The sequence below is a fragment of the Arvicola amphibius genome, chromosome 9 (genome assembly GCF_903992535.2).
Source record: "Arvicola amphibius chromosome 9, mArvAmp1.2, whole genome shotgun sequence".
NCBI lineage: Eukaryota > Metazoa > Chordata > Mammalia > Rodentia > Cricetidae > Arvicola > Arvicola amphibius.
The window spans coordinates 85,640,968-86,794,400 of NC_052055.2; the positions used below are offsets into that span (position 1 = coordinate 85,640,968).

The 1,153,433-nt window shown below is 35.7% G+C and overlaps 1 protein-coding gene, 1 non-coding gene and 1 pseudogene across 2 annotated transcripts; 2 read left to right on the forward strand and 1 right to left on the reverse strand.

Annotated features, from left to right (window-relative positions):
• The first annotated feature begins 11,635 nt into the window (after window positions 1-11,635).
• Window positions 11,636-12,009, forward strand: LOC119823544 (60S ribosomal protein L34-like). Its single transcript, XM_038343609.1, has one exon. It carries the CDS (start codon window positions 11,656-11,658, stop codon window positions 12,007-12,009), a length of 354 nt encoding a protein of 117 aa, XP_038199537.1. The 5' UTR covers window positions 11,636-11,655.
• Window positions 12,010-75,638: 63,629 nt separating this feature from the next.
• LOC119822249 lies at window positions 75,639-76,398 on the forward strand (annotated as a pseudogene).
• A 560,064-nt stretch (window positions 76,399-636,462) lies between these two features.
• On the reverse strand, window positions 636,463-636,534 carry Trnad-guc. Its single transcript has one exon. It is a non-coding gene; the product is annotated as a tRNA-Asp (tRNA).
• Between the last annotated feature and the right edge of the window lie 516,899 nt (window positions 636,535-1,153,433).

Consider the following 1,153,433-nt stretch of genomic DNA (forward strand, 5'->3'; position numbering starts at 1 on the left):
GAGAAGTTTGAATGCTGCAGGTCCAGAACCTGATTCCATTGTCTGACATTGGTGACTAGCAATATCGTAAACACCTTGCTCATGAAGTCAACCATACATTTTAAAATTGACTTTCTTTGTTCTATTACTAGGAATATTCAGGAAGCTGTTTCTTCACTGGATCATGGAAGCTGTAGCAACCAACTTTGTGTTTCCTGTGTATTGGTCACACAAATTTTGCTAAAGAATGAACTGTCTCTTACTTCCTTTGTGTTGAAAACTGTATTTTTTCCATAGGGAGTAATCATCAGAACTGGTTTCTATTACATACTTTCCCTTGTTTCTTTTGGTGGAGACATAAGCTGCATACCGCTAGAGTGACTTGTAGATTGAGAAAGTGGTAGAATGTGGTTAGAGAAGATAGTAGTCCTTAATATAGGATTCAATAAAGTGTGTGTCCTGAGAAGTAGGTAGAAAGGACACAGCCACATTGTATGGAAATGCTCAATATATAAATTTGATGCCTGTGTGGTCATGGAAGAACACTTCACATATAGTGCTTATCACGCTGTAACTTTCCTCTGAAGATCCATAAACATGATAACCTCCAGCAGGAAAACTCTCTTCATTTTAAGAGTTAGCAAACATTATGGTCTGCATGACCACGATCACTTTTCAACTACCCATTCAAGTTTTTAGACTTGTGTACTCTCCCAGGTACATTCTATGTTCTGTTCATCAGGCAAATTCAGTGCCCAAAGGCATCTTTCTTATATCTTTGCGTCATTTGATTTTACTTCACTAATATATTATAACTTCTTCTCTCCAGTAAACTAAAGTTTGAGTCTGTGGTTTACTTAGTTTGTAGCTGTTCATTCCAGAGGAAGGTCGGTTCTTTCAATTTATCCATATTTTCACATCATCCTCTAACATTGAAATAACTACATAGCACATATGGATGCTGCACTCAAAACCATTTAATGTTATTAAAATGTGCATACTTTTTTAAAAAAACATATTTCTTCTTAGTATTTGCTATAGCACACTTGTGTTCAAATGGTCTTTAAGGATCTATGTAGGATATAGAAAGCCCAGATATTTGTTGTTATCAAATTAAATTAATTCATTGTTTGTTTGCTTTTGTTTTTTGAGATAGGGTTTCTCTGTGTGGCTTTAGAACCTATCCTGATACTTGCTCTGTAGACCAGACAGTCCTTGAACTCACAGAGATCTGACCACCTCTGCTTCCCAAGTGCTAGGATTAAAGGGGTACATTACCAATGCCCTGCTAAATTCAAAAGATGCATTAGCAATTTTCTTCATCACCTTAAGAATTCTTGAAATCTTAATAATTTATAAATAGAATATAATATAGTTATGCACTTTGTGGGCAAGTAGATGGAACTAGAAAGAAAAATCATCTTGAGTGAGGTAACCCAGACCCAGAACGACAAATATGGTATGTATATGATTATATATGGATATTAGCTGATAAATAAAACCATATCTCCCTATCATCTAGATTGTTCATATTCCTAGAGGATTTAACTGCAAGAACCTTTAGTCAACAGTTGACAATATTTCGAAAAGTCACATACTGTCCTAACTAGCCCACATGACAAAGAATGATCTGGAAGAAAAGGGCAAGTACTTAAGGGAAACCTTGCAACATGTTCTTACAATTGTTCAGTTTAATTAAAAAAAAAAAAAGATGATACCCCGGTATCAAGTTCGTTGTCACTAGTGATGCTACCTGAAAACACAAGTGAGAACCAAAAATCAACATTTAATGTAATTGTGATGCTCATTGTTGTTGCCAAACATCAAAACTCAGAGCTCTCTAAAATTCAAAATCTTGAACATTCCTACCCAGAGTAAACTAAGAAGATAACCACTATGTGTTAGGAAGAATGAACCTGTATTCTTGGGAGGGGGAAAAAAGCAATTTTGCTCAATGTGAAAACTGGGCATTATAAGGAAGACACAGCTGAAGAGAATAAGCTTTTATGCTTAGCTCTTAAATTTTTTCTTGGAATTAAAAATATAAGAAAATTTTTTTAACTAGGAAACAGTTATTAACAGTCTTTCATTCTTTATGTTACAGTGTGGTCATCACTGTAAACACTGATTCAGATAGGTTAATATCATCACAAACAAATGACAAATCATGTTGGCTTCTCATACCATGACTGTGGTAGTGGTTAGCCATAAGTTACAGCTTCAGTTTAGATTCAGAATTATGATTGATAAGGTAAAGGCAGACAAAGAATATTGGATAATTTGTGGTTGTGTCAATTTGAATATCACCTGACAGGATTAAAGGGAAGGAAAAGATGATGATTTTTGCTTGATGATTTGTAATTGTATAGGTCAGAGTAGACTAAGTTTACCTGGGTGAAAATACCAGAGAGGATTTCAGGTTGACATGTTTATGCTCATTATTAGCAGCAGGGGAGTCTGCTTCAGGTTGATAGAGGAGGTACCATCTGCAACACATTGCATCGTGACTGTTGTCACAGCAAACATAACTAGAGGCTCTAGACGCCTGCAATTAATGCTTATCTTTACAGCAATCTTAGGTGCGAGTGTAGTCAGAACCATTTTTAGGAGCCAGTTTAACATCAAAGTATATATGCAAAAGATTGAGTAGAACATTTATTCACCACCAACCTTCAGTATGATAACATCCACAATATTTTTTTTTGAAACTCTGACTATAGAATGGGCTTGGAAGTCATGACATATTAAAGACTGCTTTCATCCCTCAATCTTATTGATAGTCCCCTGTCTCAGTGTCTTGGATACTGATTGAAAGCATGAGATACACAACACAGAAACATAAAGAAATTTCAAATTGTAACTCTTTTAACATGGTTTGTTTCTAGTCACACAGTTTAGTGCTTCACATGTTGGGGGATGGTGGCTCATTTCTTTATTCTCAGCACTCAGGAGGCAGAGGCAAGCAGATCTCTGTGAGTTTGAGGCCAGCCTGGTCTACCAGAGCTAGTTCTAGAATGATTCAAAGCTACAAAGAAACCCTATCTCAAAAACAAAAACAAACAAACAAACAAAACAAATCAGTGCTTTGTTAACAGAGGCTGCTCGTTTAATTCCAGCTGCCCAGACATGAAATAATCACACAGAAACTATATTATTCGCAATATTGTTTGGCCAGTAGCTTAAGCATATTTCTACTTAGCTTTAAAATCTTAAATTAACCCATTTCCATTATTTTATATTTTACCACTAGGCTCGTGGTTTATAGGCAAGGGTCCTTCAGAAGCTATATGGCATCTCCTTGACTCCTCCTTCTTTTTCCCAGCATTCAGTTTAGTTTTTCACACCTAGCTCCATTCTGTCCTGCTACAAGCCCAAAGATGATTTTTTATTAACCAATGGTATTCACATCATACAGAGGGGAAACCCACATCACCTCTCCTTTTCTGTCTAAATAAAAAGGAAGATTTTAACTTTAACATAGTAAAATTACATACAAAAAATCAGTTATAAAGTAAGAATTATAGTTACAATATTTAGTCCATTTACATTTGGCAAATTAAGGACAATAATCTACCATTTATCTTATCTTTGTGAGTCTAAAGTTTTATATCTATTATATATTTTATCATAACTAAGGAAAAGTATAACTATAATTTTCTGTTCTTCAACCTCATCAAAGACCCCAGAAAGATATAATATTACCTAAGTTAACAAGAAGTCCATTGTAAGTCACTTCCAAAACTCTAGAATTGACAGAGACATTTATTGTTTGGATGGTCAACCAAAGTTATTTTGTAATATTGGAGCATCCATCTTCAGACTACAGTCATGGATAACATTTGTGTTTGAGGTGTTCATATTAAATAACACTTTTATAAAGGATTATCTATTAGATGAATTATCAGGTATCTGATAAAACTTGCATGGGTGCATAACTTTACAGGGCATATGCATAGAAAAAGAAATTTCCTTATCTGATAATGGTGGCACAGGAGTGTACCCTACCCTACTGCTTGGGAGAGTCATATAGGAGGACTCCTGTGAGTTTAAGGACAGCCTAAGTCACAAAGCAAATACAAGCCTATCTCTGACTACATAAACAAACACTGTCTTAAACAAATAAGGAATCAATATATAAGAATAGAAGAAACACTCAACGGTGGAAATTTACATGGTAAATACGAGGACAACCCGATTTCATGAAAAGCAATTTTTGCACATTATATATTTAGCCAGACACTAGAGAAACTTTTGGAAAGTTTTAAGAATTTAGAATTAATGATATTCAAGACTCAATCCATCAGCCGTTCATGATTGATATTGTTTGGATGCTCTTACTGATTAAAATTATTATTAATAGAAATGGAAGACAGAGAAGAGAGCAGAAGAAAGACAAGGAAAGAGGAAGAGACAGAGACAGACAAACACACACACACACACACACACACACTATATATATATATATTCTGTAAAGCTTACCAAATACATACACAATATATACACTTATTTAACCTACAAACATATACTTGTTATTCATATATTATCTTTACAAAGTATGTACTTATGTACATATACATGTAATACATGTATCACAGGTATACAATGAAAATTCCAAAGTACACATAAAACACATGAATAAATATTCATAGAATGCTTTCATGAATTGATCAGTAAGATTACAAATAAATTAAATATCGACTATTTCCATCTTGAGGTTAACAGAAATTAATTTGTGTGTATGGACTTGTGTGTGTTAGAAGAAATGTTGAAACTGAAATTCATAAATGGGATTCATAAAAGGCAATAAAGGAAAAATAAAAAGAATGACAACCTACAAGCAAGTGGCTAAGATATAACTGAATAAATATTACAGAAGACTAGAGACAGAATAAAAGCACTACTCTGACCAATACACTAGATGGGACAGTGTTTATCATCCTCAGGTCCCTTTGAAGAAGAGTAAGATGTCCCTAGGGATACTGGTTTAAAACTTAGACATACAGGTAATAATTTGAATGCAGGTGTATTCAGTTGAATGAATTCTTCTGGAAGGTCAAAAGGCCTGGGCTAATAACAATCTGTTTTAAATAATTATTAGCAATTACTAACAATAACAGCTTGTAGGCTGTCATTCTTTTTATTTTTTTCTTTACTGCCTTTTAATCCCATTTATGAATTTTAATCTAAGTGGTATGACAGAAAAGAAAATGAACTTAACACGGCATAATTTAAGGAAAGTAACAATCTTTAAACATGATAGCTGAATATTAGTATGTCTCCATGTTTAAACAAAAGTTAGTTTGGTTGATTTAATATATAATATACCACTCTTGGTCACTAAGTTCCTGTATGCTTCTTGAAACGTAAACCACTATATAATAATCATTAATAAATTATAGTTCTATCAAGTCTTTCCTCAGTTTGGGTTTTACCACACACCCATGATCCCAGCTCATAGGCTTATAGGTAGGCAGATAACTACGAGTTTGTGACTGAACTGGTGAATAAAACCAATCCAAACTAGCTATAGCAACCAGCAAGGTTCAGTTTCCTAAACACAAAGAGCTCCCACTGAATAACGTTTTGACATTGTCTGTAGCTTTTTAATTTTGGGGTTACTGAATCCATTAGATAATGCTATCCAACATTCCAATTCATACCTTTTCATACAATTTTTCGATGTGGTTTCCAGAACATCTTGGAGGGGCTCTTGCTCTGTCAAAACTATAGGAATATTATTTCACAAAAGAAGTAGTATTTTCTTATAGTAGTTGATATATCTAGGAAATAAAACTGTGTCTAGTCATAAATTTTTAATGTCAAGATACAATGTGGACAGAAGGGAAGCTTCAAAACGGTGTAAAAGAAATCTGCAACAAACTAGACAGGTGAGTGTATTTGGTGCAAGTTTGTTACATCCTGAGAGACAAAAAAATATATTTATTTCCCCACATACAACCTTGAGAGGGTTGGCAGATGCTCGAATAAGGCAGGCTCAATCTGGAGCCATCCCTAAGGGCTAAATGACAACTCTTTCTTATGTTAGTTGTGTGGATTTTATACTATTTGTCACACTACGAATAATGGTTTGTGGGTGGAAAGGTCAGTAAAAATGTTCAGTGAATGGGTGGAACTCATGCCATGCTGAAAACATAATAAATGAAATCTGAATCAAGAGAGATTCTTCAGTGGATGTCGGTTGACACCTTGTAGATAATCTCAGCATCTACTTTATACCTTTAATTCCCCTCTGGACTAGAGATTTCAGAATTTAGTCATTGCCAAAAATTGTTTCAATAAATGTCATTTTAATAATGATTTTTAACACCATTTCATAAACCCTGTCTCCAGTGAAAAGTAAACAATTGGCTAGGCACCAATTCCCGAATGATTCATGCTTCAAACCAAAATAATTATTAAGTCATCACTGTGCCATCTTTATTTGTAATAGTGAAAGATGAGGAATCTCAAAACTTGAGATTCTCATTACAAGTCCCAATTAATTAGACAGAAAATATGACGAGCTATTTATGTTTGGCAAAACTTACACAATCATGTATTTAAAATATAACTGGATGTGTGACTTTAACAATATAACAATTAATCTACAATGAAATGTTACAGTAAGGCTTTTAGAGTCTGTTGTAACTCATAGTACCAAATCGGTCATTCGAATAGGGAGGTATTCACTGTGACCCTTTGGCCCAACCCTTTTAGGGTCCTTGTACTCTGCAGGAATGTCCAGTAAGAGGTAAATTTGGACCACAGTTTTGATGCATTGATGGCTGATTACAGCAGTGCAAAACATAACATCCCGTATGACTCCTGTACTGCAAGTACATCTGATACGGTCTCTGACTACCCTTTTTCAGAGCATCCTCCTCTTCACCATCTATAGGATACAGTATTTGCTACTCAAACTTCACTTCTTTTCATTTCATAATTTAGAAAGTAAAAGTATGTGTTTAGGATTAAATAATATTAATTTGAACTTTTAAAATTTTGAAGAAAAAGAAAAAAAATCAATGTAGTTAAGTAGGAATATATATATATATATATGTATATATTTAAACAACTATGGCTATGCTACTTAAGAAAATAATTGGAAATTAAAATTAGAATTTATCTAGCCTTAGGTATACCTACAGTAAAAACGTCCAGTGGTTCATCTTTTGTTATCACGAATTCCCCTAACAGCAAATGTTTTCCTGTCAAAACTATAAATTTCTTAAATTCAATTCTTATCTAGGAGATAAGAAGTAAACTTTTCTATGTATTTACTACATGTTTTAAATTTTTTGGTACTCAAGTATACTTCACTTCCAATAAACCCTGTTTTATATACATAATTGTGAAAACCACAAAAGAACAGATGCCAGTAGGTTCTCTTAAATGCTTCTTTTTTATTATTTTTATTGAATTCTACATTTTTCTCTGCTCCCTTCCCTGCCTCTCTCCTCCCCACTTCAACCCTTCCCCAAGGTCCCCATGCTCCCAATTTGCTCAGGAGATCTTGTCTTTTTCTACTTCCCATGTAGGTTAGATTTGTGTAAGTCTCTCTTAGTGTCCTCATTGTTGTCTAAGTTCTCTGGGGTTGTGGTTTGTAGGCTGGCTTTCTTTCTTATGTTTAAAAACCACCTATGAGTGAGTACATGTGATAATTGTCTTTCTGTGTCTGGGTTACCTCGCTCAAAATAATGTTAAACGTTTCTTAATGCTTCAGTGGCTATATTGCTTCTGACATTTCCAATGTTTTCATCTGTAATTATGAAACTACACAACTTATTGAATAGTATTTTAATTTTAGCTTTTCAATCGTATTTGAAATCGCCAATAGAGCATTATCACAGCAGGGCATAGATTACAATAATTCTAATTCTTCTACCTTTTTTACCTTTTTCTCAAAACCTCAAAAAAATGTGTTCAGCCAACACATTCTTCAGAAATCAGTAGGTTTAATCCTAATAAAAGCTATTTTGATTAGAGTGGAATAGATTGTAATACAGCCAAATACCCACTCTACTAGGATTTTTCAATTCAAACCATCCCGAAGAGTCAAGAAACACTGGAACTTTCCAAACAGGACCTGGGAACTTTTCAAATCATAGCTAAGCAACATAACACTAATTTTTAATTAAACTTTGAATGTTTACTTCTAAAAATATTTTCAACAGAGGAAATTTATTTTGAAGTAGTATTATGAAATTTGTTATCATATTTCAAAAATTACTAAACTAAAATTTTGTTGTTCTTTTTGAGACAGGAATCAGAGTAAGATGATCATGCACTTTAGGTTTTCAAAATGCTCCTTTATAGAGGTAATTTGTCAGTTACCACTGAGATATACCATAATGCAAATATACATATAATATAATTGCTAGATATCAATATTTTCAAAAGTTGTTAAAATTTTTCTTCTTTTCTGTAAATTTTCTGCTTCAAAGAGTAAAATAACAACTCTCACTGAAATAATACTCAATATATTATATATTTTATTCTGTTTCCTTGAATTCATTTTTTATCATTGTATTTATACACATAAAGAGAATTGTACTGACATCATAAATATTTCATGTGTGGTTGGTTAAGATTTTGGGGGGTTTTTTTTTGGTTTTTCGAGACAGGGTTTCCCTGTAGTTTCTAGAGCCTGTCCTGGAACTAGCTCTTGTAGCCCAGGTTGGCCTCGAACTCAGAGATCCGCCTGCCTCTGCCTCCCGAGTGCTGGGATTAAAGGTGTGCGCCACCACCGCCCAGCTACACATTTAAGATTTTTAAATGTGGATTTTGCCAGTAGGATCTCTGAAGCAATGGCAATAGTCTTTTAGCCATTCATCTTTGAAAATGAGCAGTACAGATTATTCCTTTTGCTCAATTGTTTCAACAGGTGATTATGCTTTCATAAGATGAGCTGATCAGCACTGGGCATTCAAGACAGCTACACCCTCGGCAAACATTGGCATGAGTAAGTGTTCTATGCACTTGTACAAACAAACCTTTGCTTCTGTCAGACATTTCATTTGGTACTCTTGAAATTTGAAAGTAAGGTTTTGCCTAATATAGATTCTGAAAAATTAGATCATGTTCTTTTCAAGATGTAACTAAAACAATTTAAAAATTTTAGTACTTAATAAATTGCATAGTGGATATCATATTTCTCTCATGAAACATAACCTATAATTATTCTCAACAGAAAAAAGAAATATAATATCTTTTGATTAATTGAAATTTTAATGAACACTACAAACTGCATCTATTTATTTATTTATTTATATTTATGTTTTTTTCGAGACAGAGACAAAGTTTCTCTGTGTAGCCCTGGCTGTCCTGGATCTAGCTCTTATAGACCAGGCTACAGAGATCCATCTGCCTCTGCCTCTTGAGTGCTGGGATTAAAAGAAAAAAACCATTATCACATGGAAAAAGTTGACTATCTTACAAACAGAGAAGAACAAAAAAATATATAAACTGTGAAAATATACATATTGAAACATATAATTTTATAGTATAATATAAATATTCTTATAAAGCACATACACATTGTTTATTTTTAATATAAAATATAAGCACTACATTTTATGTATTTGTATTTAGAAGACTTGAATATCATTCTTTTTTAGAAATGATTTGATAGTGGCACATGTCCACAGTTGTGACGTCACAGATCGGAGACAGGAGGAGCAGAGGTTCAAGTCAGCCTCATTTACATATGGAGTGTCATTAAACGTGTTTAAAGAAAAAATAAGGCAACAACCAATCAAAAAAATGAGTGTGGAAGAGTCAAAGAGAACGTCTTTTTAAACAATGCTTTGATACTACTTATTTTAATCTGTTTTTGTTGTAAAATTAAGTCTAAGGAATATATCTTCATAGAAATACAGACTACAACATCTGCTCCACAGTGTCTCTTGCGAGAAAATTGCTGTTTTCTACCTAGATAATTCTTTGGTGTGGGAGACTATGCTGTTCATGATTAGGGGTTTTAAATGCTTATGGTTTTTTTTTTTTATCTGTTAGATGTGAGTGCCAACTATGCCTGAAGACTTTTGAGATTAGAAAAGAGAATGTTTTTACTTATTGCCAAATAATGTATGGAGGAACAAAGTTTCTTGAGAGATAACTGTTGGCTTAATATGAAGCCTCCCTAACAATAGGTCCCTGACCCAGTGCCCTTCTCTGCTTCACAGATGACTAAAATACAACTCTTTCATCCTTTATTTTTGACCAAGATTGATAAGAATTTTGTCCCTGTTTCCATTTTGCACAAGGAAACTTATATTTTAATTTATGAAAAATATGTTCAAATAAACAGTGTCAAAATATCCATCCTAAACATAAAATCATATGAAATGTCATTTAATTATTTTTTTTATCATGAATAGAAATTTTCTTGTGTTTTCAAAAATCAAATGTTAAGGTATTTTCAAAACAAGGATATTTGTGAGTTCCACTTACAAATCATGCTGATATTAAATATGCCTATTTTGAGAATATATTTGTTGTTTACTTGCAACAGCTAAAATTCTCTGTGTTTTCTACAGTTATTTATTTTAGAATGTGAGGAAACCAGCAGAAATACGATTCCACAAATTCAAGTAAAATGAACCATAGATAGTAAAAGCTCTATGTAGATAAAGGCTGGCAATACTTGCTCTGTTTTCGTATTGATCGATTGGCTGACTCAAATTGTATTCATTTTCGGCAAATGTAACACTGTAACTAAAACTCTGGTTATTTGCTTAAAAACAACATCTATAAAGTCATAATGCCATAATTCTCACTGAAAATGTAACTTAAATATGTTCTTCATGTAAGAGACCTGCACTTAATTTTAGAATTCAAAATTGCTTTACAGTATTGTTCTCCTGAGGAATTAGAGTATATAGACAATGCTCTAGTAAAATGGACTTGAAACTCAAGATGATATCCACAGTAGTTTAATCTAATTATTTTTTTCTTTCTCCATGGAAGTGAGGGGAATAAGAGAGAACAAGAAAGACTATAAAGAAGTATAGAATAAATGTCAGGCTGTATCCAATTGGTTTTTGTGTGTCACCAAAACAAATTTGATTAAAGTTGAGCTCTAACATTTACAGTTGTAGCAGGGATCAATAATAAAATCTGCTGTCTATTGCAATATTTAATTAAAATAATGTAGCATGGCAACATTATTAGTACTGGAGCAACTATACTGCTAGCTGCTGTTACTAATATTAGATTACAGGTGGAGGGGAATGCTGTCTTTGGTTCTCTGCAAGAGAAAGTATTTTGCTAGCGTAAAGCTCATGCTTCAATCTCATGTTCAAAACCATAATCCCGGATACATTACTTGACAGACAGATAAAAAGACAGGTAAATAATTAAGTACATAGATTATAACTTCCATTTTTATATATAAACACTTTGAATTATTATGTAAATTTTTGCTGCAGGATTTTGCAGCTGTATGTATTGTGATAAAAAATATTTAAATACTTGTTAATAATGAAAAACAATGATAAAAAGTTTTACTTATATTCACTAAATCAAATGTAGGAATTTACATAAGCCATTTTAATGATTTGAGGTGTTATGCAAAATGCTAAAGAGAGATACCAGAGGAATGTTTCCTTTAGTGTATACATTATTATTTGAAATCTACTTGGCCTCTTCCGGGGACGGTGCTTAGAGGCACTCAGAATGGTCCAGCGTTTGACATACCGTCGTAGGCTCTCTTACAACACAGCCTCCAACAAAACTAGGCTGTCTCGAACCCCTGGCAACAGGATTGTTTACCTTTACACCAAGAAGGTTGGAAAAGCACGTAAATCAGCATGCGGTGTGTGCCCAGGCCGACTTCGAGGGGTTCGTGCTGTGAGACCGAAAGTCCTCATGAGATTGTCGAAGACAAAGAAGCATGTCAGCCGGTCCTATGGTGGCTCCATGTGTGCCAAGTGTGTCCGTGACAGGATCAAGCGGGCTTTCCTTACTGAGGAACAGAAAATTGTCGTGAAAGTGTTGGAGGCACAAGCACAGAGTCAGAAGGCGAAATAAACGTGCGACGTTTTTAATTAAAAAAAAAGAAATCTACTTGGCATAATCTTCTCTCAATAAGCCTGCCGGGGCATTGAAATGTTTATTGGACAATCTACAATCTCAGTTTGTTTTAATTAAATTATCTGATGGTTATATGGAGCCATAATTTAACAAAAGGCATTTGCTATAAATAGCTTCAAAAAACCTAAAGAAGCTATTTGTAAAATAACAATTATTTGGAAAAATGCCTTTGATTTTGTAATCTTTTGGAATAGACCATGAATATGAAACACTTAATATTAAGAAATTTTAAACACATAAGTAAAAGCAGATGATGAACGTCTAGTTTTAGTTAATTAATATGCTTTTTCTCAATTAATTTTATTCCAGTATTTCAAATAAGTATCATAAATGATTATGAGTAAAGAATACAATCATAATATAGGAAATATAATGATTGAAATAGCTTTTGGTTGTTTAAGTAATTTTGATTAAAAGGAATATTCCTAATTATCTAATGTCATAATTTACAAACTACACTTTACCATAATATTAAGGGGTTCAAATTTTATGAAGGAGCATGCATTTCAATCAGCAACTGGTAAAAATAGGTTCAAAAGTTTCCATTTATTGTTCTCATTTTTACACATTTTGTTCCAACATTTCAGCTGTCCATTGAGAAGAATTATGAAGTGCACATGCCTTTGTGTATGTACGTATAAGATGTGTATGTAGCAGTGCAGGAATAGAATGAGCATGGCTGTGCCTAGTGTCTGAAATATTTATTCAGGAATCCATGAGAAGTACTCTTTTGTGACTTCCCTCTGTATCTCTATCAATATTACAAATATTCAAAATTCATTCTGAGTTCCTCCCCTTGTCTCTGAACTTCCTTTGCTTTGCGTAATGTGGTGTGGGGTATTTAAGAGGAATGTGTAAATGAAATATCAGTGATTATACTGATATTGAGGTCCAAAGAATCCTCCCATCAATTTGCAGTCCATTTGATGAAGCCATGAATAATATATACATATATGTATTAGTTTCTAATTACGTTGTAAGATGTCTTACTTCTTAAGACATCCATTATGAAAAATTCACCATTTAAATAGTTAAAATGAAGCACCCAAATTACTCACTGCAATTGAATAGATTAAAGTATGTCAAATTATACTTAACCACAAAATTCATTAGATGACATTTTAGTGCTTACAGCTTGAAATATTATAATGCTAATATATTATTGGAATTCGGGCTTTCCTCAGGATAAAAATAGTCTTCAATGAAGTTATATATGAGATAAAGGTACTGGGAATGTTAGGGTGACGTGTTCAGCCGTATAAATTTATGTGTAGTGCATTAATATTATTAATATAAAATAGCGGGTCTATTATTTTACAGTGGAATAAAGGTTAAGTTCATATTCAAGTACATGCATCATTGTAGATGCACTGTCCCCATTAGTTTACTTCTTACACACAACTATTAATAGCTATGGAATGAGTGCTGCATGTCCTTCAAAGGACTCACGTGGTTTTAGTCTGCACAGCCAAGTTTTCCAAAGATGATGCTAAAGAATGTTAAGATGTGAGGCTCTGGGTGAGTACCTAAGTTCTGTCTGTGCACACTTGAAGGAAGTTGTAATGCCCCAGTCTGGTTTTCCTGACTCATGCCATGGGTTTTTTGCTTGGCTGTATACCATTTTCCATCTTCACAAGAGGTTCATAGCTATCAGCATGCCACTGTTGTACCCCCACCATCAGAACCATGAGGAAAGGCGTAATCTTTATCAAATTTCTTAGATCTGGAATCTACTTGTAGCACACAGAGCTCACTCATATAACAGCAAGCTAAGAATGTCATGTGGTATATTGTGAATTGATCATCTGACATTGCTTTACACACATATTATCTCTATCATCTATCACAGTACAGTTCCATCTTAAAATTCTATAGAATTAGACATTTTGTTTCAATAAAAAGTTATTTTATATTCATTATCCTAATTAATATTAGTCTCCTCTTGACATTCATAACTTTTTCCTTATAAATTCCATTGAACTCTGATTACTATAGTAACTTGGCCTATTGAATTTATTTGGAAATAAATCTTTACTAAGTGCAGAGTCAGCCATTACTTAAGTAACATCATTGATCATATCCTGTGTTTTCAGTTGTTTATACTTTGGGTTTAATTAGCTTAAACTTCATAACATGTATTTTTCCAATAGCACACTTATATTGTTAATGCATCCTTTGCCCACTTGCTGAATCAATACTGGGGTTTGCCTGCTGACTTTATAGTGATCCTTCAAACCAATCATTCCTTCCTGTGTCTATAGTTTCTTGTGGTTGATTGTGCATACATTAAAAGTAAACTGGTGTAAATTTCTGCATGTGTGGAGTTAAGTTATTGAACAAATTGCATTCTGAGTGAGATAATAAAGCTTTACAACGAAGGCTATAAATAATATGGATAATTTCTGTATATACTACAATTGCTAACTTTACCACATTGGCTATATTTATGCATATGTGTTGAAAGGAGATGAGAATTCCCCGTTTTTCTCTTTTGTCTTCTTTATCTGCAAATTCTTTCCCTGGAAACATGGTTCTTGCCTCATGCATAACTCACTTAAACAAACCACCAGTAAGATGATAGGACTGAACCTTAAGAACTCATCTGACTGTTTTTGAAGATAAGCCTATTTGGAGTAATTTGAGCTAAATGAGACAACTAATTTGAAGCTGTAAACTAACAGGATCAGTACTCTTGAGGGAGAAGAAGGAGAATAAAGATGATGAGGAGGAAAAAATGATTTTTTTTTCTGTCAATCATCATAGACCTAGGAAGAATCATTTGAGAATACATAAAAAAGGAAAGTGCCTGGGGCTGGAGCAATGGCTCAGAGGTTAAGAGCATTGCCTGCTCTTCCAAAGGTCCTGAGTTCAATTCCCAGTAACTACATGGTGGCTCACAACCATCTGTAATGAGATCTGATGCCCTCTTCTGGACTGCAGGTAGACACACAGACAGAATATTGTATACATAATAAATAAATAAATAAAGGAAAGTGCCATAAATATAAAAGAAAACAAGGACTGAGTATGTGGGATAAATTTTTTTCATGGTTTATTTTTTTATATTTAAAAATTTCCATCTCCTCTCCTCCTCCTCCCCCTTCCCTCTCCTCCTCCTCCCCCTTCCCTCCCCTCCCCTCCACCCATACCTCCCCTCCCTCCCTCTCAAAGCCAAGGAGCCATCAGGGTGATAAATTTGAAGGCAGAAATGGTAAGGAGAAAATTACGTAATTATATTATAAGCTCAAAATATTTTTAAAAAAATTAAAAATTAAACCCCTTCAACTTATTTATTTTGCAAATAAAAAGTTTTTGGAAACATAAAATACTGCTCATTTTGAAGCTTAGAAATTGACTCTTATGTAGATTTAAATCCATTTGTCATATATTTACTTCTTTCTTAATTATGGACAATCATGATACAAAACTCTCTTTTAGAGCTGGGAGGTGATGATGCATGCATTTAATCCCAACACTTGAAAGGCAGACACATGTGAGTCTCTATTAGTTTTAGGCCATCCTTGTCTACAGAGTGAGTTTCTGAACAGTCAGGGCTGTTATACAGAGAAATTGTTTCAAAAAATCCTATAAATTAAAAAAAAAAGTCAATTATGAGGAAAAGCTGCAATAGTTTTAAGCTGTTACCCTGTACTTAGATTTCTGGCTTATATATTTGAAAGAAAAGAAATTTCTGTGTTTTTGCCTGTTTATTTATTGTTACTATGGCAAAGAAATCTAACAAGAACACATGAAATTTTCATTGAAACGTAACAAATGTGTTTTGTACAAATATGAGTATATTCTGTTTCTCCTGTCTCATGAAGATAATGCTTGGAAATATTTACACTGCAAAGTCTATAAAACTGTCTTTTTATGATAAAGTTATTTTTAAGAAAAAATGTGATTTTAATTTCAGAAGTTATTTAATATATTTTAAATGAAATACAATTGCATTGCTTTCCTTCTCTTTAATCTTTCCTTCAGCCCATCCCAAGTCTCCATTCTTCAGAACCTTCCATGGCTCTGCCATTCATAAATCTGATAGCCTTTTTTCTCTGATTTTTATTATTACACATATCCTTGTATATTTATGCATAAGTATGTAACTACCACACGATGAGTCCATTTTTGTTGTTTGCATACATATGGTTCACAGCTAATCACGTTGTATTGAATACCCAATCTGGGGACTCTTCCACAGAGATATTATTTCTCTTTTTCTCTGTAATTATTTACTTCTAGCCCTTTATCTAAGGATGGATCCTCATGTGATTTACTCCCCCTTGGGTCATTTATATTGAACTCATATTGAAATGGTTAAGTTCTTATTTATGTAGCCATTTTTGAGAGTCTGTTACTGCAGGAAAGTTACCTTTTTATTTCTAATTTTAATCTCTTATATGTATCTTATTGTAATATCTTCTTCAGGTATTGGTAACTGAAACTTTTATTATTCCATTCTATGTTTAAAGTAATAAATGAAAGAAGAAGAAATGAATTATACAGGCAATTCACAGTAATTAATCACTTGTGAAAGTTGAATTTACTAGATCATTTGAAAGTAAAGTATAGCAAGGCAGTGGTGGTGCACACCTTTAATTTTAGCACTCAGGAGGCAGAGGCATATGAGCTTGCAGCCAGCCTGGTCTATAAGAGTTAGTTCCAGGACAGGCTCCAAAGCTACAGAAAAATCTTGACTCATAAAACAAAAACAAAAACAAACAAACCCTGCCCAAAAGTAAAGAAGAACGAAGAGGAGGCGGAGGAGGAGGAGGAGGAGGAGAAGAAGAAGAAGAAGAAGAAGAAGAAGAAGAAGAAGAAGAAGAAGAAGAAGAAGAAGAAGAAGAAGAAGAAGAAGAAGAAGAAGAAGAAGAAGGCAGAAACACTGGTGAAACTCCACGTATCTAGGAGCAAAACTACCAGTTGACTAAGGCTTAATATCAGATCATCAAATGCACACACAACTCTACTGCTTGGTCATCTGCTTTTACTCAGGTAAATACTGTATTCACATTTTTACAAAGCAAAACAAGTATCAAAAGTACAATACCATACTTTTGGGAAACATAATAAATTAGAAGACATAATAGAAATCAGAACCAGTCAGAGCCAGTAGGTATTGTTGGCATTTTTGATCTGCAGAGTCAGATGTGTATGATAGGTGTTATTTGATGGGGAAAGTATGCAACTTGAAGCAGCAGATGGGTAATGTAAGAACAAAGGAGGAAAAGCAAAAAAAAAAAAAAAAATAATTGAAATTCCGTTCCAAGAGTAAGGCAAACATCAACTGAAATAAAAGTATCTTAGGAGGTCCACAGGTACACCAGGTCTTTTGAGAAAAGCTTCTCTGTGCTGATCTGATAAAGAGCTTCCAAAATCAGGAACCACAGAAAACAGTGAGTATAAACACAGAATACTCAAGAACACACTGGGTACCTGTAAAATGTACCACAAATGGGCAAGATAATGCAAGAATGGAAGAACAAAAACACATCTTTGAAATAAAATAATAATTACACTGAAGAAAACTGTATATTGAAGAAAGCCAGAGAACAAAATATTGTCAGATACAGTAAAACAGTCCAATGTCCACACTAAGGCATTTATATTTAACCCCTGCCCCCCAAAAGATAAAGAATTTGCTTGAAAGAAAATTCTTTGAAAATTGAAAGAAAAGGAAAGAGAATCATACCAAGGGAAAACAAATACAAAATTAAATCTGATTTTCCCTTGAATGCCAAGAAAATAGGAAGACACAGAGTAAATTATAAAACATGTTAAGGAAGAAAGAGTCTGACAATATAGGCTTATATACTATTCAAGATTTAATTTCAAAAGAGAAAAAAAACAGACTTTATCACAGAATTTCATGAATTTATTTAAGTATAACTGCCATTTTAGAAAAATTAAAGAGAAATTTGTAGAAGAAAGACCATGATATAATCCTGAAATGCAGACCTATACAAGTAAAAAGCACTGAAGTAGATAACTGAAAATAAAATAAAAGCATTTTCTAAATTGTATTTAATAGATTTTCTTTTAATTCACACAAGCTAGTAGGATTAAACCAAATCCTGATAGATGTCCTTTGATCTATAGACCATGGCACAAATTCATTTACACACATGCACACACACACAGAGAGAGAGTTTATGTACATTTCTATGTATACATAATAATGCATACAAATGTAATCATGTGTGCATCTAATACATAATGTACTCATATATGATTATATATACCACATGTACACATATATTGTTGTGTAATAATATAATATATATATATAATTGAAAGAAAACTTAATACATAGAGACATTCACACAGATCTAGAAAGTTTTTCATGATTATGAATGATACTTTGAAGTCTTTATAATGTGATTCAGGTTAAAGAATTTCAAGTTCCGTGTGTAATACTAGGCATGCTCTTTGAACAATAGCTAATTAGTCTGTGGAGTCCACATTTCAAGTCTGAACTCTGACTTAGTGGCAATTGTGGAAATAACTGATTTCCCTGAGAAATAGGAGCATACCTGATATTTTTAGAGAAATGATTTTTGACCTTATGATCCTTCCTTCTTCACCTACCAGGGATATTGTACATTAAAATAATAAATATTGTCAGTTACTTAAGCTTAATTGGCCACAGTGCCTATTATAATTAATGATGAATGAAAAATTTTTATCATACACGTTTGGCATTAAACAATGAAACGTTCACCTAAAATATAAGGTTTATTTCACTAATTTTTTCCCTACAGAACCCTATATAATTAATTCACATATTTATTTCAGGATAAAAATTCACACTGTACATTGAGATAGTATTTATAATTACTACATATCAGTAATCAGTACAAACTTTAAATTTATTATTCTTTCTCTATTAAAATAATTGGTGATATGATTTAAATAATTTAGCAGAAGACCAATATGAAATGTACATATTGTTATCTAAATCAAGTATATTTATTATATTTTGACCAAATATATATTAAATAAAAGTACTCTGTGAGAGCGCTTTAATTATCTCACCTGTCTATTCCAATTAGCACCAACCCTGAGAGCTTAAGCCTTTTACATAAGAAAGTCAATAATTTAAAATACTTACGATCTGCCAAGAGATTTTAAGATTAGGAATATTATTATCCTTGGATTATTTCCCTACTTAATAATTGTGAACATTGGAATAATGATAAATGTAGTGATAAAATTTTATCACAAGGAAAAGCGAAATCAGAAATGTTACAAATAAGATATGTAAATTATTTGGAAAAACATACTTTTTTTTTCCTTGAAAAAATTTTTAAAAACTTTAGTTTTAATGCTCATGCATATAAAGAAGATGACACAATCCTGAAGGAAAGTGACACCAAAATTTCACTTGATATATTCTGAAGAAGATGACATTTTATGGGTATACACAAAATAGAAAATAAGAGGCACTGCTATTTGGGCCAAATTTAGGTTCAGGGGAAAAAATAGGAAACTATATCAAGTGAAATTTATTTTCCAACCTGAAATATAGAAGCACTTACGTTTCCTACCTGCAGTTATTTTCATTAGCCAAGTGTTTCCATTAGCAAAGTACATATTTGCTTGAGGTATGTCAACATGTTCCCTAGAGATGTTACATTCTTTTTGATAAGTAATGCCACTGTGATGAACTAAAATTTATTTGTACTATTTCATTCAAATAGCAAGTTGGTAAATCTTATGATATTCAGCTTTGCACATTCTACAACAGTCAATTAATTTCTGACCTAGGGGCCGAGTTTCTTAAACAAGAGAAAACAACATGGTCTCACTTCATGTATCCTAGTGCCCAGGTGTACAGAGCTCTGAAGATGTGCAAAACTTCTTTCAGCAGGTGCATGAGTGGTGTGTGTGTGTGTGTGTGTGTGTGTGTGTGTGTGTGTGTTTGTGATATGTCTGGATATCTACAGAGGCCATAATAGGCCATCAGGTACCCTGGACTTGTAATTGCAGGTTATTGAGAGTACTATGAACTAATCTCAGCCACTAGGAGGAGCAAGCAGCATGCACTCTTAACTATTGGATCATCTCTAATCCAACCAACTGCCACCTTTTAATCACACCTTACAATTATAATTAGCCTTTGTTCTGCAATCCATAGTATCTTCAGCATAGGAAATGTCTTCCCCTATTATATGGAGTTACCAAGGGCAAAAGCGAGAGTCTAATAGTAAAGAAGTCTCTTGGGCAATCCTGCCCAACAACTAAATAGAGTGTTTTTGAACCCTTTTGAGGGATGTCTTCTTAGATGACCTTTTGCTCTTCAGGAGACAAACGTTATCAGTTCTGATGGGAAACATTATTAAAACTGTGTATATTTATTTGTACAGCAACTCTTTCCTATTGTGTATTATATGCATTTTTAATTCAGAATAGTCTCAGATCAAATAAAATATATAAGAATAAACATAATTAAATTGGTGAAAAACCTTTACAGTGAAAACTTTAGCCACTAAAGAAAGAGGTAGAAAAAGGCATTAGAAAATACAAGACTATTCCATGTTCACAGATTGGTAGAATTAGTAGCATGTGTATGACTATTGGACCAAAAGCTACTTATATATTTAATGCAATAACAATAAAAGTGTCCATCTCATTCTTTTTATACATTTAAATTGTTTTCGTATAATATATTTTGATCGTGATTTTCTCTCGTATTCCTCATTTAAAATCATTCTTTCCTTTTACCCACCCTCTGTCTCTCAAACACACACACACACACACACACACACACACGAAAACTGTACCTGACAAGAGAAAAAATAGATTTAAAAAAAATTGAGGCAAACAAATGAAACAAAATTCTAAGGGACATCTTTAGGATATCTTTAGTGTTGGCCAACTACTCATATGCTTGAGACTCAGCAGATTTTTCCTTTCTCAGTTTCTATCAGTTGAAAATATCCTCTTGGTTAAGTGTGGGAAAACAAGTCCATTCCCTCTATCAGTGCTAATATCTCACATGTCTGGAACATATAAAGGGTTGTCCACGCTAATCAAGTTTCTGAATTCATATGTACATAGAACAATAAAGAGGGTAATAACATACTACCTGTGAACTAATAGAGGAATAGGAAATAATGAGATCTCTAATAAGGAATGGGAAAAGGATACAAATACAGTAGAAACTTTAACGTTCATGACTCCAGTAAGTTTAGCAAACTTGCTAGTTTTAAGTAGCAGGCATGATCCCAACCCTATTCCCCATTTAAGTTTTGTTTAAGTCCAACTGAACCTCTTGGTTGTATTCAAATGAGTGTCATTTACTACACTTTCATACATTTCTTGCCATTTTGGCCTTTGCCCTGGTTCATAGATGTTGTAGATGAAAAGGAGCATATAATTGTCCCCCTTGAGAGCTCACTTAAAAAAATTTGGAACCATAGAATTTACGTCAAATATTTTTTCTTTCTTTGTAAGCTTGATTTAGTTTTAGGGAAATTGATGTGAATTTTCAGCTCTGTGTGTTTAGGGAAGAAAATTCATCTCTTTCTCCTCCTTTCACCAAGAAAACAACTCATGTGTGTATGTGTAGGATGAAACATGCCAGAAAACAGGTTAGAGTGACATGAACCTTCTAGGATATTTGGAATATTTTTCTATTTCTCGGTAATTATTTATATTTTGTTCTTACATAGTAATTTTCAGTTAGAATTAGAAATCATATATATATATATATATATATATATATATATATATATATATATACTTACCTATCTTTTGCTCTTTTATAAAGTAGAAAAGATAGAAAATAATAGGATAAGTATTGATAGTTTACATAAGACAAATACAAATTACATTTCAGAGATATCTGTATCATTTGACATTGTGGATGTATTTGAATAAGACCATACTTATGGAATTCTTTTCCTCTCATTGGGCCAACTCCACCAGCCTAGATCTGACACTATGTACCTAGTCTCAGTGTACTATATTATGCCATGTTTGGTTGATATCCCTGGGAGTCCTGCTCTTTTTTTTAGGGAAGATAGAGGGTGTGTGGATCTTGGAGAGAAGGGAGATGATGGAGGGGGAGACTGTGGAAGAGGAGGGAAGAAAACCTGCAGTTGGGATGCAATATATGAGTAATAATAATAATAATAATAATAATAATAATAATAATTAAACTAAGAAGTATATCTCTAATGTTTTCAGTAATTTTGATAATATATGGAAAATAAACAAAAACTAAAAAACCTTTTATTTGCTTTTGAGATGATAATTTCATAACATTTTTCTCCCCTTTTTTAAACTTTATTTCAATTCATCCCATATGCCACTCCCAATCCTCCTCCAAACTAATGATCTCTCTTTTACTCAATTAATATCAGATGGGTATATGTAATGGTGTATACATTTATATGCCTAAATATAACCTGTTCACTTCATATATTGTTATTAACATGCATAGTTTCAGTCCTGACCATTTAGCACTGAATAAAAAAATCAATAGGCTTTTCCCTGCAGTGGACCATCTTTTTATCATTATCTAACTCAGTTAATATAGTTATTTGTGTAGGGTTGAAGCCTAGTGGAGTTTTCTTTCATTTAATTTGACATATGTGTTGGTATCCACAAGGGAAGTTTGGTTGGTGCAAATTTATGGGTATAGCTTTGGATATTACTAAGAGGCATAATCTCAAAGCAAAGTCTTTGATCCTCTGGATTTTCCTGCCATTCCATTCCCTACTTCACTCTACTTCTGTGATATTCACTGAGCCCTATCTTATGTAGTGTTTGAATGAGGCTTCACAACTTTGCATTTTGGATGTCTGCTCTCTTATGTAGTGGACCTCATCAGCTGAAAAAAGAAGTTCTCTCAAGGAATACAAACAAATGCTTATATGTAGAATGAGCCGCAGTCAGACCTGCTTTTTATCCCACCCAGATTCCCCAAGGCTAGCTTTACACCCGAAATAACAACAAACAAATTGTATTCATTTAAACACTGCTTGGCCCATTAATTTCAGCCTCTTATTGGCTAACTCTCATATCTTGCTTTAACCCTTATTTAGTAATCTGTGTAGCACCACAAGGTGGTGGTTTACCAGGAAAGATCCTAACTTGTGTCTGTCTCAGAGAGGAGAGCTATAGCATCTGCCTGAGGCGTATGCCTGACTCTGCTTTCTTTCTCCCACAATTCTGTTCTGTATACTCTGCCTACCTAATTTTCTGTCCTATTAAAGTGTCAAGGCAGTTTCTTTATTAACTAATGAAAGTAACACATAGACAGATGACCCTCCTCCATCATTTAAAGAGCTTTGCTAGGAAATATGGTGGTTTAGTGAATTAGTAGTTGTAGATTCTCCCCCATAACCATGATTTCAGTGCCACTGACTAGTTCCCCACTTTTCCAGTGCCAGGCATGATAATTCTCTTGTTAAATGTATCAGGTCCAATTAGAGAACAGTCGATTGCTAACAAATTATGACTTCCAGTATTTCAATCTTATGGTTATCATGTTTTGCCAGTTACTGATATGATTCATAGACACCATAGCTAGATAGTGCCTCCCCACTTTGGAATCTTGCATGGCATCTTTTATTACCACAAAGGCTAGTCCTGGTGGAAGGAGGATTCAGGTCAGTTCTAGCTTAGGGACTTCCAAAACATACAAACTATTGCTATTGACCTCAGTTGCCAACACCCAGAGATGGAAGGTAAACCCTATTGCTGAAGACAACATGTACCTAAGAAATAGGGCCCAGAAAACAATATTGATGCTTAAATAGAGTTACTATATATTTTCACAGTTTCTGTTACAAGGAGCATGTTGAACAATAAGAAGGATAAAAGGAAGCTAAACATAAACCTCCCATTCCTAGAGAAATGCTTCAGCTTCCATTTCTAGCTACTTAAAAGCAAGAGTCCATCTCTGTTTATCCTCAAAGTTAATGGCTATTACTTGTTGACAGTTTTAACAGATTCACTTAGAAGAACTTGCCTAGATGGCTCTGCGGGTATCAGCAGGTGTTCTCACCCCCTGCTCAAGCAATCTATAAACCCAGCAGGAGAGATCATGACAAAATCCGTTGTGAGACTCACACAATGGGTGAAATCGGCAGTAAGTCTGCATTTTTCATGAATTTGGAGGGGGGAGAGTGGCACAGCAGTTAATCACAGCGTGATAGCTTTAAAATGACTTGCTGATGAGTTCCCCAAAAATGTCCCAGTAAATCATGCAGGAGTCTGAAGAAACTATTTACTACATGTAATTTAGCATGTTTTCTGAAAAGGCCATTTACAAAGCATGGTGCCATTCCATTGCTATTCTGAAGAAAAGTCTAGATTCTGCTTTATTTGTAAGATTCTATTAGTTGGTAAGGAAATTGTACAATATTATCAATGCATAGTTTTCATTGCAAAATGAAGTATATATTCTTCAATCCACTAGAGAAAGATAACCACTGTATAGGGGAATGTGTGTTTGCATGCTCACGCACATGTGTGTGTGCATGTGCATGTTTATGTGCATGTGTACATATGTGTGCATGTGTTTATGTCTGGGGGTCTCCAGCAGTGTAGGTGTTGATGACCGAATAGCATTTTATCTTTCAAATTGTATTTGTATTGCTATTTTTTTCTATCTTTCTTGTTCATTCTCATTCCATACTCATTTGAAAATACTTGAATTAATGAAATTTTCTCTAATTTCTCAATTAGATATTCCGGTATCATGTCATACAATGCCCAATGAGACACAGTATCTTTCCTCAAACAATTCACTTTTAATGTAAAATCAGCATGTCAGTTGAATGAGAAATGTGCATAAAATATTTGCCCATATAGAGATTACTTTGCTAAATTTTCTCATTGATATATTTACCCAATTATTACTTTTGTTTTCTAATAAACACTATAAATTAGTAAAATTTAAAGAAATAAGATTCGTGAAATTGTTTTGAACTCTCAAATTAACACAAAGAATAAAGGAGCAGGAAGTTCTGAGAACCTATGAATATGGGACAATTTTTATACAGCATTTGAATATGAGTAGTCTCACATAATGATGATAATTTCTAAAGGCTACATTCTTACACAATTCATTTTAATTGGTCCCAAATCCAGAAGTTAATAGATAACTTTATTGTGTCCAAGCCATTCATTTAAACCTAATATTTAAATCAAACAATTATGTATAAAAATATATTGAACTGAATAATGATTATGGGCCACCTAGGAAAAACTCTGTCAGGGTATTGGAAGACATTCAGTTATATTTTTGCTTTATCAAAATTTTATAATGATTATTGATAGTTAGCCTATCTTTTCTATCCAATTATAGAATTAAAAGAAGTATCATTTGACACACGAATATATACTTAGAAACTGTGTATTATAATTAAAGCATATTTCTATTTTATTATTAAAAACTACCAATAGCTCTATTATTTCAATTGACCTACCAATTTTATAAATGTGTATAAATCATCATTTCAATGATTTTTGGAGTAGAAACTTACTTTGATAAAAAGAAATGGCAGTCATTTTTCATTTCATACTTTCCGTTCCATTCTAAACTATCTCTTGGATATGATCTTTTAAACTATGAAATCACCAAACCTTAGAGAAACGAAGACTGAAATCATTATATATAATTCTCTTACATTAGAGATAATGAAATTTAGACACCAGAAGTTTAAGATATTTCTTAGGTGATAAGATAGTTCTGATGATACTTTCTAAAATCTGTGTGTCACATCAAATCACTCGTTTCCTTCTTCTATATAAAGCTCAAAATGAAGTCAGAAATACAGGTGCCTTATATTACATCACTAAGTTCTTATATTAGCCATATTACTGACATTTAGACACAAAATATGTTCACAGTTTAAATTCTGAGATATTTATAGGTTTATTACATATACAAAAAGACACACAATGCTCTGTTGCATATTGGTGAAAGGACTTTTTCATAACAAATAAATGTGTACCTTATATGAAAAGTTTCAAAAAAGTTAAATTGAATGATTAATTGAAGTATAATTCTTAATTCTCAAATTATCCTTCTATAAACAGGCAGAAATTTTCTTCTTTCTTGATCCCCCATTTTCAAATAGTCATACAAAAGCCTATATTAATTACAGAACGTTTGGCCTATAGCTCAGGTTAATAATTAATTAGCTCTTACAACTTCAATTAACACAATTTTATTAATCTACATTTTGCCACATGGCTTCATTATTTCACCTGTTCTTAAGCACATCTTGTTTTCTCAAAAACTGGTTTATATCTCTCCCTGAGTCTACCCTTCTTCTCTTTGTTTCACTGCTTGGCTTTTCTTCCTAGCCTTCTGCCTGGCTATAGGCTAATTGGGCTATTAATTAATGGGAGCAATACAAATTCACAATGCATAGAAAGATTATTCCACAGCATCCTTATATAAAGTACTCTAAAGTTTACCTCTGTAAATGAACTCAGGGATACCACAACATTCTGTTGTATATTGAGAAATAAATTAATTTTCAAATAAGAATGGAAAAAATATTATTCAGATTCAAATTTCCCAATTGATAGAGTTGATAATAAAGTATAGAAATGATTGTTTGTATTGGATATAGTAAAGACCATTAAGTTGCAGATATAATCTCAAGAGTTTTTTTCTCAAGTGGGGGCTGATTATGCAAATGTTTGCCAAGTTAGTCAAATTTGCCAGGATGTCATTTCATTATCAATAGAGTGGATAAGGTGGATAAAGACTATCTAAATCCTTCTAGAGTTAACATAGATAATCGGGCTAAGAACTGTAAGTTTGTGAAGAAGCAGAGACACTCTACATGGTTCACTTGCTTCGAATTTATTCGGGCAAAATAAAGCAGTATCATTTTATTAAACTCAATGAAGCATCCCTGATCCACATCAACTTCAAACCACCCACAGATATTATAATTGCCTTGGCAGTCTTAGCCAATTAATATCACATTTTTACAAAATTAAAGTATTTAAACTGTACTTCATGCAGAGGACTGTTAAAATCACAGCACATTTTATTTTTCACAGTAACCATAGGAAACTTTTAGAACTGACGGTAGAAATGAGTCACTTAATTAGCATAGTATTTATTCCATCTCATCCCAGCCAAGCAGATTACATGTAAGTCATATCTACTGAGTATACTCTTTCTGAAAATTAAAGGAAGATGCTCTTAGACTTTTCTCTAAAACTGCTGGGAATTGAACTCCTAACCATCTCCAGAACCTTGTTCAGAGGTTGCGAGAGAGCATGACAAGAGCTGTTCACAAGCTCTTTTGTGACTCAGTTTTGCATATTGCACATGTGATTTGTAGTTGCCATAGTTTCATCCATCCTGTGATGCTCTCACAATAATACATCAAGGACAACTGCATGGGAATGCAGCAAAATGATATATAAGGCCCAGTAACACAAAATAATATACAAGGACCCTTCCTCTTTTCACAGTCTTTGCTTGATTATATTGGATGCTATTAACTGTGCAGTGTGCAGTGTAGTGTGGTGCTGACATATTATAATTTAGTGCTTTTTTTTCACTACTTAGTCTCACAAAAACAAATTGATTTAGTGTGCTAAAAATAAAAAAGGGAAGTTACATGGAGAAAATTTTTAAAAAGTATGCAAGATGTGAATTTAAATTATTTTTAAGTTCTTTTTATTTTATTATCATATGTATATGCATAATAATGGCTTCTATTTTGTCATTTGTCACATATATAATTATTATGATATATTAGCTTTCTATTCCATTCCAGTTTTCTCATTCCATTCCTCACCTGTTGATTTATTCCTCTCTTAACTTTTACACTCCTCGCCCCCCGCCATTATCCACTGAATTTAATTAGGTTTGCTTGCAAAATAATTTTTGTTGGACGTATAGCTTAAAGAAAGTACGTATTTATTCCTGAAGCTGTGTTGTGATAATTGTCACATGAAAACCCCTTTCTAAAGTTTTACTGTGCTCAAATATACAAAAGAAGTAAAGCACAGTGGCCGACTCTGGGAGCTTTAGCACAGCTCTAGCAAGGTCATGCTAACTAGAACTTCATTCTTCACCTTGTGCCAAGTGTTTCCTGACAGCCATGAGACTTGCAGGGTCTCCAATAAAACATGAATGAGGGATATAACTTTAGGCACATCACTGTAGAAAATGACTCCTCTTTCCTTAGCAGCCATTCTATGTCAATACCTCTTTGGGGATGGCTTCAGCTCTGTAAACCCTGGTCCTTAGCAGCCATTAACTATATATAAATCCTGAGGGTGAGTTGAGTCTTAATGAATTTATTTCCCAAATGTGTATGTGACAGAATGCTTTTTTTGTTGTTGTTTTGTATTTTGAGCAATGGTTTCTCTGTGTAGGTCTGGTTGTCCTAGAACTCTCTCTCTGCAGACCAGTATGGTCTAGAACTTAGAAATATGCTTGCCTCTTTCTCATTCTCTTGAGTGCTGGGATTAAAGGCCTGTGCCATCACCACCCAGATGAGACTTAATATTGAATGGAACATCCTGTGTAGGCCTTGGGAAGCTACTGTGGATCTGTGAGTACAGAATTCCACAATTTTTACTTTGCCTTTGGATCATGTAGTCTGTGTTTCTCTGATTTCTAGTACTTGGAACAGGGGCTATATATGTTCCCACAAGGATTTAGCAATTTTAATTCATTTATTCTCTTCATTTTGACAAAGTAGCATCTCAGAAATACTCATTGACCTAAGTAAAAACAAATACCAAAACAAAACAAATGAAAACCACTTCTGATTAAAATTGAGAGAAGACATAATTTGTGGTTGTGAAGATTAATGTTTAGAATGGATATTTCATAGTCATAACATGTCAATTTCGAACACTAACAGTTTTACTTTCCCCACTGTAACAAGACTACCCCAGCCATTGGATTTTTACTAGTATTTGGAACCAAACTTTTGTTCTTTCCTGTAGAGTGTGCTTCAGATCCAATCAAAAAACACTTGACTACCCCTATAACACCCACTCCAGTGTTTAATCAGTTTGATCAAATTGCTTGATGGTTGATACTGGAGCATGTGGGGAATTTCAACAGCTAGGAAAGGCAGGTTGCTGTTTTAGAACAGAGGGTTCACAGCTGTTTAAGCTACTGATGTCCTTTCTACCACAGAAACCTATATAGCACTGCTGATACTGTGAAAGCTAACAAGCAAGAAGAAATCATCTTCCTCAGTTTCCACTAAATTTTCCTATGTCCGATGATCAAGGAGTGTGGTGAACAAATACGAGCACTGACAATATCCTATACTGTTTTAGGAGCAGTCAGGGACTCCCTGACCAACAATTTCTCACACCTACCCAAGTAAAATCACTTGAGTAGCTACAGTCTGATGAAAATACAACCAATGTTATATCAAGTTTTCTTCATTTAATGAAGTAATGTTTATGATGCGATTCAACACTTCAGATTATAAATACATGTATTTTAGAATGTTTATAATTGAAGCAAAGTCATTATTCTTATTTTGACATTTAATCAGCTCAGAAGTATTTTGACAAATATTTTTAGCTCCACACAATTTTAATATACCATCTAAAGTTTGTATTAATTAAAAAATTGAAAGGGAGTAATTAAAATGACATTATAAATATTGACTGTTTAGGATAAAATTATTATGTTATTTTTAATATTTTAAAAGACATCCTTTAATACAAACCAACATTTAATATAGAAAAAAACTTACAAACTTGACATGAGTGTACAAAATAATCCAACAATTAATTTTATTAGTGTATATAGAGTAATAAGAATCTAACGACAGAAAAAAATAAAATGTACAAAAAGAAATTCACAGGGCATATTTATGAAATGAAATGATCAAAAGATCCTGCAAAAGGGGAAGAAAGTGGTTATTCCTAAAGTGGGTCTGTTGAGTGTAAGTATAACCATCCACAATTGGTGAGGGAGTCGAGTTTACCAGTGTAACTGTTGTATTATAGGCTGTGTAACATTAAGGGTATCTGAATAGAAGATCCAATGGGAAGTTTTAAATGATTTTTGCCCTATATGGCTGTTATATGGCTGTTGTAAGGAAGCTGCTTGTTTGTTTCCTGGCTGCCCAGCAGCTCAGACTCGAAACAATAACACAGAAACCATACTATTTAAATCACTGCTTGGCCCATTAGCTCTAGCTTCTTACTTTCTAGCTCTAACATCTTAATTTAACCCATCTCTATTAATCTGTGCATCACCACGAGGTCATGGCTTACCAGCTAAATTTCAGCATGTATTCCGGCAGTGGCTCCAAGGCTTCTCCCTGACTCTGTCTTCTTCCTCCCAGCATTCAGTTTAGTTTCCCTGCCTAGCTAAGCTCTGCTCTGCTATAGGTTAAAGCAGTTTCTTTATTCACCAATGGTATTCACCACATACAGAGGGCAATCCCACATTATATTACCTTCTAAACTATCCATTTTTTTCAACAATCTCTAAAAAGTTGATGTCTCTTGATGGCAAAAGCTATTGGGCTTACAGAAAGAGAACATTATTGCTGTGAGTGTTTTTGAAATGAGTCTTATTATCATGATAATGAGTGTATCATAACAAAATATAATTTGAGTTCAGATGTTTTTGAGTCATCCCATATGGCAATCATATAGTTGGGACATAGGTAATAACAAAATCAGAAATGGAAATAGAATTCTTCCAAAAAGAGCATAGATTAAAAGGCTATGGATAAAGAAGTTGTTTATTACATATTCTGGGCATTTGTTAGAATCACTTGGAAGCTCTGAGAATACACGTGTAGATACCTTTCCAATTCAAACACCACATAATGCCCAGGTCTGCAAACAACTTATATGTGTATATATAAATTGCATTGCTCTTGACAGAAAAGTTTAATGTTTTTAAATTCTTAAGAAAAATTGAAAGGAGGGAAAGAAATAGAGAAATACACAAGGGATAAAACACATGCTTAAAGGAACACACATTCATTGTACATTTGCACATACATGGTTCTAAGACTGATAGGGCAGAAACACGGATACAGTAAAGAGTAGAATACCTTTTAGGCATAAAATTTATATATGTTGTATATTTTTGTGCTACTGTAACAAGTATTAATATTTTTAGATGAGTGAGATTCTAATATATGATTTTCTGTCAATATTTTAGTAAGCAGCTGTATAAGTTTGGATATAATTTAGGACATGTACACTATAAATAATGAAATTAAATGTAACTATAAAGCTGCAATCTACTCTTGAGTATTAATTGACAAGAGGCCATCAAATTTCTAGAAAATAAAATGATTACATAATTTATATTTTTATTTTCATAACTTAAAATGTGCAAATAAAATTATGTGTATCAAAATGCATTAAAGTAACTTTTGGTAAAATAACCCTAAAATTTGAAGAAATTTGCAGAATAATATGTTAGAAATTACATTGTCTTACAAATTTATCTTTAGCTAAAACCCTAGAACTCACAAAACAAATAGCATTACAAATCAAACTTTGTATCAAAATGTATTAAAGTAACTTTTGCTAGAGTCACCCTAAAATTTGAAGAAATTTGCAGAACACTATGTTAAAATTACATTGTCTCCTATAATGTTTACTGAGGTTTCTGTCCCTCCTAGTCCGGCTATCTATCAGCAGCCATCTATCAGTCCCAAACACTACACAGAGGTCTACAGATATGTGCTTGCCTCTAGCAAAGAGAAAAAATAAATGTGAGAAATTGCTGTTACCAAGAAGCCATGCTTAATGTTGTTATTTTGGGTCTAGAATTACTTTCCAAGCTCTTTCAGGTTTTTGTGGCTCTAATTGCCACACATTGGGTTCCATTTGTTGATTGAGGTTGTTTTTGTTTTTGTTTTTTTTGTTTTTGTCCTGCCCAGCCCCACCATCATTCAGTCCCAAGGAACTACACAGAGGTCTACATTAATTATAAACTGATTGGTCTGTTAGCTCTGGCTTCTTATTAACTCTTCAAACTTATATTTGCCACTAATTTTTGTCATTGTTAGTCATGTGGCTTGGTACCTTTTTTTTTGGCGAGGCAGTTACATATTGCTTCTTCCATGTCTAGGTGATGGCTGCAGACTGACTCTTTGCTCTTCCCAGAGTTCTCATTGAACCACCTCTACTTCCTGCCTGGTTGTTCTGCCTATACTTCCCGCCTTGCTACTGGCCAATGGGTGTTTATTTAAAATACAAGTGACAGGGTACAGACCATTGTCCCCCAGCAATACACTTATCTTTAGCGTGGAAGATAGAATTCATAAAGCAATTAAGCAGGGTTCAGAAATATTATTATACACAATACTCAAATTTACACTCTATCTTATTAAATACATCATACTAAAACATGATAATCTAATTTATTTTCTTTATTTGCTAAATGAAATGCGGTTCTTGCTGTTTGGCACTGAGATACTAAACTACATAAATGAGAAACTCTATATGTAGTCATGAACAAAAAACTAGCATAGATAAAACTACCTCTGTCATTTCCGTAAACCAGAGATGTGAAGCTTCAGTGGTAAAACAACTGAATATGACCATGGAAGAAAACAAATCCATTAATTGGTATTAGGCTTTAATTACAAATGAGTTATTATTTGGTGCAAGAACCCTGGGGTTGGTGTAGTACTTTGTCACAAATTTTCTTAAGGTGTTATGACATATGGAAAAGTCCAGGACTCTTTATAATGCCCCATTTTTCAGCTTCTATCTTATTATATTTTGGGAAATTTACATTAACATCCTTTCCTGGATTTCTTACCCACAGAATTCTCCAAGCAAAGTTCGGTTGAGATCTGTCTCATTATTTAGTATGTTGAATATCTACCTTTCAATAGAAAGGTGATGTCTCTCAATATTTTTCTTTATAAGAAATCTTCAGTCAGGCTTATTTTTATTGTTAACTTGAAACATTGCCATGTGTCATGATATACCATGACACAGATAGCTATGCTCTCATGAGATGAAAATTGCTTTCAATTGACTCTAAAGTAACTCTTATAACCCTGAAACTCAATTTGTGAAAGTACATATTTCTTCTGTGTAGTTTTGCAATAGCATAGTGCAATATTTCTTTTATGTTTTTATTTTTTGAACTAAGACTCCATAAAATAAGTATGTATGTTTTCAGAAATGATTTTAATGCATTCTTTATTTGTATCTATTGTGGTATTCTTCAATCTATGCTAATAATATCACAGTAGCTTCAAATAATTTATTAAAAAATGAGAAATATATACTTGAGAATAATACACAGATATAACAAAGGACATATCATGAATTATATACTTATATGAGTATAAAGTAATTATAATACCCAAGGAATACTATGGTTATTTTCTTAATTAATAAATAATATAATTATATTATTTAAATATAATTATATTATTTAAATATATTCAAATAAAAATTTAATAAATAAACAAAATATTTTCCTTAAAGAGTTATATCATGGACATATTAATGAATTTTCTTAAAATTCTCTTTCAATGTTTACATTGAAATCAGATTTGTTTCACTCAATATATTGATTGCAGTTTTCTTTTTTTTTCTTTTTTTGGTTTTTCGAGACAGGGTTTCTCTGCAGCTTGTTTTTTGAGCCTGTCCTGGAACTAGCTCTTGTAGACCAGGATGGCCTCGAACTCACAGAGATCCGCCTGCCTCTGCCTCCCGAGTGCTGGGATTAAAGGCGTGCGCCACCACCGCCCGGCTGATTGCAGTTTTCTTTTCCCAAACTCCTTCCAAATCTCCTCCATATCCTCACTCTTCCAAATCTACCTTCTTTCTTGCTGTCTCAGTAGAAAAGAAATGAGCATCGAAAAGATTAATAAAATAAGGTAACATAAAAGAAACAGATTATGACCAGAGACACAATCCAAAAGAAAAGAAAAAAAAAAAAACACTAATTCAAAAATGCAGGGCTTGGAAACTGGGCAATGCATGAAAAATATATAGAGACAGAAACACACATAATCACAGTGTAGTAATCCAATAAAAACAGAAAGTTCGAAATCAAAATATATAAGCCCAAAACCCTGAAATGTTATAAAAAATGTCTGGAAAAGGGATTATGAGACAAAAAAAGTATGCATTCCATTGTTTGTGTTTGAAAAATGTTATACACCCCCAAATGACACAACCAGTCAGAGACACTGATACTCCTGACACATGATGACTTTCAAAATCATGTCATTTAGACAAAAGCACACACACACACACACACACACACACACAGAGAGAGAGAGAGAGAGAGAGAGAGAGACAGAGAGACAGAGAGAGAGACAGAGAGACAGAGAGAGACAGAGAGAGAGACAGAGAGACAGAGAGAAACACAGAGAGATAGAGACAGAGAGAGATAGAGAGTATGTTATAAATCTTCCACACTCTTCCAAAAGAGTGGAAATTAAGAATGCAGTATATGTTGATACCAGTGAAGTGGAAATGACAATTTAATAAATTCTTTACTCAGGAAAAACACTAAACCCATGAAGATTTAAAGAAATAGGTGGGTAATGCTATGCAAGAAGGTCACTAAACAAAATTAGAACCTCTTTATCCAACAGGAAAATGAGGAGAACCAAATATACCAGACATGTAGATATATTTTACTTTACTACACTTTATCATTACTAATTTTTTTTCTTCACAAGCATGGAGATGTGAATTTGAAGAAATCAAAAGACATTTCTCACACTTGATGGTTTATTATTGTCTTCAACAGCTTAGTAATAAAATGTAAACATGAGTCACCAAAACTAATTACAATGTACTCAAATGGTCAATGGCAGCAAATGAATAATGTTTGAAGAAACCTCTGTGGAAAATCATTAAATCGAAGAAAATTGTTTCAAATTACAATGTAAGATCTTTTAGTAAAATATTTGAAAGACATTTTTCAGTTACGATGATTTAAGAACATAAAATATTTATTTTACTTCATTTATAGTAGTGGTAGAAAAGATATTGATAATTAAGATGAATGAACATATTCTTAGAACATTCTGTAATGTGTAAGGCCAAAAAGAAAGCAATTATATGTTCAGGAAATGCAGAAGAGGAGATAAAACGTTACATGGTGGATTTATTTCTAGGTCCACCTTCAGGAATGTTATTTGGCAATTTATAAATCTATTTAAGAAAGATTGCCAGTGATGGTGTGTGAAATAAATTCACTTTATACCATAAAGTATAATGAATTAGCTTATTTCATGGTCATTTTATGTGTACCAGGAAGATAATGAAAACATAAATTTTATTATTCAGCCAGAAATCATCTTCATTACTTTTGACTGATACTATAACTATCAAATTCTATAGTCTAAAGACTATCTTGTGTAGAGTTATGTTTGCATCAGCCTTTGAAATGTGATTAAAACAGATGCAATTTGGTTGTCACCTCTCTTTTATAGTTACAAAGAAGAATAAGTGTACTAGAAACTAAAAGATATTGAAAAAGAATATTAATATGCACATGTGCAAATGAAAGGGTCATAACATGATGTATTGTTTGACACCAGGGAAAAGTAGAATATTTCCAACATAATTATAGTGAACCATAAGCACCAACTTTAATGTCATTTATACCTTCTGGCCAGACACTGCTTTTCGCATTTAGCCTTCATACCATTTTATGAATTTGGAAAAAATCTGTCGTGCACTTAATAGCCTTTCTGATAGAACACTGATGAGAACAATTTTAGCTAACACTTTGCTTGAATATCCAATAAAATTTGAGTGTCACCAAGATTCCAGATGCTGAATCATGAATCTTGATTCAATAGTTAATAGGACAGAGAGTAAAATGGACAAAGTGATTAATAACGAAGTCAGATTTGTAGACAAATATATTAAAGTATAGCAGCTTATGAAGGTTCTAGCCAGGGCACTGAATGATAATGCTTTTTATCCAAACAGATATGAGTAAGTAAGAATCTTTATGTCAAACAGGAATACTTACTTATATGATAAAGCAAAAATGAGTGACTGGTGGGAAACTAAGTTTGTTAAGTGCTTCCCTTGCATGCACAAAGGCCTGGTTGCTACTCCTAGCACTTAAGGAACTATGTGTGGCCATGCACATTTGTAATCCTAGAACTCTAGAGGGGAAGGAAGAAGACGTGGGTATCTAAAAATTATCCTTGATTATAGAAAATGTTGGAGACCATCCTGGACTCCATGACATGATATGACAACAATACCAGTAACACACTTATAAGCAAACCAAAATCAGAAAACAAAATTAAGAGCATAGCTCTGAAAGAGGATTGTTGAGTGAACAGGAGATTGGCTTGCAAAATGCATGTGTTCAACATGGCCATCCAGGGCAGGTACAGCAGAGGTCATGCCTTGACCGTGAACTTCCAGGTTCAACTAACTAAGCAAAATACAAATGCAAATCTGTGCCACATTGGAACAGATGGGTTCCAATTGGCTGCGCCTTTCTAAATACCCTTTTTATTGAATGTCCTTTTTTTCCCCAATAAGTTATCTTGATAGCCACCTTTCACAGCCATTGTACTAATGCCTTTTCCTTTCTGCTACTAAGTTCTAGTCTTGAATAGTCTGCTTGTGGATAGAGGTATTACACCAGTTTATTTGACAAAAGAAATGTGAATATACAGACATGTCGGATTAGAAACCACTACTGTTTTTTGGGGACCAGAAGTGGAATGACTTCCAAAAATGGTCCTCTGGTTTCCATATGCAAGTTGTGCCACTTACATTCCTTCGCGCCAGTGTGCATGCATGCACGCATGTGCACGCGTACCCACAGCCACACACAAAGATAAATATATTTTAAAATTATTATTATTGTAAGCCTCAATTGCATATGTGAAAGAACGGTGGTAAAATGGTAGCATGTGAGAAATCATAGCTAGAAAGTTATTGCAATGTGATCTGTGAGCCCTCAATACTTGCAAAACCCCTATGTGAAGAGAGAATCGTCTAAGTCTAGGTGAATCTTTAACAGAGAATTTTAACTGTGTGTTTACCACAGATCTGGAAGTGGTGAGTCACTGATCCAGGGAACTTTGCCGCCTGACTTTGTTGAGTTATCTTCAGGTTATGGATGAGCATCCTGTTACTGATTCTTCCAGTGCAGAAAGAGAGTCAGAGTGCTTTAGGCTTTGTTTGGAGTGACATTAAACGGGGCAGAATTCTCATGTCGTAATTACCTCCCAAAGCTACCATCTCCTTTCATGAGCACTTTAGGGGTGAACATTTAACAGGAGAGATGTTAGCAGAGATGCAAATATTCATCTCATAACAGTGTCTTGTAGTTGACAATCATTTTTAATACATGCGGATATTTGTAAAAGCTGGTAAACCTTTAGTCACATATGTACTTTCATTAATTCAATACCATTCCTAAATACATCATTAAATTCTCAAAACTGATGACTACAAATTCATGCTTTAGTCTATGGAGAAAGCCCCCTGTATCACTTCTATTCTATTTTCTATACTTATTTAGTTTCATTGTCATAGAAATAAATATTTTGGCACATCCATATACACATACAACATACACATGCACATATGTGTGTTTGTTGTATGTGTGTAAACATATATATCATATATTATGTATCCTCTGCACTTTTATTGTGAATACTGATATATATAAATTGTTTCCCATTACTGATTTCTTTCAAAGTACAAAACTTTAAGCAAAGAAATAATAGATGTCAGCTCCTTGCTTGGTGAGGATATAACTAGAGAGTCTATTTTGTATTTTTCTAATGATCCTTGTCAGAATTACTTAGTATGTTCAGGACAAAGAAAGTTAAGAATAATAAATCAATCTGCTATACTTACATCATGCAGGTTTGGATGAGTAGAGTTCACTTTGATACTCAAGCCTAGTTAATTTGAGTCAAGTCTTGAATTAAAGGAAAGAAAACTCATAGAAATATTTACTATTACTGGAAATTTTCAGTTTCTAAAAAGAAGTCTTTTATGGAAGAGGGCCTCATGAAGTCCTACTCTAATCTGAGGAAGAATTGGAAATTGATAGCCACTACTCAGGGCCAGTCAGAGAGCCACCAAACAACCAGACACTGAGCAAGCAATGAAAGTGGACATACAGAATGAAAGAAAGGTAAAAACACCCTGAAACAGCATGTAGATAAAAAGAAACAGGTTAATTATGTTATGAAAGCTAGTGAGACAAGCATAAGGCAAGGCTGAGCATTTAAAACTATTAATTGTGTCTTTATTTGTGGGCTGGTTGGTGGCCCAAAGGAAAGCCTGCAATAGAGTTATATTTTTAAACCTTTTCTTAGTCATAAATCTGATTAAGTAAAATATCACATATGGGGGATGAGGAAGGAAAGATTAAAAAGTATGTATGTTGATATAAGAGGACTATACCTAAATTCCATGGTATATTTATATAAAAATATGCATTGATGTACATCTCTATTTGGAAATTGAATAACTCCTACACATAGTAAGCCAGCCATAGTTATTCAGAATCTAGAGAACAGAGAAAATACTTATTATAAAGTATTGCTGGAACCAACTGTTTACTTAACAGCCAATTACGTGATATCACGAATGAACTTCACCTTACAGTGTTAAATGCTCCCTCTTCAACAGAATAACATTTTATTTTAAATGTATATATGTATATATTATCCCAAACACAATATATTTTATATATATATATATATATATATATATATATATATATATATATTATCCCAAACACAAGTTTCCCTCTCACCTCTCTGCCTACCCCCCACCTCTCTGACCCCCAAAACAAGTTGTTAAAAAATATGGTTTTCCTCTAAATAGAACTATATCACTTTCCCCCTCTCTTCCTAGGCCCCTGCCTTTCTTAGGTACCCTATTTCCAACTACTTCTGTGAACCACTCTCTCAAGTAGAGGCTCTTTTTAAAAATGATTGTTATATGCATATATTGTGTATGTTGTCATGTGTCAGTAAGTGAGAATGTGTGTATGTATGTGTATGTGTGTGCGTGCACAAATACATAAGTAGAACTCGATGAATTTGCCTTTGCTGTTTTTATGTGTATGAATGGTATCAGGACTGAGCACTCTGACGTAGACAATGAATAATATACTCATCGCTAGAAGAGATTGAGTCTCATAGACAGGAAACAAGCATGATAGTACTATCAGGAATAAGAAGTTTAAAAAAGAAATCTAAATATAAATTTTAATTTAGGATAAATGGACTAGATTGTGTTTTCTTTTGAAAGATTTCTGAATCACACTTATATGGGGTGAGTTGAATACTAAGCAAATACTTTACTATTGATTGTTTACAGAAAATTGAATTGAGACTCATATGGAATAGTATAGTTCATATTGTCATGATAAGCATCAGGAGTATAATTACGGATAAAAGGAGGAACAGAACCTAGACACTAAAATAATATTGAGTTTCAAGAAAGAAAATTGAAGAAAAACAACTAAAAGTAAAGAAAGAATATACACATACAGAACCTAAGATAAACCCTGTATTAGGCTATTCCTCTAAACAATTCTGGAAGTCCTGAGCTAGGTCATTGTATTCTGCAATTGCAATCAGCAATGGCATGTGATTATTTCAAAACCTCAATGCCTTTTTATTTTCCATATTCCATTATTTTGATAAATGAAGAAAATATTTTCATAAGCACTGGACTAGTTGACTGACTGAACATACTTATAAATCTTGATGTAAGTTTATCCAACTAGAAATAATGGGTGTCCCATAGTGATGAAGCAAAATTACTTCTTAAAGTAAGTTTGTGAGCATTGTGAGCATGATCACATTACAGTGTTACTTGTGGTCACTTCTTAGGACACATTTACTGTTGTACTTTGTTAGTTGCAGGGAACATCAGCATTTTTAAAATGTAATTTAGAATGTGTAAAATATTACACAAAAAACAGTTTAAGATCCTGTCATGTGTCATTCAGATTTGGCAACAAGTAAATCCATTTATTTTGCTTCCAAATACTATAATGAGATTTAGCATTTTCTAGACCATTTAGAATTTGAATTGTGAAATTCATAACAGTTTTTTCTGAATAAATAGTGTTTTGCTTTACTCATTCACCTTGGTAACATGATTTGACTGTTGTTTCACTGAGATTTCCTCATAATTCAAGTTATATGGACATAAATTCTGTGTTTTATTCTGTTGGCTAAGCAATTTATCTCAGGCTTTACTGTGACTTTATTTATTACTAGCATATATCGCACTAAATCTCAATTTTCTACATAGAAATCTGCCTTTATCCTTCTTTCAGTTGATGCCTCAACTTCTTATTGCAATTCATAGTGTGACCGAGTGAATTTCAGCTACGCCCCAGTGAGGAGGGTGAGAAAATGTAAAGTTTAGTTTTCCTTATTTCTCCTCCCTTTATTGTATAGAGTAGAGGCACACAGAACTCCTGGGCTTGATGAGGTCCACTGAGATATTCACGAGGACAGGTCAGTCAGTGTAATGAAAACAGAGAAAAGCAATGTATTTCTTGTTTCTCAGCATACTAGCAACTGTTTCTTTCTCTACTGGGGAATCTTAATGTCCTTTGCCTTCAAAGCATTGAAGGAGTTCTTTTTCCTTCTGAGTCTCTGCTTTTTACTTCTTTGCCAAACCCCAAATTCCCAGTAACAGTGAGCAAAGCCCACCCTACATGTGTTTTTCACAATTTCATCTGGATGAGGCTATTTGATTCCACTGTGAAGTCTTTCTTTTTAAAAAACTATGCATAATATCGATTATATTGTAAATACTGAGTAAATAATAATGAATAAGTGATGAAATAAAAATGTCTGAAAATGTATGGTTCAGGTTGATTATTGGTATATTATTGGGATATGAACAGTGATAGTTTCATTGAGTTAAATAAATCAGAAATTTTCAATAATAGCTAACTACTAGGAGGAATGGATATCTTATGCACAAGTGTTGAACAATAGCTAAGTTAGACCTCTTAAAAGAGCTAAGAAATAATGTTAGAAAGAGAATTTAAATACGTAAGCATGATGAAATTTGTTTCTCATAAAGAATATCAAGTAGAAAATTCAGATTTAGCATTGTATTTTTTTTCTCAATTTTTTTATTAAAAATTTCCATCTCCTCCCCTCCTCTTTCCCCCTTCCCTCCCCTCCCTTCCACCCATATCCCCACTCCACCCCTCTCCAAGACAAAGAGCCATCAGGGCTCCCTTCACTATGTTAAGTCCAAGGTCCTCCCAGTTCCCCCTAACTCCAGGAAGGTGAGCAACCAAACTGACAAGGCTCACAGTGAGCCCGTCCATGCTGTAGAGTTCATGCTCATCGCCGTTGTCCTTGGTTTCTCAGTCCTCCTCCACCGTCAGCCACATTCAGAGAGTCCGGTTTGGTCTCCTGTTCCATCAGTCCCATTCCAACTGGACTTTGTGGTCTCCCGTTAGATTTGTCCCATCGTCTCAATGGGTAAACGCACTCCTCACGGTCCTGACTTCCTTGCTCATGATCTCCCTCCTTTTGCTCCTCATCAAACAATGACATCTTGAATTTTGCATGCAAATGGATGGAAATAGAAAACACCATCCTGAGTGAGGTAACCCAGGCCCAAAAAAGATGAACATGGGATGTACTCACTCATAATTGGTTTCTAGCCATAAATAAAGGACATCGCGCCTATAAGTCGTAAAAAATCCTATAGAAGCTATATAAGAAGGTGAACCCAAAGAAAAACATATAGTTATCCTCCTGGATATTGGAAGTAGACAAGATTGCCGGACAAAAAATGGGAACATGGGGGTGGGGTGGGATGGGGGGATGGGGGGAGGGGAGAGAAAAGTGTGAAGTGGAGGATGGGAAGAACTTGGGGGAATAGGATGGTTGGGATATAGGAAGGGTGGATATGGGAACAAGGAATTCATTATATTTTTGAAGTATTTCATTTAAGATGACTGCTCTCATCTGGGTATGATGGTATATACCTGTTTATTCAGTCTTGTTATTGTTTCCTTTGCTGTGAAGGAGTTTTCAAATTTTATTTATTCCCAATAGTCATATTTGGGATTATTTCTTAAGCAACTTAGTACTTTTCAGCATGTCTTTGCTGTAAATAGTCCAATTCCAAAGTATGAAATAACAGAAATCTGCCTGCCTCTGCCTTCTGAGTGCTGTGATTAAAGCACCACCATCACCTGGCAAGAGTTGTATATATGAATTTTCAGAGGCCTTTCATGTGCAATCACTAATTCATTCTGTGTAATCATGTTGTAAGTGAGAATTCATAACGTTTCACTGATGAAAAAATCAAGAGCAAACTGTCAAAAATGAAAACAGACAAGGAGATACATGGTGAGTTGCTCACCAGAATTCCAGGACATGTTGGAAATTTAAACTTTATAATTTTCTTATTGAAATTTTCTAAATAACTATAACTGCTCAGGGATAGAATGGCTAGTTTCAAGTTTGAAGCCAGAGTTGGTTACATAGTAAGATACAATTTAAAAATAAAATTCTTTCAATTTGAATAATATATGCCAATCTACAAATTTTCATTTTTAATTTGAAAGGTATAAATCTTCTCAAATGTAAATGGTATATCTGCGTGAAAGTATATGTGTGTTCACAAGAAAATACAGACAAATACATACACATTACAGAGAATCAGGAAAGAGACTAGAAAAAAATTGAGATGCATAGGTTATATTCTTAAGGACTGAGTTACACAGGTTATATTTTTAAGTACCGATATGCAGTTTATAGTCCCAGTGAATAACACTTTATTTTAAATACTTTCATTCTTTAAGCTTTACTTAATTCATCTGTAATATGAGCTGCTTTCATTTTGTAAGACTAATATATCTTCCAGCTTTCTTCGTCTCCATTTCTATTCAGAGCTGTGTTGAGAACAGATAAATGTCCATAAGTATATACTCATAACTCATTTTACTCTCTGACTAAATTGGGTATATAATTTAATAAAAATGCTTTAGTAAGGTTTAAATAAATATAATTTAATTTTGGAAGAGATATGCTGTTCTATGCATGCTTATGGTGGCTTTGTTTACCAGGTTTCCCACATTATCATCCTTTAGATTAGGGAAATACTTTAGTGGTAAAAACAAATGCCCCAAATAAAGTTTGATCCTCACCAACACAGACTGCTTCCCAATGACTCTTTTAATAAATTGGCAACTGTAACCACAATATCGCAATACTTCCTTTAGGTTACCATTTATCCTGCATGTAATTAACTTTTCCAAATGAAAGCCCAACTAAATGGCATTGAGAGACATATTTCTTTATTTCAAAAAGACTTAATAATAAAACACTCAACTAATGCAGTAATACTTTGACACCGAGAAGCTAATGCACTCTTCCTCTTTTACCATTTATTTAGGAATTTAAATAACTGGATTATATTCTTGGCTTATGAGGCACTTAAATTTTGAATAAAAATAAAAAGAAAAAAAGTTGGAAGAAATATATCTCCTGCTGCTTTCCCAAAATATTTCAGAGAAACGTTGTCCCAAAGCAAATGTTTTGAGGTCAAATAAATTTGGAAAACGTTGACTCTCATCAGGAATGCACCTGCCATCATATTTTTGTGCTCCAGCTGCAAGAATTGAGAAGGAGAATAAAGTTCCCATTTACAGAAAGAGGAGCAGCATGACCCCCAGAGCTCTTGTCAGTGGTGTATATATTTTACAGTGCAAGAAAGTAATAAAATACCTAAATACAATGAAAATATTTAATCTTTTCTTTTTATTAAAAATATTCCTCTTTATTCCAAGAAATTTTGTTTCTTTTCATTAATTTCCACTTAGTTTACTTCTCCTTTACCCTGCACCAACTTTGAAAGAGTTTAGCAGGAGCTTCATTTCTCTATCCCGGAGTTCGGTGCATTTCCCTGCAATATCAAGACTAGTGTGAGTAGAGCACTGTGAATGAAAGAACACTGTGAGGTCAGAGATTTAGCAAGATGCTAGATCTTGTAGGGTCTTGTGAAACTTATTAAGATGTGTGATTTTGAATGCTAGAAAAGGTCATAGAGGGGTTTGCAACAAAACAATGACTTAGCTTCTCTGTTTGAACAGGTTTCTGTGGGTGCTGCTAAGTAGTTGTCTGGGAATCTACTGCTTAACTGCATGCTTTGTTGAGGTTCCCATGGCCTGCAAACATATTTGGGAGACTGGATTGATTTGTTTTCTGTGTCCTACTTTGTTCTGAAGATTTAATGAGGAAATGACTGTTAAAGTACTTCACAACATTGACTGGAAAAAAGGAATGCTAAATGCAAATATGTAGTGGATAATTGTAATTCATTGTTTTATTTGTATAAATCTAGAAAACTTCCATTTATTAAATTACACATTTATAGCTGCTAATTATACAAGAATCTTGGAGTTATTCAAGATACAAATGCCTCTATTATTCTTATTCCTAGCCACTTTTTTCTTGTCTCTCTAAAATGTTTGCTTTTTCCTTTTATGCAAACCTCAAACATATTTCTCAGGGAAAAGGGTATTCTAATAATTGTCAACCCTTAATAAATACTTACTTTGCTAGTACATTTTGTTACTCTTTTTAACAACTCTTTAAATTGGTTTCTGATTTTTTTATTACCAGTAAATTAATGAGGATATTGGCACACTGAAAAGAACGCATGCATTTCTCAATTTTATTCAACAAGTTAAAAGCACGCAGGGAATTTGATTCAGACTAAGAATGCAGGAACCTCACTTGGTTATCATGCACTTCTAAATTCAAAGGTAAAAATATATGAGCATCGTCATCTTCAGCAGAGTTGCAGCTCACCTGAAATTTCCACAGCCCAGAATTCCTACATTATCCATCCTCCTCACGCTCCACTGGCTCATTCCATGCGTATCCCAACATTTTCTTATCCTTAGCATATCTGAATATCTCTCCCAATAGCAACCTACTCAGCTTTATTCTAACATATTTACTAGCACATTATGCCTGTTTTATTTTAGCTAGTGACTTTCTCTTTCAAATGAATGTCCACTTTCTTATCCACTGGGAAATACATTCATGATGAAATCCAAGTTCATGTCATACCACCCCTTCTCTTGTCTCTTCAGCTGTGTATTCCCCAATAGAAAGAAGGATAATGAACCAGAAACTTTGGTAGATTTTTGAAAATGGGTTACGCAGTGTTCATGGTAATTCACGTAAACACACTTAACTGCTATTATAATGGCTTCTGGTACACATTTCTTTAATCACCATGGCAACAATTTCCCCTCTCTTCTCTCCTCACAGTCTCTCCCTCCCACTCGCCTCTGTATCCACCCCCTAAATTCACTTCTTCATTTCTGTTCCAGAAAGGTCAGCCTCCCATGGATTCCCCCAAAACAAAACATATCAAGTTTCAGTAAGACTAAACACCTCCCCATGGTCTAAGGCTGGGCAAGGTGACCCAGACTAGGATTAGCATCCCAAAACCAAGCAGAAGAGTCAGAAACAGCACCTCTTCCCCCTGTCAGGATTCCCATATGAAGACCAAGCTACACAACTGTAGCATATGCAGAATGATTAGATTAGTCCCCTACAGGCCCCTTGGTTGATGTTGAGTTTCTGAGAGCCCCAAAGAGCCAAGATTAGTTGATTTTGCGTGTGCTTGACTCCTCCTCTGGCTCCTATTATCCTTTATCTCTCTCTCTCTCTTCTGCAGGATTCCCCCACATCACCTAATGTTTGGCTATGAGCTCACATTTGTTTCCATCAGTGGCTGGGTGAAACTTCTCTTGTGGCATTTGGGCTAGGCAACAAACTATAAATATAGCAGAACATTATTAGGCATCATTACATTGACATTTTTCCTTTAGTCATGTTTTGTTCTATCTTAGGTCTCTGCATCATCCAGGCTGTGGGTTCTGGTGCTCCAGACTATGTCAATGTTGGATTTCCTCTCTTGACATGGGTTTTAGGCAAGACCAGTCATTGGGTGGACACTCCCTTAATCTCTAGCTCTTGCTAACCCCAACAAATCCCATAGGCAGGGAAGACTGTGGGTTTAAGGTTTTGTGGCTGACTTGATGGCCCAATCCCTCCCCTTCAAGTCTTTTCTTCCTATTCACAGCAGATAACTGGTTCAGGCTAAGTATCCACTACTGCTAGGAGTCTAAGCCGGAGTCATTCTTGTAGATTCCCTTGCCAGAGGTTTCTACCTGGCCCTAAAATGCCCCCTTTCCAGTTGTCTCTTTTAGCGGTCTCCTCAATTCACCTCCAAACTGATCATTTATGTTTCCACTCACAAAAAAATTTCTTCTAGTTTCCTTTGCCAAGAGATTCAATCATTCTCCCTTGAATGCTTCTTTGTACCTACTCTCTGTGGGTTTGGGAATTGTGGCATAGCTATCCTTTATTATACAGATAATGTCCATTTATTAGTGATTACATTTCATGTTTGTCTTACTGGATCTGGGGTACCTCACTTAGGATGATTTTTTTTTTAGTTCCATCCACTTTCCTGCAACTTTCATGGTATCATTGTTTTATGACAGCTGAGTAGTCCTTTATTGAGTAAATGTACCACATTTTCTTTTATAAAATTATTTATTTTTTATTTTTTTTTAAAGAAACAGACTATTTTTTATTCATTATATATATTTAATCTAAGTTCCCATTCCCTCCACCCCTCCCATTTTCTCCACTTACCTCCCAACTGACCCCCACATCCACTCCTCAGAGAAGGTAATGCACATTGCTTTGGGAAAGGTCCAAGACCCTCCCTATTATATGTATATATATATATATATATATATATATATATATATATATATAGACTGATCAATGTATCATCCAAAGAGAATAGGTTCCCAAAAAGCCAGTCAAGAAGTAAGGATAAATCCTGGTGCCAATTTCAGGGGTCCCTCAGTCTGCCCTACCTATGCAACTGCCAATCACATTCAGAGGGACTATTTTCATCTTTTATCTGCTCCTTCCCAGTTCTGGCTGGTGTTGGAGAGCTCCTGTTAGCTCAGGTAGCCTGTTTCAGTGTTGTTTCCCTCATCATCTTGAACTCTTTGCTCATATTCTCACTCCTCCCACTCTTCAACTGGACTTTGGGAGCTTTATCCTTTCCTTTTTATCCTTTCCTCAGTTGAAGGATATTTAGGTCATTCCAAGGTTCTATCTATTACTAATAAATCAATAGATTATTTTATCAAAAACTGGGAATCAATCCCAAAAGACCCAGCTATACCTCTCAAAACATATATCCAAAGGATGCTCAATACCACAAAGACACTTGGTAAGTTATATTCACAGCAGCTTTGTTATAGCCTGATCTGGAAACAACCTAAATAGTACACATTTTTGCATGTAGTAATGCAAATCAATTCACATGTATGCAGTTTTTAAAATTTTTATGCCAGCTTTTAGTCATTAGTTTTTGCCTACATCAGTTTAAAAATAAGTTGACATTTTTTGAAGAAAAATATTCAGATTTTGATTTTCAGCATATTTTATTGAAATTACCATAGTTTAGGAGCTCTTAAAAATCTGACAGCTTTATTTGTGTATGCAGTATGGTACACTTTCCTAGAGAGTTTTGTGTATTTTGTACCCTCTTCAAGAATAATCCCATTTTGTGTTAATGGTTTTCCTACTTACTTGTGGTTTTTTATGATTTTAACATGATTTTGAAATTTTGTGTTCTTACTTGCTATTTTTATATAGAACCCAAATATCCAGTTCATTGTAGAATTAAAAGTTTGAATTTGTAGACATGCCAAGGCATATCTGCCTGGAATATTCTTAACAAATTTAAAGGAACAGTTTTCAATATGCTCAATAGAGCTTTGTTAGTGGGATCTGTAATTGCTAATGGTCATTATCTACTATCTCATCTTCCCCATCCATTTGGTCTTGATAGATGATAGACTTTTGGAGATATTTTATTACTTGTTTTTGATTATACTTTATTCAAGGAATTCTTCTTAGTCGCTATTCATGCTCTTCTCATACTTAACCTCTTTAAAAAAAAAAACTCTCAGTTTTTGCTTTTATCTTTATCTTTAGTATTTTACAAGCAATGTTTCTTATCATTGGGCTTATATTGATATATACAGTCTTATAATTTAAATTATCTGCCTTTAGTATCAATATTTCTTATAAGTTTTCAAATAATGTTTATCAATGAGGCTAGAATTTACCAACTTAAAAACATCAGAGCATTCCGTGTATCACATCCTGAATGCATCATCATATCCTGCAAATCAATCCTTTCTGTGTTATTCTCCTTATCATCTTAGCTAATTATGTATGTTCCTGATAAATCAGACTATTTTCCTTCTCCTGATGTAGCACAGACTAGTCCAGAAACAACTTTAGTTTGACTTTTATGTGTCCACTTGTTAATACCATGGAATGCCCAGGTCTTTATTTTCTCAAACATCCTTCTATATTTTTTCCCTGTGGTCATTTCTGGTTGACAACATTAACATTCACCATCACCAAAAGACAGATATTCCATGAAAAGAAAATAAATCATCCTGCCTAACAGGTTTCATACATGGAGACTGTGTTTTTGTCATCTCTGCATTTGAACTTAAAGAACCTCCCCTTTTGTTATTGGTCCTATCCAATTCACCAAAGACACACCATCATATCTATTATTTCTTAACCCTCTGAAGCCAAGACTTAAAAATCTATCAGCTTTCTGGCTCTCCAGTTTGTCCTTGGAACTTTAAAATTTTAAAATCCCAAATATCTATTGCTATGAATGTAGAATAAGTAAATAAGTAACCCTTAATATTTTTACTTATATGTATAACTTTCACCAGTACAACCACATATCCAAATACTTTTATTGCCATAATATTTTTGTATTTTTATTTATCTTTAATTACTATATATTAATTTTACACAAATGCTTTTATGTGATATTTTAATGTATATATAATAAACTTGATTACAATAAACTCCATATTACTTAATTTTTCTTGTCAACCCTTTCTCAATCCATTATTCCCTGAACTTATCAAGTAGTTCAATTTCTACCTTCATATACATATAGATATATCTGCATATGCATTTATGTATATATGTGTGTGTGTGTGTGTGTGTATAAATACACACACACAGACACACACTGTAGTTCCTCACTAGGTCAGTGGTGTTAAAGCTATTTGAGTGCGTGACATAAGAACATGTTTGCTGAGTAGACCTTAACATTGTACTATTTACAAACACCAGAATTTTAAGTCCTGCACCTTTGACTTTGAGAGTGAAAAGTACTATTAGCAGCCTTTCTTCACATATAATGGAAAAGAACTGGAGAGAAGCAATGCCTTAGAGGACAGCATAGTGGTGGAATAGGTTTTATTAGGTATGCTTCATCCCTGGGTATCATGCAGTTAGTGTGCCATTTCCTTCTCTCATTTAGGTGTGAATGTTTTTCAGTTGTGCATTCCTGTGTATGTAGTGTCATGCCAACAACTTACTGATGATGCAAGGTCAAGTTGAATATATATATATATATATCAACTTGATTCTGCATGAAGATATATATATATATATATATATATATATATATATATATATATATATAAAACCAGTGCAAGTAACAAATCTTTACAGAGTACAAGACCATTGTACCACAGCGTATTTGAAAAAAATATGTCTGAGGTACCGGTTTAATATATGTGTATTTAACAAAATGTCAAATATTGTAGGCCCATATTTCTATATGGTGTGGCAGCCAGGCTCTGAAGCCATAAGGCCACCTGAGGTGGTCACTTAGACCTGCAGACAGGCTGTCACTGCCCGAACAAAAGCCAGGATGTGCTGTTCCTTTCTCTTTTGTTAAAAATGTAGATCGCCTGGGGAGAGGTGTTTGCTGAAGCTGATGACAGGTGTTTCCCTAGCTCCCGCATCTCCCAGAAAGAGAATATTAATGAGGTATCCGCCTTCGGTTACCCAGGGGTTAAAAGATGTTTTGTATAATAAACAAGGGTAGATCTTAAGGATGGGGAGAAGCCTGAGATGCCCTTTCATGATGATGGTGTAAGCTGTGTCTGGTTATTTCTTACGCCTCCATACCAGTCCAGTGAGGGAAAATAGTTTTCTATGTTGGGGCCTTCGGTCCCTAGCAAAATATAGATACTAACTTGGTCCCTATGTGCTGTCTAACTACAGGTGCTTATAAGATCAGCGTTTCCAGGTATGTTTTTTTTTCTTATAGAAAAGGACATAAATCTAATCAGAAAATGGTATGAACTTGAGATTCACTCAAAATGATGTTACTCGTGCCTGTTTCTTAAACTCTAGCCAGCTTCCTGGACCTAGTGATGTTATAGGCAATAGAAAACTATCTCTTATTAACACTTTGATATTCTAAATCTTACCATCAATCCTATAGGTAATTGGCGCTACCACCTTTCATCAAAGAAGTTTCTGTTTATAGCAAATATTCAACATCACAGAACCATTACTGGACACAATGTAGAGATTAATGGATCAGAAAAGTCCAAGCCCAAAATTAGACAAGACTCCCACATCTGTGGTCTAGAGAACATCAAAACATGGATGGGGGGCACTGAAAGATGATAAGAGCCAGAAAAAGCAGACGTCTGGTGTGAAACAGGCTTATCTAGAAATGACAGTTAGAACAAGATATAGACAACAGGAATATCAATAAACATGTTAAAAATAGCCAGCATAGCAAGCACTGTGTATCCAGCTATCTTTGCCTCCAAAGACTGTGATTACAGATGTGCCACCAGGGCCAAGATTTGGCTTGAGTACTGGAGATTACATGGGAATAGAAAATTTTGCAGGGACTTTAGACCAAGTATACAACAATAATTTCGGATTTAAGTCTCTCAAGAGATGAGCCTCTCTTGATTGCCTGACATAGTGTAGCTAGCTCTAAAACTATGCTCATGGAAACAATGAAAAAATACATATCTGCATGCATGGACACACACAGACAGACAAATACACACACATCTAGATATAAATATAGATAAAATATAATTAAAGGATATCAATATAAAAGTAGTGGGCGATGGTGGCATGTGAAATATTCAAGAGAGGGTAACTGGGAGAGAAGAGTGGCAGAAAGGGAAGGGAGATGTGATATACTACTATTTCACTAAAAATATTAAAAATGAAGATGGAAAATGGTTTATTATTCATTTTACTAGCTTATATGTCTTGCTAGACCAGTCACTATTTTAGCCTTCAGGGTTCTTATTTAAAGTCTTTTCACTTCAAGGATCTTGGTGCACAATGAAAGCTGAGGTAGGGATGAACCTTCCAGGTAAGTACCAGGTAAAGGTCCCCATTTTCTGTGACAAAAGTACGAATTACTTCAGCAACAGAATATTTCCTATCTTCAAGTTCTAGATAGTAGCAAATAGCACAAGTAACAGATTGTAGTGTTAAGAGGGTCTCTGAGCAACAACTTCAAATGAAAAAGTCATTGCTATAATTGAACTTCTTTTGGTTAGTTTGTGGTGTCTAGTAGGGTCATTATAGTCTCACTATAAAAACTATGATACATATATATATATTTTATATATAATTATACATATTATACATATGTTTGTGTGAGTGTGCATGTGTGTGTGTGTGTGTGTGTGTGTGTGTGTGTGTGTGTGTGTGTGTGTTAGGAACATTCCAAGAATTTTTAAAGGGCCTTTAGAGTTGTTCAATTCTCCCCTTATATCCTCAACTATAATGTGACATCTATCCCATCCCCTCATTGAGGCAGGACCAATGCCCCCCCCGCCATGTTTAGACTGAGCAATATATCTCTACATAGACAATGGGCTCCAAAATCAGTTCATGCATTAAAGCAACATTGTCACTTGCATTCAGGGGTTTTAGTCCAGTCCCATAATTTTTCCCCACTTGTCAGTCATGAGTGGGTGAACTGCTGCATCAAGAATGGGAAAAGATTTTTTTACCAACCCCACATCTGACAAAGGGCTGGTCTCCATAAAACACAAAGTACTCAAGAAACTAGATATCAAAGTACTAAATAATCTAATTAAAAATGGGGTACAGATCTAAACAGAATATCTCAACAAAAGAATATCAAATGGCCAAAAGACACTTAAGAAAATGCTGTCTAATATGTTGATATGTAAGTATACTTCATTATCATTATCCATTTTCAATTGATAGATACTGTGTTGGTTAGGTTTTATTCAAGCTGATACCAGAAGGAGTCATCTGAGTTGTTTGTGTCAATTGAGACAAAGTCCTCAACAAATTGACCTGTAGGCAAGTCTATTGGACATATCCTTGATTAATAATTGATGTGGAAGGCTCTATCTCATTGTGAGTGGTGCCATCCAGAAGTAGGTAGTCCTGGAACATATAGACAGCAAACTGGGCAAGACAGGGGGAACAAGGAAATTAACAACATTTCTCCACAGTCTCTGCCTCAATTCCTGCCTTTAAATTGCTGTCTCGATTTATTAGCCTGGCATCATGATGGATGATTAACTTTAAGACAGATAAGCCCTTTCTTCCTCAAGTTAATTTTGGTTCAGTTACTTTGTCACAGAAGTAGAAATTTAGCCAACATATAAAATCTGACAACAGGGGAATGGATGCCGGTAACATGCGTGATCATGTATAGGAGAGGATTATGGGAAGACTTCAGAACTTAGGGGTGGAAAATACAATCAATTTTCAGTTTAATGAGTTGTGGGAATCTTCAAGACAGTGCTGAGTATAGTATAGGATGTTGAAGTTCTTACTCCCTTGTGATATTTCCAAGAGAAGTAAACCTCTACTGAAATCATTAATGTGATCTGTATGAGAATCTGTGCATAGTTTCTTGGCTAGAGGTCAAGGAGGAAAGAAGGTGGAAGGTTTTGTGGGGTGTGAAAGAATATGGTGAAAGTATATTGTATGGAATTCTCAAATAATACACAAAATTTTAAAGCAGAATAAAATAAAATAAAACCTGTTGGTTTTGTCAGCTGGAGTTGAAGGATCAACTATGATTTGCAATAGACAAACATTGAGGTGAAACCTTATGAAAGTATTTTCCCAGTGTCAACCCATAGAAGCTGTGGTCCATAGGTGCTAAGCTACATCACACTGTAGCTATAGAACTTGGTAATGTTTACTAAGGATTTCCCACAACATACTTGTTTAGAAGGTATGAGAGAGTCCTGGAGAGAAGCTGAGGTTAGAGGTCTGGAGAGGTTATTGTTAAAGGTGTAGCCAAGTTGTAGTGGAGACCTCAACATATCATAGAAAAAAAAAGATTGTGTAAAACCATCAAAAGTGTTTGCCTCTGCATACAATACAGGCCAGGTACACTATGGATGGCAGATACAGAGAACTGGAGCTGTTCTAGCCTGTTGGAGCTTGTAGGATAATTTGGATGCAGTTGACCACATTGTACCAAAAATTAACCATCATTTTTACAACAGAGTTTTGAATGAGAAAGAAGCATTTTATTTTACCTACATTAACAAATACAGTATAAATATTAAGCAGTTTGTTATTACTGGGATCCCAAAGCAGAAATGTTCATTAACTCCTTGAATGCTGTGAAGCAGAATAATAGAATTATTAACCTTTTACATCATAATTCTTCCATTTAGGTAGACTTCTGGACAAGTGACTTAGGAATATTAAAGTACTGAATATGCACTGGAAAGAAAAAGGGAGTACAGTTCTTCTCAATACTATTGGTAGTGACTGTTACCCTTCCTTTATCCATCTTAGTGCTTTTGAAAATACCAAGACCTTTTAAACCAGTTTGGGTTTTTACCCAGCTATTCCTGTCTGTGCTGAAATAGTCATCAATTCTACAACTAGCCTCCTGGTTCTCTTGATGGGCCACCAATACTTCACAGATTAGAAAAAGTTGAATTTTGCTTTTGCCATGGCAGTTCTCAAAGTAAATAATATCACACTTACTTTTGTTTCTGTATCCATCAAACCACAAAGTATCCATGATCCTATTTTTCTTTATTAATAGTATCTTTCTTCTATTAGGAACGTGGTATACTGGGCAAAGAAAACTACAATGAACAAAACTTGTTTTCATTTTTAAAAAGGATGTCCTTTACAAATTAAATAATGTGTGTTGAGTACTTGAGAATTTCATAACGATGTTGAACATACTAACCCTCTTGACTCATTGTTAATCCCCCTCAATCTTTCTCTCTCTTTTTCTTTTTTCTTTTTTTCGCCCGTGAAATAAGTTCGTGTTGCGAAGCTAGCCTTAGAATTTGAACTTGTTCTGCTGTGTGGTCAGGATTATATCACAAAACAAAATAAGAACGGAAAAAGCTGAGTCTCTATTCCAAGAAACCATCAATAATCACTACTCAGTTTGTGGTGTGCTGATTTATGAATCCTGCCACATCTCTATGCTGAGATTATGTCTGTCTGGAGAATAAACAGGTCTTGTACATTTTGTCACAAACATTCAGAGTTCAGGTTTCATATGAGCTTGTGCGCCACTGTGCCTGGAAACATTGGTTCCTTGAAGTGATGCACAATGCTTGGTTCTTAAAATCATTCCCTCTGTCAGTGAAGACTTTTGAGCCTGACTAATGCTCACAGCTAGTTCAACAAATAAAGCTGAGATATGTTGAAAACAAACTGCTAACATTCTTGACTTGTAAATATATTTATAGATTAAAAACAGTGCTTATTGTATTTAAATTTTCAGTATCAAAGGCTATAAAATTGTTCCTGTTAAGGCCTAAGATGAATAAATACAATAAGAGTATTCTATAACAAACTCTTCCAAAATGGGAAATGTATGGAGATGCTGAAAAAAGAGAAATAGCAATAAATTACATGCATTTTTATTAAAAATTCATACAATATATTTTGATCAGATTCTTTTTTTTTATCTCAACTCTTTCCATATTCTTCAGACTTCCCCCCAAGGACACATCTTCATCTTTCCTCTAACTCTTTACTCTTCTCTTCAACCCTCTCTCCTAAAATTAAAATAAATTAAAAATAAAATTAATAATAAACACAAAACCAATTGTTTTGTTTGGGTATTTTTTGATAAGTAATTTTTATATTGGTAATGATATCATTCCTAAAATGTATTAGCATATAGTCTGCCAGGGCAGAGGTTCTCAACCTTCCTCATACTGTGACTTTTTAATACAAATATGTTGTGGTGACCCCCAACCATAAAATTATTTTCATTGTTACTTTATAACTGAAATTAAGCTGGTGTTATTAATTGTAGTATAAGTATTTTAGGAAATAAAAAAAAATTGCCAAAGATTGAAAACCACTGCTCCAGGGTTGTGTTGAAATAACTCCAAACTCTAATCTGGATACCTAGGATCCTTTGTTCCCAACTGTGACAATGCAAACTTCAGTTGCTTAGTTAGAATTATATTCCTTTCTGCACTTAACTGTGAAGTTATTTGCCTGCACAGCTTGAGAAAACAAATGACAAATGAAATACTACATCGCTTTCTGAACTAATGCATCAGAGACTGTGGCTGTAATACTTCATGTTTTGATCTAACCTTGAAGAAAGGCTAAGTCAGAACAAGAAGAATTATATATAATTAATTCAACAGAACATGGCAGAACAAAGCAAGTCCTGTAACATTATGGACCACAATACCAGTATCAAATCATTAAGGATCAAAAGAAAGTATTATAACTTTCAATAAGACAGACTTTTCAGAATATGAAGGCCTTAAACTACATCAGAAGTTTCATAGATTCTATTATGTCGAGCTGTAGTATTAAATTTTACTTCAGAATTTTATATTAAATTGTTGTAATTTGGCTGGCCTTTCCTGTCACCTTTAAGAGACAAGCTCTGCTCACTCTTAATCTCCTTCTTCTCACCAAGGAAAGCTCATCTTGAGCCTCCTCTCCTATTCTCTCTGCCCATTTTCCTTCTGAAGAAGCAGTTTCTGCCTTCTCTCTTTCCTCCTCTCCTCTACCTCCTCCTCCACCTCATCCTAGTCCTCCTCCTCCTCTCTCTCTGTCTCTCTCTCTGTCTCTCTCTCTCTCTCTCTCTGTCTCTCTCTCTCTCTCTCTCTCTCTCTCTCTCTCTCTCTCTCTCTCTCTGTCTCTCTCTCTCTCTCTGTCTCTCTCTCTCTCTCTCTCTCTCTCTCTCTCTCTCTCTCTCTCTCTCTCTCTCTCTCTCTCTCTCGTCTCTCTCCTCTATAACTCCCTCACCCTTATACCTTTTCCAATACCCACTAAGCAAACTATATACCCAAGCTCTCTTTGTATGGCCTATCTGTCTGTTTCCTGCTGCGGTTTCCCACCCACAACCTGCCAGGGTCATCCTGACAGCCGTAAATATTTCATGGCAGGCTCTGCCTTACAGCTGAGGACTGCTAGGGGTCATATAACCTTTAACCCTTCTATACAGTTGCTTTACCAACTCAAAAAAAAAAAATGCTGGAATTCTTCACCCAACATTGCCAGCAATGGTAGGTTCCTCCCACATATCTGGCCATGCCTTCATGGGTATAAAATCACTCTGCCATGGTATCCCAGCATAAAAAGATCCAGTACTGGTTAACCACTTGCCTATCAGGCTTAAAACCCCTCACTCGGGCCCCAGACTCCATGTGATGATTTAGGGGTTTGGTTTGTGCCCACCCATTCTCACGGCCCTTGGACCTTGTAAGTGACAACCCAGACTGAGCCACTGGGATGCTGAAGTTCATTCTCTTAGACCTTCTTTTTTTTTACTCATGGAAATTGTGCCTCCCCTTTCAGATATCAAGAAGCTACATAGCTGCCTCTACTCAGATTATATTCTGCCAGTGGTTATGGTTGGAAAAGCAGACTCCTTTTTCTATGTTTGTTTGTCTGCCTTTCGTTCCTCCCACAGGGTTAATTTGTCTCTGGAGGACACTGTCTCTCATCCATTCATGCAGCCCGGTCTGTGCCACTGCTGTGCCGCAGGCATGTGGTCCAAGGCAGGAGAGGATCCTGGGCCTGGACCTGCCACCCACACACTTCCCAACTCTGTCCTCTGGGACAATTGGTAAGATGTGCTTCTCCCAATTAGCTTTCACTGGCAATCAACTCCAGAACTTCCCATGAGCAAGGTTCTAGGGCTTTACCCTAGCACTGCACTTACTGGGCGGTACATTCTTTTCTCAGCCCAGGGCCCCTAGCACCATTTGAATGGTGGGTGCCTTCCTTTTTCTGATCTACAGATCCTTTTCAGGATAAGGTTCCTCTCTCTGCCTAGTGCCTCTAGGGTTGCTGTACTTTCTCAGCCCCTTTATCTTGTGGACAAAGGGATAGCAGGCTGAGCCAGTCATTTATCTTTCTGCCTCACCCGTGGGATACAGGCTGACAAAATCATATATATTTCTAACTTCTACCAGTGGACGGTAAATGGAAAGAGTAGCACCACGTGGGCAACCACGACTGCTGCCATTTTGTTTGAATTTAAGAAAGGGAGGAGCCACAGACTCATGAGGTTCCCCCCTTAGCCAACCGGTGTCAGCAGCAGGTTCCCCATAAGACCTGCTTTAAATTTTTAGAAATTACTTTTGTGCTCTGTTACATTTGGCATGTTTGTCTGATGGTCCATCTTGGCAGAGCCAGTGGAGGCATCCATTAAACGCAGAGTTCTGTTCATTGTATCTCATTTCAGGGCAAGAAAGCAATAAGTCTCAAATATTTTAAATTGGTATGTACTTTTAAATCTTTTACAACATACTATATATGTAATCTAACCCTGCTTTAAAATACATTAATCTGTTGTCATTTTTACTGTTAAGCTTCTATTGCAAACAGTGTTTTCTTCTTTATATTTCACAAGTATAAATCATACTTGTTAAGTTAAAAACCAGTACGCTCAAACTTGGACCCAGCTCTCTAGGCAGATCCTATACTGTAGTCATAACTTTAAATATATATCCAATAAACAGCCCTCTACTGATCAGATATATGATAAATATGGCATTAAAATGTTTAATTATTAAAAAGTTTTCCACAACAGAGAGACAGGTTGGCTCTTAGCAGCAGCCTCTCATTTCTCCAAAGAAGAGAGAAGACAGATGGGAACCGAACAATGTCATCCAAAATTCGTTTCATCAAGTGAAAACACTAGCCACTGGAAAAACTGCCTTTCATCTAAACTCCTGAAGATCTCCAGTGGATAAAGGAGAACTTGAATTGATTGCCTAGCTGTTCAGGGCAAGACAGACTTTTCTGTCTACAGATTTTCTAATCCCCAGGATCTTCTGAAGCCTGGCAAGCCCTGGGCTAACAGCAGAAGAGAAATACAGTCCTGAAAGCCCCTGTCCTCAACGACCATGGAGGACCCTGAGGAGTGACTCTAGGTAGTCAATAGAATAAGTTCTCTGTCATTTCTTAAACCAATAACTCAAGTAAAATTTTATCCTTCTCAAAGATTTCTGAGGCAATTTGATGGCTAAGAGGTTTTGCCAGTTTAAAAAGGACAACCTCACAAAACAGATTTCAATGACTTCTTACTATGTGCTAAATAAAAGGTGTTCTAAGATGCAAATCTCAAAAAAAAAAGGCATTTTAAGCTCTGAATGTGGCTGACGGTGGAGGAGGACTGAGAAACCAAGGACAATGGCGATGAGCATGAACTCTACAGCATGGCCGGGCTCACTGTGAGCCTTGTCAGTTTGGTTGCTCACCTTCCTGTACTTAGGGGAAGCTGGGAGGACCTTGGACTTAACATAGTGAAGGAAACCCTGATGGCTCTTTGTCTTGGAGAGGGGTGGAGTGGGGTTATGGGTGAAGGGAGGGGAGGGAAGGGGGAGGAGCAGGGGAGGAAATTTTTAATAAAAAAAAAAATAAAAAATAAAAAAGGTATACAAATGCAAATTATTAAGGTATGTACCTGCAAGTTATAGAGATCTGAGGACAATGCAAGTTATCAAATCTCTCATTATGCTGTTGTTTATAGTCTTAACACTATCAATAATTGCTGATAAGCTATTAATCTAACTCTGACAGAGTACTATACTGCAAGATCAAAATTTTAAATTCTTTGTTTTCTAAAGATACTTTTCATTGTGCAAAAGATCTGTCACAGTCATTCAGGCATAAATATGCTGCTATTTATACAAGGAATGTGTCTAAAACAGTTTACAAACTCAAAGAATTTGAATGAGTTCCAGGAAGCTGAATTGAAGGATTCACTTTACACAGATAAGATACACCCCTTTCTCAATTCCCTGACCCTGACACCCTCTTCTCAATGACCAGGTTCTAAACAAATTTTTTTTTCTTCTTAACCTTAAATTTGTACTTTGCTGTGCCAACACCTTGGTAGTTCCAAGAGACACCAGACAGGTCCATACCACAAATCCTGAACAGGAGTAAAGCAACCAGAAACCACAGGATGTGACCAGCTCCCAGCTTTCTGAGGTCTCCCAAGGCTCCAATATCCACAAATCATCAGCAAGCAGTCTTGAGAACTCAACACCCTCATCCCCTTAACCTTCCATGCCTAACTCGTCACCACTTTATTATAAGAGAAAGATGAGAATGTTATAATCTGTTAGTCTTTCTTGCCACCTGTGTACACTGTCCTTTTAAGAGATAAGCTCCACCCACCTCCATCTCTTCTCAGATCTTTTGCCTTTTGCCTCCTCTCCTTCTTCTCTCTCTCTGTCATTTTCCTTTCTAAAAGGGAGTCTCTGCCTTCTCCCTTCCCCCCCCCTCTCTCTCCCTCTCCCTCTCCCCCTCCCTCTCCTCTCCCCCTTCCCCTCCCCCTCCCCCCCTCTCTCCCCTCCTTACTTTCCTTACCCCTATACCCTTACCCAATACCCACTAAATAAACTCTATATCCAAGCTCTCTCTGTATGTTGCATCTGACTGTCTCCCACCACCATAATCTCCCACTTGTAACTGGCCTGGGTCACCCATGCTGCTGTAAATCTTTCAAAATTATTTTAAGAAAGTTATCATTTTTTCTTTGAACATTTTATTAAAAATAATGATTAGATGACAACTGAATTTATTTTTCCACAAAGCAATTTTCTCAAGTATTTAAGTATATATTTTCAAATTTCTAATGAAGGTACCATGATATTGGCAATAAAGATTTTTGGGGGGATTTGTTCATATTTATTTCTTATATTTGTTTGAATGTCTGCATATTTGTACTGGAATCGATTACATGCCGTATTTCCTCAGAAGCCAGAATAAGGCATCAAATCCCCTAGAACTGGAGCTACAGGAAATTGTAAGTCATTTGGTGTGGATACTGATATGGGATCCCAGGGCTTCTGCAAGTAAAGCATGAACATTTAATCTCTAAGTTATTTCTATAACCTCAGAAATATTTTAAACAACAATAATTTGCATATATGTAACAGGAGGAGCTACTTGTTGGGTTTCTGTACTGCCCAGTTGCCACAGTCGTTGGGTCCCAAAGAAAATCATACAGAGAGTCTCCATAAGTTATAAACTGATTGGGTCATTAGCTCAGGCTTCTTATTAAATCTTGTAACTTATATTATCCCATTATTCTAGTATATGTTACCCATATGGCTCAGTACCTTTTTCAGCGGGGCAGGGCATATCCTGCTTCTTCGGTGATCTGGGTAGGACTGGGGAGAACTGGGATTCCTTCTTCCCAGCATTCTCCTGTTCTCATTGCCCCACATTTACTTCCTGTCTGGTTGTTCAGATAAGTGTTTTTTCAAAAATGGCAAAGAAACACCAAAGAAATTTTCAATATCCTTAATTGTCAGAGAAATAAAATTTGTGTCTGCTTTGAAATCTTATTATACTGAAGTCAAAATGGACTTGATCAATAAAACAAATGATAACACATAATGGTGAAAATACAAGGAAAAAGGACATCTTCTTTGCTGGTTTGGATACAACCAATAAAGAAGTCAATGTGGAGGCTCCTCGGGAAGATGGATATGGGTGTTAGTTGAAACATTAGTTATATGTGTTTCATTTAGAATATCCACAGACATTAGGAGTGTAAGGAAGCAAGTGAAAGCAGACCTAAGGAAGAGGAGTTTGAATGTAGTGTTGTAAGAGATAAAGGAGAAGTTAGACAAGAGGATTAAAAGACTTATGGTTGAACGACAGTATAAAGGAAGGTGAACTCATAGGGATAATTAACAAAAAAGGAGTTTTGAAAAGCTATATGGAAACCTCCTGTAGAAGCTTCTGAAAATATATACAGATATATAATAAAATTGTTCAGAGTTTCACTGTGAGGGGAGAGGTGGTACAGAGCAGGAAGTTGTGAAGACTTATGTAGATGAGCAAGAGAGGTCTGCAAGCAAGAGGAGCAAGAGATGAAGGGAATGACTGTTCAGAGCTGTGCAGGGTAAGTATGAGGGTTTGTGTGCTGAAAGGGAGATAAAATTAAATGGAAGGTAGGTAACTATGTGGAGAATGCATGGAAAATGTAACTGTGTGGAGATAAGGAAGGTGAAGCTGTATGGAAAAGAGATGTTGAAAAATGTATATAAAAGAAAGATGTGTAGCTGTGTGAATATAGATGTATGACCTTGTAGGAGAGAGAGGTGTGTATTTAAAGAGAGTTATATAACTATATGTAAAGAAAGTATCTGTGTGGATACAGAGATTCTCAGAGAACATTTCAAGCTGCAGTAAATGAGAAAGTTATCATCTGAAAGCATCTGGGTTTCCTTATTTTTTCCTCCCAGATAGAAAAATCTAACCTTCAGCTAGACACATTTTTTTTTCCTAAGCCCTTGCTATCTGAAGACCTTTTTTTTTGCCTCTCTGCCTCTCTTTCTCTCTCTCTCTCTCTCTCTCTCTCTCTCTCTCTCTCTCTCTCTCTCTCTCTCTCTGTCTCTCTCTCTCTCTCTCACACACACACACAGACACACCTGACAATTCACACACACTTATGTATACCACTCACACAATACAAAATTAGAAGCCACTTGTAAGTAAACAACTTACATTTACTATTCATTCTAGCAATTTAGAAACAGTCATTCAGCAAGTACCTTATAACTGTCCTAGTTATCCAATTTCCACCTACTTATTATGCAGCCATAAGTAAACATTTTCAATCTTATATGAGTTATGTTGTTATATGTACATTATGTGATAAATATAATATGTATCCTTTGATTAAACTACTGGTTAGAAGAAAATCACTATTTAGATACCTATTAATACCTAGAATATACTAAGCAATCAAATCACATATAGAAATGATTTTGATTCTTACAATATGTCCTTCTTAATTTTATTTTCATTTTATATTTTGTTGTTTTCTGATTCATTATAATTTAATGTCTCATCAGCTCTGCAAATAGATACTGTAGGGAAATGGTAAATGATAGAACTATAGAAAAAAGAAGGAAAGTTTCATAATGAATTAGATTTTATAGCACACCTGTATGCAAAGGTTCTAAAATTACATGGGAACACGGGGAAATTAAAAATGAAAATCAAGTACATATTAAGTAGTTTTCAGAAAAAGTTGCTTTATGTAGACTACACAAAGAATCTAATAAAAATAAAGTTGTGTTTTTGATACAAAAAATCTGAAAATATATGAAGATATATGTTTGATACATAAATACACACACAATTTCAGAATTTATGAATAATTCCCCAAATCATTAAGTATTTTATTCTTTATTCTTAGTTATAAATAGTAAAATTATAATGTCACATGTGTTTAATTACAGACTCTAGAATATACAATTTTTTTTGAAATTTTAACTTTATCCCTGCAAAATTTGATGAACTAATTCTAATGTTGTAAAAGCTAATGTTGAACTACTAGATTCATATTATTTACTGATGGAGACTGTTATTATAAACAAATTTCTAAGTATTGAGAAAAACATATAATACTACTAAATGATCACAGAATTATTATGTTGAAGCTATAACATATTATATAAAAATGTCTCACAAGAAAGCTGGTCAATTCTCTTCAACCCATGTACAATGCATTAATAAAAATTAAAGAAATCATAGTTAATTCATTAATTTTATTCAATATAGGATAATTTGTTCAATATGTAATAATTCGTTAAGCATATTTTACATACCAAAAGGCCTCTAAGGCACTGATATATAATAAAGAAAAATAACTATTCTAAATTTACTCAGCTTGTAAATTCTTAAGGTATCATAGAATTAAAATTTAAAAATAAACTTATAATTGACATTTTAATCAGTATTATATGGAACAATTAAAGGTGTTGACAGTATTAACTTATCCAATCAAAAATTATGTTCTGCTAAAGTAAGGAAAACCCCACAAGAATTATTAAATTTTTGGGTAGGAGAGATGTGTCAGTAGTTAAGAGCACTGACTACTATTCCACAGGAACTGGGTTCAATTCTCAGCACCCATATGGTAGATCACATCTGTAAAGGCAGTTCCAGAATATTCAATACCCTCACACAGGCATGTATGCAAGCAAAACACCAATGCACATCAACTAAAAATAAATGAAAAATTTATAAATAATTATTAAAATATTAGTTTTGCTCAAGTTAGACTTGAGGAAATTTATAGATTAAAATAAAATGATAAAATTTTAAAGGGAATTATTTTATTGGAGGTCATATAACTTTTATTTTATATAACAACAAGTTTACGTACTATCTCTTTAGATGGTATGAGTTTTCAGTATTTCAATATTCTTTACTTCTATTATTAGTATTTTCATGGAATATAAATGATTATTACTTTTACTTGTAAGGAAGAAAATGATGCGATTAATTTCTTCCGCATAGGTCAGACAGAAACTAATCACAGAGAGACTCATTCCCAGGCATCTCAAATCCTGGGTCAATGAATCCTGTGCCTAGAACCATGGGTGGATAATTTGAGAGTGATGTCATCTCATGACCTTAATATCACTTACATGAAGGCTTTTCTTACACGGAAAGGACATTCTTAGGACACCTGTGAGTGAACAAGCACTGTTGGTAGTTACACAAACGTATCGTTTTGTACTTAATTTGAAAATTAGAGAAATGTAATAGCACTTTGGTGTCACTCTTGAAAATAGAATTTGAGAGCATAGGAATTATTTAACTATGCAGCTAACAGGAAAACAAGACAATTTTTTCCAAAGCAATAATAAACCTTTTAGGAAACTTGCCAGTTTGTTATGATCAAACAAGTGAACCATTGTGAAGATTTAGTCATCTTCTAGCCATTTTCCTGACTGTATATGACTGTTGTTGTTACTCTTCTGTTGTTGTGAAGAGCCATCATGACAAAGGCAACTCTTATAAAAAAGAAAGCATTTAACTGGGTCCTTGTTTACAGTCTCAGAAAATTCGTCAGTGATCATCATGGCAGGAAGCAGACAGGAATGGTTCTGGAGCAATAGATGAGAGCTTAGAGAATGACAACACCTCACATGGGCTTTTGAAACCTCAAAGCCCAACTTCAGCCTCACATCCCATCCAACGAGGATACAACTCCTAATCATTCTCAAACAGTTCATTACCTGGGTACTATGCGTCTTGAACACAAATTCTCTAAAACTAAATTTGTTTGCTCTCTTTCATCTTTTTAATTCTCTCTCTTTCCTCCTACCCTTCTCTGTCTTTTCCTTTCTCCCCTCCCTTTCTTCATGCTTCCAATTCTTCCTTTCTTTCTTCCTTCATCCCTCTTTCTTTTCCTCCTTCTCATCATTCCTGTCTTTCTTCTTCTTTTTTTTCCATAGTTTCTTCTTTATTTCCTTTCCTTTTCTTCTGCCCCCCCCCCTTTTTTCAGAAAAAAGTCTCCCTTTTTCTTATGTAACCTAAGGAGGCCTTTGTTTCACAATACCATTGCCTTAGCCTTCTGGTACCAGGATTGTAGAATTGTAGACATAGAACTATATGCCATTGTCTCAGACTTTTTCCTCTCTCTCTCTCTCTCTCCTCTCTCTCTCTCTCTCTCTCTCTCTCTCTCTCTCTCTCTCTCTCTCTCTCTCTCTCTCTCTCCCCGTCCCTCCCTCTCTCTCTCTCTGTCTCCCTCCCTCCCTCCCTCCCTCTCTCTCTCTCTCTCTCTCACACACACACACACACATTACACATTACAGATATTGATGAGTAGCATTATTCCTAGCACCTTTTCTTGATTCTGTTATTGTGATTATCATATGTCCACACTTATTTTCACTTAACTCAACAGATAAATTGTAATTTCATAGATTTATGTTTTAAGTTTGCATTTCCATTTTATAAAATCCATTTAAGCCATTAACTAGTTAGTTTTCTTTCTACAGAAAACCTTCAATGACTTTGGAGTTATTGATCTGATGAAGAAATACCTACAGTATTGTATTTCCTCATTTTTCAATGTTGGTTTATATATTTTTATATTAGATGTTTATTATAGTAGTACAAATCTATAGTAATTCATTATTAAAATCATCAAGTATAGGATTGTATAACTGAAAAATAATATCTTCTGAATATTGAACTTGAAAAAACACTGCTTCTTTATTTCAAGCCAGAGAAACATAGAAATTCAGAGATAATTGTAACTATCGTTTTTATTTGTGCAAATACTACTTGAAATTAGAAATTAGAAATTAAACATGTGGAGTATATAATCTTTTCTAAGTTTATAATAAAAAATTTCTCAAGAAAGCAATTCTTTATATAATAGTTACTTAAGCATATTATATATTTTTCATGTTATAAAATAAAATGTTATTATTTACATATTTTAGCTAATTAAATTAAAATTTAGGATCATTTTCAGATTATTCAGAAGCTATTTCATGCAGTAGAACCCGAGAAAGTAACCTCTCATAGAATATTTTTTATATTAACCAGTCATGCATCTTAGAAAAGGTTACTGCTAGTTTACTGCAAGAAAACATGAACACATAAGGCGGGAAGGACTTCCAAGATACATGGTCAGTATGCGCTTCTTTGGTTGACAGAAATAATAGCCCACTAAGTAGAAATATTTGTAGTAATTTAAAACACTGAAGATGAAAAATGTCATAAATAGAATTCTCTTAGTGTTGGAGCTGGTGCAGATTTGTTTCTCAATAAAACACAAACTCGTGTTCTCTCACCTTATAAAATTATCTACCCTTGCAGTAAAATAACTGTTTTACTGTTTTTCTATATTTTCTACATAAATATGCATTGTTACCTATGCTTCTAGAATGTTTTATCCTTCCTAAACTTATAGTAGACTACTAAAAGCAGCTTGCATATCATATTTCTTCTTTGCAGTGTTTAGGTCAAATTTGCGAGTGCATTAATGCAGTCACACAAGCAAGTATTTTACTAGCTACAAGGATTAGCTCTGACCTTTATCTAAATACTAGTTTTATGCCTTGGAAGGGAAGCATTTCCAGGAGAATGTTGGTTCTCATGTACAGAATTAGTCAATCTGTGAATCAAAAGATGTTCTCATTTTCAGAGATAGGATTTCCAATCAATAGGTCACACATATCTTATGAGGTTTGATTGAAAATTTGGCTTATGCCAGAAGGATGATAGTAATTTTAAGATGCCCCATTTAATTTAATGATTCTAGTACCTCTATACATTAAATCCCTCTTCCTTCATTTGTCCTTTCTATTGCATCTTTGGTTTACTAACTTAATCTTCTTTCTTCCCTTTCTTTAATGATCCTAACAGTATATGGTAAAAAATATAAACATAAATTTATAAAAACATAGATAGAAAATTAATTTCAGATACACAATAAGTATACATAATAATATCAAAGGGTATCAAGTGAATTAGAGCAAATTTCACAGAAACAAAATCTCACAGTTGAGTACCAGATTAATATAATTAATTTTCACAGAAACAAAATCTTGAAAATGATGAGATACCAGAATGAAAGACTAGGTTTAGATACATATACAATATGTCATAAACTATATATGATTTGGGTTAATTATTCTTTACTGTTACCTGATTTTCTTCATTCTAAGATAGAAAGTACAATTTGTAACTTTTATTTTAAAAAATTTCAATGAAAATTAATTTTACCATTTTTCGGCCACATGCTTTCTCCCAAACTCCTTGAATTTTGAAAACTAATTAGGTGAGTATAATGAATTGAGAATCTTAGTAAGAGAAAACAAAGCCGGAGAGTAAGGATCTCCTACGTTCTTTGCTGGGTGGGGTCCATGCACTACAGCGCCAGGAGTCTTCATTTCTCTTCCGTCATGGGAGAGATTGAAGCTAGGGTCTTGAATGTGGGAAATGACTAAACCGACCTGCAACCTTAGGCTCTGTTGTTCCATTATTAACATAATCTCAATATAAATTCCAATTTCATCTCTCTATTACATATATACATGTAGAATCAAGCCTTTACACTGTTATTACCTTAATTTATACTGGTGTATAACTAAATTATTTACATATATGCCATGAGAACTTTTATTGTGAGTAGATAAAAAAAATCACATAAACTGGTAAACAAAATAAGCAAGTGTGTTATTTTCCTGCAGTGCTTTTAAGTAATGCCATACATAGTATGTTCTTGCTGCAAAAAAAATGGAAATGAAAGAATATTCTAGTTATGGTTTGTCAATTTTAGATGCATTACTGCTGGGATTGATTTGTGCTCTCTATGGGTAAGAAGTTAAAAGCATCCGTCATGAATTGGTAAGAAAACATCTTTTAGTCACAAATAAAAACACTCCCTTTAAAGTGGCTTAGGCACATCAAAGATATCTTATGAAGTTCAGCCTCACAGAGAGCAAGAGGTAGATGCTGCATATCATGTGTGTTATCAGACAGTGCTCGCTCTTTTTCATTGGAATAACAAGCCATTAAATGAAATGTTTCCTCTACGCACTACTATGTTGCAATTGAATGATGTGAGTTTTTACACCACAAACACATTCACTCCAACTAAGTGAATAGCAAATACTATATTCAATATTTTAGAAAACTATACAAAAATTATGGGTCCAAAGCAAACAAAAATAATTTCATATACAAATGAGTGTAAACAAGAGTGTTAATGCATTATTCATTTAACTGGGAGCAAAAGGCAGGAAAATTAGGTTCTATTCAAAAATGTATCCTGAATTAAAATACAAATAGAAATACTATTAAAATTAAATTTTAAGGTCAAAATATAGGTTCTAGTAGGTAATATACTTCAATAAGATAAATCTTCTATCAAGAAATACTTGTGTCTGAGAAAAGACAGATATTTTTGAATGTAGGGCAAAGTGAAAGCAGAGTGATAATTGACATGAAGTTTGAGGACATTTGAGACAACATCAGGATTTAGGAAGTGTCCATAGCAGATGAACATTTCTTTAAAATGAAACTCTCTAAAAAGAAGCAAAGAAGGCAACAAACAACTTGTTTTGTTTGTATGAGAATGAAGGTAGAAATATAAACAGTAACCTTAGATTGTATTTTAAGATTTTAGAGAACAGTAACTTTGGCCTAAGTAAAAATTAAAGGAAAAGAATTAAGTGTTGTACAAAATAAAACTAATCATATGTAGATGGGGTCTAAAATTATAGATTAGTGGCAGAATGTGTTTACTAATCCTATGTTCAATCCTACTATCTGCAAAATAAAACTTAAAAATAGACAAACAATATATAAGACCAATATGATTAAAATTCATTTTAAGAAAGCAATACAATTGATGATTTCTAATATGAATAATGATGGTATTAAAATAAAACAAAATAAATGACTGTCCCAGTATCAGAAAATCAAGTGAAATAGATAATTTAATGGTAGGCAGAAACTGTCAAACTTAGGTAGGTTAACACAATCTGAATACTTTCATATCTATCAAAGAATTTTATTGCAATTCGCTTTCATTCATCCTCACACAGATGGAATCATTGCATATACCAAGTGTTGCTTTATCAGCTGATGATTCAGAAAATTTCTGAACAAAGTTAAGTAGATGAGATAATTCCTAATTCCTTTTCTTCAACTACTACTCTCAACTTCAAAATTAGATGAAAATTATATAAAGATCGACATAAGGTAGATCTTTAGACATTCATACAAAACATCAGCACAGTACAAGTCTCTTGAATAACTACCTAATGGAAGGCATATATATCATGAAAATAGTTAATTTTGCACATTCAATACAAAATTTCCATTATTCCATAGGCACTCTTTTAATTCATTAATCTCTCTTACCATTTTTTTTTTTTTTTGCTCAACACATACTGCAAATTCTAGATAGAGCCACTGTGTAAGAAATTAGAGACTACAGGCTTTGAAGATGAATACTGGAATGACAGCACATTCTATGTTATGAATATACTAATGAAGTATAAGCCCAGAAAGCAAGTTTATGTACAATTTGTTTTTCTGTGTTTAAGTAATAAATAGTTAATGCTGTAATAATAAGATAATACTATTTATTATAATAATTAATATGTGTAGCATAAATAGACATATTTTTGAAAAGATATGTAAAACTCTTTGTTGAAAGACAAACTTAAAAATGAATATAAATAAGGAGTTATTTCATGTCTGTAAATTGAAAGCTTGAGTATCATTGCCATATAAAAAGAATTAAAATCCAATCATGAAACCCATACATCCATTAAAAATACATTATATTTACATAGACAACCCACCATGTTAATATGTACAGATGGGAAATCACCATATCAAATTCATTAACATAATTTGTTGTAGAAGTTGAGTACTCAAGTATAAGTGAAATATCACTTTTGGCATGGGTACACTCTGAAGTAACTCTCATTGAGTAAATAGTCAGAAACACTACTGGGAGAAGAAAATCTAAGATTGCCACTTTAAGAAAGAGTCTGTTATCTTAATAAAAAATGTTTAAAAATTTAAAAACTACAGTGTAGAACAGAATGAGAAGGACTATTTTAAAATAATGTCCTAACACTCATTTCAAGTCATTAAGGGTGTCTTCAAAACGTTCAGATGCAGTAGCAACTTACCTTTTCTCTTCATAGAAAAGAACTGTCCATTGTGGGATTTCACCCATTATTTTACTTTGGTCTAATGATGAGAACAATAAATGCCTGTTAATTTACATTGTTATTGTACATTATATAGAGAGAAAATATCAGTCCTCCTAAAATGTCAAGGTCCTCAAAATAATGTAAGTAAATGAAGTACAGTTGTTATGAACCTAATGATATATGACTATCATCTTATTATGAAAGCTAGACACAATCCTCGAATGAAAGTAAGGATATATGATAAAAGATAAACAAAAATATTAAGTAATGAATCAAATAAAATCATTTGGTTAAAATATTATTGGGTTATTCTCTGATCCATATAGCTATAAATATAATAAAATGTGATACGGTGTATGCAAGAGCACTCTATATTCCCTGTAAAAAAACTCTTCCAAAGTTAATAAGCATGACAATTTTAAATCCATTTTATCAATCTGTTCTATACAGATATTTTGTGAATATTACATTTAGATACACAACACTATTTTGATTTGATAAAAGTTGTTCATTTTTATGTCAGGGGAAATATTCAGTTTTATAAGATTCCATATCATTCCTTAAAGCCTCTCATTTCATACATTTAATGCTTGGAAACAACTTGAATGTCTCTCTATAGACAGGATTATAAATCAGTGCTTCTCCATTGGCTCATGATCCTTCTGGGGTTACATATCAGATACTTACATTGTCATTTAAGACAGTAGCAAAATTATAATTATGAAGTAGCAGCAAAATAATTTTATGTTTGTGGTCACCAGAACATGAGAAACTATATAAAGTGTCACAGCATTAGAGAATTAGAGGTTGAGAATCATGGCTGTAAATTGTGTGTCCGACACTTTCAAAAAAATGGAGGTTTCTTGAATATGTATCATTAAGTTAAATAGAGACAATCAAGAAATTATAGGTACTCTGTTATATCACACTTTTATTTTATACTTAAAAATTTTATATGAATACTGCATCTAAATTCCCTTTGCCCTCTAAATCTCCCATATTTCCATCCCATATCAATAATTATTTCTTTAATTATTATTGTTACACACATGTTTATGCTAATATATTTACTACTTTGTGTATAACAGAATCCAATTATCTGTGCTACATGTACTTTTGCCCAGGTTAGAATAAAGAAAATTTTAAGGATAATTAGAACAACGTATCCAGAGCTTTTACCACACATTTCTATCACTGTACATTTAACCAAACTCCTTGATTACACATCAAGAATATTAAGAACCCCAATGAGACATGCAAATTCAGAGTTTACCTCATGTCATGTAGATTTATTGACTACCACAAAATTAATAGTCAGGAAGGGTTCATAATAGTGGAAACACTGTAGTAATTCCTACATGATACAAGAGAGAATACAGTGTACCTAAACCTATTAAAAAATAAGTGACTAGAAGGCACTCAACTTACAACTTGACAACATGAAAGTAAATATTGAGAGCAAAACACAGAACTCAGTAAACTTTCTGAGAAAGTGAGAGGATTAGTAAGGATTTCAATTTTTTCTTAAAAAAAGGTATTTGTATACATTGTGTTCTCTTCATTTTCCCTGAATACTCCCAAATTCTCCCTACCTCTCTATCTCTCTACTCAATGAACACCAAGTATTTTTTCATCTTTAGAAAGCCAATAACAGTCAAACAAGAACAAAAACAATTTTACAAAATAAGAAAAAAAGCACAAGAAACACAATGCATCCACAGAAAACCTTTTGAAACACAAATTTCAAAACCATAAAATACAATTAAAAATTATGGAGGGAAAAATATCCTAACAAAGCAATATGAGACAGAAAAATTCCATAAAAATATTATTGAGTTTGCTTTCTGCTGTCCATCGACTGCTTGAAATGGGGTCTACAGGTAAGTGTGGTCAATAAATCCAATGAGACTCCTTTGCAGAAAACTAAATTTCGTTTTCAAGTCAGAATCAATTATTTCTTCATTTTAGGATTGGGAGTCTTTGTCCACCTTTCCCTCACAGCAGGGCAAAATGTTCTGTCTTGAGCCTGTTCAGTCCCTATACTCCTTCCACTGTCTATGGGTTTATTTAAAATGAAGGCTACTAATTCTTCATAATTACCTTTTGAAGTTGTTGTTTCAAAGAATATTTAATTTTATGGCATTTTGAAAATATTTTAATGGTAATTTTGAAGGTGTATAACAACATTGCATATTAATTTTTTGTTATTTGGATAAATGTTTTGTGTTATGCCAAGATAACTCACATTTGCCCTCTACTGTGGTTTTGTATTTTGTTTTATTTTTTTTCTGTGGGTTTCAAGTTCTTCATTACCACCCATGTAATAATTTTTTAGCACAGTTTACTTCCCCCCAAAAATGTTTTTCTACCCTTTTCCTACTTTTGAGCAGGTTTTAGCTTCCATTTAATTTCATTAAATCCTTAAGAATGACTGCTTGAGTTCCTCTCCATTAAAATATTTTATTATAACAGAACTTGTGTTAGAAAAAAAGAGCACTTTTCTAATTTAGGTATGTATATCATAATTCTGTGTTAGAAATTCTGGTTTAAAGGTTGCCATTGGCACTGTGAAGACAAGAGACAATGAACACAAAGTTGCTACTTCCCTTTAAGTGCAGAAAAGTTCATGTTTCAAGAGAATCAACAACTCTCTGAGGAATATGTGTATCTCTAATAGATTACAGAAAGCATTTGAACACATACCACTATGGTAATATTTAAAACTTAACATTTCGAAAAGGCAAAAGTGGGTATGTGAAGTGGAAATGTTCACTTTAAGGTTTTAACATAGTTATGAAAAGTCCTATATAGCCTTCTCTTTTAATTGATTTCTGTTATCTAAATGTCAATGAAAGATCGTTATTTCTGATCACTTTTAAAATTTCTTGGCAATATCATATTATATACACTGCATTCTGAAGAGATGTCACTGTTTTAATGGAACAATATTTTGTGGAAACAATATTTTGAGGTGTACAATAAAAATACAAAGGAAGATTTGTAAAAAAAATTAGGAATCCGCAATATCACACTAAAAATTGGGAGAAGGCAAGTTAGAAATAGAAAAAAAATTGCAAAAACACTGAAAAGAAAAAAAACAAAAAGATGAAAAAGTAAGAAGGCAAAAAGTAATGACATAAAATAAATGTTATAAAATAATTATTTTTAATACCCACTTTTTTGAAAATGAATAACCATATTGATTAATTTGTGAATATATTATTCCACCAATTTCTGATGAATAATAACATTTCCTCCCTCTATATAATGACAAGATTGCTGAGATACTGTGTATTCTTCTGATAGTTAAGGCCATGGAGTATTTTTTCAAATATCCATCACATTTCTATTTCTAATTATTAGAATGTCATGTTAAACATTTTATGTACATGTATACACGGTTTGTCAACAAGCTTAAGATAAGCGAAAGTCAGCCTTCCATTTGACAAGAATTTGAAGAATGTTTTTATATAGGAAAATCAAATGTGGCATAGATCATACTTAGTTTCAGAGCTCAAATATTACTGCTTAATCTAAATGTATTCCTATATGACATTTCTTACCCTAGTTTCTAGCAAAAAAATGAAATAATTGATATGTAGTATGTATAACCTCATATCTGTTTGGTTTCTTTTACTGCTATCTGATTAAATACAATTTCACCAATTCAGTGCATTAAGACAATTTCTCAATAAAAAAAAATGTGACAAGAACAAGGGCTCAGAGAGGTACATAATAAGCCCAAAGTAATATAAACTCATATTTGTAGTTAGTTTGAACTAGTCACAAAGACCTAATGCTACTTCATGCATCTATAGCTTCTTACTAGTACTTGTATGAGCAAAAGAACTGCTGACTCGTTGCTTAAAACATATACTCCTTAGTTTTTAAACTAGCTACAGGAAAAAAAATCTGAGACGGCAGAGTAGTAATAGTGCAAATTTCTGATGTAGTGCCCAAAACTATTTGAACGTTGCCTAGTGACCTTTGACCTTTCTCTGATTAACATTAAACAGTCTCTCACATTCTCATTTGCTCACTCCAATAAATCACTGTCATTTACAATTTTGGTCAAGCTCCGTCTCACAGAGCCCCCACATTGGAGCACCGGATTGAGCTTCCAAGGTCCAAATGAGGAGCAGAAGGAGGCAGAACATGAGCAAGGAAGTCAGGACCTCGAGGGGTGCACCCATCCACCGAGATGGTGGGGCTGATCTAATCGGAGCTTACCAAGGCCAGCTGGACTGAGACTGAAAAAGCACGGGATAAAACCGGACTCCCTGAACATGGCAGAAAATGAGGGCTGCTGAGAAGCCAAGGACAATGGCACTGGATTTTGATCCTACTATACATACTGGCTTTGTGGGGGGTGGAGGCTAGCCTGTTTGGATGCTCACCTTCTTAGACCTGGATAGAAGGGGGAGAAAATTGGACTTCCCACCCTTACTTACTTACAGTAAGGCAGGGAACCCTTACTGCTCTTTGGGCACGAGAGGGAGGGGAGTGGAGGGGGAAAGGGGAGGTAAATAGGAGGTAGGGAGGATGCAGAAATTTTTAACAATAAAAAAATTTAAAAAAAGAATATCAAACAGAATTAAAGAAATGGTCTCTTTTAAAGGAAAAAATAAAATAAGATCTCATAAAATAAATTCAACTTCTGCTACCTAACTCACTGTCTTGACAATCAAACTTCATCTTCTTTTTTACTTCCTGTTCTGTATTCTTTGTTACTTATTCTCAGCTATTCTGGATGTTTTCCTTCCTTGCAGTCTATAGAAACTTAGGTCTGCCTTATCTTACATTATATTTACCTTCACATCAACGTAAAATATTATTGCATATGTATCTGCACAATTTATTTCTGAATGTTTATATTAGAAAAATCAGTTTCACACTCAGGTTCCCATCTTGCCTTTCTGATTTTTCTACACTTATCTATCATCTGTCTACTTAGCATCTATCTATCTATCTATCTATCTATCTATCTATCTATCTATCTATCTATCTATCTATCTATCTATCTATCTTATCTATCTATCTATCTATCTATCTATCTATCTATCTATCTATCTATCTATCTATCTATCTACCTGTCTGTCTGTCTGTCTGTCTGTCTGTCTGTCTATCTATAATTTATTTATCTACTATGTGTATATGTCTTTGTGTGTGTGTGTTTATATCTATATGTCCAGTCATGCATAACACAGGATGCATATGATCAGAACACAAATTATGAGACTCACTTTTCCACCTACCATAGGTTTTCCTAAATGGAACTAAATAATCTTAACATCCCTCGTCCAGTGAGTTTCCTCTTCTATTGAGGTACTAGCATTCAGGAATTTGTAATTCAATCACATTCATATTTCTATACTTTTCCATCATTACTATGCTTCTTTTTTTACATGCAATACACTGTTAAATCATATTTATTTCATTGAATTAGTGCTGTTGAGTTATTAGAATCTCATCTATTTCTTACTCGGTGTTTTCCTTACCATATATCTAGTCGGATGTCATTAAAAATTTTTTTCCCTTCTTAAATTCTTACAGAAAATATTCAAGATGCTCTGAAATATAGTATTCCAGACCCAGAGATAAGTCAAGAACCTGATCATATACATAGTTCCTTTTTCTCCCTTCATTGAAATTTTTCCTCTTGGAACAGAATCTCAGTGATCCTCAGTCGATGCTGTATTTTCTGCCTGTCGCCATGGCTTCCTACAGACTAGTGCTCATCTGGCCTGGTGAGATCTCCTGGAACATGGAGAACTGATTCAGTAGCTGGTAAGGCTGGTGTGACAGAGACATGACACGAAAGGGACACAAGGAGACAGTCAGGCGTTTCAAGATGCTGACTATAAATTTGACATCTACTTCTCCATGCAGAAGAGAGTAATCCAGACCCTCTGGAAAGTCCTGGATGCCGTTACTAGGTGTGGTTGCCTGTGGTCAGAGCTTTGTGCCCCATTCAGTGACACTGTGAGGGTCTGGCTGGTTCCAACAAAACAGTAACTGTTGCTAAACACAATGAAATGTGGGTAAAAATCTGGATGATGTCTTATGATATATCACTGCCTTATATGATGCAACCTTATCTCTTCTGCAGAAACATCATTAAGAATTAGAGGTATGCATACTTTACTGATGACCAGCTACACTCCAGTAAGAGCCTGAAGGACACTATTGCAAGAAAAGTACCATTCTGGAACGAATAAATTTTCTCCACGGATCAAGGAGAGAAAGAAGACGCTAGTTGTGACTCTTGGCAATAACCTTCAAGACATCGTCAAGCATCTCTAGGGGCTCTCAGCGGAGGCTATTGTGGAGCTGAACCCGACAGTTGACATTCCCCTTGTTCATGAACTGGACAAGAACCACAAGCCCATCAAACCCATACAGTTCCAGGAAGATGAAGAGACTCTACATAAAACATGGAAACCGTGGCCACTCAGGACAAGGTAAAGAAGTGAATGCTAGCAGCAGGTCGACTCCTGCCCCAAGCACACCCTCACTGTCTGTTCAAGCCTCCTGCACACTTCTCCAACACCTATCACACTGACTACATCTTTAGGATCATAAGCTTAAGTTGTAACTGGAGTAGAGTTCCTGGGGATCGGATTTTTTTTTTTTTTTTTTTTTTTTGGTTTTTTTCAAGACAGGGTTTCTCTGCAGCTTTAGAGCCTGTCCTGGACCTAGCTCTTGTAGACCAGGCTGGCCTCGAACTCACAGAGATCCGCCTGCCTCTGCCTCCCGAGTGCTGGGATTAAAGGCGTGCGCCACCACCGCCCGGCCGGGATCGGATTTTTTATTTTATTATTTTATCTCCTGTATCCACTCCTTATAGAATCTAGTCAGAAAACACCTCTGGGGTTCAGGGTCTTAGTCCACATCCAGGGATGGCTCTTCTTACCAGGATAGTTGAGAGGTAGTAACTGAAGTTTTCTCAGCCCTATATTTTGTTGCTTGATGTTTCCTGCAGTCTCCATTTATCTAAAATTTTATTATGAAAGTTTTTTGATGAAGGGATCTTCTGCAGGTAATCTGAAGACGTGATTTATTTAATTATATTTATGTGACTTATTATACTTATTTACTTACAAATGTTGAAATATTCTCAGATATCCAGAATAAAGCCAACTGGAAAAGGGTGTATGATATTTTGATATACCCATATGTTTAATTTGCAACTATATTTTTCAGGATTTTTTCATTATGTTTATTAAGAATGACCAAGTCCAGTTGGAATGGGACTGATGGAACAGGGGACCAAACCGGACTCTCTGAATGTGGCTGACGGCGGAGGAGGACTGAGAAACCAAGGACAACGACAATGAACATGACCTCTACAGCATGGACGGGCTCACTGTGAGCCTTGTCAGTTTGGTTGCTCACCTTCCTGGACTTAGGGGGAGCTGGGAGGACCTTGGACTTAACATAGTGAAGGGAACCCTGATGGCTCTTTGTCTTGGAGAGGGGTGGAGTGGGGGTATGGGTGGAAGGGAGGGGAGGGAAGGGGGAGGAGATGGAAATCTTTAATAAAAAAAAAGAATGTTGTCATAAAATTTTCCTTTCTTGTTGCATTTTTATCTGGTTATAGTTTTAGGGTAATACTGAATTCAAAAAAAGGTTTTGGATGTATTTACTTACTTTGTTTACATATTTGTAAAATAATATAAGAAATATTGGTTGTAGATCTTCAATGGTCTGATAGAATTTTGTGAATCTTTCTGGGTCTATGAATTTTTAGTCTGAAAACTTTTTATTATTGTTTCATTCTCCATATATGTTATGGGTCTACTTAAGATTTTACATGGTTTAACTTTATTGGTTTAGATGAGTCTAGAATTTGTAAATTTCTTTTAAGTATAGATTTTTAAAGTTATTTTTTTATTAAAAATTTCCTCCTCCTCCCCGCCTCCCATTTACCTCCCCTTCCCCCTCCACTCCCCCTCCCTTTCCTGTCCGAAGAGCAGTAAGTGTTCCCTGCCATGTGGGAGCAGGGAAATATATATCTTAAAGTTATTTTTATGTGAAGTTTTGGATCTTTGGTGTCTGTAGTAAAATCTCAATGTTCATCTCTTTCTATTTACTGAGGTAATCTATTTTAGTTAGTTGTGTCAAGGGTCTACCAATCTTGTTCACTATTTCAAAGGAACTTATTAGATTCTTCAACTCTTTGAACTGCTTTCTTTGATTCTATGTTATCAGTTTCTGCTCTTATTTTTATTACTTCTATTTTCCATAGGTAATTGGGTTCAGTTTATTCTTAATTCCAAAATTTTAAATTCTATCATTAAGTCATTGATTTGTGCTTTCTTTTAAATGTAGGGCTTGGATATATAAAATTTTCTTATAATAAAATGTCTTTAATTTGTCACAGAGCTATTGTTGTAGTGTGTTTATATTTTCAATTAGATCCAGGAAATTTTAATTTATTTTATATTTATTCATTAAAACATTCATCATATGTTAAGCGATGTCTAATTCTCATGAACTCACCGACTTACTAGTGATTATTTCCTACTGATTTTAAAGTTTTACTGCAGTTTTCCAGGGTAGAAAGCATGGAGCTACTTTGTTTTTCTTATTTATTTTGTAGTGTTAAGTTTGTTTTGTACATCAGTATTTGTTCTATTTTACATAAATTTCTAAGAGGTGCCAAATGTGTTTTTGTTGCAAGTATTTTTGTTTGTGGTTTTATTCATTTTCATTTGTTTTTGTTTTCTGTTTTATTTTTGTGTATGTTAGATTCATTCGATGTATGATATTTTTAAATGTGATGCTTGTCTGTTCAGTCTTTGTCCAAACATACTGTGTACTTTTGATAGGAGGATATTAAAATCACTTACGTTACAGAACTGATAATAAAAATAACTGCTTTGAGACTATGGCAGGGAAGAACAGAACTAGGTGGGGAAAGCTAGGCTGTATGCTGGCAGGAAGAAGGAGGAGTCAAAGGGAAGCCATGGAGCCACCAGAAGCAGATTTGCTGAAACTCTGCTGGTAGCCTACGACCTCGTGGTGATGCACAGATTAACAGAGATGGGTTAAATTAGAGTGTAAGAGTTAGCCAATATCTCTCTCCATCCGCTCCTCATCAGAACTTTGGGAGCTCAGTCCGGTGCTCCTATGTGGGGCTCTGTCATTTTCTCCATCCAATGCCAGGTGAAGGTTCTATGGTGATATGCAAGATATTCATGAGTATGGCAATAGGATCTGGACATTTCTGGCACCCTCTCCTCAGCTGCCCAAGGACCTAGCTGGGGGCATCTTCCTGGACACCTGGGAACCCCTCTAGAGTCAAGCCATGAGGGATGCGTTCACCCACTGAGACGGCAGGACAGAACTAATGGGAGACCACCAAGTCCACTTGGAATGGGACTGATGGAACATGTGACCAAATCGGACTCTCTGAGGGTGGCTGATGGTGGAGGCTGACCGAGGAGCCAAGGACAATGGTGATGGGCTTGGTCTCTACGACATGGACGGGCTCTGTGTGAGCCTTGTCAGTTTGGTTGCTCACCTTCCTGGACCTGGGGGGAGTTGGGAGGACCTTGGACTCAACATAGTGTAGAGAACCCTGATGGCTGTTTGGCCTCAAGAGGGAGGGAGTGGGGGTGTGGGTGGAGGGGAGGGGAGGGAAGGGGGAGGAGAGGGGAGGAGATGGCAATTTTTAATAAAAAATAAATAAACTGGAAAAATAAAAAGAGTTAGCCAATAAGAAACTACAGTTAATGGGCCAAACAGTGCTTTAATTAATATGGTTTCTCTACGATTATTTTGGGTCTAAGCAAGCAAGGCGGCCAGGAAGAACAAGCTACGTCCCTTTAACAAACTGGGGCTAATGTCTGTCTCGATTTCAAGCAGGATGCTTATATGTTTATTGTTGCAGTGTCTTCTAGGTTATTTTTCACTTGATCACTGGTCGCCATGAAAGCATGTGAATGTTGCAACGAACTGGGTCTGCTTGAGCCATGAAGCAATCTATACCATCTATACTTGGGGCTCTAAGGATGGTTTGGAAAGGCCAGAGTCTTTGGTACTCATCATGCTAGTTTGGAACACATTCTGTGTGTCAGGAAGCTTAGGCCGTAGAATTTGGTACTGCAGGAGTATATGAGGCTTTCCTGGAACATAGCATATGAGACTACAGATAGTCTTGGGTACTGAGAATGAGGCCAGTCAGTTGCATACCTGGGAAGCACACTAGAATCAGCAAACACATTGGATGCGATCATTTACAAATTAAAGAACAATTTGTAATTGGCAATTGGTAGAAAAATGATACAAAACCAATATTTTAAATTGTTAAATGGATACTAACAAAAATAATTTACATGTAATTATACAGAGATTGCTGCATTTGGGGTATTTACTCTAAGGTGGATGATGCAAGTAACCATAGTGTCCCCCTGATTTTTACTTAGCAGATTAAATTAGGAAACAACCCTGTGTCTTCTTGTGAACCATCTTTTCAGTTTTCAGAGATGTTGATGACTGTTTTTTTTTTTTTTTTTTTTTTTTTTTTTTTTCTTTTTTTTTTTTTTTTTTTTTTTTTTTTTTTTTTTTTTTTCTCGAGACAGGGTTTCTCTGTGGCTTTGGAGCCTGTCCTGGAACTAGCTCTTGTAGACCAGGCTGGTCTCGAACTCACAGAGATCCGCCTGCCTCTGCCTCCCGAGTGCTGGGATTAAAGGCGTGCGCCACCACCGCCCGGCTTTGATGACTGTTTTGAAGCAACTTTCACTGACTGTCTAAAAAACTCACCACAGCTGATGATCCGTTCCTCATATTGCAGTTAAAGGGAAGCACCCCTCAGTCTTTTGTGACTAGGTGCTAGGACATATTATTTTATCACATTATTGGCAGGTGGCCCAATACTTTGTCATCTAATAATGTCATTGAATGGGACTGTGAAACAACAGTCTGTCAGTATTATGCTTTGGCAGGGTAGATCAGTGAAAATTTGAAATTGATTTAAATCTGCTATTTTCAGTCTTGATTTTCTAGAAACTAGTGCCAAGAACTTGGTAGTTCTTAGTATAGACCAAATAAAAAAGATGGAACTGAATCAACTTAAGAGAACAAAACTGAATTTGCAACTCTAGAAATGTAAGTTTTATTCACAATTTGTAAGTATGTAGTTTAGTAAGATTCCTACAAACTTTATAAATTGAATTCATAAACCATTACACAAGTCAGGTTAATTTAACAAATATTTGTAAGTTCCTTGCATGAGCTAAACTTAGGTTTTAGATAAATAAAAGTCCTCTTAGGGGTGTTATTCTGTGTTTCTTAAAAAAGCATGTATATATAAACAGATATTTTATATTTAAATTTCTATTTTCGTATTCATCCACAATTTTTATTTTTAATGGCTTATCAAAATAGTTTAAACACATTGAGTCACTTCAGGAAGTTTGTAGTACTCAGAAATAATGTGGGGCTGGAATATACACCTGATGAGACCAACTTAACGAACTATGTGGTTCTGAGGAAAATTCTAGAGTTTCCTTACCAAGTTGAAAAGAGAAAGATAATTGAAATCCAACTGAAGTGCTCTTAGTGCTTATCAGTGCGACATAAATAGTGGTGAAAAGGATGCCAAGCTGAATATGTGTGGATAATCTTAATAGGAAGCAGAAGTTCTGGAAATTTAGAAGTAGTAGAGAATAGGTGAACTAAAACACAACATAAATTATACTGGACAAGGCGTACGTGAGAGCTGAAGGGTTGCTTTACTTGAGAGATTATGAAAGGCTAGATGATAGTCTTCAATAAGCCATTCAGGATCTTCAGTTCACCTAAGCCAATTTCAAGAAGTAATTTTAGACTCTAAGTAGTAAAGTACCAAGGTCATTACAGAAGATAATCCTAGCAATATTCACGGAACATATTGTTATACACAGGATCATGTTCTCGTTGAACTCTGCTTACTGGTGAGGCTGAGGTAATTCAAATAATTAAAATTAAGGATAGTAAGAGAGGAGAATGAAAGCACTAAACTTGTTAATTTCCATAAGTAATAGGAAATTTTAAGCAAGAACTTCTAAAGCATACATTTTCAAGTTATACAAAGAGGCTAAAGAGTGCATAATGATTTATATCTTATTTGTATCAGAATATTAACTTCCTTTCATTCAGAGTTCATGTCAATCATTAAATCTCGGAAGTTTCAGTGCATCGATTTGCTTATTTGTCAATATTGTGATAATATTTTAAAAACAACGAGATGATTCATATCATTGAGCTGTGAACACTGTTAAAATATCTAAATATTCCTTATAATTATGTTCAGAACACTCTACTGTGTATACAGATGAGATGACTCAAAAGGTAGAGTTATTTTCCTCAAAGCCTAAATATTTGATCTCAGTTCTTGCTACCTATACGGTAGAAGGAAAGAACTGAATCTTTCAAAAGTTGTCCTGTTATATTTATATGCTTGCTGTGTAATACGTGCACACATACAAAAATATATTCATTTTTAAAATAAATCCTGCATTGTACCACTTTAAGTAATGAATTGAAAAATCTCAGAAGATTCTTATATGTGTGCATAGAAACAGACAAGACTCACTATAGTAGATTGAGAAAGTTGCTATAAAAACCTACCATAGGGTGAACGCATCCCTCATGGTTCTGACTTTCTTTCTCATGATCTCTCTCCTTCCGCTCCTCATCAGAACTTTGGGAGCTCAGTCCGATGCTCCAATGTAGGGCTCTGTCTCTATCTCCATCCATCGCCAGGTGAAGGTTAAGGCTCACAATGAGCCCGTCCATGCTGTAGAGTTCACATTCATTGCCGTTGTCCTTGGTTTCTCAGTCTTCCTCCACCGTCAGCCACATTCAGAGAGTCCGGTTTGGTCCCCTGTTCCATCAGTTCCATTCCAACTGGACTTGGTGGTCTCCCGTTAGATCTGTCCCACCGTCTCAATGGGTAAACGCACGCCTCACGGTCCTGACTTCCTTGCTCATGATCTCCCTCCTTTTGCTCCTCATCGGGACCTTGGGAGCTCAGTCCGGTGCTCCTATGTGGGGAGACGGCAGGACAGAACTAATGGGAGACCACCAAGTCCACTTGGAATGGGACTGACGGAACATGCTACCAAATCGGACTCTCTGAGTGTGGCTGATGATGGAGGCTGACCAAGGAGCCAAGGACAATGGCGATGGGCTTGGTCTCTACGACATGGACGGGCTCTGTGTGAGCCTTGTCAGTTTGGTTGCTCACCTTCCTGGACCTGGGGGGAGTTGGGAGGACCTTGGACTCAACATAGTGTAGAGAACCCTGATGGCTGTTTGGCCTCAAGAGGGAGGGAGTGGGGGTGTGGGTGGAGGGGAGGGGAGGGAAGGGGGAGGAGGAGGGGAGGAGATGGCAATTTTTAATAAAAAATAAATAAACTGGAAAAAAAAAAACCTACCATAGGTTGACTGGTTTCAACAAAAGAAAGTTATTTAAGTGTGAGATGTAGAAAGTTTAACATCAAGTTATTGGCAAGACAGTCTGTTTCTGAGGTCTCTGTATGGTTGAGGGATCACTTTTGCCTTTCAATGTCATTATCTTGTTTCTTCGCAGTCAACAGTGTCTAAATTCCCTTCTTGTGTAATCTTATTCACCAAATGAAATTCAGATCTATTCTAATGTCATTACTGGGTTGTAATTACTTTTACAAGTTTATTTTTATTACAATATTAATTATTTCGTGGAGTATTGGGGACTAGGACCACAACATATTTTTTGAGGAATAAATATAGTCCATAAAACTTAAAAATGAGACTAAAATAGGTAATTGACTATTGAATATTCTGCTAAAAAATCTAATTTCATAGCTAGATTTATCTAGAGGAAAAAATAATTTTTGTTGATGGTAGTTTGTAGGTAAATGAATAAAAATATTTTCACAATAAAACAGAAATGAAAGTCAGGAACGTGAGGGGTGCGTTCACTCATGGAGACGGTGGGACAGAACTAATGGGAGATCACCAACTCCAGTTGGAATGGGACTGATGGATCATGCGACCAAACCCGTCTCTCTGAATGTGGCCAACAGCGGGGGCTGACTGAGAAGCAAAGGACAATGGCTCTGGGCTCTGATTCTTCTGCATGGACGGGCTCTGTGGGAGCCTTCTCAGCTTGGTAGATCACCTTCCTGGACCTGGGGGGAGTTGGGAGGACCTTGGTCTTAGCATAGAGTAGGGAACCCTGATGGCTCCTTGGCCTTGAGAGGGAGGGAGGGGAGGTATGGGTGGAGGGGAGGGGAGGGAAGGGGGAGAAGGAGAGGAGGAAAGGGGGAGGAGGAGGGGAGGGAGGGGGGAGGAGGAGGGGAGGAGAAGGAAATTTTTTAAATATAAAAAAATAAACCATGAGAAAAAAAAAAAGAAATGTCAACGTATGAGAAATTTGAAAATGAAACTATTTATGAGCTTAATTAAGATCTTAATAGCAGGAGAAGGATCTCATATTGCCAAATTATATACAGCAATTTAATAGCAATATTTGTCTACTGGACATACCTTGTGATTTCCCAGCTATATTCCATCTACTGAGATATTATATGATAATTAAATAAATAAGGAATAATTAACTATTCTACAGAATGTGATTCAAAAGATAGATTTGGAAATTTTAATATAATATTAAGGGAAGAAAGGCAGAATTAATGAGTTTTAATCACAATCTGAAAATTCAGACAAACATTTCTCCTTTCTGTTGAGGTATGATCACAAAACAATACATATCAATACATGTTACTCAATAGATTAACACTGTCTTGTTACCAGTATATGTTAATGTATGAGTAATAAAATTTGTCATCAGAGCAGACAATGATAAATAGTATAGTACAAGTTTGAAATGCCAAGAGCTTATGTCATATATAAAACTTGACATGTCTCAATCTGAACATCATAATGTAAGATTGTTCAGTAGCTGAATTTAGATAATAGCAAAAATTATATTAATAACCATAAAACATTAGAAAGAAAACATGTCCAAAGTCACTTCTTTAGATGAAACATAAATGTCTTTAATTTTACAAAACAGTAATATTGTCACTTTTATATGCAGAAATTGTTCAGAAGTAATTGACCAATGTCAAGTACATATCTATTTCTACCTGAACTACAAAAGTAATACTGGTAGTAATTTCACTGCAAATGTGATGGATACAAACAATTTATTTGGTCGTTCTTTATCTTAATTGCTTTTTATCATAATTGTTTCATTTATGATGAAATTACTTTTTATTTTATCATTTATTTTTATTCCTGTGTATGTGTATGCGATATGTATATATAATATGGTTGTTTGCATAGCATGATGCACCTGCGGTGGTCACAGAGGAACTTGAGAAAAACCTTACTGTTACATCTAAGTTTTAAACTCTTCTACTATATTTCATTTTCTTGGAAATTACTCTTAGTCTGAGCATATATAAATGTAACTCTTCAAAATGATTTTGGGGAGTGATTTTGTTTCAAAAAAAAATCAAGAGTCACATTTTGTTGAAAGTACAATCTTTCAGAGACCAGATAATAGTAGTCCACATGCATGTTTACTGTGTCTATTATCCTGCTTAACTAGCTAAGAGAAAGCTGAAATTGTGGTTTCTTAAATAAGTCTCTCTCTCTAGAATGAAGGGTTGACAAGTCCTGCTCAGGCAGAAAGAACTACTCTTCAAAGAGATATTTTCAGATATTAGATCTCTAAAGTCTACTTCCTAAGTGTTAGAAGATAACTGAGGTTCTTAGTAAATAAAGGTCCTTGAAGATCAGAGAGTAAACTAGCCTGCTGGTCAGTCTTACAGACTAGGCAGTGGTAACATACACCTCTAATCACAGTAGCCACACTAGTTACTGTAGAAACTGGGAGGTACTCTCTGATCTTCAAGGACCTTTATTTACTAAAATACAGATAAAATGCCACTAAATTTCCCATTTTTGTATGAAATAAAATGGCTATAAATAATATAAAAAGCTATATACAATAAGTACAATAACTACACATAATATATGAAAGCAATAAATACATCAATAATATTTAGTCCTTTTGCATTTGACAAATGTGAAGTAAATACTCCATATCTAACCTACCTTGGTAAGTCCAAAGTCTTGTACCTAATTTACTTTCTACCATAACTTGCTTTCTGTGTCAGGTGAACCAGGAAAACTATAATTATCTAGTCTTCAACTCTCTCAGAGAACCAAGAAGGAAAACATATTAGCTGAATAAGCAGGAAGTACAGGCAAGTGACTTCCAAAAAAATGTAAGTAATGACAGAAACAGCAGGCTTCTTAGACAGTCACCCAAAGTTCCTCTGCAATGTTGGGACATCTCCATCTTTGGCCAGCAGGCCTAGGATATCTGCCAGTACTTTCTGTGAAGCAGGCATTCTGAAGTGCTGTTCCTAATTATCTTCACAGTCACTTTCTTTTGTGACCTGCTTGTCCAATTAGAACAGCATACTGTCAGCAGTTGAGGAAAGGGAAATTTTGCCTAGTAGCTTACTTTTGCCACAATGAAAGTAAACTCCATATGTAGTTTCTTGAATGTCCATTATCTATTCTAAAGTATGCTGGTGCTTCCAGAAATAGACATGTCTCATTGTAACAAGAAAAAAGAACCTAGGTGATTAAAACATCATAAATGCTGTATTCTGTAGATCTCTGAAGTGTTTGAAGATGACCTGGATTTATAAATATATCTTTGTTTTACCTTAAAAACATACCTAATGAGACTACAAGTTCTATTGTAACAGGTATTAATTACTAGACTGCATTTCCTTATTAACCTAAAAAGAAGGTAATAATAATTTTCAAGTACTAGAGATTTGCAGTACATTTTGAAATGGGATGTATAGGCACAATAACTTGAATAATATTAGAAATGTATGTACAGTATATTTTAACAAAATTAATCTCAAATATACATCAAAAATTTGTATACAATATACAAAAGTCCAATCCAATGTAAGACATTTAAAAGCATTAGTTGCTTTTTAAAAGTAGATTCAATAATCTAACTTTTTATCTTATCATATCTCTATCCTCCCTTTTTCTCTTTTCATAGTAGATCCAATAATCTACACTTGTATCCTATCATATCTATATCCCACTTTTTTCTTTCTAGAACAATAACGTTGAATATAATTTCCTTGGTTTAGCTTTTTTCCTGACCACTATCTATAACCACTTGTAACCAACATACTAAACAAAGGCAAACATCCATAACACATCTTTTGGGAATGTAAGCATAACATTCTAGGTAACTTTCTGTTGATTAGGGGTATTGATACTCTAATGAGGACCCAAAGAAAATTTAGAATTATGGTCAAGTACTGAATAGAGTATTCTGTGAGGCTGGATCATATTAGCTAGCAGTATTTAAGCTTTTATATATATAGAACTCAGAGAAAATAGCGACGGAAGGATTCTAGAATGTTAGATGAAATGGGCCACATGCTCTTACTGGAGATTTTTCTGGGGAACTTCCTCGATCAAACATTACTTTTCAAAATCCAGAATGAACTCACAGTCTCTTACTTCCTGTTGCAAACAAAAACAAAACCTTTTCTCCAAAGTACCATATCTTTTGACTTAAATTTTGAAATCAAGCCATTTTCAAAATATATAGATGTGATTTATATATACAAATGAAGTGCCAACCAGGGGTGATAAAGCCCACTCACTGGTTTTCAGAATGTAAACTAGTCAAGGCACTATGTAAACCAATTGGGTATTTCATCAGAAGATTTAAATATAACTATAAGTTTATTAAGATACACTACTTCTAGTCATACAACAAGGGAATATAAGCTAGTACAAACAGAGATGATGTGAAGTACTTCTGTATATGTGTTGCTTTTTTTGGCTAATGAATAAAGCCGTTTTGAATTAACAGAGTAAAGACCGCTGGGAAATCCAAACAGAGATATCGAGAAAAAGAAGTGAAATCAGAGAAACACCATGTAGCTTCCACAGGAGAAAGGTGCCAGAACACCAGAATCTTATTGGAGGGCTACAGTCTCATAACAATACAGAGATTAATAGAAATGGGTTAGTTTAAGATATAAGAGTAAGCCAGGAATAGGCCTGAACTGTTGGCCAAGCAGTGTTGTAATTAATACCATTTCTGTGTGATTATTCAGGACTGAGCAGCCAGGAACATAATGAGCAGACACCACCTGCAAATGGCATCCAATATGGGGTAACTACTTCCATGTAAAAACTGAGAGAGAGCATGGGAAAGAATTCTAGACACGAAAGAACAGAGCATAGCACAGCTTCTTGATAGCCATATTTTTTTTTTACATAGACTCTGTTTGCTGGTGGCAAGCAGAAGCATAGCTCCTTTAAGAGAAGTCCTCCTAACTCAGTGTTAGCGGCAAAAATTGCATGGCTTTTTAAAATCCGGCTTCCTGGTTTGTTCTGGCAGAATGAACTCTGATTCTTTCAGGAGGTCCTGAACTTAAATGGGATTTGTAAGCAGCAAGTTACAAATTGCTTAATGGTGATATAGACCCCTGTATCTCTGGAGCTGGGGCAGTAGTGTACAGGGACCCCAGAGGTCATAAACATGCCTCCAGCATTTTGGATTGGGGGCAAGAAAAGGTAGGGCCATTGAGTTGGTCCTAGCCATGCCTGCTTAACATTTTTTTTAAAGCAATCCTCGTCAGAAAATGATTATAGATACAAAATGAAGACAGATTAAGATTTTAAAAGACCTCTGAATGGATCACTGTGTTGGATAAATGTATGTAGGCTTGAGAGAGAGAGAAAAAGAGTATAAACAGTTACAAAAATAAGAAAATAGCTAAAAATAAAACAATATCTTTAAAGAGGCAATAAAAATAATGTAAATAGTGTACTGACAGTCATAGTTTAAAGAAAGATAAGCCACATAAAGTGGGACAATAGGCAGGGAGTCTGGATTATGTATGCCATTGTGCTTTCTTGGAATTTTTTGACTGTGAATGAGCTAATTACAGAGAGAGAGAGAGAGAGAGAGAGAGAGAGAGAGAGAGAGAGAGAGAGAGAGAGAGAGAGAGAGAGAGAGAGAGAGAGAGAGAGAGAATTCACTGTATAGGCTACTAAGCTAAACAACCTATATATTATAAAAATATCTTTACTTCAAAATTTGGGCCTAAGGATATGTTGCTTTGGAAGAGCAAACAAAAGCTGAAAAAAAAAATTTGAAGTCCATTATATGTTAGTCAACTATAACTGAACATTAAGCTTGTCCTAAAGTGGTTGATATACCTAGTGTCACTCTATTTGAAAAAAAAAAAGTTTTTCTCTCTCTCAGTATGTATGAGTAATAGGTCAGTTCTTAACCTCTTTTAAAGTGGCTTGGTATTTATTTATTCATTCATATATTTGTAAAGAATATGTAATAAAAGATTAAAACATATCAGAGACGACCAACAGAAGAAAAAGAGATCAAGAGAAAGCACAAGAATCTGAGATCCCCAAGTTTGCGCAATCACAAATCCATAAAAGCAATAAACTGAAATTTATAATATATACACAGAAGATTTGTTAGAGACCTATATAGACCCTGCATGCTGTTTCAGTCTCTGTGAATTTATCTAACTTTTTCACATTTGGATTTGTGGACTTGTTTTTTTGGTGTTTTTCTTCATCTCTGTCTCTTACGTTTTTTCTGCCTCCTCCTCTGCTGGGTTCCTGGAATGCTGAGGAGAAGAATTTAATTATAAAAATAAAAAACTATAATTTGTAACACTCCATTGCAAGGGAGAATATTTGAAAATAGTTCATTAACAGAACAATACACAAGAAGCAATAACTGCATTTCACCATATTTATCTCAAATATTGTCATATTCTATTTTCTTGGAGTGAACTTTTAATGTATCTTTCTTAACTTTTAATAAAATATATGTAAATCTCTTCAAGGTTGCATTTACTATTAATAACCTGAGTTTATTAATATGTATTCTTAAAACTATACTACACCATATGCTATTGTAAGCATTTTGATGTAACACATGTAAACTCATGATAATTCAAAAGAAATTCTATTAAATAGAAGGTTATAAAAACCTGGGCCAGAGGGATGGTTCATTAGGTAAAGGAAATTGCTGCCTTAGCCTGATGACTGGCATTCTATGCAGAAGTGACTCCACAAATCTGTCCTCCATTATGAGGTACAGATGTACCCTGGATTATGCTCACATCATTATGCATATGTTCAAGAACACTATTAATAAATGTTGCATTTGATTGCATATTCATTTATAAAGACTTCATTGTAAAGCTAACTTTTGTATGGCATGTGTGTATCAAATATGTTATCATCTTCATTTTTATTCCATATAGTAACTCTATTCTTGCCAACTCTTTTCCAATATTTAAAAAGCATGTCATTCCTGATTCCTTTGAATATTGGTGAAACTTGTGCTGTAGGTTTGTAGGCCTCTTCTGTGAATTATCATTATGTTTTCTACATGAATTTGCTTATGAAGTATGAGTATCTCAAAACTGGCATTCATTCAAAAGCATAGCTATGAAACTTAAAATGTTATAAACTCATTTTGAACTATGCTTGTCTATATTAATATTAGTGACTTCATTTTAAAAGATGCACTATAATAATTTTTAATACCTCATATTTTTGGAAATCTAGATTTACTAAATTGTATATTTTGCTTGAAATTATTTTTTTGCAAGTTACAACCAAATATTGGAAATTTCTACTAAATATCATTACCACATGGAAATTTTTAAGAACAAAATATTTTTTCTCGAGAACAAATATTTCTTTCATAATCTTTGTTCTCGAGAACAAAATATTTCTGACATTCATGTGCTCTTAGAAAGCAGAAATTTAAAAAAATTCTCTCTTGAGTGCTTAATAACCAACCTGTAAGTTTATCACAAACCTATTTCCTTCCATTACTAAATATGTTAGATAATTTTCAAATTGGTAAACGTAGTTTTTATTTGACTTATGTTATCATCAAAGGATAAATTAAATCTACCTCACAATAAATTCTGGTCAAATTTTCTGCTTCATATCTTTCTAAGTTCAATATGCCATTGCAGTCTCTAAATGGATACCTATATCACAGCCTATCTCTAAGGCTCAGGAAATATTGCTGGAGAGAGCAGAAAGACTGGAAGAGCAAACGTCCATGGACCTCTGAAGTGAGACGGATTTTCTGGACATAATAAGACTGATGTACTCAGGAAATCACAGCAGCTCGGACTGTATGCATAAGACATGTACGAGATCCAGCCAATTCAACATCCCAGTATGGATGGCCACCCCCAGCTGAGGAGGGAATGGCAACGAATGGCTTCTGAGGTTTCTAAGACATCAGCCCTGGAGAGGCTATCTATAGTACAGTGCAGGGTGCTACATTCATCAATCTCTCCCAAAAGAAATCACCAAGCCCCACAGTAGAGAGAAAGACAGTAAGAGTCAGAGGAGTTGCAGGACATCAAGGAAATATGGCTCACTAAATCAACATCTTCATGGCACATATAAGTACTGATATAGAGGCAGCATGCAGAAGGCAAGCATGAGTCTACACGAGATGGGTCCTAGAGCAGACTGGAGAGGATGGTTCATGCCAGTCTCACTTGGTAAACAAACTACTTAAAGGTAGATAGCATGTCTAGCATTAAAAGACCAGCAGAAAATGGACTGACTCAGTAGCATTTCTGGAGGCTCCTTGTTTCATCAATCATGCCAGGACTTGTTTTATATATCATTGGTTATGATTTTTCAAGAGAAAGATGGGCATCAAAGAGGCTCCTTATGGAGTTTGTTTAGTCATTTGGGCAAAAACCTGCTCTTGCCTGGACTGCTTGATAAATTAAGCATGCAGGACCCACAGAGAAATGACTGCTGAACTTGTCTTAAGGTGAAAAAGGACATTCAGGGTTCCTGATTCATAAAAGAGTTTGCCAGACACATTCAGGACACACACACAAAAGTGACTGACAAAGGCAGAACTGTCTTTGAAATTTCCTGTTTCGTGGAAAATTCAGCTGGATACTTATGGGCCTATAAGCTGAAGATGGATGTCTCAAAGAAGAACTTTGGGTGACTGTCCAGGCAGCAAGGTGTCTCTGTCATTTCTAGACTTTTGGAAGTTGTTTATAATGTACTTCCTGTTTACTTACATAATATTATATCCTTCTGGAATCTTTGACAGAGTTAAAGATTATAATAGTAATAATATAGTTTTCCTTAGTTATAATAAAACCTAAAATAAATATAACTGTAGTTCTTTCTTGATAACAGTTTTATGTAATTTTACTATGTTAAAGTTGACATCTTCCTTTTTATTTAAACAGAAAAAAGGAGGTGACGTATGATTTCCCTTTGTATGCTGTGAATACGATTGGTTAAATGACAAAGAAAACTGGCTTGGCCTGATAGGGCAAAAGAATAAAGGTAGACAGGAAAAACTAAACTGAATGCTGGTAGAAAGAAGGATGGAGTCAGGGAGAAGCTATATATCCCTGCCAGACACAGACACAGCCACTTAGCAATACACAGATTAATAGAAATGGGTTAAATTGATATGTAAGAGTTACCCAATTAGAAGCTCTTGTTAATAGGCCAAGCAGTTATTTAATTAACACAGTTTCTGTGTGATTATTTCAGTTTCTGGGCAGCTGGGAAATAAACAAGGGGCCTCTTTAGTACAGCTTATCATACTCTATTTTGAATAGCTACTAGGTAAAATTTCATTATTTTTTATTTTTATTTGAAAATTTTAAAGTGATATATCACTGTAGTTATCATTATTATTTGAGAGAGTTTAATAAACTCTGCCAATCACAAATTTCACCAGGAATAGCAAAAGTAGCTGAGTATAATAATTACAATAAAATTCCATGAAGGGTTGGAAAGACTTTGCATGGAGGAAGAGTGTGTACTATTCAAGCATAATGCCCTGAATTTGGAACCCAGAACCCACTGAAAATGAAATCGGGCCTTGTGCATGTTTTCAGTCATAGTGTTTTATGGACAATGTCTGTTTTGCTTGCTTACAGCATAACTTCAGATTTGGTGAGAGACTTTTTCTTAGGTAAATAAATAAAGGAAACTGAACATCTCCCTGCGGATTCCCCAGTCCTGAGCACACAAAATGAATGAGCTTTTGGAAAAATTGGTTCTTGAATTTTTAGATACCTCATGTACTCTGAAATAAATTATGAGTCACATTAATTAGCCGAGGTCAGACAGAAACCTTAGACATTATAATATAAAATTAAAAATTAAAATCTCACCCAAAGCATTATGAGAATACATTTTTCATTCTAACCCCAAAATTTTAAATGCTCTATAGGATTAATGTATCCAATCAAAAAGTAATTTAGCATAATTTTAAAACTTCAAACTTTTTCTTGCTAAGTAATTTGAATTTTTTAAAAACTCATGAAAATGTTAAAATAAATGCTAATCATACATATTAGCAATTTTAACATTAATTTTCAAATACGATTTTGTTAAAAAGCACATGACTTTTAAAAGTAAAAATTGCGGTCTACAGTGAAGCTCCAATGTATAACTTTGCTTTTATGGTTAAGAAAGTTGTATTTGCTAGACATGTTGGAATCGCGACACAGAAAAGAGTAATTTGACATGCCATTGAGAAGACAGCTTATTTTCAGAGTGCAGTGACTTTCAGTATGGTTTTGGACAGGAAACCAGGGATTCATTCTAACTAGTGGAAACAGTAGTATTTAGCTACTATTTCAAATCCATGGTTGGTGAAAAATATCCAATACAAAGTAGAGTATTCTATTTGCATAATCCCCACCATGGGCATAATTTATGGAGAATAAAATATTGTCCCTGAAATGGAAAGCTGGCAGGAGCTAAATAATCAGATATCATCATCTTTCTTTTTTCTTTTTCCTTTTTTACTTTCAGTAATTGAACTTTAATCCTATTTTGAGAGTCATTTCCAAAAGAGGTCTGAAAATTAATCTCAAGCAATTCAACCTTACCTCTGGCCCCTGCTAGAGGTAATTCTGTAAAGAATTAAGCTAGTCCTTTCTCTGTAAGTGAAGCTAACACATATTAGCTACACATGCTGATAAGTGTGCATGAGTATATTAAAATCCAGGCTTAAATGATAAAAAAAAATAAGGCATTGAACTCTGTAGCTGATATCTATAAAAATTAACCAAACTCACTTTAAAATCACAGGGATGTCTTCAGTATTAAATAAAGGGATTTCTTCATTTATTTTTTTTAAATTGGTTTTAAATTTAAATATAGTTTGATCACATTCTTCCCCTCCAAGTTCGCCAGACACTCTTCCCCTCCCTACACACCCAAATTTAAGTTCTTACTCAAAAAATAGACATCTAGCATGGCAACAAAAGTAAGAAAACAGAGTAAAACTACTCCATAAAAGAAAAATTTAAAAAAATGCTAAGCTGTAATCAAATTAAAGAACATAAAAGACTGTAGAGTCCAATGTATGTTGGTCAACTACAACTTAACATGAAGCCTTTCTTGTAGTGGATGATATACTTAATGTCACTCTGTTGGAGAAAACTGATTTCCCTTATCTCAAAAGGTATAAAAGACAAGGTAAATTGTTAAGCTTTAACCTTGTGGCTTGGATATCATTAATCCATGAATTAATTAATTAATTACTCAGTATTTTAATATAAACATGAAATATAGCAAGGTAAAATAAATGCTATCACATTAAAATTGGACAAGATGAATCAGCAGAAGAAAAAGAGTCAAAGAAATTTCAAGGAGTTTATTCCTGATTATTGTTATCCTTTTCCATTAATAAACCCTACTTTGTAGGATTTTCCTTCTTGATTAGCTGGTCACAATCAACACCATTGCTAGTCATCCTCATTCCAAGTAATACACATCCATGATAGTATAATACTGAAAACCAAGTTTTAAATCCAACTACCAAGACAAATGACTTCCTTTACTAGCCAGCTAAATGCAGATTAAGGAAGTGAGGCTTTTGCAGTGCTTCCTATGTATCTTCTATTTTTTGGAGTTCTCTCAAAGCTGATTGGACAAACAATGCTTCCATGTGTTCTTCACCCCACCGCTTATTGCCCCACCATGTTTTATTTGACTACAAATTTCAACATATATTCACAAAAAGTATATAGTTATTTTGTGAATCTATCTATCTATATCTATATAATTATTTTATGAAATGTAGTAAGTGGTAATCATGAGATTTCTGGGTGATAATGAAATTATATAATGCTTATGGAGTATACTATAAATTGATATCACACTGAGAGGTCTTTTATGTTGTATGAAGCACATTTTAGGTGACTACTAAAAATGTAAACTATGCAGCAATTACATGTTCATGACACATGGTTTGTAGTCATTTCTTTATTGCTTGGAAAGTAGAATAGCTATTTTATCTATGTTTATGTTTTCCAAACATAAAAAAGTATCTGTGAAGAAGTTAATCTCTTCAATTTTTATTACTTGATGATGTGATATAAACAGGACTATAACTTAAATTATTTTAAGATTTTGTTGCTGTTCATAAAGAAGTGTATGGTTCTTTTTACTTTGGTATTTCAGGGAAAAATCCATTCAATAGGTGACAAGAACGACATGTCAGGAGTGTTTGTTTGCTCATGTGCACATTACACTGCAGACCTTAAGGGCCAGGTGACTAACTCAACTTGTCAATTTTAAATTGTATTCTTCATATTGATTTGCAGATGGTCTGCACAGACATCATTTTTGATATACGTATAGTATAAGTTACTCCATCTTCATTTCACCCTTTTGCTTTTGATCCATTTATTTTCAGAAGAAGATGTGTACATTTTGCTAGCATATTTTTTATTGTTCCCTGGTTTCGCTGACATAATATTTTTTCAGGAAACCCCTGCATTTTACGAGAGGGTAAGGAATTATTCTTTTTGTTTTCTTAATAATATATTTCACTCTATCTTCTGAAAATGCTTATTCATTATCTAAATTATAATTTGATTTTATTTTTGTATAAAGATCCAGGGGACAATCAAGAAAAATCTGTGCAGAGCTGAGTCATTCATTTGGAAGTCAGTGGAAGTAGGTGCTAATGGGTCTAACAGAGGGTAATATGATTTCCAAAGTTTTTGAGCCCAACCAACAATTTCAGTGTGATATTGCCCATCACATGTCAATTCTACATCATGCTATGAGGGTGCTGGGCACAGAACTGTCCCATCTTTGAATTATTTTGTTAAGAATACCATGGAATAGAAAGCAAATCACTTTTTCATCTCTTATATACAGGACCCAATTATCTTTGACTGGCTCTATAGCCTACAGAGCTTAACAATCACCAGATTAGCAATGATTCTAGAACCACAGTGTCTCACTGGGAATCCTTAGATCTACACCAGCATCAGAGACCTGAGTAGGATCAACAGTCACTGAGTCATATCACCACTGAGATCCCTGTGTGGCCTGTTTTGTTACTGTACAAATTGCCAAGAGAATACTAGTTTCCATCCTGTTCATTAATGACCTCAGAGAGTGAGCAGCAACACTTGGGTTCATCCTAATAGATATATCCCTGAAAAAATCTGACCTTTGGGATGGGCAGGACATCACAAGATCACTGGAAGCCAACAGGAAGCTCAGTAGGAAGGAGAGAGAGATTTGTGACAAAAATGATTGAATTGCAGGAGACAGCCATCATCCAGGCTGAAGGTGAGTTGAAAGCAGGCAAACTTATCACTAAGCTCTTGGCTACTGCTGAAGAATCACCTGATGAACTATGCAATTTGGAAGACCCTGAGATTATTATGTACCAATACTCCTACTCAGGAAATACACATGTGTAGGAACAGCAGCCTGTGCTTCTGTAGTTAGCAGATATTAATAAAACCTTCTACCACAACACTTTCCTGGCCAAATAGGGTCAGATATTTGATGATTCTGAACACAGCCTGCATTCTGGGTAGATGTACTGCAGATACCAAGAGACCATGGATGCAAGCCCAGACTACTATTGACAGCAAAACCTTCAATCACTGTCAGTGGAGAAAACAAGATATTCCATGACAAAACCAGATTTAAACAATACCTATTCACAAATCCAACCCTATAGAAATATTCAAAGGAAAACTCCATCCCAAAGGAAGCTAACTACATCTACAAGAACACAGGCAACAGATAACCTCACACCAGGAAAACCCTGAGAAGGAAAACACACACACTACCACCAAAATATACCAAGAATTAACAATCACTGGTCATAAATATCTCTTAATATCAATTGACACAGTAAACCTACAAAAAGACAAAGGCCAAGAGAAAGGATAAAAAGCAGGATCCAGCCTTCTGCTATATACAAGAAACACACCTCAACCTCAAAGACAGACTTTACCTCAGAATAAAGGGTGGGGAAAAGATTTTGCAATCAACGGGACCTAAGAAACAAGTAGGTGTGGCTATACTAATATCTAACAAAATTGACTTCAAACTAAAATCATTCAGAAGAAATGGAGAAGGACACTTTATACTCATAAAAGGAACAATTCTTCAGGATGAAGTCTCCATCTTGAATATCTATGCCCCTAATATAAAAGCATCCATATATGTAAAAGAAACATTACTAAAACTCAAAGCACATATCAAACCCCACACACTAATAGTAGGAGATTTCAACACTCCTCTCTCACCAATGGACAGGTCAGCCAGACAGAAACTTAACAGAGAAATAAGAGAACTAACAGAGTTAATGAATCAAATGGACTTAACCGACATCTAAAGAACATTCAACCAAAATAGGAAAGAATTTACCTTCTCAGCATCTCATGGAACCTTCTCGAAATTGATCACATACTCCTTAACAAAGCAAACATCCACAGAAATCCCACCCAAAGAAAAAAATATACCTTCTTCTCAGCACCTCATGGAACCGTCTCTATTAGTGATCACATACTTGGTAACAAAAGAAACCTCAATAGATTTAAAAAAATGAAATAACCCCCTGTATTTTATTGGATCACCATGGTTTAAAATTAGAATAAAAAAGCAACACTAATTTCAGAAAACCCAAAAATACATGGATTTTAAACAGTGCTCTATTGAACTGCCCCTGGGTCAATGAAGAAATAAAGAAATTAAAGACTTTCTAGAATTGCATGAAAATGAAGGCACAACGTACCCAAACCTATGAAAGCAGTGCTAAGAGGAAAGTTCATAGCACTAAGTGCCTACTAGAATCCAGAGGCTGAATAGTCCACAGATCTATGATAGAATCAAAAATGTGTGTAGAAAAAACAGTAATAATACCTAAGGATGTTCTGTTACACTCATAGACTAATGACTTTTCAATTGTCATCAGAGAGCTTTTATTGAGTAACTTACGGAAACAGGTGCAGAGATGTGCAGTCAAGCTCTGAGTTGAGCCTGAGGAATCCTGCAGAAGAAAGAGAGGGAAGACTGTAGGAGCCAGAGGGGTCACCTACATCACAGGAAAGCACACAGAATAAACTAAGCTGGCCTTATAGGGACTCACAGAGTCTGTATCCACACTTGGGACCCATTTAGACCCTCGGTGTATTTGTAAGTTGTGTTGCTTAGTCTGCTTGTTGGACTCCTAACAGTGAGAGCAGGAGCTGTCCCTAAAGCTTTGTCATGCTTTTGGGATCCTATTCTTCATACTGGGTGGCCTTACCCAGGCTTACTTCAAGGGTAGGGACTTAGTCCTACTTCAATTTGCATATCTTGCTTTGTTTATACCCATGAAATGCCCATTTCTGAATAGAAAAAAAGGAGTAGTAGATAGGGCTGAAGGAGTGGTGTTAGGGGAAAGGAAAGGGAGGAGACGAAGGAAGAGAAACTGTGGTTAGGATGTAAAATAAGTAAATTTAAAATATTCTTTAAATAATAGTAACTTATGTTGAGGAGAGTTTATCTTTCCTCTCATCTCAAGGTCATAATACGTTCAATACACTTAGCATTTCTTTTTTCTTTTCACAGATCCAGGGTGCCAAGTTTTCCCTAGCAAGATAACTTGGAGGACATTTTGAGACAAATAAAATTAATTCTGAAATTGGAGAATAGATATCTCTATCCCAATTTTAATGACATCTTTTCCATAAGGTTAAACTGCTTGTGAACATTAGTTAACATAATTCATATCACCGTACTCAACATTTTCCCTCATAGATACTTGGTCAGCCATGTTCTTAGTCACTGTATTAAAAAGAGATGGGGAAAGGAAAGAACTGAAATGACTTCCCACTGATGGACAAGGAAGATGTGGAGCGTACAGTAGAATATCATTCAGCTAAAATAAAATCCTCAACTGCACAGGTAAATGGATGAAATTAAAATTATACATAGTAAATTAAATCACAGCGAACAAGCCAAATACCACATGTTCTCAGTTAATTGGAGATATTTGTTCTGAATACTTAAAATTTGAGATTCGATCAATATAACCACATGTGCTTATATAAGGAAAGTACAAAAGAACATGTACTCATTGGGGATGTGACTCTAGGAAAGAACACATGTGAAGAGAAAATGGATAAAACCTACAGAGGAAACATTTTTACTGAGGAAAGAGTGAGAAAACAGTGCAGGGGTGGAGGTAAACGATGCCAAGGATGTTTTGAAAAGAAATGTAACCGTTTTTTGTTTATTTAAAATTGCGTATTATATAAATAATATATTTCCTAATTTTATAAAATTTTCAAGATTGTGGAATTATTTCATTGCTTATTAATAAGTGATAAAAGTTTTTATTATTTTATATTTTTTAAACATTTTCTGATAATTTGCTATTACATATAAATTATTATTAATGCTCATTTTATCCAATGATGAGCTTATCACAAGCACATTTGATAACTCTAATATGCATTACATTGATCATTTGAAGTGCCATTACTTTAGGTACTTTTTGCTAAATCATATCTATGATCTTTTATCATTATTTTCTGGATAAAACCTTCAATATAACATTAGTGACAAAGGAACATTTAGATGTTTAAAATGTAAAATTAGAAGTAGTCACTAGTTCAAAAATATATTAAGCATAGGTTTGTCATGGATATTATAAAATAAAGATAATCTTTGTGCATAAGTTCTGGAAAATTTTTTGGGGTGTCAGGTGCCATGCATGAGATGGTTTTCCTCACTAAGTCAGGTAATAAAATGCAGTCCCCTTGCTCATGTAACATAAATTGCAAATTATCAGATACAACAAGTATTTATGAGATTCTGAGGATTCATATGTCAGGCTAAGAGAAAATGCCATATTATTCAGGATTTGTGAAAAGTTTGGGTAAACTTTTCTTCTATATTCAAGTAGAGTATTAATCATTATTTTCTTGTGAAATAATTTATTAACTTCATTAATTAGTAAAAGAAGAATAACTGAAAGGCATTTATTTGAAGGTTTTTGATGAAACAAATTACATTAATAGGTTGAAGATACTCAGATTTTGAACTTCCTCCACATTTGGGAGTAAAGATTTACAAGAAATCTTCTCACTGTGTATTTAAGGTTGATGTTTGGAGGCACAATAAGTCCAAAATTTCTACTTTGTTTTAAAAACATAACATAAGATCTATTTTTATCTGCAAAGTTTACAATTTACATTTTATAATTTTTTCTTTAAGCATTATTTTAGTATTTAATAAGAATAATGGAATATTTTAATTAATCAAATGTTGTCACAGTTAATTTTCTTTATTGCCTGTACCTATTTATTTATTATTGTCTTATTTCTACTTACTATATGTTAATTTATTGTTGTTTTAACATGGAGATTGATTCATTGACTTGTTACATTATTTTGGTCTTTATTGATTTCCATAGTCATTTTCTATTTATATTATTATTTTAATGGTTCTATATTTTATGGTTGTTTATTTGATGCCTAATTCATTGAATAATGATGCTATGTAGTCCATTAGTTATTTTTCTTTACACCGAATCCTATATTTTTAATACAAGCCCTTTTATCATATTTAGGAAATTTTAGACCTTTTATTGTTGAAGTAGTCTGGCTGCCAAAATACCGCTTCCCTTGCAATATCTGATGATATATATAGTAAATTCAATAGGCTTCTACCAGTCACTGGAGATTTATTTATTCCTTTCACTTGGTCTTTTTATTCTTGTTCCCTATTTTTATCAGATAATTCTTGATTATAAATCATTTAGTTTATATATGATATATAGTCCTTTCTCATATTACTTACTATACAAGAACTTTGAAAATGATGTGCTCTCATATAGTTTTATACTTCCTTATTTTTATCAGATAATTCTTGATTATAAATCATTTAGCTTATATGTGATACATTGTCCTTTCTGGTATTACTTACTTTACAAGAACTTTAAATTTCCTGTGGTTTCATATAGTTTTATACTATACCACCAATGAAATATTCATAAATATTCATGCAATTAATTTTCTCTCCTCTTTCTCTCTCCCCACCCAGCCATTCTGTCCCTGTCACTGTTCCTCACTCTCCCAACTTTTCTGTCTCTCTCCTTGTTCAGTTTCTAGACTCTTTCTCCATTTCACCTTAGCAAGTAATTGTCAATGACTGTAAGTAGAACAATTCAAATACAAAGATAACAATTATGGCAAAGTAAAATAAAATTTATGTAATTAGCCCTTAAAATCAATCTAATGTTGGTCTGACTCTTTTTATGTTAATTAAGCAAGAAAACTCAAAGATATCTTCGACACCATTACAGTAAGTGAAGTGATGTCTATAGGGTAAGTTGGAGAAAAGTCAAATTGACTTGTTAGGATTAACATGTTCTATTGACTGAAATATCTTTATACAATTTAGCCAGCTTGATTTTCAAAGAATGTCTTCCTAAAAGATATTTTATATCCCCAAATACTCCTGTGATACTTTGTACTTCTACGAAATACTGTTGTCTTCAAGCAATTCCTTACTTATGTGAGAGAAATCAGTATATATTCCATGCTAATTAAGGGAAATGAGTGTTGCAAAAAATGCTGCATAAAAATGGCCAAAAATGTTGTCACTAAAAATAATCTTGTAATATAGGATCATGATGTCTTTTCAATTCCCTGGAGTTTTAATTACTTAAGTATTCTAACTTTTAATTTACTGTGATTATAAATTGTAGGCTGGGTTTTCTTAGCTTTCTGTCTAAAATCCAGTTATATGTGAGTACATATGATATTTTCTTTCTGGGTATGGGATAACTCACTCAATATGATGTTTTCTAGATTCATCCATTTGCCCACAAATTTCAAGATATTACTTTTTCTGCTGTGTAATACTGCATCGAGTAAATGTAACATATTTTCTTTAACCATTCTTTAGTTGAGGAGAATTTAGGGAGTTGAACACTTTGGTGCAGGAGATCATTTCCTAAATATAACCCCAGTAGCACAGACACTGAGAGAAACAATTAATAAATGGGACCCTCTGAAACTGAGAAGCTTCTGTAAAGCAAAGGATATGGTTAACAAGACAAATCGACAGCCTACAGAATGGGAAAAGATCTTCACTAACCCCACTTCTAATAGAGGGCTGATCTCTAATATATACAGAGAACTCAAGAAATTGTTCATCAAAATAACAAATAATCCAATAAATAATGGGGTACAAAACTAAAAAGAGAACTCTCAACAGAGGAATCGAAAATGGCTCATGGACGCTTAAGGAAATGTTCAACATCTTTAACCATAAGAGAAATGCATATCAAAACAAGTCTGAGATCCCATCTTGTACCTGTAAGAATGGCCAAGATCAAAAACACTGATGAAAACTCATGCTGGAGAGTATGTGGTGTAAAGTGATCACTCCTACATTGCTGGTGGGAGTGTTAACTGTACAGTTCCTTTGGATATCAGTGTAGCAATTTCTCAGAAAATTAGGAAACAACCTTCCTCAAGACACAGCAGTACCTCTGTTGGGTATATACCCAAAGGATTCTCAATCGTGCACATAGACATGTGCTCAGCTATGTCCATAGCAGCATTGTTTGTCATAGCCAGAACCTGGAAAAGAAAAGAATCTTAACTCCTTGTATTTTACTGGAATTTTAGGAAACTGAAGGAATTATGTCAGCTCCTAAATTGAAAACTATGGTCGTGTAACAAATGTCCAGAAGGAAAACATGGAAAAATAAGAAATAATATTTTACTAAGATTATGTTTAGTTTTAATATATTGAAAATTATATGACTGCTGTCTTTGTTTCCAAAGATAAGAAATATAGACACTAGACACTATTTTTAGCCTTCAAGACCAGAGACTCTGATGCCTCTGTTTGCAGAAGCTAAATGAGACATCAATGCCAACAGATGTTCTATACATCACAGAAATACTACTTACATAATTGTGATAATTTTCCACTTCTGATTTGTCACTTTCAGTGATTTAAAAATCACTTGCAAATTGCTTGGGAAAATGACTGACATTTCCCTTATATTATGTATTTTCTGTTGGTTAAGTGTAAAGCTTTTTAATGAGTCTTTGAATTCAGTTTAAGTCTGCATATTTTCATTCTTTGCCCAAGTACACAGGTGTGACAGTTTCCAGAACTCCACGGTGCAAACTTTCCCTAATTATTCCATCTTGGGAATTTGAAATGTGCTTTATGGGGAAATGTCATAAACCAACTTTTTTTCAGAAGCAAGAGCATCTTTGAACATACGGTTTCAAATTTCATTTACTATATAAACTTGAAATTGAAAATCTAGAAAACTGAACTTACAAGTTTAGTTTTATATGTAGGAAGTTGTATTATTCTACTGTACTGTTGATATGCCCATTTTAAATATGGTCCATGAAACATCATGTATTACGAACAGGAAGCTCCTTACATAGCTAAGGTGGTATTTGACTCTATAATGTATTTAGTTGAGTAGTGTGATCAGACCCCAAATGGTTGCAGCCCTCCTGGTGATGGCCAGCCCACCCAAATTACATGACCTATATATATTGCCTAGTCTCAAAAGAAATTTTACAAACCCTTTCTCAGTGAGGCATTTTCATATTAAATGTAAAAAAGTGCAAGGATGTGCAAATATATAATCCTTTTGGACTCAAATTGTGCCATAGTGTTTAATTATTAAACATACATTTTATATATATATATATATATATTGATAGGCTCTATATATTAATTAAGATGTTTTGTAAGAATGAAAGAGTAAGGAATACACATTGCCACCTATGCATTCCACTTAAATCTCCTCACATCTGATTGTTCACCTGGTTCAAGAGCCCCGAGAACAAGGCTGACCTGGGAAAGGACTCTTTGGAGCACCCACTGCAGTTCCTTTTTCTGAAACAGATGCCCTGAATTACAGAAAGTGAGCTGAGCTGCCTTTGTTTATTATGTCAAGTTTCATTTCAGGGCATGCTTGTATGGCAATGGCCTTTTCCTATTGCCATCATGCCCTCATGCCGGCAAGCTACAAAAGTAACTCCAATATGATAGCAATCCTCACCTTTTGTTCCTCTTACAGTCTCTTCACTCAATGCTCTTAGCAGGCTCTGTGGTTAGTACAAAATTTTGCCCGACGTTGTGAGACTTGAAGAACTGACATGGCTTTTTAAAATTAAATATTTAAGTTATGATATTTTTTCTGTAAGATATTATTTTTCTTCAAATTGAATACAAACACCGCAATTATTTCAGGAATATGTATTTTTACTTCCAATTCAATTTTTAAACTTTAAACGAAGTGACACATGAGACGGTGCAAAAGTACATTTGAATGGATGTGGGATTTTGAATGAGCAATGCTCCTTTTTGAGTATTTGGTCTTCAGTTGGTGCCATTCTTCTGGGTAAATTTAGAGTGTATTTTCTTAAGTGGAGGAACATCATTTATTTAATTGTGGCAAGACCACTTAAATTGTGCAGAACACTCTTGTTATCTATAATCATACTCCTGTATAGGACCACCTCAGAGATTCCTACTCGTTTCTAATAGTCAGTTCATGTCTTTTGATGAGTCTTTCCTTCCACATTTATCTGCCTTAATGTAGAGCATTTTACTGTCATCCTCTTTGAGATCACAACTATTTTGAGTATACATATCTTTAAGAATAGATAGCACAGCCGGGCGGTGGTGGCGCACGCCTTTAATCCCAGCACTCAGGAGGCAGAGGCAGGCGGATCTCTGTGAGTTCGAGACCAGCCTGGTCTACAAGAGCTAGTTCCAGGACAGGCTCCAAAGCCACAGAGAAACCCTATCTCGAAAAACCAAAAAAAAAAAAAAAAAAAAAAAAAAAAAAAAGAATAGATAGCACATGATATTTTGTGCTGGGTTAATATCACTTCACATAGTAATCTCTTATTCCATACATGTTGTTTTAAATGATAGAATTTCTCATTTTTACAATATTTACATGTTATACTGACATCATATATTTTTCTGCACACACATATATACACGTGTGTGTGCATGTGTTTCCCAATTTTTAGCCATTTATTATTTGATGGACAACTCTAATCAATTTGCTGAATATTGTTAGCATTCCTACAGAGAGTATGGGAATGTCTATTTCTCTTTGACCAATGTCTTGCTCAGTGGAATCTGAGATACATGTATTTGTATGATAGCTTTATCTTTATATTTTCATGGAACTCCTTTGTATTTTTTTCAAAATCACAGCACTCAATTCCACCCTGACCACATGCACTCAGCAGTTACATCCTTTGTCATCCTCACAGCAACGGCGATTTTGTTCCTATAGCTTATTATTTTATTTCATCTTATCTTTTACTTTGTAGAAATTTTAATACAGTACCTTTATCTATACATTGGCTTCCTATAGTCTATGTTCTAGTAACTTCAGTGGCATAGTGGTGATTACTTCAGTCTTATAGGTATTTCAATTTATTTTAATATTATAAGGAGCCAAGGACAATGGCGATGGGCTTGGTCTCTACGACATGGACGGGCTCTGTGTGAGCCTTGTCAGTTTGGTTGCTCACCTTCCTGGACCTGGAGGGAGTTGGGAGGACCTTGTACTCAACATAGTGTAGAGAACCCTGATGGCTCTTTGGCCTGGAGAGGGAGGGAGTGGGGGTATGGGTGGAGGGGAGGAGAGGGAAGGGGGAGGAGATGGCAATTTTTAATAAAAAATAAATAAACTGGAAAAAAAATAAAAACCAATTATGAGTGAAAAAAATATTATAGTATAATACCATGTTTCAATATGCTGTTTTCATCCTCATATTCTACTATGTTTTGTTCCTATTTTCATATCCATTGCTCTCCCATTCCTCTCTCTGTTACTGTTCCTCTTCCTCTTTTAAAACAGTTCTCACTTATGCTTGCGTGACACACACTTATCTTACAACCCTGTGTCTCTATCTTGTTTCTTTCTTTCATCTTGGCTAAAACTAGATTCTGATTCTATATATGGGAAAACAAATGAGACTTTGTTTTCTGAATCTGTATTATTTCATGTAAGCCAATGGTCTCCAAATCTTTCTGTCTTCCTATAAATGGCATCCTTTGCATTATTTAGAGCCTCATGCATACCACGGAGGAGTGTTGTTATAAAGCCATATCATCCTGTCTGATTTCTAGCAGTGATAGGTCTTGGTAACAAATGATTCTTGCTGATTGTAAGGTTTTAATTTACAATATAATTACACATAGCTTTAACTTCATGGTTTTGTGACAAGGAAACATTACCTGTGGCTCTTGTCAATGTTCCATATATTAATTCTCCCAAAATAGAAATGATAATTAACTCACTAAGTTTATTGTGAATAATGACAAATTAATTTAGTCACCCTGAAAAACAAACTCTTATTAATGGTTTAAATTTCTTACAAGTATAGTATAACATCAAAACTCCGTGTTCTTCTTGTACATCTGAGGCAGAGTCTTATCTTCATTAATAACCATATAGCCCACTCTGCATTCTCAAGTTTCAGCCATTTCTTTAAACTGTTGCTGTCTGTTCTGCTTACTTCAAACTTTCCAGCACTTTTAACAATAATGATCGTGTCCCTTCAAATGCTTTCAGATACTAGTCTGTTGTTTGGCGATGAAACAACTCTAAACTTAGAGGCATAAAAAAAGCATCACACTTATTTCTGTTTGTGAATCAGCAGCTTTGTTCTGGTTTTTCACAGTCCCTTGGCTCTGGGGATTCTCAAGTGCTGGATTCTTGAATCATATGGAATTTGCTTATTCAGATAATGCATGCTGCCTGGGAGATAAAAAGCTCGTTGTTTGCATTAAGGAAAACTGCAGTTTTATGGTATTCTGTCTCTTTATAACGCAATTGAGGATCCTAAAAGAATTCTTCAATAGAAACATTAAAGAAGAGAGGGGGAGAGATGGTCCTATCCTATTCACGTGTCCTTAACAAGCTGAGCAGCAGAAGACATTAGTCATCACTTTACAGTTCCTTTTGAAGATGTTGCCAATGCATATTTTGACTTAGGGCATGGAAGAAGTTCCCAAAAGACCAAGTTGACTTGAAAATAAGTGTTACAATTGTTTTGGGAATTTTTCATAGAACACTTTTTCTTTCAGGTGAAGTTCAGGTAATCTCAAGATTTCCTTTTTGTTTGCTATAAAATAAAACAAAAATCCTATATGTTGAGCCAAAAAATATACACAAGGGACCACATTTCTTCCTCTTGACTGACAATTTTACAGACAGTCCAGTGATACATATCAGTGAGAAGGTCCGTTTTTGGTCTCTGTACCCTTTATCTCTATTTGTCAATGTTATTTTCCCTTCCTATTGTTTTCAAGTTTCTCCTTAGTAAATGTTGAACAAATATCCTCCATAATTTTTATTTTCAATGTAAATTTTTGCTACTCTTTAAAAATATCTAAAATGTTGATTGTCTTTCAAAAGATGTGCATCAAAATTATTTTACAAGTCATGGCTGTCAAGATATCAAAAACCTTAGCATTACTGTCATCATATGTAAATGATGTAATATGTATTGTAATACGAGTTTTCTAATATTTTAAGTCATTCTCCATCATCTATTTGTTTGCTTGCTTATTGTTTATTTAAAAACATGATCTGGTTACATTGCTGAAATTAGGTTGGGATTTGGGTTCTACCTTCAGCTTAAACCTCCAGAATGCTGGTTGAGATGACAGAGAACACAGGTGTGCTGGGTTTCAACCACTCAATCTGAAACCTGAAATCCAAGCCCCAACAACTTCGTTTTGTGCTTTGGTTTTGATTTTCCTAAGGAGGAGGTTTATGACCCCCAACCGACTACCTACTGCTTTTTAAATCCTTCACAAGACAGATATCTTTAAGCTATATGGTTTTTGGCAGATTATGTGTGTATGTGTACATGTGTGAGTGTGTGTGTCTGTGTGCCTGTGCGTGTCTTTGTGTATGAGTTTGCCCACATGAGCAGTAATTGAGGAAAAGACATTTTGGGCATTATATAACATGAGTTGTAGATTACTTAACACCTAGCTTACAAGAATACAAATATTATTCCTAGCTTCTGGATGGCACTATCAATTCTCCACTTTCTTTTGACTACTTATTGTTCCCTGTGGCTTTTCAAACCTAGCACCCCTTACTGCTGCTGCATGCTATGTTGCCACATCTCTTTATGTTTATATTAATTAGACTGTAAGTCTTCTCTATTCCACTATATGGTGTCTAAACACTAGGGTGAAAAAAAATCTCAACATTTTGTCATTTTAAAAATATAGCTAAATCCTTTATACATTGCAGTACTAATAAGTACTTCATTATCATTTTCTAGATGTATCCTTTCTGATTATTGAGAAGTTATTTTGAACTTTGCCCAAGTGTTTTTCTGTTTTTATTGAGTCTGTAATTTCTTTTCTACATCTTTCAAGGCTTTTATGCAAGAGGTCATTTTTTAACTTTGTGAAGAACATACAGATTGTTATAGTTATCAATTTTTACTTGTTATTTATCAACTCATCTCTCGCCTCCAATACTCTGGTTTTACTTATTTATCTAAGTCATCACAGTAGTATTATTATGACTTAATCTTTTTGTCCAAAGAATATTATAATATATTCACATACATTTAGTATGCTTCAAATTTTTATATAATATGAATTTTAATTTATATTATACATTAATATAATGGATCAAACCCACATGTGTTACTCCCCTGAAAAAGGCTACTGAAGAGAATATAGGTTTCATTTGGTTGTCATGTACCAAACATTTCCTAAGGACCTAGGTTTTTGAGTTTTAGACAAGAAAGAGATATCAATGAGAACATACTGATGCATTTGTAAGGGATTAAAATAAACACATATATTTCAATAAAATAGTGAGCATTGGAGGAAGATCCTTATGCCCACAGATCTCCAGAGAAAGCAGGGATGTTAAGCACACAATTGTCTTTCACAGGGCATAGTAGAAAACCCTGCTCTTCCATTCGGAGTTCTGGGAATTGGGATATAATTTGTAACCTGGTGGTGTGTGTTATCTGTTGGACCGGGCCATATCAGGCTTCCACACCTGAGACCAAAGATGGCTAGCAATCTAACTGACCTTTACAGCTAGTTGCTCTCCAAAGCTCCAACAAGCAGGACCAGAGATACCTAATAGTTTAAATGCCTTTACACTATCGGTATAGCCAGAGATTCCTCCAAGCTCCTAAAACCAGAACCAGGGGTGCAAATAGCCCAGATATTATCTACACCATTTGCATAATAGATATGAAGTCAGGCTCTCATGTCATTGACTATGAAGCTAGAAGAGGTAGCCTGCCCTTAGAACCCATCTTCTTGGAAGAAAAGACAGGCACCCTGGATCATGTTTTGATGTTTCCTAGTACACAGGGGATGGTATTACACCAGGAAAATAATTTTTCCAAATTGTTCTACATTTAAAACATGCCAACATGAACTACCTCACATCAGACACAGAAGTCTTGATCCCAGTAGATAAAGTCAATCTGAACTGGGTTTTCTTTCTCTCAACTTTGTGGTTTACTTCCCAAACTCACACATGCAGAGATCCCCTCAATTCAAATTGTTGAAATAAAAATAACCTGACCTAGGAACAGAACTGGAACAAGTTTAATGTCAAACAGCAACCAAGTTTTAAAAAATTATTTAATTGAATGGAGTAATTTTTCTCAAGAATAGGAATTCAGTTAATTTAATTCTGGCTTCCTTTTTGCTCATGCTGCATTATACATGTTTTGAGTTTCCATTAAAAAACCCACCTTTTATTAAAATAACAGACCTGATATTTGTATTTATACACTGCAAGACTGCATACTATTCTTTAGTATACCAGATTATTTGTATGTAAGATTTGTAGAAAACTCAAGGCATGTTTTGTAAATTTCATCAGTTATGTAAGAGATAGTTTAAAATGCCAATGACTTTTGGAAAATCATTTGAATAATAATGTTTCTCTATTTTTAATGTTAGTCATTACATTTTATAGATGGTGAAATTTAATTTGCAAAATATTTTCAAAATAGTGCTTTGGGCATCATTATAATATTCTCTTTTATCAGAAAATATTGAACTTCTAGCCTTTTCTAGGGCTATTATACTATATGTAAAATTTTATCTCATTAGAATTTGAAAATATATACAATGGTGTAATATATTATCACTATATTAATATGTAGTTCTTTTTCTTACTTATTTTATTGTTTCACATCTTAAGCAAAGCTTCCCCCTCCCTTAGTTCCCTCCTACGCTCTCCATTCCATCCACTTCTCCTCCACTGTTTCTCTTGAAATATAGGTAAATATCTCAACAGATTCAGAGACATCCCGCTCTTCTCACTTCTAGGAGTCCCACATGAAGACCAAGTTACATAATTGTAACATAGTGGCAGATGGTTTTGATCAGTTATATACAACTTCCTGGTTGGCTCAGTCAGTCCCTATGAGCCTCTTTGAGTCCAGGATGTTTGGTTTTCTGTATTTCCTTGTAATGCTCTTGACACCTTGGGTTCTGCAATCCTTCTCCCCTCTTTTTCAGGATCCTTTGTGCTCTGTTTCCTGTTTGGCCGTGGGTTTCTGCGTTTGTTTTCATCAGTTGCTTGGTGAAGCCTCTCTGAAGACAGTTGGGCTAGGTAAGAAACTCTTAAGTATAGAAGACTATCAGGAGTCATTTCATTGACTTTTCTAGTTGTTACCATCACGTTTGATTCTGTTCTAGATCTGTGGGGTATCCCGTGTCTGGTTACTGGCCCTCTGTCGGGAGCTCCCTCTCAGGCAGGTTATGGATCTCCACTTGTGTCAGTCATCAGTTGGTCACTCCCACAATTTCCATGCCATCTTTAGCCCATCACATCTTGTAGGCAGACAAATTGTAGGCTGAAGTGTTTATGGCTGAGTTGGTCTCTGAGACTGTCCAGTAGTCTTGTCTTGTTACAGGAGATGGTCAGTTCAGGACCTAAAGTCCCTATTGCTAGGAGCACTAGCAAGGTTCACCCTCATATACTCCTGGGAGTTTCCATTGTTCTAGGTTTCAAACTCATTCCAGATATGTCCCCAGATTCCAGTTGTCTCTCTCAGTACTGTCCCCTTCATGTGTCCCACATAAGGTCCCTGTAATATGCAGTTAAATTTCCATACTATCATAATGATTAAGTGAAAACTTATTCCAACATGTGGTATGACTAAATTTGATGTATGTAGAAATCAACAATATATTAAAAAGTTTTCCACATAATGTGCTATTGTAACTGACAATTTAGCAATGTGAAATAAGACAAAATTGGTGGTAAGTAAATATCAACATATTTAACATACATAGATCAAACATGTAACAGATCATAATTCACAAATTTCTTATTATTATTCTTTTTATCCTCTATTTAGTTTCTGGTTGGTTCATTTGCATTCAAAAATGCTAATTTTTATAAAATTAGCAATTTAACATGTCATGGCTACTGCAACTTGAAATGAATTATCTAAATTATTTTATTAGAATAATATGTAATTATGTTTTCCATTTTAAGAAGATTGGAGAAAATATTTGTGAGCACATTCTCCTTGTCCTTCATTCTATAGGCAAAATAATTTATTTTCCAATTAGTCTGGCTTCAGAGAATATATTAACATTATTTTTTTGCAATTGGCAGTCAATTTCTTTCTGAATCATAATGAACATAAGTACTAATTACAATAATAGTAAAACAGGTCAACTAGTGAGGAACAATTGGTTACACTCTCAGCAAGTCATCAAAGATGCTATAAACACCAGTCCTCACCTACTTTCTCCTATTAAATAAATTAAATCTATATTCTCAGCATTTATATTCAGCTTCATTTATTATTTGTTCTGAAAATTTTCTGTTTCATCCTCATATCTTTCTTACATTCAGATACGAACACTGGATCAATATCCATTGTTATGAAAATTAAACACCCAGGTAATAGTGTACCTTCTTTGCTACAGACTTTAAAGAATTCATACTTCAGATACCAGAGATTCACTCAGCTGTCTTCGATTATATTTATAGAAACATCATATTATACTACCTGAATTGGTTGGAAATATCAAATTATTTTTTATTTCAAAACAAATAGCATACATATTTATTTAAAATTTTTAAATCTGTAATGTATTTAATTTAAAATTAGAGTATTTCAAGATTAATCAGATTTTATTAAGAAACATATTGTCACCGATTAAGAAGCAATTTATGAATAAAATAGCATCAATAATAACAGTTTATCCAAGGCTTGCTAAATGGTCACTATATGTCATGAATTATTCACAGTCAAATTCTAAATCAGTACCTTTTATTTATTCTATTTTATGTCCCCCACTAAACCTATGGGAGAACAGGAAACTTAAAAATATTGCATGATTTTGAAATGTTTTCCATCCACCAATGGCTAGTCATAGAAGACATCTTTACAAAAATTAATAGAAATTAATAGTATACTGTTTTTTCTCCATTTTATTTAAACAAAAGTGGCTTTTCTGATGCTGGCGTAGATCCTTAACTGCCTCCAGTTCCTTTAAAAGAGGTACATTTTAAGAAAGACAGCAACAATACACAGACTTCTAGAGCCATCCCTTTCCTGAGGAATGTTTGTTCTACAGTTCAAAGTGTTAATATCTATATGTTTTAAACCTATAAATAAATTATGAAATGTCACCTGGAAAAACGTCTGGTCTTTTTTGGGGGATAAGATTTTAAGTCACAGTAAGATGTGGTAATTTCTAAACTTAGGTTAAAGCTGAAGATTCAGATCTTTGGAAATTACTGACATCATTTCCTCAACAGATGCCTGGCAGAATAGCCAGCTATGTATAGCTGAGAAAAAAAAAAGTTGTCTGAAGATACTGAAGATAACTGAGAAATTTGTCGATGCTTGAATTCTTTGGCTTCTCAAAGCTAACTGTTTAAGTTCATAGCTAATTGCCTAAATGTGATTCACAAACAGTAATTGAAAAAGGTTCCCATCTTCTTGAAAACACAAAACTTCAACATCTTAATAAAATAAAAATAATATTTTAAGGTGAATCAAGATTTTTAACAGAATTTTTTATGCCTGCTATATGTGCAAAAACATATGATTTTTTTCTTACCCCAATATAGAGTACTGATCTTATTTTTGCATTAACCAGATCATTTATATTTGAGAACAGAATACTAAAGTGCATCATCTCCTTAGAAAATTCAAAGAAGGTGAATATGTTTCTATTTACATTTACTAGTTCAGAAAGGTTTTATTTTTCTGTGTGAAAATTCAAAAGTGTAGCTCAAAGAATTCTCTTGCAATAAATACACTTTAATAACCTTCCTACGCTATTTTTCCTTCTTATGGAAAATGGAAAATGGATTTTCTGGATTACATTTTGCCTTCACTCTTCTCTTCCTAGTTTCTTCACAACTCCCCTTCTATCAAGATCTACCCTCTTCAAGTCCCTCATTAGACAACGAAGAGGATCTAAGATAGTAATAAAATAAAAATGAAGAAAATAAGGAAATAAAACAAAAGGTAGCATGCCAGAATAGGGCAAGAAATAGGTATTTACATAGAGACCAATTTGTTCACACTCAGGAATCCCATTAAGACACTAAACTGCATATATATATATATATATATATATATATATATGCAAAAGACATGAAGGGTAAAATGAGAAACAAAAATCTTTTAATGTGCATATGTATACATACATAAATTATGTGTTTGTTTAAGAGAAGAGAAACAAGATTTTTTAAAATAATGTGTATATATATATATATATGAATTAAAAATTTGTTCTGACACATCATTGTGATATAAGAAACCCTCAGAAAAAAAAGATGAGTTCATTTTTTTGTACATTTACTGCTGAGCATGCAATCTACCATCAAGAGTAGTGTGTTTTCCCAGTGAGGCTCCCATAAGAGAATTAAATTTTCATAGGTTACCAATTGATTGGAGTTTGTTTCTGTGTTAAGATTGAGGGCATATGTCCATTTCTTCTTTTACTTCAAAAATCCCATCTGGTGGAGGTCCTGGGCATGCTGGTTCTGTCTCTGTGCTTTGACGCTACTGATTTAGAGGGGCTTGTTTTTTCATGTGTCCCCCAACATCTCTGGCTCTTATATTTGTTTGCTTCTGTTTCTTCTGATTTCCCTAAGTACCCAGGAAAGGGATTTGATGGAAACATTCCATTTAGGGCTCTCACTCTCAATCTGGTCTTGGTTCTCTGTATTTGCTACCATCTGCAGGAGGAGGAAACACCTCTGGAGTTGAGTAAGAACGGCAATGATCTATGAGTGTAGAAAGTCATCAGGAATCTTTTTATTTCTACTTTTTATTTATTAGAACAATAGTATTTTGTTTTGCCCTACATCCCTGGGCTTTATAGTTGCACACTCTTGTCACTCAAGAAGTATCAGGTTTGGATTCTAATTAGAACTACAAAAGATGGGTATAAAGTAAGGGACTGGACAAAGGTGGCAGAGAGATCTCTTTAGGAAAATGAAATAGAATAGAAATTTCCAGATGGATGGGTGCCTGGAAAGGAGCATGAATGGGGGAGGGAGGTCAGGGGGATTTGATTGAGTCAACAGAGGGAGGAACAGAAAAAATTTAGGGACATTTGAAGGGTAGTATAGAAACCCAATATAGTTGTTATGTGCATATATGATGATGATCTAAATGAAATCTCTAAATAAAGGAGGAAACAGAAACAAAGCCACAACTAGACATCTTTTGTCACCAAAAGAAGATTCCGGCATCAAGATTGGGTCACATCTAATTGAGCTGTTGGGTATTGTGAATACCCAAACAACCCAGGCTGTTCCGATTGTCTACAGGTTGGTGTCCACAAAATGAGCCATTAAGAACCCATTGCTGAAGACACCTGTATAAGCTTATGAATGTGGAGAAGTAGAGCTAGCTTCTATATAGAGCTTTTGCCTTGTTCTTCCTTAGTTCTCCTGGGTTATTTGTGGTTCCACATGAAGCTGATAATTGTCCCTTTCAAAATTCTGCGAAGAACTATGTAGGGATTGTGATATGATAAAAATTGCATCGAATCTGTATATTGGTTGCTTTTAGTAACCCTGAGCATGTAAGATCATTCATTCTTCTGATATCTTTTTCCAGTCTTTTCTTTAATTTCTGTTTTTATCATACCAGTGTTTCTTTCATTTGCTTGGTTACTGTTGTTTGTGGCTACTGTGGAAGGAGCTGTTTGCTTGATTTCTTTCTTGGTCCGTTTGTCATTCATATAGAGGAACACTACTGATTTTTTTGAGTTAGTTTTATATCTAGCTATTTTACTTAATCTGTTTTCAGTGCTAGAAGTTAGCAGTTGTACTTTTTAGATACATTTATGTGTACTATCATATAATCTGCAAATAACAAATTTTGACTTCTTGCTTTCTAATTCGTTGTCCCTGGTCCTGCTTCATTTGTCTTATTGCTCCAGTGAAGACAATAATTAGTATACTGAATAGGTGAAGAGAGAGTTGACAGTCTTTTCCTGTTCCTGATTTCAGTGAAATTGCTGTGATTTTTGCTCTATTTAAGGTGATAATGTCTATGGCCCTGCTGTAAACTGTCTTTATTATATATAGGTTGGCTCTTATATCTTTCTTGTCTCCAACACGTCCATCATGAAGGGTGTCTGAATTTTGTCACAGGCCTTTTCTGCATCTAATGAGATATCCATGTGGTTTTCATCTTTCTGTTTGTTTATTGAGTAGATTACTTTACTTGACTTGCATATATTAGACAATCTCTGCATCTTTGATCATGGTGAATGATCTTTGTGATGTATTCTTGCATTAAATTTGCAAATACTTTAATTTTAAATTTTGGATAGGTGTACATGAAATAAATTGGCCTGTAAGTCTCTTTTTTTGGTCTTTATGTGTTTTAGTTACCAACATAACTGTAACCAAAAAAAAAAATAATTAGGAAATATAACTTCTTCTTCTATTTTAGGGAATAATTAAAGGAATACTGGCTCCAAATATACTTTGAAAGTCTGGTAGAATTTTGAACTGAAACCGTCTGACCTTGGGCTAATTTTGGTTGGGGGACTTTAATAACTTTTGTTATTTCACTAGGCTTATAAGGCTGTTTAAATTGCCTAGCTGATCTTGATTTAATTTAGTAAGTTGTATATATTGGTAAAATTATCCATTTCTTATATGTTTTCCCAATTTGGTTAAATACAGCTTTCGAAAATAAGTGCTAATTAATTTCTGGATTACCTCAATACCTGTAGTTTTGTCCCCATTTAATTTCAATTTTTTAACTTAGCTATTATCTCTCTGCCTACTAGTATATTCAAATAAAGAATGCCAATCCTGTTTATTTAAACACAAAAATCTTTCATTTATTCTTTATAATTTTGTTTATTTTCTGTTTCACTTTCATTGCTCTCAGCTCCAAGTTTGATTATTTCTTGGCATGTAGGCTTTAGATGTGTTTTTCTCTTTTTGTTCTAATGCTTTCAGGTTTGTTTGAAGTTTACAAGTATTATCTGTCTTTCCATTTTTTAATTAGGCACTAAATGCTACAAAGTTGGCTCTTGGAACCATCTTTATTCTGTCACATTTGGGTACGGTGTGGATGCATTTTCATCCAATTTTAGAAAGTCTTTAATTTTCTGTCTTGTCCCATTTTTCATTCAGTAGAATGTTGTTCAGTTTCCATGAGTTTGTACACCTTCTATTGCTTTTGTTGTAGTTGATATCCAACTTTAATTCCTTAGAGTCAGATAAGATTCTGGGTGTTATTTCAATTTTATTATACCTGTTGAGACTCGCTTTGTGCCTGAGTCTGCAGTGAAACTTTGATAAAGTTGCATCAGTTTCTGATGAAAAGAATGTTACTTTCTGTTTCAGTGAAATCTTTTATATATGTCCCTTAAGTCATCAATTTAAAATTTCAGTTAGCTTTAGCATTTCTCTGTTAAAATTCTGTCTGGATGACATATTTTTAGGCAAGAATAGGGTATTGAAGTATTCCATTATCTGTGTATGAGGGTCAGTATGAAATTTAAGCTGTAGTGGTGTTTGTTTTAGGAATCTGTATGATTGGGACATAGTGAGAACTGAAATGTTATCTTGGTGGATTTTTGTTTTGATGGGTATGTAGTATCTTTCCCTATATCTTCTGATTAGTCTTGGTTTGAATTCTATTTTGTCAGGTATTAATATGGCATCAGCACCTTGCCTATTTTGTTATTTGTTTGCAATATCTTTATCCAACCTTTTACTCTGATGTGATTTCTATCCTTTATGTTAATGTTTCTTTCTTGGATACAGCAGGAGAATGGATCCTGTTTTCACATTTAATCTATTATTCTGTATCTTCTTATTCAGTAATTGAGACCATTTAATTTGCAAGTTATCAATGAGCATTGTTTTGTGATTCCTGTTATTTTTTTACACTGAAGTCAAGGCATTTATTTTGTGAAAGATTATAATCCTTTGTGCTAATATCTGACCTTGTCTTTGTTGGGTAGCTGGTGTTTGCTGTTGTTGCTGCTCTTGTTTGTTTGTTTTATTTTTCTTTCTTTTTTGATTTTTGATATTTATTTATTTATTTGGGTTTTGGGGCTGAGATAATGGGTAATTGGGAAGAGGGAAGTTTATTATATTTCTCTCTTTTCCCCTGATATTTATGAGGTTTCATGTGAGACTTTCTTGTGACTTAGCTTCTCTGAGTCTGTGGATTATAGCATGATTATCCTCTACTTTACAACTAACAGTCACTTTTGAGTGAGTGCATACCATTGGCAGGCTTTTCTGTCCCACCTGCACACTCCAAATAACCACACAGAGACTTATTATTAATTACAAAAGCATGGTCAACAGCTTATACTTGCTACTCTAACAATTTAAATTAACCCAAATCTCTTATCTACCTTCTGCCCGGTATGCAAGCCTCGGGCAAGGGGCTGGAAGTTGAGAATACACAGGCAGAGACAGACCGACACACAGACCTTCAATCACTGGTACCAAAAGCCCCTCTTTAATAGCATAATGGAGGCTGAAATACCCTGCAGTCAATGGCCAACAGGTGAAAATCCCTTCCTCTGATCCTCTAAGTTAGGCACAGCTTCTAGTAACTTCAATTAGAAGGTTCTAGCAGGGAAGAGCAGCTGAAGGCCAGAACTCATTATTCCCAACATCCAGCTGAAGGCCAGGACGCGTTAGTCCCAACAAATCAGTCCTAAGATAAATAACCATAAAAAGTTCAGTCATCAGGAACTTCAGCTTAATTTTCTCAGTGGGATCCTATGGATGATGTCCCTAGGACATTTGTACCCAAATTTGATGACAGTCTCTCTATCATTAATTTATGTAATATTAATTTATTTTATTTAATACTTATTTAACAATATTTAAAATTATACTATTAATGTTCAATATTCTTTATTTTTGAGATTATAATATAATTGCAATATTTATTCCTTCTCTTTTCTCTTTCCAAACTTTAACATGTAGTTCTTTTAAATTGATAACCTATTTCCTTTAGCAGCTATTACATAGAAGAGTGTGTGTGTGTGTGTGTGTGTGTGTGTGTGCGTGTCTTTCTGTCTTTGTGTAGACAACTTATTGATATTATGAGTTTATTTGACTAATATTCTGTAATATTTAATATTACACTCTTCTGCTTATATCCAAATACCGGTAGAAAACGTATGTACCATCAATTATTAATCATTTGCATACTTTGAATAATAGTTCACAAAAAGCCTATATTTGTTTCTTTAGTCACTTATTTTATATTTAATATTTTAGTCATTTGTTTCATATTTAGATGGAAGGCCTTTAAGTCCATCTGTTTTTCTGTGTTGGGAAATACACTGATCACGACAGAAATTTTTCTGGATTGATATCACTGACATTTGGTGCATCGCTGGAAACATTTATTGCTTTATCATTTCTACTAAGTGAACACATTAGCTGAATACCCCCAATTTCTTTGATATTAACTCTCAGCACACCCTCTGCCTTTCTCTTTTATATAGAGGTGCAACTGGCCTTTCAAATCAGTAGGTAGGTCTTGCTCAATTAATTTGGCCAAAGTTCACTTAGCAGGAGCTGTCTTATCAGTTCTTGACAACTGTGCATGTAATTCCATCATAGCACCAGTGTTTCCAACTTTAGTAAGTTGAAAATATGTGAAAAAATTATTAGAACAAATGTTCTCAAACATCCACTTTACAAAAATACCATAGTTTTTTCACTTAAAATTTTTCTTTGTTGAGAGTATTTTGCAAGTGCAGATTTCTTATTACAGAGTGGTGACTCAGGGTTTCTCTTTTAAGATTTGTTTTTTTCCTTTTAGTTATGTCTACGTATTCTTCTTTGTGCATATGTGCACATCACTATAGATGTCTGTGGAGGTTAAGCAGGAACAGTAGATTACATGGAGCTGCTTTTACCTGAGCTTCGGGCAACCCAAGAAAAGCACTGGGTATTTTAGGTAAGAAGTTAAGTACTCTTAACAGCTGAGCCATCTCTCCAATTCCATGATATGTATTTTATTACATTTTTGGTAGCTATACATATAGTGCTTATTTGTGTATACAAACAAAAAAAGCAAATATGTGGTTAAAAAATTAGGCATTGTTGTTAAATTTGAAAGTATAATAACTACCCAGAGTTTTATATTATGTGATATTTCTACTGAGTAATAAAAAATTATTTGTTTTCACAAAATATTTCATAAGAATCTTCAAAAAATAATTTATGTGTGCTTTGTGGATATGCAAAAAAACCTATTGCTTAAATTAGATATACTCTGAATCCCAAAATGTTAATATACTATCTTTGACTAGGTTTCTGCAAATCCTGAGTTAAATCTCAGAAACGTCATTTCTGAACAGTATAAATACAAAATATGTGAGTTTATGTCAACTTCGCAGATAGCAATTGGAAACTTAGTAGCAAACTTTTTAAAGCATTTCTGAGAGTCATTAATTTGAAGCAACTCAGATCATGCTGGTTTTGAGAGTTCTTATCTTTAGTCCCGTGTGACTGTTGGGATTTCAGTAGAATCCTCTTGAGGTTCTCTAAGGAGCTAAAAAAAGGATTTAGATGAGAAGAAAACTAAGAGATCAAAGATAAACCAGTAACAAATGCTTTCAAGTTAGCCTTAGGATGATAGAGAAGGGAGAGAAATTATTTGAAAGGTTATAAAATTATAAATTACATATCGAGTGATATTGATAAGGAAATTACAGATTTTAGGCCTATTGTAATCTAAACACATATTTAAGAGCTAAGGGTTGCAAATGGAAATCAGACAATATAGATACAAGTTTAGCAGCAATGTGATTACCTTGTAGTTGTTTAATCAAGAGTGAACAATGCAAGCATATTCAACAGAATTGAGTGGGTAGGTTAAGTTTGAGGACAAAAGGCTGAAGCATCAGTTGGTCATTTATAAAAACTGACATAATTGAAATATTTGCACTAAAGTTTATTTTTTTAGAAATAGAAAAATAGTCTTTAGATTTGATTTGTACATGAAATTATCAATTTTATAAAAAACATCTGGCTTGGTTTACTGACAGTATAGTACAGAATAAGGCTGCGCTTGTTTTCATTCCTTAGAATACAATGGCATGTCAGGATAGCATAAAAAACAATAGCAATGATTAAGAACAAGGAAGGAGGCATCAAATTCCACTGGAGCAGATACAAGGGAGCCACCAGTAAGGGAGTAGGCCAGAGCCTGAAATCTCTGATACCTAAACAAAATAAAGGCAATATACAACAAGCCAACAGCCAACATCAGACTCAATGGAGAGAAACAAGACAAGGTTGTCCACTCTCTCCATATCTATTCAATATAGTTCTTGAGTTTCTAACTAGAGCAATAAACAACAAAAGGAGATATAGGGGATCCAAATCAAAAAATAAGTCAAACATTATTTTCTGATGATATGATTGTTTACATAAGCACACTCAAATTTTTTACCAAGGAGATTCTACAACTCATAAACACTTTCAGTAATGTAGTACAATACAAGATTAAATAGAAAAAAAAATCACTAGCCTTCCTTTACACAAATGATAAATAGGTTGAGAAAGAAATCAGAGAAACATCACCCATCACAATAGCTACAAATTGCATAAAATATCTCGGAGTAACTCTAACCAAAAAAGTGGAAGACCTGTATGACAAGAACTTTAAATTTTTGAAGATAGAAATTGAAGAAGACACTAGAAAGTGGAAAGATCTCCCGTGCTCCCGGTAAGTAGAATTAACATAGTAAAAATGGCAATCTTACCAAAAGCAATCTACAGAATTAATCCAATGCCCAGCAAAATCCCAGAAAAATTCTTCACACACCTCAAAAGAAAGTTACTCAACTTTATATTGAAAAGCAAAAAGTCTAGGATAGCCAAAACAATCATGTACAATACAGGAAATTCTTGAGGCATTACAATGCCTGACTTAACTCTACTATAGTGGTATGTTGGAGGGAAAGAGGACTTTTATTGGTTACTGGCTGCTTAGCTCTGAAATAATCACACAGAAACTATTTTATTTAAACACTGCTTGGCCAATTACTTAGGCATACTGCTAGCTATGTCTTACATCTGTCTCCATTACTTTATATTTTATTATGAGGCTTGTGGCCTACCAGCAAAGTTCCAGTATCTGTCTCTGGCAAGGTTACATGATTTCTCTCTGGCTCTGCCTCATTTTCCCCAGAATTCAGTTTAGTTTTCCTCACCTAGCTCTGTTCCCCTATAGTTCAGCAATAGGCATATAGTAGTTCCTTCATTAATCAATGATATTTATAGCATAGAGAGCGAAATCCCACTACAACAGTACTAAAAACAGCCTAATATTGGCAGAAAAATAGGAGGACCAAAGGAATGGAATCAAAGACTCAGATATTAATCTACACACCTACCATCAACTGATTTTTGGCAAAGAAGCAAAAAATATAAAATGGAAGAATGAAAGCATATTTAACAAATGGTGCTGGCCCAACTGGATATCAACATGTAGAAGAATGAAAATAGATCCATATCTATCAACATGCACAAAATTCAAGTCCAAATGGATCAAAAACCTCAACATAAAGCCAGCCACACTGAACCTCATAGAAGAGAAAGTGCGAAGCACACTTGAATGCATTGACACAGGAGACCCTTCCTAAATATCAACCCAGAAGCACAGAAACTGAGAAAAAGAATGAATAAATAGGACCTCCTGAAACTGAAACACTTCTGTAAAGCAAAGGACATGGCCAACAAGATAAACAGCAGCCTACAGAATGGGAAAAGATCTTCACCAACCCCATATCAGAGAGAGTTCTGATCTCCAAAATATACAAAGAACTAGAGAAATTGGACACCAAAAGATCACATAATCCAATAACAGAAAACTCTCCACAGAGGAATCTAAAATGGCTGAAAGACATTTAGGGCAATTCACAACATCCTTAGTCATCAGAGAAATGCAAATCAAAACAACTCTGAGATTCAATCTTGCACCTGTAAGAATGGCTAAGATCAAAAACACTGATGACAACTTATGCTGAAGAGGTTGTCGGGTAAGGGGAATACTCCTACATTGCCGGTGGGAGTGCAAGCTGGTACAGCCCCTTTGGATATCAATATGACAATTTCTCAGAAAAGTAGGAAACAACCTTCCTCAAGACCCAGCAATACCACTTCTTGGTATAAACCTAAAGGATTCTCAAAACTACTACAATGACATGTGCTCAACTATGTTCATATCAGCATTGTTTGTCATAGCCAGAACCTGGAAACAACCTAAATGTCCCTTGACTGAAGAATGGATAAAGCAAATGTGGTGCATTTATCCAATGGAGGAGCACACAGCAGAAAAAAATAATGACATCTTGAGATTTGCAGTAAATGGATGGACCCAAAAAACATTATATTGAGTAGGTAACTCAGAGCCAGAAAGACAAGCATCATATGTTCTCACTCATAAGTGGCTTTAGACATAAAGCAAAGAAAACCAGCCTGCATGTCATAGTCCCAGAGAACCTAGACAATAATGAGGATGCTAAGAGATATATACATGGATCTAATTTACATGGGTAGTAGAAAAATACAAGAAATCCTGAGTAAATTGGGAGCATGGGGGGCATAGGAGAGGGTAGAAGTTCAGGATAGAGGAAAGGAGGTGAGAAAAGAAAAATGAATAGCTCAATAAAATCAATTTAAAAGTTTTTTTTTTAAAAAAAAAAAAAAGAAGGAGGAGAAGAAGCATGAAGGTGATTGGGTGGGTCAAATACTTGCTACACAATCTTAAGAACTGGAATATACATTTGCAGTCCACCTACAAATGTTAGGTAGGTTTCTCAGACTTCTTGCAATCCCAGTGCTCTGTTAGGAAGAGGTAGAATTCTTGAAGCAAGCTAACCAAATCACGAATTGCTTCTTTCAAATGAAAGACACTTTCTCAGAAAATAAGGTGTAGAGCTGGCACAGCTATATCTGATGGGAATGGCAAGAATCATCAAGACAACAGAGCTGCTTGACAAAGTTCCAAAAAGTTCCAGCAAAGGGTGGCATGACAGCACCCTGCCACTTTTGGTTTTGATCTCCAGGTTTTACATACTTCGGGCATTTCGTCCAATATGGGAGTACTGCATTGTTAGAAACTTTCTTATGAATCACTTATGCCTTCTCCCAGGAGTACTGCTTCTAGACCTTCCTAGAAACGCCCTGAACATTCTATCCCTCCCTTTTGGAGGAGATAAGTGTGACTACATATCATGTTTAAGTAATGAAAAGGATATCTTGTTGGTCAGTTGGGGGGCATTTTGGCATTAGAGAGAAAGCTGGTGCCAGAGAAACATCCAGGAATCCCCAAAGATGACCCCAGCTAAAGCTCTTAGCCATAATGGAGAGGATGCCTGACCCTACCTTCTTCTGTAATCAGAATGGTGACTACTCTAATTTTCAAAAGAAAGCTTTCATCCAGTAACTAATGGAAACCGATGCAGAAATCGAAAGCCAAGCACTGGAACCAGTTGACCAGAAGTTAGAAGGATTGTATGAGCCAAGGGGATCAAAAGCATGATGGGGGAATCTCACAGAAACAGCTGACCTGAGCTAATGAAAGTTCACAGACTCTGGACTGACAGCTGGGGAGCCTGATGAGACCAGCCTAGATCCCCTGCATGTGGGGCAGCTTTTGTGATGCTTGGTCTATTTGTGGGTCCCCTAGCAGTATGATTCGGACCTGTCTCTGGAGCATGGCGTGGCTTTTTGGAACCTATTTTTCATTCAGTATTACCTCAAATATCTTTAAGTGGGCAAAGGCAATTCTAAATCATGCCAAATCTGAAAGGGGAAGAAGCACAGTAGCAGCCCCATAGGTACAGGAGACAAACAACAAAGCTAAGCACCAGCAAAGTCCTCAAAAATGTCAAAGAAGGATTTCTTAGATTCAGACCTACACTTCATGTTTTCATCCACAAAAGGAGACCAATACTCTTTGGTGTCTTTCGGGCTCTGTGGGAGCCATCTCAGCTTGGTCGATCACCTTCCTGGACCTGGGGGGAGCTGGGAGGACCTTGGTCTTAGCATAGAGTAGGGAACCCTGATGGTTGGAGGGGAGGGAAGGGGGAGGAGGAGGGGAGGGAAGGGGGAGGAGGAGGGGAGGAGATGGAAATTTTTAAATATAAAAAAATAAACCATGAAAAAAAATTAACTAAAATAAAATGTCTAGCCACAGATACACATAGATTTTGTTCAACTCACTGCTTAAAAGCTCAAGATACATGTGTATTTTGAACATGGAACCTATCCTAACATTCCACACATGACTTCTTTTTATAAACTTTATTATAAAATAACTTTAAATAAAACTACATATTTCCTTCTAAATTTTGTCTTCATACTTTGAATTTATGTGATGATTGTTGTAATAGTCCAGTTTTAGAGTGGTTCTTTTTACAATATGTCTTACTATGCAAACCAGATTGTCCTCAAACTATCTGTTCTTCACAGCCCCACCTCCTACTTCACCTCCCAAGTGCTAGAAATGAAGTGTAATTCACTGTGCCCAATTGAGTGTTCAACTTTGGTTTCAACAATTTCATTTCTATGGTTGCTGACATGGGGACAAATAAGATGTTTATAATTGCAGTAACTTATGAGATAGACTTTTATGCGACCCACATTTTCCAGAGGAATGATATTGTTAATATACTATTCGAATGTACAGAACTTCCTCATTATATTTACTCTCTTAGAGCTTGTGTATGACAATCAAGTTGCATTCAGAATGTAGAAAATACATGTTTTAAATAATATTTTGACTATAGACAGATGCCATTTTCGATTATATGGCACGCTCTCTGAAATATAGTTTGACAATGCCCACTCAAGTCAAGTAATTGCATCTTATTAGACTGAATGAGGTAATGCATGGCTAGGTGCATTGTAATTAATCTTACATTAGTAGTTTCTATAAACATCTGATCTATTTGAGGATATTTAATTACTTCAAGTGGAGAACCTGGCTCATCTTTAGAACATTGCATTTAATTTAGAAAAAGTACTTGAAAATGCATCTTTTTATACCATTCTCTAAAAGCATGTATATATGATTATTTTATATAAATGATAAAATGATAAAAATGTTTTCAGAACTTCACAATATTACTGAATTAGATTTTTGAAGTTAATATTATCCCCTATGTTAAACCTAGGGAATGAAAGACTATCTATAAATTTAACATCTGACAGCAAAAAGAATAAATCGATATTAAATTCTAATGATGATTATTATTATAACATATGATGTTTCTTACATGGCAAGGCAAGAACATTTCACAAAGATACACAGGAGCTATCATAGAAATATGCTTCATAACTTTAATTTTGTTTTAAGTTTGAATTTTTCACTGCTAAAGACTGAAACAAAACCTTTATACATGCAAAAGATAATTACAGCATTCCTAGGCTACGTTCTGAAGTTCTAAAGTTTTCTTTATTGTTTCTAAATAAAACCTACATAAATCAAGGATTTGTTGTGTTGTTGAGAATCTCCCAAAATGGTACATCACTGTCTTCCAAATATCTCTTATTGTTTATTCCAATATCTGTTGAACACTTTCAGTAAAAGAACAGAAAGATGCTAAAGACACATCTAAGTAATTATTGATATGTTAACTGGTACAGTTTGAGTGATGCATGAAGTTCCCCCATTTGAATTAAGCATGGCAAATATGGAATAAAGAGGTAGAGAAGCAAATTAATAGATTTTTCCCCCACATATATTTTCAAATGTTTAACTATTGTACTGATAAACACTATAGGGTGAGTCAGTAAGTATATGTCACAGGTTCTGTTTTCACTCCAACTTAGAACTGAGTGCATCCCTTATTTGACAGTTTTCTTTTTAAGTTATGTATGTGGTGCATAGCAAAGAATAGTGAGACCAATAATATCAGTATTATTATCGGTAGCACTATGATCAGTAGTGTTATTATCAGTAGTATTTTTGCAGACTTCCAAAAAGGGAAGAAAGCAGGGAGAAACAATAGTACCAGTGGCCTGAAGAATAAGTGAAGATAAATAATATTTTGAATACAATAAATTATCAATTCAGTGTAGTGAGAGTCTGTCAAATTTTCCTACATTCATTATTTCAAACATTGATCATAAAAACTGTAGAGATAGGGCACACTTCTGCTATGATGAATGAGGAGAAACTTCAGCCATATTCTTCAAATATATTCTGTCTCTTGCAGTGCTAACGGCCCTGTAAGGAAGGACTTAGATGAGAAGTTACTACTTCAAGATCACTCTTTCCTAGTGCTGTGCTCAGTTAGCTAGTTAGAGTAGTAAGCGTAAAGGCCCATATTTTACTCTTCAAAGAGGAAAACTTTGAGTGTCTTTTTTTTTTCTTCCAGAAATACATATTGTTCAACCAAGGTCCATATAACTTAATACACTATCACTCCTACCTCTGTTCAGGGTATTTCCTTTCCTCCTTCCTGCACACTTAATTTGGACTTAACATCTAATTCACAAACAGTACGAATTACGACATCTTCAAGATGAACCTGATCAGTGTGCTTGACTTTGTCCTAATGGTCAAATATTAGGTACCTCATTTGTTCCTAGTAATTTTTGTGAGAAATATTGGTTTGTAGACATCAGGGAACCTAAATGATTATAGTACATTCTGTGATATCTATTCTGTCCTGGAAGAGTGACAGGCCGGGACTGTAATGACAGTAACCCCACAAACAAGTACCCAGCAAAGAGTGCTTTGTTTTCAAACTGTGCAGCAGTGGTGGAATTAAACATTCACTGTGAAAATAAGTGTAAAATTTAGACACATGTCCTGTTTTTCACACTTTCTTTGAAAGCCAAATTTCTTAGCATTCCATCTTCTGTTTGACACTATTTTGAAATCTGCCTATGATCACAGAATTTTGTGATGTGCTAAAGTGAGTAAGATACTCAGCTTTTAAAATTTCAGTTTCCAAGTGCTAATTAGTATCTACAATGTGGAATAGGTTCCAGAAAGGTTGTTAAGAAAATTAGGGAAATAAAGTGGAGAGAGGCCAAAGTAAAGAAAGGAACTACGACAAAGCATAAAAAGGGGCAAAGTTAAATAAGGAGGTGGGGACAGAGAGGTGAAATAAAATAAGCACTCACCAGGACAAAGCTTTGATTTCAGGGATTAAAGTGAGGTTCTTAGGAACTTATTCCTTTATTTACTTGGAGTATGTCTTGCCTCATTCTATTTTACCCCATATTTGAACCCTGTCACATCAAATAATCTAGTTGTACCTTTCTACTTTGAATAGTTAATAATTAAAAGCAGTAAAATATCCTAATTTTACTCCTAATTTTGTAATTATTTTGTAGAAGAAACCCCTAACACTTGAGAAAGCTCTTAAGAATTCGGTGTTTTTTATGATTATGAAATATTTGGAAAATTTTCTTCTTAAAGTATTTTTTTCATAGGTTTAAAATTGCAAGATTTTACCATCAATTCTTTATCTTAATTTTATTCTTAATTTTTATGGAAAAAAAACCCTGATAAGGTGGAAGTCTTGGTCTTGGCCACATAAGTTGTTGACAGTCAGACACATTCCTTGAATTTTTCATAAGAAGAAAGTCTACCTAAGTGGTAATAGAAAATGTCACCCATAAAATCTGTGAGGTCATGTTTTAATAAGGGAAATGACAGATTATATAAAGTAGAGCAGAAGGTCCAGGATTCTTTAGTACTTTGTGACTTTTTCTTAGGTCATACATACATTATCAAGAGACATAAGGCAGTTGAAAATGATTAACTGCTGTAATCAGATATGGATGATAATTTGCAAAGTTGAATCAAATCAAATGTAAAATCTAACATCTAGTCAAAAATTTTATTTCCAATCACTAAGCCATGATCTACCACTTCCAGATATTATATCAAATCAATTACAACCAGCTAATGAGGATAAAGTCTAAAATAGGAAAAAAATGAAAGCAAACCTGCCTTTGTTTAGGCACAAAAATAAATAGTTTAAGCCATGCTGTTGAATGGAGCAAAAAAGCAGTATATGTTGTTTTATAAGCTTAGATAACATAGTCAACACTCCATTACTGTGTGCACACTCCACCAGCCAGATTACTTTTCATGTCACAATAGTGAAGACATAAACACATTGACCAGTGAGTCAAATTATGTGTAACACTCCTGAAAATAAATATGTATATGCATATATATATATATATATATATGTATATATATATATATATTCATATATATGAAGATAAACATCCAAAAAGTCAAAACTTATCAATTTTAAACAAATGCAGCAGGCTTACTTATTTAGTCAAAATGTTGCGTTACATGAATCTTAAAGCAACAAAAGTTGTAAGACAGATGGAAATCATTGTTTTTTGTTTGTTTTAATTTTGAATGTGTGCACAGATGTGTCTGTATTTCACATGTTATGAGAACCCTCTGGGAGAAGAATAGTTACAAGTGGCTAAGCCCTGCCCCCACATGATTTCTGTAAAACATAGGCCCTTGGGAAGAATAGAAATTTCTGCTAGTAATTGAGTCATCTCTCTACTTCCAAAAATTTAGTTTGATGCTCAAGTTAGTGAATAATGGACATCCATGCAAAGATGGAAGAACTAAAAGATCCGGGCTAACAGTGACAATTGAGAAAGGAAACCCAGCCTGATTTTCATATTAGTAGTTTCTTCGTGTAGTAGTCCTTTTCTGTTTATAAACCTTGATTCTGTCTGGAAAGTTGACTCTATGGTTTACTTTTAGGCAAACTAGGTCAGTATATTTCTTTACTGCCAGTTCCTGTATATATCTGTCTTACAAACTTTGTTGTTGTAAGACTCATGTAACACAACATTTTGACTAAATATCTAAGCTTATTGCATTTGTTTAAAACAGAAAAGTTTTGACTTTTTGGTGTTTTTAGAAGCGTTACACAGAATTTAAAGCAGTGATTAAATCTGTACATGTGAAGGTGTGTTTGTGAGAGAAAGAGGGAAGAGTAATAAAATATTCTCTCATGTTTATGTTAGAAACTGTAAAAAGTGATAATCAAAATATGTTTAGATTCAATTTTACATAGATGATATGTTATGCACTCATGCCCTAAATCCATCCTGTTCAATAACTAAGTTCTCACTGAATTTTAATAAAAAAATTTCCTTTTAATGATAGTTTCTAGTTTGTACTACTTATCCATAGGAATCATACTTTAAACATTATCAACACAATACAATAATATTCTGTAGTGGATGACATCACTTGAGACATTGCCTATTTTTGCCTACATTTTTCAATGAAGAGGATTTGGTCTCCATGGTCCTTGATGAAGTGTACATATTCTCATGTGAATATGCAATTCTCATAGTTGACAAGTATTTTCCAAATCGTCAGTGGAATTTGCTAATACTGAACCACAATCTGACCTGATCATGTCCCTGAAATCATTTCACTTTATACTTCAACCCAACCCACAGTACTACTTTCCTTATAGTGGGGTTCTGTATCCTATAAGGCTTAATCAGAACTAGAGCATCAAAGTTAGTTCTATTGTATGAATAGACACCATGACTCTGGAAACTTTTTGATAGAAAAGAATGAACTGAGCTGGCTTATAGTCTAGAGTTTTAGTCTATTGTCATTATAGCAGGAAGCATGACAGAGTGTAGGAACACATGGTGCTGGAAAGGGGATTCGAGTTCTATATCTAGGTCTTCAGGAAACAAGAAGGAAGAGTAAGCCACTGAGCCTAGGTGGAGTATCTGAAAGCTCAAAGCACTCTTCAAGTGACCCAGTTCTCTTAACAAGGCCATACTTCCTCCAATAAGACCACACCTTTTAATAGTACCACTTCCTATGGGCATATGAGGATCATTTTCATTCATAACAACACATCTCATTAATTCTTAATCACTTGCAAAAAGTACTCTAAGAAATATATCTGTTTGGCATTAGTCTATATCCTGCATTTTTATATACTTTGTTTAAAAATACATAAATCTAGTGAGAGTTAAAACTTCTTATAATTTCCTGTAACCAACATAAGGAAAATTAACTCATATTCTTCTATATATTAATGCTCAAAATCTACTGCACTGATGCTGCAGTTTTTGTTCACGACCACAGTTAGATTCAGAATACATGGATACCAATTTGACATGTGTTTTGAAAGTTAGTATGGATTCAGGAATATATCTGAACACACGCTATAGCAATGGCTTGCTTTTTGTTGCTTTCTGTTCCTGTGACTTACTATTTCCTTCTGGCTTTCTCAAATTTCTTTCAAGTTAATACTTTCTCAACTTGTAATGACTGATACCTTGTCTTGACATTAATCACTGTGAAGCTAACACCTAGCACACCCTTCAGTATTATCTTGAGTTTAACTCTGTCTACACAGCAATGATTCAAAGTCATGAAAACTAGGAACAGTACCTCTTTAAATCCTATCACCTTTTAAAAAAATCACTCATGAAAAAAATTAAAACTTAAATTTTTTTCTGTTTTTTATAATTTTCTCTTGGAAGTTAATATACTTTAAAGATACTGTCAGGTAAACTTTAAGTTGGTAAATTAGGAATTAGCAAGTACAGTGGTTTAAAGTTAATTTACCACTGAAAACTTCATGTCTTAACTGAAATTTTATTTACATTTTTTCCTGAAATTATGGTTTATATAACAATTTTCTGTAATCTTTTGTTTCTTGTATTCCAGTATATGTTTAGGAAAAATGGAATTATTATATTGATAGATTTGTAATCAGTCCAATGGTCTAATATTAAACATGATCAGATTTTAAATATTGGAAGAATTTTTATAATTTATTCACAAAACCTTGATTAAATTATGCTTTATATTTACTGCGAGATATTCTAACTATATACTTTTGAACATGAATTTTCACTATCAAAAATATTACTAAAATTCATAAGGTACATAGATATGAAGGTAAGTTAAAGGTTTTCATGTGGACTCTTTGAGTCAACTATATCACAAAAGTACAGTGGAATTTGAGACTTTTTTTTGGTTTTTGAAGACAGGGTTTTTATGTGTAACAGTCCCAGTTGTCCTCAAACTCACAGAGATCCACTTACCTCTACCTCCTGAGTGCTGGAATTAAAGTTGGGAGCCACCACTTCCCGGCTAGAACTTTATAGTATTTTTATATCTATTCAATTCAATTTAAAATATTTACCTTTGCAATAAAATGTGAAAAAACTTTAAAATTTAGAACATATAGATGAATATTATATTTTAATCAAAATTTTCTATAAAAGAAACAAAAGTGAACATTACAGTCTTTCTAAGTAGTATTCAGTAATAGTAAAAGTTATCAGGTTTTCAACATCTATGAAGTTATGAGCTAAGCAAGCATTGTGAAGAGTGGAATTTAGACAACTTGGTTACAAAAAATAAAATAAAGCAAATGAACATTAATACATATCTATTAAAATGCTAACAACAGAAAACATCAAACAAGCTTGAAATTCACTCTTCAATGACTATTTTTGGCATAAGTTAAAATTCTTTCTAGTTTATAAGGGGATAATATGGGTTTAACATGTTTTCTATCTTTTGGGAAAACAGGCCAACACAAATTAAAAAAGAGACTCTCTCTCTCTCTCTCTCTCTCTCTCTATATATATATATATATATATATATATATAATGTTTGTGTGTGTGTGTGTATGTGTTTGGTGTGTATTGCACATATGTACATAGAAGCTTATATATACATATGAAAGTCACAATAGTAACAGGAGAAAAAGAGGCTTTCAATTTGAGAGTGGGGTGCATTGTAGTAATGAAAGCAGAGTAGTCAGGAACAGCTGGGAGGAAAGGTTTATATTTTTGTTTAAATGGAAAATATACTTTAAAAATGTACAGAATTCAAGAAGCAGATTATAAGTCACTAGAAATATTGTGAGAGATGTTTGGGTTCACTTATTTGGGCCTCCAGATGGTTGACAAGTTCAGACATGAGTATCATCCAGGGGTTATCATGTCTAAATGGACGGGTCTCACAAACTGGTAACATACGGGGAAATAGTATTAATCCATAAAACTTCCTTCCAAATTTCACATGACAAGATGTGATTATAATAGTCATGCAGTTATGTTTTTGCTACAAATGAAAAAATATTGCTCTGGTATTTATTCTAAAGGAATAAAGCATTCTGCTTAACATGCATTCACTCAATTTTTTCTCTCCTGGGATATATAGGTAGGAAGAATCTAGTGTTCGTGGCTGGTTAAGTGCTACCTGAAACTTAATTAATGGGTATCAGACAAGTTAAGAATTTGATTGCTATATTTTTATGGAAAATAGATACAAACCTTTTTTTGCATGGTGAGAAAAAAGGCACAATAGCAAAAATACTGTTTATATAATAATTCAGAAACAAAAAACAGTTTACTATGAGAATATGAGAGTAGATAGAACAAGAATGGTTTTGCAACTGTATATATCTTTTAGTTATCTTGGGTATATGTATGTATCCAAGATAACTAAAAGATAACATTGAAAGAGAAAGTGTATTTGGGAGATGAAACAGGTATTGATAGAAAACATAATGCAAAAGTTTTGCTTTCTCAAATATTTACTTAAAGGTTAATCCTTCTTTTCTTAAAGTCACTTTACAGTTTTGAATACTAAGATATATTAAGCCTGTATATTTTCAAGCTAATCCCTTAAGTCTAAGTAAACTTCATGATTCACTTTTTTTTTTGATTGTGGGAAACTACAGGCCTTAAGATACACATACCTGGTCTGTGTCTTTCTTTATCATTTTTGTTGAATTAGTTTGTTTTTATTGTTAGACTAAGAATGAAATCTTTGAACTCATGGACTAAAAAAGGATTCTATCACCTAACTGTCATTGTGTCCACATTTTGGAAGAAGCCTAGATGATGTATTTTTTTAAATTTTATGTTACAAACAGATGTCAGTGTATTATATGGTAGATGGGGTTATATACTTACATATGATATGGCAGCCTATTTCAACTGAACCCTTTTGCAATTTCCAACATAATTATAATTACAAAGAAGCTAATAGCAATTTATAAACTGTATGCTGAATGTATTACAAATTTCTCAAATTTTTGTCCTCTTACATTTCTCAGTTGTGATATAAGTTAATTAATTGATAAATATTCTAACACAAAAGCAGCTTTAAAGTCATATTGCTATTAATGAATGTTTTCTTCTTTTTAACCTTGTAATTAAATTCTGACACTGTACACAGTCATAATTGCAGTAGTTGGAATATTGCTTATGTGTGCAGAAATTAATTTTCCTTCATGTCCAATATTAGTAAAAGAACACACTTACGTAGACTCAATAAAATTAATCATGTGAGTTTCTCTAGGATAAAGGAAGAAAAGAGAGAAAGTCAGATAAATTGCATTGTTTTTGTTTAGAGACTTTCACTTCTGCCCTTGAAAATCTTTCTTTTGACCAAATGTCATGCTTTGCTGTTTATGCTAAAATTTAATAAAATATATAACTTTAAGTACTTTCAAACTGGTCTGTTTGTCTTAATCTTGACCTGACTATTCATGTCTACATTTATTATTGACTTATAGATTCTCATTAGAAATCTCTTGACGTTTAATCAGTTTAGATAAAATGATTTTACAAGACTAAATTTTCGATTTGGACTGTAACTTTATTTATATAATTTTCTTACAATAGAGGTATATGATTGCTTCCAGCTATGTTTTAAGCTTTCTCTTATTGTTGGAGACAGGTGTAGAGGAAACCTATTTGATTACCAACCACAATGAACTTTTTCTTTCAAAAAGATACTCTTTTCTTATGGGAATTTATGTTATATACGAAGGTTCCTCTCCATTTACAGCAGAATAGTTATGTGCTGGTATGAATCAAAGACAAGTGAGATGAGTTACAAACCTAGATCTGTAACTGATATCTTTGCATTCCATGAGATGATGTAGATGAGAATTGCATCCACAATATACTTACAACCCAGTATCATTACTTTTCTCATTCTATAGTTCCAGCTGAGTACTTCTATGTGACACATAGTTGACAATGTGACTCTCTCTACCACTCTTTCCATGCTCTTGGTCTTCCCTTATTTAGTTAGTTTATTTGTTTATGATTGACAGATAAAATATATCTATCTGCATAGACCTTTATGCCTTAGAACTCTCTATGCATATCATACTGTCAATGAACTTACAGAGATCTGCCTACCTCTCATATTAAAGATATGGACCATCCAAAACTAAACTCAAAATGAATCAAGAATATAAACGTAAGTCCAGGCACTCTAATTCTGATAGAAGAGAAAGTCAGGGATGTCTTTGAACTTGGTGACACAGGAAAAGGTTTTCTGAAAATGATTTGAATAACATAGACACTAAGGCCAACAATCAGTAAATGAAACTTCCTAAAATTTAAGAGTTTCTATATGGTGAAGGATATCATCATTTGGACAAAATTGCAGTCTACAGAGTAGAAGAAAAATTTTCACCAACTATACATTCAATACATGATTAATACCTAAAATATGTAAAAAATTTAAAACTCTGAATATTAATAAACAAATAACCTAATTAAAAATGGGATATAAAACTAAACAGAGTTCTCCAAAGATTAAATTTAAATGACTATGGAACAGTCAAAGATATGTTTAATATCCATATTCATCAAATAAATATAATCCATAACCACTATCTTATAGCAATCAGAATGCTCAATATTCACAAAACAGTGACAGCTCATGATGCAATAATGTAAGATAAAGGAACACTCATCTATTGCCAGTGGGAAGGCAAACTTTTATAGTCACTATGGACATCAGTATGGAAGTTCCTCAAGAGGCTCGGAATCGAGCTATATTAAGACTCAGCTATTGTAGTCTTGTATGTTTATCCATTGGGGTCTACTTCCCACAGCAGAGACACTTACTTCACCATGTTCGCTGTCATTCTCTTCCTGACAGCCAGAAATGGAAATATTGATGTCTACCAATGGATCAGCAAAATGTTGTACATTTACACATGAAATATAATTTAGCTGTAAAAGAATGAAATTATTATTTACATGAGAAGAAGTGGAACTAGAAAAGTAGACCTGTATGTATTTGATTATATGTGAATGTAATTGAATAACAATAGAGGTTGGGTATAAAGTAAGATCCTAGCGTAAAGAAAAAGATCTCCCTAGAAAGGGCAAATAGAATGTATAGTAATCGAGAAAGAGGGTAAAAATGGAAATGAAGGATTAAATTGAGTGAGACAGAAAAGTCACAGGTATAGGAATGAATGGACAGCTAACACTAAAGACCATTTGAGGGTGTATATGGAAAGCAACTACAGTAGAAATTTTTAAAAATATATACACATATAAAAGAATCTAAATGGAATCACCAAAGAACTGGAGAAACAATGCACTAACTAAATAATCTTCTATACTAAGTAAATTGCTAAATGACAAGGACAGGTTACATATAATTGAAATATTGACTACTAAAGTGGTCAAATGGAAACGCCCAGATAATTCAGGCTATTTTAAAAACAATTGGTAGTTCTCCACAATCTTATTGTAAACTGTGTTCATGAAAAATAATACCTAAATATGATATTGAATGCAGAGAAGTCAAGTCTATGACTACCTAGAGCCTTTACCCCTACTTACTAGTCTTTATAGCATTTGAAAGTACTCTGCATGCTACCAGAGGAGAAAACAAACATCAACCCAGCTACAAGCAATCTGATCTACAATAGTGGCCTGTCTGAATGATACATTAGTGTAATAGCAGTACAAACATTTTGGGAGTAACTAATCACTTCCTGATTGGATTTAAGGCCCCCTCCATAAGATGGATCACAAGCCTGAAAATGCTTATTTAGTCAAAAATCTGAAACTCGATAAGCCATTGTCCTAGGAGAAAATGTAATAATGATTTTTTCTGGTTAAGGAAAATTTAGGGACATTCTACTATACCCATAGATCAATGTCTCACTCAAACATCTTCAGAGACGGCTTATTCTGCAGTAGAAGGAGACTAATAGAGACCTGTGGCTGGACATTATGAAAGGATAGAGACCTTTGAACTTTCAGCCTTAACAGATTATCTTCTTCGAGACCCCTCTGGGCTCAGAGATCCATGTAGAATAGGAGCTAGAATGATTAAAGAGCTATAGGGTATGGATGATGCCAGAGAAACAGTATCTTTTAGACACAAGAGCATGGATAGACGTATGAAGAGAGACTGTGGCAAGCCAACAGCTGATATCAAATGAGGAATGAGATGGGAAATTAGACACTATCTCTAGTTTTCAACAAAGATGCTACTTAGTTTAATAACCATTCACAAAAGGGTGGCATTTCTAGAAGGGAGTAATATTACATGTACAAATCACACTTTGGGGAAGACCCCGTAACAAGCACTAGAAAGCCAAAACAAACAAACAAAAAAATCAAATACAAAAATATTTTTGGAGATTGTATGTTTCATATTGCTGTGGTTTGACCAGTCTTTTTCTTTTCTGCTTTTATCTTCTCTCTCTTTCTTTCTTTAACATTACATATCTTTTGCGTTTAAGCATGGTTTCTAATTTTAAGCTTTCAAGGATTTTGTTTATATGTATATGTGTGACTCTACGTTTGTGTGCATTTATCATGGTTTCTCTCAGTTTTTTTGTGTATTTATGTGCTTTGTCCTTGTTGTTTGTCATTTTTGTTGGCCTGAAGATCTTCACCAACACTGCAACTGACAAAGGTCTGATCTCTAAAATATATAAGGAACTCAAGAGACTAGACTTTAAAATGCTAATTAACCCAATTAAAAAAATGGGGCACTGAACTGAACAGAGAATTCTCAACAGAAGAAGTTCAAATGGCCAAAAGACACTTAAGGGCATGCTCAACCTCCTTAGCTATCAGGGAAATGCAAATCAAAACAACTTTGAGATACCATCTTACACCTGTCAGATTGGCTAAAATTTAAAACACCAATGATAACCTTTGCTGGAGAGGTTGTGGGGTAAGGGGTACACTCATCCATTGCTGGTGGGAATGCACACTTGTGCAACCACTTTGGAAAGCAGTGTGGCAGTTTCTCAGGAAATTTGGGATCAACCTACCCCAGGACCCAGCAATTCCACTATTGGGAATCTTCCCAAGAGATGCCCAATCATACTACAAAAGCATTTGCTCAACTATGTTCATAGCAGTATTATTTGTAATAGCCAGATCCTGGAAACAACCTAGATGACCTTCAGTAGAAGAATGGATGAAGAAACTGTGGAATATATACATTTTAGAGTACTACTCAGCGGTAAAAAACAATGACATCTTGAATTTTGCATGCAAATGGATGGAAATAGAAAACACTATTCTGAGTGAGGTAACCCAGACCCAAAAAGATGAACATGGGATGTACTTACTCATAATCGGTTTCTAGCCATGATTAAAGGACATCGAGCCTATAATTCGGGATCCTTGAGAAGATAATAAGAAGGTGAACCCAAAGAAAAACATATAGTAATCCTCCTGGATATTGGAAGTGGACACGATCGATGGGCAAAAATTGGGACCTTGAGGGTGGGGCAAGACGGGGCCAAGGGAAGATGGGGAGAGAAAAGCGTGAAGGGGAGAATGGGGGGAGCTCGGAGGAATGGGATGCTTGGGATACAGGAAGGGTGGATATGGGAGCAGGGAAGCATATATCTTAATTTAGGGAGCCATTTGAGGGTTCTCAAGAGACTTGACTGTAGAGGAGTTCCTGGGTTTCCAGGGAAACGCCCCCAGCTAGTTCCTTGGGCAGCTGAAGAGAGGGAGCCTGAAAAGGCCAGTTCCTATAGCCATACTGATGAATTTCTTGCATATCACCATAGAACCTCCACCTGGCGATAGATGAAGAAAATGACTGAGCCCCACATTGGAGCACCGGACTGAGCTCCCAAGGTCCTGATGAGGAGCAGAGGGAGAGAGAACATGAGAAAGAAAGTCAGGATCGTGAGGGGTGCGTTTACCCATGGAGACGGTGGGATAGAACTAACGGGAGATCACCAACTCCAGTTGGATTGGGACTGATGGAACATGAGACCAAACCAGACTCTCTGAATGTGGCTGATGGTGGAGTCTGACTGAGAAGCCAAGGATAAAGGCGTTGGGCTTTGATTCTTCTGCATGGATGGGCTCTGTGGGAGCCTTCTCAGCTTGGTTGATCACCTTCCTGGACCTGGGGGGAGTTGGGAGGACCTTGGTCTTAACATAGAGTAGGGAACCCCGATGGCTCCTTGGTCTGGAGAGGAAGGGAGGGGGGGTATAGGTGGAGGGGAGGGAAGGGGAAGGAGAAGGGGAGGAGATGGAAATTTTTAAATAAAAAAAATAAACCATAAAAAAAAGAGACAGAGAAACATAGGCCTGGAATTGGAAGGTTGGAGAGGTGGTGAAGATTTAACAGGAAATGAGAGAGGGGAAACCATCTTCAGAACATATTGTATAAAAGTAGCTTTCTTCTTTTTCAAAACAAGAATAGAGATAAAAAATATTTATAACTTGAAAATAAAGTTACATAAAGGAAACTTTAGATCATTTATCTTTATTGGGAAGTGATAAATACTCTAAACTTTTTATATATAATTCTACATTTTTGCTATAGAATAAAATAAATATTTGTATATAATTAGCATAATGATGAATGTGGAATTTTTATTGACATAAAAAGATTTTTTAAAAAAATAGATTATATTGTGATTATAGTATACACTCACACAACCCCTACCAGACCCTTCACATTTTCCCACCCACCAGAATTCTGGCCTTGTCTTTCTCTATCTCACTAGAATACAAATGGGCATCTGAAGATAAATAAATAAATAAATAAATAAATAAATAAATAAATAAATGAAATTGGATAAAATACAAACAAAAATCAAAATAAGACAAGGAAACAACAGAAATTGAATAAAAGAAAAAGCTTAATAAACATATATAGATACAAAAACACATATATTCACACACACAAAAAAAACCATAAAAATACAAAACCGAAAGCCATAAAATAGACCCAAAAGACCTGTAAGGAAAAATTAAGCAACAAATAAAATGCCAACAAAGCATTCAGAGACTTTATTTTTAATTAAAAATATTTTTACTTTTTTTTTGGTTTTTCGAGACAGGGTTTCTCTGCAGCTTTAGAGAATTAAAACTATTTTTATAAAGGGCGTTTGGCAACACACAATGGCCTGGCCTTGATGTTTAAAAGAAATACTAGGATGTTTCACCATTAACTCATTCTAAATGATCATCTGTGTTGTTTGCTTCCTGTTAACAATTGTGGTTAGGTTGAGAAACTTTCTCTTTTAACCTTTGGCCTATAGATTTTATTAAATATTTTCCCACATCAAATGAGACACTGTACAAGTTTTCTTGAATCACACAGTTAATGTTGACAAATGAATTATTAATTTTCCCACTTTGCAACAGATTACAAAAAAAGAATGTTATCTTAGAAACCATATTCATGTATAAGGATCGTCATCACAAAGCAGCACACTTCGGGTGGCCAAAATAGGAGATTTAACTTTTCACACATTTAGCATGAAAATTTGAGTTCAAAGCATCAGTGAGATTTTACCTCAGATACTAATTTTCTCTTTGGCTTGAAAAGAATGTCTATTTGGTGACTTCTTTATGCACATGTGTGCTGGACGTTTCCTAACACGATGAAAGCTGTACTGAATGGAGAATCCCCAATAGAGCCTCATATGACTGCTTGAAATTTACAAATAACATAACTCTTGGAAGTTTCAGCAAATGATATTCCACTGAGCAGAACATGAGGAAATACTATTTCAGTCCAAGATAAATATGAAAAATAATAAAACAAGTATTTTAAAAACATTGACAGTTTCTATGAAATTGTTGTAGATAAAAATAAGTTTACTTTGTTCGATTTCCACTAAAAATAATGTGTACTTATTTCTTACCTCTTAATAAATCCATAAAGGAATATAAAAATATTTACATTTCTATGTATTTGGGATTATTGCTGATTCTAAGATTAACTGAAAATATCTAATATTTAATAATGTATCTTTTCATTCAGATATATGTATACACGAGTAGAAATAAAAATAGAGAGAGAGGGAGAAAGAGAGAGGAGAGGTAGAGAAAGAGATGACAAAGGTGTGAGGAAAATAAAGACTCTAATGGGAAAACTGGAAAATAAGATTTGTAAATCTCAAAGAGTTGAATATGACCTGCTATAATCTCTGATTTACAGAATCCTGCAACTCACAAAGACTTCAAAAGTGCACTGGGACTTTTATTTTCTTTAACAAAAGATCATTTGATCACAAAAGCAGCATTTCAAATTCTTACTGAGGTTTTTTGTTGTTGATGTTGTTGTTGTTCAATTCTCCAACCAGCTAATGTAGCAAAACCTATATACAAATCTTCTTTTCAACTTTTTCCTTAGTAAGTGAGAAAAAAACCTATCTAATGAAAAATTTCAATAATGTAATTTTCAGATATTATGCTTATTAATTTAGTCATTCCTGTGTTAATCCAAATACTAATACAATGGGAAAGATGACAATCCTTCAGAGCACTTGCCTTGGTTCCTTCAAATGTCAAATATAAAAATAAATTAAGCACAGTGGTATATATGACTGGGTTATAAAAATACAGAGAGGTAGGGAAAAATTTAATGAGCGTGAGATTAGCATGGGAGGTTTGTAATCATTCCATAAGCATTTGTGTTAAATGGGACAGTTTAGAGGTAAGGATCAAATAAAGTGTTTCTAGGGACTGCATCTTAGGGAAGAAGAAGAGAAAAATGAAAGAGATTGAGTTGTGTGGGACTTCTTGAATTGATAATGTTCCACTTATTCAAATTTTGTACAACTCTGAGAAAGTGTTTCATCATATTTTCTTATTAAATTTTGTTACTCCCCTTAACATCCACAAATTATGTGGCAGTACTTGCTATTTCCCACCGTCTCTAGATAGTTCTTGATACCGTCAACAAAGTCAGTGAAACTCAGCAAAGCTTGGTACTCAGTGGCCCTCAGCAACACTAGTACCCTTCACCCCTTGAGTTTCTCCAGCTGCTTGGCCAGCTTTAATTTTTAATGAAGTGCTTCTCACTCATGAATGCCAGATGATATGTAAAAGATTATGAAATTAGCTGAGTTTCTATTAAAGCTCTAAGGTTCTTGAAAAACCAAGGTAACACAGGTCTAGTACTGTCAATGTCTACGCCTCTGAAGTGATTTCAATAGGCACACTTCTACTTAAATTTTCTTTGTCAAATTCAACACAAACATGGCATTTGGACTACTGGTTTTTGTGGTGAGTCATAAAAAGAAATAAAAGTAAATGAAATAGGGTCGGAAGCATGGCTCTGTTGTTAATGTGCTTACCTTAAAGTAATAAGGACAAATTCAATTAAAAATAAACACTTGTTAAAATAGAAACAGTGCTGTAAGGTTTAGGAGCATGCCTATACTCCATCCCAGATCGGGTTTGCTATTGGAGATTAGAGAGAACATCAGCCTTATTGTTAGAGTTACTATGAATATGATGAAAAATCATGACCAAAAGGACCTTGAAAAGAAAAGGGTTTTTGTTCTTTTATCTAACATATATTGTGTCACAGTCCCTTGAGGTAAGTCACGATAGGAACTCAGATCACACAGGAATCTGAAGGCAGAATCCAAGGAAGAGGTCATGGAGAAATGTTGCTTACTAGCTTGTTCTCCATGATTTGCATCTTTCTTATAGACCCCAGAATTGACAACACCTGTAATGGTTTGAGCCCCTATCCATCATCACTAATTGGTAGAACTCCCTATAGGCCTCTCTACAGCCTGAATTTATGAAGGCTGTCTTTTTCTCAGTTAAGGTTCTCTCTTCTCAAATGATATTACCCTGTACAAGTTGATATAAAAATATCCAGAGCAATATCATGTTTTTCACCTGATCACCATATTAAGTGTGAGAGTGCATTAAAATCTTACACACACATACACACACACACACACACACACATACGCACACAGGATGGTTCAATAAGATCCATGGGTAAACTTCCAATCATTTTTTGATCCCCTCTATGGTAATTCCTTATTTATAGAATATGCAAGACCAACAGCAAGTCTCACACTGTTCTAACTTATTTTTTTCATTTATCCATATTATATAATTTTTTGATTATTTCTTTAAAACAATATGTTACCCTAGTTTAGAGAGTCTCCATTACTCAATATCTGTAGAAATGAGACAGTTCTACCTCAATGACACTATATATATAATTTCTCTCTCTCCAGTTTACATTTCACTAAAAAGAGCACATTTTGTAATACCCCAAAACTTTCTGTCTTTTAATTCTACCATTTCTCCTTCTATGCATGTCACTTTCCTCTAGTTCATATTTAGCAATGTACTACTAACCACTAATCCCATCATGATGTCTTTCTTCTTATAAATCAACATTCACATATACAACTACTAACCTACTAATATGCATAATACTGTGTCCCTGAAGAACTGGTGTTGAGGGAGTAAAAGAGTGTTTTGTTGTCAACTCACACTTTCTTTTGATAATGGATGCATTGCTGAAAAGTAAGTAGAGTTGCAAACAGTACTAAATTTACAGTGAAAGTTGAGGGATAAAGCATAGAGCTCTCAAAAACATTATAAAAGGCGGAAGTATTACTTCAGCCACCATACAATGTAGTCTCTCCTGAATACTTTAAACATCTCCAGTACAAGTAGTAATATGACCTGAATTAAAAAAGATAACAGCAGCCAAAATTTTAATTATCTAATCCCAGAAGGGAAGGTTGTTCTCTTTAAGAACAGAAGAAACTTGAAAATATGGATAACTTCTCTCTTTAAAAATTTGTCAGTTCCCTTGGTATTAAATAACAAATTTGTTACTCTTTCCTGGGGAAGACTATTGATTTCACTCTCAGCATTATTTGGTTGTCTATAGTTCTTTTTCTATGGTTAATGTCCCATGAGATTTTCTTCTTGGAATATTATCATATCTGTTAGTTTCTTCCTTCCTAAGTTCCTGATTAGGCAGTCATAGTAATGGCACTTCATAAGGAAGGGGAAACATATGTAATTTTATTTACATTTAAAAATAAAAAATCTATTAATCCCATAGTAATGGTTACCTGTAGTGATAAATCGAGCAGGCCTGCATGGCTAGCTTAGCTCCAGAAATAACAACACACAATTGTATTCTTTTAAACACTGCTTGGCCCATTAGCTCTAGCTTCTTACCGGCTAACTCTCAAATCTTGATTAACCCATTTCTATTAATGTGGGTAGCACCACAAGTTGATGGCTTACCAGGAAAGATCCTAACCTGCATCCATCTCTGTTGGGAGAATCATGGCAACTGCCCCACTGCCTTTTACCCAGCATCTTGTTCTGTCTTCCCCCCCTACCTATGTTCTGACCTAACAGGCTAAGCAGTTTTCTTTATTAATTAACCAATGAAACAACAGATATATATAAGACCCTCCTACATCAGTTACCAATGAAAATGATCTAAAAAAAAATCCCAAATACACAATAAAAAACACTATAAATGTTATTAAACACTTTAAGGATGAAATAAATATATTCTAAGAGAATATCAACCAACAACTATCTGAAATACAAAGTGAATTCAAGTCATTGCTACAGAATTTGGATTTCAATAAAGAGACAAACATATTTAAGAAAAACCAAATTTGATAAAGGATTAGTTTTTGAATATGGGAAATTCCATAAAAACCAAAGGAAACAAAACAAAACAAAATTAATTAAAAAAAAAACAAAAAAAACCAATATATCAATTAAAAACTATTTAGTCAAACTGAACAGAGAGTTCTCAAAGGAGGAAACACAGATGACTAATAAATACTTTAGAACCTTTCTAATAAACTTAACCATCAGGGAGATGTAAATGAAAAGTTCTCAGAGAATTCATTTTCCTCGAGTCAGAATTTCTATTATTAAGAAAACAAATGAAAATAAATGCTGGTGGGGATATCTGCATGGGCAAGCTCTTATTCCCCCCTGATAGAAGTGTAAAATGGTTCATTCACTGTTCACAATAGTGTGGAAGTTTCTTTTCCTGGCTTGAGCAGTTACTTCAGGTTGTGCACTCATATTTGAAGATTTAAAGGCAGGAATTTCTGATGACTTGTATCATACAATGTTTCTCTTTCTAGGCCTGGATTAATTAACACACTATGTTCTTTACTAGTTGCATCCATTTACCTCAAAATTCATGATGTCATTTTAAAACTATTTTTGGTAAATAGTAATCCATAGTGAATATATGATCTTAAAATTATAATCTTAAATAAAAAGCTTTACTGGAAGTATCATCCATGGAGGAATAATGGCATGCTGCTAGAAGCCAGTGCTTATTAAATAAAATCCCAGAACCAATTTTGAGATGCCTCTAAATGACCTATTAATCAGTGAGAACCCAGAGTCTCTACAGATAACACAGTCCATTGTTGCTGGTCTTGTCTACTGTCCTACTCACTGCTTTACTGCTATGAAAAGACACCATGACCTGCTGGGGAAACTCCTTCAGACAATGGCCTTTGAGTTGCTGGACCAGGTTGGGCGTGGCCTTGAGTACCAAAAAAAAAAAAAAAAAAAAAAAAAAAAAAGGAAGCTGAGCTAGCGTGGGGCTACTCTGTTTGCGTTCAACTACAATGACCAAGGCAACTCTTATAAAATAAAACATTTAATTGGGGTTGTGCTTACAGTTCTAGAGGTTCAGTTCAGTATTGTCCTGATGGGGAGGATGGTGGAACACATGGCACTAGAGCAGTAGCTGAGGGCTACCTGATCAGCACGAAGAGAGACAGATAAAGACAAGGGAGAGACAGAAAGAGAGGGAGATTGGCTGTGGTATGGGTTTTTGAGACCCCAAAACCCACCCCTAGTAACACACTTGCTCTAACAGGACCACAAGTCCTAATCCTTTTAATGCTTTCAAAGTGTTTTCATCCCAGGGGATTAAGAGTTTAACTATGTATGCCTATGGGGCCATTCTTATTCAAATCCCACTATCTGAAGGCTCTAGAAAGTAATGGCAAGGCTTTGCTGCTGAAGTACTCAGTTTGGTCACAGAATATGTAGAAATCAATATAGTGCTAAACTGAAAGTTTCTTCCATATGGGCTAGCAGTTGCAGTGAGAGAAGGCACCGTGCAGGCTGTTGGAAGAAAAGTTATCAACAGTCTTACCAAGATGGGATTCCTGTGAACATTATTAATTACTTGCCAGACAAGATGTACCCTCTAGTACAATAGTGACATAACATGTAAGAGGATAATGGGGGTAACCAGCCACGTTGTGACTGGACTGGAGTTCTGCTCCACAGAAGAGAACTCGTATCTCATTCTGTCAACTGAGTCAACAAAGCATGGCTGGCTAGGTGGTAAATGTCCCCTATCACCATTTATTTAAGTAGTGACAATATTATAAAACTGTCCTCTTAATACTCATGAACATGTATACCGATTAGTGATAGCCCTAGATACAATCATAAAACATTTAATGGCAGCAGATGGTAGTTAATTAAAAACAAACAAACAAACAAAAGCTATAACTCATCCAAAGTAAATGAAAGTGGAACAGGCAGCTCAGAATAGGATGGCTGTTTTAAACCTTGGAAGCCTCAAGGGCTTCATGGAATAGGGTGTGAAAAAAAAAAATGCAGGCACTAAAACAAAGAGTAGTAGGAAGCAGTAGACATCATCAGGATATAACATAGGAGCCGAACTCACTGCCTGTGATGATTTTCAGAGGAATTGTACAAGACTAAGGCTCTAACATTTTGTCAAGGATGTACGATGGCTCTATAAGGCCCTAATATTCCCTCAGAGATAGTGGTATCCAATGTTTTGTGAAGAAGGTAGTGATATTCAGTATAGCAATTGATGTTATCATGGCTCCATTTAGTAGCTTTCCATTCATGCTTTTATCAAAACTAATTAAACTTGGCGAGTCAAAGAAAATCATTCATGAAGTCTGAGGGAATCCTTTCAGAAGAAGGGTTTAATCCCAAGTGAGAGAGAGAGAGATGAAAACAGTGAGTTGGGGTGAAAGCAACCAAAGTTCTACGTATAAGTATATGAAACTATCAAATAAGCTTATCTAAAAAAGCTGAGTGTGCTTGTTACACTTGTAATCTTAGTGCTGAGGGGACAGAGAGACATGGATCCTTACCGTCCAATGGAATCCTACTTGGCATATTTGGTGAAGTCACAGAGAAGGGAGAGATCCTGTTCTAGCCAGTTTTATGTAAATGTGGCAAAACCGAAGGCATCTGAGAGGAGTGAACCTCAATTAAGAAAATGAACCAATAAGATTGGCCTACAGGTTGTCATGACATTTTCTTAATTGGCGATTGTTAGTGGAAAGCCTGGACCACTGTGGTTGGTGCCATCCTTCTGCTGATGGTCCTGTGTTCTCTCAGAAAGCAGACAAACAAGCCATGAGGAGCAAGCCGGTAAGCCAGCACTGCTTCACGGCCTCTGCATCAGCTCCTGCCTCTTGCTGGAGATCTGACCCTCAGTGTTTTCGATCATGAACTACTACATTGAACTGTGTGTGAAATAAACCCTTTCCTCCACACATTGCTTTGCTCATGGTGGTTCATCACAGCAATTAGAACTCTAATTGGGAAAGACCCTTGCTCAATAAACAGGGTAAATGGCACCTTTAGACATATGCCTCCAAATATTCTATGACTTTACTATGAATACACCAAATAAATACACTTGATCCTGTATACACTGGTATGAGCATGAATACACACAAAACGAAATAAAGGAAAAACTCCTAGTATTTATGAATTTTATTACTACTTACCTCACACGGCACCATTTTATCGTTAGAAAATATTTTAAGAACCATCGCCTCTTTATGAATTTGTGAAACTCTTCTACTTTCTTATCTTCTGATATTTTTGTAAATATGCTCATAAGAGTCCATACCTTAACACAAAATTAGAAATGTTCCACATTCACTTAATCAGATGAGGTGTGAACCTAATATGATGTGCTGCATGAATGAATTTCTTTTAGAAGAAATGATCAATTGTCTATTTACTCCAGACAGACCAAAGAAAATTGCATCCAAATCTGGACTGGTAAACCCATGAGTTTATTGTTATTACTATCGGAGCACAGGAGAGAGTTTACTCACAGAAGCATAGGTACTTGAAGAACAGTGGCCCTACTGAAAATCCAACCCTCCATGAGCGACGACTCCCAAAGGTTACATCCAGGGAGCTCCCTGCCCACCTTGGAGGCATGTCCACTGAAGATAGCTTTTCTTCTAGAGTAATATGTTTAAGGCTTGGAAATATAAACTCAGGAAACTGCCTCCTGTGTCTTGTAACATTCAAAGATTTAAGTCTTGTTATGTGAGCTTCATAGGCTTAATGAGTTTAAGGTCTTTGCTAAGCTTTCTGATCCTTGTAGCTTCTTGCCGCATCGTGTCTGATACCACAGGCTTCATTACAATGTTCTTGTCTTCTCCCATGTTATCAGGCTTTTCTTCATGTAACTAAGAAATAATACCTGCAATTTTAAATTGACTTATCTTTTTCCTCTTATATTCAAAATTAACCCCCCAAATTCGTACTTTCTCTACCAAAAAAGTAAATATAATTACTAAATTAATAAATGTAGGAACTCCTTACATCTTTCACTGTTACTGTCTAGGTGATATCACTAGCTCTGTCTTAGGTCCTCACTATGCCTTATTGCTATGAGCCACAAGCATTATATCGTAAAAGTACAGCTGACAGATTACTAGACAAACCCATGTGAGTGTATTCCAGCAGGTTAACCTGCTTTGCAGAGCTTTGTGAACACCTGACTTTTGACTAGTCACTGCCATTTCTGTAAAACCTTGTGAAGCCCTGATATTCCTCATTTGCATAATGGGATTCATCCTGAATTATCAAAGGAGTGTGTAATTCATTCATTGAGATAACTTTTTCTATACTGGCAACTGGAAGGCCAGCTGGGCCCTGTGGGGACCTCGTGTGAAAGTATTCACTCAATCAAAGAAATCTTTGTTCTCATAGTTAAATCTACATAAAGATATCCCCTCACAATTATCCTTAAAGGCAGGACATTCTACAAGGAGAGGAATCTTGCAAATAACCACAAAAAAAAAACCCCTCATTATATAGGCATTGAGCTAGAGAGACAGTATGTCTGCCCTTACTGATAAACAGGCCTGGTTGGCCCTGAAATCTCTATCAGTAACTCAGAAAATAGTAACATACTGACATTTGATCTTACCTAACAAGCTATTAATATTTTGTACTTACTTCCACTTGGGTTTCATTGACAGAAGTTCTTAGTCTAGAAAATTAACGGTTGTGGCTTTACCCAGAGAAATACAGGGAAAAAAGCTTATATCACTAAGCCTGCCCCAGAGAAAGGAATTCCTTCTCACCTGGGTGAGAGTAGATACAGCACTCCTATAGCACTCCCACTTAGCTTACTTTGCTTTGGGAAAGGGGGTGTAAACACCATCAGCTTTGAGTCTTATGCTGGTTGCCATGGCTACCACAAATGCCTTGTTCCCAGCCACTACTGGAATGGAAGTGTTTAGTGAGGACATAATACTAGAGCGTTTTTCTTCCCTCATTTTCTACATTCATCAATTACAAACTCTAGCTTAACTAACCACACAGATGTAGTTAACAAACTCCTCCTTTTCATCTTCTTTGAATTATATACTGATGGGAAGCCGCATCCTTTTTATTCTTTTTTTAAATTTTTTTTGAGCTATGTATTTTTCTCTGCTCCCTTCCCTTTCTCTCCCACCCCCTTCTGCCTTCTCCTAAGATCCCCATGTTCCCAATTTACTCAGTAGATCTTATCTTTTTCTAGATTAGATCCTTGTGTGTCTCTTTTAGGATCCTTTTTACTATCTAGGTTCTCTGTGATTGTGGATTGTAGGGTAGTTTTCCTTTGTAAAACCCCATCCTTAATTTGTCATCCTGGTACCTGCCTAGAGCTTCACAGCCAGGGCTCCTCTGAGACACACCACACCTGCCTTGCCAGTCTTATCTATCTTGTTAGCCCTAAGAAATGCATGTAATTCACCAAAGAATTGTTAATTATGTCTGCGTGAGTTTATAAACTGGAAACCTTGTGGGACTGAAAGAAAAAATAAGAGGAAAAACAAGAGATATCATCAGTAGAATGTTGAAAGAGTGTTGAAGAGAACATAGGAAAAATAAATGCAACACAATAAAAAAATGTATGTGAGTTAATTGGTTTACTCTCAGATAACTGTTTAGCCAGTTTTCATTTGCTGTAGTTTTCCTTCTGTATCCTGAGAGGTTTAGAGGGACTGGCAACCCAACATAAACCTCAATACCTTATCTTTACCAAAAATAGCAAGGGGAATCAATTAATTGATCTTAAAAGTAAGTCAAAGCTGATTACCCTGCTAAATTCCTTACATCCTGAAGTATCTATATCACCTCACAAGGTCCCATGTGCACTTTAATATTCTGGTCCTCTTCGTTTGTGAACTCATCTGCCCTATTGCTTCCCTTCTCTAAAGTCTCAATTCTTGAAGTGCATAGTCAGGCATCTTCCTTGTTCATTATTTAAAGATGGATACTGTTCCAACACTTGAACCACCTATATTTTTATTCTGCTTCATTTATTATTTAATATACTACACATTATAATATGGGTCACAGCAAAATACCTATTTAAAACATGTATTTTTTTTTCTGTGTTCCCACATCAGATTGAAATCCAGTGGAAGAGAGGACTATTATCTGTTTTGTTCACAGTTCTATTTCTAGTACCTAGAAAATATCTGAACATAACAATATCGCAGCTCGCAAATCAATGATTATCTTAAGAAAAATATTCACAAAAATTACCCTTGAAGGAGGAGGAGGGAAGGAGATGGAAATTTTTAAATAAAAAAAAAAATTACCCTTGAAAACCGTCTTAATAAATCCATCTGAAAATATCAACCCTCCACTCCTCTGAAGTTACCTTTACTAAATTTTATAATACATATATGGTTTGTTTCACAGATATGAATAATTTTATTAACTAGTTTTGTAATATGTCATTATTGCAGAATGATTTCTTTCCAAAAGGATTCTGGTGAGAATTTAATTTCTATTTTGTATTCAAAAATTAACTTTAATTAACAGGAGTATCTCTCCACAGATATTTTTAATTTTATCTAGTTTGAACCTGCATGAAGTTGTATTTGGGTTTTGAAAATTCAGTGAAACACAGAGAATGATAATGTGCTGTTAGCTTCATAGGCTTGTCTTTCTAATTTTAAATTTAAAATACTTAGTAATCATTAGAAATCACTAAAATGACCAGCTCAAATTTAAACCTAATCTGAATTGCTACTTAATTTATGGATAAAAACGAATGGCATCTTTAGGCAATTTGAAGACATATTTTTACCATGCTGTACATATTGAAGGAAACATTTTCTAAGTATATATAACTATAATTAATAATGTAAAATTATACTTGGTGAACAAATATTTAAGAAAGGTTTTATAGTATAATGAATGGACTCAAAGGAGGAAACTGCTTATGAAAGGAACAATAGTAATTACAGAAAAGGATGCATTGATTTGTTTGCATAATCATCTTATAAAATCATGTACACATCAATTAACCTGGAGTTGGCCAGTCAAGAAAAATAACAGAGTAGAAAAATAATTCTAGGTTCAGGGTATTGGGGAATTACAGCAATTACAGCAGAGGAGAAGCATTAGGAGCAAAACTCTGGTACCCAGGATACTGTGAAGGACAGCCCAGCTGTAGGACAGTGACACTGGAAAGCAAGAAAAAGGATTCTCCACAAAGAGGAAACAGCAAACACATTAGATTTTATGCTGATGACAGGACAGTTAAGGGAGAGTGGAAGTTTCAATGAATTGTATAGTGTACCAATATTGATTTTGTTTACAACTGTAGGAGGTCCTTCTGTATTTGTGTTGCTTTCATTGGTTGAATAAAGAAACTGCCCTGGCCTTTTGAGAGGGCAGAACTTAGGTAGGTGGGGAAGACAGAATTGAATTCTGGGAAGAAGAAGGCAGTGTGGCAGACGCCATGGTTCTCTTGCCTGAGACAGATGCTGGTTAGATTCATGCCGGTAATCCACAGTCAAGTGGTGATATACATTAATAGAAATGGGTTAGATCAAGATGTGGAGTTAGCCAATAGGAGGCTAGAGCTAATGGCCAGGCAGTAATTTAATTAATACAATTTCTGTGTGGTTATTTCGGGGGTTAAGCTCCCGCCGCTCCTTTCACTACAACAACTTCCAGTGGTGGAAAGAAAAGGGGTAGAAGTGGGGGTTATAGCAAATACGTTTCAAAAAGCATGAGCAGAGTTAGTTAAAGCAGCAACTCCAGGGAGGTCCAGAAAAGAGTGATAGGTCTTTGTGATAAAATGGGACAGGGAGGGTTGGTGAGCTGTCTCACTGACACTTGACAACAAATCTACAACTTGAGTTCACTCCTTAGGTCCCTTGGGGTTGTAAGAAACAGCCCACTTCTGCTGACTGTCCTCTTACCACTGCAAGCAAATGTCCCATCCACAAAATAAATATGATATTTTCTAAAAAAATATGTCAGGGAGCTATAACCTATATATGACAAAGAGGTAGTTTAAACAAAGGTAATATGACCCAATTGCATGGTTTAAAGAAACTGTTTTCTTTTCTATACATTTTAAATTCCCACCAGCGATACATGTTTCAGTCTGAGAGATCACCTATCTTTATACTATTATTATAAGTCTGTTATGCATAGTTCATACAAATATCACTGTAAAATATTAGTTTTATTATAATCTTTAAAACATATTTCCTCCATTCTTCCACTGAAGGGCATCTAGGTTGTTTCCAGGTTCTGGCTATTACAAATAATGCTGCTATAAACATAGTTGAACAAATGCTTTTGTAATATGATTGGGCATCTCTTGGGTAAATTCCCAAAAGTGGGATTGCTGGGTCCTGGGGTAGGTTGATCCCCAATTTCCTGAGAAACCTCCACACTGCTTTCAAAAAACAATGACATCTTGAATTTTGCATGCAAATGATGGAAATAGGAAACACCATCCTGAGCGAGGTAACCCAGGCCCAAAAAGATGAACATGGGATGTACTCACTCATAATTGGTTTCTAGCCATAAATAAAGGACATCGAGCCTATAATTCGTAAAAATTCCTAGAGAAGCTATATAAGAAGGTGAACCCAAAGAAAAACATATAGTTATCCTCCTGGATATTGGAAGTAGACAAGATTGCCAGACAAAAAATGGGAACATGGGGATGGGGTGGGATGGGGGGATGGGGGGGGAGAGAAAAGTGTGAAGTGGAGGATGGGAAGAGCTTGGGGGAATAGGATGGTTGGGATATAGGAAGGGTGGATATGGGAACAAGGAATTATATATCTTAGTTAAGGGAGCCATTCTAGGGTTGGCAGAGACTTGACTCTAGAGGGGTTCCCAGGTGTCCAGGAAGACGCCCCCAGCTAGTTCCTTGGGCAGCTGAGGAGAGGGTGCCAGAAATGTCCAGATCCTATTGTCATACTCATGAATATCTTGCATATCACCATAGAACCTTCACCTGGCATTGGATGGAGAAAATGACAGAGCCCCACATAGGAGCACCAGACTGAGCTCTCAAGGTCCTGATGAGGAGCAAAAGGAGGGAGATCATGAGCAAGGAAGCCAGGACCGTGAGGAGTGCTTTTACCCATTGAGACGGTGGGACAGATCTATCGGGAGACCACCAAGTCCAGTCGGAATGGGACTGATGGAACAGGGGACCAAACCGGACTCTCTGAATGTGGCTGACGGTGGAGGACTGAGAAACCAAGGACAATGGCAATGAACATGAACTCTACAGCATGGACGGGCTCACTGTGAGCCTTGTCAGTTTGGTTGCTCACCTTCCTGGACTTAGGGGGAGCTGGGAGGACCTTGGACTTAACATAGTGAAGGGAACCCTGATGGCTCTTTGTCTTTGGAGAGGGGTGGAGTGGGGGTATGGGTGGAAGGAAGGGGAGGGAAGGGGGAGGAGGAGGGGAGGAGATGGAAAACTTGAATAAAAAAATGAGAAAAATAAAAAAAACATATTTCCATCTGCAAATTGCCCTCTTATTACTATATCTTTTAAAATTGTTTTATATTTAATTATATATATATTTTTTCTGCATATGTATTTTGCCTATGTGTATGTATGCATACTGATGATCCCTGAGGCAAGAAGATAGCATCAAATACTATGAAACTGGAGTTACGGGTGTTTGTGAGCTACCAAGTGGGTGCTGGAATAAAACCTCAGTTTTCTGTAAGAGAAACACATGTTTCAAATTGCTGAGACATTTCTTTAGCTCCTTTATTTACTAATTTATGTGGATTGTGCTATGAACATTAAATTATTGTGTACATTTTCTGGTAATTTACCTTAAATAATATATAACTTATCCTTAATGCTTCTTCACAGAAAGATGCTATTTTGGCTTGTCTACTGGATACCAAAATTCCCTTAAAATCCTCTAAATTGAAATATGGAGAACTCTTGATAGTAATACAAATTCATAGGTTGATGTGTTTCTAAGTTTACATGGTAGGAAGTAATTTTATGTATTATTTATAATTGTTCAACATAGAAAATAGAGTGACTGTGAGCTTGGCTAGAAACCAGTGCTTGTATATAAACAGCTTCAAGAAAATTACTTGAAGTAACCTTGCCTCGTTGGTCTTTCCTGCAGATTGTATATCTAGTGGAAGAACCCTAGAGATTTGTAGGTAAGTAGCTTTGTACTTTTGTTGAGTTTTACTGTCTATTAAAAGGGCAATCCTGGTATGTTGTTTCTGTTTGTACATCATGATATGGGCCTGAGTAATTTCTTTTTCAATTAATTATTGCCAGAAGTCTTGTTCTAGAACATCTTTTATTTATAAGCCCTTCTGATATTGTTGCCTCAGGAGGGAGATTTATTAGAAAAGGATTCAGCAAGGTATCTCTTTGAGGTGTTTGACAGACTGTGATATCTTTATTGAAATTTCATCCTGGTTGCCTTATATTTTAAAACATGCCTTCAGTGACATTGGGCTCTTAATAATGATGCAGATATCTTTAATTTTTTTGCTAATTAGTCTTGTTAAAGAACTGAGGCCACAACTTAATGTAAAAGGTGAGTTTATGTCTCTGATGTGGTTTATTAGCTTATGCATTGGTAAATAGGAGAATAGCATACTTATTTATAATATTTATATTATATACATATTATTCAAATGCTCCACATCAGTTCCCTGGACCAAGAAACAAAGATCTGACATGCAATTTAATTTTCCTGACTTGAGCTGTTATTTAATTTCAATAATTCTAAATCATGGATTTAATGATAAGTGACTGCTTCATAAAAATACTTGAAATTTAAGTAATATTTAAGTAATTTAATAAATAGAGCAATGTAGACATGTGTTTGACACATAATAACTACACTAAAAATGTGGGTTTAACATACTATAAAATAACTTCTATCAATATTTTTATATACCAACGTATTTCTTTTTTTCTTTTTATTGGTTCTCTAAGGATTTCATTTACATCATTCATTCTGATCCCATTCATCTCCTCATCTCTCAACATCAACCCTCCATCCCTGCAATCTCCCTGTAAACATAAAAAAAATAAAATTTAAAAGAAAAGGAAAAGAAATCTTGTTATGGAAGCCACAGTGTAACATAGCGAGTCACACAGTCTACCCTTTAAGTCACCGATATTTTTATGTAATTTATTAATTGATTGAATATTTATATACAATCCCAGTTCTGACTTTCTTTACTTCTCCTCCTCCCTCCACTTTTCCCTCCATTCCACCCCCAATCACTACTCAGAGAGAGTAAGGATTCCCATGGAAAGACAACAAAGCCTAACACATCTTTTCTGAGACAAGACCAAGACACTCCTGACTCTATCTAGACTGAGCAAAGTATCCCTCTAAAGAGAATAGACTCCAAAAAGTCAGTTCAAGCAGTAGAGATGAATCTTGTACCCACTGCTAGTAGTCTCACAGACTGTCCCACCCATACAAATGTCACCCACATTCAGAGGGCCTAGTTTGGTCTTATGTTAATACCCTGCAGTCAGTTTGGAGTCAGGGACCTTCCATTAGCTCAGGTAAGCTGTCTCAGTGAGTATCTCCCCCATGGACTTGACCCCATTTCATATATATATATATATATATATATATATATATATATATATATATATACTTGTATATCATCTAGTACTGGTACAGGGCCTTTCATTAAGTGTGGTTTGTATCCCAAGTGAGACTCCATTCTTGAAAACCAATATTTCCTTTGAAAGAAGATATCAGTTGGATATAGATTAAATTACCAACTTTTACTCTCTCTCTCTCTCTCTCTCTCTCTCTCTCTCTCTCTCATGTGTATGTGTGTGATTCTTTATATTTCTAATGACATATGGAAGAAAAATACCTGCATTGTGTGCTACCAATACAGGGAACTCAATATATGAAGCTTTTCGTTTGTTTTTTTTTTTTTTTCATTAAGGATTTCCTAAAGTTAAACAAATACTCTCATACATCCAATGTGATTTATACTCCTGTGTCTTTACCTTTATATTTGTATGAATAGTTCTTCAACTGAGATATACTTCGGTGTCACGGCTTACCTAACATGTAGAGGGATTGAGTTCAATCCCCAGAATCACACAAAACAAAGACAATAGGAATTAGTCCAAAGTAAAATCACCTCAGAAGCCTGTTTGCACAATTTCTCTTTATTTTAAACACAGTGCGACAAAACTATGAAATATACATTGAGGTTAGTCTATTACAATAAATAAAAACATGTGGAACAATGAATATATTAAGTTGGTCCAATATAGTAACTAATCATGCTATGTATCGTACTATATGCTTAAACCTCAAGATATTCACAAAAATATATGTTAAAATAGTTACAAGAGTGCATGAAAATAGTAAAAGTCTTTATGCTTGTGTGTTATGTTAGTTTAACTGGATGGGATGGCTGAAAAGCTGAAAATTCTTTTAGTATTTTAGATTTTTTTTATTGCACCCATTTGTGTGCTGTCACTAAATTTTTGCAAGTATTTCTTCTGGAGAAGATTTATGGTCCAAATGAGCATCTGTGCTTGCCTACTCCTATAGCCTGTACTGTATCACAACTTAACATCTAAAATCAGCGAATATGAAGTAAGGTAGACTTTCCTTTGAAGCTATTAGAGAGTGAAATGTTCTGTGTCTTTTATGATTTTCTACTTCATGTTTCAAATTACCAGAAATTACATAGTACATGAAAAGTATTTTAGGTACTTGTAATGTCACTGATATTTTAATATTGAGAGAATATTAAAAATTAAAATTGCTACAGTGTTACTCCAAGTATTGAATAAAATCTATTATGTTGTCTAGGAAGGTAGGTTTTAGATTTTTCTGAAATATAAGTATTAAATGCTGAACTGTGCTAATTTTACCAAATTGGACAAATAAAGCTATGCAATAGCATAAAGTATACTTCAGTATAAACTGTTTTCAAATAGCTTACAATCTTTCTGCTTTTTCCTCTGTACACTAGATGCCAGCTTTTTATTCCGATGTTTTTACATTGATTCTTAAATGCAGTTTGAATTGTCCAGTGTCTTTTCTTCACATGGAGGGGATTTCTAGTTATTAATCTTGTCTGACTTATGAGAACAATATCCCAGAAATATTTTCAGATGTTTCACATGTTGGATGGTATCTCTAAGCGTTGCTTGAAACATTTTATAGTTCTCAAGATAGCAGGACCCTTTTAACTCTACAGCAATTTCTTGCTTAATTTTCTTCATTTCTATAATTTAAAGAACATTGAAAGACACATGTTTGCAATATGTGCTTATTCCGGGCACAATGCATAGTATACAACTGTAAAATAAGAGTCTGAAATGAAACATAGGTAAATTCAAAGTTAAAATTACTTACAAAGTCATCAACAGATGTGAACATGAAATTGCCCTTGCATTCACCACAAGATTTTGGAAAATTCTGTTGTTTGATTTTCTGTTGCTCTAGGAAGAAATGTATCCTTTCACATGTGAATCTTAGAATTTGAGTGATGCAGTAAGGTATTAGTCCATTAAATACAAGGGGAAGTATGAGAGCTGCACTAGTTCCTAAGAAAAAAAAATGGCTGGATACCAACTGTAAAGCAACATGTTGACTCTTTTTTGCCATTCTAGTAAAATCCTGTCATTTTGAGTAGAAAAGCAGGTCTTTTAAAATCTTCACATTAATTGAGCAGTCAATATTTTTAACTATTAATATTTCACATTGGGCATAGTTATGACTTAAAAATATAATAAGTGAGTCAAGAATGAAATTGTTGACTTGTTTATAATTAACAGCTTTACATAGTCTTTTCTTTTATGTAAAATGTATAAACATCACTATTTTACAAATTTACTTTTATCATAAAATTGCAGCTGAGAATTTAAACAAAGTAACTCCTTTACTTTGCAGCAATTCTGTCCCTTTGAAAACTCTAAACATAATAATAAACCTTAGATGGAGAAGCTGTGGCTTCCTTCAATTTCCTTGTGTTGACTGCCTGATTTACCTTTGGGGCCCTCCACATAGCTCCTAGCAACCATTCCTTTTTCTGCCTGTAGGAACAAAAACAAAGTACTAGCATACTTGGTCTGGCCTTTGTATTATCTTTGCTTTGAGCACAATAGCTGCATTCTTAGAAGAAAGTGTGCTAAAATTAAGCTGCATAAATCAAATGTCCAACACACTGCATAGACTTATTTTACTTGGAAGTGTTTTGAAAATTCTTAACACTTCATTAGAGGAATGTTTGGAAAAATTTCTGAAATAATAACAGAGTGTAAAGGAATACAGCTTCTATTCAGTATCAGTTTTGAAAGGACATATGCACCTTATTAAGATAGTAGAGGTGATTTCTTTAATAGAGACCCTGCTGTGATTCCTATTAAAATAACAAAGTACCTAGATGATTTTAATAGGAAAATTATTTAAGTATCTCAATTTGAACTATTTCAGTTATTTCTGGAATGTTGCAAGTGGACATGATTTATTTGTTGGCTTGAAGTGAAAATAATAATCCTTTACATCTGAAGACTTGTTTCTTTATTAATATCATCCCTTTTAAAATGCCTGCTCATTTATTATGTCACATACATTCTGTCTATATGAAGGCACCATACTGATGAGGGCAACTCCAATACACTTCTCATGCATTACACAGAAGGAGGGCAGCCTCCCGATCTTTCCAACTCCTTCCCTAGAGAATTACAGATTCTGATGACTTTGTGTCATTTACTTGCAAACAAAGGTGTACTTAGTATTTTCTGCAACTTAAAACTTCTTAAAATCTATTTTTCATTTATAAATTTATAAATTTTATGGTTTTTCATTCTAACAATTTTCATATACATAAATTTCTTATTATTATGTACTGAAATGTAAAATGTAGAATCTGCAAGATTCTGGGTCTGCTAAATTAATCATTCTTATTAACCTGTTTCTGTAAACCACACAGGGACTACTGCTTTCTGATATCATTTTAATCCACCTGCACTAATCTAAAGGGGTCTCTACATGCCTCTTAGCATGCTTTTCCTTTAATAATTCCTTTAATATCCTGCAAACATTCCTCACATCTTCATTCATATCCTACGGCTTTCATCACATTCCACTAGAGCCTTTGTTTCACATTTCAGTCAGAAGAAAACATTCCCAGCTCTTCATGGATATTAGTAGCCAACTTGGTCCTTGTATCTCTGGTTCGTTTTTTTCTCTGGCGATTGTGATGCCTCCTGCAATGGTGTCCCTCTATCTACCTGCTTACAGGATCTCTTTCACTGCTCAATGACTTGACCTCTGAATGTACCTTCTCTGTAGCTCTTATTCCCCACCCTATCCTTCATGGCCCAGCTAATCAGTCATCCAGTCTTGTGACAACCATTCTCTGTCAATCCATAGATACTTAACCTGTTGTTCTTCATAAAAAGCAAAAGAGATTCTTAAACCTGGATTTCAAGAGTTGTGATTTAGATAGGAAACACGGGGACTCTTCATAAAATGAGATTATCACCTGTGATCTGGAAAATGCTTCTAATCAGACATCAGTTAAAATACTGATTGCACAGTTTCAAGGACTTTTCTCGACAACAAGTTATTATAATGCTGATTTCAACTTCTGTTTCTTTGCAGTTCCTCTTGAATTGTATAAATTTTATTCCCTCTATGCAGTGAAAGAAAATCACTGATATCTATTAGCAACTACTGCTGAATTTAATTGATAATGGACAGATTCTAATTATTTTTCTATTTTTTTGTCTAATAGCTCATGAGCCTTGTTTGACTCATTGCATAATTTTGAGCAACATTTTTATTTCCCTACTTTTTATTTGATTGTTCTGACTTCTTCAATTGTCCTGTATCTAACTTTTGTGGTTGTACGCACTGGCCTGTGTCTGAGACTTGAACTTCAGTAATGTCAGTATTATTCCTTCAACTTTTGAAGGAATCACACCAACTCTCTTAAATTTAAATATTACTTCGTCCAGGATTATTTGCCTTTATATCTTCATTTCTGAAACTGCATCTAAGCATGTTACTGTAGTCAAAATCCCTAAAATATCTCACCATTTGCACTTCTCTCAGACATAAAACAACTTCTAATTTTTTCATCATTTTGTTTTCTGACCTCGGCGGAACAAATCCCTATTTCCCACTTGCTCACATTAAGCTAAAAAGTAGATTGAATTATAATTTCCCTTCATTCATCTTTTAAATGTGTCACCAAATCCAGCACAGTATATCTTCAAAACATCGAGGGACAGCAATATGTGTATGTATAAGTATCAGTAATTTTATGAATCTCTCAAAGAACCAGATAATGGAATAGATATGAGTTAGAAAGAAAGGATATAATGCTAATTATTTTTCTAGTTGTAACTCATGGATATCTTGATTTGGTGTTGGATAGATGCATAAAAATACAAATGATAGTAAAAATGTGAAATCAAGTGTGAAGTTCCACAATTTTAGAAAGTGTCCTCATCCTCACTCTAGAGTAATTATTTGGCATATTGCATATTTAGACCTTGGGTTTAGTTAATTTAAATATCTGTCTGTGTAGTAGATGTACTCAGGAAATACATATTCACACACACACACACACACATATATATATTCTTTTATACATAGTATGTATTATATAAATCCATTCATTATTGGTATTGTGTAATCCATTGCTGCTATGTAAATTATTATTATCTTCCACATCTGAAGGAAGAGGGAAATGAACCAAAGATGAAAATTTATTCTGTTCCATTTTTGAAGTTCTCATGGAAAAAACTTTTTAGATGACTATTTCCTCATTATATAACTATAATTAATTCATTAATGTCAATTATGTTAAATTAGGACACATATCTTAAAACCCCATGTGTTTCTGTTTTTGCCTTAGGAACCTTGATTGACAGGTCTCTCTACTGGGCATCCTCTTCTTAAGTTATGGCTCTTGTATTTTAGCTCTACAAGCTCAACATGGGGCTTTCTCGTGGCCACTGCATGAGAAAGAAACAGAAAAATGTGTTTTGGTATACAATGTTTTGGTGTACATGTAACATTTAACGTTCATGCTAAAATTTCATTACTTAAAATTATAGAATAAATAGGCAGTTCCTGATAATTAGAACAAAGTCTTCTAAAGGGGACTTTTAAAATTCAGGAATAATTGAAAAGTATAAAAGCCAAAAAGTATATAAAACTTTGAAGGCATAGAAAGGTCCCAAAAGTTACAGGATTCCACCAGGTTTATTGCCCTTCTTTCCCAAATTATAAAAACTTTAAAGAGTTGATGGGTCAAGAAAACTCTGTGATTTATGGAGCTGCATGTAGCCTCATGGATTATCACCCATGCCGGGCTGGGCTTTGGGCGGGTGAAGCATTTACTTTGACTATTGGAGACTCCTATTTAACATACACCCTGCTTGGCTGATCAGATTCTATTCTTCTCAGAAAATAGTCCCACTTAGATAAATTTAAAGAAGGCTCTGGAAATGCCTTGCATTCAGAAACTCTCTAAGTTATTTTAATACTATTTAACTGTTGGAGTTTGTATGTTTAATTTGTTTCCTGAGTCATATGAGACCCCTTATAACACAACACTCAACACTTTTTTGGCTTATACATTTTCCCCAATCCCCTTTTCTTTAATATTTCTTGAGGCTTTTACGTTGTGGTGTAGACATTTGGAATTTTCCTCTCTCTGTGCCTGAATATTGGAATACTCTGCCACAGCAAGTCACTTATTCTTAGGGGCGTGGCAATCTCTAGGCACTGCAGTGACATAATCATTTCGGAAAGAAGTTTGTCACTGGGCCAGTGAGATGACTCAGAAGGTTAAAGAAATTACCTCTAAATCTGATTATTGGAATTTACTCCTCAGTAACCACATGGGGAAGGAGAGAACTGATACTTGCAAGATGACCTCTAATCTCCACATGTATGACATGACATGTGTGCACCAACACACACACACACACACACACACACACACAGAAAGAGGTAATTGTAGTGAACAATGTTTTTAAAGTTTCTTCCATTACGAACTGTGGCTGAGAGCAGCAGTTATCTATGTGAACATGCACCTACAGTTAGAATATAATTGAGCAGACAAATCATGAGGTCTAGATAACAGAATAACAGTTACTTTCCATCTGGTGTCAGTGACCTCTACAACACAGGATTTTTTACGATAGTACTAATCATCAGTTCCCTTCTGTTGATTGAGCATTATATATAATCTGACAGTAGTTGGTTGCACCTGTAATAGTTTACCTATAACCTTGCTTCACACTGGCTGGCTTCCATAATGCCAGAAAAATTCTCACCGTTGCTAGTGCATACTTACCTCTACAGCCCTGCTTATCTTGTGTAATTCACATGGTACACTACCAACATATCAGGAAATATGTGGTGTGTGTGTGTGTGTGTGACATAACATGGCATGAATGTAGAGGTCAGCGTTAAATTTTCCCTCTGCATATGGGTTCTGTGGAACACACATGTGTACTTGTGGAATTAAAGAGACCTATGTCAGGTTGATCATAGGTCTCTTTAGCATAATTCTGTAACTATAACATGAAATGTTTTCAATGAAAGAGAAGAATCACCATATAGTTTTGACATACAGTCAATACTCTTTATGTTTAGGTGGGTTTCCGGACCTTCTTGTCCAACAATTAATGAGGCTAGAGCTCATCCCTGGCACTGAGATTCTCACCTAATAACCATATAATATCTATAAATTTCACATGCCATTTCATTCACATTCCTTAACTGATACTGCATTCTTCTTTACAGCTGTTTTCCCAAACCTGTGATACAGTTAATGCTTAATAGGTAATTCAAATATAGACAGGGTCTCTGAAAACCATTCACAGTGAGTGACAGTTGGTGGGGGGTGGGGGTAGCTACCAAAGAGGAAGGTCTAATATTGCATAAACTGGTCTTATCTATCATTTCCACATTTTTTCCTTTTGAATGTCAAAATAGCAGTGTTAACTATAGTGTCATGGTGAGCGACACTTCCAAGCCTTTGCCCTCTACAATCCACTCATTTTCCATGAGAAATTCAGCCTCCACATCCTGAGTGCAACTGCGCATTTCCTCCTTCTAGCCAGCATGGTCTCTCTGGAGCTGGCTCAGCCTGAAACAGGCAAGAATTTGTGCTTTGGGGTGGCACACCTGCTGCTGGAACTGGCTCCACAGTTCTGACATTCTTCTGATCAGCACTGTGGCCCTGACCATTCCATCAGCTACACCAGACTCCTGAAACAACCCGTTTGAGTAAACTATGTTAAAAATCAGTATACTTTCTTGCAAGAGTAGGTATATAACAGGCAGATAATTACCCTTCCCAAGCCAAATGATTAGTTTAATCTTTTTCACCTGTTTTGTGTCATCATCTGTGTCTTTTAAGAACTGCTGCTTGGGTCTAGAAGCTTATTAGCAAGCATTTGGCTTTCTGCTAATTGTTTCTTCCCCTAGGTCCCCAGCTCAACATCAGTTTTGCTACATTTGCCCTTGCTTGTCCTGGCCAATAATGTGTATGCTTTCCCTTCCTCTCATTCATTCTTGAGGACTTCAGCAATTTACAAACTCAATTTCCATGATAGTCTAAGTCAGCTGTTCTCAACCTGTGGGTAGTGACCCCATTTGCAAACCTCTCTCTCAAACAATTATTTTCATTATCATCCACAGCTGTAGCAACATTACAGTTATGAAGTATCAGCGAAAATACTTATATGTTTCAGGGTCACCAGACTATGAGGAACTGATATAAGGGTTGAAGTATTATAAATATTGAGAAAAACTGTAAATCTAAGCCTTTCAAATCTGGAAGAACTTCTCCTATCATTTAAAAGTTCATCCATGGGGCTGGAGAGATGGCTCAGCGGTTAAGAGCATTGCCTGCTCTTCCAAGGTCCTGAGTTCAATTCCCAGCAACCACATGGTGGCTCACAACCATCTGTAATGAGATCTGGTGCCCTCTTGTGGCCTGCAGGCATACATGTAGAGAGAGTATTGTATACATAATAAATAAATATAAAAAAAAAAGTTCATCCATCATTAACGTCTCCTACCAATCCAAATCCCTGAAGAGTCAACCATGTTTTATTCTCTTCTATGATTACTCTCTTTTCTTGCCCAGTGTACTGGACATTAAACACTGCATAATTGCACCCAAAGTTCCCAGTGAATGTTTGCTATTCCTCTTTTTTCCTATGTCTTCTGGGTCCTGATATTCATGAGAACCTCAACCAGAGATAACCAGGTGTTATTAATGAATTGCATGAGGTAGTACATCAGAGTCTAATTTCTTTTATATGTTTTCAGGTTATTCTTCCCCGGGTAAAGGAGTTAAACATAAATAGATCACTCAGTTTTCTGTTTCCATTGTACTCAGGTCCTATAGCTTCATAAACATTGCCTCAAAATGTTCTTGTGTTGATTGTTTAAAACTCTTTCCCAATTCAAACTTTTCACATTCTGAGTATTTCCTGATTATCAGGGACATTATCATGACATTCCTAGCATGTATACTGACACACGTGTTTTCCATTCTCTATTAAACACAGGATTAGAAGTGTATCTTTCATTGCTTTGACCACATTCTCTTCTTCACTCGCCATTGTTAAGCCCCAATCTTTATGCTGAGTAATGAATTTTCTTATCTTCCACATTAATAACTGGGCTCAAAAGATGTCTTTCATCTTTTCTATAACGTCTGTTCCTCATCAGTGTTCAATTTTGTCCATGGGTTCCATGTATTTGGACCTTAAGGAATGTGTCTCATTCTGTTAACTGTAAGAACAAATCAATATCTCCATATAAACCTCATCTTTTCTATATTATCCTGTCAAATCAGAGGTTTCAATATTTAGCAGCCACATGTCTTTAGGACAAAAGGACATTCTCAATTTTATTACTTACTACTCAAAATAAAGACCACGTAACTGTCATCACACCCTGTTTAATATCCTATTACGCACATGTTACTTTCAGGAACTACACTACATTTTCTACTTAAGCAGCTATTTGGAGGGCATTTCAGTACTGTGTAATGGACCTTCTCCATTATGTCTGCCATCCCATGATTACCCTGGAGGATACTCCATTTTAAGACTACATGACATCAATTAAAAAGACTTATCACTGATCACAGGAAGAATGAAACCACAGCTATTACAATGAGGTGTCTCATAGCACAGAGGTAAAGGTAGACACATCAGGATTGCGACAAGGAACTTTCATCCATCCGACACACATCAGCCTTATTTGCATACATCAGCATCCACTCTAGGGGCTGTGCAAACATTCCTACTTGTTTACCTTGATTCTGTTTGTTCACCTTAAGCCATGTTAAAGATAGGGGATATAATCAGTTCTTTAGTGAGATGACATACTTTTCATTCACATATTCTCTGCCCCTAGCTCCGTGGTTTAGCAGACCATTGCCAGGACACTGTAAGCTTATTCATTTTTCTGAATCAGTCAGAAAAATTTGAATTTTCCTTTTCTTATTTTTATCCCTTCTAAGCATGGGTCTTTTAGCACTTTGGGTTTTCCCAACATTGGGGGTTTATTAATTCTTTTTCTAAAATCTTTCTTCCTGTCATTTGGTTGATTGTTTAACTTGTCTGAACTCTTAACAACTTCAATGGCATGCCTTTTCTTTCTTTCTCTCATACAAGCAGCTGCTGAGATTTACAGCTTGCCTGTCCTGGGGATTTTATTTTAAACTCTAATATAAGTGTCTTTCAGCTCTCCTTTGAGTCCATTCTCAAATTATTTTATTAATGTGAATAAGAATCCCCAAAGGAGACACTGATTTTGACCATGACATCTACCAAAAGGAACCTCACATTTCAATCACAATATTGCTGATGGATTACTCACAGGAGCACAGAGACACAAACCCAGCTTCATCTCCAAAAAGTCAGTTTCAATATCGATGAACACACAGGAGCTGCAGTCTAGGAGCTCCTAGTCCTTTTACTAATTAGTTTTCTGGGTCAGTATCTTTTTTTCTTATGGTAGGTGCTTGTAATTCATCTGACTTTTTGTTTCAGAAGCATCCTGATCCTTGGAAGCTCTGATTGTTTCCTGGATCTTTTTGAGACTCTCTTTTCTCTCATGGATGGTCTGATTCAATTTGGAGGATAAATAAATAAACAACAGCAAATTTCAGGCATTGGATAGAATATTTGGTGAACTCTATAGTCTCTGATACTGATTTTAAGACAAGCCAGTTTTTCACTGCATTAATGGCTGTCAGCCAATTGTATAGTACACAACACTTCATCACTATTTAGTGCATATGTCTTCTGGCAACTCTGAGTTTATATTACTTTTGAGTGCTATTCTTCACACAGTTTTCAAAAACAACATAAATGTTTCTTTTAAGTTTCATACAACAATGAGGAATTTATACCATCATACCTGTAATGTGATATTACCAATCATACGAAATATGTGATTCTTTTTCCTTTACCTCGTTTATGCAAAACCACTTTTTGACTTAAGTTATAATTTTGTTTTCATGTAATAAGGCATAATATGTAAATAAACTGAATTAAATTCTAATTCTAAATTTTTTATAGTTAAAAAATACCTTTGGAGCTGGTCAGTGGTGGCACATGCATTTAATCCCAGCACTAGGAAGACAGAGATAGGAGGATTTCTATGAGCTCAAGACCAGCCTGGTTTACAAGAGTTAGTTCCAGGGCAGCTAGTGCTGTTACACAGAAAATCCCTGTCTTGATAAACCAATATATATTTCTTTGGAGCTAATAATGGTAGATGAGCTATCAGATCTGACCCCAATAGCATGATACATAAAATGAAATATATAGATCAGAATTACTCAACAAAAGACAGCTACGTTTGAAATATATTAAGAGACAAAGAAGATAAACATGAGACTTGGAAAATGAGTATATGGGAAAAACATCAATATCTAGATTATACAAAGTTTGCAAAGCATCAAAAAAAATTTCAATGTTACTGACATACTAGGGCAAAATGTTAAATAGCTACACATCTATTAAAATAGATAAGATCAAAAACTGACAATCCAAATTCTGGTAAGAACAAGGAAAAAATGATTATCATACACTGCTGTAGGGAATGTAAAATTGTACATGCAATCTGGAAAACTGTTTTAGTTTCTATAAAAACTAAACATTTACTTACCATGTGGCACAGTAATCTCCCCCTTGAAGTTTATTCCAGAGTCATAAAAATTTACTTCCATACTAAAACCTGTATATGAATATTCATGGTAGCTTTGTTTGATTCTTGGGCAAATTGAGTGGTTTAAATATTTCTCAGTTTGGGAGGCTGAGAAATACATAATCAAGATGCTGAAAACATATTGTCTACTGTGGCTTTTACATGGTGGACTCTCAGTGTACCAACCCACAGTGGACAGCAAAGGATAGGAGAATATTCATAACACTATTGTTACAGATGATGGCTTCACACTCAGGACCCAATGATCTCTCAAAAATTCTGAACCCAAATATCATTGCAAGAAAGGAAAACTTCATCAAAATTTGAATAGGACATAGGCAACATTTTATCTTCCTTGCCTCAGATCATTTAAAAATTTTATTGTTTAATCTGAAAATATTGGATTGAGTATTTCAAAAATAACCTCATCTTGTTATCTTTATTAGTTCTTGTAGAAGTGAAAAATGTGTAGTATAGTTGTAATTTCTTTGTACACATTAGAACTTGCTTTCTGGAAATGATCATGTGTTGGTATCTTCTACATCCATGACAGAAATAGCCTAAGAAATGTCTTGAACACAAATGTGAGAACAGATGCCTTCCTGAAATTTAAACTATGGGCAAGACACTGTCTTATGCCTAATTTGACATGATCATAATTCATGAAGAAGAAATAATGAAGCCTAAACCTAGGGTACCCACTAAATTCTAATAGCATATGGGTCAACTATATCAGCACACATGGAAGAGTTTTCAACAAATTGCAATTAGGTATACCACAGTAACAATAAAAAGCAAATATAAGGTCAAATTGACAAGGTTTATTGTAATCATCAATCCAATATTATTTTAAAAAAATTTAGTTTCATTTGTTTTGGTGTAAATAGAGTTTTTAGAAATCATACAAACTAGAAGATACCACATATAATAGGACGAATTAGCATTTCAATTATGAGTTATGTTTTAAAATCTAAAACATCAAATTTTTGCATACAATAAGAAATGTCACAACTGGATTTATAATATTAAAAGTTTTCAACCTTCAATTTTATTATTTTGAATACACAAAAGTGATTCTTAGATGTAGACAAACAAACAGTAAATATTAACTAATTGCAATAAGTAAAAAAGTATTACTGAGAGTCATGCTAACTTGCATGATATTACCTATGGGAAGGCTTGTCATTTTCATAGTAAAAAACAATCTGTAGTAATTGGATAAAATATTTATGACAGACTTCCAGTTTATAAAAGATCATTATTGCAGTTTACATTTTCATCTTAAGTAAGAAAGAACAGTTAAGCTGGAAGTTGAGTAAGTTGTTAAATGTTATGAACCTGATTAACTACCAAAGGATTCAAAATAGAAACTTGTGTGTCTTGCAGAATCCTATAATGACTCCATTTGCTTTTTGCCACAACATATGCTTCCCATTTTAGTTCTATACTTTTAGGTAGAAGATGCAAAGATAATTGGATAGTTAGTATTGTTAGTTTTCCCATTCAAGGATAAAACACCATGTTGTTCTATGCTATATGCTAAATATAAAAAAGACACATAATAATAGAAAATTGATTTAGTTTATCCAAACATAATCCATCCAATGCAAAAACATACCCTTTGTGAATACTCATCATTGAAGTTTCCTCAGTAATCCACACAGTAAAGCACTCCTAAATATTATTTTCTTATAACCTCATAAGATAATATCAATGTTCTTAGACATATTTGTCTTTTATGTAGTTATAATATGATATCAAAACTCTATACAGTAGCATAATGCCTTCCCCAGATCTGTAGATAGCTACAGACTATCAAATGAAGAACTCAGTGCTGGTTGAACTGCTTGCTGGCTCGTTTCCTCATGACATGCTCTGCCTACTTTCTTATATAATCCAGTGTGACCAGCCTAGGGATGCCACATTCCACAGTGAGATTCTTCCAAACTAAATCAGTCTTCAATCAAGAAAATTCTGTGTGAGCCTTGTCAGTTTGGTTGCTCACCTTCCTGGACCTGGGGGGAGTTGGGAGGACCTTGGACTCAACATAGTGTAGAGAACCCTGATGGCTGTTTGGCCTCAAGAGGGAGGGAGTGGGGGTGTGGGTGGAGGGGAGGGGAGGGAAGGGGGAGGAGGAGGGGAGGAGATGGCAATTTTTAATAAAAAATAAATAAACTGGAAAAAAAAAGAAAAAAGAAAATTCATCTTAGAGGCATGTACAGGCCAATCTTACATAAGCATTTTCTCAATGAGGATTCCTTATTCTCAAATATTTCTTTAGTTTTTGTTAAACTGACATAAAATTAGCCAACACACCCTGGCTTTCTCAGTTTGCTTTTTAATGTACCTCAAGAACACGTACCCAGAAGTGGCACCATCTACAGTGATATGGGTCCCCTAGTATCTATCAAAAATCCAGGAAACACGCCATGATTTGCATGCAGACCATAATGATGAAGGCATTTTTCTCGAATGGGTTTCTCTCTTTTCTGACTATTCTAGCTCTTGCTGAGTTGATAAAAGACTAACCAAGGCAGCTACTTAAAAGCAAGCATCTATTTCAGACTTTTGATAAATGAGTAGAAATGGTTACTGTTCTTAGTAACCATGGGATGTCAGTATGTGAAAGGATGCTTACGCTACTATAGTAGCAATAGTGTGTGAGTGTATGTGAGTGTATGTGTGTGATAGTCATCTTATGACATCATGTTATATACCATACATATAAAATTTGAAATTTAATGAAAATATTTTAAATAAATAACTATAAAGATACATCACAGTAGTCAATGAAATGTGTTTATTGTTTTTACCAGGCCATAGGTTTATTTTACAAGTGCATGGCTAAGCTGTGTTTGAAATTTCAAATGTTTTATTGATAACTAGGACTTAATCACTAATGTGTTATAATTTATGTATTATGTGGAGGCTGAAAAATGTAGGCCCATTTCCACCTTGTCTGACAGTCAGAGAGTTTGGAGATTGACAAGCACAGTTGCAAGACCTAACTCAGGAGGTGATTGCTTGGTTCTTTTGAAACTAAAATAGCTCATTCTAGTAAATCCAAACCATCCTGACAGGTGGTCAGGATATGCAAATGTACTTCTGCTCCTATTTGGTAACTACAGGGTCACACCTACGGAAGGGCTTTCTTTAGCATATGTATAAGTATAAAAGCCTCTAGTCAGGCTTTTATAATGCAGCATTTACTTTAAATAAAAATTTGTTCATACTTTATCATTTGTAAATTACAGAAGTGATCTAAATATTTGGACATATAATTTTAGTTCATCTTGAATAGCTTTATAAATATTTTTTCACACCACCAAGAAAGACAATTTGTATTCCTTAACAGTTGCTTGACTTTATCTGGCTCTTCCAATCAGCTATGGTGGGAATCATTAAGGGCAGTAAGTAGACTCGAGATTATAGAATAAAAGCAGAAATTAATAAGGTGAGAACAGTTAGTCCTTAAACACAGCAAAATGCAATTTTGGAGCATTGATATCTGCCATATTTGTATAATGCACAGAGTTTCTGCAAGTTCAATGGACCCAAATTCCAAATACAAGCAATTTCCCAAGTATTGGGAGTGTGATTTTTAAAGGAATAATAGGATCTTACTATCATGTAAAGATGGGAGAAGGTTCAATGCATTCAATCATGACTCTGCATATACTTCACATGCAATTGACACACCAACAAAGCTTCTTTCAAAAGAAGCTGTTTCAAAAGAAGTGACTCTTTTACTTAAAGTTTCTAGTTTTGTAAGTCACAACCCAAGCCTGGGTGTGAATCTTCTTAGACAACTGATTATCTTTAAAGAATATTGTTATCAGTAAATATTAATGAAATAGTTACTTATTGTTGGAATAGATATTAATATAGATTATATAGATAAGTATATAAATGGGGATAACCATGCATTAAATATTGGCTTTTTAATGCAATGGTAAATCTTATTAGTTCTTATTATTAGCATTATTCTGATTGTCTAGTAGAGAGGCTGAGAGGTTTTCTTTGTTTTTTATTCATTTTATTTTTTTGGTTTGTTTGTTTGTTTGACACAGGGTTTCTCTGTATAACAACTCTAGTTGTCCTGGAATTCACTCCATAGACCATGCTGGCCTCAACTCACAATGATCCACTTGTCTCTGCTTCCTGAGTGCTGGGATTAAAGACGTGCACCATTATCACTTGAGTAGATGTGATTTATAAAATGAAAAACCAAGAGAAAAATGGAATTCTGTCACCAATTCCCAACCAATTGATTAATGGGTTTCATACTAATATCAGAATTTGATCTGAATTGGTCTCTTAATGTGTCCTAGACTGTGTGGGTTTTGCAGACGCTCAAGTATGATTTTAGGAAGGATAAAATATATCTTGTATACAGGTTTGTGGTAAATTCTTTGGGAAAAAAAACCTGTTAATAGAATTGGTGTGAGCTTCTGTGTGTTTTACAAAACAGCTCCATCTTTATGAATTTGGAACACTATTTGGCTATATCAAACTCAATCGAAAACAGTGTCCCTCCTGTGGTTAAATTAGAGTCTCAGTTAATAGACTGTAAAATATAGAAAGTGACAGAAGAATGAAAACAAAGCTGCTCCAACAAGGCAGAAATAACACGATCTAATTTGAATAATAAGTGAAAACCAAAGCTTCGAAATTGAAGAAGGCCGTGATGGAGACTGGGGACAAGATGCAGAATGTTCACCCGTTGCATTTCTCTCCCCAAAGTTACTAGTGACAGTGAAGTGTGGTGTGGAACCATGACAGAAAATATGAAAATATTATCATAGAATAAAAACAGAATTATAGAGCATAATGTGAAAAATAAAAGGCATGGTCTAATTGCTTAGATTTTATCAGTCACTAACTTAGAAAATATATATTTCCTACATTAATCGCCATTTTAACTGAAGTTGCTTTCTCAGCATCTAATAGAAAAGAGGGGACCCCTAACTTTTTTAGGCATCAAACAGATTGAAATATTGATGATTAACACTGATGAGTAATGAAGGATGTCTCGATTGGTGCTGTCAATATTTCAAATAATATTTAGAAAACAAAATAGTTTGTAATTTTAGAAAATAAAACTATTCTGAAAAAATTGTGACTTTCAAATAAATTTCTGTGGCCCTACCAAGAACATTTTCCCCCTAACATACAATAATTCAGGACAGTTTAAATGAGAGACTGAAATGATAGAAAGGGCTAAGGGAGGCCCACAAGGTATTAGTCATTCTGGGCTTATCAAATGATCTAAAGTTTGCTCTAGGAGAAACTCAGAGGGAAATGGCTAGAAACCAAAGAGAGAATTGTACTTGCAATGAAAAATCCCAGAACAACAATTAGGAACCCATCCAGACGTACATGCCTCCTGCAAACTGATAACATGACAATGAGGAATGGGGAGAAGCATGTATTCTGTCTATGTCTTTGTGTTCATCCCTTCGGGATTCTCCTACAGAGCATTATTAAGACTTCAGAAAGCCACTTGTCAAAATGTTGAAATTCAGTGACAAGGAGAGACAAGTAAGGATATAACATCTCAGCATCCAAAAATACCAGGTTCTCCAAATCAAAGAATGAGTGATTAAGTTAATCAATTTTAAGTTATAAAAGTATAGAGAAGATTATGGAGAAGGGTAAAGAGGAGCCAATGTCTTCACAAGGGATTGAAAAAGGAGCAGATGCTCTCAGAGATGATAACTATGTTTTTACTGTCTTTTGGAACGTGAAAAAGAGACTGAAAAATCAGTCTGCAATGTGCCTCCTGCTCCCAGCTGCTGTAAACATTTTATGAGTTGTAGGACAATATGGGTCTGTCTCAAATATGTGTCTAAGTCTCGTAAGAGGAAAGTGAGAATTGATCTTTATAATTGACAATTGTAGATAATGGTTTTCTCGAAAGGACCAGCTTGACAAGATAGTGAGGAAATTGATTAGGAATGGGGAGTGAGGAAGGAGAAGGACAAATGGGCTGTTTCTACGAAGAGCTTCAACAATACAGAGGAATGGACTAGAAACTGAAAGAAATTCACCACAGAGTTTCTTTAAATAGTAGTGAAGATTGTGTAGTGACACCAGCTCAGATGGTTGGCAGTGTTTAAATCCATTGTGATAGGAGAAAACTGAAAATATTTACAGCAGTATATTTGACATTATCGCATGTAGATGTGTGTGAGGAACTGACAGTACTACAGGATCACTATCACGGAACATACTGAGAAGCGTCTTCTTCAGTGAATAGACATGAGTTTAAATTAGGAACAATCCATAACTGAATGTTTCAGTATCACCTCTAGTGTAGTTATTCATGTAGTAATCTGAAGTAGTCTGAGTATTTGATTCCAGTAGAATTTGGTCTTGAGTCGAATGAAGAAGGAAAGGAAAGGGGAAAGATTTTTGTGTGGATGTAAAAAATGGCCAAACATCATAAAATTTATTTCCAGTAAGTATGAAAATTAGATAATAAAGAAAATACATATTAAATAGCCAACAATTTTAAAGATGTATGGAGTTAAAGATTTGTTAAAAAACATAATAGAAAGGGAAAATGGAAAGAAAAGCAAGGTTACCGGCAGAATAGGGGATATGATAAGATAAAGTAGCATTCAATAAGAATATTGAGAGAATGCAGTCAGTCACGTGTAATGTTAACACAGAGATGAGAACTAAATGTTAATTTGAGATGACTCTTCAAACCTTTTAATCGAAGTGGTATTCTCGTTGATGAACTCATATTATGAATGGATCAATTCATTCTTTTCTGATAAACAAATACGGTGAATGGATCAATTCTGCAGGTATTAGAATATTAGGAGACTTAGATTCTCTCAGATATCAAGACAAACCAAATTCAAGGCATTCTACACATAGGAAATCTCATTTAGGACCCATTTATCACATGACTTCAACCTACCATCCTTTAGCTCTTTCTCTGCTTCTCTTTCTTGTAACTAATTTTCAGATATTTTTCTCTTCTATATGATGCTGTGTGTGGGGGTTGGAAGAAGAAAGTCCCAAAGGTACATATGTTTGAATACTTTTTTCCTCAGTTGATAGAACTCTTTGGGAAGGATTGGGGATATGATTTATTAGAAACTGGTTTACCAAGAGGGGTAGGCTTTGAAGCTTTAAAAGGCTCACCAAACCTATAATGTTCTCTCAGCCTCCTTCTTGAGGGTCATGTTGTGGGTTTTCAGCAGGTCCTGAAATGGCTTTTCACCATTCCTTTGCTCAGCTATCATGGGCTTTAAACTTCTCAAACCATAAACCCAATTAATTCCTTTTATAAGTTGCCTCTGCCATGGTTTTATATCACAAAGATAGAAAGCATGTAAGATGCTGCATATATCCAGAAAACTTATTTTGCATCTATCTTTTTTTTTCTGAAAACCAATATACTTTGATTCTTTCCATTTTGTGACAGTGATTTTACAACTTTAGCTCCTTTACCCATGACAGTTTCTTTTTAATGGTTGTTTTTTCATCATAACCAGTAACTGCATGCCCTGAAACATTTTAATTTAAATTTTCAGCTATCATTTTACTGATCAATATTTCTATCCCACCTTCATATAAAGCTGAAATTTTTGTATATTTTTTTTTATTTCTGCACCGAAAAGAAAGTTTCAGTATATGTCTTCCCTTGGTCTCCTGCGTTAAACACACCCTGTCACTCTTAGCGTTCCCTTCCAACATATTACTGTGTTTCTACAAGTGCCTTCTCTAACTTTTCTTTTTCTTGCTGTTAATGAAAACACAAAACATGATTAATTCTGCAATCAATCCATGAGTGAATCTTTGTCCATAGCAAGCTTAATGTGTTCCAATCTTAGAAACTGGATTAAATATTATGCTTCAGTAATAAAACCCAATTGATTTTATTTCCTTGGGCAAACTTACTTTTCTAACAATGTCAATTACGCCTCTCGCTTTAATCTCTCTCTCCTCTTCATCCATTCATCCATTCCCTTTTACCCTTCTCCGAATCCCTCCCATTCTTCAAAAGATATATCAACTTCAGCATATGTGTGTGTGTGTGTGTGTGTGTATATATATATATATATATATATATATATATATATATATATAGCTATATATAGGCATATATGTATGTAAAACTGTATATAATCACTTTTAGAAGCTACTATGTATTTTTATTTGGTAGAGATAGGTAGCCTCAACATATCTTGATTTTATTCTTCACTTAAACACACACAGTATGAAAGCATCGTTGACAAAGTTCATCTATCATGGCTGGGTGAAACTCTGGCATCCTGAAGGTTGAATGGAGACTCTCATGGAGCTAATGAGGAGAAGCTTCATTGATGACTCTGTAAAAGCAGGTCTGGAGAGGCTGATGGCAGATCTGATATAACTGGCTGAAAGAAAGCAGTGGATACTTAGGAGAAATGAGATTGAGAGGGAGAGTGCAAATAGGCCCCTATTATATATTATATATTATATATTATATATTATATATTATATATTATATATTATATATTATATATTATATATTATATATTAAGAACACATGTGCCATTTTAATGCTTTTTTTAAGATAAAATGGAGAGTCTTGCAGTACTGCTTGCAAATATGTTCAATTATTTGCATTATGTTTGAGATGACTGGCAGTTGCTTTTTAAAATGCAGTATAGCATAGGCATGTGGAATTGAAGAGGGGCTATTATGAATTTATTATAGTAATCTTAACAAAGGGGACCTCCATGGACAGGGATTGGAGAGAAGATGTCTTAGGAAGGGGTCTGCACACAGTTTTCAAACACTAAGATGTTTGAACAGATTGCACTGAGTAGGTGGAAGACAGTGACTGTCTTGGTTCTGTAGCTCTGACTACAGCACCTGAATGAGAGAGCTGAAAAAAAAAAAAAAACGCTGCTAAACCAAAGCTAAACTTCTTTGCTATCTTAGTAGACTCTTTCAATAAGCAAGATCAAATGTGTTTTAATTCCATACTACTAGCCAACATCTGGTAATTGTTATATTTCCTCAATGCTTAGGTAAGTTCTGGGCTTTACCAGACGCTTCACTCCCGCCACTCTTTCCACTACTGTCTCATACTATACTTACTCTGATTGTTCAGCCATGGTCATTTTCTTGTTTGTCTTTGATGTGTTTCTTTAGAGGTACATGCATCAGCTTCAAACCCATGTATTGTCTATATTCAACGAAACTACCTTGACATTCATTTTTGAAAAATGAGTTTGCTTAATCATCTACTAAAGATGATGTCACTTCCCTATGTAATAAATAACACTAAACTTCCTGATTTCTCTGATTTTTCCTTCACTGTTCTCTAACCTTATCTTAGTTTGTGACATCTCCCATTGTATTGCTATATTTACTTTTTCTTCTTGTCAACTTTAAAAACTACATGTTCAAAAAGAATTTTGTTAGAGTTTCAAACCCTTAACAGTATAAGGTTAAAGAACAATATTTAATTTTATCATTTACAAATAATTTTGTTTGGTAAGGTTACTTTTTTAAGTTTAAACATGAATAAAGTATACACTACATGTTAATGTTAAATAGTGATCTAGTTGTTCAGTTAATCCAGAATGTTCAAATGAGAAATGAGTTACATTCCTAAATTTAGACATCTGTTCATGCCCATTCGAGCCTCAGTATAGAAGCATGAGTGATACTGTCGTAGTTAGGGTTCCTATTGCGGCAGTGAGATGCCATAACCTCAAGGCAAGTTGGGGAGAAAAGGGTTTATTGGGCTTACACTTCAGCATTGCTGTTCATCACTGAAGGAAGTCAGGACAGGAACTCAAACAGGGCAAAATCTTGGATGCAGAGGCCATAGAGGAATGCTTCTTACTTGCTTTCTTCCGTGATTTGTTCAGCCCACCTTTTTTTTTTTTCTAGAATCCAGGACCAACAGCCCAGGGATGGCACTACCCATTAGAAATTAGAAAACATTTTACATCTGAATCTCACTGAATCACTTCCTTAAATGAAGCTCCTTCCTCTTGTGTTTCTAGCTTGGGTCAAGTTGATGCACAAAATTAGAAAGGATGGATATACAGCACTTCTGTTGCAAGAAAAAGTCTTCAGTTAGTTCACAGACATTTTGGAAAGGAATAGAATAGGTACACGACAGAATTGTAATTGATACAACTGGCTCTGCATTTGAACCTCCATCTACAATAAGACGAAACCAGAACAGACAGAAGCAATGTGTAGCAATTTATTTCAAACGAAGTACAACATACATAATATTAGAGTGACTTCAGACTCTCTGGGCTGCACAGAGTGAATGGAGTCCTGATTTAAGAACTGAAGACATCTCGGTGTGAGGAAGAATTCAGCTTTCAAAGGTGGACAGTGGCCATTGTACAGCATTATAAGACAGCTACGATTCTGGAGCTTCAACTTTGTTGACAAATTCCACTCTTCTTCATTGTGTAAATATATAAATATATATAATTGATCTATTTGATTATACTGCCTGTTAGTGAAGTTAAGCAGCTAATATGTGTTTGGTTATAACTTCTTTGACAGTCAATTGAAGAAATGCCTATAAATTTGATTGCCTTTTATTGCCATTGTATTTGTATAAGGGACTCCAGGACAATAAACAGAGTAAATACCTTACTACTTTCAGAATGAGGAAATGAATGAATGGATGGTTATAACAAACTTTAATGTTTAGGACAACAGACTAATGATATATTAATTATAGCATCTGTAGAAAGAGTGAGAAAAACATAATATGAAAAAGAATAATCAATCAACTACAATATTTTATATAACTAGACAGAGCACTGGTTCTTCACTTATGCCAGGCCTGAGGAGGAGCACCGAGGGAGTTGAAATTCATCCATCACATAACCCTAAATAAATGATTCCTGAATAATCAAATGATAAAGCAATTTAGAGTGTATCAAGACTGAAGGCAGCAAAGACAGCCTACTGACAAAAATGAAATTAATTAGTATGCTATCATATTGTTAAAATGTGCAAGCTAAGACACTTCAGTTCTATTTGCAGTGTCTTTGGACTACAGAGAGAAGGCACAATTTCCTCCAGAACTTTTCTCTCAGTACTATAGTTGAATGATGACACAGACGCTAATGTTTATAGAAAAAATAAGCACAAAATTTAATATACACATACCCTAAAGAAAATAAAAATATATTCTCACAAAATGTGTTAAATGGATATAAATAGAATTCTCAAAGGAGTGACGGGTAAGGAAGGGAACTAGAATGTAAAAAAATTTAAAATAGGATTTACTGTGGGCATGCCTAAAGGGACACACACACACACACACACACAAATGGAGGCCTCATGATGGACAATGACAGAAGACTGTCCTACAAAACAAAATGCGGTTCTACACAGCTTGTAATTTAAAGGAAGTAGAATTTTGAGGAAGAAACCTAGGAAGGTATTTAGAAAGATAATGAATCCAGGTTGGTGAAATGAATAACAATTATTTGCAAAATTATTTTCAAATATACTTTAATTATCGATCAAGCAATGATAATTTGCCATTAATTATTTACATAGTTGAAAGACACATGGCCAATATATGAAAAAAAAACACCAATGAATAACAACTAAATTAAAGTAAAGGACACAACAAACAGAACACATAAGGAAAACACAGTGAAAGGATTATAATATTCAAATACTACTCTATAGAGTATAATCTTGTGCAATTTGTGGCGTTCCCTCCATTTCATTTCCTTTCCTGTCTTGGTATTGCTCAATTACTCCTGTGGCCTCTCAGATATTTTTCCTATTCTTAAAACTGAAGTATTCCTTCCAGTATCCGTTGTCTCAGATGTAAATTTAATTCTATTTTTATCATAAAAGTCTTCAGTTTCCTTCAATTTTAATAATTTTACTGGGCATAAGAGTCTGGTTGACATTTGTGTGATTTCTGTACTCACTTTTTCATAGTGGCCATTATATGTAATCAGTATCTTCTGGGTATCATCATGTCAGTATCATCCTATTTTGGATTTTATGCTGTTATTATTTCTGCATTCGATTTGTGCTTCTGAAATTTTTGTTTTGTTTGTGCCATTGTTGTTAAAATTTATTTATTTATTTATTTTTTTTGGTAGAGGTGTTTACAATGTTCAGAAGGAAGTTTTCTCAAAACAGGTTTGAGATGTCAGTTTTCACTGTCTGTCTAGTATTTGAGAATATGCCAGGATTTTTACATGTGAAATTCAGTCTGATGCCTTTATTAGCTTGGGCAAGGAGGTTGGAGCAAATTCTTCTTTGCGAATTGGTCATGGGTTTCAAGGACATAAATGCAGTGTGTTGGGGGTGAGGGGGTTTCTGCCAGGAAGATGGAAAGGAACTAATGACTATTTAAGGGATAAAGTGACCATGTCTTAATACTGTCTAGAGAATTCTTTGTGGAACAAACCCTGAGTTATTAGACATCTCAAAGGAAGGTCAGATATCCTGGTTAGTAGCCCACTGAGAAAGGTGGATGGGGTAAGCTGTGCTAGGGAGTACAGATTGATTGGTTGTGTCTCCTATCCACACGGGTGTCCTATAGAGTCCCTGGTCTAGAGACATCTGTGATCTGGAAAATATCCAAGAAAGTCAGGATATTTGCCAAGCTACCATGGGGGAAACCTAATATAGGAGAGTTCATGGAGTACATGTAAGACTCTATATTTAAAATAAGGACAAACAACTTGTTTAAGCTAGTGATTATTAAAGCAGCCTGATCATTCTGAGCATTTTTCCTTAATTATAAAAGTAAGAAAAATCTATTGTGCAAAGGGTTTATAACAATCATCATGTAAAATGAGAAAAGATAGTTTTTAAAAAATAAATTTAAAAATCTTATGCTTTATATTCTCACTTTATTGTAATTTTGGTAAATGATGAAAATTATATGTATATATTATATAATGTATTTTATACACACACATATACATCATAATGGTAAATGGACATCTCATAAATTAATCCCAATTAAACTTCCTTGAAGACTTAAAAAAAAGCAAGATGAAACACTGGACTGAGCTCTCAAGGTCCAAATGAGGAGCAGAAGGAGGGAGAACATGACCAAGGAAGTCAGGACTGCGAGGGGTGAGTCCACCCACTGAGACAATCGGAATGATCTAATGGGAGCTCACCAAGGCCAACTGAACTGGGGCTGATGGAGCATGTGATCAAACCAGTCTCTCTGAACGTGGCTGACAAGGAAGGCTGACTGAGAAGCCAAGGACAATGGCACTGGGTTTTGATTCTACTGCATGTTCTGGCTTTGTGGGAACCTAGTCTGTTTGGATCCTCACCTTCCTAGACCTGGATGGAGGGGGAGGACCTTGGACTTCCCACAGGGCAGGGAACCCTGACTGCTCCTTGGACAGGAGAGGTAGGGGGAGGGGAAATGGGGGGAGGGTAAGGGAATTGGGAGGAGGTGAAAATTTGTAAAAATTATACAATTTAATAAAAAAACAAAAATTTAAAAAAGAAAATAAGAGCAAGATAATTCAATAGAGGAAAAAATTCTGTTTGTCAAATGACACATGAAAATAATAAATCCCTACTCTGCCTTTAGTCATATAAGTCATCTGAGATGAAACACGTAGTGAAATAGTAAAAGGTGACATTAGAAAGCTCCTAAGGAATACAAAGAAATGTTTTGAATGGCTTTGCATCAATCAACAGTTACTGCAGCAAGACACAAAGCAGAGGTATATTGACATCATAGGATTTTTAAAAAAATAGCTTCTACAAAAGTAGGAAAAAAATCACAATCTAAAATTATCAGACTGAAATTTCATTAAAATAGGCATTATCTATTATGTTATATTTACATGAGTAGTCTGAGATGCAAAAGTCATGCAATTTGAATAAAATAAGTTTTCATCAGTGTAGTGAGGAGCTGCAGGCAGGCCTGCTTTTCATCCTGCCCAGCTCCCGCATGGTTAGCTTTACACCCGAAATAACAACACACAAACTGTATTCATTTAAACACTGCCTGACCCATTAGTTTCTGCCTCTTACTCATATCTTGACTAACCCATATCTAATAACTCGTGTAATACCACGAGTGGTGTCTTACCAGGGAAGATTCAGCATGTCTGACCTGGTGGCTGGCTTCATGGTGTCTGTCCAAGAGAGGAGAGGCAGGGCAATTGCTGGAAGCATCTGCCTCACTTCCGTTTTCCCAGCATTCTGTTCTGTCTACTCCACCCACCTAAGGGATGGCCTATCAAATGGGCCAAGGCAGTTTCTTTATTAATTAATGAGAGACCTCCATCACATCAGGGAAATATTAAGTAAAAATTATTTGAAGTTGATAGACATAAAAATATAACAACAAAAATAATGATCAAATTTTGATGATGAATTTCACTTTATAAACTATATAATTTTTCTTTTGAATGTTTTCCTATCTAAAATTTAGACATATAAATACTGGCAGGCACACACAAAATAAAGGAGGAAAGATGCCTTTCAAAATACTGCACGTGACCCCATGGCTCTGACCAATAGTTATTGCTCTACTTTGCCTGAAAAAAAAGTTATGAGAAGCAGCTGTTCACTACATATGTAGTACTATGTTGCCTTGCATTATTTTGGAAGTACTTTTAGTCACAGATTACAATGTGTGGTGACCACCAGCACTTCTGAAAGCCCAGATGCATTTCCTTCCCAGTCCCAAAGGCCTTTGTTCTTTATGGGTTCTAGAGGTGCTCTGTTATATTAGTTCTTGTGACTTCTGCAAGAATAGACCTTGAGATCTTATCAACTCTCAGTGCTTTTAGCTTACTTTCCTCCTATTCGTCACCATAAGCAGTGAGTTGCCTTATATGCAGATCTTCTGGAAAAAAAAAAAAGAATTGCCCCATTGATACTGTATCAGTTTGATACTCAAGGAGTCCTGTGCCCCAGAAGAAACAAGTGGTAATAGTTTTGTTATTGTAGCAGGGAGTGAATAAGACATGGGTGTTATTTTTGTTTTAACTCTGTTCAAATGGGTCATCTCGATCACTGATTATCAATCAGAACTTAACAAATATTTAAGCTTAGTAGAGTATACTATACTTTACCTATATACTATATTAGGGATTTTTGAAGATAAAGCAGAAAAAAAATGAATAATGCATTTGTAGTGCAATTTTTAGATAATAATGAAAATGTTTAATATCAATATCAATAAAATATTACTTATGGTGAAATGGGTACATGAGCTCTCATAAATGCTATAATAGAAAATAAACCCACTTGATGGTTATGTATATTGCTTATATATAGCAATATGTAACATTTCAGATTACTAGAAATACCTAAATAAATAAACAGGAGTATGCTAAGCATGTTTACAATGCATTCACTTTATAGGTATTGCTTTAGAATAAAAGCAATCACATTTAAAAGCAAAAATATTGAAAGAATATCTAATAAAATAGTCACACATCTATGTTGGGAATATCTTTGAAAACTTTTAATGATTTTCAAATACCCAAACAAATATGACCAATTTAATAAATCTTGATATTTATAATTAAAAATTTTAGATATAAATTTAATATGCTTTACCCTTTTTACAACAGATAAAAAGATCATATTAGCAAATATTTGATAGTTGTGCCAGTAAGCTTAAGATGCATGGGAGGAGTTCCACATCAATCAGACGCTGAGGTTTCAACTTATATGATTCTGTAGACCTCTGCCCATACTGCATTAAATCTAATCTTTCCCAGAGAGAAGGACAAAAATGAAGAGCCAGTTAGGGTCAAATGTCCTGCACGCTGATACCATAATCTTCATACTTATTCAGAACTTTATAACTTTCAATTTGTGTAAAGTTTTCTAAGGGCACTTTATCTTCTTAATTGCCTGTATTTTTTTTTTTTTTGAAGGGATATGCAAAGATCTAGATCATGTACGGAGGACAACTTTAAGGAATCACTTCTTTACTTCCAACGTGGATTCAGGGGTTAGAGCTCAGACTCTAAGTTAAGTACTTATAACTACTGAGCAATCTCACTGGCCCTGATCTTAATAGTAATTGTATTTTTTTTAACAAGTGTTTGATTATTTTACATCCCTGAATATGTGGACCATTGGCATGCACATACTAGTGGAAGTTAGAAGAGGACGTCAGAGCTTAGGATGGGAGTTGCAGTGGCTATGAGCTGCTTTGGAAGCTGGAAACCAAATTGCTGTCTTCTGCCCGACCAGAAAGTGCTCTTAACATCAAACTCATCTCAGTACACATTTGAGTCTACTTTTTAAGGAATAGTCTGTATTTTAAGATTGTGAGTCACACAGCTGATAGGGAAGTTTAATTGGAAACACAGAAACCAGGATCCCTAGAGAAAGTTGCAGTAAAGTGTGTTTAGAGTCATAAAGTGACTCTAACACTGTACCATTGAATCCACCTTGACAGCAGTGAAGCCTGGATGGGGTTTACATCATGCAGTTGTGCTGTAAACTAATGTAGAAAGAAAATTATAAAATAACTTGCTAATGCTATCCTCCCGTTACTGGGATGAGACTAGGAATATAAACAGAACAAGTAACTTTTTTCTTCTCGTTGTAATTGAAACCCTGAGGAAACCGCCATAAACAGTGCAGTAGAGCTGAGATTAGGGATTTGCTCTTCAGTCAAACATGTCAGACCGCATTGTTGAAGGAAGAACACTTGTGGATGAGAACCTTATTAATTCCAAACCACGTTCTTCATTACAAGTGAAATTTCTCTATTTTCACTTATTGTTCATAATTAAAGTCGCATATGAATGCCGGACATTCTCATTGGAATTTTGACAAGAAATCACTAATGAAGCTTTTACAGTTTCAACTGCACTTTCAGTGCTAATATTAAAAATGGCTTCTGTAGCAAACAGTTATTCTTTCCCAGTTGAGAGTGCTGGGTTACTCTTAAGACCACATCAGAAAAAAAGCAGAGGAAGAAATTAAAAGCTCGTGTCTTAGTATCCTTAAAATTATAGTTATTTTCTGAAAATAACTGTATTTGTATGAAATGTTAATAATCTTAACACACCCTTATGTATGTATGCTATACCTTTACTAGTAACATTTTCTGTGATATTTAATTAAAGAAAATTTATAATTATATATAAATTATAAATCAGGATATTTCTACAGCTTCACAATGATTTATCAACACCTTCATTTTTATTTCAGTAGATGACAGTCTTAATTATATTACAATTTCTGCTTGTGCCTCTTAATATATTTTAAAACTGAGCAATATAAAGCCTTAGAAATGCTGAATTTTGGTTGCCCTCCCAGAACCCTAAAGAACTCTAGCAAAGCTGCTGTGGCTCTCCTCTATTTTTATACTTGGCTCGTAGATATGAGCTATGAATGAACCTGAGGAATTTGCCTTCTACCATCCTCTCTACCCTCCTATGAGGCATCATTAAAGAACCAACCAAATTTTAAATCTGCCTGATTTAACTTCTCCATCTGCTTTGTTCTCTCCTAGATTTTATTTGCATCCTTCTTTAAATACTTACAAAAAAGAAGAAAATAAAGGAATCAAGTATCTTCCATAAATGTGAGTTATGCAAACTCAAGTGTTCTTTGCAATAATAGACAGTTTATGCTTAATTTTTATGTCTTTCTTCTCCCTCCCACTGCTATGTATGCAGGTCTCAAATAATGAAGGTTTGTAGAAAAAATATCATGATCATTTTTAACAGTCCCAGTATCATAACGTTCCTACTAGTCCTATATGAAAGAGAAAAAAGAGCTTCCCAAATTCCCAAAGAAGCTAAGAATACCCCTGCCTCAAGGCTTTGTATTGAACATTGGTGTCTAAATTTATGGTTTCCCAGCTTCTTCATTCTGTTTAGATATGATCGCCGAGCTTGCCATCTCAGCCTTGTTTAGACAGTGAGTATGAAATTCCAGCCTGTACTTGTTATTTCTCTTTTAGTTGTTTGAATAAATGCTGAATAAATGCTGTCATTTGACCTGCTGTGTGGCTTTTCTTTGATGTGGAATGTCCTTTCATATAGTGTTGCTTTTCTTGGTTAATGAATAAAGCTTTTTTGGCCTATGACAGGGCAGAATAAAGAGCCAGGAGGGAAATCTGAATATACATATATATATATATATATATATATATATATATATATATATATATACACACAGAGGGGGGGGGAGAGAGAGGAGAGAGAATAGGTGGAGTCAGAGAGATGCCATGTAACTGTCAACGGACACAGATGCAAGAATCTTATCTGTAGGTCACAGCCTCATTCTGATACACAGATTAATAGAAATGGGTTAATTTAAGATATAACAGTTAGATAATAGGAAACCTGACCTAAAAGACGAAGCAATGTTGTAATTAATATATTTTTTTGTGTGATTATTTGGGTCTGGGAAGCTGAGAAACGAATGAGGAGTCTCTGTTTACATTTCTTGGGAGATGCCAGAAATGCTTACTCATTCCTGAAATCATAGGCAGCTACAGACCAAAAAGGAAAAAAAGTCCCATCCAACTAAATTTTGATGAATCAATATGCTTTTGGGTTACTTATATAAGCTTAAATTGCTCTAAGGATGCAACTCCATCACAAACAACTGAACAAAATAAAATAAAACAAGCCAGCATGGAGGTTGATTCATTAGGGCTCCAAGTATATATAAAAGGCAGATGCACCATCAGAGTCTGCTCTACCCACAGTGCTGATTTTATGCTTGAAAAAACAGGAGAATGAGTCATATTAGTTAGATTTTGACTTCTGCGTTTTTGTGTGAATTTTATAATATGCTCCCTTCCATCCAGAAGAATGGGTTTCAAAATGGAATAAACAATTTTGAGGTTAGAGAGTATAGTTTCAAGCTGCTTTATATGTTCTAATAAATAAGCCAATAAAACCCTGCAAGTTAAGATGTCTGGGGCTCCTTTCTTTGCTTCTTTATGCAGAACTGCTTATTCTTGAGAAGGAAGAAAAATGATAATGGCAAATCTCTTCATATGAAAGAGATGAATACTTTTTGGAAGGATCTTGCAAAGGAGACTCGATAAATTGGCCAATAGGAGATCTATCCATTCCTTATTGAACAGTCAGTAATTAGAAGTTAATAATGAAGAAAACAGTAAAAAAAGAACTTGCAACATTAAATGTGCAATGTTTACTTTACCTATTATGGAGTAAAACATGTAATCCGAAGCAGAATGGTCTCATTAGGTGAGAATTAGTTGATGAACTTTACAATAGCCCAAATTCACTAAAGGATAAAATTGCCCTAATATAAACACACATACACAAAATACAGTTAACATATTCATACACATAGCTGTGCATATGTTCATGTACACATTAGGAATAAACATTCACTTATATATGTGTACACATTGGAAGAGTGTAAGGAGGAAGAAAAAGAAGAGGAAGAATAAAGAAGAGAGAAAAAGAAAGAAGCAGGGAATACTTTCAATAAATCAGTAATCCTTATCTTCTTTCCAAGGACTGCATAATTCTATTTTACCTATGTGTGCCATTTGGCAAACAAGTGTTTTTAAAATTAAAAGTTAAATACAGACAAATGAAAGGAGGTGAACCTTCCTGACTTTTAAGAGAATAAAGAAGACACGGTCTTTGCTTTTATTTATGGCACTTTGCATGAACTTAATACCTCACAATATAGCTCAGTCCTTATTCTCTTATATGTTATTCAGAGACAGGATTTTAAAATATGAGATAGATCAGATATTCACAGTCAGAAAGCCACTTGAAAATTTAGCTCTCTTTATTTTCCAAACTGTCCTCCACCAAATTAGTTTGGCTTTCTTATCAAATGCCACACACATATACACTCCCAGTCACAAATGTTCAGAAGTCTTTAAAATGATGTCTAAAGTTTAGTTATATATTTGTACTATAAAGATTTTGTATGAACCACAATCCAGATAGATATTATTTCAGGACAAAAAAAAATGTACTTGTCCTTTTTTTTGGCTTGTATAAGTAAGAAAGGAATTAATTAAATTTCACTTTAAAATATTAGCTGCCACTCTTTTGTGCACTCAACAATGTTCTAACTAACCAAAACATAAAGATACATGCATATAAGAAACATCTCTTGGGATACCTTGTTCAGCCTAGATACATGGAAGAGGACCTTGTTCCTGCTTCGAGTGATGTAATAGATTTTGCTGACTCCCCACGAGAGGCCACACCTTATCTGAAGACTGAATGGGAGATTGCTAGAGAGGGAAGGTGGGTTTCTGGCAGGATGGGGGAGAGGAGAGGAAACTGCAATTGGTATGAAAAATAAAATAAAAGATTGTTTAAAAATATCTCCTAAAATTTCCAAGATTCATTCCCAATGAGGAACAAAGTAAGATTGTCCTCTGGTTCTTATTAAAGTATTATTTTCCTTTAAACTCTGTTCACATGGTTCATCTCGATCACTGATTATTATCAGAACTTAATATTGAAGCTTAGTAGAGTATACTACACTTTACCTGTAAACTATATTAGGGATTTTTGAAGATAAAGCAGAAATAAAATTGAATGATGCATTTGTAGTGCAATTTTTGGACAATAATGAAAATGTTCAATTTGTTTAATATCAATAAAATATTATTTATGGTGAAATGGGTACATGAGTTTTCATAAAGATATAGTAGAAAATAAACCCACTGGATGGTTATGTATAGTATTACCTATATAGAGAAATCTACAATCAATAAGAATGCAGAGAACAAGTGACCAAGTAGTGTCTAGCCCCCAACTAATAACCTACAACACTACTCTTGGTTTGCAAGCTCAGATATGATAGAGGAATAGGACATAGAGGTGTTGTAAACGGCAGAGGAAAAGAAAGATTTAAGTATTATTCCATCTCCTGGAAATGTAGCAAAAGCTACACCCATGAAGCTAATCAGTGCTACTCTCTAAAGAAGACATGGAAAAAGATGACATTAATATATATGCTACAATTAATGGAGGAATTTTGTCGGGCTCAACTATACACAAATAACTACAAGCAGTTCAAGAATCTTGAAAGAAGCAAGGCAGTGGTGGCGCACACCTTTAATCCCAGCACTTGGGAGGCAGAGGCAGGCGGATCTCTGTGAGTTCGAGGCCAGCCTGGTCTACAAGAGCTAGTTCTAGGAAGGCTCTAAAACTACAGTAGAACCCTGTCTCGAAAAGATAAAAAAAAAAGGGGGGGGGGAATCCTGAGAGAAAGAGAAATAACCTTTTCCAGGAAAAGAACATTAATTGGGTTTGGTCAGCTCTAAGATCATATACATACAAGTAATATCATATGGAATACATATACATACATACATACATACATACATACATACATACATACATACACAGCAAATGTAATGAAGATCATAATTTGAGAGAAAGTAAGGGGAAATCAATGTGAGGAAGGAGTGGAGGAAGGAAAGAAAAGACATAATTATTAAACTAGTCTTTATTTATATTTCTATAATATATACAATTATATGTATATATGTAATAAATATTTTAAAAATTGAAAGAAAAACGCGAGTGATTTAAGCATTTAAAATTACATAAGTACGCATTTTAATTATACAAACACACATGTAAATATATATTACTTTGCTAGCAAAAATAAAATATCAAGATATAAATGGTATTATAAATTTTATATCTTAGATTAATGATGACCAAGGACTTATTGTTCTTAGAACCTGTGTTTGTTTTTTTTTCTTAGAAAGTTACACTTGAGAGAACTAGACCACTTTTCTTTTCTCCCTCTGTGTCACATATACTGATTTATGTTGGCTTTCTGAGATCTGCCTCACAGTAAATACTATCAAATACAGAAGTGATCTTGCATGATAATGATTAGCCTGTGTGAAACCAAGAAGATAAAATACCTGCTGATGATAGATGCCACACGGCCTTGCTCTGGTTGAATCCCTACTGAAAAGCAAAAAGGAGCCACCAGGGAAATAAAAGGAATAGACAAGAGCCACAGGCTTCCTGGTCATTTATGATCATATACACCTTCAGGATGCTGAAGACTGGGAGTAATAATTTAGTGAAATGATTTCATTGCATGGGACTTATACTCCACTGTAATAGAGAATTACAACGACAAAGTTCTTTCATCGCTATCACATAAATTGTCTGATTTTAAGTCATGTGTTAACTTTGAAGTTTCAAGTAATGATTCATAAAGAATTAGAAAAGCCTGTTGACTTCCATGACAGTTTTTTGAATTGAACACTAAAATATGAGTATTTATAATTAACATTATATCATTTTAAGAAAATGTGAGGATGTTAGGTAAAAGCCAGGTATTAAATAATGTGTGAGCATCTCTGATTCTTTAGGATCCGGTATCACCCTTCTATGTTAAAATAAATATTTGAACGTTACCTTTTACCGAAAAGGTATTTTCACTATACCTTTTTAAAAGTTTAATGCCATGGGAGGGATAACACATGTCTATCTGCCTAGTGACTCTCGAGGGTGAGGTAGGAAGACCTCAAGATGGAGGTTAGCCATGGAGTGAGTCAATATGTCAAAAGAATAACAGTTCAAATAATAAACCTAAAATGTTGTTGTATTTTTAGTCTATGTAGCTTTCTGCTGCTGTGACAATCACAAAAGCAAGCGAGGAAGAATAGGTTTATTTCATGTAACAGTTATATAAGGAAGCCAAGGCAGGAACTTGAGGCAGAAACAATACAGGAACTCTGCTCACCAGCTTGCCTCTCCTTGGCTGCCTGCCTTTTGTTCTGTTTCATACTATTTTCCCTTTCATTGAAAACTGATTCTTCTTTCATGTAATGTTTCCTGATTACATTTTTCCTTTCTTACTCCTCTCAATTTCTCCTCACCTCCCTTCCTGCTGGAATCCTAATTTCAAACGGGTCCAAAGACCTGGGAAGGATGTGTGAAGTAAGTGGAGCAAAGACACTATGACCAGCTGTTTCAAGTGGCCCTGGATAGTTTGGGTCGTTTTTATTTATATATCAGTTGTTGCATGAACAGTTTTACAATCAATTTTGTTTCCTTTTGTATCTAATTATGGTTATAATAATTACCTGCTTTTTTGCCTAATTTGTCTACCATCCCCCACCTTTCCTACCAGTAACCATTACCTACTTGATTTATAGCTCCTATGGTAAAAGTACAAGCAGTGTTCCAAGCAGCAAAGGAAGCTTTTCTAACTAGGCACACCTACAATTAGAACAGTGTGCCCAGGTGGCAGCATTTATTTCATGCAAAATGAAAAAGAATTTTGCGTCTAGTGGTTAATGTTTGCCTCTAATCAAATCTCAGCTCTCAAAATTAACTTATCAGCCAAGGCTGAATCAATTCATTTCTTTAATTTGTCCTACTCTATTGCTTATGGGGAATAAAACAGGTTTTTTTTCCCTATCATTTTGTAGATGATATACCTTAAATGCTTACTCTTAAGAGTTGGCCCTGCTCATCTCTTGTTCTCATGTTTCCTTACTCTCAGATTCCTACAGTACCAGCATAACTATTAGAAATGAGGGCATTGTGGGTTTCTATGATTCTGCTTCATTACGTGTTCCTAAACTGTTTCCTTACCTCCTAATATCATCTATTTATTAGCATTTCTTCTAGACACTTAGGTTAAAATTGTTCTCTCCAGGACAGTAATTCATAATAGTGTCATAAACTATTGTGACTATTTCAGGCTAGTTACCATGTGTGTTAGAAAGGCTTTAGGGGCCCAATTGTGTCATATATATATATATATATATATATATATATATATATATATATATATATTTGGTTTTTCGAGACAGGGTTTCTCTGTAGCTTTGGAACCTGTCCTGGAACTAGCTCTTGTAGACCAGGCTGGTCTCGAACTCACAGAGATCCGCCTGCCTCTGCCTCCCGAGTGCTGGGATTAAAGGCGTGCGCCACCACCGCCCGGCTTCACTATATATTTTTTTAACAACATCCCCTCTGGTTTGCCCAGAGCAGAGTCATCAAAGGAAGATTTTTATTTTTTTACATAATAGTCATTCTATCCATATCTGTAAGAAAGTGAAACCAGAGGCAGCCAGCAATACAATTCAAAACACACACACACACAAAAAAAAGAGCAGAGTCATCAAAGGAAGATTTTTATTTTTTTACATAATAGTCATTCTATCCATATCTGTAAGAAAGTGAAACCAGAGGCAGCCAGCAATACAATTCAAAACACAAAACAAAAAAAAAAAAGAAAGCAAGGAAAGCAGGTAGCAAATATGTTATATGTTCCTGAGGTCATGCCCAGAAATGAGCAGCGGGCTTTCTCCATCAGCCTTGCCAAAACCGGTTCAGATTCTCCAGAGCTTTGCCACAAAGAGAACTTGTCCATGATATTCTCAGACCTTGTCCCCTGAAGAAGTCACAGGGCCCCTTGCACCCTCCCATGGAGATTGACTCCCTTTTTGTCTCTTTTAGAAAAGGAACAGGTTAGTAAGAGATAAAAAGAAATCATAAAATTTTAAACATAAGATAAAGTATTAACCTTCATATTGAAGTTGGACAACATAAACAAACAGAAGGAAAAGAACCCCAAGAGAAGGCACAATAATAAGGGCCACATTTATTCACACATTCAGGGGCCCCTTTATAACACTGAACTGAAAGCCATGGTAGATATGCAGAAGACCTACTTCAGACCTATGCATGTCCTGTGCTTACTTCTTCAGTCTCTGTGTGTTCTTAAGAGCTTTACTCAGCGGATTTAGAAGGGCTTGTTCTCCTGCTGCCCTCCATCCCCTCTGGCTCCTATACCTTTTTTTCCTTCTCTTCTGTAGAGTTCCCTGAGCTTTGAGAGGAAGGATCTGATGTAGAAATTGCATTTAGTTATGTTTGTTACAGGGTCTCTTCTGCATGTAATATCTGATTGTTGATTTTTGTATTCCCATTTTTTTTGCAGGATGAAGCTTCTCTGATGATGGTTTAACAAGGCATTTAATCTATGAATATAGTAGAATACCATTAGCAGTTATTTTATTCTTTTTATTGTTTATTTTTGAGCTATATATTTTTCTCCACTTACCTCCCTTCTTCTCCTCTCTACTTCTACCCTCTGCCAAAATCTCCATGTTCCTAATTTACTCAGGAGATCTCATTTTTTTCTACTTCCCATGTGCATTAGATCCATGTATGCCTCTCTTTGGGTCCTCTTTGTTCTCTAGGTTCTCTGGGATTGTGAATTTTAGGATTTTTTTTAAAATATATGTGTAAAAGCCACCTATGAGTGAGTACATATGATATTTGTCTTTCTGCGTCTGGGTTACCTCACTCAATATGATATTTTCTAGATCCATCTATTTGTCTGCAAATTTTAAGATGTCATTATTTTTTTCTGCTGTGTAATACTCCATTGTGTAAATGTATTACATTTTTCCTTATCCATTATTCAGTTGAGGAACATTTAGATTGTTTTAAGATTCTGGCTATGACAAACAATGCTGCTACGAACATAGCTGAACAAATGTCCTTGTGGTACAATTGAGTATCCTTTGTGTATATACCCAAAAGTGGTATTGCTGGGTCTTAAGGTAGGTTATTTTCCTAATTTTCTGAGAAATCGCCATAGTGATATCCAAAGTATCTGTACCAGTTTGCACTCCCACTAGCAACACAGGAGTGTTCCCTTTGCACCACATTCCCTCCAGCATAACTTGTCCTCAGTGTTTTTGCTCTGGGTCTTTCTTACAGGTATAAAATGGAATCTCAGAGTTGTTTTGATTTGCATTTCTCTGATGACTAAGGAAGTTGACCATTTCCTTAAGTGGCTTTTAGCAATTTTAGATTTCTCTGTTGACAGTTCTCAGTTTAGGTCAGAACTCCCTTATTTCAATTGGATTATTTGTCCTTTTGGTTACCAATTTTTTGAGTTCTTGATATATTTTTGAAGATCAGCCCTCTGTCCTATGTGGGGTTGGTGAAAATGTTTCCCATTCTGTAGTCTGTCATTTTGTCTTGCTGACTGTGTCCTTTGCTTTACAGAATCTTTTCAGTTTCAGGAGGTCCCTTTTATTCATTGTTTTTCTAAGTGTCTGTGCTACTGGGGTTATATTTAGAAAGTGGTCTCCTATGCTAATGCATCCAAGTGTACATCCCACTTTCTCTTCTATGAGGTTCAGTGTGGTTGGTTTTATGTTTAGGTCTTCAATTCATTTGGACTTGAGTTTTGCGCATGGGGATAGATATGGATCTATTCTCATTCTTCTAATGTTGATAAACAATTAGCAGTCATTTTTTATTGCCACTGCTTTTTTTCTTTTCTTTTATACCAATAGTATCTGATTTTACTTTATGTGTCTGGGTTACATAATCTCTCATTCTTGATCCCTCTAACAATGCTGGATATGAGTTCTTTCTCATGTGGGCCTTAAATCAATTTATTCATTGGTTGGACATTACAACAAGTTTTGTGCCACCATTGCCCTATTTCCCTAGCATTTTGTGCATGGAGGACAGCGTTGTAGATCAAAGGTTTTGTGGCTGGGTTGATATCTGTGTCTCTCTTTGGATAGCCTGCAAAGTACCTTTCAAAATACTAGAATATAGAGATAATAGTTCTAGGTTGGCAACAGTTCTACCTTTCCATATTCAATGAATTGTGTGAGTGTTGCCTTCAGCATTGGGACCTTGCTGTCAGTCTTTGGAGAACAAACTATTCTATTAACAACAGCTTGGATTGATTGGGCATTTCCATTGTACTCCTATGGTTAATGAATCAATTGGATGTAATCCAGTCCCAGTACTGGAAGCCTCATTTGGTGATAAGTTATTGAACTCTGTCTCCCTCTTTACTTAGAGACTTCATTAGGTTCACCTTCATATATTTTAGTACATTTCCACTACACTAGGTATACCACCTTTCAAATGTCTCTCAATTTTAACTATCTCCCAGTATCCCTTCCCTCCTCAATGCCATCTACCCTCACCTAGCCTTCTAATGCTTTCTTTCCATATTCCCTGCCTCAGTCAGCTGTCTTTCTTATACAAAGCTTCTACACTACCTACTGATGTTAATGTCTACAATTCTAACTTCACATTGGTGAGAGACTTTGAGGTTGTATCAAATTTACAGTTGATGCTAACTTACGGTTGTACATGGCAGAAAAACACATTCGTAGCATAAACATGGCTCTGGATTCAGTGACTAAAAGAGCAAAAATAAAATGAAAATAAATGAAAACAAGCTTTTAAAAAGTAATATAGGATAACATGGCTAAAGACATTTAAGGCAATTGCTGCCCATGCTGATGACCTTTGTTCAGTCACTAGGACTCCTATTCTCTGAGGTATTTACAAATATACTCTCTCTCTCTCACTGTTTCTCTCTGTGTGTGTCTGTCTCTCTCACACACATGAATACTAAAGAGTATTAAATTTTATGAAAATATATTTTTATATCTGGCTGGGTGGTGGTGACATACGCCTTTAATCCCAGTGCTCCGGAGGCAGAGGCAGGCAAATCTCTGTGAGTTCAAGGCCAGCCTGGTCTACAAGAGCTAGTTCCAGGACAGGCTCCAAAGCTACAGAGAAACCCTGTCTCAAAAAAAAGAAAGAAAATATATTTCCATACCTATTCACCAACTCTGTCATGAAAGTTACATTACATTTGCAGTACAAGGGGGACTCAATATTCAAAATAAAAGTGGCCTCCAGGTGAGGGAAACCTCTCTACTACCATTATAACTTTCATATTTACCACCTGTGTACTCTCTCTTCAAGTACTTTAAGTATTAGGTTATTAAATGTTTATTAAGTATTCCAATTTACTTTTGTCCTATAATTTCTAACAAATACCTTTTTTGTTGAATTTTAATGATGCATCTGCTGTGCCTTTAACAGCTTTACTTTTGATGAGTGCTTCCTTTCATGCTCTTCTATGCAACAGTTTTTAATTTTGATACATAATTATCACTTCATTCTCAGGAGTCCAATTAAAAAACAAAAAAACAAATAATAATGCTTTGCTTTAAAATAATTTATTAAATTGATTTTCCTTGAAAGTAACTTTTGAGTGATAGTCTGAACATGTGCAGTAGTTTGAATGAAAATATCTTCCATAAATTAAGTTAATTGAATACTTTTCCTTAGTTATGGTTTAGGGGGATGGCCTTGATGGAGAGAGTAGGCCATAACAAGTAGCGTTGGAAGACTAGAATCTCCCCTTACCTCAAATTTCCTCTTTTGCCTCCATGCTCCTAATTGAAGATGAGAGGGTTCAGTTTCAAGTTCCTGTCAGCAGGTCTGCCACTTGTTGCTGTGCTTCATCATGATCTGGCTTCTATCCCTCTGGAACAATAGTCAAAATAAACTCTATCATCCTCAAGTTGCCTAGGCTATAGTATTTCATCACAGCAAAAGGAAAGCAACAATATAATATTACTTGAAACACTTTTCCGTTTCTTAATGATGATTACTGATTACCCCCAGAGTCATAATATCAAAAAAGCTTACATTTATTAAGAGAAATCCAAAACATTTTTGATGCCAAAAAATAATGCAGACTCCTTTAATTGGCCCCATAGCAATGTATCCTTTCTGATCTATTTCCCTCGTTAGCAAAGAAAAGATCGTTATTTATTTAAATGGAAAAACACATTATGATCAAGGAGCTTTGCATGTTACAGCAACAATGAATCATTAATGTTTTCTTGGTTGTACCAAGTTTTTTCATATGCTGTGTTTTGTTCATGTAGTTTGTTTTTCCAGAATAGTCTACCTGTTTTATGTAGTATCTAAGGACATTTTTTTTTGTAGCCACCACAATGGAATCTCCAGTCAGTATCTGTGGACTAATTACTCATTTTTTTTCTGTTTCTATTGAGTATAAAATTACCTTTCTGCATATAGTTAATCATGCTGCACATGACTTCTTGTCAGGGTTGCGGAAACAATCACTAAAGCTTATGTCCCCACTTTGCAGACGAAGAAGAGTTGTTTTCATGAGAACACTATTGAATCACTTCATCAGAAAACACTCTCATTTTAAAGTTGTAAACAATTGCTGTGATTTATTAAAAAAACTACAAAACTAACAAACAAAACATTTAAGATGAATCTGCGAACACAAAATTTTCCTTTTATAATTTAAACAAAATGTGAAAATTTACTTTTTTGGAATAACCTTGGAGCTCATTAATCACATGTATTGATATGCATTTTAACATGGCAATTAGACCAAGAGAGAGGCATGCAAGAGAAGAGACAGCAGCATGTCCTATGTGCCATAACAGCCTCAAGAGACACTGGTTCCTTGGTATTTTGCTTTTAGAAGTACTTTTCTTTCAGTTTAGAGTGTCAAGGCATGCCAGATTTATTTTTGGATGTTTTTGTTATATTTATTTTATAAATGTGTGGGAGTGGGTATTTGTAGGTATGTGGGGTCATACATATGTGGGGGGTAGCTATGGAGAGGAGAGGGCTTGAAGGATTCTGCACTCTGCTTATGCCTTTTGAGTCTGGAGACTTAAGCACAGGTAACCTTATATTTGGCCGCACGCATCTTTACCCATTGGACCATTTCTCTGGTCTTGTGTCAGTTTTTGTATTTATATCTTTTTTATTCTGTAATTTTTATTCTGATAATAATTCTATAAAAAGGAAACACAAAAAACAAGGACATGAAGAATATCAGTATTATTAATTTTAATGACATATTAACTATTAATTTTATGTTAAATTTCTTCATGAAGCTGTGAATTTGAATAAAAACCAGAAAATAATAATTAATGTAAATGTGTTACTTTTTCCAATAATCATAAGTTTTTTTCACTGGTGTCATGAGGGCTGGAGAGATAGTTCCATAACTAATAGGTTTGTTGTCTTGCAGAAGACCCGAGTTTGGTTCCCAATGCCCACAGTGGGTGGATCATAACCGCATATAATTTCAGTTCCTCTTTAGGCCTTTGCAGGCACCCATTTCCATGAGGCAGGCACACGGGCACATATAAGTATTCTAAAGTAAGTAAATAAGATACGTTATTAATAAGCAAAATGCTACCAGTTTTTAGTACTCACTCAAGGATGATGAGAGGATTTTTAGCTTCATTACAAGAGCATGGAGTGATAAAAACTGTAACATGTAAAATACATAGAATTAAATACTTCAAATTTAGTCATAGAGTTTATTATGTTTAAGTCAATTGATGCTTTACTAATTTGCTGTTATCTCCTAAGAAATATTAAACAATTAAATAATATACAAATTAAAAGGGAATATGCCGTGTTGGTTAAATTTTTAATTGAAATATTTCTTTTATTTTTGAGATTTAGTATAATTAGATAATTTTCTCTTTCCATTCTTCTATCCATACACTCCCTCATAGCTAAACTTTCTTTCTTTCAAATTCATGTCTCTCTTTATCATTAACACTGCCTACATGAATATATATACACACACATATACACACACAGACGCACACACACACACATACAAACCTACCCATTTTGTACAATGTTACTCAAATATATATTTTAAATCCTAATGGAATGGTCAGTAAAAATTGCTTTTCTTTTATTAAGCACATGAGAAAAAACATTCAGGAAACAGTTTTGAAGTTATCTGATACACATAAATCAGGCAGTTAATATTATAAAATTGGTATGAATATAATTTTTATGTCAATAACACAAAATAATATAGATTTGTTACTACAATATTTTTTTATGATGTAATATAAACTGACAGGAATACAAAGAAAAGATTGCTTTTTCTCTTACAGACAATTTTCTCGGTTCTTTTGTTTCTGTTTAATGTCATTGTAAAACAGCTTCATCATTGTCTTAATTTCAACATTTGCTTACCAAGTTATGCTTCTCTCAGTATTATTGAGGTTCAAAGTCAGTTCAAGTTTAGTTTTCTAATATATGCCAGTCAATTAGTTCAGCTCCAACAATAAGATAGATGTGCAATTCAAATACACATCTGTGTAATTCTTTCCCCCAGAAAAACTCATCACATGCACACCACACCACACACACGTACTATATATATACATATATATGATAATTATATATTTTATATAAGTAAATATATAAAATAAATATATGTATTATATGTAGTTTCTGGGTTATGGTTTTCTGTTTCTATACATTGAACTGAAAATTCAAGTACAATACAGGTTATCATACTATTATAACCCATGTATTTTTTTATTAGCTATGCAATAAGCATCAATATAGCAATACAGTTAACATAATCTTTATTTTCTTAAAGAACTTAAGCTATTATTGTGCACTAATTTAATATATTGGGTAACTATTTCAAATTTGAAATTACCTTAGGGTATCCAATATTCAATATATTTACTTAGGCAAAGAAAACCTTTTGACAGATGGATTAGGTTTGATGATGTCATGGCAACAAAATTATTATACCTGAAACACACACACACACACACACACACACAATTCCACATACACACATATACCTCAGAAATCTACAACACAAAAGCAAGTTTACCTCTCATACTAATTCAACTAAAATTATTTCCCTTGTCCTCCTCGATTTCTCCATTCAGGATATCACACTGATACTTGGATCTCCTGAGGAAAGTCATGTTTGACTATGTTTAGAGGTACATTATCAGACATAAGAACTTCACAGCTAAAATGAAGAAATGATTTAAGAGCTGTATTTATCACTTGAAATCTACAATAGCTCAAAAAGTAAACCTATTTATTCAGAGGTACAAACTGAATAATATATAGTTTTAAATATATCCCCCAAACACAACAGCATCACTGGATATATATATATATATATATATATATATATATATATATATATATATATATGGATTCAATGGGATTAATATTAATAATATTAACTATTAAGAAATTTCATATTGTAAAATATTTTAATCATTTTGAAATCAAGATATATTTATCAAAACAATAAGAATAACTATTTTGCCCATGATCACTGGGAAAATTTAGATATTCATAGACCAGACAGCTATTATGTTAGAAATAAGACCATTTGAAGAAGCAAATTAACAAAGACTCCTAGTCACAGAAGGAGCCATGAATCATTAAACTGACACTTATATAAGTTTACATAAGCTTAGAAAACAGTGTTTTTCTGAGCAAAAGTTTCTCCATTAGTTAGCATTTACTAAGGTAATCACTCAGAGTGATTGCTTTTTTTCTTTATAGTATTTTCAAATACTATAAAGGACTATTTTTCCAAGTTTATACAAAATAAGAAAAATTAAGTATTTATGAGTATGGATTTGTTACACTAGTCAGTGCTTATGCATTTATTCATAGTTATTATATTTCCCACAATAATATTATTTTCAAATTTTATATCCTTCAAGAAGTTGATGTACAGCAGTAGATGACCATCACAAAGAGAATGGAGACAGGTCAGCAGAATTTAGGAAGTATTATTGTGCAATTCTTAGGTATTGAAGCTTTGATAATTTTAAGACTTTAAATAAAAGGAAAAGAATATGCTGTTGTCCTTATTCAGTATAATTAAAGTAGGATTTTTAATTTGTTGAAATTTTAATACAACTATAGCATTTCCCTTTTTCCTTACTACTATTTTCCCTCCAACTACTCCTATATAATCATTCTAGCTGTTTGGATATGCCTATTGGCATTAAATTATATATATATATATATATATATATATATATATATATATATATACACACACACACACACACACACACATACTTTCTATATACAGAGCTCCGGAATCCTCAGTCTTAGACAAAGTTACACAAATGACTAAGAAACACTAAGAGAGGAAGAAATATTTATCATCAGGGAAGAAGATCGTTTAAAAAAAATTATACATTAAGTTCATCATGATCTGTGTGCTTATATAGCAACCTAAGTTAAGATGGAGACTAATATTTGAGTCATGGTTAGCACTACACACAGAACATGTTATTTTTAACCCAGGTAGAAGTTCATTATATATTAAAGCAATTAGAACAAAGCTTGATTGGTATAGCAATTACGAAAGGAACTGACAGATGTTAATGACTCAGTTGCCTTTTCTCCCTGACTTAATTGTGCTTTTTTTTTCACTTGCTAAATTAGTGGAGAAGTTTTCATTGGAAACTTTAGACATACCAATTACTACAGTGTTCTCTAAGAAGAATGTGGATAGCTATTTCTATCCATATATCATTCTCATGCATGTTTTCCCAAGGTCTAACTGAATAACATACACAAAAATGCAGCAAAATATTCACTGAACTCAAAGAAGGTATAAATTCATCAAATATATGTATAAAATAATTGTTTATTAATACTTATTAATTTGCTAAAGATTATCTTAAATACATTATACAAATAGACAATCCCTAATTTCTTAAAAATACCTTCAAATATACCAAAGTAAATTGTTTGAATACTACTTTGTTAATACTCTTGTATATATGGAATCACATTCATTTTCATTTATAGGAAAGTCAAGACTGATTCACTATGATAGTGAATCAAACCCAAAAATAACACAAAGCATTGTGAATATGAATGCAGCCAAAACTACACCAAAGATATTTTCTAATTTGAAAGAGTAATGGACGAGAGAATAATGTGCTGAAAACATTTATTAGTTCATGCTTTCAGAAAGCAGTTGTTATACATATTATTATGTATTTTACATATAAATATATTAACAAATATTTATCTTCATTAATTTTTTAAATATGTGCACTCTCTTGGATACACAAGAAATTCCTGTGCCCTAATTCACACATTTTGGTTTATTCATAAGAATACTCCTACTCTGGAGCCATCTGTTCTATTTGACAAACTGAAGGTCTTTGTCATTTTGTTTATGTCTTGCGTGTATCTTGCCATTATAATTGATAAGTAATTGTATTTTTATGTTGTTCTTGCATCTTTTCAGCAGTGCATAAATGCGTAACAACCACTTTCTGGTTACAAAAGGATTTTATTGCTCATGCACAAGATAGAGTAAGAATAAATACAAAAGAAAATGTCAAGTTTTTAATTGTGGCAAGAAAGGATACCTAAAAAGAAATTGTAGGCAGGACATTTCTAGAAGCAATTTTTTTCTTCCTAAGAATAATCCAAACAGAACATCCCTTCCTTCTGGAGTATGGAGAAGCTGTGGCAAAGACTGGCATTAGACCAATGAATGTAGACCAACAAGGGTCAGACAAGGTAACTCTTTGCCACCAGGAAATGCCTTGTGGGGATTCTCACAGGACCCCACATTAGATTTGGCTGAGTCATTCACTGTGGGCACACTCTTTACCAGCACAGTTACAGAACCTAATGCCTATTGTAAAAACAAAAACAAAAACTGCTCTCAATGATAGAGCAGCTTTAGAAGATAAAACAAAATTTCAGGAGAAACAATAAAGCAAATATTATAAATAATATACTAAAAGAAGAGTGACATCTTGATTATACTTTATCAAACAGTATAATCATTCAATCTAAACTTGCTTATAAAATTAACAATTGCTGTTCATTTGATCATATATAATTTGCCAACATGGAACCAACACAAAGTTATGGCTGGGGTAGGGTGATGTGGGATTCTTCTCTGTGTGCTGTGAATACGTTTTATTACTATTTGTTAGAAAAAAAAGTCACTTTGGCCTGTGGCGGGGCCGAATCGAGCTAGTTGGGAAAACTAAACTGAATGTTGAAGAAAGAAGGGTCAAAGAGATGAAACATAGCTTCCTAAGGAAACAGATGTCAGAATCTTACCAGTAGGTCACATATTTGTGGTGATACACAGATTAATAGAAATGGGTTAATTTAAGAAATAAGAGCTATGCTAAGTCATTGGCCAAACAATGCTGTAATTAATATAGATTTTGTCAGGTCTGAGCAACTAGGAAACTAAAGTGCATTCTCCATTTATAGCAGGGTTTTGTTTTTGTCTTTTCAGGAGAATGAAGGCATCCATGTAAGAAATCTGTAAACTAATGAATAAATGATACATCTGAAGAAAAAGGAAAAATCACTCAGAGAGAATGTTCTGAGAAAAAGAGTAAGTTGGCCTATTGATATATCACATTTCCAATGAGACAAAATTTTATAAATGTTCCCAAACATTTGTTTTTACTGTTCTCTAGAGATATAATGCAATTGGTACAGAGAAGAAACAAACTTTAAATCAATAACTATAAGAGGCTATCAGGGAAAGCAACAGGAGGGTAATGTGCACAATCCCAGGAAATTGCCAAGTCACAGCGAAGCAGGCCCACCAAAAGGGGTAGCTCCCCTGTGGTGGGATTTTGGGAAAAATATTTCACTTAGCAGGTGAAATCAAGCCAGGTGAGTGGGGGTGGGAGACAATCCGGCCCTTAGACCTTTTGGGCCGATCTCTGTAGGCCTGGAGTTGGGATTCATGTGGAGCACCAGATGTAGATGGACTCTATGAATTAGTAATACACTAGCTCAGAATTGAGCAGAGTAAAGGATTCTTATTTAGGCCTAAACTTACAGATCATAGTCCTCTATACAAGCAGGAAACAGGAACCAAATCCTGCAACGGAGAGAGAAAAACTAGGCCAGCTTTATGTCTACATTTATAGTACAAGAGAACATGCCCAAGTGGGCTGGTTTCTTAAATGCTATTGGCCAAAGGTGTTCTCTCAGCAGATAGATGGTCTTCAAACACTTCCAAGTTCTGCAAAATATGGTATTTAAGATGTTCAATTAACATAATGTCTTTTTTATGATTATGAGACAAGTCTGCTTTTGACAGTACCAACCTACTTATGAGAGGATGATTAAAGTCAAAGAAATGCTATATGGACTTTACATTTTCATAGCAAAATTAGCCACTAGGTAAGAAATTGCCCTTGCCTTGACTGCCAACAATTTGCTGTCCAAACTCGACAAGCAAGACACAAAACTTTTCAAGACAAGGCAGTACAGTGCTTAAAAATTTTGCTTCACAAAAAAGTCTGTCACATATTCTAGGACTGTAGGCCAAAGATGATTTCCCTAATGTTACAGAGAAGCCTTGGGTGACTGACTGTCTACGCAGTCCGTTGTTTCTGTCATTTATTAGTTTGGGAAGTTGTTTACTTTGCACTTTGTGCTTACTGAAGTGATATTATTTCCTTTTCAGTTTTTTTTTTTTTGTTGGAGTTGAAGACAAGATAGTTATAGTTTTCCTTGTTAACAAATTCAGAAAAGGAACTCAGAAAAGAAGTGTAAATTGTATATGGTTGAGAAACATGAAAAGATAGTTTTGAGTGGTAATGTAAAGTGAATTTAGTTATAACACTATGGACTCGCTAAGATATGGTAGATAATGGAGTATTTTCTCTGAATTTGTCAAATGCATATGGACTAGACCTTGTTAATATAATTATTGTCTCACACACACACACACACACATATTTGTTTATAGTTTTGTATTTATTGTACTTAGTTTCTTATGTTAGTTAAAACTTTCATTGTTATTGAGACAAAAAGGGGAAATGTGTGATATTTTGTTTGTATTCTGACAAATAAAGCTTGCCTAGAAATCAGAAGGCTGAGCTAGCCACTAAACAACCACATAAGCTGGGCATTGGTGGCAATACCTTTAACTCCAGCACTCTTAGCTCATGCCTACAATCCCAGCAATGAGCAGGTAGAGAAAGGAAGTGAAAAGGTGGAGTGTAGACAGGATCGTGGACACCTTTTGGATAAAGGAATTTGAGAGGAAGGAAGTGACTGTGGCTATTCCTGGTATTTTGATATTCCAGGTTTTTACCTAATATTTGACTCCTAATTTTTATTGTTCAGATTAATTATACTAGTGTTTCACTGTATAGCACAGAATTCATCTTTTAAAAAATATTTTGTCACCTGCCAGAAAATTGGTAGATTTGATGTGTATATTATCAAGTAGGGTCTTATTTAAAGGACAGCAATTGCCTTTATAAGATTATTATTACATTGAACTGCTTTGAAATAAACTAATAATTAGTCTTTTAAACAGAAATGATCATTTATTATTATCGTGATCATAAAATACTATTTTATGGAGTTAACAACTTTTAATAAGAAATTCTTGTAAGTTCATTAAATCCCACACATGATCAATTGTAGATACTATAATAGAGCAGCAAATTGTTAGCATAATTAGTGCTAAAGAACTTCAGAGAGGGCCGGGCGGTGGTGGCGCACGCCTTTAATCCCAGCACTCGGGAGGCAGAGGCAGGCGGATCTCTGAGTTCGAGGCCAGCCTGGTCTACAAGAGCTAGTTCCAGGACAGGCTCTAGAAACTACAGGGAAACCCTGTCTCGAAAACAAACAAACAAACAAACAAAAAAAGAACTTCAGAGAGGGTGCCATGAATGCTGTGTCCCAAATGGCACAGAAAACTAAGCTATTTAAATGAAACAATATTAGAGAAAATGGAGTTATCTCTCTCAGGACTACTCAGGTACTGAATAGATCCATGGTTTTAAATCTTGCCCACATCAAGGATCACTGGAGTTTTAGAAATGGTAGTGATGATCTTCCACCAGAAAACTGTGATAGTTGATATGGGACCATGGGTCCAGAACAACTATTATCAGTGTGCCTGGGAAATCTGTTTTTTTTTCTAAGAGCCAACCAGATCAGTTGCTTCAGCATTAATATTTTTATTACTGATTCTCTTGCTTTGAGTGTAAGAAGAACATTAGCACAGTATTGATTATTTTAAGGTTGTATTTTCTCCTAACTAAATAGAATATTTATATGCACATATATATATACACATATATGTATATATACACATATATATTCCATTTAGTACACACACATATATGTATATATATATATATATATATATATAAAATCTATATCTGGTGATAGACTTCTTTTGGGGAGTGGAGATAATAGAAATTTAAATTTCTCCTGGATAACTCAGCTTTGAGTAAATGTAGTCAATTCTGTGGACAGTAGTAAAATAGCAAATACTTTTTGTTCCAAAACATAGAGGTTATAAAGTCCAAATTGCTTATGGAAAAAACAGTGCTGTGTAATTATAAGCAAAGTAATCTAAAATATTTAATTATTTTCACTCCATGAATATGTGGTCAAAACTAACTCTATAAATCTTTAGATCAAAATGAGTTGGGTTGCCTTAAGAAAACATGGCAGTATAATAATTCGCCATGCAGTAAATAATTATATAGAGAAAATTAAATTCATCTTGAATATCGGGATTAAAATTCAGATTTATAATTACTCTCATTAAAGCTTTAAAATAAAGATTGCACAACAAATGACAAAAATGTGTGTAGTACTACACATTTTATGTACTGTGATATTGTTTTTATGACTTCTGGTTGTCATTAAGACCTTATTTTGTTTCCGCATAAACTATAATTGAGAGGGAAATTGAAAACCAATCTGGTGAGTTCACATAGGGTGCATTAATTTTATCAGGAGTAAAATTAGTTTAACTAAAAGATTTTTCTTCCAGCTAAGTGAAGTGCTTTACACACCCAATCAATTCTTATCAATACCATTACTCTACAAAGAAGAGGTTATGATTAATTAGAAGAAGTCCCTTCAAGGTCAATTGGTACAGCTTGCACAGCTTCAGAAAAAAAAGCTCACACGCTCTGTTTCTTTTTACTCTCATCACCTATGTTAATTATATGTACTATCAGACTTGAGAATAGCATTACTGCTATTTGATAATGAGTTTTGAAGGAAAACAAGACAATGTGAATAATACAGAAAAGAAATCGAAGACTATTGCAAATCATACTGATAATACAATTTACTTATCTAATGTGAACCTAAGGGCATGCAGTGTTCAGTGCAGATTATGATGTTTTCCTTAATGCATAGTAGTTTTTGCCTTTGTGAACTGATTCATCACATCAATCTTTAACACTACATATATTTAAGTATTGGATTCTATTTGGAATAGGAGAAGTAATGACATTAATTAAAATATGTTCATTATAAACTGCTTTTTAAATTTATGATTACCAGAGATTAGACGATACTACACTCTCAGTTATTTTTATATCATTTTTAAGCTTCCTGTTTCAAATTCCATCTTTCTTTTTTTAAAAAAAATCTACTTAGATATCAATTTAGAGTTTTAAGGGTTTAAGATTTAAAAACAAAAATAATGTTAAGAAAAAACAGTCATTTAATTTATCGACATTACACCATAAGATTTTCAAAATATATTTATAGTGAAATTGTCTTAACCCTTAATACATTAATGAACATAAAGGTTACTCATAAATCTTCAGAGGCAAAATAATATAACAAATTTTTTATTCATTATAACCAACAATGAACTATTTTAAACATTGCTATAAATGTGGGTGAGAGTTGATTAAACATCCTACCACAAGGATGTAGCCCCATACCAGATACATATTCATAGGGTTAGACTAATTGTTAAAACAAAAGAATGATTACAGTAGTGGATATGAATTTTAATTATGCCAAAGACTGACATCAATTGCCTGATAAAGTAAAAAGCCTGTGAGTCACAAAAAAAGTGTTGCATGTTATGTCCAAGTGGGAGATTTTGGATTCAGTGTATTTGATTAATGTTCATCTTTTGGAAGATCATTTCTTTTTTTTTTTAATTTGCCTAGTGATCTCAAGTGTCATAGGATTGGGAATTTAGGAAAAGGTAGTTTCGTTTGTGAAGACAAGTCATGTTTTATTTTATGTTTGAAAATGTGGATTTCATTTTTTATTTTATATAATTTTGATTATTATCCATTGTTTTGTTTCAGTTCCTAATTCTAAAACACTGTCTACTACTTGCTGTAAACCAATTATAGCATTTCTCACATTATTTCGCACTTTCTGTTTCTTATATTTTTTTATTTTTCCATTCAAAAATTTACACTTTCTCCCCTCCTCCTATTCGCCTCCCACTCCCCCATCTACCCCTCTCCCTCCCCCTCCCTGCTTGAGAGAGGGCAGGGAACCCTGCCCTGTGGGAAGTTCAAGGCCCTCCCCTCTACATCCAGGCCTAGGAAGCTGTGCATCCAAATAGATTGGGGTCCCAAAAAGCCAGTACTTGCAGTAAAAACAAGTCCCAGTGCCTTTATCAATGGCTTCTCAGTCAGCCCCCATTGTAAGCCACAATCAGAGAGTCCAGTTTGATCACATGTTCATTCAGTACAGGTCCCATTTGGTGAACTCCCATTAGAACAGGCACACTGCCTCAGTGCGTGGACCAACACCTTGTGGTCTGTTTCTTTTTTAAATGTAGTTCTAGTTTTCAACTATATTATTCCAATACATATATCTCAAACTTAGGCTTAATTTTTTATGTTTTATATTTGAGATAGTACGGGATATTTTCTATAATATTAAGTGAACATTTATTGTATTATTTCCTTTGGATTTGGAAACTTGCTTTACTTATGACTATAATACTTATTTGTTTCATATTTCTTTTCTTTGTTATACAGTGTCACAACTTGCCATAAATACCTTGTATAATGATTTGTTTTCTGTCACTTGGAGTTTTTATGTCAAATGTTGCATAATAGTATTAAGCAGGAAGAGAATGAGAGTGGCTGGACACTTATACTTTGATTTGGGTCCTCATGGATTGGGGACTTGCACATCAGAAAATGTGGTCACTGACATTTCCTTTTACCCATAGTGAGTGCACTACCAGTAAATATGGACCTTTAAGGAAGGTCCCTTCTAAACTCATAATAAATCTAAGACCTTATCCATTTGTTGGGCCAGAAAGGTAAATGGTGTGTTAGAATATTTTTTCTATGTTGTATTTTAGACATAGAGACCCAAATATTGCATAATCTTATATCCAATCTAGCCTGGGTTACCATCTCCAAATTTTAGACCTGGACATCTCAAAACATTTGTATTATTGTAAAAAGATGTTTTCTATAGTAATTTAATTTCCAGGAAGCTCGTGTGGATTCATTGCTAATTCAAACACACACACACACACACACACACACACACACACAATGAAATAAATCTTCAAAAAATTCAATTATATTCTCTGAAAAAATAGAAAAAAGAAAAAAAGGTGAAAAAAGGTAAAAAAAGAAAAAGATAAAAAAGAAAGGTGAAAATTTTAACAAAAGTTTAAATATAAATTGGTAGTTAGATTTGACATTATAGAAATCTAATAAGAAATTAGGCAGCTTAAATTAAAAAGAAAATTTACTAAATATAGCAGCTGGCAAATTTTTATCAATTACCAACTTCAAATTTGTCCACCGACATACACATGTATGGCACACAAACATAACTCTCCCAAAGATTATATTTATAGGTAGTAAATTAATACAATTTACATGTGTGTATTTGTCAATCATGAATACATAACTATTCACACAAATGATTAAATTATTTCTCTTAAGTTTAAGATGTTTGTAGCATTATAAATTCAAAATATTTTTGTCATAGAAAATCTTTATTGATTGAGTAACAGCAGTTTTTTCTCCTAAAAATGAATTTTCATTTATTACCTTATATACATATTTCTATTTCTATATATCATTTAATGAAATTATATGTACATTTTTAATGTTTTATGATAACATTTAATACGTACTAATAAGACTTTCTTATTACCAAGTAATACCTTAAAATATATCTTCTAAGTACATCTTCAAGGCATATTTCTCTATAAAAGGAAGATTGTTTTAAAAGTCTGTTTAGGAAATATTGGCATGTGTTCATGAATAAAAGTTGTTAAGACCATTTATGAAGATAACTTTATGGATTACATTTAATATCAGTATAAAATCTCTTTAGTTATTAAAATTAGGACTTGTCACATTATGTTTGGTCATGGGTATATAGCATCCTCATATAGCATCTTCAATGACAAATTCAGTACACACCAGTACAACTAATACAGGAGTCCAAGTATAATATCCTTAATTATATGTTCTCTATTAAAGTTCTTGTGACTTCTGCATTGTATTTTCTAATCATCAGCAATTTGAAAGGAAAAAATTAACATTGCTTCTAAAGTTAAATAAAATCATTTGACTTTTTCTTCTTTTTTTTTAAGAAATAACTTCTTAATTGACTCTTTGGGAATTTCACCCATGCACCCCAACTTCGTTCACCTCATGGTAAAGCCATCTTTCCAGCATACAGGGGCCAACTCTCTTGTTGTAGTGTCAAGCTGGAGACAAGGCCAGCTGTCCCAGGATCAACAAAGGACTTGGCCAGCTCAGTATGACTCTCTGATTTCATCTTGCATGGTTCCTAGGAAATACTAAGGTGACACAGGCCACAGACCTCTGTTTAAACCCTAGCTGCAGCTGGGCCATGGACCCAGACATGGCTCTTGGAGCAGCTTGGGCCTAGTACATCCTGGCTTTAGGTAGAGCAACTGGTCCCTTGGATTGGAATGGTTGTATCCCCAACCTTGGCCCTTCTTGTGATCTTGGTTGGCAATGCAGGAACCAGATTCAGCACAGATCCAGCCATGGTAGAACCATGGACCCTGACATGGTCCTCAACAGTGGGTGGGGCTGGATATCACCACTGCACAAGCGATAGTATGGCCTTGAGAGACCAACATGGCCCTCAATCTCTGTTGTCTGCATGTCCTTCGATAGTAACAGGTGCATTGACGTCAGCATAGAAACTGGCTGCAGTAGAGCCACGGACCCTGACATGGCCTTCAGCTACAGCTCCGGCCTGACATCATCATGACCTTGTGTAGCAGCGCAGGCCACTCAGATCTGGATGCTTCCTGGCCCATGGACACCAACCTAGACGCAGGTGGCTGATCTGACTCTGGGCATCCTCATGGTACTTGGTGGCAATAGGTGCCTCGTGAATCAATTCGACCCTGGATGCTATAGGGCCACAGACCCTGATATGGCACTCAGCAGTAACCTGGGCCCAGATGACACCATAACCCCGGGTGGCAGCGCAGTTCACCCCTATCTGTATTGCCCCGGGCTGTGATGTAGCACTCAGACTTCAACCAAGTTACAGTCTCTGGTCCAGATCCTGGGCCGCCTTATTGGCCCTAAGGGCAAGCTGAGCTCACCGCTTGATATTTAAGTCAAATATTCCATTATCTTCGTGTTATTTTCATATAAAAGTCTGGTTTTGTCCAAGTATGTTAATAGGTTTCTCTATAATTATTTTACAAGAGAATAAGATATGACTAAATCATAGCTATTTTTTTCATATTAGCCTTTTATTATTTCCTTGAACAGGAGTCCTAAAATAATGTTTGTACCATACTGTTAGTTTTGAAAATTCTATTTAAAATTTTCCCAAGCAAAATAGAAAATAAGGAAAACGAGAATGAGTAAGTAAAGAGGAATTAGAATCAAACAGATACAAAATCATAGTACCAAAAATTATTTCTTTCTTCGATGAGTAAAAGACTTTTAAATGCTTGAAACCCTATTTAGATATTATATACACAACTTAATATATACTGTTTTAAAAGTTATTATAGTTTATACAATAACTCACACAATCAACAATTCTCTGGTGGCATCTAATTAAAAACATAGTGTTTATTAATCTCAGCAGACTAAAAGGAATCCAGTGAGTTTATTCATTAAATATAATAATCTACTTTAGACACACAGGGTTGACAATCTTCTCTGAGGGATTTTCTCTATTGTACTAAGGCATCTGTCACATGAACAATCTTATTCATGCTAAAATTTCCCCAGAGTAGACAATGCAATTACACATTTCCCTTTGAGAAATAACATCAATTATAGGGAGATGTACATGAATTATAATATGAAGGAAATTCTGTGTGGTGTCAAGGTATTAGACATGGAGAACTCCTGAGTACTTACATCCATCAGAACTTGTTAAGGGACACACCTCTAGAATCCTCCAAAGCCTGTCATTCCTAACTGGCAAAAACTGTTTAAGGCATTTTTTTTTTAAACAAGAACACTGTTGTCTAAGTTATGTCAGCTGATGTGACCAACTGAACTCATTGCTCACTTATATCATGTCTGATGAACTCTTGAAACCTATGCTTATCTTTACAAATGAATTCATGGGAAAATATGGGAAGTTACCCCAGTTACTGTAATGTTGAGGCAGCAGAACTTGTGCCTGGAGTTCAAAGCAAGATGGAATAAAAGAATAAGATACCACTATAAACTGCATATCCCTTTAAAGATGAAATAAAGTACTTAAAAATTATTAAAAGAAATCTGAGTTTGATCTCTACAAATATAACTATTATTTAGATAAAACATCCAATGATTCAGAGTAAGTACTCTGTTCCTTCTTCAAGGTCCTAAATATTGATAAAGAAGATGTCTTACAGCCGGGCGGTGGTGGCGCACGCCTTTAATCCCAGCACTCGGGAGGCAGAGGCAGGCGGATCTCTGTGAGTTCGAGACCAGCCTGGTCTACAAGAGCTAGCTCCAGGACAGGCTCTAAAGCTGCAGAGAAACCCTGTCTCGAAAAACCAAAAAAAAAAAAAAAAAAAAAAAAAAAAAAAAAAAAAAAAAAGAAGATGTCTTACAGTTTCTAGTGTAGTGATAAAATACCATGTCTAAAAGGTGCTTGAAGGGTTTATGGCATCTTTCAGCTGGTAGTCCATAGAGCAAAGAAACTCAGGGCAGAAGCTCAAGGTAGGAACCTCAAGGCAGGATCTGACGCAGAAAACATTGGAGAGTACTACTTACTGAACTGCTTCCTTCTAGCTTTCTCAACATGCTTTCTTATAGCATCTAGGACTGCCATCCCAGGAATGGCACCAGCCATAATGGGCTCACCTTCCTACTACTGTTCATAACTAAGAAAATGTACTACTGACTTGACTACAAACAAATCTCATGGAGGCTTTACACCCCAACTGAGATTCTGTCTTCCCAAATGCTTTATTTAATTTTAAGTTTACATAAAACTAGAAGATAGTTTCATTTCTTTCACAATGACAACTAAAATATTTTTAACTTAAGTAATATGGGATTCCCTTCTGTATGCTGTGGATACCATTGGTTAATAAATAAACTGGTTTGACCTGATAAAGTAGATAGAGGGTGAAAACTAAACTGAATGCTGGGAGAAAGGAGGTGGAGTCAGAAAGAAGCCATGTAGCCTTGATGGACACACAGGCAGACACTTTAACTGGCAAGCCACAGTCACGTGGTCTTACACAAATTAATAGAGATAGGTTAAATTTATATGTAGGAATTAGCTAATAGAAGCCAGAGCTAATGGACCAAGCAGTGATTTAAATAATATAGTTTCTATGTGATTATTTCAGGCCTGAGCAGCCAAAAACTCTTCAAATTCTAGATAAAATTTTTGTTTAAAAACCGTGACATCATGTGAATCACTAAGTGAGCCTGTATTTCTAATCTGTTGGTCTTGGTAAGCAACTTTCCTTGTTCACACCCACCATACTGGCAAATCATTCTTTTATATTTTTTGAGATCATAGTATAATAAAAATACAGGTATCTTATCTATATATTTAAATATTACTTAAGGAGTTACAGGTGTAAAATTATTGACAATAGAATGTTATAGAACAATTCATCGACTCTGAAGAATTTTCCCAGCTATTGGAGTTGAAACTTGCTAAATTTCTTGGTCTAAACAGAGAGTATACAACAAATTCTGTGTTAGATGGAATATGTTAAAACACATGATAGTGATATAAGCAGAAAACTCAGTGTAGAAATATCACACACACACAAACACATGACTCTTCATGGGTAGATTACTTGGTGTAAGTTTACCTAGCAGAGCAACAGTCTGTTTTCTCTTGTAATGCATTAAACAAACATGGCAACAATGAAGTATATAAATAAATGAAGCAATAAAGACTATGGGAATAAGTATTGCAATATAATATAAAAATATGGATAATGATGCAAGTGCATATCAGAGTTGACTTCAAAGAAACTGACTAAGCCTGAGGAGCAAATATAACTAAAATATGAACTCTGTCTCCTGAGGGACCTTGCTTGATAGTGCAACTTATCTTTCACTTTCTTTTCTTAAGGGAATAATGTTTATGGTAACAAATTTTAACAGAAAAATAAATAAGTACTGATTCAGCAAGTATCATAAGATTTGCACTTGAAATCAAATATTCCATTTCTATTGTTTGCTTTCTCATTGCTATCCCATTTTTTAATATTTACATGCTTTTAAATCAAAGTAAATTTTCATCACTCTGGTCTTATCACCCCCAGTTCCTCCTAGATCTTCCCTAGTTCATCTTCCAACCAATTCATGTCCTTTCTTTCTGTTTCTCATTTGCTACCAAACAGGTAGACAAACAACCAAAAATAAACAAACAAGGCAAAATTAGGAAAACCTTAAAACTCCCAAAGCTCTTATTCTCCCCCCCCCCACATGTATAATTTTAAATGCTGAAAATGTTCTTAAAGATCTTTTTCTGTACGCCAATGTTTAGTCAGTTCCAGTATATTTTATTTTGTAAACAATATTATGAGGAACAATTTTATTTGTACCTTTGAATGTCTCTATACATTTATTAGGTTTTATATGACTGGGAAGTCAAAGTCTATAAACATTATTAAACTCATTTGCAATTTATGTTTGTGTGTTTGATTTCTGTTTTTGCTCTTATTTTTTCATAATTTCATACAATGCATTCTGATCTCTCTGTCCATTACTCGTACCATTTGTGCCATCGCCTCAAAAAGAAAAAAAAGAATAAAGAAAAAGAAAAAAAGGAAATATACACCAAGCTCAGTTTGTATTATTCATACACTCACTGATGCATGGTCCAATTCCCAGTGGCTCGTCCCCTAAAGGTAACTGAGTACCTTCCCAATCCCATACTCGACGTCATCAACCATGAATTGCCATACTTCAGCATCTGTATCACAATTCTGAATGTTTGTCTTTAATAGCCTCACATCTGTATTTTCAAAAAATAATGTAATTGGCCAAAATTATATGAAATGTGCTTCAATAATGTACATCCCAGCTCCAACTCCTCCCAGATAAACACCCCATTCTCTACTGTGCTGCCTCAATATTTTTCAAAAATCTCCACTGCATACATACAAGTTTTAATAGCACTACAGATAGTAAACCATGTTAATATGCTATATTTTTAGTTATACTGATAAATCAGAGAAGAAATATTAGATCTCTGTTGTGCTCCTAGAATCATCATGAAATCATAATTTAGAATAAGGCTCACTAAATTTTCTGCTTTTATAATTAAATCAAATCATTTTGGTAGATCTCTAATGTGAGCAACGTAATCATAGGTATGTAAACTCACAAAGGAACTACACTACTTCAAGAGGCCAGAGATCAACAAGATGTAAGCCTAAACCACTAGCACTGGCACACATATATTTTCTTATAAGAATAACCTGAGTTTGGGTTCTATGTGTTTTATAGTTTTGTTTAAAGTGATGAATTTATATATGTTCATGTTATGAAGGATAAAAGAAAAATTAGGAATTTTTCAAATAGTCTTTTTAAATTTTCAAATAATAATTTTAGCCTAAAGCGACAGTATTAAAACAAAGTTTATTTTTGAGCTTTGATAATTTTTTTTCCAATGAAATAAAAGAAAATATATTTTGAAGGATTCTGTGCATTTGTGCATTGTGTGTGTGTTTGCATCTATGTCTGTATTTGTAGTGGATAATTGATAATAGTAAATAATTATAACCAACTGTGATATATACAAGTGACTGACTATCTAGTCATATTCATTGACATATGGAAATATGTGGAATGAATATTGTTATCTGTTAATAAAAATGAAGCTAGTAAATTTGCAGGAAAGTGGATAAACTTGCAAAGCAAAAAATTAAGTGATTTTAACAAAGCTCTAATACGAACACTTGTATTCTCAAATATGTGCTTCCTAGGAAGTAACACACATAAGACATAGACTGACTTATAATTTCAGTTTATTTACTACTTTTGCAGAGGACAGAATTTGGTTCCCAGACCACAGATGAATAGATCACAACTGCCTGTAATTCTGCTTCCAGAAGATACTTGGCCCTTTTCTGGCCTCCCTAGGTATCTTATTCCTGGCTTCCACTGGCACATATACACACATTGTATACACACACACACACACACGCACACACACACACACACACCTCTCCTTATGTGAGGATCTGAAGTTAGATCTTCAGAACTCAAGAAAAGCTAGTCAATAAGCATACATTTTTATTCCCAGCACACCAAAAGTGATGAGAGAGGTCAGCAGAATCCTCAGAAACTTGAGAGTTGGGTAGTCTATCCAAAGTCATTGTGAACTATGTGAAATTGGGAAGGCATGAATCAGCCTATGCAAGCATATGTGCATACTCTCTCTCTCTCTCTCTCTCTCTCTCTCTCTCTCTATATATATATATATATATATATATATATATATATATATATATATATAGCGGAGAAGAAAATGTAAAATCCATATTAAGCAACAATATCTCATAATTGGATGAATTTTCCTTGAAGAAGAATAATCTACCATGTGTTAAGAAGCAGTAGAATACCCTTTTGAAGTATTTGGCATAGTAAACATCAGACCCATAAAGAACTCTCAAGCGAACACATTCTTTCACACTGGATATGGACATTTCAGTTACTTGGGTATGAATTCACATGCATACACAGGCTTGTTATGCAAACATCTATGCAGCAATATCTCCCTATAAGATCACACATAAACTTGATTTAAATCTTACACTCTATAGAGACACAGACTCAAAATATATGTAAGACCTGAAAGTATTGTGTTTTACATAACTGAAAAATGCATAGAAACATGAGGTTAGCAATAAATTTCTTAACTATGTTCAAAAGATAGATCTGTAAAATGAAATATTGATGGACTGTTATGAGAAAATCAAAGTAATTACTTGTAATAAGAGCCGCTAATGAAAACTTTGAGGCAAAGATAATTGACCACAAAAATAGACATTTGTTTTTCTCCAGGTGAACAAAACCAAAGTCCAGATTTCATACATGACAAATCTTTACCAGAGTTTGGAAGTAAAACTTTTAAACCGTATTCCAGGCACTGAGAAGCATTTCATATATTAAAATACAATTTAGAAATCCAGACACTCATATTTTCACTTATGACTTCAGAAAGGCCTTAGGAAACATTGAGTGTTACCTTTTTGGTGGGAGGCTTATATGTCTTTTCATGTCAGATAAGATATTAATGACAAACCAAAACCAAGAAACCACTCACGGTTAGCTGAATAAACCAATGTGTGAGCATTATCTTCCAATGCAAAGGCAACTTTTGCAAGGCTAAATAATGGAAGAAATTATCTCTGTTGATCTAGAAAATATTAATCACTTAATGTGTCTTCGAGAAGAGACAGGGATCTTGATCTGTTCCTCAACTGCTTTTGACTTGCCTTCTGTCATTTGTCCTGGGAGAGGGAATGTTATTGTGTCCAATATTGACAGCATCATGTGACATAAACAGGTGCTATGACTTGAACACAACAACAGCTCTATTGTTTCTGGAAAACAAGAGTTCCACAACACATTGAGTAATAATTTTTTCAAACTGTGAAATGTTTATGAACACAAATATGTTCTGAGACTACAAATTTATGCCTAAATCAATAAGCTCTCTTTGATACCAGAAATATAACAAATATATCAAAATATATTTATACTTACATCCCTCAATATTAAATGTATTTTCCTCAAATATTGTTAAAAATTCACACATGAAAAATGTTTACAAAAGCACCATGAAAACTATATAAATGTACACTTATACCAGTCCCTAGGTAAAGAATCATGTAGAGGAAAATTTGTTTTCTTCAAAATGAAACTTTTGGTTTTCCTATTTCATTTGAAAATCATTTTTTAAATGAACAAAAATGATTTTAATTTCTGGAAATATCAGTATTTGTTATGAACTGTGTCTTCTGACTTTATATCTCTTACCTTTCAACTAACTCTGTTTTGTTTTCAGGATATATTAGGTGATTCACATTTTCTATAAAATGATAATTATAACACTATTAAAAACACTATTTTTATAGGTTCTCTGCTTCTAAGTATAAAATAAGAAAGTCATGAAAATCAAAGTATAGTGTGAGACAGGAGGATTGTAAAAATAGATCATGATTTGAATTTTTCACAAAACATTATTAGATTACAGTTTTACTAAGTTAATTACAATCTATAATTTTAATGACTTATTTTTGTGACTATAGTGATTTTTCCTGATGTCAGTAAACTACTCCTTTGTTAATTTCAATGCTATCCCTTTGTATTCAATTTGGATCGAGTATGCATAATTTTAAAGTGAATACATTTTACACTACAAAAAAACCTTAAAAACAATTAAAGCCTGAACAAAAAGCAGGAAAAGACAGACAGCATATAAATGTTGCTCTGTCTCTGTCTATCTGTCTCTCTATCTCTCTTCCATTCCCTCTGTCTGACTCTCTGTCTCACTGAGATTTTTCTACATTTTTATGTTTATTGTTTTTGACTAACCTTAATTTTTTTTTTTTTTTGAGACAAGGTATCTCTGCAGCTTTGGAGCCTGTCCTGGAATTAGCTCATGTAGACCAGACTGGACTCTACTCACAGAGATCCACCTGCCTCTGCCTCCAAGTGATGGGATTTAAGGAATATGCCACCACCGCCTGGCATACCAATCTTGATATTAATACACCACATTTCTTCTCTTGGTCATATGTTTTTATCTATTACATTTACATATACTAACTTCTATCTTGTTTTCATTATGACCTAGAAAACCAAATAAACTTGTTTTTCAAACTTAATTGTAAAATGACTTAGGAAATATTGCTTAATTCACTTAAGCAGTTCTAAAATAGATGCCATTGTATTATTCACATGCATGTCACAATTTATTGTAAGAAGCTTCAGTATATAAGACATTTTTGTACAATTAAATTTCAACTCTATTGTAATTCATGCCCTAGTACCTATATATGTATGATTATGTCTCATCTCATTTTTCCTGTTGGAGGCAATTCAATACATAGTATGCATTTAAATTGAGTTTGACAATATTAGAGCTTTCTATGGTATGACTTTTAGATTTAATTACGTATTTAAAACTACAAAATACTTTTATGTATGTTATATGACAGTGTGCTACCTGGGAAAAATTTTATTTTGTGTCATAATATACATAAGTAGCATTTTATGGTATGACCTTTATACATGGCTTTTCAAATTATGCTGTAAGATTTAGAATTCTATGGAGCTGTTTACCCAATTCCTTTAAGAAGATGACCTTTCCTTTGAGCACAGCCCTTAATTTTAAAATGCAGTTAATGATTACTCAGTCAAATAGGATTAATGAAGATCAAAATATTAGGACTTAGAAAGTTACACAGAAAAAAATTATTCATTTCCTTCATTTCTGGAAAAAGTGTTCATGGGATTATAAATGAACATAAAATATTATTTAAATTAGTTATTTAAATAAGGGCATGTTTAAACTTACAGACATATAATGTAGTGCTGTATTATTCAGTTTTTCAAATTAAACATCAAATGTATTTTTAAATAATACATAACACTATAATCATAAAATCTGTTCATCACATTTATTTTCACAAGTTAACATTTGTGCTTTATTGACTATTTAAATTATTGTGAATACATGGCATTATAATTTTCCTCATACTTCATGAAAATATTGAAGTACTTTGCATCAAGCAGCTTTTAATTAAAAAGTCATTTGCTTTTGCCCTGGATATCTATATGCACATGCATATTAGTACTGATATTATATTACTGGATATGATGTAAAATGTCCTAACATACATCATGTCAATTGTTTTAAAAAGTGATATTTGATTTCCTAAAGTGATTTTTTTTAATTTTCCTGAAAGATTTTTCATGTGTGTATGTGTCTTTAACCTAGTTTTGTATTTTTAACATGTTTTACTATACTTATTAGAGCATAATATGTCCTCTATTCAGTAACTAAAATAGGTAAGCTTCAGTTACTGTTGCCAGGCTTTAGAAATTCTTCATAAATATAGGTGTAGTAATTTCATATCTATGAAAGCAAAATTAAACACATGAAGGGTTAGCAGAAGACCTCAAAAAAGGGGTGAAATGTTGTGAACATGAACTGCCTATGAGCATGGATTTCTTATGAATGTCAACATAAAATTAAATCTTCTGATCTATCCTCCCTCAGCAGCCAGGAATTGTTTCCCAGTTCTTCATTTAGGAGTGAAGCCCTGGGAGAATTCCCTGACCACTGATGTCATTTCCATTGTTGTTATCATCTTTAAGTCATGCTTAGGCAATTATATATTTGATATTTTCAGGATTCAGCTTTCCTATAATATATAGAAGACATGATCTTGCAGCAGATATACTGTCATGGTCTTTTTGCTCTGATAATTTTGTAGCCTTTCTTCCTCAAATATACTTGAGTCTTATTAGGTACAGGGTTGTTTTGGGATGTATCAGTTGGAATTGGGAACCCCATAGGCACTTAGTTTTCTGCAATTTGATCAGTAGTGGCTTTCTGTAATGGTCTTGTCTGCTGCAAAAAGAAGCTTCTTGAGTGAAGTATGAGGGATGCACTTATCTGTGTTTATAAAGGACACTTATTTAGATGCAGATAGGATTTATACTAGTCAATGAAGTGGCAATAGTTCTCTTTTAGGGTTCATGGGTTTAACAGCAGTTGGAAATGGACTAGGTTTTGAGTAGCAGGCATAAGATCTCTCATATTTTGTCGGTCTTAAGTTCAATCAGATGGCTGAGGATATCTTCAGGACCAAACATTGTGTTTTTTTGAATGTCTTGCCTTGTTGATCATTGCTGTTATTCATAGGCATTATAGGTTTACATACTGACTGCATATCATAGCTCCTTCTGGTAACACAGATCTAGTACATAGGGAGAAGAATGCTAGGTCAGTTCTAGTATGATTACTCTAAGCTCTGTGTACAAAACATGTACTGACTTCGTCAAAAGAGTATTCCTTTCAGTTTCATCAAACCACAGCCATAAAACAGTCTGTATTGTTTTTGGTAAAGCCATATCCACGAAACACCCTATACTGCTATCGATTCTCTTGGATACCTCAGACCAGCATACCAAAACTGAAGTTTTGTTAGATAATCTATGACTCTTGGGCTGGAATACACTTCACCAAGTGACACACCTTCATTTAAAATACACATATGTATCTGCTTCTCATTCACTCATACATGTGTAATTGTAAGTAGACATAAAGCAATATGAATCATGCCCTACATATTTTACGAACACAACTTAGTGTGATTTATTGAAACACACAAGTGGCCAAGTGTGTCTTGTTCCCTTCTATATGTATGAATTTTCAGTTAATGAATCCCAAATCTGCTTCATACTGCCTTGTTTTGAAATGCTTCACTGTGTCAAAGACTAGGTTTAATTTTAGCTGAATGCGAGTCACTAAAAGATCAATGGAGCTCCTTAGGCTGCTGCCAAACTGGTTGAATTACATCTCCATTCTTGTCACCTCTGAATATACTACTTTGAAAACATAATATTGCAAAATGAATACTTTAAGAGTAAGCAAAAATACTAAGGAATACAGATTTATTACTCAACAATCAAATAAATATTTATGAAATCAAATTCTAAAATGTATAATGAAAATTGAATGGGTTAAATTTTAAAGCATGTTTATAGTTAGAAATCATTTAAATATGTGTGGTATGCCAAAATTCAACTGTTTGATATCATATAAAACAAAACATATTATTTTTAGCATGATTGTGCAGAATTTAAACATTGAAAGAAAACGTTAAATTAAGAGGAAGAATTCTATCAAAACATGAAATTGCTTTGGTTGGAATGAGCATGTTCCCAGTTGGAATACTTTTTAATAATATTTTATAACATTATATTGTATTATATATTATTATATGTTATATACTATAATGCTATATTATATTATATCACATTGATATTAATATACAATATATTATATGTTTTATTATATATTATTATATTACACTATAACAGTTGGTGGTGCTGTTTGTGAAAGTCTGGGACATGGGATATACAGGAAGTGTGTAACTGGGCATGGACTTGGAGGTTTTAAAGGCTCTCACCATTTCCAACATTCACTTTCCTGGTTTCTTGCTGCAATTCAGGATGTCAGCCCTCAGCTTGCTTCTACATGTTGAGACTAATGAGTCCTGGCCTTCAGCTACTCTTCCCTCCTAGAACCTTCTAATTGAAGTTACTAGAAGCTGTGCCTAGTTTAGAGGATCAGAGGATGGGATTTTCACCTGTTGGCCATTGACTGCAATGTTTTTAAGCCTACATGGTGTTAATAAAGAGGAGCTTTTAGTATCAGTGTTTGAAGGTCTGTGTGTCGGTCTGTCTCTGCGTGTGTATTCTCAACCTCCAGCCCCTTGCCCGAAGCTCGCCAACTGGGTTCTAGCACACAGAGCGCAGACATGGGGGTGCAGTGCGCGGCAACTACATTCTCCATGCCTGCCTCTAGTTGAAACTTTCCCATTGTAATGGACTCTAACACTTTGGAACCATAAGCCTAAATAAATTTTTTTTCCTTAAGTAGTTTTGGTCATGGCATTTATCACAGTTACAGAAAAGTATGTAATACAGCCCTATAATATATTTTACATGTTCAAACTCAATATCTTATACACACAAATCCATGAAATTCTCAAACAAAAATAGATTTTATAATACTATAAATTTATAAGTTGTAACATATTTATGTATTCTAAAGCATTTGCAATATCTCAAATGAAGACAAGAGTTTTCATTCCATTCAGTTTATGGGTTAAATGTATTGCACATATTAACTAATTTTATTGGTTTACTCTATTTCCTCTTCAAATTCATTAAAGGACAATGAAGAATCAAGGAAAGGAAATATCAGAAAAAATAGATCATCGGGATTTGTGATATTGAAATATGAGTGAATAAGTGATTCAGTAGACCAGAAACAATTGAGTGCATTTTGGGGAGAGAAAAAGTCACTGAGTCATGTGATAGTTGAAAAATATAGGAATTAAGCTTCTAAGTGTCATGACAGAATGAAAATCAAACTTTGACTATAAACCCTATGCATTTTATCTCTTTCTTTCACTCTATTTTATTGTCCAACCCAAGATCTAAACACAGAGCCCAAGCTTGTACCACAGCGGGCTAAACAGACAGTCCACCTCATTCTTCTGTTATACATTAACAGCATTGATTATGACCAGACTTATTGACTCCATAGAGAACTTATCAACTAATCAATTTAGCAACGTTAAAGGAAAATATCAATTCAATTACCATTTACATGATCCTAAGTCTTCCTCTCTATTCTGGTTATAATATCTGAATACTGATTAGCAGACAATGTACTTTATGTGGATAAGGGATTTCTCCATTTCGCTATTCAAATTCATCCTGGCAGACTTTCCTCTCATTAAAGAGGACTGCTCTTCAGTCTGCAAAAATGTCTCAGTAGGCTTACTGTTCAAACCTGATGGCTTGTGTTCAATCCCTGAAACCCAGGCAATGTTACAAGGAAAAAAACTCAAAACTCTGCAATGTTGTCTTCTGATTTCTACATATGTTCTTTGTCAAATGCAATACACACTCATATATTATACTCTAATATATATGTATATATATATATATATGTATACATAAAATAAATAGTGCCAATTTCCAAATTGCTAGGTCTTAAAAGAAGGGATTATTTTATATTCAATTAAAAAATCCAAGTTCATACCAGTTTATTTCTAAATATCCTGCAATGGTCCCTTTTCTCTATCAGCAAGTTTCTGATTTTCTCAACAGAATCATATGTAGGCTTATTGTCTGGTTCATTGAATTTCTTCTTTTCTATCCTTCCATGTTACTGAAACAAAAATAAGTTTCTAAATCAGAAATGGGATCAAATCACTTTTCACTTGTGCTGTGTTCCTGAATGAGGAGCTCCATGAGAGATGCTCTAAATACTGACTCTAAATTTAAACTGCTCTCATTGGCAGTGAGGTCATCAGAGACTTGAGTACCAGCATGGATATATGACTTTCACTTTGGGTTTAGATGATTTTAGTTGATTTTTGTATACCTCTTATTTTTTTGATTTTCTCAAATCCACTAATTTTAAGTTTTGAACTGTAATATGTTATGAACTTCTAGATTCTGAGATGTGTTTTATTATGACAGACAGTGGAGGAATAAAGATAAGCAACTTAGTGCGTTTTATTCTTCTAAAATAGAACACCAGAGCCCAGGAATGTTATAAGCAATATTTTGGGGGCTTATAATTCTAGACAGTGGTAAATTTAAACCAGGGCATCACATGATAACCTAGCAGAGAAAAATAAGAATCCATACAACCAGGAGGCAGACAGGTGGTGATGAATCTATAGAGAACTTGTTGAGAATATAATTTACTAAATCTCACAAAAATAACAGCAAACAGTTAAGGAGAACAGAGCCTTCATAACAATTATTAACTATCTGCCTTTTTTACACATGCCAAAAAAATCAACTCAAAATAAACCAAAGGCCTTAATTGTGGGTATAAAACTCTAAAACTACTAGGAGACAGAAGAAAGACATCAATGCACTGCCAAATGTAAAAATTCTCCTGTGTCTTTAGTAACTTATAAACAAAACCAGTAACTGACCAAAGGTGACTACATTGACAATAGTCCTCTGTACAAGAAAGGAAGTATCTTCAGAGTAAACTCAATGTGAGCTATCAAAGTCTTTCATCAACCTGAGACTGGTATCAGGTAATGAAAGACAAACACTTCACAAAAGCAAGTCATCTGATTAGTGGGGAAACCTATGCTTTCCTCAGGGTTCTTAATCTCATAAATAAAATAAATTACAAACAGATTCCAGAGAAAATGCATGTACATTTTTAATTGAACTTGGAATAAGAACAAAAAAAGTACAAGTAAGCTGAAAATTTTAAGAGGCACTATGAAGAGTAGAGATGGGGAAGAAGCCATTACTTTATTTTAACCTTGAAATAGTGAAACAGAGAAACTGAGAAATCCAGAGTGTCAGGAAAAATATGCTTAGCCTTGAATTGGAGATCTGAGAAGATACAATCCCAAGCTTTTATCTCCCAGAACAAAAGATTACACCAGGGTCACATGATTAGAAACAGAAAAATACCTAACATCCACTTATCAATGAGTCCATTTGCCCGCAAATTTCAAGATGTCATTTTTCCCCACTGAGTTATATTCCATTATACTCCATTGTGTAAACATTCACTTTATTCATTTTATGGTTGAAGGGGATCTAGGTTTTGACTATGACAAATAATGCTGCCATGAACATAGCTGAGCAAACACCTTTTTGGTATCACTGTGAATTCTCTGGGTATATGACTGGGAATGGTATCACTGGGTCTTGAAGTAGATTGATTTACAGTTTCCTGAAAACTATCATTCTGATTTCCAAAGTGGCTGTATAAGTTTGCACTCCCACAGCAATAAAAGAGCATTCCCTTTACCCCATGTTCTCTCCAGCATAAGCTATCATCAGTGTTTTTGATCTTAGCCATTCTGATAGGTGTAAGATAGTATCTCAGAGTCATTTTGATTTGCATTTCGCTGATGACTAAGGATGTTGAGCAATTCCTTTAATGTCTTTTGACCATTTGAGATTCTTCTGTTGAGAAGTCTCTGTTTAGATCTATAGCCCATGTTTAAATTGGATTCTTTTGTATTTTAACATCTAGTTTTTTGAGTTCTCTCTATATTTTGGAGATCAGCCCTCTGTCAGATGTGGGTTTGGTGAAGCTCTTTTTCATTTTATAGGTTGCTATTTTGTCTTGTTGACAGTATCCTTTGCCTTACAGCCACATCTCAATTTCAGGAGGTCCCATTTAGAATAACCAGGCTGTAATCTACAACCCAAAAGAATCTAGGTAAAAAGGAGGACCTGAACAAGGAAAAAGAAATAGTCAAGTCTGATTGTATAAACTGGGAAGGGGAATAGAAGAGAGGGAATGGGGGAGAAGAACACAGAGTTCAAGATGATTGAGTTAGGAAAAGGACAGAGAAGGGGAACAAAAAAAGTGGTATCTTAATTTTCAGAACCATTATGAGGTTAGGAGAAACCAGGAATCCACAAGGATGATCCCCAACTAAGACTCCTAACAGTGGTGGAGATGGTACCTGTACTGTCCTTCCCTTAGTGACAACGCTGATTGTCATCATACAACTTACATTCAGTAGCTGATTAAAGCAGATGCAGTGACCCACAGCCAAGCATTGGGCTTAGCAGCTGGAATTTAGTTGAAGTGAGGGAAGAGGGATCATATGAGCAATTGGGGTCAAGTTCATGATCACAGATTCAGCTGACCCAAGCTACTGCGAGCTCTCAGATTGGATTGACAACTTGGGATGCTGCATGGAACTGAACTGAAACCCCTGAAAGTGGGTGATGGTCATATGGCTTGAACTGTTTGGGAGAACCCTGTCAGTAAAGCCAGGATTCATCTTGGGTACATGATCTCACTTTTTCAAGCCCATTCCCTATCGTAGGATAGCCTCATCACCCTTGATACAGGGAGGAGGGGCTTGGTCCTACCTCAACATGATATATCAGACATTGATGATACTTTAAGGGATACCTCTAAAGAGTGGATTGGGAGTGGGATGGGGAGATGGAGGGCAGGAGAAAGGGAGGGAGGGCAAATTTGGCATAGTATGTAAAATTTAAAAAAAAAGATTTAAATTAAAAATTGAAACAGAAAAACAGATAGCCGACTAAGAAAATAAAAACAATCACCAATTGCGAGAATAATGAGGCAAGGAAGGGGCCCATAACAGTAAGACTTTCGAGGTCCTTACATTTTCTATGACTATTAGTGATTTGATTTGTTTTTCCACTCTTTGTGTTAGATTAAGGCCAGAGAAGGGCTTTTGGATTTCTTCTGAAAACTAGATCTTTCAAAAGTTAATCTTAATACTTTAGGGATGTATCTGTCTTTCAACAGTTTAATTAAAATAATGGCAAATGGTATAAATGACTACTTCTGCCCTGTAGGTTAGAGCCTTGGGAGCAATTGAGGACTCACCTTCATGATGTACCTTTTATTACCTTCCTATTTTACCAGAAAAAGAAAGCTGTATGATTGTCCTGCCTTATGATTCTAAATGCCACAAGGAGAAATCAGGGAAAGAATAAATTTACTTGCTCCTGATCAGGAAAATAGTAAAGAATAAAGCAAATAAAAGGAAAAGAAAAGAAAAGTGGGAGAAGCATGGATTTGGTAGATACAAAGACATTGTCAGTAAATATGTCTCACTATGACAGTCTGGGCTAAGCTCAGGTTGAACTCAGAAGGAATGCTGGCAGATATAGCAAAGCTTGCTCTCAGTATTCCTCAGGAAGTCATGAAATGGGTTTCGGTCTGTCTGCTAAGGAGAATCATATCCATTATTTCCCCTTGTCTCTGGTGACATATAGATTTTCCAGACTCTCTTCCCGAGAGTTGTTGCTTAAGTACTTTCTGTCATGCAGTAGAACTATGCACCTCGCTCTCCCTAGTCCTGTTTTGGGAAAGTAAGGCTTTCATTTTTCCTTCTTTCTATTTTTATTCTTTTGTATATTGGCTAAAACTTACCCATGCATTTTCTGAAACTCAGGGGTTTCCCATTCTTTCCCTAAACAACCTCCCCACTACACTTACAAAGAATCTAGGCTTTCTTTTAAGCTTTGAAGAGTTTTCTCTCCTTGTTTCCATCCCCCTCCTCCAGGCTACTGTTTCCATCCCCTCCTCCAGGCTACTGTTTCCATCCCCTCCTCCAGGCTACTGTTTCCATCCCCTCCTCCAGGCTACTGTTTCTCTCCTTGTTTCCATCCCCTCCTCCAGGCTACTGTTTCTCTCCTTGTTTCCATCCCCTCCTCCAGGCTACTGTTTCTTCACTCTTTGTTGTTTTTCTTTAAAACCAAAGAGAACTGCACTTGAAGTTCTTTCCGATTCCATTTCTAAATTCTTCTCTTAACGAAAAACAAAAGTTGCAAAGTGCACTGCAACTTCCTGGATAGTACTTCTCAAAGAATGACAAGTTGCCAAAAACTATTTAAAAATTGATTAGCCTTTTTAACCAATAGGAGATGAGCTCAACTGTCCTGAGATGTCATGTTATCCAAATTTAAATTGCTATTATCAAAACAGGCAAGCAAAAATAAAATACTATACATTTACAGAAAGGAAGCATTTATAAACGACTATGGAAAAGATTACTATTAACTTCAATAGAAAACAGATTTACTATATAATCCAGTGATGGCGTAAATCACAAACAATCTCACACCAGTTTGGAATTATGATTAATAGAATGGTTATTTATTTAAAGGGGAAAAAACTTACAGATCACTGTCCCAGACAACAGCCCTCTGCGCAATCAGGAAGGGAGCCTAGTCCTCAGAAGCGGAGCCGGAAGCCAGAGAGCGAGCAGAGGGAAGTGGCCACATTTTTAAAAAGAGAGACCACGCCCCAATGGGCTGGTATCTCAGCGGCTATTGGCTAAAGGAGCAGAAGGAGCTCCCGCAACAATCCAGCTATACTTTTTTTCTAAGCCCCAAGAATTAACTCAGAAAATTAAAGACACATTTGCAGGTTTTCTTTTCTTTTCTTTTTTCTTTTTTTTTTTTTTTTTTTTTTTTTTTTTTTTTTTTTTTTTTGGTTTTTCGAGACAGGGTTTCTCTGTGGCTTTGGAGCCTATCCTGGAACTAGCTCTTGTAGACCAGGCTGGTCTCGAACTCACAGAGATCCGCCTGCCTCTGCCTCCCGAGTGCTGGGATTCATTTATTGTAGCAGAACTCTGAAGCAATAGCATGAATTAACAGAAAATGTTAGGTGACAAAAACAGATAAAAAAATGTGTTTTTCTTGAGTTGAGTTTGATCCCTGAGCTCCACACTGAGGGAGGAAAGAACAAATTCCTAAAAATTGCCCTCTGATTTTCACATTTGCTTTAGAGCCAGTACTATCCAATATAATATATTTTAAGTATGGTATATATGCTGAAGGTCATAATACTTTATTACAAAGAAGAATAAAACCTTGTATTTTTTAGCTAATCAAATGAAAGTGGAGGTGTTTTTAAGAGAAGAAATTAATAAGAGTAGAGCAAGCATCAAATACTGTCGCTCATCCTTGGATGCTAGGAATGCAAACTAAAGATAATCTTGAAATTGAAAAATGGGTACAGTAGTGTGAGAAAGGAATTGTGAAATGAGAGCAAACACACAGGAAAGAATCAAATAATTTATTTTTGATGCTTGTGCACACAGGTATAAGGATTTTTATAATTAATATACATTAATAATAATAATAATAATAATAATAATAATAAATAATGAAATATAGGAACAGGTACGAGGGAGTGACTGCCTAGGGAGCAGGCCTGAGGCAGTGACTTCTATGGGAACAGGCTCAAGCAAGTGGCCTCCATAGAAGTAGTCCTGAATGACATCCAGGATTGTAGAACAACTTTTGGGAACTTAGAGTGACCTCCAGACACACTGAGTGACCTCCAGTGTGACTGGAACTATGGTCCTGACTTCACCACAAGTAGTAATCATCTGAGCATTGGATCCATTGGCACCTGGAGGAGTGGTCACCAGAGACATGGACAAGCTACAACAATCAGAGGAAAAGATGGGTAAACAAGGTAAGAACACACTCACCACCACAAAGAGCAAACAACACAAACAAAAGCTAGTGACTCTGAAACATCAAGACTTGAACACTCCAATACAGAAAAAGCAGAAGAAAATGATGTAAAAAAATAACTGTAGGAGAATGTTTGAGCTCTGTAAAAAGGAAATGAAAAATTCCTCAAAGAAATGGAGGTGAAGAGAAACAAAAAAATTGGAAAAAAATCAAGTCTCTTAAAAAAAAAAAGCAAAAGCAATCAAACAGATGAAAGAAATGATTAAATGCTTGAACACTGAAATTGAGACAATAAAGAAAACACACTGAGGGAATTCTGGAAATGGAAAATATAGAAAAACAATCAGAAACCACAAGTGCAAGCATAAACATCAGAATGAAAGAGATGGAAGAGAGAAACTCAAGCGTTGAAGATTCTATGAAGGAATTAGACTCAGAAGTCAAAGAAAACATTAAACCAAACAGAAGCTTAACACAAACTATCCAGGAAATATGGAACACCACAAAAAGACCAAACTTATGAATAATGGGGATGGAAGAAAAAGAAGTCCAACTCAAAATCACAGAAATCCCAACATAAAGAAAGATATGAATATGAACATTCAAGAAGATGACAGAACAACAAAGACACTAAAAAAATAAGACCTGTGCCACATAATAATCAAAACACTAAACATATAAAATAAAGAAAGAAATAAGGTATTCCAGAACCTGGAAACAACCTAAATGCCCCTTGATCAAAAAATGGATAAAGAAGATGTGGTACATTTACACAAATGAGTACCACTGCATGAAAAAATAAAGAGATCTTGAAATTTGCAGGCAAATGGATGGATCTAGAAAACATCATATTGAGGAAGGTAATCCAAACCCAGCAAGATAGATATATTATGTACTCACTCATAAGTGGCTTTTAGACATAAAGCAAAGAAAAATCAGCCTACAATTCACAATCCCAGGGAAGCTGGACAGTAATGAGGACCCTAAGAGAGATGTACATGGATCTAATCTACATGAAAAAAAAGGTCTCCTGAGTAAATTGAGAGCATGGGGATCATGAGAAAGGGAAAAAGGGGAGAAGCTAGAAAGTTAGGGGAGAAGAGAATAATAAATAGGTCAATAAAAAAGAAAAAATGATAATGATATCTTTATCATTATTTTTCTTTTGCTTCTCCCTCTGAACCCTCCATGTGCTAACCCCACTTGTTGTTTTTCAAAATCAGGACTTCTTTTTTCTTTAATTTGTATGTGCATATATGTATATACATGAACACATGTATGTGTGTATACATAATTATACACACATGCATGCAAACATGCAAACACACACACACATATATATATACTAAATACATAAAATCTTTAAAATATACATAATATTACTTGTGCATATAAGTTTTGGGCATTACCAATTGCTATTGGATAACCAGTTTGGTATGATCTTTCTAAGGATAGACTATTTCTTGCACTCCCAGCAATCCTTAGTTGCTTGTACTCCTTTGAGTAGATGCAGTTTTCTGAGCCTTCCCCATTCACATTAGCTTGTCTGTTGGTGTCAACTGTGTTAGAGCCATGCTTTTGCTGTTCTGTTAGACTTTGTAGGTTAAAGGACTGTAAAATCTTACAGTCATTGTGCCTGTGCACTTTCCCCAATGGATGTAGTGTTTTAGCACACAGTAGCAAGGTAACTTATTAAGTGATATCGGAGTAATTCGAACACATTTCTCTCGGGCTATAACCTTTCTCAAATTTCCATATTACAGTAGCAATGATATTTTTTTAATAAATTAAATTTATAATATTTAAGTTGAACTTTTTCTCTTGTAAGTTTCACACATTCAACATTATTCTCTTCTGAAACTCTATATCACCAGAATCAATATTCTTAGCTATAATCTTACAGCATAAAGTTGTTTTGCTTTTTAAAATAAATTTGTGTTTTTCCTGTCTCATGACTTCAGTATCCAATTTTTCTTCTTATTTCTTCTCATAAGTTGGGAATCTAGAAAATACTCCTTTTGCTAATTAACATATCTAGTGTGTTTTGCAAATTTATGGTCAACTTTACCATATTTAAATTAGGATAAGTAAGCAAAACACCTCGATTCATTCCTTCTTTATTATAATTTCTCCTCATTTCTTTTTTTTTTTTTTTTTTTTTGGTTTTTCGAGACAGGGTTTCTCTGTGGCTTTGGAGCCTGTCCTGGAACTAGCTCTTGTAGACCAGGCTGGTCTCGAACTCACAGAGATCCGCCTGCCTCTGCCTCCCGAGTGCTAGGATTAAAGGCGTGCGCCACCACCGCCTGGCTAATTTCTCCTCATTTCTACAATACTCAATGTTACTGCCAGTTTTGTCGATGTTTTGCTATTGTTTGGGGAAGCTATTTTCAATCTTTATTTTCACACCAACCGGTAGTATGTAATTATATTACTTTGGCTTGCCCACTTACCATGCTGAATATTAAACATTACGGTTTTAATTATTTAATTTTTTTTTGAAAAATTCTAATTCACTTTGTTTTCACTTTGTTTTGTTGGGGTTGATAAAATGGCATCAAGATTTAAGGCTAAAATTCAATTTTAAACATTTTACAGGTTGCTTCTATCTTTTCATATGTGGAAAGCATGTCTTCTTAGTTTTCCAACACTTCCATTTCACCGGCTTAGATTTGTCACCATTTTTATGGACATCTTATATCACCTCCATAAAGGCAGGCCTTCTTTCTCAGTTGTTACTTATTTTATTAACTTGGTGTTAAAGTTTAATACAGTATTAATGAATTTCTAGGATAAAGTGCATCACTAAAGGTGTTAGGAAAGATCCTTGTCTTGGTCAATACTATAATGATAGTTTAGGTAATACTATGATTGAATGACCTATTCTCTCGGAATTGAGTGATGAATAAATATTTTAAGTATTGCAAATATAAATAAATGGAAACAACTGTATTTTTTTAAAAAAAACTACTCAGCATTACTGTTATAACAAATACACACAAGCAATACAGATCTTTTACATATATAAGTTTGGTTTTCAGCTGCTCAGCCCCAAAAATATCACAAAGAAACTGTATTAATTAAATTACTGCTTGGCCCATTATCTCTAGCTTCTTATTTGCTAACTCTTACATCTTAATGTGACCCATCTCATTAATCTGTGTATTTCCACATGACAGTTGCTTACTCAGTAAAGTTCCAACATCTGTCTCAGGAAGGGCTACATGGTTTCTCCTTTACTCTGCCCCTCTCTCTCCCAGAATTCAGTTGAGTTGCTCCCACCTATATCTCTTCTATCAGACCAAACCAGTTTCTTTATTCATTAACTAATAAAAGCAACACATAAACAGAATGACCTCTCACACCAACCAACCAACCAACCAACAAACCAAACAAAAACAGAAATTAAAAAAATACCCACAAAAGCCAAATCTCATCATGAAGCTATAGTGTTATCCAGTGAGCCACACAGTTTATGCCCTGTAGTGTATACATCTTTCATTGGAAGTATTCATTGCAAATAGTCACTAGTCTGGTACAAAGCCTCTGGTTTCCACTACATGATGGTTACAGGGCACTCACTGGGACTCTCCCTTTGCTTATCCCATTGTTGCCTTGTGTCATGGAAAACCTGTGACTTTGTATCTTCAATTCTGACCCCTTCACATACTCCAGCAGTGCATAGATGAGATGGATGTTGAGGTGGGCTACCCTGTAGTAATGATTCTAGGCCTGGATGGTATCAGGGTTGAAAAGAGAAATAAATATGCTGAAGAATATCTCAATGATATGCTAGATTTTTATAAAGCTTTATATTGTAATTGAAACCACTGATTTTCAAAATTATTTTTCTTCAGTTTTCTAAAAGTTTATATAAGTAAAAAATTACTTTAAAAGTTTTTAATTTTCTTGTCATTGTTTCTATATTAATTCCAACTTATTTATTAGTTTTCTGATGTGTCTTCTTTACATAGGAAAATACAAGAGTATCACTGGTTAATGCCGTGGTGGACCATGCCTTTAATCCCACCATTTGGGAGGCAGAGGAAGGTGGGTGTTTGTGAGTTCATTAGAAGCATGGTCTATAGAGTGAGTTTCAGGACAGTCAGAAAAACCCTGTTTGGAAAAACGTCTTTTAAAAAAGAAAATACAAGTATATGCATGAGGTTTTAAACATTAAAATAGGATACAATATTCTACCAATGTGATTGTCTCATAATACATTTTATTTCCCTAAGAAGTTCAATTCTTTTCAACATATTGCAAATAATAATGTGAAGACTATAAGCAAAAGATATGTAAAAAACCAATCTGAACAGTGAGAAGACCTCAAAAAAGGAAGAAATTTTTATAGTCTCATCTGCCAGACAGAGGAAAAGAGACCAGGGCTCCATTAGCTGCTGTGGTATGCAGTTAACTACCCATAAGCCCGTCTTTAAAACTGCTTATTTTGAATTCCTCAACATTCAAATGTGTAAATCATATATCATAAAAATCATAGGACACCAGCACAAATAATATCTGTGTAAGATAAAAACGTGCTTATTTCCCTTAAGAAATTAATTTGTATTAAAAAGCTGCTCATTCTTTGGGCTGCAAATTGGTTATTTTGTAACCCTTTAGTGTCAACACTCAACCTTCAAAAATCTAGTTGTTTGCATAAAATCCCAGATGTGCATATGTTTAGAACCAATGTTGAATATTTTATATTTTCAGATCCCTAATTAAATTCTGTCATAGAATTTTTTCCTTCCTGAAATACAACATTTAACAAGATATTTTATAATTATGCAAACAATGTTTAGTATAAATTTTGCATTTTAATTAGTTTGGTGAAGTGTATAGTTTAGAATCAAATTGGAATCTATGAATACTGCAATATAGTATAGCTAAAGGGATACCTTTTAGCACTAACAACTAATATTGATTGCAATAAGACTATAGCCCATTTACTGTTTATACTTTCAATTTGAAATGAAGTTTTTATTTGTTTGTGTTTTGGATGATGACTTTAAATACTTAAAATCAAAAAAGCCCTATCACAAGTTCTCTCTGCAATAAAAAGTGTTTTATATTCTTTTGGTCTTTTCTTATGTCACCTCAAAAAATATTTCTTTCCTTATTGTTTCTGTTTAAAAGGCTTAGTGCTGACTCAATAGACCTAAACAGTGTAGTAGTAAAAGAAGAAAGAATACTGATTCCATCAATACTTCCTTTGATATAAGCAAAAATTCAACTAGACATTGAATACAGCAACATTTCATTGTATGAAAATATGTGTTAATTTTTAAATAAAATAAAATGTATGTAGTAGGGAACCTCCAGCTGGCGACAGATGGGGAAGGTGACTGAGCCCCACATTGGAGCACTGGACTGAGCTCCCAAGGTCCCGATGAGGAGCAGAAGGAGCGAGAACATGAGGGAGAAAGTCAGGAACGAGAGGGGTGCGTTCACTCATGGAGACGGTGGGACAGAACTAATGGGAGATCACCAACTCCAGTTGGAATGGGACTGATGGATCATGCGACCAAACCCGTCTCTCTGAGTGTGGCCAACAGCGGGGGCTGACTGAGAAGCAAAGGACAATGGCTCTGGGCTCTGATTGTTCTTCATGGACGGGCTCTGTGGGAGCCTTCTCAGCTTGGTCGATCACCTTCCTGGACCTGGGGGGAGTTGGGAGGACCTTGGTCTTAGCATAGAGTGGGGAACCCTGATGGCTCCTTGGCCTTGAGAGGGAGGGAGGGGAGGTATGGGTGGAGGAGAGGGGAGGGAAGGGGGAGAAGGAGGGGAGAGAAAGGGGAGAAGGAGGGGAGGGAGGGGGGAGGAGGAGGGAAGGAGATGGAAATTTTTAAATATAAAAAAAAATAAACCATGAGAAAAAAAAATGTATGTAGTAGTAAAGGTAATAATCTTATTAAAATAGATCATATGTTTTCATTTTTGGATAAAGAAAGTGTGAGTACAGAGTCCAAAATAGTATTTAACCAATAATCTTCTTTTCTCAAATGGGAAGCAGAAGAGACATGAATAAAGTAAATGACATATATAAATTTAGTCAAAAATTTGCAAATAATTTTAATAATAATACTAAATATAATTATGTATATGTTATATTACGCTATATATACATACACATATATGTATGATATACATGTGTATATTTATGTTTTATGTAAGTATATGTGTATTTGTATATACAAAAATGCAAGTGTGTCTGACAGTGTTAAATGAATTTAAAATGTTTAAGGCTCTTACATTCTATAGGATATGAAATAAGTTCTAAATAACTTTTTAAAAAGTTAAGCTAATATTCACTTATAACTGAGTACATACCATGTTTCTTTTCTGGCTCTGGGTAACCTCAAAAATGATGACTTTTTTCTACTTGCATCCATTTTTTGCAAATTTCATGATGTCTCTTTTTTCTTATTGTGTCTTAGTATATCATGTTTTGTTGATATCTCTGAAGGGCTATTTTTCTTCTGAAGAGAAATAAGGGACTAAAATCTATATATAAAAGACCAAAGCAAAACTAAAATTTGACAGTGGGGGCTCTAGAAATATATATTCAAAGTCAAATCTATTTGTTTTATGTGAATATGGCTATAAAAGCATTAATTTGTCACTTTTGTTAAATATGTTAACTAGAATTTAAAAAGTAAGTTTAAAAATTACTTCCATCTTGTTAAAACTGTCTATTTGGCATGTCCATCGGACTTATTCTTGTTCAGCTTATAGTTTGCCTCCATACTAGTGAGACTTCTGACATAACTAGAAGACAAAATTTCTCAGCACACACTGATTCACTTGCTTGTATACTATGTATGTTCCTCGTCTTAATGTTCTTTGATCCTTATGTGGAGAAGTGTTGTGTAGGTTTATCTGTTAGGACTTGGGTCCGCAGCTCTGCATTTTGTTTGGTAGTGGTTTCTGTAGTGGTCTCTGACTGCTGCAAATAAAGCTTCCCTTGATGAGTGGTAAAGACTATACCTTTATCTCTGCGTGTAAGAACAAATGAGCATAAATTGTCATTAGAGACTTTGATGGTTTTGTAAAGTAACAGTTGTAGATTCCTTTCAAGTACCGTGACTTCACTAGTACTAGTTAGTTACCTAGGTTTCCAGTACTAGGTATGGTTTCCCACTAGTTGAGTGGGTCTTCAGCCCATGATGCCTCAACGCTACACAAAGAACTCCAGAGAACTTCTAGAAAAGCTAGGAATGGAGAAGTGACCTTTCCCTATTGATTATAGAACTCCAAAGAGTTATACAACACCTATTGATTATACAACTCCAAAGAGTCAGCTGATATATGTCCATATACTGATAATATTATTTTCTTCCAGAAGTCATGACAGAGATTGTTAGTCATTTACTGAGAACTGTGGCATGACCAGAAAACAACCCCCCCAACATATATGCATATTTTACATCAGTGAGTGACAAAAGAATTTTATTTGCCTGTTAGGATATGCCATGTTTTATTTTACCTATGGGTAGAATATATACTACTATAGGAATCCTGCATACAGATATATGAATTACCCTTATTATGATGAACTTTTGAGCTATCACAGCTCACTGCTTTACAAACAACTTCTTATTGGGCATTTCAGAATACTCTCTAATAAAATCATTTATTATTTTTCTCACCTGGATTCATCAATATAAAATCTACTCATGCCCACATGTAGGTATTTACACAGTTCAGTGCAGGGAATCAAAATTATAATATTATAGAGATTAACTATAAATTTAAATCCATTTATTTTCACCATATCTTTTAAAACTGTGCGCCATAAATGAATGATGACACTTATAGGTCTATAAAATTAGAGCTGTGTGTATCCATAAACCGTGGTACTTATAAAAAGTCTGGATGAAGTCTTAATATAATATATTTAATGACAATAATTAAAAATCACATTTACTTACCAATTGTAATATAGCTATAGCCTAAACAGCAAAATTTTATTTTTAACCATTTTGACTTCATTTGCTGTTTATTTTTTTTTCTTGCTTTTAGCACTAATTTCATTCATTTCTTCTCACGGGGCTATGGTTTTTAGCTATAAAAATTTTTCTTTCTTAAAATTAACATAATAAACATAAAATGGTATCTTTAGGTCAGTTCAAAGCAAGTACTACTAAGAATATTAGCTTTATATTATTTATTTACTCATTGTTTTTTGAGATGACATTTCTATCTATAGCCTTGTATGTCCTGGAACTTGCTATATAGACCAGGCTGGCCTTGAAGTCTGATCCACCTGCCTCTGACTCCCAAATAGTGTGATTAAAATCATATGTCATTACCAGCTGGTGAATACTAGCTTCATTAATATTGCACCATCTGAGAAAATGTATTGAAAACAAGATTTAAAAAAAAACCCACAGATTTCCTCATGAAATCTTCTCAGCGAAATGAATGCATACCATTTGTATGTAGTTTGTTTTGGATGATGGGAGGCATTACCCGTCATAAACTACGTAGCTCTATTCAGGTACTGCTCAGATAGGAATGTGGCAAAACTGTGAGGGTAAGGGGAGGAAGCAGAGATCCATTTCCATTTATTTGCATTCACATATTAATCACTTGAAATATCATTATATTTCCCTACGTCATGGAAATGGAAACCATTGTGACATTCAGCCAATAAAATTTAAAAAAAAAAACTAGATTAAACAGTGTTTAAGAAAATAGAAATTAAAATGAAAACAGTGTACTAGCTTTAAGAAGTTTAATTTTCTTATTTCTTCTAGGTTTCACTTGAATAAGATAGGCATAAATCACAGTCAATAAACATACTTTGCTTTCTTTCCTGATTGTAGATGCAATGTGACCAGCTTCTTATAACACCTCCTGCCTTGACATGCTCATTACAATACCTTGACATGTATGCAAAATCAAAACCTTTCTCCCTTAAAATGAATTTCTCTGGGTATTTTACCCAAACATCAGAAGAATAAAGTAACTCTAAGAAAATAAAAAATAAAGCAAAACTATTTATACTATACCTCCTTTTGTATGAATAAGGCATTTCTGTGGTATAATTCACTTTATCTTTATAGCAAGTATCTTTATCAATGTTTCACTGAATTCTCTGTATTCAGTTGAGGTGTGGGCACCTATAAAGTATTATTCTGTTTAACACTTAGCATTGCAACTCAGAATCCCCTACAAGGAATAGCAAAGGTATAGAACAGATTTAATTTTCATGACCAGTTTGATGGGAATAGGCCATCAAATGTATCTGTAGTAAAAAAATAAAATATAGGCAACAAAATATAGTATAGTGACAAATCTGAACACTTTTACTCATAAAAACCAACAGATTAGAAAGCACCCTAAATTCCTAAAGCATATCCAGGAATTCTATAGTTTAGCAACCTCTTGAGAAGAAACTTCTTTATGTTCAAATAAGACAAAGAGTCAGTAATGCATGAATGCTGGTAGATTTATCCAAAACTCCAAAGCGTAAAGCAATAAAGTATTGAGATTTGAGTATTGAGTATTGTCAATGAATTCATTTGTTAATATTTATGATTGCTATCAGTGTTTCTAAAATTGGAATTTATCATTCTGACCCAGAAACTATGGGATATTCAATATTTTAAAAACAAATATTGACTATTTTTCACAGTCAAAGCTTTCTACTATCTAATAAATAAGTGAATTTAAAACATATTTACGTAAAAGAGAAGACTTTATAAATTGGGTCTGAGGAATCAATATTTTATGAAAACATTTTATCAAGCTTTAGTGTAGAGCTGATCTCAGTGATGCCCTTCCTCCAATAAGATGGCACCTTCTAATCCTTCATACACAGTTCCACCAACTGTAAACAAGCATTGAAAAACATGAGCCTATGGAGCAGGACATTCTTTTTTTTTTTTTTGAACTTTTTTTTATTTTATTTTTTTCTCATTTTTTTTATTAAAGATTTCCATCTCCTCCCCCTTCCCTCCCCTCCCTTATCAAAAATCACCACAGCTTTAAAACCTTAACATCAAGGAGAAAGAGTTTAAAGAAAATTCCTCTTTTCAGTAAGGGAAGAAGCATGAGTGAAGATACTTAATTGAACAGATGGGTTTTAACAATGAACCAATTACTAACCCATTTCTGAGTCTGTAGCATCCAGCTAACAATTTGAATTCGAAATTACTGTAAACAAGTGTTCAGTGACAAAATTTTAAAGGCATATTTTAAATGTTAGCATGCTATTAAAATTCTGTTGTTGTTATATAACATTGAGCATAAGCAACTTGGAGACAAAACAATTGTCTTGACTTCCACTTCCATGTTATAGTATATCACTGAAGAATAAGGACAGGAATCAAGTAGGAACCTGAAGACAGGAATGGAACAGAGACCACAGAGAAACACTTGCTTTGCTTTTGTGGTTTGCTTAGCTATGGTTCTTATACAACTAGTACTACCTACCCAAGAATGGCATTAACTACATTGAGCCAAGCAATTGTATATCAACTAACAATGAACAAAAAGCCTCATAGTCCAGTCTAATAAAGACAGTTCCTTAATTGAACTTCCCTCTTCCTGGGTGACAAAGGTAACCAGGACAATGAGTATATTTAATTATTGTTTAATAAACAATGCACTTCAGTGAATTTTTTGGGTTACTTCTTAGAGAATTTTTTTTATTTTTTATTTTATTTTATTTTTTTTTATTAAAGATTTCCATCTCCTCTCCCTTCCCTCCCCTCCCTTCCACCCATACCCCCACTCCACCCCTCTCCAAGACAAAGAGCCATCAGGGTTCCCTTCACTATGTCAAGTCCAAGGTCCTCCCAGCTCCCCCTAAGTCCAGGAAGGTGAGCAACCAAACTGACAAGGCTCACAGTGAGCCTGTCCATGCTGTAGAGGTCATGTTCATTGCCGTTGTCCTTGGTTTCTCAGTCCTCCTCCACCGTCAGCCACATTCAGAGAGTCCGGTTTGTTGAAATTTATCATAGAAATATGAGTTAAATGTTTTAAAGAAATCAATTGTCAAATTAAATGTGCAATACTCCATTGTAGGCAAAATGCCAACTATTATTCTGCTGGGTGTGGAAGTAAGTCTTGAAAGTCCTATGTCTCCAGTTGTCTTCATGTAGGTATTCTTAAGAAGAGCACCATGGTGCTCTCCTTTAGTACACTCATAGCTTGTTTATAATGCTGGCAGGGCTTTTTTTTTTTTTTTCTTCCTGGTCCTATATGAGATCATCACGCCATGAGCCTTTCTTAGTTGAGATGTCAAGAGAAACATTCTCACATTCTAGAGTGATTACCCATTCAAATGCATTCATATGATCATTCAAAACTTTGCAGCTGCAGGCATTCACTCAGTTATATTATGTTGGTCTTTTTGAAACACAAGAAAATAGCAAAGCATACTTGCTCGGACACTATTTTCAACTCTTACAGTTTTATTTTAGCATCAACCATCCAATGAGTAGGCAGACTTTATTCTACTGTTATGGATATGTGCTATCTGAGTAGTCAAAGGTCATTTTTTGTGCTACTTTTAATAAATATAAATTATTCTTTGAAACGTTAGCATTTAGATAAATTTCTGGGTTCTTCTTGTAGATATTATTTAAACAAAAGTGATGAAGACCTGAAGGGTCACTCAATGATACTTTGCTTAAGTGGTCTACATGAGATCCCAGGTTTCACTCCATAAAGACTTGGTGGGGCAATAATTACCAAACACATTTAATCAAATTTGAAAATAATCAATGTAACCATGATTTCCAAGTATTCTTTTAAAATGTACATGTGAAAATCTTATAGCTTGATATACACATAATATAAAGTTTTAAAATATTTATTCATCTAGTTTGAAATATTGCTTTACCTAATAGATATGCTTCTAAAAATTAGGACAAACAACTTCTAATATTTCAGAAATATATATATATTCATTAAAATCTGAAATAATTCTTTTATAATTATAATATAATCCAGATACAGACTTTTAAAAGTCTGAGACCATCCTGAGACCTGCCTTCAAAGGCAAGAATTGTAATAAGAAAAATCTTTTCATGTGATAAAATTGTAACATTACTAGAAAAATTACTGCCTGGAATAAAAGTGAAAAGTCAGTATGAGCCTCTATATTTTTGGACATCTGTAGAGAAATAATGAATTGAATGAAACAGTTTATAAATCAGTCCATTACAAGGTAATGTTATATGCAATTATGAGCACTGACAAGACGAAGGGCACAGTTCTCTCCTGTAAAATGAGATGAACTGATAGCATAGCTCCTGACTAATGGCAGGAGGAGAAACATGATAATTGTGATTGTAGGAAGATCAGGTAGAAGGAAGGTTTCTGTCTGTTGTAAAAGAACAAAGCTGATGTCTCAGATCAGAGGCAGGGGAGAAGAATCCCCTTTAATCAGCAGCTCATGCACTTTTTTTCTTTCTGACATTCTACTGGTTGAATAAGACCCACTCCTCTTTTAAAGATTTCCTTATTTATTTATTTCTTTGTTTGTTTAATTTATTTATTCTTCTGTTGATTCATTCACTTTTTATTTTTATCTGCTTATTTATTTACTTATTATTTATTTATGCATTTGCTGGTTTGCTTACTTGGTTTTTGTTTGTTCATCTGTGTGTGTGTGTGTGTGTGTGTGTGTGTGTGTGTGTTTTTAGTGTGTGTATGTCATGTAAGTGTGTGGTCTGATATGTGAGTATATAGTTCATGTGCATATGCTTTTGTACAGTGTGGTCTACATGTGTATTGTGTGGATAGTATGTGGATGTTTGTGTGCAGTGTGGTATGTGTAGATGTGTGTTTGAAGTGTGTGTATGTTTGTGTGCAGTGTGATATAAGTGTGTGTTTGTAGTCACTACATGTTTGTGTGCAATGTGACAAGTGTTTATGTGTGTTTGTAATGTGCATAGGTTTGTGTGCAGTGTGGTGTGTGTGTATTTGTAGTGTGTGTATGTTGACGTGAAGTGTGGTGTGTTTGTGTACACTGTATGTATATGTTTTTATCTAGGTGGTGTATGTATGTGTGCATATGTGTACACATATGTGTGAGCATATGTATATTTGTGTGTGATATGGAGAATGTGTTTACACAGATATGTGTGTGTGTGCATTCCCATGAGGAAGCGTTTGTGTGTCTGTGGGGGGGCACATATGTGTATGTCATGTGTATCAGTTTACTGGAGGACCCAAAGAAGGCATTGGATGCTCTGGAGCTGCAGTTTAATACAGTTATGAGCTTCCTGACATGACTGTTTGGAACTGAACTTTAGCGCTTTGGAAGAGCATCAAAACCTCCAAATTATGGAGTTATTTCTTCAGTCTCAAAGGCTAAAGTCTTATGATGATAATTTTGTTGTCTTTAGTTACAAGTTCAAACACTTATTATTCTTATGCAAAGATCCCTATAGAAACAAAATATACATTCTTTATCCACATTTCAATACCACATGGTCCTCTCAAGTGAGAAAAACTAACCCTCCCAAATCCTATTTTGGTAAACATTCACTTGTGTTCATATCCTGAAGCTATAACCCTTCTCCAAATGAAGACAGCAGAAGGTTTCAATTTCTTTTACCCTAATAAAAACATCCTGTGTGTAATAAAATATGAATTAAATGCTGCCAAGAATAGAAAGTCCTCAGTTAAATATATACTTCTTCCTACCCGGTAACATAAATACTGTGACTATATTTACAAGTTGGCTGAATAACAAACTACCAGTGACTGGGAAACTTTTAAACAACAAAAACTTTTGATTTAAAACTCTGAGTGCCTCAAATAATCAAATCCTTTGAATCTCAGTACTTGATTGCATGATGCTTTTTACTGATCATTTTACATTATGGGATTATCATCCTCCTTACCCTACTGTCTCCACATATATCTTTTTTTTTTTTTTTTTTTTTTTTTTTTTTTTTTTTTTTTGGTTTTTCGAGACAGGGTTTCTCTGTGGCTTTGGAGCCTGTCCTGGAACTAGCTCTTGTAGACCAGGCTGGTCTCGAACTCACAGAGATCCGCCTGCCTCTGCCTCCCGAGTGCTGGGATTAAAGGTGTGCGCCACCACTGCCCGGCTTATATATCTTATTTTTGAGACCGAGTCTCCCACATGAATATCAAATACCTGAGTTGTATATATAAACCCAAATGCAAGCTATTTATGATTTGAATGGCGAGACAAATTCATGTCAGCGTCTATAAATGTAGGAATTCATTCAAAGACTTAAGAGACAAATTTTGTCTAGACTCTGGGTGTGCCTGAGTGAGTAGTATTTGGTTGTCATGTTTGAAAGCAGATTATGAGACAAAGTTTAGAGTCAGTAGATATGAAAAGGATGGTGATGAGGATGTAGTGAATGTTTGTGTGGCATGAAAATCATATCCACCATGGGTTTTCAATCTGTCTGATGTTTATTCAGACAACAATTAAGGTTGCTGACCATGTCACTTTGAGAAGAGTATATACTAAAGTTTATTGAATGAGTTCATGTGTTTTGCCACTAATAAATATAAATATATGGTAAAATTAAGTAGAGATAACACGGTATCTTTCGTAAAATATATGACTAAATATCATATATTATATAAAAAGAACATATTTGAGTTGAAGAGATGGTTCGGCAAGTAAAAATGCAGGCTGCAAAGGCCTGGCAAGCTGTGTTAAATACATAGAACCCATAGAAAGGTGGAAAGGTGAGCCAACTCTCTAACTCATGCAACTTCATTTGCAGAGAATCACACGCATGCACATACAGATGTATGCATACACATAGTTAGATTAATAAGCAGAATAAGTATGTTTTAAGAAAAGAAAAATCTCATTGAATTTAATTGCACAACTTTTCCCACATAAACCAGAATTTTTTTGTTTGAGAAAATAGGAATAAATTATATGAATATGTTTTATCAATCTGATTCAGTAGATGTATGTTCTCTAACTCAATGTCTGTTTAATTTGGTATTATATTATATTTGGTATTATAACACTTTTCTCATTCTCCTTGTCAGAGAAAAACTTTGGAATATTGTCAGGACCAGTCAACTTGTTCATACATTCCCGAAAAGGCAAGGGAAGATTGAGAAAGGAAATAGACAAGAAACAGAAGACAGAGTCATGAGTGCTTCCAGTGAATACTGTAACTGCCTCAAGTGTATTATCCATAGTCCTTATGTAGCCCGATCAAAAGAGGAGGGAAAAACACTTTTCACCTATGATACAAGGAACAAAGAAGCATAATTACCTCTTTACATCTCAAAACAACTAGTAACCATGCCCTTAGGCAAACATCCTGTTGTCTGGTCTTTGAGTAGCAAGACATCTAGTAGCCACCCCATTGATCAAACATGCTGTTACTTTTTCTTGAGTAGTAAGAATAGGGTTGAACATTCTAGCCTTTAGTCAAGATGGAACAGATTCAAAACTCTGGGTTCTGACAGAATTTATCTGGTAATTAGTATCAAGGAGTTTATTTTTAAGTTTTTGCATCTCTATCTCTCATCTAACCTTATGAGTGACATACTTAAATTACTGATGCACACTACAACTGACCTATTAGAGCTAAGAATTCAATTTCAGGTCCTTACACTTGTACAGCAAGCTTTTTGCCCATGGAGTGACTTCTCCAGACAAATTATAGCATATTACACAAAAGCATTTATATTATCTTGATAAATTTTAAATCCATTCCAAAATTGCATTAGGATATTATACTATTTTATTATTTTTATATTTATTAAAGTACGAGGATTTATCAAGTTCACTGTATAGTCTTTCAAGGCTGTCAGTGCAGTAACTTTTGTAACAGTTATACTCACCAATAATAAAATAATCCCAAGGCAAAATACAATAGATGGTGACTTAAATACAACAATTGCATATGGTATGCCAGCAATTCATAATCAGAGCAAACTGTATTCTATGAACAAATTATGGGCAGTTTCATTATTGATTTCTTTTACAAAAAGAGCAAGTAAAATGACTGATGTTACTCATCATATTTAAATGTTAATCTAAAATATTGAAGAATAATCAGTGAAATATTGGCAGCTTACATACATTTATTTTCTAAATATTTGTTCATGTAGTTTTACTATGAGAGTCTTATCTTCATCAAATTATTTTTTTATTTTATTAAATCAAATTGTCTTCTTGATCTGCTTAAAGGTAGTAATAACTACTGTTAATGAAATGAACCTGTGGTTTTGCAAACACATATCGAATATAATTGACATTTGAGGAAGAAAGGGATATTTATGTATCTTAAATGGTTTAAAATTTTTACTTTATTTCTTCAAAATAATACCTCAGAGTATAGAATGTTTTGGAGCAATGTTTATAATGCAGCGCAAACTGAATTGAACTCCAAATTGTCTTCACATCTTCCCCTATTATATTTAGGAGCATAAGCCTCTCAACCTGGCAATACAATAGTTCATTAGCATTCTCAGATTCTGCAAATTCAAAAAGTACACATTTGTGAAAAGAAGTAAGAATTTATAATGAATGACCTAGAGTAAAAATATAATTTCCATTGCACTGTTGGATCGACTCTCCACTTCCTTTTCATTGCCTCTGCTCTTAGCTATTATGGTTGCAAATTTTTCCTCTTTTCATTGCTAACACTTTTCTCTATTATTTTTTTCTACTTCTGTGCTTTGGATCTTTTTAAAATAAGACACATACTCATGAATTTTATTTTCTGTCTTTATGTTTATGTTGTCTTGCCTGGAAATCAGCTACTTTTTTGCCTTCGTAAAATACAAAGCATGCTTGTTTATCTAATGTTTATAAACATGCTGAAGAAGTAATCTTTATTTTTTACACATTGGCTAATATTGATGATTTTTGGTGATATTTAAAAAGATTTTTTTTTCCTGGTGTTTAGTAATTGATGTCAAATTTGTTAAAAAGCCTGTTAGAGAAGCAAAAATCTAATCCCAGCACTCGGGAGGCAGTGACAGGTGAATCTCTGAGTTCGAGGCCAGCCTGGTCTACAAGAGCTAGTTCCAGGACAGACTCTAGAAACTACAGGGAAACCCTGTCTCGAAAAAAAAAACAAAAAAAAGAAGCAAAAATCTCACTATTTATGATATATACTTGCTTTTGTTTATAAAAATATAAAATGCCTCACATGTATAAATCTTAAGAATATATTTTATTCATTAAATGTTCTATGTTGATGTGATCATATTTCTGATTTTACAATATTTAAATTTATTTTTATCTAAAATGGAATTCTTTCATATATATTTGTATTATTTATCTTACTGAGATATCTACTTTTAATAAAGACCCTAAAGCTATAATACATAGCATAAATTAAGGGTATGAGTTTAGGAGTTTTACTAGAAAATATTAAAAATATGCAGTGTATTAGTCAGATTTTCAATAGTATGACACATTACCATGACCAAAAGCAACTTGTAAAGGAATAGTTTTTTTTTTTTCTGTTATTCCCCAATGGCAGTTCACCATTGAAGAATCTGGAAGTAAAGCTTCTGCTGTACAGGCCTTGATAGAGCACTGCTCACTGTTTATCACTATACTTTGCTCAGTTTGATTTCTTGTTGAAACCAGGACCACCATTACAGGGACTCCACCAAGAGAGGGGTCGATACACTACCACATCAATCACTATTTAAGACAATACTATACAGACTTGCCCGCAGCTGGATCTGATGGGCACTTTACCTCAATAAAGGTTCCCTCTACTTAAATGACTCTAGCTTATGTCATGATAACACCAAATTAGCCATGGCTTACACATACTTTACTGAATAGAGATGGGTATTTAATCATCTTTATGTATCCCATTAAAATTTTACAAAAGTGTCCTATATGTATATATAGCTACATTTGCTTTAAATGGATTTAAATGAAACAAATCAAATGATTCACATTATGAAACTTCTGGTTTTTCAGTTTTCTCTGATAAAATAACACACAACATAAACTGTAGCACATCACAAAAGAAATTGTATCACATTTTGACTATGTCAGGAAGCACAGGGACAGTATTTAATAGAGATGTGTTTACAAATTCAAAACTCCTTTTATAAATACCCCACTGTAAATTCATCTTATACATTCTAGTTCCTTATGTAACAAGACACCACATTCTAGGAGAATATGCTAATTTGGGGGACATAGGGAATTACTTATATACAAATTAATATTAATAATACCAAGATACTTTACCAAGATTTGTCACCAATAGCCATACATGAGAATGAGACTCTTAGCAGTCAACCAACAATGAGACAGGAACCAATGTGATGCCACCCATTCCTGCAGAACTATGAGCTACTGTCTGTGCAGCTGGGGTTATGCGTAGGAAACGGTTCCCTGTGCCCATTTGTTGTAGAGTACTTCCCACTTTCTCCTCTATCAAGCTCAATGTGTTCAGATTAATATTGAGGTCTTTAATCCATTTGGACTTGAGTTTTGTGCATGGTGATAGATATGGATCTACTTTCATTCTTCTACAGGTTGACATCCAGTTATGCCAGCACCATTTGTTGAAGATGCCCTTTTTCTTCCATTGTGTACTTTTGGCTCCTTTATCAAAAATCAGGCCGGGCGGTGGTGGCGCACGCCTTTAATCCCAGCACTCGGGAGGCAGAGGCAGGCGGATCTCTGAGTTAGAGGCCAGCCTGGTCTACAAGAGCTAGTTCCAGGACAGGCTCTAGAAACTACAGGGAAACCCTGTCTCGAAAAAAAAAAAAAAAAAAAAAAAGAAAAAAAAGAAAAAAAAAAAAACAAAAATCAGGTGTTTGTAGGTTTGTGGCTTAAGATCCGGGTCTTCTATACGATTCCATTGGTCAACTTCTCTGTTTTTATGCCAATACCAAGCTGTTTTCAATACTGTAGCTCTGTAATAGAGTTTGAAGTCAGGGATGGTAATGCCTCCAGAAGTACCTTTATTGTATAAGATTTTTTTTGGCTATCCTGGGTTTCTTGCTTTTCCATATAAAGTTGATTATTGTCCTCTCAATCTCTGTGAAGAATTTTAATGGGACCTTGATTGGGATTGCATTGAATCTATAGATTGCTTTTGGTAGAATTGCCATTTTTACTATGTTGATCCTCCCAATTGAATTTTGCAGGCAAATGGATGGAAATAGAAAACACTATTCTGAGTGAGAACCTCCACCTGATGATAGATGAAGAAAATGACAGAGCCCCACATTGGAGCACCGGACTGAGCTCCCAAGGTTCTGATGAGGAGCAGAAGGAAAGAGAACATGAGAAAGAAAGTCAGGACTGTGAGGGAACCTCCAGCTGGCGACAGATGGGGAAGGTGACTGAGCCCCACATTGGAGCACTGGACTGAGCTCCCAAGGTCCTGATGAGGAGCAGAAGGAGCGAGAACATGAGGGAGAAAGTCAGGAACGTGAGGGGTGCGTTCACTCATGGAGACGGTGGGACAGAACTAATGGGAGATCACCAACTCCAGTTGGAATGGGACTGATGGATCATGCGACCAAACCCGTCTCTCTGAATGTGGCCAACAGCGGGGGCTGACTGAGAAGCAAAGGACAATGGCACTGGGCTCTGATTCTTCTGCATGGACGGGCTCTGTGGGAGCCTTCTCAGCTTGGTCGATCACCTTCCTGGACCTGGGGGGAGTTGGGAGGACCTTGGTCTTAGCATAGAGTAGGGAACCCTGATGGCTCCTTGGCCTTGAGAGGGAGGGAGGGGAGGTATGGGTGGAGGGGAGGGGAGGGAAGGGGGAGAAAGAGGGGAGGGAAGGGGGAGGAGGAGGGGAGGGAGGGGCGAGGAGGAGGGAAGGAGATGGAAATTTTTAAATATAAAAAAATAAACCATGGGAAAAAAAAAGAACTATGAGCTACTGATGGATACTGAGGGAAGGGATGCTTTTATGTTCAGTTGCATAGCCACTTCAAGTCCACCATGATCCAATGACTAATATCAAATTCAAGGCCACACAAACAGGTCTGGTAAAAACAATTCTGTGTTAAAAATTTAATAAATCTTAAGGACATGAATGGGAAAAGATGTGGAGGAATAGGATGGAAAGAATATAAATACAGTGAGAATGGCACTTATCAGAATATGAGATTTTTTTAAAAATCTTCTAAGTAGATTTGGACTAGAATAAATTCCCTTTTCATTCAGTGTGTGTGTGTGTGTGTGTGTGTGTGTGTGTGTGTGTGCCTACATGTGAGTGCATGTCTGTGTGAAAAAATTGTCCAAAACAAATAATAAAATGAGAGAGGCTTGAAGGGGAGAAGAGAGGAAGGGAGAACAGAGAAAAATGTATAGCTCAATAAAATCAATAAAAAAGAAAAAAGTAAACCTATTCAACCTTTTTTTAAAAACCAAACAAAACAACAACAACAACAACAACAACAACAACAAACAGGGTTTGTCTTTGTTACCCTGGCTGTCCTGGAACTTGCTTTTTAGACCAGGCCTTGAAAATCAGACCTGCATGCCACATACCAGTTCCCTGATAACAATTCAGAGGCTTAATATTATTTATAAATACTCACTCAATAGCTCAGGCTTGTTGCTGGCTAATTTTTACATTTAAAATTTAACCCATATTTCTTATCTATGTATTGACATAGCATATGGCTTGTCACCTCATTTTTTAGATATCCTGCTTCCTGGGAGGTTGGCTAAAGTCTTTCCTAACTCTATCTTTCTCTTCCCAGAGTCCTCTATGTCCAGCCTACTTCCTGCCTCATTACTGGCCTTTTATTAAACAATAAGAGTAATACATATTCACAGTGTACAGAAGGATTATTCTGCTATCAATTGTCATCAACCCTGATCAAAATAGTGTCTCTTTGCAGCTTTATTGAGTGCATAAATTAAACAACATACCCATTTCATCACTAACAATGCTCAGGAAACATTACAGATAAGTGAACAGAAATGAAGAACCAACTAATTGAGAGAAGGGACAGAAAACAGTCTCATGAGCATAACTTATCTATGTCATTCAGGAACCCGCAAAACTTAATTTAACTGACGAAGAGCCTAAAAAATACAAATTCAGAACTTCTTTGTTCCAAGATCAAACCCCACTCTGGGGAGCTAACAGGAGGTCAAGGGCTGCTGTAGAAGAGAAAGACATCGTCTTTAGCGATGTAACAACGGGTAAGTTGCTAATGCTCTCATGGCTAGCTTGCTTTATATTCATCTCCAAATAATTGCTTGTGGTTAAATCTAGAGCATCACAGCAAAATCCAAAATTAGACAACATGAATGCAATATTATAATCTTGATATGAAGAGTATGAGTCCAGTTTGAAAGGGGAAGAAAGACAATAAAACAAGAAAAATGAAAGAATGTCTAAAACATCAAAAATGGATTGAAAAATGGCATATTCTCCATATTGCAAAACATTAATATTAAGGTATGTTTAGGAAAAAATAATGTTTTTTCATGTTTAGTCATATATCTCATACCAAAGTTATCTCATTTTATATGAGGAAATATTTCAATTTTTGAAAAATTTACCATACCCTGAAACATTTCTTATTCAAGCATTTTGGATACAATATGCACCTTATATATAAGAATATCACATACCAGACAATACAATATAATATTGTGATTCTTAGAGGAGACAATAGAAAACTCAAATTACTTTTCTTTTTTATGGTAGTAACAAAACAAATCTAAGAAAATATTTTTTAAAAGATTTATTTTACTTTTGAATTAAAGTGTGTGTTTGTGTGTGTGTGTGTGTGTGTGTGTGTGTGTTTGTGTGTGTGTGTGTATGTATCCATGGGAATATGGAAATGCAGGAGAATACCCGTCAAGGCCCAAAACTTTGGAGTCCTGAAGCCCCTGCAGTTGTATTATAGATGGTTACAAGCCATCAGATATAGGGATTGGGTCCTGAGTTTGTGTCCTTTGGAACAATATAATGCACTTTTGACATTCGCCACTTACACTAGCCCTCAAACAATTCTGAATAATGAGCATAAAGCACTAAATTTGATAGCGAAATGGAAAAAGTACAATTAAGGTTTTGTAAATGAAGACACTGCAATTTATAATTTGTGATTATAGAAAGAGTAGAGTATGGTTTTAGAATAAGGAAGCTCAGGGTCAAATATTTATTGCAAAGTCTACATTAACCTTTTGATATGTTTTTATTAATAAATACATTTTATATAGCTTCTTTTTATGTAAATATGCAATATAACATTTTAAGAGAAAACACTTTTGTTGATCACTATGCAAAACAGGCAAGGGCATGTTTGCACTGGAAATCGTAGGCAGGTTACTACCACACACTACCGAAGCACTCAGTTGCAGCGTTCTAAATGTACAATCCAGGCAGCTATGATTTCTCTTACCATTGTTCAACCTTCAGGTTTTTAACCTTAAAAGTTTATAATATCTATACAGTACGAATGAATTCGTGTATAACTTTCCAAAACAAAAGGTATATATTTGATATCAATTCTTCGATTCCACACTGCAGCACGAGGTAGATACATAAAATGTTTCCTGCACTGAAAATGTTCCCAATGTACTGCAAAAACGTTCTCCACTGTTCTTTAAGGATTGGTAAAGAGAAAATTTCCCCCGAGCAGACCTACTCCAAAGAATGATGATAGTACTCAAGAGCTCTGAGATAAGGATTAAGGAAAAGCTCTCAGGGTTTGTACAGAGGAAAGTAAATAGAAGTATAATGTTTGGGAAAATGGATTAATAGATTAAACAGAAGAAATATTGCATCTGGATGGAATGAAGGTTGGGACTGTCCATAGGCATATAAATCATGTAAGCCGTCTTACCCTCTTTTCATTTGTTTTGTCCTTGTGTCCTTTTGTGCTTTGAATCTATTATTTAAAAACTTTCACAATCTGTACATGTAATAGTACAGTTACATGATACTTTGTGACATGTTAATAATACTAGATGAGTTGAATGCTTCATGGATTTACAAAACATTAAAGTGAAAATTTGAAATTAAATGATTGATTAGAAATAGTAAGTGCCATGAGAAGTGGCAATAATGTATCAACGTTATTAAAACACAGTGAATTTTAGAACATGAAAGGAGACTACAAAGAGTGCAGGAGGAAGTGGGCATTGGATGAGTGCTTAACTACTGATAATCCGATGAAGAACATTTGTCAGTAGATGGATTCTGGGGAGAGCGGAGTAACTCATCCTTAGGAGTGTGGCCATCTGGAGCTTCCCGTTTTAACCCACCCTTTCCTGCCCAGTGGATTCCCACAGTTTGTGCTGCTGTGCAGCATTATCTGGAGTCAGTGATTAAAATTCAATAAAAAATACAGGAAAAGAGGTAAACAGAATGCATAGATGATTTCTGAAGAGAATCAATGCTCCTGTGAAGAAAGGAGGTTAGAAGAACAGAACAGGGTAGAAAATAAAGCAGCAGAAATGTGTGCAGTATGGCAGAGTAAGGCCTGCAGGTAGTGCTTCATCAAACTTGACGGGATGCGTGGTCTAAAGCCAGTTTCTCCTCAGGACTGGATTGCAACTCTCTATCTTCTCTAAGCCAGCACTTATTTTTCTGCCATGTTTTTTTTTTTTTTTTTTTTTTTTTTGTCAAATTAAAGGTGATTGCAAATCATGATGATAGTATTTTAATAGTTAGTAGAAATTGAAATGCATTTCAGGCTTGAATTCCATGTGAAGGGTTATTGTTCCGCTGAGCAGTCATATATATTGGATTGTTAGGATAGCTGGCCACTTTGGATGTGTGTGTGTGTGTGTGTGTGTGTGTGTGTGTGTGTGTGTGATTTTGTACGCATAAAAGTAAATAAATGTTTCATTATTTGTAGTACAGTTTGATGTTGTAACTCCTGTGTGACCACTTTACATTCTAAATTTGCATCAAAGGACAAAACACATCAGCTTCTTTTCAATAATTTAGTGAATGCTTCTCTCAGGTTAGGATATGCTGTGCTGTGGTGCACAAAGGCAAAGCTCAGAAGGCTAACATCACAGACATATAGTTATAGTTCAAAGAAAATTGGTTACAATTTTGCAGGGTGCCATTAGGATAGGTCTACTCCATCCTACCCCTTAATAGATCAGAAGGATCAGAAGTCCCTGTTGCTTGAGTTTATTGCAGCTCCATTTGTTACGATTATGGAAAAGCAGAGGATGGGTAAAGAAAAGACTATTTTTTCTTTTATTATTATATTTTTACTAATTGTTTGAGCCTTCCATACTTTTTTTTTTTTTTTTTGTATTTCGAGACAGGATTCCCTGTAGTTTCTAGAGACTGTCCTGGAACTAGCTCTTGTAGACCAGGCTGGCCTCGAACTCAGAGATCCGCCTGTCTCTGCCTCTCGAGTGCTGGGATTAAAGGCGTGCGCCACCACCGCCCGGCTTCATACAATATATTTTTATCATATATTACTACACATTTACCCATAACTCCTCTCAGATCCACCCCACCCCTCATTTTTCTTTTTCCTTAATAAAATATTTATTTAAATTATTTTAGGACATTATTTTACTTCCCCAGTCTCTTTTCTCACCACAAATTCTCTCATATATCTATCCTTGCTCTTTTTCAAATTTACAACCTCCTTTTAATTTATTGTTGTTACATATATGTGTGTATATATATATGTATGTATATGTATATATAACACCCCAAATATATACAATATATTCAGTCTGTATACTGCTACTTGTATGTGTGTTTTCATGGCTTACCACTTGGTGTTTGGTAACCCACTGGTGTGTTTATTCCCGGGATGTCTGCTATTCTCAGCATCTCTTAGTTACTTGCAGTTCTTTGTGAAGGGTTGAGGACTCCTTGAGCTTTTGCTGGTACACATTAGCATGATGGCTAGTGTGCATTCCTTCCTAAGCAATCATGTTTGTGAGACTTTATTGGTGTAGCTTCCTTTTAACTAAATCACTGACTTTATTCATGCTGCCCATGTAATTCTGGGTGTGGCCTGACACCCTGGAATGTACTCCTCCTACCAGGAGCCATACTCTTAAAGAAATCTGAGTATCTCTCAGAGGACACTAAGTTTCCATAATTAAGAAGCTAAGAAAGGAGGCTAGTAAGACCCTTTCCACTCTATGCTATAATTTTGACTGGCGTTTTTTTTTAATCTTCTTCAGGTCTTGTTCAAGCAAAGAAAGCCATGGGGAATCAGTAAATACAACAGTTGTTCCTATCATATCTCTAAGACACTATTTCTCTACTTTCCCATAATTATACTGGATTTAAATAATATATCTGCTTTGTTCCCTTGACAGCACAGTTTCTGAGTACAACATGATAACATATATGTTATTATTAAAATTTGCTCATTGACATACACTGAGTGTAATATTCTCCTGGACTATGCACAATATAATTCATACGATGATTGAATTGGATAATTCAAGTGGTTTATTATTAAAATTCTTCCAAGGGTATCAATAATCGTATTAGCCAATTGCTGCGCCTTTCAAAATAAACAAGCATAAATTGGGATTATATCTTGAATTATATTAAAATTTCCAACAATGTATACAGCTGATAAAAATAATTTACAATGTGCTATAAGGAGGCAGATATTCTCTCTGGCAGAATCTGATTTCCTTGTTGGTTGCTGTTTTCCTTCCTTAACACGTGATGGGGTTTATTTTTGTACTTAATTTTTAAATGCAGGTTGAATAAGGTATATGGTTTATATTGAAAATGTTCATGTGTACATACACTTGTTATGCTGAATCTAAAGTCAACAAACACCCTGCAACTGAACTGTTTATCTCAGTCTTTTTGTATATGTTTTATCATGAAAATTATTTTTATGTCATTTTATCTTCTTCAGAACTTCTTATAATTTAGGTTCAAAAAGTAGTTTGGAAGAATTTGGTACAAAAAATATAATGCAAAAAATGTTTGTCATTAGAAGATATTTCTATAAAAAATAAACATTCTAATATTTATTATTCTGGCTTTTTCATTGTATTTTAAAGGAGTTTTCTTGTCTGAGTCGAAACATTTGTACTCTTTATAGACTGCTGGAAGACATAATTTTGCTATAAACTTTCTCCTTTGCATTTTTTTCTGTATTTAATTTCAGTTTACATATCCCCTGCAGGATTTATTGGTATTTTAATTAAATCCTCATTATTGTGGTACATGTAGCAACTAGAAATACAACCAGGGATGTAACCATGTGAAACTTGAACATATTGATGGCCACTGATCCTTCTGTGCTCTGTTCCTCCACTGTGGTTCAATATGGCCCTTGTCGTTCCTTTGGCTGAGATTTTCAAAACAAGCTCAAGGCACATGCATTCTAATTGTTCCTCCATGGGAGATCTGCAGTAATGTTTGATATATTATTGTTAATTTTATATTTATCACCCATCAATAGGCACTTCTCTGGAAAATGATACAGATTAAGATACATTAATATATTTTTAGTGATATTCTATATTCAAGTGCTAATGGATAATTACGGCAATGTTCATTATAAAATATAAATGTAAAGTATCTTTGATTTAATGCAAGCTATTAAATCACATAAATGTCTGAGTGCTCTTTGGGGAATTGTAAAATTAAGCTCCTCAAAAATAACTGTTGGGAAAAATCTTAGTGCCTTTTTGCCTCTTTAAAAAAGAGATTTTACATTTGCTTATATTATTTTATCTTATTTTTTGCCTTTGCTACTTCTTTTTAGATGTATTATATTTATTATGTATATAGTGTTTTGCCTGCATGTGCACCTGCATGGCAGAAGAGGGTACCAGATCTCATTACTGATGGTTGTGAGCCACCATGTGGTTGCTGGGAATTGAACTCAGGACCTCTGGAAGAGCAACCAGTGCTCTTAACTTCTGAGCCATCTCACCATTCCCTTTATTGTTTAAAAAGATTTATCATATGCATAGGTGTTTGGCTTGTACGTGTGTCTGGGTACTGCAAGTGTTACTGGTGCATGTGACAGAAGACTGTGTCAGATGTCCTAGACATTGAGATACAGGTGGTGTTAGCTACCATGTGGATGCTAATATCAAACCTGAGTCCGCTGCAAGAGCAGACATGACTTTTAAACTCTGAGCCAACTCTTTAGCCTCACATTTGCAGACTTTCTATTTTAGCTGTTTAGAATAGTCATTCGTTATCTAAAGGGAAGAAAAGAAGTCATGACTAATCAAAAGTATTTGGACTTTCTCACATATTTTTTTATTTTGTTCTTTTTTATTTTTAAAGAAAGATAAAATCTTCGATCATATAATATATTTTTCAGACTTATGAACACTAGTCAAACAAAACTAATTTTGTCAAACTTTTTAATTTATTTCTAAATGTATCAATGTATTCTTTGGAGACTGCAGAGATGGCTTAGTGAAAGAGTATACATTTATGTGCATGAGTGCTTGACACTGAATAGCTAGTATCCATGAGAAAGTTACACATGTATGCATATGCTTGAAACCCAAACATTGGGGTGTCAAAGCAAACAGATACCAAGAACATCCTGTCCATTCAAATAGCTGATACAATGGATTCCAAGTTGAGAGAGAGAGAGAGAGAGAGAGAGAGAGAGAGAGAGAGAGAGAGAGAGAGAGAGAGAGAGAGATAGGCCTTGTTTCACAGGAATAAAGTAGAGAGTAATAGAGAAAAATACCTAATGTCATCCTGTGGCCTTCGATTTCACATGCATGGAGTTTTGTACACGCAAGTGTATGTACATGCAAATATACAGTCTATACAGATAACCCAAATACATTTCATTTAAAAATAGAAAAGTATTAGACACTTGAGACCTGATTTTAAGAAAAAAAATGATATAAATGCCAAATACTTGGATGTGATTTTGAAAAATACAAAGCAGCAAGAGAAACAGTTATAATAGATTCTCGTTTTCAAGTCTTTTCCTGAGAGTTTGAACAAGTTTTAACAACATAATGGAGAAAGTCTTATCTCCCCGGCACTAGAAATGTCGCCGAAGTTAGTGTAATCCCTTATGAAGATTTCACTCTGATGTACAATCAAAACTTCATAAAAGAGGAGAACACAACCAAAACAAGGACGAATGGTTGCTGCTGAGAAGACGGATAGGAGTGCTGTGCAGACAGAGCTCCCTTTAGAAGACATGTCTGGGTGTGGTTCCCTTCTGAAGAGGTGGCTACTACCTTGACAGGAGCTTCTCAGAAGAAACTTTATGTGTTTGGAATTTAGAGAAGTAGGAACGATGTTGGAAAGAAGACAGAGAAAAATATTAAAAGACTCACACAAGCTGTCTGTTTAGAATCAACCGTAACAACTGCTTACTTTATGTTATGGTAGCTTTGGTTTATGATATTCACAAATACCTGGCCATTGAGTATGGATTCAATGAAAAACATGTCAGGTTATAGTATATACTTAAACCATTATCCCTTTGGAAACACTGTATCAATAATCCAGTAATCTGTATTTTTTAATAAGAAATCTAATAAGAAAAGTACATTTTCAAAATTACCCTCAATTATTGACAAGTTTATAAAAGCTGCCTCCATGAACCCCTGCAGACTTAATTTTAAGAAGTTTAAGTATATTGTTCTTTTTTTTTTTTTTTTTGGTTTTTCGAGACAGGGTTTCTCTGCAGCTTTAGAGCCTGTCCTGGAGCTAGCTCTTGTAGACCAGGCTGGTCTCGAACTCACAGAGATCCGCCTGCCTCTGCCTCCCGAGTGCTGGGATTAAAGGCGTGGGCCACCACCGCCCGGCAAGTATATTGTTCTTAATGTGAAATAGTGTTAAAAATGTTAATATCTGATGTTATTAGATCAATGTGAATAATTTTACAAGAAATCATCAAAAATATATAGTCTATTTAAGTAAAGCCAAGTCTGTCATTAACTGGATTATTCACTGTGTATACCAAGTACATATGTATACATATAAATACAAATATGAGTTAGATATTAACATAGATATGAGGCATTAAAGTCACATATTGTTTTGCTTAGTATCTTCCCAATATAGCTTTTAAATTCTTTACAAAAAAGCCCTTATTTTATTTGAAATTAGTGGAATGTATATTGTTAATCTGAAGTCAGGTATAGTCATTTGGGTTTATACCATTTGAGGGTTTTGAAAATACTCTCAAATGTGGTGTAAGGTTTGGCACAGTCCTTGTACACTGAAGTTTTAATGATCCCATTAATGAGTCCATGATACACAATGAACATCCATTCATTTTTTTAATGTTTCAGTAGTATCTAGACATCGATAACCAGTTTAACAAAATGTAACTTTACTTACTATAGGATTATTAAATATTACTATGGGGCACTGGTTTGTTAGGAATGCATACGTCTATGCATATATATGCAACAACAATTTATGAAAAAAGGTCATGAACTTGTAAGGAGACCAAGAAGGGATACATGAAAGGGTTTTGAAGAAATAGAAGGTGGAATGATGTAATTTTATCATAATCTCAAAAAAAAATGAAGAAAAACAAATATTTGTACTAATTTGTTATGGTTAATTCTGGGGAAGAACTTCCCATAATTGAGCTGTTATTAGTTTCTACATTTGAAAGGAAACAGTTATTGGATGTGCATGTGTAAAATCACGAATGTATAATAATTTCTTTCCTATATATAGAATTAAACTGTAAAATTTTTATTCATCATTTCTACCTTGCGAGTGTTTATTTTGTTGGGATCGAGCATCATGAATTAAGGCAGCAAGGAGAAGAAAGGGTTTATTTCAGTTTACAATCTCTGGTCACACTCAAGGCAGAAACCCACAGCAGAAAACTAGAAATAGGAAGTGAAGCCGGCATGAGGGATACTGCTCACTGACTGGCTATTGATGGCTTGCTCATAATAATTTCCTCTGCAACTCAGGACCGCATGCCCAGGGTTGGCCCTACCCACAATAGACAGAAACCTCCTACATTGATAATTAATCAACAAAACTTCCAATCTATTTGCATGTAATTTTATGGACGTATTCTGAACTGTGTGTCCCTCTTCTCAAATGACTGCAGCTTGTGTCAAGTTGACATAAAACCAACCAGCAAAATTTCCTTTTACCAATCTCTACACTGGGCATGAGATATTCTCACATAAGTAAAACAGTGCCTGGGTACACTGATGTGCTTTTCTAAATGATAAAGCAAATGGGCAGCAACAATGAAAAAAACATAAATTATGTAATTTGTTTGTCTAGTTAGTAGGGATAGGCATTTACAAAACATTGGTAAAGTAGATAGGTCTTATTTGTATGATGTAGTTTGAAGGCAAAAAGATACATAACGGTGATATGTACTTGAAAGGATTAAAAATGTGTTACATAGAGAGATATAATATCATAAGGTATGTGACTTTTGTGTGGGGGTATTGGAGTTGCTTGGATAAGAATACATACAATCAAGCTAATGACATAAAAGTAACCACACAGCACGTTAAAGCATAATTTGTTTACATAAATAAATGTATTTTCTTATAGCCAAACTTCTTTTGGGATAGCTTGAAGCAAAGTGGCTGTTGAAGTCATAATCATACCTTGGCTACAATTGACTCAAATTTCCTTAGACACTAAAATGGATCAGATTGGAAAATATTCAGTAAAATTAATTTTAGAGAGACATTATGCCTTCAAGAACTGACAAAAATCTTGTTGAGGTTTAATTAAGAGCATGTCAAGGTTTCATGGTTTAACATGGAAAGTACTACAATTGATTTCCTTTGTCTAAATTTCTTTTTAACATTCAGGGAGTCTGTCACCCACAATCATGCTGTGATGGAACCACATTTAATTTGCTAGAAGAAAATAAATGGAATGTATTTGTCATTCTTCGGAGTAAAGTGCATAAAAATGCAATGAAAATCTATAGTTAAACTGTCTAATAAGACACTACAAGAAAAAAATGCATAAAAATTAGCTGTTATAAATGTTTGTCAATTCTATAATATAATTATTTCAACTAGCATGTTTTTATACAGTTCATAATGCTAGAAGACTCAAGGTGACAGCTGTAATAGGAGATGGATTTATATCTATATATTAGGAGAAAGAAAGTAGAATTAAAACTCCCCTAACAACTCCTGTACTATTAAGTAATTCTCTCATCTTTATATATATATATATATACACACACACACACACACACACACACACACACACACACACACACAAAGTGGAAAAGTTGGAAAGGAAAGCTGAATACTTGTATTCAAGTAAGTCTTGAAACAAAATAATAAATATCAACTTTAACATTGTAGATCATGCAAAAGATTTTGTCAAATGATTCTGAAAAAAGTAACTGATAGATTTGATTATACAGGAAAGGAACATGATATTTCTGAAAAGATCATTGTGCCAGCCTGATGCCAGAAACAGTGCAATGTTGGAAATGCTTAACTTCTTGTCCTGTAAAAAAAAAAATGAAATTTCAAATATTCTTCCTAAATTCATTCATTTATTTATTATAGTTAGTAACTTTTATTTAAGGGATAGTAACAAATTTTAAAGGCATAATGTTTAATTTTTACATGTGCAAGCTTCTAAATTTTATTGACAACATAAATAACTTTCTAAAGTTGATGCATTTTCTAAAAGCCCACTTACCAGGCCCAGTTTCACTGTCTCTCTGGTTGAGGATGCACACTCTTCGGTCACTCCTCAGGCCAAGTCTGTTTGCTTCCTGCCTCAGTGATGATAGAGAAATCATCTGAACTGGAAGCAAGCCCTTCAATTAAATGCTTTCGTTTAAAACAGTTGCCTTAGTCGTGATGTCTTCTCACAGAAATAGAACATTAACTCAGACAGAAGTTTTCACCAACACTTGTCATTTATTGGATTGCTTTTATGTTGGTGTAGTCCTTCACATAAATTTCATTGTGCTCTCAATCTTTATTTCCTGAATGTCTCCTGTTAATGAGAAAAAAGGTATAGTTCCCTATTAAAAACTAACAATTTATTTAAAATGATTAAATTATTTTTAAGAGCATAGATTTTTTCTCTAAAAGAAAATGCTAACCATAACACACAATATTTATAGATAGACATAAACTATAGATTTTAGTTTAAAATATTTTTTCAAAATTTATGCAGTATTACAATTATGAATATAAAATTTATCAATATTTTTTCTAGAAAATGGAACAAAGTAATTTTATTCTACCTGACAATTTCATAAAATTTATTTACTTCCCAAGAGCATAATATCTCACTAAATATGCTCAGCAGATCATTTACCATCCTTCTATTTTTCCTAATTGGAAATGGTAGTAAAACATTTATTGCCTTGTTGACCAGGTCCTATTTAATGGACCATAAGTATTAAGCAGTGTGGTTGGGGCTCATTTGCTCAGAAAATTCTAGATTGGCTGATTAATTGATTAACATGATCCAGCAATTCTCATTATAATAAGGACTCTATTCAAGTTCAGATTTCACTCACTTTAAGATATACATTTCTATATATCAGAAGAACTATAATATGCTTTAGATCTTTACCTTCAAAAGTAGGCTGAAGAAAATAAAGACACTGAAAGAATAAAGTGAGGATGTCTAGTACTTATCAATAAAGCACTTGCCTCATAAAGACTAGGCTCTCTTTTCGTTCTCATTGTTGAAAACTAGAACAACAACAACAAACCTCAAAAAAATAACAAGTAAATTGAAAACATATATGTATATAAGTGCATGAATGCTTTCAGAAATAAATGTGATGACAATATATTTATGCTAGCATTATGAATCCAAATATGTCTTACACTTTAAGAAATATGTTTCTAGATTTTACATACATCAGGTATAACAGAGTATTGATCAAGTCATCATTATAAAATTCTTGGTTATAGGATATTTACTTTGATTTTTGCAAACCGTTGAATTACAAAATTATTAGTCTGCCTAAATAAATGACTGTACAATCTTGAGCATATATACACATATATCAAAAGAACAAATAATCCAATAAAAAATGGGACACAGACCTAAACAGAGACCCCTCAACAGAGGAATCTAAAATGGTTGAAGGACTCTTAAAGAAATATTCAACATCCTTAGCCATCAGAGAAATGCAAATCAAAACAAGTCTGAGATTCCATCTTACACTTGTAAGAATGGCCAAGATCAAAACACTGATGACAACTTATGTTGGAGAGGATGTGGGGTAAAGGGAACACTTCTGCATTGCTGATGGGAGTGCAAACTGGTACAGACACTTTGGATATTAGTATGGCGATTTCTCAGAAAATTAGAATATAATACCCCTTTTTAACCACACAGGCTATGTTTAATTATAAATATTTGCAACAATTTTTTTTAAAAATATGAGGGCATTTTTAAATGCATAACAACTAGCTCATTCCATATTAAGTAGCATATGTGAAACAACCATTTCATGTTACTTAATCAATAAGGTTGCTTTTCCTGGGAAAGATGCTTTTCCTACTCTCAGCATCCTTGGTTGTCTGTAATTCTTTAAAAAGGGCTGTGGCCTCCCAAGCTTTCTCCCTTCCTAGGTCTCATATCTATTGCTATTGTCCTTCATTAGGTTATGTTTAGGTAGTCATTTTGTTGAGACTTTATGTGTTTAGTTTCACATTCCTAAGAGACACAATATTACACAAAATCTTTACAGTTCTAGTTTTTACATTCTTTCCACCCTGTTGTGCAAAATAATCACTGAGCCTTAGTTAGAGAACATTTTTTGTCTCTGTATCCATTGGGTTTGGGCTCCATAGTTTTGGTTATTTTTCCTTAGTCCCCAACTTTCTATTTCCTTCTTCCTCTCTCTATTTTTGGGTTTTTGAGACAAGTTTTCTCTGTGTAACAGCTGTGGCTGTTCTGAAACTTGCTTTTGTTGATCAGACTGCTCTCAAATTCACAGAGAACTGCCTTCTTCTCTCTCCTGAGTACTATGATTAAAGGCATGAGCCACCATGCCCGACAGGTTGTGGTTTTCTGTAATGGCCTCTGTCTGCTAATGGAGATAAGTTTTCTTGATGAAGAGTGAGAAGGAACACCTAAATTCAATCCCTGGGACGCATATGATGAAAGACGTTAACTGATCCCAGCAAATTGTCCTCAGACCTACGTGTACTCATTGAGGCACAAGTAATAAATTAATGTAATAACACATGAATAAAAAGGAACAACAATTTCATAATTTAGAAAGGAGATTTACTGTGGACTGAATTCACATCAAAGGTACAAGCTCAATTTTACTTTAAAAATGTGAGAGTATTGTAATACTTAACATACTATTGTTAAAAATTTTTCACAGAGGTAAAGAGTGGTTCTTAAATTTATGAAGTAGTATAATTCATAGAAACAGATAGTACTGAATTTTATAAAGGTTTTTCATATTAATTTTCACTAAGATAACTCTATGTCCATATGGACTTACAATCATTTCGTATTTTCTAACCCTGAACTACAGCTGCACTCTCTGTTCAGTCTACAGTGACAGCCACTGCAACATCCAGTGACCACTAGCAACATATAGCTCTATAGTTTGTTTTACTTTTTAGGATACAGTTAATTTCTATTTCTACTTATTATAATAATGGTATTATGCTTTCCTCTAGGGCCTGTGATCCAGAAAATGGTTTTCTTTGCTTTCATTTTTAAAAACCATATAATAGTACCAGGTATGAGTTCCATCTTTCAATTGAGCAAGTTTAAAATCCATTCAGAGTTTGGTTGCTTAATTCCATAATATAAATAAGTTCCATTACTCCAATGTCAGGTCACACATTGCTATAGTTCACAAAGTTGAATGCTGGGTAATTCTTTTGATTCTTTTTCTGTCCTAACATGAAACATGGACCTTAAAAACACTATGAAAACCGTGCAGTATGGAAGAAACTTTCAGGTTGATATTTGTTTTCTCCTATTCCATGTTTTTGTTTCTATCTCTATTACTATGTATGATAAAAGGAAATGAACAGAAACAAATTGGGAAAAAATGACACGTTATAGTCCACACTTGAGGGAAATAGAGGCAGGAACTAAAGCAGAAACTTGATGGAAGAAAGTGAGGTAGCGACCATGGAGAGCTCTTACTTATTGTAGGGCTAGAGATTCAAACATAATAGAGAAGACAAAGTTTTAGCGAGTCTGAGTCTGAGTGTTTACAGATGATTGATTATTGTGTGCAGAGTTTAGCAACCGTGACTATTTCCTCCTGAATGTTTACATCTGGAGGTTGATCACCTACTGAGACCTTTTACCAAAGCTAGCTAAGCACTTCTGTATTATACTAAACAAATACTCTGAGGTTCAGCTTCACAGTGATTAGAAAACCTCAGCTTTTCACAACCTCACTGTATGTGTATCTGTATATATTTGTATATATACAACATATCTGTATATGTTGTCCTGCATGCCATAGTCCCCCATAGCAAGGGTTTCTGGACTCAAGCAATACAGAACATAGCAGTTCATGGCATGTTCTCATGGATTACTCAGTCATTGTTTATATAGCTGTAAGAGCTAAATGCCAAGTAATGGCATTTCCCCCTGTGGGCTGAAGCCCTGAACCAAATCATATCAATAATCAAGAAAATCACTTGAACACATGGTCACAAGCAAATTTGAGAAGAAAATTCCTCAAATGAGGTTCCTTCTTCTCAAGTATATCAATCAAGCTGACAAGCAAGATTAGCCACTATACTATGTAGATCAAGTATGTGCTTTCTTCAGCAAGAGTGACTTGCCATCAATGTATGTGAGCAACCAAGAGCAGTAGCAATACTCTGAAATTATTTGGAATTATTTTATATGACAGCCTTGACTGACAGTTTGCAACTATGTGTACAGTGCATTGCTCTGTACCTTTAATTTGATAGCCTATGGTGCCTGAGAGAGCCATGGCCCACCTTGAAATGGTAATCCTTCTATGTAAGAACTCACTCATGTTCATTGTTGCTATATTTATAATGACCAGGAAACAAGATCAGCCTATCGACCAAAAAATGAATTTAAACACACATCTAAAAAGTCAAAGCTGCAGGCCAAATGTGAGGGACGACTTAAAATTTGTCTTTGTCACTTTTGATTACAAATCTCAAAGTGATTATTTCCAGATTCATCAATGCATCTATGAATTTCAAGTGTTTATTTTTGATAAACCTGAATAATATTCCATAGGAATCAGAAAGCTAATAACCGACCTTCGATGCACGTAGTATAAGGGTGAAGTGGGATTAGTGGAACAGAAAGGGTGAAAGCACGAGGAGGAAATCAAAATAAAGGAGTGAGTATGGGGAAGAATAACTAGCACCAAAGGCCTTTGAAAACATTGTACAAAACATACTACTGTAGATGCCTTCTAAATTATATACATATACACCTGTTAAAGGGGTTTATATGGCTTGTTTAGCTGATGAGAGAGGGTCTAACAAGTCTAGGCTGGTTTCAATCAGTGTAGTTGATGGTGTGATTCAACTGATTATCGTGCGTCCATCTCTCACACATAATGATAACATATATGTGACCCCTAACTGGCCATCTTACACAAATGTGGTCAACTTTTTCTTTTTTGAGACCTGCATACACTTAGTTTGGTTAAAAATCACCTTCCTGGACCTGGGGGGAGTTGGGAGGACCTTGGTCTTAGCATAGAGTGGGGAACCCTGATGGCTCCTTGGCCTTGAGAGGGAGGGAGGGGAGGTATGGGTGGAGGGGAGGGGAGGGAAGGGGGAGAAGGAGGGGAGAGAAAGGGGAGAAGGAGGGGAGGGAGGGGGGAGGAGGAGGGAAGGAGATGGAAATTTTTAAATATAAAAAAAAAATAAACCATGAGAAAAAAAAAAAAAAAAAAAAAAAAAAAAAAAAAAAAAAGAAAAAAAAAAAAAAATGAAGTTTACCCAGGCATAGTGGCTCTTACCTATGCTCCCAGTTGGGAAGCTGAAGCAAGCAAGTCTTTATGGTGTCAAGGCAAGCATAGACTATTAATGTGATTTTGTATTATATATATTCTCAGGGATAACCATTTGCTTCTGGACAACAAATTGTTGCCCCCAGGTGAAGACTATTTTTCTAGGGCTCAGCATTCCTTGGTTGCCTGTAATTCTGGGTGAAAAGTTGAGATCTCTTGTGTTTTCCACTGTCCTCATTGGCATATTTATTGCTGTTTACTTTGTTCAGCTCATGAATACATGCATATAAAATATTTATAAGAAAAAGAGGCCGTGAATTTGAAAGAAAGCATGAAGGAGTATTTGGGCAGGTTAGGAGGGCATAAAAATAAAGGAAAATTGATTTAGTTATACTATAAAAGTAAAAGTAAATAAATAAAAAGAATGAAGCCTTATGATGTGGGATTCCCCTCTGCATGCTATAAATATGCTTTATTGTCACTGGCTAATAAAGAAGCTGCTTTGGCCTATGACAGTGAGAATATATGTAGGCAAGAAAACTGAATTGAATGCAGAGACAAGAAATGTGGTGTCAAGGAGATGCTATGTAGCTACCAAAGGAGAAAGATGCCAAACCTTACTGGTAAGCCACAGTCTCATGGCAAAATGCAGATTAATAGAAATGTGTTAATTTAAGATATAAGAGAAAGCTAGGAATATGCCTAAGTCGATGGCCAAACAGTGTTGTGATGAATACAGTTTCTGTGCGATTGATTATTCGGGTCTGGGTGGTTGGGAAATGAAAGAGCAGTCTCCCATTACAGTCTTGTCCATGAAAAACAAGGAAACCAAGAACAAGGAATCACAGAAGAGCCACTACCTTCAAGCCAACCTATAGAGTATAAACAGCACTACACTGAATGGCGTATCAAGCTTTATTTGGACCTATTATTTGATTCAGTCATGTAGTCCCTTTTATGATTTATTTTCTCTTTTTCAAGAACTTTTCACATCTAGTTATTACTGTCTGTATATGTATGCTCATGTGTTCATGCATGTGTTTGTGCCTATGCATTTGTGTATGTTTTGTTTTGTAGTGTGTGTGTGTGTGTATGTGTCAGTTTGTTAGTGTATCTTTGTATCTGTGAGGACATATGAACTTACACATGTCATGGAGAAAGTGCGGAGTAGACAATTTGTTATTACCAGTTCGCTCTTCTACCAATTTTATGTCTTTATTCTCTATCACTTAATCATTAACAGAATCTTGGAAAGCATGCTATTCTTATGTTAAACTACATTAACTTTTTCAAGAATCATTTAGCTCTTGATTTTTAACCTAAATTACAACACACATTACTTTAATGTCATATTTATGTAACTTTTTCTTCAAACATTCATTTTTTTGCATGTCATACCAATATTCTAGTGATTTGTTGAAGTTTTAATTTGGTATAAAGCAGTTTCTAGCAGAAAGTCTTCATAACTAAGTTAGTTTTTCTTTACCTTATTATTTTCATTAGTATAACAATCTTTGAGTTAACATTTGTCTGTCTGTAAATTAAACAAATAATAATCATCATTTATTAGTTTTGTCTCAGAGCTTGCATTTGTGTATGGAATGTTAATTTCCTGCAGTCCCCCCCCCCCCAAATTAAAAGAGAGCTTATTCTCCTACGGGCTTCAGGGGGATTTAATGGTCTTTCTTCCAGGACGGATTATGGGAACCCTGACATTCACCTGGTAGAACTGTTTAGGATAAGGAGGAATCTATCTCCTTCCTAGGACTGAATAACCATACACACACGATTGCGCGCGCACACACACACACACACACACACACACACACACACACACACAGGAAAGCAAGAAGGAAAAACCATAGTACCAGTATTGGCTAGCTATTCTTCCACTGTTAGCTTTTTGATGGTCTCCTATTCCTATAGATGTTCATTTCTCTGTTCTCTAAAATGTAATTCAAAGAACAATTAACACTTGCTTTTCTTTTTGCCACTCTGATTGCTGAGTAATTTCCTTTCAAAACAGATATGGTTAAATTAAGCAATGCTTCTTACTGTTGCTTGTGGCATGCCTAGCTATTAATTTACCTTAACATTAGATAGTAATAATAGCATAAATCAAAATTATCTTTATTTATGAAAAATCTAAATATCCAATAAATCCCCATTATCAACCGTGCTTCCATTATTCCAAATATTTTTGTCTGTTTCTTGTTTTGCTTTGGTTTTCATTCTGACATTTTTAGATACCAACCTGTCTTCTACACTTTTGTCTGGTGGAGAAGTTGTAGAGTATCCTAAACTACATTTTAAAGACTTATTTACTATAAATTTATGACTAGGTTTATGAAAGTAGAAAAGGTATAAAAAATACCAGCAGAACACAGCAAAGACTGCAAGACTGCAGTGCTCAAACTACAGAAATTATCTCAAGTTCAAAATTCTACAACTCCAACTTTTACTGTTGTTTCTCCATCATTAGCTAGAAACTCTTGAAACTGTTATGTTTGGTTACCTCAGTTTTTAATTTTCTATGATTTGATTTTTCCAATATAATCTGTTTTAGTGCTAGGAAGCTTAGAATTGAATATTGACTCCAACAGGATACTTGAGTGTATGATTCCTAAATTTTAATCATAAGCAAATCTAATTTCTTGTAAAAATAATCTTCTTTTATCTATTGTCTCTTACATGGTTTAAGATAATTTATACTTTTTTCCTGATTTCATATTTCTAAAGTGAAAATGTGTCTTTGCTTCTAGAAATGATGTCAGTTGTCATATTTTTCTTATGTGTGTGTGTGTGTGTTTGTGTGTATTTGGCATGTGTGTGTATGCATGTGCATGCTTGTGTGTTTGCATTACTGTATGTGTGCATATGTATATGTTTGTGCTTGATTATAATCAAACAAGTATCACATGGGAAGAAGCGACATGGGAAGTGATTTTGAGTAGATGTAACTGTCATTCAGAAAATTTATTTTGAAAGTTTTACTTAAAACTTGCACTGAACACTCCTAAACCTCATTGAAGTATGTTAAAAATTATCAAAAACTACAAAATCTATGTTTTGCACACTGAAAGTGACTATTTTTACAACTGCCAAATGGATTTATTTTATTTTTATTTATTTTATTGATCTATACATTTTTCTCTGCTCCACTCCCTGCCTCTCACCTCCCCTTCAATCCTGATCCCCATGCTCCCAATTGACTCACATCTTGTCTTTTTCTACTTCCCATGTAGATTAAATCCATGAATGTCTCTCCTAGGGTCCTCATTGTTGTTTAGGTTAACTGCGATTGTGATTTGTAAGGTGGCTTTCTTTTTTTTATGTTTAAAAACCACTTATGTGAGTACATATGATTATTGTCTTTCTGGGTCTGCGTTATTTCACACAATATAATGTTTTCTGGCTGTATCTATTTGCCTGCAAATTTCAAGATGTCATTATCAAATGGATTTATTTTAAACTTTTATCCACTATGGTGTATGCATTCATGCTTCCTTTCATGTAATTTGCTTCTGTAATACAATATTATTTATTTTCACTTTGCCATATACTTAAAAGACTGTGTAACATTTTAAATGTGCCCAAACACAAAATCATGCCAATTGATTTCATAATGTGAGATTATTCTCCAGTATTACTAGTAACTGCAGCCTCTCATTATTTTATATTATTTGAAAATTATCCTTTTGAATTTAAATGAAATTGTTAAATGGGATCATTAAGCAGACTCAGGCTGGATCTTATGTCCACACATGCATAAGCCAGGAGATAATTCGACCATAGGTTTTATTCTCTTTCTAGTTAATATCCTTGAAGGAAACAAGAGAAATGGAAATCCAATGGGAAAGTTCCTTTGGTTAGTATAGCAAACAAACTCTCTTTCCAAAGGTTCACACTTGAACCAGAGCATCCTGAACTTATCATATGATACAGTGTGTGGCTGTGCAAATGATACCTGCAATTCTAAAACACTTTATGACTTTAAATTAAGCCCTAAACTGTCTTTATGCCCTGCTAGTTTAGACAGGTATTATAAGTAGCAGCTATTTTTGTCTTTTTTCTTCACTTGACATTTTTTTCCCCATCCTACTATTTGTTTATCATTTTGTCTCTCCACTACCGATCCTGAGCTGAGATTTCCAGAAACAAACTTAACTTTGGTGATTTTTCAATGCTTTGATTCTTTCTCCCCAACTTCATACTTCCTTTTGTACATCGGTGTTGGCACATGCTGGCTTTCTTTATCTCTCTTAATCCAATGATATTTAACCTGCTTGATGGCCTTTGTGTATGTTGTTGCCTTTTTCTTGCATGAGTGTCCCTGCAGTCTAGACCTGGAATTGACCTTCCGAGCTGTTGAGGGTTCTGCACAGTTGTTACTTCCTCAGTAATATTATTAGCTGATTACAGGGTGAACATTTTTCCCCTCGGTAATTCTCAAATCCCCCAGGCAGTTCATTTTACCAGCTGACATTTATCTCCACATGACAGAAATGTGTGTTTGTTGGATTTTACCCTCCTCTTAGGATGTCTGTATTTATAATGAAGAAAAAAATTGTCCAATCACCGCACGTCTTCTTGGGGTTGAACGTATATGGAAATATAATAAGTTATTATATGGTTTTCAGTCTGAAGTGCATTAAGCACTAAATCAGGTAAGAAAATCATCTGAGCGTTTAAGGATATAAAACTAAATATGAAACTTTTCCTAGCTTCTTTATATCATTCTAATGTATTGAAAGGAGAGGACAATGAAGAGAACAAAGTAGAAAAACTGGCTACATAGTCTCTTATTTATCACAAATTGAAACTTTTGGAATATTTTGTATTATAATGAGCTCAGTTTTCTGACATTCCAATAATAAATAGAACCAGTAGATGGAGACTAAATTTTATAAGAATGATTTGATATATTGAGATTTGCTTCCACAGCTCTCTTCTATTCCTACTTGATTTAATTTTCACAACCAGTTTATAAGAAAAAATTACTTTCCTGAGTCTGAAGCAAACTCACACAGAAGGCATTGGACATATGTTCTTCGTCACCATCAATGCCATTACATGGACATAGATGCAGAGTTCTACATATTTTCCAACCTCTGATTAAGTCAAACACGGATAAAGTAATTCCACACTAGCTCAGAATGGAGTATAATAAAGGTTTTTATTTTTTTTTTTAAATTTAAGTGGACTCACATCTCACAGTCCTTTGCATGAAGGGGAAAAGAAACCAAATCCAGCATCCAGGCGAGATAGGGGAAAGAGAACATGCAGGTCTGTAACTTTTCGGTACCCAAGGCCATGCCCAACCTGGTCCAGCCTCTCCAAGGCATTGACTGAAGGAGATTCCCCATCAAGTCTTTATGGTCATGTTTCATTTAAATCCCACTTTTCCCTGAGACATTATGAATAATTTATCATATCTACACTAAAGACCGGTAATTCACAATTATATAATTACTATTTTGTTTGTTCCTTACTGCCAAATAATGGCTAATTAATCATTCCCTATGTCTTGAATAGCATAAGTAAACTGTTAAAAATATGATAGCAATCCAATTATTTTTGGTATTGTCTCACAGTTCACCTCAGTATTTGGTTAGATGAGAAACACTCTGATGACATTACTGAAACTAATATGCATAAACAATATGTGTTTTGATTTATTTCAAACCTGTTTTAATTACAGTATCAAAGTAAAAACTACCAGAATAGAAGGAGGGCCATACCATATTAAAATATTATTCCTAATTTTCTTTCTGGCTTTGAAACACATCTAACTTACTATTTTTATTGTTTATGTTTAGAAACATAAAATCAGCGGAAAAGTGCTTTCTTGCTTGTTTCTTTGTTTTGTTGGTATTTTTCTATATTGTTGTTATACTTCATAATCACAGAAAAGTCTGGTAGAAGTACTGAAACAGTGTTCATATCTCATTTGCAGTCAAGAGCACAATTCATGCACACTAGTTAAAATTCAATCTCTTTACACTTACATAGTCCAGGATTAAATGCCTAGGCAATACTGCCCTCCCTGACGGCTTTTTCATGTGATTTAATGGATAATTAATATTATTCTCTATTGATATATCACAGATCAACCTGATCTGGACAATGCTTGATTGAGACTCTCTGCCAAGACAATTTTAAGTTGAGCCATAAACAAATCTGGCCATAAAAACATGCAAGTGTCAGTAACTTAAGATATAAAATCCTGTTTGTTAAACATGAGATACATGACAGAATTCTAACCAAGTTTAACCTGTAGATGGACTAATTAAAGCAAGTCAGAGAAAATTAGAGAAGAAATAATGTTATGCTAGATAATAAGGAAATACAGCAGAGGATGATATGGTATTGTGAACAACTATAAACCAACAAATGGAAAGCTGAAAATTAGATTAGGTCCCTGGAAACTTTTATTTTGTGTTCATCAATATTCGTGATATAAGGTTCACAAGAAATGATTTCACCTTTTAGAGAAATGAGAATAAGTTGGTATTATTTTAAACTAATCATAGGGTACAATACAAATAGTCTTCATAAGATTGATATGAAAATCCTGTATCATTTAGTTAGCATCTACTAAAAGAAGACAATGAAAACACTTTAAAATCATGAGCATCGCATCATACCAGTAAGCTATAAGTTAGAAAAAAGATGGGAGTTGATATTGTTAACTGCTTCTGCAAAGAAAATGTTCTCAATATAGCCATCCGCAGAAAAAGACTATTACTATTAGTAATTTACTAAAGTAGAGACACATAATAAAAATTATGTTATATGTGTGTGTGTGAGTGTACACATAAAGACAAATACATATTTGACATATATGTATAAAGTAATTTTATACTGACTAAGTTTATATTTATATCTTTAAGTTATTCAAGTATGTGTTAAGTGCTGTGTGTGTGTGTAACAACAATTAAAGAAATAGAGGCCATGGAATGAAAGAGAACAAATGTGTGAGAAGGGCAAGAGGAAGAAAAGAAAAAGGGAGAAAAAGATTCAATTACATTTTAATTAAAATTTAAAAATAGTTTAGACGTATGCACTACATACTACATGTATCTTAAAATATGAACCAGGCATGGTGGTGCATTCAGAACTAGGAATTCAGAGTCAGAGACAAATCTCTATAAATTCATGATTGCCTGGTGTACAAAGCCTGTGTCAGGCCAGGAAGTGTTAAATAGCAAGATTTTTACAACTACCCCCAAATTGAATATTAAACAATTGTAAAGTCTATGTATTTATTTTCTTTAATATATTCAAATACAGTCTTTCTTAGTCAAAGTTTTAGAAACTATTCTTTTCTGAAGACACCAGCACTATTTTTGTTTCTTGAAAGCTCTCAATCCTAAGTGTCCTTCTACTAAGAACAGAACACTTTCAATTGTGCAACACATATGATGACCTAATTTCTCCACAACTGATAAGTCCCACAGAATCAGGTGCCATCTTAGTCCATAGTGCAGAAAATGGGTTGTAACTTTTCAATTTTGATTTTAAGTGAACTAATTAGCAAAAGCAAGATGCTTCTACTCAAAACATCATCTCTGAAGTTTAATATTGAGAGAAAAGTGTGAAGGGGAGAGCGGGGGGAGCTCGGAGGAATGGGGTGCTTGGGATATAGGAAGGGTGGATATGAGAGCAGGGAAGCATATATCTTAATTTAAGGAGCTACCTGAGGGTTGTCAAGAGACTTGACCCTAGAGGGGTTCCCAGGTTTCCAGGGAGACGCCCCCAGTTAGTTCCTTGGGCAGCTGAGGAGAGGGAGCCTGAAAAGGCCAGTTCCTATAGCCATACTGATGAATTTCTTGCATATCACCATAGAACCTCCACCTGACGATAGATGAAGAAAATGACAGAGCCCCACCTTGGAGCACCGGACTGAGCTCCCAAGGTCCTGATGAGGAGCAGAAGGAGAGAGAACATGAGAAAGAAAGTCAGGACCGTGAGGGAACCTCCAGCTGGTGACAGATGGGGAAGGTGACTGAGCCCCACATTGGAGCACTGGACTGAGCTCCCAAGGTCCCGATGAGGAGCAGAAGGAGCGAGAACATGAGGGAGAAAGTCAGGAACGAGAGGGGTGCGTTCACTCATGGAGACGGTGGGACAGAACTAATGGGAGATCACCAACTCCAGTTGGAATGGGACTGATGGATCATGCGACCAAACCCGTCTCTCTGAGTGTGGCCAACAGCGGGGGCTGACTGAGAAGCAAAGGACAATGGCTCTGGGCTCTGATTGTTCTTCATGGACGGGCTCTGTGGGAGCCTTCTCAGCTTGGTCGATCACCTTCCTGGACCTGGGGGGAGTTGGGAGGACCTTGGTCTTAGCATAGAGTGGGGAACCCTGATGGCTCCTTGGCCTTGAGAGGGAGGGAGGGGAGGTATGGGTGGAGGGGAGGGGAGGGAAGGGGGAGAAGGAGGGGAGAGAAGGGGGAGAAGGAGGGGAGGGAGGGGGGAGGAGGAGGGAAGGAGATGGAAATTTTTAAATATAAAAAAAAATAAACCATGAGAAAAAAAATATTTCACTTATATATAATCCTAAGACATATTTTATGAATGTGCTACAAACATAAACTATGAAAAGGTATATGTTTATTCTGAGAATTTAAAAAGTAGATTAAAAAAAGGAAAAAAAGTAGATTGATTATTTTTTATTATTCTCCTTTTTGATTCTTCCATTTAATTTTTATTATCTGTTCAGTTCTTTGAGTTATCTCAGGAATAATAACCTCTTTTGATTTTGGTTTTAAATTTGAGGACCTAGAAAATATACAGAGCATCGCAGTCAAAGGGACAGACCAATATTTACATGAAATATAACATTCAATAATGATAGAAGAAAAAATAGGCCATAAAAATCAGTGGTTTCACACAGAGAGGTTGCTTAGTGGCAGCACCTATAATCACAGTTTCAAACCATTATTTTCCTAGTATCTTTGACGTTCTCTCTCTCTCTCTTTCTCTCTCTCTCTCTCTCTCTCTCTCTCTCTCTCTCTCTCTCTCTCTTCCCCCCCTCTCTCTCTCCACTCTCTGCTGTTTATTTATTTGGTGTGTGTCTCTGTGTGTGTAGACATAAATACAGAGACTAAAAGCACAAGAGTATTGCAATGTTCACCTTGTGTTTTTCCTCAGAAATGCTAATTCAATTCCGTTGAAGTAAAATGTCTTATTTCCCTAGCATGTATTACTTATGCTATACATGCAGTGTAGAAAAACCTTCTGTCACTTCTTCCCCAGTACTCCAATTATAAGTGTACACCATGATGTCTTGGGCTCATATCTGGTTCTGGGAAATTAAACTTACAAGGAAAGCCATTTGCTGACACCTACCACTAAAGCCTAACTTTCAAGTTCTGTTTTGGGTTTTTTTTTGACTCACCTCTTTTGAAAGTCTTTGTTTCTTTTTATTTGTTTATTTATATTTAAAAATATACCATTGAAATTGCTCTAGATTTTGATAATTTATAAAAGTGTCACTTTCTCTATTTCCATTTATTATCATTACTAATTTTAAAAATATTTTTGTATTTATTTCACAATTCAACCAAAATTTTCCTTCCCTCCTTTCCTCGCACTCCTTCCACACCTTCCCTTTGCCCCCCTCCTGAAATACACTCCTCTCCTCTTTCTGTTCTGAATTGAACAGACCTCCCAGGGGCATCAACAAAACATGGCCTATCAAATTGTAGTAAGACTAAGCACCTTCTCCTATACTAAGGCTGGACAAGACAACCCAGTTGAGAAATAGTTTCCCAAGTACCAGGCAAAGCTTTAGCAATGTTAATATTCCCACAATAAGACCAAGCTATACAAGTGTCACATATATGTAGAATATCTAGGTCAGTTCTGTGCAGTCTCCTTGGTTGTTCAGTCAGACTCTGTGAAGTCTTATGAGCCAGGTTAGTTGTTTCTGTGGGTTTTCTTGTGTTGTCCTTGACCGCTCTGGTCCATATAATCATTCTTCCTTCTCTTCAGCAGCATTCCCAGAGCTCAGCCTAATGTTTGGCAGTGGGTCTCTGTATCTGTTTCCATCAGTTGCTGTTTTAAGGCTCTCTGGTGACAATCATTTTTCAATATAATAATTCTTAATGACTGACTTCTTGCTATCCCAGATTCCCTTTTTATAAATCTGCTAATGTCTTGGTTTTGTGAAGTAAGCATTACTGTTTCTCCTCTTCTGCCTAAACATCTGTTTATTTCCTACCGCATGGACGGGCTCTGTGTGAGCCTTGTCAGTTCGGTTGCTCACCTTCCTGGACCTGGGGGGAGTTGGGAGGACCTTGGTCTCAACATAGTGTAGAGAACCCTGATGGCTGTTTGGCCTCAAGAGGGAGGGAGTGGGGGTGTGGGTGGAGGGGAGGGGAGGGAAGTGGGAGGAGGAGGGGAGGAGATGGCAATTTTTAATAAAAAATAAATAAACTAAAAAAAAATGAAAAAAAAAACAAAAAAATGTAGCATAATCATGTACCTTTACCATCTTTATGCTGCACTGTATTCATACCCCAGTTTCTATGATATTGCACATTTGACATCTCTTCTGATTGCTTCTGCACAGGTATATCGAGACAGTGCCTTCACTTATCCCACGTATTTTTCAAATGAAGACTGTTGATGATTCAAGGGTTTGCTTTTATTCAAGTTGCTTGTCTGTTACTCAATTTAACCTGTCTCTGTAGTTCTGTTCACATAAAATGCTATTTTTTATTCAAGGTATAGCGAAATGATCCATTTATTGTTTATTATTTCTTATTACATTGTCAGTGTGTCTATTTGTCTGTTTGCCTATGCATTTGTTTATTGTGTGTGCAAATGTTTGGAGTCATGATAACCAGAGTATATGTATAACTGCCAAAAGATAATCTTCAAGATCCTTTTTTCTCCCTCTATGTGTTTGGTGGGTTGTATTCAAGTCATCAAGTTTGACTGTAAGCATCTTTACAAACTGAGCCATCTAAATCCTGTTACATCTATTTAACATTTGAACAGGTTGTTCTCCTTTATTATGTTTCCTTGACGATGATATTTAAAGAGTGTTTATAAAAGATACAAAACAGCCTCTCATGCTTTCTATGGATGCAAACTTTCTAGGTATTTTTTGGGGCATTTGAAAATTTATGACTATATTTTTTTGCTTATAATACACTAAGCATGCTACTTTTCTTGTCAAAATTCACATTCTGAAAACTGACATTGAAAGTGGAAAATCTGCATTCTTATAGAAAAAAAATCTCATGTAATTGACAGAAACAGGTCCAGGAAGGTGCGCATCTAAACAGACTAGGCTTCCTCAAAGCCAGTACATGCAGTGAGATCAAAACCCAGTGCCATTGTCCTTGGCTTCTCAGTCAGCCCTCATTGTCTGAAACATTCAGAGAGTCTGGTTTGATCCCATGCTTTTCCAGTCTCAGTCCAGCTGGCCTTGGTGAGCTCCCATTAGATCCGCACCACCGTCTCAGTGGGTGGGTGCACCCCTCGCAGTCCTGACTTCATTGCTCATGTTCTCCCTCCTTCAGCTCCTCATTTGTGCCTTGGGAGATCATTCCAGCGCTCCAATATGGGTCTCTGTCTCTATCTCCATCCATTGCTAGATGAAGCTTCTATGGTGATATGCAAGATATTCATCAGTATGGCTATAGGAAAGGGCCATTTCAGGCTCCCTCTCCTCAGCTGCTCAAGGAACTAGCTGGGAATATCTCCATGGATACCTGGGAATGCCTCTAGAGTCAAGTCTCTTGCCAACCCTAAAATGATTCCCTTAATTAAGATATCTTATTCCCTGCTCCCCTATCCACCCTTCCTCCATCCCAACCATCCCATTTTTCCAGGGTATCCCCATTCTCCCCTCCTCACTTTTCTCTCCCCATCTCCCCATCTCCCCTTACTCCCACCCCACCCTCACCCCCAAGATTCCAATTTTTGCCTGGCAATCTAGTCTACTTCCAATATCCAGAAGGATAACTATATGTTTTTCTTTGGGTTCACCTTCTTATTTAGCTTCTCTAGGATCACGAATTATAGGCTCACTGACCTTTATGACTAGAATCCACTTATGAGTGAGTACATACCAAATTAATCTTTTTGGGTCTGGGTTACCTCACTCAGGATAGGGTTTTCTATTTCCATCCATTTGCATGCAAAGTTCAAGATGTCATTGTTTTTTACTGCTGAGTAGTACTTTAACGTGTATATATTCCACACTTTCTTTATCCATTCTTCCATTGAAGGGCATCTAGGTTGTTTCCAGGTTCTGGCTATTACAAATAATGCTGCTATGAACAGAGTTGAACAATCACTATCAATGGAGAAAACAAGATATCCATTGACAAAAAAGATTTAAACAATATGATCCACAAAACCAGTCCTGTAGAAAGTACTAAAATAAATATATATGGCTATAGAAAAATTTTAAGTGCTAAGAACTAAAATGTCTGTTTATTAGTATTTTTATAATCAATTGACTTGACTGCACCAAACACCACAATTGCTGAGTTCCACAAAACCAATAAAATGTTATTTTTCTTTTTATAAACTGATTATTTCTACTAAAACCAAGGTATGCTACTAAACATTAAAATAGATGTCTAAAGCTATAAATATTGTGGAAACTTCTTAGTTTAGAATAATGATATATAGAAAAACAGAATTTGTTATCTTTAAAGCAATTACCGACATCAAGACAGACATGTTTTTTTAATGGAAAAAACAAAGCTTCACAGAAAATTTTTCCACAGAGCACAGACATTCCTTGGAGCAAGATGTCTTGGGCACATGCACTCCTGAAAAGGCTGGCTTCACAGGTCAGACTGCAGTGCCATTTCTAGGGACAGTCCTTTGCCATACAGGAAACCTGTTCTGTCCAGCTTTATCAGTATGGGGGTTGCATTTCTTCCTCTGAGTTATCAGTTTTCTCTGTCTCCCAAAGCTGTGATGCATGCGTAATTTTTTATTGTTGCTTAGTTGACTGCCTGGAAATTGTTTTCCAGCTCATGTAAATTTGCAAACTTCTGTGTGTGATTGGTGTTCACAGTTGAAGGCTCATAAATTGCTCCTATTTTACACAGGTGATGTATGAGCATATTTTCCTGAGTTCCTTGAAGGGAAAAGAGAAGGCAGTAAAAAACTGAAATCAAATAGTTGTAATTTATCTGTTTGTAGGAACACTTGTTCCTCTGGTCTGAAACTCCGATTTGGTTTTGTATAATTTCGTCACAACAGAATCAATATTCATTGGGTCAAATGCTATTTAACATGTTTGTTATTTGTATCACATTTTACAGTTTTCCTTTCAAGTAAGAATTATTTTACCACCCTTAAGCACATGAATTTAAAAGAACCTCACAAAAGCACTCTGGTTCTGAGAGAGTAAGGCAGACTTTATACAGAGTCAAATTACAGATCTATTTAAAGGATTATTTTTTTCCTAGAGAAAAATGTTATGAAATTTCTTCATCTCATAAATTGGCCTAGTTGGTCAGAGTCTCTAGCTTATGCAATTTACCTGTAGCATATAATGGTCAGAAAAAAAAAAAACTTATAATGGCAAAAACACAACTGTCCTCCCACCTAGACCATTGCTCTGGGTATAACAGTTTCAGATTCACTGACATCTCTATTCACCTCCTTTAAACCTCATAGACTGCCTACAGAAGCTAATGGATTTCTGTGCAATATTTAGCTTCTACATACTGCCATTCTATGCTTAGACTTTTCCCCCAATTAGTCATTTCCAATGTTTACTTATTCAATTATGATAGATTCACATTTACATTTTTTCAATATGCATAATACATAAGATATCTTAAAGACATGGATAGAAAGGACAGATCATATTTTGGTGGATTTAGGAAGAATATCAGTACATTAGAACACATACATATTTTTTTCTGCTGAGCCTATACATTTTTTTCAAGGTAATCTCTTGACCAAGATTCTTACTAATCTCTTTATAAGGGATATGATATTGGGTAAAAATGAGTGAATGAAGAACTAAGGATGGTAACAGCTCCCTAAGAACAGTTGCAGCTCATCCAGGAGACATCATACTCAGAATGAAGAAACCATGGTAATTCTAATAGAGAACAAAATGTTAGACTTAAGTTTATATTGTAAAACAAACCAAAAACAAGATAATTGAGAGTAGTATATATAAACAATAAATAAAGCTTTAAAATGTTATTTATGTTTTTCATATTTTGTATAAGAATAGATGAATAGAGGAAATACAACTATTTTGCTATTAGGTATTATTTATAAATATTGTAAAATGTATTTACAGTCAATAAAGAGAGGGTGGAAGAGAGGGAGAATGGGCAGGACGGGGGATCAACCTCATTATAGCCCACAATAAAACTGCTTTAGTTATAGAAGCATTATCCATTTCTATTTGCTACTTCTAGGTTTGACCCAATCTTTGCACATTGTATATTGGTTTTAGGTCCAGTAAAATGTTCATGAAAGAACTGGCTAAATTTATCTCACATTTTTATGGACATCAGTATTCTAAAGTTCTTGTTGACACTAAGAAATTCATTTTGCAAAGTATGTTCCTAATCATATAAATCATCTGCTGGTAGAAATCACTGATGGATATTTTATTATCCATGAATTATATTCAATATTGTACCTTGCCTCTCTCAAATAAATATACATCTTTACATAGAGAAGTCACCTGAATGACAGATAGCTATCATGATTGCTTGCAAATATTATAGATTTCTCGGAACCACATTAAAAGTTATATTGCCTATGTAGTATCTATTTTGGCTTCAAGAAGCTTGGTCCCTCCTGTTATGGTCCAATTGTATCCACTCTTATAATTCACATTGGCATACTGTCCTGCTGTCTCTGGCACAGGAGCCCACAAAATAAAAAGCGATTTTTGTACACACTTAGTGATTGCTTTGACTTTCATTCTCATTTATCTATCAGTATGCATGTCTTTTCAGGTTATGTTTTGTTTTGTTTATTTAATGAGCATTCATTTTCTTCTAAAGAGTTTTGTAAAATGCTAACATATGTTCTCCATCATTAGGTTTACTCTGTCTTGATGAGGCTTCTTTGCAAGTAGGGAGTAATTTCAAAGTCAAAACACTTTATAAACATTAAACAATGATAGATAACCAACTGTGATCTTAGAATATACAAAGCCAGGTTGAGAAGATACCCCATCAATTCTAGCATGTGTACATTCCTAACATTCTTTATAATAAAGAAAAGGAGTCTCCAAGATGTAATTAATCGGTTGTTTTACTTTGATTTTATTTGACTGTCTTATGTGTTTAAATGGGATGATAATTTTACTAATGTAACATTTCTACTATGCAGAACACTTAACAGCATTGATCTTTAGGACTCAGAACCCATTTATGATAAACATTTATGGCTTTTCATACTTCTTTTCAAAATATAAACTAGAAAAATGATACTTAGTTTTAGCAGTTCTCCTGAATAAATGATAAATAGTCCTCCTGGAATAATGAACAAACATCACGGTCTAATTTACAAACCATAGTTGATTTTGAGGAAGCCTCTTTCTATGATTATTATTTGGACTTTTCATATTGAAATTCAAAATTATAACATGTGTATACTATTGCAGAGAAGTATCAGAAATACATAATAATGATAGAGTTCTGAAAATAATCATTACCTTTACGTTGTTTTTATATTATTTTTTCTTAAATATACTATCAATATAGCTTTCAACAATTAGCCGTGTATTATAAATACTATTTTAAATGCACAAGTATATATAAATGCTATTTTTCTTTTATAATTACAGCTTTGGTAGTTGATACAGTTATACCCTGTCTCAATGTCATTATCCTATGGCTGCTGATACAAATTAGGCAATGCGTATTTTACAGTTCTGAAGCTGAGCTCTCAAATCCCTGCATCACAGCACAGTCAGGATGCAGGAAGGTCAATATTCTCTTATTGGGATTCAAGAAGCCATCTTCTTATCCTGAGCCTATGTCTCTATTGCTTCATTTTCTCCAATAACAGTGGATCAAGATCTCACAATTTAGCACTTTGGTCTTTCTTCTCCAGGTTTTCAGATCTTTTAATTTAATAGTTCACCTCCTGAATTACTGGATAATATTTCACATTTTGAATCTTTTAAATTACTGTCTAAGACAAAACACTAATTGCATGTGTCAATGCTCTGTTTTCCTACTCGTACGCATCAACAGTGTTGAAAGAATGGTCGGGATAAATGACTTCTCAAATTTTTATAATGATACAATAAACATTCAAAATAAGTTTTTCAGATTGAAAAATGTTTGTTTTCATTTCTGTGTCCATGCCTGCTTTTCTATATAGGCACCATGTGCAGGAAGGAGCCCATGGAAGCCAGATGACAATGTTGGATCTCCTGGAAATGGAGTTTGAAACAGTGGGGATCTGCCAAATCTGGGTTCTGGGAACCAATCCCAGGTCTTCTGAAAGCAGTGTATTATCAGTGGTGTTACCTGCTGAGATTTCTCGCCAGACTCTAAAATGATGTCTTTACACAACTTATTGTTGCTGTTTAATTGTAGCTTAGTTGTACACATTAAAGCATCTTCCCCTGTCCTCCCCTCTATCCACTCTTTTTATCCTGGTTTCCTGGTGTAAGAATCATCTACTACCCAATGCTGTAGTGTAGACACTAAGTTTCTATATATGAATCTAATCGATACCAAGACATTTTCATTTCTGTCTGGTGCACTTACTTCACAGAACTTCTTCCTTTCGATCTAGGTAACATGTTCTACTGTTCCATATTTTCTTTTTCCATGTGATAAATGAATTGATACTTCATTTATTACATTTTTTTCAGTCTGGTGAATATTGCCTTAATAAATATAAGGATGCAACTGGCTCTGGTGTTTACTTGTACGCTCAGCTACACATGAGGCTGAGACTGGAGGACTGGTTCTTTTTAGGGTTTTGAGACCAACATGATAGTATCAATTATCAATAACGGAAGTAAAATTATAGAATGTATATGTATTTCAAACCAGGCAATTCAATTTCTATAGATTATATATTCAGAAAAGGTATTGTAAGATATGTAGTTCCGTTTTTATCTTTTGAGGTATTTTCACTCATTAAGCATATATCTTTAGAAGCTTTCATTCTCATCAATACTGCATAGGAATTTCATGTTTCCCACATCCTCGGTGGCACATCTGATCTTTCACTTCTTGATCTGGATGGGTTCATGAGTGTGAAGCAGCATCTCACTGTCAGTTCTATTTTATTTTCCAAATAAAATTGAGTGCTTATCATATAACTTTTGTAATTGACAGTAGTATAAATAACATGGTGTTGGGATCATAAATTAACACACATATAAGATGAGTACAAGTGTGTGTACACTCAAAGAACATCTAGGCACACACAAATAAAGAAATTGCTTTATGAGCAATAATGTCACTGAATTTTACATTCTAGATTTCAATATAATTATTTTTCCTTAAATAATAAAGAAACAAACACTTTAACAAAAGATTTTAACACTGCAGTACAAATCCAATCTTACATGCAACTTGGCAATGTATTCAAACTTATTTACAAATATCTGTGTTAAGACTATTTCCCACTACAACTCAAAATTGCCTTCACTGAAACCCATGGGTCATTTATCAAAGTCAATTAATTATAGTTCAGTTTGTTTTGTATTACATGCAGACATAAGTCAGCTGACAGATTATTTAAACCCGGGAACAAACACATGGCATTTCAGATTAAAATTTTAACTGGACCAGGTAAGGTTCCATTTTACCCATTAATTACTTTTTGACAGATACAAAAATTGAAAACTACATTTTCCCCAGAAGATATTTGCTTTTTAATTGTTTTTAAGAATATAATGCACTTGTTTTATGTATTAAGAATATTGATCATAAGTTCAGGGAAAATATAAATGAAACTTTCCTTTTTATGAACAGTAGACAGAGATCCTGATATCTAGAAATAAAATGAAAAATCTTTGCTGGAAAACAAAACATTCCATCATCTGTAATCATTGGTTGAAACTATTAAGCTCTTGTAGGCAGTTTGACAATGAGAATCACTTTATTTATAACTCACTGATTACTCTTTGAGGAAGCAATTAAAATAATTGTATAATTAAGAAGAAATTGTTTTTCTCTATATAGAAGCATATATAAAATATGCAAATATTGAGCAACTTATCTACTTCTGAAGGCTACTGAAAGACATCGCTAATTGTAATTCATAAACTAATATCTGTTTGTCTGAATGCACTTATATTTTTGTGTGTATGAAATATTGAAATTCTGAAAGTATCCTGACCTAAGGGAAATCTCAAAGTCCATTAGATAATTATAGTATTTTGTGAATAAAATATAATGTTTTAAATTTTTTAAAATATTGAGACTGTAATATATTTACATTACTTCCACTTTCTTGTGGAATATTCCTTTATACGGTGTGAATAGAGGTTGTTATTATTACTTTAATGAGCAAGCTGATTGGCCAACAGCTGAATAGGATAAATTAGGCAGGAAAATCAATCTGACAATGATGAGAAGAAAAAGGTAGGAATCAGAGGAGTTGCCAGCCAGACACTGAGGGAATAGGAGATGAATGTGCCATGTTAATAAGGTACTGCTATGTGGCAGAGTGTAGATACAGAATATGGATTAACATAAAATGTAAGAATTACATAGGTTTCCTCTCCCATTCCTTCCTGTAGCCCCTTTAGGATAACTTTGCTCATACCCTTCCTGTTCACCTCTTTCATTCATCCCTTCAAGTTGACAGTTTCTTTACTTTTGATTATATTATTACATTTGGATATGTACAATATAAATGAATCTTGCTGAATCCCTAACTGTGGTTTGTGCTGTATGGTTTTACAGCTGACCACATTGCATTGGACAATGACATCGATGACTTATTCCCATGAGAGAATGATTCTTTTTCCAGTGATCAATAGTCACCTGTAGTGACTGGAATGGTGTTGATCAGGCAAGTTTTGCTAGTAAATTCTTTTCTAAGTTCCATGACATGACCAGACCCAAGAAACTGGCTAGATTTCCAATATCCGGCATGGGTTTTCTCTTCTTAAGTGGGTTTTAAGTCTAATTAGACAGCTGTTGTTTGCCACCAACATGTGAGTGCAAGTAATTGCTCCTTAATGTATACATTGTCACATGGGTAGTTGTTCTGATTTCGTAGGTGTTGAGTCTGAGTAAAGCTGCTGAATTGTTTCATTTCTTGGCAGCTTGCATAGTATTTTCTATAACCATGTTTGGAGAGCTGTGCAGCTAATCTCAGAACAGAATATGACTACTTATCCAAAAGGTTTCCTCAGGGCAGGACACCTGTGGAAACATAGTCTTACCTGGCAAAGGCCAGCAGACGATGGAGCAGCGTAGGGATTTGAAAAGTTTGTGCAGAGCCGGGCGGTGGTGGCGTACGCCTTTAATCCCAGCCCTCGGGAGGCAGAGGCAGGCGGATCTCTGTGAGTTCGAGGCCAGCCTGGTCTACAAGAGCTAGTTCCAGGACAGGCTCTAAAAAAGCTGCAAAGAAACCCTGTCTCAAAAAACCAAAAAAAAAAAAAGAAAAGAAAAGTTTGTGCAGCTTGCAGCCTCCTTTCTCTCTCATTGTAGTGATGATTCTTGGGAGCATTTTAGTTTTTTTTTCTCATTATTTTTATTAAAAATTTCCATCTTCTCCCCTCCAGTCACTCATACAAGAGCCACACTTTTTTTTTTCTGGAAATTCTGTTCTTTCTCAAATATTTTCCCCTAAGACTCAGCAGGGTGAATCTTAAGCTCAATATGGAATTACTTCTCACATCTAAATTGTTAATTATAACACATAATCTTTGGAAATTTTCTGTCTCAATAGAGAGAGTTACAATGCTTGGAACATTATGTCTCACAGTTCTGGAAAGGAGAGTAAAGCTGTATATACAGAATATAGAAAAACCTCAGAAAAACACTTGTGGCAGCTCTTGAGAGTAAATTCCCTGGACATCAGGCATATAGAATGAATGATTAAGACCTAGTATGATCCAATGGGAAAAAATGCAATGTAAAATAAGAGCTGGATAGATTCATCTTTACCATACACAGGAGCTTATATTGATAGAAGTATGATATAGGGAAACAGGAAAAGAGTGCTTGTCAAATTTTGCCTTTTACAGAAAGATTGAGACATAGGATCCTCTTGTAGAAAAGGGAGCTGTAAAAAAAAAAAAACATATCTTGAGTACATGAAAAAAAAGTTTGGGTTTGAAGACTGTTGCCCTTGAAGCATTGTTCCCATGTCTATTATTGTCAACTTTGTAACCGCAAGTAGTTGCCAACTGACAGAAGTGGGACAAAAGGAGAACATGCCTGGCTCGATATTTAGTTAAGCCTGCAAAAGTGTTAAATTCTATGTCTAGAATAAGGTTATATATGAGGTGGGAAAGTGTCTTTAGGAAAATATAACGGGGAACAATGGGAGCTTTTATAATGTTTGCAATATAGTTCTTAAAATATGATGTATTTCTTAAAAGTCAAAAATATGAGCTGTTCCAACAAGGCTTGTAGAAAAAAATACTGTTAAGACATAAACAAAGACAACTCAAGCTATTCGGGGCCACTTAAGTGCAATTCACGTGTTGAACAAGCATCTTCCTTGCACAGATGCCACTTCTCCGTCTCAGGATCTGATGCTGAGCCGAGGTTGGGCTAAAGAAACTGTGGAAACTGGACCTTAGGAAAGAAGCAGGCACGTCAGATTCATCTCAAGTCATCCGAGTCGATTTCCAAAATTTGTAACGTTCCCAAATATAGAGGCTCAACTGTAACTCCAGAAAGAGTTTAATAAGGACCTTTAAGAAATTTTGTTTTCTCATGTTATCCCTCATTCTGCTCCTCATCAGGACCTTGGGCACTCAGTCCAGTGCTCCTATATGGGGCTCAGTCATTTTCTTCATCTATCGTCAGGTTAAGGTTCTATGGTGATATGCAAGAAATTCATCAGTATGGCTATAGGATCTGGCCTTTTCGGGCTCCCTCTCCTCAGCTGCCCAAGGAACTAGCTGGGGGCATCTCCCTGGAAACCCGGGAACCCCTCTAGAATCAAGTCTCTTAACATCACTCAGTTGGCTCCCTTAATTAAGATATATGCTTCCCTGCTCCCATATCCACCGTTCCTGTATCCCAAGCATCCCATTCCTCCGAGCTCCCCCCATTCTCCCCTTCACGCTTTTCTCTCCCCATCTTCCCCGACCATGAGAGTTGCGATCACCCATGGAGACGGTGGGACAGAACTAACGGGAGATCACCAACTCCAGTTGGAATGGGACTGATGGAACATGAGACCAAACCGGACTCTGAATTTGGCCGACGGTGGGGGCTGACTGAGAAGCCAAGGACAATGGCGCTGGGCTTTGATTCTTCTGCATGGACAGGCTCTGTGGGAGCTTTCTCAGCTTGGCTGATCATTTTCCTGGACCTTGGGGGAGTTGGGAGGACCTTGGTCTTAACATAGAGTAGGGAACCCTGATGGCTCCTTGGCCTGGAGAGGGAGGGGGGGAGATGGAAATTTTTAAATATAAAAAATAAACCATAAAAAATATGCAAAAAAAAGAAATTTTGTTTTGCTATTACCAATCAGCCCTCTTTAGACTCAAAAAATAATCAGTTGTAGTATTAGTTACATAAAGGCCTAATCTACCTAGGTTAAAAGATGTATACAATGGTTAGAATATTTAGAACACACTTTATGGTTATACCTTTCTATGCCATTATACATATAAATTAAAATTAGGAATTCTTTTAGAAAAAATAGTATCAATATTGCCTTTGTCTTGTAATAAGAAACAAGCTGTTTATTAAGAGCTATTTGTATATTTGTAGTCACACAAATAAAATATAAAGCATATCAAATAAGTTAAGTTGTACCTCAAGTTATTTTCTTTCATACATTTTATTGTATTCTGTTTTAAAATAAATAGATTTTATCATGTCTTTTAATAGAAGTCTTGTAGCATTTTTAATAACTCGAAAGAGGTTCCTGAGATGCTTTGTGTGTGCATACGTGTGTGTATTGTCTCTGTGTTAGAGAGTAGACACAGTACCATTAGGTGTATGTTGAACCAGAAGAGGACCTTGATATTCCTTTTTATCACTCACAGCTTTGTCCCTGGGTCAGGTTCTCTCGCTGAAAGTAGATCTGGCTTAATGGACCATAAAGCTCCACCCCCACACCTCCTGTCTGCCTTCATCCATGCTTAGGCTTATGCTCAAAGATTTACATGCCTGCTGTGAACCAAACCACAGATACTGTTGCCTGAGCAAATGTTATTTCTTTTCGAAACCCTTCCCTAGTCCCTCAGTGATTCTCTAGATAACTTTTGTTTGGCAACTTCATTATTTTGTGTAATCTGTATGGGTCTTAGTTCCCATATTATTGTATAAACTCATTAAATTCATGGTTAATGGGATATTCCCAAGAAAATAAATTTGTTTTCATTGTAATCACTTCTAGAAACATAAGTATATGAATGTAACTTTAACTAAAATATGTTATTTTATTTAAGTACTGTATGTAACTCCAAAATTTTGGATCACTATAAAACGGGTCTTCAAGCTTAATTATTAAAATCAATTCAAAAGAATTTAATTTTAAAAGTATAATAATTTTATTTTTCAGGAGAATTATGTGTTTATGTTGCATATATATACAATTTTATCACATAAAATTAGGACATGCCTTCTCTGGGTTAGCCCAGAATAAGCCAAAAGCAGTACCATTTATATCTTTTCCAATAGCACCAAGAGAAAAGTTATAGCCTAAATTTTTATAATACATTATAGAAATTGATGGTTTATTGTTTAAGCTCACCACTGCTTACTTTTTATTTTAATTGCTAACAATAGGATTTCGCATAATAATTGTGCTCCAAACAATATGGTATTTGAATAAAAATAAAAACAATATTATGTGTCAAGGAAAATTACTAACTTTAACAGTTATACAATATTCTTCAAGTATCTAGCTTGCAGAGACATTTACTCACATAGGATTTATATTCTATTCTTGGGCTTTATATTTCAATGAAGTTAATACATTGAAGGGGAACCTCAGCCAATCACCTTGTTTGTGGGGTGCGTTCCCCTTAGGCTAAGATTTACTAATAAAACTTGCGGGTGTGCTTCCTGTTTCCTCTTTGTTTCTCCTGCGCTCTTCACTGGAACCTTGGCTTTTGTAAGTTCTCCTTCTTTCCTCGATTAAGAATATTTTATATTTATTAAAGAATATTTATATTAGAGCTAGCCTGGTTAATTCTATCGACCACCCGCCAACAATACATGATAAGGAAATAAGAAGTTTCCCACCCCAGTTACTCCTACTGAATATTGAATATTCCCACAGATTATTTATGCCCAAAGCTTTAGTGAACTGTACTGAATTGTGGCAAATTTCTCATGTACACATATTTCAAAGTTGAAAAATTGTCATTAAGTAAGTATTGCAATGTCATATCGCTGTTCTTTGTATAGCTAATATACACTAGGTTAAAATATCTCTTTGTGTTTTTATTTTATGTTTAGAGAGTATTTCTGGGTAACAGAGGGTAGTCTTGAATGAATTGTGATGATCTCTTGGTTGCTAGAGTGTGAAAATTGCCAATGCATGCCTCCAGGACAAGACAAATAGTATTTGATATAGCAATGTATTATCAAATGGAGGATAGTACCTTTAATAAGATAATGTATTATTTAATTGGCATGGGCATGGCATTTTACACTTGTAATATCAACTGTGATAAGTTACACAGACTCTATGTAGAAGGCTAAATTGGGAAACATATCAAGACCCTGTCTGAAAATTAGCAAAATGAAAAAGTGCTGGTTGTTGGAGGCCATTGTAGTTGTAACATGTCACAGCTAGTGTTCATATGTCAACCTACCAGAAGAAATATTTTCTAATGAAGGAGAGTCCTACCCAAATATAGCCTGTGGGAACACTGACTCTGGAAACAGTTGCGCCTGTCTATACTTTTCCACGTAAAAAGCAGCTTTTGTGCCTTTGCTTTACCTACATTGCAATGTGTAATCTCATGTGATGTATATACAATCTCATAATTGCATCTTTATCCTATGAGTACATACATCCATGTATGGTCAGGAAGATGACTTATCATTAAGTTGTATAATTTAATTATACCCATATGTGTGTGTGTGTGTGTGTGTGTGTGTGTGTAGGTAAAAACCAAAAGAAAAGAGACTATTAACTTGATAGTGAGTAGTAGTGTGGGAGGGGTCAAAGGGAAAGGGAAAGGGAAAATAGGAGCAGTTAGATGAAGGAAACGGGTGGTAAAATATAATAATTTTATTTGAATTAATAATACATTCTAAAATTAAAATGAAAGATCTAGCTAATAAAACTCTTTAGAAATCAATGTCTGTGGGAGGATGGTGTAAAACATTACCTTCATGAAAGAATTCACAGCATCTGTAGTTGTCACCACAAGATAAGCAACTCAACACTGCATGGAGTAGAAAGGTGTTCATGAGTCCACACTTCCAGATGAAATTCTCTAGACTGTTGTTGATGGCTTTGGGGGAGAGAAAGTCCATTTTCTTTATGGTTGTCTCTTCTCGTAAGTTGTGGTCTTACACCCAGGGATATATGAGCAACACATATTGGATTTAATGGATTAATAAATATGTAATACAGTGGAGAATATGATGTTGAGATTAGGGAGGTGAAGCATATCCAATAGGATTTGGAGGTGAGTATGATTCAATCCAGTATATAACATACACAAAGAATTAGTACAATATTTTAAAAATATTTGTGTGTATGTATGAAGGTTCAACACTAAGGCCAGAGTTTTCATGTAATTTGGTAGGAGTTTATACCTATCTTTCCAAGCCTCCTTAGCAGTGGTCTTGTAGTATGGTGGTTTTCAGAATTTTCTTAATTTCATTTTCTGTTTCCTTTTTCATTCTCATTTTTTTCCTGTTAATTAGGTAGCATGTTATGTTTAGGCCTGGAAACTGTCATAATGAAAATTTAAGCAGCATACTTCAATATTGGGTAAAACTAGATAGAGATAAATACAACAGGCCTATTAATCATAGTGTGTGAAGGGTATTTGTTTCTATTTGAGTTTCTATTCATATGTAGAATCCTATTGTGTGAAAAAGGATTTGAAATATAAACGCTGAAATCTTTTAAATAGTTTTAACTTCTGAAAAAGACCCACACAGAAGAATCATTGCCATATTACACAGAAAACATATAGTTGTTTAATCAATTAAAAATGATTCATGGATTCAGTTCATATGTTTTTATTTGTGTGTGTGTGAGAGAGAGAGAGAGAAAGAAAAAGAGAGAAGAATGTGAGAGAGAGGTAAAGCGAGAGAGTAAGAGAGAAAGAGAGAAAGGGAGAAAGAGAAAATATATAAAACATAAAGATACTCATAGATCAAAAACAGTCCATAACTGAAATCTGTAGCTGTTTACAAATATTTTAAGGTACTGGTTTGGTCTTCTTACAAAGTATCTGCATATTTTCCTGGTGCTTTGTCGAAAAATTTCAGAGCACAAATTGAAGTAACAGATAATTAGTGACCCTGCTTTTCAACTCTCAAAAGCAGTGGGGCTCCTACTCAGGTTTTAATTAGTAGGATAACTAAATTATTCATTTTCTGTGGGAGTTGCCCTGAGGAAACAAAGTAGTTGAAAGTTTCACAAGACAAGAGAGATTTGCCACTTAAAATATTGAAAATGGATATGGTGTGAGCTTCTTGTAATGTAACTCACTATTTCTTAAACTTCATTCCACATATTTGGTTCTTTCAATGGAAAAAAAACAAAGATTATTTTAAGCATCAGAAAAAAATAATTAGAAAATTTACAAATGTTTTTTTCTCTTATTTTCCATCTTAAATAATGTAGATTCTTTTTGGCTTTACATGTATTGGTAACTGAGTTTTCTGTATTACCTGTTGACATATGTCATAATAAAATACAAGTGCACTTCCTTCATCTTTCATTTCTGCATTAAAATGATACCCAATATAACTGGAATTTCACACCAATGTGCATGTACTGAAGGTAACTTTTGCTGTTGTTTTTTGAAAATTTTATAAGCATGGACTAATACATGTAGTCCTTATTTTCTGGTTCCATTGCTTTAATTGTCAGATTCCACTTTGATAAAGTATCAGACATATAAATTTATAAATTATTTCTACTTATATATACCAATGTTTCATTTATATTAATAACTTCTAAATAGCCACACCCATATCATTCTAAGAAATGTTTTTATAAACTATATTCTTTTTCTTATGTTGATATTAGCTTCTTCTTTACCAGGATAAAAAGCACCATGTGCTTTCAAGAATATGTTTCCTTTCCATTTTATAATAGAATCTGCATGTGCATGCTCTAAAACCTGGGAAAATATCACCCACTCACAATAGGGTTCTTTTGTAATTGCCTCATTTAGCTGTGCTCGAAATTGAGTCACTCATATTAAGAAAATGTCTCTATAATTATTTTATAGCACCATCATTACCGTCTTATAAAAATAGTCTTAGCAGGTGAATGGAAATTTTCTATTTTTAGAACTTTCTTCTAAAATAATGTTTGCTTTTTCTCTTCTATTTTATTGCATATCATTCTAGACAAAGTACACACACACACACACACACACACACACACGTATTTTTTCCCTAAACCAGGACTTAGTGTGTTCCATTTAGTCTCATATCTAAAGGGACAAGATGAATGTAAATTTCTCTTCAGCATTCATCATGGAAGCAATTTGGTGAAGGATTATTTAAAAGTTTAAGAATGGAAAGCAAGGAATCATTACAGAGTACAAAATCCTTTGTAGAGCACTGCATAACTACTGTGATTAAAATACAGGTGTATTCCTATTGTAATGTCTAATTTTACTTTTCAAAATACCTGTAATAGCTCTTTTTAGTTGTGTTAAAATAGGTAAAAAACTATCATATTTGCATCATATTTTTTAACATTCTATTGAAGTCTAATGCTTAAAATAACAATAAATGTATAATTCCATGCTTATATTTCTATATATATTTTTTTTTTTTTCGAGACAGGGTTTCTATATTTAATGTGCATCTGTGCCACTAGATCAATAATTGAATAATTACAAATTTTCAATGCTTCATGGGCAAAAATATCAAAGGGATATTTTTAAGAGTTTGCATCTTTTCTAGGTAACATCACCATCTACTTTTTCACATCTTGGATGTTTGCAGGAAACATATAATGAATGTGATTCAATGAAGAATATGGTAATTAACCAGTCCAAAATGAATGTCTCTTCTCTCTATGAAAACAGATTTATTACTGAAGATAATTGAAAACTCAGATGCAAATCACCCCCAGTCTTTTTGTTAGACTCAATATAATGATAATTCAAATATACTAGGGCATAACGAATATCTAGTTGTGTTTATTTGGCATTATTATTAGTAAATACCACAATGTACTGAAATGTTAATCAACAAAGATAAAATGGAATAACTGTTAAATAGATTAAATATACAGAAATACATCACATATATTTTTTTAAATTTTTGTATCAATATTTGCTACTCAGGTTATCATTTTCATATTATTATTTTCACCTTACATCCCAACAACAGTTTGCTCTCCTGCCCCTCCTCCCAGCCTCTCCACTCATCTCTGTCTCATTTCTTTTTTAAATTTTTTTTTATTTTTTTCATGGTTTATTTTTGTATATTTAAAAATTTCCATCTTCTCCCCTTCTCCTCCCTCTTCCCTCCCCTCCCCTCCACCCATACTCCCCTCCCTCCCTCTCTAGGCCAAGGAGCCATCAGGGTTCCCTACTCTATGTTAAGACCAAGGTCCTCCCAACTCCCCCCAGGTCCAGGAAGGTGAGCAACCTCCTCCTCCAGTTCTGTTCAGAAAAGGTCAGTCCTACCATGGATATCAACAAAGTATGGCATGACAAGTTGAAGCAGAGTAAGCACTTTCCCATGGATTAAGGCTGGGCAAGACAACCTAGTAAGAAGGGTAAGGTACCAGAACACCAGCAAAATAGTCAGAGACAGCCTTTGTGACCACTGTTAGTAGTTCTTAAGAAGATAAAGATACATTCCTAACAAATTTGCATAGTTCGACGAAGGCTTCATGGTTGTCAGTTATATCTCTGCGAGCTTCTCTGAGCCCAAATTAGTTGATTCTGTGAGTTTTCTTTTTTTTTTTTTTTTTTTTTTTTTTTTTTGGTTTTTCGAGACAGGGTTTCTCTGCAGCTTTTTTAGAGCCTGTCCTGGAACTAGCTCTTGTAGACCAGGTTGGCCTCGAACTCTCTGTGAGTTTTCTGATGGTGTCCTTGCCACCTCTGGATCCTACAATCCTTCCTTTCCCTGTTCTGCAGGATCTCCTCAGCTCAACCTAATTTATGGCCTGGGTATACGGGTATACAACTGTTTCCATCAGTTGCTGAATGAAGCCTTTCTGATGACAATTGGGCTAGTCACTAATCTATGAATATATCAGAATATCATTAGGCATCATTAAATTCATGTTTCTTTTCTTCAGTCATATTTAGCTCTATCATAGGTCTCCTAGTTATCCAAACTGTGGGTCCTGGTGCTCCAGGCAGTATCAGGGATAGGCTTACTCTCTTGGCATAGGTTTTAGACGAGACCAGTCATTGGTTTTTCATTCCCTCAAACTCTAGATCACCCATACCTTAGCATATCTTATAAGTAGGACAGATGATAGGTTAAAGTTATGTGACTGGATTGGATTCCCTGTCATTCCATTTGAAGTCTTGCCCAGTCACAGAAAACGGCCAGTTCAGGTGACATATCTGCTATATCACTCTTAGCTGGGGCCCTTTTCCGTGTTCCTGGCTGTTTCTTTTGAAGCAGATTTCTTGTGAATAGCTACTCCTCTTCCTCCCAAACTAACATTGGGATAGCTCTAATTCTGTTGGAGCAGCCTGTTCTTTAGGGATGTGGGTAATCTCGTGTGAACTCTTCTGCACAGAACAATTAAGAAGTTGGCCATTGCATTTCCATTTGTGATTTGAGGTCATGAGGTGCTGATTTTCACCAAACTACAAAATTAAAAATCTAGACAGATAAGTCATACCACCCAACTCAGATATTTACAATGTTGAGGAAAATGTCTGTAGATATAACAGTCTCAATATCTTGAAAAGTTTGGCCTCGGGAGTTTATGAGATAGGTAGAATTTTCTGACTGGTTAATAAATGGGAAAGTTTGGTAGGAGAACTCTCTATATAGTATGAAAATTCAGAGGAGTTAAAACTCTGGAAATGTGGCTTAGATCCTACTTAGCACTTACATGTTGGTGTGGTTTCAATGCATGTTTCCCTTGGTGTTGTTTTTTTTCCAAATGATTGGAGTACTGTCAAGAGGGAACACTGAATGCAACTTGATGAATATCTGTATGTTTACTTTAGGTTCAGGAATGCTTTCAGTAAATAACAACCTTTCATCTACATGGTGTCAGACACTAATTAACATTGAGAGCGCACTGTGGCTTTCATCAATTGTCAATTCAGCCATTATGTTTCAAAAGCACTCCTAGGAAGTGGGTCAAGAATGAACATGCCTGAATCCCAAAGCAACTTCATTTATTAGCTAGGGCAGTTAGATTTATGCTGATTGCAGATGCTGATAATTTGTGTGTGTGTGTGTGTGTGTGTGTGTGTGTGTGTGTGTGCCATCATTTGAAAATGTGGGAAGTATTCTTATCTTATGGACATTGTAACAGCTGAATCAGGTCTTGTAAGGACATGTGCTGCTATTACCATGGTGATATTATAAGGCCTGAAACACAGGGCATTGATAATACTTTTCAGGAAATGAAAACTGCCTACTGTCTGTGGGAACCAGCCAATATAAGCTAAGTATGGGCAGGTCACCCAAAGAAAGTTCTTTATTTCCAACCATTATCACCTGCCAGAGTAGAACTCGGCCTTCGATGAATTTAATAAGAGGCCTGAATATCAGTAGTTTACCCTAAAGCAATACCTGGCTGCAGGAAGAACCACAAACTGAGATTACCCAACCACAACCAAAGAACAGTCCATTCAAAGGGAATGCCAAGCATTCTAAATGCTGTAGATAGGACCACCTGCCAGAACACACTCACCAGGACAGCCAATCAGGAGTCCTAAACCTCAGAAACCCCTCACTTACACATTTACTCTTATAAAAACCCAATTCTAACTGAGCTTGGGGCTCTCAGTTTATTTCAATAGATTGGACACGTGGAGACAATGAGTTTGTAAAATTGCTTGAAATAAAGGCTTTTTGCTTTTACATATAGACTTGGTCTCCTTGTTGGTTTTGTGGGTACTTCACGGATTTGGGCATAACACTGTCCTCATGTGTGTAATGCCCTAGAAACACTGAGGCTTCTTTCTCTCTCTCTCTCTTTCTCATACACACATACAGACACACAGAGAGAGACACACACATACACACATACACACACATACACAGAAATAAATTTCTAGAATTGAAAAATAAAAATATAGAATATTATTTTTAAAGAATGGATGGATGATTTAATTCAATGTTTTTAAGACAACTTTTTTTTTTTTGGTTTTTCGAGACAGGGTTTCTCTGCAGCTCTTTTAGAGCCTGTCCTGGACCTAGCTCTTGTAGACCAGGCTGGTCTCGAACTCACAGAGATCCACCTGCCTCTGCCTCTGGGATGCTGGGATTAAAGGCGAGCGCCACCACTGCCCGGCTTTAAGACAACTTTTGAATCTTTCAATTTGTTAAGAAAATGAAATCTTACTTTAACCTTACTTTTGCAACTTGAACATTATATTGAATGAGTATTTTCTTCAATGTCATAACTTTTCTTGCTCAAAAACAGTTACGTTACTATCATTTATTTAAAAATGTATACTAAAGAATGAATTTACTGAATTACTGAAAACGTATGCATACATACCCTAGATGTACAGAAGATGTTGAAAAGTAAAATTGTCAACAGAATATATTTTTGCAATAAGAGGAGGCTCATATGTCTTTGATTGAAATCCACAAACACACACAAAATAAACACACACATAAACATACACAAGAATACACACAGACACACACTCACATGAAATTTCACTCTCTGATGAAGCTAAGGAATTTCAGAGCTAAGGAATCTCATAACTAGCAGAAACTCTTATTATATTTATTTCTACTATAACTAGCTGTCCAGAAGGAGAAAGTTTGTCATTTGAGTTTTTTTTATTTTTTTATTTTTTTTCTCATTTTTTTTTATTAAAGATTTCCATCTCCTCACCCTTCCCTCCCCTCCCTTCCACCCATACCCCCACTCCACCCCTCTCCAAGATAAAGAGCCATTAGGGTTCCCTTAATTGACATGACTTACATGTGGAAAAGAGCTGGAAATGATTTGAAAATCTCATCTGGATCACTCAGAAGAATAGCTCTCTCTCTCACCAAGTAAAGGTTAAAGGTACAGACTTTCAAAATATATGTCACTATTCTAGTCATGTGAGATCAGAGGAGAAGAGTCAGGCTTTAACTGCCAGGATAGAACCAATGTTCTTTCACTTAGCTTTCCCTAGAAGACTCCTGCCATCCCTTTGCACGGTCGTTACCTAAATCTTAGAATGTCTGAAGAGAGGTTTGCAAGGTTAGGCAACGGCTAAATAGAATATGACAAAGATAAGAGGCACTCCAGACTTGATTTCTCATAGTGTGTATAATATGCAATTTAGTTATACAATATTATATTGTATTTGAGGTATTTATTTTGAGAAGGATAGTTTGAGAAATAATCAGTATACATGTACAATTAATTTTTGCTTAAATGTGTGATTTTGCATCATGTGGTTGCCTGGTGCTCACAGATACAAGCACAAGAGTTATAGACACTTGTGAGCCGTCATGTGAGTTCTAAGAATTGTACTAAATCTTCTGAAAGAACAGTCAGTGCTCTTATCCACTGAGTCATGTATCCAGCCAAAGAACTCTAACTTTTTATTTTACTTATTGTGTTCTAATAATTCCTTATGTTGACAAAATGATGATTTAGCTTTTCTTTGCAACAGATATGTTTCTGCAGTTCTATGTAGATTTCTGTAACTATTTAAGTTATAATACACTACAATCTATAATAAATAGAAGAAAAAAATCTTAAAATAGTAAAAGGGAACAATACACAAGCACTATGTGCATACACCAATGTGTATATATCTAACAATAATGACTTTTCCTGCCTCAGGTTACATCATTTGACAAGTTTACTAAAGAGGATTAAAACCCCATTAAGCCTTCTCTCATCCAGAACTGCCTATTGGAAAGTCTAATCTTATGAAGGCCCCATATAGCACAATTAGGATTACTGTGAGTCATGATTGCCATTTCTTCATCTTGCCCAGGAGATAGCATCTTTCTGCCTTTTCCCTTATATTCTTACAAATATATTTTTCTCAACTTTTCTGGTTATTACCCGAGTCTGAATAGACTAATATAAAATTCCATTTTGGCTTGTGTTTACTGGCCAAAAACTGCAAAGAGAAACAAGCTTCTTTGGTCAAAACTGAACACAGCATGTGTAATGGGTATAACACAGATGTTTTGAAGGCAGTTTGATGTCATGTCAATTTAGCTAAGCGGCGGTAATAAGTTCCTCTCTGGGGATTGGAGAAAACAAATTAAAAATTGGTATTCTGTAAGAGTCATGAATTCAAAAGGAAGAAGAAGCATACTATTATCATAAGATAGGTCAATATAGTAAATAAGAGATATGAGGATTAGGTTGCTTTGGTAAAGTAGTTTTTGCCTTTCAACAAACTTTTCCATTGGAAAAAAAAATAACTCTGAAAGAAACTCTCCTTATTCATTCGGCATGCTCAGCAGTGGGGAGTGCTGTGTTGTTTCATTTGCTCAAACCTCTTGTTCAATGTCAAATTTGAAAGCTTTAAAAGAAATAATGCCCCATGTCGGGTAGTGAGTTGTTGGTGTGGACATGACAGCCCCTCTTTTCACCTAATTCCATTAGAATCAGTCACCTACATGTCAGGGTAGTGGCTTTGATTAAAGAGTTATGTTAAGGCTTAATCTAGATAAAGTGCAGGCAATACTGAACTGCCAGTAGAAATGCTGACAGACTGTGGCTGAAATAAAACTACTTTCTGCTTACAAAACATTCGGGGTTTTTTTTTCCTTGTAGTTGGAAGATGCAAAATAATTTAAGCTCCTAAGTCCATTTGCTTATACATAACAACTTCAATGCATAGGAAATCACATATAGACAGAGACACACAGACAGACAGACAGACAGACACACCCCCCCCTTTGTTTCACCCTGTATATCTCATGTATTAAATGATTTTATGTTGGTTTAAAAATCCATTTGTCAATTAGCTAGTGATTCTTTCCTTTTTTTTCTGTCTCAAGGTGATATAGTAACAAATATTGTAGTGTTGTAATGAAATCTGTTTCATTACTTATAAACTACTAATCTGTGCTATGTGGCTGCTCTCAATTAAATATGAAAAGAAGTCAACTGTAAATTGATAGTTTGCTAATCAGCCAGATTATATGACTAAAACTTTTACACAGTATGGTCGTTCTTAAATATTTCAATTGGATAAAAATACTCTTTTTCTAGTTATCAATTATTTGGGTATGTTTAATGGATGTAATTCAATATTAGTTAGTCTAGGGTCTTTTCAAAGATTAGCTTTAATATTAAAAGTCCTCCTACTCTTCTCACACCTACTTGGCTCATGCAACTTTTGTTGTTTAAGACATATATTAATAATTATTCTACAAGAAACTATAGAAATCTTGAAAATGCTTAGAAGCATAATTTTTTAATGCAAATATCTGTTGATATGATTTATTAGACACTATATCCATTACCATTTTAGCTACTGAATAACTTCACAACCACTTCAGCAAATTTATCTTCTTTATTGTTATGAAAATAGTTCTTGTCTCATATAATACATCTCAACCACAGCTACCTCTCCATCTCCTCTCTCCTCAAGATCCAATTCAGAAATGATCAGACCTTCAAGAGACAACAAGCAAATATGACAAGATACAGTAAGAGAAGACAAAAGAACTCATACCAATGTTGAGCAAGGAAACCTAATAAGAGTACTAGAGTCCGAAGTACAGCAAAAGAGTCAGAGCCATGCCTGCTCCCACTGTTAGGAGTCCCACAAACTACCAAATAAACAGCATAACATGTGTGCTGAGGGTCTGATACAGAACCAGGTATGCACTATGTTTGAAACTTCAGTCTCTAAGAGCCCATATGAGTCCTGCTTATTTGATTAGAAGAACCATGTTCTTCTGGTTTCCTCCAGGCCCTCTAACTTCTATATTTTCTTCCCCTCTTCCATGCAGGGTACCTCAAGCTTCTAGAGGAGGAAATGAATGGAGACCACCAATATAGACTCTCTTCACATAACATCTGGTTATGGCTCTCTGCACCTACTTCTATCTGCAGCTGGAGGAAATCTGTCTGATGATGACTGGACAAAGCAACTATTAGGGGTATGGAAGAATATCATATTATTTATTTCTTTTTGCCATTCTTGTTCAACCCTAGGTCTCTGGACAACAAGTGTCTGGTTTCTGGCCATCCAGGTAGCTAGTGTAGGGCATCGACTTCCCTTCAGAGCATGGGTCTCGATCTAAACCAGGTATTGGTTGGCTCCTGGCACAAATTCTGTGCCAGCAATAATATCCAGAACACCTTGCAGCATGTCAGATTCTAAGTCAAAGGTTTTGTGACTTACTGTGGGAACTCTTTCAGCGAATAGCCTTTAAGATACCAGCCCACTTTGGGCATGGGCTCATGCAAAGGAAAACCATGTTCAGACTTCTTGAACAAGAATGAACAGATTTTGGAGAGGAATCCTGTGTTGTATTATCGGCCTGTGTTGTTTGGGTATGCCACAGGAACCCCTTAGCCTACATCTGCACTCAATGCAACCCAGTCTGTTCACTGGGTTGAACAGCCAAGCCTTGCTTGGCTACAAAAGATGTCCAGATCAGACTGTGTATTCTCTATCACTAAGGTTACTGTCATAGTTTCCAGAAAGTTTATACTTTCATACTTTTCCATGCCACCTTTGCAAATGCCTGCCAATGAAATTATTTCTATTTCCTTTTTCAGGTCTTGAACAGTTTTATTCATTTTCTTTGTTTTTATTCTTTTTAAGGGCTTTATTCATTTTTTCCAATCATTTGTTTGTATTTTCTTGGCATTTCTTGAGGAATTTATTCAACTTATCCTAGATTTTTAAAAAAGGATTTATTAATATCCTTTTTTGGGACCTCTAACATCTTCATAGAGTTGGTTTTACCCTCTTTTCTTGTGCTTCAGCTATGTTGGAATATTCCAAACCTACTAAATCTGAGTTCTGGTGGAGACTGTTGTTTGACTGTGTTTTTAAGATGGTATCTAGGCATATGGGCTTTGGGTGATTATAGGTGTTAGTATCCAGACAAACCTGGCCTCACCCACCCCTTGAGGACCTGACCTAGTACATCATGCCCTGCATCACACCTGCATAGGTGAAGGACAGGCAATCAGGCAATAACTTATTTCTTTAAAAGGTGAAACTCCTTCTACTTCTTTTTGCTTCTTCCCCTTTATTCTCTCTCTCTCTCTCTCTCTCTCTCTCTCTCTCTCTCTCTCTCTCTCTCTCTCCCTCTCTCTCTCCCCCAGTTCCCTTCCCCTATTCCCTTTATTTCAATAAAAACCCCTTCTTAAGCTCTGTCTGTATGGCATATTTGTCTCTCACCTGCCATAGTTTGGGGTCACCCACCATCAAGATTCCTCTAGTGAAGAATTATTACAATAGTGCTAGGTACGAATTTCTGGGTTTGTATTTGTTGGATGTTTTCTTGTTTTTTTTTTTGTTTATGTTTTCTCTATAGATTTTCAAAGAGAGTGTTGGCTGTGTGTTGCCTATTTTACTTGCTTACTCAACTGGTATTAATCATGGGGGATATGTGCTGGTGTTAGAGTCTGGGAAAAGGGAAGGCCAGGCTGATACAGTCTTTGGGGATCCACAGGAGGAATGGATGGGACTGGGGGCAGAAAAAGGAGGATGCAACTTTTGTTCTGTTGCAGCTCTAGGGATTACCATGAGTACTTGGTGTTGGGGAACAGAAAGAGTGGCAAATGTCCATGGACAAAACTCTTGGCCTTCTGGAAGATATGACCATTCGTTGAGCAGGGGTATCTGCCTGAATTGGGGGTTGGGACACAATGAAGAGGAGATGAAGGAAGAGCAGAGGAGTTCTGTGTGGGATTCATAAGAGGCATGGACATGGGGGATGAGAGACTGGTATTTTGTTACAGCGGTAAGGACTTCCTTGAATATTGGGTCTGTGGGAACAGAGAGACTGAAGAAAGATTGTGGGTCTACCTGGTTTTCTGGTAGGTATAGCCTGTCAGAAACAACCATCACTAAGTTATTCTCTGTTTAGTCTGCCATTAGAGTTACCCAGTATGGTAATTCCTTCCTAGATAATTGTTTTTAAGCAAAATTTATCCAATCATTTTAGTGAAGAGATAAAAATAATACTAAGACATATCTTTGTAATGTTTCTGTATTTAACATTAGTACTTTTTTCTTCCTACATTTGTCCCTTGTACTTTTTTATTTCTAATTTTAAATATCTTTCAAGACTTTTTTATTAAATATTTTCCTGGGGCTGGCAATGTGACACAGCAGTTAAGATTACTTGCTTTTTTCCAATGGACTAGAAAGAAATTCCCATCACCTATATTGAGTTAAAAACTACACCTTCAAGTTCAGCTACAGAAGGTCTGCATATACATTTTTTCACACATGGACACACACACACAAACATACACACACACACAAATGTAAATAGTCATGTTGTGGTATTTTATTCATTTTAAACCTTACTATGTATTTTTCCCATTTTGTTTTCTGCTTCTGTTGTTTTCATACTTTGTAAACTTAATTATAACCTTTCTTCATTCCCTTTACTTGCTCAAAACAGTCATATGCTGCTCCCAACCATGAAATTCATGACCTCTTTTTTGTTAATTCTCATTTCATAAATGTGACATTGTTCAGACATTAAGAGATAGAGCCATTTTCTATTTAAAATTTGATTTTGGGGATTCCCAATAATAATAAATATGTAACAGAGTAGTCTTATCTTAATAAAAACAAAATATGTATATAGATCTATTTTAGAAGACTTTCTAAAGAGTTATAAAATATAATCTTGAGCATATTTAACATGACCTCACAATAGTATAAACAATTTAATAAATATAAATGAGCAACAATTTTTGACAGATACTAATTGAGGTACATAATGTGCAGCTATTGTCTCAGATAATATTTTCAAATCAGCATCATGTTTTTAAAAACTGAATATAGCTTCTGATGATACTTGGAGACACAATCTCAGAACAAATTGTCTCATCCTTTTGCTAAATTTTGACTTTTTCTTCCCCTCTTCTGCAATCTTCCCGGATCCTGAGGTGTGAGAGTATTTTGCATATATATCAATGAGGAGTGGGCTCTGCAGTTCATTTTTATTTGATAAGGATTCATACAGTGGTCTCCATAAATACGGGATTGGAGAGGCAGTTCTCCCCAGGGTAGAGAATATTAATTGATTGTCCATGGCCAAATGGTCAATCACAAAAATAGACATGAAAGTTATATTACATGGACTGAGCATATTAAACTTAAAGATATATATTCATAAACAATATATGCATGCAATTGCAGTTAATTGAAGAAGAGGCCATACATTAAAGAATATTGCAGGTTGAGTATATAAGAGGATTTGGAGGGAGGAAACAAAAAGGAAAAATGTAATTACATTACAATTCAAAAATTAAAATAAAAGGATTGAATAAAAGAAACTATGGAGCAAAGAGAAAGCTATTAGTCCCCTATTTAACAATTGCAGTTTAGTGTTCACGCAGCTCATCCCATTAATATTCGAGAGAATCTTCATATCAGTATGGATGGTTAACAAAAACAAAATCCAGAAATATGCTTCTTCATTTGTTTTTTTTTTTTTTAATTTTATGAAAACTTCACTGACTCACTGGCTTTATTGGTTCAGGACAACAATCTCAGCATTTGTGAGCTGGATCCTAAAGGTCATATGCTACACAAAGAGTCTGAGACCAGTCTGGTCTGTTAATGGGGAGATTCTAGCCTCTAAACAGACAAAAGAACAGATGGACCGAAATACATGAACTCACACACTTAAATAAGAAGGAAGACAGTAACAGCATTAGAGCACTGTAACCTTTGATATCCCTGGATATTCTGCACGGCACTTTCATCAACTGAGTATGTAAGACATAATTGGAACCAAGTTATATTTTGATAAACATGTGATAGCATTGAGCAAACTTTTATAAAACAATATTTCCCCTATGGGATAAAATAAGATAAATATTAGGCAGCATAGATAGAAAACAAATATTATCCTAAATTTGCAAACAATCTCATAAGATATTTGAAGATAGACATATTTCTTATTTTTCTGTTTAGGATCACCATATGAGTGTTCTAAACTACCCAGCTATTATCTCATTGCTTATGTGAACAAGACCTTTAGGTACTGGAAAACCAAATAATCTGATTTAGTTCATAACACTTTTTAGAATGGAGAGGTTATCTGAAAGAAGTACCTCTTAGGGTGCTGGCAGCATTCAGTTCCTTACAGACTGCCAAACTAAAGGTGGTAACTCTTTCCTGGCTTGTGTCTGAAGGTCACCCAAAGTCTTACTGTATTCCTCTTTCCATATGGTGACTCACAATATAGCAGTTTGCTTCTTCAGATCCTGTGGAGAGTCCTTGAGCAAGGTGACCTTTATAATCTTATGCAGTAAAATATGTACACACTCACACATCTATCATCTTATGTGCCACGTTCTATTTGTGAGAAGCCAATAAGAGGTCCTTAATACAGTTAATGAAAATAAATTATTCAAAAATAAGAATATTAGGGAGGAAATATTCTGTAGACATTGTCACATTTAGGAATTTAGGAATGCGAATCCTAAATATTCTATTCCAGCGAAGACACACTAACATTGTATCTTTTTAAATTAAATATTTTTTCTTTTTTTAAAATATTTTATAATTAAAAATTTCTGCCTCCTCCCCACCTCCCATTTCCCTCCCCCTCCCCCCACTCCTCTCCCCATCCCTCTCCAGTACAAAGAAGAGTCAGGGTTCACTGCCCTGTGGAAAGTCCAAGGTCTTCCCCCCTCCATCCAGGTCGAAGAAGGTACGCATCTAAACAGACTAGGCTCCCGAAAAGCCAGTACATGGAGTAGGATCAAAACCCAGTGCCATTGTCCTTGGTTTCTCAGTCAGCCCTCCTTGTCAGCCACATTCAGAGAGTCCAGTTTGATCCCATGCTTTTTCAGTCCCAGTCAAGCTGGCCTTGATGAGCTCCCATTAGACCAGCCCCTCTGTCTCAGTGGGTGGGCGAACTTCTCCCAGTCCTGACTTCCTTGCTCATGTTCTCCCTCTTTCAGCTCCTCATTTGGGCCTTGGGAGCTCAGTCCAGCGCTCCAAAGTGGGTCTCTGTCTCTATCTCCATCCATCGCCAGATGAAGTTTCTATGGTGATGTGCAAGATCAGTATGGCTATAGGAAAGGGCCATTTCAGTCTCCCTCCCTCAGCTGCCCAAGGAACTAGCTGGGCACATCTCCATGGATGCCTGGGAACCCCTCTAGACTCAAGTCTTTTGCTAACCCTAAAATGGCTCTCTTAATTAAGATATCTTCCTCCCTGCTCCCCTATCCACCCTTCCTCCATCCCAACTATCCCATTCCTCTTCTCTCCCCATTTCCCTACCTCCCCTTACCCCCACCCCACCCCCACCCCCAAGATCCCTATTTTTGCCTGGCAATCTAGTCTACTTCCAATATCTAGCAGGATAACTATATGTTTTTCTTTGGGTTCACCTTCTTATTTAGCTTCTCTAGGATCACGAATTATAGGCTCACTGACCTTTATTTATGGCTAGAATCCACTTATGAGTGAGTACATACCAAATTCATCTTTTTGGGTCTGGGTTACCTCACTCAGAATAGTTTATTTTTTATTTCCATTCATTTGCATGCAAAGTTCAAGATGTCATTTTTTTTTTCAAACTCTATTTTGTCTGCTTTATTTCCTATTTTCATCATTGGTGTATTCATCACCAGAAGGATATCTCTAAAAGGAAATGTGGCTGATTTTTCCAGGTGTAACCAAAAACATAAAATCAAAAACAATACCAAAGCAAAAGTAACAACTTCAAGAATAAAAGAAAAACAACCAATTTAAAAATATCCAGATATAGAGTAATTTTCTCTCTTAAAAGCATAGCATATGGGATATATATTTATATTTATATCTTTTTTTCCAGTTTATTTATTTTTTATTAAAAATTGCCATCTCCTCTCCTCCTCCTCCCCCTTCCCTCCCCTCCCCTCCACCCACACCCCCACTCCCTCCCTCTTGAGGCCAAACAGCCATCAGGGTTCTCTACACTATGTTGAGACCAAGGTCCTCCCAACTCCCCCCAGGTCCAGGAAGGTGAGCAACCAAACTGACAAGGCTCACACAGAGCCCGTCCATGTCGTAGAGACCAAGCCCATCGCCATTGTCCTTGGCTCCTCGGTCAGCCTCCACCATCAGCCACCCTTTTTACCACTGAGTAGTACTCTAATGTGTATATATTCCACACTTTCTTCATCCATTCTTCCATTGAAGGGCATCTAGGTTGTTTCCAGGTTCTGGCTATTACAAATAATGCTGCTATGAACGTAGTTGAACAAATGCTTTTGTAGTATGATAGAGCATCTCTTGGGTATATTCCCAAGAGTGGTATTGCTGGATCCTGGGGTAGGTTGATCCTGAATTTCCTGAGAAACTGCCACACTGATCTCCAAAGTGGTTGCACAAGTTTGCATTCCCACCAGCAATGGATGAGTGTTTCCCCTTACTTCACATACTCTCCAGCAAGTCTATAAGCATTTCTTGTGTCTTTTCTCTGGCTCTATACTCCTTAATGTATTTCCAGAGAGCGACAACACATGAAGGGAAGGATAGGATGAAAAACAATAACGATAGGAAAGTTCACTGCAATAATTTTAGCTACAGATAAAATTATCCAGTTGGAACATCAAGAACATTTCAAACCTGAACAAGTATATGGACTAAATACACCATACAGTCCAACTCTAATCACTTTTCTCTGCCAAGGAATATTTCAGACATATAGGTCTCAAAAGAGAGGGGAAGACTAAAATCATAATAAAAAAAAAGCCTTGTAACTGGAGCAAAACTGTTAATAAAAACAACAAAATGATATTTCTGTTGATATTACGTTCTTTTTTTTCTATGCACAGCCAATACTCAAGAGATCAAGTGAAGCAGGAAGATAGCTATGAGTTTATAGCCTGCTTGAGCTGCGTAGTGAGTCTTTAGCCAGTCTAGAATAGTGATTCTGAACTTGTGGGTTGGAACCCCTACTAGGGTTAAATATCAAAAATTTTGCACATTAGATGTTTACATTTGCACCCATAACACTAGCAAAATTACAGCTATTAAGCAACAAAGAAATAATTTTATCATTGAGTGTCACCATAACGTACGAAACTATTAAACTGCCAAACTTAATGATCTGAGTTTCCATCCCTAGGACCAACATAGAAGTAGAAACTAGCATCTACAGGTGATCTGCTGATCTCAGGAGTGCGGTCACAATACTAAATAAACAAATAAAATTTTTTTCTAATTAAATAAAAGAAAATTGACAAACATTTAAAAATCCATATGACCTCAAACAACCATTGAGTCAAATAAGGAAATAAGATGATTAACATTGTAATTAATGAGTGAGAAATTAGAAAATACATCAAAATTAATAAAAACAAAACAGAATGTAGTGAGTCTTCAGGTGATGTAGCAATAGCATTAAAAGGGAGAAATTTAAATGTTTTTTTTTTTTTAAAGGAAGGGATGATCACGCGAATAATTGAACTTTATATCTCACTGGGCCAGGAAAAGAGATATATTAGCTACTGGTAGCAGAAAATAAAATAGAAGAAACAAAGTTTGATTATAAATAATTTAGAATAGAGACTAGAGATACAATAAAATGAAGAGTTGATTTTTGAGAAAGTAATTGAAACTAGAAAGATATTAATTGAACTAAAAAAAAGTAAAATGACTCAGAAAATAAACAGAATTGGAAATGAAAGAGGCCTGGTGTGTGAGTGAGGATTAAATCTAGGAGCTTATCCACACATTCCACCATAGAGCTCTCCCCCATATAGCTAAGGAGGGTGGGTAGCGGGATATTGGCCTGCATATTGCCAATATCGTGATTAGAAAGCATCTCAAAGCTCTGCAAACTGAACTTCTTAAATAAAGCATTAAAATAAGTGAATTCCTCATTTGGTTGTACAAGTTGAACTATCAACAGCAAAATGAACACCTAGGGAGACATGGAATTGATAATGATGAATAAAACATTGTATATCATAAAACATAAAGTAGAGAGATGAAATCACATATTGATTTAATATCTTCCGCAGGAGGAGGAAATGAAAGAAATAATATACTATAAATTATAATAAAGCAGGTGACTGACATGATAAAATGCCCAAGAATAATATCTATAAAACAAAAGGAAAAAGAAAAACAAGCTTGGAAGGATTCAGAGCAAAATGTAAGAACTGAAATCTGCTGCAGAGAAGCTCTTAAGAAGCAAGTGATTAAAACAAGTAGAAGGGTACCTGAGAAAAGATGAACAGCAGTGACTTATGCCTGGGATATTTCTGCAACATTGCAGCCCAAGTCCATGGAAGAGAGTGGTATGTGTGTGTATGTATATGTTTATATACATAAACAATATAGAAGTGAGTGCACATGCACACTGCTGTTTCTTTCTGAGAACTAAGTGGTTTTGAAAAATGGCTCCAAATCAAGTGTCTCTATATTTAATCAAAAGTACTGTAAAGAAGAGATACTTTACAAATTATGAAAACGGAAAAAATACAGAAAAGAAGGTAGTGTGTAAAGAACTAAAATAGACACAATGTGCTATTGTAATGTGCGTTGTTCACTTTTTCAAAAATAAGAACTAATCATGCATGATTAATGAGAAATAAAACATCTCTGTGTCATTTAGAAGATAAATATTTATTAAATCATATTGTAAAGTAAATATGGAAAGATGTGGTGACAACATTAATAGCAACATAAATTTTTTAAATAGACAAAGCAAAACATTATGTACTTGCAAGAGAAAACGTAAGGCAAGGAAGTAATAATTAACAAATCTGTGTTCACTATGTAACTGTGAAATGAATAGTAAAATTATAGCAAAGAGAAGTTGATATTTCACAATGCACAAAAAATTCTAAAACTTTCCTAATGAACTGTTTGATAAAATGAGTAAGAATATGTGTGTGGTTAATTTACTATTCCTATAAGAAAATTTTAGGTTTGTATTTTTAGTCATATACTTTACAAATAGGGAATAATTTCACTGTTATTTAGCTACATTGGAAAATAAATAACATACTAACAGATAAAGTATTAGAACAGAGAAGAAAGAAATCTGGTTTTCAAAATTACATACATGTCCGTGTTTGCATGTATATCAACAAAAGGTGAAATTTCACCTACTTTATGGGGAAACCATAGCGGTGGGTAACATGAACTTTTTTGTCTTCAATTTTATACAATCAAGGAAACAGTAGAAAAGTACATATTTGTCATAAAACAATAGTAAAGAATATTCTTATATTATTAAATTGAAATTTTAATTGGAAAATTGAAATTTTTAAAAGAAGATCAATATTTTTTCAGAACAGTTTTCTTGTAAAAGTTCTAAAACTGAGACAATCTTAATCAGAGAAACAGAATAAATGTAGTGTTGCCTTAAGATTAGAAACTATCAATAGATTTATGCAAACACAGCAGGGAATTCATTGCTGGCAGCAAATAAGATTACATAAAATAAAGTAATTTCCAGAAAAGGGCCAGAATTTATGCACAAGAATTAATTATGATAGTGATTAAGTAGACTGCATTGTCTGATAATTTTGTAGTCAGGACTAATTGAAGGCAATGTAAAAAAAGCATTTAGCATTGTGCTGATAAATGAAAGGCACTAAATTTACATTGATTTTTGTTTGGAGAGGAATGGGAAGCAAGACTGCATCCCTTCCTGTGCTTTATTCATATCTTGCCTCTGCTTGTTCCATATTTTCTTTTTGCAGTGCTCAGAAATTGACATTCGAAAATTTAAGAAAATATTAAGTGAATCATTATTGTTTTATTTATGTGGATTTTGTCAGTGTTCTTCTGTTTTGACAAGAAAATTTTGTCCTTTTGGCTTGCAAAAAATGCATTCTCCCTATGAATAAATATAGTTACTTTATAATTCAAATAAACTTCAGAAATATGTCGAAACGGAAAAGTTTCTTTGGCAGAATTTAACTCAAGTTAAATTATTAACTAAAAAATTCAGATTCTATCTACATAAAACCTTTTCTTTTACTAAGAAAACATGAAGAGAGTAAATAAAACTGTCTTATTGATACTTTAGTTATTTTAGAATGGAGTATAAAAAATTTTAGAGAAACCTTAAATTATTATAATCTAAGATATAAAAACACAGAAATATGAAAAAATAAGTTTAAATATAATTAGACATAATGGGAAAGAATGGGCACAAACAAGCACATTTGATAATTATTACATGTAAATTCTTTTGTGAAGTATATCCACTTTACTCCTGCTGGTTATAAACTGTCAGCTTTCTTCTGTCACCCACTAAGGAATAAGAATGGTTTCCTGGAGGGATAATTACCAAGAGTTAAATTTTAAAATGTGGCAAGTTATCACAACTTCTTCAGAGGATCACACTGGTGTTACTGACAGTCATTGTTCTGGATCATATTGGAGGTTGCAACTGAGTTGTTAATTTGAATTTGTAGGAACCTGACTATATTGTTATATTGATAGTGAAACTTCTCCTTCAACATCATTTTCCCCTGATTGTCTACTACATTCATTTAGTGTTTATTCATTCATATAATTTTTTCTTTTGTTATCGTCTGCCCCACCCCCACCTAGCTTGAAATTTTTGCGACATGGATTAAAACACAACAGCAAAGGTATGACTGAAACGAGTCATAGTTTTTTGTCATTCATTTTTAAAAAGTGTCTGAATGTATAAGTTTTTTTTTTTTTTTTTTTTTTTTTTTTTTTTTTTTTTTTTTTGGTTTTTCGAGACAGGGTTTCTCTGCAGCTTTTTTAGAGCCTGTCCTGGACCTAGCTCTTGTAGACCAGGCTGGCCTCGAACTCACAGAGATCTGCCTGCCTCTGCCTCCCGAGTGCTGGGATTAAAGGCATGCGCCACCACCACCCGGCTGAATGTATAAGTTTTCTAGTGAGGTGCTTCATCCAAATATTTTATTACATAGAAATTGTTAACTGCCCGGCGGTGGTGGCACACACCTTTAATCCCAGCACTCGGGAGGAAGATGCAAGTAGATCTCTGTGTGGTCAGCCTGGTCTACAAGAGCTAGTTCTAGGGCAGGCTCCAAAGTTACAGAGAAACCCTCTCTGGAAAAACCATAAACAAAGAAATAAACAAATAAGCAAATAAATAAATAAATAAGAAGAGTAAAAAAGAAGTAACTGTACAGACTAGTTAATCTATAATGGGAAAGAAAAGAAATACATTTTTCTCACATGCAAATACTGCCAAGTAAACAAGAAGGATATTCATTAATAATTTTGAGAAGAATGTAAATTAATATATCTTTTCAATTTTGAATTTTAGTATTCAAAATTATTAATGCCTAAAACACCATATTAGCAGTAATGATCTAAGAACAGATGTCAAAACAATCATGCTTATATAAAATTACCTTACATAGTAATGTTTTGTTTTCCATATTATTTATAAAAAATATTCTAAGGGACTAATCTGTGTTAATGTTTATAGGGGTGTGTACTTATTATTAATAAATACTAATGGTTGTTTGCTTTATGCATAGATGTATATGAATCAATAACTTATTCTCTTGGACTGATATCTTACACTATTCAAGCTTGTATAAATGAGCTATAGACAAAGTAAAATAGAAACAGATAAGAGGCTTTAATATTTATGAATGCATTTTAAACAGGTATATTTAGATTTTTGGATACATAACAGTTTATACATCACAGTGCAAACTTATCTTCTTAGAAATACAAATAAAGAAAATTGTACAACTATGGCTCAAGTAAGCTTTCTAAATAACCAATATTAGTATTTTCTAAAACAGGTGCTTTTCACATCAACTTTCTTGAGACCAGCAGATTTTGTGGAAAAGAAAAAAAATGTCCTTCAAATTAGAAAATAAAATCAGTATATTTCTTATATGATCTACATCTTAAGCCCAAATTTATGTTTGGAACTGATATTAGAAAAACTAATGAAAAAACATCTTCTCTTCAAATCTGAAGCTCAGAACTGTTTCATTTATCTTTCTACAAGCTGGAAAGTTAGCAAGCTTTAGAGGACATATGATTTTGTTAGATAGGACTCATGTGTTTCAATTTGCTATGTATTCAAAAATTGTTTGACTCAGTCTGGTTCACTCTTTTATAGAAGTGGATGATGGGCAATTCAATTTATGAATCTCAGTTTAACCCAATACTGAGAAACTTGATGTTCAATAAGAAGAGAGATTTCTCTGCCTCGTTCTTGGTGGCTGCAAATTGCTTTGCTGATCCTATCCTGACTCCGAGTTACAGGCAAATTTTGTGCCAGGCATTGGCAAGATTAATGAGGTACATTCGCTGGCCTAGAGGACTTTGGATGCAGAAAGAGAGACAGAAAGATTAAAGGGAGCACTGTGTTCAGTGGATACAGAATGTGGGGTGGAACACAGATAGAGGACTGTGGGAGAATTGGTATGGGAATTGTTATTCAGGAAAATAAATATCACCAGTATAGTTGAAAAAAAAATGGAGGGTTCATCACATCTCCATATATTCTTTGCAGTTACTTTTAATTCAAGGTTGGTGAAAATATAACTATAGAGATTTCAGTGTTGAATTGTAATCTTGTAAGATAAGATGATTTTATAATTTAAATCCTTTTACTATTTCCTTATTATGTATAATACTACCAAACTATGATAATTTTATACCGGCAAACAACAGAAAGCCCAATGTATATAAACCACATGAACATTCTCATAGAAAATTACTTTTGGCCACCTGGAATTTGAAGTCCTTTAAGCTAATAAGGAGCACCGCTTTTCCTGCATGTGGCATTATATAGTATTTATGTTTAATGTGTGTGGGTATTTTGATATTTGGAAACCCTTAAACTATAAGAAACACTGTTTTTATTCATTTTATTATTTTGTATTTATTTGTAATGTGTGTGGATATTTTGCCTACATGTTTGGATGTGTACCAGAAAAAGGATCAGTTTTCTTGGAACTGGAATGACAGACAGTTGTGAGCTACCATGTGGGTGCTCAGAACTAAACAAAAGTCTTTTATAAGATTAAGCACTATCATTAACTGCTGAACTATCTTTCAAGTCCATTAACACACTCTAAACTTACTCTCCTATTATGACTTACAGTTTTGCTCCAGAAATTCACATAAATACAATAGTATGCACCATTGTGTGAAACATCTTAGAGTCAACCAGTGTTTCCTAGGTAGATCATGTGAAAAATATACCTTAAAAGCAGTTTTGTTTCCATATGATAATCCTTCACTTTACAATATTGTATGACATAAACCATTTCCTTATTAATGGGCCCTTGACCTACTGGGAAAAAAACTTACCATATAAATGTATGTTCCAGACTTTTTGAAACCTCTTAATTCACTCCATGTGTTACATACATAGAAATAGAATTTCTGTATAGGTGTCTGTTTAATTTTACAAACTGATGAATGACAAATGATTCGTTTTCCTTTATTGGTAGCTGTTTTCATGTGTTTAATTCATTAATGATATTTTGATTTGATTCACAAATCACTTTGATTGGTTTGGTCTTCAAAGAGTTTTTTTTTTTTTATTAAATTTCCGCCTCCTCACAACCTCCCATTTCCCTCCCTCTCCCCCGACTCCCCTTCCCCTCCCTCTCCAGCCCCAAGAGCAGTAAGGGTTCCCTGTCCTGCAGCAGTCTACGGTCTTCCCCCCTCCATCCAGGTCTAGGAAGGTGAGCATCCACACAGGCTAGGCCCCTCCAAAGCCAGTACATGAAGTAACATCAAAACCCAGTGCCATTGTCCTTGGCTTCTCAGCAGCCCTCATTGTCTGCCATGTTCTGGGAGTCCTGTTTTATCCCATGCTTTCTCAGTCCCAGTCCAGCTGGCTTTGGTGAGCTCCCATTATATCAGCCCTACCATCTCAGTGGGTGGGTGCACTCCTCGCGGTCCTGACTTCCTTGCTCATGTTCTCCCTCCTTCTGTTCCTTCTCTGGACCTTGGGAGCTCAGTCCAGTGCTCCAATGTGGGGCTCTGTCTCTATCTCCATACATCTCCAGATGAAGCTTCTATGGTGATATGCAAGATATTCATCAGTATGGCTATAGAATCAGGCCATTTCAGGCTCCCTCTCCTCAGCTGCCCAAGGACTTAGCTGGGGATATCTCCCTGGATACCTGGCAACCCCTCTAGAGTCAAGACTCTTGCCAACCCTAAAATGGCTTCATTGATTAAGATATATACTTCCTTGCTCCCATGTCCACCCTTCCTTTATCCCAACCATCCCATTCCCCCATGCTCTCCCCATTCTCCCCTTCACATTTTTTCTCTCCCCATCTCGCTTAGCCCCATCCCACCCCACCCCCAATTTCCCAATTTTTGCACAGCAATCTTGTCTCCTTCCCATATTGAGGAGGATAGCTATATGTTTTTCTTTGGGTTCACCTTCTTATTTAGCTTCTCTAGGGTCACGAATAATAGGCTCAATGTCCTTTAGTTATTGCTAGAAACCAATTATGAGTGAGTACATACCATGTTCACCTTTTTGGATCTGTGTTGCCTCACTCAGAATAGTGTTTTCTATTTCCATCCATTTGCATGCAAAATTCAAGATGTCATTATTTTTTTACCACTGAGTAGTACTCTAATATGTATATATTCCACACTTTCTTCATCCATTCTTCAATTGAAGGGCATCTAGGTTGTTTCCAGGTTCTGACTATTACAAATAATGCTGCTATGAACATAGTTGAACAAATGCTTTTGTAATATAGTAGGGCATCTCTTGGATATATTCCCAAGAGTGGTATTGAGTTTTGACACTTCAGATAATCTGCTGGCCTCTATCCATCACAGGTTTTGAAGTGAAGTCAGCAAAAGAACCAATAAACCAAACCTCTTCAGCCAAAAATAGTCAACATTAATTGGGGTTCTGGTATTAGGTATTATGGCTAATGGTCCTCAGTCATCAGAGCTTCCTAAGCCATGATCAATAATATTTGCTAATAAATTTACAAAACAAAGAACAAGTCAATGAAATGATTTCCAACGATACTCTGCTATGCTTGAAGACAGGAGTCTAGCATAATCGTCATCAGAGAGGCTCCATCCAACAACTGGGAGCAGATGCAAAGACACACAGCCAAATGATAGGCAGAGTTTGGGGAATCCTGTGAGAGAGGGGGAGAAATGAAACAACAGGGTAAAGTACACTAACCAGAAAGCCCACAAAGTCAACTGATCTAGGCTTCTAGTGCCAGAGAGCCTGCACAGGTGAGACAGAGGACTCCTGCATGTAGCAGGTTGTGTAGCTTGGTCTTATTGTGGTCCTCCCAATAGTCAGAGCAGAGGCTGTCCCTGATCTTTTTGCCTGCTTTTGGGGCGCTTTCTTTCTACAAAATTTTCTCTTCCAATCTTAATTCAAGGGGAGGTGCCTAATCTTATTGCTAATTAATGTTTCTTGTTTGAACGATACTCCTGGAGTCTTGCCCTGTTCTGAAGGGAAATGGAGTAGTAGTGCATGGGGTTGGGGTGGAAGGGAAGAGAGAAATAAAGGAATTTTTGTTTATTCTATCTAGAAATAGAATAGGATGCTTAAAAGTAATCGCACACTAGCTCAGAACTGAGTAATAGAAGGTTATTTATTTAGGAGTAAACTCACAAATCAGAATCCTCTACTGGAATGTGGATCAGAAACCAAATCCAACGTCTGGAAAAGAGGCCTGAGGCATGCTCAACATCAGCATAAATAGTATAAGAGGCCACACCCCAATGGACAGGTAACTACTGGCTGTAGGACTTCCTACAGCACTTCTCTATTTCTCCTTTATTATAGTACAATGGTGCTCCAGAGTAGATTGTAATTGAGTATTTATAATGGAACAGTGGTATATAGGTACCCTACTTATTTTTCTTGCTTTCTGTAACTTTTCTCATGTTAAACACAGAAAATCCTCATGTCCCCAGAGTTCAACAAAAATTATTTTACATCTTTGAGTCAAGTATAGAAGTCATGTTCTCCTCTTTTACGCCCCAGGTTTTAATTATGAAGCACTGCCTCAGTATTTCTCTGGCATGTGATGTGATGCCCATGGAGATTCTTATTTCAAGGGTATGTGAAGAAACCAGTGAAATGATAATAAAATACACTTACTCATGCATTTGCTTCATTATTGGAGTCTCTCTCTTAAGGTTTCAGGACTCTTCTTGCTTGTTTCAATGTCTTTTTCTTTAAGAATTTTCCAATCATGGAAGTTTTATGAGGGGAGCTTTCTTTTTAAAATTATCTTGTGTCTCATTTATCTCCAAATGCCTTCTTTTTCTTTTTACTTGATGGTATCACTTATTTTTCTTTTCATAATAAGTCCTCTTGAAGCCATATTTTGGAGGCTGAGTTTCTGAGTTCATAATTTAGTGGCATTTGGAGGAATTCCTTTAGTGGTACTAGAACGAGGTGATCTCATATCCATGAGGAATAGAATATAAAATGTGGAAAATTTTATAGAGATTTATCATCTTGCATACTCACTTATCTCATGGAGTTATCAGGCTGTGCATTCTTTCAGATGGTCCAGTATCAAAGTGGCAGGCAAATAAGGCCCTTACCTTTACAGGTTACTTGAACTCAACTATTTTTGTATAGTAATGATAATGAATTAAAACAGTATTACAGGGTATAGGATATGGTGCGTTGAGTAGTTTTGTGTCAGCACTTAAGTATAACTCGTTCTTTTACCCTCTAGGAGTTCTACTAAAAATTGAGATGACAAAATCTCCTCAAATCTTTTCAATTTTTGTTGACTGTAGTTTATGAGACATTGTAGTCATAGTGACATAATATTTTCATTTTCTTTTTGTACAGTTATAATAATAATGAAATGTCAATCTTATGACAAAAGTTTCTATCTGCTTGGTTTCAAATTAAGACACAGAGACTTATATTAAGCATAAAAATTTTGGCCTATTGCTCAGGATTATTACTAAGTAGCTCTTACAACCTGAATAACTGATAACTCTTAGCTATGTTTAGTCACATGACTTAGTACCTTTTCTCAGTATGGTATTCTCATCTTGCTTCCTCTGCTTCTGAATGATGACTGTGTATCTGCCTTTCCACTTCATAAAATCTCCTAGTCTGGTTGCCCCACCTATTCTTCCTACCTGATTGGCTACTGGCCAATCAGCATTTTATTAAACCAATATGCATGACAAGTCTTTACAGTGTACAAGAGCATTAGCCCACAAATCTATCAGCATATACACATGGACATATATTTCTGTTATCAATAAAAATAATTCTATTACACTTACTACAAATGATTCAAAAGTAATTTTTGGATTGGTGAATTTTGGTAAAAAAAAAAGGTGATAAAATATGTTTTATTGGTTCACACTTTCCAAGTAGTTAAAGCAAATTTTAGACATTTACACTCACAAATTTGTTTCTTGCAACTGAGAAACCTACATAGAATTAAATAAAATCATGCTTAATGTCAGATACTAAAATTCTAAATCAAATATATTAACTAAGTTTTTAAATAACAGTTAGCATTAATTTAATCAGACAGACACTGATTCTAGACTTATATAACATGAGCAGGATTTGCCATTTTCATGTAAACTACAATGCTTCACATTCCTGGGGATTTTCGGAAGGAATTTTCAGGTTAAACCTAATGAAAGTGTAATTTTAAAAACAGGTGTATGTCTATCTGTGTGCCTAATTTAATGAACAGATTATATATTCATAATCATGAATGTGTCATTAATCACAGGTCTTCTATGCCAATAGTATGAAATCAGATGAAGAAAGACACCACTAGTTCAATGTTACACTAAAAAATATACAGTTTTGAAAAATTCATTTGACTTCTTATATATTAAATTCTAGTCAAAAATATATTAGTGAAAATATCTGATTCAAAGTTCTAATGGTAAAAACTAAGGTCCATTTTACTTTTTTAGTCATTAAAATAATTAAAAATTTTATGCATTCCACTCATTATTAGATTTTAGATATTTTTGGTGAAACTACCTAAGAAATTAAACAAAACAAAATAAAAACAAACCCAAAAATGTGAGTATATGTAAGCCTAGATTACCATACCTTGTATTTTAACTACTTTAGCCATTGCAATATTCTAAATTAATTATAGCCTGAGAAACATGAACCATTCCTCTGGTTCATTGAAGTCATGTACCTCTTGTGATTCCATACTTCCTTAACAGCCTCTATCTTTCTCCACTCTTTTAAAACTGTGCACTGTTGAATTTTATAGTTCATTAGTCTCTTATAGACTATATAAAGAGCTCTAAACTCCCCGGTTTAAGTTACCATTGGTATAAAGTAGGTCAATTGAATTGTTCAGTGATCTTACCCTTTCTTTACTTTGAGTTTTTATGAGTTTACAATGAACTAAACTTTTTTTCATTTACAGATTTAATATTCACAGCACACATACAAAAAGATCACCCCGTGCTGGAAATGTTAATTGGAAAGATTTCATTGCCATTTCATTGCATATGTGTACATCAAAACACCATTTTCTGCAACTCTAATGTATGGAGCTTATAGTAAGAATAAGGCAAACTTATTCTCCTTCATCTCTTCTGTCCAAAAGAAAGAAATGGATTGTGCATTTATATTTTAAATGAGATTTTGTTCCTTGAATTTTAATCACTTATGACAAACAGTTCATCAGGTGTGTTTATATACTCTCCTACTTTTTAAAGAGTAACAATTTTAATTTAATTGTCAAATTAATAGAATATATGTTGTTGCTGCTTTTGTCTTGTTCTGACACAGATATCTTTTATATTCAAGGCTGGCCTTGGAGTTACTATATAGTTTTAGAGAATGACTGAATTTCTGATCCTATTGCCTCCAACGCCCAAATGCTAGGAAAAAAGGCCTGCACCACCACTAAGAGCTTCAACTCAGATATTTAAACTGATTTGTTGTTTTGTTCTAATTCCCAAAACATTAATTATCTACTTGCTACTATTTTGTGAAGAACATTTATTATTAAGAATGTTGCTTGCTCTGTAGCCCAGGCTGGATCTAGGCATCAGATAGTTTTGTCTCAATATGGTTAGTTCTGACTGACAATCCAGATCTACTCCAGCAAAGTCATTCAGGAAACAGTTGTTTCTATTTGCAGATCTCATAAAGCTAAGTTATTTATTTCTCCTCCAACAGTTAAACTGTATATCCTCTGTCTGATAATGATAGTGGGAAGGGAAAGGAAGACATCTTCAGGAAATAATGCATTTCTGAATAAGTAACAAGCAAATTTCCTATTTCTTCTGGGTATATTTAACCTTTGAGGACTTTATCAAAAGACCTCTCACTGTACAATGTAGATTATTTGGTGTTCATAAAAGTAACCACATGAAGGAGCCAGTGGCTATGATACATTTTCCCAAATGTCTGAATTGGTGTAAGATTATTACTTTCTTGGGAAATTTTATTTTATATATTTATGCATAACTTGAGATAACTAAATCTAATTGTTCTGTACTCATTTATCTTGCCCAGAGCTGAAAGAGTAAACTCTTTTTCTATTAATATATCCCTACATTATTCTTCAATGTTTTTCTCCAGGGGGCATTGAAATACTAAGTATTAAAATACTGTGTTCCCTTGTTATTTTTGCTATTTCCAACCAAAGAAAGAAGTGAATGGCCAATACAAAATGAAATCCATTGAAGTTTTAGATGTTCTTCATCCCATAATGTTTTTTCAGCATTTGTGTTTGTTTTTTGCTGGCTTGTTTTTGTTTTTCTTTCTCCCCCCTCCTTACAGAACTTTCTGCAAATATTATGTATACGAATGTGTATGACTCTGGGTCTACATGTGATTTATTTATTTATTTATTTATTTTACTTTGGCATGTTTTCTCTGCTTTTTTGTTACTTATTTTTTATTTGTTATGTCCCCTTCCAGTTTGCTGATTTTTGTTTCACTTTATTTTACTGTAATTTTTAGATGTCTGTATGTTTTCTAATGAGGGAGAGAACAGATGTGGAATAGAATGGCAGAAGAGGTAAGTATGATCTGGAAGGAGTTGTGAGAGGTGAAACCAAAATCAGAATGCACTGTATGAAAAAATATCTATTTTAGCCGGGCGGTGGTGGTGCACGCCTTTAATCCCAGCACTCGGGAGGCAGAGGCAGGTGGATCTCTGTGAGTTCGAGGCCAGCCTGGTCTACAAGAGCTAGGTCCAGGACAGGCTCTAAAAAAGCTGCAGAGAAACCCTGTCTTGAAAAACCAAAAAAAAAATCTATTTTAAATAATGTACAAGATTTTTAACAATCCATATTGGCCTATCATTTAAGCATATTAGTATTCTTTCAAATATTTGACATAGTTATGTGATTATTTAACTGATTACATAGTTTTTATACATTGTAAGAAGATACCTTTTCCATTTTATAGGTATCTTGTGAGCAAAAATGCTGGGTGAATGGGGCAGTTGTGGCACAGGTCCTTGGTTCTAGCACTTGGGAAGCAGAGGCAGGCAGAACTCAGTGAGTTTGAGGCCACCCTGGTCTACAAATTTAGTTCCAAGACAACCAGGGCTACACAGAGAAACCCTGTATTGAAAAACCAACCAAATCAAAACTAAACCATAGAAAATGATGGCTGAGGAATTTCCAGTTTAGAATTTCAGAATACCTGGTTAATGAACAGCTTTGAGAAAGTAATACTCAAAGATGAAGGCTTGTTTTCCTATACATACAGTATCAGTGTTTTTTTTTTTTTTTTCAGAGCAAAGGAGCAAACTGCAGACTTACACAGTATAAAAGGAAACCCTCTTCCACAGAGAAGAGAACAAACTCAGTGCCCAATCCAAGTGGCAACCTCTATAACAACACAGGTTCTTCTGTTTCTGTGTCAAGTTCACATAAAATCATTTTTTAAATTCTCTTATCATCTAATCTCTAATATTTAATTTGCCTGCACTTTCTGTTGAATACCTCTGAACACAAAAAGTGCATTCCACTTATAGTGCAATTGCTATATGTTATTATATTATGAATGCCTACATATTTATGCAGAGAATATACATACACAAAGCATGTACAGCAGGTTTTTAAAGGCAGAATGTAGTTTCATAATTTTCTAAACTCATCATGTTTTTTTTTTAACTAAATAGCTTATAATTTTTCTGTATTACTCACTCGGCCGAACTGTGCAAAGAAAACTTTGTGTGTTTATAAAAGTTAACCTCACTAGTAATTATGCACTTCAAAAGTGGTAACCAATTTGTGAATAATCATTCAAGACAGGCCATTAATCGTACTGTTATATAATTATCATCAGCAGTGCATATTTTCAGATGGAAAATGCTGAAATCATTGAGGGTCTTCAATTTACAATTATGATTCAATTTGAAAACATTGTAAATGTTTACTGTATCGATTATCTTCTCTTTTCTACAGACTACGAAAAGTATTTTGTAGAATTGAGAATCTAACAGTTGCTTTAGATATTTAGATATTTGTTTTCTTTTCATTTCTTTAAAATTCTAGAAATGACTGAATTTTACTAGATGTTTATTTGTAGTATATTTAATTACATATCATTTCCAGAAATTGAAATATTGTATGAGTACATGTTTTCCAGGCACTCCTATAGTCTCTAGTTTGTTTATTAAAAAATAAAAACTTTTCTATTTGATTATTGAAGTATTTTTCCCTTTAAAGTTTTAAGTTAAACTATGTTGGAATATGTGTTTCACATTTTCATATTTAACCAAACCTACTTTCATTTTATTAATTCTAGAACTAAGAATATTGGAGAAAAAGGAATTGGGGCACAATTTCTTCCATGCCAAGCTTACCCTGGCAGAGTGTTCTTTTATCTGTCAATTGCAAAGACCAGGTGCACAGCTAATAGCCTCGGATATTGGTTCTCCTGAGTGATGTCTCACAGATCTCTCTTACCCCGATCCAAAAGAGCCTCCAGAGAGCAGCTTTCATCAGGGTGCCACCTGTTAGCGAAGAGATATGGGCCGGCCGAGAGGATCTATCCTGCTCCCAGCAGGGCCTTCCTGAGTATCATGCCCCTAGGCTCTTTGGAATCGTAGAACTTTTTCATCATCTGACAAGCTGGGTAAATCAGTAGGAGAAGAAACTTGGCACAGTAAATTGAGCTTTCTGCTCCAAACCATTGTAAGGCTTAAAAACACATCCATTGCTAGTGCTTCAAGAGCTGGATGTCTTCATAGGAATGTGGTAAGAGTGCTTCTTAAAAATAATCTGCTTTAGGATGTACATAAGTTTTAAGTGCGGAATAGGGTAAGGAATCTGTAATTTATAGGTCCGTTTGTTGTTCTTGCTCCTTATCTACCATTTGGAAATGGTACACACATATAAGTTAGATGTGAGAGAAACTGAAACAGCCTGTTGGATCCATGCCTAGTTCAGGCTACAACCCAGAAACTTGTCATGTGCAGAGAACGTTGCCATTGCAGATCATGACCACCATTGTGTTAGTTACTTTTGTGTTACTACAATGGAGAGAGATGTCATATATTATTATCTTTGGTTCCAGAGGCTTAGAGTCTATGGTGGTAGAGTGGCAGCATGGTGGCAGGTGACTGGAGTATTAATTGAGAGCTCATATCTCAATCCACAAATAAGAAGCAGAGAGAGAACACTGGGAATGTTGATAAGCTTTTGTATCCTCCAGCTTCCCCTGGGCCTCCTTCAACAGGGCCACACCTTCTAATATTTCCCAAAAAAACCCAAGCATACAAACTTATGGGGGGCATTTTTTCAAAGATTATAACCATTTTGTTTATTATTGTCACTTTTACATCTCTGATTCTACTTCACTGCTTTTAAAACAGAAGTAAATGGAGTGCTGCCTTGAGCTACAAATCTGACGTCTCAAGAAAACAAGTTTCCAGCCCTAGCTATAAGGAGTTAATTTCCCAGGTAAAGGTAAACCATAGAGTAGATGACTTACCTAATTAAGTTCACTTACCAAATGAGCAGGTACAATTTACTTCCTGAACATCTTGTGGAACCAACAGAGCTTGTGAGACAACTGTTCCAATTATCAAACCTGAGGCAGGTGTAGAAACAAAGCAACTGACAACCTTATCACTCAATTCATATGCATATTTAGACTATAAGTCTTTTCTTGGCAAGTGGCAGATGCAAGGCAGAATCGACATGCTAACTGGCTCAGGATGGAAACTGATAACTCCACTGGTATTAAGGAACGTAATGAATTTTTCTAGTTCTCTGAGAACTGATTCTCAAAGCGGATCCAATTGCTACAAAAGAAGAATGGCTGCAGTTCTGCACTGTTATTAAGGAATCAGTCAAAAATGAGGATTCCCTTGTACAGAAAATACTGAAAAGTCGCAATTGGACTATTACAGACAATTTCATTAGCTAACTTAGATTAAGGACAGTACAGGAGGAGAGTGCTAACAGCCAGTTAAACATTCAGAATCAAGCCTGAATGTGTGTTATGAAAACATAATCATATTAAGCAACGCCCAGAAGGAATACTAAACATATATTCTTAAATGTATTGAGTCTGGAGAAATGACTCAGCGTCTGTTACTCTTACAGATGCCCAGACTCAGGTCCCAGGATGCACTTGCTGGCTCACAAACATCTGTAAGTATAGTTTCACGGTATCGAAAGCCTTCCTCTGACTTCTGCAAGCACCAGGACACATGCGGTGCACATACTTACATACAGGCCAAAGGATCACATAAAATAAAATGAATAAATCTAAAAGCAAATTTATATATGTTGATAGTATTAAAGGGGCCTTTGTGCACAGATTCAAGCTGTTTGTCTTTTTTATTTTTTAACTGAGAGGGCAATCAGCAAACACTGAGTTCACCCACCTTTATTTTCCATATGCTTATATACCCCATTCCAAAAACAGGGGCAAGAAGGAAAAAGATTGTGTTCTTTTTTTTTTTTCAGATGTCATGCACCATTATTTTCCATGATATTTATTGAGCTCTACATTTTTTGGTGCTCCCCTCCCTGCCTCTCCCCTCTCCCTTATCAATCCTCCCCCAAGGTCCTTATGCTCCCAATTTACTCAGGGTTTCTTGTCTTTTTATACTTTCTACTCTCAGTGTAGATTATTTCTATGTAAGTCTCTCTAAGTGTCTGTATTGTTGTCTAAGTTCTCTGGGATTGTGGTTTGTAAGTTGCCTTCCTTTGCCTATGAGTGAGTACATGTGATAATTGACTTTCTGTGTCTGGGTTACCTCACTCAAAATAATGTTTTCTAGTTCCATCCATTTTCCTGCAAAATTCAAGCAGTTGTTATTTTTTCTTCTGTGTAGTACACCATTGTGTAAATGTACCACATTTTTTTTTAATCCATTCTTTGATCGAGGGGCATTTAGGTTGTTTCCAGGTTCTGGCTATGGCAAACAAAGCTGCTATGAACATAGTTGAGCACATGTCCTTGTGGCATGATTGAGCATCCTTTGAATATATACCCAAAAGTGTTATTACTGGTTCTGGATGAAGGTTGTTTCCAAATTTTCTGAGAAATCGCCACACTGACATCCAAAGAGGTTGTATCAGCTTGCATTCCCAACAGCAATGCAGAAGTGTTTCCTTTTCCCCACAATCTCTCCAGCATAAGTTGTCCTCAGTGCCTTTGATCTATTTTTTAACCAAATTATAACTCACGACAAGTTCATGCATTAAAAACAAAATACAAAAAAAAAATACTAACTGGAAACCTAAGAAGTAAGAAGAGGAAGACAGCATATCTCTGCCACAGGCATAACATCTGATGCTCTTATTGGGACACTGTACATGGAGTGTCCTGTGAAAAATGCTAATACAGTTGTGATTCATATTGCATATGCAAATAACATTACAGCACCCTATTTCAAATATGGGAAGGGAAAAGAAAAAGTTGAATTAGCCTCTGAAAAAGTCACTTTAGATTGTGACCCTCTTGGGACATTTTCCATTATTTTTATGTCAAGATTAATGTGCAGCAAGAAACACCATGGCTTTTCCTTTCCCTTCAGTGTAGCCACAACTTAGACAAATGACTCTACGTGGTTGCTCCAAGCCCCGAAGCTTTTCCACTACCAGTGATGGAGCAGGATGGATTCCCTGAGATTGTAACAGATTGACAACATCTTATCTAACTGGTGCACACATGCTCCATGAAGGCAGAGAAGGCAATTTACCCTCCACTGAGACTATTCATTTGTTTTCTAATTGGCTAGGACTAGTTTTGTGCAAGAAACCATTAAATCATAGTTGAAAACAAAGGAGGTATGCGAGGCGTGAGAGCATCTGTGTTGGTAATTTCTAAGTAAATAAATCACACCTGTTTCAACGCTCCATAGAGCATTTGCAGAAACAATTAAGTTCTTGGTCAATGCTGATTTTTAGGGTTGTACATGTGTGATTTTGATTAAAAGCACATTGTTCCTTTTGGTAGCATGGCCATTGTTATTTTGCTCTTTATGTAATTGTCATTAAGTTTTAATGTAGACTGATAAAGTCTACGGAAGCAAAAATGCAAATTCCTCCACAGGCATGTGGGTACTTGTGGGTGCGCAACTTGTAAGTGCAAAGGTAGACATGAAGTCTATCTTTTTCGTTTTATTGCTCATTTTAAAACCTTGTCTTAATTTATAATGTATGAAGTATAAACAAAAATATAAATGCACAATTTTATTTTTATCAGTTTCTAAAACTGGTGGAGTCCTAAAAACTTTCAATTGGTTGATTTTTATTTTCTTTGATACACAATCTTTATATGTAACCAAATTATACCTAAACCCTGAGATTCTCCTGTCTCTGTCTCCACAGTGTGAGGACTAGTGGATTGTCCTGCCATAAGTTGAACTATCATATTAATGTGTGGAAATATATGTAGAAAGGTTATAGTTCAATTTGAACATTGGGGTGCAATATTAGGATAAATACTATTTAACACCTATTTATCCAGCTTTACCCTGGGAAAGAAATATTTTTACCTGAGAGTAAACCAAGAATTTTGACTTTCAAAGCATATTTCCTAAGTTTTCTTTGATTTCTGCATCCAAATAACTTAAATAAGGCAATGCTTTGCTTTTGCAAGTATTTTTAAAGTAATCATTATTGTCTGCATTAATTTTTAAGGAATATGTGTCAGCTAATAATTGTGTCTTATTTTTATAATGATCCAAGATATCTGTAACACAGCACATATTCACATTTGCTGATTGACTTAACAGAAGAGTGAATTTCTCTGCCAGATAGTAAATTAAAGGTTTTACTATGCAATTGGTCATCTAAGGTAAGATAATTTTATTATTCATATTTCAGTCTTCTCATAATTCATGCATGCATTCCTGAGATTATTTATTTATATTTAACAAACAGAAACAGAAAACCTATTTAGCTTTTGCAAGCCTGTTTTTAAAAAATGGAGATATTCATTTTTGTTTTTAATCTAAATCCAGTGATTGGCTATATAATGATTCTCTAATTAATAATTTAAAAATAGGAGTCAAAAGATGGTTCATTACCTTGTACATTGAATATGACATAATTTCTTATCTTACTATATTAAGCAATAAAAGGCAACGCATGGTTTTCTTTCCATCAAATAATCGCATGTGATTTCAAGCAAAACAACATAGTTACTAGCTCATAATTCCAGGTAATATAAACCACTTATGAAGTCTAAATAATAGACTTTTTATGTCAATGTTCTCTTTAGGACTTTTATCTTATTATGTCTAGGAATGTAAATCTATTAACTAAGTCATAATTCTTCCCAAGTCAATTAGCTCACCATATTTGAATGCCTGCCTGTACTGAAACAAAATGATTTTGGAAAGTTAAAACCATAGTTTAATCTTTCTTAGCTTGCAAATGAACAGTCACTCTGGACAAAGTTGCAACTCCCTCTTGATAATACTCATCCTTATCAAAGGATATTCTATGTTTTATTTAATGCTTTATGTGTTAAAATATCTATCACCTTGCTTTACTTTTTATTTTATTCTTCCTTTTCTGTTTTAATACCTTTACCAATCGTGCTTGAATATATGGTGCCTTCAGCAGTGCTGATGGCCATATGTGGAAGCTTAGTCTCCAAACTCTTTAAAACTGAAATGCAGGTGGCTTTGTTTTCCTCTGTAGGATTTGTAATGTAATTTTTTAAAAATAATGTGTTTATTGGGTAAAGGATATATTGTAAGAAACCTTATTTTCTTTCAAAATTGGTTTTACTGTTCTTATTACTTTTTTGATGTTTAAACAAAAAATAGATATAAAGTATAAACAGAAAGACTCATAATTAAAAACAAATAAAGGGAAATCCAAACAGGAAATGAAAATAACCAAAGCAAATTGTAATCTGTTTTAAATTTTTCACTAGTGGTCTTGAGATACTTTAATAACAACCTGAATTGCTTTAATACTCAAATATTACCACAAATTTTAAATGCAGAAAAACAATATTAAAACAGAACATAGAAATCAGTATGGAAGAGATTATTATGAAACCAATATATTCAGAGCTGATTCATGTATTCTTTTTATTCATCCACAATAAAGACGTTTACTATGAAGCCGGGCGGTGGTGGCGCACGCCTTTAATCCCAGCACTCGGGAGGCAGAGGCAGGCGGATCTCTGTGAGTTCGAGACCAGCCTGGTCCACAAGAGCTAGTTCCAAGACAGGCTCCAAAGCCACAGAGAAACCCTGTCTCGAAAAACCAAAAAAAAAAAAAAAAAAAAAAAAAGACGTTTACTATGTTGGAACTTTCACTTTTCAAGATCTTAATGACACCCAACTATTTTCTAATTTGAGAAATATAATTTCTACCCAAATATCAAGACAAGAAAGTGTGTTCTTACTGGTTCTCAGAATTAACATGCACATGAATCTGTCCTCTGATAACAATAGCAAGAAACAGGAAACTTGGTAGTCATTGTGCTAATTGCTCACTGTAGTTACCATGAAGAACAGAACCTGCACCTGGTCTACACTCTCCTGAGAATGACGATAATGAAAATGAAGCGGTGAGAGTCCCTTCTAAGGGTGTAGGGGAAGTAAATGATGAATCTATGTGTTTAGAGTAGTAAGAATCCAAAATCAGCAGACATGGGCCTGGGTAGATAGACCATAGAGAGATGTTGAGGAGCAGATGTTTAAAACAAAGGGAATACAGGATGCATAAGAGGGGGTGGGGTTGATGGAGGACTTTCATTGGTTAATTAATAAAGAAACTCTCTTGGCCCTTTAAGAGGACAGAAAATTAGGTAGCCGGAGTGGACAGAACAGAATTGTGGGAGAAAGGAAGTAGAGTTGGGCAGACGCTTCAGGCAGTCACCATAGTGAGTCACCATGCCTCTCCTCTCCGAGATGGATGCAGGTTAAGATCTCTTCTGGTAAGCGATCCCCTCATGGTGTGACACAGATTACTAAATATGGGTTAAAACAAGATGGGAAAAATTAGCCAATAAGAGGCTGAAACTAATGAGCCAGGCAGTGTTTAAAAGAATACAGTTTCCGTGTAATTATTTTGGGTAAAGCTAGCCGGGTGGCGGGATGCAGCCCACTGCTCCATCTACATGGGGTCACTCATATAATATACTGACATGTTTGGAATTGATGGAAGAGGAGGAAGGAAGAGAGTCTTTAACAGGAATATTCAATCAAACCAAAGATCCAGAGAGTGAGTCCCAGCTGTGCTACAGAAGGAACCTGGTTAGGGCTCCTCAAGTGTGGTCCCTATGCTGATAGCATTGGAGGTCCTGGCATGGTGATAAACTCCTTGGTCAGTTCTAGCACTGGTTATTGGGTTTGGCCCAGCAGTTTACAAACAAGTCTTAAATGGTTCATATCAATATTACGATAGAGTAGACTAGAGAAATAATGAATGCCTCAAAGAGCTTTCACTGTTTTTCTTGTGATGGCAAGTGGACTGGTTGGGTGGCTGATAAGCTAACAGGAGCATCTCAGCCTCACCTGATATAGGTGGTATGTAAAAGAGGAACTTCAACTTCAAAGGTATCATCAGAAAAGATTTAGTTACTGGAATAAATTGTTTATTTTCCTGATTTCCTTTTTTTTTTCCATAACGGTGTTGTTGTGGATTTCCTGAGCTGAAGAAAAGTCCAAATAATTGAAATTTAGCACATTTATCAGCAGGATGGATACCCATACTACCATAAATAAATATATTAAAAAGTGATTGTTTCAATAGAGAGAAAACACCAAATGTGTATTATGTTTCCAAAAACAAATAAAAAAACCAACAAACAAAACCAACAAATATACCAAAAAAACAAGTCTTAAAAATGTAAATAGTGAGAGTGATAGGAAATACGCTGAAGGTTACTGGAGGTTATTTCTTTGAATCCATGTTTTCTCAGAAGCACATGACATTTTCTGGGGATAGCTTTAAATTTACTCATATTCCGGCCTCAGTTCTATAGTTTTGAATATAAACTGACCATGAGTATATGTAGTGATGAGAAGAGCAGGCCTGCTTTTTGTCCTGACCAGCTCCCACATGGCTAGCTTTATACCTGAAATAAAAACACACAAATTATATTCATTTAAACACTGCTTGGCCCATTAGCTCTAGCCTCTTACTGGCTAATTCTCACATCTTGATTAACCCATTTCTAATAATGTGTGTAGCACCATGAGGTGGTGGCTTACCAGGAAAGATTCAGCATGTCTGACCTGGTGGCTGGCTTCATGGTGTCTGACCCAGAGAGGAGAGGCAGGGTGATTGCCTCACTTCCCTCTTCCTCCCCGCATTGTGTTCTGTCTACTCCACCCACCTAAGGGCTGGCCTATCAAATGGCCAAGGCAGTTTCTTTATTAACCAATGAAATCAACACAAAACAGAAGACCCTCTCACATCAAGTATAGGACAGAATGGGATTTTTGTTCTCAATAACAAAAAAAAAAAAAATGCTTACAACAACATGAAAAAGGCCAAAAATATATAAAGGACTAAGAAATTGAGAAAGTGGGATCTTTGTATCAGAATGAAGCAGATTCTCAGAACAAAAACATGCTACTTGAAGAAATAAAGGAATGAGCAAATAAAAACAAAAAAGTAAGACGAGAGATAACTAGAAGAGGTGTGCTGAGAGTTGTCATAATGTCAGTACTTAGCGATCCTAACTCATAAGGTAAGCAATAACTACAGTTCATACACCAAATTAAACACTGAACAAACACATCATTCATCTATATCTTTTAAAGCAAAAATGTATTTTGCTAGCATACAAAGAGATGGCTTTTGTGATTGCATTTTCATAGACACATGTCCCTGTGCATTGCATTCAGCTACTGTCTTCCTTCATTATGCCTCATCATTCCCCTGACTTCCTATGAGCTGTTCTTCTTTCCCATGAATTTTCTGTCATATCATATGCTATCCTTTTCAGTTCAGAGGTTCTCTCTTTAACGTTTATTTAAAGTAATTACAAATAATTACTTCGTGAAATCTTTCTCCTCATGTTTCAGTGTATAGATTAGTTACAATTAATCCAGTCAATTTTTCACGCAGTATTTCTTTGCCTATCATCACAGAATTTCACTGCCCAGCATCACAGATGTGAATTACAATATTGTACTTGCTCTCCCAAAGCATTAGGTGCTAATTGATAACAAACTTTCTTTTACAGATAAAGTCTCTCTGCATAGTTGTTGTTATCACCTTTGTGATAGATAAGCAGTTCAAGTCCTTGTTCAAGCTGGTTATCCTGCAAATCAGGATGGAGGATGAGTTTTGTGCTTTGGCAACATACATTTCAAAGCAACCTACGACCACTCCATGTACCTCATATATAAGAAATAGAAATACATCTATTTCTTGGAAAAGGGAAACATGTTCAGCATTAGCGTGGCACATACCTCTAATCCCAGCACTTGAGAGTCAGAGACAGGTAGATATCTATGAGTTCATAACCAGCCTGGTATACAAAGTGAGTTTGAAGACAGACAGAGCTGATATATATATATACATATATATGTGTGTGTGTGTGTGTGTGTATGTGTGTGTGTGTGTGTGTGCGTGTATGTGTGTGTATACATATATATATATATATATATATATATATATATATATCAAAAATGTTCAAAATATTTAAGTTTGTGGTAAATTTGTGATTGCTTGAAACTTTTAATAAAGAAAGAAATACAGACAGATGAGTATAACACATGGGAAAGGGTATGCTTTATACTCTTTCATTTCTGTTTGGAAAATTATTTGTTTCAAATATATTTAAATTCTTTATGATCATTAAAGTTCTCACTCAAATGCCATTTATCTTTATAACTGTTTTATAGCATTTAAAAAAGGTAATGGCTCTAAGTCTCTAGCCTTGTTGATATCAAAGTGATAAAAATCTTAAAATTTGCTTTCAAATCTGTTTGCCAATTTAAATTCAAGCATTGTAATTCTGGGCTGAGGTCTTCGTTTCTAAATTTATTAGTTACTAGAACATTGTTATCATATAGAAAACACTGGAAGTAAATGAAGAAGGACAAAGGAGTGAAAAGGAATGCAAACTTGCAGTTGCTGTGAGAAGTGGAAGCTTTGAAGATAGGTTTGCAGGTGATATATTCTAGTCAGATCATCTCCACAGCAGAGGATGAAAGTCAGGGTATTGTGCTCTGCAGTTGCCCTGACGTTCTAAAATTAGATTAAAAGACTAAAACAGCCCAGAAATTGATTTCTTCTAAAATAAATTGCTTGAGAGCTTCAGACAAGAAATCTGCTGATCATTTTTGATTTTGAATCACACAGTATAGGAGTAAGGATTTTACTTATAGGGTTGTAAGTAAGAAATGAATGAACAGCCCTCACAAATGACATTACTATGAAAGTGGATATCACACAAAAGCTGCAGCAGCAGGTAATAGAGCAGGCATAACTAGGAGTAGTGACTGCATGCTTAGGAAAGAGGAGTTAGAGTATTCAGACCTCAGGGTAATAGATGAATACCTATTTATCTATTTTATAGATAAATGTTTTAGTAAATATTTTTTGTAAAATTTAGTAAAATATTTTATTAAATATTTTAGTAAAATCCGGTAAATAGATTTGTAAATTGGTAACATGGTAAATTTGATAAATTTTGTAAGCAAATTTGTGGTAAATTCAGTATAGCAATGTACAGTTTGTTAGACCACATATGGCAAACATACACTGTGTTTGACATAAGGAACTGTTATTTCTGGTTAAGATGGATTAGATATTAAGGTGAAAAGCTAAATAAGGAGCCTCAGACATAAATATGTCCATTTGCTTCATTGCCCCCATATCACATACAGAAGAAAGAATTGGCAAAATTTTGTATAGGTAGGGAGGTAAGAATTGAAGTGGCTGCCCAAGAAAAAAGTGCACAATAAGCTCTCATTAAAACATTGATAAAACAAATTCCAAGTAGTACAAGACCTAGCTTCTTAAAGATATTTTAATACTAAATGAAATATATTTAGGCCATTTTCTTCAATTATTATATAGAAAGACGAATAAAATAGACTGAGTGGTCCCATGATATGAAATTAGAATAACCATTAAAGGATATCATTTTCTTTAGGTTCAAAACTCATCTTAGAAGTCATTTATGATTGTTATCATGCATACACAGTTGAGGATTTTATGTTCAAAATTTCCAATCAAAAGGCTACTCCAGAAAAGACAAAGAGATAGTTTCATTTTATGACACAGATAGTTCGCAATGATATTATCATGCAATAGGATATTAGAACTAACATTATTTATTTTAACATAACCACCTTCTTCCTATAATCCTCTATCTACATTCATATATTTTCTGTTTGTTAGCTAGTAGAATAACTTGCCTTTCATTTTAATGAAAACGAATAAAGACATATATTATTCAAATATTTTCACTGAAGATAATTTTTCCTACTCTAAATTAAACATAACAGTCAATCTCTAATTTTGGGTCCTGTATGTTTCTTATAGAGGAATATCATGCCCATGACCTTTTCTCTAGGAATTCAGATGAAAACACAGGATAGGCTCTTCTAAAGAATGAGGAGGACTCACACCAGCTCCTGTGTCCTTTCTACCATGCTCTCCAGTGACTTGTTAGACAAGCTCGGGTCAAGTCACAAAACAAGAAATAGTATATGACAATGTGGCTACCAGCAACAGACAAAATCAGAAATGTAGAATATGGATGTTTATGTATATTTACTCCGTGTTGTTTTAAATTTCCTCCATTGTATATAGTAAAAGACATCTTCCTATGAAATCACAAATTGTTTTCAGAAAAGAAGGCTTTTCAGGAAGCCCAAACTACTTGGTTATCACATACAATACCACCACAATTATTTGGTAATCATTACAAATGGTTGTATGTTATTGGACATTATGTATATTATAGTTATAACCCAAACTAGCTTGCATATTTTTTCTTATAAATAACTGAAGTACCAAATGCTATGTGTGCAACAGATGTGGTGTCCAAGCCCATCTGTAGCAAGATGATAGCTGACACCACTGACCGATGCATAGAATGTGTTAGTGTTTTGTTTGCGTAATAGTTTTTTGATGCTTGCCTTTTTTCCTGCTTTTCTTTTATTAAAAATAGATGTTTCTCATTCAGTGCATTCTGATTAGTACTTCTTCTTTCTAAGCTTTTCCCGGATCCACCCCAGAAATTCATAATTGGCCTCAAGCATTTCCTTTCAGTTACACAATCAGCTTTTCTTCAATTTGTTGCACCCAATTAATATCGCATCCACTACTACATAATTAAAAAAAACTACTATATAACTTCAAAAGTTTTATGAATTAAATCGTATAAAGTAGTATCTTAATCAAACCATTTAAAAACATATAACCAGTAGAATTTCTAAGGAAATATGTCAGTAGACTTTATTGAAATCTCACTTAAAGAGGGTATTTGATTTTTGTTAAAACCATCAATTTAACACCAATCATAATTTTTAAATTCAGAGTACTGATTCAACTTTATTCAATCTGCATAAAATTAATCAAGTGTGAGCCAAAATTCATTTCTGTTAAACTTCCCTTAACAGCTTAGATTTAAAGCTTCAAATTGCTATGTTTGTCATATTTTATGCACCAATTAAGACTTTGGAATAAATTTAATTAAAGGAAATGACATATGAATATAAGTACTTGAGATTTTCTTTTTTATTTATTTTTTCATGGATCTATAGAAATTCTTACTAAATTTAAATTGTTAGTAAGTTAGAATGATTTGCCCATTAAAATCAACATAGAATCACAATAGTGGAAAATAATGTGTGAGAATAAAAATGGGCTTCAGATTACAAAGTGATATTAATACAAATCACTTTGATATCAAATTCTTCAAATGCAAACACTATATACTTTCTCAAAGGCTCTATAAGGATGCACAAGAAAAGGATTTTCTTTGGAAACTTTTGATCATTTTTACATGAGTCTTATTATATTGTATTGCAGGCTACTTCCCACTTTCTCTTCTATCAGGGTCAGTGTAGTTAGTTTTATATTGAGGTCTTTAATCCATTTGGACTTGAGTTTTGTCCATGGTGATAGCACAAATAGCATCAAGTATCTTGGGTTAACATTAACCAAGGAAGTGAAAGATCTATTTGACAAGAAATTTAAGTCTTTGAAGAAAGAAATTAAGAGGATACCAGAAAATGGAAGGCTCTCCCAGGCCCTTGGATTGGTAGGATCAATATAGTAAAAATGGCAATTCTACCAAAGGCAATCAATAGATCCAATGCAATCCCTATCAAAATCCCAACAAAATTCTTCACAGACCTTGAGAGAACAATAATCAACTTTATATGGGAAAGACAATTTTCCTTGAAGAGGAAGAAAGACTATACTTATTAGTGGTATAAAGACAAATGTTTTTATTATTTGTAGGTAATATGATAGTTTAATGAATAACAGTGGTAGACTATCTTCTAATATCCATGACTTCACTAACGTGGAGTAGGTAGCTACGTTTCTAGTACCAGACCTGGTCTACCTCTTGTCGTATTGCTCTTATGTCAATTTAAAGCTGTTGGTTTCATCAGTCCCATTCCAACTGGACTTGGTGGTCTCCCGTTAGATCTGTCCCACCGTCTCAATGGGTAAACGCATTCCTCATGGTCCTGACTTCCTTGCTCATGATCTCCCTCCTTTTGCTCCTCATCAGGACCTTGGGAGCTCAGTCCGGTGCTTCTATGTGGGGCTCTGTCATTTTCTCCATCCAATGCCAGGTGAAGGTTCTATGGTGATATGCAAGATATTCATGAGTATGGCAATAGGATCTGGACATTTCTGGCACCCTCTCCTCAGTCGGACTGATGGAACAGGGGACCAAACCGGACTCTCTGAATGTGGCTGACGGTGGAGGAGGACTGAGAAACCAAGGACAACGGCGATGAGCATGAACTCTACAGCATGGACGGGCTCACTGTGAGCCCTGTCAGTTTGGTTGCTCACCTTCCTGGACTTACCGGGAGCTGGGAGGACCTTGGACTTAACATAGTGAAGGGAACCCTGATGGCTCTTTGGCTTGGAGAGGGGCGGAGTGGGTGTATGGGTGGAAGGAAGGGGAGGGAAGGGGGAGGAGGAGAGAAGGAGATGGAAATTTTTAATAAAAAAAATGAGAAAAAAATTTAAAAAAAAATTTAAAAAAATTAAAAAAATAAATTATAATCTCAAAAATGACCAAAAAAAAAAAAAAAAAAAAAAAAAAAGCTGTTGGTTTCAGCCAAGGCTTGCATGCCAGTATTGCACCGTTAGGGTTATCTTGTCGTGCTCATAATCGATGTGGTACATAGGCATCAGAGCTGGATTGAACTTTTGGTTTCCACCCTTCTTTGCAAGCTTTCCTGATTCTTCTGGTACCATGAAAGACTACACATTGGGAACAGACTTTCAGATCAGTTTCAGCTCAGGGCTATCTTGGACTTGTTTCTGAAGTGTGTGGTTTCTTATACTTCTGGTGAAGACTCAAGGGCAACAAAAATATTTTTTTGAGAGGCTGCTGGGCAACCACGACCAATAAAACAAAAGATGGTTTCTCATGTCTGGTATTGGGAATTTTGCTAGATGATCTTTGGATCTTGAAGGAACATTGTCAGCCCAGATGAGAAAAGTTCATTTAAAAAAATTAGTATAGGTATACACAGTTTATAACAATACTATTATAAATATTATTGTTTTTATTTAGGCAAATAATTATTCTTTATGGTCTTTAGAGACATCTTTTTTTTTTTTTTTTTTGATTTTTCGAGACAGGGTTTCTCTGTGGTTTTGGAGCCTGTCCTGGAGCTAGCTCTTGTAGACCAGGCTGGTCTCGAACTCACAGAGATCCGCCTGCCTCTGCCTCCCGAGTGCTAGGATTAAAGGCGTGCGCCACCTACGCCCGGCCCTTTAGAGACATCTTTATTGTTATTTCACCCTTCTAATTCTCTCTTCTTTACTTAGTTTCCCCTTTTCCATAAAGACACCTTTTTTTTTCACACTTCTAAGATCATATCATTGTACCCCTCTGTCCGCCTTTACCCTCTTGACATTTTCTGAATTTATTTATTAATTGAGTAATTTTGATTTTCTATTAGGACCACACAATATTTAAATAAAAAGGTAAGATTTAATTACATAATATAGATGGCCCCTCTGTAAATGCAAACAGATCAATGTTTCTATAACTGATTTAGTAACATTGTTAATGATTTCAATTTTATATTTTTATAAATTAACATTACTTTTGTCATTAGTTTTCTTCAGTTTAAAATGCAAAAAATAGAGCGATGGCTTGGCAGGTAAAACTGCTTGTATACACATGATGGAGCAAGAGAAAGGACCTCCATGTGTGCTTTGTCACATGTTTACATACATGTACACACAAAATAAAAATAACTTTAAATATATAAATAAATAATTGTAATTAAAAAGTAAGAAACGAGCACACAGCAAAGGGTAACTATAATCCACCATTCTCTACGTTAAGTGATAATACAAATTTGAATAAACATAAATAAATTTTTATGTAGTATTATGCATACTGTTCAATGCTTACTCTGTTAACTCTGAATATTGTAATTATACAATACTACTTTAAATCCTAATATAGAAGATGGCATTTTGTAAGTTGTATTTTTCTCCAAGATGAAAAAGCCAGCTTTTAGATATTATTTATATTTAAGCCATCCATCCATCCCAGCCTGAAGGGAAAGGCATTTGCTGCTGTTGCATATTGGCATTTATCCTCCCAAACCAGAAGGCACTCTGTCAGTGAGGTCTGTACTAGGAAAGATGGGAGTTAAGTTTCAGTTTGACTAGTTCAGAGCTTGTTCAAACACTTTAAGTTGTCACATATAAGACATTCACTCTCTCATTAAGGGAGACAGAATCTCAGCTGGCATCATCTGAGAAAACAGAAATTCCTTCAAGAGCCCTGAGGCTATAGCAATGATATCTCTGAAGTTACAAATATCTGTGTGATAACCCTTTTACTCAAAGAAAATGCATTACTGACTCCAATATATTCCTTCTATTTTTCTAAACAGAGGCAATTCTGTCTAGCAAAATATTTCTGCCTCTTGCATTGGAAAGAGTTAGCACGGTTATATAAGACTCCTTGATTAGAACTTTGGTTCATCTCCTTCTCTTTGCACTAGTACAGGAGTGCTACCTCACAGATGCAATCTACTTGAAACTTTTGAGATAGAACTCACTACAAAATGTTTTTTTGTTTGGAAAATTCTCTTTAAAATAGAGAAAAAACTTAAAGCAAAACTACACAACTTGTTATTAATTATATATCATGACCAATACAATATTCCATAGAAACATAAAAATATGTTTTTGCAAAAATTATAGTTTTTAATATGACCATTGATTATTCTTTAATTATTAAAGCAAATATTTTTATCTTGTTATTTTACATTGCAATTTCATTGCATCCTTTTTTATTATACATGTTCAGAAGATCATATATGTATATATATATGTATATATATATATGCTATATTAAAGCACAATGTAGACTCTCAGGCAATAGTAGATTTAAGAATTTGGAGAAAGATTTTCTTGTGCATGTGTTTACTTATGGCAACCAGATAGCTTGATAAATGTTTACCTGGTTAATATAAATCAAAAATGCTTAATAAATATTGATGCATGGAAGAATTCCTCATAACATGGAATATGTAAAATGTGTAAGACAGAGATGATAAAATGACTGTAAACCATACAATTTACACTTGTTAATATGGTAGTCAAACCAGGATATTATAAATAAATGTCATTTTTTAGATTCATTATCAATTTTCTCTTTATTTTTTGTATTAAAATGTAATTACACTATTTCCCCTTCTCCCTCTAAATAGTTCTTAATAACCTTATTTTTTTCAAATTCATAAATTCATTTTAAATTAATTGTTGGTACATATGTGAATGTATGTACCAGTTAATTTAAAAATTAATTGGTTAAAAAGGCAATTAATTAAAAATAAGTATGGAGTCTGCAGGATTGTACCTGTGTGTATGTTTAGGGCTGACTTGAAGTATTGGCTGAGTACATGGTGTGTTCTTCCCTGGAGAAGTGTATTTTTCTAGTTCTCAGCATTTCTTTACTTCCAATAATTGTTTATACAGCGTTGAATCTCATTAAATACTCACAGTGTATATATGGTCTGTTGTTTCCCTTTAGGGTTTTAGGCATGCATATGTAGCTATGGCTGAACACTTGGATGGGATAACCTATTACGGTGCTGAATCCCACAGAAGATATATTTTCTCAGGAGTCATTAGTCTGAAATTTTTCCTCTAGGGGTAAGGTTTTTTTTTTTTTTCTTCTTTTTGTGTTTTTTTTTTTTTTTGGTTTGTTTGTTTGTTTGTTTGTTTGAATGACTCAGTCAATATTTTTATACTGAATCCCTGGCTAAATGGCTTTTGTTGTTGTTGTTGTTTTCCTCTTTGTCTTGTTTTATTTTTGTGTTTCAAGACAAGGTTTCTCTATATAGCCCTAGCTGTCCTGGAATGCACTCTGTAGACCATGCTTGCCTAGAACTTGGAGATCCACCTTCCTTTGCCTCCTACATGTTGGGATTAAAAGTATGCATTACCACTGTCTTGGACCACTGGAATTGACACTGTGATTTCTTGTTGAGGTTTTATCTTCTCTGTCCTATATAGATTACTGTTTGCCACAACAAATACCCTGATCCTCTGGCACTTACCACATTTCCTAACCATTGCCGTAATGTTACCTTAATCTTAGGTACAGAGGCTGTGTTATGAGTGTGTAAATTAGGCTTGGGAACATTGGAGTCAGCTGTTCTCTGAATTTTGTCCAATTATGGCTTTCTGTAATGGTCTCAGCCTCCATAATAATGAGATTATTTCATAAAGTGTGAGAGCTATACTTATCTGTTACTATAAGTATTTAGAACATACCTAAGAATTATGCTGATTTGAAATATTGCATATCCTCTATGTACCATGGCCTCAACAATTATGGGGTATAGCTAAGTTACCAGCACCAGGCATGAATTCTCACCTATTAGCAAGGCCTTCAGCACCATCATAGGTAGTGTTAACTCCCAGGTTATAAGTGCCACAACTGCCCGTTTGAGAATATCTTTCCATATTGATCTTTGTGGTTCACAAAGTTTGCAGATGGGGAGTTCCTTGGTAGATATGGGCAAACTCAGAGGAAAATCCTACAAAGAATCTCTGCTGGTTGGTCTTTTGTCAAGCAAAAGTCATCTGGGAAGAAGTAACCTTCGTTGAGAAAATGCCTCAATCAGATTATCCTGTAGGCAAGCTTTTGAGTAATTTTCTTTATTAACGATTTATGTGTAGGGCCCCTCCACCTGTAGATACTACTAAGCTTAAGGGTGTAGTTCCAGGTTTCATACAAAAGCAAGCCAAATGAACAAGTGATAGGGAGCAAACCAAAAAAATTAGGATTCCTCTATGATTACTGCTTCAGTTTCTGTCTCCAGCTTCCTGACTTTAGCTCCTGTCCTGCTTGCCTTGATGATTTACTGTAACATGGAAGAATGTGCCAAACAAGCCACCTCTTCCTAAGTTTAATTTATAATAGAAAGAAACAGAATAAAGCATTCATTCTATGATGAAATTGACATGCATAATTTATATGAATAAGATAAAATAATCAAAATTAATAAAATAATTGAAGGAAGTTGTTTTTAACCTCAAAGTTGGGCTTGTGTGTTGCAATCTACCAGTCACCACTCTGTTTACAGAGAGATAGAATCTCTTCCTTATGTCATAGATTAAAAGCTTTGTCCCTTTGAACCATGAATAAGGGCGGAAATTAGTGATTTAAAACATGAAAATATAGCGACTGAGTTATACTGTTTGAACTGAGAGACAACTGAACACTTCAGGAGTGATGTCAAAATCTTCTCAGGAGGAATCTTAGTTTCAATAAATCTATAGGACAGATGTGGTTATTCCATAGGACATATATACAAATTTTAGCTTGGCTGACTCAGTAGATAAGAATAATAAGAAATTATATATATATATACACATATATATAAACAATATGTAAATATTATATATGTGTGTGTGTTATCCAATAGGTGATGGTTTACCCCATATAAAATACCATAGATTTGAGGCAACGTTTATATTTTAAATAAATATTCATATCTATATGTATCTCTATATTTATAGATAGATATGAAGAAATAATTACTTGGCAAACAATCTGAAAAAATACACACATTCATATAAAGTCACACTCACACACTCTTGGAGTTTAAAGACTGAATGACTCAGTCAATATTTTTATACTGAATCCCTGGCTAAATGGCTTCAAAATGTAAACTTACTTCAATATAAACTCCTTTCAGAGGTAATTGTGCTCTATATCATGCACCCTAATGCTATATTTAATGGACCAGTGTTTGAGACAGAATGACTTATAGAAAGATTGTACAGTCTTATGAAGAAAATACCATATACGAGCAAACCATGGGCAAGCAACATTCAAAGAGAATAAATCTTCCTGACACATTGATTTTGGTCATCCAGCCTTCAGAAATATGAGATAATAAAGATGTATCTTTATATCTACTTAAATAGAAGCATCTGCAGTAGAATCAAAACCTAGTGCCATTATCATTGGTTTCTCTGTCAGCCCTCATTTTCAGCCACATTCAGAGAGTCCGGTCTGATCCCATGCTCCTTCAGTCCCAGTCCAGCTGGCCTTGGTGAGCTCCCATTAGATCAGTCACACTGTCTAAGTGGGTGGACGCGCCCCTCGCGATCCTGACTTCCTTGCTCAAGTACTGGCTTTTTGGGAGCCTAGTCTGTTTAGATGCACAAGTTTCTAGACCTGGATGGAGGGGAGAGGACCTTGGACTTCCCACAGGGCAGGGAACCCTGACTTCTCTTAGGACTGGAGAGGGAGGGGGAGGGAGAGTAGAAGGAATAAGAGGGAAATGGGAGGAGGTGGAAATTTTTAATAAATAATTAATTTAAAAAGTACAGATAAAAATAAAACCCTCACAAAAAAGAATTAGAACTTAGAAGAAAATTAGAAGATAGACAAATACACAGAATAATAAAGAGGGTGACCAGAAAAAAAGAAGCACCTATTGATTTTCATAAGATTTGAATCTCAACTTCAAGTTTCTGTCTATGCAGTTTCAAGTATGCATATACAAGTAAGAAAGGGACCTAGATTGCTGAATACAGGTCAGCTAAGAACTCAAAACTAGGCATTTCATATTAGTTAAAACACCTTCTATATGAAAATATTTTGATAAAGTAGTTCTTAACATACACACACACACACACACACACACACACACACACACACACACATATATATATATATATATATATATATATATATATAATTTATTTATCATTGAATGTGACATCAATGAACTATGTTGTGAGCTATGCATCTCCGGATTCGCACGGATTGGCGAATGAGCTCACTGTAAGAAATTTCTATAATATCAAGACTATCTGGATTATGTAGACTACATATGGCGACTGCAGTTGATTTTCAATGAAAAAGAAACTATAATTTTATGTAATATTATAATAGTGTCATTTTTTATGCAATGGGCATCAGTAAAGAATATATTGCTTGCAGAGCTTAACAGTGACTCAATGTGCTACTTTCAGAACATTTTGAGCGATTCTGTTGGTGACCTCCTGCATCACATTATCATCAAGTATCCTCAACCAATATCTAGAAAGCCTTTTAGCTCAATTCTTGGTGATATAATGACTAATTTAAGCCAGAAGTGAACGAATGCCCAGAATTTGTACTTTTATGAACATTTTTATTTAATCATGTTTTTAATATTTCACTTTATTTTATAATAACTTACAATTGAGCAGTGTAAAAATCATGAGTTATTTCGGGGATATATATATATATATATATATATATATTTAGGATGTACACATAAACGCAAGACATATGTATGTGTACGTAACCACAATTAATAAAAAAAAGGAACCAGGAAATTGAAAATGTGCAAGGAGTGGTAAATGGAAAGATTTGGAAGGAGAGAAGGGGAAGGTGAAATGATGTAATTATAGTATAATCTCAAAAATAATTTTAAAATAGATATAAATATATTAATTCAGTTAAGAAAGACAAATAATGGGTATTAATGTGTATAATATTTTTCTAAATTTTTAATTCTGTTTTTTATTTTACTTCTGTTAATCATCTCATCTGAACCATTAGTGTATTAAGAAGTACCTGGAGATGTCTGCATTTTTTACTGAACTCCAAAAGATGTTATCTTCAGGTTATATAACAAAGATAGAACAAATAAACAGAGAAGCAAAGTAAACAACTGTGCTTATAAGGTTTGTGGCCTATTCATACTGCTTTGTGCTTTTGAAAAACTCTGGTAAGATGATACTAAAATTTATTCTAATAGTTACCAAAAAGGACCACCTAATTTAAAATTTTTGTGAATCAAAGAGAAGGTATGTAACTCTATGGTACCATATTTCAACAGACTTTTAGTATGATGCCTTACCCTTTTGGCCTTTTGAAGGACCCACCACCTAGCTCTCAAATAAATCACACACAGAGGCTTACTCTTAGTTATGAATGCCAGACCTTATCTTAGCTTGTTTCTGGCCAGCTTTTTTTTTTTTAATATTAAATTATCCCAACTACTTTTTGTCTCTAGGATTTTACTTCATTCTGTATACTTTTCTTTACTTCTTTCTCTGGCTCTTGCTGTGTAGCTGGGTGGTTGGCCCCTAATATCCTCATCTCCTTGGTTGCCTAATGCTCCTCTTCCTTGTTTTCCCTTCTGTTTATACTCTGCCTGCCAGCCCTACCTGTCCTTGCTCCTGCTAGGCCTTTTTCCATTCAGCTCTTTATTAGGCTATCAGGTATTTTAGACAATCAAAGAATCATAGCTTCACAAAGTTAAACAAATGCAGCACAAACAAAAGCAATTCACCTTAAAATAATATTCCCAACACAGGCAAAACAAGACTTGGGTTTGATACCCAGGCTAGAAAAACATGTGAGGTTTTTTTTTTTTTTTTTTTTTGGTCAGGATATTAAATGTATATAATCCCAGATCTAGGGTGGCTTGAATTAGAAGAATCAAGAGCCAGACAAGCTGGTATTATAGACTTTATATTAAAAATAAATTAATAAGTAAATCACTAAATAGAAGTGAAAAACAATAACAAGTTAATCAAAAGTGATCTCCAATCCAGCTGTGTATACTTTGAACACATGGATGCAATATTGTTCTTAAATAGAGCTATCAGAATGCTCTAATGATTTTGTCAGTTTCCCCAAAGAGAAGGAATTCCCAGAAGTAAGCCTTTGTTGACAAGTTATAAAAACAACAACGTATGCTAACATGTTTCATGAATATCCTCAAAAGATAACTCAGACTTCCCCTGTCAATTTCTTTCTTTCTACATCTGCAGTAGCTTGTCTTCTATACAAGTATTCACTTTCGTCAGTCTTCTCATGGCTATTAAAATATTGTCTTGCACACATTAAGTTTAATGATGTTTATGGAATTAATAATGTGTCACTTGATATAAATTAAAGGACTTAGATATTCATAGAGATTAAAACAACACATTTAGACACAACAACAACAATAACAACACAACAATAATAATAAATGGTTTAGTTAAGGAAAACATAGTGCTTTAACAATGAGACAAGAGCTGAAAGGATTTAGCAACTATTATATGATCTTCATATTAGTGTTTATGCACAAAGTACATAAGGAAGTACAAGTACATTTGCCTGGTATTCCAGCAATCTTTTTAGTGTCTCTTAACACAAATTTTCCTATTAAGAGCTTTGTACCTAAAGATTATTTTGATAAACATTTAGGTTAAGACAGAAGCCCAATGTGAAAAAGTATTCCATTACTATATTTTATTGTCTTACTATGTACTTACTCTCATGAAATAAAATGAAGAAATTTGTTTTTACATAATAGCAAGAGATAAGAATGAATATTGTCTGTGTCCATTGTTTCAGGTTTTAGTTTATTTATATAGTCTAAATCTGTAACTCCACCATTAGAGAGGTTGAAATATAAGGCTAAAATTGCTATGACAATAAGGTAAATGGTAATCTCAAACAGATGATTGTACTTTTAACTGTGCTTGACTAGGTTAGATCATTTATGCTAGGAAAATAAATCTTGACATTTATGTGGATAATTTTGTGGCGTACTTGTCAACCTTCCTGTGAGACGTGGATCTGATTAAACTCTGATTGAGAATGAGAGGTGTAATACATTATTAATGAAGTCGGGGTAATTGTGAAGTTTTATGACTTAGGGATCGTTTGAAATTGGTTCCATGGTCAGTTTGAGAAATTATGAGAATCCACCTTCCTCAGATAGTGCTGATAGCTCAGCATTAGTCATGGTCTCCCCACAGTCGCTGCCGAGACGACACTAATGACAGTCATTTTGTGGCGTGACCATGCATTAGAATGCATTTAGAAGAGCATGAAATGTCAAATATTGGAGTAAAGATTTTTCAGCAGTTCTTGGCATTAAAGTCTTCATATTCCCAGAAGTTTAAATAAGTTTCTTGAAATTATGAACCAGCTACGGTAATCATAAAATGAGTAGAAAACATGTAGATTAAAAATCATTTAAGATATTTTTAAAGTATTTATCAATTTGCACACTTAAAATCATTTTGCCTATCAAACAGTAGAAAAGCAACATGAAAGTAAAATTTCTCTTTATATGACTTTCATATCAATAAATTGATTATTCAGAGTTTCTATATATATATATACATATATAATGTATATATATAGCATAAGTATTTTAAGTCTGCTGACATATTTCTTCAAACAGCCATGTAACATCAGTAAATTTTAACATCAAATGTTATATAGGATTATTAAAATGTAGAAAAATAGCAAATTATGACTTTTGAGTATAGAAAATAATAAATAGCGACACAGGTTTGGAAATGTTTGGAATGTTTGTGATTTCAAAATGTTCCAGTTTCTCTCTTTATAAATGGGTGTGGAAGAGCAGAAGGAGGTACAAGGGTTGAAGTACTTTCTATAAACAGTCTGATGAGCCTCCCTGAAAAAGAATTAAGGATTGTTTTTAGAATTGTATAAAACACTAAAAAGATCATTCTAATACAACAAAATAAACACAGAAATTGTTTTATTATCAGATCAGCCAAGTGCTGCTACATAATAAACATATGACATTGAAAATAATATTTGAATTGCTTCATTATACATAGCTATTAATATGAAGAAATTCAATACCATCATTGTAATAACTACTTTCAGAATTAGCTCAAAATGCTTTCCAGAAGACCTTAGTCACCTGTTGAATCTTTAATGTAGACTGTTTATTTGTATACAAGGTTCTACTGATTACATGAATTTTTAAACATGAGTGATAGAGATACATTATTTGTACAATTACACTAAAGTCAAAGAATCTAAAGTACACATGAATGTGAAAGATGCCAAATTAGTGTTTTTGAAATACTGAAATATTTTCACCTGGAAATATTCCATTCAATGCTTTCTCAATTTATTAAAAAGTTGAGAACTTAATTGGTTTTCTTTCATATTTTGATTGAGTTAAGCATTACAGGACTAACATGAAACCTGACACTAGAGAGATTCCCAGGAATCCGCAAAATGACCCCATCTAAGACCCTAGGCAATGGTAGAAAGGGTGCCCAAACTGCCTTTGTCCTATAGTCAGATAAATTAATATCTTAAATATCACCATAGAACCATCATCCCCCAACTGATGGTAACAGAGGCAGCGACCCACAGTGAAGCACTGAGCTGAGCTCCCAAATTCCAGTTGAAGAGTGGGAAGGATGTGATGATAAGCAAAGAGGTCAAGACTATGGGGAGGGGGAAAACCACTGAAATATTTACCTAAGCTAAAGGGAGCTCACCAACTTCAGCTGGACAAGGAAAGAACCAGCATATGACCAAACTGAACCCTCTGTATGTGCTTCACAGTTGTATGACTGTGACAGACTGTAGGGCCACTGGCAGTGGCACCAGGATTTGTCCCTATTGCTTGTACTGGCTTTTTGGGAACCCGTTCTCTCTGGATGGATACCTTTCTTAGTCTAGATAAGTAGGGAGGGCCTTGGACATTCCAAAAAAAATGTGTCTTACCCTCTCTGAGGAGTTGATGGGAGAGTGGAACGTAGGGGATTGGAGGAGGGGAGGAAGTAGGAACTAGAGTTGGTGTGTAAAATGAACAAAAGAGTTTGTTTCCTTTTTTAAAAAAAAAAACAAAATTAAAAAATTTTATACCATGAACAACAAGAAAAAAACATAAAAGAAAATGAATAAAAAGCCAAAAACACTTGTGGCCATTTTGGCAAAAAAGCATTTCTTTAGGGGTTTTTAGACCTTAAACCAACACAAATCAATCTCTCCTTGCAGACATAAGTTTTTGTCTTGCATGCTTCCACAGCTGTTCAGTCCCAACAAAACACTCAGAAGCTTAGACTAATTATAAACTGGTTGTCCTATTACTTCAGACTTATTATTAACTAGTTCTTACAACTAAAATTAACCCATAATTCTTATCTATGTTTAGCCACTTGGCTTAATATCTTACTACTCAGTGAGACATTCTCATCTTAACTTCCTCTGCATCTGGCTGGTGATTGCATCTCTCTCTTCCTCTTCCCAGAATTCTCCTCATCTTGTTGTCCTGCCTTCTACTTCCTTCCTGGATACTGGCTACGCAGCATTTTATTAATAAAAGATAGATTAGATGTAATACTTTAGACTCACAAAGATAGGATAGATGATAGAGAATTTTCTTAATTTGCCAAATGTAAATGGATAAATAGTGTAACTATAATTCTTGTTTGATAACTTTTGTTGTATGTAATCTTGCTGTGTTAAAGTTAAAAATCGTCCTTTTTAATTAGACAGAAACAGGGAGTTGATGTGAGATTCCCCTCTGTATGCTATGAATATGTTTTATTGCTATTGGTTAATAAAGAAACTGCTTTTGGCAGATTGCTTAACTGAATATAGCCAGGATGGAAAAGATATAAAGAGAGTAGATGGAATAACAGATACATCATGTATCTGCCGCCATGGAGACAGACAAGTCAGAAACTTGTTGGTAAACTACGAGCCTCATGGTAAAATATAAAATAATAGAAATGGGATAATTTAAGAGGTAAGAGTTTGCTAGAAATACACTTAAGCTTTTGGCCAAACAGTATCTCAGATAACATAGTTTCTACGTGATTATTTCAGGTCTTGGTGGCCAGGAATGATAAAGCAGTTTCTATCTATAGAGGCAGAGTCAAATGTTCATGTTGATTATCTGTTACAATGTGATTTGTAGAAGCAATTCTTCCAGTCATAAGCTTTCAGTTGTAAAGTTTCTATACTATTAGTAAACTTGTATGGACTTTGCTATGAAGGATATGTGTGTGTGTGTGTGTGTGTGTGTGTGTGTGTGTGTGTGTGTGTGTGTGTGAAGAGAGAAAGATCAGAGACAGACAGAGACAATGAGTCGAGAAGTTGGGGGAAAGAAAACCTAACCAGGAAAACGTTGATGAGACAATTATTGGCTTAACAACTCAAACGGAGGTGATATTGACCAAATCCTTTTGACACTGAGAAACAATCCATTAATTATTGTTTGTGATTGCCACTCACGATCACACTGTGCCCATCCTCACCCTCTTCCGTGGTGACTTGCAGCTCTTTCGCAGTTTTCAGGTGCTCTGGGTCTGGCCACCTCAAAGCTCAGTGGTGCAATCTGTCTTCAATAAGCTGCTTCAAATGATCGAGTGGAGAGGGCATCTCAGCACTCTGTTGGAGGTTTATGACTCCTACAGCAGTTGCTGATGATGAGTGTTTCTGGATAGAAACCCTACTCTCATATTCTCACGTTCTTCCTTTTTTTCCAAAATCAGCTTTTTCTACCTCAAAAAATGTTCCTCTGGCCACTACTACTTAATCACAATAAAAGTGTATGCCTATTCTTTGACAAAAGAAAAGCTAAAAGTGTATGCATATTCTTTGACAAAAGCAAAGCTAAAAGTCCTTCCTCCATTGCACTTCCTCCTTCCTTTCCCTCTAATACAAACGTTGATATAAGCTTCTTCTTAAGAAATAAAGAATGGCCTAGAACTTTAAGTTAACCAAGTAATCGTTTCCAGAAAACAATGCTGGAGCAACAAGTATATAAATATTATTCATTGGTGAACAAAGGTAGAAGAAATGGGTCAGGCAAATAAATGTATAGAAAGTTGAAAGACATAACCATATTAGAACTTTTATTGTAAAATATGATCTTAATAATATATTTAAGTTTACTGACTTCTATTATTTCTCAGTAATCACTACTACAAGTATGATATGTATAATTTTAGTGTTTTAACAGCTATAATAAAATAATTAAATTTTATAGAAACATTTAATTTAGAAATCAAATATTACACAACATTTAAACATTATTTAAATTGTGTACTTTTTTTTGCTAAAAACTTTATGATGACAGTTAATCTTTACTGCTTATTTGACAGAGTTGGAGCTGTCCATGGGATTAATAAACCACATTGCCTTAAGTATACCTGAGAACTCTCATATAATGGATTGATTAAGTTCGTGAGGGGTTCAGGATATGATGATGTTGTTAGCAAGTATTAGAAGTTAGAGCAAGCAAGTGTGGGAGAGTTAAGCACCATATTGCTTGGGCCTCTTCCTCTCTACTGCCCTGTTCTCTATTGTTATGTCATGTATTGAATTAGTCTACCACACCTTCCCTATCATGATGAGCTAACATAAATCCTCCCATTTTCAAGTGTCATTTTTAGTTATAAAAAGGCTGGAAACTACAACTATATTTGTAGGACATCTTAATTTGGTGACTAGTTTTTCAAAAACTTATTTGAATTTTATATAAATTTATAACACTTATTGCTGAATGTAAATTTAAATGTTTCCAGCTTTTAAAAGACATTCAAAATTTTTCAAGTAACTAAAATTATTGTCAAATTTAAATTAAAATCATTAAATTTAGACTTAATATTTATTAAACATTTAAGTATGGTTCATCCTAAATTGATAAAATTTCAAGTGTTCTCCATCAATATAAAATTAAATATCATATCTCTGGAGTCTTATATTAAGTAAATTTCATCTATCAGAGGAAATGAGCCAGTTTGATGTCTAATAAATTATTTGCTATTTCTCCAAGGTTAGTAGTGAGATTCATTCTCTTTATGATAAGCTGTAACTTACAATGCATTAGCCTCCTAAATTTGTCTTCTCAAATGCTTATGGCCGATGCCAGTTCTCCACTCAATACATCATGCTTCCAGCATCCTTTCTATTTTGAAAGTGATATTTGGCCTCATTGGAAATTCACTCATTGAATAAAAAGATAGATTTTCAAATCTTACCACAAAGTCCAGTGTATGCTGGCAAATATGTGTCTTCAAGAGTACAGTAAGCCTCTTAGGTTCCACAAATTAAATTAAGTAGCTTCGTTTACAGTAACTTCCCATAAAAGCAACCACTGGGAAGCACAACATGTGAAAGAGAAAATCAATTATGGTTCAATAACGCCACTCTCCCAATCAATTAGAAATTAACAGAAGTGCTTATTTACAGGAAATCGGTGGCATGGTTTTCTGATAGCTAATTTTTTCATTTGTGAACACCAAGCATCATTTATTTAGTTGTAAAATCATAACATCTGGAGTCATCGGAGGCAGAGCATACATTTATGCAAACAACTCTAAGGTGATTTCTAAGAACTGTTTTGTTGTTCTGTATTGTTCCATTTAAATGTGTATTGATATATGTTTAAAGTCTTAGGGAACCTTGAATACAAGGGGGAAACAAGGGAAAGAAATGAATCTTAATTATTTTGGAACTTTTGGTAAGATGTAGTTATAAGAATTTATGTTAGTGGGCATTGTAGCACATTCCTTTAATCCCAGAACTAGGGAGGAATAGGCAGGCTAATATCTGAGTGTGAGAACAATCTGGTCTACATAGCGAATCCCAGGACAGCCAAGGCTTTTCCATCTAGATTAACACAGTCAGAAATAATTCTCAAAGGCATTTCAAGTATCTAATCCAGTAGCTGAACTTAGATCCTGTCAAGTATACAGCTATCAGTAACCATGAAGAACATTTTTTTTCAGGCTCAGTACTCACAAAATGTAATAATAATAATAATAATAATAATAAATAACCTTACAGATATATGGGGTGGTTTGAATGACTTGCGCCCCATGGTTTCATATACCTAGATAGCCACTTACAAACTGGTAGATTGTAGGGAAGAATAGTAGGTGTGGCATGGTTGGAGAAAGTATGTTACTGGGAATGGTATTGAAGTTCCAAAACCACATACTTGGTCCACTCCTGCTCTTACTGCCTCATGCCCGTGTAAGCTCTCAACTATTGCTCCAATGCCATGCCTTCCTGCTGCCATGAATCTGGCAAAGATGTTCATGGACTCACTCTCTGAACATGTAAGGATGAATTAAATGCTTTCTTTTTCTAAATTACTTTGGCCATGGTGTCTCTTCACGGAAATAAAACAATTACTAGAGCAATGCATCAAATGAAAATTTCGTTCTTTAAATCCCAGGATTCCCACCTCTAAAATCCTCATAAGTGAATTCTAGACATAAATAAAGGTCAGTGAGCCTATAATTCGTGATCCTAGAGAAGCTAAATAAGAAGGTGAACCCAAAGAAAAAACATAGTTATCCTCCTGGATATTGGAAGTAGACTAGATTGCCAGGCAAAAATTGGGATCTTGAGGGTAGGGCTGGGGTGGGGATAAGGGGAGATGGGGAGATGGGGAGAGAAAAGTGAGGAGGGGAGGATAGGGAGACCCTGGGGGAATGGGATGGTAGGGATGGAGGAAGGGTGGATAGGGGAGCAGGGAAGAAGATATCTTAAATAAGGGAGTCATTTTAGGGTTAGCAAGAGACTTGACTCTAGAGGGGTTCCCAGGTATCCATGGAGATGTCCCCAGCTAGTTCTAAAATCCCAATGATGACAAGAGACTAAGTGCTGTTTCAAAGAAAAGAGCAACACTTTGATTTTTATAAAGGGTTAGGCGTTTTTTTTTAAATCTGCTGATGAAAATGGTATGACTTTTAAATTGGCAATGATAATCATGCTTCAAATGTTATCAATTAAATAGAATTGATTTGTTTCTCATTCCTCTGAAATCTTATTAAAATTTTATATAACTAATAAAGCTCTGAATAAAGTAGAGCCCTCTCATCCCTTTAGAGTTATTTGAATTTTTATTTAGGATGAATTAAATGATACACAGATATTATTTTCATATTTCACTTCATGATTAAAGTGTCACCAAATTTATAGAAATTATAGCAAAGACATACTATTTAATTCTATTATATTCCAGAAATATAAGACCCATAGGGGACTGGGCTGAGGGGGTGACAGTGAGACAGAAGGAAGAGTTAGGAAAACTGTGAATGTAGTATGAAATGAAATTAATAAATAATTTAAAATATTAAAAAATGTGACAATAGAAAAATAATATATCTTGAATTTATTTCAAATGTTAAAGATATTTTTCTTTGGTTACTCTATTTATATTAATAGTGGTTACTATTTCTTGTCTTTACCTTTAAAACTGCCTAACCAAACAAAATCTATTGTTATAAATCTCTTATCAATACCATGATTTTTTTTTCTTTTTTTAACCTCATTTTTTTTAATTAAAGACTTCCATCTCCTTCCCTCCTCCTCCCCCTTCCCTCCCCTCCCTTCCACCCATACCCCCACTCCACCCCTCTCCAAGACAAAGAGCCATCAGGGTTCCCTTCACTATGTTAAGTCCAAGGTCCTCCCAGCTCCCCCTAAGTCCAGGAAAGTGAGCAACCAAACTGACAAGGCTCACAGTGAGCCCGTCCATGCTGTAGAGTTCATGTTCATTGCCATTGTCCTTGGTTTCTCAGTCCTCCTCCACCGTCAGCCACATTCAGAGAGTCCGGTTTGGTCCCCTGTTCCATCAGTCCCATTCCAACTGGACTTGGTGGTCTCCCGTTAGATCTGTCCCACCGTCTCAATGGGTAAACGCACTCCTCACGCAAGGAAGTAAGGACCATAATTTTTTTTTTTTAATCTGGACTGTAGAATAACTTGCTTTTGCCCAAATCCAACTTGACTTACTAGTTTAATATTTGGTTTTCTTTTCTGTCAGACACAAACTGCAGTCGACATTGATAGATGGTGTTCAAAGTCTTGTAAAAATTGAAGTATAGGATTTCAATATGTTTGACGGCCAGGTAAATAATAAGATATTTATATATTTTTGGCCTATCAAATATATTTTCATTTCAAATGAAATATCCAGCTCACATGAGATTAGAACTGACTTGTTAACTATTTTCCAAGATTCAGATGAATTCTTTGTAGAAATATTACAATCTCAAAAAAACTTTATATTTCAATGTACTTTGAAAATATATTTTAGATGTATCAGCTGTGATTATGTATTTTCTATAGAAAGAAACATTTGAACAAAAACAAGGCTGATGTAATAGTTACTATTAGACTCATTTAATTTTTTTCAGAGATTCACAGTAAACTGTGCATATCTACTGGATTATTGGAATATTTTAGTAAATTTTAATATATAACAATAACTTAAAATTCTAAAATATTAGAATTTATAATATATAAAATAATAATTATAGATGATTATATTAATTTTTATGTTTTTAAAATTACTGTTTTCCAAATGAGAAGAAATTTTATTTTAAGCTATTAATATTATAAAACTGACTAACACATGGTAAATTTACTACAAAGCAGTGCTCTTTTAAATCTTCAAAAAATTGAATTGTATGAACAAGCACGTCAAGCACTTGTTTGTTACTCAATTACTTAAAGTCCTGCTGTACAATAATTAGTCTCAGAACCTCATGAATATTCAAAACAGGGTCTAAGCATCCATGTCCTCAGCTCCCAGATATACTGAATATAATAAGGCGTTTGGGTGAATACCACAGCATAAAATGAAAATTATATACATTTTTAGGCAGAGATTTTTTTGGAATAATTATACACAATTACCATTTCTATTATATTGTGTGGGTTTACTGTCTCATCGACTTCATCTTTAGGAAAATATTAGAAATCTTAGCTCGCATGCCTTCAGCTATTGAAGCAATCTCTCGCCATTTCTTCTGATGTTTAGAATCATTATATTCATCATCCTTAGAGAAGCATATTTGTCAATCATAGTTCTTTCTTACAATTGACTCTGCTTTGTCTACTATTCAATAATATGTAGATAAACTTCTTTACAACACTGTTTCACTTCCCAAAGCTCTGCCTTAGCTCTGTTCCATTTCAGCAGTACTCCAAAGGTTTCCTGTGTTGCTATTTCACTAAAAATTTATTTTTATTGCCCCTCTGCTAGAAAAGGAACTGTATTATAAACCCTTCATCTGCAGGAAGTATAAATTCCAATGTTGAAATTATCCTGAAATGTGGTTAATAATACTATTTTTTAAAGAATATTAATTTTTGCCAGGCGGTGGTGGCACATGCCTTTAATCCCAGCACTTGGGAGGCAGAGGCAGGCGGATCTCTGAGTTCGAGGCCAGCCTGGTCTACAAGAGCTAGTTCCAGGACAGGCTCTAGAAACTACAGGGAAACTCTGTCTCGAAAATACAAAAAAAAAAAAAAAATTTAAAAAGAATATTAATTTTCCCTTTCTTATTACCCTCTCAAAGATGCTAATATTTAATAACAATTATCTATGCAGTATCTCTGACATTTTGTAAGTGCCTGTGATAAGAGCAGATATTATCATAGGAAACCTAGGTTAGGGTTGTCGAAAAAAAATCACTCAGGAAAATTCTATAAGTGAAAGAAATGAAAGCGTTGCTGCATGTGTTTTAGCTCTAGAATTTCTACATTAAATGAGCCTTGTGTTTAGAAAAGGAATAATTAGAGAAATAAGGAAATGCATGGCTTCTGTGAGTTCATTCCATAGTTAATGGAATTTTCATGTCTCCAAGTTTTGTTACTATTTCAGTGTGTGAAAAAATTCTTTGACTTTGTTTTTATTAATGAAATAAATAAAATAAAGTTAACAAGATCATTTTCTAATTACCACTTAATTGAAATCATAAGCTGTGCCCCACCCCCCAAAATTTGCAACATCACAAATGTCATTACAAACTTCTCCCTGTCCCCAGAGAAAGCACTGTCATGACATTCAGAGAATTGGGTCCATGATTCTATCTAGTTTCAAATATTTTCTCTTGGACAGCTTCTTTTGTCCATTTTTCTGATGTGGTCTTACATATATATTAAAGTTTAAATTCTTTCATACTTTAATCCAGGACAGAAAACTCATATTAGGAATTACAGATAGACCAAAAGATAGGCCACAAGAAGCTGACCATGATATCTGACAATTCATAACTTCATTCTACACTAGAGCTAAATGGATCCCATAGGCCTACCTGGAATCATGAGTTCACGTAAGGACACAGAGATGGGAAGTTAGGAGAAAGTTCTGTGTATCTGTGGAGGTCACTATACTAATATATTTGCATGAGTGGTTTCATGAAATGAAATGAACATCCTACATAGTCCTGAGGGTATGTGTGTGTGTGTTCATTTGTGTATATATGTGTACACACACACACACACACACACACACATATATATATATGTAGATAGATGATAGGTAGATATATAATAGATAGATGATAGACAAGATAGATAGTCTGTAATTTGATTCAATAAAATAATGAGATTGAACTGGGGTACTAAATAAAAGGAGATAAATCTGTGACGAGAGTTATAGTTTATTAACTGGAAATCACATTACCAGAAGTAGAATTCTCCCCTGTGAGTTGCTACTTAAGGAAGACCCTGAGCAGCCAATCCAAACAGCACAGCTTATTGCCATTATACTTGTTGTTCATCGGAAACTGAGAGTAAGCCTATATTGCTGAATATATAACATAATTTGATTGCAGGTCACCAAGAAATCAAACAATTACTGCTCTGTAGACGTCATCACAAATTCTTCAAGAATCTCAATCTATGTGAACCCTTGGAGCTACACTTCCAAACGTCCCAGGAAAGTAAGACCACAGGTGCTATACTGACATCTGGAGGTACTCAACACATTGCCGATTAGATTGGAGGCACACACTACAAAAGACAGTGTCACCAACTACCTTTAGTATTAAAAATACAGTGGCTTTGGTTTAGATGAATCTGGAGTGATGTTGAAGGAATCAGAGACTAGAATAGCAGCCCAAATTTGACACTTTGTAACTTCTCAGCATATGATAGATTTAACAGTTTCTTTTTTATTACTAAATTTGATATCTGTTGTCAACCATAACTCCTCTCCTTCCCTCTTCCCTGTCAACCAATTTCATACGTTTATGAATTTTTTGTTTGTATTTTCATGGATTTGAACAGGGCTCTTTGTGTGGCTTTAAGAGTAGGACCATCTACTGAAATCTGGTGGGTATACTGGTGTTTACACAACTTGACATACTTGCTTCCTCTCTCCCAGAGTCTATTAGTGACTTATAATTAATTCGTCCTTAGGGTCCCAAGGGCCTCTCTCCATTTTTGACTGATCTTTGACAGGGTTTGTTTTGTATAGATCCACTGTATTTAATCAAAACCACTGTGACTCTGTGATGTAATTTCACTATGATTTTGCCAAGAATGTTGCCATTTCACTGCCATTGTCCACACTTGCTGGATCCGGTTCTTTCTGCCTGCTCTTCTATACAGTTTTATTTTACAGACCTTGGTAAACAGGAGATGACATGCACCTTCTTCAAAAAGTAATGGTTATTGACAAGAGTAATTCTGTCACATGTAGATAACACAAGAGACTAAAATTACTTTAAAATAGCAATAAAAAATGTTAAGACAGTAATGAAGCATCATCCTAATTAGCCTTAGCAATAAAAACTCAGACTCAGCTCTCAGGGTGAATGTTGAAAGAGCAGAGAAGTAGAGCCGCCAACACTAGAAACTTCTTAGGTCTATGAAATCTCAGACCGAATGGGGGTGATCATGACACTATACATCCTCAGACTGAATAGAGGAAGATCCTGTCTTTACCCACCTTACATTCCTATCTCCATCTACTTAGTTCTGGGATCAAAGGTTTGAGCTTTTCAGGTGCTGGGGTCAAAGGCCTGAACCTCCCAAGTGCTGGGATTAAAAGTGTAAACTATCAACACCTGGCTCTCTTTTTAACAAAATATCATACAACAGCACAACAATTTTGTGTGGGTATGGCTTTTCCTGTACACCTATACTCATGAGTATGCCTATCAGAGGCTGGGCAGCTTCATGTCATAGAGACACAAGGCAATATGGGGATGTCAACTGTTAGTTTCTGCTAAAACACCCTCGTGGTAAGATAAAATAACTGTGCCTCATCAAAAGTCATTTTATTAAGTGTTAAATTAAATTCATGTCATTAAGTCAAGTTTGTGTTCTCCATAAATCTTAACTGATAATAAGATTAATTTTTGGTTTCAGTAGGGTTTTATGTATTCTAAGGCATTTTCCTCTTTTCATTACCTTTGCCATTTCTGGAATAAGTCTCATCTGGCTTCTACTGTGTTTCTATCATTTGCAACATACCTAGAAAGTCGTACCATCTCAGAATTTATAAACTGATGTCATCACTACCCTTGGCTTCAATTTTCACTAACCAAATAAATATAATGCAACCATGATTAAACACTTAGAAGGAGTATCTTGTCCTTGATTCTAGGTGTGTATTTTACTGCTAAGCAATCTTAAAGGCAATTTGATAGGGTACTCCAGATCAAAGGAGAAATTGAAATCTCTAAATGTATTAATGTTCCATGTGTATTTATTTACCAATTTTCTGATATATTTTTCTTTCATTTTCTCATTCTGATCCTACATACATGGATCACTAGATTAAAAAAAGATGATATCTTAATTCATGGAAATAAATGGTCTTTTTTTCTTTAAACCAGTTAACATTAGAATTAAGAAATGGACCATGAACTTTCCCTGTTATGAATAAGAATCCTACAGGCTATTATGGCTTATCACATTGGAATGATCATTCCCATTTGATATTCTTCCGTAGTTAAGCATAGTTAAGGATATTTCATAGTCCATCTCCCAATTGTTGTATGCACAGTGCCTCATCAGTATCCTCATATTGCTGTGTGTAACTATTTGCAAATGAATAAATGCGTTCCCTGCATGAGATTAGTGTATGATTAGCAAGTGTCTTCGAAGAAAGGAACTGATCTGAAAGCATAAAATCTAACCAATTTGCAGAGCTTCCCTGATGAATTCAAGCCTGAATCAATTTGTACTCAGTCTTTTGAATGCGTTGTAATTTTGACTAAAAACTGAAACAAGATTATTTCTGTAAATCTAATACCCCCTTTCTCAAGAGCTCTCTGATATAAAGTCTACTGTACCATGAAATAGATCTGTTGTACTTTTCCTTTCAACTCTGATGGCATGCCTAATAAACTCCTGCTTCATTATACAGAAAAAGCATTCATTTCTGAGATGAAGCATTATAGGAAAATGGGCTTCCATATTGTCATTCCACCTGATAGACTATTAGGAAATCTGCAAGTGTATAATTACCAGGAGTAATCTTGTTATTACCAATTGTTCATGACCTGAAAATCAGTTCTAAATTGGTAACGGTGCAATCAAGGATAATTTCTCAAATTTAAGTGGTTCACAGCTTAAAGAAACCTATATAATTTCTCTCCCTCCATCTTATCAACTTTGATAAATATAATCATATTTGGAAAGTGATACCAGTTAACTTTAATTAGGAAATGGATTACTTTATTACATCTCTACAGTATAAAGAATCTCTGTGGTTAGAACAGAATGACTAAGTAGTTATCAAACTCAGAATCATGGGCCTTAAAAATGACCTGCATCCCAATACAAGCAAGTCAAAGCTAACTTCTAGTGAACTCTTTGCAATTAAGTTTATTAATTAATTATATCTTTTACCACCTTTGAAGTATTCTTAACTTTCACTCTCTGATTAAACAAACACAAAGTATTGGATTCTCTGAAATAAAATTAGACATTTGAACAAAACTAAAGACAGAAAATGGGATCATTTCAAAAGCAATGGCACTAATTTGTTTGTAATGTCCTCAAGTGTAGTCTTGTGTTATTGGATAGGACATTATAGGAAAGATTCAATAGAAAGATGAATTTTAAAAATAAAAAGAAAATATAATATACTGTGTTTATTTTGCAAACCAATACTTTACAGAGTAATTATCAACTTCACAGTTTCATATAAGTGCCCAGAAATATCATAAAAGTAAATGCTATGAATATGACTTCACACATTCTTATTTAGAGTTATTATTTTCCCGTATAAATTTTAAGTAGATTCTATGATTTAAGACTAGAAAAAGTTTAATCAGCAAAGCCAATCAACATCCTGTAATTTGTAAGGTAAATATTTTTACTGAACAGAAAACATCATAGTCGTAAGATTATTACCAATTCTCGGATCTTGTGATAATTTTAGTTTTTATCTTCTACTTTCTGTGTGAGCGTATATTCCCACTTGCTATTAAATGTGTGCTGGCTCTGCATGCCAAAATTCTTGCTTAAAGGGAAACAGGTCCAGACAAGGGGTATTCCAAGGTTCCCATAAGCCTGCTACTTCTAGAGTCTTTGAGGGAAAAAGCTTTGGCTTAGAATAATATTCTCTTTCCCCATAGTTTATGCTTTGCCCGTCTCTCCCAAAAGCATTGAGTGCCCATCTTCACCAAAGAATATCTCCCACACAAGAAGCTGTGCTTTGTGGTCTTTTATACTTATATTAATATAATTCATACTTACACTAATACATGATGGGTATGTTATAAAATTTTCATACATGAAAAGAGATGATATTATTATTATTATTATTATTATTATATGATTGTGTGTGTGTTTAAAACTCGCCTTGCTCTTTCTGTTGTACTGTGACTTGAATCTAGGGTATCACATATTATAAGCTTTTATTCTATCCCCGAGATTTTTTTTGAAAATATTAGGACAAAAGTTCTGCTTTTATGTAGTTAATTTTCCAGGAGTGTGAAAATTTAATACAGAAAAGTGAAAAAAGTATGTCTGTATATATGAAGTAAAAAGTTATAAAAACCAGAACATTTCATCATGATGTTTTTGAAGTTATTGGATGGCTCTCTCTGGGGACAATTATACGAAATCTTGCTTTGAAACAATTAATAGTGGAAAAGTCTTTCTGGAAATTATGAATTTCTAGTAAGAACTGTAGACAAATACTGTTTTGTGAAATAATCATCTTAAGAAGTATCTTAATAAAGGAAACTGCATGAGCAGAAATGGTACAGCTAAACTTATGATTTAAATGGCAGCAAGGAGACTGAAATTAGGATAGTGTTGAAAACATTATCAGAAGATATGCAATTCCCAATTTTTTATCTTTTAAAAATCATTTGGATGTTGTGTGTACTCTTATAAAATATGATAAAGGAAGGCTATTTGAAGTAACCATTTCCTTCATTTGGAAGAGAAATCACTCTGATAGACACGGCTATTAATAATGGAGATAGAAACAGATGTGTTTAGGGTATTTTTAGAGGTAAAGTTGACAGGACTTGTTGATATATCATGTTTGAGGAAGAAAGAATGAAGAATAGCTAAGGTTTTGAAACTGATTGCAGTCAACGAGGAAGAATAAAGGTACAGTACTTACAGAAATATTTCTCTAGCATCTGTGGACTTTCAAAGGCCTAGCTGATATCTATGTGATAATGCAACTGATTTGAGGGATGGACTGTAATTCTGCATCAGTGTCTAGCACAGAGTATGGTGTGATCGAGGTTTACATGAAACAACCATAGATCTCAATAACCTAATTAGGCAACCATGAGTGGAAAAATAAGCATTTGAGTATAAGGCTGAAGAAATTTAAAGGAGATACAGCAAAAATGCAAAGATAGAAAAACAAAGAAATTTTAAGATTTCGAAAAAAGTACAAAAGATACAGGTTATGAAGAAACCAAAGATTTCAAATAAAGAGGTCACGGTCACAGGGAACTTGGGTTTCTCACTCTTTTGTTTATTTTCTGATAACTGGATCATTTCTATACTGTACTGCCATGATGATAAACCTATGAGGATGGAAAATGGAGTGTACCATGCAAGTGATTGGAGACATGTAGGGAAGCAAATGTGACCTGAAACTGAAATTAAATGCATGTGCACTGATACAGAATATAAATGAAATAGGAAAGTGTAAAGAAATTTTGACCTCATCGAAAAATTAATGTCCACATGTGTTTTAATATATGTATGAGGTATAGTATTTAATAATAGGATGGAGGCTCACTAAATGCAAGTTCATTAATTTAAATCAAGCTCTACCCTGGTGGAGAATATGAAGATGGAAAAGAAGATAAATCTATGATGTCAAGAAGTAGATAGCAAATATCTGTATATTCTTCACATCATTGCTCTGAATATTAGATATTTACATGATAATGAGATAAACAGACCTCAATTATTCTATTTGCTTATCCAAATTTCCAGAAATGAAATGAATGCATGAATATTACAGGATTGAACATATTCAAACCAGTTATGTTTAATAATTTATTTGTCAAATAAGGGAGACTTTACAGCTCACTGATTCAAATTGAAATTTCATCTAAATTCCATCTACGTTTGGGCAGAGAAAGCCCTAAAATCATGTATATGTACAAGGTAAATGCTGTTTATTGCCACCAAATCATGCGGAACATAATCTGAAATAGGAAAGAGTCAATCACACATCTTGTTCCTGAGCACCTTTACAGTGTTCCCTACATCACCTGGAATTGGAGTGCTTTGCTAATGATTTGTCCTGATCTGTACTGAAAATAAGCACCTGCCTTACAGACAGAATATCTTTGCCATATGTGAGCATTCAACTATCATGAACTTCACATTCTTTTAACAAATATTTTTAGACTTAGAAATATAAGTCAGAATAGCTTTTCTAAATGTCAAGGGTAATATTTCATAATCTTTCTTTTCACAAGCCTTCATTTTTTAGTTTTTAAAAAAAGTAGGAATGGCTGCTATGAAGACATAAATACTAAATAGGAGGTCACTGTGACTTATTGTGTCTGAAGGAACTAGTTCAGAGGCTGCCTGGAATGACTTCTTTCAGACATGAAAGTCACAAAGAGGTTGTTCTTGCAGATACTTCTGTGAGATTTTCTATTCTATTCATCCTTTAAAAAGTTGAATCAATATGTTTTAATTATACAAATGCATAGGATAAAATGGGAAGATGTTAGGTATGTGTTCCTTATATACTGTTCAAATCTGTATAATTAGGCTACTTATCTCCAATTGTTGATCATTAAGCTACAAATCAAACTGAAAGCTACACTGATCCAGTTATTTGGAAAATTTTAATATGCAAGTAACCAGAGTTGGGAAAAAGGGGCAAATTCATTTGTAAAATTTGTCCAAGGACCAGCTGCAAATTACAGTCAGATAGCAAGAAACCTAGCACTAAAAAATTCTCAGGAATCCACAAGGATGATCCCAGGTAAGACCCTAAGTAATAATGGAGAGGGTGCCTGGACTGGCCTTGTTCTATAGTCAGATTGATGACTATCATAAATGTTACTGTAGAATCTTCATTTAGCAACTGATGGAGACAGGGGCAGAGAGCCGCAGTGGAATATTGAACTGAGCTCCCAAAGTTCAGTTAAACAGTGGAAGGAGTGAGAATATTAGCAAAGAGGTTAGTACCATGATAGGGACACCCACTGAAACAGTCTACCTGAGCTAATGGAAGCTCACCAATTCTGGCCAGACACAGAAGGAACCAGCACAGGACCAAGCTAGACCCTCTGAGCATGAGTGACTGTTGTATGGCTGGGTAGACCTTGCTGCTTGTACTCCTTTTTTTGGAGCCCGTTCTCTTTGAATGGATACTTTGCTCAGTCTTGATATAGTGAAAAGGGCCTTCATCCTGCCACTGGACCAATGTGCCTTACACTTGTGGGGGAATAAATGGGGTTTTGGTGGAGGGAAGGGTGGAGGGAAGGGGAGGAGGGAAGAGAGTGGGAACTGAGATTGGTTTATGAAATGAGAAAAAAAATAGTTTGTTTTCTTTTCAAAAGTATAAAATAAAGTCAAGGTCTGCATAAATTACAAAAATCAATGTGTCAAATTTGCAAACCATAGTTTTGAAGTGGTTCTCTCTCCTGTAGGCATCTTTCGAAAGCATTGATATGTCTGAGAGAATATGAATCTTATCCTCAGTAGTAAATCAGCTTTGGAAACACTAAGGTTGTTGAGGACACATGAAGGCTGACTCTTATGAATTTTGTGAGACTCGTCTTTTGGGACTGTAAGCAGATAGTGGTGTAAGATTGCAACAATTAAGAAGGGAACCAGGGAACTCAAAGACTCTTGGGGACTCTTCCCTGGGAGGAAGGTGATCCACATTCTAATTTCACCAGAAAGTCAGACTAAAAAAATAAACATCTTCAGAAGTTAATGGCGCATTTCAGTATTTTCCGAGATTTGTGACCATAAGGACTTTTAAGATTCTGATCAAGGGCCTTAATTATCCTTCATAGGCCTTAAGACTGTTTTGCTTGACCAAACTTTGGACTAGTTTTTTCGTGTTTCTAGTCCACTGTTTTAGTCAAATGGACTAAAGACAAAACCCGAAGTCATTTCTTCCAAAAACTTCAAAGCTTGTTCTTTTGTCTGTTTCTTATAAAAAAAAATTTAATGTAAATTTTGATGATCACCGGTATTGCATTATGCACAAGAACTTTGTACATAATGTAATTACATATTTCTAAGATGATATTAAAGACACATTACTTTCTGGTTTTAGTGTTCAAAAGCTGGTGCTTTGTGCAGAATAAATAGTCTTCTGTTTGCTAATAAATACAAGAAAACCCATTGCTTCTGAGTCTTCCTCAGAATCCTGATAGAAAGAAGAGCATAGCATTGATACTGTCATCAACAAGTCCTGGAAAGAAGCTCTGATTGCAAAGATAGATTGAGTGGTTTGAACTACAGTGATGTGGAATCAGGTTCTGGATTGATGTAGGCTCATAGACTTCATACATTTTCTTGGCTTGCCTGTATTCCTTTAATAATCTATTCCTTCTCTACTACTGTGTCTAGTCACACAACTAATAGATAAAATCCTTTTTGACATTTATTAGGTTAGCAGACCCCTAGCTTGCACCTGCCCCAATGCTAAGAATATCATCAGATCACCTGAGGCCTACAGCAAAGCTTTTCTCATCGTATTATCATCATCATCTGATGATCAATGATTATATTTTAAACTTGTGTTGATTGATGAACTTCTTTGTTCTCTAATAATATATGGCAATTGGGGTAATCTGAATCTGTGTTCCCAGGTCATGGTCACATAGTTTGGTGACAGAATAAGCATTTATGTTCTTTAAGGAGAAAGCTGTACAATTGTATTGATAGTCCAAAGAAAGCAGTGATGGAAAATAAAGGTGAGACATGCTTCAGTTCACTTTAGAAAACCATTATTTCTTATTCTAGTTCCAACCTGAATCTAGAATCTTGTGTGCTCCTAACATCTGTTTTCAAGTACTCTACCTAACAACTAAGCAGGTCTAACACATGGAGTAGCAGAGGCAGAGTGATGGACCTTCATTATCTACAACAGAATCTCCAGTAATGGTTCATCGTTTTTGCTACATAACTTTGGGAATATAGAATAGGGCTCCATGAGCTCTCTGTTAGTACATACTGTAGCAGGCAGATAATGCCACTGCAAAGAAGGCAAAGTTGGTTATGAAGTAAAGAAGAATATTTGGTAAGGAATCGATCTTCTACATGGACATAAACGAAAGAGACAACTAGAGTGATTTTATACCATGAAAGATATCAAGAAAATTAAGTGTAAGTAAAAATAAATCCAATTAAAAATGTTTGTGTTTGAATGACAATGCAGACTTATCATATGAGATATAGGACCAATGATGACTGATCTATCTATGCCCCATTCCTCTATAGAGGAGAGGCAGAGGATGCAGCATTATAACATTGTTAAGAAAATGCAGAAGTAAGGAGATGTGTAACTGATGATCCAGTGTGATGCAGATATACACAATCTCCATCCAAAATTATTCAATTTCAGAAACTTTGAGTTTTCCTGTAAAAATACCTGACAGCTAAAGATGTGGGGAGACACACAGAAAGATACTATTTTTTTTCAGTTAAAACAAAGCAAAAAGTAAAAAAAAAAAATTCACGGTTTGCCTAAATAAGAGTTAGATAATGAAATATATTTTTAACAATGATTAGAGATTGATAGGATATAACAAGGTTCATCAGTTTTTAACTTTTCCTCAAGGGAGATAATTTGTCTTATATTTATTTGTTGTTTGGAGTCATATCAACATTTTGGTTGTTGCATGTTCATTTTGTTCCAAACCACTATTTAGAAAAGAAATGTGTATTATTGAAGTAGCTACTAATTACAAATTAACACACAATCCTACTGAAAAGGACTTGTTAGATTAAATATAAAATGCTTTGTGTAATTCAAATGTTTGGCAAATGTTGTAAGAGTCTAATGGCAGTCAACATGCTAAAACTCTCTTTGGTTTTGGTTGTACATCTGATCATGGTGAATGTCAGATCAGTTAATGCTACTCAAATAATCTTTTTCTATTTATTTGTTTATTTATTTATTTAAAAAAGAAAACAATCTCTTTTTTATTTTACATACCAATCCCAGTTCCCACTTCCTCTCATCCTTCCTTTCCCTCCATCTCACCCCCTTACCTCTCCCCCATCCATTCCTCAGACAGGGTAAGGCACACTGCTTTGTGGAAGGTCTAAGGCCCTCCCTTCTATATCCATACTAAGCAAGGTATCCATCCAATGAGAATAGCTTCCAAAAAACCAAGTATAAGCAGTAGGGATAAGTCCTGGTACCTCTGCCAGTGGCCCTAGAGTCTGCCCCTGCCACACAATTCTCACCCACATTCAGAGGGACTAGTTTGGACCTATGCTGTTTTCCCTGTCTGGCTGGAGTTGGTAAGCTCCCATTAACTCAGGTAAACTGTTTCACTGAGTGTACCCTTCATGGTCTTGACCTCTTTGCTCATATTTTCACTCTTCTCTCTATTCAACAAAAGTCTGGGAGCTCAGTACAGTGCCCTGATGAAGGTCTCTGCCTCTGTTTCCATCAAATGAAGGTTCTATGGTGATATTTAAGATATTCATCAGTCTGACTAAAGGGCAAAGCCAGTTCAGGCAATCTTTCCTCTGTTGATTAGGGTTTCAGGTGGGGTCATCCTTGTGAATAAAGAATCTGAGAGAGAAATCAGAGAAACATTGCCCTTCATAATGGCCACAAATAACATAAAATATCTTGGGAAAACACAAACCAAAGAAGTAAAAGACCTGTTTGACAAGAACTTTAAGTCTTTGAAGAAAGAAATTGAAGAAGATACCAGAAATTGGAAAGATCTCCCATGCTCTTGGATAGGTAGGATCAACAAAATAATAATGGCAATCCTACCCAAAGCAATTTATAGATTCGGTTCAATCCCCATTAAAATCCCAACCTAATTTTTCACAGCCCTTGAAAGAACAATAATCAACGCCATATGGAAAATTAAATAATTCTTTCTTCCAAAAAGTTTTAAATTAACATTGCTACTATTCACCTACTCAAATTATTTCATGACTGAAAAACTTCATGAGGTATTATTAAAAATCATTATAAATTTTTACATCTCAAATAAATCAAGTGTTGCATGAATAAAGTAAAACTCAACAGAACATCTAATTAAAAGTGACAGATTGAGAAGACTATAATTACGAGTGTGCACATATATGTATATATTTAAATATGTATATGAATGTAAGAAAAATTAGTGAGGGAATGTCTATGAATTCAAAGGAGAATAAGGAAGAGGGTTTGTGGGAGTGCTTGGTGGGGCAAGGTGAGGCACAATATGATGTAATTATAATCTCCAAATAATATGCTTTTAATCTAACAAATGAGAGTCCCAAGCCAAATCTCAGTTTCAAGTATACTAATGGAGAAACATGCATGGAAGACTCATTGCTGAAGTCTTCAGCTTATTGTTGATGTGATCAGATATTGTGAGTTTTGCAGTCTCAGGAGTGTGGTATCTGGTTGCTCTATATTGTGAAAATGGAGTCATTGGCTTTCTCATTGCCCAGTACAGCTTTCTTCTTCAACCTTTTGTAACTGAAATTATTACCTTTTACTCTTGTATTGAACACATTAATTAATATGTTAAAGTTATTTGTAATCAAATTAATGTACTCTAGACAGTTAATTACATTTGAGAGAATAAGTTCTGAAATAATTTTATCTACATATCTCTATTTCTCCCTCCTGTCTAAGTTACATAATTTGCATTTTCATATATATTGTCATTATCTGACTACATTATATTCACATACATAGTATGATAGTAATTATCACTTTTCTGGCTTTTATTAAAGTTTATTTTTAAAATTTGAAAATGTATTTGCAGCTATTTCCATTATAAATATATGAATATATTTTTACTGTAGAAGTTACGATAAGGTTTAAATGTATATGTGTGTATATATATATATTTACATATACACATATGTTATTTATTTCAAGACTCTGTTATTATATCACATGTGCCCAATAGGTAAATAAGATTCTATTTCTCATTCAAGAATTTATTTTACATTAATTCAATTTTGAATTTCAGGTATTAGTTTGGGAATATTTGAACAACAGTCTTTGTGCATTTAAACTTTTCTACTGAAATTTTTACTTGGCTTTTTGCAATTATTTCATTACTAATAATATAGTTTAAAATTTTAATATTAATAGTTAGAAGGTTATTGTGAACTGATTTACTCATTAAAGTCCAAGTATATTAAACTTATGCTTACTGAATAGGAGGATTGATATCACAAAATTTTTATGGAAAAAGAAATTTAACAGCCTTCTAGGTTGGTTACTAATTCAATAATTTTTATGTGCTATTATGTCTTAACTTGTCATTGAATTTTTAATTAACTAGACAGTTTTATATGCCTCTTCTTTATTCATGCCCTTAATTTTTATGCCATAAATCTTAATATTAATTTCTTGATGATTATTGAATAGCTATTGTATTTTTCTCTCCCAATTTAGGGAATAAAATGCATATCAGCTAAAAGGCCCTTTGTCTTTTTTCGTGGGGTCTCACGTTTACACAATGCATTGTTCACCATGTTTTTCCACTATTTTGGCTCTGTTCTGCCACCCCTCATCAGAGAAAACTTATTATTGTAGCAGACAGAAAGTACTATAGATCCACAGACATGCAAACTGCTGATTTAAAATGACCATGGGAGCCGGGCGGTGGTGGCACACGCCTTTAATCCCAGCACTCGGGAGGCAGAGGCAGGCGGATCTCTGTGAGTTCGAGACCAGCCTGGTCTACAAGAGCTAGTTCCAGGACAGGCTCCAAAGCTACAGAGAAACCCTGTCTCGAAAAAACCCCCCAAAATAAATAAATAAATAAATAAATAAATAAATAAATAAATAAATAAATAAATAAATAAAATGACCATGGGAGCCAGCTATCAAACCATACATTTATAACAAAATACATACCTTTACAACTCATGAACCATTGTAGAAAGGTAGAAAACTGTCAGCCAGAGAAACAGGATATCTGGTTCCAGATACCCAAAAAATGAAAGAAAGAGAACAAAAAATTGGTATTGGTAGAGCTTAGTACATACTAGGGTGCATCTGGGAGGAATTGAGAAGAGCGGTGAATGGGAAATGCGTTCAAGATACATTGTGTGAAATTATCAAATTATTAAAATTCTATATTAATGAAAAAAATTAAAAAAACAAAACTTGAGACAATAAAATTTAAGTTCACCAGGGGAATAATAATTATAAAGGTATACAAACCTGCCAAGAAAACAGCCTGTGAAAGAAAACCCTTTTTGTTTTGTTTTGCTTTGTTTTTGAGGCAGGGTTTCTGTGGTTTTGGAGACTGTCCTGGAACTAGCTCTTGTAGACCAGGCTGGAAGAAAACCCCTTTATCAAGTGTGTGTACAAGTAAAAATACTTTACCAGTAATAGTTGAGTTTTCTATAACTCATTCACAATAATAAAGTAATAGACAGAAAATCAAAGTCAAACATTACTTGCTCATTGGTTTAAGAAATTTTAACCCATAAATCACAGAATATACACATTCTTTGTCTAAAACTGAGGAATATCTATGTGGATCATACCTTAGGTTTACAACAACTTCCTAGTCAGGTTAATTAAAAAATCAATCCCAGAAAGACATTTAGGGAATTTGCCAATATCTGAAATTAGATAACACTTTTATAAATCACTCATGAGTGAAAAGATCACACAGAAGATAATAGAAAAGATCTTCAGGGGATGAAGATGAACACAGTTGAAAATGTGTACTGAATTAATGACAGGCTTCAGTTTAAATTTATAGCTGTAAGTCTATTTTGAGGGGAAGATGTAATAAAAATCAGTAACCTATGATTAAACATCAAAGAGATTTAACAAAATAGAAATGATTTAACCAAAGGAAAGATAAGAATTGAGCTACATTAAAAATAATTCAGAAAATATTGATGAGATTTTGGAAAATACTAATATGCTGTATTAATATTTAGGTAGATGCTCTGAGGGAACAATACATGTTACCAAAAACATGTGGGATAAAAGAATATCTCACGTTGCTACAGCAGTTTTCACAGGTCATGAGGGAATTGGGAACAACTTTGTGCAATCATTTTTGAGAGTCTAGAAAGACACAGATTACTAAACTCTTAACATGTCAAGAAAATAGGGAAGGAATGAAGACATTGAGTTATAGTGAAATAATTTTCCACATACAAAAGCCAAACATTCGCTGGTGATTATATCAGACATTTGAAGGAATGACAATTCCCACCATCACACAATTATTAAACATTAGAAGGGGGATATGAGTTATTTTTAGCATACTATAAGGCCACTATTAGAAGGGAAAGTTAGACAAACATATAGGTTTCAATGATCTTTTTCCATGAAAGCAAGGAAAAGAATATATATTCTGGCATTAATGATTTATCAATTAGGCAACTATTTTCGTTTTCCTGATTGCTTCATCTGTAAAATTGAAATATAAATATTTGATACCATTGAAAAATATAAATGGTTTATGTTTCCCAAGAGTTATTTGTTTGGGGTGCAAGGAATATACCTGGGAAAAATTAACAAAAGATGCATGAAATATTCATTTGAAGATTAGCTTTTAATAATGTCTTTGGAACTTGAAGTCTCTAAATTAGATCTGGGAAAGTGAAGTAAATAAAGAACTCACAGTATTAAGAAGAGAGAAGTGGGGAGGGGCAATGGAAAGCAAGGTGACAGAGAAGAAATAGAACATGGTGGCCTTGAAATATATGTCATAAAAATGACTTCTTCAATTCTTTTTTTTTTTTTTTTTTTTTTTTTGGTTTTTCGAGACAGGGTTTCCCTGTAGTTTCTAGAGCCTGTCCTGGAACTAGCTCTTGTAGAGCAGGCTGGCCTCGAACTCAGAGATCCGCCTGCCTCTGCCTCCCGAGTGCTGGGATTAAAGGCGTGGGCCACCACTGCCCGGCGACTTCTTCAATTCTTATCCCAAGTTTCTTTTCAAATACCACAGTTTATAAGATTTTTTTAGTACCCAAGCACATATAGAGAGACCTGAAATTAAGAGAGAAAATAATTTATATTTATAAGTTTTACAATTATAAAGGGGCTTTCTTATAAGACAATCAAGAAATAGGTAGATAATTTTAAAGAAATAAGCAAAACTTTAGGCCTGGGATGCAGCTCAAAGCAGAGTGCACACACATTTAAAACAGAATCTGAGTTCTGACTTAACACTCTCAACAGCCACAACACCCAGAAAAATAAAAGTCTCAGAAAACAGGCAGTTCAAGTAGACAAAAGTCAAATTTCATTACATACCTTTTACTTGGGCAATTTTGATAAGAAATAGATAATTAACTCATTTTAAAAGGTCATATATAAAATATCAATATGAAAATTAATTTAACCTTTTAATGAACCAGCGCCAAAGTTATCCTTCCTTCACTTCACCCATCATTCTCCACACTTTATTTTTTTTGAATTATAGACAGAAACAAATGTTAATACAACTTAGAAGGAAAACTCATTTTGTTTAAAATGATGTCTATGTAGTTACCAATATACTCACATTCTGATTTGAAGACATAAAGGCAAGTTTCAACTCTTTGATATCTCAAGATGAAAGTAACAGATCAACAACCACACAAATACCTACAAAATTAAACTCTCCCTCACAGCAGTGGGTACAGCACTGATGGCTGTGTTCAAGCAATTTAGCAATCTAGGTATTTGAGGATAATCTTGGACTTAGCCTCAGGCTGCATCAAGAATCTGTATATGGTATGTGAACTTTTACTTGTTCTGAGAGATAACTGTGAGACTGAGTATGAAAACCAGAATGCTTCCTTTACCAACTGCGGTCCAGATGTCATTCTTCACAACATGATCAGCCCTGATGTCAGGATCGATTACAAGGCCACTCAGGCTAACCTGAACAACAACAACTGAAGGTTAATTTCAAGCAAAATTAACTACTTATTTTTAGAAGACACAATTAATGTCACAGACATGCATATCAATTACTTTCCAGGGATGAAAAGAGTACAGGCTTCCTTTGGGAAGTAATATATTATTTATGTATATGAATCTAAAGAAAATATATTTAGTGACCAATGCAAACTTTACCTTCTGTTGATGTATTTGTTTGTGTAATTAGCAAATCAAAACTGGAATAATGACAATCAAATAGATACAGTTGAAAGTTAAGAGTATTCATTTTTCCACCTGATTTTTTAATGTTTTCCCTTCAGCTTTTTTGATATTCTTGTATGATTTTTTACTTGTTCTTTTATTTTGGTGGTAATAATTACATTTCCCACTTATTTATTAGCATTCATATTGTATTAATGTTATATATTTTTGCCTTTTGTACAAATAAAATAACTATTTTAGTGAATGTGATTTTAAATTTTCTTTTAAAAATTTTTATCTGTATATGTGTATGTGAGTGTGGTCTTATGCACATGACTAGAGTGACATAAAGAGATGTTGGATCCAATGGAACTGCAGTAAAAGGCAGTTCGGATCAAATGATGTGGGAACTGTAAACTAAGCTTTTTTGTTTTTCAAGAGCAGTATGCCCTCTTGACTGAGCAATTTCTTCTGCCTATGTTTTACAGATTTTTTCCATTATTATTATTATTATTATTATTATTATTATTATTATTGTTAAACATTTCTGTCTCCTCCTCCCCACCTCCCATTTCCCTCCCCCTCTCTTAACTCCCCTTCCCCTCCCTTTCCAGTCCAAGGAGAAGTCAAGGTTCTCTGCACTGCGGGAAGTCCAAGGTCCAACCCCCTCCATCTAGGTCCAGGAAGGTGCGCATCTAAACAGACTAGGCTCCCCCAAAGCCAGTACATGCGATAGGATCAAAACCCAGTGCCATTATTCTTGGCTTCTCAGTCAGCCCTCATTGTCTGCCACGTTCAGAGAATCCGTTTTGATCCCATGTTTTTCAGTCCCAGTCGAGCTGGCCTTGGTGAGCTCCCAATAGACCAGCCCCACCGTCTCAAGGTGGACACACTCCTCGAGGACCTGACTTCCTTGCTCATGTTCTCCCTCCTTCAGCTCCTCATTTGGGCCTTGGGAGCTCAGTCCTGCACTCCAGTGTGGGTCTCTGTCTCTATCTCCATCCATTGCCAGATGAAGCTTCTATAGTGATATGCAAGATACTCATCAGTATGGCTATAGGAAAGGGCCATTTCAGGCTCCCTCTCCTCAGCTGCCCAAGGAACTAGCTGGGGACATCTCCATAGATACCTGGGAACCCCTTTAGAGTGAATTCTCTTGCTAACCCTAAAATGGCTCCCTTAATTAAGATATCTTCTTCCCTGCTCCCCTATCCACCCTTCCTCCATCCCAACCATCCCATTCCCCCAAGCTCTCCCCATCCTCCCCTCCTCACTTTTCTCTCCACATCTCCCCATCACCCCTTACCGCCACCCCACCCCTACCCTCATGATCCCAATTATTGCCTGGCAATCTAGTCTACTTCCAATATCCAGGAGGATAACTATATGTTTTTCTTTGGGTTCACCTCAGTATCAATCTGAGCACACTGAACCTGATAGAAGAGAAAGTGGGAAGTACTCTATAACACATGGGCACAGGAGACCACTTCCTATGCATAACCCCAGCAGCACAGTCATTAAGGGCAACATTGAATAAATGGGACCTCCTGAAATGAGAAGCTTCTGTAAAGCAAAGGACACTGTCATTAAGACAAAAGGGCTACCTACTGACTGCGAGAAGATCTTCACCAACCCCCAACAGACAAAGGTCTGATCTCCAAAATATATAAAGAACTCAAGAAACTAGACTTTAAAATGCTAATTAACCCAATTAAAAAATGGGGCACTGAACTGAACAGAGAATTCTCAACAGAAGACACTTAAGGGCATGCTCAACCTCCTTAGGGATCAGGGAAATGCAAATCAAAACAACTTTGAGATACCATCTTACACCTGTCAGAATGGCTAAAATAAAAAACACTAATGATAGCCTTTGCTGGAGAGGATGTGGAGTAAGGAGAACACTCATCCACTGCTGGTGGGAATGCAGACTTGTGCAACCACTTTGAAAATCAGTGTGGCGGTTTCTCAGGAAATTCGGAATCAACCTACCCCAGGATCCAGCAATACCACCCAAGAGATGCCCAATCATACTACAAAAGCATTTGTTTGACTATGTTCATAGCAGCATTCTTTGTAATAGCCAGAACCTGGAAACAACCTAGATGCCCTTCAACGGAAGCATGGATAAAGAAAGTGTGGAATATATATTCATTATAGTACTACTCAGTGGTAAAAAACAATGACATCTTGAACTTTGCATGCAAATAGATGGAAATAGAAAACACTATCCTGAGTGAGGTAACCCAGACCCAAAAAGATGAATTTGGTATGTACTCACTCATCAGTGGATTCTAGCCATAAATAAATGTCAGTGAGCCTATAATTCCTGATCCTAGAGAAGCTAAATAAGAAGGTGAACCCAAAGGAATACAGATTTTTTATAGAAAGGGTGAGGACATTGCTTTGGGGAAGGTCCAAGTCCCTCCCTACAATATCTAGGCTGAGCAAGGTATCTATCCAAAGAGAATGGATTCGCAAAAAAACAGGTCAAGCAGTAGGAACAAATCCTGGTGCCTCTGCCAGTGGCCCTGCAGTCTGCCCCAGCCATGCAACTGTCACATTCAGAGGGACCAGTTTGGTGCTATGCTGGTTCCTTCCCTGTGCTACTGTAGTTGGTAGCAATTAGCTCAGGTAAACTGTTTCAGTGAGTATTCCCATCATGGTCTTGACCTCTTTGCTCATATTCTAACTCCTCCCAGTTTGGGGGTGAGGTTGGAGAGAATGTGGAGAGAATGGGAGGAGGGGAGAGAGTGGGAACTGGGATTGGCATGGAAAATGATAAAAGATAGAGTTTAAAAAATTTAAAAATTGAAAAGCAAACACAAACACACACACACAAAAGAGTGAGAACTTATGACTGGGAGATTGCTCATTGCATATGTTTATTGTTCCTGTAGAGGCCCTAGATAAGGTTCCTACATCACATGAAGGCTGAGGACTTCCTGTAACTCCAGTTCAGGCAATTAAACACTCTCTTATATGGATCCCTACATGTATATGATATAGTCATGTAGGTATACACTTATACACATCAATAAAACTACATCTTTGAAAAAGAATGCTGATTATTTGTATACTAATAAAGGTTGAAAATAACTTTACTATATATACTTATTAAATTTTCTTTCATTACAAATTAGTAATATAGTTGTGATAATTTTAAGAAGTGAATTTAATTTTAATTTAATCTGTGCTTTATTTAGCTATGGAATTAGTGAACATTTTCAGTTCTAAGAGAGTTAACAGAGGGATCACAAGATCTAGGTAGAATTTTAATAGAACTTAGTGTGAACTAAAGAAAGGCTGTGAGGAAAGTCTTAGACTGTATAGTTAATAAGCAGTCTGTCTATTTTCTTTGTGCTTTGTGCTTTGTGATTATCACTGAAAAAAAACTGCATTCCAACTTGTCTAATTGAACCATAGTCTCTTCTCCCATTAACACATGTTTTCTAACTCCTACCACCTGAGTATTTTTAACACACCGTGTGTGTTTGTGTGCGTGTAATTAATTAACTTTTAAAGGTATTTCTTTCTTTTCTCTGAGCTCATTCTGTTTTCCAAAGACATTATTATGAGTTCATTTTCTTAAGTTTCTAATGTGATCAGTCAGTTATACTGTAGGCACAAGCTGGAAATAATGAGCATTGTTTATACGTCTATCAAGCAGTTGTCTCTTTTTCCTCATGGAACATCATGAGTAAAACTAAATGATACAATGTAAAATGTTGAGTAAGCTAAGGCTTTGTCATTTGAATTATTGCCCACTACAGTTTCATATGTGTGTGTGTGTGTGTGTGTGTGTGTGCATGCATGCATGTGCATGTATTTACATATATATAATGTCATAAAATGGAAGCTATTTATTTATTGAGCATGTCAAACTTTTTTATGACTGACAATCGACTGAAACTAATGAAGTACTCTTAAAACTACTCTTTATTCGTTTATTTTAATCAATGTTGTAAAGTAAGAAAGTACGGTGAGCTCAGAAATCAAAACCATGCTTCTATGCTAAAGAGATCACAAATGCCAACTTTAGGCCAGTTACTAAAACTAAAGTTTGAAAAACAGCAACAAAGAGCATAATTGACTAAAACTAGAAAAAATCATCTGTGTGTTCATAAAGATAAAAAACAAATAATTACATAAAAATGTGTTATAATAGTGGTAGATTCTCCCCTTGGGTCAATGTCCTATATAACTACAGTTTATTGGTCCTGAAAAGGTTAAGTGTATTGGTTTTATCTTATGGAGCATGATTTAAATCCAGTCTCAAAATGAATGGTGATTGCCATGATGTTCTTTCCTCTCTTGAACTAATGGGCATGTTTTGACAAGCTATTCATCTCAGAGAGTGGTGTCTACATTTCTCTTCTGATCATGTGCCTAGAATCTTCTTGCACTCTTAAAGCTAACCAATAGGGATGAAACTTCCAGGTGAGTGCCTATTTTGTTTCTCCATAATCTATGATTCAAATATATGGTACCTTCATGAATAATTACTTCCAATAGTGTTCTGGAGGGGGAAAAATCGGGAATAGCCTGTGACATATATGTAGGCTCATGATCATAGTGGCAAACAACTCCAAAGGAGGTAAGTCATTCTTGACATTTGGATTTTCGTTTGCCTGAAAGTTTAGTAGGATCAATATTGAACCATTATAAACTAACCCCATTTAAACACCTTTCAGTTATGTGTATGCATGTATTTTAAAGCTTCTACAGTAGTAGATTTCCTTATGACTGTTTTGAATGATCCCTTACTCCCCCTGTTCTTCTCTCCTCTACCCTAATGTCCCATGCCCCACATCACTTAACACTTCCTTTGCATTATTTATAGTAATAAGAAATAAAGATGTAGCTTAATTTGCATTTGTCTGACAAATAAGGAAGATGAACATCTTAAAAGATATTTCTCAGTCAATTGAATTTGTCTTTTAGGAAAACTCTGCTTAGTTCCATTTCTCATTTTTAAATTGGAACATTTGTTTTATTCTATTACGCTTATTTGTATATCTTTGATTGCCTTCTCTCAAATGTGGAGCTGATAAAATAATTTCCGATTCTATGTTCTGGCTCTTCAATAATCAAGTGAAGTTGTCCTTTATGGAATCATTTCGGTTTCATTTAGTTGTTGACCTTCATGCCTATGCTTCTAATGTCATGTCCAGAAAGTCTTTTCCTGAGCCTATTGATTCAGGAATATTCACTGCTTTATTCTCTGTCAGACTCAGGGAATTGGCTCTTACGTGGAGTTTCATCCATAATGAGCTGAACTTGGGTAAAATGAGAGGTAAGGACCAAATGTTATTCTAACTAATGGTAGTTCTGCAAGTGTACCAGTCTCATGACTTAAAGATACAATCAATATTTGAGTGCATATTTTGTTTTTGGCCTGTGTAAAAAAATTAATTGGCTTTAGGAGTATAGGTCTGTATACACATCCTCGATTCATTGGTGCGGCTTTTAGGCCATGATCACAGTGTTTTATTACTCTTGATCCTATTTAAACTCAAGGTTTGGCATAGGCAGTACCTCTTTATATTATTGTTATTATTATTACTATTATTCATGCTTGTTTTGACTATCCTGTGTCTTTAGGATTCTCTAGGGAATTTAAGCTTATTTTTCAATGTCTGTGAAGAATTTTATTCAAATTTTGAAGAGGTTTTATTCAATCTATAAATTGCTTTTGATAGAATGACTATCCTTACAATTTTGATTGTCCCAATCAAAGTACATATTTTTTTTCAATTTCTTTTTTCAGTATCCTGAAATTTCAGCGTATAAATTATTTATTTCCTTGTTTATATTTATGCCAAGATATGTTATATTTTAAAGAATATCTCGAATTTTACCCATATTATTTCTCAGTATATTTGACATTTGTGTATAGGAAAGCTACTCATTTTTGTGTGCTAAATTATATATTTAGCTGCTTGAAGGAATGTTTTTTGGTTGTAGATTTTTCTGGTGATATCTTTATGATTATTTTATTTATAGAATCATATCAATTACAAATATGGGTATTTTGACAACTTCTTTTCCTACTTATAGTCCTTTAACTCCTTCATTTGTCTTATAGCTGTAGCTATGACTTCATGTACTACATTGACCATGGAATGAGACATTGGCCATCATTGCTTTGTTAATAAATTTAGTGGATGTTGTTTTGTTGCATTAGCAATATGTTGGTTATAGACTTACTGTATACTGATTTTTATTTGGTTAAGATATATTTCCTTTTTTCCTTAATTCTCTGAGGCTTTTTTATTTTATCACAAAAGGATGCTCTATTTTTATTCAAAGCCATTTCTGTATCTAGAGATGATCATATTGTTTCTGTTCTTGAGTCTGCTCATGAAATGGATTACTATGCTGACTTATTTATCATGAGCCATCCCTGCATCTCTTCCCAAGCAGCAGGTAGGGATCAGGTGAAGCAGAAGTGAACATAGGGGCTAGGTTGCCTGGAGAAGTAGGATACATTAGCTATTTCTGGTAAGTATCCCTTTGGTTTTAGAGTGCCATGAAAAACCTAAGGTGGGATGGGTAGAATGCAGCTACCCCATCTGGCTCTAATTGTCAGTGGGAAAACTTGAGAGACTCTGGTAGAAAACGGGCTAGGATATGTCAAGTCTCAAAGGATTAGAGAGGAGCTAGAACACACAATAATCCTACACATTCATAAAAGCTGTAAAATTTATTCTGCATATTCTAATCTAAAATTTTAAGGAATCAAATAATTTATATTTCATAAAATATCTTAGATTTATCAAATACAACAAAATGCTCAAAGAAACTTCACAGAAGTTATGAAAGGAAATAAAATCATGAAAGACAAGAAAAAATCATGAAATTCATGTGCCTAACAATGTACTGCACCTAGTAATAACACATGTAATACAATCTGTAAATAAAAACAGTACCATATAAGAATTTCCAACTGAATTTATACTCCAAATAATTTTCAGCTAGGGACTATGATTTTTCTTATAGCGATTGGTTGTTTGTCCATCATTTTATATTACTTCCAAAGACAAGCTTAAATGCTTTTCATATAGACCTGACTAGAAGTGAATTTAAATAAAAAATTAAGGAATGGAAGATTTTATCATTTAGCTTGGTATATAAAATATTCCATTCTGTCTGTGACATCTCTGCTCCATCAATTTGATATGGGAAGTACTAGAAAGCTGGAGCAGAAACAACATAAAGAGTCCCAGATTCTTATATAAAAAATGGTTCATTGGCAAGGAAGACCTGATTTTATTGAATAAGAAAAAAAAGGAACACTAAACATTTTCTTGTGATGTGCCATTACAGTCTAAAATGATTGTTGTTGTCCGGCAATCTTGTCTACTTCCAATATCCAGGAGGATAACTATATGTTTTTCTTTGGATTCACCTTCTTATTTCGCTTCTCTAGGAATTTTTTTACGAATTACAGGCTCGATGTCCTTTATTTATGGCTAGAAACCAATTATGAGTGAGTACATCCCATGTTCATCTTTTGGGGCCTGGGTTACCTCACTCAGGATGGTGTTTTCTATTTCCATCCATTTGCATGCAAAATTCAAGATGTCATTGTTTTTTACCGCCGAGTAGTACTCTAATGTGTATATATTCCACACTTTCTTCATCCATTCTTCCACTGAAGGGCATCTAGGTTGTTTCCAGGTTCTGGCTATTACAAAGAATGCTGCTATAAACATAGTTGAACAAATGCTTTTGTAATATGATTGGGCATCTCTTGGGTAAATTCCCAAGAGTGGGATTGCTGGGTCCTGGGGTAGGTTGATCCCAAATTTCCTGAGAAACCTCCACACTGATTTCCAAAGCAGTTGCACAAGTTTGCAATCCCACCAGCAATGGATGAGTGTACCCCTTACTCCACATCCTCTCCAGCAAAGGCTATTATTGGTGTTTTTGATTTTAGCCAATCTGACAGGTGTAAGATGGTATCTCAACGTTGTTTTGATTTGCATTTCCCTGATTGCTAAGGAGGTTGAGCATGCCCTTAAGTGTCTTTTGGCCATTCGAACTTCTTCTGTTGAGAATTCTCTGTTCAGTTCAGTGCCCCATTTTTTAATTGGGTTAATTAGCATTTTAAAGTCTAGTCTCTTGAGTTCCTTATATATTTTGGAGATCAGACTTTTGTCTGTTTCGGGGTTGGTGAAGATCTTTTCCCAGTCAGTAAGGAGCACCGGACTGAGCTCCCAAGGTCCTGATGAGAAGCAAAAGGAGGGAGATCATGAGCAAGGAAGTCAGGACCCTGAGGAGTGCGTTTACCCATTGAGACGGTGGGACAGATCTAACGGGAGACCACCAAGTCCAGTTGGAATGGGACTGATGGAACAGGGGACCAAACCGGACTCTCTGAATGTGGCTGACGGTGGAGGAGGACTGAGAAACCAAGGACAACGGCGATGAATTGAACTCTATGGCATGGACGGGCTCACTGTGAGCCTTGTCAGTTTGGTTGCTCACCTTCCTGGACTTACCAGGAGCTGGGAGGACCTTGGACTTAACATAGTGAAGGGAACCCTGATGGCTCTTTGGCTTGGAGAGGGAGGGAGTGGGAGTATGGGTGGAAGGGAGGGGAGGGAAGGGGGAGGAGGAGGGGAGGAGATGGAAATTTTTTATAAAAAAATAAAGAATTAAAAAAAATTAAAAAATAAAATGATTGTTGTTTAATGTGACTAACATGATTTAGCATATGATTGTCTGTTGAATACTAATAAGGCTTATTTGAATATCTCCTTGCAACAATCTGCTTTTAATCCCGTTATTCAATACATTTGTAAGGGTTAAGTAAGAAATGAGTAATGAATTGCTCATGTGTGAAAGAGGAGGCAATTTAAAAAATGCATTTATTCTGTCTTTTTTTATTTTTCTGAATATTTGAATAATTTTGTAATTGATAAAGGAATATAAAACTCCATACTGTCTATTTTGAGTATTTTCAGAACAGGTTACCCCCAATACATCATGAATTAATACATTTATTAACTGATTTTTGGAAGTTTAAGGACAATATATACCATCAACTTAAATTTTTAAAAGATAATAATTTTCTAAGCTGGAGAACATGGATTCAAATTGGAAAGGGAGTAGTCAAACTTTCATTATTTACAGATGATATAAAAGTATGTATAAGTGACCCCCAAAACTCTACAAGAGAACTCCTTCAGCTGATAAATACTTTCAGTGATGTAGCAGGATTCATTATCAACAACAACAACAACAACAACAACAAATCATTAGCCCTCCTATACACAAATGAAAAAGAAGCAGAGAGGGAAATCAGAGAAACATCACTTTTCACAATAGCTACAAATAACATAAAATATCTTGGAGTAACACTAACCAAAGAAGCGAAACACCTATTTGTCAAGAACTTTATGTCTTTGAAGAAAGAAATTAAGAAAGATACCAGAAAATGAAAGTTCTCCCATGCTCCTGGATAGGTAGATTCAACATACTAAAAATGGCAATCCTACCAAAAGCAATCTATAGATTCAATGCAGTCTCCATCAAAATTCCATCACAATTCTTCACAGACCTTGAAAGAGCAATAATCAACTTCATATGAAAAAAAAAAAAAACTCAGGATATCCAATACAATCCTGTACAATAAAAGAACTTCCAGAGGCATCACCATCCCTAATAGCGAGCTGTATTACAGAGCTACAGTAATGAAAACAGCATGATATTGGCATAAAAACAGAGTGGTTAACTAATGGAATAGAATCAAAGACCCAGATATTAAAAAAAAGATATTAAAAAAGCTAAAATTATGCAATGGAAAAAAAGAAAGTATCTTCAACAAATGGTGTGGGCATAACTGGATTTCAATATTTTGAAGAACTTAAATAGATTCTTATCTATTGCCATGTACCAAACTCAAGTGCAAATGGATCAAAGACCTCAGTAGAAATCCAACCACATTGAAACTGATAGATGATAAAATGGAAAGTAGCCTTCAATGTATGGGCGCAGGAGACCACTTCCTAAATATAACCCCAGTAGTACAGACACTGAGAGCAACAATAGATAAATGGGACCTCCTGAAACTGAGATGCCTTTGTAAAGCAAAGGACACAGTCAAGAAAACAAAAAGGCAGTCTACTGAATGGAAAAAAGGTCTTCACCAACTCCACATCAGACAAAGGACTGATAACCAAAATATATACAGAACTCAAAAAATTAGACATTAATATAAGTAAGTAGACATTCTAAATAACACGATTTAAAATTGGGTACAGAACTAAACAGAAAATACTCAACAGAAGACTCTCAAATGGCCAAAAGATACTTAAGGAAATGTTCAACATCCTCGCCATCAGGGAAATGCAAATCAAAACAACTCTGAGATACCCATCTTACACCTGTCAAAACACCAATGATAGCTTATGCTGGAGAAGATGTGGAGTAAGGGAAACACTCATACATTGCTGGTGGGAATACAAACTTGTAAACCACTTTCTAAATCATTATGGTGGTTTATCAGAAAACTGGGAATCAACCTACCTCAGGCTCCAGCAATACCACTCTTGAGCGTAATACCCAAAAGATGCTCAATCGTACTATATAAGCATTTGTTCTATGTTCTTTGCAGCATTATTTGTAATAGCCAGGACCTGGAAACAACATAGATGTCCCTCAAATGAGAAATAGATAAAGAAAATGTGACATATTTACACATTAGAGTAGTACTCAGTGGTAAAAAACAAACAAACAAACAAACAAAAAAAAAAAAGAGAATGCTAGCTGAGAGCCATTCAGCAAGTAAGCATCGGTGCTTTCATTCCCCCTTCGCTCTTGACTGTCTCTATCTGCTTCAAGATTGGGCCACTGTTATTTTACCCACAATGATGGTATAAAACCTGGAACAGTACCAAAGAAAACCTTTCTCGCTTCACTTGCTTTGTGTCAGGTGTTTTATCACCAAAATGGAAATGAAACTAGAATACTATATATAACTGAAATTTCATGTTATATGGTATAAATATATGCAATTATATCCATATCCATTCATTCAATTAAGAATGATTCACATACTCAAAATGTTGAGTGTACATCTACAATCTGTTGGTGACTTTACAATTTATTATGAACCATTTTCAAACTGAATTTCATAAACTGCATGGGGAAAATACCAATACATAAAGCATGGCTAAAACAATACTATTTGAATTTTTGTGTTATTTAGTTGCTGCGACAAAAGTTTCTACTCCTCAAAAATATAAAGGTGCCAATACACAAACAAGAGAAGCATTAACATTTGATGTAAATTATTTCTTAGTTCTCAATTAAATAAGTACACTAATTGTGTTATATTAATAAAACTATAAATGAGCAAGTAAAAATGGAAAACATTTGAGTGAATTTCCTACCCACGAAGGTATTGATGACACATTTCTCTAAATGTGTAGCAATTAAGATTAAAAAGATGAAATGATAATAATCCATTAAAGGAATTTTCCAAAGGAAGCAAAACAGGGAAGAAAGAAAACTTAACAAAATAAAAACACTTGAGTGTCTTGGGAGGCAGAATAATAATGGTGTTTTCTGTGTAGAACACTGTGTTATGGGAACTTGTAATTAGAAGGCAGATTTAAGTATATATTTTCAAGTGCTTCTGAAGAGAAAATGCCTGAAGTACAGCTAATGGAGCAATTAGTTTTACAGACTTCACTGGTCATACCTCAGTCAGTGTGTGCTGGGCTCCACTGAAGACCTAAAGATGCTGCAATTAAAAAACCCCAGTCTGATCAGCCCAGAGCTATCCTAAACATTCGTGAAGGACTAGTATATATGTCATATACAGGTGACTAACTCTAATGTTTTAATAAGATCTTAAAAAGTCAGCTGCAGATCAATTCATATCTCTTAAAAGAACAGTTTAATCTTCCTGCTTCTATGAAACTGGGAAAAATCTGGGAAAAGTGACCAAAATAATTAATGAACTGTCATATTATACTATCTACTAGTTCACAGGAAGTTAGTAGCCTAATGGAAAATTTTTTACTGATATTTGATGTTGTGGGTTTTGTATCTCGTTTCTTCTCTGCAGAAGTTAAAACAGGAAGTACACATTATGTGATGATGTTACTACCAGGTTTTGTGCACTTTCTTCTTGGTTGTATTGTACACTTATTTCATGTTAAGTACCATCTTGCAAAGGTCAATTTGACAGAAAGAATAAAAGGAATAAGAATAAGAACTTGGAAACTATTTTCCTATAATTTATAAATATAATAATTATTTTATAGCTTTCACTGATTTTTAAATAGTAAGACTATTCAATGATCTGGCCAACTATTTTTCCAATTTTGTAATTTACTTGATATCCTTTTGGTTTATCATGATTTTGCTATTAGTTTTTTTTTTAATTCTTCTCTCATACATTACATCCTAACAAGTTTCCCCTCCCTCCACTTCTCCCAATCTGTGCGCCCATCTCCCATCGTTCCTCTCTACCAGATCCACTCCTCCTCTTTTTCCTTAATAAGAAAGCAAAAAAGAAGGAAACAAATGTAGGCACCCAGTGATATCCACCAAACATGGCATTCCAGTATGATTATGCACAGGTATACATATTAAGACTGGATGAGGAACACTGTACAAGGAAAGGGGTTTGACTAGGAGGCAAAAGAGTCAGAGACACCCTCACTGCCTCTGCTGGGAATTCAGGTTTGAAGGCCATCTCCTGTGACATATTCAATCATGAATTTCTAAATAGTCTCATATCAATTGTTCTAAAATTTCATAAATATGTTATGTTGTGTCTGCTATGATCAAATCACACCTACTAATCTTAATGTATCATAGGATTATGTCAGAAAAAAAAGCAGAAATGGAAATAAAACACAGAGAAACAAAATAAAGAAGAATGGCGACGTAGAAATCTGGTAGCTGTCAGTAACTTTACTTGAGGCAAAGGAGAGACACTCAGAGAGATGTGGGAATTGAGACACAAAGCATATCAGATGGTTAAGTAGGAAACATTGTAAGTGTGTATTTTATTCTTGTATTATAATTTCAGTAAATTTCTTAAAGATCTCAGAAAGTATTTACTGAGAAAGAAACACATGCAATTTCTCTGTGTGTCTGCATGCACAGAGGAGAGAGACAGAGGCAGAGAGCAAGAGACCTGGAGATGCCTGATAGCTATGATATGATAATTGATTCATTGGATAATCTCAAACACTTAGAAAGTTAAACAAAAATGTATTTGAAGACATTAAACAGTGATCTCAAAAGGATAGAGACACATTGGAGTGAACTTCTGAGACATATTCTATTTATATCCATCCCTTCCCCACCTCCTCCCATGTATACACTCACTTCACTACTTAATCAGCTTCAAGTTCTCTCTCTTTCTCCTCCTCTCCCCTCTCTACCAAGTCAAATTTTGATGGTTGAGCACAGGACCTCTTCTGTAGTGTGGTTTATATACCAAGTGTAAGGCAAATGACTTTTCCCTCCCTGCAGCAATAAATAAATAAAAATATGTCAGTAACTGCTCAGCTAGGGGTGGGACTTCCTGCTTACCTCTTAACCTCTTTGCTGGTGTGTTGTCTGGCTTGAGCATATTCAGCCATTTTGCATGTTGGCATAGTCAAAGTGAGTTTAGCTGTACACTATGAAAAGCGAAAGTTGTCACTTCAGAGCATATGAATGAACCTGAAAGATGGTATTTTAAATGGAGTAAGACAGACTAAAATACCAAAAACTCTATTACTTTACATACGAGAAGATTCCAAAATAAATTTTGAATTCATAAAATGATAGAATGACACCACAGGATGGAAAGGTGGAGAGGGAAGGATGGCTTGATAGTCAAAGGGCAAACCCTTTAGGCAGGCAGGCGGTGGAAACTCTGAGACAGATTGCAAAGAAAGTGACTAGAGTCAACATCAAACTATTGTTCTTTCAAAGAACTAGGATAATATTTTTTAAATAACTCCTGGTTCAAAATCATAAGTAGTAAGTGTGATTGGTATCCTACATAAACAGAGTTAGCCACCTACTCTCTAAACATGCTGAAAGGTCTCATATAACTTAATGCATAAATATGGATCGTTTGTTCATTAATATATCGTGAGTAAAAATAGAGCTACCAACAAAAAAGACATTCTGGTAAAATCATCCTGATGAAATCCAGATGTTCGTGCTGAAGTTGATGCACATTAATGACTAAAAGGATGTGTGAAAGACGAATACCACTCAGTGGAATCTATGAGTCAAATTCTTCTGTTTACATTGTATTACAAATTTTTTTTAAAAAAATTTACAAGTAAAATTCACTTTAAAAGAATATTTTAAATAAATTTCTTGAGCGTCGTGAATATTAATACTGAGCAGAATGCTTCATTAGCTACGAAAGAAACTGCTAGGAGGACAAAAAGTTGTCAAACTTCCCTAAAAATAAGATTGCTATTAAAGCTTTGAAACTTGGGAATGATATTATTCTATGAGCAAATATTAATAAAATAACATTGAATATGATGATGGTATTGATTCACATGATTTTAGGACACAGTTCTGGAATTACAGAGTAGCCTTTTGTTAGGCTCTTATTCATCAGGAAAGACAAGGCAGGAGATAATGTAGAAAGAGAATTTAGCCAGAATTTAGAAAAAAATATTTTTATCCCACAGATACTGGGTTAGAAAATAAATATAGTTTCTATTTTCTGACTTACAGATGGTAAAAGAGTTTTAGAATACACTGATAGCTATGACTGTCTGCAAGTCATAATATATAAATCTGAGTTTCTCAGCAAGATCGAGAATGTGTGATTATTACCTATTTTTATTTTATATTCTATGTGTGTGTGTGTGTGTGTGTGTGTGTGTGTGTATGTGTGTGTTTGTGTGTGTATAGCAGAACTCAATCTTTATTGTTGTTCCTCAGGAGCCTTCCATACTCTTTTTGTAACAAGGTCTCTCCGTGAAATCTGGAACTCATTGATAGACTAATTTGGCTGATGAGATGTTTGATACCCACCTGAAACTGAGTCCCCAGCACTTGGATTGCAAACTCATAGCAGCATGTGATTTTATATGGGTTTAGCAATGGAACTCAGATACTCATGTTTCTCAACCAGCATTTTACCAACTAAGCTATCTGTCCTGCCCAAAGTTGTACAGTTTGGAATGCTCTTGTGACTATAAAATGGTTTGTGGAAGAAGTGTACAGACAAACAAAATTGTTTCAAGCTTCTAAAGAGTATGTCTAACTTTCAAAAGTACAGAGGATATGATTCACAGAGATTGGTGGGTTTAACAAAAAGCACACTGAGAACATTACTTAGACGTGGTATAGACCATTATCTGTGTCTTTCGGTAGCTGATGAACACATAGATCCCAGAAGGCAGTTTAGTACCACCAATTTTCTACACAAGTATAATATTTAACTGCCTTAATAATAACTGTTATAACCACAGAGAAGTGTAGCACACACCACTCATTAAAGGAGCTGTGATCTTCTGGAGATGGGGTCATTTCAGAAAAGCACAACTAGTCTCAGTGTGATTAGGACAACTAATCCCCACTGATACATGTGAAGGCCCTGCCAATGGATCTAGAGCTACAGGATACTGTTTAGAGAGGAACATCCTGCTTCTCTAGAGAAAAGATGCATGAAAGTTTGTCAAAACCCAAGTCGTTAGTTAGTCCTAAACACACATTCACATATGAATTCACAAATGGACTCAATTGCTTACATTTCTATACACACAAATGCACTCACACACATACACACGTACACTCACAAGGCAGTGCTAGAACAGATCATGAGTCAGAGAGAGTGGGACAGAAGGGCCTTGGGAAGTGTTAGTTATTAGTTAGTTAATAGTATTAATAGTTAGTTGCTGGGCACAGTGGAAGCCGATCAATGGAGAGTAAAAAGGAAACCTGCCCATGAACAATTGGAAGAGCAACTGTAGTTATAACAGCTGAAAAAGTCTTACAATCACTATTGTATAACAAGTTGTAGTTAAAACTACATTTTAGATCAAAACGTGAAATGTACGAACTACAGACATAAAAAGTAAATTTAGGGAAGTGATAACATCTGGCCTCTTGACCTCATGCCAAGAAATTGTGTTTGCAGAGGAGAAAAAGACAATATCAGTTATTCAGTGAATGGAAAATATTTCAATCGTTTAAGCCTTAGTATCTTTACTGTGAACAAGGATAAAAATAAAAATTTTAATATAGTATGAAATAAAAATTATGACTTACTTTTGTAATTAAATATACACCTAAGTTACAAAGAGGATGAAACTCATAGGTGTATACTTAAGTGAAATTAGAGAATATTTTTTAAAATCTACATTTACAAATAATGGTACTGTCCATTGAAGTTTAATCTGGAAACTAATCAGTTGCCAGTTCTCTACACAAATATCTTACCAGAACCTTGTGTTAAACCATGCTCCAGTGCCTTTGCACCCAAGCATTCTTTAGAAGGTAGGGTTACTTAACTGTTTTTTTTTCCCTTAGTGCTATAGTGCTAAAATCTCTTTCCCCTTAAATGTATAAAGTAATTACTGCAAACTTCCAGGCTCCAGTGTTTCAGAGTACCTGAAATTAATAGCATTTGGGTATTTATAGTTGTTCTATTTGTTAAACAAGTAATGAATATAATTTGATAAAAATTAAATTAAATTTGAAAAATCTATATAAAATTTTATCGGTGAAATAAATTAATGATATGTTTAGTGAAGTAGATTTTCCTAAAAGTGTTTAAAGTATAATACAATGTTAACAAAAAAGCAATGAGTAATGAATATGTAGTAGTGCTCATACTGGATTGAATTTAAAAAAGACAAACATGAAGTAATGACTAGTTGCTGCTAACAGTTGGTTGATCATTCAGAAAAAAATAACTTTTTGTCTGGAAAGGATAAAAGTTGATTTTTTGGAAGAAAGTCCTTGCTTATGGATAAAATCCCAATGTAGGTCTTACTTGGAAGAATTTTAAGTAATGTAAAATTAGGCAAGATTGAGAAGTCATGAAAGGAATGGGGATTTACTTCTGTTAATATAAAGTACTTTTAGAAATGTGGGTTATTTATTAGATGCTAGGAATCAGTTTGGGTCCACCGAAAAAAAAGAAAAAAAATTAAAAAAAAAAAGACAAACATGTATACAAGAACATGAGAAAGAAAGTCAGGACCGTGAGGGAACCTCCAGCTGGCGACAGATGGGGAAGGTGACTGAGCCCCACATTGGAGCACTGGACTGAGCTCCCAAGGTCCCGATGAGGAGCAGAAGGAGCGAGAACATGAGGGAGAAAGTCAGGAACGAGAGGGGTGCGTTCACTCATGGAGACGGTGGGACAGAACTAATGGGAGATCACCAACTCCAGTTGGAATGGGACTGATGGATCATGCGACCAAACCCGTCTCTCTGAGTGTGGCCAACAGCGGGGGCTGACTGAGAAGCAAAGGACAATGGCTCTGGGCTCTGATTCTTCTTCATGGACGGGCTCTGTGGGAGCCTTCTCAGCTTGGTCGATCACCTTCCTGGACCTGGGGGGAGTTGGGAGGACCTTGGTCTTAGCATAGAGTGGGGAACCCTGATGGCTCCTTGGCCTTGAGAGGGAGGGAGGGGAGGTATGGGTGGAGGGGAGGGGAGGGAAGGGGGAGAAGGAGGGGAGAGAAAGGGGAGAAGGAGGGGAGGGAGGGGGGAGGAGGAGGGAAGGAGATGGAAATTTTTAAATATAAAAAAAAATAAACCATGAGAAAAAAAAAAAAAAAAAAAAAAAAAACAAAAAAAAAAAAAAAAAAAAAAAAAAGAAAATATATACATATACACCCAGATAGATAGATACAGACATAGATAGATGTATGTGTTTCTGTGTGTATGTAGATAGATAGATGACAGACAGACAGACAGACAGACAGACAGACAGAGAGAGAGAGAGAGAGAGAGAGAGAGAGAGAGAGAGAGAGAGAAAGATCTGTGTGTTTCTGTGTACATGTGTATGATTTAAAAGCTAGGAATTATTTATTTCTAGTATGATTTTCAGAGTAAATACCATGTATGGCTCAATGCACTACCCTGCAGACAATTTTTGTTAGGGTCACTTCTCAGTTCTCAGGTTAGACTTTCACACACTAACCCTTCCTCTGAGCCTGAAATAACACTCTATAGAATCCCATACTGTACCACTGATGAGCACATGCTCCAGTTTCCAAACTGTAAGTTCCAAAAAGCTAGAATTTCATTTCCCTTTTATTCATATTTGAACACATCACTTTCTATCTTAGATCGACCTTGCTGCATGAGAATTCATTGTATAAATTATGAATGAGAGAATTCTATTCAAATATTTTCCCACTTGAATAACTTACATTCTCTAAATGTATAAAGGTAAATTACACAGATAAGAAAACCAGAGTCAAATATTTTGCATATCTCAAAATGAAAATGATCTAGACTTGCTCAGCCTTTGAAAACTATTTGCTTAAAACAAATTCATTTTCTTTGTTGCAGAGATTTCAAAATGTGTGGTATGGGTTATTCCCACAAATTTTTTAAAATGGTGATAGGTAATGACTCCATTTTTGACATCTTTGTGATTTAAAAGTTTAATGTAAAGGTTTTGAAGGAATTTAGCATTATAAAAAATTTTTGTAAGTATGGTTTCTGAAATGTCCAATCTGTGGGTAATGATTATTTTTCAGATTTAAGTTTTCAAAATATACCCCCATGAAACCCACTAAATAAAGTAGAAAATATTCAAGACATATATATTTCAGAAATTTAAAAATACATTGACATTTCTCAAAACAAATATCTTTATTATTAAATGAGTGAGAAAGTAATCTATCTGTCTCTATTTGATTCTGATTTAAGGTTTTATTTAACCCAAGTCACTAATGCCAGTCATTCTACTTGAGCTTTATTTTCTGAAGTATCAACAATTAGTAATTTAACAGATAAAGTAAATGAGACATTTGACTAATGATAAGATTATATTAAATCATTTTAGACACTATCAAAACACATCATTTCCTAGAACTTGATACCTGGGTAAGTTTAAACATAATTTGTAGCTGCTGTTTGCCTAGGTGCGCTCTCTCTCTCTCTCTCTCTCTCTCTCTCTCTCTCTCTCTCTCTCTCTCTCTCTCTCTCTCTCTCTCTCTCTCTCTTAATGTGTGTGTACAATAGCCTAGGCTGGTATTCTTTAGAATCCCTGTTATCTGATTGCTTCCATTTCCCTAGTGCTGGAAATAAAACACAAGACACAGGTCAGTAACTTATAAGATATCTCCCTGGTCCCTTAATTAGATTCAGTAATAAAACAAAACAAATCAAACCAAAAATTCCTCTTTTTTTCTGGGAAAATATACATGATTTATTAGAATTACAAAAGCATCCAGGTTTTAGATGCTGAAGGACAGAGTTACAAGCAACACTGTGCAGTTAAGTGTCTGCCTCCATAACTACATAGAACATTGTTCACCTATCTCATTTGCCTGTCTCAGTTTCTTCCTGAAAACATGGAAATAAACACATCAAAACATTTCTTACTTTCCAGACAAAATGAGTTATAAAAAAAGATCACTAATAAGTATACCTCAGTATGTTCAAGTTAGAAGAGCTGTCAAGGCATTGCTATTGGCATTGTCTACTTCATATCAGGGCTTGCTAGGTGTTGACATCCCATGTAATTCAAGACCCCACTTATACCTGTAAATATGTATAATTATATTTTCCTTGCTATGTCCAGTTTTGGCTATGTTATTAATCCATTATAGATTAATGACCCTATAGAATCCATGGATGATTAATCTTAACAGGTGCCATTAGATTTTTAAAATAGGATAACAAGAGCTTTGGCGGTTTTAAATAGATTTGATGCTTAAGAAATAGGACAGAACTGGGTATTGGTGGCACACGCCTTTAATCCCAGCTCTCAGGAGGCAGAGACAGGTAGAGCTCTGTGGGTTCAAGGCCAACCTGGTCTACAAGAGCAAATTCCAGGACAGGCTCCAAAGCTAGAGAGAAACCCTGTCTCTAAAAACCAAAAAATAGAAAGAAAGAATTAAGAGAGCCCCCTAATGACATCAAACAGGACTCGCCTCATGCAGTACTTCACTCTTCTCCACTCTTCCTGCATCAGTTTTCTCACTTGACTTATTTATTTAAATACCATGTAACATATTTTGTGTTTTTGTTTTGAAATTAACATGAAAAGTGATTTTTCATCGATTTTTATTGAGCTCTGCATTTTTCTCTGCTCCCCTCCCTACCTCTCCCCTCCCCTTCATCCTTCCCCCCAAGGTCCTCATGCTCCCAATTTACTCAGGAGATCTTGTCTTTTCCTACTTCCCATGTAGATAAGATCTATGTATGTCTCTCTCGTAGTGATTTTTTTGTTGTGACAATTTTATGTGTGTGTATCATTGATTTGCACGTATCATTCCATATTGCCCTCTGTCCTCCCACATTGTCTTTGAGCCCTGGAGAGTCCTGTTTCTTCTCTTCAGCCCCCTCCCATACACACACACTCACATACATGTAAACACACACATGTGTTTTTATATCGATACACATTTTGCTGTCTGTAATTTAGATTATAAATATAGAAAAAATATTAAATAATTTTATGATTTACATACGTAGCCTGTCTTGTTTCTCCTCTACTAGTCCCTTTCTTCATACAATACTCCGATGTGTGTTAAGTCTTTTTTTTTTTTTTTTTTTGGTTTTTCGAGACAGGGTTTCTCTGTGGCTTTGGAGCCTGTCCTGGAACTAGCTCTTGTAGACCAGGCTGGCCTCGAACTCACAGAGATCAGTCTGTCTCTGCCTCCCGAGTGCTGGGATTAAAGGCTTGCGCCACCACCGCCCGGCGTGTGTTAAGTCTTATATTTATAAATATACATATATATTTGGTGTTAATGGTGAGGTTATGTCTTCTATACAACCATCTCTTTTCTTCCGTATTTTATTATATATGTGTGTGTGTGTCTGTGTGTATACGTATGTATGCTATGTTTTTTTTTACATATCAGAGAAAACATAAAATTTGACTTTATAAGTAAAGTATATTATATTTAAATGATAATTTCCATTAATATCCACACTTAAAATTGTTTTTCACAAAATTTTTAATTGATTCTTTGGGAATTACACATCATGAACCCAATCTCACTCATTTCTCAGTCTCTCTGTATCTTCCTTTGTAGTGTGTCCCCTCACTAAAGTGAAACAACAAAAAAAAAAAAAAAACAAAGAAATAATAAGCTAGGAAGTGTTGGTGCACACCTTTAATTCTACAATTTGAGAGGCTGAGGCAGGTTGATCTTTTAGTTCAAGGTAGCCTGGTCTACAATGTGAATTCCAGGAAGGGCTACTCCCAGAACCCCTGTCTCAAAAACTCAAACAGCCAAACAAACAAACGTAAAAACCTCTGTTTGGCAAATGATAATTCTATTCTTATTTAGGGTTGATTAAGGTTATACCTTGGACATATACCTTATATTCTATATTCAGTTTTTTGTTGATAGAATTTTAAGCTAATTGTGTGCCTTGGCTATTGATCGGGCATAATTGCTGAGTTTGGAATTAGAGCTGAAAAGTCTCCTCATAGAAGTAAAGTTTCCCTAAATTCAATCTTTATCAGTGGTATTCAGATACTGCATTTAAAAATGAGGAGGCAGCATATAAGCTAAACTCTCACCAGTACAATGATAATGCTTAGTTCTATACTTATGAATTAAAAGATTTTATAACGTTTGAATTTTTTTCACCTCCATTTTTTAAACAAGATCATATAATAGTGGGAATTAGAATTGATGGCATCACCAGCTTACCACAGCCCGTTAAAGGGAAAAATCAACATTTTATAAATACATGTTCTGAGACTGCAGGGTAGTGTAATAAAACTATCAGTCTGAGACAATAAGCTGTTATAGAATATGATTTAAAGATGTGTTACATTTGTTTCTGCTGTGGAATATTTGCTTAATGATGCAAAGATATGCTGCTTTCTTTTTAAGCCTGTAAAACTGTGTTACTTTGCCTATCTAAAACACCTGACTGGTCTAATAAAGAGCTGAATGGCCAATAGCTGATAGGACAGGGAAATAGGTGGGACTTCCAGACAGAGATAAATAGAAGAAGAAGAAAAAGAAAGCTCAGGAAGTAATGAGAAAAGGATAAGGAGAGGAGAACATCAGGGGACAATCACCTAGATACACAGCCAGCCATGGAGTAAGTAAAGAAATGTACACAGAATAGAGAAAGATAAAAGCCCAGGGGCAAATGACAGATGGGATCATTTAAGCTAAGAAAAACTGGCTAGAAATAATTCACATTAAATCCAGTTATTCATTAGAAAGAATAAGCTTATGTGTATTTATTTGGGAGCTGGATTGTGAGCCCCTAAAGAACAATGAGAAAAGAGCAAAAAACAACCACAAGGAACCTCCCCTTATATGTGATCTCAGTTAACACAGATATCCTATTTTTAATATCTACATATGCACATAGTATCCATTTTGATTATGAATGACAATACTCTTATAATAGTCATTAGTTTGTAGTTTACTAATCAGTTTATTTCAAGTGGGTTGGTTATTATGTGGTGTATGACACATGTGTGTAGAATGCTCTGCAGAGTTTTAAGAGAAGGAATGTTTCTCCCTTCTTGGTAGCGTTATTGTTTTCTCCTTTTAGTTGGAGATCTGGAAATTAAGATAATTTATAGACTATTATGACCAGACTGAAACTCTAGACTTTTAGTTCTCTCAGCTCTCTTCTGGGTTTGTTTTTCTATGATACTGTCTTCTGCTCTAACGACACAGCACACGTAAGTTGCTTTTCTTTTCTTCTTTTTTTTTTTTTTTTTTTTTTTTGGTTTTTCGAGACAGGGTTTCCCTGTAGTTTCTAGAGTCTGTCCTGGAACTAGCTCTTGTAGACCAGGCTGGCCTCGACCTCAGAGATCCGCCTGCCTCTGCCTCCCGAGTGCTGGGATTAAGGCATGCGCCACCACCGCCCGGCTGTAAATTGCTTTTCACTCCTGTTTTCTGTGAAGTGATTCTTGCTTTTTCTATCTTACCTCATTTTCAGTTTTTTTCTTCAGAACTCTGCTTGAGAGTCAGCCCATCCTTCCACCAAAATGTACACTAGATGGTTTGTCATCAGCAGTTTAACTCCAAATCATTGGCAGATTTTCTTTTCATTCCTCAAAAGGAAATGGAGTAGACGATAGCTGTGGCATACAGACACATGGCGTGTCAACCAGTACTGATGGAAATATCTCTATATAGCACATAGTGATAATATGGGTGCCAGTTAGCAGAGATAAAACTCAAAATACAGCTGCATTTTGTTTCTGTGTCTTGTTTGTAAATTATGTAGTGTCATCAACAAAAGATTATGTTTTAACAGTTTCTTGGTCTACATGAATTTTCTGAGCTGACCGCTCTTTTAATATGTAGTCCTTTCTGATGGCCAAATGCCTAATATTCATTTCCAGATATTTCCTATCAATTTTCGATGGCCCTTGTTTTCAGCTTATGCTTTTAATTTGGATAATACATTCACAAATAAGTGTTCTGAGGTTATAAAGTGGTTTTGTTTACATCTTTAATATGAGTGGTATGTACCACAAAGAACTACTGTCCTTATCCAGTCAATAACCTTTTGTTATCATAGCAGAAGCAGAGTGATTTATTCTCTCTCTCTCTCTCTCTCTCTCTCTCTCTCTCTCTCTCTCTCTCTCTCTCTCTCTCTCTCTCTCCAAATTTTACAAGTTGTACAATTTGTACAACCTGGGTGACTTGATTTCTTGACATACCTTTTTGCTAAAGTGATCTCTCTCTCTCTCTTTCTGTTTGTCTTGTATGTGTATGCATATATATGTCTGTCTATCTGTCTTTCAGCTCATTCAGTTATACATACACACACACAATAACTGGACACCTTCTAAACACATAAATATAACTATGTATAAATTAGTGATTCAGTTCCTATATTATGTTGTGTTTATCAGTATTTGAATTCTCTTGGTGAGGGTTGACTGATTGTGACTACTGTGTTTCTTTTGCAGGCACTGACTCTCAAACTCAAACTAGCTCAAATATCAATCATTTATACTGCTGCCAAGTTAAGTCCCAGTAGCTTTTTTAAAGCAATAACTGCAGCTCTTTCCCTAGATTCTGTAAGCCATCGAAGAAATTATTAGTAGTGAGAGATTAATATGGTTTCATATTTGGGCTTTTTAATTTCATAAACATTCACACCACTTAGAATTTTGGAGCTCTATTTTTATTTAAGAATTTTAAAATCCTTATAGAGCTTGATACTAAAAAAAATGTATATAATTGAAATCAGCATGCTAATTTGACTGATGCAAATTTCAATTCAGGAAAAAATAATTCAATTGAATGGGAAAATGTATTATCAATATAAATTCAGAGAGAACCTTCGCATGTGCGATTTTCTAAATGGATGATGTTGTAAAAGGAAAATAATAAAAACAAGATTTTAATGCTTCCTAACAAATACCTATGCAATAAAATGTATATTACATTACTTTCTCAATTTTAGGAGAGCATAGGTTTTAGCAAAATAAAATCTCAGGGGAAAAAGAAACATTACACATATATTTTTACATAAATAATAACGCACCCTGTAAGGGTTATGTGATGCCTAGTGCAACATGGCCAGTTTTAGTTTTACCATATTTGTAGAAAATCTTTAACAGGTTTTGGACATGTGCTAAATTTATGGATCAGAAAACTTAGTCCCAACATAGAAAAAAAAAGAGTATTCCAAATTAATGAATTTCACTTAATTTGTCTCTATTTTCATCATGTATCAGCGTAATAAATAAAATAACATATAAAATTTCAAATGAGCCATAATCTCACAATGATTTAGTGTTAGCCTCAGTCTAGATAAGGTCATTTACAATGCTGTTTCTTTCCAAAGTTTCCTATGTTTCTGCTTTTCTAGCTTCTAGAGTCTGTATGTAGTTTGTGGCTCTTAGAACCTTAACTAACATTTGTCCAAATTATTCTTATCATCTTCCTTCTTCCTTTAAATATATACCTCTATTTTATAATGATCCCGAGAGAAATGTTATGATAGACCTTTCCATATACACAAGAAATAATGAACTCATTAATTTACAGTTCTTAGCAATATTTTATCTACAATCTTAGTTTGTCATGCACTATAACAATGAGAGATGTCTGTTTTGACTTAGATACCCAGGGAGGTTGAGATTGTGGGGGATTGGGACCACCATTCATCTTGCCTTATGATCCTTAATTGTACATGAAGCAAAACTCCCTTAAAACCTGATTAATGTCTTGCTTAATGATACATAGTAATGTATCTTCCTTCTCTTTGGATTTAAGGTTCCATTCAAACTGGTTTTTCTCAATTTCCTGAACTTTCTCTCCTTCTACCCTTCATCTTTCTCCTTTCCTTTCTGTGTCTGTCATGTTTAACTTGATAATGTATAATTCCCTGGGACTTACATTACCAGTTCAGGACACTTTCCAAAACTGTTTAAAATGTCTTATTCAACTTCATATTTCATGCATTGGCGTTTTAGCTGCATAAAATTTGACACAAAGCTTATAAACTTAAATCAACTTATATGTGTAATTTCATAAATTCTCAATGTCAAAATCCCATCCATGGCTTAGGAGAATTTCCATATTATAAGTTGTCACAAATTAGAAATGAAGATGTCAGTGAGAACTCTAAACTAAGATACATGTTTCTCTTCTTCTTGGGTAGAATTTAGTTCTATGTACTTACAAGTCTCTAGTATAAGATTCCTACTAGCTGTCTAGATTGAACATTTTCACCACCTAGGGCTACATATCAGTTTGCTGATATACAGGTAGTATATCAAGTTTCATTTTGCTTCTTTAACCCCAGGACAAGATTCTCTTTTATTTCTTTTATTTTGTTGCCTGTTTTTGTCTGATCTTCCCCTCTATAAACCTTTATTGGTTGTCTCTGTTTTTTAACTGTATGTACAAATCTTTTCTTCTATGTAATGTAACTTTCCATGGGGTTGATGATCTGTTGTACTCATTAATCTTGCCAAGATTTGAGCTAGTTGAATTGGACAGGGGATGCATAACAGCAATGTGGATATTGAGAGCCATATGGATCTCCTGGCTCAATATGCAAAACTGATCATATTACCCCTACTCACACTGCACTGATTTACTTCCTCAATGGTGGTCTCTCATTATGTATTACTTTACCATCTTTCTCAATACTTGATTCATGGTAAGTACTCATGACATATGTGCATAATGAATTAATATGAAAATAAAAGGGTATAGAAGCATATGAATTCTTTTGTATTCTCTTAAAAATTATAGCATATAAGTACTATCTAAAATGAGTTATATGATTGCAAAATAGGTTATATACATGAAACTATTTTTGATGTGACAGCTAAAGTATCCCAAGAGCAAAGAAAAACACCTAGTTTCATCATTATATATTAAAAATATGCAATGACAGACAGCAGATGTTCATGAGAAGGTTTCATCAAAAAAATTTTATGCATGTAAAAGAGTTGTTTGTTCAGTGTAATTTTCCATTTTTAGGACTATAACTACTTTCAGAAAAATAAAATATGTAGTACATTTCAAAGTCATAATACTATAAAATGATAAATAGACCTTGAATTCTCCAGAGAACTTTAGACAGCTCTTGTCAAAAATGGGCACATATTAGAATATTTATTTTTTTAAAAAGAAGCTTTCTCTTTATATCTTAAGGGTTTGCAAAAGTATTTTAATGTTTATCCTTTCCTTTCTGAATTCTGTACTTGGAAATTAGAGTTATGGATTTCTACACAGTTTGGCATGAATTCTACTTACCTTAACTATGTACAATACCTGGATCATTTATTTGCTTTTACATTGCCAGAATCTCTAGCAGCTTAACATTGAGATACCTAATTGATATAGTCAGAACTGGGAGAAATGAAAAGATCTTTGAGTTTTCCCTATCTTTTTATCATGTAGAGTTCTTCTATACTTTGAAAATGCCATCATTCTCTCCAGTTATTTTATTATCCTCCATCCCTATATTTTCAAAATTACTGAGGAAACTTGAGCAGTTATAAGCGTTATTGGACACTTTTGGAAAGTGTGTAGATTTTTGTTTATAAACCTGTGGTTATATATAATATCTGGACACATGAATGAATGATTGATCATTATTTAAATGCAATCCTTGCACCTTTTAGATAAATGTATTTTAATCAAGTCTTGAAAATGAACACCAGAATATTCTTTTTGCTTTGAGGGACAAGCTGTTTCTGTAAAGTTTTACTTTTCTGTGAAATTGTTTCTCTTGGATCAGGACATCATATTTCATATCTCTAAACATAATATACATGGCATAACATAACAATCACTTTATCTACTTACAATCTCTAGTTAAGACATTAAAGTTAATTTGAGGACTGAGGCATTCCCATTAAGATAAAAGCTTACTACAACAATTTTTCCAATGTTTATTTGTTTTGAGACTAACAATAAAACCATCCAGGCAATCTTGGAGTGATGACAACCTCCAGGGTTCCAGAAAGAAAACACAGGGGCAGTCAAAGTATTAATAATGTATTTTTAATTGCCTTTTCTTCAGAGTATATTGCTGAACAAAAGGAAAGCTGTTTGAAGAAACAGGCGGTATTTTAAAAATTCTGCTCTATGAAAATTATTTGATAATTGCTGCATGCAATTATTTGATAATTGAGGCAAAGAAATAGAAATGAGTTGGAGACAGCCCGTTTCCACTGTTTTACTGGCTTTTGGGAACCTAACCCTATACTGGGCCACCTTTCCCATCCTTAATCCATGAGGAGGTGCTTAGTTTTACATCATCTTGATATGCATTGTTTTCTCGACACTCATGGGAGACCTTTCCCTTCCTAAACAAAAATGGAAGAGAAGTGGATTTTGGAATAGAAACAGAGAGGGGGTATTGAGGGAGGGACTGGTAGGAAAGGAAGGAGGGGAACTGCAGCCTGGATGTAAAATAAATAAATTTAAAAAAATAAATAAATAATGGGAACTTGGGGTGGGGTGGGATGGGGAGATGGGAGAATGGGGAATGGGGGGAGAAAAGTGTGAAGTGGAGGATGGGAAGAGCTTGGGGGAATAGGATGGTTGGGATATAGGAAGGGTGGATATGGGAACAAGGAATTATATATCTTAATTAAGGGAGCCATTCTAGGGTTGGCAGAGACGTGACTCTAGAGGAGTTCCCAGGTGTCCAGGAAGACGCCCCCAGTTACTTCCTTGGGCAGCTGAGGAGAGGGTGCCAGAAATGTCCAGATCCTATTGCCATACTCATGAATATCTTGCATATCACCATAGAACATTCACCTGGCATTGGATGGAGAAAATGACAGAGCCCCACATAGGAGCACCGGACTGAGCGCTCAAGGTCCTGATGAGGAGCAAAAGGAGGGAGATCATGAGCAAGGAAGTCAGGACCGTGAGGGGTGCGTTCACCCATGAAGACGGTGGGACAGATCTAACGGAAGACCACCAAGTTCAGTTGGAATGGGACTGATGGAACAGGGGACCAAGCTGGACTCTCTGAATGTGGCTGACGGTGGAGGAGGACTGAGAAACCAAGGACAACGGCGATGAGCGTGAACTCTACGGCGTGGACGGGCTCACTGTGAGCCTTGTCAGTTTGTTTGCTCAGCTTCCTGGACTTAGGGGAAGCTGGGAGGACCTTGGACTTAACATAGTGAAGGGAACACTGATGGCTCTTTGACTTGGAGGGGGAGGGGAAAGGGTATGGGTGGAAGGGAGGGGAGGGAAGGGGGAGGAGGAGGGGAGGAGATGGAAATTTTTTATAAAAAAAATAAAGAATTAAAAAAATGAATTATATTATAATGAAGAAAAAGAAAATTACTGCAATAATGAAAAAGACAATTATGTGTCAAACCATGGAAATTAAATATTAAACATGAATTAGGTAAATGATAGGGATTTCAGAAATTCATGCATCAAATAATTTAAAATCCCAGATTCTTCTTTTCTATGCCCTCCCTATAAATTAAAGCCTTTTGAGTTTGGTGGTTCTTGTGGACTAGGCCTGTGTATAAGAAAAGGAGAATCTAAAAATGTTTCCTATGGAATCCAACTGCACTGTGGGAAAGACTTAATAGGCCCAGGCTGTACAACTAAAGCCAGTGAATGTAGTCCCAGTCCATCATCACTATTATGTTATGGATATTACTCAGTTCTCCTGATTACTTACTTAGAATTTACTTAGTCATGAAAAAGTTTAGGGCACATTATGATTACTGATGTTCCCTTGGCCATCAGAGCCAATGTGTATTATTTTCACCGATAATGTACATTACTGATAAATTCAGTTATTTTTGTCACAACACAAAGAAGGTAAATTGAAAAATATGGCTTCTTTAATATCAAAATTAATAAATGAAGAAAGGAGAAAAAAGAGATTGTATATTTGAGATGGGATTTTTCTGTATGTGGCAAAATATCCCTCGTGTTTGCTGAAACTCATTAAAATATAGAAATAACATGAGGAATTAAAGGTGACAGGTTATGAAGAGAAAAAGAATGAGCAAGAATGGTGATAAAAATAACTATTCACCTTTGACATATTATCCTTACCTCGTGTAAATGCATTTATAGGCAATCAACTAATTGCTAATTATAAAATATTGTTTTGAACATAGCTACTAAGAAAATAATAAGGATGAAACCTATTTCAGTAGAAAGTCAATTATAAAACTGAACAATATTTGTAGTTAAAGGCAAAACCAAAACCATGGTGTATATTTTTGTGCTGTCGGAGCACATTCTGCTCCTTCAGCCAATAGCCTTTTAGAAACAAGCCCACTTGGGTGTGGTCTCTTATACTGTAAATGCAGCTGTAAATATGTGCCAGCTTTCTTGCTTCTGTCTCCAGCTTCTGGCTGCTAGACTGTTTGCTCAGAGGACTGTTATCTAGAACAGTGATCCATAAGTTTTCCCCTTAAATAAATAACCTTTTTATTATTCATAATGCTAAACTGGTGTGGGATTGTTTAGTGACTTACGTCATCATTTTTCTTTTAAACAAAGAGCAAACAATATTAATAGCATTAGTTTGCTTTGCTGTTCTCATGATAGAATAGTAACTAAAAGCAACTTGGGTCTTTTCGGCTAAGAGCACACAGTCCATCACGAGGAAAGGACAAGTAAGGAACTCAAGTCAGGAACCTGGCATCAGGAACTAAAGCAGAGAGCATGGAGAAATGCCGCTTACAGTCTTGCCCACCTGGGGCTGTACAACTAGCAGCTTTATATAAACCATTCCAGCCAGGCCAGGAATGACACTGCCCTCTTGATCCTCTCAAGTCAATCAGCAATCAAGAAAATACCCTAGGTGTGGCCAGAGACCAAGCTAAGAGAGATAATTACTCAACTGAAATTTCGTTTTCAAGGATGTCTAGGTTTGTATTAAGTCAACATAAACTAGGACAATTTACCCCTTGTGAATTTTGACAAGTACAACACTTTGAGTCATACACTTTTCATTTCTTCTTTACAAATCTCAAGTTTATACCACAATATAAAGGAAAATCAGTATTGAAAACCCTTAGAGTCTTTCCATTTTTCACCCTGAAATGTCCCAGATCACTTTGAACATCCAGTCTCTTAATTGCGGTCTTCTGTAAATTAACAAAAAAGGTACATACTTAGTTTTTTGTTTGTTTGTTTGTTTTGTTTCATTTAAATCCCGAAAGAGAAGAATGTGAGCCCGTTTAAAATTAAATCAAAGCAAACCCAGGTGCAGTAGTGTAATTCAAATCCGGTACACAAAGTCAGTGTTTCACATCTAGTATCAATTATTTATCTTTTGAGATCCAAAAGAGTTGGGCAGCTCCATTTTTCTAGCTATGCTCTTCAAAGTAAAGGCTTAGACTGATTCCTTTACATATCCGCCACTGTCCTTGGTTTTACCACATGGTTCTGAATCTCTACTATGTTGGTCTCCACACAGTTGAGGGTGTACTTTACCAATGGTCCTGCCTGGCATTTCACAAAGACAAGCTTCAGCTGCTCATCCTGCCTCCTTAACGTCTTCAAAACCAGTACCATACGCATTATTTTACACATTACCAAGTTTGGTTTTAAGTTTGAATTGCAGTATTGGTCCCCTATAAGCCCTAACTTCTGGGTGGTGAATGAAAGATAATGCTTTCCAGATGATTTCTTTTCAGTGTTGTTTGTGCTGACAAGCTTTTTTGAAGACAAAACAAACTAGTTACCTGGGAAAAGGAAACTCCAGTTAACAAAAGGCCTCCATCAGGTTGACAAAGAGGCATATCTGTGGATACTTTTTCATGATTAATGCTTTGGGAGGGCTCAGTTTCCAAGGGCTGTGCAACCTCTGGGCAGATAGTGTGGACTGTATAAATAAGCAAGTTGAGAAAGCAAAAAGGTACAAGCCTGTAAGCAGTGTTTTCCTGTGCATTCTGCTTCCATTCATGCCTCTAGACTCCTGCCTTATGTTTTGTCCTAACTCTCTTTAATGATGGGCTGCAATCATGATATAGAATCCACGTAAAGCCATTTTTGCTTTTAGTAGCTTTTATGTCTGGTGCTTTGTCACAAGAATAGAAAAACAAATTAGAACAATGTTGTTATCTTGTTATTCACTGGTGGCTTTTCAATGCCATTTAGCCAGCACCCATTTTCTGTGTAAGAAACCAAGCTTTCACTTTCATATTTTTGATTCAAATATATCAAATAAACAACCCCAATAGGATCATTCAGAGATTTTCATGAATCATCACAAGCCAGGCCTCTATGGTCACATTTCTCTCAAAAATTTCATCTCCTAGATATCCACAGAACAACATTTTAAGTTCAGAGAACTTTTATACAAAAATGAAAACATTTTCTCAATGAGTCCATATTGTACCTGAGGGGGAAAAAAGCAACCAACAAGGATAATAAGAATAATAACAAAAACGTATATCCATCAAAGCAAAACTACTTTTTTATTTATCTTTTTATTTATTTATTTACTTTTTCATTAAAAAATTTACACTTCTTCCCCTCCTCCCATTCCCCTCCCATTCCCCCACTCACCCTCCTCCCTCCCCTTCCCTCCTTAAGAGAGGGAAGGGAACCCTGCCCTGTGGGAAGTCCAATCCCCCCCCCCCCACACACACACACACATTCAGTCTTAGGAAGTTTTGCATCCAAATAGACTAGGGTCCCAAAAAGCCAGTACTTGCAGTAGAAACAAGTCCCAGTACCTTTATCAATGGCTTCTCAGTCAGCCCCCATTGTCAGCCACAATCAGAGAGTCCAGTTTGATTGCATGCTCATTCAGTCCCAGTCCAGCTGGATTTGGTGAAGTCCCATTAGATCAGGCACACTGTCTCAGTGGGTGGGCCGAGCCCTTGCGATCCAGGCTTCCTTGCTCATCTTCTCCCTCCTTCTGCTCTTCAACTGGACCTTGGGGGCTCAGTCCATTGCTCTGATGAGGGACTTTGTCTCTATCTCCATCCGTCACTGGACGAAGACTCTATGGTGATATTCAAGATAATCATCAGTGTGATAGTGGGGCAAGGCCAGTTCAGGCACCCTCTACTCTGCTGCCCAAGGACCTAACTGGGGACATCCCCGTGGACACCTGGGATCCCCTCTAGAGTCAAGTCTCTTGCCAACCCTAAAATAGCTCCCTTAATGTAGATATCTTCTTCCCTGATCCTATAACTGTCCTTTCTCCATCTCTACCCTCCCACTTCCACAAGCACTCTCCAGTCTTTCCCTTCTCTTTCCCCCTCTCCCAACCCCACCCTCACCCCCACTCCCAACCCCATGCTCCCAACTTTTGCCATGCAATCTTGTTTGCTTCTAATTTCCAAGAGGATCTATGTATGTTTTTCTTTGGGTTCACCTTGTTATTTGGCTTCTCTAGGCTTGTGAACTATAGGCTTAATGTCCTTTATTTTGGCTAGAGTCCACTAATGAGTGAGTACATACCATATTCATGTTTTGGGGTCTGGGTTATCTCACTCAAGAGAGTGTTCTCTATTTCCATCCATTTGCATGCAAAATTCAAAATGTTATTGTTTTTTACTGCTGAGTAGTACTCTAATGTGTATATATTCCACACTTTCTTTATCCATTCTTCCATTGAGGGGCATCTAGGTTGTTTCCAGGATCTGGTAATTACAAATAATGATGCTATGAACATAGTTGAACAAATGCTTTTGTAGTATGATTGGGCATCTCTTGGGTATATTCCCAAGAGTGATATTGCTGGATACTTAGGTAGATTGATTCTCAATTTCTTGAGAAACAGCAACATGAAGGCAATTTATCAGCTGACATTCTGTTTTTCTCACTAAGAATGTCTATTTTTTTGCCAATTTGACAAAAATAACTGTGAGAACATATTTTAAGATATGTTTCTGAATAAAATTATCATAGGTTATCAGGTTGGCTCATACTTAACAACATAAAGGAAAGAAAAATCTCCCATAAATTTTGTTCACTTTAAATGAACAAGCATGCCTTGCATCTATTTTAATTGTTCAGGTACATTTATTTATTAAGTTCTCAGTATTAGAAAATATATTTATAACTAGAAAATCATACTTTTTAAGAACATTTTCAGAATTTTCTCTAATTTGACTAATGTTTATTGTTATTTATTTTGGAGAAACTAATTTACAACTTCTCTGTACGGTTGTGTAATACATATGCTGAAATTTAATTAAATTATGGTTGTTTGTGCTTGCCAGTATATATTAGGATCTACTCTTGAAACATTATAATGAAAATATCTTAAAAATTATCTTGATTGATGATATTCTAGTATTTTGTAATTCTTCTAAAGGTATATGACTTTAATTTCAATATCTTGTCATTCATAATGCCATGAAAAGCATATTAAAAAGCACTAACTGAAATCAGAGTATCACATGAATTTATTTAAAATTAGCTTACATATTCCTTAATATTCTGTAGTCAATGATAGTTTAAAAATGGACATAAGGTATAAAACTATAGTAAAACTGAGGGAAAATCTTATCTAAATGGATATCAATTCCATTGTTTCTTCTTAATTCCTCAGTGATGCCATCCTTGGAAGATCCAGCTTCCCATGATGTACTTTCTCATGACAACAGAAGCACAGAAGTTAGTTAAATTCCATCAAAAATAGAATGAATTGAAATGGCCACTCAGAATGGAAGCACCCAAGAAGAAACCAAAGGGGCCTGAAATGTTAAATAATGTAAAGGCTACCTGCCCGTCATACTGAGTCTGTGCTGTCTAAGAAAAAGAACATTGAATATTGAATATTATCCATTTGTTGTTTTTTAAACAATTACCATTTAAAAATCTATTTTAAAATCCTAGATTTAAATAACTGTAACTTTTCAAAGTTAAATAACTAATAGAGCACACTGTAGTTAGTGTAAATATCAACTTGGCACAACTTATTCATCTGAGAGTATTTTCAATTTTAAGTCAGATCAGCATGACTTATGGGTATGTCAGGAAATAGTTTGTCTTCATTGTTGATTGATATAGGAACTGCTTTGTCTACTATGGACTGCACCAACCCATGGCAAGCTGTTCTAGGCTGCATAAGAGAACTAGATGAGAATAAGCCATAAAGTAACCTGGAGAGTGTACCAGCAACTCTCATCCATCCACTGTTTCTGGCATATTTCCTTGGTTGTGAGTTCCTGACCTGACATCCCTTGATAATGAGTTGTGCCTGTGACAGTAAGTCAAAGAAATAGTTCCCTTTTTCTCTCAAGGTAGCTTTTGATTAGTATTTTGTCAAGGTAATGGAAAGAAAACTAGAATATCATGATAACTTTGAGAATATTGTACATGACTGTATAATCTAAACAAATGTGAGAATATATACTTAAGTGAAAGAGAACTGCACAGATGATTCTATCTATATATAAATATAAAGTGATTTGCATTCTTGCAGTTATAAGTAAGGGATATTAATGTTTATATTTTTCTTCATTCCCAGTAGATTCTGAATTCTGTTTCAAACTTAGTGATGCTCAATATATTCATGATTTCATCCTTAACACCTAGGAAAAGTATAGCAATCATTTACTTTATTAACGTATCTTAGAAAGAAATAACAGCACTGAAAACATTCAATTAAAGTGAATTTCCGGCAAAAAAATATGTCCACATGTGTGCCTACTTTTCATGCTTAAGAAGGAGAAACTTCAATAGCAGAACTTAAAAACATCTAAATTCTCTATTTACAACTATATAAAATAATCTACACAATATATAGTAAGTATTTCATTCTGTAAACTGACCACTCTCAGTGTAAGTGAGTTTGTATGATTTCAGAAATCCTGAGAAGTTTTAGGTCTTACAGTCCTCTCTTCTGGTCCATCTCAAGTCGCTGTATTCACATGTACATTTAACTGTCACCCACAGTCTTAACATTTACTTGGATTTCCATCTCATGATGGATACCTCATCATTCCCTTCATTCATCTGTGTTGCTGCTACCTCTTGTACACACAATCATTTGTCATCACTGTAGTCACATGGATGTGTCATTCCGCTTTAAATGGACTGTGACACAGTTGGCAAATCAATGAGATCCCCCTCAGGCTCCTCATTTCTCAAAAAAAAAAGTATGACATAAAACATATCTACTCAAGGTGGGCTCACTCACTGACTGCCTTCAGAAAATAAATGACACGCAACTTAAAGCTCCAGAAGTAACATAGACTGAGAGGTTGTTCATCATCAACAGAACTCATTTTTACCCAAGTATCATAAGTTGAAGTTAGGAAGCAAAGCTCTGTAACACAATCTGATTTTATAAGCAAGTTAAACCCTCAGTCTCAGACGTTGTTAGTTTTTCACAGGAAACGAGTATAATGCCTTTACAGAGAATGCAGTCCCTACAGTAATAATTCTCAATTGGGTCTGAATACATCTGAGCAGAAACAGGGATTATCAGTAGGATATTGAGCCTTTGTTGAAGTACATATAGTTATCCTGTTGCTTCTCCTTTTTTGATTTATATTTGGATGTGTTGTAAAAACTCCAAGAGTTTGCGTGCCACCACTCTACCTCTTGTAGATACTTTCAGAATGAGTACATGATAGTATACAGTTCTTTGGGAATGAGAGCAATTATTCTAAGGAAAAATTTACTCACTTGACAGAAGAAGCTATTTGGATGCTCTATGACCTCCTTCTTTACATTTAACACCTCATCCATGCCAAAGCTGCCTTATTTGGACCTCAGAAGGAGGAGATGGAGTTGTAACTTAATGAGGAATGATTTTGTAGCAATAGAACTGACAGATTAATGAAACTTTACCTTTGATTAATTGATGAATTCCTAACTGAACTGTCTAGATGACTTCCTAAGAGCTAAACCTAATTGCATGATGTCTGCCACAGCCTGTTGTTGAATATGACCAGTCAAGTGTCTCTCTTTTTGCAACCATCAATCTTACCATGTGCCATATCTATGTGACAGTGTTTCACCTCAGAAATGATTACAGCCATAACTTCACTAACAATACTCTATTATAGCAGAAATAACTCCTCACCCTATTCATGTAGTTACAATTCTAGACCTGAACACAATTTTTCAGTGACACTCAGTAAACCAGTCTTCTGACAAGTCAGTGGTTGTCCTTTCAAAAATGAATTATAGTAAATAGTACAATTTCCAGTAAGAACTGTAAATACATACATATGTGTGCAAATATATACCAATATTTAAATAATACATACATATGTGTGTTATAAAGAAGTAACAAAAAGTCAGTGAATTGCTGATATCTTTCACAGAAGCGTGTGATATGAATAATAGACTGCAATGTAATTAAGAATAGACATCACAAGAGTAGATAAAAGAAAGACAAAATATGTGTTTTAGATTTCTGGTTTTGAGCAACTCATTGTAAAAGGAAGAAAACATGAAATTCTGACAGTTTTGAAGAAAGGTAAACCAGAAATGGATGGAGTTGGGCTACTCTACTGAATGCTTAATCACTCTGCAAATAGTAAGATGGACTCACTTCATCCATGAGGCCTCACATCTGACTTGTTAGCAGCCCGCTTGTTTTATGGTGGATTTATGTAAGCCAACTTGGGTTGTGCTTTCTCTTGCACTTAGTAAATATGCCTATAGCTTCAAATTAACATTTTTAAACTTACTATGTTTTCATAAGATTATATTATAGCATTGTGATGTTGAATATAGAGTGAAAGCATCTAATCAGGAGTTTTTGCAAAAAAAATATTTTGTAACTCTCAGTCTATATTCTTTTCTTTCTCACTAAACACAAACAATGGTATTTAGAATTTTCATTTTTGACTGTTCATCATAGAGTAAAATACTAGTGTTAAGAGTGAGATTTAGTTCCTTATATACCTTTCTTAAGTATAATTGAAATATTTCTTTCTTAATGTTAAATACATATGATGGAATTAGCATATTCTTTCTGCTTTTACCTTCATTTTCCCCTAGATTGGTTGTGAATAATCAATGTTTAGTTTATAAGATGAAGAAACAAAAATAGTGTAAAGAACTAAAAATAGTTCTTATCCTTTTAAAGTGCTATAACATTATAAATGTAATATTGACATATACTTATTCAAGTTATATTCAAAACAAAGTAGCAAAAAGCAGATGAATTTAAATGTAGGCTATTCAAAAATAAATCTGATTTTTTTTCCCTTAATGTTCAATTGAAAACTCAATGTCAATCTTTTGAGAAAGTTTCAAATGTATCATAAACTCTGGGTATTAGTCATTGTAGACTCACCATATCTGTTACTATTAAAGTTGTTATTGTGTGAAAGAAACAAGGCCCCCTGGTTTCAAAGACTGTTAATCTGCTTGCTAACTTTGAAGTAGGCACATCAAGTTTGGCTCCCATAACTTTTGTTCTGCTTTTTCCCATGATGCATTATGCTCAGCTAATTAGTGATCTGCTCTCAGCCATCCTAGACATGCATCCAGCTGGAAATTCTAAAATGTCTAGATTTTGCTCTTTCTCCAGTTTCCAAAGACTCTAACCATGTGGAGTCAATCTAATTGCTCCCTTGCCTCCATCTCCATAAACATTAGTTTAATCCCCTGTGCTAGAAATTAACACAGTGTTATTGTCTTAGTGTCAGAGCTTCAGAATGCTGAGATTCATCAGAATTCAGAGAACTTTCTAAATATGCCCAGACAAAGAAAAGAAACAATTCCTTTTTGTAGCTAAGAACAATAGAAACAAAACACAATAGAAAATTATTTTCTCAGTAAATTCTATGTCCACAGAAAATTTCACATCTTTAACTATCTTAACTTTCTGAAATAGACTTTACTATACCATCATCGTATATTAACATTGTTTTGTAGGCCATAAGTATTAATGAAATTTAGTATCAAATTGTAAATTGGATAAAATGTGTCATTTTATAAATTGAATGCAATCTGTCATTTGCATAAATGCTAAAGTTAATTAGTTTAAACATCTTTGAAGTTTAGAGTGGCTTATAGTAGAGACAGCACTTGCTTATTTTGCAGTGTGGATATGAATCTAATTTTCTAACACTCACATGACTTATTTAAAGCATAAAATGAGAAGTTGTGAAAATTTTCATTCAATTTCATAACAAAATATTTTCTCCATCACTTCAAGTACTATATAGCATTATGGCTTACTTTAATATATGTTTCTATATTTTATATATAAAGTAGCAATTATTACACATTTTGGATAATTTATTCTATAATGTAATAGTCAGAGTTAAAAAAGGAACCTTTTCTTCAGCAGAGTATCCTAAGTAAAATTTCAGAAATATTGGGCTTAAAGAATGGCCTCAAAATGTTCTGTTCTTTTGGAGAACAAGAGTTTATAACTCAGCATCTATGCTGAGCATCTCAGAGTGACCTGTAATAGCCAGGTTCAGGGCATCAAACATGTGTAACCTCTGTGAGTACCAGTACTCATGTGTATGTACAACACACACACACACACACACACACACACACACACACACAAACACATGTGGGAGCAGTGCCCACTTGTTCATCCCGGCCTCCCAGCTACTCAGCCCTGAAATAACCACTGAGAAAATGCATTAATTAAAACACTGTCTGGCTCATTTCCTCTAGTTTCTTATTGGCTAACTCTTACATCTTAATTTTACCCATTTTAATTAACCTGTATATCGCTACGTGGCAATGGCTTACCAATTTTAGACTTAATATGTCTGACCCTGGAGGCTCCATAGCTGCTCTCTCCTCCTCTTCTTCTCAGCATTCCATTTAGTTTTTTTCTGCATAGCTCTGTTCCCCTGTAGATTTGCTATAGGCCCAAAGAAGTTCCTTTATTAGCCAATAAAAGCAACACATAGACAGAAGGAACTCCTACACGCCTCCCCCCGCCCCAACATGTACACAATTAGAAATTAAATAAGTCTTTAAACTATGCATACTTTAAATTTGGGAATGAGGAAAAGTTTATATGCAGTGCCCCTAGAAGAGGAGGAAGAAACGAAGGAAGGAAGGAAGGAAGGAAGGAAGGAAGGAAGGAAGGAAGGAAGGAAGGAAGGAAGGAATAGGGTGGGAGGGGCATAGGCAAGAAGTAAGGTAAGAAAGCAGGAAGGGAAGGAGGATGAAAGAAAACAAGAAAGGGTGCATCAAGAATGAAAAGTCCATGTGAAGAACAATATGCGTGGAAACACACACTCTTAGAATACTAATTTAGTATGAGAGTTAGGACCCACATCGTTTATATTTTTTCATGTTTTTCAGAATCGACGGACCAGTTTTCTAGGGAGCACTTAGTAGTATAAGAGTTCTGTGATGCCGAGGGTGGAGAACAGACATTTCGATCTCCTGTGTTCTGAAAATCATGATGGATTTAGTCCCTGAAGAAGGAGAGATGATCTGACAACTGGAAGGTTTGGTCCTCAGTGTTTTCAGTTCCAGAGCTTCCCCGTTTCCTTTTGTGAATCCTAGTCTCAGCTGGGTTCTTCCATCTGTTTGAAGCTTTGTGTTTAAGACAGAAGGAATGAATTACAATCTTTTGCCTTCCAGTCCTTTTGTGAAGGAGATAATGACTTGCTGTTTTTCTCCTGGCTGCTTTTAATAACTCAGTGAAGTGACGCGCTCCCTATGTATTGATAGTTGTTAATCAGAAAATCTGTGCATGAAATGAGGCCTTCACTTAGAGCCTGGGCATAATATTTCAAATCAATTTAGAAGTATTAAAGATAATCAATGAGTGATTGATTTTAATTATATCCCAAAGGTTCAGTTAAGTCCGTTGATTAAATTGATTTGTGGCAATATCTTCAGCTCTGTGTATGCAACCACTATTTTAAACTTGATGTATTAGCTTGACATCAGCCAATCTCACTAAAAGATGCATTGCAGATTTAACAAGATCCATTGGTTGTGTTCCTTTGTTGTTTTATTAAATAACCTCTGACTAAAATTTACTACTTATATTTCTATATTCTTCACAGATATTATTTCTAAAGAATTTATTAGGAAAATTTGATGAAAGATTTATGTCTATGATTCACTACAATATCATTTTTTTTACATTCATGTTGCTGAATAAAATGATACAAATACAAGACTTTAATTTATTTCTCTTGGCTTAAAAAATTAATTCAACATGATCCAGTCAGCTCTCCATCTAAATTATGAATGTGCAACCCATTTTCTTCTTTACATTTATTGTTTTTAATCTCTGATAGTTTGGAAAGAGATAATGAAGTTATTGGGATTACATAAAAAGAAAAATAAATACAACTTGAAGAAAGATTGCTAATCACCCCAACGAACAGATGCATTCGTTTAATGCTTTAAGCTTCTGGAGTGTGTTTTGAAAGCCTGGTCATATTTTTCTATCTCTCTCATTCCAAGAGTCATTGCAGAACAGTTTACAGATTACTAAATTTTGAAGTTTAACAAATTTATGAAGCAGCATTGCAGGTTATAAATGTCCTTTGAGAGCACAAAAGGTCTAAAGTAGAATTTTCCGCATTTAAACTCTCTTAGAAAAGTGGACAGTTCCCTGAAAATTTTAGAGTTTAAAAAAAAAAAGAAACTTGGAACAACCTAAATATTGTTAATATTGTTAATTTAGCTCACATACATAAAGAAATTAGTTTGACTGATTTCAAGGAATTGTGAGAAAAACCTGCTTACGTTTATTTTAGAATAAATATAGAACTTTCATATCATTTGTTATTTGCATGACTGTAATGCAGACTCATGCCCATGTATCACAGTTTATTGCTGAGAGACAAGTGGGCAACTACAGGCCACATACACTGTGTTTTTTCCAGAAAACATTCTTCCATTTTATACATGCAATTTTAGTTTGTTAGCTTGTCTAATATTTTTTAAATAAGGCTAAGTTTAATGATAATTTTAAGAAGACCATAAGTTAATAATTATACATATTCAAACTCTGATATATTTTGACAATTTTTATTAACCTATAACTTTATTCAAAAAGTAGTTGATCTTTAGGTTTTTCAGCAACACAATCCATGTGTTCTAATAATGCATTTTGTGTTAAGTACCATTTTCCTGTGAATATGCTACATAAACTGAGAAATCTAAGAAAATTTAGATTATGCAGATGATATGTATTCAAACAAGCAATTGTGAGGGATTGCATATATCCATATGCATGCACACTAGAAAAGCAACATGTCCCTCTGTTCTGTGGCTATTTGAAACCACCCTTAGTTAAACAAAACTTGAGAGCTTTGCCAGGAAGTCTCTGGAATTTCCATCAGTTCTATTCGTGTTTGGGGGTGGTGGGGTGCTAGAAATAATGCCTTCCTAAAAATATGGTGAAAACGCTGGGTTTGATTAAAAAGTTGCCTGTTCCATTGTTTTGATGATAGTTATGTTAAATGTTTACTATCCACTTTTATAAAAGTGGCTGTGTGTAGAAGTGAACAAGTGATAAAAGAATTTTCATTTATTTTTGATTAAAAAGGAAACAAACTATATTCTTTTCATTATACATGCCAATCCAAATTCCCACTCCCTTCCCTCTTCTCATTCCCTCCACAAACTCTCTCACCCTGACCCCATCCACTCCTCAGAGAGCATAAGGCACATTGCTCTGGGGAAGGTCCAAGGCCCTCCATACTATATCTAGGCTGAGCAAGGTTCTGTCCAAAGAGAATAGGCTCCTAAAAAGACAGTACATGGCATAAGGATAAATCCTGGTGCCACTGCCAGTGGCCCCTCAATCTGCCCCAGCCATGCAACTGTCAACCACATTCAGAGGGTCTAGTTTATTCCTATGCTTGTTCCTTTCCAGTGTGGCTGTAGTTGGTGAATTCCCATTAGCTCAGGCAGACTGTTTGAGCGGGTGTACCTGTCATGGTCTTGGCCTCTGTGCTCATATTCCCACTCCTCCCACTCTTCAACTGGACGTTATGAGCTCAGTCCAATGTTCCAGTGCTACTCTCTGCCTCTGTTTCTATCAGTTGCTAGATGAAGGTTCTATGGAGATATTTAAGATATTCATCAGTGTGATTACATGGCAAATCAAGATAAAAGAATTTTTTAAAACGAAAGCTTTGCCACCAGTTGTTGTGTAGCCTCTAATCAAGCCCTTACCCACCCATCCTCTGCCATTTTAAGCTAACAACACATCTATGAATACCAGTAAATCCACAGAATTGTCAAAAATATAAATGTAAAATGGTTTTCATGCACTTTATTTCACATTTAATAATGCCTAAGTCACTAGAAACAATTATTAAAAATACATCCTGTTGGATGATAAGGGTGCTGGTCATCGTGATTTAGCTGTTGTCGAAACACCGAATGTTTTTTCTGTGAGCAGGTATCTCTATCATTTTGAATTTCCCAGCCGTGGTACTTTAGCCAAGTGAATTTGCCTAAATAAAATAATATTTAGTCACATTTTAAAAAATATTTCTGACCACTGGATTTTATGACAAATATGTCCATATTTATTCTAATTAGTGTGTGTGTATGTAGTAAGTATGTGTTGTATACTAAAACTAAGAAGAAAATTAAAGACAAAATATAGTGGAGAAACTCTTTATCCTCATAGTACACTGCCATGGCTTAAGTACTTGATGTGAATAGGGGTTTTGAGAATGGTAGGCATGTATTATTTTCTTATTTTAAGAATTTTACCCTCTGGACTTAGTAGGGAATCAGTCAGGGGAAGACAGCTGATTTTCATTAATGAGTAAAGAGAACAAAAAATAATTAAAGAACCAGAGGGAAAAGAGAAGAGGGAGAGAGGAAGAAAAATGAAGAAAGGAGCTTAGTTATTTCTCCAGTTTTAGCTATTTTCAGAGAATAAAAACCTAGCATCTCTCCTAGCGTTTACAGTCCAGACATTTGGCAGATATTGCTGTCTTTGCTTGACAGGATCTCAGGCTCACGGGGATCTTGGGCCATTTTTTTACAACTTGCTGTAAGATAGCTACATTTCTACTTAAATGTACAACTTCTCCTAGGCACAAAGCAAAATCTCTCAGCCTGATCTTCTCTCTTCAGGTATCAAGCCTTTAATCTGGTTAACTGGGGAAAGTCTTATCAAGCACAAGCCTTGTGGGTCAGTTCCCCTGATTTAAGTTGCTGGCCTTGTCTGCCCTCTTAGAACAAGAAAATCTCCATGGGTATAACTTCTGTGTTTAAGACAAAGAATAAAATTCTGCCCTCCATGCTTGTATAAGCTTGAAAAAAAAACCTCAAAGGGAGTAATGTGGTCAGCATGTGTATAAGAGTGGATTATTATACAGGCATAATTAAAAACAGATATAAATAATAGAAATAAGGCTAGCACTGGTCCTGTAATAATTGAAAATGCCTAGTTGTCAGAACCTGTAGACAGCCCTTGGTGCTCTGGTGTCTGGGACAGCTTCTAAAGTTCACTGGTATATCATAGAAGATAAATTTAACAAAAGAAATAAAGAGTCCCAAAGGAAAGAAGGAGCTTTTTCATGGCTACACAGAAATGTGAGGAGACTCGTGTCAAAGGGCATGCTTCCTCCAGATTGCCTTTCTGCTTAGCACCTGCTTCACCTCCTTGAGCATGAAAGCAAGAGTCCAGGATGTTTGCACAAGGTTAAGCAGAATCCCTAATTCAGAGTGGTGTTTCAGAGGTTCTGAACAAGTCAAAATCAGCCACATCTTCTCTAAGTGTTAACTTTCAGTCACCCTGGGGACTCAGGCTAACAGTCAGGTTTGAGCCATTTTATCTTTAGAATCTTAGAGTACCAGGTACAGAGCAACAATACAGAAATGTTAGACTAACCGCATTCTCCAGACTCTATGGAGAAGGAACCTACAACTAGAGGATATGCCATTTTTATCATTAGCTGATACTGATCTATGGGGCAGTTTCACTGAGAGGTATAGAAAGAAAAATTGGGGGATATGTTTATCAGCAGTAGAGAGAAATAGGTATCCTCATTGGGATCCTGGCATCCTCGATAATTGGGGCTTAAAGGATGTTAAACATTTATTACTTCTCGAGTACAAACTTTGAGGAACACAATTACTTCCCTCAGCAATGTTGGTTAAACAACTCCAGCTGCTGCAGTCACCACAACTGACTTCTATAGGATCTGGAAATGGGGACCATGGTCAGACCCATGGTGTGTGTGTGTGTGTGTGTGTGTGTGTGTGTGTGTGTGTGTGTGTGTAGTAGAACGTCTATTAGAAAAATATGATTTAGGGGAATGTTTTTCACAATGTATAAATGTGAATTAAATGACAGTTTGAAGGATTTACTTAAGTTATACAGCACTTATCTAGCATGGATTCAACAAACAACTCTGCAAAAAGAAAACAACTCCCAACACATACAGTCGAGAGACACAGAGAGAGAAATGAAAGAACCTTAAATATTTTGGTTCCTGGGGAATTTGAGAGTATGAAGACTCCTCTTTCTATTCAACTAAGACTTCCTCATGAAACTTTGGGTGGAAATTCAGGAGTAAAATACCCATAATCTAAACTCTTGGTGCTAACAGCATCCTTATTCAAGGGATCTCACTGAAGTGTGGAAGGGCTAGAACTGTAAAGGTAACCTGAATAGCTCATAGGTGGGATAGCAATTGCATATTTATCAGTGCAGTTGCTTGGAATCTAAGGCAGTCAGCAGGGCACAGAAATCTTAAAAATACAATGTTGCCTCATGCAGGTGCAATTTAACTTTATTTACCTAAAAGCAACAATTTTGCACAGGTCCTTATGCAATAAGTGAGATCAACTATAAACAGTGTCATTCAATGTTAGCTGCAGAAATTTGTGAAACCTAGCAAGGAATCAATAAAATAGATCTTTAAATAGTTCGAGGCAAAGTCAGGTTTAGATTTTGAATTTAATTTTGAATTCCTACCATCTTCCTTTAAATGAATGGTTGACAGTTTACATAATAATTTTCTGTAACACACAAACATGTTTTCTTTCTGTCTTAGTTTTCTTTTGCTGTAATAAAATGTCCTAACAAAAGCAATTTACAGGAAAATGAGTTTATTTTCCTAAAAAGTTTAATATTATAGTCTATCACTGAGGAGGAGTGACAGCAGCAGACCCTTGAGGCAACTAATCACATCGCATCCACAGTCAAAAAGTAAGGGACAAAAAGCTTGATGTTACACTTATGTGTTTTCTACAGTCCATCATCTCAGTTGAGGGACACGTGCCATTCACAGTGAGTGTATCATTTAACTACAATTATTCCCCAAAGATGACAAAAAACCCATCTCTCAGCTCATTCTAGATCTCATCAGTTGGCATTTAACATTAATTACCACACGGTGAGAGTTTAAAATAGAAAAACTATTCCTTTGATTTAATATTAGAAAACAAAAAGTGGATAATATATATCACTAATCCTTTTATAAGAATACATAAATTTTGGTCAATATTTTCGTTTTCCCACCCCCCTCTCACACACACACACACACACACACACACACAAACATACACTGAGAAAAAGAGAAACATGTGAGTAATCACATTAGAAAATATTTTCTGTGTCACATTGTTCATTCAGTTATCAAATTGTAAATATGGAATTATAGCCATAAGCAAAGTCATAACACTCCTATTTGTGACGACTTTCAAAAGCACCTGGTGATAAAAAGTTTTCTTCTGTTACTTTTTATTTTTGTTTATTTTTTATTTTTGTTCTCCAATGATTGCATCTGTTCATGCCAAGCCAATGTACACCAGCATACTTATCAGTCAATGGATAATTTTTAAATGCTTTCTAAAAAGCATAGCAGAAAATAAGCATATGATAAGGAACTGTCCAATATACATTGTTTAAAACTGTTTGATTTTTATTTATGTAAAGGAGAAAATACATTAAACTATCTTGAGTATCTGAAATATCCACAAACTAGGAAGAAATTTAATTGCACAGCAAAAAATTATTTTTGCAAATATAGGAATGCAAGAAGAATAGATGAGAATCAAACTGTGTTGCAGGTATGAAAGCTCACCAGGAAAGTTTAGCAAGTTGTTCTCTGAGGTGGGATGAATTTGAGACTTCTCTTTTGTGAAAAATATTTTACAAATAATCACAGGTGAGTTTCTACAAAAGCAAGTCAGATTCAAATTTGATTACCCATCTTCCTATGTCTTTACATTTTTTTATTCTGTGTATGTATGTTTGACGATGTGGGAAAGCAAGCATGCTATGGAGCACATGTGGTAGTCAGAGGACAACATGTGAAGGTCAGTTCATTCCTTCTTGAGTGTGGATCAAACTATGATTGTCAAATTTTAGTTGCCATTTCTTTACCACATGAAATATTTCACTATCGCAATCTATTTTTGCAATAATCCATGGTACGGGATTATTTAGTTAGTTAGTTTTATATTTTGTTGCCCAAATTGTTCTATTACCTTGTTTCCTTGTATGCTGGAATAGGTTATTCTGTAGACTCCAGTTTTTAGCTTTGTAAACTTTCCAAATAAAATTCATGATCTCATTGCAAATTTAATTCATATTAAATCATGTTCCTTTTTAGACAGTATAAGAAAATAGAGGAAAAAATTAAAACTGAAAGACAATAATATTTCAAATTTTACTGCTAGACACCCATGTGTAGTGGCACTGCAGAACAAAACTTGTTATGGAAAAATTTACCACATATATAAATTTTAAATGGATAGCTTGATACCTGCCATTCCCTTGGAATACATGGTGCCCAAGAGGATAGCCATTCATGACAGATCATCTCTCCTACACAGCTAAAACAATGATTACAAGTTGGTCTTCTGGAATTACTGGGATTGAAATAGCCTAAAGAATTTGGTTTATATTATTTGTCTACAATGTCTTTTACCTCAGCTCTTTCCAAAAATTTAATGCGTGACAGATATCAAATGATATTCACTTTTTGAGTGGATCTGAAGCATGTAGGCAATATTCTCTAGAGACACAATTTCTGCAGGTGAGCAGTTTCAACCTCTTTAGGCAGGCTTTCGGCTTTGTTTCTTCACAGTTCAGTACATATTGAGACCCTATGAACAATGTCTAAAATGCTGGTGATTACACACCTTCAGGCAATGAAGATGTATGTCAAAGATAGTTCTCAGTCATATGGTTTTATGATATCTCCATTTAAAGCTTGGGACTCAGGCTTCAGGCCAGTGTCAGCTTCATTTATTCATGCCTTGTTACTCAAGTATGTGGTATGTTCAAAATAGGTAGGATCTTATCATCAAGTTCTGGAGGGTAACCACAAGCAATGACAATATTCCACACACAGCCTGAAACATGATAATCATATCAGGCATTGGCCTATTATATAAAAGCTTTTGAAATCATGCAGGTGTTATCCATCATATTATTCATGGAACTTTTCATATGTATATGCATACATTAAGGAAACTTTTAGAGTGCTAAATTTCCATTTGCCATTTTCAGTGGTCTTTAGTGTAAGTTATTCCTCCCTGTACTTCTTACACTCCCTTATCTTAATTTTCATCAGAGAAGTTTATTTTTATAGTAGCAATCAGTTAATACAGTTATCCACAAGCAGTCAATTTACAGAGAACAAGAGATTATGGAGTACTCAGATCTGAATGGGAAATCCATAATAAATCTGTATCCTCCAAGGATTAACAATTAACAATTATGATAATAATTGTTAGAGCCAGGGTGAGTGAGATTCTATGGTCAAATGGGATTTGCATGACATGGCAACACTGTTGCATACATGACTTCACAGTGGCTGTGACCATATATGAAGTTCTGAAGAGGAACTTGTCAGCCAAAAGCCCTACGTGGAAAGGAGAAAGATCATGAACTTTCACCTCTAGCTGAGGAATTCTCAACAGCTAATAGCTGTTGGATGGATAAGAGCCAGTGTTCTTCAGGAATGTGGGCTCGAGTGGTAATCCATTTTCCAATAAATAGGCCCACATTTATGCATATAAGGCAGCACTAAGTGGATTTAGTGAGGATTAAAAAAAAAAGAAAGAAAGAAAGTCTGCACAGAATTGTCAGGGAAGTCTTAGTCGTGACACGGGGTGGGGTTAGAGGGAAAGGAATAAGAGGTATGTTCCTTCCAAACATGTTATATGTATATTTGATAATCAAATAAAATATTAAATAAAAGGGAACGGGCTGGAATTGAATAAATTTTTTTAATAGTAAAGATGGTCTTTATCTTCTAGAGACTCAGTATGATGAGTTTATATTAATTTCATTATCAAATAACAGTACAAGGGGAAGGCAATAAAAAGGAATCCTTAAAGGAATTTCCAAATATATCCTGAAATTTTCAACTAAAGATTTAAACATTTAGATATAATACTACCTAATCTTTTTTGGTAAAAGTTCGTCTCTTTCTGAGTAAAAATAGCTAGATGCTATTATTTTTTTTTTTTGGTTTTCCTTGTGATGATAAAGATTCAAATGAGCCAGTCTTTTATGTATTCATTATGTCTTTACCCTGACAATGATACCACATGCACATCCTCATTTCTTATAATCACACTGAAATATGAGTAGATTAATTGACATAATGCAAGTATCTATCATTTTTATGTATTCACTAGATAAAACGTACACTCTACTGAGACAGTTTCAGTTAATTAAATCATTCTTATTTCATACTGTACATTATTCTATTTAGGCAGCATAAAAATCATGTTGACATTTTGATCACAAAGGACCTCTTTCAAAGCTTATTCCTATTCAGGTGTTCATTGTAAGTAAATCACAAGATGACTGGAAAGTTAACAACTGGTCTTATTTCTGAGAATAGAGAAAAATGATTCAGAAGAAAACTAAAATTAATATGAATTCAGTTTATTAAATATAACCACATAACCCATGACATCTACATATTTAGTAGATTAATGTTTCAAACCCATTTATCTGACACTCATAAATTGCATAAAAACATTTTTAAGTTGTTTAGATGGTCTTACTAGAGTCCTAAAGAATAAATATTGCAAATTTATCAAAAGTAAAAGAATTGTTATTTCTTGTAAATATGTCTCTGTCTGATGTAAAGTTACTGATGATATAGACAGCCCAACAAAATAATCAGAAATTTTGCATGTTAAAAATTAATATCATCAGACGTTGAAAGAACAAAACCTAACTACATATGGAAAAACAACAACAACAACAAAAACACAGGATAGCGAAAACAATCCTACACAGTAAAAGAACTGAAAGTATCATATCTTTGACATCAAGCTCTACTACAGGGCTATAGAAATAAAACCCCATGGTACTGACATAAAAAAGAGAGGACAATAAGTAGAATTAAAAAAAAAACCTGAGACATACTACTACACAACGATGGACATCCAATTTTTAATAAAAAAAAAAAAGCCTAAATTATATGACTGAGCCCTACATTGGAGCACTGGACTGAGCTCCCAAGGTCCTGATGAGGAGCAGAAGGAGAGAGAACATGAGAAAGAAAGTTAGGACCATGAGGGGTGCGTTCACTCATGGAGACGGTGGGACAGAACTAATGGGAGATCACCAACTCTTGTTGGAATGGGACTGATGGATCATGCGACCAAACCGGACTCTCTGAATGTGGCCGACAGTGGGGGCTGACTGAGAAGCAAAGGACAATGGCGCTGGGCTCTGATTCTTCTGCATGGACGGGCTCTGTGGGAGCCTTCTCAGCTTGGTCGATCACCTTCCTGGACCTGGGGGGAGTTGGGAGGACCTTGGCCTTAACATAGAGTAGGGAACCCTGATGGCTCCTTGGCCTGGAGAGGGAGGGAGGGGAGGTATTGGTGGAGGGGAGGAGAGGGAAGGGAGAGGAGGAGGAGAGGGAAGGGGGAGGAGGAGGGGAGGAGATGGAATTTTTTAAATATAAAAAAATAAACCATAAAAAAATAAAAATAAATTATATAATTGAAAAAGAAAGCCTTTTCAACAAGTTTATGCTGGAATAACTAGATGTTGGCCTGTAGAAGAATGCAAATAGATTCATATCAATCTCCCTGCACAAAATTCAAGTCCAAGTGGATCAAAGGCCACAACATAAATCCATTTACACTGAACCTGATTGAAAATAATGTTGAAAATTGCCTTGAACACATTGACACAGGAGACACCTCTCTGAATAGAACACTAATAGGACAAACACTAGGATTAACAATTAATAAATAGCATGTCATAAAGCTGAAAAGTTTCTGTAAGCCTCATAAAATCATTTTAGAGAGATGTACATCCCTACAATTTGAATCTATTATTTAGAGAAATACCTCTTCTGAATTTACTATATTTTACTTATGATCATATTAATTAAAGATTTTAATGACCGATTCCAAACCTTTTCTTTGTGCCCTATCAGTAGAACATTATTCTTATATGTTCCAAAAATATATATTTCTGTAAATTATGCTTGGGACTAGTTAATTAAAACTCTGGCAATTTTTAAATGTATTCTAACTGATTGGTGAATGCAGCAAACTACTTTTGCAAAACTTCTGCCATGCTACTAAAATGTTTAGTTTTAACTTCGATTTGCTTACAGACTCAATTGGCAGGGCTGACCAATTTGAAATATCTATTATGAAGGGTCACTTAGATATCTAACAGGTCGTCATACCCTGATCATCAAGCACTTCAGAGATCTGAGAATATGGCATTTTAATAAGAATGCTTATGGAGACATGCCAGCTCCTAGCAGCATCCTGTGTCTCCTCCAAAGAAGGCCACAAAAGAACTTTACTGGAAGCTTGCTTTAAATATGTCAAAGTCAGCCATGCAATAAAAATTTTGCTTTATTTTTCAAACTGTTGCCAAGACCATGCCCAGAATAGATGACAGACCACTGAGGAATCAGTTACCCCACTTTGCCATGAAGAGGTAGGTCACTCTCCCCAAATTTCTAATCTACAGGAATGTCTGTCAGATCTTCTTGGGTTGGTAGCTAGACTGGTACTGCCTTTCAGACTTCTGTTTCCCAATGACCACAGAAAAACATAGGATTTCCTATGAAGCTGGGAAACTGTCTCACTTCTGCTTATCCTTCTCAAGACTGATGGCGTTTGATGTCTAGGGTACTGATAACTTTACCAGTTTAACATTTCTCTGTGACCCCCCCCCCCCTTCCAAAGGATACAACCAGCTTCATAACTCATTGGTTCATCGGTTAAGGTTCCTGTTAAAACTACAGACAGGTGTGCCTAATTCACATGCTTCATGGTACTGGAGAAACAGGTTTCAGATGTAACTTCAGAGGTTCAGTTTTAGTATTGACAGATGCAGTTTTGAAGAACTGAGAGCACCAACTACAAACACTTTTAGGGAGTCTTTAAATTTCTGTGGATTTTTACTGATCCCAGTTTTTAGAGACCAGTTAGCGTCAAAGAGGTTATGGAGCACTGTGGGCATGTTCAACTCCCTCCTCATCCACTTGTTCAACCTCTTTTGTTCAGTGAATTTAGATTGAAAGTTATGTTTCACCAGGCTGAAACCAGGTCCTAGAGAAAATTTTATGCCTTTTAACCCAAAACAAAAGCCTTTTGCTATGATACCAAAGTAAAAATCTATTCCAGCTGTTTTACAAGTGCTTCAGTGTTCCTGGGAAAGAAAGAGTGTCAAGCCCAACCCGCAGTAGCCTTCCAGATATGCCAGTCCCTGTACCAGCTTCAAGAGCACCAAAAAGTTGAGAACTGGCAGGTTGACTTCACCAACATACCCACTCATAAAGTGTTCCATTATCTTCTAATTCTTGTGGATGCTTTAACAGGATTGACAGAGGCATTTCCCATCTCCAGAGATAGCAGATGTGGTGGCTAAGGTACTCCTAAAGTACACATCTTCCCTCAATTTGACATGCCACTGCTCCAAGCTACAGGGTCTTCAGTGCTATTGCCCACTCTCCAGGCTCAAATGGAAACGTATTCAGCAAGTGGGACCTGGTTTTTCAAGATGTTACAATGAATATCTGTCCTTGTGTCTCACTCATTCACCCTTGTCTCTTTCTACAACCAGGGCACATGTCTGTCTCATTCTTTCTGGCATTCATCACTCTTCCCATGCATACCCCCATTTATAAGGTTGGTGTTAATAATCTATTTTTTTTATCGCAACTTGCCTTCTCCATCTCCAAGATGCCTGAAGACTTTATCATAGCAGCTAACCAAATGCTTTTTCAACCACACCTCCCTTAAGGGTGAATTCATTGACTCCCGACTCCCAACTCTCTGCTCCCCACATCATTCCTTGCCACAAGAAGTAACAAGACATGGACCAGCACCCATATATATCCAAAAGTGTTGGAATTTTGGGAAGCTCCACTCTGGTTTTACTCCTCCCATTCCAGATCCTGCCCATCAGGAAGTCCTCCATCGGCAAGTCCTTTACAGGCTATTTAAGACCTGGTCATCAGACCTACCAATTGCTCTTTCTTGTGCCTTTCCAAATTTCTCCAGGGAATTGCTTCACTCTACTGTGTTTATTAAATTCATTATGATTTGGGTTTTTGCATTGGCAGAGGAACCCAATAACCGAGAATCCAGGGCATATCAACATGGTGCCAAACTCAAGGAACATTGAGTTTTCTGGTGACCATGTTACCATGGAAAAGCCACTCTCCCTTCCTCCATGGCTTCTTCACAACAGAATGACTCTTGCTCAGCAAGTCATCCATACCAAACAAAAAACCTTTAAAGAGATCTACAATCTCTTCCAAGTCCTCACCCCTTCTGGGTGAAAGGACTGCCTGCTGAGCCACTCCAGTGCCAGGCTACTTTGGCTTGTTCCAGAGAAGGGACAATCCCTGCTCCTTGGTGATGTGGGATTCCCCTCTGTATGCTGTGAATACCATTTGGTGAATAAAGAAAAACTGTTTTGGCCTATTGATAGAACAGAACTTAGGTAGGCAGGGAAAACTAAACTGAGTGCTTGGAGAAAAAGGCAGAGTTGAGAAGCCATGGAGCCACCACCAATGATAGACATGCTGAAATCTTGCTGGTAGGCCATGGGACTCATGGTAAAATATAAAATAATAGAGACAGGTTAATTCAAGATGTAAGAGCTAGCTAACAATATGCTTAAGTAACTGGCCAAACAGTGTTTTAATTAATACAGTTTCTGTGTAATTATTTTGGGGCTAAGTGGCCAGGAACTAACTAGTGGCCTTCTTTCAACACCTTGGGGATCCTTTGTTTGAGAGATGTCTTGTCTTGCAGCCAGATACCCCAATCCACACAGTTTTGACACCAACCTATCTCAAGGTATGTCCTTCCACAGTCTCTGGTTAAGTGCTTTCGAACTGATACTTTCAGGTCCAGGTTTGATCCTCAAACACCCTTCGGGTGTCTCTTATGAAATCCATGCAAATTGGGGCCGTCTCATGCAGTTTTACAAAACAATTTTACACAACTGCCTTCTTCCCTTACAGCTGTCTGTCTCTCTGCCTCCTCTCCCTGCCCACCCCTTTCTTCAGGCCTGGTGCATATACTGAGATTCTCCCCACAACAGATCCTGCTCTCCTGTTCCACCTGTAACAAATCTGTTCTCCTTGAGTAAACTCTATTACACTTTCCTCTCTCCTAAAAATCTCTGCAGATCCTCCAACTGCTGTTCCAGCTCACACATCCAGCCTGCAACTGCTGCTGTTTTCCAGTTTCCCTCCTCAGTGGCTCCTCCTCTGGGCTCCTGGCAGCAGGCTGCCTGGACCCAAAGAGACCCGTGTAATGATCAGGAAGCATCTCTTATTCCTATTCTGCTTGATACTGTAAACTCTTCTTTTAGAATTTTATGGTTACCCAGGAAAAATTTTGTTTGTCTTTCTGGAAAAGAGTCCAGTCTGTTTAGTGTGTAGTGATGGGAATGAGTGGAACTTGCTTGTTTCTGACTGATCTTGAAGGGATATCTGCGTTTCCATGTTCCCTGTGTCTTGGTAACAACCAGCTGTCAGAGCCCATAACTTGTCTCTGGGTTTCACTGAATCTGAAATGATAACAGAGGAAGTTTTTTGACCTGTTCTACCTTATTAAAGAAAGATGGCTAAGAAAATGGCTATGGTTAAAAATCTGTCCCAAAAGTGAACTTAGAACTAGAAGCTGTAAGAAACAACACATGGGAAGCCATTATTAGCTATAACTACATGGTCTGTCACCCTTAAATATCTCAGGATAGGGAAGAGGGAGGTCATATGACTTCACCACCATCTTACAACAGAAAAATGGGTCCATCAGGAGACATTAGGTCTCCCAGTTATTTTCAAATAAGATAGACTTCTATATGATAATTTCTGTCCTGTCCTAAAAGCAAAGTTTATGAAAGATAATGTTTAAAACAATGCTGGCTTACTGAAGTATCAAAGTTACCCCTCCATACAGTCAGAGTATATAACAACGCTAAAGCTTGGTTTTGCCTTCTATAGATTATGATTATGGTATGTGTCTCAGGATCACAGCTGAACATCAGAGACTGAGATATTCCTATTTTATGCTGCCTAAATAGTTTGACAAAGGGTCTCCCCTTACCTAGGTTTATTCAGGAAAACAAAGCCCAGTTTAAAAATATATATCTAACCTTCTTGCTTTTACTAATATTGATAAGCTATAACTAATTGTATGAACTATATTCCAGATTTAACGTATTTATGCTCCCAAAGTTAAGACTAAGCAAAGGGACTACCTGTATTTAACATATTATTAAATTTTACTATAACATATCAACCCTCTCCCACAATAATGAAAATTCGGTATACAGAAAGCTAAGTACTACTTCAGGCCTGGTTCTTTTCTACAGTGCCTTTTCTCATGTCACAAACACTAGTGTTCCCTGATATTATGGATTTTTATTGTTCTCTAGATTAAAGGTATCACTTCATACCTTGAAGTACATACCTATTTTTTTTACAATGAATTCTTTTGAGATATCTAGTAGACACCTCTGGCAATACAGTGTATGAGTCCATTTTGTACAAAATGCCTATGGCTGGATGCTTTTTAAAGAAAAGACGTTCCTTTTGGATAGTTTTTCATGTCCAACATGGTCCCAGAATCTTCGTAAAGTCCCTTTGGCTCCATCATTGGCAACTGCCACATCAAGGGAAACGCATCATATGTACAGCACCAGACATATAATGGGTTCACAGTGTTGTAATCCCCTGTATGAAAAGAACATTAATACCCTCGTAGGCATGGCATTTGACATTTTAATTATTTTACATTAGAACTTACTTCTTAACAGTTTTTCCCCTTAAGAAAATCCACCCACCTGAACACCAGTCTGTAGCAACATGAAATTCAGGGTACAAGCCACATCCAGTTTGTAAACAGGAGAGCAATGCCAATATAGACCCTTCTCTCTGCATTGGGCTGCATCCAATTCTTTCTGACCCAATCTTCAGTAAAGGGACTCTTTCCCAAAATGTGACATAGATTTTTTTTTTAATTTTATGTACGCCACTCCTGTGCTGGAAGTTCTGGATTATAAAGTTATCAAGCAGAGCAAACCATGGAGTGCTAGCCAGTAAACAGCACTCCTCTTTGGTTTCTGTTCCAGGTTTCTGCCTTGGCTTCCCTTAATGAGTAACTCTAATGTGTATAAACCCTTAAGCCAAAAGTTGCTCTGGGCCATGTTGTGTAAACAGCAAAGGGAGAAGTACACTAGGACTGTAATTGTTCTCACGGAGTGGAATATTGCTGTGACGTATCTGATCATGTTGTTTTAGGGAGTATTATGGAGGTGCTTGGAACTCTAGGCTGTAAACAGCAAAGAATACTTGGATTTTAATGAGACCTTATGGAACCTTGGAAAGTAAGAATGTTGAGAGAAATGCACATGATAGATGTGTGCCTTGTGAAATTGCAGAGGGAAGCTGAAGATCGATCAGGCAAGTTCATGTGAGATACTTGAGTTAAGAATTAGTGATTAGGTGGCTTGGCCATTTATAAGACTCTCTCACACAGTATTGGTTTTGGAAGCATCAGAGCTGCAGGACTGAAGGGGTGATGGAAGTAACTCTAGCCTGGCTTTCTGTGGCAATTTCAGAGTTTCCCTAAAGAAAGGCTACGAGGATGTTTGTGAAGGTAGACTCTCAGTTTCAATGGTGACCCCAGGACATTGGAAATATCAGGTCTCTAGTATGATCTCTAAGGACAACAAGAGGTATGAAATGAAGCAAACTTGAGCCTAAAAGACAATGATGCCTCTGCTGTTACTGATAACAGAGCCAGTGAGTCAGGAAAACTCATGCACTTTGTAACACAGATAATCACGAATGAGTCCCAGACATAAACAGATGCTGAGCTATTTATATTGTTAGAGCTCGTTTTTGCTTAAGTTTGTTTGGACTTATGTGCTGGTTATTCTTCACATGGAATAAAATGTGTGCTACTTAAGTTTTATTTAGGGAAACTGACGATTAAGGGACTATGGTTTAAACTCATAATTAAGAGACTTTGGCCTTATAAAAACTGCTGGATGTTTTTTAAAAAAATCTTGTACTTTTAAATTATTTGTTTAAGGTTTTGGCATTATAATATGATTACATAAATTCCCCTTAATTTTCTTCCTTCCAAACTTTGTCATATAATTCTCTTAGCTCTCTCTGAATGCCATGTCTTCTCTCTCTCTCTCTCTCTCTCTCTCTCTTTCTCTCTCTCTCTAAATGTTAAATACAGTTGTAATTCTAAAGACTGTTAGTAAAGACTGTTGGACTTTTAGAGTTATCCTATGCTTTATATTATAATATAAATATGAAATCTTGGCTAAAAACAAGTGAAGGTAATGGTAGTATAATATGTATAATATGGATGTGTTTATGTTTCAAATTGGCAAAGGGTCAATACACTGGACAATTTTGGTCAACTTGACACAAAATAGATTTAACCAGGAAAAGAGAACCCCAGCTGAGGAACTGTCTCCTGTGGGAAGATCTGTAGATCAATACCTTGATTAATGACTGATGTGGTAGCATCCTCAGCAACACGATGGCTGGTGTCACCCATTGACAGGAGGTCCTGCTTTGTATAAATAAACAAAATGAACAAGAAACAGGAAGGAAACAATAGGAAAAAGCCAGTAACTGGACTTGCTCCCTGGCCCATTGCTCTAATATTGAACTGAGTAATAAAAAAAAAGAGAGAGAGATGCACTTTGGAGATTAGGCAAAGTGCAAGCCCAAATGTGATTTTCCCACTTCTCTCCCAGTGACTTCTGTATGTATGCTTTTGTTTTGTCTGTGGTTTATGTCTGTCTTTTGGGGATGCTGTGTGGCTGAACTTTGTAAGTAGCTGGTCCGTATCTATACCGACTCTCCCTATCAAAGGACATTGCTCTATGTTCATTGATAGCACAGATAACAGTGTGGGAATAAATGAGGCAAATTGTTTTATACAAATCTTTAACGGTTTTATAAGAAAAATTGTTACTCTATTTACCCCCAAACAATTCAGGATATCACTTAAACAGCAAACAGATGATATCAATGTAGACCCACATGTTGCTTCCAAAACTTAGTTGTTGCTTAGGGTTGTTTTCCGTCTGTTGGCTTTTTTTTTCTGGAAATTATTGCTACAACACACACACAATTCTGTGCCAAAGGCATGGAAGAATATGTAGTTTAAGATTAAAGATATGCATTTGCTTAGGTTGTTCAAGCAAAAGGTGTTATAAGTTTGGTTTTTTTTGTTGTTATTTATTTATGAAATTATAATTTAATTACAATTCCTTCTTCACTTCCCTCTTTTCAGACATTGCTATATACATCTCTAGCTGCCCTTCAAACTATATACACCTCCATCTTTCTTTCAAATGCATAGCTTCTTTTTTCACAATTGTTTTTGCATGCATATATGTAATTTCATATATATATTTATATTCCTAATAGTAACGTGTTGAGCCCATGTTATATTACTTGTAGGTATGTGTTCAGGGCAGAGAATTTGATGTTGGAAAAACAAATGGTATGTTCTTCTCCTGCTCCAAGCTTTACTGTGTTTCCTCTATTGCTTTGTGTATGGTTGAATCTTTGTGGGGTTTTCTGTCAATTTTGACAGGTTCCTTCACAGAATCCTTGTACAGCTCACCTTTAGGGGGGGTCAAGCCAAGTTGGTAAGAATTTATTGGTATAGCAGTTAATGTTACTAGGAGACAAAATGCCATGGGCTACCAGTTTAAATTTAAATAGTAGTGCAAAAATCTGATACATTGTTTTAAATGACTTCAAGGTATGTTATTAAATTGTTTGCAAGGTTTGGCAAAATTTTAAGTCTTTTAAGGAAAGAAGTATTCTCAGAAAAAGATATTACCTCATTTGACACAAGAATTTTAGAGTAGATAGGACATGGGCCTAATGCCATTTTTCTGCTAAAGATATATAGCAATAAAATGACTCTTAATGACATATCGATATACCCATATATCGGTGTCTTGTTCAACCCACATCATAGAATGTACTTTTGACAGTAGATGGTAATTTAAACAGATACCCATGACTGGACAATGGGCAAAGAATGAGAGACTTCGGAATACTCATTCCTAAACGGGATATCTTCATACACCACCACCACCTTCAGGCTCAAGGATCTATGATGAGGAGGAGACAGACAGAAATGTAAAAGCCACAGAGAATGGATGAGTTCAAGAAAGCAAAGTCATCTTAACTCAACAAGATGGATATACATATGAACATAAAGAGACTGTGACAGTATGCACAGGTTCAAGCAAGATGGGAAAATAGATACTGTGTCCCATCCCTATACAAGAAGCTAATTGCAGTTAGTACCCACTGGCGAAGATAGATTTCCATCAGTGGAAAATCCCTGGGTATATCAACCACACTTCTAGACAGGCTCCATGGCACCCAGAAATAGTTGGCCTACACAAAACAAAATCAATGTGATATCATTTTTCTGTTTGTAGACTTTTTGTTTTATTTGTGATCTATGTCTCATTAGCCTTTTGTTTGCTTATTTTATTTTGCTTTATGTTTTTTGGGGGTTGCTTTACTTTTATTTTTCTTGAGTGGAAAAAAGAATATAAAGTTGTGAGAAGAAAATATTTTAGAGGAATTAAGAAAGGACAAAAGAAATGATCAAAATATAATGTGTGCAAAATATTTTTCTTAATTCCAAAACAATATTGCCACAGCCTCAGCTTTGGTTTCTTCCTCCGAGTTCTTGCACTGAGATTTTGCTTTGTCTTCTCACACGATGGACAGTAAAGTGAGTACACCGGTTCCTACTCAACCTTAATTTTTTTATTCTGCCTATCACAGCAACAGCGAAGCAAATGAGGTGAGATAATAAAATCAAGTGGTTGCAACAGAAAGCAAGGCCACTGTAAGCAAACTGTAACTGATCAATACAGCAAAATATTCATGTAGAGCAATAAATCGAATCTTTGGAAAAATGGATGATATTTAAGTAACTATCTGAAGAAAAGGACCAGTGAGGGATATACTGTATTGACACCTATGGGGAAGTCAAAGGCAAGGTGCATTCAAGATATAAAACATACACAAAGTTATCGAGGAGAATATTTGGCATAGCAAGAAGCATAAACTGAAATGGCTTGTTGGAAAGCATGGATAAGAGTGAATTTTCTAACAGGGGCAGGGCGAACAGAAAATAATAGACATAAAGTGAAAAAAAGTTATTGTTTTGACTCTAAAGGAAATAAATCAATGTTTCCTAAAGGGGCAACATGTACTCACATTATTATTTCCTTGGATTCTATTCCTTCTCTGCCCTGTCATCCTCCACTTCTGCTACGTGTATGATCTTGTCCTTGCCTCACTGTGTACATTTCTCGAGGACAGCTCTATTCTTTACCTCTGAATTTACAAAGCTTAGGAAGCTCATCTACCCATGCACTCAGGATATGAATTTGCATGATCAAATGAGAGCAGCGGAAGGAACATCAGTTAAAGGAAATTTTCTGTACGGTTTCACTGGCTTTGAGCCTAAGGTTAGTTCTGTAAATATTTATTTGTTCCCCATATTACTTTTGAGTGATCAAAATATAACGAGTCCAGAAGGCTTTGTGACTCAGATGTTTTCGTGTTTTCCTGTAAAGTCTTACTCAGTTTCCAGACATATAATTCTAAATAAAGGATATTGTGAGCCTCAAGGAATTTTTTCTTAACTTGTTCCAATAGACCATTTCCTGAGCATTTTCTAATGTAAGTGAGGAGTATAACCTACCTCAAAACTATTAAAGCCTTAGGCCTGTGGAAGAAATTATTGCTTTATAAAACTGAAAATTCTTCCCCTGCTTTTTCACATTCAGGCTAACAGAGCTAATGATCTTGAGTCTACTTCACTATATAGCCTTATATTTTCCAATTCATAAAACTAAACAAAGCCTAGAAAACATTTAAACCTACATCACTATCCAACATAAAAAACCACAGGGGCATATTACTATATGTGTGTTAATGCAGCAACATTATAGCCATTTTCTTTGTGAGTATCAGACTTGCTGTATATGAATTCCACCACTAATTATTGAAATATTCATTTAATAATTTATGTATCATTAATAATGAACTATAAAAACAGCATATAAAGCAATATATGATATATTTATTGTAGCACTCCAGAGACATCTTGAGGCTACAGGCTAATTTAAAATATGATATTCCTTATCACATATTCTGGCCTATTTCATGAAAGCAGCTTTATATTCTATTCATGACCTAGCTTTAACTTGTCTCCTCTGAAATTTTTCTCTTCTTTCTTAATGCCTTAAGGGAGTGTGGTTGGATTTACACTATGATCATTCCTACATAATCACTGCACAATATTGTGGCATGTTGAAATAATAAAATTTAGCATTCTTGTCTTTTATATGAAGGAAAAGAAAGGCTCCTAGCACATCTTCTGTCATTTCCCATTTCAGAGTGAAAAGTCTCCTTATAGTTCTTTTTTGAACTCTTGAAAACTTTGGACAATGAAGGATGAAACAGAGCATTTCATATATTTCGCTTGCAAAATTGGGAGGCCTTTGTGCTATCTAGGAGTTTGAGTTTCCCCTTCTTCAACATACCTTGAACATGGCTTTGACTTCACTCATCCAAACATCCAAGCCAAGTCATTATTCTTACTTCCCAACTTCCCAGTGTATCAGGGGACAGGGACCCTGGAGTATATGTTGCCACAAGGATAGAAGCAGTAGACTCAGAACAATTGTGTCTTGTGTTATGGCAACCAAGAAAACATTTAAGTATCGCTTTCCCTAAGATGGCCAATGACCTCTAAAAAAAAAAAAAAAAAAAAAAAAAAAAAAAAAAAAAAAAAAAAAAAAAAAAAAAAAAAAAAAAACCTCTCTTAATCTTTATCAATACAGAAACAATCCTTGTATATTTAACACCATTTCTGGCATTTCTAGCCTACCAATTTTTCAAAAAGTAATGTAAATATTATAGCTACAATCAGAATTACTTCAAAGAATAACATTAGGAATATCATTGTAATTTCTCTTCTTGAAAGAGAGCTCAATCTACGTAAATTCTACCTGATTGATTTCAATCTTGAAACATGTGTAAATATACACTAGAATAATTAAACTATTAAGTGAAAATTTTATTTCCATATTAATGATAATTGGTTTAATCTATTATATGTTCATACTGATAAATTATTTTTGTACGTATTGCCGACTCTTCTCAAACTTGTTAAATAATTGTTCCCAGGTATTGGCAATATATACATTGCACAATGACTCCTGGCCATTGTAACATTATTGAAACACATTAGTAACCAAAGCACAACTCCCTAAATTGCTATAAGTAGACTGTATTAATATATATATATATATATATATATATATATATATATTATAGGTATAATGTAATAATAGCCAATGAAGATGTTTGATGTGCTCCCAACATAATCTTGTAAAATTCCTAAGTTAAGTTTTGGCCTCCACAGTGGTTCTCTTAAAGGAAGAGTAGTGGGAAGTAAGAAGGTCATGTGATCACTGCAGCCTTCCTGAATGACCTCAGTTCCCTTATAAATGGAAGAAGGGAGAAATAATGTTCATCCCTCCTGCTATGTGACATTGCAGTAAATGCCTGGCTGTCTATGAAGCAGGAGGGAAGCTCATAAAGACAACAGATTTGCTAAATATTCTGACACCTTTATCTTTGACTGCTCAACATTCAAAACCGGATGAGATATGTTTTTATTTTTAATGCATCTATTTACGGCACTTCCATAGGCCACCAAACATACTGGAACAAAAAAGAAGGTTTTCATCAAAAAGAAGTAATTACTATAAATTCAAAGTTATAGCTACTGGCTTTCTTTGTTGTTAAATTCCTTACTTTCTGATGTGTCAATTCAATCCCAAATAAATGCCCAACATGTGTAACAGATTAAATGCAAAATTTGTACAACAGTATCTGTTTTCAATAAGATTTATGTTCTTAGATCACATCTCTGAGACATATAATGCATAAGACTTAATAATATATTTTCTCAATAAATAAGTATATTAAGAACAATAAACTGCCCTTTTTATAACATAATTTTTAATATTTGTTGTTATTAGTCAACTATTTTTCTCTGAATATTATTTGAAGGGTAGCTTAAAGTGCTTTTTTGTTTATTTTTTTATTTTTTTAATTACATGTTTAGGTTACACTGATAATTTCTTGGGTAGCTTATCTTATCAGACAAACAAATAGGGAAGTAATAGCAAAACATTAAATATACCAGAAAAATAAAAGTTTTTTTTTTTTAACTAGTAGAGCCCAACTGCTCTAATGTCCATTCCAGTTAAATGTCGTTTTTAGATTTGTGAAGTCACAAAACAAGAAACAGATGTGATTCCTTTAACTATTTACTGTGGTAAAGTAAGGTCATGTTGGAAGAGTTCAGTGAACTTAAATAGGCAAGTTTACATTTATTAAGTTGAAGATATAACTTGTTTCAAGTTATTTTGATAACACAACATGACCATAGAAATTATTTTCTTATCTATTCTTTTGAAAGGAAATTTTAACTACATAAGCATATCCTCTTAATTTTAGTATGATAGTCAATCATAATTAGCTATATACGTAAGTATTTTGCACTTAGTAATTAGTAAATGGTAGTGCTTTTTTATCAAATTCAAAAATTATTTTTGTGTGAAGAGAAAAACCAAAAATGTGAGTGACAAATTAATTAAAAGAATCTCTTAACAATGCATATTTTTGTGAGAATGCAAGTTAATATAGCAACTATGGAAATTAATATGAACTTGCCATAGAAAACTAAATTTAAAACTTCTATATTTTCTAGCTATATGACCCAAATGAATCAGTAGCAGCATACCATAGACCTGCCCAGTGTTTGAAGGTTATAATCCTTTGTTGATGGTTGCATAAGGACAGTATCACAGAACGTTATGTAAAAAAATAGAGTATTACATGCCCATAAAATGAACAGAGTCAAGTTGTTTGTAAGGAATATAGATGTAACTTGAAATCATCCTGTTAAGCGAAATGATCTAGGCTCAAAAGCTCAAATATCTAAAAGGATATGACTGATAGGACACCCTTTAACAAGAAAGGTACCAAGTGTCTGGGAGAAGGGAAACAAATAATGAAAAGGGGGTAGAAAATCAATGATTGCAGTATATTCTGTATTTATATAAAAATGTCACAGGAAATCAGTAATTTTTTCTATTGCTACAGGTTAAATAAAATATCTTGATACTGAACATACAAAGCTAACAATACAAGAGACTTAGGAGATACAATGTATTAAATAAGATATCCTTACGGAAATATTTCAGAGACCTGTCCAATTTCACCATTTTATTTTCTGTGTAATTTCTATTTACCTAACCAAGGCTTCAGGAAATGACTGTCTAATACGTTTTAATTATGGTTTTACTTGTTTGTCATTGCGGTAACAATTTTGTTAATACAATACATGTAGAAGAGATTAGAATTTCCATTGAAACAAGAAAATATATTTATTTTTTTCTCTGTCTCTTTCTCTGTCTCTGTCTCTCTCTGTGTGTGTATGTGTGTGTGCATGCATGTGTGTGTGTGTGTGTGTGTGTGTGTGTGTGCGTGTGTGTGTGAATATGCATGCATCTGCTGTGGAGATACCTTGGAGATCAGAAGATAATGTGAAGAAGTTGGATCTCTCTTTCCATGATGACAACTCAGGTCATATATTGAAGGCAATGCATTAACTTATTAAACAATCTCACTAAGCAAAGGAAGGTAAACATATTTTTAAAGGAAAAAAGTAAGATGTGCTAGCACTCATCTCTGAAGTCTTAGACAGAAACATACTATCGCAGTACACAGGGAACTTTCCTCCAAGGAAATATTTCTCCAATTAAGCAGAGAGAAGATACATTTTTACTTTTATCCCAGAATTATTTTATTTTGTATTTGTTAATTTCCTTAAGTAAACTGATTGTGCTATTGTTGTTCAATCAAATAATATAGGTAAGCATTTTCAGAACAAAATTATTCTTGCTGTGTGTTTTTTGATAAGTAGTACACTTTTGATCAGCATTAGAAGCTCTTAGATAAAGGGATGAGAATCTAAATGATATTACTGTATGTAAGCTCCTGACCTATTCAAACTCTAATGCAATTTCTGAGAAGTAAAAAGGAATTGGAACTTAGTAAATTTTATTAAAATACATTGGAAAAATATCATTGATTTTGACTTTTCTTCTTAGAGAAACTGTCGTTTCTTATAAGATTGATTCTGAGCAAATTTTATTCTGTCTTCTACATAAGATATACTAAAAACTGTCAGGTTTAATTTGAATGATTTTGATGCTAAACACACACACACACACAGTCCACTTAATATATAATTTTTGCCCATAGTCTATCATTGCATTATACAATAATATATTTAAGTCAACTTCCTTATTTAAGTACTTACACATTAAAATAATTTTGCAATATGGAATTTGTAAATATGTGTGTGTGTGTGTCTGTGTGTGTGTCTTTGTGGGATTTTTTAACAGTATTTTAGAGGTTATAGTCTAAATATTGCGACAATGGCTGTCTCTTGATACAAAGTCTAAGAATCCAGTAATATTTTTAGTCCAAAAGGCTTGATATCTCAGCTTGTCTTCAATATACGGCTGAATTCTGAAGAAGTTAGTACTAACATCAGTGAAGGAATGAATTTGCCAACAAGAAATTTGGCATGCAGACAAGAGTAAGCATGTCTATCTTCTATGCCCTTTATATCAGTTTCCACCAGAAGGTGTGACTCATATTTAAGATGGAACTTTGCACTTCAAAATACCTGGTTTTAAGGTGGATCTTCCCACTTCCAGTAATTCAATTAAGAAACATTCCTCATTTGGATCTTGGGAGCTCAGTCCAGTGCTCCAATGTGGGGCTCTGTCTCTGTCTCCATCCATCGCCAGATAAAGGTTTTATGGTGAGAAGTCAGGACCCCGAGGGGTGCACCCACCCACTGAGATGGTGGGTGGGGCTGATCTATTCGGAGCTTACCAAGGCTAGCTTGACTGGGACTAAAAAAGCATGGGATAAAACCGGACTCCCTGAACATGGCAGACAATGAGGGCTGCTGAGAAGCCAAGGATAATGGCATTGGGTTTTGATCCTTCTGCATGTACTGGCTTTGAGGGGGGGGGGGCGCTAGCCTGTTTGGATGCTCACCTTCTTAGACCTGGATGGAGCAGGGAGGACCTCGGACTTTCCATAGGACAGGGAAACCTTACTGCTCTTCGGACTGAAGAGGAAGGGGGAGGGGAGTAGAGGGAGGGGGAGGGAAATAGGAGGCAGGGAGGAGGCAGAAATTTTTAATAAAAAATATAAATAAAATAAATAAAAAAGAAACATTCCCCATTAATATACCCATTCATCATGTAGGCCACCAATTAATTATATGTTGTCAATTAGACAACCAAGAGTAGCCATAACAAACAGTCTAACCCTTTTCAACTTGACACACAGTTATAGCTCCTTAGGTCATGCTTAATTTCCAAATGCAAGCAATGACCAGATAATAAATAACTAATGAGATATACCAACCACGCTAAACCACAAATGCATTATATATTTTAGAATAGGTAGCTATGTCCTGTGAGAGATATTCTCATTATATCTCAAATATGATACTTGCTGATATTTTCTCAATTGATGTTACACTATATGATTTAAAATTGAGGAATAAAACACAAATATCTACAGAAAAAAATGTCTATGGTTTTAAAGACAGTGTCTATCAGTGGAACCCTGGCTATCCTGGAACTCACTTTGTAGACTTGGCTGGCTTCAAACTCACATTTAAAACATTATGACAGAAAACTGATGCTGATTATAATGCTCATTTCTTTTTTCTTCAACATGCTATGCGGCCTTAACTGGTATTTATAACTACCATTCTCAACTACCTATTCAGTACTCTCCACCGGCAGCAAATACTTTGTCAGGTCTTTTCAGCTTTTTCTGCCTTGCTTTGCATTTCCTCACTGGGGCCCTTTATTCATTCTCATTTGTGGAATGGCAATACATATTTTGTGTCATTTGTGTTGTGATTTGCTTTTTGCTTTTGTTTTTAAAAGGGATTGCAAGTAAGAGATTGTCTTGTGTCTCTAAGATATATGAACTTTCTACTTTGAACCAGTCCTGAGTCTATCACGTATTTGGGGGACATTTAAAATTGAACAGACTGCATTTTGCATTGTAAGATGGCTAAAATCTTATGATTTATTTAGGACGTAATTTTTAAAAATGAAAATGATACCCATAGACTCCTATGTTTGAACACTTGGTCCATAGTAAGTGGAACAGTTTGGAAAGAATTAGTAGGTATGACCTTATGGAAGGTGGTGTAGACGTTTTGGTGGAGGTATGTCATTGGGGGTGATATTTGAGGTTTCAAAGGCCACAAACTCCTAGTGCTTCTCTCTGTGTGTTTTGCTTCCTGTCACCTGAGAATCAATATGAAATGTTCTCAGCTACTAATCTACCAACTTGCTTGTTGGTTTTCTACTATGATGATTACGAACTAACACTCTAAAACTATAAACAAGTCCACAATAAAATGTTTTCTCTACTAAGAATTGCCTTGATAATGGAAACACCACAAAAAAATAATAATAACTAAAATAAATATATAGAGAGAGAAATATATAGATATATTAAAAATTTTGTATATGAAATATAAAGCTTATATAAGATATACATCTCAAGATATATATGTGTGTGTATCATAATATGAAAAAAATTTATCCTAGTATTTTATCATAATTCCTACTTTCACCATTTTTTTCAAATATAATTTCAATTTTAATCCATTCTCTATCTTCATTATGTATCAGTGTAAAGATCCCTGGAAAATTAATGTTTTCTGGTAGTTTCATGACTGCTCCTTGTCCTGGGTTATCCACATATCACACAGCATCAATAATTAATTACAAAGTTGTCCTTTCAGTAAGACAGCAATCAACAGAACTATATATAGTCCATATCTCAAATCACTACTTACTTTAACATGTATAAGAAAGCTCCATAGGAAACTTTGCAATAATTAGGACTGTTCATGAAGAATATGCTGCAAAATACTGTAAGAATATTATTTATAAGGGATCAAAGGAAGAAGAAATGTGCACTGAAGAGATCTGAACTTTGGTTGTATGTAGCAGTAACTCTGAGATGATTATCAACCTGTCTCAGATTTCTTTAATTTAGCAAAATAATTAGACTTTATGCTCTTGCAAAAAGCAGTGATTAATTATGAACTAAAAATTTGAATGGGTAGCATGTTACTGGACAGTTTCCTTCAGATCATATAAAGGGACTATAATTCATTAATAATATACCTTAAATAGATGATAAGCACAGAATTTACAATAACCTTGAGTGCTGGCCAATCACATAAACCAAATAATGGCCAACTGACTCAAATTTAGTCTAGTACCATTTAGGAAGGCAAAATAACATAGTTCTGTTAATACTTATTTTCTGAAATAAACTATTCTGCTTTAAGTCTCTATTAAAAAACACCAACATAATTCTCTATATAAAAATTAATAAAATAGATATATTGAAATTCTCTGACTGAGGACTAAGTATTTTTACTTAATATTTGAATAACGTAATATATCTAAATATATAACAGTACAATAGCATGTATTACCAATATAATTCTTTTAAGATAATAATGTTAATCATCATTTTTCTGAAGTGACAGAGCATCATAGAGTTTTCATTTTCAATGTGTAAGACTGTTTGTTAAGCAGCAGAAAAGTTGTGTCACAGATGTTCACTGGGTAGTTTCAAAATTCCAGGAAAGCAATTTTAGGATCAAGTACACATTTTAACAGATGCTTGCTAAGTATTTTTAACTGTCTATGGAAGGATGATGGAGCAAAGCACCACTTTTTAAGGCAGAAATAGAAGCAAATTTCATGTTAGGTCAAGGAATATATTGAGATAGAAATATGGCATAGGTTAAAGTAGAAACCTTGGAGGGGAAAGTAGAATAGATAAGTTATACAATTATTACAGTTATCATTTATACTGCTTTCATCTGATAGCCTCATTCATACAAATGAGGTAATCACATTTGTCGTTTCTAGTTTTTGCCAAGTCACAGGCACAGTGGATGGCAAAATGAACTACACACAGAAATTCCCACATGCTCATATTCATGTGGAGGAGATACAGCAGTTATTTTTATATTAAGGGTACACACTATAAATGAAATATTTTGGAACTGTAGGAATGAGAAAGATTGAGTTACCATGTCTTTATTATTGTAAGAAGGAAACATCATTGAAGATGAAATTTACTTTGAATTCTTCAAGCTCTCCAAACAGCAAACATGAAGTAATTATACAAGAAACATTTTTAATGTTATATGGAATCTCAATGTAAATGAAGTAGATTGTGTACTAGAGTGTATAGATGACAGAAATTAAAAATTTGTTCAAATTTGATGCTAGAATATATACATATGTGTATATATAATATATATCATAATATATATAGAATATATATGTGCATTCACAATATAAAACCATGGAATCATGGGTATTATTGCAGTAAATGAACTGAATATCAATGCCATTTTCAAAGGAGAAATTCAAGTTCTGCTTGACTTTTTAAAATCAACGCTGTCTGTAACTAAGTGGCAATGAATAAGTACAAGGGAATCTCTTATGAACAGATGCCTTAATCAGAGTTAAACATATTAACCAATAGTGAGGCAATGTTACCTGAAGAGATAGAGATTTCTAGAAAATATTTAAAATAAACATTTAATTACTAAAATAAAATTTAGGGGTACAACTGGTTGGTCAAAAAACTAACTCATGAAATCCATAAAAGTTACTTAATGGATTTTTCACATGGAATAAAGTAACTCAATTTATGATAAAATTAGTTTGCTAGACTTGACCATAGCCATAACCATCTCAGTCCGAAAAAGACAGAAACATTTGAAGACACAGAAGGCATTTTCAAGATTGAACTAATCACAGTAGATTTTTTTTTTACTCAAACATAATGGAAGAGTGAATTATGAAGCATATATTCCCAGAAGAAATTTTAGGAGGTGGGTCAACAAGAAAATAGTTTTTCGACTCACAGTGTTCTGAAGGGGGCCTTGTGCTAGGTATTTATTTTGTCAGCAGTAATTATAACATTGAGATTCCATTGTATACTGATATAAAGTCAGTAATTATGATAAACAACAAATTCAGGTGAGAATGAGGTAATAATTGAATCTCTCATACATTTATGTTAGGAATATCTACTACTTTATCAACCCATTTATTTATTTAATTGAAAAAAAAATGTTTTTAACACAACAAATTCAGGTCACATTTAAAATCAGTAAAAAGATTACTCAGAAATAACAGATAAACAAACAAACAATTAACAAAACAAAAGAAAAACAGAAAATTTCTTGCCTAAAATCCAGCTATACCTAATATGGGTATTTACCTAAATCTAGATCACAGATACACTTCCACAATAATTTACATGTAGCACTATTCATAACAGTTTTGAGTTGTAAAACCTACTCATGCATTTAATAACATCTGAATGAATGAAGACTGTGCATATACCCACACCCACCCCAACACGCAAACATGCTCATACAAAATTATATGTATACATATACATAAATATATCTTAGACAAGAATCTGAGTAGTAGAACTAAGCTATCTTGAGTCCGTGAGCCACGTACAATTGTAATAGAGTTCATTATGAAAGATCACATAATTTAACATTATTTCCTCATTTTTGTCTGAAAAAGATTTCAGAAGTAACGCTTTCTCATATTTCCCCAAAGCATCGATATTGGGATCATGTGTCAAGATACTAGATTTTGTCGCTTTTCCTCTTCCTATTTCCCTAGCTGAATTATTGTTATCCTTTGTAGGGAACTTAGTTTCATTATAACACTAAATAATGCATGAACGTTTAATGGCATATCAGTTGTATTGCTTTCTGTCTGCTACCAATTTCGGTTTGTCACAAATATTGCCAACATGAGACACTAGGCGAGGAAGCAGTGGATGCTGCCAATCTGTGGATCTTCTCACCACCTAACATTCTGTGGAAATCATGATATTCAGTGCTGCAAATAAGGTATGCACAGAAAACGAAAAAGCAAAAAAACAAAGAACCTTAGTAAGTTACTTAAAAATAAGTTGATACGAGAGCTTCAAGATGACCACCAGGATTCCCATATGATCGCACATGCATCTCATAAAAATTGCGTATTGACTACATAAGAAACTAAGGAATGCCTCAGGATTTTATGTCAAATGTGTGTTATATCATATGGAAAGGGACTATTACAGGTATAATTAATCCCAAGCCAATTCACTTTGGTTTAATCAACTAGAAAATTATTGCTGATGAATCACATTTAATGTTTTATGCTTTTAATGGTCCCCTGTTAGCCTAGAAGAAGCAAATTGCCCTCTACACTATAGGGGAGGATGAGGCAATAGCCTGGGAACTGTTTCTAAGGTCTGAATGTCACCTTCCTCTTGTCCATGTAACTTTCATTGAAAAAGTAAAGAGTGATGCCCTGATTTTGTGTTTGCAACCCCAAATGAGCTTAGAGTCAATCATAATATGATATCAGGCTGTTAAGATCCTAAGCAAAGGCTTCAGATAACTCCTAACACAAGGAACTAGCAAGTTTATGTGGTTTCTAAATGTGTGGCAATTTATTATGTAACAACAAAAACAAGTACAATAGAATGTGATAAAAGAAAATGTTGTTCAATCTTCAATGAAGCACTTCAAAAATGCAAATGTACAATTTTTATTTTTTACTTTAAGACTAAACTTTAAAGTATTCATTCATATGAAACTGGACATGTTCTGAAATTCATTGATTTATTACCATCAAACTTGTGTGTCATCTTTTCTAAGTGCATTTCATGGTATTAGACATGATTCACTTTTATTTCCTTCCACTTCCCTATCTTCTCCTAATCTACATATTTTTAAGCTGCCAGAAATATTTTATCAGTGTTTCACATCAAAAATAATGTTAAGTTGTGCTAAAAAGGAAAAATTATGAGGATTCAATTTAAAATATATATACAATATATAGATAGAAAAAAACAATAGAGATGTAGATTGATAGGTAGAGAGATAGATGATAGATAGATAGATAGATGATAGATAGATAGATGATAGATGATAGATAGAGATAGATAGATAGATGATAGATAGATAGATGATAGATAGATAGATGATGATGATGATAGATAGATAGATAGATAGATAGATAGATAGATAGATAGATAGATGATAGATGATAGATAGAAAGATAGATAGAGATGATAGAGAGATAGAGAGATAGATAAATACTGAGATAGATAGATAGTGCTCTTATTATTTCTGTTCCTCTAGAGAACCCTAATATAGTACCAATGAATTAAGGTCTATATTATTTATAGTCAGAACTGATTTCTATTTACTTCAACAGTTACAATTTAAAGTTTAGAAGATTCCAGACACTCTGATTTTGTTATCATTACATGCTTCATTTGGTGCAAAGTCTATCTCCTCCAGTGTTTCTGTCATAGTTATTCATACTTTAATAGTAATTATTCCTTCAAATTGTTGCTACAGTCAAATTAATATTAAATTAATATTCTAATCAAGATTAGAATACACATTTGTTTTTAAGAACATTTATATTTTAATAACATATTTATTATAGTGACTTACAGACCTTTGGCCAGTTAGTCCAAGAGTGGATGTCATGGTGGAAAGATCAATAATCCAATAGTTGCTCAGTCCTAGAATTGATAAATGTTAATGGATGTTTTACTCATTTCAAAGTATTGCAGGTACACTAAAATTTGGCAAATGTAGAATGTTGTGCTTTTATCTGTACAGAAATTCTTAAGAACTGAAATTTCAGGACTTTGCCAAAAGGGGATCTGTGACCTGCCCACAGATTTTAGTCCTCAAAACACATTGGTTTCTCTCTGTTATCCTATGCATCACCCTGCTGAGGTTTTCTTCTTATTCAAGGTCAACATTTTCTTGTTTGTTGTAAAACATTTTTCATCTAATTACATTTATTTTATATAGATAAATATCTTTATAATTAATCGAGTATGTCCCAAAAACATGTATAACCAAAAGAGGAAAATAAGAATAAGGTAATTTATGAAAAATGCAAATAATGGCACATTAATAAATGTACTTAGTAATATATTAATCACAATGTGGCTAATCTTGGTTTTCAAATTGTCATACCTAGAAGGAGGGAAACTCACCTGAAGAAGTGGCTCCATCAGATTTGCCTGTGCCAAAGACTGTAGGACATTTTGTTGTATGCTAATTGATGTCTGAGGGCTCAGCACACTGTTAATAGTAACATCCATGAGGAGATGGGCATGGGCTCTATCACATAGGAAGCTGAACAAGCCAAGGGTCTGTTGTAAGGAGGCTGCTTGTTTGTTCCTGACTGCTCAGTCCCGAAATAATCACAACAGGAAACCGTATTATTTGCAATACTGTTTGGACAATAGCTTAAGCATGTTTCTGGCTAATTCCTATCTTAAATTAACCCATCTCCATTAATCTGTGTATTACCACAAGGCTGTGGCTTACTGGGTAATGTTGAGGCATTTGTCTCTGGAGGGGCTACATGGCTTCTCTTTGACTTCACCTTCTTCTTCCCAGCATTCAATTTAAATTTCCCCACCTAGCTCTACTCTATCCTATCACAGGCTAAGGCAAATTCTTTATTCATTAACCAATCATCTTTCCAGCATACAGAGAGGAATCCCCTATCATGGGTGTCTGCTTGCTACTTCAGTTTTGGCCTCCAGGTTTCTGTTTCTTACTGTCTGTCTTCCCTCAGTGAATTATGACCTAGGCATCGTAGGATGAAAAAAAGCTATGCCTCCTCAAGTTGCATTTGGTCACAGTGGTTATCACAAAAACAATAAAAAAATATGGAAATAACCCATGAGAACATTGTATTAAAAATTCAGCAAACAACAGGTTATATTGTTGAGTAAAATGCGAGGAAAATTAAAATGAGGCCCAGTATTGACAGGGATGGTTTATATGCCTCAGCATTTCAGTTGCTGGTGAGCTATCAAAAATCAACTGTTAAACCAAAGGAGGATTATGTTTGAAAATCTCATACATTTGAAAGCTCAAATAGTGTAGTAGAATTAAATGTGTGTATTTTCTAGAATTTCTTTTCGTTGGTGCTTTGTTTCTCTGTAAATATAAAAACAGTGCCAATGCTCTGTAAACACATTTGACAGGTGACAGATGCATATGCTGAAAAGAGAAATTTTTCAAGTAATGGATAATAACATTTTTAGTATTTTTCATAATACTGTTTCAACATTGTATCTATTATAGCTTTAACAAAAGTCTCATTCTTATGATTTTCATAAAAGGAGTATTGCTTCTTTGTAGTTTCTAAGTTTTTGTTTTATCATCTAAAACTGGAAAAGCAATATTTTTACTTAAATATTTTTTTAAATTATTATTATAGATTAATATTATAAATCAGTTATATTAGAAAATATTATGCAGAATATCACAGTTTTAGCAGTCAAAATTAGTAACTTTTCTATCTTATTAGAAACATAAAAACACACTCATATCAATGTAGTAGGCAGGTTATGTTTTGAAGTGTGAGTTAATTCTTTATTTAAGTATTGAGTTTATATTTGACCTTCTTCACCAATAATTGGCTTACTAATGTACTATTTGTACTTTAAGGATTTGACATGCATACTAGCCCTACATTGTTCACCCAATGCATACATAAGTGATATCATGCAAATTTTATTGTTGCTACCACACTTTTTAAAGTTATATACCAAATAATACAGTTTAAACAAATTTTAAAATTTAATAAGATTCACTTTTGGAAAAAAATTACATTTTACAGAAATTGGAAAAAAAGGCCAGAAATTGACAGTGAACTCAAACTAGTAGGAAGTAAAATTAGAATTATGGTAATAAGAGGAAATCCTGTTATTCCCAAGAAGTTACGGCTTTGTGTTACTGTCCAGCCAAGAAGTATTTGTGAAAAAAGAATCAACTCACAGAAAAGAAAATCTTGTAAGACCAGATCTACCGGTAATGAAGTTAACAAAATCTATCTTTGAGTAGTTTATATTTATTTTTCTTAGGAAATTATTTAAGATTCTAAATATCCTTGGAAAATATTCAATATCAAGTCAGTTTAATTAAGTGGTCATGAAGATATTAATAATCATATTATGTGATGATAGTGTCACATTCTCTTGAAATTTAACGCAACATATCCAAACATAAAGTAAACAACAATGGAATGAATTTAATCTGAAAAAATTTACATGTCACAAGTACATTTATTTGGACATGACATGCTGTGGGTTTCAGTGGTGTCATCCCGGTGCTGCTGTTTTGGACCTTTGTATCTGCAATGAAATGTGCTATCACTTGGCATGAAAGTGATATCATCACAAGAAAGACATGAAATCACTAAATTTTAACATTTTCATTTCTTCCATAGGGAGAGTGAGATTCAATTTTATTAGTGCAATTATCAATAAATTTTAAAACATACAAAATAATGACAATATACAGGCATTGTACTAGCTAAATCTAGAATAAAAGTCTGCAGAAAGTCTAAATAGAAAGTCTCTGTCATGAGAAGTATTTTTCTGCAACTTATGCACAAGCACGTGGAACTGTTATTTACCATCATCTCCTGAATTAGTATAGAGCACACCTCTCAGAGGATGCAAATTTACACATGTCAAAACAGAAATGTTTCTCTTGTTATAAAAGCAGAGGAACTGAAAGAGTATCCAATAAAACAACTCAGATATTTCATTTCCCTTGTATTTATAGCTGAAAAACATGTGAAAATTTTGATGTTTTCAATTATGAAAACTGAATTGGAATGAAAGAACAAAATTATCAATGGTGGGTAGCATTATATGACCTGAGAAAGTTTGTTTTTGCTTTGCTTTACTTTTGTTTGTTCAATTAAATAAAAAAGCTATGTATTTGAAAGAGAAAAAGGGTGGATATATGGGAAGGTTTGAAGGGAGGAAAGAGAAGGAGAAGGTGATGTAATGTATCATAATCTAAAATTATAAAGATAATTTAAAGAGTAAAAGGAATCATTGTATGTAAAACAATCTATTGTCCTATTTCTCTTTGGATGATTTATCATTTTTAACTTTCCAAGGAAATATTTTTTAGAACTACCAAAACTTTGAGAGGAGATGGTCATAGTATTTATCTCTTTTTAAATTTATTTTTATACATGAATATTGTATTAAAATCATTTCCATTCTACCATCTCCCTATTCAATTCTTCTGATATCCCCCCAGTTCAATTCCAACTCATGAAATAGAGAACCTTTAACACAGATGGCACCAATGAAAATAGAACTTTATGATATGTATAAATCATGCATGATTAGCCGGGCGATGGTGGCACACGCCTTTAATCCCAGCACTCGGGAGGCAGAGGCAGGCGGATTTCTGTGAGTTCGAGACCAGCCTGGTCTACAAGAGCTAGTTCCAGGACAGGCTTCGAAAAACCAAAAAAAAAAAAAAAAAAAAAAAAAAAAAAAAAAAAAAAAAAATCATGCATGATTTTATTAATAGGAACTTCCAGTAAATTTAGATTTTATAAAGTTGCCAATACAAAACACTCCAAGTTTGTTGTTGTTTTTGTTTGTTTGTTTGTTTGTTTTGATTCAACACAAGGTTTCTCTGTTTAACAGCCCTGGCTGTCCTGGAACTATCTTTTGTAGACCATACTGGCCTTCAATGCACAAATGTCTGCCTGTCTCTGCCTCTCATGTGCTGGGATTAAAGGCATGCACCAACACTGTGCCACCACTCCACATTTTCTGACATGTAAACAAAGACTGCTTTCTCATTTCTCACACACACAACCGAATAATCACACAAAAACTCTATTAATTACAACACTGTTTGGCTAATGACTCAGGTTATTTCTAGCTAGTTCTTATATATTAAATTAACCTGTTTTTATTAATCTGTGTATTGCCATGAGGCTGTGACTTACCGGGTAAGTTTCTGGTATCTTTCACCTTGACAGCTACGTGGCATCTGCCTGTGTCTGCCTTCTTTTCTCTTCTATCGCTGCTTGGATTTCTCACCTTGCTACATTCTCCCCTATCATAGGCCAAAACAGCTACTTTATTAACCAATGGTAAGAAAACATTCCCAGCATACAGAAGGGAATCCCACATACTGATATCAAGGATTAAAGATGATATCGATATTGCATAGCTTCTACACTCATATAGTGGGAGCTTTTAATAGGTTCTCAAAAAATAGTCAAAATTGTCTATGTTTTATTTTTCTTAGGTGATTTTACAAATTATAGTTTTTGTTCATTAGCTTTACACATACATGGGCAAATACCTAATAGAATCCTAATAGAATAAAACAAGTTTTTTTTTGTTGTGTGTGGTTTCAGAAGATTCACTCCATTTGCTCATAAGACATGATCGTAGTTCAAGTTTAAGGCAGGTATAAAACAGTGAGGTAACAAGAGAGGCCAAGGGACAATATAGTCCCTAAGCACATATCATTACAGAGCTGCTTCCTCCAACTTCACCCCAATTCCTACTTTTCACTACTTATCAATAATGTAATCCTATTGTAATTCCATCACAGGTTAATCAGTTCATTATATGAAACCTTTATATTCTAATAATTTCTCCAAATGGTACCACAGACATCCCCAGAGGTATGTTTTACTAACTTCCTGTTTCTCGTTCTAATCAAGTTGACAATCAAGATTAATTATAATTTTAATAGATTGAATTCCTGAATTCCGTTGCTTAATATAGCTGATATATACTTTTTAACACTTGGATTTTAATTCTCAACCACACTGTACATGTGTGTGCTTATGTTACTGCTGTCACAACAGTCTTGAGTTTGATCAAGTTGGGTGTGTCATTTACTGCAATGAGAGAGCAGGCATAAAGTTTTGAAATTCTCAGGAAAATTGGCAAATGATACTAGAATGGAAATATATGAACCTGTAATGTGTTTTCATACAAGTCTCAAGAAAACAGGCGTAATTCTGGGCTTGTTTTCACCAAATGTGTTTGCAATGCTGTGCCTCACTCATGCAAAAACATGGGAGAACTTTCGGGTGTATAGGCCCAAAGTATCTAAGGAAGGGAAAACCACTCACTCTTACTTTGCCTTACCAATTTCAGGTTCTTCTTTTTGATTTCAGTGGTGTTCATGGTTTGACTGTGTTTATGTTAGATTATGGCATAGTCTAATTTAGCTGCGATCCATCAGAAAGATGCCGTTGCCTCCTCTGACACTGATGTTTCAGAAAATCACTAGTTAACAATGTTCATCAGAAAACTCTTCACATCAAATTATAAACCAAGTATGTATTATCTGGCCAGCACCCGAATATGCTATATATCAGATATTATTACCGAGTTTCCCGAAACTCAATTTACATAAATATGTAAGAAATACATTACTATAGTTGAACTTTGAACTAATCTGAAGATAGAGACAGAAAAGTTTATTATGTTCAAATTTAATGGTTAATAATCTGATGCTAATCAGACATCAACTCAGAAATAGAGTGAATTTATAGACAGTTTTCTGTTCGGTGTATTGTACAAGTACATGAGGATCAACTGGGTGTGTTTTGTGTGTATTTTTATGCAGAGTTTTCCTGTCTCGAATACCTGTTCCCAAATAACAGGCAGTTGCTTCCCATATAACTGACGTGGAGATTTAATATAAATTATAAATGCTTGGCCAATAGTTCAGGCTTGTCACTACCTAACTGTAACATTTAAACTAACCCAAATTCTTATCTATGCTTTACCACATGGCTCATGGCTTGTTATCTCATTTTCTAGATGCCCTACTTCCTTCGTGGCTGACTGGCATCTCCTCTGACTCCACCCTTCTTTTTCCATTATTGTCCTAAATTGGTTGTCCTACCAATAATTCCTGGCTGGCTGACTACCAGTCAATCAGCTTTTATTAAAACAATCTTAGTGACAAATCTTCACAATCTACAACAGTATCATTCCAGAGCATGTGTTTGTTTTTGAGTCTATGTGCTTTTTGGAAAACACTGATCTTTGTTCAAACACACACACACACACATACACACACACACACACTACACACATATGTAAGTATATATGTTCAAGATGCACTATTTTAGAAACATAAAATAAAAATAAACAATAATTAAAATAAATTGGTTTTGATACAGTTTTTAATAGAGAAAAACAACTAAATTTAATAATGCTTAATTAAATGTATTCTTTAATATGAGACATGATCATTTCACCAAGGTAACTGTGACAATACTATTTATGAAATACCAACTAATTAAATTTATAATTTGTCAAAAAATCTATTTTTTAGTTATTATTTGTTTAGACATTTCATTATTCTTGAAGTTTTTGATAGGTCATGGTTTCTATGAGGTTATACATTACCTTTTGCCACTTATAAATGTAAACATTGAATCTCTGGAGATGGTTCACTTGTTAAAAGCACACTGCTGTTGCAAAGGACCCTTGTATGATTCCTAATATTCACACAGGACATGAAAATCTCTGTAATTCCTCCTCCAGGGGATTTGATATTTGATGCTTTCTTGATTTTGTAAACATTGTGTTCATGTTTACAGATACACACATGTGCTCATCTCGCGCGCGCGCACACACACACACACACACACGGACCAAATCTCCCATTTGGGCTATGGTATTCTACCAACCCTTTGACTAACACAGTTACAATCTGGTGAGCTAATTGTAACATTTCAAAGGCTATTCAAGTAACCATTGAGTTGTTTCACAACATAAGAGGCATTAGCAATATTAACAAATGTTATATAAATGGAATAAAAGTGTGAACTAGACATTTGTACTAGCCATAAGTCCTCCTGCTCCTACAATAGGGTAGTCTGTTGATTTAATTTCTCTCTGCCGCAGACTCTTCGGTGTGCAGAGCCTGGAACTGCCACTGCCTTTTCTTTACCCTGCTACTGCGTTCTCGGGCAGCACAGTGGGGTCTGTGCTCCAGCTTGTCTCAGCTCCAGCACCTGTTGTTGCGTTTGCAGATACTCCTGGCATTGCTGTGGCATCCGCCAGGCTCGGCACATACTGGGCTGAGGCAATGTGCCTTCCACCACAGCCACAGCCACCTAGTAAAGCGCTGCTACAGCTGCCTTCTAGTCCCAGCTGCATTCATTCTGGGTCCGAACTGGTGCATGGAGTGGAGCGGAACTCAGGAAAGCAGGCTTACTGCTCTGGAACCACTGAAGGGGCCCCACTTAAACAATCTTTTAGGGAATTTGGGCGCTGTCAATCTGTCTGGCTACTTCCTGTTGAGCGGGGATGCTGCATTCTTGGGGGTATTTACTGCAACATTTCAGGAGGTTTCGGTGATTCAAACCACATGAATCTCGAATAAATCCTCAGGTTCTCATCCTCTGTGGAGACAAAATCAGAACCTCTTTTCCAAAGCATCAAACTCTTAAGCCCACACTTTAAAGTCAAAATACCTTTCTTAGCAGTTCCTAGAATCAAATGTCTTTCTCCAGTCCAGAACACAAAAGACAACACAATCAACATATCATACATCTGTACACATTTATCTTTTTGAACTATATACATTCTATCTTTCCCCAATACATATGTCCCCTCTGGCCGGGGACAACCCTGTCTGCTTACCCTTCTTTCTCGGTTGAACTTCCACTTGCTGCCTGCATGGCCTGGAACCAAAACTGAGCGAAGAATGTCAGGATTAACACATACCCCAATCCACCCTCACCTTCTGAGGGCGACCTCTCAGCGTTCCCTAGTTCCCGAAATCTCAGTGGGAACCTCCAATTGCCATGCACAGAGCTCCGGTGTCTGTGCTCCCTGCACTAGAACCTAGTTCGCGAGCTTCGGGAAAGGGAGCTGGAGACTGAGAATACACACTCAGAGACAGACTGACACGCAGACCTTTTAACATTGATACCAAAGCCCCCTCTTTATTAGCACCATGTAGGCTTAAATACACTGCAGTTAATGGCCAACAGGTAGAAATCCCATCCTCTGATCCTCTAAGCTAGGCACAGCTTCTAGTAACTTCAATTAGAAGGTTCTAGCAGGGTTGAACAGCTGAAGGCCAGGACTCATTAGTCCCAACATTGTTCAGCTTCCTAGGGGTGGCTGGAGTAGTTGTACCTTCAATATGTCATCTGTAGCTATCAGGATTTTTTTGCGGCTTCTGGGATTACTGGAAGTAACTGCAAAGGGTCAAGAAGAGCTGCAATGTGTTCAGCTCATCTACATTGCTGATAGTCAGTTACTGGCCAAATGCCAGTAAAGTGGCAGTCTGGCTGACAGTTCCCTATTCACAGTCCAGGCGTGGGGCACGAAGGTGTCAAAGAGACAACTCTTGATGTTTTTAATCACTCACAGAAAGCACTTACTGATGTACATCACACAAGCTTATGGTAAGGTCAAAATGACATTCTTCAATATTCTTGTTTCTTTATGGAAAAGCACATTTTGTAGACATCCTTTCAATGCTTTACTAGAAATGAATAATGGCAAAGTGGAATTTGATGGTATATGAGAGACAGAGAGAGAGAGAAAGAGAGAGAGAGAGAGAGAGAGAGAGAGGAAGAAGAAGAAGAAGAAGAAGAAGAAGAAGAAGAAGAAGAAGAAGAAGAAGAAGAAGAAGAAGAAGAAGAGAGAAGAGAGAAGAAGAGAGAAAGAGTGAAGAAGGGGAATTGAGCTGTACAGTTAATGTCTGGGTAGTCACTGTGGTTGATATGAACTGAGGTGGCAAAGTAGATTTACAGGATTTCAATATTCTCATGTAGGAAATGTAATTAATAACAGTAGCATCAGGGATTGAAATGAATGTTCAGCAGTTAGATGTATTGCTGAGTCTTCCAGAAGATTCATGTGGCACTCACAGAATCCACAGCAGCTTGCAACGAGCTATAATCCAGTTCTAGGAGCTCCAGCATCCTCTTCTGGCCTCTCCAAACCAGTCATGTAGGGGGTGCACAAAAATATGTGGAGGCAAAAATGGATACATATAAAATGAAAATAAAATAAAATAAAACCTTTTAAAATAATGGTTACATTTAATAGGATTGTAGTTAAAAGACATTTCATACCTGAAGTATTTAGTTCACTTTGGGGTACATATCATATTTTAAAACCTCTACCTTTTTATTCATAATATTTAAATATTTCTTATTATTACATATGCACTGACAGACTAAAATGGAATGGATGAATCTTTTTAATCATAACAGCGCTCAACTAATTATATTTTATACACATAATGTATAGCAAATGAAAAATTCTTAAAGAGCATTACATATTTCTTTCCATCTAAGGAAAATATGTATTTAATTAACTTTCAGGATTCCATATAACTTTGGCACAAATTTCTGCTGAGCAAATATTTTAGAAGGGTAACTGAGGATAAACTAAATATCACATCTAATTTTGTGAAGACTTACTGTAAAGAAGTACTATTACAACTTCAAAATAGATTCTTGAATCTTGCTTTAGTTTTAAAAAATCAAATTGTTTATCATAATAAACATTAGGTTAATTGCAATTAATTTTTATTTATTATGTGTGTTTAAACTGAAAAAAGTTAAGAAAATGAGTATTTGTTGGCATATGCAAACTCTTTAGTTGATCTGTGTGTCCTAAGATACTGAACTACCTACATGTGTTCCTCTTTCTAAACAACTGGAGTTAACATAGTTTAGTGTTTACCCAGTTTCAAGACAATAAAATGCAAATGGGCTCGGGACATAATTTGAATGCTGACTGCAACCTGCCTTCTGCTATTCCTGGCACGATTTAGAATTTAACTGCCTTCTTTATTTCTGATTTTTCTTCCCCCAAAGCAGAGTCAACAGCTTTAGCTGCAGATGGGACTCGGTATGGCAGTTATTGGCCCCAGATGCCGCACTCTGGAGCACGTTTAGCCAACAGCATCTGGCACCTTCTCTGCCTGTGCAATTGACATTCATGTTGACGTTTGGCCTAAATTTCTTACGAACTCTAGAAAGTAGACATTCAGATAACATAAAGGTTAACTCCCTGATGACATTAACATTGATTTACTTTTTTCTCAAAATATGCTTTATAAGAATTTGTTCTAGATGTTCAGAATTATGAAATGCATGTAGTGGCATGCCACACATTCTTATAAGACTATGGTTTAAATTTTTAATGGATCATTGAAAAGGTATAAAACTCATGAGTATAAAACTGAATGGTGGGAGATGAAGAGATGGCTCCAAGGTTAAGTGTTCTGGCTGTTCTAATAGAGAGAGGACTATACTTTGCTTCTCAATAACTACATGGTGGCTCATAACCTTTCTTTAAAGCGAACCCAATGCCTTGTAACTTTCTCAAGCACCAGTCACATAAGTGTTTCACAGACACACAGATACAATTAACCCAAGCCAATTAAAGAAAAGCATCTCTATATATAGTGAGTGAGGCAGTGATGGCACATGCCTTTAATCTATCACTGGGAAGGCAGAGGAAGGCAGATCTCTGTGAGTTTGATACTCTCCTGGTCTATAGAACAAGTTCAATGACAGTCTTCAAAGCTGCACATTTAATTGCTGAGTGAAAACTATAAAAATTCTCATGTGTTTTGCATTTATTTCTGTTTTGATTCCAACAATTTGTGTTTAAATCATGTGTGCAAAGAGTAAGTGTAAAGATAAGAAAAATAATCATAAGAAAATCAACAACATAATAAAGTCAACAACAGCTACCTCAGTTTTGACAAATATGCCAAAAACATATGCTGGAGATGTAACAACTTCTGTAACCCAAGTAGTGCTGGGAAAGCTAGACTCTTACAGGTAGAAAAATGAAACTAAATTGTTCTGTGTCTTCCTGTTCGAAAATAAATTCTCAATCGACCAAAGACCTTTGAAGCTCTGAAAACTATGCTAGAAAATTGAAACTCCTCAAGATACAGACACTGATAAAGATATTCAGAAAAGGACTCCAGCAGCCTAGAAATTAACAACACAACTGACAAACAGAATTCTGTGGAAGAACAAGCTTCTGCAGTAACAGAGCTAGTTTAAACAATAAATGGAAATCATGGTTTGCAACTCCTCTGACATGTGTAATACAAAGAGAAAGAGGTAAGTTGACTCCCAGTTTCTTGAGAAACCACCACACTGTTTTCCAAAGTGGTTGCACAAGTTTGCATTCCCACCAACAATGGATAAGTGTTCCCCTTACTCCACATCCTCTCCAGCAAAGGCTATCATTGGTGTTTTTGATTTTAGCTATTCTGATAGGTGTAAGATGGTATCTCAAAGTTGTTCTGATTAAGATAGCATGTCCTTGGACTGGCTAATTTATTGACAACTTGATAATAGTTTGAGTTACCTGTGGAAAGAAACTCACACTAAGTAAGTGTCTCTATAAGATTTGCATGTCTAACCCATACACACAAAAAATGTATTCAATGTATTATCTTAATCAGTGGTGTAGTGGAATGGTTCAGCCTATTGTAACTGGGGCCAAGCCTGAGCAGATGGTATGAAGATACATAAGAAATCAGCTGAGCAAGCCATGGGAAAACAACTCCATAAGCAGCATTTCTTCATGTCTTCTGATTCTGTTCATGCCTTCAGGTTCCAGCACTGACTAGATTTAGCAGTAGAGCATGACCTGGGATTTGTAATTAAGCCTTTCTTCCCTAAGCTCTTTTTGGTCATGGTTTTTTATCAAATCAATAGAAACCCTAAGGAAGACAACACTATAATGAATAATTCTGGTGCTTTAGGTCACTCCTGATTTTACAGAATATTTTCTAATATTTTTATCCATTCTGTAGCATGCTATATACATGACTAGTGTATGTATTCTTTGTTTATTTACTATTTCATCGATGATTCTCCCATCCATCCCTAGTTTCTTGAGGCATTTTTTATGAAGAGTTGCTGCATTTTGTCAGATTTTGTTCAGCATTGCATGATCTTTTACAAAGGGGAGTGTTAATGAATGAGTCCAGAGGAACAAGCAGAGAGAACATGAGTCACACACTCTGCTATCAACAGAATTATTAGATTGGAGGGGGCTGCTAATGGTTATCTTGTACAAAAAGGTGATGTGGGATTTCCCTCTGTGTGCTGCAATCACAGTTAATGAATAAAGAACTGCTTTGAGCCTATAGCAGAGCAGGGCAGTGCAGAGCAGAGCTAGGCAGGGAGGACTGGACTGAATGCTGGGAGAAAGAAGGATCGAGTCAGGGAGAAGCCATGGAGCCATCAGAGTCAGACATGCCAAAACTTTGCCAGTAAGCCACTGCCACGTGGTTATACACAGATTAAAGGAAATGGTTAAAACTAGCATGTAAGAGTTAGGCAAGAATAAGCTAGAGCTAATGGGCCAAGCAGTGATGTAATTAAAAGAGTTTCTGTGTGATTATTTCGGTCTAAGCTGGGCAGCAGGAAAGAACAAGCAACCTCTCCTCCTACAGAAAGACCCTGCCAAATAAAGAAAGATATAACATCTTCCCCATTTTCCCACATAAAAGGCAGAATCAACCCTGACCAAGGCACAGTCTAATAAACTGCAGGAAAAGTACCGTACAACCATAGAAATGAAATTAATGCAGAGTAAGCTGACATGCCAGGGTCACTACCTAGGAAAACTATCTACTACAGTCACGATAGTGAAAGACGGATATGAAAGCAAATGTACAAATATCATTACTGAAATAAAAAAAAATAAAAAAAACAAGGTAACATGACTGATTCAGATATTTATAAATTCTACTAATGAACTTTAAAGTTATTGATGCAGATGAAGTACCTAATAACTAATTCAAATACAGCTCAATAAACTATTTGAATGAAACAGATTTCACAGGATGTTAATGAGAAATTAAATCAAAGACATAAAAATTGAAAATAACCAAACAGATATTATAAAAATATAAAATTCAAAAGGCCATTTTAAGAAGTCCTAGATGGTTTCAGCTACATATTAGACTATGTCTATGAAAAATTTCAGAGAAGGAAAACAAGGTTCTTGAAACATCATGTTCTATGAATAGTATAGAAAGAATATGAGACTGACACATATGATTGAGATGCATACAAGATAAACCTTGGGGTTAGTAGGTCCAGAGAAAGAAGAATGGGTACAAGGCTAAAAACAGAAAAATACATTGTGTTAAGTAGTAGAACATTTCTTGAATATTGAGTACGGTATAGAAATTCAGGAAGAGAATGCATCAATATTCATGACCAGAAATACAATCTTCTTTCTAGATTGTAGCTAGCTGTGTAAATACACACCAAAAGAGAAGAACACTGGATGCTACAAGAAAGGAGGAGTGATGTATTTCTCATCAAAACAATCTCATGAAAATGAGCTCGCTATTCTCAACAATAAATCAAGGCACCGCGAAGGCATGTGATTGTGTGTTTTAGCGCTGAAGTAAAAGAGCTGCTAAACACTGGTGTATTTGTGATGCCAGTATAGGTTATTAATTATCCTTTCTTCAGTCGGAAGGTTAGAATCCACTGGTTTCAATATTATAATAAAGTATCTCAGACATAAAAGTAGTTTCTGTGACTGAAGATCGTACAAGAACAACTGCAACTTTGAAAATAAGCCTTAACTTTCACCAGCTAGTATTTAATTTCAATATTTACTGTAGAAAGGAAGAAGAAGATGAATAATATTGTCTTGTATATTCTGTCTCCTAGATACATGAGGATTGGTTTTGTGTTAGAAAGTGATAAGTGGAAGTTAATTTAAAATAACTTTCTTGAATGATTAAATGTACTTTCTGAATTCACTGAAGCTGGATTAAAAGGAAGGAGAGACATTTAATCAGGCACCGAGACATCTTTCTGAAGACTGTTGGCTACGTTCTTGCCCCTCTGGGACAGCACACTCCGCATTGTTTCAAGCACAGCCTTTGCTCCCGCTGGCTTCATTCTCATCATGCTGACCTCAGTCTTGGTTTCCAAACAGCTGCATGCATCTACCTCTGGGTCCAGATTTTTTTTTCTTTATGTATCAGGCACTGTGACCCTACAAAATAAATTCACTTTAATTTAATTAACATTTTCATAATCATCTTTTTTTTTCATTTAAACAGTGACTGGAACGTCTTTGAGCTCAAACTCATGACCTTTGGGTCAGAATATCTGCACATACTTCAATGGAACCCGAGTGTACAGTTCTCCAGAGAGTATCTGTCACCATGCTACCACCAGCATGTGCTATCTACAGCAGTCTGGTCCCTGGGGAACCTACTCAACATTACAATCTGCAGAGATACTCCCTTTGAGCCTGACAGAAGACCATTGATTTCCTAGTGTTTTTCAGGCAAAGGGTCTCTTCGCAATGTCAGAATTTCATTAGCTGACACCTGGCCGTGAGACCATCAGATCAGCCATTCTTCCAAGAAATCCAGACATTCATGGATCCAAGATGCTCTCCTCCCTCAGGCAACTGCCTAGTTTCACCTGCACAATTTATCAGGACACCCAGCAAATAGCAGTCTTTCTCTGAGACAGTCCAAGGAGGGAATGCTTCTGCCTCCAACTTCTAGCTAGACCCTGTTTGATTCAGCAGTGACAACACATTTAAGACTCCAGGTCCCACAGAGGAAGGAGACTCTACTCCAAGTGTCACAGGCCCCTACTCTTCCCATAGGAGATCTAAAGTGTTTATTGTTGGCCTCATTAGAATCCTGCAGTGGGAGGTAGGGGTGGTTCAGAAACCTGCCATAGAACTTTGGTCACCACGGAGAGTGAAGGTTGCCAAAAAAAACCCCAACAACAACAAAAACAATACCATGGTAAAGTTATTTTGTGTTTTTTTCTTTATTTTGCTTTGCTTTCCTTTGCTTTTGAGTGATGACGCATTCTAGCCTGGAAGTCAAAGCTAACTAATTAATAATTGCTTGGTTACATTTCTGTTCCAAGCCTCTAATGGTTTGGGGCCCTAGGATTTTTGATGTTGTTTGTTTGTCTGCTTTGTTTTCCCTTCTTGCAGGGCAAAAAGGGCCAAGGAAAAATTACCCTTCCCCTGAATTGACCCCAGGACCAGGACTTGAAATCCCACCAATTCATGGGTTCCAGAAAGTCGGACTACAGACCACCCCAGAAACCTCCTCCCCCTGTTAAACCCTATACTATGTACTCTGTTCAGTTTGCTGCTGCCAGTCAATCGAAAGGCAGCCACCCTCCTGAATTTTTCCTTCCCACTTCATCTCTTGAGAGAGGTTTTTTTTTTTTTTTTTTTTTTTTTTTTTTTTTTTTTTTTTTTTTTTTGTGAGGTGTGACAATTTCACAAAGGGGAACCAAGGAGTAAGAACTTCCTCCAGAGCCAGAGTGGAGTAGAACAGTAGCGCTATTTCCAGGGAAACGGTCCCTTACCGGAGCAGAGATGTCACACTTGCACTGGGAAAACCATTTAAAGAAGCAGAACTGTAAGCTGCTAGGCTTACACAGTGACTTTGTGGTGACATTCCTTGGTTTCCAAATGCAGTATTCCTTTGTATCTGAGCTCCAACGCTTACACTCCTGACTTGGGGACTTTAGGAGGAGGACTGCAATTCTTGGAGGGTTGATGGTACTTCAGTGGGACAATTGCTGTAGCTACCTGCCACGGGGACCCTTTGCCTGCTTGCTGGAGTCTGTTCGGGTTCTGTCTAGGGAGGTTCATTGCAGACTGTATACAGAAAACAGAAAGTAGTTCTGGCATGGTGTGCCTTCCAGATCCTTTCTGAGTCTGGGCTGTGAGCAGCATAGATCCTGCTGGTTTTATTTGAGTGAAATACAATTTAGAGGAATAAATCAATATTTTTTAAACTTGGCATGTACGAACAAAACCTCTGTGTTAAAATATTTTATCAGGTGTTAATTTTTTAATATTATGGAGCATTGTATGATAATTTAAAATGTAATCGATGTGTCATAACCAAGTTTTGATATCTAACATCTATCTCCTTAAACATTCGAAACATTTGATTCATATAACAATTGTATTTATTGACAGAAAGCAATGTAAAATTGCAATATATGCAAACAATATTTATTGATTAAGCCAGGAAAGTAATTCAATCTCTTCATCAATACCTTATTATACTTTTTTTTCTTCTGTGTGAATTTCACATCATGCACACCAATCCCACTTACCTTCCATCCCTCCATATCTGCCTTCCACCTTTACAACCTCCTTGCCAAATCAAACAAGTTTCTAAAAAATATCTTAACATGGAAGCTGCAATGTGTTTCACTGTGGTACACAGTATATCCATCCTTCCGCCCAAACAGTTTTATTGGCAAATGTTTGCTGTAATTAGTTCTTGGTCAGGTTCAAGGCCCCTCTGTCTTTTGCTTCACTCTCAAGTCCCACCAGGACTCCTCTCCATTATGTTGATGTTTTTCTGGGTATTGGAGAGCCTGCAATATTGTTGCTATAGGACCAGCCTCATCATGAGCTCCTGCAGTTCCTAGATGGGATAGATTCTGGCCTTGGCCAATCCAAAGCCTGTATCTGGGCCTGGGTGGAGTTGAAGTGGTTTCCCACTCACACTGCTGCTCCCTTGCTACCAGGGTCAGCTCTTCCACTTTGCCCAGGCAAGGGGCAGGGACAGCTCTTCTGTGCTCACGCCCCCAGAGCCCCATCCCTCACACCCATGCTATCTGGGCCAGTTCTACTGTGCTGCCTAGGTGATGTGCAGGGCCTAGTCTTTGGATGCTGCAGTGAGAGAAGGGCAGGGCCAGCTCATCCTCTCAAGCCTTCTGGGCCAACTCTCCCCCACTGCCCAGGCAAGGTGTAGAGCCTGCCTTCCTGGGGTCTTATGCCATGCCTGAATTGCTGGGATGCTGATGGGAACCTTCTAATGTGCCTTCCACCATGCCCAAGACTACATCACCGCTCTTCTGTCTGGACTGTCTGGACTCCTCCATTCTACTCATTCACCCAACAGTAGGTGTTTATGACTATCGTAATCCTCTGGGTTGAAAAAAAATTAGAACTGAATGTTTCTATGTGTGTTTCAGCATGAGTTCTATTTTTCTTCTATGTAAAAGTTTATGTTTTGTGATTTTGAAGAGTAAGACGTTAGCATCATTTTGGAAGGGCACATCAGAATTCTATGATACATTTTGAATGGAGAAATTAAAAATGTTTTGCACCACAGGAACTCAAAATATTATTTTTAGTACAAACATGTAAGAAGTATCTTAAATTCTAGAATAAGAAAAGTGTAGGGATATTTTAAAATATTATTTTATTCTTTATAACTGTAGAAAAAGGTATATTAAACTATCTCATTTTCTATAGGATCCTAGATTGTCTACAAGTTAAAGATGTTATTGGCTGATTTTAAATTAATAATAAACTGCACTAAAGTAGTTAAATATCACTAGTATCTCATAAAAGAAAATGTTTTGTTTGAATCTTCTTTCATGTTTACTTAAAAGTTGGTATATGTTTATGAAAGATCCTAAAATTGTTAACTTTAAGCAAAATGAAAAATGTATCATATAAACAACAACAAGAATGACCCAGACACATTCAGAAATGGTTCATTAGAAATGAATTGAAAACCATCCATCTTTGTTGGCTCCAGATTTGATGTTCTGTAAGAAGGCAATAACTATTACCATGACAACCACAACACATCAAATTTGTAATAAAATTTATATTCTAGAAAAAAAAATAATCATTTAGAAGAAAATGAAGTAGGAGAAAGGGTAAAATGAATATATTCTGCCCTTATAAGTCTACATTTTCTTTTGCTTTATGGTAGTTAATTAAAAATGATGATGCTCCTTTGAAAATGCTGATTAATGTCAAATAAGGGACCTTTCCCAACTTCTTTCTTTAGGTAGCTCTTAAACTACTTTAGATTCTTTTCTTAAAAAGAAAATTCTACGTTAAAGGAGAAAGAACCTCTCATAAACCAACTAATTGCTTTAGTATTGTGTGTATACACAATCATTTTAATTTTATTATATATACTTCATAGAAATTGTGCATTTATTATTAAAGGAACTTCATTAACTATCACCAAAACCTAAACGTCTACAATCAAAGTATTTACAGACCTTCTTAGTTTCTTTCCATCCTTCTTCACTATCTTACATGACAGTGTTTTGGGTGTTATAATAACTTCAAGTAAACCAAAACATTAGTATGTTCATTTTTCAAAATGAAAAGTGTTTGCATATGTACAAATTACATGCATACACATCCACTCACTCAATACACATACCACATAAAGGTTTCACAGAAGCATTGCATTTGACATTCGTTGTAATTGTATACATATGATATGCTGTTTTTATTTGTACTTCATATATGAAAATGCAAAAATATATTTAGATGAGTCTATCTTGCATTGAGATACTTCAAGCTATTAATATACAGAATTTGGATTTCTCCCTCTAGAATTTTAAGACTAACCACAATTTCCAATTATTACCTGCCATTTTTAACCACCTTAGTAATGAAATAGCTGTTAAATGCTCTGCTTTTTTCCATAATGGGGAGGCCTAAGACAAATTTAATGTGAAAACATTTGCATCTACCTTTATTATTCTAAGTTTTCATTCTGTGTATGTTCACATTGATCTCGTAATAAGATGTTGACACCACCATATTTATGAGTAACAAAGAGTCTTCATTTTTTTAATGGAATTTTATATTACTTTGTTTCTGTGAAAAGTTGAACTGTAAAAACAGTATTATATGTCACCAGAATGCTTGGGAAGTTTCGTTGAATATATGTTTATGGATATATAATTGGACATATATTATCATAATATGCATTATGTTAGGCTGATCATGAGGCTTTTATAATGTATAATTTGAGTGAATAAACAAATCTCAACATTTTAAGTTGTCTCTGAATACAAGGAAATAAATAACTTTTCTTGGGTTTATTCATAGACAAAGCTTACTTCACATGTTTTTGACATAATTTGTATATAGTTCAAATGAATGCTAAGAGCTCCATCAGGCTTCAAAATGATAAGACAGATGAAATGAAGGAAAAGCTTGCTCAACAATAGAAATCTAATAGAGTATGTGTCTTTTTATTTGTAGCTATGTGGAAGTCGTTTACTGGAGGCCTTAGAGTCAGTAGTTAAGCCCTCCGTTTGTTCTGAGTTTGTTATTTAACCTAACGTGTTTTCACAAAAAAATTATCATACTGTTTATATTATCCTTTGAATCTTCATTGTTATGCTACTTTTTATTTTTAAGGTTATAGTTTAATTGAACCACTTTCCCTTTCCTTTCCTTCCTCTAATCCCTCACATTATTCCATATTTTCACCCTTTTCCTCTCATATCCATAATCCTTTTCAACTTTTTTGTTTTTTTATAGTTATGTCAGGTTAAACTGAAAGGTTATATACTGACATCTAAATATCTGGAGCTAAGAATAACAGATAAACCATATTATGTGGCATTAGGCTTTCTGGGAATGTGTGACATCTTGTTGAGTTGTTGACCTAAGGAGTCCTGTCTTCTTTGCAATTGATAAAACTATGAGTTGCTCCCTACAACCTGATACTAAAATTCTATTGATAAAGAGAACATTTACTTGTGTCATAGAACACGAAAAAGTTGAGATGGTGCCTAACTGAAAACTTTACTTTTGCTGACCAGTGTTCATGATACTAGAAAATACTCTCCGTGCTACCACAGGAGGAATGAAATCATTACTGTCACATAGCAACAAACCAGAGGACCTACAACATCAGCCTAACTGCAAGATACACTGTAGCAATTGTGACAGAAATATGAAAGGAAAAAAAACATATTTTGGTTGGAATTTAAGACCTACCCCAGGAGATGAAACCCTTACCTAACACTGCTAAAGTGGCTAAGAACTGGCATTGGGTAGGTCATGGGCCTACAGAAAAACAAACTATTATTATTCTGATAATGGAGTATAATAATTAGCAGATTCCAAATGGCATACCCATAGAACTTAACAATCACCAGAAAAGTTTCTTATTGTAGATGTGAAGTGACATGAAGCAACACAAATAGTCAATATGCAGAGAGTGAAAGACTCTGGAGTACTCGGGAGTATTCAGATCTAAATGGAAAGTCTTCATCAAAGCCCACCATTCAAAGTTCGGGGATCTATGCAAAAGACTAGGCAGAAAGATTGTATGAGCATATGAATGGATTATTCTTAGGAAACAATATCTTCTAGTTACAACAGGACTGATGCACATATGAACTCACAGAGAGTTTGATAACATGCATATTAAGATTTTCAAGGTTCAAGACAGATTGGGTCCCAAAATTAAAAGGGGAAATGGACACAGGGTCCAAGTCCTATACAAGAAATTATGGAAGTTGATACTTGCTGACAAAGGGAAAATCAGTTTTCTCCAAAGGACTGCTATAAGTACGTAAAACGCATTCCAGGGCAGGCCTCAAACACAGGAGTAGATCACCAACACAAAGTGTACAGCATCCTTTTTGCTTTGTTTTGTGGATGTTTTTTTCTCTTGTCTGCTTTTATACTATAGTATAGTATTTAAATATACATCCAAAATTAAGATATATTAGAAGATTAAAATATATTTCTGACATTAAATCATACCCACTTCTGGCCCAGGAAGTCAGCATAAGATTTATTAGGTGTAATGAGCAGGAGAATGTTTACCACAGTGTAATATAGCAACCACATTGCTTTTTACATGTGTGTTATATATTTATAATCTGAAATTTGAAAGACTTCTATGGAAAAATAAAGTTGTTTTGTGTTCCAGAGTTTAAAAGGCTATGCATAAATATTATTAAATATTAAGTCAGGCTATACAATATATTGATTTGTGCATAAAATAGGGGAAAGCAAGCAAACAAAGCTCTTATAAAAGGTTCTTGTGTTTGTTCTCTCTATTTATGTGAGCTTTATGGGAGCAATAAATTGAAAAAAGAATAAATTGCAGGTATCATAAAATCTAGAGAATTTGTCTATTTCAATTAAAATTAACATAATGCCTGGTGTTGTAACTGTCGTTATCCCCAATAATATTAGCATATTGTCTGATCTTAATGGCAAGTGGGGCAGTATGGAGACAACTATGGATTTTATTAAAATGAAAAATAGAAGATAAACATTATACTTTACTCATTATTAAAATCAGCTTATCAGTATGAGACTGAATGAATTTGCTAAAGAAATAAGATGTAGTAGGATATGATTTGATAGTAAAAAAAATAACATGAAATTTCCAGGGGATGAGATCCTATTCTCTCAAATAACTGTAAAAGGCCAGAAAAATTGAAAGATGCGTGGGAGAATTAGATAGAGAAGCTTGCACCTTAGAATTACTCTCTTAAAATTTAACTGCTTAGGAACAATCCAAAACAACTCCTAAGCATTATCTAGGTTTAAAACAAGATATAATATAGATATAAATACAGACATTGGTTTTTAATTTGGTTTATTGAATTTTAAACATTTTCTTTATGTGGGGAAAAAAACTCTGAAAAAAAAATTGGAGGTTTTTTTTTTTTTCTCTGTGTCTGGAACAACATGAACTGCCTTATATTGATTGTAGTCATTGATTGATTTGGCATCTGTCTCGCATGCCAAGTGAAATGCTAAAAAGTCATTTGTTTTTATTTACTTACAATCAAGCTCAGGAAGCAAAATGCTATCTTGGCAAGTTGATTTTGTCAATTTTCTAGTCTTCAATGTTGCTTGTCAAGATGTGGTTCATTGTTTGTAGTGTAGAAAGTTTTCCTTGTGGCAGGTGACCTTGGCTTGCTATTTACTTGCTGCTGATTACATCTCAAAGCAAAAATGGAAGAAAATAAAACAATAAAAATGTGCTGTCATTCTACCAAATCTTTGCAGAGCAGTCTCATTTCTTAGCTGCAAACATGATATTTGATCATGTGTTTAGGAAAAACAAAGTTTTCTTTAATGAGTATTCCATATGCCTCATTAGAAATAATTCTAATGGAACTAATTATAAAGCATTTTTATAATTTTAAGATTGCAAATTCATCACACTTATCTAAATTAATATATTGCATAATTTCAAATTGAGACCAACAGAAAAGTTAAAGTAAAAAGGAAGGTATCTTCCCTTTTAGATAGATGTGATCAAGTTAGTTTACAGATTTATTGGACTATATATAAAACAGGCAAGATGATTTGGCTGAAATAAAAGTGAAGCAAGCGAACCACTTCCTAAAAGTCTTTTTCATACGTTGGTGCACAATTTATAAAAACTCCTGTATAGAAGTATGACAGTGAGGAGCAAAAATATTTTCTGTTATTATTGTACTCCAACTGTATTGAGACGCAACCAATGTGGGGAGTTTCATAGGAGACATCAAGAACTGCACCGAGACTGATAGAAAGACATTGGCAGAGAAGAGGAACTTCCCTGTAGTGCAGCAGTGCCACTTGTTCCATGTGAAGGCAAGCAGCAGAAAAGAAGCACATGCCCATCAGCTGTGTGTTAATGATGCCAAGCGAAGCAGAAAGTCATTTGCTGGAGGATGACTTTTAGTGCTTTTGCCCAATCCTAGAGATGCCATGCATAGATGCCCTGAGAAATGAAATGTGTGCCCATCACATTTTCAGTGAATCATGCTAAAAGGACAGAGCAGCTACCAGGTGGATAGGAAAGCAATCTGAAGTGGAGGCAACTTACTTAGTTCATGGTAAAACACAATGCTAGATGGATATCATCAGATAAAGGAATGGAGACAACAGTACAGAAATTTAAGCTACTAATCTGTGCTACAGAAGAATGAGACTTCAACATTAGCTAAGGAGGTTTTAAAACAAACCTATGATAAAATTATTGCATAAATACAGTATTTGTTATAGACACATTTTACAAAAACTTAATGTCGCACTCTTCCATTAGCCCACTTTTTAAAACGGCAAAAGATAATTGTTGTGGGATATTTGTACACTATGTGAAGAGGTGTGGTTATGATTGGTGTAATAAAAATATGAATATCCAATAGCTAGGCAGGAAGTATAGACCGAATTTCTTGGGAAAGAAAAAAAAGGAGGGGGAGATAATAGAGTTGCAGAGGAAATGCCAATGAGACATGAACTAAATTGGACATCAGAATAAAAGAAAGGTTAAAAGCCCTATGGTAAAATGTAGATAAATAAAAGCAGGTTAATTTAAAGCATCAGAACTAGTGGGGATAAGCTTAAGATAAGGCTTAGCTTTCATAATAAATATGTCTCTGTGTCATCGTTGGTGAACTGGGGGCCCAAAGAAAAAGCTATCTACATATGGCTTTTAATCAAGCCTAGATATTTTATATGCATTGGCTATGTGAGAAAGGTATTTTAGAGATGTTATTTGTAAGGACTTTGGAAAAACTCTTCAGATTTTTCCAGATAATGCATACTATGTAAAATGTAAATTTCAGAACATCCACCAAAATGTTTCACACTATACTTCTAACTATTTTGTATGCCCTAGAAATATTTGTATGTATACAAGAAAGTGTGCCCATAATGCTAGAATATTACATATCTTTTTTTATATGGTTTATTTTTTTATATTTAAAAATTTCCATCTCCTCCCCTCCTCCTCCCTCTTCCCTCCACCCATACCCCCCTCCCTCCCTCTCCAGGTCAAGGAGCCATCAGGGTTCCCTACTCTATGTTAAGACCAAGGTCCTCCCAACTCTCCCCAGGTCCAGGAAGGTGAGCAACCAAGCTGAGAAGGCTCCCACAGAGCCCGTTCATGCAAAAGAATCAAAGCCCAGCGCCATTGTCCTTGGCTTCTCAGTCAGCCTCCACCGTTGGCCACATTCAGAGAGTCCGGTTTGGTCTCATGGAGAGAAAAGCGTGAAGGGGAGAATGGGGGGAGCTCTGAGGAATGGGATGCTTGGGATACAGGAAGGGTGGATATGGGAGCAGGGAAGCATATATCTTAATTAGGGGAGCCATCTGAGGGTTGTCAAGAGACTTGACTCTAGAGGGGTTCCCGGGTTTCCAGGGAGACGCCCCCAGTTAGTTCCTTGGGCAGCTGAGGAGAGGGAGCCTGAAAAGGCCAGTTCCTATGGCCATACTGATGAATTTCTTGCATATCACCATAGAGCCTCCACCTGGCGATGGATGAGGAAAATGACTGAACCCCACATTGGAGCACTGGACTTTGCTCCCAAGGTCCTGATGAGGAGCAGAAGGAGGGAGAGCATGAGAGGGAGAGTCAGGACCGTGAGGGGTGCGCACACCCATGGAGACAGTGGGACAGAACTAACGGGAGATCACCAACTCCAGTTAGTGTTTACATATCTTATATATTATTTGGTAGCTTAAATAATTATATTTCTAACTAATAAACATATGCTACTTAAATGACAATCTGTGCTTTCTTTATCCACATTGTTTATTTTTCATCTTTCACTAATGAAAATTATAAAGCACAGTACGGTCCATATTTTGAGCCATTTAATGTGTACATTTCTTGAAAATAAATAATAACATTTGGGACTTCCTCATGGTGAATGAATTACAGTTTGAAGTCCCTAGATGACTAAGTCTGACTTGGAAATTGGCACGCTGTAAGGTTATTTATTGTAGAAGACTCTTGGTAAATATGTAGTGTTTTATTTATCATTTATAGCTTAAACGTTGCTTTTAAAAAATACTCATCTGTGGAAGAATAAAAGGCACAGAGCTGAACAGGAACGGAAGCTGAGTTGTGATATAAATACATGTAGGTTTACCAAACCCACAGGCTATGAAGTCAATGAGAGGCCATCACAACCCACACAGTCAGACGATTTACCCTTTGCATAGCAATGCCCTGTTTTTGTGAAGTGACACCTTGACCATGTCAACTCTTATAAAGGAAGACATTTAATTAGGGCTGGCTTACAGTTCAGAGAGTTAGTCTACTATCAGCATGGAGAGAAGCATGGTAGTGTCCTGGCTGACACAGTGCTAGAAAGCTAGCTGAAAGTTCTACATTTACATAAGCAGGATGCAGGAAATGAGAGCATCACTGGTTCTGGCTTGGGTATTTGGTACCACAAAGACCACCCTCAAAAGAACACACACCCACTCCAACAAAGTCACACCTGCTAATGCCAATCCCTAAGCATTCAAATATGAGTCTGGGAGGGGTGTCATTCTTATTGAAACCACCACATGTTTCATGTGTCTACATTTATCAGTAACCCAATTGTCTCAAGAAATGGTCACTAAACTTGAATGAAGTAGTTCCATTCAGTTGAGGTTAGTTTCTTGGACTGGCATCTACCATAATTTCCAGAGTCTAAAGAATAGCCAGTGAGTACCAGAGCCATATTTAGGACTTTGAATTTACTGGCTTCGTAATTTTTCTGAATGACACTGATTGTGGTGTGATATGTGGTATGAGACAAATTGTATGTGACAGATGAGTAGGATGAGCCATGTAGTATTGCTGTGTAGCTGGGTCAAGGCCAGAAGAAATAAAAGACATTTTCTCACTTGTCAGTAATTTTAATCATATTTGTCAGTAGTTATCACACACCACCCTTGCTCTAACTCCACAGCTCTGTAGTCTCTTCTTGGAGTGCCCATATAACTACACAAGGTTTTTTTCCCTATAACTAGTATCATAAGGACTGTCTTGCGTAGAACTAGCCTCCAAGCCAAACTATTAACATCTTCAAGAGTTCTGCGAGGCCTGTTCAAGGATCACAACAACTGGGCCTGTTGACTACTTACCTTCACTCATAGAAGAACAGCATAGAGAGGGTTGTGGGTCTTTCACTTGAGTATCAAGTCATCCATCCCAACCAGTTATAGGCAGTCATGCCCCAGTTGCTTGTGATATTATAATATGGGCTAGAGAAAATAGATGGAGAATGATGGGTGGAGGGGTTACCACCTACATAACCATGGAGAAGCTACCATCCCTGCAGATACAAATGTTAAACCACCTTGTTATCTTTCCTGTAACCTTTGACCATTGCTAAGTGAGTTAGTTCATCTAACTCAATAGTTCCACCACATGAACTTCAGTAATTTCATACCATGGTTTGTCATTGGAACCTTAGGGAAAGACATAGAAAAAATTGTTTAAGTCTTCCAGGGAAAGAAGTTTAGCAGTAATTAAAAGTCTATTGATTCTCAAGATGAATGACATAAGTCTACTGGCAACTGATATTAATATTTTGTTTCAGGAGCTTATTCTTTTTTGGGTTTTTTTTTTTTTTTTTTTTTTTTTTGGTGTTTTCGAGACAGGGTTTCCCTGTAGTTTCTAGAGCCTGTCCTGGAAGTAGCTCTTGTAGACCAGGCTGGCCTCCAACTCAGAGATCCACCTGCCTCTGCCTCCTGAGTGCTGGGATTAAAGGCGTGCGCCACCTCCGCCCGGCTCAGGAGTTTATTCTTAACTGCAGTGCTATCATATTTCTGTTCTTAAACACTAAAGACAATTTTCTCTCCGGCTTGTTAGTGACATGAGTTACAAGATGCACTATTTCATTGTGTTTGTTTGTCTATTAATTTGAACAAGGCATTGCAGCTTTTCTAGAATACTGAGTACATTCCAATGAACCTCATACACATGACAGGTTTCTATTTATAGAGATTACTTCCAACAACACCAAAGCATTCAGTTAACTTATGTGATCCAGTTTGGTTAGCACACCATCAGTATTTATGAGCAAGCATAACAATTATCCTACTTCTCAGACAACCCAGGGACCTTCAAAATACACTACAGAAGAAAGTGAGACACAGAATGTAGGTCTTGGGGTAAGAAATGAAATCTATTTTATCTCTACTCCCTAAAGCATCTATATTGCTTCTAACCACCATGCCAGAAAAAAAAAATGGGAAAAATCAATCTCTCCATTTCTGTCCCCATGTGAGGGTGCTGAATAAACATTCCATGTGAGTCACAACAACAATTAAGATTCCACCTTGCTGAGCTTGAGATGTGTGTGGTCATCTTTAATGTGATATTCCTTTCACAGTAGGTTCAGTGTGGTGATTAACATAGAGAGCCACACCTGGACAAAGTACAGAGAACAAGCAACAGTAGAAATCTCACACCTAAAGATGTTATATCTGATAATACCTCTCCTCTCCAGGCTCACGATAATTTCATCAAGAGAGTGTATAAAGTGTAAGAAGAACAATAGTCACTGGGTGAGTGCAAGGAAATATCTTCTGGATACATCAGAACAGCTTTATCTATGACTTCGCAGCAGTTGTGACAGTGTGCCTAAGACCTGTGTAAGATCTAGCTAGACAAAATCCAAGCATATAAAGGAAAATTAGGCTCTAAATCCTACCCATAGCCAAGAAGCTATTGGTAAATAAAGCATGTCAGGAAAGGGAAAGTCAATTTTATCAAAGTGCGTAGCTCCTGGTTAAGTTGCTGTGCTCCGGTTTCTAGATTCAAGCGTATAAGGGAAGTAAAGCTCTGGAGCTAGCTGAGTTTTGAAAAGGGTGTGGATTAAGTAGGGTAGGTAGAGAAGGGCTGTGCCTGTGAGAAAAACATGGTGAATACCAACAAGCTGTAAGAAATTCTCAGAGAATTTCTGAAAACGCATATATTAAAAGATAACAATCCCACAGAACCTAGATAACAATGAGGACCTTAAGAGAGACATACATGGATCTACATGGGAAGTAGTAAAAAACAAAATCTCCTGAGTAAATTGGGAGCATGAGGACCATGGTAGAGGATTGAAGGGTAGGAGAGAGGCAAGGAGGGGTACAGATAAAAATAAATAAATCTCAATAAATATAATAATAATAAATATAGCTCAATAAAATCAAGAAAAAACAGAAAAGAAAAAAAGATGTGTTCAACTTCTTCATGTGTAACTTATTTTCTGATAAAATGATGTATGTCAACCAAAATTATGTAAAATTTTATGATTACCTGCTTTGCATACATACTGATATACAAGAGTCTATAGGAAATTTGATTACATATTTCTGATACATATTGTTTCAAAGGTGTTTTCAGAAAACATAATATTTAGCATGTTTTTCCTAGTTGCTTATATTTCTAAATGTATAAAACTGTTTGGGCTTTTACAGACAGGTCTAATTTTCTTTCCTGGTTTAAAGTATGATGTTAAAGACCAAGTGTAAATTTGTTATTATAATGAAACAGCTGATACAATGCAGAATTTTTTGTTCAGAAATTTAAGTCTCAGTACTTTACATGCATTAAGCAACATTCTGTATCTTCTTTTTTAATTGTAAAATATTCCCTCCTACTCAAATGGAACTTGAAAAAATAATAGTATGTGAAATTTTATGTATTTTAAATTGTATTTGAAAGATTATGTATCTGCTACAAGTATAATTTTAATGCATTTTGTGTGAGTATTTTTCAGGTATTCATACAATTACATAAATGTTAAGCTACAAAGTGGTTCAGTTGTACATGTTTCTGAAATTATTTTTTAAGATAGTCTCATAGTGACTCAGCTATAACTCCTTTACAGTAAAACTTGAGAAAAATAAACAGTATCTAGCTAGGATTACCTCACAACATCTCAATTTTCTGTGTTTGTAGACAAACACATATCTACACAAACACATATATCTTCAAGAGACAATTCAGAAAATTAGAATTAGAAATGTAATATTTATTAATTTTTCTTTTTATTGGCTATTTTAAATGGTATATAGACTACACATATTGAAAATGAACTGGTAGTACTGCAAAACACTTATCGATTAAATAAGATTTAAATCAAGTTAAAAGTCATTGCTTTCATTTATTCAATGTAAAAGTATTCAAAATAATTTCCTTAACAGTTTTTAAATATACAATACCAAATTTATAGCTAAAGTTATTAAATTCTATAGAATTTTTTTAGGGCTATCATACTTCCACTCATTCATGGTATAGTACTCAAGATGACAATCTTTTTAAATGAACTATTAGACCCAGTCTACTTATATGTTGTTGTTTGTTTATAATTCTCATTAAGGATATGTACAAAACTTTTTCTTTAGTTACTGTTCTAGTGTTCTATTTGTCATTGCTATTAAATACTCTTAAGCAAAAAAGCAAATGGGGGTGGGAGCATTGATTTGGTTTTAGTTCCAGTTCACAATACAACATTGAGGGACATCAGAACACGAAGAAATGTTGAGCAGAAATGAAGGAAGAAGGCAGTTTATTGGTTCAGTGTCTAGCCTGCTCACAGGTTCATAATTAGGTAGCCTTGCTACAGAATGTAAAGTCACCGGCCGAGGCATAGTTACATGCAGCAGAGGACTGAGTCTTTCCACATCAATTAAAATCAAGACAGTTCCTCACAGGCATGCCCACTGATAATCTGGTTTAGAAAATTCCTCAGCAGATGCTTTTCTCTCACAAGACCCTATACTACGTCAAGCTAATAATTAGGATAACTAGGAGAGCTGTATTCTTATATGCTTTGATACTTTGGTAGTTTGAATAAGAATGGTTTCTACAGGCTTATATATTTGAATCTAATTACTAAGGAGTGGGACTTTTTAAAAGGATTGGTATATGTAGCCTCATTGAATGAAGTATGCCAATGAGAATAAACTTTGACATTTCAAAACACACACTAGGCCTATTATTTCTCTCTGGTCTTACAGATAATAATGCTGTTCTTAGCTGAACATTTCTGTCCTGACTTGTTCTGCAGCCATTCATTCCCAAATAAACACATATATTAGTTATAAACTGTTTGGTCTATTGCTCAGACTTATTATTGACTAGCTCTTACAACTTAAATTAACACATAATTCTTATCTATGTTTAGCCACATGGTTTGGTACTTAGTTTTTCTAACTTAGGCATTCTCATTTTGCTTCCTCTGTGTCCAGCTGGTGACCACATTTCTGCCTTTCTTCCTAGAATTCGCCTAGTCTTGTTTCCCTACTTATACTTCCTGCCAGCTAGTGATCAATAAGTACTTTGTTAAACCATGAGTGACAAATGCTTATAGTGTACAAGAGCATTACCCTGCACTACTTAGCTACTTCTCCAGGACCATGTTTGTTTGTTATCATGCACCTTACTGCCATATTCATATTTAATGAATTAAATCTATGAAATTGTAAGCAAGCCTCCAATTATGTGCTTTCTTTTATAAGAGTTGTCATCATCAAGTTGGCTCTTTATAGAAATAGAAACCAAAACAGGTACCATACTGTACTGGTAATTTTTTGTAAGCATGATACAAATTAGGGACACATGTAAACAGAGAACATAAGTAGGGGAACTTCCTCTATTCTACTGGCTGCTAAGTATCTCTGTGGGGAATTTTCTTGGTTAATGATTGGTGCGGTTGGTTCTAGATCGATGAGGGTTGTGTCGATGCTGGGGAGGTAGTTTGGGTTTGTATTATAAGAAAGCAAGTTGATCAATCCAGGAAAAGCAAAGCAGCAAGCATCATCCCTCCATGTATTTGCTTCAGATACTGTTCTAGGTACCTGCTTGAGTTCATTCCCTGACTTCCATTAATGATAGACTATAAGCTATAAAATATAAACCCTTTCCTCTCCAAGTGGTTTTTGGTCATTGTCTTAGTTTACTGCTGTGATCAAATGCTAAGACTAAAAGCTAGTTGAGAAAGAAAGGGTCTCTTTGTCTTGCTTCTACATCACTTTTTATCATTAAAGAAAATTAGGACAAAAACTCAAACAGGATGGAAAACTGGAGGCAGATGATGATGTAAAAGCTATAGAGTGGTGGGGTGTTTTTGTTTGCTCCTCTTTCCTTGCTCACCCGACTTTCTTATAGAAAATAGGGCTACCTACCACAGGCTGTGCCCACTCACAATGGACTGGATCATCTTACATAAACTTTGACTAAGAATCTGTTCTACAAGCTTGCTTATATTTAAATATTATAAAGATGTTTTCTCAATTGAGGCTCCTGCCTCATAGATAACTCTAGCTTATATTTATATGGCATAAAAGCCAGCCAGCGGAGCCATGATATTTACCAAAAAGCAATATAAAGTTAACTAATACAGAAATTATGATCAAAGCATGGACTATTGTTTTAATGGTCCTCATTGTTTTGGATTCTTGAGAGAATTATGGAAAAACTTTAGAATTTGGGACTAGAAAATCTACTATGTGCTTAGAACTTAATAGAATGTTCTACAGTTGCTTTGAAATTAAGAATGTGTCATGTTTTGGAAGCTGGTTTGGTAGTCCAAAAGAAAAAGCCTGGTAGAGAAATTCTCTCATGGACATGTCTGAAGGCTTGCATACTTATTGATTCTAGATCTTATCAAGTTGAAAATCATTAACCATTAAATCATTTCAGGTAATGTTGGTTCTTGAATTTTTATTGCATACATTAATTTTCATAGAAATACTACATTTGACTTTCTTACTGTATATATAGGACACATTCTGAAATAATATAGTTGATTAAGAAGTCAAATGTTAAATTCATTTTTTGATAGCATTGTCTTTCTTGTAACCGGATCATTCACTTTCATATTCTACTTATAATCATATGTATCTACTGATAGCTACTTATAACCATGGTACAATCTTTTAATTCATCATCTGCCATACCAAGAATAATCCAAATTATTTCAAAAATATCCATGAAAGTGCATGTCAAATACCATGGCTGTTTGCTGATTCCCTTTGTTGCTGATAATTTCTCATCAGGAAGCAAACAAAATTTTTTTCAAATTTTTCTTTATTTTCTGTATTTCTTTGTTCCATAAAAATATGACTGCTTTGATTTTTTTTTTCTCATGGTTTATTTTTTTTTATATTTAAAAATTTCCATCTCCTTCCCTCCTCCTCCCCCCCCTCCCCTCCTTCTCCCCCTTCTCTCCCCTCCTTCTCCCCCTTCCCTCCCCTCCCCTCCACCCATACCTCCCCTCCCTCCCTCTCAAGGCCAAGGAGCCATCAGGGTTCCCCACTCTATGCTAAGACCAAGGTCCTCCCAACTCCCCCCAGGTCCAGGAAGGTGATCGACCAAGCTGAGAAGGCTCCCACAGAGCCCGTCCATGAAGAACAATCAGAGCCCAGAGCCATTGTCCTTTGCTTCTCAGTCAGCCCCCGCTGTTGGCCACACTCAGAGAGACGGGTTTGGTCGCATGATCCATCAGTCCCATTCCAACTGGAGTTGGTGATCTCCCATTAGTTCTGTCCCACCGTTTATTAACTGGAAAAAACAACAACTTAGCTGAAAATATACCCAGGAATAACTCTGGCGATTTCATTCATTTCAATATAGCAATTGTTTCCATTATTCATAACTTTAATGCCACTTTTTTGTTTGTTTCCATATATTTCTTGCTCATCTCTTAAGGCATGCACAATTTTTTTTTTTACTTTTTCTTTTATTTTTGAGATTATGGTGTAATTGCATCACTCCTCCTTCCCCTTCCATCTATCCCAACCTTCCTATATAGTGCTCTTGTCATCCTCTCTATGGATGGCCTTGGTTTTCATTAACTGTCATTGCATGATTATATATCTATACATATATAGCCCTGGATACAATCTGCTCAGTATATATAATGTTCTTCACATGTATGCCTTCAGGTCTGATCACTTGGTTTTGAAAAGGCTTAGTGTTCTCTTTCCTGGAGAATACCATATCTCCTACTCTCAGCATTTCTTAAAGTGTGTAGCTTTTGATTTCATGTATATGCAATTACTTTTAATTCAACTTACATCTTAATATAGCTATTCTGGTTTTAAGAGTTGGTACCTTCTTAACATTTGCTGAACAGTAACATTTATAATTTTATCATAATCAGCAAGTACAATTGCTTCTCACCTTTTCTCCAAGAGAGATTAGGAGATTAAAACTATAATAGTGAGGGAATAATTCATTTTATCTCGGTTTTCTTGATGGAATATTTGTTATTGCGGCTAAATGGATAAGCCAATATAGAGATCAAATAACAAAGCAAAAATTCAATTCTTAAACATGCTAATTCATCACCTTATTTATTCCTTTTCCCATGCCTTCAAATTTAAAAATATTAAAATGAAAACAATACTACTTAATTGTGCACAACTTTATTTCCTTTTTGCCTACCTAGCTTAGTTGGAATTTCCATTTGATATGAAATAATAAGTGAACTAATTGTTCCAATTAGCAAATAAACTTTTTGTACATTTTTGGTAACATATTGAAGTTGTGAACTGACTAAATAAAGCTAATTAACATAAGCATTAACTCACACAATTAATTTTTGCTTTACATGAAGATAACTAAAATACCTTATTAGCAATTTTCAAGCATGCACAATTTGTTATTCACTTTAGTTACTATGTATAATATTAACTTCTGGAACTAATTTCCCATAATTGGAATTATTAACCCTTTGCCTAACATTTGTCAAGTCCTGTACCTCCCAGGGCCTGATAATAATGTGGATAATAATGTGCTATTATCTGATTTTGTGAACAGTGAACTAATTGCTATCATAAATATTATCCTACTTTTTCTGTTAACTTATTTATTAGCAATCTTGTACACAAAGAAGACTATATTCTTTAATACACAAAACAATTTAAGATATTTATATCAACATAAATATAAATACATGTTAACAAATAAAGTCTTGATGATTTGAAAACTGACATAATTTTTTAAATAAAATAAATTTATTTGATGAATAGACTTTTATTAGATTTTAAGCAATAATAGATAATTTTTATTCCATGTATTAATAATCTAGATAACCTTCATAATCTGATGTGTTCCTATTTATACTTCAATTGGTTTCATACAAATGGATTTTTCTTCCTTACTATGGTAGAATATATAAATATTTCGATTTAATTTTATGTATGTCTAATTTATTTTCAAGTGTTTGCTTCTAGAATTGTAAATTAGAGAAATTATACTGTGTGTATTATATTTCTTTGAACTCCATAGTCTGTTTCTAGAATTGAGTTGAAAAGACTTGTCAGATCAGAGAATCCTCATTTATTTTATGGTGAAAATCCAAGGACACACTGGAGCTCCCACATGATAGATGCTTCTCCATCCATCAACAACTCATTCCTTTGACCCATAGACATGCACATCCAAATACATGAACCTACAGACATGATTGTTATTCGCTAGAGGCTACTTTGTTCCTTAGGACTTTATTCATCACAGAAAGCACATCCATCTCCACACGACTCTGCTGTGGCTTTATTGGTTCCATTGATGAAAGGCCGGATGCTTTCCTGGTATTGCATCCTAAAGAGAAAATCACATGGAGCCTTGGTCCACCAGTCTCTGAAAGAGATGACAAACCTTTTAGTACTTATATCAAAGTTTTGACTATTGTTCATGTTAGTCACAGAAAATTTTTATTGTACTTAAAATTCTGTGCTCAGACGAATACAATTATTTGTAAGTGGAACAGATTATAATACATCCCTTAGCATCAGTGATAATGAGCTGGTAGGAAGACATTTTAAGAAAGGATCATTTCTTTTGTTTTTATACTCATAATATTTCAATACTATATTCATAAATATCTGATTTGACTACATGACTTTTATAGTGATGGTGGTATTTCAAATTAAATAAATGTGCAGAAACTATTTTACTGGAATATAGTAATAGCAGAGCATATTAAATAACTTGCTGCCCGTCCCAGCCTCAGGCCAACTTCAAGGTTAAAAGAAGGTGGGACGATGACGTCGTTTTTAAGAACTGTGCAAAAGGAATAGATGATCAGAAGAAAGATAAAAGGTTTGTAAACGACACACTGCGATCTGAGTTTCACAAGAAGTTCATGGAGAAATATATTAAGTAGTACAGTTTTATGTGCTTAATTAAAGTCTGAAATGTTAAGGATCAAAAAAAAATAAAAGTTGAAACAAATAAAATTATGAACCATAAGGACCTGGGCAAAAAAAGTATGGGTCCATGCCCCTGTTTGCTAAATACATGATGTTGGAGGAATAATTTTATCTTTTTCACTTACCACCATCTTATGTGTAAAGTGGGTGGTAAATATGTCCCTTATATGTTGATGTATTTTTGAAAATATATCAACAGATTTTATAGTTTAAAATATGTGATTTGACAAATAAAAAATAAAATTAAGAATTAATAATTAGATTAATATTCATCATTAAGGTGAAAAAGTATCCATCTATCTTTAAAAATTCAGGGCAGAACACAATGCAGGTGCCCAGGTGCTACTGATGCTGAATGACTTGGTAACCTTTTATAGGCTGACATCCCTTCATCCTTACAACCCTTTGAGACTATCAGTTTCATTATACTGTGTTTTTTTTGTTTCTCAAATGCAATAATGTGGATGTATTAGACCTACCATAAAAACTTTATCAATCAAGAAGAAACCTGGTACTCCCTAGAAGTCCTAACGCTAACCCTAACCTAACCTATACCTAATGCATAATGTCCAGATGTTTAGAGACTGGTGGCAGAGACTACAGCACGGTTCTTGACACTCCAGAAATGACCACACCTCCCAGAACCTGAACACAAAAGATATCGTGGTTCTAAGACAGATTAAATCTTTATACTGGGATAAATGGAGGAACCCAAGATGGCACAAAACCAGCTGCTCCCAGACTTGTTCTCTGGCCAGAAATCTGTACTTGATTCCCAGTATTTGTTTCTATACAGGACTCGTATACTGATTTTCATGGAGCAAGTGAACTGCTTTCAGTACTATGAGAATACATAATTTCATCTTAAAATGTTATTGTCACTATAGAGTGCTTTATCATAGTAGTTCTGATATCTCCTATGACTTTACTCAGGACTTATTAATTACCCAACTGGTACAGTTCTCCTAGATGTAGAAATCTGTTTCACAAAGAAATAGATTCAAACTTCGTCCTTCCCCCAGGTTTATAGAAGGTGATGAACTTGCGTTTAAGGAGCTGATCAACATACGTATATTTATTCTCTATATCTATAGATTCTTTTATGTTGCATTCAGTGCCTTCGTATGGATAATAAGTCCATGTGTGAAATATCTGTTTCCAAGCCCTGTGTCCTGGAATTTTCTTATACTTAGGAACAGAATAAGCCTGTCTTAATGAACGTAATATTTATTGAAATTTTCTTTGAAGACCACAGCATGCACTGGATGTAGCAAAGGATATTGATCTCAAGTTTATCATAAAAGACAGGGGCCAAGTGTTTTCTGTTGATGTTCTCTTGAAGTTTTTAACTATCAAAACATTAGTGGCGCATGCCTTTAATCCCAGCACTCAGGAGGCAGAGGCAGGCGGATCTCTGTGAGTTCGAGACCAGCCTGGTCTACAAGAGCTAGCTCCAGGACAGGCTCTAAAAGCTGCAGAGAAACCCTGTCTCGAAAAACCAAAAAAAAAAAAATAATAATAAATCAAATTATATTTTAAAATAGTGTAACTAAGAAGTACACAAAAGCTAAAGTAAAGAAACACGCTTAACACAATGAGCACTTCCTTAAATGTCTTGCTGACTATTAGAACTACACATTTTTTAAGGATATTGCATTAAAATTCACTTCAGGATTGTAAACAGTGATATCTGCGAAACAAATTTTCATTAAAGAAATGATGGGGAAATCTTGTTTATCATCATTCATTGCAATATCTGAAGCCTGATAAGTTTCAGTGGTCTATTTACACTAGGAGTTTAAACAAATATATCCGAATTCTGAATTTAGTCAATGTGGACTGTATTGTGAAAATATATATGAAGTAATTTCAGAAAACCGTGGATAAAATAAGTATAATTGTGTGTAGTATATTAATTCCACTACAATAAAAATATACTGATATTGTTATTATAATGTAATAATCACATTAAAACTCCACAGAGTAAATATGAAAATGTGATGTTCATTTGTTTTTCTTTTTAAATTTTATTTTAGCTGTAAATGTCTATTTATAGTAACAAACTGCAGTGAAGAAAGAAATCAATGTATCTCTAGTCCATGCATGAGTAAAACTCTCTATCATGAGTCTCCTACCACTGGGCAATTTGTATCTCCGAGCCTACTGTTCTATATCGGCTGGTTTTGCCATCAATACTATAACCCCTGTGATCTACTCAATGAGCCTTGCAAAAATAAGTCAACCAGCCTGACACTGGCAGATGGAAGCCATTATTGCATTTGTAAAAGGTATGCACTTTGTTTGTTGTAATGTTTGTTTGCTATTGTGACGCATGGGATGATGAGCATTTAAGAATGTTTGAGAAATGCCTGTGTACACTAGTGATTTGGGGAGTGCCTGATTCTAAGTTCAAGTTTAAAAGTATTTTGGACTTGAGGGATGCCTCATGGTATAAAGTGCGTGCCAAGGAACTGGCTGACCTGAGTTCAGATCCCCAGGACACTTGTTAAGCCAGAAGTTGTAAAATACATCAATAATACCACTATTCCTTCAGCAAGGTGAGAGATGGAACAAGAGAGTCTCTGGAAGCTTGAGGGCTAGTTAACATGTTCTTTTTTTAATGGCAAACAAAAAGAGACCATGCCTCAATATGCGTGCTGTGAGTAGGGTAGTTATGTAGTATAAACAATCTATTTTCAAAACAGGTAAAAGGAGAAAAAAAATGACCATTTCAGAAATAACAAAAATAAACATGTTTCTGGGCTAGACAGTGGTACCATATGCCTTTAATCACAGCACTCAGGAGGTGGAGGCAGATGGATCTCTGTGAATTCAAGGCCAGCCTGGTCTAAGAGTCAGTTCAAGGCCAGCAAGAGATACACAAAGAAATCCTGTCTCAATAACCTGAATAAATAAATAAGTAAGTAAATAAAGTGTTGGTAAGGAAAAACCCTCATGCAAAATGAGCAATGTACTTACAAAGAAGAAATTTACATATACTCACACATGCAAAGGACAAACAGAAGACAATGAAAGGGACAAGGATAAAAGAAAGAATGCAAATACTGACCTCTGTGGTTTTCCTATGACCTCCATTTAAAAACCATAGTGCACATGTATCCCACTTCACACACAGAAACAAATCTACAAACACAATTTTTAAAAAGCAGTCTCTTAAGCAAAGAGTACTGGTAAAATTGGATGGTCACACATCTAGAAGAAGGCAAATAGATCCATATTTTTCTTCCTGCACAAAACTGAATTTCAAATGCCTCATGGGCCTTGATTTATGTCAGGTACCCTGAATTTGATAGAAGAGAAAGTGAAGAATATTCTTGAAATCATCATCACTGGGAAAAAACTGTCTGAGAAGAACATCAAACTAAAAAAAAAAAATGAGATATGAAACTGAAAAACTTCTACATGGCAAAGATACCATCATTTGGAAAAGTGGAAGGCTATATAATGAGAAAAATATCTTTTTTTTAAAGAAACATATACAGCAGACTACAAATACACAGAGGGGACCAAGAGGTGAGTTATTACCCACCCTGCAGGAAACCCCACTCTCTAGGCCCTCCATACCAGGGCAAAACCTGGGGCCCATCCCTCACTTGCCTCATCTTCTCTAGCCAGTCAGAATGCAAGCTTCCTGCAGGTAGGTTGCAGCAACAACCCAGTCCCATCAATTGGGCCCTGTAAGCTACAAGTCACACTCTGCCACCAAACCTTCTTATCCACTACAACCTCGGAGTAACTCTGAAACACAGACTGCAAATACACAGAGAAGACCAAGAGCATGTGTGACTACCCACCGGGCAGAGCACCCCACTGTCTAGGCCATCCATACAAGGGCAAAACTCCGGCTCAGCTTCTCCAGCATCCATCAGGCAAGCTCTGAAACACAGATTGCAGCAACACAGAGAGGACCAAGTGGCAAGCTTCTTGCAGATGGACTGCTTGACACCCCCACCCCATTGATCAGATCCTGCAAACTACAAGTCCCACTCCACCCCCAAATCCTTCTATCCCCTATAACTTCAGAAGGATTCTGAAACACAGGCTGCAACTAAGAGAGAAGACCAAGAGATAAGGTGCTCCAACACCCCCCATGCCATCAATCAGACATTGTCAGCTACAAGTTCCACTCTACACCCAAACCGTACTTTTCCCCATGACCTCAGACCTGAAGTACAGGATGCAACTACACAGAGGTGACCAAGAGAGGAATCCTGAAGCACAGGCTGTGACTGCACAGAGTAGACCAAGAGACTGAACTAAGAGAGCAGACTAAGCGATTAGACCAAAAGAGACCTCAGTGGCTCACTGAGACCCAGACAGCAAAGCTACAGAGCAGACCAAGAACAGTTCCCAAAGACACAGAAAGCTACTTCAAGGATTGGACCAAACGGCAAAGACACTGTGGGCATCAATTGGAGGAAGAGATGGGTAGGTGCCAGTGCAAAAATTCATTCAACAACCTAAAAAGCAAATTGGTAACACCCAAACTCAATGATCACACAATCAGAAGACTTGATCATCTTAACACAGAAGAAGCAGAAGTAAAAGATTTTAAATATAACTTTATGAGGATGATGTAGACCTTTAAAGAAGAGCTGAAAAAATCTCTTATAGAAATAGAGGAAAGAGCAAACAAAAGATTGGAAGAAATCAATAAATTTCTCAAAAAAAAAAACCAAGAAAACAATAAAAAAAAATCAAACAGGTGAAGCAAACAGTTCAAACAGTTCAAGACTTGAAGAATACAATAGAGGCAATAAAGAAAGTAAAAAACAAGGAAATTCTTGGTATGGAAAATCTGGGTAAATGACTGGTAACTACAGAGGCAAGCATAACCAACAGAATACAAAAACTCGAGGAAAGAATTTCAGGTGTTGAAGATACTATGGATGAAATATATTCATAAGTCAAGTAAACATTAAATTTAACAAATTCTTAACACAAAATGTTAAGCCCAAATCAAGGAAGTCCCCACAAAAGCTAACAAGGAGAACATGTCCCAAATGTAAAAGCAAAGAGCTTTCATTTTAATCAAGTTTGCAAACTCGGCTTCTCCGCAAGTCCAACGTATTGGAATAACCTGAGAGCACCAGGCTCAATTAGAATAGGGTTTTATAGTAATAAATGTAGGGGTGAGGGGTTTTTGAAGTTTTAAGATTTCTTATTGGCTGACATTTGTCTAGGGGTGTCCTGGTGAGTGTATTGTGGCAGGTGATCCTATCTACAGCAGTTGGAATGCCAGACATTTCCATTGAATAGTCTGTTCTTGGGTGGAGGTCAGGTAATATAAGCTTGTGGTTCCTCCTGCAACCAGGCATTGCCTCAGGGTAAACTACTGAGACTCAGGTCTCCATTTAAATTCATCAATGGCCAGTGTCCCACTTGATCATGTTTGGAAGTAAAGAACTTCCTTTGGGTGACCTGCCCATACTTAACTTATCATGACTGGCCCCCACAGAAACATCCAAGAAATATGGGACACCATGAAAAGACCAAATCTAAGAATAACAGAAATAGAAGAAGAACTCCAGCTCAAAGGCACATAAAATATATTCAAGAATATCATAGAAAAAAATCTTTCCCAAACTAGAGAAATATATCCCTATGAAGGTACAAGAAGCTTACAGAACACCAAATATACTAGACAAAAAAAAAATCCCCTCATTATATAATAATCAAAACACAAAACATCCAGAATAAAGAAAGAATAATAAGAGCTGGAAGGGAAAAAAAGTCAAATTTTGTATAAAGGAAAACCTATGAGAATTACACCTGACTTCTCAGTGGAAACCATGAAAGCCAGAAGGTCCTAGGCAGATTTGATGCAGACACTAAAAGATCACGGATGCAACCCAGACTACTATACTCAGCAAAGTTTTCCATAACCATTTGATGAAGAAAACAAGATATTCCATGATGGAACTAGATTGAAATAATACCTATCCATAAATCCAGCCCTCCAGAAAGTAATAGAAGAAAAACTCCAACCCAAGAAAGTTAACTGCACCCACTAAAACACAAGGAACAGATAATCTCACACCAGCAAAACCCAAATAATGGAAACAAGCAAATACTACATCAAAAAATAACAGAAATTAACAATCACTGGTCCTGATATCTCCTAATATCAAGGGACTCCATGCACCTGTAAAAAGACACAGGTTAAGAGAATGGATATGAAAGCAGGATCCATCCTTCTTCTCTATACAAGAAACACACCTTAACCTTAAAGACAGGTACTACATCAGAGTAAAGGGTTGGGGAAAGGTTTTCCAATCAAATGGCCCTAGAAATAAGCAGGTGCAGCTGTCCTAATATCTACCAAAATAGATTTCAAACTAAAATCAATCAGAAGAGATGAAGAAGGAAACTGTTTACTCAGAACAGAAACAATCCATTAAGATGAAGTCTCAGTTCTGAAAATGTAGGCCCCAAATACAAGAATATCCACATATGTAAAAGAAACATTACTAAAGATTAAATCATACATCAAACACCACACACTAATATTAAGAGGCTTCAACACCCCACTCTCCACAATGAATAGGTCAACCCAACAGAGACTTAACAGAGAAATAAGAGAACTAACAGATAAAGATGTATGGAAGTAGAGAAAACATCCTGAATGAGGTAACCCAGACCCAGAAAAAAGAACATAGCATATGAACTTGCTCACTAGTAGAAATAGCTGTAAAGCAGAGGATAACAACCCTATAGTCCACAATCCTAGAGAAACTAAGTAACAAGTTGAAATTATATAGTTCCACCTGGAAAGTTGCAATAAACAAGATGTCCTGATGAAATTGGGAACATTGGGTTGAGGAAAGAAGGTAGTAGCAAAGGGGAAGATAAGGGGAGGAGGCAGGGGGAGGTGAAGATGAGGAAAGGGGATAGTCAGAATGGAGAAGGGACAGATGGAGAGTAAGGAAAGACATTTTGATTGAGGGAGCCATTATGGGGCTAGCAAGCAACCTGGCACTAGAGAAATCCCCAGAGGTCCACAAAGATAACCCCAACTATTACACTAAGCAATAGTGGAGATGGTGCCTTATCTGGCCTTGCCCTGTAGTAAGATTGATAAATATCTCAAACATCACCATAGAACCTTCCTTCCTCTAGCAATTGATAGAAACAAAGGCAGAGACCCACAAAGGAGCACTTGGCTGAGCTCCCAAAGTCCAGCTGAAGAGTGGAAGGAGTGAGAATATGAACAAAGAGGTCATAACCATGATGGGGACACTCACTGAAACAGTTTACCAGAGCTAATGGGAGCTCACCAACTCTAATCAGACAGGAAAGGAACCAGCATAGGGCCAAACTGGACTCTGTGAATGTGGGTGACAAAGTATGGCTGGGACAGACTACAGGGCACCAAGATTTATCCATATTGCCTGCTTGTACTGGCTTTTTGGGAAACCATTTTCTTTAGATGGATACCTTGCTCAGCCGAGATTGGTAGGAAGGGCCTTGGGCCTTCCCCAAAGCAATGTGCCTTACTTTCTCTGAGGAGTAGATGGAGGTGGGAGGGAAAGGTGGAGAGGATGGGAGGAAAGGAAGGAGTGGGAACTGGGATTGGTATGTAAAATGAAAAAGATAGTTTGTTTTTTTTTAATAAATGAAAGAAAAATTGCATATTCAATAGAAAGCTAATATCCAAAAGTATATAAAGATCAAAAAAAGATCTTTATATCAAGAATCAAGAAAACAAAGCAAATAACCTAATTTAAACATAAGATACAGATCTAAACAAAGAATTGTGAGAAGAAAGGTAAATGGCTGAGATACTTTTAAAGACATGTTCAATAACTTTAGTCATCACAAACATGCAGATCAAAAGTGCTTTGAAGTTTTATTCTGCTTCCACGAGAATGTGTAAGACCAAGAAAACAAATTCATGAAGAAAAGAATGTGGATGTGGTTCTCCCTCTCCAGTCACTCCAGGAGAGGAAGGTAGCATAAATAGGGAACAAGTTTCAAAAGGCAGTGAACATGATGGGGACAGCCCTCTGAAAGATGACTCATTGAGGCAACTCAACTTTACACCATGGCATAGGAAATTTATCGGATCTGAATCCTGGGAACAAACCTTAATTTTCATTAAGTGACATGCTCCTATCATAAAATTGGGTAAGTGGCAGCATGATGTTATGAAAATAATTAGAACATGCTACTTAATTATCATGTAATCCACAGGGGAAGAGCTTTCGCAGGGAACTATGAAGGCAGTCATCCTTGAGATGAGTCAGGAATCCTTTAGATAAGAGCAGGCAGAGAGCAGGAAACTTCACTGTTGGCAGAGGCTGCTCATTTATTCCCGGCCTCCCAGCCTCAAAATAATCACAGGAATTGTGTCATTGCAACATTGGTTGGCCTATTAACTCATGCTTCTTTTTGGCTAGCTCTGATAAATTAACTCATTTCTCTTAATCTGTATATTGCCATGTGGTTGGAGTCTACTTGTAAGGTTCTAGCCAGTGTCCAGAGTCTGTCTCTTCAGGTGGTTACATAACTTCTCTCTGACTCTGCCTACTCTCCACTCCACTATCTGCTTGGAATTCCTGCCTTTCCTATTCTGCACTGCTTTATGCCCAAAGCAGCTTCTTTATTAACCAATGGTATTCACAGCATACAATGGGGAATCCCACATCACTTCACTGGGGATGTATTCCTTCATTTACCAAGCTTGGAGAAAGCATTTAGGCCATGCTAGACTGTAACATCTTACAGCAGTGACTTCCAACATGTTGGGAAAGAGGACCACTTATCCTCTGATGATGGGGGTACAATATTGTATAGTCACTAAGAAAATCATAGGTAGTTCCTTATGAAACTGTAAGAGAAGCTACCTCTAGAACCAACTATACCATTCTTGGGTATATACCCAAATGAGTCTACATTCTACTATATAGAGATATATTTTTTGTTCATGTTCATTGCTGCTCTATTTATAATAGCTAGAAACAACCTATATATCTGTCAACAGATGAGTAGATAAAAGAAATGTTGCACATTCAAACAACAGAATATTATTTAGTTGTTAAAATCAAAACTAAACAAAAAATAATGAAATTCTCATGTAAATAGATGGGACTTCAAAAAATCATCCTGCATATAATAACCCAGACCACAAAATACAAACATGGTATATATTTTTTATACAAAGTGTTAACATTTAAGCCTTTGATATGCATGCTATAATCCATATAACCACAAGATTAGGTATAGAGGAAAAAAGGAAGGAGGAGGAGAAAATCACCCAAGGAATGGAAAAATAATAACTAGCTGTGGAGAGACATGAGGGAGGCTAGAGTTAGAGGAGTGGAGAGGGAGAAGTAGGAAAAAGAAGATAAGGGAGAGAACACAGGGTGGATCAACTAATACTAAGGGTAATTTGAGAGACCACAATAAAATCTACTATTGTAGAAGTTTCTTAAAATATATGCTCTAAATGGAGTCACCAAATAGTGGGGGGGGAAATGTCCCAAATAAACATTTTTCACAAGCAAATGAAACTTCTAGTACAAGGAATGGGTTATGTATAATTGAGATTTTAGCCAAAAGGGACTCCATAGAAATCTCTGAACAATTCAGGCTATTACCACAGCTATTTGTTTCTTTCTAAGAGCTCATGGTAAGGCATTATTGCTGAAGAGAATACCTATACATCTTTTTTAACAAGGAGAAATTGAACTGGTTTCTATGTAGTGGAGAGCCTTCATGCACATCACCAGAGGAGGCAAGCAAACACACAACCAGCTACAAAGCTTTTGATCTACAATGGTAACCTGCCTGTATGGCATGCTGGTGCAACATTGTCACAATATTATAAAAGAAATCAACTACTTTTTGATTAAATTTTAAGGCCCACTCTGTGAGATGGAACCCATGCTTAAGAATGCACATAAAGCCAAAAACCTGAGATTAAGTCGACCTTGAGCCTAGGAAAAACCCAAAATACTAATTTTATTCTAAGGAAACAGTAATAAAATGACTCCTAACAACATTGTATTATACCCATCAATCAGTGTCTCCCTCAGTCATCATCAAAAATGTTTCATTTTACAGTAGATGGGAACTAATACAGAGATCCACAACTGGACAATGTGCAAAAAATAAAAGATTTTGGAACATTCAATTCAAAATTGGAGGTCTTTATCAAATGCTTCACCTCAATGCTTAGGGAATTATGTGGGAGAGTAGATAAAAATATTGTATGAGCAGAAGGGAGAGGTGTCAACAAGGAAGAAGTATCTAGTAGACACAACAGGACTAACTCACAGAGACTGTGACAGCATGCACAGGCTTGCACAGATGTGGTCAAAGGGGTGAGAGGAGGAAGGGGACACAATCTTCTATCCATAATCAAGAAGATGTCTATATTGACAGCAATTTGCAAAAGAACCACAAGTAAGCATAGGATCACAGGCTGAGAAGGGGACACAATCTTCTATCCATAATCAAGAAGATGTCTATATTGACAGCAATTTGCAAAAGAACCACAAGTAAGCATAGGATCACAGGCTGAGCAGGCTGAACTGCCAACATAAAAGGGAACTCAATGAAATTTTTGTAGATTTTATGACTCATACTTCTTTGTATGTGTATTTTTCTTAATCTTACTATTTGCTTGCAAATTATGGTTTCCATTTTTTATGGGTTTTGGTTTTGTTTGTCAGTATCTGGTGCATTTTCTCTTTTTCTTTTCCTTTTCTTTTTTGTCTTTTTTTTCTAAAGAAAGAAAAGATTTTATGAATGGAAAACTGGAAATGATCTGGGAGGCAATGCTATGTTTACCAATATAATGGCATTGGGGCCTAGGAAAACACAGCTGATAAATGAGCCAGAATAAAGAATCCTACAATAATCAAATTTCTTCACAGAATCTGACAATTCATATTTAAGGGTTAGGAAGAGTCATATGAGTACAGCTTGCAATCACAAAATCAAGCCATACGTGGCAAAAGTATGTTTTTCCATAGAGGTATATAATCAAATAACAATAGCCAATTGTAATGAATAATCTGCAGTAATCTTATTCCTATTTACTGCACCTGGGAGGAACACAAAAAGAAAAACAATCCAGGGAAATTCAATAGGCAGGACAGATCCTAGGTCAAAAGTTATGTGACTACATTGGTGTTCAATACCTCCCCTAGAAACCTTGTCTGCTCACAGGAGATGGCCAGTTCAGGCTACATATATCCTGAAGCTAGGAGTCTGAGTGGGGAATCATTCTTGTAGATTCCAGGAGTTTTCCTCCTACCAGGTTTTTATCTGGGCCTGAAATGCCTTCCCTTTCCATCAGATTTTTTTTTTTTTGGTACTTTCCCCGTTTATCTCCCCCAACCCGATTCCCCATGTTTCCATCCCCACCTGTCCTCAATCCACCAACAGAATCTCTTTTATTTCCCCTTCCCAGGGAGATCCAAGTATCACCCTCCTTGTTACCTAGCCTCTCCGGGTAGGTGGATTTTAGGATAGTTATTGAAACATTTATGGTGGCTGATGTGGGAGGCCATGGCAGGTGGCAGACAGACAGATATGCCATGCAGAGAGAGCTTGGGTATAGAGTTTATTTAGTGGATATTGGGAAGGATATAATGGTAAAGGGGTTATAGAGGGAAAAGACATAGACAGAGAGGAGCGGGGAGAAGGCAGAGACTCCCTGTTCAGGAGGAAACAGACAGAGAGAGAAAAAGAAAGGAGGTATGAGAGGAGGCAGTAGGAAAGGGAAAATTGGGGGTGTGAGGATTTTGTCTCTTAAAGGAACAGGGTACCCAGTGACAGGGAAGGTCAACAGAATTATAACATTCCCTTATTTCTCCTATAATAAAAAGACAAGGAATTAGGCATGGCAGGTTAAGAGATTGAGGGAATTGAGTTCCTAAGACTGTTTCCTGCTGATTTGTGGATGTCAGAGTCTTGGGATACTGGTCATGCCCTGAGGTAACTGGCTCCTTCACTCCTGTCTAGGATTTGTGTTGTGTAACTGTCCACTGTCTCTTGGACCTGGTGAGGTATTGACAGAGCAGAAAACAAGGTTAAGTTTAGGAAGAAAATATTTCTTTAGATCCTGGTAAATTAGGAGAAAGATTCAGGACGAGGGAATTGAGAAGGGTGTATCGCACCTGTTTAAGGTGAATCCTTCAGTTTGGCTCCCTGGAGCTCACAGAACTTTGAGTTTGTGAGAACATAAGTTTTAGACACACACATTGTATAAATGGCAGCATATTTATGCCAGAATGACTGTGACAAATGTTTTTGCACAATGAAAATTATCTTCAGAATATGACCAAAAAAAAAAAAATCCTGATCTTGCAGCATAGTAGTGGTAGCACTCTGCCAGAGTTAGATTAATACCTTATCAGCATTTTATTGCTAATGTAAGACTATGAATGGCAGCATAATGAGAGAGATTCGATTGATATAGAAGGGTTTTCTGTTTTGTGTTGATTTCATTGGTTAAATAAAGAAACTGCCTTGGCCCTTTGATAGGACAGAAAATTAGGTAGGCGGAGTAAACAGAACAGGATGCTGGGTAGAAGGCAGTGAGGCAGATGCATCTTCCCAGTAAGTGGTGCTACACACATTAATAGAAATGGGTTAATCAAGATGTGAAATTTAGCCAGTAAGAGGCTAGAGCTAATGGGCTAGTCAGTGTTTAAATGAATACAATTTGTGTGTTGTTATTTTGGGTGTAAACCTAGCTGTGCGGGAGCCGGGCAGGATGAAAAGCAGGCCTGCTCGCCTCATCACTACATTTGATAACTTGCATTTGTCCTCAGATATTAATAACTTGCAGGTACACACTTTACATTTGAACACATTATGAAGTTATGCTGAAATTTGTTTTGTGAGGTTGTCCTTTTTAAACTGGCCAAACCTCTCAATCATGAAATTGCATCAGAGATCTTTGAGGATAAAATTTTACTTGAGATATTGACTTAAAAAAATGACAGAGAACTTACTCGATTGGCTTCCTAGAGCCACTCCTCAGCGTTTTCCATGGTCGTTGAGAGCAGGGCTTTCAGGGCTGTATTTGTCTTTTGTTGTTAGCGCAGGACCTGCCAGGCTTCAAGAAGATCCTGTGGGTTAGGGATCTGTAAGAAGATAAGCCTTCCTTGCCCTCAGCAGCTAGGCAGTTGATTCCAGTTCTCTTTTGTCCTCTGGAGATCTTCAGGAGTTTAGATGAAAGGCAGTTTACCCAGTGGTTAGAGCTTTCATTTAATGAAGTAAATTGTAAATGGACATTGCTCTGTGCCCATCTGTTTTCTGGATTCTTTGGATAAAATGGATGCTGGGAGCTAATCTGTTTCTCTGTTATGAAAACCATTTTAATAATTAAAAAGGTAAATGCCATTTTCCCAGACCTCTGAGCACTTAAGGGGTGTTTATCAGGTATATATTTAAAGTTAGGACTACAGTACAGGATCTGCCTGAAGAGCTGGGTCCAAGTTTGACTGTACTGGTTCTTAACATAAGAGGTGAGATTTATACTTGTGAAGGATAAAGAAGAAGAAACTGTTTGCAATAGAAGTTTAACAGTAAAACTGACAATAGCGGAGAACAGCTTAATATATTTTAAAGCAGTTGGTTCACATATACAGTATGTTGTGACAGATGTAAAAGTCCATACCAATTTGAAATATTTGAGACTTATTGCTTTCTTAGTCTGGAATGAGATACAACGAACAAAGCTTTGCATATAATGGATGCCTCAGCAGGCCCTGCCCAGATGGGCCATCGTGCAAACACACTAAATGTGACAGAGCATAAAAGTAATTTTTAAATGCGAAATCAGGTCATGTGGGGAACCTTCTGCCAGTACCATTTGACTATGGGCAGAACCGCATGGGTCTGTGCCACCTCCTTTTCTTAAGCTCAAACACAAGGCAGTTGTGGTTACCCACGACACTTAACCATCCACTGGTCAGAGTTAGAAATGTATATGGTTTTGTCAGCCTGTATCCCACAGGTGAAGCAGAAATATCTCTTTATCCACAAGATAGCGGGCCAGAAAACAGGCAGTTGTACCCAAGGCACTAGGCTGAGCGGGAATCATATCCCCAAAAGGATCCATAGATCCAAGAAGCAAAGGCACCCTTCAGGTGGTGCTACAGTGCCCTGGGTGCAACAAAACGAATGCACTGCTCAGTGAGGGAAAAGCCAGATAACCTTGTTTGAAGGAAGCTGCGGAGGTGATTGTTAGTGGAAGCTGATAGGGAGAAGGTGATCTTACCAATTGTCCCAGTGGACGAAGAATTGAGAAGTGGACTAGTAGCGAGTCCAGAATCCCCATGTGCCTTGGACTGTAGGCCTACCTGTAGGTGAGACCCACGGTGCAGCAGCGGCACAGATAGGGCTCTATGAATGGAAGAGCCATTTTCTGCCCTTAACAGCATTGGGAGGCAGTGGGAGGTGCCAGCAGGGACAGAGTTTAGCATGGTTGTAATTACATGCCTTAACAAAAAGCAGACATACATAGAGAAAGGAGGGTGTATTCTCCAACTAACTATCACTGGCAGAATGTAAGCTGATGATAGGCAGTTATGTAGCTTGATATCTGAGGGGAAAAGTGCAGTTTCTAATGAGTGAGAAAAGAAGATCCAAGAAGCCAAACTCCATCTCCCAGAGGTTCAGCATGGAATGTGACTCAGGTTGGCCCTGGGTTGTCACTTACAAGGTCCAGAGGCCATGAGAATGGGTGGGCACAAACCAAAACCCTGTATCATCATGTGGAATCAAGGGCCTGAGCAAGAGTTTAACCCCTTGTAGTAGGAGGCCACTTGTTTGTTCCCAGCTGCTCAGCCCTGAAATAATCAGACAGAAACCATATTATTTGGAATATTGTTTGGCCAGTAACAAGTATATTTCTAGCTAACCCTTATACTTTTTTATTGATTTTTATTGAGGTCTACATTTTTCTCTGCTCCATTCCCTGCCTGTCCTCTCCTCTTCAGCCATCTCCTAAGATCCCCATGCTCCCAAGTTACTCAGGAGATCTTGCATTTTTCTACTTCCCATGTAGATTAGATATATGTATTTCTCTCTTAGGGTCCTCATCATTGTCTTGTTCTCTGGGATTGTGATTTGTGGACTGGTTTTCTTTGCTTTATGTTTAAAAACCACTTACCAGTAAGTACATGTAATAATTGTCTTTCTGGGTCTGGGTTACCTCATTCAAAATGATGCTTTCTAGCTCCATCAATTTGCCTGAAAATTCAAGATGTTGTTATTTTTCTCTGCTGTGTAGTACTCCATTGTGTAAATGTACCACTTCTTCTTATCCTTCTCCATTAATCTGTGTATTGCCACGAGGCTGGGAAGAGAGGAGAAAGGGAAAAATACAGTCCAGTTGTAAAATAAATTAAATAATAGAGAAAAAGAAAATTCTACATTAAAATTCCACATTTTGAAGAAACTGAGATCAAAATACTCTTGCTTTATTTACTTGGAGTTTTCTCACAAGCACTGGGAGTTCTCACATGATTCTATTCTTGGATTATGTTCCAACAATGAAGGAGAGGAAACCTTTGATAGTATAGTATTCAAGCATTTGTACTGGCCTGAGCTTGGGGTATAAGTCCTCAGCTGTAGCCACTAAAAGCAACTCTTGTGCATATCCATTACCTTCCCTTTTAAAAGGGTCCTGCCCACTTCTCATTTCTTTCTCCCCCTCTCTCTCTGTCTTCTTCTTCTTCTTCTTCTTCTTCTTCTTCTTCTTCTTCTTCTTCTTCTTCTTCTTCTTCTTCTTCTTCTTCTTCTCCTCCTCCTCCTCCTTCTCCTCCTCCTGCTCTTCCTCCTCCTCCTGCTCCTCCTTCTACTTCTTCTTTTTCTTCTCCCCCTCTTTCTTTTTCTCTCCTCTCCTGCTACGCATTTCCCCAGAGGCTCCACTCCCCTCTTCCCTTTCCCATTCATTTTACCCCAATTTATTTTTTTTTAAAAAACCTCTTCACCTGATATCTGTTTCATAGCACATTCTCTCTCGCATGACTCTTTTCAAGTTAAAACAACCTTGGTTAAAATATTTTGAATGAAAAAAACATATTTTTAATTTAAAAATTTAAAGTATCATTGTTAGGAAGAAGATAAAAGAATTTGGTAGCTTTTAGTAATTTTTTTGTTCATCTAGAAATAACTTTTATTGGTATGGGGTGTTTCCTCTGAAGAAACATTTATATGCAGCATTCTTAGGAACAAAAGTTAACTGAAATTATTTTTGTAGCATATTTCTGAAGCTACTAAACTATAATAATTTCTGCTAGGTTTTTCCTCTTATGATCCTACTATCTGAGGTACCTTTATCTCAAAAGAGAGATAAAATGCAAAAAAAAAGCCAAATGGAACAAGGGGCATTATTGTAGCGATACTGAATGGAGACATCTAATCAGACACATTTCAGTGGGGATTCTTTGAAGTTATTAATGTGGAGCTATCTAGAAATATAATAATTTCTGCTTAGGTTTTCTTTTATGATCCTAGTATCTGAGGTACGTTTATCTCAAAACAGAGATAAAATAAAAAAAAAAAAAAAGCAGAAATAGGGACATTATTCAAGCTTCCAATGGTAGCCTTACTGAATGGAGACATATACTCAGACATATTTCCTTGGGGATACTTTAATGGAATTAGTGCCTGAATGATTTTTAATGTAGCTGGAATATATCGTAAGCCGGTGCTAAAAATAAACTTATAAAAGTTGCCTTGAGCCTCACTCCTGAAACTCTTTTCTAGTGTTCATGATGAGTCCCGTCCCTTTTTCTTCTCTCTGACATTTGAAAGTGTTATTTACTCTTGTATTCACAAAGTCTGAGTTAGCCTATGTTAATCCATCTTATTAAACATTATGTCCATTAGTTTAAAAAATGAACATTTCCTAGAGTTATAGGTAATTTTTAAGGATTTGTGAACAATGCTTTGATATAGCAAAAGTCACAGAAACTTGGACAATTCATGAGATTTGAAACTGGAAACAGAAAAGCTATTGATAACTGTGTTTTCAAGAATGACAAAAGCTTTATACAGTATCCAGAAACTGTTTTCTAGAATGAGACAGAAAAAGCAAAAGACAGAAGAAATTATATAAGTGGAACATTTAATATACAGAAGCCCTTTCTAAAATACTAAAAGAAATCATTTTTGTCTTGTTGACTGTTTTGTCTTGTTGACTTGTTGACTTTGTTGTTTTACAAAGGACACAGTCAACAAGACAAAACAGCAGCCTACAGAATGGGAAAAGGTCTTCTTCAACCCCATATCAGACAGAGGGCTGATCTCCAAAATATATCAAGAACTCAAGAAATTTATCATCAAAAGAACAAATAATTTAATAAAAGTTGATTACTGACCTAAAAAGAGAATTCTCAACAGAGGAATCTAAAATGGCTGGACTCTTAAGAAAATATTCAACATCTTTAGCCATCAGAGAAATGCCAATCGAAACAACTCTGAGATTCAATCGTACACCTGTCAGAATGGCCAAGATCAAAAACACTGACGACAGTTTATGCTGGAGAGGATGTGGAGTAAAGGGAAGACTTCTCCATTGCTGATGGGATTGCAAACTGGTACAGCTACTTTGGAAATCAGTATGGTGATTTCTCAGAAAATTAGGAAACAACCAGTCTTTAGGCCTAGTAGTACCACTTTGGGGTATATACCCAAAGGATTCTCAATCATACCGCAAGGATATGTGCTCAGCTATGTTCATAGCAGCAATGTTTGTTATAGCTAGAACCTGAAAACAACCTAAATATCCCTCAACCAAAGAAGGGATGAAGAAATTGTGGTACATTTTAACAATTGAGTACTACTCAGCAGTAAAAAATAATGACATCCTGAAATTCTCAGGCAAATGGATGGAGCTAGAATAAAACCAATATTGAGTGATGTACCCCAGACCCAGAAAGAGAATTATAATATGTACTCACTCATAATTGGCTTTTAGATGTAAACATGAAAAATCAGCCTACAATTCACAATCTCAGAGAACCTAGACAACAAAGAGGACCCTGAGAGAGACATACATGGATCTTATTTATATGGAAAGTAAAAATGTCAAAGTCAAGATCTTTTGAGTAAATTGGGAACATGGGAATCATGGGCAACATATAAAGGGATTGGGGTAAAAAGGGAGGGGAGCAGAGAAAATATATAAAACTCAATAAAAATAATTTAAAAAGGAAAAACAGATTGTCATGTAGGCTAGACTTTAAAGTATTTACTTAATTATTCGCTATTGATTGGGGAGGGCCAGCCCATTTTGGGTGGTACTATCCTTGGGCTAGAAGTCCTGGGTGCTATTAGAAAGCAGACAAAGGTACATGGTTAGCACGCCATTAAGCAGCTCTTCTTCATGGCCAATGTCTCAGCTCCTAACTCCAGGTCCCCACTCTGTGACAGATTATGAATATGGAAGCATAAGCCAAATAAACCATGTCTCTTCAACTTTGGTCGTGGTGTTTCATCGCAGCAAATAGGAACCCTAAGAAGGACAGCATCAAAATTAAAGAGGCTATTTCACTCATATGATAATCTTCAAGTTTAGTCAACCATGTTGGTGAGACTTCATGGGTACAGCTTCTGAAATTTCAGAGATGCATAATACCACAGCAAATTTTCTGCTCTTTTGTCTCTTAAAATCTCTCTGTCCACTCCTTTGAGTGATATCTGTGTTGTAGGGTAGTTATGTTGTAGATGTACCCTTTTGGACATTTATCTACAGCTCTGCATTTCTAATCATCTGTGCCTGCATAAACCTGACCTGAACAAGCAGGGCACCAATAGACAGGCTTATGTAGAAGAGAGAAAGTCCACTTGGCATCAAAGTTAGATATACTAGCTAAAAAAGTATCGTGTACTCCTAAGTAACATTTTATAGACTGTGTAGTTTGTTTTATGTACTTAGGACTGTATACTAAAAAGCATGTGGCCATGAATTTGAAAGAAATCAAGCGGATCAGGTACATGGGAAGGTTTCTAAGGCAGAAATCTTCAAAATTTACAAGCAGTGTGGCGGTTTCTCAGGAAATTCGGGATCAACCTACCCCAGGACCCAGCAATTCCACTATTGGGAATCTACCCAAGAGATACCCAATCATACAACAAAAGCATATGCTCATTTATGTTCATAGCAGCATTATTTGTAATAGCCAGATCCTGGAAACAACCTAGATGCCCTTCAGTGGAAGAATGGATGAAGAAACTGTGGAATATATACATGCTAGAATACTACTCAGCGGTAAAAAACAATGACATCTTGAATTTTGCATGCAAATGGATGGAAATAGAAAACACTATTCTGAGTGAGGTAACCCAGACCCAAAAAGATGAACATGGGATGTACTCACTCATAATCGGTTTCTAGCCATAATTAAAGGACACCGAGCCTATAAATTTGGGATCCTTGAGAAGATAATAAGAAGGTGAACTCCCAAAAAAAGATATAGTAATCCTCCTGGATATTGGAAGTAGACATGATCGCCAGGCAAAATTGGGAACTTGAGGGTTGGGCAAGACTGGGCCAAGGGAAGATGGGGAGAGAAAAGTGTGAAGGGGAGAATGGGGGGAGCTTGGAGGAATGGGGTGCTTGGGATATAGGAAGGGTGGATATGGGAGCAGGGAAGCATATATCTTAATTTAAGGAGCTACCTGAGGGTTGTCAAGAGACTTGACCCTAGAGGGGTTCCCAGGTTTCCAGGGAGACGCCCCCAGTTAGTTCCTTGGGCAGCTGAGGAGAGGGAGCCTGAAAAGGCCAGTTCCTATAGCCATACTATTAAAAAAAAATGCTCTTAAAGAAATGCCGACCTCAGAACACTAAATTAGATTGGCTATGGAGTATAGAATGTTCTGCAGCTGTACTCAGAGTTGAGTGTGTAGCACTTGTTTATAGTCCATCAAAGCAACCATGCCATTTTTGGAAAAGAAGTGTGTATTCAAACAAAGTGCCAGTGATGATTAGTAAGGGGAGTATTTCCAGGACGATGTAAGTGAAATTTTACCTCAGGTTTACTTGAGGACCACAAGAGATCTTTGGATCTTTGCCTAGTTTACTGATCAGCACATAAGCTACTTTGATTTGTATGATTGCCGATTGCAGTGAAAATAATATAATCTATTTTGATACAGTGTGAACTACTAAAAATCACAGATATAACTAGATAGCAGCCCTAATGTGCTCATAGTTGGCAAGGCAAAATAAGACAATGCTTCTACCTTTTGATTAGAAAATAGGTGATTTAATTTGCTTCATATACATATCAAATGTTTGTGAGTGGAAAATAGATGAGCAAGATGCATAAGACCATAATAATTCAATGCAAATCTGGTTTCTATATAAGCCTATTTGTTTGAGGACATTTATGTGAATAAAAAAAAAATCACTGCTTTACAAAATAAAAATAGTGCATAGTAAAACATGCAATTTCAGGAGGTTCCTGGAAGCAAATAAACTTTATTTATTTAGTGTATAATAAGTTTACGCATCTAAAGTTTTATTTTTTGGTTCCTATAATTTCTTATGCCACTAAAACTATGCTCTTCATACACACATATCTGCCTTGAAATTATGCCTTGATAGCAGACAAGAAACTTTACATTTGTATTCTATATTAGCTCACTCAAAACCATGTATTTATTTCACACAATGTACCATTTCTTATGATGATATTTAGAAATATAAATATGGCACACATACCAGCAATTTAGTGTTTCCTAGAGAGATACACAAATCAATTAACTATTAAAGCACAGTACAATAACAATATTCACATTATAAGAAAAAAATGGGCACAAAAAGGAGTATCTGTGGGTACGTACAGAGCTCCCCTAGTTAGTGTGACAATCCTGAGTTGTATTTCTTTATATCTTAAATATGTTCCCAAAAGTGTTTGTTTTGTCAACTTATTACACTTTGAGTTATTGAGAGGTTGAATCTTGAAGAGGTCATTAGATGAATGACTCTCTCTCAAACACACACTTGCACATGCAAATGCATCACACACACACATACTCTTACACAATACACTATTCATTTTCTTTTCTTCTTTGTACATACAAATATTCCTTTGCTAAGGGCTGATGCAATTGAGTGAACATAGCCATATATAAGATTTCTAGTCTTCCAGATGTATAAACTGTTCTTTGTTCTTCATGAATTCCAAGGTTTCAGGTATTATGTGATAGTAGCACAAGACAGCCTATTATAGTTCACATATCTTCCATGAGGTTCCCCAGCAGGTTGAACCTCAGTTTCCCACAACAAATTCCTACTTACTAAACGACTTCTGTCTAAAATATACGTGCTTCTGCCTTATAGTACTTCTTGGAATAAACAGTCAGGTAAACTGGTTGTGTGCAAATGAATCATCCAAAACAATCCCTGGAGGTATCAATTTAGAATGCACAGTGTACCTCATCCTTCTGAAAACTGGGATTCATCAATGTTGGGTTATGTGACTGGAAGAATGAAATTCAGAACATTTTGTAATTGATCTTAAGAAAAACATTTTTGTCTCTCTTAGTCATAGCTTTGGTATAGTCAGCATTTTCCATGAAGAAGATTTGTTTGCAGTAGAAATGGCTTTAAAATGTGTGTTCTAACAACTCCCTCTTTTGAATACATATTATATTTTTATTCAAATTTTTGAAAATTTCATATATGAATATACATAAGAATACACATAATTTATACCATATTTTGTTCCTTCCAACTTCTATTATGTCCCTCTTCTCCTTCTATAATTTATGGCCTGTTGTTCTTTATCATTGTTTCATATAACTATACTCTCTATCTAAACAGACAGAAATATATGAATTTATAATATACCCACAAATATACATATCTATACACATATTTACATTTGTATTCTATATTATATTACATATATATATATATGTATATTTGGGGGTATATTATATGTATCTTAGGTCTAAGATATATATAATTTGAGATTCAATAACCTACTAGGGGTTCATTCATTCCTGGAGACAACTGATTCTTCCTTTCTCAACAAGAATTAGTCACTAGAAGTACCTCATCTAGGAGGTGGGAATTTTGAGGTTTCCCCCTATCTATATTATTATGCCATCTTGTCTTTCATTTTCAGGCCTTGTTTAGCTAGTCATATTTATAACATTTCATGAATACATAGTTCCTAATATCTTCCTTGGGGGAAGATGTGGTGAGTCAGGTAGAAGGTTTACTGCAGACTCATTTATTTAATAATGAGGAAAAACTCATATACTCTCTCAGCACCCAGGCGTTCTGATCCCTTGACAGTTGACATTTTATGCTCATCTCTCTTTGGTTAAGCACTTTCTGGACGACTTGTGGACAGCACCTGTTACTAGGCACTCAGGAAACATCACTTTGTGGCTCCTTATTGGCTATGGACAGACAGGACCTTTGACAGCTCCAGGAAGACTCCAAGTTTGGTCCTTTTGGCCTGGTAGGCCTTACCTTCCTATATGTACAGACTCTCTGTTATATAAGAAGAAACTGGCTCAGAGTAGACAATGTACTCCTCTGACTCTCATAATTTTCTCCCCCCCCAGGCAATATTCCATGAATCTTGGCTGTAAATGATGTTTTGTAATGTATCTATTATGGCTGGGCACCCCACCATCAATTGCCTTCAGCATTTTTGATCAGTTATGCTTTTCTGTATTGTCTCATTCTGTTGCATAAGGAAACTTCTTTGATGAGGGATGGGACATAGTTGTCTACAATATGGGGCTAAGTATTTAGCAATGCTGTTAGAGAAAATAATGAATTAGGAAAGTAAAGCATTATGTTCTCATCTATGGTCTGTGTCTTCTCCAGGTTCAGGTAGTTGACTAGGTTTAAACTACAGGCATGCATTCCTGATGGAGGACTCCCATTGGCTAATAATAAGAATACAATCTGTGTGTTGTTATTTTGGGTAAAGCTAGCTGGGCAGCCAGGAGCCGGGCAGCGGGAAGCCAGCCCACAGCTAATCACTACACATTCCATCCATTTCAGTGGTTTGTAAGACCAAATCACCAACTGCTGGTTATCATCCTGGATTTGGGTACCACCAATACACCTCAGGAATATGTTGTTATTTTGGTAATAATTGTAGTTCATGGAAGTTACAGATCAATAGGATAATAGGACTATCTAATGTTTTTATTCCCTTAGCAGATTGTAAAGTTCCTTCAGGTAATATGAGTCAGTTATTAGGGAAGGAAACTTCTAGGACACATCTAGGACTATTCTTCCAAATTCTCTCTGAAACGTTTTGCACCTTTGTAAAATATTGTCTTACGTTCAAATTTGGGAAGCTGACTAACAATGATATCAAGAATCTCTATTGGTTGAGAGTATTGTGGACTATCATGACCAAAACCTCAGAAGCCTGACACTAAGGTCTTTGAATTTTTTTAATTGTATTTTAATTTTTAATATTTGGTCATTGTTATTTGTCTAATAATGAGAATCCAGATATTTTCTCTAAAAGGCTAGAAGCAAATATTTCCTTTACTGAGGTATTTTTTTATATTGTATAACAATCAGATAAGCAGCTTGTGGCACACATTTTCTAGAGCATGAGATAAATAGTGAAGATTTAATAAACTGGATTTATATTCTAGTTCCTAATATAAGTATTAAAACATTACTTGAGAAACAAGCAAGTAAATATGATTTTAGATAAAAGATTATGAATGTGTTTGTTAATAGCAGGCGATAGTCTTATTTTAGTAAATACAGTATACATCCAGTTTAAAGTTATTCCACTCCTGAAATATATGCACTATTGATTATTTTTAAGTGGGTGATTTTGCAGCTTTCTTTTTTGAAATATGGCTCGGTTTGCTAGGCAAAGCAAAGCTATATCAAATACTTTTAATTTATGGCAAAAAGCTTAGCTTACTAATATCCCAACTTAATCTGTGTGTCACTAAGCGGAGATGAGGAAATATTTCTTAAAATGAGACTTTGCTAAGAAGTAAAATGTAGTAGCTCAGATGCCTCATGCAATGTTATTATTAAAGTCAGAATCAGATCCTTTCTGTGTGCTATTGGTTTTCAAGTAGTGTACTAATACTGATAGAGTTGTAGTATCCGGGAGACAACCAGATTTACTTAAAAATATCTATTACTGTAGTAAGTATGCTATCACTACTTCCATAAGATACCTGATTGCAGTAGGCAATTCTTTCACTAGAAATGTTTGTCTAAATTATAAACCATAAAACATTTTCTCCAACTAGTCATACCATCTATGCGTTTTAAATGGCAGTGAAAATGCATCTTATAAAAATTCATCAAAAATACAGCCTATTAAAATTATAATATAGTAAATATTACAAGATTTAAAATTAGAAGCTTTTTATACTTGTATCACTTAAAGTTAGTTTAAGACCAGAATTAAAAATGTCACTAATGTATATTGGAAATATTAGTTCTATGCATACATACTCAGTCATTGTCCTCATTTGTTGCACATTTGTTTACAGATTATTTAATATTCTGACATGAAGTTTTAGTCTTTAAATTATGCAGGTATTAATTATTATTGGTCAATAATCAATTATTATAGTTGTTCATGTTTGTTGTACATACAGTCAGATCAATTAGATTCTTTAGATACATAGAGATTTTATTCTGTCTAGATAGGTAATCTTCAACCACTTCAATGATCTGTGGAACATGGCATTTAAATAACTTAGGGGACTGTTGACATGAGGCATGATTGCTTCAGACAGCACCAAACTATACCTCAGAAAATGTTGAGCACTGAAAACACTCCACTTGGAGCTTGTTATCTTCTTGGCAAAACTGGCCTTTGTGCAAGGAACTGACAATGCCTCAACCACTGACAAGTTACATAGTATCTGGAAATAGATAAGCATGACTGTCAAATCTTGCCAAGACAGGGTAAAATGGTTTTAAAATTTTTTCTTGCCTCTGAAAATGGACTGTCAGTTATGCTAGGCCTTAGCCAAAGTTGGTTGTTTCAATGTTGCAAAATGAAACTTTGGGTGATTGTTCAGGTAGCTAATTGTCTCTGTCATATATTGCTAACTTTGGAAGCTACTTGATTGTACTTCCTGCGTGCTCAAGTAGTATTATCTCCCTTCGTAGGCCTTTGATGGGGTTGAAGATTAGATAGTCATAGTTACTGTACGCTTATGATCTAGCCAAGCCATTTCCTATACAAGATTTAAATTACATAGGATAGAATGTTTATTGAAACATTTAGCATATGTTCCTTGCTTAATGTTGTTTATGCTGGTTGTAATTCTAATTATACTCAATATCTGTTTCTAGTGTATATAGTTTTGTATTCGGTTTGGAACTCTCTTATTTAAACAAAATGGGAAGGTGCTGTGGGAGCACAGTCTGCTTCTTCAGCCAATAGCCTTTAAGATACCAGCCCACTTGAGTGTGGTCTCTTATACTATAAAAAGCACTGGTAACTGTGTGCCCACTCCCTTGGCTTCTAGACTCTGTTCATGTTTGCTCAGAGGGCTTTTGTCTAGGACAGTGATCTGTAAGTTTGCCCTTTAAAGAAATAACCTTTTTATTATCCATAATTTGGAACTGGTGTGGGATTGTTTTGTGACTTATGCCTTCACATACCTTCATCATTGTTGTTTTACTCAAGATTGCTTTGGCTAGCTTAGTTACTTTCTTTCTGTTTTGAAATACATGATTTTTAACTTCCTCATCAAAATGTATTTTTGTTGTATGTGTTTCTTTTTCTCTATAGAGTTCCATTTCTACTTACTGCAACGGGTGTCATTCTAGTGTGGGAAGAGTCAAGGGGAAACTCACATTGATCAATGAGTCATATTTGGAAGGCCATTTCTTAAATAAAATCCTATCCAGTGTTAAGGCTCTTATTTGCATAACATGTCTTTTAAATAATGAAGGCCAAAGAGCTTGAGCTTGAGTAAGTAGAAGTAACTTTTTAAAAGTTATCCCTTTAATCAAGTTTAGTGTATAGTCTAGATTTCTGTAATTGTCAATTAACTAAATTTATACTGAAATGGGGTAATGAAAGCCATTCAATCATTTGCTGCAGTGGTAAACATAAAAGCCAGTAACAGAAGGATTGAGAGAACACCCAATTGAAAATGCTCCATTGTTTTTTAATGTAAAGAACCATTCTATAGTCAGTGGGGTACAGCCAGTGAGAACTCTGCATGAAAGTAAATAAGTGGCTAACAGCACAGAACTAATTTACTACATTTTCTACTTGAACAGCTTTTAGGTGGATGGCATACATCCAAAACGAGTACTCTCTTCCAAATTAATATAAGATTGTAATTCTCAAGACAATGGAATATACCATTTTAGAATATATATAATTTAAGTCCTTACAATCTCAATACTTCTTTCTTAATAAAGATTTGGTTGGGCTTGTATGCATCCAACATTCACTTTACTTTTCTCTGGATCCTTGCTATACTTCTGCAATCTCATTTCCCTCAGCCTGTTGAAATATGTTACTAAACCAAACCCCATTTCAGAAATGTCAAATTTAATGAATAAGAAAAAATCCCACTGAAGTCCCAGCTATCCCATGAGCTGTCTCAGTTCTGGGGTCCTCAGTGTCCTGGTTCATCAGCTCAGATTAATCATGGAAGATTCCTGGGATTTTGGAGCCAAGCGGTGCCCCTGAGAGGCAGTACCTCAAAAACACACTGTGAAGAAATATCCTAGTGTCAAAATGTCCTGCCTTGCTGAAAAAACTAATCATGCTGAAAGCAAGAATGTTGAAGCACATCCAACTTTCTAAACCTTTAGCTAGCAGAAAGTTGAAAATAATAAAATATTTAAAGAATAGAATGTTCTTTGAAATAGAAAGACTTCACAACACTATGACTTTTACAACTTCTCTATAAAACAGGAATGACAACTTAACACTGTTGAAGTAGGTCAGAATGTGTTGCTTACCCAAGACAAGAAGACTATATTAACTTGGAAACAACTAACTTTACTTCTGTTTTAATGCTAAAGAAAAAGCACCTAATACACTGAGGAATTCAAAGGGATAGCTCAAAAAAACAGGTAAAATCTCTATTTACTGAGTATAAGGGAATGGAGGGTGTGCAAGGGAAAATGGCCCAGCAATACCAAAACTTGCCACACTGGCCTGACCACTTGAGTTCAAATCCCTGTACCTGCATAGAGGTGAAAAGAAAAGACAAACTCTACAAAGTTGTTCTCATTTTAAAGTGACATTTTAAATATAATTTGAACAAAATTTTGGTCTATATTATTTAGTATATCATCAAAATATTGATTTACTCAAGTTTATTTGTGGGCATTATGAGTGTGCCTGCATGAGTTATGTGCACTATGATATATGTATCCAGCTGGTGTTGGATCCCCCTAAACCAGAGTTACAGGCTCTTATAGGTTTCAGGCTCTGGCTGCTGGAAAGTTAAACCTGGTAGCTCTGCAATAGCAATTTGTGTTTTTAACCACTAAACTGTGTCTTCAATCCCTTTATCTATCTGTAATCAAAGTATTTCGAATCCCAGTTAAAATGACTGTTAATCTATGTGTCTTTAACAATGTTATATTTTTTCCATTATTTTGTATTTCTACTTTATTTCTTTCCTTTTTGTGACTAAACAGTGTTTAGCTTTCTGTATTACTTTCTGCAAAATTAACAGCAAGGTTTGACAAGATACTTGCACCAGCTTCGCTGATAGGCTCCAATAAAGGGAGTTTGGGACTTTATCTGAAAGTGGACACCATAGCAGATGGCAGTGATTAGTGGTTTGCTATGGAAAAGGATACAATTGGCAAACTCGTTGTTCTGCCACAGGAATATGGAAGAGGACATATGAGACACATTTTTACTAAGCAGTTGATGTCAGAGCCAAACATGTCAGGTGATAGAGACTGCCTAGGAGGCTGCTCTGTGCCATAGCAAACAAATGAAACTTGGAGCAGAAAGACATTGTTCTTTCATGGAGAAAAGACACTATCTGAGGAGGAACACTTAAAGGCACTATGAGAGAAAAACTGCTATTCCCATAGTAGGGATACCCTCTGCTTCGGATGCTCCGGGTACAGCCTTCCTCTTCACTGTTTCATGTATATTCTTTTAAACATATTTTCACTTTACTTTCACTCCTTCTTTTATAAATTATAAATGTTTTTCATTAAAATGTAAATACATCATTTTTCCTTTTCACTTTTTTTTCCCCAAAATCTCCTCTCTAGTCCCCTCCCTCAACTCATTCCATATACAATCACTCTGACTCTTAATTAAAAGCTGCTTTTTCCATGATTATTGTTTTCACATTATTCATGTATACATATGTGTATGTGTATATGCTGCCTATATACAAATGTGTAAAGAAACCCGGATTAGATCATTTTTGTGTATATGATTTCAGGGTTGACCACTTTATTTTGAACAATCAACTGGGGCTAAGATTTAGAATGTAGCTAGGAATTATGCTAGTCTAAGATAGTGGAGAGAGTAGATACTTTTCTAAAATTTCCTTCTGTTATGTGAACTTTAAATCCAAATAGACAGCTTTTCTATACCGCAGTATTAAGTTCCAATTCTTGCACCTGGAAGGATATGTTTCCATGCTGGTAATTGCTCATAGGTGTCACAACAGGGTGGGAGTATTCAATATTTTCTTTCCCAGAGAACTCACATGTTTATTTCTAATACTATGGACAGTAGATAGAAGGAAGGTGACTTTCAGGTTAGAGCCCCCTCAGACAATGTCCTGTGTCCTATGTGTGCATTAACTTCAGCAGTACAGGATTATCTTCAGATGATGAGAAGAAACCACCCAAACATTCTACGGTGATCATTCATGCCGGGCCCTGGAGGTTTTGTTAGTCTATGTTTATTTTGCAAAGCATTTTCACCCTTAGAGACATAGCTTCATTAATTTATGTATGTATTGTTTATAATTTTAGTTAGATAAAGTTAACTGGAAAAGGGAAGCCTCATTCACTGTTGGTGGAATGTAAGTTGGAACCACCACACTAGACATCAGTATTTACAATCTTCTGCTAATGAATATAAATCAACTGCATGACCAACTATATCACTTGTTTGCACATGCTCAAAGGACTCAACTTCTCTTCAGAGATAGTTTCTTATCCTTTTCCTTGTTACTCTATTCACAATAGCTAGGAAATGGGACAACAACCTAAATGTCTTTATGTATATGAATGGATAATGAAAATGTGATACGTATAAGGTAGAGCATAAGATTCAGCTATAAAGAAAAATGTAGTCATGAAATTTGTAATTCAAAAAATAGAACTGGAAAAGATTATATTATGTGAGGTCACCTGCTGTTGGAAGACCTGGAGCTTGTGTTTACCCTCCTACTGTGGCTAGACCTCTTATACTATATAGGCGGAACTTTCTTTCCTTCCTCTTTTCCACCAGCTGCTTGTTTGGATTGCGGGATTCAACCAGTCATGCAAAGGATTCTGATTTGTGAGTTTACCCCTATATAAATAACTCTTTATTTCTCAATTCTGAGCTAGTGTGGGATTTCTTTCAAACATCGGTTCATCACTTGGTTCATTCCACAGTCACCTAGATCCAGAAAGACAAATGCCACATATTCTCTCTCATCTGAGCTTTCTTTATTCCTACTACCTTCTTTCCTTCCTTTCTTTATTAAGACAGGAATCACTATGTAGCCTAGACAAACCTGGAACTGGCTATTCTGCCTGTGGCTCTGGAGTACCAGCATTGCAGACTTTTACATCCATATCAAATAATATTATTGCTACTTGTTTTTAGTTTTTATCTTTGAAAAAGCAAGACAAATAAAAAATGGGCTTTTATTCTACTTCAAAGAAATAATGATAAAACTACCTTGACAAAAGTAAGTAAGAATAAGTATGTATTTTGTTATACTTACGTGTTATATAACCTGGGCTATATATCTGTGGTCCTTGCAAATACTAAAAGGATCCACTGTATTTGACAAAGGGTTCATATGTGGACTCTTTCTGATGCAAATATGTTGAAAACATAAGGATTGCCTTTTTTTTTTAAAATCAGACTTTGTAACTTTTATCTTTCAGTAAAACTGGCTGTGTTTACATGGATGGCTGACTATGTAGCCGTAAATTGAAACAATTTGTTTTCTTTGAATCACTGGACATGAAAAGCCATTAAATAATTTTCCACATCTGCTGTCTTGAATAAACTTGATCATGAAGGCTCTGATTTACTTTAAGGTTTTCATCATATTAATTCATTTGCTTTCCAGATCATTTAAACAGATTTTCATTCAAATATTTAAAACCTTGCAAAAACACTGACAGCAGCGGTAGTCACATTCCTAGGAGATAGAGGACGGTATTCTTCCTCTATTATTCCAGTTGATTCCATTTATCTGGAACTTGGCAAAATCCCACCTATTTGGTTTCAGTTTTGTTTGCTTTTATCTTTTGCTTTTTTGTTTGAAGGAGATATTATTTCATATGATACATTCCAATTACAATTTCCCCTACCTATACTCCAGGTCCTCCTTACCTTCCGTCTCATTTAGATCCACTACTTTCTGTCTCTTATTAAAAAACAAACAGGAATCTAAGGGATAGTAATAATATAAAATAAGATAAAACAAATCAAACATCCAGGCATCCTATTCGAAACACAAAGCCAGAACCCATAGTATGCACACAACAACTATAGGATTTAGAATATGAGATGGGCACAACACAGTTAATGATGATGTTTTTGTTTTATGGACTTTATCTGCTTCAATGGGAAATGAGACATTAAAATTTAGTATCCCTCACAATTTACTGCTGAAGATAGTAAGAGAAAATCAGTTATGGGGTCTGCATTGCTGTTTATTTCTTCACTATGCATCAATGGCAATTCAAAACGAGTTACTCCTCCCCACCCCAGGAGAGTAAAATGTACTTGTTTCCCAATACATGCTCTTCTGATCTTAGAACTGATGCTTTGAGTTACCCAAGGACATGGAAAACTCTATGCTCTTCTCAGATACAAGGGTTTTGTTTTGTCTTATGCTCAACCAGAGATCCTTATTAAAGTCTCCTAACATTCTGAGGCTATGTGAAAATAAGGTAACATGTTTTCAATTTATTTCAACTCACCGTCTTCTAATAATTTACTTAGAAGTATAAAAATGTTAAGACACAAAGATGTAAAGTGCTAATCACATATTTCATGGTCATAAAAGCAATAGTCACAGAATGAGGCCCAAATAAATATCTGTCTTTTTCTTTTTTTATTGATTTTTGTTGAGCTCTACATTTTTCTTTGCTCCCCTCCCTGCCTCTCTTCTCCCCTTCAATCCTCTCCCAAGGTCCAATCCTTCCAATTTACTCAGGAGATCTTGTATTTTTCTACATCCCATGTAGATTAGATCTATGTATGTCTCTCTAAAGGTCCCCATTGTTGTCTATCTTCTCTGGAATTGTGATTTGTGGGCAAGTTTTCTTTGCTTTATGTTTAAAAACCACTTATGAGTGAGTACATGTGATAATTGTCTTTCTGGGTCTGGGTTACCTCACGCAAAATGTTGTTTTCTAAATGCATTCACTTGCCTTCAAAATTCAAGATGTCGTTATTCTTTTTCCATTGTGTAAATGTACCACATTTTCTTTATCCATTCTTTGGTTGAAGGGCATTTAGGTTGTTTCCAGGTTCTGGCTATGACAAACAGTGCTGCTATGAACGTAATTGAGCACATATCCTTGTGGTACAATTGAGCATCATTCTTCACAGTGACTTCCCAAAGTAACATTCTTTTTCCGCTTTGCTCATCTCATGAAAAAAAGCATACTGATTGTTAGAAATTAAGTCTATATCAGTGTCCAATATATATTAATTATTATGTGACCATGATTTTTATTTGTATCAATCTTGTAAATATATTTGCTAAAATTAAGGTAAAATACACATTTTAATGGTATATCTATATAATTTCTGTAATCCTATTACTATAAGATATCAGACATTGATTTAGGGAATATGAATGTTACTGATTTTTGAGCTATGAATAGGTGCATAATAACTGGATAATTGATGAGATTTTAATAGACAGTGCTTCACCTCAAACCATTACTTTTAGCATCTTATTTTTAGGTTACAAAAAGTTAATGACTTCAAGATTGTTATATATTACATAAAAGACCAGCAATGATAAGGTCACCTGGTTTAATTTGCAATTGGTTTCATTTTACAATGATTTATTGTAGGTTAATGAATGATAGAAAAGGTCTACATTTTGTATTTCACTTCACTTTGAGATTCATTGTATAAAACAATTTTGTATTGGAATATCTAAACTTTTGAGTTTAGAAATTATATTTAATATTCATATGGATATGGTTTTAATTCAGAATGTAGCTGATATGCAAGGCTATAAGGATTTTGCTGACTATACATAGAATCAAAAGGCATCTTGAAATTTCTTTTAGATTTCTAATAGTTAAGAGCTTATAGCATTATGGAAAGAATATCAGAGCAGAAGGCTGTTTAAATATATATGGTCAGAGTAACTAGCATAAGATAAAGAAAACTAAAATCAATTATAATTAACAAGAAAAATTGCATGACATGTAAAAATTCATTTATAAAACATTCATGTGATTTATCTTTATAAATATATTTAGATACTTACTAAATAGAAAAGAATGAGAAATTTTTCCTTTTTGAGGTGGAAGTCTGACCCTAGTGAGAAATATATACGAATGGTGGGGTGGGGGGGAAGACTGAGCAAGTGGAAAGAAGGCAGTAATATAATTATATTTAGAAACAAACTCGAATAGTACTTGCAAAACAAAGTACATAAAACATTTCCTAAAAAAATTGCTTTACTCATAAACTAGTGTTTGGCCCAATCATCATCAGGTCATCAGAGAAGCTTCCTCTCACAATTGATAGGTGAAGATCCAGGGACCCACAGCCAAATATTTAGGGTAGAAGGGGGAATCGTGTGAAAAGGGTTAAGGAAAGATAGTAGGAGCCAGATGGGATAAAGACACCATAACACCAGGGCTCTGTTTTGTTCTAGAGCTTTCCGTGTTCTGTTAACTAACTACTATGGTATTTTTCTACCTTCTTTTTTAGGCAAACTCACCCAGGAGGAATAGATGACAGGGAATTATCAAATTGAGAGATGAAATCAACAAGATAGAAACAAAGAAAACAATATCAAGAATCAATGAGAAAAGGAGTTTGTTTCTTGAGAAAATCAAAAAAAAATAATCAAACTAATCAAAAGGCAGAGAGAATATGCAAATTTAAAAAATCAGAAATGAAAATGGGGACATAACAAAAGACACAGAGGAAATCTAGATAATCATCAGGTTATACTTCAAAAACCTATCTCCACAAAGCAGAAAAATAGAGAAAATGGACAACTTTCTGGATAAATATCACTTACAAAATTAAATCAAGATCACATAAGCCAATTAAATAAACCTATATCAGCTAAAGAAATAGAAAGAGCCATCAAAAGTCTTCCAACCAAAAAAAGCCCAGGACCAGATGGTTTCAGTGCAGAATTCTACAAGACATTCAAAGAAGAACTAATACCAATACTCCTTAACAATAGAAACAGAAGGGACATTATCAAACACTTTTTGCAAGACTACAGTTACCCCAATACCCAAACCCCACAAAGATACTATTAAGAAAGAGAATTACAGACTAACCTCACTAATGAACACTGAAGCAAAAATACTAAATAAAATCCTGGCAAATTGAATCCAACTCATAAACACTTTCAGTAATGGAGCAGGATACAAGGGAACAGTCTTTCACTGCTGGTGGGAATGCAAGCTGGCACCCCCTTTGGATGTCAGTGTGGCAATTTTTCAGAAAATTAGGAAACAACCTTCCTCAAGACCCAGGAAAACCACTTTTGGGTATATATCTAAAGGATACTCAATCGTGCCACAAGGACATGTGCTCAATTATGTTTATAGCAGCATTGTTTGTCATAGACAGAACCTGTAAACAACCTAAATGCCCCTCGACTGAAGAATGGATAAAGAAAATGTAGTACATTTGCACAATGAAGTACTACACAGCAGCAAAAATAACACCACCTTGAATTTTGCAGGCAAATGAATGGAGCTAGGAAACATCATTTTGAGTGAGGTAACCCATCCTGGAAAAACAATTATCACATGTACTCACTCGTAAGTGGTTTTTTAAACATAAAGCAAAGGAAACCAGCCCACAAATCATAATCCCTGAGAACCTAGACAACAATGAGCACCTTTAGAGATACATACATAGATCTAATCTACAGGGGATGTAGATTACTATAAGATCTCCTGAGTAAATCAGAGCTTGGGAACCTTGGGGGAAGGTTGAAGGGAGGGGAGAGGCAGGGAGGGGAACAGAGAGAAATGTATACCTCAATAAAAACCAATATAAAAAAAGAAAGGACAAAGAAAAAAACAAGCAAAAAATACTGGCAAACTGAATCCAAGAACGCATCAGAAAAATCATCCAACATGACCAAGTAGGCTTTTTCCTAGAGATGCAGGGATGGTTCAACATATGAAAATCTGTCAATGTAACCCACCATATAAAAAAAGTGTAAGAAAATGTCCACATTATCTTCTCATTAGATACTAAAAAATTCTTCCAAGAATTTCAACACTGCATCATGATAACAGTCTTGAAGGGAGCATGGACACTAAAAACATACTTAAACATAATAAAGTCAACCTACAGCAAGCCAACAGCCAACATCAAAACACACTGAGAGAAACTCAATGCAATCCCACTAAAGTCAGGAAAAAGATAAGCCTGTCTACTCTTTGTATCTATTTAACATAGTACTCAAAGTTCTAGCTAGAGCAATAAAAAACGGAGATCAAGGGGATAAAATTAGGAAAAGAAGTCAAGCTTTCACTATATGCTGAAGTTATGATAATATACATAAATGATCCAAAACGTTCTACCAGGAAACTCCTATAACTCATAAACACCTTCAGTAATGTACCAGGATACAAGATTAACTAAAAAAAAAATCAGAAACCCTCTATTATTTTCAGATGACAAAAGAAATCAGATAAACATCACCATATAACATAAAATATCTTGGAGTAACTCTAACCAAACAAGTTATATACCTGTATGACAAGAACTTTAAGTATTTGAAAAAAGACAATAAAGGAGACACTGGAAAATGGAAAGATTTTTCATGCTTTTGGGTAGGTAGAATTAACATAAAAATGGCAATTTACCCAAAACAATATACAGATTCAATACAATGTCCATCAAAATCCCAGCAAAATTCTTCACAGACCTCAAAAGAATGATACTCAATTTCTTATGGAAAAGCAAAAAATCCAGGATAGATAAAACAATTCTACGTACCCGCTTATCTATCTATCTTGCTATTTCTCTCTCTCTCTCTCTCTCTCTCTCTCTCTCTCTCTCTCTCTCTCTCTCTCTCTCTCTCTCTCTCTGTCCATATCTGTCTATCTATCTACATAAATTCAACCTGCACTATCTCTATAATATTACTCATATATACATGTATTCAAGCATTTGGCATTGGATAAACAATAGACATTCTCTTCCCCAGAGACATTTTTCTCTGCTTCTGACCATTTTTCAGTTACCTGTACTCCTTTGCATAGGTTGAAGCTTCTTGGGTGTTTCCCACATAAGTTCACATTTGTATTCTTGTCCTTATTTATCTTAAGTTTGGGAAATCAGGTTGGGGGTATTTTCTGAGTGTAGCTTCTGACATTACTGGTGTAGGAGTTTCTTCAGTTCATGTGTTGCTTTCATTGGTTAAGGAATAAAGAAACTGCTTTGGGCCTGACAGGGCAGAACTTAGGTAGGCAGAGAAGACAGAACTGAACGCTGGGAGGAAGGGCAGAGAGAGAGACGCCATGGAGCGGCTAGAGACAGACATGCTGAATCTCTCCTGATAGGCCATGAACTCATGGTGATATACAGATTAATAGAAATGGGTTAAATTAAGATGCAAGAATTAGTCCATAAGAGGCTAGAGATAATGGGCTAAGCATTGTTTTAATTAATACAATTTCTGTGTGGTTATTTCAGGTATAAGCTAGCCGGGCAGCCAGGACAAACAAGGGGCCCCCTCCTTCTGTAACACATTACTAGGAGGGAAAATAGCACACCAACACCCCTGGTCTTCTGGTTCCAATGCTTAAAAGGCTGGAAATATGGCTCAGCAATGAGTAAGACTTATCATTCTTTAGGGAATTGTTCCCAACATTGATGTTGGCTTGCTTAGAAGAGCCAGTAACTCTTGTTTCTGTGGAGGAATCTGAAACCTTCTCTTGTTCTCCTTGCATACCAGACATTGGAAACTCACACATATGAATGAAATATAAAATAACGAAACCTATAAAAATAAATTACGTATAAATACTAAGTAGACCATACTTATTCAGTTGACCGAGATCAGTAGAAAAGGAAGAATCATGAATGATAGAACTAGAAATTCCATTTGCAGAAAAATAGTCATCTAGAGAAAAGAATGACAGAGCAATCCCTTAAAGACTTCAAATATTATGCTTCATTTCCAAAGTAACATGTATATGCATAGTTTAGCCATCACATTCATACAAATATTCCATCAAAGTTCATTAATATCTTCAATGTTCTTAGAGCCATAAAATAAAGTATTTAATATTCTTAGATAATAATGTTCTTGTGATTTTGAACTTTTTTAAATTACCTACTTTCATTAGAAACTTTTACATTTTTACTTATATTCCTTGAAAACATATGGTACAACAGAAACTTCATAATTAAAGACAGTATTGCAAACCTAAAGAGAGAACATGTAAAATGTTCTTACTATTATGTTTGGTAAGCTATACACTAGTATTTTATAAAAAAAAAATATTGGTGTAGGAGGTCCTTCTGTCTTTGTGTTGCTTTCATTGGTTAATAAAGAAACTGCTTTGGGCTTTTTGATGGGGTAGAACTTAGGTAGGCTGGGAAGACAGAACTGACTTCTGGGAAGATGAAAGCAGAGTCAGGGAGAAGCCATGGATCCTCCACCTGAGACAGAAGCCAGTTAGAATTTTATTCAGTAAGACCCAGCCATGTGGTGATACACAGGTTAATAGAAATGGGTTAAATTAAAATGTAAGAATTAGCCATAAGAAACTAAAGCTAATGGGCCAAGCAGTGATTTAATTAATACAGTTTTCTGTGTGTTTATTTTGGGGCTAAGCTAGCCAGGCAGCCGGGATGAACAAGCAAGCCCTCCTTCTACGAAAAAAGAGTTTTCTTCAGATTATATTCTGTCTGAAAACACTGACTTTCTCTTTAAGTTTAGTAAGGGAATAAGAAACCAATGATTTACATTTATAATAATTGGAAGTTTTAATATAATTTTTGACATAGTTTTCTCTGTCCAATAATTTAGGACATATTTCAATGGAGACCATGAAAACAAAGTGTTACAGCTGAATGAAGAAATTTATGCTTTTTGTATGTTTATTTCCAGAGTTTAAAATACTGTTTAACACATTAAAAGAGGTCACATTAATACAGAAAATAGAATGTAATATTTAATAAAATATAAACATATAATCACAATAAAATAGTACATAGGCATATTAATAAGTGAATTCTCCAACAAATATTTAAATGTACCATATATTCTTTTTGGTTATGCATTGTTTGACGTTTTAAGTAATCTACAGAATTAGAGATTTTTCTAAAATGTACGCAAGTATTTTAATTACCCACAGGAATTTTCACTAAGGAAATAAAATCAGAATTAATGATGCTTTCAGTGGAGCTTGCCTAATGATGTCAGTTGTCTACGGAGAGTACATTGTAAAACAAATGTTAATTGGAGATAAAAGACTAGGATATGTAAACAAATAATCACACTCCACTTAGTCCAAAGTCTGCATTTCAGTAACAGAATTAAATTGTGTTTGACATTTAAAGTGGATTACAGAATTGCTACACTCTCAAAGATGGAAACAAGTTGATTTAATACAGATGAAATGATGTTAATATCAAACACAAAAAGTGCTGGTAAGTAGACAGCATTTGAACTAGGCATTCAATGATGATAAGCCTTGGTTTTGATCTTTAGCTTGAGGAGATGGTTAGATGTCTATTCTGCTTATCATATGTGAAGCATATTAATACATGAGTCAAGGAATCCAGAGGAGAAAATGGGGTGTGTGGGAACTCATCAAGTGGGCTATGCTGAAAAGTGACCCTCTTGTAATATTGTTACACATAGTTACTCTATTAGCTACTTTGAGTTCAATTATGAGGAGAGAGGACAAATCTACGTTTTCAGAGAAGAAGATAGAGGATTTGGGACAGAATTTGGTGATTTTTAAGATATATAACTACATCAAAAGAAACCTAAGAATAAAAACAATATAGCCCCAAAATCATTGGTTTTAATTCCATTTTAAGGGTCCTATTATTTAAAGCCTGAAATAAAATACAATATGTGTTCCCTTTGATATTTCTAAACTTATAGTTTAGTTATAGGCTTGACTGACACTGAATAAATGAAAACTATACTCAATAAATTAATTAGTAGCTAACTCTTTCTTTTTCTAAAATAATCACATTTTAAAAGATTTTTTATATCCACACTAAGAAAGTAAAGTTACATTTTTTAGATATTTGAATATTTATAATTATTCAACTATTAAATAATTATAATACTTTTTCTTATTAATTATATGTATGTCTCTTTATTGGTTTTTTGCCATTGATGATAATTATTTGATCATTTTATTTAAATAAGATCCATATTATAAGTACTGTACAGCCATCTTATTTGTTGAACAGCAGAATTTGTCTTTGGGAAAATCCCAAATCTCAAAAGATGTATGAAGGTAATAATTTATTACACTATTTTAAACAAACCTAAAAATTATTATTGATTAGATAGTGATACTCATATCTGAAAAATAAGTAAAATTTAAAAATGAGAATTATAGAATTATAATTCATCATGCACTTTTTGAGCATGTTTAATATTCCTGCAATAGAGGAAGGAAAATTCCATTGCTTTAAATATTTTAACGGTTACTGAATAATTAATAGGCCATTGGGAACTGTGGCCTATATTTGTATGTTTGAAGAAAAGAAAACCCGCAGAGCTCATCTTTTCATTTCTTTACCTGATTTTAATGATGGTCAAATAATTCTGGAGAGTGAAACAAATCCCAAGTTATAAAAAAGACATTAAATTTTTTGATGCCGCTAGGAAGCAGTTAATCAACAGGAGATGTTTTATAATTAATAGGCCCCTAAAAGAGAAAGCCAAGTTCTCCAAGTGCCTATATTAAATCTTAACTATGCATGAGGGAGATTTGATTGAATTTCATGATATCACCAGAATGATAACATGAACTACCATGAGCATTCTAAGGCAAAATGCTTGATAAGCATAGTGCTGCAAAAAAAAAAAAATGAACAAAATAGCTGGTAAGTAAATAAAATAAATTGCTTTCACTATCTTAATTATGGTCACTTACTTAATAACTTCAATTCTATTTTTAATAAGAAGTTTAGAATTAAATTGTCCTCAATAAGATTTAAATATTATTAGATCTGCATCAGTAAAATTTTCCATCACTTATGTCTTCCCTAAACCAATGATCCATGTGTCATTTCAATATCTTGTTAGCCCTATATCTGACCATTCACAAAGCTGGCACAGCCATAGCTGATGAGAATGGCAAAAATCATAAAGCCAGCATAACTGCTTGACAAAGATTCAGCAAAGTTGAGCCACATGATGGCTGCTGTGCCACAATTAGTTTTCATTTCTACTTATTGTGTACTTGGGAAACATTTAATATTGTACAATTTAGAAATATTGGATTGGTGGGACATTTCTTATGAATCATTTATGCCTTCTTGCAGGAGAACTGATACCAATTTTCCCAAGAATGTCTTAAACATACTGCCCCTCCTGCTCTTAGGGAAATATCCTTCTCTACTTGAAGTTCTTTCTTATGCCTTGGAGGTTATGACACACAGAAAAAAGTCATATGTCTCTTTATGAGGCTATGAGATATTCTTGAAACATCTGTCCTTGTACTTACTCTGGAAAAAGATAATCAAAACAATGTAAGGTTTAAAAGATCAACAATCTTCGGTGGGCTAGAGAAGTTGCCCACAGATCAGATTGCAAGTCTCTTCCCACTACATACTCAGACAATTACATGGCATATACAGCAACAAAGTTAGATTAGTTACCTCTGCCAATAACAAAGACATATTGATAGACAAATAATATGTATACAGATGATAAAAAGCTTCAAAGCTAGAGAGAAACCCTGTCTCGAACCCCCCCAAAAAGATGATAAAAGGATGAGAACTCAGAACCTCTTTATCTTAGAAAAGTTAGAACATACAGAGATGCTATGATATCACATGACCAAAGCAAAAGAATGCCAGGATTAGACATTGAGAAAATTTCTATAAATACATAAAATGTAAACATTGCATTATACCAGACTTTGAATAATAACTGTATCAAGTTTGGGCTGAGGATTTTTCTTGGGCACTCTGACAATTAAGAGTTCATAATGCGCTGTTTATTGCTTGCCTTGGAGATTTTCTTTTGTCCTAGTATCCTTGTAGCCACAAAAGATATTATGCTGAACATAAGTATATACAATTATACTTAATTATATACAATTAAGTATACATTATATGATTGTACTAATTATATAATATAATTAATAAATATTTTATATAATTGAGCCACCTCCAATTCCAAAAAAATGGGTTATGGGCAAAAGTGTATTAATGAGTAAAACATGGTTATATAAGATAACTATTTATCAGTGATGATTAAACTGGATAGGAAAAGATTGTAAAAGGTAACTCTGTTCTGTAATGGTTTGTTAATTATGACTAAAATATATACAAGAGAAGTGAAACAACACATGGCCCAAAACAAAAATGATATGATCTATGTTTTGGAAGAACACAAATTTACCCCTAGTTCCTAGATTCTGTATCAATAAAGAAGACTCTATTTGCTAGTCAGTCAGGCTGCAAGATTCTCCCGACCATCATACCTGACTCATTCCTTTTTCTGGTGACTCTTTACCTCCTCTCTGGGACCTGATTACCATGAAGGCTGGCCCCTGGCTCAAAGACACATTAGCTTTTGAATCAATATGATCTCAATCAACAAGATTTCTTTCATGGTCAATCATTCATTATAGACTGACTTTATACTTCCCTAAGTTTTCAAGTCTAGTTATCTGTGGTTTATATCCTTGTGGTGTATAGGTTGTATATTGCTCAATTAGTAAGTAGTATGAACCCACATTGATTGAAAAATCATGCCAAAGTAATACTAATCAAATGAAATTTAACTGAGTTTGCAGATTTGAGGGGTTTATACAGTCATTTTCAATATTCATCCTGATATTTCTTGTTCATGGGAAGGGTTTACTTTTTTTTAGTTTTATCTTTTTAATCTGTGTTTTTCCCTTCTCAGTGTACACGTCTCTGTAACCTCACTTAACCCCAACATCCAGCTGTATTTTTGTTATGGCTGTCTTATAGGATTTTTCCTTTTCTCCCATTTATATTAGTTGTTATTTCTATCTAAAATGCTATTCATATGTTGACTTTGTATCCTTAAATTTTACTAAACTTCTTGGTTCTTGTCAAAGCATGAAAATTTTTTTCTTCTAAGGTCCTTTTATTCTTTTTTTTGCCTAACATCTTGAGCAGACACTCATACTATAATAAAAAGGAGCAGTAACATTGGATAGCCATGTCTTACCATTGACTTTGGATCATTTTCAAAAATGAGATTATTAACTGTGGTTTTGTTTTCTATGGCTATTATTGAATAGAGTAGTAATCCCTCTACTCCTAATATGGAGTGCTTTATTTTATAAAGGATCTTGAATTATATCAATTTTTAAAATGGGTGTAATTATTCTTGAAAACATTATTTAGCATTTAAGGTATGTGGTATAATGAACTATTCATCTTAAGGTACTGACACATTCTTGCACTCCAATAATAATCCTAGTAGACTATAGTTATTTAGTATAAAATTTTTAAAACTCCTTAAATTCTAGTGGAAGCACACAGAACCCTGAATATCTAAAATAATCTATAATAGCGTAATGAAACTGGCAGCATGATACTTCCTGATCAAAAATGCATTAATAGTTAATTGTACTTAAATGAGACTAACAATGGCATTACACAGACATATCAGGACTCAGTGGAGGATAAAGTCACACTTATCTAACACATTTGTATGAAAACTAAAACTCAAAGCTCCACAAACAATCTAATCTAATCTATATCTATATCTATATCTATATCTATATCTATATCTATATCTATATCTATATCTGCCCACAAAAAGAATAGAGGTCTAAATTAATTCAGTTATTGTGGAAAATAATATGAAAAAGTCTAAAAGTAAGGCTGGCATAGAAAATACAAAACAATCCATAACCTGCATATACACAATCTAGGAATATATGAATTGAAGTGAATATGTTGAATGTGAATGTTTTCTCATGCTCTTTGGAGCCTTTTTCTCAAGTCTAAACAGTAAAAGCAAACCAACTCTTGGTGTGTGTGTGTGTGTGTGTGTGTGTGTGTGTGTGTGTGTGTATAAGCAGTAAGTGATTAATCCATATTTTGCTATGGTTTAAATATGAGACAGCCCCCCCAACTCATGTACTGAAATCTTGTACCCACATATTACACACACACACACACACACACACACACACACACACACACACATATATATGTACTGCAATGATGAATACAGGAATTACAGTGCCTGATTATGAACATTGATTACTAGTAATGAATGGCACCACCAGAATTGATTGGAGCAGCTTTAAATAGATCAGTGTATATATGATATGCACTTAACATTCTGCAGACTGTGTTTAACTTCCAATGTGAGAGTAAATGACCAGGAAATATAGTTTAAGACAATGTAGAAAGAATGTTTCAACATAATATATCCTTAAAGAAAAAACTTCCTTAAAATTGAAATGTTTACCAGAAGAGTTAATGATTTCATTACCTTGTTTTTTGTCCCAAACCACTGTAAAACTGAGAGGTAAAGAGGGATGGGAAAGTAAAGAAGGAAAATGTAATTACTCTTGAATTTTACAGTTTCAGAGATGGACTCTTATAACCTCTTATGATAAGCACAATTCTGGAAATAACCTCATGAAAATTTTCCTTACTCTACTCTCCTTTGAGTATGGGAAACCTATCATTTAAGATATTTTACCCACAATGATTTCAAATTATAAAGAGGAATAGAAGAACCTAAAGAGTGCATTTAAATTTTATATGTCTACTTTAAAACAGAAAACTCTTCCAATTCTAAGTACTATTTTACCTTTGATTGGGTGAAAGATGAAGGATATTATATGCAATATGTGCAGCTTAGCTCTAGAAAAAAATACGTTCCATGAATGAGAATCGGGAAGGAAAATAGCATGCCTACGGTAAATTCTAACATTAATGAGATTGGAAAAAAATTCTTCTCCATGACCTTCTGGTAAAAGTTCAGTGTGGTCAATAATTGATTTCAGTCTGGAGAAACCACAAAACAGACTAAATAAAACCTAAGGCTACTTAGACTTCTGAACTATACAAACTTTAGATAGTATATGGACATTTAAGAGACTGAGTTTCTGGCAGTTGTCACTAAGAAATAGAAAACTAACCCATCTACTAAAGTACAATGTAACAAAGAAAACTAAATTCAATGATATTTTTCTTTAGGATTGAATTCACATATGTGTACACACACACATACACACACACACACACACACACAATGGTATAGAGAATGAGGGGCTATGGAGATGATTTGGTTAACAAAATCTTACGTTGTGTTGGGAATCAGATCCCTAGCAGTCATGTAAACAGCTGGGAATGCATGCTAGCAGCTGTAACTTCAGCAGTAGAATTGAGAGGCAGAGACAGTCATATACTGTGGACTCATTAGACAGCCACTCTAGCTGAAAGAACATGATTCATTTCAGGATAGGTTCATATGATAAGGTAGATAGCCATAGAGGAAGACACTCAACATTGATCTCTGGCCTCTATGGTGGATACATGTTCACATATGCGTACAAGCATATGCCATATATAAACCCAAAACAAAGTTTGTGGGATACAGTTTTCCAAAGTTTCTCAAATCAATATTCCAACCATAATGTAGACATAATATTAATATCTTTCAATGATTAATATTTTTCGTATTAAAAATAAGATCTTTTCCAGGTTGCACTATTACATTTCTTGTTGCAGTAAAATTTAAAAAAAAATGCCAGAGCAAACAAAATTAATGGAGGAAGGGACTATTTTGGGTCATAGTTTGAGGTATAATACATCATGACAGACAGTCCTGATGACAGGATCTTGAAGCAAATGGCCCTACTGAATCCAGTGAAGAACCAACTTTAAATGCCTATCATCAGCTGCTTTGTCATTTGTATTAAGTCCATTATCCAAGCCCATAGAATATAACCTTTCACATTTAGCATGTGCCTTCTCACCAAAATTAACCCTATTGATTGTAGATCCTATAAATTTTAAAGTAAATATTAGTCACCACATAGCTCTAATCCCTATTATTTTTCTTCCTTTTTTCTTCCTTCCTTTAAGCATTTTATTAGATTTTTAATGAATTAATTATGTATATGTGTTTGTGTAAGTATGTGTGTGTCTGTACATGTGTGTGAGGGTATATGCATATTAGTACAGATGCCCACAGAAGCCAGAAAAGGGCTTTGGAGGTTCTGGAGAGCTAGAGTTACAAGTGCTTGTGAGCCACATAATGTGGATCTTGAGTCTTCTACAGGAATCCTGTGCACTCTTTACTGTTGGGCAATGTCTTTGACTTCCTGCTTCTTATCTTTAAACAAGATTGTATTTGGATGTGAGAATTGTCCTGAGGTTTATTTTTTTTTCTGTTTATAGTTTCAAGGTATCAAGCTTACAACTGAGGTTAATATATACCATGTCTTCAAAGTTCTAGAGGAGCTTCCTCCATTACTCTACATGTTACCTGATAGAAGTCTGAAGCAAAGAACAGGATTTGACGGTAAAAGAGAACTCTCTCTCTCTCTCTTTCTGAATTGGAAACATCTCAGAGGTAACAATAGGCTTGGGATGTCCATCCTGTGAAATACATTGCACACTGTATTTTTCAATGACACCATCTGTATACTATGACTGTGGTGGAAAAATGGCTTTATATGAAAGAGCTGCCATGTACCTCTTTTAGTCTCTAATTTTGTCTCATTGTATTAGTACTTGGAGTTCTTGTATGGCCAGTATTTCATGCTTTCCCTCTTCTTAAAAGCCGAGTTGGAAAGAAGTATCATAGTAGTTGATATACATGCCCTATGTTCTACTCACACTTTTACTTAATTACCTAACAAAGCTAACAAAATGTTCTTTTTTTGTACTTTTCTAAAAATCCTGAAATAACAAACTAGACTTTGGTAAGAATTTTGAAATATTTAGAATTGATAAGAATTAAATATTCTTAACTACCAAAGTATAAAGTAAGAATAATTGGAATTCTAAGAAGCACAGTAGAATTTAATAGGCTCTCTGAACACCAACAAGTTTTGTGTATTTATTTATTCTTAGAGAATCTCATATATTACTTTTTATCAAATTTAATACCTCTTATCTCCCCTTTATTCCCACACAACTCTCATTTCACTTTCTTATGATAAAAAAGTCATTAAAATCATGGAGTCAGACTGGTGTTGGCCAACTACTCTTGAGCATTTAACCTGTACTGAAATGAGGTTGATATTCAAAGATTCATTATATTTAAGAAAATATATTTTTCTTTCCCAGCAATTATCACTTCCAAATAGCTTCTTAATGAAGTTTGAGGTTTTGTGCCTACTCTTCTTCTCTGGGTTGAGACTTCCTCTGTCTTAAGCATATGCAGGTCTTGTATATTGGCTAATGGTTTTTGTGTGTTCATATTGAATTATATAATTAGAAAAATAAAATAAGGACATGTTTGCTTCTAGGAATTATGGAGTAGAATATTTTATTGTAGATATGAGGGAGAGAATAGCTAAGGCATCTGGAATGGTCCAGACTGAACATGGCCAAGAATGAGAGGGTGGAAGAGAGAGGAGATATCCAGAAACCAATTGGCCAGGAGCTAACCAGGAGACTAGAAGACCAAGAGACCAAGAGGATGACAGGGCAAAAATGGCTGAGCTATATAGAGAAGAGCAGCAGATGCTGGAACAGAAACCCAGTCCACATACTGATGTGGAGTTGGGAACAGGATATGCTAGCCAGGTAGTCTCTATAGCACTGACAATGCTTGAAGTTGTGAACAATGTCTGCTTTGATAGATTAATAGGCACCTCATTTAGCTCTTTGTCAGGGCTTTAGCCCAAACATATATGTACATCAGTATTATTGTGCATGGAAAATTATGTTTCCTTAAAATTTGTCTGAACTTAAGTCTTTCTGCCCACTCCTCTGCTTATGTCCATGAGCCTTATGACTTGGTTTGTGATAAAGACATCCAATTCAAGGCTGAGAACTCCAAAGTGTCTCTCATTATGTTTATTGACCAGTTGAACATCTTTGTGTTAATAACCACATGCAGCAAGAAGAAGTTTTGTGCATGTCTCCGTTAGCTTATGCCATATGTGTGAAGTTTGTAACAGAGGTGAGAGAGGGTATCTGATCCTCTGGAGCTAAAGTTACAGATGATAGTGAGCTGCTCAGCATGGGTATTAATTATCAAACTTGGGACCTCTAAGGAACAAAAATTTTCAACCCCTTCTTTAACATGTTTTTCAAATGTAATTAAATGAAAAATTCCAAAATAACACAACTTCTGCATATATTTTATATTATTTGTATGACCATTGCATTTCAATGATAAATTAAAATTATTAAAGCAGTGTGATGAGATTTTTAAAATTATATTACCTTGATGTCTATCTATGCAATAGCTGGTCTACCAGATATCTGTGTGCTGTGCTATGTTTGTATGTGATATGAGAGAAAGAGAGAGAGAGAGAGAGAGAGAGAGAGAGAGAGAGAGAGAGAATGTGTGTTTATTCAATTTACATGACTTCAAGTCTTAAGTGATTATACATAGTGTTTATTAAAATTTGCCAGATAATATGTATCACTGATTAGATTGAATGTGGATAACATGTGAATTGCTGTGTGCCTTTGAAACATCAAGTATTAGTTATTGCCACAAGAAAATTTTCTCACTAAATCTTCTTAAATCTGATCCAGTTCACTTTGGTGTTCTTTTGATTTAGCATTATATCCTTCACTTTATTTGTGTTTCCCAATTCATACTACTAACACTAGCTGTAGGCTCTTGTTTAACAGAAGTAAAACATTTTCCAACTTATGCACTTGATTTCCTTTATAATTTCTTTCATTTCAATTTTTTGTCACCTCAGCACAAACCCAGATGTATCTAGAAATAGAAAATCATGAGAAAATTTCTCCATAAGATAGTCAATAGCCGGGCGGTGGTGGCGCACGCCTTTAATCCCAGCACTCGGGAGGCAGAGGCAGGCGGATCTCTGAGTTCGAGACCAGCCTGGTCTACAAGAGCTAGTTCCAGGACAGGCTCCAAAGCTACAGAGAAACCCTGTCTCAAAAAAAAAAAAAAAAAAAAAAAACAAAAAAAAAAAAAAAAAAAAAGAAAAAAAAAGATACGTCAATTGTCAGGTTTCTAAGGTATTGGCTTGATCAATGATTGATGTGGGAGACATGCTCATTTTTTGATGGTTCCACAGCTGAAAAGGTGGTCATGGCCAATACAAAAAAGCAGGCTGTATCTTTTTTTTTGGGGGAGTTCACCTTCTTATTATCTTCTCAAGGATCCCAAATTTATAGGCTCAATGTCCTTAAATTATGGCTAGAAACCGAATATGAGTGAGTACATCCCATGTTCATCTTTATGGGTCTGGGTTACCTCACTCAGAATAGTGTTTTCTATTTCCATCCATTTGCCTGCAAAATTCAAGATGTCATTGTTTTTTACCGCTGAGTAGTATTCTAGCATGTATATATTCCACAGTTTCTTCATCCATTCTTCCACTGAAGGGCATCTAGGCTGTCTCCAGGATCTGGCTATTACAAATAATGCTGCTATGAACATAGATGAGCATATGCTTTTGTTGTATGATTGGGCATCTCTTGGGTAGATTCCCAATAGTGGAATTGCTGGGTCCTGGGGTAGGTTGATCCCGAATTTCCTGAGAAACCGCCACACTGCTTTCCAAAGTGGTTGCACAAGTTTGCATTCCCACCCGTCTCTCTGAGTGTGGCCAACAGCGGGGGCTGACTGAGAAGCAAAGGACAATGGCTCTGGGCTCTGATTGTTCTTCATGGACGGGCTCTCTGGGAGCCTTCTCAGCTTGGTCGATCACCTTCCTGGACCTGGGGGGAGTTGGGAGGACCTTGGTCTTAGCATTGAGTGGGGAACCCTGATGGCTCCTTGGCCTTGAGAGAGAGAGAGGGGAGGTATGGGTGGAGGGGAGGGGAGGGAAGGGGGAGAAGGAGGGGAGGGAAGGGGGAGGAGGAGGGGAGGGAGGGGGAGGAGGAGGGAAGGAGATGGAAATTTTTAAATATAAAAAAAAATAAACCATGAAAAAAAAAAAAAGAAAGAAAACAACACATGAATAATGAAAAAAAAAAAAAAAAAAAGCAGGCTGAGTAATCTCTATGCAACAAGCCAGTAAACAGAATTCTTCCAATGCTTCTGCATTAGTTTCTAACTCCAGGTTCCCAAAGAGAATTCTAGCCCTGATTTTCCTCGGTAATAAAGTATGGAATACGAGTTGAAAGATGAAAGAATTTTTTTCCTTCCCAGGTTACTTTGGCCATAGTGTTTTATCCCAGAAGTGTTTTATCTTTAGAAGCTGTATAATACCATTTGAAAAAAAAATAGTTAGAATTATATGCCTTCTGTGTGTTGATTGTTTAACAATATCAAGCCACTATCATCAAGCCTTGATCTTCAATATAAGAATGAAATTACATGCATAGAGTTTCTCAAATGTGACACTAGAATGCAACAGACAAATCTGATAGTACAAATTAAAAAGGCTTTGCTTAATTTTAGAACAATTCTTTTTCTGTCTTTTATATATAAATTTGTGTCTTTAAGTTGTTAAAGCTCCTGTAAGACTAAAGATTTTTTCCTTATTCCTATAACACTTTTTCCCTTAAGTGATCTCCTGTCCCTGTCTTACAAAAGTCAAATGATTTAACCAAATACATCTGTTGTGATCTATTTGTACCTCTGTATCTTGCACTGTCAGTAATAAAAACTGAGCTTCTTTATAATTTCTGAAGTGTAATCATATTTCAGGACAACTGGAATACTGAACGAGCCTTCCAATCTATAACCCCCTTGTACTACATGACTGTTCTCTCATACTGTAATATTTTATACTTTACAGATTGTCTTAGGGTGTTTTGTTGGTTTTCCTTCATGGCATGTATTATTGGTAGGGAAAGTTTTGATTTACACTTATTATTCAGTAGTACATATAGATTCTACAATGTCCTTGGTAACAGGAAGCTAACCAAAAATCCTTTAAGTCATGTTCTTACATGAGATTTTTATGGATGATAATAATATAGAACAATAGAAGACAAAATATTAGTTTTCTTTCATGGTTTTTCTATATAAATGGAGTACGGATATAGATCTGTGACTATAGAAATGAAAATCAAGCAACACTAAACTAACCTTCAAAAGCAGAAAGCTTGAACTTACACTGACTTCAAGAGTTTTGAATAATTAGAATAGATAGTCTGTAAGAGGAAAAGGAGGGTGTGAGTTTTTGGCAGGAACATATAATATGATGTTTATAAGGAATGTTATTTTTACCTGATATAATGCAATTACATAGCACTTTCAAGTCAGACCATAAAAAAAAAATGTGATTCTGAAGCCTGGAAATAAAAAGTAGCTAGAGATAAATATTTCCATAGATAAATACTTCCTAGAAGGCATGTGAACATGGCACTTCCTACAGAAGTTGGTAGGGAAGTAGGAGAATGGATGAGGGACTAGGGGCCTGGGGTGTGAGAAAGTGAAAATATGAGAAACTGTCTGAAGAATCTGATATCAAATAAACATTTCAAAAAATTCTCAGCTTTTCAAGACCAGCCTGGTCTACAAGAGCTAGCTCCAGGACAGGCTCTAAAGCTGCAGAGAAACCCTGTCTCGAAAAACCAAAAAAAAAAAAAAATTCTCAGCTTAAGCCGGGCGGTGGTGGCGCACACCTTTAATCCCAGCACTCGGGAGGCAGAGGCAGGCGGATCTCTGTGAGTTCGAGGCCAGCCTGGTCTACAAGAGCTAGTTCCAGGACAGGCTCTAAAAAAGCTGCAGAGAAACCCTGTCTCGAAGAAAAAAAATTCTCAGCTTTACAAATAATGTGATGTGGTTAATTTATGTGCCATGTACAAAAAAGAAATATTTTGAGATCAATACGAACCTCTTAGATTTGAGGACATATTATTAAGATAGAAGAGGAGGAAGAATCAAAGCCCAAGATTGTGTTAGAATTATAATGACATAGTCAGAAGTGTATAAAGAAAAGTTTGAGTTTCTGGGTAAGAGGGTTTCTGTGTTTCTGTATTAGACGGCAAGTAAATGGCAATAATGCATACTCCTATAAATTTTATTTGAAATGTAAAACGTTTCAACTTTGATTGACAGCCATCCTAAAATAATGGTTGCTTAATGAACTTTGAGAGGGAGTTGGCACGATGTAACCTGTTTTTATGGAATAAGATAATGTCAAAGGGCTATGTTATCCCAATATTCTAAAGGGGGCAGAGAACTGTATTAGTCCTCCAAAACCTTAGAATTTGTCTAAAAGAAGAAAGGTTTCCATGTAAAGATTTTTATTAAATTGATGTTCTCAGAGGATAACCCAAAAGACCTATTAAATGTACTAGAATTTTAAAAAATACTTAGAAGAGATATTTCATATTCATGTGCCCTAGCTAACTTTCTTACCAGACTATCTTTGGACCACCAGTCCATAAAATAATGACTGGAAGACTTACTATGAAAGCTTGGCTTTAGCTTAGGCTTTTCCCCAACTAGCTCTTGTAACTTCATTAACCCATAATTTTTTTTTAAATAAGAAATATATGCTGCCATGTGACTGGGTTTACCTCTTCTTAGTGCACCACATCTGACTTGCTCCAAGTCCACTGGTGAAATCACTCACCTAGATTCCTTCTCCCAGGTTCTTTCTGTCTGCCAGGAAGTCCCACCTATTCTTCCGTGCCTAACTATTGGTCACCTAGCTCTTTATTAAACAAATCAGGAGGTTGCTTAGGCAGAGACACATCTTTACAGTGTGGATGAATATTCCACAACAATGGAAGACAGCTTTTCTAACTCAAAAATGCAAATCTAATATTGTTAGAAAATATTTTATGAATTATCTATTATTGACATGTTATATTGTGGAAATGCTCTATTTTCAGTAATGGACATTCCATTTCTTCTTTAACTTCAATGGAGAAAATCAAAACTGTAAACACAATAAGGTACATGTTAATATTCTTTCTCAAATAGAATCAGGTTAGTTTGTATAGATACAATTTTTAGACAAAAATGAATTTAAGTAAGCCTAGTTTCATATGATAAACACAAAAGCTGCCGTCCTACCTTGAAGTGTTCAGTGATATGTATGATTTGAGTATATTATCTAAGATCTTTCTGGTAAGTTAGTTTAACAAAACTAATAATCCCTAGAAAATAATCCCTAGCTATGTCAAGCCCATTCCTGTAATTTCACTTTGTGTCCCAATCTAGAAAATACCTCACCCAAGTGTTCATGTAAACAATGTACTCCTTACCATCCTGTTTATTTTTATTAAGGATAACTCAGTGTTCATTGAAAAACAAATACTATTAACACTCTGTGTTAGTTCTGCTAATAATCAGTAGTGGATATAGACACAGACGATGGCTATTGGCAAACACTGTTAAACGCTGACTTTCTCCAACTTGCCTCATCTTCATCGATTCCTGAGGTCTGGGCAAAAATGGAGTTTGTTGCTTATTTAGTCAATTTCTTCATTCTAAGAAGGTTAATAGAGGGCTCTGGAATTAAGATAATTGGATCTGAGAGTCAGTCTATTTTTATTTCAAAGCCACTTTTGACAGTGATGTGTTTGTGAGTTATTAAGAATTTTCTCTTAGAAGCAAAGCTGCAATAACTGACTCACAGCCTCTTATAACTTCCAAGGTGAAAATGCTCTCGATGCAGCAACTTACAGGTGGCTGTGTGATGTCAATAGGCTTACAACATGTTTAATATTTTACAGTTGGTATTTGTGAAACAGAATTAGCCAGACCCAGAAAACTACTTCTCTTTTATATATGTAAAATAATATATTTTGTAGAAAAAGCTCAAGACTGGGGATTAAAATTTTAAGAGATTAACTGAATTGAAATATATTAAATTATATTTAAGATATAACTAAAATCCAGAATAAATCATTTAAAACAATCTAAACAGAAAACATATTTCCATTGTCTTTTTTCTGTATCTATCATAGCTATCTTTGCTTGTCTAGGAGCACTTCATAGAAGAATATAGGAGGAAGGTAGTGAGCCCAATAACTATGAGATTATTTTATATTTGGGATAGAATATGTGAGCAATTTACCTGAACATTAAAATATAATTATAGCTTAGAAACCAGTCTCTAAAATTTATATCAACATACAAATCACAAGAAGGAGGTGGAGAAATATCAACTGCGAATACTGGGATTGTTTTGAAATCACAAAGCTTGTCACAAAGCAGTGACACATATCCTCTAACAAGGTCATACCTCCTAATATTTCCTAAATAATTCCACCAAATGTGAACCAGGTTTTCAAAATTATGAGTGAAGGATAGCCATTTATTTTGTCGCTTGCTAAGAGAAAATAATAAGTCCCAGAGAAGAAAATAGCAAAATGAGAAAAAGAAAACCAAGACTGACAAACTATTAACCAAATTAGCTAAAAAATGAACAAGTAGACAGAGATTAATAAGATTATTGATAAGCAGGAGATATCACAAGATATCATATGAGCTCTTAACCTTTCCTGCCACCATCCTAGACACTAGTCCTATGAAACTGTAAGTCCATTTAAACACTTTCTTGATAAGCTACTATTGTCATGGTGTTTTGTCACAGAAATATAAAAGGAACATCTAGAAATACTGTTATCAACCAAGAAGAAAACAAAGCTGTTCACTGTGCCTGCTCCTCATAATACTTTGCTTGATTTTTACAGAGATCAATAAGAAAAGAAAAAGCAGCAAAGTCTATACAAGATAGGAAATGAATATGTAAAAGTATCCCTGTTTGTAGACAGTATAATATTATACATAAAAGACCCTAAAGACTCCATCAGAAAACAAAACAAAACAAAACAAAATTCTCCTAGAACTGGAAAACATTAACAGCAAAGTAATCGGTTGAAAATTTACATTAGAAAATCAATAGCTTTCTCTGTAATGGTAGCAAACCCACAGAGTTAGAAGCAAGAAAAAAATCCCACTTATGCAAGTATTAAAAGTACACTTTAGGATAAGTCTAACAAAGGAAAGATCTCTGTAATTAAAAGCTGAAAAACCTAGAGAAGGATGTAAAGGAAGAGCTTGAAGATAGAAAAGACTACCATGATAAGTGATTGGTAGAACTAACATTGTGAAAATTATTATAGTACCAAAAGCAATTTACTGTTTCAATACATAACATTCCTTTCAAGTGTAGAAAAGTTTTAAAATTGGTAAACAAAATTAAGAGAACCCAGCTTAAGCAATTGTGAGTGAAAGAATAATGTTGGAGGTATTGTCACATCCAAAATCAAGTCATACTACAAAGTTCTAACAATAAAACAGCATACTACAGGAACAAAAGTTTGCATGTAGATCAATAGAGTGGAGAATACCAAATGTTAAGACAACACAATTACAATCAGCTAACTTTTAAAATAAAGGAAGCAAAGCCGCAGCAAGACAATGAAACGATTTTTTTGTGTTTTTTTGTTTTAAAGAATTGTATTAAGAAAATTGGATATCTACATACAGAAGAATGAAATTAACTCTCACTCTGAAAAGGTAAAACAAACCTCCAAATGGGCCAGCCCACAGACTGAAAACTCTGAAACTATTCAAAGGGAATATAGAGTGTATACTATAATATAGGAGCTCAGGTATAGACTTTCTGAATAGCACTCAAGTTACTCAGGAAATGAGATCAAAACCCGACAAGTGACATTTAAACTCATCTGTAAACCACAGGAAAAGATCAAAGTAATGGGGCAGCTTACCGAGTGGAAGAAAATACCAGCCATTTATATATCAGACAGATTATTAATGTCTAGAAAATAAAAATAATTCAAAGACAAAAATAGCCCAAGATTAACAACAAGTAAAAATAGTTTAGAGATATAGACAAGAAATTCTACAGGTGAAACATGGATTATTAATAAGGACTTAAAATATCATCATTAGCCATCTGGGAAATGAATATTTAATCATATTAAGATTCTATATAATTCCAGCAAGATCATCTTTTAGCAAGAAATCGTATGACAATGAATGATGGAGAAGAAATGGAGACAAAAGAATGCTTTCCCACTACAGCTGGACAGGCAAACCAGCGCAGTCACTTTAGAAATCAGTTAAAGATTTTTCAAAAATCTAAAAAGGAACTAATACTGACCAAGTTATTCCATCTCGAAGACTATCCCCTGAAGAATATATAGCCTTGTTTTTATTTGTTTTTTTTTTTCCTTTGGCCTTTTGTTTTTCTTTTTCTGTTTGTTTGCCTGTTTTGCTTTGACTTGAATTTATTTTTTTTTTTTTTTTAGTTTTCATTTGAGTGTCTGCTGTAGGGAGAGAGGGGAGGATATGGATGGACTAGGAGGTGAGTGGAATTGAGGTGCATGATATGAAATTCCAAAAGATTCAATAAAGAAATAGTGTTAAAAAATCTGTAGCCTACTACTGAAATATGTGTTCTTCAATAATTATTGCCATTCTAATCATGGTAGCTAGATAATAGAATTAACCTAGAGTTTTCTTAGTTGGTGAATGGATAATGAAAATTGGTACAAATAGAAAATGAATTTTACTCATCTATAAAAAAATACTAAAAATTTCAGGTAAATTGATGTAACTGAAAACAATGAGCTGACCGAATAAATCCAAGCAATGAGAAGTAAAAGCTGTGTTATCCTTGATATTTATGGATGTTGGCTTTAATCTCTCATCTTGTAAGTTCAACTTAGAATTTGTAAAGGCCATAAATTCAGAAAGAGGCTATTTGGAGAGGAATAGTATAAGGAAAGTAATAATAGTAAAACATAGTTGTAATATAATGAGAGATGGGAAATATTAGGGATGGGAAAAGTGAAGCACAGATTTAAAAAAAAAGAAAAAAAGTATAATGGGGACAGATAAAGGGTTAAGGAAGAAGGTTAACTAAAATTAAGGAAGTATAAAAAACTCATATTGAGTTCCACTGTCTTGTAACCAGACTAAACTGTAAATGAAATTGCTTACCAGACTAGAAAAGGACCCTCTGAGAATCTTTTTTTTTTTTTTTTTTTTTTTTTTTTTACTAAAAACGACAGTGCCGGTTGTGTGGCACTGGGTTGTGTGTTGTTGGTCTGGGAAACCCCGGTGACTCCAAGAACAGCACAAGCTTCTGCCATCTTGATGGCCTGAATGAAAAATGCCCACAATAGACTTGTTAACTAGAAAACTTGAATCCAATTTGGTGTTACCATTTGAGGATGGTATGTAAATCTTAGGATCTGGAACCTTGCTGGAAGACATACATCCCACCATTGGGAATGGATTTTAAGAGTTATTGAATTTCTTCTTGGAACTCTTCCTCTGTTTCCTTTATGTGGATAGAAATGTGATTTTCCAGTTTCCTTGTTAATCACCTGCTACTATTATAGAACTTTCTTCTGAAACCAGATATGATTTTTCTAAAGCTATAATTTAATTTGTAAAAAGATAAAACAGCAAACTTATTATTAATAAATTTAAATACAAAGTTATTTTTGCTCTAAATTTTTACTATAAATGAACACACACATATGTATGTGTGTAATATATATGTACATGTAAGTACATATGATGACCAACAGCCCCCTTATACAATATCCAAATGTCCACTTTGCAGTACTGACTTTGAAAAAAATCATTGAGTAATAGGTGACTGATTAAGTCTATAATTAAACATAATAAATCTAATTAGTCAAAATTAAAATATGTTTTAATATATTTATAGCAAACTGCAAGTAAAATTAATTTTCTATAACTGTATTGCTTTAACACACTAGGAATAAGGCTAAATATACTTTGCATATTAAGATGTTTATAATTACACACTCATAAGCATCAAGAATAGTGACAGAATATCTATAGTGAGTGGGATATCCAGTTGATAATACTTGAGGAGATAAAGTGAAAACTGGTACTTTAAATGTATGTCTAAAGCATCTCAGAATGGACTTCTGTTGCCATGGAATCATAGTTCCTCCTAGTTGCTTAGGGTTTGCACTCAAAATGCAAAATAAATACAAAAGATTCTAAGCAGTTATTTTAAAAATCAAATTAAAAAATTAGACAAAACATCTTTGGTGGATAATAAGAAAATAAGATGAATGGATTTCAGACTTTTTCTGAGGTTCCACAGAAACATGAGGTCTACCACTTGGATGACATTTGATCAATAGAAAAGAAGTAAGTGCTCATTCAGTACGAATTGTCAACTAAGCCTGGGTGTATGTTGACGGTGTATGTAAGGAACAACTGCAAAATGTCCTATATAATTATGTGATTTATTCATTGAAAATATGTAATGGGATTTCCAAAAGGAGAATACTGTCTACTCCCGGGCATTATAACAGTGCCCTTAAGAGTGCCACTACTGTATAATATATAGGAACTTCATTACCCCAGCATAGCACAGAGAGCAAAGGCAGGTGTCTCTACATCAGATTCCACTGCAAGACTCACCTGTGTACTATTCTGGTCCTAAGACATCCACTGCAAGTAGTTAATGTGAAAGTCTTTGAACATCTTCATTTCATCTGGTTAAGACACAGCCAACTTTCTTGTATGATTAATTTTTCAAGCACTTTACAATGACCGTGTTTTGTTTAAAATTGTTATATTTTAGGTTTTTATTGATTTTTATCAAGCTGTACATTTTTCTTTGCTCCCCTCCCTTCTTTTCCCCTCCTCTTCAACCTTCTCACATGCTCCCCATGCTCCCAATTTATTCAAGAGATCTTGTCTTTTTTTACTTTTCATGTACGTTAAATCCATGTCTCTCTTGGGTCCTCATGTTGTCTAGGTTCTTTGGGATTGGGAATTGTAGGCTGATTTTCTTTGCTTTATGTCTAAAAGCCACTTATGAGTGACTACATATGATATTGGTCTTTCTGAGTCTGGGTTACCTTACTTAATATGATGTTTTCTTGATCCATTCATTTGCCTGTAAATTTCAAGATGTCATTTCATATGAATATTTATCTTAACATACAAATTTACATACATGTATTCCTCTCTAGCTGACCTACAAATTTCTCCAAAAAATTTATGCCTAATCCCTCTCAGTCATTCCCTGACTCAATCGTAGATTCAAGGTTGCTTTATTGGCACAGTAGAATGAATGTATGGACAGTTCTGCAACTCAATTTGCACTGTACACAATACAAATACTTTAACTTTTGCTCTCTTCTTCCTATTTTTATTAACTTGCTTTAATCTGCATGCTTTATGCTGAATATTCATTTACTGAAGCTATATTTTACATAACCTTTTATTACATTTTCTAAATCATTTTTGGTTTTATGTGTGTAAGTGTTTGCATGTATGTCCATGTACCATGTGCATTTCTTAGAAGCCAGAAGAGTGTTTAGGATGCCTTAGAACTGGAGTTATAGATGGTAAGGAGCTGCCATGCAGTTCCTAGAAACTGAACCACAGACACTTCAGTAAAAGCAGAACGCTCTTAACCACTGAGCTATTCCTCATGCCACAGTTTTTATATTCTAAGAAGAGAGGATAAAGATCATACACCCCGATAGAAATTTAATTTTCTGAATTTGATTATGAATATGCATCTTCCATTGAATGTTATATTTCAACGTTTCTGTGCTGATAACCATAGTCTTTGTGCTTATGGTTACAATTTCCTCAGATCTTGTAGAGAAAACTTGTTAAGATTTATCTCAGATTTTTCATTGATAGAAATAATTTCTCTTTTATTCTGAAGAATGGATTTGCTGGTGAGAAAATTGATAGATGTCTAGCTTTTTTCTCTCAGTATTCTGAATATAACCTCCCAATCTTTCTTGTGGAAATGGATTAATACTGACAAATTTGCTATGAGACTAATGGAAATTTCCTGACTAGGAGTTGGAGTATTGTACATGGTTGTTCTTATACTCTTCCCCAGTTGGGGAGGTCTACCTGTTCCTTGGATGAAAGACACATGGAATAGGCTCCAGGGACATAGTTAAATTGACGTGTCCAGACACCCAGAAGCTAGACAGTTGTCCTTGAGACACCTGTGTGCTTTTGATCCTAAAACTGCAGGAAAATCAGTGATAGAAATATGAAGAGGACGCAGGAATAAGCAGTGTCAATTCCTGTATTCACCTCTTAACTCAGTCTGCTGTTTACTCTATTATCTAGACAGCAAAACAATTGCTAGGATTGTTTATCTTCAGGTTAGTGGGTGCTTCCTCTCCTCTCTGTACAAACACAAGGTAACTACTTAGTCTGTGCCCCAGACAACAAATATCTAATATAGTCCAAAAATCCATGCAAATTGCTTCCCACCTCACTTTAGAATTTCCTCATCTTAGAAACTCACTCTCTCTCCATTCTAAATTGTTCTTGACAATGTGGTAGAATCAGGAAAATTTATTTTGCTTTTTATATGTCTTCATCCTGCTTCTGCACTCTCCCTTAGAAACTTCATTAGAATACACTATTTTGTATATTGTTCAAGTGCTGTTTTGAGGGCAAAGGGACTGGACCTGAGCTAGGTAGGTCAGTCATCTGAGTCTGTCCTCTGCAAACACTTTAAAAAAAATTGTTCAGTACGCTGTACTAAAATTCTTTTCTTAGTAAACATGTTGGTAGGTATTTTGGTGGAAAACCTGTGCTGTTTAAATTAAATAAACGACACAGGTGCAATCAAAGCCAAGAAATTCCTGTAGGTATCATCATTTTCAATAAGTTTTAAAACATATCTCAAACAGCACTGTGAGACTTATGAGTTGGAAAGTGAACTGTGGTAAGTACTGGTGGCTGAAGCACCAGAATGAACACTGGAACCACATGTGGGAATAGTCTAGACTCATTCATATGAGCCTAAAAAAATCATTTGCTTAAGTTTTATTTTAAAATTGGTGTTACATGGATGGATGTTTGATCTGCATGTCTAAGCACCAATTGCTTACCCAGAGTCTATTGAACCCAGAAAAGGATATTGAACCCAGGAAACTAAAGGCAATGAACCACCATGTGTATTTAGGTAATTGAACCCTGATCTTCTGGGAGAGCAGCCAGTGCTCTTAACAGCTAATTCACTGCAATGGTCGCCTGCAAAACAGTTTCTAAAGCATATAATTAGAACGTTGTAACTTTCCAAATGTCCATTTCATCTCTACATACTCCTAAGAGAGAGTATTTTGCAATATTTTAGTTTTATAACATCTAATTGATATAGAAATAATGACAAACATAAAATACATGCTTGCTGCTGAGTTTGAACACATACACACACCCTGAGACTATCAGAATCATAATTACATCCATCACCACCAATAATTCCATATTTAATGTGTTAACTGTTTAGAGTCAAAACACTTATGAGATCTATTCTTATTATATACTCGAAGCACATCATACTGGATGACTGACTAGGTGCTAGATTGGAGAGCATGATATCAGAACTTATTCATTCTTTATAACTGAACAACAAACATACTTTCCTATTCAGCTCAGTAGCAGAAACTACCACACTAAGCTCTGATTCAATGAATTTGACTATTTTAAGTGACTCACACAAGCAAAATGGCAAAGTCTGTTAACTAATTAGTACTTCAGTAATTCTAAGTAATGTTTTAGAAACAGAGTCGCAGGAATGCATTAGTGTTAATGAGTCAGTAATTTGCAAATTCATGTATATGCCTATATGTGTGAAGTTCACAAGTTCTGAAAATATTTAACATACTAATTATTGTGATACACAGGTCCTAAGATGCAAAGTAATTATTCAGTGGACCAGAAATTTGACTCACCTATGAGCTCTGTTATGAATATTAACATTTTCTTTTTTCCCATATCTTCCATTTTTAATCAGCCCTCATATGGCTGGTTTTAAGCATAAATTTACCTTGAATAATTTTTCTTTTTCCGAAACTCTGCACATATTTCCCTGATTACATATTTAATTTCATATAACTTTATTGATTTGTGCTATTGCTAAAAGCAATAAATAAAATGTATGAATCACAATATTGTTTGTATATATTAATTTTGAGAAAATTGTTTTGAATTTGATCTAAAACTTTCTATGGTAATTATTTCTATGGCATTATTTTTTATGACTTTTTTAAGGAAATATGAGGCTTTTTTAATATCAGACAATAATTGTGTAGTATTAAAATCTGAGAAAGAGAAGCTCTTATATAAAGTGCCCTGATACCTAAGTTTTTCAAAAGTGGTATAAAAAAAATGAAGAAAGGAGAGATTTAAATGAGCCATCATTGTCATCATCATTTTTAATCATCAAATATTTATTGATACTTGTCCTTTGCCCAAAGCTCTAAGACTACTCGAATACATATTTAAAACTTCTGTCCATTCCTAGGATTTTTCTAGGCAAAGAAAGCATCAATAATAGTTCTCTGACAACTTTTGAAAGTAAAAAATGGGTCACATTCTCACAAAATCCAAATAATAAGAATATTAGTGAAATAGTTATTAATTAAATGGTCAGTTCATAATTATTTCATCCAGTGCTTAAAATAGATAGTACCATTTGCTGCCAATTTCTGTTATATTTTATACCAAAATGCCATTTATTTACTTTCAGCTATTTTATTATTCAAAGTATTTATATATAATTTTCTTGTTTTTATTAAATCTTTTTTTTTCTCATGGTTTATTTTTTTATATTTAAAAATTTCCATCTCCTTCCCTCCTCCTCCCCCCTCCCTCCCCTCCTCCTCCCCCTTCCCTCCCCTCCTTCTCCCCCTTCCCTCCCCTCCCCTCCACCCATACCTCCCCTCCCTCCCTTTCAAGGCCAAGGAGCCATCAGGGTTCCCCACTCTATGCTAAGACCAAGGTCCTCCCAACTCCCCCCAGGTCCAGGAAGGTGATCGATCAAGCTGAGAAGGCTCCCACAGAGCCCGTCCATGAAGAACAATCAGAGCCCAGCGCCATTGTCCTTTGCTTCTCAGTCAGCCTCCGCTGTTGGCCACAGTCAGAGAGACGGGTTTATCTTTACGAACCTTTCTTTTTTTTTCTTTTGTAATTATTCCTTTTATTGACAAGAGATTCCTTTCTCAAATCTCATACAATATACCCTGATAATAGTTTCCCCCCTGTTCTCTCTCCCCAACCCTGTACACCTCCCCTTTCACCTAGATCCTTTCTTTCCTAGTTTCCCTTCACAAATAAGCAAACCTTTAAGAGACAGCAACCAAACAAGATACAATAAGACAAGGTAACCCAACTGGAGAAAGAGTCCCAAGAACAGACAATAGAGTAAGAAAAACAGACTTCTACTGTCAGGAGTCCCAAGAAAACACCTAGCTATCAGTCAAAACATATATGTAGAAGACCTGAAAAGAGTACCATGCGCTTAACAGGCTGAGCTACCGCCCAACTTGCTCAAACCTTTCTTAAAGAAAAATTTCTTTGTAATCTTTTTTCCTTTTTATGTTGTTTTTGAGAATTTTATGTCAATATTCTGACATATATGTGTACAACATCCTCTGATCATCCTCTCCATTCAACTCCTACATGCGTTTGTCTTCCCTGTTAATCTTCCCTCGGTTCCCTCACCCCCTTCTAACATTCACAGCCTTCAGTTTTGCTCAGTCAGTACCATCCAAGTAAATGCTGGACCAGAACTATCCACTGGAGCCTGGTAGAGTCCCTGTGGTTAGACTGCTAAAATCTTTGGTTTCTGCTCTACCTGAATCTGTCTGGCTGAAAAAAAGACATTTCACAGTCCTTTTCCTTATCCACCAACTTTTACTTTCTATTAACACCAGCCTTGAAATATGTCCTGAGCCCTTGTTGAGAGTGGTGTAAATGACTTATTTAGGGCTGAGCAGTTGGCTCACATTTATTCTCACTCAGCACCTTGTACAACTATAAACCTCTTTATTTACTACAGTTTTCAGAGAGGCTCTCTGTACAGGGTGGAGAATAGCATTTCTCTATAAATATGAAAACATATTTAGAAGACAACCAAGAAGGTCAATTTAACCTACAATACTTTGTTCACATCTAGGGACTAGGCCCATATTCTAGTGAATTTCTGACCCAGTTTACAGTACCAGATATGGACTCGCTATGGTGAAGAAAGTCTCCCATCCAAAGAGCAGTGTTGTACCCTGAGAATATTAGTGTCAGCTAGGTCACAGCACTCAGAGGCAAAGGCAGAAGGATCACTAAGTTCAAACAGTCTACCAAGTGAGTTCCAGGACAGCTAGTGCTAACCAAGGAAACCCTGCCTCTAAGACAAACAAACAAAAAAAATTAGTGCCAGTATTACACCAGTGTGCAATACATCTTGTAGCTTGAGCTCATAAATTATAAGATTCAGTTGCTAAGACTAATAATGCTTTTCTCAGCCAGAATTATATATTCTGGGAATACAAAAGCAACTCAGTAGTGAGGAAGCTGTGGGTCAAGCAAGAGCTCTAGGGTCTATCTTTCACCTTCTGCCACTTATTATAAACACCACAAGTATATTTTTCTCTGCATTCTCTTGAATACAATAACTACATCTAAGATATATGGTCTAAGCACAAAACTAGCTGGTAAAGCTGTCTGAAGGTGCTACAGACTCCATTAGTTTACTAAAATTCTTATCCATTTTTCCCCTCAATCTCACTCTGCCATTATCTTTCTCCCTTTACTGTCAGGATTACAGCTGCAGACAATTTAGATGCCTCATTCATGCCTGAGATACTCCATCAGCCTCCTAATCCTCCTCCCCCAGGACTTTACATTTGAGTAATTTACACAGACCTGAAATTCATTGATTTATTTCTCCATTATTCTCAGTTTATTGGTAATTGACTAAATAAATTCTTCATCCTGATTTGCTGCTCTTTTTGTAGCATCTGCGTTTCTCTGATAGTCCCCATTGTCTCACCTATCCATACACATTTTCTATTGTGTTATTCACATTTCAATTGTGTTTTAAACATTGTGTTTTTATTATTTTGTGATTTATATTGGGACAACTCATTAAAGTCAAGACAGTTCTTTCAACATGTGGACCCTGAGTATCAGTCAAATTGACAGTAAGCAATAATTTTAAATACCCTTTCTGAAAATTTCCACTTTTTTCTCCTAGTTAAGTCATAACCCATCAACTGCTTATTTATTTTTGTGTGTTTTATATGGTTTGTAACTAGATCCAAATAATCACATAGAAACTATATTAATTACAACATTGTTGGGCCTATTAGCACAGACTTCTTATTAACTCTTACATCTTAAATCAACTTATTTCTATTATTTTATATTTTACCTCAAGGTTCATGGTTTGTTACCTCTTGCTTCGTAGCCACCTATATGGCATCTGCCTCCTTTGACAGCAACATGGCATCTCCTTGACTCTGCTTAGTCTCTTTCTATATCTCTTCCTATCTGACTATATTCTGTCCTTCCATAGTCCAGGGCAGCTTCTTTATTAACCAATGGTAAGAAAACCTATCCACAACATAAAGAGTGGAATCCCACATCATTTCCCCTTTTCTGTCTAAATAAAAAGAACGATTTTAACTTTAACATAGTAAAATTACATATAAAATAGTTATCAAGCAAGAATTATAGTTAGAATATTTAGTCCATTTCATTTGGAAAATTAAGGAAAATACTCTATCATATATCTTATCTTTGTGAGTCCAAAGTTTTATAGCTAATTTATCTTTTATCATAACTAAGAAAAACTGTAACTATCTGTCTTCAACTCTTCAAAACCCCAGAAGGATATAATATTACTGAAGCAAACAGGAAGTGCTTTGTAAGCAACTTCCAAAACTCTAAAATTGACAGAGATATCTTGCTATCTGTACAGTCACCTAAAGTTCTTCTGTTATATTGGGGCATGCATATTCAGCCTATTGGCCTATTATATCTGTCAGACTTTCAATGAAGCAGGAAATTTGAAAGACTATTTCACCTATATTGACAGTGTGTCATTCACTTTCTTTTGGGTCCTGCAGAATGTCTGTCAGACTCTTTCTTGAAGGAGAAACCCTGATGGACTGTCTCACCTTCTTTTGCCAAGTTTAGCAGTAATTTTTCTGTGAGTCTTGCATATCTAGTTTATACAGCATACCACCATGCAGTCTAGGCAAGAACAACTTCTTTTTCAAATGGCTAGCCTTGTCACATTGAAGGCAAATTCCATAAGAAGTTTCTTCAGTACCATTATTCTCTTGAAGAAATTGGTGTTGTCAGAAGCAGACATGTTTCATTGTTGAGAAAATTCTTAAAACCTTTTAAATATCATATTTTCTATGTCTTTGAAGTATTGAAGATTATCTATATGAAATATATCTCTATATATCCAAAAGAACTAACAAACATGACTACAGTTTGAATGTTGTAGATGACTATTAATCTGTATTTCTTAATTATACAGTACATTTTTAAATGAGCTACACAAAATAATACCTTAAACAAGAGCAGAAATACATATACACAGTGTAACATATTGGCCTTAAATTTGTATCAATAGACCAAGATCCATGCCAATGCAAAATATTCATCTTTATATAATATCTCCCTTTAAATAAAAAAACATTAATAAACAATCATTTTGGGAATTCAGGTATATTTTCATCCAAACTGCTTCTTGTTGTTTGTTGGGCAAAGTACTGGTATGGTTCACAGAGACCTTTTGGGGGTCTTGTTCCATCAAACTACATTAGCCTGGAAGAAATTCACAAGTTCTCCTCCTCTATGGAAACAAAAAGCAGAACCTTTTTTCCAAAGTAACAATCCTTAGATTCAAATTTTGAAGTCAGGATATCTTTAAAATATATATGTTGGTTTACCTTAGCACCCATATAATGAAATGTCTCTCTGTACTTAGCTCATTCACAGTCAAAAAATTTTCAAAAAAAAAAACACAAAAATATACGTAATTCGGGCTCACTATGTATTTCCCATCTGTACATGGCTTATTTTTTTATTTTTTCTTTAATCTATGACTGTCTGTACTCTTTTTTATTACTTTTATTGTCTCTTTAAAGACTTTGTTTTGTTTTTTAAAACTACTTACTTCTTTTCATAACTGTCTATACTCTTTTCCACTCTCTCCCAACCCTACATACATTATTTATACATACTCTGTCTCATATAGAGGTCTTTTATGTCTGATTTGTCTTTATTATGTATCTGTAATCCCTTTCTGGATCAGGAACATTTTTTTAAAGTGCTAAGCATACATGACTAGGACTAACACAGTTTTGCCTCTTGGTACCACCCTGAAAAACATCATGGAGGTATGTTTACCTCTTCTGTGAGCCATACTCACTGCCCAAGCTCCAGAGACTTAGCAGGTCTTTGTCACCATTAAGCAACTTGTAGCACTCTGCTCACAAACCCCATTTAAAGTTCTGTAGCCAGACCTCCCAAAAGAGCCAGAGCCCTTCATGTCAGTATAAACCAGGAAGGCAAACGTTCTCTTAAAGAAGCCATGCCTTTGCTTGTAGAGAGCAAACAGAAAAAAAAGAAGAAAAAAAATGTGGTTACCAAGAAGGTGTGTTTGTTCATTTAACCCTATGGTTGTTACATCCAGGACTGACTCTAGGAAGGAGAGATTATCCAGGCAGGCTATCATCTAAATTCATGTTGACTGCAATGTTACCTAGAGCAGTGTTAATGATGTTAGTCATCAAAGCATCTCCTTCTAGGGCTGGATTATCTGAACAAGGCATCATCTTCAGGCAGGAGTATCTGTTGCATATAATGTAGCTTCTGCACCCCTTGCTCTTTCCTTCCACATCCTCCTCTTGCATGTGACTCTTCCCACCTACTATCTAAGTTGAGAATGCTGCTTCACTGGTTCTCCTCTTCAAGGGGAGATGGAGGCTAAGAGGACCTATAGGGGTTGTACTTAGCCAGAGCTTCTCGTTTTTATTATACCTGTCCCCACAGAACAATGGGTATTTCAAAACATTGATTTGTTTTTAGTTTCTTGTGGTTTATGGATGACAGGTATACCCAATTCAGAGTAAAGTTTCCACAACCAGGGGAAGGATTTCTTTAGAGGTAGGCAGTATATGTTTTTGAATGTGGCCCAGTAACAGATACCCCATGAGCTGACCTATTGTTTTCCTGTAACAGATGGGAACTGTGAGTAATTATTCTATGATGATTTGATGGGTTTTTGACAGGAGGTCAGGAATATGACATGTTATGGTGGTGATGAGCTTATGCATACCTGACAGAGTTGTTTCTAAGTATGGAAAGTGTCTTGTGAGCAGGACATACAGGACAATGCCCAAACTCCACATGTCAACTGCCAGCCCATTAGAGTGTTCTCTTTCCAAAATATCTGGAACTAAATAGAACAAGAAGCCATGGGTTTCCCCCAATATCTGCCTCTCTACAAGTTTAATTGCCATACTAAAATCACAAAGCTTCCATTGCCTGCTCCACTGACTAGAATGTTTGCTATTTGAACATAATGGTGTATGATGTGTCCTTAGAGAAGGAGGTGAATTTCTGACATGACCTTGCCTCCTTTAGTCAGCCAGCCTCTCTGAGGCAGCTCTCCAGCTCTTCTCCCTCCACATGCTCCTTGATCATACAAGTTCTTGTCAGTATGTCAGTCACGTGAAAAATTTAATGATGCTCCTGTGCTCTAAAACTTGAAGGATGTTTAGTCAAAGGTGATGTCACACAGATCATTTTTTATTTTCCTCAAGAACCTTGAATGCAACCCAAGCTTGTGCGGAAAGGAAGCAGGCAAGTTTTACCTCCCCAAATGTGCCACAACTGAAAGATGTTAGCATCTTGAAATCCTTCCAAGGATATCCTCTTCCCAGGAACTGACATTGAGGTTTGGTTTAATTTCAAATAGTACATATTCTAGGAAATACAAGGGATGCACAATACTAGAAAAAATAATGAATGCAGATCTAGGAGCAAAGTTTACACTCACATTTTCCATTTATTGAGTAAGGGATTCATTGACTCAGACTTTGAGAGACTTTGCCTTATCCCAAGTGTGGGTTCCCCAATCACAATGGATCAGGGCAGCCAATAATCATTTAGGATACATCACATATACCTTGGCCTTTGTCCTTGGTTTTTTTTTTTTTTTTTTTTTTTTTTTGGTTTTTCGAGACAGGGTTTCTCTGTGGCTTTGGAGCCTGTCCTGGAACTAGCTCTTGTAGACCAGGCTGGTCTCGAACTCACAGAGATCCGCCTGCCTCTGCCTCCCGAGTGCTGGGATTAAAGGCGTGCGCCACCATCGCCCGGCCCTTTGTCCTTGTTTTTACCTTTAACCCCAGTCTTATAGTCTATGGAAGAGCAACATCATTTGGATGTCCTTATCCACAAGAGGGAGTAGATCCCTGGAAAATCCACTACTGGGATGTCTACACAGTCTGCAGAAAAACCAAGGTAGGAGGAAAGGAATTCTATTATTTTGTGAGTGAAGCACAACTGATGGACAATGGTTATCACATTTAATATTATTGCACTAGATTTTGTATCTCTGTGTAACTGCCCTTCTCAACTATTACCAGATGGTTTCCACAGTTCACTGCTGTCAAAGATGATTTACTTTCCCTGAATGTGGTAATTTGAATGCAGTTGTTCCCCATAGGGAGTAGCACTATTTGGAGGTGTGACCATGTTGAAGTAGGTCTGACCTTGTTGGAAGAAGTGATCACTTTTGGGGTAGGCTTTGAGGTGCTCTATGCTCAAGCAATACCTAGGTGCCCTATGCTCAAGCAATACCTATTTCAGTTCACTTCCTGCTGTCTGTAGATCAAGATAATGGACTAAATTTCTAAAACTGCAAACCAACCCATTAAATGCTTTGCATTATAAGAGTTGCGGTGGTTACTGTCCTTTTGGCATTATTTTTTTGTTCTTCATCTATGCTTGCCAGTTGTAGATTTGATTTTTATATTATTTCAAAGAACTCACATGTTCCCTTCATGCTTCAAAAACTATTTATCACTGACATTATTTGAATTATTCAGTTCTTCTATCTTCTACGTCTGATACTCATTTTTATACATAATCCATTCCCTTGGTGAGACTTCCCTCTGATAATTTATTTAAGCTTTATTGAAATTTAAATTTCTATGATTGTTTGTTTTTTTGTGTGTAGGATTTACACCTCATTGTTAAATTTTATTTTCATATATTTTAACTCTTTTGTTCTTAATTAATTCTGGAGCTTATTTTACCAACTTAAGCTCATTCTTGAAATTATCTTGTGATCTTTGAGTTACCTGAATGTTTTTATAACTATCCTTTTAAATATTTTGCCTTTTATTTTGTTTGAGTTTTACTCTTGGTCATTACTATGGAATTGGTCATTATGGGGTAAAGGCTTACTTTCTTGAATTTTCATGTTAGTTCTGATTTTGTGAAAAGCCTTGATTATCTTGACTTAATTTGTTGCCAACAACATTGTGATTCTGCAATATCCCTTAAAAAATGGAAGCTGCTGCATTGCTTACTGGAAGCACATTTTATATGATTTCCATATTGTTTCTAAGAACTTCTGCAAGAAATTTTCTCATTCATTTTGGTTTAGAAAAGGTCTTATTATTGTGCTATATTATGTATTGAAATGTACATACATATGTTCATTTTCAAAGTCATTAATTTTTAATTGCATATGAATTTGTTTGTCACAACCTATATTTCAAAAATATGTGATTTTTAAGTATTATACTAATATGTATGTCCGTGATAGGTTTTTCAAAATGCTATTACAATTTTCAAAGTATTACATAATCTAAATAGACTTTCTTGGTTATTGAACTGCATAAAGTATTTTGCATGTGACAGTTTGTATAAAATGAATCAAATAGTTGTTATCTGTCCTCAGTTACTAAGAGTTACACTAAACTGCTAATCCAACAAATAGAGCCTTAAGAAAATTTGATGTTAGCTTATTTTTTATTAGACTCTATGAAAGGTCATTTCAAGACTATGCTAACCTATTAAAAAAGGAATATGTTAAATTTTTCAGGGATCTTAAATAAAGTTAGGTCTTAACATGTAATGACACACACACACACACACACACACACACACACATATATCTTATCTCTCAAAACTTGAAGTAAAAGAATTGTTTTACCTTAGCCTTGGATATCTGTTGAAACCTTTTCAAAATTCAATTTTTTTTCATGGTTTATTTTTTTATATTTAAAAATTTCCATCTCCTCCCCTCCTCCTCCCCCTACCCTCCCCTCCTCCTCCTCCTTCCCTCCCATCCTTCTCCCCCTTCCCTCCCCTCCCCTCCAACCATACCTCCCCTCCCTCCCTCTCAAGGCCAAGGAGCCATCAGGGTTCCCTACTCTATGCTAAGACCAAGGTCCTCCCAACTCCCCCCAGGTCCAGGAAGGTGATCGACCAAGCTGAGAAGGCTCCCACAGAGCCCGTCCATGCAGAAGAATCAGAGCCCAGCGCCATTGTCCTTTGCTTCTAAGTCAGCCCCCACTGTTGGCCACATTCAAACAAACTTAGGCAATAACAGTAAGAAGAAGCTGGCTTTATATATACACCATGTAGCACTATTATGAGCTTGTAAATGCTAGGTGTCATTGTGGGTCCCAAGAATTCAAGTTCAGATATCATGGCTTCTTGACAAGTACCTTTCTAATAGATGTATCACCTAACTTTCTTTTTATTTATTTTTTCACAAGAGTCTATGAATACTCCGTACTTCTTTAAAAAAATCATAGTCATGTTATTTATAATAACAGGAACAGAAACTGGAAACATTGCAAATCAGTAATCAGTTTGTTAGTATATCACATTACAATAAAAACAAAACCATTAACAATCAGGAAAGTATGTTTGGAAAATGCATGTTATTCTAACCACTGCGTAAATTTAGGTGAAGAAGGATTGAGAAGAATTTAGTAAACATACAACTTGGGAAAAAAGAAAAGATAAATAGATGAAGAGACATATAGATAGATGTATTGAGGTGGTAGAGAGATGATAAATAAATATAATTAATTATAATGCTGTTGATGAATAAAATGTTTTACTGATCACACTTCTCAGTTTACCAGCTTTAATGGCTTACTATGAGAAGCATTATTTGATTTCTAATGCAAAATTATGTTCAGAAAATCTAAGATTGAGCCTAAAGTAGACTTAACATTAACATCTCAAATAATGAATGGTCCCCAAATCCACAGGTGATCATCTACTTTGCAATAAAAAATAAGTGTCTACACTAGTAATGAGTCCAAAGATTCTAGATTTTAACTACAATCTGACTGTTTCTCTAAATATAAACTCTTGCTTTGGCATCAAAGAGGATGCCAGGACAGGAAAGAGCATTATGTGACTTATATAAGTTACATTACTCTTCAATAAGGAATTCCCTAATAATCTGTTGCTCTCTGTTGAAGGCAGTACTGATTGATAAATGCTGAGAGAATTGGGGCTTTGGAAGAATCCTAAATTATGAGTTACATATCAATACACACAAATTAATTAACAGTAAAATGTAAGGAAAGCAAAAGTAAAAATGACATGCATCAAATATTTGATGATGACTCAAGAATGTTAAACACTTTTTCTTTTGTGTTTGCTTGGGGATTAAAAACCATGCCAAACTATTCTATTTTAATATATGAAGAAGACCAATGAGGAAATTTTAAAACATCAAAATAAATAACATTTTCCTTCTATATGGTGCTAGGCAGTAGATATCTGTTCTGTATATATGTGAGTGTGACTTGGCTGTATTGACATGTATGTTTCTGATAAATTTTTAATAGCTTATAGGTAGCTACATCAGATAACTGCGAAAGAATATCTATTGCCCTCTCATAATTCCTTTTCTACGAATGGTGATTCTTCTGTTTTTAACAGAGTACAAGAAGAGACTGAATAAAATCCTTCCCCTTAGCTACCCAGACAAGTCACACTTTTCAGGCATGGGCCTTCCAGGTATCATGTCCTCACTCCTGATTCTGGTTCTCAGGTAATTCCCCAAAAAACATTAGTTTTCCCCAGTTATAAAAAGAATTCTTATTCTTGCTGTGGAACACACGAAGACGTCTATGAAAAACAGATATAAAATTGATCTGGGAGAAATGAGCTCCCGTACATACACACAAAGCAGTGATGTATATTGTTGCCGGATCCTTAAAAGGATGCATCAATGAGTAACTGAGAATCAAACCCACTCATTCGTGCAGCTGGAATTATAAAGGGGTTCAGACAGAAAAAAATGTTATTTTTATTCAGTTAAAGATTTATGTTTACTATTTTAAATTATGTGAACATTCGCATGTCTCTGTGAGGGTATTTACATGTGAATGAAGCGCTCTTAGAGCTGGGGAGGGTTGCTTATCCCTTAGAGCAAGAGTTTCAGGAGATTGGAAGAGCCACAGCACAAGTACTGAGTGCTGAGTCTGACTAAATACAGATCCTGCGCAAAAACAGTAATGTGCTTTGCTGCTAAGCCATCTCTCTAGCCCTAGGTGAACATTTTTAATTGACAGAAAACATTTTGGGATTCTATACAGAGGCTATTTGTTATGAATGAGAAAATGTAGACCAGGTAGTATTGTTCTAAAGAAGGGATAGGATGTGTTTTATAAGTATGACAAAATAAATTCATTCAGTAAGTTATAGCTGAAGAAAGAAGTGAAGAAAATTAAGACAGGAAGCATTTAAATGTCTGGAAAAGAAGTCTTGGATTCAGACCAAAGTCGCAAAGCCTGGTAGCAAAAGGCATAAGGAGATTGAAGTGACTACAGTATTTTGTGTCAGCATAGGAAGGAAGACATATGAAAGTAAAGAGGTGTCACACGTGGCACGGAAGAACTATGGTGTCAAAATGAGTGCAGGGCGTGATGATTTACCAAACTGCTTGGGCCCGATGATGATTGCATTCCTATTCTCTGTGGATGCTACTCAGCAAGTCAAATTATAATCACAGCCTTACTTACTGAATCACCTCATGGAAGGTAAAACGTCTATGGCAATCTTGTTGATGTTTTCTGCTTGCAACTGGAGATACCGGTCCTCTGTTAAAAACAGCATTGAAACGCTGCATAATCTTCAGACAAGTCTCCTTGTCTAGCCACGGAGCCCTCTTCTCCTTCATCTACTGGCTCTTTTCAACACACTCCAGTAAAATCTGACCTTCCCTTTTACCTGATAGTATTGTATGAAGCTGTGCAAAGAAACATTATCCTTAGCATTTTAATTTGAATTTCAGTGTCGCTGAAATCACTTAGCTCACCTACTGAACATAGCTCAGTGATATTTTATTAAGAAAAGTAGAATGATTAAATGTAAAGTGTGTACAAAGTCCTGGGATACTTGTTTTCGACATGCAGTTTTGGTCTATTGTCCCAATACATTTTTTTAAAACTAATATACAACCCTTGTTTACAAATACATTATATAATGTGCCTGTAGTAAGTACTGTTGTTATCAAAAGTGTAGGCGTGCCATTTCCTGTTTTGTGGCTACTCTTTTTCTCTCATTTATGTTGGGAGAAGTGAAATGTTTGTGTTTGGCCTAGGAAATACAGCAACAAATCTAAGAACCATCTGCATTTCACTAGGCAAATCAAATCACATGAGTAAGCCCAACCAAACTGGGATGACAAGACTCAATTTGGAACAGTGAGGCCAAAGTCTGTGGTATAATAGGCCTCTCTAACTCCGATACCACAGTGAAGGAATTTTAAAGCACTCTGTAGTTCATCCTAGCCATATAATAGGAGTTTAATTAAATTAGCCTGTGTCAGAAACCTTTGTATTCTAGTGTACCTGTCACATGACAAAGGTTCCATGGGTTAAAAAATAAAAATACATTCTTGATTTTTAAATAGTCTCACATGTTGGTTTGTTTTCATTTTCACCTTAACTTACGTAAACAGGTACAGAAGTCAAGTCATTGTATTTAGTGGGTTTTGCATTTTATTTTTGGCAGTGTTGAGGTTTGAACAAAAATTTCACACATGTTAAACAACCTCTCTATCACACAGCTTCCTCTCAGGCTGTAAGCCAACTGCCTTGAATGCATATTCTTGCTTTGTCTCATGAGAGCATCACATTATAGACAGAATACACTTAACAGTGGTATATTTTAAAACGGTGTGTTCAAACAGAAAGAACTTGATTTAAATCGTCTTTCGTTCTTAAATGATGAAGAAACTTTATCTACTGACACTTTGTTTTTTCTAGCAGTTAGTGCTATTAATGAGACTCACTGGAGTAGGCTTGATGATCTTTAAGGTAATGCCCTGTCAAGACCAGGTCTAGCACATCAGTAGGTGTCTAATAAGAGTTTCTATTAGCAAATGTAGAGTACACCCGTATGCAATGAGCAAAGAGATTGCCCTAACCATTTCACAATGATTCTTCATGTCCCCAGATCAGCCAAACACAGGCAGTCTGAAACACAATCTTGCCTTCATTTTGCTCTGCTTATGTTTCCTAGATTCTCTGTGTCTTCCCATCATAAAGTATTGCCTCTCAGACAACATGCTTCTGAACTGATATTGACATTTTTATCCTTACCTCTAGTTGAGCACAGAAGTGGCCTAATGAATATTTACAGTTTAGACTTTGAAAACCCCAGGTATTTAGCAAACTTAGACTACGCTTAGAAATCTCAGATAGTCCATTAATGAACTCAACAAGAACAACTTCAAAAACTTTAAACTCTTTCTTAAGTCCTACAGGTAAGAAATACTTTGCTCTTAGGAGCCATTTCAAAACATGAATTATTATTCATGGTGACCACTCGATATAATGCGTTGCTGCTTTGCTACTTTTCTCAGGCATAACTCCTCACACTACAAACAAATCTTTTAAGTAGATTAAGCCTCTGCTTGTTTCCCCACTCACACTCAGAGTCTTAATTATCATAAACTTAAGCACATTTAACCTTGAAAGTTATTCTCCATTGCCACAAGATGTCATGTTGTCATGATTGGCATACGGTATTAATTTGTGGGGTGGTGGTTAGCACAATGAATGAACTTTACATCTGTCATTAGTCCGGCTTGCTTTTGTCCCGTCTCTTCTACTTAGTTGCTAGGTGTGGCTTAAGTATAGATGAATACCTCTCGGCTCTCTGTCTGCAGAGTGGAGCTGTGTTGATGGCACAAATCATTAGATAGGAGACTATAGCAACCAGTTTATCAGAACACACTCTGGAATAGATACAAATGATGGTTTTCAAATCCTTGTCTACATAGAAAGGAGTTATAGTTAATTTTGTATTACTAACTTTATGCAAATATGTCTAACTCACAATATTTAAGACCTACTGTCAAGTGAAAGCTGATAAAGATTATTTTAATTATGCTCTTTCATAAAACAAGAACTTAGTGTAGTTAAGATGACAGATATTTCCTGTTTTAACTATTACAAAGTACTGATCCGTTATCTCTGTCTTTCTTCTATCCATGTTAATTAGCATAAAATAATTTTCAATACATGCAGATTAATTAGACTTTAATACGCTTAAAGGTAAGTGCTCCCAGCAATAGAGGTAGCAAGTAGGTTGATGAACCATTCTTTTATTGGCTATGTGAAGAAATAGTGCCTCAGACTTAGTATTAAATGTTATAACTAGACAGGTTCTTTTACCCCTTTGTGCGTGGAAAGTATCCCATGACTGCAGAATTGTGTAATAACTCCTGTGCCAATATATTACCTTATACAGACCTAATAGAGTGATACTTGTAAGAATCAGATAGGGTAGGAAGATTGTATCACAGAGGTACCTGTCTGCTCATAACAACACTAGCTTATTTTTCTATCACTCTTTGGCTTTGTAAGCAGAAAAGGGAGGATTGAAACAACTACCTCACTGCAATGCAGTTTGGCCATAGCATAGCTGACTTCGGTCTCGCCCAGAAGTCCCCAACACACTTTTCATCCTGTAGCTTCTTTCCATTGCCACAGGGAAGACGGCAAATGAAAATTGATCCATCCTTTCTGTCAAGTCACCTTCAAGGATAAAAAAAAAAACAGGAATAGACTTTGCTTTCAGCCCCTCCTGGGAGGACTGTTATCTTTTCCAACTGAACTAGAAAAGATGAAAACAACAATAGTGAGAAAACTCTGTTATGATTTTATAACAACTTATATAGAATTGAAGTCGGTTTCAGATGCACAGACCTCATTACTAAGGATAAATTCAGGAAGGATAAGTACAAATTTGAAATCAGTACTAATGTAAATTTTATTATAGCACTAAAATGGTACAACAAAGGTTATATTTCTAAAGTGGTTGGCCCTGAAGCCATATATGCATACCACACTAAATAGCTAAGAAAGATACATAGATACATATGCATACATAAGTACATACTTTGAATATGAGATACTTTGAACATGACCCTTCCATATGGATTCAGAAAGAGGTGAAGTGCACTCTGAGAGGAGCAGGCCTGAAAATATACAGTAACCAAAAATAGGCCATTAATTTGTGATTGTGTGAGAAGGATCAAGGGACTGGAAGGAAGGTAGACAGAGAAGGGAGAAGTGATAGAAATTACATTTTAGCATTTAAATTTTAATACAAGTAGAAAAATAAGAGTAAAAAGATAAACTAAAAAGGGTTATATTCAATGGCCAAGATACTTTCCTGCAGTGATCAGATTTGATAGTAATAAGTTACTCAACTGTTCTCTCATCTTTTCTCTATGGAACTTTTAAAAAACTTTAAAATCAATGTGTGCTGTAACTTGAGGTCCACACTATGGCCATGCTCTAGACTGCTTTGATACTCTGCAAATGGAGAGTGGATAGCCCAGAGAACTAGGGTAGAACCAAACACAGCTGGGAAAAATGATGAAAATATTTCTAAAAATATTCTGTCATCTTTAAAGAATAGTTTCTTGTACAGTTGGTATCACAGAGGCTTCCTCTGGCAGCAGATGAGGGCAGATGCAGAGAACCACAATCAGATATTATATGGAGAATGAGACGAAATAGGAGATCTCCATCATTCATTCCAATCAGAGCTCAAGGAATCTCACCCTAGAGTAAAAGAAGATTGAAGAGTCAGAGGGGACAGAGGACACCAGGAGAACAACTCAACAGTAAATCCTCTATGCAGGACTCACAGCGACTGAAAAGGCAAATATAGAGCCTGCAGATGTTTCTGTGCCAGGTTCCTATGGCTTTAAGCTTGGTATTTTTGCGGGACTCCTTACTGAGAGAGCAAATGCATCTCTGACTCTTTTGCTTGCTCTTGGCACTCTTTTCCTTATATTGGGTTGCCTTGTCCTGAGTCGATATGATGGCTTTCGCCTTGTCTTATTGAATCTTACTTTGTACTGTTTGGCTATTGTGTCTTGGAGGTCTGGCATTTTCTGAAGAGGAAACACAGGGAGAGGGCAGGTTCGTCTGGGGAAGTGGGAAGTAGGAGTAACCTGGGAGGAGGGCAGAGAAGGGAAGAAACTGTGGTCAGGATGAACTGAAGGAGAGAAGAATCGACTTTCAATAAAAATAATGAAGCTAAAAAAATCAAAATCATCAGGTGATCTTGTCTATTTTCCCTTTCCAGGTGGATCTACGTTTTTCTTAGGGTTCACCTTGTTAGTTAGCTTCTTAGGACCATGAACTATAGTCTCAATATCCTTTGCTTTTTAGCTAGTATCCAATTGTGAATGAGTACATACCATGTTCCTCTTCCCGGGTCTAGGTTACCTCACTCAGGATGTATTTTCTACTTCCATCCATTTCCATGCAAATTTCAAGATGCCATTGCTTTTTACTGCAGAGTAGTACTCTAATGTGTAATTGTGGCACATTTTCTTTATCCATTCTTCAATTGAGTGGTAGCTAGGTAGTTTCCTGTTCTGACCATTACAAATAATGCTGCTATAAACATAGTTGAACAAATGTCCTTGTAGTATGATTAAATATTTTTTGGATATATGCGCAAGAGCAGTATTCCTGGATTTTAATCATTGGAGTCAGGAGAGAACAGATGGCATAAGGGGAAAAGAAGGGGAGAAGGGGAGGTGGAGGAAAACTTGAGGGAACGGGGTAGTTGAGATGGAGAAAGGGCAGATATGAGCACAAGGAAAGAGATATTTTGATTGAGGGAGCCATTATGGGACTAGCAAGAAACCTGGCACTAGAGAAATTCCCAGGAATCCACAAGGATGACCTCAGCTAAGACCCCAAACAATAGAGGAGACGGTGCCCGAACTGGACTTACCCTATAGAAAGACTGATGAATATCTTAAATATTACCATAGAACCTTTATTCAGCAACTGATGGAAACAGAAGCAGATACCTGCATCAGAGCACTGGACTGAGCTCCCAAAGTCCAGATGAAGAGTAGGAAGAATGAGAATATGAGTGAATAGGTCAAGATCATGATGGGGACACCCACTGAAACAGTTACCTGAGCTAATGGGAGCTCACCAACACTAGTCGGACAGAAAAGGAACCAGCATAGGTCCAAGCTAATCCCTCTGAATGTTGGTGACAGTAGTATGGCTGACACAGGCTGCGGGGCCACCGGCAGTAACACCAGGATTTATCTCTACTGCTTGTACTGGCTTCTTGGGAAACTACTTTGGATGGATACCTTGCTCAACCTAGATATAGTAGGGATGGCCTTGGACCTTCCCCAAAGCCATGTGCCTTACCCTCTCTGAAGAGTGGATGGGGAGGTGGGGTAGAGGATACATGGAGGGAATGGGAGGAGGAGAGGGAGTGGGAAATGGGATTGGTATGTAAATTGAGAAAAGATAGTTTAATGATGGAACATGAGACCAAACCAGACTCTCTGAATGTGGCTGATGGTGGAGGCTGACTGAGAAGCCAAGGACAAAGGCGCTGGGCTTTGATTCTTCTGCATGGACAGGCTCTGTGGGAGCTTTCTCAGCTTGGTTGGTCACCTTGGACTTGGGGGAGTTGGGAGGACCTTGGTCTTAACATAGAGTAGGGAACCCCATGGCTCCTTCCCCTGGAGAGGGAGGGAGGGGGTATGGGGGAGGGGATGGGAGGTAAGGGGGGAGAAGGGGAGGAGATGGAAATTTTTAAATATAAAAAATAAACCATATATAAAAATAAAAGAATAATTTTTGATATATCTTTTTTTATTAAAAATTTCTGCCTCCTCCCTCTCCCTCTCCTATCCAGAGAGCAGTAAGGGTTCCCTGCCCTGTGGGAAGTCCAAGTTCCTCTTCCTTCCATCCAGGTCCAGGAAGGTGAGCATCCAAACAGGCCAGGCCCCTACAAAGCCAGTATGCATAGTAGGATCCAAATCCAGTGTCATTGTCCTTGGCTTCTCAGCAGCCCTCATTGTCCGCCATGTTCAAGGAGTCTGGTTTTATCTCATGTTTTTTCAGTCCCAGTCCAGCTGGGCTTGATAAGCTCTGAATAGATCAGCCCCACCAACTCAGTGGATGGGGGGACCCCTCTCAGTCCAGACTTCCTTGCTCATGTTCTCCCTCCTTCTGCTCCTCATTTGGACCTTGGGAGCTCAGTGCAGTGCACCAATGTGTGGCTCTGTCTCTATCTCCATCCATTGCCAGATGAAGGTTCCCTCACGGTCCTGACTTTATTTCTCATGTTCTCCCTCCTTCTGCTCCTCGTCAGGACCTTGGGAGCTCAGTCCGGTGCACCAATGTGGAGCTCTGTCTCTTTCTCCATCTTTCGCCAGGTGAAGGTTCTATAGTAATATGCAAGATATTCATTAGTATGGCTATAGGATCTGGCCTTTTCCGGCTCCCTCTCCTCAGCTGCCCATGAAAAAAATAAAGAAAAATCAAAATCGTTACATTTTAGGCACTTTCTGTTTCATGTGAAGTATCCATAAACTTAGTGTTGGAAGTGTATTATCAATACAAGTTTATAAGGTGTAGGTTTCATATCTGTACCTGTCTCCATAGACTTACCATCAGGAAACATCTGAGGATGCCTCGATGTGATGCCGGATCAAGTTCATCCAAGCATTTATTACAAGAAGAAAATTATTATGGGGTCCTTGTGCCAAGAGGTGTGGGAGAAGATACACCTAGAATTTTATTGTCATCTTCAAGAGATTTATGTTGTAGGCTAACGTGATATTTTATGTAGAATGTATCTTTCTGTGAGAAAACAATGGTTCTCTGGAGCCTAGGACAACACTTGGAGAATAACCATTTAGAAGGGACTTCCTGTGATAATGGAGGTTTCTTCTAGTGTCTCTTGACTGATAGTGATATTTGAAGGTATTAAGAATGGACTAAGTCATGCTCTATAATCCCAAAGATGTTTTACTTAAACCCCTGTGTAAATCCATTACAGCAGGAAGTATTGCTTCAATAATTCCTAAATAGATGGGTTCTATATGAAGTTATATATGGGAGTTGGAGATACTTTGAAACTGATCCTTTCACATGTAATCACAGAGAAGTCAAATGTAATTTGAGATGAACAGGCATGAATCACTTTGTTGATATTTACTTTGTATATGTAAGTACCTTAGAAAAGATAATTTTTTTCTGAAATCACATGCTACTATCATAATTAACTTTGTTTCTTCTAAGGATTGAATTAGATAGTGAAAGTTATTCAATTAACCCATTTTTATCACAGATTAATATTTCCACATAATGAAATCTATTCTTTGTGGAAAAAAAGGAAATGTAATTTTTTGTTAATAATACATAAGTCCTATAAGATATGAGCAGTATTGAAAGTAATGACTGTGGTAATTTTGCCTCTAATAGTCTCTAATAACATTTTCTCAGCAGGACAAAAACCACATTGTCTCTTGTGAACTAAAAGTATCAAAACATTTCTTTAGCATACATGTCTATGTGCACATGTGCATATATATATATACATATACATATACATATACATATACATATACATATACATATACATATATATATATATATATATATATATCTCAATATCACGGGAGCAAGAGATCAAATTCTTCTTAAATGAATTTAGTTGACCTTTTTCAGTATCCTTTTGTTTTAACATTAATGGAAGTGATTATCTTCATTCCTCACTTACTGACCTTTTCTTTTCTTTTGTTCAATCATAGTGTATCTTCATTGTCATTCAACGAAAATGCATAGGGTCCTGGCTCATTCTTCTTAATAGCTTGTAAGTGTTCCAAATAAATTCTGAAAAACCACAATTACTTAATGAGAGTACGAGCAGGCCAGATTTCATATATTGTATTAAATGAAGTCATTTTTTAAAAAGACTTGACTAATTCGCCGAGGAAAATGTGTCAAGTCGTTATTCTAATTTACAGTTTCCCAGATCACTACCAAGATAAATCACCTTTGCATAGGGCTGTTTGCACTTGTGTTTCTTGGCACCTTGTCTGCTCATGGCTTTTGTACAGAGTGTTTTTATTTTTCCTGTTCTCCTTTTCCCTTTTTATTTGTATAAATCATTTTAAATTATGAATAAAATCACTTAGGTTCTGACAAACTGTAAATTAATTCTATAATTTCAGAAGCTTTAATTTAAACAACTAGTAAATTAGGAGATTATTGTATTTCATTTTTTTCCATTTTCCTCGTGGTTCTGGAATTATTTTTTTGTATTTGCAGCTAGTAAATTTTGTAGTTAGTAATTGTGATGTTATGTCACAATGAATGTTATTATGACCGATAAAAGAGAGAAGCCTAATAAAGTATTTTAAATTATTTTCAAAAAGTAAAATATTTCCTAAAAATTTTTACTTTATTAATTCTTTCATATTTTAATCGTATAAACATGAAGAAAAGGTAAAGAAACTTCCTTCCACAGAAAGGAAATGCCTACTTTGTCTTTGTGTGGGAGTGTCTGTGTGGGTGTGGGGAATGTGGTACATAAGCATTTTCATATATTTAAGCAAAAGCATAATTATATGACTGTTTTTATTATTAAATCATGTGTATTTTTTCAGTGTATGTATGATGGATAAATGCCATCTATTTTACCATTTTTCTTTATTAGTATATGTCGGATTAGTTTATGTTATTACATGTTGGATACTGACATTGAAAAATGTTGGTTTTCTGAATTTAAATTTAGAGTAGCTTGTGAAATTTTTGAGAGAAACACACTCACCATTTTGAAAATTTTACCCTAATTTCTGCTTAGCTTGCCTGCCCCATCAGAATATTTTTCAGGATAAGGGGTAAGTGGAATCCATTAAACGGCTAGTTTTCCCTACTGAACACAGTGGAGAATTCTCTTCTTTTTTCGGAAATCCATCTGTCTTAGTTACTTTTCTGTTGCCATGAGAAAGTGCCATGACTAAGGCAATTAATAAAAGAAAACACTTATTTTGTGGCTCACGGTTGCAGTGCGTAGTGTATCTAACCACCGTGGTGAAGCACATAGTGGCAAGAAGGCATGGATCTGGAAAAGCAGCTGAAGCTTAAGTCTTTGTCCACAGGTAGGAAGCAGAGAGAGATAACTGGGAATATCATCAGCTTTAAAGCTCCAAGTCTGCCGCCAGTGATGTACTTCCTCCAACAAGGCCACACCTCCTAACCACTCCAAAGCAATTTCAATAAACGGGTACCAAGCATTCAAATACGTGAAAACACCACAGCATCCTTTAGGCAAGAAGTCTTAAAATGATATTGTTCATTTTTCCCACTTGCTGAGTACTGTGCTTCCTCGTGTAATTTATTGTTGCAGTTAATCTGCATTAATAGATACGGGTTCTATATCATTGTTCTCTTGTTTACTATTTTGAGAATTTCATACATGAACATGTATTTATATCATATCAACTTACCCTCTCCCTTCCAGCTCCTCCATGTCCCCCTGACAACCTTTGAAATTCATGATACTGTTCCTTTATTTATTATTGTTACACATATGCATATATGTGACATATATGTCTATACAGAAACTTCAACACGTTGCTTCTTGAACTCTTATTCAAGGATAGTTCTCTACTGCTCATCAATACCAATACCAAAAACTAAAATGCACTATGATATGCGATAACGACTATAATTCATATCACTTCATAATACAGTTTATTCTTTTGGAAGGTTTGGAAGGCTAACAAAACAAACTTTAGTGTTTACACAATACCTTCCAGGATGAAAACAGCTATATGATATATGATATATATGTATATATGATAGAGACATGAGAAAATAGCTGTATATGATAGTGACATGACTTTCACAATTCGTCTTCAAGCTCCTCTTCCTGAGACCAGGTATAATGTGCTGAACATGACTACCACATTCGGTCTTCAAGACCCTCCTCCCAAGGCCAGGCATCCAGTGATTGAGCTCTGATACTCTACCAGTCCTGCACAGTTATGACCTTGGTGTCCGTGGGCATACTAAAGGAAGACTGTACTGCAGTCTAGCTGAGTCTTAACATTACCTAGTCAGTAACATTGTTTCCTGATTCAAATTCTTTTTACAAACACCCCAGGATTTTTCTATTTTTTATTTTCTGAAACAATACAAGTGAACACTTGTGAGGAGCACATTATTATATTATATAGAGTATCAGGATGTATTATAAATCATGGAGGCAAAAAAAAGCATCTTTCTTACTTTTTGAACCCAGTAAAATGAAAAACATTAAATGACAATTTGATTTTCTCTATAAAGAAATTGCTTTTGTATTTTCCATTAAACCTTCTAATTAATTTAGTAGAAAATGGCTGTAAACCCTAGACACAGAACTCTCGACAGTCTAAAAATTCTCCCTTTTTCCCCATGGGAGGAATAATTCAATTAGTTTTTGTAATGCTTTCTAATAAATCATTCTATGTATACCTAGCCTTAGGACATGAAAACACGCACTCTACTCCCATGCCACTCCCTAAGGACTTCTGCATTTATATTCTGTAAAAGTCACGGCAGAACCTTTAGTAAGTCTGCTTACCTACACAAAGATCACTTTCAGCAAAGTTACAACAAACTTCAGAGTGCTCTTTGTTTGTAACAATGGGCATTTAGATATATTTCTGGAGTGAATGCAAAAGACAAACATCCAGACTCCAGTCAACACTGATTTTCATATGCAAGAACACAATCTATTTCTTATTGAAGCTGACTCTAATTAAGTTTTTTGTAATTTTGACAAACTGTTAATTCTCCCTTGGATGCAGGGTGTGAATGTAAGAGCTTTGATGTTAGTCTTTATTTTTAACACATTTTAAACATTACTAATGTTTTATGAGTATGCAAGTCAATTAATTATAGTTCTAGATAAGCATAACTTTTCACAGCAAAATGATAAAGATGAATATATTTGAGTAATTATGTCATTTTAAGGTAAAATGTTTTATAAGTTGTATTTTATATTTATACATAGTTATCTTTATAATTGTAATAACTTGAGGCAAAAGAAAAAGTGGTCAATTTTGTGTATGTTAATTAAGATTCTTTTGTGATTTTTCAAGACAGACTTTCTCTGTGAAATAGTACTAGCTGTACTGGAATACACTTTGTAGACAAGGTTGGCCTTACTACAAAGATCTGCCTGCTTCTGCCTACCAAGAGCTGAGATTAAAGGCATGTACCTGCACTGCCCAACCCATGAAGATAATTTTAATAGACAATATAATAAGAATGAATTTTGTAATTTTTACTAGTGAAATCATTGTTCCCATAAATTGTTATAATTATGAATATACATGTTTTAATTATGTTTATATTAAAACTTGATGCTACATCATTCTTACTGTTTTATAAAAAGTGCTTTGCATAAGGCAGTCATACTTATTAAATCTAAAATATGAATTAAAAGAACATAAGGCATGCTGTACTAGAACATTTTATCTTAGAGAAGATGTGGAGTAAAGGGAAACTCCTCCACTGCTGATAGGAGTGCAAATTGTACATTTACTTTGGAAATAAGTGACAGTATCTCAGAAAATTGGGAATCAATCTATCTCAAGTCTCAGTAATATCGCTCATAGGTCTATACTCAATGGTTGCTCAATTAAATCACAAGGATAAACTACTTGCTCAACAATGTTCACATGAGCATTATTCATAATAGCTAGACCCTGGGAAAAGCATAAATGTTCCTCAACAGAAGAATGGATAAAGAAAATGTGGTACATTTACACAATGGAGTAAACTCAGCAGCAATAAATACATAAATAAAACAATGACATCATGAAATTTGCAACAAATGTATGGAACCGGATAAAGCCATCCTGAGTGAGATAACCCAGACTCAGAAAGACAAATATGGTATGTGCTCACTCATAAGTGAATATTAGGTGGGAAGCCAAGGATAACCAGACTACAATTCATGGCTCCAGAGAAGCTAGGTAACAAGGAGGACTCTAAGAGGGACATATGCATCCCTCTAGGAAGTGAATTAGATGAGATCCCCAGGTATACTGGGGGTAAGGGAGCCTGGCAAAGGGGAAGGGATGGGGGATGATAACATGAAGGAATAAGACAGTCAAGTTGGGGGGAGGAGTGAGAGAACAATTAAAGAGACATCTTGATAAAGAGAGCATTATGGGGTTAATGAGAAACCTGGTGCTAAGGAAATTCGAAGGTATTCACAAGGATAATCCCAGCAAGACCCCTAGCAACAGTGGAGAGGCTGCCCAAACTGGCCTTCCTATGTAATCAGATTGATGAATTCTCCAAGTGTCATCTAGTAATTGATGGGACCAGATGCAGAGATCCACAGCTAAGTACCAGGTCAACGCCTTGGAATCCAGTCGAAGAGAGGAAGGAGAAAAGATATGAGCAAGGGAGGTCAAGACAAGGAAGGAGAAATCTACAGAGATAGCTAATCCAAGCTCATGGGAAATAATGAACTCCACAGTTCTGGAGCCTCCAAGGGCTCGAACGGACCCTTTGTGTGTGGGAGACTGTTGTGCACATTGGTCTATCTGAACAAACCTTGGACGTAGGACCAGGATTTATCCCTGGTGCACTAGCTAGCTTGTTGAAGCCCATTCCCTGTTTTGGGATGTCACACTCAGCCCTAATGCATTGGGGAGGGGCTTGGTCCTCCCTCAGCATAATGGGCCAGGTTTTGTTGAATCTGTATGGGAGCCCTTACTCTTTGGGAAGAATGGATGGGAGGTGAACTATGGAGAGGGGGAGGGATGAAGGGTGAGAGAGAGAACTGTGGTTAGAATGCAAAACAAAGTTTTAAAAAATAAAAAAAAAATCATTAAAGAAAAGGAAGTTATGTACAAAAAGAAATGTGTGTTCTCCAGTTAAGGCAAATGCAAAATGACTAGACAGGGCTGTGTTTGCAAGTAGGAAAGACAAGAAAAGAGCATCTAATAAGCAACATAGACATTGCTGAAAAAAAGAAGTGCTTTGCATGTATTATTTAGCTTGTACTAACATGATATTATGCCTGTCTTACCAATAATTTTGTTAATATTTAACAGGCATGATGTTAACATGTTGATCATGTTTTAGATATCATAGATATTTTTGTTACAGGGATGTATGAAAATTGTGAACTGTCTGTTTTTAGGGTATGGTGAAATCTTGAATTCCATAAATTCCCTGATATTATCATTAAGTAGAGTTGATGACATAAGCTCGTCTAACTTTGGATGCATGATAATCTAAAGGGTCAGTGCATTTTTAAGATTGATTTTGAAGGAAAATTGTTTTCACATTATGCTGAGAGCTGAGGCAGTTCTCTGGGGTTGTACATATTTTATATATTTATTTGTTTGCTTGTTTATTTATTTTAAATTAAAAATAATGTAGAATCTTGGTGGGTTTCACATCATGAATCCTGATCTCATCCATCCTCCTGTCCCTTTGTATCTGCCATCTGTCCTTGTAACCTTCCCCTGAAAACAAATAAAATTCAAAAGAAAAACAAAAAAGAACAAAAAACCAGTCAAACTAACTGATGTACATTTTTAAAAAAAGAAATGAAAGAAGGAAGGAAGGAAGGAAGGAAGGAAGGAAGGAAGGAAGGAAGGAAGGAAGGAAGGGAAGTCTCTGCCTGGGAGCTGTAGTATGACAATGAGTCACACTATATACCTTTCAGTCCATTTTTCTTTACTTGTGTTTGTTGCAATGATTATTGGTCTGGTTTGAGGTCTCTGGCATCTGCTACACCCTTGACACTCAGATTCCTATTGGATGTGACGTTGTTTGTGTCATGGGATCCTGCAGCCTTGGATCTGCAGGTTCAGCTCTTTCCCATGCTCCAGTAGTTCATAGATGAGATGGGTGTTGGAGTGGGCCAACTCAGTACTGGTTCTGGGCCTGGGTGTTAGCTGAATTGGTAGGCCTGGCAGTTTTCCCTCATTGACACCCACAGGGCAAGCTCTCCAACACTGTGCCTGATATCTGACCCAGTGCAGTAGGCAGTGAGGAGCTGGGCCAGTTCTTCCGCTCTCCTTGGGACCAGGTCACCCACACTCACTCCACCGGGGCCTGTTCTACTGTTTTGACCATGCAAGGTAAAGGACCCACTATCCTGAGGGTAAGTTTTATATATATATATATATATATATATATATATATATATATATATATATATATATATATATTTGATAAATTTTAATAGAGCCGTTTTCTGAAAAGTCAAGCAATTGAACACTTGTCAGAAATATATGATAATAGAATATTAAAATATCTTATTACAATGAATGTATGCATATAAGGTTTTCTACAAGAAAGTATTACCATACAGGATCTCAGATTATCTTCCTAGCATTCATCTATCTGCTTTTTGGTTCATCTAGCTGTCTACCTGTCTTTTGATATATAAAATATACACACAGTTGTTTAATTTTTTTATTTTTGCGGCTTTAAGCATCAAGCCCCAAATCATTAAACCTGTGGTGAAAATGATTTTCAGCGAGCCCCATGCTTAAAATATTAAAGAAAAATAAGTTTAATCAAATAGCTTTTTTTACTAGTATTCATAAATTTACCATATTTCTTAATTTTGGAAAATCCTTCACTCTTTCATTATTTGAATATCATAACACACTGTGAAATATCTATCTTTAGTAATTCTTAACCTAACGTGAGTTTAGACTCTTTCTGAAAGGAAGGATTATGGTGATGAACCTGTGTATAGATTTGACTGCATAATTTAGTAAATACAAATATATTTAGGGGTAAATGCATATTTTAAGTTTACTAGCAGTCTTTCACATTCACAAATATATAATTACAATTTTAAAGTCGATATTAACAAAAAGAGAACTTATTTTTCAACATTTTCTGTATTCATATTAATTTCAACTACTTATTTTCTAGTCTTATTCCAGTTTAACCAAAACTGCTTCAGAAATGGATTTTTACTCAATTACTTGTGTATTGTGTAAATGAATGATTTATACTATAATTGACAGACATAACCCCATTTCTATTATTGAAATATCTGTCTGCTATGACCTTAATATCTTAACAACCAAAAAAATTTTATTTGAGTTATAAATACAAATTCATTATCACTATATTTTTATCCAATTGTGAATTAAGGTACAATTTTTTTATTTCATAAAAAATGAATTTATCTTTATCTTTTTCTGCTTTCTACTTCCCATGTAGATTAGATCTATGTAAGTCTCTCTTAGTGTCCTCATTGTTGTCTAAGTTCTCTGGAATTGTGGTTTGTAGGCTTTCTTTGCTTTATGTTAAAAAAAACACTTATGAGTGAGTACATGTGATAATTTATTTATGTGTCTGTGTTACCTCACTCAAAATAATGTTTTCTAGCTCCATCCATTTTCCTGCAAAATACAAGCTGTCATTATTTTTTTCTGCTATGTAGTACTCCATTGCGTAAATGTACCACATTTTCCTTATCCATTCTTCAGTCAAGGGGCATTTAGGTTGTTTCCAGGTTCTGGCTATGACAAACAAAGCTGCTATGAACATAGTTGAACACATATCTTTGTGACACAATTGAGCATCCTTTGGATATTTTTTTCCACCTAAAAGATGGTATAGAACAAGTGAGCATAAAGCTGAAGTGTGTATTGCTAGTATATGTCAGCATAATTTAAGATCACCTTCATATACATATCTTTCTAGGGACTGTTATTCATGGACCAGCTCGGCTGACCTTAGTGCAAGAAACTGATAGAATTCAAAACACCTTCTTCTGTGCCTGCTGCTTTCCCTAGGGATGGATACAGGTTTTTCATTTCTTTCTTTTTTTTTTTTCACTACTGCAAGATAACCAGACTGCACTTAAGGAAGAGTCACCTGTCTCCAGAGTGTTGGCAGCTGAATTGATGTGGCTGTGCATGGGATTGTCTTGGGAAGTCCGTTTAAGAGGCTTTTTTGCACTGCACTGTGCAGTATCATCATAATCTAGGCCAACTGACCTCAACCTTTGGAAAGGGCCTAAACTTGGAAATGCTTTGCAAGTGAAACACTTAAAATTTTGTGGAGGACAAAGTTTAATCCATGTTCATGTAAAAATCACAAGATCTGTCTTTTCTGCTTCAGAAGGACATTGTTCTTAGCACTTGGGCTCTATTGGGCAGTCTTCAAATTTTTCCAGAAACAAAGTTCTCACTTTATGTTAATTTTGATTCCAAGTTTAAACAAATCAGTGTTCTCAGGACCATTTTAAATCTATTACTTAATTAGCTTGCCACAAACATATCTTCCTACTAAGAAAATCCCATGACCCTTTTCCCCATCATTCTACTTTTTATCTTTTCCTAACCATTTTTCTATGCTTCTTGGGACTTGTAATAGATGATATCCAAATTATTTTTAGTGCTTAGCCCTCAAGATTTACTTAGTCTCTGTACTTTGAACAGCCATGTGACTCTGCATGAGAACAACATTAGTCTATGGTTATAAACATAACATTTAAGAGGCATTCGGACAACATGTTCACCCAGCAAATCAGAGTCCTAGGTTCACCCCAGGTATGCATAACTTATCTAGCCATGGATTTGACCAAATCCCCAGTGATGGTCATGAACTCTCTGTTGGCGTATAGGGCATCAAATAGATCACTCTCAAATTGCCTTTCTAATATTGTACCAATAAGCACTTCTAATTAGACTCAGCATGTTTTGTGTGTGTGTGTGTGTGTGTGTGTGTGTGTGTTTATGTGTGTGTGTTATGCTTGTGCAATAATAGCAAAAGAGGAAGGATGGATTTGTGAAGGACATTAGGGGGATACTGAAGTAATGGGCAGAAGAAAAGGGAAGGCTGAATGGTATAATTATATTTCAAATTAAAGAAGGCACAAAAGAACATTAGCTGTCCTTATAATATTTCTCTAGTTATTTAATAGATGATAGTTATGAGGCATATATGGGGGCTGGGAGTTATACCTGGGTTCTCTGGAAGAGCAACCACTAATCTCAACCATCAAGCCATCTTTCCAGCCATATAGATTTTAGGTCAATTATTTAAAGAATTGAACAGTTCATTGATGTGGACTTCCTATCTTGTTGCCAACACTGCTTGTTCTTTCCTGGCCAACCAGACCTGAAATAAACACACAGAAACTGTATTAATTCAAACTCTGTTTGGCCAGTCACTTAGACATATTGCTAGCTAGCTCTTATATTTTAAATTCTCTTAATCTCTCTTAATCTGTGCATTGCCACATGGTTGTGGCCTACAAGTACAGTTCCATCCAGTACCTGGTATCTGCCTCCTGTGACAACTACATGGCTACATGGCATCTTTTTTACTGTGCCTACTATCTCCTCTTCTATTTGCTTGGAATTCCTGCCTTGTTATATTCTGTACCGCAATAGGCTCAAAGCAGCTTCTTTAATCATTGGTATTTATAGCATACAGAGGAAAACACCACATCACCTCCCATTTTCTGTCTAATAAAAAGGAAGGTTTTAACTTTAATATAGCAAAATTACATACAAAAACAGTTATCAATCAAGAATTATAATTACAATACTTATATCTACATTAATTTTTTCATAACTAAGGAAAACTATAATCATAACTACATATTCTTCAACTCCATCAGAGACCCCAGAAGGATATAACATCACCTAAGTTAACAGGAAATACATTGTAAGCAACTTCCAAAACTCTAGAATTGAGAGAGATATTTTTTGTTTGTTTGTTTGTTTTTTCGAGACAGGGTTTCTCTGTAGCTTTGGAGCCTGTCCTGGAACTAGCTCTTGTAGACCAGGCTGGTCTCGAACTCACAGAGATCCGCCTGCCTCTGCCTCCTGAGTGCTGGGATTAAAGGTGTGCGCCACCACCACCCGGCAACAAGAGAGATATTTTATTGTGTAAGCTGCTAAGCTAAGTCAAAATACATATATTTGAAAGGTGTCTTGACTTCAAAATTTGAGTCTAAGGATATGTTACTTTGGAAAAGAGGTTCTGCTTTTGTTTGTACAGAAGATGAGAACCTAGGGATACCTTCCAGGCTAATGTGGTTTAGTGGAACAAGTTCCCCTGAAACATGAACCCTAAAAGTACTTTGCCCAACAAACAACAAGAGAAAATTACACCCAAATTTTCAAAATGATTATGTATAAATGTTTATTTTTATTTTAAAAGTGTTGGTTATGAATGATTAATGGTCACGTCAATTTTTAAAAAGATATAAAGGGATATAGTATAGATATGAATATTTTGCATTGATATGGATGTTGGTCAATTGATAAAATTTTAGGGTCTATTTTGTTTCACTGTGTATATGTGTTTCTGCTCTTGTTTAAGGTATTGTGTTTGCTTATCTCATTTAAAAACTATAATGTATAATTAAGAAATACAGATTAATAGGTAGTCATCTAAAATATTCAAACTTTAGTCATGTTAGTTAGGTTTTCTAGATATACAAAGATATATTTCAGATACATAGGTATTTTTCAAAACTTTCAAAGACCTACATTTAAAATGTTTTAAGAACTTAGACTTTTTTCAACAGTAAGACATGTCTGCTTTGACAAGACCAATCACTTCAGAGTGTTGATGGTCATTGAAGAAAGTCATTATGGAATTTGGGCAAGAAACTACTTTTGCTTGGATTATTTGAAGGTATGCTGTGTATATTTGACTTCCAAGACCCACAGAAAAATGGTTTCTGAACTTGCCGAAAGAAAATGAGTTAGTCCTTCAGATTTCCTGCTTCATGTAAGAGTCTGTCAGACATTCTACAGGACACAGAACAAAGTAACTAACCAACTGCCAATCTAGGTAAAACAGTCTTTCAAATTCCCTACTCTGTGGAAAAATCTGCCAGATACCATGGGCCTGTAGACTAAAAATGGATGCCCCAATATTACAGAAGAACATTGTGTGACTGTCCAGGTAACAAGATATCTCTGTCAATTCTAGTGTTTTGAAAGTTACTTACAATGTAGTTCTTGTATATTTAGGTAATATTATATCCTGAGGTTTTTGATGAGTTGAAGACAATTATAGTTTTCATTAGTTATGATAAAAGATAAATTAGATATGAAACTTTAGACTCATAAAAAATATTGTAATTGTAATTTTTGCTTGATACCTGTTTTGTTCTATGTAATTTACTATGTTAAAATTAAAATCTTTATTTTTAGACAGACAAGGGAAGATGATGTGGGATTTCCCTCTGAATGCTATGATTATGTTCTGTTACCATTGGTTAACAAAAAAGCTGCTTTGGCCTATGGTAAGGCAGAACATAGCCAGCCAGGAAGAAATATAGAGAGAAAGGAGGCAGAATCGGGCAGATAGCATGAAGCTGCTGAAGGAGATAGATGCTGGAAAATTACAGGTTGTCCACAACCTCCTGGTGATGCATAGATTAGTAGAAGTGGGTTAATTTATGATGTAGCAGCTAGTTAGAAAAATGTCTAAGCTATTTACTAAACAGTGTTGTAATTAATATAGTTTCTGTGTGATTATTTGGGTCTGGGTGGCTAGAGAATGAAAAAGCAGTCTGTACCTATAGTTCATTTTTTAGAAAAAAATCTTATAATTTAATTGTTAGTAACTGTTTTAACACAAATAAAATTATCTCTGAGTAGCTTCAATATTTCACAGGTAGAGAAGCTGAAACACAAGAAGAGACACACTCTGCAAGTCACTAGTTGAGGAGACATGTTCAGTTAGAAAGACAAAAGAGATAGCAGTGCTTTTATGGTTTATTTAATTTCTTCATTTCTTATTGCCATTGGTATGTCCTTAAATGAAAATACATATAGAAAAGACAGATAAAAATATTCAGATATCATAACTCTAGATGCAATTCTTTATCCATTTTTACTTTGTTTCTTAGTCCAAAGCTTAAAGACATTAAGAATTTTGTGCTGTTTAGTAATAGCCACGTTCAGAAGTCTATAAGTATTATTAACCATGTGTAACATTTTAATAGCATTTTAATGTGTGCAAATTTTATTAAGCTATAAAAACTATGTTGAAATTACAATAAAATTTACATTAGACTCACAGAACAGAGGGCTACCGATATGTAAAAGCATTGCTGGTAACTGTCCTCATCATTGCGTAGATGATACACATCGTAGAACTGTAAACAAAGCTTGGAGAAACTGAGGGCTTCTTTTCTGATTTTATTCATACTATGTGAAATTCTATTACAACCTTTTATCTGTGGTACTGTTTGCCTTTTCCTTCCTGATTCACATTTTATTCCCCCAGTCTGTGGTTGCAAATCTTACTCCACTCTGTGATTTTCTCCTTTTCATATCCTTAATCATTGCCTCCATCTTCTCAAACTGTTTCACATGAGTGTTTTGCTTTTTCTTCTTGGCTATCCTATTCCTTATACCCTGAACTGAGCTTAAGTAGTTCACACTACTAGTGTGTTATAATTGGTAAAATTGATGCTTAATTAAGCCTGTTCTTGTTGCCATGTTAAGGATCACAAGAGAACCAGTAAAAGTGAATGGCTTTTAGTTTTAAGATGTCAACAACCATAAGGTAATGTTAAAAAAATTTTTGACATGATTTTTAAGGACAGTTTCTATTTCCTTTTATGCTGTTATGCCCACATAAAAATATCAGAAATAAATTCTCAGAGGAATTGGGTAAATAAGTTTAAAAGTAATGGTTACTGATTCAAACAATAACCTATCATTAATATCAACTATATTAGTCATGTGTTAATTAGTTTTAACATGTCACATAAGAATGACATAGAACTCTTATTCATTTTTGACATAAGTATGTCCATAAATATAGACATAAGAATGTAAAACTTATATTATTATTATTTGCATTCAAATCATAAACAATTTCTTATTCATTTTTATTTTTAAGACATACTTAACTTTTTCTCAAGTGTAAAATGTTTTTTACTACTTTTCCATTTATTGATTTTTTTGTCATTGTCTTATTGGTGACTTTCAAATACATAGAAATTTTTTTGCAAAAGTGTATGAACCAGATATGATGCAACAGTTACCACATATTTTGCCATTTGTTAAACACACTCTATCATTTTACTTGATAGAATGTGTTGTTATAATTCTTTAGCTGATGACTGATCTTAATATTTATTTTTGGAATGTTTTACAATTGAGTGAAATTATGATTTTAAAAAGTCAGTTCTCACTTTTAAAATAAAATGCATTTGGTTTATTACATAATGAACAACCCATTGATTTGTTATACATTTATCTCACATCATAGAGGGCGATAGTGAGTTTTTTTAAAAAACAAATTAGTATATTTATTTGTTGAGAATTTTATACAATGTATTTTTATTGTATTGAAGCACAGTTAAATAGTACTAAATCAAGGTGTATATGAATTATGGAAGTATGATCTGATTTTAAAGTCATAAACATTAACATGTTCAAACTCAGGTCTCATTTTATGTTGCCAAACCATGCTTGAAACTTAGTTTCTTTTTATTTATTTATTTTTAATTTTTAAGCAATCTTTTCTCATTTTGCATACCAATCCCAGTTCAGACTCCCTCTTCTCCTCCCACATCCCCCACTTTCTTCTGATATCACTCCCATCCACTCTTCATAGAGAATAAGGCTTTCTGTGGGTAGTCAACAAAGTGCGGCACATCACTCTGATCCAGGACCAAGGCCCTCTTCATTTTCTAAATTGATCAATGTATCTGTCCAAAAAGAATGGGCTCTAAAAAGCCAGTTCAAGCACTAGGAATAAATCCTTGTCACACTGCCAGTGGTACCACATGACTTCCAGAGCCATACAATAACCACCCACATTCAGGGGGGCTAGTTTTGTCCTATGCAGGTTCCCCTGCAGTCAGTCCAGAGTCAGAGAGTTCTCACTAGCTCAGATGAGTTGTTTTGGTGGGTATTCCCATCAAGGTCTTGACCCCTTTGCTCATATTATCACGTTTCCCTGTCTTCGACTGGACTCAGGGACCTCACCACAGTGATTTACGAGGAACAGCATTCAAATTGAAAACTGCTCATTTGTATTATTACATATTTTGATTTTATATAAAACTGAGAAAACTTGGGATGTAAAAATTATATAATATTACAGAGTGTTATTAAAGCATGGCATTTATATATTTCATAATTATATAACAATTCTGGCAATAATTATTTACTTAAAATTAAATAAGAAGTAATTATGAAATTGGAAAAAGTATATATCTAAACAAACTATAGATGAAGGAGTGTGATAAAAGATACCATGGTACCATAACATTTTTTGTTGGCTATAGTGATTTCAATGTATTTTCAGTCAGTTCTAAATATCTCTTGGTAAAAAGCAAGTTGAATTGTGATCTCTGACTACCTGATCAGTAGAATTAAATTTTAATGCATTTTGCAGTTTTCCGAGTTGATAGTACATTGGGCAAGAAGGAAAGCAAACATTGCTCATGCTTCCCATTGTCAGTGGAGTTGCGGTATCTCCACAGGTCAGGGAATCTTACATTTCTTGATACCTTTCCTCCTTAGCAACTGTATTTGTAGATAATTTATATATTTGGAAACTCCCCTTCCTGGCAATGACAAAAACATGAATTTACTTGTTCTTTACCATAAAAATTTACAAATATTTCATTTCTAAAAGATATGTAAACTCAATAATGAAATATTAAAGATAATGAGGTTTACTTTATTACTGAAACTAAACTTTCATGTTGAAAGCTCCTATTATAGATGGTGTATGCATGGATAAGATGGAAATATAAAAGAGGAATAAAAGATGAGGCAGGGAAATAAAATTATAAATATATTCTAGTTCTCTAGAAAAGGAGACTAATTCATCTTGTTTACATACACACAAATTAATATAAATAATCTCAATAAAATTACTTATTAAAACATTTTACCTGCATCACATGTATTCTTGCCATTATTTACAAAGCAAAGTAATATAAAAATTATATACATATATATTGGGTTATTAATTATAAGAAGAAAGTAATTGGAAGAGCATATTGAACACAAATTATTTGAAGGTATGAAGAATAATGATGATGTGTTTAAGTAGGGCAGATACTGGGAAGAAAGGAGAGAATGGAATGATGCAGTGTGGAATAACTAACTAGGGATATTTTAGAAAGCCAAATAGAAGCCTACAATCTTAAAGTTCCACAATTATATAAATAGTATAAATATAACCAGTTATATATTCTATATTATTTCTAAGCTTATATGTAATAAGGAAGCCATTTGTTGATTCCTGCTTCTTTGCCCCAAAGTAATCACACAGACACTGTATTATTTAAATCATTCCTTGGTCCACTAGCTCTAGCTTCTTATTGGCTAACTCTTACAATTTAATTTATCTCATCTCCTTTAATCTGTGCATCACCATGAGGCCGTGGCCTAACAGCAAAGTTTCAGCATGTCTGTCTCCAGAGGCTGTTCCATGGCTTCTCTCTGACTCTGCCCTTCTTTCTTCCAGAATTCAGTTTAGTTTTTCCTGCATAGCTCTGTTTTTCTATAGCTCTGCTATAGGCCCAAAGCAGTTCCTTTACATAACCAATGGTATTTACAGCATCAGAGGGAAGTCCCACATCACTTATACATGTACATATATATTTATAATATGTATTATAAATACAAACATATATATTTAGAATATATATTCAAAAATAGCTACTTTGAACTATCTATAAAAGAAATAAAGTACCAAATACAATGGTGAAAATACTAGGAATTTAAAATCTTGCAGAGATGGTAAAAAGGGTAGAAACATTGTTACTGAAAGAAAGTGGGGATAAAAATGAAACACTGGTTTGCATGTTTTCAAGACTGATCAATTGGTATTGGATAGTGTTCTTGGCATTGGTACGTTCTTCCCCAGGAAGGATTGTTTCTCTTGCTCTCAGCATTTCTTACTTGCCTGTGGTGCTTTGTGTTGGGTTCAGGGGAATCATGGTATTTCCCTCACTACCTTAGAATGCCTATTTTTGTTGTTTTTGTTCAGATAATATTCAGGTAGTCACGCTAGTGAAAACTTATACGCGTAGCTTCTGACATTCAAAGGAGGTACAACCTCATAGCATACTCTCTGATCCTCTGGCTTTTTCAATTTTTCCAACCCATTTTCTTCAGTGATATCTGTGCCTTAGGGCTTAGAAGTTATAGATGTATCTATCCATTGAGACTGGGATCTAAATTGTACATTTTGACTGATTTTTCTTCTGTAATTGTCTCTGTCTATTGCAAAATGAAGTTTACTTAATGAAGGGCAAGGAATACACTGCTGTAAAATAATCCTCTTGTACACTGTGAAGATTTGTCAATCGAATTGATTTAATAAAAATACTGATTGGCAAGTAAACATGCAAGAAGTATAAGCAGGATGATCACACTAAGGATGGTGGAAAGAAGAAGGACAGTCTGGAGCTGCCAATGAGATACATTGAAAGCAAGAGATGAACGTGCCATGTTAGTAAGTATTTTCATGTAGCAAAGTGTAAATAAGGAATATGGATTAACTTAAAATATATGAATTAGTAAGTAATAAGCCTGAACTCTCAGTCAAGATTTTGTATTAATATAAGCCTCTGGGTGGTAATTTGGGAAGCAGCTTCCAGATATTTGGTACCAGGTCAGGAGAAAAACATCTGTTTACACTACACATAAATATTAAGTATGAGTAACATTGTACAGACTGAGTAGATTATATTTATCTGTTGAAGAATAACTGTATCTATATTATCCATAACCATATAACAAAAAATTAATAAAAAAGATACAATAAATTGGAGAGAGCATGGAGAGATACACTAAACTGTTCCGAGGAAAAAAGAGAAAAAGAAAATGATGTAATTATACTACAATCTCAAAAAATAAAACGAAAATAAAAAAGACAATACTTAGTTACTGAATTTGAGAGTAAAGACGAGAATGATCACATTAATTTTAGATTGTATTGGTTCAAATGCTAAATGTTACTGAGAAGAAAATTTCAGTCACTAAAGTTGGTAGGTCAAATGCTTTTGGCTTGCACTATGAAAAAGAACCAGGAACAAAAATAAATATCTTTAAATATATTGTATGGATGTACAGGAATGCACAGACAATTAGAAATCTGTCACTGATTATGTTATCTTCTTCTTTATTGTTTAGATTAATGAAATAACATTAAAAGAAACCCAGTTTAATGTATCTTAATATATACATACAAGAACTTCATATCCAGAAACATTTCACTATGAGGAACACCAAATAATATTTAGGAAGTGTCATGTATCCTTATGGATGGAAGGTATTATTATGTCATTATATACATTTTAACATATGTATAAAAAAGCAACATTTTCAAAAATCATAAAGAAACTATACAAATATAACTATACAAACATAATTAATAAAAATTTTGTTTGGCAAATTATTTTAAAACTTTTGAAATAGCATAAATAAAATATATACTGCATACCACTAAGTTGGCACATGTTGTTTTTCTCTTTTGTTTGCAATAATAACTTTGAAATGAATTGTTTCTTCCTAATTGTGTGATTTCAAATGCTTGTACATGCCATTTAATACCAATATACTATGACAAGCACATTGGGTGGAAGAATAATACAATAGTATGCACATATATCTTTTGTTTAATCATAAAACTTATACATTATACATGCTAAACAGCATTCTTTTTTCATCTCTCTTTCCAGTATGTAATAACTGGAGCAAGCAGGTGTTACATGGATATTGAAAATGCTCTCCCTTTTAAATGTTGGATGCCATCTGGCTTTTTGGCAGTGTGAATAGACAAGCAGTACTTGTGGATTTAAAGCTCTCATGAGTCTTTTGCTTGTTTAAGATTCATGTGAAGATTCGGGGATTCATTCATTCCAACATAGGCACAATAGTAAAATCTGCTTGAAAATTTTCAGAATCATTCATAGAAAATAAACTCATATTTAGGCACTTATAAATTTATAAATTAATTAAACTAAGAATGTACTTAATCTTTGCCTTCCAATAGGTTAACCAAGGGAAATGTTAAACATATGAAATATGTTTATTATTAACTCTTATTGTCATTTATTTTAGGGCATCATATATGCATAACTTTGAAAAATAGTTTCAAATATTCAATGTTTCTCAAAAAATAAATTCAATAATTATGAAATTTATATGACTAGGCAAAATAAGTCTATTACTAGTACTGATTTCTGGAACACATTTGTTGGTCAAGGAATAGTTTGGTCATTTGATTTGCCAAAAATTTATAATAGTTATTAATATTATTGCTATTACTTTAATTTTCTGTATGATTTTATCATCTAATAGCTACAGTAACTCTGCTGCCAAGAACTCCCACATGCTATGGCTATTCTTACTGTAGTATTTATGTTGCTCTATATTTTTGATCTCTCCCTTTCTCTTTAACTTGTTACAATTCCTACATAGTATACAACATTTGGTGTTAAAAAGATAAATAAGAGAGCCCTTACCAATATAAGAATTGGATAGGGCTTCTGCTGGGAGGGTAGGTAGGGAGGATGGAGAAGGGGTGGAGGGAGAACTGTGGATGGATGTAAACTGAAATTAAAAAAATAAATTAGAATAAAATAAAAGTTAAACTGAGATACTAGTGAGCAGATTCGGATTCAACCAGAAGTGTTGAACCACATTTGATTTTTGCTAAGTTCTGTTTATTTGTGAAACCTGGAGTTAAGTAGGTGCACTTCATACAGGTGGGTGGGTGAGTATATCTAGAAACCAGATTTTGGTGTTAGGTGCCCTAGAACTGTAGTTATAGGTAGGTGTGAGACACCCTACATGGGTGCTGTATCAAACCTGGTTCTTCTGCAAGTAAAATAAGTGTTTTTTTAAACTGTTAGGTCATTTCTCAAGATCAAAGATAACAGATGATATATTAAGTATTTTACTTGAAGAATGAAAAAACTGGAGAGATGGCGCATCTAGTGAGGGCACATACTGTTCTTATAAGGGACCTAACTTTGATACCCAGCACCCACACCAGGTAGCTCACAAATGAATGCAACTCCATTTTCCTAAAGATTTTTGGAGTCTGAGGACATCTGCAATCAGATGTTAAGACCCGCATAGAGAGTCACACATATTCTCATAATTGACATAATAAAATAAATCTTTAAAATAGAGTAAAAGAAAGAAAATGATGGAAATTATATTATGGAGCACTGATGTTCACTGAAAGATATACTCTTGAAATTTAATGCAATAGACTTTAGTGTATAAATAAATGTTTGATATTAATTTTAAATTATTTTTATCTGATTTTCTATAGATAAAGTTGCATCTTCAACAGCTAATTTATAACCTTATACTAAAACTAAACTTTGACCAAATCATCAAATACGAATATGACTGCCTTATTGGTTATGAAAGACAGTCAGCGTTTCAATAATGTTCATTAGCTGTTTACAGTGGCCTTTCACATCAGGGTATCACTCTTTCATAGGTCACAGTATATATTCATGAGTACATGTTAATACAGTGAATGCTTAATTTGAAAATATTTTAAATATATTATGTAGAGAAAACAAGTAGTAAATCCTAGGTAAGTATGACTATGAAATTTGAAGTGGTTCAAGCTGTTCAAACTAAGGCTTCTGTCATGTGTTTTACTATTTGCAGAAGGTAACCAACTTTTCCTTGGGTATCTTCCAATTGTCTTAATCATTTTCATAACAAGTATGATAGTATGGCTTTGTCCTTTAAACCTCACAATGCGAAGCAGTAAGTTAAATACAAATAGGCCACAGCAATGATTATTAATTAAATAGTATTCTCAGAGTTTTGAAATGTAAATAGGCTGCAGCATAACTAAAGACTTCCGAGTATTCTGAATACTGAGAGATATTGTGACTGCCAACGGAAAAGATTCAGGTCATAATTGTGAAATGTCCCTGCTCATTGTGATTCTCAGAAGAGGGACCTAGGTGTATATCTGGTATTTAAAATTTCTCCACAAAACAATTTTAATTTTATCTTCATGATTATGAGTCTCTAAAGTGCAATTTATTTTTTGCTCATTGAGTTTGTGAAGCAGAATCAGGTTTAAATGATCAATGCTGTTGCTATCATGATGCTGCTATTCATGGAAAAATATTTACACAAAGTTTTTATGCATGTTCACTGAAAGATTTAATCTTTAAATTTAACACAATAGACTTTAGAGTATAAATAAATGGTTGACATCAATTTTAAGCTATTTTAACAGATTTGCTATGGAACTGATAGTATCTTCAATAGCTAATTTATAAGCTTATGTTAAAACTTGGAATCAGGGCAAATCAAGTTACTTATATCTGAGAGAGTGAAAATGAAGATGAACAGTTGTGTTGTACTAATATAAATTATGCTTTGAAAGAAGCATTGTCTTGTTTCCCAGGCAGACTTGAAACTCATATGCTTAGTGGACTTCTCACCTCGGGGTCCTGAGTAACTAAAATCAAGGACAAGCACCTCCATGCCAGTCTAACAACAATTTAAAGACAGAAAAATGTGTTGCAGTTGAATCAAACTAAACAAAATAGAGTACAAGAAGAATGACTGACAAACCTTTATCATAGAAATGAGTTTATAGTACTCTTTAGAGTTAGTTCTAATCAACAATGTCATCAGCAATTTCATGACAACACATTTTTATCATTTTATAATTACTTATGTTTACAATTATATATTTATAATTTTATAAAAATAAGAAATACATGAAACTATTGCTATGTTTTATTATGATGATGCTCTAATTTTTCTGTGTATTTGAATTTTGTGGTTATAGTTATCTGTGATCAGTAGCAATCTCAAAATTATTAATAAATATTTCACAAATAAAACGTTCATAAATTTAAACTACATTTTATCACAGACTGCTCATAGCAGTGTGATGAAGTGTGTACTGTACAGTTATATCTTGCATGGGGCACTAGTCACCTTTTTGTCTGGTAAATTAATGGTATCTATAATCTCTACCCTGATTCTTTTAAACTTTTTGAGATTTATTTATTTTATTTTATATGTATAGCTGTTTGGTCATATGTGGAGCATATATGTGTCTGGTACTACTAAAGGCCAGAAGACAGCAACAGATCCACTGAAGCTGTAGTTACAAATGATTTTGAGAAATGATGTAGGAGTTGGGAATCGAACCTGGACCCTCTGTGAGAGCAACAAGTTCTCTAAACCACTGAACTATCTTTCAACCCCCTCATCTTGGTTCTTTATTACCACCTCAGTTGTCAGGTTGACATACACATTAAACTATCTGGGTCATATAAAAGATAATTTAATAAATGTTCCCCAAATCTTAGTTTATAGATATTGGTAATATAGCCTTTTAGAAAGAAGCAAACAAGAGAATGTTTAAGGGAATATTAAAATTTATCTTCTTAAAGAAAGGAAAAATGAACTTCCATAGATGGAGTCTACTAAAGGACAGAAGAAAAATTAAAAAAAAAAAACTCTTTTGTTTTTGATCCATAACTCATGCTATGAAAGTTGCAGTACATAGAGTGTATTTAGCAAGATAAAAAACATTTATAATACAATGTTTGGTACTATTCATAGTGTGAGGAATTCAATGAGGACTCCTATCAATGAGAAGACTAATGTATTATTACTTGAATTGCAAATTAAAGATAATTTAAAAAAATATGGTAATGTTCTTTGCACCAATATGTTTTATTGGGTTACATTTACAACACTTGCAAATTCTGAAGTCATTTAAGCTCAATCAAATAAAATAGGTACAGTTATAATCAACAATTTCTCACCAACTCAATGTTCTAAATTTCTTTTTGCTAAATATTAACTTCTATTATAGTTTCATAGTCAAATAATTGATTAATCTAGAAATGGAGTTTTATGGATTTTTTTGTTTTAATAGATTTCAATTATGTCAGAGTTTACTCTTAAATATTAGGCTACCTCCTGAAGATGAATTAATAGGGCAGTTTATGTTATTCGATGTCCTTTCTCTATGAATAAGGTAAACAGAAATGGTCAATTTTATACCATCATGAATGTATACTAAATGCGCATACATGTGTTTCAACATTTAGTTGCCAACGTAAAAGCCAGTCATCAGAGTTTATTTCTTGGCTAGGTGACATTTGAAAGGTTCTATGAGACTTGTGGTGCTCAAGTGCAGTTTTGTGGTTAAGGCTGGAAGTGGCCACATCGGTTATATCTCTCTTTCAAACTTTGGAGACAACTGTGGTGACAGCCATTGGGAGGAGCGTGGAATTCTGCTTAGACTTCAGTTCACTCAAAAGAAGAGAAACATGCCATTAAAAAAGTAAGTTAAACTTAATGTGTTCCATATATGAAACACTGAATGTTAATATTGATGAGAATTTTGCAAGGGATATCTAAAAACACAACCCTCACCATAATATGCTCCCTCCTTCTTCCTACCATTATTTTTCTTTTAGTTAGAAAGAGTTAATACTAAATAAGTGAAAGAACACATTTCTCAGCCGGGCGGCGGTGGCACACGCCTTTAATCCCAGCACTCGGGAGGCAGAGGCAGGCGGATCTCTGTGAGTTCGAGGCCAGCCTGGTCTACAAGACCTAGTTCCGGGACAGTCTACAAAAGCTACAGAAGAAACCCTGTCTCGAAAAACCAAAAAAAAAAAAAAAAAAAAAAAAAAAAGAAAGAACACTTTTCTCACCAATATGCTCTTATGTTACTCCTCTGCTCTTTACAAAGGTACCAGTGATTATCTCTTCAAAGATAAGATTTTCATCAGGTAAACCTTACGTTTAAATTAGAAACTGCTAAGAATGAAGGGAGATGATGTTCAGATGACTTGTATCTACAATTCCCCTTAACAAAAGAAAAGACAGATGGCTTCATAGAGATGAATCTAACCTACTTTATATTATTTCTCTGAATCTACATATTTATAATTATATTTCTCCAAATGCTATTCATTCCAGAATACCCCACAGCTTGAAAAAAGTCATAAAATATATTACCCAACTTTGTTACCATTTTCTGAATTGGGCCTAATAGCTTTTCATTTTCTTTATATTCTAAGACTAAATTCTAAGTTTTTATTTTTTTTTTTATTTTTATTTTTTTCTATGACAAAGACATTTATTAACTCGTTCAATATTTCACATTGTACAAACCCTTAGATTCTCTTTATTCACTGGTCCATTTCTACAACAAATACATCCAAAACACTATATAATAAAATTATTTACAACATTTCCAAATGACAGGATTGCTTTTTGCCCCACTACTGCTATTCACACACAGTACTTCCACAGCACAATACATCATTAGAAGATCTACAAATGTTCACCCTGTACTCTAGGCTGCTTAAGAAATGTGAAACTAATAACATTTATAATGGCATTAGCTTCTTTCAATACATGGCAACATTTTAGAAGCCTTGAACTTCATTTCGCAACACCAAAAGGGCTGCTCCCCGTTACACTTTATGAGACAGGTTTCAGGGACTAGGAAAAGGATCGAGTTATTAAAATGACTAACTGTACAGAAAGATTTAAAAAGTTCTAAGTTTTTAATTCAAATTTGATATTTATTATCATTTAAAAATTTGCATAGCAATAATATCTCTGTATTAATTTTGAAATGTATCTAAAGTCAACATTCTATTCTTTTGGGCAACTATATATGCATTATCCTCTTGATTTTGCATTCGTGTAGTTTTTAATACAATACCAAAATCCCTTGAGTCTAGTTTAGGAGCCAAGTTATTTTCTAACAAGACAAACAAAACAAAAAAATATACACCACCTCCAGGAGAAAAACCAATAGAAGAAAGTGGATTCATGAAATGTTTTTGTTAGGATTTGTAAGTTGTAGCTCCCTCAAATACACAAAAATAAAGAAATAAGAAAATTTATCAAATAGTAAATTATTTCCTACCAAAGTTATTTCCTATCAAATTATTTGCATTTGACAATATTTGTTTTATAAATATATCAAACGGTTTTAATCTTTTTTACTGTAATTAGTAGATATTTATCATTTCTTACTGCACATGTGCTCTGTGTCAATTAGTGTGCAATAAATTGAAATAGAATGTGATAAAATAAAATTATCTTACAAATAATTTATAATCTTGGGGTTAAGTGTACAAAAAAATGCTTTACAGACAGTGAGTGAAATACTGAATTTGAGACAATGTGCTAAACTGAGTACCATAGGAAACACCTTATATTCAGATGAGGAAAAAAACACCTTGTATGGGTAACAGCTGAACAGTGTTTTAAACAGCTGAAGAAATAAGTAAAAAATGGAGGCATACCTTGTTCAACATGATCAAAATATTGCACATTATAGAAATATAAATAATAATGAATAAGGAGTGTGTGTGTGTGTGTGTGTGTGTGTGTGTGAGAGAGAGAGAGAGAGAGAGAGAGAGAGAGAGAGAGGAACACACAGAGAAAGCCACAGAGAGACTGAGATGGAGAGAAAGAAATATAGCCCGTTGTTTATGTGTCTTTGATTGACAATGGCTGAGATATAGTAATTCTTGCATGTGGAGACTCAGGATTAATAAAATAGATCACTGACCATGTAAAAGATTAGTTCCAAAAATTAAAGAAACTTAAAAACACAGGAGTAAATGAGAGACATTTTGTTATATTATGCATTTTTATTCACTTGAAGAAAGGAATTGTATAGACAATGTTGTGTAATTAAAGGAGGTCCACAGAGCATTTAATAGGGGATAACAAATGTTTATTGAAAATCACTCACAATAGAAAGCCAAAGTGTTCCCTTGCTCTGTGGGTGCTGTGATTTCAAACCAAACTCTGAACACCAGCCAAGCAAAAGAAAAAGGGGGCAAGCATGCTTCCTGTCTGTGCTTAAAGTGCCTCAGGCAATGTCCTAATGGGCTGGTATTTTTTTAAAACCACTAATTAATATTTTAATGTTTTTACCTTTAATATAGTAATATATTTTCCATGTTGTGGAGGTCCCCCCATTACAAAACTTTTCCCATTGTTATTTTACAATTGCAGTTTTGCAAATATTGTAAATCTCAATTCAAACATCTGCCATGCAGGTGGTCCTAGACCACCCCTATAAAACCCTCAGAAAATTGAGACCCACAGGCTTGGATGCTGTTCCAAGTCCTCTATCAAACTGCTTAGTTCATTGTCTTTCTGCAGCACAAGGAGTGAACAGCCTGGTTTCTGGTCAGCATTTTGTACTTATGGATGTGGCCCTAACTTTTAGCTTTTTATTTTAAGTCTAAACATTAACAATATAAAACATTTTATAAACACAAATGTCCCATGTACAATTGAATCATTGTTTAGGGGCTGCATTTTCTTCCTGGAGACTTCAGAGAATACTGTAAGAAAATGTATTCTTCAATGTGGAAAACTTAAACATTATTTATATCTAAATGGAAAGTTTGAACTCTGATAAACATATATTCAAAGAAAGGTACCATAGAGACAAAAAATAGGTATGAAAAAGAGTAAAATTTTGGAAGCAGAATTTTGAAAACCTTAGTCCCTAGATTTTATCTTCCTTCTGTCCCACACTAGGTTGCTCCTGCTATGAGACAGAAACTCTGAATTTTTCTTTTAAAAACATGCCTGCATTTAGAGAAGGAGAGCCACCATCCAACTTCAAAGCCAGCTTTGATTTGTAAGTGTGTCAAGACTGCCATTACACTAAGAAGTAATAAGATATGTATGTTTAGGTAGTGATACTTTACCCTGAAGAGAATATTGATATCAAAAGTCAGATTTATCTTTTCTTGGTGATTATTTCTGGATAATTAGCTATCTTTTCTTCTTTAGGCATATAGATGTTGAAGATGGGTATTTTCTATTTTCCTGCAAAGACAAGAACAGAACTGTGTCGCAACCCATGTGAGGGTTCTTTACAAGTTGTAGGACTGTCAGCTCTCGTTTTTCTATATCCAGAGGTTTCTCCTTTTCGAACTGAATCTTGATTAATGTGGCATGATTAATGGAGTTGAGGTCCACAAGAGCCCATAATAAAGGAAAACAAATGTTTATTGGGGATCGGTCACAATAGAAAGCCACTGCGTTCCTCTGCTCTGTGGGTGATGGGATTGTGAACTGAACTTGGACCACCAACCAAGCGAAAGGAAAAAGAGCTGAGAGCATGCTGCCTGCCTGTGCTATGGTACCACAGACCATGCCCTACTGGGCTGGTATCTAAAAGGTTATTGGCTAAATGAATTCCCACAACAAGGCAAGACAGGGACTATAACTCAGGTCCATTCTTACAGTGGTTTGAAGTAGATTTTAATACCTGAGGTGCAAGCCTATGTTTAAATTGAAGAATATATTGAAAAATTGGATATCAAATTCAAAATTGTAGAAGCAAACTCTGGACTTCTGGAAAGAAATACAGTAAACTGAAACACCACAAACTGCATACATGTAAAAATAACTATAATCAGATATTTAAAATAATGTAATACCATAAAGCAATGAAAGCAATAGCAAATTCTATGGAAAATGATTAACTTTAGAGAGAAGAGAATTAAATGACTATAAGAGCGAAGGAAGAAATAGTGAACTTGTCATTGAAGAGCCCATAAAGGAACTGTAGGTGTTTATACCTGAAAAGGCCAGGTTGTATGTATACCCAGGTTTCAGTTGGAGAGGGGAATGTTGAAGGCAACTATTAAATGCATGTAGACTCCTGGAAGAATTCCTCATGCGTACCTTTGCTGTTCTTCCTCATTGTTCTCATATAGCATACATATACATGGACTCCCAAGCAAAATATTGAGTATTTTTCTCAGTATGGTTAAAGTATAAATCATTTAAGATTGTGAACATTAGGCATTGTAGACTCTGGGATGCCATCATGAAGGCTGGGTGATGAAGATACACATAGAATAGTGAGGGCCGACTATTGATAAGCAGTGAAGGTATGTAAACTGAACCACATTGGTCTAAATGCAGAATACCACGGGTCTGTACGCTGAACAGTGCAGTCCTGTGTACTGAGAAGTGAAGATTTGTAGACTGAATGATGAATGTCCAAATTGTGAGCAATGAAGGCCAGTACACTGAGTAGTGAAGATATGTACACTGAGTAGTGCAGGTCCACACGCATGTTTATATCCAGGCCACAGGCATTCAGACTCACAATCTTTAAACCATTAGCAGGGCAGGGCCTGGCCTCCCTTTCTGGAGGGAAAGGTATTAACTCTTTAGTGAAACACTTGGGGCTCTCTTTAGCTACCTCCATCTGTACAATCCACAACACCTTCCACTACCATATGTTGTAACTCAAGCTTAATTAGGAACAGACAGATACAGATCACCAACCATCTGGATAAGTCCTTTAAGATAAATAAAAGATAACCTAGGGATCATAAGCAAAGCAGAAAGTAAAAGAAAGGTTTCAAAAAAAAAAATAAATCACATTCTTAAAGACAAGGAGCATAAACATAAACCTTTCTCTCTCTCATCTCTCTCTTTTCTCATCCTCCATGCGTGTGTGTGTGTGTGTGTGTGTGTGTGTGTATGTGTGTGTGTGTGTTTTATTGTACAATTGAATATTCAACATGTGTGTCTGGTGTCGGGAGAGACACATGAGGACATTGGATGCCTTGCAGATGAGACAGAGATGTGTGAGAGTCCCCATGAGAGCGCTGGGGAATGAAGCCCATGTTCTCTAGAAGAATTTGGATACCCTTAACCTCATAGCCACGCCTCTAGGATTGTTAATGCTTCTGGGCCCTAAATTGGCTTTTGATGATATTTCCATGTGTGCTAAACAGAAGAAAATTCATTTCGTATAAACATGTGCTTCAATATTCTGAGAAGATATCTGTTATGTTGTCAGATACACATTGCAAATCAAAAATACAAAAAAAGAGGAAGTAGGTGTTTACTTCCACCTGGAGATAGTCTAGCAGTTGGAGAAGCATACAAAGTATTGTGGAAACGTACTCAGTGATTTATTACCTGAATTTCAATTATAACTAGGAGTCATTGATTTGGGCTTGGTAAGTCTAGTAATTCTGTTTTTCTCTGATAGTCTAATAGTAAGACTATGTTCAAAATTGAAAATAAACTTATATACCTGTATATGAAGTATATTTGTAACTTTTTAACTGTGCATCTTCTTCAGTAATATATATATCACTGAAAAAATATTCATGACTCGCTTGCCTATTATTTTGTATGCTTTGAATACCAATTCTGCACCAAGAAATGCTTGCACATATTCATAGTCACCATTGTCTTTTTTTCATGTTCCTCTTGCTTTATATGAACCTAACTCATCTTTAAAAAAATTACAGTCAATAGAAGAAATATATGATACATAGCATATATAATAACTGGAAATGTTTGAATAATAAAGAAAAAGAAAGTACAAATGTGCCTCCAAAGCATTTTTTATACATGTACCCCTGATAACTGAGGCTACTTTGGGTTCACCATAGCAATGTTTAGGTTATAATATTTCACTTTTCTTTGAAGATGAAACTAACAACAAATTATATCAGGTCGTAATCAAAGGTTTTTCGGATTTGCTTGTTTGCTTTTATTCATTACAATTAATATTCTCCACTCCCAATTAAGAAATGAAACTGTCATTGGAATATCCAGTCTACATCCATAATTATGTAAATCTCCAATAATTAAGAAACTTATCACTAGATCTGGAGAGATAAATGAGTAAATGATTATCTGCTCTTTCAGAAGACCTGGATTGGATTCCTATTACCAATATGTCAACTCACAATTTTCTATATCTCTATTTTCAGGGGATATGGACCCTTTTCTGTTCTTAATGAGCAATGAACTAAGGTTTTGCACAGTTGTGTATGCACAGACATGTACAACAAAGAAAATAAACACATAATAATAAAAATAAGTAATTTTTAAGAAGAAGAAAAAAGCTCATAGTCTATATCTCAGCTGTGTATAAATACACCTTGTACTCTATGCAACAGTGAACTAATATTACTCTTTTAATTACTGGTATGTGTGTTAATTATTTAAATTATGGATGTCATATATTTTCACATATTTTGAGTTAATTGTTGCTCCTATTAGTTTTACAGTACTCTTCTAATGATAGCAGATTAAGTCAACAATTTAGTTTTACAATAAAGTATATTTCCATTTACCCATCTATTTTAAAACCTTGCTGAAACCTAAGATATTATCTTTAGCATTCATACAGATATTTAACCCTCTAGAGTTTAAGGCTGTAATTAAAATTAAAGACAATTAAATTTCTAATTAACTATTTCAAGGCTTTGAGATCATTTAATCTCATAGAAACTTGTAAGCTATAGTTTGCTGATTTGTAATCAGAATTTAAAATTGATAAAATGATGTAAATTATACATGAAGATCATTTCTTTCCACTGATACTTTTAGAATGTCTGAATGAAGAATAGTCTTCATTTACAGAAAGAATAATTTGTAAGTATATTGTAGTGTATGTTACCGGTAACCTTTGCAGCAAAACTTTTATTTAGAGGTAACAGCATTTTGGGAGGTTTCGTTAGAATTCTAATCAATATCTTAGCAATAAAGCAAACAAAAACTACATGTAAGCAAAGTCCAGAATCTGCCCATTACTTCTTAGACAGAATTAAATGTTTAAAGCACCATAAATTGAGCAAAGCAGAAGGCACAGTCCTGAGAACCCCATGCTTCATCATCCTCTTGGATACCGTTTATTTCTTTGGTTATTTAACTTTATTGAACTCAGCAATCCAACAGCATGCCCATCAGCAAATTATGGCCACTGACTGTTGTCAAATGCTTTGAGAGTCTAAAGTATAAAAAAAACAACAAAGAAAAATAGTTCTGTTATTTCGAAGGCAGGGCTTCACTTAAGACACTCATTGCATATTTTATATCATGATCTGCTATATAATTAGGTTACATCTGAAATCTAGCAGGACTTCACTTTTAAGAATGTTCCTATCTGAATTCTAATTTATTTATTTATTTATTTATTTATTTATTTATTTATTAAAAATTTCCAACTTCTCCCCTCCTCAGATTTCCCTCCCACTCCCCTCACTTCTTCTCCCCCTCCCTCTCCAGTCCTAGGAACAGTCGGGGTTCCCTGCCCTGTGGGAAGTCCAAGGTCCTCCCACCTCCATCCAGGTTTAGGAAAGTGAGCATCCAAACAGACTAGGTTCCCACAAACCCAGTCCATTCAGTAGAATCAAAACCCAGTGCCATTGTCCTTGGCTTTTCAGTCAGCCCTCATTGTCGGCCACATTCAGAGAGTCGGGTTTGATCACATGCTCCATCAGTCCCAATCCATCTGGCCTTGGTGAACTCCCATTAGATCAGTCCCACCATCTAAGTGGGTGGACACACCCCTCCCAGTCCTGACAAGATTGCCAGCAAATGTTGGTAGCACGGGGGTGGGGTGGAGTGGGGGTAAGGGGAGATGGGGAGAGACAAGGGAGAAGGGGAGGATTGGGGAGAGCTTGGGGGAATGGGATGTTGGGATGGAGGAAGGGTGGTTATGGGAGCAGGGAAATAGATATCTTATTTAAGGGAGCCATTTTAGGGTTGGCAAGAGACTTGACTCTAGAGGGGTTCTCAGGTGCCCAAGGAGATGTCCCTGTCTGAATTCTTAATCAAGCTAATGAGGCAAAAAAAAATTTATCAAGTTTCAAGCACTTTAGCTTATGATGTCAATATGATATGTCACAAATATTAGATATTTGCTAAAAATAATAAATGCAAATATTATTATTTATTATTTTGAAAATTGCTCAGCTATGCAATGATGTAAATATAAATACAAACATAAACATATAAGTGAAAGGCAGCATTAGGTTTTTGATAATTTTATGTAATTACTTAAAAATTGCAATTGAACAAAATATGAATTACATGACTTCATGAAAGAGTAAAGAATAATCTATAAAATTGGAATATATGTTTAAGTAAAATAAAAGTTATATTTTTATTATACATGTTAGAAATGCCTTTTCATATAAACTTCATCGTACTAAAAAAACATTTGTATAGTATTGCAGATTGGCACAAATATTTGAGTTCTGCCACTACATTGTTTATGATGTAGATAGGATACCCTATAGCTATTGCCAGAGTAATTTAAAACTCATCCTATGAAACTTCATAAGACAAGGAAATAGGAAAAGCAACTTGGCCCAGAAAATAGTTTTGCTAGATCTGTTCAAGCAATGAATTTTTAAAGGCTTTGCTTAAAACAACAGAGTGTGTCAGCTGGCAGCTCTGTCCCAGATATATATAAGCTTTCAGGTGCTTTCCCTAAGCCCAGGCAGCTGGGGGATTTGTACTCTATTTGATTCTTTGGTTTTTCTGGAACCAACTTTGATTCAGTACTTTTTGAATTTTTATAGACAACAACAATCTGCAGCAGGCTCTGTTTGGGTGATAATTTTGCAAGCTGGTAATAATAAAGGGTGTACCACACTGAAACATTATGAAGATGGACTATTTCAAACCAGCATCCCTACTGAGAGAGATTCCTCAGTGCAAGTGCAACACACAATAACAAGTGATTATAGTTCATAATTCTGAGTGAGATTTATTTTTATATTTTTATCTTAATAGAAATTTTGCCTTTATGATTACTTACTTTTTCTATTTATCTGTTTATGATGTGATAGACTTCAATAAAAGCCTATGGAGTTATTTCCATATAAAATCACTGGAGCAGTTAGTAAGGACATTTATAAAAAATAATTATGCTTCACAGTGATAAATATTGTTACCCATTGCTGTCTGTTAAGACTTTGTGATCTAGAGAAAAACAAATGAAATACATACTGTGCATATGGGGAAAAAAGAGAATTAATAGAAAACAATGTTTTCTCTCAGTCTCTTTAATAGATTAGTATGATACTCTAATCATTCTTTAAAATGATGTTGTGACTCAAAGATGATATTTTTAATTTTCCTTTTAAATTGATTTTATTGAGCTATGTATTTTTCTCTGCTCCCCTCCTTTTCTCTCCCCTCCCCTTCAACCCTCTCCCAGGGTCCCCATGATGCCAATTTACTCAGGAGATTTTTTTTCTACTTCCCATGTAGATTAGATTCCTGTATGTCTCTCTTAGGGTCCTCATTGTTGTCTAGGTTCTCTGTGCTTGTGATTTTTAAGCTGGTTTTCTTTGATTTATGTCTAAAAGTCACTTATGAATGAGAACATATGATATTTGTCTTTCTGGGTCTGGGTTATCTCACTCAATATGATGATGTAGGTGGGTTTTCTGTCTATGTGTTAATTTCATTGGTTAATAAAGAAACTGCCTTGACTCTTTGATAGGCAGAGTAGACTGAAAAGAATGCTGGGAGAAAGAAAGCAGAGTCAGGCAGACACAATGGAGCCAGCCGCCAGGTCAGACATGCTGAATCTTTTCCGGTATGCAAACACCTCATGGTGCTACACAGATTATTAGAAATGGGTTAATCAAGATGTGAGAGTTAGTCAATAAGAGGCTAGGACTAACAGGCCAGGCAGTGTTTAAAAAAATACAGTTTCCATGTAATTTATTTCTGGTGTAAAGCTAGCTGTGCAGGAGCCGGGCAGGAAGAAAAGCAGGCCCGCCCGCAGTTCCTTCTACAATATGATATTTTCTAGATCTTTTTAGATAACCATGACTTCAAATTAGAATTCAACAGCAACACTAATTCAAGAAAGCCCACAAACACATGGAAATTAAACAATCCTCACCTGAAATACCTATGGGTCTAGGAAGAAATAAAGGAAGAAATTAAAGACTTCCTAAAATTCAATGAAAATGACCACACAACATACCCAAATTTATAGGACACAATGAAAGTGGTGTTGAGAGGAAAATTCATAGCACTAAGTGCCTACATAAAGAAGCTGGAAAAATCCCACACTAGTGAATTAACAGAACATTTGAAAACTCTAGAACAAAAAGAAGGAAACTCACCCAGGAGAACTAGATGGCAGGAAATAATCAAATTGAAAGCTGAAATCAACAACATAGAAATAAGGAAAACAATACAAAGAATCAATGAGACAAATAGTTGGTTCTTTGAGAAAAATCAACAAAACAGACAAGTGTTTATCCAAACTAATCAAAGATGATATTAACAAGTCCCGGGAGGTTCAGTTTCTAGAGACTGAAAGTCTAAGGTCTTACTGGTGTCTGATGACAAAATACATCTTGGTTCACAGGTTCCTGTCTTTTCTTCTCACTGCGTTCTCACTTACAGAAAGAGGCAAAGGAATGGTTATCCTGTAAGGGAACTCTATAATCAAGATCTCAAATCCTAAAAGCCTCACACCTCAATTCTATCAGACTGGATTCTCCACATATAAATTTTTGAAAGAGTCTTTACTAAGGGAAAAGTTTTAGTATAAATGCAGACACATGTTGGTAAATGCAACAAAGTTAGTGTTAACTCTACTTGTCCCTTTTTATTATTAAATTGCTATTCATAGCATTTAAGTGAAACTTCACTTTGAATACCCTTAGGCAGACAAATGTTTTCATTACTCATCATTCACTGTGACTTACCACAGGAAAGTGTCATTTGTTTGTGATCTGTTGTGTACATATCCAAGTTTTGAATTCACCTTCCCCAGTCATAGTCTGCTTTTTTAACTGGAATGTAATAGAAATGGTTTTTTACCAGGAAGTAAGTCAGAGAGACAAATAATAAATAATTTTGAGTATAATCTGGATTAATGACAAGAACTAGGATTAAGACAAAAAAGAAAGCAAATTATAATAAATTAAGGGAAAAAATAGTAAGAGAAATAGATGGGGTCAAAATAGTATCAGAACAGAAGATTTTTTTTATCATGGCATGTTTGAAAAAAGGTAGAAGCTTGGAGTCATGTCAGATAGGTGACAGAAAGACCAATAAAGGGTAAGCAAAAGCTATCAGAGATTCAATTAGAACTACATATTAATACAAAATATGTAGGTTCAAATTTACAAAACATGGCATACTTTACTCTGTCACTTTATTATATTAACACATTTTTTAGTGTTTAAAATGATTTCCTTTCATGTATTTGAATACCTAAAAGTCTGAGGCAGGAAGTGTAAAATGTAGTAGTGTCATTGCTTAGAAAGTATTTTTAGGGGTAACAAAGATATAATGGGACCCTGTAGTTAAAAAAAATAACATTTCAATATAATAAAAAATAGTATAGTGGTTAAGGGTGAAGTTAGCTGCATACTAAATAAACAGCATGTTGAAGTCAGGAGTTGCAATGCTTTTTTGTCTTTGTGTAGTTCTCAGTGGATTCCCGAATTGGTATTTGATAGCTATACAAGTCAACATTAACTAGCCCTAATCACATCTCTGAATTCATAAAAGTTGTATGTGTCAACCTTTCTTTACTTCTTCCTTTGCTTTATCAAAACAAAGATGGAAATGAAGCAAAAGGAAAAATATGAAAAGCAATATTCACTTTCCAATGTGTTCCTGCTGAATCAATCTCAAGTAATCTTTGAAGATAGATGCAAGACAATTTGGGTATAATTCTAGAGTTTCTAATAGATTTTAGTGACTTCTCTATAATTTTATAAAACAAAATATGAAAACATATTTAAAAACAAAACATGAATCAGGAGATTTTTTGATGGAATTTAGGTGAAGATGATTAGACATATCAAAGACTGGAAATTATGTCTTAAAGTTAAAAACAACACATGGGGATATTGGATATTTATACATAAAAGAGTGAAACGATATATCCCCTAGTAAGATCAACCATCAAACTCATATGAATTAAAGATTGTTTTGTAAGATCTTGCATTCTGTAAGTACTAGAGGAAAAGTCAAGTTAAACATTCTAAGATGCAACGAATTAGAAGAAGATTTCTGGAAAAAATTCTAATAGCAAAGGAATAAAAGTATAACTTTTTAAACTGTGTCATCTTTGCACAGAAATGGTCATAAACAACACATTCAGAGACAGCCTACAAAATGAGAAAAATGCTAACCATATTCCCAATAAAGTATTAATATCAAGTCTAACATAAACCAAGAACTCATAATACTAACTACCAAGAACGTAGGTAGCCCAAACAATAAATGAACTAATAAAAGATCAGTTTCAACAGATGCAGTAAAATTGGCTTAGATGCATATTGTAAAATGTTCACCAACCTTAGTTATCATGCAACTACATATTAAAACTACATGGACAATCTGACTTGCCCTGATTTTTATTTGAAATTTATATTCCAAAATTAAAATAAAAATAAATATTGAAAGATACATGGAAAAAAGATCATCCTTATTCACTATTGTGGGGATATAAATAATATTAATCACTAGAGAAATCTGTATGTGTTTTCCACAAAAATTTAAAAGAAGACCTACTGAATAATCTAGCTGATCACTCTGGGCCTGATATCCAAAGGACTCTAAGTCATTACCACAAAGGTACTTGAATTTCTTTGTGTAGTGCACCATTACCCACAGAGAAAAGTTACTGAGTTTTCTTTATTATCTGCCAATAGACTAATGAGTAAATAAAATACAAAGTACATATTCAATGAACTTTCGCTCAGCCATAATGAAGAAATTTACATTGTTTTCAGTAATGTGGGCACAACTGAAGCCCCTTGTATTAAGCAAAGTAAATCAGATGCAGAATATATCATGAGTTATCTGTCATTTGTTGATACTAGATATTATGTAGACTTATAAATTCTCATTGGTTTACAGGCATGGTAGTAAAAGAGAGACTAGAAATGAACAGGGATAGCAGGAGGTAGAGAGTGGAAAAGACAATGAGGCAAATATCATTAGTGCACATGGCATACTTATATGAAAACGCGTTTATAATGCCCAGCACTATATACAACAAATTTACAGGAATAAAATACCACATACTTTACACATAAAGTTTTTACAGTATGACTAAATAGAAAAAAAACTGCTTGGATTCAAGACATTCTGACAGATTCTAGGAACATAAATTTATAATTGACAAAGGAACAGAAATCAAACAGTTCATAGCAGAGAGAAAAGAAAAAAGAAAAGAGAAAAAAGAAGAAAACAAGATCTTGCATGTAGGTGAAAAATAGTCCAGAAGCAATTGCAGTTTCTGTGATGATCAAAGCACAAAGCAAAAGAGCAGGAGGAGGCCTAGACCCAGGAGAATCCAAGCATTTAAAAGGCAGCACTGCAAAACCTCAGGCCATTGAAGTCCTTCTTTCCCTTTGAGTGAGAGCTTTGGGCAGCAGTGTTTCTGATCACAAACAAGGCCCAAGATATTGTTCTGAAGAAATTGAATGGTCTGTAGGGGAAGCCTCTTCGAATTCACCATAGTATTGTAAGATGAATTATGTGAAGACATCTCTGGGTCTCCAAGACAGCACAAACAATAGAAATGCAAGAAGAGCAAGAAAACGTCATCAGTATGATGGGAAGGGTGCAGTAATTTGAAAGCTGGGAAAGGATGCTGTGCTTGGCCTCTTCCACTATCTTGATAACCTAATGCACTACCACAGATGCTGAGTATGTCTTCCTTGTCAGCTCCCTGAAAAGAATCACATGTTAATGGAATGAGCTGACACTTTGAAAGGCTGAGGTCAGTGAGTGTTTATACTAGAAACTCTCTGAAAAACCAAGTTCATCAACTCTTTGAGAAACAAATTCAGATGAGGAAGTTTTTGACAAGGAGGGCAGCTGATAGAGAAAACATCAAAATTTATATTAAAATGTATTCTCTGAAATAAACACTCGCTGTCGGGCAGATGGATCAGAGAGTAAAGTGCTTGCTGCACAAGTATGATGAACTGATTTCAGATCCCTAGCACCTAGGTCAAAGCCTGTTCAATGTTTGGTGGCTGTGAGAAAATGGGAAATAGGGACAAGTCTATCCTCGTGTCCTACTGGCAAGGAGAACTCAATGTTCATTGAAAAATCCTGTCACAAATTATGGTAGGGAGAGATAAAGGATCAATCATTGACCTCCTTACTCACACAAATGTGGATAAATGAAATTTAGATATGTACATAGTCCCCTCCCCGCCAACATGCACACACAAAGAAACATGTTCATGTCCAAAAACAAGTTAAAATGAAAATTGAAGCACTTATTATTCTCATTAAAGAAAGGTCTATAGAAAAATGATGGCAAGAAAGAAACATGATTTCATGTGAAAGCATGTGCTGTAAAATACTATTTTGAGGCATGTTACATTTGTTTATGTTCTGGAACATTTGGTTAATGATATAAAGGTGTATTGCTTTTGTTAATGATGCTTTCTTTAACTTTGTGAAGTTGTGATTCTTTGCCTGTCTAAAACACCTGATAGTCCTATAAAGAACTGAATGGCCAATAGCGAGGCAGGAGAAAGGATAGGTGGGGTTTGGGGGCAGAGAGAAGAAATAGAAAGAGAAATGAGAAGGAACAAAAGAGAGCAGAGGAGGACATCAGGGGCCAGACACCCAGCTACACAGCAAGATGTGGAGAAAGAAGTAAAGAAAGGCATACAGAAATAAAGATAAAAGTCCAGAGGAAAAAGATAGGTGGGATAATTTAAGTTAAGAAAATCTGGCTAGAGACAAGCCAAGCTAAGGCCTAGAAATTACAAGAAAGAATAAGAATTCACATCTCATTCATTGACCAGGCATGGAACTTTTTATTAATCATCACCTACTGCAAAAAAGAACCTTGATGAGACCTGAGAGATGCTCTAATTATACAACAATTATTGAGGTGAAAATTTTATGCTTTGTCCATTTAAAAGAGTGTCTATAGTATGTTCTTCCCTGGGTTCAATCACCTGTCTAGACACAGGTAACAACTTTGAGATTCCACCTTACACCTGTTAGAATTGCTAAAATCAAAAACACCAATGATAGCCTTTGCTGGAGAGGATGTGGAGTAAGGGGAACACTCATCCATTGCTGGTAGGAATGCAAACTTATGCAACCACTTTGGAAATCAGTGTGGTGGTTTCTCAGGAAATTCAGGATCAACCTACCCCAGGATCCAGCTATACCACTCTTGGGAATATAGCCAAGAGATGCTCTATCACAGGTTTTAGAACAATTATTGAAATCAGGTTTGGTTTCTATTTTGTAGAGTAGTCTGTAAACCTAATTAGAAAAGAGCTATCCTCTCATAACATTCCTGCTGCTACTGCACCAGCAGGAATGTATTGCCAGACTATTCATTTTAACTCACTGGGACAGGTAAGACTTCTGATTGCTTTGTTCCCCAGTGACATGATTACCAACTTCCAACACTATGAAAGCCAGCCAATGGGAATGTAATTTTCAGGTAGATATCAGCTTGATTTTTCTACATGTTGTTATGCAAGTATATGGTATCTTCAACAATGGAAGTTTAACATTAAGTTGTGGAGGGGAACCAGGAGCAATGAATAACAATAGCTTGTAATATTTGGGTGGGTCTATGTGATCACATTTATGAGTACCTTAGAAAATATAACCCCGCCATAGCATTGGGGATTTTAGTTGGTGTCATTATATTTTCTTTTTTTCCAGTTCTCTTTCCACCTTTATTACATATAGAGACAGACAGATAGATAGATAGATAGATAGATAGATAGATAGATAGATAGATAGATAGATAGATAGATGGATAGATAGATAGATGATAGATAGATAGATGATAGATAGATAGATAGATAGATAGATAGATAGATAGATAGATAGATGTGATCAAACACCTGGACTCACACAGAACATGCGAGAAAAAATTATATTATGGATAGGAAAGAGGCTCCTGAAGTCTCTCTTAAATGAGGATGTATTGGCAATTGGTAGCTGTTGTGGTCTTGTTACCTTTCTTCAGGGTCTGTGCACCAGAATATGGCTATAAACTTATGCATTTACTGAGAGCATGAAGTGGACTCAGTGAGTCAAAAACAAAACTATCAATTGAACATGCAAAAATGAAGCACATAAATCACAAGATAAAATGGAAAGAAGGAGAATTGGGGGGAATTGGACATGGGAGAATGGGGGAGTAAATCTGATTAGAATATTATTTACATATATGAAATTCTCACATAATAAAAGGGCTTAGGTTTAACAAATTAAACTATAAAATAACAGCAAAATACCTATGATGTGCTAGCAGTAGCAACTATAAAGTGTGATATAAATATGCACCAAACTCAGAAAAATACTAAAATAGGACTTTGGTAAGCCTAATAGTAAATCCAAGCATTTAGAACTGAAGGTAAATCACTGAGAAGTGGATCAACAATAAATGTAGAAGTAACATTGTTTCAAATGAATATTGTTGTGAAAAAATCAAAAGTTTTAGTAATTTTACACATATTATATAGTAAAAACTGAAGTTTTGAGAAGATCTGTTTAAAAAAAATAAAATGTAGAGTAAGAAACACCCTAGCACCCAAAGCATAGAAACTCAGAAAAAGAGAGAAAGAGTGTACAAGTTAACTACCAGAGAAAATGCAAATAAGAAAGAACTCAATTAAAATGTGTGAATTTCACAGTCAAGTTATTCCAATTGTAACACAATCCTCTGCTTAGGTTAGTAGTTAGGACTGTAAATGATCACGATGTTCTGAAGCTGCCTAAATTGAACTCTAAATAGACTTAAGAAAGAGGTCAACTTACTGATACTTCTTGACCTTCTATCTACTCAGGGTGCTTAAAAAACAAGCAAAATATACTTATAAATGCAAAAGCTCATTTGGTCATTTCTTAATGAGATGAAGAAAATGACAGAGCCCCACCTTGGAGCACCGGACTGAGCTCCCAAGGTCCTGATGAGGAGCAGAAGGAGAGAGAACATGAGAAAGAAAGTCAGGACCGTGAGGGAACCTCCAGCTGGTGACAGATGGGGAAGGTGACTGAGCCGGACCTTGGGAGCACTGGACTGAGCTCCCAAGGTCCCGATGAGGAGCAGAAGGAGCGAGAACATGAGGGAGAAAGTCAGGAACGAGAGGGGTGCGTTCACTCATGGAGACGGTGGGACAGAACTAATGGGAGATCACCAACTCCAGTTGGAATGGGACTGATGGATCATGCGACCAAACCCGTCTCTCTGAGTGTGGCCAACAGCGGGGGCTGACTGAGAAGCAAAGGACAATGGCTCTGGGCTCTGATTGTTCTTCATGGACGGGCTCTGTGGGAGCCTTCTCAGCTTGGTCGATCACCTTCCTGGACCTGGGGGGAGTTGGGAGGACCTTGGTCTTAGCATAGAGTGGGGAACCCTGATGGCTCCTTGGCCTTGAGAGGGAGGGAGGGGAGGTATGGGTGGAGGGGAGGGGAGGGAAGGGGGAGAAGGAGGGGAGAGAAGGGGGAGAAGGAGGGGAGGGAGGGGGGAGGAGGAGGGAAGGAGATGGAAATTTTTAAATATAAAAAAAAATAAACCATGAGAAAAAAAAAAAAAGAAAGATTTGCTAGAATTACTTCATTTATTAAAGATCCAGTCTTATTCTGGATTTTCCAACATTACCATACTTACTTTTTATATGATATATTCAGGTTTGAAGATTGAGCTGAGAGGAGATTTATGAACCCTGGCCAAGGGAGCATGGGATACAGTTATGGGTCAGCACACTGGCAATTTCTGGTTATATACCAGTGTATTAATCTATTTCTTTGTATGCACATCTGTTTGTTTGTTTTCCTTCTGTGAAAACTACAATATCACCAAAACATGTAGCAATAACCAATTGCTATGGGAAGGGCTTGCTTGAGTTTCACACTTCAACTACGTGAAGCAGGAATAATCATACTGAGGCGGTTCCCAGTGTGTTGTTTTAACAGCTCAACAGTAGACTTTTATCTCAATAAAGGAATAATATTCCATTTTCTCATACTGTGTGTAAGTAAATATGCCATCAGTATTTGTATCTGCACATCACTTATATGTTAATATGCTCGCTTAATAATTTAAGAAGCAGGCAAAAAGAAGTGTCTGTAGGTGCCGAGAATGAGCTGTTTTAGAGACTGTGGCTAGCATGCAGGGAACCCAGGTTCTATACCAGGCTTTGTGTTATACTGAGTATAATGACACATGTCTGTGTTCTCAGAACTAGGTAGTTAAAGCCCTAAGGATTAAAACTTTAACATCTCCCTCAGGTTTATAGCAAACTCAAGGCCAGCCTGAGAAACCCAGGACCCTGTCTCAGAAGAAAACAAAAGAAAAAGAGAATGTTTTATGTTGTTGCTGTTGTTGGTAAAGAAACTGCATAGAAGTTCACACTAAAATTGACTGCATGGTGTCTTCAACTTGGCAGCTGAGAAAGTATAGAATCCACCAGGCAGTACAATACACATTGAACCACAGGCACTTTATGTTGTCATCGTTATTGTCAATTTTAAGAAAAGGAAGCAAAGACAAAAACCAAAGAAGTCTTTATTTCTGAAACTATATGGAAAGAGCATTATGCTTTTAAAATTTGTATAGATGCAAAAAATGTATTCAGATCTCCATTATTACTCTCTGTTACTAAAATTTTTGTAATGTTTTGTTGACCTTAAACCCTTTACTTTGGCACATTTTCGCCTCATTTTCAGTTGAATGACTCTTACCTACATTTCCATTCATCTTCCTAACTCTTTCAAGGCTTTCTTAATTTTATAGCAAGATTGAGTATACAGTATGATTGACATGTCAGTCATAACTTTCCCCATTTTAATATTTATGTTACATTTAAATCAAATGGTGTTTATACTCACTAGATTGATAACTGTACATGTAACTAAACCATTCAGTTTTGATTTAGCCAGAAACCTGTTTTTGTAGCAATCAACTAAAAATAATTTATATATGAGCAAAACATTTAAAAATTAAAATACAGTCCTATTTTTCTTTCATTAAAATTAGATTTTTATCTAATTTAATATAACCCGATTATAGTTTCTTCATCCTCTACCACTTCTTATTCCTTACCACCACCATCTCATCTGAGTCCACCCCATTTCTGTCTCTCATTAAACAACAAGCAGTCTTCTAAGGAATGGTAGTAAAATATAATAAGTTACAAAACAAACAAACAAGATTAAGCCTTGTCAGGACACTGTGAGACAAGTAACCTCCAGAGATTCTCTTCTGCATTTTCTGGGCAGCCCGTTAGACTGGCACCATTAGTTAAAAATGCTTTCATATTTCCACTCTGTATTTTTTAATTTATTTTTATCTAAAATCAGGTATCCATAGGTGTATGTATTTATGTGTTGGTCTTCATTTCAATTCTGTTGATCAATGTGTCTGTTATACACTATCGTTTTTGTTTCTATTGACATGTATTATACCTTGAAATATGGGTGGTTATAACTCTGGAAGATCTTTATCATTTAGGTTTGTTTTACCTATCCTGGTTTTTCTATTTTTCCATACTAAGTTTAGTATTGTCTTTTTGGGGTAAAGAATGGTATTCGAATATTGAAGGGAATTGTGTTGAATGTGTAGATTGATTTTGGTACAATGGCCATTTCTATTATGTGAATCCTACAAATCCATGAACATTGAAGATTATTCAATCTTTTGATATATTCTTCTATTCGTTTGTTCAAAGACTTAAATTTTTTGTCATATAAGATCACTTGCTTGATTAGTTACCCCAAAATAACATATTTGTGTGTGTTTAGATCAGCATTCCTAATTATAATAGTTTATTTTATTTTTATATGCAGATTTTATATACATTTGATATTATTTTTCTACTATTTGCTGTCTAATTTTTAAAAATCTATTCCAATTTGTAGACTGTTACTTTCTCTAAATACTCATGTTCTTTGTCATGCTTTTCAGTTACATGAGGTCACATTTGTTAATCGGTGATCTTAGCATCTGTATTAATAATATCCTGTTAAGAATATCTTTTCCATGCCAATAGATTTAAGAACATTCCCCACTTTCTCTCTAATCAGATTCCATGTATATTGTTTTAATTTGACTTCTGTCATCTGTTCAGGTTGCGTTTTGTGAAAAATAGAATTCTTGATGTGAAAACAAAATTATATTCAAATTTAAATAATCATAAATTATAATGAACTTACACACCAATTCATTTCCATATGCCCAGTGGCTATGATGTAGCTGATGCAGAAGATCTGAACTAATGAAATAGAAACCATATAACCTGTTGTGGAATATAAGTTTAATATGTATTATATTCATTTATGCTGTGGAATATTTGTTTAATGATGCAAAGATATGTTGCATTCTTTTATGTTGAATTTATTTAACCCAGTAAATTTGTGTAATGTTGCCTGCCTAATACACCTGATTGTCCTAGGCAGACTGCCAGGCAGAAACAGAAGTTCCTCTCTCACCCAGTCCCATAGCCATTCAGTTCCAAAGAAACACACGGAGGCTTATAACAATTATAAACTATTTGGCTTATTAGCTTAGGTTTATTATTAACTATCTCTTACAACTGAAATTAACCCATAATTTTTTATGTTAGCCATGTGGTTAGGTACCTTCAATCACTGAAGCAGTCTCATCTTGTTTTCTCTACATCTGACTAGTGACTGACTCTATGCTTTCTTCTTCCCAGACTTCTCTCAGTCTGGTTGTGCTATCTATACTTCCTACCTGGCTACTGATCAATCAGTACTTTATTAAACCAATATGTATGACAAACCTTTACAAAACATTTCTCAATCAGAATAAGTAGGGGACACTAGACTCAAAAAGAGAAGAGGAGAGCCGGGCAGTGGTGGCACAAGCCTTTAATCCCAGCACTCAGGAGGCAGAGGCAGGCGGATCTCTAAGTTCGAGGCCAGCCAGTCATGCCACCAAACACAGAGAAAAAGTAAAGAAAGATATTTAGGATAAATAAAAATAAAAAGTCCAGAGGCAAAATGTAAGAGATAAATGGGTTATGATAAATTAGAAAACCTGGCTAGAAACAAGTCATGGTAAGACTGGACATTCATAAGTAAGAATATGTCTCTGAATATTTGAGAGCTGTGTGGCAAGTCACCAAAGAATAAAGTATATAAAAAAATCAGCTATAATAACATGCAAAGTCCAAATATATTCAATGGACTAGATATATTGATAAAACATTTTCTAGTATCTTGTTTGCAATCAACAACTATGTCCATAAACATAGTAACTTCTCATTTATTATTTTTGATTAGTAACTACCAGGATATAATGAGCACCATAAACTCTTTCTGTGTTCCTATTTTTGAGTGCTCAGGCTCGTTTCATTCTCTCAATACATTTTTTCTTTGAAAACTAATGATACTTTAATATTTTTCTTAGGGAGATCATGAGAAGTCTTTGGTTTCCATGGCACTGTAGAGCCTCTTGTATTGCCAAAGGCGAACAGATTTTTGTTATATCTTTCTTAAGGTTTATCTGTTTCTACAATTATGAGAATAGGTCATATATTATTTCCAGCATCACCACTGCTACTCAATAATTTTTCTGCGCTAAAGCAGTTCTTCACTGTCATACAGGTAAGTGAAAGGATATATCATCCATTTTAGTTCCAATATTATTGGTTTGACTCAGTTTGGGGCTTGCTAAAGAAGCACATGCTTCAGAACAGAAACAAAAACAGTTTTCACTTGAGGATTCCCCACTGCAACTTTATGACTCAACTATTAGCAGTTCATAGTTATTATATCTTTAATATATATTTTCCTCAAGGCATCGCAAGAAAGTAACAAACCGAGGTTTAAGAAAAGGAAGAGTAAAAATATTTATAACCTGTACAGAAATTCTAGTCATTATGAGGAATCTATATCTGTCGTTTCCTTCACTGAGAGTGAGCTTATATTCTTTGAAGTGGGTCGCTTTCAGAAGGCAATGTAGTGATTTATTTTCCTATTGCTGCAATAAAAATACCCCATCAAAGGCAATGTAAGTGAGAATGGCCACATTTTGGCAAGTATTCCATTCATAGTCTATCAATGTTAGAAAGACGAAGTGGTGGGAACTTGACAAAGCTGGAAACAGCCAATAAAACAACAGCAACCATTGCCTGAATTCTAGACCTCAACTGACTCTCCTAACAATGGAATGGACTCACATGACTCCAATTTCTTTTTTCTTTCTTCTTTAAAAATCTTTTTATTTATTTAATTTACATATCAACAAGTTTCCCCTCTCTCCTCTTTCCATACTTCCCCCTTTCTCATCTCCCCCAATTGTACTTTTACAATTAATACTATCCATTATTATTCAATCCTTTTTTTCAGACTGACACTCAGTTACATCATTTCTTTACCATAATCTTCTACCACTTGTCCTGTAGTCTTATACCTATATAACCATGTAATAACAGAATACACATAGTGTTTAAAACTTTAACACTTGAAAAATCCAGTCTTTGAACTGTGTGATCCTATTAAAGAAAAAAAATAAGAAAGAAAACACCAACCAAAAAAGTAGTTCCATATTTCCAAAACAGAAAAACGGGGAGTAAATATTCTTTTTCTAGAGCAAAATAATTGGAGGAGTAGTAACATCAAAGCTGAACAAAACTTCATTAGGGCAAGAGTAAATTTTTGCAGTTTTCTGTTCAATATCTGTGCTCTATAACACAACTAATCTGACTCTTAAATGCTTAAGTAGTCTCATATTTCTTTCTTGGCTTCCCAAAGCACACATAATTTCTTTTCTATTCTAGCTCAATTCCAATGCTAGTAACATGGCTAAAAGCCATCTCAGAAGGAACTAGAATCTTGAATATCCTGTGCTGTCTACTCTAGCTGAGATTTTATCTTCACAGTTTCATACAATTGCCTCTCCAAGCTTCTTTGGAAGGACTCTGACCTTTCTATGCCTAACATAGATTTAGCAGTTCCTAAAATTATGGAGCAATAGCATTCTAAAAACTGGGCAACTCTAGTTTAGAAAATCAGTGTCTCATGGACAACACTGTTAAATATACTTTAAGTAAGGTAAGTTTACTTTAAGATGTAGTCTCATCTTTTTGGACCATAGTCGATTCAGATTTTGTTTGCAGGTATATGTTTTCAAGAGCAGGGAACCACATCACATATGTTTTCTGTCTTTAATAAACTGGAATCTTTGTAAGATAGAGTCCACGTGGTAAAGTTCCCTGAAGACAACATCTCTGTTGAACTGATGTAGAACAGGAAGCTTCTATTCAGAGGTGCTTAGCTTTTTAGTACCAGCCCAGGGGTACTGCCATTTTAAAATTTTCTTCTTTGAACAAATTAGTTTGCCATCTTCTATTGCAGATATCTTCATATTTTGGGTGGCATGAACAGAATGAGGCCAAGACTGTTGTCAAAAAATATCACATGAGTGTTACCTAGTCTAGTTTCTGGTAAAGTAATTGTTTTTCTCTGAAATGTCACTTGCTAAGGCCTCTGCTGCACTCATTTCCCTCACCATTTATGTCTTTTAAGCACTGCCAGAATGTTCTATAAAGCTAAATTTATGGTGTCCAACAATTATCTAGACCCCAGTTCTATCCCCTCCCACAAAACGTTCCCAGTATCTTAAGAGTCTTGTGGGTTTTCATTGCCATAAACCAACTTTTTCATAACTATTTATATTTAAGCTTGTTTTCCCATTAATAAAATACCCTGAGAGACACAACTTAAGGGAGGAAGTCTTTATTTTGACTCACCATTCGCAGTGCAGTATAGTATGACAGGGAAGTCAAGGAGCTTGAAGCAGCTAGACAAAGGACAATCACAAGGAGAACGCAGGGAACAATGAATAAAAACAGATATGTGTTCAATCTCCTTTCCCCTCTTTATGCAGTCCTGGATCTCCTGCTGGAGAATCATACTACACACATGAATGTGAGTCTTCTCACTTTGGCTAACAGGGTCTTCCTTCATAAGCATTCTCAGAAGCACCCCTCACTGGTGATTATATATTGTTATCAATTTAACAATGAAATCTAAAAATCATAGACATCATTACTATTTCTGTTGAACAACATTATTTTTTCAGAAAATACGAACCTACAAAATACCTTCCAAGTCTAATTTTTCCACTTCGTGACCTCATTATTGCATTTTCTGCATATTTCATGTGTTATGAGAGTTGAAGGCACTTTACCCATCATTCAGCATCACCTGATTCTCAATGTGTACTGTATTAAATGCCAATCATGTATTTTTTATTGTCACCATCATTTGTGTTCCACACTCTGGAATAAAATGAGAAAACTTTCTAAGATTGTTTATTGAGGTCAATAAAACAAAAAGAAAAAGAAAAACTTTAAGTATGATCTTGAGTTTTGCCTGTGCATAATTTTTATTTTACATAGGTCAAACGTTTTTGTGTTACAACATCAATTCTGCTTTCTGTTAGATAAAGGGCAGCATGAATTAAAAAGGAGCATCTTATTTTATAGGAGTTCACAAATGTAGAAGTATATAATCATTCTATTTAAATGAAATATTATCACAAACCCCATTTTCCTTGATTCTATATGTATTATGAAATTTAGAGCACACTTATGGATATATTTTATCAAAACAGATAATGGAAATTTTATCTTTATTAAACACTAAAATAGTAACTCATATTTTCCATAGAAAGTGTGAGAGGAGAAGGAATAAAGTGACAATATTTTCTTGAAACCTAATACCTCACTGAAAACAAATGTAATTAATGCTCGTTCTTGTTTTGGATGGAAACATTCTCATTCTATTTGAACCACAATCTCATGTACATTCAAGTAAATATTGTTAGTTTAGAAATAAAAATTCAGAACAAGCTTTATGCCTTAACCCTCTTACATACTGGTACACAAATGTAGCTCAAGAACTGATTGTTGCAGAGGAGAATAACTTAAATTTAGTATATACTATAGTAAAGATGTGAGAATTGCCAGACTAGCTGACAGACTGAGAGGTGACAGAAGGGCATTCAAAACAGAATTTGAATGTAAACTCACATTTGATTTTAATGATTAAGGGAAAGCAAGGCATTTCCCTGTTTGAATACCTCCTCAAAGGAAGAGTGTCCTTAATGAGATTCAGTACCATGCCTAGATGGTCTGTGGTAGCTGGAAAAACAACAGCGGACCCGAAATGATCTGGAGCTTGTTTATTCACAGAGTTGGTTATCAGTAGCCTCCAAGAAGAACTGGCACGCATATGTTGCAGTTGTCAGATCCCAGTCATATGTCCTTTTATATAACATAAGTCAGAGGCATTCATTAATAAAACAGGATAGATAATAGATATGTATTATAGGTAATTGATAACATGCTTACCAAATATGCACAAATGAATGTATTTAATCCATAGCACAATTAAAGTAAAAATAAAATAAAACTGACTATTGAATTCGATCTTTGCTCTAACATAAAGATCATGTGAGACTGGACAAGTTCCCTGCTTTCTAATTCACTTCCTGCATTTATAAAAAGGAACAATCCTTATACATTGCATAATATTGATATAAAATATGTTTGTTTACACTTAAAATTGTCCTATGCACATCTCCCATCATATTCTTTTTCTTTCTGTGTTATTTTACTCAAATTTATAGACATGAAGAATGACAAGTGAAAAAGTCAGGAAGACTTTGACTTTTGATCATAAATGGTGATCTAACAATTTGTACTTTTGTGCTAAAGAAGGTACAACAAACTGGACTTTTGCCAACTCCAAATTACCTTAAAGAAAATGCTGCAGTCCTGAAGTCTTACCAGCAAAGGGCTTATATTATGGCTATATAGTCATTTAAGTATGTCCTAATCAATTCATCATGGAGATACCCTGAAGTATTAATAAAACTTTCTACCGCACCAGGGACATATCACAGGAAGAAGTTTACATAGATGACCCTGTAAAAAGAATTTCTTACTGACAATTTTTCACAAAGTCCAGGAAAGTAATTGACCTTTCTAGGGGATCACACATTACCATCAAGCTTTAATGTAACCATTCTAAGGAGGTTGTTAAAGAGAATTCAAATTCCCCAACCTTCTCATGTTTCACATTGCTATTAGATATATCAATAAAAATATTCAAATTGTCATTCATCATTATTTTTTTTCAAAATGCATAAAATTTCAGAAATCCTTCTAAAATAGTGGTTTTGATGGATATCCACCAGAAAAGAATACTTAGACATGGGTCCAAGTCAATAAAAAGTTTTAGCTGGATGGTGACTACACTGGGCTTTTGGGGCTGAATGTAGTCCCTAGCCTTTCTTGGGGTGAGAGTTTAAGCACAAAAACCACATACTAAGTTGACACATCTCATTTAACTAGAATAGGACCTCCCGCTTTTGTAAAGGCTATTGTCTGAAGGAGCTGAAGGAGCTCCCACAGCACCAGTTAGTCAGAAGACAAAAAACAAAATTAGTGCATCTAGGACTATAGACTTCAATGGTTTATGTGTTTGTTCTCTTTTTAGCAGGTATTGCTACCTACATGAATCTTGAATTCTAATTCTTAAATGGTACTTACATCATTGTATCACTTATGCTTAGCCCATGGGGCTTACTGTAATCTAAGGACCTATTTCAGTATTTACAAACACTTCATAGAATCTTAGTGTAAACATAAAAATACTTTTCAATAATATTCTTGATATTCATATTGAAATTAAACAAAATATGTTTGACTATATTGTGATTTTGATATTTTTTATTTTCAGTTGCCAATTTAAGTATCATGATAGCATTTGGGCTTCTAGAATATAGTAACTGTATCTTACAAATAATAGAAAATTGTTTTACCATTACTTTGCTTAGGAGTGAAAAATATTTTCAACACATATGATCATGAATTATCATTTATCTCTCTGAATTAATCAAAGGTATTGTGACCTATATAATTTTAAACTATATGATTATATATATACTCAGACCTTTATCTATAAACTTAAAAATGTTTGACTCTTTTCATTTTTCCTTATATAGTTAAATATATACATTTCTTTATAATGTTTTTCTTTGCCTTGTTTTTTTCTTTTATGAAAATAGGTACTTTTTTCATACAAAATGTCCTGGTTATAGTTTCCCTTCCTTCTGCTTCTCCCAGTTTCTTGCTGGTGTAGGAGGTTCTTCTGTTTATGTGTTGCTTTCATTGGTTAATAATAAAGAAACTTCTTTGGGCCTGATAGGGCAGAATTTAGGTAGGCAGAGAAGACAGACCTGAATGCTGGGAAGACGGACAGAGAGAGACTCCATGGATCTTCTGCCCGAGACGGACTCTGGTTAGAATCTTGCCCATAGGCCAAGTCATGTGGTGATACACAGATTATTAGAAAAGGGTTAAATAAAGATGTAAAATTTAGCCAATAAGAAACTAGAGCAAATGGGCCAAGCAGTGTTTTAATGAATACAGTTTCTGTGGTTATTTCAGTTGTAAGGGATAAACAAGGGGTCCTATTCCTTGTAACAACTGGTGCTTCAACGTGGTCAGCTAACTTCATGTAAAACCTGAGAGGGCTTGAAAAGGAATTCTAGACACAAATATAGAGTTTAGCACAGCTCCTTTAAGAGAGAATTTCCTGACTCAGCACCAATAGCAGGAAAAATGTGGTGGTTAAAATGCCAGTTTTCTGAGCTATGCTGCTAGCACGACCTCTGTCTCTTGCAGGTGACAGAGCATTTGGATGGGGTTTGTGAGCAGCTTGCTACAGCTTGCTTGATGGCAACAAGGATCAGCTTTGTGCCTGAAAGTGGGGCAATGTGCTTGGCTCTCAGAGGTGAGAGTGACTCCGCCATGCTGGACTGGATGGTGCAAGCCCGCAGTACCTGTATATGACCTAAGAATGTCACACCATAGATTCTTAAAGTGCCTAGCATTTTAAAAGCACAAAGCAAAAGTGTTCCTGGACAGTAGAGAATTACAGACAATGAAGAGTGCCATGTACTCCGTTTTTTCTTGGCATGTGTCATAGTTTTAATAAAAAGAAACCATAACCTCAAGGGTCAAGATGATGTAAACACTGGTAAAACAATGATAAATATTTTCAATGTTATTTAGAAATGCAGCCATTTCCTTAGGTTTGTTATCATCCTTTGTCTCTGCATTGTAATGAAGCTGGATTAATTGGTTCCTAATCGGATACACAATGCTTTAATGAGGCAAGTGTAAGGACATGTAAGTTAACAGAATGCAACTATCATCAAGAACAGTGTCATGCTCTGCTGGAATAAGAACAAAGCCCAGGAATGACTCTCATTAAATAGCCTGTGAGTGCTGATCCGTGAGACTTGTCTATAATTGACTTAGAGATTATTCTTTGTAGATCTGTCCATAAAATAAGAAAAAAGACACCAGGGACAACACATGGGGTCTCTTGAACTGCAGAGGTAATATTTACTCTCTCTTAAGTGTATTGAAATAAATGTTACATAAAGTCATGCATATATTTGTAAGCCATTACAGAACATTTATTTACCAAGCAGTTGTTTTGGTAAATGTTACTCAAAATTTGTTTACTCAATAAATATTTTTTTTCAATTTTAAATGTGCCACTCTCTGACAAGTCACATTAAAAGTGAAAAAAAATTCTTCCCACAAAATATTTAATATTTAAATAACAATAAAATAATCTTCAAAATATACTATATTTGTGTAATAACAGAAGTTCAAAACATATGGGAGGAAAATCAGAGAATTAACACCTCTTTTTAAGGACCAAAAAGGGATCAAAATAGCGATTTTCTCAGGCTGAGTGGTTCTTTTCTGTGGGAAGAAGATAAGCTTACATAAAGAGATAACTACAATGTAGCAAGATTGCTCTTGTGGAAAACAGGTTAATTCTCCTAAATATTAGGTATTTGAAAACAAAGAAAAAAAAATAATCAGGAAAGAAGACATACCTATAAAAATTTCAATGTTGTTTCAAAAGTATTGTATTCTATAAATATTTATATGTTTGCATATCCACATATCAAAACCAAAATGAGACCAAAAAGTTAATGAATGGCAAAAACTATTGTTTGATACTTCTATTAAGTAATATCATGTTTGCGGGAGAAACACTATAGATCTATTCATTTTTCAACTGAAAAATGCAATTTTCTGATTTTTTTAAAAATTATCAGTTTCTAATTTGGAATTTTAGGACATAATGTAAAGATTTATTTAATATGTATGCATGTTTGTGTTTATGTAAGTGTATACACATGTAAATTTGCAGATATGCATGTGCATGTGATAAAATACAAACCAGAAGATTTTTGGATCCCTTAAAACTAGAGTTATAGCTGAAGTTATAAATATTTTGACATCTAACTTATTATGTGAGTGCTGAAATTCAAGCTCAAGTCCTCATGCTTGCTCTCCAAGCACTCTTAGTCACTAATTCAGCAATAATATGATATGCAGTTATACAAAATTTCATGTTAAAATAAAAATCAATTAAAAATAAAAAAATTTCATGTTAGTCTCAGACCACAAAGCACTTTTGTAACCTCTTCTGAAAAGGTGATTTTGTACTCTGACACCCACAAGGAAAGAGAGAACAGACTCCAGCAAATTGTCCTGAGTTCTACATGTATACTGTCGCATGTGAACATCCTTCTCTATTTCTCTCACTCGCCTCCCTCCCACACACATGCACACTGCACAGATATAAACACTCATGCATACGCATTGTAAAAAATAAAAGGGTATTTCTAACTACTCAATATTTTTCTTAATACTGAATAGATAACACATTTAAGTCTCTTTCATTATGAATTTCATCCAGGAAGAATTTTGTGTATTCTGCATAAAAGTTCCTCAATTTATAGTGATTTTTATTAAAAAAAAAAAACTTTTGTTTTAATAATAGTATATAGTTTAAAAAATATCTGTAATTTACCATTAAAATAAAAGAATAATTTGAAAAATATAATTTTCTTATAACTGTGATGCTTTTTAAACTGACACATAATATTGTAACAAAATTGGCAAGTATTTTGACAAACTTAATATTTTTATAATGTATAAAAATATTCTTTTAATCTTAGAACAAAGACCTCATCAACAAGCTATAGGGCACATATGTCCTTGTTCTGATACAAGATTTATAGGCATCTCATGACTGTCAAGCCAAGTTTTTTCTCAAATAAAGTCCCAAAATGATATTGTATTAAAATATTGCCTGAGCCTTTAGTTCAATTCCATTGGTCTCCCTGTCTATTTTTATTCCAATACCAAATTGTTTTCATTATTGTAGCTCTGTAGTAGAGCTTGACATCAGGGATGGTGATACTGCCAGAAGTTAGTTTATTGTACATGATTGTTCTCATTATCCTGGTTTTTTTTTTTGTTTTGTTTTTGTTTTTTGTTTTTCCATATGAAGTTGAGTGTTGTTCTTTCAAGTTCTGAGAGGGCCAAAGAGGACCGCCAGGGAAGAAGGGAAGCAACTGGAGAATTGGAAGAAATGGGATGTGAAATAGGCAAAGGACAAAGATAGAAGCCAAGGAAAGAGATATCTTGACTGAGGGAGCCATTTTGGGGCTAGTGAGAAACTTGATACTAGAGAAATTCCCAGGAATCCACAAAGATTACTGCTACTAAGACCCTAAGGAATAGTGGAGAGGGTTTCCAAACAGGCCTTCCCCTATAAACAGATTGATGACTACTGTAATTGCCATCATAGAAACTCCATCCAGCTGATGATGGAAGCATATGCAGAGATCCACAGCAAGCACTGGGCCAAGCTCACAGAGTCCAATCAAAGAAAGAGAGAAGTTATAATACAAGCAAAATGGTCAAGACCTGGTTGGAGATACCCACAGAAACAATTAACCTGAGCTACTGGAAAGTCACTGACTCCAGAATGACCATGGGGTCCTAGCTAGGTAGGCCCTCTGACTGTGAGTAACAGCTGTGTGGCAGGGGCAGTCTGTGGGGCCACTGGCAGTGAGACCAGGATTTAAGGACTAGTGCTTGAATTGGCTTTTTGGAGCCCAACCTTTTTGAAGTGATACTTTGATCAGCCTAGATATAGTTGGGAGGTTCTCAGTCCTGCCTCAAAATGATGTGCCAGAATTGGTTGACTCCCCATGAGAAGCCTTATCCTCTCTGAGGAGAGGATGCAAGTGGTGTGGGTAGAAAGTGGGGCTAGCAAGAGGAGGGGAAGGAGAGGGAACTGAGATTGGTATGCAAAATAAGAAAAGATTGTTTTATAAGATGATAGATAGATGATAGATAGATAGATAGATAGATAGATAGATAGATAGATGATAGATAGATGATAGATAGATGATAGATAGATAGATAGATGATAGATAGATAGATAGATAGATGATAGATAGATAGATAGATGATAGACAGATAGATAGATGATAGATAGATGATAGATAGATAGATAGATAGATAGATGATAGATAGATAGATGATAGACAGACAGATAGATAGATAGACAGACAGACAGACAGACAGATAGATAGATAGATAGATGATAGATAGATAGATGATAGATAGATAGATAGATAGATAGATGATAGATAGATAGATAGATAGATAGATAGATAGATAGATAGATAGATAGATAGATGATAGACAGAGATAGATAGATAATAGATAGATAGATAGATAGATAGATAGATAGATAGATAGATAGATAGATAGATAGATAAATAATATTATCAGAGAACTCAAAGCTGCTTTGAGTATGTACATAGAACTTAGGATCTAAGTATTTTCAACTTATGCTCTTTTGTTGAGAATTATTTTTTTGAAATCTTACAATCCTTGCTTTATTTTGGAAATGAGATTGAGCAGGGAAATCTCTGCCATCGGAATCTCATAATTGTCTTTGCTCTGTGGACTTTGTAGTTATTTATAAAAGAATGAACAATCATTTAAAAAACAAAAGACTAAGACTGAAAATCAATTGACTTCCACAAGCATCATTAAATGGAAAAGTAATGTTTTAGAGTGTTTTGTTGCTTTGTGGGCTTTAAAATTGCCATAAAACCAATTCAAACTCACAAGGATCTGGAACCAATTAGACACACTTCTCAAAGTCTTGGAACCACATCTTCAGATAACATGGCAAATATTAGCTACTGAATTTCTCACAAACCTCTGTGTCAATGATTGTATATATTATGATACAATAAATTTTTAAAAAGCTTTTAATTTGAAACATTCTCTTTGCTCAACAATTTAATAAACAAGAATGTCAACTATCACAAATCTAACTGTAAATTATTTTGATTCAGACTTAAAAGTGTTTTGTAATGTTACTATTATTTTATTTACTTATAAATAACATATAAAAATAGAAATTTTTATTAAGCACTGTAAGTTGCATTCAGTAGCCTCTGTATACACCATAACACAATCCATGAACAATCAATCAAACCCAACAGGTATTCATTGTTAACAATCCATGCGTTAAGGTAAAACTCCCATCAATTTACTGTAAGATTTTACTTAGCTCTTATAGACTGGGACAGAAGAGTTACACCCCATTTTTGGTTGCTAATGTGATGGAGAGCATTGGAAGTATATGAACTGTAAGAAGTGATTCTGAGTGCCTGTTCTAATGGGAGCTCACCAAATCCAGCTGGACCAGGACTGAACGAGCATGTGAGCAAACTGGACTCTCTGAATGAGGCTGACAATGGGGGCAGACTGAGAAGCCAATGATAATGACACGGGATTTTGATTCTACTGCATGTACTGGCTTTTTGGAACCCTAGTCTACTTGGATGCACACCTTCCTAGGCCTGGATGTAGTGGGGAGGGCCTTGGATTTCCCAGAGGACAGGGTTCCCTGCCCTCTCTTAAGGAGGGAGGGGGGAGGAGGGTATGTGGGGGAGCACAGGAGGGGAATAGAAGGAGGGGAGAAAGTGTAAATTTTTGAATGGAAAAATAAAAAAAAAACAGAAGTGATTCTGATTCAAAGACTATGGCTTGGAAACAGTCACAAAACATCAAAATGATAGAAGCATATATACGTTTTCACTAAATTCCAAATGGGAAACTTCTCAAGAACAAGCAAGAAAATTTATATATGTGCAATAAAATTAAATTATGTAGAAATCCATTTTATTGTATTTTACCCCAAGTCACTCTTAACTCACTGTTTATAGGCAGATGTATTCAGTTTTACTTAGATGACATTCTAGTTCAGAACCCGAAGTTTAACATAATTTTTTCTAATGTAGTTTAATTTCAATGAAACACATTACAAAAGAAAATGTTTAGAACTTAGCAATGATTCAGTAACACTGGAACAAAAGTTATTTGAATTCCTTCATGTTTGTTTTGATTTTCAATAAAATTCTTACTACTATAAGCCCATTTTGCAATGTATATATTGGGACTCTGGAACAGGAACTGTGCAAATGACAACTTTATACTACAACCTCAAAATTTGGGCATGCCTTGCCAGTAAAACTTTTTTTCATTAAAGAAGAATTGAACCCTGGACCCTGCAAATAGCAGAGAAATACCAGAGCATGCTGTCCTGTTGAACTAATCTTCAACTTTGAACTTAGCCTTAGTATGACAGAAATATTACTTTTTGGATTAATGACTACTGGAATATTCTAGAAATTTCCATTGGTTTAGGTTGCAGAAAAGCAGGACTAAAAGCATTGTTATAGTTCTCATTACAAATTTAGCTTTTAGCAAAATCTTGATAATAGATAGCTTTGAAAACAACCATGTAAAAAAGTATTATACTACTTTGATGCTTTTTGAAGTAAATATTCATTATGAAATTAAGTTAACCAAAGTAAACTAAAGATTGATAGATAATTTTGCAAAATATAATTCAATTAACATAAAATGTAAATATGTACTATATAAATCAAATTTTCAATGATATATTAGTTACTATCATTCTAACATAATAAATATAGGTAACCAAAAGTACTCTAAGGCAATCTATTATCAGCTATATTAAAATAGTTGCTAAAATACAAGTCTTTGTTCCTCCTAAATCCCAATAGTTGTTCAAATATTAAATTTTAAAATATATATTGAGAAAGAACTGGACAGTGATCCAGTGCCTCATATTAAATTCTCCACATACGACAACCTGAGTTCTCAAACCTGTAGCAAAATTACAGGCAGGGCAATGTTTCTGCTGTTCTTTTTACTGTTTTAAAATTGGTCTGATGCATCACATGCTCACTTAGGTAATTACAGTGTGGACAATCTTTATATTTCCTTGTGTTTCCCCAATATCTTTTGTTCCAGGATTGCACAGTTTCACGGATTTCTATATCTCAGTGGCTCATGGTAACAAATGATTTGTTTGGGAAAACTAATCCAGTCATTTTAGGTGAAACACTTTAAGTGTACAGAACATTGAATTACAGTTGATACTCTGTCACTGAAGATTCTGAGATGAGTTGAAATTGAACAATGTTCTATTAAGGAGGACATAGCAGAACAACATGACTGATCTAATGTGGTGTTCATAGATCAATTTGCTGTTCACATTCTAGATAGCAAAGGAAAACAAATAGAGGAGGAAGGAAGTGATTCAGTGAACTTAAACTAATAATAGAGAGGACTTAGCTAATAGAGTAAACAGATTATATTCTATTTAATAAAAAGAATTGACTACTTATGCTTTTAATTGGAAAATGATTCTCTTTACAGGAATCTGGTTGACAAATAGTAAACAAACTAAAGCTTGAGAGTAAGTATATATCATGATAACCATAGAATGAATAGTCCTCAAGGAGGTCACTTTTAATTCAAGATCCTGGAGTTGAACTCAATGTTGTAGGATCTTTTAGAGACTTTAAATTCTTGGAGAAATGAGAATGCAGAGAAAGGTAGCAAGTTGGAGAAATCAAAAAAATAGGAAGTAAAAACAATCAGCAAAACTTTTAATATAATCCCCTTGTATCAATCCATGGTTGTTGTAAGGAAACCACTTGTTCATTTCTGGCTGCTCAGCCCTGAAATAATCACACAGAAATTGTATTATTTAAATCATTGTTGTGCCATTAGCTCTGGCTTCTTATTGCCTAACTCTTACATATTAATTTAACCCATCTCCATTAATCTGTACATCACCACAGGTTGTGGCCTACCAGTAAAGTTTCCAGCATGTCTGTCTCTGGTGGAGGCTCCATGGCTTCCTCTTGATTCTGCCTCCTTTTTCCCAGCCTTCAGCTTAGATTTCTCTGCCTAGCTCTGCTATAGGCCCAAAGAAGTTCCTTTATTAACCAGTGATATTTGCAGCATACATAGGGGAATCCCATGTCACACGTTCATGCAATGTCTATGGCTGTTTTCAATGTTATACACTGATCTCCCTAGAAAAGCTGAGGTTAGAATGATTTTTCTCTGTATGACATATTTCTCTGTAGGACATCTTTTCAATAAGGTAGAAAGTCTTAAATAATTTCCACACTTCTTTTTTTTTCTTCATTTCAGTGACCCTTTATATATTGAAGAGACATATTAAGGATTTCTAATGTACTCAATGTCATTTGAATATCTTTGCTTTCATCTTATCAAACAGACCACACAAAATCGAAAAAGCAACATACATACCATTATTTCACAACTTCTGAGTGCATTGGCTTTCTTACTTGGAATCCATGAAATAGAAAGCACCTCTGGAGCACCTTACTTTGTGTTTTTAATTATTTACTATATTTCCTAGTGAATCCCATAGCTGTAAATACACAGAATAAAGTAATGTTCCATGGAAATTATTGCCTTGCTTTTTCTTTACCACACAATGAATTTATTTAACCATTAGTAAAGTTAAAAGACACATAAACACATTTGTTCTGTGTTCTTTATAGCATTTATTTGGAACAATGTTTCCTGTAGGAAATCCTACAGCCAGTAGCCTTTAAGTTACCCACCCACTTGGGCATGGCCTCTTATACTATAAATGCCAATGTAAAGCACTTGTTTCCTTTCTCTTCTAGCTGCAGCTGCTGGATTCAGTTCCTGTTACTCATTCGTGCAGAGGACAGTGATCTGTGAGTCTACTATGAAAAAACAATCCTTTATTGTACTCAGTTCTGAGCTAGTGTGAAATTTCCATTTAGTGTCCATTTTCATATGTTGTTGATAGAAATGGAAGGCTGTGTAAACAGACACTATGAGAAAAAAAGTTAACATGCAGTCAATGTCTGATATAGTGCTTACTCATTAGAAGTCATGCACAAAAAGACAATGTGAATCTGTACTATAACCAATTAACTCCTCATAATTGTGTGTGTGTGTGTGTGTGCACAAGTGCATGCATACTTGGGAAATAACAAAGTAGAAGAAAATTCCAATTCTCTGCCCAAGTCCTAAATCACAGGAGAGAGAATATGACATTTTTTTCAACTCAGTGACTCTCCATATGTGTCCATGAATGTGCTACGTCTTCATACTGTACTCACTGTTGGTGCAGACAGATCACTCAGAGGAATGAGTGAACCAATAAATGGTTCTGGGCATATGGAAATGCATTATCAAAAAAGGAAGTAGTGCATGGGAAATGCAGAGAAAATTCTGAGAGATACAGTGAATCACTCAAAGGGGAATTTTCTAGAAATTAAACGTATTTACAGTTAGCCTTAAAAGGAGTCCTTGTCTTAGTGTAGAATCAGTAAAAAAATTATGCTGGGTCTGGAATTTAGAACACATTAGGCAATACGCAAATGTCCCTTATCAACAGTAGAAAAGTAATTTTCTTGCATTCCTAAGAAATGTTAAATGTGTCCTGCTTTAACTGTGGTTTACCTGAAAAATGACTATCTAAGTGACCAACACATCAACTGCAGATAAAATAATTATATTCTCCAAACTGTAACTTTGAGAAAGACAAATCTAAATAGCTCTTAGTGACCATAAATCTATCAAGTATTCCTTTTCTTAATCTAGACACAGAACATGCTAGCATTTATCAGACACAGAAAAACAAAATTATTCAACCACAATATATCACTAAAGGTGCCACACAGTATTACTAACATGACAAAGACCATCTGACAGCAAGCAAGAAGCCTGAGAGAACTAAGGTGATTGGCGATAGAGGAATGAACACATATTAAGGATTATCAACTTTCAGTTGTTTGTACAGAAGACTGTTAGCAATAGATTTCAAAAACAAAGCTGGAAAAAAATGTGCATAAGACAATTAAGAAAACAACAGAATATATAAAAGAAATCTGACAGTCCCCAACTGATTTAATATCATTCTCCCAAAAGTGATTTGTTTTAAAAATCAATCACAAGTACTAATGTACTATAAATATTTTAAAATCAATTCCAAAATGTAATGTTTAAAATTTGACACACATGTGATATATTGCTTTTTTTTTCTTTTATGCTCTTGGTTCATATTCTGCATCCCTAAGATCTACTTGCTCTTTGGGAAGCTTTGGTGAGAAATACCTAAGGATGTGTGCTACTTGGCAATGAAATGGAATGAAATCACAAAGTATGAATCCCTCTGCTTTAATTGAATGAGTTAGATTTGATCCATCCCCACATATGCTGTATCAAAATAGTAAGGCCAAAAAGACAATATTCTCATTACATAGAAATGTATGCAGTCATTACATGATATATGAGAAATAATTCATCAAAAGAGGGTGATAATGGTTTTTTAAAAAACTTAGGTTTTCTTCTCTTTAATTTTCACCTATTTGACAGCACTTTCTGGTGTCCCAGGGTCTGATATATTTGAAACATTAGTACACATAAAATATAGTCTATTCCACTGAAGTGAAGAATATGTATTGAAACTTGATAGAGGGAGAAGTTGTACAACAATGTAAATAAGGTAACTGGATCTGTACCTCAGATTGGTTGACTTTGTTTTGTAGATTGTGTGTCTTTCCTCTGGTTACGTGGACAAACACTTATGAACACCAAACAGGGCACCAATAGAAAATGAAAGAAGAAATTCCATTAAGCTTAACAGTCAATATTTTGACTTACTGGGGTTACGTACATGGTTATATAGTATAGGAGGTTCTTCTGTTCATGTGTTGCTTTCATTGGTTAATGAATAAAAAAAAAAAAACTGCTTTGGGCCTGATAGGGCAGAACTTATATAGGCAGAGAACACAGAACTGAATTCTGGGAGGAAGAGTCAGGGAGATGCCATGGATCTTCTGTTAGAGATGGATGCTGGTTAAAATCTTGTCAGTAAGACATAGTCACATGGCGATACACAAATTAATAGAACTGGTTTAAATTAAGATGTAAGAATTAGCCAATAAGAAACTAGAACTAATTGTCCAAGCAGTGCTTTGATGGATACAGTTTCTGTGTGGTTATTTCAGGGATAAGCTAGCCAGGCAGCCAGGACAAACAATGGACCCTCTCCTCACAACAGTTGTAGATGGGAAATTAAAGGAGCTTAGATGCCTAAAAGGCAGCTATATCTTTGATGTAATTGGGTGATGACCTCAGGAAGGTGTGTCCCTGGAGCTCTCAGAACAACTTTGGGGCAACTGTGCACACCACCAATCAAGCTACTCTTCTCAGAATCTCTTGCTGATTATGTAATATTAAGGAAGTGTTTTGTAAAATGTGTGAGTTTTGTGAGCTTCTGAAGCCTTCAAACTCTTATTTTTGGCTGATCTTCTGTATTGTGTTAAATTCCTAGTCTTTGAGTTCCCCCAAAACCTCAAGAAGAAAATATAGCACTTGGAGTAAATAATAACACAAAAATTCCACCTCAATAATAATTAAAATACAATTTTTACCTTAAAAGACAATATTTTTGTTTCTCACACCTAAAATCCTTACAGTACTAATTTTTACATTATATATATTTTTTTACATTATACACACACACACACACACACACACACACATATATATATATATATATATTTCACACTTAATCATTCCCTTAATGGTTTGAATTTGTACTGTGTGTCTCCTAAAGCAGTTATCATGAAGTTCTGAAAGCTTCTCTGATCATTCTGAATTATTCCAAATTGGAAGATCTAATTTTAACTATCTTTATTCTTTGAATGCTTCTAATGTGTTTTATGTTCCTAAATGTAAGAAAATACATTTCTTAGTCTAAGGCTGTAGCTCAGGGATAGAGTCATTGCATAGTATGATCCACTTCCAGGTTCCATCTCTAATACCAGAGAAGCAAAACAAAAATCTAATTTAAAAGGGAAAGTTTTTATTGAAATATTACCAATTAATCAAGAAATTTTAATCAATATATCAGTATTAATATATGTAGATGTAAACAAATATCAAAATTGTCTTAAAATGGAAACCAAAGATAAGAAATAAAATGGCTTGGCAGGATTTTACATTTCAGTTACATTATTATAATTGTTAGTACGCTGTAGCTTGTAGCTATCTACAGAGGACCTATCTGTACTATTCTTTGTCTGCTTTAAAAAAAGAACATGCAATTGTTTCCAGACTGTCCTTTTTAGTGAGTGACTATTAAACCTTCCAACATAATTTTATAATGAACACTAAAACAACACATCAGGTATATTTTCTTTAACCTTTGACATTTGAATTGATGACTGGTAATACCCATAATTTCCACAAATATACAATATCATGCATATTATTTAATTTCATGGGATAAAATTTCTTTTTTATTGTAAAAATATTACATTTGCTTTGAAAGGCTGTCAGAATAATAACAGCCGATGGTTTGGTGAAGACAGCATTCTAAAATTCAGTAGCACACAATGGCATAGATCATTTGAACTCTGTGAAGGTTGACAGTAAATCTTCATTTTCTATAACCAAGAAAAATTGCTCTGAAATTTGCCAAATAAAGACATTCATCTATGTAATTATAGATGTATGTGTTTTAGCCAGAGGTAGTGAAAAGAAAATCACTTAAGTTTGGGCACAAAGCCCTTTATCTTTTGTCACATACACACATCATATTTATAAAATTGCTCCATGATTCTGTACACACTACCAATGAACTTCAGCTAAAGAACAGAATATTTGCAGATAATAAATCTTTGAAAAAAAGTTTTATTGCACATACTATTCCTCCATGACAATACTATATTCATTTAACGTTCTTTTGAATCTCAGCTTTCCTCATTTAGGTATGAGAAAATTCAGCTGAGTTTTGCATTGTTTTTCTATTTCTTCCCTTAAGTCCAAGAAAACAAATAAAACTAAGAAAAAAGCCCTGTAAAGGAGGAAAGGGAAAAGCAAACAGACACACAAACAAAAACAAAAGCAAAAAATAAGCCCACAAAGATATAGAAAATCTATATATTTTAGGCTTCCATAAAGTTAAATAAAACACATATAAGTGTAAGTGTGGAATATCAACATACATCAATAGATATTTCTCATATAGATTTATGTAGAAATATATATCCACAAGTGGAGCAGTGATGTGCATATCTTTAATCCCAGTATTGGGAGGCACAGGCAAGCAGACCTCTATGAGTTCGAGGCCAGCCTGGTCTACAAGAGCTAGTTCCAGGACAAGCTCCTAAGCTACAGAGAAACTCCTTCTTTAAACCCCCACCATAAAAAAAGAAAAGGAAAGGAAAGAAATATGTGTCATAATATCCATATATATATATTTAGGAAAAAAGAGTACCATATACTTGGGATGGAGAAAGTGGATGAATCAAGCTGTATCTTACCTGAAAGTCTCTTTCCTGAATCTACCTTCCACAGTTCTAGAAAATACTATGTAAGCTACAAAGGGAGGAAAGAAATTAAATAGTTCTACCCAACTGTAACACTTATGAATCTTGACAATTACCAGCAAGGAAGACAAATGAACAAATGTGTAAGATTGCACTCATACATGTCAGTGTCAATTAAGAGATATTATTTAGACTTAAGACCCACCCAACATGAGGAAAATCATGGCTGGTATTGGAAAAAAAAAGCCAGCTTCCCAGGCCAAGTGAAGTCACCTTAGGAAAGAATCTACTGTGGTCACTTTATTAGACTTCATACACAATACTAGATTTTATCATTATCTGGCCAACCTACATCCTCTGTCACTGACTCCTTGGCTTTCTTAGTTTGGGTGAGAAAGGCTATGGAAGGCTAAGAACTGAAAGCCAAAACTAGCACTCTGAGCAATATTCCTTTTCAATATTCCTTTACTTAAATATGATGAATCAATTCAAATATATGTGTTTAATGCATCCAATTAAATGAGATGGGATAAGTGTAAACATATGACTTAGACCCCACCATCAGTGTCACCAACATAACCATCTCTTAAAGTTTCTGTTTCTCTCTTAAACTATGATGGTCTCTTTGAAAATTTGAAGTATACAACATTCTACTCTTAACTGCAGGGACATTTCTATATGGTGGAACTCCAAAAAGTGTCTTGGTATCTATTTATACTGCTTTTCCTCATTTCTCTCTTTCCCTAAGTATTGGCCCTTGCCATTTTATCCAATTCTTGTATTAGTTTCAGAATTTTAGTAACCATTTTTAATTCAGTGACAGAGTAGTTTCTACATCTGGCTTATCTCACTAAGCATCAAATATCTATGCTCCACCAATGCTGCTATAAATGAACCGCTTTTAAAACTATTTAGGATTTAATGGAGTTTTCATAATAATTTACTAAGGTACGAACCACAGCTTTCCATTCATTCATCTGGTAATAAATATTTAATTGTATCATAACTTCTGTATGCTGCAGTGAATGGGAAATATCTCTCACAAGCTGAGCATTACTTTCTTGAAAAAATCAAATTACTGAATCATGTGAATCATATGGTAGCTCAATTCAAAGCATCCTTACTGTGTTCACAATGGACACACCATTTTGCATTCCTATCAATAGTAAAGAAAAGTTCATTTGTCTTCATACTTATTGATACTCTCTCTCTGTATCTCTCCATCTCTGTTTCTTACTTATCTGTCCTCTCTCATCTCTCCATTTCTCTGTCTCTGTCTCTCTTTATATATAAAATATATATAATAATAACAGCTTTTATTTAAAATTTCCTAATGATTAGACAGACAATCGCTTCATATATAAATGCTAACTAGTTACATGTCTTCTTGATGCTAGAACTGAAAAAAGCCTAGGCTAGAATGGTAACTCTGTCAATAAAGTATTTGCCTTGCTAGTGTGAGGAACTGAATCTATCTCTAGAGCCAATATAATAAAAATGCTAGGTGTGGTGATGCACACGCATATGGATTCATATGATTAGTGATCCAGTCAATTTAGAATTTTGGGAAGTTCAGCTATTTCTGACTGTTGTTATAAATATCTTTACTCTGATTTATGAAGAAGAAATCCTCTTTGGGACTAATAACTAGTGAATCTATTTTATGAGATAGCTCAGATATAAATCCAAGATAAAATTCCATCCATTGGCATGTTTTTGTCAAATTACTGAGAAAAAAAAATGATATAGTTCATAAATTTCTTTTTATATGAGAAAATTACTAAAAGTAAAGAATTATCACTTGAATGCATGGTGCTCAACACAATACAACACTATTTGTCAAGTAATGGAATTAGATAAGTTATTTATACATTTAAAAATTAAAAAATTAAAAATTTAAACAATGTCTTGAAGCCATAGAATTCATTACAGAAAATAAGAAGAAAAGCATTAGTGTGGGTTCCAACATAAATGGGGGGGGGGATCAAAGTAAATGCACAGACAAAAAAAGTCAAGAGTAACAAGCAGGTTTCCTCAATATAGAAGCAAAGTCAAAACGAAAATTTGAGGAGTCAAGAAAATTTTTGCAAACCACTTATTTGATAAGAGTTAAGATAAAAAACATGGAAGGAACTATAATAATTTGTAGCAAATAAGTTATTCTTAGGGAGAAATAACCAGATTAAAGTTGTTTATAAAACTTATTGTTATTTTCTAAATTTTGCTGACCTGACACTTTCTTCGTATCTTCAAAATGAAAATACAGAGTGAAAACACTTTTTTATCATGCTGCCAAGCCCTTTGGAATGATGTTCCCCGATAAACTTAGACCTTAATAAAATAGAGGCTAGGATGATTGCATTTAGCAAACTCCCACATAGACACAGCCTACAGTACCTAAATCCCTACTTTGTAATCTGCAGTGTTAGATTTTTTTCTACAGTAAGAGATTTGATTGGAAACTTTTTACTACTTCTCCTATGTCATTATTTCTAATGTGTCTCTTTAGGCTGTTGGTAATTTAACCAAAGTTCAACTTTGGTGGTTTGAATAAGAAATTAGTTTATTTCTTTCAGATTTTCTAGTTTAATAAAATTGAGAGAATGCCTTTATAAAATTGACTTAATTTCTTTGGGGTCTGTTGCAGTATTTTTTGTTCATTTCTGATTCTGTTTATTTGGGGCCTTTCTTTCCTTTGTTTATTTCAGACAATATTTACTGCTGTTGTTTATCATCATAAATAACAATTTTTATAGGCTTCAATTCTCTGTTTCTATCTCATTAATTTCTTTTTATTATTTTTTGCTCGTTAATGGATTTGACTATTGTTTGTGCTTGTTATTCAAAATTCCTGAATTACATTATGAAGTCATTTATTGGTGCTCTTTCAGTTTTTTAAATCCAGAGGTTTAGAGCTAGAGATTTCCCACATGGAACTCTTTTTAACATGTCCCAGAGGATGTGTATTACAGTTTTACTTTAAACTAATCTCTGGAAGTTTAATTTTGCTTTCTTGACTTTTTTTCTTTTACTCATTCATCATTTAGTAATGTGCCTTTACTTTTCCAGATATTCTGTAAATATTGGAGATTTCTTTGTTGTTAATTTAAAGTTTTATTTTATTGTGGTCAGATAAGATACCTGGAGATGTTTTAACTTTTTTGGAATTTGAAAAGCTTTAGAAACTCACTTCTGACTTAGTCTCTCTCTCTCTCTCTCTCTCTCTCTCTCTCTCTCTCTCTCTCTCTCTCTCTCTCTCCTCTCCTCTCATCTCCTCTCCTCTCCTCTCTTCCTGCTGCCTAAATATCAGGGCATAAAGCACTCAGCTACTGTTCCTGCACCCCAGCATCATATCTGTTTGATTTCCAAGACAAATAGGTCTTGTTGAAGAGTTGCAAAAACTAATGAATGCCGAGAAGAGGAAGGAAGACAGCCTTCCCCCAGGAAGCAGCCTCCTATTTGGCTATCCAAGGATACGTGATTAGACTTAAAAATATGCTCATTTAAGCAGTACTACATGGATTTACCCTGTTGTAATTATATTTTTATGAAGAAGGGTGCTAAAAAGAAATCCCACACAAGCTCATAATTGAGCATAATAAAGGGTTATTTATTTAGGGGTAGACTCACAGATCACAGTCCTCTGAACAAAGGGGTAACAGGAACTGAATCATGGTGCCAGAAGAGAGGCCGGATGTGTGCTTTACATTGGCATATATAGTATAAGAGACCACACCCAAGTGGGTGGGTAACAAAGGCTACTGTTGATAAGAATCCTACAGCACCTCCCCTATTGTTCAAATAAGAAAGTTTTAAGCCTAATACAAAATTATATTCAATAAGAACAAATATCAGGCATAAATATTAGAATTATAACAGCATAAACAATATCAAAGAAAAGATGTGATAAGTGTTTCAATAATTATCCTATCTTAAAAAGTTTTAAGTTTTGCATTATAAATAATTTGTCCATGTCATGAGAGGGAAGTAACTACTACTATCTAGTCTTAACCCCATCAAAGACCCGAGAAGGGAAGTAATATTACTTAAGTAAGCAGGAAGTGCAATCAAGCAACTTCCAAAGTGAGCAACAAATGACAGAGACAATTGGCTACCTGGGCAATCAGCCAAAGTCTCAATTGAAACATTGAAGCAACCAACTTTGGCTAAGGCCTAGAGTAACTGACAGACCATTTTCAGAGGGAAGGAATTTTTCAAAATTATCTTACCCTGTCTTGGCAAAATTTGACAATCTTTTCTCTTGTATCCTGCTTGTCCTGTCTGGACATATATCATGTATTTTGTCAGTAGTCAATGCATGGGCAGTTCCTTGCCCAAAGGCCAGTTGTGCCAAGAAGAAAACAAATTCCAAGTAGAGTGTCTTTGGTGCTCAACATTTTACTCAGAAATATATTGGTGCTTCCAGGAGCAATTGTGTCTCACATCAACAGAACCCTAAGTTATTTAAATTCCATATTCTACAGCTCTTTGAAGTTGTTGAAGATTACCTATGTATGCAGAATACAATCTCTATGTATCTAAAGAACCTGATTAGTCTGACTATTAGTATAACAAGCATGGATGACTATTGACCTATAAATATTAATAACTATATAACTTAAAGACTAAGACTTCATATTAGAATACTAAACAATCTTTAAATAACTATACAACAAATCAGAACAATGACCTCAAAATGTAAACAATGTATAAGTATCTTGATCAGAGGTAAAAATATATATTACAATATGATAAGTATATCCCAAAATTGTATCGACATATAAAATGTCTGAAGCATGGATGCATACAATATGACAAGATAACTTTGCCCATTGTAGACAAAAATAGGAAGATATTCAATATAATTTAAGTTTGTATCAATATATAAGAATCTAAATCAATATAAATTGCCTATAAATAATAGCTCACAAGTATTCATTCTATTACTCACTTTATTATTAGTGTAAGCTCACACTAATCTACAATCCCATTCAATTTCCCTTTTTTTTTCAAAGAGATCCCTAAGCTTCCATAATTTCTCTCCAACCCCAACCCTATAACAATTATAATCAACCCCTAAATGATATCCCTAACCTTGGGACAAGCTTTACTGCGGGAGGGGACATTGTCTTCTAGAATTACTTCCAGCTGTCATGGGGGCAATGTTCTTTCAATGGGATCCTGTGAAAGTAAAAGGATGATTAAGTTCCAAGATTGCCATCTGGTATAATTGCAAATAGTTTCTGAGTATTTGGTAGGGTTTTTCTCAGGTTCCTATTTGGAGTTCTGGCCATGATGTTGTAAACAAAAGTGCACCATTTTAGCTAAAGAAGATGGAACCATCTTTAGCAGCTGGTACCCAAAACAGTTCTTATAGTAGCGCTGTCAGGATAACTCTGCCATATCTACCACATAGAGTTGTTATGGGACCCTATCTTCTTCCTGGAAATGTCAAAGATTACTGCAGGGAAATTTATTGCTCATGGAGAAAACTTAAACATGATTCATACAGACATATTCAATAAAAGGTACAATAGAGACAAAAATATGTATGAAGGAAAGGATTTTTTTCTAAATTTCTTTTTTCTTTCTGCCCCATATAATGGCTCCTGACATGAGAAAGAAACTCTGAATTTTTATTTTAAAAGCATGCTAGGGTTTAGAGAAGGACAGAGCCATTGTCCAACTCCAAATCTGGCTCTCTCTCTCTCTCTTTCTCTCTCTCTCTTTCTCTCTCTCTCTCTCTGTCTCTCTCTCTCTCTTCTCCCCTCCCCCCCCCTCTCTCTCTTTCCCTCTCTCTCCCTCTCTATAAGATGTTTTGATCACCTACCCTTAAAGTCATATTCCTTTTTCTTGGTGACCCTTATTTGGATAGTTATTTTTCCTTCTGTTAGTATATAAAGATCTAGGGTCTCTTCAGTTTTTGAAGATGTGTATTTTCTTGTAAAGACAGGAGCAGAACCCTGCTCTAACCCTATATGGTTTCTTTACCACTGGTATGGTTGTCTCCTCTGTGGATGAGCTGTCATTTCTCTTTCTCAAGAGATTTTTCTTTTTCAAACCAAATCTTTATTAATTTTGATGATATCCATAACTTTTCTTCAGTTGAAACAAGAGCAAAACCCCTTCCCCAACATAACACTTCTCTTGGCTTCCATTGTGAGGTCAACATATCCTTGAAATACACCAGCTGATTTAATTCAGAAGACTTTTCTATTATCCAATGTCTTTCTACTGCTGTTGTCCATTTCTCATTAGCATTAAGAAAATTCAAGGTCAATGAAACATTATGTAATCTATTTCTGAGGATTTTTTCTACCACTTTTTGTTTAACATATACTTTATCATTCAATATGATCTTTCTACAACTGCCTGACCTGTAGGATTGTGTGGTATACCTATAATATGCTTTATATCATGATAAGCAAAAGACTGTTTCATTTTCTTAGAAACAGATGCAGAACCATTATCTGTCTTTATTTGTGCAGGTATACCCATGATGGACATAACTTCTAATAAATGTGTGATTACTGAATCAACCTTTCTGAGCTCAAAGCAGTTGCCCATTGAAAACCTGAATGTGTCAATTCTGTGATATACATATTTTAGATTTCCAAATTCTGCAAAGTAGAATACATCCATCTCCTAGATTTCATTTCTTTAATTACCCTTTGTTTATTTCCAGCAGGTAGTAGTGTTTGGTTATAGGAATATCAAGTAGGGTATCCCTTTATAATCTACTTAGATTGTTGCCTTGTAATGGAAAACCATTTCTTTAAAACTTTCCTATTGATAATATGTTTCTTATAAAATTCTGAGGCCTTCAACACATTTACAATCAATAATTGATCAATTTCTGCATTATCTTGTTCTAGAGAACCTAGCAGACCCATATGGTATCAGATATGTGTTATGTAAAAGGGACAGAGCCTATTCCTGAATATATCTTGAACCTGAATGAAAAATGAAGTCAATTCCATATCATCTGGTATAAATTCAGTGGTTTCAATGTGTAAGACGACTCTTTCTGCTTATTGTAAATCAATAACTACATTAAGAGGCTCTTCAACATCCCTTAATACCATGAGAATAGCATATAATTCTGCCTTTTGGACAGAATTATAAGGGATATATAATTTTAGCTTTTGGACAGACTTATAAGGGGTTTGTTCTATCTTATTTAAATATTATGATTTGTAATCTGCCTTTCCTGATTTATTTGCATTAGTATAGAATGTACAGGCTTCAGTTACTGGTGTCCTCTTTATGAGGTTAATTCTATCACTTTGGGGATAATTGCTATTAATCTCTACTTAAAAATATTAGCACAAGCTCTTTGTCAATGTTCATTGTCTTCCCACATTTTTAAAGAAAATTTCATCAGCAGTAAAAGGCACTATAATCTCTGCTGGGTCTATACTTACTAGTTGACAAGGTCTCACTTTTCCTTTTATAATTAATTCAGAGACTTTTTCCACAAAAGTTTTTATTTTTTTTTACTTGGCTTAAGTGGTGAAAAGATCCAGTTTAAGATAACAATGTCCATTTGCATTAAAATTCCTGTAAGAGAAATTCTGGATGGCAATAAAATAAAATGCAATTAAGATTTGAATTCACTCTAACTACATGTACCTCCTGTAATTTTTCTTAAACAACAATCAATTCTTTTTCTGCTGTTAATTCTCTGGGACTATTTAAGTCTCTGTTACCATCTAAGGTTTTGTTTAAATGAACTGTTAAATCTGGTGTTACCCCAACACCTGTTCATAGACTGAAAATGTCTTCTAACAATCTTTGAATGTCATTCAGAGTCCACAATTGGTCTTTCTTAATTTGTGCCTTTTGTGTTCTAATTTTCTGTAAACCTATTTTATAACTTATGTAATTGACAGAATCTCCTTTCTGTATTTTCTAGGAGCAATTTATAATCCCCATTTTGGCAAAGCTTTTTTTACTTCTTCAAACATTCTTTCTAAAGTATCCATGTTTGAATCAGATAACTAAATGTCATCCATATAATGGCAAATTATAGATTTAGGAAATTTTTATTATTTCCAATGTCTGACTTACAAAGTATTGGCACAGTATGGGACTATTGAACATTCCCTATGGAAGGATAGTCCACTGGTATTTTCTAGTAGGTTGAGAATTATTATAAGTAAGCACTGAGAAGGCAAGTTTTTATCTTTCCTTTTCTTGTAAAGATGTAGTAATGAAAGAGTCCTTCAAATCAATAAGTATAAGAGGCCATCCCTTTGGTAATAGGGAAAAGATTGTAGAGGGCCCATAGGTTGAATTACCTTATTTACAGCTCTTAGATCTGTCACCATTCTCTATTTACCAGATTTCTTTTTAACAACAAATACAGGAAAATTCCAAGGGCTGGTTGATTCTTCAATATGGTAAGCATCCAGTTGCTACTTTACCAGGTGTTCTAAAGCCTGCAGTTTATCTTTGGTTAATGGCCACTGTTTAACATATATTTAACAATATGGTTTTAACCCATATCAGTTTCTAGTTAGTCATTTTAAAGGTAGGGCCATTGGTACCTCTAAAAGTTTGCTAGTTGCTTTGTGGTCTTGTATAACCCGAATGGCTGATGACCTTATAAAATCCCTCCCAGAATTATAAGTTTCCGAGAGTGCAGGAGTGTTAATCTGGGTATTCCATTGCTGCAGTAGGTCATGACCCCATAAATTCACTGCAATATTAGCCACATACAGCCTCAGCTTTCCTCTCTGTCGTTCTGGCCATATGCATAAAACCCATCATGTGCTTTATTTAATTTGACATAGGGTTCCAATCCCTAGTAATTGAACATCTGCCTCTTAAAGAGGCCAATTTTCATGCCAAGATTCTGGATTAATGATACTCACATTCACACCCATGTCTATCAAACCCGCAATTATAATGCCTTTTATATACACTCTTAGCTTTAGTCTTTGATCATTTATAGAAGTCTACCAGAATATATGTTTCCTATTTCCTATTGCAATTTTTGATTTATTGTTTATGTTTATTACATCATCCAGAACAGTGTGTTTTTCTTTCAGAAAACTCTAGATTTTTAAATTTTGTCCAGAGCCATGTGGGCACCATATGAAGGAGGATGCTAAAAGAAATTTCCACACTAGCTCAGAATTGAGTACAGTAAAAAGTTATTTAACCTCTGGGCCCTCTACAAAGAGTACTAGGGGTAGATTCACAGATCAAAATCTTCTGCGTGAATGGAGTACAGGAACCAAATCACACTGCCAGAAGAGAGGCCGAACTTGAGCTTTACATTGGCATATAAAAGTTCACACCCAATTGGGCAGGTAACTTAAAGGCTACTGGCTGTAGGAATTCCTACAGCATATTTATGCATATGCATATGCATAGGAATGTATAACAGTAAGAACAGTAAGAACTAAATGTAGCATGAATAATAAAATCTGATCTGAAGATCAGAAAAGTAAAGCAGCTAAGCCACTAGAGAGCTCTTTTATTTATTTATTTATTGGTTTATTTATTTATTTAAAAGAAAACACTATCTTTTTTCATTTTACATACCAATCACTGTTTCCACACCCTCCCCTTTCCCTTCCCTCCAACATTGCTACAAATGTTGGCTACTGATAGGGTAAAAATGAAACCATTCAGCTTTCATTTGACCTGTTTGATTATCGTGTAGTTGTCAGGTAGCTTTATAGTATGGTTTGTCTCATAGTTATAGGTAAGAGTTAGTTGTCAATTCTTTCTTTTAAAAAGGAAGAAAGAAAAGAACAGGGGCATATAACCAAGCAATTTTTAACAAAAGCCTTTATAACCATACCATTTTAAAATAAAAGCCTGTTTAAATCAATCTTTATGTTAAACAATGTCTTACTCTGTAGTCCTTGGTAGCCTAGAATTCACATCCTTGAACTCACAGCGTCCTCCCTCATTCAGCCACCCAACTGTTTACAGTGCCCACAGGACCACTATGCCAATCTCTGATTAAACTTGGCCATTTTTATTCTTCAGTTATGAGTCACTGCTAGCTTTCTTTTTGTCATCCTATAATAACTGGATTTAATTTGGTATTCATGGTTTCCTATATGCTTAGAAGCTAGTTTTTGAACCCTTCAAATCTTTCTCACTTGATTCTGGTTTCCTGTGAGAACTTGTTATACCCCTTAATAGAAGTTCACAGTGAATGCTTCTAGAGGCATGTCAATCTCCATTTAAAAAATTTGAAATAATCCAATACATATTTAAATTTATTTCTATATTCATGGATTTTACAAGAGTATTTTATTTTCTAAAATTACAATACTTCAATGAACTACAAGCAATCACTATGAAGTTAAAATTTAATTAGAACTTGGATCCATTTTAAAAATGAGGAAATAAAGACTTCCTATAATATTTAATAAGTTTAAAATAATATTCTATGAAGAATACCATAAGAAAAATATTAAAATAACATTAAGAAATAAACTTCATTTTTCACTTATATTTTAAAATTTATATAAATTTTAAAATGAATATATTATTATACTACATTCTTTCTCCTCTAATACCTCCCATCAACCCTCTGAAAATCATGGTCTCTTATTCTTTGGTTGTAATGATATTTCATTTGTATTTTAACAAACAAAGCTCTCCTGAAGATCAAAATGCAAAACAGCTACACTAGTCAGTCATATATGTCAGGCAGTGGTGTCATGTGCCACATGTTAGTCACAGCAGCCACAGTAGTTACTCATAGAAGCTGGGCAGTAGTGGTGCATGTCTTTAATCCCAGCACACAAGATGACTATGAGGCTAGATGAGAGAGGAACTTGCTCTGTTTCAGTATGAAGATTTCATAGTGGTAAGAGCTCTGGCTTTATATGCTACTGAACTTTTTCCTTTGCAGCACTTAATATTCTTTCTTAATTCTGTATGTTATGCATTTTGGTTATTATATGGCAAAGGGACTTTATTTTTATCCAATCTTGTACTTTCATAGAAATATCCTTCTTTAGGTTGGGAAAGTTTCCTTCTATGACTTTCTTGAATATATTTTTTTTCTTCTTTTGAGCTGGACTTCTCCTTCTTCTATCCCAGCTATTCTTAGGTTTGGTCTTTTCATGGCATTCCAAATTTCCTGGAAGTTTTGTGTTATGAATTTTTGGATTTAATGTTTTCTTTGACCAATGTATCTATTTCCTCTATCATATCCTCAATCCGAGATTCTCTCTTCTATCTCTGTTTCCTGATGGCTATGCTTGCCTGTTTAGTTCCCATTTGTTTACCCAGATTTTCCATATCCAGAATTGGCTTGGTTTGTGTTTTCTTTATTGCCTCTGTTTCAGACTTCAAATCTTAAACTGTTTGTTTTACTTGATGATTGGGGTTTTTTTTTTTTTTTGGTTTCTTTGAGAGATTTATTATTTTTTCCAATATTTTGCTTGTCTTTTCCTCCATTTCATGTCCTTTTTGAAAGTGTCCATCATCTTTATAAAGAAACATATTAAATCATTTTCTCCTGCTTCTTCTGAGTTAGCATGATCATGTCTTCTTGATGTAAAACACTAGGTTCTTGTGTTACCACATTGTTTTTTAGGTTGTTGGATGAATTCTTGCATTATTGCCTACCCATCTCATCCTTCAATTGATGCCAGCAGTGTCTGCATCTTGGTCTAATCATTGAGGTGGCTTTCTGTTTCTTGGAACTGTTGTTTGTCTTCTCTGTACTGTCAATGTCTGTGTCTCAGGAAATTTGGAAGAGCCTACTTCTTGGTCTTCTCTTTTGGTCCTCTCTGTTTCCTTTAAAATAACTGGCAACTGGTCAGTGGTGGCACATACCTTTAGTACCAGCACTAAGGAGGCAAAGGCAGGTGGATTCCTGTGAGTTAGAGACCACCCTGGTCTACAGAGTGAGTTTCAGTACAGCAAAGATATACAGAGAAACCTTGTCTCAAAAAGATAAGCAAACAAAAAATCATATTAATCTGTAATTCTCTCTCTCTTTTTTTTTTTTTTTTTTGGTTTTTCGAGACAGGGTTTCTCTGTAGCTTTGGAGCCTGTCCTGGAACTAGCTCTTGTAGACCAGGCTGGTCTCGAACTCACAGAGATCCGCCTGCCTCTGCCTCCCAAGTGCTGGGATTAAAGGCGTGCGCCACCGCTGCCCGGCAAAGACTAATTTGTGCCTCCCCGTCGGGGAATCGAACCCCGGTCTCCCGCGTGACAGGCGGGGATACTCACCACTATACTAACGAGGAACTGCACTTCTCTTATTTTTTGAGTCTTTTTATGGTATGGGTATCAGGAAAAATGTGTCCTTGCACTGTATTCCTTTTGTTGCTATTTTGTGGCATAATTTGAGGAGAATTGGCATTAACTGTTGAAATCTGATAGAATTCTGCACTTAAACCATTTGGCCCTAGGCTTGTTTTGTTTGGGAGAATCTAATGACTGTTTCTAGTTCACTGAGGGTCAAAAGTCTTTTTAATTCATTTATCTTATCTTGATTTACTTTGATAAGAGGTACTTATCTAAAAAATTGTACATTTCTTTTAGATTTTTTTTCCGATTTGATGGAGTTCATGTTTTTAAAGTATGTCCTTATGATTCTCTGGATTTCCTCAGTGTCTGTTGTTATGTCCCCATTTTTTTTCTTTTCTGACTGTTAATTTTAGTATTATCTCTCTGCCTTTTATTTAGCTTGTATACAGCTTTATCCATTTTGCTGATTTTCTCAAAGAACCAACTCTTTGTTTCATTAATTTTTTATGTTTCCTTTTTTGTTTTGTTTTATTAATTTCATCCCTCAGTTTGATTAATTGTTGTTTTCTAATACTCTTGTGAGTGATTAGCTCTCTTTTCTCCATAAGTTTCAGGTGTGCTGTTAAGTTGCTAGTATGAAATATTTTTATTTTTTAAATGTAGGCACATAATTCTATGAACTTTCTTCTTAGCACTGTTTTCATTATGTCCCATAAGTTTGGGTATGTTGTGCACTCATTTTCATTGAATTCTATAAAAGTCTTTAATTTTTCTTTTAATTTCTCTCCTGATCTATTTTTTATTCTGTGGAGAGTTGTTCACTTTCTATGGGTACGTAAGCATTCTGTTGTTTCTGCTGTTACTGAAATCAAGCTTTAATCCATGCTAGTTGAATAAGATGCCTGAAGTTATTTCAGTTACATCTGTTGAGATTTTCTTTGTGTCCAAGCATGTGTTCAATATGAAGAAAGATTGATGAGGCCTGGAGTAGAATTTATATTCTTTTGTGCTTTGGTGACAGTCTGCAAATATCTGATATGTACATTTGGTTTATAATATCTGTTAGCTCCAGTATTTCTCTCTTTAGTTTTTGTGTTGATGACAAGTTCATCGGTTATGAAGAAAACATGTTTTTGTGAACTAGTCATGACCCCACCCTGCCTGTTGACTAGAACGTTGGGTGTTTTCCAACAGCCTGCAGGGACTTCCCTGTCCTTTGCCTGACCCAAAACCTCATTACAAAACCTCTAAACAGATTATCAGATCATTTAGTCAAGAATTCTTATGAGGAGAGGTATATAACACTAGTCAAGAGCCAACACTAGTCACCTCACATATTCATGCTATGTTTAAAATTTTGTAATATTGAGAGAATAAAATATTTATACCATCACTTCAACAAGTAAAAACATTGCAACTTTCTAACACTCATCCTTGATAAAAGTCATCTAGCTACATAGGAAAAACTTCCTCAATATTATATTGGATACCCATATAAAATGCACTGTTTGATAACTATTATTCATAATGAACTGATAAATATACAGTCCCAAGTTCAAATATAACTGGCTACTCTCAACCTTCTATTCCATATTTTACTGCATTATGGCCAATAGAAATTAGACAATTTGAATGGAAAAATACTAAATTTAATGAAAAAAATCAATATTACATGAAAATTAAGTTTCCATGGAAGAGTATCTGTTTATAGTATAATGAATATTCAAACCCTCATGAATTACCAGGTGGTGGTGGCACATGCCTTTAATCCCAGCACTTGGGAGGCAGAGACAGCAGGATCTCTATGAGTTTTTGGCCAGCCTTGTCTTCAGGAGCTGTCTCCAGTACAGGCTCCAAAGCTATAACAAAATCCTCCTTCAAAAAGAAAAACAAAACAAAAAACGTCATGGTTTTATCTCTTTTATATCTTCACTAAGCAAACAATATTTAAAATTATCTCGTGCAAATATTATTCTTGCAATATTTCTTCCCTGTCATAAAAAGGACCCTTATTTTTTTTTTTTTAGCGGTCAATTGATAACAGTGTTTCTGATTTACATTCGCCTGAATGTGAGCTTGGTCACCGTTGTTTTTCATCATAATTGGTATCACACGTTGTAATTTGGATGAATTTTACACAATTTAAAAGAAAACAGTCTTGGAAAGAATGTTCGTAATGATTGTGAATGTAGTAAATGAAATTTTCTATCTCTTTCTATATGGCTAAAGAGTCAAGATGGAGCCTCTACATCCCAACCATGCATTTTGCAAGCTGTGGTTTTCCTTCCTCAAAAACAATAGTGTATTTTGACATGGGTCTGAGAAGACAGGCCCTCCATATAAAGTCATAATCATGGAAACACATACTTAAAAAGAAAAATGAAAGTTACTAATTACATTTTTGTTACTGTGTATACAATGTACTCATTTATTTGATTTATAGAGCAATGCCAAAATATTGTCAAGATCTGGTTAGCTGTCTAAGAAAAATACATGAAGACACCTAAAAAAAACAGTCAGACTGTGACTCTAGCCCTAGTGTGTTCAACATTTCTTAAACTTCCAACAGCTTTCCGGCTTCACTAGAAGTTGTGCTATCAAGGGTTATGCAAAGAACTCAAGATGAGAAAATGCATAAATTATTCATCTATTTATTTACTAAACTTTTACTGAATACATAATGCTAGAGTTTCTATTGTGCACTGTGAATACCAGCATCAATATTTAAAGATGTGAGCTTACACAATCTGGTACAGGAATGTTTACAGTTCAAACATTCTTTGGGGAATAAGTTGTTTGACAGTAAAAAAAAAAATGATCCTGTCAAAATACTAGTATTCATTGGAGTTAAAAGGTAGATTAATAAAAGTATAAAAAGTAGAACATATTTAATATTTTATTATGAAATTTATGACTGAATAATACTAGGATTGCAATACTCTTTTTCACTCTTTTAAGAATGAAATGCATGTTAGGATTTTGCTCCATTTATAAGTAGATAACATTATTATCATTTGTAAATCATATGAGACTGGTAGCAAAAGATAGGTGTCAGAACAAAAGGAATTGATAACTCATGACATGACAGAGAGTTATATTTTTAATTCAGTTTTCAAGAGGATCATAGCTGTGTATATGTTTGATTCTCTAGATTATATTTCTCAGTCATAATTGCAGGAAGGTTAGGATAAATGATAATATATACCAATGTTTCTTAAAGAATAGAGCTTTCATTAGTGTAGCTCTGTAGTAGAATTAGAAGTCAGAGTTTGTGATGACTCCAGAAGTTCCTTTATTGTACTGGATTGGATTGGCTATACTGCTTTTTTTTTTTTTTGATTTTCCATATGAAGTTGAGATTTGTTCTTTATAGTTCTGTGAACAGGATGTGGGGTAAAAGTAACACTCCTCCATTGATGGTTGGAGTGCAAACAGGTACAGCTGCTTTGTAAATCAGTATGGCAATTTCTCAGAAAATTAGGAAACACCTATCTCAAGTCCCAGCAATACAACTTTTGGGCATATAACCAAAGAATGTTCAATCACATCACAAGAATATGTATACAAGTATGTTCATAGCAGCATTATTTACAATAGCCAAAAAGTAGAAACAGCCTAAATGCCCCTTGGTCAAAAAATGGATAAAGAAAATGTGCAGCATTTGCACAATTGAGTACTATGCAGCAGAAAAAAATAATGTATCTTCAAATTTGTAGGCAAATGGATGGATCTAGAAAATATCATAAAGAATGAGGTACCCCAGACCCAGAAAGACAAATATAATATGTATACACACATAATTGGCTTTAGATATACAACAAAGAAAAACCAGTCTATGTTTTATAACCACAGAAAAACTAGACAAAAAAGAGGACCCAAAGAGGGACATACGTTTATCTAATCTACATTGAAAGTAGAAAAAGACAGATTTCCTGAATAAATTGGGGGCATGGAGATCATGGGAGAGTATAGAATGGAGGGGAAGGTAGGAAAGTGAAGAAAAATATATAGCTCAATGAAAAAAAAGTAAAAATAAGTATACAGCTACATCATGATAAAATCAGTATAAATAAAATGTATTCCAAGGCAAAATCAGCTACCTGTATCTTAGTTAACATCAGATTTTATCTACATTACACTGTTTAGCATTTGCTTACCCTATGGTCTCAATGAAACTTGGGAGCTATAGTTTGATGTATACTTGATGTATATCTCATGTACTGGTCATATTAAGATTGCATGTCAGACTGTACATCCATAATCTGAAAAAGATTGATGCCAAAATTCTGAGTATACAATGTGTATCTCTGATGCATTATCATAAATAGAACTTTTATAAATTTGAAAATATTGAAAATTTCTTGGAATATGATGCCAAAACAAAAAAAAATCTTTATCACACCTCAAAATTTCTCCATCTAATCAAAGACCCAGATATTAATCCACAAACATATGAACACCTAATTTTTGACAAAGAAGCAAAAAACAATATTGAAAAAAGCCTATTAGACAAATGGTGCTGGCATAACTGGATATAAACATGTAGAAGAATGAAAATAGACATATATATATATATATATATATCACCATGCACAAAACTCAAGTCCAAATGGATTTAAGATGTCAACATAAGGCTAGCCACACTGAACCTCATAAAACAGAAAGTGGGAAGTACACTTGAATGGATTGACACAGAATACCACTTCCTAAATATAACCCCAGTGGCACAGACAATGAAAGAAACAATTAATAAATGAGACCTTCTGAAACCAAAAAGCTTCTGTAAAGCAAGGTACATGGTCAACAAGACAAAATGGCAACCTACAGAATTGGAAAAGATCTTCCCCAACACCATAATAGAAAAAGGTCTGATCTCCAAAATATACAAAGAATTCAAGACATTGGCCATCAAAAGAAAAAATAATGAAATAAAAAATGGAGTACAGACCTAAACGGAGAACTCTCAACAGAAGAATCTAAAATGGCTGAAAGACAATTAAAGAAATGTTCAACATTATTAGTCATCAGAAAAATCCAAATCAAAACAACTTTGACATTCCATTTACACCTGTAAGAATACACAAGATCAGAAACACCGATGACAACTTATGCTGGAGAGATTGTGAGGTAAAGGGAACACACTTGCATTGCTGATGGAGTGAAAGCTGGTACAGCCCCTTTGGATATTAGTATGGCGATTTCTCAGAAAATTAGGAACAACCTTCTTCAAGACCCAGCAATTCCACTTTTGGGTATATATCTAAAGGATGGTCAATTGTATCACACAATAATAGAAAATAGAGATCTACACTATAAAAGTCAACTTATTTTGATATCTCATTATTAAAGAACTGAGTTTGCCTATTTAAAAATGATGTAGGCTCAGTGAGGTGCCTCAGAGAGTATAGGTTCTTGTCCCAGGCCTAATGACCAGAGTTTGGTCACTATGCCCTTATGGTTGATATAAATAAGGATTCCTGTATGCTTCTCTGATTTCTATATCTTCTGACACACATAGTCTGTCTTTTACACATACAAAAGATTTTGGTTAAATAATTAGACAAAATGCCCCACATACCCTAAGTTCTTAGTTTAACACATGCTTTCTACTTCAGATGGAAAGTGTGTTACCTCCAGGTTTAATAGGCCAGCATTATTTCTTAGGTGACAATTCTCCATGCCATCTCCAGCTTCTTAATTCCATGGTTATAGCAATGTTCTGAACTATGTTAATAAAGATGTTATCTTTTATTAGGGGTAACTGAAGTCTATTTTGCTACTTAGAAAAAGGAATATGTCTCTTTTCAGGATATAGACCTAGTAGGTTTTCTAGGTAGTCTCTTGTATTTTGGTAGAAGTTAGAAAACTTCAGCAGTTCATTTACAGAAGGGATAAACATCTTAGACACTTTACACTTCATCAATTTTTGTGTTTAGTTTTATAGTCTTTGTATTGTATGGGGCAAACACAATTAGTTACATATATGCCATCCTTTGTACCAACAAACAATATACTATCTGTTCAATTGTATAAATACAAAAAGAAATATAGAGTAATGTAAAAATACTTTTTGATAGGTCTGGAAAGATGGCTTAGTGATTAAGAGTGCTCACTGCTCTGGCAGAAGACCCAAGTTCAGATACCAGAATCTGTATCTCATAGCTTGAAAACTTGTGAATTGAGTTCCAAGGAGTCTTACACCCTTTTCCGTTTTTTCCAGGCATCTTTATGCATATAATACATATAAACTCTCACATGAACACATACTAACATATACACCTTTAAATATATACCATATATTTCTGGAATTTGGATCATAGCTTTTTTGGAGCTCACTTGCATAGCATGAGCAAGGCCTTTAATTTAATTACATTATCATTCCTTTCAGCATACACTCACGCACGCATACACGCATGCACGCACACACATACAGTAGATATTTGATGACAAATAATACAGTTATTGAAATTATATTTGAATATTCTGATTTGTATCTTTTTATTACTTATATTTTCCTACTTGAAAATAGGAATCATGTGTGGTTATAGTGACTTCTGAATTTGTTTCTGGCATTTACGTTGTAGCCCAGAAGTAAAGTGCTTCAACAGCAAGTAGTATTCTCTACCCTCAGTCCATGGAAACACCAACAACAATGACAAATGTAATAATGCTATTTCAGATACTAAATTTCACTAAGAGTTTTCTTTTCTGAATAGCTGCTCTAAGACTAAGAGGATGACATTTATTAGAGTACTTTCCTGACTATTCATGTCCATGCTCTTACTATGTTTTTATAAATATTTTATTTTTGTTCCTGCCTCCTTTTTTGTAGATTTGTTAAAGTATTCAGATTTCAAATATTAGGATAAACATTTTATATCAAATCATCTGCCTAATTATTTAAAAACAATGTTTAAGCACCTGAGTCCACCACTGTCAAGAAAATAATATCCAAATTTTGTTTGTTATAAATCACCTCTATCTTTCCTGAAAAAATGAGTACACTAACATCAACAATGGATATAAATTGTAGAGCGTTAGCAACAAAGATGAAAGCTTGTGTGTATGATGGATCAGGATCCCAGAGAAGAACATTTGTCCTAGAGGGCCCATATATGGCCACATGCTACTCTTATTAAAATATGAGCTATTTATTAGTATGATAGATCATTTATTCTTACTCCACACCACAAAAGTTAATAAATCACGGGCTATTGCAAACTGGTTCTCTTGCAGGTGATGCTTTCTTTAGGCATGTTTCCAAAATTGTTTTTTTTAACCTGCTCCTTATGCCCATCAGCTAACAATTTTGAAATTTTTGCCATTTATGATAAAATTAAGTCTCAGAAATGAATCCAGTTTTCTTATATGAAACATGAAGAACTAAAAAGAAAAAAAGATACATTTCAGAAAATGTACTAAAAAAAGAAAATGTTTTAGTTAGAAAATAAGGGGAGGAAAATATGTTCTGATAAAACTTATTAAAATATGAATATTTAATGATTAGCATTCATTGTACAAATGAGAAATTTCAAATACTGAAACACCAAGTAAGTATTCAAACTTTCTCTAGCTGAAAATAGAACTGGTGTTAAAATCCATTTCTTTTCCTTGTGTAGATATTTTCCATATCTGGCCTTTCATAACAGATAGAAAATACAGTGACACATTCACTCATGAGATCTATGCTAAATATTTTATTTCTGTAAGTACAATCATCCTCATTTAAAGGAGAGTTAATACAGATAGTCTTCATCATTATTACAACATCGAATGTGGGCTGAAATCTAGAAGGACAGTTAAGTTGTGAAGTTGAAGTTAATCTAAACAAAGAGAATTTGTTTCTAATTTGTATAAATCTATAAATGCACATATAACATGAATACATATAGTATAAAAGTCTTCATGTAATCCATATACAATGTTGACTTTCATATTATAATTTATTATTATTCAAGGTATATTGAGAACTATAAACAAAAGTATATATAAGTAAGTGACGAAACTGTGAAACTATTGAACAAAAGGAAATCATGGGTAGAAATAAAAGTTTTTTGGGGTTAATTTGAGCTGCCAAGATTGTGGCAGTGGAAAAGGAGCAGCGAAAAAGTGAAGAGCCTTCCTTGTTGTCCTAGGACAGTTCAATTACACTACCCTAATTGTCATCAGAATTATTTTACCCAGTAACTGATAGAAGCAGATGCTGATATCCACAGCCAAACACTGGGTTGAGCACCTGTAGTCGTGCTGAAGAAAGGGAGGAGGAAGTCAGGGGCATCATGATAAGGAGCCCACAGAGACAGCTGACCTGAGCACATGGGAGCTCATGGATTCTTGAATAACAGTTGTGGAGTCTGCATGGGACTGACTAAACCTTCTGCGTGTGACAGTTTTATAACTTGGTCTCTTTGTAAAACTCCTAGCAGTCTCTACCTCTTAGCTGCCTTTTGGGAATTTGTTTCCCATGCTGCATTAACCCACACAGTCTTCTCCCAAGAGACAGAGCTTAGTCCTGCCTCAACTTGATGTGCCATGCTTTGTTAAAGCCCATGGGAGTCCTGCCCTGTCTGAAGAAGAATGATGAGGGGGGTAGATGGGAAGGCAAGGAAGAGAAGAGGCAAGAGAACTGAGGTGTGTATAGATGGAAAAATGTTGTTTAAGAGGAATAAAATATTAAAAAATAACTAAATACTTGAGGTATTTAGAAAGACTCCTCTTCATTCCTATTCTAATTATTAACATAGTTCAGGAATTGAGTTTTGCTATATAGCCAGAAACCACTATAGGAAAACGAGTATGAAGCCACAAAGTTTTTCCTAAATTGGATGACAGTCTCTGAGAAATGACCAATAAAAACAATGGTTTCTAGCAAAAAGAAAACCACTTACAGGTTATGGCAGTATGACATCGGTTAGATAGAACAGCATGTGGGTTAGTAGGACCTGGGAGAGGGTATGCCATAGGTTGGGTTATGCAGGCCAGCATAGCATTGGAGCTGTATGTGGGCTTTGAGCTGCTGTGCATATATTAGAATTAATAGAGAATGAGATGCCCTGTTTGCAGATAGTTGGGCATAGGTGAAGATAAAGGAAGTAATGGCTTTTCCTAACAAAGAGAAACCTGCTTCACAAGGTTTCTGAGGAGTGTTGAGAATAGGTTGTTGATTATCTGTTCTTAATCCCTTTTTTTGGTCAAGTTCAGCCTGAGCTGAGCCCAGTCTGTCATTTAAGACATTGTTAGCAGCAATGTGTGTGTGAGTGTGTGTGTGTGTGTGTGTGTGTGTGTGTGTGTGTGTGTGTGTATCAGGGGGAGCACTGTAATCCTAACGCTTTCAATGAAACCAATTTGTCAGAGTGGGTATATGCAAATTATGGAGTTAAATAGTTAGACTTATTTGGATCTCTTTATTAACCTTATTATCACAATGTAAAGTCCTCTGAGACCAATTAGTGTGTGTTTTCTGGCAGAAAAACGTTTCAATGCTTGATTCTACCAATTGAAACTAAGACAAAGTAGGACTCAATAAGAAGAAGATTCAAGATTTTGTCATTCAGTTTGTTTCGTATTGGCCATCTATTGGCTGGGCATGGGGCCTGTCCTTAAGTGAGATTTGTATATCTACTGAGACTCTATTGAAAAAAATTAATTTTTTGAAAGAAGTTATCAATGGAAAATAAATTCTTAGAGGTGGGGGCTTTTGTCATCTTTCTGTCTCAGAACTGGTTTACAGAACTGTGCAGGGTCTGTGAATGCTTGCCATAGCCTCTGTGCTCAGATCTATATGTATTTCCTGTACTTTTGCTTGGCTCTTTCTTTTATCTTTTGTTTTTTGTTTAGTTCTAATCTGGTTTGTTTGTTATTATTAATATCATTTTTATTATGTGCCTGTTTATTTTTTAAAGAAAGAGTTAACGGAAAGGTGTGGATTGGAGCGGGTGGGAAGTGGGGAACATCTGGCAGGAGTTGGAGGAGGAGGAGTCATAATCAGAATTTATTATATGAAAAAAATATTTTCAACAAAAAAGATTTTGTTCCAGATATGTGATTTAAATAATTTATTTCACTGGAGATAGGAGAATTAAAACTCAAACTAATAAATGCAATTATATACTTTAAAACTTAAATAAAAGGGGATTTAATTATTGAAGTCTCCATAGTTTGTTTGTTTATGATGTTGGCCCATAATAAAAACTCCATGGAAGTATTAATGCAGAGTTCTAATTGTTTACCATATCCCCTTAAAACAAACAAACAAACAAACAACAAACCAAGTGTATCTGCAGATATTCTAGATAATGCCTTTCTGCCTGTCTTTTGCAGCCTACGACTGAAATTCTTTAACAAAATCTGAAATAAAATATATAAGAAATCCTTAAGATGTAACTCGATTATATTTATATTTTTAAAACTGTTTTATCTATGCTTACGTGTATGTATCTCCATGTCTCAGTAATGTACACTTATATGGGTGCCTGCAGAGGCCAAAATAATGCTTCAGATCTTCTGGTGCTGGAGTTACTGGAAGTTACAAGCAGTCAAGTGTGGTTCTGGGAATATATTTCCAGTTATTTGTTAGAAAAAACAGGCAATCTTAACTGTTGGGCTATCTCTTCAGTTTGCTTTGGCAACATTAATTTAAATTACTATAATTAATCTTTCTAAATATTTTACTGTTATATGTATTCATGTGTTTTGATCAAAAACAGTCCTCATTCTTTCTTCTTTAATCCCTCTTGTATTTCACTCACAATGCCCTCTTTTCCTTCCCAATTCCAAGCCTTCTTCTTATAAAATGCACCAACTCCACTGAGTGCTGTGTGGATGTGTATGGACATACTGGATATAGGACCATCTTCTGGACCATGTGTAGCTTCTCGGGGTTATATTCCTGGATGAAACAGAATCTTCCTGTCTCAACATCAATCAGTTTACTAATAGTTCCTCTGTTCATGTTAGGACTTTGGCTGGTTTGATGTTGTGCAGGGCTTTTGCATGTAGCCACAGTGGCTGTATTTAATGAATGCAATGTCCCCAGGAAATACTGTTTTGAGATAGATGCCTACTGTCTCTTTACATGATAAATCCTAAGTTCTAAGTGGGGGAGTATGGTATAAATGGCTATATATTCTATAGTCTTTTAGTCTGAATGAGAATCAGTTAATAGTCTCTGTAATATATACATACATACCTATATATGCATATATATATATATATCCTTATCTGATATAGTATGAAAAGGAATTAATATAAAGGACATAAAAATAAAACACCAGTAGGCATTTTATTACTGTGTCCAATCCATGGGATAATAGTCTCATCAAAGTCCTAAGCTGGGACAATCATGGCTTTTTAACCAGATTAGTGGACCAAGCATAGTTCTATCAGAGAGCTTGAGTACCAGCCTCAGTATACCGTCAGGGCTCAGAATTGGATGTCTATGGCAGGCAAGGATCTGGGGGTAAAATAGATTAACTCAAATATGTTACCTCTAAATGTTCTTTATTTTTCGTGCAAGGGGAGAAAGTGAAGTGAAGGGGGTGCAGAGGAGAGGAAGAATAAGGGAAAGAATATGGAGAAGAAGGAAGTAGAGTAAGGAGAAGAAGTAGAAGTAGCGAGGAGAAGAATAAAAAGTAAAAGCTGATCTCCATGAGGTTTCAAGTTAAAAAATTCCACAGGCAAGGACAATGGTAATATGCATATCAAAATCACAAAGAGGGCAGGTGGAACCTGACAAACCTGTACTCCAAGAACAAGTGACACCACCCAAGAAAGAGCCAGCATTCAAGGGGAAGGTAACTGACATTTTAAACTATTACATAAAGTTATTAAACATCCCTGAATCCTGGATTCACCCAAACTCCTCATCTAGTCTCTTTTGTGATAACCAGCTTTGGAGATGCCCAGATTTGGTTTTTTAGCTAAGGTGGGGCATGTTGCCCTCCTGCTCCGTGCCTGTCTTCTATAGAAATTTCTATGTGGTCTGTTAGCAGGTTATTTTGTGGCGTGGACTCCATGTAAATTTGACTGCTAGAACAAAAAGTGAAATGCCCTAGCTCTAAAGCCTCATGGTGTGCAAAAATGAAGCAAGGTCACTCCGTTGCCTGTGTAGAATCACACTGCTGAAGTGTTCCCATTTTGAAGGGAAGAATCCTGACTTCACAAGGTTTCCACAGATATTACAGTGACTTTTTCAAAAGACAAGTGTTCCTGCAGCTCTGCAAAACATGTTATTCCATTTGGACATGTACGTGTACACTTCCCGTGGATCTGTCTATTAGTCTGTCAGCTGTGCATTTACTGAATAGGCTTATGGGCGTCAACATAGTTCCTGTCTTATGTAGTGGGCCTTAAAGTTGTCCAGAAAGAGGCAGGTTACTCCAAAAACAATGATGCAACCATTGTACCAAAGGTCATATCTAGCCAGGCCAGGCATTTTGTAGACTTCACACATGAAATGAAACTTTACATTACCTTTCTTACTGTAACATAGGACTTTCTAGCTAATAGGAATGAAGATTCCAATGAGTTTCATGTTGATTTTTTCCTGTCCTGTAACTAAAATATATAGTGTCTTCTAAAATAGGGTCTTATTATCAAGTTTTGGAAGGTGACCAAGAAAGGCAATGGTAATGGGCTGAAATGTTTATAGTGTCTCTAGGACACCAATGACTAATGCAAGAGAGAGAGAGAGAGAGAGAGAGAGAGAGAGAGAGAGAGAGAGAGAGAGAGAGAGAGAGAGAGAGAGAGAAATGACCAATTCTCTTCCCTTGGTAACCCTCCTGACCCTGTACTAGTTTACTGGGGTTTTCTTTGTGAGCACTCTAATTTAAGCACACATCTCAAAGTTAGCAATCACATAAGTGGTAGACCTAGACAAAAAAAAATTCAAAAAGAACTTTGCATTTCAACAGTATATGATTTAGATGTTAGTTTTATAATTAACTACCCCAAAAAATAATTAACAAGACATTGTGTCTTCCAACAACTGAGTGCACCAATGCTTGATCTATATAGGAACAGATAGACATTATGACAGGAATTCCAGGTAGAAAAAATACTAGATTTTATTAAGCCTAGTAATTTCTATTTTCAGATACTAGAATGTCTTTATTTTAAAACATTTGGCATTTTAAATCATATCATTTTTTTTAAACATCCAGTTTTACTCCATATAACACATGGTATACTTTTCACAAATAGTTATATAGGTGGATCTTTGTATTGGCCCTTTTAATATTAAAATATAATTGAAAAGGGCATAAAGCTTCAAAATTGTTATATTTTATATATTTATTACATATAATGCATGCTATATACATATATAATATGTATAACATATGTTATGTATGATATTATTCAATATATTACATATATCAACCCTATAAGTCTATAAATACTAAGATGCCTATTTTGCTAATTCTTGGAATAACTGGAAAATTTAAAGAATACAGTGCATCATCTCATTACCTTGTTCATTATATTTCTGCAGAAATAAGATTAATGTAATATATTTATCCATAGATACAAAATGTAATGATCAACATGTTTACATGCAATAGATATTATAAAATAATAAAAAGAATTAAAAATGATAGGACAATCTTAAAGTTTCTGGCTGTATATATGATTAAATAAATTAATGAAAGGGGAGATTTTCATATAATTTTCAAAAATTGTTTAGAGCAATTTACTGCATCTTATTATTTTTCTAATTCATTTTTGAGCATAGTGCCTAAATCCTGATACATACTCAAATACTATGATATCCAGAAAATAGATAAATCAATAAAAATCAAAAGAAATTAGGCAGCTGGTCAAAAATATATACATATTTCTGTGTATACTATTCAATGGCATAAAACAAGTCATATGTGAATGTGACAAAAGATGTTTGTGGATGTAAATTCAAGAAGTATACTTAATATTTTCCTGCTACAGGTTACATAGGACCCAGTGCATATGAAGCTCAATAAGTAGATTGAATTTTAACTAACTGATGTTAGTATAGTTTCTCCAATTGAAACATTCACTCTAGGAGAGAGGAAAAAGCTTCTGAGACACAGGAAGGAAATAAAAGGTAACATGTCTGGGAAGTGAAATCTTGGAGGATTCTCTAAGGCTTTTTCTTAGTTTTACAATAGGATATTTTTAGAAAAGGTACTGAGGCAGGAGAATGAGAGGTGAGGGTACGCTGTGAGAAGAGATCGTGGGACATCGACTGCCTACCAGTGTTGCAAGGATCTCTAAGGTTGCAGCTTCTGTGAGCTATCACTTCTGCTGGGGTGGGCTTTCGGTGATGTGGCTACTTTTGAGTCCCTCTGTTCATAGCTATCAGTAACCTCGTACTCATATTCATTCCTTATAGTAACCTAAATAAGGACTCATTGATTCACCAAGTTGAATTTTTCAGTCATTATTTTGGTCTGTCCTGGGTTTCCTTCCTGGGATTATATGACGTGTTCAATGTATGTCCCTAAAGAATTCCTACCACACAATGATAGGATTGTCCAAAGCCAGCAAGGGAGCAATGGAAATGTGAATGGTCAGTGTTAGAGGGCTCCAGCAGTGGTGCAGACACGTTAATTGGAAAGGTCTTGGCAGTAACGAAGAAGAGGCTGTTGGAGCTGTAATTTGTCAGAGCTGCATATTAAATAAGTGTTATTATTAAAAGGCAAAATATGATAAAGTTAGATCACTGGAGGAAAAACAAATAACAACAAAAACCTGAATGATGCAAGAATCAATATTGTAGAAAATGAATGAACAAAAGCTTAAAAACCTTCACCTAAAAATGCCAATGGCAGCCTATGAAAACTATCAGCCACAAAAAGTTGCATCTTGGTGTGTTCTTTCTAATGCCAGTGTAATAATTATTTGAAGAACTTTGTCACCTCTTTTGTTTTCTAAGTTATGTGACGTTTTAGGCATTTTGTGACCAGCACCCTGCAAAGGAAACTGAAATACACTCAGTTTCATCAGAAGGGCACCATATGACTTCATGTTCCCCAAGGCAGTGGAATGTGGCAAAGATTGTTTCAAAGCACCAAAATTACAAAGCCTATTATCAAAACAACTGTTAAAACAGGCATCCCAACAATATTCACTCGCTGAAAATGTTCATAAACCAAACTAAACAAGGTTCAAGCATCCACTTGTTACTCCCCATCTTTTAAAGTACAAAATAACCAAAAGCAAGAACATCCTTTAAATAAGTATATATAAGATGGTTTTCCAGATAACTTCAAATTCTAAAATATAAATTTATGAGTAATAAATATAAAATCAATGCCTTAAATAGTCCTTCAAACATTCTGAACTTTTCAAGATCATTTCCTTAGGTGTTCTGAAATTTGCTTTCCAAAAATGTAGCATAAATCATACACATGCTCACATGTACAGACACACACACACACACACACACACACACACACAAAATCATGCTATGAGTGATCTCCCTCTTTGAATGTAAGTGGGAATGGACAAGAACAGGTGTGAGCCTGCAGCTCAGTTCTGCAAAGAATGTGTCTGTTATGCATTTCATAAAATAAGACTCATGTTGAAACTCAATTGGATCTTTAGCATTATATTTAACACAATTTTAATAAACAAATTTCTATTCTTGCTATATAGCCAAAAGGGAGTATTTTCTTAGTAGATTTTGATAGCTGTTAGCTATTTAGCAGAAACATCCTTGCATGTAACTATCATAAGAGACCCCGAGTGGTGTTCTAAGAAATAGAGGATGCTTAGATCAAATCTTGTGTACATTTTGGATATACACTTTGGAATATCAAGACTGGTTCACATTTTCATGTGAGTTTGACAATCCTGAGGATCTGACACCTGTTGGCTTGAGGGCTTGAGTTCTTGAGGACTGTGAAGTCTTAAGAAAGATCTAACTCAACCACCCAACATGTGTGTGCTAAATAATGACATCTTTGAAAGTTCTTAGCATGTCATGTTATCTTCCTTGTCCTTATTACACTGAAATTGTGAAAGGGAAACAGAATAGATCACTTTAGCAAAGTTCCACAAAACTGCAAGCACACAAAAATAAGCAGGATTGCAACACTTCACTACACAGGGTATTGACCTTTATTTCTTGTTCAAGACAGAGTTTCTCTGTGTTAATAGCCTTAACTGTCCTGAAACTAGCTCTTGTAGCCCACTCTGGCCTCGAACTCCCAGAGATCCACCTATCTCTGCCTCTCAAGTGCTATGATTAAAGGCATGGTCACTGTCGCACGGCTGCACTTTATTTCTTGAATGTTCACAAAGACCCATTTTCTGAGGTCTAAGTGTATTCACTCATCAACGTCTTCATAATGGCAAACTCCGTTTGCTGATGTTTTCCAAGATGAACTTGAAAAAAATAGATCTTGTGGTTTCTTATCTTCCAGAAACAGATAAATTAAAATTACTTCCCTAACAGACATTGAGATGACATGAACAGCCTTGGAAGAATAACCAGTCAGTACCAGTACATTATTAATGAAGAAAATGTGAGAGACAAAGATAGTCACAGTCTGCAGACTTTAAGTAATGGTTGAACATAATAATAATCAAGGTAAAAAGAGAAGAGCGATTTGAGAGTGTTATCTCTCCTAACGATCACCCAACATGGATTATAAGAGTAGATGAGAATAGTTAGCAGAAATTTTTCTATTTTGACTTTTTTTCTGGTGTATTATGAAAACAATATCACAGAATACACATACGCATGATTGAAGTTTTAATATCCTTATTTGAACATTGAATTCTTTGAAAATAACCAATTACATCAACATTTCCTCTTCCCATTTCCTCTCTCCCAACCCTTTCATATAACCCTTGTTGCTCATTTTTCAAATTCATGGCCTTTTTTTCATTAACTGTTGTTATGCCCCCCCCCCACACACACACAAACACACACTTTTAAATATGTTCCTTTGACCCTCTCAGTCTGTTTAATGTTGCATGCATGTGTGTTTTCAGGGGTGAACATTTGGTAATGGATAATAATTTGGGAAAGTTTTTTTTTTCCTCCTGAGGAAGATTTCTCCTTCTTTCAAATGTCCTTAGCTGCCTATACTTATTCAAGCCACCAAATATTTAATATTTATTTTAATGTTTATGAAATGCATACTGCATATTGAGGATTTCCCCCTTTCTATCCCGCTATCCTTTTTTTCTCATTTTCCCATTCTTGTTAATTAATGTCTCTTACCTCATCAACCAGTTAACTCCTGTATTTTTTTAAGCTCTTTTACTTTCTTGAGGCCATTTCAGTATCTGTAAAGTAGATTTATTAATTCAGAACGTCTCCCTAGCCAGGCGGTAGTGGTGCATGCCTCTAATCCCAGCTCTATTTCCTGAGCAATGAAAATTTAGATTGGGTGTAAAGTACTTTGTGCTTAAAAAACACTTGACATGGTCATCTGATCTAAATGCCTCCTAACTCCATATTTATCTGTCTTAAAGCACAGTGGACTGAAGTACAGCAGAGCTTGAGAAAAATGGATCTCTGCCTGATGAAACACAAGACTACTTCTGAGGAAGAAGCATGTTATTGAAGTTATGCCCCGTGGATTTCCTGATAATCCTACAACATCATTTACAGATACGTGAGTGCTCTTCGTGTAGGTTCGTGTTTATTTATTTGTTTGTTTGTTTAGATTTATTTATTTTACATCCAACTGGGGTTTTCTCTCCCTCCTCTTCTCCAATTCCCTTACCTCAACTCTCCTCTGACCCCATCCCCCAATCCACTCCTTCTCTATTTCTGTTCAGAAAGGGATAGCCCTCCCTTGGGTGTCGACAAAGCACGGCATTATTAACTTAAGGTAAGACTTAGCTCCTCTCATTTTATTAAGGCTGGACAAAGCAACAAAGTTTGAGGAATAAATTCCCAAAATCCAGTGGAAATATTTAGGAGAGCCCCTTCTCCCACATTCAACTTTTAAAAGTCAGTATATTTAAAAAATTATTGAGAAAGAAACAGTTCAATGTAGGCCTCCCTGATTAGTTTTTTTAATCTATCTGGCTTACTCTTATAAATGTATGTAGAGCAGAAGAGAATATAAAGAGCATGGAAGCAATTAAAGAAAGACACTGCCCTAGAATACCTTTCTGTTTCTGAAATTAGTTGAAACACATGTTTGAAAAACAAAATACTCTAAACAATTTTGTATGGTAGTAAAGATATAAGAATAATTATATGAACTTTGTCTTCTGTTTGCACTAACTTATTCCATAGACAGAAGGTAAATGCAGTAAAACACACTTAGGTACACCCAGGGACATGGTAGTCCTATATGCTGCTCTCCAGGATGTACCATGTACTTCATCTCCCTCACAGCCACGGCACGCAAATGCATGTCTATGATTTTCCATGTTGTTCACAGTAACTCTTTCCTACCCCTAATAATATTTTACAGCTTATATCTTCTGATGCCCCCTGTAGAAACAAGTCTCAAGTCTTTCACCAAGCAAATAAAATATGCTTATATACATATACATTTAATAACACACCAAAAAAAGCCCAAAGAAGCAAACAGGCAAAAATTCCTAACAGAGAAATTAGAGTGAAGAATATAATATTCAATATTGTTTTTAGGAACATATTTGTAAAACTGTAGGCTACTGATATTAGCTTTTTACATAGCTTTTCAAACATGTTCCTAAAAGCAATGTTGAGCATTATATTCTTCACTCCACTTGCTCGCTTATATGCCTACATTATATTCAAAATGATTCAATGCTTCTCTATTAATGTCAAACTATGCAAAGTTTGTGTTTCATATGAGAGCCAAAGTATTTAGCTGAGATAATTTCATATATTAAAGATATAAAACCTGTTAGTATTCTAGCAATTGAAAGAAATCAAGTAGTTCTTTCCTATATCCCTCAAAATATAGCTTCATTCTGCAGCAAACATGAAGTCTCCACTTTCATGTCTAGCTCTATTTTGGGCCTTATTAGGATCAAAATTACCAGAAAAGGAGAAGAAAAGACAAGTAGATGAAAACAACTGACCTTATGGGGTTTACATAATGAGATAAACTCAAAAACTTTATAGAAATAATAAGTCAGAAAATATTTATCACATGATTATAGTGTTTCAAGAGGTGAGTAAAGGTTTGGAGTGAGACAAAGTCTAAGTAGCTTTCAGAGGAAAGCATAATTTAAGAATAGGATCACCAGGGTCAGATGGCTCTACTTTCAATGACATTTGAAAACAATGGTTATATGTAGAGGAAGTGACAAGTCACAGAGCAGGAAGGGTGACTATAAACAGCCATCTCATCCTACAACCTGTTTTTATTTACTATATTCCTTAAATAGCCTGAGTACTTTCTTGGACACTGAGAATGCATTAATGTCTGGACAAATCCCCCTTTTTTCAGGAAGTACTCATTCTAAGGAGAGACTTGACATTCCTTCGCATTAATTCTGTCTCATTTTTTTGTTGTTTTATTATCCATCTGTCAGAAAAACAAGGGAAATATTTTCAGAAAACAGGGGAAATATATTCCTAATTATGAAACAAAAAATCATGTTTACCTCAGGTGAGTGCTTTAGAGCTTCATTAACTAAAATCTGAAAATTCAATATGTCTTTACAGAAAAACACCAGGCTTGTACAATGGTCATATAGAGTCTGTGGGCTTGGTTGCTCTGAGCTTTGGTCTGTTATATCCCAGCCTTACATATGGGGCTTCTCAGTTGGAAACAGTGTCATTTGGAACAAAACAGATCTTATGAAGTTTATTTCCCACTGTCTAACACCCAGTAAATGCAGCAAGCTTATTCAAACATTACACAGTTTCCAGAGTAAAATATGATGCACACATAAAATAAATCATGGATTTAGGGAGAAGCTAAAGCATTGTCAACTGAACTGTAAATGTTTTCACATAATAAACAGTATAGCAGAATAGAAAATGTTCCAGTGTTGAAGCCTTCAGCTTGTGATCAAAGGGAAAAAGATTTGATTTAGGTAGGAAAGAAGCAGAGCATTGTGTCCAATTTTAACAACGCCGAATATCGAAAGGAAATAGCATGTGGTGGAATTGTCAATGTGACAGATGGTTGGACTGTATATAATATAGTTGAAAGGTATTTTGACAAGAGAGTGGATGGATCTGACAGTTCACAAATCACAATCTTAGGCTGCACAACTGAGAAAATATAGTTGAATGTGTGCTAAACTGATGCATAGTCAGTTTTTCATAACCCGAGGCAACAAGATATTGGAAATGGACATGGTTATTTGCAGGTTTGATAAAATAAAGAAGAGACATAATGTGTCTAAAAGTGGTTGGCAACATTCTCTACAAGTAACTACTGTTTTTACTATCTCCTTTGGGGAAAAAAATCAAAACTAAGATTCATAAATAAAAATCTACTGTTTAGAACAAGGGATAGGTTTAAATGCTAATGTATTTTACTTGAAAATAGAGTATTTGTTAAACTAAGTCTGAGACTCATACAATAAAGAAAGAAATGCATTTTACTATTTCCTGAAATAATAATAAGGGATAGGTCTTTTCAAATAGGAATATTTTCTCCTTATTTACATAAATATGTGTATCTGTACTTCTCAGTGTATTACCATTAGTTTGTGATGATTTTTATTTTTATTTTTAATTAATCTATTTATTTTTAATGACAATCATTCCTCACTTTACATACCAATCCAAGTTCCCACTCCCTCTCTTTCTTCTGCTCCTCCCACCTTCACTTCCCCACAACCCCATTCACTCCTCAGAGAGGATAAAGCTTGGATATACTAGACTTTGTAGTCATTGCTATTTTTAAACATACCTATATTAAGGCAAATTTAGAATGTGACTATTTTGGAAAAGACTAAATTAAATGGAAGATTCCCCATCTTCTCTTTAGTAAGTGACAATGTTGTCAGCCCAATGTTATGCAGACTCTATATAGTTGTCACAAAGCAATGAATCAATGTTATATTAAAATGCACATGACCTTCAAGTCTTCTATCCTCATATACCAGTATATCTATAGCAATTCCTGCTTATATTAAAATGCTGAAACAGGAAAATTTAATGGTTCTATAGTTCAAGTTTGCAGGAGAGAACCAGGCAATCAAGCATATTAAGAACAGTCAACAATCAAGAGAATGAAGAACATCAAAGCAGGTTTTCTACTCCATATGATAATATGAACTTTTCCACATTGTCTCTCAGTTCCTCTCTATGAAATTTTGCCTGCTCATTGCCCTTACCAGTCCCATGTTCAGGTCCACCAGAAAAGCAATGAGATAAATTTAAAATCCTAACCACAATAAACCAAAGTACAGAAAAAATACAATTTGAGTTTCTTTTAGTAGTCTGTGCATCTTCTTTGTAAGAAGGAAATATGGTTAGAAATATTTGCCGCTTCTAGTGAATGTAAAAATCAGTGTTCTATGCTTTAATAATCTTTATTGCATCGTTTTCTGGATATGATACTACATCATTGCCATCTGTGTTGATTCATAAATCACAATGCAATAAAGCCAGCTAATAAATCTAACTATCACTCTTCACATTATTGACCCTTCTCATTTGCTGATTCAAGAACTCTTCCATATGTTGAGGTGGCATCTGTAATCTATGTATCATTATCCTTTATGTCTAGTGTCATATTCTATAAATCAATACCCTTCTTCCTTGAAGATGGCCTTGAAGAATGAGTTTCTGTATTCAGGCTTGAGCATGTTTGGAAGATCAGATATGTGACAAAGTTGCTGTCCCCTTGTCACACTAAGGGGACGTGGGAAATGGTGGCCAAAGACCTTGTCAAGTGCATTACCTCTACTATGCTAAGAGGTGACTCAGTTGTTTTATCTCAGCTGTTACACAGTGATCAACAGTCTTGTGTCTGTGCTTGTAGCTAGCCATAGCCCAGTGGGCTCTATAATACATGATTCCATGTCTATAAGGCTACTTCAGATATACATCATGAGTGATTTATTTGCTGTTCTTAATGTTTCAATTTTCATTCAGTTTGTTTCTGGGTAATTTTTAAATGCCATTTGCAAATGAGTCTTCTGCATTGAGAAAACATCTTGATTTGATATGTCTGGAAAATTGAAGTTGGTTTAGGCTGGAACCTCTGAATAGAACCCAAACTGTAGGAGTAGTCTTCCCATCTTCCATTTCCTTAATGATTAATCTAGACAGATGACATTATACTTCTGTGAAAAAAAATAATCTGGATAGTTTTCTGCATGCAAAAACTTGGCATAATTTTAATTTTTAAGTTCTTGATGTCAATAGAAATATGTTTGCATTCAAATGTGACACATTCTTAGTCTAATATATGCTTAATACATATGTTAAAAAATCAAAATTCATGTGCTGTTGAAGATCATGCAAATTAAACTTCTGTGTAGTAAAGTACAAATTTTAATCATAAAGTTTATTGAATTTAAAACTTTATGAGCAAACATATATTCCTAATTATGGATGACATGGAACCTCAATAGCTATCGAGTATCAGGATATCTCCAATGCTTCACTATGGCCTTTCCACCATGTTGTGCTGACTCCAATATGTACCCCAGTCATGGAACAACCATCTGAATTTCAGAAACAATATAACCTTTTCTCCTTTGAAATTGTTTATTCTTTGGTATTTGCCTCAACACTGAAAAACAAACATATTTACTAAATTACAACCTTAACAATCCTTGTGCACACAATCCAACTTTACAGCCCCTACACACACACACACACACACACACACACACACACACACACGCCCATATCTTTATCACACTCAATTTGAATTTTGTCTTTTACTGTTCCATGAAGATGTATCATTATTAAGACACTTTTAAATAAAACCTTTGCTGTGCTTTTCTTTCTCCTCTATTCTGAGTCTAAACCCTACGATGTTCTGACTTCTTAAGCCTATTTTTTGCCCTGGATTTTTTAACACGTGTTCTCGTAGAACATCTCTGACCTCTCACAGTTTTCTTTGTGATATATTCTTTTTTTTATCAACTAAACATCTAAAGTTGCCATAATTTTGTTTTAAGATCTCCTCTTTCAGCATATTTTTTCTCAGATACATCATTTCTTCTGAGTTTTCTACCCGCTCTGTGTAAACCTCTGTCCACACTACATCTCTCCCCACACTGGGGGTAGAGATCATCTCTTCATCTTTAATTCCCAGCACCCATGAATTTCACTTCTCAAACTACAAGTGTGGAATTCAAATGACAGCTGGATACAACAGCTCAATAACTTGCAGATGTCTTATGTTTAACCTGCAAACAAAGGTGTTACATTTTCAAATACAAACACTACTTCTAAAAAATCTTGATTCAGTTGTATTAAATAATGATTCCTTTGGCATGTTCTCTTCTCATAGATTGAGAAGTTCTAGCAACTGTCCTATTTCTTCTTCCATTGAAAATGCTGATCTTAAGTAGGATTTCATTTCAGAATTTCTCATACTGTATTATTCAATTGTAACTAAATTCTAATTTCGTTCCAATTGCAACCTATTTCAGATTATATATATATATATATATATATATATGCATATATGCTTTTCTCCAAATAGTATAAAACAATATAAAATATCTCAAACACTTTTCTTGGTATCACTAATGATAATTAAATAAATATCAAAAGGACTAAAGTCAGATGTTCCTCTGATGCTCCTCTGATTTATTTCACAATTGAACAACATCAGCAACTACCAAGACCTCCAGCCCAAAAGAGCTTTCAATCACCACCAATTCCACCACATCTTCTGCATCTACTTCACAATTAGTAACTGCTTTAATCAGGGTCATCACTTGCCCTTTCTTATGTCTAATAGTGTTCTGAGAGTTAGTTTCATTAAACATTAAGTTAATCATGTCACTCCACTACTGGTAGATACAGGACGTCTCTCTAATGCCTATAGATTTACTTTCTTTCATTGAGGGGACAATGTAAAATCAGAGCCTTTCCATCCACAACCATCTGCACATATTGAAGCTTCAGAAAACATATCCTTTCTAAGTAAGTTTTAATTTCCCAATTCTGAAACTCCCTCCATCCTACTCTGTTCTTTTTGTGTTGCCTTTCATCTTTGTCAGGCAATGACAAAAATGCTACTGCCATTCCTGCTAACATTCAACTTTCACTTCTCTTTTGTGAATTTTGTTTCTTCTAGGGACTCAGATTACTTATGTGCTATGGCAGTATTTTATCCTGTAGCATATTTTAAGATGGAGTACAACTCATTAGCAAGGCTCTACAGCAAAGCAAAATTCAAGTGAGGCAAGTTGTGTTATTGCTTAGCATATACACATTGAGTTTGTTGTAGGAATATACATTTTGCATGGTTAATACTGAGTATAAATATATAAATTTCTCTGTCCAATGGATTATAGTTAATATGTGGTATCAGAGTAGTTCTGGCATGCCACCGACAGAGGAAACATGGGGGACCCTAATAGTACATAGACACATGGAGTTGAGAAAAAGGCTTAAACTATAAAACAGATTTCTCCCAAAGGTTAAAATAGAACAGAGCCCCACTGTAGAAATGTCTTCCTATATATACCAAAAGTCACAAAACGAACAAGAAAAAAGAATTTTCACAAATTGTTTGTTCATGCAAGAAAGAGAAAAATCAACAACAGCACATATGCGTACAGTAACACTTAATAAATGTTACATTTCTTCAGTAATTAGAGGCACTTTTATCATTAGCATAACAGCAAATATGAGGACAGGAATTAAAAAAAGAAGACCCATCTATTCATGGCAGTGCACATTCTTCTGCTTCAAATAACTACATGACATGACTCAGGGTCACCACAACAAAGCAAATGACGTTCACTTTGTAGACAATGAGCATTCTTTCCCTATACAAGCAGAGAGCTTGAATTTATTAAAAAAATTTCATGGATTCTTTTCTACCATGAAAGAAAAAAAATGAACAGAGATTGCCAAATTGAAATATTAGTGAGTAACAGTCTTATGAATTAAGAACATTCTCTCTCTTGAGCACCTACTGAACAATTTTCTACATGATGTTTCTGCTGCCCTCTTCTAAAAAGGTCAGGATCATGAGGATATCTGTACGAGCACTCTACTCTATGGAGAAAAGAGCTAGATTAATGAATGACACTTCTGAGAATAGATTTTAAATATTTATTGAAGTTCACAGGCCTCTATGCAACTTTTATAGGACATTCTTCTATATCACTAGTCACAAAGTCTATCTACATTTCTGCCTTTTGATTGTAAATGTTCATGTCCTTGAATCGAATTTGTGAGCTGCTTCATTGTGTTTCTATTAGTTACATCTCATTTAAGTCCTTAGATTACAGTAAGTTTAAAACATGCATTATATTTACTACACTACTTCATTCACATGCCAATTACATTAAAAACAAATTAATTTCTCTACTATACTAAAGTAAAGGTCTCTATTTATTTCACTGTTTCTTTTTGGTTTGTCATCCCTAAGCCAGTTGTTGCTGTGGAGCATTGTATGAGTATGGTGTAAGTCGCCGCAGTAAAGATTTGAGATAATAGGCATCATTAAAACCAGTATATAGATTAATGAGAAAAACCTATTTCCTCTGATACTTTCTGAATTTTCCAGAGAATAACACACTAAAGAACTGTCAATTCCTTTTTTTCTTTTTTATTAAAAATTTCCATCTTCTCCACTCCTCCACCCCCTTCCCTCCCCTCCCTTTCACCCATACCCCAACTCCCTCCCTCTCCAGGCCAAAGAGCCATCAGGGTTCCCTTCACTATGTTAAGTCCAAGGTCCTCCCAACTCCCGCTAAGTCCAGGAAGGTGATCGACCAAGCTGAGAAGGCTCCCACAGAGCCCGTCCATGCAGAAGAATCAGAGCCCAGCGCCATTGTCCTTTGCTTCTCAGTCAGCCCCCGCTGTTGGCCACATTCAGAGAGACGGGTTTGGTCGCATGATCCATCAGTCCCATTCCAACTGGGCTTGGTGATCTCCCGTTAGTTCTGTCCCACCCTCTCAATGGGTGAACACACCCCTCACGGTCCTGACTTCCTTGCTCATGATCTCCCTCCTTTTGCTCCTCATCAGGACCTTGGGAGCTCAGTCTGGTGCTCCAGTGTGGGGCTCTGTCATTTTCCCCTTCCATCTCCAGGTGAAGGTTCTATGGTGATATGCAAGAAATTCATGAGTATGGCAATAGGATCTGGACATTTCTGGCTCCCTTTCCTCATCTGCCCAAGGAACTAGCTGGGGGCATCTCCCTGGACACCTGGGAACCCCTGTAGAGTCAAGTCTCTGCCAACCCTAGAATGGCTCCCTTAATTAAGATATATACTTCCCTGTTCCCACATCCACCCTTCCTATATCCCAACCATCCCATTCCCCCAAGCTCTCCCCATCCTCCACTTCACACTATTCCCTCCCCATCCCCCCATCCCCCCTCCAACCCCACCCCCAAGTTCCCAATTTTTGCCCGGCAATCTTGTCTACTTCCAATATCCAGGATGATAACTATATGTTTTTCTTTGGATTCACTTTCTTATTTAGCTTCTCTTACAAATTAAATCATGCCCAGAAATTTTTGAGATATTTATTTTATCTTTTAATTTAAAAAACAAACTTTGATTGAATGCTATATTCATACATTTTACAGGAGAGAAAGGAAAATCACATTTTATACATTTATGTACAATTACAGTCTTTGAGGTGTTTTACCTACTTACACGATCATCTCTATGGAAGTTGTCTCAAAGATGTTTTCTATGCAACAGTTAAGGCTTCTTTGAGTTCATCTGAAGCAGGTAAGTGAAGTCATGCACAATGGTTGTAAATGGAACCCATTGCATTTGCAGATGTAATGCCATTTTATCGAGAAGTTTGTTGGACAACTCTAATTTCAAGCAACCCATTCCCAAATATAAGTTAGTACTGCCAATATGTAAAACATAATTGAAGTTCCTCAGAAAGCTGAAACTTGATCTACACTACGTCCTGGCTGATTCACTGCTTGAGTATATATTAAGAAGAAATGAAATGGACAAAGAAATGCGATTAATATGTAGAGCAGTTCCCTGAACATCAATATTTACAACAGAAAAATGCTTCTGAGATTACCTTTGAGTGGAGTAACACTAAAATAGAAAAAAAAAAAGAAATTCTGTAACTGGTTAAGAATTTGCCAATTGTTAAAATCATGACATCAGCAATCTTTTCAAAGTCTGAGAGATCTTCTTTCAAGTAAACTTTAGAATGTTGTCAATATTTAACTTCCTTCTGATGGTTAGAGAACAGGAACAGGGAAGTAAATAATTTCGGTCACTTAACAGTTTTTCAAGCCTTGGTTCAAGTTCAAACAGAGGCATTAAATTAATGTTTTTTATTGCCAAGAAGAGTCACAGAGAAAATTCTGTTACTTACGGCTTAGATCTAGTGTGCAGTTACTGAATTCAGAGACCAAGAACACTAGCTTTGGAAACCTATTTATTCAGCCTTATAGGTTTCTAGAATCCAAATTGATTGTGGAGGGGGAACAATGAGAGAATAAAATGGTGGAAATTATATATTTTAGAGGAATTTACATTAATATGTACGCAATACAATATCCCCATCATACAGAGTAATAAAAAGTGAATGTCTCTCTGCTATTTCTTTTATGCCTCCCTTGAATATTTTAAAAGGCTTGAGGGAAGTTCAAATCCCATTATACCTAAATTAGAATCCTAGATTGGGCTAAGAGGAAAAAAAGTTTAGTTTTCAAAGTCATCTAAACAGGCACAGTTCATGAGAAGAGAAAAAAAATAGAAAGCCTAGGACTCAGAGTGAACTCCCTTGTAGCTTGATAAACAGAGTTGCTGTCTTCCTGTGTGATAGGATCACACATTTTTGTCTTGGCAAACTGCCATACTGTGCAGACTGTTCCACTGCTGCTGAGCAGGGTGATTTGTACTAGGGCCCTAGATCAGGTAGTGGATGAGAGACTACAGCACCAGTTAAATAGAAATACCATTACAAAGCAAAAATCTAACAATCTAAATATGAACTACATACAACTGAAAGAGATATGAAATGTCTTTCTCAGAAAAAAAATCTACAAAAATCCCACAAACAGATTAAGTCAGTTATTTAAAACAACCTTAAAGGAAAGAAGGCTAACGTATAGAATGATATACAACTTTTAGCAATACATAATTTCCCTATGGTGGGTATCCCTGAATTCATTTATGTGTATAGTTATGAGATGACCACATTTTGAGTTCCCATCATCAATACACTCTATGATGATGATGTTTTTAAATGTATGTCAAGTTTTATTCATGACATTGAAAGAGATTACATCAGAGAAGTGTTTACCATCTAACTAACAAATGGATGTTTTGTGCTCTTTTTACTACAATAAGCTATGTTGCCCCAATAAGTTAAAAATGAAGGTGCTGAAAGGGACAGGAAAGGCAAGGAGGGGAGCAGAGAAAAATGTATAGCTCTATTAAATCAGTAAGTTAATAAGTAAATAAAAATAAAGATGACCCTGAGTGAGCTTTCAGCTCACCTCCGTAGACAAGTCAACACACTGTTTCACAGCGAAAGCGTCATATTCTCTTCAATCTCCTATAACAAAAGTAGCATGCACACAATGGCTCATTGGCAATAGAAGTATGGAACTGTTTACCCAAGGTCAACTTTCCAGCAAATCCAACATACAATGATGGCTCACTCCAATTCACAGATGCCTGCATACCCTCATGTGGTACAGGTAACTTTGTAGCTCTCCATTCTCTTTGATAAGGGCACCAAACCTATCTAGAAAGTTTCTCTCTTATGTGCTAATCATATCCCTAGGCCATACCTACTAGGACTGGGGGTTTGCTTCAATGTGCAAAATTTTTGTAAATTCAGCTACCACCTGCTATTCTCTTTCTTCATTTTTTCTAATGTTCTCTACATTATATCTTCCTGTAGACAGTTAGAACTAAAGAATAAGTCTATTCCTGTCCTGAGTCAAAAGACAGTAGTTCTCAGTGGGTCAAAACTAGAAAACCTGAGGGTCAATGGGAGCTCTTTCCAAAACTGTGAGTGCTGAATTAGAAGAAAAGGGTCCTGACCTCACTAGTATTAGAGAAGGGAACCGTAAATTAGAGGAACTACAATTAGAGCTATCCCATAACATTTAGAAGACTGAAATTCGGGAGGCAAGCAGTGTAAACCTGAGAATTCTTCAGCACTTTTGTGTCAGAGAAGGGATTTTTTTCATTTCTCACTTAACATTCAACTACAGCTTTGAATCTTTTCTTGTTTGTACATTTGAGTTGTTGTTTTTATTTGTTGTTGTTTTATAGGATCAAGCCCAATATTCTTGTATGAGCCCATAGAAACATGCGAAGGTGTATCCCTGATGGAAGCAAAATCATGTTTATCAGCATTGGCCTCCTACAATATCCAATGGAAAGTAGCGGATAGAAGCAAAGCTATTAGGACACAAGAGTGAGAAAAAGGGCCAATAATGCACATTCGTTAATTAGCACTGCTAACATTTTTGAGGGAGTGGATTTTAGGGGGTGGATTTTTGTGTTATCAAATGAATCTTTCCTTGGACAAGCTTTGGTAGGTTCTTTATTTATGTCAGTGATCACTTGGTTATAATTTAGTCTATGCCTCAGTCCTTTGAAATGTGAGTGGATGCTTTAATTGCTCATTGTAAAATCTGTCATAACATGATCCTTGCTTACCATCATTATAAAGCTGCTCTATCCACAGTAAGGAGTAAGGCACACTTTATGAGAGAAGACCATTTTATTGTTTAATACTGGTCATCAGCTTGGTTTCTAGTCACCAATAGACACTGAATGTAAGAATTTCTTTCCTGTAGTGTGGAGCTGCGGGCAGTAGGGGCCATTCTGTAGTGAGGAGCTGCGGACAGGCTGGCTCCCACCTGGCTCCCGGCCACCTGGCTAGCTTATGCCCCAAAATAACAACCAACACACAAACTGTATTCATTTAAACACTGCCTGGCCCATTAGTTTCAGTCTCTTATTAGCCAATTCTCACATATATTGCTTTGACCCATATCTAATAATCTATGTAGCACCACGAGGTGGTGGCTTACCAGGAAGATTCTAGCGTAAGTCCATCTTCGGTAGGGGCTTCATTGCATCTGTCTCAGAGAAGAGAGGCATGGCGACTGTCTGAGCCATCTGTCTCACTTTCCGTGAAACTTTTCATGAATGAATAATAAAACTAGCCAGTGGCAGGGGAAGATTTTCATCTTAAGAGAAAGGATTTTCTATTTCCAGTTTTCAGATATAAATGTTCTTAGCAAATGAAGAACACGAGCCTCACATTCCTAGCTAAAGACTCAGTAAAAGTGAGAGAAACAGCAAAGCCATTTCCTGAGTTTGCAAAATTAAGTACCGCAAGAGTTAGAAATGCTTTGCAGATCTAATGAGTTCAGGACAATTATCTTTTTCACTTTTAATATGAAATCTGATTTTAAAGGTGTCTCATTCCCGCTCTCATTCTGAAAAGAATTAAAATAAAAAGAAATGGGATTTTGAAAGCAAATAAAATGCACACAGCCTTTATAAGTTCTGAGGCCCAAGTGGCCAAGACTCTGAAGAGATTTGCATTTATTAAACTATGGGCCAGTGCTCCTAAGTAATTAAAAGGGAATTGCAATATTTAATTGTGTCTCTTAAAGAACATTAGTGGAGATTCATTTCATTACACACAAAACTGCTTCTCAAACCCTCTTTTGTTCTTGTTTTCCAATTCAAAGTACTGGTCCAGGACCCTTCAGCCACCAAATCCACCAAACCCCAATAACACATGTAATTTCCAGGATATTTTCCCTCATTCATCATCTTTGTCTACTCTATACATACGTGTTCCTCTTATTGCCTTTTGGGTGTTTTGTTGAAAACAATTTTTCATGGCTGGGCAGTGGGGATGCATGTCTCTAATCTCAGCAGTACTCAGAAAACAGAGGCAGGCAATATCTCTGAGTTCAAAGCCAGCCTGGTCTACAAAGTGAATTTTAGGATAGCCAAGGTTACACAGGGAAACCTTGTCTCAAAAACAGAAGAAAGAAAGAAAGAAAAAAGAAAGAAAGAAAGAAAGAAAAAAAGAAAGAAAGAAAGAAAGAAAGAAGGAAGGAAGGAAGGAAGGAAGGAAAGAAGGAAGGAAAGAAGGAAGGAAGGAAGGAAAAACATGTACATAAGGTACATGGCTAGATGAATGTTATGACACATCAATTTCCTCCTGTTGAGTAGGCCAATCAATAAAATGGTGGTTTTTCCCAAGATATAAATACCTTCCAGGATGTCTTGCCATGCTAATGAGTGCTGTGCTTCATAGAAATAAATAGCTGGGCAGGGATATTGATTGCCTTTCTCACTCTCAACTTGCACAGTACCTTCCACTGCTATGAGAGGTGGTACTCATGAAGGTGCTTCTAGGACAGCCCTTCCAAGTTCTGTGTCCAAAGGGTGGTTTCTGCAGGCATAGCATTAATATTCTATGAAGATCATCTTAAAATATTAGTGTTGCTATTTTAACATATAATATTGTGCTGCCTAATTTACTTGAAGGCAGGAATATACGTTATTGTTGGTTTTTTTTATCAGTTTACAGCACAATATGTAGAACATAGGAAAGGTAGATACATAATGAAGCTAAAGGTTTTAGTTTATCCCACTATGAATGCTTCTTTCCTCATTTATTCAACCATCCAGTCATACAGTACTTTTAGAAGACTGTATTTGAGATCAGCTGTCAACTTCTGTGGATAATATAAGCTAAATATGAAAAGATCATCCCACATGGAAAAGTTTTAAACTGGTACTAAAGGCACAATGTGAGAGATGTCTAGACAGGCTCAGAGGAGGAAAAAATCAGCACATAATATAACTAATGCTATAAACAAATTACGTAATCTCTTGACAATGAATAAACTGAGGGGCATGTGATGGCCAGAAAGGCAGTCAAATAATAATTATTCTAAACTGGAAGCTTGGATCAGTTGTAAGTTAACATTTGCCTTCTTACTCCCTTCTACAACATGTTTCACTATTTTATCGTTTCATAAACAAATATTTATTCACACTGACAACAAAAGCTTATTTAGTAAATGTAAAAAATCTTAGAATAGTATTGTAATAATATTTTATTTGTGGATTCCAACAAGGTATTATATATTTAGGGGGCTAATCACTACTCATTAAAAACAAATGTTTCATAGGGAAATTCATACAATATTTATAACATACAGTTAGTCATAAAATATAATAAACAAATAAAAGAAATATGAAAGTTCCTAAATGACCTTTAGAAATAAGTGTTAAGAAGGTTGTTTCACAGAAATCTTGGAAATGGGCAATAAACAGTAGAGACACTTGGTTATCAGCAGTTCTAGGATAGTACATCACTGGCCTCTGCTTTTCCATAAAAATCATGACTAATTGAGATTCCACCACTAGACTATAAGTAGAGGTCCAATTTTTTGGCATATCTAAGAAATTGTAAAGATTTTAAAACTGAATATAAAGACACTAATTAAAGACATTAACTGCTTAATGGGTAAGAACACCATAAATTTCCTGTGTCCTTCCACACTCCATGAAGCAGAAGAGACTAAATGAAGGAAGGGGAAACGTCTTGGAATTCTTACATATCAGTGATAAGGGAGATTCTCTGCTGTCTTTATGCATTCTCTCAAAAGTAGAAGCATTTGTTCTAGATACTGTACAATTTTGACATTTTCTTTTTCTGTTCAAAGTCGGCCTTTGGGGAAGAGAAAGCAAAATAAAAGAAAACCAAAGAAAATAATACCAGAAAGAGGCAAAAGTTTGAGAAATATTTCAGATGTAATTGGGAAGAATGAAGGAAGAAAGGAAGGAAAGAAGGAAGGAAGGAAGAAAGGAAGGAAGGAAGGATGTTAAGAATGAAAACACTAGGTAAGATGTTATAGCTATGATGCAACAATTAATTTCAAGACAAGGCCAAACACTTGCACCAAATGGAACAGACAAGATTTAAAAGACAGGCTTGAGTTCAATTAACTCATTTTAAATGATTTTGATTATAGCATAAGGCAATTCTTAAAGGTGAAAATTGCTAACTATATTTGTAGGAAGAACCGGAGAGTTAAGTACCATGTTTATGGCACATGGAAATAGCAGAATGAGTTCAGGAGCATCAGAATATTCTCTTTAGAACAACAAAATTTGAACATGTTTAATGTTAGCATATATAGACAGACAGATAGCTTAGGTTTAAAAATATTAAGAGCAGAGCTTCTAGAGAATTGCAGGGTCTGAGAGCAGTTAGCACAAAGAAAGGGGCTTTTGTTAAGTGAAAAGGAGTAACAGTTGTATAAATTAAACTATGAATATTTACAGTCATATTTGGCATAATGAATTTTGGGTAATTTGATTCAAATGTTTATACTATGAATATGTAGGCTTCTTAGTGAAAGTCTTTTTAAATGTAATATAATATGCTATTAAGAAATGAAGATTTTGGAACATAGAAGAGAAAAAAACAGAATGACAATATTGGTAGTGACTAGAACTATTTCTTTGAGTCTAAATTTCTGGAAACTAAATGACAGTCTAAAGGAGAAAGAGTCAAATGAAGCTGACATTGATTTTGATTCTATTAGTTTGAAATTCAATTCTGAAAAATCCCTTATGCAAAGCACTTAGTGATTTACTTATGATTTGCTCTTTCTGCTGCTTGTTCATTTATTTTTTCAAGTTATTCCTTCTTTCTCTGCAAATGATCATATCACTATTTTGTTTAATAAATATCATACACATAGGATAAGTGATATATGTATATGATACATATTATATAATGTTTTGTTTTGCTGGGTTGCATTTTGAGAGAGAAAAGAAGTTGGGTGAATACAATCAATTAATATATAAGGTTATTTATGCACAATATTATTAATAAAATTCTTATTAAATATGCTATGATATGCTTCTAAAAGAAGGAAGGCTTTGGAACTTACAGGAAAAATGAATGCCATAATGACAATATTGGTAGAAACAAAAACTCTTTCTTTGAGATGGGAGAGTAGTTGTGTCAGGAAAAAGTAATCAAAATACATCATATGAAGAGAAATTAAACAAAGGTTATAAATGCCTTAAACATAGATATGAACTTATTCTTTAGTTACTAAAAATATTTTAATTTTTAGAAAATTAAAAACTTTAAACAAAGTTTTGGAAAAAGTAAGTGATAAAATTGTAAAAAGCCTCTGAATGGACCACCGCAATGTTCACAGCTACGTATCTCCTCTGTGCTCTCATGATACAGAGAATGTGTGACCGTGGCCCCTAATCTTTCATCACTTGTCACAGCTCTGCCAATTACCTCCATCACCCAGGAGTTTAGTGTTTAGCCAGTTTGTTACATGAGTCATGAACGCTCAGTCTGTTATATCTACACTCACTTTTCTCCCCAACCTCACAGGTGTTCCATCCCACTTTCTCAGGCCCGTGGTGTGATTCAACTTCTTGGGTCCCTTCTGCTATAGAGATGGATACCAGAATTTTAGTGGATGAATTTGATTGGAAAATAGTTATTTACTTTTGAGAGAGTTCCATTACTCTTAATTCAAGGAAAAGGATATTTGCATGGCTCCAATCACCAGTCCTAAAAGGGGACAATAATAAAGAGTGCTGTTAAGGTAAACCTGCACTGGCCTTGCCTCATAAGCAAGGAAGGTGACCCTATTTTTCTTAGTCCTCCAAGTTTTAACGTTACTTATTAGAACAGCATGATTTTTGTCTACCATAACCAGATTACTTGTCAACTCTTTGAAACTTTTTTTGTTTGGATGGTTTTGGATCTTTTTAGGGGGTTTGGCTTTTTTGTTTGCTTGTTTTAATTTTTTTATTTTGGAATATAGTTATATTTTTATTAATTAAATTTATTTATTTTACATTCTACCTGCAGTTTCTTCTCCCTCCTGTCTTCCATTCCTTTCTCCTGTCTCCCGCAGGCATGCCATCCACTCATCCTCCGTTTTTGTTCAGAAAGGGACTGACCTCCCATTGGTGTCAACCAAGCATGGCATATCAAGTAAAGGTAAGGCTAAGCTCCTCCCTTTAAATTAAGACTGGGTGCGGCAACCTAATAAGGAGAGTAGGTTCCCCAAACCCCGCTCAATCTTTAGGGACAGGTCTTTATCCCACTGATAGGAATACCACAAATAGAGCAAGCTACACAACTATCACACATATGTAGAGTGTCTAAGTTGGTTCTATGTAGGTTCCCTAGCTATCAGTCGAGAGTTTGTGAGTTCGGATGAGCCCAGGTTGGTTGTTTCTGTGGGATTCCTTGTGATGACATTGACTCAGCTGGCTCATACAATCCTTTGTCCCTCTAATCAACAGTATTGGCCAGAGCTCAACCAGTTCTGGGCTGTGGGTCTCTGCATTTGTTCCCATCAGGTACTGGATGAATGCTCTCCGATAACACCCTCTCCACTATTGCTTGTACTCTTAGCTTGGGGCATCCTGTGGAGTCCTGGAAGTTCTCTGGCACCAGTTTCTCCTTAACCCCAAAATGACCCCCACTCATCAACACCTCTCTTTCATTATGTTCCCCTTCCAGGCAGCCCCCAAGGCACTTCACCCTATCCCTACTGTGCCCATCCTCCCCACCCCATCCCCCATCCTCAGTTTACCCCGGGGTAATCTTTGAAAATTGATAATCTGACAAATTGCTCTTGTGGCCACTCTAAGTGGCATAAAATTTAAAAAATCCTTATTTGAATTATTATATGACTTAATAAGACTGGAGAATATGAAATTTACCTTGTCAGAGATGCTATTGTTCATCAGAGCATAGACTTCATCTATAGTTGATATAAAACTTAGAAATGTTTATAGAAGAGCACTTGGATAACCTCAGGAAGTTGTGTCTATTATACCTTAGTAAACTGTCTAGTTTAAAATGAAAAAGTTGGCTTTTCTGAGTAAAGAAGTCTTTTCTGTGAACCCATTATTAAAAGAAATGCTAGCTTATATTACTTCTAAAATGGATACACAGAACTGCAGGTAATCCTGTGTTTAAATGGGAAAAGTCTATATTCATGGCAGAAGAACAGAAGGGTCCTGTGGAATTAAAATACAGTTATTTTCGAAAAAGTGAACATAAGACAATTATTTTACTATTTTAATATACATTACTCATTTACAAAGCAAAACTAAAATTTCATATCTTATTTTTCTTATGTGAATGGAAGTGATAATAATGATAATAATGTATAATTAATGTATATAAATGTACAATAATAAATTAAATATGACCACAGACATGGCATACTTAATGGTATATTTGCCAATCTCTACCAATCGATATTTCTCACTATGAAGATCTAAGATGCAAATATGAAATGAACAACTGTAAAATATTTTATTTATCTCAGAAATTAGTAAGAGAATGTATGAAATGTTAATGCTAGTTCAGAGAACAGTTCAAGATATATATATCTTTAACTAGAGAAGGGTTTAAAAAAAACACTAAGAATAACCTTCTTGGACAGGATACATACCTGGTTACTCTCATAAATGACAGTACATGGCATCTTTTGAGTCGCACCTTTCCATGGAAGGCAAATTGTCTTTATCTTTCTTGAAAAATATCACACAGCATATGAAGTGAAGTAGTTTCAGTCAGGAATCTTCACAGATGAAAGTAACTTTGATCACTGTAGTTTCCTGCTGTGCGGCAATAAACAATGTTCTTATCTAAACATTTTTACCTGGGGCAGCTCTCTTCCAGCTGTCTGCGTATTTGTCTATGATCCGGAAGGCTTCCTGAAACTTCCTGCATACAGAGAAGAAATTCTTGGAAATTAACTCTCCACCTGGCCTTGTCAGCTCTCTAACCACATAATCCATTCCATGGGCTCATTCTGCTGAGAGTGAGGCTTGAAAGACTTGTCAGGAGAATAGTCTCTGACATCCTGGACTGATGTTTGTCTAAGTCAACAACTGCATTTCCTGCATTCTGCCTTTTAACCTCTCATTCAACTTCAGACATTATCTGTTTCTTCCCCAATCCTAAACTACTACATAGGGCTTTAAAGTAGACATGTTTTTGTCCTGCTTGTAAAAGAGCTTTACTTACAGACATCCAAGTGTTGGAAATTTCAATGTCTAACCGGTCTTCCATCAAACAATCTGGAGAAACTGACTTAGCCTCCCAAGTGCCTATTTAGAGTCTAATGTTCTCATATAATCGACAATTCTTGTCCAGTTAATATTAAAAAAGAGAAATCTGGATGTATTTTCTCCCATCTAATAAAATAAATCTTATCTCCTGGTGCATGGTTTTAAATCTAGACAGCATCTGTTACTCATCTGTTCCTATTACATAGACTAGTTAGGGAAGTGTGCTCAATCTTATACTACAATATCTTCTTCAGCTTCATATGTAGACTGATTGAACTATTTGCATCAGGTTGTATATCTACTTTTATTATTTTTCATTTATAAGAACTATCTTTCATGATAATGAAATTTATTTTTATTGTTATACTTCTATAAAGAATATAAACTTGGCATAGTCTCCTAAAAGGAAATCTTAATATATAGCTTTATAGGCTAAGTTCTCTAAGCAAAGCCCAGACCAATGCTTTTGGATGTGTTGGGTGTGATTTACCTTTCCATACATAATGATCCCCCTTTGTCCCTTTCTCATTTCTTCCTTGAGAATTTCACAATTACACCTTGATAATAATCATCCTCTCTCTCAGTTTCTCCAAGAATTATCCTCTATTTCATACACACTCAACTTTGTGTCCTCTTAAAAAATATGGAACCCAGTTAGTGCTGGCTATATACTAGTAGGTGTATGGTCATCCATTGGAGCATAGTTAACCTAAAAGTGGCCATAATTTTAATAACTACCCAACACGCAATAAATGCCATTTACCTTGGCTAGAGGTGTGACTTTAGTCAAACCTCACCTCCCCGCTCTATGATGAGACTTTGTCTAGCTTGAGCTCTTTTTTGTTTGTTTGTTTTTGTTTTTGTTTTTCAACACAAGGTTTCTGTGTAGCTTTGGGGCCTGTCCTGGCTCTCATTCTGTAGACCAGGCTGGCCTCAAACTCATAGAGATCCACCTGCCTCTGTTTCTTTTTTTATCAATGCACATTTATTAAAGAGAAAAATGCTTGAATAAATGCATGAATGTGTAAGAACTTGAATTAATCAATGAATATCCTTATGGAAGTCCTCCTTTATGCTTTCTGAGTCAATAATCCATTCCTTCCACCGTTCAGAGTAGCTTGGTGTAAACTACTAGAATGATGCCTATGTTTCTTGAATACTGGGATTAAAGGTGTGCGTGCCACCACTGGCCGACTTCTCTTGAGCTCTAATAGGTCTTATATCTATCAGTGATCACTGCAGAACCAAGGGCATAAAGAGTAAAAGAGCCAGGGAAAAGGGATGACTACAAGAAAGCTGGAGACCTAGACAATGGTTATAACAATATTCGCAAGAAGTGTGCAAGGCCAAGCCAGACAAAATGCCAGAATTGAGGGAGGTAGACTTCTACCCCCAGCTGAGAAGCTCTTGGTACTTCTGGGAAGTGCCAGTTTGATAGCTTCAGTGAAGGGGAAGATGAGTGAATCTCTCAAATCCTATAAAAGCTTCTTTTTCCAAAAGACAGTGACTAAACATAGAGGTTCACAATTGGTTATGATTCAGAGAAAAAGAGATCTCAGCATGCTCAGCTCAGATGAAATGGGGTATCAATAACATATCCTCTCCTCCCAAAGCCCAGGTATCATGGCAGAAGTAATGGAATAACTCTATGAACTAGAAGCAGAGGATGACTATCAGAGCAAAATAGTGCTTTCTGGACACAGCCGGGTAGTTTCACAAGTATGTCTACTTTTAAATAACATAGGAGCCATAGAATAACAAACTGTAAGAAGCCAGCTTACTTGAGAAAAAAATCCTTTATTTCTAAGTTATTAAGATATCTTTTTCTAGAGGAGTCAAAGAAACCACAAGAAAAACCCACAGAATCAACTAACCTGGGCTTACATGGGCTCACAGAGATTGCACTAACAACCAGGAGTCTGCATAGAAGTGACCTAGGCACTCTCCATATAAATTATAGTTGCATATTTTGTTCTTCTTGTGGGATTTCTAACAGTGGGTGCAGCGGATTTCTTTCACTCTTATGCTAGGTTTTGGCTCACTGCTCCTTATACTGGCTCTCATTGCCCAGCCTAAACACACAGGGAGGTACTTAGTCTTATTGCACCTTGATATACCAAGTTTTCTTGCTATCCATAGGAGGCCTGCTCTTTCCTGAACAGAAGAGAATGAGTGGATTGGTGGATGAGGGGAGAAGGTGGGAGTGGGGTGAAGAACTGGAAGGGAGAGTAGGAAGGAAAACTGTCTCTAGGATGTAATTTTTTTTTAAAAAAAAAAAGGAAACGTAGACTTAACAGCAGCAACAATAACAACAAAAGATATCTTTTCAGTCATTGTTGTGGGTATGATGAACTGGTTTTTGTAAGAACACCTTACAAAGACTATTTCCTATTGTGATTGCAAAATACCTTTACAAGATAATTGCTCCCTCACTATTTCTCATTATCAAGATTTAAATACTGTGCTTGTTTACATATCACCTTATTAAATAAATAAAATATAAAATATATAAAAAACGAAGTAGAATTTACTTATTAATGTATGAGTCTTAACCAACTGGAAATAGACACAGGAGGCAATTGTTTTAGTAATCATTTAAACCACGTTGTCTTATACCTCTAACTGAATATGAAAGATTTGCCTATATGTGTCCTGTCAAAATAGTTATGGGATTCCTCTACATTGATTCAAACTGTGTTTGATGAATTTTTGTTGAGTATGTTTTTAAATGTAACTTTATTATGTATGTTTAATATATATTATAGTGTCATAAGAACCCTATACACTAAAATAAAAAGTTTCCATTATGTATTTATATTAAAATATCTAATATTCTAATATATATTTTAATGTACTATTTAAAAATTTTATTCTAAAATATTTCATGATAATTTAGTTAAAAGGGTAAAAGGTTATATTTCAATAATATTCAATTCAGTCATATTATGTTTTTTAAGCATTGAGATAAAATATTGATAGTGAATTTGGCCATCTTCTGGAACAAAAGATTGATATCTTGATGATATTATTAAACATGAGGTAAAAACAGTTTCAAATGCATATTTTAAAGTATGAAAACTACTTTCTTATCAAAATAAAAAATATGATACTAAAATCAATCATCTATCTTAATGTGGTTCAGCAAGGTCATCTCTTCTAGGTATTAATGTAACGGAAAAGCATCTAGTGCAAAAAAAAAAATGTTAGCGACTCCAAGATGCTTGAGTTTTACAACTGTCCTTGCTCACTGTTATTGGAGCAAAGATGGGTGTGAAGAGAGCTGCAGGTGAGCATTGATTAAATGAATGATGGATCGATTTCTTTCCCATTTTTAATTTAGAAGGTAAAACTTTCCATCACAGTTTAAGTTAAAAATTATGGCCGAGATAATAGAGGTCTGAGCCCATTGCAAGTTAAAGAGGGAAAAGTTGCTGCTCAAATGTCAAGATATCATGTGGCCTAAGATGATTAAAACTAAACTGTTTGCTATATGAATCCCAAGGTGCAGCTATATCTCAGCTTTGGTGACATTTAGCTAGTGACTTTTCATAGCTTGTTAATAATGTAGACCTGTCCCTATATAAATTTGCACTGACAGAATAGCCATTTCAACTGTAGCAGTTAATGAGATTTATTCCTGTCAGATAACACAGATTTGAAAAGTATTTCTAAAAATTAAGATTGGTGACCAAAGAATTCATGTTTTTAACAGATAGGAGCATCTTCACAAATTTTAGTCTTTTTTCCTACTGTTTCTGTACATCATTTTGCCCTCCGTTTCTTCCCTCTGAAATATTGCACATATTTTCCCTCTTCTCTAAAATTCATAAACTTACTCATTGACTGTTGCCATAGATACATATATAGATGTGTGATATACATATATTAACAAATACATGGCTAAACCTTGCTCAGTCTGTATGTTTTTGTATGTGTGGTTTCAGGATTGACCAGACATTACTGGATAACCAGTTGATGTGTTTTCTTCCCTGTGGAAGAGTCTTTCTCCTACTCTCAGCATTCCTTAGTTGCTTGTAGTTAAACAGGGTTAAGGCCTTCTGGGATTTTTTTCCTCATCTTTGCATGTCTCTTGTTTTTCTTGTTCCATTCAGGTTTATACAGTAACGTTGGTGACACTTTATGGGTTTAGTTTATGGCACAACCTCACAGCAAACTCCCCAATCCTCTGATTCTTACATTTATTATGTCATCTCTTACTCAATAATCTGTAAACCTTAGGTGAGGACGTGGTTTGTAGATCCATTGAGAGTCAGATCCCCAACTCCTCACTTTGATTAGTTGTAGATTTCTCTAGCAATGGTCTCCCTCTGTTGGAAAAAAAAGAAGCTTCCTAGATGAGGGAGGGACAAGGACAACATTTACCTTGGGGTACAAAAACAAGTATTTACAGGATCATTGGGGATTGTGAGGATTTAGTAAAGTTTTAGGTTCTCTTCTAAGATTTGGGATATCAGTAGCCTTTGGTTTCTGACTAGATTTTCAGTACCAGGGATGATGCCCTCTTGCTGAGCAAGTCTTAAGTCGAATTAGAAAGCTGCTGGTTACCATCAAGGAATGCATGTAACTCCTTACTCCATCAGTTATCAAACCTTGCTGCTTGTTGGTGTGGTTCCCAGGCAAGATAGCTGGGTGGGACAATTGGTTGCTTTCTCCTTTTTTAAGCTTGACTGGAATCTTTTGTATCATGAAATATAGTCTTCAGAAATGGGGCATTTAGGTCTGAGGGGTTTTTGTGTCCTGTTTCTGACAAGTGTAGTATCTTAAGCAATAGAGTCTTGCTAACCATCAAGGATTGGGGAAACAAAGGGCAATAGCAATAGTCTCTAGAGTATTTTGACAATCTGTTGTACAATGCTGACCAACATCTTAAAAAAGGAATTTGATTGCCTGATGTTGAGTTTCTTGTTAGACTATCTTTGGTTCTTGCAAAGGTTTGTTTCAGTTAAGAAAATTTCATTTAAATTATATTTATAAATAGATATACATGTGCTAAAAGATTTTTAGAAAGATAATTAACAGTATATATACCTGATGATATATACTGTTGAAATATAAGATATATACTGATGATATATCAGAAGTCCTTACTGTTATTTTACCATCATCCCTTCTTTGTATTTATTTTCCCTCCCTCTCTAACTACAGTACTCCCTATTTATGGAGTGAAATAGTAATAAAGTGTCCTCCAGCTAAAAATAAATATGATTTTAAAAAATTTTGTAAAATTTTATTTTATAATAAATAAAAAAATTAAGTTAAATCAAAGGAAGAAACAGAAGGAAGCAGGAGACTCCCAAACTCCAGTATTACTCTAGTATCAAAACCAGGTTAAGGCACAAAAAAGGAAAGAGAAGGAAAAAGAAAAGTACAGGTCAATATTCCTGATGAACTTAGATTTTAAAATATTCAATAAAAGACTGACAAACAAAATAGAGAATATGTCAAAAAAAAAAGACAATCTACTTTTACTAAAACAACTTAATTCCATAGATGACACAGTGGTTAAAAATATCCAAGTCAATAAATGTAATAACCCATATAAATGGATTTAATGCAAAAATTACATAATAATCTCAATAAACACAGAAAACGCACTTAACAAAATTCAACGTATTTTACAATAAAAATTCTAGAGAATGTAATCCTATATGATACAAACCTCAACATAATAAAAGCTCTATGTGAGAAACCAAGAGTTAACAGGATCCTAAATGGAGAAAACTTGAATCTGTCATATTGAAGTTGAAAACGAGATAGAGATGTCTGCTATGTTTACTCCTTTTCAGTATTGTATTTGACATACTAGGTGACAATATAAAGCAGGAGAGGGAAATTACAAGGCTATAAAGAAGGAATAAAGAAAGCAAACTATTTCTATTTTTATTTTCTATATAATGGCAGTAAACAGCATGTAGAGATGGAGACCATGTCACTCCCCTTTCACAATATCCCAAAGAAAACTGAATGCTGGAAATTAAACCTAAGCAAGAAAGTGAAAGACCTCAAAAATGAAAAATTTTAAACTTCTACAAGAAGAAATAAAGACAATAAAAAATAGAAAAACTACAATGCTCATGGATTGGTAGAATTAATATTATAGGGGCAAAACACATGTAAAAAAAGCTATATATTCAGTGCAATCCCAATCAAAATACTCATCTCATTCTTCACAAAAGTAGAAGAAAATGTCCCAATATTCATATTAAATTAAAAAGAGAAAACACAAGTAGCCTGAATCATCCTGAGTTTAAAATGGGCAATTCTGGAGTGACTGCTAATCCAAATCTTAAAATCTGTTCCAGACCCATAGCTAGAAAAACAAATGTACTGTTAGAACAAAAATAGACATGGAACGAAAACCAAAGACCAAATATGAATACACATAATTTCAGCCATCTAACATCTGCCAAAGATGGCAAAAACATAAACTTTAGATTAGAAAACGTCATCAACAAAAGCTTCACTATTTGTTGAAAACACTTTTCTATTTAAAAATTTTATTTTATATACTAGCCCCAATTTCCCTCTCCCTCGCATTCTCTCATGCTCCTCTACTCCTCAGAGGAAGTAAGGCTTCCCTTGGTAAGTCAGCAAAGATGATATACCAAGTAGAGGCAGGACCAAGACCATTCCTTTACCCTCCTGTATCAGGACTGAGCAAGGTGTCCACCATAGTAAATGGGCTCCAAAAAGCCAGTTCATGCGCTCAAAATATGTCCTGGTCCCACTGCCAGCCCCTCCCTAAAACAGTTCAAGCCACATAACTGTCACCTATTTTCAGAGGGCTTAAAGCAATTCCATGCAGGCTCCCCTGCCATCAGTCCAGAGTCCATGAGCTCCCACTAACATGGGTGAGCTCTGTCTATGGTTTTTCCAATCATGATCTTGATGCCCTTGCTCATATGATCCTTCCTCCCTCTCTTCAACTAAGCTCGATGAGCTTAGCCAAGTGCTTGGCTGTGGATCACTGCATCTGCTTCCATCAGTTACTGGATGTAGGTTCCATGATGAAAATTAGGGTAGTCACTCATCTGATTATAGACAAACAGCAGTTCAGGCATCCTCTTGACTATTGCTTGGAGTCTCAGCTAGAGTTGTCCTTGTGAATTCCTGGAAATTACCCTATGCACTTAATTTCTTCCTAATCCTATAATGACTCCCTCTATCGGGATCTCTGGATCTCTCTTTCATTGCTTTGCCTATCTGTCCTTCCCCCAACTCAACCATCTTGAACCCTCATGTTCCTACCACCTATCACCCCCCATCTATACACCTTCCCCATTACCAAAAAGATCTTAACTATTTTCCTTTCATGGGGTCCTCCCTGTGTGTCCCACTGAAGGCCCCTCTTTTTACATAGATTCTTTAGAGTTGTGGATTGTAGCCTTGTTATCCTTTGCTTTACATCTAATATCCATGTATGATTGAGTACATACTGTATTTGTCTTTTTGGGTGTGGGTTATCTCATCTGGGATGTTTTGTTCTAGTTCCACCCATGTGCCTGCAAATTTCAAGATGTCATTATTACTACACAGTAATAATCCATTGTGCTAATATATCACCTTCTCTTTATCCATTCTTCGGCTGAGGGACATCTAAGTTGTTTTCAGGTTCTGGCTGTTACAAATAATGCTGTTATGAACATAGTTGAGCAAATGTCTTTGTGATATGATTGTGCATCCTTTGGATATATGACTAAGGGTGGTATAGCTGGCTCTTGAAATAGATTGATTCCCAGTTTTGTGAGAAACTGCCATATTGATTTCCAAAGTGGCTGTACAAGTTTGCACACTCAGTATAAGTAGAGTAGCATTCCCCTTTCCCACATCCTTCCAAACATGAGCTGTCACTGTTTTTTATTTTAGCCATACTGACAGGTGTTAAATGGTATCTCAGGGTTGTTTGATTTGCATTTTCCTGAAGACTAAGGATGTTGAGCAATTATTTAAATGTTTTTTGGCCATTTGAGATTATCCTGTTGAGAATTCTCTGTTTAGATCTGACAAAAACCTGATCTCCAAAATATATAAAGAACTCAAGAAACTAAACATCAAAATACCAAATAATACAATGAAAACACTACTTCCCTTGAGTTTGTGTTTTAGGCATCATTGCTAAATATTAAAAAGACTAAATATTTCACTCCTAAACCTTGCTCAGATATGTTTATTGCTGCTCTGTTCTCAGCAGCTAAGAAATGGAAACAACTTAAATGTCCTTCAAGCAATAAATAAATAAAGTGGTTATAATAAACTATAGAATGCTATTCTACTCTAAAGAAAAAAATAAAAGTTCCACCTCTGCAGGAAAATATATGGAACTAGAGGAGATCATATCAAATGCCATAAGTCAGAACCTGAATGACGAATGACAAATATTCTTCCTCACTTGAGACCTCTAACGCCAAATCTTCACATCTGAAGTATATATCTTTGAGTAACTGAATAAACCAGGAAAGTAAAAAGGGTTTGTCTGATGGAGGGTTTATAGAAAGTAGAATAATAGAGAAATTTGGGATTATCTAATGGAAATTGCTCTTACTTCTTAAATAACATCTGCTCTATTTTTAGTATACAGTCTCTGTGACCCAAATGCATTACCGCCCTTCAGGAGTTTTCTGTTTTATATTTATCAAAAAAAGTTTAGAACTTCAATATGTTTTGTGACATGTTACTCAGGTAGTTCCAAAATTCAAATTAAATTTCCATTATGTGACTAGGAAAATATTTTGTTGTTGGGTAAAAAATTTAATAATTTAATCAAAATTAGAATGGGCTAATGTTTGTATTCTTTATAAAAATAAAAGTGGATATTGATTATTAGTTTTAAATTAGAGGTATTTTTAATATTCAATAATAATCTGCCACTAATTATTTTTTCCAGTAGAAACAGAAAACCAATGTCTCTACTTTGTATATATTTATATTACAACTTCAAATGTATTCTTGGGGAGAGACAAAACACTTATCTACTCACTCTAGATAGGAAACCCATAGAGAACAAAATATGGGTACTATCTAAGTCTAACTTGGAGAACAAATAAGTTTTATTGTGGTTACTTATAGGAATGTGGATGAGGAGTTAATTTAAAAATCAATAATTACTCAAAAACAGCTGCATCATAAAAACTCACCCCAAGATTGGTGACAGCTCACCCTACATAGTATAAAAGCTTACAGTGTTTTCAAAGGAACTTGACTAGGTTTTGCATTTTACAGGTAACCCGTCTGGTCTCAGAGTCTTGCTCTTCCTTCTACTTTTTTTTTTTTTGTTTGTTTCTTTGTTTGCTTTTTGGTTTTTTGAGACAGAGTTTCTCTGTGGCTTTGGAGCCTGTCCTAGAACTAGCTCCTATAGACCAGGTGGCCTCGAACTCAGAGATCCTCCTGCCTCTCCCTCTCAAATGCTGGGATTAAAAGCATGCGCCACCATTGCCCGTCTGCTCTTCTTTCTTTGCAGCTCAGCTTTGCTCCTCTGATTATTGATTATTCTAGCATGGAGGAACCTAGTGTATCCAGTTAGTTTCAAGGACTTCCTAAAGCTATTTGAATTGTTTACCTGTTAAAAGAACTTTCTGCACGGGGAATATTTCAAACTCAGAGGAAACAGTTACACAATAGCTTCTGGTAACCTGTAGCATTTTTGTCTTGAACTTGTAGACAGATACCTTTCTTTTTTCTTCACTACTATTTCGTTCTAGAACATTATTTTCTAAGCCTAGTTTTCTCTTTTTATAAGGATGCTAGTCACAACACATTAAAAATTTCTGATCTCCCTCCTTTTGCTCCTCAACGGGACCTTGGTAGCTCAGTCTGGTGCTCCTATGTGGGGCTCTGTCATTTTCTCCATCCAATGCCAGGTGAAGGTTCTATGGTGGATATGCAAGATATTCATGAGTATGGCAATAGGATCTGGACATTTCTGGCACCCTCTCCTCAGCTGCCCAAGGACCTAGCTGGGGGCGTCTTCCTGGACACCTGGGAACCCCTCTAGAGTCAAGTCTCTGCCAAACCTAGAATGGCTCCCTTAAGTAAGATATATAATTCCTTGGAGGGAGATCATGAGCAAGGAAGTCAGGACCGTGAGGAGTGCGTTTACCCATTGAGACGGTGGGACAGATCTAACGGGAGACCACCAAGTCCAGTTGGAATGGGACTGATGGAACAGGGGACCAAACCGGACTCTCTGAATGTGGCTGACGGTGGAGGAGGACTGAGAAACCAAGGACAACGGCAATGAACGTGAACTCTACAGCATGGACGGGCTCACTGTGAGCCTTGTCAGTTTGGTTGCTCACCTTCCTGGACTTAGGGGGAGTTGGGAGGACCTTGGACTTAACATAGTGAAGGGAACCCTGATGGCTCTTTGTCTTGGAGAGGGGTGGAGTGGGGGTATGGGTGGAAGGGAGGGGAGGGAAGAGGGAGGAGGAGGGAAGGAGATGGAAATCTTTAATAAAAAAAAATGAGGAAAAAGAAAAAAAAATTAAAGAAAAAAAATTTTGGAAAACTTTAAATTACTTATATTTACAACCTCCTTATATTTTAGTTAAGTTATGGCATACTGAAAGTTAGGACTTTACAAATCTCCTTTAAGAAGTGGATTAAATCTATAACAGACATTGGAAACAGAGTGAGTATATGTACAATGTACAAACACATACATATTTTCAGCACAATTCAGGCTTTGGCAATGAATTGACTTTCAAAGAAAAGAGTCAGTTGCTCACTTGCACTGTAAAATACATCTTATTTATGTATTATTAGATACAGATATGACCTTTTAAATATTTGCAATCATAAATTGTGCTTTTATGACATTTATTGTCTTACTGCTAATTCACTGGTATTGATGATTTACCACTAACTTAGAAGTTTAAATCAAAGTGATTATCATCATTTTCTTTATACATTGGAAATACAAAGATGTTATTGGTGCATCTGCCGTTCCCCTTAGGCTAGAATTCAAGTGTTGGCTGTAGCCATCACCAAAAGCTTGCTGATTGGTGGAAAAAAATCATTTCCTCCTAGTTAGAAGACTAAATTTCTTATTTTCCTATTAGTGATGAAGCACTTTCAGCTCTGCGATGGTAACCTCATGACTTGGTCACATGCCTCTTGCCCCCATGCCAATGTTGACAGTATAGATCACTACACAGTCTAGTTGGGAGGAGTCACTATGACTTCTCTGACCAAGCAGAGAAAACTCAAAGATTCTGCCTTGTTAGCATGCACCCAAAACAGAAACTATCCCTATTGCTGTGTAATTTAACATAATCACAACGTAATATTTCAATATATTCACAGAGTTCATGTGTTCTCAAGGAAAGTCAGTTATGGAAGGTTGTAGGTGACCTTAGAATTCTGCTAACTCTCATCTGTTCCACTTTTCTTTTCTGAAAATAACTTTTACAGGATAAGTTTTTGACAGGAAAGATGGTTCTTACAAAACAAATGCAATTATTTTTGTAATTTTTGACTCTGTCCAAAACTTGAAGTGTATGAATGACAATGGACATTCACAGTAAAAACATTTAAGCAACAAAAGCACTAAACCAAAATGTTGATAAGTACTATGATGAAGGAATATTATTTTACCTAATGTAGTACCTCAAATTTTTTAATTGGGGTTGACTCTGTGGTTAAGAGCACTGACGCTCTTCCAGAAGAAGAAAGTTCAACTTCCAGAACCTACCTAGTGGTTCACAGCTGCCTGTAACAATAGCCAGTATCAAGGATTCTGATGTCCTCTATAAATAATTGTGTACATATGGCAGACACAGACATAAAAATACAAATAAATCTTTAGGAAAATTGTAAGTTGTATTGTTTCGCTGCACTTGTATGAGCCCGGGTCTTTCCATGTAACCTTCGCTGGCTTGAAACTTTCTATGTAGACCAGGCTGTCCTTCAGCCCACAAAGATCTACCTGCCTCTGCCTTGCACAACCAGCTGGATGCACTTTTGGAATAGGTTTATTGCTCTGCAGTGTGCTTTCCTCTGTGATAGTCTTAACCTTTCCATTCTGCTCTGGTATATATATATATATATATATATATATATATATATATATATATATATGTGTGTGTGTGTGTGTGTGTGTGTGTGTGTGTGTGTATATATGTATATATATATCCATATATAGCTACTCTGTGGGTGACAGACTATTGTAGCTTTAATTATCAAACTCTTTTAAATTGAAAACCAGATTCTACAAGATTTTCATGTGTGTTTTCTTTGTTTTATTTTGTGTTTTATAATTCTGTTCCAGATGTTTCTCTTAGGTCCTCTATTCAATTTATATTGTTTCATTCCTGTCTAGTTCCCTTAGGGAAAACACAACCTATTTTAAATCACAGAGAAAACACAGATACATCTGAAAAAAAAATCACTCAGGTAATATCCAATTACAAACTGTAAGATGTTCTTCTTTATGTGCACATGTGGTGATTATCTATGTATAGATATTTGTATGTGTGTACACACAGATGTGTGGGGTTCATGTGTATATGTGTAGCCATGTATGTGTAGGTCTAAGTTTGATGCTGAGAACCCTAATATACTCAGCTTTCATATGTCACAAGTTATGGTATTCATGTTTGTGTTGAAAGCACTTTAATTACTGAGCAATCTTCCACCTCTAAACTGTAAGGTATCTTTAAAAGCCTTTAGCAAGTTTTCCCTTGAATCAATCAAGAAGCCTGTATAGAATGATCTATAGACCTTAAGAAAAATTTCTTAATTACTTCAGCAATTACTATGAATAAAAACATGATAAATTATTAAACTGGAATGTTAAAGTATATACTATTAATGCTTAATCTGTGGATTTATTGCAATTTATTGATTATCCTCATATAATTCCTTTATAGAAATTTATATATGCTCTTTTCCTTCTGTTATGCAATCTGCTAACAGCTTCCTGGCCTCTTTTTCTGGGATACCTCTCAGTTTTGAGTTACTAGTGCCATTGCTTTGAACAATGCCACACAGCTTTTGGCAGTCTGAAACTGACATTTAAGTCAAATGTAATGTCCATGGAAAAAAGCTATCATGTTATTTTATTGGTCAGTTTTTGTAAAAAAAAATATTTTAAAAAATAATAAATTAGCATTGGTAAAAACTATCAACAGCATAAGCCATGGTCCTACATGTTACCAGCATAGCAATATCAGGAGAAAGAACATTTATTCCATAACTTCCCAGATAAAATAACATATATACTCCTGAATAAGTCATAGGAAGTGACAAAGTAAGACCTTGCATCAGTGATGCCTGGGGATAACAAACATCACTGTCCAGTACTTCCTGAGTGACACAGGAAAACAGAAAGAAAGCACATGCTTCTGTGTATCTCTGTGTTTTTAACTGGGCATAAAAATTCCAAGTAGTCATTTATATGTGGCACTGTTATCTAACTTCTTGCATACAAAATCCGGAAGTTCCCTATGGAACACCAGTACTGGAAGATGTCTGTATCATACACAATACTTTATAAACATCTCTAATGAATATCCCAACAAAAATTTATATGTATGATTCTGGATAGATTTACTCAGGGGAAAAGATGGCAGATGTGCCATGACCAGTTTTTAAAATCATTTATATACATGTTTATGGGTATGCACATGGAAGTACAAAGTTGATGTCAAATGTCTTCTTCGAGAGTGCTCAACTTTAATACTTTGAGTCACAGGCTCTCACTAAACCATAATCTCACCATTGGGTTAGAGTTCATACATGGCCAGTAGGCCCCAAGAGTCTTCTTTTCGTACCTCGCCAGCTCTGGAGTTGCAAGATCACACCTTCACACTCATTTTTTAACATGTTTTAAAGGTCTAAATTCAGGCTCACATGTCTGTACGGAAATCAATTCAGACTGAGTCATGGTCCCATTTCCCGTGATCAACTTTAAATGTCTTAACCATCGTGGTTTACATTATAAATTTTTAAAAACATAATATATGAAGAATTACCCAGGATTGAGAAATAGTGATAATTCATTGCTGGGCTGGAACAAAAACAGGTACTTCTCCCAATTTCTTGATGTGCTCTTTCCCAGAAAGCTGACTGCCACACCAGATGTGTAATTGTTGTGAAATTAAGATCTGGCAAAATAATGTGATTGGGGAGTGAGATAAGCCTGAGATATTCCATCCTGCATATGATCCTATTCTCTATAACTCTTTTTGTTAGCTAAGAAGCGAAATGATATCAGCACCATTTTCTACTATTCCACTTCTCTGGACCCAGGGGACAAGATTGCTTCCTCATAAAAGATATTGAAGACTTTTTAAAATAGTGTACAATTCAGAGGGAGCAAAGTGAGAAGCATATCACTGTGGAAAATAAATCATTGATTGATCAGTCATTTCAGTTTTTCTGGCTACAAAGTAATTATATAGCTTCAGCATACAGAACAATTTGGTAGACATTAATTAGAAGGTGAATTTTAGAAAGCTAATTTATATAGTAACACTTTGATTTAATCATTCCTTTGCTCACACATCCAATCCTGGACATCCAATGTAGTCAAAAGAGGAAGAAAACATTCCTTCTACATGGATTCACTTTAAATATATCAATGCTTTTAAATGATAATTAATGATCTCGAACAATAATATTCAAGGAAAGTATTTGAAAAAAAGAGGTTACCTATAAAGTTTCATTGATATGATTGACTTAACCTGATCTGAAAAAGGACAACAATAGAGATACCAAAGTGAATGGGGGGAAAACCTAGGAAGTACCGATTATAACAAAAAGCTAAATATACTGATAGTAGGAGCAATATTCTTCCCTATGGAAAAGCACATCAACTGGTTAATCAATACCAAATTGACAACCCTGAAAACATACATACAAGTAACATTAATTACATATTACATGTTGTGTATATACATTATATATTATACAATATAATATATTGTGTATTATAAATATAATATATAATAAATTATACAATATAATATATATTGTATAACATAACTTCCCATCTAGCAGGAGGCAGAAAGAGAACAGGAAGTGGGATTGGACTACAAATCCTCAATTCCCTCCTCCAATGAAGGCTCCCCACCCTAAAAAAACAAATTTTCCAAATATCATGACCAGCTCAAGTATTTAAATACATAATCCAGTGGGATCATTTTACTTTCAAAACATCACAATATTAATAATGAGCAATCCCCTCACCAATTAACCTTCTTAAGGACAATGACATTACCCTGTAAGAGTATAGCTTTTATAATTAACTTTTCTCTTTTTTCTTCTCATTCTCTTGTACACAATTATACACATATATGTATATATGTATGAATATTATTTGGGGCCTTAATTCTGATGCTTTTCAAAGTTCTTTATTTGTACTTATTGACTAGAAAACATTTTGATAGAAAATATTATACCAAGCTTTTGTAACTGAAAGACAGTCGTGGCATCATGAAGAATGGTTAATTGATATACTTTACATGTTTTCTGTTAATTAGTTCTTCAGTGATCAGTCTTTAGTACTAGATCACATGACGAATATTAATAGCTGAAGCAGAATATGTTTCATGGATACATATAAATTTTGTAAGATGTAGAATACTCAAAAAAAGACAGCTTTTGAAAAGTTCATTCAATAGATTCTCTTCACCTGAGAAATTCTATAATAACCTTCACAAGGAAGCAACAAGAAGGCAGCCCACTTTCCTCATGTGCAGATAGCTATGCTATGTTTTTAAGGAATAATGCATCCTAGCATTTACAAACAATGTGCTTATAAAGGTTCCAACATTAATACTCAATACTTTTAGTAGTTCTCACAAATTAAATCATATCATTAGTATTTTGATAGAAATAATGATGCATTAAAACTTACGATGTTTTAAGAATTGAAAGTTCTCGCTCTTTCATAAGTTCTAAGTATATGAAGTTTACTTTCTTACCGTAACACTGACCCCTTTTTAAACACACAAAAAAAAAAAATGGAGGCCATCAATCAGAGCAATAATAATAAGAAACTGTGGTAATGGCTAGAAAATTGCTAACTCTTAAAAATTTCTCTCCTACTCTTTACTTCCAACATACTCCATCAGTTGAGTTAGCTTTGTGGCTTGAGACACTTGCAAGTTCTTGCATCTAAATGATCCTCCTGGCCATAATTTATTTATTTTCCACATATTCTAATTAGTACATTTTCATTCTTTTGTATAATATGTTCATTTAAAATCACCCCAAGACAAGTCTCTTATTATGCCCTAATGTAAAGCTGAAATTACAAATGAAGAAGCTTATAGATGCTTGTCGAGGGAATGTATGTATAATTTATCGAGGTCATTGAACTAGCAACTGCCAGATATTGTAGTCATCTCTATGTCAAAAATTCCAAAATCCTAACTTTATGCTATACCCAAATAGCACACTCGGCTGTTTCTTTGTTCCTGTTAAATTAATAATGTTCTTCTAAAAAAAAAACCATACAGAGTATGTTTTAGATTTGTGATTAGCACAATATTGCAGTACCAGAGTGAACCTAGTATTGCCTTTTGTCTAAACAGTTCTCAACTTGCAGAAGTACACCACTGAAATCTTAATGTCTCTGCTGCATTTGTTGATTCAAAAACACAACTGCTCTTGTGATTGATTTTGATGTTTCATGGTCTGTCTATTAAAAATCTCCTAATAGTTCAGTGGCCAGCCTGGGCTTCATCAAAATATTTATACAAAAATGTTTCCAGTATCTGAGTGGGAAAGAGAAAAGTTGGACGGTATTTATTTGCCAAGAGAAACCAGCTACTCGGTGAAGGCTAGTTGGTGTAAATTAATGTTTTGATGAACGAAGTCAACAGTGATTTCTCATTGTGTACTCACTAAATGAGTTTAGGGTTTTAAAACAACAGCAAAGCTTTACATGGAGAAGAACAACTAACAGTCCTGTGGGCAGCTGAAATGCTGGTGCTACAATCTGCGGCTTGTGCACAGTTTTGTCCATAGAGTAAACAAGCACTGTTTGCTTCAGAGTAATTTGGCATGATAAATGTTTATCCTTAAACTGAGGAAATGAGATGAGTCCCAATGATGGTGCCTCCTGAGGACACCAGTGGGGCTAGTGGAAGGCTATTCTGAGCTCTCTCTCTTTCTGTTCCTTCCCCTCTCTCTCTTCCTCTTTTTCCCATTCTTTACTAGAATATGCATTGCCCCAAAACAACAGGGACAAGTGATCACACATTGAAAACATGAGCCAAAAACATTTCTTAAATTGTTTTAAGCAGTTTATCAAAGCAATTGAAGCTGTTTGTACAAGTCACCTTAGAATCATTTGTACAAACATTATGCCAATAATTTTCATGTTTTATCTTTACACTACATAGTTTTCACTTATTAAATCATGAATGAGAAGAATCTACAATTTTTCAAAGTTATATATATATATATATTCAAATTATCTATTTCAGAAATTAAAGGGTTCCTTTTCAGAATATTAAAAAATGACCCACATGTTAATTAATGTAACAACAATTTTTAATGGCCATTGTTTTTTTATTTTTTATGGTTTACTTTTTATATTTAAAAATTTCCATCTCCTCCCCTAATTTTTATGGGTGAATATTATCTCAATGAGTACATATGACATATTTTATTTGTCCAGTCATAATTTAACTTCCATTCAAGAGTTATTTCCAATTCTTAGCTACCGTGAATAGAGTGTCACTAAGTGTGGTAATACTGATGTCTGTTGCGGGAGCTCCTTCTGCTCCTTCAGCCAATAGCTGCTGAGATACCAGCCCATTGGGGCGTGGTCTTTCTTTTTAAAAATGCGGCCACTTCCCTCCGCTCGCTCTCTGGCTTCCGGCTCCGCTTCTGACGACTAGGCTCCCTTCCTGATTGCGCAGAGGGCTGTTGTCTGGGACGGTGATCTGTAAGTTTTTTCCCCTTTAAATAAATAACCATTCTATTAATCATAATTCCAAACTGGTGTGGGATTGTTTGTGATTTACACCATCAGATGTCTCTTTGGCATATTGACTATGTGGTGGTTTGAATAAAAATGACTCACAAATGCCCTTATGGAGTGAACTTATTGGGAGGTGTGGCCTTGACAGAGTAGGTGGGGCCTTGTTGGAGGAAGTATATCAAAGGCTTTGGAGTATCAGATGCTCAAGCTATGACCAGTGTGACATTCTTTCCCTGCTGACTGCTGATCCAGATATAGAATTCTCAGCTCCTTCGGTACCATGTCTGCCTACTCACCAGCCTACTTCCCATCATGATAATAGACTAAACCCTTGAAACCAAAAGTATGCCACCTCCTCCCCTTCTTTCATTTCCCTCTCCCTCCCCTACTCCCCCTCCCCTCCTTCTCTCTCTAGTCCAAAGAGCAGTAAGGGTTTCCTGCCCTGTGGGAAGTCCAAGGACCTCAATTAAAAAATGGGGCACCGAACTGAACAGAGAATTCTCAACAGAAGAAGTTCAAATGGCCAAAACACACTTGAGGACATGCTCAGCCTCCTCAGTGATCAGGATCAGGGAAATGCAAATCAAAACAACTTTGAGATACCATCTTACACCTGTCAGAATGGCTAAAATCAAAAATACCAATGATAGCCTTTGCTAGAGAGGATAAGGAGTAAGGGGAACACTCATCCATTGCTTGTGGGAATGCAAACTTTAGCAATCATTTTGGAAAGCAGTGTGGCAGTTTCTCAGGAAATTCGGGATCAACCTACCCCAGGATCCAGCAATCCCACTCTTGGGAATATACCCAAGAGATGCCCAATCATACTACAGAAGCATTTGTTCAACTATGTTCATAGCAGCATTCATTACTTGTAATAGCCAGAACCTGGAAACAACCTAGATGCCCCTCAATGGAAGAAAGGATAAAGAAAGTGTGGAATATATATATATATATATATATATATATACATTAGAGTACTACTCAGCAGTAAAAAAACAATGACATCTTGAATTTTGCATGCAAATGGAAGGAAATAGAGAACACTATCTTGAGTGAGGTAACCCAGACCCATAAAGATGAATATGGTATGTACTCACTCATAAGTAGATTCTAGACATAAATAAAGGACATTGAGCCTATAATTCGTGATCCTAGAGAAGCTAAATAAGAAGGTGAACCCAAAGAAAAACATATAGTTATCCTCCTAGATATTGAAATTAGATAAGATTCCCAGGCAAAATTTGGGAGCTTGGGGTGAGGGTGGGGTGGAGGTAAGTGTAGATGGGGAGAGAAAATTGAGGAGGGGAGGATGGGGAATGCTTGGGGGAATGGGATGGTTGGGATGGAGGAAGGATGGATATAGGAGCAAGAAAGTATATATCTTAAGTAAGGGAGTCATTTTAGGGTTGGCAAGAAACTGGTCTCAAGAGGTGTTCTCAGGTGTCCATGGAGATATCCCCAGCTAGTTCCTTGGGCTGTTGTCCTCTTTTTTAATTGTCTGCCTTTTAAACTACGGTTATCCTAATCAGGAACTGCAACTCCACCACTACTAGCAGTGTCTAGGCCCCAAGAATGGAAGTCTGAAGAAATTCTGTTCCCTCAGGCACGAACTCTTTCAAAACTACTGAGAGAACTTATCTAAAACTTTGTCCTCGTAAAGGATTCAAGATTCAAAGGTTGAGTTAGAATCTTGCTACAAAGAGAGGCTGAGTAGCAAGCCGCTTACCTAGCTCACCTCCTCACTTCTCCCAAGAAGTCCTCATCCTTTCTCTCGCCTTTCTTTATAAACCCTTCTCCACCCAGCTCCTCCCTACTACTTCCTGTCCACTAGTTGCTGACTTAGCCTCGAGACTGCAGGCGAATTTTATTTAATGAAACACATCTTTGAATCATTCAGTAAATGTTCATGAGCATAAGCAAAAGTAACACAGCTTAAATAATATTCTACAACACATCCCAATTAAATGTTTTCTTTATTAGAGTTGGCATATCATGATGTTTCTCCACAGCAATAAAACACTATGACAGACTATTATTTACTTTAGGCTTAACATTTTGTTAAGGATAATGAGCAAGATACTCAAAGGCCACCAGAGGATTTTTCTCATATCTGGAATCTAAGACAGGTTATCTCAAGAGATTTTTAGGTCCAATAGTGTTTCCTAGAAGAAGGAAATTTGACAAAAATATGGAGAGGTTGATCTTTGTGTATTAAGCTATAGCAAGTGACAGAAATAAGATTCATTGTGAAATTTCATAGTTGTGTGGCTACAAAAAGTGATAAATTATTGTGCAATTAAAAAACTTACATGTAAGAGGTTCTTTTTTCACTTTTTAAAAACAGGGTCTCACTCTGTAGCTCACACTCATTTGAACCTCACACAGTAAATCAAGCTAGTCTTCAATTAGCAGCACTACATCCTCTCTGAGTTTCTCAAGTGCTGAGATGACAGGCATGAGCACCAAAACTGACTCTTGAATATTGTATTCATACAGGAATGATAAGGGTTTGAAAAGAAGCATTTACTTTCTCTCAAATATCATCCACACTTACACAATTACGTAGACAGAAATGTATACAGAAATTGGAATTTTACATGATGGGGTTATAAATATATACAATGTCATGTGTCAATTAAATCATAAAATGTGTCTGAGAAAGTATCTCAGTGGTGATGTACTTTTAAAACACAGGCAGGTCTTAAGCATGTCCCTCCCTAGCACAACAAAATACTTATAGTAATTGTGAAAATAATTATAATGATGGATTTGACAAATTCTAAGAAACATTTAAGTATTTTATTCTCAGGATGTACTTTCCTGATTTCCTATGTGTCAATTCAGTACACCACTACTGAGAGAGAAGAGTTCCAGGAGGGTTCATCAGCACAAAAGATTCCATGTCTTGAAGCTTGATCTACAAGCTGTGAGGTCCTGCTAAGTGAATTTGTGAACATGTACTCTAGGAGGCGTTTCTCAGGCCTAGTATTGGTTTTCTCCTCAGATAGTCCATGACTTTGATAGGAGGACAGGTTGTCAGCCCAAGTGTCATAGCTTCATTAATGTGTATTAATATATATTTTTGTGTGTAATTTTATGTAAATATATAATAATATGATTCCTTGAGATCTCCTTTGGTATTATATGTCCTTCCTCCTTCCCTCTCCTTCTGTGTTGACCTCTCTAATCCATCCCAAATTTTATTAATCCTTCCTGTTTTTCCCATTTCTCCCTTCTTTATTACCTGTACCCTGCTACTTATTTCTCTGTCCACCTCCATGATTCTTTTATGCTTTCCTGGTGTTTCAGTTATTTCAATTTATATACTCATATCTCAAGATTTGGATTATAGATTAAAGAAAACATGAGATATTCTTGGGGAAAATCAGTGGAAACATTCCTCAGTTTTGATCATTCTGAGCAAAACATCTTTTCTTCCATGGCTAAAGGTTTTTGGTATGTTCTTATTATGAATAAGCTTTCTACTTCTGCATGACAAATTACTCTTATGACCCAATGTGCTCAAACAGCAGAACTTACATTACGTTATCTGTTAAGTCTGAACCTGAGCATGAATCATTTGTGTGGTTCTGCCTCAGCGTCTTCAAGTGATTTCAGTGGACATGGCACTAGGATCATGGATATAGTGATATTGAAACGAGTATAATATTCCTTTTTTGCTTTGTCCCTGGGCCTGTCAACCATACAATTCAGTTCTTTTCCATATTGGAATGTCTATAATTTTACTCTATGTTTTAGGACATGGAAACCAGCAGGCCCATGAGATATCAAAAGAAAAGAAGGAATACATAATTCTTCCCTAGTTGATTTCAAAGCAATAGGTATAGCCTACATCTCGGGATGAAGTGCCATGTGCTAAAGCTTGGAAAGCATGTTATATCTCTCTAGTTTTCCTGAGCATCAATTCCCTCAGAGGCAATGCTAAATAATCATTGTGAGTAAACTTTCTTCCCATCCCACGTTCCTGTATTCTTTCTACTCTATCATTACTGCTCATTTAGATTTTCTTCTGAATGAACAAAGAACACATGTCCACGTGCAGTTTATTAGTTTCTATAAGTAAAAATTTACAAACCAAAATAACCTTTCACTATAAAATTTCTATACTTTTAGGACCAAAATACAAAGCAAAACATTATTGAAAATGGTTATAAAATAATACTATTTGTAAAAAATAATTATTTTGAGTTATACTCCCTTATAATTACTGGAGCTCTTTTATGTCATTTCCTTTTGATCTGTACTGTAACTTTCTATGTATTGTATCATTAACACTATTTAGACAATACTGTGTTTCATAGCCTCAAGAAACAATTTTATATTGTAATAATTGCATTCTGAAAATATTAACTTTAATCTATGTACATAATTAATTGTGATGATCAGAGACTTAATGAGGAAAAAGTAAAACACTAAATTAAAATATCCTTTAATGTTTAATGAATAAGCAATATTAATAAAAGCATTTATTTCACATATCAATTAGAACACTACATATGATTTTCTTAAGGCAATCATGAAATTAACTTTACATTTGGAAATACCTATTATAATTCAAGTTCTATTCTATCACAATTTCTGTAACATATAAATCAATATATTTTAAATTTTCAGTGTTTTGAAAATATTGAAGACATGCCATAACCACTTGAACATTGCAGAAAATTCAGACACTGGCAATAACAGCTTTGAACAGTGAATAGTCATCAATGGAACCCTCATCAGATCTGCTCTAACTAAAAGTTACAGAACTCTTTGTTTATAGACCTGCCATGACTTGTGGCTATGATGCATAGATAGTATCAAACCACATTCATTATAACTAATAAAAATGTTGCTTGGACCCTACAGCATGGACGGGCTCACTGTGAGCCTTGTCAGTTTGGTTGCTCACCTTCTTGGACTTAGGGGGTTTGGGAGGACCTTGGACTTAACATAGTGAAGGGAACCCTGATGGCTCTTTGGCCTGGAGAGGGAGGGAGTGGGGGTATGGGTGGAAGGGAGGGGAGGGAAGGGGGAGAAAGAGGGGAGGAGATGGAAATCTTTAATAAAAAAAATGAGGAAAAAATGTTGCAAATCTTTATTTGAGGAAAATAAGTAAATAGATTCTACTGTCTATGAATTTTTTTATCATTTTGGTTCCTAATTAATTATGAAGTGTATTAGTCAGGGCAAAAGAGTAGCCAGGACACACTGGAAAACAAATGAGAAAATTGTTAAATCTTGTGTTTTGCCTTTCTCTTATTTTGAGAACTATTGTTAAATACATTAACATGGCCCAAAATTCTAATTGATGTAAATGTTTTCACAAGATACAGATAAATAAATACACTAAGTACAAGGTACATTCAGGGTGGTTTGCTAAGTCGTAGCTTCTAGTTCACTGTTAACTGCTGCTTGTCACTCTTAATGCAAAGGTCTAAGTCTGTTCTTTAATGTAGTGACCTCATGAAAAATTATTAAAATACATTCAATTCAGTTATATCCTAGAAGACAAACAAACAAATGCTTTAGTGATTGCCAAAGTGCTTCATTTAAATATAAAGCAAGAATTCCAAAGGCAAATAAGAATTTAGTGACTGTAAGCTGAATTAAGTTTCATTTAAGTTTAATTGTAAGCAATTTACACTAAAAACAGGAAAACATTTCTCAATAGACTTGATTACATGGAGTGGAAATTCTATGTTTGAGTATTTAATATTTCTTCCCATCCAATTCTGTACTGCCAGACCCTGTTTACTTCATTTAGTATATTGTGTGAAAATTTGTCTATTATGTCCCTCATAATTTATCCTGATAGCTGCACTGAGTGGTAATTCTGGTGCAAAGCAATTCATGAAGATCTAAATGTGTAGCACAGCCAACAGGAGATAAGGGCTAAGAGAAGAGGATCAAGTGAATAACATAATGGAAAATAATTGCCATGGCTCCATTCTTAATAAATACACAATGTAAGCAGACATATCACAGGAGCAGCCTTAGCAGCAACAGGAAAGGCTGAGGGGAAGCTTAAAGGTGTCAGAAACATGGCATCTCTCATCTTTGATTTGAAGCTTCTAGGACTGGAGTTGTACACACAGTCACTGACCATATAGAATCACAAATGTTGTTTTTATTTTATTAATAAGTCAACAAAAAGGTGTTTTACAGTTCTGACAGTCATTTGAAAATTATTTATAATATAAATAAATTTTCTTCATCAAGGTCCAAGTTGAGCTAAATTATGGCTTCCACTATAAGAAGTTTGCAGGTTTCTTGTAAAGTTTGTTTTGCTGATGCCTTCGTTAAAGTTACTTTTGCTGTGTTGAAACACCGTGTCCAAAGCCACTTGAAGAAGAAAAGATTTATTCAAGGTTTAGGTTTCCATATTAGAGTTCATCATCAAAGGAAGTCAGAACAGGAATTCAAACAGGCAGTAATCTGGAAGCAGTTGCTGATACAGAGGCCATGAAGGTATGTTGCTTACTGGTGTGGGAGGTCCTTCTGTCTATGTGTTGCTTTTATTGGTTAATGAATAATGAAACTGCCTTGGCCTGTTGATAGAGCAGAACTTAGGTAGGCGGGGAAGACACAACTGAATGTTGGGAGGAGAGGAAAAAGGGCGGAGTCAGGAAATGCCATGGATCCACCGCCAGAGATAGACGTGCTGGAAATTTTCTGGTAGGCCACAACCTTTTGATGATACACAGATTAATAGAAATGGGTTAAATTAAGATGGAAGAGGTAGCCAATAAGAAGTTAGAGCTAATAGGCCAAGCAGTTATTTAACTAATACAATTTCTGTGTAGCTATTTTAGTTCTGGGTGGCCGGGACAAACAAGCAAGCCCTCCTTCTACAGCTTACTGGCTTGCTTATCATGGCTTTCTCAGCCTCCTTTTTTATAGAACCTAGGGCCACCAACCCTGGATGGAACCAATGACAATGGCCAGGGCCCTCCCATATCAGTCACCAATTAAGAAAATGCCCTACAGGATTAACAATAGTCAGATCTTATGGTTGCATCAGAATTTTCTATTTTTTTTTAAATTGAGGCTCCCTCTCCTCTCAGATGACTTTAGCTTGTGCCAAGTGATGCAGAACTATCCACACCTGGCTACAACTTTATTCAGCTTTATTAATTTGGCTGGCCATATCGTGAACAAGTTCACTTCTGAACTAGGATTCAGTTACTGATCTTGGTAGTCTCGGTAAGTACCGGGGCAGTAACATTTCTTCTGTTAGGTGATTCTGTGGTCCTCCCCTCTTGTGATATTTTCTAGTCATTCTTGCTTAGGACCGTGAACCAGCCTCTGGTGGCAGACAGGGTTTAGGCAAACAGATAGAGGTAATCGCAGGTACTGAATACCCTTGCTTATAAGGACAGTAGAAACATTCCCAGGCAAAGTGTTCCTTCATGCTGTCTCAAGACTGCATAGCCTTCATAGCATTCCAGCTGTGGGTATTTGAGTATTTGAGTATCCTTTTAAAAATGTGTGCATAGATGGCAATCTGTTTTCTTCTTGGGCATCAGCATTGCTGCAGCTGCAAAATCCAAGGCCACGGCTGGAAAATAAATATTGTTTTTGTAGTATGTGTTAAAATCAGATTAAGGATTGTGTTCCTCCTCCTGGTTTGTAGAACAAATTCTGCATTGAAAATTCAATGTGAGTACTATGGAACTTTCCCAAAGCTCAGAAAATAGAATTATCATATAACCCAGCAATTTCATTACTGGGTATATGTGCAAAGTAAGCAAAATGATTGCATAGAGAGAGGAGAGCTATCTGCTGCAGTGTGTCATTGCTGCACTCATGGGAACAGACAAATATGGAATTTCAGTGGCCATACACTGATGACGGTATAAAGGAAATATGGTACTTATTCACATACACAAACCTGTATAAATACTTGAGATACACTATAAGAAAGAATGAGATAGTATAATTTGTTATTATCACTGAGTTAGACTTAACATGTGTTCCTTGATGTCCAATATTACATTTGTTATGAAATTGGTCCCACCAAAGTTGATATGCATCTATAAACTTGTAAAGTCTCCTAGGCTATTTGTTTCCCTAATCAAGACAAGGATCCAGTCTTGATAACATCTGATTAATGTTAGCTTCAAGTCTCATTAGTTGTCTATTAGGATAGCTATCCTTCCTGGTTCTATTTCCTCTATCATTTCATGGTAGAGTCAAGCCTATCATTGTAGGTAACATGAGTTACTTACAGACCATGGAAAGATGAATTTTGTTTTTTTAAAATCTATCCAGTCATTTCATATCCTTTGACTGGGGACCTTAGTGTGTCAGTATTTAAAGCTGTCAATTGCTGCATTTTTTTGCTATGATTTTTTTCTGTTTATATTCTTAGCCCTTTTGTTTTTCATTAATTGTGCTTTCAGTCCATATTATCTCGGTGACATATACTCTTCTCTTCAGTATAAAGTTTTGTTTCACTATTTTAGGAAGAGATTGCTAAACATGAATTACTTTAGCCTCTTTGTTTCATGGAAACCTTTTCTTTCCTCTTTATCAGTGGCAGATAGTTTTGCTGGTTATGTATTCTGTATATATATGGGCTTTCAGAAATAAAAATATATTGTTCCAGGATCTTTAGACTTTTAAAGTTTACACTGAAAAACCAGCTTTTATCTGGGTAGTTTTTCTTTCATATGAGATTTATGATTTCTGTCTTGTTGCATTTAATACCCTAACATTGTTTTAAATACATTTTGCTCAATCATCCATTAAATGAGGGAGTCTCCTTCATTTGTGACTGTAACTCATCTATGACTATAGCAACTTGAACACCCCTGTTCTCATCATTCATGCCTATTATTAAAAGATTTGGTCTTTTCATGAGGTCCCATAGTCCCTGCATGTTTCTTTCATGTTTTTAAATTATTTTTGTTGTAGTTCAGTTCCTCTGCTTTATTTAAAATCTGGATATTCTTTTTTGCTCCATCTATTTCAGTTGCAAGGCTTCACCTGACTTTTCTAGTTAAGTTATAGATATTTTAATTCTATATTTACTTACGCTTGAGCTGTTTACAATAATTTAACTCCTTCCTAAATTTAGTTTTCCAATCATGAACTATCTTGATCATTTTATTCAGCCATATATTTGTCTTTTGAAAATATCTTAGGTAATTGTTGCTATCACTTTTTTCTAGGGGGTGTCAGTTTATGTTTCATTTAAACTCCTTATTTTCTTTGATTACATTTGTGTTTGTTTTTGTTTTAAATTCTGTGTCTTGAGATTCATCTAGGTAATCTTATAGGTAAAAATCTTTAAAATGTTGGTGGGTTTGGCAGGGATGGGCAGCATTCTTTCTAGATGTTTGATATAGCTTATGATTCTGTGATGTGACCCAGGTGTATGGATTTCTTCCCTTTGTTATCTGCCTGATGAGGGATTATTGTATGCCTCAGGCTATGCCGGTGCAAGAACTGAATGACCAGAACTAGGGTTGGAAATGTGGAGATAGCATGAGTAGTCTTGGTTCTTTGTTCACACCATCGGAGCTATCTGGCATGAAGACTAAACCTGGAAGAATAGGGATGATGCAAGTAGGCTTGGCCCTCAGCTGTGGCATTTTCTTAAAGCATTGCTGAATGGAATAGAAGAAAACACTCATAAATAATTGCTTTTTTGATACATCTACCCTTTATACTGGTTTCTTAACCTCAGTGTTTGCATAACAATTTGCATGCATGTACTTTCCCGTTTTCCTTCATGTCTCTATTTTTTCGGTTTTTCTGCTCTTATCTTGCTTTCTGTCTCTCATATTCAATATTACTTTACATCCTCTCAGAATTTTTGTGGCATGCCTTAATATCCATAAGCAGTAATGTTGTCTTAGCAATGTGCATGGATGAAGGTTGGGGACTAATTTTGTCTTCATAAGATTAATTTTTACTACTATCAGAACTCATATATGATCTCATACTGCCTTTATATGCCCTAGATTCAAGAATAATTTCCTAGGTCCATGAGGGAATTATTTTCAAGGGGTCATGCAAGAAATTATGGCTCATACATGGCTCATATGATTTATGGAAAGTCATAAAATAGTAAATTCATATCTGTTACACACATTCAGAAAACGTTTTCAAGTTAAGCCTTTATTTAGAGCACAAGTCTAATTTTTTAAATGCTTAGTATAGTTTTTTACAAGCACTTTTTTATTCATTTATATAGAACAGTTAAAGAGATTTTTTCCTGTATTTCTGAAATAGTCATCTGTGCATAAACTCTACAATTTTTAAAGTAAAAGTTATAAAATAAATAGGAAGTTATCTAATGTGCACATGTGCCACGACACACAAATGCTTTTCAGAGAAATATAAGCAGGAGTCTATTTTTTATTTAACTTTTTTTGATTCTTTGTGGATTTCACATCATGTAGCCCACTCCTATCATATCCTCATCCCTTCGTATCTACCCTCTCTCTGCCTTTAAAACCTCCCACAAAAATAAAATAAAGTAAAATTTAAAAGAAAGGGAAAAAACTCTCACCATAGAAACTGTAGTGTAGCCCAGTGAGGCACACAGTATGTCCTTTAGTCTATACATCTTCACTTAAAAGGATTCTGAGTGAGGTAACCCAGACCCATAAAGATGAACATGGGATGTACTCACTCATATTCGGTTTCTAGCCATGATTAAAGGACATCGAGCCTATAAGTTTGGGATCCTTGAGAAGATAATAAGAAGGTGAACTCCCAAAAAAGATATAGTAATCCTCCTGGATATTGGAAGTAGACACGATCGCCAGGCAAAATTGGGAACTTGAGGGTTGGGCAAGACTGGGCCAAGGGAAGATGGGGAGAGAAAAGTGTGAAGGGGAGAGCGGGGGGGAGCTCGGAGGAATGGGGTGCTTGGGATATAGGAAGGGTGGATATGAGAGCAGGGAAGCATATATCTGAATTTAAGGAGCTACCTGAGGGTTGTCAAGAGACTTGACCCTAGAGGGGTTCCCAGGTTTCCAGGGAGACGCCCCCAGTTAGTTCCTTGGGCAGCTGAGGAGAGGGAGCCTGAAAAGGCCAGTTCCTATAGCCATACTGATGAATTTCTTGCATATCACCATAGAACCTCCACCTGACGATAGATGAAGAAAATGACAGAGCCCCACCTTGGAGCACCGGACTGAGCTCCCAAGGTCCTGATGAGGAGCAGAAGGAGAGAGAACATGAGAAAGAAAGTCAGGACCGTGAGGGAACCTCCAGCTGGCGACAGATGGGGAAGGTGACTGAGCCCCACATTGGAGCACTGGACTGAGCTCCCAAGGTCCCGATGAGGAGCAGAAGGAGCGAGAACATGAGGGAGAAAGTCAGGAACGAGAGGGGTGCGTTCACTCATGGAGACGGTGGGACAGAACTAATGGGAGATCACCAACTCCAGTTGGAATGGGACTGATGGATCATGCGACCAAACCCGTCTCTCTGAGTGTGGCCAACAGCGGGGGCTGACTGAGAAGCAAAGGACAATGGCTCTGGGCTCTGATTGTTCTTCATGGACGGGCTCTGTGGGAGCCTTCTCAGCTTGGTCGATCACCTTCCTGGACCTGGGGGGAGTTGGGAGGACCTTGGTCTTAGCATAGAGTGGGGAACCCTGATGGCTCCTTGGCCTTGAGAGGGAGGGAGGGGAGGTATGGGTGGAGGGGAGGGGAGGGAAGGGGGAGAAGGAGGGGAGAGAAAGGGGAGAAGGAGGGGAGGGAGGGGGAGGAGGAGGGAAGGAGATGGAAATTTTTAAATATAAAAAAAAATAAACCATGAGAAAAAAAAAAAGTGTTCGTTGTAATGAGTCATTAGTCTGCTTCGAGGTCTCTGGTTTCAGCTACACTATCAACACTAGGCCATCACTGGGACTCCTCTTGGATATGCTGTTATTGCCTAATGTCATGGTGACCTTGCAACTTCAGATCTGCATGACCAACACGTTCATGTGCCCGCAGTTCACAGCTGGGATGGTTGTTGGGGTGGGCTAACTCATAGGCCTTGTTTGTGGCCTGAGTACTAACTGGGTTAGTTAGCCCACGAGCTCTCCCTTGTCCTCACCTCCAGGAGAGGGCTCCAGCATTGCCCTGGCTAGCTCCTCCAATGCTTCAGGCAGCAAGAGCCAGGGCCAGTGTCCCGCTCTCATGCTCTCAGGCACTCACCCACATCCACACCACCAGAGCCAGCTCTGCTGTGTTCTGCTGGGGTCTCTCTCCTTAATGCTGCAGGTGATGAAGGGCAGAGCCAGCTCTGTACCTCTTATGTCCTTGAGGTCAGCTGTCCTGGCTGCCCTAGGTGGTGAGGGGTGGCAGTGGGTGGGATATCTTTTCCTTACCTATGTCATCACATGGCAGATGAGGGTGTGGCCAGCTTGCCCACACTCACATTCTCTGTCTGCCTACTGCTGAATCTTTCAGCAGGGTGGGCCCTACTGCACTGCCCAGGAGATGTGCAGGGTCCTCTCTCCAGAGTTCAGCAGCTGGTGTGGGGCAAGGACAGATGTTCCACCAGCCTCAAGTGGAAAACAAAGAGACGGAATGTGTGCAATGAGTCTATTCTTAGCCTCTACCATTTGCGTGCCTCGGGTCATTAGGCATGGGGGCAAGAAACTGTGCCTGCTGAGTCCTTTTACTGGGCCCTGACATATTTTTTGTTATGTTATCGACATATAAAACCCCAAGATAGCAACAACGAGCAATCAAAATGGTCCTTTTGAACGAAGTGAAGAAAAAGAGCACTGAATGAATAGATGTTTCATCATATCAATACATAACTTACAGTCGGTTGTTTCCATTTGATTTTCATTTTTGTACTTTTTACGATTGCAAGATCAAATTTTGCTGGGTCTTGAGATAGTTTGTTTCCTAATTTTCTGAGAAATCACCATACTGATTTCCAAAGCATCTGTACCAATCTGCATTCCCACCAGAAAGGCAGGAGCGTTCCTCTTAGCCCACATCTTCTCCAGCCTAGCTGTCATCAGTGATTTTGCTCTTGGCCACTCTTACAAAGCAGCCATATATCACCCGTATCTCTTTATCTAGGGTTAGGAGCAGGTGAAATTTCTCCGTGCTGCAACTGGTACTGATGAGAAACTCATCTTGTTCTGGCAACCATATTCTGAGATCTCATAGGTGGTGCATTTTTCTTTTCATGTCTAGGTGACATCGTGTAACAGTCATCATCCTGGTTCTCTGGCTCTTAAAAGCATCTCCTTCTTCATGATTTTCTTTAAGTCTTAGGTATAGGGGTTATATTGCAGATGTATGAGTTGTAGTTGGAGACTTATGGGCATTTGTTCTCTGCATTTTAACTAGTTATAATTGCGAAATGAAGCATTTTTGTTGAGGCATAATTGTATATGAGTATATTGAAAAACATTTAGAATGCAGTTAGAAATTACATTGGCTTAGAATAATAATATCAGTAGTCACTCTTGCTTCTGTAACCTGGCCAACCTCAGATGTGCAGAACCAGACATGATTTCCTCCCTGTTGGGTTGGTCTTATATCCAGTCAGATAGTAGTTTATTGCATGCAATAGATAAGTGCCTCTATCCCACTACTGTGAATATCTTGCCACTCTAATCATTATTGTGGTCCATGAGCTTTACATAGGGATAGGACTACTGCTTGTTCCTCTCTCTTGGAAGCTTACAGCATCTTCTGATGGTATGATAGCTAGTTATCAAGTATGAGATGTGTAATTTTGAGTAAACTTAAAATCATATTCTCTGTCATTTTCAAATCATCCATAGTGATATCTATCCCCTCTATCTTTTTGTACCACTCTCCCGCCTTGAACACTAAAAGATAAAACCTCCTCCCCAATTTTTCCATTACCCTCTTCATAGCACCCATGCCCTACTGTTCACAATTGTAGATCTCTTTCTCGCACAACAAGCTCAGCTCCCTATATTCCCCTGGTTTTCTCTCCTATTTCTGAATAGATAATTATAAATTAAGATTAGGAGCTAGGGTTCAAAAATTATAGGGAGTATGAGACATTTACCATTCTGGCTTTTTGCTACTTCACTCAGTATAGTAGTTTTTAGTTCAATCCATTTGCCTGAAAATTTCATGATTTCATCTTTTCTTCACAGAAGAGTATAAATTTTCATTAGAATCTCCTGTGAGTTTGATGCTGAACAATTTTCCCTATTCTAAAATTTCATAGAAATTTTCTTGTCTTATGATCCACAAAGAGACACAAAGTCTGGTTAGTTTAATTGATACATCTACATATTTCCTTGTCTTTCATGAAAAAAGAAGCCTTAAGATTAAATAATAGTAATAATTATTTCACAGAGTCTGTCACTATCTTTCCATTTTGCTTACCTTTCTTCTGTGCAGACACCTCATTTGATTTAGTGTACTTGCATCTCTAATTAAGCACTAAAATTATTATTTCCAATTTTTCCATAGTCTGTGGAAATCTTGTTACCCTCACATTATATTTTCAATTATTTGATATTCATCTAACCATCTTTCTCTCTTTCTTGCTCTCTCTCTCTCTCTCTCTCTCTTTCACACACACAGGGAAGAGAGAGAGAGAGAGAGAGAGAGAGAGAGAGAGAGAGAGAGCACTATAGCTCTAGGTGTCTCATATTGTCCTTTAAGGTTTTATAATTTTATCATTTTGCTGTGTTGTTTTACCCTACCAACTCCTTTTCCATTCAAACTGAGCTGTAGATCTCCATCTGTAGTAGTCCTGAAAGGGCACAAATTTGAAAACTAAACAGTGTTTAATTATAGTCCCATCACTAATAAATCTGTAAAAACAGACTGAAAATTAAACTGGATATGTGTGTACTAGAAAAAATTCTTTGTGTTATTCTAAATAGCACTGCAAAGTTTTTAAAAATTTATCTAATAGATATTTAGATATTTAGTAGAAAAGTTGTATCATAGTTTTAAGGTGTTCTCAGGACATAATGAAGAAAAGTACAATGTGTTAATGACACTATCCAGTACTATACGGTCACTGACAGGATAAAGGCCAATCTCTAAGCAGACAGATTATGCCCATGCACCTCTTTTCCATGGCCTACCAAGGTCAGGTTTGTAAGTGCGTCATAGGTTGAATTTCAGACCCAGATCCTCCTATTTGCATGGAATGCTCATGCAGATACAACCAAAGTGTCACTTGGGACAATCATGATGACAGTATTCACGCTATACCTATTTAGTGAACTCAATGGTTAGTTCATTTGTGTTACAGTGTCAGTGCAGGACTTCAAACTGCTTTCACAGATACCAAAATGAGCTCGCTTCTTTCTTAGACCATATACATCTATTAAAAATGTTATATAACAATGTATAACAACCTTTAAGGGAGACCAGAGCCGCCACACTATGAGCAAATAAAAAAATGATGAGAAGTCTATGTTTTGAAGACGGGAATGCTTTAATCAGGGTTATTCTCGGTCCCTGGAGCAGTCACTGCACTGAGATGTATTTTGTACCCAGGAGGGGTGCAGAGGTCTTTAGATAGGTGATAACACAAGCCTCAGACATGCATTCTGTTTTTGAAATAGATTTACTCATTGTAAAACAGAAATGCTACAGTGTCCTTGGAGCAAGGAAACAGAAACAGAGATAGCATCTGCTAACAGTGTTGTCAATTATTATCCAGGCATGGGATGTCTGTATTGAAAGCCAAAGAGATATAGAAAATTTAATTTTTATTCAACACTTATGAAAATTGAAACATATTACCCTGAAATAAAAGTATACATAACTGGATTTTCATGACCATATAAATATGAAAACAATTATTATATATATCCTATCGGTACACTAATAATAATTAAGTTACTAATTAAGTATAATTAAAATAATAATTCCATGTCATTTGACTTCTAGGTCTTTATGTTTGTGTTGAAAGCAGATTTATTTCTGTTATTTTTGCATATGTGTGTATGTGTGTATGTGTGTATGAGCTCTAGAGTTAATGTGCCTATGGATGCCAGAAGTCTTTGAGCCTCTGGAGCTGAAGTTCCAGGCATTTATGAAGCATTGGATGTGGGTGCTGGGACTAAAACTCTGCTCATCTGGAAGACCAGTACATGCTTTCAACCTTTGTCGTATCTCTCCAGGCCCCAATTTATGTCTATTTTGTTCAATGTCCTTTTTTCAAAAAATACTGAAGTACTTGAGACATAGTTTCATGAATGTTAATTTTCTTACTAGTCTGTAGTTGTTTTTACAAATCAGAGCGATCTGTCTCAGAATCTGAGACACACTCCCTAGAGGTACAACTCATTAATGCCAATGACTTAAAGAAATGATTCTGGTAATTATTTCTACCACCCACGAAGCTTTGAAATATCCTCCTTCCTGTTTGTACTGAGTTTTCAAGTGTTCTCCTATATTGCAAAGGCAAATTAGTCCAGCTAAAATACTTTTGAATAATATTTTTGTTTAATTATTCTAGGCAATTTTTTCTTTCATGTGTGCTGGCTAGAAAAATCCCTGGTGGGGATTGAGCTGAGCTCAAGTAAATTCAAGAGGGAACTCAAAGTCTCTGTCTTATAATTTAAATGTTTCCATGTCTGTCACAATGTTAAATGTAAGAGAAAATTTATATTTTATAGATTATTTTACCAGTTCTTTGAGAATTTCAGTTTTTCTCATCCCAGATGCATCACCATGAAAAACACCTCTCGACTTAGTGTATTTTATTTTAATTATTTAAAACATACTGTGAATATTTTATTACATCAGATCATGTGTAACTGTCACATTAAAATAATGTGATAAATATATTTATCTGCATTGACTTTAAAACACAAATCATTACCAGTAGTTCTAGCTCCCGTTGTTATTCTTTGCATAGTGTATTACTATCTGTTCAACCTGCACTTACTCTGAATTTCAAACTCATTATCACATTATATTTCTTGGGTTTTTATCTCTAAATTGGTATTATTAAGTTCTCTATAAATTTGGTTTTTATAAGAACCCGTTATTTTGATATGATTACTTTATAGTGATTTTAGGTTGAACTATATGTTTATATAGTTGTTTGAAACATTCAAACTACTAGCTATAATGTCTTTTAATAATCCATGTGGAAAAAACTGTATCAGCTTTTATAACATCCACAGTAGAGATTCTCATGCAATTAAACTCAGTACATGAGACAAAGGAGAAAGTAAAATGTCTTGGACTGTATTTGGTGAATTTAGACTGAGATGGTTTTCCCCATGTTTAATCTTGACATTGAAAGACACTATACCTTGGACTTTATTTTTATATTTAATATTATTACGTTTTCAATTTTCTAATTATTATGGAGTGCTTTTTCATTATTCTCTTAAAATTAATCAAGGATAAGTAATAAAATGTATTGTGAAGTATAAGCAATACTATACAGTAAGACTGTCTTATTCAATACATACAGATTAGATGTTGTTGGATAACACTTGTGAAAATTCAGAAAGCTAAAATTGTCTAATAGGTAAGGGAAGTTAGTTATCTGGGAGAGCTGCCTCTAACATGCTGTCCTCATACAGAATGATAGATGTAGCTTAGCATAACGATGTGGCTAAGAAGTAAAACATAAAGATTTGTTACAATTGTTTACAGTGAAAGAATCAATGGCTTGAGAATTATAACCAAAACGTATGCAGAAAACTAGAATGTTTTGGCTATTGAACTGCTAAGAAATGTTGATTATTGGGTTGATGAGAAATAAAGAAATTTTAATTAAAAATGAAATAAAACACAGTTATTGAGTGTTATTGTGTAAAAAATTGGAATAGTGTATCCTATGATATTTATTGTACTTTAATGCCAGCTTAATGTGGACAAAATACATAGATTCCACAGAACTATAAATTTAAGATACTAATATTGCAATAGAAGAAGTATCAGGGAATATATCACATATCTAGTTGTCAACATTGTTGCTTTACATGGTTTAAAAATATGTATGGAATTAATTGGTATGTTTGTTCCAGATGTATGTTATCTAGAATAAAGATATAATGTTGAACATCACCATGTGTAAGAGCCTGAATTTTATCATATGCATTTTTGTTTATATATAATTTTGTTTTAAAACAAATCTCTTAGCTTGTTTGAATTTAGTTTTCTCATGTATTAGAGAAGTTAGTAACAACTACCTGATAAACTGAAACTGGTAATAATAAACATGATTTATATAAAGTAATTTGTCCATTATTCCAAACAGTGGGTTGCAAAATGTATAAGCTCTTACCAATATTATTAGCAGAAGTAATTTGAATCTGTATTGTGATTTTTGTTTATCTGGACGGTGTAGATATCATTGTGAATTGAATCTTGGGACTTTACTTTCCAGTATTTCTACTCACAAGATTTGTGCAGAGTATGTTTCTGGTTCAACAATTTTATACGCAGCAACCTTTGTGGAAAGGACTGGTTTTGATCATTTTTCTAATAATTTTTAAGTTATTTTGTAGTTGAACTAAATAACAAATGCATATCTATAGTGAAATATATTTGCAACGTTATTTTGCAGTGCCTCTCTCCTCTATACACAATGCAGTTTTTTTCCAGCTGTTCTCTTACCCTTCTTGCTACCCATCACTTTCACCCTAAACCCTTCCTTTCAGGAGAAAGCATTCTAATAAATTGATCCATCCTGTGGTACAAGTGACTTAATGCATTGCCCTTTAATGTTTTAATGTGTTTGGAAAGAGGATGCCAGTAGGAGAATTGTTTAACATTGTCAGAGTCTTGGCAGAATTTCTGTCAGGCCCAAGGATGGGTAGCATTGTTTCCAGGTTTGGACTCAGGGCATTGCATTTGCAAGGAGCATGAATCTGCTTCCTCAGCAAATTTCAACAAGTCTCAACTCCATTAAGTCAAGAATAGACTTCTCCTGGTAAAAATATGTTCTGTGAAAAGACAGGTTTAGACCACAGTCTTTTATTAAAACTGACCAAAGCACAGAAATATAACAAGGGAAAACCAACCGACGAGACTGAGTTATCAGGAATTCTAGTGTGCACTCGGACAAAACATTGATAGGTGAGAGCCCCATAACTGAGATTTAGCAAAAATATATAAGAGATAATGCTGTGTACAGATAAGACTTCAGGCATCAAAGATGATGCAGACCCTGCACAGCCTGAGAAAGATGGCCAGGTGTTAATAGACAGAGACTCTCTAGAGCTGAAGGATCAGAAAAAACAGGAGTCACTGAAACAAGTAAACAGCTGACCCAGAAGAGTCAATACCTGTCACCCAACAAAAGTGCTTCAAGATGCATTTATGGAAACCACTAGGCTGTGCTGTCACTTCTGTCACACTGGGGAAATTTGAACAAATGTCTATTCATTTTCAGATCTGTGTGTGACAATAGATCAAAGAAATTATTCTACCAGTGTTTAACTTGGCAAACCAATGGGTTAATTGAAGCTGCTGATGCTATAGTAGCATCGGTGACAGAAATGAAATAACATCACACAAGAAAGCCCACTTCAGCCTAGTAATGACTCATAAGAGCTGCAATCCTGAAGCTTCCTGCAGTACACGAAGAAAGCATGAAATGTCAGAGAGAATTCTGAAGGCAGCCGGCTGGTCATAATATCTCTTCTCTCCAGTAATCTTTTTCTACTTACACAGCTTTGGGGAGTGTCCTCTTGAATCCTCTGAGTTTCCAAAATCTCCTGAGACGAGGGAGCTTTATTTGCTTCTCAGTATGAAATCCTGATTGGAATGTTCCAATTTAAAGAAAATAGCTATATAATATGCAAGAGAGCCAGGCAATGTTCCATCAGAACCATAGTCGGTAAGCTCATCTCAAAAATCTGAGGCTAAAAAGCTAAATTTGATTTAAAAGCAAGTACAGCTTATAACAAACTTAAATGTGCTCTTAGAAATTGGACATTTGTTAAAATGTTACTTGTTTTTAATAGTTCAAGATTCAAAAATTCTGCTAATTGAAAGATAATTTCACAGTGAAGAGTTATTCTTATGATCATCTTCATAGTATAAAATCATTACTTTATAAGCACCTTTGAAAATCATGACTAGATTACTCATTAAAATAGAATAAATTAAATTATTAGAATAATTAAATTATTCATTAAAATAGAATTAAAAACTGTTTTTAAGTTCTAAAATCAAGGGGAATTCATAAATATTGAGAAAAACAATGAAATAAGTATGTTTGAAAAACAAGTATGAGTTCCTATCAACAGGTTCCTTCTTTGCCACACCCAACCTTTTCTCCCAGTAAAATATTCCACATCCTTTGCCAAGACCAGCCCAATGAGTCTCTCTGATCTTCTCCATCTACTCACCCTCCCCAACATGCAAGATCTAAAAGGGGACACATAAATTTACTGTCTTGGTTTACTCTGGGCTCCCTTACTTAAAGTCCTAATGGATAGAAGAAAATTCATGCCAAATTCTATAAACCTATGTAACTACCTGAAGAGGTCACAGACAGTAGAGGAGAACCTAGTACTGCCTTTATCCTAAGCAAATACATATTCTAACTATATTCTAAATTCGTATTCTTATACCCACAGGTAAGTGTAGCTTTCTAGTCTCATTAAAAATACTGTTTTTAGATTTTATAGCAATTATGACAGTGATCCATAAATCATCAATAGGTGATTATGGGGTACTTGATCCCATTAATATGTACATAATGAACCCCTATTCCCAAGACTCATGGAATATCACCAATTGACAGGCTAAACAAGTATAAGAACCAGAGGAACAAGATGCCTACTGTTGGCTAATATTTTCTACATAGAAAAGGGAAGCCACATTCTTTCAGTTTCAGTAATATAGTTTCCTAATAAGATTTTAAAAAAACATGGTACCTCATGGGTGTGAAAAGGTTTCCAAGCCCCTACCCTAGATGTAGAGCTATAGTCATCTAATGTTTGTGGCAAAGGACATAATCCGTTTTCTCCATGGATAAGTCCCCTGATATACTATCCAGTACTTAGTGGTAAGCACCAATGAGCAAATAGCAACATTAAATGGACTCACACACACACACACACACACACACACACACACACACACATACACACACACATAGATATTCTGTTGTTATCACATTGAAATAAACCAGTTTTGAACAGGTGACTCCATGTTTGTTTGTTTCTTTTTTTTTACTGAGCTCTTCAAATTTTATTAAAAATTCTGTGTATAAATGATGAAAATCACTTACACAGAATAGTTCAGTCATACTGTAAACTTAAATCTACTTATTTCTCAACAGAATCTGTTTCTACAAAGAGATTAAAAGAAATAATTAAATGTTAAAATATGACACTGTGTTTCTTTTCTGTGTTAAATATTCAGTGATCCCAGATATGAAAAAAGAAGAAAGTAGTGGACCTCAAAATATTGCTCAATAGAACTTTAAAAAATTCATCTTGCTGCATTGTGTACTCACTAAAATAATAGCCACCACTTATTAATAACTATAGTTTCTGATGATCCAACTCACTATTGGTTTATTAACTGTTAAAGCAGAAATGCTTACTTATCTTCAGTGTGTGAACGAATCGACTATAGATAAAAGTTTCAATTGTCAATCTGACAATACTTCTAGTGTTAGAGACAAAGAAGTTTAATGAGTCCTGGAGTTGTGTTATTTCCATTTTAATCTTGGCTCTGCCATTTATCTGCGAACAGATAATTAGTGACAGTTGTGCTATAGCACTATTTTTCTCGAACCCTTATTTTCTCGCTCCACTCATATGACTTAGGGATAGTTCGGGCATAAGAGAGATTCATGTATAGAAGTTGCCACCCTGTATCCAGATGTGAACACTAAGAAACTTTCAAAATTTCATGTGTATGAAAAGAAGTCCTGATCTATACCCAAGCTGTCAGTGGTCTTTAATGATCTCTACATTTGTAAAAAGCTTCCATTAGTTATACCATTGATTGAATCATTCTACATAAAATCATTTCTTGGGGACCTGGCTTCAACAAGTATACCACCTACCAGGGTAGGGGCACGAGGATTAGATATATAAATAAAGAGAATCAAGACGCAAGTGAAAATAATAACACAAAAGCATAGTATAGGTTCCAGAGGGAGTTCCGGTGAATACTGAAATCCCCACATTGAATTTTCCATACACTTTTTTTTACCCCAATACAACAGGGGGAAGAAGACAAAAGACTGTTTCAACATAATACAAAGGATATCTAGAGCAGTTACTTGCTTCAATACTTGATAAATCAAGTTATTAATTCTGAAGAAAAAACATTCTGTTCTTTAGGCATAGAACCTACCCTAGACCAAGTATCCTGAAGACAGTCACTCCCTAGGCCAAACCTCTTAATTCAAAAGAAGGAGCAGAAGTATGCTAGAATTATCTGACCTTTGGTGGAGTGGATCTAACTGTATGGACCATCTTAATGTTCAAAACACAAAGAAACTGCACTCTAGGTCAGGGTGTGTAGCCTCATTTGTAGCAACTTTGAACAAGCTGACAGTCTCTGCCATTCAGACAAGGTGGAAATAGGCTCACATATTTGGGCCTCCACAATCATTCACTAAGCTTTATTCTCCCCTTCTTTATCTCCTCCATTAGCATATATAATGGCAGCTACCTTCCAAGTATACCCTGAAAGCTACGTTTACTCATGGTCATCCTTATTTCCACTCCCAGATGATTACACTTGTCCACATATTACTGTAAGCTTCCAGTTGTCCCATTACTACAAAGTTTTTATTAAAACATATATAAAGTTTTTATATAAATTTTTCATTATATAAACTTTCTCCAAATCTTCCAGTTTCTCATCAAATTCAGAATCAGCTTACTTTTAAAACATCAGTATACTAGAGTATATTATTTGTTTCTAACCACATCTTCAAACTCACTTCCACATATTGTCTCCCCATTCTTTTTGTAAGTTACCTATTTTGCTGCCATTCAAAACACTACCTGGAGCCTTTAAACAGCTATGTGATTTATTTGAGTGGTGTTTTCTCAAATCTTGAAATTGCTTTGTATCCCTGCTGAGAGAGTGCTTCTTTGAATATTCCACCTAAAACAGCCCTTCTTTATGTTACTTCTTATCTGAAATATTTCATCATAAAATCACTTAGAAGAAATAATGAAAATTGTATTTAATTCTGATTTCCTTTGGAAAAATATAGGCTATGTCTGGAGAAAAATTATCTATTATTTTTAGTTCATTCCAAATTCAGCAATCATTATAATTTATATACTACCTAGTGAATAATAATTAGCCCAAGACATAAGGAGTTACAACAATTCTCCTGATATTCAAATGACACTTTTTCTTCTTCATGCTTGACTTTAAATATAGAATGAGAAAGAAGTCTACCTTTGAAAATCAGGACATTTTATAAACAGATTATTATTATCTTGGCACCTATTAACTTTACAATAAATACCTGTTAATGGTCATGGCAGGTGCTCAGCATCTGTGTGACAGCTGAATGGAAATCTTGTTTCTTATATATAGCTGTGCTAATACTGGCAGAACCTGTTGATTAGGAGAGCTCTGTGGCTTTCCTAACTGTGTGGTGATTTCTCAAGCTGGTTCATACTACTGATTATAATTTGAGATGAAATACTAACTTGGACTCTATGGTTATTTATAAGCACCTAAGTTTTTGCTACAAGCTTCTAGAATGGTACTCTGATCTCTCCACTTATTTCACATGCATTTTTATAATCTTTAAAGTCCTTTTTATATACTTACTCTTGAGTGAAGATAAGTACACATCTTTTGTCACTGAACAGAAAAGCATCTCATTTCCTCTTGCTGTTGTTTAACAGTACATTTTTACATGTTAAAATTTTTAAATGCTGGTATATTTTTATCTAATAAATCTTTAAACAAATATGACACTAGGAATTATAAATACATACATATGAATAAATAAATATTAAAGGATGTGTATATGATTTTATTAAAATTTCTAGTTAAAAGTTGAAAATTAATCAAGATCATAAACCATATATATAGCTATATATATAGATAGATTTAGCATCAATATATATAAAATATATAATGTTACATAATACATATCATATTAAATATATTTGAAAAACTAAAGCTTTGGCAAAGTACATACAATTGGGAACAAATACAAGCCAAGAAATTAGGAACAGCTATTAAATATGCCTTTAATATTAGAAATGAGAGTCATAATTTATTGTAATTTTTTAAAGATCAAAATTCATCAAAAAGTTAGTTCATTTAACTCTTCTTTAAGAAGATAATCCCAATCATGTATCTTTATTTCAAATAACATGTCACACAATCCTTTTTTCTATGTTCCAAACAAATTCATTATGTAGAAATTATTTTAGAAGAATTATTTAGAAGAAATCAACTATTTTTATCCAAATAAATCACACCCAATTGCCTCAGTAATTCATGCAAAATCAAATAATTTGAACATCACTGTAAATGTTTTCAAATAATCTGTTGCAATTACCAAATTTGATTGACTAATTATGAATATGAATTAAAGAATTGATAGCTTTAGCATCAATATTTAGTGACAGTCAACTAATATAAATTGGAAAGAACAAATCCTCAAAGCAAATGTAATGTGATGGTTTGACTTTAGCTTAAAGAAACTAGGAAGAAATTTAGAAATTTCTTTAAGCCTGTCCTAAATTTGAGCAATCTTATCAGTTCAAATATTAGTAAAATTACTAAGAACACTTTATTTTATAAAATATTTTTTGATGAGGCCATGTTGATATCGATGGTCCCTGCTGGCCCTGGAGACAATGTCCGTGTCAGTTGCCAACCCAGCACCAAGTGATGACGGTGATGCTCCTGGTCTATGCTACTGCTGAGGGCCATGCTACTGTCCATTGTCCATCCAGTCCATGTTATCTGTGGTCCATGCTGTAGTCAGGGACCATGTTCAGGTCCATCTTCTGTGGTACAACCAGAGACTGTGTGGATGTGTATCACACCTGAAACCAGTTTGATATCCATGATCTGTGCTGGAACCATGCTGATATCCATGGTGGCTATTATGGGGTCCACACTCCAGGATGCTGCTGGACACAATGCTGCTCTCTATGGTTTTGCAGCCAATGGAAACCATGGTCATACTGCTATCGGCACTCATAATTAAAGGAGCATCTGTTGCAGTAGTATAGAAGACTCCGGACTTATAATTGAGAATGAGAGACTCTGAAAACTTCTCTAACAGCTTCTTCCCCAATTCCAAAGAGAGAGAAAAAGTCTAAATATGAAGCCAGTGAGAAAAGTCCTTAAAACCTATGAAGAAGATCCTGAAGTGTAGCACTGCACAATTGTTGACTTTGGGGGAATGGGAAAAGATACACTTATCTTTAAGGAACTTGCCACTGGAAGCCACTGGAAGTTTGGTCATGCTCGAATTAGTATATGGGAAAAACCAATTGTACTTGGTGTACTTTTGGAGAGAGGACTGCTAAGGGTGGGAGAGTGGGCCTAGAGGGAATGAGAAGTGTGTGTGTGTGTGTGTGTGTGTGTGTGTGTGTGTGTGTCTGTGTCTGTCTGTGTGTGTCTGTGTGTGTCTGTGTGTCTGTGCCTGTGTGTCTGAGTGTCTGTTAGGGACACATTTCATGAAATTCTCAAATAATCAATAGAAATATGACATTGGAAGAAATAATGATTTGAGATTTCTAATGTGTTATTATTTGGTGTCAGTGCATCGATAAATATGCAAATCTATACTCTCAGAGTTTATTTTGAAAATCTCAGGTACAAAATACAAAGGTATTTGTTTTCCTATTTTGAACTATTTTGACAAACTGAAAATTGATATGTTCCACAATTTAACTAACTGAACCAAATGATGACATACCATATTAGAAGATTTAATGTAGCATTTCAGATACCTTCTTTGTACTGTTACTTTTACTCAGGAAATTTTTAAACACACCGTAACCTGTTTAGAAGTGTTTTCCATCTGAACCTGCTTTACTGTCTATCTGTAACCTTTTCTGTCTGCATGAGCAAAACCGTAAACCAGGTCGTATGGCTTAGGTCATGGAGCTCTGGCAGCTCAAGCATGTAGGCAGCTGACATATCTCTGTACAGTGACTGACATGAGAGACATCATGCTTTGTAGGTGTGGGTGTGTGTTTAGAAACTTTTTAAAGATTTCTCGGGTATTATGTGGATATACGAGGTCCCCTATTGGGCACCATTCTTAGCTGTACTTTCTGTACAAGGTCCCAAATAATGACATAGCCATTTCTTATAATTATAATTATAAAAGCTTGGCCAATAGCTTATACTTGTTACTAATCAGTTCTTAGATCTTAAATTAACCCATTTCTTTTTATCTATGTTCTTTCACATGGCTCAGATATCTTTGTTTTGTATTGCCCATGCTGCTTCTTCTATGGATCCAACCTTCTTCCCAGCATTCTCTATGCCCTGAAAAATGTCTTTCTATTGGCCATTCAGCTTTTTATTAGACTAATCAAAGTGACAAATCTTTACAATGTACAAAATGATTTTTCTATAACACCCTAGTTTATTCTGACCACCCCAGTTTATACAACAGCTGAATTTTAGTTTTATAGAGGAGTCACATATCATCTACTTTTATCTATACTGGTCAGATCCACCATGCTACAGCCAGCCTCTAGGCTTCAATTGACTGAGTAACTTCTCTTCAAAACCTACTAGTCTTGTAGAAATGTTTTCTAATGAGAATTATCTAAATGAACCCCAGGACACAGAATTTAAAGAATAATCATTAACTTCAACAAAGAATTAAAGAATCTAAACAATGAACAAATAAACTGCTCAATGAAATTAAGGTGAAAAATATGAAGTAAAATAAATATCTCAGTGTCACCCAAGAGAACAGAATCATATTGCTAATGGAAACAACAAAGACTATTCAAGACACAAGAACAGAATTAAATTAGGAAATAGAAAAAGTGAAGAAGACTCAATGTAGAGTACTGAGAAAAAAGGCACATTAAAAAAATACCAAGAAAAGACAAAAGTCTTTGAATTATAGCATATGTGAGGGAGAAGAATTCCAAGTAATGACAAAGATCTTATGTTCCACAAGATCATAGGAGAAAACTTCCGCAAACTAAGGAAGCACCTCTCCATACAAATCCAGGAACTACTGTGAACACCAAATAGACACTATCAGAAAAGAAGATCCCTATGACATATAATGATTAAAGCACTAAGTATACATAAAGAGATAGTACATTGAGATATGCAAAAGGAAAATTTTGAGTCACATATAAAGGAAAATCCATCAGAATGCCAGCTGATTTTACAGTGTAAACTTTGAACCCAGAAGAGCCTGGAGCAAAGCGTTATAATTTCTAAAAGATTATAAAGGACAGCTTAGACTAATATAGTGATAAAAATATCTTATAAAATTGAAGAAGAAACACTTCCCATGACATAAGTAGCATAAAAAATTTATATCCAGAAAACTAAACCTAAAGAAGCCACAGGAAGCCAAGCAGTGGTTGTGCAATCCTTTAATCCCAGCACTTGGGAGGTAGAAGCAGGAAGATCTCTGGTTTGAGGCTAGCCTGGTCTACATGAGCTAGTTCCAGGTCAGTCTGCAAATCTACAGAGAAACCCTGTCTTGAAAAAAAGAGGGGAGGGAGGAGAGAGGAGGAGGGAGGAGGAGGAGTAGGAGTTAGGAGGGAGGGGAGGAGGAAGGCAGAAGAGGAGGAACAAGCTAAGTAGATGATAATCAGATACGTCTAAGGAGAATGGCGCTCCTCCTCGAATTCCTCCTAAGACAGTCATAAGACGAAAAGAAGAATAAGAAGCGAAGAAGAAGAAGAAGAAGAAGAAGAAAAGAAGCAGAAGCAGAAGCAAGAAGCGAAGAAGCAGAAAAGCAGAAGCAGAAGAAGCAGAAGAACAGAAGAAGCAGAATAAGCAGAAGAAGCAGAAGAAGCAGAAGCAGAAGCAGAAGCAGAAGCAGAAGCAGAAGCAGAAGAAGAAGCAGAAGCAGAAGCAGAAGAAGAAGAAGAAGAAGAAGAAGAAGAAGAAGAAGAAGAAGAAGAAGAAGAAGCAGAAGCAAGAAGAAGAAGAAGAAGAAGAAGAAGAAGAAGAAGAAGAAGAAGAAGAAGAAGAAGAAGAAGAAGAAGAAGAAGAAGAAGAAGAAGAAAAGGAAGATGGCACAGGAAGTGTTATATCTGACTAAAGAAAGAATGAGCATAGCAGATAGAAAAATGAAGCCCAAATGTTAACTGAAGAAGAACAATACCAATAGACATGCCATAGTGGACAGGGGAAACACCGGAGACTTCAAACTCATAGAATGAACTACAGGCTACTAATGAATGCGATGAATGGGAGAAATTGTCTATCCCAGGAAAGAGCACACCAATTGGCTATCCAATAACAGGTGGACCTCTCTGAAAATATCTAAACAATGTTAAACAGTCTGAGGTTATATTTAGAAATATTTATTAGACATATATCCATACAACAACAGTTAATAAAAAAAGACCATGAATTGTAAAGAGAGCAAAGAGGACTATATAGTATTTAGAGAGAGGAATTAAGGGAGAAAAGTTGAAATACATTATAATCTCAAAAATTAAAACAAAATTAACATCGTATTCTCTTTTGTAAGCCAAAAGAGAACAAGATCATTTTGATATAATTTTTGTTTTATACTTAACCGAATAAAATATTATCTTTTGAAAATATATTTTCTATTTTAAATGGAAAATACTTCTGATATTTTTCCCATTTTTATTTTTCTAATAGGTAAAACATCACTGTTGTTTTGAATGATAAATAACTAAAAATTTTCTCTTATAATTCACAGCATTGCACTGGGAAGATGCCAAATCTGGCTAATACCATTGTCCTGACATGGCTATTTCAATGTGGTGGGAATAAAAGGAGGCTAAACTTAGGAAGTTGGTAAATTTTCTCATAATTTTCCAAGAAATAGTGTGTGCCCAGTCAAATCTGCTCAGACACAATGGTATCCAAGAAATAGTGTGTGCCCAGTCAAATCTGCTCAGACACAATGGTATGAGTAGCTTGTGACTCAATAAAGATTCAGCTTGGTGCCAAGCATTGCTCATTTTGTTTCATTTTCCTTGTTTCTTATTTTCTTTTCTTCTCCTTCTTTTCTTTGTCTAACTTTCTGAAGATCCAAACCAGACGGATACTTCCGAGCATGATGTTCTTGCAGTCCCTGATGTGGCAGCAGTGAGGCCTGGCAGAGCCTTTGAAAGCTTTTTACTTGAGCAACTGATTTCCACTAGAGAATTTTCAGCAAAACACAATCTTCCTTTCTTCCACAGATGTTTCCTCTTCTTTAGTATACATGACCTCGCACAAATTATCTTGGGCAAAGCATACGTGGTGTGTTTGTCTATCCAAATCACAGCATAGCCGTTACTCTTTTCTCCCTGAGAGAAAGGCAAAGACCTCATTTATTATTTCTTCCTTAATGACAGACTTAATTTTTCCTACACCACCTTTGTTATTTGTGAGCTATCAGACTGGTGGCTTTTCTGAAACCACAATGATTTCAGCAATTAGTAGCGTTCCAGGGGCAGATATAGAGTTAAACAGGCAATCATTATACTCCTGTGGATTCCGGCTCACAACTGCTTCCTCAAGTGCACCGCCAGTTGTCTCTACGAAGGCTTAAGAGGATATAGAAGGATATTCAGCTGTTTCTTTAATCCAAAAAGAGAGCACTGGAGACTGCTGTGCTTCTCAATATATCTCATTTTCCTGCTAAGGCAATTATATTCAAACAGGTAGCCATCTTAAACTCATCAACCCTGCACCAACTCAGTGCAGGAAGTTCCATTCCCAGTGAATATCAGATTATTACTGAAGAATCTAGCAACCAGAGACTCACAAACATCAAATCACAAGCTGCTGATTCTTTAAGTGATTGAGCCAAGCATGCACAACATGTTTGATGACTGAAATAAAACCCTCTCGTGAATTCTCAGATCAAGATTTGCATAGCAAATAGCCCAAGTTTCCTAAGACATTCTAGGTAAACTCAACAATATTAGCCAGCTGGTATGTACTAATGGGAACTCAAACTATCACTTCTGGGCATTCATTTTCTTCTCTTCCAAAAGTAACTCGACTAGTGGCATCCATGTAACTTTCCTCTTTGTTTCATTCCAAAAAAAAAGTCCAAAAGGAATAATTTCAGACTCATCCTTAGAGGAGCCTCTTATCCCATCAAGTAATTTGGACGTTAATTTATGCACGGGATAAAATCTGTTTATCCATTGTCCCTTCATAAACTCTCTCCAGACTTGATATCTTCTGCTTTGGCTCAAAAGTGACTAGTAATGATGTGTACCAATCAGAAAACATTCTAAAAATATTATAATCAGGAAAATATGATGCTATGATGGGCCCAATAATGTACAATTGCAGAGAAATAAGCAAATAAATTATCTCCTAAACAGTTCACATTTCACAGAGGCTACCGTTCTCTGGGTTTTGTTTTGTTTTTTTTCATGGTTTATTTTTTTATATTTAAAAATTTCCATCTCCTCCCCTCCTCCTCCCCCTTCCCTATCCTCCTCCTCCCCCTTCCCTTCCCTCCCCTCCACCCATACCTCCCCTCCCTCCCTCTCCAGGCCAAGGAGCCATCAGGGTTCCCTACTCTATGTTAAGATCAAGGTCCTCCCAACTCCCCCCAGGTCCAGGAAGGTGATCGACCAAGCTGAGAAGGCTCCCACAGAGCCCGACCATGCAGAAGAATCAGAGCCCAGCGCCATTGTCCTTTGCTTCTCAGTCAGCCCCCACTGTTGGCCACATTCAGAGAGACGGGTTTGGTCGCATGATCCATCAGTCCCATTCCAACTGGAGTTGGTGATCTCCCATTAGTTCTGAATCAGATTACTCTAAAGATGTTTTCTGAAATGAGCACTGGCCACTGTGCAGAGACTCAATGTGTCTAATGACTCAAAGCTTCTAATGCTGTTTTCCATTTTGGGCCAGCAACTCAGTCACTTCTAATGGAGATTTCTGCTACCGTCTCTGGGATTATACCAGCTAGGCCACATTATACAATTTACATGATTTTAACTCTGATTTAAAGGAAAAGTCTGGACCTTTTCAGAAGGGTCCAATTCGAACGTCCGTAAAACGGGGCATCATCAGTACCACACCCTCTTGCAAACCAGATTCTTTCCATCATGATAGATCCCATTCCAGCACCTCTACAATTGATGCACGCTGATGGATTTCTCTGCTTCTGTCTAATAAACTTTTACATTGCTTTTCATCTCTATTGAGAACAAAGAACCTGTGTGGTCACTGGATGCTCTAAACAGCCTCATTGTACTCAGAGCAGCAGCCAATTCAATGGAAACGACCCCTGCTGTTGTACCTGAAACAGATGGGTATTCTTTATGCACTGCCACAGAGGCCGCTGGATCAATGCAGAGTGTGCAGGAGATAGCTTGACTGCTGGCAAGCAATCAGAAACTGACAGAGTTCAATTCACCACAATGGATCTTTCAAAGTTTAGTAATAACTTATTATTCTCATTTCTTGAAATAGCTTCTTTGTGAAAGGAAACACGATATAACATATGCCTTCTAACATTATTTTCGGTACTGACACTTTAAATGGACAAAATGGAGAAGTTAATGAAACACATTTTACGGTATTTATCTTTAAGTAGAGTTGGGGTTCATTGTATATAATTCTGGCCATATAGTTCTGTCTTTTATTTAACAAGAACATTATGTAAAAGTTAAAAGTGATAAGGTATCACCTGTTAATTTAGATTCAAAGTCTTGAACAATTAATGGAGCTACAATCATATTTGATATTAGTTACCACTTTAGAGTATTTTTGAAGTCACCAGAGACCCCCCTCCCTTTATAATTACCATTAAATTGGTAAGAATGAAAAGATATGTAAACATTATAATTATCAGAAAGATGGATCTGGTTTCATATTTAGAGTTAATTTAGTTTGTGGAATTCTTAACTTATATTGTGGCAGTCAAGTTTCCTTCATGAAATTATAGAATTTTCTGTATATGTGAATGTTTTTTTTTTGCTTCAAGAGGAACATGTAATACATAAAATATTTTAAATTTGGATTTACTATCACAATTCAGTATTGTAAAAAAATGAAGTATTACATTTAGGATATCCAAAATGATAACATTTTCATTATAAAATTTCTAAAATTATATTATAAATTTAATTGCAAATTTAAATGTTGTATATTTTGTACTTTTACAATATAGTAGTTGCTAATTTAACTATGATTCTTCATGTTAAATAAAATTGGATCACATTTCATGAAGAATATTCTTAGTAAATGTAGTTGAGGTAAATTAAAATAACGCATCTCAAAATATCTGTCCCATAACTGCTCCTTGAAATAGTCAGCTAACCTTATTCAACACTACAGATATCTCTTTATATTTGTTTGGGTTTGTTTCTAAATATTCTGGAAATACTAAAATCTACTTGTTCTGAAACACACTGTGAAAAATGCTGTTTCAATCATTTCTGGAATATGTATGCATACTGATGCATACATGTGTATACTTGTGAATACAGACCTCAGTACATAAAAGACTTCATGGATCTAGTCAATTCTGTGAATGCAAACCCTTCAGTCATAGATGGAAAGCTGCATACTACCTACAATAAAATTGTAATAAAACTAAAATCACCAATTCAAAACTAATAATAGTATAAACTTAAAGCATTTTATAGAATTAAAAGAGAAATATTTTAATGTATATATTACTCATCTTATAATTAGTAACATGGTGTGAAAGGATACTATAAATATGTTTGCAGTGTGCTTAGTCTATCATATATTTATGAAAAAAGCACAGCCTCTGATACAGCAATTAAGAGGATTGAGTCAAGATACAATAGAAGTAAATTACATGAAATATGCAACAAAAACTAGTATCTGACTCTTTGATATTTCTTCCAACAACTTGAAAATGGCATAGCAAAAACACATAGATCTTTTTAATACAATAATTTTCTCACAGCTATGGATATTAATTAGGATAAAAATTAATGTTTTCTATGAATTTTGTTTATTTAATTCTAATTTGTAAAATTCTAGATGATAAGAAAATTGCAGTTTTGGTAATAACCTATTAAGTTACAGAAGCTTATTATTTCAAAAATATAATATAAAATAGAAACAAAATACTACAATATAAAATGTTAAAATTCTTACAATATAATTTATCACAATATCACATAAAATATGTTGAGACTCAATTTACAGTTTAATAACTGTGTTCTTTTTATGTAGTGTCCTCAGACATTTTGGTTATGTGCTACTATTCCCATAACACATCATAATATAAATATCACAAAAGAGTCAGTGCCATATCTTAGGAACATTTAAAAATCTATGATGAAGAAAACTTATATATACTTTGGAGTAAAATGAAATGCCATTATAAATTTACACAAAATGAAATGCCATTCTAGTGTATGTATGCCCTGGGGATTTCTTAGCTAAGGAATTATTAGGTACAAAACTTAGATTCTTCAGTAAAGGACGGCTAGTAGAATAATCTCTATAAAAATTGTCTTTACCTATGATATGGACATCTAAGATATATTTCTTACTTGACAATTGTTCTTACTGTATACAGTTTTTATTATGTTACAATTAGAACCTTTCTTTTTATTTTAAACTACAAGGGGGAAATGTGGGAATTTAGTCCAACAGCCAATTATATGGGGCAGCCTGATCCAAAGGGTGTGGTCTTCTCTGGAGATATATGATCCTAACAGACCCAGAGTGAGGGGTCCTGAGCTCTCTGGGATGTTCTAAGAGTTTGAAGAGCCATGGCTGGAAGCTTCCTTATTGCCCTTTGGGGATGAGATTCCAGCACCTGCAGAAGGGACCTGGTCCCCAGTAGGAACAGCAGAACAGCTGGTGACACGACCCAGATTACTCATTGTCTTGTTGTCACTGTGCATGGCTTTTGATATTAGTAAAAAGGAACGCAATCCCCTGACTTCTCTCTTCTAATCATTCAATAATCGCTCAAAGAAGACAAAACGAAAAACAGTAATGAAGTAAGGAAATCAATACAAGATTTTAAAACATGATTCAACGAAGGGAATGAGGGGAAAGTCACAATGAAATGAAAATGTTTGACGAATAAAAACCTCATTTGAAACCCTCCTTAATAGAATGGATTATGGTGGAAGGGGAGTCAAGGAGAGAAGATAGTTGAATTACTCAGTAAATATCTGTGGTGCTTTGAATGAGAAAGTTCCCCACAGGCTCAGATATTTAAATGCTTAGTTCCCAATTGATGACAATCTGGGAATATATATCTTATTGAAAAAAAGTGTGTCAGTAGAGGTGGTATTGTTGTTTCAAAAACATGCATCATCACTAGTTTATTCTCTCCATGTGGTGGTTTGAATAAGAATGTCCTACAAACATCAGCCTGAGTGGTTTATGCATTTCCATGGGAACCCCTTGGCCAATAACTCAACCAAATGCAACTCAGTCCCATGACTGAAAGCCTCGCCTAGCTATAAAGGATGGTCAGTTCAGACTCCATTACTAGGAATTCTCACTAGAGTCACTCACTCTATAGATTCTAGAAAGTTTCTACTGCCCTAGGTTTCCACACCACCTCCCACACATCCACCCCAATAACAATCACCTCTAGCAAAACTCTCTCCCTCCACCTTATTCCCCACGACCTAATCACTCTGCTCTTATTCCCACCCACCTTCAGTCTGCCCATAACATTTATCCTATTTCCCTCTCCCAAGGAGATTCATGCAAACTTCCTAGACTCTTCCTCTTCTTTTAAACTCTCTTGGTCTGTGGATTGCAGTTTTGACTTTATTTAACAGCTAACATCCATTTATAAATGAATACATACCATATTTGTCTTTCTGGGTTACATCACTCAAGATGATTTATTCAAGTTGCATTCATTTGTCTGAAAATTTCAAGATGTCATTGTTCTTTGTTTTATCTTATTTTGTTTTTTAGCAAATGAAGAATACTCCATTGTGTAAATGTGCTACATTTTCTTTATCCATTCTTTGGTTGAAAAACATCCATGTTGTTTCCAGTTTTTGCTATTATGAATAAAACTGCAATGAACATAGCTGAACAAGTATTGTTGTGGTAAAATGACATATCTTTTGGGTATATACCAAAAAGTGGTATAGCTTGGTCTTGAGGTAGATTAAATTCCAATTTTCTGAGGAATGAACATATTGATTTCCATAGTGTCTATACAAGCTTACACTGCTAACAAAAATGGAAGAATTTTCTCCTTATTCCACATCCTGATGCTAGGACAGAGGGTCACTCTCCAAAAACTGATAATGGAGCCATATTGCAGAGAACAACATCCACACAGCTCATTGAAAGTAGATAGGTCAAGCTGGTTCCAGCATGGACCCTAAACTCCTATGTTCTTGTCTCTTTGGCATGAGAAACCTACAGAAAGAAAAACCACCCCAGCCACAAAAACCTTGACCTATAATCTGACATGCCTGCATTATGTGCTGGGGTAATGGTAGCACATAACATGTCTGAGTGACTAACCATAGTCTGGTTTACCTTGAGGCCCATGTCGCAAGAGGGACTCCATGTCCCACACTACCTAGATGTCCAGGAATCAAGACTGGATAGCCTAGAGACCTAGGGTAAAACCAAACTCAACTGATCAAAACCTAAAACAAACAAACAAACAATATTCAATGAAAACAGAGAAAAGAAAAAAGAATGATATTTATAAGCTTATTTATTTGAAGGCTTGGTACCCAGTTAGTAGAACTGACTTGCAAGAATTTGAGGTGTAGCCTTCTTGAAGTAGGTATGATCTTGTTGGTAGAGGAGTGTCACTGTTTCAAAAGTCCTTCTCGGGAACTATCTCCCCTCTGCCTACAAATTATGTATCAAATAGGACCTCTTGGCTATTTCTCTATCACTGTGCTTAACTTCCTGCCTTTAGTCATGCTTCGCACCATGATGACAATGGACTAGCACCATAATTTGAGTCTCTATCAGCATTTTAGTCATTATGTCATACAGTTGCATACAATTTACTTTCTTGAAAATGAAATGCTTTCGATAAAAATAGGGTAATAGTAGCCTTTGTACTTTCTGCACTGCATGTTCATCTAAACGTATCAAAATCTCTAACGTTTCAAAGAATAATTATAAACCAAGTTTAGAACTAGATATTCTTGCTTAACATAAAGAAATGAGATTATATTTCAACACACATGTCGGAAACATAAATCAGAACATTAAAAGATATTTGCTAATAGTTGTGTTTTAGTCAACATGAATAAGGGACTACATCAGAGCCAATGTCTCAGCAGACTCTGCCATTTTTTGACCTTTAACTATTTTTAATTAAAATATAATTACAAATACCTCATTTCCCCCTCCTTCTCCTCCCTCTTCTAAATTCAATGCCTTCTCTTGTATGACCAATGTTGTTATATGCACACAAAAGAATAAGCATAGACACTATCTACTGTATTCATTCATTATTGCCTGCATATATATATATATATATATATATATATATATATATATATATATTCTAGGAATGACAATGTGATATTAGATAAAAAAAATTCTGGGGCTCATTTAAGGGAAGACTAATTCTTTCTCTCTCAGTGGTCTATAGTTGCTTATAGTTCTTTGCCTAAGGGTGGGGTTCCATGAGATTTCCCCCATCCTGTCTATGTTAGCATATCTACTGGTTTTGGCAGTGTTTGCGTCATGTTTAGAAAGTCCTATTGTTGAAGACTCTTGGGTGAAACCTCCCTGTTATTTCCAGGAGATACAATCTTAGCACTGACATTCACTTCCTCTGATTCTTTCTACTCTCTAACTATTTTTTCTTTAATGTCCCCGAATCTTTCATGTAGAAGTTGTGTTTATAAATATATCCTGGGGTTAGGCACCTCATCTTCAGTAGTTAGCTTGCATTTGACTAGTAGAGGCTTTCTCTACTAGTCTCTCTCTATCTGCTACAAAAGGAAGAATGTTTGATGAGGAAAGAGATTAATACTTATCTGTGGGTACAAGGATAGGTTTTTGTATATGTTTAGGAATTATGTTGTGTTAAGAAGGTAGTGATGATAGGTTCTCATCTAAGAAACATGATTTCACTAGACCTGATTGACGGTCTAGCTTTTTTGTATCAGGAATGATTCCCTCTTGTTGAGTTGGTCTTAACTCCACTTAGACAGTGACTAATGACCTTTAAGATATGAGTGCCAGTATTGAACCTTTAGAAATATCTTTGCATGCCTGTCTTGTTGGAGTTCATTGGTATGACAGGTAGGTAAGACTATTGATTTTTTTCATTTCATTGGCAACTTGCATAGTACCCTCTAGTAATTTTAAAGCTAGTTGCATTTAAGGAAATTTCTCAAGTCCTATGTCCAAAGTCTGTTATGTCCTCAGTAATAAAGTCACACACTAACTTTTGGGAAGCAATCAGAAAATAACAGTAAGATCCTATATTGTTTTGGGATTCTTTAGGATACACTCCTGACTACTGACTTAAAATGAAGGGTTTCATGCCAGATAGTAGCATATTTTTTAGTCTGTGGATCTTTGGGGTAATAATATCAGCCCAAGTATTAGATACTTTTATAAATAATATATATATTATACATATAATATAATAAAATATAAATAAGCAAATATAAAAAATAACTTCTGATGTCCAAACTCTGATTATGAAAATCCACTTCATGATTTACTTAACAAAAGAATTTTACTGTATTTGAAAATTGAAAGTCTATTCATTTTTATATGCTTCTACTATGAAAGATTCATTTAAATCATTTTCCACTGAGATAAAATTTCCATTTAATACCACAAATTTTGTTTTCCAAAAGATACTTTGATGTTAATAACAAATGAGCTAATTAAGGGCTAATATTCAATGATTTTTTTCATATCTTGTTTGTGTAAATGGTCCACAAAATATATCAAATCGCACTTTCATCAACTTTAGGAGAAATTTATGAGTTAAGCTTTTTAGAAAGATGTGGGTTTACACAATAGCAATAGCATTCCATTGTCTTCCCATTGATACTTGTCCTCATCCTCACACAATTAATTGTAATTTCAATTCAATGCCAATCTTTTTGAGGGCCGTTTCATGTTAATTTCCTAAAATTTTGCGTTTGAATTTGATTTAAGCTCCTTAGAACTTTTAATACCTACTTTGTATTAAAAGAATTTAAGAAGTTTGACGAAGGATGGAGGTCTTTGGGAGACACAATAACTTTCTAGAAAATGTGGGTGTTCTGTTCTGCTTTATCTTTTAAGAGGAGCCAAATTTCTACTATTTCTGTCATCTATTGTATTTCCTAACTTATGAAGCAATGCTATACTTTTTAAATGAACATTTATGCTTTATTATCATTATTCCACATATTTTATTCAGAAAAAATAAAATAATTCCTAAAACTGTGAGATAAGGAGGGAATAGCTGAAAGAACCATATCTGCATACTAATAATCTTCAAAAGAGAAAAAACATCACTGAAAATACAGTCTTGAGAACTTTAACTGATTAGAGTAAAACATCTCTCTAAATCTCTCTTTGCCACATTATAAAATTACATGTGCTCTCTCACTCTGTTCATGGGATTCACTTATACTAAAAAGAAAAAAGTTACTTTAAGAAGAAATTTTGTTTTATTTTCTTTTATTTAGAACAAGTAGATATAAGGCTAAACATTTGGCAAAAGCCAGACTCCTATTCTTTAAGCTGTTATCACTTTCTCATTTCTTGAAAATGTTCTGGAGAAATGAATACAGACAGAAGTGGAGTCTCGGAATTTAAACTGAGATTAGCCTATGGATATTGTGTTATGGTGAGTAATTTGGATGCTATAATTGGGTGATCTAACTATGTGTGTCATTTTCCAGGGCCTTTAACACAGTATACAATGAATTGTTTAAAGACTAAATTTGTATCTTACTCACATTTGTTTTATTACTCTAAAGTCCAAAGATGGACCTTATGCTTAGCATAAAGTAAATTTATTTTACAATTCCTGAAAATGAATCACTATTTTCAGTTAAACACCTTAGTAAACTAAATAGGCTCTAAGTTTAGAAACTTGAATTATATTTTATCAAGTTCTAATTCTTAAACTGATCTGAGATTAAGAACAAAAAAATCAGTACAGGTCAGTAGCCCAATGGATAATGCATCTATCTTTGGGTCAGAAGAACAAAAGATATCAACATCTTCATGGGAAATAGTGAACTGAATAAGAAGGCCTTTCATTACAAACTCTTTTTTAACTATAATTTTTAAATTTATCCTTTGATAACTTTACATCATGCATTCCAGTCTCACTTATCTCCAGTCTTTGTATCTGTCCTTCACCCTTGTAGCATACCCCAGCCAATAGAACATTTAAATAGAAATAAAAATAAAATAAAAATATTAATTAAAAACAAAAAACTCACCCCAAATAGCTGGCTCTAATCCATTTATGTGGTACATTTTGGATAAATCATGTCCCCCTCACCATGGTCTTGAAGAGATGGCTCTGCCCTTTGCCTTATGGAGTTGGTCCCAAAGGCCAGAACTGTCCAACTCAGATATCTCCCAGACACACACCGAGGGCTTTGAGTTGGCTCACTACAAACTCTACTCCATCTATGACCACTTGGATCATAGCTGGCCTGATCCTCTCAAATCATAACCACAGGATCTCCATGACTCAGGACAACAACAGGCTATTGGAGAGGACTTGGTAGGGGTTCAATATTGTTGATATACCAGAAATCAGAGAAAGGTCTTGAACCAGAAAAGAAACTCATTACATAGTGAACATTTGCAAGTAAAGGTGTTTGGACTAAAGGGTCTACTGCTTGACACACTACAATGCTCCAATGCCACTAAAAGAATTGAATAGAGGCCAGGTGATGGTGGTGCACGCCTTTAATCCCAGCACTCGGGAGGCAGAGGCAGGTGGATGTCTGTGAGTTCGAGACCATACAGAGCTAGTTCCAGGACAGGCTCCAAAGCCACAGAGAAACCCTGTCTCAAAAAACCAAAAAAAAAAAAAAAAAAAAAAAAAAAAAAAAAAAAAAAAAAGAGTTGAAGAGGTAATAGGGAGGTGGAAAAGGTAGAGGACTGAAGTTGGTTTGTTGTTTGTTTGTTTTTGTTATGCTTTTTTGCTGCTTTGTTTTGTTGTTTTTGCTTATTTAATATTCATTTTTATTATAAACTTTTAACATCTTTTTATTTTTTTAACTTTTATTAAAAATTTCCGCCTCCTTCCCGCCTCGCATTTACCCCTCTCCCCCCTCTGCTCCCCCTCCCTCTCCTGTCCAGAGAGCAGTAAGGGTTCCCTGCCCTGTGGGAAGTCCAAGTTCCTCCCCACTCCATCCAGGTCCAGGAAGGTGAGCATCCAAACAGGCTAGCCCCACCCTCAAAGCCAGTATGCGTAGTAGGATCCAAATCCAGTGTCATTGTCCTTGGCTTCTCGGCAGCTCTTATTGTCTGCCATGTTCAGGGAGTCCGGTTTTATCCCATGCTTTTTCAGTCCCAGTCCAGCTGGGCTTGGTAAGCTCCGAATAGATCAGCCCCACCATCTCAGTGGATGGGAGCACCCCTGGCAGTCCAGACTTCCTTGCTCATGTTCTCCCTCCTTCTAATCCTCATCAGGACATTGGGAGCTCAGTCCAGTGCTCCAATGTGGGGCTCTGTCTCTATCTCCATCCCTCGCCAGATGAAGGTTCTATGGTGATATGCAAGATAATCATCAGTATGGCTATAGGATCTGGCCTTTCTGACTCCCTCTCCTCAGCTGCCCACAGAACTAGCTGGGGGCATGTCCCTGGATACCTGGGAACCCCTCTAGAGTCAAGTCTATTAATAATCCTAAGATGGCTCCCTTAATTAGGATATATGCTTCCCTGCTCCCATATCCACCCTTCCTATATCCCAAGCATCCCATTCCCCCAAGCTCTCCCTATCCTCCAATTCACGCTTTGCTCTCCCCATTTCCCCTTGCCCCCAACCCACCCCACCCCCAAGTTCCCAATTTTTGCCCGGCAAACTTGTCTACTTCCAATATCCAGGAGGATAACTATATGTTTTTCTTTGGCTTCACCTTCTTGTTGTCTTCTCAAGGATCATCTTTTTCTTAACCTGTGCAATGACTGCTTTACATTGTTTTCTTCTGAAGTTCTGAAACTATCCTAAGCTGTGATAACTGTCACTATATCAATCAGTGTTCCAGCTTGTGTATATTTTTTAATTGATTTAAGTAGATAACGATGACTTTGTAAAGCATAAAATAACAGTGTTCATTCCTTGGATCATTCAGGCGTACACATAATTGATGAACAACTATATTCAAGAGAGGTATTGCTATTTGTTTACTACTCATTTCTTTCACCACATAAACAACACCAGAAATAAGCATACTTTTTTCTTGTTTCCTTAGAAATTGTTTCTATAGCAACCAAGTATATTGAACAGCAGAAAGACTCAAGAAATGTCACATAAAAAATATGTGCATTCATACTGAAAACATCTTTAAATGATCTTTTTTTTTTCCTGGCACAAAAGTTACTGCTAGGGAAAAAAAAAGTCAAGGAGTATAGAAAGCATTACAATAATAAAGTGTAATTTTTATTTTTTTAATGAAGTTAAATAACTCAAAACTTCATGTACCATCTTAATACATAAATGCTTTATGTGTTTTATGTCGGTTTCAAGAACAGTGTTAATTTATTTCCCAGTGTATACTGTTTTATAATGAGCCTTCATAAGCTCCTAAAACAATGACTCTAATCCATTTGTGTGGTGCATTTTGGATAAATCATGTCCCACATAATTAGAAATTATTATGGTGCACACTAATATGCATTATTCAGCTATTTAAAATTTATTTCAGTATCTATGCAGAAATATGAGGCTAAAGATGATTTTCTTCTAATGAAAATGTACATAAGTTAGACTTTTTTCAGAACTATGGTACAACTTTAAACATTATATAAATAATTTAATTTCTAGGTTTTTGTTATTGCTGCTTTGGTTCGGTTTTGGTTTTCTGAACACCATATCTCATTGTATAGCACGGACCGAGGTCTCACAATTCAGCTTCCACTCTGGATCCTAGGATTACAGCTGGGTGCCACCACCCAGCATACTATGTGTTGTTGGCATTGTGGTTCTTTTATTTGATCAATATCCAACATCCATTTTTCTCTTGCTATTTTGGATTCATAGCTTTATAAGTTTTCTGTGCATTTTACCAAATCTTTTACCTACTCTAGAAAAACAATCAAGATTTCTTAGAACTGCCAGAAGGAAATCTTTGCATGCTACAGTGACACTTCTAAAAATCGTGTCTGGGGCTTGTATTCAGCAACTTGCTGAATTTAAAGTGGTTTCCGCTCAGTTTTGCAGAATTCATAATTTTGTTTCAAAACTTAGATAAACATTATTTTCCAAGACACTTCTACAGTGACTTTGTCTTTCAACACTGAATAGAACTTATCAAATCATTCCAGGACTAGTCTGTCTTTTTACAAGACTTGTATAATTCACACAAGTGCATGATTTCGTTAAAAAAATTTGTATCTCATGTATGAAAGTTTTCCAACTGCTTCTAGCTTAAACCGAAATCAGGATCGTTGTATGCTGAGTTACATCGTCCCAGACTATGTATGCTGAACCTCCAACTGCAGTGAACCTATGCTTGTCGATAGGTTCTGAAATGAACTACTGAAGGTAAACTTGAGTCATAAAGGTGGAATCTTGAACTAATAGATTCAATATAGACAGATACCAGAGATCTCACACACAGGGGAAAAAAAGCCCCTGTGAAGATAATAACCATCTAGCCATCTGCAAGTAGGAGACAGCCAGCATCAAAAATGGGCCCTATGAGGACTTTTAACTTTTGACATTTAGCCTGCACATATGTTGGGAAATACTTTCCTGATGTTTCCAGTCTGTGGTGAAAGTTTAGGCACAATGACCTAAGAAGGGATTTGGAATTTCAATGGCTATACTCAAGAAAGGACTTGGTTGTTCCTACATCACTCTCTGGCACATATATGCTAATACTGATTATTTCTCCTCTGTTCAAATGTGTTATAATCTTTCAAATATAAAAAGTTATGTTTGAAATTCTTGGGTGTGCACAGAGAAAATGTAGATTCTTCAAATATTCACCAGTCTTCCAAATTTATTTAAATGTTATACGTTGGTTTATTGGACTATGACTTTTTTCTCTAGCTCTGTATTTCTAAGGGATCTTCTTTCTTATGATGAAACTAGAGTCTTCCTATCATTTACACACTTTTCCAGATAAATCTTCTTCCCCATCCAATAGTTACCCATTGAAACCCTTCTTTTATGTTGGTCATTTGCAGGTGACATGGTTTCTTAATATAATAATGGTCAGTACCTAGCTGAGAGTTTAAGATAAGCCTTGTGAGCCTACTGACTGGGAAAAGATCTTCACCAACCCTGCAACAGACAAAGGTCTGATCTCCAAAATATATAAGGAACTCAAGAGACTAGACTTTAAAATGCTAATTAACCCAATTAAAAAATGGGGCACTGAACTGAACAGAGAATTCTCAACAGAAGAAGTTTGAATGGCCAAAAGACACTTTAGGGCATGCTCAACCTCCTTAGCAATCAGGAAAATGCAAATCAAAACAACGTTGAGATACCATCTTACACCTTTCAGATTGGCTAAAATCAAAAACACCAATGATAGCCTTTGCTGGAGAGGATGTGGAGTAAGGGGTACACTCATCCATTGCTGGTGTGAATGCAAACTCGTGCAACTGCTTTGGAAAGCAGTGTGGAGGTTTCTCAGGAAATTTGGGATCAACCTACCCCAGTGGGTAATCCCACTCTTGGGAATTTACCCAAGAGATGCCCAATCATATTACAAAAGCATTTGTTCAACTATGTTTATTGCAGCATTATTTGTAATAGCCAGTGGGCATGACCAGGAGGCCTTTCTCTTGATTGCTGTCTAATGTAAGAGGTATGGAGCATGAAGGGCAGAAATATCCATCCCCAGGCAGGAGAGCCTGGTCTATGCAGGTGACTGAGCATGTCAGAGAGAACGAGCCAGTGAACAACATTCCTCCATGCTTCTACTTCAGTTCCTACTGCCAGGTTCCTTGAATTCCTGCCCTGACACTTCTAGGTGATGGCTTTTGACAAGGCAATGGAATCCAAGTACACTCTTTCCTCGCTAAAGCTGGTTTTGGTCAGTGTCTTATCACAGCAATGGAAAAGCAAACTGGTACAACCTTCCTTCATTTTGCCCATTAGCTTGCAAGTGTTTAACTAAGTGCTCAAAGTCTTAACAAGAATATGTCTAATTCTAACTGTAATAATGTTAGTAAATACCACAACTGGTTGAATAAGTTTGTGAAGAAAAATATTGGTTTAATGTACAAATCAACTTTGAAACTGCTTTGAGTCTTTGGGAGTTGTCTGGAAGTTAGTGAGTAGATATAATGAATATGCTCCACTCAACACTTATAGTAAGAAAGTCATCAGAATTCCTTGGATTGTTGAATCAAGTTTGTCTCAGAATTTGAAAGCATAAGATTTATAACTACAACTTAATTATTGATGATTATATTAGTGTTTGTTTGAAAAGACTGACATTCGTTAAAGACCAATGATCCCTTTTCATCTGATTCAAAAAAGAAAATGTGAAGAGAATGTTGCACTCTGGATCAGAGGATAAATATTGAATGTCAGAACTTAGACTGTGAATCTTTAATGAGCTCTGAGTCCAGAGAAAACATGTTTCACTAATAACCTAGAAATGGAAAAATAGGTGAGAGACGTTTTCCAGCCAGGCAAATTAGGCATTTTAAATAAATACATTATTAATTTCACATATAAAGCTAAGTCATCCATTTTAATATCTAATTCCAACAATGCTGTTGTTTGACCACTCTTGAACATTCTTGATATTTAAACATTTGCATTAGGTACAAGCCTTGCACAGAGAATTATCTGTAATGAATTTAGGTATTGCAGGGTTTACTTACAGAGATAAAATTAGGTATTACCATTGAAAGCTATACAATTAAAAAGGAAAAATATTAATTTATTTGTAGAATTGTAGAGATAGTTTATAACTTTTGTAGTTTATGAAATACATTTCAATTAAGTAGGCCATTTTCTCAGTTGCCCACTCTGATGAATTTTTGAAATACCTGGGAAGAGTTCAGACACATGTTATATACATGCTTGTCCATGGGTAAACACCCATTCATGCACGTTTCTAGAGATCAATGATCAATAATGTGTCTTGAATTAGTCATGGTTCTCTAGAGGCACAAAATTGATAAATGAATATTCTATGTTGTGTGTGTGTGTGTGTGCATGTATGATTTATTAGAGTGGCTCAGAGGCTGTGGTCCAGCTAGTCCAACAATGGCTATCTACAAATGGAAAGTCCAAGAATCCAAGAGCTGTTCAATCACAAAATCTGGATGTGTCAGTTGATCTTTGATTATGCCAGAATTCTTAACAAGACTCTAATTAATGCCAATGAAGGAATAAACTTATCAGTGAGAGCAAGAATAAGCAGGCTAAGACCCTGATCGTCCATTTTCTCACTCCTTTATGTATGCTGTTCTCAGAAGGTGTGGTCAATGTTAAAGGTATGGCTGCCCACCTCAGTAGATCCAGATCAAAGTTGATGTTGAAGTTGGATTTTTCTACTTAAAGGATTTTAATTAAGAAAAATCTTTCACAGGTGTACTGAGGGTTTATTTAATTAAGACGTGGTTGAGTTGAGAACCAGGCATAGATACATTTTTCCCCTATTTTTCTCCAACATTATTATTATTAATGACTGAACCTGTTTGCCTATAGTATGTGTTGAGTGGGTTCCAGGCATCCTCCTGTGTCTCACTTCCCTTTGTGGGGGTTACTGTACATACTGCTATGTTTTTATGTGGGGCCTGAGTGTCCCATCTTATGGGCTCATAGTTAAACAGTGAGTACTTAACCCATCAAGCCACTTCCCCAGGTTCCTAGACTGATGTTATTATAGAAGGAAATGAAATTATAATCCATCATTTTTTCTGAAAGTGCATTTTTATTGAAAAATTGAATGAGAAATTTTCTGTAGTAGAATACTGTAATGCTTATTTATTTATTTTTCTCAGTGGCTTTGCTTTCAGATGTACTTTTGAGATATGAGATTTAGAAACTGTAGTGAGATGAATTTCTGTGTTTGCTCTTTCTGAGAAGCCAGGAAAATCACAGAAGTGAAAGTGTTTTGCATACTTTTGAATTTGTAAATAAGAAACAAAAGAAAGGGGTCAATGTACATATTGTTGACTGGGAAGAAATTTCATGCTTATTTTCACGAGTAAATGTATTAAGTCATATATTTCTGGAGCTGATTAGAGAAGACATGAAATTTCTGTGTATCAAATTACATTTCATGAAATAAATTTAATAAATAAATACTTATAGGAAGAAGAGATAAAAATATTAGCAAATTATATGAATAAGCAACTCAAAAATTTAAAAAAATGGACTACCAAAGAGAGAAAATTACCAATATGAATATCAGGCAATATTTTGCAGTTAAGGAGAAAACAATATAATCCTATCTGCTAAACCAAGAAATCATTTTAGTGTGGGTACAGTGACAAGATAACTCAAACTCCTTTTGGTAGTATAGATGCCAAGAAAAGTGGTGAATGCACAATAAAAGAAAAAATTAAGTAAGTGTACAAATATATGTTCATCTGTTTATTTAACTAGTGTGTTTATATTTTACTACTAATTTGACAGATATAAAAAGATACGTAAATTAATTGTCTTATGTAGAGTTTCTACTGCTTTGAAGAGACACCGTGACCAAAGCACCTCTTTAAGAAAAACATTTAATTGAGGAGGGCTCACTTACAGTCTCGAAGGTTCATTCCATTATCTTCATGGCAGGGAGCAATGTGGCTAGGAGTGTGGCAGCATGCAGGCAGACATGGTACTAGAGATGTAGCTGAGAGTTCTATATCTTTTAAGTAACAGGAAATGGTCTGAGACAAGGGGTGATATCCTGAGCTTTTCTATAAAAGCCACCCCAACACTGACATATTTTCTCTAATAAGGCCATACACACTCCAACAAAGTCACAGCTCCTAACAGTGATACTCCCAATGAGGTTATGGGAGTAGAACTTCATTTAGTAGAACTTCAAAAGTTCCCAGAGTCTATCACAGAATCAACAATGTTTTGAAGTCCAAAGTTCAAAGTCTTTTCTGAGATTCATGCAGTCTCTCAGCTATAATCCCCTATGAAATCAAAAAGAAGATCCTACCTATAATGGCACAAAATAAACCTTACCGTTTTAAAATGTAGGGAAGGGAGCAGTGTACTGACCAAAGCAAGACTGAAAATCAGCTGAGCAAACTCCAAACTCTGCATTTCCATGTCTGATGTCAAAATGTTCTTCATGTCTCCAACTCTACTCAAGTATGTTGGCTGCAATATGCTTCTTTCTCTTGGGCTGGTTCTACTACATGTTAAACCTTTCCTGGGTGAGTATCCCAGGGCTCTGGCATCACCAGCATTTACAAGGCAATCTAGGCTTTAATTTTACAGATTCACACAATTTCATCTCTGGACACCATTTAGGGACACCTTAACACATGCCTGACCTCAGTGTCTTTCCTAAATGTGCCGCTCCCTATGAGATTATGGGACCAATTACATTAAAGAGAATGTGCATATTGCATTTACAATAATAAATTAATTTCTGAGATGTTTTCAAAACGTTTTGGGTTACAAATTATCAACTATCAGGATCAAAAATAATAAGTAATATATGAATTCATATAAAGAAAATATTGCAAATGAGCCTACTAAGTTGGTTCAAGAGACAAAGTTTCTTGTCACCAATTAATGAGTTGAGCTTGATTACTGGAACCCACAACATGAAAGGAGAAAACCAAATCCCATGAGTAGGTCTTTGACCTCCATATGTGTTCCTGCATATGTACAAATACACACACACACACACACACACATATATATACAGAAAATGTAAAAAATGTTGAGAGTTGAAGAAATAATCTTTCCATAGGGAAGAACACACCAATTTGTTATCAATACCAAATGATCAGCCTTGAAAACATACATACAAATATAGAAATAACATTGTACTTATACATTCATGAAATATATATGGCATAGCATCAATTAATTGGAAAAAAGCCTATGTACTTGAAAGAGAGCAGAGATAGGGAGGAGTGTATGCTACAGTTTGGAGAGAGAAAAGGGAAGTGAGAAATGATATAAGTATTATCACAGAAAATAAAAAAATGTTGTAAAAACTGTAACCTTTTAAAGTATAAAGTTTAAAACAAAATTATAGATGAGACAGACTAAATGGTTTGATGTACTTAAGAGTGCTTACTGCTAAGAGTGGAGACCTGAGTTTAATCCCTGAAACTCACAAAGAAGAGGACAACTGACTCTCACAATTGTCCTTTGCCTTGCACTCATGTGATACACCACACATGCACCCATGCACACAATAAGTAAATAAATAAATGAAGAAATATATGAGTAAGAATAAAAAATACAGACTATATTACAATAAGAGTGATACTGTATAAAAAAATGTAACAGAGAAAATGTAAAAGTGTTTAAGTGGTATAGATTAACACCTGCCATAACATAAAATAGCATTTTGAATAAAAAAAATCTCATTTTTACTTTAAGAGTTACAAATAAATCGATGTTCAACTAAGTAACTATTAGTCCCATAATCAATATTTCATTAATTATATTTAGAATTTCATTATATTTCAATTATTATATCTGGGAAGTACAGAGCAGATAATTTTGCTTAGAATAATAAGATTGACCATCATTCCAAATATTAAGAACTAACATTAGATGTCCCTAAAGGCACAGTTCTTCTTATGTACACATAACAGTTTGTTTTGGAATAATACAGACAGAATTCTCATTATGTAATAGTTCAAATACTTCTATAACTTTTTGGTTGTAGGAATTATAAAATCAGATAAAACCTTGATAATGAGGATCTAGTTTAAAAAAATAGAGTGCAGAAAGATTGGAAAAGTCAGAAGTTCTGAGAGTTTTCTGTGAGATTCTGTCTTCTTGTAACGACAGAATCTATGCACTTCAAGTTTCACTAACGAGACCTCAAAATGTGAGCTGGGTAAGGATGACACCAATGACCACATTAAACAGGACTAATTAACCCCATGAGGCCTAAATAATACCCAAATAATTACAGACTGGAGATGGGAGAGGTAGTCCTCCCCAGGGAGGAACATACCAAATTATCAGTCCTGAAATCACATATAGAAATGACACTATAAGAACTCAACAGGTTACATTTAGGAAGAAATAGGTATACCCTAGTACATTTGTGTGTGCACTGACAACTAAATGAAACATGAATTTGAAGGGGTGATGGGGGGCATATATGGGAAGTCTAGAAGGAGGAAAAGGGAAATGAGAAAATTATAATTAAAACCTCAAAGATAAATAAAACTAAAAGAAAAAAGTCTATAGTCTATTACTGATGAAGGCATATCATGGCACTTTTAGGGTTAGTACTTTTCCAGAGACACATGGCAGGATGCGTAAGAAACATTGAACTGTATGTATTTTATATAAGACCAGAGATCGGTAAAACCATGTTTAAAATGTTCCTGTAAAGGCACTAGATTTAACACTGACTGCAGAAAACAGGGGAAATATACCATGGGTACTAGATTGTCATCTATTTGTAAGATTGTCCTTTCTACATTGACTTAGATTGATCAGTGGAATTAATTTGGCATATGTACACAGGGTTACCTCCGTAAACTCTACTATTTCCACTTACCTCTATTTTAATCTTATACCATTAAAAATGTGCCTTAAAACAAATTCCAAAATTACATAAGGTAAAGGGGCTGGTTAACTTTTGTTAGTTGGGCACAGCTAGGGGTGTCTGGGAGGCAGAAGCTGCAGTTGAGAAAACGCTTCATCATATTCACCTACGGGCAAGTCTTTGAGGCACTTGCTGAGAGGGCCCAGCCCTTGTGGACCATATCCCCCTGGCCAGGATGTGCTGAGTTGTGTAATATAACAAACTGAAGTTACTACAAGGAGCAAGCCAGTGAGTAGCATTTCTCTGTGATCTCTGGTTCATTTCCTGCCTCCAGGTTCGTGCTTTGACTCCTGCCCTGACTTCCCTTCAATGGTCTGAACTCTAAAATGAAATAAACCCTTTTTCTTCCCAAATCATTTAGTATAACAACAGAAAGCAAACTAGGACAGCAAGTTTAGCATATTATTTTGCTACAAGTTTATTTTTATTTTACATCTTTTAAATTGTTATATAATTTATAAAATCAAATTTAAATATATCAATTTTTATTTTGACTATACATCAATAAACCAATTTGGGGTATTTTTGCTAGAATTCTATACAACTTTATATTTTAATATGTCTCTATCTTCTTGACTTGAAAAATGACTTGGTGGACAAGAAAATTTGCTGTTTGGTTCTCAGCATCCACATATCAGCTCACAATGCTCTGTACCTCCAGTTTCAGGGGATCTAAAACCCTCTTCTGGCCCCTACAAGCACTGCATTCATGCGGTGAACATACAAGCAAAACATATGCACAAATAAACAAAAAACTAAAATTGTGTAAAAGATACTTTTGTTTTTTTAAAATAATTTTTGAATAAAACAGTCCAGTTTTGTGGAAAGATATGTATTTTACATTGAGATTTGTAAGTTTAAATACAAATTCTACTCATATCAAATTTATGATAATTTTTAAATATGTTCAGTGATCTGTTTTGATTTCATGTGAAGACAGCAGTCAATTTATATTTTCAGAAAATTCAAGACTTGGATATAATTAAATATAAAAATTTGAATTTTTTGTTTCTTTTTCAAGGTACTGTTATTCAATAAATGATGGTGTTAGTGCAGGGTAAATGCTCTTGGAAAACGGAGCAGATGTCTTGATATCTACTGACTTATATTTGATCCTTTTACTTTTCTAATGTCCTTATCTATTTAAAAGATATTTTTGCTGACTTTATCTTTATGACATACACTAGATCCACACTGCTTTACCTCCATTGCTAAAGTATCTATTAATCAATTCCTGTCAGCAATACTATGTCAGCAGCCAGAAATAGTAGGACTTAAAGTATTTCATTCAGAGGAAAATTGAGAATGTCTTGATAGCCAGCTTACTGAGAGCATTCATCACAAATCTACAGCTAAGCTTTTGTTATGCACAGCTTCACCTACTTAGTCCTTTGACACATGCTTCTCAGCATAAGAGTGTAACAATTACTTATTCTTTATCTACATAGCTACAGTATGTATGTCCCCTGTATGTGCTATATTGAATTTCTGGCTGTATTTGGCAGACTAGTACAAAAGGAGTGAAGATTTTTCATCACTCCTTTTATATTATATATCATCATATTATACATGAATTAATAAATGAGTGAGTTCAATATCAAACACTTGAGCCATTTTGATTAAACACTTTAAAATGCAGAAGAATACACTAATCAATAGACAAAATCCATCCTATATATACATATGTGTGTGTATATTTAAGATTAAGATTATATGTGTGTGTATGTATGTATGAACATATACATTTTAAATATGTATAATTGTATACATATTTAAAGAGAGGAAAGATACTAATTATATAACTATGTATGTCTATATCTGTTGTTCTGTAAATAAATCCCATGGGATTAGAATTATAGTAGTCATTTTCAGGACAATTTAAATACAATGACTTAAAATAGAAGAGATGAAATACATTCATTGGAATGAGAAAGTTGTAATCTCTATCAGCTGGACCTAGGGAAAAAGAATTCATGCCAGAAGCCTTACTTATTGAAATTACACACTATGAGTTCCCAGTAAGAGCACCACACTGAAAGAAACAAGCAGACACTCACTCTGTAGTCACTGTGCTGTCCTCAAAACAAGCCCCATAGTCATTTTCCCAGAGCAAACGCAAGGACTGGAAGCAAGTATTTATTTAAGGAGTTAATATGTCTCCTAAGCCCTATTGAGGAAGCCAGATACTCTAAACTAATTTGATTAGCTGGTTTTTCATAAAAAAGAATTCACACTTGCTCAATGTTATGGCCAAGATGCTAATTATATAGTAAAAATTTGCCTGCAATTTATGCCTTTCAGTGATTTTTATGATCTTCTTAGCTGGTGCCAGAATATAAGTACTTACACAGCAGCTAAGCAAATAAAAATGCCTTAATTACATTTATATTTAATGATAACTTTGCAGCTTAAAAAGAATACTTCACATTTTCCAAAAGTATTGTTCATTTGGAATTTTCGAACAGTTCATGCATTACTCTAATGTATGTTTAAAAGAATGCCATCTGAAGTGTTCTGATTTCTTTATATTCTATCCCATAGAATACATAAAGTATTCAGGGTTTAGGGTTGAAATTTCTTAATTATTAATAATTACCTGTACATAGTATAATTTAAATATGATGTCATCTTATTAAGAACAGAATACTCAGTAATTCCCATGAACAAGCATGCATGCATGGGAAATTACCATACGCAAACCCTTCAATGTTCTCAAATAATTTTCTGGTTATAATAAAGTATATGTACAAAAGACAAAATTACAAAAATAGGTTAAATTACATCTAATTCAAAATATGTCTTAAAATGTTTATGAAGCAATGGGCATTATGAAAATTGATGTTGGGATTAATGAACCCCACACTTCCAAGAGATGAGAAGTGATACCAGACACTATAGGTTCACTAACCCAGTCCACTCCCTCTCTTCTGCATTGGTCACATAAATTTGAACATGTTTTTATGTCCAGTACAAAATATACATAGCTTTTCAGATGATTTAAGAAACATCAATGATTTAAAATTTCAGAAATAGATAAATTCATTATCAGTGCCCGGCATTTTTATTGTAAGCCACTTCCAGTTACACCTGCTCTTCTAGAACCCTTACCTTATTTCTCCATCAGAGAAAGAAACAGTCTTCTTCTGGAAATTGAAAAACAGATATTCATGGCACCATCATTTGCCTTTTTATATATTTCAGCATCAAAAGATATTTCCATAGGATAGCAGAAAGTAGAAATAGCATTACAATTCAAATTCATAAGTAAGGAGGTATTTTTATTTAGCTAAAAGGAAAACAAGGAGAATCTAGGGACTATAGCTATTTGAGAATTGAGGGGATTTTTTGCATAGTCTGGTGCATTAAAAGCACTCAGCACCTTTCAATATATGCTAATTGAACAGAGCTGCAAACATATTACAGAGAAAAAAAAGTATGCGATTTCCTTTGAACATCATTTTACAATTGTGTGACAGAAAATACTCTCAAAATATGAATTGATTTTCATATTAAATCTATATGAACTAATTAGGGGAAAGAAATGCAGACAATTGACCACAACCTGGAGGATTTATTTCAAGACGAAAACCAGAATTAAGTAGAGAGAATTGACACTGCCTTGCCAATCGTTTCTTGGTAACTAGACTTTTCTGAAACTTTCTATTCAAAAATAGAAAACCATTGTCATTCTCTTAAAATAGCAGTTTTTTTAAAGAACCAAACACCTATCAACCTGTCAACTCCATGATGGCATAAGAATGAAGTGGAGCTCCTTGAAATCCACCAACACCACCTTTGGTTATTTCAAAGCGAGTGTTTGTCAGCAAAATCATTGCTAGACTAGTCTGCACATTTGGCCAATAACTGACCCTCAGTCAAAAAAAATGCTGCAGGTGCATTGGCCTTAATTTCCTACACAAAGTGAGGTTTCACTCGCTAATGAGAGTCAGATACAAACAACATGCTTTGGACCTGTGGCCTAATCTGGATGATGACCACTTATGATTGAACTGATAGCAACGGCCTTGCTTTCTATATTTTAAATACAGTATGTTAAGTAAGAGACATATGCTATCAGTCTGGTATGCAAATAAGGAGAGACTAAGCAAACTATAAGGCAAAGAATAAGTGCTGCAACTGATTGACATGCTTCTTTGCATTTTCAGACTACTTGCCTGTATTTACTTGTTATTCATCCTGCAGGAGCTATGACAGCCCTTCCAATTAAGGACAAATTGGTCCCGGATGCCTCCAACATCATATCCATAAAAGGCTGTGCATTCTTTATTTTATAATCATGCAGAGTCTGAGTAAAACATATAAGGATATGAGGAAGTAACTCACTCTCTATTTTTAGTTATATGCTATATTTTAACTATCAAACCAGGTTAATCATCACCTCACAGTATGAAGGAGGGCACAGTTCTCTGTTGGAATGCTGTTGTACTAAACACTTGAGGAGTTTCTTTGTTTCTGCTTATGTTGACAGGTTTTCAATGTGATAGGAGCCACATTCAAAAGGAGAGTTATCAGAATACAGAAGAGCAGGAGCCGACATTTTTGCTTTTTTATTTTTTTGGGTGTTTGTACACTTGAAATCATGTGAAGTCAACTTCATTTGTAAGTTTCATTTTCTTTGGCTCTTGCCATGCACCCAGAGTGTAAGGTAATAAAACAAACAGACAAAAAATCATGAGTATGCAAATGAAATCCATCTTGGATTGGAAAACGGGAGATAAATGTATAATACATAATATCATGTATCGCCTTTCCTTAGCCACGTCCTATTAAGTGTACAGCATACCAAGAGGGAAGGACAAGCTAGTCATTAGTAGAATTTATCATAAAAATGAAATCTGTCACTTTGGACTCAGTGGCTATAGAACTGTGCAGATTTTGATTTGGTCTATACCAATCCTAGTTCTGCTTTTGCCAGGTATGCTCTTTCACTTGAAATTCTCAGGATTTCGGTGGCAGCATAGGGTTCAAGTTTTCTAGTTTGTATAAATATCTGTATCTGAAGTTCTATTTTGAAAGAGGGTATTTCCAGAAAAAAATAATAAATGACATTTCTGCATTGAAAGTCTGATGAGCATTTCATACCTTATTAGAAGTTGGACATTGTTTAAGGAGTTGGGGTGGATCTGCTATTAACCATACAGCATATGGGATAGTAACTGCAATACAGACCTAAACAAAGAACTCTAAACAGAGGAATCTAAAATGGCTGAAAGACACTTAAGAAAATGCTCAACATCCTTAGTCCTTAGAAACGCAAATCAAAACAACTCTGAGATTCCATCTTACACATTTAAGAATGGCCTAGATCAAAAATACTGATTGTTGGGAGCAGTGAGACCCCAGATCCTGAATTTCTTGTAATCCCCTGATCTGAGTGCCTACAGCTGCTCTGAGCACGAGACCTTCAGGAGTTCCTGATGGCAGGAGAGTGGTTTCTGGTGGGTTCAGCTGGGGCGTGGCTATATTTATATAATCTGCCCCTGAAAACAATAAAGGGGGGCATTCTTGGGGAATTCAAGGATGACCCGTGTCGCTGTCTCTCTGTCTGTGTGTCTGTGTATTTTAACCTCCAGCGCCTTGCCCGAAGCTCGGTAACTGGGTAATAGCACACAGAGCGCAGACACGGGGGCGCGGTGCGTGGCAACTGATGACAATTTATGCTGGAGAAGTTGTGGGATAAAGGGAACACTTATGCATTGCTAGTGGGCGTACAAGCTGATACAGCACCTTTGGATATCAGTATGGTGATTTCTCAGACAATTAGGAAACAACCTTCCTAAAGACTCAGCAATACCACTTTTGGATATATATCCAAAGTATGCTTAATCATACCACAAGGACACATGCTCAACTATGTTCATAGCAGCATTGTTTGTCATGGCCAGAACCTGGAAATAACTTAATATCCCTCAACCAAAGAATGGATAAGGAAAATGTGGTACATTTACACAATGGAGTACTATACAACAGAAGAAAATAACATCTCGAAATTTGCAGGCAAATGGATGTAATTAGAAAATATCATTTTGAGTGAGGTAACCCAGATCCAGAAAGACCAATATCACATGTACTCACTCATAAGTGGTTTTTCAACAGAAAGCAAAAAAAAAAAAAAAAAAAAAAATAATCAGCCTACAAATCACAATCCCAGAGAACCTAGACAACAGAGGACCCTATGAGAGATATACATGGATCTAATCTACATGGGAAGTAGAAAAAGGCAAGATCTCCTGATAAATTGGGAGCATTGGAACCATGGGAGAGGCTTGAAGGAAAAGGGAGAAGAATAAAGGGAAGCAGAAAAAAATGCATGGCTCAATAAAAATCAATAAAAGGCCTACCCTGTAGGCTGTTGCCCAGGCCACACATTACATGGACGCCCACTTGATCACACTATGAAAGACACTGCCTGGCACTAGAACATTGTGTTCAGTAGGCTGAATGTTTTCCTTTACTCTGCATTGCTACTCTGGGATGTTATTCATATTCTCTATGGTGTCAACCTCATTATAACTTATGCTCTTTTTCAGGTAACTGTATCGCTCTTTATTTCTCTCCTTCATAGGAAGGGTAGTTGGTTTCTTTCACCTTTACCATCTGGGAGTATATAATGTCCATTTTCTTTACCTTAATAACCAAATATTTGACCTGCATTTACTTTAATACAACCTCTAATGTCTTTCTGTTTAGACTATGATCAAAATAATAAAAGTCAGCTGTAGGAAGAGGGCCTGCTTGTTTGTCCCGGCTGCCCAGTTAGCTTAGCCCTGAAATAACCACACAGAAACTGTATTAATTAAATCACTGCTTGGCCCATTAGCTGTATTTTCTTATTGGCTAACTCTTATATTTACTAAACCCATTTCTATATATTGCCACGTGGCAGTGACTTACTGGGTAAAATTTCCAGCATCTGTCTCTGGCAGATTCATGAAGTCTCTCTGAGTCTTTCCTTCTCCCAGCATTCAGTTCTTTCTTCCCTGACTACCTATGTTTTGCTCTATCAACAGGCCGAGGCAGTTTCTTTATTCATTAAGCAAGAAAAGCAACACATAGAGGAGACTCCCACATCAATCACCTCTGCAGCATTGCTCCCATTGCTATAACTTACTTCAAATTCAGCCACTCAATGAGTACATTGATTAAAATATTTCATAAATGGATGAAAGGCTATGATTAGCCTCAGGCACTGAAATGAACATGAGCAGCAAGAGATTGTAGTAACTACTCAACAATTCATGATGTTTATTCTTGTTATCTGATCCTATTTCAAGTATCTATATAGTTGTAAATAAAAATTCAGAAATACTAATCTCTATAAGGATCAATGTGCTTGTTGGTATTTAGAAATTTTAGTTTTATTTGCATTCTTAAATATTTTGTTTCTGTGTTTTTTAATTTAATTTTATCTTGTTTTTAAATTATTCCTAGTGGTAAGTGTTATAATTATAATCTAAAAAAATGAAAGCAATATTTTTTTAATATATAGGGTTTTTGTCTTTCTGTCTCTGTTCTATTCTGGCTTCTTTTGCTTTGTTTTTGGAGAGTAAGCCAGAAAGACTGAGGAGTATGGCTCTGAATGCTAACTCTGCAATTTTTTCCCTGTGGTATGTGAGACAGCCCTTTTTCTCTGTACTCGGGTTTTTACATAAATACAATTAAGAAGAGTCTTACTAATTTCTGTGATTATACATCACATTTTTGTGGCTGATTTTGTGCTGTCATTTCCATATTACTTAATTAGAAACTGGTATTATATCATTCTCTGAAACAGAAAGCCCAATAATTGGCATGCAAATGAGCTGGATTTTAAAGTAACTAATTCTTTAAATTTATAAATATTTATTATAAATTGTGTTTTTGAGATTGTTCAATGAGCTCCGTAAATTAGATTTTATTAGCCTAATCCTGTGAATTTCATTAGCAAATATTTTGACACAGATCCCTCAGTCATTTTGAGTAATAACACCTGTTTAAAAAAAACAGAATTGTTTTTGATTTATGACACCATAAACAATGATTAAATTTTTTAACATTGAAAAGGAAATTGAAGACCCAAATGAAATTTATCTCATGAATTATTTCTTTCTTTAAACTTAAATCACTACAAATTGGAGGAAAAGAAAGTTCTTCTATGCTAATCTCTTTTCAGCAAGGCTTTCTGTAAGTAATTACTAATGAAGATGCTTAACCCGCAACTTGACCATGTATTCTTAAAGACTTGAGCATTCATAGATAACTACTATTTTCCTAACCTTTCTTTCTACCGAGTAATTAGATAAGACTGAAAATTTGAAGAAGCTGAAACTTTAAAGGCTTGGACTACTAGTGTGTTGTTTATAACTCTCCCTTCTGTCCTCACGCTACAAATCATCAGTCATAGAGCATAATCAATTACTGTTCCTATGGCAATGCACTAGGAGGTGGACTTTAAAAGCCAGAGACTGGGGGAAACCAAGAGCCACTTAACCATGGAAATTATATAACTCAAAGATGTACCACAGATTTCTCTTTTGAGCTAAGATCTATTTTTTAGGACGAAAAACAAATATCTAAAGCACTTACTTACTCTGACATATAATTGTAAATACATGGGTGTCTTGGGAAAACATAACAATAGAAATCTGGCCTCAAACCCTTCTTAAAATGTAGTCATGAAATACCTTTTCAGGCAATTACTTTGGGACCACTAGCAACACACAATCCTCCTTAAATGGTCAGTCACTGTCTCTCCTTCCTTACATGTTGTTCTTCTAATCTGTTCATTAAAAGTCTGATGCACTTTGAAAGTGTTCATTTGTTTCTCCCCTCTATTACAGACATTCCTTTGCAGTTATATTTCCTTTAGTCACAGGAAATGTGAGATTAAATATTGCTTATATCAATTTTAAATGCCAATGGGGACAAAGATAAAAAATAAAGGTCCTCTGGTAACAGCAGCAATCAAGTAAAGTTAATGGGAACATCTAATAGTAAATTTTAGGTGACCTAAATTATCAGTAAACTGTAAGTCATCTATATCTATTGGCTTATATACACATACATTTATATTTTCTTAGCTAACCAGGAGTGATATTTGAGAGACTCTTGTTTTTTATTTGTTTGTTCTTTTTTCTTGTGCTCACAGAAGGAAGCTGAATCATCTTAATAACATTAGTAAAGATTAGCAACCTTTAGAAGACTAGGATTTCTAAACAGGTAAAAAGAGATACTAGCTTGCAGGGAGGAGAGTCCTAGGGTGTGCTTTGGTGATGATTTTACATAGATTACCGTAAGACGGAGACATAAAGGTCACTGTGACAGTAATATCAATTTGATCATATCAATGAAAAAGTGTTCGAGAGAGGCAGCTATTTTTCTTCCTTGATGGAAAACTGAATGTGTTGATTTGCTCATCAAAATTCAGAGGAAGGATATTTCATTATTTCTGACAAGTAATATTCAAAGCTTTCTGTTTTCTGTTTATCTTTGCATTTTAACAAACTATGAGTAAAGGCTCAAAAAGAATACATTTCATACAGGCTGAAAAAAATGTTGACAGGTTAAAAAACCATGAGACTGAATACACAGATGAAACAGCACTTCTGAAAGGCAAAGAGCTTAGGGTCTTCGCAATTTTCTAACTACTTTCTGACTATTTAAGATGAGCATGATAGTTCTCCAGGTAATATATAAAGTCATACATAGATTTACAATTATAAAATATCTCTCTATAATTATGATTGATCTTCCATCCCCACACACCTACATGAAATGGAAAATGCGAATAGTTTAATCTCCGCTTACAAGTGTACAAATGATGATTCCATAGGATGGAGTATATCAAATGATAGGAACTAACAGAGATGAAAAATAACCTGAATCTTCAACTGAGTGTAAACCCAAATAAAGAGCCAAAGAAATGCAAAACAGTCAGAGGAAGGATGGAAATATGGTGTAGTAATATGGAAAGAAAGTATTTTGAGACCTTCGAAGCTAGGTATAGAGAGAATTCAATTTGTAATAGAAAAGAAGAATGCAGTTAATAGAATATCATTGAAAAGAGGCGGGAAAACACTCTGAGCAAACAATGAGGGAGGAAGCATTTGCCAATTCTCAAGACTTGCTCTTTTCATAAGGCTAAGCAAATCACATTTAAGAAAAATGGCCAGAGGCTGTAGGTAAAAAGAATGCAGTATGTATTTCTTCTTAAAAATTGTGTTAGGTGTGTGTTTGTGTGATGTGCACATATATGAATGTGTATACATTACACACCCATGTGTAGACGACAGACCTTGACATTGGGTGTCTTCTTCCATCACGTGTCACCTTAATTTTGTTCTTTTCTTTTAAATACAATTTATATATAATGAAATAATTCCTGCATTCCACCTCATCAACTCTACCCCTCCCGTTTCCCATATAAAATTCTTGTTGCTTCCCAAATACAAGGCCTTTTTTCTTTAACCATTACTTTTTAATATATTATATACTATATGGACATATTTAGCCATTCATATATGTGTATGTATGTTTTCATATACATATAAACACAACCTACGGGACCTGTTGAGTATTTCCTTCATGTATGTGTTTCTGAGGTAAGGAGCTCTTTTTTTGATCTAGATTAGCTGTTCAGAGAACTTCCATCATTCGTCTGTCATCAGTCCCCAGCTCTTACAGACAGTCACCTAAGTGCCTAGCCCATGCTACAAGCATTTTACCACTGAGCCCTTTCCACAACCCCTGGAAATGCATTTTATCTTAAACAAAAAAGAGCTTCCTTTTTGTATTAATGACATTTAAAAAAACCATTTAGAGACTTACTAAGAGTCCTGACTTGACCTAGCTCAGGTCAGCTAATTACTGATGAGGTAGAGAACATCAGTACCCAAATCCAGAATCTATCACATCTACTAAGGTTTGACAGTTTCAGAGTGGAAAAAAAAACCCCTCAAAATAAACTCATGATTATTCCAGTGAATGAGAACTATTCTGTAAAGACACATGAGAAAGCTAGGGGGACACATTAGTTATGCGACAAAACTGAAGTATAAAAGTCAGTGAAGCTCCAGAATCACTTTTTTTAGCATCAAACCTGTTCCCTTTGTGTGTCAAACACATAGCAAATTGGAGGCTACTGTGGCAGACTCAGGTGCCATGTAGTAGAGTTTAGTCATGTCTCAACACTTCAGTAAGGTACTAGGAAAAGGTGGTGAATGGACCTTGATATCAATTTCTATTGGTTCTCCTGTATTTCTGAGGCTAGGGTTCAAAGAACAAATGCTGTGTAAGGATTGACTTCACATTGGCTTCCCTGGACAAGTGTCTGTTGGCAGTGACCAATGATTTTCTCAAGAAAGGCAAAATGGGAGCTGGCAGCAGAGGCAAGATGCTTAGGATCGCTTCTGGTGCTCTGATGAGCCAAGTAGGCTGAAGCAAGCCCCAAAATAAATAAATAAATAAATAAATAAATAAATAAATAAATAAATAAATAAAGTGGCAGAACCTGGAACTGAGTACTCAGATTGAAATGAGATTGCTCAGGGCAGAGTTCAGAGTTGCTGACTCAATGCACGTCACTGCCAGCGCCTTGCAATGTGGGAAAAAGTTTATCTTGCGATTTCTCAAAGTGTAAAATCGTCATCACTGGAGCCTCTGTGATATGAAGTTTAGAAGTGTCCTCAACTCTTAGCTGTTACGGTAGGAGGAAACTTTTCAAGATGTCATCGCAGAAGATATTTTAAGATACAGTTATCTTGATTCTTAAGACAACACGATGTCAAGGTCAAAGGCGTCATCATAGTCTGAAATCTCTAGGGCACTGAGGGTCATCAAAGCAATGGCACATTTAGCTCACAGAACCAACCAGAGTGAATGAGATATACCATCTCCACCTGTCAGAATAGCTAAAATCAAAAACACCAATGATAGCCTATGCTGGAGAGAATGTGGAGTAATAGGAACACTCTTCCATTGCTGGTGGGAATGCGAATTTGTGCAACCACTTTGGAAAGCAGTGTGGCAGTTTCCCAGGAAATTGGGAATCAACCTACCCCAGGACCCAGCAATACCACTCTTGGGAATAAACCCAAGAGATGCCCAATCATACTACAAAAGCATTTGTTCAACTATGTTCATAGCAGCATTATTTATAATCGCCAGATCCTGGAAACAACCTAGGTGCCCCTCAATAAAAAAATGGATAAAGAAGGTGTGGCACATATACACTTTAGAGTTTTACTCAGCGGAAAAAAAAAAAAAAAAAAAAAAAAAAAAAAAAAAAAAAACAATGACATCTTGAATTTTGAATGCAAATGGATGGAAATAGAAAACACTATCCTGAGTGAGATAACCCAGACCCAAAAAGATGAATAGGGTATGTACTCACTCATAAGTAGATTCTAGCCATAAATAGAGGACATAGGGCCTATAATTCGTGATCCTAGAGAAGCTAAATAAGAAGGTGAACCCAAAGAAAAACATATAGTTATCCTCCTGGATATTGGAAATAGACAAGATTGCCAGGCAAAATTTGGGAGCACGGGGTTGGAGTGGGTTGAGGGGAAGGGGAGATGGGTAGAGAGAAGGGAGAAGGGGAGGATCGGGGAGAGCTTGGGGGAATGGGATGGTTAGGATGGAGGAAGGGTGGACATGGGAGCAAGGAAATAGATATCTTAATTAAGGGAGCCATTTAAGGGTTGGCAAGAGACTTGACTCTAGAGGGGTTCCCAGGTGTCCAAGGAGATGTCCCCAGCTTGTTCCTTGGGCAGCAGAGGAGAGGGTTCCTGAACTGGCCTTATCCTATAGCCACACTGGTGAATATCTTGAATATCACCATAGAACCTTCATTCAGCGATGGATGGAGATAGAGAGAGTCCCACATTTCAGCACTGGACTGAGTTCCCAAGGTCCAAATGAGGAGCAGAAGGACGGAGAACAAGAACAAGTTAGTCAGGACCGCGAGGGTTGTGCCCACCCACTGAGACGGTGGGGCTGACCTAATGGGAGCTCATCAAGGCCAGCTGGACTGGGTCTGATGGAGCATGTGATCAAACCAGACTCTGAATGTGGCTGACAATGAGAGCTGACTGAGAAGCCAAGGACAATGGCACTGGGTTTTGATTCTACTGCCTGTACTGGCCTTGTGGAAGCCTAGTCTGTTTGAATGCTCACCTTTCTAGACCTGGATGAAGCAGTGAGGACCTTGGACGTCCGACAGGGCAGGGAACCCTGACTGCTCTTAGGACTGGAAAGGGAGGGGGAAGGGGAATGGGAAAATGGGAGGGAAATGGGAGGAGGTGGAAATTTTTAATAAAGAAAGAAAGAAAGAAAGAAAGAAAGAAAGAAAGAAAGAAAGAAAGAAAGAAAGAACAACAAAACAATATCTAATAAAAACTGAAATCAGATTTAAAAAAAAAAAAAAAGATGGCTTGGCAGAGAATAAGGGCTCTCAAAAGGTTTCTAAGACCATTGAGTCAAATGCTAGCTTTCTCATTGACGCATTCTAGGAAAAGCTCCTGCATCTGAGCCGAGAAAGCAGCCAGTTTGCACTAGAACCATCATCAGCTGAGCTTAGTCCCCATCCCACAAAGCAAGAATTTGTAGTTCGTAAATTGTGATTAAAGTTTGTACACCAGCCGGGCGGTGGTGGCGCACGCCTTTAATCCCAGCACTCGGGAGGCAGAGGCAGGCGGATCTCTGTGAGTTCGAGACCAGCCTAGTCTACAGAGCTAGCTCCAGGACAGGCTCTACAGCTGCAGAGAAACCCTGTCTCGAAAAAATAAAAAAAAAAGTTTGCACACCTTTGACTTTACCAATGTAATCATTTTAAAATATGAAACTTAATAATATACTTTTTTTTTGGTTGGGCAATTAGTTCCCATAATCTTTTCATCTTACAAAATTGCAGTTCACAGCTGTAGTGTATGTGGAAACAAGGATGTTAAGGGAAGTAGTCCATTCACAAAACAGGTTCTGCATGTTTGCAACTATATCACCACCTCGAGTTTAAAAACATGCTCACTTGAAGCAATGATTCAGCACTCATCAAGCCATACCTGAACTCAGCAAGTATGTCATAAAAGCTTAACCACATAGTTATTAGCCATTTTGCCCTGATCAAAGAAGAATATATATATATATATATATATATATATATATATATATATATATATATATATATTTGATTCAGAAGTGTCTGTTGGATTATGATAGTTCTTCTGATTGTAGTTATTTGATAGTGACTAGTTCTTTAAGCACCACACGTCTGTAATGGTAAGACTGAAACCCCTGATTTTTTTCCAGTAAGGTTAAAGGATGTGTATGCTGAACATGTGGGAAGTCTTTAAATACAGTGGGGCTACATAAACATGTATTTTGTAATTTATGTAATTTGCAATTATAATTATCTGATTCAAAATCACTGCCAGCAATGGTCTTTCAACATGTATTCCATAATGCTGACATGAATCCCTGAAATATGCAGAATGACAGCCTACTGCAACAAATTCAGTTTAATGAAAAATGTTGTAAGAACAGGTGTATTATGGAAAATACAAGACTGTGGAACTTTCTATGACTTTGTAAACCATGTTTATGAAAGGCTGACCACACCATCACATCTCAAACGAAGAATGCTCATCTTTCTGACTCCGGGAAGGAATTCCTAATAATCACTTCAGGTTGTACTACAACTCTCCAGTCATTCAGCCTTGACTATCAGAATAGTTCACGTGATGTATTTTTATCTCCAAATAAAATATAAAGTTTTGATTCATTGAAACAAAGATATTTAAGCATTAGCAATAGTATGGGCATAACATACAACAAAATCCAATTCCCTCTTATCATGCTAAACACCTTAAAATTTTCATCATTTTAGAAACTCACAAATGTATGCTGTAAAGCCTTAATCAAAAGTTTTCTAAATCAATATTTTGTACATCCCAATTTCAGACAAACTTTGCAGCTAGCTTGTCTAGTGACTATTAGAACTCTTATCTAATGTGCCTCATTGTTTTAATAGACATGACTGTGTGTGAAATTTCTTTTTTTGAATTATTTAAATCACTGCTTGGCCCATTAGCTCTAGCTACTTATTGACTAACTCTTGCATATGAATTTAACTAATTTCTATTAATCTGTGTATCACCACATGGCAGTAGCTTAGGCAAAGTTTCAGTATGTCTGACTCTGGTGGAGGCTCCATGGCTTCTTCTTGACTCTTCCTTTCTTTTCCCAGGATTCAGCCTAGCTTTCCCTGCCTACCTAAGTTCTGCCTTGCTACAGGTTCAAAGCAGCTTCATTATTCATTAATGGTAATCAGAGCACACAGAAGGACTCCCAAATCACCTTCCCTTTTCTGTTTAAATAAGAAGGAAGATTTTAACTTTTAATTTATAATAAAATTACATATAACAAAACAGGTATCAAACAAGAATTACAGATACCATATTTATATCTACTTTATCTTTTATTATAACAATAAAACTATAACTAACTATAAATTCTTCAACTTCATCAAAAATTCCATAAGGATATAATATTACCTAAGTAAACAGGAAGTGCATTGCAAGCCACTTCCAAAATTTTAGAATTGACAGAGACATCTCACTACTTGGACAGTCACCCAAATTTCTTCTGTACCATTAGGGCATCCATCTTCAGCCTACAGGCCCATAGTATCCAGCAGACTTTTCCACGAAGCAGGAAATTTCAAAGATAGTTCTACCTATACTGACAGTTTGTCTGTCGCATTTTTCTGTGTCCTGCAGAATGTTTAGTAGACTCTTTCATGAAGCAGGAACCCTGAAGGATCATCTCACCTTTAGGCAAGATCAGCAGTCATTTCCATGAGGGTCCTGCATGTCCAGTTCAGCAGTCCAGGCAGGAACAGTTTCTTGCCCAAATGGCTAGCAAACTGCATAAGAAGCCTCTTTGATGCCCATCTTCCTCTTGAAGTAGCTTGTGCTGCCAGGAGAAGATGTGTCTTCCAGACTGGTGTGGTATGATGGAACGAGACCCCTTGAACGCCGCCATGAACACTCCCAAAAATTACTACGCCCAACAACCAGCAAAAGCAGTATGGAGAAAACTATGCTCATATTCCCAAATATTGTGTAAAATTTCTTAATCAAGGACCAATATTATTTTGAAAATGCAATCAAAATATGTGAAAGCTTATAAATAGTATGATTTTTATTTGACATGCAGCTACAGATGATTTTAGAAAATATTATCTGAAGGGTGATGCAAACAGCATTCTGAAGTTCTAGCAACAAGAAAAGAAACTAAAGCTAAAGAAAAATTGTTTAAAGACTTTAGGGCTGGGGAGTGGGAAGAGGCTCACTGGATAAGATGCACCAGCACAAGTATAAGCACCCACCCTGCACACATTCCCCTTGCATGCCTGTAATCCCAGTACTCAAGTGGCAAAGAGAGAAATCTGTGGGCTAAGCTGGCTAACTACTCCAGTCAAATTAGCAAATGCTGGGTTAATCAGGGACCCTGGCTCAGTAAATACAGCAGATAGCAATAAAGGAAGACCTCAGACTTCAGCATTTAACCTCTGCCTGCATGAAAACATTCATGCAAATATATGTACACAGTCATGCTCTCCCACAAAAGAAACAGATTTACGCAGATACTTGAGTGCCGCATGAATATATATGCAAATTAAGGCATCAGGAATGTTACATAAGCAACTACCCATGGAGTCTCAAAAAGCAATATTTTCATGCACTCTGTGGAAAGTACTGTGCAGGGAATGAGAATCTGATAAGTGGCTTTGGGCAAGCACAAAAGACAAGGCTAAACACTATGATAATAAGTTGAAAGTAAAACCTTGAAGACAGAAATACATATTTTTCTGTAAAAGAAACAAAAACCAACCGAGGAAAAGTAAAAGCATACACACAAGTAGAATCACACAGACTGAACTAGTTGTATTTATGCATTTGGGAGTGCACACACAAGTGTAACAACAATTGAAGGAACAAGAGGCTATGAATTTAAAAGAGAGCAAAGAAGGGGTAGGTATGGGGGAGCATTTGGAGGAAAAAGGGGAAGAGAAGATATGAAGTAGTTGCAGTCACAAAAAATAAAAGAAATATTTTTGAAATTAAAGGGTATTACTTTATAATATAGCAAAAGGAATATAATAGAAGTACACATAAATTCAATGTCACTGCCTAAATAAGCATGTCTTAACCTAGGTAAGGAGCATAAATGTATGTAAGACTAGAAATCATACATTCTTGAGACGGGAGACATGCCTCGGTGACTAAAAGCCCTACTATACATTAACAAGGATTGGAGTCTATATCCCATCAACAACCTAAGAAAGCCAGGCACCTGAAGTACACCTGTAATTCCAGGTCTGGAGCCTGGCCAGCAAAAGCGAGCCCCAGATTCAAGGGAATATATTGCTTAAAGAAAGTAGTGAGGAATGATAGAGAAACCTCTACTTGTACACACATGCACACACACCAGCAAACATACACACACACACACTTATACACCATATACTCACATACACATAAACAACCATGCAACCCTCTTGAAGAGCTGTACTTATAAAACTGACATGTGAGTGTGTGGAAAGAAAGAAAATGTATATGTAGTAAATGAAAACTGCCCTTTAGATATGTGTGCATTGCATATTATGATGTGAACCAAGTGGCTACTGTTACTGCTCTATCCGTTCTTTTCTTTGCATGAAATTTTCTCTTATTGTTCAGGATCCTGCTCATTATGTAAACAGTTCCAATCTTGTTCCAGACATGTGGAATATAGTCAAGCATATGTATTTGTGAAATTAAGGGAGAACAAAAACATTTGATTAATGAAAAGAGATTTTAGTATGAACATCATGTTTGCTGCATTCAACCTCTTTTAATGTCAGTTGTTTATTTTACCCCTCCCAGTAAATTTCAGTATTGAGGAATATAATCCAGAATACTGTGCTGGTTAGGCTTTTGCCAACTAGAATCCTCTCTTTAGAGGGTATTCTTACTGAGGGATTGCCTCCCTCAGATTCTCTGTAGGTCATTCTGTGCAGCAGTTTCTCGATTAATCATTGATGTAGGAGGGCCCAGTCCATGATGGGAGGGGTGTAACCCCTGGACAGGTGGTCTGCATGGTAGAAGACAGTTGAGAAAGACAGCAAGTAGCATTCCTTTATGGTCCCTGCTTCAATTCCTGTCCCTAGGATCCTGCCTTGACTTTTTTTCCTGACTTCCCTTCCTGAAGTAATTAATATAAGCTATAAGATGAAGTAATTGTGTCTCCCAGAAGATGTTTTGATTATGGTGTTTATTAGAGCAATGGATAAGTGAACTAGTACAAACACCAACAATTTCCATGATAACGCTGTGAAAGGGTGTATCTGAACAAAGTGTCCAGGAATTCCTCCTGGCAGTTGAGACGTCTGTTATATCAATCATCAGGATTCTTGCCCCCAATTTTCATATTTTTTTCTTTTCTTTTTTCTTTTGTTCCAATAATGTATGTTTATTTTCTTGAATAAGGTAGGAGAATTGATTGGTTTTTAAAATTAATCCATGTAATCATAAATTTTTATTTGTAATGCTACAATTAGCTTGTGACAACCCATACTGACAGTTAAATACAAACATCTATGTTCACATGTTACATTAACTTTTCTTTGGGAATCGTGAGCAAGCATTCTTTTTCCAGGTTAAGGCACCAAAGACAGACAAAGGCCAGGTTTCCATCGGGTGTCCATCAAAGTTTGACTTAGTGAACCAAAGATTGTATTGGACTGACTTATAATGCACAGGTGAGAAGCTACTTACAGGAATTTGTACCACAAAGTCCATTCCAGTCCTCTATGATAGAGTCCCATTTTCTAGCAACTTTTTATTCACTATATAAACCCTACCATATATAACCCTACCATATCCTAAGATCTCTGGCATCCAGGGGAGGGAAGGAGTAAGGACTGGAAGCACAGGCGAAGTTCCTGTGACCCTCTTTTTTCCTTTTCTACCAGGATGTGCCTAGAGATCCAATAGTTTACCAGAGGCCCAGTTACCATTGCACTATTCTGTTTCTTCAATTGCCAGAATTGCCAACCGGGACAAGTAAGTCTGTACCCCAAAATGGCAATAAGATATTTTGTTCAGAGGGGAGAATATGTATGTACTGCAATATCACCAACAAAAATTGTTAGAAGACACAATATTAATTAATACTAAACATGGGGATTTTATTATTTAAAGCAACCACAAATTCAATACGCTGATAGTAAGAGCAAAGAAATTTTATAACAAACTGTGATTCTCATTAGAAGATAATCACTAGTAATCTCTGTAATTCAACATATTGACAAGGCTTTCATTGATTTTTAGTGTTTTTCAATTTTCACAGTATTGATTAACAAACAATAGCGGTAAATTTAAAGTTCTAACAGATAAAAAATGCTAAAACTGTAAGCAAAACTTTGTATTTCCATGTACGACAAAAGATTCAAAACATAAGCTATCCAGATTCTGCAAGACATATAGTTACAGTGAAATCTGAGATCTCCTCCTTCCCATTCAACTCCCTGGGATTAGAGCTAAGTAGCCGGACCACTGTGTAAAATGTTTTCTTCATAAACATGAGGACCTGAATTTGGATTTTCTGAACCAATATAAATTGGTAGATATAGCATTGTATATCCCAGGAACCCTCAGCCCACCCAGTCTATCCCAAAGAGTCAGCTCCAGGATCAGCAAGAGATCTTGTGCCAAAAATTACAATGAAAAATGATTAAGAAAGACATTTTTTACTTCAACCACTAGTCTACACACATGCCTACATGGGACGGTATGGTTAGTATAATTGTTCTAAAACTTAATAAATGAATAAAAGTTGGTTCTATAATTTAATTTTAAATAATAAAATAGATGACCCAGATATGTTTAGTAACATGTCTCTGATATAACATCATATAAAATAAAAATCATGATTTCCTGAAATTGAAAATACTTCAATAAGTTCAATTGATCAATGATTTAACAATGAAACCACACATTAAAGAAATGAATTATAAAACCAATAATATAATAATTAAATTGTCACATAATTTCAGTATAATATGTTATCTTAAGAATTTGGGACTTATATAAATTGGCATTTTCATGAATTTAGATGGCAAATATAGTTTCTCATTTAAGAAAAAATATCCCCTAACAACTTCAAAAAATTTAATTCATCAATTTCTTAAGATATATACATAGATTTGTATTTTCTTATTGTGAACCACAGATTTATTTTGGTACAAAAAATACTAACTAAAATTCTGTGGTCTTCCATTATCTAACATAAATTATTTAGTATATTTTTAATATAGTGGAATTGTTTATTACTTGCTATCAGGTATAATTATATTGTATCTTGGGGCACATTGACCTACTGATACAAACATGTAAAAGTTCCTTTCTTGAAAGACTAATAGAGAAACAAAGATATTTTATAATATTAACTGATACATAGATTTTCTATTATCTTTGGGACAAAGAACTTTGTAAGTCATTTTTTATCAAATGCTTAATGAAATTCTGAAGACTTTACAATGGTTAAAGTTCTGAAATACTATTCTTAGTTACTAATCATTTTTGTTAGATATTTTTACTGTTACTATACTAATAAGTCTATTCAAGTATGATTCAGACAATCTAATACAGCATGAAATATGACCTGCGTGTTTACAATTGTTGCTCTTCTCCCTGAGGAGAACTCTTCGTTGAGAGTATTAGAGTGGACAGGCGCTGTAGAGCAGACTACCCACTGAAAACCCTTCTCTCGACTTTCTCGCACTGTATTTTGATATCTCTATCATTCTGCTGCAGTACGTCTGCTGTTATTTAACACTTGTCACAACTTTCAAAAATCCATATCTAAGATGTCCTGCTTCACATAATTGATAGTTACTGTTTCTACTTAAGCTTCTCTACACTGAGTTCTATCATACCTTTTAATCATGCTTTCACATTAATTCATATATAATTTACAACAATGTTACATGCTTTATGTTTATTTCTTCAATCATAAATAATCTTATTAAATAAGAACAGTCATTATTCTAAAAATTTAAAAAAACTTTTTTTGAAACTATATAACCTGGCATGAAAGAGATGTCCATTAAATACTGAATTTGAATTTAATCATGTATTTGATGAATATGAATTTATTAATGTCAGTAAGTCTGACTGCAGGACAATGAATGGATTACTTAGTTCTCATCTTCTTACCAAGTCCAGGAGAATAGGACAGGTAAACATCGACTTTTTCAGCAGGAAAGTGAAACATCAGGTCATGTTTGAGAATGCATTTGTCCTTTGGATTACATATTTATCGGGTGATTAAGAGAAACTCATATTCTGAACCAAGGCAAAAAACAGCTGTGTCAACAGAAACTGTATAGTTTTGAACACCACAGAACAAAATATACAAGGAGGAAAAAAAAAAAAACAGTAGGCATGTCTGCCTTTGCCAACAATGCCCAATCATGTTTGATCCTCACTTGATTTTACCAATGCATCTTAGAAAACACTGACCATCAATGAAAGGCTGTGTTGATGAGCATTGACTATGAAGTAGTCTACATTCATACACAGATGATATACATTAAAGATATCTTCTTCATTCACATTGTAATAGATGAATCACATATATCTATGATATATACTAATGTGTGTACACACTGAACACTTCTGCTAAAATATCTCTGTTCTATCATATTTATATAATATTTATTATGTGTAATGTTATTAAAATGGGTACTTTGATCATCTTTGAAGATCTTATTCCTTATTCTTTTATTCTTTCTCCAATGCCATGTTCAAACAATGTTATGCTTTATTTTTGTGAGGAAAATATTGCTAATTACCATAATTTTCCTCTTTTTATTTGCTTGAGTCATAACTTCATCATTACATTTTATTGAACTCATCGGTTTAAGATCTGACGATATCAAGGATGAGAATGTTAAAATATTTCAAACTGTATGTTAGGAAAACATAAAAGTCTCTAAAATTCTATTGCTGGAATGATTAAAATCCTGCAGTTTGCTCGCAGAAATGGGCTAGCAGGCACCATCTCACTTTATCAAAAGCATTTCATAAAATGTAAAGAAGAGAAGAAAACCCTTGGGCCTGGCAGATCCATTTCATTTTGTCCTACTCATTTCCATTGCTCAGATCCTCTCTTGGTTGTTATTTAAAGCAGGTACTGAAGTCTGCCCGGTGCTGTCCCCAGGAGCTCTCTCGGAAATGCGTCGCTTTCTAAAAATGTATGATCATTTGTTTGCTTAAAAGGTTTAGTAAAACCGGGCGGCGGTGGCGCACGCCTTTAATCCCAGCACTCGGGAGGCAGAGGCAGGCGGATCTCTGTGAGTTCGAGACCAGCCTGGTCTACAAGAGCTAGTTCCAGGACAGGCTCCAAAGCTACAGAGAAACCCTGTCTCGAAAAACCAAAAAAAAAAAAGGTTTAGTAAATCAAAATATTTCAACAGTTCCTGGACTTGTTGTGTTTATTTACTTTTGTAGAAGTCTTTCTGTGTACCTCACAAAAGTATTTAAAAAAATTTCAATAGGTAGAAACTTCTCCTGAGGTCTTATTATCAATTGCTTTTCTATAGGCGTTATTGAGTACACTTAACCTCCAGTGTGGAATCTTCTTTTTTTCTCCTTTATTGATGGTAGTAAAAATGTTATGGTTGACTACTTGGAATTTAAGCTTGCATAAACTAATGTGATTATACATTTTAGTACTAATGTTTTCTTAAGAATTCTTACCAATGGAGAGTGGCAGAAACCTGGATGCTAGGACTTTTACAATACATCCTAGCTGTGCTATTTGATTATATTGTTTAATTCTGTATAGTAAGACATGTAAATAGGCAGAAATAACAATAAATATATATGCCTTGATTTTTCATTCTTAGTCTTCATCATCTTTACTCATTTTTTGTTTAAAAAATAGATTCTATGCTGAAATTTCTGTCTTGATGATTTTCTGAGAAACAAAATCTAGAAACTGTGTATAATGTTTATATATTATATAAACTTTCTATACATATTTATATATTCAAAGATAAACTAATAAAGTAAGTACAGTATAGGTTAAATTAGCAATTAATAACAATTTGGTCATGATGTAATTTTAATTTCATGAAAAATACACACAATTTTAAATAACAGATAAAGACCTCTAGTTTTGATACAATTTTTAAAGTTTGTTTTAGTTAAATACAATTACATCAGTTATGAGTCTCTGTGTTAACTGTTGTCCACTGTAGAATATTCAATGATAGCAGTAGAAAGAATGAGGAGTCATTCAATACAATTTCAGGCATTAAAAACAACATGGAGCATGTGTAAAGAGAGACATTTTGGCTCTCTCATGATTTGGTTATTTGGCTTATTGGTTTCCTGTTTTCATCCCACTTCTGCAAATGTCCCTTGTCTGGATCTTCTCCTGCTCCCGTGAAACGTGCTGTCTCAGGCCCACTCCAACCCAGGCCTGGTATGGATCTGTTCCTGTCCCCGTTGTTTATTTTCTGTATGCATCTTTGTTAAAGTTATTATTAAATACCACACTACAGAGTCTATGCTAGGCTGTTTAGAGAGTTCTACTACCAATGAAATTAATCCAAAGTTCTTCATTTTAGCCAAACTCCTTGGACAAGGGCAAGAGGCAGCCACTTTTTTTCACCAAAATATCACAAGAGAAATATCCAGTTCACATACTAACATACTTCTCTTAAAACTCTTATCACAGTTCATTGAATCATATTCAGCACCACTATCTTCCATGCCCCTATGAGTTTGGCCCATTATGAAGAACTTAAACATTCTCCTGCTTTCCAAACCCAAAAATACCAAAGGAAAGCATGATCAGGCCTATCAACAACAATACCCGAGACCCTGAAATAACTTCTGTCTTCATTAAGGTTTTTATTGCTGTGAAGAGACACTATGATCACATCAACTCTTAAAAAGAAAGCATTTAATTGGGTTGGCTTGCTTACAATTTCACAGGTTCAGTTCATTATCATGATGGGGAGCCTGGCAGTATGAAGGTAAATGTGATGCTGGTACTGAGGGTACTATGTTTTGCATGCAACAGGAAATCAACTGAAAGCCACACTGAGGGAAAATTGAGCAAGAAAGACCTCAGAGTCCACAGCCACAGTGACCCACTTTCTCAACAAGACCACACCTCCTTATAGTGAAACTCCCTTTGGAGGACATTTTCTTTCCAACCTCCATACTACTCAATGATTAGTTGATCTCTACATTTTGGCCTTCTGTGTTTTTCTGTAATACTCTCCATCTTCTACAGACAGAAGCATCTTTGATGAGGACTGAGAACTACACACATCTGTGGATTAAAGAATAAGTTTTGAATGAAGTTAGGATTTATGCTCATCTCTAAAAGTGAGAGCAGCACGTTCTCCTATAAGAATTATAAGGTAACTAGCCCCAGATACTTGGTTAGGTTTATAGTACCCGTAATGACTTTCTTTACGTAGTGTAGGCTGCAAATCCATTTAAATAAGTGTTAGATGCCACCAAGATTGGAGTGCCCCTATTGTATTACACCGTTATGGATATCTTGCTATAATGGTTATTGTTATGGTTCATGGGTATCACAACAACTCATAGGTAGTACTAGTGATTGCTTCCCTATCTTGGTTGCTTTCATAGCACATTCTCCTACTTTTAAAAGTACACCACATAAAGAAACTTTGATGCCAGATCCAACTTGAATCTTCCTTTGAAATTATTTCAGGTTTGTAATCACTGATTCAAACATATGAAAAACATTTTGCACTTACCCATAATTAAAATTTTAACTTTATTATGCTGCAATTATTAACCCAATGACATATGTGTATATTATGAACATACTTGTAGTTCTTGCCTGTGTATTAAAGTGAAGAGTTTAATTGGTTGCTCTTGCCAGATCTAAACGTCAGGCTTTTCTACATGTGATCTCTACTTTGATATCATTTCACTTTGTTTCCTGATAGAACAGGAAATACATGAAGCAGAAATTATCCAAATGTGGAAATTCTTGAACCAGATAAAATTTAATCTCAATATTTGGGCAGTCTTCGGAGACAGTTTCCTAAAAGTTTCAGGAAGAAAAGTGAAGGACATTTGGTTGCACTGCAACACCTAGCAGATGAAACTGCCATTTAAATATAGTCCGTTAGGTGAAGAGATTCTGTGGTTTTCTTGAGACAGTTTTGTTGTCGCCGCTGCCTTTTTCATTCTGTCTTTAGCTCTTTGGCTGCAAGTCACTCTCTCTGAAGAAGGAAGAGAAGTGCATAGCCTCATCTCCCATACCCTTATTTCAATATTATTTCCTTAAACTGTGGATCCACAATAAAAACATTTAATCTGAGAATTATGCTTTCCATTTCAAGAAAATTTCCTAAATGTTTTTGACTCTATCAAGTGATACAGAAGTCCCCTGCCTTGATAGTAATTATGAAGAAGTTATAGAAGAATAGATACCGTCACTTCAGCTTGAAATAATTTATGTGAATTTATGTACTATTCGGAAACTTTTATGTGATTAGAATGACAGAGTGAACGTGATGACTAGAAAGAAAACCAAGGCAAAAACTAACTTTAGACTATGTTGCCAAAAGTCCCATGTAACTAATATTCTCCTTTCTTTAACAAAACAATTACTAGGTAGGAAAATAAATCAGTGAAACAAAAGCATCTTTTTTTTCAAGATGATTCACATGTAACCCCAAATAAGACTGCCTAAATGCTAAAACTATTACCAACTCATCTACAGGAGAAAACAGTTTTTCAACTTTAACTAGGGTACAAGACATGCCCCGACATTTTGTCCTTTTGAGCAGACATTATAAAAAAAAAAAACAAAAAAAAAAAAAATAAAAAGCCTGCTAGTTTTAAATACACAATTGTTTGCCCAGACATTCTTTGGATCAGCAAACAACAGAATTGTTTTATTTGCATCTTTAGATGTGCAATTCACATCACTGTCACCTGAAGAACTTAGCATTAAAAAAACACTTAATGATATTTTATGCTTTCCCTTGACATGTGCTTTATTTATAAATTGTTCTGTACATTTTTAACCTTCAGAGATCAAGTATATTTGCAAATGAAAAGACCTGAGTGTTTGGAAGACACCCAGCGATTCAGGTCAATGTCTTTACAACACATTATAAACGAGAGCAATAACTGCAGGCTGGAAACTTCCTGCTCGCCCTCTAACTCCTGACTCTCCAACTTCTAAATGCATATCCACTTGAGAAATTCAAGGAAGCTTTGGGGATTTAGAAAATTGCATATCAAGCTGACTTCACAAAATTCCATACTAATAAACTTAATCAGCCCTTTATGGTATTGATTGTACTTTTTTCAGAATGCTTCCTGGCCTCTGATTGCAGAGGAACATTGGAAATTTCTTCTCAATACACTCCACGCTCCATTTCTCCTTTAAGTCTCCGTTTTCCTTTATTGTTTTCCCACTTCATGCCACTATAGATTAATTTGGGAAGTTAATTCTAAAAATAGTTAATCTGCCCACATTGCCCTCAGGAATAAACTTTTTTGTATATATCTCAGCATGTGATATACCACAAATCCTCTTTTTAAAAGATATAAAATTAAGATATTTTCCTAAAATATATGTATAAACAAATAAAATTTAATGCTAATTTCTTTTGCTCCATGAGAAAGACACCACATTTCTGAATCCTTTTCCCAGCTTATCAGATCATTCAGTTTTCGTCATCCAACTGACTGATGATAACAAATCACCTCAAACTCCTGAAGATACCATTTATCTTGATATTTTCCTCCCAAGAAAGGTTTCTGTCCTATGGAAAAAAAGTGAATTCTTTTTTTTTTTTTTGTTTCTGAATGTTTTAATGTTTGTTAAAAAAAGGGTTTATTATCAACTTGTGAATTTGTAATTGCTAAGAAAAAATTCATTATATTCTAATTGTTTTGCTGGGAGAAAATATTATGAAAGGGTTGCCAGTATCACCACAGGAGCTCTCGTGAGATGAGGGCAAAGGTGTCATGCACACGCCCTTCAGGTCAAGCGCTGCCTTCAGGAGTCTGAAATCCCACACTGGGGGAGCTGGGAGCAGCAGGAATAGGAGTTCAAGGCCAGCTTTAACTGCGTGGCCACTTCTAGCCCAGCCTGGGCTACATGAGATCCTGTGTCAAAAAGACCCAATACAAAACAACAATCATGCAATTCTTAAGTGTAAAACACTACTCCTGTTCTGAGCGCTCTGCCCTACTCCATACTATAGTTTATAGTTCACAAGTCAGACATGGGGCTGGAGATTGAAACACAGACACACACAGAGACAGAAACATGGGTCTTCCTTGAAACACGAATGCCCCCTTGAATCAAGAATGCCCCCTTTATTGTGTTCACGGGCAGCTTATATAGTACTCTGGCCACACCCCAGCTCTCGAGATCTATCAGACGCAGCCCCACTAGAGACCACTCCTCTGCCATCAGGCCCGTGCTCAGAGCAGCTGCAAGCATAAGAAAAACAGGCTGTTTACTCCGGCACAGGAAATTCAGGGTCTGGGGGTCCACGGTACCCAACACTTAAGCACTTATATGGGTATTTGTTCACGACCTCCCTCTCAATGCTTATTTTTGTGATTAGCATGAGTAAAACAATGAAAGACTAAAAAAAGAATACTTTTAAAGATGTATTTCTATTTGTAGGTGTGTGTGTCTGTGTGTGTGTGTGTGTGTGTGCATGTGTATGTATCCGTTTGTGTGTGTGTTCACATGTGTGTGTATACATCCAGGTACCTTTGAAAACCGGAAAAGCATGTCATACCTCCAGAGCTGAAGTTAAAGACAGTTTTGAGTCCCTGGAGGTGGATGGAGGGAACTAAACTCAGGTACTCTGCAAGAGCCTTAATCACTCTTACTCCAGGACTATCTCCCAGGGCACAAGAGAAATATCTTACAAAACATGTCTTTTTATTCGATGTGCCAATAGCTTAACAAAAAGTCAGAAAGGGATGTGGAATTTCCATTATATGTTCATTGAATGAGTGATTAAATCAACAGAATTGCTGATATAAGCAACAGCATGCTTTAAAAAATGAGTAAGAGCCAAGGACAACGGCGATGGGCTTGGACTCTTCAGCATGGACGGGCTCACTGTGAGCCTTGTCAGTTTGGTTGCTCACCTTCCTGGACTTAGGGGGAGCTGGGAGGACCTTGGACTTAACATAGTAAAGGGAACCCTGATGGCTCTTTGGCCTGGAGAGGGAGGAGAGGGAAGGGGGAGGAGGAGGGGAGGAGATGGAAATCTTTAATAAAAAAATGAGATAAATAAATAAATAAATATCCATTAAAAAATGAGTAAGAGAAGAGTAGCAATAGTACACCATGTTGCTATAGGAAAAATAACAAAGACAATAATAAATGATTCAGTGCAGGAGAACTGTGCTGCTTTGGAGGTGGAAACTCAGAATCACTGATGCTGTTTTTAAGAACTCATTTGAGAGTATTCTTCAGGGCTTTAAGCTCAGTGATTGAATCTGTTCAGGAGAGAAACATGACATGGAAGGAAGAGTTGCAGGGACAGCCATGATTTCTTATAATCCATGCACATGTCTGGAAAGCACCTTGGATCACTCCCCTTAGTGTAACTATTTAAGCTGGCAGGATAATGGGTACTGAGAGTAATGGTCATAATCCAGCATGAAGTAATTGTGCGTCATGTAATCTGCAGTGACTTCTCAGCAAGTTCTTGAAATCTTTGAGGAGAACTGAAACCCCTGGCTGTCAATCCTTAGAACCCAAACCTTCTTAATCCTCTAATTCCCAGAAATGAGAACTTCTTCACCTGCCCCATAAAGTAGTTTGTTTTTTTTTTTTTCTGAATTAAATCTAACTAAGGTATCATGTTGTGAGTTTTTCTTTTAATTCAAAAAGCTGATTTCAAGGTAAACAATTTAATGCATACTATCAAGAAGTTCACAGTGTCTGGAACAAAGTTAAGTAGTTCATTAAAGAAGTAACAATCTCAGGCAAAAAAATTTCTAAAGTATTATTCCAATACTTTTCTTGTTTCTGACCTCGCATATCCATTCCCAAACCAGTTATTTTAAACAAAAAAGACTTTCTTTGTCATTGTCAAGTAATAATTGTATCCAGCAACTAAATTTAGTTCGTGAAAGCTTAATTTGTTAAAATTAGTCACTATACAGACTCAACTCAAAAATCTTGTCTTCTCTTACATAGCTCAGGCATCCAGACAGTAAGAGAGAAAAAAGGTACTTTCTACTTTGTTTGCCTTTTATTATTAAGTGATCCTTCTGCAACTTAGCTGTGGTGAAATGAGCCGCAAAATGTTTGATGTGCAAATAGCTTTGTGGTATTGGAGTTATTCAGATAGATTCCAGGAAGTATCTGGTTAGGTCATATTCAAGTCTTTTGATAACATTGTTTTTTTTACAATATTACTCAGCTATAATAAAATAATGTCTTGAAATTTGCAGACAAATGGATGAATTTAGGGAAAATTCATCCTGAGTGGTTGGTATGTAAAAATGAACTAAAAAGTTTTTTATTTTGTTTTTTAAAAAGGTGTTTTGAGAAACCTCTATACTGATTCATTGTTTCTGGGCTAGTTTACATGCCTGTCAGTAGTCCACAAGGATTCCCTTTATTCTGCATTCTCTAACCAGATGTTGTTATTGTTTTTTCTAAAGATTGCAATTCTAACTGGAGTAAGAGGAATATCAAAAAAGACACAAACAGAATCAATATCAAAAGTTAGACCCACTATGAAAATAAGTAGTTTAAAAAAAACAGCTCTTAAAACTGTTTAGCAATCAAAGCCACTGATCTCACTGAAGACTCTATGAAATACCATGAAAAGACCAAATTTATGAATCATGGAAATGAAAAATGGAAACTTTTATGCTATATACAAATTTTTATCATGTTCATTAACTTTTTTGGGGTATTTTCATGCCCAAAAGTAAGGGGCAAATCAGAATAATATCAATTACTAATATTGTAATGAGAGAACAGGAGTGGAAGGAAACAATGAAAGATAATACTATGAGAGCAGGAGCAACGCGGAATGGAAAGAAAGAGGTAAAGAGTTGAAACATGGTAATGAGCTAAAGAGTCCCCATCAAATCAGTCTAGCCTATGCTCCGAAAGCTCATAAAAAGTAAAAGGAAAAGGTAAAGAATATAGAACTAAGAAGAGGTAAAAGAAAATAATAATAATAATAATAATAATAATAATAATAATAAAAGACTAACACACAGCTGACCTGCTTCCCTTTCACTGTATGGTAGATAAGTAATAAATGAGAACAGAAGAGATTATGATAGGATTATCAACTATAGGTGTTATCTAGCCATTCTTACTGCTGTCAGTCATGACTATTGCTATAGTCCTTCTTTGGATCCCAGGTACTTGGCAACATATACATTCCCTTGTGTTGTTATGTGGTGTCTTTCAAGAGTCTAGCTAGAAATATTCTCATTTCTGGACCATCCAGTGGTAGATGGGATTACAAGGAAGATGTTCTGTGAACATTTTTTGTCTCAATTTGTTTACTTTTATTTATGTGTGTGTCTGTGTGTGTGTGTGTGTGTGTGTGTGTGTGTGTGTGTGTTTCTGCATGTCTCTAGAACCTGTTCTGCAGAGGCCATAGAGGCCATCAGATTCACTAGACCTAGAGACCCTCCCCAAACAGTGATTGGCCATTGATACATCCAATCTTGTGCAAGCCAACCGCAGGCAAATTTATCTACCATGAGATCATATTTTCAGTTACTGGGTCATCCCATGAAGATCACATTTTGCAGCCCTGCTCTATCTTCTTACTCCTATATTCCCTCTGTCCCCATTCTGCAATGTTCCCTGGGCTTTTGAAATAGTGGCATAAATGTACTGTTGAAGGCTGTTCTAAGGATTGTGTGTAGCCATCAATCTCTGCATTCACCACTGTTGGCGGCAAAGAGAAGCTTCTTGATTAAGGATGCTAATAGCAGTTGTCTTTGGGAGTAACCTGAAATGTATAGACTGGTTTGGTACTTTGTCAGTTCAGTTAAAGATCAATACTGAGTTCCTGCTTAGGGGCTAAAATCTCCATCATGGGGTTTTTACTTTTGGTTCCCATTATCTGCTAATGGATTCATGGAACTTCCCAAAGAAAATCCATTCCTTCAGGGTAGACTCTGTATATTCCCACTTTGTAAGGTTTCCTGTTTTGCTTTGTCATTTAAAATAGAGGTATTTGGCATCTCCCATTTTGCATATATAATCCAATTTCCCTCAGTTAATTCCCAGGAGACTCTACAGAATTGTGCCTTATGCCATCTTCCATCTTCAAAGGCCAAATGAAGGCTGTTTAGTTAGTTTTATCCAACAAATGCCTATTATAAATTAAGTTAATATTCAACTGGTTTTTTCAAAATATTTACTTGGCCATTAAAATTGAATTATAATGTACTCTTGCATAAAATTTGAAGTAATCTTCAAAATTCCTGTAGCTCTTTTGATTCAACTGAATGAAAGAATATCCCATATTATTTTGCAGCTACATATCATATCACAATAAAGAGATACATTGAAAAGTATGATTAAAAGATTAATCAGACCAAGGATCTATGAAACCCTTCTAATTTTTTAATAGCTGAATATGTCTGGAACTATACTTGAATACATCCAATTGCTTAGTTCCAGAAAGTCCTGTGTTCAGTAGCAACTCAACATACAAGGTTCAGTGTGCAAATTTAAGGTGTTCATCTTTCATCTACTCATTGCATCATCTGCTATTTTTATAAGTGTGTACCTCAATTTGTGATCTTTTAAATAAAATTTCAGAGTACTTTAATAGCCTTTGATTTTCAATATTTGATTTTTCGATTTGGATATAAATAGTATGGAATCATAAATTCAAGTTATGTAGTGCAATTATTACGTATTAATTACATTTTAGATGACTTTTAAAAGCTGGAATTTAATGCGTATATATAAAAGAGAAAACCTAGTTAATATACAATAAAATTATATGGGAATTACTTAAACTTTGACTATAAATGTAAATTATATTCTTATTAGCATAGTAAACTTTAAGTATTACTGTTCTCAAGATATTTAGGCATAGACATAAAGTATAGTTATAGCTAGAGTTAATTTTTTTAATGAAAACAATATTATTTTATTATGTTTTTGGTGGTCCTAAAAATATATCTCATTAGCCTCTTAACAACTATATTAAGTAGAAATTAAGAAATATAGATACTGTGAGCAATGCATAAAGATTTTATCATCTTCATTTATAAATATACAGATATACTTATAAGTAACTAATAAAACATGTGCACACACAACAATTATTATATTATTAATACCAATCTTTAAAAATCTCTGAAACTTTGGATGATGATGTAAATGATGATCTAGTTCAAGGAGGATAAAAACAGATCAAAGGTGATTTTTTGAGGCAGGATCTTATGTATTACAGACAAGCTTCAAGCTAGCTGCAGAACTAAGAATGACCTTTAACTTCTGTACTCCTGATCCTCTTGTCTCTACCACAGGTGTGCTTGGAATACAGTCAATAACACCACACCCAATTGAAGTGATAGTAATAGTTAAATTCAGGTCTCCATGCTAGTAACACTCTACTGATCGACTCAGGGCCCCAACCCAGTTGTTTTCACTAACATACCAAAGAACAGAAACTTATTCAAAATCTAGATAATTTTTTAACTTATTATATTTATTTCTCAAACAGAGCCAAACCGTCTTGCTTTTTAAAAGGGAGTTTATGTCATAATTTTGCCCTTAAGTGCCTGCTTTATAATTTTTTTTCTCACCTCAGTTCCTTTTGATCGACTCTTCCTTTCCCACCTGCCTCTTTACTGTCAAGATTTCCTTGTTTGGAGTCTTATATTCTCTTCTTTTACAGTTCTTTCTTTGAGTATTGTGCACCTGGTTCTGTAAGTATTGGTTGATTGATTCTGACATGGTGGCTAAGTGCAGATTGCTAGAGAAACAGGCATTTTCCTGAGAGGCTGGGAAAAGTGAAAATGATCACAAGAAGATAGGACCTAGAGATGTCATTCATTGGCTTGCCATCACCGGATGGGGTGGGATTCTGATATTCATAGGCTCAACATTAAAAAAATTTGTCCTCTGTGACATTATGTGCAGATGGAGACCTATGTCACACAAGTCATTGGCTGCGCATGGATAACAAGTATGTGCAGTCAAAGGTATAATTATAAAGGAAATCATATTCTGTAGAGATAGCTGGAAGAATAGGTCTCCAATTTTCCATGTCCCGATATTGCTTCCTCCTGGACTTCCAAATTTGATCTGAGATTGATTGTCTTCTGTATAATTACTATCCCACTGATGCTTTTTCTTCTGATATGTAACCTTATACTTAATCAGCATTTTTCTGAGGTAAATACAGGGAATATGATTATGATAATGAATTGAACAACAGGAGAGCTAACTCCTGAGCTGTAATTTCATGTGATAAACACCCTGCTAATCAGAGAAATAGAATTCTGTGCACTCAGGTGTAGTATGGTACAACAAAGTGTTTTAAGCCATCATAACTTTTCTACTCTGCTACTCCCAGCTTGATCACATTGATTCTCATTGATTCTGGTCTGTTTATTCTACATTTTCTTCTAAAAATGTTCTTATAGGACAGCAATATTCAATCCTATCTTGTGCTCTCAGACCTTATATGTTTAGTTTTTATAACTACAGAAAGAAATATGTGATCTTTGTCATGGTGTTTCAACTTTCCACAACATTTAACTATTGTAGATCACTGTAATTATGCTTCTGTTAACTAGAACTCTTAATTTTCAAGAACACTGAAAAATACTCTAATTAAAATGTCCACTCAGTTGATACTTTGCCTACATTTTATTCTATATCTATAATGCATTTCTCTGTGCTCTCCTGTAAAATGTCACTGATATTATACATTAGATGTCCAAAACAATTTACAGCTTTCCTTGATTGCCTTGGCCTGAGGAAATCTCTCTAGTGTTACCCACTGACTAGCCATTAATCATTATCTACTTAACACTAATCATTTGTGCAGGGGCAGGAACAATAGACTCTTACTTTCTACTTACTGTCTGAGAAAGTTTATAGGCCTCAGAATTCTAAACTAAAGCAATTATTTTGTGTCTTTTGCTATATTAGTTTACCATTTCAAATACTTTCACATGATATTAGTTAAATATACATAAACAAATTTATTAATATGCATCAATAAATATTTTCACAAGGAAAATTGTCTGTTAAGTGATGATAGCTTTATAAATTTGAAAAATTTTATAGGTAAGAGAAAGAGATTACATACAGCTAATACATTTTTAATTCAATTATCTACTATTTCATGAATCTTATATCACCTCTCATAAAAATGTCTACCTGTCACTTTCTTAATAAAAAAAATAAATTAAATTTCCTAATATGGTTCAGAATTTAAAGTACCTTACATCAAAATGATTTCACTATTTCTGTAGAAACAAGAAGAAAGGAATTTTCAAGGTTGGGAACCTGTTGGGCATTTCTACTTCATTTCCCCTTGTTCCATTTGGAAGAATTGTACCATAGTCCTGAGTAACAAATCTCCTGCTATTTCAAGATGTCTTTATTCTAAGAATGTTCTTAGAGCACAGCAGCATTCAGTAATATTTGCTGTTCTCAAACCTTAATTTCTGAGCTTTTCCAGCTACAGAATGGAATCTGTGATCTTTACCACAATGTTTCAAATTTCCACAACATGTAGCCACCCTAGATGACTGTAATTATACTTATATTAGTCAGAATTCTTAGTCTTCAAGTATACCAAAAAGCTATACTGGTTAAGACATGCTCTGGTATTTTAAATTATATTTTGGTCTCTACTTATATTTCTATTTTAATACTGTTTTTAAAAACCTACAGTATACAAGTAAAACAACTTAGAATGTAGAAAATATATTTTTCTTAGAATCATTTCCTGCTTACTTTTGGAATATACTGAGCAAGCTCTAAAAGACTTTGATTGTATAACATATATTGACTATAAATCTAAGCTGCACTTTCTCACATGTGACTTCGCTATTTTTCCTATTCAATTTTCTGTACATTTATGTTGCCTCTATTCCTCTTTGTTTTAATATGTCCATCAGTTTTTATGTTTATTTTATCCATCCTACTCATATTTTTATACCTTGAATTTGGCATTTGCTTTTGCTCCTCCCCTACTTCAAATATTACAGATCAATTCTATCCTGATGATCAGTACTGGTTATTAATGAGGCACCCTCACCTTCCTTAAGCTTCCAAACTTTTTCATCCTTCCCCTCCATAGTCTAAGCAGAATGGGTGATGTGTCTACTAACCTGAGCATGTCAACATACAAACAGCTGTTAACAGCAGTCTCAAAGTCACTTGTCTTTGTGTTGCTTTTATCCAGAGCAGAACTGAATGCCCGCTTCTGGAACTGAGTGCGCACTCTGGCCAGCTCTCTCCACTCCACAGCTCTTCTCTCAGATATTGCTGTGACCTCTTACTGTGCCAGTTCACTCTGACAGAAGAAACTAATGTTCTGAGTCTTCACAATTTCATTATAATAATAGGGCTTAGTCACAACCAGAACATTATCTTGGGTTAGGTTCTAATACCCCATGTATATGCACAAGTAAATATGCATGCATGCACATGTGTGAATAAACATCCTTGCATATGTGGACATATACATACGTGTAAGAAGATGAGTTCTTGATCAGAAGAAAATCAGGAGGAAAAGTGATGGAGTTTTAAGAAGAATATGATTCGGAAAATCAAGAACAGCTAGCTGGAGCAATTGCAGCATTCTGTGGAATCTTTTTTATTTATTTTATTTTATTTTTTCCATTCAAATATTTACACTTCCTTCCCTCCTCCCAATCCCCTTCTGCTCCCCTAGTCTATATGGATGCACAGCTCCCTAGACCTGGATGTGGGTGGGGGGGGGGGGCTTGGACTTCCCACAGGGCAGGGTTCCCATGGAATCTTTTCAGGTGATCCTGTTTAAGAATTTTTTTATATTCTTTAGCTAAAACTGCAACTTTAGAAACTTTTAGAAATCAAGTTAAGATCAAGAGAATATAATCATTTTATATTCCTCAAAATTTGGAATGTAAAAGTGAGCAGTGGAATTTTTTTCTGAAAATATGTCTTGCTTCAAAGAGAATCAGCATTTGGAAGACCTTGAAAACAATTTAATAATATCTATATGAGTCTGCTGTGATAATCATTTGCTAAAATCAACCAACAGGTTAAAAACAATCTTATTAAACAAATATCCCATATTTTTTAAGCAAATGTGTTATTGGTTGATAATCTCTGTGTGTGGTTTTGAGTGCTATTCTAGGTTAGTAAACTTTGCCCTCATAAAACTCAGTTCAAGATTTCTGTAGAAAACTACATGGAAACCGTATTTTCTGAACTTTTTAATAAGTACAGAATAGAGTCCTTTGTTAGAAACAGACAGATAACATTACACAGACAGGCACAACACATAGGCAATAGAGACATATTTCAGACACACCATAAAGATAAAACATCATTCAATAGCTTGAAACTCCAGACAGACAAACAGAGAGAGGGAAAAAAGTAGAGATCTTAAAATTGGGCTCACTTTTTATTATCGCCAAGAAGAAGCTGCTCTTTTCATTATTAATGTGGCATTACTGCCTTTTGGTGTGCCCACTCAGGTTCTTTAATGTGTAAACACCCTAGGGGTAATACGTAGAAGTAAACATAAAGCTATTTTATGAGAATAAATGAAAGTAGATTCTTGAGTAGGCTAGAACAACAGCCAAATGTTAGGTCTTCCTTTCTTTATCCCCATGAAAACTTGAACTTAAATGTGGTTGACCTTAAAAAAGAGTTGGATGGTTATAAAAGGTGTAGTGTCTAATAGGCATTGGGGAGGAGATATTGTTGTTATAGAAGAAATATAGAGAAGGCATTTGGTTTTAGTGAGGCATATCAGTTAGGTACCTGTGTACCGGAACCGATGGGCTACAGCATCCTATGCCTCTCACTATCTTTAATCAGCAGCACATCACAATTATAAGAAAGATACCAAATAGTAATGATTTCACAGTGGGACTCAATACCATGTACTACCTTAGAGAATGAATAATGAATATGTTTTAGTTCTTAGACTATTTTAGTTGAACACTATTCTTTGTCAGTGTTCATCCCAAATTCCCTAATAAAAGGCACTTAACTGACAAATTACAACAGAACAAAGAAATAAATATTGATTTGTCATGAGAGATTCATCTGTAAGTTTATATATTCAGGTCACTCACAGACCTGAGTGTCATACACCTGACTAAGCTTAGTGATAGTTTTCCTTGTCTTTCATAGGAATATGTCAACTATGGATGACTAGAAAGACTGATTGACTCACAGTTGCAGGTGAGAAAGTAGGAGTTTGTAAAGAAAATCATATTGTTTTTATTTATTCGAAAGGGATCTTTTGTAACATAGTTCAAATTTACAAAATTGGTATCCATTTTTTCCAGTCTTTGGTGCACATAATCTTAGAAAGAAAGGACAGAACAAATTATGTGCTTTATAACACACATACACACAAACAAATACACACATAAGCACACAATGTACACAAATACACACATGTATACATATATGTATATGTGTATGTATGTATATATGTGTGTATACACACATACGCACACGCTCACGCCCCCCCCACACACACACACATGTTTAGCTGCTGATACCATAGAGTATGGTAACAATGTTTGGAGGAAAATTATTAATGCTGTTTCTAAAATATTTTTGAGATAACGTTTGTTCTGCTTCCATTAAATGTGTGTGAGAAATAAAACCTCTAAGTTACCACATCCATGTTTTCTCTCTTGCTTTGATGAACTTTTGACATTCTGAAGATACACATATTTGAATTCCCAGTATAACCTATGATTTTCAAAAGTTAAATCCAGAACAATTCACATTCAGCATATCATCTTCTTTGACAGAGTTTATACAGAAATAGTTTTAATACTTAAAAATAACTGCTTCATAATTTTTAAGTATCACATATTTTTTCATTTGGTTTTAGGCTCTTAAGGCAAAATGAAATGAGAAATATTCATGAATTAATTTTTCATAAGTTTAAGATATGAATTTCACATTACGAATGAAATGTTGAGAAAGGCATTAAATCTTCATAAACACAGAAGAGTAATAAGTGTTATTTTGAAAAAAGGGATTTCTAAAAATTTCTCAACATATTTTATCATAGTTCAGTTTCATAATATGAATAATACTTTGAGGTAAAAATATGTGATGAATTAAATTTTAATTATTTGAAGAAATATCACATTAACTGACACTTAGCCAATAAAAACTTTACCAAAAGTATTATATCCATGAATTGTTTGCAGAAATTTCATCAGTGAATGCTTTTCAACCTTCTATGACATTTTATATAAAAACTTTGGATTTGTTTGTTCATTTATTTCTCATTTCCTCGAATTAGTGCTCTAATTATTACTACCACTGTATAATTATTATTGGTACATGAAGTTTTCTAATGTGTAAACTTGAATATGCTTTATACAATTTGGGGAGTATAATAAAATTAAATTTTAAAAATGAATTTATTCCCGGTATTAATTGTAAAAGAAAAAAAGGCCACATTGAAATTTGTGTTGGGGAATGGTATTAATACAGCTATCTTTATGAATTGTCTTGGCTTCTGCCCATAATGTTCCCAAAGAAGCATTCACAAAACTTCGTCATTAGATATTCTTCTCATTTTTATTCTGTGAGGTACAAAAACTGTGACATAAAAAAGTGTTGGCAGATTAGAATAGAACAATAGCCGTTTCTTGATAACTATTCTTCATCCATAGAGAGTTTTTCCTGAGGACTACTAAGGAACATTGATAAGAATAAGTGCAAAATGTTCCATTTACCTCAGAGTACTTACCACTTACCATGCATCAGACCGTATCCATTCATGTGTACTTTGTAAAATTGTAATTGATTAATATTTTAATGCAGCCAGGAAGGTAGCATCTCTATTTTAATAGCCACATTTATTGGATTGCATGCAGTTTAAATTTGCTCCCATAACAACCCTGAGTGGAAATAACTGCAGTATGTCACATTTTAAAGAGCATGTAATTTCAAATAAGTAATTGAGGTTGAAGTAGGTGGGAAGACTTTTGTCATATACACAAGGAGACCTGGGATCTGAAGCCTCAGAAGACATGTGAAAAGACAGTTCTCTGCCCAGGTAGACAAGTCAAGAAGTGCAGTGACAGTGAAAACCACAACAAAAATGTTTTCATCGATGGTTAATCTGCAACTCAGAATATAAACAATGGCCTAGCACTTAACACTAGATAAGGAATCCATGAATGGGGTAGAGGATAGGAGTGTATGAATGGATGAGTGTGAGCATGGACACACAAAACCACAGTTGCTGTGTGAAGGTCAGACAGGACAGTGTGCCAAAGTTGGTTCTCATCTACTATGTGAGGGCCAGGGATCAGACACTTAGATTTCAGGACTGGTTGCAAGCATCTTTACCCACTGAAACAACTCTGCAATCCCAAAAACATAATTCTTGACTTTAAGTTAATACTTTTATCAGTTTTACTGTGGTTTGATATTTATAATAACTTGAATTTAATTGTAAAAATTTTATTTTAAGTTTGATTGCTGTTGTGGATTGAGTGGCAAATGCCCCTTAAGCATTTGATTGCCAACTGGTGATGTCATTTGGTTATGGAGCTTTACGAAGAAGAGTATCACCATCTATTACAATCCATCCATGCTCCATGGTACCTCTGCAATTCTCTCTGTGACAGTTCAGAGCACCTGAAGTATATAGCTTGTCAGGCATATTTTAATTCAGTGATATTTTTCCCTTCACCCATGCCTTTCATTATTATCTATTATCTTCTCAAATAACTCAATGTTTAAGTGTATTTTTTAGCCTGTGCTTTTCAAAAATATTGGGTTGGTAATCAGATTTACCAAAAAAAAAAATTTTTTTCCGAGTTATAACGAAGGAAGAATTCCTAAGAGCAGGTTGTATTCCCCAGAAGCTACTCAGCAGGAGGGAGATAGATTATGTGACCAGCCTTTGTTTTCCAAGGTTTCTACCTTCAAGTTAACGGTGAATTGAATAAAGTAAATCTAGGTATCAGGAGGCTGAAAGTCAGAGACACACCTGCTTTTCAGTTTCCAGTGCTTTCCAGTTTTTTTTTTTTTTTCAGAAAACTATAAGTTTAGTAGAGCCAGCACTTGGACACTGTTACCTATGGAGGTTCTAACCAACATTTTAAAAAGAGATCATAAAAGCAATACATAGTTGTACCCCAACAGTCATCAGCAAGAAAAAATCAAGTTAGAGAGAAGAAAACCATAAAGTGTCTTTTTCACATACCACATTTTTTAAAAGTTACCAAATTTCAAGTTCACTAGCTGCTGGTCAGGTTTGTTTAAATTAATATGCGTCCATTATACTTTTAATAGTGTAATAATTAGGAATTATTTTAGTTCGGCAAGTCTGAGAGCATACAGTTTTCTATTTGCCTGTGGCAACATAAAAGTAAGCAAGAGAACAAATCCTTCTAATGAATATTAATATTTTCTTAGGGAATATTTTAGTGTAATAAATAATATTATGCATGCATTGATTTTTCACATCTATGGAGAGGAAAATGGAAATTGTCGTTTCCAACATGCAGTTCTTATTAAACCTCTTCCATTGCATCCTGCTGTGTATTAGAAAGCAGAAACATTGTGAAATTTAACAAAAGCCATCAGATGCTTGCTCTTCCATCTGTTTTGGGTTGTTCTCCATGACTTCCAGTTAGTTACAACTGGCAGACACAGAAATCATTGCTTGTTTCATGGCTTCCTCTTCCCTGAACCAGCTTGTATTCTAAAGAGACATGTGTTCCACATTTGACTATAAGCCTGTTGAAAGAATGGACAGTAGCAGATGAGAAACTTCTCCAAGGATTGTTTCTTGGGAGATGAAATATATGAAGCCCTGGAGACAGAGAAAGAGTTCGTCTCCTGAAGGAAGATTTACAACTTGTCAGGTGATCTTGTAGCAGAGACCGATCTTGTAAACCAGACTTAGAACTGAGATGAAAGAAAAAACCACCTTGCCAGGATGATGCTTAGTTTGCATCTCTTGTTTTCTACTTACACCCTACCTTCATGCCAGGACCCAAAAGATGGACTAGAGAGTCACTGAAATTCTTCATTAATATTCCTGAAAAACAACATTTTCTTAGTTCCACTATTGATTTAGCTCTTTAATTGGCTTATTGAGTTTAATGGCTTGGTAAGTCATAGGTGGTGACTAACTGAATGAAAGATCTCAGACATTGTACCTTCCACTGGCACTTCAACATAGTGACCTAATTGATTTAGAACTTCAGTGTATGGAGAATTTGTAGTATTTCATGTGCAGAGAGAATTATCTTTCATCATTTTTAAGCTTTCTTCAGAATAGGAGAAGGCAAAAGCTGGGAATCTGCTAAACATACACAGGCTTGGGTATTTCATACACCCTACATCCTCCCCTTTCCTGTTGATCCTGTTTGTATATCACCCAAGTACCTTGCTATCACTTTTCCCAACCATGTCCTCCACAAACAAGAAGTTGCATCACAAGGAGCCTGTACTCAGAAGCCTATTCATTTCCCAGCTTCCCGGACTTGAAATAATCAAACAGAAACTGTATTATTACAACACGGCTTGGCCTATTATCTCATGCTTCTTATTAGCTAGCTCTTATATCCTAAATTAACCCATTTCTATTAATCTATATAATGCTACGTGGTTGTGACCTATCGGTAAGGTTCTTTGCAGTATCTGGCATCTGTCTCCTACAGCGGCTACATGGCATCTCATTGACTCCAGGCGGTCCAGAAACAAACAAGTAGCCTCCATCTAAAGAAGTCCACTTTCACTTTTCTTGTCTACCTATGTCCATCTAACTCTCCTTTATTCTCAATTAGATTATAAATTGCAAGACAGTTCACTAAAATAGAAATAATAATGATGGTATATACTATATTTTAAAAAGATGAATTAAGAAAATAAATTCTTATGAACACAACTTTGATATTTGAAACTATGATTTTTATAAGCATTTAAAAGTTTCTAATCAGTAAAACCAGGTGAATGTCCTACTATTTATTGGGTAAGTAAGATATAATAAGGAAAACACAGGAAGTTTAATTACTTTGAACTGCCACAGTGACCTAACATTCATTTCTCAACACCCTCTCATAGAAGATTTCAATTATCTCCATTTTACTGTGCTACCAATGCGTAGAATCTTTCAAGGTGAGTAACCTGTGTCATGTGTAGCTAGTACTGCCCTTTCTCTCTTTGATTTCAAACAATAATCACCTAAGTATTATTGATCTCTTTGCTGTGAGAATTTATCCTCATGGAAGACATAAACTATAAATGCCTGTACTTATCTTGTTTGAGTATAAGCCAAAATACAATCTCCAAAGTTACCTTGGGAAGGGATAAATTTACTGGGCTTGCTTGCAGAATACACATAAGAGACTGCTTACTGGAGCATGAATGACTCTAAAGTAGCCCCACTAGAAATTCTCCACATCATCAGCCTATATACCCTAGTAACTCCAGAGACACATAGGGAACATGTAAAAAGTGAGAAATGTACACAAATAGCTCTGAGGAGCGGCTGGAATCTCAAGTAAGAATCAATTGGCCTTCTAACCCACCTTTAATCACCACAGAAAAACATTCAGTAGGTCATAACTTGATGGTCCCTTGCAAACAAAAACAGATGATGATAAAGATGGTGGCTTTTTCCTCTGAAGACAACACTGAACAACACAGGTCCATTTATGAAATCATTAATTTTTATATTGAATATCAAAAAAGAAATTCTAGATCAGTCATTTGAGCTTAGTTCAAGGCAGGTGGGTAAGTAGCAGAATCGTAAAACTCTCTTCTTAAAGAAAAGTATTAACTTGAAACTAAGTTCACTGACAAGTGCATATATTTAAATATCTGATAACAAAGATTTGTATAATTTGCTCAAATAAAGGTTAAAATATAATTTTATTGAAGCAATTAATTTACATACATTAGTTTAATTATTATAGTGGCTCTTTGAGTTAATGATCTGTCCTAAAGACGAGGCAATAGATTTCAAGGACATTGTATGGTTGTCTGGCTAGTGCTCTCAGGAGAATGGTGAAGACTCCAATTCCTGAATTCAGAGTGGTCACTTATGTCAAGCAGCTACAGATTCTTCCATCATGACCTCAGAGCACTAGAATGCACCAAGGTTTTCTCTTCAATGTCAGATCATGTGTTGGATTTCTATTTGTTGAGGTTTTCTTATTAATAAAGAATGTTCCTATCAAAAATGTTTAACATTTCTTGTCATGTAGGTATAGGTAATAAAATACACTAAATAATTCCTGGATGTATTTAACATTTAGTTTTTGTCTTTTTTAATTTAGAAGAAATTTTTTGGAAGATTAAGAGTGAAATTAATATACAATCTGTTTGAATATGTGTGATTCTTTGTTTATTTGCATAGTGCTAGTCTGCAAGCACAAACCTTTTTATATGCTGGGTAAATCCTTTACCATAAAGTTGCATCTCCACACTCAGTCTTTATGTTTATTAAAAACCAAGCTTGATAATATTTTATATGTATGTTAACTCAATGCTTATATCTTTTTAAATTTAAAAAATTAAAAAAAAACCAAGTGATAATCATTAATGAGATAAAGGACTTTGAGATTGCAGAATTCTAAACAAAAGGGAGATTAGGAGACGTGAACAAGTGACCCATAGACACCTTCAAAAAGACATGTTCAGGGTGAGCCTGTGGCTGGGTGCTGATGGGATCTATTTCTGTTCTTTCTGTTTTGAAAAGTTCTGATGTATATCAACAGTATTGATCTAGTATTTTCATATAAGTATGTGTCCCAAAACATACTCGAGATAATGACTAGCGATTAAAAGTCACATTAGTGTTAATAAAATTGAAGCTGAAAATATACTTCACAAAAACAATGGCTCATACACTTCAGTTATGAGGGTCACATGTAGTTGGAGTACAGTGTAGATTCTCCAATCCTCGGGAAAAAGAAAAGAACTGTAATATCAATACCCAAAGAATTACCAACATTGAAGGAAAATAATCTACTGTCTGCAACAACAAATGAACAGAACAAACCTAAAGTAACCAAGCAAGGTAATTCCTTTTTGGAAAAGAGGATTCACCATGACCCAAACCAAAAGAGCAAGCACACATGACCAAGATTGCCTCATTGGCTAAAGCTTAACTACACAGTCTACTACAACTGACTAAATTGAAAGGGAGAACAAATGAACTCAAGGGGAAGAAAGAAAATGAGAAAAAACAGAGACACAGGCATTAAACACCGTTGTAAGAAAGGCTGTACTTCTCACAATATTAAAACATATTCCAAGCCCAACATTGTGTTTAATGTGATTTAATTCATTATATTTAAATATATGTTGTTTGGGGCAATTTGTGCTAATGTCTGGAAATATAGGCATTTTCAGGATACAGAAACCTCACTATTAGAATGGAACAAATGAAATATTACAATGGTTGAAGCACAAAAAGTTATCTATTAAAAATATTTTCCTCAGATTTGGCCTAAAGAAATAGCTTGATGAGTTAAAATGCTTTTGTACAAGTATAAAACCGTAAGTTCAAACCCTAGCACCCAGAGAAAAAGCCAGGCATGGTAGTAGGACCCTATAGAGTCAGATTTTACATGTCAAAGGTGAGAGTTTCCCTGAGGTTCATTGGCCAGCCAGAGTAGCCAAACTTTGTCCCAAGTTCAGTGAGAAGCTGTTTCTAATACTTAAGATGGATAGTGATAGAGTTGAGCACACTTTGAGCCACACTTCTTGACAGTTTTCCTTAAAACTCTGTGGACCTTCTAGGAAACCACACGCCTCCTCTCATTATTTACCTTCCACATTTACACTTTGGCAACAGCCGAATATCTTTTCTCAAAGTCATTTCGTCTTCTTTTTATATGAAAATATGTGTTCCGAATTAAAAGCCATACCTAATGCCACCATTCCTAAAGACTTCGTCTATAGTCTCATAGGAAGGTAGTGCCTCTACCTGGCCTGCCCTTTACAGTGTCTATGTTCCCTGGGTCTTTTACATGAGTGAGTTTTTAAGAGCATTATTGAACATCTAGCATTGAGAAAAGACTCTAGCTTCCCTGGAAATAGATCGATATGCCTTTGATAAATAAATGAACAAAAAGTGAATACCACTTTTGAAGAAAGCACTTTTTGCTTCATTTTAAATTATAGCAAAAAAGAAAGAGATACTAGGTGAACCCATTACATTAGTCACTCACCATTGTAACAGAAATGCTGATGAAATTCCTAATAATGTAAAAACTTTCCAAAGACCCAAACTTCATAAAATATCACTAGACTTTGAAAGAATAATCAGAAACAATGGTGGAGCTCTTTCTGAGGACTGAGACATGAATGAATATCTTCATTTTTCTAACCAACTATATAGATAGAAGTTGACAGATATGTAAAAAGAGATACATACCATAACCCTTAGCTTTTAATTCCTTTTGGGGTATTTTAAAATATTTCAAAGTAGCCCCATACCTAAAGTAGATGATCAGCCAAAAGGAACTTATCCACTAGCATTTTCAAGGATTCTTTGTCTCATAATATTTTGTCAGATATTTTGTTTGTTTTGTTCTTTTTCCTGCTTTTGTTTTTAACTTTACATGTCCTCTGTATATTTATTATGGCATTTTAATGAAATGTCGGTGTGCGCAAATGTGTGTGTCTCTGATTCTACGTTTCTTGAACTCTTTTGGCCCTTTTTCTTCTGTTCATTTATTTGTTTTGTACTGTTCTGCCTTGTTCTATTTTAACTAACTTTATATTATTATTGAAATAATAATAATATTAATAACAATAATTGCTACTATTGTTTTAGATTCCAGTTAGTGTCCTACTGAGAGGGAGAAAAAAAGCCTGTGGATTTGGGTGGTAAGGAAATGGGGATCATCTAAGAAGAATTGGGGGAGGACAACCATAATCAGAATAAATTATATTGCAAAATAACTAACTTCAGTTAAAAAAAGAGAACAAGAGAGTTAATCAAGTACACTATTTCCAATACACAAATGGTTTTCTTAGTGATCATTTAAGAGAATCATTGCCCTTAAAGTATAGGAATCAGCACTGAAAAATAGAAATGAAATCCATATTATCCCTCAGCACTCATCTTTCCAATTTTGTATTTCTGCACGTCAACCTCTGTCTCGTCTATGCCAGTTTCTATTTAGACTGTTCACATTCTTCCCATGAAGTTCTGCTCTTAGCAAAGTACTGATGATTTACTCACCATGAGGGGTTAAGGGTTAATATTATTTTGGAGGACCCCTGTTATTAGGATTTGAATATGAAATGTTCCTCTAGGGGAATAAAAATTTGAATAGATGTTTCAAAGGCATGTTCTGTCTGTGGATTGAGATTATTAAACTATTAGAGACACAAGGTGATGTGTCAGGAGTTGTGTTTGGTACCTGAATAATTTAGATACTATAATACAAAGTCAGCATAGACAATTACTTAGTTTGGAATTACCTGGAAAATCATTAAACTCTTTCTGCTAAACTCTCATTAGAACTCCCTGGAGGCCAGAGAGATGGCTCATTGGGTAATGACACTTTCTCAAAGACTTGATGATTTCAATCCCCAGGTTCCAGCTGCTGAAGGAGAGAACCGACACCTGCAAAATCTCCTCTGACCTCCACCAATGCCATAACACATCACATGATGTTCCACATATACACAGAGATATACACACAAGTAAGTAAACAAATAAATAAATACAATAAAACCATTCACTGGAACACCTCAATTATTCAAAAACATCTTTGCAACCCTTAAAAGAAGATTCCCCTTAAGTTTCATTTTCAGATTCGCCTTAGAAGAAAAAAATACTTGATTCAGACTACATATTCCCTGACAGCATTTTGTAACACAAGCCTTGGAAAAGATGATTTGACCTGGATTCTTTTCCTTTCACATCAAGCTAGCTCATCAGCCACAGAGAATAGGTTCCAAGGACTCACTGTCTTTGAACTGCCCAGTGTTCCTGTTAGGAGAATATAACCATGATATCTTTTCATAAGTACCCGAAGAAACCAACTTATTTTTGAAACATTATCATGCTGACTATTTGATTAAGTAAAGGTACATCACAAAGAAAAATTCAAGTTTTGACAAAAAGTATGTTTTTTCTTGATGAGAAAAATAGTTGGAATCATGAAGCCAAAAGAAAATACCAGCCACCCAGAGGAGAAAATTGCACTCTTACCAGGTGCAGCAAAAGGATAGAAGGCCAGCTTGTCTGTAGCCAGGAGTAGCTCATTAAGAACTCCCACTCGGCTACAGGGCTCAAACAGCTTAGATTTATGCCATAAGGAATTACTCTGTAGAGAGCAATGAGGCTATTTCTCCCTGTCTTTGTTCTTTGGTATATTCAAATGCCTGGGGTAAATGAAAAATCAGATATCGATATTAACATAATTTTAATAATAAAATTGAAATTATTTTCTCATTGAAAAAGTTATTAATAGATCAGTTGATGTTACTGCTTTCCCATGAGCCCACGACAACATAAAACAGAAGTCTCAATAGTAGGGACCTCTCACTAAAATTGACTTACTTCTTTAGTAAAACTAATGAACTAATTAATTAATTAATCAGTTGTTTCTTTTGAGAAATAAAGGCATAATAACAGAGGGTTTTTACTAATGAATTATTAAGAGAGAAATGATTGAATATTTGCTTTTAAAAATACTAAGCTCTGTTAACATTATGCCGTTTATTTTAAAGAAGCTGACCATAGGGATGCCATTAACATTATTCATTCTTTTTTGAGTGTGTGAGCTCTGGTAGGTTCCTTTGCTACACTGGACAACCCTATATCTATGCTCATTTGAGTAATAATTGAACTTTTTGATTTAACAAAAATTAAAAAATAAGACAATAAGAGGTTGCAAGGAGGATGTGTTGGGAGGAACATGTGTTGCTGTACATGGAATAAGTTGCGTGGGGAAAATTGGGGTGTATATAATTACATTTCATTGTGTATACATGTATGAAATTCTCAAACAATAATAATTATAATAAGATTTACTAGAAACAAATACAGTCATTAAAGCTAGCATTGGTACCACAATGCAGTTAGCATTTATTGTATTTAAATTAATATTTATAGCACAATCTGAATATGGTGGGTTTTTGATTTTTTAAAACAATCTTTTCTCATTTCACATACCAATCCCAGTTCCTACTCCCTCTTCTCATCCTGCTTCCCCCATCTTCCACCCACCTCACCCGATCCATTTATAAGATAGGGTAAGGCTTCCGATGGGAGTCAACAAAACCTGGCACATTGCTTTGAGGCCGGACCAAGTCTCCCCCCACCATATTTAGTCAAAGCAAGGCATCCCTACAAAGAGAATGGGCTCCAAAAAGCCAGTTCAAGCACTACAGATAAATTCTGGTCACCCTGCCAGTGGCCCCACAAACTGCTCCAGCAACACAACTGTCACCCACAATCAGAGGACCTAGATTGGTCCTATGCAGGTTCGCCCACTGTCAGTCCACTGTAAATAAGCTCCTAATAGCTCAGGTCAGCTGTTTCTGTGGGTATTTTCTTGACTCCTTTGCTCATATTATCATTTCTCTCTCTCTTCAACTGGATGCTGGCAGCTCAGTCCCATTCTCAGCTGTAACTCTCTGCAGCTGCTTACATCAGTTGCTGAATGAAGGTTCTATGATGACCATTAAGATAGTCATCAAAACTATTTACAAGGAAAAGCCAGATAAGGCATGCTCTCCACTATTGCTTGGGGTCTTAGCTGGTGTCATCCTTGTAGATTTCTGGGAATTTCCCTAGTGCCAGGTTTCTCACCAACCACCTAATGACTCTCTTACTCAAGATATCTCATTCCTTGCTCTCCCTCTCTGTTCTTTTACTATTTTTGGCCAACCTGTTTCCTCATAGTAACACTATCAAAAGAAATGAAAGACCTGGACAAGAACTTTAAGCCTTTGAAGAAAAAAAAATGAAGAAGATATCAGAAAAGGAAAGATCTCCCATGCTCTTGGATAGAAACTACCAGCACAATAAAAATGGCAATTTTGTATACTACCGAAGTTACTTTTCTCAAAGACCATTAGAATGAAGGTTGCTAATTTCCGAAGAAGACATAATTTCCTGACTACTCATGCTGTGGCTTGGCTTCTGTACTTATGCCAATGGCAGTGTTTCTTGGTGTAGACAATTGGTCTTGTCTTTGTTGATTGTGTTTTGGATTTTTGTTTTCTTTCGCTCAACTTGTTAGGCTGTATACCAGCTAATGGTACCTGGTGTCCAGTTTCTGAGCTAATTTGTGTTGATATGAAAATATGATACAAGAGATAGTCTCAGCTTAGGTAGGGCTATATACAACTCTGAACTTAATAGTAAGCCTTCTATGGACTTAGAAAATTTTTATACTGATCTTCTGATTCCGGGATTCCTTAACAAGCGCTGCACATAGTCTATAGGTGCTAGAGACTTGGATCACAGTGAGAGTAGGCTTGTGCTTTGATTCCTGGAGACCAGGGAACCATTTCATCTTCAGGTAAAGGTGGAAGTCAGAAAGAATGTCCTTATCTATGGTCAAGTGAGAGAACACTTGTTTCAAGAATTCCTTAGTGGTGTTGTTTCAGACTAGCTCTGGGGGGTCCTACTTGAAGTTCTTGGTACCACCCAATGCATTTCCAGAACATCACAATGGATGGGGTGACTGATAGGCAAAGGGGGATGAAGAATGTGTCTGGAGAACCTGAATGGAGTACTATGGTTCTGGGTAATGCAGTAGGTTTTGTGACTGACTGGAAGGGAGCAGACAGAACACTCTGGAGAACATATCTGGAGTTTCAAGTCATACTCCATGTTCTCTATTAGTGGCACAGTGTGTATATGTAAGTACATGGAATGTGTCTGAGAGGTACGGGTTGTATGAAGTTGTGGGCTGAACCCTAATAGTCCCTGGTGGTACAACAAGTATGTTAACTGATACGTAGGTAGAACTGTTTATTGAAGTCATTAATAATTTACCACTCTGATTTAGTCTTATTTTTATCTCAATATTTAAAAGCTTAAAACATCACTGTAAAACAATAGATAGTGTCATCTTGTTTTACTTAAAATAAATATTACTTATTAAAAAGGCAACATATTATAAGTTCCTTATTACTTTCTGAAAATATGCAATTAGTCATTGAGTATTAATTAATATTTAATTTCTTAATTATTAATTATTTATTAATGTTCCACTACATCCAAGCAATGACATTCATGAAAGTGTTTCAGAATTTTAATCTGAAATTTAAGATAGAAGAAAGAAATTTTAGGGTTTTATCATTAATTACCTAAAAATAAAGAAAAATAGGCCATCCAAAAACAACCCAAATAAAAGAAAAACTATTCCAATGTCAATTTGCTATTTTTATCAAAACATAATAAGCAAATCGAAGCTCTTCGTGATTAACATAATCAATGTTATAAATCAATAATGAAAACAGCCAAAACACTGACTGAATCTTGCCATGGCCAATTTAGTCCCATCATCTTGACACAATCACATTGGTTTTCTAAAACTGTTTTCTTTCTGCTGCATGTTCTGAGAACATAAAATAATCCATTTACGACTCTGCAATAACAATTCACCCCAATCTTCTTTTAAATTAAAAATGTTTGTGCATCTTCCACTAACTCACTGTTTAAAAGATTTCCTGTAACCTAATAAACAGAGATCAGTCAATATAATAAACAACAGCAAGGCACTTTTTTACATACACAGTAAAGCTCTTTCGACAATCTTTGGTATTTAACAAGTACAGCATACTGATACAATTTATTCTAAAAAAAATTGAACATAATTCAAATGTATAGTTAAAGACTATGGTAATGGATAAACAAAAAAAAATCATGTCCATTCAAATTTTAGAGTTATCCTCTAAGATGTAAGATTTTATAAATTCATAATTGTTAAAGTTTCATATTCGTATTATGCAAAATTGGTTATATCCATAAAAAGTACAAACATGTTATTTTTAAAAACTCATCAAAACACAAACATATATATATATATATATGCATAAAATCATGGCCCTTCAAAATCAACACAAATATGCCAGTGTGAGACTCATTAAACATGAAGTTTAGAGAGAGAGAGAATAAAGACTTCTCAGTAAGGATTTCTTTTCCTGTAATGAAATACCATGACCAAAGCAACCTGGGGAGGTAATGATCTATTTGGCCCACACTACTTCCATATTACACCAAAGAAATCAGTACAATAACTCAACTTAAACAGGCTGGGAACCTAGAGACAAGGGGCTGGTCCAGAGGCCATGGAGAAGTGATACTTACTGGCTTGTTCTTCATGGCTTGCTCAACCTGTAACTTATAGAACTCAGCACCACCAGCCCAAGGGTGATGTCACTCACAATAGGTTGGACTCTCCCTCATCAATAACTAATTAAGAAATTGCCCAACAGGCTTGTCAATCTATGGGCAGATATTATGGAAGCATATTAATTAATTGAGGATCCCTACTCTCTGAGAATTCTAGCCTGTGTCAACTTGACATAAAACACAGCTGACACAGGACTGGATAATAGAACACCACAATAAAAAGAAAGAAGGGTAGGAGAATGGATTAGATACTGTGCCCAAAACATGGTTAAAATAACCCATTTTGACTATGGTAATTGTTAATCATCTCGGACACAGAGCTGAGGTTGTTCCAGTTTGAAAGTTATTCCCAAGATTTATAGGTTCGGTGCCATATTTTAGGGCGGTTGGTTACTCCACAAAGATTACTGCCACTATTTCACTAGAAGAGGAACCTTGTTCTATCAGATTTACAACATGCAAAATATTTCATTACTTTCAACAGGTTTCATTGTTTTAAGCCCCCCTATAACATCTGTACCATAGAATAATTCAGAAACATGAAATGACTATATGGGGCCTCTGCCTTCTTTGATTTCTTAAAATAATCTCTACTAGACTTCTATGCTCTTTTGTGTACCATGTATAGCAAGAATAGCTTCTTCCTCTATTGGTCACTTAAATAAACGATAAGCAGGAATGTGCATACTTCGTCATCTGTCACATCCTAACACACATTCCAAGCACAGGATATCTCTTCGGTGCAGATGTGACATAAGGAGGATTTGAGGTGTCAGAGCATAGTGGACGCGAAGATGACGAGACACTCACAACTCTATCATAATCAAAATAACCCGCTTCCCTTATTCATTGTTTCTATTTGAAAGATTTTAAATCCTTTAGCTTATACCGAAAACATAGGCTTATCAAGTTATGTGGGGAATTTTATAATTTTTTGATATTCTAATACAGCACAAACACATAGACTTGTTGCCTTTGAAGCTGGCTAATTGCTCAGAAATAAAATTGAAATAGTGCAAATTTAAAAAGAAGTGATTATCAGTCACAAGTATGGAAAACATTGTTTAGTTTCTCAAAACTGTATAATTACACATTTAGTATTACAATTATCTTATAAATGATGACGATATCAAAGTCATTAAGTGGTTTGAGAAGAACTTCTCAAAGAAAAATTTCTAGAAAATATTTCATAAAGCACAAACTAGACTAGAGAAAGAAATCTAAATTTGATCCTTAAAGAGAATGATATTCTATGAATCCACTGATATAATTAAATGAGACAACGACATTACAGACATAAAATGATAACATAGACAAAGTATCACTGGAATGAGGAAAAGAAATTAGATCAAAACGACATCTCCTAAAAGTTAATTACTTGATTTTCACCAAGGATTCTACTACTCATTTGCAGATAATTGAACAAGATCCAGGAAAAATATGCAAGCTTCTTCAAATTTTTATATCTAAAGTTATAACTCAATTCTAATTTAATTTCCAAAAGAAAATATTTCTGTATCACTTCTTGAAATTGACAAATGGAAATTTATTACCAAGTTTTCAGTGTTTATTGAATATACTATTGTAGGTATTGGGTTAGGAAAAACAGGGTAAATGAGAAATTCACTCATTATTTTAAATAATGTGCTTTCCATGAAACACGTGTTTTATTCACCCTTCAATTTCTCAGTGCAACTGAGTAAACTGAGTAAATGAATTCATATTAAATAATCAAAATCACCTATCCAAAGAGAAAAATCTTAATAATCCAATATAATGGTTCTCTTAGATGTGATTTCTAGCATGATACAGTAATTTTTTAAAAATAAGTGTTCAAATTGAATGTAGACATCTGGGATATTTTTAAAGACTCAAATATATATCAATGGGAGGATAGTAGGATGGCTTCATATTGAAAGTATTTACTGAATTTCCAAAAGATACACGTCAGGTGGTTGACAATTGTCTGTACCTCTAGCTCCAAGGGATCAGATGCTCTCTTCTGTACCCATGGACATGACATGACATGACACACATGACATACAATCACAATCACACAGACAAACACACACATACACATGAGCAAAAATGAAAGTAAATCTTAAATATATGTATATATAATATATATTATACAGATCTTCTAAAGACAATTTAAACTGATAGATATAATTTTTCATTTTTAATAACTAGTTATTAATGAGTCATGCTATACAATAAAAAGTAAAATAGTAACAATAATCACAAATGAATTGCTAAGAATAGGAAATATTTAATGCTTGACTCTTCACTTGTTTATGCAACCTGACTTTATTCATTGCATTGGCTCCCTAATTAAAACATCATGGTGTTGCTAGGCAGTAGTGGTGCATGCCTTTAATTTCAGCACTCGGGAGGCAGAGGCAGGTTGATCTCTGTGAGTTCGAGGGAAGCCTAGCCTACAACAGCTTGTTCCAGGACAGCTAGGGCTGCTACACAAAGAAAACCTGTCTTGAAAAACAAAAACAAACAAAAATAAAATAGGGAATATATGGTTCTAAATAAAGTACAACTGGAATTACAAAGCCAATAAGCACAGCAGACTTGTAGTTCTCTCAGTTTCTTACTAATGTTTTTAATTCTCAGGACTCTGTATTTCTGACAATTTTGTTGCTATAACAAAATACCATAATTAAAGCAACTTATGGACAAAGGGTTTACTTTGTCTTACTGTTCCAGAAGGCAAATATTCCATTCTACCATGGGAGGGATGGCAGTTAGTGGCATATGTCATAGCCATCCCAGGAAGCAGAGGAAAGACAGATCATGCAGGAAGGAAACATATCTAGGGAACATACATTAAACACAACAAGCCAGGAAAGAATTGTCAACAGACTAAGTAACAAAAATCGGCCAAAGTGGGAGGCACTTGCATTTCTTAGGACAAAGAGAGTGACAGACAGAAATATGCTCCATATGGAAGCTGAATTTTGCACAGAGAATGTAGGATAGCATCTTCTCACATATGAGTGTTTTTTTCAATTTGAAAAAATTGTTACTTCTGAAATTTATGTATAGTGTCTTCAATATAAATACTGAATATCATTATAATACTTTTTATTATTTAACCACATTGAACATGGACTTCAATATATTTTCATTTTTTGTTTCATCTTTTCACATATTAAATGACATGAACTGGTATTAAAAGGCAATGTGCTGTAAGATGGTTTGAAATAATGTAAAAGAGTTAAAATTACATTAACTCTTTACTAGTAATGTTTTTAAGGTATCTATATATCTCTAATACCACAGAGGTTCCCTATTTTTTAAATGGGCTCAAGCTGTAGAATTTAGCAGGGTTATTCTTTATTATTATTATTATTATTATTTATTGTATTAAAAATTTCTTCCTCCTCCCCGCCTCCCATTTCCCTTTCCCTCTCCCCACTCCCCTCCCCCTCCCTCTCCAGTCCAAAGAGCAGTAAGGGTTCCCTGCCCTGTGGGAAGTCCAAGGTCCTCCCCCCTCCATCCAGGTCTAGGAAGGTAAGCATCCAAACAGACTAGCCCCCCCCCCCACAAAGCCAGTACATGCAGTAGGATCAAAACGCAGTGCCAGAGCCGGGCGGTGGTGGCGCACGCCTTTAATCCCAGCACTCGGGAGGCAGAGGCAGGCGGATCCCTGTGAGTTCGAGGCCAGCCTGGTCTACAAGAGCTAGTTCCAGGACAGGCTCAAAAAAAGCTGCAGAGAAACCCTGTCTCGAAAAACCAAAAAAAAAAAAAAAAAAAAAAAAAAAACGCAGTGCCGTTATCCTTGGCTTCTCAGCAGCCCTCATTGTCCGCCACGTTCAGGGAGTCCGGTTTTATCCCATGCTTTTTCAGTCCCAGTCCAGCGTTTTATCAGTACCATCTGAATAAGGAACCTTTTCAGCTCCCCTGTAATCCAGACAAAGGGGATATTGGCCATCTGTTTAATAAAATAAGCTGAAAAATATCGCTTGAGGTCCAGTGGGTACCTTTACCCCAGTTAAACCTGTCAATATCCTGTTTGTAAGGGTAAGACCTGTGGATGTGAAGATGATGCTTCTGGAGGAGGAGCCTACCCGTACCACAGTGACTCTTTCCAGATATCCCCTGAGGAAATGTGAGCCTTGAGGAGAGGAGACTTATTGTGCCCAGTCAGTTGCGCCCGATGTGACTTTGATTCCAATATAAATGTCAAGGCCAGTTCAGAGAGGACAGAAGGTCAAAAGTCAAAGCACCATCCTCGTGAATAATTTCACAAACAGGAGCAAGAAAAGCCAGGAAACCTACTGAGACTGAAATATTCCAGGTAAGGGTACACTGAGTCATGGTGCTCTTCATAAGAAAGCAATTATTAATAGTTCTTTCAGCACTGATCCATATAGTCATGTTTCCTATTGTGCTACCAGACAGGGGTGTGTGTGTGTGTGTGTGTGTGTGTGTGTGTGTGTGTGTGTGTGTGTGCGCGCGCGCGCGCGCGCGCGCGCGTGCCTGCATGCCCTCACGCTTCTGGCCGCGTGCCTGCATGCCCTCGCGCTTCTGGCCGTTTGTTTTCTTGCTCTTTAGTCAGACATTGGCCCTTTGCTTGGCTCACTGTTCGCAGACTTCATCTCTCTCTGTGCTTCGGCAGTATCCCTCTAGACTAGGTCTAACGTTTAATTATTTTGATTTGCTGCTCTTCTGGTTGTTTTCTTTTTTCATAATCGTTCTTGTTTAGAGTAGTGCCTGCTTACTTTCCGACTTTGTTGGTTTTATTTTATTAAGTAATAAGTCTACCTGAATCAAGTTAAAAACTAAAAACTTAAAAAAACAGGATTCTCATATTTCTCATCATTGCTTCTAGCAGCCATGTAGTTATTCATGGTTTAATGTGTCGTTAAGTCAATAGGAATTGCAACTCAAGAACGATAGACACTTTAATCTCATGTATTACTGTTTTCAAAGTCTATTTTAAAGATTTCTTTAATTTTATGAGGCTCTGGAAAATCAAGTAGGAATATGCTCTCCTTATTTTATCTGTGCAATCTTAAATTGACTGAAAAATAAAATTTATGCTCTGGCAATGCTGAAGCATGCACGGGTAGCCCGTATATGGAAGTTCTGTTGAGCTTGTCCATATTATGTTTCATGGTCTAAGTTGTTGAGGATGACTGACCAGGTCTCTTCCTCAAGAGGGCACCTCAGCTATGCAATCTAGCCTCTGAAATTCTCTAACACACAGAATACTTCTTGGAAATCTCAATGTGACTCACATCACTCTCTTTTGCATTCTCACCTCATGCCAACTAAACTGATTATGCTACAACTCTGTGACTTTAATCTCTGAGAATTAAAAAGATTAATAGATATAAAATGTCTCCATCTACCCCATATTTGAGGTTCTAGGGAATTGTGCACACTACAGAGTCAGTATCATTGAACTGCACACGTAATAAAAGTTTAAAGCAAGGATTGACTGTGTTATATACCAATGCTTTTAGTCACTAGACAAAAGTTTATTTAGGATTTAGTTTTACTAGAAATATATATACGGATTTGTCTTTATTTTGAATTAGTTTTGGTATAAAGAAACATTTATATATATATGTATATATATATACATATATATACATATATATATATATAAACTTTAAGTAAAAAATAAAACTAACATTACTGATATCTGTGTTCAACCATATTAACTGACAAAAATAAAAACAACTGTTAGGTATTACATAGGAGATATCAGGGGAGCAATTTAATTTCTATCATGCTGCTATATTGTGATGTGAAAAAATTTCCCAGGATTAAGATTCAGACAGAAATATTCATTAATTACTTAGAGTTCTGTCTGACTTTTAATTTTAAGTTGATATAGAAAAGCTTTGCTTGTGTAAATAAAATCTTCCTATGGAGATTAAATACTTTAACAGCTTTGTGTTTGTGAATATCATTTTTTCTAAACAATGTTGCACATCCCAAAAAACAATCATGATTCTGTTCAGAATTGCCACCCCATTCTTTCATCAAAAGTATTAATTTTGGCTGTTTTATCTTAGTAAACAATAAGCTTATTGAAAGACAAATTATAAAGTTTCTGTAAATTAAACCACAGGAAACACAGTTTCTATTGATTTTGTATTGTCTTACTTTTTCGTTTAGGGAGTGTTAACTTTTAGCAGAGTCATTGAAAGAGGGTACTATTATGAAACCTAGGCTAGACTTAAGCACACAATTCACCTGCCTGTCTTTGGTTTCTAAGAAGAAATTTGTTTACATTTGTGGTTACATATCATTTACCCTTAAAAAGATCTCTTTCTTTCAGATCATAATCTTTGCAGGACACATGCTTCATGAAGGATGCTTGCAGCAGAATAACGTAATGACAGTAGCTCTCACATACTTTGGCAGTCTGAGAGGGCAGTCTTCCAGCAAAGCAATTAATGTCACAGCTAAATTAGCTCTTAGAGAGCTTTATTAATTATTAGAATGTTTATTCATCTAAATAAATTTCTGTCTCTCTGTAACATAAAGTAAAATTATAAATTAAGAAGAGAACAATAATTATCTTTCCATCCCCTGAAAGCAGCAATCCAGGGTGTAAGATGAATTGCTCTACAGATGTATTGGGACAAATGAATGATGTAACAAATATCACAGAAACCATGGAAGAGACAGTGGGCCATTTAGAAATTCACATATTAAGCTAAAGGATAACATGAAGAAGTGACTCCAAAAAAAGAAGCATTCAAGAAAAAATTTTAAGACATCCCTTTCTGGAATTTGGAAGGCTACTTAGCCTTCTATTTTCTTTTTCTTTCTTTCTTTTTTTTTTTTTTTGCCAATGCTGTATGAAGACAAACAGAGTTGATATTAATTTCATGTGACAGTAATATTGGGCAATTTGTTTTTTTCTTTGAATAACTTTGTATTAAGAAGAAGAAGTGGAAGAGAAAAAAGGACAAATGATAAGAAGGGAGGTAGAGAAAAAGAGTTAGCTTTTGCTTTAAATAAAAATGAAAAATACCAGTAAAAGGAAAGGAATTCTCTTAAGACAGACACACAAGTACGAGAATAATATCAAGTTTTAAATAATATTTTCACCATTTTTTCAGTATCTAAATAGCTATGAAATATGCCACGGTGATTGATAGATAGACAATATCTAACTGGATAATCTTATTACATAAATTAACATTTTACAATACACAGTCAAGCAGAATTTCCCATAGATAACAAATACAAATTCATATAACCCAGAATCTAAATATTTGTGCTTTTTATCTTATTTATTGATTAATGGTGACAGAAGCCTCTGCTGTGGAGTAAATGAACATTTCCAGCATTCTAATCAAGATGCGAAGACTTCACATCATGAGATTACTTGGAATATTAATACAAAGCCCTTTTAAAATTCAACACAGCACAATAAAGTATGTAGTTTTACTAGAAATGAAGTCACTAGGTAGGTGAAAGATTTCTAAATATTGAAAAGGCAACCGTATTCCTTTCTTGTGTCTTTTTCTAGAATGATAATGACTGAAATGTTAGGAAATAAGATTAACATTAATGTTAAAACAACAGACAAATGGACAGAGCTTGAAGAATTCAAATACAGCTAACAGCTTTTATTTAAAACAGATATGTCTATTATCGAAAAACACCAGTTTGTATGAATTATGAATACTATACTGCAGATCTATTTATTTTTAATTGTTTATGTAAGAGTATGACTATAACACCTGTACTTTAGAAATATCTAAAGAAGTAGCAAATACTTTCTATCATGCCTTATTACTTGGTAAATGAAAAAAAAACAACCACAATAGTTTAAGTAGCAATAGTAGGTTATTAATTGAAGATGATAAAGAAAATATTATATAACAGGTGTTTTAAATTACAAATTGCATAGATTTCATAGAAGGATATTTGTCATAAATCATATGTATTAATTGCTTGTTAGAAATGATGTTTTCTTTGGACTGTTATAAATGGATTTATTTACATCTAGGAGTTATTTTAAATACTATTATTTATAATCAATACACATGAATCAGTATGTATAAACAAAAATAAGCTTAATTTTCTCACCATTATGCCAGATCTTTGCAAATTTGAAATTTTAAACCTTTTAACCACACTGCCAATCTATTTAACATATTAAGTATATGTTTATATAAAATTCAATAAAACAAACAGATTTTATGCTATAACTTCTCTAAGACTGTTTTAGAGGCTATTTTACCATTTGATGATTATAAATGCTTTGTTTGCATTTATCTCTGTGCACCATGTGTATGCTTGACACCCAGGGAGGTCAGGAAAGAATGTTGCTGGAGTTATAAATATTAGTGGTCACTTGGGTGCTACAAATAGAACCTTAGGCCCAATACAGCAACAGCAAGTGCACTTAATCACCAATCTAACTGTCCAACTTTTCTAGTAATTTTGATATAAAACTCTTATGCAAATAGTTTGTGAGCACCACCAACTAAATAACTGAAAATTGGATTTTTGAACAATTAGTTGATAGTTTGGATTTTGCTTTTTCTTTGTGAGTGGTTTGTGGATGTTTTTCCTTTATTTGGTGGATGGATTGGAGTATTTTTGATTAAGACAAATTACTCACTTTATATTGAACCAGCTCTCAGAGATTAAGCCTCAGCATCCTTACTGCTACCATGCAGACTCTCACTGATTTTATGTGTGTGCGAAATGACAGTTTTTCTGTTACCATGCTTTCTCTCAAGCTAATACATTAAATGCCTTACACTGATGTAGTAAAATGTGGTGGTCTACAGTTAAAAGTCAATTAAAATGCAGCACCAGACATGTCTTCCCTTAGTTTAAGAAGGTCCCCAAGTACAACTGGACAGCTTTGGTTATGGCTTTACTTTTGATAAAGGTGCCACTATCCCATCACTATAGGTGTTTTGGGAGTCCAGCTATCATTGTGGCTCACAGCTTTCTAGAAGGGTTTGAGTGTGGATAGTTCTTCTCCATTGACAGCTTGCCTACTACCTTCTGATGCTGCGAGAGCCAGTTCTCTGGGAGTGGCCTTCCAGGTAAACTCCAGCTCACGACCTTCATGTCCTTTGTCAGAGTGTGTGGTATCTTAAGCAATAAGGTCTTGACTTCAACTTCTGGATGGTAATCAATGACAAGGCCAATATGCCATATTGTTTTGGAAGATGCTTGTAGCATTCTGATGAACAACTAGAGGGAAAGTATACCATATCTAACACTAGGGGTCTTGTTAGATACTCCATAACTCTGGAAGGAACACCATCATCTCCTGTCTTATGACTACTTTGTGTGTGTATACACCACACAAACACACACACTCCTTATAAACATATATGTTCCATGACTAGAGAGATCACAGATCCTATAGAAGAAATTGCTGTTGCCCTTTTCCTAAACCAAAATCAATTATGTTTTATTCCACAAATAGACATAGCTCTCAACCCTCTCCAGAGAACCTTCTTTCAACAACTGTAGATTGTTACAGAAATCTACAATGGGACAAAACTCAGAGAACACTGACTACAGTGTAACCATCCCTGATAAGTCCACCACACAATCTACTAAAACTAAGTCACACAGAATATTGCAGAAGAGAGCACCAATATATTGTAAGTGTCAGAGGACAAGTATGCCTGCTGCTCCATAGCATCCCCTTGGACATAACAGAAAAACTGTTCAGATAAACGAAGTTGATATGGTTACCTGAATAAGACCATCATAATTAAAACACCAGTTGGCATGCTAATGTGGACCAGAGAAATCCCACACTATTACAAAGAGCTACAGATTACCAACAGCTGTTGAGAAAGGGAGAATCAACTTTCCTCAGAGCGAACCCATGCATACATTTTCCAAACCAAAGTAGAAATCAATGTATGTTTAATCAATGATAAATGCAATCATATGTGCATATTTATAGTAATTATATATAAATATGATAACATTAATCAGGGAGGGGAGGGCGAAACAGAAGAGTTGAGAGCAGGATTATTGGAATGATGAAAATGCAGTGTCCATCTATGAAATTCACATAAAATAAATTTTAAAACAAAGCAAATTTAAATATTAGGTTACATTGAAACTGTTTTAATAAAGACAAGTAATTTCTGAAGGATGTCTCCATGGAAAAAACAAACATACTATCTACATGTCCCCTATGCCAAACTTATTCTCTGTTGAAGAGAAGTCAAGAAGGAACCAGATTTATCTTTAAAATTTTCTTAACTATATATATATATATATATATATATATATATATATATATATATATGTAATATAGATAACTATAGAATTAAAACTAAAGAATTCATTGATAATTCATTGTAGCATAATGAAAGGACAAGCAAAGTAAATGATTTTCTTACAGTATTGACAAACTTTCTAGAACTTGTTCAATGAGATCAATAACAGAATGGGAATCATAGTCAATTACAAAGACATTAATATTTCTTCTCAGCTCAGTATACACACCAAAGTCAACACACTCTGCTAATGCCCTCTTTAGAGAATCACAAAGAATTATGTCAGGGAGGTTTTGTAGAAATAACTTTAGGCAGAGTAACTCTAATGGACACAGAGACTAAAATTGTACATCCTAAGTGCTTTTTGAAAAAAAAAAAATCCTCTTGTTAAAGTAATTTTTAAGGCAGAAAGGAAAAACAGACGTTTTTTTATGTGTGTGTAGGGGGGTGACTTTTAGTTTTCCTGTAATTCTTGCTAGAACTTGTTCAATGAGATCAATAACAGAATGGGAATCATAGCCAATTACAAAGACATTAATATTTCTTCTCAGCTCAGTATACACACCGAAGTCAACACACTCTGCTAATGCCCAGAAAACCAACAGAAACTGACCACGGTGTGAAAAGGGCAGCTTTGTATTTTAACATTCTTGGCAAGCTGTGTGTTTAAACAATCTTGTCTTAGTTGGACTAGAAAAGTGATCTATTTAGAGTAGACATTTACAGCATTCTACAAACACCAATTTCTAATTAAATAAAGTTACCCATAAAATTATTTTCTACATAAAATTTCTGTCAGGTAATGATGCCTAACAACATTCTGCTACACTCATAGATTGGTGCCTTTCCCAATAGTCATCAGAGAGGCTTCATCCAGTAACTAATAGAAACAAATGCAGACCCACAGCCAAACATTAGACTGAGCTCGAGGGCTCCTGCTGAAGAGAGGATTTTAGGAGTCAGAGGCCTCAAAGACTTTACAAGAAAACCCACAGAATCAACTAACCTGGGCTCATAGGAGCTCACTGACAACCAGGGAGCCTGCATAGGACTGACCTAGGGCCTCTGCATATATATATATATATATATATATATATATATATATATATATATATATATATATGCCAGTTGTATAGCTGGATCTTTTTGTGGGACTCCTAACAGTAGGAATAGGACCTGTCTCTGACTGTTTTACTAGCTTTTGGGATCCCATTCCTCATACTAGGTAATCTTGCTTAGCCTTAATTCAAGGCAGGGTGCTTAGTCTTACTACATCTTGATAGTCCATGTTTGTTCTTATTCATGGGAGGCTTGTTGTTACCTCAGTTATGACTGTAGTCGCTGACAGTAACCTAAGTCACTAAGTACAATAGGACTTCACTGTAAATGCTTAGTTCCTTTTTAACCCCATAATCATTTCCCTGTGAAAGGAGAGTATCCCACAGTACAAGCCCGAATAACTGACATGACAGGATGTTGTGTCGTGACGTAATCCATGCTAATCCTTTTCTGTTGACTTCATTGCATAAATCTCTCTTGGCAGTTGTCCAAAGCACAGCATCAGAAGATTCTTTGGTGACTGCCTTAAAGTTATTAATTACCGAAATAGGTCTTTTAAGTAAAGTCTTTTTATTTAAAATTTCCCCACTGTATTAGAATAATTCTTTGTATCTACTACAGGTCAAACAACCTTACCATTTTAGATGCTGAAAATAAAAACTGAATCAACTATGGAAAAATTAACATTATTTCTACTTGATAATTATAGAAGCCACTTCCTGTGCTGCTAATTCAGTTAAACTTGGAGGCAACCAGGACAGGTAAATACAAAATCTCCTGCTTTGTCATCGGATGACTTTGAGTGACTTTGTACAAGTGAAACCAGGACACAAGGGAGAGAGTAGATGTCCACCATGTACAGTTTGCTCTAGAATAGTGCTGGTTCACATACCTGACTATTTTCCTTGAGGCCTACCATTACATTATGGCATTATAGTTCACATTTGAAACAGTCTTGTATTTTAAAAATAAGAGCATTAAAATATAATTAATGGAGGCATGTGTTGTCCCTTCTATTCTATCATTCGCATTGATATGAATAATTTTACCAGAAAATATAAGTAATATTTCTTATCCATTGAATAAACTTTAATTATAAAAATTATGCTCATCATTTAATACAGCAGTGCTGGATGAATCATTTGACTAACAATGGTACTACATGAATCATTTGACTAGAAAATAAATAGTTTTGATTTTCTACACCATTATGCTTTTGAAAGATCCATATAGCATTACCATTGAACAATTGGTTTTTCCTTATTGCCTTCCTGTTTAATATTACTATATATTTTCTACTTAAAGACTTTTAGTTTATTCAGTAAAAATTTGAGAGAAATAAACTGTTACATAAACTGCTACCCCTACATAGCTTCTCTTTTTTTTCTTTGAATCTTTTGTGTTTGCTTAATATGAAAAGGGATTTACAAATAAACTTTTCTCAGTTTACTGTCAATCTTTACTGACAAGTCATCACAAATAATATTTTAATGCCAAAGTCTATTAAACTCATTATCCATTTATTTTCTTCTTTTATTGTTTTTATTTTTCTCTATTCTGCTCCCTTCCTCTCACCTCCTCTTCTACTCTCTCCCATCATGCTCACACTCCCAATTTACTCAAGAGATCTTGTCTTTTTCTACCTCTCATGTAGATTAGATCCATGTCTCTCTTAGAGTCCTACTTGTTGTCAAGGTTCTCTGGGATTATGAATTGTAGGTCAGTTTTTCTTTGCTTTATGTCTAAAAGCCACTTATTAGTGAGTACATATAATATTTGTCTTTCTGAGTCTGGGTTACCTTACTCAAATATGATGTTTTCCAGATCCATCAATTTGCCTGTAAATTTCAAGATGTCATTTTTTGCCACTGTGTAGTAATCCAATGTATATATGTGCCACATTTTCTTTATTCTTTTTTTGGTCAAGGGGCATTTAGGTTTTTTTACATGTTCTTGCAATTACAAACATTGCTGCTTTGAACATAGTTGAACACTTGTCTTTGTGGCACGATTGAGCATCCTTTGGATATATACCCAAAAGTGGTATTGCTGGGTCTTGAGGAAGGTTGTTTCCTAATTTTCTGAGAAATCACCATACTGATTTCCAAAACTGCTGTATTAGTTTGTACTCCCACCAGCAATGGAGGAGTGTTCCCTTTATCCCACATCCTCTTCAGAATAAGCCATCATCAATGTTTTTTATCTTGACCACACTGACAGGTATAAGATAGAATCTCGGAGTTATTTTGATTTGCATTTCTCTGATGGCTAAGGAAGTTGAGAATTTCCAAGCATCTTCAGCCATTTTAGATTCATCTATTGAGAGTTCTCTGTTTAGGTCTGTTCTCCACATTTTATTGGATTATTTGTTCCTTAGATGACCAATTTCTTAAGTTCTTAGTGTATTTTGGAGAACAGCCTTCTGTCTTTTTCCATTATGATCTTTTCCCATTATGTCGACTGCAGTTTTGTCTTGTTGACCGTGTCCTTTGCTTTACAGAAGCTTCTCAGTTTCAGGAGGTTCCATTTATTAATTGTTCTCAGTGTCTGTGCTACTGGGGTTATATTTAGGCAGAGGCCTTCTGTGCCAATGTGTTCAAGTATACTTCCCAATTTCTCTTCTATGAGATTCGGTGTGGCTAGTTTTATTTTGAGGTCTTTGATCCATTTGGACTTGAGATTTGTGCATAGTGATAGATATGGGTCTATTTTTATTCTTCTACAAATTGATATCCAGTTATGTAAGCACCATTTGGTAAATATGCTTTCTTTTTACCATTTTATAATTTTTGCTTCTTTGCCAAAAATCAGTCATTCATAGGTGTGTGGATTGATATCTGGGTCTTTATTTGATTCCATTGTTCTTCCTGTCTGTTGTTATGCTAATAACAGGCTGTTTTTAGTACTATAGCTCGGTAGTAGGGTCTGAAGTCAGGGATTGAGATGCTTCCAGAAGTTCCTTTATTGTTCAGGATTTCCTGGGGATTTTGCTTACCCATATGAAGTGGAGTATTGTTTTTTCAAGGTTGTGAAGAATTTTACTGGGATTTTGATGGACATTGCATTAAATATGTAGATTGCCTTTGATAAGATTACCATTTTTAGTATGTTAATTCTATTTACCCAAGATCAAAAAAAGATCTTTCCATTTTCTGTTGTCTTCTTCAATTTCTTTCGTCAAAGATGTAAAATTCTTGTCAGACAGGTCTTCCACTTGTTTGGTTACAGTTACTCCAAGACATTTTATGTTATTTGTGGCTATTGTGAAGGATGATGTTTCTCTGCTATCTTTCTCAGCCCACTTATCAACTGTATAAAGCAGGGGTACTGATTTTTTTAAGTTAATCTTATATCCTGCTACATTACTGAAGATGTTTATGAGTTATAGGATTTCAACACGTAGTGAGAGCTTGACTTCTTTTCTGATTTGTATCCCCTTACCTCCTTTCGTTGTCTTATGGGTATAGCTAAAACCTCAAGCAGTGTAATAGATCGGGAGAGAGTGGATAACCTTGTCTTGTTCCTGGTGTCAGTGAGATCATTTTGAGTTTCTCTCCATTTATTTTGATGTTGGCTGTTGGCTTGCTGTATATTGTGGAAAAAAACTACCAAGCAGATAAAAATCTGGCCTAATGGAACAAACATCCTCTACAGGGCAAAATCTCACTCCCTAAAAATTAATATCTCTTTATTTCTCAAAAATTTTACTTCTGACTCAATTAAAACTTAAAGCTGTCTCTAGAGTTAGAGTGTGGTTTTCTCCTCTAATTCCAAGCATGGTGTTAAAAGAAAAATTCAGAGTCTCTGTCTTATAGGAGAAGGGTCAGCTGGTGTGGGACACACACACAAAAAAAAATCCTATATCAAGGGATTATTGTTGCCTCAAATCTCTTTCCCCTCATACTTACTTTTGACTCTTTAGAACCTTTCTTTAGATACATTACTATCTTAAATTTCAAACTTTCTATTTTAATATTAGTAATACTTTCTATTTAATATTAGTAATGTTTAAGTTTTCCACAATGAACAATAAATTTTCCTAACAGTGATTTAAGTCTCCAAAAAGATGACAGAGCCCACAGAAAAGACTCTACCTGGTCCATAATTATGCCATTGAGCTGACAAACTCCACTCGAAGATCGGCTTTGGACTGCAAACTGCTCAGGACAATCCTCAGGTAGCTAGCTGAGAACATCCACCACTCTAGGCAAAACTTTAGATAAGAAGGTCAGATAAGCTTTTCCCATCACTCTAAGACTGACTACAAATGTTATACCTAGTTCGCATGAGGCGTAATCGTTGTTTTAGTTTTTATAAGATCCTGTATTGATTCTATCATCCCCCAGATAGCTGGAAGAAATTCTAAGAAAACAATGCCTCCTCTTCCAACAGAATGGAAGAATAGTTTCTATCAGGGTAATGGATAATTGTAATCTGTAGGGGTTGGTTATAAATTGTTATAGAGTTGGGGGCAGGGCAATAGAGATTAGACTCAAGAATGTCATTTGAGACATTTTTATATCTACTTGTAAAATGTATTAACAACTACCAGTTTTAGATCATTTGCATTAGTATGGATTATTGTATGTTGATACAAATATAAAGTTATTCTTCTATTCTTGTTTAAGATAATTTATATACTGATACAATTTGAATTTATATTGTCATATTGTATATATATTTTTACTTCTGTTTAAAATTTTTTTGTATATTGATACAAATGTTACATCACTTTTTGTCATGGTGTATGTAGGCTTCTACTTCTGTTTAGAATATTTTGGATATTGGTACAAATTAAGATTACTTTTATCATATTGCCCTATATGTTTATACCTCTGGTTAAAATATTTTTATATATTGCCACAATTTCAAGATTATAGTCCTTATACTGTACATCTGCTTATAGATTGGTTATATTTATAATGTAAAGCTTTAGTCTTTAAGCTATAGAGGTTATCGATAATTGCAGGTTAGTAGTCATCCATGTTTGTCATACTTACAGTTGTTAGGTTTTTTACATGCACAAAGATGTATTTCATATAGCTAGGTAATATTCAAATGCTTTGAATTCCTACAGATATGGCATTTAAATATTTCAATACCTTACAATTCTGTTGCTGCTCCTGACAGCACCAATCTACTCCCAAGAGAATAATGGGCACTGAAGAAAATCTATATGGAGGTTGTTTACTTCTTGGCAAAACTGGCCTATTAGGCAAAGAACTGTATTTGCCTTGACTGCTGACAGTAAGCATGCTGTCCAATCCAGACAAACAGAACACAAGGGAAAGCAACTGCTGAACCTTGACAAAACAGAGTAGGATAGTCTTTTAAATCTTGCTGCTTTGGAAAATGGTATGTCAGCCAATGTTGGATGCCCCAACATTGCAGAGAAACATTGTGTGACTATCCAGGCAGCTAGCTGTTTCTGTCCTTTCTTGCATTTTTTGGGAAGCTATTTGCTTGCATGTTCTACTTTTTCAGGTAATTTATTTTCCTTCTCAGGTCTCGATGGAGTTGAAGACTAGATAGTTACAGTTACAATCCTTTCATTTCTTAGCTAAGGGCATATTATGTACAAGATGTAGACTCTTCAGGAAATGACAACTATTGGAGTAATCTCTATAGTTTGCCAATTACCTATTGTTTGAAATTCAGAATGTGTTTCTGGCTTGATGTTTTTCTTGTTGGTTTGTAGTTTCATTTTTCTTTTTTTTTTTTCTGGAATATACTTGATAGTTGTTCTTATTGTATATAGTTTTATGTTAGGATTAGAACCTTCTTAGTTAGACATGAAAATGGAGACATATTATAGCAATTCAATCCATTTCAGCCAATGATATTTGAGATGACTAGCCTTATGGGTGTAGTTTTCTCTGGATATGTGACTAGATAAAACTGAGAAAAGGACAAACTCTCTCTTGGGTGGTTGGAGCAGGAGCTAGCCTTGCAGTTGGCCCTCATTGCCCTTGGGCAGAATAGCAGGACAATGGCAGCTAAAACAGCAGTGGCATCTAACTTGTTCTGTATTTGTGAGTCTGTTTTTGCATTGCACCCCTTAATAAATTTTTAAGCAGACTTTGCAGGTTCTCACTTCAGCACTACAATTGAGTCTGAGGAAAAAAAAGTATTCAGAGTCCCAAACCAAACTACATAATTTATTACAAGGTCCTGTGTTTCATAATGCATTAACTCAAAATAAATAAATAAAGAAAGAAAGATAAGTTAATGTAATTTGCAGCCCAATGGTTGTATCTAAATGGTAGGAGAGAGTCCACCTCCTGGGAAAGTGATCATGCTATTTCCTAGACAGTTCTCTTAGACTCTGAACATTCATTATGCTTGGGTAATTTATGAAGTGACCTCAAGTATTGAAAGAGATGACCCTGAAAGTTTCCTAAGAGACCATTATCCCATATTATTCTCAGATGACCTTCAGTATACAATCCAGAATTGATCATTTCTGGGCACATGAGAAGTTTCCTTAGAAACAGATCCAGGGCAGATGGTTAGAGTTCATAGTTTTTAGCATAAGACCACTTACCTGCTGCTCTGCTAATCTGTGAACAATTAATCAAGTAAATAATTGTGCCAAGATGTCCCTGTCCATTTACCAGTGATATGTGTAATGGGTAATTTTGAAAGTCACTTACAATATGAAAATTCAAGAATGGATAAAATACTACTTATTTTAGAATAACATACTACTCAAATTTTCATAAAAGTTTTGGAGTCTTAAAAGTATAATATAGTTATTAGACTATGATATTTGACAAATACTATCAGGCAAGTTGTAAGATAATTTAAGATACTGTCTGCATTTTGTCTCATAGTTGATACATATAAAGCCTAAAATATAAAGTTTTGATATTATCACAAATCCATAGAAGTAACTGTTCTCCATTTATTTTCTGTCACCTGACCCATTCATTTCCATACAGAAAGAAGACTCACTTTTACAAGTTAACTACTTATATTTTTCATTCCTAAAATTCTTCAAATGATAATCATACAATTTTGATATATGCTGTGATTATGCTTAACAATGTTTTGTTTGCAACAAAAGGCTAGACATAAACCAAGTTTTCTCTGGGATTTCAGTTATCTTTTCATATATATTTTAACACTCATCAATATTAATACAATTATATTGTTTAAATATGGGTGAAATAATTAATTCAAAAGTGAATGTTGGAGACACTTTATGAAGAGTTGTAACATACTGAGTGAACATGTGTTGTTGTCATGAGCACAACCATGTCAAGAACACCCATGCCTCATATCCATAGGAATGTCAATGCCTTCCCTGAACCAGGCTCAGGGAGAAACACTGGCTTTTCCTAGTCATGTACTGCTGATGGTGAGTTCAGAAAAGTATCAACTAAAGCTTTCTCCTCCCTAATGTTCCCCTATAAGTAATGGCTAACAAGATTAGGTAAGTCTGCCTCCTTTCCCATAAGTATACAATAAACGCATCATAAGCCATATGGGTAAAAGAATCACAATGAGTTTTGTAGCTACTACTGGTGTGTCTCTGCACAATCAACCAGATTTCAGCTTTTTTGTCTGTTGTGTCTTCAATGCATTGTGCCCTCATTAGGTCATTCCCTAATCTGCATAGGTAATGACAATAATTTATCTTGCAGGCTCATTTGCTGCATGACAGGCATGTCATGTGTGCTCCAACATAGCTGTGAATGAATTCCAATATAGAACTGTACAATTCTTTACAAATCATTTCAGTTTCCTTTATGTTGGTATGAGAAAATACTCTTGCCAAAACAACTTAGAAAAAGCAAGGATTTATTTTGCTCATACTTTCAAGTTACAGTCTATAATTGGGAAAAGTCAAGGCCAGAACCTAAGTATGATCTAGAAGGAATAACCAAAGAGGAATGCAATTGCTGTGATGTTTTCTGGGTTGTAAACAGTCATGCTTAGCCAACTGTTTAGCAGCACAGGATCACATGCCTAGCAGTGGACCAAACCCTTCTTCCTCAATTAAGAATCAAGACAGTCCCTCGTTGACTGCCTGCAGGTCTACTTGATGGAGACAAATACTAAATTGAGACCCTTGTAGGTGATTCTAGGCCTTGTCAACTTGAAAATGTTAACTAGATAAACATTATGTGATATATACTTTTAATATTCTTTTAATATTTGTGTATGTATGCCACCTGATTGGGAAACTCTAGGTATGAGCTTTCATGTGATTACATCCGATCACAGAGGTTGGACACACCTGATATACTCAGTGCATTAACACATATTTACCCCTAGAGTCAGCGTACTGTTTCATCACCTGAAATTCTATTTTAAGAAATGTAATGGGTGTCTTAGGTATAGTCTACATGCTTTATTTGTTATGAATCTATTTTGTAGCCTAACTAGTTTTGTGACCATAGCTATTCTTTCATAACTAATGGGAGGGTATGCTAACTGAAAGAGTTATAGGAAACTCTGAAGCCCTAAATCGAAACATTAGCTGTTACAGTTCGAAAGAGAGACCAAAGAAACCCCATGCTTCTTCTTTTGTCTCACTCATCTTTTCCTTTTCTTTTTTATAACCACAGCCATACAATCTCTTCCTCTCTCCTTCTCAATAAAACAGGAAACAGATAACCAGTCCATGCTACAATGACTAAAGTCACCAAATCATCCCTAGGAAATACTTTTTGAAAAAGTGTCCTGACTTTCCTCCAAGATTTTTTTCAACTAAAAAATTATCCTCAGAGTTGTCTTGAACTGAACTTCTGCTTCAGTTTCTCAAGTAAAAGCTTAGCGATCTTGACATGGTGGTACGTGCCTGCAATTATAGAATTCAGGATGAGGAGAAAGCAGAATAAGAAGTTTAGGGTCAGCCTGGGCCTCAAGAGACCATGACTTTAAACACTCACCTCTGAAAAATATTTCAGGAAAAAGCAAGTCTTCTATCATGAGCATCTCAGTGCATGTTCTTTTCTTACCATTGTTTTCTGTTCTTGCCTTCACTGTTTGTTCCATTGAGGGATCAGCAAGAGAGCCTGATTCTTAAGCTGTTTATTTCCCATCTCTAAAACAATACGTAGTATCTACATTTCCTACATCTCAACACTTATATTTTGTCTAACTCAGATATCCCCTTTGTACTTATTCTTAAATTAATACATTCTGAATCTGCCAAAGTATTCTATGTTCACATTTTTGTTTAAAATCTCACTAAGTGAAAATTCTTCTGTAATAGCACCAATTCCATAAAGCCTAACCACTGATCTTGCTTGTCCTTCTTGGCTCCAAGCCCTTCATCAATGTTCTACATGCACAGATATGTTAGAAGAGGTGCTATAATTCTTAACCTCAATATCTCCACAACTAAATTATTCCTTTAAAATTTTATGGTTTTTAGTCCTGAGGATAAGTTTCATGAATTTTCCTTGGCCTTAAATGTCCAGTGGACTCTGGGGCACTTAAACTAATACTGGTAGCTTGGTCTATGAGAAAAAGATTTGAATCTAAATGTCATCCACAGAATCTCAAATAAGTAATTCAACTCTTAGTTTAAAATAAAAAATGTTATCATATTCGCAAATGACTAAAACTAAGGCTACCACCTTTCTGTCAAAGAAACAAAAATACATAAAACAAAAATAAATAAGAAAGCGTGGCTTCAGCATTGAAGATCAAGGGGAAATGTAAATTGTTCAGGTTAAACTGTTGTAGCCTCCACCTAAGGTGAAATCAGTTAGTCACTTTCTTCAGAGTTGGTACTTTGCTCAAATCTACAAACCTGTGATTTTACTTCCTGCCCTTCTTAGCCGCACATTTATAAGACCTAAAACCACTTCCTCTTGGCCTGAGCATCATTCTGCTGGACTGTGGTCCTTGCAGAACGTTATGAATTTACAAAATCAGCAGAACCTGCTTTGTATATACTAGAAAGAAGCACAACCAGTACTTGACAAAGGTGGATTTCCTGGGTTTAAGTACAATTGCTTTTCCGTAAAGTAGGTAAGGTCTTCAGGTCTTTATTTTATGCTTTAAGAAGATTCTCCGGAATGATCAGATGCATCATAAGCATTTATGTCTCAACATGCTGGCGATTTGAAGGGATCATCACTTGAAGTGTAGAAATTTGCTGAAGTCACAATAGTAAAAATTCAATACAGATGTAGCTCATCTTTCACGAGAGCCTGTACTCACCACCAAGGTCAAAATTATTTCTTCCCATGTTAAAATTTAATATCCAAAGCCAAGGACACTGCTGTGCTTTACCAATAACCTCTCCAAAATTCAATCCATGTCTATGTTGTGAATGTAATGATAGATTTTAAGTTTATGTGAAAGCACCCAATACAGAACATTACAAATTCCTTTACTACTAATTAATACCAAAATGTAGCTTGTAACTAACACCAAATAGCCTGATAAAAATTACCTGGAGATATAGACATTCTGAACTACCTATTTATCTGGCTATGCTAGATGAGAACAGATATCATCACACAGAAAGAAAGCTTCCACTTCTCAGCAGTTAGTGCACTAGAGAAATCTCAGCAGGGCAACAAAAAAGGCCAGTATTGAATTAAGGAAAGAACAAGAGCAAATTCTCCTTGGATTAGTTTGACCAAGAGCAAGGTCAGACTTGAATTCTTCACTTATCTTCAAGTGTCTTCTGTCTGTGTGCACTTTGTAGGTGCTATCCTGTTGGTAGTGCACCTAAAGTGTGGGTAGTGTCTCCCTATTGCTTGTCTATACTGACTGTTTATATGAACTTATGTGGTAGTCTGAATCTGTGCCTGTTACTAAAAAAGGGCTTTATTATTGAACACCAAAGGAAAATCTGGTATGGAAAAGACATGACAAATTCTTTGTAGAAATCTTTACCAAAGATTTTATTTGGCAAAGGAAGTTCCTTTACTAACCCAAAAGACCCAGAACAGCATCCAACCCCCACCAAAAGATGCTCCCAACCTATAACCATATGTTGCTTTCAATGGTTATGAGCCATTTGTTGTTCAAAGTTGTATTCTATCTGTTGGCTGCTTTCAGCAACAACATGCACATGTGAGCATATATTATTTTGGATTATAGGTATGAAAGAGTACATAATTTATGATTACATCAGAGCCAGACAGCATGTAGGCACATAGGAGGCAGAGGCAGGTTGATCTCTGAGTTCAAGACCAGCCTTGTATGCAAAGCAAGTTCCCAGGACATCCAGGGCTATAACATAGAGAAACCCTGTCTTGAAACACACACACACACACACACACACACACACACACCTATGCATTTAGCTTATGGTTTAAAAGTTGTTTGTAAAAGAAATCACAGGTTAAACTTAAAGAGCCTAAATAGTCAGTAGGATAACAGGTTAAGTATAGGTTTAAATGATCTAAAAGCATGTTATTAACTTGGTTTCAAGACCCAGCAAACGGTCAGTGTCTATTGGCCAACAGATAGTTTGAGAGAATATAGAAGTAGTTACAAATAATGAAGGAACATATTGCATGTATGACATTTTTGTGACTTTAGGGGTTTGAAGCTAGGTTTGATTGATCATTACTTTTCATCTACTATAATATGCAGATGGCCTTCCAGGACCATGAACATTAGCCAATGGAGCAAATAGCAATAAATAGTTGTTGGGAGCTGTACCACACTGGGCTGCCATATGTAATAAGCTACCTTTTTGGGGTGACTTCTATCACAATCCTAGCTGTGGCAGGTTTACATGTTCCAGGGTAGGGTGTGAGGATTAGAAGTGTTAGGTAGGAGGGACTGAGATAAGAAAAACAGACATAGGATCATATCAGGAGAGCAATTCAGTGCCTGCTACATACTGAGTTCTGAATTCTGAGTTCTGAGTTCACCCATGTTTAATTTTTCATGCACTTTTGTAGCCAATACCAAAAGGGGGTAAGAAGGCAAACCACTGCTTTACCATGCTACAAAAACCAACTAGAACAGTAACTTGTTTCAATGCATTGACGCATCAAGCCATTACTTCTTGAGAATAACATTCAGTTGTTTAGGCAATGAACCCACCCTAGACCAAGTGTCCTGAAGGCAGCCATTCTCTATGTTAAACTTTCTAATTCAAGAGAAGGAGCTGAAATATGCTTGAATTCTTTGAGCATTGGCTTTGTGTGGAATGGATCCACCAGGATGAGCCATGTTAACATCCAAAGCACCAAGTATTCACACACTAAGACAGGGTATGTAGCCACAGTTGTTGTTAACAATGCTGAGCAACCTCAAACTCTCTGACCTGTAAACAGAGACTGAGTTTATGTTTCCCAGGTGCCCAGACCCAAATAATCACACAGAAACTGTATTAATTACAACACTGTCTCGCCAATGGTTCAGCCATATTCCTAACTAGTTCTTACATCTTAAATTAACCCATTTCTATTAGTCTGTGTATTGCCACGAGGCCAGGGAGTTATCTCATTTTTTACATGTCTTGTTCCCTTGGCTGGAGTCTGCTTGACTCTGCCTACTCTCTCTATAGATCTCTATTCAGATTTTCTTCCTGACTTTACTCTGCTAAGCCATCGGCCAAAGCAGCCTTTTTATTAACCAATGGCAATAAAACATATTCACAGCATACAGAAGGGTGTCCCACATCACTGAACTTCAGACAAGGTGAAATAGGCTCACATTTTTAGGCCTCTACAAAGAGTGACACAAATATAGGCGTTAGCAATCTCCGTTTCTTTTCTTGTTTTTGAGATTATAATGCAATGTTTCCCTTCCCTTTCTTCCCACCAAACCACTGATAAACCCATAAGCCATCTTTGCTCTCTTTCAAAATCATGGATTCTTTTTTTAAAAATAATTGTGTGTTTGTGTGTGTGTGTGTGTGTTTGTGTGTATGTGTGTATGTTTGTAAAATGTTGCTAAATATAAACAATCCCATGTTCTAATGTTCATTGCATGTATATTTGCAGTGGTTTGACAGTTTGGTAATGGATAACCAACTATGTACTCTTCTCTGGGGAAGACTATTTCTCCCACCCCCATCATTCCTTATTTGCCTGTACTTCACTGTGTGGGGCTGAGGACTAATGGGCTTTTCCCAGTTCACTTTCACATGTCTTTTGGTGTCATCCTTCAGATCAAGTTTAGGCAGCTATTTTGGTGAGACTTATAGTTGTAGGTTCTGATATTATTACAAGACCCAATCACACAGCAAATTGCCCGATCCTCTGTCTTTTACCATCTGTCTTATTAGAGTTTTTAATTGCTGTGATGAGACATCATTATCACAACAACTCTTATAAAAGAAAACATGAAATTGATGTACTGGCTTACAGTTTCAGAGGTTCAGTCCATTATTATCCATGGCTAGGAGCATGGTGGCATGCAGGCAGACATGGTGCTGGAGCTGAGAATCCTACATCTTTCAGGCAGCAGGAACTTGAGTGAGACACTGGGCGATATCCAAAGCATGGAAAGCTTCAAATCCCACCTGCATAGTAACACACTTCCTACAGCAAGCCATTTTTACTGCAAAAGGGCACACCTTCTAATAGTGCCACGCCCTCTGAGATTGGAGTGGACAATTGCATTCAAACTACCACACCATCTTCTCACCCCTCTTCGTCAATGTTCCCTGAGCCTTAGGTATGGGAATGTTTTTTAGCCATATCAATTGGGACTGAGTTACACAAATCTGCATTTTGATTGATTGAGATGGAATCCATACCTAACATTGCTAATAAGGCAAGGACCCCAAGGTTAAACTGATCATGATACTAAAGAAAAAGCATACTAAATTATTCTGCTAAATGAATATAGTAATATATTGACTGCTTATGATTTGGTCTATCTATATATTAGTGAATGGCTGAACCCTAAATTGAAAAATCTTCCTGTAGTAGATGGGAATTAATCCAGATACTCAAATTTGTCAAAATGCAGAAGATGAGAGACTTTGGAGCACCAGCACTGTTTCCTTGTGGTTATCCACCACATCTTTCCATCCCATCTTCCACAATGACTCCTGTACCTTGGGATAAGTAAATGTAATACAAAGGTTCAACTTAGCATTGAGCATTACAGCTCCTTATTCTCTGTGCCTTGACCAGTTGTGGGACAATGTGTTAAACACTATCTAGTGCAAATAGAAACTTCTCTGATAAGTATTGCATTAATCTGTAGGCATAATAAGTTAATGGTAGTCTGTTTAATACTCTATTTACCATAATAATAATATTAAAATATATTTCTCTATGGAGCAATATTCCATGGTATACGACCTGTCAATCTATGGGTTCTTGTTAGGTTGTCAGGCATGACTTTCATCTTGTGAAGAAGGACTTGCACTATTTTATGTAATGCCCAAGTTCATTTATGCATTTATGTATTAATTATTATAAATTAATGCACATATTTAATACTGTACATTGGATTTTTGTTTACATTCAGGATCAAAAGAAAGCTGTGGCTTATTATAATAATGACAATAAAAAAGATAAGAAAAACCTAGTGCATAAATAAATACCTTCAGAACCAAAAAAGTCAAACTTTAAACTCAGTGCTTACTTGAAATATTGAATTTTTTCAAATATAATGCTTATGAATAAGATATATATAAAATTAAGATATTTGAGGACACATGCTTTATTCTTATTTTAATTTAAATCAAAAATTAAAAAAACTATTCAAAAATTGTTGACAATAATTAGCTTGAATACAACAGGTTTGTATGAATGCATGTTTTTGTCTAAGCTGATGGCCAGCAATTTAAAATGTACACTGTAGTGTCTAGTTGAGGATTTATGAAGCGGCAGTAGAATATATGCCAACTGAATTAACAAAGTGATTGTGTAAGCAATGAACCTCATTTTCACTAAACTGGATTTGACAAATTGCATGACATTATGCCCAGTAAACTTGAGATTTATAATGTTTACTACAATCAACAATAAGGAAATAGCAGAGAAATTCAACGTCTGACATTTTTATCAGTATATTCCACTTTTCTTGTTAATCAGTGTTTAATTCTAGAATATATTTCATGCTTTCTTATCCCTTTAGTTATAAAGTTTTGTAAAAATTTTCTCTAGGTAAATTAAATGTTCATTCTGCATAAAGACATCTCCTCTCATTAATGTTGAAAATTGTGGTGGGAAAACTATTTTTAAACATTTAAATAAGCCTATAATTAAATTGTGTATAATGTAAAATAAAATTTGAAGTTATATTTTTAATCAAAATCTCTATCAGTTTGATTAAGATCCAGTGTTTAGTTTAATGATATTTGAAGGCAAATTATATTTACTGTAGCTTCAAGTAGGTCCAATAGGAACAGTTAACACTTGTAAGAAATAAAACTTCAAAATACATGCACTAATAAATATCAAATATTTATTATATACATTACCTGTAGCTTTTATTGGACACTGGAAAGTGTGACTGAAAAACATCTTTTTTAAATTTTTTTTTATTTATTAATTTTCACCTCTTCCTCTCCTCCCATTTTCTTCCAACTCCTCCAATCCCACTCCCCCATCCCTCTCCAGTCCTAAGAGAAGTCAGGGTGTCATGCCCTGTGGGAAATCCAAGGCCCTCCCACTTCCATCAGGTCTAGGAAGGTGTGCATTCAAACAGACTAGGCGCCCAAAAAGCCAGTAAATGCAGTAGAATCAAAACCCAGTGCCATTATCATTGACTTCTCAGTCAACCCCCATTGTCAGCCACATTCAGATAGTCGGGTTTGATCACATGCTCCATCAGTCCCAGTCCAGCTGGCCTTGGTGAGCTCCCATTAGATCAGTCACACCTCGCAGTCCTGACTTCCTTACTTATCTTTTCCCTCCTTCTGTTCCTCATCTGGACCTTGGAGCTCAGTCCAGTGCTCCAATGTGGGTCTCTGTCTCTATCTCCATCCATTACCAGATAAAGGTTTTATGGTTACATTTAAGATAATCATCAGTCTGACTAAAGGCAAGGCCAGTTCAGTCACCATCTCCTCTATTGCTTAGAGTCTTAGATGGGGTCAACCGTGAGGATTCCTGGGAGTATTTCTAGAGGCAGGTTTCTTGCTAACACCACAATGGCTCTCTCAATCAGGATATCTCTTTCCTTGCTCTCATAACTGTCCTTCCTTCATCTTGACCATCCCATTCCTTCAAGTTCTCCAAAACCCTCCTTTTCTCAATTCCCCTTCCCCTCCTCCACTTCCTTCTACACACCTGTCCCTATGCTCCCCATTTTGTCAGGAAATCTTGTCAGTTTCCAATTTCCAGGTGGATCTATAGATGTTTTTTTTTGGGGGGGGGGTTCACGTTATCATTTAGCTTCTCTAGAACTATGAACTATAAGCTCAATGTCCTCTGTTTAAAGCTAGTATCTACTTATGAGTGAGTACATACCATATTCATTTGGGGGGGGGGGGGGTCTGGATTACCTCACTCGGGATAGTATTTTCAAATTCCATCCATTTGCATGCAAAATTCAAGATGTCATTTTTTTTTTTACCACTGAGTAGTATTCTCATATGTTAATCTACCACACTACCTTTATCCATTCTTCAGTTGAGGGGTATCTAGGTTGTTTCCAGGTTCTGGTTTGGCTATTACAAATAATGCTGCTATGAACATAGTTTAATAGATATTTTGTGGTATGGTTGAGCATCTTTTGGGTATATTCCCAAAGGTGGTATTGCTGGATCCTGAGGTAGTTGATTTCTGAGAAACCATCATACTGATTTCCAAAGTGGTTGAACAAGTCTGTATTCCCACCAGCAATGGATGAGTGTTCGCCCTACTCCACATCCTCTCCAGCATAAGCTATCATAAGTGTTTTTGATCTTAGCCATTCTATCAGGTGTAAGATGGTATCTCAGAGTTGTTTTGATTTGCATTTCCTTGATAGTTAAAGAAGTTGAACATTTCCTTAAGTATATTGTGGCCATTTGAAATTCTTCTGTTGAGAATTCTCTTTTTAGTTCCCTACCTCATTTTTTAATTGGGTTATTTAGAATTTTAATGTCTAATTTCTTGAGTTCTTTATATATTTTGGAGATCAGACCATTTTCTGATATGGGGTTGGTGAAGATCTTTTCCCACTCAACAGACTGCCTTTTTATCTTTTTTACTGTGTTCTTTGTTTTACAGAAGCTTCTCAATTTCAGGAGGTCCCATTTATTTATTATTGCTCTCAGTGTCTGTGCTCCTGGGGTTATGTTTAGGAAGTGGCCTCCTGTGCCAATGCATTGAAGGCTACTTTATACTTCCTCTTCTATCAGGTTTATTATGGTCAGATTTATATAGAGGTCTTTAATCCATCTGGACTTGAGTTTTGTGCATGGTGATAGATATGGATCTATTTTCATTCTTCTACAAGTTGATATCCTGTTATGCCAGCACCATTTGTGAAAGATGCTTTCTCTTTTCTCATTGTATCACTTTAGTTTCCTTGACAACAATCAGGTGTTCATAGGTGTGTGGATTAGTATCCAGATCTTCAATTCAATTCCATTGGTCAACCTCTCTGGTTTTTTTGCCAATACCAAGCTGTTTCATTACTGTAGCTCTGCAATAGAGCTTGATTTCAGGGATGGTAATGCTTCCAGAAGTTCCTTTATTGTGTAGGATTTTTTGGCTGTCTTAGGTTTTTTGTTTTTCCATATGAAGTTAGTTAATGTTCTTTCAAGGTCTGTGAAGAATTGTGTTGGGATTTTGATGGGGATTGTATTGAATCTGTAGATTTCTTTTGGTAAGATTGTCGTTTTCATTATGTTGATCCTTCCTATCCAAGAGGTGATCATTCCATTTTCTGGTATCTTCTTCAATTCTCTCTTCAAAGACTTAAAGTTCTTGTCAAATAAGTCTTTCACTTCCTTGGTTATTGTTACCCCCAAGATATTTTATGTAATTTGTGGCTATTGTGAAAGGTGATGTTTCTCTGATTTCCCTCTCAGCTTCTTTATCATTTGTGTATAGGAGGGCTACTGATTTTTTTTTTAGTTGATCTTGTATACTGCCACATCCCTGAAGGTATTTATCATCTGTAGGAGTTATCTGGTAGAGTTTTTGGGGTCACGTATGTACACTATCATATCATCTGCTAATAACAAAAGAAACTCAAAGCGATTCCACTAAAATCAGGAATAAGACAAGGCTGTCTACTCTCTCCATTTCTCTTTTTCATAGTTCTTGAAGTTTTAGCAAATCAATAAGACAACAAAAAAAGATCTAGGGGATTCAAATTGGAATGGATGGTCATTTCAAACCCTGAGTTTCAAACTCTACTTTGTAGGCTATGATTTTTTTTTACTTTAACTGTTGCTCCAGTATTTCCAAAACTCCCCCTCTTTATAGTAAAGTTGTTCTCTTTGTTCAAAGTAATGTCATGTTTTACTATATGGTAACCTAAAAACCACGAAGGGTTTGAAAGTCATAGGAAAAGCTAGCTATAGAATGGACTGTCAGTATCATTGTTTTGAATGTTAGGAATGTCCTTTACCTATAATATTTTGAATCTTCTCTAAAAGTATGATTACATGCTGAAGGATGTTTATACTTGAAGAACAAAGCCAATGATCTCAGATTCAGAGAAAGACTGTATTTAGAGATGAGAAAGGAAACACTTAACAGTACAGGGGAAAGTACTTGGCAAATGGGACCAAACCAGAGTAAAATGTGAGCTGCAGTGGGCATTTATAGGAGGAAGGTGGTAGAAATTGACTACAATAGGCTATTATGATAAGTAAATGGCAAAATAATAAGATATATTCATTGAAAGCATTTGGCTTAAGCATTCTACTAAGCAATTTTATTTTATTGGGAAGGAGATATTACAGATAAGGAAAGTGAGTGCACCTGTCTTGAGAATTATATCAGAGGTTTTGGTCTTAAGGTCAGTCAGTGGGTTATTATGGTAATCCAGACAAAAACTGAGGAGGTTCAGTATCTTCCTAGAAAGGCATAAGATGATATATATTTCCTGTAGATCAATGTGCTTTCTAGAAAGTAATATACAACGTTCATGTTCCCCGTACAATCAATCTGTTGATTTAATATTGACTATTTGATGGTATAGGGGAATATTAAATAGCAATCCCTCTAAGCATTGTAACATTATATAAATAGCATATACATGTGTGTATAAGATAACATATATTAAAACATAAGAATATAGCATTGAATAAACTTCCAGGACAACTTACAGTAGTTATTACATTGTTGCACTACAAAAAACAATGATTCATTGTTGCTTTATTTATTAATTAAATATGTTCCTTGAAAATTTCACACACATGTAAATCATTCTGGTGTCACTAATCGTGACTCTCCCACATCCCCTTTCCATGCCCCATTCCCATCTTTTCAACATTCATGTATTCTCTTATACATGGAAATTTAAAGGCACCGATCTAAATAGTGACTAATGATCACTAAAATGTAGGAAGAGTCACCATGGCTGATGATGTGATTCTGATCAACTCTGGATTGAAAAGAAAACAGACTGTGATCAGTGTATGAGCATACCTGTGGAAATGCCACAGGCATTAATATGCACATATCATACATCATAATTAAAGAGTTGATAGTTTAAAGAACTAGGCATTGCCAGCAAATGATACACTGAAGTCCAAACAAATCTGAAGACAAGTTATTGATAATCACTCAGTTGGTACAGAAACATTAATAGTTGAGTTGTATATATATTTTTAATTTTACAGTAGTTTGACTTTGATGCCTATGCCACAGGATGGAGCCAATGCCCAACACTGCCTAGATGACCAGGCTCCAGCAGTTGGACATCTCAGAGACCTAAAAGATACTGAAATGATTCCTAATGATATTCTGCTATACTGGTTAGATTGGTGTCTAGCCCAGCCATTTTTGGAGGGGCTTCCTCCAGCAGCTGACAGGAACAGATATGGGGATTTGTAGTCAAACATTAAGCATAGCTCAGGGAACCCCACAAAACAGAGAGAGGAAGGGTTATAAGAACCAGACTGGTTGAGGACACCAGAAGAACACAGCCTACAAAATCAACTAAGCAGGACAATAGAAGCTCACAGAGACTGAAGCAACAACAACGTAGCTTGTATGCATCTGCTCTAGGTCTTCTGCATACACCTGTGTGATTTAGCTTGCAGTTTTTGCTGGACTTCAAACAAAGGGAGTCAGGAGGGGTGTCTTTGACTCTTTTGCCTGGTCATAGAACATTTTTTGCTCCTACTGGGTTGCCTTGCCCAACCTTCTTATGAGGGTTTATGACCAGTCTTAATGCATCTTGTTATGCCGTGGTGTTCAGTTGATATCACTGGAAGGGAAATAAAGCAGTGAATTGGGAGGTGGAGCAGAGGGCAGGTGATTGTTGGGATGCACTGTATGAGTTGTGAATAAAATTTTAAAATACTGAAAAACAAACAATAGTATATATAATTTAAGAAATATTGATACTAATATAAAATACAATATATTATAGCAAATATGTATAAGTAACAAATACCTAAATAATATATTGTCTTATTATTATTCATTTCTTTTTAATATAAGCAGGTGTTTCTTAAGCCATAAAATATAGAGTGAGCTTGCTGTGCTACATCATGGGATATACAAACATTCGCCATAAAGCATATAATACCAGCCTTATAATTTTGGAACCACCTGGCATTTTTATATTTCATTTATTTTTGCAAAGCAGATGCTTTTAAAAATATCTCATTGAGGAAATTATATACCAATAATATTGATGCCTGTATTATCCTTGTGTTATGGATAATTTGTGTTTTATCTCCCAAAAGGAGTATTTGTAAGACTTTTTATGTGCATTGATTGGGTTGCTTGTTATTTTTTCCTGTTGAACTACAGAATTTTCTTTTCTTCTGAATGCAACTCATGGCAATGGTCTTTTGCCAGTTATATATTTTGTAATGTATTCTTGCTATTTCCTTCTTCTACTTGTTAAGAACAATTAGATTTTCAGAAAATTAAATATATATTCATAAATTCATAGTCAAATATTTCAGGATATTTTGAATTATATATTGTTTATGAAAAATTTCAACCAGGTTTTACAATATTTCACACACTGATCATTTTTATGATATGAAAAATTAAAAATCTCTATACACTCCACATGTGCAAATATGAATAAAGGCATCTTTTTCTCATTAATCCCCTTTATACTATTCTCCCCTTCCTTAAGATATCTCTTAAGCTCCTGGTGGTTATGTTTTGATTTCCTATCTTCTGTAGGTACTTTGATTAATATGTACAAATATAAGATTAGAATCTCATATGTACACATGTGACATTAGGCTTTCTGGGTCTTGGTTACCCGACTCAGTGTGATTTTTTTTTCCAATTTCATCAAATCACCTGAAAACATCTTAATCTTCTTTTGTTCATAGCTGAATCAATGTTTATTTTGTTTTTATAGCACTTTTCTGTTATCCAATCATAAATTGATAGGCAATAGCTTGTTCCCAGTGAGCATAGATGTGCAAGTATCTCTGCACTAGGGTACAGAAACCTTTCAGTGTATTCCCAGGAGGGGTGGAGCTGGGTCGTATGGTAGACCCTTTCCCGGGTGTTTGAGGAAACACCACACTGATCTTCATAGTGCTTGCATCACTTTGCATCCTCATTGTCAATAAATACATAGTTATTGATGAAAATTATCATTTGTGTAATAGATTTCTTGAAAATTATTTCTTCTAACAGGCTTTTTTTTTAATGTTTGAAAAACATTCCCTCAAACAACACATCTATCTCCAGGCTCCTTTAACCACAATTCTACTCTATCCCATAAAACCAAACTTTGTTTTACATTTGCTTCCTTGGGGGAGCACTGGGATGCTTGTATAAATGCTACAGCAATTGTGTAGAGATTAGAACACAACTTGCGAAGTCCAATTGTCTCTTTCTACCATTGAGTCACAAGAATTGAATTCAGTTTCTCTGGCTCGGAAGCAAATATCTTTTCTATTGAAACATGTTACAGGCCCCCATATCAATCATTTTATATTCCACAAATGACTGACAGATCTTTTGGTACTTGCCTCCACGTGCCTGCCTAATTTCACGTAGCAAACTAATCTTCACAAATGAGAATATTTAATACTCTTTTCTAATTCAGTAGTATTCCATTATGCTCATGTATTGCATAGACATTTTTGAAATGCTTTCAGTATTATATGGATACAGGTTATTCCTATTTTTTGCCTATTATAAATACTAGGGTGGACCTCTACTGCTGATGAAATTATACAGAAAGGAATAGGTCTCAAATGAATCAACCTGTATCTGATATAAAAACCCCTTTCCTCAGGCTATCTTTCATGATTCCAGAAAATACTACTCAAGTAACCAGAAGAAGAAAATAGTCAAACCACCCTAACCAGTCTCATAACCTATAACCCAGCATAGAAATAAATGCTTAGAGTTATAATCTGCGGTACTCAGATATTGGCGACAACCAACAACTGTCTAACTGGACTTAAGATACACGCAGCAGGAACAAGTGTATACCTAGTACTGAAAGCCTAGCTAAGCTTTCCATTTTAAATGAGGTCATGGATATTATAGAAGTTTCCATTACAGCCACTTTGCTAGAACATCATTAATTCCTTAGTTGATTATTTTGTTTTCTTTATGGCATTCATTCTGACAGATACAAGCTGACATCTTATTGTGATTTTTATTCACATTTCGCTGATGGCTAGTCATGCTAAACATTATTTCCATCTTCCTGTTGACCACTGTGTCAGTTTTTCAGAAGTGCCTATTTACCTCCGTGGACAGTTATAAATTGTTTTATGCTATTGAGTTTCTTGTATATTTTAGATGTCATCTCCATGTAACAAATATTGTTTGTAAACAATTTTTGAACTGCAAAATTTATAACATCATTCTATTGGTGATTTTCTTGGTTATGTATAAATGTTTTACTCTGACATAATCTCATTTATGTTTTCTTTTTTGTTGGTATAGTTTTAATATCTACACAATAAAAAAAGAAGAGTTGTCCTCTCCAGGGAAGGAACTGAAAGAAGGGAAAATATGGGGAAAAAACTATAATGAAATAAATGTTAACATTTTTTAAGAACCATCTCTATGGCTCAGCCAGTAAAAGTAAGTGCGGCCAAAGCTGGCAACCTGAGTCCCACCTTTGGGATTCACATAGAGAGAAACGGAAGTACATAAGCTATGTGCTTCTGCATTCAAGCACATACATGCACAACACACTAAATAAGTAGATTTAATGAAACAAAACAAACCATAGGAGCCATGGGTCAGAAGAAGGCAGCAAAGTGTAGCCAGGCTAGAGAACTGGACTAGCAGTGGCCCAGGAAGAGAGGGTCTGACTGACAGAGCACACAGTAACAAAGAGATGTGGTTGGAAGATGCTCATCCATCTTCTTTGTACCAGTGGCAACGGCCAATCTATCAGATAAAATCTATCAGGAATGATGGTGTGTTCTCATTATCTCACAACTAGATTCCGCCTGAGGAGAATATTGTCCATCCAAGGACCTACTAGAAAAAGAGAAGAAAAAGGAAACAAAGCTAAGAGTTCTCATTGATATCCTAGCCTAGACAAACACAAGAAACTCAGATTGACAAGAGGCCAAGCCACAAAGATATGTTTTCTGCTCTTTTTTGTTTTTCATCTGTGCCTACATCAAAAAAATTACCCATTTCTCTGTAACTAAATTTTTTATAGACATATTATTTCCTTTAGGACTTTACTAGGTTTAGGTCTTATATCTAAGTCTTGGATCAAATTTGAATTCATGTATAGAGGTCATCTGATACAAAGGTCTAATTTTGCTTTCTGCATGTTAAGTATACAATTTTCTTCAACACTGTACATGGAAGTTGCTGTCCTTTCCTACTGTATTTTTGGCACCAACTAAAAATCACTTGATCATAATGTGCAGATTTGTGTCTAGACAATTTGCCGAGGTCTTTCTATGTGTACAATGTTGTAGTTTTGTGAAGCTAGTTGGTTACACCGTTATTTCAATGGAGTTTAAATTAGTCTTGTGGTGTCACCTGCTACACCCTTCTTAACTTGATTGCCTTGGAAATCTGGGGACTATGTAGCATTTCAAATCTCAGGTGTGTTCTCTTCTGTTTCTCTGAGGAATGCCACTGAAATCCACTCGTCATTTTGCTGGATGTTTTACAGCATTTGACCTTCCAGTTTATGGGCACTGGTTATCTTTCTATCTTACAAATCTGTTAATTTTTGTTTGCCTTTGTTCTCAATGTCCATATTTTTCTCTTTCTTGGTTAAACTTGTTCCACCATATTGTGTCATTCTTGGTATCTACTGCAACTAGGCTTTTCTGTGTTTTTCCTTTTTGTGTAGTTCGCTCAACAAACAGAATCAATGCTGTTCATATCTTTGTATATCTGTACCCTGAAACTTAAAACATTTGTTTTGCCTGTAGGTTCTGGGAGAGGGGGTGTTTAGGCTTTTCTTTAAGCAAGAAAATGTTGCTTGAATAGGTCATTTAATCACTTATTTTCTGACAGGGCCCATAGGTATGGGCTCATTCTATCTTGACTGAGGGTCAGAGAATTGTAATTTACTTTTGTTCCTTCAAGGTTATTGTCTGTTTCTCCCTCAAACAAAGGTCCCACCTTGATTTAGATGAGGGTGTTCTGCTCTCTCCAGGTTTTTGTCAACAGGTGTGGCTAATAGCGAGACCTTGTCTTACACGTCTTAAGAAGTAGATCTGTTTCTACCTCAAACAAATAAAGATTCATTATCATTTCATCATTTATGCCACCCCCCCCCCCATCCCGGCAATGCTTAAAAGCATGCGTGGGAGGCCTGTTTATGGCAGGTGATCGCTGATAATTTCACAGTCCGGATTTCTTCTCAAAGTATGCCTTCCATCTACTCACAGATGAAGAAAAATACATTCAACAAGCCACTCCTATCATTATGATTCTTGTTTGCTACTTGTGTATATTCTCCCCATGGGTGTAAATGTGTCTGGGTATCATATGTCACGCAAATATCTTTCATTATCGCTTTCACTATGTACTATCATTTTGACAACTGTTCTGTCTGTCTTTTGTCATCTTGCCTGTGGTCAGTTGTTAGTGACCACAGGGAATGGTAGAAATCTATCTACAAATTCTCATGATGTCCAAACATCAGGTGAAGAGTTGAAAATCATGTTTAATTAAAGTGGGTTTTAAATGTATCTTTACTGGGCAAGTAAAAAAGAAATATATGTGATTCTATTCTTCACACAGGAGAGACAGTCTTAGCTAAATTAGAAGCAACACATCTAGAGAATTGGGAAGGAATGTGTGTGTGTGTGTGTGTGTGTGTGTGTGTGTGTGTGTGTGTGTGTGTTTGAATTAAACATGAATTACAGAGGTAGATTATTTGAGAATGGTAGTGGGTAGTGGTGGGTGCTAGCATTTATAGTGGTAGCATTTGCATTTTAGTTTACTAGAACTTACAGACAATACACATCAGCAAATTGCTTTTAGATCTCACTAAATAGCTACTTTATTCCCAAATGCATCATGTGCAGCCGTTATACTCCAAATGCGATGGCTTCCAGTGAATGCAAAATATTAAAAGGCTGCCTCATTTTATTCTTGCTTTTGTTCTACTGAGTACAGTATAATGATATACACTGGCAGATAAAAGTTTTCATGCAATGGACATTTTTCATATGTTTCCATCACCAATTTTCTAAGCATAAAGCGAAACCTATCAAATTATAAAAACAAACAAACAAACACAAGGACTTCTTAACATTGGTCAATAGGTTTATCCTAAATCTAGAGGAAAAGGAAACCATTTAGAAGACTCCTAGGGGCACAGAAATGTCCAAATTTCCTGTGTTTGCTTTCTCTTAAAGTAAGTAGTTAGTCAAGATAAAAGGGCCCAATAAGGATTCTGCAGTGGTGCTACCTTGTAATTTCATCATCAAAATAAATTTTCTTCACTAGATTATGTTTGAAGTGGTGGCAGGCCTTGAGAGTAACACCAGAACTCTATGAGACCTGCAGTGTCGCTCATCTGGAAACCAGTGTAAGTTGGACCAATCCACACAAGTCATCTTAAGGATGAAAAGGGATAATTTCAGAGCACTTGCTTTAAGTAATTATAAAAAGTTTAGTAGAAGTTTAACAACTGTTATTGTAACAACAACAAAATTCCTCCAAAACTTGCCCATAAAACACATTATTAAGTGTAGTACTGTTTCCACTTTCATGGATGTCAATTTCACACTGTCCTCTTAACGTGAAATTGATTGATAAGGCACTAGGAATTTTATGAGGGGTTTGTCTTCATACGTGCTTGGCAAGTACCGGAGTACTAACTGCACTACGTTCTCGGACATAAATGAGTACAATGACAAATACTATATTTAAACACTGAAAAGCAGATTGTTCTCACAGAATAAACTTGGTATTAAAGAAGGTTCCTATTGGAAGCTGGAGAGATGACTCAGAGATTAAAGAGCACGGACTGTTCTTCCAGAGGTCCTGAGTTCAGTTCCCAGCAGGTGGCTCACAACTACATGGTGACCCACTCTTCAGGCCTCCAGGCATACATGCAGGCACAGAACACTGTACACAAAATAAAATATTTTTATGAAAAAAAGATTTATGTTAAAGAAACCATTGATATATTCTTTAATTCTCATGATTGCTTTTCCTAAACCTTCATTTCTTGCATAAATACATAGGGTTAATGGGACACTGGTTTTACATGCTTCCAAAGCTCAGGGGAGAAATCAGATTAGCTGACTCGTAGAGAAGTGTAATGAACAAATGGCAATGTAATGAATGCTACCATCATTAGGAAAATAGCTCTAAAGGTAAAATGGGTTGACTTTTATTAAACAAATTTTAAAAGGAGGGTTTTTACACACAGCAGCTCAAATACATAATGTTCTACATGCATATGCTCCATATGTCAATGTTATATGATTCCAAACTTTCTAAACACCTACCTCAGAGAAATTTGGGCCATACCCTTATTATTTATTTTTAATAAATTTAAGTTCCAGGGAAACTCTGTTTCCATGCAAGATATTTTCATTATTCCCAATTAAAAAATAATAGATTATATCAACCAGTAATCAGACATATATCATCAAAGTTAAATAAGATCTAGTGTAACTACAAGTTACAGTTAACAATAACTCTTATTAATTTTATGGTAAAGGTGGGTGTAAAGTGTGATATACTGTCTCTAAAATTACACATGGAAAGTGAACAAACTAATAATGAAATTAAGACTGTTTATAAGTTAAAACATTTTGGGTGTCAACACTATTTTCCTAACACTATGGTAAAGTGAATTTTTTTTTTTAGAGTTAATTGAGGATGATAGATATTGTACAATCACAGTTTTGTTTGGCATAAGATTTTGGTGGTGAATCAAGGGGGGAAAGAATTTTCCAAGGATTAGAAAAGGACATTTGGTTTTGACAACTGTACTAAATGAAGCTGTGAGTTGTGAGAATTAAATTCAGAAAGAGTAGCATGAAAATGAAACCCGATGGCAATTTACATGATTAGCAAAGGTCTGTGGCGATGGCTCAGTGTGTAAAACGTTTGCCATCTAGGGAAGAGGAACCGAGCAACATTAGACAGAGGAGAAGGCACCTTGAGTGTTAGCCCTCAAATAGTGAGAAGGAATTCCTTCAAATTTTTTTTCTTTTATTTTTTTATATTTAAAAATTTCCATCTCCTCCCCTCCTCTTCCCCCTTCCCTCCCCTCCTCCTCCCCCTTCCCTCCCCTCTTCCTCCCCCTTCCCTCCCCTCCCCTCCACCCATACCTCCCCTCCCTCCCTCTCCAGGCCAAGGAGCCATCAGGGTTCCCTACTCTATGTTGAGACCAAGGTCCTCCCAACTCCCCCCAGGTCCAGGAAGGTGATCCACCAAGCTGAGAAGGCTCCGAGAGAGCCCATCCATGCAGAAGAATCAGAGCCCGGCGCCAATGTCCTTTGCTTCTCAGTCAGCCCCCACTGTTGGCCACATTCAGAGAGACGGGTTTGGTCGCATGATCCATCAGTCCCATTCCAACTGGAGTTGGTGATCTCCCATTAGTTCTGTCCCACCGTCTCAGTGGGTGAACGCATCCCTCACGTTCCTGACTTTCAGATTGGCTAAAATCCAAAACACCAATAATAACCTTTGCTGGAGAGGTTGTGGGGTAAGGGGTACACTCATCCATTGCTGGTAGGAATGCACACTTGTGCAACCACTTTGGAAAGCAGTGTGGCGGTTTCTCAGGAAATTCGGGATCAACCTACCCCAGGACCCAGCAATTCCACTATTGGGAATCTACCCAAGAGATGCCCAATCATACTAAAAAAGCATTTGCTCATCTATGTTCATAGCAGCATTATTTGTAATAGCCAGATCCTGGAAACAACCTAGATGCCCTTCAGTGGAAGAATGGATGAAGAAACTGTGGAATATATACATGCTAGAATACTACTCAGCGGTAAAAAACAATGACATCTTGAATTTTGCATGCAAATGGATGGAAATAGAAAACACTATTCTGAGTGAGGTAACCCAGACCCAAAAAGATGAACATGGGATGTACTCACTCATAATCGGTTTCTAGCCATAATTAAAGGACATCGAGCCTATAATTTGGGATCCTTGAGAAGACAATAAGAAGGTGAACCCCCCAAAAAAGATATAGTAATCCTCCTGGATATTGGAAGTAGACACGATCGCCAGGCAAAAATTGGGAACTTGAGGGTTGGGCAAGACGTGGCCAAGGGAAGATGGGGAGAGAAAAGCGTGAAGGGGAGAATGGGGGGAGCTCGGAGGAATGGGATGCTTGGGATACAGGAAGGGTGGATATGGGAGCAGGGAAGCATATATCTTAATTTAGGGAGCCACCTGAGGGTTGACAAGAGACTTGACCCTAGAGGGGTTCCCAGGTTTCCAGGGAGACGCCCCCAGTTAGTTCCTTGGGCAGCTGAGGAGAGGGAGCCTGAAAAGGCCAGTTCCTATAGCCATACTGATGAATTTCTTGCATATCACCATAGAACCTCCACCTGGCGATAGATGAAGACAATGACAGAGCCCCACATTGGAGCACCGGACTGAGCTCCCAAGGTCCTGATGAGGAGCAGAAGGAGAGAGAACATGAGAATTCCTTCAAATTTAATTACTAGCTAGCCTGGCACACGCGGGGACAAGCAGGAAGAAAGTCAGTCTCAAGCTAAGTTTGAGGATGAGGACCCATAAACAGATGAACTACCACACATGCCTATACTTGCATTGTCCACATAGACATACTAATGAGTCATAAACACAAACCAGATAACAAAAATAACTGTTAGAAGGAAGCCACAATTCTCAATATGAACGATTTTATGACTTACATCCATATATTATACACATTATAATCAAATTGGGAGTATTTTTGAGATGGAATGATGTTTCACATTAAATATTAATATTCACAATTTAATTACTTTAATAAGAAATAAAATTAATATTAAGTTTTGTTTAAGTTTAGAGTAAATCCAGACTTAAAGGATAAGTTACAATGAATTGAACTTAGTTTATTACTTATTTCTTACAAAAAAAAAGAACAAAACATACAATCTTTTCCAAAAATTCTCAAGAATTTTCTCTAGCCCGGTCTTAATATTGTTCCCCTCTGAAAGCTCCATGGCGCTCCACTGCTGCTTTCTTCCAAGACTCGACTAGAATGGCCCATTAAGCCTCACTAAGAGCTTTCAGACAACTTCTTATTCTACAGTGCTAAACTTTATCACATTTCTCCAAATAACAGCATGTGACCAAGCTGGTCACAGCAATAGATCGTGATGTCTTGGAACCAACTTCTGTCTGAGTCACTTTTCTAAAGCTGTGACAAAACCATATGACTATGACCAAGTCATACTTACAAGAGAAAGAGTTTATTCCAGCAAGTGTGTTCATGATCATCATGGCAGGCAGCATGGCAGCAGGCAGGCAGGCACAGAGCTGCAGCATTACCTGAGAGCTTACATGTTGAGACATGATCCAGGAGACAAAGAGAACTAACTGATGTAGTGCGGGCTGTTGAAATCTCAAAGGCTCATTCCCAGTATCATGCCTTCTCCAAAAAGGACACACCTCTAATCTTTCCCAAACAGTTCCACTAACTGCATACCAAGAATTCAATCGCATGAGTCTATGGAAGGCATTCTTATTAAAACCACCACAACAGGGTCAGGCTATTGAGTGCTAATTTTTCTCTGAACAGATTTTAAGGTTATTTTTTTCTTTGTCCTTCTGATTGGAATAGTTGGATATTGATAAGTGGTGGAATCCCCTATAATTATTTGTCAAAACCTCTTACCTTGCTATTCACCAAGCAACAAATATGTTTAAGATACACGTGTTAATGACTAGACTAATCCTTATCCTTAAACTCATTTAAAGTTCAGGAGTAAATGAAAGCTGCTTCTCAGAAGGAGCAGGAAGATTGCACTGGAAGCTGAGGGTTTCACACTGGACGTAATAGAGATGTGGAGTTCCATGTCTAACAGTAAGACAGGAACAGGAATTAAAACTTGGATCCTGTGAAATACTATAATTAGATTTTGAGATATTCTCCCCCTAAAAATAACATTTCTTCTTTCTCTGAGCATACTATGCCTGGGAAATTTCTTTGTGCCCCTGATGACTGAAATACAGGTAAGTGAGTGCCTGGAAAGGAAGGAGGCCTCTTTTCACCTGAACTCCAAGAGACCCTCATAGGATGATCATAAGAAATTCAAGTCCCAGTTCAATCTTGCCCAGCAAACTGTAAAGACAGAAGATACAGAGAGCGACTCTGTTTTCACAAAGAGTTGGGTGAACTTATACATAAACCTACAGTCATATGAGAGACAGAATTTTTCTATTTTTGTTTTTTTAAAGATTTTTTTTAATTTTACATATCAAACACAATTTCCTTTCCCTCTTCTTTTCCTGCTCTCCCCTCAGCTTTCCCCCCTAGACAACCCACCCACCCACTCATGAAAAAGTACCGGTAAGGTTTCCCATGGAGAGTCTACAAAGTCTGGCATATCAAGTTGAGGCAGGTCTAAGCCCATCCCCTATATATTTAAGCTGAGCAATATATTCCTCCATAGGAAATGGACTCCAAAAAGTCAGTTCATACATTGGGGATAAATCCAGGTCCCACTGTCAGTGGCCCCATAGAGTGGCCAAGCCACAGAACTGTCACCCACATTCAGAGGGCCTAATACAGTCCTATGCAGTTTTCTCAGCTGTCAGTTCAGAGACAGGGTGGTCTCACTAACTTCGATCAGTTGTGTCGGTGGGGTTTCCCAACAAGATCTTGACTTCTTTGCTCATATAATTCCCCCCTCCCTCTCTTCAACTGGACTCCGGGAGTTTGTTCCAGTGCTTCACTGTGGATCCCTGCTTCCGTTAGTTACTAAACGGAATGATGACAAGTAGAGTGGTCATCAATCTGATTTCAGGGGAAGGGCAATTCAGGCCCCCTCTCCACCACTGCTAGGCATCCTAGCTAAATCATTTTTGTGGATTCCTGGGAGTTTCCCTAACAAAAGATTTTTTCCTAACCCAATAATGTCTCCCTCTATGAAGCAAGCTCTTTCCTTGTTCTCCCTCTCTGTCCCTCCCGCAACTTAACCATCCCTTCGCTCATGTTCTCCTCCCCCTTCCTCTTCACCTCTTCTTTCCCCCATACTGTGGGTGTGCAGGTGCAGGTGCACTACTGCTCCCAATTCACTCAGGAGATCTTATCTATTTCCCATTTCCAGGGGTATCCATGCATGTTTCTCTTAGTGTCCCCCTCATTATCTAGCTTCTCAGGGTTGTGAATTGTAGCCTGCTTATCCTCTTCTTTATGTCTAATCTCCAATTACAAGTGAGTACATACCAGAGACTCACATATTTTTAAACTTCTTTTTACTAAGCAATTGAGTTTCCTTATTGCTGAAGTTGTTTTCAGTAAGTGTTTCTGTTCATTGGTACAAATATACAGAGTAATTTATTATTAGTTGAGGTCATCATTCAATAACATAGAATTCAGATAAGTTTCCTCCCATTTAGGAAAATGAGAACAGAAAGGCAGAATTTATTTGTCAACCATGAAATAACTTATAAAATACTATTTTACTCTAGCTCAACATTATTGGAAATTGTATATTTGTCTTTTCTTTGTTATTACACACACACACACACACACACTCACACACATACAAGCATACACACATCCACATTCATACAATGTATTTTTCCTAAGAGTGGAGCAAAAGTTTGTATTTACACATTATAAAAGAAAACACAAAATTGAATACATTATGTAAAATAATTTTTCAGATTTTTAAAATATAAATCTAATAGATTCTAATTTCCTAAGTACATTGAATCCATAACAATCTTCTTTTTTCTTTTTTTAAATTGTGAGAATCTTTCATTGCTAGAAGGTTGCCCATAGATGACCACACAGTGATGCACATATAATTAATGATAAATTTACTTAAAGCATTATTGACAAATGAAGGAGACATGATTTGCAGAGGGTACAGAGGAAATGATCCAGACAAAGTTATAGGAGAAAAATGAGTGTGGTGATGGATATGATTATATTTCATTTTATGCACCTATGAAATTCTGAAAGAATAAAATTTTAAAAACCTAGAAAGAGAATAAAATTTAAATAAAAATAGCCTCAATATTAAATGTTGTCTGCAAACACCAAAGGCACTCTGAGTTTTTGTCGCAGGGCCTGAAAAGGAATGTTTCTCAATAATACTAGCATTATTATTATAATTATTTGCCCAGTTGCCATCACAGTCACAAAATCATATGGTATTTTCCAGAATATGCATGACAGCAAATATATGTAAGATATGACTGGTAATGTAATTTAAAAAGCATGCTATTTTCTATATTCATGATGTCAATTTTAGTTTTATAGATATCAATAGAGATAATCCAGTACTCACAATATTTTTAAGGTTTGTGATAACTTAAAACTCCAAGAGGATTTTGTTGCAGCCCTGCTGCAGCCCGGGTTCAAGTCCTGAGACACGGAACGATCGCTGGGGTCCAGAAATGAACTGTCTGACCACCAGATGAATTTTACACAAGTGGCAGTTTCTGAATAGCTCCAGATATCTTTGTACTTCAAAAACAAGCACGTATTCCTCAGCCTCCAGGATTAACCACCAGAAGAAAAGAAAAAAAATTCCAACTTTTACATCAAAACAACTTTTAAACCAAAAGCAACACTCAGCATTTTCTTTGCTTGACTAAATATCAAGCCAGGCACATCCTGTCTGCTCAGTTCAGGTTTAGGTTCAGGTCCAGCGACAGGGAAGGGGCAAAGGTGCAAAGGAAAACTCTGACTCAATTGGCCTTGAATAGCCTGAGCCATAGCTATCCTTCAAGAGAGGTTTTTCTACTCGGCTTATATGAACAGTTTTATTATTGGCTCTTATATTTGACTTTTAATAAATATATCATATTTTAAGAACTACATAGCAATCATTATAAAAGTCCCCATTGTTCCCCTTTATGCTTCTGCAAAAACACATTCCCACTGCCTAGACAACCCTATTTTAGATACAGAGTTCAGCATTTTGGCAAGTTTAACTAAGTATCAAGCCAGACACATCCTGCTCTGGCAGCATTTATGTCAGCTGGCAGTTACTTTTGGTTTACGAAGTTAAAAGGTAATAGACATAGGTACAGTGCTTTAAGGACAAGGGTATTCAAGGCCAAACAATTCTTCCATATCTGCAAGATACGCTTTTATTCAGTTCCCTTTTGTACAAGAGGGTCCCATGCTTCAATGTCTTTATAAAAGGCAGATTTTGATAAGGCATTCTTCTCTCATCCCACACGACCATACTTCTCCCACCAACATAAACTACTGTATATGGTAAAGATGGATGTATCCATCTCATATTTTGCATGGCATTTGGATCATACCAGATCCTACCGTTGATTCTTTATGCTTGGTGTCCAGGGAGCTTACTCACAACAGTTGGCACAATGTGTATTCCTGAGGCCTTTTCCCTATTCTGTGTCTCCGTGAACTACTCCCCTCTCCAGAATGGTGAGACACGATCAATGTTCCAAGTGTTGTTTCTCATATGTACCTAACTGTCCCTACTGAGTCAGAATGTAGTTAGTAATTCCAGATAAGAGATTTGGGGAGCAAATTGTCCCCCTGCTGACTCTAAAGGGAAAATATTGGAGAAAGAACAGAGTTTTCAGATAAAATTACAGCTGCTGAATGTGTGGCTGACAAAGTGGAATTACAAACCTAGCAAAAGATCAACAACATCACAGGGAAAAGAACCATCAAGCAATGAATGCAGCAAAGGTTTCTGTCATCCCATGGTCTACTGGTCTTTGCCAAGTGAGACTTCATCTCCATAGTTGCCTTGTCCCAAGGAAAGACACTAGACATGTAGTCATATGGTGACCCAGAATTAGGCTGCCTTGCTCCTAACACCTGTCCTTACAAAGCTAAAAGATAATAGAAATTTCCACAAATTTTCAAGAACAACAATAATGCTCAAAATTTAACAAAGCATATTTACAGAAATAAGGGTGATTTGGCATAAATTGTATATATATATACTCAGTTAGCTTCTACTTCTCCAACTGTTCCCTTGCCCTACAAAAGGGTACTATATCATAGATGTGTTTATTACTTAATTATCAAATCAATGCCTATAAATACATTTATATTTCAAAATAACTAATAGGATTTTGAATGTTTCATATTTTTGTCAAAAGAGTGATAATGTTTGAAGAAAGGCTAATAATCTTCTTTTTGATAAGGCCAAGATTATACATCTTATAAAAAATGATCACCAACTCCAGTTGGAATGGGACTGATGGATCATGCGACCAAACCCGTCTCTCTGAGTGTGGCCAACAGCGGGGGCTGACTGAGAAGCAAAGGACAATGGCTCTGGGCTCTGATTCTTCTTCATGGACGGGCTCTGTGGGAGCCTTCTCAGCTTGGTCGATCACCTTCCTGGACCTGGGGGGAGTTGGGAGGACCTTGGTCTTAGCATAGAGTGGGGAACCCTGATGGCTCCTTGGCCTTGAGAGGGAGGGAGGGGAGGTATGGGTGGAGGGGAGGAGAGGGAAGGGGGAGAAGGAGGGGAGAGAAAGGGGAGAAGGAGGGGAGGGAGGGGGGAGGAGGAGGGAAGGAGATGGAAATTTTTAAATATAAAAAAAAAATAAACCATGAGGAAAAAAAAAAAAAAAAAAAAAAAAATGAAATTTAACTTTGATACAAAATTATATGTTCTTTTCTCGACATTATTCTACTTTAACAAGGAGTATCACTAAAAGTTAGCTTAGGAACATTATCCCAGTTCCGCCTTCAGCAAATTATTTCTCTCCGCAAATGTTTTATATGGAGCATAACAACTGAACTCTGCCAAACAATTCTTCATGACATAACACAGAAAGGTTTTCTATTTGTTTTATAATGATTCAGGTATAGCTTAGACATAGAAAGGTTTTCTATTTGTTTTATAATGATTCAGGTATAGCTTAGACATAGAAAGGTTTTCTATTTGCTTTATAATGATTCAGGTATAGCTTAGACATAGAAAGGTTTTCTATTTGTTTTATAATGATTCAGGTATAGCTTAGACATCAAATTAATCAATTCATTAGTTTGAATTGATTAATTTTAATTTAATACTCATCTTTCTTGAGTAATGTAATAAATGCTGAATATTTAGCATATTATCTCATATTAGAAATAAACCTCGCTCAGGCATGTAAACACAATAGAAGCAAAGATGATCTTGCTTATTAATGTATTTGTGACTCATTTACTGAGAAACACATGCCTAATTTGCCTCTATATCAGAAAAGACATGTTGAACAAAACTTTTAGTTCTTATATTTTTAACAGATTACAAGTAACAACAAAACAGGTGTAAACCAGATAAAGAAAACAGAATTAGATAACAAATCATTATATTGTAACCATATGACTCTTAAAGGAAAATATCTATCCCTGCTATACAATTTTCTCAACCAAAATTTTTTTAAAATATTAATTAACTCTAGAAGACAGAGCAAAATCATAGTAATCAATTGCAAGACATTATTTAAAACATTCAATATTCAGTGAGTATGAATGATGGTCATAAGATTCCATTCAAAGTAAACGTGTTTTTCCATCTGAAACATGGCTGCATAATTTTCTAAATCACGAAATTTCTCTCACTTTTTACATACCTCCCATTGGAAATTTCATGAGAAGTTTACATAAATTATATTAGTTATGAAAAAATATTTTATGAAAATAACTCTTTATTTTAAAATAAACTTCTAATTTTATGCTTGTAATTGAAAAAAATGGTTAAGTAAGACAGCTAAGACATTTTATTTCTTTTTTATTAATTTTGGTTTTTCGAGACAGATGGTATCTCTGTGTAATAGCTGCCCTGAAACTAGCTATTGTATACCAGTCTGGCCTCGAACTCACAGAGATCTGCCTGCCTCTGTCTCTTAAGTGCTGGAACTAAGGCATGAGCCACCACTACCTGGCGACATTTAAGACTTTTAAAAGACTTGTAGAAATTCTTTCAATTGAGACAAAAAATAATTTATTTATTTTTGTCGTTTGCTCTTCTTTTTTTAAATTGATTTTTATTGAGCTCTACATTTTCTATGCTCCTCTCCTCTTCAACCTTCTCCCAAGGTCCCCATGCTCCCAATTTACTCAAGAGATCTTGTCTTTTTCTACTTCGCATGTAGATTAGATATATGTATGTCTCTCTTAAGGTCCTCATTGTGGTCTAGGTTCTCTGGGATTGTGAATTGTGGGCTGGTTTTCTTTGCTTTATGTTTTAAAACCACTTATGAGTGAGTACATGTGATAATTGTCCTTCTGAATCTTGGTTACCTCACTCAAATTGATGTTTTCTTGCTACAACCATTTGTCAAAAAATTCAAGATGTTGTTATTTTTCTGCTGTGTAGTACTCCATTGTGTAAATGTACCACATTTTTCTTGTCCATTCTTCAGTCAAGGGGAATTTAGGTTGTTTCCAGGTTATGGCTATGACAAACAATGCTGCTGTGAACATAGTTGAGCACATGTCCTTGTGGCATGATTGAGCATCCTTTGAATATATACCCAAAAGTGATATTACTGGGTCTTGAGAAAGGTTATTAACTAATTTTCTGAGAAATTGCCACACTGACATCCAAAGTGGCTATAACAGCTTGCATTCCCACCAGCAATTATAGGAGGGTTCACTTTACCTCACAACCTCTCCTGCATGAGTTGTCATCAGTGTTTTTGATCTTGGCCATTCTTACAGGTGTAAGATGTAATCTCAGAGTTGTTTTGATTTGCACAAGAAAGAAATTTATGTGTATTCAATAATACAAGCAGCAGTCATTTTTTTAGACAGGGTCTTATTGTATAATTCTGCTTTCCCTAAAGCTTACTATGTATAGCAGGCTGGCCTCAAACACACAAAGATCCCCCTGCTTCTACCTCCCAGGACTGGGATTGAAGATATGAGATATTATACCCAGCTAACAGTCAATTTTTAATATCCATGTTCAGAACAATTACTACCATCATTGTTTCATGGAGCTGTCCTTTCAGGGTCTGGGTCCTAACTCTTCCTACGGATGCTTGATTTGTTTCATGCATTTCAAAAACTGAAATAGGAATATATTTTGATGTGTAGCAAGTAAATATATATTATAAAATTTCATAAAACAACAGAATAAATTCACATAAACCCACAGAATAATACCTAGTGGCTTAATAAAGATGTGGAGGGTTGTCTATAGACTCTGCACCTCACAAACTTCCAAAAAACATTGAGCTTCTCAGAGAGTATAGCCCCATTATAAGTGTTCTTCCAACACTGTGAGAGATAAAACATTGGTAATATCTGCTATTTAACAGAAATCCAAAGCTCCCATTTTTTGGCTATGTGTTACTGCACTGTTGGTGTGATTTAAGGGAAATTTCAGCATTATTCTGTCATCATGAGTTTAGAATCTCCTGTTTGACTGTGATTTGTGAGACTATGCTCCAAATTTCACATCTATTTTAAAAGTATAATCACAAGGAGATTGCACTTACCGTACATTTTCCCAAAGAAAAATTCATGATTAAACCTTCAGAATGGTCATAATTTAAGACTCACTCAAATGCTAGAATTGTTTGTAAAAAAGATGTTGAAAGGAATGTACAGTTTTAGGAAAGTTTAATGTATCAAACTTATTTTTTTTAAATATTTCATTGAACTTTAACATACAAAAAATACAAGGAGATAATCCCCTGTCAAAAGCATCCCACTTACTGTCTGCTTCACAAATCATCGTGCCTTGTGTTTGAAGGCAAAATCATTTCACTCCGGCTCTCAGCTCCAAATAATGGAGCTAAGAAGACAATGTGTCCTTCTTATCTGTACCACTTTGCTTTATGAATAAGAAATTTGTTGATACTTGTAAAATATTTCAAAAGTTATATAATGTACAGCAATAAGTGCCCGTTTTTATGATATAAAAATTGTATAATTTTGATAGAATTATATGTAAAATATTTTATGAATTTTCCATTTCAACAGCTCTGAAGAGACTACTAAAAACACACGGATATCAGAAAATGATAGCAGTATATTTGAAATTAAGGGTGTTACATTCCACAAACAATATTAATCAGTTATTATCACTTTAGTTTGAACAGCTCAGTGCTGTGGTTAACAGTGCAGATGTTACAGCAGTAAATATGACACAGATTAACTATTATATATATTGTCTGAAGTAGTGATAAAAATTTTGGTACTTTCTTACGACCTAGAAATAGTGTAATCATTCAATAAATAATAAATTCAGCTTAGTTATAAATGACTTGAGAGGAATGTGTTGCCAAATATTATGGAACTGGCTCTTTTATAGAATAAATATTTCTTTGCTTGTTAAAATATCAATAGTATTTGATAAAGTGCAGGCTTCACGAGCCCCCTTATTCTCCAGGGAAAGGTGAGTACACCATCTGCCTGTTTGCAGCCCCACAATGTGTAGAGTCAAACCAGGAAATCATTTTATTATTGTGTCAGTTTATATATGTTAAGTGACATCCTGTGATGTGGTGGTACCTCCAGCCAGTGAGAGGTAGCCAAACACTCCCTCTGGCTCAAGGGGCATCTACCTAGATTTTGCTGTCTCTTCCTTACTCAATCTCGAGCCAGGCTTTTCTCTGGTCTGCAGGCCTCAGGGTATATGGCCTCAGATAACTTTAGCCCAACATCTCCCCCTTTTGTTTTATACCCCACTCAGGGAGGGTCATCTGAAATAGATTAACGGGCAACACTCTCCTCAAGGGTTAATCTCCCTTGGGCAGCAGTTATTTTTCTTTTTTTTATTTGAATTTAAGGGTTATCCACCATAATTTTTCTTTCTTTATTTGGCATCTTGGCCTTCCTCAATGTCCTGAGGGAAGAGGAGAAATTTTAAATTATGACTGGGTAGCCATACATATTTTTCCCCTCTGTTTGGGAAGACACATCCATATCCTCGGCCCTGTGTCAACAAGGGATCTGGGCCCCTCCATTGGCTAGTGAGAGAATCCTTCCACCTAACCTTTAGGCAGGCCCTCATTGGTAAGGATCCCCAATGTTTCTGGAATCTATTTTGTTCATCAGGTTTTTGAAAATTTAAAATATTAATAACACCTTTTGCAGTTGTAGATGGAGGAAGATTCCTCCCCTTTTTGTTGTTTAAGCATAGGGTAAGTGTGGCAGTAGGTTCATCATATAAGAGCTGTCTGAATAGAGGTTGCAGGGTTCTGGGACCTCTTTTAGGGCAATATCATCCTTTCCTTATATTGAGTGGATTCTCCACAAGGGAGAATTTTGGTAATCTTTGACTTGGTCCCCCTGCAGGGAAAACTACAAAGGGAGCCCTATTAGTCCTGCCATCTGTGCAAACAGTGAATACTTAGGGTGGGGGCCTAAAAGAAAAGACTAAGGGGACTCTCCAGTGTAGTTTTCGATATAGTTTGACTAACTGGAACTCCCCAAAGTGGGGTGTCCAAGGTCCCAAGAAATCCCTCCAGGGTGAGGCTCCATCGAGAACCATATCTGGGTGCCCATTCTAAACTCTTAATTATAAATGGAATTATTAAATTAGGGGGATCTTTTCCATAAAGTTGGAGGGATGTGTCCCTGATTTTTATAATCATATCAGCTAGTGATCGACTATAGAGTACACTCTGGAGTGCCCCCCAGAATGGTGTCTACCCATTCTAGTGGTTGTGACTGCTGAAAAGTGGCAGCCAAAATTGTCTTTTTCCCTAATAATATCCATTACCATCCAATTCCCTTGGATTGGAATATTAGAATTATATCTTACGATTAGCCTGAAACAGAAGAGTCAGCGGAGGAACTTTCACCTGGCAATGGATGGAGAAAATGACAGAGCCCCACATTGGAGCACCGGACTGAGCTCCCAAGGTCCTGATGAGGAGCCGAAGGAGAGAGAACATGAGAAAGAAAGTCAGGAACGTGAGGGGTGCGTTCACCCATGGAGACGGTGGGACAGAACTAACAGGAGATCACCAACTCCAGTTGGAATGGGACTGATGGAACATGCGACCAAACCGGACTCTCTGAATGTGGCCGACGGTGGAGGCTGACTGAGAAGCCAAGGACAATGGCGATGGGCTTGGATTCTACGGCGTGGATGGGCTCTGTGTGGGCCTTGTCAGCTTGGTTGCTCACCTTCCTGGACCTGGGGGGAGTTGGGAGGACCTTGGACTTAACATAGAGTAGGGAACCCTGATGGCTCTTTGGCCTGGAGAGGGAGGGAGTGGGGATATGGGTGGAGGGGAGGGGCAGGAAGGGGGAGGAGGAGGAGAGGAGATGGAAATTTTTAATAAAAAAATGAGGAAAAAATACAGGCTTTCAATATGGGTAAAAAAAATTATATCTTACCAAAGAAGCCTAATGGAGCTAGCTGATGAACTCAGTGAGTGCCTGACGACCCTCAGGTGGCAAAGAAATGATCATAAGGTTGTCTCCCTTTCAGGAGATCATATAACACATTTAGTCTCCAAGTCTCTACAGGCAACCAGGGTCTCACCCAGTTCACTTCTCCCAGTATCTTTTGTAATTCTTCTTATCAAAGGAGTTATCCATCCTTCTTTAAGCAGATTTCTGGTGATTTCCTTGAGCATCTTAAGTTTAAGTTCCGGTAATGGCCACTGCCCCACCCATACTGGCTAACTAGGTACCCACCTTATGGGGGAGGGGGGGACATGACATGGGGGAAGTGGCCTCTACTTTTGTGAGTAAATCCAAGTGTCCGGTGTTGGAGGTCTGCCTGATAACACCTTGCTCAGTTTTATCATCATAAGGCTAATTGGTCAATGGTAATAACCCCATCCATTTATCCTAACAAATCTTGTCCCAGGAGGTTTGCAGACAACTCCAGGAGGATTAGAGGCCTGAACTTTCTTTTATCTCCATCCAGTCCCACCCACGTGTATATTCATTTCCTTCTGGCAAGGATGAAGCCCTCTGATTGGTCCCACTCTCCTCTCCCATTTTATCCTTTCCAGGGCGGCTGGGGCATAAGGGGGCAGCCACTCCTTATCCCGGACAATATCCACTTTCCTTTTTGTCCTTGTCCTCTTTCTGCCTTATTCTCCCCGGGACTGCTTTTCAGTAAAGTACACCCATTTTTGAGCTCCATTCTTTTCTGTCTCCTTCTTCCCCGTTCTTTTGATTAATTGGTTACTTTGGAATTCTTCAGAACTCTCCTGATCTTTGACCATTTCCTTCTCTTCCTCACCTGTCTCCTTCCCCAAAGTTGCATTACCCGTCGTGGGGTCTCACTCACCTTGACAACCGCTTTGCCCAGGGACCAGTCACCCCACGTTCCAGCACGAGTTGCTAGGCTTCCTTAACCTCCTTATCTCCCAGGAAAAAGTGAGTGCACTTTCCACCTGTGGCCCAGCCCCACAATGCAGGACAATCAGACATGATAGGGAGCCGAGTCAAAGCAGGAATTCAGTTTATTACTGTGAGAGTCGGTTTATATATGTTAAGTAACATCTTGTGATGTGGGGGTACCTCTAGCAAATGAGAGGCAGCCAACCCCCCACCCTGGATCGAGGGACTTCTACCTAGTTTTTGCTGCCTCATCCTTACTCAAACTCAAGCAAGGTTTTTCTCTGTACTACAGGCCTCGAAGTATAGGGCCTGAACTTGAGCTTGGTTTTTTTCTGTCCTATAGGCCTCAAGGTACAGGCCATGAGATAATTTTGGCCTAACAGGAAAGAAAAAATTTGTAAGTGTCAAATTTTACCCTACAAAATAAAATAAATAATGTTACATTTATTTTTATATTATATGTGGTGATTTTTTAGAAATATCACATCAAATGAATCTGGATGTTTAATAATAATGAATCAGAACACAATTATATCTCGAAATACTATGTGCTACCAATTTATTGTAGATATAGTAACAACCTTTAAAGTCCCTCTCTGGGATAAAATAGCCACAATGTAGCCAATATACATATATTAACATGCTTTCTAGAAAAATCAATTGCCACCATATAACACCCATGGAATACCAGGTGTTCCTTGTTAATCATGCCTCATAAAGGTCTTTTTTTCTCTGGACCATATTTTTTTCTAGCCATTATATCAACTCTCTAAGTGGCAATAGATACCCTCAAATATTAGAAATTCTGGAATGAGTAGTCTCATTTCAAAAATTTCCTTCCTCTACAAGAGAGGTTTTCAACCTTTCTAATGTTATGATACTTTAATGTAGTTTCTCATGTTGTGGTAACTCCAAACCATAAAATTATTTTCATTCCTATTTCATAACTGTAATTATGAAGTTCAGAAGCTCAGAATTGCCTTCTTAAAAATTTAATTTCTAGGTTGTCTTCGTTAAATTTATAATTTGGATTTAATTATTTTGTATGTTCTCACTCTCTCAGCCTTTCTTATTTCTTTTGATGATAAAAAAATTATAACTAGATCATAGTACATTTACTAAAATAAATGGTTGGTTATAAAACAGATCATTAAGTATTGAAATGTTAATTACTTAACCAATGAAAAAGAAATAAAAGCAATCTAAACGAGGCTGAGGAAGAAACTGAATTAGGTATTTTACGAATGGTTCATCTTCCTTAGACTACAAGCATTCAATCTTGTCCCTCAGAAGACAAATATAAACAGATACTTGACAAAACTCCTTATTACCAAATTAATTAGAAAGGCCCATTTTTCCCGTACCTGCCTGATCCCTCGAAATGCACCTAAGCATTTCAGACCTCTAGCAAATTTCCATTTCCATTGCTAATTTCAACACAAGGATGTCAAATTTTTTATTATTATTTAAAATTAAAATATAATTAGAATCTTTCCTCTTTGCTCTTTCCAAACACTCCAGTGTACCCACCGGTTGATCTTCCTGAAATTCATGGCCTCTCGCTTCTTTTCCTCTAATTGCTGTTACATATGCATGCGTATGTATATATGTGTTTTATGTGTGTGTCTGTGTTTCTGTGTGCTTGTGTGTACCTGTTCCATAGTTGCCTGTTGTTCTTTGTTTATGAATGGGGTTTCATGAGATTTTCCCCCTTCTATTTTAGCATGTCTGTTGGTATTGTACCTACTCAGGTCTTGTTTAGACAGCCATGTTGTTGAGACTTCATGAGTATAACTTCTCTGGCAATCCTCTGTGACACATCCTCACAGTGGAGAACCTAGTCCTCTGACTCCACAATCCCACTCCTTTCATGATGGTTCCTGAGCCCTAGGTGCAGGATTTGTGTTGTAGATAGACAGATCAGTTCTGGTTGGGCACTGCGGGATCATTTGTTCTCTGTTTTTGATCATTTGTGATTTTTCTGGAGTGTGTGTTGTAAAGATAAAGTTCTTTATTGAGGTAAACTTGTTGTGAGCATAGGGATGAATATTTAGAATGAAGTTAGATATTATGCTGATTTCATAGAGTGGCAGTTGAAGCTTGTGCTAGCTAATTTTATGTCAACTAGACACAAACTACAGTCATCAGAGAGAAGAGAACCTCAACTGAGGAAATGCCTTCTTAAAGTGACACTGTAGGCAAGCATGTAGGGTACTTTTAAAATTAATAATTGATGTGGAACGGTCCATTCCATTGTGGATGGGACCACCCATAGGCTCTGTATTATAGAAAACCATGAGAGCAACCCAGTAAACAGTATTCCTACATAACCTCTACAACATCTCCTGGCTCCAGATTCCTGACCTGCTTGAGTTCCTGCCCTGAATTCCTTCAAGGACTGACTATGAAATTGTAAACCAAATAAACCCTTTACTCCCCAACTTACTTTTGATCATAGTGTTTTGTCATAGCAATAGTAACTCTAACTAAAACAAAGTTCGCCCAAGAGATCCATGACCTCACTAGACCTGGTGAGTAGGATAGGTTTATTACCAGGTAGGACTTTTGTCCTCTTGCTAAGTAATTCTTGCATCCAATTAGAGAGCTGTTGGTTACCACGAAGATATGAATTATGAAGAATTTTGAAACATTTTCCTTAGACATTTATAACCAATGTAACTGATGCTAGGTGCAATGCCTTGTAGAAAATGTCACGTTAACCAAATTAAGAACTTCCTTGAAAATGAGCACAGGGAAGCAGTAAGATTAAAAGCAAGCCAAGCATGAATTGGTTCCTCAGAAAACAGTAAGACCAATTAGAGACACTTGAAAGGCAGGTACAAGGCCAAGCGCTTCCTGATAGAACATTCTGAAAATGGGGTAAAACTAAATTAAAAGCAACATACCTACAAAATGGCACAATTCAAGGTCACCACTCAGAAATATATGAACAAGTTTTAAGTCATAAGGCATCTGATCCATGCTACGAAAGATAATATACTTTGATCTCTTATTTTTTTCTATTATGAGTGATAAAGTTAAGGCAAAAGAAATGACAAATGACATGTCCAGTTCAAACACTAACAGTAGTAAAACCAATATTAATGAATTCACGTTAAATGATTGCCATGAACCAGTTGCTTTACAAATTTGTAACTAGGTTTATTTACTGTCATATCTGTACTTTTTTGCTCTGTCCATTGCACTGACACATAAAGTTCACATTGCAAGGGTGGTTTTTATTAGAGATTAGACATCTGACATCAAGGAGTTATGAGTAGAGGCAACAGATACATTGTGCCACGGGTGGTAGAGCACATGTGTAATTTCAGAACTAATAGGGCAGATTCAAAACCTCACTTAGTGAGTTCCAGATCATTGGTTATGCAGTAAAGCTCTATCTTAAAACAAACAAACATACATACAGGTAATGTTATATAGGCTTGATAAAATAATATTTATGTATTAAGGAATATCTATAAGTGTGTGTGATAACAAATATAGTAAGAACATAAAGTTGCAAAAGAGCAATGGCATATTGAAATGATTTGAAGGAGAAAAAGGAAGGATGCAATAAATATCCAATATTCTTTTTATTGTCTGTACTCTAATACCATTTTTAAAGATTTTAACTAAAAACAGTCACCTTCTTGCTTGTGATTTAACTATAAATATTTGTGATTTATCAACATCATTTCTCTTTATTTCTGCCTAATGTAGTTTTCATCCTACCTATACCCTATAATATAAATCATCTAAATTTAGAACTACATCCTCTTGGGTCCTTGGATTATTTGAAATACTTCATTAGATAAAACACACAAATGTACTATTTTCTATAATTAATCTCAATAAAGAGTAATAATGAAGCCACATTAATTATGTTTTCAGTACTTTAGAGGATAATTCTGAAAACAGAAGGAAACTTGTCAAGTTTAAGTTGAGTATAACACAGGAATTTTCTCATCATAATTTGCTGAACATTAGTATACTTTTTTATTTTAATTTTTAAAAAGAAAATAAACTACCTTTTTTCATTTTACATACCAATCCCAGTTCCTACTCCCACCTCTCCTCCCATTCCTTTAACCTTTCCTTTCCCCACCCCTTATCCACTCCCCAAGGAGGACAAGGTACATAGGAACAATGGAAAGACCAAGGCCCTTCCTACTATATCCAGGCTGAGCAAGGTATCCATCCAAAAAGAATGGATTCCAAAAAACCAATACAAGCAAGAGGGACAAACCCTGGTGCCACTGCCAGTGGCCCCATAGTCTGCCCCAGCCATAAAACTATCATCCACATTCGTAACATCTAGCTTACTACTAATCTGCTGGTTCCTTCCCGGTCTGGCCGGAGTTGGTGAGCTCCTATTAGCTCAGGTAAGGTGTTTCAGTGAGCATCCCCATCATGGTCTTGATCTCTTTACTCATATTCTCACACCTCCCTCTCTTCATCTTTACTTGGGAACTCAACCCAGTGCTCTGCTGCAGGTCTCTGCCCCAGTGTCCATCAGTTTCTGGATGAAGGTTCTATGGTGATATTTAAGATATTCATCAGTCTGACTAAAGAGCAAGGCCAGTTTGGGCACACTCTCTACTATTGCTTAGGGTCTTAGCTGGGATCAACCTTATGGATTCCTAGAAATTTCTCTAGTGGCAGGTTTCTTGCTATCCCCACAATGACTTCCCCAATCAAAATATCTCTTTTCTTGCTTTTCATCTCTGTCCTTCCTCCATTTTGACTATCCTGTTCCCTAAAGTTTTTCTCCGCTCTCTGCTTCTTCCCTCCTCTTCTGTTTCTGCTTTCCCTTCCCCCTCCACCGCCATGCTCCCAATTTGCTCAGGAGATTTTGTCTATTTCCCCTTCCCAAGAGGATCTAGATATGTTTCTCTTAGGGTTTACCTTGTTACTTAGGTCCTCTAGGGTCATGAACTGTAGGGTCATTATTTTTTGCTTTACAGCTAAAACCCACTTATGAGTGAGTACATACCATGTTCATTTCTCTAGTCTGGGTACCTCACTCAGGATGATTTTTTTCTAGTCCCATCCATTTGCGTAGCATAGTCTTTTATGTAAAAGCAATGTGTGTCTGTATTTTCATCTCTAGTCCACACGCTACTCCTCATGCTGTTTAATGGTGGCATTTTCCTGGGTTGTGATCATAGAGGAGTCCTCCTTCTTGCATGGTCTCAAAGAACTATGACAGACAACACAGCAAAACTGTGCTTTGTCCGTAAGTTAGAAAATAAAACTGTTCCCTGAAAATGTAGCACTCTGAAAAGAAGTATATAATTCCTTAAAATAGCAAAACAGTAAGAAAAATTAGAAGTACATAAAATCAGGTAAAAGCATACAAACTAATGGTAACTTTACTGAGAAGTTGTTTATAGTCAGAGTCTGTTTTGTAATTAGGAAGAAAAGTAATAATGGGACAAAACAGTGTCAAATACTAAGTGTACTGAAATAAATTTGATGTGAGATTCTTCTGTGTATGCTGTGAATACCATTGGTGAATAAAGAAACTACCTTGGCCTGTTGATAGGGCAGAACTTAGGTAGGCAAGGAAATGGATGCTGGGAGAAAGAAAGGTGGAGTGGAGAAGAATCATGAAGCTTTGCTGGCAGGCCACAGCCTTGTGGTGATGCACAGATTAATGGAAATGGGTTAAATTAATATGTAAGAGCCAATAAGAAGCCAGAGCTAATGACCAAGTGGTAATTTAAATAATATGGCTTCTGTGTGATTATTTCAGTGTTGATCAGCTGGGAACCAACAAGAGGCCTCCCTGTAACAAACTGGTGCTAATGTGGTTGACTAAATTCATGTAAAACCTGAAAAAAAACTTTAAAAGGAATCCTAGACACAAAAGAACAGAGTTAGGCATGATTTGGTCACAGCATTTTCTTGGGTGGGCTCTGTTTACTAGAAGTAAGCAGAGGCATGACTCCTTTAAGAAAGGTTTTCATGATTTAGTGGTAGCAGGAGAAAAGGCCACACCATTTTGAAATTCTGACCTTCTGGGCCATGCTGCCAGTGCAACCTTTGGCTCTTTCAGAAGGCTGAGCATGTAAATGGTGTTTGTGAACAGATTGTTACAACATGCTTAATGACAACATAGACTGGCTGTTTGCCTAAAATAGTACTGTAAGCATGACTCTCAGAGGCAGCAAACAGCTCTGCCATGCTGGACTGTGCAGAGGAAGCAGGAAGTACCATATATACCTTAGCAATGCCACAGCTTAAGTTTATAAGAAGCGCTTAGTATTTTAAGAAGTTCTAGTCAGAAAATAATTATAAAAACACAATAAAGACAAATTCAGAGGGAAAAGAACTCTAAATGAGTCACAATTTTGGAAAAATGTACATAGGCTTTGGAGAGAGAAGAAAATGAGTGTAGAGAGTTGAAAAAGAAGTAAATGGTTTAAAAAAGGTAAAGTTTTTAAAGAGATAGAGCAAAGGAGTATTCAAAACAAATAAAAAAAAGATGGCAGTTAAACTGCGCAAACAAACTAGTTTTTCCAGATTTTCTACTCTTTTCATTTATTCTTCTCTCATAATATATGCTAATTGCAACCTCCCCTTGACAATTATTCGCAGTCCCCACCTTCTTTCTTTTCTCCCCAGATCCACTGCTATACCCTTTTCCTTCAGAAATGAGCTGGCATTTTAGGGATATAAATAGAACACGGCATAATAAGATGCAATAATACTAGGCACAGACCTTATCAAGGCTGGACTAGGCTATCCAGTAGGAAGGAAAAGTCCAAAGAGTAAACAAAGAGTCAGAGGCACTTGTCTCCCACTGTTAGGAGTTCCACAAAAATCTCAACTTAAACAACCCAAGCATGTGTGCAGAGAACTTTTAATATAGATCCATGTAGGCTCCATTAGTCATACCTCAGTCTCTGTAAGCTCTATGAGCCCTACTTAGATGATTTTGTAGATGTGTTCTCTTCACGTCAACATCTCTGACTTGTACTCCTTTTCCTTAGGTTCCCTAAGCTCCACCTAATGTCAATTTTAAACTTATGAGTGCTTCAAATGCATTCATCTGATAGCTAAGAATGTTGAGCACTTCCTTAAGTGTCCATCTTACATCTGTCAGAATGGACAAGATCAAAAACACTAATGACAACTTCTGCTGGAGATGATGTAAGATAAAGAGAACACTCCTCTATCACTGGTGGGGGTGCAAACTGGTACAGCTGCCTTGGAAATCAGTATGGCAATTTCTCATAAAATTAGGAAACAACCTACCTTAAGACCCAGTAATACCACTTTTGGGTATATACCCAAAGGATGCTCAATGATACCACAAGGACATGTGCTCAACAATGCTCAAAGCAGCATTATTTGTAATAACCAGAACCTGGAAACAACCTAGATGCCACTTAACCAAAGAAAGAATGAAGAATATGTGGTACATTTACACAATGGATTACTACACAGTGGAAAAGAAATAATGACATCTTGAAATTTGCAGACAAATGGATGGATCTAGAAAACAACATATTGAGTGTGGTAAACCAGACTCAGAAAGACAAATATAATATTTACTCACTCCTATGTGGCTTTTGGACATAAAGCAAAGAAAAGCCAGACCACAATTTTCAATCCCAGAGAACCTAGACAACAATGAGGACCCTAAGAGAAACATACATAGATCTAATCTACATAGGAAGTAGAAAAAGACAAGATATCCTGAATAAATTGAGAGCGTGGGGATCATGAGATAGGGTAGAAGGGGAGGGAAGAGAATGGGAGGGAAGCAGAGAAACTAAACAATTCAATAAAATATTTTTTTCTTGTTATATGCATTTGAAGCTTAGAATCAACTTGTGTGTCAAATAAATTTCTGTCAGATATTTCCAATTTGTTACCTGGATCATTTCTTGGTTTGCCCTTTGGGAACAGATAATTTCTACTGTGAACTAAATAGACTCAAATAAGCCTGAGTCAGAAGAAAATTCTCATTTAATCATGGGGTTACCATTTCCCAAATAACTGCTCATGTACAGTCATGTGAACACATGTTAGATTACAATGAATTTTCAAAACAAAGTTGTAATTTGGAAATAGTAAATAATCATTTAAAAGATTACCACATACTAGTAAAATCTGTGAATTAGGAAATGCCTTTCCAAACTATATAGTGCTGAGATTCCTGATGCTTATGAGATCAAGTGTGTTGACTTATGATGAGGAGGAGTGATTCTGATCCAAATAATGGTATCAATAGGAAAGAGGAGAGGAATGTTATGAGTTTATTCAGAAGGCAAGCAATAGACTGGAATCTATAATTGCATAAGTTGTTAAGGTGAAACACCACAGTATAAAATGAGACTCTATGATATATAGTAGATACCTGTAGAACACTTTTAAGTAAGAGAACAAACAATACAATCAAAGAAGTATTTGCATTTTAAAATAAGCCATAGTCTATATTTACCGTACATGCCATGGCTGTTGCAAAACAGCTCTACATTCTGTTGAATTTGACTGGTGAACTATATCAGTAAGGTAGATTTTGGTTGAACTGTGATTCCCCAAACTTAAAGTCTTAACTCACAAGTACTTCCAAATATGACTATTTGAAGATAGAATTTATATATAAATTGTCAGGTTAGGAATTTGAGAGATGGCTCAGTAGTAAAGAGGATCCAACTTTTGTTTTCAGAACCCATGTTGTACTGCTCACAACAACCAATTATCACAGCTCTAGAGAATTCAAGACTCTCTTCTGTCCTTCCAGTGCACCTACACACATGTAACACATACATAGAAACAAACAAACAATAAAAATAAAATAATTCTTAGATTAAAAATAAATTGATAATTATCTTTAAATAAAGTTTTTAAACTGATCCTTAAGACAGCATGATGATTTCTTTTTATAAGGGGAAATTAAGATGTAGAGAGACTGAGATTCTCAAGAAGAAAGAAATAGTGTATATATGCACATCTAAAGCCACAGATGCCCTAAATGGATATCTTAATAATTTAGCCACAGACATTCCTTGATGTTTCATTTCTAGACCACAGAGCTTTGAGCTAGTAAAATAAATTTGCTTAAGCTGACCAATTAGTAATATAGGATCTCTCATTCTCTGGCTTGGAGGGGTACTCAACTGATAAGGAAAGTATCAGGAAATGAGGGGAGAAGGAGGGCATGGTCAGCACACAGATTTTCTTGCAGAGTATCCTAAGGGTTGTCTGGACTTGAGAATCAATGCTTTGGCTCCAGGAAGATAGATTTGTCCTCTAGGTTCAGCTGCATCCTCTCTTTCTTTGGGTTGTTTGATGCAGAAGTGGCACCAGAGTGATTTTTTTAATTTAATTTTTTATTAAATTATATAATTTTACAAATTTTCACCTCCTCCCATTTCCTTTCCCCTCCCCCTACCCCCCTCTCCCAACTCCTCTCCCAGTCCAAGAAGCAGGGTTCCCTGCCCTGTGGGAAGTCCAAGTCCCTCCCCCATCCATCCAGGTCTAGGAAAGTGAGGATCCAAATAGACTAGGTTCCCAAAAAGCCAGTACATACAATAGAATCAAAAGGGATGGAGCATGTGATCAAACTGGACTCTCTGAACGTGGCTGATGAGGAGGGCTGACTGAGAAGCCAAGGACAGAGTGATTTTGATGAGGTGCAAATGTAGTTCCCACTCACATATGATTTCTAAATCTTATCTATCAGAATGTGGAAAAAGCGAGTTTACAGCGAGCAAGCTGCAGAATGGGCAGACAATTTCATGGAACAGAATAAAAAATTATACATTCCACATCCTTTTGCATTCTCTTGTCTAGATCTTTTCATGTGGACCATCTCAATGCAAGGGCTACTGACTCCCTGTCCCAGCATTGCATCCAAGAGGAAAAATGCATCCATATGAAGAGAAATATATTAATGGTCCTCAGTTAGGAGGAAAATAAAGACAATGAACAGTAAACAAAATTCATATCATCTAATACTTTAATTTGAGGCTAGAAATTTGCTTAGGACACATGTTTTTTTACTGTATTTAATAAGTAATCATTACTTTGTCAAAATGCACACAATATCAAATTGCATATAATAAAATTGTTTTACATATTATTTATTTTTACTTGAACCATCTCTCCTTTAACCTACAGCACTAGAATTCTATACTTAAAAATGATAAATCATTTCATCTGATGTGTTTTAATAATAGAAAATATTATTTTTTAAAAAGTACTTTGTTTATTCAACATGAAATTTATTTGAAATAAATCACTTATGTTTGCAACAATTAGAATAAAAAAATCAGAACAATATTGGAAAAGTAAGCATCAATATTCCATCCTTCTTTTGAAAGCTGTTAAATATAAAATAAGGATTAAATGTGTGTGGTTCAGAGAGTAGATACATATGCTGTAGATGCTGGAAACCTACTGACGTTGAAGCAAAAAGAAATAAATCATTTACTCACTTTAGGAAAAAATATGCTCCTCTCTAACAAAAGATATATATTTTTCATTAATCTTTGTATTAACCACTGTCAACAATGCCAATAAAAACTAATCAATAGAATAATGATTTTACTTCTACTTGAACAAAAGATAAAGAAAACGATGCAAAATCCAACTGAGTCTTATTTTGCAGTGGTCTTCATTTTACTCTTAAAATATACATCTGACATAAATTACATTTTCTTTTTGCAGACATTGTATATACATAAAATACAAAATTTAATGGAGAGAAAACCTTAAATGTTTTGTGCAGGAAAGGAGAATTTTAAGGCATTATCTTCATAAGAATGAAAACTGAACTGAAATTGAAGCATTAGGAAGATATAATTTTAGCTTGATTCACCTCAAGGGGCCTGCGAAGTTGACTGCAGCCTTCTTCTATAATCCATTTTCAAGGGCTGATTAAATAGTCATATATTAAAATTTAAAGCACTTTATGCAATTTCTACTGAGAAGATTGTACCATTTTCCACAGTGTAAAATAACCAGTGTAAATGCCCAAAAGCCACAGGTACCATTCATATTGTGGAGGAACATGGCCCTTTGTTCTTATGTCTGTTACTATGATGTTGTTTACTTGCTTTTCCTCAAATTAAAAAATTAATTATTAATTCATGAAAATTAAAGATGATACTATGTAGCTCATGTTCAGCTAAGAGATAACCTGGATATTAGGAGGTTTGGGAATATTTGGGGTCCTATCCATAGCAGAAGGGTACACAACATCTGTGTGTGCAAACTGTTATAGAGAGCTATTATGTCTATGTATTTAACTCACATCCAGCATATATGTTTCTTGTGCTGGAAAGTCAACCACATACATTTTCAGAAAACATATTTTCTGAGAATTTTTTTAAAACAAGATAAAGATAAAAATTGATAAAGGCATAGAGTAGCTGTCTTTCTCTCTGATATATTTTCTTAGTTGGTGAGAAGTGATGGATGAACTGTGAGGGTCCAGTGGCAATGACTGAAGTACCCCAAATGCCTTACTGAGGCTCAACAACACATACAGGAAAAGGCTAGTGTACCACAAATAAAGATTCATACAGGCTATCATTGTTGATGCATATTTTGAAATTTGCCTGATATGCTATAATATGCTCTCATCTAACTAGAGAAGAATTTTTATAAAATGACTTGGAGCTAAATTTTTATGAACTTGAATATTAAATATTTTGCTGCTTGACTTTCAGCAGTCTTTCTAGCTTGCCTCGTGTTTCTCTTATCACTTCCATGAGGTGCACTCAGTGAATGTTAATACATTGAAGACCAACTGCAAATAGGTTATAATTTTATGTTACCTGTTTTGGGGGAGATAAAAAATGTCCAGTTTAAATAAGAAAAAAAAATCCACCATTTGGGAGAATGCCTTTCTCAGCCTTGAGGCAAGGGGATGGGGCTTAGTACTGACTCAACTGAATGAGGTTTTGTAGACTCTCCATTAGAAGCCTTACCCTTTTTGGAGATTGAATAGGGTAGGGGTGGGGAGAAAGTGGAGGAGGGACAGGAGGGAGAATCGTGGCTGGTATGCACAATGAATTTTAAAAAAATTAACAATTAAAATAAAATAAAGAAAAAGTGTATCAGTTACTTTTTGGAAGGCCTTTCTGTTGGATATGCAAAGGTAAATATAAAATAAGTAAATATGAGAATTGAAAATTTGAAGATAATTGTTGAGTGGTACTGCTTTTAAGCTCTCAAATACTTATGTTGCTATTTATCCAATTTGATGAATTCTACAGTCCTGAGTACTCTGAATCTAATTTTTAAAATACCTCTTAGAATCTTATATAGTTGAGATTTCAGTGTATTCAACTTACTATATCAATAAGTGTGAGCAAAGTCAAGTGTTGGAAAATAACAGTGTGGTAGAAGGTCAACTCTCTTTGGAGAAACATTTATAATAATTACTATTATTTCAGAATAACAGCGAACACTTGTAAAATTAAAAGAAAATACATACCTCCAAGATTTAATGGCACGGGATATACATTATCACTTAAAATTAGAGTAATAGGGGTACAATGAGAAAATTCTGAGCCGAAACCAAACATGGTAAATAACAAACCCTATATGTTCAAGTCCAGTGTCCTTTAGTCTAAAAAAAAAAACTTAGATGGATCAGCGCTTCCAACTTTGCTGCCTACAACATACCCCTCTCTCTTTCTCTTTGGCTGTTCCCACTATCTGCATGCAGACATGTCATATGCGACATCTTGGGGGCTCCTTTGCAGCCCAGGTTTCCTGTTTGTTGCTTTGTGCAAAAGTCTTTCATGGCTGCTGGTCTTTTAAGAACCTCTGTCCGGGCATTCCCCTGATGCATACTGCTCTGCTAGGCAGCAGTTTCTCCCAGAAACCTCCAAGGAAGAAAACAGAAACTCTTCCCTCTAGCATTGCTTATGCCTCTACAGCCAGCACCTCAGGGATGACACTGCCAAATGCAGCTCTCAGCGCTGAATGGACTCTGGCCCTCTGGGATCACATTAGCAGCGGCGCTTGTATTCTGGTGTTTTCTGGGAGCAGAAAGCACCTTGAACTGTCTTTCGAAAGTTGGACCTCTGTAATGAGCCTTGCTCTGAGGTCACCTTTCCCTTCATTCTAGGACAAAACAGGCCTCTCCTTAAAAGGACTAATCTCCTTCACAATTGTCTTTCAATATGGACCTTGGCTGTAATGTTAAACTTCCTAATATTTTCTTTCCCGCTGTGCATTTTGCATTTCTTTCTTTCCAAGTTGCTCTTTTGAGTTATTAATAATAACTATACCCAAGATGTAGCTTTATGCTGTCTTGAAAGTTTCTCTGCCTAAGAAATTAGTCCACCAATTTTTTATTTCAGCTCAGAAAATTTCTCAGGATAAGGGCTGAAGGCTGTCAGATTCTTAGTCAAACTACCAAAGGCAGACTACTTTTAAAGTGTCATTAATCTCTTCAGAAACTTCTTGGGTTATACCTCTATTATCACATGGCTTTAAGACTTATGGTCTCCCAGCTTCCAGGCTGCTCCTAGGATAGACCACACTATTCAACTGATTTTCTAATCCAAAATCCCAAAGACTTCCATGTTACAAATGAACAAACACAAACACACAGTAGGATCTTCAGAGTAATAGCCCGCTGCCCGCTAGCTAGTACCAACTTATGTAATTTTCTACTTTTCTGTTGCTTAATACAATGAAATGACCAGGGCAGTTTGGATAAAGAAGAATTTACTTGGCTGACAGTTCCAGAGAGGTAAGAGGCCATCATAAAACTTTTAGCGTGCAGGGCAGCAGGGAGCAAGCATGAAGGCAGAATCAGGCTGCTGAGCAGTCACATAGTTTACTACAGTGCGAGGAGAAAATAGCAGGCTAGAAGGAGGGTGAAGCAGTGAGCTCTCAGAGCACTGCTGAGGTGACACACCCACTTTCTCCAGCAGGGCTGTGCCTCTCAGTCCTCCCCAAACAGTGCCACTCTCTGGCACCAAACGTTCAAATGCCTGAGCCTATGGGAGACACTTCACATTCAACCCCCCCCCCCCCACATCTCATTTGTGTGATATTAGAACCTTTTTCTGTTCACATCAACCTTGTCCAGGAAGAGACAGCCAACTTTATTTTGTACTGTAACCTCTTTCGAAAAGGAGAGTACTGGAAATAGCAAACTCACAGTTAAGCACCACTGCCCAGCAACTTCTAGGCATTACCATGTGAAACTGGGGAACTTCCTCCACAGATCTCAGGTCACTTCCAGACACTCAACTGAATGTGCTTGTGTAGGAGGAGCCTGTCCACTTGAGTCTCCTCCCAGGTTGGTACTCTCTGTATTCATTGGCTGTCCTGTGCCTTCCTCCATTGTGACCTTGCAGGTTTCTTTAATCCTGAAAAGCTCATTGATCACTACCTGTCACTAGAAATGAATATATTAAAGCTACATCCACAGACTCCCTAGCAGAAAAAATTCAGCGAGCATTGAAATGTAAATTCCTAGGTCACCCTGTCAGATGTATTTGTTTTTAAGAGAACAAATCATTAATGACTAATTATCATGCTCCTGTGAAGAAAACACAGTGCTAATGAATTTGCTCAGTTTTGAAGCTAAGAAAGAATAGCTCTTTGTTAGAGGAAGCTTAAGCTTTCACGGGGTTTCAACAATACTGACGGGAACTGTGTGAACATATTGCTTAAAACGGTTGTCATATGCAATTGGGCAAATTATAATAAATTAGGGACAATGGTTCTCAAATTGTCTGAAAGAGTTACTAATCCTAGGAAAACTGAGAGTTATGCAGAGCCCGAGCCTTCCATTTGCAAACCCTGGGAGGCAAAACCGCCTGTAGGGAAACTAAGGAAAGTCTAGGGTGGAGGGGCTCTAAGTCTCCAGCTGTCTCTCAGTCTTAAATTGCCCCCAACACTTAACCGCTTTGCAGACTTAACTCCTGTCTGTCAAGGGCAAACACTGACACCTGTACCCTAAGTCTACCACTGCTTCATTCACATCCCCAGGGAACTTCTCTACTACAGAACAACCTCTTTGTCTAAACTCAGTGTCTTGTCTCTCTCTCTCTCTCACACTGCCAGACCACTCCTCAGAAAGTAAAAACGGACTTTAAAATTGCCCACCCAATACTCCAGACCCAGAAAGACAATTATCACATGTACTCACTCATAGGTGGTTTTGAAACATAAAGCAAAGAAAATCAGCCCACAAATCACAATCCCAGAGAACCTAGACAGCAATGAGATGAGAACCCTCAGAGAGACATACATAGATCTAATCTACATGGGAAGTAGAAAAAGACAAAATCTCCTGAGTAAATTGGGAGTATGGTGACCTTGAGAGAGGGTTGAAGGAGAGGAGAGGGGAAGGGAGGGGAACAGAGAAAAATGTAGAGCTCAATAAAAATCAATAAACAAAGAAAAAATAATTTCGCAACCAAAACACTGTATCAATGTGGAACCTCTTACTCTTATTTGATTCCTTGTTGGAGGTAATAACTTCAGTGCTTTCTGTGTGGGGGATTTAAACTTGGTCACCAGCTCTCCCCCCTCTTCAACTCAATATAATATAATGGTTTACCTGTTGCCACAACAAAGTGGTTAACACCACCTGTGGGTAGAGGGCTTTATCCTTAAAACTAGTAAAGTCTTTGAAGAACAAAAGAAAGTTGTTGCCATTTACTTCTTCCGGAAACTGAGACAAAGGTCCCATTCTAATGTGAAAAGAGCAACACTAAATGAAGCCCATGTTGAGAAAGCCAAACTCAGTAAATGGTTTTCAGTCATTGTAATGGGCATTTTCTTTTTTTTTTTTTTTTTTTTTTTTTTTTGGTTTTTCGAGACTTAAAGCACTCTTTCTTCTCTTTCTTCTCTTTCTTGGGAACGTGAAGTTATACGCTCCTCGAAAAGGATAAGCTTTTACGGAAGATTCCCAGAGATGATTTTACTTCCCTTTAGACCTGTTTTGGTTTTGTTTCATATGTCTCTCACATGATGTAAAATACTACACACACAAAATCAAGTTCCACTGCCTGCTTCTTAGATTACTACTCATCTGTGTACTCCCTAGAGCCACAGCCCTTCTCCACAGTTTATATGCTGACTCTTTTTTGGCTTTTTGTTTTACTGTTTATCTCTAAGATCTGTCAGCAGTCTTTCCCCAAATTTAATCTTGTATCTGCTCACTTCTCTCAGTCTTCTCTGAAGTAATTCTGAACAAATCTCCTCCGTTTTTCATCAGCTAGGCAGTATTTTTCTCCTGACTGCTTCTACAGATTTCTCTCACTTGAACAGTGTGTACATTTAAAGAATATTGCATCAGGTCACGTCACTTAAACTACGTCAGTAGTTTCTTGTCCTTTGAGAACAAATTCTCAGATTTCTTTCCAGGGGAATCTGCATACCTGGGAGCCTACCGATTTTCCTACATCACTAAGGCCAGGAATTCTGCCTGTATCCCTATTCCATTCTTTGTGTAAATTTTTTTTAAAAATAGTAATATCAGTACATTGAATGTATGCACTTTTCTCAAAATATCCTAAAATGTGTCCAATGTTTAAACTTTTAACAGATGCATATAGAATTTATAGGTGCTATAATCTGTATACATATTTGATTTAGATCGTATCTGCCAAAACTATGGAAATATAATTGACTTAGCTGAGTTACTACAATTCAGACCTTTTTCTTTTTGATTTTTCAAGACAGGGTTTCTCTATGCAACCTTGGCTGTCCTGTAACTTGCTCTATAGATCAAGATGGCTTTGAACTCAGTGATCCTCTTGCCTCTGTCTCCCAGTTCTGGGATTAAAAGAGTGTGCCACAACCTCCCAGCTATTATGGTTATTTTAAATTGATAAAATCACTAAGTGAAATCAGATTTAATCTTAGAATAGTTAATAGTTGTAACATGGGCAAATTATGAAAAAACTATCTTAATAAAATATAATACATTATTGAAATGGTTGAAAAATTTGGACTTCCACTTAAGATGTAAACTGAGAATCTAAGTAAAGAGGTAAACATTTTCCTCCATAACATCAACACATGTGATATAATTATGTGTCCCTTTAAAAGCATACAATTCTCCTGTTGGGGTTAACATAGAACCTCAAGAGTATAGAGTGTTGTGGTAGGAAGTGTGGTCTCCTACATTTCTGCCAGAGACATATAAATATACATCGTGGATGTAAAACAGTTGCTTAGCATGTACCAAGACACAACTTTAACCTTGAACACTGAAAAACATACAAATCAGATATATAGCTAGTTTCTTCTAGTTCTGTGAATTTGAAACAGATACTAATTTTTACAACTAGAGAATGAAATTATTTAATATTTTAAATATTATGCTTATGAATTGATAGGCATAGTATATGACATCTGTGTGAAATGAAAGCAGTTATGTAATAGGGTTGACTTCCTTTCCAATCCATCCTTTATATCTATGAACATCTTAAACAACAAAAAGTTGCACATTTCAAAAATGAGAACTAGTTGATATTTTCTTGTTTCCTTAGTATTTAACAAACCACCTTCCTAAGCAATGAATAAATTTTTATTAAATTATTGGAAGCGTGAATGAAAATAATTTTACACAATCAATATTTGACACTGCCAAAACAAAAGCAAAATATCTTTAAACAGTTTAAACTGGAAAAAAAACCCTGTATTCTAAAGCCCAATTAGTTATATACTGCATTACAGAGACAGTTATGAAATAATGCATATCCTAATGCAATATAAAATTACCATTATTGTGTATGCTACTTTTCTTAAGAAAAAAATCTACAATACAAATGAAGAAAATTGGTATTTTACATGAGTGAGGTGACAGGATCATCAGACAATCAATAACACAAAATGAATATAGATATTATGTTCATAGTAATTAACCTCTTGCTTCATTAATGTTAGAACAATTAACAAATCTATTAATGGTTTCATTGCACTAATGTGATGATAATCATTATATGAATATTACTTCTAAGACTTGAATATGTAAAAAATAAAAAGCATGAGAAAAATCAAAGATAATTGTAAGAAAATATTTTTCTTTTAATAAATTAAATTTTCACTCCAGAAAGCCAAGTATTCCTCCCCAAAACTTCCATTTCCTTTAATTAATTAAGTAATATAGAACAAGAAGATTCCAAACTTCTTAGTAGAATAACAATATGATTCTTCCTTCATTGTCCTTACTTCTTAATACCAGAGCAGAGATACTTCCCCATACTGTGTGAAGGTTATCCCCTTGGTTTTTCTAACTCTCTGCCTGTGTTGTCAAAATGCATCATGTATCCAAATAATGAAGTAAAAATATAGGAAATATTCAAAAACCAATGATGATAACATATTTCAGATAGCACACTATTAATCTTTTAGTGAGAATATCATTTTTCTCTCCTTTCGAAAATCTTGCTCATCTATCTCTTCAACATTGAAAGATGTCTAACCAAATTCCTCGTTTATTCTCCCACTCAATTTTGCATTCAAGATATGTCTCCAGATGTCAAATGTTTCTGGAGTTCACAATGGCAAAATCATGCATCCATCTTTGAGACTTTCTTTTGTGATACACACACACACACACACACACACACACTTACTTTACAATTATATAGAAATCTAATCACCCATTTCAAAATTTTTATGAATAATGGATAATTGCTTTAGCTTTTATTCTAGTGTTAGTAAAAAAGAACAAACCATAGTTGTTTCCTTTTAAAAAAAATAATTTATACCTAAGAAAAATGGACTATAACCAGGCAAAATGATGCATGCCTACAGTGATTTCCTCTCTAGACTCTATAGACAGAGGTAAAAGAAAAGGTTTGCTCTGTAAGTTTTTAAGGACAATTTGGCTTTTCTACGGAGTTCTAGAGCAGCTATAAGTATATGCCAAGCTTTGTCAAGAGTGTCAAATGGGACATGCACATCCCATCCCTCCCACCAAGGCTAATGGACTCTAAAAGGAAAAAGCAGTGGAATATACCAGAAAGAGGTAGGGGAAGAGTTGAGTGAAGCAGTATCTTCTGGGTAGCACAGGACAGTTTTGCTCCTATAATAACAGCAACTGAGGTTGCCTACCCAAAACCTGCACAGGATCAATCAAGTCACTCAGTATTCCAGCAAGAAGCAGAGAGTGGCTTACTAGCAACAGTTCTATGGAGGAGACAGTTTGCTTCCTATATGTTTGATATTCAAGTCAAAGCATACATAAGAGAGTCATGATTCTTAAAATTCTTAACCATTTATATTTTACATGGGTAATTCTCACATTCTTTAAGGGAGTTAAAATATTATGTATTTCTTAACTTCTCCAAATGTTAGTTATGATACAACTGAATCACTGAAAAAAAAGTGTTTCTTATTGGGCTTCGTTGGTTTCAATTATGTAAAAACACCACTACGTGTTGCAATTCATTTCAACAATAAAACCACACATCTTAATGACCTATTTTAATAAAGCACATTATGTTCAGTTTTTTTTTAGTATTAGAGAAATATAATAAGCCAATTAAAACACATTTCTGAAAAGAGGACACAGTTCCCAACACTGCTACTGCTAGACAGTATTCTTGCTCCTGATCAAATCAGACCCTTAACTCACTTGCCAATAAATGCAGCTGTAATTGTGCTCACTGTTAAAGGTCATTGCCTAATCCAAATTGTTTATTGCATGTTATAGATAGCATTCAGTACATTTTTGCAATTATTTCCTTGACTGACCATTCTACAATTTCAACACATGTGTGCAACTGTTCATGACATTGGGTCAGATTTCTAATTGCAATCCTACTGTGCCTAAGGAGACACACTAATAAAATGGCAAAGCCATGACTGTCCCAGCCACATGTAATGTGACCTTGGAAAAAAAATGCCTGAACTTTTGGACTGGAGTGAACTCTTCTGCTGACTATGGCGATCATCATTTGCTGCCCAATTTTACCCCATCACATTGGCCTTTAGTGGGTATAGAGGATTAAGACAGCTAAGGAAGACACAACCATTTAGTAATCACTTTATAATATTAGCTAATGTCATATGACAATCGAGACCGATAGTCTTTTTAATCCCCTACCTACCATAATCTTTTAACTAGCAGTTACCAGTTTCTATTGGGTGAAATTTAGAAATTTGTGCAATGTGCCTGGATAGGACTTGAACGTTTTCAACATGATCTACCACAAATGTCACAATGAAGGTCAATAATGAAATTCTAAAAGTAAACAGAGTTCAAGCCAAGCTGTGTTAAAGGATGAACATTAAGTATATACAAATCGACACTGAATAAATGAATGGTGAATGCTTGGATAAATGAACTAATCATGATGGAGAAGATGAACATAAGCCCAGAGAAAAAGAGCAGAAAGACATCTTAGCCTCCAGAGACTCCCTCCTGTTACTCATTTGCGTGTGCGACAATGTGAACTGATTTCAAGCAGCTCAGAAGCCAAAGGGTTTATTGTTTCTCTTGCTAATTTGCTGTGATTTCAGGGCCCATAGATTTGAGCCCAGAGACGACAGCTTTTGGTTTTATCATGATGAGAATTACTTTAAGCATTGGAATTTTACACTCATGTGTAGTTTCTTACACCTTTTTATTATAAACGTAGAAAAGTGGATTTGACTTTGAAAGTACTTGCTGAGGGAATGATCACACATAGAAAAACACAAATTCTAGGAACTGAGCCAGGCTCTGATTTCCTCTGTCCCTGAAGTGTTTTATTTAAGGAAACCATTGATTTCTGCCACTACACTGAAAACCCCTGTGCAAAGGTGGCCAAGAAATCTACCTCCAATTCCATTTCTTAGGACTCTTTCCAAAGGAAGATTGCCACATGAGCAGCTTTGCTGGAAGTAGCCTTTTATACTTGAAGCTCAGTTTTTGTGTAAGATGTTGAAAAGGAAAGAAAACTCTCTGTGATAGTTTCCAAAAAGCTAAAAACTTTGCTTTATTTTAATATTTAGGCAGAAAAGCACTTCTATAATCAAGTGAAGTTTTTCCAAAGGAACTGTCAATGGCTTACCATCCACCTGTGGCTTACTGTAGGGCATTTTTTTTATGAGATACAAAAGTACAATTAAAGCCATCTAACACTATGCCTTGTTATTTGGAGAAAGATGAAAAATCATTAGTGATTCTGATTAATGAGTAAACACTTTTAAAAAATAGCTGAAAAGGAAAATCAGTGCTTGCGGTGTCGTGTAATGAAACCTCTGAGCCCTCCCTGGGGAAATGCAGCCTTCTTCTGTAGCATACAGAGGCACAACACTGTGTTCTCCGAACTGGCTTCAGACTCAAACACAAAATGTCAGAGGACAATGTGACCTAGTAGTGGATATTAGATGTTCTTGTCAAGTGTAATTCTTTATCAGGTGAGAGAGGAAGTAAATGCCAAGGTTATATATTCTTCATAACAATGGAAAAGTATGGGAGCTGGAGAAATAGATGGCTTAGAGATTAAGAGTGCTCAACTGTTCCTGTAGAAGACCAGAATTCAGTTCCCAGTGCCTACACCAAGTGACTGACAACCTTCAGGAACTCTGGCTTGTGGAGATCTATCACTCCTCTGTACTCCTTAGGTGTAGTGATATTTCGTTTGTAATCTAACAAATAAAACTTGCCTGGAGATCAGAGTGCACAGCCAAGCTACTAGCTAGCCCTATAAACCAGACAGAAATAGCACACACCTTTAATCCCAGCACTCAGGAAGCAGAGACTGAAAGAGATCTGTGAGTTCAAGGCCACCCTAAACTACACTAGACTGATTCAGTCTCAAAGAGAAATGGAGCCAGGTAGTTTTGGCTCACACCTTTAGTCCCAGTACATGGGAGTCACACACTTTTATTCCCAAACTAAGGAAGTGGAGCCAGGAAGGGATATGGCTCCCCTCTTTAGGGGAGGAGACAAGAGCTCAGAGGAGTCTGAGGATTCCCCAGAGGTGTGTCTCTAGTGACTGACTGCACTGCTGCTCTGATGTCTCAGCTTGCACTCCCTCATATCTGACTCTGGGCTTTTATTATTAAGAACAATTAGAATTTATGTTACTCTTATGTAATTTCAATCACATGTACACAGGCACAAACATATCCACATAATAAATGAGCAGTTATGCTGTGGCGGAGAAGTTGCAAAGATGTCTTTTAGTAAGCTGTTGGTTATTTCAGGATCAACCTGTAAATCCCAGTTGAAAAAGACAGGGGAAGCAATGTGACCCTTGCACTCTTAGCATTCTGTAAGAGGACACATCAGGTCTTTGCCTCCCCTTTCAATAAATTTACCTGTAATTTTACTTACAAACTTGTTCAGCTCGCAACAATATGATAAAATGAGTAGCAAGGGTTGCTACCAGACATAAAAGATACTGTAATCTATTTATGGTCACAGACTCAGAAAGCAATCTTTTCCAATGTGATTCTTCTTTTCCAATATAGGCCATTATATTTGTGTTGGTTTCTCATATTCTGTACATTTATTGTATCTTTACATTGGAATTTTTTAGATATATTTCTATTTTTAGTCTGTGGCAGGAGGGCTGTGAACATGAGTACAAACACCCATATTTGCCAGAAGTATTAGATCATCTGGAGCTTAAGACACTGGCAGTTGTGAGCTGCCCAAAAGACAATGGAAATTGTTCTCAGATCCTCTGCAAGAACAGTATTGCTCTTAACTGCTAAGTCATCTTTCTGGCTCTCCATTAGATTTTTAAAGAAAATGTAATCAGTAATGTCTTGAAAACTATATAGGAAGGTAAAGCCACCACATTTTGAGTACAACCTTATTTGATAGACAACCACTATTAAAACCTTCAGAAGTTATAACTGTGCAGGTAACTTTGTATTTTTAAATGTCAAGTGTCTACTTACATTTTAGGTATTATTTCTAAATTTATCATTAGTTTATTTACATAATTGGTAATGATTTATTTATCTTATTGGAACTTCAAATGCCCAACCTAATACTTGAAATGAAATGAAATTTAAATGAAATGAAAATTAAGCAAACCTTTTTAAAAGCAGCAGGCTTTTCAGTGAGGCATTGGGGGGCATTTTATATTCAAACCTCTACAAATATATTCGTTTATAGGCCTTTTCTGTTCATGCTTCAATAATCCTTTACAATATATTTTGATCATAATCCCCTCCCTCCCCAAATCCCCCCAGATCTACTGCTCTTCTCCCCCACCCCCAATATTGTCTTTGGGTTTTATTATGAAAGTTTATCAAAACCAGTTTGTGCCATCTATACACTTGGATTCGGGGATATACACTGCTTCATGGTCAAACTATATATGAAGCACCAAACCCATAAAGGAAACTGATTTAACCTTCCTCAACAACTAAGTTGCCTATGGCTCCTTACTGATGCAATGTCATGCCTACCTCTATGCTAGGATTTTGTCTGGCTTGAGTTTATGACGGTCACAATTTCTGTGTGTTTGTGTATACAGCTGCCATACTGTGTTCAGAAAAAATGCTGTTTATTTATAGTTATATACCAATTCTGGCTGACATGTTTTCTACCCTGTCGTCTACATTGACCCCCAAGTTTTGGAATGAGGCCGGCAAGGAGCAATAGATAATCCATTTAGGGGTGGGCATTATCCACTCTTTTTCTCTATGCACAATGAACAGTGGTAAATTTCTGTGTAATCTACTATAGAAAGATGTTTCTCTTATAAGAATAGAGAGGTGGACTTATCTATGGGTATAATAAGTTATTTAGAGTGGTTTAATATTATGTTCATTTAGCAAAAGAATTCAAGTAAAATCTCCTCTAGGGACTGTACTGCCTGGTCACTGGTTCTTGGTCCCAGTAATAGAGACAGATGTGAATTTCATCTTGTGACCCAGGCCTTAAAACCAAGCATAACGTGAATGACTGCTCCCATAACAACTGTGCCACTAACTAACATACCAGTAAGAATACTTACCAAGCTAGTTGGTATGGTAGCATGCACAGTTCACAGCTTTATGACTGATGATAACCTCTAACCTCTGGTGTTGAGCATAACACCTTCCAGCACTATTAAAGCTAGCTAGTAGACATGAAGCTCCCAAATAAGTATGATCTTGATTTTGCTGTATTTTCTAATCTAAATATGTGGTATCTTTAGCAATATGATCTTATCGTCAAGTTCTTTAGAGTAACCAAGAGCACTGACAATAGCCTACAGTATTTGAAAGACAAAGTATCTCACAGGTTTACAACTTCAAAAAAGCAATCTATTCCTGTCGTTGATCTTTTAATTTAATGTAAGCCTATGGTGCCTAGTATTGGGCATTGTCACTTTGGTATAGAGAACTCCATCTAATGTCATTTTATATACGTGTGTGTATATATTTTTAGGAAATTTCCACAGTAGTAGATTTCCATGTGACTTTCAAAAGGTCTTTAGTATCTGTTATTCCTTACTATCTATGTCCTCTAACTTGTCATCCCATCCTTCACCCCACTTAACTTTTCCTGTTCCATTATTCCTCTTTATCCCTTCATACCACTGTGTTCTATCTCCTCTCCCTTCAGTGACCCCCCCACAGGGACATTGCTAATTCTTTCATTTCTATGGGCATTCCAAATAAAACACAGGTATCTAAAGAGTCATAGGGAAACATTACAAATGAGAGAAAGCACACAACTTCTGTCTTTCTCAGTCTGGGTTACATTATCCAAAATTGTTCTTTGCAGTCCTATTCGTTTATCTTTGGCTTTCATAATTTCATTTCTTTAATAGGTGAATAATATCCAATTATATAAATGTGACACATTTTTATTATTTGTTCATTAGTTGGTGGACATTAAGGCTGTTTCTAATTATTGTATATGGAGCAGCAATGAACATGGAAGAACATTTATCTCCAGAACAGTATATAGAGTACCTTGACTATATGCCTGAGTGGTATGCCTGAGTTATAGGATATATAGGACACATTTATTTTCAGGTTTATTTATTTTGAGGAATTTCCATACAACTTTTATAATGCCTGCACCAATTTGAACTCCCACCACCAGAGAATAAGTATTCTCCTTCCCCCATATGTGTACCAGCATTTGAAAATCCCTTTAAGAAAATCTGGCCTTCCTTCAGGATAAAAAAAATTATGGAGATTTTGGGAACACAGGGGGAATATCTGAGTATAATTAAGGCCATATACAACACCTTACAGACATATCTTGCTAAGAAAGAAAAGTTTTTCTTCTAAAATCTAAAATGCGCTAAAAAGCATTTTTTTTTTCCGAAAATCATGAGCAAGACCAGGGTTTCCATTCTTGCCTTCTTGTAGTATACAGCACTTAAAGACTTAGCTAAAGCTGAATAACACTGATGGTGGAAATGCTGTGGGAATATCAACAATGTTGGTCTCCATAGGTAAAGAAGTGCAAGAGGGAGAACTGCCTAATACCAAAGAATCAAGAACATAAAGAGGATCAAGATAAAGAGAGAACTGATAAAAAGTAGAAACTAAAATAGAAAAAAAAAACCTGTGTATGACACAAAGGCAGTGTTTCAGGGAAGAAGCAACATGGATCTCAGATATTAAAAGATGCTTACTTGGTGCTGGGAAATTATTCTAGGGAGACCTTTGGTTGCCCAACCTTGATTCTTAGTCCAGGAGTTGTACCACACTTTGATAATGAAGAACAAATTGGAGTGTGTGTGGAAGCAGTACATGACTGTTTTTCCATAAAATATAATTTCTTTCATGGGATATTTGCACAGGGAGAGTAAGGAGGTGCAAAACAGAAAAGGTGGATTACAATAGGCTCAGATCAGAAAAAGTAGCTCAGTACGGCATACTGAGAGCTACTGGCACTACTTACAATTAACAAAAGTGATCTTCTGTGCTGGAGACATGAAATAATTTCTTATGGGGTGGCTAGGCAGGTTTCTATGGGGAGAAATTATTGGTCCATTATGGTTCCTGGCACTGGGAATGCCTCTTACTGCTTCTTCCAGTTGTGCTAGGCATCCGTTTCAAGAAAAATGACTAGGGAAGTGGAAAGCACAAGGTAAGGAACTGTGGCGGTCTCCTTGAGAAAGGAGATTAGCTGTGAGAGAAGGGCACTGTGCATCCAGGGACTCACTCTGATTGAAAACTTCTTTATGTCCTTTCAAAACAGGAGTTTTCGTAGCTTCTCTCTGAACTAAAGTTTTACCTTTCATAATAAATTATTGAAAGTATATTTATATTCTAAGATGCCTTGCAGAAAAATTTCTAGATGCATTGAAGTTTGTACTTTGCCCTAGTATGTTATTATTTAATAAGCTATGTAATTTGCAAAATAATTTTACTTTATGAAGACTTAACACACCCTATGATTTTAAAAAAGGTGACACAGACTCTATGTTTTTAGTCAAAACTAACTTGAAAGTATGAATTAATACCCAACTGGAAATTTTTAGTATTTAATATCTAATGTTTCTCACTCAACATAAATACTATACATGCTGTCTAAAAAAAATTAGATGTCCATGAAACATTCACAAAAATCTTATCTTCAATTTTAGGGACATATCAGGGCAACTATGTTAGCCAGCCTTGTATTACTATAAATAAATAACCTAAGTCACTAACTGAGAAGGATGAAATGTTTGTTCATCTCAGTCCTTTGTAGATCAAAATCACCAGGCACCATGGATTCTGATCTCTAGGAACAACAGAATGCACTTTTAACTCACAAATTCTTCCTGGATATATGCACCCTTTATCCTCCTTATTTTGAGTAATAGGGTCCTAATAACTCTTAGGAGTCTAGAGTTTTTAAACCTCAAGCTACATAAAAATTGAGCTTAACTCCCAAAACAAATGAATTTACTACATCTTCTTGTATCTTCCAAATAGATCTTCTTCACCAAGAATACTTGCACAGCACAAAAATTATTACCAACATTGATGTTGAGGTTAATCTAAAAACGTGTAAAGGCTCCTGGGAATCTTTAGGGCTCTGAACACAAATCTACTGTCATGTCTGTCATGTTATAAGCTGACCCAACAATCATCTTGTTTATCTAAGACTTACTTAGATTTTAATTTATATTTCTTCCTCCAATGTAAACCATTACAAAGTAATTAACTTTTTCAGATATTACATTTTAAAGCATGTTCCTGATGACCTTTGTCCAGCCAAAGTCCTAAGAGGAATGGCCTGTTCTTTTTGTGATCACCTTTTTTCAAGATCATATTAACCTAAATTCTGAAACTTGTTCTTCAGTAAAATGATTCTGTGTTGATAGATTATAGTTCCATATGTTTTCTGGAAGAAGTCGGGTACAAGTAGGAATTTTTTATGCTTTCAAGGATCATATCTGCTAAAGAATGATTTTAGTTTCCCTATTTTCCTTGCCTTCAGATGCCTCAGAAATCTATTTCTTGTATTTTCTCTTACAGAGGACAAATTTTTTCCAACATTCTATCTCTCTCACAATAGGATGCCTATCTTGGCATTCACATTATAACTGTGCCCCTACTTGACCTTTGATCTTGCAATTACTACACAACATGTCACTCCTGAGAAGATGAACCTGGGCTGTTAAGAAACCAAACATGGCAAGCCATGGAGATATAGCTGGTAAGCAGCGCTCTTCTGTGATTTCTTCCTCAAGTTCCTGCCTCATACCCCCGCCTAGGCTTTCCTTGACTGCCTGAGCTTTCACTGATCATAGACACTAACCTCTAAACCAAATAAATTCTTAATCCCTCAAATTGTGCTTGATCCTGTTGTTTATCAAAGCAACAGAAAAGCTAACTAGGACACTCATTATTTATTCATTTACTCTTCTATAAGCCTTTCACAATCAAAAAGAACTAAATTGTATTTCACAGAAAATATATGGTAAATTCTCTACATATTATATTTTTGAAAAATAAATATTATATGTATAATAACATATTTATGCTATACAGGCTAATTACAAATATTTTAAATGATATTATATAATTCTTTAAAAAAAAGCATACTAAAAATAAAGTTTTGGAGCTGTGTTGTGCTGGTGTATGCCTTTTATCCCAACACTCGGCTGTAGTTAAAGCTGCAACAGGCAAATCTCTGTGAGTTCAAGGCCAGCCCTCTCTACAGAAGAAATTCTAGGACAGTCAAAGCTACAGAGAAGAACCCTATTTCAAGAAAAAAAAAATAAGCATTTGAGAATGATTTGCATTTCTGTAACAATGGATGTTGCTTTACTCTCTAGATAAGGAAACAGGACCTCTTAGTCACTCATTAGTATGTCAGGATGCTCCCTGGCTTTAAGTGATATTATCTACTGTAACAACTGATGAAATTTTTGTCTAATAGTCAATCTTAAATCTTTAGTCAGCTTAAAGAATAAACCAGAGTTTATGAGGCAAGCTGTATACAACTAATAAAACAGGAAATTAAAATTTAATAGATTAACCATAAATTTCACTTCAGTTTTATTGTTCAAACTTGGCTCACCTTGAATGAATAGTGTATGTGATTTCTGGATCTGAAATTGATAACCGGAACTGTAGTGATGATGAACTTATGCCAAGCTACATTTTCATAAGTAGGTATTACCAGAACAGCTTCTGACTGAAGTCAAGTGATGGATGTGAAATTCATGTTTTATGAAATTTTGCTCTTTATGAATGTATTTGGATATGTATGTTTTATGTATGTGTGTGCTTGACAGAAGTTGATGTTTTTCAATATCTCTAAGTATATTGTCTTTTGTGCATGGATATTCTGTAACATTCCATAAGTATGGGAATAAGTGCACATGGCAGAGATCCATCATCATTAATCAAAGTCCATCATAATTTTCTTTCTCTAAATTTCATACTGGAGCTCAACTTAGAGAATCAAAGATTTGGAAAACAAGAAATAAGAAATTCCAGCACTCAGATCCTTGTAGCTGCTTTGAACAAGTTGCCAGCAATGATCATATATTGAAGTTACTTTTTCATCTGTAAAATCAAGAAAGCAATAATGATTTCAAGGGAATATAATGTAATACAGAACAGTGAAGAAACATATCTCCATCAGTGCATTCATCATAGGGAAAAATGGCTTCAAAATGAACTCCCTTGGGCTTTATTTTTTAAATAAGAAAAATCCCCCATGATTTAATAATTTCACAAAGCTAACGCCTCTTGGTATCTTCACCTTTGTGTTTTGAATTTATCAAATGGGTTCTAGAGGAATAAACTCATTCAGATGATATTAGTTGTGTTATCAACATTTCAAAAAATATTAATAAGTTTTACCTTGAACATATGTTAATATTTCGATCTTAACATTTCAGAATGAAGAGAAGTGAATGTGCTTCTCAGGAGATACCAACAACAAAATGACTTTGAATATGTTTTGATCATCTCTGTATTTTTCTGAATAAGCAGACTTTATCTATAACCTCAACCTGTTTCCCTAGACTGATTAGATGAAACTCAATGCATTGGTGTCACAAAATAATTAAGACCATGACAGACCACGATAAAAACAAAAGTGCCCCTTTGAAAACTAACAAATTAAGTTTCAAAAGTAATCAGCTCTTTTTTAATATCCTTAAAAATCAATGAAAGTAAAAATTTCAAATACATATTGTATATGTACACTAAAATTAAGAACACTATCTTTCTAAACCACTCATAATATGACTTTGACAAAGAATATAAGTAAAAATATGTATTAAATTAGACCAATGTATGGACATTTCTTGGTTGTCTTTTTTTAAAATAGGTATTTCATCTTAAGAATGTGACTTAATTGCTCATAATGATAAAGATAGTAATAGTTATACCATTATAATGATATATTTTCTAGATTAAATTTAATTAGTGATCTTCTATATAAGAATTTGCTGTCAATTATTTTGATATTGAGTATTATTTTATGGATTCTCCAATGTAATTTAATTAGAATAACTATAATTAATGTAGAGAACTAGTAATTTCACTGATATTTAATCTCAACACAAATGAAAAATGTATTTTAAAATCCATCTATTCAGTAAAATAAAGTATATTTCTGTCTTGGAATAATATTTTATGATTCATGATATGATGTGGAAAACTTCGCCTTCACAGAGGAAGAATACTGTCTATTCTCATGACTTTTAAGGATTCAGTCTGGAAAAAAAAAGATCAAACATAATTATGATTACTTTGGAATTTGCTAGAAAATAACTCAATTGCATGGTATTTTCAAAATTAAATTCAAAGCTTTTAGCTGCTCTTTGTTCAGCTGCCTATAATTGTTAGAAAATCTGATTATGGCTGAATGACTGCAAACAGATAGCTTGCCAGCAGAAAGCCCTATGGGCAGAGGGATTTCAGTACTAACACAGAGCCTAGAACCGATGTTTAGCCACATAGGATGTGGCATCTAAGACTTGACAACGTTTTGTGCTCTTGTCCAATAAGACTCACTTTTTAGAAAACATAGTGGATTTCTAATTACACAATTGTTGCTATGAACTAACACAGGGAATGTATTTTTCTAAATCTAAATGCCTAAATTTTACAAATAAACCAAAGTCAGGACCGTGAGGGAACCTCCAGCTGGCGACAGATGGGGAAGGTGACTGAGCTCCACATTGGAGCACTGGACTGAGCTCCCAAGGTCCTGATGAGGAGCAGAAGGAGCGAGAACATGAGGGAGAAAGTCAGGAACGTGAGGGGTGCGTTCACTCATGGAGACGGTGGGACAGAACTAAAGGGAGATCACCAACTCCAGTTGGAATGGGACTGATGGATCATGTGACCAAATCCGTCTCTCTGAATGTGGCCAACAGCGGGGGCTGACTGAGAAGCAAAGGACATTGGCGCTGGGCTCTGATTCTTCTGCATGGACAGGCTCTGTGGGAGCCTTCTCAGCTTGGTCGATCACCTTCCTGGACCTGGGGGGAGTTGGGAGGACCTTGGACTTAGCAAAGAGTGGGGAACCCTGATGGCTCCTTGGCCTTGAGAGGGAGGGAGGGGAGGTATGGGTGGAGGGAAGGGGAGGGAAGGGGGAGAAGGAGGGGAGGGAAGGGGGAGGAGGAGGGGAGGGAGGGGGTAGGAGGAGGGAAGGAGATGGAAATTTTTAAATATAAAAAAATAAATAAACCATGAGAAAAAAAAAAGATGGAAATAAGATACCCATGTTCGAGCTGCTGATATCAACAGGACATAATCCAGGAAAGGTTGGATAGCAGATATCTGGTGACGTGTCTGACAGAGAAACCACAGTAGTTTCAGAAGCAAAGAAAGGAAGGAAATTTGAGAACGAACTCCACTCAAGTAAAGACCAGAATTCATTCCTATAGATTTAACCCCAGCTGGGGAGTCCTCTGTGCTCAGTGCCAGTGAGTGCAATCACAAAGGGTCACAAACATGACTTAAGATGTGGATAAAGCCCCAGTTACCTCCACTATGCTCTCAGTGGTAGATGCTCATAAAAAGGGGGGGTTGGAAGATAAAAGCTACATTTAGTAGAGTACCCTTGCAGAGGATCAAGGAGTCAAGGAAAAAATCACTCCTTTTAGTGGGACCAGTGGAAAGAAGCAATTTTTTTTTAAAAGATCCCATGTGAGTCTGCAGTTAGAAAATTCTGGAAACAAATATCACTCCATGAACAGAGTACTCTGGGAACACAGAGAGGTCATCATTGAACTATACTCTGAATACTGGACAACAAAATAACTCTAGAGGAGAAGAAATTCAGTCAAGCTGTATCATGCTATGTTGGACTCTGGCAGAAAGTAGACTGATGTGCCCTTCAGAGAGATGCCACCCGTGCCCACGTGAGGGGTGGCATAGAAACATGCCCATATAAGGGACTACAAAAAGACAACTCAGCCCACCACCTGCACAACCACAAGTGGCAACAGATTCTACTTTCCCACCCAGTTCTCTTTCCTGCACTTTTAGTAATCACTAATCTCATAGCTCACTTCAAATTATAGACCAGCTGCAACCATCAAATTTTTGTAAAAGATACTGAAATTCTACATTGAAGAAAATATGTCTTCTTCAAGAAATGGTGCTAGGAAAAATTGACATGTATGTGTGAACGATGCATATCTTTTTACCCTCTGTGACAATCAATCCAAAATGGATTAAACTTTAGTGTAAAACAAGAAATCTGAAAATGTTAAAGAAGGACAAATGAAGATGCATTCAGATACTTAAAGTTATGGAGAGGATCCTAACAGCTCAGGAAATAACAAGAAGTGACACCGGGATTACATGGAATTAAAATGTTTCTGGAGAACAAAAGGAAATAATAGGTATGTGAAATGACAGTCTATAAGAGAAAAAGTCTTTGCTGGCAATACAATGGAAAGAATATGTAAAGAACTAGAATATGTAAAGAACTCATAAAACTAAATGTCAAAATCCCCAAATCCCTGAAATGAATAGGTAGAAGTTGTGGCACAGTAAAATTATCTTTTCAACCTCTAAATATTAAAAAATCATTTTAATAATTATTTTATATATTCTGATTCCCTACATGAGAAATGTGGGCAACCCTGAGAGTGTTGAAGAAAAATTAAAGGCAATTCAAAATCCTAAAGAGAATTCTGCATATTTTAAATTATGCATAAAAATGTGTATCCTCTCAAAAATAGGCTTTCATTAGAATTTTTGATCTTCGTCATTCTGACAGGTAAGATGGGATCTCAGAGTCATTTAATTTGCATTTCCCTAGTGGTTAAAGATGTTGAATGATTCTTTAAGTGTATCTAGGTTATTTGAGATTCTTCTGTTGAGAATTCTCTGTTTAAATCTGTGCTCCATTTTTAAATTGGATTATTTATTTACTTTGATGTCTAGTTTCTTGAGTTCATTATACATTTTGGGTATCAGCCCTCTGTCAGATTTGGGGTTGATGAAGATCTTTTCCTATTGTGTAGGTGTTGGGACTAATGGGTCCTGGCCTTCAGCTGCTCTTCCCTGTCTAGAGCCTTTTAATTGAAGTTACTAAAAGCTGTGCTTTGCCTAGAGGATTAGAGGATGGGATTTTCACCTGTTGGCCATTGACTGTAGGGTATTTAAGCCTTCACGGTGCTATTAAAGAAGGGCTTTTGGTACCAGTGATTGAAGGTCTGTGTGTCGATCTGTTTGTGCGTGTGTATTCTCAACCTCCAGCCCCTTGCCCGAGGCTCGCGAACTGGGTTATAGGGCTCATAGAGCATAGACAGGGGCCGCGGTGCGTGGCACGTAGGCTTACATTTTTTCCCCCTTTTGACCTGACAGAGGGAGAATCAGAATTAGTCTCAGGCTTCAAAGTTGAGCATGCTTCCGGACCATTTCTATTGACAGTGTTCTTTGCCTTAAAGAACTTTACAGTTTCAGGTTATCACATTTATTAATTACTGCTTTCAGTGTCTGTGCTACTGATGTTATATTCAGGAAGTGTTCTCCTGCGCTAGTGCATCCAAGACTACTTCCCACTTTCTCTTCTACCAGGTTAAGTGCACCTGGATTTATGTTGAGGTCTTTTATCCACTTGGATTTGAGGAACACTCTTCCACTGCTGGTGGGAATGCAAACTTGTACAGGTGCTTTGGAAAACAGTATGATAGTTTTTTAGAAAATTGGGAATAAATCTTCCTCAAGACCTAGCATTACCACTCCTGAGTGTATAGCCAAAGGATGCTCAATCATACCACAAGAAAACTAGTTCAGCTATGATCATAGCAGTGTTATTCATAATAGCCATAATCTGAAAACAACCTAGATGTCCATCAACCAAGGAATAAATAAAGAAAATGTGGCACATTTTTACAATGGAGTACTACACAGAGGTAAAAATAAAATGACATCATGAAATTTGCAGGCAAATGGATGGAACTAAAAAAAAAATCCTTCAAAGTGAGGCAACCCATATCCAAAAAGACAAACATGGTATGTACTCACTCATAAGTGGATATTAGCTGTACATTAAAGGATAACCAGGGTACAATCCACAGCCACAGAAAGGCTAAGTAACAAGGAGGGCCCAAAGAGGGATAGAGTGATTTCCCCGGGAAGGGGAAATAGAAGCGATGTACTGGGTAAACCAGGAGCTAGGTGGATGGGAACATTAGGGGTGGTTTGGGTGGGTCGGGGGAAGAATGAAAAGGGAGAGTAATGAAAAAGGTATCTTGATGGGGGTGGCATTTGGGGGTTAGGGAGAAACTTGGCGCCAGGGAAACTCCCAAGAATCCACAAGGATGATACCAACTAAGACTCCTAGCAACAGTGGAGAGGGTGCCTGAACTGGCCATCTACTATAATCAGATTGGTGACTACTCTAAATTGGAGAGGATAGATGGGAGGTGGGGCAAGAGACTATGAGGAGGGGAGGGAGTGGAAACTATGGTCAGTATGTAAAATAAATGAAAAAATAATATGAAAAAATTGTATCATATATACTCATTGTGTATCCATATGGCTTTTAAATACCTGTTGGGTTTATTTTAGAGACGGCACTAAAAGTTATTTTTTGCATTTCTTTTTAATTTCATTAAAAATAGATTGTGTTCTCATATAATATATCCTGATTCCAGTTCTCCCCTCTACTCTTCCTGGTTCCTCTTCACATCCCTTAACATTCAATTCCACTCCCTTTCTGTCTCTCATTGGAAAAGAACAGGCTTCTAAGAGATAACAACAAAATATAATAAGATAAAACAAAACCCCTCACATTAAAGTTGTACAATGCAAAGCAATAAAAGAAAAAGACTTGTAAGAGCAGGCACAAGAATCAGAAAACTACTTGTTCACACACTCAGAGGTTCCATTAAAATTACTATGCTGAAGGCTAGTGTGTGTGTGTGTGTGTGTGTGTGTGTGTGTGTTCTTTGCTCTCCAGAAACTTCTTAATTCCATGTAATCCTAGTGTTATTTTTTGGTATTATTTCCTGAGCTATTGGAGTCATTTCCTCACATTTCAATCTCTGAATTTATCTTCGTTTGTTTTCCTTTAAAGTTTTCAGATTTTCATGTTTTACCTTTAGGTTTAATCCATTTGGGGATATATATATATATATATATATATATATATATATATATATATATACCAATGCAGACCTGTGTCAGCCCTGTGATTGCCGCTGCAGTCTCTATGAGTTCACGCAGCTTGCTCAGTTGATTTAAATGGCTTTGTTTTCCCAGTGTCGTTCAGCTGCTTTGGCTCTTACACACTTTCTGCCTCCTCATCCTTGGGGTACTAGAAGCTTTGGGAAAGGGATTTGATGGACATATCTCATTTACAGACGAGTATTCCAAGATTTCTTATAATCTACATAGTGCCCGGCTTTGGCTATCTGTATTTGTTCCTATCTGCCGTGGAAGTAAGCATTTCTGATGATGGATGCACTGACCTATTGAGTACAGCAGGACATCATTAGGAGTCTTTTTATTGTTCTTTTTTTTTTTTAGACTAGTAGTATTTATTTTTATTCTAGGTTCCTTGGATATCTTTTCTCTGGTTCTTGGTCAAACCAGTATGGGTTCCATCTCATGGAGTTGACTTTAAGTCAAACCAGAGATCAGTTGGTTACTCTCACAAACTTTGTGCCACCATTGCCCAAACATAGTTTGCATACAGGATTGATTACAACTAAAAAGTTTTGCTTCTGGGTTGATGTTTACGTTTCAGTTCTGATGGCTTGCAGAGAAAATCCCAGTACCAAAGATACTAGAACATACAGATGGATGTTTTTTTGTAGGTGTAACCCTCTTTTCGTGTTCAATGAGTTGGGTGAGTGCTGTCTTCAACAAAGGGGACTTGCTGTCAGTTGAGAGAAAGCAGCATATTGTCTTGGCAACAACCTGAGTTGTTTGTAGATTTTCATGGGACCCTTTTGATCAACAACTCAACTGCAGGTAACCTAGTCCCAGTAGTGGAAACTTCATTTGGAGAAAAGAGATGGTCGTAGTCTGCCCCCTCAGTATCTGGAGATTTCATTCAGATTACCTGTATATGTTTCAGAAAGTTTCCACTGCACTGAGTTTTCACCACCTCTCAGATACCTCCCAATTCCAGCTGTGTCTTCATGTATTCTGTCCCCCAATCCCATCTCCTCTTCCTCTCCAACAGATACCCACATTATCAATTCCTCTCACACTCCAGTCCACCTACAAAATCGATTCCATTTTTCTCTCCTAAAGAGATCCATGTGCCCTCCCCCAGCCCCTTCTTTATACTTAACCTCTCTAGGTCTACAGATCATAGCTTGGTTAGCATGTATTTAATGGATAAAATTGACATATAAGTGAATACATTCAATGTTTATCATTCTGGATAAAGGATGCCTCCCTTAAGATGACTTGATAGAAAAAAAATTCACTACATGATGTGCTAGCTATGCTATATCATCAACAAGTGTTAAGCAGTAATGTTATGAGACTCATCTCCTATGTACAATCAAGTCCTGAGCACAATCAGGAAAGCATTGCATCCATTTGAATGAGCATAAGGGGAAGGTGCAATTGCTATTACAAAGAGTCTCTGAAACAGCATAACAACCTTGATAAATGAAATATTAAAATTGCATTTTCAGCAAAGCAACACTGATTGTCTACATTGTTATAATAAAAGCATACTTACCTTTCATCTTCCTTCAGCATAGCTGCTAGAAAAGACAATATGCCACATTTGTCTTCATTTACAATGATAATCTATTTCAGAAATGATAATGCCTTTGAAAACAGGAATAACAAATGTAGAATTTTAAGTATTGAATAAAAATACTCATGCTTGCTCAAAGGTACAAAGCAGAAAAACTAATGCATAGGTAGAAACATGCTCTATGGTAGTGTGACAAGCACTTTGCCGATGAAGTCTTTTTTAAAATTTTTATTACTAAAAATTTCTGCCTCCTCTCCACCTCCCATTTCCCTCCCCCTAGCCCCACTCCCCTCCTCATCCCTGTCCAGTCCAAAGAGCAGTCAGTGTTCCCTGCCCTGTGGGAAGCCCAAAGTCCCCCCCCCTCCATCCAGGTCCAGGGAGGTGCGCATCTAAACAGACTAGGCTCCCTCAAAGCCAGTTCATGCAGTAGGATCAAAATCCAGTGCCATTGTCCTTGGCTTCTCAGTCAGCCCTCATTGTCTGGCACGTTCAGAGAGTCCGGTTTGATCCCATGGTTTTTCAGTCCCAATCGAGCTGGCCTTGGTGAGCTCCCATTAGATCAGCCCCACCGTCTCAGTGGGTGGGCGCACCCCTCGCAGTCCTGACTTCCTTGCTCATGTTCTCCCTCCTTCAGCTCCTCATTTACAGGGCACTGAACTGAACAGTGAATTCTCAACAGAGGAAGTTCAAATGGCCAAAAGACACTTAAGGTCATGCTCAACCTCCTTAGCGATCAGGGAAATGCAAATCAAAACAACTTTGAGATACCATCTTACACCTGTCAGAATGGCTAAATTCAAAAACACTAATGATATCCTTTGCTGAAGAGGAAGTGGAGTAAGGGGTACACTCATCCATTGCTGGTGGGAATGCAAACTTGTGCAACCACTTTGGAAAGCAGTGTGGCGGATTCTCAGGAAATTCGGGATCAACCTACCCCAGGACCCAGCAATACCACTCTTGGGAATATACCTAAGGGATGCCCTATCATACTACAAAAGCATTTGTTCAACTATGTTCATAGCAGCATTATTTGTAATAGCAAGAACCTGGAAACAACCTAGATGCCCTTCAATGGAAGAATGGATAAAGAAAGTATAGAATCTATACACATTAGAGTACTACTCAGAGGTAAAAAACAATGACATCTTGAACTTTGCATGCAAATGGATGGGAATAGAAAACACTATTCTGAGTGAGGTAACCCAGACCCAAAAAGATGAATTTGGTATGTACTCACTCATAAGTGGATTCTAGACATAAATAAAGGTCAGTGAGCCTATAATTCGTGATCCTGGAGAAGCTAAATAAGAAGGTGAACCCAAAGAAAAACATATAGTTATCCTTCTGGATATTGGAAGTAGACTAGACTGCCAGGCAAAAATTGGGATCTTGGGGGTGGGGGTGAGGAGGGGGTAAGGGGAGATGGGGAGAGAAAAGTGTGAAGGGGAGGATGGGGAGAGCTTGGGGGAATGGGACGGTTGGGATATAGGAAGGGTGGATATGGGAGCAGGGAAGCATATATCTTAATTAAGGGAGCCATTTTATGGTTGACAAGAGACTTGACTCTAGAGGGGTTCCTAGGTATCCATGGAGATGTCCCCAGCTAGTTCCTTGGGCAGCTGAGGAGAGGGAGCCTGAAATGGCCTTTTCCTATAGCCTTACTGATTAATATCTTGCATATCACCATAGAAGCTTCATCTGGCAATGGATGGAGATAGAGACAGAGACCCACATTGGAGCGCTGGACTGAGCTCCCAAGGCCCAAATGAGGTGCCCATGAAGTCTTGCTCTGAGTCCTCACAATCTGCTCTTTTACAAGTATATCCAGATATACCAAGGATGGTTTCTAACTTAGAGCTGATACACAAAAGGTAATATAGTCTGATATACCCTACTAGAGCAGAAATCTCATTGAGGAGATAAACTCTATGGGACTAATGTTTAAAAGGCTGTATCTAAGCCGTGAGGGTAAAATCCTTCATCGTTATCAGAAAATAGAGAAACTTAGAAACATTTAGATCAGGGTTTAATTAAATGACTGTGGATGATAGCCTAAAAAAGTAGACACAAAACTCTGTACCACAGTTGTTATATGGAGAATGGAGAAAAAATATGATGAAAATGTTAGAATGTGCATAAGTACTGAGAAAGTTTAACCATAACAAATTAATTTCTAAAACTTTCCTAAGAAAATCATTACATTAGAATTTAGAGAATATGTATAAATATAGTTTTCAAGAAAATAATTAAAAGCACTGATAAAGTAACAAATATGTATATTTTAAAATATATTGCAAGCATCTGAATAGTTATTGTCAATTAGAAATAAGAGTTTAATATTGTACTTACTATTGTACTTATTTATAATAGTGAGATAACAGAAGGTTAACTGAAAGATTAAATACCACTATACTAACATAATGAAAAATTGTATTAGATAAAATAAGAGTTTCAATTATGGAGTAATAATGATTGTTTCTGTTATAAATGAAAGCTATTGTGCAATTCTGTTTCCAGCATTTTATAAAATATTCTCCAGTAGGTATTTGTAATTTAGGAAAAAGAACTCCTGCTATATTCATAAGAAAAATGTTAGCATTCCTTAAAATATGAGTTAATGTTTGGGATGATGTTTTAAAAGCTGTATTCACATATATTATAATAATATCTGTACCATGTATGTCCTGTTGAAGGTGTGAGGATTCAGTAGCACATAACAAAGTCTATCTATCCTGAAGTTAACATCATAGTAACATTTCTATAACAACTTGTAAGTGCCATTCCCTTGCAAAATGGTGAAGTTTGAATAAGCTAATATGGAACAAATATCTTATCATTCATAACCAAAATAATCAGAACTTAAACTATAATCAAAATTCTACACTTATGTTACCTATTATTGTTCTTGTTCATACCATAATCATCTCCATCATTCATTTATTAACTGTTATTTTCTTCAGTGAAGTCTGAAGCTCAACTTAACATTGCAGTTGATTAGAGATTGTAATATACATCAAAAAACAACCATACGTTAATAGATATTATATGTTGCACTTTCTGTTGCTATTCTTTAAGTAAATATTTCCTCAAACATTTGAGACTACAGCATAAATGTGTAAATAATGAAAAGAGTATTTCTACAAGAAAAACTATTCTAAATTGTAACATAAACTATAATTATATTTAATAGCATTTTAGATATATTTATTCTATGCTGTCATATTTATATCTATATTGCTTTGTGTTTATTTATGTGTATTTATATATACAGTGTTCCTAAATATTAGAAAACAAGATAATTTATTCTAAATATTTGAGAAAATATTGATACAAATACTGTTGACATTTTTTGGTAAAGAAAACTGTGAGGCAGGGCAGTAGCACAAGCTCAAGCAAGTGCATGCAAACTCACAATGAGTAGGCAAAATTGGCCAGGACAACCTGTCAATGGACCAAAAGCATGGTAACTAATGACATGCGCTTCTAGCCAAGCACAACATACTTGCAGTGACCACCAGCTTCCAAAGGATCACCAGAAACATTCCTGCCGCAAATTAATTTCCCTAACCACATTTTTTTTTAAAAAAAAATCTGTTTACAATAAAGAACTTCTGTATTGGAATCTCCTGGCCTGGAGTCTGTTTTACTTCCTGGTTAGAAACTTTTCATAATGACTCAGTGCGTCCCGGTACCTCCACATAAGGGCTCACCACCCAGGACGTAGACCCAATAAAGGACCTGCTGACAGGCCCTTTTTTTTTTTTTTTTTTTTTTTTTTTTTTTTTTTTTTTTTGCCCTAAGACACTGTGTGAGCTTATGGCTGAAACCTAACAAACAGCAAAAGTCCCTCACTATAAGCAGCACACTGGATCCACAAATACTACTTTCTCTTTCTCTTCTGTCCTTGTCCTCCAGCAGACTCCCTGGTGGCCTGAGAGCAACTGACATTTGTCCGAGGCCATGCTCCAGGATTGTCTGAAATCTCTCTTGCTTTATGTGGAGTCCCAATGCTCTTCAGAATATGGACTGTTGAATTTCTTTTCCTAGTATCTTTTCTCAACTACTCTGGTTCCACTAACTTCACCCTGGAGTTGAGCTCGGCAACCGAAATGCAGATGTTGCTCATGCTCTATGTGCACAGAGTCTATAAAATAAGAGAGTCTATAGAAATAAGCCATGTGCTGCCCTTTAGGCAAGTCATCAGTTGCTCTTGGTACTTGGTGTAATCCCTGACCAAGGAGTTACAGTTAATCATTAGGAAAGAGTCTAGACCCAACCAAATCCTGGGTCAGTACAACTAAGGAAGTTATTGACGGTCCTTACATACAAGTTTAACCTGATTTACCCTTGCCCAGCTGTAAACATTTAACTAGAACTTGCACCACATCTGCTCCATTGGCCCCTTGGGGACCTCAGAATAAGGCAGGCATAAACCCCAGAGGATTGGATCCCAATGCTCTTTGGCAGATGACTGTCACTCATTATGTCCCCTTTGGCAAGCTTAAATATATACATGTAATTATTGACACCCATTCCTCTTTTGTGTATGCTTTGACCCAAACACAGGAGAAGGCCACACAAACTATCAAGGCACTACAGACAGCCATGTTGGTTATTGGGGTACCCTCAGCATTAAAACTGACAATGGTTCAGCATATGCCTCTCAAACCTTTAAGGACTTCTTACAGAGCTAGAAAATCAAACACTAAACAGGGATCCCTTATAATTCCCAAGGCTAGCCTATTGTGGAAAGAATAAACCAGTCCCTAAAAGGAGAGCTGACTACAGTCTTCTCAGAAAATAAAAATAATCCTCACCAAGCCTTGGTGGAGGTCTTTAAAAAAAAAAAAAGTCTGGCAACCACCCACTCCCCTGATAACAAGAGGACAAGATCATGCTTATGTGTTTGTTGTTAGGGGGGAAAAAAGGAATTTATTCATTTGGATGAGAGCACCCTGGGCTAATGATTGATAAGCCCTAAAATTTTTTCCTATAGAAATCCTGCTCTGGTCAATAGGCCCATGTTTGGCAATTGGCCCCTCTGTGGAAGTCATGCTTACATATACTTTAGACCCCTCCTATTCTTACGAGGAGGCAATTACAATAATGCAACCTTTAAGGGCAATAATCCATTTGAGGACTCAGTCCAAATAACACCAAAAACAAATTTTACTTTAAAAGCCATGTCTGTATCAAGCCCCTCTTCTTCTTTTAACTAACCAATGCTAGTACATATAACAAATGTAACCTGCACAACAAGCCTCTGCTTGCTGGTTGCCTGCTGGAATCCTAAAGAAGTCTCTCGTGTGGTCCTGGTACATATTCCTGCATCCTTATGGGTACCTGTTGTTAATGTTACCAATTATCAAAAGGCAGAGCTTATGTGTTCCACTAGAATAAAGAGACTTTGGAATAACTACAACAATCACTACAGCCCTCCTGTTTGCAGTAGCTGGATGAGCAGTCACTACAGCTTCTTTTGTTCAAAGAGGAGCCATGACCAATTCCTTAAACACAGACATAGAACAATCAGCTGCAGCCCTCAGCACACAACAATTAATGCTCACGTTCATATGGCCATTATAAATTTATATCAAATTGGTTTATTGGATGAAAAAATACAAATCTTTCACTATTTGGTAAGGGTCAAATGTAAGCCTTAATGTTAGTCCCTTTGCTTAACTCCATATCGAATTTCTAACATGTCCTTCCTTGGCCAGATGGTAACCAAGAGATAGCTTATTGGGACCATGGAATTAAAAGTTTGTTAATCCTATGCAACTTAATTCAACATGAGTCTATCTACTACATTCTTTGGCAAAGTATGGGATCACATAAAATCCCTGCTAGACCCCTCTAAACTTGTTGCATCATGTCTTATGGGAGGGGTGGTAGTGGCTCTAATATTTCTGCTTAAGTGTCTCCTACAGCTAAGATCCTGACAATAGTAGGTGAACAAGGCTGAACACTCCAGGTGTTAATGGCTATGGAGAACGCTGGACCAAAACCCCCAATGGAGGTGGTCCATACGTGGCTAACATAAATACAGGAAGCCATTTAAAGTCCTCATTCCTCAAAGTCTATACTTGCTTCTGACTTCTTGGGATCTACTAGGGAACCAAGTCTTTGAGGCCTAGTAGTCAAAAACAGATTCAAGCCTGTCTGGCAGGCCAACCTAAGACAGGCACAGCCCAAAATTCTGGGGGAGTCCTTGAGGTGAAGTTATAACAATCCATAACTCCCACAATAAAAATAAGATTTAAAAGTGATGAGGCAGGGCAATAGCTCAAGCACAATCAAGTGCATGCAAACTCACAATGAGTAAGCACAATTAGTCAAAACAACCTGTCAGTAATTAATGACACACATTCCTAGCCAAACACAATATGCCAACAGTGACCACTAACCTAACAGTGACCGGAAACGTTCCTGTAGCAGTTTAGTTTCCCCAGCACCCCCCCCCCAAAAAAAAACCTGTTTTCAATAAAGAACATCTGTATTGGAATCACCTGGAGTCTGTGCTATTGACTTCACATGTGTTAACCCCCTGTCTCCTGGAAAATGGAGACTGCATACAGGCAGCAGCAGCAAGCCAGCAAAAACTACAAAACTGTAGATTTCAATTATATGCACTAGACTTGCATGATGATGTGTGCATGTAGCGCCAGATATAGGAACTTAGAACAAGAAGATTATGTAAGGTTAGTCTGTACCATGTGAGAGTTTTCATATACAAAAAATATATAATCATAAAAATGTAAAAAAATACAAAGAAATTTTAAAAGTAAAAACTTGGCTTATTAAATATTAAACATTATGAAAAGTAAGGAAAATAATTAGTTTCCAAAACTAAATTGGGGTAATTTTAAAAAACAGTTTTATGACTTAGCTCAGCGATAGAGTTTTATCTAGCATTTACAAGGTCCTGGATTTGATTCCCAGCAGACAGACAACAGGGAGAAGAAGGATTTATGATATGAGTCCTGGTAGGGAGACAACACAGCAAGGCATTTTTAACTCACCAAACTATCTAGATAACACAAATTGAACTAAATGTACTAAGAAAAATAGAGCAACTCAAAATAACATGGAATGGGTAGAAGTATAGAGAGGTTGAGGGGGGGGATAATATGCTCAAAATGCATCTAATGCAATCCTCAAAAGATCAGTAAAAATATTGAGGGAAAAAAGATGTAAGTTGACATTTAATTTTTGACATCTTAACCATTCTGACCAGGGTAGGATATCTCTGACAGCTAAGAATTTAGAACATTTTTAACAAAATATGCTTAATTCACAGTCAATTGGTTCTTCTTTAAATAAAAGAGTTCTTACTATACAGGAGTCAAGGCAGGGAAGCAATTAGTGGTATTACACAGCAGCAACATTATGAATCACAATGACCAGCATAGCAAGATATCTGTAAAGGTGTAAAAAGTGGCACCCACCTGTTGGTAGCAAATAATAGCTGTCTAAGTGGGTTTAAGACCCACTCTATGTATTCACTCATAAGTGGCTTTTAAACAAAAATCAAAGAAAACCAGCCTACAAACCACAACCCCAGAGAACCTAGATAACAATGAGGACTCTAAGAAAGACATACATAGATCTAATTTACATGGGAAGTAGAAAAAGACAAGATCTTCTGAGTAAATTGGGAGCATGGGGATCACGGGAGAGAGTTGAAGGGGAGGAGAAAGGAAAGGAGCAGAGCAGAAATAATGTATAGCTCAATGAAATTAATAAAGAAAGCTTAAAAATTAAAAATAAAAAGACCCCCTCTACAGACTAGGAAGATTTGACTGTGGGGGAATTGAGTATTGCCTTTATTATATTTAAATAAAATCATGCCTGGCATAAATTACCTAGCCAATTGCATGGAGCTAGTGAGATCATGGATTGGAAAGGAGACATAAATATTTGAATTGATAGAGGTGTTTAGTAATTCAAAAAATGTCTTTGAGATATAACAGGATTGGTGTATGTGTTTGTTGTTGTTTTCATTGTCATTGCTGATGCTGTATTTTGGTCTCTGACTATATTTTCTTAAGAAAGAGGGGGAGAGAAAGAAAAACAATATAAACTGGGTGGGTAGGGAGTTGAGAAGGATCTTGGAGAAACTGGGGTAAGATGAGCAAAATATATTGGATACATTTTTTTCAACAAAAAAAAAATTTAAAATGCGTCTGAAATGTAATGGCTGAAGCTGGAAATAATTATTCTGATTAGGGTAACTCAGATTCAGAAATATGAACATTGTATGTTTTCTTTCATTTGTATATGGATAGTGTCTTCAAATATTTAGATATGTGAGTTTCGTTTGGAGGACCTATAGAGGTCGGGAAAGTAGTAAGGGGTCATAGGTTAAGTCTTTCAAGGATGGGAAAAGAATGCAGTTAAAAGAAGTGAGGGATGAAATTAATGTAACCGGGATGGGATTAATTAATTAATTAATTAATTAATGTAGATGGGATGGGAGAGCAGAGAACAGGAGTAAATACTGGGTATAATGACTAAGACCAGATGCCATTCAAAATAGGCATATGGAAACGTATTCCTCTAGAAGCTTCCTAAAATTCACACATTCAGATACATAAAAAGAGTTTAAGTGTCACAAGGTAACAATGTTCTATTACTCACTATAGGCAACAAACAAAAGGACCAGTACTAAGAATAGGTTGCTTGTTTTGGAATTGTTGAAGTTCTTGATTACTTTCCAGAACTTCGTGTTGCTTATGACAACATATACTTGAATTGTAGAACAAGCAAAAATCAATTTATAAAAATCTGGAAGCTTTATTCATTACTGGCTTACTTTCATGCTGCTGGAAGTTACTATCTATTCCTATCAGTGGAGAAAGGAAATAATGAATCTTGCAAGCCACAATACCAACTAGTTTGGAAAGATACACCATTTGTGTAATACTGGCATAAATGGCGTAGGTTGCACCAACCATTTTTGGCTTTGACCACATGATAATAACCATATTTAGTAGCATCTGTGTCAAGAACTGTGTAAACAAGTCATGGGCACTAGAAGAGAAGTTACTATTACTATTCTGCTAAGTGGATACAGTATTAAATAAACTACTAATGACTTATCATTGTACCTTTTGTTTAATGCTCCTCCTAAACTTTATCAGAGAAGCTTCATTTTTCAGTAGATGGCAAATGACACAGAGGACCACAAGTGGTCAGGGTGCAGAGAATAAGACATTATGAAATGCTAAGCATTAAATGAGACTTCTATATCATAACACCTCCTCCCAGTGTTCATGGATCATGACAGAAGAGGGAACATAAATATTTAAAGAGCCAGATGGAGTGGATGACTTCTAGAAAACAATGTTTTCTGAACACAACAAGGAGGTTATTCATATGATAGCACAGTGTTTACAGAAAACTGAGCAAGACCTATGCAAGTTCAACACAGACTAACATAACCTGGAAAGAGAGGTGGATATGTATGTAATTTCACCTCCAGCTAAGGTATTGTTTGCAATTTACAACTTCTGGGATAGTATGGTTCTTTGTAGGTAGACAAGGCTCCAGGGGATAGCCACGTAGCTAAGAGCATATGGGTAGCACAAACTGAGCTAAATGTTTCATTTCTGTTTCTTTCTTTGTTTGTTTAAGAGAACACTATGAAGACCAGCCTGGTCTACAAGAGCTAGCTCCAGGACAGGCTCTAAAGCTGCAGAGAAACCCTGTCTCGAAAAACAACAACAAAAAGAGAGAGAGAGAGAGAGAGAGAGAGAGAGAGAGAGAGAGAGAGAGAGAGAGAGAGAGAGAGAGAGAGAGAGAGAGAGAGAGAGAGAGAGGGGAGAGAGAGAGAGAGAGAGAGAGAGAGAGAGAGAGAGAGAGAGAGAGAGAGAGAGAGAGAGAACACCATGAGCTGGAAAGCTGGCTCAGAGCTTAAGATTTTTTCTTAAACTGCTTTTCCAGAAAACCCCACATCAATTCCCATCACACACATGGTAGCTCATCAGAATCTGTAACTCCAGCCCCAGAGAATCTTGACACTGTTTTGTGGCCTCTATAGGAACCAGGCATGCATGTGATACACAAGGGTACAAGATAGCAGAACAACCATATTCACAAAATTGATAAATATAAATTTTAAAAAACAACAATAAGCTGTGTGGAGAAGGGATGAAGCTTTTTATCTGAGCCTTGTAGGAGCAGGGTGAATATGCTTAAAATGCATTTTATGCAATTCTCAAAAAAAGCAAAAAGTTGAAAACTGCTTAAATATATAGATATGATTTCCTCACCAATTTTATTTCATAAAAACAGAAAGCATTTATTTCTTCAATAAGAAAGGATTTTCAGGTGCAGAATATTAAAAGTGCTGATATATCTTATCATATGGACATAAATATGGAAAAATTAAAACATTTTAATGATGTTGATTACAGCAGGATTTGTTGAGAATATCATTGGCAAATTGATTATAAATATGCAATTTTATTCAATTATTCATGTATTAGAATCGATCATAAATCCTCACATCATTGCTTATAACTTTACAGTATTAGGAAATAAATGTTCCCTAGTCAGGCTCATTTATATAAGTTGTATAGGATTATATAAGGTAAAAGTATACAACTCAAAAATTATGATGTTGTATAGGTATGTATAAGTATACATATATATTAATTGATATTTATTTATTGATTTGTAAAAGAAAAATGACAGAAGATTCAACATGATTAATAGATTAGACATTTAGTAAATTCGTTTTTTTAAAATTTTGTACTGAGCGCATATTGCTTCAATAATCAAGAAATTAGTGTGCATATATTATTTTAAAGTTAGCCTGGTAGTTGTCCATCCAAATGCAAAATAAGTATTTTATACCTTAACTCATTTCATTTGCTTCATGAAATATAAGAAATGCATTCATTAACCAAGATTTAGTGAATAATTATCACTATTTTAATATCATAAAATGATATACACACTTTTCCAAACATTAAAATTCAAGGAATGATTGGAACAGAAATACTTGTATGGGTTTTTTTTTATCATTTAATGAATGACTTCCTGGAAGCTATATCCTTCCTAAGATATTTTTAACAGTTTAATTGTAAGAAGCAATTATCCCAGAATGCTTGAAGCTTCCTTCTAAATGCAGAGTCCCCAGAATATTAAGTAAGTTCTAAAAATATTTAAATTTTCTCCCACTTTTTGAATACAAGAAATATCATTAATCTTTAAAATAATTTTCAAAATATTCTTTATCAAAATTTCAACATTGTCTTCAAAGTTTGATTTGTTCTTAGCTCTAAAATAATACCATGGTATAATACCATATTTAAGGGGAAAATGTCCTTGTACCATACTTATGATTTAGCTGTTGTTCTGTAAATATCCTAAGCTTATTATAAAAGTAACTAAAGTTATTTGTGAGGATGTATGTGTCTCCATGTTAAATTAGACCACAGATACATATAAGGAACATTTTGCCCAACCAAAGAAATTCCAGAGTCATGAAGTATTACTAAAACTCACCATTTCTGGCTATGTAACCTCTTTCAAGAAGTTTTACTAAATTAAAGACAAAGAGAATCTTCTCTGAGAAATCTTGATTTAATCTAAAGTTATAATACAAAAAAACAACTTCTTTCTGCTTTAAATTAGCTTCATATTTCCTGATATCTTATGAATGAGACATGATTAATAGGGAATTTTAAAACATTTTGAACAGATGATAATGGAAAATAGACTACATTGAACACATCTAAATGTATACAATTTAGAAGGTATTCTAGATCCAAGAAGCACACGTTAGATTAAAATCCTTAAAATATTCAGGATAAATGGGGCACATTATACATAATGGGGTACATTATAAAGATAAGAAAAACTTTAATGAGACCAAAATCAGAGGATAGATGCTATCAATAGGCTAACTGGCCAAAAGTTCTTTGAAAAGCCACAAGAAAAGATATTATTATAGAAGCTTGGTAAAATGTGTACATCTAACAAAAGCAATTTAGATGAAGTTACCATATAATATAATGTTATCCCAACTATACATCATATGCTACCACATAAAACTTCCAATAACAAGCATGTGCTACATCTTGTTGTTTCATAGGCCAACACGTTTCCATTTATTCCTTTAGTGCCGATGCTATTTGTTGTCCACCATAACTTAATGGCAAGAACTTCTTACTGAAGACACCACATACTTATATCACAGAACATGGGAAAAATCCAGCTCATACTGCAGCAAAAGGCTCCACCCTACTGACTACTGTTCATAGTGTTAGGAGGTAATATAATCACTACTAAAGGAGAAAATTTATCGTCAGTCTTAGCCAGCAACAGACCTTACAAACTAAAAGAGCAATCTACTTTCAATAAATGCTGACTGGCTTGACACTGTTAATGAGGGCTGAGACTCGATAGACCATGAGCCCTAAGGGAAAACTCAATACTATCATTCTCCTGAATGAATGGAGCAATAAAAAATAGTTACAATGACATCTTGCCCTACCTACATATCAGTCCATTGATGAATCCTCATAAGAGAAACATCTTCTCAATTAATTTTCCATATACGATAATTAACACAGAAACCCACAATTAGACCAAGCAAATAATAAGAGATTTTGAAGTGTTCAACCCTAAATGGGATGTATGTATTACACTCCTGACCCTCAAATCTAAGCATTCTATAGGGGGAAAGGACAAGGAAACATTGTAAGTTCCAGGGGTGGTGGACACCTCAAAAAAAAAAAAAAAAAAAAAAAAAACACTGTTTTCCAGATACAACAGAGGAAAATGTGAACTCACCATGACAGCCTACACAAGACTTGCAAAATCTCAAGCCAGACAAAACTCCAGTCCATTTAAACAGTGAGGTTTCGGTTTAAGACAGAAAAAAAAAATCAATAGAAGAATATATTGGAGAGAATATAAGAGACCATGACTGAAGTAATGTTGCAGAATGGTGAAGAACTTATGATTTCTTTTTATTCATATTATTGATTTACTTTGAGTTTCAGATGAAAAAAAAATAATATCTAATATAAGAGTGCCTAAGTAATAATTTCAAGTGAGCTGCAGATCTGGATGACAAATATATTTTCTAAATAATGTGTATCAAAAAAGTAAAAAAATAAATCAATCAATCATCAAGGGAAATATTGATCAGTGGTGCAAATTAAAATTAAGTGCTTCTGGTGATTATAATGTTCTCTTAGGAAAGTAGAAGTGCCAAGCATTAAGTGGAAAAATAAGACATTTTTAATACAGAGAGAACTCTACATGTATTGTTAAATCTCCAGTTAAAATGTATATATCCATGTGCAAAAAAATATATTCTTTGGGTTATGCTTATATACACACTACTCATGATATTGGGCTGAATAAAAAGTTGAAACAGAGCAAAGACACACCAATACTTCAATAAAAATACATAAGCTATGGTGAAATCCAATAATCAAAGTTAATCAAATGCTTATCAAAAGCAAAACTCAGGATAAAAATAGAGGGCCGTGTTGTGTGTGGCATGGGGGGTCAAAAGGGGATTTCTGTCTTTTGACCAAGATGCTTGTTTCTATATGTATTTGCAATATGGCTTTAACAGAAATATGACATTTACTATCTTTTTAGCAATGTTATAATTCAATAAAATGTATGCGAATTTAGGAAAGACAAAATGTCATATATTCATGGTGTAAAGTGATAACAAAATCTTGGTGCTGTATCTATTTTTTATAGTGTGCATTTAGAGGATTATGATCAAGGTTGCATGCTTAGCAAAGAGACAAGGTAATTAGATGAAGGAACTGCCATTTTTTAATGATATGTGCTATATATTTTTGGATGAACATTAGCATCTGTATTATAATTGCTCTCTGCTGCAGTGAAAACAGCCATAGCTTACTATGAGGAACCATGCAGCTGTGTTTAAATGCTATTTACCAAGAGGTGACAAAACATTAGCCAATCCCTAGATTCAGTGATTGGTGAGACACATGGCTACAGTTAAAGTGATTTCTATATATGAGGGCTATCTTACTGACAGCATGTATTTATTTTCTCAGCATTTTCAGTATTGTAGCTTATTATTCTGAGTCTCCTACTGATTTTATTTTTATTTATTGTTAAACTATCACTATGAAATTCATAATATAAATTGTATTTCAACAAGTGTGTGTCTTCTGTGATATTTCTGGTTCCTAGCTAAAAACATAACAGACATTGTGTGACTACATTTAAACCTTATTTTCTACATGTATTTACTCATAAGAACATTTAATAATGTAAAACCCAATTGAAACAGAATTTTACATGCTAACTTTATTTCAGTTCCCATTGTAAAAAGCTGTTTCTCATGAAGATTTAGTCCCTTCATTAGCTGATTGCTACCATTTGTTGCTTTGTCAAAATTTAATGTCGTATTTATATGCTTAAAGCACTGGGGTTTCCAATTTAAAATAGATTCATCTATTTCTGGCTTAGTTGGTTTTATGGTGAGATAATCCATTTACTTAAATCTTTTGGTAATAGCTTAATTAATTGGTCAGACAAATGTTTGGAGAAAACCAAGTAAAACAATAAATCTTAAATAGTTTCAAGCAAAACTAGATGCATCTAAAACTGCCTACTCCAGGGATGATTATGATAACAAGCATTTCTGTCAGTCACATAACTGGAAAAGCACTTACAAAATCAGGGTCTTGATTGGCAGATTGCCAGCTGTATTTAAGGAATACAACTGGGGTGCCTCTATTGGCAGATTGCCAGCTGTATTTAAGGAATACAACTGGGGTGCCTCTATTGGCAGATTGCCAGTTCTTCAAGAAATACAAGTGCTATTACCATTAATGCATTATGGACTTTCATTTAAAAGGTAAAAAAAATATTTAGAAATGTTTCTTGATTACTATGCCATCTATTATGAACAATTCTATCAACATATACCCTTCTATTTATCATGCAAGTACAATAGACACTTCCTACTTTTGGGAAATCAAATCGCTGCTAGTTTTGATCTGGTTCCCCATCTCATGCAGGATACATACCACATTTCTTAATCATACTAATCACAAAGACTTTACCAAACCCACACACTAGTAAATTTCAGTAGGCATGAATATGTTTCTTAAGTATTCAACAAACATGAAGTTCAAAGAGGTAGTAGCTTAAAAAAAATCATTCAGACCCTAAGAGACAAACTTGTTATGGAGTCACTTATAAGCAGATATTACTTGCAAAATAATCATGCTATGGTCCACAAACCTAGAGAGGCTAAGTAACAAGGAGGGCTTAATGGGGGATAAATGAATCTTCCTGGGAAGAGGAAATAGAATAGATTTCATTGGTAGACTTGGGGTAGGTGAAGTTGGGAACAGAAGGGATCAACTGGGGGTGATACTGAGAGAATGAAATTGAATGGGGGAGCATTTAGAGAAAGAGGAAAACTAGTGCAATGTAAACTCCACGGACTCTACAAGAATAACCCTTGCAAAGAATCTGAACCAGCCATCTTCTGTAACCAGGTAAGCCCTCAAGTGGAGGGTTTGGGACACCCACCCAAGCACTGTATGATATGGGAGGGTCTTCTGTTTTAATAAAGAAACTGCCTTGGCCAGCCCTTAGGTGGGTGGAGTAGACAGAACAGGAAGAAGGAAGTGAGGTAGATGGCTCAGTCAGATGCCACGCCTCTCCTAAGTTAGTCAGACTGCCGTGCCTCTCCTCAGAGAGATGCCAGATGCGATGAAGCCAGCCACCAGGTCAAACATGCTGGATCTTTCCCGGTAAGACACCACTTTGTGGTGTTACACAGATTATTCGATATGGTTTAGTCAAGATGTAAGAGGCTGAAAATAATGGGCCAGGCAGTATTTAAAAGAATACAGTTTGTGTGTTGTTATTTCGGGGCATAAGCTAACCATGTGGGATCCAGGCAGGATGAAAAGCCGGCCCGCAGCTCCACACTACAACTGTATTAGGTCTTTCTTATTGGAATGTCTTTGGACTGCCAATCCCCCAAACAATGACAGGAAGACTAACTATTCATTTTGAAAACTGGACCTTTAGCTAAGGCTTGTTCCCAACTAACTCTTATGAATTAAACCAATCTGTTTCTATTAATCTGCATTCTACCATGTGGCTCATTGCCTTTCCCCATAATGTATTTCTGCCTCCCTCAAAGTCTTGCTGGCTAAACTCACCTCTCTTCCCAGAGTTCCTTTCTTTGCCTGGAAGTCCTTCCTAGTCTCTCCTGCCTCTCTATTGGCCATTCAGTTGTTTGTTAAGCTAATCAGGTGTCTAGACAAGCAAGGCAAAACAATGACACATATTCACACAGTGTGCAAATTCACACAGTGTACAGCAATGCACAAAACTTTCCACCTAAACTTTGTCCTGTCTGTAGACTCTGATACCAGAGTCTAGCAGAATTCTCATCAAAAAGACCAGAGACACTTTATCCAGCAACATTTGGAGCAGATATGCAGAGTCTCATAACCAAACATTAGACATAGCTCTGGGAGTCCTGAAGAGGGGCAGGAAGGATTCAAAGAGCCAGAGGGGTCAGGGACAATATGAGCATACAGTCCACAGAATAAATTAATTCTTAGTCATGGAGTCTTGTAGAGATTGGGGAGTCTGTAGGGGCCTGACCTAGGTCCCATGCAACATAAAGTGGCTTAGTGTTCTACTGGGATTCTTAATAATGGGACCACAGACTATTTAGCTCTTGTCTACTTATGGGACCCTTTGCCTCCGACTGGGTTGCCTCATCCAGCCATGATCTGATGATATGTCCCTGGTCTTATTAATGTTTGTTATGTCGTATTTGGTTAATGTCCCTGGGATACCGATCTTTTCTGAGAGGAGATGGGGAGCTGCAGATGTGGGGAAAGTGGAGGTGGAGAGACTACGGGAAGGGGACTTAAGAGAAACTGCAGTCAGGATATAATATTTAAAAGAATAATAGTAATAATAATAAATTCATGCAATTTCTCTTAACATTGTCACTATTGCATTTACATACTTAATATAATATATTTGAATTATTAAGAAAATAAAATGTTCATATTTCAAAGTCTAAAGGTGACAGAATTACACAAATTTCCATACTTTAGCACTTAAAGCTTCTAGTATGCATAAGACAGACATTTTAAAAACATATTTACATGAAAAAGACATGCTTCATATGACATGAGAGTTTAAAGAAATATTGACATTCTATATTTATAAATAAATAGAAGTTAGTTTTTTATTCAGGTTTTCTGCCTTTGTCATGTACCAATTGTTCATTAAACTGGCTTTCATGACTTTGCTGGTATGTTAATATGCAGTATTGACTTTTCTTAGATAAGCTGATCTTGAAGCTCTGAGAGTGTCTGGCTTACACCAGGGCAAGCAAAGTTTGTTTAACATAGGTACAATTTCCATGAATGACATTTTTTATTAATATTTTATTACTTAAAAAAATACCAATCCAAATTCCCACTCCCTCCCCAACTCCCACTTCCACCCCACTCCCTCTACCGACCCTCCCACCCCATCCCCCTTGTATCTTAAGAGAGAGCCATGCACCCCTCCCTGTGGAAAGTTCAAGGCCCTCCCTACTACATCTAGGTTGAGCAAGGCTTACATCAGAAGAGAATAGGATCCCAAGAAGCCAGTACATGCCATAGAGACAAATCCCACTGTCACTATCAGTGGCCCCTCAGTCTGCCCCAACTGTCAACCTCCTTCAGAGTTGACTCCCAATCCAGCTGGAGTTGGTGAGCTTAAGCAAACTGTCTCAGTGGATAAACCCCTCATGGTCTTGAATTCCTTGCTCATGCGCTCACTCTTTCCACTCTTCAACTGGATCTTGGGAGCTCAGTCCGGTTCTCTGATGTGTGTCATTGCCTCTGTTCCCATCTGTTGTTGGACGAAGGTTCTATGGTGATATTTAAAATAATCACCAGTCTGACTACAGGGTAAGGCCAGTCCAGACACCCTCTCCTCTATTGCTTAGGGTCTTAGCTGGGGTCATCCCTGTGGGTTCTTGGACATTATTCTAGAGCCAGGTCTCTTGCTACCTCCCTAATGACCCCCTCAATCAAGATATCTCTTTCCTTGCTCTTGTATCTGTTCTTCCTCTATCTCTACTATCTGATTCCATCAAGTTCTCCTCAACCCCTTCCCAACCCCCCTTCTCCCCTTCATTCTGCCCCCCACCCCCATGCTCCCATGCTCCCAAATCCTTGTCTGTTTCCATTTCCAGGAAGGTCTATATATGTTTTTCTTTGGGTTCACCATATTACTTAGTTCCTCTGGGATCATGAACTATAGGCTCAATGTCTTTTGTTTATGGCTAGTACGCACTTACAGACCATATTCATTTTGGGGGGTCTAGGTTACCTCACTCATGATAGTGTTTTCTAATTCCATCCATTTGCATGCAAAATTCAAGATGTCAATATTTTTTACCACAGAGTAGTACTCTATGTGTAGATGTGTCACACTTTCTTTATCCACTCTTCAATTGAGGGGCATCTTGGTTGTTTCCAGGTTCTGGCTATTCCAAATAATGCTGCTATGAACATAGTTGAACAAATGCTTTTGTAGTTTGATTGAGCATCTTTTGGGTATATGTTAAAGAGTGGTATTGCTGAATCCTGTGGTAGGTTGATTCCCAGTTTTCTGAGAAAATGCCACACTGATTTCCAAAGTTGTTGCCCAAGTTTGCATTCCCACCAGCAATGGATGAGTGTTTCCCTTGCTCCATATCGTTTCTAGCATAAAGTATCATTAGTGTTTTTGATCTTAGCCATTCTGACATGTATAAGATAGTATCTCAAAGTTGTTTTGATTTGCAGTCCCCTGATAGCCAAGGAAGCTGAGCATATTTAGGCCATTTGGAAGTTTTCTGATGAGAATTCTCTGTTTAGTTCAGTACACCACTTTTTAATTGGGTTATTTAGAATTTTAAAGTCTAGTTTCTTGAGTTCTTTAGAGATTTTGGAGATCAGTCCTTTGTCTGATGTGGGGTTGGTGAAGATTTTTTCCCATTCAGTAGGCTGCCTTTTTGTCTTATTGACTGTGTCCTTTGCTCTAAGAAGCTTCTCAGTTTCAAGAGGTCCCATTTATTCACCATTGCTCTTATTGTCTGTGCCACTTGGGTTATATTTAAGAAGTGGTCTCCTGTGCCCATGCATTGAAGTTTATTCCCCACTTTCTCCTTTATCAGGTTCAGTGTGGTCAGATTTATATTGAGGTCTTTAATCCATTTTGACTTGAGTTTTGTACATGGCAACAGATATGGATCTATTTTCATTTTTTCTATAAATTGACATCCAATTATGCCAGCACTATTTGCTGAAGATGCTTTCTTTTTTCAATTGTATAATTTTTGCTTCTTTGTCAAAAATCAGGTGCTATTATATGTGTGGATTAATATCCAGGTCTTCAATTCAATGCCATTGGTCTACCTCTTTGCTTTTATGCCAATACCAAGCTGTTTTCTTTACTATAGCTCTGTAATAAAGCTCGATGTCAGGGATGGTAATTCCTCTGGCAGTTCCTTTATTGTACAAGATTGTTTTGTCTATCCTGGGTCCTTTATTTTTCCATATGAAGTTGATTGCTGTTCTTTCAAGGTCTGTGAAGATTTGTTTGGGATTTTGATCGGGATTCATTAAATCTATATATTGCTTTTGGTTAAGATTGCCATTTTTACTATGTTGATCCTTCCTATCTAAGAGCATGGGAGATCTTTCCATTTTCTGGTATCTTTTTCAATTGTTTTCTTTAAAGACTTAAATTTCTTGTCAAATAGGTCTTTTACATCCTTTGTTAGTGTTACCCCAAGATATTTTATGTTATTGTGAAAGGTGATGTTTCTCTGATTTCCCTCTCATCTTCTTTATCCTTTGTGTATAGAAAAGCAACTGATTTTTTGAGTTGATCTTATATCTTGCCACTTCACTGAAGGTATTTATCAGCTGTAGGAGTTCTCTGGTAGATTTTTGGGGTCACTTATATGCGCTATCATATCATCTGCAAATAACGAAAGTTTGACTTCTTCCTTTCCAATTTAAATACCTTTGATCTCCTTATATTGTCTTATTGCTATTTCTAAAACTTCAAGAACTATGTTGAAGAGATATGGAGAGAGCAGACAGCCTTGTCTTGTTCCTGATTTTAGTAGAATTTCTTTGAGTTTCTCTCCATTTAATTTGATGTTAGCTGTTGGCTTGCTATACATTGCTCTTATATATTTAGATATGAGTCTTGTATCCCTAATCTCTCCAAGACCTTTATCATGAAGGGGTGTTAAATTTTGTCAAATGCTTTTCCAGCATCTAATGAAATTATCATTGTTTTTTTTTCCTTTCAGTTTATTTATATTATGGATTAGATTGATAGATTTTCATATGTTGAACTAGCCCTGCATCTCTGGGATGAAGCCTATTTGATCATGATGGATGATTCTTTTGATGTGTACTTCGATTTTTTAGGTTGGGGAAGTTTTCTTCTATAATTTTTTGAATATATTTTCTGGGCCTTTGAGCTGGAGTTCTTCTCCTTCTTCTACACCTATTATTCTTAGGTTTGGTCTTTTCATGGTGTCCCAGATTTCCTGAATGTTTTGTGTTAAGAATTTGTTGGATTTAGTGTTTTTCTTTGATCAATGAGTCTATACCTCAATAGTATCTTCAGCGCCTGAGATTCTTTCTTCTATCTCTTGTATTCTATTGGTTATACTTGTCTCTACAGTTCCTATGTGTTTACCCAGATTTTCCTTTTTCTGAGTCCCCTCGGTTTGTGTTTTCTTTATTACCTCTATTTCAATCTTCTAGTCTTGAACCATTTCCTTCACCTGTTTAATTGCTTTTTCTTGGTTTTCTTGGATTTCTTTGAGGGATTTATAAATTTCTTCCAGCTTTCTTTTTGTCTTCTCCTCTATTTCTTTAAGGGAGTTTTTCACTTCCTCTTTAAAGTTCTCCACCATTTTAATAAAGTTACGTTTAAAGTCGTTTTCTTCTACATCTTCTGGGTAAGGGTGATCAAGTCTTCCTGTTGTGTGTCTACTGGGTCCAAGTGTTACCATGTTGTTTTTTAGAATGTTGGAGGAATTCTTGCATTGGTGCCTACTCACCTCTTCCTTCAAATGAGGCCAGCATTGTCTTGGCTCCTTTTTTTTTTTTTCTTTCTCATGGTTTATTTTTTTTTATATTTAAAAATTTCCATCTCCTTCCCTCCTCCTCCCCCTCCCTCCGCTCCTCCTCCCCCTTCCCGCCCCTCCTTCTCCCCCTTCCCTCCCCTTCCCTCCACCCATACCTCCCCTCCCTCCCTCTCGAGGCCAAGGAGCCATCAGGGTTCCCCACTCTATGCTAAGTCCAAGGTCCTCCCAACTCCCCCCAGGTCCAGGAAGGTGATCGACCAAGCTGAGAAGGCTCCCACAGAGCCCGTCCTGGGGAAGGTGACTGAGCTGAGCCCCACATTGGAGCACTGGACTGAGCTTCCAAGGTCCTGATGAGGAGCAGAAGGAGCGAGAACATGAGGGAGAAAGTCAGGAACGTGACGGGTGCGTTCACTCATGGAGACGGTGTGACAGAACTAAAGGGAGATCACCAATTCCAGTTGGAATGGGACTGATGGATCATGCGACCAAACCCGTCTCTCTGAATGTGGCCAACAGCGGGGGCTGACTGAGAAGCAAAGGACAATGGCGCTGGGCTCTGATTCTTCTGTCTTGGCTTCTTGATCCAATCCTTGCTGTGGCTATCTCTTAAGTCCACTCAGTATAGAAGCAGGCTCTTAGGTCCACTCAGTATTGGTACAGGCTGTGTTTTGCAGGGTTCCACGGAGCTCACAGGGAACTGTGGGTTGGGGGCAGGGTGAATTGAGAGCTAGCTGGCAAGTTCCCTGCTGGCAGCTCCTATGTCCCCCAAGTTTGGGCACAGGATATATGGCAGGGTTCCATGGAGCCCACAGGGAATGGAGGGTTGGATTTATGAATGACATTTAAATGGACAAAATTGTCAATTAAATGATGCATTTAAATAAAGATTCTAAGGCTTATATAAATGCATTTAAAAAGCTTTTATAAATGTCAGTCACTATCCCATTTCAAAACTACACATATATTCTCCCATGTAAGGAAGTTTCCATGTAAACTATAGTCTATAAGCATGCATAATAAGCATAAATGCAAGTTCTCAGAATTCAAGGTTAGTAGTCTACAAGGAAGCAGCACATATATTGCCAATGCAGTTATTTGCTGTATTGTAAGTATGAACAATAGATAATGCAGTAGAGAAAAGTAGCCAACATCTCAGGGACAGGACTGGAGTTTCTACAAAATGGAAATATGAGGAGAAACCAAGTGTTCCCTTGGTACATAATATAGAAGCTGTTTTTTTCAGGTAGAGGCAACATTGCACACACTGCTCAATTCTAAGTGAAAGGGGTCTGGATTTGATTTATTGCTTTGGATATTTAGCAGTTTGTATGAAGTATGAGGGCAAAGTATTTAACTTTGAGTAGAAGAAAAGGAGCTTGTCCATACTATATTCTGTATAAAATGCAAATTAGAATATATGTACTTGCTTTTGTCTAGAGAGCCATTTAAAAAATATGAATAGGAAGTGGCATTTTCACTCTGACAGCAGCTACAGTGTGGAACTGCATGGGCTGAGACTACAGCATAAGAAATGCTAAATTTATGCTAAATTTAGATTACTGGAATTATATAAAAAAGGAAGAGTGTTGCAGTCAGAGAGGTGGGTGAATTCCCATAAATATTAGTTAACTTACCAATAACTTATACAAGATTTATGTAAGAAGATACAAAAATAAAATTAGGGCAGACAATTTGTCTTATAGACTAGGGAAAGTACAGTTTCATTCTTAAAGTTGAAGCACAAAATTATTTGAAAGATGATGTTTTATATTTACCTTTTTGTTTGTTTGGTTGGTTGGTTGGGTGCGTGAGGTTCTGTTGTTGTCATTTGGGTTTGCTTTGTTTTGTTTTGTTTAGCAGAAATGATTTTCTAACACTCACTTGCAATCACCACTAACATATTTGTCTATAGGATCACTTCATTTTGGAGAATATCAGGCCTATCAATGGAGCATTATGGTACAGAATGATTATTTGAATATTTGGATCTGGTGTTCAGTAGAGGCCTCATCGTCATTCTATGGTTGTGTATCTTGCTATACTGATAGTAAAAAAACCACACTCTTTTATTGGATGTACTATGCAGATAAACAGAACAGGGGACAAGGTGAGAGTTCTTTATTCAAGGAGGGAAATTAGAAGAGAAGCTCATAAGATTAACAAATAACTTGGCAGTAGACTAGGAATGAAAAATGCTCTCAAAGAGAAACAAAGGTACAGAAAGTTAATAAATGCGAAAGTTATTCACACATTTCAGGCAAAGAATAAGGATGAAAATCTCAAATTGTAATAAAAGAACAAATAAGGTGAAAGAATCAAGAGAACACATTCATATTTTTCTTCTAAAAGTTTGCTAATCATAAGAGAAAACAGCTCTTGAGTAGGATACAGTATGCAAGAGTTTAAATATAGATGACGATAACCACAAATTCCTAAATACTTTACCCCCAATAAACCCTGCATGACAGGATTAACACTTATGAACAGAGTACCTTCTTGTTTGGTATGCATGCTGTGACAGAAGGTGATGGATGTTTGATGATCATGATTAGAAGAACATTTTTGTGTCAACTTACAAGTTAAGTTGAAAGGAAAACCACAGGCTACTATGGCTTCCCTTCTGATAAGCACACTGTTTGAAAGATTTTATGTCAACTACCTATTGATTTTTTTATTCTTCTTATGCCATTGCCATGTTACAGTAGCTGTGTGCAGGACTGCATGTGTGATACATACTTACATGGCTGTTTACTAAATGATGAATGAAAACTGCAAACTGCTTCAGATATCAGATAACAGGGAAAGCAGAAGGAATGACTTGTGAGCTCTCATCTATGCTGTGTATCTTTCTGAATGTGCTGAATCATGCAGCCTCCAACCTTCTAATTATTGTCTTCTGATTAAGGGCTGCTGTTTCAGCACAGTGGGTCGCCAATTCTTAGAAAATTAAAAACAACAGGTCTTCAGGGAAAAATAAACTAAGAAAAGGAACTGTAGTTGATTCTTTGAACCAGTAAGTGCTAAACTATACTCATCCCACTACCCTCTCATTTTCCAGTATCTTTCAGTGTTGGCAAGAGCTACACTGACCTGAAGGCCTCACACAATTGGTGTTTGGCAAATGTCTCTGCTTTGGTGGAATAATAATAGTTTCCCAGAAAACAATCCTTAATTTCCTATCCTTCTCAGAATGTGGACTCCTGTTTTGATGACCAAGTTACTTAAAACACCAAAGCTTACTCTACAGCAAGTATAAAAGAGGCTACATGCTATTAATTAGATTTTGCCAAATACAAAGGAAAACAAAGTTACTCTGAGATTATTTCTTTACAAAGAAACTGAAAATAAAACAATTTTTGAAAAACAATACTAATTATTTTCAAATGAAAATCAACTGCTAAAAATAAAAAAATAAATACAATATTTGTTTTTATGGTCTGTTATAGTAAACTGAACATTTTGAAGAATCATGGGTGACTCCAAAACTCTAAACATCTACCAAATATTAACCTAATTTCTATTCAGCACAATTAAGGAGTTCAATACTCCTTTAAATTTCCAGTACATCCCTTTAAAGTTAGTATCATTTTAGGATAACAAAGAACTTTCAGTAATGGTCAAAATATTGGTTTTATATGTCTTGATTAATTTTGCATAAATTTATTTATTTTGTACTAAGCCTATAAATAATTAGCAAAACAGCATTAGTACTTTAAACCACTATTCTGAAATATGAATGAAAAATTTAAACTATCTTTCAAAAGTGAATTTTTAAAATGACTTAAGGGCATGTTTCATTTTCACAGACCTTGTAGCTCAACCTCTTGTCACATTCATCTTCAGCTTACAGAAGGAATATACACCTTGTGACATCTCAGGAAATGTGTTTTTGACTCTATTAGATGGTGTTTTCCAAACAATTTGATTTCCTCAAAGACATCTGGCTTATGAACAAAACAGTCTGTGGTAGTCTCTATTTATTTTAAAGACAGCTTCCTTGATGGCATAACACAGAAGTCAATTGATTATGAGTAGCCCAACCACAAGGGATTCATATTTATCACTACTTCTGCATCTATAGCTCAAGGACCATTGCAAAAGAGAGAACAGAGATTGTAAAAGTTGGAGTACCAGGAAACTTGCTGTGAAACAGTTTCTCCTAGCAATGGCTACATAAAAATAAAGATTATAACAGTGACAATATCAGTAGACATGTTGATATAGAATGGGGGAAATTTTACAAGGTTCCACCACTATAAAAAGAACTAATGATAACCAATGACTGCTGGGGTAGGAGATTGGCATTTCTCTAGGACGATGACTCTTGTTGGCTGTCCAATACAGAGGGGCAGCTCTGAAATCATATACACACAAACAACAAAATGATTTTAGTATGTTTTATCTCTTGTACATACAAATTCAAAGATACATGCATGTAACTAAAATAATCAAAGAAAAATAGACTCTCAGTTGCTACTTGTGGTGGGATAAGAGAGGGGTTAGAAGTCTGTACCTGGGAGGGACAGGAGGGAGAAAAGCAGAAGAGGAGTGATTAAATTACATTTCAATGAAAAACATTAAAAAGCATAGCCTACAATAAATTGAAAAGTGCCACTGAGCAATAAAAACAAGAAGACCTTGAATGCTACTTGCAAATTTAATAAATAGTAAATGGTTACCCTCATTGTTTTTCCAACCAACTAGTCAAAAGAGACTCATCACAAAATAAGTCTTCTGAACAGGAATTTATATAAAAACACTTGTGTAGCACATAAACCCATATCTCTTGTCAGCATAAAAGGAAAAGCAGAGGCCCTAAGAATTCCTTATATGATTTTGTGGGAGTTGTGTAACATGACAAACATTCCCCTTTTCTGTTGGTTTACTATTTGCTTCCACAGTACTGGACTCTGTCTCTAAGTCAGCAGATGCAGACCAACCAACTCAGATATTTCTCACTCTTTGGACACTTATGAATCACTTTCAGTCCACACCATGAGAAGGCCTTTCCCTCTCTGTCAGCTAATAAACCTGCTGGGGACTGAATTCACGCCATTGTAAAACAAAACTTACTTTCATCTAGAACAAATTCTTTTCCAAATGGTTCACTCTTTTTTTTCAATTACTTTTTCATTTGTTGCTCTGACCCAGATCTACATCTATTTGGAGCTGTGCTCCCTAAATTCAGAATGCCAGGTATCTAGATACACTGTCCCTAGCTGTATCTATCCGACCTATATATCCCCAATGACCTTTAAAGCTCCCTTTAGCCGGGCGGTGGTGGCGCACGCCTTTAATCCCAGCACTCGGGAGGCAGAGGCAGGCGGATCTCTGAGAGTTCGAGACCAGCCTGGTCTACAAGAGCTAGTTCCAGGACAGGCTCCAAAGCCACAGAGAAACCCTGTCTCGAAAAAAAAAAAAATAAAGCTCCCTTTAACCCCTCCATTTCTGTGAATTTCTACACTGAGAAAGTGACTGTGCTTTTAATTGAAGTTCTTATGTTCACGAATTCTTCGGCTTATATTTACACCCAGCTATCTATCTATCTATCTACCTACCTATCATCTATCATCTATCATATATTATCTATCATATCATCTATCATATCATCTATCATATATTATTTATAAATATATCAGCATTTATATTAACTAAATTCATTTTTGATAATTTCATATACATTGTAATACAATCTGATTACTCTTACCTCCTACCTACTTTTATCTCTCTCCATTTCTTGTAACATGAAGGAGCCTGCTTGGTGGTGTTTCTGTCCTGCCCGATACCCCACAGCTGGCAAGCACCAGAGAAAATCACACAGAGATCTCCATAAGCTATAAAACTGATTGGCCCATTAGCTCAGTCTTCTTATTAGCGCTTGTAGCTTATATTAACCCATTATTCTTATCTATGTTAGCCATGTGGCTCAGTACCTTTCACAGTGGGGCAGATCACATGTTACTTCTTAGGAGTCTGGGCAGGAGTGGGGAGAATGGGCTTCCTCCTTTCCAGCATTCTCCTGCTCTCCTCACCCAGCCTCTACTTCCTGTCTGGTTGAACCACCTATACTTCCTGCCTGGCCAATCAGCGTTTTATTAAAATACATGATTGACAGAATACAGACAATTCTCCTGCACCAATTTCTTGCCAGGCCCCTTTCCGATATTTATATCTTTTGTTTTATTTTGTGCCTCATGGGCTTAAGGAGATGCACCCGTGTCACTCGATATGTAACCTTCTTAGATAAGAGACTCTAGGCATCTCTTCATACACAAGTCCTGACGAAAGATATGTGGATCAAGACTCTAACGTTTGTTTCTGTCTTGAGTAATGGAACAGAAGTTAGTAGATAATATGGGGGAACAATGAAAAGAAAACAGTAAGGGAGAAATATTGGAAACCGGTCTGGGCAATTAAAACTGGAGCTATTTGTGAAGCTTTCAGAAGGAATGATCCCCCTCTTCGTACAACTAAGGTGGCCTCACCTTGGAGAATTTAAGCATATGAGACCAGTTCATAGAACATCCTCAGGAGACAACAAATTGAATGGCAAGTCCAAGAACAAAAGCATAGCTGACATTTAAAGTATAAGTCGATCGATACCATACAATTAGGAAAAGGGACAAGAGCACTGCCAGGGAAAGGCAGCAGCACCGCCACGAGACAAAGAGTTTTTGATGATGATAGATGGCTCAGAAACATATTCACTGAATTCTCTGACAATGATATTGTTGATAAATTACCAAACAAATGACCCTCCCCTGTCCATTTAAGCCAAGCATGCTGAGTAAAAAGGCTTCGTCAGTATTCTATTTAGAAGTAATGCTTTCTTCAGACAAGGAACAGTTCAGAGAAAATTTCCCATTTTAATTACATATATTGTCAGCAAAGAGAGAATTTTAATGTAAAAAAAATTATTACAGCCTAAATCCATGAAGTCTCACTTAGAAAGAACAGGATGTACATATACTCACAAGCAAATTGCCCTGTTTAAGGGAAATTTGAATTCACAATATGTACCAGAATGTACACAGCAAACCACTGAGGAAAATACCTACAGAGTTCATTGAACTTAGAGAGGTCGAGCTGGTGCCTGCATGGAGTCTTCTCCCCTACATTCTGTCACTTTGGCATGAGAAAGTACTCTGCAGAGTATGGGACAAGAAACCTGGACATCAACCCAGCCACAAACCCTCAACCTGTAATTTATATTGCATGCAAGATGTGCTGTGGCGATAGTAGGTTTTGAGAGTGATCAACCAATGTTTCTTTTAACTTGAGGCACATACTCTGACAAAGTGCATGCCCTACAATCCCTGAATATCCAGGAATCAAAAACTAAGTCCCCAGAGACCTAGGATAGACCCAAACACAACTTGCAAAAAAAATAAGTAAATTAGTCCTAATAATATTCTGCTGTGTGCATAGATTGGTGCTTTGACCATTCATCCGAGAAGCTTCTTCTGGGAGAAGATGGAAGATGGTTCAGAGACTAACAGCCAGGCATTATTAAGAAAGAGAAACTCTAAATTTAAGATCTCCTCAGGTCCTCCCCTTAGAGATTGGGGTACCCTACTCAAGGGTGGAGGAAAGACTATAGGAGTCTGAGGGGATGGAGGACACTTGGAGAACATGGCCAACTGAATCAACTTTTTAGCACATACATGGGCTCATAGGGATTAAAGCAGCTGGACTGGGGCCTTCAGGTTTTTGCACCAGGTCCCTATGTCTGTTATATTGATGGTTTTGTAGGACTCCTATCTCTGTTGTGTTGCCTAAGGTTTCTATTTCACCAGGTCCCACATCTGTTTAATCCCAAATTAACACACAGAGGCCTACATTAATTGTAAACTGATTGGCCTATTAGCTCAGGCTTCTTATTAACTCTTATAACTTATATTAGCCCATAACTCTTGTCTGTGTTAGCCAAGTGTCTTGATATCTTTTTCGGTGAGGCAGTCACATCTTGTTTGCTCTGCGTCGGACTTCCTCTGTGCCTGGTTGAGGACTGCAGACTGAAATTTCCCTTTTCCCAGAATTCTCATTGTCCCTCCTGTAGTTCCTCCTGTAGTTCCTGCCTGGTCACCCTGCCTATACTTTCTGCCTGGCTAATGGCCAATCATTTAAAATACAAGTGACAGAGTACAGTCTATTGTCCCAGAGCATTGTTGGGGTTTCTATTATTGTGAAGCATGGCCACAGTCAACTCTTATAAAGGAAAACATTTAAGTAGCATGGTTTACAGTTCAGAGGTTTAGTCAGTTATCCTGACAGGACATGGCAGGCATGCAGTCAAACAAGGTACTGGAGATGGTGTTCATGGTTCTACATCGTGATCGGCAGGAATCAGGAAGTGAAATATGACACTTAGTATAACTTGAGTGTAGGAGACATCAAAGCCCACCCAAACAGTGACACATATACTTCAATAAGGCCACACCTCCTTATATGGCCACTCTCTTTGATCTTATGTGGTCCAATTACATTCAAATGACCACAACTCCTAACAGTGAGAGCAGGTGTATCGCTGACTCTTTTGCCTGATCTGTGGACTCCTTTCCATTTTGGGGGGTTGTCTTGTCTAGCCTTCATGTGAGAGCTTTTGTATTGTCTTATTATATCTTATTTGGTCCTCTTTGGCTGTTATGTCTTGGAGGCCTGTTTTTTTTTTTTTTTCTGAAGAGAAAGTGGAGGAGTGGATCTGGTGGATAGGGGAGGCTTGGAGGAGAGGAGATTGATGGGAGAAGTTGAGGGAGGGAAAGTAGAGTTGGGATATATTGTATGTGAAAAGAATCTATTTTCCATAAAGATTCAAAGAAAGAAATGTTCAAACTAAAGAGACCAGCAATGCTCATTGCCAGCAATAAATGTCTTTATAATTGAAACATACCCATTGAACAGCATGATAGATTCTACTATGTCATATGGACATGTCACATGTTTTAATTTCATCACCACTCCATTACCCACTCGTATTTCCCTGTTGGTCCACACAATCTTCTGAAATTGTCCACAGAAGTAGATATATTCCACATATTGCACACATGTACAGTAATGAAAACAATGGTCTTAGTTTCACACATTGACATGAATAAACCTCAAAAATTAATGTAGAATTAGAAAGGTTAAGACCAGTATACCTATTAAGCAAATTACCCAAATACAACTAAAACTATATATTATCTGTATTTTACACTTTATTCTCAAATGTATGTATATGAGTCTAGGAAATTTAGAAGAAAGGAGAGACTAAAGAAATAAATTAATTTAGAGATCATTGGGAAAGGATGGAGAAGAGAACAGAACTGAATCCTTAGGGGAGAATTCAGTCTCAATGTTGCTGCTAATTTCCTTTATACTGGGTGTAAATGCATTCATACCCTTTTATTATAATTAGTTTTAAATATCAATGACACATTCATGTATATATTTATACCACAGAAATGTAACATATTGGAAAATATATGATAGAAGTATGTTGTTACATGATTATAATTTTGTTATAGAAGTAATTTAGATTGATAGAAAACTATGAGATGTGAAATAAAAACACATAACCTGTCTGTGCTTCAGACAATATGAGTGATGGAGTTGGATTTCATTATTTGGAAAACCATCTCCCAGTTCATGGTGGCTCTGAGCACACATAAAAACATATATCTGTAAGACTATAAATTACAAACTTCATTGTGCTAAGAACCTCTCCAAACCATAATTCCTATTAGAGTCTTAACATATGACTGCCATTTTTATGTAACATCTTAAGGACAGCTCTTAAGAAACACCCACCTGTAGTGAGGAGCTGTGGGCCGGCCTGCTTTTCGCCCTGCTCCCAGCCACCGGCTAGCTTTATCCAAAATTATTACACAGAAACTGTATTCTTTTAAACACTGCCTGGCCCATTATTTTCAGCCTCTTACTCACATCTTGATTAACCCATATCTAATAATCTGTGTAGCCCCACGAATGGTGTCTTACCGGGAAAGATTCAGCACGTCTGACCTGGCTTCTAGCTTCATCGCGTCTGGTTGTAGAGGCAGGGCAATTGTCTGAGCCATATACCTCACTTCCTTCTTCCTGTTCTGTCTACTCCACCCACCTATTTTCTAACCTATTAGGCCAAGCAGTTTTCTTTATTAATTAACCAATGAAATCAACAGATTGATAGAAGACCCGCCTCCATCACCCACCCAGCCTCCCTTCAATTATTGCCTAAATTTCCATGAAATTGCAGAATGATTTTTATATTATAGCTGACAAAGAAGGGAACAAAACCAAATAATAATATTTTAACTTTATCAGTTAAGCTATGAATAAAGCAGACTTAAACTGAGAGAAATAAATATATTTCAACCATCTTTCCTGTCTTAATAGACTTATTTAAATGAAAGAAATTCAATATTCCCTTGCAAGTGCTTAGAGGAAAATTGTTAAAGTAAAGCAAGAAGTAATCTGGTTTATGTTAGTTAGGGAATTGTAGAAATATAGGCCATCATTTAAAAACACTACTTAATTTTGCAGCATAATCCATATAATTCAATAACTAATAAAATAAAATCAATTTATGGCTTAACTGCTTTGGGTCTATTAATTTAGGAGATGCTTTCCTACTGAAATTTAAGGACTTAAGTCCAATTTAGCCAAACGCAAGAAGACAGAATCCCAGGTTAATGATCTCACATATGAAACTCATAACTTAAAATTTAAGGAGGCTGGGGAGAAAAATGAAGAAAGCCTGAATTGTAAGGATTCATAGTATCATTCATAAATATGAAACTGAAGTACTGTACAAAACCTACTGTACATTTTTGCATTGTCCAATGTTATTAAAATTAACTCTCCCAGAAACTGACTTGATTCTTCACAGGCAAAAGCAGCATTGTCCAGTTCTTAGGATAGTAAAACAGAACTAGTTTCTGAAACCTGAGAACAATGCTCTAAGTATTATGTCAGTTAACTGGATCCCATTCACTCCATGTTAAGAAACTGACATTTTTAAGGACTCAATGACCTCACAGCAAGCACTAATGCAGAGAAGCAGTAGATGGTCATGATTAGAAATAGAAGCTCTGTGGTTACAACCCTTGCTCACTCAGTTCAAAGCCTGGAACATACATACTATTTACCTGCCCTTGACGCATTGTTATACAAGCGGAAGTGATTGAGGTACGACATGTATTTAACGGTTGTTTTCTTTATGACTGTTTTCTTTAATGTTTATTTAAAACATGAGTACTTATTTTATCTTGTGATAAATAAACACACACAATAAAATCTCTTAAAGTTATAGTCCCCTGCGTATGTATCACGAAAAATAAGTTCTGAAATTTGTTGTAATGCACAATGGGTGTTCTGACTAGTAAAGACCTTGATTCTAGTTCTGGTAATAAATAATTTTAAATACCAGATTAAAAAGATTGATCATTTTGGTTTTATAAAATGGCATCTGCATTTTAATTTCATATCACTATTTATTAAAGTGAATTGGCAAATATGCCTCTTCCTGGCATCCAAACAAGACCTTCTTTGTAGAATAAGAAAGAGGAAGTTGTTTTTGGACCTCCCATTAAATCTTTTTTCTCATTCTCAGTGATGTCTTCCTCACACTTTGACCCTTTTATCCATTAGTCTTCTTCATCAATATTCAGAGGAGCAAACTAACCTCACAGCTTAAGGGAAATCAAACACATCATTTTAAATAACTGAACAGGTAATCAAGCATTCGGGAATATGTGTTGACTTTATTCTGACTAGAATCTGCTCCAAGTTCATGACAGATAGCAGCTCATTTAATCCTATTACAAACAGGTAGAGAGGTATTCATTCACTGTTTTCAGAGCTTACTAAAAGCACAGAGGAAGCAGGAGACTTGTTAAATGTCACACAACTGATGGGTGGTGGAATCAGTATTTGAACCTGACCAATGCAGCTCCAGGATCTAGCATGTTGTGTGACCTTACATGCTGTGCTTAGACTGCAAGGTTCTGCTATCTCAAGGACGCGTGGAAATAAGGTATATGCTTTCCTGATTAAAGTCTAGGTAAGACACCTCTAAGTGGGTTAAACACTCACAATACAATGTCTTCCTCAATCAAAGTTTAAAAATAGTTTGCATATGTTCAGCCCGAACTGCAATTAGGGTGTTAACTTAAAGCAAACTAACATGCATGAAGTTGGGAGGGTGTCCTAGCTTGCTTTTCTGTTACTGTGATAAAACATTGGCCAAAACCAACCCCAAGAAATAAAATGTTTATTTCATGTTATTGTTCCCATCACTGAAGAAAGTTGAGGCAGGAACTGAAACAGAGGTTTGCTCTTCACTGATTGTTCACTCAGCCTGCTTTCTATTCAACAAAGGATACCTGCACAAGGCATGTTCCACCCATAGTAGTCTGAGGCTTCCCATATCAATTATAAAACATACATATCCATTGGACAATCTGATTGTGGTAATTCCTTAAATGAGATTCCCTCTTCCAGGATGACCCCAGTTTATGTAAAGCTGCTTAATCATGTAAGGGGAAACTTTGAGATAACATTGTAGAACTGAAGGGAGAAATTTATGTGTGTGTGTGTGTGTGTGTGTGTGTGTGTATAATCATATTTAACTATGCATATTTATGATATTCTCAATAAAAAAGAAAAACAAAAACACTTATAACTAAGTATTATGAGTTGGATAATTCCTGGTATAAGGTATAATGTTCCCTTAGATTCTATTATTGTACAGAATTCCCTCTTAAATCTCTCCAGCCATCCAAAGACTACAAGATAGCAAGCGTTTTGTGTTGAGAATCCCCTGGTGAGTAACAGTGTCAGGCTCTATCTTTCTGTATTTTATTTGTTATTGGTAATACTCTAAATTTCCACCTTGCCCATTTTGAGGTCAGTGGGTTTTTGCTGTTTATTTTATTGGACTTTTTGAGCTGGAAATTTGCCATGTTGCCCACACTGAATCTTGAATGCTCAGGCTCAAATAATCCTCTTGCCTCAACTTCTCAAGGAGCTGGGAAAATAGGTACAAAACACCATTACTCCATGGTATTTTATTAAACAGAGGCAACATGTAGAGTCCAGAGTAACAATCAAGCTTTTATTATGGATCTGTTAACAGCAGAGAAAAATCTAACCTGAGAAAGAAAATATAGGGAAGGAAAGTGGGGTGGTTGGAGAGAATACTTCTTAAAACAGATTACTTGATTGATACATGGACTTCCGAACATGAAAATTCCCTTTGTCCCTAGCTGAGTGCATATGAAAATAGTTGGCAGAAATTTCCATGAGACGGGTAAAACACAAAAGAGAGGTTGGGGTGACCGACAAGCCACAGCGAAACCAAGAAAGAGAGATTGTGACGGCCAGGGTCCGTACTGCCTCTGAAATTACTACCCGGGTCTGCACTAATGCTGAAATTCTCCTAGAAATTGGTGACATGTTCAATATGTCTCCACAGACTTATTGGAAGCATTTCTAAAATACCACTATTACTCCAAATTTCTTCAACATTTTTCTTGTCAGTTTCCTTAACTTTCATACCATAATCTTCTTGAGTTTCATCTTTATCTGCAAGGTCATAGTGCTGTGGAGTTATCACCGGACTTCATGCACCCCATGCACTGGAGACTTGTTGATCCCTGTGGGAGACAAGCTCTAACCATGGTCACCCTGCAAGCTCCTGCTTCCCTGGTCCCAGTTCTTCAGGGAGTCAGTCTTCACACTGAGGTCTGAGCTAAACTGGCTTAACAGGTATCCATCATAAATCTATCTTTGTATGTACTCCACCTACCTGTCTTCCTTCCCTACAGTGCATTAAATTCAAAGTAAAAGACTTCTCTTATTTATTTTGCATTTTAACCTTACTACTTGTACCTAGCTTCTCAAGGACTCACACTATTAAATACAGAACACTGTGTTTAATTTTGCTTATAATGCATTAATTTCGCTGGATCAAATTGAATTTTCATGAGGACTATAGATTAAAATACAGTTCTTGTAAACAGGATAGCTCCTACAAAAATGGCTTGACTCATTGTGTCTGATATATGAGGTGGTGAATCACAAAGCCTCTAAAAAATGTATGATCTTTTTCCATTTTCAAACAGATTTCAGTTTCTGTGTGTCTCTTCTTTGCCCTTCACTGAAGAACTAATAGCACAAACTGGGGAAATGGGCCGAGGAGACTGAAATCTTTCCATTGGTCTATTTACACACACAACGTCAACTAGAATTTAGGCTTTTTAGCATGGTCAGAATTTTTTTTTTGTCTTGACTGGCTCTTATTTTTATTTATTTATTCATTTTGACTTTTTTTATTAAAAATTTCCATCTCCTCCCCTCCTCCTCCCCATTCCCTCCCCTCCCTTCCACCCATACCCCCCGCTCCCTCCCTCTCCAGGCCAAAGAACCATCAGGGTTCCCTTCACTATGTTAAGACCAAGGTCCTCCCAGCTCCCCCTAAGTCCAGGAAGGTGAGCAACCAAACTGACAAGGCTCACAGTGAGCCCATCCATGCTGTAGAGTCCAAGCCCATCGCCGTTGTCCTTGGTTTCTCAGTCCTCCTCCACCGTCAGCCACATTCAGAGAGTCCGGTTTGGTCGCCTGTTCCATCAGTCCCATTCCAACTGGACTTGGTGGTCTCCCTTAGATCTGTCCCACCGTCTCAATGGGTGAACGCACCCCTCACGGTGGTGATTAGAGGACCCAGGATTAATTATGTCCCTTCATCTATAACCTCACAAGCAGTTGGATGTTACCAAGAAAGACTAGGATAAAATCTGTCCAAAATACAGGCATGTATTGATCAAAACATATTACAAATGTTTACAAGTTTTCCTTTCAGTCTGGGAAGTTTCCATTCTTTCCTCGGGCCCCTTAACATATATTATGAAATGTAAAGCCAATTTTAAGGTAGGACATATACCCAACACCCTGATGGCAGACGCAGCCGAGCATCTTGTGATCATCTAGAAGGTGACAAGGTCTTAGGTAATTTGAATTTAAAGAAAATGTCAAGGTTGCATATAAGAAGTCATTCTCTGTCTGGTATTTGTTTCTCCACTTCCCCGTGGTTAGTTCTCCAGTGGCAATTGAACCAGTATAGTGACTCAGATGCAGTTTTTCTTAATCCAAAAGCTGTGGACTGATAGCAGATCACCTACCCAGCCCAGATGGTAAGCAAATGAAGTATAGCAGCCATGGATAAGCTTTCTGAGATCCTTAGATATCTCATTTCTGCTTCTATTTGGAGGCCTCACTCTATAGGCTGGGAATGCTTCTTTGGGGTTTTTCAAGTCACACGAAATGCCACCTTCTTTTCCTTCCCTATAAAACAACATGCGTTTGCAAATAAACAGCCTCCTCATAATAACTTGGAAAACTAAAGACCTCTGTAGTTTGATTTGTCTCTTGCTTTTGTATTATAAGTAAGTATAAATCTTTTTTAAAGTGTTGTGAATTTACCATAAATTAGTAAGTGGTTAAGTGAATAAGAAATCTTTCTAAATTAAATCATCTCTATGCTGGAATTGAACCTGTCACCGTGTGATAAGATTCTTAAAAGCTGTCTGCTTAGAAGAGAGGTTATAGGAAGCACATTCTTAATGTATTCCTGAACCTGTTCTGACTGCTGAGAATGTCTGGGAAATACAACCTTTAGATGCTCTAAGGCTTCCAAAAATTTAAACCTTTGTTGTGATACTTATTCTGAGGTTGTATTTTACAGGAAGCACTTGGGTTTTGACCTGAAACCATGTCTTGTTTTCATAATGAAATGTTTTCAGGAATGAAGATGGGAAACAGTTTTGTTTTCAAGACTGAATATCTCTTGGCTCATTTGCATTGCCGTAAAAGCTGCCTGTGTACTGGAAGCCTCTTTATCACTCTTATTAAACCTCATCAGTCAAGTGAAAGAAGGCAATTCATGCTTTGAACAGTCTGCTTGGAACTTCTTGTAAGATTCATAGACTCCTTAGGTAGCTTTTATATTTTTGATGTTACCACAGTGACAGTATTGAGGATCTTTCTGCCAGTGGAAATCCCAGAGTCTCTGCTCTCCAACTTTCAACAATTTCACTCCATTCTCTTAGCCCAACCAATAGCTGCTCCTTTAAGGGTATAAATGGTATAAATGGTTTCCTTTCATGCACACTGTCATTCCACTTTTAGACATCAACCGCTATCGGAACTGATCAAGAACTGTGTTCCTGTATACACATTTACTAATTTTCATCATAAATTCTAATAGTGATGGAAATTGTTTCTCATATTATTCTGAATCATTTCCATGTGTCTGACAGCCAACAGTTGATGATGATTTTGAATGAGGAAAAAAAATCACAGCTTAAATTCTAAAAAAACATATGCTTGATTTTTTCATGCTTTTTGATACAATAATTTGAAATTCAATGTTAAAACAACGCCATGTAGGCAGAATAAAGCATGTTTGCAAAGATAAGACTCAATAACTTAAAACTAACTGATAATAAAAGGCTCAACTCCGTACAAAAAAGTGAAAATTCTCTTGAGAAATACTCATGTGTTTACATCCAAACAAAAACATGGCCACTCTACATGTCAATTCCGTGCACGAGTCTACCTTTACCTTACGATTATAGATGCCATGAGAGAGTAGGAGAAAACAAAGAGCTCCAGTATTCAAAACAGTAATTAGTCAGCTTTATAAATATGGTGTTTGCTAAGCAACTCTAATGAAAAGGGAAAACTGCAATCATTAAGGAAAATGTTTGTCACATTTTTGTCAAATTCAAGAGAAGATTTATGCATGATAAGCTTGCATGAGTTTGCCTTATGGAGTTGTCGCTTAGATTATAAAATTGGAACTAATATTTAATTAAATAATTAGAAATTAGTGTGCACAAAATGAAAAAGTTTAAATATATACTGCAAAGATTATATCTCAGTTCTTGAAGACAACTTTATTATAAATGCCATGGAAAAATACTATCTTCAAATTCAAGTAGCATCACTAACCTTTAGCCTTTAGTAGGTACCATACTATCTTGGAATCTGTTCTCTATCTAGGGCCCCTGCCAGATATAAAATTCTAGAATAGTCATACCATTTTATTTGCATTCCCAACTCCAGTAATTTGTACAAGGAGTGACACAGTAGACACAAATAACATTCTGGAATAAAAGAAAAAGAAATTTCTTTCTTAAATTACATGTTCTTCTTCTTAACTCAATGTTGAGATAGTTAAAATGGTAGTTCCATGTTCTTCAAAACCGCATTTCTCAACAGGGGTCACTTATTGGCTGCATTGTGTCCAAAAAACTTGCAGAGACATTGTTTAAGCCTGAGATTGATTTTCTTTTTCTGAGTTATTTCTACTTTTATCAAGAAAAGAACACTTCTGAGTCCCCTTGCACAAAGAGCTGTATCAAGTAAGCTGTCTTCTTTGGTTTGTTGCACATCAGAGAGCCCACAGGCATAGGAACAGGAAAACAAATGTATTGAAAACTAAGTCCCTTAAAATCTGCCTTTCTTAAGACTGTTCCTCTCTCTGGCATTCACCAGCTCCGCTAGTGCATTTTATATAGTATAGGAATATTGGTTTCTATTTGGCATTCAGCAGACTCATTGCATACAGATATAGAGTTATGTTTTATGCCTAGATTTTTTTATTCTGTAGCTATTTTATAATAAGATGCATGGGGAGGAAGGAAAAGAAAAGAAGGAATGGGATTGGTTTTCCATTCAAAGTTTCATATTTAATTTTCCACAATATCACTGTTCTCACAGTTGCATTTGTAAATATACAAACCTGGAAAAATGCAGTGTATTCACAACTGAGGAAAATCACAAATAATAATGAATAATCCTTCTTGATTTTCTCTTTACTTCCACGTCAGGATTAGCATTAAATGAGAGGGTACAAGGGACATGAGATCCAAGATGTAGGTCAAGACTTTGTGCGTTCACATGGGTTATACCTAACTTTCAGCTGGACTGTCTCCTGTGATAGGGACGTTTCTGTCTCTGATACAGGTGTCAAGTCTGACCTCTTAAATATTTGGTCCTAAGTATCTCTTTAGAAGGCTGTAAAACCTTTAAGAAATACAACTAGCCTAGGAGAAATGGGTCAATAGAGGCAGACCTTGAAGTTTTACATCCCTGCCCTGCTTCCTGTGAGCCCTCTGCTTCCGGACTGTAGACACAATATGATCGCCCACCTCACCTGTCAGCATGCCTTCCCCACTATCAACTGCTTGTATTCGTAAGCCAGAATTAACCTTTTCACCCTTAATTTGTTCCTTTTTAGGTGCTGGGTCACAGCAATTAGGGAAGTAAATAATATAGAATCCATCAGGATTTTTGAAAGGGTCCACAGAGTTCTTCAGTATCACCTTCAAAGCACAAATCTAAAATGAACAGTATATATACCCTTGCTTGAATAGCCAATTGAAAGTACTTCTGTGTTAGGCTTACTTCCTCAGACTTAGCATTGCATCCAAGATCACCCCTTTAACTGGGCTACATCTGACCCAGTACCTGTTTCAAAATTGAAGGTACTAGGATGCTCATATCCACTTGTTTATTTAGTGTGAAGGGCTGGCTTCACACACATGGTCGGAACTGAGCAATTGAGAGAAACACTAAGTGCTGTGGCCCTAAAGGCCCAAAATGCTTGTTCTCTGTTCTTTCCCAGAAGAAATGTGCTGGCCTGAATATTATAGAAATAGAATCTGAACAGTGCGATCTAAACCACTTTACTTTTATCTACAACATGCTTCCAAAATTTGCATTGAACACATCTTTATTGCATGTTGTGAACCTAGAAATAGGGTACGTTAGCATGTATATATGACTTTCTTGAGTATTTCCGCTAGAGCATTCAAGAAATATCTCCATAAAGTAGCAAAAGAGGATAGGCGGTTTCTTTGCATCTCTTTAAGGTAAATAATAAAAGTCCCACTTGCTTAATATTACTTTTATTTACATTAAAATTAAGATTTGCATAAGCCTCTTTAAATTACAATCAAGTGCCTATCTATAAACAGATTATTTTTATTTATTATTTTCTCTTTATAGAACAGATATTTCCCAAAAGGAAAAATTAGTCACAAACATTTACAGACATAATTATTTCATTAGAAACACATGATACTTGTCTAGAATCTTCATTCTAATATTTATCACTCTCTTCTTGGGTGTAGTTTTGTCTACTGCATATTTTTTCAATTTTGTTTTAATGTAAGGGATTTAATGTCACCCAAGTATTAATTGACCAAAGAGAACCATTAAAGAAATTCAAATTGATTCTGCTCCCAGAAATAGATGTTGAATAATTCAAGTTTAATGAGCCTCAGAATAGCATTTTGAGCACCCTTCTTTCAGACTTTAATCATACCTGTCTTTGGGGCTCTGATGTAGGAACATTGAAGTACTAGGATTCTGGGCTAATTATACTTGCCCACCTGACAGGTTTCCATGGGTTGCATGACTCTGATCAGGGCAACATCAGAAGATTTACAATAGAGAGATAAAGAGAGATTTTGTTGAGACCAATCTTACCAATATGCAAATAATTCCTTCCCGTGAAGTCACCCTAAAGAGCATCATGCACTACTTCTCAATCGTGTGTTTGGCAGACATTGACTGATGGTGTCCTGTGTACATCAGAACCCGAATTCTCTGAAGATGCTCCTGACTAGCGAACTCTTCTCATGCATGAGACAGACAAAGCACCATCATTAAAAAGACTAAGAAACTGTGCTGCTTAAGATGTATTAAGTCCCAGCTAAGAATATTCATTTTTTTTATTTGGAATTTTAATTCAAATATTAAGAAACATAATTTTTCTATACTTAATTAAAATCATTGTCCTAATAGATAAGCTCTTTCCGAGGAGAGGCCAAATAGTTTGGGAAGCTGTGCCAGCTCTCATGGGCTATCAATGTGACATTTAGTTTTCTAAAGAAATAAATTACTAGAGTAAATAGCATTCAAATGGGGAAGCCAACAGAAGCTGGATGGAACACAGCTGAAACAGTGACTCTAAGCCCCACATACAGCTTTTTTTGTTCTCTTTTATAAAGGATCGTTAAATACTACAGACAAAAGCAAATGCTGGAAGGTGTATCCTAGGGTGAAACTTCACTCTACTATCCTGGTAAGACTGTACTTCAGTTTCTGCTTCTATAGAAACAGGACCTTTACTGGTGAGTGATAAAAAGCAGACAGCACAGAGCATATGAACTCACTTGCAGAAAGTATGCCTGGAACAGCAAGATTTCTAACAAGGAGCTCACATTTTCCCGTTCTTCCTGAAGCTTCCTTACTGTATCTTGGGACCTGTCTGGGTCACTTGCTTCCACTTTTGTCAAAAAAACAACATTTATTATCTCTGCTGGGAGAGGTCTGCCCAGTACCTGTCTGTATCCTATCCATGATTTCTGTTTTGTAGAGAAAAGTCAACCAATAAATATTTGACTTAAATTTTGAACTGATTAATGTATGCCTGAAACAATGTTGATTCTCCCAGGAAATAAACTACTCAGCAATATGATTTCAGATTTGTTTAGCAGTTTTAATGACTCTACTGGGGACACAAAGAAGATCAAATAATCCCTGCTTTGTTCTTAAGTTAATAGAGTAATGCTTACACAGATGAGCTGGTGAACACAATGATTATTCCATATACTTTATTAAAATTAGCAGGAAGCCTGGATCCATCACATCATGTGTGAAAGTTCTGATTTTTAAAATACTATATCTCTGCTGTACATCATTGATTATCCCCATTTTACCAAAGAGGAAACATGGATACGGAAGTTACAGCTAAGTAGGAATTTCCAAATTAAAAGGGAGACATATTGCCTCTGTTTTCCCACATGCTGTTTACACATGATTAGGAGATTGAAAAATAATTTCCTGCATCCTGTAATCAAATTATTTGTGTTTTAATTTTACATTAACTCCAATGAGGTTTGATATAAATTAGATTCCAGGAGTAAATTTCTTTCACACAACCTGGGAGTACATTGGGTTATTGGTCAAAGAAATTAGTCAAGTAGATACTACTGCCTGAGGTATTGGTCCATAGCAATAGTCATAAGGTGATTTTCGATTTATTTAGGTTAATAACCCAAGTTGAAGAATAGCTTGGCAAAGTAACTTCTACACTAAACCTCATAAGAATACATTTTCCTTCTATGATATACTAAAGAAAATATTTTAATCATGTATACTATATATACACAAACATATATACTTAAAATTATACATATATGGCATTACTCATGTATTTAGTACATGCATTCATATATATGAACATTTAATGGAGTTTGGTAATAAAATGGCAGACTTGTTAATGACAAAATTACACAAAATTTCTTAAAGAAAATTCCAAAATAACCTACAGAACATGCACAGACAAGGTCTTGGAACATTTATGTGATCAAGTTTCTCTATATCACAAACAAATGAGAAAATAAGATTTAGACAGGGGAAATGTATAAATGGAATTTAAAGATGAGTATTTACTGACTACTTTTTAATGCTCAAATCCTGCACACAAAAAAAGGACTGCAAAAAACTAAAATGTCTAGTGTAAAGCTCTCAATCTAATGAGGTAACACTGTGAATAAAAGTGTCTTCCCTATTTCGCTCACACACCTCCAGAGCCAACATGTAATTAGCACATATATGCCCTATACAAAAGATAAAACTTCAAAGTTAACACGTAATGAGAAATAGCAGTGAGGGTGTTAAGGAAGCGTTGGGCTTTGCTGAATTAAGCACAAAGAAACTCACTTAAAAATAAGAGTCTCTTGGGAGATGGTTGGTTTTCTTTACATCTTATAGGAATTAGTACATATTTGGTTTTTCTGACATGAGCCAAAACTATGTGTTTCCATCCTAGGCAGTTTGCGTAAATAGAGCATTTCTGGTGTTAGCCACATAGGTAATATTCTATTTCTTATAAGACTTTGTTTCCAGGTCAAAAGAGAGTGCAAATTCAAGCTCATTCTTTAAGTTGCTTTAGCTAAGGTTCTAGTGAATTTGTAATTGAAATATAGTATTTGTGTTTATGTGATAAGGTACTAAACAATACAATAACTTGAGGTTCTCAAGATGGTCTGGCTGGTAAAAGTGATTTCTACACAAGCCTGACACCCTGAGCCCAATCCACAGAATCCATAGTAGAAGGGTCAATCTCTACTCTGGAGTTTTCTGCTGACTTCCACACATGTACTGTGGCACACACATTCTCACACATGCATTATACTTACACATTGATTATTATTAATTACTTATTAATAAAATGCATAAAAATCTAATAATTTGATATGTACTACAATATGAAATACATATAATTAATATATCCATATAATGCAATTTCTATTCCTCTGTATTTATGACAGTCATGCTCTTCTTTAGTGTTATTTTAAATTGTATCATAACTTGGTAGACTACAACTATTTCACTTTCTTATATAGCACTGAAACTAATTCCTACTACTTACAGGTAACACAGGGCCCATATCAATGCCATATATATCCTCCAATTGTTTATCAGTGTTCCTCTTAGAGGTTGATCTCTGATGTATTTGCATATATGCTGAGAAATAGTTCCACTACTGGCTGCTTATAAAAGATGATTTTTTTCTTTAAATATTTCACATATAAGTGGGATCAAACAATATCTATCACGCTTTGTTTATAGTCTATCCAAGTTCATGTAATTATATAATTTGACTTCTTTTCCATGTGAAGCTAATCACATTCTGCTGTGGGCTTATGCCATGTTCTCTTTATCCACACATCAAACAGTCTACAGATAGCATGGTTGGTTGTACATTGTGACTATTGATAATAGTTCTGCAACAAAAAAATGGAAGTAACTTCATTTCTCTGAATATATGCTCAGTAGTAAAAAGGCTCTAACAGTCATCTCATACATGAGCTAAAGCAACAAAACTTGGCATATCAAAATACTCAACGTTAAAGCATACTTCAAAGTTATGGAAACCCAAACAGCAAGTAATGGCATTGTTAGGCCAGGCATATAGAAGAAGGATTCTAGAAATTAATCCACATATTTATAGTCAACTTTTTGTTGAAAAAAGTATCAAATGTATACCGACAAAACAACAGTCTTCTCAATAAATAATGGCAGAGAAATAATATTTACAGGCAGAAGAACAAAAGTAACCCATTACCAGTCACCACGTATAAAATAGAATTGAAACACATCAGAGACCTAGGTATCTATAAGCCTTGAAACTATGAAACTGTTAGCAAAAACAGAGTTAATAATACAAGAAACTGATGAGGACAATAATTTCTTAAAAATAACCATCTTAGTGCTTAAAATATGTTTGGGGTGGCTTTTTCTTTTCACCAATAACAGTGGAACTCAGTCAAGGTTTCCCTGCCTTCATTACCATGAGTAATCTGTACGAGTTCAAAGAGACTGTTGTCTTTCTCTGTATTTATGAATTCAATTTGATAAAGTAAATCCTATCCCTCTCAACTCTGACAGCCCAAGACATATGCCCACATCCCATGTGGAAATACTAGCTGGTGGTAAATAACATGTACCCACCTTGACGGGCCACCTGCCACACTTCCAGCCTGGGGTGCCCTCTGCCTCCTTTGCCCTCTATACAAAGGTCACGAGTCATTTCCACAGGCAATTCATTTACACTAGCTTCTTTCAATTCATACTCTCAAGAAAGAATCTATTTGAGCAATTAAGATCATTTAATCTGTTTTCTTTCTTGCAGATATTTATATTTCATTGCGCTAAAACCATTTATAAAACACAGTCTATTACAGAGGAGGAGGAATATGGAATCAATGGAATCAATAACTCAGAGATAAAACTGTTCTCATTTGTTTTTGAGCTTTTCTTACTGACCTTGTATTGTGCAAAGTTTATTTAAGTTCAATGATGGGAAGACCCCTTAGACTGTCCAGATGTACAATTTCTGCACGAGTGCTCTTAAGATATAATTTAAAAGGTTCACAGGTAACGACGTAGAAATATGTTTAAAAGAGTGAGTGAAGGGGGCTTGCATGAACACAGGCAGAGGCTGAAGCATAATATTGAGTGTTTTCCTCTGTCATTAGCTACATCACTGCCTTCAGACAGGGTCTCTCACTAACGATTGACTGGAATCTTCCCATTCTTGTAGGTTGACCAACAAACTCTCACAATGTACCTCTCTTTTTCCCCAATTTGGAGTTTCAAGCATGTACAGCTGTGCACACATTTCAAACGAGTTTTCTTCAGATCTCAGCCACATTAAAAGACATGAAGCTTTTAGGAACCAAGTGCACACATCAAACCAAGTAAAATGTTCATATCCTTGTAAACATGGAGTAAAATCCCCAAACTTTATCTTTGATTGAGTTTTAAAGTTCATATAGACTTTTTCATACCATTATACTATGACCTATATAATATGTGTTTTCATTCCTAAATACAGACCAAGGAAAGGATATGTGATCAGTTGAAGCATGTCTTGAATCTTAGAAGCATTGCAGATATTTAGTTCAGGGGTTTGCTTGATTAGTTTAATATTCTAGCTGACTGCCACACCACTTGATTAATCTCCACTCTTTTTCTCCTGTTTGGAAACTGAACTTCTGATTTTTCAACACACTGTATTAACCTGTACATATGCAAAGTCGGCACTGGGAGATACTGGCCCTTGACAATACTGTGAAAGCCTTATACTGGCCCTATCAGCTTAAATGGGGCATTGTTTCTCTTAACTGTTTTCTTTGTTTTATTTGGAAAATGTAAGGAGAGATTCCTAAGGGAAGTAGTGTAAAGGGTGAGGTTAGTCTGAGTTTACCAAAGATGGACACCTGGCTTTTGCCTACTTCCAAAGCCTGAACAAATAACAGAATGGGTTTCTAACAGCTGGACTTTGGATAGCAAGAAACTGCTTAAAGTTTGGAATAGATAGGAATGTTTGTGAATGGATTATCTTGTGAACTTTAAAATTTGATAACTTAAATACTTCCTTAAACAAAGGCTTAGCTTAATGCTATTATTTTCATTTCTTTTACATTTTTTCATATCTCATATCTTCCATATGATATTTATTTTAATGAAATTACCTAACTTACATTACAATTTTCTGAAGCATGACCTGAAAATATTGTGTATATCAAGAAACATTGAACTCTGTGGGACCAATCTGCAAAACTGTACAGATAGCTTCCTTTCCTTTTTTAGACACAGAATCTAAAATCTCTGGGATTCTAGAAAATGAGTTAGCAGTTGGTAATAATGTGGTAGAATCTCACCTATTTCCAAATGGCATAAAATTCAGAAGTGGCAACATTTGACATATTTTTTTATTTCTGATATATTAAATGGCATGAAACTATACATTTACTTGTGTTTTCAAGGCAGAAATAGGACCAGCCTTTCCCTATACCATTGTTCAGCTGTGTCCTGCATCAGGACTAACTCAGCTACCAACTAGAACAATTAAAAAGTTAGCACATGTATTTTAAATATTTGTCAGTTGTTATTTTAAGACTGAAGAAAATATAGCCTTCCAAGTGATGTTTCTCTACTTTTCACTGAAAAGGGGAAAGAGAGAGTGAGGCGAAGGAGGGAAAGAGAGGAAGCCCGAGAAAGAAAGAAAAAGGAAGGAATGAAGGAAGGAAGGAAGGAAGGAAGGAAGGAAGGAAGGAACAGAGGAACGAAGGAAAAGAAGAGAAGAGAACATCAACTCTCCTATCCCACCCTCTCTCTCCTCTCTCTCCTCTCCCTCCTCTCTCCCCTCTCCTCTCTCTCTCTCTCGCTCTCTCTCCCTCCCTCCCTCCCTCCCCCTCCCTCCCTCCCTCCCGCCTTCCTTCCTTCCTTCTTCCTTCCTTCCTTCCTTCCTTCCTTCTCTCCCTCCCTCCCTCCCTCCTCCCTCCTCCCTCCTCCCTCCTCCTCCTCCCCTTTTAAAAGGGTCTCGCACATCTTACTTTAACTAACCCCTCAGTTAGACTCTAATCTTTACAGTGTCACACACTCTTTCTTATTGCTGAACAATGCTATATTGTGAAAGTTTGTCAGTATTTTCCTGATTGCTCACATTTAAAGGGAGTGATGTCTTATTTTGTCATCTTATTATCGTTAGTTTTACAAAATAAAGGTGGTTCAATAGGTATTTTACTCATGACAGAATAATATGGGGACTGATATAATCTTCACACAATTAAGCATTAATTCATGTTCTTCCACACTTGTAGTCTCTGGAAATATATCTTATAACTCAAAATGTTTGAGCTTTACAAGTGAGTTAAGAAATAGATGTGAACCATGAGAGCTTGCTTGGAAGTCTAGCAGGGGAGCGCAGCTACTCATATACCCTTGACCGAAGACCAGTCCTTGTCTATTCCAGAAAGGCCGTCATCTTCAACTGAGTGCACAACTTCAGGAGGGATGCACATGGAGTAGCAACAAAGGAAGGGGATACCCGCCTAGCCAGCCAGATCACCCTAATCAACCCCGGCGATCAATGGAGTAATAGATGCCATAGGCAGATCGTCCTCACTTCCTTACAACTTACTGGAGAGGTTGTAGGGTAAAGGAAAGACTCCTGCATTGCTGCTCGGAGTGCAAACTGGATATCTGTATGGCGATTTCTCAGAAAAGAAAAACAACTAACCTCAAGACCCAGCTGTACCATTTTTGGGTATATACTCAAAGGATGCTCAATCATGTCATAAGGACATGTGCTCAACTATGTTCATAGCAGCATTGTTTGTCATAATCAGAATCTGGAAACAACCTAAATGCCCCTCAACTGAAAAATAGATAAGGAAAATGTAGTATATTTACATAATGGTACTTGACATTTACTACACAGCAGAAAAAATAATGACATCCTGAGATTTGAAGGCAAATGGATGAATCTAGAAAACATCATATAGAGTGAGGTAACTCAGATCAGAAAGACAAACATCATATGTACTCACTCATAAATGGATTTTAGACATAAAAGAAAAAAAGCCAGCCTACATTTCACAATCCCAGAAAACCTAGACAATGTCGAGTACCTAAGAGAGACATATACATGGATCTAATCTACATAGGAAGCAGAAAAAGACACAATCTCCTGAGTAAATAGGGAGCATGGGGACCATGGGAGAGGGCTGAAGGGGAGGGGAGAGGAAGGGAGGAAAGCAGAGAAAATTATATAGCTCAAGAAAATCAATAAGAAAAAGTTCTAAAAGTTGCAAAACTAATACAAAACCAAAGAAAAGAAAAAGAAAAAAATAATGTGTTCTATCCTCTAGCCGGCTTACATGTCCATCAGTAATCGGCATGCTTTCATTCTGGGGCTACCCAACTGCAAAGCTTAATCAATTAGTAGATTAGTAGCCTGGATTTTCTATCAAACATTGATATTTAATATATAATGATAAAAAGAATACATAAGCCAAAACTTTTCCTCATTTGATCTGTATAGAATACAAAATCAAGTTATAAGTATGGCAAGGTAACAAACAACAATTCTTCCCTATTTACTATTTAGTATTTGTGGCTATTGTAAAGAATGATGTTTCTTTGATTTCTTTCTCAGCTCATTTATGATCTATGTATAGGAGGTCTACTGATTTTTTTTTTTTTTTAGTTAATTCGGTATCCTGCTACACTGCTGAAAGTGTTTATGAGTTGTAGAAGTTCCTTGGTAGAATTTTTGGGATCACTTATGTAAACTATCATATCATCAGCAAACAGTGAGAGTTTGACTTCTTCTTTTCCAATTTGTATCCCCTTGATCTCCCTTTGGTGTCTTATTGCTCTAGCTGGGACCTCAAGAACAATACAGAATAGGTATGGAGAGAGTAGACAACTTTCAAGGAGGACCTAATACCAGTCCTCCTCAAAGTATTCCACACAATAGAAACAGAGGGAACAGTGCCAAACTCTTTTAATGATGCTACAATTACCCTGATACCCAAACCACAGAAAGACAATACCAAGAAAGAGAACTACAGACCAATCTCACTCATAAACATTGATGCAAAATTACTAAATAAAATACTAGAAAATCGAATCCAAGAACACATCAGAACATCATCCACCATGATCAAGTTGGCTTCATCCCACAGATGTAGGGATGGTTCAACATACAAAAATCTATCAATGTAATCCACCATATAAACAAGCTGAAAAATAAAAACCACATGATCACCTCATTAGATGCCAAAAAAGCATTTGACAAAATACAACATCCCTTCATGATAAAGGTCTTGGAGAGAGCAGAGATACAAGGAACATACCTAAACACAATAAAGGCAATAAACTGCAAGCCAACAGCCAACATCAAACTAAATGGAGAGAAACTCCCAGCGATTCCACTGTTTCTGTTTTATAAAAATTCCATATGTAAGTCTTAGATATGTGAAGCACCATTGTTGAAGAAAGAGAAGCATAAAATGTATTTCCATCAACTTATATCTTCTGCAATTTTCTTTTCAATATTTTCAAGTTTTCATTGTAGAAAAATCTTCCACTTCTTTGACTATTTTGTTACAGCAATATGAACATTAACTAACACACTTGCTTACCTGAAAATTTTTTAGCCTCTCAGTTTCTTGGGCCTGGTACTGAGAGACAGGGCAATATCCTCTTAAACTCAACATGGTGCCTTCCCATTTACCAGTACCACATAGAAATTTTTATTTTATTATTTGTTTTGTTTACCAACCACAGCTCCCCTTCCCACCCCTCCTTACACTTCCCTTTCCACATCCCTCCCCCAATCAACTTCCATCCACTCCACAGAAAGGGTAAGGCCTCCCATGGGGAGTCAGAAAAGCCTGGATCATTAGTTGAGGCAGGAACAAGCCGCTACCACCTGCATCAAGGCTGAGCTGAGCTAGGCATCTCACCATGGGAAATGGGTTCCAAAAAGCCAGTTCATGCATGGAAATTTTTTAGGTGGCCACATTAGCAACTAGTGCTTTCGGGAAGCAAGGCATCCCAGCATAGGGGATGAACTTCAAAAGTCAGCTCATGCATGGAAATTCTTTAGATGGACCACATTAGCCACTGTTGCTTTCAGAAACCCTGAGGAAATATCAGGGGTAATGTTCTTTAATTCACTTCTCTCCAGAATGTTTGCCTCAAGTCCTTGTTTGATTTTACACTTTTCAGCTGTCTTTGCTTACATAGACTTTTATTTAAAGTCTATATTTTTTCCTTAGAGATATTGTTTCTAGTTATTCTACTAAAAGAAACAGATATCCATTGTTATATTTTGGTTTTTAACTAAATTCTATTTGATTTTTATTTATATTGCTTTTTATTCATGTTCATACACTGCAGTTGAGACTAGACACCCAGATTCTATGTGGTAAATCTGTCTGAATGAGAAAATGGAAGCCCTGTGAGTTAGCAAGTATTTTTAAATTGATTGGGAAGTGCTCTGTAAACTAAACCTGGGCTTTTCTCCACTACCCCAGTGAGGTTCATGTCTTATTCTTATTTGTCTACCCTGTCTCTTCCTCGGCAAAAAGCACAATAAATGTCCATTAAGTTACCATGTAATTTCATTCTCATAGAGGAATTAGAGTTAATTTCTACTTTCCTTCTATATGTAGACTATGCCCACATGAAACCCGATAAATATTACAAAGTGCACACAATTTAATGAACATTGCAAAATAGATTTAAGAGCCATAATTTTATACGTAGAATTTTCCTTTTTTATACAGGTAATTTGTCATTAGGGTGGTGATGTCCCACATTTGAAATGGAGATAATATACCCTGTGGCAACTGGCATTTTAAAACACAGGTAGTTCCCTTCTGATTTATTGTTTTTCTTCACAACAGCTAAGCATAGAAACACTGCATGTCAGCATGTAAGCTCAGTGCGTGCATGTGTGTGTGTGTGTGTGTGTGTGTGTGTGTGTGTGTGTGTACTTGGCATTACTGCTTCCTAACAATGTAGCTATTTTCCTTGACCTATTGTTTTCCAACTTCTCCAGCCTTGGAGTGATTTATGAGAAACTAGTAAATAGTTAACGCACATTTAATTATTATTCATAGCATTGAATTTTTCTACTTCTTTATTTCTGTCTCTTGTCCTTTAATTCTCCACATGCATTTCATCAAAGTCATTAATCCCTTTACCACAGTATCACTCACGTCTACTCTTCTACCTACTAGGAAATAGAAAACTAAATTGCATCAGTCCTGGATTACTTTGTCATCCTTAAATCGTTTCAGACAGTTTGAAACTTGTAGTGAGGATATTTGATCATATTATCAATACATATCTAAATAAGAGAGTAATTTAATTATGAGAAGCATACGGAATTCAGATGAGTGTATACTCTTCATTGAAAAGCAATAGGGGAATGTTAAATGTTTAGAGCTGAAACTTTATAGAAATTAAGGTAAAAGAAAAGTTGGGTATGCTGCTCATGCTTGCAGTCCCATCACTTACGATGCTGAGGGAGGACAGTTGCTATGAGTTTCAGGTTAGCTTCAGCAACAATGTAAGCTTCAAGGCATCTTGATCTATATAGTATGGACCTGTTTTCCCAAAATAAAATATAAAAGAACAAGAAGAGAAAAGAAAAAATAAATAAACCCTCATGCTCATGTAAATAATCCTATGTAAACTGTGGGTCACAAAATAAAAATGACCTAAACAAAATGAATGTTAAGAGCAAAGCATCTTGGGAAGACTAGTTTATTGGAAGTGGAAGAAGCATAGGCAATGACAACATAAGCATAGGCATTATATCTGAAACAACTGAAAAATAAAAAATTAAAACTTAATAAACATTTGCAGCACTTGAATTATCATTATTAAATAATTAAAGTAATTAAATTTATATATTCAAATGTCACATTATTTTTATTGTGAGAATTCTCCTGGAAGTGTAAACATAGTCTACCTTTCCCAATATCATTATCCTTTGGTGGGTTTGAGGCTAAGTGGAGCGTAATGCTATCCCATTGAGACCCTATGAAGTTGAATGACAGATATTCAAAAGTACGAGTATAATACTTCCAATATCTTGCAAGCTAATACAAGAAGAACTGGAGAAAAGGGTATGATTATTTTTTGAACAGGAAATCAAATGGTAGTAAGGAACTAGTACTATCAACTGTTTATTCTGATTAGAAACCAAATGGTTTTTTTATTTTAATGAAAAAAGTACATAGAATTTTGACCAAGGATGCACAGTTGCACTATACCATTTTGTGGCCTCTTTATTTTACGTATTTACTATTGTTATTACACCAGTGTCAGAATATGGAAACAAATATCTTGGAATGTATGGTGTTCAACCACCACCCCAACAAAAAATAATAATAATGTGGAGGAGGAAACTCTCCTGTAGCAGAATAAAAATGAAACAAGGCCAGTAATCCTAGAAATTCGGAAGCTGAGGTCAGGATATATTGTATGAGAAAAGAATTTAGAAAAAAAAAAAAGCAAGTCTTCCCTGAAACCCATAGGCAGACTAAGTCAGAACTACTTCTCCAGCAGATGTGAGGCAACATAAGCTAGAAATGCATACACAATTACCATTGAAGTCAATATCAATTGAGAAACTACTGCTAAAATTTAGTTGGGGGAATATAAAATGTCACCTTAAAGTTTCATTTTAGAGACAAAAGAAAGTTAAAAATGCTTTAAAATTAGCAAAATATTAACTATTAAGGAGAAACTGGTTCAACGTCCAAACAGAAAATATATGCATCTGAGCTGTAATGGTTTGACAGCAGATTACATGCCACAAACAAAGCGAGTTCTCAATGTACAGGAATAGAAACTTAAACAAAAAAGAAACTGAAGCAGAGAGATAATCCTTCCTGACCACGACTGGAGGGGTTAATCTGTGAGATGACTGAGGAGCTAAATATCAACCGATTAAAACAAAAGGAATGAGCAAAATGTGAACACATACATACGCTGTCATGCAAATTGTTCCTGCTTCTTTTCATAGTCCAACACGAATCCATTAATGTTTACTTTTAAGTAAATGAATTTGAACTATGGAGTCTTGTAAACATCCCCATGGGCTGATCATATAACTGTCTCCTTTTAAAGTAGTTTTTCTTGTGTCTCTAGTACTTTTGTACACAGTTCAAACCCTGTAACTTCCTTCTGATCTTCATGAATAACAAGGACCAGGATAACCCGAGAAAAACGCCAGCTTCCACATGCACACACTTCTGCGCTTTTAGTTAATGATGACCTGTGCCAAAGTACATTTCCGACATTCACAAGTGCAATCAAAAGCATTCACTCCACACAAACTCAAAGAAAGCTACAACAATTCACATCGTGATGCTTGACTTCCAAATTGAAAACCGAGGTTTATGCCTAGCTGAAGTAAAAATGAAAATCAAATTTGAAAATCACAAAGATTGATGGAAACTTTAGGCTAACAACAGCAGAGCAGTTCACTCCCATGGCAGCCCATAGAAGCCAAGCGTTTCCATTTCCTTTGGAATCAATTTCATTTCTTTGTAAACTTTCTACATGAAATATTGCTTTATTTTCTGCTTATGTCACGTTGACATTTGACAGAATGTTGTGAGTTGAGAGTGTTCCTAGTACATTTTGAGATCTATCAGGGAAAAAAATAAACAAGCACGATAAATGTAAAGGTTTTGAAACTAACATTATTATTTAAAAGATGAAATGAAATACAAAATCTTCAATTTTCTAAGCAAGACAAAACATCATGCTATTATTTATCTGCAGTCGGGTGACCAGTGTGAAGAGAAGGTTCAAGAACACTAGTGGTACATATTTCAAAATTCAAGTTGGGCAGCTTGTTTTTCAGTGTATAGATTTTGTGGTGGTCCTGGTCATAGTTTAATGCCTTTTCTGGACTCAGCATGTGAATGACATCGAAACCACTGTTTGGGTGGAAGCATCATGTCAAACCTTGGCATCCATATATTCAAAGGGTCTGGAATGTTTGGGTGGAAGCCACACCCCACCCAGCCCCTGGCATCCAAATATTCAAAGAGTCTGGAATTTTTGGATGGAAGTTCCACCTGAAGCAGCCTACCCTGGGAGTTGCCTCAGTCCAGACTCCACCTTTGAGAAAGTCCCCCAAAGGATGATCCTTCCCAGAGATGCTCAAGACCACTCCCACAGGGTATTTAAACTGCACTCCAGAGAACAAGCACATGGGTTTCTGGTCTTCCTTTCCTGTCTCCTCTCTGACTTGCTGGAAAGCAATTGGGGAGCGTTTGTATCCACTAAACCTGGGCTTTTTCTAATTCGGTTTAATTTGGTCTGATTTGCATTAGTGCAATCAGGAAAGAGGCTTATCAGGTGCAGAAGCTTTTTATCTGGAGGTCCCACCAAAGGGCTGTTTTGTTTTGTTTTTTTTTCCTCAACTGGCCCTGGGCCATGTGGTAAGAAAACACCCTCCCCCACACCTGCTCACCTCTAAGCTTAGATCAGCTTCAACTGAGTAAGTTGTACTTCCCAAGTCATTGCCTTAGAGGCCCAGGGACTCCCAGGGTGTCTGCAAAAGACAGGGTGGTATCAGGCTCCTATCCTGTTACCAGGACAAGGACCTGCCTTGTCCTATGGGACCCCTTTTGCAGAAGATGTTATGTTCAGGGGGAATTTCCCACACCCCTCTGGTTTTTTGACCCAAAGCCCAACACAGTGGACTTATTGCACCTGGCCTCAGGTCTGGCATAGACATGTGAAATGGCCACTGGCAATTCGAGGCCTGATCCCCAAATGCCCTTGGGCTACCTTTTACAAAATCGTTTTAAATTGGGGCTATCTGACACCATAGTCCTTAAGACCTAAAAAATTCTACCTGTATGGGGACCAAGTAAACAAACTGCCATATGCCATGGTTTCTGTGTACTGTGCTCCTGCCCTTCCCTCAGTGACCAATGTCACACAACGCCAGCCTTGGTTGCTAAGGTCATGGTGCCTCCAGATTCTCGCCTATCTGGAATTTTTTTCTTTTTTTTTCTTTTTAGTATTATTATTATTACAAATTTTCACCTCCTCCCCTCCTCCCATTCCCCCCCCCTCCCCCAGTTTCCCCTTCCCTTCCTTTTCCAGTCCAAAGAGCAGTCAGGGTTCCCTGCCCTATGGGAAGTCCAAGGTCCTCCTCCCCGCTCCATCCAGGTCTAGGAAGGTGAGCATCCAAACAGACTAGGTTCCCACAAAGCCAGTACATGGATAATAATAATAGTTAAGAAGTCTCTACATGGAGTAGAATCAAAACCCAGTGCCACTGTCCTTGGCTTCTCAGCTGCGGGGTGGGAGGTGGGGTAGTAGCCAGTGTCTCTGGCAGCATTGTCAGGGTGCAACTTTTAGGATCTTAATTTCCAGATAGCGACTCTGCTGACCTGGCCCTCAGTGGGACACCCTGTGTGCTCACCTGGCTCCTGCAGCCTACTGCAGGATTTTTAGTTGGTCAGATGACACAGTTTCCCGGAAAAGGTTTTTGTTCATTGTCTGTTAATATGTATGTCTAAATAATGTGGTCACAAGATGCTTGTTTTAATGCCTGTGTGTATATGTGTGCTTGTTTTAAAATCTGTAAAACTTTGACTCCAGATTACAACAGCTCTGGAAAAATACAAATACGTGGATAGCCACCATATTTGGCTTAGGTCAAAACAGAAACCTCAGCACCATCGTTAGCAAAGGCACCCATATACACTGGCCCCACCAAGGAGACATTCCTCCCTAATAATTTAGATATGGCTGACAGGTAAATGTACCCTAATTCTCAAATGCCTTTACAGATCTGAGAGTATGGCTTTTAGTAAAAGAACTTCTTATGACAGAGAGACTTGCCAGTTCCTGCATCATCCTATATCTCCAAGAAGATGCATGGCTACAAAACTTCCTCCTGCTTGTCTTTGCATATGGCAAAGCCACCCACCCAGCAGAAACCTGCCTTTTACCTCATCAGTTGCCTGAACCTTGCCTAAAGTGGATGGGAGGATCTATCACCTCACCCTGCTAAGACAGGTAAACTGAATCCTACCACCACAGGAAAATCTGTCAGGCCTCCTGGCCTTAACATCTAAAGGTAAGTACTGCTTCTGAGACTGGTGTTCGCGAAAGACCACAGAGAGGCATAGGGTTACCTGGGTAGCTGGAAAAACTGTCTCACTTCTGTTCTTTAGTTATCCCTCTCTTAGATCTGTCTAATGGTATTTGGTGACCTAGAATATTGGTGGCTCATTATTTCATTTGTTAAATTTCCTGCTAAAACACAGGCAGGGGTACCTCCTTCACAGGCTTCATAGTCTCAAACTAACAAGTTTTAGCTGTATCTTCTGAGGCTCGGAGTTTTCAATTACCTTTAATTGCCTTCTAAAATGTTCATGCCTTTTAATCTAAAGCACTAGGCTTTTGCTATGACACCAAGATGTAAATCTCTTCCACCTGTCTCACAGATACCTGCAGGTTCCCGGGAGAAGTTCTGCTGCTCTATTAACAAATCTGGTCTGATGAAAACTAACAGTCTCCAGAGCATATTTTGACCCCACCCACTTTTGAGTATATTTGGCCCTGCTGTCTGGGCAAGACCAACTTACAGAGGGACCCCCAGATAATGCCAGCATCTGCACAAGCTCCTCTCCACCCACACTTCCCACTGAGCATGAGCTCACCACTCCCAACTCTCCCCTCATGTGGCTATTTGCCCGCAGGAAATAGCCAGACTTGAGCTGACGCCCCTATACCTAAAGAGTCTGGAATATTTGGGTGGAAGCGTCACCTCAACCCTTGGCATCTATATATCCAAGGAGTCTGGAATGTTTAGATGAAAGCCACACCCCAGCCCCCGACATCCATATATCCAGAGTCTGGAATGTTTGGGTGGAGGTTCTACCCCAAGCCCCCTCCCCTGGGAGTTGCCTCAGTGCAGACTCCTCCCCCAAGAATGTCTGTCAAACCATGACCCCTCCCAGAGATGGTCAAGACCACTCGCAGAGGGTATTTAAACTGCCCTCAGAACAAACACATGGTTTTTCTGGTTTTCCTTTCCTGTCTCCTCTCTGGTGAAAGCCATGTGGGAGCATTTGTAACCATTAAACCTGGACTTTTTCTAATTCAATTTGATTTGGTATAATTCAGATTGTTGTGTTAGCTGAGGGGCTTATCAGGGTGCAGAAACTTTTCAGTCACCAATGGAAATACCTAACAAAGTTCCTTTCTAACTACTCGAACTAGTGAAGTCTAAGTTACATCTCTCTTTTAATGTTTTTCCTTTTGTTTCAAATAGATGTAGATTCAGTGGCATTTGTTCATTGATAAATTTATATACATTCACGGTGAATTTAATGGAAAATTTGTCCTATGCATTTTTGCCCACCAAAATAGATATGATTGATATATTCATTTTTGCTACTGTTTGGACCCCTTGTGAACATTTTTATACCATTTTTTACACGGTTGTTCCTAAAGAACATGGGTCACAGAACAGAGCACAAAGGGCATTAACACTACTTTGGGACTTCAGGGCATGAGATGTATGTGAAGCATGCTGTTTCCATTGGCCCTTGGAAATTTATCTCAAGGTAGCTAAAGATGGGCCATGAGAAGAGGGGAAGAAGAAAGACAGGAGAAGGTACCACCTTGTTAAGAATGAATCAGTCCTCTTTACTGTTTTTTATCGGTGCTTCCTTGCAACTATGAAGACATTTTCTTTATCCCAACATCAGCAACTGTGTAACTCAGAAGGTCATTGACAGAGGTGTAATAACTTTAGGAATTATTCCTTGATAATTTTTGCTTCACTTTATATTGACTATTAAGTCTATATCATGATGTTAAGAGACACACATGGACAGTAAAGTGGCTACTGTACAGAAGCAAGATGTCATCCCTTAGTATACCCTTACTGTGGCAAATGAAGACTTCTAGTCATTTAGAAAAACCCTCAGGTACAATATAACAGCCTATAATGTTTGGCGGTGGTCTACAAATTTTTTTTTAATTTCTGCCTCCTCCCTGCCTCCCATTTCTCTCCCCCTCCTCCCACTACCCTCCCCCTCCCACTACAGTCCAAAGAACAGTCAGGGTTCCCTGCCCTGTTGGGATTCCAGGTCCTCCCCCCTCCATCCAGGTCTAGGAAGATGAGCATCCAAACAGGCTAGGCTCCCACAAAGCCAGTACATGCAGTAGAATCAAAATCCAGTGCCATTGTCCTTGGCTTCTTAGCAGCCCTCAATGTCCGCCTTGTTCAGGGAGTCCGGTTTTATCCCATGCTTTTTCAGACCCAGTCCAGCAGGCCTTGGTGAGCTCCCATTAGATCAGCCCCATCGTCTCAGCAGGTGGGTGCACCACTCGCCCTCCTGACTTCCTTGTTCATGTTCTCCCTCCTTCTGCTTCTCATTAGGACCTTGGGAGCTCAGTCCAGAGCTCCAATGTGGGTCTCTGTCTCTATCTCCATCTAACGCCAGATGAAGGTTCTATGGTGATATGCAAGATATTCATCAGTATGGCTATTGGATTGGGCCATTTCAGGTTCCCTCTCCTCAGCTGTCCAAGGAACTAGCTGGTGACATCTCCCTGGACACCTGGGAATCCCTCTAGGGCCAAGTTTCTTGCCAACCCTAAAATGGCTCCCTTAATTAAGATATAAACTTCCCTGCTCCAAAGAAAAACATATAGTTATCCTCCTGGATACTGGAAGTAGACAAGAGTGCCGGGCAAAAATTGGGAACTTGGGGGTGGGGTGGGATGGGGGTAAGGGGAGATGGGGAGAGAAAAGTGAGAAGGGGAGAATGGGCAGAGCTTAGGGAAATGAAATGGTTGAGATAAAGGAAGGGTGGATATAGGAGCAGGGAAGTTAACAAATTATTTTTTAAAGAGAAAAATAAAAACTTGAAAGCGGCTTTGAATTTCAAAATAAGTCAACATGCATTATTCTTTGAAGAATTGATTGTAAAAGTTGGGCTTTCTTTTTAATTCTCTTGACCGTTAGTGAAATGGAATTAGACATGGTTCATCACTGAATACATTTGTCATATTGACTCACTTAGATACAATGAATTTTAGTAATGAAAGAGTACACAAATTTGAAAGCAGTTAAGGATGGGTATATGGTGAGTTTTGGAGGGAGGAAAGAGAATGAAGGAGTGTATTTTTAATCACCAAAATTAAAAATAATTCAAAACAGAATAAACCTCAGTGGGCCACACACAAAAGAATATACAAATGTGTGAGGGGTCATGGTAAGAAAAGGGAATCCAGCTCCTTCCTGTATGTGGCCTGAGGTGACCTGTGGCGATGATTTGCTACTCTCTTGACTCAGAACACCCTAAAAAATCATGCAAATCAAGAAGATCAAATCTTTGGGTTCATTTTAAGAACATGCATGAAATTGCCCAGGCCCATCAATGGTATGCATATTCAAAAAGCCACCAAATACCTGAAAGATGCCAATTTAAAGAAGTAGTGTGTGTTGTTCTTGCGCTATAATTATGGAGTCAGTAGCTGTGCCCAGGACACACAATGGGGCTTAAAAATAACTGCAGTTATTATATAAATGTTTGAAACTGTCAATAAAAATTTTTAAAATATATAAAAATACTGTTCAGCAGCGTATCACCTGAAATTTTTCAATCTTCCTATGGTTTAAAACTATAGAAAATCATTTTTTTATAATTGTTTTACTTTGATTCCTATTTCTGGGTTAAGACATCATGATCAAATGAAAAAGGATTCATTTCACCTTGCAGGTTACAGTTCACTATCGAGAGACATCAAGGCAAGAACCTGGAGGCATGAACTAAAGCAGAGGCAGTGAACTTGCTTCCGATGTCTGGTACAGCCTGCTTTCTTTTATTACCTGGTTCCTTCTGACCAGCAAGGGTGGTGTCACCCACAGAGTGCTTGGTCCTCCACTTCAATCACTAATCAAGAAATTACCCTACAGATTTGCCTGCAGGCAATCTGATGGAAGCGTTTTTCTCAGTTGTGGTTTCTAGGTAACTCTCTCTAGGCTGTGTCAAGTTGACAAAAACTAACCAGAAAAATAGTGTTATTGAATGCCAACTGTATTACTAGTTATAAAATAAAGTTTTTTAATTAAAAAGAGCATGCTATGTCATTTATAAATTTGATATATCAGGAAATTATATTTAAGAAATTAAGTCAGTTCCTAAAAGACAAAAACATATTTTTGGCTCCTAAAATTTTATATACATACAGGAAATCGTGTGTGTGTGTGTGTGTGTGTGTGTGTGTGTGTGTGTGTGTGTGTAATGTATTTCATGACAGCAGAAGGGAAACTACCTAGGGAAACAAAGGCTTCTAAAGAATGTGATAAAGGTATGAAGAGAAGGTTAGAAAAGTGTGGCGAGATAAGCTCAAAGTATATTATATAGTAGTATGAAAATGTCCTTATGAAATGTATGAGATTTTTTAATTACTGCTACACAAGTATTCTATATTACTGTACTATGGTGAAAACCAATAACGCATGTCAATTTACCTTTAAAGCATTACAATAAACCAGCCATTTCATTGTCTGAGCCAACTTAGAGAAAAGAATTCTTACATCTGTGAAAAATCTAAAATCATGTTTAAAGCTGTCTTTTTATGAGGCAGCAATGCTCAAATGTAAATTACCATCAAACTTCCTCGTACTTTCTCTACCATTTTATCCACCTATTAAGTGATAACCTCATCAATAGGAGATCAGAGACATACCAGACTTTAGCGCACATAGTAGAGAAGTATTAAAATCAGGAGAAATTCATTTACTACATCTTTATTTCATTTTAGATCATACTGGTTAGTGTCTAATATGTGAACAATCAATGTAGATTATTTGTGTTAATTAGTCTTTGGTTAATATTACACTTTTTCCTCTTTTATGGTACTGCTGTTCAAATTCACTACAAATCCATATAAGGTTGACAATCCCTGTACGACTGAGATGCAACCCCTCTCAGTGCCTTAGGATCACAAATTAAAGTTATGTTAGGTACTAGAAATTTATATTGAATGGCTTTGTAGCATCCAAGTCTAATTTTAGTGTTATTGAGGTGTTGAAATCATAATTTCAAGACGTATATTTATATTGAATTAAAAAGAAAGCCTTGGGCTTAGGAGATGGCTCAGTCAATAAAATAAAAATTCACAATCTGTAGGATTTTACACAGAGAAATTTGGAGTTGGCATAAGTTGCAAGATGGTCATCTGAAATTGTAAATTTTTGGAAGTAGCATGCTTTTTCAGGAATGATTTGTTTACAAGAGCACCAGTGTGTTTTAGGAACCATGCATATTGTTATGTACAACTATGTATTGTTATGTGAGTTTCAGTCCTTTTCATTTACTTGAACATACTCCATCAGGGGACTGGAGAGATGGCAGAGCAGTTAAGAAAACTTGCTGCTCTTCCAGAGGACCAGGGTTCAATTCCCAGCACCCACATGGCAGCTCAAAACCATCTTTAACTTCAAGATCTGACACGCTCACACAGACACACCCAGGCAAAACACCATTGCACATAAGATAAAAATAAATAAATTTTAAAAATACTCTATCATATAAACAACTCAAGTCAACAATCATTTCTCTATGATGTTATCATCCTTTTTCAACACACTATATTTTTTTTGGTTATTTGGGAATTTCACATAATGCATCCTGATCATACTCACTTTCAAGTTCTCCCAGGCCTAGAACCCAGCCCTTGTGATCTTCCCCATCCCCTCTCAGAAATAGAAGAAAAAAACACACAAAACACAAGCCCAATTTATGCTGAGCGTAGCTATTGGAGCATGGTCAAACTCCCAGAGGCCAGCCTCTCAAAGGAAACTGAAAACCTTCCCCACCCACCCCCTGACCAGAAGTGATCAATTATGGAGAGTACACTTCAGTATCTTTATGCCAAATTTTAATAGCTCTCTTTGGTGTCTTATTATCTATAGTGTTCCTTTTGTGGAGAAAGGGGTGGGTTAGACTGTAGGGCTTATCAAAGAAACCATCTATGATTCGCTTTCTCAACCATAAGTCTGCATTCATTGATACTACTTTAAAAGTAGCTTCCTTGTCCTTTATCAGCAAGAGCACAGACCATGGTCTTCCACATGGTTTCTGTTGACAGCAAGAGACATGGACATTCACATGGACTCCAATGCCAGCATTTGCCAGAGACCTTGGCATGATATAGACTACAGACATCAACACGGCCTTCTGTCACAGTACAGCCCACAGACATCAGCATGGGTCCTGGCTGCAGCAGGACTTCCGACCCCTACATGACCCTTGGTAGCATCACAGACCACTTCCATCTATATGGCACCCTAGCAGAAGCATGTCCCATGAACATCTATAAGGCTTCAGTTTGTGGCACAGATCATAAACATCTGCATGGCCTTAGTAGTAGGTAACACAGGCCACAGATATGGATACTAACTTGGCTTCCTGTGGTAGCCCAGACTACAGACATCCACCTGACCTACAGTATTATCATGGGCTCTGACATTGACATGACCTCCAGCAGCAGCCCAGACCATGAACATCCTCATGAACCCCAGACTTTAACATGGCCTGGGGCAACAGCATAGACCACAGGTTAACAACATGGCCTCTGGAGGCAGCATTGACAGTGGAGTGAAGTGATATCTTCATCTCAGATATCTTGTCATTGCTCAGAACCAGGGTGATCATGCAGCTGGGCAGTATATTCAGGGGCTCTGTCTGGACCAACTCTAAGATGTTGCAGACTACCTTTCCAGCATTCTAGGCAAAATGTTCTCTGGTTCTCCTTGTAGACCAATGGCAGGCTTCTCTCAAACCTGTCACCACCTTTGAGTCTCTAGTTCTGCCTCTCTCCACCACACACACGCTGCCCCATTCCTCCATCGCTTACAACTCTCCATTGCATATTTGTTCATCACAGTGATACTGGAAGCTGCAGTGCATCCCCCTGTATAATTTTTGTGCACTAAGTGCTTTACATTCAAATATTCACTGCCACAAGTTGTTGGCTTAGTTCAAAGTTTCTGGTTTCTGAAGCACCATAAATACTGGACCATCACTGAGACTTGGCTAGGATATACTACTGTTGCCCAGAGTCAGGGTGATCTTGTGGCTAGGCAGAGAATCTGGAAGCAGGTTCCCTGTGAGGTTCAGGCTATAGCACACTTCCCTGCCCTCGATGTCAGTTACCTGAGGCTTGCTGTGTTCAATCTTTGTGCTTGTAGCCTACAGGCAGCACCACTGCCCCAACTCCATCTCCCAAGTCGTTAGCTCACATATAAGTGCTTTTAGAAGGCAAAACTATAATGTATTCGTTACTGATTTGGCTTTTATTGATGTTATTCCGCATTGAAATCTCTCAACGTTCCTTACATGGAAATTAAATCTTTCACACTCTGAGTACAGGCTTGAAGTAGTGCATACTGATGAGGTTTCACTCTGTGAATTCTAGTCTATCATGTAAATAAGAGTACAGATAAAGGAAATGCTTATGACTATTGAATTAGAAGTTGGACATAAGAATTAAACATCACTGGAAGAAAATGTGGTGAAATGATTTAAGCAAACCAAAAGAATGCATGAATGAGTTGGTCTGGCAGTACAGTGTAGAAAGTTGGTGTTGTGTTTTCTAAAAGTACCAGAATAAAGATACCTACAGAAAAAGAAGCTTAAAGATATGATAAATATTTAAATAATTTAGTAAATTTATAAAATACATAACTGAAAATCAACTTGAGGGAATTTCACCTTCATTTATGTGTATGGACTAGAAGCATGAGTATGGATACATGATTTAATGCTGATACTCAACAGTGGTGTCTTTGCACTAACATACAATCCCATGGGAGTAATGAGGGAGGTCCTTCTGTATATGTGTGGCTTTTATTGGTTAATGAATAAAGTAACTGCCTTGAGCCTATAACAGGGTAGAACAGAGATAGACAGGGAAAACTAAATTAAATGCTGGGAGAAAGGAAGCAGAGTCAGGGAGATGCCATGTAGCCTCCATTAGAGACAGATGCACCAGAACCTTGCCGGTAAGCCACAACCACACGCGATACACAAATGAATGGAAATCAGTTAAATTAAGATGTAAGAGATAGAACTAATAGACCAAGCAGTGATTTGATTAATACAGCTTCTGTGTAGTTATTTTGGCACTAAGCAGCCAGGAACAAATGAGCAGTCTCCAACAACATAGAAAGACAACTGTTCCCTAATAGCCTATAACACTCTTCTATGGAAACCACCATCAGAGTACAGGAGTTTTACTACACTGATCATTAAAACAAAGAGCCACCTGAAAAATAGAAAGTCTTGCAGTGCATTGGGGTCATATAGCTTGTGTTTTATATATGGTTTTGAGGTTAGTGTATTTCTAGTAAGTAAAATAAAATGTGAGTTGACTATGTGTTTGTTTTACCATTTGCATTTATGCTGATGGTTAGTTAATGGATGATAAACAAATTTTAAAAAAGAATAAAAAGGACTGTTTTAGCTATACTTTTGTTGCTGTGATAAAATATTATGACCAAAATCAGCTTAATAGAGGCTCTTCTTCTTTTTCTTAAGACTCCAGAGGAGAATTCATGTAACACAGAAGGCATTGAAACAAGCAAGAATGGTGGCAGAAGCACACAGGAAGCAGAGAAAACAAGGCTGGAAACCTTTAAAATCTTCCCCAAATTATGTACTTCCCTAGCAATGATGAATGTCCTAAAGATTCAACAACCTCCATAAATATCACCAAGTAGGAACCAAGGGTTTAAATACATGGTTAAATACATGGAACTTTAGGAGATATTTTTCATTTAAACCATCACAGGTACCAAACTGTGATAACTGGAATAATTTGACCATTTATAATAAAAAATGTTAATTTATTTTCAAAATGTACTTGAGGAAGTGATAAAAATATAAGTGTTACTGAACCATAATTTATGAATTATATTACTTTTTATTATATTACTTTTTAATAATATGTATAATGAAAGGAAGAGTATGCATAAAATAGATCTGATGAATGCTGAATTATTGTGTGAAATTAATGACGGATCTTCTTTAGTGAAGCACAATCCTACCTGAATTAATCAACTATCATTCAAATTGCCGTTATGTATGTTTTAGTAGTTAGAACACATATTCTCAAAATGCAAAATAGTTTGTAACTTCTGTAAAACAACTATCATTTGCTGCCAGTGATAAAATGTGAGATTTCAAACAAACACCACTGGGAGCCTGACAGCTTTATAATACACACTTTCTGATGAGATTGGAGTGGACATTACAAGTGCAATTATTTGCTGCTTTCTGCAGATGTATGTTGACACTTTGAATTGCTGAATAACTAAAGGAATTAACATTTGACGGTATAAATTATACACGAGTGAATAACCTATTCAAAATGAAATAAAGAAAAGTGGATTTTAGCCTAACAGAATATGAAATTCTCAATAGCTGTGTTTCACATTCCATATTACAGCAAATATTTATTAATCTATTGCCAAATTAATTAAAATATCGAGGCATACTCTCAGTTCCTGAAACCAACGCACCCCCAACTGTATATGTATTTGTGGTACAGGAAAAATTCCTTTAATTAATTCAACAAAAATAATTATTGAATATACTGAATTGAGAAACAAAGATTAGAATACAACTTTATTCATTAAATCTGACATAAAATACATTGGCAAAATATCCTTTTTTACAAAACTTTCATAAATCAAAGTTATGTTGTATGGAATAAAGCACTACAAGTCATCTATGTGCAATTATAATAACTTATTGATTCTTTTTTATATTTCCTCTTCTCATATATTTATGTTAATTTAATCTACAATAGTTAACAATTTTAAGATGATATAACAGAAAGCAATTAGAAGCTATTTCTAGCCACACAGAAATTATACTATTAGAACTTACCTGCTACGAGTATTTTGGAACATGGAATCTCCTGAAAGGCATGCAAAATCAGATTAAGACTTATTAAACTGTAGTGAATTTAATAAGTGTCAGCCCCTTTATTTGCTAGCCACATATGTGCAGCTGTATAGATTTCTGATCCAGTGGATATATACTTCCATAAGGTATATATGAAAGTATCTGTGTACTTTCATGAGTATAAATTTCCTAACCTCTGAATGTTTGCTTTTCTGCTCATTGTTAGTTCTGATCCCAGAGGCGCTGACAAACCTATGGACACCATTGTGTTTTTGTCATGAAAAAATGTTACAAGCATTTCTATAAAGTGGCTTAAAATGTGACTTTACTTTTGTCTCTTCTTTTACAGGGCCAAGCATAAATGACTAGGCTATTTAAAATCAATTGCATACATAGAGTGATTTGGAGAATGACTATGCATACCCAGAGACAAGTTCAGAAAGGACTTGAGAAATTCCTAAGTTCGGATCTCTGTGTGGTCCCTGAAACATGGGAAGAGTAAGGCAACCAGTCACCAAAGTCAGTCAGAAAACTCCAGGGGTGATAAATATCTTCATTTTCAGAGTTAATACGTTATTAGATTCATGTGTATCATTTTCAGAAAATGCCATGAGAATATATATATATATTAGAATATATTCTAATAAAATATATAATATATATAATGACATACAGGTCATGGTTCAGCTAATCCAACAATAGCTGCCTATAAGTGGAAAGTCCATGAATCAAGTAATTGTTCAGTCCATGTGGTTGGGTGTCTCACCAGGTCTTCAGGATTCACCAGAATCCTGAAGAGGTAGGCTCTAATGACAGTGAAGAAATGAACTTGCTGGTGACCTGAGAGCAAGCAGGTAAATAGCAAAATCTTTCTTCCATGCCTGTATATAGGCTTCCAGTAGAAAGCATGGCCCATATTAGAGGTGCTTTTCCTAGCTCAGAATACATGGATTAGAAGGGGATTTTCCCACTTTAAATTAAACAAAATCCCTAACAAGTGTGTACCTACATTCTGGGTTTTAATTAGCTCCAGATGTAGTCAAGTTGACAGTCAACACCACCAAGATGTCAATATTACTGATGTACCTTTAGGGCTATGTTGTCATGCTGGTCATTATTTTGATACATAGATATTATAGCCTGATATGATTGTTGGTCACTTTTCTACCTTGGATGGTTCTATGTAGTACTAAAGCTAGTCTTAGGAAAGGAGACTTATAGGTCAGAACTGGCTCAAATCCTGAGTCATGCGTTCACTACATGCAGTGTTTACAACAGTAGGAGGGACATACCTTCAACTTCAGGAAGGAAACCAAGGGCAAGAGAAATAGCCTTTATCACTGGTTCTCAACCTGTGGGTCACAAGTCCTTTGGGGGCTGAATGGTGATCACCTAAGACCACCAAAATTGTATTTACATTGCAATTTCTAACATAAGGAAAATTGCATTTATGAAGCAGTAACAAAAATAATTTTTTGCTTGGGGACACTACAACAGCATTAGACAGGCTGAGAACCCCGGCCTACAATCTTTTGGGAGTCTATTGGGTTTCCTTAACTAAGAAAGACCTTGATGTACTGGAGAGATGGCTCAATGATTAAGAATTCTTGAAGCTCTTCCAGAAGATATGAGTTCAGTTCCTAGTACCTACGTCAGGCTGCTCACCCCCTCATGTATTTTGCAACTCAAGGGTGTCTTCTGGACTTTGTGAGCAACCACATACATGTGTCATACAGACACAAACAAAAGTCAAATTATATTCAAAAAATAAACATCTGAATAGAGAGGAAATATCACTCCAGAAACACACATCGAACTTTACACTAATTATTTTCTGTGTAATTTGGTATTTTTACATCTACCAATGTCAGTGGTGGTGATACTATTGGCCAAAGTACTAGCATTATTATAGGATAGATATACTTTAGTGAACTTCTGTTCAGTCCTCAGAAGAGTACCAAATAGACAACTAACATTTCATTGTCACTAGATATTGTTTCTGTAATTCATCTTTATATTCAACCAAAAAATAAATACATACAGAAAAACTTGGGCCAAGAAGGGTTCGGAAGTTTCAGTAAATAGCATAACACAATGATGATATTAAAATCAAAAATTATTTACACTTGGTTTTAGAAATTCCCCCAACTATTCTTAACTTTAAATGTTTTCCCAAGACCTGTTCTTATCTGCAATTTCAATCTTATTTCAAGTTCTTTGCTGTTTTTATTCAGCCCTCATCTCATTATCTTGCTCTCTAGAAACCCCCATAAATTTTGTTAACCATACTAACAACAACTAGCTTCAATAACATGATTTTTAAATTTCTGAAAATAGCCTGTAGCTTATATATTGTTTTTCAGTCAAATGTATATGATCATATTTGAAAATCTGAAGTCAATTATATGGCAAAAAGCAATTAAAAATATGCTTAGCTTCATGATACAGGTGGGCCATAACCATACATGATTACTATGCTGAAGCCCCAGAGGGTTTTTTTTTTTTTTGTCATTCATATAGATGTGAACTTGAAAGCCTAAATGTTAACTTTGTGGACATGTATTTGAGTTAAGCTGTTGTGTCCCTTAATTAATAGTGATTTGCACCAATATTCAAAGCTCAGGTGTGTTTGTTAGTATTGAGCTGACCTTGTGAGGATTATATAATTTCTCCATACTTTGTTTCCTCTCCTCTACAATGAAGAAAATAATATTGGTGTCATCAGGTTGACATAGGGTTAAGAAAAACTGGAAATAAGCTGTGGTTTTAACACAGAGTCTGGATAAGTGAATTTATTTCGTTTGGTAATCATTACAGTCAATTATCTTCATATAGGTTTGTCTGATTTTTAATGATGAAAATAGTCACCATAGAAAATAATTTAATAAAAGTCTAGCTAGGTTTTGTATATGCCTCTAACACAGGTACATGTGAGACGGATACCATAATGAGCCCATTCAAAGTCATTCCCCATCTCATGGTGAGTTTGAAGCCAGCCTGAAATACATGGGGACCCATCTCAAAGGACGTGTGTGTGTGTGTGTGTGTGTGTGTGTAGAAAAGAGAGAAAGAGAAAGAGAGAGAAGAAAGGAACAGAGAGGGGAAAAAGTAAGGAAAAAGTTGGTAGAGGATGAAAGGAAGCCAAAACTGTACCTGTATTTAAAAAATACGTCTTTTATTAAATCATTAAAAGCAAATACAGATAATATGCCTAGATAAGTCAAAATAAAAATGCAAGGAAACCTAAGAACCTTATAAACTGAATGCAAATACAGAATTCATAGTTTTTGCTAAACTATATACATTTTATTCCAATTTCTCTTTTATCATTTTGCATAACTTGTCTTGATTTTAATACACTTTTGTTTCCCTAAAGCATAAAATATTTTCCTCAATCATGTGTTTTTTTTCTTGGCAATTAAAAATACCAATATTTATATTTTAGAGTCAATTTCAAAAAATAATCTAGTAAAAGTAGGCATTTTTAAGTTTTACAGTGAAATGAGTATATTAGGTACTCTTTTTTATTTTTTTTCCTTTTTTAATTCTTTATTTTTTTATAAAAAAATTCCATCTCCTCCCCTCCTCCTCCCCCTTCCCTCCCCTCCCTTCCACCAATACCCCCACTCCCTCCCTCTCCAAGCCAAAGAGCTATCAGGGTTCCCTTCACTATGTTAAGTCCAAGGTCCTCCCAGCTCCCCCTAAGTCCAGGAAGGTGAGCAACCAAACTGACAAAGCTCACAGTGAGCCCGTCCATGCTGTAGAGTTCAAGCTCATCGCCGTTGCTGTCCTTGGTTTCTCAGTCCTCCTCCACCGTCAGCCACATTCAGAGAGTCCGGTTTGGTTCCCTGTTCCATCAGTCCCATTCCAACTGGACTTGGTGGTCTCCCATTAGATCTGTCCCACCGTCTCAATGGGTAAACGCACTCCTCACGGTCCTGACTTCCTTGCTCATGATCTCCCTCCTTTTGCTCCTCATCAGGACCTTGGGAGCTCAGTCCGGTGCTCCTATCTGGGGCTCTGTCATTTTCTCTATCCAACGCCAGGTGAAAGCTCTATGGTAATATGCAAGATATTCATGAGTATGGCAATAGGATCTGAACATTTCTGGCACCCTCTCCTCAGCTGCCCAGGGAACTAGCTGGGGGTATTAGGTATTCTTAATCGTATATAGTAGAACTTGAAATAAATCTTTGTCAAATGTTCTATTTGAGGTTCTGATCATGTCTGAGGTGATTTGTATAAAAAGTATAAAGATCACTTAGTGTGGAACAAGAGCATTCATGATGGTGTTTCAGATTAATGATGGCTCTGCTAAAACTAACTCATATTGACAACTATAGTAAGACACATAAGTATCACATCCTTCAGTACCCTCTGGCATCTATATATTATATTCTCCTTAGGGCATTTTTCAGCTTCTAACATTAGTACTAGTAGATTTTTGCCTTCCAAAACTTAATGTGGGCTGCAGAATGTTGAATTTTCTACTACCTGAGCAACAGAAGATCATAGGCACACATTACAGAAGAGGTTTCAACTGAGGATAAACTCCATGCATATCTCCATCACCTACGTTAGACTACAGGGAAGGTCCAGGACAGTGTTATAGGAGATAACGTGTATGACTTCTCATTTGTGATTCTCAGGCATGGATTTACTGTCTTTGAAGTTAAGGAAGACTTAATGAACCAAGAGTAAAACAGAGTTTCTAAAGTTGAGAAAAACTCCTCCAAGCCTCCTACAAGAATTAAGGTAGAACAAGTGTTTAGAATGCAGTGAGATACTAGTTTAGTAAAAGTGATGGTAGAAGATTCTCCTCTAAGATCCATGACCTTGATAGCCCTGGATAATTGACTAGATTTCCACTGTTTTCTTCCTGTTGAGTGAGCTGTAAGTCTACATAGACAACTGTTCTCTATTACCAAGATATGTGTGCCACTATTGTACATTTAGGGATATCATGACGTGTTGGTCATTACTGTAGTTCATAGGATTCACAGCTGATCAGAAATATTGATTGCTTTCTTTCCTTGGCAGCGTGTGTAGTATATTATGCTACTGTGAAAGCAAGTTCTCAAAGAGGAAGCATTCATTTCAGATCCCATTTGAATTCTCTGAGTCCTGAGTTTGAAGTGCATTGTGACTTACTATCAGAGATAACCAAGGGCAATGGTAGCTTCCTTTTAAATGGTTACCTTTAAAAAAAAATAGTGGGTTTTTGTTTTGTTTTGTTTGGCTTTGTTTGGTTTGTTTTTTGTTTTTTGTTTTGTTTTTGAGACAGGGTTTCTCTGTAGCTCTTGTGACCAAGCTGGGCTCAAACTCACAGTGATCTGCCTGTCTCTGCCTCCCAAGTGCTGGGATTAAAGTCATGCACCACTATTGTGCAATTCCAGTTACCTTTACTTCACAAATAAGTATAACACTCAATCCTCATGAAAGAAGCTTCTAATTGTAGAAGATACCACTAAACACACACACACACACACACACACACACACACACACACACACACACACACCGGTTCAAAATGCCAAAAACAATTGATAATGGGGTTTCCAAATTCAACGGATATACCTGAAACACAACTCTTGGATGCACAGATCAAAGAACATTGTGGAAGGGAAGACAAAATGATTGTAAGAGCCAAAGAAGAATTTGCCATGAGATTATGTCTCCTGGAATCTACACTGGTAATGCAATAATAATGCTGCCAAATTAGGGCCATAACAGTGACAACATCAACAGACATGGTAAGACAGAAGGGTGAAAATCCACAGATCCCAATGCCCACATTGCAGGCAACTTTAAACAACTAAGGAACTAAGGAACTAAGGATGAGTTAATCAACCTTAGGGATGAGCCCCCTAATTGGTTATCCAATTCCAAGTAGGCATGCCTGAAATTCTGTATATAGAAGCAAAAATAAATGCACCCAACAGGATATACACATATGCACATATCTATGAACATATATATATATATATATATATATATATATATATATATATAACAATTAAAGTATAAGAGGCACTTAATTTGAGTGGTAGTGAAAAGGAGGGGTAGTGGAAGGGGTAGGAGAGATGAATGGGAAGGGAGGAAATGATGTAATAAAATTTTATTCCAATTAAAATATTGTAAAATTAAGCTAGAAGGCCAAAAGCAACTAAAATCCTTTTATACTCCTCAGTAAAATGCAAGAACTAAGCTATGCAGATCACAGGCGCTGCCTCTGACAACAGCAGAAGAGGAAACGACAAGTTATAAAACTACACAAAATGATGTGACCGGGAAGACCTTGCATGCAGTCACTAACACAGACCAGATGCAAAGACATCATTGCTTCCTAAATTTTCATGGGATTATGTTGGTAGGAACCCCATAACACTGAATTGAAAAGGTCTGTAACTGTAAAATGTCTCCTATGGGCTTCTAAGATTTATAACAGCACGAAGCGGTGTGGAAAGCTCTGCCATCCTCAAGGTGCAGATACTGTCCAAAACCCTCTTCAGATTTGTCAAGAGGCCAGGTGAACTAAGGTTTGTTCTCCAGTTTGACAGTGCCAAAACTTCTGGAGGCTACGTAATGGTGCCTTGGCCACTTTTCCTCATTTGCATCGTTCCCTTCCTGTTTGAACGTTTGTACAATTTGCCCACTGAATCTCTTCTGTTGATATTAGGGAAGAAGAATAAAGGCTGTTTTATTTATTTGAGACTTGGCATTTTAAAGAACTGTAATCTAAAAGAAGAATTGGGCTTCATTCAGAAACAACTTGCTTTGATGGCTTTGAGCTGTACGCAATGGCTTGAGAAAAAAATGATGTGCTGTCTCCCAGGAGGAACTAGGTAAATTCCAAGTGAACGAAAAGAGGCATGTTGGATCTTTAACACAGAGAAACAGTCTGAGGAAGACACAGCTGGCAGTACACCAAAGCTTCATGGAGCCTTAGTAAAAGCAACAGTTACCCAAGCAGCAACCTTGAGGCTGGGTCAGCTGACCTCTGGGTAAGCAAACTGCAGGAGGAGGCTACACGTAGCCCACAACCTTTCTTATAAAATAGGTGTCAAGATAAGGAAGGATACGTTTTACATTTTGAAATAGTTGGAACAAAATCAAAGTAAGAGTATTGTTTTATGACATTTGAATGTTATATGAGATTCAAATTTCAACCTTCATTGTCTGTACAGCATTTAACAGGAACATACTCATATGCAAGCAATCACAATTACCTATGGCTGTAGCTTAAGACCAAATGTCTAGGATGTGAACACCCCACAAGACTAATGCTCACGAGCTGGCTCTTCCCAGAAAACATTGTGCAGCTTGTCCTTCAAAACAATTTTTTTTTTCCAATTAAACACGAGAAGAAATGGACACTAAATTTCCTGGACCAAACTTAGAAAAGATACATAGTCTTTTGCACTTTGTTTTACCGTTGTGTTCCCTTGCTTTGCTTTGTACCTAGAAAGTTAGAAGGGACTGTACAAGAGGAAATCACAGGACAGAAAGATCTTAGACAAGCATCACTGCAAGGAATCCAGGTCCACTGGATTCCATTGAGCGGAAAGACCAGCCAATACTAGCATAGTGAACGAGCCCAAATGAGCACTGACTTTACCACAGCAAGATTTTATAGTGTATATTGTCACAGCTATGAAATTCTACAAGCTAGTCTAGGGAGCTAAATTTCTAACTAAGAAGCTGGGTGTTGCTGTTTTGTCTTGAAAGCCTGTGCTTAACTGACTCTGCACCTCCTGTCTCACCATTTCTCTTCGCCCACCTATCTGCTCCTTAATTGTACAGCATTTTATCTCTTGCTATACTCTGAATATTGAGATAAATAGATAAGAGTTCCTTTTATTAAACAGCTCACAGCATAGAAAAGGAGAAAACACATAAATAGGTGAATTTAATAAAAATGGCAATTGTATGGCACCAGAACTTTCCAGGTTACCCTAAAAATTTTTGTGGTTCAGGGAAATATAGCAGCAGACATTATAGTAATCATTTATTCAGTATAGGTACCATAGTTTGCCTAGCAACACAAGGAAACCTATGCTGAACTCAGTTCCAAATAGCAATATCATTGGCCTTTTCTTCTCCAGGAAGGTGTTCACCTACCACATGATAATATATGGGACTGAAGAGAATCACGAAATAACCAAGAGTATAATCTGATTACAATCATCAGAATTTGCTTACCTTCTCTACAGGTTTTGTCCATGTGATTGCCTACTCACCAAATGCAAATGGCACCCACAAGGAATTCTGTGTGTTTAATGAGAAACAGTGCAAAGCAAAAGTCAAATTGTAAGGATGCTATTTCATCCCAGCTGCCGACAACCTCAGACAGTAATGAGGCTTACCTTTGTAGTCTTCATTGATTCATTCAGGAAATGAGGACCAACTCCTTGCTACTGACAGGTTCTGTAGACAATACCTAAAATTATATTTCCAATGAGGCATACTTTGTTGTAGTCACTTTCTGAGTGACAAGGACAGAAAATTCTCAAGCCCAGCACAGTACAGTCAAAGCAAAACCAGAACCTGGGCTTGCCCTGGCCTCCTCTTCCAGGACCAAAATAATTCATAATACTCTTTGGGAGTTGCAGAGGCTTTTCATGCTATAAGAATATCTGCCATCAGGAGAAATAGGTGGATGAAAATCACAATAAATATACAGGGATATGGCAGAAAACTACTAAAACAGTGTTGGCGAGCGGTCGATAGAATTAACCAGACTAGCTTTGATATAAAATATTCAGCTTTAATAAGGGAAAGAAGGGGAGCTTACAAAGCCAGGGTTCCAGCAGAACACAGGAAAACAAAGAGGAAAAACAAACGCACACGGATGTTTTATATGTTTCTTTTGGCCCAAGGGAACACGCCCAAATCTGAATGTGATTGGCTAAGTTTCCCCTTCAAAACAGAACTAGTCCCCACCATTCCAATGGATTTATGAATGCAGAAGATATTATATACTGCACAGAAAGAGTCATGCATCCTAGCATGGGAAAGAGGACATGATTTATAAAAGAAGAAATGCCCGGATATTGTTCTAAAGTGAAAATACACAAAAGGACACAGAAAATAAAATCTTAATAAATAAGTAAATATATTTTATTTTATGATGGTGTGCATGATGCTGCTGGGACCAAGAACATAAGGCTGGAAAGTCAGGAGAGCTAGGACCAAACTGCAAGCTGAGAGCAGACTATAGAATGTTGGGTGGTAATGGCTGGAGCTGCTGAGAATCAGAGTTGTTTTAAAAAGATTTTTTCAGATGAATTGTTCTGATCATTCTATGCAGGCATGGGATCTAAAAAAAATTGAGAAGAAGCAAGTAAGATAGAATTTGAGAAACCCAAGAAAAAGTGACCTCCTTAAATGAGACAGTATTAGCAGCAAAAGGAGGATGGAAACATCTGCTGTTCCGAACAATGGCAGATTTAATTCTGAGATTCTAGCATACTGAGAAAGAAGGCAAGAAATAGCTCCAAAAATTGTCTCTGCAGCTTCACAGTCTAAAGTGGATTCTATAATCAGACACCAGGAGCACAGCCTCATGACGTCTCAACCTGAAGTCTCCAAGTGCTACACGATACTAAGGAAAATAATATAACATGTAGAACAAGAGGGAAAGGAGCATGAACGAGAGCTGGTAGAGGATGAGCTTATAAGGAAATGTGCCAGCAAGGTGCAGAAGCCCGATGGCTGCTGGCACTAGTCAGACTGGTGACTTTCGTGGCTTTCTAAAGGACGGTTACCTGTGTCAGTCATTCAAAGAGAGAAAGACCAAATGTAAGAAATTTCCCCAGGTTTCTAGAAGTGGGTCCAGCTAGAGCATGCAAGACGGATACCTGGGAATATCTGCTGTAGATGGTAACACAAGCTTTCATTTAGAATATTGAGAACTTGAACTCTCCCGGATGTAAACATCCAAGTGCATAATAATACAAAGTTTGTATTGAGTAGTCTGTATCCTAAACAATGCTATAAATTTTTAATACATAGATTACAAAAGTAGCATATATAACCATTAAAATGCATAGAGATGTCCAAGGAAAGAACCCAGAATGATAAGAGCAAAAGTAAACTACAAATTATTGAGTAACTTTTCATTCATCCTATGGTTATAATAAGTCCATGATGCACATGAAAAAGAAAGCTCTTCTGAAGGTAGCTTGCAGTTCTACACAAATCCTGCAAAAAAATTCACAATTCCATGAAAATACGTTTTTTAATCGATATGTTGCTTATCTCATTGTTTTATAATTATACTATTTTATTCTGTGATATATCAGATCATTCATCCAATATCATAAATTTGTACTGATATTCATTTTTAAATGTTTTTCATATTTATTTTAGTTTATGTATATGCATGTCTATGTCTATTTACACATATACATGTGAGGGTTTCTACCAAATTCCAGAAGAGCTCATAAGATTCCCTGGAGCAGGGGATACAGATGGTTCTGAGATGATCAACATCAGTGCTGGGAATCTAGTGCAAATCTTCTGAAAAAAAAAAAAAACAGTATGCACTCTTTTTTTTTTTTTTTTTTTTTTTTTTTTTGGTTTTTCGAGACAGGGTTTCTCTGCAGCCTTTTAGAGCCTGTCCTGGAACTAGCTCTTGTAGACCAGGCTGGCCTCGAACTCACAGAGATCCGCCTGCCTCTGCCTCCCGAGTGCTGGGATTAAAGGCGTGAGCCACCACCGCCCGGCCAGTATGCACTCTTAACAGATGTACTATCTCTCAATCCCTTGAAAGGTGTTTTTAACTCAATACTGAGCTTCCCAGACTTGGTTATCATGCCACAGAAATTTTGGTGGGATCACAAAAATACTATAAATTGAGACTCAAAGATCCCCTACTGGTCAAGCTGTGATTATATTATATTATTTCTGCTCTACTGGTAAACATGTGCTACATCTGGAAAAGAGTCAAGATATCTTGCTCCATTCAAATAAAATAGCAATTCTCATTGTAATGACATTGGTTTTGATGTTGAAGATCTATGCCTAGACTGCTGGTCACACATGGTCGTACTTGTGAAAAGAGCCAGTCCTTTCACAACAGTGTGCTGCCTGGATTAGAAATTTCCAAGACAGTCCCAAGTTCAATACCAAGTTGCTAGCAACTGTTATGAGCATACTGAGATAGAATTTGAATGTATCTATTGCAATGACTAAGTAAAGCATGCCACATTCAATCATTTTTATTACACCATGTGTACATTTTAAATTCATTTTTACACTTTGGTACTCAGTTTGAAAGTTAGCAAAAATTCCAAAAATTAATCATGGCATAATTTTAATATTGAGTAATAGCTAATATGTGTGAAAATAAATGTCTGTAAGAGAGACATGGTCTGAGTGATGCACGAATTCTTCTGTGACTGATGCTGCAGAACACCTGCACAGGACGCTGGTGTGTGTCACTAGAGGAACAGTAACAGCAGCAACAGAAAATGGAGGAATATCTCATACTTCAGTGTTAGCTTTCACAGACAGCGTTTTCATTTCTACAAATTATTTTGGTCCTTCACCAATTTAATTATGTCACTTACAGAAATGGAGCAAAAAATTGTTATCCTTACTTCCAACGGTTCCAGATTTGGTGCTAGCCCAGATAATCACAAAAATAAATAAATAAATAAATAAATAAATAAATAAATAAATAAATAACAAATAAATAAACTCGAGTATTTATTTTGAATGTATCAAAAAGGACAGTTCATTCACTGGAGATAAAGTGATAGAACTAGTCCATCAAAATCAGACTTCTAAAAGTATGGGGGTGTTAAAAAATGTCAAATTAAATGTATATCAAGTCTTTTTCATCTAAAGGAATGAAATGGTGATATTTAAAGTATATAAACTTTCCTTTATGTTTATCTTGACTGAGAGAGCACATTAAAGAAAACTGACCTTGACATTGTGATAGACAAGATGATTTGAGTCCCGATTTTCCAATTCAAATAGCTCTTAGTCATACATTTTTTTCCTATCTTAAAAATTCTGTAATTTGTGTGCAAATCGGGGTAGCTGAAAGCAGTCCAATTTTATCAATATCATTGTCTTTGTCGCATTTAAATGTTGTTTCATAAATATCTCTTCCCAACACTTTATCCGGTACAATTGTGTTTCCATTTCAATATTCACTGAAGATACTTGATGGGAAATGACAGCCATAGTATTGCTGTCAACAGTTTCGCCCATTTGTTAAGATAATGTGTTCAAATTCTTTGAGCCTTCAAATTCTAGCTTCAACTCAATATCCCTGTCTTAGAGCAACACCTGTTCATCAGTTTCGTATCATCCATTTGACTCTCCTTCACTGCTGCAAGGCCTGGGGGAGGCTATCAGTGGGGCTGTGAAATTAGAGATGTTGGTGGGATTTTCTGGAGTGTCAAATTCATGGATCCAATTTGGCAAGGAAACTCTAGGCTGCTTGAAGTCCACCATATTGTCAACCCTGTGCTAAATATTGTATTACACACCAAAACAATTTTTAAACATTGTTGTCTCTTTCAGATGAAAAAAAAAAAGTGAGACAAGATACATTTAAAACAGTACTCACACACTCATGGTTCTGGCCTAACAGCTTGTGTGTTCTTTTTAATGTAATAGAAACAAATTCATTGACAGATCTGTCATTCATCCTCTCTTGTGTTTATAAATTCAACAAACAGTTTTAGCATTCACTATGTATGAATCTGTGTTCTGATCTCTATGATTTAATTGAAATCCCTGATACCTGGGAGCTAATGCTCTAGTGGAGAAGATGAATAACAAATTAAGGAATGACTGTATCTGTCATCTTACTATGGGAGATTAGTAATAGCATTCAAAGACAGAATCCAAGAGTCTATATTTTTCAACTGTCTAACTCTCCAAAGAGGTGGTGCTTAGAAAGTTGAAAAAATGGGATGAGAAATTGGAAAAGGAAAAATTAAGGCAAAGAAAGCATCTATAAAAGTACTACGTGAGTATGAAACGGGAATATTCTAGCACTACTCTCTGGAGCTGCAATGGACAGGTGTAGTGTGGGAGCATATCAGAGTGAAAATTTCTTTAGGGATTTTTAGAGTCTATGTAAAATACTCTGAATTTCTTTTTTCTGTGACTAGGAAGTGACGGGTCAAGTAGTGGTGACATGTGATGAACCATACATATTAAATATACATATAGCTCTGATGGCCATGTAGAATGCAGAAAGCAAGAGTCCAGAGTGGCACTAGAGACAATTTTAGTCACTGTGTAGATGAGAATATATCATTTCTGGTCTATTTTTAGTGCAAGAGTAGCAGATTTCCTAATACACTGGATACAATTGGAGGAGTTAGCTCCAGGGTTTTCTCTTAGTAACTCAGTCACAAGACCATGAGGCACTGACATAATACAATGGTCCCATTTCTTTGACTTAGAAATAAATTATCCAAAATTTAATTAGCAAGAAAGGGTTAATCACTGTGCTTGTGTACCCCATGGAAGAGAAATTTTCTTTTTTTTTTTTTTTTTTTTTTTTTTTTTTTTTGGTTTTTCGAGACAGGGTTTCTCTGTGGCTTTGGAGCCTGTCCTGGAACTAGCTCTTGTAGACCAGGCTGGTCTCGAACTCACAGAGATCCGCCTGCCTCTGCCTCCCGAGTGCTGGGATTAAAGGCGTGCGCCACCACCGCCCGGCTATTTTTCTTTATTTTTTTTTTTTTTCAGAAATTTTCCTGAGGAGTAATGGTCCTCTGTACAGTGCTCAGGAATGACCACAGGTAGAATCCCGAAAGGCCATTTAAATCCATATAAAGGTACTTTCAATCACACGACTACAGTCTGACTCTATGCCAAATCCACAGTGCAAGTTCTAGTTTAGAACAATACTTACTGTGATAGCAAATAATTTTACTATAGTTTATTGGAAATTCAGTATCAGTCTTTTTCCTTCAAGGGTTAGACTTTTTTTTAAATTGACTGCAAAGACTCTAATGTAGTAGCATCAGATAAAGAAAGAAGCTCAACCCAAAGTAACTGCTTCAGTGTACATTAACCTTATTTCAAACCATTTGCCACCACGAATGATCACCAGTAAATTATCTCCAGAACAAAGAAATGAAAGTGGGTAGCTCAAATCTCACCTTTTCTCCCGTTTGGCTAATTAAAATAAACTAACAGGCTGGTTCCAAAAAAGGGTTCCTCTGTTTCACATTGCTCGCTAGTAGTTTTCAGACATGCACAGATGTGCATCAACCCAAGATATACACAAGCCTCCCTGTCCTATGCAGGCCATCAGCTCTTCCTCTCTCGCCAATCTTTCCCATGCAAGCAGGAAATTCCATTAACTGTAGTAACTAAATAAATCTCCGAAGCTTTTCCTCCATCCCACATTCACGCTCCAAGGTCAGGGTCATTGTATAACAATCTTCTTGTCTTCATCACTTGCCCTCTTTGAATCCCTCTTTGGTCTGCATTGCTATGAGAGTTAAATCACGGAGTTGTAAACTATGCCATGACTAACATGAAACACCTTCCTCACTAACATGGTGCATATCTCGCCTCTTATGAATAAATGAACAGATGATATCCTGGTCTAAGGTGCATTTGTATTTTAACTTAAAATATTTTATAATTGAAGGCCACTTCTATTTTACCTGAAAGTGCCAAGTTACATTTTCTTAGCATTTTGTTGTATGGGGTGGGGGGAAGCATGTGAGGGTTGACAGGATTTAACTAACCTTGAACTCCCTCTGTAGCCCAAGCTGACTCCAAACTCACATAAATTCTTGTGCCTTAGCTGTCTGAGTGCTAGGATTATGGATGCGTGACACTGTGGTTAACTAAGTTAACTTTTCTTAATGCTTTAGCAGTAATAGTTCACCTTAGCTTGCACACAGAATTAAAAAGAAATTCTGCCAGTCTTCAGTCTGAGACTTGTGTACCTAGACTTCAACTTCAATTTAGTGTACAAATTTATTAAGTAATTCACAATCCATACAGAGCAGTTTAAATAGCACAATTGACTTCTTGAGGTATTTTTTTAAAGTATGCTTTTAAAATATATGAGGTGTAGATTGTGGCTTCTTTACCAAACTCTCACCTTGACAGTCCTTATTTCTCAGAGTTTAATAAGAAACATAGGCTACTTACCTATGAGATTATTATGAGCTGCCACTGCTTTGAGATTTCTTTATGGTTTTCTTTTTTGAAAGATGCCTTAAGTCATAGAGTTTCCATAATTACACAGAAGCCTTCCGATTAGAGATTAGCTGAACAGAGCCATGGCAAAACCAATTAAAAGATTGCAGCATCTGCAAACTCAGTATGCCATTTTTGTTTACTTTTAAATACATCCTAGTGCTGGACATTTCAAAGAATTCCATGGTAGAAACATATATTGTCCTTCACGAGTCCTTGACTCAGAAAGTTAATAAAAAAAAAAAAAGGATATTTTCGCTCATAGTTCCTGCAGAAAAGACAGATACTTCTTTCCGACAAAAGAAACATTCATTTCCAAAAACTGCATATAAATATTTTACACAGTTACCTAATTTTCTCAAAGTTTAAATTGATTATAAATAGTTTATGTGCTTTTTCTGTATCTGAGACCTGCAGAAGTCTTTAATGAAATCTTGCTTAAGCCTTCATCAATAAGACCAACTGCATGTGTGGTACAGCAGTGCCCTCTACAGCCCCATGGCTTTGCAGATTGATGTTTTCTAGCGGTTTGACATGGTTAGAGCAGATTCTTACAATCTAAGGAATAATGTGACTATAACAAAAGAATCTGAGATTTATTTTATTTGCCCTCACTGATGCTCCTGTCTACTGATCTGTCGATCATAGCCTCGAGCACATACTGGAATATTTGCTTGGATTTAAAAGAGAGTTTCTCTTAAGAACATTATTTAGAGATTTCTCTTCATTCGGTTTTGAATCGAGACCCTTATTGACAAGGATGACTTATTGCCTTAAGCACACATACAAGAGGTGTATGTACTAGAATTTAGATCGTCTTTTAGCCGGTGGATATCTTAGAAATTGTCTAAAATATGCTTGCTTCCTTATCTAGGTGTGAAGTTATAGATCTAGCCACACTGCAGAGAAAGCAAGAATTCAGAGAAGAATAAGAAGATACACAAAGGACAAAAGATTGGGAGGAGCACAGCTCTTCTCAGGGTTGGGAAGAAATTGTCTGAATTTTCCCCAGAACAAAATCAGCTCTGCAGTATTCTTGTCACTGAGGACTAGCTACCAGTGTGGAAAATAAGCAGCAAAGACCGATCCATCTAAGACCTTCCTGTATATGCAGTAGTATGAGGTCAGAAGTCAGAATTTCCAAGCTGTAGGAAATGAAGCTGAGAGACGTGTCATATCCCAGTTATGTTCCCTATGGCAACAGCCTTCATTTGACCATGGCCTCCAAGGCAAGGAAAGAGGTCTCCAGAGAGACATAGAAAAGAGCTACAGTAAACAGCAACTTGGTAATGCTCTTTCTTCCTCAACTTTGACTATGAATTTTCTGTAAAGGAAAAAATACTATTTGTTTTGGCTTGAGGCTGATGTCAGCTTCCTGCCTATGTTAAAACACTGTCTCTCCCCTTAGGAATTCACAGTGTATATATCACAAACCTGGCAGATAAAAACAGATTCCCTTCCCATGAACAGATCTCATGTTACTATGTTTCTCATATTATTGTGCCTATTTAAAGCCAAATAAACACATACATATTAAGTCATAAAATACTGATATTTTGAAATATTTACCAAGAATAAATAACTATGAATTCTTGACATATTAATACAGAAATATAAAAGATTTAAAGATAGCAGCCGTTTGTTCAAAACTTGTTTTTTATAGTACCCAGTTATTTTAGCAAATTTTTGATTAGCTAAATAAACAGTGTAGAAAACTTTGGGTTTTCTTTTTAAAAAGCAAAAAGAACCCAGGGAAAATGTAACCCAATTGTCAAAAAGAATTTGAATATGTAAGTCATGAAATAAAGTCTTTAGAGAGACAGGGCTAGTGTACTTTTATAGGAAGAAAACAGTTTAGTTCTTTATCAAACCTATAAGCAATCATTAAAACCAGGCTATTCTATGGTAAACAACACCTACTCCCCAGCACTTGATTCAAGGTCAGACAGGATTGGTGGCACAAGCTATAAATCCCAACATTTGTACTCATTAGACAGAGGCAAGATGATCTCTATGACTTTGAAGCCAGTCTGGTATACAAAAATATTCCAGGATAGCCAGGGATATGTAGGGAAACATGGAGAGCGAGAGAGAGAGAGAGAGAGAGAGAGAGAGAGAGAGAGAGAGAGAGAGAGAGAGAGAGAGAGAGAGAGAGGGGAAGACAGAAACAGACAGACAGGCAGAAAAGTCATGCTAGATAAATGTTAAATAGATAGCTAGGTGGACAGAAAATAGACAGACAGGTCGATAACTGCATGTTATACCTGAGACCATTTTGGATTATATGAGAACCTCAAAAGTAAAGAAGGATGGACCAAAGATGAAGAGGAGGAGAACGATGATGAAGAGATTCTACAAATCTAAAACTCCAGGGCTCAATTTCTTATATAAAGTGCATTCATTAATTTTCACATATGTCAAATCTTGTTAAATATAGCTTCAGGTTTGAATGAATAATTTCCTTGGGAAACATTTCCTTAAAACAATTGATTAGAAAATGTTATTATATACAATCTTTGCACTTATTGAAAGAAGCAAAATATAGGATCTTGACAGTGACATTCATAAATCGGAGGACAACTAAAGAGCTGCAGTGTTAAACGTCCTCCCTCATCACAAGGGTTTATAGTGTTAAACTTCCTACCTCATTCAGCAGTGTCTGTAAGGATCTTTGACATGAGGTCAGGCAGACCCTGATTAAAACCATAATCGGGAGCTCAGCACTTCGTAAGACAGACAGTTGCATTTCCCAACTGCTGTGAGAGCTACAGTATTATTACCCAAGAATTACAAAGACAGCTCCCAAGACAGAAGTAACTGCTTTCAATTTCTTTAAAGACAATAAGGCCCACACTGTTTTCAAGCCAAATATTATCCGCTTAATCCTCAAATGTTTTGAATTCGCCATGTTGCATCTTTATGATCCCTCTCTAAACTGTTCCTTCTTATTACAACTGGTTTTTAATGCCTACATTCCACAAGCTAGAACCACCTGCATAGGGAACCTCACTGAGACCATTGGCCACCAGTGTGTGAGGTCAAAGGGACAGAAGTGCTGACAGCGAATAGTGTACAGGCTGTTAACAAGGCAAAAATAGTCTTCTAGGAGCCAGCTTCAGACTGAGAGGGATGGATATAAAGCAAGGGAACAGAGATTGGGGTATCGTCTGACATCAGAGTGAGCATTTCCAGGCTTTCATTAAAGAATAGGGATCAGCTATTCTCCAGGAACCTGCCATGTTTCAGTCACATGACTGGGGCGACTGAGGGACCCTGCCCTGCGGACTGAGTAACTACAGGTTGTGGTGTCACCACCACCACTTCATGCCCTGAGAGATAGCATTCGTGGTACTGCTCCAACTATTGAGGCATTTAGCTGAAACAACTGAGTAAATACCAGGTGGTTTTTTTTTTTTAACTGATTTTTATTGAGCTCTACATTTTTCTCTGATCCCCTCCCTACTTCTTCCTTCTCCTTTAACCCAAGGTCTCCATGCTCCCAATTTAATGAGGAGATCTCAGGTGTGGTTTAGCTATGCTTACTACTTTAAAGCCCACCTAATAAATTCTGACGTGTGTGTGTGTGTGTGTGTGTGTGTGTGTGTGTGTGTGTGTGTGTGATATGTGGGTATTCTTTAGATTTCTAAATATTCTATATTTCTATATTTTCCCCTTGTTTTTGTTCCTATAAAAAACACTGACTGATACAAATTGTGATACCTGAAATGGTTTCAGAGAAACAGAACCGTAAGGATGAAGTTCTCTAGTGGGCTTGTTGATATCTGTACCTTGTCTTTCAACTTTATAAAAATCTATAGTCTCTATAGACTCCTCTGTTACTATGAGGAACAGTTTCTTGGCAATCTGAGAGGCCAGGAGTAGCCATTAATGACAGTGAATTCTCTGGATACCCCAGCACGGAATTCTTATCTGAGGAACAGGAGAGCAGAAAATGATTTACATTTCTCTATAGTACTTGAATTATTTTAATAAATTTCAGCATTCTGGGTGGATGAGTTCTTAATTTAATGCAGACATGAAGAGTTGTGAAACATATCCATAAAAGTAACTGAACATGTTACTACAGAATGCACTGTTTAGGAAGATATTTTTCCTGAGAAAAATTACATGAGTAAATTAGCTGTCACATTTTTCATGAGTACTATTTTTATGTTGCTAATAGAAATTTTTACATTTTTCAGAATATCTTAAATATTCATTCTTTATCAGCCTGGTTTATTATCTTCAAATACATTTGGTTATTTATTTGTTTATTCATTTTTAATCCTTTGTTGGTGTGAGGTTTGAGCCCTAAGACGTACAGGGGTAGCAAGGGTCCTACCCCTGAGATATTTACTAATCCTAATAAAAATAATTCTGGCTTGATAATAGTTCAAATCAGTTCATTTTCATGAGACTAACAATAAGTAGTCTCTAGTGTTGGGGCAAGACCTACCCTTGTTATATGTTTGTTAGGCAGGGTCTCCCCAAGCTGCCCAGACAGGTCTTGAACTTAGGCTCCTCCTGTTTCAGTCTCTCAGGTCCCTGAGAATTTAGAGTCACACGCTGGCTCATAGGTGGTCGTTGGTGTCTCTGACTTCTTGCATTCATTCTCAACAGAGAATGATTTCTCACAAATCCCTTTTGTTTTCCCACTTCCAGGCATTCACATCACCAAACATGCACGGTAACCCATTGCTGACTTTTGAATTCTGCTTTATTACATCCTTTTGCATTACCCTGCTTTCCTTTTACTAAAATTATAGATATGGTTTCCTCCACTTCTTTGAGTATTACAATATCCTATTCGGTTTGTACATGATAACAATTTAAGCTCACAGTAGCAATATCTTAATAATAATTTAACATAACTATATACCTTGTATTTAATTATGAGAATTTTGCATAGATTAAAAGTGAAACATGTTTTAAAAACACTTTGTAGAAATATTGGAATTAATGAACATAAATAAGTAAAAATGATAATACATTTTTCTACTTTGCAACTTCTTTATGCAGAGAAATGATAACAGGCAAAATATCATTGAGAGATACACTTGACCTACATCTAATTACAGGAAATCTTCCAAGGGTACAGAATTGCATTGGTAAGAATGCTTAGTTAAGTATTTTTGGAAGCTTAGCATAGGGACACACAATCAGCCTGGTAATCAAACCATCAACCAGAAAGTCAACACAAAACAAGTTCAAGGAGTTCTAAGGATGCAGACTAACCTTAAAATATTCTGAAAGAAAGCAATTCTTATCCTGGATATCCCAGAACAGACATTTTCAAAGGTAATGTTTTATTAGAAAGATAAGAAGCTACAGTTCATTAAAAATTAGCAGTAATGCTATTGAAATATCTGTTAGAGAAATAAGCTTTGAACAAAGAGGATTAATGTGTATTTATAGTTGGCTCTGATTCTATCTAACTGCAGACAATTCAGAATGAAAATGAAAAGGTTTCATAATTAAAATGGTCAAGTCTTGATGTCTCTATGTGTTGACTCTCACACCACATCACTCAGACATTGAAAATTAATTATAAATAAGCAATAGGTCAAAGACAAATACCTGAAACTTAAATTTAAAACATAAGTTATCATTTGTTATTATTAAACATTATTTTATTTCATAGATTAGATAGAGAGGCATTTGAACTGAAGAGAATGCTTCCTAATTATATATTTCTTTACTTTCCAAAGTGAGTAAGGTGGAATTAAAGAGAGGGGGACAGGGAGAATTTTGAGAAATTTCACTACTAACCACCAGTCTGGAGGGCAAATATGTAAGCATGACTAGCATGAAGATGGACCCTGGCGAGATGTTCGGAAGATCATACATGGTTTAGAGATTCATAATGGGAAGAAATATGCCCATGATTCTTCAATGTCTCTTATTCCAATTTTTAATTAACAAATAGTTGCATATGTGTCTCTTTCATCATTTCATCTTTTATCTCACCAATTAAGAGAGGATGAGTTTAGACGATAATGAGGTACTTACCATGTGGAGCCCCAGGATACAACAATAGATCTAGTCAGGCTGCTGCGCTAATGGGTGTACTCTGTTCACTATTGACAGCTAAAGTAAAATTCACTGAAGACAATAAGGGAATTCCAGAATAACTGGAAGTGGCATGGCTTAGAGCTTTATGTAAAGTGATAGAGAAAGTGTTTCTTTATAATGAAAATTTGATCTAACATCTAATAAATGGAAAGAAAACCAGTTTTATGAATTCCAAAATGAGTTTAAAAAATTTTTCAGAAGCCTGGGAATGATCCTACTGGGAAAATTTGGATATCAGGAAGACAAGAGTAGCTAATGTGTCAAAAACATAAATAGTTGTACTATATCATATCAATCAAATGAAGGATAATAAGCATGTTTATCAAAATAAATACAAAATATTTAATAAAGTTTAATATGCATTCATGATGCAATAACCTTAGGAACAAGGAATTCCATAAAGGTCACTAATGACATACTCACAGGCAAATGCATCATAAATGAAGAAAAGATGAATCAGTTTCCCTGACTATAACAATACAACAGGGGTGTTGACATTCACAATTCATATTCAATTCAGTGGTCCAAGTCATAGCCAGAGCAATGAAGCGGTGAAAGAGAAAAGAAAAGGAAAGTGATAGATGATAGACAGACAGACAGATAGATAGATAGATAGATAGATAGATAGATAGATAGATAGATAGATAGATAGATAGATAGATAGATAGATGATAGATAGATGATAGATAGATAGATAGACACATAGATGATAGATAGATAGAAAATAGATAAATGACATCCAAATAGGAAAAGGAGATTTATATTATCTCCTTGAAGACATGTTTTCATAGAGAGCAAAATTCAAACATTTCAATGAACTGATAAATTCAGTAAGCTTTCAGGTTTAAGAATTTACATTTAAATGGATAAAAATACAAACAGCTTCTGAGCACAATCACAGGTACATTTCCTTTCAAAGAACCATTTTCCTCAGAATTAAAGTCCCCTAAATTTTTACCAGTCTTTCTCATTACATTGTACTTAGGGTATTTAATAGCTTTATAGCCTGAAGTACCAAGTTCTTCCACATTCTAGCTACAAAACTGCTGCCAAAGCCTAAGAATCACAGGGCCAGGTTTATCATGACAATGGCCATCTTTTCTCTTTGGGGCACCAAGTTCTGTTTTAGTGTCTTTTCCTGTTGATGGGACGAAGTACTACCACAAAAGCAACTTAAAGGAGAGATAGTTTAGCTCACAGATCAAGATACAATAGATCATTGCAGGGGAGTTTACAGAAACAAAAGCCTGGCACAGCAGGTCCATTACTCCAGAAGACAGATGTAAATACGTACTTGGTAGTGTTCAACTTGCTTTATACATTTTATACAATCCAGGGTCTCCTGCCCATGAATACTGCCATCTACATGAGGCAGTTCTCAATTCAATCAACTCAATCAAGAGAATCCTCCATATGCAGGCTTGGAACCCACGTATCCTGAGATTCTTGATGTTTTTCACGATGACAAATGATAATCAGCACTAACCATCACACGTAGTAAAGTTTCCTTTGTCACATTCTTAACCCATAGCTGCTTTAGCAAGAATTTTACTGAGTCTGACCACCTTACCTTTTCTCTGCCTCATTAAGTGTTAGTGATGAGTCATTTTGAATTTTTAGTTTTGTTTTAAAGCACCAATCAGTCTGCAATAGAGATACTTCACAAGAGGAGTCATGTTTCTCCTAAATCAGAAAAGATGCATTAATAGTGCAAAATGCACTATTTTTGTTTGTCTTTTTGTTGCTATTGTTAAACATAAATTTATTTTGAGAAGCATATCCAGCACCTGAAAGGACTGTATTTAACAATTTCTTTTCACCCAAGGCAAGGAAGCTCACATTTTGTTATCCCTGCATGTGAGTTCCACAGCTTGAATGATGGGCAAACTAAGTGCCCCATGTTATGCTGGCCCTACACTCTTCACATAGGTGTATCCAGTACAGTAATTTATTTGACTCTTGGATCAGAATTCCAGAGTTATTCTCAGTTTCTGTGTTCCTCATCTATCTCTCCTATCCCAATACTCCATGTATCCCAATTTGCCAGAATTTTTATGTGCTATTTCTAAAGTAGATTGTTTATGTCTATCATAACATATAAGAATGTAAATGTATGTATGTGTGTGTATATATATATATATATATATATATAGTATATCACCAGTTACTCTAAAAGATATCACTCTATAAACATCATTTTGTCTTCTTCTGCTCCTATTTAACAACTATATATCTATTATTGTTTTTAACTGCCTATTAATAACTTCTTTAAGGATGTTCTACAACCCATTTTACTTCCTTGATAAAGGGTTCACTGTTGATTTTTGACTAAAAAAAATGATGCTATTATTAAAACAGCAATTATATTTGTTTTCATGTGCGTTTATGTATATGTTTAGAATATTCTTGTAGATATTGAAAGATATGTGCTTTTAAATAGAAAATCAATATTTAAAAAGAAGGAAATGAAGCAATGTTACAAAGACTACTCTCTAGTTCAAGTCTGTCCATGGTCCATGGCTGAAAAACGTGAGGTTCTAGAACTCCACCAAAAATGGATAAAATCACTTGTCCAATCTTGCCAATCGGTGTTTAAAATTTGAGCATGTTGGATAACAAATAAAGAATAAGCTATTTTCATGTTTATAAGATTTTCATCATTCTTGTGTCTTCCTGTGGAATGACTTTTCTTCTTCTATTGTTTTTTGTCCTTTTGTATATTTGTATTGATTCCTTCTGCCAGAAGTATTGGAAATAGCCATCAAAGATTTTAGTTAAATTTTTCAATTCTTTCTTCACATTTAGTATATAGTTCTGAGGTTTATTTTTCAGTGCCAGTTCATTTACTGTCTACATAGTCTCCCTATGTAGTGATAGTGGTTTCAATTTCTCATCTTAGATTTCATTCTGCCGGGATCTAAGCTGTTCTGGGGCCACATATAAGAAAAAAGAATGGGGCTTCATGGTAGTTGTTGGGAAGGATAATGACAGAGAAACTTTCCGGGGATGGCAGGACACTGGGATAAAAACAGAAGGGAGTAGTAAGGGAGGCAGAATTAGTGAGCAGGAAAGGGCAGAAGTAACAGAAGATGAGCTAGAGACAAAGAGCCCACTTGGGGATCAGTTTTCAATAGATAGGAAGGTTTTCGAGCTGCTTCCCTCATATGGTACTGCTCAAGTGAGGAGTGGTCCCATTATGATGGAGTACTTCCAATCTCGCTGACTATTGGATTGTGATGTTAATTTCATGCACCATTTCCTCTCAAAAAATAAAATGTAGGATAAATAAATTCCATGGGACTATAAAAAAAAGCCCGGCACTTAACTAAGTATCTTTATTTTTCATATACTAAATATGCTACATATATAAGACAAGTGACTCATTTGTATCAGTCCCAAGAGTATATTCTAGATAATTATTTTGAAAATTGAATGCTTGAATCAGGCGATGTGCAAACATGTCCATCTTTTCTTGCTTTCTTCAACAGAATACACAGGCCATTAGCAAACTTTCTTTTTAACAAATACCAAGTATTTCAGTTATAGTTTCAGTGGTTACTGTGCTATGATTTTCTTTGTAGCACTTTGGATTTCTTTTGCTGCGCTCTTCCTAGAACATTGTGCTTAATTTGGTGGACTCTGATTCAGTGTTCTATCATTTCGCTTAGCTCATGTCCCTAGAGAATGTGATGGTTAGTTCTTTTTACAGGTGTGACTATAGAGGCCTAGGTCATCAAGGAATGCGCAGCTGTGTTCTAGAGGAGCGAAGTTTCCACAAATCTAACCTTCACATAACTCAAGTAAGATATTACTTACTCATTTTTTCAATGTCTATGTTTATGTAAGCTAAGAACACTTTATTGTTTAGCTATTTAGAGGAATATTCACCAACTGCTCATTCACACTTCAACCTCTGATGTGGGAGGGTCTTCTGTTTTAATAAAGAAACTGCCTTGGCCAGCCCTTAGGTGGGTGGAGTAGACAGAACAGGAAGAAGGAAGTGAGGTAGATGGCTCAGTCAGATGCCACGCCTCTCCTAAGTTAGTCAGACTGCCGTGCCTCTCCTAGGGAGAGAGATGTGATGAAGCCAGCCACCAGGCCAGACATGCTGAATCTTTCCGGGTAAGACACCGTTCATGGTGTTACACAGATTATTAGATATGGGTTAGTCAAGATGTGAGTAAGAGGCTGGAAATAATGGGCCAGGCAGTGTTTAAAAGAATACAATTTGTGTGCTGATATTTCGCGTGTAAAGCTAGCTGTGCAGGAGCCAGGGCAGCAGGAACGCAGCCCGTCTGCTCCTCACTACAAACCTCAAATATGTAGCTCAATAAATACAATTTTAAAAACCTCAGTTAAATAGATGTTTCCTACACACTAACACTGAGCTAGACCTATTCATCTCTTAATTAAAACACCCAAACACTAATGAATTAATTGTGTGTTTAGTACCTGGGAGTTATATATTTATAATTTTGAGACACAAACTTAAAAAATGAGGTAGCTAATGTAAGCTCATTATCTTAGTGTTTTATTAACTTCATGGTAGCAATTCTTTTATTAAGATATAAACACTTGAAACTTAGCATATTTACAATAATTGGAAAACAAATAATTTCATGCCATGACTGTATTTTACAAAGGCCCCATGAATATCTGATCCTAAAACCTGTTTTCTACTCAAAACTGAATGTTTTAAAAACAACTAACCTGAAAAACAAAAGGAAGAAAGAGAAGTAATGGCAATTGTAGTCCCTTTAAAACTGACTATGCTAACTCCAAGAAATCTCAACCAAAGCAGCATTTAGAGTCAGTAACCAGAAGAATTTTTGGTAAATACCTACTTACAAGCCAAACCCTATTCTAAACACTTTGTATAAAAAAATGCCTTTAATCTTCAGTGTGGCATTTCAAAATATGAACTATACTGTTAGAAAAGTCAGTTGTGATCCAAAAGTCATAGCAATGTGAAAAAACATTTCTCCTTTTTATTTTAGAATTATGAAATACATTGTTTGTAATGTTTATGCAGATTTTCCTTATCAAATTCTGATTGACATATGGACGAAGCAAGCTTGTCAAAGAATGCCAAGCACTGAACATGGTCTAGAATTTTTCTAATTATCTTCAAAATAAAATCTCTAAGTGCAGGAGTAAACTAAGAGATCTGGCTTAATGATGCTATTACTTAACACCACCTCAAAGTATTTTAGAAGGGTCAAAGAAAGCAGACTATAGTGATCAGTTTCTGCAGAGCCATAGTTGATCTAAATTAGGCCTATCAATATTTCTTTGAGCTTTTCTTTCTCTTTTTCCATTTGTTGTGTAAACACGGACTTCTTAAGTAGAGTACACGTGTATGAACAGAAGTAGGTACTGAAATAAATGAACAATGACATTTTGATGACAACAAATGATATTTGGTTATAATCTTTGACATCAATAAATGAAGTAATATTAGGAAGACTCAGCCAGGCAGTGATGTCTCATGCCTTTAATCCCAGCATTTGGCCGGCTGAGGCAGGAAGATGTCTGTGAGTTCAAGGTCAACCTCATCTACAAGAGCTAATTCCAGGAGAGGCTCCAAAGCTACAGGGAAATTGAACTGAGAAAAGTATTCTTGCCTTGTTTTGTTTTTCCACAACAAAATGACAAAAACCATTTCTACTAGGTTTTTTATGTTGGAGTCTTGGTTGAGAAATGCCCCTAGTCTCTGGTGTCATCCTAGGCCTTGATAATTTGACTTCCAGGTCAAGAAGTGAATTCTGTCACCTTGCCCCTTGACTCAGGTGTTCTTAGAACTTGCTTTTGCTTTTGCTACACAATAGTATTGACACAAGGACAGGAAAGCCAAACTTCAAGAAAAGCTATAGACTCTCACTGCTTTTTTATTTCTTTTTTTTTTTTTTAACTAGCTGTTGTAGACCAGGTTGGCCTCAAACTCAGGGGATCTGCTTGCCTCTGCTTCCAAAGTGCTAGAATTAAAGGTGTGCATCACCACTGCCCAGGGGTCACTGCTTTTTTTAAAAAAAAAAAAAAAACTTGCTTATTCTTTGACAGTTTTACACATGTATAAAGAATTTTAGATCATTTGACCTCTCAGCCATCCTATCTATTTTGATGAAAGTTTCTTTTTCCCAAAAAGCCCCCTTTCTAATTTCTTGTCTTTTCTGTTGTTGCTTTTGGTTTCTGGGTTTGTTTTTTGTTTTTTTTTCTGGGATTTTTGTTGGTTTATTTATTTGTTTTGTTTTGAACAACTGAACTTAATTAAGATGATACACATGAGCATTGGTAGAAAGTTACATTCAGGAGTATACACAAGTTTTCAGTGGTTATGACATCACAGAAAATGATAACTGTTCCCCCCAGTAACCATTAACTGCTAATAGTCTCTCAGGAAGAACTGGAACCGTCCCACACCTATGATGAAATACTGTGTTGACCTCGGGAAGGTAACTAGAGCTGCAGTGAGTTTATAGGTATAACAGCCACATCATGTCCTGAAGATATTTCTCAGCCGCCCTCTCTATCCTCTCCTACTTACTCTCTTTCTGTCCCCACTACCATGGGGTTTTCTGATGCAGGAAGAGGTTGATATAAATGTCCCCTTTTGGAGTATAACTGCTTTCTTTATGATCAACCATGTAAATGAATTTTGTCCAAGCTGCTGTTCAGTGGCAGAATGGATAGGATGCAATGAGTTGTCCTTACTGGAATCCCATAAGATTATGTGAACTTCAGCAGAAGAAGCAAACTTCATTGATTGAAGTAAAATAAGAACTATGCATCTGAGCTCAGCCCAGATTACTGATATGCAAAACTGAGAGATAAATTTGTAGCCGGGCGGAGGTGGCGCACGCCTTTAATCCCAGCACTCGGGAGGCAGAGGCAGGCGGATCTCTGTGAGTTCGAGACCAGCCTGGTCTACAAGAGCTAGTTCCAGGACAGGCTCTAAAGCTGCAGAGAAACCTTGTCTCGAAAAACCAAAAAAAAAAAAAAAAAAATTAAATTTGTAGTTTTGGAGTATTTTTATGACAAAGCATTAGGTAAACAATAAATCAAAAGTTAGGTAGATTAGGATTCAGAGGTTTTGGTGGAACCAGGAAGAAGGCTTCCCATTACCATAACACTGCATTTGTATTTCCACATGACTAATAAGTGCTTGGTATAAACAGACATATCTATCAATATGCAAACAGTATAAATTGAAGACCATGGGTGCAATAAAAATTTTATGAAAAATATTAAAGAAGAAAAGAAGTATGGGATCTTCTATCCAATATCTCTATATATCCAGGGAAAAGGATTCATTGAAATATTAGTCTATATACACTTTAAAGATATGATGAGACTTGTCTTGATAAATAGAATTTCATAAATCAAAACATTTTCTTAGGGAAGATATAGAATAATATTTAACGGCACAAATTTGAGGTTACAGATTTTATCTTACTATTTTCTTGCTTGAAATAATCACCAACTGATATTTCAGAAAGCTTTAAAATACGCAGGCTTTTTTTTACCTTAAGTTGGAAGCTAGTAACCACAGATACCACACTATTATCTTTACCTACATTTAATAAGGGACTTGTTTGCAAATCATCATACTTATAGAAATGCTCCAGAGCCCAGGGACATCACCATTTGGTATAGGCATGGTTTTATTTATCAAGACACAAATAACATAAGTTGAAGGCCATAGCAACAATAAAGCTTTTATGAAAAATCCTAAAAGAGAAAAGAAAACATACATCATCTTGAAAAGAAGAGGACTCTACAAGACAGTTTACTACAGATGCAAGGAAAATGCCGTATTAAATCAAATTCAGGATGTTATTCAATAGGACAATGATACAAGGAAAGAGCAGGCCAGCTTGGAAACAAAACAAAACAAGATGAGACAGAAAGTCAATATGCGGAGATGAAGAAAGCATCTTCATGAGATAGGGAAAGATTGCAATAAAACTAAAATTGCAGAAGTTTGGGTAAAATGCACACAAGATTTCCTGGAGAAAAGCTACTGACTTGAAAAAAAATGGAATTAGGAGATAAAAACCTGAAGAATTTTTCCAAGAATGAAGAGGGGGAAATAAGAGGAGAGATGACAATGGGTGAATTTAAGAAAACGTTGTGGAGAACACTTAACCCTTGCCAAGATCTTCCTATGATAGGTCAGGCTGTGCTGTCCAAAATGTCTGAAATGTCATGTCTGCATAGACAGGAAGCCTCAGACAATGCACTGAGGGGTGGGAATATCAATAGTCAAGGTGTAACACAGGGCAAGGTGGTCTGATTCCACAACCCGTGCTTTCAGCACAGATCTGCTGCTGCTGCTGCTGCTGCTGCTGCTGCTCTGCCGCCTTGAGAGGAACAAGAAAGGATTCAAATGCCTTAGCCAAATAAAATAAAATAAAAGTCCTCATAAGTAGGTTAAAGAAAGTTACCCACTGAATGATAAACAATATTAGATTACTATAAGAACCAGACTTGAATAAAAGAATAAACCAAAAAATGGACTCAATGCATCCTCTCTCTCTGTCTCTCTCTCTCTCTCTCTCTCTCTCTCTCTCTCTCTCTCTCTCTCTCACACACACACACACACACACACACACACACACACATGTACCCACAAAAGCTCTGAAGACATGAAGTATGGTCAGGAATGTGTTGGAAAGCATATTGCATATGCAGATGGCGAGGTTGGAAGGAGGAAATGAGACTTGGGTGTGATCACATTTCATTGTATAGAAATATAAAATTCTCAAGGAACAAAATGGCAATAAAAATGTTTATCTGCTACATAACAAAAATAATGTACGGTTCTCCAACAATAAAGGGCTGATGAAAAGCTAACAAAGAAACAGAACTAAAGCAAGCAGTGATGGGGAAATGAGGACAATGTGCTAAAACATATACCACATTTCCATTCAGTTATTAGTTGGGTACACGTCCAGCTATAGGAACTTGCCATTACATAGCATAGGTAATGCAAGCCAGCATGGTATGCAAACATGTAATCCTAGCACTCCAGAAACTGAGGCAAAAGAATTTGGGGGAATTCAAGGCCAGTCTGTTCTAGGCAGTGAGTTCTATGTCTATTCCTTGAAATTACGTCTCCAGATAAAAGCAAAAATAAAGCATAAATAATTTGAAAAGGAATTTGTGGTTTAAAAGGAGTACTAATGTTAAACCATTAAATACACTGCATACTAAGAGTATTCCAACAATGAGGATGGAATTGACAACAATATGAAACTGAATTATAAATAATATAAATCAATAGAAAACATTTGGAGTTCCAAAGATCAGGTTGTGAATACTTAAAATAACATGAGACCTCCGTGTGTGTGTGTGTGTGTGTGTGTGTGTGTGTGTGTGTAGGCAGAGAGGCAGAAAGTGGTAAAACTGCTTATACTGTAAAGATATAAAATGGCAATTACAAAATAAACTTTGAAATGAACAAAGACATCATAGAAAATTGCTAGAATACCTGACTTAGAATAACATTGAAAAGTCCATCTCATTGATAGGAGATTTAAAGAAGGAAGAAATTGAACTCAATTAAGATAATGATAACATGGGAAAGAAAGAAGGAATCTTATGCTCCGCAGTGAGCTAGTGGGAAGGAATTTTAATGGATAGTATCAGCCAATGCAACTAATACAAATGTGTTCCTAAGCAGCACTTATCAAAGATGACCTCCCAGTCTCATGCTGAATCTGGAAATGATGTACCCCCTTTAGTGATCACTTATCAAAACGATGTCCCCAGTAAAACGTGAAGACGGTTAGCATTGGTTATCAACTTGAGGTTAAGACAATCTACAAGGATATTAGACAAGCTCTTCGAGTGTGCCATTGAGAGCTACTCCTATAATCAGTCAAGCTTGAGGGCTGTTTTCCAAAAATTACAGTAATGTGTTGATGAATCTAAATTTTGAATTAATCAAAATGTGCTAAACTTGTGGAGATTGAGGCCTAGTTGAACAAACATGCATACTAGGAGTCTGCCTTTGAAGGATGTGAGTTAACTCAGTGAACACCCTCATTCTCCACACATTCTGCCCATTAGGATGCTCTGTCTTACCAGGAAGCCATAACAATAAGCATACGAACTTTGTTCTGAGACCTCTGAACCTGTGAACCAAAGCAAAATTTTCCTCCTTGTGTTGTTTTAGTCGTTTATCACAGAGCAGGGCAGTCTGAATAACACAAAGGCAATCCCCGGCTATGAAACATACTAGAGGATTGAAGATTCACACCACCAAAAATTATTTACACTTGAAAGTTTTCTAGCATTCATGCTCCAAAAAAAATATGTTTCATGAAGAACATGAGTAGCTGCTAGAAAGAAGCCTATCAAAAGTTTAACTGAGCTAAGGAAATATTAAAACTATGAAGACCGTAACTTTATTTCAAACACACCAGACTATCCACAAGAATGAATGTGTGAAGGAGAGTGGTGGGGATAGAAATGATAGGTTAAGCAACTAAAAGTAAGAAGTAGAATTGCTTTTATAACCTTTGGTTAAAATGCTTGCTTTTGTGAATGACTTTAAAAAAGAAATCACCTTAAGCAACTCTCCTCAAAACCTTAATCCCCAGGTAGAACACATACAGAGCCTCTGTACCAGAAGGGTTCTTTATTTTATCACACAATAACATATTAGGCAAAGATGTATCATAGGCCCAAATGATGCACAGTACCAAACTAATTGAATTTTATCTAGCCATTTAGTTGACTAAATGTTGATGTGTCAGATTACTATGTTCCTGTCCTGGGTTAGGAGTTCTGAGCTAGACAACTACATAGTATTGTATGGTGAAAACTGACTGGCAAGGTAATAGGGTGAGAAGTAAGAATCTCAGTGAGCCCTTTAAAAATATTCTACAAGGTGAGTAGGCTGTAAGTACTGAGACATTTCCAGATTTCTTTTGAAGTTGATCACAAACCTTAGCATGGTGAGTTAGTATATAAAGGTAAATACTGCTAGACCAATGTTTGTGGCATTGATGTTGAATTTTGAAAGAGGATAATGTCTAATCTGCCATAGCACTGCTGTTAGAAATCTGTTTCAGCTCTTAATTATGTGACCCTGAATTCAATGGCATACCATGCGCCTGTTTGCTTTTTATTATCCACTTTATCCATGTTAGCAGATGTAATAAAACACTTGGCCTTTTTTAATTTGTATTAAATAATTTGGATGCAAATATCCTGGACAACTGGTATACCAGACAACAAATTATACACAAGAGACTGAGACATCAGTGATTAAGAGCACTTGTTGCTCTTCCAGAGGACCCAGGTTCAATGTCCAGCACCCACATGACAGCTCACAATCATCTCTAATTTCGGTCCAGAGGAACCAAGGCTCTTTTATTGCCTTTGTAAGTATTAGGCATGTAAACGGTACAATGACATATAAACATGCAGATCACCCATACGCTTAAAAATAAGTAAAATGCCATAAATTTAAGTAATATAAAGTCATGGTTCTCTAATTAGCAACTGACTTGTTTCCTATCACTCTCTCTTGTCTGGCTTGGAAGCTGCTTTATAGCTGCTTTCAGGGTCCAATATTCATTCCTGCAGGAAGTTTGCACTGGAGGGGCTCAGGAGTCTCCATCACAGTCAATACATGGAATACCTAGAAGTCAGCAGTGAGAAGTAAACATCTATTGCATCCTATTCCTTCATGATAAATCCCTGATTACTCCTATCTAAAGCATTTGAATCTGGTTTCTGCTGTGTAGGAGAAAGATCGGTGCCTGACTGGGAAAATGAATGCACATATCTTGGGCTCACACATCAATATGTGGTGAGAACACTAAGAGGTTCCCAGTGCAATCTGAATAGTTAACATGACTGGCAAATATGAAACTGACTTCCAAGATCCTTTCGACATTGACAATCAAGGGATAAGTACAGAGATATTTTTCTACTATCATAGAAGTAATGATGTCTCCTGATAGCACTGTTGTCATCTGTACTGTTTATCACAGACCTGGATGCAAATATTCTGGACAACTGGTATACCGGGCAACAAATTATAGCTATTTGGAGCATACCAACTGGTGTCCAGTGCCAAGTAGTCAGACCTGATAACATTCATGCAGGTTGTATAATTTTGTATTTAGAATCATACATGTTTATACATATATGTGTATGCAATAACAATGAGTGATTAAAAAGAGACCACTTTTTTTTGAGACAGGGTTTTTCTGTAATTTTGGAGCCTGTCCTGGAGCTAGCTCTTGTAAACCAGGCTGGTCTTGAATGAACTCACAGAGATCCGCCTGGCTCTGCCTCCCAAGTGCTGGGATTAAAGGCGTGCGCCACCACCACCCGGCAAGACCACAAATTTGAAAGAGAGTGAGGAAGCAGAAAGGGAAGCGTTGGGGGGGGGGGAGAAATGTTGTAACTAAATTATAATCTCAAATTTGGTTTAAAACTTCAGGAAATGAAAATGCAGCCATAACATAAACCTTCACAATAAACTAAAAGAAAGTGCTTTGTAAATTTTCCTGCTACTGGGTGACACAGTGCTTGATATTGGAGTCACCATAGCAATACCTCATAGAGTAATAGTTTGAAGAAAGGAACACAAAGATAATTCAGATCAGCTTGAAAACCGAGCCACAGCTGACACCGAATATGCATAATTGAAAAGTATCTGTCAATTAGTACATAGCAAATTAGAAGAAATTCTGTAAGTAGGAACATTTGAAGAGTGAAAGATGCAAGGTATATCATGAACTCTAGAGATGTACATATGGGCAATTATTAAAAAGAGACTGAAAAGCAGAAGCCATAGAATAAGGTATCAGGTACATGGAAGGGTGGGACGGTTCACGAAATGATGAATAGAAAAGATTTTCTAAAGCAAAGAAAAAGTAGAAATGGCTCTTTAGTTTCAATTACCTTTGCCCATGCCTTACAGTTAACGTTAGTAAATACTTAGCACAACCTAAAGAATGTAATGCACTATCTCAGCAGCTAGATGAAAGCTTCCATTCAATTGTAAAATCTGAGAAACCTGTGACACAAAGTTCTGCCTATTTGACTCAGATGTTTCATTTTCTGGAAAAATATGAGTAATCACTGGATGACTTTGGTGAGGAGGAAGGCGATTTATAGAGACAAGTTCTTGTGTGTCTGAGGCTGGCCTTGAGTCCTTATATAACGCAGAAGAACTCATTATCTTCCTGCCTCTAGCTCCAAAAAAAAAAAAAAATGGATTACAGGAAAGTGTCATCATGTTGACCATACAGAATTCTTGGACAACAGATTCTTTCCTTGCTTTCAAAATTAGTATTTCTGGGATTAGAGATAAGAATCACTGGTTAAGAGTGCTTGTTGTTCTTCCAGAGGATTCTGGGTCAGTTCCCAGCACCTATGTCAGGCAGGTTTCAACTGCCTGCAATTCCAGTTCCACGGGGATTTGACACACACTTTTGACCTCTGATAGCATTATATTCATTTGTATAGCCACTCCATGCACACACATGCATTATTAAAATAAATGTATTTCTAAAAATTGTTTACTGAGCCTTATTGAGTCAATTGTAAGGAAATTAAGAATTGTAAAAGTATTAGTAAGTTAAGTTAGCTGTCCAAATTTAGAATAATTCAAACTTAAGTAGCAGAGACAATAAAAATTAGGAAGAGAAATGAAAGCAAAGGGAAGATATACCCAAGATATTTCAATGTCTCTGCAGTTCAAATGAATGATCAAGAGCCAGAAAGGAAATGACCTGCAAGAGACAAAACTTGGAACTGAAGTTATGGAAAACCAACAAGGGAGAAATAGGGATGGAAATTTCCAGTGGAGAGACCCATGCATCTCTTCCTGCAGTGAACCTATTTGCATGATCCTGGCTCCTCTAATCTCCCTGCCCCTAGCTGCACAGGCATCAGAAGCAACACTTACTGTTAACAGTAGGCTCCAATTCTTACCTGCATTACATTTCGTCCTAGTTGGTAGTTCTTAGTGGCAAGTCTAATTACTACTGTTGCTATTGATGGCCACCTATGCTCCTGTGCAGATCAGCATCGTGCAGTCTCCTTAATAACTTACCACAGGAAAGATGAACCCCAGCCACTTCTCTGTATGGTTAAGTGGGCTTCGTTTTCTTCTCTCTCTTTGTCTTTTTTTTTTCTTTGTAGTTTAGCAATGAAAAGAAAACTGGTGAAGCTGAAAGGAAATTGGAGCAAAATCCACAGGAGCCCCTTAAATGAAATATCAAGCACAAGCTCCTCACTATAAGTGGTTCCCACATAGCCATTCACTGTGAACTCCTGCGAAGCTGACACAAAGTGCCCAATGAATTAGACATGCTAGCCCTGAATCAGTCTCGGGGGAAGGATCCTGAATGCAAACACATTTAAGCATCAGAAGATTTTCCCCTTTCCAATGTTTTTTACTACCACGAAACGTTTAAATCCCATGCGTCTTCAATTTGGGAAGGGCCAATGAGGCATGCTGCAGACAATAATATAACAGGATCTATTTACAAAAGCTAAGTAGGCAATACATCAATAAGCATCATTTCAGATTCTAAACATACATAAATATTATTAGTACTAATAGCAGAGTGATTAAATTGCTAAGAAGTGGTAGAGTACTTTAGACCATGTGATTTACAGTAAGTGATTCTCAGTTGTATGATAAAATTAGAATACCCTTTATTGAATCGGTGAAACGCGTGAAAAGTCAGATGTATGAATACATATGTGAATTTCTCTATCTAATAAACCAGCTAGCTCTAAGGCAATAATCTTGATAGTTTTCGGAGGAAGAGATAAAGTCCAAAAGCAAATAGATTTTCACAGTAAATACACATAAAGTATACAGCTAAAATGATTCACCTGCTGCAGTATGTTGTTAGGAAAATATAAGACACACATACAGTCTTGGCTGTGGAAGTGGTAAAATAGAATGACCTCTTAGATAATGTTCTTTTGGGTATAAGAGCTGAATTAAAACAAGTTACTTCTTTTACTATATAAATAGTGGTATGTTTATTTAGTGTCTCATAAAAGAGGAATCAAGATAATGTGGGTGTCTTAAAGACACAGATAACCAAAAACGAATGTTGAACATTAATTTTGTATCAGTAATTAGTTTGCTCATTAACAGCTCATGACATTGACAATAAACTTTACTTATGTCAGTAGCAAAAATATTAGTAAAAATGACAAATAGATAATTAGGCCTAGGGTAAAAGAAAGATAAGGCTGGTAAACAAAGCAGGTAAGTATTGTTTGACCAGAGGAAGTTGCTAGTGAGAATCTGAGACCTTGTCACTTACGTGTTGGGATTTTGAAAGAGTAATTCTCAATTTTTCTCTTTATCCTTGCACCTTTTGCTCACACACTATTTCATGACCCACTGTTTTTGTGAAATTACAAGTACCATGATCAAGAACAAAAACTTACATGCTGAATATAAGCTAAAATGTTTCAAACTCCAATTCTTTCCATCTTGTTACACATTTAACTGTCTGCAATCTTCAAGATACCCAAACTTGGTTTATGTAACCATTTTGAACTTGCACTCTTGAACTGAACTATTTAATTGATTTCTTTGGAAAATTATATTTAACACAAAATATTCATTAAATATGATATTTCCTAAGCAAGGCTTGGCTTGGTGGGAGGCTGAAGCAGAAGAATTGCCTTGAGTTTAGTACAGCTTGCAATACATCAGTATGACACTTTCATAATAGACAAACAAATCTGTCAGCCTACAAACTTTGCCCTTTCTGGTTTTTTTTTTCTGTATGTAGTTCCACATAACCTTACACTTACTATAAAGTTTGCCATTTTCATTGCTGACGATGGTACCTGTAAACACACAGGACAGGTATGTGAAAAGGTAGATCAAAATTCGAATGGAAAGCAGATGTATAACATGTTACAAAAATCCAAGTCTCATTTATTGACTAAATTAAAAAAAACTACACGAGAAGATGGAGTATGATAGAATTACAACACACAGGACATGAGTCCCAGGCAAGCAGGTGACAGGGTATCTGTGTCCAAAGGACTAGGGAAGCTCGAAGATAATACAGGTGTCTTCTACAAAAGATGCAGTCATCTTGACATGGCCCCTAAGAGGGATATTCCCAGAAACAAAGATGATTCCGACTCTACCCTTTTCCTCAGTTATAGCTCCTGTTGAAGCTCCTCACTGGGATAAATAACCCAAAAGCTAGGAAACACGGGAATATTGCTGATATAACTGAGTAGGTCAGCTTCCTAGACATAGCAATGCATGCTAGAAAATGACTTTGGGAGAGAAATGAAAATTCCTCATGTCAGGTTAAATTGTATCCCTCTTGTCATCCCTGGAGATGCCTGAACACACTCATCATACCAAGATGGCCAGCCTATAGAGACATCTACAGGAGAATCCTCTTTATTAAATATGGACATGCAACAATTCTCTCTTGGGCTAATTTTTTTTTCCTTACCAGAAGAGTACTGGTAGTTCTTTGGAGTTTAACATTAATGTTAATGAGATTATTAATTGGACATAGAAAGTAAACCCGCATTTCTCGTGATGAGAGGAAAATTATCAGCAGCACTCTTTCAAAGTATCGCCTCTGACTTCACCAAAGCAAATGGTACATGAACTATCTTCCACTGTCCTCTAGACACTGCTAGTTAAAGCCATTATCCACCGTCTCACAGACAAGCCTTTAATAAGTGCTCTGATCAGTCAGTGCGAAATCCATTGTCTCCGTAATTGGGAGTGTTTAAAACCAAGGTGAGACAGACAGGGCTACTTCGGTATGCATTGCCATGCACATTATCTTTGTCACCTTAGCATTTGATATAATTTGTTTTCTTTCTCTATTTGATGCATTTCTGCAGAAGTTTAACCTACACAAATGATTGAAATTACTTTCTGTCCCAAAGTTTCTGTAAAGGGAAAATTGTATACAAAGAATTCCTAAAATTAATGAAAGACATCTTAATTTGCATTGTTCCTTAACATTTACATAGAAATGGAGATACAGCCAGCCTGGTCTACAAGAGCTAGTTCCAGGACAGGCACCAAAGCCACAGAGAAACCCTGTCTCGAAAAACCAAAAAAAAAAAAAAAAAAAAAAAGAAATGGAGATACAGCACTAAGCGCCTGCATTTTTTCCTGTAACATAATAAGGCTTCAAGTAATTATTTTGTGTTTGGATGGTAGTATAATGTTCTGCTTTAATATGTGTTTGTGTGTGTGTGTGTGTGTGTGTGTGTGTGTGTACTTTTCCAAATATTCTATACAACTTTATTAGCTTACTTCTCACAGTAAGAAATTGAGTTCTCATATTTGGAATACAAAATTATTGTCTGTGTATTTCTTGAGCCTTTGGAATTTAGAATGAATATTTACATCATTAATTAGTTTATTACTCACTTTTATTAAGCCTACTATCTTAAAATAAATCATTTAAAAGCACACAGTAAAAACATCATGGTTTTCTCCCCAAATAAATGATTATTTCCTCATGAGAAGCCTGCTACTCTGCTATCTGTCCTCAGGTGAGTGATGGGACTTGAGACTGTCATTTCATGACCCAGCTGAGCAGGGATGTTAAATGGACGACTGTTTATTTCTGACAGTTATATTCTACTAACATCTTATGCAAAATGGTGGTATAAGTTTATAAGCTCAACTTTTTACTCTCTGAAGTTAGCAAAGACATTTTCAAAAGGTCAGAAAAATGAAAACAATTCTATTAAGTATTTCAATAAGATATCCAGATAGAACCAGATGGAGAGAATTTTTTCACAGCATGAAATTTCTAGCTTTCTCATCAGTAAATGATATTGTTCAATCATTCAAATCTCTGATTCACTAATGTGTTTCCACTTCCCTCCCATGGGATACATTCTCTCTACTATCTTCATCTTGTGTGGTACCTAGAAGGCTGATTTGTATGAGTTTCAAAATTCTAATTTTTGTCCTATCACTTCTGGAACAAGTCATTCATTCACTGTTCTCTATCTTTTAGAAGCAATTTTATGGGGACCAAATTCCTCTCTTCAAAACTATGATTCCTATCTGGTGGTTCTTCTTCATAAACCTTATCTTTGTTTATAGCACAATCATTCCTTTTTTTCTTGCCCTTTCAGGTCTGCTGATAGTCCCGATTCTAATCCCAAAATACTTCCTCATCTCTTGTTGATTCTCTTAAACTTTTCCAACTTGAAACAGTCTTCTCATTAAACTCACTTTAATTACCCTTTCTCGGTACACCATCTGTTTCTTGACAGTTCCTGACTGATAGAGTCCTTATACCTGAAACCTATCACACATTCCTTTGGGGGACAAACCAAATTTTGTATGAATCTTTTTATCTCTGTACTTTCCCCAAAATATTCTCTTAGTGAAAGTTATAATCTAATTCTTGTACATTGCTTTAAGTGCCTCCAGCTATTTCTCCTTTCCAAACCATTCTCCCTATTGAAAGTAGGGTGGTAATTCAAAAATAAACAGATTATTGATCTCCTAATTAATTCCCCCTTTAAGCCACTGACAACTTGACTTTACTTCAAAAGTGATCAATAAGTTTCTGCACAATGCAGATCCTGACTGTTTCCTAGGAGTCTTCAGTATACACCACACCACACATATGTGCATGTGCACACACACACACACACACACACACACACACACACACACACTACACAGAAACTTTATACATACCACTATAGCAACCTCCATGCCTATAGTGATTACAGTCAATTGTTAATTTTTTTGGATTAAGAAGCCATTTAGAGATAGCAGTGAGGGTATTTACAGAAAGAATTACTTGAGGAAGAAAAACTAGATGATCTTTTATATAGTACTGGTAAAGGAGGATCATGGAGGTCTGAGAAGTTGATGAGATTGTGAAGAGTTGTAGATGGTCAGGACATCTTTTATTCATTCCATGTGAGGGCTGCTGTCAGACACTCAGGCACACATAGACTGTACTACATCAGTAGTAGCTACACAGACGTCTGCACATGGGGGAAAGGAAGTAAGATTGCAGGCCTATAGACACATAATACATGCTGACAAAGACTTAAACAAAGGCTAAGGTCTGTAACCTCAAGGCCATATTTACATAGAAACCAGCCAAAAGTGGTATTCTGCCAGAAATAGTTACATAACAGATTATCTAATTTTATTTTTGTGATTTCCCCAGGCATCCAGGATAGGTCATTTTATGCAGACTCCTATCCCAGTGGATGTCCAATACCAGCCTTGGTTTAACTGAATCATACTTAATATCAACATCGCCATTTCATTGTCTAAACTTAAACTCTCCCTTATGGCCTTCTGTTTCCAAATAAAGACTCATGCTGAAAATAGCTGGAAAACTGATGAAAAAGGAGAAAGAGTAAGGATATGGCCACCTGATCACCAACCTTCCTCTTGAACTGATTCCTGTCAACATGCTGTAACTAGCTGCCACTGCTCCAAAAGATAAAGAGCAATCACACGATCCCTCCTTGATGTACTAAATTTCTTTGAGGCCTACAAGACAAGCTAAATTCTTCCTGCCTTGAGTTGCTTTTGACAAGCATTTGGTAACAGCAACAAGAAAAGTAATCCATACAATAGCACACTACTTGTAACATCCCATGCAGGTAACCTCCTTCCCTCGGTCTTCAAATGGGGCCATGAGTACACTACACTAAACGGCATCCTCGGCCCGACTTCCTTGCCAGCTCTCTTTCATTCTTTTAGGACTAAGGGGAAGCCTCTTAAGAAAGTCATTTCTGACAGTGTCAGAAAGAAAGGAAGAGAAACAGAATGAAAGAAGGAAAGAGAGAGAGAGAGAGAGAGAGAGAGAGAGAGAGAGAGAGAGAGAGAGAGGGAGAGAGAGAGGAGGGAGGGAGGAAGGAGGGAGGGAAGGAGAGAGGGAGGGAGGGAAGGAGAGAGGGAGGAAGGTAGGGAGAAAGGAAGGGAGGGAGGAGGGAGGAGGGGAAGAAAGGAGAAAGGGAAGAATGGTAAAAAAAGGAAGGGAGGGAGGGAGGACAGATAATATCTTCTCATCTTCAATTCTATCAGAATATTTTTCCTTCCTATCTAGAAAAATAAACATTTTGAAGTTCCAGTTCACTGTTCAAATTATATGGTTTCAAATTAATTTCTACCATTTTCCCTGATGATCTTGAGCAAATGCATTATGTGTCTGTTCAATAATCTGTAAATTTAAGCTAATAAATATTATTTATGTGTTTTTATTTGTGGAAGAATTTTACTACATCTTTTTAGTATATATATATATATATATATATATATATATATATATATATATATATATGTTTGGCTCCCAGAAATAAATGGGACCAGGACCAGTTAGCCGACTTTTGGGGCACCTGTTCCACATGCTAAATGACTTTGCCCAGTCTTGATACAAGGGAAGAGCTTGGTCCTACCTCTACTTGATGTGCCATGCCTTGTTCAAGCCCATTGGAGGCGTGCCCCTTTCTGAATAAAGATGGAGGAGAAATGGAATGGGAAGAGGTAGATGGAAGGGAAGAAGATACTGGGATAAGAGGAGGGAGGGGAAACTATGGCCAGTATGTAGAATAAATGAGAAAGATGGAATTTGAACAAAATAGAATATATTAAAAAGAAAATACTTTCTTCCAAATGACGACCCTTTGGAGTTTGCAAGAATCTGGAAAAGTTTTTTGGGGGGCTAACTTTTCCTGGGGAGATGTGAACAAACATCTATTCACCCTAGGTAGAGCACCAATGACAGACCAAAGTAATGATTCTTCCAAGGTCAAACTCAGTTAAGCAATGAGGAGGTTGAAGTTACAGAGCATAGGTGGGGACTATTTGCAGGTGAACTAAAGCATCTACATCACCATTCGGCCCCATGCTATCATGGATTATGAACTCATGGAAGCTGCACCAGGGAGTCCAACATTCACTTAATGTTCTACTCCCTATATAGCACCTCCCAAGATGATTTGTAGCTGGTACCTGGTGGGAGAAAATGATGTCTGTAACGCATGTGAAGGTCCTCTGACCCAACCCTTCCTTTCTTCTTTCTGGTAGGACATCTCAGGAGTTTTATTGTCATCATCATAGATATGGCTACATCTGTGTTATATACCATCACCATAGATAGTATTACATACATATGGGTTGCATAACATCACCATAGATATAATTACATGTATGTTCTATACCATCACCATAGATATAGCTACATATGTGTTATATACCATCATATATATAACCACTACAGATATAGCTACATATATGTTACATACAATCACAATAGATATAGCTACATATGTGTTTTCCTTTCAATTGCATGTAATGACTACCTATCTGAGACAGTCTCCACTTCAAGATGGCAATCATGGTATGTTTTCAGAAAAAAGCCACACCACAGCATTTCCTTTCCCCTGTAAGACTAAAAGGAAACCCAACAATTTTCTATGTAAAAACACTGGTTCTCATGTCTGAATTAAATTGAGTTCAATTAAGTTTTTTTTAAATATTAGCTCACTTTTTTCTAATTCAGATATACTGCCCAGATAATAAGAAATCACACATTTTAAGTCTTAGTTAATATTTGAAGAGTGTTTATCTGGTAAGTTTTATGTTGATTTAGATGAATGTCAGAATATTATTTTCTTACAATGCAATTAATAAATTTAAGTTGATTATTATAAAATTTTTATTTGACAGGAAGTAAATTTAATACATCATTTTTATATAGTCCTTTTTATACCATTTGAAAAAAATCATATGTTAGTACTGTATTTATATCACTTTTATACCTCCCTCTCCCATCTCCAAATTTTCCGTGTTCTCTCCTCTCAAATTCTCCTCTACAACTCATATATATATACATATGTATGTATATATATATAAAGATAAATAGATACATATGCATTTATAAATACAGAAGTCCATTTAAGAGAGAGATGGGGGGAGGGAGGGAGAGAATGTTTAAGGATTTTAAGGGTTGTCCACTTGGGACTGTGTAACCCATTAGGGGTCTCATCCTTGTAAGAAACTGAATTATTTTTCCTTATTGATCATTAATAGCATGTAACTCTTTATCTTTGGATGAGGCTTTGTAAGATTTACCCCATCTACACTGACTTATCAACTGATGTTCTTTAGGTCATAAAATTATAGAGATTCCATGGTTGTAGCCAATATATAGAAGATGCTATCTCATAGCAGGCCACTATGGCCCTCTATCACTTAGATGCTCTACCCTCCTTCAGAAATGTTCCCTGAGACTTAGGTGTAGAAGTTATGATATAGACACATCAATTGGATCTGGGCACTCCACAATGGCTTGTTCTCTGCACTTTGACCAGTTGTAGCATTCTGTAATGGTCTCTGTCTGATGAAGAAGGAAGTTTCTTGGATGAGATTGAGAGCTACACTTTTCTGGGTATAACGATAAGTACTTAGAATACAATTCAAAATTTTACTGGTTTAGGAAAATTGGAAGAATAGGTTGTCTTTCAGGGTCCATAACTTCACCAGAAACAAGTTGTTTGATATATTTATAGCATTGGGTATGAAATTTTCTTATTTTGTGGGTTTTAAGTCCAATTTGATGACTGTTTGTCATCCCTGACATACAAGTGCCAGTATTGTATTCTAGGGGATATCTTGTCAAGCGTGTTATTATTGTAATTCATAGAACTTACAGCTATATAGGAATCAGATTAATTTCTGGTGGTACCAACCTCACACCCCAATAAATACCAATTCTCTAGCATTTAGCTTTCGTTAGTTGTCTGTAGTTCTTTATGTAAGGTTGAACTCTTGGACTTTCCATTGTCTACATTTGCATGTCTACTGTAATTGCCATTATTCAGCTACTACATACCTATATTAGCAACAGTTGACAGGAAAACAGGTCATAAATATAAAAGAGAGCAAGAAAGGGTGTATGAGAGAGTTAGAAGGGAAAAAAGAAAGGATGATTTAATTATGTTATAAATCTCAAAATGCTAAAGAAATACTCATAAGAAAAGAATTAAACCTTGTCTTAGAACAACAAGGAAACCAACAACAAGCAACCACCTTTCTGTCTACAATGGTGACAGAGTATGTATTATACTCTGGTGCAATAGTTATATGAATCTGTGGCTGTAACCAACCAATAACTGCTCAGACTTCTATCCATGAGATAGAACCCATCACCAATACAACTCAGATGGACAAACCTGATACAAGATAGGCAATAGACCTGGGGGTGGGGAAACTACTGTTCTACTAAAGGAACATAGCAATAAAATGAATCCTACTAGCATTCTTCTATACCATAGATAAGTGTCTTGCTCAGCCATCACTACAGAAGTTTTCTCCGGCAGCAGATGGGAACAAATATGGAGATCCACAGCCGAACAATATGCAGAGAGTGAAATAACTTGAAACACTCAGTCCTAAATGGGATGTCTATATCAAATCCCTCCCCATAGGGTTCAGGGACCCCTGTAGAAGAAGAGACAGAAAGATTATAAGAACCAGAAGGGGTGGAAGACATCAAGGAAACAAGGGCATCTAAACCAAGGTAGTACATAATATTTTAAGCAATGGGGACTTGCCTTCAACTTAAAGAGGCAATGAAAAACAATAGTAATTGAATTTTCTATATTGTTTTAGGAGTCTCTCTGATTCCCCCAAACAACAGTCCAAAAAGTTTTGTTCTCATGCCTAATATTGTAGGTTTTGTTTGATAGTCTATGGATCTAGTGTGTAATATTATTAGCCCAAGTGAGATAAGTTCATGTGAATTATATATGATTATTGTAGATTTACAAGTAGTGTATTTAGTTTAAGAAGTAAACAATGATATGATTGCTCTTGGATTTTTAGCCCTCATTACTGTCATGGAAGAGAGAGGTTAATACAGAAGGAAAGGGATGGATGAGGATAAAAATAATTTTAATAAACTTTTCCTTTTTAAAAATAGTTTGTAAATCGTATACCTTTTATTTATTTATATTTACCCATTGATACATACGCTATATATACATACTAACACACAAATATATATATTCCTTTATATATAAATAATATATGAGTAAAATAAAATAAAGAGAATTTGCTTATAAATTGGACTTTATGAACATGCTGTCATGAAAATATTTCTTACCTGGGTCTCTCATGAGTACCATCAACATCTGCACATATAAGAGTCCTTCTTTATCCCTAGTTTCATTTCGCATGTCAGTCATAGGTCATCAATCATGGCCTCAAATTTTTAAATGCAAATTTTCAAAAATAAATAATTCCAAACTTTTGGTGGTGCATGATTATATGAAGCATAATAAACTTGCACTTGTCTACTCCATTCTCACTCCATTCTCACTCCTTCCTTCTCAGGACATGAGTCACCCGGACTGTAACCCATCCACTTTTCATGCTCTGCCCATCTGATGTTCACCAAGTTGACTTCTCAGTTACTAAGTCAAGGGTGGCTGGATCACAGTACTTACGATTCAGTTCTTATTTTACTCAATAATTATCCCCAAGTAATGCTGAAGGTTAGAATAAGCCAAATAGAAGGTGTAGTGTTGCTCCCTTAGGTAAAAAAGCCAAAGTAGACCAAGATAGATCACGGCTATATAACTTTTGCTGCAGAGTGTTGTTTTAACAGTTCATAGCTAATGTTATTCACCACTGTATCTAACATAGGAAATGAAATGCTACCAAATATATGCGAGTATAGGGAATACAACACCTCTGGAGATGAGCACTCTCAGAGATTTCAGATATCTCTCAGGAGTCTTGGGCTGTACTACTCCCCTGAGGATAAGCAAAATCTGCTGTGTATGAACTTCCCCTTTGGGGCTGAACTTTGCATATCATGGTGAACAGTTCTGATTTACAAGTCTCTGCGCTGAGTTCTTTAATGCATCTCATTTCATGGAACACTCAGCATAACTCAGCTGAAGTACACTTTCTAAATTAAACTTATTTTCAAAGGAAGAATATAAAGCCTAGAGTTGTTGCCTTACTCACTCAGAACCACACAACCTGTACATAGGAGGGACAGGATTTGAAATCATCTTGGCTTACTCGCTGTCGCATTTAACACCTATGCCACTCTTCTGTGTGCTAAGAATTGAGTCTAATACATTTCTATCACAAAATTAAACTGAAAAACAAAACAGGTGCCACAAACAAAATTGTATCTGAATGGCAATATCCTTATTCATGACTTTCATTTTTAAAATACGGAGTAGATTTGGGAGTATTTGAATTGCAGAAAAATATGAACGTAAGTAATGAAAGACTAGGCATCTCTGAAAAAATTATAACCAGACATTCAGCTATACAAAAAACATGCTGGGAATTGATTTTTTTTTCTCCACAAGCCCTGCTCCTTTTAATTTCCAGATAATATTCTTAGAATGTGTGATAATGTTAAGATATTTTAACAACATCGAGTTTCAAAGCAGTGCAAATTAAAATATAGGCACTAATTAAGATCACAGTAGCTGCACTGGCAGCGAGGAAGGGACTGGGAATCCAGAGCCCAGTGATGAGTCAAGTATGCTCATCTGTCTTCTCTCTGAGGCATTACCTCATATGCTCTACTTTATCAAATCATCCATATCCAATCACCTCATAACATTGACTTATAAGATTAATTTTATTTATTATGAAACGTTTTTCCTCAACACATGCTACTCTAAGCCACATACTTAAACCTTGTTACCTACTTTGTCATAATGATCCTCATCGCACCAGGGGAAACATCAGAGCATATAGCCTTGCTCCGTTTTAATGTGGTTGCATGCAGGCATATGGCTGTCTCCTACTGTCAAGTTCGGAGTGACAGTTTTAGAATACCAGTGCCTTACGCTGGGAGAAGTGTATGCTTCTGACTATTAATTATAGGATTAACATTTTTAAACAGCCCATACTTTTTAGTGTTCTATAAAACAATTTTATAAAGAGGGCCATAAAGAAGTACTTAAATGCCATACATTAAAAGCTAGAAATCTTTCATTTTATTTGATACCCTGTCTGTGTATATTCTCTATGTGTCTAAAGGTTAACTCTGCTGAGTAAATTACAAGGTGGGAAATAAAAATGAGAGGTTTTACTATGAGTTTAGTTCAGAAAAAAAGCTATGATATGTATGTTTTCAACCATAACAAGAATATTCTTAACAGACGTATTATGGCACTATGAATTTCCTGATTAACTTTAAACTGGATGACAGAATGTCAGACATTACAGTGCTTAGACAGTGTAAAAACAGAGCATGTGCAAGATTCATATACAAGTGACTCATCTCCGCTCCTGAGAACCATTGGTCCCCATCATCAACGGGACGACAAAATAAGTGTCTGTATTTCAAACTTGTGATGTTTTCAATGAGAATGGCTCCCATTGGCTGATATATTAGAATCTTTGAGCCCCAGTTACTAAAACTCTTTGGGAAGGATTAGAGGTGTGGTCTTGTTGGAAGAGGTGTGTCATTGGGGGTGGGTTTGAGAAGTCCCAGCTCTTCCCAGCTACCTTTCTCTCTGCCTGGGGTTTGTTTGTTTGTTTGTTACACCTCATAAACTTTCCACCGCTGTTCCTGTATGCCTTCTGCCATGCCCCCCACATTGATGGTGGTGGACTACCCATCTGAAACAATAAGCAAGGCGCCAGTAAATCTTTTACTCCCCAAGTTGTTTTGGTCATGACGTTTTGTCACACCTAACTGAAATTCTGTCTTTCAAATATGAGTTCAAGTTGAGGCTTTTATTGGTAAGGGTCAGCTGCTGAAATATTAAGATAATAAGCTAGAAATGAATGGGGTTGGAGTTGAGGGTGGGGGATGAAGACAGACAAGACTGCCCACTGTCAAAGATTGGATTTTGTTTCTGAAGGCAAAGGGAAGCTGGAGTGGTCCAGGCTGCTGTGCTCTACTCCATAGTCAACGGCTGTGTCCTCTAGCACGGAGCACTGTGCTCCATGCAAGCTTCTTCCTCACCCTAGTCTTTTTATCTGTGACCAAAGACTAAGAAGATTAAAACATCAAAGGTTTAGCAAAATACTGCTTTTTCCTAGAGATCAGAAATATAACAAAAGTCTTTGTCTTATCCAGGTCATTATGAATTGTGGCTTTCTTCACCCGATCTCAGAGAAAGCAATGTTGGGTCTCACCTTTCTGATACTGTGCCAGTCATGTGATTCCTTGCCCTCAACATTTTCTTGTTCATTCATAAGTCCTTGAATACACACATAGCTCATTGAAATCGCTTAGAATAATCTCAATTATTTAAAGGAGTTCCAATTAGCAACCTTAATTCTGTCTACAACCCCATTTCCCTTTTTGCCATGTAAAATATGTATGCACAGCTTTCCAAAATTAGAATGTGGAAACATAGAGAGAGCATTTATTCTGCCTACCACTTGATCTTTGATCATTTCTTAGGGCATGGGATAGACAAAGAGAAAAGAAAATTTCTCATATAGATATTGCGTGCTCATAAACTTGGGGGCCATTTGTGGAACAAGAAGAAAGGCCACAAGGCAGGAGACCATAGAGATGCTCATGCAGAAACAGGCAAGTGTACCCTACACTATGAAATCACACCTTTGACATCTCCAAATGAGATGACTCAGACGGCTAAGACAAAACCTCAACCTACTTCCTGTACAGAGATACAACAAATAGGACACAATCAGCACCTTTGTTTATGTTTCTAATATTATGACTAAATAAAACACAGCAAGAAAACCACAAGCAGCTTAATTCATTTCTACTCAAGAATTAAAAAAATACAAGAGGCATTTATAAAACATGTATAAAAGAAGTCTCACACACACACACACACACACACACACACACAAAGAGATGCCATTATTCTTCCTTTGTAACTTACCTTCCCTTTCTCATCACTCCTATTATGTTTTCTCCCTGAATTATTTTTTAAAATTTCTGTATATTATAGTATAATTTAGCAAAGGTTGTGTAGAATTTTACCTATACCATAATAGAATTTTCATAAAGTTAGTTTCCCTTTCTTTCATCTAATTTAACCATCCACAAATATACTACATCAGTGGTTCTCAACCTGAAAGTCACGACCCCTTAGGGAATTAAACAGCTTTTTCACAGGGGTCACAGATTATATGTTCTGAATATCAGATATTTAAATTGCAATTTATAACAGTATCAAAACTGTAGTAATGAAGTAGCAATAAAATAATTTTACAGTTGGGGGTCCCCACAACATGGAAAACTGTCCTAAAGAGTCACTGCATTAGGAAGGTTGAGAACCATTGTACTACATGGATAAAGTAGTATCTTAAATGTACATTTAAAAAGTTACAATAATTAAATTTGTCTCATTTGTCTTGAAAGCAGAGTATATGCAGAGAGGCTGAGAATGAAGTTGGAAATTTAGGAGTGAAACATGCTTATGGAAACCATAAATTACTGATTATAATATGAAACTTTGTAGCGAAGACTTTCAATAATAAAAGATTACCATGAGTAAAGTTAGGCTTCCAAATGATGGATCAGAAAGTGCAATATAGTACAGATTAGAATGGGAAGTGGACGGTGATGCAAAAGTAACTAGAAAGTAATTATAAAAGGCTAGAAAATAAGATTAAAAATTCTCTTAACCCTAATGACTCTGAATAACTCAATAATACATCAGGAATTTGTGATCTGACTGCAGAATGTCATATATGTTTTTCAAAATTTGCCAGCCTGAATGATGCCATTAGCCTTTAAAGTATCCTTCTGTGGAAAGTACGGTTTTTAAAAAGTGAAATATACAATAACAAGTCATTCTAAAGTTACTTTTCTCTCTTATTTGTTGAACAATCTTTTGTCCCCTATATTCATAGAAAGCTAAATGCAAATGTAGTAACATGTTTCTGTTGAAAACACCTAGAGCAAGGAGGCTCTGTTCTACAAATGTCCATAGTCACAAAGATGGCTAAGTAGCTGACCAGTTGTTAATGCATATGGATGTGCACATCAGGAAATCGTGACTTGTCTATATATCTGCTTCAACACTAAATTTCTCACTAAATTGTCACAATTGCATTCCGTAGATGTTTATTTTTAACATATTTATTACACATCATAAACAAAATGAAAACAAGAAAATTTATCAAATACTTTTTAACATCTTGTAGGGCTATTAAAATAATACTAGAATACACATTAAAGTTAGTGAAAACTTGCATTTTATAGGCTCAGAAACAATATCTGTTAGAATACAGTGATGAAAGGAATGTGCCAGATTAAAGTAGGATCTAGAAATGGAACATAGCATTTATTTCTCAAATCAAATGTATTGTATACTACACCATGTATTTCTCAAAGTCCTTTAATACCAAGTCTTAAATTGGTTGTCAACTTCCATGTTCACGCACACCTTCCAGGGTCATGATGTGTCAAGGGGCACACAGGCAGAAAAGTTGGCATTGGGTGGTTTGAATTCTCTGGTGAAGAACCCTCAGCACCCTGGAGCAAAGTGCATTTATTATATAGACTTGAACTGGAAGTCAAGACTATTGCCTACTGCTGAACAAAGATGTAGGGTTATTACATACAGATAAACAAAATGTCAGGAACCAATATGATAGGTTGAGCTAATCTTTGTTGAAGGAACCTCTATAGGGGAACAATCTTCAAGCCATAAATACTGGGACAGGGGGTAAAGATGGTGAACAATTTCTCCATGCATTAGAAATACTTCACCAAGGATCAGAAGAAGCCCTTGCCATTTTCGTTTGAGCCTTTCCTTGGGTCCCTTATATAGCTCAATCCATATCAACACCACACATTCACTCAGCGCTCATTCATTTGGGCCTTTCCCTGATCCATATACTCGGGAAAATTATGTCCATTTGCAAATGATTCAGATAACTCCATACATTTAAAGAACTATAGTCATGAACCCAATTGTTTGAAATTATTTGTAAATAAATACAGTTATATTTGACTATAGACATAGAAACATAATTTGAATTTATCAATGCACTTGTGAAATAATCAGTATGTTGTAAAGTGCCTTGCTAAAGAATGTTTCTAAGAAAAGTTACTTAGAATACCTTGTACTAGTACCTATGAAATCACATTAAAGTAATAATGTTTAAGCAGGAAAATTGGTATGCTATACTTATTTTTAATGTGTATAGAGAAGCAATGACCAATAGAAATATAGTTAAAGACCCATATATAGTTTAAATTTTTATATGTTGTCTATAAAAAACAAAAATAAAATAAAATAAACTTTAACACAATATTTAATTTAGCTTAGTATTTCAAAATAGTACTATCAAACAACAAAGATATCAATGGAATAATTTGTATTACTTTTACACACACAACCTTCAGAATGTACCGTATATCATCGTTCAAACTAAACATGTTCCATGTGTGTGTAGATGTCTTAATTACTTTTTGTGCTGGATACTAGACTCCCACAGATGTAATAACTTGTACTGAATAAGAATGCATAAACCCACAATTCTGGAGGCTGGAAGTTTAATATCTAGTTGCTTCTATCTCACAAGAGCCTTCTTGAAGTTTCATACAATAGAAAGTAAGAAGACAAAAGGTCAAGTAAAAGGCTAACATAAACTTTCCCAAGGAAGAGTCCCAGGCATTAGAAGACATTCCACAACTTAACACATCTACAAGAGAACACTGTAATAATGGTAGAGATAACACTTATTCATACTATAACATTCCAGATGTCAGAACAGACTACAAAGTCTCAGAAGATGCAAAGAAAAATGAAAATGCCCTGGGAATAGTAACAGTATTTCTACATAGAAATCTGCATAGGAAGATGAAGAAACTCATCCCATGATATTTTACAGTAGGCTATGAGAAGATAGACCAGTTGACCATATAGAGTCCCAAAGAAGACTCTGGTTCATATCATTGATTTAAACAGTAAACATAAAACCTCATTACAAAATGTTTTGACTTATTACCCATGTACCAGGAAGTGGCATGCTGCATCTGCATTGTAATCTGACTGCCTCACAAGCTGCCTGTGTTAATGGTGCCAGAATCGTCTGTTGAGTCCTGTCCTTCTGCTACATGCCCAGAGTGTTTTTACATTTGTATAATCAGGCCTTTTACCCAAAATGTGATCAATGAGTCTTTTCCATGAATTTTCTCTCCTCCTACCTTTGATGCATTTATTCATTTATAGATTAAGTTAGAGGGATCCATTCATCCATCTCCACTGTTCCTCTGCATCACGTCCTTGCTATGTGATAAATGCCACATTAAACAACGGCAACAAACTAGACAACAAGATGAACTCCCTCTTCTCTGCCCTCCAACCTCTCTTAAGAGGTTAAATCAATAAGAGGAAATGGCCAAAATATAATACAACTAGCTTATGAACTCTGAATGAGAGAGCTGTGACAGGAAATAAAAGGATGTTCTGGGAGTAGAGAAAAACCTGCTTAGACAAGTTTTAAAAAAAGTCATTGAATCCAAATTCAGAACTGCAAGTTGTTATAATTTCAAAAAGCAAAGGGAGAGTATTCCTGAGAAACAGAACAGTATGCTAACATGACTAGCATGGATGATGCCATGCAGGAGACTTAAGTACAATTATCTTAACCAAGAAAAATAAGTATAGACTAAACCAAACTAACAATGAACAACTTCTTGGAATTTAATTTATTTATTTATCTCTACTTTTTAAGGAACCTATTGTCCTTGGTCTCTGAAACTTTCATAAAAATTTGTGGACAGATGCTAAACTATTATAATAGCTATTATTTTTAGTCACTGAAATCTGTGCTCATTCAAGGAAGACTCTAAATTTCTTTCCTCTGAAGAACAGAGCAACAAATAATTATATTCTATTAATTACATTTCATTAATTTATACCTTAATACAGTTTGCATTTTAAATAATTGTAGTAGAACCATAACAACACTTTTACATTATCCTATTTAAAAATAGTAGTGATCTGAATGATACTGTTCTCTTATTAACTAGAAGAAGTGTAAAGAATTAAAAGGGGAAAGTAAATGCCATGAGAACTGACCAACAGCAAGATATAAAGGCTAATGTAAGTCTGACTGAAATATAATTATACCGTTGGAAAGGAGAACACTGTACAGGCAAGAACTAAGTAGGAATGTGTGGCCTTTGAGAAACCAAATTTCAAGCAAGTATCCTTTCTAATGTGTAACTGGCCTTTTGCAAGTAAAAATAACAGACTATGTAGTAGAAAGTGGCATTACATCCTTCCTCATTAATATAATTGCATTAATGAAAATGGAACTTACCTGAGCCAGGGGTGGGGAGATGCAGGGTTCGGGGGAAGAGTCCCTTTTGCAAAACCCATCCATTCCTCCCATCATCTCCTTAAGATTCTCAACACTATGGTGCCAGAGACTAAACTGACCATCACATGTTTGTGGGGACATGTTAAAATCATAGGATAGAGATGGCAATTAAAAAATAGAAAACAGCCGGGCGGTGGTGGCGCACGCCTTTAATCCCAGCACACGGGAGGCAGACGCAGGCAGATCTCTGTGAGTTTGAGGCCAGCCTGGTCTACAAGAGCTAGTTCCATGACAGGTTCCAAAGCTACAGAGGAACCCTGTCTCAAAACGGTGGAGTCAGAGAGTCCAGAGGAGATGCAGAGAAGCAAAATGAACGTGTCATGCTAATAAATGTACCACCATGTGACAGAGTGAAAATAAGGAATATGGGCTAATTTAAAATGTGGGAACTAATAATATGCCCGAGATATTGGCTGAGCATTTGTAATTAATATAAGCTTCTGTATGTTTTTTGGAACTGGGCAGCCAGGACAGGAAAACTCTGCCTACAGTCTTCTGCATTGAGAGGTAATAATTTAGTTATTCAGCGGCCTGAATTGGTGGGTTAACTCAAAAGTAATTTCTCCTAGCAATGACTTAAAACTTTTCCGATCAAATTTCCTTTTATTCGCCTTCATGACAATGGGCGGATCCCATGCCTTTCCAGTTTCTGTACATGTTAGAAAACTATAATCAAGGTGACTCACTATCACTAATGCAAAACATCTGCAGCCTCGACTCCTTGAGTGTGATGCACATCTTCCAAGAGTCAGAGTTGGATTTGTGTAGTAAAGGTCAGGAGAAATATCAAGAGCTGCCATACTTAATAGGTTCCCGGTCATTCAGTGCGGTAAGCAACCACACTTCATGATTGTGTGCTTCTGGTGAAATAATGCAGATCACTCACCTTTTACTCTTGTATGCTATACACCCTGGAGATTTCTTTTCTCTATTTCTTCAGTTGCCTTCAGGTCATACGTAGTAAAAGGCAGGCAGCATTTTTCTACCCCTTTGCCTTCCCACTCCAGTACGTCAAGGGCAAACACAGCCACATATTAAAGCGGCGAAAATAGACTTCATTTTGCAAGAAGTGCATCAAGTAAAAGAGCCCCACTCCATTCTTACATGTTCAGAGGAATAGGCTTGTGATGGCACTTTAAAGGGAAAATAAGAGAGAACTCAAATACGGTCAGAGAAGTGAAAAGTTACAAAGGATCGGTCGCTGTAAATGAGATTAGGCAGCTGTGTCTGTGAGTTGGCAATTAAGGAAGTCAGGATTCCATCCTCCCTCAGAAACCGGGAGATAAAGGCCCTGTGCTACTTGATTATTACATTTCAGAGGAAGGGCTCTCAAGGTCTTAAAAAAGACACTCTGAGTTATGGGAGATGCACACACAATCTCAAAGGGACAAGGAAGGGATTGATGATTGTAAGCTGATTTTAGTAAATGCTCCGAGGGAGGTCACAGGCCTGCATTTGGCTGTTAGCCAAAGCAAACAATAAATTTCCCTAGCAGCCTTGCTCTTTCTCAGGCAGGCAGACTTTTTCTTGGGAAGAATAATAGGGCAGATGAAGTCGCCCTAAGGACACAGCCTTTTTCTATTTGGTCCCAAATAGTCCTGTGCTGGCCTGTGATCCTCACATCATTCAGAGATTAGGATTGGGGCATCTACATAGAGTCCCGTTGGTTATCAACAACGTGTTGCGTTCACCCAAGAGTTTTTTCTCAATGAACAGATTTCCCTTCTGTTAGCATGTACTCTGCTAATCAGAGCTCAGAACAATTCTTCTGGAGACTTCTTTACATTGTTTGGGTGGGAATAAGACATGCCACTATGCTTTCTCTCCTTTGAAGCCCCCCTGACAAACTCACCATTATAATAAATCTGCAGCTTTCCCTCACACAGACACTGAGAAGAATGTAGCTGTGCCCACTTTTGGGTACTGTCAGAATAAGTTTAGTCTCACTCTTTAAAAGAAGAGGGAGTTATCATTCGTGATTTACACTTTGGGGAGTTCAACAATAATTTTGAGAAACTAGGAAACATTCTTATAGGTATATTATTAAATGAACATAAAGGTACAATACATTTTCACCAAGACATAATAAAGCAATAGTATTTCTTCTTGCTGCAGTCCATTCAAAATAACCACATTAATTTACTATGAGTGGCAGAAAAGTGTCAGTTATTCTTAAAGGGGTTCTCACGTGTAACTGAATTCAGGTCTTGTATCTCTCGCTTCCATTGAACATGTGCTTTGATTCTATAACACAGTTTGTGAGTTTAAAGGTGAATTAAATCATTAGTTGTGGAATTGCAAGTCCTTCCTATGACTTGAGGAAAATTTGAATTGTTGGTGCAGATTTCTCAGGTCATGTATTTTAGAAGACATAGGTTGACTGAGGAAGGCCAGGAGAGAAGATAGAGTATCTTCAACATTCCCATTATTAGAGATGTTGCTTTAGGGAATTCTTGGATCTTTTGACCTTCAATTTCTCCATCTTTGAAGTGTCAGAGTTGAAATCAATTTGAGATTTTTTAGCTCTGAAATATATTGACATTCAGGTTGGATTGCTAACATGAAGTCTCTCGGGTTCTATTCGGCCATTTCTCTGGAATTTGAAATAAGTACAGCTACTAAAATTGTTCTTCCCTGGCAGACATACCACTCTTCACCTTGTTAAGAAAGCATGTCAGTAAGTTTGTTTCTTATTTTACTATCCGAGATTTGCAGGCTGACTGCCCAGAGAAGCAGAATCTCAGACAAAGATTATACTGCAGAAAAATTTTCTAAGAGGGGATTCCAAACCCACCCACATGTGTGGGGAGGAAAACAGATTATGGGACTGTGAATTCTTAGCCCCATCTGCCAGCCTGGTAAATCTCAGTAGTCACCCAAAATTTTCTCATACATTTTTTTCCATGATAAAATTAAGAATAAAGAAAATAAGCTTGTTGGAGTATAGTGGTGTTTTGTAATTAATGACATAAATTTTCAGAAATGTGTTTAAAATTTTAGAATTGTTGAGATTTGTTTCACAAATTACACACACACACAAACACACACACACACACACACACACACATCAGTATAAAGTAGGGTAGTGTGCCACTTCTGATTAAAATATTTGTTTGACTATTGACTTTGTTACTAACATAGACTCTGGCTTTGTTACTAACAAAAACTATTGACTTTGGTACTAACATACTTCCATTAAGTAAGTAGTAATAATAAATTCCTTGACTCTAATATGATCCCCACTGCTTTGCTCTACCTAGATGCACTTTTCTCCTCTTCCTGATAAGACATCAGGATCAAGGCAACTTATAGAAGAGTTTATTTGTGGCTTACAGTTTCAAAGCAAACAGACAGACATGGAGCTATAGCAGTAATAAGAACTCTCACCTTGACTCCAAAACACAAGGCAGAGAGACTAAGAATAGTATGGTGGGCTTTGAAACCTCAAAATTCACTTCTCTTAAAACATCTGCTCCAAGACCACACATCTTAATCCTTTCCAAAGAGTTCCTCCCCCTGGGGACCAAGTATTCAAACATGTGAACCATTTTCATTCACCTTACTATATTCATTCTACATTGCTAGTTAATGATTATATTTAATGTTTATTCACAAACTCTATGACATCAATATATTAAGCCCATATAGCTATTAAAATTCTTCAGTAGGCACAGATACAGAGACCTTTAGAAATAATCCTGTAGGATATGCATCTTCATGAACAACACGGAACTGCAGCCTTTCTACTGTTCTAAAGGAGAGGGGAAAATGGAGACTACAGCAACCAGCACTTTAAAGATACCACAAGGAAACTGATAAGCTTAAACATTTTAAGCATTTTAGTTACAATGCTGTTTTTGTTGTTTTGCTTCCTTACACAATTTCAGTATCTGCCTTAAGAAAGACCCTAAGAGTTCTATCCCTTATAGGTTTCTATGTGCAACACATCCCATGTGTCTTGGGAGAGAATGTAAAGAAACCAGTTGAAATCATCCCCTTTTCTCAGGAACTTAACATGTACAGGGTGCCCAAAACTGTGCTCTGGGAGGTAACTGCTAGCATTTGGAGAAATACAAAGGTCTGAAACAAAAAGAACATGAAGGCAAAAAAACAAAATGAATTTTATTTTTTTACACAATGAACTTATGTGTATTTCTTCTGGTGTTTCTAGATTGAAAGTTGAAAACAGTACACATATTCACGTTAAGCTGATTTATAATCCCATTTCTGTGGAGGTGATAAAAAGGCATTATGTATGAATATCCAAACACATTACTGTGTAATAACTTGAAAATAGCCAGCATTGAAAATTGCTAAAAATGATGAATGTGTGGCTCTGGACACAATTAGAGTTTGTGAAATCAACCATACCATTGTTCAGATGTTTGAACATATGTTTGAAACCCCAAAGCATAGCTGTGCAGAATGTCTCCCTGCTGTAAAGCAGTGTTCCCTTCATCTTAAACCTATTCATATTTTAAAAACTTAATTTACATTTGCTCCTTTGAATTGCTGTCTTTTAAAATATCCTATATGTTTTATTGTTTAGGAAATTTAAACATATTAGCATCAAAATTAATACTTTATAACTCTCTGGATTAGAATGTTATGTCCCTTCTTAACTGAAAGCTAGAAACATTGGTTAAAATTATGACATTACTGTAAACTCTAGTCAAATTAGATACATAGTAGATAATAGGTAGATAGATAGATAGATAGATAGATAGATAGATAGATAGATAGATAGATGATAGATAGAGAGAAAGAAAGAAATACTATATATGCTTATGTTTGTATTCTACATATTTGTGTATATATAGAAATATATGCAGGCTTTGTGTATCACATTGAGCACCTATAAATATTGCTTATATTAATTGGCAAAATAATACTTCTTTAGTCTTGCAGTTATCAAGTTTCATTTCCTAATCTTATCCATATAGAACCACATCAAAATATTAACTTGATTTGGGAATAGCATATGCTATCAGAGCCTTTTGAAATTGGCTGATGGCCACATTTCTGTTCTTCCTTCAAGCTTATTCTCTGGCTACTCATGAAACAGCTAAATTTATTCCTGACTCTTCCCAAGTTCTGTGATTTGTTTCTAAACTTTGGAAGGTATTCCTCTCATAGGCATCACTCTATGCCAAACACATTACAGAAAAAAAAGTTATTTTCTACAGACTTGTGCCCCTCACTTTGGAAAAGAAAATCATAACCTCAAAGCTCAGATACCACCCCTTTCTTGTCAAATCATTCTCTCTGCCATCTCCTATTGGGGGAGGCTGCTTGTTCATTCCTGGTTGCCCAAACCACTAAATAATCACTCAGAAACTATATTATTTGCAATACTGTTTGGCCAATAGCTCAAGCATATTTCTGGCTTACTCTTACATCTTAAAGTAACCCGCATATATATATATATAATATGTATATATATAATTCTATATATAATATGTATATATATAATTATATATATATATATATATATATATATATATATATATATATATATAATTCTAGCCTGGCTATATTCTGTTAAGCCATTGCAGCTTCTTTATTCATTAACCAATAAAAGCAACACATATACAGAAAGACTTCCCACACCAATCTCCTCTTATTTTTACTATCAGGTGCTACATGACAAAATTCTGGATTTTAAGATAATCCAAAATTGCTTTCTCCATACACTTATACCTCTATCACGTGGCTTATAGAAGCAAAAGCTAACTTATGCATTGCACTAATACTCTTTCTCACAAGTTACGTAATAAACATCAGTGAGTCCACAAACAGGAATCTATGATCTTCCAGTAAACCCTCTCTCCAGGGTGGCAGTTAAGTATTTGTCCATCAATTATCTCTGAGGCAAGTCACTCAAATGCAGCTATAAATAAATATCATCAAAAAGCATTAGCATATATACAATGACAGTATACTTAGGTAGCACTCACATTTTTCTGCTAAGTAAAAGATTATGAGTTCAATTAGCTTGACTGGCTAGGCAGACTGGGCAGGGAGCTCTGGGTATCTTCCTGGATGTCAATCTTACCTTTTATAGTAATACTTTTTTCTTTTATTAAAAATGGATTTTTTTTCATACAACATATTCTAACTATGGTTTACCTTCCCTCTGTTCCTGCTTAGTCCTTCCCACCTCTCTTCCTACCTGGATATACTCCCTTTCTGACTCTCCTTAAAGAACAAACAGGCATCTAAGGGATAATAAGAAATATGATAAAATAAAACAAAATCAAGTCCATCATAAAAGGGAAAAAGGAATGGGAAAATTACAAATAAAGCACAAGAAGTAGATATAGATGCAGAGACACTCATACATACACTAAAGAATGGGAGGGGAGGGGAGGGGAGGGGAGGGAAAGGAGGATGAGAGGAGATGGAAATTTTTAAATAAAAAATAAACCATAAAAAAAGAATTCCATAAAACACTAAATTGGAAGCTATAGTCTATAAGTAAAACCTGTGGATAGTAAATAAATCAATGGATGGAAGGAAGGAAGGAAGGATGGATGGATGGATGAATAGATGGATGGATAGATGGGGAGAGAGAGAAAGAAACATGAAGTCTACCCTTAAGAGTAGGTTGTTCCCTAGTGAGGCTTCCTTGGAGAAAACTAATCTTCCATTTGCAAATGGATACCAATTGGAAATAGATTTTGGGTTATTAGTGTGGGTACGCATTCACTTCTCCTTTTACTTGTGGGCCCCAGTCTCGTGTACACCCTGCAGGCCCTGTGTATGATGCCACAATCTCTGAGACTTCATATTGAAACAAATCTGGTAATTTATGGGGCCTTGTTTCCTTTGTGTTTTCCACCCCCTCTGGCTCTTACAATCTTTCTGATTTCTCTTCCACAGGGTTACTGAGTCCTGATAGGAGGTATTTTATGAGAACCTCCAATTTAAGGTTGTGTGTTTCATGTTCTCTCAATCTCTGCATATTGTCTGGCTGTAGGTCTCTGCATTTGTTCCCATCTGCTGCCAGAGAAAGCTTCTCTGATGATGGCTGAGCAAGGCACTGATCTATAAGTATAAAAGAATTTCATCAGAAGTATTTTATTGCTATGTTCTTTAATTAGAACATTAGTATTTGTTTTTACCCTTGTCTCTGGGATATCTAGTCTCAGGTTCTTGGTCATGGAAGCACCACCAGGTACAGATTTCATCTCATAAAGTGGGCCTTAGCCGGGTGGTGGTGGCGCACGCCTTTAATCCCAGCACTTGGGAGGCAGAGGCAGGCGGATCTCTGTGAGTTCGAGGCCAGCCTGGTCTACAAGAGCTAGTTCCAGGCCAGGCTCTAAAAAAAGCTGCAGAGAAACCCTGTCTCGAAAATCCAAAAAAATAAATAAATAAATAAAGTGGGCCTTAACTCAAATAAGATAATACCTGGTTAGTGCCAAAAAAATTCCAAGACACAAATATAAAGGTTTATAGCTGGGCTGGTTTTTATGTTTCTCCTTTGGTTAATGTGCTGAGTACATTCTGGTACCAAGAACACTGGCAAAGTATAGAAGTGAAGACTCTGTACAGGCACCAAAAATTCTCCATACTAAAAGACTTGTATAGGGCAGCAAAAGGTTCTTGCCAGCAGTTTTATGAAATCCTGGATTATCAGAGGGTTCCTATGACACAACTTTGGCCAACAACTTAATTAGATGTATCCCATTCCTGGTACTAAAGCTTCATTTAGTGAGAGATAACCAATGGGGCAGTGTCTGCCCCAGTATCTGGCAATTCTAGATCATCTTCATATGTGTATATAATTTAGGAAGCTTCTACTGTATTAGGTTTGCATACTTCCATCAAATGGCCCTTAATTTTAGCTCTCTCTTTATGCATTCCTTACCTCCTCTCCCTCCTCCCTACCTCTCCCATTTGATTGTCCATTCCACCCCCTCCACCCACCTCCACCCGTCCATAGCTAACTATTCTCTTTACCCTTCTTAAGAAGACCTGCTCCTCCCTATTAAGCAGTGTAGAATGCAAATCAGTCTTATAATTTTTGTTATAATTTTAAACATTTAGAAACATGGCCTCAGGAAGTGGCTCTTAGGGTAAAATCTGAAGTGAAGCAGAATTTAAAATGTTAAGAGAAATTTTCATTCCTTGCTAATATTATGGCCTTCTAGTTCATTTACTTAGAAGAAAATGCACAACAGACCAAAATGTCATTGGAAAGTGAGGACTGTTAATCAAAAAGTAGTAAGACAGGAATAGAAATGAGGATAGACCACCCCTGCTAGAGAATATTAATACTGCTGGACTTGGTAGTCATGTCCCCACTCTTCAAAACCACTTATGATATGTAAACAATTCTAAATATATCAGATTATCATCATCTGGCTAATGATTCAACTTTTTATAACAAAAAACATATAGCATAGATTTTATGCATAAACTGAACTGATTAAAAAATAAAAATTTATTACTCAATTACAATTTAATAACCTGAAATCACAAATAAATATTACAGATATAACCAATTTAAATAAACAAACTGAATTAAATTAAATCTGTAATGAAATAAAATTATGCAAATCTTTTGGTTTCTATGGAAATAAAACAATTTTAAATGGTTCCAAGGAAATCCTGCTGAGATTATTAGTCAGCAAATGGAATCATGAGCTGTGAAAAGTGACATTCTTCTTGTTTGCTTCATGTTATTGTGAAGATTTCAAGCCATAGAAGAGCCGAATCACTTTAACACTTGCCTTAACACAAGCTGATTCAATTGTGAAAATTTTACACAAGCATTTTCTTCCAGTACTACACATCTTGTCCAGCTCTAGAGCTACAACTCCACCATATCTGATTAGTATATACCTATTTACCCTCTGTCAATCCATTTCCTCTGTATGAATTCGTTTGAAATTTGCAAATTTACACTCTGGTGGTTTTCACAATATTTCCCCATAATCTCAGACATTTGAACATTTGGTCCCCAATTGATGGTGCTTCAAAAGAGGTTTAAGTAGTGTAAACGTGTTGGAGGAAGTATGCTATGAAGGATGCCTTTGAGAGCTTAAAGACCCTTGCCATTTTGAATTTTCTTTCTCTACTTTATACATACAGTTCAAAATATGAGCCATCAACTTCAAGCTGCTGCTACCATGTCTGTTCTGCCATTTGGAAATCTAAATTTCTGAAAACATAAACCCAAAATAAACTCTTCCTTCTCTAAGTTTTCTTCATGGTATTTTGTCACAGCAAGAGAAAAATTAAATAATGCATGTACTATATTAAAAAATATTGTAGTGTATATGATTTCATGTTTCAGTACTTATACATATTTTATCTCTTTGACTTAAATTTTACTAAGTGAACTCTTAGTTATGCCTTTATTTTACTAAGTAAACTCTTAGTTATGCCTGACAAATACATGCATCTTTTTTATACAATATTTTATCAAACATTAGGATGGTACCATAAACTCCATTCTGTACTTATGTATAAGAAATCCCTCAATTTTATATAAATAACCAAGGTTTTGGAAGATTAGTTGTCCTCAAAGTTCAGAGAGCTGGATGCATACATAGTAGATGCACTGATACATAGGTCCTCCTTTTCTCTGCATGCTTTGAGATTCATCCAGATTCTCATGATTAAGTAGTGCACTGATTTTTTTTTTTTCTGGAGAAATGCCTCAGCCTCTGTGCCCACTCCTTATTGATGGAAAATACTTTATTACCATAAGAAATATGCTGTGATATTTTTGGAAAAAAAAGATGGAAAATGTGTTCGTTGCTTTTCTATTGCTGTGATAAGACATGTTCAAGGCAGCTTGTGAAAAAAAATCATTTATTTGGGGCTTACTCTTTTAGATAGCTATGGTTCATGACCGTCATGGCAGGGAGCATGTTAGCAAACACACAGGAATGGCTATAGAGCAGTAGCTTAGAATTCACATGCTGAGACACAAGATAAACTGGGAATGGCATGGGCTTTTGAAGTCTCAGAGCCTACCCTCAATGACACACTTCTTCCAACATGGTAGTATGTCCCAGTCCTTCACAGACAATTCCACTAATGGGGGACCAAGTAATGAAACACATGCTTCTACAGAGGCCTTCTTATTTGGAACAGAACAGAGAGCGCAATGTTTATTATCACATAAGTAAAATTCCAAATTCAAAATTGTATAATGAAGGTTCATGTTCAACTTTAGAAGAAGCTGCCAAAGTTTTCAAAGTAATTGTGATTGCTTTTGCATTTAAAATAAAAGAATATATTTGAAAATGGTGGGATACACCTATAATCCTGCTACCATGGTAACAAAGGCATATCTTTCACATATACACACAAAGGAAACAAATAAGTTACTCTTAGTTTCTTTGATTATATGCCAGGGCTTATTTAAATGTAACAAAAATTCAGTGCTAAGTTATTTACTCTTAAGCCATTTTTGCGTGTAGTAAAATGTTATTTAATTCTTAATTTAAAATAAATACTATAGTAAATTCAAAATTCATAAAATTTATATATGAAATTGATATTTTAAGTATAAAATAAGTTATAATTGCTGATATTGTAACTTCTGTTTGGAATTTGTTAATTAAAGACTAGATAACAGTTTTGCTCCATCTTTTTACCAAAGAACTTGTATATTCCTGTATAAATTCATTATCTATTCTAATTAGTTTTGGAACCATTATTATGAGTCAAGTATTGCTCTATATCTAGAATAAGGCAAATATAATTATAGTTATTTTATATTTAGTTATACTATTAATCCATTATGTTATTCAAACATTTTAGCATACATTCTTTTTAATTTTTTTATGCCCCCTCATTGCCTTCTTGTTTTCTGTCATTTGTAGTTATAACACATCAACTTCAGTTCAGAAAAACTTTATAACAGCAATAACAAAGTAGAAAGGGAAGGAAAAGGGGCAGAGATTTGGAAACTTACTTCAGTAAAATCCATTTGAGTATGGCCTTCTCTGAGAAACTTTTTGGAACCCCCAAAACAAAGCAAAGACAAGGAAAAATGTAAACCTTATCATAGGCATTGATTTCTTTTTTTTATTTTTTATTTTTTATTTATTTTTTATTGCAAGATATTCATGAGTATGGCAATAGGATCTGGACATTTCTGGCACCCTCTCCTCAGCTGCCCAAGGACCTAGCTGGGGGCGTCTTCCTGGACACCTGGGAACCCCTCTAGAGTCAAGTCTTTGCCAACCCTAGAATGACTCCCTTAAGTAAGATATATAATTCCTTGTTCCCATATCCACCCTTCCTATATCCCAACCATCCTATTCCCCCAAGCTCTTCCCATCCTCCACTTCACACTTTTCTCGCCCCATCCCCCCTCCCCCCATCCCACCCCACCATGATACTAAAGACAATCATGCTGGACCACTTTGTCTTCCAATCAGCTCAATGCTCACTGAACTTGAGGGACCTAACTGCCATTCTATCTGCCCTGCAGGCTGCTTTGCCCAAATGTTGCTTCCAACTTTAAGTCTGTTTGTTCTGAATTCAGCTTCTGAGCACTCCTTCTCATATTCCCAGAGGGCATTATATACTACCCATACTCCTTGTTCTCTACTGGAACTTATGCAGCTTTATATCATGCTAAAGATCATATAATTTCAGAGATATTCATTTCCAAAGTAACATCCAAAGAAAATTGCTGACTTCAATACAAATAACCAGCACATTATGAAACTGTTTCTGCCATTTATACAGATTTGTTCAAATGACTTGAAAATGTCAGATACATTAGTCATACACTTTTTAAGCTGACCAGTTCTAAAGAGAATCTGACAATAACATTGTAGTCAGTCTTTTAGGTCTTTAACTCCAAGTTAGTATCCTAAAACTGTTTTAAATAACTCAACAGCTTTAATACACCAGATATTTGCCTCATGATTTTAGAGACCAATTGTACTGGCTTGGGCATTATGGTGGTTTGAATGACAATGTTACCATAGGCACATAGGCTTGAATACTTGGCCTCCAGTTGGTGGAACTATTTGGGAAGAATTAAGAGGTATGGCCTTGTTGGAGAAGGTGTGTCCCTAGGAATAGGCTTTGAGGTTTCAAAAGCCCATGCCATGCCTTTCTAGTTTTCCCTGCCTTATGTCTATATCTGAAGACATGAGATACTGCCTCAGGGTCATGCCTTTCTTCCTGCTGCCATTTCCCTAAAATGGTTTCTGTGGCCTCTAACACCTTGAAACTTTGAGTCCCAAATAAACTCATTCTTCTACAATTTACCTTGGCCATGGCATCTTATCACAGAATTAGAAAAATAACTAACACAGTCTTCTTCTGCCTAAAGGCTGTGAAGGAATCATGCTGGCCTTCGCAGTCACTGACAGCTCCAAGCCATTCTTTATTTAAAGATTAAACTCTAATGTCTTCCCCCATTTTAACATCACCTTCCTGTCTGTCTATGCGTTCTTTGTCTTTCCCCTGTTATCATTATATCCATAGCTAACACTCCTATAAGTTGATATTTTCTAGGTTCTAACATCATTCGTGTCTGTAAAAGTCTTTTGTCAAAAGAGATTGTTTCTAGGTGTGTGTGTGTGTGTGTGTGTGTGTTTGTGTGTATGTATGTGCACACATGTGGTGTATTTGAGACAGATATAGGCTAGACTGGACTCACACTCACAATTTTCCTGCTTTAACCTCCTAACTACAGGAAATACAGGTGTGCAATATTCTGCCAACTGGCATATATATTTTTGGCTGACTATAATTGACTCTGTTACAAGCTCTGCCAACATTCTGTTTTAATCTATTATTCTTCTTATAAGTCCTCAAGTATTTTCACATTAAATGAAAACTTTTTACCAAAGTTCACACAACTTATTTTCTGATATCTTTTAGATAATGTCATTTAAGTATAAATATTGTTTGTTTATTTCTAAAGAACACTTTATGAGACACAATAGTCTGTTAATGGGGAGAGGGCCTGCTTTTCGTCCCAGCCACCCTGCTAGCTTACACCCAAAATAACCACACAAACACTGTATTAATTAAATTACTGTTTGGCCCATTAGCTCTAGCCTCTTATTGGCTAACTGTCACATCTTGATTTAACCTATTAATCTGTATACCACCACGAGGACATAGCTTACCTGGAAAGATTCAGCATATCTGATTCTGGCGGGTCCTTAGCGGTTCTCTCACTCTGCTTTCTTTCTCTCAGAAATCAGTTCTGTCTTCTCTGCCTACCTAAGTTCTGCCCTATCAACTAGGCCAAAGCAGTTTCTTTATTCATTATCCAATGAAAGCAACACACAAACAGAAGGAACTCCTACACTAGTCTTTGATTTAGTGGTCACCACCATTAAGTGGAAAGTTAAGGAACTTTCCACTTTTATTCATCTTTCTTCATCAAAATTTAGGGGTTTCCTAGAAACAGTCTCGGGTAACATTTTATGGACCACTAGGCTTTTATCTAACTCTCATAAGAGTAATATGAGCAGCTGACCCTCCAACAATGTGGGAATCCTCTCTGTGTGCTGTGGTTACCATTAATGAATAGAGAAACTGTTTTGGACCTATAGCAAGGCAGAACTTAGGTAGGCAGGGAAAAATAAGCTGAATGCTGGGAGGAAGAAAGGCAGAGTCAGAGAGAAGCCAGGGAGCCGCCAGAGACAGATGTGCTGAAACTTTGCTGGTAGGCCATGACCTAGTGGTGATGCACAGATTGCTTGAAGTTGGTTAAATTAAGATGTAAGAGTTAGACAATAAGAAGTTAGAGCTAATGGATCAAGCAGTGTTTTAATTGATGTAGTTTTGTGTGGTTATTTTGGTTCTGGGTGGCCAGAATGAACAAGCGGCCTCCTCTGACACTCCAACAGAAAGAGCATAAAGGGATGCACATAGAATGGGCTTAGACATCATACTGACTGCATCCTAACAAGACTCTTGAACTTGCCTTGCCATCTGAGAAGGAAATGAACAGGGGAACTGAAGTTATTTATGTTTCTTGATAGACCTCAAGCCTAAGATTTATACATTTTGCGTACATTTCTACTAGGTTGTTTCACTTAGGATGCTTGCTTGCAGCCTGAAATCACCAGTGCTAGGGTACTGCTTCATCTCTAATGTTGGCTGGGACTGAAGGAGCTCCCGCAATACCTAGAGCTCTCTTACTTAAACAAAAGGGGGAGGTGTTGCAGGAGCTCCTTCGGCTCCTTCAGCCAATAGCGGCTGAGATACCAGCCCATTGGGGCGTGGTCTCTCTCTTTAAAAAAAAATGCTGCCACTTCCCTCCACTCGTGCTCTGGCTTCCAGCTCTGCTTCTGGCGACTAGGCTCCCTTCCTGATTGTGCAGTGGGCTGTTGGCTGGGATGGAAGGAGCTCCGCAACACTCTAATAATAAAGCATGCCTGGACTGTCCCCAGGGTAGAAAGCCACTCTTGGTTGAGAACAACTGCTTAAGTTGAGTACTATTAATATTTATATAGGCAAAAATGCATGTCTGTTACTTTAAAGTTGTGAAGTTATTTTCTGAGAAGCAACTGCTTTCAAGTTAAAAATACATTCACATTTTAAATTCTTGAGGTCTTAATTTTCTCATTCAGTGTACTTTTAGATGAGGACAACATCTACTTTAGCTTTTGGGGGAATTGTTAAAATTTTTCAGCTTAATAGGGTTATTTGAGCCTCTTATATTTCAGGTCATTAATTTTAATGGTTAAGACAGTGTTATATGGTATTTTCTGGAGGTGAAGGTGCATACTGATAATCCTACTCATGCACAGAGGAGCATCATTTTCCTAGGTAAAGACAAAGCATCAGTTTAAATTCAGAAGCATTTAGATTCTAAGGCTCTGTTACCATTTTCTTTAAGGGACCATTAGCTTCAATGTAAGGAATAATGCTTCACCATTTTGTTCCCACATATAATTCATTTAGAGAAATAGAAATCTGCTAAAAGCCTATAACTGGTGTTTATGGTCCACCTGTCATTGTAATACAATAGGAAGAGTTTATAATTGAACTGGAAGAGAAAGGAAGTAAAGGAATCTGTGAAACAGTGGCCTATCTTTCATTTCTGATAGTGCCAGAAATTTATGCAATTGTTAACATTTCTACTCTGTTCTTCGTGTGCCAAAACTATTGGCACATGCAAATGGGTATGGCAAAAATTATCCAAAACATTCAAAACACTTAAAAGAATCTTATTAAAAATGAATCCAATTGTTTTTCATATTTCATGTCCTAAGAAATCCTGGGATTTGGTAATTTCTCAAGATGAAAACTCAATTTGAGCAGTTTCTGTCCAGAGAAAGACTTGAAAACATGAGAACATAGTAGAGACTAAGTATAAGTGCTCCCTGTTGATACCCTGTTCCCTCACATGCCCTTTCTGGTCTTCCTGTGGGCTAATGTTTAAATATTATTTTAAGGAAGATACCCTTTTAGAAAAATAATAACATTGGGGAAATGATTTATACTGGCGATCATGAAGCGGATCCTTGAAAATGAGGAGTCCTGCACCTTAACCTCCTGTGCACCAAGGTTGCGCCGCTCCTGCCATGATCCACCCCTTTGTCTCACATACATTCCAAACTGAAGCGCTGTCAGATTGTCTGAGTCACAATATATTCATAGTCTGACAGTTGGTCTACAACAGATCTGAGTAAGTGGAGGGATATATAGACACCCTGGAGTCCTTGACTTTGGCATTTCCTTTCTTTAGATGCACTTTTTGAGCTTGTTGTAAGAGAACTCTCATGATCTTTGCCGGTTTTAGACAGTCTTCACTTTTATTAGTACTTAGTAAATTTCCTATAACTGATGGACTAAATCTGATATAATACTATTATTAGCCGAGATGGGTTCTATACAAACATTTATCCAGTATTCTATAGTTTTATAGATTTTGAAAACTGCATGTCATGAAATACTGTTAGAGTCTGAAACAGCATAATTTCACTGCCCTACACCATTTTTAATTCCAACCAATTATGAAGTTCCACAACCCAACTAGCACTTGGTACTCCATATTTTGGATTGTAGCCATTGTGATTGGCAATATATGGTGCTGAATCTCCTCTGTGGGATTGCTTACCAGCTGCACATGTGCTTTTTTAGAAAGGCGTCTATCTCCTCCGATCTTTGAGACATTTTTAGTTGAGCTCCTGGTTTAACTTACAGCTATATTTTAGGTGTTCTTTATATATTTCAGATGCAACTACATGATCAAATATGTGTTCTGAAAATATTTCCTCCCTTTTGACAATTTAGTCACTTAAAACTTTTAAAACTCTTCACAGAACAGAGTTTTTAATTTTAAGGAAGTCCAACTTACCAATCTTTTATTTTGTGATTTTGTATCTTGCATTATATATTAAAAGTTCGTTACTGAACCCAAAGTCATCTAAATTTTTCCTATGTCATATTTTTAGAAAATGATAACAATTAGATTGTAATTTAGATCTAGAAGCCATTTTGTGTGCATTTTCTTTCACCAACACGGACAACAAAAATCAACCTAAAATCTGAGCGATTTGAGGAAGGAATCCTAGACACAAAAGAACAGAGCATGTTCTCTGTTATGCTCTGTCTGTTAGAGGTAAGGGCTTCTCATTTAAGAAAGGCTTCCTGACTCAGCTTTAGCTGCAAAAACCTTGCAGATCTTTTCAGAGGCTCCACCACCAAACACTTAAATGGTATTGATGAATTGCCAACCAGAGGCAGAGGACATAAGATGAGAACACCTCGGTGATAAAGGTACCAAGGCGCCTGGCTAAAATAGACAAAAAACAATGGGCTAATTCAAGATATAAGAATTAATTAATAAGAAGCCTAAGCTACCAGGCCAACCAGTTTACAATTAATGTAGACCTCTGTGTATTTCTTTGGGACTGAACAGGTGTGGGACTAGGTAAGACAGAAACCGCTGTCAATGTCTTTCTCCATAAATCTGTGTGCATGCATGAGTGTGTGTGTGTGCATGTATGCATGTGTACATGGGTGCATGTGTATATGTGTGTGACAGATAAGATTTGTACATTAGTTTGTTTATACTGACATAATGAAATATTCTAAACCTAGTGGTTTAAACAACAGGATTTTTGTTGTTAAAAATCTCTGAGTTAATTCATCCTGATTGATTAATCATGATCAAGTTTCTGGTGGGAACATGATTTCTGGAAAAGGCAGTCTTCTTAACATGTTCTTACCATGCCAGAGTCCTATTGGGTCAGAACAACACTTAAATGACCTTACTTAATTGTAATCACATCACAAAGACCCTATATCTAAGTGCAGTCAGATGAGAGATTATGACCTCAGTTGGGAGACATAAGCTTGGATGTCTAAAGATATTTTTACTATAGGCTTTGACCCACAGTCTCAATGTGGGTCAAATCAAGCAGAGAAAGAGTTCATGAGGAAATGTGCCCATTAATAAGTGCTCTCTTGCCTCTCTACCTTCCTTGCTCACCCCCAAGTATTTGATTACTGGTTACTTCAGCCTTCTTATACACGCTAGAAAACAAGTGTCGTGGTATAACCATAGTTATTTGTTTTAAACTCCTCTGCTGACAGAATTTACAGGAACAATTTCTAGGAAGTAAGACGCCTTGAAGAAGATTGACTATCTGTCTGACTTTAAATACACCTTTCCTACAGATTCTAGACATGAGTTTGTTGGCACTGTGAGTGTCCAAACAAGGAGAATCAAGAGACAAGAGACCAAAAAACAACATAACTAGTCTGAATGCAAAGACTGAGTCAAGGAAAGACATAGACCATCAGGAGCTGCCTATCCCCTTGGGGGATGATACAGCGGCCAATGTTGCACCTGTCTTGCTAGACTCCAAAACTACAGCTAGGCTATAAGCAGCTTCTTCTTCTGGGAACACAGCACTCCTGGGAAGGAGGGAAGATTCATCTTCCAGCAGGGATGAGTTGAGCATGATATTATATAAAGAAACTAAAATGATTCCATCTGAAAACCCTGGAATAGCAGGAAAGAGAACCAGGGAAATAAAATGGTTTTAAATGGGTCTTCTTACTGATTTGAAAATGCAGAGTTTTCAAAGAAGGGTATTTATTGGAAACAACAAACTTTCTGTTGGAAAATTAGTTTCACATGCCGGTATAAAAATATGCATGTAGCTAAAATCTCTGATAAAAAAGTGGGAAATTAAAATAAATGTTCTAACATACAGAATGAAACTTTGAGAAAATGTGAACTTTATAAAATCAACAAAAAAACAATAAAATAATTGTATAAAAATAAATAATGTAAAATGAGAAGTTTAAAACAATTGTATGAGTAAAACATTTAAGTAGTTGAATTGCTACTGTAAATATTTGTAAACAACATTTTCTGATTTAGATTAAAATCACAGCTATATGATTATTTTGCTATTTTATAAGAAGTAAAAGAGTTTTTTAAAGGTAGAGGCTAGTAAGCCATTGACAGATATGGTGAAACTGAAATCGTGGAAAGCAAAATTAATATTAAATAAGACAGAATTTTAGTTTAGACCATAGGTTAAAGAATGATGGGATGTACAAGGAGTACAGTGTATGTGTTTTATGTATAACCATAATAAGCCTTAAACCACTTAAATAACAGTTACTTATATGCAGATTAAGCTTCAAAGATTCAAGAAAACATCAGCTTGTTATAATCCAGTGAACTAAATATCAGACTTCCACTTTAAAACTATGAGTGCCAGAGGAAATAGTAGGATATTTTTCTTACATTTCTACTAATTTTATTAATATGTATTTATTGTACAAAATACTGAGTTTCATCACATCATTTTGCATCACCTTGACCTTTATTGCCTATCCTCTTCCCAATTAGGATTCCTGCTATTTTATGTTTTTATTAAAATATAGACTCCCCATCTGAATACAATGTGATAGTTTACTTGTTGAATCTAGTTGATGTCACTAAACACAACGATCTCTGGTAACATCTGTTTTCTTACAGGAAAAAAGCATATGAAAGAAAGAAACTGAAGAGAAGTCAATTTGATAGCCCATAAATATAACTAGGAAAAATATATCTCTGCCTTCTAGACAATAAATAAAGATGAAGAAGCATTTCTGGAGGACACTGATGGCAAAAATACCTATGCATAGATGAAGAAGAAATCCCAAACCTCCAGCTTATAAGTGAACTAGAATCTCTGAACATACCACATACTACACACAGAGAGAGAAAGGGGGGAGGGAGAGATGAAGAAAGAGATTGTGTGTAGAAATTGCCTATCAAAAATGTATACATTTAACAAAAAATGAAGCATTTCACTTGCACAAGTCTTTTTGGAGGAGGAAACCTCGAATGAGAAAACGACAGCATCAGATTGCCCTCTGAGGCAAATCCATTGGATATGACAGCATCACTGCGATGGATGTAGTGCCACCTGTCGGCAGGGGGCCTTGTGTGGTATCACAAGAGAAGCTGAGTAAGCCATGAGCAGCAGCCCATTAAATGCATTCTTCTATGGTCCTTCCTTCAGTTGCTAACCTCAAGGTTCTGCCTTGAGTCCTTCCTCTGACTTCCCTCAATGACAGACTGTAACCTTCTAAGTGCAATAAGCCCTTTCCTTTCCCAAGTTGCTCTTGATAATGGTCTTTTGTAGCATAAATTCTAACTGTTCTTTATAATGAAAATCCAAGGTGAAAGCTGAGAGATCAGAGAAGCTGTATAGCCAGTCACTAGAGAGTCCTTTTACCTCTATGAATCCTTAGACTGAAGGGGTCATCCTGTCTCTATGAATCCTCAAACTGCATCGAAATTTGTCTCCCCCTTATATCTCTCTCTCTGCCCAGCCATATCATTTCTGTTTCCACCTCCCAAGAACTAGTATTAAAGGTGTGAGCAACCACCTATTGGCTCTGTTTCTCTTTGAGACTGGATCAATCTAGTATAGCCCAGGGGAGCCTTGAACTCACAGAGATCTGTTTGCCTCTGCCTCCCAAGTACTGGGATTAAAGGTATGTGCCACTACTCCCAGGCCTCTATGGCTAACTTGTGACTTAGCTCTCTGATCTTCAGGCAAGTTTTACTTGTTAGATTACAAATGAAATATCACTACATTATTACAGCTACAGAAAGCAAAATAGGACAAAGGTTTCATATAATTGATTAAATCTAAAAATAACCAAAGACGTAATTTGGATAACAATGTATTTATATATACATACCCATATGCACACTTGAAGAAATGTGCATGTATCACAGTAATGAGAAAAATACATTACAGTCTAATTACAGAACTTCAAAACAATTTTTATTAAAGTATTTTATTTATTCTTTGATAATTTTGTGTGTGCGTAATATATCATAAGCATATCCAACCCAAATTTTCCCTCCCACTCCAGCTGAGCCCTCCCCTGAATGCTTCTCTCTTCTGCTTTCAAGCCTTCATTAAAAATGAAAAATTATAACTATAAACTATCTAGTTTATATGTGAAGCCATTCACTGGAGCATGGGAAACCTATCACTCTTAAGGAAAAGTGAGTCTCCTAGCAGCCATCAATTGCCAATAGCTCCTAAGCGAGGATGGAACCACATGCGCTTCTCTCTAGGGCATGCTGGAAGACAAACTGGATCAATCCTGTGCAAGTCTTCTTTAGGTAATGGCAGCTGCTTTTGAGTTCCTGAGTGCAATAGCCAAAAAGCATCCATAATATAATATCTTACAGCATCCTTTCCCATCATCCAGCTCTTGCATTCTCTTGCCTCCTCTTCCATAATGTTTGCTGAAACTGGGTAGGAGACATTCATAGAAATGGCCTATTTAGATCTCAGCACTAAAAGGAAATAAAATTTATGCTCAGCATTTTAACTAAGTATGAGTTTCTGTGCTGACTGTTACTCACTGTATAAAGAAATTTCTCTAAAGTTCAAAGAACTAAGCCATGAGTGTACACTTAACTACTAAAAAAGGAAGTTTGACAACATATCCCTTAGTAGATTCTTTCCTAGGGCCTATAATCTCTCCAGTCTCGGGATCCTAACCAGGTTTAAAGTATCAGGCATTAATTCCTTCCATTGTAGTAGGCCTCAGAACCAATGACAAAGTGGTTGGTTACCCTCAAAACAACCATGCTACTATTATGTCAGTAGGTACACATTGCCTACCATGTCGGTATTATAGGTGAACCACTGCCTTTATCAATGGATAATCTTTATTGTCTTGTCACCTGGATAGCGCCTTCTGGCACTATAGCTTTTGGGGGAGTCAGCAAGGTGGGATTAATCCAAATCAGTTCCAGCTAGAATTCTTTGTATCCTACAACAAAAATGTTTGGTGACTTAACAGTAGGGTCTCACTTAGCTTGGTTGGACAAACAAAGTATAAAACAATAAACTTTGTTTGGGAGGCCTCTGGGGTCCTCCTGACCACGACTCATAGGGAGGTAGATTATGATTCACACTGAGACTTTCACTTAAAATTTCATATCTTCTAAAGAAAACACGCTCTCCCATGCAGTGTACCGCCATACAAAGTACGTTCAAATATATACTCTTTTAAATGATCTCCCATAAGGCTTTGTACACATCCTTAGATTTTATCACCCCTATCATCTCTTAGTCTCAATCCAACCCCTGTTTAAATCTTTAGCCCACAATACCCCCCCTCTACCTTTATATGACATTTTCTCTTAGTCTTTCTTCACTTAAGGCTCATTTCCCTCAATACTTTTCTATTCCCTCTCTGGCTTCCGAATGTAAACACACTCCAAACAAAACATAAAAATATAAACGTTTTGAATTAAGGTTTACGTATGAGAAAGAATGAGCATCATTTGTCTTTCTGAACCTCTTATACTATGCTTATTATGTTGTGTCAAGTTCCAGTCAAAAAAAATTCTCATTTTCCTTACAGCTGAATAAAATTATGCTGTGCACACATCATATATTTTCATTATCCATTCATCAATTAATGGATATCTAGGCTACTTCTATTTCCTAGTTATTGGGAATTGAGTGGTAATAAACACGGATGTACAAGTATCCCTGTAGTAGAATATAGAGACATTTGGGTATGAAATGAGGGGTGGTATATAGTAAGATCACATGATACTCTTATCTTTTCTTTTTGGAAAAGATTCGGCTTTTAAAGACAAAAATATAAATCAAAAAATAAATTTTATTAGTTTTCAAAAAAGCAAAATCATTTGCTACCAATAAACCACTGTGATTTTTTTACTTAACTTTATTTTAACCAATAGTTTAAGACTTAAGAACTGTACATATTTGTGCTGGTTCGTTTTATGTCAATTTGACACAAGCTACAGTCATCTGAAAGAAGAAAGCCTCAACTAAGACAATGAAGGCCTCCATAAAATCCAGCTGTAAGGTGATGTGTGATTCCCCTCTGTATGCTGGGAATACCATTGGTGAATAAAGACACTGGCTTGGCCTGACAGAGCTAGGTGGGGAAAACTAAAATGTATGCTGGAAGAAGGAAGGCGGAGTAAAGAGAGAAGCCATGTAGCCCCGCTGGAGACAGACACTGAAATTTTACCCAGTAAGCCACAGCCTCGTGGTGGTACACAGATAACTAGAAATGGTTAAATTAAGATGTAAGAGTTAGCCAATAAGAAGTTAGAGCTAATGGGTCAAGCAGTGATATAATTAATAAAGTTTCTGTGTGATTATTTGGGGGCTGAGCAGCTGGGAACAAACAAGTGACCTCCTACAACAGTAGGTCATATTAATGATTAGTGATTGATGGTCCAGTGTGGCCTAGTCCAGTGTGGGTGCTGTCATCCCTAGGCTCATGGTCCTGAGTTTAATAAACAGGCGGGCTGAGGGAGTCATGAGGAGCCAGACAGTAAGCAGCATCCCTCCATGGCCACTGCATCAGCTCTTGCCTCCAGATTCCTGCCCTTCCCTGAGTTGCTGCCTTCTCTGCTTTGAGAGATGAACTATTAATAAACTCCTTCTCCCGCGAGTTGTTTTATGGTCATAGCGTTTCATCACAGCAATAAAAACCCTAACTAAAAAATATATTAAATATATTGAAACTCTATTTCACAAAATGTAATGGCAAATAATCAGGTTACAAATTTTGAGATACTAGTCAGTAATCAAGTTATGTTGTATGTATATACATATATACATATACACATAGAGAAAGGATGAGAGACAAGAAACACAGATCCAAAACAATGTAGAATGCATGTTATCTCTAACCATAAACTACTGTAGTGAGAAGCGGCGGGGCTGCGTCCCGCCACCCGGCCACAGGCTAGCTTTACCCGAAATAATTACACGGAAACTGTATTCTTTTAAAACACTGCCTGGCCCATAGTTTCAGCCTCTTATTGGCTAATTCTCACATCTTCCTTTAACCCATATTTAGTAATCTGGGTAGCACCACGAGGTGTGGCTTACCAGGAGAGATCTTAACCTGCGTCCATCTCGGAGAGGAACAGCATGGAGTCTCACTATGGTGACTGCCTGAAGCGTCTCCCCAACTCTACTTCCTTGTTCCCACAATTCTGTTCTGTCTACTCCACCTACCTAATTTTCTGTGTCTTAAAGGGCCAAGGCAGTTTTCTTTATTAATTAACCAATGAAAGAAACATAGACAGATAACTCTCCTCCATCAAACTACTTAATTAAAACTGGTATTATGCCAGTCAAAAAGTAAGACAAGTTCTATATAGATAAAGTAAATGCCATAATAAGATATGTTAAAAAACAATTTAAACTCCACTTCTGGCATGGCGTAAGTGGAGGAAGAAACCTAAAGTAAAATTCCAAAGAATTTATAATTCAGTGTTAAAACTTGTACACATAATAAAAATATACTGATGCCTGTCTCATGCATGATGCTGAAGCAAGAGAATTATCAACCCAAAGTCCTGACTTGGCTACAAAACAAGACCCTGATTTAAACAACAACAAAAAAAAATTCAAGGGGAAAAAGCAAGCAAACATGAGTTTCACTACCTCCAAAACTCAGGAGAATGTTTTAATATTCATTTATTTATGTTATGTATATGAGTGCTCTATCTGCATATACACCTTTATGACAGACTGGGGCATCAGATTCCACTATAGATGGTTATGAACCACCATTCTTGGGAACTGAACTCAGGACCTCTGGAAGAACAGCCAAGGTTCTTAACCACTGAACCAGCTCTCCAGTCCCAAAACTCATGAGAATTTTACTAGAGAAAAAGATTACATTCAGGGAGGGAAGATTACTTAGTGTGTTAAGCACTTGCCAGGCAAGCCTGAAAATCTGAGTTCAGATTCCCCAAACCCCTGAAAAAGCCAGATCAGTAGCAGTAATATCTGCAAACCCAGTTTATTCCTACTTACCTTGATATGGGGAGGACAGCCAGAAGAATCTCTAAAGGCTGGCAAGGCATGGGCATGAACAAGACTGGATACAAACAACAATAGAGGTGATCTCAATCAAGTAGAAATTAAGAGTTGACACTGACTCCCACAAGCACACCACAGAATACATGCACATACCCAAACCATCATGAGACTATAAATATGGAAATATACAAAAAGACGGGGTGAGAGAGAATGTGCACATGCACGCACACACACACACACACACACACACACAGAGAGAGAGAGAGAGAGAGAGAGAGAGAGAGAGAGAGAGAGAGAGAGAAAGAGAGAGAGAGAGAGGTGCAACATTCCCTTAATAAGGTTTTTCTTTCTTGCTTCATTTAAAACCGTTTCCTCTAAGTCACAGTTATATTCCTGAAAAATCTCATTGTGGGTGCATACAATGTATACATAATGTACTCATATGCTTGTAAGCACCACAGATGGTGGTGTTTCCATCCTGAAGTCAGAGAATGACACCCTTTGATACACTTTCACACACAGCAGCCTCTAACTACTTCAAAGGATTTGGTAGGCTCCCTCCTCCATGATACAGGCTGCCTTCCTTCACCCGGGGCAAGATCCTCAAGGCTAGAAAGCATGCAGATTTGCTGGCCTTGTGGAATTGCGAGGCATCCTAGTAGTGCTCCTTAACCTGGCTTGGCAGAAAGATTGCTACGGGTATCTGGGCCAGCTTTCCACAAATAAAGAAACTACGATCTGCCAGATGTACTAGAGGTTAGAAGACATGCATACTAATGAATAACACATCTGGCCTGCTGTAACGTTTTTACTTCAGGTTTCTTTAAAATAAAACCTCTGAGTCTTCACATTGATTTAAAAAAAAAAAAACTTCATAGAAAGATGATGGCTCTTCAAAACCTTGTAATAAAATTTGTAGATACTTTGCTACTAGTTGCAAAAAAATTAAAACTAGTAAACAAAAAACAACCAAGAAGGTAAATTGAGACTAGAGAGATTGTTACTCAGCAGTTAAGAGCTCTTGTAAAGGACTCAAGTTTGTTTCAGAGCACCACTCCGCAACTCGAGCTCTAGGGTATCTGACGCCATCTCTGACCAAAAGAGGCACTGTACTCATGTGCAAACACCCCATGCACACAGGGTCAGAGACACATATTTTAAAATCTTAATACCGAAGATGAGAAACTTCCTTATAAGTTGTTGTGTAGGGAAGTCCAAACTATTATAGGCTATTGATGCTTCCCTTGATTTTCTCTCAGAGGATGAAATAGATTCTTCTTGCATACAATACATCCCTAGCACAGTTTCACCTCCCTCTACTCTTCCAAGTCATCCCCCAACTTTCCCAGATTCACTCCTCCTCTGTTTCCTCTTCAGAAAAGTACAGGCCTCCAATAGACAACAATCAAACAGAACAACAATAAAAAATGATACAAAGGGGGAAGGCAAAAGTCTCATATGAAGGCTAGACAAGACAACCCAATAGATGGTGAAAAGTCTCAAGAGTGGGTGAATGACTCAGGGATACACCTGTCCCCACTACTAGGAGTCCTACAAAAACACCAAGCTTACAGCCATAACATATACCCAGAAGACCTGATAAAGACCCGTGCAGCCGTGTGTTTGTACTTCAGTTTCATTGAGGCCATAAGAGTTTAGTTGATTTGGTGGACCAGGCTCTCCAGGAGTCCTCCGTCCCCTCTGACTCCTATACTCTTTCCTCCCCCTCTTCTGTGGGATACCCAGTCTCTGAGGGGTGTGGACTCCAGTTTACACACTCTGTCTGCATAATGTCAGCTCCCAGAGGAAGCCTCTCTAATGGCGAGTGGACAAGGAACCGATCCTACGCCTCTGTAGTATCCAGTCTCCGGTTCGTGGCCATCCGGGCATTGTAGGGCATGGACTCCATCTTGTGAGGTGGGTCTCAAGGCAAACCAAACACTGGTTGACCACTGCTACATGCTCTGTGCCTCCAGTGCCCCAGAACATCTTGCAGGCACGATAGATTGTAGGTGGAGGGTTTGTGGCTGGCTTGGTGTGCAGGTTTCTCTTTCCGTAGCCTGCAGGTAACTGCTGTGAAATACTGAGACTTTCAGGATATGACTGATGGCTTAGAGGAAAGTTATATTTTTTTTCCTTACAAAAGTGAAATGGGAAATCAGAAAATGCTAGTTCTCTCATAACTACAATGGGAGGTGCACTTACTGTTCTTCGCAGATATTTTATCTGACTTAAGAATGACTGTCTCCTACAAAGGATGGGGAGATAAATTCTCACATGTTAACTTTATGATTAAAAACATTACAAAGGAAAATTGGCCAAAAGTAGAAGAAAGAGCTAGGAAGTCAGTCGGTTCGAAGGCTTGGGTAGTTTGTTGTTACTGTTGTTAGTGTTAGTGTTCATCTATTGTTGTAGCCCACCTAAATAATTGTGTAAAATGAGAAGAAAAAAGCAACATTTAATTTCCCTTTGGTTAAAATAAATCTTTTATGGTGACATTTTTAAAATCTATACAGAAAAAATATTAGAAATCATTCATACAGTCAATATAAATATAGAATAGGACAAATTGCAGTTTTGTTATTGCAAATGGGTTTCCTTATTTGATAATCTGCATGCACTTGTGTGTGTGTGTGTGTGTGTGCATCTCCCTTCTGCTCTTCTCCATTTATTTATTTAAATACTGTTATTTCATAACTTATAACATATCGGTGTATCCTTGTATGTCCTGTGTTATATACAAGAAAAACAGGAATGAATAAGATCATGTCCCCATCTTGCAGATTTCTTAATCTCTAGGAACAGACTGTGGCAATGTGCATGCACTGGAGCTTAATACTAGCCAGGCCAGGAGACCAGTCTTACATGTAGCAGATAACATGGAGTTTGTAATCCAAAGGCTAAAGTATTGGAGTAGTCAACCCAGTGATAAGCAAAGGAGCAGAGGGATATGGGGGGGGGGGAGCCTGAGTCAGTCAGGAGCTCATTGTGAATTCTTGGGAGAAGTGCTTCAAAGGACTGAGTTCCAGAAGGCAGGACATAGAGAAGAGCAGGTAGGCAGATTAGAGCAGCCTCAGCAAGGCATCTGTTCTTAGGTGAGGGAGAAACTTTTCATGCAAGAGAAAACAATGAAATCACTGATGATGTTGGAGCAGAGAGAAAGGATATTTAGTTTGGTTTTAAAGTGGTCAAAACAACTCTGTTTTTTTTAATGACCTTTTTCTCTGGTAATTGGGGTACAGTAGAAACAAACAAACAAAAAGACATCATTTTTAAGAAACAGCAGAGAAGATGGTGGAGTTCTTGGGAGCACTGGGTCCATGAACCCAACCTAAGACCTCTCCAGCTGGCGAACTCTTCCTCAGCAGCAGTTTGTGGCTTAATAGAATCGTTCTACTCAAAACAAAAGCAAGTGATGCACTTTTGAGGATGTGACAAGCTGACAGAGATGGCACGATTGGGTAAGTTTCAGAGATAGCATGACTTCAGCCTTGACTCCTTCTGATTTCACAAAAAGGAACAACATAAAACAGTTTCAATGCAAACTGAGAATTTACATAGACCTAAAGAATATGAAATGTAGCAACAAGCATTTTGAAGACAAGAGAAAAACTTATTTTTTCTTATTTTTTTACTATAACCATGTGTTACTTGCTATATTATAATTCAGGGTATCAGTATGGACATTACATAATCAAGGAGATGATGTATCCTTTGGTCAGTTGGAGAGTGGTTGCTTTGCATGGGTAGTACAACTGTAAACAGACATCAGCAGGCAAAATTTAAATTCTAGCAGATCAGAGTTTAAGTCATAGAAGTCCTCTGCCTTTTCCTACTAATTGAGAATATTGGTAACAAAAAAATGGATTGTTTGCAAAAGGTGTGACCTATTTAGCAACTAATTTATAACCCTTAGAAAAATCTGTCATTTAAAGTAAGTTGAATGCTGCAACCTATGCAGTAGAGATGACAAGTAATTGCTTTTTAAAAACCAATCTGTGGCATTTTAGAGATAAAAACATGTCTTTGTTAGTAGAAGTGAAATTCTACCATTTATTCAGTTGGTGGTAATTTTCTGATAATTAGGTAATCTAGTGAAATGTTATGTGTCTCCTCGGGCTTTGTGGAAATGCAGTGTGAATATTGTTCTCAAAAGTAATTCACTTGCATGCATCTACCAGAAATTTTTTAAAGTAAGCAAAGTTAATCAGAATTCAGTCTGTGTTTGTGCATGATAATTGAAATTTCTCTATTTTTTTTAAAAAAAGAATAAACTGGCCTTTATCCTGTTATTGGACTTTTCCTTGAAATTAATAAATACAGTCATGACATAAACCATTTGAAGAATGAAGTAAAAATTGCATAGTACATCATCTACTTTTATTATTTATTAAGCAATATATTGAAAACACCCTTACTGAACTAATTTTATTATAACCTAATGTTTTAATAATAAAATGGATGCATCTAGACTGCTGCTTCTAATCTGAAATCTTTAATGTCCAATGAAGGATAATGTCTACACTATAAATCATTATTTGATTAAAGGCAATTTGTCATCTGTAAAACATCACTCTGTATTTTAGATGTAGCTCCTTCCTTCCTCTCTGCTTGTCTTCACAACATGTATCCTTCAGAATTATCTGTGGTCCATTAGAGCAAATACCTGTGCTGGAATCTTTCCTGGTATTAACAACAGTCATCTAAATGTTAACCTGTGGTAAATACTTATTGAGCTCAGTTATTATCCCATAAATTCAAATCTAATTTTCCTAAATTCAGTTTTTTGTTTCTAATGCAATGCTTGGTGTTATAATGATGATAATTTTAGGATAGAATAATCATTTTCTTCTCACGTAATTTTAAAACCTAGGAGTCCTATTTATGGACTTCTAAACAAAGTTGTCCATGAAAAAATAAACTAATTTTAAACTCTGGTTTTTCCTGTTACATTGTTGAGGGAAGGTGTTAACCTATCAATTTTAATTTCTTTTAAAAAATATTGATATAGAAATTTTCAAGGAGATAGTATATTGGTTGTTTTAATGAAGTAATAGTATTGGAATAGTCCCCAGACTGTTTTTTTTTTCCTGCGTTGAACTTGTATTATCACATATAAATTGTAAAACTATTGAGACCAGTGTGACATTTCCACACTTAAAGCTTTAGACCTACCCAATCCCATTTTCTTCCTCCTTGTTGTATTATTGCCTTTATTGGGGCAAAAATTTCCTACTTATTTTGCTTTAATTTGAATTCCAGGTTTCATGACATCTTCCTGATACACTGGTACAATATTACCTGTGCACAATTTGGAAAATGAGGCCTTTATGTTCTCTTCCCCATTTGTGTATTTGTCAGCAATGCACTGAGTTTTCTCCCTGAGCGTGCTCACTGAATTGTCTGAAAAAAAATAGGCAAATGTTTTTGCTTTGACAAAAACTTTATCATCCTACACTTTCCTTGGTATTTTAAGAATCAGTACCACTCACCCAGAACCAATTTTTGCCTAAAATGCATGGCAAACACAGAAGAAGACAATGAGAAAGGGAGGTAGCCAAGTAGAAGTGAGCTTCAAGATTTTATGATAATTCACTTGGCATGGAGAAGATTTTGAGAAGAGCTTTTCTGTCTTTTACTCAAGCATTAATTCAACATTTGATTATATATACTTAGTATCAGATCTTTATAAGTTCTTGGTGTATATATATTATTGAGTCATGCATATACCAATCTGAGATTTTATTTAAAAATAAGTACATGGATTTAAATCTTGAATTTTATCACATAGTTGGTATTTTGCTCATTTCAAAATTCCAAAGTTAGTTTGGTGGTTTATACCATGATTTAAAATCAGTATTTTAGACCTTTTGAAAAATGCAGTTTCTTGGGTTTCATGCTCTGGAAGCTTTAGTGTGGAATTAGCCCAAGGTAGTTTTACAGCAATAAGAGGTGTCATATTGGAGAAGGCTTCTCATATTTTGCCACTTACTCTTTTATTTCCTACTCCAAAACAATTGAAAGTATAGAAAAGAAACTACACCCAAGGGTATAGCTCTCAAGTTTGATCTGAAACTACTGGGATATATATTCTTTGGGTTTTAAATAAAATAATATTCCTTCTGTTCTTTCACTAGAAAACCATTGTGTTTGTTATAAAAGGAATTGATATGCACCTAAGGTTTTGAATTGCTATTTAATGTAAAGGAGATGTCTAGCTGATTCTCACAACTTTATTGCCACCCTGTGAGTACAACTCCAAATTATAAGGCAAGCATAAAGGGGATGGAGGAAGCCAGCATTCTCGCCTAGAAAGACAGTTATGAAGTTGCTTGGAAGTGAAACATGGACTTTTAATTTAGATCTCATGGTAATAATGATTTAAAATTGTTGTAAGAGCATGAGCAAAGATAAACCTGTGTCAGGAGTAAAGGACTCTATGGTATTTATATGGCTTTTTTATTGTGGATGCTTTTTTTTCCTATCATGTATGAAGTGCTTTTAAAATGTGCTTCAAGCAATGTTGAAAACTCTATTATGTGCTACATCAGTTCTTCCTTCAGATGAGGAACATGAACTAATAGGTTGCCAGGAAACATAGTTCACATTTCTGTGATGTAAGGGAGATGGTGACACAATCTAAAACCTTTTTCCTGAGCCTCACTTTCATCTGTAAAAGGAAAACTCTTGCCATGATATTGGTAAGCAAATTACATAATTTAGTATATGATTGTTCATTGATGTACATCCTGGTAATGTTACTCGTTCCAGTTAAGTATAAGATTATAGGATCAGCAGCAATTCAGACTAAGCAAAGAGTCTATTGTCTCATGTAATAAAACAGAGGAAAAACTTTGGTAGTAGTGATGTTCAAAGATGATCAGCCCCAAAGCTAGAAACATTAAAGAAGATTTTCACTGAATAGCTCTAAGCCTTGGAAGACCAAAAAGTATAAATAGTCAAAAAAAAAAAACAGGCAATTTGAGCTAATCCAACTCAGGGTTGAAACCACTGAAATAGAGTTGAATACATATTATAATCAGTGAAATGAAGAGTTGGCTCTTTCAGCCTTTAGCCAAGTTAACAACAACAGCAACAACAACAATAACAATAACGATAATAATAATAATAATAATAGAGACGATCCATATTAATAAAGGTATAGATAAAAGAGAAACATTACAATAGACACTGAGGAAATTCAGAGAATCCTAAGGACAAATAATTTAAATAACATTAACTGCAGAATCCTATCTGATTCCAGGAAGAACTAGAACCAATACTCCTGAAAGTCTTATCCTGTTTTTTTGTTGTTGTTAATTTTTTTTCCTGTGATCTTTTGGATGTGTTTATGGATCTCTTCAGATTGAAGTGTTCTTTCTGATACTGTCTGTAAAGATGGACTATTAATTATATATGTCTTTATACTTATTATAGTCATTTTTTATTCTCAATTCTAACTCACTTCTCAATTTTAATAAATAGTATCTCAGAGTTAAATAATATGGATTTGTAGTCATGTTTTTTTTTTTTTTATTTGAAGCACACTTTCCCAGACCTATGTTGGTAAAAGTTTCTGTTAGGTAGCCCGGGGTTACCCTAATAGCATCAGCATATCTTTATCTTGGGCTTTTGATGTCTAAACCATAATGTTCCCTAGAAATTGTCTTTTCTGTCCTTGTCTGTTTGTTGTTCTGTAGGCATCATTTTTTTTTTTTTGCAAGCTATCCCTTGGTTTTATTTTAACTTAACCCTGTGGATACTTCACAAAAAATACAAACATAAGAACAGATGAACTATACAAACTAAATTATCCAGCAGTAAAACACGTACAAGAAGTTCAATCTATGTCTCTAGGCTTAGTTTTCTTCCGTGCTTTTGCTAAAACTATACTCTATGCCTTTTCTGTGATGTTATTCTCTTTCTATGACCATAACTTGGAGATAAGATATTTTCCTGATATCCCCAAATTTCCCCATGTTTTATTCATATTTTTTAGCCTCTCTTTGACTTTTACTGAGTCATCAAAGGCTTCAGTTATGTCTTCTACCCTGACTCACTCTTTTTGACATGACCCATCTGTTGGCAAGAGATTCCACTGAGTTTTTTAAATTAATTTGCTAAGTTTTTCTATCAGGTATTGTTTCTGTTTTTGTTACTTTAAATATCTAAACTATATTTTCATGTCTTAGATTGACTTCCTTATTTAATTTGGTTTTCTGTCATCTTTAAATTTTTTAACCACCATTACAATCATGCTTTTGAAATATTAGTAAGTTCTTCCAAGTCATTTTTAATGGGGACTATTACTATGTTGATTTGTATTTTTTCAAAGATACATGTTAACATTTTTCATGTTGTTTTAATTTCTGCATTTGAAATTTGTACACATGGATTTGGACTTTTTGTTTGAGTTTCTCTCTCTCTCTTTTTTTTTTCTTAAGGCACCTTACTTCATTTAGCAGTGGCATTCACAAGTGTTCAGGACAGGGCTAATTCAGGCATGGATTGTTGATTTCCTCTGTCTGTCTGGTATTTAGTTTTTCACCCTCTATCCTGGATTTTCTACTCTTCAGCTACAATTTGTTGGTCGATGATCTTAGAAAAAATTTCCTCTGGTAGTGTTGACCAGTCCTGGGTCTCAGGGCGTAATTGGGCAACTGGAGATTGCAGGGGAGAGGGAGTGAGTCTTGAAGGAAGGGAATGACCTGAATCTCCAAGCCATATGTTCTAGTTGGGGAGTTCCTTGTTGACATCGGGCTGATGGCTGGTAAGCCAGTAAGGAGCATAGAGGAGTTCACAGTCTCTGGCAAGCTGCATGAGAGATCTAAAACTACTGTGTCTCTGTACTATGTGCAAAGTTTTGAAAGTCCCTGATAAGAAAGAACCTGTGATCTGTGTTCAAACAGAAAATAGAGGAACCTGAGAGAAAGTCTTGGTCTTTGACTAGTTTGCCTCAGGTAGTAAGAATGGAAAGTAGCTATCAGGAAGTGCCTCTCTCTCTCCCAGCCATTTGACTGGGTTAGAGCATACTTGTGGGACAGGGTCTGGGATCTGGTGAGTCTCAGGTAGAGGGAGACATGCCAGGTGGAGTTCATGCTCCTTGACAAGTAGCCACAGGGTGAACAGAATTGAGAGAAATGATTTTGTATTCCAACCTGACTGACTAGATTTTGGTCATATGCTCACCACCATTAGCCAATTATTTTACCACCAAAATTAGCCAGACAACAACCTAGTGTGTATGAATGGTTGACAAAGATCATAAGATAGACAAAGCACTGAATAATCTTCCGAATCATGGGGCAAATTCCCTAAAAAAAGAAAAAATGTTTCTAGACAGATAAAACATAGATAGCCACAAAATGGCTAAATTTTGTGAAATTTCTGACCTCTGAAGACTAGTCTCTTGCTTCTGAAGTATTAATGCAAATCAAGTTAGAGTTAAAAGTTATGATGGGTTTTAGAAAATTCAACAGATTGAACAAGTGTGGCTCATTGCAGATAAAATACAAAAGCCTGTTACAGTACCTGTCAGCATAGTATTTCATGATTATAAGCCTCAGTAAACTTATTTGATCAATGCAACAAAAGGTAAATTTTAGATGATTAGCAGTCCAATCAACAAATTAAATTAGTTGTACTCCCTATAAAAATATGTCATGCTTATTCACACAAAATAAATAATTCAAGGGATTAATGACATTTCAAAGGGGGATCTAATTAGAAGAATAATTGAAAACATAATCTCATTAATGTTGATTAACTTTACAATAACTTTTAGAGCAAGACTAAAGAAAGGAAATGAGGAACGGGTTTTGACATTGAGTAAACAGACTAACAAAACAGAGAATAATGTAGTATATTAACTTGTCTTATATTTTATGAAACCTTTAAAAATAAATGTTAGAATGATTACCATGAATTTCAAGCCAGGTGTACTAAAACAGAAAAATGTAAACAGAAAAATTAAAACACAACCAAGAAGAAAACACAACAAGAAACAAAAAAATATAAAACTTTGATATCACTAGTTTCTGTTACAGTATAAAAATGGTTGATATAACATATTGCCATAACTTATAAGAGAATCTATAATGTTCACCACCATTAGCCAAATATTTTGCTACCAAAATTAACCAGACAAACAACAACCTTGTGTACAAATGGTTGACGAGAAATATATGATGGAAGGGTCAGAGTAATCCTCTAATATCATGGGACATACAGTGAGGATGGGCATAGTACACATTATTACTTTCCTATCAAAGATTAAAAATTACCCAGATAATATAAATTATTAGAAGTCACCTCTTATAACTATATATTTTCAGTTATGACGATTATTCCATTAATGATGTAGGTTTCAATAATAATGCATAACGGGATATATATTATCAAAAATGATCTAATGTTCTTCATTTTAACAGATTATAAGGAATTTCACTTTTATCTCATCTTTGTCTTCAGACTAAATAAAAATCACACTAAAAACTTATCTCTATTTTGTTCATAAGACAAGATCAAACACAAGGCCATATACATTCTGGGCAATGTAGCTTAGCTACATCCTTTCCCAGTTCCACTGTTTGAATCGCTTTCAATAATGATCCTTGAAGTTACATTTTATTTTTATGTGAACATATAGCTCATTCACAAGGACTAAAAACTGCATTACACATTAGTCATTGGAAATAAAGTATCTCTTATTAAGAAGTATCATCCTCAGGAAAAGAATGCCATCATATTTTTAAATATTAACTTTTTAAATAAAATATATCACACATAGAAATTCATCAGATCGAAAGACTATATAACTTAACAGAGATATATTATGTATTATACTTTTCTCCATTGTCTTTCTCCCTTTATCCTATAGGCTGCAATGAAAATTCCCAAAAGACAAGAGTTTATGTTCCCTGATAAAAATCCTCCCTGTCAAGTGTGCCCAGCCTGAGACCCACTGCTTCAGGCTCTTGCATGTGATCAAGGGTAGCTATAAACACTACCCAACACAAAATCATAAACTTACTTAAAGTATTACAGGTTTGTAGAAGAATTTCATGCCTAAAATTTTTATAATGGAATTCTTAATTCTCCATTTCACAGTTCTTGAGCACAAACTTTGTGGATGACAATATGTTGTTGAATAATAACATTAGACACATTTTTATCATCTAAAGATTTATGGAGTTCTACTCATGGAAATTTCCCCTGAATCTAGCCACAGTCCCTATCACCATGACCAGGTTTTCAGGACAAATTGGAGAACACAGAGCATGAACACTCCTTCCCTAATACTACTGCCCATACCTCTTACTCACTCTCCCCATGGCACCTCTGGCACAGTGAACATAGGAAGAACACTTTCCACAGCCTTGCATGTTCAACCCAGGAATGTGGAACATTCACTTCCCTTTATGGACAGAAACCAGTGAATAAATGGATATTTCATTGCACTGTCTAAAGGAATTTATACATTTTCTAAAGCATCACATGTCTGAAATGTATGCATTTTCTCCAAAGGCAATTGTGTACTGTAATTTGTTCTTGACATTAACAGTAGCCAAATTGGTTTACGTGCATACAAGATTTTTATCTCTTTTTTCTTCTTCAATCTTCCCCGCCCCTCACACTTGAACTGTGAGACCCCAATCTCTGTGGGGTGGAAGACATCAAACCACTCTTTTCTAAGACTTGTTTACTGAAGAACCCTTGCTAAGATAGTTACTGAATATTTATTGTAAAAATTGATACAAATGCATAATATTAATTAAAATCACAGCAATGAGTGACTTGCCTTTATATTAGTATATCTGAGGAATGAAGCATCATGCCCAGCCTATAGGCTGCTTGTTTACTAGTTGGTGATAGAAAACTCCTGAAAAGAGGCTTTGTCTGCAGAGACTGGCTAATCAGAATTTCACTGCCGAGGGGAGATTAGAATGTTGCCAGTCCAGAGTCTAATGATGTTAGCTTGGGCTAATTCCAGTCCTTCAGAAAACCCATTCCTTGACACATCTCTGTCAGAACTAACAACTTTGTCTGGTAGATAGAAATATTTTAGGATCTGTTAACTTAGCAGGCTACTAGCTTCCACCAACCACAAAGTTAAGAATCTCTTCAGACAGACAGAAAGTGACATATTTTTATTTGATTGCGGTGGACACATCTAAATGGAAACTTTTTTGTGATAAATTGTCATTGAATTATTAAGAATCTGCACAGCTATTTAATAGTTACCTTTCTTGTTTCAGTGGCAAAAATACTCTGGCTAAAGCAACTAAGGAGAAAGTATTTATTATAAACCAAAGTCAAAGCAATGGTCCTTGATGATTGGGAAGTCCAGACAGCAGAAGCTAAAAGCAGCTGCTCACACCCTGTCCAGAGTAAAAAGGAAAGGCAATAAATACAAATACACCCCACCTCCTTTTTTTATTATACACTACAGGATCCCTAACCAGTAAATGCTCCACTCTCACTTAAGAAGGGTCTTATCAATCAAGATAATTCCCCACAAGCATGCTCACTGGCCCCTCCTCTAGGTGACTACATGTTGGAAAGTTGTCAGCTAACACTAACCATCACACAGTTTTTGAGTTTTCCTAGATCTGTATGTCAGAGCCATGTGTTCTTTTCTACTAACATGATTTATTACAATTTTAATATATGTGTCTCTCATGAGAAATAACACTGACATGTTTTTAGTAACTAATTGTCTAATTTTGTGTCTCTTTTATGGTAAAATTTAGACAAATCTTTTCCTTGATTTTATTTGTATTATCTCATTATTATTATAAGTACCTTTATACATTCTGAATAAACAATATTAATATGTATAAATATTTCTCCTCAAACCTCTCTTTTATTTAATATAATTTTATGTCATTATGTGTGTATTTAATTATGAACATATTTGTGTATATGAACATAACACATAAGATGATGAACATTGATCTAATATGTGACTATTAAATTTGAAGTCAATCTGTATTATTTTTCTTTTCTGCATGATATTCTATGGTCTACTGTTGGCACTTTGAGACTTCATGTGACCCCAAATGCATATCTGCCTCTTTTATGAAATAAATGTATAAGGAAAAATGTCAAGCAGTGGCAATCCATTACGTATTATCATTGTCACATTCATATTACAAAAAGTTGATCTTTACTATTCTATTATGCGCATATATACTACTACCATAATACTTAACTGTCTGATATTAATACTGTGAATATATCAAGGTCCACCCTTTTCCACATGGCATATAATTTAATTTACAAAAAAGGATCACCTAAATAAATATATAGTAATCATTCCTTATTTTATAATTGTCTTGTTTATAATCAGGACATATCACAAAATTTGCATGTCCTTTAGCTGAAAGATAGGAACATTTAGGATATCTAAATAAAATTTTTCTGATTTCTTTCATCAAACTATTTTAAATCAGTCAGCAAGACACTGACTGCTGATATACTTTTAGAAAATTATAAAATAACCTATTTGTGCACATATGGTTGGGAATATAAGCTAAGTTCTCTATTAGTTTATAAAACATAATTCTATAATATTCGCAAAAATTTTATGATACTGTGAGTATAAAATAATAGCACACTGTGCCTAGAAAATATGTCAGTAAAATACTGTACAAGTATGAGGATTTAAAGACACATTGTCATTAAAAGTCTAATTTTACATAACAGATTGGAAATAGTTATGGCTATGATTCATTCCCTGGTGTTTGTAATTCGCTCTAAGCCTGACTGCAAGAGCAGGAACACTTTTTCTGCTGTGGTGTTATTGATCGCATCTTCCTAGCATGCTTCATTAACACAGATCTGCTCTGGCCTGCATACAGCTGTTCTGAAAAGGTCTCTCATTGTTAAGCATCAGCGGGTTAATCCCTTCAGGAGGACAGAATGCAGAATCAAGTCTTGGACAGGCCCCAGCTACACACCTCCTGCATTTCTATAACTTCTCTCTAGAAGATTTTGCTATAGGCTATAAAACACCCTATTGATTGAAATTTGAAGGTTGTAACTGTGATTTATGAGTGGTATTAGATTAAATGTATGACTGTTGCGAGGGACATAGACATTTCTTCCTGTTAGTGAAAACCTTTGCAAATCACTTAAACCTAGTCCTGCATGCTGGGAGCACTTCCCTGAAGCGGTTCGGTGAAAGAAGCAACAAGGATGCTAGCAAAAACCACATGGATGGCGGTGACATCATCGAAGCAAAATATGATTTTCTTGTATTACATAGTAACAGTTTAATCTCTATCACTAAATGAAATCTGTGCCATTTTAATATCTTAACACTACTATTTCAAAGACGAAATTTTACTTATAAAAGAAGTAATTGGAATGTATGATCACTGTAGCTACTTTCCAACACTGGGATGCCAAGAAGGATTCAGCATGAACACCAAGGATGTCAAAATTAGTCCTCTCAAATAATCTGGAGGCAATAGAGCAGAACGACAGCTTATCCATAGGAAGATGTCGTGCACACTGCAGGGATTCAGTGTTTGTCACTTCAACAATTTCCTCCTTTTAAAATGTGAGCATATCCAAAGCCATGACGGCATTTTTGCTCTTTAAATAATTGTTTCAGTTGTCTAGATTCCAGACACCTCAGATAATCAGACGGAATAATTGGATCGGTGCTTAAACGATGAATAGAGCTCCTTTCCTGAATCTTTCCCTGAATTCCATTGCTTGGTCTCATAGAACCATAATAATAAGAAATCATTCCAAAGAATTAAATTACCTGAACTATTGTCAGAATTCAAACCCAACCCATACACATGAAAGTCTAAGAAAGACAATTATTTAAACCAAAAACCAACCATGCAAAGAATGAAGTAATCATATTTCATATCATGAGAAACTCACTGGTGTTTTGATTTAGTAATTAGACAGTAATGGAATCCCTAAGCAAATATATTCCAAATTCTGACATATATTTAAAAAATCATATCAAAGAAACTTGTTTCTCATGAGTCCGCATATTCATTTGTATTTCTTTATCTACATACATATAGTTAGATGTTTACATTTATACTTAAATAAATAGATTATTTATGTTAGCTATTTTTATTCTAATAAAGCTTTATTGTTATTATTTAATGTATTAAATTCAGCCGAACCCATTACCATTTGATATACTCAGCACTACAGTTCTGTCATCGTCATTTCTGTCACAAGGTCGAAGACTACAGCAAAAAGTTATTTCAAGACAAATTCTACTTTTAGGTTTTCATGGGACTTATTTATTTTATTTATTGATTCTGTGTGTTATTTATCTGAATGTGCAAGAGTGTGAGCAACGTGGAAGTCAGTGGCTAACTTTTCGGGTCAGTTCTCTCCTTCCATCTTGGTTATTTTGCTTTGGTCTTTTAGTGTATGTGCCTGAGCATCTTCCTGCATCTGTGCTTGTGCCACATGCATACAGTGCCTAAGGAGGAAAGGAGAGGGCGAGATCCTGTAGTCCTGAAGTTACAAACAGTTGTGAGCTGCCCTGTGAGTGCTGGAAACTGAACACAGATTCTCTGCAAGGGCAGCAAGTGCTTTTCACCACTGAGCCATCTTCCCAGTACCTATTTTCTTTTTCAAACATATAATAGATTTAGTGAGGTAAAATAACCTACTATGCTGATCCATCTCTAATTATGCTTCTATAAACTTATTCCCGCATTTACTCTCCTTCCAAAGGCTCATTTCCTAAGTCAAAAGAGAAGCGGTGCAAAAATGTCTATCACATTAGAATCCAAAGTAGTCTAAATAATCCCTTTCTCCTTGACAGAATGAGTTCATCTGCTTGAATACAGCCAATTAACTTCAATATAAAGGAAACTAGGACCGATGACAAAGACCAAATTTGCCTCTTCACTCATTTAACTACTTATTCAACAAGTCGACTGTATAGTGAGTTTCAATTGTTATTCTGAATTGAGGTACTAAATATAGAGAATCATGTGTACTCTTCTGGCCTAGCCATACCAGTACAGAAGCATCTTTTAAACAATATTTAAATCTGCCCAAGTTCAACCGGCTTACCAATACATGAAAACCCTGTCACCAACCGAAAACAAAGATGTTGAGACCGCTCTGGTGAATAGTGAGTAAGATCTTTCTTCTTACAGGCTTTTAGTCTAAAACAAAATACATCTGCTATTCAAATAATGGCTAGTTAGTGATGGCCCAGGCCTCTAATCCCAAACTTGAAAGGCAGAGGCAGGTAGATCTCTGTAAGTTTGAGGTCAATCTGATCTATATAGTAAGTTTGGGGCCAACCAGGACTACATAACAAGAACCTGTCTATTCATTTAGTTTTTGTTGTTGTTTGCCTATTTGTTTTCTAAAGAGAGAGAAAGAAAGGGTGTGGAGGTAGGGGTGGGAAGAACTGGGAGAGGGGAAGTCTCGGTCAGATTATATTGCATAACTTATTTTCAAAATACATACATATACACATACATATGTGTGTGTCTGTGTATATGTATGTATTTTGAAAATAAGTTACATATTTATGTATGTAAGCTATACATTTATATGTATATAAGTAAGTTATATGTGTGTATACATATACATATGTATAGCCAGGGAGACATTTTTCAGTTACATACTGTGGTTGTTTAACTGAGAGTGCTCCCCAATAGAGTCATGGCGAGTGGCATTAGAAGGTCTGGCCTTGTTGGAGTAGATGTGGCCTTTTTGGAGGAAGTGTGTCCCTGGGGGTAGGCTGTAATGTTTCAAACGCTCAAATCATGCCTGGTGTCTCTCTCTTTCTGCTGTTTGCCAATGAGGATGCAGAATTCTTGACTCCGTCCCCAGAACCATGTCTGCCTATGTGCAGCCGTGCTCTCCATCGTGACACTAACGTGTTAAACCTCTGAACCTGCAAGCCAACCCCAGCTAAATGCTTTCCCTTATAAAAGCTGCCATGGTCACGGTGCCTCTTCACAGCAATAGAGCACTGACTAAGACACACCCTTAAGATTCTGCCAGAGTATGTGTGAATATAATATGCTGATGGGTAAATTCCAACAGCTTGCTAATAATTTTCAAAGAAAATATTATATAATCTGCACATATTTTATTAGTATATTTCCTTATATAAAGCAATGAAAAGACCTATATGTGTCCTAGGAGAAATGAATTTAGCATGGCCTTTTAGTAATGAACAGGCCAGGAGAAGGAAGCTGTAAATGTTTTCTTAGGGTGACTTCACTCCAGCCCAGGAACCTACATGCTTACTTTCAGCTATGTCAGCAGCATTGCTCAGGAACTAGCATTCTGCATCTAAGAAGCATTACCCAGGAAAACCATTCAAAGTCTTTCCCACAATTTAAAAATCTCCTTCTATATGTTTGTAGACAACATTGCTTCCTGATGTGATAGCACCTTACTACCTAAAGCAGGAAATCCTCCTGGAATAGGTGCTTCATGACTGCCTTGCTTGCCTCTCTTCCCAGCTTCTGTTAGACCTTTCATTTTTCACACAACATTAAAATGAGTGCCTAGGTAGAAACTTGCACTCCCACTTCCCATATCATTTTGCCTGTTCATTTTCTACTCTGCCAGATGTAAGAGGAAAGAAAAGCAAAATCTAATTGAGCAATTGGGCTTAAGTCACTAAGAGAAAAATCAGTGTGTGGATAATTATTAAATATAATAAACATAAAAATCTTCATATAATAGTTAGATAGCTACTATTCCCTTTTCTCCTAAAATAGAAAGAAAGAAATGAAAATTTCTCCATGCCACTAAAAGCAGTAGATAATAGACTATAGGTCACTACCCCTTTGGGGGACCAAATGATTACCCAAATGATCACTGGGGTAGCCTAAGCCCATCAGAAAATACAGATATTTACATTACAATTCATAGCAGTAACAAAATTAGAGTTATGACGTGGTAACAAAAATAAATTTATGGTTGCGGTCAACACAACATGTATTAAAAGGTTGCAGCATTAGGAAGGATGAGAACTACTTTTTTCTAGACTGTAAAAGTGTTTCTTAGTTGGGACATTAGATATTCTGTTAAAAACAAGAATTTCACACACACACACACACACACACACACACCAATAAATTGGAAAATAAGTACCAATGTCCTCTGAGTATAAGGAAACATCAAAATATTGAAAAGAGATTTGATCTTTTATTTTAGTTTGGATTGAGTTTTTTGAAGACTCCAATTTAAGGAAAATAGATGAAAGAACTTTTTATATAGATAAAAGAGTAAAAATAATTTTTGAAGGAAACAGCCCTAACATAAGAGCTAATAATCACTTTGAAATTTCAAAAGAAAAGAAGGAAATAGAGTGATATTGTAGAGCATTCCATAATATTATCCTAACATTTCTTCACTTTGAGACTTAAAAAGTTAGTTTGGTGTTCGAACTACAGAAAACTTCAAATTGAGTAATAATACCTTTTCCTCTGTTAGAATGGCTTTACTCTCTTCTCTTCCAACCAAATCCTTTTTCTTGTTAAACTCAATTATTTATGTTTTCATTTATTTTAATGGTTTATGCACAGAATTCATGCTGTAGTGTGCATGTAGATGTCAGAAGACAAGTTTATGAAGAGAGGGAGGGGGAGGGATAAAGGGAGAGGAGGGGGAGACAGCTAAGATTAGGAGGCATTTGGTGAGCAGAGTGGACACCTAGGGCAACAGAAACTTCCTGGAATCTGTGAGGGTGACCCTGGTGAGGACTCCTAGTAGTGGAGGATACAGAGTCCGAACTGGTCATTTTTTGTAGCCAGACAAGACTTCCAGAGATGTAACTGGGTTACATCCAGTTGAATTGTTGGCTGAGAATGTACCGTGGAGATCCCTAAACAACCCAGTCTAAGACTAAGACAGAAGGTCGCCCTCTGAGAAAGGACAGTGGGGTACCATTGCTGAGGACAACTTCCACTCCGTTCATTGAACCTTAAATACTTTCCTATATGTGAATTCAATTTCTGATTTACAGTCCCAAACCACTATGTGCCCATTAAGACAGGAATTTTCTTTCTATGGCTTTAGGCGTTTAACAATGATGGCATTTGCCCAAGAGTCTAAGAATCTGCCTGTTAGGGAACAAGGGGATCCATACTGGAGAGCTCAGGGATTCCCAGGAGTTCCTGACAGTGAGCACACAGAGGGGAGACTGAAGGGAAGGCTCCTGAGTTATGTAGCATGATTCTTCTACCTCCCTGAACCAATGATATGGATGTGTCGTGAAAAAGGTTTGACTTCTGTGTTTGCAGAGCCTGCTCTCTGGAGAGGATGGAAGAAAGAAATCAGATATTCTGAAAAAGCAACTTTGATACACTTTGAAAATAGTGTTTGCTGTGTCCTAACTTAAGGACTATGAAGTCCATGAATAAAGAGTGATCACAGTGGAAGGTTCTTACCTAACTAGTTTCTCATGCTTTCCTTTATGTGGAAGAAATGACAGCAGGTGACAAAAGTAGATGTCCCTGTTCTCTGTTATGGGTTGGAATCTGCATGTAAGTAGAGCAGGAGATGTTCAAATTTAAGGGAAATTTTCTATATAAACTTATATCAACACTTTCTGGAAATCTGTGTAAGCAGAAATATGTTAAATTTAACAAGAAACAAAAGTCAAAATCCAATAAAAGGAAATAGAATATTCACATAAATATAGATTATAAACCATCTTCCTGAGAATAGAAATAGGAATTACAGTAAATGGAGAAAACTTGGAACAATGTCAATATCTTAGAACTGCCAGCTCTTCCTTTAATGTAGGCTGCACACTGACAATGAAGAGCCGATAGATTCCCGCCACCCAGCCTTTATATTGGTGCACTTAAATCGCTTCGAATTTTTTTAAATTGTCAGATATTTCTTTGTTCTGTATTTAATTCTATTATGGCAGAAAGCTATTATGAAAAAAATGTTTCCTTTCGGTGAATCACAATATCCCCAGTTTTCATTGGCATTCAAAATCACCAGTGTTATGCCTTCTTTCAAAGTGAATATAAAATGTACTTTAACCACCCGCTTCAAAGATATTTTCCAAGCAAAATACTCATACGTTGAAATGACCTTGCTGTAATGCAATTACTAACACACCATCACCCAGGCATACCACTTTGCTTCCTTATGGGAAATCTTACTTGGTTCATTGCCTTCATGACAGCAGCAGGCAGCAATGGAAGATGAATATTTCCTTCCTTTGAGTTTGGCATGATCTTGATGCTTGTTTTATTTTTTTTTTCTTATCAGCATGTGTTTTTATCCGATGGGACCAGTCAAATCCTCACATTGCTATTATTTATGGGTGCTCATTGATGGTTAGCCACATTATGCAACAGTACACAGGTGTCAGCTAAAGTAACATAATGGTTCTTTACATCTTGCTATGAGAACATTTTTAAAACTGGTATTTCACTTGAAGCAGTTCTTCCGGAAAGGGCTGGAGAGGCTGATCAAAAATTGATAATTGGAGTCCCATGTTCCGTACCAGTTTATTAAAGCAACTGCACATTTAATGAGGAACGTGTTTTGTATGGATCCTTTTATGTGAAAAAATTCAAAATGGTATTCTCTGAGGCCCACATAGCCTTGTTTGTGTAGTTCCCAGGATATCTAGGCTGTAAATTAACATGTGCCTGTCAAGGGAATGGAATAGCAGTTCTGGCATCATTCACTCAAGCATGTCAGTGTTCTTTTAAAGACATCTATTACTGAAAACTGAGAGTGAACCCCGAGAGAGAATACATTACTGAGAATTCTTTCATCAGCCAGTATATAGGCTGGGGACTTGGCAGGTGCACACACCTCCTTGTCAAAAGCCTGTTATATCAAATAGAAGCACTGGCCCTGTCCTTCATTCTTAGACATCCCTTGGCCCAGAAGATAAAAATACATTAAAGCTGGAAATACATGCAACAGAAAAGATAGCAACTAAAGTTTAGATGTGAATATGTCAGGCAGAGGGCCCAACTTCAAGAAAATGATGTCATAGTTATATGTTTTAAAGGTTGATTTTAATAGTATTTTGAATAAACAATTATCATGCTACAGAGGAAACTGGATTCATATACAAAGGTTAATATCAGACATGTTTAGCCTTCATGTCCCAGAAATTCTCTAAGTTGTTAAATATTAAAATCAATTTGGTGCTCCAGGGGTAAGTCAATATAATTTCAATATGATTCATTTAATACATGAGACTCAATAAGTCAACTTGGACATTCTATCTAGACACATTCTATAGTCTAGTTTTTGAGACAAATAATACCATATCTACTACAATGGCCTAATCACTTTGGTTTTGTCTCCTAGATGCTACTTATCTTAGAAATATTGTTCCCACTCAAAAATCATTTGAAAATAAAATCTCAGATACATATTTTTAAATGTCTTTATTCTTAGCCAGAGCTAGCTATTATTAATTGGCAAGGGAGCATGAAATCCCCCATCCTTTCACATACAAAATACAGAAAAGAGGTGTTTAAACCCCTAAGTGGGGAGCTTTCAGGCATTTTCCAAGTGTTTATGCTCACTTGAAAAAGTAACAACAGATCCCGTTCCATGTGTATCTTTGTCAGGGTTATTTAATAGCAGGGGGCACAAACCCTGTATGTGGCATACATACCCATAGCTGTAAATTAATGCTGACTGGTAGAAATGCTGAATTTCAAATTAGCTGTCTTTAAATATGAGTGTGGTGGAGGGGGTCATATTTTACATTTTTCCATTCCAGTCATTAAAGGCCCATGCTGCTCTGTCAGAGGACCTAAGTTCAGTTCCCAGTATGTGCGTTAGACATTTCACAACCACTTACTTATAACTCCAGTACCAGAGGATCCAACATCTTCTGTTCCCACAAGCTTGCACATATACACAGACATTAATACACAGAATAAAAATAGCTGAATGATTTCTAATAATATTCTGTTATACTCATAGATAGTGGCCTGGATCAGTCATCATCAGAGAGGTTTCTTCTATCAGCAGATGGGGGGGGGCATAGTGGGAGTACACCAGGAGAATGGGGCCCACCAAGTCAACCGAGCAGGGCACATATGGTTCAGAGAGGCTGAAGAGGCAAGCATGGGCCCTGCATTGGCCTGTGCGAGGTCCTCTGCATGTATATTGTGGCTGTTAGCTTGCTGTTTTTGTGGGACTCCTAAAGCAGGAATGGATGTGTCTCTGACTCTTTTGCCTGTTCTTGGGACTCTTTTCATCCTGATGGGTTGCCTTGTCCAGTCTCAGTGTGAGGACTTTTTCCTTCTCTTATTGAATCTTGTTTTGTCCTGAAAGGGAGCGGGAGAGGGAAGGTGAAGGAGGCTGGGAGAAGTGGAAGGAAGGGAAACTCTGGAAGGGATGTATTAAAATAGAGAACATATTTTCAATACTAATAAATAAACTTTTAATTAAAAATTTAAAAAGGAATAGTACTCCATCAGTATGTATTTAAAAAAACACAGCAATATCTGAAGTGATTTAAACAACAATTAGTGATAAATAAAAACCCAAAGCTTTTGAAACAGATCAGACTAACTATAGATTCCTACTTCCCTCATCCTAATGTCAGACCCTGCTGATTCATCATCTGCAGATTTTCTACAAAGCACAGAGACAGTTGATAAAGCTTACCTTTTCTCGGGCTTCATTAGTTCACGAGAAAAGGAATCTCTAATTACATATCCTCAAACCAACACTTTGGAGCACAGCTTTCCTGTTGACCTCTACACTACCTCGTGTATGTAGTGCCCCCCACTTTATTTGAAAGTGGAACTGGATTTACAAGCCTGGCGCTGAAAATCGGGCAGCTGTCTGAAGACAGCACACAGCTGCAGAAGACAGCTCCCCTTCCAGCTCACCCAGAAGGCTTATTAAAAGTCCTGAACTGGCTGAAAATGTCTAAATCCTTTTAGATACAGATGATAAACTGTGCCTTGGTCAATGTTTCTAATAAGCAGTCATTTCTTCAAATTGGGCATTAACTACAGCATGACTTTAAATCCCGAGGATTTGTTCAGCATCTTCTCCAGGGCTAGCCCCAGGCAAGATTAAAAAACAGCCTGTTTATTCTCAACAGATGTCCCCTCTTTCCATAATGAATGCAATGGGCTCTTTCCTCTCTGGCTACTACCCCAATGCCCTACTGACCTAAACATCGGCCCCTGCCCATCCTTGAGGGAGCATGCTAAGTTGTTGCTCATGCCTCATTATGGAAATATGCTTGCTTGTTTTACGGTCCCTGAGGACCACAAGTTAGGTGGCTGTGACTGGAAAATAATCACTTGAAGAAAGTAACCCTGAGGTATGCGATCCAATAATATTTTAATGTGATTTCATGGCCAGAATATTAGCATTTCCATGGAGGCTGGAGAAATCAAACTGCACATTACAGCATTCCCCCAACAGGGAACACAAAATACTGTGTGTGGCACACCTATGGCTGTGAATTAATACTGACTGGGAGAAATACTGAATTTTAAAAATAGCTATGTTTAAATACTAGGATAGTAGGGTGTCATATTTTTGCATTTCCCCCTTTCATTTAAAGAGCATATTGTATAGTCTTGTGAGGTGTTCTGTCATATAAAATATAGAAGATATTGAATAGCATGCTTCTACCCTGCAGCTTCAATTAGTCTTCAGGGTTTGCTATATTTGCTTTAAAATGTGTTCTGAATAAGACTTAAAGGACAAACTGGGAATCCCTTGAAAAGCTACTCTTGCATTACTTTTCTTTGAATTATCAAATATCATAAAAAAAGTGTTCATTATTATTTGGTAGGCTATATTACTTAAATGTATGTGCTCAAAAACCATAAAAATATTTTGGAAAAATTTCAATATTGTACAAATCATACTATGCTACATATATTTTAAATCACATATCTTGCTATATGTATCCATTTTTTAAAAGCAAAGGATCTGTCTTTTTAACCAATACATAATTTATGAGATATATGTAAGAATTTATTTACTAGGTATAATGATAGAGTTGGGGTAATTGATCACCTAAAGTCTGGCATAAACCCATATGATTCCTTTAGCTCTTATATTTCATTTCAGTTTGCCTATAAGTTTCCTCTAGCAATATTGCTTTCCCCATTGTGAACAATACTGCAAAAGTACAAGTAGTTATGTAACTATGTCCTTGAGGATGTGTATGAAGATTTCCTTAACATCTGTTTCTGAATGGCAATCACAGAGTCAAAGGGATGAATGCCTGGGACATATTAGATCACTCCAAGTCATTCACCTCTACAGGTTGTATCATGGCTCCTAATATTAGCTTTTATCTTTTTTAAAGCAAGATCAGAGTCGTTAAATTTTACCTTACTCATCTCATATCAGACAGAGAACAGATCTCCAAAATATATAAACAACTCAATAAATTAAACATCAAAATTCCAAATAATCCAATTTAAAAATGGGGTATAGATATAAACAGAATTCTCAACACAAGACTCTCAAATGGCAGAAACACACTTAAGGAAAGGTTCAACATCCTTATACATCAGGGAAAAAATGCAAATCAAAACAACTCTGAGATACCATCTTACACCAGTCAGAATGGCTAAGATCAAAAACACCAATGATAGCTTATGCTGGAGAATATGTGGAGTAAGGGGAACACTCCTCCATTGCTGGTGGGAAATCAAACTTGTACAACCACTCTGGAAATCAATATGGCAGCTTCTCAGGGAATTGGGATTTAAACTACCTCAGGACCTAGCAACACCACTCTTTGGCATATATCTAGAGGATGCTCAATCATACTACAAGTACATTTGTTCAACCTTGTTCACAGCAGCATTATTCATAACAGCCAGAACCTGGAAACAACCTAGAATGGATAAAGAAAATGTGGGACATTTACACAGTGGAGTACTACTTAGTGGTAAAAAAAAAAATGACGTCTTGAAATTCACATGCAAATGGATGGAACTAGAAAAAAAGCATCCTGAGTGAGGTAACCCAGACCCAGAAAGATTAACATGGTATGTATATGTACTCACTCATAAGTGGATACTAGCTATAAGCAAAGGATCGTGAGCCTACAGTCTATGACCCTAGTGAAGCTAAGTAACAAGATGAACCCTAAGAGAAACGTATATAGATCCTCCAGAAATGGGAACTAGAAAATACCTCCTGACAAAAATGGGAGCATAGGGGTAGGGGAGAGAAGGGAGGGTGGAAGGGAAAAAGGAGGGGAGGAGGGAATGGGGGAGGAGAACTTGAGGAAAGGGGATAGTCGAGATGGGGGACAGACAGAGACAGAGAGCAAGGAAAGAGAAATTTTGATTGAGGGATCCATAATGGGGTTAGCAAGAAACCTGGTATTAAGGAAATTCCCAGGAATCCACAAGGATGACCCCCAACTAAGACTCTAAGCAATAGTGGAGAGGGTGCCCAAACTGGCCTTGCCCTATAGTTAGATTGATGAATATCTTAAATGTCACCATAGAACATTCATCCAACAACTGATGGAGACAAAGGCAGAGACCCACAGTGGAACACTGGGCTGAGCTCCCAACGTACAGTTGAACAGTGGGAGGAGTGAGAATATGAGCAAACACACCAAGGCCATGATGGGCACACCCGCTGAAACAGTTTACCTGAGCTAATGGGAGTTCACCAACTCCAACCAAACAGGAAAGGAACCAGGATAGGACAAAGCTAAATCTTGACAGTTGTATGACTGGGGAAGATACAGGGCCACTGGCAGTGGCACCAGTGTTTGTCCCTGTTGCTTGTTCTGGCTTTTTGGAACCCATTCTCTTTGGATGGATACCTTGTTCAGCATGGATACTGGGGAGGGCCTTGGTCCTTCTTCAGAGCAATATGCCTTGCCCTCTCTGGGGAGTGGATGACAGTGGAGGGAGGAAGGTGAATGGAATGGGAGGAGGGGAGAAAGGAGAAACTGGGATTGGTATGTAAAATGAAAAAAAAAAGGATAGTTTGTTTTCTTTTTTAAAAAAAGAAAAAAGAAAAACAAGAATAAAACTACAAAAAACTAATTTACCTTTCTCTTTTAACTTAAAAATATGTTCATTTAGAAAGTAGTTTAAGATGTTTTCTAGGAATTACCTGTTTATATCATATTCCAACCTGTACAGCAGTACACATCTTTAATTCCAGCACTTGGGAAGTAAAAGCGAGTAGATCGCCATGCTTTTTTAAGTCAGTTTTATCTACATAGTGAGTTCCTGACCACTCAGGGAGACCCTGACCTAATATAAAATAAAAGTGAATTTATATCACATCCTATGGCACTTAAAACAAAATAGGTTACTTCTGTGCCAATATAGCAGCCAGAGGAGAGATCTTATTAGGATGGCAGCTTTTCAGACTTTTGTAGATATATAGAGAGAGTTGCTTGTCATTTATTTTTTCAAATAATAACTCATTGTCCCAATTATTGTTTGTTATGGTCAACAAACCATAGTCACTATATCAACACTGGTGCCAGTCTCTCTAGCTTCAAATAATGACTGTTCCTTGTTGTATGTAGATATGACAGAAAACTTGACACCTCAGCAGCTCAGCATACTTACCTGAAAATGAGACAGGAATAGGAATTACCACCCTTGAACCACAATCCAGCCAGACTGCCAGAGGGAGATGATGCTGATGGGTGATGTGCGTTCTGCTAGATGTCTAGCACAAATGATTATTATGCTGATTAATAGGCATCAAAATCACACAGTTACAAACCGCTATGAATGTCATATCCTAAGTGTTACTCGAATGTCATTTTGTCCTCCCTGGTATAGACTCCCTAGTCCTGTGAGCTCTAACAAATGATTCAGATGAAACACACAGAGCACAGATAGGCTGAGTCTGGTTCTCTTTCTCTCTTTCAAACCATAAAACAAAATAAATATCAAAACAAAAGTCAGTATTTTTGACAAAAATTATCAAAACAAAATTAAAAATGCAGTCCATTTGGTGCTTGGGCCCTTCTTAGGAAAGTGGTAGACATCCCCAATGACACTCCGGTGAAGAAAACTGATTTTCCCTTTACCATCGGGTATCAATTGCAAATATCCTCTCAGTTACGGAGTGGGACTTTGTTTCCACTTCTGCATTGCCATGCTAGGATTTCATCTGGTTTGAATTGTGTAGGCCTTATGCACTCTGTCACAGTCTCTGAGTTCATATGTATAGCAACCCTTTTGTTTCTGGAAGATGCAGTTTCCTTGAAGTCATTCTCCACCTGTGGTACTTAGGATCCCCCCTCTTTCCCTTCCCTGAGCAGTGAGAGGTGTTTGATCAACACATCTCTTTTAGGTCTGAGTACTCTCGTGTCTCTCGCTCTCTGCATATTAAGTCTCCATTGTAATTAGGATCTACTGCAAGATGATGTATGTCTAATGAGGCTTGAATAATGTGCTGATTTATGAATGCTGACATATGTAATCAAGAGTCATTTTATTGCTGCTCTTTTAACAGAACAATGGTAGGAGGGTCTTTTTTGTTATTGTTGTGGGGCCTTTGACCTATCTAATCCCAAGTTCGTGGCCATTTTAGCAGTGTCAGGTATGGGTCCCATCTCATGGAGTGGGCCTTTAATCCAGTCAGAAAGTGTTTGGTCACTTCCATAATCTTGGTGCCACTAATCCAACGGTATATCCTGTAAGAATACTGTTCTTATGGGACACAGGGTTTGTAACTAGGTGATACCTATGACTACTTTCCTGCTCCAGTAGGTGGCTTTTGGTGTTTGTCTCCCTCTCTATATTCCCTCCTGTATGGTGACTTGGTTTAAATTCTTTCACATACATACATACATACCATATGTGTGTGTATGTGTGTGAAAATGTATATACATACATATGTGTGTAAGAATGTATATTTAAACATGTACATATAGATGTTTAAATTCCTTTCACACTCTCTCAAACACACACATATATACATATACACACACACATACATACATACATACATACAGAGAGAGAGAGAGCGCGCTTCTACAGTAGTAGATTTCTGTATAGATTTTACAAGTGGCTTTTAGTGTTTGTCTCCCTCCCCATGCTCCCTCATTTACTCTTCTTTCTCATCCCTATCACTGTGTAATCCTCCCATTCTAGTTTCCACTTCATCTCTTTAAAATGCTATATTTTACCTTCCTGAGAAGATGCACAATTTTCCCTTTACTAGATATCCCCAAACTCCTGCTTCCTTACTAGCTACCTAAACTTTGTGGTTTTTTTCCTCAGTGAAATATACTATCATTGTGTTAAGGACAATTAGTGATCTGAGTGCTGGTAGCATTTCTTTCATGAATTTGTGTTTGGTGTACAAATGTTTAGAACTGTAATCGCCTATTGGTAGATTTTACTTTGATGAGTATGTAGTGTCCTTCCTTATCATTTCTTTTTAGTTTTGGTTGGAAGCCTGTTTTGCCAGATATTAAAATAGCCACATTTGCTTGTTTCTTGGTTCCATTTGATTCCATTTGATTGAATTATTTCCTTCTTTTCTTTTACCCTAAGGTGGTGTTTGTCACTGATGGCTGTATATATTTCATGGATGTGGCAGAAATATGGATTCGTTTTTGTAACAAGGTTTCTCTGTAACTTTGGAGCCTATACTGGAACTAGCTCTTGTAGAGCAGGCTGATCGCAAAATCACAGAGATCTGAGTGCCTCTGCCTCTTAAGTGCTGGGTTAAAAGCATGCACCACCACCACCGAGTTTTTAATTCAATCTTTTAGTCTATGTCATTTTAGTGTGATTTGGAGATTGCTACTATTTAGAGTTACTAATAAACAGTCTTTACAATTCCTATTATTTCGTTTTGGCGGTATGCTTTTTTCCCACTTAATTGATAAGCTGTTCTGAGATTATTTTTCCCTGTGACCTCTTGGGTATAAATGACTCCTTCAAATGAAATTATTCCTTCTAGTGTCTTATTTTGGGGGAGGGATGAAATTTGTGGATATAAATTGCTTAAACTTCATTTTATCATGAAATGTTTTTCTGTCGATTGTGACAGTTTTGCTGGGTATAACAGTCTATCTAATCAGCTACCTAACACTTTGACATGTAAGATAAATCTTCATAAATCCATTTGGCTTTTGTAATTGTTTCTCCCATGACAGAGTGTGTTATTTTGAAACCACAATTTCGCCCCTTATTTCCAGAGGTTTTTACTCTTTACTGTTGCTCTGTTAAATAGCTTTTATCTCTATTTCATATAAATTTTCTCCTCACTTATACACATGGCCTCAAAACCTTAATTAATGTGATACAAATTATTTGATGCCATTTATTGAACAATATTGTGAAAATTTCAATGATTTTGTTTCTCAGTGACTAAAAATAAAAACTCATTAGAGATAAAGCAGTAGCTACTTTCAGGATCTTAGAAGTAAATGACAGTCTTAGAATGTGGCTCACACTCGAAATGTCATTTGATTTTACTGGTATGAAATTATATTTTTGACCCCAGCACTAAAAGCTGAGTGAGAAGCTTCAAAAGTAGGAACATCGTCCTTGTAATTGATTGTGAAGCTCCCTAGGAAACTAGAAATTAAGAGATCAGTGCAGGAAATTATAGTAGCGGCAAGAATAGTTGATAGTTAAGAACATGTAAACCTAATTACAAAACTGCAAACAAGATTGAAGCAGCCACGTTTTCAAAACAGCCTCTTATATTTCTTGCCTATACAGTTTAACACTTATGAGGCTCTTTGTTAACAAAATAAAATATCCAGCAGGGTCGAGTCAACGAGCTCTCAAATCTGCCATCCCTTTTCTCCTCCACATTATACGAACACTGTATCTGGGTGTCTTGGTTTATCATCTTTCTCATGTAGCTACCTATCCTTTTCTGATTCTCAAATTTCCAGCAGATTAAAGTCACATTTGTTTCTTAATGTGTGCCTTAAATTTTCACTGACGCCGAGTGCATTGTTTAAAGCACTGAATAACTTGAACGATTGGATTGTACAACTAATATTTCTGAATAGAAGTTATCTACTCAACTAGAGTCATAGCTTAAAGAAAGAAGCTCAGAAACTACTTGTGTACCAAAACACTGACAGACAGACACACACACATGAACATACGCACACACACACACACACACACACACACACACACATATTTTGTAAGCAAGTGCAATAATGTGTCATGATATTTTGTAACACCCAATTCTGTGTTACCCCCCTCGGTACAGTTCGCGCACCACTGTACCTTACGCGAGTCGGACAAGGGCCTGGAGATTGAAAGAACACACAAAGAGACCTGGGTCATTCGAAAGGAGATCAGCCGAATGCCGTTTATTTAGCCTTGGGGAAAATCTTATATACCCCACTCCTGCCTAAGGAATTCCACCCAGGCAGGTGGGAAATTACCATATCTAACTGCTGCACAAGGACTTCCACCTAGGCAGGTGGGAAATTACCATACCAACAATAGAGTCAACAATGCCCTGCAACAAATCACCAGGCGGGGCAGAGGGAGCACAGGAACAAACAGGATGCTTAGTCATCTGACCAGAAACTGTCCTCAAGATGAGCCCCAGGAACAAGGGCAGACCCAGGCCCTACAATTTTTAACATTAATGATGTCCAATCTCTCTGCCCAACTATCTTTGAAAGACAGAAACTTAACAGTTTTCAAAGATCAGCATAAATTACAACTTTCATCTCAAAAGGAGCTAAGAGAGAGTTCTCTTAAACAAAATATTGTGGCCACACACTGGGAATATGGATTCAAATTGTTCCTGTCATGTTCCCCTGCAAAAAATGGTTACATGAGATTTTATTCAGCTACAGAACAAAGAAAGTCATAAATCTGAGTATTTATTGCCTGTATCAGTAGGGACCATGAGAGAGAGAGAGAGAGAGATCATTTATGATGACTCTTCCCAGTTCCAATAAACTTCCTTGGAAAAATCCTCAGAGATACCCACATCCATGTTTCCATAATTACCTTAAATCCAGTGAAATCAACAATGAATGTCTTTGCAGGTCTACACCTTGTTCAGTTGGGACCCGCTGACATCACCTTAAATCATAGTATTCTGTCCTTGACCCATAAAGTCACACATTAAGTTCATGATGACAAATGCATTTATTCCACTCTGAGTGTTTCCATCGTCTAGAACAGCAACAATATTGTCCAAAATCTCCAAATCCTTTATGATTTAACTATGCACCCCTACATGAAAAGAAGTTGCTTATTTCCAATCTACAGTCTAAAAATATAAACATCCTCATTCCTAAAGGGTAAAATAATGTGAAAAGCAAAGAAAGACCATATCTAGGTAAGATTCAAACATTAATGAAGCTCCTATTCCACTAATTAAAACTGGTGATAAAATCATGTAGGCTCTACAGAGATGGGCTAGGCTGCACTGTCTATTTTAGATACTCACAGGACACAAGGCCTTTCCCTTGAGATAGCTCTGCTATGTGTCTGCACTTTTTCTAAGCTAATTCATGATGTGGGTGTATAAAGTATCCTGGAGCCTTCATTACAAGTTAGACTTCATCTCTTACCTCTTGCAGTAATCTGTGGGGACTCTTGGCAAGGACTATATCCTCCACATTCTCTGGTCTCAGTGGCTTTCAGCTATCTTGACATAAGCCCCTTTGTCTTCATGTCTCATGAATTTTACATTCCGATAAAACCAACGCCATGTGAATGAGGCTGCCAAATTCTACTGCTAGCTCTTGATGTAGTCTGGCCTCATTCTTACATAGTCTCTGCACAGGTGGTTGTTTGGGGACAGGGAGTACTTAAAGCTACGTTTCTAGCAAAAGCTCTGCCCTTTGTTCCCCAATTTGGGGGCTTCAGTATACAGGCAATACTCTCAGGGAATCTTTCTAATTGTCCAACTGAAAAGACTGAAACTTTTCCTTAAAGACTTTAATCTCTTTAACTATTACTAAAGTTTTTGTCTGCATTTTCTATGTAACAAAGCTAAGCTTGTTCATGTAGCTTTCTTCAGCAATCTGCCTATTTTGCATACCTTTCTCATTATTCTCACTGTGGTTCTTAGGACAAAGAAGAATGCCACCAGATTCTTTAAGATGATATAATAGGAATGACACAGCTCCTGATAGAGTCTTCATTCCATCCTATAATCTCAAAGATGCACCTCTATTGTTCATATTTCTCTTGATATTCTGGTCTTCCAAACTCCCTCCAGAGAGGCTCATTGAACTCTGCTTACATTTTTTAGAGCTTTTCTACAAATCCAAGTTCTTCTACATTGCCTCCACAAACCAGTTCCAGAGTCTTGTGATCGCATGGTTAGGTTTATGATAAGACAAGGCCCCCTTTCAGTACTGAGTTTGAAACTACCCCACAAGTAGCAAATTGAGGAGTAAGGGTTTCTTTTGGTTTCTTTTTTTTATGTGAACACTCAAGCTACCCTAGCATATGTACTTCTTTTTTTTCCTCATTTTTTTTATTAAAAATTTCCATCTCCTCCCCTCCTCCTCCCCCTTCCCTCCCCTCCCTTCCACCCTTACCCCCACTCCGTCCCTTTCCAAGACAAAGAGCCATCAGGGTTCCCTTCACTATGTTAAGTCCAAGGTCCTCCCAGCTCCCCCTAAGTCCAGGAAGGTGAGCAACCAAACTGACAAGGCTCACAGTGAGCCTGTCCATGCTGTAGAGTTCATGCTCATTGCCGTTGTCCTTGGTTTCTCAGTCCTCCTCCACCGTCAGCCACATTCAGAGAGTCCGGTTTGGTCCCCTGTTCCATCAGTCCCATTCCAACTGGACTTGGTGGTCTCCCGTTAGATCTGTCCCACCGTCTCAATGGGTGAACACACCCCTCATGGTCCTGACTTCCTTGCTCATGATATCCCTCCTTTTGCTCCTCATCAGGACCTTGGGAGCTCAGTCCAGTGCTCCTATGTGGGGCTCTGTCATTTTCTCCATCCAATGCCAGGTGAAGGTTCTATGGTGATATGCAAGATATTCATGAGTATGGCAATAGGATCTAGACATTTCTGGCACCCTCTCCTCAGCTGCCCAAGGAACTAGCTGGGGGCGTCTTCCTGGACACCTGGGAACCCCTCTAGAGTCAAGTCTCTGCCAACCCTAGAATGGCTCCCTTAATTAAGATATATAATTCCTTGTTCCCATAAGGTATGGTGGCAGTAGTGAGAGGCAGCTATTCACATAATATCCACAATCAGTGAGCAAAGAGATGAATGCTCATGGTGGCTTTGCTGGCTTTTTTATTTAGTATTTAGTATGGAGCACAACCCATAAGATGATATCACCCACAATCAAGGTCTTCCCTGCTCAGCTAAAGTTTTCTGAAAATACCTTCATAGACATACCCAGAGGTATTTTTCCATGGTGATTCTAAATATGCTTCAGAAGGAATGACACTTGAGATTATCTCATTAGCTTTCAATTTTATTACATTCTATCTTATAGTCTTCTTTGTTAAAAATGATATTGTATTCCTCAGTTGTCTCTATAATTTTCTTGCTGCTTTTGCATTTAAAACCACTTTAAGGAAATAACTTCAAACGTTAATTATTATCAGTCCTTTTTCTCATTTCCACAATTCTTTCCCATTTTCAATTTTTAAACATCCGTTACCATTTTCATCAGTCAATGTTCCTAAAGTTCAATTTCTTTTGTTTTTCTCACCAAAGAATTATTATGATCTTTAGTCCTTAGACTTCTCTGGCCCTTCTGTTGTTATCCAAGGATGCATTGTCAGTGACTCTCCTTTTTGTAGCCCCCTTTCAGGTTCCAGATCTCTGAACTCTGTGGACCATACCCACTGCATCTCTGCCAGGTCTGTGTCATACGTGATTCCCATCTTCCTCCAGGAAGACACTTTCAACAAGGAAAGCATATGAACAGGCAAGCGATAAGAACAGAAAGGGAGAGAAACACTCAGAAATCATGCCAAAAAAGTATCATCTGTATTCATGAGCTGTCATTTTTCCTGCCCATAATTGTAGCCCTTGAAATGGCTGTGGTTATTAAGAAACTTTAGGGGAAAGATGAGTATACAAGGTTAAATGCCTCAATCCATGTATGTATGACTTCAAAGTGATCTCAAAACTCGGGAGAAACTGAGTCAGCAAATCTTAAGATTCATTTTGCACCACATGTTTCAAACAAAGAAACTACAAAATGTCTAAACATTTAACACTTTGATTTAAACTGTCTTCACGCTGTCTTTCTAAGAAAATCTCAAATTTAACATACACACACACAGAAACACACAGAGAGATGATAGATAGATAGATAGATAGATAGATAGATAGATAGATAGATAGATGCATACATACATAAATAGATACATAGATAGATACATAGATAGAAAAGGATAGATTGCATGATTAGTATATAGATAATTAATATAGATAGATATATAGATACATAGATATATAGATTTTTTTTTATTCTAATTCAACAGGTGTGGGCTCATGCCTGGGCATCTGTATATCTGTCCCATTCCCAGGAGTTGTTAAAAACTGAAGCTCTGTTCATTTAGAATCCTAGCTTAAGAATCTTCTTTACATGTAACTGCAAAATGAGCTCAATTACGAAAACAATTACTATTGCCAGTAATAGTGACTATAAAATAGTTCACATTTACATGGCATTTCCCATTGACAGAGCACTGTGACATTTGTTAACTCCTTTTGATATTCACAATGACCCCCTGATGTTGGGGGGATATTAATTATTCAGAGGAGAAATTGAAGAAATGTTAAGTCATTTGTTCAATGTCACACAACTAATGAGTGGCAAGGAGATCTGTGAGGTGAACTTGGACCCAGAGAAGATGCAACAAAAGGGCTGAAAGAATGAGCTTGGGAACCAGAAAGAACTATCTGTGAGTTTTGTCTCTTTTGCATCTTAATTGTGTGACATTGTACAAGTTACTTAACCTCTCTATTTCAGCTTCCCCATTTAAAAACTGGAAATGCCTATTTGTGTGCTTGCTGGGTTCAATATCTACTATAATGCCTGTTTTATGTTCTTTATGCTAATCATTGAATAAATGGGAACTGCTATGTTGTTTGGTTTTTTTTTTTTTCCTTTATCCCAGGAAACTGCCCAATTTAGGAAGCTAGCACATACCTTAGCCTTAGTCCTCGCCAACAAGGAATATCTAACTCCCTTCAGCATTTGCCTGTGATGTGCTCGACATGAAAAGCCTAGCAGGTTTGGACTCTTGGAGTGAGCCCTTTTCAATGCATCCCTCTTTAGCTGGATCTGTGGGAGAGCGTGCAGCATAGCTGCCTACTGATGTGATGTTATGTATATAAAGAATTTCTGCCTGCAGGGTTTCTGCTATGGCTCCTTTCACAAGCCCACAAATCCATGCACATTTTTTCAAGTGTGGAAGAGGAGCTATTTTTTGTTAGTGGGGCGCTGATGAATCATTATACTTGCCTAAGCTTTAGATGATCTCACCAGTTGTGTTTTCTGCAAAATTTACTGAGCAATGCTACTACAAAGAGCCAAAAAAAATTACATCTTTGCCAGTAACAGATGAGAACAAGCAAAACAAAGGAAAATGCAGGATCATATTGATAATGTGTGGGTGTGATTTATGAAACATCTTGATAATTATTAAAAGTGGTATGTCGTTTATTATCTAGTACCTAGGTTAGCACAATTCAGTCTTTTTAAATGTCGTAAATAAAAATATTTCTTTTGGGTCAGTTTTTTCATTAAAAGGAGTAAATGTGCAATCACTTTCCTTCTTAGAATTTATGATAACTTAGTTTCTTTAATATTTCTCAGTTTAGTAGTTGGAAGGTTCATAGTATTGAGTATTTTGAATTCTAATCACATCTAACCTGACCTGATCACATGAATTTGGTTCTATAACATGTTTCAGAGATCCCGAGTATGCAAGCAAAATAAAAATATAGAACAGAAATAAATATGCACGGTGTTTCAGGGTAAGATATATAGGATTATGATTTTATAAGAGTTTCATTCAGAAAAATATTGGTCAACTCAAATGTTCAACAATACATTGTATGAATATCTGAACCATTGTTAGTGAAAAGGAACCAGGAAAACACTTCTTGTTACATGGAGCTGGGCCTCCGGATCAGGAAATGGATTAAACACTTATTCTAAGTTAAGGACTAGAGGGGAATATGGATTAGAAAACACAAAAAACAGAGCTAATGGGAAATACAAAGCAAGGAATAATTTGCACACTTCTACCAACCAAGTGACATTTAAAAATAAGTTTGCCAAAGTTATCTACAAACATTAATCTAAACTTAGAAATGGTATTTAATACAAATTTATTGTTCATAATTTTGAAACACACATGTTGACATATAAAAAATTCAATTAAGTGTGTATACCAAAATTTTCAGCTGTATAGAGACTATGGGAAGGTTTCATCTCTTTCTTTCATATGCTATATTTTTCAGAATGTTCATACACTTTATAATTGTTTTTCAATTCTTGGTTTTAATACAAAAAAGACCCTCACATGTGATTCAAGCTCTGTACCAGTGAACTACAACTGCAACCCTATACCACTTTTCTAACCAAACATATGAGCTTAAAAAAACAATTTAGAAAGAGAAAATAATATACTTAAGAGTACTCAAATATGGCATTTGAAGCCACAGGGTCCTTAGCTTCATGGTTTGTTCTGTTAGCTAAATTATTTAGTATACTTCATTGTGGAATCAAGCCATCCCAAAGGTCTCATTGGCATGACGGAACAATAATTTATCTGTCACGCATGCAACATCTGCTTTAAGAACACTGGATACCCACGTGGTAACTCGGCAAGATAGTCTAATTGGTTCTATGTCTCTTCTACAGAAACGCATGCTTTGCCAACTTTGTAGCATGCAGAGAGAGGATTGTGGGGTTATAATTCAAGAGTTAAATGCTTCAGTTCAGCAGAGGTACTCATTTCAACCCAGTCACATGACTACAGTTCTCTTCATTCATCAAAACTGAAATGTAACACTTTGTTGACATTTAATTTTGTCTTCTATCCCTGATAGTTTCATAGGTAATGCTAGAAAATGAAGTCCATCATGCTTATTTATTCATGTAATAGCCTAGTTGAATATCTAAAGGTTATATAGATATAATCATTACTAATCTGACCTGACATGAGATAAGGAGGTAATAAATCCTTGAACCTTTACATAGAGATGAAATCAAATACATAAGCTTTGCTACAAGTCATCTGTCATTACTCTTTTACCTTAAGTCATTAGAAATAGGCAACTACAGTCTTTTGCCAATAGTCTTTTCTATATTATACTATGTCTTTAATCCATGATGTTTAATAGAGCTATGTGAATCTTTGATTTATACAAAATGTTCAGTCTATATTTTTGGTAGTGATGATCCAGGAACATTCATATCCGCCTAGCAGACAAAGCAGGCACTAGGAAGAGAATAGTATAGGATCTAGGCATCATGAAGCATTCATCTGCCCCCGTCAACCTGAAACAGGAACTTCATCTTACAGAACAGACCCGAATGTACATGACTTGTTGTCCTAGATATTTTAACTTTGGAGAGACATTTAATAGTGGAAAATGAATGATCTTTGGTATCAGAAAATTTGGTATTTGGGTTATAATACTATTGCTAATTTGTTATGCAATCTCCGGTACTGACCAATCTTCAGCAAATGTCAACTTCCTCATTAGAAAAGTAAAAACAAACCTACTTACTATAAAAGACACTGCAACCCAGGATCACTATATAATTTCAGTCCTAATTCTGAGGAACAATTAAGAAGAGTTTCCAGCCGGGCGGTGGTGGCACACGCCTTTAATCCCAGCACTCGGGAGGCAGAGGCAGGCGGATCTCTGAGTTCGAGGCCAGCCTGGTCTACAAGAGCTAGTTCCAGGACAGACTCTAGAAACTACAGGGAAACCCTGTCTCGAAAAACCAAAAAAAAAAAAAAAAAAAAAAAAAAAAAAAAAAAAAAAAAAAAAAAAAAAAAAAAAAAAGAGTTTCCACTGTATTGTTGTGGAATATTACTTTAACTATGTAAAAATGTCTTACATTTGTTTGTGCTGAATTTGATTAATAAGGTAAAGATGTGTTGTTTTGCCTTCCTAGGGCACCTGATTCGTCTAATTAAAAGCTGAACAGCCAAAAACAATGACATCATGAAATTTTCAGGCAAATAGGTGACCAGGAAAAAACCATCCTGAGCGAGGTAACCCAAACTCAGAAAGACAAACACGGTATGTACTCACTCATAAGTTGATACTAGATGTAAAGTAAAGGATAATCAGACACAATCCACAGCTCCAGAGAAGCTAGAGAAGAAGAAAGACCCTAAGAGGGACACATGGATGGTTCAGAGAAGGGGAATTAGATGAGATCTCCTGGGTAAACTGGGGGTAGGGAGGCAGTAAAGGGGAGGGGATGGTCAAGGGGGAACAAACAGAGTGACAGAGCAATGAAAGAGAGACCTTGATAGAGAGAGCCACTATGGGGTTAGGGAGAAACTTGGTACTAGGGAAATTCCTAAGAATCAACAACAATGATTACAGCTAAGACTCATAGTAATAGTAGAGACAGACTCCAAACTGGCCTTCCCTTGTAACCAGACTAGTGAATACCCCATCTATAATCATGGAACCTTCATCCAGCAACTGACAGAACCAGATGCAGAGATCCATAAACAAGCACCAGGCTGAGCTCCGGGAATTCAATCGAAGAGAGGAAGGAGGGAATATATAAGCAAGGAGGTCAAGATCATGATGAGAAATATAGAGGGAGAGCTGAACCAAGCCATGGAAACTCATGAACTCTAGACCAACAGTTGTAGAGCCTCAATGGGACCAAAGTAGGCCCTCCATAAGTGGGAGACAGTAATGAAGCTTGTGAGGCACCTGGCAGGAAGACTAGGATCTATCCTTGGTGCATGAACTAGCTTATTGGAGCCCATTCCCTATGGAGACATGCCATGCTCAGGCTTAGTGCAGCAGGGAGAGGCTTAGTCCTACCCCTAGCTTAATGTGCCAGATTTCATCGACTCTTCATGGAAGCTCTTACCTATTGAGAGAAGCGGATGGAGGGTGGTTTGGATGGGAGAAAGAACTATGGTTCTGAACTATGAACTATGGTTGGAACGTAAAATGAAATTTTTTCCTTTTTTTTTTTTTTTTTTGGTTTTTCGAGACAGGGTTTCCCTGTAGTTTCTAGATCCTGTCCTGGAACTAGCTTTTGTAGACCAGGCTGGCCTCGAACTCACAGAGATCCACCTGCCTCTGCCTCCCGAGTGCTGGGATTAAAGGCATGTGCCACCACCGCCCAGCTCTAAAATGAAATTTTTTAAAAAAAATTAAAAAGCTGAATGGCCAATAGCTAGGAGTAGAGGGATAAGTGGGGCTGGCAGACATAGAGAATAAGCAGGAGGAGGAAATTATACTGGGAAAAAAATGGAAAGAGAGAAGAGAACCAATGAGAAAAGGGGGGGCAATGTCCAGGGTCAGCCAACCAGCCAGCCAGGCAGCTGCCAGAAGGATAGACCCTGAATAGGACATACAGAATGAAAGAAAGCTAAAAAGCCCCAAGTCAAAACATAGATGAAGAAAAACAGGTTAAATTAAGTTGTAAGAGCTAGTGGGACAAACATAAGATAACGTGAGCATTCATAACTAATAAATCTTTGTGTAATGATTTGGGAGCTTATTGGTGGCCCAAAAGAAAGCCTGCTACAGTGTATCTGATATTTTGCTTTGTTGCCATCTTTTCTGAATCTGGTGTGGTTGCAAAGTACCTAAATGAAATGAGGGAGAGTTAATACCAGGGTACACAAATCATCAATAAGTACCCCATTCTCTCACTCTTTGGATGAGGTGATTATGGGAAGCATTTTAAGGCCCTAGATAGTCAGTCAAGCCTGTATACACCAGAGCAAAATCCTCAATGATGCAATCATACATTCCCTTTAATTCATAGTAGGCTGTTTATGTCATATCATTGTAGTACTGCAAAGCTAAGTAGTATAACATTTGAAAATCTAAATGATGATTACTTTTTGTAAATATAGTCTTCTCTGGTGCCATGACCATATTTGGACATGCTCATTAGACTAATAACAATGGTCCTCAAATCTGTTGCTCTACATGACAGCTAAAAATGAATGAACTATATTCTCCAGTAGTTGAGCCTCATGGTTGTGGTCCACAATCCTAACTCTATAGAGCTACTCTTAAATTAGGTAAGTTTCCAAAACTCTGTCCAATCTGAAACCATGTAACTCGCAGTACAATGTAACTCAGACAAGTTTAGAATGGGTAGAGTGCTTTTCTTTAAATTGGAATTACACTACCTTACTTTAGGTCATTGGTATACTTGAAAGGGCTCTTGAACAAACACATAGGACCTTGGCATGGATCAATGCAAATGAGACGCCCTGATTCTGAAGCTGTACTTCAGACCATGGTTATTAATAAATCAAAGTTGGATTATTTAAAAAAAAATACTGGGAGAGAAAAAATGCAAAATGTTCTTACTCCGCACTCGATGTGCAGAATGTAGGCTAGAGCCATATGCTTAAGCCTTTTATTTCCGCTCAATTATTCAAAAATCTTTATTTAAAATTTCATGAAGAACTTCCTTCTAAGGGTGAAAAAGAAAGAGAGGCTTAAAATTTAAGCATGCTCCTGTGCTGTAGAAAGAATTGGAAATGTAACAAAAGGAAGAGTGAAACTCAATTCATTTGACACTTGTGATTTCATGTATTCCTGTGAGATTAAGAAGGAATTGAACAAAGTAGCTCGAGAGTAGTAAAATAACTTAAAATGACAAAGCTCTCTTAAATACTTTACATGTAATTAACATAGTAATTGCACTCTCTATTTTATCTCTGAGCATCATGGTAGATGTACTGTTCAGTGATGAATGCTCTTGATGCTCACTCAAAGTTATTGTTTACATTCAGGGAGTATATACTATTTCTTCTGAGGCTGTATGTGTGTCTATATTTATAATTATCCTTTCCTCTAATTAGTGGCGTTTTGCTGAGTGATTGTCAGTTTGTTGTTAAATTACGCATATTTGAGACGGGCAATGCAGCTGCTCAATATATAATCCTGAGACAAAAACACAAGAAAACATTTTAAAAACTAAAAGAAGTTGTCCTTATCCAGATAAATTTTAAAAAAAAAAAGAAAGAAAAGAAAACATTATTCATTATGTAATCAAACCTTTTGTGTCAATCAGAATTCTATCCTTGGAATGGCATACCTGATATAAATCAACTTAATTCATGTACTTTTTCCTTAATCACTTGTAATTCTTTGTGTATGATTGAGGTCTACTATCCACTTTACATATTTATTATTGTTGTCGCTATTTGTGTAGACAGTCATGTTAGTGAGATTTAGTGGATGATATTAGTAGAAAATACCATCTTCCGGGAAGCTCCCTGTCCCCTTGGCTCTTACAATCTTTCCACCCCTTCTTCCACAATGATTCCTGAGCCTAGGTGTAGGAGTTATTTTGCAGATACGTCCTTCTGGACTGGGATCCACAACTCTGCATTTTGATTGGTTGTGGTTTTCTGGAGTGGTCTCTGTCTCTTGCAAGGGGAAGCTTCCTTGATGAGAAGTAAAGACTACACATATCTGTGTATATAAGGACAAATGTTTAGAATGTGGCTATGGATTATGCTGGTTCAGTCAAGTTGTGGTTGTAGATCTTCAAGATCCTGACTTTGTAAGCACTGGGTGGTTGGCCAGTTTGCCAGTACTGAGCATGTTCCCTCTTGTTGAGCATATCTTAAGGACAATTAGACATCTGTTGAAGATCACCAAAGTATGTGTGCCACTACTGTACCCTTAGAGTTATTGTGACGTGCTGATCATTGTTGTAGTTCATAGGTATTATTGCTGGGTAGGGTTTTTTGTTGCCTCCATCCTTTGGAAGCTTTCATGGTGCCTTCTGGTACCAGGAGAGCTAGTCCTCAGGGAGGAGGCATTCAGTTCAGTTCCAGTTCAAGGACCTTTGGTGCTGTGTCTGAAGTGTACGGTTATCTTCATCAATAGAAACTTCCACCTCAGGGGAGCAACCAAGGCCAATAGCAATATGCTGTGATGTTTTGGGAGTCTCTTGACTGACCCTGAACAACAACTCAAACAGACCTTCTCATACCTTCTTTTGGGGTTTTTGTTAAATGGACTTATGCTTTTTGTTACTATATTTTGATAGTAGTTTCCAGATCACCATAAAACTGAATGGGAAGCACAAAGTCCTACATACCCTCAACCGCACATAGTTCCAGCTAAACTGCGCTATTAATAAGACTGTTTACCCCAGTGACACACATTTACAACTAATAAATTCATATCCACATATCATCATTCAAAATGTGCAACCCCTTTGAAAGCTCACTCTGTGGTGTGTATTGTGTGAACTTGGGTGTGTATCCATCATTGCAAGTAGTTCCACTCTTTTCATCTCTTCCTATCTATCACTACTTCCTCTTTGTCATTCAACATTCATTAATCTTTACTGGTCACATTTAGATGGTTAGAATCATTCAGCAAGCACTCTTCCCGCATTACCTTCTTTCATTTAGTAATGCACCTTTACATTTTTTATTATACAGCTTCCTTCATGATTCAATATCTCATTCATTTCTTCTCAGCACTAAATGTTTCATTGCTACATTTCATCATGTATCCATCTTCCTATTGAGCTCATCTAGTACTACAGAGAATTGCAGTCCTCCTCAGAATCATAGTAAATGATAAGCATGTCTTCCTTCATGTCCCCATGATCCTGCTTCCTCTTTCTCTACTCACAAGCCCTGGCACACTCTAACTGTACTGGTGTACATCCTTATCACTTCCTACAGAAAAGAAGACAACACAGAAGGTCTGCTCACTTTCTCTCATACGCTGAATTTTTCTAAACAAGAAATGAGTGTCATATATTATCCTGAAATTATTATAAATTTAAAAATGAATCATCATTTAATATTCAGCAACCTTCTACTATCTTAACACATAATACTTAGATGGTAACTGATTCCTGATCAATTTTATTCCTTACAATCTATTTTCTTCCGACTACCTTAGCTGAGTATCCCTTGAATTTATTTCTCTAGCTAGTTTTTCACTGAACTGGTTAGTTTTTCTCACTACTCTTTGTTAGGACACAGGTTTCAGTTACTAAGGATGTTGTTTTGGCATTGTGGACAAAGCCATGTCCTTCTTTCATGAGCTCATTTCTATTTAGAAACCTTTCCTAGAGTATCCTGTGTGCATTCAGAATCCCTTCTGCATATTTCCATAGTACTGATTATACTACATTAATAATTTATTGGCTTGCAAATGGAACTTCAAGTCTTCAAGACCCAACCTCAGTGTTCAATAACCTTCCTGATGAAAACAAAGGCTTTCATCTTCGCTCACTCCAAGATAGAATCCTCACAGAAGATTCTACAGTCTAAAATGTTTCTCATTCCTCTAACAACAAATTGTGGTGATTTGTAGGCTACTATATTTGAACATTTGGCCAGCAGTTCATGACACGGTGGGGGTTATGATGTTATCAGGGGACTGAGGGTAGAAACCAACTGGAGGAAATATGTCACTGGAGTCAGGCTTCAAAGGTTTATTGCCACACCCCACTTTCTATTCTCTCTCTCTCTCTCTCTCTCTCTCTCTCTCTCTCTCTCTCTCTCTCTCTCTCTCTCTCTCTCTCTCTCTCTCTCTCTCTCTCTCTGTGTGTGTGTGTGTGTGTGTGTCTCTGTGTGTGTGTGTGTGTGTGTGTGTGCTATTCTCTCTTAAAATCTCTTTTTCACCAAATGGTAACTAAGACCTCATGGCAAAGTTTCCCTTTTTAATCTTACACCAAAAGCAGAAAATTTTTTGAAGTTACCAAATTAGGCTTACACCTGAACCCCTCTGATTAGAGCCTGAAGTAGGTATTAGTTACTTTTGTGTTGCTGTAATAAAATACCATGATCAAAAGTAACTTAAGGAAGAAAGGGTTTGTTTCACTTTTGATGCTAGAGGGATAGAGTTCATTGTTTAGGGGAAGACCCACAGGCAGCAAGAGCAGGGAAAGAGAGAAGAAATAAACACATGTAACTTAATCAGCAATCTAGTTCTGAGAATCAAACCATTTTCAGAACAAATCTAATGATCTGACCTTGACATTCAGAACCAAAATTAAATGGAAAACAGAACCAACTCCACAAAGTTGTCCTTTGACCTCCACAAGCATACCATGGCACATGTACCCACACATATGCATCATGTACATCCATACACGATAATAATAATAATAATAAATAATAATAATAAATAAATAATAATAATAATAATAAAGTTCTTTAAGGGAATATAAACTATCTACTTAGATGTTCATATGAAAACATTGGAACACAAATGAGTAATTTAGGAATGAACTATAAATATAGTTCTTGCATGATTATAGCGTATGTATTTTAATACAAATTATTTTTCAAAGTAACAGGCTTTAGCTTGAAATAAAGATGTTAGTTAAAACGGGTGCTATTCACTGCTTTTTTGTGATCTTCCAAGTAGTCCTTTAGTCGGTTGCCAAAGCACAGAAAAGAGGCCGTTTCTAGCATTAACACTTTTGTTCTGGAACATGGTCTTTGCTTCCAGTCAATCATCTGCGGTATTAAAAATGATCAACCTGCTTTCCAATTTAATGAAGAGTTTCTGAGAAGCAATTTCTCTCTTTTTATAGTAACAATTGTACCCTGTGTTCAAATATCACTCCATTCTTGCAGGACAAAAGACTTCTGGCTTGTTAGCAATTCAACATAACTATGCCAACCACCATCAGAGCCTAAAATAGCTTTAAAGATGGGAGATAAGAAAAAAAGGTTGTACAGCATTTGTCTAGGTACAGCATCAGAAAAGAAAGAACGAAAGAAAGCAAGGAAGGAAGAAAGAAGGAAGGAAGGAAGGAAGGAAGGAAAGAAAGAAAGAAAGAAAGAAAGAAAGAAAGAAAGAAAGAAAGAAAGAAAGAAAGAAAGAAAGGCAGGCAGATGTGGATGTGTCTATGTATCCACACCTCATAAACTGTTATAGAAATCTCTGGGTATCTCACAAACCAAGGAAATAAGACAGTGTTGTACTATCAAGAATCATATTCTAAATAACTAAATAAAGGACAGGTACATTTGGGTTTTAGTTATGAACTTGTACAAAATAGAGTTAAAATGAGAACATAAAATACATATTAATGATAATGAAAGAAGGTAAAAGTAAGATGCAAGATAATTCTTCAAGGGAATAAAACCTAATTTTTAAACAAGTAAATAGCAACATTGTACATGTATTTTTGACTCTCCCTCAATTAAGATTCCGGTAGGAAATAGATGGCACATATATTTTTATACTTTGATTGCATGACATAATTTCTGGAGGAAATATGTCTGTGATTATATATGTTCATATTAAACATATATTCATATACACTGAAAACAACTTCAAACTGTACACACACACACTACTAAATTAATTTAAAGTAAGTTTTAAAAAGATTAAACTTTCATGGCACTATGAATTATGCTATTTTATTTTATTGTTAGCTTTCTGGGCTAAAATACAAAGTAATGGGTATCATCAAGTCATCCCCAAGAGCATTAGCTATTATACTTGCCTCCCTTGGCTCCCTACCATTGTCCTCTCCCTTGTCCTTTCCCCAGCTTTACTGGCTTACTTTCTCCTCCTAGTTAGTACCTAGTCTGCTTTCCTTTATCCTTAAATTTTCAAAAATTTATTAGTATATTACATATTAATTACACATAACTGATTTTTATTATGATATTTTCATATAGGTACAAAGTATACTGCGATTTTAAATATTTTTATTGCTATTAGGTAATAGACCTTTAAGGCTATAATCCCAGGGAAACAGGAAGTACATGTTTCATTCATGAAATGTGAATGCAAGATAGAAAATAATTTGACCATATATACATTATGAATATTTTATCAGTTAAAATACACAATTACATCTATTGTCCTTTCTTTTCCCTCCAACCCTTTCCATGTCTCTCCTTGCCTTCTTGGTTCCTCTCAAACTTTTAGTTAATTATTATTGTTTCTCAAACACATACACATATGTGAAGTGCAAAAAGCAAATACAACCTGCTAAATCCATTTAGTGTTACAAGTATGTATATGACTTCAGGGCTGACCACTTTGTAGAGGAAATTGCCCTAGGTGAAAAGAAATTCTCCTTCTCTTAGTAGCTGCTAATTGATTGTAGCTGTTGATCAAGGGATGACGCCCTGTGCAATTTCTCACTTCTAGCTAAGCATGTATTTTGGTAATATCATTGTTGAGGTCTTGTTTAGGTAGCCATGTTGTTAAAGTATCATGAGTGTAAACACCCTGTCATTTCTGGGAGACACAGTCTCATAGCAGACTTCCTGGTCCTCAGGCTAACCTTCTACCCTTTCTTCTGTAGTATAGGTGGAGGCCGCTTGTTCATTCCTAGTTACCCACACCCAAATAATAACACAGAAACTATGTTAATTAAAACACTACTTGGCCTATTAGCTCAGGCTTCTTATTAACTATCTCTTACATCTTAAATTAACCTATTCCATTCATTTTGTATTTTACCACGAGACTTGTGGTTTACCAGTAAGGTGCTGACTGGCAGCTGGTATCTTTCTCCTTCAGAAGCTACATAGCATCTCCCTGACTCTGCCTTCTTTTCTCCTCTATTTCTGTTTGGAATTCCCGCCTTGCTCTTTTCTGCCCTGTCATAGACCCAAGCAGCTTCTTTATTCATTAACCAATAAAAGCAACACATATACAGAAGGATTTTCCACACCACTGTTATGTTTCCTGAAACTTAGATGTTGAAGTTCTGTTGTAGATGTATCAGCTAAGGATAAGCACCCAAAATCAGTGTTTCTCTGCACTTGGATCAGTTGTGACTTTCTGTTATGATCTCAGTCTACTGTACAAAAAAATCTCCTATAATGGGGATGAGAATTTTAAGCTGTGAGTATAAATAAACATATTTAAAAGGCAATTAGGAACTATACTGGTTTGGAAAAGAGGCAGTAGAATGATCTCCTCTAAGAGCCATGACCTCACTAGCTCATATAATTTTATGTTATTTAAATTACATATAAATAAATGTATGTATGAATTATGTGTGAAATAAAATATATGTAAAAATAATAACTATATGAGTATATAAATTACATACAAACATAGTATGTACACATTTTTTATTGAAGTGTGGCACATGGAGTGACAATTCTCCCACCAAAAGCCATAGACTATCTGTCATGGTTTGCTTTGATTAGGAAAGATTTATGTCATTTTCTTCATTGAATCCCTTTTATAAGTAAGTTCACCGTGTACATTCATTGTCTGAGATAATGAGTTACAGAGGACATTTCCACAAAAGTACATTGAGCAATGTTAACCCACAATCTCGCCTCTTGAAACACTATTTAAAGTAAATTCACCAACTACAAATGTCAGATGTAATGTAAAAGATAACCAGGCTACAATCCGTAGTCCCAAAGAAGCTAGGTAACAAGAACGGCCCTAAGAGAGATGCATAGATCACCCCCTGGGAAGAGAAAATGTATAAAAGGAGACTGTTCATTCATTTCCAAGCTGCCCAGACCCAAATAATCACACAGAAACTATATTAATCACAACACTGCTTGACCAAGAGCTTAGGTATATTCCTGGCTAACTTTTATATCTTAAATTAACACATTTCTACTAATCTGTGTATTTCCATGAGGCTGTGGCCTACTGCCAAGGTTCTGGCATGTCCTTCTCCGTCCATAGCTATATGGTATCTCTCTGACTCCACCTACTCTCTCTTTCTATATATTCTATATATGGATTTCACACCGGACTTTACTCTGGTAAGCTATTGGCCAAAACAGTTTTATTCCTTATCCAATAAAAGTAACATATATACAGAAGGACATCCCATATCATCAAAAGTTGAGATGTCCTGGGTAACCTGGGAGGAGGGGATAGAAAGGAAGGGGTTGGGGGAGGGGAAACATAAGGGATCTGTAAAGTTGCAGGCAGGTTGTAAGGGGAGAGTAATGAAAGAATTGTCTTGTTGGAAGGGATCATTTGGGAGTAAGGGAAAAACCTAGTGCCAGGGGCACTCCCAGGAACCCAAAAGGATGACCCCAGCTGAGACTCCCAGCAATAGTGGAGAGGGTGACTGAACTGGCCTTCCTCTGTAATCAGATTGTGACTACCCTAATTGTTATCACAGAGACTTCATCCAGTAACTGATGGAAACAGATAGAGATCCACCACTAAGCACTGGGCTGACTTCTGGGAGTCCAGCTGAAGAGAAGGAGGAGGGATTATATGAGCAAGTCGGGGGTCAACATCACAATGGGAAAAACCTCAGAGACAGCTGACCTGAGCTTCTTAGAGCTCATAGACTCTGGACTAACAGCTAGGGAACCTGTATGGGACCGACGTAGGCCCTCCATGTGCGGGTGACAGTGTGTAGCTTGACCTTTTCTGCAATCCCTAGCAATGGGACCAATGATGGGGAAGTTTAGCCAATCACATTTTGTTTAGGTTGTGTCCCCCTGAGGCCAAGAAAAAAAGATAAAAACATCCAAGTGTGTTCTCCCCTTCTCTTTGTTCCCTTTGTGCTCCTGGTGTTCGCAGGACCCCTGGTCATGTGAGTCTCTCTGTTTTCCAATTATTAAACTATATTCATTGTTTTTGAGCTGGTCTGGTTAATTCTAACTACAGATCGACCACGCCCCTTCAGACCAAGACATCTCCTGACACATGAGCTGACTCTTTGGAACCTATTCCCTATAGTGCGATGCCTTGGCCAGTCTTGGATACGAGGGGGAAGGGTTTGGTCCTGCCTCAACTTGATATGCCATGCTTTGTTGAGTCCCATGGGAGGCCTTACCTCATCTGAATGGGGTGAATGGAGACTGAGAAGGAGTGGATGGTAGAGGGGAGGGGTATGGAAAGAATGGGAGGAGAGGAGGGAGGGGAAACTGTAGTTGGTATGTAAAATAAATTTTAAAAATCCTCCAAAAAATTGAAACAAATTGCAAACAAAACAATTAAAATATTTTGAAATTATTTTAAATTAGCATTTTTGTACATATATGTTTTCTACTTGCATTTTTGCATAGTATAAAGTCATATGATGTATGATTCATTATTAGTTTTAAGATAGGCTCTTAAAATATATACATAAAGAAATGTCAGGTTTTGGAATCTTCTACCCTTTATTATAATATTAGCATTGCTATCAAATTACAATGTGCCTATGTTGTGTGTGTGTGTGTGTGTGTGTGTGTGTGTACTTGTGTCTAAATGTTTGGAAGTACACTACATGAGAAAACACCAATGCTTTAACTTAAGATTCATTATTCTATTATAATTTTATTTCCTTGGTAAAGTTCACTACAACTGCAGTTAATGAACAAAATCTTCAGGTATAACTGTTCATTTAAAAAGAGTCTAAATTATGTCATCAATTATATTAATATTTAAGATTCATTAGAAAGCAAAATTAAACTTTTATGCTTATATTCCTTTGCAGTAATAAAAGATAGGAAATATTTTTCCTGAAACTGACTTTAAAATAACACTTTGCTCTACTCAACTTCTTCTTAGCATTTATAAATTCTGAATTGTTATATAAAATAAAATGCATCCCATGTAATTAAAAGAGTGCAGTGGCAGGTAGACTGCTCCAACTCCCCATGCTATCCATCATACCTTGCAAGCTACAGGTTGCACTCTGCCCCCAAACACTGCCATCCTACGCAACCTCAGTGGAACTCTGAAATACAGGTTGCAAGTTCACAGAGAGGACCAAGAGGTGTGTGGCGATACACCTGGTGGGACACTCCACTCTCTAAACTCTCTATATCGGAGCAAAACCCTGAGCCCCTCTGCCACCTGCCTCGCTTCTCTAGCCAGCCAGCAGGCAAGCTTCCTGCAGGTAGGCAGCTCCAATGATCCTACCCCATCCATCAGACCCTGCAAGCTACAAGTCCCACTCTGCCCCAAACCATTCCATCCATCCTCACCGCAATCTCAGTGAAACTCTGAAACACATGTTGCAACTACACAAAGAGGACCAAGAGAGAGAACCAAGGAAGGCATTCTGATGCACAGGCTGCGACTACCCAGAGAAGATCAAGAGAAGAACTCTGAAGGACAGGCTGCGACTGCACAGAGAAGACCAAGAGGGCAGATCAAGTGAGCAGACCAAGAGAGCAGGCAAAGGGAGACCTCAATGGCTCCTGGGACACAGACAGCAACAGTATAGAGCAGACCAAGAACAGTTCCCAAAGACATAGAGAGACACTGCAAGGATTGGACCAAGAGGCAAAAACACAAGCGACACCAACTGGATGAAGAGATGGGTAGGTGCCAATGAAAGAATTTATGCAACAACCCAAAAAGCAGCATGGTAGCACCAGAATCCAGTGGTCATACAACAGAAAAACTTGGTCATCTTAACCCAGAAGGAGCAGAAGAAAACGATTTTAAATGTAATTTTAATGAGGAATCTAACAGATGGCATGACTCAAATGGATTTAACAGACATCTACCCAAACACAAAAGAATATAACTTTTTCTCCGCACCTCACGGAACCTTCTCTAAAATTGACCACATACTCAGTAACAAAGCAAACCTAAACAGATAGAAAAAAATTGGAGTAAGCCCCTGCATCTTATTGGATCACCATGGCTTAAAGTTAGAATTAACAACAACACTAGTTAAAGAAAGCCTACAAACTCATGGAAATTGAACAGTGCTCAATTGAACCACCCTTGTGTCAAGGAAGAAATAAAAAAGAAATTAAAGACATCTTAGAATTGAAGGCAAAACATACCCAAACCTATGGAACACTATAAAAGCAGTGCTAAGAGAAAAGTTCATAGCACTAAGTGCCTACAAAAGAAAGTGGAGAAAGCTCAAACTAGCGACTTAACAGCACACCTGAAAGCTCTAGAACAAAAAGAAGCAGACTCACCCAGGAGGAAGAGATGACAGGAAATAATCAAATTGAGTGCTGAAATAAAAAAAATAGAAACATAAAAATCAATACGAGGAATCAATGAAACAAACAGCTGGTTCTATAAGAAAATCAACAAGATAGACAAACCCTTATCCAAACTAATCAAAAGGCAGAGAGAGAACATCCAAATTAACAAAACCTGAAGTGAAAAGGGGGACATAACAACAGACACTGAGGAAATCCAGAGAATTTTTAGGTCATATTATAAAAACCTGTACTTTACAAAATTGGAAAATGTAAAAGAAATGGGCAATTTTCTGAATAGGTACCACATCCCAAAATTAAGCCAAGACCAGGTGAACAATTTAAATAGACCTATAACCTGCAAGGAAATAGAAGCAGTCATGAAAATCCTCCCAACCAAAAAAGCCCAGGGCTAGGTGGCTTCAACGCAGAATTCTATCAGAACTTCAGAGAAGAGTGAATATATATAATCCTCAAAGTGTCCACATATTAGAAGCAGAAGGAACATTGTCAAACTCTCTTTATGAGGCTACAATTACCCTCATACTGAAACCACATAAAAATTCAACCAAGAAAGAGAATTACAGACCAATAGCACTCATGAACATGGATGCAAAAACACTCAGTACTGGCAAACCAAACCCAAGACCACTTCAAAAAAAATCACCCACCATGATCAAGTCAGCTACATCCCAGAGATGCAGGAATGAATGGTTCAACATACGAAAATCTATCAGTGTAATCCACCGTATAAATAAACTGAATTTTAAAAAAGCATATGATAATATCATTAGATGCTAAAAAAGCATTCAACAAAATCCAACACCCCTTCATGAGAAAAGACTTGGACAGATCAGATGTTACATAAATTTCTAACATATAAATGACAAAATAATTTTTAGATGAAAATATGTGAGATTTAGCCAGGCCGTAGTGGTGCACGTCTTTAATCCCAGTACTCAAGAGGCAGAAACAGGCAGATCTCTGTGAGTTTGAGGCCATTGTGGTCTACAAGAGCTAGTTCAAGGACAGCTAGAGCTATTTACAAAGGGAAACCCTGTCTCAAAAAAATATATTATATATATGTATATATATGATTTATTATTTTTGTCTATTACATAATAGTTTACCAATCTTCAAGCAACAAACATATTCAGATACATTTGTAATATCCTATTCCTATGATTTACTGCAAAGTATAGATTTTTTTCAAGACAAACTAGACAAGTAGTTTTGAATATTCTGATCGTATTTGAATATTTCTATTACATTAAGAATCATGCAAACATACCAGGAGAAAAATAAAGGATATGGCTAAGTTTACATAAAATTAATATTAAATACATTGTGGTGATCTACTTAGAAGATAGAAAACATGTTTTATCCAGTAATTACACTGAACTTTGTAATTTTAAATAATTAGGAGATTTCTTTCACATCAAAAATGAAAAGGCATATGTGAACAATTGAAGGGAAAGACACAGACCTTTTGTTCCTCCTACTTTGTTCCAGGGGCTCCATTAGCACTATGAAACTACATGTTATAAAGGAAAGTTACTTTAACTAAAATATTTTCAGCTGCTTCTAAAAATTCATTACATTTACTTTTTGATAACTTTAACTCAATAAATTCTATGATGCAGACTTCTATTATAATGAAAATGCATAATGCCTATTTTACCTCATTTTAATGCAGATTATTTCTTTGAACCATATAAAGGTAAACAATGTAATCATAATAATAGAAATTGTAACATCATGCAATAACATATTCTTTAATAGCTATTTCAAGAAAGATAACTCCAATTAATGAAATACAATATTGATGCCTGCTACAGTGTAAAATTAATCTAAATATTTTTTCTACTTTTACTTAAAATTAAAGATAAAAATTTAATCCCAGCACTTAGGAGGCAGAGGCAGGCAGATCTCTCTGTGAGTTTAAGGGCAGCCTGGTCTACAAAGGAAGTTCCAGGACAGCTAGGGCTGTTAAACAGAAACACTGTCTTGAAAAATAAAAAGAAAATTATCAACTATAACATGGTGTTATGAACTATATGTACATTATAAAATGGTTACATCTATTTATAGTTACGTCATTCTCATCCTTTTTTTATTGCAACAACAGTCAACATGTTCTTTTTAACATTTTTTACAAATACAATAATAGTATCATTGAATATAAAATATATTACTAAAATTGTTTGTAACTAATTTTGTATTTTGGGGGGAGAGGAGTTTATTTGGGTGGCAGGTTACAATCTATCAATAAAGGAAGCCAAGTCAGGAACTCAACTCATCGACTGAAGCAAGAATATGCTGATTACTGGCTTGCTTTCCATGGCTGGCTTGCTTTGTTCCCATGTTGTATTGAATATTGATTCTTTTCTCAGACAATAAGTCCTGATTACAGCTTCCCTCCCTCAGCTCCTCTCGGTTCCTCCCCACTTCACTCCCCTCCAGATCCACTCCCTTTTTATCTCTATTTCAAAAATAATAGACTTCTAAGAAATAACAACAAAACATGACAAAATAAAATATAATAAGACAAAATAAAACCCATCACATAGAAGCTGGACAAGGCAAACCAACAGAAGAAGAGACCAAAAGAAGGCACAGGAGTCAGAGTCCTCCTTGTTCACACACTCTGGAGTCCCAGAAAAATACTAAACTGAAAGCTACAAAGTAGACGCAGAGGGACTGGTGTAGCCTTGTGCTTGCTGTACTGGTCTCTGTGTTCGAATGAGTTCTCAGTTGATTTAGTGGGGTTTGCTCTCTGGTGTCCTCCATCCCCTCTGGTTATAATCATTCTGCCTATTCTTTCCTATAGTTCCCTGAGCTCTAAAGGTAGGGATTTAATGAAAACATCCCATTTAGGGCTGAGTGTTCCAAGGTCTCTTACTCTCTGCATAATATCTGGCCATGTATCTCTGTATTTGTCCCCAACTGCTGCAAGAGGATGCTTCTCTGAAGAATACTGAACAAGACACTGATCTGTATTTGTTAAGCAACAGCATCCCAGTCCACTCTACCACCTGATCACCCCAACCTCACAGACCCATTATTCTATTCTGGTTTTTATTAAATTACTTTTTATATTCTACATCTAAGTGAAATGATGCACTATTTGCCTTCCTCTGTATTGTTAATTTTGTTTCCCATTTATGTGCTACGGACTCACACAAACTGCTACTAATGACAAGATTTCTCACTTACCTGGCTGAGCGATAGTCTATTGTGTACCTGTATCCTAGTTTCTTCTTTTTAAATTACATCTTTTACTTTGTTGAGATTAAGATTACATCATTTGCCCCTTCCATTTCCTCCCTCTACATTTTTTCCATATACTCCTTTTTCTCTTTTCTCAAATTAATGACCTGCTTTTTTCATTAATTGTTTGTACATGCATTTATGCACGTATACATACATATATATATTCCTAAATGCAGCCTGCTCAGTCTGTATAATGTTACACACATATATGTTTTCAGGACTGGCCACTTGGTATCGGACAACCAATTGACTCTTCCCTGAGTAAGACTTTTTCTCTCATTCTCAGCATTCTTAGGTTGTCTGGGAAATCATTGTTTGGGATTGGAGCCTCTTTGGCTTTTCCCACCCAGGTTAGCAAGTTGTTGTCCTTGTCCAAGTCATGTTTAGGCAAGGATGTTGGTGAGGCTTCTGACTTTACTAGAATGCACAACCTCACAGCAAGTTCCCTGATCCTTTACAATCTTTCTGTCCATTGTCCTGCAATCTTGCCTGAGCTTTAAGTGCAGTAATTGGCTGCCTATGTATCCTTTAGGCCTGGACTCCACAACTCTGCATTTTGATTGGCCCTCACCCCTCATCAAAGAAACTTCTCTTTTTCTTTTTTGGGTTTTTTTTTTTTTCGATTTTTAAAAAGTGATGCTTCAATTTTCCTTTGTAGTGTTTATTTGTAGTGTTTATTATATGTATCTGGGTTTTGCATATGTACAAGTCTGAGCAGTACTCAAAGAGGCCTGACTACAGCTTCAGATTTTCTGGGATAGAAGTTACAGAGAGTTGTAAGTTTCCACGTAGGTTTTTCAAATTGCACACAAGTCCTCAGGAACCAACTCTCTTAATCACTGAGCCATTTCATTTCTTCTCTGGAAAAATAGATAAGAGGGTGGGGGCAAACCTACCCTTTAACCTATAATTAAACTTATATTATTTAATGTTAGTAATTAAGAGGCTCTATCAAAAACAGTGTAAGAATGGGTGTGCTTACTCACCTCACTGTCCCCATTTCGCTCAGTCTGGGGTCCAGACATGAAACAGTATTGCCCACATTGAGAGCAGATTGTCCCACTTCAATTAAATCAAGTACAAAAATCCCTCGTAGGTACACTTACAGACCAACCTAGTCTAGACAGTCCTTCCTTGTCAGACCTTCTCCAAGTGATTCTAGATCATGTCAGGCTGTCAATTTCAGCTCTCTTCTCTACTTGACAGAAAACCACATCACTTTAAGCAGTAACTTTCTATGTCTTTCCCATAAATTAGTGCTTTTTATTTTAAAATGTGAAATACTTTTTTAAAGTTTTTGTTATATTATTATTTGCTGTTATGTGTCTGGATATGTTGCCTACATGTGTGTCTGCATTGCTCAAGGAGGCCAGAAAAGAGCACATAATCCACAGAGACTAGAGTTAAAGATCATTGTGAGCCCCCAAATGTCTGCTGGTGAATTAAACCCTAGTCCTTTGGAAGAGCAGGCAGTGCTAAACTCTGAGTTTCTCTCACCTGTAATATAAAAACACTTTTCACGTTTTCTTTGGGTGATAGAAAGATGGCTCAGTGGGTTAAGAGCTCTGACTGCTCTTCCAGAGGTGCCAGGTTCAATTTCTAGCATCCATATGGCAGCTCACAACTGTCTGTAACTTCCAGGAGATCTGACATCCTCACACAGACAGATATGCAAGCAAAACACTAATGTGCATAAAGTAAATAAACTAAACTTTTAAAAACTGTCTTCTTTAAAAGTTTCAATGTTTTAAAAGTCTAAATCCCCTTAATTGTAGGCTTCTGTAAAGCTAAGAAAACAAAAACATTACAAACTTCTAACAATAATCCAGAAAAAGCATTCTCATATCAGAAGAAAAAAATCAGGCATAAACCAGTCACACCCAAACAAAACCTGCAGTTTCACGTCTGCAGTCTTGTAATATAGTCAAGTAGGCTCCAAAGGTCTTGGGAACCTTGCCCATCCATCTCTGACGCTGGCATGCAGAGCTTCTCCCTGATTCAGTCATTACTCAGCTCCGCTTTCCACCTGTAGCTGTGCTTGCCAATGTCACAAGGTCTGCGATCTCCAATTCTCTGTAGTTCCCATTTCAGCTGAAATGCAGTTTTCTTCAAAGCTTCCTGCCGTTCCGCTCAGCAGGGCCTTTTGAAAGGACTCCAGCCCTCCCGCATAGAACCTGGTCTCAGATGCTCTCCACAACCTTCTAAATATTTCCCTGAAAACCACCCTTGCTCACCTCTTTCTCTCCTTTTGAAGTAATCCCAGGCCCATCCCATAAAGTGGCACTGCCCACATTCCAGGCGGGTGCTCGGCATCAATGAATACACAATCAAGAAAAGCCTCAGTGGAGACTTCTGCTCCACATGCTTGTAGACTGTGCTAAGTTGACAAAACGATCGCAATGACCTAATGCAGAATTTATGAATTTTGAAAAGTGACTTATTATTTACAGAACGTTCCCACATAAGTTTTTGAGGATGACCCCCTCCTACTTCACAGCACTGGGTGGGGTTGATAACTTCCTTCTTGTTGCCTTCCTTTCTGTACCCAAGTCATCTAAGCCACTCTTTTTCCATCTAATTTTTCTCATATCCATATCGTTGTTATTTACACATTTACTGATGAGAGATAGGGAGAGAGAGAGAGAGAGAGAGAGAGAGAGAGAGAGAGAGAGAGAGAGAGAGAGAGAGAGAATATGAATCACACTATCTCCTCTAGGAAGCATAGACAAAGTAAGACAGTATAAACCAGTAAGTGAGAACATAGGTTACGGCCCAGAGCTGTTAAACTTAAATCTAAACTTTACTGTCTGCAAGTATATAATGTCAAGCAAACTACACAGCTATTCTCTGTGGGACATAAAAAAACAATGACATTAACTTTCTAATATGTAAGAATTAAATGAATTGATGCACAAAACTGTTAAACTATAAATTAGCTGCAAAATTTCTAAACATAAATCAGATCAAGATATTCTTTGCTCAAAGCAAGTTAATGCTCTCTTGTCCTGTTGAGAGTCTATACTTCAGTATTTACTGAACCTCAGTGTAGCCCAGCCTCAAGTATCTCTCCAACACCCCTCACTTCCAGCTACTTGAACTTCTTTCAGCTCCTATAATATTACATTTATTTTTTGCTTTGCTCTGCTTCGATGGCATTGCCCTGGTGATTACCGCTGCATGAAAATCTCGATTCTTCTTGTGGATCTCAACTTCCAATGAAAAATAGAAACATTTTCTGTGAAGGGAAAGATCACCAAATTTTTCAAATTTGTGAAACTTAAAAATTCGACTGGAACTGCCCAACTCTGCAGGCAGAAACAACCCCTGATGAATGGGTCAGGATGTACTCTCACAACACTTTCTAAAGCCGGCACTGGTCACAATTGGATCAGTATGCTGTGTCTATTTTGCCTTAGTGCTGTATTCTAATGCTTCACTGCCCCACATAAATTCTACCTCACAGAGGGAGCTTTACTCATGCTCAGACTATTCTGCATCTCAGATTGGTGATTGGTTTTTGCAGCATCTATTACAGCATATAATTATCTGATTTCTTAGCTAGCTTTTTGTTCCCTGTGAGGTCCCACACATGGTGAGCTATAAACATTTAGCGACATGATCGTTATTTAGAAGGCACTGGATAAATGTTTTCTGAATAGATAAACATTTTTACCTGACTTTGAAAATCAGAACAAACATGTCAGGAGAACATTGCTGATGGAACAATACAAATTATCACTTGTAAAACTGTATCTTTTATTTGAAAACAATCTTTGAGAAAAAGCCTTATGATAGGTTGTAGAAAATCCCTCTCCTACAGTTCAGAACGCACAGGATGCTAGACTGTTGATACCATTCATATTTCTGCTACTAGGAGATTGCCAAGGGATTAGCGATAAGTATGACCTCATTTTTGTTGAATATGTATGTTGTGAGAATTAGAACTGCACAGGCCATCTGGGGGATGAAGTCTTCCTCTGGCATTGTTCATTTGATAGTATATACATGAAGGATATTCATTTCATGGCGAAAATTAAGAAGTCACAGCAATCAAAGCATGCTCCATTTTAAAAATGTTCATAGTATGCTTTCAGGCTAAATATTCACAGCATGCATATTAAAGATTGCAATTAGGGGCAATGATGCACAAAATCGCATGTGCAAAGGAAATATTATTTTTAGATACGCACTTGAAACACACAAAGAAACTAAAAATAAAAGATTGCACTGTTCAGGTAAGACCCTAAAGCCGTGTAATGAGCCCTGAACATTACAAAAGTCACTGTTATACTGGAGGGAGTGGTTTTGACAAAGCATGCAAGCTTAAGACTCTCTGCCTAGATTGATAGGTCTAATGCAGGAGAGTCAAGATTTTGAATAGAACTGTTAAAGTATTTTCACATGCCTCTTCCATCAAGTGATATTTGAGCACCAATTGTCATAACTGAAAGCCATCTGTTACATCTATAATTGTCCTAGTTCGGTCTCTGGCCCTGTGTAAAACACTGACCAAAAGCATCTTGAGAGAACAAAGGGTTTATTTGGCTTTCAGGTTATAGCCCATCACCAACGGAAGCCAGGACAGAAATCCAGGGCAGAAATCTGGATGTAGGAACTGAGGCAAGACCGTGGAGGAACCCTTCTTACTGGTTTTCCTCCCATGGCTTCCTCATCTACAGTTTGTACACAGCCTAGGACTACATGCAGAGGATAACACTGCTCAAAAAGGGAAAGGGTTGGGCTGTGTCACATCAATATACAATGAAGATGATATTCTTACAGACATACCCACAGTACGATATGATGGAGGTAATTCTTCAGTTGCTCCTTCTTCCCATGAGACTCTGTGTCAAATTGGCAAAAACTAAGCAATGCAATAATATTGTATTTTATATTTTTCATTAGAATACACCAACATGTGAAGATCATGTGTAGCACCGTTCTCTGGTAAGGCTAACCTTTCCAATAGTGTCTCCATGTCTTCCATGTCCTACACATTATGGTGATTGCCTTGCCTTTAGTCACGGACAGGTGTTTTGATAAAGCTCACATCATCCACATCTGGTGGCCTGATGCTCTCCCCAGGTTTTCTGTTTGGTGGTGCTGCTCCAGACACATTTGCTTCTCAGTCTGCTGACTTTTAAGCTCTAGCAAGTCACAAATCTAGCTGACATTATTTTCAAAAGCTTGTGAATCACATTTTCAATAGAAAAGATTACTTTCATAAACTATAAAGTAAACAAAATAGAACTTTTTTCACAAGCTTTAGTCTTCCTGAATAAATAGAAATATGGAGCAATCTCTTTGAGCGCAACATGAAGTAAATCAGTAGAAAGAGAAATTGCCTAATTTGTATTAATATTAGAAAGTAACAAAGGGGAAATGATCTTGGCCAACTAAAGATGAACGCCTTGCTTAAAAAGATCTTTTAGTAAAAAGTAATTTTCACATCTTGCCATCCCATAATTTTTAGATGATTGTAAGTAATTGTAGTTATTGTTTAGCAGTTACTATCATCTGAAAAGTCACTTAGTCTAAGAATTATACACAGAAAATAACAGCTAAGTAAATTAGCATGATTAGTTTTTCTTCCATATAACTGGCATTGAATCTGGGTCTAAGTTTTTAAAACTCTAGAAAAAAAAAAAAACAAGACAAATAATTATTCAAATTATATTGCAGCAAAGTCCTTGAATTTCTAAAATGTGAAGTTTTGTGTTCTCAGAGCTGGAGAGAGAGCTCAGCTCTTAAGAGCACATGCATATCTTACATTGGACTGGGCTTGGTTCCCACCTCCTACATCCTCCAGCTAACAATTGCCTATAATTCCAGTTCAGGAGATCTAAAACCCTTTTTGATCCTCTTCAGGCACATGTTCACACATGGTGCACATAAATTCACACAAGCATATACACACAAATTTAAAATAGATATATAGATACATGCAAAAAGCTCTGTTCTTCGTGGATGGTAGAATATGCATTTTAAATATACTTCTGTTTATTCCATTGAACATGATCGCCTTAAGGCTTCTCTAGTTACAGAAAATCATCATCTCTATCTATGCTATGGAGTCCATGTCTTATTCACAGCCTGAAATGGCGCTTGAAATAGTCTAGCTATTGTATATAAAATGTAAAATAAAAAATACTTTGCAGTAACCATTTATTTCTGAGATTAAGGAATGAGACTGTATACAGGATTTGACAAGGACATATCTCATTACAGAAAGACTTTCACAAGATATTTGATCTACGTTTTCAACAATGAATCAGAGAAGGAGGCCAGAGTAAAGAATCATGTGGCACGGGGCAGTAAGGACAGAAAGTAACCTGGCAGAGAAAGCAAAACTGTAATGGCATGAAGTAAGAAACAACATGCTATTTGATGACAGCATCTCAAAATAGTCATAGGTAGTGTGATGTCAGGGGAGAATACGCTACAGATGTGCACAACTTTCAGGAGAACTGCAAAAGCTGGGGTGGAGGAGAAACACGTGTGTGTAGACCAATGACACCCTGATGCTGAGTCCTATAATAAGGGAGCCTTTTGGAGCTGGGAGATAGCCAGTGGGTCCTAGCACTTACTGTGCAAGTGAGAGACTTTGTGTTTGGCTCCCCAAGCACCTGTGAAAAACTCCAGGTGTGGCTCAGTATCTTAACTCTAGTGGGGGATAGAGATGGGTAGGTCTCTGGAGCTTGCTGGTTGCCAATCAAGAGCAAAGGCAAACAAGAAAAGCACTGTGGGTTTCAGAAAACAGTGAGCTGCAGGATTGGTGATTGACTGGCCTGACTCAAAGGAATAAGCTGGAGGAAGGAAACGGTGTCCCCTGCTAACTGCAGCAGGTGCATGTACACATACACACCCATACACCACACATACACACACACACACACACACACACACACACACACACACATTATGCTTAAAGACTGAGTCATTTTTTTTCCTAATCTTCAGAAAACCTTTAACCTCCATTCTCACTTTTGTTACGTTCCAATTTGGACAAAAAAATGTAAGCACATTTTACTTCACAGTATCACAGAGTTTAAACATCACAAAGCTGTCCCTCCTTGTATAATATGTACTTGAACAGAGATCAGAACTCTTGTTTTTGTTGAACAATATGATATTGAACAATCTTTTAAAGAAAGGATTATTTTATTATTCAAGACTTGATTAACAAAGTTGATTTCTTCCACCAGGGCACAAATTCATTCAGGATTTGAGGCTGAGGCTAAACCGCCAGCTTTTAACATTTCACTTCCCTTCTCCCTATGTTCTAAATCTCCCAAGATCAGATGTAATATGTCATGTTGATTTAAATGTCTGATTATATTTGATTACTTGAAGAACTTGGATTACATGATAAATAACAGTTTTTCAACAAAAGAGCAGTCAAGAACATAGTTGTCCATGGACTGACTGTCTTCAGAGCCTCATTTAGAAGACATTTATATTAAAAACATCAGCTTCCTAGATGTTGCCATAAACAGCTTAAGTAATTATTAACCATAGTTCAAGGGCTGCATAGGATACGTTCAGGATTCTATATATCATGAGTGTTTGCTTTGCACTGAGCTGCAGTTACTCCCAGATGAATTTGTTAAAATCCAGGACTGTGGAAACCATCACTCACAAGCATTTAGTTCCACCTCACAGGGGTAAGATGCACATACTACAAGTAGATACTTGAAGCTATGGTGCTCAACATTTGTCGGGGAGAACTTTCTTTCCATTAGGTTCTGGGCAGCATTCAGAACCATTCCCCTAGAGAAGGAAGTGCAGATGAGAATGCGTGGATGGAGCACCAGGGAGGAGCCTAGCATTGGAGAGGAGGCAGAATCGTGGATTATCTGTAGATCTCTTATATTTATTTTGAGTCAAAAGAAGCAGAAAGGTATTCTGAACCTGCCAAAAACAAAGTGAATCTTTACTCCTTGCAACAGCTTTCAAATGAAGATAGACACTCTGAGAACCCTAGCTTTAAACACATCCTATAGCTGTACACGTACGTCCTGACTTTTCTTTATATCATTCCATGGGACTCGCTATTTTATACATCACTTTTATTTTCCTTTAAGCCAGCAAAATCCGCGTCTGGATGCTTCCCCTTTCAGTGACCCAGCTGCCTTATCATTTTATCTAATAGCTGTAAAATTAGAAAGCTCTGACAAATCCCTTACGGCTGCAGCAAGCCCAAGGAACGAATTTTCAGTGGAGTCTGCAATGGGAACTCTGCAAAGAAACTTATCTGCTGGTGACTTTAAACCAAAGGCACAGCCTTAAATGGGGATCTGGAGACTGAAATCACTCTGTAACTTAATTGTACCAATTTTAATTTTGTATTTATGTCTGGTTGTTTGTTCCTGCCAGGCCCTAGAGGAGACGCTGCTGACTGCTGCATCCTACTTTGTTCCCGATATATTTCCCAAAACAGAACTCCATAGAATTTATGACCCAATTTTTGCGTTTGATTTAATCTGTAAACTACCCAACTCACACCAAGCGCGCAGCCGGCTGTTATGAGGAAAAAGCTGTCTCTCTCCTTACTCAAGGTTGCTAAAAGGTCCCGACCAAGGCTGCTTCTTGGTTCCTGTGCCACAGTTCCTCCTTCACATACAAATGGATTTTCTTTACTTTCACTGTGGTCATTTGGCCACAACTGTTATTTTAAAAGATAGTAACTACCTAGGTACAATTCACCAAATCTAACAAAAAAAAAAAAAAGAGCAATTTTAAAATAATCATTTCAGTGTGAAAGTTTGACCTTGCAAGGATGGGAAAATGAAAAAATAATAACAAAATCATAGCGATAATACAGTAATTTTGTTTTTGTTTCCACAAAATAAGGCTTGACTTTGTGCATTTGGGAAAGAATATTGTGTAAACATTCCTATTATCTATCACAGATAATTACTAATAAATATAGTTCTAAGTCACTGCTTCATCTCAGGTATAGAATGTTTCTGGTAAACAGTTTAAGTTTTCTATACTAGATCTGTATTTCTATAGTATACGAAGAATAAAATTTTAGTCCAAATATTTTAACAATTCATTTTTTATCTGTATTTGTCACATGGGGTTCAATATTTTTTGTTTTAGAATCTTAACACTTTTTTTCTCTTGACATATCTTTTAAACCGGTGATACTCTGCTGAGAGTGCTCAGCTGTGGATTCATCTCATAGCTCAACCATGGGTTGAGTCCAAGGCTCAGAGGACAACATAGAAGAGAGAACAGAGGTCGGAAGAGCTGGTAAATAGAGGTGCTATGAAATGCTGATCTCTGGATACGACATAGCTTTTGTGCACACTGACTCACAGCAGCTCTGGTTACCTGCTCAAGACGAATGCAACAAGATTCTAGCATAGAGGGAGAGAGATGTCCAAATCCCCAGCCCCTATACCTACCTGAGGAGCTATCTGTACTAGATGGAAATCGAAGAGGGAGAGCTGCTTTGAGGACCTAGCCACTGGCCATTTGCCCATACCCCAGTGGATGGTCTCACACCCATGAGCCTATAGGCATTATTAATTACATCCATGGAATTATCAATAATAACCAAGAAGTCATAAAATTAATAGAAAATGGGGTGGGGGCACTACAGGAAGTTGGAGAGAGTTAGTGGAGAATAAACACGATCAAACTACATTGTTTAAGTGTGTGAAACTTTCACAGAATAAATTAAAATATTAAATGAAAATAAAGCAGACAGGCCCACCTGGTTGACAAGTGGATACGAGATGGCAGCAGACAGTCTCATATGGGCTTTTCACCTTTGCCACTACCAAGTGCACGTCCTTAGTACTTTAGTATGTTTGTTCACATGAGGTGTTTTCTAGTCACGTAAGCTATAGTATACTTACAGAATCATTGTCGGTAAATGTTAGTAGAAATTAAAAGCAGAAAATGCATCTAAGGCCCATGGTCATAAACAGTGCGAAGCTGACATTCTTCTTAAGAAAAGGATGTTCACATTATGAAAGTAGGTTGCATCTAGTTAATAGTAATTTGCTACTTGCACTGCATTTTCCAAACTCAGACCTTTAACAACACTTCTATATTTTCATTTTTATTTGCTAACTTTTTAATATTGAATTCCACTTGCTAGTAAATTAAATGCAGTTGAAATGCAACATTAAAAGCATACAGGTTATACCCACAGGTTTTAGAAAAGAGTTTAAGCATTTTTATTTATTAAATAACTAGCATGGATAGTTACTTTTAAAATAGGACTGAACTAGACACTGGCATTATAAAATGTAACAGAATGGGGACAAAATACGTGGATACCAGAGAAAGCATTGACTACTGGTGAGACTGAGACCCACACAGAGCCAGGTATTGACTGAGTTCTGCTCCCTGTGAGCTCCAGAACAGGTGCTAAGATACAGATTTCCTATCACTCAACAGTACAACAAAGAAAGTTTAAAGACTGCACGGAAGTGATAATTCATCTGATAGAAATCTAGGACTTAGGAAGGGTAATTTCTCGAAATTGGTATTGAATGAGTGGGATTTGAATTGAGTCATAAAATTAGAAAATTGCAACAGATACCAAGAGATAAGGGACTTCAGCTCAAGCAAGGCATCCAGATGAGAGTTATAAACTTGGAGGTACACAAATCTGAATGGAAACTAAGAAAGTAGACTAACAATACTGAGAATAATTTGATTTTTTTGTAACATTCCGTTTCATGTTAAGTACAACAGCTATAGGTCCAGTCCTTTAACTTGGATGTCAGTTAACACTGTCACATATTAATCACATGGATTTATGCAGATACATCAGTAAACTGTTGTAGATCTCTGTGAGCTGATCTGTAAAATGGAACTATGTACAACACTTATAGAATTCTGAGAGTCCCCAATGTTCCTGCCTCTGGTAGTATGGAAAGACAAGCAACTGTAAGATGTCATTCCTAAGTTACCTTATATAACATAAGGTCACATCCCAGTTATCAGCACACTTACAATGTTTTATAAGACTGAGTCTTAGGCAGCTGGAGTAAGATGCTGAACAAATGCATTCATTTATTTCAGAGAAAAGTACACCTCAATTTTTGTAACAGACATCAGGGCCACTGGGCAGCAAACTATATGTGGCTGAAAGGGCCTTCCCCTTTAATCAGATTAGTGACTACCCTAACTGTCATCATAGAACCTACATCCAGTTACTGATGGAAGAAGATGCAGAGATCCACAGCCAAGCACAGGCCTGAGCTCCTTGAAATGAGCTAAAGAGAGAGAAAAGGGATCACATGAACAAGGGGAGTCAAGAGCCTGATGGGAAAAACCACAGAGACATCTGACCCAAGCTAGTGGGAGCTCATGAACTATGGACTGACAGCAGGGGAACCTGCATGAAAACCAACTAGATCCTCTTAATGTGGGTGACAGTTATGTAGCTTGATCTGTTGGGGGAACCCCTGGCAGTCACACCAGGACCTATCCTAGGTGCACAAACTGGCTTTTTGGAGCCCATTCTTATGATGGGATACCACGCTCAGCCTAGATATGGAGGGGAGGGGCTTGGTCCTTCCTCAAAAAAGGTAACCTAGACCTTGTTGACTCCCCAAGGAAGGCCTTACCACCTCTGAGAAGTGTTTGAGATATGGGAAAAGGGGAGGTGGGGAGGAGTGGGAGAAGGGGAGAAAGGAGTAGCTGGAATTGGTATGTAAAAATGAAAAATAAATCTTTTAATAAAAATATGGAAAAAGTTATAATCATAAAACAACGTTAAAGAATTCTGATTCAAAATATGTTTATCTCCACATTTTTACCTAATTTCAATAAATTTAACTAATGGGAGTATAAATAAGGCATTGTTAATGGGGTTTTATTACTCTTCCAACTACTTGCTTTTATGGAAGATAAACTGAATGCGATAGGAGGGAAAGTGGGGGCCACCCTTGAATGAACTGACATAGGAGACAACTTTCTGAATAGAACACCAATAGTACAGACACGCAGGTGGACGGTTGGTAAATGAGACCGCATGAAACAAAAGCTTCTGTAAAGCAAAGTATAGCATCAATAGGAAAAAACAGCAGCCAAAAGAATGGAAAAAGATCGTCACCATCCCTACATCTAAAAGAGGGTTGATTTTCAAAATATGTAAAGAATTAAATAAATTAGACATCAAAAAACTATATAATCCAGTTAAAAAATGAGATACTGTTCTAAAAATGGATACTATTCTAAACAGAATAATCTCAAATGGCTAAGAAATACTCAAAGAAATATTCAACTACCTTAGCCGTCAGGAGAACACAAAGCAAAACAACTCTGAGATTTCACCTTACATCTGTCAGAATGGCTAAGATCAAAAACACAAGAGACAGCGCATGTTGGAGAGGATGTGGAACAAAGGGAAGACTCCTCATCTGCAGGTGGAAATGCAAACTTGTACAGCCACTTTAAAAATTAATATGGCAGCTTCTCAGAAAGTTGGGAATTAATCTTCCTTAAGACACAGCAAAGCACAGCAAAGCTGGGCGGTGGTGGCGCACGCCATTAATCCCAGCACTCGGGAGGCAGAGGCAGGGGGATCTCTGTGAGTTCAAGACCAGCCTGGTCTACAAGAGCTAGTTCCAGGACAGGCTTTAAAGCTGCAGAGAAACCCTGTCTTGAAAAACCAAAAAAAAAAAAAAAAAAAAAAAGACCCAGCAATACTACTCTTGGGCATATAGCCAAAGAATGCTTAATTATAACACAAGGACCCTTGCTCAACTATGTTCATAAAGCTTTTTTCATAATAGACAGGACCTGAAAGCAACCTATATGTCCCTCTACTGAAGAAGAGATAAAGAAAATGAAAATTTACACAATGGAGCACTACTCAGCTATTAAAAACAATGACTTGAAATATGCAGGCAAATGGATTGAATTAGATCAGATCCTCCAGATTGAGATAACCCAGGCCCACAAACACAAAATGGCATGTACTCACTTAACAAGTGGACATTAGCTATAAAATAAAGAATAATCATGCTAAAATCCACAGACTCAGAGAGGCTAAATAAGGAGAGATCCAGGGTCACACTTGGATCTTCCTGAGAAAGGGGAATGGAAGAGATTTTGTGGGTGGGCTGGAGTTAGAAAAGGATGGGAACAGAAGGGATCAGGACGGGTGGGGGAAGAGTACCGAAAGAGATCCTAGAATAAGGGTTATTTTAGGGTCATATAGAAACCTGCTTCAAGGAAAGCTCCCAGATCTACAAGGATGACCCCAGCTGACTCCTAGCAATAGGGGTTGTATAGCCTGAACTGATCATTCCCTGTAAAAGGGCAAAACTGCCAGTAGAGGCAGTGGGATTCCAACCCAGATACATGACCTTCGACCTACAGTCTTTCCTGCCTATGGGATGTGCTGAGGTATGGGTGGCACAGAGATTGTGGGAGTGGCCAACCAATGATTGATTCATCTTGAGACCCATGCCATGAGAGTGAGCCCACCCTTGATGTTATATGGGGTGCCAGGACCCAGAGAGTGGATGACCCAGAAACAGCATAGAACCAAACATGACCGAAGAAAAAAATCAGATGGAATAAACTTTTAAAGAAAACATTAATAATAAGTTTATTACAATTCAAATGCAATGCTTAAAAAATCCCTAAGATTTTTTATTAAATATTTTGTAAAAAGCCAATTTAAAGTAAATTTAGACGTCTAAAATGTTAATGGGGATCCAATCATAGCATGAGCAGCGTTTAGTAGGAACCTCCTTAAACACCTGGTGAGGGAAGAAAGTGAATCAATTCACTTGCCAGAGAGCCACCCTCAGGGACATGGGGAAGAGGACCAAGCTATCATGGGCACTGTTTTAAATCTTGATTTTACTTTCTTAAGTACGCTATTTTACCCAACATGTGGGCAAGCTGATTTCTTTTGCAGTGTATTAAATACATGAAGCAATCTAAAAATAAGGTAATTGCAGGAAAAGGTTAATGTTGTAATTGTCCAAGAGCAAAGCTATGAATGTGTCATGAAAATGAACCCTAGTTCAACCCCTCTGGGATAGTTTCCAGCATACAGCTGCATACCTCTGGGTCCTGTCAACCTGGTCCCTCTATCTGGAATTCCCTTTCTATATTTCACCTCTGTGCACCTCTCTTTTTCTTACACATAAAAAATGGTGAGAAATTATCACTGTATGTATTTCCTTTGCTAGATCATGAGTTTTATCAGGACATTGTTTTTAGTTTCTAGCTACGGGAAATGGCTTTGAATTTGGTTCATATTTATTAAACAAAGTGATGGATGAAATTCTATGGGCAAGCTTAACAAATTAAATATTGGTTTTGTAAAATTAGATCATATATTAGTTTGTTGTATTATCTAAATATCCTTGTATTATTCTCTTTTCGTTTGTTGAAACAGAAGTTCACTATGTAGCCCTTATATACACTCACTTTATTGTCCTGCTCTACCTCTTAAGTGTTGGAATTAGAGATATGAGCCGCCAAAACCAGCAAATAATGTCTATTAAATAAAAGGAAGTAGGCCTAGCAAGCTGAACACCCAAGTATTTTTGTTTGGACTTTTGATGACTATATCTAGGCCATGTTGTACATGCACTATTAAACTGGTCACCAAAAAATGCAGCAAGTTCCATTAATAAAGCTACACATCATATTCCAAAATTATTCTAGTTTTTTCACAAATAGCTATGATTAAACTGATTATTTTCTCATTATGTAAACACTCGATAAAATAGTTGTAATAGTAAAGACAATCTTTAAATAAGATTTTGGCATTATAAGAGCTAAAATTCTTTCATATTTCTGCTAAATCTAAAAATACAACTTGAATAATTAAAGAATCTGATTCACACATAAAACAGAGGTGAGGTGTCTCAGCCTTAAGAGCTGTGGCTGATGTTCCAGATTTGATTTCCAGCAATCACATGGTGGTTTACAATTATTTGTAATTCCCTTTTTAGGTTATCTGACATTCTTATAGAAAAAAATATCTTTAAAATTCTAAAGAAGAATGAAGAGGAGAAATTGTGGGTAAGGAGATGAAGAAGAAGATAAGGAAGAGGAGGAGGAAGAGCAGGAGGAGGAGGAGGAGGAGGAGGAGGAGAAGGAGGAGAGGGGAGAGGAGAAGGAGAGGAGAGGAGGAGGACGGGTAGGAGGATTAGTATTGCAGTAGTCTTCTTCTTCTCCTCCTCCTCACGAGTAAGCCTCCTCGGCCCCCCCCAACCCTCCTCTACCTCACCCCTCCCCTCCTAGAGAAGAAGAAGAAGAAGAGGAAGAAGAAGGAAATTGTTCCACTAGCATAAAACTGAACTCTTGATCATATCAAAAACTGAAATTCATCTTAAAGAATTTACAAATTCTTCAGCTGTTAGTGGTGTGAGGCCTCTTGACTGGCAAGACCCATGTGGCTTTAGCTGCGATAAGGTAAAAACAAGCCACCTATATGCCCATTGATCAGCTAAAGATCTTGGAGAACAGCAGTATTGAAAGGCAAAGATTGTAGGTTTGTAAGCTAATGGGGGCTGTTGAAGATTTAGTAAGGCTTTGGGAGTCCACTTCTGATTGTTTGTTTGTTTGTTTGTTTTGCTTCTCTTCAGAAGAGTTGTGCCCAAGAAAATACCTCTGTTTTAGGCGTGTCTTAATGGACTGCTTAAATGAAGGTCACACCACCATCTGATAGGGGCCAAATAACACGTTGTAGAGCCCCCCTGTACTCAAAGACTGTAGTTCTGGGGTCCAGAACCATAGAGTCACTATTGCTCAGAGTTAGAACCTCTACTGTATCACTGACAGCGATGCCTGGGGAAAGGCGTTCAAGGAGTGGTTTAGGAACTTTTGTCACATGGAAAGTGATCTTCCACATCTCAAGTCCAGCAGTGGCTGATTACAGGGTCACAGCCACAGATGCAGGAACAAAAGTGGCAAACTCAAGCATCTGGGACACAGGCAATTTCACTGTGGCAATAGCTTCAATAACCAAGATGTCAAGTTCAGCTCCAGAGTCAGGAGCATGGCACATTTTTTTTTTTTACCTTGGGGTGTGTTTCCTAGAAGACCGCACACTAGCTCATTTGATAGGCTGGTGAGGGCAACATCTCTCTCCAGCGTATATAGAGCAATGGTGATGGTTGTTTACCTAAATGCCGAATGCTCCCAGGCTTTTATGCAGAGCTGATCATTGGGACCCTAGAAATATTAAAAGAACTCTGCATGCAACAGGCAGCTGTCTCAGTGTTTCCTGACATCTTCACAGCAAAGCCTGTGGGAGTCTTCCGCAGAGCAAGTCACTAGAAGCCACTACAACAGCAGCCACAGAGCTGATGTCCCTGCCTGCCACTCCTACCTGCCTCTATATACCTCAGTACGCCTTTCTATCCAGAAGTTCTTTCTAGGCAGTTACTACAGGAATTTTTTTTAACTATGTTGGACACTTACATGTTTCCAGTACTGTTTTGGCTTGTTCATGATTTGTCTATGATTTCTGTGGAAATAGGCTGGTATCTCTGATCTTGTTGATATCGATCTTGCAGTTGGCATACTTCTGATTATAGATGGAATTTTGTAGGATGAAAGTAATAAAAGCAGCAATAAACAGAAATTATATATATGACAAAGTTACAACCAATGCCACATAGAATTTTAGAGAGATGCACTAGAGAAAATTTTCATAAACATAAACTTCTTGATAACTAATATTGATCATCAACTTGACAGGATTTAGAATCACCATGATACAAATGTGTACACCTGTCCCTGAGGGATTGTCTATTGGGGTGAAAGACCCCCCCAAATAAGATTCTGTGAACTGATTGTCTAGAGTGTATAAAATGGTGAACGCAGGCTGAGCAGAGCATTCATTTCTTTCTGCTTTCTGACTACAGATGCAGGGTGACCAGATGACTCACAACCCCATTACCCTGCCTTGCCTGCCTGATGGACTACAAGTGAAAGTAAACCTTAATTTTTTTTTGTTTGGTTTTTGTTTGTTTTTTGTCTTGTTTTGTTTTGTTTTGTTTTGTTTGCTTTCGGGATTTTTTTGTGTTTTGATTTGGTTTTGGTTTGGGAGACAGGGTTTTTCTGTGTAACCCTAGACGTCCCAAAACTTGCTCTGTAGACTAAACTGGCCTGGAACTCAGAGATTCGCCTGCTTCTGTCTCCTTAGTATTGGGATCAAAGGCGTGTGATCAAACACTGCCTGGCGTAAACTCTTCTGAAGTAACTTTTGCCAGATGTTTTGTAACAACAATAAGACAAGCAAACAATACTGTTCACCTTTAGCAAAGATGTGCAATCTTCATTTTATTCCGATAGATTTTTAAAATCTGCTTAAAAGTTCTTATCTTCTATAAAAAAACTTCAAAGTAGTAGCACCTCTTATCTCCATAGACTTACTGATTTTATTCAGGAAGAATAGGAGTTAATTATTTTCTGTGAAGCATCAGATGGCAGATATTTAATGTTTTTCAGAACATCCAGCCTCTGTTGTGACCATGCACTTCTACCACTGTGTAGTGAAATCGGCCACAGGCAATAAGCACGCATGTAAATGAAGGACTATGCTTCCAGAGAGATTCCACTCAGAAAACCAGGTATCATGCTGAATTTAACATGCTTATCAACCACTGGTATAGAGTAATTAATGAGAAACTCTGTTGTCTTTTTAAAGAAGAGAGTAAGACTCGTGTTTTACACTGACTAATTTAGAGATAAAGGAGAATAGTCTTGGTGACATTTTCAAGCACAGTATGCTATACACTGAGCAATATGCTGTATACCAAAACTGCCCGGTGCTTCAATAGATGCTCGCCTAGCGGGTTTTTATCACTGAACTAAATTCCATCCACAAAAAGGAGAAAGGATTTCATGCATGGGATCTCTTCCATCATTTTATTACCATCTAGTGGTCTTGGCTGGGTACATTTTCTCTGCCAGTTAAAGAACCAAGAAAACAAAAACCTCTCCAGGGCAATAGGTCACATCAGAGAGGATCTCAAACACAGCAGACAGAACCGACAGAAAAAGAGGAATTTTTTGTTTTGTTTTGTTTGAAAACAGATTTCTATTTTTCTATTTGTGTCATGGAAGACACAAAACCAAACTAAAGGCAAACCAATCTAAACCAAAACAGAAATTAGCATTTCCGTGTACACTGTTTATATCTTCCTCTTAGAAATAGGACAACAGGAAGTTTACTTGGGCTTTGCTCCTCTAGAGAATTTTATGTTATGTGATACATGCTTTTAGATTCCTTACAACTAACTGAAGATGAAGAAAACAAGAAATAATTTTGAGACTGAAAATTATTTTTTTTTAGTTAGGATGACCATAATTAAAGAAAATAACCAGTATAATTTGCAAAGTAAATATCAACTTTTGAAAAGTCTAGATGTTGCCTATTTTACTCCTTCAAATCACAATGTTTTAAGTAATTATTAATGAAGGTATTTGAAAGAAGGAATGATAAAAAGAGAGTTATTCTATATTTACTGATAAAGTCAAAAAGAATCCCAGCTTCCAGTCTTTTTTACAAGCCCCATAGTCTATATTTTAATTAGCTTTCATGTCTAGGTAAGCTAAAAATCACAGAAGCACAAAATAAAATACAACTGGATACAGAAAACTTTAACTTCCGTTTAAGCTGCTGCTCGGGAGATATTTTAATTGAGTTAAATCTAAAATTAGTTATACATTTTTAAAAAGAAAAAAATCACCACCTTTGGAAGTCTATAACAGAACCCAGTTTGTAAGAAATAATAACAAATGTACAATATAGTATTCAAAGTTACTAGACACTCTCACAAAAAAAATAAAATCCAGTAAAATGTTCAACTAGCAAGTAACTGGATATAGAATTTGAAGGAGGATTTTAAGGCTATTTATTGAAATTCAGTTAAGATCATAAGGGATAACATGTTGATCTTAACATGGGAAAATAAGAAATCTCAACAGAGAAATAAATTATATATCAAAAAAAGAGAAAAGAGCTTTAACTAATACTGTGCATAGCAAGGTGAAATTGAAAGAACTGGTAAATGCTTCTGCAGAAAATACCAAACTGAAAGGAGACAAAGGAATGAACAGTGAGTAAAGCCTCAGAGATAGCAACATGATTAATGGACAGGAGAGCAGAGTTTCAGGAACAACCAAAGAATGAACTCGAAAATGTAAAGAAATGATGACTGAAAGTTTTCACAATTAGTAAAGACACAAATACTAAAGATATAGATTGCATAGATACTTAAGACTCTCCACAGATTCACGGAAGAAATATAATGATAACCAATGAAAGTAATGTCAGAGTCAAGGTGAAGGAGCATAAAAAGAATTCAAATCAATAAACGTAAATTGGTGGCTTCTTCATAGGCAAAATCAGCTTGAGAGCTTAGCAGTTGGTTGGCTGAGTTAGGAACTGTGGAGATATTGACAGCTGAATCATCTTTAAAGTACTGGCAGGAGACATGAACTGATATATCCCTACATCAAGTCAGGTTGACAGTGGAATAAATATATTCTCCAAAAGTACCGGAATCATTTATTGTCAATGTGAACCGTTAAACAGCTGGAGAAAATTTTAAAGTAAAGTACTGGAATCATTCATTGTCAATGTGAACTATTAAACGGCTAGGAGAAATTCCTAAAGTTGCATATACAAATTTATATTGTATTTCTATGTTTTCTCTATCTATCCACTTCTTCAGGAACCTGTACACTCTTTTCTTAAAAAAATGCATCAAAAGAAAGGAGTCTTCATATGGTCTTCCAGGTCAGTCTTGAAAACTGGAAGCATCGCCAAGGTAACTTTTTATTTGTCCTAAGGAAAATATTTTTGGAGTTAAAATAATTTCTTAAAGAAAGATCCAAAGGATATGAAAAAGAAATGAAAAGAAGAAAGAGGGAACGTGGAGGCTAAGGGTGTTAATTGTCAAATTCTTTATTATTGTTGCTGCTGTTGCTGTTGTTTTCCAATTGAAAAAGAGGAGGACCTCGTGATTTCTCCACACATTCAGAAAATCTAAGATATTTTTATCTTCCAATGTTTCCATGAATCACTTCTGAGCACAGTAGTTATAGTAATGCAGGGGAAAGAATGGTCATATAGCTGGACAATAGGACAGACAATTGCAATGTTGCATTTTACAGAGAGAATCACATGAAGCAGAAGGCAGAGGATAACTTCCTTGAAACTGAAGACAACTGCCTCAAAGTTGCTAATTCTGCCCTATATGCCTCAGATAGGTCACATAAAAGGTGTTGGCAGAGGTGAAATAGTTTCCATGTTATTCAGTAGAACCTAGCTCTTGTAGATGTTTTCATGGTATAGGTTTAACTATACTTATAGTTGCTAAACATGCCCATGTTTTAAAGACAAACTTCAAACTTCTTAAAATAAAAAGAAAATATTGAAAAAAGAAGATAAAACTTTTTCATACAATTTATTTGGATTAGAGTTTTCTTTTCATGCTGCCAAGTTTCCCAAGTCCACCCATTTCACTTCCCATCCAAATCCACACTCTTTCTTCCTCACTCTCAAACAGGTATCTATAAAATAATAATACGGATAAAAGTAAAATAGCTATGACAAAAAAAACAAACAAATAAGAACAGAGTAAAACAAATATGGTGGTGGGGGAAACCAAAGAAAAAGCACAAGAAACATACACTCACCATCAAATAAAACCTTGAGTGGTGGTATTGGGTTACACTAATTGAGTTATTGGTCCAAAAGGCCCTAGACAACCCAAACTACTGCCAAGGATATTGATGGTACTCCAAAAACTGATGGTAATGCCCTATTGCTGAATATAACACCTGCATAACTCACTGAACATGAGAAGTCAAGCTAATACCTATCCGGAGTCTTCACTCATACTCATTATTTATGGCACGGGAAGGTACTGTACATGCCAAGAGAGGAGAAAGATAAACACCATCCTAGCTAAAATCCCTGTGATCTACAAGGTGACCTGCCTACAAGACACATGTTATAATATTTGCATAAAAGAAGAGGAAGTAACCAACCAATATCTGATAGGAATTACAGACTGTTCCATTAGATGGAACCCATCCCCAACAGTGCCTGGGTGGCCAAGAACCTGACACTAGATAGACCATGTATCTAGGGGGAAACCAAATAACATTGTTAATTGAGCTTAGAAAGAAAAGTCTCCTAAGTAACATTCTGCTATACTCATAGATCAATATCTTGATCAATCATCATCAGAGAAACTTCCTCCTATAATAGAAGGGAACAAATATAGAGACCCATAGCTGGACAATGGGCAGAGAGTGAGAGACCTTTATGGTTTTATTGCTGTGAAGAGACACCATGACCATGGCAACTCTTATAAAAGAAAACATTAAATCGGGTCTGGCTTACAGTTCTGAGTTTTAGTCCATCATCACTATGACACGAAGCATGGTGTCCCACAGGCAGACAAGGTGCTGGAGAGGTAGATGAGAGTTCTACATCTCAACTGACAGACATAAGAAAGAGAGAGGACACTCGCTGTTACTTCTGAAACCTTAAAGTTCATCTCTGTGACACACTTCTTCCAATAAGGCAACACCTACTCCAACAAAGTCACACCTCCAATAAAACCTCTCTGTATGAGTCTATGAGGGCCATTTTTTCTTTATTTAATTGTTTTTATTAAGCTATATATTTTCTCCACCTCCCCCTTTCCTCCATTCTCCCTTTCTACCCTCTCTCATGATCCCTATGCCATAAGGGGGCCATTTTCATTCAAACCACCACAGATGCCTTGGAACCCCAGTCTTAGATGGGATGTCTCCATCATCCCCCATCCTGGGGCTCAGAGACTGTGTGAAAAAGAGGCAGGAGGGTTGTAAGAGCCAGTGTGCATGAATAACACAGAGAAATGCTTTATTAATGTGAGGAAATAGACAATCAAGCAAAGACACAGAGACAGAAACCCTTTGCAAAGCAGAAGAGGCCCTCAAGATTCTGAAGACTAGCTTCTCCTAGAAGACTGGGGCTTAAGGGTCTTTGAAGGGGCTTCTTTCCTTAATATAGGGTCATTCGTTTTAAATAAACACAGGAAAGTTTATAGGCTTCTTTTGGGTAAATACATCCTGGTCCTGATCCTGAATTTACAGAATCAGTCTGTTTCCAGACAGACAGCATAGAGGAGAAAAAGTCCAACAGGCCTTTGTTCCAAAATACCAAGCTTTGGTCAGGGCAGGATGGGTAAAGAAGCTAGAAGTACACCACCTTAATTATCTAACTACGGCCTGTCCCACTGTCTGCAAGCCTATAAGGGACCTATTAACTCCCCAGTCCCTCAATTTCTGGTTTTTTAAAGAAAAAAAAATGTAAATACAATGAGCTACGCGCTATTCTTTATTTTTTAAAACCTTTTTTAAAATATTTATTTATTTATTATGTATACAATATTCTGTCTGTGTGTGTCTGCAAACCAGAGGAGGGCAGCAGACCTCATTACAGATAGTTGTGAGCCACCTTGTGGTTGCTGGGAATTGAACTCATGACCTTTGGAAGAGCAGGCAATGCTCGTAACCACTGAGCCATCTCTCCAGCCCTAAGCGCTACTCTTTAATCTTTCTAAACATCATACATCTGTTTACTCTTCGCAACACGATGAGGCCCCATAGTGCACACTTCACTTTTCACATCAGTGAATGGGAGCTAAAAGACTGGAAAATCCTCCCCAGCTTCCGCTGCAACTATGTGACAGTCCTGAGAGTCAAACCTCAGGAAAGCTTTCAAAGACTGCTGCAGCACGCCTGGGACGAAATGGCTGAAAAAAAAAATCTTAAAATTCTAATTTGTTCTGAATTAGAAAAGGAGAAAGGGAGCTCTACTGGCATAAAAGTTTTATGCTTTATGCAACACTACTTGTAATTAAACCTTCAGATCTTCAAATGTATATTGCATCTTATCTTAGAGTTTGGATGCTATCTGTGAGAAAACTGATATTTCAAGTAATAGTTTCAAATACAGGCTGCAGTTTCCCACTAATATGATCTTTAGGAATAAACAAAAGAAACACAACTGCAGAACTCTAAATTCAGTTGGAGTTCCCATTGCCATTGCCGCGGGGGACAGACCATGGTTATCTCTGGCCTGAATCTTAAAGTTAATGGAGTGCTCCCCCAGGACCTCATCACAGTGAGATTTGTATCAGAAAGAAACAGTAAAGGAATGGTTTTACTAGCGCAAAGCTAGAGTACTCTCCTCATGCACTCAAAACCCTGGTATTATTTCTCAGCATTGTAAGGTAGTCAAATTTGCTTAAAAGTATATATATATATATATATATATATATATATATATATATATGTGTGTGTGTGTGTGTGTGTGTGTGTGTGTGTGTGTGTCATATGTGTATTTAATATTTTAGTAATTTTATTAATTAACGAAGAAACATATTCTTCGTTCATTAATAAAAAATATATGCTTAGTATGCAAAAAAATTGTAAACTTAAATAGAATTTGATTCATACAAAAGAAAAGAGAAGTCTATAGGAAGTTACTGATTGCAGTACTGATTATGAAACAATGTACGCTTTCGTTTCACAGGAAGATGAAACTATGGCAACTTGAGGTGATAGGAATGTGCCTTGGGTGCTGATGAGGTCACTCAGTTGGTAAGGGCACCTGCTGCCTAACAACTAGAGGACCCCTCAGGACCCAGTGGTGGAAGAAGTGAACTGACAGCCTCAAGTTTTCTCCCTATGACTTCCACATGTTCACTATGACATATGTATGCATGAGCACACACACGCACACACACACACACACACACACACACACACACACACACACACACACATATGGAAACACCAAATAAAAGTCTGTCAAAAAGAAGGGATCCATTCTAGAGGAAGGAAAGAGAAGGAGAAAAGTGATATAATTTTATTTCAATTAAACTCTTTAAAATATAAATAAAAAATAAATAAATAGTAGAAATGGTGAGTGTATTGATTAATACATCTCATTGCTTACTTGCACATATAATATATCTCTTTGTTTAAAGTAAATATAAATAATAATAAATTATCAATATATATCAAAAATAAAATTTTAAAAACAAGAAAGAACTCATTCAGCTTCTGAACTTTAAACAGCTACCTGTCAGCTTTGAAAAACAATCACTTTACATTACTAAGTCCCAGTTCTCTTGACTATGAAACAACATGAGACTTAGAGGAGACACTACAAAATCACATGATTCTTGACTGAGGATACAGCTTAGTAGCAAAGTGCATGCTGATTCTATGATATCAATAGCACTTCCTATACCTGCTCATGGGCTGTGATCTTGTGCCAGTCTTCCTCTGTGGTAATGATGATTTGCCTCTCCTGAATTAAACAATATACTGACCTCTATCAAACCAGGCCTTTGTCCTGTAGATGCCATTTGTCTTGTTTTAACACGTTTCATTGACAAATTTTCAAGACAATACTCCATCTATATTCACATGTACCCACACACAGAGACACACGCATATGCATGAATTAGTTATTTCTTTGTATTTTTCTACATGATATAGGTGAGTATGCTGCAATATAGAGTCTAATATATGTTAGAATAATCAAAGTTATACATCTATATATAGTATGCATTTATATAGTTTATATGTATATAGTTTCCTTCCTCATCTTTTACCTTGTGCCTATAGTATTGTTATAACATGATTATTCTTTCCATGCTAACTTTTTTGAAGGTTGTATAGATTTCATTTGAAGTTCCATTAATCACTGCTTTATATTGTACAGCATGTAACAGTGTACTTTTCCCATTGTCCCACAGAAGTCTATATTCAGATATAAAAAAGAAGACAAAATATGCCTACCCACTAAACAGTATGTTTGCCATCTCTAGCTGGGATTTCAAAGAGGTTTCTTTGCAACAGTGTTATATCCAACAAGTTTTAATAGGAAAGGGAAAAATGGTTTACAATATAAACTTTTAAACTTTCTCTTATTTTCATGCCAATTGCTTGCCCCACACTTGAACCCAACCATCCCCCAGATAGTCAAGTGCTTTTTGTACTTTTGATTATTCACCAGAATCAAAGGAGTTTAGCTGAATGAAATTTTGCTGTCATATGGGCACAGATTAAAAAGGGCAAGTACATAAGTGGTAGCAATTCATAGACTTTCTAATGGGTGTTTTTTTCAATCTTAGCTTATTGAACCAAACTACTAAAACATTTTGGATTTCTCTCTAAATTTTGACCTTTACTTGTCAAGCTCTTTTTGTATGTGAGTCATTTCTGCTGAAGACATGGCAGGCTCATGTGGCTGTGACAGTGACCCCTTACTGTTGCTGGTAACGCTTCTCTGCTTTTTCAGGTTTTGTGTTTACGTGCACTGTATGAGGTAACGTCCTAATTATATGTTTGGTTTGGCATTAGTGTCAAAACGATTTTGACATATACAAATATTATATTAGATAGTTAGCTCTTAAGATTACTCTACAAGTTATTAAAGAAATTTAAAAAATATCACAAAGGACAAACAGATGCATAAAAGATTTAATTACAAAAAAATAAATAATAGATTTGAAGAAAATAAGAAACAGGATCAAGGAGTAATAGAGTTAGGGGTATACATGTTAAAAAGGTCTGTCAGAGGCATCAAGTTGAAGACGAAAGATGATTAACGCCACAACAATATTAACAGAAGTAGTGAGATTTGTAAAGATATGAATGCTTGCAAATGTGACATCCTCATAATTAGACTTTGGAGAGTACAAAAGCACTGTGAGGTCCAAATTCCAATGTCAGGGTGGAGGAGGGCCACACGAGATCAGAGAGGATGCAAGGAGTCATAAGCTACCAGGAAATATGGTCATTGGTACGCAGGCTTCTAGGTAGGCAGAAACCAGCAAACACTTGGGTACATGATAGTACACAGGCATCACAGAGAAGCAGACACCACAAAAACTGACCAGCACAGAGCTTGTGGGCCTACACAGGCAGACTGACAAGGCAAAAGGCAATAGGTGAAGGCAAAAGGCACATGCATCTCATCTCAAGGCCATATTTATACATAATCACAAAAAAGTGGCATTTTACTGGGAATAATTATAAAGGAGATTACATTACTGCTCACTCTTTAGTTCCTGGGACACATTTTGCTGACTCAAGTCCCCAAGAGGTCCAGCATTAGTCATCTGAGCCATGTTGGATATTCATGCTGGCTTTGTGTTGTCTAAATGCAAACTTCCCGAGTGCATTCTGTCCCCTAACACAGTGTATTAGCCCTGTTCGTACAAGGCTAGTGCAAAGGCTCTTCTGAAAGCAAAGGCAGAGAGTGATATGGAATAAGAAACTCAGAAGAGCCGAGGTCCAGAGTACATTTGCCAGCTAAGTACATTACCCACCTGTGGCCCAAATTCTGCTTTTGTAAAAGAAGGGAAAGTATAGGATTGTATTGGACAGAGATTATGATGTAAAAGCAGTGTTTGGCACAATAACTCACCAAATAAAGCCTCAGACTGCCTCAGACACCATTACTGTTGGAGAGGTGTGAAAAGAGGTTAGAAATAGTGAGGAGGAGAATTCAAAAGGAAAATGCAAATGTCCAGTCAGGAGGAGAACCTACTCTATATGATCCACTGTCCATGGGCTTTGGAGAAGCAGAAAGAATGCTTAAGAGCCTCCATTTTTAGAACTAATAGGCAGCAGTCCCTGTTCTCAAAGGCAGACTTTTCTACCTCTGACATTCCAAAAATTGCTTTTTTTAAAGGTCCTGTCATGATTGCTTACCTCTCAGTAGAGAGGGAAGAATTAGGTTTCCATACATGAGTGTGGTTAATTCATTTATTCAACATTAAATCAGCACACACACATACACATCAGTAGGGTCCAAGGTATCATTGTCTGTTGGAGGTCACTTGTTTGTTTCCCGGCTGCCTGGAAGCTCAGACACGAAATAATCACACAGAAACTACATTATTTAAACCACTGCTTGGCCCATTAGCTGTAACTTCTCATTAGCTAACTCTTACATATTAATTTAACCCATCTCCATTCATCTGTGTATCGCCACATGGCGGTGGCTTACTGAGTAAAGTTCTGTCCGGCTCCAGTGGGGCTACACTACTTTGCTCTAACTCCGCCCTTCTTTCTCCCAGCATTCAACTTAGTTTTCCCTGCCTAAGTTCTACCCTATCACAGGTTCAAGACAGTTTCTTTATTAACCAATGGTATTCACAGCATACAGAGGGGCATCCCACATCAGTTGTCATGAAGGACACCAACTACCCTGTATACCTGTCAGGGTCAGTGATCAGGCTCAGACATATTTTTCCTTTGGAATTCTCTGTGGGAACCTTGATCAGCTGAGACAAGGTTGGACAGTTCTTGCTTCAGGATCTGAAAGAGAAAAGGGTCCATTGCTACTGCATCTGGAGGCTTCTGTCTGCCTCATTCTGGGTCGTGGCTTTATGCTTCCTTTCTTATCGTTACCCTACATTCATGGTATTGCACTACACTCCTTTTTTTAGGGTTTTACCTCTGCACTACACTCCAGACTCTTACATGATTGTGTCTGTGTTCACATGCTTCTTACAGGTCCTAAAAGGTTTATCTGTCTTAAGCAAGAAAGGAAGAAGAAAGAGAGAAAAGGAAAGAAGGAGGGAGGGAGGGAAGAAGGAAGGAAGAGAGGGAGGAAGGGAGGGAGGGAGGGAGGGAGAAAGGAAGGGAAGAAAGGAAGGAAGGAAAAGGAAGGAAGGAAGGAAGGAAGGAAGGAAGGCAGGCAGGCAGGCAGGCAGGCATAGGCTTCCTGTTTGACAAGAAAAGAGCATAGAAGCTTCTTTTGTCATTTCTGGACAAGAAAAAACAAGGGAAGAAGAAGAAGAGGAAGAGGAAGAGGAAAAAGGAGAAGAAGGAGGAGGAGAACGAGGAGGAGGAAGAGGATGCTTCTGATGACCTTTAGTTTTTGTCTTCTTTCTTCTTCTTCTTCTCCTCCTCCTCCTCCACCTCCTTCTCCATCCCCTCCTCCACCTCCTCCTCCTCCGCCTCCTCCTCCTCCTCCGACCTAAGCAGACGAGAAGGGGATAAACTAATGTCTTTGTTTGTAACTAATAGGCAAATCTAATCTTTTGGAATCTAAACAAATTCCACCATCCAAAAGGCTAAGAAGGCCATAACATAACTTCCTATGTTCTATAGCTGAGAATTCTCTAGTTTTCTGTAATCTGTTATTTTCATCAATACAGTTGAAAAGTATTGTGTTTCATAATTTTCTTTACTATGTTATTAAAAAATTTTATGACCCACACTGAAAGGCAGAATTTCCATGGTTAACCTGAACCCATTTTCATACGTCATGGTCTCTCATATTTAGTCCAGAATGATCTATCTATTATCCCCTTTGAGGTGAGAGTTATGGTTTTTGTTGACTCATTTCTTTAGTCTACATTTTGTTCTTTACCATCACCTGACATTACCCTTTCTTGATGCTCTTCCTAAATGTTTAATATAACACACACACACACACACACACACACACACACACACACAGCTGTTTATGTATAACCATGTACACATTAAAGAGTAGGATTTGAGCCAGGCGGTGGTGGTGCACACCTTTAATCCCAGCACTCGGGAGGCAGTGGCAGGCAGATCTCTGAGTTTGAGGCCAGCCTGGTCTACAAGAGCTAGTTCCAGGACAGGCTCTAGAAACTACAGGGAAACCCTGGCTCGAAAAACCAAAAAAAAAAAAAAAATAGTAGGATCTGTATATGAGACAGAATGTGTGTGATTCAGATTTTTTCTGTGATTAGGTGATTTCTAATAATTTTATACATTCTATCTATTTTCCTGGAAATTTCATTATTTTTTAGAGATGACTAATATTAGTTTTTTATTAATTTTAATCAATATTAGTATTTATTAATTTTATTAATATAATTTCCATTTTAAATATGTATGACATTTCCATTATCCTTCCATGTATTGATAGACATCTAGGTTTGTTCCATGCCCTTGCTGTCATAAATAGAGCAGCAACAAACATGGATAAGAAAACACTTCCAACGTAAGATATAGATTCTACTGCATCTAAGTATACTCAGGATTGGACTACCTGGGTCATATGGTCATTCTATTTTTAATTTTTTGAGGACACTTCAAGCTAATTTCTATACTGTCTATATTAATTTGCATTCAAGAATGTAATACAAGCTTAAATATTGCATTTAGGCACCAAGAAAGAAAACATAAGCACAATGATAGAAACTAAGAATTTAGGGATGTGATAAAGAGACCAAACCTAAGGTATAGTAGAAGAAAGTGACTGCAAACTAAAAGAATAGAAAAACTGATAAATAAAATTATAACAGAAAACTCTCCTACATCCAGAGAAAGGTATCTGAGACAGTTAAACCTCCAAACAGACCTGCAAGGAAAAGAAAAAGAAAGAAAATATTTATTCAAGAGACATTATCATTAAAATGTCAAAACCACAGCATATTAAAAGCTGCAAGTGAAATCTCCAACTCACAAATACAGTCTTTTCAGAAGACTAGCACACCTATCTATAGAAACTCTAAAGACAAGGGCAGCATGCAGTTAGGATGATGCCTCTAAAACCTTGGAGGTGAATAACTGACAACCAAGATTGTTGGTTTCTTTTAAAAACTATACGGAAATAATGATATTTTAGGAATCAAAACTTAAGATGCTTCATGACTACTTATTGAATACTACAGAAGATAACTGAAGGAATTCTTCTAAATGTGGAGGAAAAGGAGCAGTTAAAATACAAATACACAGGAAGGAGTAAATCTCATGAAAGGAAAGGATAAATAAATGAGAAATATAGGAAAGTATCAAGCATGTCAGACTGAATAAATCAACAAAACCCATAGGATTAATGAGGGAGAAAGAAGCAAATATATTTGAAAAAACTAGAATCAACCAATATATGTAAATTTAAACCCTAAGTGTAAATGGCCTCAACTCTCCAAACAAAAGATTTAAACTAGCTAATTGGATCAAAACACAAAATCCACCAGGCTTTGTTTAAAAGGAATACTCTATTGCCACAGAATCACACAGAAGGAAGGTTAAAAGATGAAGTGCTATGTACTGGACAAACAGATGTAGGAAACATTCAGGAGGAATTCATACCTGGCAAAGTAGACATCATGAAAAATTAGAAGTTCACATATATTAAGAAAATTTTAAGAAAATCAAATATATTAATAAATTGAAGACCCATTAAGAATATATATATGTATATATATATATATGTATATATATAAATACAAACTAAATTTAATGTGCCTAATTTCATAAAACAAATGTTACTGGACAGATAGGATCTAATACATTAATACTGATTGAATTCCGTTTCCTTCACTCATGAGTAGATAGGCTATCCAGACAAAAAAATCAAAGAAAAAAAGGCAAACAACAAATAACTTTGAATTCATACCAAACCATAGACCATAGACAGAAGTTTCTGTCCCGCCCAGCCCCATAGCTGTTCAGTCCAAAAGGAACACACAGAGGGACATTAATTATAAACTGTTTGGACTATTAGTTTAGGATTATTATTAACAAGCTCTTACAACTTAAATTCACCCATTATTCTTGTCTATGTTGAGCCATGTAGTTTGGTACCTTTTCTCAGCAAGGCATTCTTATCTTGCTTCCTCTCCTTCTAGATGATGACTGAGTTTGTACCTTTCCACTTCCCTGAATTCTCTGAGTCTGGTTGCACCATATCTACTTCCTGCCTGGCCACTGACCAATCAGTGTTGTGGAGGTTTTCATCCTGGCTGGCCCCATAATAAACAAACAGAAACTATATTATTTGCAATACTATTTAGCTAATAGCATGAGTGTCTTTTTAGCTAGCTTGGTATAGGAGAGTCTTCTGTCTATGTGTTACTTTCATTTACTAAATAAAGAGACTGCCTTGGCCTTTTGATAGGGCAGAAAATTTGGTGGGCAGAGTAGACAGAACAGGATGCTGGGAAGAAGGCAGGCAGGGAGAACCACCATGGAGCCAGCCGCCAGGTCAGACATGCTGAATATTTCCCAGTAAGCCACGACCCCATGGTGACATACAGATTATTAGAAATGGGTTGAATCGAGATGTGAGAGTTAGCTGATAAAAGGCTAGAAATAATGGGCCAGGCAGTAATTTAATTAATACAGATCTCCATGTAATGATTTCAGGCATAAGCTAGCCAGGTGGCTGGGACGACAAGCAGCAGGTCAGCCCAGGTGTAAACCAGTAGGGCGGCGGGATGCAGCCCTCTGCTCCATCTACAACACTAGCTTATATCTTAAATTAACCCATTTCCATTATTTATACTTTACCATGAGGCTCGTGGCCTACTGGCAAGTTTCCAACTGGCAAGTCACGTCTTTCCTCTCTGGTGGCTACATGGCATCTTTTGATTCCAAAACCTTCTCTCTCCCAGCATTCAGTTTTGTTTTCCCCGCCTAGCTCTACTCTGCCCTGCACAGGCCCAAAACAGCTTCTTTATTCATTAACCAATAAAAGCAACACATATACAGAAGGAATTCCTCCATCAAATCAGCGTTTTACTGAACTAATATGAGTGACAAGTCTTTACAGTGTACAAGAGCATTATCCCACAGCACATACCGCACCCAAACTTCCCAGATACTTCACAGTCCTCCATCAAACAGTAGGGTACAACATTCTTCTGCTAGTGGGTACTTATTTCATCCTCACTGGTATTGCTTCACAGATCCTTGGTAAATTTGAACACTTTGCTTTATAATGAAATTTTAAAATTTAAAAAGAGTCTTGGTTTGGGTTAATTCAGTGGTTATGCTTATGATCCAGAGACAACATGATTTTATTAACCATATAAAAATTAATATAATAAATTTGGTTAATAGAAATGATCTTTGAAACTATTTAAATATTGCAGTGTATTTTACATGTATATTTTCTAATCAGAAGTTATTAACTAAATACTGCATAGAATATTTGGTAAGCTATATATATATATACTTCCTATTAAAAAGCCCTGTTGCTTTTGGAATTTTTTGGGTTTTTTGGTTTTATTTTAATTGGAAACGAAATAAATTTGGAGTGTGTTCAAATAGCAGTGGCTGAAGAGGCTTTTGGGAACAGCAGGGAATCACTCTGCCTAACCCCAATTAGTCTTGTTTTCCATAATCAGGGCAGTTCTGTTTTTCAATACAACCACTAAAGATGGTGATAATCAAAAATAATATGATTGAAAAGCAATTCAAGAGCAAATGTTTATTGTTGATAATTTTTGTTCTCTGTCATAATTTTCATAAAACCTGTCAGCTCCGAAAATGATTCAAGGAGTGTGTAAGCAGCAAAGTATGCAGGTGGATCAGAATTATACAGTAGACATGCTTCTGCAAAGCAATGTGAAAGTCAGTTTTGAGCAAGTCAAATTATGTTTATATTGTACTTCATGTGTGACTAGTCATCAGAATAAGCAAAACCTGGTTATGGACCTAAATAATTTAATTCATATTTGAACCCATATATGAAGATCGTCCCCTCCAAAAAATTATTTTAAAGAATTGTAAATAGTGTGGAGATGTGCAGCCATCAGAAAATGTTAGAGCCTTGTTTCTGCAGTCTTTCCATGTCCTGCTTTAATTATAAAAAAATGTTTTATTTTTTCCCTATTACCACTACAAATGGATTATCAGAGGCTAGAGAAGGGAGTGGGGGTAATTGATAGAGATTGGCTAGATATCAGGTACAGGAAAATAGTGCTTGTGTCCTATACTACACTCGGGCAACTGTAGTGGACAATCATCACTCACTGTACACACTCATCACTCTATAACCAACCAAAATATCTACTATTATTATGTGTCAAAAAAAAGTTAAAAGAAAAAGACATGACTGATATAAAAAAAGGAAGTGGGTACTGCATATTTTTTTTAAGTGAGCTCTCACTATGTCACCCTGGCTGACCTGAAACTCAATTTATAGACCAGGCTGGCCTCAAACTCACAGTGCTGGGTTTAAAGACATGTGGTATGACACACAACTTACACATGATCATTTAAACTGCATGCACTTTATAAAGTGTAAAATGAATATACAGAGATGAATCTAATGCATATTTTGCCTTTAAGAATGCATGGTGTAAAAATTCAGTTGAAGAGGCTGTGCAAACTCTCTATCTAGTCTTATATCCCATAGTATTGTCCTGGCAACCATGCTCCAGGAAAACATACAAATGAGGGAAGCAGGTAAACAAGACAGGACCCAGGAGTTAAGAAAAACACGGGAAAAAAAAAAATCAATGCTCTAGCAACAACTCCCAACAATATTTCTATGGCCGTATTCCTTGACAATACATAGAGTGTAGTAGCCACTCACTCTTTGTTAGAGACTCCTGATAGAACCAGTCACAATCACACAAAGAGCAGTGTCTAACACATAACTATGGTAGCCTAACCAAATAAGTAGCATTCACGCAATTGTGGGTTATATGATGAGGATCATGCTTGTTTGCAAAGCCACTCTCCCTCATTGTAACCCCATCCATTTTCTTCCAACATTACATCACTCAGTTCCATACCTCATCTTCATCCAGCACAGAGCTAGATATAACACATTTCAACCTAAATGGCATATGTTTCTCCTTACACTATTATTTTTTTTCTTTTCTTTTTTTTTTATTAAAGATTTCCATCTCCTTCCCTTCTCCTCCCCCTTCCCTCCCCTCCCTTCCACCCATACCCCCACTCCACCCCTCTCCAAGACAAAGAGCCATTAGGGTTCCCTTCACTATGTTATTATTAAAAGGTGTTGCATGTATATTCAATTTTGGCACGGCTGATAAAAACCCAGCTGTGTCATGCATGGACTTTCTTTCTTTCTTTCTTTCTTTCTTTCTTTCTTTCTTTCTTTCTTTCTTTCTTTCCTTCTTTTTTCTTTTGTTACATAAAAGCAAACTTTGTCTCCTTAATTCATATTTTTCAATTATCTTTTTAAAACTCATTTCATAGACTATCCTATACCTACTAAGGTGAATTTATCTCTTTTACTATATCAACAATCCTATTCAGCGCTTAGGGCAGTATCAGGAAACAATAGATAGACTTTAAAAGCTGTGGGTAAAACATTATAGAAAGTTCTTATTTGGGGGATTATTTAATAATTCAATCAAGCGAGAGTGTATGATCTGAGGATTATGGGAGGACATTTCACATATAATAGTGGGAAAACAAGTAGAAAGGAAAAGTGTTCAACTTTGCCAATGGACATGTGTGGAATCACAGAAAAGTGGGCCCACAAAGTCCACCGGATGATCTTTCAGCAGCACTGCAGGCTCTGAGCACAGTTCTTCGATGGTTATTGTTGCGTGACACTGAAGTGACAGGGAAGGCAGCTAACAGACACCACGAGAAGGAGTTCTGTCAAGAAGGAAGGAGTCAGTGCCGTCACTGAGCTGAAGGGTGATGAGAATTAAAATAAGACTAATGGTGACGGAAGAAAAGTTATCAGAATTGATCTAAGGAAGAAGTGTCAGGAAACAGCCAAGAGTTTGGGAAAGGACGGCCAGATAATGATGCTAAGTTATGAGCCTGGAAGGATGGGTGCTACAGAGAGAAACTGAACATCGGGCTGAGGGTGGGCATGGATTAGATAACCCAGGGAACCGTTTTGGGAGCCATGTACATTTCTGGAATGGTTAAAACAAGAGTCAGGCAGGTAAGTAGAAAGCCAAAGTCAGTCAAGGTCCATGGAAGGCTAGAAAGAGAATATTAAATAAAAGAAGACCATGTTAGCATTTCAGACATGTAAGCATGTGAAGGTTAATAAAGCATTTGCTAACAAGGCTTCATAAACCTGTGGAAAACTAAGCCACTCAATAAAGTACAGAGCCTTGCACATTAATTCCAAGGACTTAAACACTGTGCAGAAGATCAAGAAATAGCAAGCTACATGTTACAATTTAATTTAAATCGGTCTATTCAAATAGATTTGCACTGTGTTGGTTTCTAGTGATGGAATGCCTGAGAGAAACAACTTCAAAAGAGGAAAGGCTTCTCTCAGTTTCAGTTTATGGTCAGTTTGCTCCCTTGCTGTGAGCCTGTGGTGAGGCAGAATCTCCTGGAGTTGTGAGCATGTGGGGATTTCATGGTGTCTTGCAGAGAGAATCATATCCCTCAACTGTGCACTTCCTCTAATGACATCAACTGGAAAGACCAGTCCATTGATGAATCTAGAATTTCAACATATAGTAACTTTCAATAGGCCCCATCTGAAATTACCAGGCGGGAGTGAGAAGAAAACACGGAACAGACAACAAACCCACTTAGGAGTTTATTAGACGGGGTGTGTATAGGCCTGGGGAAGTTGGGGGGAGGGGCTGAAGATGGCGCTTCCAGCTTTTAAGGACTGCCTAGAGTATGCACACAGGGTAATGGTGTGGTTATGTCATACGCAGAGGACAGAGCTTATGCGTGAGTGCAATGGCTTATGCAGCTGCGTCATATGTAGATGATGCAACCGTGTTGTATGTGGGTCAGGCAGGGTCCTTTTAGATTCCTTGGGGCCATTAGGTAATTCTGCCTGAGGTCTTGTCCGCACATACCTGTGGCCCTGGAACCCAGAAGTGTCAGCCATTTTGTGTGGCTGAATCATTACACTATCAACTGACAGGAAAGCTTTTAATGCATGCACCTTCGGGGACATTTCAGAGTCAAGCCTTCATAATATCTTACTCTCAAATACAACCTCACAAGTTACAGGCAAAACATTATAAACAAAAGTTACAATATAAAATGGTCAGCCCCTGACTGAGAAGCAAAGGACAATGGCGCTGGGCTCTGATTCTTCTGCATGGACGGGCTCTGTGGGAGCCTTCTCAGCTTGGTCGATCACCTTCCTGGACCTGGGGGGAGTTGGGAGGACCTTGGTCTTAACATAGAGTAGGGAACCCTGATGGCTCCTTGGCCTGGAGAGGGAGAGAGGGGAGGTATGGGTGGAGGGGAGGGGAAGGAAGGCAGAGAAGGAGGAGAGGAAAGGGGGAGGAGGAGGGGAGGAGATGGAAATTTTTAAATATAAAAAAATAAACCATGAAAAAAATAATAATAATAAAGACAGAGAAAGGGCCAATAGAAATTTACCCAGAACTTTGTACTGGTAAAAAGGGTGAAACTGCCAAAAAGAATAAACAGAAATAAATAAGTAAAATGAATAAAATAAAATAAAATAAAATGGTCAGCCCTGAAAACACACATACAAAGTACATTGGATGAACTAAGCAGGCTGTAAATATACATTTAGGACAGACAACCCCCCTACTTCCCCACCCCCTCAGCCTCCCCACTCCCTACCCCCAACAACAGCAATTAGAAAAAAAGAGGCCATGAATTTAAATGAAAGCAAGATGTGGTTGGTGAGAGGATTCGGAGGGAGGAAAAAGAAGGGAGAAAATTATGCAGTTATATTATAGTCACAAAAATATTCAATGCAAATGAATTATATAAATGAAATATACTTTCAAAGATTATTTAACTAGGAAGTTTTGTTGATCTGAAAAGGGTTGCTGTTTGGAAAGTGGAGATTTGGAAACAATTTTGAAGTTTTTTTTTAGACATGATGACTTTTGGGCTCACTATTCGCCCTCTCATGCTGCATCTGTAATATATTTGCAGGTAGCTATTCCTGTACCAAAACATCAGGTACTGACAAAATAAAAATGCAAACCAGAAAACTAGTTAAAGCAGCCTAGATATGTCTCTGTCTGTCTCTGTCTCTCTGTCTCTCTCTGTGTCTCTGTCTCTCTCTCTGTCTCTGTCTCTCTCTCTCTGTCTCTCTCTCTCTCTCTCTCTCTCACACACACACACACACACACAGTGACAGAGAGAGTACTTGAGAATTAATCTTTACTATGGATCAATTTGCATCCCTCAGGACAGAGGTTCCTGCAGTCACCTGATAGTCAGCCCAAAGGCTTTTCCAAGGTAGATAACCAGGATGGCTTTAAACTCTCCGTTGGTGTGCCTGAACTTTAACCAGGTTTCTTCCAGACTTGAAGTTCTCCAAGGTTTTCCTTTAGAAAACTTTTCCTTGTGAGTGCTTCCCTTGCCCCCTTTGAAATGTAAATCATTTTAAAAGCTTCTTGACAGTTTTACAACCTAGAAATGTCTTTCTCAAGGACCTGGGAGTCATCCCTTTGAAATGCAATCAGTTAAAGAAGAAAGTGCCCCACTCTCCCAGGCTCAATGAGAGGGTGGGAACCTAAGCACAAGGGAGCAGGGCTCTAGACCTTAAACTACCTAATTTTACAAAGATTTAAAAAAAAAAAAAAAAAAAAGTAAAAGATTACTTCCTCAAAGCCAATTAGCAAATAGAGACGTCTTTGTACTGCAATCCCCCTCCTCTCCCGCCAACCCAAACACTTTCCCCTTCCACCGCGGGGGGAACCCAGTGCCTTCTGTGGTCTGCGGAAGTCCTCCACCTTGGAGGGACAGCCCCAGCCCCTTTCCACAGACTACTCTTAAAAATTCTTACACTAAAAAAATATTCAAACAGTGAGGCGGTGGTGGCCCAGGCCTTTAATTCCAGCACTGGGGAGGCAGAGGCTGGCGAACCTCTGTGAGTTCGAGGCCAGCCTGGTTTACAAGAGCTAATTCCAGGATAAGGTTCCAAAGCAACAGATAAACACTATCTCGGAAAAAAAAAAATGTTGAAACAAGTCTTTTTTGTATGTTTTACATATTGTATGTTAACTTTTGCACTAACAGTGGCACGTTTTTTTAAAAAAATTATAAAAGAAAACCTCAGAGCAGAATGTAAGTTGAAATGATAGCCAGAGTCGAACAGTAACTACAAATCCTAGGAGCTGAGCTTGCTACCGCTAGCAACTAAGAACACAAAACATTTAATTTTAAATTTAAATGCTTTTAGCCTACATATATCCTATGTGATGTTAGGGTACACTTACACTAAAATACAAAGTAATCATTGTTGGTATTTTTCCATCACATCCAGAGCTTAGACTGGCTGTCAGCATTCAGGCACAACGCTTAACCAACTCCAGGCATTAGCGCTTCAGGGTCCTAGGGCCACTCATGTACCATCAGTGTTCAGGCGAAGTACCTGGCCACCCAGGGGCTTTAAGCCCTACCTGAAGTACACACAGCGATCTCGTAATCTATATGTGACGTAATTCGGAAGCCCCTGTGTGCAAGTGCTGGATGGCCTTCAAAAGCGGACACACGGACTCCATCTCTCTCTCACCATGCTGTTTTCATACAGGCGTACGCACTACCCTCTTTTCCCTTCCCTCTCTGTCTGTTAATAAAACTCTTAAAGTGGTTTTCGTTGTATGTCTTGTGATCCGTTCTTGTGCTCGGAAAATAGTAATAATAATATTAATAATAATAATAATAATAACAAATATATATATACATACATCATGCATACATACATACATACATTTTTGGTGCTGCAGGGGAAACCCATGGGGTAGCAGTGCTTGTTGAGAAAGCATGTAAAACTGAGTTTGAATCCCAGTACCCACAACAAGAGCTCTTGGCTATGCTCTCTCCTGTACCCACAGCGTGGGGCACAGAGACAAGCTGACCAGGAAGCTCATTGGTCAGAATGCCCAGCCCAAGGTGACATCCACCTACTAGTTCACGAAAAGACCCTATCCCAAATAAAGAAGGCAGGAAGCAATGGAGGAAGACATCTGGGACCCTCCTCTGGCTACCACAGCAGCACACTAATGTGTATGTACCACGCGTGTATACCGTACACACACACACACACACACATCTACCTTAATTGCAACGTGATAGAATCTTGCATGGTATTTTATTATTATTATTATTATTTTGATAAAACAAACGTTAAACTTGAAAATAGTTGCTTAAGGCTATGCAAGGACTTGGTGTATTTTCTCATAGCTTTTCTATAAGCCTGAAAGTGCATTTATTTTAAAATTAATGAACAATTTCAGAGGCTTTAAAAAGAAGCCATAATAAAGATATATTTCCTTCAAAAAAAAAAAAAAAGGAAACAAAGAATCTTGCACGCTACCCTTTGGCCCTGCAGTTTGCAGTTTCAATCCATCGGTTAAAACCTGCCATTGCCAGAGACCAGGAAGCCTGCTAATGACGGTATCAGGTCTACAAGCTCTCCTGACAGCATCTTTGCCCCTCCTCACACTACATCTCACTTCTCCACGTGCAGACCTGGCTGGGTTAGGAAGTCACCAAGCCTGACGAGGGGATGGTAAAATGAAAGAGAGCAGAAACCAGCCTCTGTGTCTAGGCAGGCACCAGTTGGGTCCTGGCTGGTGGAATTGGATGGGACAGTCATATCACTGAAGGTGGGGCCATAGGTTAACATGTCTCTTAAACTCAATAGCAGCCTCTGAAATACTAGATGGCCTTTAAAGGACTTGAAGAGACTGTGAAATTCTCAATCAGTGGTATAGAAAGGGTCTTCATTGTGAGAAAAGCCAAACAGGTAGAATTTCAGCACCTCATATATTACAAGTGCTCCAGAGTTCTATACAGATAAATCTACATATGTACCAAGAAAACAGGTGAACTTCAGCCTATATGTTTCAAGTATTTGTAAAAGTGATCATTTAAAATATTTATGGCAAAATAATTGTGGCAGAACTAATGAATTTTCATATTATAGCAGTGTCCTTTCTTTAAAAAAACCTATGAATTTTTGAAAGGTTACAAATATTAGTGAATAATAGCAAAGACCCTCTGGATGGAAGTTTTCTAATTTTATGAGTGCAACAAAATTTTCATTTACTGAGATGGAGTTTTACCAATAGAAATTCATTGATTTTAATTGATCAATATTTGACAAACATGTATTTAAATATTTGTCACTCAGTAATTTAAGACACTATTGAGAACTGTGGTTTTATACATGCAAGTGTATAACTGTCATATTCTTTCAGGGAACCTATTGAACCTTAAAATCACACACTGAAAATTCTTACTCCAAGTCACTTTCTCTGAACTGATGGTTTAATACTAGAAACAATGACTATAAAATTGCCATACATGGGCAAGAAAGATGGCTCAGTGGCTTAGAGCATTAGATGCTCTTCCTGAGAGCAAGAGAACTTTGATTCCTAGAACCCACATGGTATCTCATAACTGCCTGTGGCAGCAGTTCCTGGGGATGCAATGTCCTCTTCTAACCTCCTAGGGTACCAGGCACTCATGTGGTTCACAGACTACACAGATATTCAGGTCAAACACTCACATGCATAGAGCATTTTGCTTGTCTGTTTGTATGCTTACAAAGAAGGGCTTCGGTGGGAGAGAAGGAGAAATAAGAAAGGGTCATGGGGAGTGAAAAATCACTTAAGAAATTGTCGAACACCTAAATAACGTACTATACTTCCATATCTAAATTTCCTAAAGTTGTATTGAATGTTTAAACATATCAGTGTTACCTTCTAAATGAATGCTGACTGTCAACCTGGCTCTTACCTACTGAAACAAAATGCTATCAAAAGGACTGATATGACTTTTTTCACCCACAAGTTTCTTTTTTTTTCCATGTTTCAGTGGCAATTCTTTTAGAACTGCCTTTCATAAGAACCTTGTATGAGACCAGCTTTGCCGTGCACAAATAATATGACAAAGCTGTTCCCATCTCCTTTGCTCTAAAAACAAATAGCTAAATGGAACTGTTTTTACAGAGAGCACTAAATGCTTTCCTCCTCCAGTCCGTGTTTCTTTCTCAACTGTTAACCTATCAAGTCAATGCATTATTTATTTCAATATTGTGTGATTGTGTGAAAACTCTTTTAACCTAGTGCATGAAGCACTCTGAGAAAAGTCTCAGGGTTTTTTTTGGGGGGGGGGTAGGGATTTAAAAGTATCTTTAATTTATGAGTCACTCAATAGAACATGACTTACAAACCAACTCTGAAATGACAGGAAAGAATATAGCAAGCATATGAATTTGACAGCATATGGCTATAGCAGTAAAGCATAAATGCTGTAAATGTTTCAGAGCATATTTTATTACATAAGTCACTAAATATGAAGTGCATTCAATCTTTAATAACTTAGAAAATGACATTCCAAAGCTGGGTTCAGTTGATGATTGAGAAAATTCCTATTGCTTTGTAAGCAACATTTACTTTGATGGTATAAGCTAGTTTTAAAATAAAAAATAGTATTAAAATATTTACTTTAAAGAAATGCTTTTTTATTCAAGGTTCTCTGCATCCCCATGCAATGTGGTCATAAGAATCTCCATAAACAAAAATTGATGAGTGGCTTTCCTCGCTGACTATACATGACTAAGGAGCACTAAGCCCTAGTCTTCAAAACATGATTGTTTTGTCTCTTTTGAAATGTATGTATGCAAATTTTAACATTAACCATGTAAGTGTTTTAATGTCTTTGGTATTCTAACAGATTACCTGTAGTGGGGCATTTTGTTACTTCCCAAATGATCAACTCCTCTACTTTGAAATAGGTTGTGAAATAAATTTAGCATTCGTGAACAAATGTGAACCATTTAAATTTCTTAACAGTGTTTGAAATGCCTAAAGCGGCACTTTGGAAATCTAGGAAGCTTAGAAATTTTGAACATTAAATATAAAGTGAGAATGTATATTGCATGTTGAAAGACACAACTTGTCCGACTAGATCAGCAGTATTTATTGCCCAGGAGCAGAGAGACATCCATGTTTAAATGGTGGATTCAGAAAGTCTGTTTTGTTTTTTTTTTTTTTTTAATGTTAAAGGCAAGAAATAAAAAGGAAAGGAAAACTTGCTTTTCTATATGAAATGCCAGTGCTGGCTGATGGCTGGAAAATTAGGAGACAATAGTACATTGCAGGAGAAACAAAACAAAACACAAAGCAAAAACCACAAGCACAATAGTTTAAAGCCATAAGGAAAGTGATTTGCTGGGCTTTTTAGTTTTTAATGTTCTATAGAATTTGGAGTTATTTCCTTGGGGGAAAATGTGTTTTATTTTTACCCACTGTAAAAGGTCACCATTAAAGTAGTAGCAGCCCCTGGGAATTTGCCTGCTCTGGACCATACTGCCACTCAACGGTCTCTTGGGGGAGGCTGCAGACATACATATTGAGTATTTGCCTGCTGTTAAAGTTGGTACTTGAATTTAAATCTAATGAAGTCAAGCAGATGTTAGTGCCGAAAGGTTACTTTTGCCTTTCTGATCCAATGAACAACCAAATAATCAGGAAAGCAGTGTTGCTGTGATGAACATCAATTTCTGTCTTTGTCTTTTTTGCCTGTCATTGTCATAGCTCTGGATGACTGGGAGCCACTGGCTCAGGAAAGTTCCCTAGACCAGAACTGGAGAACACTGGTTTTGTTGCTGCTGTTGCTGTTTGTTTTCTGTTTGGGAAATTGGTTGTTGTTGTTGTTGTTGTTGTTGTTGCTAGGCTTCCTTAGCCTCCTTATTCCTCAGCGAAAGGTGAGTGCACTATCCACCATTCCACAGCCCCACCATGCATGACAATCAGACGTGATAGGGAGTCAAGTCAAAGCAGGAACTCAGTTTATTACTCTGAGTGGCAGCTTATAAAGATTAAGTGACATCATATGATGCAACCAAAGAGAGACAGCCAAGCCCTCCCTCTGGCTGGAGGGGTGTCTACCTAGATTTTGCTGTCTCATCCCCCCTTGGTAGCTTTAAGACTATCCTTCAAACTCAAGCCAGGCTTTTCTCTGTCCTAGAGGCCTCAAGGTACAGACCCTGAGATAACTTTCACCCAACTGTTGTTGTTTTGGTTTTGTTTGTAAAGCATTGGTTTTATCCTTTAAACCTGGCCATTTAACTCCACACCATTGGGATAGCTCAGCAGAGAGTTTCTTCGGGTTGCTACCTCCCCTCCTCTTGGAATTTGTCCACCTGGCCAGAGTTTCTCGACAGATGAGCATGAAGACTCCTGTGTTTTGTTTGTATTCTTGCAGTTTAAAAGATATCCCATGACTTAAGACCAAATTTCCTTCCTTTAAAACCATCATATTATGTGCAAGGACAATTAAAAGTAGTGAGGGAAGGAAAGCAAATATGGCACTTCACAGTTCAAGGCTGATTTCCTTTGGGTTGTTCGCCTCTTTTTTTCTTCTGTTGTTTGTTTTATGGTTTTAATCCTGAACAACTTGGTTCAATTCAATTCGGTGTCATAAACATTTATGGAACAGTTCTATTTTATGTCATCAAATATTTAATGAAAGATGATTGAGAAATATCAGGACAATATCAACTTTTACTTATATTCCTAACTCAAAACTTTATGTCTATTTTGTCTCAGTTTGCAGCATCAACTAATTGATATTGAAAAAGAACAAAAGGGAGATAAAACTTGAGTCCATTCTGAGTTAGAGTAAAAATCCTTAGAAAGAACAGTTTTTTGAAAGAGCACTCTGTGGGAGAGAGGCAGCGTGGGGAGCTGCAGTGGAGATGAAAAGAAGGTATTGTGAGCCCACCACAGCGCCAGTTCAGAATTCTGGTACCCATTCCAACAGCTGCTAATAGGTCAAAAGAGAAGGGATGAGAGACCACATGAAACTCTTCAGGTACCCCTTCAGAAAATGAGCTATGAGACAAGCAGAACCAATCAGGAGGTCTCCTCCTGCAATATGTTACTATGCAGATATTCTCCGCCACTTCTTTGAAAAGGCATATGCATACCCTATGGAAATGTGCGATCTTTGAGAAGTAGAGGCTGACATCTGACCACATCTCAGGAGGCAAATTACAGGAGTGGCACCAGGGGCGAGCACTGATTCAGAGGCAATCTTTGTATCTCCTAATATGTGAATCTAAGGTAGCCAGAGAAAGAAGGGTGAGTCTTTAGAATTTCTTCCAGGAATGACTTGACAGATGAGTAGGATTAAAAGGACCCTCCGTTGCATGCTTTTAGGGATGGCTAACAAAAGAGATTACTGATACTGCCAGAGAAAGCAAATTAAATCTGAAGAATGTTATCACTCGTCTTTCTACATGAAGCAATTCTACCGCTGAATGTGCTCCAGTCTATACTAGATATTCCCTATGCACTGTAATGGTGAGAAATAAGGCAATGGAAGCTAGTGGCATTTCCTGACACCATTGTTGAAAGTATAGTCTCTTCTGAGAGAGTGGGTGGGGGGAGAAGATTATCCCTCCACTTATTCAACTTTTGGAGTTGAACTTATGGCTGATTGGTTGACTGTCCTGAGTGATCCTTCATCACCCCATCTTCACTAGTTACAGGCAGCTATGTATGGGGAAAAGTGGATCTGAGACATGAAAGGATAAGTTCATGCATCACCATGCAGATGAAACTGCTGTGGGACAATAGTCTTTTATCCTGTCACTTATATTGTATTGTTTCAATAAAATGCTAATTGGCCAGTAGCCAGGCAGGAAGAATAGGCAGAGTGACCAAGCAGGAAGTAGAGGTGGGGCAACCAGAACAGGAGAATTTGGGGAAGAGGAAAGGTTATTCTGCAGTCATCACCCAGATGCAGAGGAAGCAAGATGAGAGTGCCCCACTGAGAAAGGTACCAAGCCAAATGGTTAACACAGACAAGAATTATGGGCTAATTCAAGATGTAAGAAAGAGTTAATAAGAAGCCTGGGGTAATAGGCCAACCCATTTATAATTATTGTAGACCTCTGTGTGTTTTTTCAGGCAGAACGGCTGTGGACCGGGCAGGACAGAAACCTCAGCCAACAGGGAATTTGAACATTACCTTTCATTTTATCTTATCTTTTATAAATGACACTATTTAAATTTAACAAACTTTAAAAGCTTATCATTCTTCTAGGCACTGTGAGAGTCAAGATTGAGTAAGAGATGGTTTCTACCTCTTGTTATCAACATTTAGGAGACACTCCATACTCAGGAATGATGATTGTGATATATTTTTTGCAATAATATTTTAACTAGAACAAAGAGATCAACATCCCAGGAACCTGTGTTTACATATCCCTACTGAACAGAGACTACTCTCTGAAAATCTGTCTTATAACTCTGTAGCTCACCACATCTCTATAGAGATGATGTGATCTCTACCTGGCAGAGAGTAGTTCTTCAGGCTTTGAGTTGCTCTTGAATGAAGTGATTAACCTTCATAGTTGTGAAAAGGTAACTATTAAATCTCTACATAAGGAAATGTTAATCCCACTGGGGAGAATAAGACCACTACCATAATTTTTGAACCAAATTTGAAGGTAGAGTTATTAAATGCTGCCAGGATGAGAGACATTGGTCAGATCCACTCAGACTGTCAGAGTATGGCACAAAACTCCATTAGTCAGAGGGTTATAATGGCAAAGCCCAAAAGATTATGGATTTTCACCTTCGTGCAATCAGGGGCAAGCATACAAATCCCATTGTACTTCCCTGCCCATGAACCTCCCACCTACATGTGATCAAGACTTCCCGTGCAATTAGGGCAACCAAGCTTCTTTACAGAAGTGAAAACAAGTAGCTTTTTATCTTACAGAAGCAACAGCTTCCAGCATTCCAGGTAATCAGGCAATGTTAGAGGCATTTTTGTTTTATGGATATCTTATGCACAGCCATTTAAAATTAATACATAAACGCAGCCATCAAAGAAATTATCTTGTTGAAGTCTTACAGTTTCTTTCTTTGTCAAGTAGAACAAAAAGGTACAGATTTCAATAGTTTAGTCAAAACAAAGACCTTCCCTCTTCCCCCTGTAACTACTTAAATAACAAGCAGAGAAGGTTTGTACATTTTCTGTATCAATAACAAGTCAGTATTTGGGGAAGCTACTTAGTCTCTGCCTCAAATGTTGATCACTGTCATTGCAGATTTAAGCATGTACTCTCTACTCAACTTGGGACCAGGCTGCTGCTGTTCGGTTCATTAGGGTCACGCAAAGATGGGGACAGACCACAAAGCCTATTAAACCAGAAGAAAACTTTATTCCAAGAAAAAAATTAAAAATTAAAAAATAAATCTCTATGGGGTACAAAAAGCTTATGAGTTAGCTGAGACCGCAGCCAGAGATGGATTTTGTAAGGCTATGGCAAAGGCTGATTTCTGAACCCATCTTCTTGTACTAAAAGGCATGAAGCAAAGGTCTGAACAAAGGAATCTTTATAATCTTGAGGTAAAACTCAGATGCAGATTGCCTTACTTTGCAATCTTCATTAACACAGTTTTTTTTTTTTTTCAGTTAAACTGATGTTTGTACTTAATCTATTGTCTTCCCTGGTATTTCCAGATAGTGTTTACTGAAGCTTGGCCCTCTCCCTTCTGATACTGCCAGTTTCACATAGCAGGGATCATGCATAACCCAGAGGTCACATACCCACCTCCTAAAGGCTAACTTCGCTCATATCCATCATTAATCACTGATGGCCAAGGTGTTATCTTAGGGCTGACTCTCAGTTTGCAGAGAGCTGATTCGGCCTTGCAAACAGAGTAACCAACTGTTAATAATTAATCCTTAAGATGCTGAGAAAGCTGCTGATAGCCTGCTCTCATTCTCTTAGGCTTACAACTTATATTCCTTTATTTCTACATTCTTATTTCTGGAATCTATATTTCTAAATTATTATTATTATTGGACCCTTCAGCTGACACTGTTCTTCAATTGTTCCCAGAGCTTTTTTTGCCTGATCATTCCCTGACCTGCTGAGTCACCCTAATACCAGTTACTACTTACACACGATTGTAGCTCAAAGCAAGCATTGCTGCTAGATTCAAACCCATACTTTAGAAAAGCATACAAGAATGACATTCTTTGAGTTCATCATTCTCATCTTTTTAGAAGTACAAAATGCCAGTTCAAAATGATGACTAATTGTCCACTTTAATGAGCTACTTACAAATGTTCTCAAAATCAAGTTGTTATGGATGTTTGGGGCCCTCATTAACATGGCTTAAATACAGAAAATGTTTATGTTTAATGGGATCAATTATATATAAACCATATAATTTTATATTATGTGTATTATATTGGTAAATAATACAGTTTAAACTTGTGAAAGTGGACTCTGCAAATGAAGAAAAGGTTTTACTGTCCCATACTCTAGCATGTTTACTTCAAATGTCCTCTGGGAACCCACTGTCTAGAACAGACTGCCCCTCCAAACTCTCTAGAGGCAAAAGGAACAAACAGGAAAACAGCCCATGTGTAAATGTGTCCTTAAAAAAAAAAACTAAAGGGCAAAATACTTCAAGTGGAGGTTGCTATTGTTCTTTCCATGATATGGAAATGCCTACAGTGGGAAAGAGGACACTAGAAACTCATCCCTAGAGAGAAGCTCTGCTGTGCTCAGAACTCCCATCTGAGACCTCAGAATGACTGTTCCTGCTGGATGCCTGTATCTTATTTGATGCTGTTGCCTCTGCTGCTACTTGTTCTTTTACTTGGAACCCTCACCCAAAGGGATCTCCTGCACCACCAGAGACTCTCCCCATCAGGAATGGCTCACTACCTCATTAGAAGGTCCCCCAGTCCACTTCTGCTGGATGCTCAGAGCTCCAAATTTGATGATGTTTTGCCATTTATCTGTGACTTCTCTTAGCCTGTTACACACTACTCATTCTTTTGCCTTGGCATATACCTAACAAACTCTTGTGTTTAAACTTGAAAGCATCACTGTTGTAGACCATTCCCTGGGCCATATAGGACAACTCTTCAGCAAGGCAATGAAGTATCTCTGCTTGTTAAAATATACCCACAACCAGGTCAATATCCAAGCATACTAAAATCGAAAAACAAGCTGACTTTCTCTCTATGTGATATTTGTTTCATAATGATTCCTTTTCTAAGGCATTTTTTGCATGCATATACAGGAAGAAAAGGATATAAAGGAGAACATAACACTTAAACTCATTTATTGGAATTATCTTTCTGTAAGGCTACATCCACTTTGTAGAGGGACATGATTACTGTCCCTTACCTTAGCATCATTCTCTAACATTTTTCTAACATGCTTAGCATCTTAACTCAGCAGACATATTGAGTTTTATTGAGAAAGATGAAATTTGAAGAATTATAGATTTCATAAAAATTCAAAATATTGTTGGAACAAACACTCAGAAAAATTAGCACATAAATTATCTGTTAAAATCACTACACATCTTACACATGTGTATACACACACACACATGACGATTTGAAGACAGAATAGGTTCACATTCTCCCAATGGATCATCAAGCATTTTTTCAGTAAAACAAGGGAATGATTTGATCTTGATGGCTTACTAATAAACTCATCTAAAGCTTTCAAGGTTTGCCCAAAAGTAGCACAAATGGGAATATGATGGGAAATACACTGCTTTTAACATTGCTATATAATGTGATAAATGACATAGTGATACTTAAGTCAATAACAGACCACATAGCTATAACAGTGGTCCAGGAAGACTGTAATGGATCCAAAGCTTTCATAGCATTCCAGAACAACCACATATTTGTGGTATTAGTATAAACAAAGCTCTTCCATTGCAAGTCATATAAAAGTATAAAGAATACAACTATGTATAGAGTTTAACATAAGAATATTTTTAAATAAAAAACAATAAACCATGAAAAAAAGAATAGTAAATGATTATTCAAAACTGATGTCTCTACAACTATATAATTTAAATACTAGCTATGTGCCCCTTCTTACTAAAAATTAATTCAGGGACTGGACAGATGGTTCATTATTTAAGAGCACATACTGCTCTTCCATAAAATGATAAAATTGCCTAAAAACACATTACTCAGAATGTATCCTAGTCTTTAAGCAGCACATGACTGTATGTAAATACACATAGACAGAAATGAACAGAGAAGAGTACACAATAATTTATATTTGATTCATGTCTTTAGTCTAAAAGAGTAATATTGGCATTAAATTTAATATTCCATGCCAATCTGGGAACATCTTTCCATGTTATTCTATCAATAAACTTTAGTATAAACACACTGAAGTTTATTTAAGGGAAGTCATCAGTTATGGTTTACTTTGGGGGTTCTAATTTAAAAACCCAAAATATTCTTTTTCTCTTACTAATTGCCATAAATTTTGTATTTGTAAAATGAAGTAATTTTCACCATGATCACATTTGGAAATATGTCTTTCATACTTTTCCAAAAACCACCCAGATTTCCTGTGTACCTTTAACTGTTCTGTGATTATCAAGTTTACATTTCCCAATGTCAAAAGGTTTGAGGTCTACATTGAGCAATCATATATGTGTATTTGGGATCCCACACAGCTGAAGTCCTAGGATGTGTGTTAAAAACTTGGGTATGTTGAGTGGCCCACTGATAAGACACGTAAAAAGATCACAAAAGACTGACTTTCAACCACGTTCAAAATGACTTATGTAATTCCTAATTTTATTATCAAACCCTGATAATTACTTTATCCAATGGTTTCTTTGCTTTGCCAATATTGTCTAAACCCATCATGTTTTATTATACTTTATTTTGTAGAGCCCTATTATTGATTTTGTAATTTCAATTCTCTCGAGCTGTAGAGTTTGAACACTCTTGGGAAATAAGTTCTTGGACCTTGTGGTTCTCATGTCCCCGCCCCTGTCTGATTAATCAGTTGTTTTGAGTCTTTTGTTGTCTTTTCCATCTTAATCTTCCTCCCTGTGGGCATCACTGTCCAAGACAGAACTATTACCTTAGGGAAAGCAATTAAGAATATTTTGAACTAATTAAAAGTTTGGAAAATCTGTATTCTCCACTAAGAGTTTCAGCTTTTTAATGCTTTCTGGTGATTTCAATGATATGAATACCTATGAAATTGCTTTTATATGAAATAATAAGACTGTGTTAATATTTAAAACATAATTCCATGTTTGCTACCTTTCTCACTGCTGTGATAAAATATCTGATGGAAACAACTTAAGGAGAAGTTAGTTTGGCTCATACTTCATGAAAGGATGTAATCCATCATGGTTAGAAGGCACAGCAATAGGAGCAGAGCCAGCTGGTCACATAGCATCCACCATCAGAAAGCGTATAGAGATCAACCCTGGGGTTCATTGGGTTTTCATGCTCCTTTCTTTCCTCTTTTTTTTTTTTTTGGTTTTTTGAGACAGGGCTTCCCTGTAGTTTCTAGAGCCTGTCCTGGAGCTAGCTCTTGTAGACCAGGCTGGCCTCGAACTCAGAGATCTGCCTGCCTCTGCCTCCAGAGTGCTGGGATTAAAGGCGTGCGCCACCACCACCCGGCTTCCTTTCTTTCCTCTTGTCACCTGCTACCTACTGCACTAGTGGCATGGTGTCTGTCCTACGTATGGTGAGCTTTCCATCCTCAGCTAAATTACTCTGGAGAACACTTTCACAGATTGACCAAATGTCTGATTCCCAGGCAATTCCAGATGCAGTCAATTTGTCAATAACAACTATCACACTTAAAGAGCTAATGCTCTCAAATTTATCTTAAATACTACAAAACCATGCGCTGACAAGATAAAATATGTATTCGAAGTATCAGACACATTGATGGAGTGTCAATGTAACATAGTGTGTAACAGCCATTAACGCAGCTCCTGTTTCCAAATTCCTATTAAAGTTTAAGGAACTCAAGAATTTGGTCAGCTTCTCCTGGCTGTTAAAATTAACCTCCCTCTCTATGAGAGACTGGAATGCACAGAGTTAAACCACAGCAACTATTCATAATAGACACATAGTAAATATAAGAATATAGCCACAACTGGTTTAGCATTAAAGGAATTCACAGTTAGTAGAATGATATCAGTTTTATTTAAAAAACATAATTCTATTCCACAAAACATGTCTTATAGGCTAACCCATGGTGACTTTTTAAAATGAATATTTGAAAATAAATCTGTTTAAATTCTAATTCTAATTCACCAGGTATAGTAGTACTCACATGAAATCCCAGAACATGGAAGGCTGAAACAAGAAGATTGCCAGGAATTCAGTGTTAGCCTGGAATACATGGAGAGCTCAATATCTAGCTGAGCTAAATATGGAGATATTCCAAATATATCAATTAATAAAAATGTGAAAATTGTATTTTTGAAATATTATTAGGGTTTCTCAATAGATTTTAAATCTGAAAGGTATCTTTATATTTAGAAAAGGGTTTAAGAACCATTGGTTTAATATTTTTTCATCTTAAATGCATGTACAATATAACCTGCTTATCTCAATTTTAGCTCTAAATACCTCTTGGTTTCCCTAGAACTACTCATCTAGAATAAAGTGAGGCACTTCTGAGGGTGGTCATTTTTGGACAGATTTAAAACAGTTTAACTGGTGATTGCTTTATTATCTGAGGATGACAGCAAACATGCTTTCATTCATAAATGCATATTGACAAATACCACCAAAATTAAAATAAAAATAGAGGAAAATGGTATCTAAGGATATTTAAAAATATATAGCTATCTACAATAATCATAACTGATGACTCTAGACAAGTCAGAACCCAAAATGGAAAAATACAAAATTATATTAGACTTTTCTTGCTTTGAAGCAAATTAACACTAACTTAGTAGCCTAAGGCAATAAAAATGTACTCTGCTTAAGTTTCTATGACTTCTGACTAAATAGGTAATAATCTGTTTTAAACTTTGGTCATATTTAGGTGGGTAGATTTATTTTGTGGTAAGTCACTGAGCTGTATGCTTATAATCTGTGTGTTTTCTGGATGAGTACTAATTCAATTAAAAAGGATATCTATAAGCTTATTGAACAGATGTGCAAAATTTATTTTAAAGTGAAAAGAATAATATTCAAAACATTTTAAAAATTACTCTTAAATTTATAATTAGAGCATAATATTCCCCTTAGAAATGAAATTGGGCTATGCAGATATTTATTGATGCAGACAGAAGGGATGGAAAATATCCGAAAAATGAAATCACGAAGGATAAGATTTGAGGGAAGGATATGATTCCCAAGTTTCTCTTTGTATCTTCTCCACCATTCATTTTTAAATTAAGGACATATATGATTTAGTAATTAAAATAGGAAGATTTTTAAGAAACAAGAAATAGTAGAATATAAAAATAGATCTTAGCCTTAATAATTATTATATTAATGAATATTTATGACACTTTATTATAATAACTATCGTCTTGATAGTTGCTCTCACAACACTATATGAATACTATTCATCTCTCAAGGAAAAAATAAAATCACAAAATTTTTGAGAAAATGAATGGACTTAGAACATATAATATTATAAAAGGTGACACAATCTCAAAAAGAATAAGGAAACTATGTGCTCTCCTTTATAAGCAGAATTTAGCCAATAATAAATGTATATATGTAAACAAACGTACTATGGGTACAATATAACATGAAGAAAGAAAATGGGAACAAATAAATATTAGAAGAAAGGAAAAACTCAATGTAGTCAATGACCATAAACTATGAAAGAGGATATGAAGCCGATTGTCTTTCTAGTTCTAATTCACGTGGAATTTTCATTTTTGGTAGTAGATAAATGCATAAAATTATGTTCTATAATAAAAATACAAAATCCAACATGCCCCAAAGCTTCTCTTTCAAATGACTATTCTAACTGTATAGAAGTTAAATGAGTTATATAGTCTTCGGGTCTGGTTATTTCAGTGTGTGGTGTGTGTGTGTTTGTGTGTGTGTGTGTGTGTATTTAATTTGTACTTTTTTATAATAAAGCTTAGAATAAAAGTTTTTTTAAGGTCAAAAATCTGAAAAGAGCTAGTAATGTGGCTCAGCTGTAAATGTGCTTGCTACCAAGCCTGAAGACCTGAACACAGTCCTGGGAACTCATCTGGTGAAAGCAGAGTATCTATACCTCTATGCTCTCTTCTCCCCTCCACTTGTCAACTGGTCTGGCTAGTTCTTATGTCAATTTGACACAAGTGATAGTCATTTTGAAAGAGGGAACCACAGTTGAGAAAAGCCCCACAGGACTGGCCTGTGAGCAAGCCCGTTCAATATTTTCTTGATTGATGATTGACGTGGTTAAGCCCTTCCCATAGAGAGTGGCGACATCCTGGATGAGTGATTTTGGGTGGCATAAGAGCACAGCTGAGCAAGGCTTGAGGAGCAAACCAGTAAGCAGCACTCCTCCATGGCCTCTCTAACAGCTCACGCCTCCAGGTTCTTGCTTTGAGTTTCTTCCCAACTTCCCCAGATAATGGATGACAAATTGCAAGGTAAAATAATGGCCTTCCCCTCACCAAGTTGATCCGACGTTTTGTAAAATTAAAAGAAGCTTAAGATATGCACCATGGTGTGCATGTGCAAGTGCAGGTGCTTGCATATATATGTGTGTGCACAAAAAATAAAGATGAGAATATTAAAAAGAGAGAACTCAAACAACTAACTTAATGATACATTAAAGGTTTTGGGGAAAAACATAAATAACACCTAAAAGCAGAAGCAGGGAAAAATAATTAAGATTGAGGCAGAAATTAATAAAATGGAAACAGCAAGAACAAATAATACAGGAATCAAGGAAAGGAAGAATTGATTCCTTGAAAAGATAAGATTGGCTATCCCTTAACCAAATTAACCATAGGAGGGGCCAATTAATAAAATTAGTGATGTGAAGGGAAGGATTGTAGCTGGCACCAATGAAATTCAAAACATAACAGGATCATTTCCTACTGAGTTGGAAAATCTAAGAAAATGAATTACTTTATAGATGCTTGCCTGGACTGTTGCAGAAACTGGACACAAAGAACCCACAGAGAGAGGACTGCTGAACTTGCCTAAATGTGAGATGATTCTTTGGGGTTCCTGACTCATGAAAAAGTCTGCGAGACATTCTACAGGACACGGCAGATACTGACTGAACTGTCTTTGAAATTTCCTGCTTCATGGGAAAGTCTGCTGGATACTGTGGGCCTGTAGGCCGAAGATAGATGCCCCAACATTACAAAAGAACTTTGGGTGACTGTCTAGGAAGCGAGATGTCTCTATCATTTCTAGAGCTTGGAAATTGCATATTTCTTATTTACTTAGGTAATATTGTGTCCTTCTGGAGTCTTTGATGGAGCTGAAGAAGAATAGATAGTTATAGTTGTTTTCCTTTGTTATGATAAAAGATAAAGTAGATATAAATATTGTAACTGTAATTTTTGCATGATAACTGTTTTGTTATATGTAATTTTACTATGTTAAAGTTAAAGCCTTTCCTTTTTGTTTAAACAGAAAAAGGGGAAATGATGGAGGCGGGTCTTCTATCAATCTGTTGATTTCATTGGTTAATTAATAAAGAAAACTGCTTGGCCTAATAGGTTAGAAAATAGGTGGGTGGAGTAGACAGAACAGGAAGAAGGAAGTGAGGTAGATGGCTCAGACAATTACCCTGCCTCTACAACCAGACGAGATGAAGCTCCAGCCCAAGGTGGACGTACGCTAGAAACTTCCTGGTAAGACACCGCTCATGGTGTTACATATATTATTAGATATGGGTTAGTAAAGATGTGAATAAGAGGCTGAAAATAATGGGTCAGGCAGTATTTAAAAGAATACAGTTTCCGTGTAATTATTTCGGATAAAGCTAGCCAGTGGCTGGGAGCCGGGCGGCGGGAAGCCGGCCCACAGCTCCTCACTACACTGCAGCTCCTTGGAAAATTATTTGGAAGTTTTCTAAAAAAAAATTTTAAAAATAAATGAAATAAGTTACCCAGGGGGACAAAAGAAAAATTTACAACATTCTACAGATACATTTGACCATCCACGTTCATTGTCGGTCTAGTCACAGTAGGCTGAAAATAAAATCCGTTAAAGGCCCATCAACTGACAAATGGATAATGAAAACACAGAACTCATACACAACAGAATTTTATTCACCTCCCAAGAAAAAATAAAATAATGGCATCTGCAGGTAAATGGTTTGAAACTGAAAAACATACTGAGTGGATTAACCCAGACCCAGGAGAATAAATTATGTTTGTTCTCTTTGGTATGCAGATCTTAGCTTCGATCCTTTAGTTCTGTTTAAGTCAATATAGTTTTGAAACCATGGGACTAGGAAGAAGATGTTGGGGTGCATTCCTTAGGAGAGTGAGGATAGTGGAACATGAATTGAAGGAAAGTGTAGAGGTAAAGCAGTAGCATGAAAATGTTTCCATAGGAAGGGCTTTGGGGAATTAAGAGGATGACTGTGCAGTGGTTAGGACTAACCAAACTAAAGGCATATGGAAAAGCCTTATGTAAACCTAGTATGTCATAACCCAAATAAAAGTTACTAAAGAAAGATTAAATAGGTATCATGGCTAGATAATGCTGCCCCTAGAAGCAATGGGTTACTAAATAAGTTCCCAGTCCCACAGAGACTCTCCAAACAGTATGAGATATTCTCAGACCTCTATAGCTAAAGATATCACACACATTAGTAGCAAGATTGAGAGAAAACCAGCTGGAACTGAGCTGGCTAGATTTCAAGGTGAATGGAAGATACAATGCAAGTTATTAGGAAAGGGAGCACATGAACTGTCCAACCCAGGAGTGAGTCCTATGAACCACACGATCAACCTGCCAGGCAAGACCGGCCCACCAGGGCAATAATGGCATGACTGTTAACGGCAGTAACAAACTATAGTATCACTGGATTTGAGGCTCACTCCATGGGGAAACCATGTGTCGTGCTAAAACCCAATTAATAATCTGTGCTTAAAGATCATAGGCCCAAAGAAGAACTTACTACTCTCATACAACTAAATTTACATAGCATCAAACTTGCTTCTAAATATCTATATTTAAGTTGAGAGACAAAATCTACTCTCAGTATTAACCAGAAGTGTTTGTTTGGTTTTGTTTTTAGTAATTTTTTTTGCAGTGAATGGTAGTGATTGGCAGATTTATGGTTGTCTAGGATGCTGAGAATAAATGATGACTGGGTGTTTAGTCCTGGGAAAGATATTTACACCTCTACCCCCACTATGGCTCAGGGTGGGTGCAGAGTACATCACAACCAGAAGACAGTAGGGAAGGACTGTGAAATCTATGAAATGCCATACATCAGACTGGGTACAGCCACTGCACTCATAACTTACAATGACTGTGACCACCTGCTCTATGCCTGCATCAAGACTCACCCCCTAAACAATCAGTCATGAAAGAATAAGAGACTCAAAGGGGCCAACTTCTTATTCCTGAATCATTAGCTATTAAGAAATCCTGGGATTGGGCTGGTAATTGTCTTCAGTTGGTACCCACTGCTGAGATCATTATGTTCCTACTGGATAGCTCTAAGCCCATGATTACCACACTGCTCAACAAATACTTAAACAAACAAACAAACAAACAAACAATAAATAAATAAATAAATAAATAAGTTGGTGTGAATGTGAGAAAGTGATTTACAGGAACGAAAGCAGGAAGATAAGAGAGAAGGGTCATGGGGAAAAGTGGGGTAAGAGTTGTCAGTACACATATAAATGTGTGAAATTTTCAAAGAAGAAATTTAATAATAAAAACAAGAAATGTTAATATTACCAATTCCAAATTCTCCTCAATCTAAGAAAAATAATGTACAAATATAACATACTAGTCTTAATTAGGGTTTTATTAATGTGGTAAATCTCTGACCAAAACAACTTAAGGAGAAAATGGTTTATTTGAGTTATACATCCTATCACAGTTCATCGTCAAAGGAATTCAGTGCAGGAACTCAAGGCAGGAACCTGGAGGCAGGAACTGAAGCAGAATAAAAGTCATAGAGGAAGGCTGCTTAATGGTTTGTTCCTCATCTCTTACTCAGTCTGCTTCTCTATAACACACAAAACTACCCGCTCAGGGGTAGCACCACCCACAGTGAACTGGGTACTCCCATATCAATCATTATTCAAGAAAATGCCCTACAACAGGCATATGTATAATCCAATATTATTAACGTATTTTCTCATTTAAAGTTCTATCTTCTCATATGACTCTAGCTATGTCAAGTTTACAAAAAAAAAGAAAAAGTTTATCAGGACAACTGACTCCTTGTCAGGTAGAAACACCAATACAGAGTTATTAAAACATAATCTTCCCTGTCTTGTTTATTGCATATTAGCATCAATAACCCCATAGAAAATATATTCCAAGTTTGAAGAGTCCCATTGTCTCTAAATTTCAAATACTTTAAAAGTTCAAATATTCTTTAAAATACCCAATGTCTCTTTTAAATTTCAAAACCCCTCTAGAACATCCAAAATCTGCCCAATGTAATAATCCAGAGTCCTTTAACTTCGGGGACTTAATGGAAAGCAAAACAAAAAAACCAAAAGAACTAAACACTTATCTCACTCTAAGAGAGAATCTAAGAAAGAAAATCACATGGTCACAATCTAATCAAAGGTGAACGATATTTAAACAGGGTAACACTTCAGTGCTTGGTGTCTGATACTCACAACATTTTGAGCTCCAAAGGGACTTGGTAGCTCCATTTCTCTGGCTGTGCCCTCCGAAGCTCACAGAGCTCTTCCCGTAGACTCTGGGAGACTTCACTCCACAGCTGTTGCTGTCCTTGGAGATCATACTGTGGCATCTTTAAAATGCTAGAATCTTTCGTTCAACTGGAATGAATACTCACCAACTGAATCTCCGGGCTCATTTCAGGAACTCTGACCTTGCCCAAGTTTCAACTGTTCTCTGACTCTCCCTCAATTCTGCGTCCTCTACTGAAACTGCGGCTGTACCTTCACTAATGGTCTCTCCTGGTTTCTGATAGAGCCAAGCCTTAGCTGCTCCCCATTACCCCTTCATGCTTTCAGAACCGGTATCCTTTTGCAAACCTTTACACACTACCAGATTCAACTGCCAGAACAAGGTAAAGCTTTGACCACTTCTAGACCACAACTTTTGTGTGATGAGTATCAGGAAACTTTGCAGAAGATGTCATATAAATTATCCTTGTCTCTTCTAAATCATAGTTGACTCATCAGCCCCATCTGACCAATATCAATTTTCCAGCAAAGCAAAGCTTTCACTTCACTGGTTCTGGTCCCTTGTTAATTCTTTTGCCACTACTAATCAAAACCAGATTCTTAATTCAAAATATCATATAAATGGCCCTGATAGAGTCTTTATTTCTCTCTGATACTTCACACGTCAGCTCTGAACTGCTCTTAGCATTATCTTCCAAGTTTACACAATAGTCCATTAGCTTCTGAACGTTCAATGGATTTTATACCCTGAAGCCCCAAGGTCCTTCCACAGCATCCAAACATGGTCAGGTGTGTCACAGAAATATCCCCTGATCTTGGTCCCAACTTCCATCTTAGATAAGATTTCTACTGATGTTACAAAACTCCAACCAAAACCAACTTAGCGGGGAGCAGGTTTGTTTATCTTACACTTCCAGGTCACAGTGCATCACTTGAGGAAGTCAGGGCAGGAATACAAGGCAGGAGCCGAAGTAGAAGCCGCGGAGAAATGCTGCTTACTGTTTTCTTCCTCATGGCTTGTTCCCTGCTTTCTTCCTCAGCTCTGGACCACAGGCCCAGGCGTGGCCCCACCCACTGTGAACTGAGCCCTCCCACATCAGTCTTTAATCAAGAAAATGCCCATCAGGTTTGCCTACAAGCTGATATTAGGGGACGGGCATTTTCTTTATTAAGGTTCCATGTTTTCAGTTGACTCTAACTTGTGCCAAGCTGACAAAAACTAACCAGGACAATGCTATTTGCCACAATAAATCTAATAACACTATTAAAATTCTGTCATTACTCCCTAAGAAAGGATTATACTTGTTGACTGAATTTTATTAAATAAAATATTCATTAACATAAATTACTAATTGTCATTTGTTATGAAAATAATTTTGGAAATTGGTTCCCACAAATGGTTCTTGTGGGAGGAAGGGCCATGGTAAATAGAAATAAAGACATTCTCAAAATGTCTTTCTGCTAATTATAACAAAGATATCAATGCGTTCATTGCTATCACAATGTGGTCATCAATCTTCACTCCTTATATGAGCTCTACTCTTGAGATCTATTTCTAAAATGTTTTATAGAAATGTCACAGCCACGCAAATGTTGAAAGAAAAAAGTTTCACATCTGAAATTTGTATGGCTGGATATTTTTACCTGGTACAGTACACTAAAACTTGAGCTAAAGTACAGTTTAATACAGTCCTGTGGCATGTGAACTGCATGTGAAAATATTGATTTCTTTGAAAATATTATGATATAAGCAAATTTATTTGAATAAAGAGCCCTTTGGTTAAAATTCACATCTTTATTTCATACAATATTTGAGCAAAAAGACTACAGCTGTTAGGAAACGGGAAGGAGAGCTGTCAATAGGGTCAAAAGAGGAAAAATAGTTTAAGATTAAATATACTTTTCGAGAAGCTGTAAATGCTTTAAGGTCTAAAATTAATTCGTACTTCATAGTTAGGATTTATAAAACAATTAAGCTGGCTAAACAGGATAGTCACATCTATAGAGGATTACTGACCATTTTGGTAGGATAGTCAAGAATTGAAAACTCCTTCATTGGTACTGGAACCTAGCAATAATGACCTCAATCTCCAATGTCAGTGACTGACACCCTTTTTAAAAATAAGTTTGTACCTCAGATGGCAATAAGATTCAGTATTTTGACCAGTGAAGGTCTTGAATAACCGTTGAAGATTATGTAAATACAGGAAAAAGGTCTCACCGGATGGCATCCACTACAAAATAACATCAATGAAATTGACATCAACCTGAAGATGTAAACATACAGCATCTTACTCCATTTTAGTGTGTTCCCTCAGTCTCTGTGAGTTCATGTGTGTGTCAGTCATGTAGAGGGGCCTTGCTTTCCTCAAGTCCTCTATCCCTTCTGGCTCTTCTTCCTGTTCTGCCTTTTCTTCCACATGGTTCCCTGAGCCCCAAGTGGACGGATGTAATGAAGACATCCCATTTAGGGCTGAGTGTTCCAAAACTCTCACTCTCTGCATAATGTCTGGCTGTGCGTCTCTGCAGCTGTTCCATCTGCTACATATGGAAGCTTCTCTGATGATGGCTGAGCAAGGTACTGCTCTATGAGTATAGAAGAATGGCATTAGGTGTCTTTTTATTGCTACATATTTTTAGAACAGTAGTATTTGGTTTTACGCTAGGTCCCTGGTCTACCTACTCTCAGATTCTTGGCCATCTAAGCATTACCAGGTATGGCTTCCATCTCACTGAGTGGGCTTTAAGTCTTTGCAACACTATATTAAGCTTCTACAACTCAATGGCAAGCCAAAATAAATAAACTGTTAACAGTTGTATTCGCACAGTTTAATAAAGACTGACAGTCACTTTAATGGAGGAGTACTTTGAAAATTCAGCTGTGTTGAAAAAAGAGAAACTTGAAACAAGGGTACATACAGAGTAGGCTGGATCATGCTAGAAAGACTAGGGAAATTCTGCAAAAAGTGAGTAGCAGAGCTGGGCGGTGGTGGCGCACGCCTTTAATCCCAGCACTCGGGAGGTAGAGGCAGGTGGATCTCTGTGAGTTCGAGACCAGCCTGGTCTACAAGAGCTAGTTCCAGGACAGGCTCTAAAGCTACAGAGAAACCCTGTCTCGAAAAACCAAAAAAAAAAAAAAAAAAAAAAGTGAGTATCAGAGAATGTAGGAAAGGAAAAAAGGAACAGGCAAAGCAGAGGCATGAACTCCAACAGAGGGACGAAATTATAGACATACTTTTCAGTGGAAAGAACATTCTCTGCCCTCATTGCCATGTTAAGGATTGATTGGGACCTTACACACCTAATAGGACATCTTAGTGGCTTGGAAGAGACAACTTAGAAGAGACAATTTGTACATATGAAACAGGAGGGGGAGCAAAAATGTAACTGATTGAATATCCCTCAAACATATCTAAACATATCTTACTTTCTCCTCATTAGCTAGGACAAAGTTTAGAATCAAATAGTTTTTTCTCCCTACCTCTTTTTGGTTATTTAATTATACTGTCAACAAGCCTCCTTTTTAAACTTTTAAAAATAGTATTTATACATGTAGATGTTTTGTCTGCATGAATGACTGATTGTGCATCACTGGAATGCAGTGCCCATGAAGGCCAGAAGAGAGCAGATCCTCTATGGTAACCCAGGGTCTTGAGCCACTATGTGTTTTCTAGGAGTCTAACCAAGATACCCTGGAAACACATCCAGTGCTCTTAACTATTGACCAATCTCTCTAGTTCCCAAACAAGTCCCTTACAGTCCAAATTTAGGAGAATTTCTGCATAAAGAGCTAGTAAATTAGGTTCCTATTTAGGCATGTGGTGTTGATGGAATTTATGCCATATTTAAGGCTTTCTGAAAATAATACAATTGCTAAGAAGTTATTTTTATAAGTGAGCAGAACAATTTAAAATAAACATATAATGATGTTTTATTTTTTAAATTTTGTTACTAGATAAAAATTTGTATTTTATTAGGCCATAGTTCCTACTGCTAAATTCACATTGTGTCTGTAAGATAGAAGGTAAAAGCAGAACGAACTCAAAAAAAAGCCACTTGTAGTGATGAGGTCAAATTCAGTATCAGGACAGAAGTTCTTCCTAAATAAAATGGAGCAGAGATCAAAGTCCTGTGGGTACATTGTAATTCATGCTCACACACAGTTTGTCTTTCATTTCAACAAATTTTGGAAGGGATCACATAAAGAGAACTCTTGGTTTTCACAAGGGCTATTTTCTTCTAGGGGAAGTTCAGTGAGATAAAAAGGTCTTACTATATATGTATATGTTTAAAGTTTCTGAAGTTTAGATTTTTCTAGTACTTTTAGGGTCTGTTCTATACAAAAATTGACTTTTTAATCAACATTTTATTTTCTGAAGAACATCTATGGTCCTTTTTCTAGTTGACTTACTTCCCCTTTCCATAGATCCTATGACTCCTTATACCTAACAATAGCTCCTCAAGGATTTATCAAAGATTGTAATGGTGGCTAGGTGGTGGCACATGCCTTTAATTCCAGCATTAGGGAGAAAGAGGCAGGTTAATCTCTGTGAGTTCTAAGATAACCTTGTCTACAGACCAAGTTCTAGTATAAGCTCCAAAACTACAAAGAAAGAGAAACTCTGTCTCAAAACAAAACAAACAAAAAAAAAACCTAACAAACACAACTGTAAACTTATCCATGTCTATTGCAGGCATGTGCTATTATATAATCATGCATCTCTTACCAAACTCAAGGGAACAAAAAGCATGTGCCAAGAAATTCATTCCACCTGAGCTACACAGCCTCACTGGCCACTTGACAGATGAGTGTGTCAAGGAACATGTGGTTTAAGATCAGCTAGAATAAAACTGGAAGTGTCTAGTAGTGAGGTGGCAGGAGCCTTAGTACTGCCAAATTGAGACACATATCAGATGAAATCATTAAAAGCATATTTAAATTAAATTTTAAAAAGTATCTGATCATGAAAAATATTAAGTCTTGGGAATAGACTGATAATTTCTCTTCTACTGATCTATAATTTCTTGGAGATAATATCACATATATGTGAATATATGTATACCAAGGATGATAAATTTTATTGATTGTATTGGCCTACATCTCTCAACTGTTTGACCAAGAGAATAGATTCTAATTATAATGCAAAACTGGCACTACTGTTGAAGTAATAGAGGGGAAAGAAGGTTCTAAAATATACTGATGTTTGACAGAAACCAAGATACTTATGATGAAATTATACGAAAAAAAAGAAAACAAATGATTTCATTAGAATTTTTATTTAGCTTATGAAAGATTTCTCAGAAACTCTACCCATCATAATGTTCTGTTCCTACAGGCTCTGCTCTGCATCCCTTTTTCTTTGTCCTCTGCTATTGCTGGCCTCCAAGGTTATTGTGGAAGAATGCCCATCACATATTATCAGCTGTAATTTTGAGACTACCTTTAAATGTTACATCTGTTTTAGATTTCTAGAATATATAGCCATTTTCACATTTCTTGACAGTAATATTTAGGAAGTTAGGGATCTTACATCATTAGTCTTGATGCCAAAAAGCTGAATAACAGCAAGAGTATTCATTTTTGTATTTTATGATTGTTAGTGAAATAATTTTTATGCAGTATAATTTGATCATGTTTCTCTTTCTCTAGTTCCTCCCATGGTGCAGGACAATTGTCTATATTCTGTCAATTATGTTTTAAATAAATGTTGATTGGCCAGTAGTCAGGCAGGAAGTATAGGCAGGACAACCAGACAGGAAATAGAGGTGGGTCAATGAGAACAGGAGAACTCTGGGAAAGAGGAAGCCCATTCCTCCCCAGTCCTGTCCCAAACACAGAAGGAAGATGTGATTACCCTGCTGAAAAAGGTACCAAGCCATGTGGCTAACATGGATAAGAATAATGGGTTAATATAAGTTATAAGAGTTAATAAGAGATAGTGAATAAAAATATACATAAAAACACAAAAAAAAAAGAGTTAATAAGAAGCCTGAGCTAATGGGCCAGTCCATTTATAATTAATATAGACTTCTGTGTAGTTTCTTTGGGGCTAAAAGATTGCGAGAACTGGGCAGGACAGAAACCCTTGCCAACACTCCCAGATATTTCTGCATTCCTACCAACAAATTTTATGTTCTTTACCTCTCTCTCTTTTAAAAATAAAAACAAACAAAATCAGGAAGCATACACAAAATCAGAAACTGAAATGCATAAACAAAAGACTAATAAGACAAAAAAAAATCCCAGACAAACAAAATGAGATAAGAACTCTACAAAATGCCATTGAGTTCTTATTGTGTTGACCAAATACTCATAGAATTGTTATCTGTTTTTAAATGTAATTAATATATGTGGTTAGACTCTACTGCATAAAACTATTTTTTTCCTTTGCCAGAGGGTATCAATTGCAGATACCCTGTTGGTTAGGGTTGTGCACCCTTTTCTTCCTGTCAATGCTTGGACACCATCTGGCTCAAACCTGTCAAGGCCATATATGTGCTTCCACAGCACCAATGAGTTCATAGGTGCATCAGCCCTACTGTGCCTAGAAGACAGTTTCTTTGCAATTATCCATTGTCTCTGGTTCTTAAAAAGTTCTTTTAGCCTTCCCTTCTGAATATCACCAAGCCTTGAGGGGAGGGGATTGAAGAAGAAGACATCCCATTTAGGACAGAGTGCTCCAAAGTCTTTCATCCCTTGCACATTATTCAGTGTATTATTTCCCATCTCCTGCATGAGGAAGCTTTGTCGATGATGGAGCAAGGCACTGATCTATGAGGACAGTAGTATGTCATTAGAAGTCATTGAAACTTCCATGTCACTTTAGCAGAAAAATAATATTTGGTTTTCCCCAGACGCTATGTAGTCACAAATTTTTAGTGACTTTAGAAGTGTCAGATATGGGTCCTATTTAATGGAGTGAATCTTAAATCAAATCAAGAAGTGGTTTGTTACTCCTATATCCTCTGAATCACTGTTGCACCAGTATATCTTGCAGACAGGCTGTTGCTGTAGCTTGCATGGTTTGTAGTGGGATTTATGATTGCCTTTCTCCTGTGCTAGCATGCAGAGGACCTGACAGTACCATGGAAGATAGTAAGTAGTGATGATCTTATAGTTATGCACCAACTCGACCTCCTCATGTTTGGTGAAATATTTAAATGTTGTCTTCAGCAGCAAGGCCTCACCACCAGATTGTAGATTAACTAATAGCCTTGACAATAAACCCATGATGTTTTGAGGGATTCTACAGGGCCCCTTTGTCCAATGACTCAACTGTATGTAACTCCTTCCTGGCACCGGAAGTTTTATTTGGTGGCATAAGTTGCTTAGTTGGGACATTGTCTCCTTTATTATTTGGTGATTCCTTTCATATACACATATATTTTAGGAACCTCTACAGTAATAAGTTTCAATATGTTTTTAAATGGCCTTTAGTGTTAGCTGTTCCTCCATATATTCACCCCTTTACCCTTCTCTTTCACCCCCTCCCAATTAACCCACTTATTTTTGTTTCCCCTCGGTCTCTCCAAAACAATATATTTTATTTTCTCCTCGTCCTTTCCTGCCCACTAGTCCCTAACTAGGTACCTCACCTCTGTGCTGATTTGGATTGCAGCAAACATAGCAAAGACAAAAAGCTGGTATCTATTTAGAAGAGAAAAATACAGCATTTGTCTTTGGGGTTTGAGCTATTTCACTCAACATGACTTTTTTTTCCAGCTTCATCCATTTACCAGTAAATTTACTTTTTAAATAGCTGAATAATATTCCTTTATGTAATTGTACTAAGATTTCATTATCTCTTCAGCAGCTGATGAGCATCTAGACTGTTGGCAATTTCTAGCTATTATGACTAGAGGATTAATCAACATGGATGAACAAGTTTGTCTGTAGTAGAATGTATAGTCCTTTGGGCATATGGCCAAGAGTGGTAAAACGGGATCTGAGGTAGATGATTCCCAGCTTCCCGAGGAACTGCCATACTGGGTGCAAGCATGAGTTTGTGCTCTCCAATGGCAGTGAAAAAAAAAAGGTGTTCTCTCTTGCCACACTCCTGCTGGCATGTGTCATCATTTGTTTGATCTTGGCCATTCTAATTTTGATTTAAGATGAAATCTCAAAGTTGTTATAATTTTCATTTCCTCAATGGCTAAAGATGTTGAATATTTCTAGATGTTTGTTAGCCATTTCTCAGCCATCTCATATTTTTAGAAATAATTATACAGTTCTATGTAACTTTTTTTAAATTTGGGGTTTTTGTTTTCCTGATTTCAGGCTTGTTTTTTATTTCTTTGTATATTTTTAGATACATACCTTTTATCAATGTATAATTGATAAATATATGTTCCTATTCTACAAAAGCTGCCATTTGCCTTAGCTCAAATGATAGTGTCAACACAGAAACTTTTTAGCGTCATGAGAAAGTTCTTTCCTGTGCCAATGAGTTCAAGCCCATTCCTCACTTTCTCATTTATCAGATCCCTGGTATCTGGGCTTCTGTTGAGATCATTGATCCATTTGGAATTGAGCTTTGTGTAGAGTGATAAATAAAGATCAATGAATTTTCTTCTACATATGGCCAAACAATTTAACCAGTAGAATTTGTTGAAGAGGCTGTCTTTTTTTGTCCAGTGTGGATTTCTGGCTTGAATGTCAAAAATCAGTGTCCACAGGTATATGGATTTATTTTTATATCTTTAATTCATTTCCACTGATAAATGTGTCTGTTTTGTGGCAGCACATGCTGTTTTTATTGCTATAGCTCTGTAGTACAATATGACACCAGACATGGAGACTTCCAGCAGTTCTTTTATTATTCAGCTACTGTGGGTTTTTTATTTATGGTACCACATGAAGCTGAAAATTGTCCGTTCAAAATTGTGAAGAATCTCATTGGAATTTTGATGGAGATTGTATTGAATTTGTATACTGTTTTTGGTAGGAAGTCCATTTTAATATATTAATTCTACTGATTCTTGAGCATGGGATACCTTTCATTTCTTCAGATATCTTTGTTTTCTTAAAGTTTTTTTATTATACAAAACTCATATTGGCTTGATTAGAGTTACCATAAGGTATTTTATATTATTTGAGGCTATTGAAAAAGGTGCAGTTTTCCTTATTTATTTCTCAGACCATTTGTCATTTGGATATTGGGAGGGTTATATGAGTTAATTTTGAGTGCAGTTGCTTTGCTTAATGTGTTTGTATAGATGGGAACTTCACAGTGGAATTTTTGGGGTACTTATGCATAATAGCATATGATTTACAAATAAAGATATTTTTATTTCTTTTCCAATTTGTATGCCCTTCATCTCCTTCGGTTGTCTTCAATTGTTCTAAGACTTGACATACTGTATTGAATAGATACGCAGACGGAGAAAGTGAGCAACTCTGTCTTGTTCCTGATTTTAGTGTAATGTATTTGAGTTTCTCCCCCATTTAATTTGATGTTGACTGTAGGTTTTGCTATAAACTGCTTTTATTGTACTTAGGTATGTCCCTTGTATTTCTAATCTCTTCAGGACTTTTGTTATGAAGGGATGTTGGAATTTTCAAAGGCCTTTTTTTCTGCATCTAATGATATAATCATGTGGCTTTTTTCTTTTGGTTTGTTTATATAGTTGATTACGTCTACTGGTTTATGTATGTTGAGCCATTCTTGCATCTCTTGGATGAAACCTACTTGATTACAGCAAATGGTCTCTTTGATGTGTCCTTGTATTAGGTTTACATTAGTTTATTAAGAATTTTTCATCTATATACATAAGGAAAATTTGTCTGTAATTCTTTCTTTGTTGGGTCTTTGTGTGGTTTTGTTACCAGTATAATAGTGACCACATAAAAAGTTTTATGCAATGTTTATTTTCTCTCGATTTTGTAGAATAATTTGAAGAGTGTTGGTATTAATTCTTCTTTGAAGGTCTGATAGAATTTATGCTAAATCTGTGCATACCTGGGCTTTTGCTGGTTGGAAGACTTAATGATTCCTTCAATTTCACTAGGGATTATGGGCCTATTTAAATTTCTTATTTGCTCTTGATTTAACTTTAATAGGTCACATAAAGCAAGAATCTCATTCATTTCTTTTATGTATTCCAATTTGGTACATGAACTTTCACTTTTTGAAACAAGGTGTGACTTTTGAACTGTTCCAAATATAAAATATACTGAATATATTACTAAAACATTGTTATCATACCAATACAATAAGCTTGGCAAGATTTTCATTTTAAAAAGTTCAGTCTACATTACTTCAACATTAATTTCTGTAACTACTCTACCAATCCCTCCATCTGATAGTTTTTAGAGGAAACAAAGGAAAACTAGATATGACAAAAATATAATATTTGACATTCTACTGTTGTATATCAATGCATAAACTTAAACAATACTTTCATTATATGCATATCTACACTCTTCATATCTAACATATATATATATATATATATATATATATATATATGTAGAGAGAGAGAGAGTAAGGGGGGAGCAAACATTAGTACTAACTAGAGAGCACATCACATAATTTATTAAAAATGCAGATATCTACTGAAAAACTTTCTTCTATTAGATAATGCTTTGAAAAACCTTACATGTTGGTAATCTTAATATTTTTCATACTGGAAAAATAGAGCCCTTGCTGCTTTGTAACACTGTCTCTAAGATATACATATATCTTGACAAACACGAATGTTAAATATCAACAAATGAAGAAATATAATAAATATTTCCAATCAAAAACATATTCTTCATGCTATTACTCTACACAGGATGTGTATTGAATAATATGACTGGACACTACTAGACAGTTTTTGATGTCTAAAACATATATTCAAGTGATAGTTTGATGACATTATCTCACATTTGCTTCTTTTAATTGTAAATAAAGTTAGAATTGTATAAATAGAATGCCTACTCACAGTTGCAATAGGAAAAGTTCACATCTACAGTGTTGGATCTTCTGGTTTGTTAAACTAAAAGCAGAGAGTAGAGAAGTATTTGACCTTTCATTTTTAAGAAACAGGGAAGTGCACAACTGTCAAGCACATATATAACGAGAAGTGTGAAATGAATTTTATGTTGAAGAACTATTAAAATTGCATGAGGGACAGCCAAGGGACAAAGATGTGGGTAACACCATGCAATGATGAATCTGGAGATGGTGAATTTCAAGTGAGAGACATTCGGTTCCTACCCAGATCACCAGTTAACATTTCTTTCCAGTGCAAAGGACCATGATAAATAAGAACAGAAGGCAATTAAAAATTGAACACCAGCAATACATGCTGTAGAAAGCTTTGAACAGTCTTCATATTTGTGAGTGAGAATTTTCTACAACTTCTGGAAATTATTATTGCCTGGGCATGATACTGCTCACTTTATCACTCTGGGAAGCTGAAGCAGGAGAATTGCCACAAATTACAGGTCATTTTTGACTGCCTGGTGAGATCCTGTCTCAAAATGAAAAACAAATCAACAAACAATTAGTGATGAAGTTTGATAGGTTTTCTGGGCTAATAGCATACAACAAAAACCTTCAATTTTTAACACCTTCTCTCTATATAGGTCTAAGCTATATGTACTCTAACAGATTTTAGATAATATTTTGACGTATATATAATAATGTAATTGGAAGCAAATAAAAAATATAGGCAAATTCAATATATAAGAATTTGGTTAGAAAAGTAATGATTGGTGGGATCAGAGAACACATTGCCATGTAGGACATTTACAGTTAAGAGGCATAAAATGTCAAAAATTAAGATTCACAAGGAAGTTTCAAGGAAGTATTTGTTCATAAAAGAAAGACTAATTCTTGAGGAATGTACTCTGATATTCCATGTATTTTCCACCCTACTCTTGAGGGTTCCAAATCTCTTCATTAACAGGATCTCTTGTTATTATTAGGCATTTGATTGCTCCCCTAAAGGGACTACTAGAAACTATATTTTACTGTGAAAAATATTTAAAGACTATGTTATCATTGAGCTAAATCTTTGGCAACAGACTTTTATTAATTAAATTCTTAAAAGTAGTTCCGAGTGTCTTCAAAATTTGGACTATTGTGTTTGTAAAAGTAAGAAAAGGACCACCACCGAATTTCAAAAATAAAGCTAAAAGAAGTTCCGCTGATGCTAATTGATATGACTCATCAAAGTGAGGAATAAAGAGCAGCACAGGCTGAGATAAATTCTTTTACAATTTAACATCGTTGCACACTTTTATATAAAACAGAATTCAGTTATGAAAGATTTTAGGACTCTCAAAAGATTTACTAAAATTTTTAATTGAAACTTGGTCCCATGACAGGTACTGGTGCTCAGCCAATGTATTTGAACTCAATAAATGCTGGACAAAGACTTTTAATACTTCTTCAGACAATTTATTATAATGCTCTCACACGCCAGTAAATTCCTGTTTTATGGTATTTAATATAGGATTGTGTCCTAGTCCCTCTTCATTGTTAATTTTATAATAGCTGATCTAGGTTACAAAGGCTGAAAACATAGACGTTTCCAGGACAGAGCCCTGAGCAATTACTGTAAATGAGGACTTCACTGGCCTTGTGATGGCATTCTCAAGCATCCAGTTATACCTGCGATTTGAATAAGAACTGATTAAACTCTCACAATTCATCATGTGAAACCTTCCTGTCAACGCAATAGACTAGGAGAAATTCCCCACTCCCTGAGATCCATTGCCCCCTACCAGCAAAGTAATAAATTAATAGAGTCATCCTTTGTGGGTGTGCTAAGCAATTCCAACTTTCCCATTCCTTTTGCAGGTAAGCAACAGAAAATCCAAAAGAGACATAATTACAGCTTGATATAAACTCTGTAGAAGAGAAAGTGAAGTTTTAGGATTATTATAGATTGAAAACACTCACAGACAATTCTAATAGTTGGATACATATGTAACTAGTCCTAAAACTGCCTAGGCAGTTTATAGAATTAATTCTGTTCCATCAGATTTTCTCTGCACAATTTTTGAATCTCTCTCTCTCTCTCTCTCTTTCTCTCTCTCTCTCTCTCTCCTTCCCTCCCTCTGCTCTCTGTACACCCCACATCTCAAAGTATCTCTAAAACACAAAGACCCAAAAAAGCCCAGTTCTGCATTCTTTTTTTTTTTTTTTTTTTTTTTTTTTTTTTTTTGGTTTTTCGAAACAGGGTTTCTCTGCAGCTTTTTTAGAGCCTGTCCTGGACCTTGCTCTTGTAGACCAGGCTGGCCTCGAACTCACAGAGATCCGCCTGCCTCTGCCTCCCGAGTGCTGGGATTAAAGGCGTGCGCCACCACCGCCCGGCCCAGTTCTGCATTCTTGATGGCTACTGCAGCCTCCTCCCCTGAAGCTGTCAAATGTCTATTCCCCACCTAAACCACTCAGCTTTGGATCATATTTGGGCACAAACCCAGCTTAGAATAGACATACCTTTACCCTTTACCTATAACCCACAAAGTCTCCCTGCTTTTGGTTGAGGGTGTGACACTTCTGGACCCAGTATCTAGGAGTAGAGGCTTCACCCCCGTGAGTCGCATTCTTCAAATATACCATTGTTATACATCTTCAATTTGGCTCAATCTGGCTTATAACATCAGCAAGGAAACTTGTTAACGGTGAGGGGTGGCAGAAATCCTATTAAGTTCAAAGTGTAAGGTGTAGCTCAGTAGCTGAACACTTGAGAATGTGAAAGGCTCTAGGTTTTATCCTCAACTGAGAGAAACAGACAGACAGACAGACAGACAGACAGACAGGCAGACACACACACACACACACACACACACACGCTTACACACAAAACACAGAGGCAGAGACAGAAAGAGTAGGCACCAAGATTAAAATCCCAAATTCTTAAAAATAGACTATGCTGTGGAGATTTGCCTGCAGGAATTTTATCTCTTGAGATCATAGAGTGTTCAGTCTCAAGTGAGTATCAAAATCACACACAACCTTCCTCCAAAGTCTCAGTCATTATCATGGAATGCAGGGTGACAGATAATAAGAACCAGAGAAACACAGAAACAGTGCTTTCCAGACATGATAGGGTTGTTATTTTCATGAACTCAGTGGTTATGACCGAATACAAAGACCTACAAAAGATAAAGCCGGACAAATCCTAGAATGGGTAGGGAAGTGGGTCACCCATGTTACACCTCTAAATGCAGACCTAACAGCAATTGGTAATGGCTAGGAGAGGGAGAGTTCCTGTGCTTCGGGAATATGGCCCGTGAGAGACTACTCAGGCCCCATTAGATGGTGCTATACTCATGTAATGTGGGTAGCACTAAGAGCTTTTCTTGATGAAGGCCTGGATAAAATAGAGAAAATACAGGAGGAATCGGAGACTAGGATATATGAATGATTTTGATCAAAGAATATTATGCATACATAAAATTAACTAACAATAAAAATATTTTTAAAAATGCTCTCACAAAAAAAGAGATGGCTCAGTGGTTAAGAGGACTGACTGTTCTTCCAGAGGTCCCGAGTTCAATTTCCAGCAGCCACATGGTGGCTCACAACCATCTGTAATGAGATCTGGTGCCCTCTTCTGGTGTGCAGGCATACGTGCAGGCAGAATACTGTATACATAATAAATAAATCTTTTAAAAATACACATGAAATAAAAATAAATCTAACAAAAAAGGAAAAGAAATAAAGATATCTGAGAAAATGAGGAAGAATTGAGAAAAGATGGTGGTAAAATGCAAATCAAATGAACAGAGGCTTCAGCTGACCCTGAGGGGAGCATAGGATCAGATGTTTACATTTTTTTTTTAATTGAATCAAGAGGAGTAGGCTTCGCTACTCATTCACATATACAAGGGACTGAGAAGGATATCATAGAATATAACACAACTGGCAAGGCTCATAGCTG

What these genes read in the sequence shown, in the direction of transcription:
- LOC119823544 (XM_038343609.1), top strand. Translation starts at nt 11,656, where the DNA reads ATGGTCCAGCGTTTGACATACCGTCGTAGGCTCTCTTACAACACAGCC.